The following is a 1138188-nucleotide window of genomic DNA, read 5'->3' as shown; positions in this document are numbered from 1 at the left end:
TCAAAAAAGCAAAATATTATCAAGCATTTTCATTTAAAGCCATGGCCTCCAAACTCCGCCTCAAACCCATTCGACCGCACTGGCTCCAGCCGGGTCTTGCTTTCGTGTTCTAGCCGATCCCGCTGCATTTGGTTCTTGGGGTTAATGGGTTTGGGGCAGTGATTTGGTACAAGATGCTCGTCAGATTAGAGCAGGAACGGCGGGTCGTCGAGGGACCTTGGAGCCCGTCACCGCTCTGCCTGGGGCCCCGCTACCGCGCCGATGACCAATGCGTGATGTGGGAGATCTGGACGAGCCGCCCCTGCGGTTGGTGGGAGCCCCGGGGAGCACTCACCTCTCCGGCTCCGCTGGGTGAAGTGAGCCAGGCCGTTTCTGTCGCTCCTGTCTGGCACCCTAACGCCACTCTCTGAAGCTCTGGCCGTGGCAGAGCCCGAGGGGTAAACCCTCTATGTGGCGTCCGCAGTGACGGGTGAGGAGAGGTGCTCTGCCGGCCTCCCGGGCCCCGACAGGCCCTCCCTGTGAGTATTTGTGGCTGTGCCGGCAAAGAGCCGAGAACCTGTGACCGAAAAGGTACTTTTCTTACCTTTTCCTCTGGAGGCACCTGGCTGTTTGAGAAGAAACCTGGTTCTCTGCCTTCCTCTCTCATCTCCCGTGGCTCCTGGTGTCCCCTCGAGCTCTGAAAGCGGCGAAGCTGCGGGAGAGCACGGGCCCTCAGAGCCCAGAGACGACGGGACGCCCTGGGAAGCTGGCAGGTGCTGGGGGCTGTGGCCAGAGTGGTTTCCTCTCTCCCACAAGCCTTCGGAGCCAGGCAGGAGCCCGTGCGCCCTTCCTCCTGACACGCTCGCCGTGGTTACAACTGCACAGCCGCCCGTCTTGTGTGGCTTGCGTGCGGCAGGGCCGGCGGTGACCAGTGTGGGCGTGTATTTTTAGGGGGGTCTTCCCCAGGTGACGGCGAGGGGCAAGCACCGGCTCTCAAAGCTGGGCGACGTGCTCAGGTCCGTGTCCTGTGTTCCCTGGAGGGGACCCACGTCGCTGCTGCTAGAGGCGACCTCGGAGCCCCGAGGTTGGCCGAGGCCGCTCCTTCCCCGTCCGTTGGCGAAGGCAAGACCCGGGGCCCCCGCTGTTTGCCGAGGAAGCCAGACCGGATGTAGCTGGGGCCCCTGGGGACAGAACACACGTGCACCCCTGTGCCTCCTCGCTCTCCAGGTGCTCTTCCAGCAGGAAGGCCAGATGGAGTGGTGCCACCCGGCCCCACTGGGTTCGAGGCCGGATTGGAGGCCGTGAAACCCGAAGCCGGGGTGGCGGAGTGTGCCGGGCCGGGTGTGACCGTCCCCAAACGTGAGTAACGCTGTCCTGGTTGTGCAGGAACTGGCAACGAGCTGGAGGAGGGGGTCTGAAGCCCTGTGGGTTCCGCCTAGGCACCCACCACCGGCCACGTGTACTTTGGACCAAGAGTTTGCTGTGTGGCTAACAGACGGACACATTCTGGCGAGGTGATGCTCATTCAGCTAGGCCATTCTGGCTTCCGGGGCAAAGCCTTGTGGTTTTTGGCTATAATTCCTGTGAAAATTCTGAAGGTGGCGAGTAATCAACTTGTTTTTAATTAAATCTGTATTCTCTTTGGTTGGCCCTGACTGATCTGAATTCCCAGATGAGGGTCCCCCAAAGCTGAAGGGCAGTGGGAACTGTGGCCGTCCCGTCCAGACTGCGGGGGTCTCAGAGGTAACTCGGTTCTGAGTCAGCTGCTCTTTCAATTCCTTGACAAAGGCTGCTTCCCCAGGCACCTTTCCCAGGAGGGTCACTTTGACAACTACTCCAGGTCCCACTCCCCGAGGGCCCTGGCGGGACCTGACCTTGGCTCCCCGGTGAGCCCCTCCACGTTCACTGAAATCGATAATCTGTCAGTGACAGTGTGACAGAGTTGGGGCGGAGGAGGAACGGATCTCCTTTGACAGCTGATCCCACGTTTATTTCGCAGACTGGATGCACGTGGGGGGAGCGCCGTGCTCGACGGGCCCATTAAAAGGGACGTGTCCGGCTGTCCATCCATCCTCCCTGTCAGGATTCGTGTGGCCACACGGGCACATACTGACTTTTGAAGACAGTGAAGGGACTGGTTAATGGTATTTGGTAATTTTGTATTGTATCAGCTACAGTAATTGGTCATGGGTATTCTTGTTTTATGCGTAATCTGCTCCCTCCCCCTACTATTCTGAAGCCAGATGGTTTTGAATAAGAGACATCATTACATCTGTGCTATTTTGGCCACATCTCTGTAGGATAAGGGTCCTGAAAACACACGACCACGGTACCGATATCCTACATAAATGCGATCTCTTGGTCCGAAGTATCTGGTTGGTGCTCACATGTCCCCCATTGGCTCACAAGCGTTTCCGTTGGTTTGTTCACGCTTGCATGGATCCAAACCAGATTTACACATCTCCTCCAGTTAATGTCTCCTCCTCCGCTAGGTTCCCTCTTGTTTTCCGGCAATCTGTTGGAAGAAGCTGGGTCATCTGACCCAGGTCAGGTCAGCTCAGGTCGTGTGTTGTGCAGAAGCTCCATCTTCCGGATTTTGCTGACTGCATCGTCTGTGCTGACTTTTCAGCCCGTCTTCAAGCACAGTTTGCCGAGCGACTCCGCACACGCCCCGTGTTACGGAGCCGAGCGCCCAACACCGTTAGCTGCGCCTGCAGGTCAGGGGACGTGAAGTAACTTGTGTAAATCACCACACGTCCAGTGATCGGATTTAGAGTCAGGTCTGAAGATTCCAGGACCCGTGATTTTAACCGCTACGCTATAAATTTATGCACTCTGAAGATGCGCAAACTTACTGTGGGGGCCCTCCTCTATGAAACTTCCCGCGTCTGTTTTATGGACCACTTTACTTATGCGGAGAGAAGTCTCTTGGTAGACTTTTGAGACTGTCATTTTCTTCTCTGAGCTGCGCAGTCAGCCAGAACCAGCGGGCCCTTCCAATCTTCGCCGACCTTTGCCAAGTTTGAATGGTTTTGAGTCCAAGGTAAGCGGCTACCTACGGGCCAAGGGAGTTTGTTCTTGGCGGTGCTTAAGCGCGTGCGCTCGGAGGCACCCAGCTCAGAGGCCCTGTGCCTGCAGACCGGTTCGTGTGAGCCCAGTTGTCTCGTCTGTAAACCAGGCACTGGAGTCTGTGCCCCGTGAAGCCACCGGAGAACGGAAGAAAAGCACGGGAAGCAGCTGGACGGCGGCCTGAGTGCCCACCACGTGGGGACCTCCCTCCTCGGCCAGACAGATGCGTGGTGCCGCGGCTGGTCGCTGTCCATCCCCTCCCCGCTCGGGCTCCTGCTTCCTGGCCTCACTGCCAAGGTCACAAGCGCGGGCTCTGCACCAGCATGGAGCGCCAGCTGAACAAATGTGTTCCCAAATGGGACTCGTAGTCTGGAAGCTGAACGGCTTACATGGTCCCGGGTTTAGAAGAGCAGACTGGAATCACAGGGGGATTTGAACCCCAGGCCCGCCACCCCTTGGTCACGTTCGCCTCCTGAGGCCGGGCTACATAACCGGCACAAAGGGATTCTCTTGCTCATAGGGACGACATGACACGCACACTGAACACGCCTGGCACCTGACAGACGTCCCGAGGCCCCGCACGTGTGCCAGGAGGGAGAGCAGGGACAGAAGTGAAAGCAGGCATACTTGCTCGGGGAGGGGGGCGGTCTCTGTGGATAAGGAGACTGAGGCTTGCTGGAACGTTCTTTGCATGCAAGCCCACGAATGGGGACAGAGCTCACCGAAACACACCTGCCTGCCTGAGAAAGGCTCGGGCACCTTCACTTAAAGCCTGTTTTCCTTTGCAAACTGTAGCTTTAAGAGCCAGAAGACAGGGTGCCTGGGGGGGCTCGGTCGGGACTCTTAGGCTCAGGTCATGATCTCACGGTTTGTGGGTTCGAACCCCGTGTCAGGCTCTGTGGTGACGGTGCGGAGTCTGCTTGGGGTTCTTTCTCTCCCCCTCTCTCGCTGCCGCTCCTCCACTCATGCGTGCTCTCTTTCAAAATAAATACACTTAAAAAAAAAAAATACAACTTCCACACTTAGATTCGTGAAGGCTGGAAAATTCTCCATGCCGGATATCGAGCTCTGACACAAGAGCTGACGTGTAAATGAACAGTTGGGAGTTTCCAAATCCGCGAAGGAGCACCTTACTTAAAGAAAACACGTAGATCCCCCTAGCCCGGCTCTGGCGGCCGCCAGCCCCCCATTAGCTGCCTGCCTGGTGCTGGCCTGTCACAGGTGAACGTCCTTCTGTGCAGGATGCTGCCGCTGGCCGGAAGCACCTTACAGCTCTTTCCCTTTCTCTGTAAGCACGGCTGTGCGGTGGGTTTGCACACACTGAATGCTTTCTACATGGAAATGTTTAAATTCTCCAAATTATTCGTGAGGAAATACATTTTTCAATTTTTAAAAAATGTTTATTTTTGAAAAAAGAGACACAGCATGAGCGGGGGAGGGTGAGAGAGAGAGGGAGACACAGAGGCCGAAGCAGCTCCAGGCTCCGAGCTGTCGGCACAGAGCCCGACGTGAGGCTCGAACCCACGAACCACGAGATCGTGGCCTGAGCCGAAGTCAGACTGTTAACCGACTGAGCCACCCAGGTGCCCCAGGAAATAAATTTTAATCTCAAACTGGAAGCATATTTTCTCCACTAATCAACATATCCAACTCCTAATGACGAATTTCAGATGCAGTGACATTTTTGAACAAAATGGAGCAGGCATGTGATTCCTTTAAAATGCAAGTATCCCTTAAATTTTTTTCTAAACTAATCCCTCCACGATTACACAATTGCGCTTTACAAAAGACGTCCCAGGGACGCCTGGGTGGCTCAGTCGGTCGAGTGTCCAACTTCAGCAACTTCGGTCCAGGTCACCGTCTCGTCCGTGGTTCGTGAGTTCGAGCCCCACCTCAGCGCAGAGCTTGCTTTGGATTCGGTTTCCCCGCTCCCTGCCCCTCCCCCGCTTGCGCTCTCTCAAAAGTAAACATTAAAAACAACCTCCAGGGAAACAGAGGAAAGTCAAATTCAGCAAATCCATTGTTTTAGGTTAAAAGTCCTACTATGTAAGCATTCAGATGAGTGGATATTAGGAGATTTAACACAGCAACAATTTCTTATTCATTCTGTTTATTGGATTGAAAGGGAATACAAACAATTGGGTAAGTGCTACGCACTGACATGGAAAAGGTGTATTAAAAAAAAAAAAAATCCCAGTAAAGCAAATCAAAGTTAATGTAGTTTCAATTGAACAAAATTTTAAAGACGCTTAATATACTACACATTTATAAAATAAAAGTTAACAAAGAATGTTTTGTAAATAATTAGTAGAACAAGTGAAAATAAATACCGGAGACCTGAAGTTTTTTATGCTTTAATGAAATAATAAAGCCAAGAAATTTAAACTACTAAATATAATCTGAGAGGCAGTTAAAAAAAAAAAAAAAAACCAGAAACAAAAAACCAGAACTCCCCCAAATTTGAGAACACAATCCTTTGAAACACTGAATCAGTCCATAGCAATAGTTATTACATACCGAAAGCTCTAAGCGTTAACTAGTTCCACCACAATGCCATGTAAATCTTGACAATTTAGGTATCTTGAGATCAACACTGAAGTTCTTTCCCTGATCTCTACAGCTTGGTTTGTTACAGTACATACATGCTTTTGTGGATCTCTTCCCCTCGCCACACACACACGTTTTTCAAGGAGCCAATGACATTTTTTCCATCCGTGCCTAAAAATGTTACGATTCCGTTTTAGCACATTGACCCCGATAACGCAAATGTTTGAGTCACGCGTGGGGACGCATCTGAGTCTTACAAAAATATACCAGTATTAACCAGACCTTGAGTTCAGAGAGGGCGCTTCACATGTGCACGAGACTTCCTAAAATTGACACGAAGAGCCCAGGAAGCTGTTTCTAGGGCTTTTTATGAGTTCGGTACGCTCTCTTGCACACACACAACACGCACACGTTTTTATACTAGTAGTTTCATTCAATCCAGCCTACCTGGACTAAGTAGACGGGGATGGGCTTTTACAGATTTGTTTCTGCAACTAGAGGGCAGCTACTGTGACAACAGCTCAACAGCACTGAGGATTTCAATGAAGTTCACCCTGTTTTTAAAAAGTGTCTAAGTGTAAATAAACTCAAATTCACCTCTTCTCTTAAAGTGAGCAGTTTCGATGGAATCAGGGATGGTTTTGAAAACCCAAGTACTCTTTTGGAGAGGAACGCCGAAAGAGTTGAAGTCTAAATGAGAAATTAAACATTAAAGCGAGGTACGTGTACGTTTTAGAGATGGGACCAAAAGGATATTAAGAAAAATGTCTTCTTTCCTCCCCCTTCAAAAGCTGCCATTCTTCTGCTGTGAAAGAACCTGACAGATATTTCCCTTTCAAGAGATGTACGATATATTTACCACCGTGAGCAGAGTGCTAGGTCAGTTCTTGTGTGCAGGAAACAACATCCTAAAAAAGAAAATTCCAAGGTGGGGAGGGGTGGGGAAGAAGGGTTTTCTATTAATGTCACGGAACGCCACTCTAGAGGGAGAACACGCCTAAGAACGAAAAAATCGTATTTCTGCGAGCGGGATTTCAGACTAAAATACTGACAAGGAGTTAGGAATTTTTTTTTTTTTTTTCCCTTACAACTAGGCAGGTGACTTGAATCACTTAGTTTGTATTTAAAGTTAGGTAATCCCTTTTGCTCTCCCACCCACGAACACCGAACACCGGCCAATCCGTGGGGACGCTCGCCAGCACAATCTCCTGTTTAAGCGACTTACCTGGTTTAAACACAACATGTCTGCCTGACCTAGAGGAGCAGCGGGAACGTGGAGGGTAGGGACGCGAGCTGTCACCCCTCCCCGCCCCCCCCCCCAACTTCTCCGTCGCCACCCCCCACCCGCCTCACATCCAACACTGTACTGTCGATAACCGATTGTTTGGAGGCAAAAGGCATTCCATTTTAGACTTGCCCTAGCCCTTAATCAACCAACAACAAGAACAAAAACATTTTTAAGCACATGGAAATGAGCCTACTAACCTGATTTTTGGAGCCCAAATTCTCCACTCTAGTTTTGATCTACGTGCAAAAAGTATTGGTACTTTTCAGTTTCTACGTTAGTACGTTGTACCGGCTTGGCCGTCCCCTTGCTCTCGAGCCTACGCAGAGACTAGAGCCCTGGCGGAGCTGGTCACTTCATAGCTACGGGCCACCCCCGGCCTGCCCTACGGGACCCCGCGCGGCAGGTGCAGGAGCGGGCACGGCGAGGCACCCGCGTGTGCGGGACGCCGCGGGGTCACGGCCCCGGGAACGCCCCGGAGGCCTCGGCATCATCGTTACTCCGCCTTAGTGGAGTTCTGTTCCCTGGCCGGCGTGTCTCCCTTTCATTCCGCTTTTTTAGAGGTCCTCAACTACCCACGGAGCACTGGGCTCCTGCGTGGGGGCGGCCGGGTGAAGCGGGAGGAGCGGAGGCCGAAGCCCACGGACGGGCGCGGACCTCAGGGAGCGCGCTGGACCTAATCTGTCAGCAGCCGTGGCGTTTCTGGGCCCACAGTTCGTCAGAGATGCTACTGTGGAGACGGGGTGCATTGCCTAACGGCTTCGGGGCGGAAAACGTGCCTGGACTTAACTGTACTGCGGGAAAGAGAAGTTGCCACTGAATTATATACAGTTACCAATGAAGACTTTTATTCAAGCTTAAAGTAAGAAGTAATTTTAGTTAAGAAAAATGAAGTACCAGATAAACTGTAACAGATCGTTATCGTAACTTAGAAGTATCAAAACAGGAATTCTTGATTCTCTAAGTGGGGGTCTCTGCAAAATGGAGCTTAAAGAAATCTTTTACATACCAATTTGATAAAATCATCTGCTGACACGGTCTGTCGCTTCCTCTTACTATGAGCTTTTGGGAGAATCCGTGCTATTTTAAGGCCAATTGTGTTTTTCTTTCGTCTCCCCTCCCTGACGTCCCCGCCCCCACAGGAGAGTCCCTGACACCCAAGCCCTTCTCGCTCTGCTCTGAGGGTCCCGGGCCCCAGAGGGGACTTGGCACGGGCCCTTTTCCTCGCCAGAACCTCATCTCGGGGGCACCTCCACTCCTCTCCCCACCGTAACAGCCGCGGTCCCCTCGGACCCTGTGCCGGAACGGGGAGGTGGTTCCAAAGGAGACGAAGTACGCCGCGTCCAGCTGTTACGGGGTTTAAAAGCACAATGCGAACGGGAGGCTTTTGGCTTCTTTCAGATGTGAACTTGTCAGGATTAAAAGTGCTTTCCCACGGAGGAAACCTTTCCTTGAACTACCAGGGGAGGGGGAGGCAAAGACTACCCACAGCACCAGTTTGGAATGAGGTTCAGTATGGCAAGATCTGAAAAACTGAGAAGGAGCGTTCTGTACGTGTACGTCCCTCGACAGGTCAAAACGTTACGGGCAGTTCAGACACAGGACTATGAGGTGTGAAACCCAGTTTCGGTCTGTGGCCTGTGGAGTCTTCTAACACGCTGGGTCATGCTATGAACTTCCCCGGTGGTCACACCTGCTTTCCACTCGTGCCGGACCCCACCAGAGCAGACCTCCAAGCCGGGAACAGCTCGGAACGTGCTTCGCGGAAAGCCTACACTGACTCACTACCGAGCTCTCCTGTTGGTACAGGCTTAAAATTCTCTTTTGGAATCTTGAATTTCTTCGACATCAGGTACTGATGTTCCTTCGGGGAAAAAAAAAACAAAAGGGGGGAAACCTCCAAGGGGTTACTCTGGATTTCCTGTGTAATGTCCTTCCAAGCTCTGTTTCTGACCAAGTCTCATGTGGGATTCCGGAAGAGCGTCAGTTTTACTGCGTATCTTAAGTCATAGAGGAAACTTTGTTTTTAAGCTGGTTTAGATTCCAAATGTATACAAATGAAGTCACTTTAATCCTATAAATACTTCTTAATTTATTTTTAAAAAATTGTGCTGTTAACCCTTTTACGGGGCAACAAGCTATGTGAAAAGTACAAAACTTTTTGTCAAATGTAATATCGAGAGTGCTTTTGACATAGTTCACTGGTTTGTCATCTGGACCGGTATCTACTGCGCAACGGGCAAAGGCTAGGATCCATGAACCAAGCTGCAAAGATCTCAAGCTAAATAAGGCGGAAAGATTTGGAGAAACAAAAGAAGGAAATTCTTTCCTATCCAATGTGTACTCTTCAGACTAATGCACTCCTTCTATCAAGCCTTCTAAACTGTTAAATAAAGTTTTCCAAACAAGCATTTAAACTTCATTACACAGAAGAGCAACAAGAGTGGTGTCCCACCAGACAAAAGGCAGGAGGGAAAACAATATATATACGGAGTTCGGTGGGTAAGCCTGAATGTAGCACAGTCCTTCACAACCGATGGGGGCGATTCAACATGGCGTCCAACAACGTTCTAACGACGTGCTTCATCTCAACTGGTTACTATGAAGCAAGGTGTAAATGTTTGGCCCCAATCGGGCTTCAGAAATGGTTCTTTTTTTCATGACGAGCATGTCTGTCCAGCTATCAATCATGTTTGTTTGCACCAAATCCCAAGCCATTAAAATACGACTAATTTTAAGTTAAACAGAAGCCGTCTGCTCCACACTCGCCATCAACTATCCATGCTACTGCATTCCTCTGAATGAAGACAAGACGAAATGTGTTTGGAGGGCGGGGAGGAGGTGGGGGGGGGGGGGAGGGGGGAGAGGGAGGGGAGAGGGGAGGGGAAGAAAAAAGTTACCAGTTAGTAAGTTTTAATATCAGCATCATGACATGACAACCCGTACTCCCACTGAAAAATAATCACGCCAAGGCACGCACTTGACATTTCCACCATAATCATTAAAACCAAGTGTTTGTATCACGTCTTAACTTAGGACAGTCTACATCCGTTACTCTGTTCCCCAAGTGAACGATCACACTAGACTCTCACGGCCCTGCGACCGTGGCCTTGCTTTGCCCGTCTCAAGGTCTGCAGTCATCAGCCTCCCCTCTCTGGCTGTGGGTCAGCCACACACAACACACACAACACACCCACTTAGAGCGCACAACTCAACAGTTACTACCGGTACGTCCACAGGACTGTACAACCATCACCTCCACCAACCGCGGAATGTTTTCGTCGCCTGCTGGCACTCATCCGCAAACACTGGCCCCCAGCCCGTCTACTTTCAGTGTCTGGGGGTATGCCTGCTCAGGACGTTTCATACAAACGGAATCACACTCAGCGGTCTTTCGTGCCATCCAGGCTGTAGCAGCGTCACCGCCTGTGAACTCTACAGTTATCATAAAAGGATCTTACTTAGGGTGTCATGGTTTTTGGAGGTTGTTTTCTTCAGCCTCACCTATACTTTTCAAAATTTCTATTCCAAACAGGTGTTCATTTAAAAAAAAAAAAAAAAAAAAGTTTCTTCGAGTGGGGGATAAAGAACCAGAAGAGTGCTACATAGAAGGCCTAACAGCCACATACCCAGTTACACAGAAGCATTTTTCCTGTTTTAGGGCTATCTGTCTCTGGCTCTATCGATGTTGCCAAAACCCAAGGCAGAGTTGTTGACCCGGACCAGAGCTCAGAGCCACACCACATCTGGTGCATCCGCATCAACTAAGCACCGCCCCCCCCCCCCCCCCCCCCCCCCCCCGCCCCCGGCAGCACAGTGGCTCTTCACTGTCATGGAGAGAGAAGCTCAAGGGTGTGTCTAAAATAAATCCACTTAGAAGGTCAATCTGTTACTACAGACCAAAGATTCTTCTTCGCCTTCAAATCTTACTTGAAGAGACAAATTCCAAATGACTGATAAGGTTAGAAACGCACGTACGACCAGTGACGGACGTATGCAACGTCTCTATCAGAGCCCCGGCCCAGAAACTGAAACACGACAACGAATGGAGCGGAGGCTGAGTCCTCATGGCTTTCCCTGAGGAAGCGGGTCTGCCGTGCGGTGACGCACAGGCCAACGGCCCTTCGGGCCCTGAACCACTCAGCAGTGGTTCACAAACTTCACCCCTGTCGTCCTTCAGGCTCCCGCTCTCATCTGACAGCAGCTGGTTGCCTTTCTGGCTCATTTATGTGGGACAAAATGAACGCAAATCTCCTCTCGGTTTTCTAGGTCAGGGACTTCCTTCTAAGCAAACAAAACACTTCACCTGCTCTGTGTGAAAGCGGAGTTAAGTCCTTTCCATAAACCTTCTCATCACGTCTTCCCTCCAGCCACAATGTCTTGCTCAACGGAGCCTTGTCCTTCACTGTTCACTTCCTCGCTCTGGGCCTGCTTCGTTACCAAGCGTTCCAAGGTCGTGAGAAAACCCTCTTGGATTCGGGACTCGAAGGCCGGCAGCGCTCGAGTGAGGCCTGGCCCAACTCCGTCTGGAACCCTCCAGAACTGAGGGTAAACACGTCTCTCGGAGGGCCAGGAGGATTTGTGCAAGACCGCACACGAACGACCAGGCCGGCATGCTGCCTGGCCCCAAGGTACGGGGGAAGTTCAGTTTCCTTCCCTCTCCTCTGCACAGGGGCTGGGGTGCCACGTGGTGCCATACGGGTTTATTTTTAAGAGTAAAATCCATAATCAAGATCGTTCTAAAGTGGTTCACATTTTGGATAATGGCTAGTTCTTGTAGGTATAAAAATATAAAATGCTTCCTGCATCATGAAGCAAGATGATTTTCCATATGCTGTTGAACTGACCACAGCCAGAGGATATGAAGGAGGTGGCACATTCCAGTTTATTCTCCCCAGTCACCGCGCACACACATGCACACACGTGCACACCCCCCACCCCCCCCCCACCCCCCCCCCACCCCCCCCCCACCCCCCCCACCCCCCGCCTCTCACATTGCTTACACTCCTGTGAAGGGAGAGCGTATACAGCCTCTAAATGAGGGAGAACATAAATTCTGTCCCACGCTTAAAAGTCCTGCAACTTTCCAACGAGTGGGGCCCTGTTCCACCGGGAGGGAGCCTGGCTGCCGTGCAGTGGGGTTACCTTCAATATTCTGGTGGTCTATAAAAGGTGCTGGTCCCCATATTCTAACAGTGCCGTCGTCGGAGGCGCTGGCCATCAGGGATGGGATCTGTGGGTTCCAGCTCACGCAGTTGACTGTGCGCGTGTGCCCTGTCAGCTCCGCGATGGGCAGTTCACTACGTTTGTGCCAGATGTAAACCTTGTGATCTGAACAAACGGCAATTCAAAGAAAAGTTAGGGAGTTGTCCTACTGACCTTCAATTTATTATTCGTTACACACAGAACATGTGATGTGATTATCAAGATGTGCCACGAGCAGCTCAATAAATTACCTTCCGACAAAAGCCATTTTAATAAAATACACATTTTCCCTGTTAAAGGTGATTGATTAGCCCTCAAGTCATCACAGAATCTGCAACGTTCTGTAAGACCTGAGCAACAGTCTAGATCTTCCGACGTGAACAAACCTAGGACAGAGACAATAAATGCTAGGGAAACCGGACGTGACAGAAAAACTGTGTGTCCAAATTCAGCAACAGCAATGACGCAGGTGACAGCGGACCCCTCGCAGGGTGTTCGGCGCACACTAGGTCCCGGACACCGTGTCCTGGGCCTACACGGTGCTGCCCACGCCCTTTCCGGGCTCGGGGACAGCGGAGGCTCCGGAGCCGCGGCTACTCAATGCCTGGCCACCCCCCCACCACCGACCAGCCCCGTTGCTGTGGACACATAACCCGCTCCTGGCGACACTGCAGCCGTAAAGGAGGGACTGGACTTACCTCATCACGCACGAGGGTAAAATTAGTTTGTGTATGGAACAGAGTTTTGAAAAGAGCCTGGCACAGAGGAGACACCACGTGTTAGCATGAAGTGATGGTCCTTAAACAGAGGGCAGAATCCTGGCTGAGTTAGAAAAGCATTCGACCTCAAGACGGGCCACTAGTGGCCAGCGTGGGAGCTCCTGGTGGGGGGCGGTCAGTCCTTTATGGAAAAGGACGACGTCCTGGCTTCAGAACGTCTAACGGGACGACGTGAGGCTGGGGCTGCCTCTGAGCATCCTGCGTGCGTGTGTGAAGCGAAAGCGGAGACCCCCGCAGGAGAACTAGCGGAGCTCGCCTAGAAGGCGTATGCTGCTCCATCGTTTCTCCTGGCGTAAGAAGAAAAAACACGGACAAAGACCGGCAGATTAGCCACGCTTCCCCCCCGAACTGGAGGAGCTCCCAAGAAGGACACCACAGGTCCGAGGAGCGTGAAGGTGCCTGCCTCCTGTGGGGAGCGCTCTGTGAGCACACACCCACGGAGTGTGCGGCTGAGGCAGGGCTCAGGGTCAGAGCCACCGGCTTGCTGACCGAGCCCTGCCGGCTGCCACCGTCCAGGGCACCCACAGCTCATGCAAGGGCAAAAAAATAAAGCAAGTTTTTTTTATATCACCAGCACAATGAACACGCTTGAGCGACAGCAGAACTCTTCTGGGAAAAGGTTTCCTCATCGCTCTATTTTATACTGCTGTTCACGTGTTTGGGGATTTGGAAGGTTCTTGAAATATTTTCCTTGCACACGAACGACAGGTGGATTAATGTGACCGTCTCGGGACAGGAGACATTCACTACATCCGCTTGGTGCTCAGGACGTTTTCAGAACCGCTCTACCACCCGGACTCGAGAACGCGCGTCTCGCTGTTTCAGGTGTGTGTCACTTGTAGCCCCGAATAGAACATACTGTGCTGTGCTCACAGTGTTCATCGTTAGTTCAAAGTCTGTTCGGGGCCTAGAATGAAGGACCGTGTCACTGGCGACAGAGGCGGCCAGACGGCTCTCCGGGCATTTCTAGGGCACGTGTGCCATTCGGAAGGGCTGTGAGGCTGAAGAGGGGGAGCAGGGCTGCGAGAGACCCGGGGGGAAGTGGACAGGCAGGCAGAAGGCTTCCCAAGGGTGGACCGTGTCAAAGTAGGAGCCGAGGCGGAATCCGGGCGAAAACAAATGATTAAACTACCAGGAAAAAAAAAGGATTTCTAACTGCAAAGACATAAACTTTTCAAAAAGTGTCACCTACAAACCACTCTTCTCAATCTGATCGGATTTTTTTTTTTTTTTTTAGTGGAAGAAACAACAGATAAATTCGTACGCTTCATATGAATCCCTAAAGGTCTTTGTCCTGATTCTTTTTTTTTTTTAAAGTTTACTTTTGAGAGAGTGAGTGAAAGTGGGGGAAGGGTAGAGAGAGAGGGAGAGAGAATCCCAAGCAGGCTCCATGCTGTCAGTGCAGAGCCCAATGCGCGGCTCGAACTCATGAACCGTGAGAACATGACCTGAGCGGAAATCAAGAGTCCGACACTTGACCGACAGAGCCACCTGGGGCGGCCCTGTTCTGGTTCGTAAGTACATCTCATGCTCAGAGGAAAAACTCCTGTGTTACTCTGTGATCCTCTGTGTACTGACAAGACAGGGGTAGCAAACATGGAACATTAGCAACATAATCCAGTACCTTGGTCTAGGTTGTAAAACTAGATTCAGTATTTTTAAAAGTGACTTAAATAACTTGCTGCCCTAGTACTTAAAACAGCAGAGTGGGTACTCAATGTGGCCAATGAAAATTTTCAGTAATTTCCCACGACTTGTATTTCTATTACGTTAAAAGGTACACTAACTTTCAGTACTTACTCACCTATCTATGTTGCATATTTTAAACAATTTCTCTCTTAAACCGGACTACTTTGGGAACAAGCCTGCCTGAAACACTGATGTTAGCCAACTGGAGAGCACATTTACTCTGAAAGGCAGTAGAGACTCTTCTAGAACTTCAGCTTTTCTGAGACTGTAAGACTTATCAAACTCTATTGTTCTCTTTGGCCATTACAAAACCACTAAAGATTTAGCGATCATCAATTTTGTCTAAGTTCAGCTAAATCATCATAATCAACCAGACTTTTCAGATCCTACTAACCTCTGAATGCCACCAGCCTCATGAAAAGAGCAGGCCGGCATTTGAAAGAGTTTGGGTTTAAGTAAACCTTGATGTGACGCACGCGCCAAGCGTGACCAGCGCTCTCTTACGATTTTTACCCGTGTTAACACCCTGAATCTGCCCGGCAACACGGCCACCTTCACACACGGAGACGGTCACCGAGCTCCCACCCCATCCGTACACACGCTCCAACAGCGCACACAACTTACCTTCGCTGCCACTAGCGATGAAGTCTTCGTTATGGCCTCCAAAACATGAATGAATTGTATAAAACCCTTGCGTGACACCTTGATACTTTCTTACTAAAACTCTGTCTTGCAAGTCCCATAAATGAACTCCCTGCAGGCAAAAGAAAATGGACATATTTATTCTCCCTCAATTCAAAAGAATTTTAAAAAGTCATCTGTGAATTTCCCTTTGCTCGATGGAACAGTTTTAGTTTCTCGTTACGCAAAATGCCAACATTCTGATAAATTTATGGTTGACTCTACACCTTTAAAGGTCAAACATATGAGGTAAAATTTAAGAATCTGTAAAAACAGCAGTCTTGAAGAAAAAGTATTTGTAGAAATATTCGTTTACACACACACACCCCAAAAATCGCAATTAAAATCTGAACTACACTAACTCTTTGAGAGAAGGATAAGCTTACCTGAGTTGCTACATTTAACAAAGCTAACCGGCCATTCTTGGAAATAGTAAAAGACATAATGGGGTGATCTTCTTGTACTCTGTAACCAGAAAATAATCTGTCAGAAGCAACATACTGAAAATCAAGACATTCAAATTATCAAAATGCAACCTGTTCTACTAGCTTAAAGACCACAGTTCTGTCTGTAGTCCCCGCTACGCACTATTTTAATCAAGGAAGAAAATCTGAGTTTCTGGTTACTCGGCACCACCAGACCCGCCAATCCAAACAGTCAAACCAAATCCACAACATAAAAACTCTTCTTCTACAATAGCAAGTTCCACCACATGTTTTAACATAAATCAATGAATATTTAACGGATACAAAAAATAGTTACATGTTCCTATCTGTAAGGTCCTCGAAGTTGTACCCCCGGATTCGCTGGTGTGTATCTGATGCCAGAACCGTCTTGCCGTCGCTCAAGCACCAGAGGCATTGCACTCTGACCCCTTCCCAGGAGTCAAGGAGGTTACCATCTAAATCCTGAGGAGAAAAGCACCATTTAGCCCCAAAGCTGACCAGCACGTGGAAAGCAAACAGAAAGAATCTCTTGGCAATGTCTTTCTGCAGCAACGTTTGTTTTTTCCTGATCTCAACTTAATTGTTCCACGACTGGTTTTAGTCACAAAAATTTGAATACAGGGCAAATTTCATTACAACAATAAAACTGTTGGGAGGGGGAGAGAACCTCTGTAAAATCCATCTTTCCTTCAATAACCAGCCAGGCACAGGCAAATACAATAAATAGAAAGAAAGAATCCCTAAATTCCAAGTAAGGGCCTCGCTACTATTGGAAAAGAATTCAAATGCTCCTTTAAAATGCATTATACTGAGGTTTATCCTAATCACTCAGATGCTGTGATCTGGAAAAGGTTGCTGACACGGTAATTGCGGCTTTACGGAAGCCAGAACGTGCTACAACACTTTAAAAACTTGTAACGTGCTCCAATGGGTAATGTGTTCTACAGATCAGAGCTCCCAGGATTATCACCTTGTTGAATGTTCCAAGGTCAGAGAGGCACCCTGTTCCCGTTCCCCAGGGGGCCGGGCTGCCAAGTCCTTGTCCCGAAGGGGTCAATACCGTAGGGGACGGCGGGGTCGGCAGAGACGTCGTGGTCATCTTGCAGCCAGGGACTTAAGAACAAACGGCTTAAATGCTGCCACGTACAGCGTGGTGACTAACTTGCAGATTGAGAGTTGCTAAGAGGGTATATCTTAACAGTCCTCACGACAACTTTGGATGCTAGTGGACAATTACCGTGGTCGTAATTTTCAACGCACACGAACATCAAGTCATTACGCTGTAACCCTGAAACTAATATAATGTTACGTGTCAGTTATCCCTCCGTTAAAACAAAGCAAAACGGAGGGAGTAAGAAATAAAAGTAGGACAGTGCATTAACCCACGAATAGAAACTCCACTTAAAAAATGGGAAGATCACACGTAGATCAATACACTGTGCTGAGACGACTGGGAACAAAAAAAGCACTGGGGGCTTGTAAGCAAGCACGTGTCCCACGGCCAGCATAACGGAAGGCCCCCCAGTCTGTAACGACCACGTAAGTCTTCACGATACGCATCTCTGGCGACATTTAGCGATTTACGGGATTCAGGATCTTGTTTAATTCTGGTCTTAAAAACATGTCTCGAAGTGCCCCTGGCACTGAGCCTCGAGAAGACAGGGCCTGATGACATCACACCCCTGGCAGAGCTGGCCTCGTGACAGGACTCGTCACAGGATTGTCACCTAGTACTTCTGCTCGTCAGACAGCCAATCCAAGATCAGCAGGGCAGATGCTAATCAAAAGACATTTCAAATAACGACTGGAAGGCTCTCTGGTAGCTCTCCTCACCACTTTTAGTCCTCAAATACTTAAGACCACCTGCTCATGAAACTCAGCATATTTTTGATACAAAAAACCTAAAACCTCAAAAGAATAGTAAAATATTTTTCAATCCTATACATTAGAAACTTGTTTATGAGAACAAAATGCTCAGTAGAATAATTTTTTACGTCTTACTAAACTCAAAGTCCATAGTTTGTATAAAAAGGAGAACAGACAGTTCTGCACACTCTGCTCATTCAGAACGAGCGCAAGGCAGGTCTTCGTGGAACGTATCTTATACGAGATACCAAGGCAAGCGACTATTTTAAACTTTTTTTTTTTTTTAACGTTTATTCATTTTTGAGAGAGAGAGAGAGAGAGACACAGACAGAGCATGAGTGTAGGAGGGGCAGAGAGAGAGGGAGACAAAGAATCGGAAGCAGGCTCCAGGCTCCGAGCTGTCAGCACAGAGCCTGACGTGGGGCTCAAACCCGTGAACTGTGAGATCACGACCTGAGCCGAAGTCGGACGCTTACCCAACTGGGCCCCCCAGGCGCCCCGGCAAACGAACTATGTAAACACAACGAAGAGCAGAGGCGTGGAGAGGCGCACGACATACTCACACACTGATAGAACTGGCCGCGCTGGCCTCCGGTCACAAAGCGTTTCCCGTCTGGATTCCAAGCCACACTTGTTAAACTGTCCTCGTGAGACTGGCTCATTTTTGTCCTTAGCTCTCCCGTCTACAGAGGAATAAAACTGTGGATAAGACCTTCAGATATTCTTCTAAAGGGAATGTATAAAGAAAAGCCAACAGTGACTGGGCTATCTGGTTAGTTTAGTCCTCCTAACTGGAAAAATGAACTATTTTCACCAGCCTCATAAAAAGCAAACGAACAAACAAAAACACCGCAGCCTCAAAGAGAAATTAATTAAGAATATGGTGAAAAGCTCAGCGCTGCAGGCCTGTTCCTTCTGAGTTCCCACTTCTCCTCACTCCATAGTCCTTTACAGATTTATTCTAAAATTGCAGTTAATGCCATTAGCAATTCCTCACGAACACGATTAATAGATTGAAAAACTGTGCCCTTGAACTAGGGCAGGGGTGTTCTAAATTATGTCAAATTTTATACTCAAGATGCTCAAAATGTAGTAGGGAAGATGGGAAGAGAGAAAGGAAAATTATTTCTCTGATATCTAATTTGTTTAAGTTTATTTATTTAGAGAGACAGCATGTGTGCGTGAATCCCAAGCAGGCTCTACGCTGTCAGCGCAGAGCCCGACACGGGGCTCAAACCCACAAACCGTGAGATCATGACCTGAGCCAAAATCAAGAGTCAAACGCTTAACTGACTGAGCCACGCAGGCACTCCGATATCTCATTTTATCTCAACTAAAAGTCCCAGAAAAGAAGAACTTTTGTACTGTTTGGCGTAGCCACTTTAAAGTATTCCCAACTACGAAAGACTGTTTAGTGGTTACAAAACTGAAACATCCTCCTCTTATTTTTTCTAGGTTATTCAACTTAGAAGGTAGACACATACCATTTAATCTAGTCTCGATTCCATTTTGTTCATGGATTAGAAAGGCTCTGAGAGAGATTAGCTGCCCTTGATGTAATAAAAAGTACATGGGCATAATTTTCCTGTGAGAAATGGGTAATCAAAAGTAAAAAGAAAACAGTGAAAACAAAGTGTAGGATCAGGAAACGGGGCCAAGTAATAAAAGCAAAGGGGACACTAAACTAGAAAACCAGAAGTCTCCCTGATTTTCCCTGGTCCAGCAATGTTAAAACCTTCCCCCGTATCGTTAATTGCTCTCACCTACTTATCTTTTTGGGTTGCTAGAGAGAAACAGTTTAGAACCACAAGTACACACGCAACAGCTAAATCCTCCACACTTCCTGTCACAAACACGTTAGTACACATTTCTGTAGGCAGAAATGGTCTTTTCTTCTGTTACGCTCAGGACAGCACGTATGTGAGTATGTAATTACGAAACAACCTAAAAATATAAAGGAATAAGGTGAAAATGGACTACGTAACAGGTCCGCTGAGTAACACACAAGCAAACAGGCGAGCTAGAACATCGTGTAACCGTCTAGAAACTCAAAACTGACCCACAGGAAGACTGTGGCCACCATAAATCCTGAGTCTACCACTGTAGAGTTATGACGACATGTCTTCCTTTGAATGGGGAAAAACAGCTTTGACGGAAAAAACCCCTTTGGTCTTTGAGGGGAGATTCACTTCAGGCCCGTTTTGCTGAGAAAGCCACGGACTCTCCTGTGCCTTGCCGCTCCCCGAACCGGATCCCGAACACACGCTGCGCGCACACTGCTTTGATAAAAATGGCACTAGCAGGGCGCTGGGCGTGTCTGATCATGAAACGAATGTTAGATATTAGAGGATTAATTATAGCTAATGTCAGGTTAAGACGGGAGCGCGTGTTATACGGGAGAACGTTATTTTGTAGCAGGTACGTGCTTAAATATTTGGGATAAAACATCCTATGTGTTATTTCCTTCCAAACGTTTTGGATGTGGGGGTCTATGTGAGTGTGTATGCACGTCCTCATGCGTGAGCACACACGTGTCCACACAGAATGTACGGAATGTTAACTGCCGAATCCAGGGTGCTGGGCCCAGGTCACCGCTGTATTCCTCCACTTTTGAACGTTTTCCTTAAGAAAGCGGGGTCTCACACATGAACAGCAAGTGAGCAGTGACAGAACCGCCCGGGGCAGCAGCAGAGCGAGAGTGTGGCCGGTCACCTTCAGGGGTACCCCCTGTGCACACTTCTGCAGAGTTTGAGCTCCACTCTCTCAGTAAAAACCAACTCACTTCCAGGCCCCCGGACTCCCAGGCCTAGCTCATCAACTCGCATTTTTACATTCAAACCACAGCCCGGACCACGCTCTGGCCTCGCGTCAGAAAAGCGAAAAGAACGGCATCGAACCAGCCATCTTGCAGAAGGAAGTTAAAAAAACCAAAACAACCCTCAAATTGTAACTATAAGGTTTCCCAAACATAGTACAAAATTAATGGCGGGAACTTAATGCTAATTTTTAAAAAATGGGACCCTAGATAAAGGCCAAGTTTTCATTTAGAGACAGCAACAGAGCGCTTACTACTGAGAGCTGAAACTTCCTTTGTTTCCCAGATTAGATGAGACCACCAAACACAGGCCAGGGGACAATGGTGTGGCCGCCAGGTGAGAAGTCTGACCCCGCAGGGAGGCTGTCACATGGCAGTTCCGCGTACATCAAACGACGAAACCACAGGGCGTCCTCTGGGGAGGGCGGGCGTGGGGTGGGTGGGGAGAGTCCCACAGTCAACAGCGTCAAGTCCACCATTCCTGAAAATACTCATTCCTCTTTCTTTTCAAAACTCTATCATGCTCAGCATGATGTTTAGCTTTACACATTCGGACACCTGGGCTCCATCCGACGGATTCTCTTTGCTAAGGGGGCCGAATGGCTCTGCTCTACGGGAGAGTCGAGTTTCGAGTGTGTGGATGTGCGGAACGGCTTTCCTCAAGGGCCGAAGCAGGGACGGAACGCGCTCACCTGTACGTTCCAGAGCCAGAGTTCGGAGCAGTCGTCTGGGCCACACGCAACAAGATAGTTGTCATCCGGACTCCACGCGATGTAAGAAACGCCGTACGCGTGTCCTTCTAAAGTCTTAAGCAGTTTTAGCAGGTGTGTGTCCTGAGGGGGAAAGAGGCCACTTGGTTAGAGTCCATGTCCTACTTCAATGAGCTGCGAGGTATACTCTGAGAACGTCATTCACTCTGAGGGAGTTTTCACAGATTCCACCAATCTCCCAGCCGAAGCCCAAACAGCTCGCTTCACAAAGACACGTCCGCACGGCAACATCCAGTCAGCATCCACCACGCACCAGGCCCCGTGTGCCAGAGGCCAACACAAGGACACAGGCCGTTACCTGGTGATGCTCTCAGGGACACTGAAAGCAGGTGTAGTCACAGCTACGTTTTCATTTTTGAAAACTGCTTTCTTGAGACACAACTCAGGTACCACCCTCTCAAAGTATATGACCTAGTGAATCTAGAACATTCCGTGGCCTCACAAAGAAGGCCCGTACTCACTGGCAGTTACTGCCCCCACCTGCCTCCCCTGGCAGCCACTCCTGTCTCTCTGGATCTGCCTATTCTGGACGTTTCGTACAAGTGGAGCCATCCAATATGGCGTCCTCCGCGATCGGCCTCTTTCACTCTGTGCGTCTGCGTGGTGTTTCCAGAGCCCATCTGTGTCGCAGCCGGGGTCAGCATTCCGTTCCTTCTCCCTGATAAATCCTCCATTTGTGGACACGTCAGACCCCGTGTACCCACTTGTCAGCTGACCAACACGGGACCGTTTCCACGTTTCTGGCTACTGTATCTAATGCCGTCATGACCGTGGACAAGTCTCCTCTGAGTCCACGCGCGTGAGTGGAGCCGCCACCTCTCTGTGTGACACTGAGGAGCGGCCACAGTCTTCTGAGCTTCTGGCTGTGGCTGGGCAGGACGAGCACGGTTTGGCAACAGCGCCTCGTGTAACCCTCATCAGTCTCCAAGGTTACCACCCCCCCCTCGCCCCCACGGTACAGGGAAGGGCGCAAAGTCTGTGAACGTGGAAGGCCTGCCCCTGCCCGGGCCCTAGCGTGAGCCGTGTGGAAGGGACCGCGCCGTGAGAGGGGAGGTGGCGAGTGACAGGGCTGAAGAGTGGGCACCTTCACTTCGGGCTAAGGGTGAGAGGAGAGCCGCCGACAAGTTTTAAACCGGGGGCTATGGGACGTGACATCTGGCTTAGGACGGGGACTACGGGATGTAACATCCGGCTCTAGGAGGACGTGGAAGGTGAATGTGAACGAACGGACACAGGAAACGTACACTCATAAAGAGCTGACACCACAGCCATTAACAGTTAAGACAGGCCATCCAAACAAAAGTCTGGACTGAAAGAGGTCACACACAACAGAATGGGACGACCTGTACATTTTGGTTGTGGGAACAGGAAACGGGGGCAGGAAGCAAGGAGTTCAGTTTTAGGTTTGGTCAAAGATAGAGACCAGTATCAAGCCTGCAGGATTCCAACGGCGAGGACCCAAAAGTAGTTAGGGATGGGTCTGATAAACTACTCCGATAAAAATAGGTTGGGAGATTTTTCCAGAAATGTAACTGACCAATGGATGTGTTTAATGTACTTTGTTTCTTCACTGGACCCTAAGTCTAGCATTTATTCAATCGCCTTGTCCGAACCGCCGTTGTTTGACAAAACTAACTAGGTAACGCTACGACTGCCTGTGATTCCTCTCTGGGAGAAGGCTAACAGGCGTGGGGATCCGTACAAAAACAGAGAGTCTCCGGCATAATTTAACAGGGAAGTCTAGGCTTTTGGACCGGCTCAGGATCTTCCAGCAAGAAACTCTCATTCGTGGCGGTCCTTCGTATCTACCCAAAGATTCACTTCTAAACTGATGACAAACTACTTTAGAAGTATGTAACTAAAAAACGAATTGTTTCATGCACATTAATTAATCCTGAAAAAAAAAGCGCAAAACATCAATGGGGATGTTAATACTAGGTCATTACGAGCACAGCGTCTCTATACTAACCTGTTCCAAGTGGAAATATCATGTTCATGGAATCCACTGAACTCTGCTTTAGATTTTGGGTGGGGAAATGAGTAAAATGTTTTTTTGGGGGGGGGGCAAAGGTAAGAAAACCTGTCAAAAGAAATCAGGCACTGGAATCACACCAACTCAAACCTCAAAGGTCCCTACGTATTCTTTTTTCTATCTATTAAAACACACACACACACACACACACACACACACACACACACTCAAGAAGATCACCAACTTTCTTACAAGTTTTTCAGACAGTACTTGACATAAAATACCATCGTGCTAAACTCTAAAATCCACTGCATTTCAAATTGGAACAAAAGCATGAATTCTGCATGTCCCAAGCTACTCTGGCTACAAAAGCCCTTCACGTGGAACTCCTGTCCCGGCAACAGCACCCTGGGTGATACCAGCATGAAGGCCCAAAGTCCCCAGCAAAGTGTACAAGATCCTCCTCGACTGGCTGCTCCGTACATCATGAGCCTCGTCTCCTAGTCCGCAGCGTAGCCTCTTCCCGGAACTGCCCGGATGCCAGCCATGTCCTCCTGTACCTGGGGCCAGTAGTAACTAGCTTGTCTAAGTAACCGTTTACTCCGTCTTCTCCGAAGACTTACTCGTCTTACTCTGCCCTTGCTCTCCAGCTCCGGTGGCGTTTCTTCTTTGAGGCCCTGTAGCACCCAGTATAGAACAATCACACTGTATGACCATGAGCTGGCAAGAAGGCCTCGCATAGAGCACGTGCTCAGAAAATACGTGCCAAACGGTGGGAACTGCTACACGTCGTTGCCAAAAGAAAACGTAATAAAGCACAGTCTGATGTGCTTTCTTTCCAGACACGTTGCAGATAACTGCTGAAATGCGACTCCTTGGAATGGCACTCAAAGGCCGAGACTAGACCCCACGCTATTTTCCTAATCTGGTTTCCCACTCTTTGCCTGACTCACCCTATTCTCTTATTTGAAGGTGGGGGAGGGCAAGGTAAGGTCCCTCTCGCCCCCAAATGCCCCTTCCTGTCTCCCTTGATGTCGTGCACATCAAGGTCAGACTAGGTGCGCTCACCTGAGCGGCAGGCCTGCGCTTTTGTGACCCTTTGTACATACTGCATGAAACTTCCTTCGCCTGTGGTCTGCAAGGAGTCATTCAGGAACAGAAACGGGGGTCTCTGAACTTGAATGGGACAAGTGCACATCTTTATCTTCACTAACCGCAGGCCGAAATTCAGTATTTCCTTCAATCTTGAATGAAGGCAATTAACAAGGCGGCATCAGGTGATACACGAGGGACATTCACATACTGAGTATTAGGAAGGATAAGGTGGCGGTTGACAGAAATCTCAAATATTTTCACAGCACGTTACTTGTTGCAGGTATCTTGAAACACTGACGCCCATCACTACTTCAAATCTGATACTTGTTAGCTCTCTTGCTAGAACTTGTTATTTAATGCGTTAATAAAAAAGCACCACGTTATTATACTGTATCTGTTTCTATACTATCTTGACAACTCTATTTCAGCATACTTGGGCTTCCTATATGTTCTGGCTTATGCATTTAAAAATGTTATGGGGGGGGTCCCTCCAGAGTAGTACATGGTACAAAACGAGAACGCCTGCTTTATCGCAAAGGGTAGGCCTTGTTTACCTTTCATCATTCACAGCACATAGTAGGTACACAAATCTCGAGGTGTGTTCTCCAATTTGATTTTGTTTTAAAGTAATAAACTCCAAGCCCAACGCAGGGCTTGAACTCACAACCCTGAGATCAAGAGTTGCACATGCTACAGACTGAGCCAGTCAGGCACGCCTGATTCTTTTTTTTAAAGATATTTCCTTCTAGAGGCACCCGGGTGGCCCCGTCAGTTAAGCATCCAACTCTGGATTTCGGCTCAGGTGCTGATCTCACGGTTTATGAGTTTGAGTCCCGTGTCAGACTGCACTGACAGCGCAGAGCCTGCCTGGGATTCTCTCTCCCTCTCTCTCTGCCCCTCCCTCACTTGTGGTCTTTCTCTCTCAAAAATAATTAAATTAAAAAAAGAGATTCGGAAGGCAAAAGGGTAACAAGTCTTCTCCTAACTTGTGACACAGTGGATGCCGTACCAATCCGGAAATCAAATATTAGCACACAAACCGGCAGGGGGCATTGAGAGCAGTGGGTCTGGAGTGAAACTCTTCCTGGATCTGAGCCTAACTCCGCCACTTACGAGCTCTGAGAGCCTGGGCACTTAACTTCCGCCTCAGTTTCCTCACACGGAAGCAAGAGGTGTGGGCAGAGGATGAAGCCAGATCTCGCGTGCACGGACTCCGTGCCGGCACGTAACGCGCACGAACTGTTGGTATACGCGCATCATCTAGACAGCACAGCAAGAGGGAAGACACGACAAGAACGGGAGGAGAATGCTCAGAACTCATTTACGTGTGTACACTTCATTCACTAACAAGCGGTCGATTCCATCACTGATTACCTTTTTGTCATCTAAACCCCCCCGCAGTAAAGTACATACCAGATCAACGTGCCATATGATAACGGTCGTATCTTTTGATCCTGTTGCTAGTTTAGTGCCATCGTTCGAGAATTTACAGAACCACACTTCATTACAATGCTCCGTAAGGATCTGCTGAGTGTAACACGGGAACTGTCTCCTAAAACAGAGAGGTCCACAAGTAATTCTTCGTTCAAAGCAGAGTAGAATAAGAACAACGAAAAAGTGATAGAACCGCGTGGAGATCAGAAACTTTACAAACGAGATATCAATGTCCTTATAAATCTGGAGAATCAAGTTTCCATAGTACGTAGAAAAAGATTATAATGACATCAGCCAAGGCCATCTCAGGGGAAATCAGTAATCCAGAGTCTCCTTCGATGCCCAAGTTTTTCTTTTTACCCCCGTTCTCAAGATTGAAAAAAGAGTAAAAGTATGCATCCATCAGAGAATTTTTTGGTCTGATTAAGTCAACTCCTATGAATAAAAATTAACAATCAGGTGTTCAAGTTTGTGTGAGCGGGCCGGCATCGGGAAGGATGTATGCTGACAAACAGAAGGACGACAGGCATCAGAGAGTCTGGGTCACAAGCTGTCGTGTCTGGCAGGTCACTGACCTCCTCTAGGCCTCCATTCCCTCATCTATAAAATGGGATTCATCTATACTTAACAGGGTTCTGCCGAAGATGAGAAAAACATCTCAAGATCCTGGAACACAACAGATACTCACGAGTGATCGCTAATTCTAATACCCCGCTGGGGGGAGCAGGAAGTGCGGTGTCCAGGAAGGGCTGCGGCGGCTGGCCACGTATCAGGTAGCTTCCCAGAAAGTGGGCAACCCCTTTAATGCGAGTCTCAATTTTTCCAACCATAAGCTTAGAGGGAAGGGGACATGCCTCCTGAAACTCCGTACGCAAGGGTGGAGTCCAAGAACGAGGCCGTGAAGGTAGGGTGGGGAGATGGCGCCTGACGCTCTGGCGGGCACCTCAGGGGCGGCAGTGATTGTTCTAGACTAAGGGCAGAGACTTCTACAATCACCTACCTAAAGAGGAGGCAGTTACCACAAGGATGACTGTTCTAAGCACCTTTTGAACCATTTTTAAACTCTCTTGACGTTTTCCAACCTCCGCAGCAGCACCTCGGACAGCTTCCTGAGCTAACCTGGCAAGGCTCTGGACCCAGCCCACCAGTCGCGGAGCCTGGCCACTTGGGGCTCCCGGCCACGTGACATGCGGCTGGCATAGCTGAGGAACTTGAGTTTTAATTTTAGTTTCTTTACGTTTAAGTGGCCACGTATAAATTAGTGACTACTTTGGGGACACTACGGCCCTGTAACGGTCTCTGTAAGATTATAAAAAAGGTACACATTAGTGGAGAAACTTTTCTTAACTCAAGTACACCTGACATTATGATAGAAACTGTCTTTCAGGCGTGTGGCGGTGCCTCAACCATTATGTTATCACCGCAACAGGTGTGTTCTACACGGACTGTGTTACCTGTGCTGTACTGTTCATCCCTGTGACTTGACGACCTTCTAAGTCTGTCTGGAAAAATGGTTTTCCCTATTTTTTTTACCCAACGAATCTAGAATCTAAAAATATATTTTTATCAATTCACCAGCCTGATAAGTAATCTAGATTTAAAACCAAGTTAACATTCTTTATCTGCACACAATGACCATCTACCCTAGCACTTGACTATCGGCATGCTGCTTTAAACTTTCGGGTTGTCTATAAGTTGCTTTAATATTAAACGGTTATTCTATATCTAAAACACAATCGATACCAGCTGCCATTTAGTAGGCACTTTCTAGATGCCCTGCACTGCTGCGTACTTTACATATAGTACTGCTAATTCTCAAGACCAGCTTGCAAGGCAAGTAAACATCTCCGTCTTCGTAAGGCTCAGAGGACAAATACTGAATCTCACAGACCGATAACTGAATCGGGATTTAAACCTATGGCTCACTCTCCAAGACCAGTTTTCTTTCAATTATCATTTTTTAAGTTGCATTTTTCAAGACACTGTTGGATACAATTCCAGTCAAGTGGGTACTTTCAATATCAACAGTGCTTCTTCCCCCCACTTTATGGGTAGTAATTGAGAGTGATGTCTTTTACTCAGTGAGAAACACCTTATATTTAGGCATAAGATACACAATAATTCAAATGGGTTAGATTGATCCCATGATCAGTGAAATGACAGATCTAAAACCAGAGCAATAAAATGTTCTTGAAAAGGACCAATTCATAGTAAGAATTTAGGGCACAGATCATCCAGTCTACTACCGACAGTCATTACAGTAGTATTTAAATTGTCATTATTTTTATCGTTAAATAATTTCTGAAAAACAGCCCTCAGTTTATTAACAGCCTAATTTTAGATGTACACAAGTGAAAGCTGAGGACTTAGTTTTCAAGTAAATTTAAAATTTAAGATGGTGTTGGGGCACCTGGGTGGCTCAGTGGGTTGAGCGTACAACTTCAGCTCAGGTCATAATCTCACAGTTCGTGGGTTCGACCCCCAGATAGGGCTCTGTGCTGACAGCTCGGAGCCTGGAGCCTGCTTGGGATTCGGTGTCGCTCTCTCTCTGCCCCCACCCTGCTCACTCTGTCTCTCAAAAAAAAAATAAATGTTAAAAAAACTTAAAAAAGAAATGTAAGACGGTGTTAAAAATTGCACCTTCCCAACTAAAAGAGAATAGTATAGCATTTTAATCAAACTGAATCTTCACATTTTAAGTTTCTATAAATATTTCATAATAATCTTTTACTAAAAACTCAACACTTACAAAGTTATCTATGGAAACATCCTTCCACTGGATGCTGGTGAAAAACCCCACCAATTTAACCAAAAATATGCATTCACTGTCACAGATACAAATACACGATCTAAAGAAAACTCTTCAGTGCTGATTAAGACTTCTACAAGTTCCCGTTCACTTATTCATAATCAATTCTCTGTCCTCCAGAGAGGAGAAAGAAAAGCTGGTATTTAGATTTCAATGCTAAGATTTAATTTATGAGAATACAGTTTTCTAGTTCCAATGCTAATCTTATTTCCCCAAGGGAGTAGAGTAGGTAAAAAAGACAGCAAAATTTCATTTGAAGACCTCTAGATGAAAGGAGAATAGTAGGAATTAAATCAAATCCAGGTTTTCCTCTCCTAGTTCAGCAACAGAGGAACAGCTCACCATAAAGACGTGTATCCCAACGTTATGCCTGACGCATCCCTCCCCGGTGCCGTTCAGACGCACCCCTAAATGTCCCTCTAGGCTGACTCCCAGTGTTCTGGCTGGGAGAATCTGGGCAGACGGGAGGCCTTCACTGGGACAGGGAAGTTAAGAGGAAGAGGAGACTCTTCAGGGACAGGAAGAGGAGAGGGAAGTCCACTTTGGACATGCTGCATTGAAGATACTCGAGCAACACGCACAATTGTATTAAGGTCCAAGGCTTAGGAGATGAATTCTGCAGCCCTTGCCTGGACCCGGGCACCGTTAGAACCCAGAAGAGGAAGGCGGGATGACAAAAGAAACTGTCTGGAACACAGTTAATAAAGCACAGGTAACGAGCGGCAGCCAGCAGTGAAACCAAAGAGTCTGCAAAGCAGTCACTGGGTTTAAAAAAGAAACTGTTCGTCACCAACATCTGCAACAGTTACGGGGCTGTGCTGGCTGCAGAAATCTGAAGAGCGAAGGACACAGACAGTGTGACTGCACAGCAGGGAATTATCTTAAGCAGCAGACTCTGAGGCAGGTGTGTGTGCGTGTGGCGTGCACACTGGTAAGTAGCAGAAGCACAGAGTCAAAGTTTTATTTTGATTTTAAAAGACTACAGGGGAGACCTTCCAATCGACGGTGAGTTCTGAAAAGCATGAACTTTCACTCCCACGTAAAACTTCAGGAGTGCTTTCTACGCAGGTTCTAAGAGCCTGATCCCTGATCTGAGGGCAAGACAAAGTCAGACTAAACATTTTCCATCATTTACTTTCACAGGTCCTACTACAGACATTAAGAAAAACGCAGGTCCCGTGCTCATAGATTTGAGTTTCCGCACAGGAAGGCAAGCCCTTCACCCACCGACACCTCTTAAACCATAAAGGCCACTGCAAATAGCATTCTGCCAGCAACAAATTCATGCAATATTCAGCAATAAATTAAATCTTAGAAAGGCCTGGCTTCACAACTGCCTTAGTTTTAACACTGGTCTCACATTCCCCACAGGAGCTGCGAAGGATGAAACCATGTCGCTTTTTAACTATAATCTCCTCTTTTCAATTGAAAGATTTAGAAATTCGAAGTTAAAGAACAACATTAAACAGGAAAACAGGAAAAAAGAAAAGGACTCTAATCCATCACTTTCAGCAAGTTTAAGACACACACCAAGTCATTATCCGCTAGGTGAAGGCCAACCGTCAGCCTCCTGTTTCCACTGCATCTGGGGAGGGGAGGCAACACCGAGCCACACACAGAGCGTTCTGTGCATGCCTGGACCACGCGCGCCAACGTTCGGGTTCCTGGACCCAAAGCCCGTCGCCATCCGCACCCTGGCCCCACCTGCCCGCACCGGGGCTTCTGCAGGGGCCTTTGGCAAAACAAACTGGGCACGCACAGCACAGCTGTTCGTGTTTGGTTCACCAGACCCAGACCGTCTCCCTCCTGAAGCCTGAAATATTTCCAGATTCGTTCTTTAGCACCTTATTTACTGAGAGAGAGAAAGAGAGAGAGAATACACGTGTGCGAGTGGGGGAGGGGCAGAGAGGGAGAGAGAGTCCCAAGCAGGATCTGCATGGTCAGCAACAGAGCCCAATGAGGGGCTTAAACCCACGAACCGGGAGATCATGACCTGAGCCGAGATCAGGAGGTGGATGCCTTACACAACTGAGCCCCCAGACGCCCCTGTTCTTCAGTGTCTTAAAAATTAGAGCTCAGCTTTAAAAAAAAAAAAAAAAAAAAAAAAAAAAAAGTTTTTTTTTTTTTAACATTTATTTATTATTGAGAGACAGAGAGAGACAGAGCATGAGCATGGGAAGGGCAGAGAGAGGGGGAGACACAGAATCTGAAGCAGGCTCCAGGCTCTGAGCTGTCAGCACAGAGCCCGATGCAGGGCTCAAACTCACAAACCGCGAGATCATGACCTGAGCCGAAGTCGGACGCTTAACCGACCTAGCCACCCACGCGCCCCGAGCTCTGCTTTAACTTGGAGATCATCATTAAAATAGTAGGGACAGTTTCAGTCAAAATACTCCTAATATCAAAAGTGGAGGCTCAATCCCTACAGGTTAAATTACGTATTTGGACAGGTACAGCAACAAACCCAAACCAGAAAGTTAACACCTGTTACTCCAACCATGTTTAGTTCAGGGGCCAGGTTCTACTAAAAAGCAGACCTACCGTTAGGAACAAAGTATTTCCATGATCTTTATGGGCAGGAAATAATTGGGGCCACTGTTAAAACAGCGACAGCGTCCAGAAAGAGAGTCCTGGCCTCCAAGGATGGCCAACACTTGGGTCAGTGGCCTCCCCACCCGACAACACTCACAAGCCCTCACCGGGAGGGCCGGACACCGAAGATCAGCGACCCGCCCACAGACAAGAGGAGGAAAGCACGCTCTCCAGCTGAGAGTCACTACATAAACACCTGCACGTCTCTCCGGAAACGTCAGCTTCGGTAATCCCAGCTCCACTCGTGAACGTGAACGCGGTACCAGAGACAAACGGTTTCACCGCGACAGGACAAAACTCCAAAAGAGAAAACATTTTCACAAAGTCCGTACTGAGTCTGTAAGACGTTCGCCTACTTCAGAACGTAAGAGCATAAGAAGTTGTTCTCTTACCTACTACAAACGTGGTCTATGAGCAGAGACACAGAATCTAGGTTATTATCGAGTTTGGTGTTGTGATACAGGCACCGATCCCTTTGCAGCTCCACCGCCTGCCGCAGGAGAGTCTGTAAACGCCGAGGGGGAAGCATCACCGATGGCGGCAAGTAGGCTTCGGGAGAAGATAGTTTTAAAACAAGAAACGAAAGTAAATGTTAAAACACCAAGACAGTATAACCTTTTACTGAAGACACTTGCTCGCTCTCTGCTGCACTGGCCCTGACCCGATAATTCAGGCCCCCTGAACGGAGCAGTGGCGGGCGGTGCGACAGAACGTGGGCTTCATCAGGATTTGTCAGCGGCTACGGGGGCGCCGCCGCAAAACGGGACAGACGGGAAGGCTTTAACTTGTATTTTTTTTAAACAATTTTTAAAAACTTTATTCATTTATTAAGTTAGGCTCCACGCCCAAAGGAGGGCTCAAACCCGTGATCCCGAGGTCGAGGTCACATGCTCCCTGACTGAGCCAGGTGCCGCAGGAGGGCTTTCACTTGCATGTGAATTTCCAAAACTAAACAAAAGCAAAAGCAAAACAACAACAAAAAACAAACCCACCACCAACAACCCCCCTCCCCCTAAAAGGCAGTGATGGAAAGAAAATGTACAGACGACCACGCGCCCGAGGGAACTAAGCGTCACCGCACGTGCAGGGAAATCTAGAAATCTAGAGACGGAGGGGGACTGGTGTTTTGATGCAGACACCAATCTATTCCAATCCTTCCGTGCCTCACCCCTCCCGGACCACACGGTTTCCCGATTCCTAGGATGTTTACTCCTGCACCTCAACGTGCAACACACAGAGTAAAGTGATTTAAAATCCAAGAGGGCAAAAAGATCGTTTATGTATAAAACTGTGGCAAAAATAAAACCCTTCTGCTAATTTGGAAGTTACCTATAACATTGAGGAAAACAATTAAATATGGCCCTTCCTATTGAAATCAACAAAATATTTAAAACACTTGTAGTTTGGTGGCTCCTGGCTGGCTTAGTCGGTGGAGCACGTGACCCCTGATCTTGGGGTCGTGAGTTCAAGCCCTACGTTGGGTGTAGAACTTACTTAAAAAAAAAAAAAAAAAAAAAGTACAATAAAGTCTTTAAAAAGGAAAAACAGTTATTTAAAGGTCTGGTTTATGTCCTTTTTCTCGAACCACAGCACTTCCCCCACAAAGAAAATCTCAACGGGAACATGACTGCGCAACACAGGTGCGAGGAGAGCTGCTCTGGGACCCGCACCCCACACCCCCCACGGCTCCTGAGGATGTGAGCTACCTCCCAGACTCCAGGGCCCCGTCTGGAAACCTCTGGTTTAAAGGGCTTCGTGATGGATTTTCCCTTCTTGCCTACATTACCGCTCACTGCTCACTAAGAGTATGTCTAGACACAAGGCTACCTAATCAATTCTCAGTATCTATTTCTAACATAAGCGAAAACACAGAAACCAAAAATGAAGACTCTTCTTACTCTGAAGTTTGTCCAACAGTTTGGATCGGGAAGCCGTTCCTTTGCCCTCCCATTCTGCTTTTGCCCGGAGGTCTTCCGCATGGCTGCACATCAGATAGCTAAAAATGCGACAGAGGGAAAGCAGTGAGTACCAAACCCTTTGCTTCGGATTAAACATAATTGGAAAATATTGATTATATTTTCACTAAGAAAAACTCATCAAGAAGAAATCTCTACAGTGGACCCAATTCACTAATACAACTCGGCACCTGGACAGAATTACTACAACGTAATACAGTGTGACAGCGGCATGCCCGGTAACTGTTACGATGGTGTCATCCACTAGCAGATTATTACAATCCACCAGGGCACACGTGCAGCTCTCCCTGTGCGCCCGGCTCTGCTCCAGGCGCTCCACGCACTACTTGACTTAACGCCCGCCGCGATCCCGCCGCAGTCCGCACGAAGCAAGCGCTAGCGTTCTCTTTGTACAGACGAAGCACGGAAGGCACAGAAAAGCTTCAGGAACTGGCTTAGGTAAGAGGCAAAAACGAAGGGGCTATGAACCCAGGCATTTTTAGCCGCAAATGCTGCTCTTAAATACTACGCTAACTCAGCTGCTCCTCAGTTGTAAAACAAAACTCCAAAAAACCCCTTCAATTTACACGATGTTAATTAAACAACACCACACTTTCAAGAGCTGATCACAGACGTCACTCAAGAAACGGAACGACTGGATAATCACCCCTGTGTCATCCCGTGAAAGGTATCGTGAGCCCCCAAAGCAGGAAACCTGGGAACCGTTTCCCGGCTCACTATGTGTGCCAAAGGAGGTGTGAACGCTCAAGTCACGGATTCTGGAGAACACAGGAGGGCCCCGCGGAAGTGGGGACCCTGACCTGCCTCTGGCTCCTCTCACGAGAACGGGCTTTGAAAGTCAGGGAAGCGAAGGCACGGTTCGGACACGGTGACCAGACCTAGCAAGGGACCCTCCTCCTGCTTTTACTCTGGGACGATGCTCTCAGACCTGTTCCTCTCACTTGGAAAAAGGGCACTAAATAAGGAAGTCAGGATTAAATAAGAGGGAGTACTTGAAGTACTCAGTCCACTACTTGGTATGGAGGTAGAGCTTCCTAAATGATGAGAGAAACACCCGACACCTCCCAGTTAACAGGAGTGCCACCCCCTCTCCTTCTGAACTGTACTTAGCAGCCAGTAATGTAGGCCCTTCCTCCTCAGGAGCAGACCTACTCGCTCTCTTGCCATTTAGCATACAGTGTCTTAGCTACTTTAATAGCATGAGTAGTTTGACTCAAAATACCCTATAAAAAAAAGCCAGATATCATAAAAATTTTGGTTTCTAAAATAAATTTTTGGGAGTAAAATTTATCATCGATAATTTATGGAAAAATTGTTTACTTTGCTGGGAGCCTCAGTCGGTTAAGTGTCCGACTTGATTTCGACTCAGGTCATGATCTGACAGTTCCTGAGTTCGAGCCTTGCATCGGGCTCTGTGCTGACAGTGTGGAGCCCCCTCGGGAGTCTCTCTTTGCCCCTCCCCGACTTGCTCTCTAAAATAAAAAAATTAAAAGAAAATACACATTATACTTTAAGATTTCAAATGAACCTGTCTATGGGAAACCACAGAGTGTAACTGAAAGGAAGGAGAGGGTGAGAGGAAGAAACCATGGGTCTGAACGCCAAGTCCACACCTGGCCATCTCTGGGCCATTTCCTTATGTGGAACACTCAAGGGACACACTGGGTTAAGATCATTCTGGAATAAAGGCTATGTGATAAAGTTACGTGTTCTGTGACCAGACAAGACAAACCTCGTCATGGGAATGTTCTTTAGCTGACACAGAAACCAGACCCCCTATCGGAGAGGTAAACAGAAGGAAGGAAGCGGTCAGCTACTGTAGGACATCCAGCAGCAGCACCATTTCAAGAGGCAGCGGGTGTGGACCGGTGACTCTAGAATCAGTCAAGCCGGAGTCTGGGGCTCGGCTCTTGGTGGTGTGTTAGCTGTATCCTGGACCGGCTACGTCGCTTCTCTGACGTTGTTTCCTTTCCCTCAAAAACCCTAAAATGAACCCTATACCTCTCTGGGTCCATCGTTTTACCCACCATTTTGTATCTGGAACCTCATCATGTGTCAATGCTGTCCTGGATGCTGGGGCCCTGTCCTATAATAAAAACTGCTATGAAGAAAAACATGAAGCACAGTGATGTGACAGAGAACACCTGGTGGGTGGTTTTAGGAGAGGATATTTGGGCTGGGACCCTAGCAACTAGTAGCTCCTCCGAAAAGATCAGGGGAAGAGCATCTAAGATAAAGGGAACAGGGAGTGTAAGTGGCCTGGCAAGTTAAGGAACAGAAAAAACATTCGTGTCACTGGAGCGAATGGATCGAGGAAAAGACGGCAGGGAAGGATCAGCAAGCGTGTGGGCTTAAGCAGAGATTCTGCATTTTAAGAAAGGGAGAGAAATGACTTAATGTACGGTTTTACTTCTGTATCTAGCCAGCTGCTGTGTGAACCGTGTGCCATTAGAGGAGCAAGAACACATACGGTGGGACTCATGAGGAGGGTACGGGAACATTCTAGGAGAGCTGGTGTGGACTAACTAGGGTAGAAATGGTGGAGACGGAGAGAACTGGACAGATCTGGTATGTTCTAGAGTTAGGCCGACACACAGCGGAGTGAAAGGGTTAAACAGCTGCAAGGATGAACCTTGGGCTTTGTTTGGACGAGTGGGTAGAAGGTCTTACCGTTTACAGAGGCAAGAAAGTGAGAGCGGGGGTGGGGGGAGGGGGCAAGCGGATTGGAGAACTCTGCTGTGAGCATTCGCCCGACACACCCTGGAGACACCCCGAAGACGTCAGGCAGGCCAGAGACACGCGCGGGGAAGCGGGAGCCTCGTGCCCAGAAGGCACCTGAAGGTGCGGCCCGGAGCGTGAGCGCGAACAGAAGGGGGGCCAGATCCAAGCCCCACGGCCCCCCGACACGTACACGACTGACGCGAGGCTCAAGTGGGGCGCTTGGCGAGGGCCTGGGACGCGACGGGTACACGGTAACAGAAACGTCTGATGCCTCGCGCCGGAAGCCTCGCTGCCTACTGTCTTCACAGACAGTCGCGCCACGGGGCTTTCCTGCGAGACCACGAAATGGCGACACGCGCTGCTTCTTTCACCCCCTTGCGTGGCTGATCCCAGAGCCTCCCGTGAGGACGACAAGAGCCTGGACACGTGAGTGAGTTTATCCAAGAGTTCGGCCATCTCCAGAGGCGGGCACGCCGTTAAGAAGGGGGACTCGGGAGCGGCCCCCCGCTAGCCCTAGCGGCCCCTTCACCGGCCTGGCTCAGGCCGGGCCTCCTTACCCGCTGAGAACGTGGATGCGCTCCGTGTTGTATTTCAGTGGCGTCAACTCGCAGCGCAGAACTTGAAGTGCCTCCAGGACCTTGCCGTCCTCCAGGTACTCCAGGTACTTCTGCTGCAGCAGCAAAAACTTCATCCTCTGACATGACAGAAAGCAGCAGTCAGGGGAAAAAAGTTGACGGAAGTTTCAGAAAACGTTTGTGCCTAAACAGAACAGTAGAAACCATTCTACTATGCCCTCTGAGAATAACTTTTCATAAAGCTTTACGATGACTCAAACATTTCGGGTTAACAGAGTCACAGCAGGTGAAATGTGACTGCGCGATTCCACGTCTTAACAAAACTCTGCTTTCAACGCACGATCGCAGATTAGGTGAGGCCATTAGTGACCATCGCATCAACACAGGGAAACACGAACTCTGCCCTTAAAACATTCACCTAGAGTTTTATTCTTTTGTGAAAACTCAGAACTATTCCAAGTATTCTAAATTTGTTTTGAACACCTGACTTTTATAATTGCGTTAGGGGGTTTTATGCAACAAGCTTGGAAAAGACAGAAAAACTGGTTCTCAGAGGAAATCATTTAAAAACTACAATGCAGGGGCGCCCGGGTGGCTCAGTCGGTTAAGCACACGACTCTCGCTTTCAGCTCAGGTCATGAGCTCGGAGTTCGTGAGTTCGAACCCCGAGCTGGGCTCTGCACTGACACTGCGGAGCCTGCTTAGGATTCCTTCTCCCTCTCTTTCTGCCCCTCACGTGTTCTCTTTCTCTCAAAGTAAATAAACTTAAAAAAAAAAAAAAAAAAAAAAAAAAAAAAGCTAACCTGAAAAGTCTACAGAAGGATTCCAGTTTTGTATTTGGGGACTGGTAACAACCAGAGCTCTTGAAGCCCTGAACTGGGAGGCAGACAATTATCAGCTCTTTGCCCCCAAAATGACAAACCGCTTCCAGCTTACTATGAAGCACTTTCACATTTAGTTTTTTCTGGAATGAGTTTGGTTCTAATTCTTTTTAATGTCCCTTTACTCTATTATTAGCTGGAAAAGAGATACTTATGAGCAGCCAGGTGAGAATCTTCTACAATCGAAGACCCCTGCTTACAGGGGCTCTCTTGTCACCTCTACCCGTGGCGCCTGAGCATGCCACAGGTGCAGAAAACGTCAGTCATATTCGAGACCCCAAGGGACTCGGTGGCAAAGATTTTAAATCTACTTAAAAGAAAAAACCAAACGATAGTTTCTTCTTCTTCAGTAAGAGGCTTACTGTGAAAACATTATTTATATACTGCTATCCAAAAATGGTGTAGTGAAATTATTTCTTCACAGAGTTAAGGGTACCATGAGCCTCCCTACATTAAAAAAAAATTTTTTTTTAACGTTTATTTATTTTTTTGAGACACAAAGCAGGGGAGGGGCAGAAAGACAGGGAGACGCAGAATCCAAGCAGGCTCCAGGCTCCAAGCTGTCAGCACAGAGCCTGACACAGGGCTCCAACCCACGAACCGTGAGATCGTGACCTGAGCCCAAGTCGGACGCTTAACCGACTGACCCATAGGCGCCCCTACACGGTTTTCTATTAGGCAGTATTCAGAAAAAAGGCATACGTACACACTTAGAAAAATGGTTTCTAGCGAAAGTAAACGAAACAAACCCTGTCATTTAGTCAGGCCTACATTTAGACACATCGTTTATAAGACATACTGCATATATTTGGTGATCATCTAAAACTTCAACCTGTAACTGAAGAACGATGAAAAAAATTTCAAACTGTAACATGAGCTCCTACGACTCTAGAATTTACCCTTACCCAATTTTACACTTAAAAGTCAGACTGGCTAGTGAATGCTTCAGAGACAGACCAGTACCAAGATGCCCTGCAAAGCGTGTTGTTCATGGAGCCAAAAGCTAACCTCTGTGTGTCAAATAAAAAAATACTTTGAAGTCCATCAGGTGACAAAAACCAAAAGAACAACTTAAAAGACTTTTATATTTGAAGTTATCCTGGATATTCTCACCATTTTATCTTCTGGAAAGAAAAAAAAAAAAAAAACCTCTATGAAATGTAGATTTCCATTTATCGATCTGCTGTTACAAGTTTCATTTCACGTAGTGTTTCTAATTAAACTTGAGAATCCTGTTTAGCTGCAAAATTTTTCATTTAAATGCCACATGGAACTGGCCAATAGTATGTGTACTTGATTTCTTCAATAAATTTTCTCAGCAATTGGAAATCTGGAGAAAATTACTTTTTAGCACTCAGAGCGAATCTTTATTTTTTGGGTATCCATCATTAGGTTCCAGGCACACCCCCGCTCGGTGTAGGTAGGGACAGTGCCCCAAGTGGGGTTTCCCCTTTATCTTGCCACCAAGAGCCTGTGATACGATGTTACTCTCTTCCTAAGGGGCAGAGGCAGCACAGGACACAGGCAGAGGACGTGGTCGGAGAAGCCGGTGTGAACACGCATTCCCTGTACATACGGGGCACGCCAGACAGGCAGTGCACAGACTACCCGAGGAGGCCTTCTATCCGGATTGAGACAAAGAATACCCTCGCAGGGGCACCAAACCCTGGTGGCGGGCGTGGTGAGTGACACACCGCTGGCCAAGCACAGCGAGCGATTTGGTGGGAAGAGAAAATATTTATTCTCCTAAAAATCAGTTCGATTTGTATTTGACATGTATGAGAAGGATGAAGAGTACAACTGCAATTTACTTCCCAAAACTGTAAACACAAGTTCAAGAAAATTAACATCGTTCACCAATGATGTTAATTATTTACCAGAAAAGTTTAAAAAAATTCGGCAAAACTAAAGTTTGCTGAGCTGGAGACAGCGTTATTAACTTTTTTTTGCTTTAAGAGCACAAGCTTCTCAAATGAAGAAAGAAAGAGACTGAGAAAACAGGCTCCCCTTTCTGTCTTCTCCCAGCTCCTAGGGGGACCTCTGTGAGAGATTATTTCTGTCCTCTGATCATCTCTCAGAGCCCTTCCGCCCAGGGAGTCTCTGTCCCTTCTACCATCTAACGAAAGAAATGGATAAGGGACAGCTCCACGTGGTAAACCCTGTCTCCCCCCCGCCCCCCTCGGCCCACCCAGTATCGGGGCTGCTTCACTCTTTCCTCCCACCATTCAACGGGAAGGAAAACCCCGAAGTTGCACAGGAAGTCTGGTTATCCCGGGCAGCCTCCTAGCTAACTCAGGAGTGCCTCTCAGTAACTCTGGAATAAGGTTATAACCAAGTCGTAGCAATTAAACCATGACTCAGAGGAAAGGGGAAATGAATTCTATTTAAACCATGGCTTTCAAAACCCCTCCCTATTTAACTTTAAAATACACTAGTTAATCTCTGTCCCTCCAATTAGCATTTGAACACTTTTCTTAAGCACATTTCTATACAATAAAAAATACATAAAACTTTTAGACCGAGTTTCCTATTCTACTGGCCTCTACTACCAACCCAAACTCCCCAAACGTATCAAACCATATTTGAACCCAAAATGAAAAATGTTGATTCATGAGCTCACTTTCCAGAAAGTCCAGAGCAAATTCTGCTATTTCTGGTATCATCTGACTGGAAAGCATTCAGAAATATGGTATTGGGGGGGGCAGGCGGGCAGGGAGTAGATTGGGTGAATAAAAGTATTTGAGCTTAAAAAATAAAATACAGGGGCGCCTGGGTGGCTCAGCTGGGTTAAGCGCCGGACTCTTGATTTCGGCTCAGGTCACGATTCTCATGGTTTTGTGGGTTTGAGCCCCAAGTCGGGCTCTGCACGGAGCCTGCTTGGGATTCTCTCTCCCCCTCTCTTTCTGCCCCTCCCACATGCTCTTACTCTCTCTCTCGCAAAATAAATAAATTTGAAAGAAAAGTTTCAAAAGTAAAATACAATTTTAGCCTAGACTAAGTCATCAAACGTGTCTGGGCATACAGTAAGAATAATGACGCTAAAAGAAAGCTCCATGTCGTGTTCCATGGCATTATTACAACTACGCTTGGATTAGACGATCTTTCTGGAGATCGAGTGGGGAGAGGAGCAAATCTGAACACAGACTCGAAGGGTGATAAAATGCTGAACTGGATCTTAAACCTGGAACCTTTCTCTTCGTATAAATACCTAAAAAGTTTGATGGCGTGAGGCTCAGCCAGAGATCTAAGCTTCATGTTTTATTAGATCCCAGAACGTTCTACAGACTGAACAGGCTGTAAAAAGAAAGGATTCCTCCTCATTATCTACAACTACCTTTCCTGAGTTTGCATGTTGCTTCTAATGAAGATTTCAAATGAGACAGTCATACCCTAAATCCAAGACACAAGCCCCACATTTCTATAAGAAAAAAATAGGAAGTGAGCCTATAAAAATTTCACTACTAAATTACAAATGGAATTTGAAGCAAAGCTTACAAAAGGCAAACAATCTCCCCAAAACTCACACACTTATATTTCTTGTCTTTATTTCAGGGTTATCTTCCATTCTGCCAGAGCTAATCACTTATGAGAAACTGCTCCATTAAAATATACTTGGTTGTTTTTTTTGTTTTTTGATAAAACCCAAACATAATGACTGGGGAAAACTTATAACTGCTGGAAAATTTATAACCCTCTTAAATATAGATGCTTAACTTCTGTTTTCATTTTTAATATTTGACAGGGAACTGATTATTCCATGAGTTATTTTATTATCATCTGATTCAAAAGTAAAAATTTTAATATTTAAGTATTTACTGAAAGCAAAAACACGTATACTAGATCATCAATTTAAACTAATCCACATTTGTTCATACTTTGTACCTTTAATTCGCCTTAAGTCTATTCCCTAGGATTATATATTATTGTATAAAATCATATCATGAACTTGAAAACTCTTTTGTAATTAAGATTCACACACACACGCCAAAAACAAAAATAAGAGACCCTGTTAGGTTTACAGACAAAAGCAGAAAGATTAATGTTTGGTCTAATTAAAAAAAAACAACAACCAAAAAACAACAACCAAAAGGTAACAGTAGTCACTTACTAATATTTAACAAACAGCTGGTTTCCCTACTTCACTTCCTATTGGTGCTCCTTCCCTCCCCCACCAGACAGGAAACTGCTTTTGACAACAAATGAATCAGCTAGAAGTTAAAAGGCCAGGAGCCTGCAGCTGATTCTCCATGGTTTCCAATCACAGCCACTCAGAACATCTTATCCCCTCCTCTCCCTCACCGACATCTACAGAAGAATTAAGGTCCTCTCAGCATAAAAGATTCCTGAAGACTGAGCAGAGAGGCTAACCAGTTTAAACTACTAAGGTGACCTCGTCAGGGAAAGAAGGCCTGTGAGCCGAGCTCCGTGGTCAGATCTGCTCACAAACCCCCTACCAGACCGATATACATACACTGACCAACTCAGACACTGTCAGTTCACACGACTGCAAGAATGGAAAATGGTGAGCACACCGAAGGAGCTGGCTTGAATGGACTGTTATTCCCAAAGATTAAAGAAAAAAAAGGACAATGTACCAGCTACTTAGGATAGATCTCCTTTGCATCCTTAGGATACGTCTCCTTTGCTGGTACGTTCGGTACAGATAATAGAAAAGTAGAACTTATGTTTGATTCCACATAAAACTGTTCTTAATGGCACCGAGAGCACAAACACCTCTCGATCGATTCTGTAGAAGCTTAATTTATAAACTAAGTTCAAACGACACATTTATTAAACATGACTTTAAAGACATTAAACACGATTTTCAAGACATAAAACTCAAAACTTTAAATCATTAACACTCATCGCAGTTTACAAACTTAACTATGCAAAATTTAACAATTTTTAGGCTTTATCTTTTATAGGTAGCAGAAGCCTACAATTATCAATAACCTACTAAAATAAGCATGAATGTGAAACTAAGAACAAAAGTGTATTTACCACAATTATTCCCAACAACGTTTGAGAGATTTCAAGTGCGCCTCTTACCACAATAGCATGAGGAGAATGCACTAAGGGCTTTAGTTCATTCAGGTCATTTTCTGCCTGCAAAAATTGGTATAAAAGAAAAACAGAGATGTCACCGGATGAACATTCAAATATATAATTTTAGCAGCAGTCACACAGCTCTATATGCCCTACTTTACCTTATCCCAGTCTCCTTCCATGACATGATTTCGGAATTTGGTGGCAGAAGGATGTTCTAAACGACATCCTGACTCTTGCATGAGGAGATCAACAGTCTGGCTGCAGGAGAGATACAGTGTAAACAGACCTGGCCAACTTTAGGGTTTACCCTTCTAAATACACTAACGTCCATAACAACAGTTGCGGAAGTTTTCAAGCTAAGTTCATGATGAAGAGAAAGAAAGAAAGAAAGAGCTTTTCAATGTGCTTGGCTCACCAAACTTGCATTTTTAAACTGCCACCTTCCTGTGCTTATGTCAAGTTAAAGGCCTTCTTGAAACCAGAATTAGAGTTAAGTTCTTCCGATTTTTACCACGTAATTCCTCAGCAGTTTAGCAAAGTATGAAATCTCCAAAGACGTGCCGTAACAGACGGGTCAAATAAACGAAGACCCAGGAGGGACAGACTAACCACCTTACAACGTTTCAGGAGACAGAAACTGTCAGCTCCAGATAAGGTGATCGGGACGACCTGGCTTAGAGAAGGAAGGGCCTTACATCCAGATATTATGTTCGCACGGAAATTCTACTAGGTCGCTCTTTAAAATTAAAATAAATCCAGCATCAAAAATCACTCTCTTTCTCGCTCTACTAAAAATAGCAAATTTACTATGGTGTAGGTTCCAAACAGTCACGAGTTATTTCCTCCTGCTGCTGTCAGCTTGCTTCTGGTCTCAGTAATATGCTCTGTTCACATTTACAAAATCTGTTTTCATACTAATCCTTTTCCTCAGGGAACAAAGTGAAATCTTTCGAAGACGTGTTTGTCTTTGTGAGCTGAAAAGACTGATCAAATGTAGTTTCTTTCATCAGATAGTTCGATACCTGAGACTCTCTCCTTTACATGTTTGTGTTTATGATTCGATGCTTTCTTGCTCAGCTCCGTGCGTTTTGCCAGAGAATCAGAACACTGAAGTCACTTCTAGAAAGTGTCCCCCCACCCCCCAACAAATCTATGAATCCAGAACCACAGCTGGGCTGGCCCAGAGCTCACTGGGGCCCCTGCTTCCAAGCGGAACTGGCCTGCCGTCCGGGGCACCCCCACCCACCCCACCTTCCACCCGGGCAGGGTTTCTTTGTGCACACGGCCCGGTGGGTTGTGGCCCAGGTCGCTGTCCACCTTCACCCAGCTTTAGGCACTGCAAGGCCACCCGCATCGAATCTGCACATCAGCTGTCCCTTTTTCACAGGCAATGGCTTTCTGGGCCCGAAACCGGGGCCTGGGGCAGTTGGTGGCAGGCCTCCTGCTCGTACACAAGGGCCTTCAAATGACAACAGGGTTCCACTCGTCCACTCCCACCAGGCTTCCTGCGCGGCCTCCCTCCCAAGCGTCCCGGCCCCTCCGCTCCCACGAACATTTGTAGGGGACTGTCCTCCCGGGCTGGTGCTCTGCCCGGGGGTGTCCGTCAGGGCGGGGGGGGGGGCCGGGGGGCTGTCCCACAAAGACGCCTCTCACATACACTCGAAAAACAAACCCTCCGAGGTCCATTATTTCCGTCCGCCCTTCCCCCCGCACCCGGACACACTCCGCATCTGTCTGGACCGACAGACGAGTCCCCGGCCCCCCTCCCGTTCGCGCAGCCCCCCTGCCCTTCCCTCTCCCCACCCCCCCCCCACCCCCCACTGGCCCGTCCGCACCGGCCGCCCGGAGAGGACACTTACTTGAGCCCCAGGCCGTTCAGGTGCTGTCCTATTAGCCGAATGACATCCTCGTCCGACTGCGAGAGCCGCTTCTTCTTCTTGAGGCTGCTGCCCAGCTCCGGGGTGGCCGAGGACGCGGCGGCGGCCGAGGCGGCGGCGGTGGCGGCGGCCGCCCCGCCGGGGACCCCGTTATTGACGTTGAGGCTGTTGCTATTGTTGCTGGCGGCGGAGGGGGCGGAAGGCAGCAGCCCGTTGGCGTGGGCCAGGTCCCCCGCGGACGACGACGACGACGGGGACGACTCCCCGTTCTGGGCCGACAGGCAGGCCAGCTCCTGGGTCTGTCCCTGGCCCCCGCCGCCCCCTCCGCCGCCGCCGCCGCCGCCGCCTCCTCCTCCTCCTGCCCCGTTGGCCTGCATGATGCCGCCGCTGACCAGGCTGTGGCCGCTACTTCGGTGGGGGGCGGCGGCGGGGGCCGCGGCCGGGGGCAGGCCCACCACCACCACCACGGAGGAGGAGGAGGAGGACGACGACGACGAGGACGAGGACGAGGACGACGAGGACGGAGGGGAGAGGCCTGCTCTGCCTGCCGAAGCCCCGGGCTCTCCTGCTCCCTCCGCCGCCGAGGCTCGGGGTTTCTTCCGCGGGGGCGGGGAGGCTCCGCCGGCGTCCGAGTCGGAGGAGGAGGAAGCGGAGGCCAGAGTTTCCTCGCCGAGAGAGGCCGTGGTGGGAAGCCGGCGGGGCGAGGCGGGGGCCGGGGGAGGGTCGGGGCGAGGGGGCCGGGGGCGGGGAGGGGGGGGGGGTCGGGGCCGGGGCGGGAGGAGGGGCGGGAGGAGGGAGAGGAGGAGGAGGAGGGGGAGCAGGAGGGTCCGGGCCTTCCCCCCTCCCCCCCGGCGGCTCGGAGCGCGGCGGGGGCGCGCCGGGGGTCGGCGGGCGGCGGCGGGGGGCGCGGGGCCCGCCGCGGGGCTGAGCCCCGGCGCTGGCGGGCGGCGGCGGCGGGCGGCGGCGGAGGCAGCGGCCGCCTCGGCGCTCGGTGGCTGCGCTCCGCTCCCTGGTGTGTTGATTCTTCCCCCAGCTGCTGCCTAATGGAGTCCAGGCGCTCGCGTCACAGGAAATGCCTATACTGCCCTCCTCACTCACTTCCGGTGGCAGGTATGGAGCCTATGGGGGGCCTGTCAGGCGGCACGTGCGCGGGGTGGCGGGGCGGGCGGACCGCGGACGCGACCCCGACCCCGGCCCCGCCGCCCCCGACCCGGCCCCGGGCCCCGCGCGGACGCGACCCCGACACCGGTCTCGCCGTCCCCGACCCCGGCCCCGCGCGGACGCGGCCCCGACCCCGGCCCCGACCCCGCGCGGACGCGGCCTCGACCCGGACCTCGGCCCCGCTGCCCCCAACCCCGGCCCCGCGCGGACGCGGCCTCGATCCCGGCCCCGACACCCCCGACCCCGGCCCTGCCCGGACGTGACCCCGACCCCGGCTCCGGCCCCGGTCCGCGCCGACCCCGACCCCAGCCCTGCCGGGACGCGACACCAGCCCCGACCCCGGCCCCGCGCGGACGCGGGCCCGACCCCGACGGCCGCCTTAGCAGCAGTAAGTGCGGCAGCCCCAGGTCTGGCGCGGGCCGGGGTCAGGAGGGTCGAGGTCGGCGCGGGTAGGCATCGGGGCTGGGGTTAGGGGGTGAAACAGGGCCGGCGCGGGCCGGGGTCTGGTGGGGGTTGGTGCCGGCGCACGCCGGGTCGAGTTCGGGGTCAAGGGGGGTCGGGGTCTCGGCGGGCTTCGGACGGGGCGGCGGGATCTGGACGAGGAGGCGCAGGGTGGGAGGCCCCGGCGGCTCAGCCAGCGGTAACCCCGGGCGGACAACCTCCTGGTCCTAGTGTGGAGCAGCTGGAATTATCGCGTGCCGCCCGAGGGTCTGGGGCGGCGGGCGGACGAGAGCCCTGCACCCCCTGGGGAGGTGGGCTGCTGCGGGGAAACCGGCGGTGCTCGGGCACCTGCCTAGGGGCGGCCCCTCTGCCTTCCATCCGCCTCCTCCAAAAGTGCATCTCTTCCCAGCGGGATTTGAACTCCGCTTGGGATCCAGGCATGACATTTTTTGGTGAAACGTAAGGCTTCCGTGTCACCGTGATGTACGTGTTTGTGTTGCTGCAGAAATGCAGCAGCAAAGACTGGGCTGAACCTTGACCACTGGTGAGTGGTCTGCCCTACCCCAAACGAGTTTTATTTACGTGTGGGGTGATCGCTCACATACCTAGTGTGTGCATTTTCTCAGAAATTAAAAAAAAAAAAAAATCTTTCTCCTAAGTCGTTTCCTCTGGAAAAAACATGGATTCAACTAAGCATTTTCTGTCTCTGAAATTTACCGTAATAACAAGGCATGGTAGCTTTAACCAGGCCTTGGGAGACTGTCCTTTTCCACTTTGGAAAAATGGTAAAGAATGATGCCGAGGAGAAATTGGTAAAGGAATCCTGAGCTCTGTTGATCCTCAGACTGGAAGAAGGGAGAGGAAGTCTCATGCAGGGTCCCACAGAGACCTAGCTTTGTAGTTGTCATCACTTAAGTATGCTTCCAGGTGGCGGTGTAATCGCAAGGTGACTCACATTGGATGTTTTTATTCTCCTGAGACAGACCCGAGTGCCAGCTAAGGATCGTAGGGCACCGTCCCTGTAGCCAGCAGAGCCTGAATTACTGGATGGTTAACACCTTCAGAGAGCCCTGTCTGTATGTTCACTTTAGACAACCTTATTATTATTAAGAGTCGTTCATGATAATTTGTCAGGCTCCTAACAGTATTGAGGATAGGTTCTCGGTGAAGTGTATAGCTTTCCTAAGGAAATGGTTACTTAGTGCAGATAAGGCTCACGCTTCATTAACAAAAGTAGAGAATGAAAAGACAGAAACTGGGCTCAGTTGCTGTCTAAACTTAATACGTATATCCTAGCTTTTCTATTTTTTTTATGTGATCCCGACTGCTCTCACTAGAATTCTGAATTTATGAAGTCTACGTGCACACGCATTTTTCTCTGTGCTACATTATAGCTGGAGAAGCTGGTGTCTGAACTCTGAGTGGCTTTAGAGCTGCGTTTGCAGTCCGTGTGCGGAAGAACAATGCTGGAATAGCTCTGTGTACGCTCACCTTCAGTAATGCCATTATCACCTCCAGGATGAAACCCACCGTCCGTCTTGCTCTCTGCAGACTGACCGCAGGCTTTCTCTTAGACCTTATCCCTTACCACTCCCTTTATGAACCCTTCGTGACTGTCCCCTAGACGTGCTGGGCTCATTTCATCTTTTGAAGTTCTACCCTTCTGATTCCAGCTCGTCTTTCGAGATTCAGTTCATTTTGGGCCCGGTCAGGGAGGCTTTCCTGACTTCCAGCATCCTAGAGTAGCACCTATGTGGGCCTTCGGTTTTGAAGGCTGTTTGTAATGTTTTCTAATTTACTAAGACCCCTTCTTCGAGTCCACAGAGAGGAGCCTTTCTAGACCTCTGTGCCCAAGAGAATGAAAACAGATAATATCCAAGGAAAACACTCATAGAAAGGGCAATTAGGATTTTGTGAAAGTTTTGTTTCAATGACAGATATGTATCTAGGCCTTACAAAGTAAAATATGTTTTTTCCGTAGGACATTCTCAAAAAAAGACTTAGAAAAAAAGACAACTCAAGAAATAGACATTGGATATTGAAATGACAACTTATTAGTACCATCCAAGGCAGTGTCTAACCGTAAAAATTAAGAGCTCCTGGATTTTTTAAAAAGCTGAGATAGTATGTGTGTTTATAATAAGATATAAAAGCACATTTCCACAATTTTTTACTTTGTAATATTTAATAATTAATATTAATTATTAATAATTATTTTATTTTTTAAATGTTTATTTTTGAGAGAGCCTAAGTGGGGGAGGGACAGAAGAAAAGAGGGAGGAAGACACAGATACTGAAGCAGGCTCCAGGCTCTGAGCTGTCAGCACAGAGCCCGACGCGGGGCTTGAATCCACGAACGGTGAGATCATGACCTGAACTGAAGTTGAATGCTTAACCGACTGAGCCACCCAGGTGCCCCTAAGTTTTTATTATTTTTAAGTAATCTCTGCACCCATTGGGGCTCAGACTTAATAACCCAGACATCAGGAGTCCCACGCTCCACCGACCGAGCCAGCCCTATCATAGAAGTCTTTGTAAAATGAGTCAAGACTATTATTCTGTCACGATGTGGCTTTGGTATCTCAACCTGGTACTTAGCAACATCAATATTATTCAATTCATTAAATTTTTGTTAGGAAGAGGTAGTTTTCATGATCTCAGGTATCCCTGGGGAGGGTGTGTTTCTATCCCTGGCTCCTTTCCTAGCTCTTCTTCAGCGTTCTGACAGTCGCAAGCTGGCCTGGGACTTGGGTGGGTGAGGGAGACATCAGGAAAGAGCACTGTGCTTGGAGTCAGAACACTTAGCTGATCAACCTCGGGTGAGTTGTGTAACTTTGCCGCCCTGTAGTCATTCCGTCTTGTAAGTACATACAGAAAATGACCTCAGCCTACCTGTTGAGTTGATGTGGTAGTCAAACAAGGTAACAAATATACCAAACGTTTGGGAAAATGCTGTCAAAAGATTTCAAAATGGATTTTAAAAAATTTTATTTATCTTTATTTTTTTTTTTTTAATTTTTTTTTTTTAACGTTTATTTATTTTTGAGACAGAGAGAGACAGAGCATGAACGGGGGAGGGTCAGAGAGAGGGAGACACAGAATCTGAAACAGGTTCCAGGCTCTGAGCTGTCAGCACAGAGCCCTACACGGGGCTCAAACTCACGGACTGTGAGATCATGACCTGAGCCGAAGTCGGACGCTCAACCGACCAAGCCACCCAGGCGCCCCTATCTTTATTTATTTTTGAGAGAGACAAAGCATGAGTGGGGGAGGGGTAAAGAGAGAGGGAGACACAGAATCCGAAGCAGGCTCCGGGCTCTGAGCTGTCAGCACAGAGCCGACCGGGGACTCAAACCCGCAAACCACGAGATCGTGACCTGAGCCGAAGTCAGATGCTTAACTGATGAGCCACCCATGCACCCCTCAAAATAGATCTTAAGCCCGCCATCATTTCAAAAAGGATTTGAGGCAACTAAGTGCCAAGATGTAAGATGGCTTTCCTGTTCTTACCAGTCCTGAGCCGTAGACCCTGTGGTCGCTCTCCCATGTGACTGTGTTCCCGTGCCCCCGGCCCCCAGGCAGGCAGCTCCTTATCGTCGGTCCTCAGTGAGGGGGAGTTTCTGACACCTGCTCGCTAGCGAAGGCAAGCTAACTTGGCAGTCCTACCCGCTGTTCGCTCCCGGTTCCGGGCTCCCCTGTTTCCTCCTCCCGCAAACATCTCCCCCTGCCATGAGCCTGCAGGGCGCACCTGTAAGCGGCAGGGGGTGGGCGCGTTGAGCGGACCTGAGCGCAAAGGACCTAAGAGCAAAGACAGGCTCCTGCATTGCCACGGGAACCCTCACGCTCAAAAGCGAACAGGCGGAAGCATTCATGTCCCTCAGCCGGAAACAGGCCTTTCCCGTGCTGTTCCCGAGACCCATGGGGTGTAAATCAGGGCGTCCCAGGAAAGTTTCCGAAGCACCCAAATCCACCCAGGAAACTAGACGTGTTCTTTTCCAGCCACACAAGTGGGATAGACCGCTTGGAGCCGCCTGCATGGACTTTGGCAGCAGGTCGCATTGAAAAGCCACTTACAACACCAAGCCTTGTGTGCAAAGCTATTCCCTGAAGCGCCGTGTGCAAAAGCAAAAAGAATGTGGTAATAGCTGTGCTGATCTGAAAGTATCAGGATACATACGCTATTCAGGAAAAAATGCATGTAGCAAACTGCGTAATCTGCTTCCTTTTAGGGCGCCTGGGGGCTCCATCGGTTGAGCATCCGACTCAGGTCTTGAGATTGAGCCCTGCGACGGGCCCCGCGCCGAGCGTGAGTCTGCTTGAGCTTCTCTCTCCCTCTCTCTCTGCCCCTCCCCCACGCACACTTGCAATCTCTCTCTCTCTCTCACAAAAAAAGAAAAAAAATATGATTCTTTTAGTAAACAAGTCAACATATGTGCCTACATCATTTTTCCAGTAGGATAGAAAAGCCTAACCTTTTGTTCTGTTTTTTTAAAATTTATTTGTTAGCAATATGCATTTATTATATTAATAATATATTTATTTACCAATAAACTAATAACACTTAATAAATATAATAATACTCATTAATAAATATTGCCAGCGCGGAGCCCAATGTGGGGCTCGAACTCACAAATGGCGAGATCATAACCAAGAGTCGGACGCTTTACTGACTGAGCCACACAGGCTCCCCCAGAAAAGCCTAAACCTTTGGGTGGAAGGACTCCAGTGGTGGGAAGGCACTATTTTTTAAGTGTCATTTGGATTTTGCTTTCTTTTTTGTGTGTGTGTTAATGTATGTTTTTAAGGTACTCATGTGTTTTAAAATACCCTCAAAAACCATCAAAATATTCACAACAATTTAGTCATAATGAAAACATGCCGGATAAAGCAGTGTTGTGCATATTTAATTGACATGAAATCTATACATTCTTTACGTCTCCTTTTCATCACCTGTGTCTTCTGTGTGCCCAGACTGCTAACTGAATGTACACACCCCTTTCTCTCATTTGGTTAAATTCATCTGGGGAATAAAGGGCAAAAAGACACTCCTATTTATTAACTTTGAAAAGTAGCTAAATAATTCACGGCCCCTGGAGTCTGCACGGTAGACAGCAAGCCCTTTGGGCAGCATTCCTCATTCTCAGTGTCATATATGCTGTTTGTTCGCTTCTCTGGCATTATCATCATTAAAGAACAGTCCATGGTAAAACACAATTAATGATTGTTAACAAGAGACAAGTTCTAATTAAGAGACAGTATGTTTTCAGAATGTACACACAGGGTCTAATGGCTAGACTTTTGTTAACATTTTTTAACGTTTATGTATTGTTGAGAGAGACAGAGACAGCAGGAGCAGGGCAGGGGCAGAGAGAGAGGGAGAGAGGGAATCCTAAGCAGGCTCCATATGGCCAGCCAGCACAGAGCCCAATGCAAGACTTGAACTCACAAAGCCGTGAGATCATGACCCGGCTGGAAACCAAGAGTCAGACCTTAATCGACTGAGCCCCCCAGGTGCCCCTAATGGCTACACTTTTAAAAATTAAAAATTTTAATGTTTTAATTCCCAGGACCTCTTCGGTTAATTATTCTTATTTTGAAATTATTCTCTTTACTAATACTAAGCGTGTAGACAGATGTGAAACGTTAAAATAGCGTCAATAATTTTAGAAAGTTGTTTAAAGGAGCCCAGGGATGCCAGTCATTAACGATGAGAGAGTGCAAGCAGCTCTCAGCTCCGATTTGGGGCGAGTGGAGTGGCAGTGTCCGAGTCCAGACTGGCAGTGCACGGACTTGCAGCCTCCTTATTTAGCGCGAGTAGGGTTTGCATTGTCGCCCTAGGAGCAGCCTTTCTGTATACGTTTCTGAAACCTAAGGCTGTCCACTTTCCTGCTAGACCTCTGACCTCTTACCTCGGAATATCTTTCTCTCTCCCCAAATTATTGGCAAATATTGTTTGGTGACAGATGGAAATAGCTAGAAATAGATGGGTTCGTAAAGTTTAGCCACAGAGTTTCAGCAACACTGTTTTATTTATTTATTTATTTATTTATTTATTGTTTATTTTTTTTAAATTTTTTTTTTCAACGTTTTTTATTTATTTTTGGGACAGAGAGAGACAGAGCATGAACGGGGGAGGGGCAGAGAGAGAGGGAGACACAGAATCAGAAACAGGCTCCAGGCTCCGAGCCATCAGCCCAGAGCCTGACGCGGGGCTCGAACTCACAGACGGCGAGATCGTGACCTGGCTGAAGTCGGACGCTTAACCGACTGCGCCACCCAGGCGCCCCTTATTGTTTATTTTTGAGAGACACGGAGAGACAGAGCATGAGCAGGGGAGGGACAGAGAGAGAGACACACAGAATCGGAAGCAGGCTCCAGGCTCTGAGCTGGCAGCACAGATTCCGATACGGGACTCGAACCCATGAACCGTAAATAATAACCTGAGCCAAAGTTGGACGGTCAACCGACAGAGCCACCCAGGCGCCCCTTAACAACACTGTTCTTTTCCTTCGGTTTCCGAGGAGCCTCCCTTCTCGTTCTCTCTGTCCATGGCTTCTGTAGCGATAGGATAACACGAGGAGCCAACACCAAGCATTGTTTTGAGCGCTCTACACAAACTGTACTATTTTAATCTCATCGGCCTTGGGAGGCGTGTACATTACCTGCATGTACAGGTGATAGACCAAAGCACTTGGCAATTTGGGGCCATGTAGCTGGTGTTGGGGAGAGCTGGGCGCACAGGCTTCAGAGCTGTGTGCTCCCCCCCTACGCTCTTCAGAGATGCCTGGTATTAGAAAAGCATCCACTGTTGAGGTCTCTGGGGGTCAAGAGAAAAATGGAACAGTCCCATACATTCATTTTTTAACCTTGCCCTTTTTGTGTATATGAAACCTTGGCCTCTTCCCTTTGAAGCCGTCACTGTTTCATTAGCCTGATTAATAGATGAGTGAGCCTCTTGGGGCGGGCGGTAGAAGGTGGTCCTTCCTCCGGGAGCCACCACAGGGAGAGCTCATTTCTCCGAGAAGGCCTTGTCGACATGGCCTGTTGCCCAGAAGGGGAGCAAACTAAGCTAGGTGCAACCTGGAGATTTGCTTATCAAGTCAGTGGCCTTCACTGCCAAGTGGTGAGTGAGGGCCGGAAGGAAGGACTAGACCCGGAGGGCTTCCTGGGAGACACGCTGGGTCAGGAGGCCTCAGTCATCTTATTTTTGTAACCACTTGAGTCTTTTCTCGTGAAGCGTTTGTTTCCCGACTGTGAAAGCCCACACCACTCCAGGATCCCAGACTTGTTTTATACAAGAATTCCCAGTTGATGACTTCACAGCGAGAGAGGCCGGACAGCACAGGCTTACTGTCTGGGCATAAGAGAGAAAGAGTTAGCTCAGGGAGGCTGTGGGAGCCTCCGTTAAGAGTCTTCTGTTCCAGGGAGGGCACCCGGGCTGCTAAGAGACCTTCCGACGACGGCATATCCCTCAGAGCGTACAGATCAATGACTACTCTTCTGTAAATATTTTCTATTTAACTGCTTCTCTGAGAGTAGACGTTTCCTGTGCTGCTCAGTGTGCAGATGTGGCGTGGGCCCCTCTGTTTCAGATACCCCGCTCGATAAGGAGGGAATGGCCAAGTTGACTTCCTGCGGTCCCTGTAGCCTGAGGGTTCAGTGTTCATGGTTTCCATTGTCACTGCACGATATGATTTGATTATGTCCGGGCCGGGTGGAAGAGAGGAGTCATGGATAGCCCCAAAGCATAACACCTTGGCTGTGCAATAGCTTTAAAAAGCTATTTTTACAAATACAGTAAGCTATTGTATTAAAAAAAAATACAATCTTGTTATTATACAAGATTGTAAACGTACACAAAAGTGCAACAGTACAGGTGACCCTTGAACGACACAGCTTTCAACTGCGCAAGTCCGCGGAGATACGGATTTTCTTCGATACGCTGAGCCCAGTCCTGTGAACGTATTTTCTTTCTTACGATTTTCTTAACACTTTCTTTTCTCCGGCTTACTTTTTTGTGAGAATACAGTATATAATGCATATAAAAATGCGTTAATTGCCTATTGACATTATTGGCAAGGCTTCCAGTCAATGGTAGGCTATTAACAGCTAAGTTTTCAGGGAGTCAGAAGTTACGCGTGGATTTTTGGCTGCGGAGGGGAGTCAGTGCTTCTGCCCTCCACGTTCAAGGGCCACCTGTGCAGCAATCCCCAGGTGCTTACTGTCCAGCAATACTGGCCAGTAACTCATCTATTCTTGTTTTACTGTCCTCCCTCGTCGGTTATTACTGAAGCATATCTAAGGTATTATTTTATTTATAATGTACATATTTATACTTCAGTAGGTACCTCTAAATGATAAGAACTCTCCTTTTTCTTTAAATGTTTATTGATTTTGAGAGAGCGAGTTCATACTTATGTGTACACGAGCGGGAGTGGGGGGCCCAAGGGAGAGGGAGGGAGAGAGAGAGAGAATCCCGAGCAGGCTCCACACTGTCAGCACAGAGCCCAACGCAGGGCTCAGTCCCACGAACCACGAGATCATGACCTGAGCCGAAATCAAGAGCTGGACGCTGAACCGACTGCACCCCCCCCCCCCCCCGCCCAGGCGCCCCAAGACCTCGCTGCAACACCATCACGTCACCCAAACACCTGAACAACGTCTTCATTATCATCAAATATGCAGTTGATGGCCGAATTCTCACAAACACTGTCTTAACAGTTGCCTTGTGTGAAACAAGATCCAGTCAGGTCTCCACATTAAATTTGCTTGATAGATTTCTCAAGTCTCTTGCTTTTTTAGGAAACATGTTTATGAAAGCGTCCTAAATAGAGAAGAGCACATAAATCCTTAAGTGTGCAGCTCACTGGATTCTTTCCTGGGAGGCCCCTACCCCTGCCACGAAAGCAAACATTGCCCGACCTGAGCAGCGTCTTACCGTCGTTTTAATTTGCATTTTTCTGATGACTAATCATGTTGAGCCCTTTTAAGATAGTTGTTCTGTTTTTGAGGGGGGGGGGGTGCCATGGGATATTCTCTTTTATGAAGTGCCTTTTCAAGTCTTTTGCGTCTCCCTCCCTTTAACATTGTGTTTCCTCTTTCTCATTGATCTGTGGAATTCTTTATGGATTATGAGTGTGAGTGTTTTGTTGGACCCACGTCCTGCAAATTCCTTCTCCCGCTGTGTGGTTTGCTTTCAGTCTCTTAATGGTGTCTCGACGAGCAGAAGTTCTTAATGAAATCCAATTCATCAATTGTTCCCCTTATGGTTCGTGCTTGTTGTGTCCTACTTCAGAAGTCATTCCCCGTCCTCAAGGGCACGGAGATACTCTTCTCAGATAGACTCTGCAAGCTTCAGAGGTATCCTTTACCTGCCCTGGATACGTCCACACTCCTAGACTTTTTGTTTTAAAGTTCATTTACTTATGTAACCTCTCCGCCCAACGTGGGGCTCGAACTCGTGGCCCTGAGACCAACAGTCAGACGCTCTTACATCTGAGCCAGCCAGACGCCCCTAGAGTTTAGCTTTGTGACTGGTGTAAGGTAGGATCAAGGCTCATTTGTTTTTCCGTGTTTTCATCCGGAGGGTCCAAAGACCATGCCTTCCTCTCTGCCCCGCAGTGTGGTGCCGTCACCATGAATTAGAGACTGGCACACGTGTGCGTCTGTTTCTAAACCCTCTTGGTTCTCTTGGTCGGTTCACGTATCTTTGCGCTTTTGCTGGCCAAAGTTTGTGCTAATACTGTACTGACTTAACTGCTGTAATCGTATGATAAGTCTTGCCATCTGACAGAGTAAATCTTTCAACTGTGTTTTTCTTCTTCAAGATTTCCTTGGTTCTCTTGGTCCTGTATTTCATAGAAAAAAAAAAAAAATGGAGTCATCCTGTCAGTTTCCACCAAAAATCGCCAAGATTTTTTTTTTTTTTTTAAACATTTATTTATTTTTGAGACAGAGAGAGACAGAGCATGAACGGGGGAGGGACAGAGAGAGAGGGAGACACAGAATCCGAAACAGGCTCCAGGCTCTGAGCTGTCAGCACAGAGCCCGACGTGGGGCTCGAACTCACGGACTGTGCGATCATGACCTGAGCCGAAGTCGGACGCTGAACCGACTGAGCCACCCAGGCGCCCCTAAAATCGCCAAGATTTTGACTGGAATCGAATACGATCCGTAGATCAATTTGGGAAAAGCGAATATGTTCACGGCATTGAACCTTTGTGCCCAGGAACACGGCATGCTGTCCCACTTATATAGGTCTTCTTTCGTTTTTCTTGGGAATGTCTCTGGATTCCCTGGGCAGGTTTTGCACCTCTTTTATCAGTAAGATTGATTCCTATGCGCCGGACGGGTGTTTTTGATGTTAATGTGAATGGGTATCATGTTTAAAATTTCATTTTCCTCTCCCTGTCCTAATGTTAAGATTGCGGACAGGTAGTTCATCGTCCAAGATAAGTTAAAAGTCCATATCAGAACTATTGTTTTAGTCTTGAATTTAGCATGTTTTTACAGCTTATACTCATTTTCCACTTACACATAATTTAACAATGCAACTGGGCTTTCGTTCTTCCAAAGGACCCGACTCAACCCTCCCTTTGGAAGACTCCAGAAATCTATTTAGGTGAGGAGCGAGGGATTCTCCTGGGAAGAGCCCATCTTAAGGGAGTAGGAGCCAGGCTGGCCCCACTTGACCCTGTAACAAAGCCCCTCCCCGAGGGAGGGAGACCGTGTGTGTCTGTCACTCACTTGTCTCCTGGCCCAGATGACTCTGACTGCGGTGAGTCCTGGGAGGACGGCGTGAGAAGGGAGGGCTGTGGGGATAGACCGTCAAGAACATTCTAATGATAATTTCAGAAAACACTGGATGCCATCTCTCCTGCTCTGTCGGCCCCGTTGGTAGCATGTTGCAGAAGGAGGGCACTGCCCCTGAGCTGGCAGCAGGATGCCCGCAGCTTGGGCTCCCTGTCTTAGGACTTAGCGAGGCTTCCCCAGGGCTGGGAGGGGCGGCCGTGGGAACAACAGCGAACATTTGCTGGGCCCTCACCGTGCGCTTCGTTCATTTAATCACTGCATTATTTTACCACATTATTTTCGAGACGGAGGCACAGAGAGGCTAGGCAACTTGCCCGGGTCACACAGCTCCCACATGGCAAAGCCAGGATTCAACCAAGCAGCCAGGTACCAGAGCCCACACTTTCCAAATTGTGCATTTGTTCTTGTGGTGGCAGCTCGTGGTGGGGGGGATGGGGGGGGAGAGGGTGGGGCAGGGGGAGCAGGACAGAAGGAATAAAGTGGGGTCCTTGCAGAGCACTGGGCCAGCCAGCCGGCTGTACCCGCTCTTCAGCCCCTGTGAGGTATCCCTTGAGGCCTGTGAGAACTGTCTTGGGGAGGGGGCCGCTCTCGAGGGTTCTGGGGTCCGAGTTAGCCAGGAGGACAGGAGAAGGGCAGCAGGTGAGGCAGTCGTGGTTTGCTGCTTAGATTCACAGCCTGAGAGACAGGGCAAGGTTTGTTCTTTAATTTTCTCCCCTTAAAACTTCCTCGGAGTGAGTGGAACCATGGGTTCTGGTCTGTTCTTTCTCGGAGGTGACAGGCGCGTCTATATTTAGACCAATAGTCATGCTTCTGTGGCGGTGGCCCAGCGTGTGCCTCCAAGAACGGCCGCGCTGAAATCCTAACACGCGAATCTTCACGAGCAGATAAATCACCCATGTTGTGGGCTGGATGTGCACCCATCAGAGGGACCTGTCACCGATGGCGGCTCGAGGGCCGAAGATAACTGGCTGGGCAGGCGGCCCTGAGCTCACAGGAGCCGGCCACTGTGGCCTGGCCGCCTCTCGACCCCCACGCGCGAGGCCACACAGACCACAGCCCCGTCCTGTCCGTCACCTCCCGCACGTTGAGTGTCACTGAGTCCCACTGATTCCACCCTTTTAACAGCTTCCAGTCTGTGACCACTCTTCCTTCTCTGTTGCTGCTGGGGGCTGACATCTGGGCGTTTTCAGGCCCAGAGGGGACAGTGACCCACGTGCTCTGCTCTGTTCTCTTCTCGTGGCCTTCACTGCCACCCAAACTATCTTTGTAAGTCAAAACCCGTCATGTCACCTCCCTACGTAAAAATACCTCAATGGCTCCCGCCTCTCAGAGGATTGAAATCCAGCGCACGGGGACTGGTGTGCGAGGCTCTCTTAAGACCTGGCACGTGCCCCCCCTTCCAGGCTGCACTGGCCTGCGCCCCCACCCCATCCAGGCCTCACACCCCTCACTGCTTCACGTGGGTCTCCTCTGGAACCTGCGGTCTGTTCCCAGATGGGCTGCTTTGCCGTGATGCTCCCCGACAAGGTGCCTTCCCCGTCACCCCTCTGTCTCCTTTGCCCATTTGGCCACCTCTGACCTTTCCTGAGACTGTCCTCACATTCCCATCGAGCAGACAGCTGCACACGCTTCCATGAGCTTCTCTTGCACCACACTGGCTTGGGTAAATGTCCGTCTTCCCTGGCGGACTCTGGAGTCCCCCTTGCCTTATTCCCAGCGCACCATCGGCCCTTCGCAGGGATGGCCTCCTCTGCCCTCCTCCCTCATCCAACTGTCCGTCCGCTCGTTCAGCTGGCGCTCGTCCAGCACTGGCCGTGTGCAAGGCCCTGTTGTAGCGGCTAGTCCGTGAACAAGACACAGAATGCCCACGTCCACAGAGCTTGCATGCTAGTGAGGGGAGACAGGCAAGAAAGAAACACACAGGAAATAAATGAGGGGGTGTGAAGCGCCAGGCAGGGAATCAGGGTAGGGTCACGGGACAGAATGCAGGGTGGGGGATGCTTGGAGTTGGAGGGCTGGGGAGGGCCCCTCTGAGGGGCTCCCCGGAGGCCGAGACCTCTGTGAGCCACCTTCGTGAAGATCAGGGTTGGGAGCATTCCAGGCCGAGGCAACAGATAACACAAAGCCTCGGGGTGACAACAAGGTGACTTAGAATGAGCCCTGGTTACCTGAAGCCAGGCCGGTCATAGGGTGCGGTGAAGAAAATGCCTCTGAGAGATAGAAGTGGAGAGAGAGAGAGAGAGAGAGAGAGCGGGGTTGGGGGTTGGGGGGTGGGAGAGCAGAGGTGGGGAGAGAGAGAGTCGGGGGGAGAGAGAGAGCAGGGGTGGGTGGAGAGAGTGGAGGGGAGAGAGAGAGAGAGATCGCAGGGGGGCGGGGAGCGGGTAAAGCTGGTTTTGGAGTCAAAGGTGGCTCATTTGAGCAGGAGCAAGCTGGACACTGACCAGCAGTGGCCGAACGGCGTTCACACCCGACGCAGGAGCACTAAGGTGCCGAGTCTCCCCTGCCCAACCCCACGTCCCCCGCGTCATGAGGGCCTGTGGGTAGGAGCTGCTCACTGAGAACTCGCTTGGCTTTCTACTCTTCTTGGAGCCTTTGTTTCGCCCGAGGCACACGGTTCATACAACCACAGGAATGTGAAATGCCGCTGTTGTTAACCTGTGCGGCAGGAGGCCCTGAGCTCACCCCTGTCACTGTCCTGCAGCCTCGTGTGTTCTAACCCCCTTCCCGTGCACGCAGCGTGCGAGATCCCATGTGTGCCCGCTCATGCATGTGCGGGGCCGTGGCCGAGGGTTATGTAACGAGAGCCTCTCTGAGCACACTTGGCCCCTGTGGACGGCCCCGGTGTGGCAACCACGGGCCTCACCACAGGTAGGCTGAGCGTGAACTTGAAAAGCAGGAGTCGCGGCTCCAAACAGCCTGTCGGCCCGCTTTGTTTTCTGACTCAAAATGTTCCCTTGAGACACTGGGTTTAGGTTCAAAAAAGACCCACGCTCGTTCCGTCCCCCAGAGAGGTGCTCCCCACCGCAGTCGCGATTTGGAGATCGCAGTCCGTCCTCCCCTGCGGGTGGGTGGCTCTCTTACCCGAAAAAGTGTTCACATCCCTGTGTCTGATTAACCAAGCAGCCTGGCCACACCAAGGCCACGTCTACACAGTGTGATAGACCCTGCTACAGCACAGTGATCTATTTTGGGGGGTTTTCTCCTATTAATTATGTTCCCCGTTGTTCTTGTGGGAAGTGACCATCTAGAAAATGTATTGAACTCTGCAGTGTGGTCATTTAGAATTGAAAGGAATCTGGGCCTCTAAACTTTTCAGGCAAGGTGACCGTGACTGACATGCGTGATGGCCAGGTGTCTTGCCCAGGTGTCCTGGCGAGGCCTGATAGTCATACGTTCCTGACTTTGAGGGCAGTTCTGTTCCCAGTGACTTCCTTTAGTCATCGAAGGTGGGGCTGGCAAAGTAGTGACCTGAGATTGTCCTTTTTTTTTTTTTTTAAGTTTATGTATTTATTTTGAGAGAGAGAGAGAGGGGAAGAGCCAGCACAAGTGGGGGAGGGGCAGAGAGAGAGAGAGCGAGAGAGAGGAAGAGAATCCCAAGCAGGCTCTGTGCTGTCAGCAGAGCCCAACATGGGGCTCGAACTCATGAACCATGAGGTCATGACCTGAGCCAAAACCAAGAGTTGGACGCTCAACCGACTGAGCCACCCAGGCACCCCCTGTTTTTTTTTTAAAGCTAACAGTCCTTATTTATTTATTTATTTATTTAAACACACTTTTTTAATGTTTATTTATTTTTGAGAGAGAGAGAGACAGAGCTCGAGCAGGGGAGGGACGGAGAGAGACAGAACGTGAACACTACATTATTCGGAGAAATAAATTCCAAGTAAGCACCTCCCAAAACACGCCACCCTCACGGCTTCCTGAACAAAAGGCGCCATGCTTTACGTATCCAGGACGCAAACAGCCCCTTGGACGGGCTCATTTCTACTTGTGAACTTTTCTCTGGTCTCTACTTCTAGCTTTCTTCAACCCCACCAACTAAGATTTCTTCTGTGAAGCCAGGAGGCTCCACACAGGTTATAAATAATTTGGCTATATTGTGCTGAGCATAATTGAAATGTCATGAGCCATCTAGAGAGCAGGGGAACCAGTTCTCGCTTGCTTCTATTGGCTTAGTCAGTTTACTCCTCTGGTGCCTGTCACGGAAGTTTGGGCTGGGAGACCTGGTGAGGAATGTTTCCTCCTCCGGGGTTTCGACGGGCCCAGCTCTTTGTCATGGCCTCAGAAGCTGCGTGGCTATGGGTAAGGAAGGCTGCCCTTCTGGAGGGATAATTATGGTCCGTGACCTCTGAGCTTTTAGCTTGACCTTACCCTGCACCCAAACTCTGCGCCCAAACTCAGGTGTGACTCAGGAAGTCATCTGTTTTTGTGCGTTCACATTGATGATTTCCTTCCCCCTTTTATGGAAGGGGATCAGCCTCGGGTACCGGTGAGGAGACGAGATTCTGAATCAGGCCTTTTGCCTGGCCGGTTGCAGGGCTTGGAGGAGTGTCTGTGCAGGGAGGTTTAAGTGGAGGGAGGAGTCATGGTCATTAGGGTACCGTATGCCTGGAAAACCAAGCATGGCCGCCCACCTCCTCTCTGACTCACCCTCGCAAAACGTGATTAAACTGGAGGGGCGTGTGGCAAGCAGGTATTTGATTCAGCGAAGTGGGCAGGGCCTGAATTCCATCCTTTACCACCCTCAACACCCCATGGTTTGTTTGTTTTTTTTTTCAGAGACCTAGAAGCTTGGGGATCTCGTGAGACACTGACCTGTGGCATCTGTCTGGGCCTTAGTGTAACCCTGTCACATGAGTGGCCTCATGAAGGAGACTAGACTATTCATGGGCTTGGGAGGCTCGTTCACTTACCAGGAATCCAGTGGGTCCAGGATGATCCAGGAGGGGAGGCTTCCTTGAGGTAGGCAAACCCAGAGCAAATTAGGGTGGTGCTCGACGGCCCCTTCCCTTGAGTCTGTCTGTCCCTCCTCAGGGACATTGTTCCCTCTGAAATGATCACGGGAGTAGTCTGGTTAGCATTATGAGAGATTTTTTCAATTCCGTACCTCTGATATCATGTGTAATAGGAGAATGGAGAACAAAACACCTCCACGGCCAGACCAGTGTTGGCCACATCAAAGCAACGATTATTGTACCAGTCGTGGTACATTAACGTGGATCCCACTCTAAACGTTGCTCTGTCCTTTCTTGTTTTTAAATGAATCATTTGGCTTGAATATGACGCTTGAGACATCGAGCATAAAATGCATGGTCGCATTTGAATATGAATACTACCTATGTGTTAACGATAATTGCCGCTTTTATTACGTGTATGGCAACAGGTGTATTATTTTAAATTACACACGTGACATGTAAGGTGTAGGGTGACTTAGATAGTTACTGTTGCTTCACGTGGCCTGTGTGGGACGGACCAGTTTAGACGATGAGGCCATTCCAATCACAGAAAAAGGTCACCTTCATCCGCCTGTCAGAATGAGTGGAGATCACGAATCTGGAGTCCTATTTAGACGTCAGTGATGTGGTACAGGGAGTGTCGAGCTCTCCCCTTACCCCCACCCCCTCCCACAAGCTTGGCATCCTTATAGGTGGTAAAGTTTCACCCGTGAGAAGCCCCAGTGTGCAGTGGGTCTGGACCCGAGGCCAGAAGCGGGGTGTGGTCCAGGGACCTCTTCCTTTTGGACACTCTACAGATGTGCTGTTTGCCTGGAGCCACGGTCGTCGTGCCCCCCACCCCCACCCCGACCTCCTTGTTGTAATGGGCTGGCTCTGGTCACCCCGGAATCGCCCTGGGCGCTGCCCGCGAGCTGAGCCCCCCAAGCCTGCTGGACAGGGCCAGGCCCGGCTGGACGCGACTCTGCGTGCAGAACTTTACCCGTGCAGGAGGGGTGGCCGAGCCCGCCTCTGTGTGCCCCGCGGTGCTCACCTCTCCACTGGCCTCTGGCTGGGGAAGGGAGACGGCCCAGGCCATCCTCACGCTTCCCCAGAAAACCCAGCCGCGCTCGCATGGCTTCTCCAAGGATCAGAGGCTACCCAGTGAAGGGGAATCTGTGGCCTGAGAATTTAAGGGGTTTGCAGCTCCCCTTACTCCTCCCACCCAACGCCGTAGTAGACAAAATTCTCACCAAAGGGCCGAACACTGCCAGGGGGGTCTTGCCACTCTTCCTGGCACTCCCCTGCCCCGGGCTCTGGGAGCATTGTTGGTGGCTCTGACACCTGGTGGCCATCCCAGGAACTGCTCCCGGGGAAGGGCCCACCCCCCTCCCCCACCCGCCTAACCCCAGCCCTTCCTAGTAATTTTAATGTAGGATGTACTTTATAAGTGAGTTATTGTTAATCAAATTGTTTATAAGTTACATTCTTGCAAATACATTCAACAGAAGGTATCTGGACAGAATATGTACGTACTGAGGCACCAACCAGCCCCGTATAGGGCCTGCCGGCAGGTGCGGGGGTGGGAAGGGGAAAGAGAGGCTTTTTTAATCTTATAGCTTTAGTTCCCTCTGAGATCTGTTGTGCACAGAAGGGGTGAATTACTTCACATTGTAGCTGAAGTACCAGCTAAGGCAGGATGCCCAGAAGCGCAGGATGTTCCCTCCGGGGCTCCTGCCCCCCTTGCTCTGCATTCAGGCACCTTTAGTCCCTTCATGCGTTTTGAGGGAGCACCGTGCGCCTGGCACTCACTCACCGGCCCGCTGCTGAGGGGAGGCTGGTCCTGCAGCTTGTGGCAGCTCCTTGGGGCACAGGAGGGAAGGCAGCAGCCCCTGCCAGGCTGCCCCTCTCCGAGGGGCTCCAGGTGGAGAGCCAAGCCCGCGCTCAGGTCCCTGCCGCCTCGCAGGTGTGAGGCCCCAGGAGCACCTTTCACCGGGCGAGCGAGGCAGATTCTCCCAGGTTCCAACTCGGAGCAGGGCTCGGGTGGGGGTGGCCTGCGTCCGGCAGGAGAGCCGGGTCTGATGAAAGCGGCCACCTTCTCTGTGCTTCTCGCTGTCCGATACCCGTGTTTCCTGCCCCTGCTTGACCGTGCCCTTCACTCAGCTCACCATGAACCCGTCACCTGTCTCTCCGCCTTGCATTTTCATGCCCCTCTTCCCTCTTACCATCCCCCGCCCCCCCGCCGGCCTCGGTAAACAGAAGATATTTCTGGGGCGCCTGGGTGGTTTAGTCGGCTGAACGTCCGACTTTGGCTCCGGTCGTGATCTCGCGGTTCGTGAGTTCAAGAACCCTGGGCAGCTAAGCAGCCTTGGGGAACGTGCAAGATGTTCAGAGTCCCCTTTGCCGAGTTCGGTCCTCGTGGGGAGAGGTCCCTGGAGGGTGGGACCTGAACACAGCAGTGAACTCCTTTGCAGCCGTTGGTCTTTAAGAAAGGTTGTTGGTCTTTAAACCCAGGCGTTTCAGCTCCGGACATCAGCCCTTTTGTGCCCTCGAGGGTCAGGACAGCACACGTGTTATCCCGGGATCGGTTCCTGCATCCAGCGTCTTTCCGGCTCCAGGCAGCCGGGCGCCTGACCTGCCGGCCATCGCCCTCTCCCTGCTCGGGGCAGCTCCGTCCTTACCTCCCGGAACAGTCAGAGCACCTCCCTTTGCCCTTTCCCCTTCCCGCGGCTGCTGACCACATTCCAGGTCTGTAGCAGCCACCATGTCAGCCGAGGACGGGAGCCACACGCCGAGGACCACGGCAGAAGGCTGACCCTGGATGACCTCACGGACCTGCCAACACAGCCCGCGACTACGAACTTCTAGTCTCCAGGAAGCGAAGGTCAAGCTCGTGTGTCCGTGTTACCCGAAGCCAGACTCACAGATGGGGACCCTCAGTGGCACCCACCCGTTTTCCTGTTCTCACCCAGACCGCGGCACAGGGCCACTGCTCTCATAAAAAACAGAAATCACACAACTCGGATCTCTGGTAGGACTCTGTGCGCACAGGAAAATGGATCTGTTGGTGCCGTCGTTCTTGGAATCACTGAATTTTGAGTGTTGTTGCCGTGGAGGTGGGGTGGGTGGGGTGGAGCTGGGCTTCCATAAATGCACAGAAGGATCTTTGTTTAAATGTTCAATTTATTTTTGAGAGGGCGTGCACGGGGGAAGGGCAGAGAGAGAGGGAGACACAGAATCCGAAGCAGGCTCCAGGCTCTGGGCTGTCTGCACAGAGCCCGATGTGGGGCTTGAACTCACCAACAACAAGATCATGACCTGAGCTGAAGTCGGATGTTTCACCGACTGAGCCACCCAGGGGCCCCCATCACTGTACGTTTTAAACAAAAGATGTGTAATACAGACTTACCTCTGAGTCATTATATGTTTTGGAGAGTAGATGTTTTCATAGCCAGTACGACTCTTACCCCTTTCCTTCCGTGGGGAGATCATCATGCCAGTGTTCCCCAGAACAATATCCGCACAGAAGGGGCTCCTGCTGTCCTGGTCCCATGTCCAACTCGAGACCACAAGTAAAAGAGATGTCACGAATTCACGTATATGTCTGGTTTTGACCGTATACTTTTCCTCGCACGTATGTGCCTTCCAGAGTAACCATATAAATCATTTCTTCTTTCGGTTTTCATAGTTTTTAATTTTTAAAACATTTCTCAAGATTTTAGTGAACATACCATAAAATTCACCCACTTACGTGTACAGTTCAGTGGTTTTTGGTACATTCACGGAGCTGTGCACCAGCACTGCTCTCTTAAATTTAGAACATTCAACCCAGAAGAAACTGTGTTTTGCCAGTTAATAGTCATTCCCTGTTTTCCTCCTCCCCTGGTGGCTCTTACCCACTAATAATCCACGTTTGGTCTCTCTTATTTACTTACTCTGGACATCCCATGTCAATGAAATCATATCGTATGTGGTCCTTTGGGACTGGCTTCTTTTACTCCGTGTGGTGTTTTCAAGGTTCATCGTGTTGTAGTGTGGATCCATACTTCACCCCCTTTGTCTTTTCGAATAGTCTTTATTTTGTAGAGCAGTTTTAGGTTCACAGCAAAATTGAGTGGTAAGTACAGAGAGTTCTGGTGAAGCCCTTACCCCACACAGGCACAGCACCCCACACCGGATGGTGCATTCGTTCCGATCTGTCCACCCGTGTTGACACGTTATCACCCATCGACAGCATCCCTAAGATTTGCTCCTGATGCTCTACATTCTATGTTGTTTTTTTTCTTTTTCTTTTTTTTACTTGAGTGTAGTTGACACACAATGTTCATTCTCTGGGTCTTAACAGATTATATTGACATGTATCCACCGTTACAGTATCATTCAGAATAGTTCCATGTCACAGACTTTGAGTCTGGAGTTCTCTCTTGTCCAGCAAGGGAGAAGATGCAGAATTGAATATGAGAGAGGCTAATGACCGGGAGGAGACAAGAGCTCCGAGTAAGGGTCCTTGCTCTGTATTTAGTAGGATCAGAAGGCTTACAAACAATGGTGATGGACATGCAGAAAGAGACAATAAAACTGTGCACATTAACTCGCGTGTGAGAGAAAGGGGGTTACGAAGATATGTGGTGTTAGGGGTTTGGCTCAATACAAAACAAAATCCCGACGCAGGGCAGATGGCTGTTTATGGCAGGCACGAGGCATGTCTGTTTATCTTAACTTGTCTAGGGGATAAGACGGACTGAGCATGCTACCTCAGGGTCTACAAGGCACCTTTATTTTACTAACTAGCTCAGATCTGGGCAATTTCACCCTGCTGTGCAGTCTGTAGCCCTGTTTACCTGTTTACCTATTGTGGACCTTGCATTCTGTGGAAGCAGCTTTCTGATCTTGTACTATGCTGGGGGCACTTTTGCTCTGTTTACCTAATCCTAGGTGCTTTAGTCCTAAACCCTGTTAACCCATTGGTGCAAACTCAGGGAATTGCTAAACTTATTCCCCACAGTTCCACGGCCCTAAAAATCCCCTGTGCTCTGCTTATCTTTGTAAAGAGCTGCCCAACTGTTTTACAAGGTGGTCGGACCATCTTATGTTTCCACCAACGTGTGGGACTTTCAGTTTCTCTCTCTGTCACCTTCCCAGCACTTGGGATGGTCAGTCTTTTCAGTTTTAGCCATTTCAATAGGTGCGAGGTGGGCTCTTGCCGTGGCTTTGGTGTGCATTCCCCTGATGAGTCCTTCTGTTTGCTTGTTTTCCATCTGTGTGTTTTCTTTGAGGAAGTACCTGTTCCAATGCTTTGCCCATTTAAAAGATTGTGTTGTTGGGGCGCCTGGGTGGCCAGTCGGTTAAGCGTCTGACTCTTGGTTTCGGTTCAAGTCATGATCTCACTGTGAGTTTGAGCCCTGAGTCGGGCTCAGAGCTTGCTTGGGATTCTCTCTCTCCCTCTCTCTCTCTGCCCTTCCTCTCGCTCTCATTCTCTCTCTGTCTCTCAAACTAAATAAACTTTAAAAATGTGTTGTTTTCTTGTTATTAGTATTTCAGAGTTTTTTTATGTAGTGCGAATACAAATCCTTTATCAGATACACGTTTTAAAGGTTTTCTCTCGGTTTACAAGTCATCTTCATTCTCTTAGGAGCTAAATTTAAGATTTTGGCTAAGTGCACTTTATCAATTTTTCTTTTGTGGGGTCACGTTTTTGGTGTTCTAAGTAATCTTTGCCTGCCTCCAAATCACAAGATTTTTCGCCAACATTTTTTTCTAGAAGTTGTACCATTTTTGGTTGTGCATTTAGACCTATCACTCCATGTTGCATATGGCGCCAGGTATGAACTGGAGGTCATTGTGTTTGTGTGTGGGTACCAGTCATTCCAGCCCTGCCCTTTCTCCACTGACTACTTTGGCAGCTTTGTCAAAAAGTAGTTGTCCATATATATGTAGGTCTATTTTCGGGTTCCCTGTTGTGTCCCCTTCATCTGTTTGCTTATTTACGCCAAATCCCACTTTTCAATTCTTGTAGCCTTTATACAAATCTTGAAGTCAGGTAGTTTGAGTTCTCCAACTTTATTTTGTGTCGTAGCGATTTTGGCTATTCTAAGCTCTTCACGTTTTCATTTAAATGTTAAAATCACTTTGCTAATTTCTGCAAGATCCACCTGGGATCTTCGCTGGCATTGCACTGAATCTATAGAACAATTTGGGGAGAGTCAACGTCTTAGCAATATTGAGTTCTCAGATTCGAGGAAAATGTATATTTCTTCACCCTTTAAAAAGCTCTTCTTTAATTTTCTTTAGCAATGTTTTGTAGTTTTCAGCATAGCTGTTTGTATACCTTTTGCCATATTTATCCTAATTTTTTTTGTTTTGATGCTGTTATAAATAGTATTGTTTTGAAAAATTTCAGTTTCTGATTTTGTGTTGTGAGTATACAGAAATACAATTGACCTGTTACATTGATCTTATGTTCTTATTAAACTTACTAAACTCACTAGTTCTGGTAGCTTTTTTGTAGATTCCATCACATTTTCTACTTGGATGATGATATTGTTTGGGGCTAAGGGCAACTTTATGTTTTCCTTTCCAACCTCGATGACTTTTATTTCTTTTTCTTGCTTGATTGCACTGGCTAGAGCCTCTAGTACACTGTTGAACAGAAGTAATGAGAATGGATGTCCTCATGTTGTTCCTGATCTTGGGGGGAAGTATTTAGTTCTTCACCACTAACTATGATGTTAGCTATAGACTTTTCAAAAAAATTTGTTTCAATGTTTATTAATTTTTGAGAGACAGAGACAGAGTGTGAGTAGGAAAGGGGCAGAGGGAGGGAGACACAGAATCTGAAGCAGGCTCTAGGCTCTGAGCTGTCAGCGTGGGGCTTGAACTCACGAACTATGAGATCATGACCTGAGCCAAAGTAGGGTGCTTAACTCACTGAGCCACCCAGGTGCCCCAGCTACAGGCTTTTCATAATGCTCTTTATCAGGTTGAAGAAGTTTCCTTCTATTCCTAGTTTGTTGAGTCTTTTTGTCATGAAAAAATGTCGCATTTTATCAAATGCTTTTTCTGCATTAGAGATGATCACATGGTATTTCTTATGAATCTGTTAATAGAATGACTGACATTCTTTTTCAAATGTTAAACTGAGGCTGCATTCTTGGGATAAACCATGCTTAGTCATAATGTATTACTCTTTTAAAATTTTTATTTTTTATTTTTTATTTTTTAGAGACAGAGTGAGTACAAGTAGGGGAGGGGCAGAGGGAGAGGAAGAGAGAGAGAATCCCAAGCAGGCTCCATGCCCAGCACAGAGCCCAATGTGGGGCTTGATCTCATGACTGTGAGATCATGACCTGAGCCAATATCAAGAGTTGGGCACTTAACTGACTGTATTACCCCTGTATTACCCTTTTAATAATTGTTGGATTCCATTTACTGAAATTTATTTAAGAATTTTGTATCCATGTTCATGAGCATATTGGTCTGTGGTTTTTTCTCTTATAATGTTTTTTGGCCTTGGTATCAGAGCAGTGCTAGCTCATAGAGTGAAGTGGGAATTATTTACTCTTCTTCAATTTTCTGGAAGACTCTGTGTAGAGTTGGTGTTACTTTTTCCTTAAATACTTGGTAGAATTCACTATCTGGGCTAGGAGCTTTCTTTGTGGAAGGATTTAAACCTTGATTAATTTTATTTAATGCCTTTAACAGAAATAGTTCTATTCAAGGGGCACCTGGGTGGCTCAGTCGGTTAGGCGTCCAACTTCGGCTCAGGTCATGATCTTGTGGTTCGTGGGTTTGAGCCCCGCATCGGGCTCTGTGCTGACAGCTCAGAGCCTGGAGCCAGCTTCACATTCCATGTCTCCCTCTCTCTCTGCCCCTCCTCTGCTTGTGTGCATTCTCTTTCTCTCTTGAAAATAAATAAAAAACATTAAAAAATTTGGTTATGTGAAATATTAAAAAAATAAATTTATCATTTATATTTGTTTTCTATTAGTTTCATCTGTTCTTTATTCCCTTTTTCCTCTCTTGCTGCCTTCTTTTGGATTTGAATATTTTTTATGTTTCCATCTTATCTTTTTTATTTGTTTGTTTATCTATTTTTGAGAGAGAGAGAGCATGAGCAGGGGAGGGGCAGAGAGAGGGAGACAAAGAATCCAAAGCAGGCTCCAGGCTCTAGGCTCTGAACTGTCAGCACAGAAACCCAATGTGGGGCTTGAACCCACAAGCCATGAGATCGTGACCTGAGCTGAAGCTGGATGCTTAACCGACTGAGTCACCCAGGCGCCCCTCCATTTTATCTTCTTTGTTGGCTTGTTAGTTGTATCTCTTCACCTTGATGTTTTAGTGGTTACGTTGGGGTTTCAGGGTCGCGGTATTGTCTTTAACTCGTCAGTCTGCCATCAGGTTACATTCTGCCACTGGAGGTATAGTGTGAGAGCCCGTGGAGTCTACCTTTGTTTCTCTCCTCCTGGTTTCTATGCCATTGCTGTCATATCTTTTACTTACATATTTGCTATAGGATGTAAGAAACCCTAGGCTATCTTGTTGTTTTTATGTAAATAGTAAGTTTCTTATTCTCTTTAACTTTTTCTTTTGAAATGATTATAGATCCACAGGAAGTGGCAGAGAAATGTATAGGAAGGTCCGGTGTCCCCTTCAGCCGCCTCCTTCAATGTTGATCTCTTGTGTAACCATAGGACTGCATTAAAACTAGGAAATTGGCATTGATCCAACCCAGAGTTTATGCAGATTTCCTCAGCTCTACATGCACTCATTTGCGTGTGCGTGGATGTGTGTATGTATGTATCCGTGCAGTTTTACTTTACGCGTGGCTTCCTGTAATTGCCACCACAAGTGAGATACAGTGTCTCTCATCACCACAAGGCTCCCCTGTACCTTCATAGCCACTCTGCCCCCCTTCCTCCAATCCATGACCTCCGGCAACCACTAATCTGTTGTCCATTTCGTATTCCAGTTATCTCAGGAATGTTATGTAAATGGAATCGTTTACATGGTATCGTGCAATATATAGCCTTTTGCTTTCCCTGGAGGCCAGCCCAAGGTCTCATTGTACCAAGAATTTGTGCCTTTGATCTCTCAGTAGTATTCCTTGGTGTGGATGTCCCGCAATGTATTTAATTATTTATACACTGAAGGACATTTGTGTTGAGTCTAGTTTTTGGCTATTACAAATAAAGTTGCTATGGACATTCACGTATAGGTTTTTGAGTGTATGCGGGTTTTGATTTGCCTGGGATAAATACCCAACAGTGCTAAGGCTGGGTTGCATGGTAAGTGCGTTTTTAGTTTGAGAAGAAAATGCCAAATTATTTTCCAGAGTGGCTGTAGCCTTTTATATTCCTACCACCAATCTCTGGGTGATCCAGTTTTTCCACATTCTTGCCAGCACTGAGATTTTTTGTTTTGTGGCTTTAACGTGCATCTCCCTGGTTGCTGATTTTTGACATTGGGTCATTTGGTTATTTTCCATCTGTATATTCACTTCATTGACATGTCCTTAACCAACTTTCTAACCGTATTGTGTGCCTTTCTGCTATTGAGTTTTGAGAGTTCTTTATATATTCTAGACACCGAGTCCTTTGGTAGATGGGTGGTTTGCAAAGATTTTGTTCCAGTCTGTAATCTGTCTTTTTGTTTTCTCAACAGGTTCTCTCACAGAGCAAACATTTCTAATTTTTAAGAGGTCTGATTTGTCAAGTTTTCCTTTTTACGGATCATATTATTAACGTCAAATCTGAGCACTCTTCCTAGTTGAACATCTTCAAGATTTTCTCCTGTGTTGTTTTTTCCTCATAATTTCATAGTTTTACATTTTACATTTGAATCGATGCATTTTGAGTTAATTTTTGTAAACGGTGGAAGGCTGCGGTTGGGGTTCATTTTTTTTTTTTTTTTTTTTTTTTTGCCAATTGACTTTTTATCAGCAGTTTTCAGCATAGATATGATATGCCTTGAAATGGCTTTCTTCATGTTGCAAGTGCCGGGGTTTATGGGGCTTCTCATATCTGTGGCTTTACAGTTTCCATGCAATTTGGTAAAATTTCAACCACTGTTTCTTCAAATATTGTTTTATGTCCCTATGCCTCGTACCCTTGGGGGATTCCCATTACATGTATATGAGGCTGCTTGACATTGGCCCACAGCTCACCGAGGATTTTATTTCTTTAAATTCTTTTTTTTTTCTCTTTCTGTTTACTTTTGAGTAGCTTCTATTGCTATGTCTCAAATTCACTAACCTTTTCTTTTGCAATATCTACTTTGCCACTGATTCTTACTGACCTAATTTTTGTTTCAGATAATGTAGTTTTTGTCTCTAGAAGTTTGTTTTTTTTTAAGGAGTTGTTTAGGTGTTGGCTGGTATTTTATTTTATTTTACTTTATTTTTTCAGCTTTATTAAAGTATGATTGACAAAAAAAATGGTAAGATATTTATTTGTAAAAAATTTTTCTTTGTTTAATTTTGGAGAGAGCGGGAGCAAGGTAGAGGGGAAGAGGGAGAAACAAAGAGAATTCCAAGCAGTCTCCACACTGTCAGCGCAGAGCCCCATTCGGAACTCGAACCCACAACCTTGGGATCATGAGCTGAGCCGAAACCAAGAGTCAGCACTCAACTAACTGAGCCATCCAGGCGCCCTAAAATGGTAAGACGTTTAAAGGATACGCTGTGATGATTTGATATATGTGTACATTGTGAAAGAGTTTCTCCCATCCAGTTAGTTAACGCACCCATCACCTCCAATATTTATCTTGTGTGTGTTTGTGCGTATGTGTGTGAGAACTTTTGAGTTCTCTCTCTCTTAGCAAATTTCAGTTATGTGACACAGTATTATCAGCTGTAGTCCCCATGTTGTGCATTAGATCCCGAGTCCTTATTCATCTTCTAGCTGAACGTTTTAACAACCTTTTAACAACCTCTCTATTGTCCCCTCCCCCGCTGTGGCAACCACTTGTCTCTTTTCTGTTTCTTTTTTTAAATTTTTTAAATGTTTATTTATTTTTGAGAGAGAGAGAGAGAGACCGAGAGACAGAGTGTAAGCAGGGGAGGGGCAGAGAGAGAGGAAGACAGAATCCGAAGCAGGCTCCAGGCTCCGAGCTGTCGGCGCAGAGCCCGGCGCGGGGCTCGAACTCAGGAGCTGGGAGATCGTGACCTGAGCCGAAGTCGACCGCTTCACCGCCTGGGCCCCCCCAGGTGCCCGTCCGTTCTCTGTTTCTGTGAGCTTGACTTGTATTGCTTGGTTGCACACGGAAGTGACACCGTGTAGTTTTTCCCCTTGGCTTAGTTCAGTTCGTGTGATGCCATCAGGGTCCATCCACGATGTCACGAGTGTCAGGGTTTCCTTTCTCGTGGCGGAATGATATCCCAGTGTACGTATGCGTATGTGCGTGTGCACGTTGTTGTCCATTCCTTCGCTGATGGACACTTAGGTTGTTTCCATATCTCGACCCTTGTGAAGAATGCTGTAAGAGGGGCGCCTGGGTGGCTCAGTCGGTTGAGCGTTCGACTTCGGCTCAGGTCACGATCTCATGGTCCGTGAGTTCGAGCCCCGTGTCGGGCTCTGTGCTGACAGCTCGGAGCCTGGAGCCTGTTTCGGATTCTGTGTCTCCCTCTCTCTCTGCCCCTCCCCTGCTCACACTGTCTCTCTCTGTCTCAAAAATAAATAAACGTTAAAAAAAAAAAAAAAGAATGCTGTAAGATCACAGGGCTGCAGACGCCTCTTTGATGGCCTGCCTTCCTTCCCCTGGATGTATACCCAGAAGTGAAATTACTGGCCCATAAGGGAGCTCTATTTTTAATGTTTTGAGGAACCTCTGTACTGTTTCCCACAGTGGTGGCACCACATTAGGTCCCGCCAACAGCACAGGAGCTTCTTCGTTTGATGTGGTCCCACTTGTTTATTTTTGCCTTTGTTGCTTTTGCTTTTTGGTGTCAAATCCAAAAACTCATCGCGAGAGAGGTGTCAGGGAGCTCACCACCTACGTTTTCTTCTAGGATTTTTATGCTTTCAGGTCTGAAATTTAAGTCTTCAGTCGATTTTGAGTTGATTTTTGTATATAGTGTGAGACTGGGGTTTGATTTTATTCCTGTGCACGTGACTGTTCAGTTTTCCCAGTGCTATTATTTACTGAAGAGACTGTATTTTCTCCGTTGTACGTCCTTGCGTCCTTTGTCATAAATCAGTAGACCAAAAATGCATGGGTTTAGTTTTGTGCTCTTTGTTCTGTTCCATTGCTATATTGTCTAGAAGTTTGATAAGAGTCTTTAAGAAATAGCTTTCAGGTGTCCGCTGAAATTTTGAACAAGTATAATACAACTGTGATGGCTGTTTTTATGTCCTTGTCTGTTAATGCTCACACCTGGGGCTATCAGTTGTGGGTCGGTTTATCCTCATTGATCATTCTCCTTGTTAAGGGTAAGGTTTTACTATTCCTTTGTGTGGCTGGTAGTCTTTCATTGGATGTTTAACCTTATTGAATGCTGGATATTTTTGTGCTCCTATTAATATGAAAAACAATTTTGGGGGGGGCGCCTGGGTGGCTCAGTCGGTTAAACATTCGACTTTGGCTCAGGTCACGATCTTGCCTTTTGTGGGTTCGAGCCCCGCGTCGGGGTCTGTGCTGACAGCTCAGAGCCTGGAGCCTGCTTCGGATTCTGTGTCTCCCTCTCTCTCTGCCCCTCTCCTGCTTGCACTCTGTCTCTCTCAAAAATAAATAAACATTGGAAAAAGAGAAAAACAATTTTTAAAAATGTTTATTTATTTATTTTGAGAGAAAGAGAAAGAGAGCACCTGGGGGAGGGACAGAGAGAGAGAGAAGGAGAGAGAGAGTCCTAAGCAGACTCTGTGCTATCAGTACAGAGCCCCATACACAGCTCGATCCCATGAACCACGAGATCATGACCAAAATCAAGACTCAGATGTTTAACTCACTGAGCCACCCAGGCATCCCATGAAAAACAATTCTTTAAGGATCTTCTTTTTAAAAAATATTTATTTATTTATTTTGAGAGAGAAAGAGCTGCGCACGAGAGTGGGGGAATAGAGAGAGAGGGAGAGAGAGAATCCCAAGTAGGCTCTGTGGTGTCAGCACAGAGACCAGTGTGGGGCTCAATCTCACAAACCGTGAAATCATGACCTGAGCCAAAATCAAGAGTCAGACGCTTAACTGACTGACCCACCCAGGCACCCCTAAAGATTTTAGTTTTAAGTAATCTCTACTTGGGGCCCGAACTCACCACCCCAAGATCAAGGATTGCAGCTCCACTGGCTGAGCCAGCCACGGACCCCGAAAGACAGTTTTTTGAAGAGAATTACTAGGACTTTTAGTTTTGTTTAGTTTCATCAAAAAAAAAAAAAAAAAACACAAATATGTCATAAAGCTTTTTTTCCTTTAGGGAGAAAAAAAAAGGAACAATTTTCATAAAATCAAGTAAGCCATGGTAACTTGAAAAACGTCGGGAATCACCGGTTTACAAGTTATGCGTGAACAGAAGAATAACCGTCACAGCCCCAGCTGGCCGCTTCGTGCCAATGGCAGCAAACAAGGTCAACTTGAGAAAAGTCAATTAAGTGTTTGGAAGTCCTGGTGAGTGCTTAAGCAGACCGATTCACGGGGACATCAGTGTAGATCTGTCTTTGGTATGCGTATGTCAATATCCTAGGCATGTTTTTGAGTTCTGCTCTGGGATGCTGTTACGTTCATTGTCAGCAGTCGTCTGGTGTCGCCTGCCCTTGTTCACGAGGTCCCTGTGCAGGTGCGCGGGCTCCGCCATATCAGACCCCTCTGGCGTCTCTTCCAAGATGCTGGCTTTTCTTGGTCATTTGGAGTCCCTCACGTCTCGTGAGAACACACTCGGGCTTTCACAGGAGGACCTTTCTCTCTCCTCCCTGCGTTTTCTCCTCTTGAAGTCCTAGAACTGTTGTCCAGCCGGGGGAAAGAGGCCCCTTCACGAGTCACTTACTGTATCAGGATTTCTTCTTTGTTTTCAGGCCTTGCTTGTTTTCCATCCCAGGCGGACTGCCGTTTTTCTTTTGCTTTCTCTTTCCCCCTTTCTCGCTTTTAAAACTTGGGTTATGGGAAATCTTAGGCCTGCCCAAATACAGAGACGGTACAGTGGGCTCCCGTGTGCTCATCAACGACCATTTTTCCAGTGCTGTGGATTTGCAAACATTAGAGACTCGTCTTCAAGTACAGACGTCATGTGGGGGGACGCACAGCCCTGGTCTCGTGTGGTGTGGGTGTAAGACTCTTGGTTTGTTTTCCAGGTCCAGATGGATACAACGCGAAAACTAAGAGTCTTCAGTGATTTTCAGGGGATGGACCAGGCATCTAAATACTCTCTGACTTTTTGTTTTGTGCGTGGTCCTCGCAGCTTGTAGCTCTTTCTGTGCTTTGTTTAGTCTCTGGTTGATTTAGGCCGTATCTCATCTTTGATCTGGATTTACACTCCATGCATGTAGATCCTAAGCTTCCTTCGTCTTCCTCCTCTTCCCCCTCTCCTCCTCCTCTTCCTCCTTCTTTTGCTTCCTTCTCCTTCTCCTCTTCCTTCTCCTCCCCCTTCTCCTCCTATATATATACATATATATACATACATATATGTATATACATATATATATATGTACACATAGAGTGTTTTTATATATCAAGTAATGGATAAAACCACACTAAGATAAAATCGCAAGAGGTGTCTGGTAGAATCCTGTCACTACTACGTACTAGTTAGCGTGACTTTTCCAAATCTGAACCTCTCTGAGATTCAGCATCATCATCTGTAAATTGAATAGTGCCCACCTTTAGGAGGGTTGGTAGGATCAGAAATAACACAAGTAGGGGCGCCCGGGTGGCTCAGCCGGTCGAGCGTCCGACTTCGGCTTAGGTCACGATCTCGCGGTTTGTGGGTTCGAGCCCCACGTCGGGCTCCGTGCTGACAGCTCGGAGCCTGGAGCCTGGAGCCTGCTTCGGATTCTGCGTCTCTCCATCTCTCGGCCCCTCCCCTGCTCATGCTCTGTGTCTCTCTGTCTCTCAATAATAAATAAGTGTTTAAAAAATTAAAAAAAAAAAAAAGAAAGAATGCAAGTAGAGTGCATCACAGTGCCAGGAGCACAGGAGTAACTCAGGATGACAACCGCCACGATATGACACATGTGGCATGGCTGAGAAACGGGTGACAGAGAATATCACCCCCGACTGGCAGCTACGTAGGCACCAGTGACTACAACACTGGCTGAAGTCACTTATGGAGCCAGCGACAGATCCAGAACCAAACACATAAATGCCACTTCCTGGACGCAGAGGCTGCTGCAAACATACCCAAATCTAACTTCTGCTCATATCTTTGTGGGTGAATTCTTTTTTGCAACAGAAATAAGATATTCCCAGCGGTTCTTTTCAGGGGGTTTACTAAATTCATGGTTCCAGGCGTCTCGTTTTGGGCATTGTGCCCCAAACCGTGCCCTTGTATCCACGGTGAGACTTTGAAGGAGCCTCTCAGACCGGCACCCGTCTGCCGGGGCGTGTTGTTGAGTTTACTTGTGGACAGGCTGCCTCTCAGAAGCACGGGCTGCAAGTGGACAGCGTGCAAGCAGCCCGAGGAAACGGCCGCGACGCGACGTTTCACGGAGAGGAGGGAATGCTAAGAGTCCCGCTCACCCTGCGTCTGCCTCTGCGACTCTCTCTGCCTTGCTGTCTCTCTGACATACACACAAACGGAGTCCTGTCGAGCTTCTAGGCTTTACGCCCTGGAGGGGCGTTCACACCTCTGCAACTGTGTACGCTTTCCAGGTGGAGAGATGGTCCCGTTCAGCCGTTTCTCCTTACATGTGACACAAGCGTCGCCGTGTGTCGCGGTTAACCACCTGGAGATGTCCCTAGGATATAAATTCTGCCTAAAAGCGAAAGGCGCCTTCAAGCAGAATTAGTGAAAATTGTGTGGACGAGGCTCCCGCTTTTGTCCTAAACGGACAAAGTTTGGGGAGAAAAGGACTGTTTGAAGGGGATCTGGAGAGAGGCCCCTGGAACTGTCGCCTGCTGATGGGAGACCCCTTCTCACTCGGGACTCACAGGGTTACGTTCTCCCTTCGGTAGGGACGACCGTAAGCAAACCGAGCAAATCAGGATGCAAGGCCTGGGAGAGAATGAAACCCTCTCCTTCCTCAACAAGAAGCATCTGGGTTCCTCCCTCTTGTCTTTTTCAAAGCCCTATTTCCCACACTGAGCACAGCGGCTGTCCCTGAGGCATCTTTGTGCCCCTTGCGCCTTTCATCATGCTTTACATACAGTAAGCACTCAAAAAGGATTAGGTTGGGTGCTGAACGCATAAATGTGTATAAGGGGCAAATCTGCCGTGTTGCCAGGCGCTGAGTCGACCGCTAAGGATGTGTATCCTGGAGTTCCTGAGTTTCACTGAGCTTGCTGTCTAGATGGGGTAGCAATTTGGGGAAAAGCATGGCCATTATGTCTTCAAGCGTCTTGTCTGTTTCTCTTCTCCTCTGTGACTCTAATTGCACGTATGTTTACCCTTCTCATAATGTCCTGCAGCTTCCTGAAGCTGTTATTTTTTCATCGTTTTTTTTTTCCCTTTGGCTCTTCAGAGTAGAAAACAAATCTACTGGGGCGCCTGGGGGGCTCAGTCGGTTAAGCGTCTGACTTCAGCTCTGGTCATGATCTCATGGCTGTGGGTTCAAGCCTTGCATCGGGCTCTGTGCTGATGGCTCAGAGCCTGGAGCCTGTTTCAGATTATGTGTCTCCCTCTCTCTCTCTGCCCCTCCCCTGCTCAAGCTCTGTCTCTCACTCTCTCTCTCAAAATAAATAAATAAACTTAAAAAAAAAGAGAGAGAAGAAATCTATTCATCTGTCTTTAAGTTCGTCTTCATTCTGCTGTTAAGCCCATCCAGTGGTTTTTAACATTTCAGATAGATACTTTTCAGTTCCAGAATTTCTATTTAGTTCTTTTTGTAGTTTCTAGTTACCTGCTGGTATTTTTCATTTATTATAAACATACTTTCCTTTATGTCCTTGAGCTTAGTTACGATAATTGTTTTATAGCCCTTATCTGCTAACAGTATGTGAATCATACTATTCATACAACACATACTATTCATCAGGGTTGATCTTCATTGATTTTATTTCTTTCTGGAGTGTAGATAATGTCTTCCTGTTTCTTTGTAATTATTCTAAGTACTTTTTTAAGTTTATTTTTTTATTTTTTAAGTTTATTATTTTTCAGAGAGAGAGAGAGTGTGCGTGCATGGGGGTTGGGGGGAAAGGCAGAGAGAGAAGGAGGGAGAGAATCCCAAGCAGGCTTCTCGCTGTCAGAACAGAACAGAGCCTGACATGGGGCTCAGACTTATGAACCGTGAGATCTTGACCTGAGCCAAGGTCAAGAGTCAGACGCTTAACCAACTGAGCCACCCAGGCGCCCCAATTGTTAAGTAGGTTAGAACCGTGTCCTGGACATTGTGAATGATGTGTTGTTGAGATTCTCAATTGTGGTATGTTCTCGTGAAGAGTTGTGTTCTGTGTCTGTAAGAGTTGTGTTCTGTGTGTGTTTGTTTGTTTGTTTGTTTGTTTCTGGTGGTAGGCAGTTAACTTGGTTACATTCAGACTGCTAGCTTTGTCTTCTGTGCTGTGAACCGTAGGTCAAATTTCTGCTCACTTCATGTAGTCTTGGCTGGATGGCTTGAGGGCTGCTTCCTCCAGTGTGGTTCTGGCACGAGCCAGGGACTCCCGCAAAATTTATGCACGCAGTCTGGGGCTCTTCCTTTCTGGCTCTCCACTTTCCAGGGTTTCCCCTTTGCTTTACAGGAGCTGTGTCTCTCTCAACTCTATGTTCTGGTGCTTCACGGGAGTAAGACTTTGGGTTTTCTTTCTGACTTTTAGCTGCCTCGTATACTGTAATCCAAGCACGTCCCCCTGGATAAAAGCCATAAAAACCAGGAAATGCACCCACTTCTTTTCCCTGCATCCAATTGCTCACTTCCTTCCGGTATCTGCCTGTTCTGGTTACTCCCCAGTGTCTTTGGTTGGTTGTTTTTATGTTTTGCCCAGAGTTTACAGTTGTTATTTGTGAGAAGGTTGGTTTGACAGGAGCCACACGGCCATGACTAGAAGCAGGTATGGAGAGAGGTATGTAGGACCACAAGATGGGGACAGATAAGCAAGTCACTGTCACAGAAGGACTCAGAGATGAAAATACCTTAAGAAAACAACTTGGCTTATAAAGAAGTTTGTAAGGGAGTCCAGGCTTGAGAAAGACAGGCTGACCGAGGAAAAAAGGCAACAGGTGTTTAAAGGGAAGAAATTACTGAATCACTGAGTTTATAGTCAGTCTGTTTAGCATAGAAAAATTAGTTTTCTTGCATGATTTTAGTATTTACAGAGGCTGAGACGGATCTTCAGACATCAACTTTGTAAAAGTTAGGGAGAGACATGTTTTTTTGTAGGAGGTCAGTAACCTGCAGGAAAGCTTCGAGGTTTCATATTTCGCGGGCTGGGAGCACACAGAGCGATCCTGGTTTTTGTGATTTGGTTCTGTTTGTTTGTTTGTTTGTTTTGTTTCCGGGTGCAAAGTGGACAGGTGTGCAAAGTGGACGGGTGCAAAGGTGAGGGTGGGCCAGCCAGTTCTCCTTACAGTCCAGCCCCAACCTGACACTCAGATTTGACCTCTTAGGTTGTTTTGAAGTTTTCTGGTTCGGTGTAACTCGACTGATATCTTGTTATGTTCACTGGTTCACCGCTTATGTTCACTGGTTGTTAATACACAACTTTCTCGACTTACAACGGAGTCAAGTCCGATAAACCCCTCGTCAGCTGAAAATACCGTTAACCCGGAAATACAGTTAATACACCTGCCGACCTCGAAACTTCTCAGAAACCCCCATTAGCCTGCAGTTGGGCAAAATCATCTAACACAAAGCCCATTTTGTAGTGAAGCGTTGAGTATCTCGTGTAATTTATTGACGACTGTACTGAAGAGTGTAACGGTCTTGTGGGCAGAGAATGGCTGTGGGCGTGCGGTGCTAACCCCTTGACCGCCGGCTGGCAGGGAGCGGGGACCTCTGCCCAGCCTCGCCGGAGAATGTCACAGATCGCTAGCCTAGGAAGAGGTCAAAATTCACCACTGAAAGTGTGGTTTCTACCGGGCGTGTAGTGCCTTGCTTCCGTCTCAAGAGTCGGAAACTAGGAGGTGGAGCCGTTCCAGTCGGGGGCTGTCTGTACAGAGGCATCCTTGTTGCACGCTCATAAAACCAGGGCGGATCTGCTCTCAGAGTTAACTTGTAAATCCTCTGTCGCTGTCATTTGCTTTTTTTTTTTTTTTAAGAAAGAATTTTTCCTTTTGTTTTTGATGTTTATTTTTGAGAGAGAGATAGAGTAGGGGAGAGGCGGAGAGAGAGAGAGAGAGAGAGAGAGAGGGAGACACAGAATCGGAAGCTGGCTCCAGGCTCTGAGCTGACAGCACAGAGCCCGACGTGGGGCTCAAACTCACGAACTGCAAGATCATGACCTGAGCCAAAGTCGGACGCTTAACCAACTGAGCCACCCAGGCACCCCTCGCTGTCGTTTACTTTTATGTGTCAGAATTATTTCATCACCTTGATCAGCTCGTCTCCTGAGCTAAGGAACAAGGACCCTTCTGTGTGGTCCCCTGCGGTTTGACTGTAGAGGCGTCCTCTGTCTGAGACGCTGCAGGTTGTCAAGTTCCTGACCTGCAGGGAAATTCTCTATTACCTGTAAAGCGGATGTTCTATAAGCGTGGGTTCCAGGAGACTTTCCCCAGAGCTGACTGACGTTGGCTCACAAGCGAGGATCGTTAAATCTGCAGGGATTTTGTAAGCTGCTTGTTAAACAAGGCCATTACTGGAAATTAAACTTTGTAACTTTCATTAAACTTTGTCATTTTCATCACAAGTTTTCTTCCTGCTGAATTCTAAGTTGGGATGTCGGCCTAGTGTATCGCTTACGGAACGTTCCATTGCCATTTATGAAAGCAGGTTAAGCTGATGGTTAGAGACGAGGGTGGAAGGAGGGTTTTTACTCACATACCTGCTTAAGACAGAACCTTCACCGCAGTTCAGTCTGCTCCCTCAGTCCCAGGAAGTCGATGTCTGTTTTGCCAATCTCAGTTCGATCATCGACCTTCACCGAGTCACCCGTTTCCATGCTGGAAGGTCCTGGAAGTCCTGACCAAGCCTGGTGGCCCGGACTGGACGGATGTCCGTGGCCGCACTGGCGGGGAGCACTCGTGAGTGGGCTCACTGCGGTGTCGCTGGTCGGGAGCCCCTGCTCCGGGGTTATTGCATCTCGTTTTGAGGTTATTTCCAGAAGTTTCAGTTTCATGCCTGAGTTTATAGCAGAGGCTGTTAGGCGCGTGGAAGATAAAAGCAGACGCCGTCCGTTGATGGCAAGACTGAGTGACTTTGGCTCCTTTGTTGTAACGTCCAGCAGGGCCAGAATGGAACCAAGGAGCAGGCTTGTCACTTTACAAGGGTGTGGTCAGCGACGTCCCCGGGTAGTGAGAGCTTTTGTCCCAGGGCGCGTTGATTTCTCACCAGTGGACAAGGGCATTTCAGGATGAGAAGGAAGAGATTTTTTCCTTTCTATTTATTTATTTATTTTTAAAAGTTTATTTATTTTGAGAGAGAGCATGTGATCACGTGGATGGGGCAGGGGACAGAGGGAGGGAGAGAGAGAGACTCCCCAGCGGGCTCTGTATTGCCGCCACAGAGCCCGACGTGGGGCTTGAACTCACGAACTGTGAGATCATGACCTGAGCCGAAGTCAAGAGTCAGTTGCTTCACCGACGAAGACACCCAGACGCCCCTATATGTGGCAATTTTGTATTTGCAGAGCATGATGATGCTTACCGTTTTGTTTTGTTTTGTTTTGGCCTTTAGAGTTGTGCTTAGCAAACCAAAAGGCCAGGGAAACCTCCCTGAGGCTCTGAAGGGCTTGACACCGAGTGTGTGTGAGTGTGGCTGTGAACACGTATGTGAGAGTGTGTGTGTGTGGTGTGTGTGTGTGCGTGTGTGGGTGGGGGCGTGTGTGAGTGTGTAGATCCGGGCTGCGTCTCTGAGGTAGTTTCCGCCCGCCCCAGGGGCTGAAGGAAGGGGTGTGTGTGCTGTTGGCCAAAATACCAACGCTTCCCCATTTGGACAGAGGCGCAGGGGAGGTTGCACAGGTCCCGGGACAGAACCGGCACAGAGGTGGGTCAGAGCCCGTCCTGCGCACGTGAACTGCCTGGGGAGTTGCTTACAGAGAAATCTTCTGTTTTTCTCCTTCACCTGTTAATTTTGATTGACTTCAGGGTTATTTGTTCTATTTGTTACATTTAAATATTATTGTAATGAGAAATATTGTTTTTAAACCCTTTGAAATACAGATTTGCCTCAACTTAAATGAAGTTCATTGTGGAAAGATTCAGAATAACAGCACAGTGGAATAAATGTTCAACTTTTAACATAAGATTTATTGCAGAATTCTCTTTCTTTCTCTCTTTCTGTTTATTTATTCAAGTAATCTCTATACCCAACGCGGGGTTCAAACTCATGACCCCGAGATCAAGAATCGCATGTTCTAACAACTGAGCCAGCCACGCACTCAGAATTCTTTTAATTCATATTTTTAGTTTTAAAAACATCAATCCAGAAAGTTTGGAAAGTAGAATGAGAAGTAGATTACCCAGGGCGCCTGGGTGACTCAGTCAGTTGAGCGTCCGACTTGAGCTCAGGTCACGATCTCCTGGTTCGTGAGTTCGAGCCCCACGTCAGGCTCTGTGATGACAGCGCGGAGCCAGGAACCTGCTTCGGATTCTGTCTCTCCTTCTCTCTCTGTCCTTCCCCCACTCACACTTGGTCTCTTTCTCAAAAATAAAATAAACATTTAAAAAAAAATTACCCATATTCCATCATCCTAATGTATTATCAATTTTGGTAAATTCTATTCCAGAATTTTATCAGATGTACATCTATGTTATTTGAAACCTTTATCCATAGTGCACACACAGGTTTGATTGTGACTCTTTCCTCCTAACACCGACTCTAAGCATTTTGCCATCTGTGTAGCCGTCGTTTCGCTATTTGAAGCTCCCTCAGTGCCTTTCAAACGTGGGACTGTTTACAAAGACCTAACTGCGCACGGGTTTTCGGCAACACGGCCGTGGTGTTGGAAGCACAGACAGGCTGCACCGAAGCCAGATCGGGGTTGGTGACGGGAGGCACACGCTGGGAAACCAGTGCACCTTCTCGTCCAGGAAAGTGATCCAGTAATTTCTGCGTTTCTCAACCAGGTGTCCAGGCGACCTAGAAGGTGTGTCCCACATGACTTGTTTCGCTCATGGTAAAAACGGTGTCATTTGCGGATGACGGGTTCGTCTCGAGTATCGGAGATACAACTCGGGTCCTTCTCTTTGCCTGGTGGCCCAGCAGTGGCGCAGGGGAGGCACTCTCTGTCCCCAGCCCCGAGACCCCATGCCCTCCCCTGAGTCTGCTCACGGGCCCAGGCGCCTCTGTCTACACCACTCTGTCCCGGAGCCATCGCTGCGTAAGTCGTCTGTGACCGACTGCAGAGTTTTCACAGACGGTGCACTTGAACACGTCGATCTGATCTGAGGTGGCTCTTCAAAGTAACAGCAAGGTCCGGAATCAAGTCTCCAGACTCTCCGTCTCAGAAGCCACCGGGGCCCGTGTCTGAACCGGTCTCATCCCCTGGGCTGGGCCAAAAACCGTGATAATGTAATTTCCGAGTATTGTACCTGCAGTGTTGGTATTTCACGCCCTCTGGATAGAATGGACCGCAAGGACTTGGAAAAATTAAATCTCATATCATTTTCATACAGAATCTCAAAAATCACCAAGTCCTTTTGTTAGAAAAAAATTTTTTAACGTTTATTTATTTTTGAGAGAGAGAGAGACACAAAGTGTGACCAGGGGAGGGGCAGAGAGAGCGGGAGACACAGAATCCGAAGCGGGCTCCAGGCTCTGAGCTGTCAGCCCAGAGCCTGATGCGGAGCTCAAGCTCACGCACTGGGAGATTGTGACCCAGCTGAAGTCAGACGCTTAACCGACTGAGCCACCCGGATGCCCCAAAAATCACCACGCCCTTGAAATGCCGCGTAGTCCCAGGGATGAGAAGGAACGGAATGTGCACATCTCCCCGGCACCCAGCTGTCCCTGTGTGTCCCCGTGTCCTCCCCTCGCCTGGCAGCATGGGGCCTCCTCCAGCCTGCCTTCTGGAAGCAGGAAGGCGGGCAGGGAGAGTAGACCAAAGGTAGGAACCGGTTTATCAAGTCCTCTGCCTGCCGGGCCTGTGCCTGAAGCCACATTTCTCGCAAACCTTGTTCCTCGGTCACAGTAAGGCGGAAGCGGGCCCAGGGATGAACGAAGGACCCACAGGCTCCTGCTGCCGCAGTTTTCAGGTTCTTCTCGCCGCCGCTCCGTCCCCGCGAGCTCTTGGGGCTTTTTCCTCATTATCATGGGAAGAAGTGTTTTCAGTGACTGCACGGCGGTGGTTGTTAGCCAGACTTTCTTGTGCTGATCGTTTCACAATATACACAAATATTGAGTCACCGTGTCTGCAGGTTAGACCTCAATAAATAAGTGCGTCGGTGAAAACAAAGAGACAAAACCAAGCTCCTTGGCTGGTCAGGTCGGTGCCAGGTTGTGCCGCCGCTGAGGGTCCCGGGAGACACGGGGGGGTCTGCGGACACTGTTGAGGGGGTCACCCTGCGCGTGCATGGCCACGACAGCAGCAAGTGTGCCCCAGAAGCTGGGTCCACGCGGCCAGGAGGGCACAGTGGGGAGGCGGTGTGGCCGGCGGCTGAGGGGTCCTCCCTGGGGCGGGGGCTCTGAGCCCCCAGGAGCGGTGGGGCTCCCAGTGCGGGAGGAGAGGGCTTGGGAAGTCGCTGAGCGCAGGGAGGGCAGGATGCGGCACGTGCCAAGTCCCTGGGGCGAGAGGAGCAGAGATAAAGGAGGTGAAGAGGGGCCAGTGAGTTTGGAGGACGGAGGGGATGGGGGAGAAGGGGGACTGTAGTTCGAAATTACAAGTTTAAGATGTCTGTGAGATGCCCGAGGTGGGAGGCCTACCCACAGGGCTGAGCTCCTGTCTCCTGGAGCGTAGCCCGGGGAGTGGGAGAGTCCCCGAGGCCTCTGGGACAGGGGTCGGGGGCTCTCTGAGCTCCTGCGACACAGCCGGCCCCCAGGCAGCTGCCTTCCCTTCTCGGTACGTTGGAGTTTGTGCTTTCGCCTCCTCTGGGGTCAGGCCCGTCGCGGAGGCTGCGAGAAGGCCGTCTGTGTGCCGCCCGGACACGGAATCGGGGACCCCTGGTGGCTGGGCGACACAGTGAACCCGCTGCCACCTGCTGACCGTGGATTTTTGTGTTACGTGATGATGTCTGGAGTTTTGCTAAGTCTAGGAATTAATCAATTTGCCGTGGCGTATCCTGGTACTTTGGGTCAGAGACCTGGGTCGGATGTACGCGTGGGGTCCCGTCCCCCTGGTCTCTTAGTTTGGGTCAGAAGACCTGGGTCAGAGGTACGTGTGGGGTCCCTTCCCCCTCGTCTCTGGCATCAGGAGGGGCTGCATTTCCCGGGATGCGGTGCAGGTGACCATGCAGGTGCCAGGCCCACGCGTGAACTTTCGTGTCCGGGTCTGGGCGTGGCTTGGAGCCCCTGCGTTTTGTCCCTGCAGAAGCCACGGGGCTTGCTGTGTGCAGAGGCCCCTCGGGAGGCTCTTGGAATCAGGAGGAACCCCGAACTGCCTCACAGCAGACGGTGAGGGACTTCCCCAGGGTGGGCCCTGCAGCCAGGCCCGGTCCTGGGCCGGACTGAGAAGTGCTGGACGCCGTGCCTGTCCCCTGCCCGCCTCTCCCCGCCTGGTCGTGTTTGGCCGCGTGCCTTCCATCCGCCGCCCCCGTGAGGAGTGTTTTCCACAGTGAGCTCATCACGTTACACACTGGGGTGTGAGCGGCCCGTTTAAGCTGCATTCGTGCCTTAAAGGAAGACCGAGAAAACTCGGAGGGAGGACTCTTCAGCCGTGTGGAGGGCGGGGGGTGGGGGGGGCTGTTTGGAAGCAGGGGTGCCTTCCTGGGCATCCCTGGAACAGTCCTGATTCAGGCCCCATCTGGTCCCCGGATCTCAAGGCCAGCCTGTTCTTGCTGCTGCCAGGCCTGTGCCTCCCGGGACAGAGACTCAGGAACGCGGCCCGCCCGCCCTGCTCCCGGGAGCCCGCTAAGCTGGGGCCGCGGCAGCCCCAGCGGGGGCAGCGCCCACAGTGGCCGGTGCTGGTGGCAGGGGCGTCGTTAGCCACACTCGTGAATCACTGCCGGGCTGGGCTCTCTGCTGTGACTCAGCCTGAAACTTTGTTCTGCTAACAGGAAGCCAGCGGGCAGTGCAGTCAAAGCTTGTGGGAAACTCTGGATTGGAAACCCCTGGGTGTTTTCAAGCTTCTGTTTCTACAACAAAAAGGGAAATGATCAGATAGCGGCTCCCCGTCTCCTTCGATGCAGAGGGACTACACTGGCAGGGGGCTGTCGTGAGCCGGGCTCCTGGGTCTCGTGACGTGCAAAAGCTGTATAGGAGTTTCCACAAACAGGAAGCCGGCAAGGAGCGCGATGGGAATCGTGTAGATTAAACAGCGGGTCTGGAACGCGGGTGGCAGTCTGCCCGTGGGAAGCTCTGGGGACTGAGGATGGGCGCGGCCAGGTCGGGGAGCACTGCGCGGCCAGGAAGAGGCTGCGAGGCAGGGGGGCGGGGTGTGGAGCCCCGGGCCGTGCCGGAGCAGTGGGCCAGCCAGGGCTGTCTGTGGACGCAGGGACAGGAGATGTAGGTGTTCATATTCCTCGTGGACGTGGGGACAGAGCCACGTGAGCCCTGGAGGCCTCTGGCCATCCCCAGGGGCCGGGAGGCTGGAGCTCACTGGCAGCTGCCGTGGCAGGTGCTCCCGGTGGACATCTGGGAGCACCATGACTTAGATCAGTGGCTCGCAAACTTTTGGGAGTGGGGACACCTTGTTATAGCCTGTTTTGGGGTGTATTCTTGTCCCCACTGTTTCTTTTTAATCTTTAAAAAAAATGTGTATTTATTTTGAGAGAGGGAAAGCAAGCAGGGGGAGGGGCAGAGAGAGAGGGACAGAGAGAGAGAATCCGAAGCAGGCTCCAGGCTCCGTGCTATCAGTGCAGAGCCCGACGCAGGGCTCGAACTCACCATCCGTGAGATCATGACCTGAGCCAAAATCAAGAGTAGGATGCTTAACCGACTGAGCCCCCCAGGTGTCCCTCCTTTCCACTCTTTAAAGTATTGTTAGTTGGGAGCGCCTGGGGGGCCCAGTCGATTAAGTGTCCGACTTGGGTTCAGGTCATGATCTCGCGGTTCGTGAGTTCGAGCCCCACGTCAGACTCTGTGCTGACAGCTCGGAGCCTGGAGCCTGCTTCGGATTCCGTGTCTCCCTCTCTCTTTATGTCCCTCCCCCACTTGTACACTCACTCTCTCTCTCCCTCTCTAAAATAAATATTAAAAAAAGTTTTTTGAAGTATTGTTAGTTAAAAAAAATAGATTAAAATTAACTTTGTTTTAGATTTCCAAATAAAAAGCTTCTGTCTTTTTGAAACTCCTAAGACAGCTGGATAGCCTTCGGAGTTATTGAGATATTAGGATTTGGAGCCTCTCAGCTGTGGGCTGTTTGCTCTTAGGGGGTGAAGGAAAGGCCTTCAGCGCTGATAACAGGAGACGCTGTGCAGAAGTGACTGCCTGCTCGCCAACGCCCCCTCTCCCCACGACGTCGACATCTGGGGATATTTGATAAAATGTCCTTTCCCATACCCGTTACTAATCACATTTTTTATTTATTTATTTTTTTTCTTCTAATCTCCCTTCCCTCCAGTCTGCCACTCATCCTGCCATGAGAGCTAATTTCCGAAAAACAGATTCCATTACGCCACCTCCTTCCTCAACAATTTTCAGCGAGTCTCCCCGCTGCCTATATGAAGTCTGGCACCCTAGCATGGAACAAGGAAAGCCTCTCGTGGCTTAATCCTCAAACCTTTCTAGTTTCAATGTCTTTTACATCCCTCTCTGCACCCGCAGTCCTGCTATACATGAGCATCAAGCAACTGGAAAGCTGAGCTCAAACTGCTTATCTGAGACAGGGATTTATTTGCTCCTGGGGCTTAAAAAAAAAAAAGTCCATTATAGCATGAGCTTCAGGCAAGGCTTGATCTAGCAGCTGAGCAATTTCCCCAAGGACTCCATTTCTCTCTGTCTGATTTTCATGGTCCCAAGATGGTTGCCAGCAACCTTTGGCCTTTGTGTTTCTTTGTTCTCATCTCTAAAGAACAGGAGAATGCGTTGGCACCGCATTCCTAACCCACCTTCATTCTGACTAGGTTTATTTACGTCCATGTTTACCCTGCAGCCATCCCTGTGGCCAGTGGGACGTGCTGACTGGTTCCCTGCTGCAGGGGTTTCCGAGGCCAGCCGCAATCCCAGGCTGTCACTGTACTTCTGACTGACTGGCTACACGTCGGGGTTCCCACGACTCCCTCCTGGGTTGGATAATTTGCTAAAATGTTTCACAGAATTCAGGGAAGCGCTTACACCTACCAGCTTATTGCAAAAGATACAGATAAAGGATACAGATGAAGGGGCGCCTAGGGCGAGGTCCAGAAGGGTCCATGGAGCTGGAGTGCAGCAGCCTCCTGGCACGCGGACGTGTTCACCAGCCTGGAGGCTCTCAGAACCCTGAACTTTAGGGATTTTCTTTCTTTTTCTTTTCTTTTTTTCTTAACGTTTATTTATTTTTGAGAGAGAGCGCGCGCACAAAAGTGGGGGAGGGGTGAAAGTTCCAAGCTTCTAAACATGGTCTAGACTCTTTGGTGCCCCCAGGACCCACCCCTCCACCGCACTGAGAGTCACCTCATTAGAACCAAAGACACTACCACCCGGGAAATTCTGAGGAATTTAGGAGTTCTGTGTCAGGAACTGTGGTCAAAGACAAAATATTAGTAGGAATGGGGGGCAGAGACCAATAAACATATACATATATATATTCTTACAATTTTGTAGCATTATATCCATTATTTCTCTGAGTCCTTAATTCAACAGAAAGAACCTTGAGTTAGAGAGTTGTTTTATTAAAACATTTATTTATTTTTGAGAGATAAAGCGTGAGCAGGGGAGGGGCAGAGAGAGAGGGAGGGAGACCCAGAATACGAAGCAGTTCCAGGCCTCCAGGCTCTGAGCGGTCAGTACAGAGCCCCATGTGGGGCTCGAACTCACAAACCACGAGATTGTGACCTGAGCTGAAACCAGGAGTCAGACGCTCAACCGACTGAGCCCCCAGGTGCCCTGAGCTACGAGGGATTCTGACTGTGCTCAGTGTAGAGGCTTGAGTGTTGAATGAATGGTTGCCAGTAATAGTAATATCTTTACCGAGAGCTTTCTGCGTGCATGGCTCTTTGTTAAGGTCTCTTCCCACAAAATCTGACTTAACCCCCTTCCTCTGGCCTTGTAGCCAGCAGGCAGTGTGGACTGGAACCCGGGCGCTCCTGCCCCTCGGCTCATGTTCTTCTGCACACTCGAGTTTCATACAGAGATTTATGTGCCCAGAGTCACTTCCCTGGATGCCGAGTCCGGCAGAGGTGACAGGGAGGGTGGGGGGGGCAGAGGAGCCTGACGCTCCCCCCAAAACCTCACGGACGGTGTCGAGGAAGGTGGGGTGGGCAGGTGAGCGGAGGACCCTCAGGGCCCCGTGCAGGGTGGTTTGCGGGGCAAGGGTCTCCCTCCAGGACGCCGCTTGTGGGCAGGGTCCAGGCGTGGCGGAGTATGGCGGGCAGAGAGCGAGCCCCTTGTCTCTCGGGGTCCTCAGAAACTGGGGGGTTCAAGCCATTCTCTGGACCCACAAAAGAGAGACACCTGCCAGGATGAGGTGGCTAGAGATTACGTGTGAGGAGGTGGTGGGTCACTCCTTGTAGCGGGTCCACATGGCCCACGGGGAGCAAGGGGAGAGGGGCCTCCTTTGGTCCCTGCAAACAGCCACCCCTCTGGAGGCTCTCAGCCCCACCCCACATCCCTGCTTCCCGGGACTCCCGGCTTCGGGAGAGCAGAGGGCGGATCCTCTCTCCTGGTCAAGGCACCCCTGGGGAGGGGGATGCTGTTCTAGCAGGAAGAGGAGGGGAGTGGAGGGGGTCAGGTGACTGGAGACCCCATCGCTGGGCATCCCCCCGCCCCCGCACTCCCTTCTGAGCTCTACTCTTGAGCAGTCGGTTGGGAGAGACCGTTCCCCTCTGATAGTCTTTTCTGGATGTTTTCCGAAGGCATTTAAACCCTGGCAAACAGAAAGGAAAGCTTTTCTCCGTTCTCTAACCACAGAAAGGAAGCCGGGGATTTAAGACCATGAGAATAGGGAGGAACAGAGACAGGCCGGCAGGAGAAGGGGCAGGGGGCACGGTGGGCTGGGTGCTCTGGGGGAGAGCTGTGCGCAGGCACCCGGCCACTCGCGATCGTGGAGCCAGCACCCTGGGGGGAGGATGTGAAAGAGAACGGCCTTTATTTTGTATGAGACGCCAGAGCACCGTTTAGCCCACACGCACCGAATTCTGTCTACGACGTGACTCTGAAGAAAGTTGACATGTGTTGAGCGCGGTCTGAGACAGGGGCCCCATACTTGCTCGAAAGCTCATCTTGCTTCTTTCCCGTGCTGGTCCTCCGGCCCCCAGTCCCTCTCTGTCTTTTGCTCCCCTGCTTCTTTCTTCCTGCCCCGGATCTCTGTGTCCCCCGCCCTCATCCTGGACGTCTCCGGGACTGAACTTCACAGGCCGAGGCACGGGGACCAGCCCCCCCGCCTAATCTCATCCTCACACACCCTGCCGGCTGCACACGGAGCCTGAGATTCATAAGGCAGCTGGTGACTCTCCCTGTTCACAACACAGCTGGGGCAGAGGAGATAGGGCCGCGGGCCCAGCCCTCTGGCAGAGGCCACAGCGGGGACTCTGGCTACAGTGGAGATGCAGGCCTGGCCCAGTGGGGACACACACAGGCCCAGCGGGGTCACACACATGGGCCCAGCGGGGACACACACGGGCCCAGCGGGGACACACACACGTCCCCAGCGGGACACACACACGGGCCCAGCGGGACACACACACGGGCCCAGCGGGGACACACACACGTCCCCAGCGGGACACACACACGGGCCCAGCGGGGATACACACACGGGCCCAGCGGGGACACACACACGGGCCCAGCGGGGACACACACACGGCCCCAGCGGGGACACACACACGGCCCCAGCGGGGACACACACACATCCCCAGCGGGGACACACAGACGGGCCCAGCGGGGACACACACAAGCCCAGCGGGGACACACACGGGCCCAGCGGGGACACACACACGGGCCCAGTGGGGACACACACACATCCCCAGCGGGGACACACACACGGCCCCAGCGGGGACACACACGGGCCCAGCGGGGACACACACACGGGCTCAGTGGGGACACACACACAGCCCCAGCGGGGACACATATAGGCCCAGCGGGGACACATATAGGCCCAGCGGGGACACACACGGGCCCAGTGGGGACACACACACGGGCTCAGCGGGGACACACACACGGCCCCAGTGGAGACACACACACAGTGGCCCTCGTTGGGGGCGGGTGGGCATGAGGAGTGGGTGTCACAAAGCCCAGCTGGTTGTGAGTGGACCAAACTTACACTCAAATTACTTGCTGTCCCTCGGACTCTGTCTTCATCTCAAGAATGCAAATAATACTGGTCCTGCTGAATAAATAGGTAGTTTTGAGGACCGTGCAGTTGAGCGGTGCCCTCCACACTTAGGTCTGGGGTCCAAGCCCTCCGTGGCCGCAGGTCAGCCAACCCTGGCACCTGCCGGTCCAGGTCGCGTTTCTCCTTCGGGGCTCGGCTCCCCCGAGAAGGCTGGGCCACGGCCCCGACTAGCCCTCAGTCTCTGCCCGACTTCCCGAGACATGACCATCACCGGCCGGCACACGCCCGTGTTCACAGATCCGGATCGTGGGAGTCCAAACCCAAGCCTGGAAGCAGGTGCTTCAGCGGGTCGCTGAGGGCATCGAACGAGACCCACCCCCGAAGCAGTCAGCGTACTTGGCTCGCCGTCCGTGCTCGGTCGAGGTTTGGGAAGACTTCTGTGCTGCTCAGCGTCTAACAGGATCGTTTGCTCCCCGTCTCGGGCGTGAGCTCTTTAAAAGCCAGCCGTGTCTTCTGTTCTCTCCCTAGATCACCAGTTGTGGCTTTCGTGTGTGGGGTGATCCATAAACACCTTGACGCCCACCCCCCACCCCCATTTTGGCTAACTTGTGTCTCACAGCTGCAAGAACATCAGATTCCCGCAGCAGGTGTAAGTATCCCTGTTTCACCGACAAGAAAACGAGGGCCCGGAGGGACTTCGTGGCGGGACCGAGGTTTCGCGGCTCTCAGACTGACGCTATGGCCTTGTTTGTGCCGTGCGGCACAGTCTCGATAGAACAGATTCTAAGCCTTAATCATATTTCCTGGTTATATCGATACCGTACAGACTCTCGGTGTTCAACAAAACCAGCAAACTGTTGATTGATTATAAAAAGTCTGGAGGTGCAGGGGTGCCTGGGGGGCTCAGTCGGTTGGATGTCCGACTTTGGCCCAGATCACGATCTCACGGTCCGTGAGTTCGAGCCCTGCGTCGGGCTCTGGGCTGGCAGCTCGGAGCCTGGAGCCCGCTTCAGGTTCTGTGTCTCCCTCTCTCTCTGCCCCTCCCCTGCTCTCTCTCTCTCTCAAAAATGAATAAAAGATTCATCAGCAACCCAGAGGTGCAGGGTGTGTGAATGGTGCCAGAGCTTTAACTGAAAGCAGTAATGTGCTCCCTGTTGTGCTATAGGTTTGGTTTTCTCCCTATATAATCGATGGGCTGGCAGGCTTAGTCGCATTTGCCACTTTGAAAGCACGCGCTTTCTCCTGTGTGCCCCAGCCACCCCGAGTCACAAAGATTTTGGTGCCCAAGGTCCTCGGGCAGTTTTCTGACTTTCAGGAATGTTGGATCATGGAATTGTGACCACTGGCGATCTTTTGGGAACGAATCTTTGGGGACTAGCGCATGTCTTGGGAACGAAATTCCTTCGTGACGGGGGGGCGTCACACAAAACCCAGCAGGGCAGTGGCGCTGTGGTGACTCAGCAGGACGCGGCGTCTGCCCCTCGTCCGAGAATGGTGGCGCGTGCGGCCCTACGGGCAGAGCTCCGGCGCTGGCACGTCCCATCTTCACCGTCTCTGCTCCTTCCCCTTCGGGCTCGGCTCTCCCTGCGACACTCCCCTCCCGGCCCCCGCAGCAAAGGTCCTGTGGCAGCCAGGACTGTGCTGTTTGCTCATGGGCCCAGCCGTGGGGGAGCTAGTGGCCTCGGGCTGTGGGGGCGGGTCCGTGACGACAGCCCGCCTCACCCCTACTTCCAAGGCCTTCCCTGTTCGGGGAAGCGGGGGAGCCCCAGGGCAACCCACAAGCCCCCAGGTCTCTAGCAGCCGCCTGTGGGACGAGGAAATGGTCGTTTTTACATTAGACCCTTTCTCTGCTGGAATGTTACGCGCGTTCGGCAATCGGGCCGTGGCGGTGCGGGACTCTCAGCACCTGCATGAGAAGTCCTCGTGTTCGCAAAACAGTGAATGCGCCGGTTCTCAAAACATGAGAGGCTAAATCAGGAGAATCGTAGCCACCCAGAAAAGAGGCCAGGCGTTAGCGTCGTCACAGGAGGGGGTCCAGGCAGGTTGGGTTCAAGTATGGACTCTGTCACTTAATAGCACTGTGACTCTGGCCAGATAAGTACCCTTTCTGTGCCTCCCTTTTCTCGTCTCTCAATGAGGAGAACAAGAGTAACTGCCTTCTGGGTTTATAAGAGCATTAAATTAAATGAATATCGTTATCTTATTTTATTTTTTTAAATGTTTTATTTATTTTTGAGAGAGAGAGGCAGAGTATGAGCGGGGGAGGGGCAGAGAGAGAGAGGGAGACACAGAATCTGAAGCAGGCTCCAGGCTCTGAGCTGTCAGCCCAGAGCCCGACATGGGACTCAAACCTGTGAACCACAAGATCATGACCTGTGCTGAAGTCAGATGCCTAACCAACTGGGCCACCCAGGCGCCCCAAACTAAATGAGTATCTTAAAAGTGATTAAAATAGTGCCTAACGTGTAATAAATTCTGTACCAGGGTTTGCTGAATATGCATGCGTATTTAGAAGCTTTCTCTGATGTGTACATCCCCATGATGTTGGATACAACAGCCAGATTTGTCAACTAGGGCCCATCATTAAGCCAAAAGGCTTTGAGTATACCACAGCATACTGCAGTATGGAAAGCTCACCTCCACCCCTGCTCTTTCCTCGAGGTTGTCTGCAAGAAATGGGTGCCTGGCATCGCGTCTCCCCGTTGGATTCTTGCCGAGGTGCAGACGCCCCCAGGCTTCCCAGATTGAGGGGAGCCATTGGTGTTTCCACCTTGAACTGAGGCAGGTCTTTAAACGGGCTGTGTGCGCTCGTCTTTGGAGAATGCTTGCCCTGTGCGGGCCCTGTGATGAGAGGAAGAAGGCCCACACCCGGCCCCTGCTGGGAGCACTCTCTCTGGGCCACACACACGTTGGATGCCCATGGGCCTGGGGTCAGGCGTTTCTGGACAACCGGCGTCGAGTCCTAGGCTTTTCTCTCTGGAAGGAAAGTCCGTCTCCCTGCGTGCGAGGAGGGCCGTCTGCCCCCCAGAGCGGCGGATGAGAGGCGTTTCCATCGTCGGTCCTCACGTCCCGTCACGCGTGAGCACTGTGAGAGCCCGGCCTGACACGCGTCGGCAGTGGCGGGTTTTACAAAACGGAAGCTAGACGGTTTGAGACAAAGCACACCGTCCTCCCTTTGCCCGAAACACACGCTTCTCCTTCCTTCCCGGGTCTCCAGATACGTTTCTTCTAGACGGTGGTCATTAAAGCCAGACGCGGGCCTCTGCAGACTCATGGGAGGGCGCAGCTCGGACGTGGGGGTGCGGATGCTTCGGGCCCTGGAAGGAGCGGGCTTTCCCGGCAGAGATGGAGGTGCTCGCACAGGTGGATCTCGTGCTGTGTGTGTCTGTCCTGATTTGCGAGATGTGAGCTTCGGTGTCAGGGTCAGGAGGTGGCCGGCGTTCTGTGGTGCGGCCTGAGGGCCCCTCGGGATGCTCCGCCCGTGCAGGGACTGTGCGGGAGGGAGGGACTGAGAGCTCCGAGCGCCCTCACTTCGGGGGACACAGGGGACCAGGTTTCTTTCCTGAACACAGCTGGGATCAGATCTCCTTGCGAGCCGTCCGCCAGTCCGCATCGCTAATGGTACGAAATATGCCAATGCCCCTTACTTCGGCATCCCTCAAAGCGTGGCTCAGTCCAGCCTCCGTTTCTCCTGCGGAGGCAGGCTTCCCTCGCTGTCCGAAGGCAGAGCGTTCTTCCGGAAACTTCCGTAAGCTGAAGTGGCGTAAATGGAAGAAGCAGGTACCTCTCATTTATATGGAAGGCATCGGAGCATTCCCACCCCCAAGAAATAGCACGCCAGGCTTTTCTGGTACCGTCGGGCACATCTGGCCGACGACGGCTGCACAAAACTGATGCTCAGAGACGCCCGCCGTGGGGAGGCCTCCTGGGGATGTCGCGTGGGGCCCGGGGAAGGAGCTGGGCGGGCGCCGTCGCTGCCCCCCTAACGGCCGCTGTTTCACTTTCTCTCATAAAAGTGAAAATCTGCTTCGGGTTTCTCCTGCTTAGCGAGACCGGGTGCTAAGGAAGGTCTTTCGAAGAGGCAGAGCGCACCACACAGACTTCTGGGAAGCAGGGTACGCGCCCCTGGCATATTCAGTCTCCCGTAGAGTCAGTGGCGGTGGAGCCACAGAACGGGCGGCACAGGGTCAGACACCGGAGCTGAGGCCCGGGGCACCCGCGTGCGTGGGGAGCCAGTCTCTGCTGGTCCCTGCTGGCCACTGGGGGTCCCTGCCGGTGTCGGCTGTGACGCCGTGACCCTGTCCCGGACAGCGGCCAGAGCAGCAGTCACGCCACCGCCCACGGAGGTCCTTCACGGCTCCCCCTCGGCTGCAGGACAACCCGGAAGCCCTGGGCTCTGGGGGGAGGAGGCTCTGGGCCCCGCAGTCTCGACGCCGGGGTCACCGTGGTGCTTTTGCGCGGCCCCCGAGAGCGGCGCCCCCAGGGCTTCGATGGACCGTGCAGGTGTCTCCCACATCCTCCCCGGGGAAGGGGCCCCTGAGAAGGGGCGGCCGTCCAGAAGGCTCTCTGCCTCGGTGGGTCTGTGGGAGACGTGGAGGGGCTTGCGGCCTCGTGGCTCCAGTCCTGTTCCCGCGGCCCCCGCAGCTTGGAGCCCCTGCTCTGCTACCCGTGCCTCTCCCCCCAGCCTGTCCCAGCTTTATGGGATTCCCTCTCCGGACTGGCCTCGGGGGGGGGGGGTCTGCGGTGCTCCCCGAGGACCCGCCCCAGGGGCTGCCCTACTTCTGGGAAAGGGGGACAGGCTGCCGCCTGCAGGGGTGTAGACCCGCCTCCGGCAGGTGGGGGGACCTAGGGTTTTCCCCGGCGTCAGATCAGGGCTCTCGGATTGTTGCAGGTGGCCGTCTGGAGCCCTGGAGGCCCGTCAGGGGGCCAGGACTTGAGGCGAGGAGCCAGGGGGAGCAGACACCCCGCTAGTGTCTCGGGGACCGCCAGCCCTCGTGCCTCGGAGTCGAGTGGGCAGGTTAGTGTTGCCGCGAAGAGGTGGGTTTGCTGGGGCTCTGAAGGGGCTTCTGGAGCGGCTGTTCACCCCTGTCCCTGCTCCTCCCGGGCCCTGTCTGCCGAGAGGGGACAGAGGACGGATGACCAGTGCTTGAAAAAGCCTGGCTGAACATGTAAAATAAAAGGCAGAGAGGATGTGGTTTGGGTTGTCCCCGAAAAAGGTCTCTATTTATATGTGGAAGGATATTTTCAGATGGGGCTTCTTGTGGAGGCGGTGGCTGTCCTCTGCCCGAGCTGCCCCCACAGGGCCCGTGGTGGATGCGTCACCCCTGCGGTCGGGTGGGCCGTTTGTCGGGTTTCTAGACCCGCGGCCCCCCCCTCCCCCCCCCCCGCTGCCCCCACCACGGCTGCAGGGTTAGACCAGATGCTTCACCTTGCCCAGGACCCTATTTAACGAGTGCCTCTCTGCCTTTTAGGAGGTGACAGGAGGTGCCATTAACTCCTGTCTGTGACATGCTCAGAGGTCCCCAGATGAAAGTGCTGTATTTTCTCCATGAGGAGAAACCTGTTTTCACAGCTACCTGTGATCATCGAGCCGGTAGACCAGCCTTCAGGACTTCGTGTTCAGATCCTCGGAGGATGCTTTCTTCCTTCAGCGTCTTTTCCTTCTTCTTCAAAAATACTGTTTAGCAGGGGCGCCTGGGGACCTCAGTCATTGGTTGAGCGTCCAACTTTGGCTCAGGTCATGATCTCACGGCTCCCAAGTTCGGGCCCCACATCGGGCTCTGTGCTGACAGCTCAGAGCCTGGAGCCCGCTTTGGATTCTGTGTCTCCCTCTCTCTACCCCCCCCACCTTGCTCACGCTGTCTCTCTTTCTCTCTCTCAAAAATAAATAAACATTTAAAAATAATAAAATAAAAATACTTAGGAAATTTTTTTTTAAGTTTTTAAAAAATTTTAAGTGTTTATTCATTTTTGAGAGAGAGAGAGACAGAACCTGAAGCAGGCTCCAGGCTCTGAGCTGTCAGCACAGTCTCACGCAGGGCTTGAACCCACGAGCCGTGAGATCATAACCTGAGCTGAAGTCAGATGTTTAACTGACTGAGACCCCCAGGCACCCCAAAACTTTGTTTTCAAAATACAGGAAGTTGGGGCGCCTGGGTGGCTCAGTCGGTTGAGCGTCCGACTTCGGCTCAGGTCACGATCTCACGGTCTGTGAGTTCGAGCCCCGCGTCGGGCTCTGTGCCGACAGCTCGGAGCCTGGAGCCTGCTTCCGATTCTGTGTCTCCCTCTCTCCCTGCCCCTCCCCTGCTCATGCTCTCTCCCTGTCTCAAAAATAAATAAAACATTAAAAAAAAATTAAAAAAAAAAATACAGGAAGTAAAACATTTGTGCGCCCCCATCGCAGCCCTTCCCTTCTCTAGCCCCCGAGGTGACACCGTCATGGCTGTGTGCTCCGTGCCGTCGCGTCCCCCCTGCGCACAACAGAACCAAGCCCCGGAAGGATGTGGGCACGTGAAGCATGGAATTTGGGGTCCTCCGGACCAGGGCTCGAGACCTGCCTCTGCCACCTGTGGCCTGTGTCCTTTGGCCTCTGAGACTCACACAGGGACACAGGGGCTGGGACAGGGAACGTGGGTCATAGTGGGCACAGGGGACACAGGACACGGGTCAGGGGGAGCGTAGGACACAGGGAGCGTAGGACACAGGACACGGCACGGGCGGGAAGGGACAGCAGGGGGCAGCAAACCCGCACGTTCCTGCCGGGAGATGGCACCTGGCTGAGTGCCGGTTTTCTCAGCCTGCTCTTCAGGAGATTTGGTCATTTCTCCTGGTCACAGTTAGACTCCCAGCTTTGTCACACAAACCACCCCCCTTTCTGGAGGACGGAACAGAAAGCGGCCCGAGGTTGTAAGGATCCACAGGAGGCTGGCAGTCCGCGCCCTGCTTCTAGGCGGTGGCACCTTGGCGGCAAAGAGCCCCTCGTTCGTCATCCTTTTTTTTTTTATCATCAATATCAGATTATTTATTTATTTATTTATTTATTGTTTCAAATTTTTATTTAAATTTTAGTTAGTTACCATACGGTGCAGTCTTGACTTTAGGAGTGGAACCCAGTGATTTTCATCTCTTACCTGCAACCCCCAGCGCTCGTCCCAACAAGCGCCCTCCTCAGTGCCCATCCCCCATCCAGCCCCCCCCCCCAACCTTCCTCCACTTACCGCCTTCCTCTCCAACATTTGCACACAAATCTGCACTCTAGCTACATTATTTGCTCGGTATTTTAACCGCCACTCATATGAAACGGACACAGACAGATTTGAAAAGAAACCCACTATCATCTATGGGAATTACTATACTTCCAGTACAGACTGGGTGTTGTCGCTCAGAGCGGTGGCTTCCAGAACCTTCTGATGGCCCGCTCTTGTGTGAGTGGGCGCCCAGCAGGTGTATACCCATTTATTTGTAATTTTATACATGCATTACGGTACCAATGTATTATGCTCCTTATAAATATGCATAAAAATCCAGAAAAGACAGGTGAAGACAATGTAAACAGTATTCTTAAATGTCTTGTCAGATGCAATGTTTCGGTTACTGCCGTCAGCTAATACCTGAGGCACCGTTTATGCCTGGGATTAGGTTTCTCGTTATCAACACCGAATGTAAAGGTATCTTGCCGATGGTCTTGATAATTTGGGAAACGTTTTGGCTGCCTCGTTTCCCCCGTGATGTGGCTGACCGAGCACAGGCTTTTACTTGTTCACTCTGTGTTGCGTTGTTATTTAACCCACGTTTCCTTCTTAGAAAAAGATGGAGGCCTCTTGCCCATTTTTCAGATGATTAATTTAGTTAAAAACTAGGTCGGCTCTGTATATCCACTTCCCTAGGCCGTCGTAGGTCACGTTGTGAGATGGCCCCGGGATGGAGTCCCCACTGTCACCCGGTGTCCCGTCCCTGGAGAGCTCGATGACGGATCGCTGATGAGTGAACCAGGTGAAGGTGTGAAAGCCATTGCTTATATGAATATTAAAAGAGCCTAATTTATTTTGTATTTAATTATATAAAAATAGCTGCCGGTTCCCCGCAGCATCTGAAAGTATCTGAAAGCGTGAAACCTTCCGTAAACCGAAGTGGCAGAGAGGAGAAACAGTTGCCATTGGTTTTTATGGGAAATATTTTTAGCGTTTCCAGACCAAAAAAAAATAACCTGTCTTGGGCTTTTCTGACACCGTAGGGCACATCTTACTGACGGATGCTCAAAACTGATGCTTAGAGGCACCTGCTGTGGGAATGCTGCGTGGGGGTCCGCGTGGTGGGGGGGAGGGAGCTGGGCGGGGGCCCGGGTGCTGTCCCTGTAACAGCCACTGAAGGCTATTTTCTCTTTTCACTTTCTCTCGTAAAAGTGGAAGTCCGCTTTGGATGCCTTTCGGTTAGCAAGAACAGGTGCTAATGTGGGTCTTTGATAAAGGCAAAGCGGTTTGAACTGAACTTTAAAAACCGGGGGGCACCTGCTCTTCTTCAACTACAAACACACTACCGTTTGGCCGCATCCGTGATTTTTTTCCACGAGAATGTGAACTTTAAAAAAAAATTTATTTCGAGAGAGAGAGACAGAGAGAGAGCATGAGCAGGGGGGAGGGGCAGAGAAAGAGGGAGAGAGAGAATCCCAAGGGGCCTCTGAGCTGTCAGCGTAGAGCCCGATGGGGGGCTCGAACCCACGAACTGCGAGATAGTGACCTGAACCAAGATCAAGAGTCTGATGCTTGACGGGCTGAGCCCCCCAGCACCCCGAGGCCATGACCTTTGAGCGCAGCCGTGGCACCCTATTCATCGCTGCATTTTCAGAGCCCCGCTCAGAGCTACAAGTGGCAAATTCTTGCATCTCAAAGCAAAAGTGCTTCCGTAAAGCGTCCTGGGTCTTCCGTTGTTGGGGTCGGGTCGGGGCGCACCCTCTCCCCAGCCCCGACAGTGGGGCCTGGCACACCCTGTCTCTACAGCCGTCTCGGGGCACGTGGTCAGTGGCGTGGTCCTGCACAAAGGAGGCTGATGGGACGTGCCCGTGAGCGAGAGCACCGGCCTCTGTCACGACGCCGTAGAAAAGGCCACATCTGCGCGAGACTTTGGAGGCTCGGGCAGAGGCGCCGTGTGTGGTGACGACGTGCGATCGTGGAGGCCGTAAGGGACCCCGTTGCAGTAGAAGACGTGGGCACGGTCACGCTGGTCTGACCGCTGGCTTTTTCCAGGTTTGCTTTTTCGGAGTCAGTTACGGCTCCTCTCGAAGACTTCAACGCAGAAGGAACCTCTGTTCTGAGCCTGCGCGGACTTGCTGCTTGGGTGTTCCAACGGTGGTATTTTTAACGATCGTTCGTTTGTAGAATCAAGGTGACATCTCTAGACAGACCGAAGATATAAAATTCTTAAATCCCGGGCGCCTGTGGGGGCTCAGTTGGTGAAGCATCCAACTCTTGGTTTCAGCTCAGGTCACGGTTTGTGGGTTCGAGCCCCACATCGGGCTCTGCGCTGACAGTAAGGAGCCTGCGGGGGGTTCTCTCTCCCTCTCTCTACCCCTCCCCTGCTTGCACTGTCTGTCTCTCTCTCAAAATAAAAAAGATAAACTAAAAAAAATAAAAGTTAATTCAAAAGTAAAATTCGTAAATCTCAAACTATAAACCATTCCTCTCTGCCTCCTGACCCTGCAAAATCAACGCAGCGTTTCCATTAATGGGCTTTACCACCGTAGGCAAAGCACAGTCCGAACTCCACGCAGCACTGAAGGTCCTGTCGCCTCGCTTAACCACGCACACCCCTTACATCCCATCACACGTCATGCATTTCGTTTATTCACTCCACAAGTAGTAATTAACCACCTACTTCTTGCTTAGCAGGCGTCAACAGGGTGAACTGTGTCCCCAGCCGTACAAGTACCTGTAAGAAACCGTACTCAAGTACCCGTGAATGTGCCCTTGTTAGGAAATGGGATCTCCGCAGGTGTAATAAAGTTGAGGTCGTACTGAATTAGGGTGGCCCGTCAGCCCAGTACCTAGTGCTCCGTCAGCCCAGGACCTGGCGCTCCGTCGGTCCATTTGCATTTAGTCATTTCACGGGATGTTAACCAAAGCAAGAGAAGTCATCCTTACTGCGGGCTCTGGCTTGGGAGTTCCGTCTCTTAGCAACCGCCCGAGGGCTCTACCCTCCCCCTCAGCTTGGCGGCCTCCACCCCATCCCTCCCCCCACAGCAGTGAAATTCAAGCCAGCGGCAGGGATGGGACATTGTTGGCTCCTTCCCGTGTAACACCCCACTGCCCTGTACTGATTCCAGGCAGGAAGCTTTCACAACGTAAACTAGCTTGTGTGTAAGAGATCCGATCAGAGCAGGGAGCACAGGTTTACCGGGTCCTGAAACCGAATAGTCAGGCAGAAACCTGTCACGGCTGCACACGGGGGCTCAGGCGGTTTCATTCGGACCACATTTGTCCCCACCTTCAATCCTCCTTTCCTCTGGGTTAGCTTTGCTCATTCGTGTAGGCAGCCACCCCGGGCTAGCATGCTCCCCGCACACACCCCGGGTGAGGCAAACACATCTCCTCCCAACATTCAGACAAGTCCTGAAACCGAGCCATCTCCCCCCAGCCTGGCTCAGATCGTGTTCCCACCCTGGGGACGGTGGAGACAGAGTCCTCCCCCAGCACCCTCCACACCCAAAGGAAAACCGGGGAGCGTCACTAGAGGGGGCACGGCAGTGGAAGGACGGGTGAGAACAAAAGTCATCTCCTAACTCGAAGGGTGTCGATCACTCGGGGCAAACAGTACGAGTCACCCACCCGGTGTCCATTCCCAGTGCTTCCTGTTCCCGGCTGATGGAATCTCAGTTTTGCTTGCTTGGCAATATGTTCGCTTTAGGGCATGAATCAAACCAAGTCAAAATTAGTAAACACGTTTCCTGTTTCCAGATTATTTAATGGATGGATTCAAAACAAGCTCTGGTCAACGAGTTAGAGGGGAAATCTGGGAAATCTGCTGTGGACGTATGGCTCGGGGAAAAATCCTCTTCCCCGAAAGGAAAGGAGGTTCATGAAGACAGTCCACACACGTGCTGTCCTGGGCTTACCTCTGGGCCAAGTATACGGGGATATGATGGGGATGTGATGGCTGGAGCTGCTGCAGCCACCTTGCGACTGTGAGGGGAGGGCCAAGAGAATAGCATAAATGCCAGCCCACTGCCCTAATGTCCCGGAGCTCCCGACCCAGCTCCAGGCCTGCCATCTCCAGGCTGCTTATCGGGAAAACCACATGCACGAAGCCAGGCTGCCTGTTTCTCACAGCTGCACACGTCCAAACTATTCCACTACAATCCACGGACACGCGGGGCCTCTCCTCACACAGCCGTGGCAAACAAGGAACCAGCAGGCCTTCAGTCAACCATGCTTTGCTGAGTTAAAACTATCCGGATGATCACCATCCGGTAGCGTGCCCACACAGGACTAAATGAGGAACACAAGCCACAGATGCTCCTTCTGCCCCAGAGTGTCACTCTTTTCCCTCAGTTTCCTGGGGGTAAAATGAGGCTAGTTCTCCCGCCCGGCCTGGGTCACGGAGTGATCACAGCAACTGCATGAAAGAGACAGGCTCCGGGGGCAGACACCAGGTCTATCTTGCATACCCGGTGCCCTGCCCTCGATAAATGTTTATTGCGGTAATGATGCATCCAGAGCGCTGAGCAAGCTGCTGCATCGCACACAAAGAGAGGTGTGGAGGCTGCAGTCAGTGGCCACCCCTGGGAGGGCCCGCTCTGCTGCTGCGGCCTCCCCGGCGGCCGTGCGTGCGGCATTTCTCCTCGGCCAGCGTTCGCTCCAGAACAGAAAGCCAAGAACGCATCTCCCATCACACAGCAATGCCCTGGTAGCGAGGCACCAAGGCCAATCCAGGGCGATGAGCAAACCCCGGCAGGGCTGAGACCAGCCCCGCCCCAGCCTAGCGCAAGCTTGACGTGGGGTCCAAGCTCCTGCATCCGGGTTTTTGGGCCAGCTCGGCCACCTAAGCTCCCCCGCCTGCCGCCCCTGCACACCCCACGGGCTAAGGCCCTGAGGGCCAGGCATCCCTCCAAGATCTGCTCAGCTCGGCCCCTTCCCTCCTCAGCGACCCGGGTCCGTGGGGTTCATGGGGACCACTCTCCCCCCACCTCCATCAGCTCAGGTGAGCTGAGAGGGGGGAGGGAAACAGCTGAGACACACACACACACACACACACACATACATGTATGTCCCACATCTGCCAATGAATATGCAGGTGCCACATCTCCAGGCCCCGCGAACCCTGCCCCTGAAACGAGCCAGCCCTGAGGAGTGGATCGAGCCATCAGGTGCACACCCAGGCCTCCTGAAAAACCCGGAGGGGGCCCAGGAAGGCCCCGCGGGGAGAACCATGTCACTGTAGCGATGTGGAGGGACAGAGGGTAGGGAAGCGCCTGCTCCGTCCGTTCGGCCATGTCCTACCCGTGACAGGCAGGGTCACGTGACAGGCGGGGGGCACGTTTCCGATCGTCTGCTTCTTCTACCCTCGGATGCCTGTTGGCCTCTCCTGACCAGAAGCTGGAGGCCAGGGAGGCCGCGGCTGCCATCTGCGAGGCTGGCCTCCCTGGATGCAGAGTGAGGTCCCGGGACACGGGGCGTGGGCAGTGTGTGCGGCTGGGGCCTGTGCAGCGGAGGCCAGCAGTTGGCAGCCTGCCCCAGCCACCTCTGGTCTGCCTGTCCCGGGTGTGCCCGGTTGGGACGGCCCCCTTTCAAGCCTGTTTGCATTTTGGTGGCACTTTTTTTTAGGTGGGAAGTGGATGTTTCTTAATGCCAAGTTGTCATGTAGGTTCTCTGATGGCTCAAGGGTGAGGGGGCAGAGACGGAGGGAGGGCCACCTAACATTAGGACAAGTCACGGGGGGAAGGGCTGCCAGGGGAGAATACCGACTCGGGTAGAGGCGAGGATCACCGGCCACATGTGAGCTGGGTGCCACGCGGCGGAGAGGGCAAGCTGCAGAAGGTTCCGGAACGATGACGCAGACTCAGCCCCGAGACAGAGGGGCCAGGGGTTTCCGCGCGTGTGAATCAGGGGGAGCAAAATAGCGTCCTCCTTGTGGGCCGGTGGGGCGGCGTAAGTGCGTCCACCCGCGGAGAAGCACTCGTTGGCCAAAGCGCTGTGTCGATACGCGGCAGCTGCCGGGCCTTCAGGGAGACACCTGGCCAGCGTCAGTGGACCCAGTGGGCTGTGAGCCACCGCCTGCTCATGGTCAGCGTCGCCCCAACACACGACTCCATTCCCTCCACCGGCAGCACGGGACCCGGGGCAGGAAGGGCAGATTGAAGAATAGGAATCGGACGCACCGATCGAGGGGGAAAGGGTGCAACCTGGGCTTTGCCAAACTGCCGACTTTGTTCAGTGCTGGAACTGTCCCCTGAGGGTCTCACGGACCTGGTAGTTTTCTGCCGAGAGGAGGCGTGTGTCCCGAATATTCATGAGCAGGTGTGTGGGGGAGGGCCAGGGCCTTGAACCACCCCCAAGGCCAGGTCTGCTTTGATCGTTCCGCTCTGGTTTTAGCCAAGACAGGTAGCAAACTCAAAGAGCTTTGGTTTGGGGGGATTGTCTTTCCTTTTTTTTTTAAATTAAAAAAAAATTTTTTTTAAGTCTCTTTATTTATTTTGAGAGACAGAGCACGCAGGAGGGACAGAGAGAGAGAATCCCAAGCAGGCTCCGCGCTGTCAGCACAGAGCCCGATGCGGGGTTTGAAGTCAGGAACCGTGAGATTGTGACCTGCGCAGAAATCAAGAGGTGGATGTTCAATCGACTGAGCCCCCCAGGCGCCTCTGGTTTGGGGGTGTTTTCAAACCCCATGACCCCGTTCCCCTTCGTGAGCGCCGGGAACATTCCTCTGGCTCTCGCTGTATCTTGGGCCGTGTCTTCTCTGTGATTGTTCCTGGTCCCCTCTCTGCTTACGGCTTAACTTCACAACTTAAACGCAGCTTTCCTCCAAGTTCTATCTTCCCATCTTTTATCTTCTTTTCCAGGCTCCCTTCCCGCAGGGTCTGAGCTAGGACCGCTTCTCTGACGCTCTCCTGGATGTCCTCATGCGCATCTCTCGTCAGTGACGGACACTGGCTGCACTGAAACAACACCCACTTTCCACCTCACTGCTCCGTTTGCCGTGTTCACCTACGTGGCTACTGGGGGCCCCTACCCTGGCCGGATGCCCCGCCAGCTTCCAGCCCTTGCCCTCCATTCTCTCTGGACTCCGCTGCCTCTCGACGTCCGAATGACCGATTGCCAACCCTTGTGCTTTCTTCCTGTGAACCTCCCATCCCAGGGCCGTGGCTCTGCTCTAGCTTCCACCCTGATTAACTCTACTCTGGGTATTTCAGGAGCTTCTGGGTGGGTCAGGTTTCCAGCCCATTTTCCCCGTTGTCATGCGGGTGTTCTTCTATGACACGGGTCAGATAGTGTCTGGTTCAAGCCCTGGTCGTGGCCTCAGGCCCTGGAGGATGTGGCCCCGACCTGCCTTTCCGACCCCCTCGCCCACCGCGTCCGTCTCCTCCGGCTCCCCGCGCCGCCCCACCTGCCGTTCCTGCCTCCATGTCCTTGCTCTGCCGTCTGAGGGACCCTCCTCGCTTCCACTCAGAGCCTCCTCTCCTGGAAGCTTTCCCTCCGCCACCTGGTTGGAACGCGTCGGTCCCCGCTTTGCCCTTCCGCATGGTTTTGCCTCCTCTTCTCCTAGGGAACCTCTTTCCTGTCTGCTTTGTATTATAGCCACTCACTTTGTCTCCAGATCGGGAGCTGCGGGAGGAGGGCCACGGAATCTTACTCACTTCTGTGGTCCCGTGGCTCCATCCACGGGACCGTGCGTGAAGCCCGGTGGGTTCTCCTCACCTGTCAGCTGGTGCACGACGACTGTCGAAGTCACACGCTGTGGGTAACCGTGGCCTTCAAGGCTGGCCTTGAAGATCGCAGCTTCAGAACCCCTGCCCTCTCGTCGCCGGGGACAGAGGCGCAGAAGAAGAAAATCCGGTTCCTGGAGGCGCAGTGCAAATGCAGCTGTGTTTCCGTTCCACTTGGCTCCCGTGGCTTTTGTCTCATGGCCTCGACTTGAAATTTCCGTTGGAAACTTGAAATGCAACCCACACCGTTCCTTCCGTGTCGCTTGGTAATACGGCTCTCTGAGCCCTTAGCTCCCTCTCAGGCATTTGCCCCGAAAAAAAGGAACAGTGCTGCCAAATGGGGCTAATTCCACTCTACCGGCCCTGCGGGTGTCTTCGTGAGGAGGGCTTTAACCGGGCCACTTGTAGACTCTCCGATATGTCTACAAGCTAAGCGTTGCGTTCATTTAAAACATGTAAATAAATGCAGCTGCATCTGGCCGTACGAACAATCAAAGGGAGACCGCGGTGCTAAACCAGGTGAGAAGAGGCTCTAAATCGAGAGAGACACCCAGCTTCGAGGATAATTTAAGGAGTATTAATAAATATACGTAGAAAACTCAGGCAGCAGAATTCATACCTCCAGCTTGCCTTTTTGTCGCCCTGCGAGCCAGCAAAACTCGTAATGACAGCTTTAGAACAACAAAGAGACAACTGGCAGGTTACCAGAACCAATTAAGTGGCGAGAAAGGAAGTCACATGCGTTCGACACGCCTGTTGGAATTCTCTGCTGCTATACTTAAAATAATTATATAACTTCGTATGTCTCATTAGAATTTTTTTTTATTAAGAGTTAAGCTGTGTTCAGCTTCCAAAACCTGCATTTCCAGCAGTCACCTTGAAAGTGTTTGTTTGAAGGCCTAATGCACTTTCTCCTAAAAATACATGGGGCGCCTGGTGGCTCAGTCGGTTAAGCGTCCGACTTCAGCTCAGGTCACGATCTCGCAGTCGTGAGTTCGAGCCCCGCGTCGGGCTCTGGGCTGATGGCTCAGAGCCTGGAGCCTACTTGGGATTCTGTGTCTCCCTCTCTCTCTGCCCCTCCCCTGTTCATGCTCTGTCTCTCTCTGTTTCAAAAGTAAATAAACGGTAAAAATAAATAAATAAAATAAAATAAAATAAAATAAAAATACAACTGGGTGCCCAGGCTGGCCCACTAACACCATTTAAACTTATAATATTGGAGCGCCTGGGTGGCTCAGTCGGTTGAGCATCTGACTTAGGCTCAGGTCACGATCTCACAGCTTGTGAGTTCGAGCCCCGCGTCGGGCTCTGTGCTGACAGCTCGGAACCTGGAACCTGCTTCAGATTCTGTGTTTCCCTCTCTCTCTGCCCCCCCCCCCACACTCTGTCTCTTTCAAAAATAAATAAACATTGAAAAATTTAAAAAAATAAATTAAAAACTGATAATATCAGTCGGTGCCAGGTTGTATGTCTGCAAGAAAAATTTGTAGCAAAATCCATCTCCGTTGCAACATTAGCATGTAGGTAAGTGATTTAATCCGTCATCCGTGAAACTGATTATGGAAGGTTTTCATTTTTACTAAACAGTGACACCTATGGGGACATAGGGCTAGTTAAGGAAGGATGATGGTATAGATCGGCACTGGCGGTCCGCAGGGAAATGTGGGTCCTTAGACGTTCCGGGAGGTGATGGGATCTTCAGGACATGAGACCTGGCTTCCTAGTGTCAGGCCTGCCTTCCTCCTCGAGAGGGTGTGTCACTGGCACTATTGTGCACTAACCACGCTGGGCTCGCTTTTCCTTGGCTTGCACGTGGAAGAAACTGGAGGACTGGGGCGCCTGGGTGGCTCAGTCGGTTAAGCGGCCGGCTTTGGCTCAGGTCATGATCTCACGGTCTGTGAGTTCAAGCCCCGTGTCAGGCTCTGTGCTGACAGCTCAGAGCCTGGAGCCTGTTTCAGATTCTGTGTCTCTCTCTCTCTGACTCTCCCCTGTTCATGCTCTGTCTCTCCCTGTCTCAAAAATAAGTAAATGTTAAAAAAAAAAAGAAAAAAAAAAAGAAGAAACTGGAGGACAGAGGGAGTTTCCCTGAGGGAATTGAGGACAAGTTGCATGAGAGGAAAGCGGGAGATGAGGCTCTTGAATAGGGTGTGTGTGCGTACGAGAAATAAATTTGCCTGACTGGGAAAATGGGGCTGAGTCAGCAAAACCGCCCCATTTCCCCTTCAAGGAGAAGCAGCCGTTCATCAGATTTGAGCGTCTGGGCCGTTAGCAGGTGGGGCCGTGGCCTCTTGACCTCGGGAAGAAGCAGAAAGGACGCGGCGAGGAACTGACTGTTCTTTATGGGACGTTCTTCATAAATCGGTGTCTACTGTTCTCTCTCATACACAACTTTGGCTTTCATGATGATGATTTCTTTCTCTTCCATCCTCCATGCAGAGGGAACATCCGTATCCTATTTCCACACTGTTGGTCTCTCTCCATCTCCACCACCGTCACCTCTGATCCAGCCTGGTGCCACCATGCAGACGAAACTTCCGTCACACCTGTCTCCAGCCAAAGGTTTGGCGGTTTCCCATCTCGTTGTAAGCGGGAGCTTTGTGCCGAGCGTTCGAGGCCCCCGCCGCATTCTAGGCTCCTATTTCTAGGCCATAGGAGCCTAGAAAGATGTGCCACGCTTAGGGCTCTTGGTGGAAAAGTACAGAAACCATTCCCGGTGAACCTGGGCAGAAACACTTCATTACGAGGGCATTTTGCAGCTCCCAGAATGACCAGGAAGGCTACGGAACCAGGCTTGGACATGGACAGGACCAAGGGCACTAGGTGTCTGCCCAGGGGCCATCTTGTTGGAACGCCACCACAGATGCCTGCTATCCACCCCTCCACGTAGCAGCTGCAATCGATGATCTTTGTAAAACTTAACTCTGACTGTGAAACTCTCCTGCTGTTACGTCGTAAGGAATTTCTTTGGTCTCTGTCCCAGGTTCCCAGCGTGGAGCTTCTAAAACCCACCGGATTTCCCAAGGGATGGGAGTGCCACTGTTTCGTGGTGGTTCTTGATGGTTTATGCTGACGAGATAGCCCACCCCAGAAACACCAAGCCTGTGGTCAGTCGGGCTGTGAGCACGTGGTGCCAGCCTGCCCTCGGGGGAGGAGAGGCTGTTGAAGGGGCAGTCCAGGGGCGCCTGGGTGGCTCAGTCCGTTGACCGTCCGACTTCGGCTCAGGTCATGATCTCGTGCTCCGTGAGTTCAAGCCCCGCGTCGGGCTCTGTGCTGACAGCTCAGAGCCTGGAGCCTGTTTCGGATTCTGTGTCTTCCTCTCTCTCTGACCCTCCCCCGTTCATGCTCTGTCTCTCTCTGTCTCAAAAATAAATAAACGTTAAAAAAATTAAAAAAAAAAAAGGTGCAGTCCAACCACGTGGCCCACGATTCAGCCCGCCAGTCTCTCCGTGGTGACCAAACCCCACAGATACTCTGGGCACTGAGGCCGGAGGGAGCTGCCCCGGTTGGTGACACATCCCGGGCCCCTGGAGGTCCCCGGGGGATGCTATGGAGGCTCTGCCTTTGGGCCTCCCCCAGACCTGGCTTTATGTGTCTCTCCATCTGGCCGGTCCTGATTCGAATCCAGCTCTAACCACAGGCACCGCGCTTCCCTGGGGGCTGTGAGTCACCCTAGTGAGGAGGCCATAGCAACCCCTGCATTTTTAGCCACTTGGTCAGAAGTGTGGGCAGCCTCAGGACCCTGAGCTCATAGCTGGCACTGAAGCAGTGACTGCCTTCTTGGGGGCTGTGCCCTTGAACCAGGGGGCTCTGCGCTGACTCTGCGTGGTCAGTGTCAGAACCCCAGGAAACCGCCTGCTTTTCGCCTTCAACTGGATTTTATTAAGCCAGAAGAAAATGAGTTCTCATCCTGGCTGCGCCAGACGTGACCCCGCTGTCTCTCCGGCAACATGTCCCTCTGAGCTCCTCCTCGTTTGCCGTGCTCCAGACACGCCGGCCTTTCCCCGTCCCTCACGCTCGCCATGCTGGCTCCCTTTCTGGGCCTCGCGCCTGCCGTTCCCTCTGCCTGGAATGCCTTTCCTCAGATCTGTGCCTGGACCTTCCTGGGGCTGGAAGGGCCGTTGGTCCTGTGTGCCACGTGTGTCCTGTGCACCTCCAGACCCACAACCTAGAGACGCAGCTGGGCTGCTTGCTTGGTTATAGATCACAGGACAGGACTCAAAAGAGACGCGGTGGGCCTGTTACTGATAATTCTGCAGTCTGCCCGATCAGGTGTGAGGTCTGACCTCTAGTAGGTGCCTCTGGGGCTGTGAGAGGCAAGAGGTTCTCTTTCACGGTCGTCGAAGCTTTATGGGTCTCGAGCCTTGCAGCCGCTAGCGTCCCTTCCGGTGACCCATCCAGACGCCCACGTTTGAGTCCGTTTGTGGGGCTGTGTCAGGAGCTGAGCGTTAGTGCTGTCGGGGAGCAAAAGTTCCTCTAGGGTTTTAAACAGAGGGAATTTAACGCAGGAATTTGGTAATGGAGGTCTCGCAAGAGCGGCCGAGCAGATAGGGGAAGGCGAACGACTCAAAGACCGGCTGCTTTAGGAAGCCCGGCCGCCTCCGGGGGCTGGATGCACAGAAGAGAGCATGGTGTTGCCCTGAGCCCACGGCCGCCACAGCAGCAGCGACCGCATCTCCCTGCCTCCCAATTCCCACCTCCCCGTGCAGAACCCGTTGGCTAGGGAGTCTGGGAAACGCAGTGTTCAATCTTCCAGCCCTAGGGTGGGGAGGGGGCGGAACTGTGGGCACAGACTCTGCCCTCTCCCCCCCTCCCTCCCAGGCAAGCCTTCCCTGCCCTCCCAGACCAGAGCAGATCACACTGTGCTCCCTCTTAGAGCTTTCTGGACCTAGACCCTCGCAGATCTTCCCGCAGCTTGTTCCAGGGTATTATGTTTATATGCACACACAACGTGCATGTATATGTATACACTACACATGTATTTATATCAGTATCTGTTTTCCTTGCTAGAAGTTTCTAGAAGGCAGGGCCTGGGTGGGTTTTGCTCTTCGGTGTCAGCGGCACCTGCACAGAGCGGACACTCCCAAACGTTTGTGGAACGAACGTGGAGCTGCGAGCATCCCCCTTACTTCACCAGGCCTCGCCTCTGGTCTGGACTCAGGGGTGCCCTTCCCCCAACTCTCAGGAAACCTTGAGGTCAGCAGAAGCCTTAGCTCTGACAAATAAATGTGTTTGAGTCTGTGACACTGTCTCATTGTCTGCCGGTGATCCTCACGGGGCATCTTTCCTAAAGAGACGGTGATGGGGCACGTTTGACGCAGGGCTCTGGACAGAGACATGTTTTTTAGCAACAAAGACTGTGACAATCATAAGCCAGAACTAAGACATTCAGCCCCTTAACTGGACCGTTGAAGGATGGTCGATGACCACAGGATGGGTGAGTACCCAGGGGCTACCTGTGTTCACACTTTCAAGGTTGTGTCCATACTGGAGGCCGAATGAACAAAAGGATGTCAAAATTCAAAACAGCGATATTTCCTAACAATTGGAGATATTTCAGCTTCTCTGGCAATTCGATAAATGACCAGGGAGGAACAGAGAGGGCCCCCGACTCTGAATTGGTCTGGAAACAGTGCCAGAGTTTTCAATGTGAAGAAATTCTCTTTTTGCCCTTCTCTTTCCTGGGCTTTGCCTGGTAACTACACCATAAATATCCCAAAGGAGGCAGTGCTGAGAGTGACATAGACACCTGTCACCCACCGGGCTCCAGGGCCTGGAGGGCAGAGCGTCTCGTCTCCTCTGGCCCCTCTGACTGATGTTGATTCTGACCGAAGTGTATTAGAACTTACATTAGTGTTTCATGGTCATAATATATTTGGTTAATGATTGTTCATTTTAGTTGCCACTTTACAGATTTATTATTGATTGCTGAGGAGTCAGAAGTCCCCAAAGAATTGCTTTTTCTTTCCCTGTTATTTGTATAGTGTTCTTATTAAAGGAAAACTTTTGGTTAGGAAATGCCAATGTTTCTCAGCTATTTCTCAGGCTAACCAGGTGGGGTTCCGGAGAACTCCTCCCTTCCCAGCAGCCGTCTACCTACGCACCGTCCATTCACCAAACCTGTATTGGACACCTGTATTGATCACCCTCCACCCAACTGGCAGCGAGATGCCCGTCCCTGATGCGGGGAGCATGGGTTGCCCCTGGCGTGCTCTACTGATGCAGTCATCCCAACTTTTGCTGGGGCCAACTGGAATGCAACACCAGTGGGAATGAATGCACTGGCCACGGTGGTACGTCAGGCATTTGCCAATTAAGGAGGAAGCAGTAATTTAGAAGCTAGAACTGGAAGGTCATAGACATGGGCAATCGGTGCATTGAAGAAAGATAGTCAAGGCTAATGGTAATCAATCACCAAATAAGGCCAAATGGGAAGGCTGTGCCAAATGGCCCAAAACAATTGGAAGAGTACAAGTGTCCCTGAGAGGGCTGAATTGTCATTCTGTCAAGCCTGCTATGCCGAGGTCATGGCCCTGAGTTGGGCAGAGTAGAATCCTGAGACCACAGTGGGGACATCTAGGTCAGTAAAATCTTGAATCTCTAGATCCCTCTGAACCTTCTGGGCCCACAGAAGTGATCTGTTTCTCACTGTTAAAGGCTAGCACTCACTCTTTCTTCAAGATGATGCCACCAGGCCAATAAGTAGGGTTGAGCCCTTCCATAGCCTGGCTGGAGAAGTGATGGGCCTGTGAAGGGAGGAAAGGGACCATAGTCTGAGGGAGATACAAGACCTCGACACCATTCTCTGGCACGAGCTGGGAGATTATATGTGGGGAAGGATTCTGAGGGTTCTAGATCAGTGCACATGGGAAAGGATTCTGAGGGTTCTAGATCAGTTCACGTGGGGGAGGATCCTGAGGGTTCTAGATCAGTGTATGTGGGGGAAGATTCTGAGAGAGGGTGCTGGATCAGTAGATCAGTGTCCATGGTGGGGGGAGATTCTGAGAGTTCTGGGATTCTAAATCAGTGTACAGGGGGGTCCTGAGCATTCTAGACCAGTGTACATGGGGGAGGGTTATAGATCCATGTATGTGGGGGGGGATTCTGAGAGAGGGTTCTAGATCAGTGGATGAGTGTCCTGAGGTTTCTAGATCAGTGTACATGGGGGGAAGATCCTGAGGGTTCTAGATCAGTGTACATGGGGGGAGAATTCTGAGGGTTCTGGGATTGTAGATCAGTGTATGTGGGAAAGGGTTCTGATGATTCTAGATCTGTGTATGCGGGAAAGGATTCTGAGGGTTCTAGATCAGGAGAGGACATAAAGTTGGATGATGGAAGCATATCAATATGGGACTACGCTTTCATGATACAGGATTTAATATCCTTGTAAAGATCCTGGGAGATGGTGCCAATATACTGCAAAGATGGCTCTTAGAAGCCTGGAAAAAACAGTGGTTCATGCTAACGAAGGTAGAAATGTCAAATGCTGTGGCAGTGAAAGAAGGAATCATAAGTCTCAGAGAAGTGGGTATGCTAGAGTGGAAATCTTATCTAAAGGTTTTCCGGAAAGCTCACCGATGACTGTGTTTGGTGGGCAGGTCTGACAACACTCTGTTTTCCAAAGTAATAAGGTACATGCTGAAGAAAGGAGCCCCAGCATCCTTGGGAAGCTCAGCGGTGACTCCTCTACAGGTCAGGGCTGCTCTCGGGAGATGCTGTGACAGAACCAGGTTCTCTTACAGAGGTGGAAATTATAGATTCCCCAAAGAATTAAGGCCAGGTGGTGGCACATATGTGTCAGAAGCAAAATGGAGCATGATTATTATTATAGCGAGAGGCAAGGTCAGAGTGATAGCCATAGGACCAGACTCTTGGGGACCTATGGGGATGGTCAGAACACGGTCAGAACACGGTATCCCTAGGGGCCACGAGGGATAAGTGCCATGGGTATTGCTCAGATATGCAATCAAAACAATCAAGGATGGAGGCCCAGGAGGCTGAGGGCAACTGTCACAATTTAAAAAGTAATAATTTTTTGACTAGTGTCCAGACATGAGACAGTTTTTGGACCCAAAACCGACTACAGAAGAGGCCAAGTCTCCATGGTCTCTGCCATAGAAGGACCCCACAGCTCCATGGCCAGGGGGTATGATAACCATTCCCCCCATCCCTATTGTCATTTACTTGGGTAGCTGGGTTTACTGACCAAAAGGGAATGTTCCGACATATCAGTGAACGCTCTATATAGGGTCAGAGTTGAAATCGATTCCCAAAGTGTTATCAGGGCTTTCTGTAAGATTAGGGAGGCAAATGGAAGCCAGGTCTTGGATTCGGTATGGTTTACAGCATCTACGACGGAAATGCACCAATCAACCAATTAGGCAGAATGGCTTGACCAGTGATGTAGGCTAGCCTCTCTCACTGGTCACTCTGGTGCTAGTGAGACAGCTGCATGGATGGAGTAGTCTTGTTGGCGGGGAGGCTACGTGGACACAGCAGTGGGGACTCTGACTCGACAAGGCTGCTACGTATACTGCTGCTGCTGAACGCCCATCTTCTGGTAATAGGGATCAGTACTAAGCTCTTGATACGTCATCATCTCTTGAGAAGACGGACCAACCACTTGGTGTCAAGTCGATCGCACTAAACCTGTTCCCCTTTGAAGGCAGAGTGATTCATCTTACCTACGGTAGACATGTATTATAGGTATGAGTTTGTCTTTCCTGACTTTAGGGTCTCAGCCAGCACTGCCAACTGAGGGACTCAGTGTTTGACCCACCAACATGGGATCCCATGTAACATCTCAGTGCGTCAAGTAACCCATGGAACAGCACACGAGATGGAACAGTGGGGATGTGATTATGGGGTCCACTTGACCCATCACACTCTCCATCACTCAGAAGGTGCCGGACGGAGGGAGAAATGGAGTCCTCTTTTGAAGGCAAAACTGAGGCATCAGATTGGAGACGGTGCCCTGAGAGGGTGGGACGCCTTCTCCAGAAGGCGGCATACACCTTAAAGGAATAGCCATTGTACGTCATGTCTCCAGTAGGTACCATGTATTATATATGGGCCTGGACACCAAGGAGTGAAGGCAGGACTGGCTCCACCTTCCATCACTTTCCAAGATGTACTGTTTAAACCATTTGCAGATAATGTGATTATAAATACAGTTGGCTTCAAATCTATCATCTTGTCTTCTGTTTGCTCCATCTGTGTTTTATCCCTCCTTTCCTCTTTTTTCTGCATTTTTGGAGATCAACTGAGTACTATGTATGATTCCATTCTATTCACTTTGTTGGCTTATTGGCTTTAACGCTTGGTCTTTTATTTTAGTGTTTGCTTTTGGGTTATAGTCTACATCTTCAACTTGTCACAGGTAATATCATGCCCGTCAGATATCACAAACAACTTATAATCGTATATTTCCAACCTGCCCTCATCCTTTGTGTGATCTTGTTGTTACATATTTTATTTGTATATGTGCTATAAACATCAGAATACATTATTACTATTGCTTTAAATTGTCAGCTAGCTCGTAAAAAGATTTCAATAATAATAAGTACAACATTTTATATTTACTGTGGGAAGCAGGATTCACACAAGGTCTCCAGGAGTCATGCCCTAGTGTACATTATGCTTTGTAATATTCTCCTCCCCTTGAGTGTGGGTGAGGTTTGTGAATATGAGATCTCTCTGTGATGAGGTTACTAATGAGTTGGCCTTGAGTTAACCAAGACAGATTATCCTGGTAGGTCTAACCTAATCAGGCGAGCCCTTTGAAAGACGGTTTGGAGGTCAGAGGCTCAAAGTGGGAAGTGCGGGAGATTTTCCTGCTGACCTGGAAAGGGCATACAACCATGTCGTGAACTGTCCGTGGAAGGGCCACAGGGCCAGGACCCACGGGCAGCCGCTTGGAGCTGCAAGTGATCTTCAGCTGACAGCTAGAAAGAAAAAGGGACTTCAGGTTTACAACCTTGATTTTAGTTTAGTGAGGCTATGAGTAGAGGACCCTGCTAACCTGAATCCAGACTCCTGACATATGGGAGCTGTGAGATAATAAATAGGTGTTGTTTTAAGCCACTAAATTTGTGGTAATTTGTTATGTGACAAGAGACAAGCAGTACGTTTACCTGCATGGTTACCATGCTGGTTCTTTTCATTTTGCTGTGTAGATATACACCTCTGCCCGTTATAGTTTTCCTTCTGCCTGAAGGACTTCCTTTAACATTTCTTGAGGGGTTTGCTGATGATGAATTCATTCACATCCCTGAGATAGAATCGAAGGGTCTGACCAGTTTTGTGCTGTTGACTTTGGGGCTTACCTTAGGGGGATGAATTTGTCAACTTTTGTAGGTATGCATAAGTCTTTATTTCATGTTCATTTTTGGAAATATATTTTGGTTGGGTATAGAAGTCAGGGTTAACGTGTTTTCTGGTACTGAAAACATTTTGCTCCGCTGTCTTCTAGCTTCTGTTGTTTCCAGAGAGAAGTCTGCTGCCATTCTCTCTTCTGATGTGTGTTGTGTGTTTTCCTCTGGCTGCTTTTAAGACTTTATCACTGGTTATGAGCTGTTTGATTTTTGATGTATTTGTGTAGTTTTCTTTATGTTTCGTCTGCTTGGTGTTCATTGGGTTTCTTGCATCTGTGGGGTTTATAAAGTTTTAAACAAATTGGGAAAAATTTCTTTAGGGGTGCCTGAGTGGCTCAGTCAGTTGAGATCCAACTTTGGCTCAGGTCATGATCTCACAGTTCATGAGTTCGAGCCTCGCGTCGGGCTCTGTGCTGACAGCTTGGAGCCTGGAGCCTGCTTCAGATTCTGTGTCTCCCTCTCTCTCTGCCCCTCCCCTGCTTGTGCTCTGTCTCTCTCTCAAAAACAAATAAACATTAACAAATAAAATAAAATAAAATAAAATAAAATAAAATACTTTTTCTGTGCCTCACTCTCCTCTCTTTTGGATTCCAATTGTTTGGCTGCTCAAAGTTATAGTACAGGTACTATTGCTATGTATTTATGTTCACAAATCTTTTCCTCTGCAATTTCTACCTACTGTAAGTCCATCCAGGATACTTTTAATCTTAGACATTGTAGTTTTCATTTATAGACCTTCAGTTAGAATCTTTTTAATATCGTCTGTATTTGTACTTAATATATACAATATTTCTGCTAGCTTTTTCATCATATGAAATACAGTTAGAACAACTTTTTATAGCTATGACCACGAATTCTATCATTTTTGTGATTACTGGATCAGTTTCAGTTGATAGATTTTTTTTTCTCCATGTTATAGATTATATTTTCCTCCTTTTTGCATACCCTGTATTTTTTGATTGGATGCCAGACAGTTAATTTTACCTTGTTTGGTCCTGGGTACTCTTGTATTTCCTCTAATATTATTGAACTTTATTTGGGGATGTGCTTAAGTTACTAGTTTGATACGTTTCCATCTTGTTTTTAATATTTATTAGGTGAGAGCAGAGCAGCAGTTAATCTGTGGATAATTTCCCCCAAGTACTGGCACAGACCTTCTGTATACTCTGCTGAGTTTCTGTGAATTATGAGAGTTTTCACTCTGCCTAGTAAGAAGAGGAACTCTTTCTGTCATTGTGAAACCCCCAGGAATTGTTCTTTCTAAGACTTCCTTGTGATTCTTTCCCTAGCCTTAGTTTCCTCACACATACAAGCTGGTCAGCATTTGGCTGACAAATAGAGGAGGAATTTCTGTAGATCTCTTAAGTTCTTTCTGTGAACAGCTCTCTCATCTTTGGTACTTTGTCCTGGGAACACTAGCTGTCTTGGCCCTCCTGTGTTCCCGTAACTGTGTCCTCAATTCAGAGAGACCATGGGGCTCTGCCTGGGTCCCCCTTCCTCCTCTCTGAGCCATAGCCTGGAAACTCTCTCAAGACAGTAAGGGGGCCAATGTCGGACTCACGTTTATTTGTGTTCTGCCTCTCAGAGATCACCATCCTTCATTGCTGCCTTCCATCCTGTGTCTTGAAAACCATAGTTTTATATATAGTTTGTCTGTTTTCTTAGTTGGTGCAAGCAGGAGATAAATCTGGGCTCTGTTTCTCCATCTTACCTAGAAGTCAGCCTATAGCTTCCATTTTTTCTTTAATGTTTATTTTGTTTTATTTTTGAGAGAGAGAGAGAGAGAGAGAGAGAGAGAGAGAGGCAGAGAGAGGGAGACAGAGAATACAAAGCAGGCTCAGACTCTGAGCCATTAGCACAGACCCCGAGCCATTAGCACAGACCCTGTTGTGGGGTTCAAACTCACAGACCAGGAGATCATGACCTGAGCCGAAGTCGCATGCTTAACCCACTGAGCCACCCAGGCACCCCTCATTTTTTCTTTAAATAATATATTAAACTTACATTTCCTAATACATCAATTTTCATAAATAAATCCGTGTCTTGACTCTCCCTGTGAAATGTGGAAAGAAATACAACAGCACCTCCCTTTTCAATCTCCTGGTTTGGGCAAGATGTGAAAATTTCCCCCAATATATTATCATCAAATTATTATTATTATAAAATTGATTTAACTCTTCTTCCATGATTTATAACGTTTTTATCATGTATGGTAACTGTAGTTACCACTTATTAGGATTTATTGCTATGTTCAACTGAATTCAAACTGAATTAGTTTTTTTTTTTTAATACGTTGGCTTCTCTACACATGAATTCATTATTTCAATTCTTCTTTTCATTGTGGAGTCCACTGTTGAAGGCAGAGTGCTTGTGCTGTGCACCTTGGTGACTTTGCATTGATTTGTAATCTCAGCTTTCTTAGGCTCACCCAGAATGGACCAGTCTCTCCAGGGAGGATTCGTTTTGCCCAATTTCACAAGAGATTTGTAAGGAATATAAAATGCTATGTTGTTCCTTTATAATGAAAAATGAAAAGACCAAGATACTTGTGTTCTTTGGTCAGTGTATTGTGTCTCAGTAGGAAACTTATGCAGCAGGTCAAAGTGCAAAGCTTCTGTGCAATCACAGCAAGGTGGTTGTGGGGAGCGAATTGTACCTTTTTTTTTTTTTTTACTATTTTTTAAAACTCAAGTACAATTAACATACAGTGTTATATTACTTTCAGGGGTACAATATAGTGATTCAATAATTATTTTTAAAAAAATGCTTTATTTAGGGGTGCCTGGGTGGGTCAGCCGGTTAAGTGTCCGACTTCGGCTCAGATCACGATCTCGCGGTCCGTGGGTTCGAGCCCCACGTCAGGCTCTGTGCTGACAGCTGGGAGCCCGGGGCCTGCTTCAGATTCTGTGTCTCCCTCTCTCTGCCCCTCCCCTGCTTGTGCTCTCTCTCTGTCTCAAAAATAAAATTTAAAAAAACACTTTAAAAATTAAATTTTTTGGAATATTTTTATTTATTTATTTTGAGTGAGAGAGCGAGAGAGCGAGCATGAGTGGCAGAAGGGCAGAGGGAGAGGGAGAGAGAGAATCCCAAGCAGGCTTCATGCTCAACGTGGAGCCCAAAGTGGGGCTTGATCTCACATGACCACGAGATCATGACCTGAGCCGAAATCAAGAGTCAGACGCTTAGCTTACTGAGCCCCTCAGGCACCCGTGATTCACCGATTCTATACATCACCCGATGCTCATCTGGATTAAGTGTCCTCTTAATCCCTTTCACCTATTTCACCCACCTGTCCTCTTCCCCTCCCCTCTGGTGACCATCAATTGTCTGTATTTAAGACTCTGGGTTTTTTGTCTCTTTTTTTCTTTGTTTTATTTCTTAATTCCACATATGAGTGAAATCATATGGTATCTGTCTTCCTCTGACTGACTTATTTCACTTAGCATTGTACCGTCTAGCTCCATCCACCTTGTCGCAGATGGCAAGATTTAAATCTTTTTCATGGCTGAATAATATTCCATTGTGTATACGTACCACATCTTCTTTATCCATTCATCACTTGATGGACATTTGGTTTGCTTCCGTAATTTGGCTATTGTAAATAATGCCACAGCAAACACAGGGACATACATATCTTTTTGGATTGGCGTTTTCATATTCTTTAGGTAAATACCCAGTAGTGGAATTACTGGATCGTATGGTAATCCTATTTTTAATTTTTTGGGGGAACCTCTATGCCGTTCCCTAAGACGGCTGCACCCGTTTGCATTCTCACCAATCGTGCACGAGGGTTTCTTTTTCTCCACTCCTCGCTGACACTCGTTATTATACTTTAAAAATATTTGAAGGCCTCAGGGTCAGAACACCCACCCACAAGGTGGTGCGCACTCAGGAGCTGTGGACAGAGTCGTCTCTGTTTGCAGGTATCTTGAGTGGGTGTTTGGCAGCAGCCGCCCCCAACTGCCGTTGATTCTGTCTATGTGCTCACGGGATCCCTACTGCACTGTATCATCTTATCTGCCTCATCTTTGGGTCTCTAACAATGCAGCAGGAATTTGCTCGATTATCCAGTGTTTGGCCCTGGAAATGTTTTATCTTTAAGGTAATTTTTGTACATGTAGGATCTTTGGGGGGAACTTTGCAGGTGCCTCTCTGATGGTGATCTTTTCCTTCTCTGAATGCCTACCTGTCACTCATTATTCGTTCCTGCCTCATTCTGCTTGTTCCCTTTTCTAACATTGGTCCTATCACATCTGACTGTCAGTATCTTGAGGGGGGTCCTTTGTGTATTTGCATACATTAGTATTTAGCTCAACGTCTTATACAGAGAAGATGTTCAATAGATACTCGTCAGGTGGAATAAAAAGATTCCCTGGCCTCCTTCTTTTCTTTGGCACCTGAATGCCCAGATCTAGACTCATGTCCCATGTGTCTTTTTAAAAAAGGAGATTTAGGGGAGCCTTGGTGGCTCAGTCGGTTGAGTGTCTGGCTTTCGGTTTCAGCTCAGGTCATGATCCCACAGTTTCATGAGTTCGAGCCCCATGTAGGGCTCTGTGTTGGTGGTGTGGAGCCTGCTTGAGGTTTTTTCTCTCTCTCTCTCTGTTCCCCCCCCCCCACCTTGTGCTGTCTCTGTCTCTCTCAAAATAAAGAAAGAAACATTTTTTAAAAAGGAGATTTGGGGACACCTGGGTGGCTTGGTCGGTTAAGCATCTGACTCTTGATCTCGGCTTAGGTCATGATCTCACGGTTCGTGAGATCGAGCCCTGCATACGGCTCTGTGCTGACAGCTCAGATCCTGGAGCCTGCTTGGATCCTCTCTCCCCTTCTCTCTCTGCCCCTCTCCCGCTCATGCATGCTCTCTTTCTCTCTCTCTCAAAATAAATAATAAAAGTAAAAAACTTAAAAAAAGAGAGAGATTTGGGGGGTGACTGGCTGGCTCAGTTGGTGGAGCATGCAACTTTTGATCTTGGGGTTGTGAGTTCGAGCCCCACATTAGGCATGGAGCCTGCTTTTAAAAACTTAGAAATAGGGGCACCTAGGTGGCTCAGTCAGTTAAGCATCCAACTTTGCCTCAGGTCATGATCTTGCACTTCATGAGTTCAAGCCCCACATTAGGCTCTGTGCTGACAGCTTGGAGCTCAGAGCCCAGAGCCTGCTTCAGATTCTGTGTCTCCCTCTTTCTCTGCCCCTCCCCCACTCATGCTCTGTCTCTGTCTCTGTCTCTCTCTCTCTTTCAAGAAATAAACATTTAAAAAATTTTTTAAAACTTAAAAATAGGGGCACCTGGGTGGCTCAGTCGGTTAAGTGTCCAACTTCGGCTCAGATCATGATCTCATTGTTGCTGAGTTCGAGCCCCACGTCAGGCTCTGTGCTGACAGCTCTGAGCCTGGAGCCTGCTTCAGATTCTGTGTCTCCCTCTCTCTCTGCCTCTCCCCTGCTCGCTCTCTGCCTCTCTCTCTCTCTCTCAAAAATAAACATTAAATTTTTTTAAAAATAAAAAACCTTAAATATAAAAAAAGGAGATTTGGAAACTGATTGAATCTGCTCAATATTACGAAGCATGGTTGACCCAAGGGCGGGGACTCATGAGTGGTGGGGGGAAGGGAGCTGTTCAAGAAGGAAAATACGTATTAAAACACCATGGCAAGTGTATTGAGCATAAAGTTGCAGCGTCCCGAGTGGACTAGGTATGATCACTGCTCACAGCGTGCCCAAGCAGCTTTACTGGGTTATTGAGCATTCGAAACGAAGCGTCTCCGACCACAGGACCGGTGTATCTCAGCTCCAGCTTCTTGGGGGGCAGGGGGTAACAGCTTCTATTAGGGATCTAATCATTGTCGCTCACAGTCCTGTATGTGCTTAGAGAAACTCAAACAATTCAGCAGGGGGGAGGCCAGGACCACGTGTGGCACAGAGACCGTGGTCCGGCAGTTGGCAGTGAGGTTTGGCGTCAGGATAGTGTTAGCAGCAGGGGACATTGGGGTGTGGACAGTCATCTCCATCGTCCACATCAGTGCTGGCCCTTCTCCAGGGCTCTGTCCAGGGGCGATCCCCTCCTGACGGCTGCTTCCTGGGCTTGTAGCCCTAAGCCCACTGAACCGTGGCCGCCTGGCCGCTCGTTTGTCTCTCCCGGGGGCCGAACCGTGTCCTCCACAGCTTCGAGTACGGTGCTCGGTGCGCCGTGGTGGTGAGTGAACGTTCGAGGCGCGTCCACAGGAGGGGCGGTGGGGTTAGCAGAGGGGTGGGCGGGGTTGCGATCCTGGCCGACCTGCCACCCAGGTGTCACACACGCACCTGGACTGCCGGGGACCTGGAGTGCAGACCGCCTGAGCGCGTCGTCATCTCACGCGCTCAGTCGGACACACGTGCGAAGGTATGCTTGCTCCACGGGGACTCTCGTGGGCTCGCGTGGCCCATCTGGCCAGCTGGGCGTCTAGCCGGTTGGCGGGTTTCCTGCCTTCGTCGCCTGGTGTTGGCGCTCAGCCTGTAGGAGGCACATCGGGTGTCTTCTCCTCTGGCAAGAATCCCTTTCTGTTCACCTCCACAAGCACATCTGGGTTGTGGCACCTCCAGGGGGGCGTGGACATGTGAGTTCAGCTTGAGGTTCAGGCGATGCAGCTGATTCAGCCACCGAATTTTGCCCTTTTTACACCGGGGGCATCTCCACGGGGTACTGGTGCCCCCCACTCCCCATTGGCCCCCTACCACAGCCCCCACAGAACATCTCCCCTGTCGGAGGTGGGGCTCCGAAAACACCTGTGTACCCCTCAGCCTGTTTCCTACAGATTTACACCCAAACGTGTGCCAAAGTGGAGTCTGGGTTTCTTTCACATAGGAGTTCACACTACAAATTTTTTGGTAGTACGTTTTCTTCCCTTCCTTCTTTCCTTCCTTCTTTTCTCCACCCTTTCTCCCTTCCCTTCCCTTCCCTTCACCTTCCCTCTTCCCTTCCCTTCCCTTCCCTTCCCTTCCCTTCCCTTCCCTTCGCCTTCCCTCCTCCCTTCCCTTCCCTTCCCTTCGCCTTCCCTCATCCCTTCCCTTCCCTTCCCTTCCCTTCCCTTCCCTTCCCTTCCCTTCCCTTCCCTTCCCTTCCCTTCCCTTCCCCTTCCCTCCTCCCTTCCCTTCCTTTCCCTTCCTTTCCCTTCCTTTCCCTTCCCTTCCCTTCCCTTTCCTTCCTTTCCCTTCGCTTCCCTTCCCTTCTTCCCTTCCCCTCTCTTCCCTCCCTCCCTTCCTCCCTCCATCCTTTTCTCTCTCTTCCTCCCTTCCTTTCCCTCCTAACAAACAAAATGGACGCTTATAAAGAATTACCTTGACCTTTTAAGGGCCTATAAAACACCAAGTTGGCATTCAAGTAATTGATTCCTCTGTAGGAAATATCCATTTGCTGCAGATCAACCACTCGGTTGTTGATTAATTAATCATGTAGTTTCGCAAAAATTCTCCTTTTTATCTCTACAGGCATAAATAATCCGCCACGGGGAGGCTGGAAACTATTTGAGAGCCAACAGCGTGAGGGACTCCATTGGGAGAATCATGTCTGTGCCCCAGATTTCTAGCTCTTTGCTCAACTCCCACCTGGGGTCTGCCTGAGTGACGTGCCCTCGCCTTGTCCCGAGAACCCTGGTCGAAGAAGCGTCTCTGTCTGCTCTGGCACTCACTCACTTTGGAAAGATGTGATAATGATTGTGGGTTCGCGTTCCCACAGCGGAGCCACATTTCCACGAACAACACACTCAGTCAACACTTGCTATGTGCCGGGCGCGGTTATGAGCATTTTACATGTATTAGCTCTGTTAATTCTCCCGACCTTTTGAAGTGGGTCCTTATTGGGCTCCCGATGTTACACGTGAGGAAAATGAGACTCAGAGAGGTTGATCCACTTGCCTCAGGACGCACAGTGAGGTCCGGGAGCAATGGTTTGCACTGGGGCAGTCTGACTGTGGGCCCTACACTCACGATCACAGAGGCGTGAACTCCAAATGCAGTTAGGATTTATTTATTTACTTATCTTGAAGAATCCTGAGGTTGGTTTTTATATAAAATCATGCTATCGAAATTTCTTTTTTTTCATAGTTCAAAAGCATCTTTATTCAAGGAACTTACATCATTAAACTATCAGAGAAATCCACAACCAAATATAATAAACTGTTAGCTCTTTGAAAGTAGTCACCCATTTTATTTTTCTTTTGTTATTCAGGATCCCAATAGATGGTCTGGAATGCATTTAATTATGCATTCAACAACCATGAATTTGTGACTATTATATGCTATTCCAGGGCTTGGAGATAGATAAATATCAGAGTTCCCTTTTTATGATGAGCTACGTAGAAAAAGCTGTGGGACAATGTAGGATAGTCCCTTTGTCTAACCTGATGAATGACAAAAGATTTCCCAGAAGAGAGGATTCCTGAGCTGAGCTTTGAAAGGGGGTAGGAGTATGGGATGCACAGGAGAGGGAAAAGTCAAGGGTCAAGGGAAGAAATAGTGCTTAGAGAAGGAAAAGAGATAAGAGAAGAGGAATGCCTTGGAGGTTAGGATGATGTCACACAATAACATGATAAATAAAATATTCTCAAACAACATTGCATTGCCTTTTTCTTTTGGTAGCCCATACCTTTCTTTTTATCTATCATCTATCTATCTATCATCTACCTATCTATTTTAATTCACATCCAAATTAGTTAGCATGTCATGCAACAATGATTTCAGGAGTAGATTCCTTAAGCCCCTTGCCCATTTAGCCCATCCCCTTCCCATAACCCCTCCAGCAACCCTCTGTTTGTTCTCTATATTTAAGAGTCTCTTCTGTTTTGTCCCGCTCCCTGTTTTTATATTGTTTTGTTTCCCTTCCCTTATGTTCATCTGTTTTGTCTCTTAAAGTCCGCATACGAGTGAAGTCATATGATTTTTGTCTTTCTCTGACTGACTAATTTCACTTAGCATAATACCCTCCAGTTCCATCCACATAGTTGCAAATGGCGAGATTTCATTCTTTTTGATTGCCAAGTAATACTCCATTGTATATATACATACCACATCTTCTTTATCCATTCATCCATCGATGGCCATTTGGGCTCTTTCCATACTTTGGCTATTGTCCATAGTGCTGCTATAAACATGGGGGTGCATGTATCCCTTCGAAACAGCACACCTGTATCCCTTGGATAAATACCTTAGTAGTGCAATTGCTAGGTCATAGGGTAGTTCTATTTTTAGTTTTTTGAGGAACCTCCACACTGTTTTCCAGAATGGCTGCACCAGTTTGCATTCCCACCAGCAGTGCAAAAGAGATCTTCTCTTTCCGCATCCTCGCCAACATCTGTTGTTGCCTGAGTTGTTCATGTTAGCCATTCTGACGGGTGTGAGGTGGTATCTCATTGTGGTTTTGATCTGTATTTCCCTGATGGTGAGTAATGTTGAGCATTTTTTCATGTGTCGGTTGGCCATCAGGATGTCTTCTTTGGAGAAGTGTCTATTCATGTCTTTTGCCCATTTCTTCACTGGGTTATTTGTTTTTGGGGTGTTGAGTTTGATAAGTTCTTTATAAATTTTGGATACTAACCCTTTATCTGATATGTCGTTTGCAAATATCTTCTCCCATTCTGTCAGTTGCGTTTTAGTTTTGCTGGTTGTTTCCTTCTCTGTGAAGAAGCTTTTAATTTTGATGAGGTCCCAGTAGTTCATTTTTGCTTTTGTTTCCCTTGCTTCTGGAGACGTGTTGAGTAAGAAGTTGCTGTGGCCAAGATCAAAGAGATTTTTGCCTGCTTTCTCCTCTAGGATTTTGATGGCGTCCTGTCTTGGTTTAGGTCTTTCATCCATTTGGGGTTTATTTTTGCATATGGTGTAAGAAAGTGTCCAGGTTCATTTTTCTGCATGTCGCTGTCCAGTTTTCTCAGCACCATTTGCTGAAGAGACTGTCTTTTTTCCACTGGATATTCTTTACTACTTTGTCAAAGATTAGTTGGCCATATGTCTGTGGGTCCATTTCTGGGTTCTCTATTCTGTTCCATTGATCTGAGTGTTTGTTCTTGTGCCAGTACCATACTGTCTTGATGATTACAGCTTTGGGATACATCTTGAAGTCTGGGATTGGGATGCCTCCTGCTTTGGTTTTCTTTTTCAAGATCGCTTTGGCTATTCGGGGTCTTTTCTGGTTCCATGCAAATTTTAGGATTGTTTGTTCTAGCTCTGTGAAGAATGCTGGTGTTACTTTGATAGGGAGCTATCGAAATTTCAAATAATGGATAGGACTGTTCAGAAGAGTCCTCACTAAGAAAGCTGGACTGTTTGGTATCAGTTAGTTCCCTGGGTTCCCTAGACCCTTGGATAGAAAAGCCTTCAAAAGATCTTTTTTTTAGGTCTACTTTTTTTTAATTTTATTTAAATTTCAGTAAGTTAACAAACAACGGAGTACTGGTTTCAGAAGTAGAACCTGGTGGCTCATCATCTACATATGACACCCAGTGCTTGTCCCAGCAAGTGCCCTCCTTAATACCTATCCCCCATCTAGCCCACCCCCCCCCACCTCCCTCCAGCTGCCCTCAGCTTGTTCTTTGTCATTAGGAGTCTCTTGTGGTTTGTTTCCCTCTCTCTCTCTCTTTCCCCTCCCATATGTTCCTCTGTTTTGTTTCCTAAATTCCACATGTGAGTGAAGTCATACAGTATTTGTCTTTCTCTGACTGACTTATTTGACTTAGCATAATACCCTCTACTTCTATCCACATCATTGCAAATGGCAGAATTCCATCCTTTTTGATTGCCGAGTAATACTCCATTGTATATATATACCACATCTTCTTTATCCATTCATCCATCAATGGACATTTGGCCTCTTTCCATACTTTGGCTATTGTTGATAGTGCTGCTATAAACATGGGGGTGCATGTGCCCCTTTGAATCTGTAGTTTTGCATCCTTTAGGTAAATACCCAATAGTGCAATTGCTGAATTCTAGGGTAGTTCTACCTTTAGCTTCTTTTTTAATGTTTATTTATTTATTTTGAGGTGGGGGAAGGGGCAGAGAGGGAGGGAGAGAATCCCAAGCAGTTTATGTGCTGTCAACTCAGAGCCTGACTTGGGGCTCAATCTCACAAATCATGAGATCACGACCCAAGCTGAAATCAAGATTTGGACACTTAACCAGCTGAGCCACCCAGGCGCCCCTATTTTTTAGTTTCTTGAGGAACCTCCATTTTCTAGAGTGGCTACACCAGTTTGCATTCCCACCAACAGGAGGGAAGATGGTTCTCCTTTCTCCACATCCTCACCAATACCTGTTGTTTGCTGAGTTGTTAATGTTAGTCATTCCAACAGGTGTGAGCTGGTATCTCATTGTGGTTTGGATCTTTATTTCCCTGATGATGGGTGATGTTGAACATCTTTTCATGTGTCGGTCGGCCATCTGGATGTCTTCTTTGGAGAAATGGCTATTCGTGTCTTTTGCCCATTTCTTCACTGGGTTATTTGTTTTTTGGGTGTTGAGTTTGGTAAGTTCTTTATAGATTTTGGATGCTAACCCTTTATCTGATATGTTGTTTGCAAATATCTTCTCCCATTCCGTCGGTTGCCTTTTAGTTTTGCTGATTGTTTCCTTCTCTGTGCAGAAGCTTTTTATTTTGATGAGGTCCCAATAGTTCATTTTTGCTTTTGTTTCCCTTGCCTTTGGCGATATGCCACGGCTATAATTACGATTTAATGGAGACCAACAACATTTCCGTCATGGTGCAAAGAATTGGATTTATTGATGGCTTTGATGGCCCTTCTTTGTGGATTCAGGACGACACTGGCCAGGCCTGTTTAAAGACCTGACAAAGTCTTTCTGAGGCCTCATCCTACAACATTAAGAAAAAATCAAATGCTACATTAAATATACATTTTTGCTATAAATACTTGGAAGATGTCCTAAAAGTAATTTGCCTTTGAAGTAATCTGGCTGTGAACAATTTGCTTAATTCATGATTGGCTGCGATGTCTGATTCGCACTTGGAATTCTTGTGGTTGTTTCCAAATGTAATGACATTGTTATGAATATTAATTTAGCAAATGAGGTTGACATAATATTATTACATCTCGCAGACATATAATGAAACGTTTAGTGATTGTGGTTTGCAATGTTCTTTTCAGAGTTTTGAGCCAATATTTTCCCTTCCTCAGTGTTGAATCTTCCCTTGCCCTTGGATGGACTCTGGGCCCTGCTCCTCGTCTGCTCGTTCCCTGCCGCCGACCCTGAGCCGGGAGGCCTCGAGGCTGACCCCACGGTGGGTTGGCTGCAGGGCCCCTCCTCCAGCTGCCGGGGGTGTCACAGGGACTCTGCCAGGGCTGATGAGCAACGGTGCCCATGGTGGGCACAACGCATGACGTCTTTACCACATACCCCTTCTCTCTCTTGTCATTTTCTGCCTGCAGGCGCGGGGCATCGGCTCTCTGTCCGGGGCCCTGAAGGGAGAGGCGGGCATGCCTGGCGGCCTGGTTTCCTGTCCTGCATCACCTGCCCTTGACTTTGGGATGGTGCCTGCCTGCCTCAGCACGCGCTCTCCCAGGTGGTGGGGAAGAGGCCTGGCTCTGGGACTCGGACCCACAGAGGACGTCATGCCAGCACCGACCCCTCCTGGGCGACCCTGGGCTAGCGCTCACCCTCTCCAGGCATCCGTGTGGATGTGACTGTGCTCACCTGGTCGACACTGTCCACGCTGGCTGGCTCTGCACTGGACCTGGCAGCCGGTTTACCCTGCCGGACCTCCGGGCAGCGGGTCCCCTGCGTGGATTTGCCACTCGCTGCCTCTCCGTTCTTGCTTCCCGGTGTCTGTGCCACACGGCCGCTCTCCAGAGTGACCCTCCTGGGCAGGGTTTAAAATGGCTCCTGGCGGTGGCCCTTCTCCCTCTCGTGGGTCCTGCACCCTTCCCGCTGCTTTCAGAGGGGATGGGCCTTATGTCCCAGGCAGCGCCCCTCACAGGCTTGGAGAGAGAGGATGTACTGTCAGCTTCCCAGCTTTCAAGGACCCTCACCCCTGCTTCCCCCCAAGAGACCTCGTCACAGGACAGTCTGTACTCCAGTGAGGGGCAGTCGAGGGGCAGGAGTCCTCTCCAGCTCCTGACTGTGTGCCTCGGGAGCTGTCCACGGGGCGTGTTCATACCTACTTTGGTGTCCCAGCACTGTGACATCTCTGTCCCCCACCAGCCTAGTGCTTCCCCGACCACCCGTGGAAGGTGTATCACTATCTCTAGTCTGCAGAGAAGGAAGGAGACTTGGAATTCACGGTCACACCGCGAAGGGGTGAGGACGGGCACACCCCGCGGACAGCCCCATGGCTCCCAGGTGTGAGGTCCCCGCGGGCTGGGCCACAGCCGTCTGACGGCTGGGCGCCGGGAGGAGGCCTCACGCACCTGCTGGCTGTCTGGTGCCTGCTGGCCTCTCTCTGCTCGTGAGGACAGTCCCTTCTTCCGGGAGGCCGGGCAGGGCTTCCCGACACAGTGGCCTGGGGTCCCAGGACACAAAGTCTGCAGAGCCCTTGAGGTCCGGGTTCCGAAGCTCCGGTGTCACAATTGCCACATTTATTGGCCAAAACACGTCACAAGGCCCACGCGGATTACGAGCTGGCCTGCTTTTTACTGACCTCGTGCTGGCTGGCAAGGCTGCACAAGGTGCTGCTCCCGCTGGAACAGACCGCTGTCCCAAGCAGCCCCTGGTGGGAGTGGTGACGAAGTCACAGGAGGGGGGTACCTGCCCAGGGCTGGGCGGGATTACAGTGGCCCACGTGGGCCAGCAGCCGGGGGCAGAGGGGGGGGACGAGAGAGATGGAGAAATGAGGCTGTGGGCCAAGGACGGCCTGTCCTGCCTCATGGTCCACGCACACCCTGTGCTGTGACTTCTGCACGACGACTCAGTCATTTCCAGCTGTTCAAGTCACTTAGTTCTATTGCCGTGAGCTAGGAAAATCCTAATAAATGTTAACATTTGCATGTTGTTTTCATTAAGAAATAAATGTCATCGAAGGACAAAGGGGCTCGAAGGTACTCTGTGATTGCCAGAGGACTGACACCTGGGTGCGGCCGGCTGCCAGGCATCCACCAGGAGGAGGTGGCCCCGGGGCCGGGACCAGAGGCGTGTCCCCCAGATTCTGTGCTGCTGGGCGGCCAGCTCTGCTTCCAAGGACGTTTCTACTGATGATATTTCCTATTTCCTCCTTTTGTTTAAGAAAGAGAGGGTTGGCGACGCTTCATCATATCAGGACATTAACTTGCGGTTGGTCCTAACGCCCCACCTTCTGGCAGAATCTTCACCTCCTACCCGTCAGACAACGTGTGCAAGTTCAGAGGCAGGGGCCAGGTGTGTCTGCACGGCAGGCTTGGCGTGGAGGCTGGAGGCCAGGTGCTGGCTGACACAAGGCGGGGGCGGGGTGGGCCCGGGACGTGCACTGACCCTGGTGGCGCGCCGGGATTGCGACTGGCTGGAGGAGGTCCCCGAAAGGACGCGGCCGCTAGTCAAGCCAAGAGCTGGCCTGGACAGTGGGGGGCTCCTGGTCCCTCGCCTGTCCTCAGGTGCCCCTTCCGCTCACCGTTCCCGCAGCGGAGGCACGGGAGACCAAGGTGGTGCTGGAAGCACCTGGAGGGTTTACGTGGCTGAACCCAGTTAAGGCCACTGCACAAACCTTTAAGAAGTGGCAAGCAGGTGTGCGGGGATCCAGGCGATCTCGCTGTACCTCGCGTGACCCTGCCACCGCCCCTACACAGTGTCTGCGTCTTTCCTCCGTCCCTCCCTGTCCTTGTGCTCAGGGGTGACAGATAAATTGTATCAGCATCACAGAAGGGGACGCAGGCACGGCGTGAAGCGGGGAGGCCCACGTCCGTGAGAAGGAGAGAGCATTGTGGCCGGGTTGACGGAAGGACGAGAATACCAGACATTTCACACGGGGGTGCGTGTGCACGAGTGTGTTTCGTGAACTCAGGCAGGGTAGTCAGAAGAGAATTTGGTGGAGGGAAGAGAGGGCGGAAGGCGTGTTGGAATCACAGGGGTCCCAGAGAATTCGATTGGCCGCCACCCTCTAGGATTGGCCGCCACCCTCTTGGCTGGTCGGTCCTGCGGCCGCGAGGCCCCAGATGGTGATGGTGTGGACTCATGTCCGGGAGGGAGCTAGACTCTGAGGTTCCTCTCCAAGCGAGGGTTGGACAGATGGTTCAAGGGAGTTTCTAACTTTATACTGTTGGGTACCAGGTTTCAAACTAAATTTGGCCAACAGCTTTTCTGTTGGCCCTGGACTGAGAATAGCCTCTCATGTCCCAGCCATCTGGTCCCTCCTGGTCTCTCCTGCCGGGTGGCGTCTCCCGATATCTTCCCATGGAGAGGACAGAATTTCAGACGAAATCTATATGGTGAATGACGTTTTTCCAACCGGGGATCCCCCGGTGGGATTCTGGAGAGGCATAGGTCCCCACGCTAAAGGGGTCTGTGGGGTGTGGGTCGTGTTTATGTTTGATCTGATGGAGTGGGCTCCTGGGGAGAGCCACGTTGGGGTGGGCCCTGGATGGGATAGTCCCTGCACAAGTTTCTGGATCTCTGGTTTCTGGAAGCTTCCTTTTCTGAACAAGCAGGCTCCGGTGCTGCCCCTCCATCATCTAGCCTCAGTGGATATGTATAAACACCTGCTACCTGCAGGTGGTCCAAACTGGTGGAAGGAACAGTCACTACTGGTTTGGAACGTGTCTGGTTTTCTAAGACAACACAACTAGTTAGGTCTAACCATTATCATTTAAAAAATGTTTTTTTAACGTTTTATTTTTTGAAGGACAGAGAGAGCGTGAGTGGGGGAGGGGCAGAGAGCGAGAGGGAGATGTCAGCAAGAGCCCGACTCGGGGCTCAAACCCACAAACCGAGATCGTGAAGTCAGACCCTTAACCGACCGAGCCACCCAGGCGCCTCTTAACCATTATTTTAAAGAAAAGAATCCGGTATTATGTCTGCCAGGACTGTCTGTGCACCAAAGACCGTTACCCGGGTTTGTGGAGACCTCAAGACAGACCGCACGCTGAGCTTTCTCCCCCTCGAACCCTCAACCCCTACCTCTGGCAACCGGCATTTTTACCCTGGTGAGGTCAGGGTCAAAAGGAACGTCGAGGGCTGGTTGAAAGAGGGTCAGTCACAAAATGAGCCCACGTGACCCGAGGGGCGGAACAGAAGTGGAGGGAGGTGTCACCACTTGGTCAGCTCTGGGGAGTCTGGGGGCTCTGGCCCCCACCTCCCGCACCTCGCCCTCTCCGTCCCACGTCGCAAATGCCCCCAGCTGCTCTGATTCATCAGTTTCTCAGTGACAACAAGCAGGCTGCTACAGAACAGGTACTTTGGCCAAATAAACTTTGCGAGGCTCAGAGGCCCCCGTTCGTATGTACGGGGGGCGGGGGCAGGGTGCCCCTACAAGTAGGGGACCTAAAGGTGCCTGTGGGGGGGGGGCTCACTGCAAATGTTTTCTTCTTGCAAACACTGCAGGCAAGGCTTGTAACGGTGGTTTAGGTTTCTTTTGTCCGGCGGTGCACCTCGGGTCGCTGTCCTGGCCCAGCCACAGCTCTCGCCCACACGTGCCTGCAGTCAGGCGTGTTCTCGTCTCAAAAGTGCGAAAATCGAGGTAGGGTTTGTGAGCGCTGACGCTCCCTTCTCAGGGGAGAAGACTGCACATTTCCTGGGCTTGTCCGGCAGGCCTTCAGCCCTGGGGAGCTTAGACCTGCACCCCTGTTTGCTCCAGGCCCTTTGGTCTGCGTGGCTGCCTTGTGCCCTGTGCAGGCTCCCTGCCCTTGGCCAGTTGGGGGCTTTCTCTCCTGGCTTCCTGGGCCCGCCCCACCCCCCCTGCGTCGGGCCACCGGCCACTCCTCTGTGGTTTGTTTCTGTGTCCCTCCTGGATGCCGCTTCCCTGAAGTCCGTCCCGGCGAAGGGATAGAACTTTGTATGTGTTAGTTGCTTGGACGTTTTTCAAGTTGCGTCGTGGTCGTGGAAGAAAACTGTGGGGAGAAGATCAATGTCAGAGCCTTTACTTATGAAAATGTCAACACGGCCCGCAACTCCCCTTGGTTTGACAGGTGTTTTCAGACTGACTCAGAGAGTCACAACATTTGGGCTAGAAGGTGATTGAAAAGCGGGCACTGAGCAGGGGGTTCTCTTCGGTCCTTTCCTGTCCGTTACGGAGCCCGAGCTGACTCTGACCGCTGGCCGAGACAGGTGCAGCTGGCAGGCAACCAGGCCGCCACAATTTCATTTCTCCCCCCATCGGACCGCCGCTTCTCTCATCCTGGCCTCACGAAGGAGACCTTTCTAGTCAGAACCGTGGTGGGGGGAGGGGGGCTGAAACACCCGCGGACGGTTATTTGTAGTAACATGGGCACAATGGCCAAGCTGGGGGGTGGTAAGAGCCGGAGACGAGTGGGGAAGCCTTGCTCTCCGTGACTTTGAGCAGACCCTGTGTGTTCCCCCATCGACCAGCCGGTTGGGGTTGTAAGGAAGCCACCGTTTGGTGTGAACTCAAGTTCACTCAAGTACGTACAGCGAGAGAAGAACGGGAGGACGAGGCGCCCAGCACACGCCAGCCCTGCGCTCCTCATCAGACACTTATCACGTCACTTAACCTTTTCATTAAATACTAGTAGCCTCCAAAGGACACTCGTGAGGCGTGTGCAATGTATGACGGATGGAGGGAGTGCGCACCTGTGTGCGGCTTCCTGTTGAAACCCTCCTCCCCCCACCGCTTCTCCGGGAGCCTCCTTCCAGACACAGCCCTTCTCCTGAACGCGTTTATGATTCGCTTTCCTTTTATTGATTGATTGACTTTTTTTTTTTTTTTTTTTGCTTTCTTTTACTTTTACCTTCTCACTTTTCTTTCAATCCCCAATCTCCTTTGTCGTTTTTGCGTGTTTCTGGACTTCGTAGACACGGAATCGTGCTGTATGTATTTTCTGCAACTTTCCTTTTCCACGGAAGTGTTCGATTGTGAGACCCATCCGTGCTGTCGGCTGGACGTCTGGACTGCCTCCCACTGCTTTCGTGCACATGGACAGGAGGTCCAGGGCGTTACCTTGGACACCGGACCACAGGCACTTGCGTCTCCACACGCACGGGTGATTCCAGGTGCTCGTCCCATTTATACTCCTGCCAGCACCGTGCAAGCGTCTGGTGGTTTTTCCCCATCATCGCCGACGCTTGATTTTGTCAGACCTTTTACCTCTTACCAGTCCGTTGGTGTGAAACGGTGTCTTGCTGTGGCTTAATTTTGCTTTCGCCGATTATCCTTGGGGTTGAACGTATTTCATTTGGACATAGCTGTCTGTATTTCCTCTTATGCAGAGAGCTAGTTCAAGTCCTTTGCTAACCATTTTCTATTGGGATGTGTTTTTTTTTTTTTTTTTTCTTCTAGACTTCTCTCAGCACAGCCCCCGAGCCTCATGTCCTCTGCCCAGTTTTGAATTGGGCTGTTTGTTTTGTTGTTGTTGAGTTGGAAGGGTTCTTTACATATTCTATTTTTAATCCCTTATCAGATATGTGATTTGCAAATATGTTCTCCCACTTAGTGGGTTTGTTTCACTCTCCTGTAGTGTCTGTTGATGGGCAATAGTCTTTAATTTCGATGAAGTCCTGTTTATTTTTACTTTTGTTGCCTGTGTCTTGGGTGTGATATCCAAGAAATCGCTGTAGTCATGAAGACTGTCCTCTGCATTTTCTTCCAGCTCTGTAGTTAGAAAACATTTTTTTTCAACATTTATTCATTTTTGAGAAACAGAACGCAAGTGGGGGTGGGGCAGAGAGAGAGGGAGACACAGAATCCGAAGCGGCTCCAGGCTCCGAGCTGTCAGCACAGAGCCCGACACGGGGCTCGAACTCTCGATCCGTGAGACGGTGACCTGAGCCGAAGTCAGATGATCAACCGACTGAGCCACCCAGGTGCCCCTAGTTCTGTAGTTTTAACACTTACATTTAGCTCTTTGATCTTTTTGGATTAATTTTTGTATATGATGTAAGGTAAAGGTCCAAATTCCTTCTTTTGCAGGTGGATATCCACTTTTTCCAGAACCTTCTGTTGACAGATTGTTTTCTCTCCATGGAATGCTCTTGGCACCCTCGTTGAAAATCAATTGACCGTTATTCCAGGGCTTGGCCTCACCACATGTCCCCTTCGTGTTTCTGTGGGTTTTGAGGGAACAGATACTCGTGAGTGTGTTTAGTCTGCGACCTGAATTGGAGCCCTAAGATTTCTGGAAATGAAAGAGGCATCGTCGTGGGGAAAGCCCTGGAAGTCACCACACTGGCTCTTCTGCTCCCTTCTCTCCGTCATTGGGAAGACTTCGCTCTTGGGTCCACTTCCACGCTCTGCTGGTTCATCTGACCGTGTATTTTGACTGACACACGACACGTTGCTCATCGCTCTTGAGACGATAATATGAAGAGCCCAAGGCATGCTGATTATCTCCCAACGTGAGGAGGTAAGAGAGGTGGTCAGTCGCAGTGCTCTGCGGCATGCATCGTGGGGTGAAGGGATTGTCCTCCTGAGCGCCTTCTTTCATTATCGACTGGTTGGCTTTGTCAAGGGGGCAGGCTTCATTTTTCTTTCCTCGGAAGATGATGTGTTAAGGCCATATTTGGCTCATCTGCTTTGCTAAGGGTCTTTAGGGATGACATTTGAGTCACTCATAAATAAGCCTGGAAGTGGAGAGAGACAGACAGACAGACGTTGTCATATCCAAATTAGGGCAGGATAGGGACTCTCAGAAGCTGGAGGGGAGGCAGCCGGGGCTGGGTGTCCTGATGCGTTTCCGCACCTCTGGAATCAGACAGGACGTGGCAGGTGGGAGCATCAGACATCCGTCCGTACAGATGACAGGGCGGGTGTGCTTACGATGACAAAAATCAGCAGAGGAGATGTGGGAGGCTGGGGTTTCCTCTACCCTCTCTTTGTGCTCCCTCCTCCAGCTGTTCCTGCGTTCATTTATTTAACTGCGGTTTGTGGTAGACACACAGCCATCGAAGGCCAGGCCTCAGAGCATTAGCAGGAAGTTTTAGAGGGAAGTATTTTCTTTAGCAGGATCTGGGGTGAAGACAGGAAAGAACAAAGTCTATCACTTTTCTCCCCGAGGTAAGTACTAACTAGTTTTTCGTCCAGAATAGTGATAGATATTGAAATAACCGGGGTGCTGTCCTATGCGTGACGTACCTGGATGGATCCCTGCGGAATTCCCTTCTTACCTATATAAGGAACGGGAGGGAAGGGGTTTTCCTTGCCTGGATTCCTCTTGGAGAGAGGGAGTATGTGTTTTGGGGAAATAGTAGGAGGGGCCTGTTGAGGGCAGGGCCGGGGACCCCACGGGACATGCTCAGAAGCAGAAGGCGTCGGATGCCTCTAGGAAGGGGGAGTCCCGCTAGCCCGCGGGCTGTGCTGTTCTGAAAGCCGAGTCGGCCAGCTCTGTGAGCCGCTCCTGTATGCCTGCTTTACTCTTAACGATACAGGGGAGGAGATTTTGACTATAATTTACTTCTCAGCCCTGTGACTTCAACTGACGTGTCGCTGAGGTCCACAGCATGTGCCCGGAGCCCGCACGCACATTTCCCGGGGCGTTGGTGGTCTCCATAAACAGACCGTGGAGAATTCGGAACTCACTTACACTTTTAGAAACATTAACCTTTAAAGACATTGCTCTGAGTCCTGTGAGTCTGGGGTCCTGAACCGTCCCACTCCATCTGCCCCAGGCACATACCAGGCGCTGTAAGAATTGAGGGGACGGAGGGAGCATTTCTGGCCGGGGACAGTCCCGAGTGACCACGGGGACGAGTCTCCAAAGACCGAGAGTTTTGCTAGGGAGAGATGGGTGGGTTTGTGTTGGGTGGGTGGGGAATGCCAGGGGTGTTGAGTCCCTGCTCGAGGGTGGAAATGCCAACCAGAGAGGGGACCAGCTCGGCGGAGCTGTGGGACAGTGAGGGACGAGATCTGAATTGCGTGTGGGGCCCAGTGAGTGGGAGCCAACCGTCAGCTACCCTCCTCATTGTTGGGAATCTCTGATGGTTTTGGACAGCATCTGAGAGATGCCTCAGGGAGGGCAACGAGGGCGCGGTAGGCAACAGTGAGGGTGTGTAGACCCAGGTGGTTTGGTCAGTGATCCCTCATCACAGATGCTTCAGAATCACCTGGGGAGCATGTTGAAATTCCCAGGACGTCGGGGTCTGGAGTCTCTGAATCAGGAAAAAGCTCTTCGACCATTTTTGTTCATTCCCTGGTTTTAAACTGCCGGCATGGTAGGGACCCTTGGGTGGCTCAGACGGTCAAGCGTCTGACTCTTGATTTCAGCTCAGGTCATGGCCTCGAGGTTCGTGAACTCGAGCCCTGAGTCAGGCTCTGCGCTAAACGCTGAGTGCAGAACTCAGCTTGGGATTCTCTCTCCCTCCCACCCTCTCTCTCTGCTCCTTCCCTGCTACTTTGGATTCAGGGTAGTGGCAACGGAGATAGACGAGAAGGGTCAAAGACCCAGATCGCAACAGAGAAAATTCTGCCATGACGTTGGCTTTATTCAGCAGTTCACGAATGGAACCCATCTCGCCCGTGGATAGGAAGGAGGCCCACTGGACTTCAGCAAAGGAAAAGTTATTACAGGTGGAAATCATGAGAAAGAATGCATCGTTTGGGGCAAGGGCACCTTCCTGAGGGGGATGGAAGAGGTCCGCTGGGCGGGTGGCCCCCTGGTGCGGGCAGGCTGTTCCACCATGACTCGTTCAAGTTGCTGGGGCTGGGCAAGCGGACACTTTACAGAGCAAAGGCATTAGAAAAACATTCTCAAGTTTCTGTTGCAGAGAGGCACATACAGTCCCCATAAATACCGCACATCTAATTTGTCCTTAAATCTCAGAATAACGGGAGATTCACAGACAACGTTATACCTGGTGTTATATCAGACAGCGAGGTTCTGGTTGATCTTGAACAAATTGGATGTAAGTCTGGTCTGTGCTCTAGAAGAAAATTAACCGGTTCTATCACAAACCCTTAATGCCAGAGCAGACAATGGAAAGGCAGAGAAAAAGTGCCGACGTAGACCCTTCCTTTTGTCATGGAGCAAAGGGCGGTAAAAATATCCACCTTGCCGTCATCAGGACGGCAGAACTTGAATGTGATGAACAAGCATCGTTATCATTTGACACAGTATTTTGGCTCCACGATTCAGCATTGTGAGCCTTCGTGTGAGACGAGGACATGGGAGTCTCAGAAATGTCCGTGCGGGTTGGCCAGCGTTAAGTCTGTGACGTTAGGACCGAGGGGTGTGTTTGGGAACGCGGAGGACCCAGCTGCTGCTGGTGTTGAGGGGGAAAATTTTTCCTCTTCCCTTCAAAGCTCCCCCGGCTGGTCTAAGAACGACATTGACACGATGAGACAGACTAACAGGAACAAATTGAATTTAATCTCATACCTCCCGGAACCCCACACATGAGAGGTTCAAAGACAGAAAAGGTAGGGTGAGACATTTGCCATCTGGCGCTAAGGCATGGGTCGGGGGGCCTGGGGCCTCAGAGCGGAGGATAGTGTTGGGTAAGAAGATGTTTGCCCTGCCACACAGGCGGGCCACTCGGATATAATCTCTCTCTGGTCATAACTCTTCATTCTGGGCAGGAGCCCCAATTTTCATTCTAGGACGTTAAGGCAGGGGCACAAGTGTCTCTTGAGTCGGCTACACCTTCATGGCCTTCACCTCAAATAGGCCTCGTGCCAGAGGGGCACATTCTGGGGAGACTTGCTCTGAACCCCTTCACTGGCTTCCTCAGGAATCTGTTACAGGCCAGTAAGACATTCGTGCATGTGAACGACCCTGGAAACACCTTCTGTTCTCAGCCTACACGGCTTCTCTCCGTTTCCTTCCCTTGAAAATCCCAAGCCTGGGGCACACCCCTGGAGCCTGAGTCCTGCGGTGTGGGCCACAGTTTAGCCCTCCAACCCCATCTCACCTCTCGGGGCACCCTGGGATCCTCCGGGCCAGGAGATGCCCTCTCAATCATGCTTCCACGACTTTGGTCTTTTGCCCTTTGCTTATAATGCCTTTCCTGCCCCTTTCCCTCGATCCAAATCCTACTCACTTATTTTTCAAGGCCTGACTCAACGTCCCCTCCATCGTGAAGCCATCCAGCCCCCACAGTCATTCAACACGCATGTAACAAGCATCCTGCCTATGCCCGGCACGGTGCTGATGTGAATAAAGGTGGGGATGGTCCCTCCAGGGAGTCACATATGTGCCTCCTTAGCCTACGAGGGGATGTGCAAGGTACTGGTGCGATTGAATCAAGTGTGGTTCTTTCACTCGCGAAAGTCCCTGCCCCTGGTCGTCCTGAGCTCTGCACGTGATGAATCCGCGTCTCCGCGGAGAGTGAGACGGGAGCATTCAGGTCCCAGTTTCGTGTTTGAAGTAGTTTTTGAATCTGTAGTCGGGCAACAGTCTCGAAAGGTAGACTTTTGTTGAAAGAGAAAAGGGCTTTCTAGAGATACAAGTCGTCCCCTCTCATGGCGAGAACCGACTGGGCCTGTGCAGGTAGGTCATGGGCTCTTCCCTGAGCGTAGGCAGAAGTGCAGATCTGATGTGGGGAAGTTCTCACCGCACGGGAAAAGGACTTGCAGAGGGCTTACAGGCTCAAGCCCCAGAACACACCCACGTGCGCCCCACACTTCTGCGTTCGGGATCTTTCCGGACTCACCCTACACGCTTCTTCGTCCAGCTGTGCCCTCACCGTAAGCTGGTAATCCCGCAAGGACACTGGCTGCCCCGAGTTCTGTGAGCTGCTGGTCCGGCAAATGAATGGAACCCACATGGGAACTGCCCATTTACAGTGTTAGAAGGAAACCACAGGCCCCAAATGGAATCACTCATGCCAGGCCGCGTCACCGAACGGGCTTAACACCTAACCTGACTGCAGTTTCAACCTTCCCCCAGAAATGTCGTCTGAGCGGGCCAGGAATGCTCTGGTCAGCACGGTGAGGCACTCTGTCCAGAGGGCCTGTCCGTCCGAGGAAGGTGAGGTGATTCACCTGATAAGATCCCTGCCTTTTCCCCCAAGGGAAGGCCACCTGGCCTGAAGCAGTCTTGTCTTTGCTTGCCTCACCCTCTAGCCTATAGAACCTTCCTCGTTGTAAACTCCCCAGAGCTCCCCTCTACTTGCTGGACGAGGTGCCGCCTGATTCCTGAGTCGATTAATGAAGCGGATCAGATCTTCACATTTACTCGGTCCAATTTTGATTTGTAACAATGGGTCGGAAGCCCGGTAGAGACCTGCACTTGCGTTTGGCCTCTGAAGCAGGGGATGGTCTCGGGGGTCCGACGCCCTCTCCGGGTGGGCAGGGTCTGAATTGGTGAAATGGTAGGTCACCCAGCTGGTGTCAGGAATCGCGTGATGTGGGGGAGTCCTCCCATCAGGGGACGGAAGCTGACTCGTGAACCATCTGGTTCTCCCAGCGGCATCAGCATCTGGAACCGCTCAGGGGTGACGCGTGGTGACCTGGGGACTCTGGGGACGTGAGGGCAAATTCTCTGCTTCCCTGGGACACCGCCAGCCCCTTAGAGAAAGTCTGGCTTTGATGCGACTGTCGCGGCATGGTGTGTAGAACGGGTCGAATGGGTAGCCCCCAAATCTGGGTTCGCCTGGAGCCTCAGAATGAGACCTGATTTGGAAATCATTTGCAGATGGGATCCGTTAAGGCTCTCTAGAAGAAATCCTCCTCGATTTAGGGCGGGGCCTACGTCCAGCGACTGGACTGGTGCCCTTATAAGGCGGGTGAGGACAGAACCCGGGGAGAGACGGGGAGGACGCAGGCAGAGACGGGGCGATGCGGCCACGGGTCCAGGAGCGCCAAGGGCCACCAGAGGCTGGAAGAGGCGTGCAAGGGTCCTGGAGAGACCATAGGGGGGCGTGGCCCTGCTGACATCTGGGCTTCAGACTTCCGGCCCCCAGCACCGTGAGAAAATCAATTTCTGTACTGTAAGCCCTCCAGGTTGCGGGACTTGGTTCGGGAAGCCACGGGAGAGGGTACCGTGTGCCCCGGTGGGTGGTGCTGGTGCTCTGGGTCATGTTCCTGTTGCCCGTGCCCAGCGTGCTGCCATGGGCCCCGCAGTCTGCTCGGCTGGTGGGGGTGTGGACCTGCCCGAGGAGCCGCTGAGGGAGAGGAGGCCAGACACCCAGGACCTCAGCCTGGGATGCTGGGAGACACCGGTCACAACCCAGGAGAGGTCAGGTCCCAGCAGGTGGACCGCAGGCCTGTGCGGGATGCCGTAAGGTAGGAAGATTCCCCCTGCACCTGGTGCCATCGGAGAAGGAAGCAGGTATGTGGCCAGCGCCCCTTTGGAAACAGGAAGCAGATCTGATAGGGAACTCGCACTTGGAAAGTCAGTGCACATATACGGGAAAGAAATGTTCCCAGTCTACAAGAGCCTGAGCTATTTTTTTATCGGAAAATCTGTGTGTTGTCAGTGGGGACTGAGCACAAGGAAAGACTAGTTATAGAAAATCTATTTATAGTTTTTGCATGTTTGAGTTTTAGTATATAAATTCCCCGGCATCCCTAAATATTTACCATAAGCTGTGTTTTTTCCCTCCTGTGTTTGCTTCCAAAACTAAACTGTGAACTCTCTGTGGGTAGAGATGATGTTGTGCCTCTTTGGATATCTGTCCCCAAGACTTAATGGGACAACCCAGACACATACTATGGTGTCATTGAGTGTCCGTTGAATGAATGACAATATTCAAAATGTGTAAGTAGCATTTTCTTTTATTTTTCCTCAATAGCTTTCTTTCAAGTTTTTTTTTTAATTTAGTATTTACTTTTATTTTTTTACCAGTCTTATTGGGATCTGTCATACAGAGCTATACGAGCCCAAGCTGTACAGCATAAGGTGCGATATGCGTACATATTGTGAAATGCTCCCCAGGAGAAGGTTAGTGAACACCAGTCATATTTACAATGAGCCACACTTTTACAATTTTTCTTCTTGGGATGAGAACTTTCAAGATGTCTTAGCAGCTTCCAAATGTAGGGCACCGTGCTCCCCACCGTGGTCACTATGCTGTGTCCCCAGGACTCACTCGTCTTATACCTGGAGTTTTGTACCTTTCGTCCCCTGTCACTCATTCTTTGATAGATTTTTAAAAAATTTTTTTAATGTTTATTCAGTTTTGAGAGAGAGAGAGCGGGGGGGGGGGGGGGGGGCAGAGAGAGAGGGAGACACAGAACCCCAAGCAGGCTCCAGGCTCCGAGCTGTCAGCCCAGAGCCCGACGTGGGGCTCGAACTCACATGCTGTGAGATTATGATCTGAGCCAAAGTCGGATGCTCATCTGACTGAGCGACCCAGGCGCCCCTCTTTTCAAGTTTTAAAGAGTGTGCAAACTTTCTCAGGGGCTTTGCCTTAGACCTGCACTCTGCAAGAGCCTGAGGACCAGGGTGCAGGCTCAGGGTCCGGGAGGGGCCAGGAGGTGGCGGTGGCTCCAGGTAGGATGTCTGTCCCTGCTTGGGACCTCGGCTAGCACAGGAGTCCTGGCCCTGGGCCCGCGACTCCATCAGAGATGGAGGAGGGGGATTTTTCAGAAACAGCATAGTTTCTGGTGGGACCTTTGCAGCTGCTTTAACGAGAAACGTATTTAAAACTCCCACAGTGTAACCTGGGCTCTGAGATGAAAGGCTGGACTGAAATCGTTGCTGCTCAGAAAACCTGTCTGGGTCTGCAGTCGCCCGGCCTTTGCTGGACGTCAGAGCAAGCGAGCAGTTGAATATTCGTGGGCACGAGCTCCACGCACCTGCTCGCACCGTGGGGGCCCGGCCACCCCGTGCTCCCACCCACCCTCGCTCTTGTGACTCCACATTCGAACCAGAATAACGGCTTGGTCTTCTCTGGTGAGACGGAGCGTCTGGGGTAAGTGACAAGCAACATTACTTCCTGTGCACGGGCAAAACCGGTTCTGTGCTGGGTGAGGGCAGACCGTGGCCCTTTTTCAGAGCAGACTCCTGGAGGGTTCGGTGGGGTCTGCTGTTTGCACAAAGTGTTCATTGACACTTGGACATGTAGCTCTGATGGCTGCTCCGTATAGGGTAAGACTTTGCCCCAAACTCGAGTTTTGGGGAGGAGAAGAATTATTTTTAAGTTAATTTATTTTAAGAGAGAGAGAGAGCAAGTGGGGAAGGAGATGGGAGAGGGAGAGACAGAATCCCAGGCCGGCTCTGAGCTGTCAGCAGAGCCCAACTCAGGGCTCAAACCCATGAACCCTGAGATCTTGACCTGAACCGAAACCAAGAGTCGGACATTTAACCGACTGAGCCCCCCAGGTGACCCAGCATATTTGCTTTAATGGCAGCACCGTACCTGGCACGCGGCAGACCTTGACTTCACTTGAAGTTGTTTTTATTTCCTCCGGGTCGGCATTCGAGGCCGCCAAACTACTTTTCTGGTGATGCTGTGTCTCTCCCTGTTAACTCAGTCGGACGGGCCTGTTAGTAGTCGACGAGGGCACCTGCACCCCTTTACTTCCCTGGATCCTACCTGTGCTCCTGGGTGTGGTTGAACGGTCACGTCCTCCCTACAGGTACCCCTCGAATCCCAAGTCACTTACAATACACAGGACTCTGGGGCCGTTAGCCCAGGCCCTCTGGGAGGCTCGGGGTTTCCGGGTCTGTGTGGGCAGATTGCCTGGGTTTGATTCCTGGCCCCTCCGCCTACTGGCTGTGTGTTCCCGGCAAAGTTCCCTGACTTCTCTGTACCGCTGGGCGTCGCCAGTGGCATGGGGGGAGGGGCTTGGTCTCACTGCGGAGACGGGTTTCCTGGAGGCCCATTTCAAAGGATCAGGAGAGACCACGGACCGATCGGGCCCAACCGTCTTGCCATCTGCCCCTTGCCCCGCACACCGGGACGTACTTGGGCCTCGGTCTGCGGGTCCCGGATAGCGAGCTGTACGACGGCCCATTCTGTGCGCGCACGCTCGTAGCTGCTACGTTTCTTGGCTCTCTGTCCCGGAAGCCAGCATCCCTGGGCCGCGCCGTCTTTGCGGTCAGGCTTCCGCGTCGCGCATGAATCCTGGCTGAGCCTGCAGTTTCCCGTGTGGCCCGACGCAAGCGCTGACCCTCTCTGAATGTCCGTTGTCACACGGGGGCCTCGGAGATGCTGAGACACACGTGGCAGTGCGCGAGGATCGGGGGAGACCGGGCGTGGCACGCGCTGGGAGGTCGGGTGCCCCCCAGTTTACAGAGGGAGACGGAGATTCAGCACGTAGAGGGGTGACGTGTCAGGGCGGCGTTCCGCGGATATGAGGTACCCAGAACGGTCAGGTGCGCAGAGGTCGGACGTGAGACGGTGGGAGCCAGGGGCTGGGGGAGGGGAGAATGGAGAGTTGCGGTTTCGGTGGGAGAAGGGGAACGTTTTCTGGAGACCCTCGAGTGAGGGTGATGGTTGCACAACTCGGGGAATGTCCTTCATGTCGCAGAACGGAATGTGTAAAAACCGGTTAAAAAGCGACGTTTCATGTATGTGTTACCACACCCTGCCCCCCCCCCCCCAAGAGGTGGAAATAAGGACTCGGCCTCCGGAGGACACGTGACCCTGGAGCCCACGCCTAGCCAGGGTGCCCTGGACGTGTCACCTGCCCCAGACCCCAGAGGATTTGTGCCCTGCTTGTCAGGAGGGGACTTGGGGGGCTGCGGGGATCAGAGCAAACGGAGTGAAGGGACCTGCAGGCAGGCCTCATCGGAGCTGCGGGAGAGCTTCCTTTCTGGACGCTCCCCCTTCTGGAAGCCGCGAGCTCTGTGCACGGTGGGTTCCACATCGGGAAGGTCGCTTGGCGAATAAAGGACGTTTGCAGGTCGCGGTCGCCGCACCACCAAGGCTTGAAACGGCAGCTTTTCTTTATCTGCTGGTGACTCAGCTCTGGGCTGGGTTCCGCGTGGTGCTGGCCGCACTTACAAAGGGCCTGGGGCAGGAAGAGCCAGGAAGGCCTCCCCCAGGGCGTCACCTCAGCCTCGCGACCGGAGAGCGAGCGGGGACCCGCGGGGGCCTCTCTGTCCTCGCAGAACGTACCTCATGAGTTGGATGGATTTTCGTTAATTTTTGGTCACCCTCGTTCCATGGAGCTTTGCAAACCTCGTTTGGTGAAGTCACAGCGTTTAACAGACAGGAAAGGAAATTCATTCTGCTTCTTACCTGTGTCATCGCTTTATGTAATTTACTAGATAATCGAATAGCTTTCTTGGGATTCATAATTGGCTTTGGTTCAAGTGGTGCATCGTATTTCGTCTCCCTGTAGTTTCTCTGACTTATCCTTAGCTTAATTACTTTTGCTGAGTGGCGTTGAATGAAGTCGGTTTAACAGAAACACTTACTTCTTGTAAAGCCACACGGAGCAAAAACAACAGAGGGTTGTTTTCTAAGGCTTATTCTTTAAATTATTTTTCCATTTTAATGTTTATTTATTTTTGAGAGAGAGAGAGAGCAGAGACAGAGCGCAAGCAGGGGAGGGGCAGGGAGAGAGGGAGACACAGAATCTGAAACAGGCTCCAGGCTCTGAGCTGTCAGCACAGAGCCCGACGCCGGGCTCGAACCCACAAACCGCGAGATCATGATCTGAGCCGGAGTCGGACGCTTCACCGACTGAGCCACCCAGGCGCCCCTCGAATATTCTTTTAATTCTTGATCTCAATCCCCAGATTATCACATGATTTAATTCTTTCTGTTTATTTGATGTGTGGTTCTTGTTGTGGACCCGACTGTGTCCCCCCCAAATGCATAAGTCGCAGCTCTAGGCCCCAGTATGGCTGCATTTGGAGATGGGGACCATACAGAGCTGATAAAGGTTAAGTGGGGTCAGAGTGGGGGCCTTGATCCCATAGCACTGGTGTCCTCGTAAGAAGGGGAAGAGACCACAGATGCCTCTTCCCCCCGCTCCCCCCCCGACCTCGACGCGTGCGCAGAAGAAAGGCTTGTGAGGACACGGGGAAGACAGCTGCGGCAGGCCAGGAAGAGGGGCTCTCATCAGAAGCGATATTCCCGGCCCCGTGACCTTGGACCTCCAGCCTCCAGAACTGTGAGAAAGTAAACTTCTCTTGTATGAGCCATCCAGTCTGTGACATTCTGTTATGGCGGCCAGAGCAGGCTAATGTGATTGATCGAATTTACATCTTTGATGGCATCATCCAGGGATAATCGGATACAGTGACTTAGTGCCAAATTTAAGGCGTTTAGACATGTTTCTAAAATTTTGTCTGAAATGCCAGAATTTCTCCCCTAACATATAGGTACTAGGCCCCGTATGGACAAGATTTCCACAATAATATTTCCCACTGATCCCATTTTTCTCAAGCACTGACAACAAAGTTTGGGCTTTATTTCAGATGTTGTTCCTTACGACGTCACGAGACCAACAAGATTAGATTTAAATTTCTCATTTTAAGATAAATTGTTGATATGCTTTGATGCAAAACACGGACGTGTCATAGAAAATGAGTATTTTGCTGTCTTGATTTATAACTTTTCAATTAAATTGTTTTCTCATTTCATTGGATGTATGTTTTCTAACAAGTGGGACCACAAATCTAGAATGCAATGTGGGCTCAAATAGATATTATTCTTGTTTAAAAAGCTCCTGAATATTTCCTGTTTGGAAATGCTCGAGCATGTTTAAGCACATGCTGGCTACTGTTAGCATTTTTTAAAAAAAATGTTTAAATGTTTATTTATTTTTGAAACAGGGAGAGACAGAGCATGAACGGGGGAGGGTCAGAGAGAGGGAGACACAGAATCTGAAACAGGCTCCAGGCTCTGAGCTGTCAGCACAGAGCCCGACGCGGGGCTCGAACTCACGGACTGCGAGATCGTGACCTGAGCCAAAGTCGGACGCTCAACTGACTGAGCCACCCAGGCGCCCCTACTGTTAGCATTTTTAAGGGTATTTTCCCGATATTTTAAATCATTTTATCAACATTTTAAACATTTAAATTTAAACCTATGAGCATGAAAACACTGCGTTTACCACTTACACAGAATTCCGACGCGCCCATGTGACCAGAGTGATGACTGTTCAGGTCACCACGTGGTTTCCATCCGGTGAGAATCCAGGGTGCCGATCGCATGGTGAGCCTTGTGCTGGATGAGCAGGTCGGGGCCCGTTCATCAACGGTCCTTGTGACATCCCGTGACAATTAGCTGGAATGAATGGGTTTAATTTAGAATTTAGTCACGTGTTAATTTTCCTGTTCGCTACAACAGCCATTGTGATGTTTACCAGTCAGAACAGAAAACTTTTCGATATTGCCGTAATCACGGCAGTTACGCTAACGAATATTGGCTGGATAAACCGGGAGGTGGAAAGTTAAAGAGCTTTGAAGTCAAAGGTTCCTTCCGGCTCTGGAGAGATTCTGGAAGATTCTGGGAGATGTCCCTCTGGGGGAGAGAGCCAAGGGGAGACTGGCTTTGCCAACAGCTGGTCGGAGGCAGGAAGCGATCCCGTGCAGACCGGAAAGGGGGCTGAAGCTGGGGTTCGGGAGGGGGACCCATACCTACACTGTTTCACGCCCCTGACTCTTGGAGCAGGGGAGACCTCAGAGACGGGGCTGTGGGTGCCCGGGGTGGGCAGAACTAGGCATCGGGGCTCCCGGCACTCCATCTGGGAGGAAGCAGAAGGCCAGAGGTGCGGGCACCCGGGACCGGTCCAGCTGGGACGTCGGCAGGAACCAGCGTGGGCAGATGACCAACCGATGGCAGTGGGAGGAGCTGCCCGGTGTTTGGTGCGTGTGAGGCCCCCAGACCCCCTGGGCAGCCCCAGCCAAGGCTGATACCGAGTTTCCTGCCGGTCAAGCAGGAAGGGGACTCAGAGTTAGATTTCAGTTGTTTTCGGGAGAATGAAGAGCAGGTACGTCGAGCAGGCGCGAGTCAGTAATCCGCGGCTGGCTTCTCCACGCGCGTGTATGTGCCACGCGAGTTATGTGAACACAGTCCTGAGTCAGACAGTGCCAGCTTAGATACACACGCACGCGGGCTCCCACCGGGCACGGTCACTGAGCTCGGCACGCTGCCGTCAGCAGCAGACGTTCAACCCCAAAATAATTATCGTTGGGTAAATTACCCACGAGGAGAAGGTTAAAAAGCCCTGGGGGCGAGAGGTGTGGAGGTGTGAATCTTTAGATTCTGGTTTGAACAAACTGGCTGTAAAATGCAATTTGGGAAAACCAGGAGCGTGCGTGTGCAAGGGAGGGAGGGGCAGAGAGAGAGAGAGAGAGAGAGAGAGAGAGAGGGAGAGAATCCCAAGAAGGGGCTGAGCTGTTAGTGCACAGCCCGACGTGGGGCTCGATCCCACGAACTGTGAGATTGTGACCTGAGCCGAAACCAGGAGTTGGACGTTCACCCGACGGAGCCACCCAGGTGCCCCCCACCCCCCAAAGTCAGAAGTTTTATTGTCTCAGTCTATAAGAAGCCAGGGAATTGGGAGTTCAGGCCTGGTTTGGTGGCTCTATTATGTTGTCAACGGTTCTTGCTCTTTTTAGCTTTCCCATTCTTAATGTGTTGATTGCTTCCTCATTATTGCCAGATGGCTGCTGTACCTCCAGGAATCACATCTGCATTCCAGCGCAAAGGGGTACATATCTCATAAGCTCCAAGACTGTCACATGGCCACTTGTGGCTGCATGGCGGCTCGGAAAAAAAATAAAACAGTTGCCCTTTCAGTGTCTACGGTAGATGAATCCATGTAGGTTGGTCGCTCAAAATCCATTCCCCATTACTTTCTCTCTTGCCTTCCTCAGGCAGTAAGTGTTACAGGCAATTCTTCCTTCTTCCTTCTTGTCTTTCTTCTAACTCCCATGTGAAGGGGTTATTTATAACGTCACCAATTAGGCTGTGAATCCTGTGGGTCCCTGACATGTGCCCACCACCGCTAGAGAACATTTGTTGAATTAATACACTATAACTGCCTGCAGCTCTCACTTTCTGAAATTCTAGTCCTGGAGACAATTCTGCAGCAGGACTGGGGAAAGGTCAAGAAAAATAGAGACTGAGATATGTATGGAGCCTTGGAAGTCAGAGTGGTGGGATGCGGGATTCAATTTTTGTTTGACATTAGATTTTGACGTAGACACTCCTGATTCTGATAATGCTGGGCTGGATAATTCAGACCAATCCTCCCCACCACACACAGTTTAAAGAGCTGAATAAAATCTCTAAACAGCTTCTAAAAAGCATCAAAGACTTGCCCTGAGAGCAAGGACTTCTGGGGACAAGTTCGGAGAGGGGTCAGGATCCGGAGAGGTCAGCCCAGCAGTGGGGGCCAGTTTTGCCCTTTGGGGCATTTGCCGATCTGGAGGAGGGGTGAGGCTGGGTTGGGCTTTTAGTGCTTTGTAGGGCTTGGGGAAAAGCCAGAGTCCAAGGACCACCAGGGCTTAGGACGTGATAAAAACCTGCTTCGGCCCGGGATCCGAAAGGACAGCTCCTTGTGAATGAGGGTGAAGCGGAAAAAACCCGCCTCGGGCAGACCACGGTCATCTGGTTACCCCCGAAAATCTCAAACCGCGAATTTGGAGTAGGGCAATTCTAGAGTGCTCGTGTCCCCCAGACACCCGGCAAAAGATGTAGAAAATCCTCCTTGGAGAAAGATAGCATCATCTCAGTCCTTGAGCTTCTGCAAATAACTGTTTTTTTTTTTAAAAATACAATTTATTGTCGAGTTAGTAACATAACTGTGCACAGTGTGCTCTTGGTAGATGCCCATGATTCAACACTTACAACACCCAGTGCCCATCACCCACTTCCCCCTCTCCCCCACCCCCCATCCACCCTCAGTTAGTTCTCTGTATTTAAAAGTCTTTTATGGTTTGCCTCCCTGTTTGTAACTGTATATTTTTTTCTTTCCCTTCCCCCATGGGCTTCCGTTAAGTTTCTCAACTTCCACATATGAGTGAAATCATATGATATCTGTCTTTCTCTAATGTCACTTAGCCTAATTACCCTCCAGTTCTGTCCACGTTGTTGCACATGGCAAGATTTCATTTTTCATCGCCGAGTCGTATTCCATTGTATATATAAACCACATCTTCTTTATCCATTCATCAGTCGATGGACATTTGGGCTCTTTCCATACTTTGGCTGTTGTTGATAGTGCTGCTATAAACACTGGGGTACATGTGCTCCTATGAATCAGCACTCCTGCATCCCTTGGGTAAATTCCTAGCAGTGCTATTGCTGGGACGTGGGGTTAAATTCAATCTGCAAAGAAATTTTTCTAAAAAGTTTGACATACAGTGAAAACTGGACATATGAGGAGCTAGGACACCATAAGCAAAAACCAGCAGAAATAAAAGACACTAGATCAGACCTGGAAGGAACTCAAAATATTTGAGCGATGGCATTTCCCTTTGATATTTTCTTATTGTTTTGGGGCCACAGAATTTATATAGCATAATTACCACCATTAAAAGAAATGATTGGTGGGGCACTTGGGTGGCTCAGTCAGTTAAGCGTCCGACTTCGGCTCAGGTCATGATCTCACAGCTCGTGGGTTCAAGCCCCGTGTCAGGCTCTGTGCTGACAGCTCAGAGCCTGGAGCCTGCTTCGGATTCTGTGTCTCCCTCTCTCTCTGCCCCTCCCCTGATCACACACTCTCTCTCCCTCTTTCTCTCTCTCTCTCTTGAAAATAAATAAACATTAAAACATTTCTTAAAAAGGAGAAATGATTGGTATAACATCGAAAGCAGAAAACAGAGCTGGGAAGGAGCACACCACTATTCTGTTGCTGGTTTCTGAGATCAGTCAACTCTGGTGTTTGTCTCCTCTTTTCCATTTCCATATTTTCCAAATTTTCTTTAACGAGAATTGATACTGGGAGACACACGAGTGAAAGAGAAAGTGATCAAATGTATAACCCAGAGCACGGCTGGATTCACAGTGCACAACCTCCACAGCTGTCCAGGGTCCTGGGCTCAGAAGGACCTTGTGCTTGGTTTAATGCTCTGCTGCTTCGGTCTTGAAATTCTTCGTTTGTTTTTTTTTTTTTTTTTAAATGTTTATTTATTTTGAGAGAGAGAGAGAGTGTGGAGGAGGGACACAGAGAGAGGGAGACACAGAATCTGAAGCAGGCTCCAGACTCCCAGCACAGAGCCCCACGCTAGGGCTCGAACCCGTGAACCCCTAGATGATGACCCAAGCCAAAGTCGGACGCTCAACCGACCAAGTCACCCAGGCGCCCCTGTCTTGAAATTCTTAATGACTTTTTAACAAGGAGTCCTGTTTTCATTTTGTCCTTGGCCTCCCCAGTCCTGCGTAGCCAGTCCTGACCCAGAGGCAATCAAATGCTGATCCGATGACCCCGTGTCAACACTACGACTCGCCCTAGTAGGTGCACTTCGCCGTTGAAAGGCGTCTAGTTTCCAAGTTGCAGGTGTGGCCAGGCAGCCGCAGGACATGTCGAGGTACGGAGCAAAGACCCCAGGGCCAGGAGCGTGCAGAGCCCGTCCTAGTCTAGGACTAGCTCTCCGTAAGCCATCCCTTCCAGCTCTCCAGCCGTTGGAATCGCAACCGTGAGCGGCACAGTTAGCACGCCAGGGTCCGAGCGGATCAACGCCGATGGGTTTGTTTTCGCGCGCACTCTGCAAGGTACCCGGTGCTCGGAGATCGGCTCCAAACCGTGATGCGCTTCCAGCCCCCCCACCGGGACTTGCCGGTCACGTTCCAGGACGTGTGCGCTTGCTTACTGGACGCGCTGACTTCTCTGGAATTTCTTTCACTGCCCTGTCAGACAGCCCCACACAGGAGGCACGGTGAGTTTCCCAGGCGCCGGGCCAGAGGCGTCAAGTGGGCACGTGACAACCCTGCGGTTTACTGAACGTGTAGCAACTTCCCGGCCCCTGCTAGGCTCTTACTTTAACCCCTTGAAATGGATTGGTAGTACTCTTACCCCCGCAATTATTTCAGATCAGGAAACCGAGGTTTAAGAAGGTTAAGAAAGTCGCCCGAAGAGGTCTGGCTCCAAAAGCACGTGCCCTTGACAACTGCACTGGACCAACGCCAACAACAGAGTCCCGCTCGGGGTCTGGCTGCCCCGACCCCAAAGTCAGATGGTGGTGGGGGGGCGGGGAGGTGGAAGCTGCGAGGGAAAAACGCCACTGGGGGCTTTTGCAGGGGCTGGGGCGTGAAGGGCACGACAGTTTGGGAAAACCCACCCTAGCAGCCCTGGCCCCGCCCCGGCCCCGCCCCGCGGCCGCACGCCCGCCCACCTCCCGCCCCCGCGCCGCCGCGGGCACCTGCGGGCGGCAGCCGCGCGCGCACACACCGCCCCCTCGCGCAGCGCCCACCTCTCCCCGCGCACGTGTTCCGAGGCCCCGCCCCCGCTCCCGCCCCCGCCGCAGGTGTCCGGGGAGAGGCGGGCCGGGAGGGCGCGCTCGCGGGACCGGGGCCCGGGCGTCCCCGCCGCGCCGCGCGGTCCTCGCCGAGGCAGAGGCGGCGGCGGCAGCAGGTGGAGCGGGTTCCCGGTCCGGCCCGGGGCTCCGGGGAGGTCGGGTCGCCGCGCGGGGCACCGGCCCCTCCGCACCCCCCCCACCCCCCCAGACCTGTGCTCCCGGAAGGGAGCCGCCGGCTGCTCCGGGGTCCGCGGGGGGGAGCTCGCCGGGCGGCGCGGGCGGGGCCCCGGTGGCGCGCCCGCCTCCCCCTCCGGCTCGCGCGCGGGAAGCGGCGGCTCTTCCCCGGGACTCCGGGCGCTCCTCGCGCGGCCCTCGCCGGCTTTGCCTCGGGGGCCCTCTAGCCTTGTCCGCCGGAGTTCTCCACCGACCGCTTTCCTCCATTTGGGGACACTTCCCGCCGGCGACGCCCGAGCGCCCCCTGAGGGTCCGGCCGCCGGAGCTGCGGGGTCCCGGCCCTGCTCGCCGCCCCCGACCCTCGAGAGGCTCTCCCGCCGGCCTGCCTCCCCCCAGACTCCGGCCTCGACGCGGGGGTGCGGACCTGGTCCCGTCTGCGCCCTCCAACACCCCCGGAAGGAGTGCGGTCCTCCGAGGCCCCGCCGCCGGCCATGGCCTTCACTTTTGCCGCTTTCTGCTACATGCTGTCCCTGGTGCTGTGCGCCGCGCTCATCTTCTTCGCCATCTGGCACGTGAGTAACCGGCCGCGGCTTCTAACTCCTGCCGTGCGCCCCTTCCCGGCTTCTCTGAAGTGCACCTGAGGCAGGGGACAGGTGGCGGCATCCCGAGCCGGCGGCCCCGCGCTCCCTCGGAGCCCGGCTGCTGGCGGGAGGAGCGCAGGTTCCCGGGCGAGCCCCCCACCAGCCCCGGTGCGGGGCCCGGGGCGCGCGGCTGCAACCCCCCGCCCAGCCGGCTCCTCCCTGCCCGCAGTTGCGGACCCGGCGGTTAGTCGAGTAACTGTAACAACTAACCCGGAACGTGTCAGCGTCTGGCCAAGGCACGTTTGGAGACAAAGTGGGAGAGGGCGCGCGGCGAGTCGGGACCGGAGGGCAGGGGACCGGAGGTGGAGGTCGCCTGTCCCGCGGCGAGTCTCCCCGTCCTCCGCTGCCACCAGCCCCTGCAAGACCCCAGCAGGTGGCAGACTGTCGGCGCCGGCGTCCCGCCGCCCTCCCCGGGCTACGCGGGCTGGGGGCCGTGGAGGTGGGCCGCGGGTCTGCAGGCGCGCTGTGGGTCCCCGGCGTGGAGCGCTTCTGCGTGGGGGCCGGGGGAGGCCGCAGCGCGGAGACCAAGCAGCGCCGGGCAAGCCCACCGCCCTCAAGGCCCCCTGCCCTCGCCCGCGGGGGGCCGGTGGGGAGGGGAATGGTGAGGTCGCCAGTTCCGGATGGAGCCCGCGGCGCGCAGCCTCCCGGCCCAGCGAGCCCGGAGGCGGGGAGGGACCCTGGGATGGATTCCCGGACGCTCCTCTCTGGCGAGCCCTGCGGAGCGCGCCTGCAGGGGCAGGTGCCGGGGAAGCAGACCAGAAGGGTTGCGGGGTGGGTGGGATGCTGGTGTTTCGTAGGAGAGGTTTCTAGAGCGTGAGACTAGGCTCGCGCAGCCCCTGGTACAGGCTCTCTGAGAGCGAGGACAGAGACCGGGCGGCAGGGAAGATGCTTGCTGGGCTTCCTTCCACAGCCCCAAAGTGAGAGTTGACCTGGGTGGTCCCCAGGCTTCCCCTTGCGTCTGGATGGTGCAAGTCTGTGCATCAGTCGGTTTAGGAATCTAGGGGAAATTGGGGGTGAGGTGGGGTGGGGGGAGAAGGAATTCAGACACAGGAATTTCAGGGCGGATCAAAAATCCTGCGGTGGGAAGTGATGGCATTTTGTGGCCTCTCCTCTGCCCCAGGATCCCAGGTCTAATCCTCGCTACAGCATTGAGTCTAGAAGTTGTTGACGGTTATTAGGGGAGAATGAAACTTTACCTAATTTAGAACGAAAAGGGGTGCAGGGCAGATCACGCCCAAACAGGGCAGCACATACGTGCTCATGTCTTCAAGGGAGTTTTCTCTGCTTCCTTGGATTTGGGGAGCTTCCTTGCATTTCAGAAGGCTCATGATTCCCTTGTTTCAGACACTACACTTGCTGTTTCTTCGTGTCTTTGCCTTGGCTAGAGGGTGGCAGGAACCAGGGACTCCATCCAACTGCCAGGATTGGAGTTGTCTGAACAAGCCTCTGAAGCAGAGCGGGTAACCAGCAAGAATAATTTGCTGTCACTCGGGAAGATAATAAATAATTCAAGAGCAGGTTAATTAAATGGATGGTGGGTGCCGCTCGTTGACTAACAGATGTGTGAATCAAAGCCAGGCGTGCCGTGATCCATCGGCCCCGCCAGCCAGGTCCCCAGCGCCCACCCCCTTGGCCAGGGGTAGTCGAATGCTGTCAGGTCCCGACCAGATTCCCAGTGGGAGTGCTGAGATTCCAGTTTCTAATAATGAAAGGAATCTGTGCTGTTTGAATCCACATTAGAGGAAGCGTTCCCGAGTCTCTAGCCTCTTGTTTCTTTCGTCTGTTCCTTCTCCCTTCCTCCGGATCAAACAGCCCAGAGCCTCCCCTCATTGATCGGGCTGCTGAACACTGAAAGGGGAAATCGATGCACATGTTGTATGTGTGGGTGTTGCTTATATGGTGGTAATTACTTCAAGGGAAATTTAGGAGAGCGAGTTCTGGGTTGGGCGGTGGTTTGCTTTCTTTCTGGCTTCTTCCTCAGATATTTTTTGATCTGATAAGGCGTATCGATCGCCTAGCCTATGTGAACATCCCCAGGAATGAATTGGGCACTTAACATACACCGCAGCTGGGGCCATGCCCCGTTGCCGGGTCTAGGCCGTAAGTCACGAAGACGGCACTTTCTTCTTGTCAATGGTCCACACCTGCTTAGGGGTCACGATGGTGGCTACTGGCATTGAGTGTGGACAGCAGGCCGGTTCTAGGCACCGACTGTTTACTTCCCACCGGAGGCCTGGGAGAAAGGGTGGCTGTGGCCATAAGCATATCGTTTTCAAGTCTCATGTTTCACTTTGAAAATTTATTTGCGTTTGTTTTCAAATGAAAATATTTTGAATTACTGGTTAATTTTACATCAGACGCTATTTGCCACATTTGGAATGTACAGAATGTGAGGGTTTGTTTTCCGGTGTGTTTGTGTGTGTGTGGCGCTGCATGCCTGTGGGCACATGGGCTCTTTCTGCCCCGGAAGCCCTTTACTCCTCACAGCGGACATCTTATGGACCAGGGAACTGTGGATCAGAGAGGTTATGAAACTTGCACAGCTGCTGTGTGTCAGAACTGGGACTGCAGCTGAGTCCGAGCCTGGTGTGCCCGTGTCTTTTTTCCAGCTGTGGTTATTACCTTTGGCGTGTTTAACTTTGATAATAGTGGATCACGCTTTTACCCAGAGGATTACGTTTCTCTGCATAAATACGATATCTGGAGCTGGAACTTCTGGCTGGAATCATAATCACAGAGACACCTAACATGTGTCCCTTTTAAGAGGAGGAGATTCTGTTTCGTTTTGTAAAAAAAAAAAAAAGAAAAAAAAATCAGTGTTTCTGCTTATAAAATGATACAGGCTCCTTGTGGAAAATTTCGAAAATACAGGGACATCTATAGAACAAGATCACCGTTAACCTTATTCTCCAGAAAAGATTTGGGTGTTTCTTCTTTCAAACATTGCGTGTTTTAAAAAATTGCCTCTGGATGTTTAGAAGGAAGAAGAAGTGTTGTGAAGGGTTTCGGATGTGGACTGATGTCCGTTTCCAGCCAGGATAAAATGAGCAGCGTTTACTGGCACCAGGCCTCTCAGCACCAGCTTGGTTGGGCCTTTTGCCGACTGTCACGTTTGTATAAATACAGATGAAATCAGTCTTTGAAAAGATCAAAGTTTCATTTTTCAGGGTTTTGGCTTTTAAAGGTTTTTTTTTTAATGTTTATTTATTTTTGAGAGAGAGAGAGAGAGCACGCGTGAGTAAGTGAGTGGGGGAGGGGCAGAGACAGATGGAAACACAGACCCCGAAGCAGGTTCCGGGCTCCAAGCTGTCAGCACAGAGCCCGACGCGGGGCTCGAACCCACAAGCTGTGAGATCACCACCTGAGCCGAAGTTGGACACTTAACCGACTGAGCCCCCCAGGCACTCTTAAAATTTTTTAGTACCTAGAGTCACTTTTAAGAACACCTGAGTTTTGACAGCATAGGAATAAAATTAACGCCCGATAATACTTGCTCTGGTTCTGGGCAGTGTGTGCCTCGGGAGAGGTTTCACACCCTGACAAAGGATCACAACACGTGTTCACCAAGAGGCGGCGTTGCGGGCAGAACGTCCTTGCACCTGGGCCTTTCAGCCAGTTCCAGCCTGTCACAGGTCCAGCCCTGGGGACCGAGTAAGCCTCTCAGGGTTTCCAGGCGTCCATCTGGAAACGTGAAGTGGCTTATGTGAAATGGTAGGGTGCTGGGGGCTACACAGCCTGTTTTTTTGAGACCCTGCTTTGGTCTGCTTGGGTAAGGGTGCCTGTTCCGTCTGGGACAGCTCATCCCCTCTTGCAGCTGAGGTCCCTAGCAAGCAAGAGGTGTGGACGCCTCTCCAGCCCCCGCCTGGAGGAAGGAAGCTCCGTGAGCACCTGTTCTGGGTCACCGGGTTTCTCCAGAGCCGGGATGGTGCTCGGCAAGTACGAGGGCTCAGCGAACACCCGCAGGATAGCTTCTCCTTCTCCTTGGGCTCCACACGCTTCTGGCCGATGGAGCTCGTTTCTCACGTGGCTTCTGCCCCCGGGTGGTTTGGGCACGTGTGTTTTCTGCCGTCCCAGCACCTGGAAACTTGGGAACCTGTTGTGTTCCAGAAGAAGACTGGCCATCGCGGGCGGTGCAGGGCGCGGGGCGGGGCTTGTGTGGGGGGCACGGGGTGGGGACAGGTGCTGGCTGTTATCAGAGAGAGCGCCTTCCATCGGGTGTGACAACTGGGCTGGCTGCCCCTGCAGGGGACAGCCTACAGCATCATCGTGGTGGGTCCCCCACCGTCAGGTGGCAGAGGGGAGGGAGGAGCAGAAGGAGGGGCATGGGCCCCCAGCCTGACTGCTCGATGAGGTTCCCGGCCCGGCTGGGGAGGGATGTTGTGGGCCCACAGTGACGTCTGACTGTGACGTTCGAGTTGCTGAACAAACAGCAAAGGCAGATACGGTTGTGATCGGAGCATCCTCCTGTCCTGGCCCTGCAGCCGTGCTGGGCCCAGTCCCCTCCTGCACTGCGAGGCCCGTTCACCTGGCTTGACTCCCGTCCGGCATCCCCACCCCTGCCCACGGCCTGCGTGGGGTTCTCCGCTGCTGTTCTCCCTCCGGGCAGATCTGCAGACTGGCTCCCTCCCCACCCCACGCCCGCTGCCCTGTGGATGTCCGGTCTCCTGTGTCCTGTCGGCCATGCCCTAAGGGGTCCCTGCAGGACCTGGCATCTGTCACAGTCTCGTGCCCTCTCCACGGCCCCTGCTTTTCTTGGGGGAGGGGGTTGGGCAGGGCTCTCTTGCATGCACTCTGCTGTCCTGGTCGTGGCCCCATGTGACTGGGACCATTTCCTGTGCCCCACCCTGTGCCACCGGCCCTCACCCACCTCCAGCCAGCTCTCACCACTGCTCTCGGCCCCTTGTGCTCATGGTCTCAGAGGGACCCGCCAGGGACTCCCTGTCTGCCGTCTGCCCATGCCCAGGGCCGCTGGAGTGGGGTCGTGTGTGGCTCACCTTCACCTCCTGACCCTCCGGTCAGGTGATCCTGGCTGGTTCTTTCGGCTCCTGCGATGCTGTTCCAGATCCGTGGTGTTTTCCCAGAGCCCCTGAAGGCCCAGCCCTCTCCTTGCAGAAGATCTCCCTTGGGGCTGACGGAGAGGGCACAGTCACTGACAGGGACACCTGGACGCCTGCCTGTCCCTGAACTAATGCCTCTGCTGCCACATTTCTCCTTCCTTCCCAGACTCGGAGCCTCTCCTGCCGGAGGCTCCGTCTTCCCCTGCTGGCGCCCGGGGATGTTGCCCGCCTCCTGTCCCCAGCTTCCGCATCCTCGACCACCGGTCCATCCCCCGGGGTCTCTGAGCCTGCGGATGAGCCATTTGTCCGGGCCCTCCTGACTCGGGGGCCGGAGTCGCCTCACCTCGTCCTGCCTCCCCGCTCCCTCTTTCTGTTCTTGTAGCAAGTGCACAGAAAAGCAGAGTCCGAGAAGCCCCCTGGTCGCGTCATCTGGAATCAGCAGATGTTAGCGCTTTGTTGCTTTGATTTCTTGTCCACACTATTTCAGGCATTTATTTCCTCTGGCCGCTGCCTTGCGCCCACCTCTTCTCCGGTGGCCATGGCCTCGCGCCTACCTCTTCTCCGGTGGCTGTGGCCTATCTGTGGCCTTGACGCCCTGGCCCGCATCCTCCTCGTGGCTGCTCTCATGGCCTCTGTGTTCCTCCTCGTCTCCTCTTCCTCCCCTGCCTCTACTGACCTGTGGCTGCCCAGTGCCCGCGTGCCAGTGCCCCCGACCCTGCAGACTGTGTGTCGGGCAGCCTGCCCCACACCCTCGGCCGTGCCCTCCCCGTCCCCGCGGTGACCGCCCACGGTGGCCCGGTCTCCCCGTCAGCATGTATCCCCGCCCCCCCGCCCCGCAACCTCGGCCCAGGCCCTCGCTCTCAGAGCGTGCCCTTCCAGACCAGCACCCTTGGTTAAATGTCACCGGGATGACCCCCACCCCCCAGCCCCAGCCGCCGGGAGTGACCATCGTTCCCGCTAATAGGACCTCTGCGTGTTACCTTCCTACCACTTTCGTGGCGGCCCAGTTAACAGTTCGACCTCATTCCTGGTCTTCCGTGTTCTGGATGTTCTCACCTTCCTGCAGGTACCTGCTCGGGCTGTCCCCCCGGGGCACTCTGCCCACACCTGTGTTCACCTGCGCTCCGCCCCAGCCTCTGTCCTCGGCCCCCTGGTCTGAGCACTGCCGCCGGATCAGCGGTCCCTTTTGTCTCTGCACGTGGACTGTAAGCTCTTCTGGGGCGGGAACTGCCCCCCTCATTGTAACCTGCGTCCTCTGCAAACGTCCCTGTGGTCGGATCTGGGTAACTTACTGCCCCAACCCAGGCTGACAAACTCCCGCTCAGCGGACGGTCTCCCAGACCCTCCTGGTTACAGCAGCAATCCAGGTGCTTGTGAAAAATGCACGTTCCTGGGCCCCACTGGAGACCCGCCTGGGAGGTGGGAGCCCAGAATCCCCGAGTTGGGGGAGACGCTCGATGCGGCATGTCAGCCTGGGTGCTGGGGAGGAGGGCCACGCTGGTCTGTGGTTCCGAACGGCAGATGTCGGGACGAGTAGCCGTCACACGGTCTGACAGGACGATGTTGGGGCCGCGCCGATTAATGCTTCGCGGTGGCGGGCGCACGGCGTCCCGCGGCACCTGTGTTTGACCATGGGTGATCATGATATACACCATTCTTCTGTCCCTTGAGGGCCGGGTGTGGACAGTCCCCTTGTGGCTCAGATAAGGCAGATACTAAGTGCCAGCCTGATGTCTTTGCCATTTGGATTTCTTCTGACTTGCTTCTTCTTCTGGGAGAGGGAGGACCCTTAGAAAAAGGCTGCGGACTGTGTTAGCTTAGAGAAGAGAGTCACCACGTCCTGGCATGGCACTGTGGCTGGGCACACGAGGTACGCACCCAGATCCGTGGGGCTGGAGGTGGAGGCGGGATCTTTCGTAGCCGGGACCTCTGTGTGTCAACACAGGTGACTGAGACTTGCAGGAACTTCTTTTAATGCCTCTTGGAATGTGATTAATTCCTGTAAAGGTTACCGAAAATCCCAAGCACACAATTAAATCCTGAATTGGTCTCTGAGTACCAACCCAGAACCCAGCGATGAGGCTGGCAGATATTTTTAATTTGACATAGAAAGAGAGGCAGGCATGAGACGTTCTCACACACGCTGAAATAAAGCCCAAACACAAAACACTGAAAAAGGTACAGAAATCAAGAGTAAGCTGCGAGGCTGTCACGGAGCCACCGACATGCCCGCGTGCTCAGCGTCCGGGGTGTGAGGACGGCACAGCCTTGGTTGGGGGGCTCCCTGCCACGGGCATGCTCCCGGCATGGTGGCCGCGTGGCTCGGCCGCTGGAGGCTGTTACAGTGTCGTGTGTCCGCCTCCGCGGGTCCGCGTCCGTCTCACGCCCTGGAGCCACAGCACGCCCAGGTTTGTGTTTACTCCTCCCTCTTGGACCTAAGTGCTGCACGTTCTTCCACGTGTGACCATGTGTCTTGCCGTGGTCAAGCCTGCTTGGGCTCAGCAGCGACCCCTGGGAAAGCTGCAGATTGTTGGCCCCTGTCCACAGGCGACCCAGGGTCAACGTGTAGGTGACCCGGGGTTAGTGCACGCATGTGACCTGGGGTTAGTGCACACGTGTGACCTGGGGTTAGCATGCACACATGACCTCGGGTTAGCGTGCACACGTGACCTCGGGGGGGTAGCACGCACACGTGACCTGGGGTTAGCGCGTGCCTCAGGCTGCACGTCTGCTGTCCGTGAGATAGAATTGATAGAGGGCAGGCTCTGCCGTCCCTGTTACGCATTCGTGGCCACGATGAACAGGTGCGGAGCGTGGCTGTGGTCGGTGGCTCTGACTGGTTGTGAGGGGAATGGCAGTCACCTCTTTGTAGCCTGGTTTGTGTTGTGAATCCAGAAGCCTCCTTGAAGAAGAGGGAGCCAGTGGCTTTGGGGACAGTGATGGCCACCCCCGGGGAGTGCCCGGCTGTCCAGCGAGCGCGTGGGTGCCTTGCACCCGGGCCGAGCCCGTCTCTCCGAGACGAGTGGACGCAGCAGTCCCAAGGGGACTGTCAGAGGACCGGCTCGCCCCCCCAGGACTCGGCACCCCTGTGTGACGGGGCTCTGAGAACGGACCTCCCGTCACCACCTGGCCCCCACGCTGGCCTCTCGCTGAAGGGTTTGTGGGCGCCTCTGTGACGGGCAGGCAGAGGAGCTCGCCTGCTCTTGCCGCCTTCTTAGCCCAGCTGGTGCCGATCAGGGCTGTGGAGCCGGACGGGCACACCTATCCGGTGCCCCTCATTTCACCGTCTGGTCCAGGTCCAGACTTGGGCAGCCTCGTCAGGACCCCGGGTTTGTCCGCTTCTGGCCTTGGCTGGCCTTTCTCTGAGTCTGCCTGGCTACCTGCCTGGGACGGGGACCTCACGCGGCCTGGCGGTTTCTACCTTGGGCTCTGTCTGGCTCCCCTGCTCTCTTAACTTTTATTTATTTTTTTTATGGTAGTGAAATACACGTAACATAAAACTTACTGTTTTCACCCAGTTTTAAGTGCTTGTTTCAGTGGCATCGAGCACATTCCCACTGTCGTGCAGCCCCCCCCCCCGCCCCCCCCAGAACCTTCTCCTCCCGAACTGAAACTCTGTCCCCACCAAATGCCGACCCTCACTGCCCACCCAGCCCTGGTACCACTGCCCTCCTACCTCCTGCTTCCCATCTCTGTGACTGCTACCACTCCATGTGCATGTGTAAGCCTGTGTCTGGGCACAAGTTCCGTGTGCGTGTGCAAGGCTGCATCCGGGTGCGAGTTCCATGTGCATGCGCGAGCCTGTGTCCGGGTGCAAGTTCCATGTGCGTGTGTAAGCCTGCGTCTGGGTACAAGTTCTTTGTGTGTGTGTGTGTGTGTGTAAGCCTATGTTTGAGCATATCTGTATGCGTGTGTAAGCCTGCGTCTGGGTACAAGTTCTTTGTGTGTGTGTGTGTGTGTGTGTAAGCCTATGTTTGAGCATATCTGTATGCGTGTGTAAGCCTGCGTCTGGGTACAAGTTCTTTGTGTGTGTAAGCCTGTGTTTGAGCATATCTGTATGCGTGTGTAAGCCTGTGTCTGAGCACAAGTTCCACGTGTGTGTGTAAGCCTGCGTCTGGGTACAAGTTCTGTGTGTGTGTGTGTGTGTGTGTGTGTGTGTGTAAGCCTGTGTCTGAGCATATCTGTATGCATGCGTAAGCCTGCGCCTGAGCACATAGAACTTGTTCTATGTGTGCGTGCAAGCGTCTGTCCGAGCACATCCGTGTGCGTGTGTAAGCCTCTGTCCATGCACAAGTTCCGTGTGCGTGTGCAAGCCTGTGTCCGAGCAGGATGCCCTGGAGATTCCTCCGTGTTGAGGCACATGTCAGATTACATCTGTTGTGTGTGTTCCATGGTGTGAATATCCGTCCTCTGCTGGGGCCGCCTCGGGAGGGGGGGCGGTTATGTGCCCGTGCTGCTGGGGACACGGGCGTGCACATATCTCTGGTGCCCCAAAGTGGAAACACGGGATGGAGTGGAAATTCTGTGTTCTTTCCAGGCAGAGACTCTGGTCCTGTCTGTGCTGCGCCAGATCCGTCTGGACGTCTGACCCCTGGGGCTGCCCTCTCTCCGCCTTCCTCCTGGACGGGGCTGACCAACAGCACAGCAGCACTCGCCCTGCGTCCGCTCGTGGGCTTGGGTATCTGGTCCGTGTTGCTGCGTTCCTCGGGAGTCCTCAGGTCTTGTGGGAGAACAAAGTAGTTACAGAATATTTTGTCAAGTTTCCGCTTTGGGTCCTGGGTGTACAGGTTTTATGGGATGCAGCTCTTGGCTTTGCCGGGGAAAATGCCCCTTGGCGCAGTCATTTCTTCCTAGGGATTTCCTTTGGCAGAGAACGGCGTTTTCTCCCCGATTTTAGGCCTGAGAACTGAGGAATGCACCTGAGTGAGGAACGGAGAACTCAGGGATCTTGTGAAAATGTTGTTGTTCATTAAAGCCTTATTTGCATTTCCGCTCTCACAGTGTAGGAGGAGGCCCGGAGGCCCAGCTCTGCGGAGGAGGCGTAGGCGGCCGCCAGGGGGAGGACCAGGCAGCTCACCTGGGCAGGGAGGAGCTGGGAGAAGGCGTTTGTCAGCTCATGGGGCCCATTAGGAGGATGGCTTCATTTTCTAGTCCCTTTAAGTTGCCTTGAGTCACAAAAGTGGCTTAAAAAAACCAAGGAGGTTTGTAAAAATGTAATTTCCCTCAGTTTGTCTGTCCCTGTCTCTCACACACAGTTACCAGCACAACAAAATACTCCGTAACAGTGAAAACCCCACCCTTTCCTGGCCGCACGTTTTGGGAGGATGCCTTTGCTTTCCTCTGTCCCCCCACCCCTGGGTGAGGGTTGGCGGGCCGGTGGGGGAGGCAGGGAGTGCCCGCGTGCCCGTGGTTTGGGCTGAATCCCTCCATGGGGGCAGTTGACCAGACAACATTCACCCAGCCCTGGTCTGCCTGGGGGTGGTCAGAACCTGGAACTGCCCGTTTTGGGGGTTGGCTGGACGCCCTCTGGCCAGAATGGAGTTGTAAGTGGTCCTTTGCAGTGTCTGTAAAAACCCTAGATGCGCTCAGGACACGTTTCTGACTGAATAACACCCTGATCTCTTTTCTGTCTACCACGTAAGGAACCGCAGGCCAAGACACCGCGAACCCACGTTATGTCCCCTCTCCGTCCCTTGGCTTCCCATGCCCGGATTTCTCAGGATGTGGCCGCATGGTGCCCCACCGCCCCCTGCGGCTCCTCCCGCCGACCAGCTGCTGGGAGTCTGCGGCGGGTGGGGAGGCCTGGAGTCAGGGGCGCCGGGGCCTCAACCACTCTCTGTCTCCTTCCCCCGTCCTCTCTTGCTTTGACCTCCTTTTGTTTCTTCTTGCTGGCGTAGATCCTGGACCTGCCAGAGGCTGCACAGTATTACTGAGCCCAGCCGGGGGGCCCCAGGGCCAGGTGGGTGGCTGGCGGCGCCCCCTCCCCCAGAGCGAGGAGAGCTCTGGGCTGACATTTCCAGAGCAGCCTTGGGCGTCGTTGCTGGTTTCGCCTTCACACGGTCCATTTTGGCGCTGGGATACGGCTCTCCTGCTGGGGAAAAATGCAGGGGAGGAACGCAGAATCTTGGAGCCGACTTCCTTGTTTTTTTCTTATTGGCAACTGATTCATGAACCCTAAAAAAAGAGTTGATGGCAACACAGCCAGCTAGCCATAGCAGCCCAGATGGTCCTCTATATAATAGAGACATTTGTCTCTTGGATAAAAAAATATTTAAATGTGTTCTGTGAGCTGATTGAGAAAAGGAATCAGCAAGTGCAGGGCTTGTGGGCACGGAAGAAGCCCAGTGACTCCAGCCCCCAGAGTGCGAAGCTTAGGAAGTGGGAATTGGCGGTAGAGAGGGCGGCTGCGAGGGGGGCCCTGTGGGAGAGATGGCTCCAGGGTGCCCCCCCACCCTCCCCCCCGGCCCGCAGGCCGGACGTAACCCACCGTGGGGCGGTCCGTGGGCACGGGGCATGGGGGCCAGACCTGTGTGCACGTGGACGTGGAGGGGCTGCCAGCCGGGGTGGGTTCACAGCAGCTGTGGGGAGACCAGGGCCAAAGAGAACACGTTTGTGCCAACCGTTTCCAGATCCCACACTGAACAGAGAGGCAGACGATCCCGCTCCCCTCCCCTTCTCGCTGGAAATGGCGCAGGCCTGGTTGCCGCGTGTCCTGGGCGGGCCGTTGCACGGGGATCCTCGGGCGATCGGGGGGCGTCGAGCTGTCGCTGGCCGCTTTGTGAGCAGGGAGGGGTGGGTGACCGCCCGGGGCGGAAGAGGGTAGTGGCGGCGGGCAGAGACGCGGGATCGTGATCTGGAGCTGGGGATCGAGCCAGATGCGCAGAGCATCAAGCCCCTTCCTCGTTACTGGAACGTGACTCATCCCAGGGTGGTTTTTCTTGGAGGTTCTGAGGGCGATGAGGGAACTGAGCCGAGGCCAACAGAGCATATGTGCTGAGTGCAGAGAAACGAGTGGAGAGAAATGTGTTTCGTCTCGACACCCTTTTCCCTCATTGGCCGGCATTGGCAGTTTTAGAACCAAAAGTCACGCCCTGGAAAGGGGCTGGCAGCTACCTGGGCAGGTGCTGATGCCGAACGGTGTTCTCCCGCACCCGCTGTGTGGATGTGCAGTCCCTGAACCTCCTGGTGCGTGTGCATGTGCGTGCATGTGAGCGCACATGTGCCCGTGTGCATGTGTGTGAGCATGTGTGCAGGTGCATGTGAGCATGCATGTGAGCATGTGTGAAGGTGAGTGTGCAGGTGTGTGTACGTGTGGGCATGTGTGCAGGTGTAAGTGCACATGTTCCCGTGTGCATGGGTGTGAGCATGTGTGCAGGTGTGTGTATGTGTAAGCATGTGTGCAGATGTGTGCGTGTGCATGTGTGAGCATGTTTGCAGGTGCATGTGAGCGTGCATGTGTGTGGGTGTATGTGTGAGCATGTGTGCAGGTGCGTGTGAGCATGTGTGCAGGTGTGTGTGAGTGTGCAGGTTCATGTGAGCGTGTGTGCAGGTGCGTGTAAGTGCATATGAGCAGGTGTGCAGGTGCATGTGTGTATGAGCATGTGTGCAGGTGAGTGAGCGCAGGTGCATGTGTGTGCCTGTGTGTGAGCATGTGTGCAGGTGCGTGTGTGTGTATGTGAGCATGTGTGCAGGTGCATGTGTGTGCATGTGTGTGAGCATGTGTGCAGGTGAGTGAGCGCAGGTGCATGTGTGTGCATGTGTGTGAGCATGTGTGCAGGTGCGTGTGTGTGTGTGTATGTGAGCATGTGTGCAGGTGACTGCAGGCGCCTGTGAGTGTGTATGAGCACTGTGTGGGTGTGTGAGCATGTGTGCAGGTATGTGCGTGTGTGAGCATGTGTGCAGGTGCGTGTGAATGTGTGCAGGTGCGTGTGTGCGTGCATGTGTGTGCGTGCGTGTGTGTGAAGCGAGGGCTCTGGACAAAGCGGTCTCCGAGGTCCCCGTCCGGCTCTGGAATCCTGTGGTTCTTCCGTGCTCCCTACACGCATCTCGTTCTCTTCCTGTTCTCCGTGTGTGGCTTTCTTTCCCACGGCCTTGCCGGGCACTTGGGGTCAGATTCCCGAGCAGGGCTGTATCAGCTGAGGTTCTTCGGGGTCGGTTCTGGCCACCTTACTCAAAGGGGTTTTTGGGAAGGGGGGTGGAGTGCACATACGATACGTGGCAGCTCTGGGACACAGACCTGACACACGGAATAACGTGGGTTAGGCCACTGGTCTTCCTCCTCCTGTCCTTGAGTCGCTGCTTCTGAGGATGGAGAATCTTCGAGGCTTGTGCCCCTGTTGGCACGTGTGGCACTGAGGGGTGAGTAGAAATGTCGTGGGGTCTCCAGGCACCTGGATTCACCGTCCCACGGGGAACTGCACTCAGAGGGGGGAGGTGGTTCTCCGGACAAAGTCGGACCAGTGTGGAAGGAAGGACCAGCATCCCCGTAGATGCTGGGGACCAAGACACAACAGGTGTTCAGGACCCGAGCTCTGCAGCTTAGCCATCACCTCCCCGGTGTTCAGAGAGAGCTTCCTGGTGCCCAGACCGTGTGCCGGGTTATCCCAGGGAAGCTGCTAGAAGTTCAGGCAGCCTCGCGCAGGGCTGCCGTGCCCTGGCCAGGAGGCTGGATGTGCTGGACTCGCCCGTTCGAGTGATGACCGTCCGCTGCCCCAGAGTAGAGGCTCCACCTTCTCTTCCCTAAAGTGGTCCACGGGGGCCACGTGACGCGCTTCCATGGCACGGCACACGTCTTGCCTTCTGAGCCCCCAGCTTTTACCCAGTCCGCTTGGTGGAGAACTTTGCAGGAATTTAGTGGAGCACTTGCTCACCATGAAGGACTGAGCAGCAGGCGTGCGAATCAGGAATAAGAAAAACGCGTCTTGCGAGCTCGCAGTCTCCCACTCTGCTTGGCCCCAGATTCTGGAGGATAAATGGGAAACTGAACCCCGGCTCTTCCCTCTCCTCTTGGAAGAGCAACCCCCTGGCCCAGATTCCCACCTCTGCCTGGGAAACGCCCCCTCTCCCTGTTGGCGCACGTGTGACAGTGCTGAGCCTCAGTTCCCTGCTTCGCACACAGCCGAGGGCAGGAGGCCCCGTCTGCCCCAAGGAAGGTGCCCCCTCTGTGTTCCCGCCAGGAGCCGGGAAGGCCGGGAAGGCCTTTCTCAAAAATAATAATGTTAAAAAATTAAAAAAAAAAAAAGAAAGGTTCTTTCTTGGGCTCCTGGGGGCTTCAGTTGGCTGTGTCCGACTCTTGATTTTGGCTCAGGTCATGATCTCAGCATTTGTGGGTTCGAGCCCCGCATCGGGTTCTGTGCTGTCTGCGCGGAGCCTGCTTTGGATCTTCTGCCCCTCTTTCTCTCTGCCCCTCCCCCACGTGTTCTCTCTCTTCCTCTCTCTCTCTCTCTCTCTCTCCCTCTCTCCCCGCCCCAATAATAATGAAAAAAAAAAAAGGCCCTGTCTTTGCAAAGGGCGTTGGTGTCCACTTTGGGGAAGCCACCTGTGCCCTCAGTGGTTCAGACTCTCGGGGCCCATCCACTGATGCTCTGAATAATTTATTTACCCCCCCACCATCACTGCTGCCTCTCGAGCTACTCCCTGCTCACTGGTGTCCCTGCTCAGGCGGGCAGTGGCCAGAGGGGCAGGTGAAATGGAAATCCTTTCCGGGCCCACCCTGTTGGGCAGGGCCTCTGCTGGACTCCCGGACCTATTTTGGGCACTGGTGCATTTCTCCCGGGAAGCAGGCTGACTGTCAGAGGTTACGGACCTCTGCCCACAGTGCACCTCTGTTCTTCTCTGCCATGTTCTAGCGTCTCTCACAGGACGGGACACTGGCCTGTCTCCACCCCTGGGGACTCCTGGGATACTGGCCCGTCCCCACGCCCGGGGATTCCCGGGACACTAGCCTGTCCCTATCCCCGGGGACTCCCAGGACACTGGCCTGTCCCCACCCCCCCAGGGACTCCTGGGACACTGGCTGTTCCCCCCACCCTGGGGGATCCCAGGGACACTGTCCCCACTCTCAGGGACTCCATGGACACTGGTCCATCCCCATCCCCGGGGATTCCTGGGGCACTGGCCTGTGCCCATCCCCCCGGGGACTCCTGGGACACTGGCTGTCCTCCCCCCACCCCCAGGGATTCTGGAGACACTGCCTGTCCCCACCCTCAGGGACTCCTGGGACATGCCTGTCCCCACCCCCAAGGATTCCTGGGACGCTGGCCTGTACCCACCCCCAGGGACTCACGGGACATGGGCCCGTCCCCACTTTCCTTTTCCGTCAGTAGTTCATGGGTTGTCAGCTGTGGTACCCCTGGGCAGGGTTGTCTGATTGGTCAGGAAAGCTAAAGCGAGTCCCGTCTACACCACCACCAGTGAGGCCCATGGCCGCCATCTGCCTGCCACGGCTCTGCCCCCTGCTCTGCCCTCTTCCCTGACGGCGCACTTGACGGGAGGTAGGACGCGGGCCTGTTCGTGGAGCCCGTGAGGCTGCAGGCACGGATGCTCCCACACACTTGGCCGCCAGAGGCGTCTGTTCCTTTCAGGGCATCTAGAGCATGGCGGGCCTCACGCTTCGGGGTGCCTGCGAGGCAGCGGGACTGTCGTGAAATTCCGGCAGTTCCTGCTCTTGGGGATGTGCGAGGGCTGGGCGTGTGTTCGGACACACGGGTGTGTTAGCGATATTTACCTGCCCTCCTGTTTTGTGCGGGGGCGTGGGGGGTGGGCATCGTCGCTGGTGCCGTGTGCCCGCTCCTCCGGGCGCTGGCGTGTCCATGGGGACGGCATTCTGTCGCGAAGAGCCTACGAGTGCCCGTCTCAGGTGAGCAGCGGAGGCACAGAGGTGTGGCCGTGGCACAGGTGGCGTGTGGCCGAGCCAGGACCACTCCCTGGCCGCCCGGCCCCCGCGCGGCTCCCGGCCAACACGCCACCACACGTGTCTGCTGTGTGACGCCTTTTGGGAACCGTTTCAAGCTCTCTGTGCTCTGTAGAGATTTGTTTGTTTGTAAAGAGAACGATCGGTCTTCTTGATTCCACGCATCTTAAAATTGCACGGATGTGAGCGGGTCTGATGGCGAGCCCGTCATCCCGGCACGGAAGGCCTGACCCTCCGGGAGAAGCTATGGGTCAGGTGGGGGAAGGGTGGGGCGTTGGGAATGGGTGCTGCTCTGGGCCGTGAACCCCGAGGGCCCCGAAGGGACACGTGTCAGTGCCGCCAAACGTGAAAATCAGGACACGGTCTCTTCCACAGCCTCCCGCACGGTCCTGGGTGTGGGTCCCCAGACATGTCTGCGGGCCGTCTGTGGTCTTGCCGGTAGCTGGAGAGCGCGTTTGCCGAGCGTGCGCTTTGGTTTTGGCTCTTACATTGCTGTCCTCAGATGCATTTCCTCGTAACACAATTATCGCACACAATTATCGCACGCGTTCCAAGGAACAGAGCAGGGCCCGCCCTGGAGCAGGCAGCCGCGTGCGGGAGAAAATGCATGTGGTCGGTGCACGTGCTTGCTGCGTCTGCAGACCGTCTTAGGCGCGCTGCCTTTTGGACCTTGGTTCTAGCCGCATCCGCGTGGAGGCTCGTTTGCAGTGAGCAAACCGGAGAAAATGCAGCAAGATGTTAAGTATACCTGGTCCTGCCTGAGCCCTGTGGGCCGGTCATCTGGACTGGAGTGACCCAGGCAGGACGGTGGGTCGTGGAAGCAAGACGGGGCGGTGGGTGGGGGGGGTGGCAGGTGCAGTGGGGGAGGGGAGGGCAGCCTCCCCACTGGGGCTGGAGGCTCAGGGCCTGTGGTCAAGAGCTGGTCAGAGCATGGACGGAGCGCGGTCAAGCCTGGTGGGCGGTGTAGGTACAGCCATGGGCACCTAGTGCGGTGTGTGAGTTGTGGCAGAGCCCATGACCCCGGGGACCTCTTTGACGGAAAGCCCCAGCGAGGCGGGACCCGGGTGTGCCTTGATTTGCCCGTTGCCCCAGCTCCCAAGCTGCACGCGGCTCCAACCCTGTGGAGGAGACTGAATACGCCTCCCGGATGATCTCGGTCCCACATGGGGGCTGTGGAGCTGGACCCAAGGACCTTGGAGAGGGCGCACGCGGCACATGATGTCCGGGGGCCTCGAGGCCCCGACACCCGCCTGGATGCATTTGTTGAATTGAGGCAAGCTGCAGATCTTGCGGGGGGAAGGCATCCTGACGCCCTGCCCATCTGTCTTTGCTCTGTCCACTCTCCGTGAGTTTGTCTGGCTGCACGAGGGCAGGCCACTGTCCTGTGGACGCCTGACCCTCCTCAGCAGCCTCGTGGTCAGCTTGGGACCTGGTGTTTTCCTGCCAGGCCGCAGTGTCACCTGCCACCACTAGAGGGTGGAGGCTTCGGGGACAGGGGAGACGGGGCCATGGGGAGGGGGCAGGGAGGGGGGCGTGGGGAGGGTGGCCAGCAGGCCTGTGTGGGCATGGGCAGGGAGGGTGGCCGGGAGGAGGGCAGCGGGGAGGGTGGCGGTGGTGCAGCACCTCGTGGGCAGACCTGTGCTCTCCGCTCTCCAGCGCTGGCCTTCCTTGCTTTGGAGGAGCAGACTTGCTCAGAAGGGTGTGGTCTACACCAGGGAAAGCTCGAGGCTCCCTGTGTCCCCTGGCCCCCTGCCCGCCCGCCTCTCCTCTGCCTCTTGCTTCCCTGCTCCTCTTTCTGCTGCATCCCTGGGCTGCCCGGTGCTCGATGCTCCTGTGGGTGCCAGGCCCCCACAGACAGCCGGCCTGGCTCCAGGACGGAAATCCAGGAAGAAGGGACAAGGACACTTGGTGTGGCCTTGTCCCCTTGCCCCTTCCTCAGCTCTGCGCTGGGTTGCACGTCTGTCCCAGAACTTGCCATGGGGGGTGGAGATGTGGAGCACTTCCAGCCTGCTTTCAAGTCTGGGCCATGCGACACAGTCTCTGTGCTCCTGACGCGCCTCTTTGCAAAGTGTGGTGGGCAGTGAGGCCCCGTGGAGGGTCCTGACACCCGGGCCGGCCCAGCCTGGAAGGAGGACTGGACCCCTTGTGGCCTGTCACCGCCCAGACATCTGAGGAGGACAGGCGTACCCAAACCCGCTCACGTTCACCCCTCCCGCCGCCCCCGACCCCAAATGGAGGAATCCACGTTGCAGTGAGCTTTCTTTTCCCGGCCACCTGTCCCTGCAGGAGTTAATAAGGACGGAAATGGCCGAGTGGCCGGAAGCAGAGGGCCATGTTTAATTCATGAATCAGATAATCTCCCGCCCTTGGCAACGCACAGGGTGTTTTCAGCCCTGAGCAGGGAGTCCTTAGGCAAACCCATGTGTTTAAGGTTATTCTTCTTTAGTGAGTCCCTGTTTGTCAGTCGCTGTGTTTGGACTTACAGGGCACAGGGGTCCTGCCTCCAGGTAGTGAGTATAACCTAACGGGTCTGGGACGGAGGCTCACGTCAAGTCCCGTCTGGGGACGTCGCAGAGAGGTGGCATTTATATGGGCCTGAGCGTCGTGACAGGTGCACAGAAGGATGGAGAGGTCGGTCCCGAGGGTCCAGATGCATCTGGAAGAACTCGAGAGGAGTCTGGCTTGGCTTGTCCGTGGAGCGTGATCTCTGAGTTGGGACTGCTGAGGCGAACGGGAGTGCGTGACGCCCCCTTGCCTGGGCCGGGGACTGGGGTGCACAGAAGGTGGCCGTGTGGTGGCTGGTGGGGACCTGGTTCTGTGTGGCCAGGGCTGTGGCAGGAAGTTCCCACCCAGGTTGAGGGTCAGGACAGGACCCAGTGAGCTGGCCCGGAGCCCCCAGGAGAAGGCGGTGCTCAGACACTGGGCAGAACGTGGAACAAACAGGCTACGAAGCCCCCGAAACACACAGCACCTCGGATCGCTGGTTGCTCGGTGGAAGACGCCGGTCTGAAGAGGCTCCGTCCCGTGCGATCCCAACTCCAGGACGTTCTGGAAAGGGCAAAGCTCTGGGGACAGTAAAAGATCAGGAGTGGCCGGGTGCTGGGGGAGGGAGGCGTGAACAGGCAGAGCGCAGAGCATTTCGAGGGCAGAGAGAATACTCTGAGTGCTACTGTCCCGGCGGACCCCTGTCACTGTCCGCGTGTCCAGACCCACAGCACGCACGCCACCAGGAGGCACCCTGATGTCAGCGCTGGGCTTCGGGTGGCCGCGGCGTGTCGGTTGAACAAACGTCCCGCCTGGTGTGGGATGCTGGTGACGGGGAGGCCGTGTGTGTGTGGGCACGGGGACTCTGAAAAACCTGTGTTCTCCACTCAGTTGCCGTGAACTTACAACTGTGCTAAAAAACACGTTCTGTTTAAGAAACAACTTGGGGGAATGTGGTCTGACCTCAATCCTGGAGAATACCGAGGCTGGCGTGGGGCCGAGGCCCCTGGGCTGGTGGCAGAGTGGCGCAAGAGAAAGCAGGTGGGAAGCCAGCCAGCGGCGGGGAGATGGTCGGAGTGCCAGCCGCTGCTCCGGGATCGGCACGACCAGCGGGTGCGGGGTCTGGGCGGCTCGGGCTGGCTCAGGGCATCGGCGGCCGGTGGCTAAGAAAAGAGGTAAAAATCACTGAAGCCTGAGCCCCTCTGGGAGGTGCCCGCGGGCAGGGGGTATGGGGAGCGATGTGGATGAGCTCTCGTGTGGATGTGCTGACCTTGAGGGGTGGAGGAAGATGGGGGGAGCCTTGTGCCTGGAGCAGGGGAGCGGGCGAGGCCGTGCAGCGGGAGTTGGGAGTCTAGAGGTGCTGGTGGAACCGGGGGGAGGGGTGACCTCAGCAAACGAAAGGTGGTAGAGACGGTCTTCCCCTCCGCGACGCGGTCGTCACGTGTCGGTTGGCACCAGGCCCCGTCACCGGCGATCCTCGTCCTCCGGAGCCGTTTTGGGGCGAAGAGCGCTCTTGGGGTCGGGGAGAGGTTTGCTCGTCGTCCGGGGGTTCGAGCTAGCGATGCGTTTCCCGTCCCCTCACCCTGGGATGGTCTGCGGGAGACACAGACGGAAGGGTCCGAGCGGCACGCGGTCAGGACTCACTCCGCTGCGCTGGAGCCCGGGGCTCGCGGTCAGCCCGCACGGGAGTCTCTGCGTCCTCTCAGCTCGGGTGCAGACTTTGGGACGGGCTTGCCCCCACGCTGCAGGGGTGTCACAGAGCCGAGGAAGGTGGCAGCACCCAGCTCGGCAGAGGGGCGGCGTGCAGGGCTTCCTGAATGTCCGGTGCACGGCCCTGCTGCCTGCTGGCAGGACCACGTCCCGGGGTGGGAGGAGCGGGAGGTGCTCAGCTGCTGTGTGAGCGAGGGGCAGGGCAGGGCAGGCCCGGCCCGGTGGCTGTCGTTTGTCCCGCGTGTGAACCGTCCGCCGTCCCTTGTTCCTTGAGTTTCTTCCTTCCTGAGTCCCCGGCCTGCACAGCCAGCCCTTAGTGGTGCGGCCTCCTGGGGTACTGTGCTCCCCAGGTGTAGGAAGCAGGATGAGGGCCCCCAGCGATGCCCACACCCCAGTCCCTGGGACCCGCTGCTGCGATACCTGATGTAGCCAAAGGGGCTTTACGTTTGTGGTTAAATTAAGGACGCCCAGATGGGGAAGGGCTTGTCTGCTGGGCCCGACGTGACCGCAAAGGTCCTTTGGCAAAGGGGGCGGGAGGGCCGGAGTGATGTGGTAAGGAGACAGATTCTCGCCCGAGCCTCCAGAAGGGACACGGCCTCGTCGGTACTTGATTTCAGCCCCTAGGGGACCGGTTTCAGAATTCTGACCTCCGTTGTGAGCTGTTAGGATTGTGGCAATTTGATACGGCAGCTGTAGGAAACGAATACGCCCTCCTCTCCCTGTTTCCGCGTGTACCTGGAATCTTGGTACACAAGAAGACGCCCGGTGTCACCTCATGGCCGAACAACGAGTCCCACGTTTGCCACCACTCGAAGCCGCGTTCTCTCTGGCGCCGTTTGAGATCTGCCTGGCTCCATTTGGACACACAGACGCTCGGGGGGAACTTGGTCCGGGCGAGGAAATCCCCAGGGCCCCTCCGTCAACTCCCGGGTGCAGAGCGCGGGTGCAGGTCTGCTGGGTAGGGTCTGCAGCGGTGCCAGCCGAGTCGTCCTCCTCCCCGCCTTTGTTCTCTCTCATTGCGAATTCACGTAGGGGGGGCTCCTGGCAGGTCTGCGCACGCCGTGCTCGACGGACTCCTAGAGGTCTTTGCCTTGGTGGAAATTTCCAGTAAGCGGTGTGGCCCCTGCGCTGGAGTCGTTCACACAGACTGCAGGCGTGACCGGGCAGCACGAACAGAACGGTCGTCCCGAGAAGAACGGGTCAGAATGGGTCATCACGTGCAGAAACGCTCTGTGGCGGCGCAGGGAGCCGCGTGCAGGGAGACCGCCGAGGCGAGTGTCCGGACCGAGAAGGATCCTCCGCCCCAGGCGGCGGCCACACCGGACGCACCTGCAGCAGCTCCTGAGGCCGGAGGAGCCCTTGCGGGCCATACGGGACCCTCTGTCAGGGACGCCGTGTCTCGGGGGCGGCCGGGGCTCCCCCCGCCCGAGCGGTGCTTTTCCGCAGCCGGAAGTGACCCTGGACCCGGGACTGTGCAGGGGGTGCTGACCGGCCACGTGCTGCTGAGAAGTTCCACAGAACAACCTGTCTGGTTCTAAGCACTCCGAATTCGGCCTCCCGAGGCTCGAATGTGAATTTGTGTAAAACCACCCGCAGGTGAGCCTGGAGCCCGGCGGCCCCGCCCCGCTCCCTCGGACCCCGCTGCCTCTGCACGTGGTGGGCTCTGAGACCCCCGGTTGGGTGGGCGGGCGGGCGGGAGGACCGTCCCAACGGAAGCTTCCACGCGGCAAACGTCGTAGAGCAAGTCGGCGCCGGCTCCTAAACGGTTTTCTATTCCTGTAAGCTATCCAAGGAATCCAAGGAAAACATTGGTCAGAACCCGACTCCCGAGGTCACGATTGAGGAGACTCCTTGGCTCTGTGGGGTGGGGCCACACGGCTGCCGCCGGGACTCAGCGTGGCCTCCCCACCGCGAGCCAGCTCAGGGGCTGGGCTCCTGGGGCAAAGCGAGGCAGTGGGTGCGGAGCCCACGCGTTCAGTATAGATGCCGGCTTGATGGCGTCTTCTGGTCCTCACTTTTCCGTGTGCTTGTGCAGATGGTGGTGGGCTGGAGTGAGAGGGAGAGAGGAGGGGGAGACGTCAGACACGCGCACACAGGCAGGCACACACATGTGCACACACACACGCACGTGCACATGGTTGCACACAACTCAAAACTAATGAACGGTGAGCCCAGTGCAGTTGGCAGCTGCTGACTGTGGTTTATTTGGTTGGAATAGTGCGTTCGAAGTGGCAATAGGGTTGGAAAAGCAGGGGAACGAAAAAGCCTGGTGAGACAGCTTTACCGGGTACTTTCCCAATCGCGTGAATAATTTATGCTTATCGTAAAAATGCAAACGTCACAGAATGGTGAGGGGACCGCCGGGCGATCACCCCGTCAGCGTTCTGGTGACCACACTGTCACGTATCTTTCAGCGGACGCACGTGTGCAGCATCACACGTGAACGAAGTTGTAGGAATTACGTCATGCACTCTGGGGTTTAGTTTTGTTCTTTTCACCACGACTTAAGCCGTGGCTTTTGCTCCTGTTCCCGGCTCACCGTCCCCTCCACCCGCAACGCCCGCCACAGTCCCCTCTCATACCCAGGGCACCAGTGGTAACGGTCTGGTGTCTGTCCTTCATAGATTTCCTCGTGCTCATATACAAACGCGAACACTTTCTAGGGTGTTTCTTGATGCTGGTTTTACGTTTTCCTGCGTTTTGCTTTTCTCACGGAGCAGCACCAGGAGGCCCCTCCGGGTCGGGATCGCCGGTAACTCCGACCCAAGGAACCGCCGAGCCGCTGCCCGTTCTGCCCTCCTCCTACGATGGGCACTTATTTACCGTGTCTCCCGTGTTTTGCCCACTTTTCGCTCAGACGTCTCTTCTTACACACCGGTGCCTTTATTTCAATGAGCCGGATCCCCAGAAGGGGGGTTGCGGGACGCAGGTATGTATTTTCACCAACGATAGGTATCATCTAAAGGCCGTATCGTTTCATGTTTTCACCGGCATTGGCTGGCGTTCCTTTGTCCCTGCCTCCCCAATAGCAGTTTACTTAGCGCAGTTAAGTTTCTCTTTCGATCCGTAGGTATAAAGTAATATCTCTTTGTTACCTAGGTTTGCGCTCTCAGCCTATCAGTGAGGTCGAACAGCGTTCGTGAGATTGCTGATCCCTTGGCCGTTCTTGCGAAGCAGGAGTGTTGTGGCCTGGAGGTCTGACCTGTAATTTCTGGGTTTGGAGAGTAGCAGATACCTGGCCCGTGACCTTCCCCGGACCTTCTTTCCCAGTCTGCTGCCGAAGGCCAGACGCTTGAGCAGACGGGGTCTGTACTGATGCAGACCGGCAAATCTGGGGACAGCTTTGGTACAGACTGGACGTTGGGCGGCGGGAGGTGGTGTGGCTCCAGGCCCCGAGGGCTGCTGGCCGGCTGTGCACAAGCCCCAGCAGGCTTGATGACTTAGCAGGGAGGTTGGCCCTTCTCGGTCAGTGGGGTTCCAGCCCGTTGTCTGGTGCGGGAGAAGGGTGTGGGGCACTGAGCAGTGTTGCCTGACAGCTACTTCTGCTCACAGCGAGCAGGTCTTCTATGGGGCAGGGGAGCTGAGGAGGGATCCTGGTCATACAAACCACGTCGATGCAGAGGGAGCAGGACAGAGGGCTCCCCACGGGGGATCCTCTCAGGACTTCCAGAATCCAAACCCAGGGAAGAAGGATGAGCCTAGCCTGCGCCTGCTGGTGGGGTCAGGACACTAATGTCCTGTCCCTGCTGGGGGCTGCAGGACTCCTGAGCCCCCGTCCTCCCAGGCCCACTGGGCAGGGCCACCCGGGTCTACCCCTGCGGGGCTGACAGGGCAGAGGCGGTGCGCAAGGGGCAGAAGCGGGACTCGCCAGAGATTTCCTCACTCTTGCAGGGGGAAGGCTGGCTCTCGGGAAGGGAAGCCTTCTGTGTCAGCAGCCGGGCCATCAGCCACGCGTTGGCCACTAAAAGAATTACCGATCAGGTTACAATTCACGCCTAAAGCACTGTGTGGTCAGTTGCGTTTCAAACGGGAGAGCCTCACCATTAAACAGATTGTACTTGATTCGACGTTTCCAGGGCATTCTGCGGTTTTCTTCCTTACGTTGGTGGGCCTGCCGTTCTCAGGTCAGTATTTTATGTGGGGAGCAGGTGGAGTGTAGGTATTCCTACATCTTTACAGGCCACGTGTACACACGTCTCATTGGGGGCCCCTGTCGCGATCCCTCTGTATCCTCCCCTTTGGACGGGAGGCCACATGAGCCCCGTGTGAACTCTCGGGTACTGTTGCTTTTTGCTGTGCGTGAGGGTGGCCTCCTGCGGGCCTTGTGTCCAGCTTGAACAGAGTAAGGCAGCTGTGTGCCAGCCCCTCTTCCGTTTTTAACCTAAGCTCAAAGGCTGAGCTCCTTTTGCATAATCTCGATGCCTGCCTCCTTGCTCTGGAGTTTGTTGTTGTTGTTTTTATTTTTATTTTTTCAGTTTTCGTTATCATTTCTTCATTCACTCTTTAAGTAGGCTTTGTGCCCGGCATGGAGCCCAATGCAGGGCTTGAACTCATGACTCTGAGATCAAGACCTGAGCCAAGACCAAGGCTCGGACACTTAACCGACTGAGCCACCCAGGCGCCCTTGTTGTTGTTTTTACGTGTTTTTTTTTTTTAATGTTTGTATATTTTTGAGAGAGAGAGTAGGGGAGGGACAGAGAGAGGGAGACAGAGGATCTGAAGTGGGCTCTGTGCTGTCAGCACAGAGCCGAGTGTGGGGCTCGAACCCGTGAACCGTGAGATCATGACCTGAGTGGAAGTCAGACATTCAACCGACTGAACCACCCAGGCGTCCCTGTTGTTGTTGTTTAATGTTTTTATTTTTGAGAGAGAGAGAGAGAGAGAGAGAGAGAGACAGACAGAGTTTGAAGAGGGAGGGGGCGGAGAGAGAGGGAGACACAGAATCCGAAGCAGGCCCCAGGCTCTGAGCTGTCAGCACAGAGCCCGATGCTCGAATCCATGAACCGCAAGATGGTGAGCTGAAGTCGGATGCATAACCGACTGAGACACCCAGGTGCCCCTCAGAGAGATTATCTAAATGTAAAAGTCTTCCGGTAAGGAGGGTAAGTATCAACCATTTGCCATGTGAGCAGTGAAACTTACCAAACACCCTTTCTCCTCCTCCTCCTCCTCCTCCTCCTCCTCCTCCTCCTCCTCCTCCTCCTCCTCCTCCTCCTTCTTTTTTTTATGTGTGTGTTTATTTTTGAGAGAGAGAGAGAGCATGAACAGGGGAGGGGCAGAAAGCGAGGGAGACACAGAATCTGAAGCAGGCTGTCAGCACAGAGCTGACAGTACAGAGCCCGACGCGGGGCTCGAACCCACGAACCATGAGATCGTGACCTGAGCCACAGTCGGATGCTGAACCGACTGAGCCCCCCAGGCGCCCCTTTTGTGGTTTTAAATAAAGAGCACAGGTTTCTTCTTTTCCTCCTTGGTCATAAGCGAGGAGTGACCTGAATAAACACTGATTTCAACCATTGTCTAGAGCCTCATTCTAAACCCAGACTCAGCCGACGTCCTACAATATTTAATTGTATATATCCAATAATTCCAGCTATTTAGGGACATGCTTTATAAATAATTCAGCCTGGAGAATTCACTGGGCAGCTGACTTGTTCACAGCAGCACGCCTGAGATTTAAACAAACAAACAGAACCGTCTGCTGAGGAACTAGAGCGGCCAGTCACCAGCAGTACTTGCTTTGGAAGCTTTTGGCTAAAATAATCCCATCCTCCACGGAACAGGACGTGGAGGCTGTGATCAGTCGTGTGTTCACGTGCTGGAAGGTATCCAGAGTTACTCGGTTTTTAGGAAAGGCAAGTTGGCCTGCCCTTCAGGGCTCTGGGCTCCTGCCTCAATTAGGGCCCCAGAAAAAGACAGAAAATTACCCTGGAGTGGGGTGACTGAGGAGAGCTCATTTACAGAGCGGGGCAGGGTTCACACAGCAGGTGTGGCCCAGATGTGGGGAACGGCTGCCACCCCAGGTCTGAAGGGGCGAGGGGAGTGGGCCCTCACTCATGAGAGTTGTGGGGTGTCCCCGACAGGAGGAACAGAGACCCCAAGCCACTGTCCTGCAGGAAGGGCACAGGGAGTAGGAACCCCCCCGTCCCCAGGACCCTGCCACCTCCCACGGGCGCCTCCTGCCAGAAGGGAACAGGGAATAGGAACCCCCCCACTCCCGGACCCTGCCATCTCCCACAGGCGCCTCCTACTGGCCTAAGGTGAGAGAAGCCAGCAGGTGAGGAGGGCCGGGAGGCGCACTCTGGAGAGCAGGTGGAGGAGGGCAGAGAGGCATCTGGAGACTCCGCTTTGGGTGGAAGGAGAATGGGTCCGGGCGGGAGAGAGAAGCCTGTTTGACCCCTCCGTTCTCCCAAGTCGCTGTCAGTGTGTGGGGCCACACAGGTCACCTGCAGGCAGATCTCTGCTGGGGACCCCGACCTCTTCCCCTTTGGCCCTGGCTGTGCCAGCGCCCGCCTGGGAGGTGGGGGGGGGGGGGGAGGATTATTTGAGGCACGTGGACACCCGGGCCGCATTGTCTTGCCTCCCCCATAAATGCTCCTGCTGTGCCACACGGCTGTGCTGTTCGCAATTGTCACTGACGCCCGCGGTAAAAAGTCCGGGGCCTGTGGCTGTCGTGCGTGTCCTCTGCTGTCGTTAAAGTACGTGTGGGAAGCTGAGGTACAGGTGTCCAGCGTTGTGGGGTCCCAGGGTCTTCGTGCGTCTGTATGTGTTTCCCCCTCTCAGCTTTTACGTTCTATTCAGGTTTGAAGTCGTTTCTGGACCTGAACTTTATTCTCAATTATTTTTCACTCTCTTTTATAGTTCTGATGAGCCACCTGACATAATTATTTTATAAGGTGGAGTGTCCTTACACAGTTTTGACTGTGGGAGGATCACTGGGTCATCGGTGGGTCTGCACAGAGGCTCTGAATCCCGGGCCCCGTCTCCTGGGGGACGGACAGGGGACGGTCCCCAGCGGACAGCCCTCCCGGACATAGGATTTCCCCTGGGCTCCAGTTTGGGTGCAGAGGAAACTTGTCCTCCAGCATGCACATACCCACCTGGGGAGATGGTGCGGGGTAGCGGGGCATCCCCTCGTTTGTCTGCAAGAACGGGGTGGGTGGGTGCAATGTGCTAATGAAGTGTCTATGAAGGTATTTTGGGAGGTGTAAAAACCCCTCACGTTTGTTCCTGCACCGATTCACCAGTTATTGCAAACACGAGGCCAAGGATACAAAGGTGGGTAAACCCATTCGTTCGTTCTCTCCGTGGGCGCTTACCAAGCACCTGCTGTGCGCCTGCCTGGCCCCGATCTGGGTGTGGGGCATCCGGCCGTATGAGGAAAAGCTTCATTTCTTCCCCCCGTTGGGTGTCCTCCTGCTCATACAGAACACTTCACTCCGGTCACCTGACGGGAGGGGGTTTCCCTGCACTGAGCAGTTCTCTGTGACATGGGCTGCGTGTCCTACAACTTAACTCGGTCCTGATCCTGTTTACCTGGAGACAGCGCGGACCCCGCTGGTTAAGGGCTCAGTCCCACGAGACTGCCCCCCCACGCCAGATGCCAACGGCAGGTAGTAACTCCCCAGGTGACCCACGACCTCTGCCCAAATTGGCTACAAGCCGGAGGTTTGTTGGGCACCTCTTGAATCTGACTGATCTGCTAGAACAGCTCACGGAGCTCAGGGAGATGCTCGGCTACATTTCCCAGTTCATTAAAGGAGGCGATAGGGGCGCCTGGGTGGCTCAGTCGGTTAAGCGGCCGACTTCGGCTCAGGTCGCAATCTCGCGGTCCGTGAGTTCGAGCCCCGCGTCGGGCTCTGTGCTGACGGCTCAGAGCCTGGAGCCTGTTTCAGATTCTGTGTCTCCCTCTCTCTGACCCTCCCCCGTTCATGCTCTGTCTCTCTCTGTCTCAAAAATAAATAAAAAAACGTTAAAAAAAATTAAAAAAAAATAAAGGAGGCGATAAAGGGTACAGGTGAGCACCCAGGTGCAGAGACACACAGGGCGAGGTCTGGGGGCTCCCGGCCACGGGTGCTTCCGTCCCCGTGATGCTGGGGTGCGTCACCCTCTCGGTGTGGATGTGCTCCCCAACCTGGAAGCTTCCGGAACCCTGTGCTGCCGGGGTTTTACGGAGGCTCCCCACAGAGACACGGCCAACTACTCACTCACTCCCACCCTAATCCCTTTCTGGAGGGTGCGGTGGGGTTGACAATGCCAAGCTCCTAATCGTGGCTGGGTCCGTCTGGCAACCGGCCCCCATCCAGAAGACCACCCAGAACAGAAAGATGCACCGTCAGACCCAAGATGCTCACAGCTCTTACCACTAAGGAAACGAGGATTTTAGAAGCCCCGTGCTGCCGACGGGGGCACAGGCCCGTGTCTGCATCTTCTCTTGTCTCACAGCAGCAAGGAACGAAGCCGCGTCCCCTCTCAGCGCACCGGGTCCCGTAGTCCTGAGGCACTCGTACCCCAGCGGGACTCTTCGCATACGTGGCCTGTGCCGGGACTCACTTTTCAGATCAAAGCTATGTTTTCGAATTAGGGTTTATAGATGTAGGCGACTAGGTTAAAGACGTTTGTATTTGCAGAGGTTTTATTTATTCACTTATTTATTATTTTTTTAAGTTCACTTATTTATTTTTAAGAGACAGAGCAAGTAGGGGAGGGGCAGAGAAAGAGGGGAGAGAATCTCAAGCAGGCTCTGCACCATGAGCACAGAGCCCGACGCAGGGCTCGAACCCATAATCCATGAGATCACGACCTGAGCCGAAACCGACCAAGCCACCCGAGCACCCCTGTATTTGCAAAGGTTTAAAATAGTATTTCCATGAAATGGCATCCGTAGGTAGGAGTCAGAGACTGAGCGTAAACCTGTGACTTGGGTCTGTAGTTCCCCAAGAGGCTGGTATGTGGGCTTTTATTGTGTGAGGGTTGCTGCAGACGGCTTGGCGTGATCACATCCTCCGAGATGCCTCTAGAGCTGGATGGAGGGTCGTTCTCACCGGCCCTGGCGATGCTCTCCAGTTTTGATTTAGCAGATCCAGGGCGGGGCCCGTGCCCCCTTGTGGTTTGACAACTTCCCCAAGAAATCTGAAGTGCTTACCGTCCAGAAATGGTGTTCAGCAATGCTGATGTAAGCCAGTGGGCTAATTTTGCACACGAGGAAACTGAGGCACAGGGGGCAACGGCGCACGGTCAAGAGCAAAGCCAGGACCCAGACTCAAGTTCCTGACCGGCACACGATGCCCTTTCCGTGAGTGCAGGCACCGCACCGTTTGTGAGCATACAGGTGGTGAGGAGCGTGAGGCGGGCTGGTGAGGCGCACTTGCCGTGAGATCGTCCGTCCACCTGGGCCCTGCTCCGGGAACCCATGGCCTGGGCATCCTTCTGTGGGGCCCCCACGGCTCAGGGACTCCCCGCTCATAATGAGGGCCTGCCGCCGCTCCTGGGATGTGATGAGCCCCCTGCGTGTGCTGTGGGGGCAGGGTGACCTGCAGGTCCTTTTTTCTTTTCTGGTCGTTAGGGTCCCCATCCCTAAACGGATCACACACGGTTCCCAAGTTACATTAGGGCAGGCTCCTTCCTAAAAGGAGCTCACTGACAGATACCAAATTTCACGAAGGATCTACGGGGGCCGTGACTCTGTCCTGCTGGTCTAGCCGAGCCCGCTGGCCAGGCCCAGCACTGCCCAGAGCCTGCGACAGCCCCAGCTACTGGAGGTTTGGGTGGTTAATTTTACATCAGCTTGATGGGGCCGTGGTGCCCAGATATGTGGTCAGCATTTTTCTGAGTGTTCCTGTGAGGGTGTTTGTGGATGAGATTAACATTTGAACCAGGGACTTTGAGGGGCTTCCATAGGGAAGATGGTCGAGTAGGATGGGCTCATCTCGTCCCATGGATGCAACGAGCCAACTCACATCAGCGTAAATGACCCAAAGACCGGCAGGACAGACTCTCCACAGCTAAAGAGAGATAAGAGGCCACAGTGAAGGGTGTAGGAAGGGCAGAGATGTAGTTGGGAACCAAACCAACCGAGACTGTCCAAGGAGGGAGGGACCTGAGGCGTGGAGAGGGAAGAGGAGCAGACCCCGCCCCAGGCACGGGGACCCTCACGGGGAAGACAAATCCCCGTGGTATTTGGCTTTGAAAACCAGAGGGGCCTAACTTCGAGGCTTAACACCTGGAGCCTTAAAAGTCATCAGTTCGGCTCCGGGAGAGCCAGCAGGGCGGGAGGAAACTGAGTCCCTGTCCTTAAAGAGACCGAGCAGCAAACAGCCCCACAGAGCTTCAGTGTAGAAGCAGCAGTTTGAAAAACTCCTGTGGAACAGGGGAGGGAGGTTGATTTACCAATCTGAGAATGGGTGCTGGAAGGGCAGGGGTCTTCGGGAGGCTTCTCCAAGAACAAAAGAGCTGGCAGGTGCCGTTTCTCTCTCCCGCCTGCAGCCTGGACACAGGACACCTGTGGGAACCAGGCCACCCCCCAACACTCCACCCAGCTTGCTTGCGGCAGAACCTGCCCCTTTTGCTCCAGCCTCGGCAGGAGTTTTCCTGGGTGGCTGCATTGTCCCTCCCACAGCAGATCAGCACAGGCCTTGCTGGCACCTTGTGCCCTGCCCCTGCATTCTCCTGTGGACCTTCCGTGCTCCAATACACCTCTGTGGAGTCCATCCAGAGCAGTGCCCAAAGCCTGGCAGAGTGCAAGCAGCCCAGACAGGGGCCAGCACAATTCCAAAGTGAGTCCTGCCCTGGGGAGAGGGGAGGATAACCATACACACCAGTCTGACTGTGGCCCCAGCAGTGGGCTGGGGACAGACATCAGGTCTGACTGTAGCCTGCCCACCAATAAAAGATTCTGGGAAAATGCCCTGCAATTTGGAGCTACCACATCTCTGGCAAACTCCTGGTCTGATCCAACTCAAGCCCAGGGAGATCCCAGACTGACCCACTAACAACACAGAGACCAGACCCTGCCCACAACAGGCAGAGAGAGCCACTGCAGATGACTGGACAGAAGGCGAACAGAGCTGAGCCACAACAGGGTACATGCATCATACACAGGAGACACCCCTGAAGAGCCACATTCTGGTGAACAGGGGACACTGCACCACGGGCACTACTGGACCTCTTCTTCATAAGGCCATGACTTTCAAGGGCAGGAGATGCTGCTAACACAGAGAAACAGACATGGAGGGTTAGACAAAATGAGACGGAGGAATATGTCCCAAATGAAAGAACAGAACAAGATCACAGCAGGAGACCTGAATGAAATGAAGATAAATAATATGCCTGTTAGAGAATTTAAAGTAATGGTTATAAAGATGACCAGTGGACTTGAGAAAGGAGTGGAGGACTTCAGTGAGACCCTCAACAAAGAGAGAACATAAAAAAGAACCAATCAGTGGTGAAGAACACAATAACCAAAATTAGAAATGCAGGAGGGAATAAATAGTAGACTGGAGGAAGCAGAAGGATGGATCAGTGACCTGGAGGACAGAGCAATGGAAAGCAATCAAGCTGAACAGGAGAGAGAAAAGGAATTATGCAAAATGAGAATACATATAGGGAGCTCAGCAAAACTATCAAGTATAACAATCGTATTATAGGGGTCCGAGAAGGAGAAGAGAGAGAAAAGGGGACAGAACATTTATTTGAAGAAATAATAGCTGAAAACTTCCTGAATCTGAGGAAGGAAACGGAAATCCAGACCCAGGAGACACAGAGAGACCCCAACAAAATCACCCAAGGAGGTCCACACCAAGGCACGTAAGGAATTTAAATGGCAAGAAGCATGGATCAAGAGAGTTTTAAAAACAGCCAGAGGAAAGAAAACAGTTACATACAAGGGAAACCCCATAAGGCTATCGTCTGATTTTTCAGCAGCAACTTTGCAGGCCAGAGGGAGGGGCATGATATATTCAAAGTGCTGAAAGGGAAATTCCTGCAACCAACAATACTCTATCCAGCAAGGCTGTCATTCACAACAGTGGAAGCGATAAAGAGGTTTCCAGACAAACCAAAGATAAAGGAATTCATCACTACTGAAATAACCCTGCAATAAATGTTAAAGGGGACTCTTTGAGTGGAAAGGAAGGACTCTTGGTAGGAGTTAGAGCAGGAGGAAGCATAAAGCAGTATAAATAAGTATATCTATAAAAATCAGTCAAGGGATTCACAAAATAAAAGGATGTGAAGTCCGACACCATATACCTAAAGTATGGGTGGGGGGCAGATGGGGAAAAGGAGTAAAGAGTGAGTTCAAACATAAACTATCGTCAGCGTAATATAGACTGCCAGATGCATAACATGTTATATACAAACCTAAGCCACAAATGACAAACTGGTAATGCATATGCAAAAAATAAGGAGAAAGGAATCCAAAAATATAACTAAAGAAAGCCAGCAAACCATGAGAGAAGAGAGCAAAAGAAGAAAGGAACAGAGCAGAACTAGAAAAACAACCAATAAAGCAAATGGTGATGGGTACACACCTATCAGTAATTACTTTGTAAATGGACAAAACATTCCAATCAAAAGACATAGGTTGATGGAGTGGATGAAAAAAAACCCAGACGCATCTATATGCTGCCTACAGGAGACTCATTTCAGATCTAAAGATACATGCAGATTGAAAGTGAGGGGATGGAGAACCATCTATCATGCAAATGGATGTCAAAAGAAAGCTGGAGTAGCAATATGTGTATTGGACAAAATAGATTTTAAAACAAAGACTGTAATGAGAGACAAAGAAGGACACTATATAATCATAAAGGTAACAAACAAAAAGATTTAACAATTGTAAATATTTATTCACCCAACATGGAAACACCCAAACACATAAAGCAGCTAATGATAATAAAGGAAGTAATTGATAATAACACAACAATACTGGGGGGTTTTAACACCCCACTTACTTAAATAGATTAAAAATCAACAAGGAAACAGTGGCTTTGAATGACTCATTGGACCAGATGGATCTAACAGATATATTCAGAACATTCCATCCTAAAACAGCAGAAAGCACACTTTCAAGTGCACATGGAACATTCTCCAGAATAGATCATGTATTAGGCCACAAAAGAAGTCCCAACAAATTGAAAAAGACCAAAGTCATACCAAGCACCTTTTCTTTTTCTTTTTTTTAATATTTATTTATTTTTGAGAGAGTGCACATGAGTGGGGGAGGAGCAGAGAGAGAGGAAGACAGAGGCCTGGAAGCAGGCACCACAGAGCCCAACATGAGGCTCGAACTCATGAACTGTGCGATCATGACCTGAGCCAAAATCAGATGCTTAACTGACTGAGCCACCCAGGCGCCCCTCCATGCATTTTTTCTGACCACAACTCTATGCAACCACATGAAAAAAAATCTGAAAAGAACACAAATACATGGAGGTTAAATACATGCTATTAAACAATGAATGGGTCAACCAGGAAATTGAAGAGGCAATTAAAAAATACATAGAGACAAATGAAAAATGAAAACACAATGATCCAGAATCTTTGGGATGCAGCAAAAGTGGTTCTAGGAGGGAAGTTTATAGCAATACAGGCTTACCTCAAAGAGCAAGAACAATCTCAAAAATCTAATCTGACATGTAGAGGAGCTAAAGTAAAACAAAACCCAACACCAGTAGAGTGAAGGAAATAATAAAGATCAGATCAGAAATAAACAAAATAGAAATGAAAGAAAGAAAGAAAGAAAGAAAGAACGAACAGATCAATGAAACCAGGAGCTGGTTCTTTGAAAAGATCAACAAAATTGATAAGCCTTTAGCCAGACTCACACACACACACACACACACACAAAAAAAAAAAAAAAAAAAGGAGGGGGGGGACTCAAAATCAGAAATAAACACCACAGAAATACAAAGGATTGTAAGAGAATATTATGAAAAAATTATGTGCCAACAAATTGGACAACCTAGAAGAAATGGATACATTCCTAGAAACATACAACCTCCCAAAACTGAACCAGGAAGAAATAGAAAATTTGAGCAGACTGGATGCCAGCAATGAAATTGAATCAGTAATAAAAAAAAAAAACAAAAAACCTCCCAGCAAACAAAAGTCCAGGACCAGATGCCTTCATAGGGAAATTCTACCAAACACTTAAAGAACAGTTGATACCCATTCTTCTCAAACTATTCAAAAGAATAGAAGAGGAAGAAAAGCTTCCAAATTCATTCTATGAAGCCAGCATTACCCTGATACCAAAAAGATAAAGACAACACAAAATGAAAAGAGAGAGAGAGAAAAGAGAACTACAGGCCAATATCCCTGATGAACACAGGTGCAAAAATTCTCCAGAAAATATTAGCAAATGGAATCCAGCAATATATTTAAAAAATCATTCACCATGATCAAGTGGGATTCACTTCTGGGATGCAAGGAAGTTTCAATGCTTGCAAATCAGTCAACATGATACATCACATCAACAAGAGAAAGGATAAAAACCATAATGATCCTTTCAGTAGATGCAGGAAAAGCATTTGACAAAGTATAACATTCATTCATGATAAAAACCGTCAACAAAGTAGGTTTAGAGGGAGCATACCTCAACATAAGGGCCACATATGAAAAACCCACGGTAAACATCATTTCTAATGGGGAAAACAGAACTTTTCTCCTAAGGTCAGGAACAAGACAAGGATGTCCACGCTCACCACTTTTAGTTTTAATTTTTTCAATTTTTATTTTTGAGAGAGAGAGAGAGCGAGCATGAGTGGGGGGGGGCAGAGAGAGAGAGAGGGAGACACAAAATCTGAAGCAGCCTCCAGGCTCTGAGCTGTCAGCACAGAGCCTGATGTGGGGCTCAAACTCATGAACTGCAAGATCATAACCTTAGCCAAAGTCAGACACCCCTCCACCCTCACCACTTTTATTCAACAAAGTACTCGAAGAACTAGCCACAGCAATCAGATAAGAAAAAGGAATAAAAGGCATCCAAATTGGTAAGTAAGAAGTAAAACTTTCACTACTTGCAGATGACATGATACTATATATATAAAACCCTAAAGACTCCACCAAAAAGTTACTAGAACTGATAATTAAGTCAGTAACGTCACCAAAAATTGCATCAAAAATAACAAAACACCTAGGAATAAACCTAACCAAAAAGATGAAAGACCTGTACTCTGAAAACTGTAAAACACTGAGGAAAGAAAGTGAAGATAACACAAAGAAATAGAGGAACATTCCATGCTTCTGGGTTGGAAGAACAAGTATTGTTAAAATTTCTGTACTGCCCGAAGCAATCCACACTTTAAATGCAATCCCTATCAAAATACCTACAGTATTTTTCACAGAACTAGAAAACACAATCCTAAAATTTGTATGGAACCACAAAAGGCCCTGAGTACCCAAAGCGATCTTGAAAAAGAAGAGCAAAGCTTCTTTGTGAGGCATCACAATAACAGATTTCAAGTTATAGTACAAAGCTGTAGTAATTAAAATACTATGGGACTGGCACGGAAATAGACACATAGGTCAATATAAAAGTATACAGAGCCCAGAAATAAATACACGATGATATGGTCAATTGACCTTCAAGAATGAGGCAAGAATATACAAGGGGGGAAAGACAGTCTCTTCAAGAAATGATGCTAGTAAAACTGGGCAGCTACATGCAAAAGAATGAACCTTGACCACTTTCTCACACCACATACAAAACTAAACTCAAATTGGATTGAAGACAGGGGTGCCTGGGTGGCTCAGTCGGTTAAGCGTCCGACTTCGGCCCAAGTCATGATCTCACAGTTTGTGAGTTTGAGCCCCGCGTCGGGCTCTGTGCTAACAGCTTGGAGCCTGGAGCCTGCTTCAGATTCTGTGTCTCCCTCTCTCTCTGCCCCTCCCCAGCTCATGCTCGCACTCTGTCTCTGTCGAAAATAAATAAACTTAAAAAGAAATTAAAAAAAAATTGGATTGAAGACAAATGTGAGACCTGAAACCATAGAAATCCTAGAACAGAGCACAGTCTCTCTGACATCAGCCATAGCAAGTTTTCTAGATATGTCTCCTAAGGGAAATAAATGCAAAAAAAAAAAAAAAATGTGATTATATCAAAATGCTTCTGCACAGTGAAGGAAACAATTAACAAAACTAAAAGGGAACCTATGGAATGAGAGAAGATATTTGCACATGATGTAAAGGGCTAGTATCCAAAATATATGAAGAACTTACACAACTCAACATCCAAAAAAACCAAATAATCCGATTAAAAAATAGAAGACATAGACCTTTCTCCAAAGAAGACATCCAGATGGTAAACAGACACGTAAAAAGATGTTCAACATCACTGATCATCAGAGAAATACAAATCAAAACCACAACGAGATATCACCTCACACCGGTCAGAATGGCCAGAATCAACAACACAGGAAACAACAGGTGCTGGGGAGGACGTGGAGAAAAGGGACCCCTCGTGCACTGTTGGCGGGAATGCAAACTGGTACAGCCACTGTGGGAAACAGTGTGGGGGGTTCCTCAGGAAATTAAAATTACCATATGATCAGTAATTCCTCTGCTGAGTATTTACCCAAAGAATATGAAAACACCAACTCGAAAGCATACATGCACCCCTGTGTTTACAGCACATTATTTACAATCGCCAAGCTGTGGAAGCAGCCCGAGTGTCCATGGACTGATGATGAAAAAGAACGGAATATTAGCCATAAAAAGGAATGAAGTCTTGCCATTTGCGATAATGTGGATTGCTTGTAGAGGGTACAATGCTAAGTGAAATAAGTCCGAGAAAGACAAAGACCGTACGATCTCACCCATATGAGGAACTTAAGAAACAAAACAAAGAAACAGACTAACCAAGAAACAGACTCTCAACTCTGGAGAACAAGCTGATGGTCCCCAGAGCGGAGGGTGGGGGAGCGATGGGTGAACTAGGTGAAAGGGATTAAGACTACACTTCTCATGATGAGCACTGAGTCGTGCACAGAAGTGTTCGACGTAACACTGTACGTTAACTGTACTGGATTTTAGAAAGATAACTAAAAAATAAAATGGAAATGAATCAGTGACTTTGAGCACAAGCAGATTGTCCTCCCTAATGTGGGTGGGCCTCATCTAATCAGCCAAAGCCCCGAATAGAAGAGAAGACTGGCCTCCCGCGAGCCAGAGGGAATTCTGCAGCAGGTGGCTTTCAGACTGCTCCTGCAGCATCGACTTCGCCTGTGTCTCCGGGCTGCCGGCCCGCCCCGCAGGTCTGGGACTTGCCAGCCTTTGGAACTGCATGAGCCAGTTCTCTCCAGAACGCTGCTGACTGATACGGAGGTGAAATCGGGGTGAGGTTAGGGGGAGACTCAGACGCCCTGTGCCGGTCTGAAATAGTTCTCTTTTCTAAGCTCTTGGCCGGGTAGGGTTAAGCAATTTCCTTGACTGGGAGTCCTTAGAAGACGGGGCTATCGGTGCTCAGCCCGTTGTGTCCTGCCCAGTATGGCACCCTGTACCGGTGGGGGCTTAGTAAACATTTCTCACTCCCCCAGGAAGAGCGGTGAGGCTGTGCGGCCCCGTGCAAACAGCACAAGGAGGAGCGTCGGAGGGAGGGACGGTTTTAGTCCCCCTTCTGCTGGGTGACCTCGGGCATTCCTGATGACCCGTCATTCTCCTCGATTGTTCACTGGGAAAGCGGACGGCACCCCAATTTGGGATGTTATGGAAAACGAACACAAAATAAAACACGTGAAAATACTTAGGGAAGTTTAAAGTACCCGTGACCTGTGGGCCTTGCACGGTTTTAGGAAAGGAGGTGGGCAGTAAATTGGGTGTCAGAGACCCTGGGTCTCTGCATGCGGCGCGGCGACAGGAGCTGAGCCAGGACCCGAAGGAGCGGCTGGTGTCCGTGAGTGCGGAGCTTTCTTCCGAGGGGCTGAGAGGTGGCTTAGCAGACCCTGGCCTGGAGCGGGTTAGGGTCAGGGAACAGAGATGCTAGGACTCATGGCCGCACCAGGGTCAGACATAGAACCGGGACCAAATGTCACGCCACACGTGGGTCCCCAGCACTAAACTTGTTCCCATCAGCCGTCCCTCTCCCGTCCCAGAGCGGGCTTGGGCTGCGTGTTGTGGGAATGGTGTGATAGGGAATAGGGAAAAGACATGGTGAGGTCATAAAAACCCCCTTCTTTCTAAATTACAAGTGCCTTATTATTTTTTTAATATTTATTTATTGTTGGGAGAGCGTGAGTGGGGGAGGGGCAGAGAGAGAGGGACAGCGGATCTGAAGCAGACTCTGCACTGACAGGCCGTCAGCGCAGAGCCTGATGTGGGGCTCGAACTCAAGAACTGTGAGATCATGACCTGAGCCGAAGTCGGACGCTGAACTGAGCCACCCAGGCGCCCCTACAAGTGCATCCTGAGTGTGGCTTTGGAGGACTTACGGGAAGGCTCAGGGTGCAGGTAAAAGCCTGCTTCCCCGGGGGGCGGGGGGTATTTATTTTGGGCCAGAAATGCTCCTGTTTGTCACCAGAGCCATGTCTTCCCGCAGATGTCTCAGGTCCCAGCAGTGGCAATTTCAGACACTCTGTGCATGGAGTGTATTGGTTTTCCCATGACTGCCTTCACGGCCACCACTGACTAGGTGGCCCGAAATCACAGGTGTTTTTCCCTCCCACGTCTGTAGGCCGAAGTCCGCAGTCGAGACTGCTCTCTCGGGAGGCTCTGGGGAGGCTCCTGGCTTGCGGTGGCTGCTGACGATCCGCGGTTCTCCTGGTTTGTAGCCACAGCACTGCAGTCTCCCGTGTCCTTTTCTCTACGGGGACGCTGTCGCTGGATTTCGGGCCCGTCGTGTCATTTTGAGTGATTATATCTGCAGAGACCCTACTTCCAAATAGGGTCACGTTCTGAGGTTCCGGGAGGATGAGAACCCGGGGACGTTATTCGGCCCACGACACGGAGAAACGAGGAGAGGGGTTGGCCCCGCTGGACTCCGTGTGGGAGTCTGAGCACAGACCCGGGTGAGGGAGCCGTCCCTCTCCAGGTGGGCCCGGAGGCAGAAATTCCGGGCTTGGGCCACGAGCCCCCCCCCCCCCCCCCCATTAGAAAACGACGGACTGCTTTTCCCAACGCCCAGCTGCCACCTGGCTTCCCCGGTCCGATGCGCCAGGATGCCCCTCCTTCTGTCCCCCACTCTGGGCACTGATTTTCCGCTGGGTGAACTCGCGGCCTTGCCGAAAGACCTGATCTGCTCGCCAGCACCTCCCCGGCGTGCGCGGTCGGCGCTGGGGTCACCAGCACCGGTGTGTCGCCGATGGCCACTCGGTCACGTCCAGGCGGTTGGTTCCCTTTGTCAGATTGCGAGCAGCAGACGTGCTCAGCTCTGCAAGTCCCCCGGAGGCCACAGCGCCGGGGACCACAGAGGCCTAGCTGGTGGAGCCACGGGGTGGGGTTCTGGCCGGTCCCTGCTCCCGGCCTCGTCTCCCGTGGTGTCTCCATCGGGGGGCTTCGGCCTCTGTGGCCCTTCTGCATCTCCCTCCTTCAGACCTTGCTTCCCCTTCGGGGCCTCTGCAGCCTAACTTCCTTCTGGAACTTTCCATGTCTGGCTCCTGGTCATTCAGGTCTCTCAGGTGAGGGGGCACCTCCCCAGAGACCTCTCGGACCTCCCCCCAATTCTGTTTCTTCGTATCACCCCCACCCAGTCCCTGTGGTAAGCTCTGTGACGACAGGGCCGTGTCTTCCCGCTCACCGTTGTGTCCCGAAGCTACGAACAGGGCGAGGACTCTTCCGGCGTCTTTAGTAACCTCGCACTTCCTTTCTGCCCTTTCGATCCCAGAGAAGCGACGCTGTGTTGCAAGGCACACAGCTGATCCTGGATTCCGGACCTGGGGCACGGTGCTCGCTGTCCGAGCCCGCAGACCCCGTCATCCGAGCACGGTGCCTGGGGCTCGGCTCCCCGAACCGGACGCCAGGCAGGCGCCCTACCCAGTGCGCCCAGTGCGCGAGCAGTAAGATCACGCGATGCAGACTCGAGATCGTGAGGGCTCACCCAGCGAGGCGCTTGCGGAAGCCAGTGGGCACTGCCGGGAGAGAACATTCCAGAGAAAAGAGGCGTCTCCTAAATGCTCAGCCCTCAGTGGGGCAGCCCTGGGGACTCATTACCTATAGCGGGTTGGGATTTCAGCCACTTCTCACTCTTCCAGGAAGGGTTTGCCGCAGTACAGCGCTATTATTTTTAGCAAAATAACTTGTAGACAAGCAAGGTGATTTTTAATCCCCTGATTATAACTGCTGTTGGCCTAAAGAAGGAGAGCTCCTTGAGATACAACTCCCCGCCTCTTGAGATGGGTCCAGGCTGCTCCCCGCCTGAGAGTCTGCTGATGTTGCTGTGGGGAGGGGGCATCGCTAGCCCTGGTGGGGCCCCTCGCGGGGACTCCATTTGGCCAGTGAGTCGTTGCTCTGTGACCCTGTGGCGGTTGTGGCCGGGGAGAGGCTGGAGAGTCTGGGGCAGGACCTCTGTGATGAGTTAGCTTCGGCTTAGTGGTGGCACAGACAGGGCTCAAGCTCACAGCCACAGCTTCACACATGGGGGCTCCCGGGGGGCTCTGTCGGTCAAGCGTCCGAGTCTTGATCTTGGCTCAGGTCATGATCTCGTGGTTCGTGAAATGAAGCCCCGTGTAGGGCTCTGTGCTGACGGTGTGGAGCCTGCTTGAGGTTCTCTCTCTCCCTCTCTCTCTCTGCCCTTCTCCTGCTTGTGCACGCTCTCTCTCTCCTCTCTCTCTCAAAATAAACAGACTTTAAAAAAAAAAGTGTTGCTGGCTCATATAAAAGGGGGGAACCTTGAAAAGTACTTTGATGTGGGGCTTCTGGATGGCTTAGTTGGTTAAGCGTCCGACTTCGGCTCAGGTCATGACCTCGCGGTTCGTGAGATCAAGCCCCACGTCAGGCTCTGTGCTGTCAGCACAGAGACCTCTCTGGATCCTCTGTCCACATCTCTTTGCCCCTCCCCTGCTAGTGTGCTCACTCTCTCTTGTTTCTCTCTCAAAATAAATAACTAAATTTGAAAAAAGAAACAGCTTCCCACTGAGTTCTTCTTCCCTTCCTGACTTCTCTGCAGACCCCCCTGGCCTGGCCCTGCCTCTCCTGACCCGCCAGCTCCGTGCACCTGAGGCCCTGGCCTCTGACCTCCTCTAGGGCCAGTTTGTGAGTGAGTTTAGCTTTGAGAGGACGGTTCTGTCGTCTGTCCTCACCAGGCTGCGTACGAGGTCTGTGGGCCTTATTTGTCTGCCAGCCACAAGGATGAGGCCTAATGCAGCACCTGGCCTGTTCCCTATTTGGGGGACTTTTAAGCGGACACAGAACATGGCAGAGGAGCCCAGTCAGCCCCAGGCGTGTGTCGCCAGCTCCGACAGCCAGCCAGCCTCCTGTCCTTGACCTCCCCGCCCCTGCTATCATTTGCAGCAGACCTACAGGGAGCTCGTGGCCTGGTGCATTGGCTCACGTTTGCACTAACATCTCGACTCTGCGTATTCGTTTCAGATAATTGCCTTCGATGAGTTAAGGACAGATTTTAAGAGCCCCATAGACCAGTGCAACCCTGTTCACGCGGTAAGTGGTGGGAGCTGGTGGTGGGCAGGGTTCAGGAGGGCAGGGTGGCAGGGGGCAGGGTGGTGGAGGGCAGGGGCGTGGTGGAGGGCAGGGGGGTGGTAGGTAGGGTGGCAGAGGGCAGGGGGGCAGTGGGCAGGGTGGCGGAGGGCAGGGTGGTGACGGGCCTGTGGAGGAGGGAGGTTCTGATACGGGTGGGGCGGGTGAAGGACATACCAGCCCTGAGTGCCTGGCTCCGGGCTGTTGAGGACACATCTCGAGCCCGAGGTCGGACGTCTCCACTTAACTCACAAGTATCAGCCCCCCAGTCACCCAGGTGTGGGGGGGGGGGTCTGCCGTGCTGAGGCCTCGTGCTGTCATGTGGTTATTCGTCCTTGAACCAGCATGTTGTGGGGGACGGGAGCCTCCTTAGTGGTCGTTCGTGCTCGGCACTGGCCAGTGTCTCAGTGGGACACGTGCAGAGTGGGTGTTCGGGGCCTCTGACCCCACACCACCGCCCGGGAGACGCCCACCTCGAGAGGCTCCGTGGGCCCAGGCCGACTCACTTCCCGCTGGGGAACCCGACTCAGTCTGGTCGTCGGTGCGGTGACAGCCCCTCTGCCCCAGGTCGCCGCCCCGGGTCTTACCACTCCCTCTCAGTTGTCAGCTGCTCCCATATGGAGGTGGGCGTGGAGAGCGGCCTTGGTGCAGGAGACGGATAGGGGCGCCCGTGGGGAAGGGGTGGGTGGGGTCTCTGCTTCTCTGGTCAGTGCAGCCTACTTCCCGGAGCCGGGGACCGGCCACGCACGTGGACAGGGCCTTGTCCACACTCATTCCAGACCAGCACTGCTGGGCTCAGAGGATGGGGTGCACACGGGTCACTCGGGGGGCATCTCTCCGTCTGAACTCACGGGGCCCAAGCACCGATGAAGGTCCTCCCAGGCCCTTCCAGCATGGAAGCAAGTGTTGGTTTGAGTAGCTCTGTTGATACTTGTTTTAAAAAAATTTTTTAATGTTTATTTTTGAGAGGGGGGGTGGACAGAGAGACAGAGAATGTAAGCAGGAGAGGGGCAGAGAGAGAGGGAGACACAGAACCTGAAGCAGGCTCCAGGCTCCGGGCTGTCAGGACAGAGCCCGACGTGGGGCTCGATCACGCAAACCACGAGATCATGACCTGAGCCGAACTCAGGAGTCAGACGCTCAACTGACTGAGCCACTCAGGCGCCCTGATGATATTTTTATTTAGAGGCTGTAGACTGAACAGCAGGATTTACTAGTGTGACGCTGTCTTAACCTGGAAGGCTCGAGGCATCACTCTCTAGTGACAGGGACACAGGGGTCCGTTCTTGGAGAAAGTTAAGCTCCCTGGAGGAACCACAAGACCAGGGGACTAGGCTTCAGGGTCGCCTCCGTGAAGTGCAGGGTTTTCACTGGGGTCGCCAGGTTTTGGTAGTCTTTTCCGCCTGCGGGAACCTCGTGTGTAGCGTATGATCCTCTCCCACGCCGGCATCGTTTACCGTGAGTACAGACTTGCGCAGGGGCCCGCGGCTCGCAGGCGGTGAGGTCAGGATTCGAGGTGTGCCGTCTGTGTTCTTACCTCCTCCTCTGTGTTGTCTCTTTCGGAGATCTGATTTTCTGAAGCCTGATTTCAGAATCCCTTTGGCACCCATGCTTTGGTTCCATGGCGTAGAGCCAAACCCTTTCAAAGTCGACTGTGGGAAGCAGAATTTTGTTATAAGTTGAAAGACTCCCTCAGAGGCACTTGGAAACTCCTTAGTTTTATGAAACTTGCATTAAAATCCATCTTGTTTCCATCGGCCGGTGTCCCCCCCGCCCCCGGCTGACCTGGCTCCACAGGGCCTGAAAGGCCTCACTTCTTTCTGGATGTTTCGTTTGTTTGGCAGTGGCTCGTCTGCACCCGCCAAGGGCACAGAGCTGCTCAGCTCGAGAGGGCGCGTCCCGGGGGGTCAGCTGCCTGCGCTGCGTCCTCCTAGCTGTCCGGGCTCAAATCAGGACGCAGCTCACTTAGAACACCCAGGGCTTTCTGAAATGACCCCAGGGTCACGCGAGTGCAGAAATGTGTCCTCCACTCAGCTCCGTCCTGCAAATCCGACCCACGGACAAACGTCACGGAGCAGGCAGTTTTCTTAGTTCAGATGGGACGGAGGAAACAGGACCCACACGGGGGCCGAGGCGGCCTCTGCTGAGGGTCGGAGCAAGAACGGAGCCTGCATACAGTAGGAGCTCAACTGTTGTTGATGAAAGTGAATCCTGCAGGGTGAGGTGAGCCTGGGGGCTGGGTCTCAGCTCTTTACTCCTGTCATTAGAGCCACGCTTCCAACAGGTTGTGATGTAATTAAGGAGCCTGGACCCTGCTGGCCAAACTTGTAGACAGACTGAAGGCCCAGGGAAAGGAGTCTTGTCTGGGATTTTGAAAGTTTATTTATTTTGAGAAAGAGGGAGCGAGCATCGGAAGGACATGGGGGAGGAGCAGAGAGAAAGAGAGAGCGAGCGCGTGAATGAGCATGAGTGGGGGAGGGGCAGAGAGCGAGGGAGACACAGAATCGGAAGCAGGCTTCAGGCTCTGAGCTGTCAGCACAGAGCCTGACTCGGGGCTCAAACTCACGAACTATGAGATCATGACCTGAGCCGAACTCGGATGCTCAACCGACTGAGCCCCCCAGGCGTCCCTCTTATCTGGGATTTAAAAAAAAATCTGTTAAAACCCTACATGGAAGAATATTAGGCACATTTTCTTGGTTCTTAGGATTTACTCCCTGGCAGGAAGTTAAGCGCTTTAGATGCCTCATTAACTGTGTTGGAGCGATCTCGGCCCCCGTGGAGGCAGCTCAGCCTCAGGAGGCTCGGAACAGTTGCCTCCCTGGGCCGTGACGCCAGCTCCGGGTGGACTCAGCTTATAAGCAGTTGCTCTAGGAAGATCCCCTAAAGCACAGACTTGCTGGGCCCTCGGGGCAGACCCCCTTCCAGGAGGAGGAGGGGGCCCCCGTGTTACTCTAGCATCTCATTTAGCCCTTCCCTTCCTCTTCCCAATGGGGCCTTCACTGTCGCCACGGAGCGAGGGAGCTGTTGTCCCCTGAGGACCAGCCCGTGTGTCCCACGGCACCCTCTCTGTGCCTGGTTCTGCACACCTTTCCTTATTCTCCACGTAGGCAGCCTCGATGCCCAGCTGCATGGGGGTTTGTGTGGGCGCACACGTGCGTGTGTGGGCGCGCACACGCCTGGTCCGCCTTCCTTGCCACGTGGGCGCTAATCTGTCCTGATGTGGGCTCTTAAAGGGCGCCCAGGAATCACTGTATGAGTCAGTTAGGGAAATAGAAGTGTCCCAGCCACCTGTCTCCTCCAGATCCGCGAGGAATTTCATTACCGTCACATCCACGGCCACCACATTGCCTCGGTAACAGAGCGCCGGCGGATGCCGCAGCCGTGCTCACAGTGGCTCCAGAAAACAAGAAAGTCATTGCGGGAAAGGGGAGGCAACACACGGTGTGTGACGTGACCTTCATCACCTGCCCAGCCATTAGGCACCTGTCCCCAGCAGTGAGCCAGGCTCCAGACAGGGACCTCGACATTTGCAGAAGTCTTAGCCTGGGGGCATAGTGGGATGATGACTTCCCCTAAATATACTCACTTTAGAAAAATAAAACCAATGGTGGGGATCCACCCTACCTTGGACACAAATGAGGACACCCGTGCTCCAGGGACCCAAGTGGGCCCAAGCGGTCTTCCCAGGAGGGCTGATTGTGGGCGCCCGGAAGGATGTCCCTGGTACTTGTCTTATAACCACAAGTTTGTGCCTTTTCACCCCTCCCCCACTCCCTGTCTCTGATGACCACACTTCTGATCTCCTTTTCTAGGAGTTTGCTTTGTTGTTGTTGTACGTTTGTAGATTCCACAAACATAAGTGAGATCGCACGGGATTTGTCTTTCTCTGTCTGGCTTATTTCACTCGGCATAACGCCCTCTCCTCCGTCCACGTTGTTACAAACGGCAGGGGGTTCCTTCTTTTTTATGGCTGAGTAATATTCCAGTGTTTGTGTGTGTTGTGTGCGTGTGTGTGCATGTATCATGCTATGTAATAGTATACTGTATATATGCTGTGTGTGTATATGTGCATGTGTCTCATACTATATAATATACTATACATATGCTGTGTATGTATATGTGTGTATATCATACTATATAATAGTATATATATGCTGTGTATGTATGTATGTGTGTGTGTGTGACATTTTCTTCTTCCATTCATCTATCCAGGGACACTTAGGTAGACTCCGTGTCGTGGCTATTGGAAATACTACTCACGCTGCAGTGAGCACAGAGGTGCAGATATCTTTTCCAGGCAGTGATTTCATTTCTTCCAGGCAGATATTCAGAAGTAGAATTATTGGATTGTAGGGTAGTTCTATTTTTAACTTTTTGAGGACCCCCCCATACTGTTCTCCACAGTGTCTGCACCAGTTTGCATTCCCACCAGCAGTGCACGAGGGTTCTCCTCTCTCCGCATCATCCTCGCTGACACTGTAGTTTCCTGTGTTGTTGATTTGGGCCATCCTGACAGGTGTGAGGCGGTACCCCACCGTGGCTTTGATTTGCATTTCCCTGATGATGGGCGATGAGCACCTTTTCACATACCCATGGGCCGTCTGTATGTCTTCTTTGGGAAAATATCTATTCAGATCCTCTGCCCATTTACAATTGGATGATTTGTTTTTTTGCTAGTGAGTTCTATGAGCAGAAACTCTCGTTAGGAGGCGCTGGGTGGGAGCATGCAGGCCACGTGGCCGGGAGGGGTCTCTGGTGGGTTCCGCCTCCTGTGCTGGGGGCTGAATGTGGGGGCTTCTCAGGTTCTCGCAGCAGAACATCTAACCTCCAACCTCCCCTCTTTTCCTCTCTTTTGCGTCCTGAAGAGGGAACGGCTGAGGAACATTGAACGCATCTGCTTCCTCCTGAGAAAGGTCAGTGCAGGAACGCCACACCGAGGGTGGACGGCCACGGGGTCGTGGCCGGTCACACGGTAAAAGGGGCCAGCGAGGCTCATGCCTGCTCCAGCCCCGTCTCCCCCGAAGGCAAATGGCAGGGGCAGGGGAGGTGGGAGCGTGTGGAAACCTCCAGAGATGAAAGGAGCTGATTAGAGTGGTGGCCATCACCAGAGTGGTGGCGCTGGACCCTTGCAGGTGCCTCTGGTTGGATCGGGAGGTCCTCTATCTTTGCGTGATGATGGGTGGCATTTGTACCTGATGCCGCCCCTGCGGCCTTTGTTCCTGGCTGGCGCTGGGGATGCACCTGCCCGGCTCCAGGAAGCTTTTAACTAGCTGCTGGCTTTCCTTTGAGGTTTCAGCTGCCACTCAGCCTCGCAGATTGATTGACAGCGTCACGGGGAGCGTGTCAGGGCTGGGACAGGACGCGTGATGAAGGGGAGCCTGCGTTCGGAGAGTTGTTCTGAATGGATGGGCAGAGGTCACGGCCGCCGGGCGCCTCCGGAACACACGTGTGCATGCACATTCATGGGTGCGTGTGCTCTCCGAGACATAGCTGGGGAAGCCCGATGGCAGAGGGACGTCACCGTCCAGCAGGAAAGTGTGTGCAGAGAGCAGCGAAGTGTAGAGACCAGCAACTTGCAGGTAGGAGGAAGCGGTACCCGCAGCCGAGAGCCAGAGGACACCCCCATCTCTGTTCCGAGCGGATGGGCTACGGGACACCGTAAAGCCACCCGTCAACCCGAAAGGAGTTTTTGAGCCTCCTGTGAGTAGGAGAGGAACAGATACCTTGCCAGCATCGACAGAAGGAAAATCATCGTGCGAGCTTTTGAAACTTTTCTAGATTTCAATAATGATGCCTTCCATTGGAAGAGCGAGCTTAATCAAAAGTTAATTATTTTTCCTGCCAATTACTTGCCCGTTGACGTTTTCTTAGACACTCAGTGTGTTAGAGTTTCACGTCTTGGATGAGGCAGCAGGGAAGTATGGTCAGATGATGAGAAGCATATGAAAACACGAGTGATCCAAGAGTAAAGAAGGATTTAAGAGAACAGCACGTGTCATTTGGTATTAAGGGCAGTTCATGAATCTGTGAATTACTTTCCCAGGTAATATCTTGGGCACCAGTGATGCCTTCGGCTGTGACTTCCGGTCTTTGGCTGGTGCTTTCCGACTGACAGTGTCTGTCACATCCCTTTCCCCCATCCTGAATGTACCCCAGCCCCCCACCCCAGACTCTCTGGCAAGGCAGTAATCCACATCCTTCACATCAGGCTTGCTCACCCTTCTGACTGCTTGACCACTGACTCTGGTGGGACAGGGACCAGTGGCCTGGCCGTGTCTGCCAGAGTCCTGCCTTGCAGCCTGAAGGTCAAAGCCAAGGGTGTGAAAGAAAAGGGGCTGAGCAAGAATTAGCATTACCATTTGCAAATTTACATAGAGTTTGCATACACTTTCTAGAACTGTATGCAGTAGATGAGGCGTTTTGCTCTAGGAAACATATTCCAAGGGCCTTTTTCTGTTTTTTTCCTTTTCATGGGCTCCGTCCCCTCATCCCCCCCACCTAACCCCACCTTGCTGCAGCCTCCACTGCTCCCGTGAAGGCATGTTTCGTTCAATGTTAGCAGGCGACACCAGGGGGGAAAGTTCCAGTAGACACAGGGGACAGCGAGGAGAGTTCCAGTGGACAGCAGAGGACAGGGAGGAGAGTTCCGGTAGACGGCAGAGGACAGCAAGGAAAGTTCCAGTGGACAGCAGAGGACAGGGAGGAGAGTTCCAGTAGACAGCAGAGGACAGGGCACACTGACTTCAAGTCTGCAGGTGTGAGAGCCGTGCTCGATCACTGATCACTCATCCTGCAGCCTCACGGCCTCGGCCCCGCCACCGGCTGGGTGAGAACCTAGCCGGGAACGTGTCTCTCTTACTACACTTACTACTTACATCAGATGTGTATTTTCATATCACATGTAACTCTGTCGTGCTCGCCGTCTACACAGAAGGCCCCTAGCGGGCAGGGGGTAATGTATACAGGCTTCTGCTGCTTCCCCGTCCTGCCCCCTGCCCCGGTGATCCACGAGGCCCTCAGTGCGACTCTAACCCTGGGCTCAGTGAGCACAACGCCTCCCCTGGGAGGCTGCTGGGGAATTAGCGGGGAGGACACAGGTGTGCGCAGCTCAGAACGGCTGATACCGTCACATGTTACCGCTGTCGTCCTGGCTCTCGGTGGCTGCCAAAACCTCTGTGAACGCCCCCGGGGCATGCCTTCCGTGCTGAGGCGGGTGCAGGTGCGGTGGCCCATGGCCGGCGGCCTCCCCCAGGCTCCAGCTCTGGTCCTCCTGCCAGAGTCTGAGCCCGTGCCGGGCACAGGGGGAGGCTGAGTGGGTCTGGTTAGCACCACCACCTTCTGGGAACTGTACCTTCCAAGAAATTCCTTGGAACTTGTCTCCTAACACCCAGAATGTGATGCATTTCAGCAGCTGATTGTTGTTAAACCACCTCCTCAGCTTTCTCGGGAGGAAGGAAGGGATTTTCAAGTGGATCCATTTCAAGCTCTGTAATTATCAGGAAATGTGTTCTTTGGGTAATTGTCTGAACTGCAGGGTTCTTGTGTTGACGTGTGCGTATGATTCACGTTCTAGGGCAGGACCACTCTGTGAGCCGCTCTCCCACTGGAGCAGGATGTCGGCTCCGTGGGTCACGGAGAAGGGCGGGGTGGGAGCGGGAAGCGTCTGACGAGGGGCCCCTGCTGCCTCTCCAAGTTCAGGAAAGGAAGTTCAGTGAGAGCCCAGGGTCGGCATGAGCTCGGGGAGAAGCGTTCCTTGCGAGCTGTGGTCGTCACACCCTGGATTTGGTTGTCCTGGGACGTGTCAAGTGTCACTTCCCTTGGGCCAAGTTGGTCGTGCGTCACTGATGGTCTCGCGTTCGCCGGAGCCTGCGTGCGTGGCAGGACCCAGCGCGCCGTGTGGCTTGACGGAGCTGCGGTTCCCCTTTTTCCCCAACTTCCGCAAGCTTGTGTCCAGTCTCACTGTCGGTTTTCTGACCTCTGTGGCTGCAGAGAGCCCCGGGGGATGGATGATTTTCCCTCCCTCCAGGGCTGTGGAAGAGGAGGACGGGCGGGGGGTGTTGCGTCCTTTGGGGCCGCGTAACCAGGTGGGAGGCGGCAGGTGCACCAGGTTTTATTCTGGAAAGAACGGGGTGGTGATAAGGCCGCAGGAGTTACCACCCTGACCGCCTGTGCCCCTCCCCCTTCGTGCTTACCCGAGCCACACCTGCTTCGGGGGAGGGGTCGAGGCGGGAAGTACAGCTGAACGGCGTGAAACCGGCACCCGCCGCAGACACTCCACGATGTGGTCCCACAGGCGGAGCTGGCGGAGGTGGGCAGTGGTCGAGCAGGAAGACCACACTGCTGTTCCCGACTCTTCACCCTCTGTATCCGTGGGGTCACGTCCCTGAAGCCATGACCTCCCCGAAGCCAGGGATGGTGGGGACCCTCTCCTCTGCACGCACGCCGGGCTCTGCCAGGTCTTCGGAGTTCTGGGAGTGCCTGCTCTCCTGACCTTCTGACGTCACTGGGGCCAACCCACTGCAAGGAGCCCGGGGGCCTGGGGTGCAGACCCAGCCCAGCTGTAGCTCAGAACCAAGCCCGCTAGATCCAGTGACCCCTCCCCCCCAGTCAACCTTCAGCTGTGCGAGCAAGTATAAATGATTATTGTTGCGAGGCGCTGAATGCTGGAATGATTTGTTATGCGGCATTGTTACGGCGATGACTGACCGATACTGCAAGCTTGTGCTGCTTACATAAGGGGGAGTCTTTTTTTTAAAAACCTGATTGTATCCTGTGCCACACATCAGCCGTTTGCTGACTCTGTACATTTATAAATAGACCGTTTCAAACTCTGTCCCAATTTCTTTGACCTCAGAGGAGGCTGCTAAATGCATTCATGTACCAGAGCCTAGAGAAAGACCCACATCACTTTGGATCACGTTATTTGTCCGGCATTAGCTACCTGGAAGAAGAGCGAAGACGGTGCCTTTTCCATAATTCCCAGCACTCCTGCCACAATGAACTGACTTGATTGCCAGTCTTTTTAGCCGCTGGCACTGTTCTTCCTTTGGGCTCTGGAGAGAACGGTGTGTTTATTTGAGGGACACGATACAGTTGAAAAGGGACACATAAACTCAGAGGCAGTTGCATGGAATGCCTTAGAGAGACCATCCTTGGCTCAGGAATTTTCCAGAATGGAAGTCTGTGTTGGCTGGCAGATTTCTAAAATGTGCTGGGGACAGGAGCTGTTTCTGTTTTTAGAGTGACCACTGCCCGCCTTTAAAAGAATTAGCTCTTTTGGGGCGCCTGGGTGGCTCAGTCGGTTGAGCGTCCGGCTTCGGCTCAGGTCATGATCTCGCGGTTTGTGAGTTCTAGCCCCATGTTGGGCTCTGTGCTGACAGCTTGGAGCCCGGAGCCTGTTTCGGATTTTGCGTCTCCCTCTCTGTCTGCTCCTCCCCCACTCGTGCTCTGTCTCTCTCTCTCTCTCTCAAAAATAAATAAACGTTAAAAATTTTTTTAAAGAATTAGCTCTTTTATATATATATATTTTAATGTTTATTCATTTTTGAGAGACAGAGCACAAGCGGGGGAGGGGCAGAGAGAGAAGGAGACACAGAATCCAAAGCAGGCTCCGGGCTCCAAGCTGTCAGCACAGAGCCCGACGCGGGGCTCAAACCCACGGACCGTGAGATCGTGACCTGAGCCCAAGTTGGACACTTTATCGACCGAGCCACCCAGGCGCCCCTAAAAGAATTAACTCTTAATCCTCATAACGACACTATGAAGCACTAATGATTAATAAACAAGGAAGTCGGGGGTGTAGAGAGATTTACTGTTCTGGGGTCTCGTGTTTCTCAAGTCGGTGGATCTGAAGTCAACATTTTTAATCACAAAATAGGGGAAGTTGTTGCTTCTCTGACACCTGCTGTTTATGGACCACCACGACGGTAATATCGCTCAGCTATTTAAAGGGAAGGCAGGAATCCCCAAAGCCACAGGGACCCTGTAATATGCTTGGCTCACCATGATGGGGCCGAGTGGATTCCTTTAAGGCTCTTTTCTATTTCCGTTTAACTCCTTGGTAGGATAGTTCACCCCTCGAGGGAATGTTTGAAGAAAAGTAAAAATATCCTAGAACAACGCTTGCAACTAGTTCAGAAACTGTGTCTCATGTATAATGTATTTTCCATCGCTTTCTGCGGCAAAGTCCTCGTTACAGGGAAGGACGGAACATTTTGCTCGCCGTGTGAGCAGCGGCGCTGTCCCAGGGTTGCTGAACCGGAAGCCGGATGGTGGGGGCAGCGGGGGCTCTGTCCTCACCTCGCTCGCCCCCAAGGCCGCGGCAGGACAGGCAGCGGACCCTACAACAGCTCTGGCTCCCCGTTGCCTGTGGCTGCTTGGCCGGATCCTCCCTGCTTCTTCGTCACCACCATCATACAGGGTCAGGCCAGTCAACAACAGCTACGGCGTCTATTTCTCGTGGGTCCGTGGGTCACTGGTTGGTCCCCTGATCCTGGCTGGGCTTACAGGGAGAAGGGGTGTCACTTGCTCTTGCCTGAGGCTCACGCATGTCTCTGGACACAGGCCATTAGCTGGCCTAGGATGGCCTCCACGGGGGCAGTTGGACCCGCTCCGCATCTCGTCCTCCAGCGACTCGCCCAGGCTCTGCTCACTGCGTCACAGAGAAGCCGGAGAACAAGTGGAAACGCGCGGGCGCTTTTTCAAGCTTTGGTTTGCATCAGACCTACTAGTGCCCTGTGGGCTGGCGCGAGTGACACGGCCGAGCCCAGGGTGTGGGTTCAGAAGCTCCCCAGGTTTGTGCAGGGGGCAGGCCGTGCCAGGTGGCAGGTGGGTGAGTCAGGGAACCTACGCAGGAGGCTTGTCTCGGGCAGCCACAGGGCGGGTAGATTTCTGCACCCCTCCCCACCCGTTTTAGAAGCTTATAAAGAGGCCTTCATGGGGTTCAGTCACACCTGTCACGTGGTCCCAACACCACGTCACCATCTCAGGGCTGTCCTGGGGGCAGGTCCCGGGAGCGGGGAGGGCAGGTGGAACCCGCATCCCAAAGGTAGGAGAGTGGGTGAGGAGCTCTGGGCACCAGGGTCCACGTCACCGGGCACCCATTGGTCGTGTCTTCTGGGTGACCTCCGCCAACACGGAGTAGGACTGGGAGGGACTACGGAGTCACAGGCAAAGGTGTGGCTGTGGCGAGGCCATTTGTGGGTACCATAAGTGCTGGCCGTCTACCACGTCAGTAGGAAGGGGGTTAAGATTCAGGGATCGGGACAATGAGACACCACCTTACTCCTGTTAGAACAGGCATCAGGAAGACAAGAGATAGCAAAGTTTGGTGAGGATGTGGAGAAAAGCGACCCTCGTGCCCTGTCGGTGAGAATGCAAGTTGGTGCAGCCGCTACTGAAAACAGTATGGCGGAGCCTCGAAAGTTAAAAGTAGAACTACTCTGTGACCCAGCAGTTCTACCTCTGGTTATCGATCCAGAGGAAATGAAAACACCAAGCCGAAGAGACGTGCCACCCCCGTGTACCCAGTGGCCTTAGTTATAGTAACCGAGACGGGGAGACAACCCAAGCGTCCGTCGGTGGATGAGTGGACAAAGATGTGGTGTGGACACCGGTGTCTTGGTCTTCCTTGAGTCCCCAGACTTTAGCACGATGTGGGACCCAATCCTGGCGGTCAGCACGTGACCAGGAGATGAAATGCTAAATCTGGACCTTCCGGGTCATCTGATCGGACCCCTCATTTTCAGATGGGGAAACTGAGACCTGAGGGCTCAGCGGTGGGATGACATCACAGCCAGTGTGTCTGGGCCGCTCGGCTGCGTGGAGTGTCTGAGGTCACTGAAGCTGGACAGAACCGGACTGATCTGTGAGCTCTCTGGGGCAGGGACCACACCTGGCCTGCTCACAGGGGCATCCCCAGAGCCGAGCTCAGAGCACAGGAATCAGTAAGTGATGAAATTTCTGGCATCCCTACGCCGTGTCAGTGGCCATTTCACCGTGTGTAGCGTTTACTACATATGAATTGGGGGGGTCAACCACTCACCAACATGGCACGGATAGACCTAAGAAGGAGGCGTCATGCTGTTATATCCTTGGCAAAAGGCGTGGAAAAGACCCTTGGTTATTTCAAAATAAGCTCTTCTCCGGTGAAAAGTGGTCTTTCCGTGTAGATCCAGGGACCCACAGGTGCGAGGACAGCGGCACAGAAGCGTCTACGTATTCTTCCCGTCGTGACGACTGTGTGGAGATCTCAGCCCGCTTCCATCAAAGGGGTGGCCTCGTTAGGACCACGGGGGTTCAAGGACTTCTCCTTCCCAGTTCTGTTTGGGAGCAGCTCTGAAGGTCAGCCACGTGCAGAATCGGCAATAGATGGTGGGGCAATAGATCCGAAGCACAAATCTGAGTCCTACACCTTCTAGGCCAGGGGCGCAAACGTGTCACTTAGCTAGTGAGTGAGCCCAGCCAGTGCCCAGCACCGTCACAACGCTGCATCACAGCTTTGCTCTTCTCCGCTCGGTATCCAACAGCCGGGAATTTCAGAATTGCCTGCAGGAGGCACTTAGCACTCGCCGTGAAACCTCGCTGCCCGTGTTGTGCAAAATCGGGTGCGAGTGCCGTATGGGGAAGTGATAAATGGTAGCGTCCACTGTTTTGTTGTGTTTGTCATTAGTGGAGCTGGTGGGTCCTGACCGTTTTGCGGATCAGAATCCCCCCTGGAGATCTAACGTGCATCTTGGGAGGGGCCGGCTTTTGTTGTTGTTGTTGCTTTTCCTGCTGCAAAAAGCTTTCCTGTTTCCATTTGGTCTGTGGCTCGGGAGCAGGCTCCAGGGTGTTGCAAAGCTGCCTGGTGGCCACAGAGAGAGGCTCGGGCACCAGCCCTGGCACCCGGGGGCTGCCGGAGGGGCCCCTCACGGGCTGCTGGGCTCCAGAGACCCCGAGTCATGCTGGGGGGTGAGCCTTTCCAAGAGATGCCGGCCTCGCCCAGCCTGGGGAGGGGGGCAGCCGGCCTGCGGAGGTGAGTCAGGGGGTCGCCCATCTTCCTGATGAGTTTCACCTCGGTCTAGGAAGTGCTTCTCCTGGAAGTCATGGCGCTGGGGGTCTGCGCGGGCCAGACCCAGGGCGTGTAGATCCAAACGGGCCTGGTCCAGACCAGGGCGGCTTCCGTGGCATCCAGGCTCTCACCCCCTCATCCTGGCACCTCTTCTGCACGTCTCGGAAGAGGGCGCGGCTGCTGTGCTGGTTTTGCACATTCAAGAGACGCTCAGCACCCTCCCGCTTCTCCTTAGCCAACTCGTGGGAGAAGCGGTCCACACCCTCCAGAGCCACATCCTCCCGGTGGAAATAGGAGCCCAGAGAGAGGGAGGGGTAGGAGGCCCGCGGGTGCGTGTCGACCAGGAGATTGACGGCGGCCTCCACCTCGGTGGGATAATTCTGACGAACCTGGGAGCTCATGGTTGATCGGTAACGAGGAGCTGAGTTCAGAATAGGGTGTCGTCCGGTCCCGGAGGCAGAGGGTGGCCGAGAAGATGGCTCCAAAGGTCATGGCTGGAAAAACAGTTAAAAGTGGTCGGAGGCTGGTGGAAGGGTGTCCCTGGGTCCGTTCTGTCCCAACACTGTTGAAGCAGGAGACAGGTCTGCGGGGCCGCCGGGCGCACTGCTCGGGAAGGTCCGGTTACCCGTATTTGAAGACGCCCTGTGTGCGTCTCACGGGCGGCCACGACGGAGGAACCCAGTGAGAGGTATTCGGTGATTTGGCGGGTGTCCTGGTGATTCGCAGGCAGCTCCCCGGTGGCTGCCCGGGGTCTAGAGAGTTGTATCGGCTGCGGGAGGTGGGGGACGGGCAGGAGGCGGGCAGCACAGGCTTGAGGAGCGTCCGTCGTCTGCTGTGTCCCTGCTGCGTGCCGAGGGAACGCCTTCCTGCTCCATATCATGAGGAAGACCGGTTCCCCCTCACAAAGGAAGTCCAGGAACCCTCGTGGAGATGGAGGGAGAAACCCTGGAGCCACCAGTGACCTTGGGGTGGATGCCCGAGAGTGGTCCCCAAAGCTGGCTGTGCCTCACATCACACTTGGAGAGGTTATTGAAGATACGGATTCCTGAATGGCCACCCCTGTGGTGGTTAATTTTATAGGTCGACATGGCTGGGCCGCGGTGCCCAGACATGTGGTCAGACATTACTCTCGATGTCTCTGGGAGGGTATTTTGGGGTGAGATTAATATTGAGATTGGTGGACTTTGAATAAAGCAGATTGCCCTCCCTGATGTGGGTGGGCCTCATCCAATCAGTTGAAGGTCTCAGAGAACAAAAACTGACCTCCCCAAGTAAGAGGCGGTTCTGCAGCAGACGCCTTCAGACTTCAGCTGCAGCATCGGGCCTTCCCGGATCTCCAGTCTGGTGGCCCACGCTGCAGAATTGGGACTTCCCAAACCACTGCAAGTACATGAGCCAGCCCCTCAAAATCTTTCTCTCTTTCTCTCTGTATGTACCATATACTTGCGTGCGACCAAGCCATGTTGCGATGAGGGAGTGGGCAGCTGATTAGGCTCACACACATGCTCGCACACCATGCACACTCACACGTGCACACATGTGCTCTTACATACACATGTGTGCACATACACCACACCTCACACACGCCACGCACACTCACGTACATGCACACACCCTGTCGGCTCTGCTTCTCTGGAGAACTCTCACCGACACCCCCATCCTGGGAAGTTCAGGCTCCGGGGGGTTTGTGGAGGGCCCTGGGGCGGGGGTGTGGCTGAGCGTCCAGTGAGGTGGCGAAGTGATGGCCTCCGGCAGACGGTAGACCCCTTGCTCGAGGTCACCTGCTCCCGGGTCTGGGGCCCCGGAGCCCACGCTCACTCTCTTACTGTTTCCATGTGCTTCCGTCCGTGCGAGATGCTGACTTTCCATGCCGTTCACCAGGGGCCTGTGTCTGCAGGCCCCCAACCGAGAGTGACGACACTTGGTTTCCCCTGTGGTCTCCACAGAGCGCGTGGACCAGAAAAGGAGGCCAGTTGACTCACTGCGTTCGTCAGCAAAGCGCGTTCTCACAGCTGACCTTCTAGGTGGGTTTGTGGACTCGGTGGGAAGTCCCCAGACCACTGGCCATTGTCATAGAAATGATCTTTTCTGTAACCCTTTCTTCTCTCGTGAGTGTGAAAAGAGACTCCGGGTGCTGTGGGTTTGGGAGGCAGGAAAGGGTGATGAGCGTGGGTTCCGCTGCCGGGGACGGACGCAGGGAGCCCATCCGCAATGGGGTGTGGTCAGGAGGACGGTGCCCCCAGGGGCCACCTGGGGACCCACACACACTCCTGCCCGGTCCACAGTCTACAGGTGTCATACCACGATGTCCCTTCAAGCCCAGGGGGGAGGGGGAAGAGGGAGAGGGTGGTTTCTGCGGGGACGTGTCCCCGAAGGTGCACAGACCTCTTCCCCTTAACTCATTGGCCGGATCTTAGGCAGATGGGCACAGCTGGTCTTATTTTGGGGGCTGTATGCTCAGCCAAAGATGAGGGATTTTATTCCGGAGAGAAGGGGGCAGTGAACACTGGGGGATGGGGCAGATCGCGGCCTCAGGGAGGAATCGGTCTGCAGAGCCACCCCACGGGGCACACGGCCACGACTGTGCACCTGGGACTCCACGGGCCGCGTGGTGGGGGGCAGACCAGGCGTCAGAGGTCGCGGTGGGGCTCGGCGGTACCCGGAGAAGCCTGGGCATCGTGGGGCTGGGCAGGGGAGCCAGGACATCTTGGACACTGGCCTCGGTGGGTTCGGGTGGGCACCGGCCTGACTTGATTCGGTCATTTGAGTGGAATTCATTTCGCTGTGCACGTGGTGCTGTGTTGGGTGCTGACGGGGTTGTGTGTGTGTGTGTGTGTCGGTGTGTGTGTGTGTGTGTGTGTGCGCGCTGTGAAGACGGGCTCAGTCCAGCTAAAAGGGATCTCGTTTTTTTTCCCCCTGAATTCCTGCCTCACAGTCTCTCAGAGCCCCCCCTACACGACACCTTATGTTATAGTCGCTCGTACACATACCTTACACGTTGGTATTTTTGAAGGGATCTTGCCCTCCTGATTTTGGTACCCACCGCACTGCCCGACGAGGTGTCTGCTTCGCATTAATTAGCTAAATGGACTAGGGAACGTGAGCCTGGCAGCCACCGTTATTTCCATGCTGTGCGTGGCAGAGTTCTCCTGCCGAGTGATTACGGCAAGTGAGGTGACCAAGGGGAGGCCAGTGGCAGGTGTGACGTGCTTTGTCTCATCAGAGCGTCCCTCCCTGCCCGGCGGGTGAGCGAGGTCACGAACGGGCTCAGAGCGCTGGTTCTCAACCTCACGGCACGTTGGCGTTGCCTGGGGGGGCCTAAAGCATGCTGCTCCGGGGGTCCCGCCCCAGAGTCCCCGCGGGATGTGGCCTGGACGTCGGGGTTTGGGGAGCGCCCCTCCCCCCGGGTGGGGTGCAGATCCCGGAGCTGCAGGACGAGCCAGCCTGTGGCAGAGCAGGCGGGAGGTGGCTCAGTCTCAGCCCCGGGGGATGATTTAGAGAGCCATCATTTCCTAGATGGCACCAGGGTAAAAGCAGTAATTTGCCAGTGGGCGCCCAAGCGGACCGAAGGAGTGAGTGCCCGACTTCCCATTTCTTTTTTTTTTTTTTTTTTCAACGTTTTTTATTTATTTTTGGGACAGAGAGAGACAGAGCATGAACGGGGGAGGGGCAGAGAGAGAGGGAGACACAGAATCGGAAACAGGCTCCAGGCTCCGAGCCATCAGCCCAGAGCCCGACGCGGGGCTCGAACTCACGGACCGCGAGATCGTGACCTGGCTGAAGTCGGCCGCTTAACCGACTGAGCCACCCAGGCGCCCCCCGACTTCCCATTTCTGAGGACAGGGTGGACTTGGGGGGAGGACTCTGCCCGTAATCTGCAGAAACCTTGTTTTTCCTGGTCCAGCTTTGCTTCCAGAAGCTCCCTTTTCCACAACGTGATGAAGAGTAAAGACTTGTGTTTTTCAATCCCCACCCCCCCACCCCTCCCCCCCACTTCCAGGGCCCACCCTTCCAGGTATCCATTCCTGTCCTTTTCCTCATTGCTCGAAGAGTAAGAAACATTTCTGGGTCGTGTTTCTAGGCCACAAGATGTGCCAAATTCTAACGGCCTCTCGTTTGGGCTGTAGGGCCCCCTAGTCTCTGCCTCCTTGAAGTCCACCTCCGGCACCGGCCTGTACCGACCCCCGTGGCTCGGCTGGGCCTCCCCGGGGTTCCCTGCTGGACCCGCGCACACGCTCCGGATGCATCTTCTCCCCGCGGTCAGCTGCCACGTTGTCATGCCGGATCCATTTGCTGCTTATGTGGGATTTGTTACTCTTGAGGCGGTTTGGGGCGCCGGTCCTCGTCCAGCACAGTCTCGCTGGCTCTGATGCCTGAGCGGTCTCCATGGCACGGTTAGAAACACATGGAGTTTTGTGTCATCGGGGTAAGACGAGGCAGTCGACAAGGAAACGCAGCGAATGCATCAAGTGCCCTATACAAATGCAAAGTGCCTTTGTTGTAAAGGGACAGAGAGACGTCCTGTTCCCTTTTTGTCTCTGCCAAAGGTTCGCGGCTATGATGAAATCCTGGAGGACAACGACCACGGATTACAGCCCAGGAGGTGGGCAGGGACTCACGGTGGCAACGGCTCTGGCACCGTGGCCTTTGAGCGTTGAGATCACCGCCCCTCGTGGCTCAAGGCGCCGGCCGGGTCCAGGTGTCCTGGTAGGAAGCAGATAAAGGAGCCGCTTAGCAAGGTTCCTGCCCTCGGGGGATGTGCTCAGATTACCTCAGTGGGACCCACGATGACAGAGGGGCCATGTCACCCTCCCTGGGTGAGCTAGACTGTCACACACGCCACACCGCGCCATCATGGTTTGTGATAGCGGTGATGCCCGCTGCCACGGGGACATTGGTTTGTCTGACGTTATCGATCAAGTATTTCAAGCACAGACAGTCGGGACTTTAAGAGGAAGACTGCGTGGGGGGGACAGGGACAGTCAGAGGTGAGGTGCTTCCCGAAGCGTGGGCTTTCTTCCCTGAGCTGCTGGGGGGGTGCGGGCGGGTCTGGGTGCCCAGTTCTCCCTGGAGTGGTGCGCGACCCGGAGCGCTTTGCTGGCGGCCTCGGGGCCCCTCCTCTGTCCCTGTCCCTGGGGCGGCCGGTGTGGGGTCACACCCATCTCTGACTCCCAGCCTCCTGCCCTCCAGAAGTCCTCGTGTTTCCGCATCCACGTTTCCCAGGACAGCCCCATGCCTTTGTGGTTAGCAGAGATGCCCGGAGGCCAGCCGTGACATTCACCCCTGCTCTCGGGGGCCCTTTGCGTGGCATTCACCCCTGCGCTCAGGGTGGGGGGGGGGCAGCCATGACATCCACCCCTGCGCTCGGGGCTCCTCTGGTCTGATGGCCCTTCTCAGCTCATTCTCGGCCTCCACCTCAAGTGCAGTCTGGGCGCTTTGGACCAAAGGCATCTTCTCAGTGTCAAGATGCTGTTGGGGACGGGTTGGCCTGCAGGAGAGCCGCTCCTGGGCGGGCAGCGGGGACTGTGCTGGCAGCTCCAGGTGTTTTCCCTCAGCCGGCAGCCTCAGCTCCCTGGCCAGGTTCTGCAGAAGCACTTGGCTGGTCAGACCCCACGTCAGCCTTTGCACAAGGCCCCTGGCTGGCTTTCAGAGCCTTGAGGCCCCTGCAGGACCCCACTGCCCTTGAGAGAACCTTCTCTCCCAGCCCGTTTGCAGCACGCTTTCCAGGGGAGAAGAGGGTGTGCACGCAGGTCCTATTTCACGACCAGGAACGCGTGGAAGTTCCAGCGGGTTCCTGCTGCTGCACGGGCGATGCCGCTTAGATCTTCCGGTTGGTGTCCCCCAGCCGCACCCCGCCCCCTCCGTGCAGCGTGCGCTCGTGTGATGCACACAGCTCCCTCGAATGGCAGCCCTCTCAACTGTACGGGGAGTCCAGGGCACCAGAGGGTCAAGTCCTGGTCTCCTTCGTGACACCGTGGGTGCCCTGCGGTTCATTGCCATCCAGCCACACCCGTCAGAGCGGCAGGAAGCCTACGGACCAGCGGCAATGCTGGTGTTGTTCTTTGCAGCAGGTGTGTGTGAGTGTGTGCGCCTGTGAGTGTGCCTGCGTGTGCACGTGTGTGCATGTGTTGGGGTGGAGGAGGTATGCAGGTGCTCCCTCATTCCGCCTGGATATTGCCGTGTGCCGCGCTGCCCCAGCTGGTGGCTGGGGGGAGACCTCGCAGAGTCCTGCAGAATCAGGAGGTGTTGAAGGTGCAGAAAAATACAGGAACGTTTATGCTTCGTGGGAGTAGATGAGCTCCTGTCTTTCAAGAAACAAATTGCATCAGAACCTCTATTGTCGGGCCGCCTCGGGGACTCAGTCGGTTAAGCGTCCGACTTCCGCTCAGGTCATGATCTCACGGTGTGTGGGTTCGAGCCCCATGTCGGGCTCTGCGCTGACAGCTCGGAACCTGGAGCCTGCTTCGGATTCCGTGTCTCCCTCTGTCTCTGCCCCCCGCCCCCCTACTCATGCTCTGTCTGTTTCTCAAAAATAAACATGAAAAAAAAAAGAACCTTTATTTTTAGCTCAAGAACTGGCTTAGGGATACTTGAAAGAGGTATCTGGGCAGGTGAAGACCCCAACGACAGCAGAAATCAGTAGCTGGCCATGGTCCTCGCCCGGCCCACATAGTTACTGACTGTGATAACTAACATGTGCAGAGTGCTCCTCGGGGCACTGTTTTTCACACTCAGCTGCACGTCGGAATCCCTTGGGAGGTTTTAGGAAATATCGTTCGATCCCCAGAGGTTCTGACTTAATTGGTTTGGAATAAATCCTGGGCATCAGGACTTTTAAAACTTCCCCGGGGTAACTCTGACGTGCAGCCTGGTTGGAGACCCTTTGCTAAGCAGGTTCCGTCATTCAGGTTCTCTGACGCATTTCAGCCGCCTTGGTGGCCCGGCTGCTGGGGCTCGGCTGGTCTGGTGGCCGGTCCACCATGGCCCTGCCCTTCCTGCCCAGGGCAGGACTGCGTGGGGCGCGAGGGACCCCATCGTTAGCTCTCTGAATCTCCTGGCACCTCCAGCAGGCAGAAGAAGCTTTTGCCGGTCCCCCAGGACAGGTAGCGTTTCAGAGCCAGAGGTCGAGGAACAGGAAGTGGTCTTCTCTCCTACCTGCACGGTGGGGCCCCGGCGGCGGGTTCCTGAAACGCTGCGGCTCTGGCCCCACCCTCTGAGTTTCTTGGCAGGGAAGGACGTCAGAGGTCAGCGTGCTGAATGACTCCTCGTGGCCGCACGGGCCTCGTCTGCCCCTCCCTCCCTGGCGCCGGGAGCACACGCTTGTTTTGTGGGACCATTTGGTCGCACACGTTACGGTTCTTCACCCCAAATGCATTCGCCGGCATGACCGCAACGCGTGGCCGCACCAAGGACGCTGTCATGACAACGACATCTTCACGGTCATCTCCCTTCTCCCTGTTAAAGTGCTTTATGGGTTGGTTTTGTTTTGTTCTTTGGGAAAAGAATTCGGGATCCAGCCAAGTTTGACACATTCTATTCAGTCGTCATGTTTCGCACAATCTCTTTCAGTCTAGAACAGTCTTCGTTAGCGCTTTGCTCAGGACACTGGCCTTTCTGCGGAATCCCTGATTTGGGTGGTTTTTCAGTGTCCCCACGGCGTGTGAAGAGCAGGCCTGAGGACCTCACGTCCTGTTTCGCGTGTGAATGTTTCTGTGCAGAGGGGAAGCGGCCTGGGCTGCCCTGTCCTGCGTCCGTCTAGCACTGGCCTCTGACGGCCCTGCAGCCCCCGCGGCCCCATCGCTCGCCGCCCCTACTTCCTGCGCAGTTTGCCGGCAGTGACCCCGTGAGCTCGTGAGTAAGTGGGGCGCTGGGCTCCCTGTCTTTGTCCTGCTCTGCCCGGCGCCCTCCTGTCTCTGTCCTGTCTCAGGCCCCTCCCAGCCCGAGACCTCCTCTCGCCCCACTCGGCTCACCTCCCCTAGTACAGGGGCTGCTGTCTTCACTGCCCTCACAGCGGCTCCCGAACCGTCCCTGGTCTCCTGCTCGCTCTCTCGAATTCCAGGCAAGCGGTTGCACCTTCACCTGTCCTTGTTGTACCTCAAGCTCAGAATTGGGGTCAGACGTGCCGAACACCCCCACTCGGCCCCTTCTCTGGGTCTCAGCCCGTGGAGAACAGACGCAAGAGTCTAGATGAGGATTAAAATACAGCGTCTGGTCCGGCCAGCTGCGTGGACAGTTGTGGTGGGACTCCGGGACCTCCAAGTCTGAGAGAGAGAGACAAACAGACACAGACACACAGAGACAGAGAGAGACAGAGACAGAGAATTGGAGACAGAGACATATAGACGCACACAGAGACAGACACACACGCAGAGATAGAGACAGACACACAGAGTCAGTGAGACAGACACACACAGAGATAGATACACACAGAGACAGAGAGAGAGACAGACACAGAGACAGGGACACTCAGAGAGACACAGAAATGGAGAGACAGACACACACACACACAGATGGACAGACACAGGCACAAAGAGAGAGAGAGAGACAGAGACATACAGAGACAGAGACACAGGGACAGACAGACACACAGCAGGTGCCAGAGAGGGGAGGGCTGCGGGCTTGTGCTGCCGCGGAGGCAGGCTTTAGACCCTGACCTGGGCACCTGCCGCGAGCTTGCAGGAGTGGGGAGAGACTGCATGCAGTTCAGGGACAGGCAGGTCCCAGAGCACGAGAAGCCAGGCCGCAGGCCTGCTCCCTAACGCTTCCCCACGGTGTGGAAGTGGCTGGTGGGGATTCCCATTTTATCGGCTGAAGCGGGAGCACAGAGCGCGACCTTGGGCTCGGAGGTCTCCCTTCGGCCCACCGCAGACACGTCGCTTACTCACACCTGCTCTTTCAGGTGCTCTTTCCTCTTTCTGTCTCGGTTACTTGGGTCACCGTCTTCCGCGTCACTCAGGTTTTATTTAATTTTTTTTCATGTTTATTTATTTTGGAGAGAGAAACAGCACGAGCGGGGGAGGGGCAGAGAGAGAGGGAGACACAGAATCCGAAGCAGGCTCCAGGCTCTGAGCGGTCAGCCCAGAGCCCGACGCGGGGCTCGAACTCGGGAACAGTGAGATCACGACCTGAGTCGAAGTCGGACGCCCAACCGACTGAGCCACCCAGGCACCCCCCACCTCACTCAGGTTTAACACCACGTCCGTCCTTGGTCTGTGGGTTCCGTTTCCCACGTGCCTCGTGAATTGCAGCCCTCCTCCCCCACGTCACTTCTGTCAGAGCTCAGACTCTCTTCTTTTGCATGGACTATTGCAGTAGCTTACTAGCCGGGCTCCTCCTGGCCTTTGGTCTGTTTTCCAGTCCTCCCAGGTTCACCCTGCGCGACACTGTTGGAGTGACTGAAGCAGACCTTGATCTTATAAAACTGCCTTACCCCAGAGCGAATCTGGGTCCCAGATTTGCAGCACAAATGACTAAATATTCCATGCTGCTTCTAAGGCTCTCTCTGATTTCTCACCACCCTATTAGAATCTGCTTCCTTCCAAACACTTATTTGCTCTCCCAGCACTTATTGAGTGCCTACTGTGTGCCAGGACTGTGCCAAATACTGTTAACAGAGGTGTGTGAGGCTGCTCTGTGATTTCCTTTCTTTGTGCCTTTTCGTACGCTATTTTATTTGCCCGGAATGTTCTCTCTTGGCTAAACTATTATCCTGTAGTTCCAGCTCAGATGTTGTGCCTTCCGCGAAGATTTCTCTCTCTTGTCCACAAGACGAGAAATACCCTGTGCCTTCCCTGTCCTGCTGGGTTCTCAGGTGGCCCGATGGTGAAGCCTGGTGCACGCACTTGACTTCCGGACCCGGCTGGTCTTGGGACCCGCGTGTCCCGTTGCACCGTCCTCGTACACGGGGCACTCTGCTGATGAGTGGTTAGAAAATGGCTTTTTCTCCAAAGTAGGAAATGGAACAAAGCCAGAGGAAGGTGTTTAAAACCACGAATGAGTTACACATGATCCTAGGTATTGCTAAATATAGCCGTGCAGAGACAAACATGTCACGATTAATTAACACATTTGTGAGCCGCCCACAATCCATTCTGAAATAAAGCCGCGTATAAAAATGTTAAATAGCGTCTCTTCATCTCTTGCTTTTCCTTCCCGCTGTGACTTAGGGTTTTATGTCTTTCCTCTTGAGGACCAGAGGCGTGCTTAGCGATCGCTCTGAAAGCGGATGCCGACAGGTGCTGACCCAGCATCGTGACCCCGCTGAGCCATTTCTGCCGACGCCGCTGTGCGTCCCGGGACCCGTGTCCTGTCACCTGGGGCGCCAGGTCTCGCGTCCTCTGCCCGCCTTCCCGGCCACCCCCCCCCCCAGGGGCCTGTCCCAGGTGTGTGAGTCCTGCTTCTCCCAGGACAGCCAGGTAGCGCTCCCACATTTTGGAGCCACGATTCCCCCAAACTCCACGGGCTTCATGCAGCCGCCTCTGACACTTGTACCTGTCCCGTCACCCGGGCCAGCTCTTCCTCACCCGGTTCCTCATCAGAATCATGAGCACAGCATTTGAACTAGAGATCATGGGCCCCCGCCGTCTGGAAATTCTGACGTGGTGCTTGGAAATTTACATTTTATTTATTTACTTATTTTAAAGTTTATTTATTTTGAGAGTGATGGGGGGAGCAGAGAGAGAAGGAGAGAGAGAGAATCCCAAGCAGGCTCTGTACTGTCAGCACAGAGTCCGGCGTTGGGCTCGATCTCATGAACCATGAGATCATGACCTGAGCCAAAACCAAGAGTCGGAGGTTAACCGACTGAGCCACCCAGGCGCCCCAAAATCTGCATGTTACTAAAGATCTACCGAAGGATTCTGATGCACAGCAGTTTTGGGAACAAGCGACTTTTGGGACCCTCGGGTCAGGATGGGATCTCCCACTGCCTTGGGTTGCGAGTGTGTATCTGTCTTCCTTCTGGATCATTCTCCTCCCGAAGGCAGAACAGCGTCCTCAAGTCGTCTAGCCTTCGGAGCACCGGACAGGACACGGCTCACGTTTATGTGACAGTCACTGCACAAGAGCGTGTTGCATGCACGCGGGTGGTGGTGGGGGGGTTCTTCAAGGAGGTGAGGGGCGGGGGGGAACGTGTGACGTACCCAGGACTTGAGAGAAGACCCGGGTGAGAGAGATATCACTATTCTGTGCAAAACGCAGGCGGTGATCAGGCCTCTGGGGAGTCACTTTGAAATCTGTTTTCTTCCAGGGTCAAAATTTTCCTCCTAGAGTGAATTATTTCCAGGCGTGAGAAAAGCTCCCCTTTATCAGGCTTTCCAACGTGTACCTTATTATTTGGTTGTTTCCCTTCTGGCGTTCTGATGATCAACTGGGTATTTTTAAAATAGAACGTTTCAGCTCTTCCAGAATGTGGTTGCTCTGGCAACAACCTTGAAAACTCCGGAAAACTTCGTCCCATCTCCAGACCCCTTGCGATTTCCAGCTGCCGCCCCGCTTCGTGGCCGGACCTTGGAGGAGAGGCGACCGCCGACGGGTCCTCAGTGAGCGCCGAGCTCTCCTGCTTGCCTGCAGGGACCATCCAGCACCTTCCTTCACCATCCCTGGCGCCACGCTCCAGCCCGAGCCGCGTCTCCAGCAGCCTGTGGGCCAGCGAGACACACGCCTTCCTCTGCAGCCGGGAGCTTACGAGGAACCTAGTCACTGCGCGCTGGCTTCCAGAACGTGTCTCTGCTTTTACCGAAAAGCCAAACACAGGACGGACCGCGTCGCTGCGGGAGGCACGTGTGCTGCTGCTGATCGCAGGCCAGTCTTGGGCCGGGTCCGCGGTGCCACTGACGTCCCGGCTCCCGCCTCGTCCTGCTGGCGCCGGGCGCGGTTCTGGGGGGGGGCAGGGTCGCAGCTGCTGGGGTCAGAGGGCAGGACCGCAGCCCCCTGACTCTCCGAGGGGCTGTTTGGAGCGGGGGGCCGGTCACTGGTGCCTCTCTGACCTTCACCTCCTCCTCGGCAGAAATTCCCGTCATCCCACGTGGACGTGTGCGGCCGGGCCTTCCGGAAGGAAGGGGTGAGGTTTGCTCCCACGATGAAATCTGCTGTGTGGGGTCTGACCCGAGCTTTCGCCTCCCCTTCCAGCGCGACTTTTCGTTGGTCTGCAGCACACAGCGTTCACGTCGTGTAGCTTCCGAGCAGCGTCTGCGAGGCTGGGCCCCTCGAAGTCACGGCCGTGTCCGGAAACCAGCTTGGGGGGGGCAGGCGGGACGGCGCCGGGAGCCTTGCCGTCCTGTCGCGCTCTTCCGGGATGTTCCATCACAAGCGCTCCACGAGAGTGTGTACCTCTGACCCCCACTCCCGAGTCGCCTTGTGTGGCAGACTCCCATGGGCCCCCGGGGATAACAGGAAGGTTCTGGGGCAGGAGGCTTGTGCTGCTGGCGTCCCGTTCTCCAACCACCCTCGCCTCGCGGGAGGGTGACGGTGGCGTGATGGAGCGAGGGGGCCGCACCCCCGGGCCACTTGGGCCCCCACAGTCCCGGGGGAGTAGCCGCACTGTGCTACTGGGGGAGGGCCGCGAACCGTGTCCCCTGGACATGTGGATAGAGAGGGGCGCTGGCCATGGGGAGGTGATGACCTGACCTCAGGGCATCTCGCCCACACTGGGGGGACTAGTTACCATCCGTGCCGACTCAGGGTCACCTGACACACCGCCCCCCGAGAGCACGGGTCGGTCTGCATTCTGAAGATCAAGCCAGAAGGCCACGGCTGGCGCCCAGTGTCCCGCCAGTCCAGAGTCACGTCACCTGGTGTGGGGGGTGGCAGGGTCACCGTGGCCGCAGAACCAGTCTGTCACCGCGTCGGCCTGTGCCTCACAAAACCCGGAGAAGAGCCCCTTGTCCCTGCGCCTTCCAAGGTCTGCCCATCACAGACACACTGTCTCAGCAGCCGGGACGTGGCGGGACGTGGTGGGACGTGGCAGGGATGTCAGTGCCCCAGGCCAGTGGCGGTTCCTCCCCACGTCGCCTCCCTCCTCTGCGTGCCGCTGCCGTCTCTCCCGTCTTTAACGTGCCTGTCCCAACACCAGCCTCCACCGCCTCCTGCCTCGCGTGCCCTTTCTCAGCGTCCTGGGCCCTTCCTTCTCTCCTCGTCCCGGCGTGTTGGGGACCCAGGACCCGGTACTCGACTTTGTACATCTTGTCTGCTCGCACCTTCCCGCCAGGCGGTCTGTCTGAATTTCGTTCACCATTCGTGTTTCCTCGCCCCCCCCCCCCCCCCGCCCCGGTCCCTCTTGTGAGGACTGACCCTGCCCCCAGCCATCCTACAGACACTGCTGTCTCCCCAGAAGGCCCTGTCTTCCAGCACTCTCCTCTCCCTGGGCCCTCGCCAGCCGTGCAGGTGCTGAGTGACCTTGGCAGCCAGGCAGAGAGGCCATTGTCCCGTGTCCTTCTGAGGGCGCTCATCCCATCATGGGGCTCCAGCCTCGTGACCCGACCACCCAGGGGCCGCACCTCCAAACACCACCGGGCTGGCGACCTCGCTTCAGTGTGTGACTCTGGGGGACACAGACGTCCCGTCCATAGCACCGCACGTGTTAGCGAGGGGCAGTGATGGCTAAGCGGCCTCCTTCCTCCTTCCTGCCCACTGGCCTCGCGCTCCTGTTCTCCCCGTGTGGGATTAATGGTCCCCAATGTGCCCCGCTCACCTCTCCTGGTCTCTCGCTGTGCCTCCTTGCTGACCCACCGCCCTGGACGCTCCGAGCTCAGGTCGTTGAGCCTTCTTCACTCAAGCCCTTGGGGAGCAGTGGCGGACGTCGTGAGGGACCGGCCGGGGCTGGGGCTCCCATCCGTGGGTGGGGGTCAGACCAGCCACCCCGGGCTCACCAGCTTATTGCTGAGCCCGCACCCTGCTTTAGCCCGCGACGGCTGTTTGCGTTTCCCATACCGAGGAATTCGCTCTGGGATGGTGACTGTGACATTTACAGGCACACACGACACGACGTGGCACCGCGTTCCGGCCACTGTTCCGGGCCCCGCGGGTGCAGCTGTGAGCATTCATTGTGGGTGTGGGACACAGGCTATAAATGAGCAAACAGATGTGTGATGTTTTCAGGTCATGATGATAAGTGTCCACTTCGAGCAAATAGAATGGAACATGAGGGAGTCTGGGGAGGGGCTCCCTGGTCAGGGGTGACGGCACGTGCCAAGGCCCCAAGGTGGCAACAGACAGGCTGGGGTTGAGGAACAGCAGTGGCTGAGTGGGAGCGACCTGGGGTGCAGGGTTGGGAGGGCCTGGAGGTCATTGTAAGGAGTCGGGTCTTGTTCTAGAAGCCACAGGGAGGCGGTGCAGGATAGAGCAGAGACGTGGCATGTTCTCTGTGGCTGCTGGTGAAGGCAGGCCAGGAGCAGGGCTGGGGCGGGAGAGGGCCTGTGGTCAGGAGGCTGCCATCATTCCCGTGACGGGTGACGGAGGCCAGCGCCGGTCACGGTGTTTCCCGTGGCTGCCTGCTTGGGGGCGCGCCTGCCTCGGTTTCCCCACTGCCTGTTCAGCCAGGGTCCCTCCCGCCAGCCTGGGGGGCAGCAGCGGCACGGTGCCCACGGATCGGCACCTCCAGGGCCCGTCACGGCATCTGGCGCCTCACGGGAGGCTCTGCGCGTGAATAAACGGCGGGTTTGCTCACACTTGTAGGCGCTGTATGGAGACAGACCCACAAAGACACACGGACAAACGGACGGTGCAGACGCGTGCATGGCTCAGGAGGAACGTGGGAGCTCCCATGGTTAGTGTTGACACAAAGTGCTCGGACACCCCAGAGCACATGGCATTTCTGGGGACAGAAGTGAACGGTGGGAGGGGACTTTGAAAATTTGCAAGTGCTAGAAATAGACTGGAGAAGGGAAAGGGAAGATACATCGGTTTAACTCTCAAGAGAGCTTAAATGCTGCTTTTCCCACAGTACGTGAGCCGACAAGGGCAGGGACCATCGGAGCACGCGGCTCAGATGTCATCTGTGCGGTCTCACTATGAACCAGACATGATTTTAAGAGCTTCTCACGTATTAACTCAACACTCATTACAGTCCCGTGAAGTGGATGTCATTATATCCCCATCTTAGAGATGAAGAAACTGAGCCCATTGGGATTACGCAGCGCATCTGGCGCTCGACAGGCAGGTCTGGAGCCCGGGTCTCTTGCTCCCTAATCTAAAACTGTTTTCACCGGGACACCGCCCCTCCAGCCCTTCCTGAAAGCAAATGTTGCAATATTATATTGCTTTTCCCCCAGAATGTTAGCTTGTACAAATTCCTGGTAAAGTGTGGCACAGTCCCTCTAATAGTCGCCTTTGCCCGACTCTGGAAAGCACACTCGTGCGCATAGTCGACCCTTGAACAACGCAGGGGGTTGGGGCGCCAACCCTCCCCGCGGTTGAAATCCGTCAGATCATATCCTGTGTTCTTGCGGTAAAGTGAGTGGAGAAAACCTCCAGCCTGTGCCGTCGAATGTGTGCGTGTAAGGGTGCCTGTGCAGTTCCGTCCCCGGTTTGCAGGGGTCGCATGCGCCGGGGTGCTCTAGAGGGGGTCCGCTGCTCTTGGCTTTGCTGTAGGCTCGGGGCCGGGGCGGTTAGCCCACCGTCTGCCCGCCGTCCGGCCGTCTGTCCGTGTACCTGCCCGTGGGCTCTGAACAAATGCTAACTGAAGGTGGTGCTGACGATTTGCTCTCCTCCCCCAGGTGCTGAGACTCCTCTCTCCTTCCATTCACTCTCTTAAGCTCGTTTGGAGCAAAACGTCTCCCACGAGCTGCAGGTAACGGGTAATTAACACCACTTAATGGCTGTGAAGTAGGGTGATCCTGTTTTTAACCTGGGAAAGGCTCTCCTTTGGGAGCTCATGCTCAAGACCCAGGCTGCTCCGAGCCTCGCTCTATTAACAGACTGCCTGTGGGGCTATGTGAGATGGTGTGTGTGCGTGGGGGGTCCCTGCTCCATAAAAGGTGTAGCAACAGAGCCTCGTGGAGAGGACGGGACCCCAGAAGGTGCGCCCTCGATGGTCCCAACGGGAGCTGGGCCTCCCAGCCTTCACGCCGGACCTGGAGGGCGGCGGGGAGGACCGAGCGCAGAGGCCCCGAGACTCACCGTCCCCGCCGTGCGCACGGATTTCCACCCCGGCCGTGGGCAGAGTGAAGGCGGAAGCTTCCTTGCTGTCCTGTGGCTTCTGTGGTCCGGAGAAGTCTCCACGGATGCTCCCTGGAGTCTCGACGCCTTAAGAAGCCGGTACCAAGGATTTGGGGGCTCCGGGTCACTTCTGTGGGGGTTCTGTTAAGTCGTGTCACTCCGGGCCAGGGAGGAAAACGTGACTGTGTCAAACCACGCCCGATGCCCCTCGGGGATGCCCTGCGCCTGGACACTCCGTCCGCTGGACCTCAGCCGGGTTCCCTCTGAGGAACGTGCCGTCATTCCCTCATTCAGACGAGCGCTTCTGTCTTCGCTCTTCCCGCAGTGAGGGTCTTGCGCGCTGCCCTCCGTACTTCGGCGCCCGTTTCCTGGCGAGACAGACTTCACGCATTGCGTGTGCACTTACACCGCGGCCTCCGCTCGCCAGACTGCTGGGCGCTCCCGGCACCCACCTGCCGAGTGCGAACGTGGGCTCTTCGGCCCCAGCAGGCAGGCTTGTGAACCCCGCACCCCTCTGCCCTTCTCCTTCTAGAACGTTCCCTCCTGTTCATGCCTCTCCCCCTAGACCGTCTGAGCAGTTGGCCAATCACTCCCTGCATCCTGACCGCGGTTCCTACCCCCGGCACCCCGACCTTAAAGGGAAGGAGGAAGAGAGTGGGTAGCTACAAGTGTAACTTAAGATCTCTCTGGGTTCCCACGAGTCGTAAGAGAATTCTGTTCCTTTGAAAATATGGCATTATTGTCACCTCCTCCCCAACGGGTCCCCTAGGTTGTTGGTGATAGTGTGAGGAATTCAAGCTGCGGGAGAACAGGGACAAAGGCAGGTTGGGAGGTGTGGGCCGGGCAGAGCCGGAACCCAAAAGTTTGGTCCTAAAAGGAACCGCCCACCACCCAGATCTAGAAAGCCCCCTGGGACAGGAGGAGGGAGCCGGTGAGGGGGGGGAGAGTTAGCCTGCCGAGAGCAGGCAGAGTGGGTGGGACGGGAGGCTCGGGGCTCAGGGGGTGAAGGATGCTGGGGGACATGGCTCCGCCCCAGAAGAGTTCATGGCCAAGCCTCTGGGTTCTTCTGCAGGGGTTCTCCCACGTGGTGGTGGCTGGGGAGCAGGCCACGCTGCTCTTAACCCGTGGAGGCTACCTGCGCGCAGGACGGTCATGGCCCCGCTGGGGGTTGGGGTTGAGGACTGAGACCCAGGGTCTTCAGAAAGGAAGCCTCTGCTCTGTGTTCTCTTCAAGCCCTTGGCCTACGAATCTTAGCTAAGATGCTTCATAAAATCATTTGGGATGCTTCTGAAAGATAACAGATTCCCAGCCCGTGGAGTCTATCTTGGTAGACAGGTGTAGAACACAGATATCTGCAAAAAAAATTTTTTTTGTGTTTATTTTTGAGAGAGAGAGAGAGAGCAATCGCAGGGGAGAGGCAGAGAGGGAGACACAGAATCCGAAGCAGGCTCTAGGCTCTGAGCTGTCAGCGAAGAGCCCGACGGGGGGCTCAAACTCACAGACCGTGAGATCTTGATCTGAGCCGAAGTCAGAAGCTCAACCGCCTGAGCCCCCCGGCGCCTCCAGAAATCTGCACTTTAGCATACGTGCCCCAGGCGACCCTGTTGCAGCTGGCTGGTGGACCCTATTTTGGGAATCAGTGCTGAGCAGTCATTTCACAGACTTGCTTGTAAGTCCCCCAGGGATCTTGTTAACCTGCAGGTTCTGACTCAGCAGGTCTGGAGTGGAGCCAAGGTTCCCATTTCTCTCAAGCTCCCAGGTGATGCTGGTGACGCCGGTCCCGGGACCACGGTTTGAGGAGTGCGATTCTCGGTGGGTTCCTGGTAACTGGTTGGGAAAGGCCCACGCACACCTACACAGTCTGGGGGTGGGCCCGGCCGTCTGTGTGTTAGCAGCACCCCCATCGGATTCGGGAGCGCCATGAGGCTCGAGACGCACCGCTAGATTACCGTGAGGCTGAAGGAAGCCGGCTGGGGGAGGAGGCGGGTAGGAGTGTCGGGGAAGTAGAGCTCATGGCAAAGCCCATTCTGTTCCCTCTGTCCCCAGTTTCCCCTCCCCCAGAGACAGAGCTGAGGATCCTCGGACTTCGGATGGAAGAAACCTTCCTCCCCGTGGGTGTTGGGCATGAAGGCATTTCCTCCTGGATCAAGGCGGGGGGGGGGTCCCCAGTCGGCTGGTGTCCCCAGCACACGGTGCAGCCAGTGGTAAGGGTCCCTGGGCAGTGGCGGTGGGGCCGGAGGGCGTCAGGCTGGGAGCTGGTCCCGAGGAGCGGTCAGGTCAGGGAGGAGCAGGCGGCTCTGGGGGCTCGGGGCAGGGCATGGGGGAGCCAGAGTGCCAGTGTCCGGGGCACGTGTGACAGGTGGCACGGATTTGTCAGTGCACCAGGTCCCGGCTGGGGCCTCTGGGCTGAGCTGCGACTGGGCCGTTCACATGCTGGGTGCCCAGGAGCAGTGGGTAGAGGGGTGTGGGTTCGCTCCCCACCTTCTCCCTGGGCCTCTGCTGCAGAGAAGTGAGTCCACACGGCTGGAAAGCAGCAGAAAGTCCCCAGGTTTGGATTAAACGTGCTCAGGGAGGGAGGGTGAAGGAGAGGGTGGGTGGAAACCAGAGGGCCCCACGGGGCTGGGAAGTGGGGGCTGGAGACCACACTCCTCAGCTCCAGGCCCCACCTCTGTGCTCTGCCCCCCCCGACCCCCCAGGTGTCCTCACATGCTGCTGGGACCCAAGCAGGGAACTCCTCTCACTGTCTCCCTCCGATGCCCCCCCGGGCTCCTGGTGTATGATGGGAACCGGCCCACAGGGAAAGCGATAGGGGACTGGCTTTTCTCGAGGCCTGGCCTGGTCCCTGGGATCAGCTGTGTGGGTGTGACCCTGACCCTGACCCAAGGTGGCCGCACTTGGCCCAAGTGCCCCTCACAGCTGCTGGCCGCACAGGCTTCGGAGCCAGGCCCACGGTTCCAGGGACACGAATCCACACACGTCAGACCGATTTGTGGTGGATTTTCACGTTACGGTTCCACACCCAGTGATTACGACCCAGTACGACCCAGTACGACCCAGAGTCTCCCGCTCACCCCTGGGAGTATCTGGCGAACATCCGTGCGAATTCCGCTAGGGCGGAACGTTAACTGGCCGGCACTCAGCTCAGCCTGGCCCCAAGCCTAGCTGTCGGGGTCTCCCTGCTGATCACGGCACCTGAGGCTGGGGCGCCCGTCTCCAGCACGAGGGGATCACAGGCCTGGGAGCCTAGGCCCTGCCCCCGCCCCAGCTGCTGTGGGCTCCTGCCAGGCTGCCCTCCGGGATTGCTCTGTTCAGAGCGACCCCAGAGAAAATGGCCTCTTTTGGGCAGAGGGACTCCGAAGGTTTCCCGCCCGCGCTGGGTTTTCCCCGCAGCCTTCCAGCCCAGCGGTCCCAGGTTCCCCGCCTCCGAACCTGCCTGCCTCCTTCCTGCTGCCCCTCGTGCACCTGTTCACCCGGAGACAGGCAGAGACGGTGGTACCTCCACTCTGGATGCTTATGAGGAAATTGCCTCCACCCCGCCCAGCCCGCGAGGGCCCCTGTTTTAGGACCTGTTTAGCTCTGGCTGGGGAATCAGATGCAAGGACATCATCCTTTTCTTTCACACCCAGGGGCCCGCGGGCATATAGACGAGGGGGGCTGGATGTCCGTCTGCGCCAAGAACAGTCAAGGCCTGGGTTTTCACGGTTGGAGAGGCAGGCTTGTCTCACGCCCTTGTCTTACATCCTTGGGTTTCTCTCCCCACTTGGGGGAGCTGGGGGCTCGGTGTAGACAGGGCGGGTGCAGGTCAGAGGAGACTCAGGAAACCCCAGTTGGCTCTGGGCCATTTGGCAGAGGTTCTGGGCAAGAGTGACGAGTTCCCTACTTGGGGACTGGCTGGTACGCGATTGTTAGCGATAATAATAGGGACAGCGCCTCTTCCTTTACGATGCTCCCTCACCCGAGAGCGGCCTCATCCGCGGGACAGGCTGTGTCCTCACAGCGGCCCCATCGGTAGGTCGTAAATGCTGGCGTTTACAGGTGAGGGAAATAGACACTGCCTGGTTAGCCGCGTTCTCGGTGCCACACGGGATCATTATGTAAGTGTCGGGACTTACGTAACACTGTGAGACAGCGGGCTAATATTTTTAGCCCGATGCGGTCACGGCTGAAAACCTGATGTGAGTCCACGGAGACTGGGTCTCACCCACGCGCCCTGCAAGCTGCACCCGGCCCTGGGACCTTCCTGGTGGCGTGGTGTGGCTCTCAGTATGTTGGGTCCCGGGACATGTGGTGGGAGACGGGGCGGGTCTGCAGGTGGGGGCGCCTTCTCTCCACCTTCCCCTCCCCCGGGCCCAGGGGATCCCATCCTTCCGCTCCTTCACACCCCCTCCGTGGGGGCTGGGAGAGCGTCCGCGCCCTGCAGCCCCCCCATCCCTCGGCGGTGACCTAGGTGCTGCCTCACTACCCGCTCCTGTAACAAGTCAGGTTACCAGTCGGCAGACCACGGGTGGGCTACGGCCGGGGGTGTGTGGATACACCAAGGAGAGGGGCGGTGCAGAAATGCAGTCAAACCACCCTAGTGGCGGGGTGGGTGGGGGGTGGGGTGGGGTGGTGGCACGTGTGGAAGGAAGGAAAGTTCTTGCCTGGCCTGGGGGCAGGTGCGGGGGCCGGACCCTTAGAGGCAGGAGAAAGAAGGGAAGAGTGGCCACAAGCGGCCGTGGAGGAGAAATGGCAGGATTTGGAAGCTGGCTGAGCCTGGGCGGGTGAGGGCCCTGGGGGGGCGGGGGGGGTGAGGGGTCCAGGCGGTGAGGGGCCCGGGGGGGTGATGGTGAGGGACCCGGGCAGGTGAGGTTCACCCACCGAGTCCCCTACTCTGGAAAGTGGCCCTTTGAGCTCAACTCCAGGGCTCCCGGGTGTGGGCCGGTGGACGCGTGAGTCGGGGACACGCCACGTGGGTACAAAGTGCGTTTCTTACACGCGTGCCTGGCACGTGTCTCCTCTGCATTGTCACGTGGGGCGGTTAACACCGTGGCCCGAGGGGAGGGGCCCACAGGCGAGTCCCGTACCCGGATGGGGCGGCCGGAGGCGGTTTGTTTCCTGCCCGGAGGAAGCCTGGTGGGTGACCGCGGGCTGCGTCCCCAGCGCCAGGCGGCCATGCTGCAGACACGTGTGCTTGTTCGGTCCCTACTGAGTCCCAATAGCACCTGCGAACAGATGAGCAAAGACAGCGCTGGTGGGGGGGGGGGCAGGTGCATGTGTGTTGGGGGCCGGAGGGGGTGCCGATGCTGTGGGCCTGGGGCTGCAGGGTGGCGCGGGGTGAGGAGGGGTGGGCTGGGGGAGGCTTCTGTTAGGAAGCGGCATTTGTGGTGAGCCTTCCGGCCGGGGTGGTGGGGAGGAGTGTCCCAGGGCCCCGAGGCGCTCGTGCCCCACTGAGGCACCGAGGCACAGCACGCGCTCCTACGTGACGGGGATGGTGGTGCGTTTCCAGCTCCGTCTCCGGCCTGGAGACCCACTTTCTCCCGTGCCGTCACTTTGGTTACCGTCCCAACTTTGACTTCCGCTAAGATGTACGCACGCTGGGGAGTTGATAAACCTTGTGGCATTTACACCCGCGTGGGCACGCTGGGGCCGGGGAGCTTGGCCTTCTGCTGGTCCCAGCATCTGACCCTTCTTGGTCCGGGCTGGCCTCCATCTTGCGGAGGCTGGCCTCCCTGCCTTCATCGTCACTACACGTTCTTTCTCTCGGGCTCCCCCTGGTCCAGCCGCCACCAGGAAAAATGCTGTTTCTCAGGGCTTTCCCAGCCCTCCCAGGTTGGACATAAATACGCGTGTTGACGTGGCATACGGGTTCGCACGGGAGGGCGCACAGGGCTCGGAGAGCAGGAGCCAGGCGGTTGCAGATTCACTGGAACCTGTATCGGCGCATCTCTTCCCGGGCCCTCCTCCCGCCTTCCGTGACCCCCGGCAGCAAGCGCTCTCGCCTGGTACGTAGGGCGCTGAGAGCCCGGGTCCACCGGACTTGGGTGGGAAGCGTGGCTCTGGGACCGCTAAGAGGAAAGCGTAGCAGAAACGGAGCGTAGTCTTGGGGCGGTGACTGGGTCGTGAACACGCTGGCGGCCCGTCGGGCAGCAGTGACTTCCCTCCGTCTAACGCGGGCCTCTGCCTCTGCTCCCCCTTCAGCTGGTGCTGCCGGAATACTCCATCCACAGCCTCTTCTGTATCATGTTCCTGTGTGCGCAGGAGTGGCTCACCCTGGGGCTGAACGTCCCCCTGCTTTTCTATCACTTCTGGAGGTAAGTCTGCCGGGGACGGGTGTGTGCTTCCTCTTCTCTGCCTGGACGGCCTGCCCTCCAGAGACCGTGGCCCCTGAGGCCCCAGCCACCTCATGCCTTCCTCTCTTCCGTTTGGGGACCCGTTCTCCGCAGCCTTCTTTTGGAGCTCCTCCCGCACGGCAGCCTCGTAAGGGAAGGCCCTTCTTCTTCCCTGGTCGGCTCGCCGCGGCCTCGAACCTCACACATCCCCGTTACAAGCAGCTGTAGCGTTTCCACAGAAGTCCCAAAGTGGAGAGATCCGCTTTGCGTGGATTAACGGACACACAAAACTCGGCACGTCCTTGCAATGGCGTGTTCCTTGGTGGTAAAAGGCAGCGATGCGTTGATACGCGCTGTAACATGGCCGGACCTCGAAAATGCAAGTCAAAGAAGTGAGTCATAAAAGGCCATTTCTGTGACACGTCCAGAACGGGCAGCTCTGAAGAGAAGGGAGGAAGGTTGGGGGCTGGGACAGAGGGCGGGGGACCATCGATAGGTACAGGGCTTTCTTCTTCGGGCGTGAGAGTGTCCTGAAATTTGATCCTGGTGACAGCCGGGCCACTCGCTGAACATGCTAAACATCCCTGAACCGTAGATTTTAAAAAGGTGAAGTTTTTGGGGCTCCTGGGTGGCTCAGTCGGTTGAGCGCCGACTTCGGCTCAGGTCACGATCTCGCGGTCCGTGAGTTCGAGCCCTGCATCGGGCCCCTGTGCTGACAGCTCAGAGCCCGGAGCCTGTTTCAGATTCTGTGTCTCCCTCTCTCTGACCCTCCCCCATTCATGCTCTGTCTCTTTCTGTCTCAAAAATAAATAAACGTTAAAAAGGTGAAGTTTTTGGTATGTGAATTATGTCTTTTTTTTTTTTTCAAATTTGTAAAAAATATGTATCCTCATTTTTGAGAGCAAGAGACAGAGCATTAGTAAGGCGGGGGCAGAGAGAGAGGGAGACACAGATACTGATGCAGGCTCCGGGCTCCGAGCTGTCAGCACGGAGCCGGACGCAGAGCTCGAACCCACGAGCCATGAGATCATGACCTGAGTCAAAGTTGGCCGCTTAACTGACAGACCCCCGGGCGCCCCTGGGAATCATGCTAATAAAAGACAAGCATCTGTCAGATGGGCTGGATTTTCTGGGACCCCGCCCAGAGTTGCCCAGGGCCTGTTCAGCCCCGCCTCTGTGCGGGTCACAGTCTATGTCCTTGTCACCTGTCCTGCTCCTTGTGAAGTCCTCTGCCTGTGAGAGGAATCACCCTGGGACCCTTGCAGTAATGAGGTGTCTCTCCAGGCGCCAAAGTCATTATTGTGGACTCCCAAAGTCGTATCCTCAGGGCTATCACTCCTCCCAAAGTGGGAGGTCGAGCCAGAGAAGGGGTCCTCGACGGCCCCCAGGCCCGGGGCCAGGACGTTCTCCTGAGCTCAGCCCCTCCTGTGCTCGCTCTCAGAGCGCTTTACAGAAAGCGGCCTCAGCACCTGCATCTGCCACCTGCTTGCAGGCTGTTGTGTCCAGCGTCCCCCACGGTGGTCCCAGGAGCCCGTGGAGTGGGCACTTTCACCCCCATTTTACACATGACAAAGCTGAGGCTCGGAGAGGTCAGTGGCCGACTGGAGGAAGGTCGGTCTGGTGGCCTGTGAGCCCCAGAGCCTGGCTCTCCCCACTGAGCCGTCCTGCGTCCACTGGGCGAGGTCGCCTAGAACATTCTCCACCAAGGTCCGTAGGTTTTGGATCTGCCCCCAGGGAGGCAAGGAGCGTAGCCTGTGGCGTCCTCCCGGCACACGGTGGTGACTGACACCGTCACTGTCCTCTGACGGGGGTGAGGGGGGGCTGGAACCCCAGCCCCCACAGTGCTGGTTAGAAGGTGTTCTTCTGAGCCCCTCTCCCCGCCTGGACACACAGCATCCTCCTGAGAGGCCAGAGGTCGGCCCCCCCGGTGGCCCCCACCCCCCACCCAGCCTCCCGCACCGGAGTCCCCACCTCCCGTGAACGAGGCCTGTGGTGTTTCCAGGTAGACAAAGTTAGCTTTAACACTCCCCCCCACCCCCGCCCCATCTATTCCCTGTGCTTTCCCTTCCCTGGTTCCCGGCTCCCTCACTGCTCTCTCCCCACCATGGCCAGTGTTCTCTGGCTGCTCTGGGTCCTTCCAGCAAGAAGACAAGTGATGTGAACCATTCCCACTCCAGTGAGGACATGACATCCCTCCTGTAGCGTTCAGGATTCTATTTTATTGTTTTCTTAAAGTTTTTATTTATTTATTTCGAGGCGGGGTGGAGAGCGAGAATCCCAGGCAGGCCCTGTGCTGTCAGCACAGGGCCCGACGCGGGGCTCGAACCCACGAACCGTGAGCTCGTGACCTGAGCCAGAGTCGGGTGCTTAACCGACGGACCCACCCAGGCGCCCCCGGAATTCAGGATTTTGAAAGAGGGTCTGGGGGGAGGACGGTGTGAAAACAGCCAGTGGTAGTTAAGCGAGTGTGGTCGGTGGCATTGCGGCTCTCTCTGTGCGTAGCACCCCGTACCTGTGTGGATGCCCATGTGGGTGTGCACTGTGGACCCCCCCACACCCCTGTGCTGTGGACCGCCCCCCCCACACGTGTGCTGTGGACCCCCCCCTCACCTGGAGGAAGGAGACTCTTCTCGCTGTCTCCAGGCACCAGGTGACCTGTCCTCCTTCTGTTGTGTACGTGGGTGGAATCCCTGTGATGCCGGGGGACCTCGGCGTCCGGGAGCAGCCACGGGCCGGGCCGGGCGGTGACTCCAGTCGGCGAAGGCAGACGCCCGCTCGGCGGAGGCCCCCGGACACAGTCCTGCGTCAGGGGGGCTTCCCCGGGCACCCTCACGTCCCTGCCCAGCCTCGGGGCCAAGGGTGCCGTGTCCTCTTCTCCGCAGGTACTTTCACTGTCCGGCAGACAGTTCCGAGCTGGCCTACGACCCGCCCGCGGTCATGAACGCAGACACCCTGAGTTACTGTCAGAAGGAGGCCTGGTGCAAGCTGGCGTTCTACCTGCTGTCCTTTTTCTATTACCTCTACTGGTGAGTTTCTGCCCCTCCTGATGCTTTCACTCCTGCAGCAAAGGAGGCAGGTTTTTTTTTGGGGGGGGGGGGCGTGAGCGTGGGGGTCACAGCCTGGCGGGTATGACGCCAGCCACCTCACTCTGGGTCGGGGGCGAGGGCTCGTGCCCAAAGGCAGAGGTCCTCGCCTGCAGGCGGGCGCGTCCTTAGGGCCACACGGTGCACCTCTGAGGAGGCGGTTGGGGACGTGTGGCTGCTGCTCCATCCCCACAGGGCTCCCTCCACAGCTCGGCCATTCGGGCCTAGCCTTGTGGCCCCCAGTCCACATGTAAGCATCCGGGGAACCAGAACGGAGACTCTGCGTGGCAGTCACGCTCCCGGGAGGGGCACGCTGGGTCATTACATGCGCGTGCTCACAATTCTCCTGATGGTCTGTAACCTCGTGCTAATCAGGTAAAACTGACTTTGCTGACTTTGCGATTGTTCAGGAGCCTCCCCCCACCTTGGGTAGAGTGTCCTACCCAACAGATGGCGTAAACAGGATGCCTTTGGTGGGGGGGGGGGGTGCCTTTTCTTAAAGCGTCCCTCTCTGGTTCCTCTTTGGGCTCGTCTCTGGGGACCTCACCTGTCACCTTGCCACCTTGCCACCTTGTGGTTACCTGCAGCCACGAAACCTGCCAGCATCCCAGTGCTGCCTCCAAACTGGTCTGTGGACGGTAGCTGGGTGAGGAAGAGGAGGGAGGGGGTGTTAACAAGGCCGCCTCAGGCAGGGGGCAGGCTGGGCCGGCCGCGGGGCGGCCACACTTATCCACATTTACACACGAGCCCTGCTTCGAGCCAAGAGCTTGGTTTACGTCGCTCAGTCTGGGGGCCACATGCCGTCACTGCCCACACGTTAGCAGTGAGACCACGTCCCTAGACGTCACATGTTTTCCCGTGGTCACAGCTGCAGGTACATCTCAAGTTCGGTCCCAAACACGAAGCTCCCAACTGCTGGCTGTCATGGGAAAGCTCTAGAAAAGTCTTAACAAAGTCTGGTCTTTCTTTCGCATCAGAATCAGGGTGAGGAAGGTGAGTTTCTTAAAGATGCAGATTCCTGGGTTTGGATCTGCTGACTCAGGATTTCGGGGCTGGGCGTCCCCCCAGGGGTAAGACCTGCCTGTCTCCCCAGAACCTCCCAGAGTCCAGAAGACCCAGAGGTCCTTGGGGTATAACTTCCTCTGGGGTAAATCAGCCCCGGAGGGGCGGGGGATTCAGAGTTATTCTACCACATTCTTCTTGGGGTGGAGGGTCAGTCCAGGCTCAGGGTGACCCCTCTCCCCTCCTTCCGTACGGAGGGTCCTGGGTCATTGCCTGCTTCAACGTACAAGGAGCCTGAGGGTCTCTGAAGTGTCCCTGGAGAGTCCCAGGGTGCTCGGCAGATTTGCCTGGGTCTGACTCCAAATCAGAACTTTCTAGCAACTAAAGTTTGTTCAGACTAGTTCCTGCCTTGGGAAGCTTCACAGGCTTAACGGCTCGACAGCGGGGGGCTAGCATGAGTGAGGCTGCTCACTGGCGTGTGCCCAGCCTCTCCTGTTGTGGGGCTCCGGGTGCCCCTGCCACAGAGTCGGGGGTCCCGTGAGAAGCGGATCGCTCAGGGCCCCGGAGCCACGGAGGTCAAGGCGAGGAGGCACATCCCTCTGCCAAAGCCCGCGCCCTCTCCGTGATGACAGCAAGTGACGTCACAGACACCCTTCACCTGCCCTCCTCGCTCTCAGTCACTCACTCACGCAGTATTTGAGCACCTCCTACATGCCAGGCGCCCTTCTTGGGAGACCGTGCTGAGTGTGCGGCTTGACGCCTGCCCTCGGGGGTCACAGGGTCAGAGCAAGGAACGCGTGAGTCCTGTGTGCACTGTAGACACGCAGGCCAGCGAGTCAGACAGGGTGTCTGCCGTCGGGTCAGCCGTGGGGGGAGGGGTGTCTGCCGTCAGGTAAGCTGTGGGGGGGAGGGGTGTCTACCATCGGGCCAGCCGTTGGGGGGAGGGGGGTGTCTGCCATCGGGCCAGCAGTAAAGGGAGGGGTGAGCACGAGGGAGGCCGCATGACCCAGGGTAACCGGGCAGGACGCTGTACCGCCTCAGCTCTCTTGGCTTGAGAAGACGGCCATGTGGCATCCACTCGGACGCGTCCCAGGAACCTGCAAATGTCTCCTGGCCCCAAGGCCACCCGAGCAGGGGTGCTGGGGTGGTCAGCACACACTGCTGAGAGGATCCCAGGCTCCGGGCCAGACACTCGGCTGCCAGCTAGGGCCTCGGACACATTTCTTAATGTCTGTGAGGTCCTCGGGAACGAGGTGCCAGCCCCGGCTTTACTGGGGTCCCAGCGGCTGTCACTTCAGTCTGTCACCGCGCTCAGCTTGGACGCAGCTCTCCGCGTGCACGTGGACCCCCTTCCCCCCTGAGGGCGGCCGGGGCTGACGGTCCTGTGCGCCCCTCAAGGCCTGCATCGAAGGGGCTGGGGGTTCTGGGGCCGGAGAGACGGGGTCTCTGAGGAGCTCCGCAGAGCAGTGAGGCACCAGGTTCGACGGGGAAGGGACGCCCAGGGTGCCGGCCAGGCAGAGCGGTGGCTCCAATTTTGTTCTGGAAACAAAGAAATTAGCGAATGCAGCGTGGAGGCAGAGACAAACTGAAGGACAGACAGGCAGTGTCTGAAACACCACCATTTGCAGGCACTGAGGGGAGGCGTGCTCTCGCCCTGCTGGCTTCCAGGAGGGGCAGGGCGGCCTCTGGGCACAGGCCCGCGACTGCGGCCGGGGCGCCCGGAGCCCCATGAACAGAAGAGGCTGAGCACCCGCCAGAGGGCGGCTTCACCCCTGAAGCCCCCGTTGTCGAGCCGTTAAGCCTGTGAGGTTTCCCAAGGCAGGGGTGCGGTGGGCCCTCCAGCTGGGGCCCGGCCAGGGATGCTCTGTGCCCACGAGGTGTACCAGCCGTCCCGAGGCGTTCCTGAGCTTCGATCCCGGATAGGGATTGAAGTAAAACCCTGCGGTTTCTTTCATGTGGTTTTCTTCCTTAGATTATCCATTTTTCTCTCTATAATGTGAAAAAATGGTCGCTTTTCTTGGTGCCGTCTATTTTGGTATACATGTAGATACGTGTATGTGGTGTATTTTGGTGTGGAACGTTCCTCGGTCTTGCAGAATTAGCCTGCAGCCCTTTCTAAAAGCACAGGGTTCCTTACCCCTCGCTGGCAGGGTTGGGCACCACCTTGGCACACGTGCTCTTAATGCACATTTAATGTCTGGATTCTGTTAGAAACAGGAGGGCCAGGGAGATGCCCCGTAAGAGATCACGTAGTTTGTGTGCCCCTCGGACCTCGGAAGAGCGGTGATGGTCATTGTGGTGGCGATGGTGAGATGTGGTGCGGCGTAATCTGGGAGCCCCGGACGCAGCCATCACGTCAGCACGAGGCAGCTGCTGGGAAAGAATCCGCTGCACCCCTACCCCGGGGACCACCTTACAGTCTCAGGAAAGGGGACGGCCGCCATCATAGCCGTGCGGGTGAGAATAACAGGCACGCAGCGATCCCGTCTCTCACCAGGGGACACAATGCGCGCTCACAGCAGGTGTTTGGTCCGACGTGGTGGGAAATGATGTGGACCGCGGGGGGACCTGGCTCCGGTGCCGGGACGGGAAGGGAGCCAAGGGCTCCGGCTTCAGGAAGGACCCTGTTGTGAGGGTCTGAGTCCTTCCTGGGCTCCCGCTCACTCCTTCTCTTCCTCTTCTTTCTGCATTCAGCATGATCTACACTCTAGTGAGCTCTTAACCCGGGCCGCACAGGTCATCAGAGACTGGGACGGGAGAGGCTCGAGGCGGAGTCCTCGCGACCGGCTGGCGGTTGGAGAAGGGCCCGGACTGGGGTGCGTGAGAGACACCTGCGGACGGCGGATTCCTGCGGCAGCGGGGACCGAGGTCACGGAGCGTGGGGGTCGCTGCCCAGCCCGCACCCAGGTGGCGATCCCGTCTGGGCCACGGGACCTCTCCTGAGCAAGGACTGTTGCTGCCTGAGTGACCCCCGCCCCTCTGAGCACCCCGTGCGGTCCGCAGTGAGCCCGGGACCGCGGGCGGGGGGTGCGCGGCTGGCAGGCCACAAACTGCCTGCCCAGGAACAGAATGACCCAGGACCTGCCGAGGCCTCCAGGGTGTCGCGGGCTACGGGAGCCCTCTGTGTGTCCTCGGAGCCCCGCCGCACCCTGCGCTTCCGCGGGAGGGTCGGCGGGGGCGCGGATTCGCCATTGGCTCCCACCGGCCCCGAGCCCGCGGGCGGCCTGTTTTCGCGCTCTGCTTTGTGGGAGTCGGCCCGGCGACACTGGGAGCTGGGGCTCGGGCTGCTGGCCATGAATTATGTCCAAAGTCACAGGGGAGGCGGGAATCGGAGGGAAGAATGATTTTTTAAAGCATTTTCACGTTCAAAGTGTTCTTTGCCACCACAAACTGTGTTCTCCCGCTGTCGGTCCAAAACCATCGCAGAATCAACGAAGGCAAATCGACCGGTCGACGTCGTCAACGCCCGTCTTCTCTTAAGGACCCCAAACAGCGGCGCCCGGGAAACGCCCTGCACCTGCTCTGTGCTGTGTGCATCGGGCGGCCAGGAGGCGAGACGGCGCAATTACAGCCTCCTTTTGTGATGCTACGTCATTCGTTCTGTTAGTGCCACTCGAGGACTTTGGCTTATTTAGAATTTTCCCTCTGACGTCCTCTCCTGTTTGGGTAGGAGGTGTCCTTGGGGTTGTAAATAATGACAAGGCTGAGGTTTTTATGTTTAAATTGGGCACGATGATTTCTACCTTATTCCCCACACTTCCCTCTCTTCTGTGTGACACACACACAGGCTATTTATACACGTGCGCGGCTCCCGTTGGAACCGGTGACTCAGGTTTGTGAATGGTGTCTGTGCCGCGCGTCGTGAGCTATGTTTAAAACGCAGCGACAGCTTGTGCGCCACACCTACCCGGCCGCCTCATTTAAACCCCTCACAGGCTGGCTGCCTCTCCGTACGGGCGGTGAACTGGTAGGTAGGGAGGAAAAGTTTCAAAAAGCTGTTCTGTTTCTAAAAATTCTGTAGGGAACAAAACTCAGGCTTCCGCTCTGAGGCTGAAGGTATAAAACCGGGGGATTCCAGGGGGCATTTTGGGGAGCAGACTCCCCTCTGTCCAGGGCGCACCGTGCCGGCTGCGTAACGGAGGCCGGGGGAGAGCGGCCTTCGGGGCTGCTGGGCCTCGCCTCTGAGCCCGAGCCTGAGAAGGCCACCTGCACGTGACCCTCGCCCCCACATGTCTCTCCCTGGAGCGGTCTCCTTCGTTTTTGTACTTTGCCTCCTTCCCAAAAGGTGACAAGTGGCTCGTGATGGCAGACACAGGGACACAGAGACCGCTAGAATGGAGGGAGGGGATTCACACACACGCCTTCCCCGAGGTTCTGCGTCCTGCAGTTGAGCATTTCTTCGCAGCAAATCGTGGCGGCTCACGTTTGCCTGGGGCTTCATCGTCCACAGATGGGTTTCGTTCCTTTGATCTCCTCGCCATCCTGTGGGGTTGACACGATTCTTTTCCCCGTTTTCTTTCTTTTTTTATTTTTAAAATGTTTTTATTTTTTGAGAAACAGAACACAAGTGGGGGAGGGGCACAGAAAGAGGGAAACACAGACTCGGAAGCCGGCTCCAGGCTCTGAGCTGTCAGCACAGAGCCCGACGTGGGGCTCGAACCCACGAACTGAGATCACGACCTGAGCCGAAGTCGGGCACTTAACTGACTGAGACACCCAGGTGTCCCCCATTTTCCCCATTTCCCAAGTGAGGAAGGAAAGGCTCAGAGAGGGTAAGTGACTGACCTGTAGTCACGCAGCAGCCACAGACCTGTCTTTAAACCCAGATTGTCTGACTTTGAAAACCCCATGTCTTTTCCATCACCTGAAAGCCAGCAAAGTAGCTTGGGCTCCTGATAAGGTTCAGTTAGCGTAAACTTTCTGAGAAAAGGAGATTTAAAGACAGAGCGGGAGAAAAAGTGGCTGGTTTTCTTTTCCTTGGGCCCCAGCCTCAGGCTTGCTTTACTGTGTCAGGTTCTTCCCGAAGGGGGTCCCTTGAAAGCTTTAAAAGCTGCCAGCACGCCCTGGGAGGGTCTTACGCTTCTGAAAGAGGGACATCCGAGTACTTCCCTCCCCTGAGCTGTGGCTGGGACCCAAGTCCACCGGTCTGTCCGGAGCTCGAGCCGATTTTCAGTTCCTGGGAGAAGCGGACGGTGACCACAGGGCTGAGAGCAGTGGGCACCCTGCTGGAGCCGTGCTGGGTGCCGGGCTCTGGGCTACGACCCCTGACACACGGCGACCCCACGTTACCCACCAGGAAGCCAGGGAGGCTCTGGCCAGTGCGGCTGCCCCAGTGAAGGAGCCAGCAGACAGGTCTCGGTGCTGTGCCCGGTGGCCAGCTAAGAACCACACTTGTTGGGCGGGCACAGCTGCCCACTGGGTACCTTCGCCATCACTGTTCATCCCACAGAAGTGACCTAAGGAGGGAGGAGAGTGGGGCAGGGGCAGTGCTCTGGGTGAATCCCAAAGTGGCTGATGGACGGCTCTCCCTCCCCGGCCTGGGCCTGGGCACCCAAGAGAGAGCTTCTTGGGGACACAGACATTGGGAGGGCGCTGTTGTGACTGGCTCCTGCCTCCTCAGAGAGGCAGTGCTGCAGGCCTGATGGCCGCGCCCGAAGGGGGAGCGCAGGCCCCAAGGGGGGGGGGTCACTTCAGCTTCATTTTCACGGTGGTGAGGGAAGTTTGTGACGGCACCTGCCTCACTCACTTGTTATAAAGATCCGACGTGGTCAGGGCCCTGCGTGCGGTAAGTTCGGTAAGAGGCCCCCACTCCACAGGAGGCGGTGTCCTCACTGTGCCCTGTGCCCTGTGCCCTGCGCCCAGGCAGGGCAGGGGCCCCGGAGGGAGGGAGGTCACCTGGACCAGCTGTCCTCCCGGTGCCTCGTTCCGGAGGCACCACCTCGGGGAGGGCCACGGCTGGAGGAGGGAGAACGGGAGTGGCTGTCCCAGGAGGGTGGCTCCTGGCATACCTCCTGTCTGCTCAGCGTAAATGACTTCGTGATCGGTCTTGGGCAAGCTTCCCGGCCTCCCTGCGGCTCAGCCTTCTCATCTGTAAAGTGGGGCAGTAATACCTCCCTGGCTGGTGTGCTTGTGACAACCAGGGGCCCGTTCTTGTAACGAGCACTCCACAAACCGTGGTCCTCCGCGCTCAGCTCCCCTTCGCGCCCCCGCAGACTTGAAAGGAGCCTTTACTAGAACAACAGAGCACTTCCCCTCGTGGGTCACGCCCACGGCACGGCTAGTGAACCTTAGCTGCCTTCTTCCCGCCCATCCTGGGCCTGCTGTCCCAGGCACGCGACCCGGGTAACCGCTCAACCCTCTCAACAGGATCTTCCCCTTGCTTCCTGTTTTCAGGTGTGAGAATCGCAATAAAGTTGTCGCTGTTAAGACAGTTTTGTTCTCCCGCGTAAGAGATGAGTACAGCCAGCACATGCTTCGAGGACGATCACTCGTGCTCACGCTGTGTCCCTGCACACACCCTCGTCTCCACCTTTCCCTTCCTGGGACGTGGGCTTGCTCCTTTCCAAACTGGGCGCTGGGGAGAGCAGTCCGGATGTCAGGGCGGGCTGTGCAAACTGGACGTGCCGGGCCACCCCTGCCCCCAGGCTTGGGCGGAGGGCTGCGGTCACCCTGGGTGCTGGACGAGGCCCCCGTGGCGTTCCCTGGGTTGCGTTCCCGCTGTCCCTGTGCCCGGGAGCCGCGCAGGGTGACAGGCCACGAAGCAGAGCCTCCCAGGTCTCCCCCACGTGGCCAAGTCATATCTGCTCCCGTTAAGCTCCTGGGTGCCCAGGAGTGTCTTCGTGTGCTGAACTTGACCCCTTGGACGCCACGTGATGCCCGCACGTTCCTCCTTCCCAGCTGGCCGAGTGCTAGGCTTGTGCGAGCCGGTCGATACATTTTGTCGGGAGTTTGCTAATCTGCCGTCTGTGCACGGCCCTTACTAAAACTGCTTATGTAAGCTTACGATTAAATAAATTATATTCAAAACAAAGGTGACGCGTAGTCACAACTCCCCACCTCCTGATTATTTCAGTACGTTTTCCTGTTATCGGTGCTCCTGAGGGCGCGACTGTGGTGCCCACGCGGAAATGTTACTCGGCAGGGACAGGACGCCTCACCCTATTCGGGGCCGCTGGTGCCTCGCGATGGGCCGTGGCAGGAGTGTTTGCGACACAGACATGGGCAAAGCTGCGGATCACGTCCCCTGCTCCCCCCTACACCCCTCGCGCTCGCCGTCAGACGTTTACTAGCACGGGGCCCACGTTTACCCACAGACGGTAAGCCCGGCTCCAGGACACCGACGGGGACGCGGGGGCCCTGAGCACCGGAACCCAGTGTCCAAGACCCTCAGGGCCGGACCTGCACCCTCCCCAGCATTGGCACCAGTGGCTGTCACTCCATGTGCTTTGTGTCCCCGAGAGATGACAGGAAAGGAGACTTTTCACTGGCGTGTCATGAGGGCCTGGGCTTGGACGTGACATAAGTGAAATCCTCCGCTGAGCGCGAACATGGTTTTGTGCTTGGACCCTGACCCCACGCCCTTGAGTTCCCTTGGGGACCGCTGTCCTGTGAGGGGGGCGTCCCTTCCCAGGGGCTCCCACGTCCTCCCACAGCTGGACCCACGCATCTTAGGTGGATGCTGGGGTGAGGACCGACCGTACTCGGCCACATTATCCACCCCGCGGGCGGTCTCACGAGGGGCCCCAGGTGTCTCGGGGGCTTGGCTGAGCTTTGCACACAGAATCGGCTCGGTGAGCACAGCTCCTTCCTTGCCGGGCATTGCAGCCTGTTGAGTGCGGGCGTCCTGCCGTTCCAGCATGCACCTGTCCCCCAGGAAAGCCAGGCTCCTCCGTGGACCAGGCACCCCAGGGGCAGACACACAGCTTTTGGTTTAGAGATGCACCAGCACCAGGAGGCTGTTTGGCTCCTAGAGGGTGACTTACATACCACCACGGCGTTTCCGTCCCAAATGCCATGATGGGGCTCTGAGCGGCCAACCCTGTCTCTTTCAGAGACACCTGGTACCTCAGAGAAACAGCACCACCTTCCCCGTAGGAATATATTCCTCATTCGAGGGCAGGGGAGGTAGGGAAAATAAGAGCTGGATAAACACCAGTCCCCGTGTGAAGTTATGATGAGACACCTCCATCAGGCCCCAGGGCTGGGCACAGTCTGTTCTCCGAAGCAATGGGGACAGCAGGGGCAGAGCTGGAAGCTTCCAGGGAAGGGTGGCCGGTTAATGGCATCAGAGCACAGGTCCTGTGATGCTGTTCTGATTTTCCCGCACTTCCATGGAGAGTAAGTTTGCTTTGGGGTGGACTTCTGGGCTCCGCGGGCTGCTGAGAGCCCTCTCCACAGAGGGGACCAGGGGCCCCGCATCATGCCCAGACCCCAGGGACGGCCTGCACCCTGCACCCTGGGCAACTGGTCTCCAAAACCAGCAACTCTTTGTGCCGAAGGAACATTTCACGATTGGATGAAGACAACTTAGCGCTTGCCTCCCAGGGAAGCAGTAAGGACACAGCCGCATGTCCAGCAGCGGCCACGTCTGAAACGAGAAAATGAGACACGTGTCACTTAGGGCTGCATTACTGGGAGACGCCCGTCCTAGGTCTGGGGAAGCTCGCAGTTGGGGAGCCAACCCATGCCAGACCCAGGTGGTCAGGGCAGTGGGATGATGGGACTTCCTAGGGAGACACAGGGGCCCCATGAGCGCTGGTTCCTCGGGCAGCGGCATCCTGGACACTGGAAGGTCGTCCGGATGGGGCGCGAGGGCCTGGCACTGAGCCCTGTCCCGTTCAATGGTTAGTAGCATCCGTGACTCTCACGTGAAGGCCACCGATCCATCCCAGGAGGACACAAAGCTGAACAGGATTCCATCAGGACAGGCTCAGAATAGGAGATGAGGCTCCGAAAAAGCAGGAAAATCCAGGCGGGGCGAGGAGCCCAGGGCGTCTGGCGGGCAGTGGGTCCTGGCGCTGAGCTGAGGCAGGGTCAGCTTGTGAGGCCCCTTTGTGGAAAGCGAGGGTGGGTCCCCAGCGTCCTCGGCCGCCGCCAGCAATCCCGAGGGGCACTGTTCAGCTTGCGGCCGCGTGTTTTACGAGGGATACTGGGAAATCGCATGTGCCCGGAGCAGGGCATCCAGAGTCCCTTTTGTAGGCTGGGCAGAGAAGCTTCAAGAAGACTGTCTACAAAGAATCCAAGGTGCCACGAGGGCGGAGGGCAGGGCCGGGGTGGAAACACCCTGCCCCTCCTTCCAGGGTGGTTCTGGAGATGCCGCAGGTGGAATTGGAGCTCTGTGCTCGCACACCTGTAGGAAGGGCAGGGCCACGCGCCCTGCAGACTGTCCCCAACCTACCTGTGCAGGGAACTCTGGTCACGGCGTCACAGGGGGAAGGCTTGCAGGGCACTGGCTGTGAACTGCAGCCGTGGGGAGGAGTGGGGCAGAGCCGTGGGGTCAAGGGTGGCCTGACAGACGAGCACGTCGGAGGGGGTGGGATGGGTCCACGAGGGGGGAACTAAGGATCGGAATTAGTGTGAGAAAGTGGGCTTGCCCCAAATTGGACAACAGCATAATAATTAATCCACAGAATTCAAATGCAGATAAAGGCAGGAAGGGCTCGATTCAGGATCCCATGGATTATAAACTCTCTCTCTTTTTTTAAGTTTATCTATTTATTTTGAGAAAGAGTGCGGGAGCAGCAGAGAGAGAGAGAGGGAGAGAGAATCCCAGGCAGACTCCGCACTGGCAGCACGGAGCCCGACGCGGGCTCAGTCCCACGAACCGTGAGATCGTGACCTGAGCGGAAACCAAGAGTCAGATGCTTACCCGACGGAGCCCCCGGGCGCCCCGTAAGCTCTTGGAGGACAGGTTTGCATTAGGAAGCTCCAGACCTGGGGTTAGTTCGTATTAGGACGCAGCAAGTAGATGTCGAATGGAACGCAGATCACTTGTGGAATCAGAGGGAAGCAGAGAGAGCTGCTCGGGGTGTTAGGAGCCGGTGTCCTGGGAGGAAGGTGGGGGGAATGACTTTAACCCCGACTACTTCCGCAACATCACCCACGGTGCGGGCCCAGCTTTGGGGCCGGTGGGCCTGGTCCCAGGGAGACCGGGGCAGTGGGCAGGGTGCAGCCGGGCCCTGGGGGTCTTGTGGCTCCGGGCGTGGGGTCACCATGAGCCTGACTCCATCTTCCATGCATTTGCCCACATCTGGGCCCGCAGATGAGACAGCCTGTGTGCTCCCCCGCTCGATGCCAGTGGGGAGATCCAGCCACACACAAGCCGGCCTGTGCCACGGACCCCTTGCCGAGCCCCACCCCTGATCACAATAGAAGCCAGGGCCGCCCCCTCGTCACTCTCACACCCTCCTGTTGGGGGCCTGCTCCGCTCCCCCGAGAGACCCATCCTGTCAGTGATTAGACTCCGCCTTCCTCTTGGAGCGCATGCACCATCAGGCCCAACATCCGAGTCGCGTTTTGAGTGGGGGTTGGTGCAGTCCCCATTCCAGGGCGAGCAAGACCCGTGGTGACAGGTAGACCCTGGATGCAACGGAGGCTGGTCAGCGGCCCGCGTCACGGTCCCCGGGAGACGCTGCTGGCAGGGGGCCTTCCTGAGCCCCTTAGAGGCTGGGCCCTTCCATCCCCAGGCCCCACCCGTTCAAGGCCCCTGGGCTTGACGGTGCTGTGCACAGACCGGCGGGGGCAGGGACAGTCGCACCACAGGCCTGTGAGGGGGCAGGTGCGAGCCGTGCACACTGTCCTCACTGTCCGTGGCCCGGGGCTCACCGGCCGCACGGAAGGCGCCGTGCAGCCCGTGGTTCGGTGAGCGACACCATCAGTGGGTCATGGAGGGAGGGGTTAGAGGAGAGAAAGCTCCGGGCTAGTGCCGCACGTTTGTAATTGACCTTCTGGACAAAGAGGGGGAAGGCGGTACTTTTCTCTGTAATATCCTTTCTGGCTGATTTTCATCCTTGAGGACTGCCTTCCAGAGCCTCGCTGGTGGCAGCGGGGTGTTGTCGGGGGGCAGGAAGATATGGGGTCCCGTCCCCTTTGAATTGGACCCCGCAGTTTGTCCACTCACCCACACCCACGCACACTCACGTGTGCTCACTCACACACACACACTCTCCACACACTCACATGTGCTCACACACTCGTACATGTACACACATGTGCTCACACTCACACATGCTCTCACACATTCACCCCCACACACTCACATGTGCTCACACACATACACGCGCATACATGTGCTTACTCACATACACATGCACACACTCACACACTCACCCACATACCTACATGTGCTCACACACACTCATATACACACTCACATGTGCTCACACATACTCGTGCACGCTCTCACACATTAACCCCCACACCCACATGTGCTCACACACATACATGTGCATACATGTGCTTACAGTCACTCATACACGTGCACACGTGCTCACACTCTCACACACTCACCCACGTACCCACATGTGCTCACACACACTCATGCGTGTGCCCGCATGTGCTTGCGCTCACTCATACACGTGCACACGTGCTCACACTCACTCATGCACACTCTCACACATTCACCCCACACACCCACATGTGCTCGCACTCACGTGCACACACCCACACACTCGTGTGTGCACGCTCACACACACATGTGCATGCCCACACGCACACTCATGCACACTCTCACACATTCACCCCACACACCTACACGCACTCACATCCATACACTCTCACATCAGGTACCACACTTACACACAGGCATACACTCACATCACACACCGCCTACCCACACACACTCACATGCACACACACCCTCATACACCCCCTCACAGTCTTCTACATTCACCCGCACTTACACATACCACACACATATGCAGTCACATTCACACATATGCTCACACACATATACATGCACACACATGCAAATGCTCTTACATCACACACCACACTCACACACACCCCCACTCACACACACACACACACATTCACACGCTCTCACGTCGCACACCCACACACATCCACACAAACTCTCATAGCATATACCACACTCACACAGCCCTACACACTCACGCATGTGTACACACGCTCACACACACGGACACCCACACCACACACACACGTTTACACTCTCACGCATGTACACACAGACGTGCTCTTATGTCACATACACATTCTGACGTATTCACCCACACCTTTACACACTCACACATATGCTCACAGACTCTCACAGCACATACCACACTCTTACACACACCACACACACACCTCATATACACACCTTCACTCACACTCACACACCATACACATATACACACACACACCCATACTCTCACATGTGCACTCACACATACACACTCACATATGTGCACGCACACACTCACACACGCTTTTTCTCAAGATCAGTCCCTCGGGTCCCCTGTCCTTCTAAGCCTCTGGTGAGAAGGAAAAGGAAGAGGCAGGAGACCAGGAGGGGAGGGAGGGCTGAGGGCAGAGGGGAGAGGACGTCAGTCGGCTGTTTTAAGGACATGAAAGTCCTCTCCTAAGTCGTTACGGTCTTGCCAGTTCATTTCTTTCAAATGGAGTTAAAAGGTAATCTGATAGGTTTCATTATCTTCACAAATAATTCATAAATTCAGATGAACTCGGAACCACGACATAGCGTGTGGGAAGATTTCAAGGTCTGACAAGGTGATAATTATGGGGCCACGCTGGAGCTGACAGTCGGCATTGCAGTGATCTCCTTTCATTGAAATTCTCTGTGTGATTAGAAAAAAGGCAACGAACGGAGTTCAGTGGGCACTCGTGCCCCAGCGCAGCACCCAAGAGGTGTGTGGTGTGTGTGCGCGGGTGGCTTCGTGGGCAGAGGACTCTCATGAATAGCCAATGACAAGAGCAGCACAGATGTCTGCAGAAGAAGGGCGTGTTCAGCTGCAGAAGCCTGAGAGAGTCAGAACTCTGTTATCAGCACAAGCCAGCTCATGGGCGAGAGCTACTGCTCTGCTCAGTCTGGACACGCATCTCTGAGGCGAAGACAGAGCACACGTGTTTGTCTGGTGGACCAGAAGGAAAGGCAATGACTTCTGGAAGGAATAAGGCATTGCTTTGTGCTAAGTGTGCTTAAGGTGGCAGAGTATCTTCTACAACCTTGACATACACGTAAGCTCATGAAATAAACCATGAGTTTCAGGATAACCACACAGTGAGTGCCATCCATCCATCATACATCCTCCATCACCCCCATCCTCCATCACTCCATCCCTCCACGCACCTATCCATCCACCCATCCCTCCACCCACCTATCCATCCACCCATTCACCCACTCACCCATCCATCCCTCCACCCCTCCATCCCCCTACCTATCCATCGATCCCCTCATCCATCCATCCACCTATCCATCATCCACTCATCCATCTATCCATCCACCTATCCATCCACCCATCCATCCCTCCATCCATCCACCCACCCACCCACCCATCCACCCATCCACTCACCCACCTATCCACCCATCCATCTATCCATCCACTCATCCATCCAGCCACCTATCCATCCACCCATCCACCCATTCATCCATCCATCCATCCATCCATCCATCTACCCACTTATCCATCAACCCATCCATCCACTCATCCACCCATCCATCTACCCATCCATCAATCCGTCATCTACCCACCCTTCCATCCACCCCCCATCCATCCATCCATCCACCCACCTATCCACCCATCCATCTATCCATCCACTCATCCATCCACCCACCTATCCATCCACCCACCCATCCACTCATCCACCCATCCATCCACCCATCCATCAATCCATCTATCTACCCACCCTTCCATCCACCCCCCATCCACTCATCCATCCACCCACCTATCCACCCATCCATCTATCCACCCACTCATCCATCCACCCACCTATCCATCCACCCATCCATCCACTCATCCACCCATCCATCCACCCATCCATCAATCCATCTATCTACCCACCCTTCCATCCACCCCCCATCCACTCATCCATCCACCCACCTATCCACCCATCCATCTATCCATCCACTCATCCATCCACCCACCTATCCATCCACCCATCCATCCATTCACCCACCTATCCACCCATCCATCTATCCATTCACTCATCCATCCACCCACCTATCCATCCATACACCCATCCACCCATCCACCCACCCACCTATCCATCCATGCACCCATCCATCTATCCACTCTTCCATCCATCCATCCATCCATCCATCCATCCAAAGTGCTCATTGGGTTCTCATCCTCAGCAGATGTTGGAGATTCCACTGTGTTTCAGCCGCCCAACATTATAGCTCTGTGAAACTCTGAAAGCCCTCCCGTAGTTCCTCTGTGTTCCTGTCTGCTGCCATGCTTGAACCGTCCATACTCCAATGCATTGGTGTGAACACAGAGATTTGCCCCATCATGGCTTTTGCCTCTCCAACTAATGTGGCTCAATTATTTTGTGAGTTTAGTAATCTTACATAAGGTGAAGGGGAGCGAGGGGAAGAGCCACTGTAGAGGCTTCCCCCTTCACTCCTTCCTCTTGCTCTTCCTATGTTTCCTCTAAAGGTACACAAGTGAACCCGACTTGCAACCCTCCCCACCCCACGGCGCACACACACACACACACACACACACACCTTCTAGTCTCGTATTGAATAAATCATGCCCTGAAGACTCAACTTTTACCCTAAGTGAGTTAGTCAAAAACTGTTTTCTGAAGAAACCTTTCCGAAAGGAAATCTAGAAAGAAAAAAAATTCTTTCCCCCTCTACTATGTATTATTTATCTACGTAGATTCTATCTTAAAACCCCAGCGGAATGTCACTGGTCACCGAGGTCAGGTTTCCGCATGTGGCCGTGAAGACGGATGTCCCAGCACAGGGGCCGTGGGAACAGCATCCTAACCTAGAGGGGAAATGATGCACAGCCAGGCAAACTGATGGGCACGTCTGCTCGAGCAATCACTCTGTCAAGCTGAAGACCTCGCCTCAGTCGCCTCCCTTAGCAAACAGAAGTCCGTGTGTGCCGACAGCAGCTGACAGCGTCGAAGGTCCCACGAAAGATTTTCTCTGGGACACTGGTGTTTAAATGTAACCATTCCTCCTGTTGAATTTTCCCGTCTTGTGGTTTGCCTTTCAGCGACAGAGGAAGCAGGGGGTTTTTGAAAGGTGACAGGGCACAGATCCAGTGGGTGCCTTCCAAACACACCCCCAGCTGCTTTTGCCAATGCAGGAGAGGCTAGGAGCCAGAACCCCCCTGTAGAATGTACAGAAATCACTTACCTACCAAGAACTTCATCCCACACTACTATATTTTTTGTCTCATTCCATTTTTTTACGTTGTTTTTCTGTTTCTGGTGAATTCTTCTTCACCAAGCCAGCCAACAGGGAGAGTGGAGAGACGGGATCCATTTCTGAGCCAAGGGGGTGTTCACTCCTTCATTCAGCCGTCACCCGGTGAGCATGTGAGGTTCCTACAGGGCGGTGGCCTATTCCGAACTCATTCACCATCCTCTGACTGTATTTACCAAGTGCTTTTCAGCTCCCTGGCACCCTGGTAGATGCTGTGAAGTTGGTTTTGTTTTTTAAAGAAAAAAAACGCAGAAAGCAAGTAAGAGAAGCAAGCTTCTCGTTCCTAAAAGATCTTGAAATGCCCCCGGAAAACTAAAATTAACATGAAACGATCAAGAAACGTAACAAGACGGTCGTTTCCCCCCCCCAAACAATGGGACTTTATGTTTATGGATCCTTCTGTGTTCTACACATTCATAGAAACTTCTCTCGTGACAAAATGTAGAAATGATCCCTGAAGGGTCGTCTGAAGACAGTGACGAAGTGCAAATTTCTGTGGGAGCACCAAACGTGCAAACGGGGGCCGGCCAACAGGAGCCGGTGAAAGTCAGGGAGGCTTCTCAGGGGAGGTGTTGGGGGCAGATCTCTGCCAGCAGCAGTGGGCTTGCAGGGGGCTGCTTCCAAGAGCCCGGGACAGCAGAGTAAGAAGGGGGTGCTCTGGACCAAGTCCCACCTCTGTGACCTGGTTTCATCCCGAGCCACACATTGTTCCACGTTGCACCTCACCCCTCCCCCGCACCACTGAGAAAGTCCAGAGGTGAGGCGGATTCTGTGATGAGTACTCAGGTTCAGACTGGATCCTGACTCCTCAGCCCACACCCCCGAACCCCCCGCCAGTGCCCCCGACCCCCCCCATCCACAACCCAGACCCCCCAGCCCGCACCTCCAACCCCCAGCCCACGCCCCCTTCAAGGACCCGACTCCTGGGGTCCAAACCCCGGGTCGAGGCCATCGTGGGGATGACCTGGGGCCAGGGCATGAGCCCCCAGCCTGGGGGACTGGTATTAATCACCCCATCTGGAGAAAACTGAAGGAAGAAATAAACACTATCCTTAAGTACTTCGAAGCTGGTGACTGATGCGGATTCCTCTGGAGGCATCCAAAGAGAACTAAAGGGCAGTGACCACACAGTTGGGAGGTTTGGGGTCAGTGCCCTAGGCTGCTGCCTGCCCTGACGTGGCCAACATCTCTGCATAGGAACCGCCCGTGAGGGGCCCTAGGGTTCTCCGAGGGTGGCCCCGGGCAAACCAGGAACAAGAGTCCCTTCTCTGGGTCACCCTGGTCCAGCCCTGCCCATGGGGGCCATGACCCCCAAGATGACCCAGTGGCCCTCAGTCCCAGGGGTGAGTTGGGCAGAGAGAGAATCTGGCCGAGACCCCCGGCCCGGGTCAGAGAGGCCGGTCGTGGCTGGGACCACCCAGCGACGCCCCAGCTTGCGGGCACATCGGGAGCACATTGGGCGAGGCCTGGACACAGGACGAGGATGCGTGACCCTGATGCCTGGTCATTCGGGGAGCAGCCCCGCCCCAAGCGGGGAGCCACCACCTCCCCCTCCTCCCTTGGGCTCCACACGAGGAAACTCATTCACCATCTCGTGGTTCCTGCGGGACGCGTCAGGCACAGTTCCTGACAGTTAACAAGACTGACTTTCTGAGCTTTTTAAAGGGCCTATTGTCTCTGGAGTAATTTTAATTTGATCTCAAACAGGAATTCTTTTAAAAATGGAATGGTTTGGGGATGCCTGCGTGGCTCAGTCAGTTAAGCTACCGGTTTCAAATTTTTTATTCATTTTTTGAGAGAGAGAGAGAGACAGAGCACAAGTGGGGGAGGGGCAGAGAGGGAGACACAGGATCCAAAGCAGGTTCCAGGCTCCGAGCTGTCAGCACAGAGCCCCACACAGGGCTCGAACCCACGAACTGCGAGATCATGACCTGAGCTGAAGTCAGACACTTAACCGACTGAGCTGCCCACACGCGGTGCCGGTGACAGGCCGGCTCCAGGCTCCGCTTCAGCCCCCCGCCTCCCGACTCCGCACGGCGGCCCCTCCCGGGAAAGCCCAGCAGTCTAGCTTTGTGCCACTACGGGCCTTTGCACGTACGCAAGGACATAAAACAAGTAAGACACGGTCCCGGCTCTCAAGACCCGCACAAATCCTCCCTCGGTGGAGAAAAGCAGATGCATGGAAAGGGAAAGAATGTGCCTGTGAGCAGGAAGTGGCCTGGGAATGGGGGTGGAGTCAGGGAGGGCTCTCTGGAGGAAGGGGCACTTGCTAGAGCTACACGGAGTGAAGCAGGGGTAGGTGCTTGGGCTCTGCGGTTGCCTGGAGCCGGGGTGAGTCTTCTACCGCTTGGACGGGTGTCCGTCCTGTCCACGCCTAACCTGTGGTGGCGTTAGGACCACTGTCCTGCACGGCTGTGCTGGGGCCCGTGGGCTGCCTGTACTGTGTAGACTGGGCGTGGGGGCAACGAGGCCAGAGAGGGTCAGCCTCGTGCTCATAGGAGGGTCAGGTTGCCAGAGCCTGTCCCCTTCCCTCTGAGGTGGGGACACCCTCCCCCCACTCGGGGTGAAGCCGTCCCTTGTGCAGCTGGTGAGCCTGACCGGTAAGCCATCCGGAAGGAGGGGGTTTCAGAGAAGAAAATTCGCTTCGGCTTTGTTCCTCAGAGCAGTTCCTCTGGCGGGAGGTGGGGAGGCCGCCAGGGAGAGAGGCCACTTGGGGGACAGAGAACCCTCTCGTGCCTCCCGGATTTGTGCGGGTGTCCCTGTGCTGTGAGCATGCCTGAGAGGAAGACCGGCTGGGACCGCTCACTGCCTGGCTTGTCTCTCAAGATGCCCGTCGGGTCTGGTCCTCAGTCCCGCAGACTCACCAGAGAGCCAGCTCGGGGACCCTGGGGTCCAGGCTCCTCAGGGGGCCCCCCGCTTGTCCCATCCCTCCCCTCACCTGGGCCAACCCCCCAGTGTTTCCAGAGCTGGAGTCCAGGGCCTGGGGGACCCCGGGGTCAGCCGGCCGGCTGAAGCCTGGCCGCGGTGTGGGACTTTCCCGATGGAGCCTTGAACAGGACACTGGCTTGTCCACTCCCTTTGACACATGTGTCTGGCCTTTCCTCCCCCCGGGGCGAAGCGTTTCCCTGAGTGACCGACCCTGGGTTCCCGCAGCCAACTCTGGGGTGGGGGCTCAAAACCCACACCCGCCAAGGAGACTTCATTTCTGGGATGGGGCTGTCCCACCAGAGGCTCCCATCCCCGGCGATCCCAGCGCCCCCTCTGGGCTCCCGACTGCACACGTCCTCTCTCTTGGCGCTGACCGCCTCGTGTCCCCGGGGGGCAAACGGCCTGACGTAACTCACCCTTTGCAGGAGAGCATCACTCTCCCGGAAGGGCTGGCCTGCGGCAAGACAGCGGCGTCTACGAGGCAGAAGCGCTGGGTAAAGATAAGCCACGCTCATTAGGCGGTTCCCTGCCCTGCACGGCTGCCCCAGACGTCCCTCCTGTTCTGCCCAGGTGGAAACAGTGTCCCTGTTTAGAGACGGCACGGTGGGAGGTAAATGAATCGGCCAGGAGGGGCTGATCACAGCTCATCGCACCGAGAAGCTTAAGAACCCTTTATGTGAAAACGCTAACGCCCGTCAGGTGGGGCCCGTGCCGGAGGCCTGACGTCCTTTATCTCCCGTAACCCCGGCCCTGCGAGCCTCCCCTTCTTCCAGCTGACGAACGTCGGCCCGGCAAAGCGAAGCAGCTGGTTGGGGCTCACGCGGGTAGCGCCGGGGAGACCGTGCGTCACACGGTCGTGTGATTTTCACCAGACCCCGCTGCTGGCGACGCACCAGAGCGCCGAGGCGATCGGGACCGCGTTAAACCCGCTTCCCTCGCGAGCGTCGGGCGATTCTTGGCCTGATGTTGGCCGAAGGACGGTCTGCGGTGAGGCTGCTCCGGGCGGATGAAGCCCGAGGTTCACCTCCCGCTGCTGTGGCTGAGACCCCGCCCCCCCGCCCCCACAGGCTGCCCGGGCCCCAGGCTCTCGGCCGGGCTCCCATCTGTGATGCCCTCGGTGCCCTGCCTGCCGGTGTGCGCCGGCCTTTCCCGGGCGGGCTAACGACAACGGCCCTTGGGATCGTGAAGGAGTCCCCCAAACCCCGTCCCGATTCCGAATCGGAGACAAGGGGAAGGGTCAGGTAGAGGACGCCCCGCAACCCCCCAGCCGCGGACAAGGCTACGTCTGAGGACACCGCGAACCCTGAGATCGGGGGGCTTCTGCCGCACGAAGCAAGTCTGAGGTGGGCAAGAGTTTGCGGGCGGCAGTCTGGGAGCCGCGGTGTCGGGGACGGTGGGACGGAAGCGGGGCGGGTGGTGGGAGAGGGGTGCCGTCCCCCCTAAGGCTCGGCCGTACCCTGGGTGCTGGCGGGTCTTTCTGCTTCCCCGAGTCCCAGCCATTGGGTTCAGGCTGCCGTGGAGACCTTGGGGGTGACTTTGGGGCTGGCAGCAGAGGGGACGAGTCCTTCAGCCCCCAGAGTGGGTCCTGGCGCCACAGGGGAGCGCCAGCAGGGGATGACCCGCCCGCTGGATTCGTGGCGCCCGTTGTCCTCCTGCGGGTCGGGGGCCGTTCCCCCGACGGACGGTGACTCCACTTCCTGCCAGGTCTCCCGGCACAGGTCTCCCGGCACGGCCGGTAACTCAGGCCCGGTGGTCCTTCCACTGTGTCCCGGTGGGAATGGTCCCCATGCTCACCCTGGACCTCCAACCCTACACGGCCCATATCCCAGGCGTGCGTAGCTCAAAATCCCCAGCGTGTCACCGGCAGTGGCGGTACAAAGGCCACATCGCCACAGCTTCCTCCCGCTGAACCCCAAATTTGGGATTAGCGGTCCGGTGGGTCAGGGCTCTCCCTCCACCCCACTCGTACGCAACAGCCCAGCCCATCCCCCAAGGAAGGCACTGGGTCGAGGTGGCCATCGTGCTCTTCCCAGACTGAGGGACAGGGGTCACCCAGGGTGAGGGGGCAGGCACACCGGTGTTTTATGGTTGGGCCCTCCCCCGATGTGGAGGGACTCAGAGGGGTGTGAAGAGCGCGCCTTCAGAAGCTACTGTTCGTGGAGAGCTCATAGCACCGGCCCTGCCGAGCTTCTCCTCGCTCTTCCTCACAGGCAACCATGCTGGAGCCCTTCTCCTCAGTTTCCCCCGAAACCGGTCCCGCTGAGCCCTTCTCAGGTTCCCCCGTAGCCACCGTGCTGAGCCCTCCCCCTCAGTCTCCCTCAGAGCCGGATCGCCGAGCCCTTCTGTTTCCTCACAGCCCTCCATGCTGAGCCCTTCTCCTCAATTTCCCCCATGCCTGGCCATGCTGAGCCCTTCTCCACAATTTCCCTCAGTTTCCCTCACAGCCCCCAAGCCGAACCCTTCTCCTCAGTTTCCCTCAGCTCCCCGCAGCAGCCGGCCCTGCTGAGCCTTTATCCCCTTTATCTCCCTCACAGCAGGCCCCTGATGTGGGGACTGTCTGCCTCCAGTTTGTTAGTGATGAAGTGAAGCCAAGAGGGGGCACCAGGGTTGCTTAGTGGGTAGAGCTGCAGACTTGTTTTTGTCTCAGTTTGTGATCCCAGGATCCTGTGGTTGAGAGCTGAGTGGGGCTCCGTGCTGCAAGGGGAGCTTGCTTGGGATCCTCTCTCTCCTTTCTCTCTGTCCCTCCCCTGCTCGAGCTCCAGCTCCCTCAAATACATGAAGAATTAAAAAAGAAAGAAGCCAGGAATCAAGCTGAGTCGACCCTGAGGGTGTTTGTGAAGCAAATTCCTTGCTTTGTCTACATCATGGGGCTGCGGTCCACAGCCCACTGGACCTGATGTGCCAGGCCTGGGGCAGGCCCGGTGTGCTGGCACCCAGATGGGGCCCACAGCCCGGGTTGGGATGTGGTCGGGATGGTTCCGTGCATTCTCTGAGCTGGTGGTTTTCCACCTCTGGGTTTGCCCGAGGAGTTTTGAAAAGAGAGACGGGGGCGCCCGGGTGTCTCAGTCGGTTAAGCATCCGACCTCGGCTCAGGTCATGATCTCCTGGTCCGTGGGTTCGAGCCCCGCATGGGGCTCTGTGCTCACGGCTCAGAGCCCGGAGCCTGCTTCGGATTCTGTGTCTCCCTCTCTCTGCCCCTCCTCTGCTCGTGCTCGTGCACTCCCTCTCTCTCTCTCTCTCTCTCTCAAAAGTAAATAAACATTAAAAAAAAAGAGCCAGATGGCCCGTCCACATCCCTTGAATAGTTTGCCTCGCTGACCTTTGACCTAGGGAGGGCTGCCCAGGTTCTCTACAGGTAGGGCTGAAGTGGAGAAAGGCTGGCTCACCGCTTGCCTCCCTGCAGAGGCTGGGGGCCTCCTTTAGTTTCTTATCAGCAGGTCTGGGGGTTCCTGAGGATTTGCACCTCTACATGTTCCTGGTGCTGCTGGCCCTCAGGCCCCCACTTGCAGAACCGCTGTCCTACCATCCCGTTCGTGGTCTCTGACCCGTCAGCATCCTGGTGGCAACACGGCAGTGACCAGAGGTGGACGGTGGCTGTCCCGGCTCGCTGTGCACAGCCTCCCAGGGTCCTCCTTGATTTGCTGCAAACCGCCTTCCACTCTTGAGCGAGCTCTGCCCGGGCCCCTGGGCCACAGCGTCTGCAGGGGGACCCGCCTTTGCCCCCGGTTCCCCAGCCCAGACCCTTGGTTCCTCCTCAGTCTTGCCCTGAGCCTTCCTGCACCCGACCGCTGACCGCGGACGCCCCCCAGGGACCACATCCAGCGCTGGCTCGTGGGCAGGCGTCCCGAGGGGCTCCAGGAGGAAGGCCGCCGGTGCCGGTGTCAGGGGTGAGGATATGAACGCGCTTCTCAGCGTGGCTCCCGTGCTGGGACGATAGCCTGGCATCATCAGGAGCCACCGTGGTAGTGCCGTGGCTCGCGCGTCTCGAGTATGTCGTGCGGGGCAGCTGGTGCGCCCAGCGTTCGCGTGGCTCCCCTGTTGGTTTCTCGTTTCTCCGACTCGACCGCGCATGCCCAGGGCCTGGGTCACGTCCCGCACCGGCGCTCACCACCGCACCAACTGCAGGTTGCAAGCCGTGGAGCTAATGGTCTTGCGTGGCTTGTGGTTCACTCCCCCGCCCCCGGTCCCGCTTTCTAGTAGGCAGCGCGCCTGTGAGAAGTTAAAAGAGAGGGGAGATAGTGAGGCCCGTAGCCGGGCTGTCTGACGTCACTGGTGAGTGCAGTGACCTGGGAAGCTGCATGGCGCCCTCAGCGGCGGGGAGCACCGTGGGGCACCCTCCGTCCCGCTGCGGTGCCGAGGGCATTCTCCCCCTCCCCCTCCCCCTCTGCAGCAGGTGCTGGGGGGACGCCCGGACAACACGTATAACTAATCCTGTCTTAATCCTGGGTCATCGGAAGCACAAGGAAAGCCCAGGACCGACGGCGGGGATGCCAGGGATGGCAGGATGCGGCTGATCTGCAAAGATCCGCAGATCATTTGATAGCCAAGGGTTCCAGAATTGCTCCCGTCCACGCTTCAGGGCGGCAGAGGCTCCCGCTAAGACGTGCGGTGAAATTCTAATCTCTGTTCTAGGATCACGTTTACATGCCTGACTTAAGACTGTCTTGCGGTGGATTCAGGCTCTTTCCGAAGGCAGACTTCCAAGGGCCGCCTTACAGAGACCGTTTGTAAATATTGGCTGAGGTGATGTTAAGGAGAATAACATCCACGGATTGGAGAGCTCTCATCAGAACCCAGCCCTGCTGGCTCCTGGGTCTTGGATTCCCCACCTCCAGACATGTGAGGAATAAATGCTCAAGCCCCCGGCCGGCGGTATCTTGTTATAGAGCCTAAGACACCGTCCCAATGTGTGGGGGACCATGGCCGAGTCTACCTCCCCTCCATTCTGGCCCGTCAGAGGCCGTGCGTGAGGGCGCTGGGCTGGGAAGGACTGGCCGCCTGTCTCCTGCCTAATCCAGAGCCTGGAAAGTGACCCAGGCCTTCAGTTAGCGCGAGGTGTGCCCGGGGTGCAGGGCCCCGTGAGCGGATCAGCATCCGGTGGACAGTGTGGGACGGTGGGAGCCCCTCCCCTTCTCAAGCCGTGTCCACAGGATTTGCTGATAAAATGCATTTTACAGGATTTGAGAGGATGAGAAAGCGAGCGATTCTCAGTTGAGAGAAGGACTCCGAATTTTCGGGGAGGCATGGATAATTTGGTCGGGTCCCCTGGAGACTGGCCTCTCCCCTGGCCCCTCTCCGAGCACATCCAGACATCACAGCCACAGAGCAAGGGACCTGGTCTAAAACATGGCAATTGGGCTTGGGGGACTGTGTTCTAGACCTACACCCTAGTCTTGGCCCTTCAGATGTCGCCGCATTGATGAGAAGAGTCCCAAGGACAAAATTAAATTCTGGAGTGACAGTGTCTCCTCGACCCCCGGGTGTGGAGGAGAGAGAACCCGGGAGTCTCCTTCCAAGGGAGCGTTTGAATGTGTCGGCTCAGCGCTTGGGCTGGAACATCCCCATCAGAGAGGAAGACGCTATCCAGTAAGAGAGAGAAACAGATTCCGGGACGAGGGGCGGGGGCCCCAGGAGTCAAGAGTCACTTGGGTGGGTTCCAGGGAGGATGTTCTTTGGGAACACCAGTGAACATTGGAATTGCTGTCACGAGCACAGATGAGACCATCCTGTGCCCTGTAATCCTATGCCCTCCTCCTTCCGACCATGTACTTTTTGAGTCTCCCCCCACCCCCCAACCATGGTCTCGTTCCGGGACCTAAAATTTGGAAGAGCCTTGTTGAGCCTTGAACCTGTGCACCTTTCCAACAGCCTCAGGCACGTAAGAAGCTCTCCATTTTCTTGAATCGATTCTGCGCCCTGGAACAACCCTTCCAGGCAGGAAAGGAGGCTTGTGAGGAGGTGCCGCTGCTGGTGTGACAGAGGAATCGGTTGCCCTGGGGATGGGAGCATGTTTACTTTGGAAGGCAGCTGCGTTCACGACGGGGGGATGTTTACTGTGATGGCTGTGCTTCCCGAAGGTGTGAAGGTTTGGGCGTCTTCTCCCACAAACCGGAAGATGATCGCGGACCCGTGAATGGGTACAAGAAGGAATAAAACCGAAGACTTGGCTGGGTGTATTTTGAACTAATGTCCGGGCAGCTGGGTCCCCTTCTTCACTAGCAAACACTTTGGTTTGTCAAACTGTGTTTCCTGGAGGTTTATGTTGGGCAGGGCTGGCCCAGGGGTCCACTGATGGACTCCCAGCAACAAGAGCCCTCAGGCAGCCCTAAAAGACAGCCGATCTGACCCGTCCTCTGCGGCCCCTTCGGGAGGTAAAGAAATCATCCCAGTGGTATATTCTCACTACCCTCAAGCCTCAGCCTCACTCGAAAGGCACACAGGAGAGGAGAGCTTTTGGGGCGCCCCAAAAGCCATCTGAAGAGGGCCGGGTTGTCAGGACACAGCCCCATCGAGTCCTGTTTACAAGCTCTCCTGGGTTCTTCCTCTGGCGAGTGGCCCCTCTCCTTGGAACCCTCTTTGTTCCGGACCCATTTCAGGAAGAGTAAAATCGGGGGAGCCGAAGCCTGTGACGCCCCCAGAGGTTAGAGAGTGTAGTTAACTCCTCGTCGTAGCTGCTTTATTCTTCTGCTAACCACCTGGCCTAGTGTTGTCCCCATTGAGGACGTCAGTGAAATACCAGCAAGGTTTTCGCGGCGTCTCCACGAAGGTAGTCCTCTGACCTCCTCGTGGCCACCATCCCTCTCGTTCTCATTGTAGGTGTGCTGTGTGTGTTAACCACGCCTTTTCCTTTTCTGTATTTTCTTATGTTTTCACATTCCGGGGCCCCGCTGATCCTGGAGAGACCACTCCTCCCAGCATTAACTAGTTCCTGGAGTCGTAAAGGTCGTGAAGGTCATGCCAATCAACTAATCCGGAGCCCACACGCCCGACCGTCTGGGCTGTCACAGGGTGCTTACACTGTGAGTCTCTATCCACCTGCCCTAGTCCCCCGGGACAGCCCCTACCCGCCTGACACCAGAGCAACCGCATCAAAGCTCTGTGCCCACCGTCCCCCCTCCCAGCCTGCCGACCGGCCCCGTGTGGTCCTGCGTGGCCCGCACGCTCCCCGCTCCTGGGGACCACAGGGAGCAGACTTTCTCAGTGATCGTCACCCCCTAATCCACTGTCTTCACGGTGAAACCTACACTTTAAAACACTCTAGCACAGTGTGGGGGGCACGTTCATGACACTTGGTATATACTGTTGAAGGGACACCAATGGACTGCTTTGCCCGTCAGAAGGTGCCTCCACGGAGCAGGAAGTTCCTGCACGTGAGGCCCACTCCCGGTCGACTGAATGCCAGGCCAAAGGTCACGGCCAAGGTTAAGTTCATGTTTCTATCATATCTGCCACATCCTTCAACCAAACTTCCCAGAGCCCAGACCACAGGAAGGTCCCGGAACAATGCCACGTGGCAGGAGGAGGGCGGGCCCCAAATCCGCTGTGTCCCCGTGACACTGGAGCGTTCAATGTCCCCTCCATAGCCAGAGCGATTCGCTGTCCCCCGGAGAAACGAATGCTCCCTGAAATTGCAAACGTTATAGCGGTCCTCGCTCGGAGGTCTGCTGGGGGCCAGGGTCTCTCCTGCAGGAGCTTGGGGCGTCTTGCCCCTGAATCCACGGGCTGTCTCCGCGCTTCCAAGCTGGGCTGACTCAGGGCCACTGACTCAGGGCCCTTTCCAAAGCTGCCACACTACTTAATCCTGCAGCGTCTCCGGAAGAAACCCCCAGATGTGACCATCACAGCAGCTAATCATCTAAGGAAACGGTGATCTTACACGAGCAGCCATCAGCGGGAAGCATCCTACGAGATCGCAGAAGTAATGAAATTCAACACCTGTTCCTAATAAGTGCTCTTTTAAAAATTAGGAATAGATGGAAACTTTCCTCACCCGATTATAAAAGTATCCCATGAAACAGTGAAACAGGCGGCCCGGCTGGCTCAGTCAGCACAGCATGTGACTCTTGATCTCGGGGCCGGGAGTTCGAGCCCTGTGTCGGGCATGGAGCCTCCTTAAAAATTTTTTTTTAAAGTTTCACACAGTGAAATTATGACAAACCAGGCACAAAGCGAGGAGGCCCATAATCACCATTATTATTTATTTTTCTGGATGTTCTAGCAAATTTGATAAAAAGAATAGAGGGGAACCTGGGTGGCTCAGTCGATTGAGTGTCCTACTCTTGATTTCAGCCGAGGTCATGATCTCAGGGTCATGGGATCAAGCTCCATGCTGAGCATGGAGCCTGCTTGAAACTCTCTCTCTCCCCTCCCCACCCCTCCCCCACTCACCCATGTGTGCGAACACACGCTTTCTCTTTAAAAAAAAAAAAAAAAAGGAAAACAAAGTCCTAAATATTGTGAAGAGAGAACAAGACTATTGTTGGCAGATGGGAATGCATCTATAAAAATTGAAACAAGTAAAACTGGGGGAAAAAATGAGAAGCAATGAGTAGCTGAGATGCATAATAGAGTGCATTCAGAGTAGCTGAATGCATAATAAATACATAAAAATTAATAGCTTGATTTTATAACCTAAAAGCCAGATAGAAAATATAATAAAAACTGGAATCCTGATTATAGTAGCAGTGAAAATACAAAATGCTTACAAACAAGCTGAACAAGGAAATTGAACAATGTACTTGGAAAAAAACTATAAAACTACAGCACGTTCTTGAGAATTAGAAAAGCAAACGGGAAGGGAACGGTCTTGGGATATAATGATGTCAATTCTTTATAATGTACTCATTCTATTTAATGTTACTTAATTTGATCGTACGATGTGATAGTCTCATTAGTGGGGACAAAAATCATTCCTCCTCTCATCTGGCAGAATAAGCAGACCAAAGTATGAGTTAGGGAGGGAAAGTTAAATTACTAGGTATTAAAATTCAGAAAACTTCAGTAGCTCGAAGGTTGGTATTTGTACGGGAACAAGCCGGGGGCTCTTGCCATGAGCCGTCATGGCACACGCTCTCTGTTCTCCTTGGCTGCCGGACGCACCAGAACACATGATGGTTGGTTTGATCATCTGAGCTGTCTTCTACCCCCGGGCCCCCGAGGCCTGGCCATGTCTGGCACACGGCGGGCACTGAACAGATACTTGCTGAGCGAGTGCATGGAAACAGAAGAACGAGGGAAGAAACACATTCTATGGCAGATCAGGAACCCGCTATCTCTCATAGGAAAGAGACTGTCTTCAACGAATGGAACTAGGTTAAGTGGCTGGGAGTTGGAGAGAGAAGTCAGTTGAGCCTCATCCTACATACTAAATTCCACACCTGATCCCACATACTGAGCTAAATGCTTGAAGGAATGAGGTAAATGTAAAAGCATTAAACCATGGAAGAAACAGAAAAGAGAAAGTGGTAGGTATTTCCCAACCTTCCATGCTTAGAAGCGGGAAAGACTAGCATTTGGCAATATAGACTTAAAACAATTTTTTTTAATGTTTTATTTATTTTTGAGAGAGAGAGACAGAGCACAAGTGGGGAAGGGACAGAGAGAGAGAGAGAGAGGGAGACACAGAATCTGTAGCAGGCTCCAGGCTCTGAGCTGTCAGCACAGAGCCCGACTTGGGGCTCGAACCCACGAACCGTGAGATTCGAGCCAAATCTGAGCTGAAGTTGGACACTTAACTGATTGATCCATAGATTTTAAAGGCTGCTGTAGGTCCCGTAATCAATCATGAACTCAGATGTAAACAGATCGCTAAAATTAAAATTTCCCATACTGAGGGAGAAATGACAGAATAAACAGGACACCTGTGTCCTCTGAGAGAATGACGTACCGTTATGTGTGCAGGAAAGGAAGGGCTCAGACGTCAGTAGGGGTCTCGGTGCAGCCCTGGCTGGGCTTTGTATCGAGGCCAATGAATGTCTGAGGCTCAGTTCCTCCATTTACGATTTGGTGACGTTAGCGTCGACCTCGAGAAGTCATTGATAGGAGTAACGCAGGTAAAGTCCCCGGCGAGTGTCAGCGCTCAGTAAGGGATCCTGATTATTGGCCGTTATGACTATTTCATATCTAAAAAATCTATTTCATATCACAGCTAACTATGAAGTTAACTTTATGCACAAAGGTGTTGACCTGGGTTCCGTCCAGTCAGAAATGCCCTAACTGACCTCCCAAGGGAGCAGCTACATAAACGAAGCTTCCTCTGCTGGCTGGGGTACCTTGTGGCCATTAACATGTTTACGAAGTTTACAGAATACGTGGAAAAGCGCTCACAGCAAGAGGCTGGGTGAGAAACTGCTTTTGTGGCGTGTTGACAGCCTTGTAAGGGAACGATGGGACCACGGTTCAACGAGAGACCACGAGAGACACTGAAATCGAGACACTTGTTATAGGTCCTGGAGGGAGTGCTGGGCATGTGTCCAGGGGCTGCGTGGGCAGGTTGAAGCAGGAGCAGGCAGGGAGAGGTAGGACCCAGGGCCCATGGGCGGAGGGACTTGGGGTTCCCGGGCTAGGGCCAGATGAGTCTACTCAAACCCAAATAGTGGGGTTTGGGGGCGCCCCACGGGGGTCCCATCCAAGGGGTGCACACGGCACAGGGGTCTGGGAGGCGGGGTAGACGCTGATCACAGGCTGGTGGGGAAGTGCTACCAGGAGCTTGAACCTGCTCTTGACTCTGTGGGCTGCTGTCCGGGCCGGCGCTGGTGTGGGCTGCCGTGGCGGCTGGCTTCATGTCCCCGCAGGCTGTTAGGCGGAACAAAACGGATGCTGAGGCACCAACCACGGAGTCACTGAGCTAACCTGTTGACAGTGTGTCCTGTTGAGACGAACTTCGTCCAGCACGAGACCTTGGGGAAATCGCTTCTCGTGTCTGAGGCTCAGTTTCCAAACCCAGGAAGTGACTTGCTTACAGGGTCGCTATAAAGCAGAAATACACAGTGGCCGGCACACAGCAGCGTTGCCCCCGACGAAAGTTAATTTTCCTTCCAGAGAGAGAAGCCTCCAAATCACATATTGCTGTTTATGTAATTAGCCGCTATAGACTGCTCTTTGCAAACTTTTAATCTACAACTTCCACTTAGAATAAAAGCTCTTTTTTTTTAAGCAAAAACAAGTTCTTTAAAAATTCTTATTAAAAGCAATTGTAGATGTTTTCATGGCAATATTAAAATACTTTCATGCAACAATTGCAAATATGTAAAATTGTACAGAAATATACAAACTAGCTGAAGGTACAGAGAGGAAACTTATTTTTCCCAACTCCCCAGAGGGAACAGGAAAGGGGACATTTATTAAACAATAGTCTGCAGCCACGTGACGTGCATTGTCTTACTTATTTAAAGCTTTTGGCCATTTTCTTCTTCGTTTTTTAGCAAATGAGAAAACTTCGGCTCAGAGATAGCAAGCAACTTGCCTAAGATCACACAGCAGTGAAACCTGATTGAACCCTGAGGCTATTTGACTTCAAAGCATGGACTCTTTCCTCTGCCAGTTTTGGGAACCAGCCCGTAAAAGGCGTGTCGTTAGGGCCTCGCCCCGATTTCCTGCCCCTTCTTCTCCTTCTCCTGGGCCTCTAGCTGTGTGCGCCCTCAGAATGGCAGGGTTTCCAAGGCAAAGCTGAAGCTGGAACTTAACATCCTCTGGTGCGTGGGGTTGCGTGCGCTCCCTAGGACTGAACTGTGTGATTTAATGCACTTGGGAGTTTATGTGTTTGCTTGCTCGTTTTTGGCCAGCGGAGGAGGGAGGATCCAGGGACCGAGATGGGTGGGAGAGCTGGGGAGGAGGACTACGCGGCTCCCTGGTGGGCCCTTGTCATCTGTATTTGTTCGTTTTTGGATCCCAACGTTGGAGCCCTCTTGGCGTATTCGGGACTTCCATGGCGTGAGTTGAGAATGCGGGCAATTGTTGTCCTCGCCTTCTTGCGGCCCCGGGTGCAGCGTGTGACCGGGGCCCGGCCTTCAGAACAACCCAGCAAGGACTCGGAGTTGGGGGCTGGTGGGCAGGGGGAGGCTTGTTCCAGAAGCTGAAAGGTCAGTGTCCCTGATGGACCTTGTCAATATCCGGGAACTGTTGGCATCTCTTTGGGGCCAAGAAGCAGCGCGACCCAGTTGGAGAGGGGGCCGTCCTTCCTCTCGGTTCCCAGGACCCGGGGAGCAAGGCCCGGCTGGTACCCTGAGAAGTCCGGCTTCGGAGAGAAAGTCTTGGTCTCAGCATCGTCCTGGAGGGCGCTGGCCTTGGAAGGGCCAGGAGCAGACGGCACCTGTGAGATGCCCCCCCAGGGCGTCCACAGAGACCGGGGCCGGGGGGGGGGGTTCCTCACAAGGCCGGCCTCTGAATACACGGTGGGAAAAGGGCCGTGGTGATTTGGGACAGACGGGGCTGTGATACGCGGGTGACCCACGCGGTCCCGAGGTCTCGACGCCTCCACCAAAGAGTGTGGGCTCGAAGCAGTAAAGACCCAGTTCACATCCACCTCCAGCACAAGCCAGGTGCGTCAGTGACACGGCACAGGAGTGGGGCCACGGTGTCTGCACCTGTGAAATCAAACCTTATCTGCTGTTTGCAGAGGTAGCATGAATAAGTGAGTCTCTAAGAGCAGCACAGTCTCGGCGGGGGAGCTGGGGATTCAGTACTGGTTATATCTGTACCGCGGAAAACACTGCCTTAGCCAGTGCCAGGAAGGTGAGAGGCATCCACGGCAGAGTTTTGATTTCCTTATGATTGCCTCTTACACGTTAAAAACATTTTTTTAACGTTTATTTATTTTTGAGAGAGAGAGAGAGAGAGAGAGAGAGAGACCAAGTGTGGATAGGGGAGGGGCAGAGAGAGAGGGAGACACAGAATCCGAAGCAGGCTCCGGGCTCCGAGCCCGAGGCGGGGCTCGAACCCACAAACTCTGAGATCGTGACCTGAGCCGAAGTCGGACGCTTAACCGACTGAGCCATCCAGGCGCCCCTAAAAGCGACCCTTTTCAGGTGTACAGTTCAAGAGTTTTTAGTTTATTTACAAAGTTGTACAACCATCTCATGTTTTTTAATAGATTACCCGGGGCGTCACTCTCTCTGGGGTCCAGTGTGGGACAGACGCATGGGGTCACAGGCCTCTGGTGCCGCACGCGAAGGCAGACCGGCCGTGCTGGCCCATCGTGTCTGCCTTTGGAAACCACCTTTCCAGCTTGTTCTTTGCAGGCCCAGCGGGTCCCCCTCCTGGACGTTGCAGAGTTCGCTTCTGTTGCTCTGCGTAAAGCATATCTCAACAGAGAGAGAGCTTTGTAATTTACGTAATGGAGACAAACTGTCACTGGAAGCAGCTTTTGATTTTAAAGGGGAGGGTGGTCCCGAGATGATGGCGGTAGGTTCTGAGAGGTTCCCTCCTGTGGCAGGGGCTGGGGGCGGGGGGATGCGAGGAAGAGCCGGGTGGTGCATCTCTCAGCAGAGCCATGGCGCGTGGGGCGTGGACACGGGCTGAGGGGAGGGCTGAACCGCTCCGCTAGCAAAGTGGGGTAAGTTTCCAGAAGATAAGTAAGCCGAACAAGACGGTAGGAGGCTCCCATTGAAGAGAAAGCGGCCAAAGGAATTCTGAGAATAAGGGTGACGTATCTGTTGCTAAGTAGTTTGTTACTTCAGTGTAAACCCAACGTCCATTTCCCCTGGGGTGAACACGGGTGCGCACGGATGCCTGTATGAGTGGATGTGCACGTACGTGTGTGCATGTGCACGTGCCTCCGTACGACTGAGCGTGAACGAACGTGTGTGCGTGTGAGTCAAGGCAAGACGCGAGGATCCGCGTCTGGCAGGACGTGGTGTGGAAGGGGGTGGGAGACCCAGGAAAGCAAGAAGATTCCTAAACTAAACCCTTTCAGCCAAACGGGGTGGGCTCACCGGCCCCGGAGAGCCTGGACGGTACACGGCCCTCCCCTGCGTTCGTCTTCCCGTTAATCTCGGCGGGCACAGTGCTTCAGCTGACATTGGGTCGTGGGATGTGGACTCACGTGTGCGTTTTGATGGCCCAGAGAAGAGCGTGGGAGACGAGCAGGAAGGAGCCTGTTCCTCCTGCCAAACCACAGGCGCACCTGTCCACACAGCCTGATGCCTGGGGCCGCTTGCACCCGATTCGGGCACAGCTGACCCGCCCCACAGGCTGTGTGGACGGCAAAGCCTGGCAAAGTTCCTCGGCAGCCCTTCGAGGGAGAGTTGGCCTGTTTCTGCCTCAGAGGCCAAACAGCCTCGTGGGAATACGTCAGCCTCTGGGTCAAGGTTTAAAGAAAAACGTCTTACTATGTGGCCCCATAACCCCGAGGTGAGGTTACACTGTTCATCTCCAGAGAAAACAGCAAATCCAAAGTAAGTACAAGAATGCCTTAAAAAAAAGCTTTGGTCAGAGACTTTCTTTTCTTTTTTTTTTTTTTTCTTTTTTTTTATTTTGAGAGAGATAGAGAGTGAGCAGGGGAGGAGCAAAGAAAGAGAGAGAGAGAGAGAGAGAGAGACCCAACCAGGTTCCGCACTGGCAGCGCAGAGCCTGATGTGAGGCTTGAGCTCACGAACCGTGATTATCACGACCTGAGCCGAAAACAGAGTCCGACGCTTAACCAGCTGAGGCCCCCCCAGTGCCCCTTGTGTCAGAGAAATTTCTTAATCTTGTTCTTTCTACTGCCAGAAGCAGCCTGGTAGAGGCAAAGGGCACGGGTGTGGGGCCGGTCGAGGGTCGCAGGCCTGCACCCTGGCTCTTTAACACACTGGTTTCGTGACCTCGAGCAATGTGCTCGACAGAGACACGTGCCTCCTGGTTTGTCAGCCGGCGACTGAGGCCCACGTCACGGGGCAGGTGTAAAGGCTGGAGGGTGTGACGATGCTCCTGGAAAGTGGTCGGTGCCCCCCCCCGCCCCGCCCCAGCGTATTGCTGTATTTGGGGCATTTGCACCGGCAAGCATCCTGAGGTCTCTCTTCACTGCTCAACAGTAGTAACTGCGTGGACGGGCCCAGCCAGGAGACGAGGGCCGGCCGAGGGAACACGCTTGGGTCCACTCAGAGTCTCCACGTTAGTCTAGTGGGGAGGGGATTGGACCCGCCTGTCTCCCTAGGATCCCCCACCTTCTGAGCCCCAAGTCCCGTGTCAGGGCCTCAGTGTGTGTGTGCGGAGAGGAGGCCGAGGCGGTCAGGGGCTTTAGGCCAGACCTGGCGGGGGGGTGGGGGGTGGGGTCGGGGCAGCGGCCCCACGGAGGAAAGGTCCAGGCTGAGCTCTGGAGATGCTTTAGGACAAACACCTTCCCCCCCTTGGGAAGTGGTTTGCTGGATATGTGACGCGACTACGGGATTCCCGCTTGAGCCCGGCAGTGCCCCCCACCTGGTCCCACAGAGGAACCACCCGCCTACCGCATGGAGAGCACGTCACAGACGGAAATGAGCCCACAGCTCAGCCACCAATGTGGCCTCGAGGTCTGGCCTCTTGGACCGGACTACGTGGCGGGACTCGGGCGCCCACCGCGCTGTCTCCCGCTTGGCCGCCAACCGGCAGCTCCCGGGAGCGCAGGATCAGGGGAATCGCAGCCTCCTGGGTCAAGTTCAAAGTCCCCTTCGGCCTGGAGAAAATCGTTGTCACCGTAACGCCGCTGGTCCCACCAAGGGCAGAGCTCTTGGTGAGCACCAGGGGTCTTGCGCAGACCTCATCCTCCAAAGGCTGGATCTCAAAACGGAGGCGCTAGGGTGTTAAATCACTTGCCCAAGACACAGCGGTCAGGTGTTCCCCTGAGCCCCCTGTGCTGGCTGTGCTCGCCTCCAGGCCCCTCCCCTGGAGGCTCTGACCGGGCGGGTCCGGGCCGGTTGGTGGGATTTGGGATTTGATAGGTGATTCCTGTCACCAGAGAGGTTGGGAAATGCAGGAAGTCCTCAACCCCCTCCCCCACGGCCTCAAACTGTGACATGTGGAGGCTGAAGGCAGACTTGCACAGGACGAGGCCAACAGGCCTCTGAGGACACCGTCCCTTGTGAGCTCCAACGTGAGGAGGTGGGAAAACCCAGTGAGAACAGCTCCCTTTCCCCTGGGCCCGACTTGACTCCTCGGGGACAGAAGACACGGCTGGTAACCAGGACCGGGGGACGGCACTGAATTAGCATAACCAGCTGCTGTAGCCGAGATGGGAAAACCAGCCAGAATGAGCTGATGACCGACAGAGGGGGACTTCTCCGGCTGCAAGGCCATCGTGCCTCAGTGCCCCAGACACCTGCAGATGCGAGGTCACCAAGCCGCAGGCCACAAATGTCAGCCAGCCGTGTGGCCTGAGTGGCTCGCGGGGTGTCCATCCTACAGAGTGAGTGTCCCTCCTCCCAGCTGCTGGAGATGTGCTACAGAAGGCCCGCATGTCCATGGCAAAGACAGGGACAAAGAATTTAGAAAAGCCCTTAATTTACAGCAAAACTGACAAGAAGTCTTTTGCGTTGAGACATTTCAAGGATTAAAACAAAATCATAAAGCATTTATCTCCAGGCAGAAAGCCTTTCAGAAACAGAATCGAAAAGAAAAAGGCAGGGACCCAAGGGAGACTTTGTCTAATGTTCTGAACGGGCAGGCAAAAGAAGAGGGGGAAAAAAAAAACACAGAAAGACCAGAAAAGAAAAAGAGAAAAGAATAAACAAAAACAATAGCAAAATAATTTAAAAACAGAACAAACTTTTCTGATTGTCTAGGATGAGAATCCTTTGGTCCTGTTACCACCCAGAGAGTCTTTTCTGCTGGTGCGTGACGGCCAGAAGAATCCTTTCTCAGAAGTATCTGTTCGGATCAGGTCCAAATGTGCACAACGGAAATCAACAGAGAAGCAAAAGTGGCTTCCACAAGATAGTTCTCTCCATCATAAGAGAAGTCAGAGGGAGGTTGTCCGGAGCTAAAGTGGCCATTCAGAGTCTTGAAGACCTAGGCTCCAGGCTCCCTCTTCCCACCTGCCCTTCCTTCGGCATTTGTTTTCTGCCCCAAGAAGGTTGCTCAGCCTCCGGCCATCACGCCCACAGTCTAGTCTGCAAGAGTGAGAGAGAAGGTGGCAAAGCGTGAAGTCGTGTGTCTCACTTCGGATCGCGTCTCACCGACCAGCGCTTACCCCGTGGCCGCCGTTAACTGCAAAGGGACAGAGGAAACTGGTCTTTGGCACAAGTGCCCGACTAAAAACAAGGGATTCTACATCTGAGGCAGGAGGGGCCCACGGGGAGTCGAGTGGCACACCGTGGTTCTCACCACGAGACGTGACGCCCTAGCCACAAGGAAGCGGCCTCTCGCTCTGGGTTAGGCAACCAACGGGATGCGGAATAAGCCTTTCCTTTCGTGCTGTGCCCCCTCCCCTAAAGCGGGGAGCCCTCTCTTGACCCCCTCAACCGTTCCACCCCAACAAAGCTCCAGGCAGGCGCCCCAGGAAAGCTCTTGCCGCTCTGGGAGGTTGCCCATGCCGCCAAGTCTCACCCGCATCTCGCGACTGACCGTGACCGCCATGGGGGCGGCGGGCTTCACTTTGCCGTGTCACTCAGAAGCGGGCCGGGGAGAGCTTCCGTGCAGAGCCCATGTGGGCCCAGATCCCCAAATAAGACTCTGCCCACGTAAGCCTGCAAGCGGCCCCTTTCTCCCCCCGCTTCACCCCTCCTGCCCAGCTCTGCCGCGTCTGTGCAGCTGTCAGTCTGCTAGCAAGCGGGCAGGGCATGCACGGAAAGGGATAATTTATTCCCCTTCCCTAGCAGCTGCGGGGGTCACCTCCCCGGGGACAGACGCTCGCTTCCTGTACAGACAGAAAGAGGCAAAATCTGGCATCCTAACGAGCGGCCAGCTGGGGCTTCACGCCTGACGCTCTCGGGGAGGAGGAAGGGGGAGGCTCTCGTCCCGATGCGTGCGCGCGCCGCGGGGGGATGCTGGCTGGCTGCTGGGACCCGTGAGAGCCGGTGCCGCAGGCCCCGGATGCTTCCGGAGACCATCAGAGAGGGACTAGGCTTCGAAGATGAGAAGATTAGAAGGTTCGCTTTGGGGGGCGTCTGGGGGACTCGGTTAAGCGTCCGACTTCAGCTCAGGTCATGATCTCACGGTCTCTGGATTCAAGCCCCACGTCGGGCTCTGTGCTGACAGCTCAGAGCCCGGAGCCTGCTTCGGATTCTGTGTCCTCCCTCTCTCTCTGCCCCTCCCCTGCTGGCACTGTCTCTCTCTCTCTCAAAAATAAATAAAACAGTAAAAAAGAAGAAGAAGAAAAAGGGGGAGGAGGAGGAGGAGGAGGAGGAGGAGGAGGAGGAGGAGGAGGAGAGGGAGAAAGTTTGCTTTCGTTGTTGTTTAGTCTCAATTTTTATTTTTCTAATAAAGTTCGCCTATTTGGTTCCTGTAGCCATTTTCCCCATTGCCCTTGGCCACCCAATACTACAACCCTGTGGTGGTTCTATCAGATTCAGACCCGTGGGCAGACGTCACGAGAACAACTTCCTCGTGGCAAGTCTCCATCCAGACCAATTCTTCTACAAGGCTCATAGTGGCCAGAAGGAAAAAATGAATTAATTGCTCACAAGATCATCTAACTCCTTCTGGAACTGAGACCTTAAAGGAGTTTCTGCTAGGGTTCTTCATAAGGCGGCCTTTGTGCCACAGTGAACAAGGTAATAGGATATTCTCCTGATTAGGATTGCCATTTCTAGCCAATACAAATACAGAAGACCAGTGAAATTTAAACTTCACATAAGCAGTAAATAATTTTTTTAATGTTTATTTTTGAGAGGGAGAGAGAGAGAGAGTGCAAGCAGGGGAGGGGCAGAGAGAGAGGGAGACACAGAATTCGAAGCCGGCTCCAGGCTCTGAGCTGTCAGCACAGAGCCTGATGGGGATCAAACCCATGAAACATGGGATCATGATCTGGGCCAAAGAAGGACGCTTAACTGACTGAGAGCCTCCCCAGGTGTCCCCCCAAAATTAAAATTTTAGAACGTTGATGTTCATCTGAGATTCAGATTGAACTGGGGTTTGCATATTTTATCTGGCAGCCTGACTTAGGACAAATTCAGCATCGAGGCTCGTAACGCTGCTTTCATTCTGTTCCTGTGCCATCTGATTTCCAGCCAGGCTACGTGCACAGTCAGGAAATCAGGCTGTTCCACCCGGCTTGCGACACTGTTCCCTGTAGTCACTTCTCACAGCTCAGGAACAACCCTCTTCAGCTCCTCTGAACTCTCTGGCGAGGAGATCTGGCTCCGTCTCTCAGGTGCTAGGCTTGGATTGCTGTGTACAAGATGAGAACATGAGGCTTCACCGCCCTGCTCAGGCAAGCTTCCCTTCTCCGCAGCCTCCCGAGAGAGTTTCAGGGTCAATTCTGACCCCATCCACAGTCAGGGTTTACGTCACTGTGACCAGGCCAATCCTGTTCGCCAGCCGAGCCAGTCACATTTCCTTTGTGGCAGAACTTTTTGGGAGTTTTCTGGGGGGGATGTTAGTAATGGTCTTTTTCACTTAGTTTTTAAGGTGTTTATCACTAACTCGTCCCAATTGTGTAAATCCTTCGATACACTCGGCCACGCCGGGCCTTCCATCAACGTCATCTTCTGGATGACACCCTTCCCCCCTCCCACCTGCTCCCATGTGAAGTGGTTCATCTACTGTCCAGCCTCACCTGGGGTGGCCCTCGCCGGCCGCTGGGGACCGTCCCTCCCCTCTCGTGCTGCATCACCTGCTCCCTGGAGGCAGCGACTCCTAGTTCTCGGGTTCGCTCCCTCGTGTTGATGGAGCAGACCCCTCCCAGCCCTCCATACCTGCTGGTCGGATGGGCCACGAGAACCACGTGTGGGATGAAGACCAGAGCCTCGGAGGGTGGCCGTGCTCTGGACTTGGCTTCGCGTGCGTTGTGGTTCCTGAGACAAGGTCTGGACCCCGTCTCCCTGCCCCCACCTGCAGCCCCTCACCCTCCACGTGAGCTGTCGGGGTGAACAGCACCGGTGAGCTACCTGACGAGCGGCCCCGGTTTGCGGGTCCCCTGCGTCCCGTGGGCTGGGTGCGGCCCAGGGACACCCAGGTGCTGTGCTGTAGGACCCACCAGCGAGAGTGACGGGTGGGGGAGCGCGTGGCATGCTTGCTTTGTGCTTTCTTCTTCACTAGCGATTAATTAAATACAGTGCCATCTACCAACTGGAAAGGGATGGTTCTCAAAGGGGGCAGATTCATTTTCTGTCTCCAGAGTGTTCTGTTTTCTGATTCACACGGTCATTCTTCTCCGTCATTCACTGCTCCACCCGACAGAATAAACATCGTGCAGGATGAACTCTCATGGACGCCCCTCTCGTGCACGCTGGAGACAAGCGCCAGGCGCCCCTGGTCTGACCAGAGGTCATGGCAGGACCACAACCGTGATGCTTTGTGGCCCAAGCTATCCATGTGGATCAAAGTCCATTTGTTCGAGGGCAGAAGGGGCTTCCCTCCCCGCGATGACACATGGGTCGTGAAAGACCAAGGAATCCAAACGCCTCTCTTATCCTGGACTCTCGTGGTAAGAGCGAGGAGTGCCCACCTCCGATCCCACTGTTCGGCAATTACTTGGTCACGACTTTGCTCCCTGCTAGAAAGCGTGCACCTCTGAGACCATCTTATTAATTTCCACAGCCTGAGAAAGTGCCAGGATGCTGGAAAGACAGTCCGTATCTAGAAAGTTGTTTCTAAACAACAAAATCTGTTGTTGGCCGATTTCACAGGTAACTGTTTGTTATTTAATGACAGTGATAGCTTGCTTTTGAATTGTACTTTATAATTTTCAAAGTAGGTTCACATACATGATCTGATTTGCTTCTCGGAGCTGACTGTGCAGGAGGCAGGGCAAGTGTTAAATAGAGCTTATCCAGAAAATTCCATCACTTCCTCCTCCACTTTGGAGAGATGATAAAGCCTGAGTAATACTAATACTGGTTATTGTGTGATGAGAAACCACGGGGACCAGTGTGTGCTTCATCAGAATCCTTTTGTGGGATTCTAGAAAAACAAATTCTAGGTGGCCTCGGAATTCCTCCTAATCATCTGTAGCTGTGAACAGATGGCCTTGTTCCCCGAGTCAGGATGGCAAAACTCAGGCACACATGTGCAAAATTACTCTTGAGGCTATAAACTCAGCAGCAAGGACAGAAGGTTGGAGAACAAATCTATGTTATCTTTCAGGGTGTGAGCCACGACAGCTCGGGCTTCTGCTGCATCACTGGTCCCTCTGCTTTGGGGTCCACCATCTGGACCCTAGGAAGGACCGCACTGGAGTGGAGAGAACCCCAGGGTAGCCGCTGAGCTTGGAGGAAGCTGTCTTTATCCCCGTGTGTGGAGAGAAGCTATAAAACTATGATTCTGGGGGCGTCTGGGGGCTCAGTCAGTTAAGCATCTGACTTCGACTCGGGTCATGATCTCACCGCTGGTGAGTTTGAGCCCCATGTCCGCTCTGTGCTGACAGCTCAGAGCCTGGAGCTTCTGTGTCTCCCTCTCCGCCCCTCCCCTGCTCGGGCGCGCGCTCTCTCTCTCCCAAATCAAAATAAATAAACGTTAAAAAATTAAAACTATGGTTCTGGGAACGGGGGAGCAAACAGCAAAGGTAGTCTGAGAACAGGCCTTTGTGCGTCTTTTCCTGCACGCTGCGCCCCCATTCTTCTGACACCTCTGACTCCTTTGAAGAAACCCTTTTGCTCGGGGAGGTTCTGGCCAGGAAAACCCGCTGGCAGCTGGGGGACCACGTCCAGGGCAAGCAGGGGACCTGGCGTGGCCGGCGAGGGTCTCCCACCTCCCTCTCGGCAGAGACTGGCTCGTGGGAGCACAGACGATTCGAGTCTCTGCGGACTCAGCGGAGGCCCTCGGGAGAGGCGATTAGAAGGAGACTAGGAGCGCGGGGCTGGGGGGGCTCACCGCGGCCTGTCCGGGGTGAGGCCCAGCAGGAGGAAAGCAGAAGAGAGAGGAGACACGGGCTCAGTGTGCTTGACCTCCTTCCGTCCCCGGGCACGGCTGCACCTGCTCTCAATGCTACTGACTTTGGCCTTTGCAGTGACGTCGGCTGATCCGTACGTAGTGAGCGGAGAGCTCGTCCTTGGGTTCACGCGTCTGCGCGGGCGTGGGGAGGACAACGTGGGCATGTACGTGCACGGGGAGGACGTCGTGCGTGGGGACGACGACGTGCGTGGGGACGACGACGTGAGGGCGCAAGGGCCTGGGAAGGATGGCGTGGGCGTGCACGAGCGTGGGGAAGGCCGCCGGGGAGTGTTACTCGTTGGGGAGGCAGGTGCGGGCCAGACCGAAGGAGAAAGATCGACGCGGGTGGGTTGTCAGGAGGTGTGGCCGGGAAAGCAGAGGTAAAACCTGGCCGCAGTCGCCGTGTTTGGGTCCAGGGAGCACTCTGTGATCAGGCCCTGAGAAGCACCTCGGGACCGTGTACGTCGACTTGGTACAAGTTATATGGTTGACGCACTTCCTTCGGGGTAGAAGAGGTGAAGAGGAGGGGAGTTGACTCCCTGCCTGGGTGTCCGGCTCACCGATAGGCCTCAGAGGATCCGTGAGCCTCCAGGGCTATGTGCAAACACTGCGTGTACGTTCGTTTTTCTGAGCAGAGGGTCCTATGCTCCAGCAGGAAGATGCGCAGAGGGGAGGTGGTTGGACCTGAGCGGACACCCGTCCCACCCCTCCCGCCCTCCGCGCCCCTGGAAGCGGGGGTGAGCCAGGGCCTGCCTGTCTGAGAGACGGGCGCCGTGGTGGGGCTGCCCTAACTCGGGGAGGCAGACGGCCTCCGAGAAGCAGGGACGGGAAGGTGGGCCCACAGCCCGGAGAATGAGGCGTGAAGCGGGTGGCCCCGCAGACGGGCCGCGATCTGTGCTCTGGGTCGCAGGGGCTCGCTGGTTCCCGGGTCAGGTACCCCTAGCGCCCGAAGCCTGGTTCCGCCTCTGCCTCGCCACCTGTGACCCGCTCCGAGCTCTCTGCATTTCCCTCCTCTCTCTTTTCTTAAAAAGGGACCAAGTGAGGGCTCCCGTGGTTATTTCCTTTCTTCTGCTAACGTTGGACATAGCCGGTGTTTTTTTCTGGCTCCTTGAGATGCAAAGTTAGGTTGTTACTTGAGGTCTCCGTTCCTGTTTCATGTGGGCGTTTGTCCCAGTAAACCTCCCTCTTCGGGTTGCCAGTTGCCGCATCAGTGGTTTTCTTTTCTTTTGTGTCCAGGTATCTTCTGTTTCCCCTTTTGGTTTCTTCTTTGATCCCACCATCGCTCAAGAGCCTGCGGTTTAATTTCCACCTATTTGTAATTCCCATCCTTCCCTACGCTGTTGACTTCTAGTTTAGTCCCTTGTGGTCAGGAGATTGGTGGGGTCTCAATCTTCCTCCGTGTCAGAGATTTTTTTTTTTTTAATGTTTATGTATTTTTGAGAGAGACAGAGTGTGGGCAGGGCAGGGGCAGAGAGAGAGAGAATGAGATGCAGAATCCAAAGCAGGCTCCAGGCTCCGAAGTGTCAGCACAGAGCCCAACACGGGGCTCGAACCCACAAACTGTGAGATCATGACCTGAGCTGAAGTCGGATATTTAACCGACTAAGCCACCCTGGCGACCCTCTCGTGACAATTTTTGACGTAAAGTCGATTTTCTCTGACGTAAGTATTACCACCCTGTTTTCTTGATTTCCATTTGTGTGAAGTATCTCTTCCGTCCCTTTGCTTCTGGCCTTTACACGCCCTTGAATCAACATAAAGTGAACTTCGAGCCCATGGTTGGGTTGTGTGATCTTAACTCATCTTGGTAACCCTGTAAGTAACGCAAATCCTTCTCATTTCCGTTGGAGAGGGAGGCCCCGGTGCTCACAGACTACATGACCTGCTCAGCCCCAGTCTCCCCGTTGGCAAAGCAGGGCTGTTTCCGCAGACCCCCCACCTCTCTCCCTCCCGCCCTTTTCCTCCAGGCACAAGAGGACCTGCCTAGAGGTGGGGCACAGACGCCAGGCGAGGAGTCTGGTCTCAGGCGGAAGGGCCCCAGAAAACCTTGGAAACTGTAGTCTTGGTGGTCACAGGCTGACATGCTTGAGGGTCCTGTGGTTGGTACGTTATCGTGGTTCTGGCACTCAACGGTATTAGGTGGTATTATCTGTCCCTTTCTCCGTATCATTTTATCATTAAGTGATATCACAAGTTAGGTGATCTCCATCCACTATTGGCGGTTGTCGTGGGGGCTCACCATGTATCTCTGCGGGCTGCTATGGCCGCGGGAGACAGCAATTCCGCGTGGGGGAGCTGCCCACAGACGTTAACGTGGCTCAGAGCTCCTCCGCCAGCATTGGGGGGGGGGGGGACAGGGAGTGTGGGGGCGCGTCCACACGGCTTCAGCCTGGCCGCACCTTCCCACGTGCACTCCGGGCCGGGGAGGCTCCAGAACGTTTCCAGGAGGCTTGGAATACTTTTGGAAGGTTTCTTTCTCTGCGGAGGCAACATAGAAAGTTAGAAGGAATGGTTGGGATTTGGACGAGCCAGTGGCTTTCACACAGTTTTGGAACACGATCCACAGTACGAAACGTGTGTGTGTGTGTGTTCACACAAATGCATGTGTGTAACAAGTATTAAACACATAACACTTAACGCACGCTGTGGCCTCCTCAGTACTCCGATGATTCCCTCTAGTCAGATAATTCGTTCCGGTTAGTTCTGACCCACTAAATACAGTTACCACCAGTGAATCCACCCCAGGTCGCGAGTGTGGGTCTCTGCTCCCCTCCACTTCCCCGTCAGGACGGGGCAGGTGGGTGTGACGGGGACGTGCCGTCCGTGCTCACCGGGCGTGCGGGAACTTTCCCAACACAAGCGCAGGGCCTGGCCCAGAGTTGCTGGTTGTTCTTACTCTTCTGCACCCCATCCTGCCCGGTGCTGCGGGAGGCGAGTGAGGTGTGGCCCTGTCGCGCAGGCCTTCACAGGGAGAACGATCTCGGGGCCTCCGTATCCACCGTCAGCCAAACCCGCGTCTGTAAATAATTAAGGGTAAAGACCCAGGAACGGCATTGGACTGGACCCGAAAGAAACTTCCTAGGAGTTCACCCGATGGAAGCAATAACTCAAAAACAGTGGCGAGGAAGGCGAGGGACGGAGCGTAAGCCTGCACTGCACATGCACAGCGGGTCAGAACGGCTGCAGGGCCCGCCTCTGTCGTGGATGCATTTCGGTGCGTCCGGGGGAGGCTCAGGACAAGCTGTGAGGACTTCATCATGACCTGGAAGTGACGGCATGCCGTCGGTCTCCATGGCACGTGTGCGTGTTTTGTACTCGGTCCACACGGTGGATCTGAGGCTCCTGACGGCGCCGGGGGGACCTGGAACCCTTAGTACTGAGAAAAAGGCCTTTGCGGTAAAACGGGGTTCGTCCGAGCCTTGCCACCTTCCAGCCCCCGTGGCCTTCGGCCAGTGGCTTAATCTTGCAAAATGGGGCCGGTGACCGCACCCACGTCACAGCATCTTTGGGAAGTGGATTCAAATACTCAGAACCCTGCACGGCTTCTAGCGACGACTGGATGCTCCAGAGCTGCGTAGACTCTCCCGTGTTCACTGCCCTGTGCGCTCGGGCCCGAACCTTGGAGAGCCAGAGAGAGGAGGGGTCACCGCCACGGATGAGGCTTCCCCTCACACGTTGTTCAGGCTTCCTGGAGGGGGTCGTTTCCATGGTGGGGGAGGCTGGCGGTTTCCCCAGCCTCAGAGAAGGTGGAAACAGCCCAACCCCCCGAAGGAGAACACGCCTGGGTCTCAGCCACACCCGCTCTGCGAGCTCTGCCATCCCCGGCACAGGCGGGGTCACCGTGTCTCATCCCGCTTCTCTGAGGTTGACAGAAACAGACATGAGGCAGGTTCAGGAGCAACTATTTTTGGTGACACAAAGTGGCTGCAATCAGCCTGTCCTTTTTCCTGGAATAATGCTCTGCACGGAACACAGCCCATGGGTCCTGCTCTGGACTTGGCGGTGTCCTCCCACCTGGCGTTGCCCTGCCCCCACCCCTCCTCCTAACACACCTGCCCCGCCCTTGGGGGAAGGGCTCTTCCTGCCCCAGGGGCGGCAGGTTCTGTCCCTAGCCAGACATTTGGCGTCACCGGGGCCCTGCTGACATCCCGCCAGCACCACACATATTGGAGCCCAAATACTTAAAGCTCCTTCCACGTCCGAAACTGCCACCCTGTCCTCCAGTCTGACCCTGCTCCTCCTGTGGGGGGACAGACGTGATGATGAGGGGCCCTCGGGACAGCCACACGCAGCCAGCCTGTTGGGTGTGGAGGGGCCTGGCTCCCAGGCCGCACCTAGAGGTCGGGGTCTTCAGATCCGGCCGCTGTGTCCCAGGTGGACGGTTCTCGATCAGCGACCTGTCCTGGGGAGGTGACTGTCGCCCCGTGACCAGCAGGTGCCGCGTGCTCCCTGGAGATGCGCGAATCAGACCTGTGACCCCGCTGCTTACACCCCACCAGGTGGGTGTGGTGCTGTGGCAGGTGAAATACGGCGCCCCCGCACCTGGGCCGGCCGTGTGACTCGTCTTCACGTGCAGAGCGCGTCAGGCACGCCGCGTGACCGCCACGCCTGGGCCTCAGCACGCTTGCTGTCCCTGCTCCTGTTCTCCAGGAACGTTGCTCAGGAAGATGGCATTCAAGATGCCACGGCCACCCCAGTGACCGAGCGCGGGGGCCCGAGTCGGCCCCGGCAGGACCTGTAGAAGCACCTGCTCAAGCGGGACCCGGAGGAACGGTGAGCGGTCTGAGCCCCCAAGTCTGGAGCTGGTCTGTTCCCCGGCACCTGCAGGCTAGCAGAGAGAAAGTTGAGATTTGGGGCCGCCTGGGAACGGGCCCCAGGGGGTGGGGGGGTTGACGGGCAGGACCGGTTCCAAAATGTCCTTAGTGGTAGGGGCTTCCAGGAAAGCACAGGGAGGGAGAAGGCACCGGCCAGGGCTACGGCATCTCAGGCCAAGCTTCTTCAGGTCCTTCCCGGGGACAAGGAAGCCAGACTTCATTCTCTGTGCCTCTTGGTCACTGGTGCAGGACTGCCGGTGTGAGGGGCACAGAGAAAGGAGAGCCAGTTTCCAGACGTTTCTCGCCTCTTTCCCTGGGGACAGAACTTTGGAAAGGAGCTGCAGGCCCTGTTTGTTGGGAATACACCAGAAGCAGGCAAAGCCGGGAGTGTGGGGAGCCCCTCTGCGCTGGGGCCTGGTGCCCGGGCACAAGTCCCCGCAGGGCACCTGGTGCCCTGTGTGCCTCCGCAAGGGAGTGGGGAGCCAGTGGCAGGCCCTGAAGGGGCCTGGGAGGACGTCCAGAGGCAGGGCTCATGGTCCTGATGAGACTGGAGGCTTTCTGTCTCGTCCCACCCGGGACTCCGTCACTAGGAGACAATGTGGCCGCAGCATGGCCCTGACTTGCATTCTGTGTCCCTTTATGGGGTCATCGGTCAGGTGAGACTGTGAGAGGAGGCCGAGGGAAGGCTCAGGAGCACAGTCCGTTACGCTCCCAGGTGCTGGCGGCGGAGGCTGCGGGCTCACAGGGCCATGTGAGACACCAGGCGGTCAGGAGACAAGACAGGAGCGAAGGAAGCGTCAGGCCGGAGGAAAAGGCAGGCAGGGCTGGTGAACAGCTGAGGACGGGCCGGCCAGTTTGAGGCCCGTGGGCCGGGGGCTACGGGATGTCCCCAGTAGTACGTGGCCCCGGGATGGTCGAGGCAGAGGAGGTCCCCCCCAGCCACGCATGGTCACTCTGCAGATCAAAGGCACGAGGGGGCCTCTGCTGCTCCAAGAACTGGTTCTCTAGAGGGGGCAGTCCCTCCCCAGCCCCAACAGGCTTTAAGATGTCAGAATATCCCACCATACGTCCAGAATATGAGAAATGTTTGTGATACAGCTTCTCAGCAAAAGGCGTCCCACCTATGATTCTTTGCTTCTCTCTTATTCAGTTTATTTCTTTATTTTGAGAGCGAGAGCGAGCAGGGGTAGGGACAGAGAGAGGGAGACAGAGAATCCCAAGCAGGCTTTGAGTGGTCGGCGCACAGCCGGATGCAGGGCTCCAACTCACGAACCGTGACGTCGTGGCCTGAGCCGAAAGCAAGACGCAGACGCTCAGCCGACTGAGCCACCAGGCGCCCCTATGATTCTTTGCTTCTTGAGAGAAACGTCCCGTGATTTATCATTATCGAACTTAAAAACAAAGCGATGGCAAGTGTCCCAGAAAAACTACCTTCACGTGTCAGTTTTAAAACCGTGTTATGTGCTGTTTGTCAGATTAGAAGCTACGTTATAATCAATTTGAATTGAGATGTTTCAAAAGGGTGACTTTGGTTGACACGAGCAGCCAGTGCTCGTCCTACATTTAACTATTTTGAAATCATTTCAGACCTGGAAAAGTCATAGTACAAAGCAGAGCCTCCGAGCTGTCAGCACACAGCCCGACATGGGGCTTGAACCTACGAACCGTGAGATCGTGACCTGAGCCCTGAAGTTGGACACTTAATGGACTGAGCCACCCAGGCGCCCCTCTCACACGCTGAGTTTATGCCTGTTTTTATTACAAGTGAGGTTCGCTCTGATCCTGTGTTCACAGTATCATGTGCCAGATTTACCCATTGTCAAGTTAATGTGGTTGTCTTTTCTGATAAGTATTTGTGGGCAAACACTTTGAAACTGTAAATATCCTGTTTCTCGTGCTTTCTCTCACGGCATTCATCTCTTGTGAGTGGTTCTGGCCTGAAGCGATTCCGCTGTGCTGCTTTCCAAGTGGGGCTTTCCTATTGTCCGTGATACTTTTATGAGTTGGGAAAGCTTCTCCTTCCCCCCATCTATTTATTTGTGTCAGTGTGGATTCATGGGTTCTTTTGTTTTACTGGCTATAATCCATGGTGGTTTTGTGGTTCAGATTGTCCCGTATTTGGCCAGCAGAGCGGCTCCAAGCTGCCTCCTCTGTCCTTAGCCCTCCCTCATCTTTGTGAAGCATCTGCTTGGTTTCTGGCTCACGAGATGCTCTCGGCTTCTCCTGTGTACTCAGTGCCCCAGCCCTGGAGCAAACCATTTCTCCAAGGAGACGTGCCTTGTGATTGGAAAATGAATTCGGAAATCAAGGTCTAGGCACGGGGTATGCTCACTGGGTTTCCCTTCTCTGGGGTCAACGTGAGCCTCCTCGGTGAGCAGACCTAGGACGTGTGTCTTATGGAAGTTTCTACAACGTGAATATGCTCCTCCACACCCATACCCACATCTGCGTGTGCGTGCACGTGGCCATGAGCTCAAGTCCACGCTGACACCTCCAGGTCCCCTGCAGCACCACACAGGGTTCATTCTACCACCCCCCCTTTTCTTATTTATGAGTTTCTTCTCCAACAGTGAGAAACCCCTCTCACCGTCTGCAATGAACAGTCAAACCTTGGTTTGCAAGCATCATTCGTTCCAGAAACATGCTTGTAATCCAAAGCACTCGTATATCAAGGCGGATTTTAAGAACCATCGGCTCAGTTGTGATCATGTGACGTTCAGCGTCACGTACAACTCGTGTCGCAAGACATCGCTCGTTTATCAAGTTAAAGTTTATTAGAAACGTTTGCTCGTCTTGCGGAACACTCACGGAACAGCAATCCAAGGTTTTACGGAATTAACTCATTTACTCGGTGCTAGAGTAGAGCTAAAGTTGCACTGGAGTTGGTGACCCCATGAGCCCCAGTGAAAACAAATCCGCTAACTAGAGCACAACATCCATTTACCTACAGTAAGTCATTCCAGTAACGTAACTTCTGTTCCCTGCGCCCCTTACCCCCTCCAAGTGGTAATTTTGCTCATTGAAATACAGTTCGGGTCACTGTACAGACACTAACATGATTTTTTTTTTTTTTAACATTTATTCTTTTTGAGAGAGAGAGCATGGGCAGGGCAGGTGTAGAGAGAGAGGGAGACACAAAACCGGAAGCAGGCTCCAGGTCCTGAGCTGGCTGCACGGAGCCCGACGTGGGGCTCGAACCCGTGGACTGTGAGATCGTGACCTGAGCCAAAGTCGGAGCTTAACCGACTGAGCCACCCAGGAGCCCCTAATTTTTAATACGTTTTAACGGAGGAGGGGGTTCACAAATGCAAAAGCACGTAGGGCCCACGCAAGCCACACCGTGGCCCGTGGTGATGCAGCTGGGGCTGCAAGGTTTTCCACTCCGCACGCTGTGTGCTTTTGGCCCAGGCCACGTGGGGGTCTGGACTGCGTGCAGTTCCACTCGAGTTCCACTCGAAAAGCTGGAACGTGAGGGTTGTCTGTAGGAGCCACGCAGGAAGCTGCGTCTTGGGGACCAGGAGAGCCAACGAGACGGGACCCCCTTGTGGCTCTTCCCCGTCCCCCGGAGTCCAAGGCTCTGGTCAGGAGCGCCCTTGGGAAATGAGGATTGGTGCCCAGGAAGCAGTGTGTCAGGGAGCGTTTTTAAATCCACATTACTGTCTGTGCAGCACACGGACGATTTTGATGGGGCGGTAACGTCCCCCTCAGCAATTGCTCACATCGGCAGTTCGTACGCGGCCAGTGTAACTTTGCCCTTTTCTCCACTCCTGGGTGCTGGCCGCAGTGGCCCCGGGGTCTGCATCTCTCCGTCTCTGCTGACACGCTACACCCTTAACAGGTGGAATTTAACAACATTCCACCGGATTCATTTGAGATTATAAATAGAATTACCGATTTTTTTCCAAGTCACTCGTGTTTATGCCAGTTTATGAAACGTGCGGTTCTACACACCACGGACGCGACAGTGTGGGGTGCAGCCCGAAGAATAAGCAATTATTTGCCGCGAAGAACCCAAAATAACCCCGTCAGGTGGTGCCCAGGGGCTTCCATCAGGGGTGGGGAACGAGCCGTTGTCAGTGTCACCGCACCGTGGCTCGATGTCACTGCTGTCCGTGTCCTTTGTTCAAGCATGGGCTCCTCGACTTCAGTGCCTGTATGACACGGTGAGCCTGCAGGGAGACGCGGAAGGGGGGCCATGTGCCTGCCCCCCAGCAGGCAGGACTCGGTGACAGGTGCTCAGGCCCTCCCCCTTCTGTCCCCCCCCCCAGGTGAGCTCAAAGGTCACAGCGGCCTTGTTTCTGTGACTTCATATGCGAGTGGCTGTTGTGACATGTGCCCTTACAGGAGGGGGACACTGTCCTGTTGAGAGACACAGACCCCAGCGTGCCACACGCAGCTCCTCTCCTACCCCCATTACCCCCAAAGGAGAGCAAGGAGCAGACAGGGGAGCCCGAGCTGGGGCCGGGGCCTCGGGGAAGGTGATGGGCGCCTTCCTCTCTGGGTGCTGCGTCCCAAGAGGGGGCCGGGGACACCTCTGGGATCGGTGAGCTTCGTTCTCAGTCCCAACTTAGCTTTGAAATGACAGGAAGAGCTTTCCACCTGTGAAGTGAGAGTTTTGTCAGATTAACCCAGAAAGAAAAAGTAAACCCCAGGTCAGGGGCCCATCTCTGCCACCCCCCACCCCCACCCCCACCCAGGCTGCTCTTGGAACCGTCCTCTTACCAGAAATGCAGCTGGGCTCCTTTAATGGTGCAAAAAAGCCCCTCCGTCAAGCACTGGCTTGGCTCATTCAGTCCGCTGACGACTCGAGGGCCCAGCGAGAGAGTCACAGGGCACAGCCTGGTCCACCTGCTGGGTCTGCCTCCCGCCCCCTCCCCGCTGCTGCACCTCAGAGGAGACACAGCTGCTCCTTGGGCTCCGGGCTCCGACCCCACGGCTGCCGCTCTCTGGGGACCTCGGCTCCGGCTCCGAGCCCACTCCCCTGGGGGCGCCAGCCACGTGTCAGGACGTCTAGTTGGGGTTTTCTTGTAAAGGGGGCGGAGAGCTGGGCATCATCCGTTTCAGTGTTGCTGGTTTCCCCCGGTTTACGGTTTGCAGTAGCCAACTAGGGGCAAGGGCAGCATTTAAGGAACGAAATGGAACAGGGGTGCCCGGGGTCTCGGTCAGTTGAGCGCCCACTCTGGATCTCCGCTCAGGTCGTGATCTCATGGTTTGTGAGTTCAAGCCCCGCGTCGGGCTCTGTGCTGACAGCTCGGAGCCTCCTTGGGATTCTTTCTCTCTCCCTCTCTCTGTCCCTCCTCGCCTCGCTCTCTCACTCAAAATAATTAAAAAAGAAAAGAAATGGAATAAAAACAGCACAAAATAGATGAGGGCCCGGCACAGGATGAGCCCCAGGAAGCTTCTGTTGTGTTTGTACGAGTGTGAAGTTCTTGTATGTGGGACCATAACGCTGGTTTCTTACGAGATCGTCCTCACGGAAGTTTGAAAACTGCGGGTTCTATTTTACCACGTCTCCAACTCCGTCTGCTGGGTCACTTGCCTCAGAATTACCTGGAGGACGGCCTGGTAGTTAACACGCAGGGTCCAGATGCCCACAGGGCACGTCTGAGGGCAGGGGTGGGGAACCTGCACTTTGGTCCCCTGGTCTGGTCTTGTGTCCCTGTGCCCCACATGCTTGGAGCTGCTTGCCCTGCGGACCAGTTCTCTGTGCTCCTCTACATCAGGACCTGGTCCATGCAGGGGCGCGGGGGAGTGGGTTGTGTGGGGCTCAGTGTCCCCACCTCCCTGCCTGGTGACTCAAGCACTCAAGTTGGTGGTCCTGTCATTTTAACAAGGTTTCACAGAGCAGAGACCCAGAGAATCTCATGTAGCAACTGCTCAGATCATATGTTTTTTTTTATTTTATTTTATTTTTTTTTTTGAGAGAGAGAAAGACAGTGTGAGCAGGGGAGGGGCAGAGAGAGGGAGACACAGCAGCCGAAGCAGGCTCCAGGCTCCGAGCTGTCAGCACAGAGCCCGACGCGGGGCTCGAACCCACAAACTGCGAGATCATGACCTGAGCCCAAGTCAGATGCTCAACCAACTGAGCCCCCCAGGCGCCCCATGCAACGTGTTCAAAACTCTAAACTGCATTGTCCTCCCTCAGCACGTGCGATGTCTGCGTCTTTGAACCCGTGTGAAGATCGGATGCAATGGCATGTCTCCCTGTGTCACCTGCGAACTCTCCCGTTGGAGCCCCTGGAACCGCCGCCTCCATCTGGTCCCCTCCCCTGCTGGCTTGTGCTGCCTACAGGGGCCACCGGTAAGTCTCGGTCAACCGAACATCACAGAACATCACGTCGAGGGGCGATGGGGGGGCTGGTCCTCCGGAGAAGGGGCTGAGGGCCTTCCCGCACTCAGCCCCCTCCCACACTGGGGGAGCCCAGACAGCCCTGTGTTTCCTTTCCTGCTCCTGTCTCGTCAGGGGGACATCGTGTGGCTCCTGGCTGTTCCCTGACACCCCTGCCTTTCCCTGGGATGACATTTCCTGACCTGTGTCACCAGCCGCACAAGGAGAGACCCCAGCCTTAGTTAAGACCCCCCCCCCCCAGCTGTTCCTGGAGTTTCTGGGGAGGCTCTCATGAGAACCCACAGAAGCCATCTCATGTCTTCCCAATTGCCCGTGAAGCTTGTCTGGGCTCTGATGCAGGCACGACCCCACCTGTGTGGGGGGAGGCCCACCCAGCTGCCTGCCCTCATGAGATGCGTGTAGACTTCACTGAGTTAGGGCCACCTGGCCCCAAGCAGGAAGGAGGACAGGGCCCCTGCTCTGGTCAGTGTGTGTGCTCCTGGGTCACACAGAAGCCCCTAGAACCTCCACCCTCCCTGCAGCACCTCTCAGGGTGTGGATCCCCGAGCCCCAGTCTCCCAGCAGCCCCCGTCCCCTCCTGGCAGCCCCCATAATCCCAGCCTGTGGGCTCTCCCCCGCCCCATCCAGGTCCCCTGGGCGAAGAGGTGCCCCCAGGTGCCCTATTGCACAGCCCGTAGATAAGACGGCTCTGAATCCAGGTATGGACCCGGCGGGCGCGAGCTGGGACCTTGTGGTCCGGGTGTTTCCCTCGTGTCTGTGCCGGCCCTGGGAGGAGCCGACACACACAGTGAGGGCCTTGCCCCTCTGGGCACCCAGCTCAGAGCAGCAGAGTACTGACCATCAGATGTCGGCACCACTGGCTGTGACCGGTGAGCCAGAAAGCCTTTCTCCCGGGAAATGAGCCATGACAGGTGTCCCTGCTGGGTGTCCCTGTGGAGCTCAGCATGTGGACCCAAGTGCCCTTCTGGCCTGCTGGGCTCTCCTGCCCTTGGGACCTTCTGGAAGGCGTGGGACGCAGTGAGAAGTGGACCTTCCAGCATGTTCCCTGAATTCCCATCCACCCTCCGCAAAGCCCTGCTCCCCACCGGGACCAGAGAGACCTCTTCAAGGGCACAGTTCTGGCTACGTCCCTCCGGGGCCTGAAGCCTTCAGATTAAGGCCCAAATCCTTCCTGTGACCCTGAACTGTTGATGGGGTTTTGGGGTGATGGGGGTTCGCAGCTGATGGTCAAGAAAGAATTCTCGAGACATAGTTGGTGCAAAAGAAGGTGATTTTATTGAAGCACGGGGACATACCTGTGGGCGGGAAGAGCTGCGCTCTGGGTCGTGAGGAGTGACTCCTTCTCTACTGTGGAGGTGGGGAGGTAAAGGCAAAACGGAGGTTTCTAGAAGGACTTGATACGCTAAAGAGGACCCAGCAGACACCAGGGGCCTCGCTGCTGTCAAAGTTGTTCCCCTCTACTAAGGCCTTACCACCAGGAGGGGCGGGGCTCCTGGACAAATGCTCTGCTCTGTATTTGCCTCGAGCATTTGTCCGTAGGCTTCAGGTCACGAGGATGTTCGGTTTCAGCCCCCGTTTCCTTCTGGCCTGTGTTCCCCCATCCCTGTGGAGGGGAGGGTGATGTGGGGGCTCCGGGAAACTGAGTCTACAGGTTTGTAGGGATGAAGCCGTTGATAAGACCGCCTTTGCCTTGTAATTTACTAACAAGATATGTGTAAACTGATCTCAACCATTTGTTTTTCCCTTTTGTCCTTGGGCAGCCTGGAGTGCCTGAGGAAAGAATGTCACCCATATCCCACCTGGGGTCCGGGGATGCTAGCTTGTGCTGGGCCTCGGCCTGCCTTGTGGTCCCTCATCACTGTCACAGCGTCAGTTAGTGTGTGAGGTAATGGCGGGCTCTTGGTCCACGTGCAGGCACGGGGCTGGGACCACGGGGCTCCTCGGTGGGTCCCTCCCTGGTCCTTGACGGTAGCTGGACCTTCTCACCTGCCCCTGGGCTGCAGGCTCCCAGGAAGGACCAGCAGGTTCTGCAGGGGCCGTTTCTGAGCAAGTGTCGGGGTGACCGTGCCACGGCCGCCCTCTGTCCGGGCGATCGCTAGCTCCACCCAGACTCGGGGAGGCCAGGACCCGCCTCTCGATGTGCTGTCCATGAACTCACAAACCTGCATCCTCCCAAGTTGTGGCGGGACGCGGAACAGCCAGATAATGGGGTGGGTCCACCTGCCCTGATGCCCCATTTATGTTTCTGGGCTCGACACCAAAGCACAGAGTTGGGATTTTAATAGTCTCGTGCACCGGCCCTGGGGTGACTCCTAGCGGGAAGTACTCAGCGTCTTCATGAGATTCAGGGTGAGAGGTGGGGCATCCACTGCTCCCCTGGGGGCAGCGGGTGCATGTCCTGAGTCAGGAAGGAGACCCTCACCTCCCCTCTGAGCACTGAGCAGCAGCGTCACGTTAAGTGGCTTATTTTCGCGGCTTTTCTCCTCGAGTGAGGGGACCCCAGAGCGGTCGTGACTCCTACGCGAGCGGGCGCCTGCAGACCAAGGCTGGAGGGAGCCTTGGAGCAGGTGTGGCTGTGCCGAGGGAAGACCACAGAGGATGGGTTGGCATCGGACGCAGAGGCCGGCGGGCGGTGGAGGCCGTGAAGGCGCAAGGCCAGGAGACGTTGGCACAGTTCTCCCTGGCGGATGGGCAGCGGGTACCTGTGCCGGCGGGGGTCCGTGTTGAGGTGGAGGTGGGAAGGGCCCGCAGCCGGGCTCTGATGGACACGATTGAGCCCTGGGGTGCCCATTACGTGGGAGAGCCTGTCACTCTGTCACACACAGGCGAGCTGCGTGCTGTGAGCAGAGCCTGACCCATTGAGATTCCCCCAAGGTGACCGTCGGGGTCACAGGTTTGTTAAAACACTGCGCAGGGGGGCGCAGGGGGGCGGTGGGAACAGCAGGAGCGCGGCCCTGCCCTCCCGGAACTTCGACTTACCTTGGGGAGACAGATCATAAAATGCTAAATGTACCCATAAGCACACTACTTCAGTAGTCACGCCATGCTGTCACGAGAGTGACCGGGTGGTGGGGGGGTGGGGCACAGGGGTGTTGGGAAGTACTTTCCGGAAAGGCATCTTGGGGGCCGAGTCCTCCGAGGTGAGACTTGCAGAATTCAAGGGGCAGAAGGACCTTCTGGCCGGAGGAGAGAACAAACACGGAGGCCCCGAGTCAGGAGGGAGGCAGGGAGGCCTGTGGGGTGGGAGGGGAGCCAGGGGCTCGCCATCCAGCTGGATTTTGTGAGGAGTCTGGATTTTACTCTAAGGGGAAAGGGAGGGGTCAGACCTGTGGGGCTCACGGGGGTGTCCAGTGCTCAGAGGAGGCCACGGGGGAACTGGGTGCCCGTTCTCAGGAAGGTGCTCTGGGTCACGCTGGCCTTCCCTGTGGTCCCGTCTCTCCAGGTGGGCAGCCGTTAGAGCTCTCAGCTGAGTGCCCTCTGCCTTTGTGCTCCCATTCACGTCAGGATATTAAAGCACAGGAAGCGTTCGGTAAATTCCGCGTTCCTCAAGAGGACAGCGTGGCAGTAAGAGGCTGTGATGGGCGCCACGCAGGAGGGAGGCCATCGCGAAGCTGTCCCGGAAGGGTGCCGGCTGCTTTGGGAGAAGAGCCCCGGGGCCTGCAGCGCGGACGCTGGGTCTGGGGCCCCCTTCATGTCACCCCTGTAGGGCGGTGTGAAAGCCATCACGGTCCCCCTTCAATTCCGGATGCCTCTTCTGGGCTTCCCCGTCGAGCACGGGGCCCTAGCCTGGCAGACTGGGGTTACCTGTGGGCTTTGGTGGCAGTCACGGTGGCGTTCTGCTGCCGCTGTCTCTTCGCCTGACCTCGAGGGACCCGGCTCCGCCTGCCTCTGGGTCACGTCGCTCATCTGGCCCCTTGGCACCCGAGTCGGTACAAGAGTCAGGGGTGTTGCACGAACATGCCGAAAGGCGGGCAGTTTACTCCCTTCTGGAGATCGCGATGGACACTGTCTCCTCCTCCACCAGGTCACAGAGCCTGGTTCACCCACGTCCACCCTTCGCCATGTGACTGGGATGCTGGAACGCGGCGAGCGGCGTCAGATCCCGTGCGCGGGGGCTGAGAGGCCCTGGGGCGGAGCATGGGCGGGAAATCTGTTGAGAGGATCAAGTTCGAGGCAAGGGCACAGGCCCAAAAAAGACGCCCATTTGAAGCCCAGAGAGCTTCTCTGACACAGACGAGTGGGGAGTGTGGTCAGACGTGGCCACGTGGGTGAGGGGGCTTCTCTGACGCCGACCTCATACGCAGCTGCTCACCCTGCAGCCCTTGCTGCGTTTCCAGGGATAAAACCCTAGATTGCAGCTTACCGCTTGAGTGACGGTGGTGACCTCTTTATTCCTCCTCCAGGGCCCCAGGGCTTGCTTTTAGGGGCCACATGATGTGGTCAGAACGCTTTCCCTGTCCCCCTTCATCAGCGCTTCCCGCTCCAGGCCACCGACGCGCCTCCTGGAATGGTCAGTGGCATTGATGGCACAATTTTCTTGCCTTTTTTTCTTTATTTTTTTCTTTTTTAATGTTTATTTATTCTTGAGAGAGAGAGAGACAGAGTGTGAGCAGGGGAGGGGCGGAGAGAGGGAGGGAGACACAGAATCAGAAGCAGGCTCCAGGTTCCGAGCCGTCAGCACAGAGCCCGATGCGGGGCTCGAATTCATTAATTGCAAGATCTTGACCTGAGCCGAAGTCAGTCGCTCAGCGGACTGAGTCACCCAGGCAGCCCCGTGTTTTTCTAAAGGAATATTTCCTGTCTCCGCTGAGGCTATGATGATTTGCAGCACTGAAAAGAAACTGGTAACTAAACATTCTGCTTTCAGTTTTCTTCTAGAAGTCTCTCCAGGTGAGCCGCATAAGTATAGGAGGAGGTGGGGCGGGCAGGGGTCCAAAGTGCTCTTCTGTGTTCTGAGGTCAGTAGCGAGTTGAAATAGACCCATTAGATCTTGGGGAAGAGGTCAATATTCCGAGGACACCTACTGAAAGCGGTCTCGGGAGCGCTCAGAGGGAAGGGCTGATTAAATTCATTTAAACAAATGCCATCTGTTATTGAGCCTGCGTGTGCCCGCCAGGTCCTGCGGGAGCCACACAGGACTAAATGGCCCTGCCTACCGGGCACATATAGATTTCCCAGGGAGCCTGCCCCTCCATGTTGGAGTGGCTCCGCGCTGGGCGGTCACCGGGCAGGGGCGCTCACCAGGGGAGCCCTTTGATCCTCTGTCCTAGGAAAAGTTTTACAGCGTTTTGTTCTGAGTTAACCTTAGGCCAGGAAATTAACACTGACGCGGTACAGTTAATCAGCCACAGATCTTACTCAGAGTTTGCAAATTAGCCCACAGATGTCCTTTTTCTGGTCCAGGATCCTGCATTTAACTCTCATGCCCCCTTAGTTTCCTCCAGTCTGCATCTCGAGGAAGTTTTAGCTCGTAGGTTTGGGGGATTCCCTTTCTCAACAGCTTTACAAATGCAGGTCCCCCTTCGGGGACCTCTGCTCCGGAATATAATACCGATACTGATAATAATACTGTTTCTAGTAATTCCTAGTAATGGTGAATGTCTCTTAGGTGCTTCGTGTACCAGACGCCGTTCATCATGTTACATTTCGCATCATGTGAACCTCACAACGAGCCTGTGAGTTGGGTTCCGTTACCGTCCAAATCTTTCAGCAGAGGAAGCGGGCACAGAGAACTTAGGCGACAGAGCAGCTAAGCAGCGGAGCCGGGATTCAAACCCGCGCAGGCGGGCTCCAGAAGCCCCGCGGGTCTGGAACCGCCGTGGTCGTACTTCCTCCGGGGGCCGATGGTGGTTCTGTGATTGCAGACCGCGGGGCGCTGCGACACGGCGGACGAGATCCGGGACACAGGTGGTCAGAGCAGGGCTGTTCCAGAGTTCTGTCCACAGAGGAGGAAGTCCTGTCCCCGGCCAGAGAAACTTCCCGGAGCAGGTGGCAAGTCAGCTCATCCAATACTCACAACCCCAGCTGATGTCTGCCGGGAAGTAGGGACCTCCCAGGAGAGAGCTTCCTTGTTCCCCACAGGCTGAGTGCAGACGAGGCTGTGAGGCCAGAAGGGCAGGCCTGAGCAGGGCATGTGAGGGGCCTCCAGTGCCGAGCCAAGGATCGCGGTCTGCTCCCTGCGGGGAGGGGGAGATCTGAGGCAGGGGATTTCGCAAAGATGTAAGTCGGCAGAGTGGAGGATAGATCTGGGCGGCGGGTCCCAGATTACATGCCCAAATGTGAGCTGGAGATCACGGTCAGAGCAGTCCAGGGAAGGAAAAGCACCTGCAGAGAGGAGGGGGGTGGGTCGTCTTTGTTACACAGAAAGCCTGACCGGGAAATACGATAGCTTCTCATGGGCAGGTCTTTGTCAACACGTGGTGTCCTAGTTTGGGCCCCTCAGAAGGGGACCAGAGATGAGGGCTCTGAGGCGCAAAGCCGACCTGAGGAGCAGGGGGCCAGGGTTTAGTGAGGAGATGGGGGAGCAAAGCAGCCTCCTTTGTGAGCGTCCCGAGCTAATCCCTGGGAAGCTCAGATGATAATGTAAAACAGGCTCCTTAGAAAAGACCCCCGACGGGGGAGGGGTCTGAAGTACTTGTACAGGGACTCCTGTCTGTGACCGTTGAGGGCAGCTCCAGGGGGGTGTTAATTCCAACCCCTGCCCGGCCCTTGAAGCAGAGAGAGACATGCCCCCCCAGGGGTCAGGGCCCCAGAGCAATGGGTGGGGCCACGGGGCGTCTGCTAACAGGGCTTGGCGGATCCAGGAGAGCGAGCGAAGCAAGACAGATCTTTCAAAATGGCATAAAGTGACATGTTTTCATCAAAGCCACAGAAGTTTCACCTGTCAGCTTTCGATGGTGGAGGACACGTACACAACGCTGACACCAGAAGTGTCACGAGGGTGGGAGGGCCTCGGGGAGGACCTGGGTGGGGTTTAGCCCAGGGCGAAGGACCGGCGCGTTCCAAGAGGCACAGTGGCATCCCCGCGGAAGGGTCTGTTTGGTGGGAGCAGTGCTGTGCGCGTGGAAAGGGATGGCGTCGTGCCTGGAACAGAGGTGTCGGGAGGAGGGAGTAGGATGCTCTGATGACGTCCGCAGGGAGTCCCGCAGGGTCCTCTGTCCACAGGGAGCTCCGGGCTGAAGAGTGAAATGACGTGTTCCTGAGCGGTGGGCACACGAGGTAGAGAGGGTAAGTGTGAGGGCCCAGAGTCAGGACCCCCTCCAGCCATGGGGATCAGGGCAGGCTGCCCGGGAGCACTTCCGTTAGATCCCGAGAAGCAGGTGGGGTTGGGACAGGTGAAGAAAAGAGACTCGGAGCCAGATACAGGGACAGATTTTCTCCCCCGTGCTTGAAGAAGTGTAGACTTTAATTGATAGCCGTGGAAGCCTGTTGAACTGGGACCGGCAGTGTCAGAGGACAGGTCGGCCAGGGGACTGCGGGGGCAGGAGCTGGAAACAGTGAAATTGAGAACAGGACGTATGATCCGGGGAGATGAACCAGCCGGATGGTGCGTGACGCCAGGCGAGCGGCTCACGTCCAAGCTCGTGCCCTTTTGTGGCTCAGAGCGAGGTCCAGGCTTTACCGTTGAGGCAAACTCGGTGGGGCTGGCCAACCTTGAACATGTCTCACGGGTTAATTAGTTTAGGTTTTCCTGCTCTTCCAAGATTTCACTCTCGCAGCCGTAGCTGCCTCGCTGCCAGCGGGAAGCCGTGGGCAGATCCAAGACGGCCGGCGGGTGAAGTGCATCGAAATGCATCCGTCCAAAAATTCTACAAGTCTGTTACCAAGTGACAGTGTTTACTGCCGTGCAACAAAAGTTTGTTTCAAATGACCTTGAAGGAAGTTGGACCGCCTCCCGTGTCAGCCACGAACAGATGGAAATGTGCGCGCAGACGGCAAGAGAAGAATTTATTTTGAAAGCTCTTGAAAAATCATGTCTCCTACCAGCGTCAGAACACGTATCAATGTAAGAATACACTCTTCTGGCATAAACAATGAGAATCTTATTTTACTCCCGACAAACAGTGTTTGTTATGAAACCATATGAATGTGTGCTCTGTTTTCTCCATAAAATGATGGAGAATTTTTGTTTTAATTTTAAACGTAGCAGTCAAAGAACAAGAAGCCGGAGGTTTGCAATTTGAGGTAGCCCTAACTACTCCCATCATGATTAGAAATGGGAAGAAAAGGAGTCTCCTGACGGGGAGAGCCCACAACATCACCGTCGCGAGATCTCTGTGGCCGAATGCATTTTCCCCCAAAGGCACGGGGATATCTCTGCTTCTACGCGTGCTCCCAGAGCATCACCACCGCCCCCCCCCCCCCAACCCAGAGGTGGAGTCTGTTTTCCCTCCGCTTGAAATTGGGCTGGGGGTCAGGGCTGGGTGGACTTTGCACCTGCCTCAATTTTAGACTATGGTGGGAGAGGGACTCCAAGGTCATGGAAGGTGGGATGACTCCTGTCCGGCTCACTCTGTCTCTCAAGACCCTTGCCTTTGGGGCTCAGCCACATGCGGAGGCCACGTGTCGCTGCTGTCGTGTTAGACTCGCTGACAGCGAGCATTAACCACCAAACACGTACCTGCACCCTCAGAGGATTCCAGTCGCCAGCTCCAGACCATCCTCACTGAAGCCGAGTAGAGCAGAGACCAGCTTCCTCCACCCGGCCTTGCCAGACTGCAGAGTAAAATAAATGTTGTTTTAGGACCCTGAGTTTTGGGGGAGCTTCTTAGGCAGCGATAACTGGAAAAGTCCCCTAAAGCTGAAGCCTGGGGCAGAAGAGCGTGCAAACAGGATGGCCGTGACTTCCAGGTGCCCGTTTGGAACTCTTGACCACGAAGAGGCCGGGCAGCACGTAAGAAACTCAGAAGAATTGCAAGGATTTGTAGCAGTCCGGCCCACGAGGAACCTACGTGTGTCAGCAAGGTCGGGTTCAGTGCTGCAGGGGGATCGCTTTCGCAGAAGCACAGGCGTGAGCCCAAATGAGCACGCGCACAAGCAAGGCTCACAGTGTTACTGACGGGATCGAAGAGCCTGCTGACAAATAGCGATTCGTGAGGAAGCCCGAGCCACGGCTCCTGGACCACGGGGGCAAAACCACCACCGAGCGTCCACCTCCCCTTCCCAGTGAGGACCACTCAGCCCAGCTCTTTCGCCAGTTTGCCCATCGGTACAGAACTTCAGACACGTATCACCAAAATAGGTACATATCTTTATTGATAGATTATGTCCGTATACAGCTGTGCCGGTACAATGCATACATCTAAAAATTATGCAAAATACAAAACATTAGTGGAGTTTTCATATTTAAACCCTGTCCTCTCGAACACTGGGTTCTCTTGGGCTCCACTTTGCAGACCAGCGGTTTGGAGTTTGGATCTTGGAAAAAGCCATGACCAAATCACTGCATTGCCGTGCCGTCTTGAGTGTGTTACTTAACCACTTTAAGGTGCATCTCATTGTGAGAGTTTGGATAGGCAACAGCCGACAGAGAGACCCAGTGGTATAATGGCTGTAACACAATAGCCTTTCTCTTTTTACCTTTTGATCCCCCCCACCCCCCCCAACCCCCGCCCCAGCCTTGTCTGCCTCTGGCGACCTCCAGTCTGTTCTCTGTATCTCTGAGCTGGTCTTTTTCTTTCCTTTTTTTTTTTTTTTAGATTCCACTTATAAGAGAGATCATACAGTATGTGTCTCTAGCTGAGCTCTTTCGCTTAGTGTAATGCCCTCAACGTCCATCTATGATGTTGCAGGTGGTAAGTTTTATTCTGTTTATGGCTGAATAATATTCCGTTGCATACGGAGAATGCAAAGCAGGCTCCAGTCTCTGAGCTGTCAGCACAGAGCCCGACACAGGGCTCAAACTCATGGACCATGAGATCATGACCTGAGCCGAATCAGGACGCTTAACCAACTGAGCCATCCAAGCGCCCCTGGGTTTTTAAGGAACCCCCATACCGTTTTCTACAGTGGCTGCAACAATTTACGTTCCCACCAACAGTGCGTAAGGGTTCCTTTTTTCTCCGCATCCTCACCAACATCTGGTGTTTCCCGTGTTGTTAATTTTAGCCATCCTGACAGATGTGAGGTGACATCTTGCTGTGGTTTGATTTGCATTTGCTTGATGATGAGTGATGTTGAGCATCTTGTCACAGATGTATCTGTTGGCCACCTGGATGTCTTCTTTGGAAAAATGCCTATTCCAATCTTCTGATCATTTTTAAAAAGTGGATTGTTTTCTTGTTATTGAGTTGTGTGAGTTCTTTATATATTTTGGATACTAACCCCTCATCATAGATGATTTGCAAATATTTTCTCCCATTCCATAGGTTGTCTTTTCATTTTATTGATGGTTTCCTTTGCTGTGTAGAAGATTTTTAGTATGATGTCGTCTCAATAGTTTATTTTTACTTTTGTTGCTTTTGGTGTTGGATTAAAAAAATCATCACCAAGGAGTTTATCCCCTATGATTTTTTTTCTTACAAGAATTTATGGTTTCAGGTCTTATGGTCAGATCTTTAATCCATTTTTTTTAAGTTTATCCATTTTTTCAATATGAAATTTATTGTCAAATTGGTTTCCATGCAACACTCAGTGCTCATCCCAACAGGTGCCCTCCTCAATGCCCATCACCCACCCTCCTCTCCCTCCCACCCCCCCATCAACCCTCAGTTTATTCTCAGTTTTTAACAGTCTCTTATGGTTTGGCTCTCTCCCTCTCTTTTTTTTTCCATTTTGAGAGAGAGAGAGAGAGAGAAAGAGTGTGCAAGCAAGGGAGGGGCAGAGAGAGAGAGAGAGAAAGAGAGAGAGAGAGAGAGAGAGAGATAGAGAATCCCAAGCAGGCTCCACACTGTCAGCACAGAGCCCAATGCGGGGCTCAAACCCATGAACGGTGAGATCATGAATTGAGCCAAAATCAAGAGTCGGATGCCTAACTGACTGAGCCACCAGGTGCCCCTACTCTTTAATCCATTTTGAGTTAATTTTTATATATAATGTAAGATAATGACCTGGTTTCATTCTTTTGCACATGGCTGTCCAGTTTTCTTAACATCACTTATTGAAGAGACTGTCCTTTCCTCATTCGATATTCTTGGCTCCTTTGCTATAAATTAATTGACTACAAATTTTTAGGTTTATTTCTGGGCTCTCTATTCTGTCCCATTCATCTACATATCTGCTTCTATGCCAATACCGTATTTTTTCATTACTACAACTTGATAATATGGTTGGAAATCAGGGAACATGATGCTTCCAGGTTTATTCTTTTTTCTCAAGATCTCTTTGGCTGTTTGGATTTTTTGTGGTTCCATACAAATTTTAGGATTATTTTTTCTGTTTCTTTGAAAAATACCATTGGGAGGGGCACCTGGGTGGCTCAGTCGGTTAAGCGGCCAACTTTGGCTCAGGTCATGATCTCGCGGTCTGTGACTTCGAGCCCCGCATCGGACTCTGTGCTGACAGCTCAGAGCCTGGAGCCTGTTTCATATTCTGTGTCTCCCTCTCTCTGACCCTCCCCCGTTTATGCTCTGTCTCTCTCTGTCTCAAAAATAAATAAACGTTAAAAAAAAAGAAAAGAAAAGAAAAAGAAAGAAAAATGCCATTGGGGTTTGATAAAGATTGCACTGAGTCTGTAGATTGCTTTGGGTTGTGTGGACATTTCAACAAGACTGATTCTTCCAACCCATGAGCACAGAATATCTTTTCATTTATTGGTGTCTTTTTCAATTTATTTCATTAATGTCTTGTAGTTTTCAATATAAAGGTCTTTTGTCTCCTTGGTTAAATTGGCTTCTAGGTATTTTATTCTTTTTGATGCAGTTGAAATTGGATTGTTTTCTTAGTTTCTCTTTCTGACGGTTTATTAGCATATACAAATGCAATCGATTTTTGTATGTTGGTTTTGTGTCCTGACACTTTACTGAATTTTTTTATTAGCTCTGACAGGTTTTTGGTGGAGTCTTTAGAGTTTTATAAATAGAGTATAATGTCATCTGTACATAATGACAGTTTTACTTCTTCCTTTCTGGTTTGGATGCCCTTTATTTCTTTTTCTTGCCTAATTGCTGTGGCTAAGACTCCTAATGCTATGTTGAATGAAAGTAGGAAGTGTGGTCATCCTTATCTTGTTCCTGCTATTACAGAAAAAGTTTTCAGTTTTTCTCTATTGAGTATGATACTAGCTGTGAGCTTGGCATAGGTGGTCTTTACTATGTTGAAGTACATTCCCTTCATATCCATGTTGTTGAGTGTTTTTATCATAAATGGATGATGAATTTTGTCAGATGATTCTTCTGCATCTATTGAGAGGATCATATGATTTTTATCCTTTATTTTGTTAATGTGGTATGTCACAAGATTTGTGGATGTTGAACCATCTTTGCATCCCTGGAATAAATCCCATTTGATCATGGCGTGTGATCCTTTTAATGTGTTGTTAGACTCAGTTTGCTAATATTTTGTTGAGGATTTGTACATCTATGTTTATCAGGGATACTGACCTGTAATTTTCTTTTCTTGTGGCATCCTTGTCTGGCTCTGGTATCAGGGTAATGCTGACCTCATAAAATGAGTTTGGAAGAGTTCCCTCCTCTTTTACTTCTTTGAAGAGTTTGAGAAGGATTGGTATTAACTGTTCTTTTAATATTTGGTAGAATTCATCAGTGAAGCCAACTGGTTCCTGGACTTTTGTTTATTGGGAAGTATCTTTTTAAAAATTTTTTTAAATGTTTGTTTTTTAGAGAGAGAGAGACAGAGTGTGAGCAGGGGAGGGGCAGAGAGAGAGGGACACACAGAATCCAAAGCAGGCTCCAGGCTCTGAGCTGTCAGCACAGAGCCTGACGCAGGGCTCGAACTCATGAACCATGAGATCATGACCTGAGCTGCAGTTGGATGCTTACCCAAGTCACCGAGGTGCCCCTGTTGGGAAGTTTTTAATTACTGATTCAATCTCCTTACCAGTAATCAGTTTGTTGAGATTTTCTATTTCATCATGATTCAGTCGGATTGGTAGGTCATACATTCCTAGGAATTTATCCATTTCTTCTAGGCTGTCCAATTTGCTGGCATGTAACTATCCATAGTGTCTCTTATGATCCTTTGTATTTCTGTGGTATGAGTTGTAGCATCTCTTTCATATCTGATTTTTTAAAGTTTATTTATTTATTCTTGGCGGGGGGGGGGTGGGACAGAGGGAGAGGGAGAGAGAGAGAATCCCAAGCAGGCTCCATGCTGTCAGTGAAGAGCCCGATGTGGCTGTCTCTCATGAACCATGAGATCATGACCTGAGCTAAAATCAAGAGTTGGGTACTTATCTGACTGAGCCCCTCTGATTTGATTTATTTGAGTCTTCTCTCTTTATTTCTTGGTGCGTCTAGCCAAGGGCTCATCCATTTTGTTTATCCTTTCAAGGAACCAGCTCTTAGTTTCATTGATCTTTTCTATTTTCTCTTTACTCTCTATTTCATGTATTTCTGCTCTGCTGTTTGTTATTTCCTTCTTTCTACTAACTTTGGGCTTTGTTCTTTTCCTCGTTCCTTGAGGTATAATTTAGGTTGTTTATTTGAGACTTTTCCTCTGTTATTGAGTTAGGCGTTTATTGCCATGAATGTCTCTTTTAGGACTGCTTTTGCTGTGTGCCGCGAATTTCGGTATGCTATATTTCCATCTTGGTTTGTCTCAAGGCATTTTTTGTTTTCTTTTTCGATGTCTTCTTTGGGCCCTTGGTTATTCAGTCGCATGTTGTTTAACCTCCACATATTTATGAATTTTTCCGTTTTCTTCAGGTCATTAATTTCTCGTTTCATACCATGTGGTCATAGGAGATACCCATGTGCACACTTAGCACAGGGCTGGCACATTAAAGGTGCCAAATAACCAGCAGCCTTTCTGGGGAGAGAGAGGCAGGAAGGGAAGGGGGGAGGTGAGGGGGTGGGAGGCTTGGATCCTTGGTGTGACCCTGCCACCAGCTGAATGACCTTGGACAGGTCACTGACTCACCCTCTGGGCCTGTTTTCCCACATAGAAAATGAGCAAAGCAGACTCATCATTTGCGGGGTTGCATATGTTTGCACACTTTAACTCACGTTACTTTTGGCTTATGTTTTCGGTCCTCATTAGACTGACCTCCTTGAGGACAGAGTCTGTAGCTCTTACCCCTGGCTTTCTATGGAGCCCTTCTGTCCCCTCAGTTCATTCCACTCCTCTCCCAGCTCTCAGGCCCCCAATGTTGTCCAAGGTCATCCAGCCCCTGGCACTAGAAAAGCGACTAGATACCTACATGCTCATCCGTCTAAATGTTAGAAAAGCTCATCCCATCTTGGTTCCGTTTGAGTGAAAAGGTCTGATGGGGGGGGGGGGGGGACTTTGGTTCTTAGAGATTGCAGGGTCTCTTAGAGCTGAGAGGCCTTCCCAGAGCCCTTACCCCATTGCAGAGTGTCCCCGCAGGCTCATCAGCCTTCCAAGGGAGAAGAGGCTATTTTTTTTTCTGTCTTCCAATTTATCTTTCCATAAAAAAAAATGTTTATGGATATTCTGGAGGCCCAGGGGCCCTGCTTCGTCCTCCTGTGTTCCACACCGCCCACCGAACTCATACCCTCTCACTGTAGAGCAATCAAGCCACGATCGTTGTGGGGACAGATCTGTGTTTCCGGACGGCTCACCTATATGGGCATGTGGACCTTCCACATGGCCCAGAAGCCACAAGCAGAAAAGAGAAATTAACAGAAGGACAGAGCACAAACATTTATATTATTAGCTGGCACGTTATTTCTGGAAGACTTGCTTTCCCCAGGGAAATAGCTTGTCACAAGCTTAATTCGTTGGCAGAGAGCAGGACTGAACCGTTTAGAGAGCACACTTTCATATTGATCGTCTTATTTATTTGGGACTCATCGGTGAAGACACAGAGGCCCAGAGAGGCTGTGACTTGCTCAGGGTCAAACAGCTAAGAGGTGGCAGAGACTAGACTGGCACGCAGGTCTTTGGGCTCCCGATCGAGTGCTCTTTCCTGGGCTGAAAGCTACTTTAAAATGCAGAGCTTTTCGGGGCGCCTGGGTGGTTTGGTCGGTTAAGCATCCAGCTTCAGCTGAGAGTCATGATCTTGTGGTCTGTGAATTCGAGCCCCGCATCAGGCTCTGTGCTGACAGCTCAGAGCCTGGAGCCTGATTCCGATTCTGTGTCTCCCTCTCTCTCTCTCTGCCCCTCCCCTGCTTATGCTCGCTCTCTCTGTCTCTCTCTCAAAAATAAACATTAAATGTTTTTTTAAATGCAAAGCTTTTCAAATCAAACATTAACCTCTTCAAAGAACCGATCAATGATGTAGAAGGATTCTTTGGACTTGTTGGCAGAACTTTTCTCCTAAATTCTCATCATCACTACAGTGTTCAGAGAGACTCAATGGCGGGGCTGACGGCGTTTACTGCACATTGGGTCCCCACCTGCCTCCTAATTGCAGTGATGCCGTTGTCACGTTCCAGTCCCTGACTGATGTCCTGCCCTAGCTGTTCCCCACCCCCGCCATACTCCCCGCCTTTATTTCAAGCAGGAAACAGGAAGCACAGCCACGGGTACAGCCACAAGACAGGAATGCAACATTTGCTACTACATCCTTCATTAGACTCCAAAGTTAAAATAATTCATGCAGATGGCAAGGTCATCAGCGCTCTGCCGGTTTATCTTCGAAGTGTTATTTTCCACAATTCAGATGCGGGCTGGATGCCAACTCTAATAAGGTAGAAAATTCTTACAGTGGAAAACCGAGTGTGTGTGTGGCTGACAAACTCTGAGGACCCACAGTGCGTTGCCTCATATAGAGATTGTTTTTGTTTCCTGGATCATGAATAGGCTCGATGCCAATCTCAAAGGCAAATGTATGTGGAGATGTAAAGAAATGGGCGAGTGGGGAGGGGGGCAATTTAAAACACGACAGGGTCTCTCTCAGCAAAATGAATAATTAAATTCTGGATTTGTTGTCCAACAAAAGCGGTAATACGGGCAGACGCCGATGGAAGTGTGACCGTGGTGTTAATGACCATGGATTGAATGAAACATTGCGCTGTTCTCTTGTTGTGTGAAGCTGGGGTGAGGGAAGGAAACGCATTTACGGACAGAGCGTCCCACGGAAATGAAGGCAATTCTGCCGTTTTGTGATCTTGCCACGGAATTCGTTTGTCCTGACGCAGAGTTTTATTCTCTTTCATTCTATTTTCTCTCTCACTCTTCCTTTCTCTCCCTTTCTGTTCTTTCTCTCCATCTGTCCAGCCCTGGTTAAACACCTTGATCTATTCCTTGATGCTGAAAAATTAATAGGTTAGGAAGAAGGCATTTCGTACTACCGTCCACGTTCGCAGCTGATACACGGGCCACAGCAGCAGTGTTCACGGTAATCGTAGACAGGAAGCTACCAGCCAGGAGCATGGATCAGATGTAGCGTCCCCACCCAGCAGAACGGAGATGACCTATAACTTCCTGCTACAATGTGGGTGAACACCACCTACACAACGTTCAGCCAGAGGAGCTGGACAAGAGAGAATACGCCATAGGAATCAATTTACAGACATAGAGCGTAAAACCAGGCAAAACCCAACCTGTCCTGTTAAAAGCAAAGGCTGGGCTCATCTTTACAGCTTTTAGTGACAAGGCAGGGAGGGGACCCCTTGGGTTCCTGTAATCTTGCTTCTGGATTTGGGTGTTGGATCCACAGGTAGAATCTGTTCGGTTTGTGAAAAACCTTTGAGCTTAGCGATCCTTTTTTGCACGTAGCTTTTATTTTATTGTTTATTTTAAAGAGAGCATGGGCAGGGGAGAGGGGCAGAGAGAGAGGGAGACACAGAATCCGAAGCAGGCTCCAGCTTCCGAGCCATCGGCACAGAGCCCGATGCGGGGCTCCAACTCACCAACCGTGAGGTCATGACCTGAGCCAAAGTTGCATGCTCACCTGACTCAGCCACTCAGGTGCCCCAGGAATAGTTTTTACAAAGGGACTTAACAAATTATCATGTGTACGCATCCGGGACCCCAGCCGGATGGGTGTTGGTGCAGACGGAGGAAGGAGGTTGACAAGCAGAAGTCCTCACACAGCCGTGTCCTTCCTTCCCTGTGCTCTGCTCCCTCCCGGCTCAGCCTGGGGTTCTGGGTTGTCCCCCTACTCTCTCCAGCTTTTCCAGTCTTGCCCATTTCACTTCATTCTGGGGAGTGACACCTGCTGGAGGCCACCCTGGGGTTAAGAGCCACACAGGCTGAACAAATCACGCTGGTGGTGAGGAAACAGTTTGCACCTTGTTTGATACAAAGAGAACAGTGAGTGTGCCTGCGACCCCTGGGTGAAGAAGACAGCCCCCAGGGCCCCAAGCATTTGCAGGGTCAGGGAGGTGGGGCGGAAAGGAAGAACAAAGCACAGCACTGGGAGCACAACCCCAGAGGGAGCACCCTGGACCGGCACTCGCCCAGGCCGGAGAATCGCGCTGGAGTTGCGTCCCCTGTGTCTGATCTGTCACACACTCATCGTCCACGATGGGACGACGCAATCCAGGCACAAATCTGACTCTCCCTCCAGCTGTCCAAGATGCCAAAAGATAAAACATCCAGCTCCAAAGGGACTCCCCCGCTTTGTCATCCGGCCCTGCTACGGCCAGCAGCTGCAATCGAGTCTAGAAGCGTCTCCCGCGATTAAGGACCGGGCCTTGGGCCGCCAAACCACTACTCACCTGCGGCAGGTGGCCCCCACACACAGACCAGAGACAAAGCAGGAGAAGACGCAGAGGCAGTGGGCCCGGATGCCCCCCTGAGAAGCCCCCTGACCCTCGAGCAGGGGTGGAGCCCGTCGCCACCCTCGGGGAGGGAAAAAGCTTCCCCCGGCACTGGCAGCACATGATGGGGGCCCCCTTGAGCACGCTGTCTTCCTGTGGCTCGTGTCTGCAGAGCCCTGCATGGTCCAGGGGAAGGCAGGCCGGGCGGCCCGTCCACAGGCAGGCCCGCACCCCTGCCGCGGTCTCACAGGTCAGCCCGGAGACAGCGGCGCTCGGGCTGGGCTGCTGGAGGCGATCAGGACCAGCTGTGGCGGGAGACGGGATGGGATCCGCCACTACTGGGTGTCCACGTCCCGCGTCCCGAGCCGCCGGCTCACGGGCTGAGCTGGAAAAGGCAAAGGATAAAACACTGGCCACTGAACCGGGCTGAGTGGACGCTGTTGAGCTTTCTGTACACAAAAGTAATAAAAATTCAGCCAGTGTCAAAAACACAACCCCACCCCCCACCCCGAAATCTGACCAGGCCTCTCCCACCCAGGTGGCCTGTGCCCTGGGCCCGTGTCACGCGCTGGGAACAGCCCAAGTCTGCCTGCCACATGATCGTCTGCCCGCCTTCCCGGCTCATCTTGTGTTCTCCTCCTCCTCCACCTCGAAGCCCATTCCTCTTCTGACTCGTGGGTCCTTCCTTCTGGAACACCCCCTACACGTCCACACCATTACCTTGCGAGTGGCAGTGTCCGTGTGACCTCTGGCCACCGTCCCGTCAGTTCTGGGACTGGCTTGTCACTGAACAGAGACCATTTCGGTTCCTTACCCGAAGCGTGCGTTCCCTGCCACAGCCGGTCGGTCCAGAAGTGAACACCTGGCCAAAGCGAGTGACGTAATGACTTACGGTTTTTCTGTGGGACATTTTGGAACTAGAACAGAGAAGGAGAAATCAGTCTTTTGCAGGAGTTGGCTGTCGTATTTAAGAGCCATATCAGCCGTGTTCCCTGAAACTGGGACACAGAGAAGCCCTTGGGAGAAGGAGGGGAATAAAAATGAGGGAGGGACAGAGAGATGTCATAAGAAGGCAGAGCTGAATGCCGGAAAGTTCTGACAGTGTTCAGGTTCTTGGTTACATCTTTTCCCGAAGGCCTGCGGCTTCCTCGGGGCCACAAGGTAGCCCACTGTCCGTAGTATAGACTTCTGTTCCCTTCTCTTTCTCTAAGTTTATTTATTTTGAGAGAGAGAGAGCAGGGGAAGGACAGAGAGGGTGAGAGAATTCCAAGCAGGCTCTGTGCTATCCGTGCAGAGCCCGACATGAGGCTTGATCTCACGAGCCATGAGATCATGACCTGAGCCAAAATTAAGAGTCGGACACTCAACGGACTGAGCCACCCAGGAGCCCCAGCTTCTGTTCCCGTTAAACAAGACCCTCGGTGGTTCTAAAATTGACCAGTATCTTTGGGTCCTCACATTCACAGTCTGACGGCGTGCTGGTCAACTTGCTCCCCATAAGCAAAACACAAAGTCCTTATTTGTAGCATTTGCAATTTCCATGACATAAATACTCCCACCAAGGCCAGTTTCGAGGAACCAGAGTTTTAACAGGCGGAAACGGATGAGCGTCCACACTGGGAGAAGCCGGCCCCGTGTGCCCCTACCGCGGTTTCTCAGGTCCCCGTGCGCTCCTGGTGTTGTCTTGTGGCACCTCCCAGCAGCTCTCCCATGGCCTGGTTACTTCCTCGGGGCCCATCTCCTACACCACCTCCTCCCCAGAACCTTCTGGAACCCCCTCGCCACTCCCTCGGTTCCCTTTGTTTGCTCCTGTGGTGCTCGCGACCCAGAGCTGAGGTTCACATGTAGACTGTGTCCCCCCCACCCCGTCTACAACAGCCATGTCTCAGCCATGTCTGTGGCCCCGTGCCCATGTGCCTGCTGCATATGGCTGAGCAGGAAGGGGCTGGGATGCCCTGTGAGCCATCTGGCGGGTGGTCCCTGGCTAGGACCCTGCAGCGGGGACCCTGTGGGGACGGGCGGCTGCGTGCTGGCTCCTCGGCCTTGGCCCTGAGACGCTTCAGGTCAGGGCGGCCCACCGCTGATGGGGACAGCAGAATCAGGGAAGAAATAATCACCGGCCGGAGCTTGACTCTCGTCCTGGGAAAATGGCTGTGGCTGAAACAGAAGCAGCACCAGACTTTCCGGGGAGAATCCAATGCCAGGAGTTAAGAAATACCAGTCTTTGTGGCTAAATGCATCAGATGAGAGAAAAGTGCTCAGCTCCCAAACGTTTCCACCTTCGAGGCTGTCTGCCGCCCCCTCCCCACTCCCCTGTGCCAGGTGTCTGACTCACAGCAGCTCTGTTTTCTAAAGTCTTAGCACTCTTTTTCTTTTTTTCTTTTTTTAATGTTTATTTCTTTTTGAGAGAGAGACAGACCATGAGCAGGGGAGAGGGAGAGAGAGGGAGACACAGAATCAGAAGCAGGCTCCAGGCTCTGAGCTGTCAGCACCCCACGTGGGGCTCGAACCCACAAACTGTGAGATCATGACCTGAGCTGACATCAAGAGTCACTTAACCAACTGAGCCACCCGGGTGCCCCCCACAGAAGTCTTAGGACTCTGATCTACAGCATTCAGTTGCCAATTAATCATTAATTGATTATTAATATTTAGATAACTTACATTTTTATGAAATTCAATTTTGCGGCACCTATGCACATCAGTGCCAAGTTTGAAAGCCAGGAGCCGTGATTGCGCCTTTCTGTAGGAGGTGTTCCCTGGTGTCTTTGATCGTGCCTGGGAATCGGGTTTCTCCTTGGATGCTCACCTAGAACAAAGCCAGAGAGCCTCCTCCCTGTGTGGGGGACGGCTCAGGGCCTGGCAGCCAGCAGCTGGGGACGGTGCCCAGCACTCAGGTTCACGATGCTTCTCTGTGAAACGTGAGCTGCGTCTTCCTCCCCGTCTGAGGGTCACGGCTCGGACAGAAAGGCTGGTGCTGCAAGAAGGTGGGACCCCTTGGGGCGCCTGGGTAGCTCAGTCGGTTAAGTGTCCGACTTCTGCTCAGGTCATGATCTCATGGTTCATGGGTTCGAGTCCCGCGTCGGGCTCTGTGCTGACAGCTCGGAGCCTGGGGCCTGCTTCAGCTTCTGTGTCTCCTTCTCTCTCTGCCCCTCCCCGACTTGTGCTCTGTCTCTATCAAAAATAAATGTAAAAATAAAAAAAATTTTTAAAAAGAAGGTGGGACCCTGCAGGGGCCCCCTGATCACAATGTCACTCTGGGATCTCGCAGCCCAAACTTGCCCTTGTGGTTCATGAAGCGAGCCGCTCCCGATCCTGCTAATTACGGGACATTATCTGAACCAGACGCTTTCACGTGAGGTGAGGCCTTTTCTCAAAACCTACCTGTCCCACCAATGGAGTCTCTAATGTCTGTTTATTTTTGAGAGAGAGAGAGAGAGACAGGGCACGAGTGGGGAAGGGGCAGAGAGCGAGGGAGACACAGAACCTGAAGCAGGCTCCGGGCTCTGAGCTGTGAGCACAGAGGTGCCCCACGCACCCGACCCCCTCACCCCATCCCGCCTCAGCCCACTTCTGCCGAGCGTACTGAACTGAACGTCCCGAAGCCCGGGGCTTAATAGCGGGCGTGATCACAAGGCTCCGGCTTCAGGAGTGTTCTTATGGCACGTGGAGCCTGAGGAACGCCAGCTCCGGCCAGGGCGCGGGGCCCTCTGCTGGGGGCGGACACCTGCCCCGCTTGCCACGGGGGAAGGGCAGGTCACTGGCTGGGAACAAAAGCGGGGGAGTGGCAGAGGCTGGTGAGGGTGGTTTCCGCTCCGCTCCTCAGCCTGCTCCATCCCACCCCGTTCCCGTGACAAACACGGAGTCTGGAAAGTTCGGAGGCTCCTCGCGCTGTCCTGTGTGTCTGTGTCAGGGAAGGTCCGGCCTAGGTGCCGAGCTGAAGACCCCAGTTCAGGGGCGATGCGCTGACCAGAGCCCCGCCCCGCTCGACGGGGAAGCACCCGGGACCCTGACCGGACGCCCTCCCGCTCCACGGGGAACCCGGGGCCCCTGCGGGACCCCCACCCCCTGCCAGGGGTCTGAGTGCCCGCTCCCAGGGCACGGATGGCGGGCCGGGAGCGGCAGAACGCGGCCCGGGACCCCACGTGCCAGCTCACACTGCAGGCCTTAGGAGAGGCAGGCCGGCCCCCTGCACTTACGTGTTTCACTTACTCACCTCTGCACGCGCACGCTTAGGACCGCCTCACCACTGCCTGTCGGGCTTCCGCCGCTCTGTTTCTTGGTTCTTCTTGGGAAACTGAGTCAGCATTTCGTCTCAGCATCGCAAGGCCCCCATCTAGCGGCCGTGAGAGCCAACTGCAGCTGTGACCGTCCCCTCTGCCCCCTGGGAAGTCCCCGTCCTTAGGAAAACCAGGAAAAGCCAGGGTGATGTTTGATGTGTGAGTCAGAACTGGTGTCTAATGCGGATTGCCGACGCAGTATGGGGTGACCGTTTTAGGGGGGGCGTGTGGCACTCACGGAAGGGAGTTTGCCGGGATGGCACTTGTGCGGGGTTGGTGGGGGTGGGAGGGTCCCCGGAGCTGGCTGGTGGCCTCGCTGCAGGACCCGGGACGGTGGGTGGAGGAGCTTGGCCCTGGCGGGAAACTGTCCCGAGATGCCACGGGATCAGCCTCGAAAGCCACCCCCGGCCAAGGCGTGGCTCCCAGGGAGGGGTCGGCTGCGGGGGACGGGGGTCAAGTGCGTGGGTTTGGATCAGACGTGCCAGCCATGCTCCCGCTGAAGGCATTGACCTCGGCGCCCCCTCTGGAAGTTTCCGGAGGATGCACCTGCGGCGGGGTCACACCTGGGCCCCAAGGGGGTGCTGTGAGGGTTACGAAGGGTGGATGGAGCGCGTGCGGGGCATAAGCTAGGTGCCCCCCACCCCCACCCCGCCCACGGCGTCGCTGTTAATGCCTCCCTTTCCCTCGTGGATCACTTTACTCCCCCACCCCCACCTCCGCAGCTTTGACTTGCTTTATTCTTACCCAGGTGTCTTGTGTGTCCTACTTGGGTAAGAGGACAGCAGACACACCCGTTGCTATGGTAACGGGAGCAACACAGCCAGGGCAGTGGCCCCTCCACGCCCACACCTGCAGGTGCAGAGAAGAAGAGGCGGAGAGGCCACAGGACGCCTGGAGGGGCCGGGGGGAGCTGTCAGGGTGCAGGGGCTGAGGACCCGAGGCCTTTCCCTTCGCCAAGAGCCAGAGAGGAAGGCGCCACCCCACGGGGTGCCGTGGGCTCTCCAGGCTTGAGGAGTGGCCGTGAGTAACCTGCACGGACCTCTGCTTGGGAGTGCTCTGCGTGTGGGAGGCACCTGCCCCGGGAGGGGCTGCGGCCGTTTTGCTGGAGGCAGAACCTGAGTTGGGGTGGGCAGGGAGCTTGTGAGCGGCCGGGGGACCGACCGCACCAGGGCGGTGGTCCCCGGAGCAGGGTTCGAGAGGAACCGTGAAGCGTGTCGCTCGGGTCCTGTCCAACCCCCAGCCCACGTGGAGAGGCCCCAACTCCAGCTCCCGAATGGGGCGGAGGAGACGGAGAGAGAGAGGGCCCGCTGTCGAGGGGCCCCACCTCCGTGAGTGCCCTGTAACCCCGTGGAACCGTCTGTAGCCCCGTGGAAAAGTACATAACCCCATGGAACCGTCTGTAACCCCTGGCGCAGGGCCTGTCTCTTACAGTCCCTAAGTGTGACTACTGCCCTGGACAGGTCACCAGCTGCGACCCTGCATGTGGCACAATAACGCACGGTCTCTGTGCTCGAGGAGCTTCTGTCCCGGGAAGGGGGGAGCCGCGGTGCGTGGGTAACCCGGGCAGTGAGTTTTTGGTGAGGGCTGCACGTTTTTACCGACTTCTTTATGGAGGAGACAGATGCTTTGGGTCGGACGTCAGTATTCTTAGGTGAGTTTGTAGCTGAACAGAAGACCAAATCCAGAGTCCTTAATTAATAGGTGCCGTGCGGGTGGCAGCATGGGGCAGAAATGACCCAGGGGACTCCCTCCAGGTTGTCTGCACAAGCAGCCAGCTCGGCTTCGGGGCATCTGTTCCCCTGTGGCACGTGGGAAGTGCCCGTGGCGTCCTCCCGTGAGCTCTGCGGCATCCCATGGCCCTGGGTCCCTGCTGGTCCCCCTGCTGGAAAGCAGCTTGCTTTCCCAAGAAGGCCCGGGAGCAGCCGTCCCCCAGACCTGGGTGTCCGGGGAGGTGGTTCTCCAGCCCCTCCCCTGGCCCCCAAGGTCACACGGAGAGGGCGGCTGTAAGGCCCTGGCCCGCCCCCTCCCCTGAAGACCTTGTGAGAAAGGACGACCCCACTCTTCCCTGCTCCTGCGGACCGTCATTTTTTTTTTCTTTTTTTTTTTTAATGTTTTATTTATTTTTGAGACAGAGAGAGACAGAGCATGAACGGGGGAGGGGCAGAGAGAGAGGGAGACACAGAATCGGAAGCAGGCTCCAGGCTCCGGGCCATCAGCCCAGAGCCCGACGCGGGACTCGAACTCACGGACTGCGAGATCGTGACCCGAGCTGAAGTCGGACGCTTAACCGACTGAGCCACCCAGGCGCCCCTCGGACCGTCATTTTGTAAGCTTTCCCCTTTTCCTGGTGGGGCTGTTCCCTGCCCAACCTGCCTTACGCCGTGAAATGCACCCAAGTCCTGGCACGTGACTTTGTACCCCACGTGACAAAGATCTTCCAGATGGTTCGGATTCTGTGTCTCCCTCTCTCTGCCCCTCCCCAGTTCGCACGTGCTCACTCTCTCTCTGCCTCTCTCTGTCTCTCTCAAAAATAAACATTAAACAACATTAAAAAAAAAAAAAGGAAATACTTGGATGGTGGCATCAAAATTCCGAAAGGTCTTATTAACACGTTGAAGTTTGGGGCCCACACGCTGGAGAGGAGCCACAAGGTCAAAAGAAATTTGCCACAAAATGGGAGCACTTGTCTGCATAGGGGGTCATGTGAAAAATACCTGGGGCTTTTGCAGAACGCAGCTCCTTCCACGCCCCCAGTACCGTGCGGTTGACAAAGAAGCCAGTTCAGCCTCAGGTGATGGCAGGATCAGATCCGGAACGTTCCGCACAGCCCGGGAGCCTGTGACAAGCTGGAGGGCAAGAACAGTGTCGGGAACGGAAGAGACGGAGCTCGAAGAACACAGCCTTCCATTTACCACAGAGTGGCTTTCTTTAAGAATGTGACCCTTGTCCCACCAGCGACACGTGTCCCACCGCTCCATAAAGCACTCACTGTCACACTGAAGGGAAGCGTGGATGTGTCCGGTGTGGTCTCATGAAGCGGAGCAAGTACAACTTGGCAAAAGTCACAGGGAAAGGATTGTCCCAGCCCAAAGCAAAGGAAAGAAAAAACAGAGACCCTCAGACATTTATTGTTCCAAAACCGTGGCAGGCCGCGTCACAGAGAGGTGCCCTGCCGCGTGCTGAGGTCGTGGAGGCAGAGCCCTGGGGCCGGGCCTTGCGAGGAGTTTGGTGGGGGGGGATCCTGGAAGGAGGCTCCCGTGGCAGACCCTGCCAGGTGCCTCTCCAGTGCACACTCCCCCCTCCTTTTAAAATATAAAGCCCTGATTTTAATTTAAAAAAAATTTTTTTTAAATCAGACCTGATTTTTAAAAAATGTTTTACATGTTTATTTTTGAGAGAGAGGGAATGGGAGTGGGGGAGGGGCAGAGACTTCCCTCTGCATTTTCTTCCAAGCTCTGTAGTTAAAATTTCCTTCTAATTTTTTTTTTAATGTTTACTTATTTTTGAGAGAGAGAGAGAGACAGAGTGTGAGCAGGGGAGGGGCAGAGAGAGAGGGAGACAGAGAATCCGAAGCAGGCTCCAGGCTCCGAGCTGTCCGCACAGAGCCCGACGCGGGGCTTGAACCCACTAGCCGCGAGATCATGGCCTGAGCCGAAGTCGGACGCCTAACCGACTGGGCCACCCAGGCGCCCCAACAGCCGTGTTTCTTCTGCAAAAACAACGCCCAGGAACGTACCCAGGAGAACAGAGAGGAGGAGAAGCAAGAAAAGGCAGCGTTTTAGAAGCGGGGTGGGGAATGAACGCGGACGAGAGGATTTGGAGAGTGGCCGTCCTTGACCTTCAAGAGGACAAAACTGGTAATGAGCTCCCAGCTCCCTTAAATTCTCTAAACCTGAGTCTCTTTCCTCTCTGGAGCAGGTTTACAGAATCTTTCCTTTTTGTGCCTATTATTGAGATGTATGTTAAAAATAGATTTCAGCAACTGTTGGGGAGCATAATTATTCCTGACACCAGAAGTACATCCAGTACCGATTTCTTTTGTTGTCAGTCTCCCGAGTGCCACCCGGGATCGCACACCGTGCGGTGGCGGCAGCTGGTTTGCAGCCGTTGACGCGTCGAACTGAGAGGCTTTTCACGAGCGGCTTCACGACGGCTCGTCTGCGGGCCTGAAGGGTGTCTGTGTGCCGTATGCCTGTCTCTCTCAGAGTAATAAATCACACCGCCGACATCACGACCAGGAAGCACACGTCCTCCTTCTATCTTGAGGGGCGTGCAGGTTATGTTTCTAAAAACGCTCCTTCTGTGAAAGTGCCCTTTTTAAAAAATTTTTCATGTTTATTTATTTTTGAGAGAGAGAGAGAGAGAGAGAGAGACAGAGCGTGAGTGACGGAGGGGTCGAGAGAGAGGGAGACGCAGAATCCGAAGCAGGCCCCGGGCTCCGAGCTGTCAGCACAGAGCCCGACACGGGGCTCGAACCCACGAACCGTGAGATCATGACCTGAGCTGAAGTCGGATGCTTAACCGACTGAGCCGCCCAGGCTCCCCCTGCCACCGTGAAAGTGCCCTCTTGATTGTCAGGGGGGCCGTGGGCGGTTGTAAACATCCCCAGGCGTTTCCGAAAATGGTCTGTGTTTGAGCGGGAGGCGGAGGGACAGGCAGGCAGGTGGTGGAGTGGCCTGTGTGCAGCGCTCCCAAGCCCCGCCACCTTCTCCCTCTGTCGCTCCATCGTCCTGGCCTCTGCATGCTCACCCCCTCCAATGTTACTGTCTTTTAGTGTTGTTTTATTTATTTATTTTGAGAGAGAGGGTGCGCAAGACGGGGAGGGGCAGAGAGAGAGAGGGAGAGAGAGAATCCCAAGCAGACTCTGTGCTGACAGTGCAGAGCCCGATTGCAGGGGTCGAACCCGTGACCTGTGAGATCGTGACCTGAGCCGCAATCAAGAATCAGACGCTCAACCGACTGAGCCCCCCAGGCCCCCACCCCGCCCAGCATCCAATGATAACAGCACGTTTCTCTCCGTGCTTCACATGGAGAATGCAGGGCCTTCACCGCTGTAACAGGTGCTGCGAAGTTATTTCCTGGAGGACGAACACGGCCACGATTCGGGGGTGGCCGGATGGGGAGCAGGGCAGAGGAAGGGGCCCCCGTCCGGCTGTCAGGGGACTTCTCGGCAGAGCCTTGCGGGCCAGGAGGGAGGGCGCGTGCTGTACTCCAAGTGCTACAAGGAAAAAATTGCCCAGCTATCTCTCCGGTTCTGTTTTGTTTGTTCAGACTTGTGCAGAGACAGTCGGTTGGCCTTCGGGTCCGGCTTCCGTCACTGACTTTACGCATCTCAGGTCTGCCCGTGCTGATGCGTGTGCAACGATAGTTCAGCCTTCCTTATTTGGGGCGTTATTTTGTGTAAATGTCCCCCGGTTGAGCCACTCGTCTAAGAGCACGTGGGTCCCTTCCCGTTTTCGGCGGTTGCAAATAAAGCCACTATAAACATGTGCACGCTGGTTTTTGAGTGAAGTGACATTTTCCTTTCCCTTGGGCAAATATCTAGGAGTAAGGTCGCCGGGTCATGTGGTCAGTGTATGGCTGACTTTGTAGGGCGCCGTCGGGCTGTTTCCAAGGTGCTCGTGTGTTTTCTGTTCCCGCCAGCAGCATGAGAGCTCTGGCGGTCCACGTTCCCGCCAGCCTGCCCCCCGCCCCCCGTAGGTGGGCCAGCGGATGAACGAATAGTGGCATCTCCCTGGTGGCCACTTATGTGGAACATCCCGCGTGTGCTTCTTGTCAACCAGACGGTTTCTTTGGTGAAGTGTCTGTTCACATCTTCTGCCCATTTGAGAAACTGTGTCGTTTGTTTCTTTAATTACTGAGTTTTGGGAGTTCTTTGTATATGCTGGATACAAGTCCAATGGTGCAAATGTATAGATGTATTCTCCCAGCTGATGGCTTATCTTTTCATTCTGTTAGCAATGTTTCTTAAGTTTTTTTTTTGAGAGAGAGAGAGAGAGAGAGAGAGAGTGGAGGAGAGGAGCAGAGGGAGGGAGAGGGAGAATCCTGAGCAGGCTCCGCACTGGGCACAGCCCTGCGATCGTGACCTGAGCTGAAATCAAGAGTCAGATGCTCAGCCACCTAAGCCACCCAGGTGCCCCATTGTTTCTTGCTTTTAATAAAGTCACACTGGTCTGTTTGAAAGCACGGTTTAAGGAGAAGAACACGGAATTCAGACATCCCGAGATTTGCAAGATGGAAAGATGCAGGTGCTGTGGACACAAGCTGGTGACATGTATGTGTGTACGTGTGTGGGCTGGGGCCTGTGTGGTATGCACGCGTGCCCGTGTGCATGCAGGCACACGCGTGTGCCTTACGGGTGTGCGGTGGTGTGGCTGCGCGTTGTACGTCTGTGAGCATGCGCACAGTGCCCGGGTGTGTGTTTGGGGCGGAATTAAGAAGCAGCTCGTCGTAAACTTTCCCGGATACGTTTATGCCCCAGTTAGGGAGACTCAGGACAGAAGCAGCTGGAAAGAAGCACAGACGTAATAGGCCACCTCTCATTGGATGTTCTCTACAAAGTGTGTCATGTTTATGAAGTTCTCACATACCTCAAGCATCATCCACGTAAGTGGCGGTAAAATACGGTCTGCGTTTTCTTCATCCGTAAAAGTGAAGGGGAAGTAAATACGCCATGGCCTCCTTTCTGTCCAAAGTACTGTGTTTCAAACACACATTTTCGGGAGGTACAACCATCATTTTTTAATTTTAATTTTATTTTTTATTAAAAACTTTCTTTTAATGTTTATTTTTGAGAGAGAGAGAGCGAGCGAGAGCAAGCGAGCATGAGCATGGGAGGTGCAGAGAGAGAGACACACAGAATCCGAATTAGGCTCTAGGCGCTGAGCAGTCAGCACAGAGCCCGACGCGGGGCTCGAACCCACGAACCACGAGATTATGACCTGAGCTGAAGTCGGACGCTTAACCGACTGACCCGCGCAGGCGCCCCGAACCATAATTTTTTTAAAAGTCCTCAAGGAAAACAGCAACCACGAGAAAGCCACCATGTGGAACAGTCTGGCTGTCCCCTGTCCCCTGTGCCTGCAGCCGTCAGCAGGGCCCCAGGACGAGGCAGGGCGGCCCCGCGCCCCATCTCCAGAGAAGCCGCCAGAAGACCACAAAGGCAGGAGGCAGGAGGAGGGAGGGACTCGGCCAGCTGTGGCCCCTGCCCTGGTGCACAGTCAGCAGGCTCGCTGGTCGCCTGTGCTCACTGACCTGCTCGTCCCTTTCTGTCCCTTCCCCTCGCTCGGAAGTGATGCTCGGGGGGCCCCACCTTTTCGGTAGGGCGCTCGATCCTCCTCTGGTCTCTTCCCACCTCCAGATTACCCCATCCTCCCTGGTCTCTTGCCACATAAAGACGCCTCTTTCCCCAGTGAGGAAGCCAGGCCGGAAAGGGGCTCGGTGGCTCCCCCAGCCTCGCACAGCCGCTTGCGGCGCACTCACCAGCCCCGAGCAGAGCTTAAGATCACCGCATTCTAGGCTAAGTGACACCTTAAGTCTCCCCACGGTCGCTCGCCAGCGAACACTGACGCGGACTTCCCCGTTTCTGCTTGTCACCACGGAGAGAGCCGGTGAGCACGGTCCAGACCCGGCCCGGTTTCTGAGCCGCGACCAGGGATGGGAGCCCGGGAACGAGGCTGGCTCCAGGCCCAATGCCGTGAACTGATCCCGACCACGGAAACCCGCCTGTCATCCACCTGCAGGACTTCTGGGTCTCTTCGCCTCGCTCTCGAAAAGGCTGGTGTCATCTTTAAAGACTACACTCGCGTTTGGAGGACGTCAGGTGCTGATCTCGTAACGTAAAGACTGATTCTTAAATGCGTGGGAACAACAGCTCTCGGCGTGCGGTGGACTAGATCCTAGAGGTTGCACTTGGCGGGGCTCAGACGGTTAAACATCCGCCTCCTAGCTCAGCTCAGGTCTTCATCTCAGGGTCGTGAGTTCAAGCCCCACGCTGGGCTCGGCGCTGGGTGTGGAGCCTGCTTAAAAAAAAAAAAAAAAAGAATTACTAGAATAATTAGAATAATGACCAAAGGAACCCTATGTTGCTCTATGCGTATACATTTACATACGTGTATAAACAGGAATATTAAACAGAGCTATTAAATAGAAATATCGAATCAGGTTGACAGCTCGTAACTTTTTGTGGTTATTTTTCTTTTGGCGTAAACGCCCAAATGTTTCCTGCCCAAGCTGAACAAATCGTGAGGCCTCTCTTGTTGCCGCCACGCTGGACAGTTGAACCCCACACCAAAGTGACATCTATGAAAAGATGATGAGCCTGTGCCTGGAGAAGGCTGTGTTAGTCTTAAGGCACCTGTTCACGCTTGGGAAAGGAACAGCCTTTTACTAAAAATGCTTGATCTCTTCCGGAAAGAAGCCAGCTTTCGGCGTAAGTCGGTCTGGCTCCTAGGGTGACTTAGGAGAATGGTCCTGACTGGCCCATAACGAGCACAGAGATTCAGGCAGGTCAGAAAAGAGCAGAAACCTAGCACCGCAGCCATTTAGAAAGGAATGGGCTGTGAGCATTTGTTCTAAGGCTATAAAAAGGGTAATTACCTTGGCAAGTAGTTCATTTTCTGCCCCATAAAGGCAGCTGTAGATGGGTTATAAATAAATGATGGCTCATAATTCATTAAAAACAAGAAGACGGGCAAAGTTTTAAGGAAGCGTGAGTTTTAAGGAGAACCTTGAAAATTCAGGAAAGGGCACAGAGTTCTGGAACAGCCTGAGGCCCACTGCACACTTGGCATCGAGATAACCCAAAGGGGCTTCTTCCCTCACGGGGGCTGCACCTGCCCAGCGCCACCTGCCGCAGGCGCGTCCCTGGGGCCACCCTCCCTCCGCAGGAGCAGGCAGGACACAGGACTCGGAGTCAGAAGGATTAGATCCAGTTGACTCCCTGTCTTCTCGGCAAATCACTTATGTCCTGGAGCCTCAGTTTCCTCAACTGCAGAATGGGTAAGAGAGCACCTGCCTCACAGAGCGGTTGTGGGTGTGGCTTATTCACTCGACAGACACCCGATCAGGGACTGAGGTCCTGCCTTGTGCCGGGTTGTGGGGGGGGGGGGGGGGGACAGCGCCGAGGATGTAACGCCAGGCCCGGCGCCCCGAGAATCCGAGCACCGCTGTGCAGGGCTTCCCCGAGGCCAGCTGTGTCCCAACGTCTGGGAGGGGCCCCGAAGGCCAGTGCCTTTACAAGATCCCCAGGCGAGCTCAGGGCTAACTTTATCTCCACGGCCAATGCTGCTGCTGGAGGTAAAACGCTAGGTAAATAGCAGGCAAGGGTTTCACAAGTGGTCTGTACAAAGGCACGGCAGGTTCGGCCTTGACCTTTGGACTCTAGGAAGCCCAGGACGCATTGGCTCATGCCCGGGAGCTGAGTTCGAGGTGCAAGGGAAGGTGTGCCCACGGAGGGACAGGTGCTGTACTATCGTGAAGGCAGTGGGGAAGACTGGTGCTTTCCATGTGCACATGGACGGGGCCCAGGACGCGCTACCCCCCAAATGTGGGGGATTAAATATTCCTGAGCTGAAGAAATAGCAGAGGCAGGACGGTCACCCTGACCTCCCCAGCCCTGGCCCCTCCTCCCTGGAACAGGCCATGACACCCCATGTGGAAGTGCCCTCCCTGTACCAGGAGGACAGGAGACAGTCTCATCACCAGAGACCCAGAAACGGGGAACTGGGGGCCAGGAAACCTGTGCAGACAAACCTTGTTAAAGCAACCTCACCTTCCTAGTTACTTCTCCACCACTCACCGCCCCCCCCCCTTCATCTTGAGGGTGCTTCACCATCTATCCCTTTCTTGCCTAGAAGCTATAAAAGCCTCTTGTTCTGTTTCAGACCCAATCAGGCACCCCGAGAGGGTCAAGGGAAAATTTTTGACAAAAAAGGAGAGCATTTGACAAAAATCACCACCCATTCATGATAAAGCACTGGAGGGAATGTACGTCAGCATCGCAAAGGCCACAGCTGACATCGTAAACAGTGAAAGTGAGAGCTTTTCCTGTAAGATTGGAAACAAGACAGGATGCCCATTCTTGCCACTTAGTCAACAAAGAGCTCAAGTCCTGGCCACAGCAATTAGGCACAAAATAGAAAGAGAGAGAGAGATAGAGGGAGGGAGGAAGGAGGGAGGGAGGGAGGGAGGGAGGGAAGGAAGGATGGATGGATGGATGGAAGGAAGGAAGGAAGGTAGGGAAGGAGGGAGGGAAGGAAGGAAGGATGGAAGGAAGGAAGGAGGGAGGGAGGGAGGGACGGAAGGAAGGAAGGATGGGTAGAAAAAAGGAGCGGGAGGGAGGGAAGGAGGGAGGAGATCCAGAACAGAAGACCCAAAACTGTCTCTATTTGCAGACGATATGATACTATATATAGAAAACCCTAATGACTCCCCAAGAAACGCTTAGAATGAATAAATGAATTCAGTAATAATTCATGATTCAGGGCATTCTGCTAAGTGAAATAGTCCAGACAGAGAAAGGCAAACACAGGAGAACATCACTTACGTGTGGAATCCAACCCTCCCCCCGCCCCCGAACTCATAGCTGCAGAAAACAGACGGGTAGTTGCCAGAGGTGGGGGTGGGGAGTGGGCCAGATGGGTGAAAGGGGTCTGGGGGTGCCCACTGCCGATACCAGAAGAGTAAGCCCTGGGGAGGCGAGGCACAGCACGGTGACTGCATGGTGACTAATACCGCATTGCGTATCTGGAAGTTGCTAAGAGTAAATCCTGGGGGTTCTCATCACAAGAAACACAAACTGTGCTCTGTGTGGCGACGGATGATTTCACGATGTGTACGTTAAGTCATACATTGTACACCTGAAATTAATACGGCAGAAACGCTTTGTTCAGGCCCGGCCAGGGGACCTCAGCAGAGCAGGAAAACATCTTCCTCCCCTGCAGTGTGTTAGGAAGACGAGTCAGACGCCGGGAAGGGGATACTCCCGCTCTTAGAGAGGACGCATGGGGGGTAAGGACACACATTTGGGTACCAGACCGCATGGGCTCTGTTCCTGAGGGGGTCACTTACTCGCTGTGCTGATGTTGGGCAAGTGAGTGCCTTAACCTCTCTGTGCCTCACTTTTCCCAACCACAAGTGTGATTAAAACCAATTTCCAGGGGTGCCTGGTGGCTCAGTCGGTTGAGCGTCCGACTCTTGCTTTCAGCTCAGGTCGTGATCTCGTGGTTCATGGGATCAGGCCCTGAGTTGGGCTGTGAGCTGCTGGTGCAGAGCCTGCTTGACATTCTCTCTCTCTCTCTCTCTCTCTCCCTCTCTCTCTGCCCCTCCCTGCTTGCACTTTCTGTTTCTCTCTCCGAATAAGTAAATAAACATTAAAAAAAAAATTTCCATCTCCTGGCTCTGTGGTTCGGATAAAGTGACCTCCTTGTCGTGAAGCAGTCAGAGCAAAGCCAACACTCGGCAACACTGCTTGTTACCGTCAATTTTCTTTTCTTTTTTTAAAATTTTCTTTAATGTTTATTCATTTTTGAGAGAGAGACAGAGACAGACACAGAGTGTGAGCGGGGGAGGGGCAGAGAGAGAGGGAGACACAGAATCTGAAACATGCTCCAGGCTCCTAGCTGTCAGCACAGAGCCCGACACGGGGCTCGAACTCACGAACCACAAGATCATGACCTGAGCCAAAGTCGGACGCTCAACCGACTGAGCCACCCAGGAGCCCTTTCTTTTCTTTTCTTTTTTCTTTAATTTTTAAAATTTTATTTATGTATTTATTTATGTATTTATTTTAACTACTGTCATTTTTCAAGTGCCTGCTCCAAAGCCCCTTCCTCTGTGAGCCCCATCACGCCTGGTAAACGCCTCTGTTTTCTCCCTGCCATTTGTATGGTGGTTATGTATCTATATGCTTCTCTCCGGAGGCTGTGAGCCACCCAGGGGCAGGACTGGTCTTACTCATTAACCTGGCGTAGGTCTGGGGCAGGGACTCTCTGCTTATTTATGGTATATGACGAAGTTTTGATTAACTTAAGAAAATAAAAACTACTAAAGCAAAGGTGTTTGAACCACCAAACAACAACCTTTTATTGTGTTTTAAAAGACCGAAATCAGATTTTTTTCATGTGTTGAGAAAGGGCATGCAGAGGCAAAGACATTTCAGTACCTTTGTTTTTTTGCTGTTAAGACTTTGGCCTTCTTGTGGCATTTTGGATTGCTGCGAACCCAATAAAATATTTAGTTTCCTAAGCACACTGGACTTTAATCCTTGTAAGGAACCCTCCGTCTGGAAACATCTGGCATAATTTATTAACTCCTTTTTCTCGCACACTGATGGTTATAATTCTGCATTTCTAATTGGGAGCTGAGTTGCAAATACAGTGGAAATACACAATGGGATGAATCACTCTCAAGGCACAGCTAAGGAAGCGTTTCAGGATGATTTTGCAACTCTAGTGAATGCCTTGTGCGGCCTGATTCATGGGATGGTTTCAGCTCACGGGGGCTCTGGCTGGTCCCTCTGCCCAAATGCCTCCCCCCACAGGTATCCCAGAAGCTGATGCCCTCACCCCTTTCAAGCTGAAGGGGAGTAGAATACGTGACCCCAAATGCGCCTCTTTGGCATAAGGGTTATCTTGAGTTGGTTATTTTTATTATTTATTTCTTTAGTTTTGCATGTTTGTTTATTTTGAGGGGGAGGGGAGAGCAGAGAGAGAGGGAGGGAGAGAATCCCAAGCAGGCTTCATGCTGTCAGCACAGACCCCGAAGCGGGACTCAGTCTCATGAACCGTGAGATCATGACCTGAGCCGAAATCGAGAGTCGGACACTTCACTGACAGAGCCCCCTGGGCATCCCAAGCTGGTTATTTTTAAGAAACAGCAGCCATAAGAGAAGCTCTGGGAGGGGTGCCTGGGTGGTTCAGTCGGTTAAGTGTCCAACTTCGGCTCAGGTCATGATCTCACGGTTTGTGAGTTCCGGCCCCACGTCAGGCTCTGTGCTGACAGCTCAGAGCCTGGAGCCTGCTTCAGATTCTGTCTTTTTCTCTGCCCCTCCCCCACTCATGCACTGTCTTTCTCTCTTTTTCTAATACAAATAAACATTAAAAAATTTTTTTAAAAAGAAGTTCTGAGAACTGACTAGAAGTGACCCTTTCATAAGACACCTTGGGGCGCTTGGGTGGCTCAGTCGGTTGAGCGTCCGACTTCAGCTCAGGTCACGATCTCGCGGTCCGCGAGTTCGAGCCCCGCGTCAGGCTCTGGGCTGATGGCTCAGAGCCTGGAGCCTGCTTCCGATTCTGTGTCTCCCTCTCTCTCTGCCCCTCCCCCGTTCATGCTGTGTCTCTCTCTGGCTCAAAAATAAATAAAAACGTTAAAAAAAAAAAAAAAGACACCTTTACGTTTATAAGGGAAATCTCCATCTGTACAGTGTCTCCCTCTCTGCACCAGGAAGGGGTAGGATGACCAAAACTCCAGAAACTCTTATCGGCGAAGAAGGCAATGTCCTAAAAGTGCCCAACAGCCCTATCCCTTACTACTATGTTTTGTCTGAACTCACATGACCGGTTCCCCAGCTGCCCACCCCTACTTCCCCAACCCCAGCCCTACTCCCGCAGTCTCCTTTTGTCTTTAGCCGGAGACAGTATTTAAGGTGACGATCTGGGCCATTTCAGAGAGTTACTCTGGGGTCTCTCCCGTGGATGTAGGAGGTACATGTATCATTAGACTTCCCGGGGTTTCTCCCGTTACCATCTGTTATGATGAGAGATCTCAGGCGAGAACCTAGAAAGGTGGATGGAAAATTGCTTTTCCTCCCCTGCAAGGTGCCTCCTCAAATTTACACTTTCTCCTCCTGCAACCCACCTCCCCCTCCTTAGGCATCCCTGGCCCCCCTTTACCGTACCACTCTGTCTCCTTCACCTTCCTGGGCTGGCTGCACCCTCACCCCAGCGGAACATGAGTTCTGAGGGCTGGGCACTCTGTTTTGTGCCCCGATGGAGCCCAAGTGCCCAGGTCAGTCCCCTGCATACAGTTGGTACTCAACAAACATTGGTTGTATCAAGAACCAGCTCCCCAAGATCACCAACATCAACCATTGATAAGACATAGCTGGAGGGGAGAACACCACCTTGACCTCAGGGTCTCCCAGAGGGAAGGGCTGGTTGGAGTTTACTGACGGTTTGAAGTTGGGTTTAAGGCAAATCTCACAAAGGGAGGGGGCATCCTAGTAAGTTTTTAACGCCTTTAGAAATACCTTTAGGGGGCGCCTGGGTGGCTCAGTCGGTTAAGCATCTGACTTCGGCTCAGGTCACGATCTCGCGGCCCGTGAGTTTGAGCCCCACGTCGGGCTCTGTGCTGACTGCTCGGAGCCCGGAGCCTGTTTCAGATTCTGTGTCTCCCTCTCTCTCTGACCCTCCCCTGTTCATGCTCTGTCTCTCTCTGTCTCAAAAATAAATAAATGTTAAAAAAAATTAAAAAAAAAAAAGAAATACCTTTAGTATCTTCAAAGCTTTAATATTACATTTTATATATTTTTATTTGTTTATATTATCCTGAAACCAGGAGGTCTCTGGATCCAGGCAGATGATTATTTACTTAACAGCAATAGCTTTAGAGTTCCCCCACAGGCCAATTCTTGCCTCTTTTGGGGCGATGTGAGAGCCAGATGTGTGTACGGGGGGCTCCCTGCACCACAAGACAGGAACCCCGAAATTGTCAATCTGTTTACATAGGGCTTCATGTGACGTACCCCGGGATCCCCATAAACACGGTCTCCTTGGGAAGAGGCAGATCCCCCTGGAATGTAACTAAATGTCTCTGGGGGATACATAAGACAAGCCTCTCAGGACTTCTTCACAACCCTGGAGTGTCTCTATGTGCATCGCCAGAGAGGTGATCCTTTCTGGCGTTCTGTTGTATCTACACGCCCTTCGACGTCTGAGGCTTGTCCTTTGACCAGATCCCAGTAAAGCTTGCTCAGAGAGCCCTATGAAAATGTTTACTTCCCAACATAGCGTTAATTGGGACTGGGGGTGGATCGCGACACAGCGGTCGCCGGACCAAAGGAAGACCATCCACATGAGAAGAGGCAAAGACTGTTTATCAGAGCAAAGACGTCAGCCACCATCGCCTGCAGTCAGCACAGAGACAGAGGAAGGCAGGGGAGTGGGAAAAAGGGAAGTCACGCGTGTCCTGATTGGGGCCATCGGCACCGGGAAGGTACGGGCAGGCTGGCCAGACACACAGCATCCGATGCAACTGGTCAGGGGCACATGTCTGGCTTTCTCCTTCCGTCGGTCCGAGTGGGAAGTAGGAAACCAGGCAAGTATTGATCGAGTCCTGGCTGCTTGAGGCGAGTTACAGGCGTCACTGCTTGGCCTCCTGGACCGTTTGCGAGAGACGGTGGGCTTTCTCAGAAGTCCAATCTGCAGGTGGTGGGTTGGCTTCCTGGGCTGGTTTCTGTTGACGGTGAGTCTGTTCCTGGGCTGGCCGCCGCAGACTGTAGGTCAGAGCTCCATATGTGCGGTCTGGGCACTGCTCGTTTGAGGATTGTGTCTCCTGCGGTTTAGAATGGGTGGGAAACGGGCGCCCGGGATGCTCAGTCGGTTAAGCCTCCGACTTCAACTCAGGTCATGATCCTGTACCTCATGGGTTCGAGCCCCACATTGGGCTCTGTGCTGACAGCTCAGAGCCTGGAGCCTGCTTCGGATTCTGTGTCTCCCTCCCTCTCTCTGCCCCTCCCCTGCTGGCACTCTGTCTCCCAAAAATAAATCAACATTAAAAAAATTTTTTTTGAATGGGTGGGAAACAGCAAGGCAAAGATTTTGAAGCAGAGAATTCTTAGGCTGCAGTCCCTCTGTTGACGGTTCCTAGGCAGAGCTGGTGAATCTTTGGGACGTTCTTCTAATGAACAAGCAGGTTATTTGCTTGGAATAGTAAGGTTGCATTAATGCAGACGGCTCTGCGAGAAGGGCGGACGGGTAGTTAGGGTTTCCCGGTGAATGGACTGAAAAGAAGGGAAGAGAAGAATTGAGATTTGTCTAAGTGTCACAGACGTCCTCCATTTTAGCCCCCTCCGCACCCCCTCAGCTACGTGTGGCGCTGGGATAAAAACGAGATGGTTCTATTTCACAGGAAACCGAGATTCAGAGTTTCAATAGGCCGTCCGGGGTCACGCTTAAATTCACACCCAAAGCCAGCTGTGCAGGACCTGTCATCCGTAAATACAACAGAGCCACGATTTCACTGGCAACATGAATCTATCTGGGACGAGCGGAGGAATTGCAGTTCGGGACGAGCAGACATAGCAAAGCAGGGGCAGGTCTGAGGGGACAGAGGGCAGGTCAGATTCCGTTAGATTTCGGGAGGAAGTGGGGAGGGGTGTTCTGAGCAAGCGTTCGTGGACGAAGAACAGGACGTTGTGCGGGTGTCTCCACGGCCTGCTGCAGGGAGGGATTTTCCTTTTCCCTAGGAGTCAGAGATCCCGCGTGGAAGGTGTCCTCCCTCCCCCTGCTGGGGGTCCTCGCGCCTTAGGGACTCTGGTTTGGGTGAGGTTTCCCTTCTCGTGCGCCCCCTCCGAAGCCCCGTGCTCTCTCTAGAACCGGGTGCTGCCATCCCGAAGTGTTAGTATCGCCCAGATCACCTGACTGCCGTTGCCGTGAGTTCGCGCAACAGGTATAAACGCATGGATGTTTTGGGGGAGACCGAAGGTGGGGTAGACCTCGGACGGAAGGAGGACGTTTCGAGTGTACATGTTTTTCCTGGCTGTTTTTAGGGCTGAAGCCAGAAGTGAAGTTCATGTCTGCCCTTCATTTCAAATATTCTCTGGACTGAGAGAAGGCCCTCTGAGCTGCTGAATTACAGTAACACGTTTCTCCTTAATTCCTCGTACTCCCCCCCCACCCCCACCCTTACCAGTCACTGGCAAAGCAGCTGGCGTTGGCGTCGAGTCGTTCAATGTACGTGATTCCCGGGAACCGGTTCAGATTTTGCCCGCGCTGTGCCGCTTCCAAGAAACACGGGGACGAAACTTCGGGCTGTTCCCAGATCCACAGCCTTCGCGGTGTGCCTTCTGTGCCGCTGGCACTTGTACCACGCCGGCAGGCTCTCTGGAGAGCATCGTTTTATCTGTTAGAAACCATTACAACAATAATTAGTATTGTTATTACCTTCCTCGCCGCCGCAGGGGCGTGCGGAGATCGGCCTCCGGCTCACGAACGCGAAATGCTGGCAGCGACGTCGGGGGACCGGGGAGGGCTCCGTGCGGCCTTCGTCCGAGCCGAGGCCCTGAGCCGTAGGTAGGAAAGCGGCGGGGAGGGCTGGGAGGTTGCCACGAGCCCCTGTGCGCGGCTGTGTTCCTCTCTTCTGCCCCGGGGCGGGGGGCAGGGGGAGGTCAGCGACTATCCCACTTGCTGCGTGTTGGAATCAGCAGGGAAGCTTTGCCCGCAACCCACCCCCGGGCCGGACCGCAGACCCGTCAGTCAAAGCAGAAGTGGCCGGACGTTAGTTTCTCCCAAGCTGTGCAGAGGACTCCCAGTTCGAGGTCAAGTTGGGGAATGAGTGGACGAGAGCCCAGTGCAGGTGGGTTTCCCAAACGCCCTGGGAATCTCCGAGGGCGGTTCCCGAGAGTGTGGAGGAAGGGGGCGGACGCTGGAAGTGACGACGGTGGCCCGGGGCCATGGGTTGTCAGGCGCTGGTGGCAGCTGGGACTCTGCCCGCGGGATGGCTGCCTGGGGCCGGAGGTGGGGGTGCGTGTGCGTGCCGGACAGGCTGATGGCTGGAGTCCTAGACAGACACTCTGGACGCCTGTCCGGGGGGCCCAGGGGCAGGTGGGGATCAGCTTCCCCGGAGGGACTGCTTCTTAGTAGCTGGCGGAGCGTAGACCCGCCTGGGCATTGCTGTGCGGGAGCGGGCACTACGGTCTTGTCCACGACACCCACTGCCCAACCAGCCCTGAGCACCGTCACCCGCCCCCGGCGCTTCTGAGCGGCCCCGGCAGGCTCCACGGTGACAGCCTTCGAGGCTGTGTTCAGGGACGGAAAGGAGCCAGCTCAGGGCTGAGGTTCACGTCTGTCTACTCGGAGGCTGGAACGACAACCACGCGGCTCAGAAAGCTGCCTTTCTGCGGGGGATGGGCGTCTCCTCGGCAGGCGCACGTCCGGGTGAGACCGAGTCCTGCTGGCCTTCGCTGGTGACTCGGGGGCACGAGGCAACCCGGGCACGTAAGTGGGGGTGGCTGTCGGCATAGCCTGGACTTCTAGATTTCCTCTGTTACCGCGGTTGATGAGGAAGGTCAAGTATCCAGAATTTCCGCAGAGGCCAAGAAACCAAACAAGGGGTACAAAGACCCCATATCCCGAGAGCTCGTCTACCTGCACAATTTCTGGAGAAGGACGGTCCGATCCGTGACGGAAGAATGCCTTTGTGAAATGCAGTCACCCTCTGGCGTGTTGTGGCAATGTCAGATCGCCAAAACATTTCCACGCGCTCCGCCCCCGTGTTTACGCCTTCGCGGCCTAGAGCAGATGCGCGTCGCCCCCCTCTGATCCACGGGCCATGGGACTCAGGCCGGGGGGAAGAGAAATCCCCTCCAGAGCTCAGCCACGTCCCCGGAGTAAGCAGGGACTTCAATGTGATTCACACTAGAAAGGAACAAAACGAGAGGCTACAGAGAAAAGGGGGGAGCTGTGCGTGGGAGGTGTCCCGTCCCCGGGGAGGGGCAGGGACGGAGGTTCTCGGGGACCAGGACGCGGGTTGCTCGCCCTCCGTTAAGAGCCTGGCCCAGGCAGCCTCCTGCCGTGTGGGGACACCTTGATGGAACGAGGCTAGAGCCACACCAAAGGGAACGGAGACTGGAGGGAGGGGACAGCGCTGAGTGGCCGTGGGAGGCGTGCGCTGAAGCGGGGGCAGGGACGAGGAAACCTCACAGGGCAGGGGGCCTGGGGGGGGGCGTGCCTGCCTCATGGAAGGCCTGGCCCCAGGTTACAGCACCAGCCAGAAAGCACTGCACCTGTCCCCCACCTGGTCCCCTCCAGGCCCGCTGTGGCCTCTGTAGCCTGAGGCCAGGCCAAGCTGGGGAAGGGAGACTGGATGGGGTCCGGGCTCTTGACACTGTACTGACCTTGATGTATTATTGTTTTGTTTTGTTCTTTTAATTTTTTTTAAAATTTATTTATTTATTTTTGAGAGAGGGAACCAGTTGGGGGCAGGGCGGGGGCGGGGGCGGGGGTGGACATAGGATCCGAAGTGGGACCCGTGCTCACGGCAGCAAACCTGACATGGGGCTCGAACCCATGAACCGTGAGATCATGACCTGAGCCAAAATCAAGAGCCGGACGCTCCACCTACGGTGCACCCCCCCCCCCCAGGCGCCCCTGGCCTCGATGTTTCAATACCTGGAAGAATAATAGACTGTTTGTTACCTGAGAGTAACCCGGTAACCACTCCGCGGGCCCCTCATGTGAGAGGTGCCCTCCCCGTACCTCTGCAAGGAACATTTGTCTCCAAATTGAGGGACGATGGGAAGACGCCAGACGAACAGACGTTGCTAAGTTTCCCGTTTGCTACGGTTAGCTCGTACTCTGCTTGTTTTATGTCCCCGTGACCTCCCCCTCTCCAGCAAACCCAGCATCGAGGCGCTCGGCTTTCACAGTTTCCCTGAGTCTTCATTTGCTTACGGAGCCTCTCGTGTTATATAAATTTTTTTTTCCTGTTATGTTTTTCTCCTGTTCATCTGTTTGGGTCAGCTTAATTTCCAGATCCAGCCGGGGACCCTAAGACAGTTGAGGAAAACGGTCTCTTCCTCTCCTATACTAGCGTTGTTTTCCTGGACCCGAGGGTCCGTGCCTCGGTTTCTCATCTGTGAAATGGGGAAAATAGAGTTGCTGTGAGGATGAATGCATGAATGAATATAAAGCATTCGAAACAATGTAGGAACATTGATTATTAATCGTGTAGGAGTCCCCTGGCAGCTTGTTAGAAGTACCAGGGGTACCTATGCATTAAGTCTGGGGTGGGGGACCAGAAAACTGCATCTTAAACAGATACTCCCAGATTTTTGATGAGGGCGGATTGGAGACTATTCTGTGAAATACTTGGTTTAGGGGAACACAGTGTCCCGTGTGTAAGACATTTGTTCTGGTTAAATGGGAATGAGGTTAGAGGGTTGGGAGAGGCAAATATTAGAAACTAGTTAAAATATTCTGCGGTCAAGATGGGGCGCCTGGGTGGCTCGGCCGGTGAAGCATCCAGCTCTTGGTTTTGGCTCAGGTCATGATCTCACAGTTTCATGGGTTCGAGCCCCGCGTCGGGCTCTGTGCTGGCAGCTCGGAGCCCGGAGCCTGCTTCGGATTCTGTGCCTCCCTCTCTCTCTGCCCTTCCCCAGCTCATGCTCTGTCTCTCTCTGCCTCAAAAATAAATAAACATGAAAAAAAATAATAAAAGTGTTAGCTATTATTTAAAAAATAAAAATAAACATAAATAAGAATACCTACATCCCATAAAGAACTATCACAGCAGGTGCTGCATTCAGTGGGCGTATGTATGTGAAACACGTAGATAAAAATAATGATGAGTGGGTTGTCCTCATTTTTAAATAAATTAAAAATAATGAAAAGTTGTTTCACTGGGGGAAAAAAGTCCTCTCTGAAAGAAACTTCATCTGCAACCAAGAGATCACCGATTATCTGGAAAAACTCATCTCCTCTATTTTTTAAAAAAATGTTTAAACATTTTTTTTTTTTTCCGAGAGACAGAGAGAGACAGAGCGCGAGCAGGGGAGGGGAGGAGAGAGAGGGAGACACAGAATCCGAAGCAGGCTCCGGGCTCCGAGCTATCAGCACAGAGCCCGACGTGGGGCCCAATGTGGGGCTTGAACCCACGAGCTGTGAGATCACGTTCTGAGCCAAAGTCAGATGCTCAGCTGACTGGGCCACCCGGGCTCCCGTCACTGCATCATTTCATAGCCATTTGCACAAAGGACTTCAGCACTAGCAGATTTTGTGAAAGCAAATTATATGAAGGAGATTTACATGAAATAAGAATTGATTGAACTAGGTGTCTGTTTCCTGTAAGTTTCTAGTGGATATGTCTTCTTTTTATTCACTAAGTCAGAATGTTTGGGCCATGTATTTTCTATCAAACACCATTATATTTTATTTTATTTTTTTAATTTTTTTTCAATATATGAAATTTATTGTCAAATTGGTTTCCATACAACACCCAGTGCTCATCCCAAAAGGTGCCCTCCTCAATACCCATCCCCCACCCTCCCCTCCCTCCCACTCCCCATCAACCCTCAGTTTGTTCTCAGTTTTTAACAGTCTCTTATGCTTTGGCTCTCTCCCACTCTAACCTCTTTTTTTTTTTTTCCTTCCCCTCCCCCATGGGTTTCTGTTAAGTTTCTCAGGATCCACATAAGAGTGAAACCATATGGTATCTGTCTTTCTCTGTATGGCTTATTTCACTTAGCATCACACTCTCCAGTTCCATCCACGTTGCTACAAAGGGCCATATTTCGTTCTTTCTCATTGCCACGTAGTACTCCATTGTGTATATAAACCACAATTTTTTTATCCATTCATCAGTTGATGGACATTTAGGCTCTTTCCATACTTTGGCTATTGGTGAGAGTGCTGCTATAAACATTGGGGTACAAATGCCCCCAGGCATCAGTACTCCTGTATCCCTTGGGTGAATTCCTAGCAGTGCTATTGCTGGGTCATAGGGTAGGTCTATTTTTAATTTTCTGAGGAACCTCCACACTGTTTTCCAGAGTGGCTGCACCAATTTGCATTCCCACCAACAGTGCACACACCGTTTCTCCACATCCTCGCCAGCATCTATAGTCTCCTGATTTGTTCATTTTGGCCACTCTGACTGGCGTGAGGTGATATCTGAGTGTGGTTTTGACTTGTATTTCCCTGATGAGGAGCGACGTTGAGCATCTTTTCATGTGCCTGTTGGCCATCCGGATGTCCTCTTTAGAGAAGTGTCTATTCATGTTTTCTGCCCATTTCTTCACTGGATTATTCGTTTTTCGGGTGTGGAGTTTGGTGAGCTCTTTATAGATTTTGGATACTAGCCCTTTGTCCGATAGGTCATTTGCAAATATCTTTTCCCATTCCGTTGGTTGCCTTTTAGTTTTGTTGATTGTGTCCTTTGCTGTGCAGAAGCTTTTTATCTTGATGAGGTCCTAGTAGTTCATTTTTGCTTTTAATTCCCTTGCCTTTGGGGATGTGTCAAGTAAGAGATTGCTACGGCTGAGGTCAGAGAGGTCTTTTCCTGCTTTCTCCTCTAGGGTTTTGATGGTTTCCTGTCTCACATTCAGGTCCTTTATCCATTTTGAGTTTATTTTTGTGAATGGTGTGAGAAAGTGGTCTAGTTTCAACCTTCTGCATGTTGCTGTCCAGTTCTCCCAGCACCATTTGTTAAAGAGACTGTCTTTTTTCCATTGGATGTTCTTTCCTGCTTTGTCAAAGATGAGTTGGCCATACGTTTGTGGGTCTAGTTCTGGGGTTTCTATTCTATTCCATTGGTCTATGTGTCTGTTTTTGTGCCAATACCATGCTGTCTTGATGATGACAGCTTTGTAGTAGAGGCTAAAGTCTGGGATTGTGATGCCTCCTGCTTTGGTCTTCTTCAAAATTACTTTGGCTATTCGGGGCCTTTTGTGGTTCCATATGAATTTTAGGATTGCTTGTTCTAGCTTCGAGAAGAATGCTGGTGCAATTTTGACTGGGATTGCATCGAATGTGTAGATAGCTTCGGGTAGTATTGACATTTTGACAATATTTATTCTTCCAACCCATGAGCATGGAATGTTTTTCCATTTCTTTGTATCTTCTTCATTTTCCTTCATAAGCTTTCTATAGTTTTCAGCATACAGATCTTTTACATCTTTGGTTAGATTTATCCCTAGGTATTTTATGCTTCTTGGTGCAATTGTGAATGGGATCAGTTTCTTTATTTGTCTTTCTGTTGCTTCGTTATTAGTGTATAAGAATGCAACTGATTTCTGTACATTGATTTTGTATCGTGCGACTTTGCTGAATTCATGTATCCATTCTAGCAGACTTTTGGTGGAGTCTGTCGGATTTTCCATGTATAATATCATGTCCTCTGCAAAAAGCGAAAGCTTGACTTCATCTTTGCCAATTTTGATGCCTTTGATTTCCTTTTGTTGTCTGATTGCTGATGCTAGCACTTCCAACACTATGTGAAACAACAGCGGTGAGAGGGGACATCCCTGTTGTGTTCCTGATCTCAGGGAAAAAGCTCTCAGTTTTTCCCCATTGAGGATGATGTTAGCTGTGGGCTTTTCATAAATGGCTTTTAGGATGTATCAAACACCATTTTAGGTGCTGAGGAATAAACTGATAAGTGAATATATATCCAGCCTCTAGGAATAAAGATAAATATAATACCTACCTCTGTAAATATCCACACATGTAAATGTGAAGTCCTAGAGAGCATAGTCAGTGCCTTGGGGCGTCTCAAAGCTGCCAGTTCAAGAAGCAAAAACATACGCGACCCCACTGGTTAACTAATAGGATTGTTTGGGGGCAAGTTACAGAAATCGGCTTGAGACACTTGAAGCAGAGGGTTTTCCTAAGGGCAGGGATGCAGCTGGGCCTCATGGAGGAATGGGATGGAAACCAGGAAATTCTGGCTCTTGTTTTGGTTCCTCTCTGCCGGCCTCTTCTCTTCCTCTGTTGTCTTCTGTGAATTGATCACTAGCACAAATGTGGGGCTGGGTTTAGAGACCCAGCTATGCAGACAGTTAGTCTGTTTTCTTTTTAGCTTCCTTCTCCACCCCCGTTCCATTTCGATTCCCCGCATAACCGAAAGCACCCCAAGCTGCAGGGAGCAGAACACCCAGCCCAGGGTAGCTTGGACCCTCATACTGCAGGTGTGGTTTACGGACCAGCATCGTCACTGTCACCTAGGGAAACACAATCTTGGGCGCCACCCAGGCCTGGTAACTCATGGCCGTACTTCCCGAGACCTCAGGAGGGTAGACGCATGTTAGTTTAAGAAGTGGCTGAAACAATAAGGCCGATTCATCCCCTCCTGTAACAACAGGGCCCAGGACACGGTCCCAGGGCTGGGGGCTGGGGGGCTCAGCAGTCACCAGCGTCCCCCTCCTGCTTTGCTCTCCTCCTCTCGGCCTCAGCATGTGCCGTCTTCCCAGGATCCCCACCCTCGTGCAGTAACACCCTACGGCTGGGAGACAGGACGCTCATCTTTCTAAGAGAGGAAAGACATTTCCAGTCTCCCCTGTGCAGACTTCCCTGCCTGCTGCTGGCCGATCGTGCGGCGTACCTATTCCTAGATCTGTCGCAGGCACGGGGATGGCCTTGCCCTCAGTGCCAGACTAGCCAGTCCACCCGGATCTGGGGCGGCCCTACCTTGACCAGAAGCAGAGGGACTCCCACTCTCTAGACCAGAGTTTGGCTCTGAGATCAACGACCCTGGGACGAGTGGGGCACCCGCCCTGCCTGCACGGCAGCAAACAGCCAGGCGGCCACAGCACATGCACGTGTGAGTCTCATTCCTTAGTGCCACCTGTTAGTGGGGGAGGAGCTGGTGCTCAGACAGGGACACACGAGTTCTCTGGTCATTTCACATCAGTTCCCCGGCAACCCCCATGTTCACAGACCTGCACCAGCGACCTTCACCTCTTTGTCAGAAAGCACTTTCTCCAGAGAGACCACCAGGACGAAATGAATGCTCTTGCATTTGGAGAGCCGGGAGAGCAGTGGTGAGATGGCCGTGACGCTTTCTGGCGTGACGTAAGTCACCGCGAGAGGCAGAAAGTTTTCCTTTTCGTTTTAGTTATTCCATATGATCTGAGTCAACAACCCAAACTCTGGACTGATATATCAACTAGTAACTGCAGTCTATTGTCAGGCACTGTTCTAACGTGCTCTCCACGAATTAGGCAATACGATCACCGCTTCAACCCTGTAAAGTATATACTATTATTACCTCCAATTGACAGAAGAAAAACCAAAGCGGAGAAAGGGAAGATAACTTGCCGAGGGAACACTGTAAGGGACAGACGCGGGTCTAATGCCAGGGCTCGTGTTCAGAAGCTTTGCAGCAAAGGAGCGTCCCCTGGCTTTTATGCACGTCACTGTCTGCCACTGGAAAAATCACTCGTTAAAATGATCTCAGGCAACATCCTGAGAATCCGGGATTAACAGAGGAAGGAAATACATAAATGATGTCCTTCTTTTGGGCCAATATTAACCCACACAGAAATTCATTTCTGAGTTATAAACCCCTAGGAGCGCTCTGCCCTTGGATTTTTCTTCATCCGTCTAGTGGTTTTATCATTTATAAATAAACTCAAGGGAAAGAAATGAGCTCATTACGTAATAATGCTACTCGCTGGTTTAAACACTTGGTGATCGCCTCTATATCCTCGCGTGTATATGTCCCAATTACTGGCTAATAGTGTGGGGGAGAAAGTATTATAACTAAGATAGTCACAGGTTAGTATCTCCAGCTTTCTATCAGCTACTGGTTTTTAGTATCTACCTTAGGATGTGATTTAGTGGTATATGAAGCTAATTTAGTCTACACTCCAAAAGGTAGTTACGGTTTCATTATTCTTGGGTTGTTTTTGAAAGAAAAAATTTAGTTATCTTTTTATGGTTATTCAGGAAGGACTCTAGCAGCCTTACTATATTGTCTCAATAAATTCTTTTGTTTTAAGTGCTTGGAGTTAAGTAATAGTATGTAATTCCTGGATCTCATTTTTTTCTAAATCAGTTCGTTCTGTTGTCACCATGAGTCCTTACCTCCGCGGCGAGTTCAAATGGGCAGATAGGAGGTGAGTTGTAAAATTTATGGATTTTTAAAATACTAGAGGATTTATAGGCTCACACAAGAGAATTGTTAAGGTATTAATTCATCAGTGACCACGGAACTAGTCAGAAGAAAATGTTATCATCCTCAGGTTTTAACAAACAAACAAACAAACAAAAAAAACCCTAAAACACACATGGAGTATTCTACACTTGAGTTTTCCATTAAGTAATGTTAACACTGGTCTACCAATAGAAGAACATTTGTTGGAATTGCATATGAAAATTATCTCATTTAAAAAAATTTTTTTTAACATTTATTTATTTTTGAGACAGAGAGAGAGCATGAACGGGGGAGGGTCAGAGAGAGGGAGACACAGAATCTGAAGCAGGCTCCAGGCTCTGAGCTGTCAGCACAGAGCCCAACGCGGGGCTCGAACTCACGGACCGTGAGATCATGACCTGAGCCGAAGTCGGCCGCTCAACTGACTGAGCCACCCAGGCGCCCCGAAAATTATCTCATTTAAACTGAGGGCTGGAAGATGGTGGCAGAGGAGGAGGACCCTAGGCTCACCTTGTCCCATGAACACAACTAGATAACTATCAAATCATCCTAAATATTCTGGAAATCGACCTGAAGTCTGGCAGAACAAACTCCGCAACTGAAGGTAGAGAAGAGGCCACGTCGAAGAAGGTAGGAAGTGTGGAGACATGGTTTGGGAGAGAAGTGGATCATGGCTACTGTCATGGGGAGGGAACCATGGTTGCAAGAAGGGTGAGAGACAGACTGGCACAGGGGAGCTCACGAGGAAGATGAACCCCCAGAGCAATTGACTTGGAAAACAAGAGGGACTAAATCTCCTGAGTTCTTGTAACTAGTGGGGCTTTAAGCCTGGAGTTCTAAAGGTCAGCAGGCTTGGCTGGCATAGAGCCTGGAGGGCTTTGCACTGCTCTTGGGTAGCAGGCAGGTAAACAACGCACAGACATGCAGCATGGAAACAGTGCTCTGGAGAGCACCTGGGGCACACAGTGGGGAGGTCATTCGCTCTTCTCCAAGCACGACCCTGAGAGACAGCATTCACAGAGAAACCTCTCTGGGAAGCACAGGGCCACCTTTGGGAACTAGCACAGAGCCTACGCTGCTACCTAACTTGCTTACACCAAGCCCCACCCCTCCTTCCAGGGGATCGTCTCTTCTCGGTCAGCTTGCCTCAGTCCCAGCACGGTGGGCCCTCTCCCCTAGAAGACTGGCCCAAACCTCTGCTCTCAGTGTGTCTCTGGACACAAGAGTTTTGTAGAGCCTCAGTTCCAGTGGTGGTGGTGACAGGCCTAATTCTGCACCACATTTAGGCCAGGTACCAAACACTGCCCATAGCAGAGAAAGAGAGACTCTATAGATGACTGGCCTTAAGGATATAGCAGCCAGGACAAAACAGCAGAGCACAAAGAGCACACATTAGAGACATTCCTGGATGCACCAGGCCCTGGAAACAGGGGACACTACACAACAGGGCACTACAGGACCTCTTCCTCATAAGGCCATTACCCTCAAGACCAGGAGATGTTGCCAACTTTAACACATAGAAATAGGCACAGAGAGTTAGACAAAGTGAGAAGACACAGGATTTGTCCAAAATGAAAGAATAGAACAAGGCTACATCCAAAGATCTAAGTGAAATGGATATAAGTAACATGCCTGATAGAGAATTGAAAACAACAATCATGAGGGCACTCACTGGACTTGAGAAGAGTGGAAGACATGAGTGAGATCCTCTACAGACAGATCAGAAATGACGTAGCAGAGATAAAGTGCTCAATAAATGAAATGAGAAACACACTTGATGGAATAAACAGCAGACTAGAAGAAGCAGAAGAGTGAATTAATGACGTAGAAAACAGACTAATGGAAAGTAATTAAGCTGAACAAAAGAGAGAGAGAGAAGAATTATGTAAAATGAGAATAGACTTAGGGAACTCAGTGACTCCATCAAACACAATAACATTAGTATTATAGGAGTCCCAGAAAGAGAAGAGAGAGAAAAGGCGGCAGAAAATTTATTTGAAGAAATAATAGCTGAAAACTTCCCTAATCTGGGGAAGGAAACAGATATCCAGATAGAGAACCCCCAACAAAATCAACAAAAGCAGATCCACACCAAGACACAATGTAAGTAAATTGGCAAAATAGTGTGACAAAAAAAATTTTAAAGCAGCAATACAAAAGAAGTCAGTAATTTACGAGAGAAAACCCATAAGGCTAGCAGGAAATTTTTCAACAGAAACTTGGCAAGCCAGAAGGAAGTGGCATGATGTATTTAACATGCTGAATGGGAAAAATCTGCAGCCAAGGATACCCTATCCAGCAAGGCTATCATTCAGAATGCAAGGAGAGATAGAGAACATCCCAGAAAAACAAAAATTAAAGGAGCTCATGACCACTAAACCAGCCCTGCAAGAACTATTAAAGGGTACAATTTGAGTGGAAAGGAAATACCAAAAGTGACAGATTGAGGTGGAAACAAAAGCAGTAAAAAGGAATATTTCTGTAAAAAAGCAGTCAAGGAACTCACAAAAAAGCACATAAAATATAATAACATATGTCTAAAATGTGAGAAGAGGAGAAAAGAATGGGTTCAAACTTAAATGACCATAAACTTAAGATAGACTGCTATTTGCAGAAGAGGCTATATACAAATCTAATGGTAACCATATATCAAAACTACTAATAAATATGCAAAGAATAAAGAGAAACAAATCCAAATACATGTCTAAGGAAAATCAACAAACCACAAAAGAAAGAAAGACAAGAAAGGATCAGGTAGGATCTTCAGAAATAACCACAAAACAAATAACAAAATAACGATAATTACATACTTATCAGCAATTACTTTCAGTATAAATGGACTAAATGCTCAAACAAAAAAAAATACAGGGTGACAAAATGCGTAAAAAAACAAGGCCCATCTATATGCTGCTTACAAGAGACTCATTTTAGGCTAAAGACACCTGCAGATTGAAAGTGAGGGGATGGAGGGGCGCCTGGGTGGCTCAGTTGGTTAAGCGGCCAACTTTGGCTCATGTCATGATCTCGCGGTCTGTGAGTTCGAGCCCCGCGTCGGGCTCTGTGCTGACAGCTCAGAGCCTGGAGCCTGTTTCAGATTCTGTGTCTCCCTCTCTCTGACCCTCCCCCGTTCATGCTCTGTCTCTCTCTGTCTCAAAAATAAATAAACGTTAAAAAAAATTTAGAGAGTGAGGGGATGGAGAACCATCTATCATGCAAATGGACATCAAAAGAAAGCTGGACAAAGTAGACATTATTGGACAAAGTAGACATTAAAACAAAGACAAAGAAGGGCACTAAATAATAATAAAGAAGACGATCCAACAAGAAGATATAACAATTGTAAATAATTATGCACCCAACGTGAAACACCCAAATATATAAAACAGTTAAGAACAAACATGAAGGAACTAACTGATGATAATACAATAATACTAGGGGGCTTTAACATCCCACTTACATCAATGGACAGATCATCTAAGCAGGAAATCAACAAGGAAACGATGGCTTTGAATAACACACTGGACCAGATGGATTTAACAAAACAATCCATCCTAAAACAGTAGAGTACACATTCTTTTCAAGTGTACATGGAACATTCTCTAGAATAAGTCACGTATTAGCCCACAAAGCAAGCCTTAATGAATTCAAGAAGATCAAAATCATACCATACATCTTTTCTGATTACAACAGGATAAAACTAGAAGTCAACCATAAGAAAATCTGGAAACACCGCAAATACATTGAGGTTAAGTAATATGCTACTAAACAATGAATGGGTCAACCAGGAAATATAAGAAGAAATTTAAAAAGTACATGGAGGAGCACCTGGGTGTCTCAGTCAGTTAAGCATTTGACTTTGGTGCAGGTCATGATCTCACGGTTCGTGAGTTCGAGCCCTGTGTGGGGCTCTGTGCTGATGGCTCAGGGCCTGGAGCCCGCTTCAGGTTCTGTGTCTCCCTCTCCTCTCTGCTCCTCCCCTGCTTGTTCTGTCTCTCTCTTTCTCTCTCTAAAAAATAAATATACATTTTTAAAAAGTACATGGAAACAAATGAAAATGAAAATACAACAGTCCAAAACCTTGGGATGTAGCAATAGCAGTTCTAAGAGGGAAATTTCTAGCAATATAGGCCTACATCAAGAAGCAACAAAAATATCAAATAAACAACCTAACCTTACACCCAAAGGAGCTAGAAAAAGAACAACAGACGAAACCTGAAGCCAGCAGAAGGAAGGAAATACTAAAGATTAAAGCAGAAATAGGGGCTCCTGGGTGGCTCAGTCGATTAAATGTCCGACTTCAGCTCAGGTCATGATCTCGCGGTCCGTGGGTTCGAGCCCCGCGTCGGGCTCTGTACTGACAGCTCAGAGCCTGGAGCCTGTTTTGGATTCTGTGTCTCCCTCTCTCTCTGACCCTCCCCCATTCATGCTCTGTCTCTCTCTGTCTCAAAAATAAATAAACATTAAAAAAAATAAAAAATAAATAAAGCAGAAATAAATTATATAGAAATTAGAAAAACAATAAACAGATTGATGAAACCGGGAGCCGGTTCTTTGAAAAACTCAATAAAATTGACAAACCTCTAGCCAGACTTATCAAAAAAAAAACTGAAATCACAAATGAGAGAAGGGAAATAACAACCAACACTACAGAAATACAAACAATTATAAAAGAATATTATGAAAAACTATATGCTAACAAATGGACAACCTAGAAGAAATGGATAAATTCCTAGAAACATAAACTACCAAAACTGAAATAGAAAGAAATACAAAATTTTAACAGATGACCAGCAAAGAAATTTAATCAGCAATCAAAAACCTCCCAAAAAACAAAAGTCCAGGGCCAGATGGTTTCACAGGCCAGTTCTACCAAACATTTAAAGAAGAGTTAATACCTATTTTCAAACTATTCCAAAAAATAGAAAAGGAAGGAAAACTTCCAAATTCATTCTATGAGGCCAGCATTGCCCTGATATCAATACTGGATAAAGACAGCACTAAAAAAGAAAATAACAGGCCAATATTCCTGATGAACATAGATGCAAAAATCCTCAACGAAATATTAGCAAAACAAATCCAACAATATGTTAAAAAAAATCATTCACCACAATCAAGTGAAATTTATTCCCAGGATGCAAGGGTGGTTCAATATTCACAAATGGATCAATGTGATACATCACATCAATAAGTGAAAGGATAAGAACCATATTATCGTTTCAATAGATGCAGAAAAAGCATCTGACAAAGTACAACATCGATTCCTGATAAAAACCCTCAACAAAATAAGTTTAAAGGGAACACACCGCAATATAATAAAGGCCACATATGAAAAACCCACAGCCAACATCATCCTTAATGGGGAAAAACAGAGAGCTTTCCTTCTACGGTCAGGAGCAAGACACCAATTTGATTCACCATAGTACTGGAAGTCCTAGCCACAGCAATCGGACAACAGAAAGAAATAAAAGCATCTAAATCTGTAAGGAAGAGTTAAACTCGCACTATTTGCAGATGACATGATAGTATATATAGAAAACCCTAAAGTCTCCACCAAAAAAACAAGTAGAGATGACAAATGAATTCAGTAAAGTCACAGGATACAAAATCAGTGTTCAGAAATCTGTTGCATTTCTATACACCAATAATGTAGCAGCAGAAAGAAAAATTAAGAAACAGTCCCGTTTACAATTTCACCAAAGATAATAAGATACCTAGGAATAAACCTAACCAAAGAGGTAAAAGACCTGTACTCTGAAGACTATAAAACATGGATGAAAGAAATTAAAGAAGACACACAGAAACAGAAAGACTTTCCATGCTCATGAATTGGAAGAACAAATATTGTGAAAATGTCTATACTCCCCAAAGCAATCTACACATTTAATGCAATCCCTATCAAAATACCAACAGCATTTTTCGCACAGCTAGAGCAAACAATCCTAAAATTTGTGTGGAAGAGCAAAAGACCCTGAATAGCCAAAGCAATCTTGAGAAAGAAAAGCAAAGCTGAAAATATCACAATTCCAGATTCAAGTTATATTACAAAGTCATAGTAATCAAGACAGTATGGTACGGGCACAAAAACAGGCACATGGATCAATGGAACAGAATAGAGGACCCAGAAATAAACCCACATTGATTTGGTCCATTAATCTTTGACAAAGGAGGAAAGACTATCCAATGCGGAAGAGACAGTCTCGTCAACAAATGGTGTTGGGAAGACTGGACGGCAACATACAGAAGAATGGAACCGGACCACTTTCTTAACACCACGCACAAAAATAAACTCAAAATGCATTAAAGACATAAATGTGAGTCCTGGAACCATAAAAATTCTAGAAGAGAACACAGGCAATAATGTCTCTGACATGGACTGTAGCGACATTTTTCTAGATGTCTCCTGAGGCGAGGGAAACAAAGGCAAAAGTAAACTACCAGGACTTCATCAAAATAAAAATTTTCTGCCCAGTGAAGGAAATATTCAACAAAACTAAAAGGCAACCTACAGAAGGGGAGAAGATATTTGCCAATGACATATCTGATGAAGGACTAGTATGCAAAATCTATAAAGAACTGATACAACTCAATACCCAAAGGACAAATAATCCAATTAAAAATGGGCAGAAGACATGAGTAGACACTTTTCCAAAGAAGACGTCCAGATGACCAACAGACACATGAAAAGATGCTCAATATCACTCATTATCAGGGAAATACAAAGCAAAACCACAATGAGATGCCACCTCACACCTGTCGGAATGGCTAAAACCAACACAAGAAACAACAGGTGTTGGCCAGATGCTTCATCAAACTTTATCAATGAGCTCTCTCTCCTCCCCCCAATTTACTCAGTGCACTAGCTTTATTCTTGCTGAGTGTGGACGCGGATGTCAGCCTGGAGTTCGTGGGCGGTCTCCACGTGGCTTGTGCTTCCCCGGGTCCTGCCAGCCGCGCTTCAGACCGGGTCTGAGAATCCTTGTCCAGGTGTGACGGGGAAACCGCTTCCAGCCTGTCGTGCAGGCACAGAGCCGGAAACGGCCAGCCTTTCCCGCCCCTCGCGGGCTTGCCCGGGGGCTGAGCCAGGCCTGTGTGAGCCATGGTGGCAGAAGATGCCTCTTTGGCAGCAGGGTTATTATGAGCGGATTATTTTGGGAAACAGCAAACACAGGAAGGAGAAGCTTTGGAAATAGAATGGACATTAGCCTTTTCTAAGGGACTGGACAATGGCAAAGGGGATCTATCCCCCCTCCTGTGGCAGGGAGAGAAGGATGGCTACGTCTCAGGACACGCTCACCAACGGAGAAGACACGACTCAGATCTGCATGACGAACCTCAGTCCCGTTTACTTTTCCTGGTCACCTGCCCAGAACTGGCCTCAGCCACAGCTTTGCTCTCTTCGATTTAGCTGAAGCTGTACTGAAGCCTGAGTTCCAAGCCACCTCTTTGAGATGTACTTGCTTCTCCCCAGGCGTGTCCCATGTACACATGAGGTCTGTGTATTAATAAACTACTGTTGGGAGCGCCTGGGTGGCTCAGCTGGTTGAGTGTCCGACTTCGGCTCAGATCGCGATTCTGTGGTTCACAAGTTCAGGCCCCACGTCGGGCTCTGTGCTGACAGCTCGGAGCCTGGAGCCTGCTTCCGATTCTGTGTCTCCCTCTCTCTCTGCCCCTCCCCCACTTGCAATCTGTCTCTCTCATAAGTAAACATTAAAAAAATTAAAAAGAAAAAAATTTTCTTTCTTTCTTGTTAATCTGTCTTTCGTGGCAGGACCTACAGCAGAGAATTTAGAAGGGCGAAAGGAAAATGGTGTTCCGTCTCCCACACCAGAATCTCCATCTGTGTCCACCTTGCCCTTTCTCTCACTGGGCTGCCGGCGCTCAGACTGCCCACTTTCCAGTGTATTCGCGCATCCCGTTTACAAATTTTCTGGCTTCTGGTTCATTTCCTAGCATTCTCTCGTTGCTGATCCACAACATTGTCCCATATTCCGTGACAACGGCCATGAGTCCTTTCCGCTGCCCTGTGTAAAAACAAGTTCCTCCCACCTGTATAATATTCTGTTCCGTGTGGCATTTGTGCTCTTCCTGTCTCCGTAGTGAAGACCTTGAAAACAGGCAGCTGGTCTCACTCACCGTCGTTTGGTTCAAGGCCCCCAGGAACTGTAGAGAATTCTCAGCACATGGTGACTCCCCAAACTCCCCGTGCTAAGAGACATGAGCAAACGCGAACACGGTTTCTGTCAGGCTGAGGCCAGCGTCCCTGGGACAACCCAGCCCTGCTTTGACCCGTCTGGAAAAGCTCAGAGCTGTGGGAAGAATTTACCGTTTGTTCTAGCCAACACCTGCCAATCGGCCTCTGACCTCTGTCTCTCAGAGCATTCGCTATAAAGGGCATACAGTCGTGAACGTCTCTGTCCCTCCGAGGTGTATATGAATCTCCTGTAACTCCGGGTGTCTCTCTCCGGGACATGACAGCCATCAGGAAAGACAGGGCCTCTGCCTCCCGATCCGGTGGGATGATGGTCTTGACTCTGACACTTGCCAGCTAGCGGACATAGCTGCCTAATGACGTTTACACTGGCCTGTGCTTTGTCCTTTTTCACTTCTGTGATGACTTGTGTCCCCCCACCCAACTTCTCCCTGTAAAGTCCCCAGCCACGTCTGCACAAATCGGAACGGAGCTCCGCTCTTCCCTTGCCATCGGCAGGTGGCGAATGCCGTTTCCATCACCTTGACCGACGCCCGGCCTTGCTGCTGTCCGCACCCTAGCACGGGCCGTGTGCGACAATGTTTGGCAACGCCGGGAAAAGCCTGCAAGGCCAGTTTCGACTATGGGAGTGTGGGGGGCTGTGCAGCGCGATGAACGCATGCATTCGTTCACTTCTGCATTTGTGAATCGCGCCCCGGGCGCTGCGGCATGCCACGTGACCCACAGAGGCCGCACAAAGGGAGGACCTCGGGCTCCCAGAAACCAGCCCCCGCCACCATAGCACTTTGTGCAGACCCCGCGGCGTGTGGAGGGCGGATGGAAATTGGGCAGGCTGACAGATTTAATCACAAGGGTGTTGTGGCATTAGAAAACGTAGTGTATTCTTTGCATTTCGACGGAGGGTTGTAAAAGCTCAGCGCTCACGATTTTGTGAAGTAGATATAGCAAGTGAGAAGAGATCGTTTGCACCTGCCTTCCGGATTTGCGGTTTCGCAAGGTTTTTTCGGTTGGTTTAGTGTCTGCTGCTTGATGTCGTGTTGGAAATAGACCTCCGAGAACCCTACCTGAACGGTGCAGAATGAGTTCCAGGTGTTTTTCCTTGTTTCTTCACCCAGATATCAAGTCACGGGCTTCTCAGCCTTGTGATCATATGCCAGTACTCCGCGAGGTGCTCAAGCCCTGCGTTCGATTCCCCAATTATATTGTCTCTCCCCCCTTCCTCACCTAAAGGTTACATTTACATAAAAGATATTCAAGGATGACACTTTACCATCGAAGAGGCTTGTGTCCTTACGTTACAGGCTGTGGCGGTGACAGGCCGGTCTGAGAGACTTCTCGGCGATCCGGGCGCAGGCTTCGACGTCGTCACTAAATCGTCCTCATTAGGGAGCTGTAACATTCTAGTGTCTCAATTACCGCCTGTTACAAGCCTCCGTCCCACGCGTTGTCTTACCAGCCTGACTTTCGTCATGCTCTCCCATTAAAGGTAAGAAATGGAGAGATTATGCTCAGCTCTTGTGCAGTTCCCAGACTGAACCACGCATCAGAATCAGCTGGGGTTTATACACACACACACACACACACACACACACACACACACACACCCTCACTCACAGAGAGACAAATTCTGTAAATCAAAGGTTGGAGCGCAGGAATTTGTATTTTTTTTTTAAGTTTGTTTATTTATTTTGAGAGAGAGAGTGGGGAGGGGAGAGAACGAGTGGGGGAGGGGCAGAGAGAGACGGAAAGAGAGCATCCCCAGCAGGGTCTGCGCGGTCAGCACAGGGCCCGACTCGGGCCTTGAACCCGTGAGCTGTGAGATCGTGACCTGAGCTGAAATCCAGAGTCAGACGCTTAAGCGACTGAGCCCCCCACGTGCCCTGGGATCTGTATTTTTAAAGCCTGCCGGGTGCCATGGACACATACCAGAACTGGAAAACAAGTACCTACAGAACAGAAATGTGTTATGCAGCCATGCCAAAGGAGGGGTGTAGTAACCACAGGCAAATAACGGCCCGGAATCCAAGCGCTTCCCAAAAGACAGAGTAGCGTTCTTTGCCGAACCCTGTCCTCTCCCCCCCCGCCCCCCACCCCCCGTCACAGGGCATGTCGGAGTATAAATACCTCTCTATGCACCCCAGCATCACCAACGACGCCCCAGGAGGTGTGAGCTCATGTGAAAAGCAGACACCACGTCCACGGTGGGAGGGCCAGCCAACGTTTTAGCAAGACTTCGTTTACCTTACATGTTTCTTAGTTTGCTTGTCCCTGAAATAAACTCTAAGACAAGGGCTTAGACGCAAGTGAGGGAGCGGGAAACGTGAGCCAGGGGAGGGAGAAAAGCCAATAAGGACGTGCCATCGTGCGGGCTCCCCCTGTAGTGACCAGGGCTCGGTCCTGCAGTGTGGATGTCCTGCAGCTCAGGATGTTCCAGCAGGGGCCCGGGAAGCAGGAGGACTTCCCCACCGGCAACCGTCCCAGGCCGACTGAGGGTTGCCACTGGGGCGTTAAGTCCCGGACGTTGGGGGTGACCTTTCCCGAACAGGCAAGCTTGTGGGGTGCCTGGGGAAGCCTCCGCAGAGAAGCACAGGTGTGGGTCCCAGAGTCTAGAAGTGGCCCGTGTGCACAGATGCTGTCCGCTGTCACTGCAGGCGAACTGAGAGCAGGCAGAGGGCATCCAACATCCGTGACAATATCTGAAGCCTGAATTTTGAGCCATCTCCAACTGGACGTTACCTGGGTGTAGTCTCAAAGGCCCTGATACAAAGGAGTGACCATGCCAGACTGACCTGGGACGTGGTCAGTGGGAAATAAAAGACCGGAGAGGACCAGGCCACAGACGTTTCCCTTCCCATGGCCACGAAAGGTTTCATTTCCTGCGAGGTAGCAACTACTGGAAGGCATTTCTAGCACTGAACTACCTGCTCTCAGATCCTGCCTTCCTCTGTGCTGTGTGGCAGGGAACATCTTTTCCAGACTCGCTGGCTTCCTGGATAGGTGGACTTTGCCAAAGACAGAAGGTGGGGGCAGGGGATAATTCCAGAGCATTCCATCCCACCCCCCGCTTTGAGGTTGTTCCTTCAATCGCTGCGCTCCTCTGTGACTCGACCTCCCATTGGACAGCCCGTCCCCAGTCCTGGAGATCAGAATTCCAAAATGAGTCTCACCGGAACAAAACCAAGGGGTGGGTCCCTTTCCTGCTTTTAAGCACTCTCTGGTCCACCCAGATAATCCAGGATAATCTCCACATTTTGAGGTCAGCTGATTAGCAACCCTAATCCCATTTGCTACCTTAACTCCCTGTTACCAGGTAATGTAACATATTCCTAGATTCTGGGAATTAAGATGTGGACATTGTGGGGAGGCCACTGTTCGGCCAGCTACACCATATTTCTAAACTATCAGCAACTCTGTTTCTTCTTTTAAAAAAAATTTTTTTTTAATGTTTATTCATTTTTGAGAGAGAGAGAGACAGAGTGTGAGTTGGGGGAGGGGCAGAAAGGGAGGGAGAAAAGAATCTGAAGCAGGATGCGAGCTTTGAGCTGTCAGCACGGAGCCCGACGCGGGGCTTGAACCCATGAACCGTGAGATCATGGCCTGAGCCGAAGACGGACACTTAACTGACTGAACCACCCAGGTGCGCCAGCAACTCTATTTCTTCTGCAAAACAATGCCTTTAGGTCGTGGAAGCATGCATGGTTACATCTAAGGAAAAAGGAGAGGCATGGCGATATGTAGCAAATACGGGATGAATGTCCATCTAGTAGGGTCATGGTGAGTCATGTATTTTGCTTTCTCCTAAAAGGTAGCTGGGTTCTTCTGTCTCTTTGTCCAATATTTAGTCCACATAAACACTTACTAGGTACAAAACACCCTCCCACAAAGGAGATAAAGGTAAATCTGGCATGGCTTTTACACTCAGGTAACTTGCAATCTACCAGGAACTTACACGTGTCCACAAATAATACAGGAAACAATGAAGGGAGTGAGCAGAGCTGAGTGAAGTTCTGCACACACAGAATCGCTACATCAGCCTCGAACTTCCAAGTTCAAGCCCTAGTGGTTATCTTCCAACCTTGGGAATGTCTTAAACGTCACCCTGGGGTAGACAAGGGAGGCTCAGGCTGCAGGGAGATATGGTCACAGGACACTGAACATGTTACTCTGTCTGAATCACAACTTACATGTGGGATTTATTCTTGAATCCTTTGGGACAAACTGGACGTGCCCTTCTGTTCTTTCTACATCTCATGAGGTCATCGAGCAGACATTTACTGCCGTGAACCAGGGGCTTGAACATCTCCACGGCCTTTCATTTTTTCTCCCGCTTCCAGTGACGGTCCCTGTTCCGAGCTGCTTCAGTGTTTAATCCCTTTAAGTATCCTGCATTTCAAAGGTGTCTTAACCTTAAAAACTTGCGTCTCTAGAGTGATTATTTTATACAATCACAATTGATCTGTATCGAAAAAGTTACAGGAGATCCTTGCCATGGTGGAGGTCATGTTCAGATAGAGATGACCGTGGGTGGGGCAGGACTGGGGGGCTGGGCCCAAGGATTAGACTAGACTGAAGGGAAACAATCGGGGATCAGATAGGACATTTTGTCATAAGTCACGAGAACCAATTCAAGTTTTCAGGGGAAAGCTCGGGGAGGCAACTGGAAACTAAGGGCCGTGGAGATGCAAGAAAGCTTTGTTGCTCATCTCTGCCTCTCTCTTTGGGGCTCTTCTCTTGTCCTTTACCTACACACTCGCTTCCCCATCAAGTCAGCCAACGTTGCACCATGTGGCCCCACACAGCGATTGCCTGTCTCTCAGTCCCAGTCTACACCGGTAGGAGGAGAATCTGACTCACCAGTTTTGGTCAAGGGTTGACCCCATGTCTAGCCAACTATGGGTAGGAGGGCAAGACCATGTAGTGTGAATGAGGCCATTCTCAGAGAAAGAATAATCTCCAAGAGCTTCAAAATGACGACACAATGGCGGACCATGTCCAATTTCAAGTCCAGGAGAGGCAAAAGGCATCTGTCTGGAATTAGCCAAACTCAAGCTTAGGGGCACAGTTCTCTAGACCGTCACGTCCGTCCAAGACTTCTGACAGCAACTGCAAGTTTACAGGTTTCCCAGAACTACCCTCAGGTTCCAGATCTCACAGAACTCACTGAGAATCGTTATACTCACGGACACATTTACTACAGGGAAAGGGCACATGTTAGAATCAGCCACAGGAATAGACGGAGGACAGTCCAGGAAGCTAAAGATGTGGGTTCCATTGTATCAGGTAACTCAGGTAACTTGCGCCTCCCTGGGCCCTGATGTGTGGCTATGCTCAGTTGTCAGTCCTAGAAGCTCAGCCCAGCTTTGACGTCCAGAGATCACACTGAGGCTTCGTTACCTAGGCATGATTGATTGATCAATTGCCCACGTGTTTGAACTCGGTTTCCAGCTCCCCTCCCTGGAGGTCAGGCTGGAGGCCCCGGTGCTTAATCACATGGGTGGTCTTCCTGACCTGGCTTGCCCCCACCCTAGAGTACTGGGTGTGTCCCTTGAATAGTCATCTTAGTAGGATAACTCTCAGGTGTGGTCCAAGGGGCCCACCATGAATGAGAAAGACACCCCAATCGGGAAATTCCAAGGAGCTTACCACGTGGAAGCAAAGATAGTAGCTGTTCTGTTTAAATGGCCTTAATAAGCAAAACACGATAAAGTGCGCTCTAATTTTAAAGAAAGCTTCACGTTTTCTGCTCTGTGGTGACCACGACAAGCAGGGTCAGAGGCCTCGTGGTGGACTCCGTCCCTAGCGGATACACCGGCCCACAGTGGAGTTTACCGCGGCCACTAGTCCTAGGTGGCCGGAGAGGATGACGGTTCCTGCAGCGCCGAAGGGCATTCGGGGCCACGCTCGGTTCCAGTGAGCAGGACGGGTTCCACGTCCCGTGGATTCGGTGAAGTCGGGCTTCCAGATTCCACCCCCTTCCTTTTCTGTGTCCCTGCCCAGTGTCCGGGGCCCTCACAGCCGCCTTCCTGCAGCAGGGACCCAAACCCCAGGATCACAGCTTCTTCTTTCCCGCAGCCGGCTCCATTCACACACCCCTGCCCACAGTCCAAATCACTCAGCTGCCCGGGAGGCTCGGAGTCAGGTAAACTCATGCAGACTTTCAAGTTTAGTCATGTATGTCCTTCACGAATCCTCTTCTGTTTACAGGGAAGGAGACTGGAAGTAAGAATTCAGAGTGAAATACAGTCGGACTAGGTTGTGAAAGTTGCCGAAAGCAAATCTGTTATTTTAAGCAATTTGATGCGAACTTGGTCAGAAACATGGGTTCAAAGAACAGGAAATCAGGCAGCACAAATGAGTCAGGTGGAGAGCAAATTATCTCTAATTGTTGGAAACAGACTATTGCAAGGCTTTCCACAAACTCAGGTGCACAGACTCCTGCCTACTTCTTCCTAGAGGATCTAGGAAGGATCGTCTGCCTACTGATGATTTTAGCTGAGAGCACAGGTAGAGAACAGAAGCCGTCTACACCAGCAATTCTCTGAGGCAAGTTCAAGGTGACGAGTCCCGGACAAGGGACTTTCAAGCTCCACCCTGTTCTTCTGAATTGGAATACAAGACGTATTTGTGAACGCTCCCAATGGGACCAAATTGTGCAAGTGAATTGTGTGGAAGCAGAGAGAAAAACGAGCTCATCTAGATGGATCTGAGCCTCACGCAAGCCTTCACCACGAAACCCAGTGTGAAAACAATGCAGAAGTTGCGATGCCGGAGAACCAGCTCAGCCTCATTGGGTACAACGAAATGCAAACTCGGGGTGGCTCCCAGGGCTGAGGTCACCAGGCGTTCTCCAGACTCAGTCTCCATGTCTGTAAGATTCATGCTTGAGCGTGTCGATGTGGGAACTGCCCATCAACTCAACTCAGAACAGAAAACGGAATCTGTCTGGTGACCCGAGAGACAGAATACCTCCACAGAGGTGATACTAATTCACGCTCGGGGGACATTCTGGACTTGGGTGAATTCCCTGGGAGTGGCCTCCGTTACCGACATCAGCAGCATGTTACCAGACAAGAGTCTGAGAAAAGTCTTTGGATAACATTGGTTAGGAAATATTTTTTTAAGTTTATTTACTTTTGAGAGAGAAAGAGAGAGAGAGCATAAGCAGGGAGGGGCAGAGAGAGACACACACACAGAATCCGAAGCAGGCTCCAGGCTCTGAGCTGTCAGCACAGAGCCCGATGCGGGGCTCCAACCCACGAACCGGGAGATCACGACCCAGGCGCCCAGATGACATTGGTTATTTCCATAGCAGGCCTAGGGAAGTCCTCAGGTTTGTCTCTAGATGGGTACCGATTTTTACAACTTGATTTACAATTGGGAATTTAAGGTTCTTGATTTAAGTTGACAGATTTGTGAGTCTAAATTATTGCAAATTTCTGACTATGCCAGTGATCTTATGTGCTTAGACAGCACTGCTTTGGACGGTTATGTTAATTGCTATAATTTTCTTCTGCCATTTTGAATCAATTTCTTTTGTGTGTGTGTGTGAAAACAAACTGTTACAAATCGCCATTCTGCACCACGGCTTAGCAATCAATTACAGTATATTGAACTAAAGTGTTTCTGTTGTAACATAGAATGGAAGAAATTATCAAAATTTACTATCCATACTGAAAAGCTTGGTGTTCATTGTCTTTTGTAAACATTAAGATTAAAACAATTAGCAGGAAGAAATGAATTTTGTTTCTGACAACAAACACAATCAATTCTATTCATCTTTTCTGGTCTTTATGGAACCCATTGTTCCTTCTGTGACAGTTGGACAGATTTAGATGTTATTCTCCCAGGCTTCGTTGTGAATTAAACACACTCAGTAAGTACTTACAGGGCGCTTACAGTTGTAGGGTGCTGCTGGGGATACAAGGGGACAGACCTGATTTCTGTCCTTGAATATTTAGGCTCACATTGAGATATAAAGGTCCCCGTTCAGGGGTCATTTTCTAGGTATTTTTATATTTTTTAAGGTAGAGAAAGTACTTTTGGTAAATGTAAGCTATATTCTAAGGTAGATATAGCACTGCGACTGGGGGCTGAGGTGTGAGAACGTTCCAGATGACAAGTGAAAGGACCCTCAGTGCGTTTCCAGACAGAGTCAGGTGCCCGCCTGTAAAGAAAGTTCCAGAAGGGTTTGGAGGAGGTTGTATAACAACAATTGCAGAAATCTCCCCGGGGAGTGATTTATGAATCTCCATTTCTTCTTGGAACCTCTGCTGGGTATGTTTGACCCCCTCGTTCTAGTTATTTCTTGGAGCAGATCTAAATTTTGTAGGTTTGCCTTTGTAATGGAACCAATGTGAGTTCACTCCTTGGTGAGTCGGAAACCCCACGAGGTGCATTGTCGCACGAACTTTATTTGCGGCAAATGGTTTCCAAAGTGGTGACTCCCGAGGGAGGATGAATGTGTTCCTCTCACTTAGGACGAGTATTTAGGAAGGAAAGCCTTGGGACTGCATGTAGAGGCAGGCACGAGGTCACACGTGTGCCTTTAGGGAAACATGCCTGCACATACGATGTACGTTATGTAAATGAGGCCTTTGCTCCTCCTTGGGCAGAGCTTTTCTATTACAATGAGGTAAAGTTAGCCGTCAGTCATTCTAGAGGTCATTCCATGGTCCCTCTGTGCAGGTGCTTGTCGGGTTTCACGCAAACGGGCCTGGGTGATCGGGGTCGGCTAGAGGACCCGTCAGGACCATTGCTGTTGCTGCACAGGTGGTTTGCTTTCCACGTGCCTGAGTTAAGCTGGAGAGAAGAGTCCAGGGAAAAATGTGGGATGGAGGTCAGTGAGGAGAAGCAGGTGGGCGGCCAAGGTCAGGTCTTGGGGTCCAGCTGGTGACACCTTGACTTCTCTGGCCTGCATTTTTCTTTCTTTCTTTTTTTTTAATGTTTATTTTTGAGAGAGAGAGAGAGAGAGAGACAGAGCTCAAGCAGGGAAGGGCCAGAGAGAGAGAGAGGGAGACACAGAATCCGAAGCAGGCTCCAGGCTCTGAGCTGTCAGCACAGAGCCTGATGCAGGGCCTGAACCCCCGAACCGTGAGATCATGACCTGAGCTGAAGCTGGATGCTTAACCAACTGAGCCACCCAGGCGCCCCACACTTTCAAGGATCTTTAACAATAAAGGCTCAATTGTTGTGTGAGTTACCTAATCTCCCCTAACTTCTTCATCTGAAAATAAGGTTGAAAGTAGAACTCACTTCATAGGGTTAGGATGGGAGGTGAACGAGTCAATATACTTAAAGGACCCGCGGTTTGGTCCCGTCTGGAGACAGAAACCACACAGTAGGCTCAACTCGGGAAGTTTCATGTGAGAATGTATTAATCATGATGAAAGACTAAGTATACGGTAGAGGGAAACTCCGTGTGGTCCCACAGGCTGAGGGAGGCGGGCAGGACAGACCTGGAAAGAGCTCAGACCTCCGTTGGAGAAGATGTGGGTCAGCCCACGAGTAGCAAAAGTGACCTTGTTTGGCCAGGCTGGAGCTTCTGGGAGAGGAACAGACCGCCCTCTGGAAAGCAAGCTGGCGATGAGCAGGCATGGTTGGGGCTTGCAGTGGGCGTCCGCAGGGATGGGAGCCCTTCAGGGCCCACGGCTTCCATGTTGAAAGGGCTTTGGAAAGGGTATCGCCAGGGTCACAGAGGCACCAGTTCGGGCCCGTGGCTGGCGTGGGCTCTGCTGAACGAACTCACGCCTCTACCACCGACCCCCGCTTCTGCCGGAAAGGGCAGGAGGGCCCCCTCCTCTGGCAGTGTGTTTCCAGAACTCTCTACTGAGAAAGCTGGACGCTGTGTTCACTCGAAGGGGGAAATATTCAAAGGAATTCCACTGTAGATCAGAGTTTACACTGAAGGGTGGTCGGAACTGAGGGAGGTTATGGGGGTCACTGGTATGGAATTCAAAACGGTGCCTGGTTCTGGCTCCATGCTGTTACTCTTGTGTTCCTTTCTCTGTTTAATAACCTTGAGTGAGGGAGACACCCATGTAGCCTGGTGGGGACCAACAGTTGTACGGGATGTCGTCAGCTCTTCTCAGTTTTAATTTGAGAGCCAGCAGATTCTTTCTCTCGTATGAAGGGTTAAGGTTGATACAAAAAAAAACAGCCCTTAGCCCGAGTGTCTTTAGAGGTGTTTCTCCAGTGGGGTCTTCCCCTCCCTGCAGGCTGATTGCCCTGATTATTGGGCACTGATGCAATATGGAGGGGTCTTCGTACAAAATCAAAGACCTCACTTCTTTTTTTTTTTTCACCTTTGTTTATTTTTGAGAGAGAGAGACAATGTGAGCAGGGGAGGGGCAGAGAGAGGGAGAGACAGAATCCGAAGCAGGCTCCAGGCTCTGAGCCATCAGCACAGAGCCCGATGCAGGGCTCGAAATCACAAACCAGGAGATCATGACCCGAGTTGAAGTCGGACGCTCAACCGACTGAACCACCCAGGCGCCCCTTATTTATTTATTTTGAGGGGCCAGGGGCGGAGAGAGGGAAAGAGAGATGATTCCAAGCAAGCTCCACACTGTCATCACGGAGCCCTGTGTGGGGCTTGAACGCACAAATGGTGAGATCATGATCTGAGCCAAACCCAAACTGAGCCATCACGCACCCTCACCATTACTATTCTTGAACACATCTACTCTCTTATGTTTTGGTAAAATCAGCTTTTTAGATGCAAATGTATTCTATATACACCCCTGTGAAATTGGGTCATGGTGGATTTGGTCTACTGCTCCAGTTAATTGGGGTTCTCCTGGGTCATGGCTCAGTCACCTTACGTACCCCATTCCTGTTTTACGTTGTACACACCTAAAATAGCATGCCATACACGCCCACGTCTCAGTCTCTGAAAACAACTCGTAATGAGATTTGGGCCAAGGGCAGGCTAGAAACATGATGTTAGAAATCTTTCCCAGGGCACGGATGGCTCAGTTGGCTAAACGTCTGACTTCAGCTCAGGTCATGATCTCATTGTTCAAGAGTTCGAGCCCCGCGTCAGGCTCTGTGCTGACAGCTCAGAGCCTGGAACCTGCTTGGGATTCTGTGTCTCCCTCTCTCTCTGCCCCTCCCCTGCTCATGCTCTGTCTCTGTCTCTCTCTCTCTCTCTCTCTCTCTCTCCAAAATATACATTAAAAGTAATAGAAAACATAACTAAAATGGGCACGCATACAAATAGAACCTGGTGGCGGAATTGCTGTGGATTTAACCAAAAAGGTGGGTTTTGAGGTGTGTGTTCAGATTGTGGGGGAGTGCGAATTCACAGAAGGTAGGAAGAGCTTTTCAAAAATAGATGAATTTCAGTCTCTAAAATTAGAGCTAAAAAGTGGAAGAAAGATATGACTCACGTGGGAGCTGATGTTTTTGCAAAGAAAACAATGCTAATTTATCAATCTTACTTCATTTGTGTGATGTTTGTGTGATATTTGTTGAGAATCTGCTGTGTGTTCACCACCGCGAGAATGGTGTTGAACGAAGCAGAGAACAGGCCCTCACGGAGCAAAGTCTAGTCGGGGTGACACACGTTAAACCAGTAATTATACCGATAAACATATAATTATAAAAGGTGATGTGATTGCCAAGGGACACAATTTAGATTGGGGCACCAGGGTAGGCTTCTTTAAGGAAGTGATGTTTCAGTTGCTGCCTGGAGGGTGAGATGAAGTTGAAGAGGTGAGGGCTTCGGGGCAGACAGCGGAGGCAGAGGCATCAAGGTCACGGTGAGTGGCCCGTGGTCCAGAGCGGAGGAGAATGACAGACGGGCTGGGCTCTGGCCATCCTGGGATAGAGACCTTTACAAACAATTATTAGACAGAATTGTTTTGGAAATCACCTTTTGTGAGATGAATGAGGTACTTTTTCCCCCACGTACTTCACATCTCCATGGGAAACATGATTTATTTCAGCTATTGATGGGATTAAACAGGGTTCAGCAATTCTGGTCCTATTTTTCATTTTTATAGCTGAAAGAGGCAGCACCCACGTTCATATAACTACAACAGGTAAGAATGAAGGAGTTTTGTTGTAACTGCTTGAACCCCCGAGTTACATGCGAAAATCCAAAAAAAATTCATCGTAAAAATTATTTTCTATAATCTATCAGTTAACAATTTTATTAGATCTTCCTTCAGTTTTTTTTTTTTTAGAAAGCAAAAATTTGGAAAAGATTGATTTATAACCCTGTATGCCCTAACATTCACAGGGCTGAATGTAAAGGAAGCCCCAAAACATATATTTAACTCTGTAAAAATATACAGTTGATTCTTGATATTTCCAGAAGCTAGGTGGTAAAAAGTTGCTGCAAGCACTGATTTAGCAAATATTGAATCATTGCTTCGAGGGAAATACAGGGTTAGGTTCCTGAGAGCATTTACTCACAGCATTTTTATCAACTGATCAATCCATAGCCTTGTTTTATGTGTGTTTCTGTTTAAAGGTGTTTAATATGTATTCTGATTCATTGACATTGAACTCAGAGCCAAGAGCACTGGAACAAAGCCTTGAGCTAACTGTATCTAACACATCTATTTTCTCTCTAGGACACATCATAGCCTTCTTGCACTTAGGAACACTAGATAGCACTACATTTGGGGGCCATTTAATACAGCCAAAATACCAGCAAAAGTCATAAAAACATGTGAAACATGGCACTGGCTAGGTCTGGAAAGATCGCCTGTTCACAGTATGAGGGCTGAAACGAGAGGTCAGGGCATCGCCTCCTTCAGCCTCAGCCAGGAACCTGCCTGTTGGGCCACTCAAAATTGTCACCACTCTGTGCATGTCCACACATAACCACAAAGCCCCACAAGTACTGATTTGGGGGATACACACACATCTGAGTGAGCAGGCAAATGTACAGATCTAGAACCCATGAATGAAGACGGGCTGTTGAGATCAAATTCATACATTGCCAAGTGAAATAGATTCTCTGGATCTCTATCATCATCGATCTGTCTCTTTATCTACATATAATGACATGGAAGGCTAGATTTAAATTTAGAAGTATCAGATCCCTTGGGGTTCTACGCAGGAGTAGAGCAGGAAGAGTCTACTCAGCTTGGCCGGACTGGAAGAGAAGGGCAGAGGCTTTGTGCGGACTCCCTGCTCCCCCGGGAGCCGCCCAGCAGTGGAGGAAGTTCTCAGGGTGGTACTGATTACCTACCCATTCATTCTCTCAATTTTAGACAAGTATTATCTCCAAAATATTACCAAGATTTTTATCAAAGAATTTAATTATACTGTTGTATCTTTTTACCCTAACAGGTGCCTCACTTAAACCAATGTTTTCAGAAAGGGCTAGGAAAATAGAAGTATTTTAAAACATTTTTAATACACTTTTGATAATACAATTTTAAAGACTCTTATTATTTTCATGTCTTTCAATAATATCTTTTTGCCAAAACCGTGAGACCATCAGTCTGTGGATTTAGTTAACTGAGTTTATGGAAAATGTCTGCTGTTTATATGAGCATTGCCAAATCAATTAGGTAAATCGGATGGACTTTCGATCATAAAATTTGACTTCAGTTTTTAATTCAAACAAATTGATTAATAAACATTTCCAAAGCTATTACAGAAAGTACTGTGAAAGAAATTATGGATGCATTTTTAGAAATGGATTAATAAAGCCAATCAAATCAAGGTTAAGTAATGTAGATGTACTCATATTAATAAGCTATATAAATAAGAATAAATCTATATACCATTTCTAATTACTTAAATTATAATACTGCCATGTAATATGTAGTTAAAAGATACATGATTCATGAATGAAGGGTTGTGATTAAAAGCATGCTACTTCTTTGGTGTTGAAAACTGATTATCAGCTTTTGTGGTAAAGCATCGTAGAGATTGCTTTGGAAATAACTCTTTATGTCATATATGTCATGAGCAAAATATCTCTACGTATTTAAATGAAGGATGTGAGACTAAAAACATGAATTTTTTTGATAGTAGAAAACATTACACATATTATGAAATAAAATGAGAAGAAAATTCAATGTAATTTAACTTCATAGTTTATAAAATTAAATGATACTTCATGGAATAAATTATATCTATAGTTCATGAGATAATTAGATAAAATGCTTTAACTTAGTGTATCACAGGATGAATTTAAAATAAATCTCATAACATTTTAGTCCTCAGGTTTTGTCCAGTGTGTTTTTGAAGAATCTGGTGGTCTAGAAAGTATTCTAGTTACATTTAGAAGAATTAGTGTCACTAACCTGTTTGAAGGTTTTTTATTGCTAGCTAGTGTATTCTGGGGAATGAGTGTTATGAGCAGCTGAAAAATATTGCTTACATTTTAATACTTGAAATAAAAGCCCTATTTAGTAAGCAATATTTATTAGTGATTCTGTTTTGCATTTATTGGATTCTCCATTAAGAGCAAAGAATTATTTGACGCTGGTCAGGGTATGGAAGAGATGAGTCCCTTAAAAGAAAATCCTCATGAATCCATTGGCCACATTATGTACAGTAATCTGCCATCAGGACAGCCTAATGGCTGTGATGTCTAACATCCCTCTTTGCTCTTGACAGAAATAAAGACAGAAAAATGGGAAGGCTTACAACGTGCTTACAGATGCCTTAATTAATCATTAAGAGATGTGCCTCATCCTGATTTCTTCGTTTTTTCGGTTTTTTTGCACTGGCTTTTTGGTGTCCTTGCAAGTTTTTGTAGTGGGATTTCAGATAGGAGAGCACTTGTCTTTCTCTTGTAAAGTGGATGAAGGGATTTTGAAAGAGGGGTTAGAAAAGGCGAATCTTCAGGCTTTTAGCAAAGGGTATATATGAAGGTCTGGATCTATAAACGGATTCCTTTAAAATCATCACTATCCGCACAGCCCTGAAAGTCTGTGATTCCTCCAGAGGCACCGTTCCCTAATTTGAAGACCATTGCTCTGCCTACGGCTGAAACAGTAAGGATGGGAACAGAGTGACAGACCAAACATAGTTTGTGGGTAAAACCTGCAGAACTTGGTAATAAATTCAACTGGGGTGGGGAATAGGAGAGGAAAATGTCAAAGAAGATTCCACTCCAGAGACAGGGAAGACTGAAGAACATGGTTTCACAATCTGTCTTTTTCACCTTGTTTTGTTTTAGACGTTGTGTTGACGGATATTTTATTGAGTTGACTCTCAACGTTTTGGCTAATTTTATCAAATATAAATGATTATTGGCATATAGTATTTCCAAAATGATTTTTCCTTTTAACGCGGTAGCTTTCCTCACCCTCAACACTCAAACCCTCTCAACAGCTTCTCAAAGGCTCAAAGGCATCAGATTTTGTCCTGACATGCGGAATGATTATATATTCGAGCTTATTAACATTAAATGTGGGAAGTGTATTCTTTTTTTAAGTTAAACACACTTTTAGATACAGTAGACCCTATATTGTTTTTCTGTGGCCTCTACCACGAAATGTAAAGAAAGGGGCCTATGTGCCTTGTGCACCTGGCATATAGTAAGTGCTCAATAAATAGTTGGGCGAGTGAGACACAGGACATTCCGTGTTGGGTTTTTTTTTTTTTTTTAATAAGACACACAAAAAGGAGGTATTTTCACACCCACGCTTCTTAGAATGTTTCTCCTAGACCCATTCTATTACATCTCCATATACAATCTTTTGCTATTAACAGGTGCCTATTCATGCCCCCAGGTTGTGAAAATCTTAACCACTCCTGTCGTAGGTCCCAGAGCAGCCTGATCTGCAGTCACCGGTTTCTCCAGCATTCAGGCCACCGTCAAGCAGGTGAGAGAGAAGTTACCCCCGGGTCCTTGGCCTGCTTCTTGTACCGATCTGATCCGCCCATGACGTGCATTTCTGGGTCCCGGAAAGGCATGGCCGGTGTCACGACGCCCCCCCCGCCCCCCCTCGGGTCCATCGCCTGGATGGGAGCCTCCGCGGAGCCACCGCCCGCCTCCTCCCGCACCTGCGGACTCCATCCCCAGCCTCGGACCCCAGCATGCGTTGCGCGAACCACTAGCCCCAGCCCCCAGCATGTGTTGCGCAGGCCTTGAGGCCCTTTCCCCGGCATGCATTGCGCAGGCCCCGAGGCCCGGCACGCAGGACACGCTGCGCAAGCAGCCCTAGCATGCACTGCGCAAGCCTCGAGGCCCAGCACGCAGGGTGCACTGCGAGAGCCGCCCCGCCCCCCCCTCGCCCCAGCCCCCAGCATACACTGCGAGGGCCTCAGGACCCCAGCAGCCTCGAGGCCCCAGGCTGGCCGGCGGTTACGAGCAGGAAGGGTAGCGGCGCCGACCCTCGGGGCTGTCCTCGCCCGGCTCTCTCCGGCGTGTGCCGGCCGGACCTTCGCCTCTTGGCCCGAAAAGCGGCCGAAGCGGCCGTGCGGCCACGGCGCTGTAGGTGAGGGCGGGCGGCTGGGACCCTCGACGGCCCCCCTAACTTTGAGGGGGGGGGTCTGTCCAGCCGGGCTTGGGGGGAGGGGCCACGCGGGGTGGGCAGGGCTGGGGCGGGGCCGGGGAGCGGGGCTGAGGTGTGGCGGGGGGAGGGGCCAGGAGCGGGGCGGGGTCAGGGGTGCAAGGCCGGAGCCATCGGGAGCCGGGAAGAGGCTTTATTTCTGAGAGTTTGTGCCATTACGAGGATTCTCAGTTCTTTGCGTGTTAGAGAAAGTTCGTTGGCCAAACTCCCGTGGCCTCGTGTCTTTGCGTAAAGGAGAGCCCTGTGGGCACTCTTCCTCTCCTTTCCTCATCAGCGTTTAGTTTTATTGATCTTGATTCTTGCTCGTTTTCTGTTATATTAATTGCTTTTACTTTTAGCTTGTTCATAGCCTGGCTTCTTTATTGAACACATCAGCCTTCAAAATATTAAATGCGTTAAGGGCGCCTAGGTGGCTCGGTTGGTTGAGCCTCCGACTGGGGTTCAGGTCAGGATCTCACAGTTTGTGGGTTTGACCCCCCCCCCCCCCCCCCCCCCCCCCCCCCCCCCCCCCCCCCCGCCTCGGGCTCTCTGCAGGGAGCCCACTTGCAGGCTTTTGTCCCTCTCTCCCTGCCCCTCCCCTGCTTGAGCTCTCGCTCTCAAAAATAAGTAAACGTTAAAAAAATAAAATATTAAAGGCATTCAGTACTCACAAATTTTAATTTCTAAGTCTTAAGAACTACTGTAGCTGGGTCCACCAAATTTGAGTATGTGATATTTTAATTGTGGAATGGTTCTAGAGGGTAATTTCCTTATTTTTAATCCATGGTTTACTTAGGAGTGCTATTTCAGGTTTCTAAATAGGGAGCACTTCTAAAAGTGCATTTTTGTTGACTTACAATTTATTTGGAAAACGGGGCCTGCATAATATTGAGTCTGAGATTTGTGAAGTCTTGTTACGAAGGATATGGTCAGTTTTCATAAATAATTTATATGAAGGGATTGAGCCCTTAACCTGTGGGGTCTGACATGGTCTCCGGGTAGGCAGGGTCAGAACTGAGTTAAATTGTAGGACACACGGCTGTCGTCACAGAATTGTTTGGCGTGGGAAAAACCCCACTCGTTTGGTGACCGGAAGTACCTGGGTGTGGCAAATAATGTGAAAGGAAAAGAGATATATCGGAGGAAGACTCAGTTTTTCCAATTCTGCTCCACATCACCCTGATACTCTGTAATTTTTTAAATCCTCTTGTCAAAAACTTAAAAAAAAAAAAACTTAAGATTTTGAATGGGGTTTTATTGAATGTAAAGATCAGTCAAGAGACAAGTGACATTTTAATGTCTTTCTATTAATGCTTAGCTCTTTTGATCTTCTCTAGTACGTGTTTGTTTTCTCGTAAGTTTCTGCTCTAGTTTTTTTCTGAAAATTTTGTTTCCAGTTTTATTGAAGTATATTTGACAAAAATACTGTATATATTTAAGGTGTAGAATGTAATGATTTAGCATACATATGCATCGTGTAATGATTACTGTGAGTAAATTCACACATCTGTCACCTCGCAGTTACACGTGTGTGTGTGTGTGTGTGTGTGTGTGTGTACACGGTGAGAAGCTTATACTCTCGGCAAACTTCAGGTATACAACATGGTATTATTAACTACAGTCCCAGTGCTGGTGTTCACCTTAAAGGTAAAAACTACCAGTTATCTTACCAACAAAAGATGGGTTTACTTGGGAATAAAAGAGAATTGCAATCCAGGACAAGCAAGCTGTGGCAAAACCCCAGGCAAGTCTGGGGAACAAAGAAGAGGTACACTTTTTTAAGGAGAAAAACGGTAAGTTGGGAAGCTGTTATGAGCTAAAAGTCCACTGGAGTAAACTGGGAGTTCAGAGTGTGGTGGCTTCTCATTGGCTGAGCTGTTGTGAGGGGCTGGGGGTGGGGTTCGGGGGGAATGAGGAAATTGTCTCTTCCTTCTGCCAGAGTAGCAGAGTAGTATCCACGGGCAAAAGTAAGGTCAAGTTGGTCTCTTCCTGTTGGGTCTGCAGTTGCTAGGAGTGGTAGGGCTGAGATCTCCCCCTGCCGAAACCCCCGACCACATTTTTACGCCGTACGTTAGCTTTCCAGAACGTAACCGTCTTGTAACCGGATGTTTGTATCCTTTGACCAGCATCTCTCTGTCCCCTCCATCACTCGTCCATCATTTGACTCTCTAGGAGTTGAGCCTTTTTTTCTTCTTCTTCAGATTCCACACATAAATGATACCGTACAGTATTTATCCTTCTCTGTCTGGCTTATTTCACTTAGCAGCACATCTGCAGGTTCATCCGTGTTGTTGCAATGGCCTGAATAATATACCGTCGTATACATAGACCACATTTTCTTCATCCATTCATCTGTTGACAGATACTTACGCTGTCTCCCTGTGGAGGCTGTTGTGAATAATGCTGCAGTGACCATGGGGGTGCAGATACCTCTTTGAGGTGCTGATTTCATTTCCTTTGGAGGTATGTCCAGAAGTGGGATTGCTGGTCATGTGGTAGTTCTATTTTTAATTTTTTGAGGAATTCCAGAGTGATTTCTATAGTGGCCGCATCAATTTACATCTCTCCTAACAGTGCACGAGGATTCTGTTTTCTCTTCGTCTTCGCCAGTATTTGTTATTTCTTGCCTTTTCGAGTCTAGCCTAACAGGTATGAGATGATATCTCTTTGTGGTTTTGATTGGCATTACCCTGATGATGAGTGGTGTTGAGCATCTTTTCATGTCTGTTGGCCACCTGTGTGTCTTCTTTGGGAAAATGTCTGTTTAGGTCCCCTGTCCATTTTTTCATCCAATTATTTGTGGGATTTTTGCTACCGAGTTGTAGGAGTGTGTTACATATTTTAGATATTAACTTCTTGTCACATCTGTGGTTTATGCACTTTTTATACCACTCTGTAGATTGCCTTTTCATTTTGTTGATTATTTCCTTTGCTCTTCGGAAGGCTTTAGTTTGATGTTGGCCCCACTTGTCTATTTTTGCTTTTATTACAAGTGCTTTTTTTGTCATGTCCAAACAATCATTGCCAAGACCAATGTCAAGGAGCTTTCCCCCTCTGTTTTCTTCTGCGAGTTTCACCATTTCAGGTTTTCAATTTAAGTCTTTCATCCATTTTCAGTTAATTTTTGTGTATGGTATAAGGTAAAGGTCTAATTTCATTCTTTTGCATTGGAATATTCAGTTTTCTTAACATCATTTGGTAGAAAAACCTATCCTTTTCCCATTGTATGTTCTTGGTGCCCTTGTCAAAAATTAGTTGATGTGTATATGTGTAAGTTTATTTCTGGGCTCTCTGTTCTGTTCCGTTGGCTTATGTGTCTATTTTTATGCCAGTACCATACTGTTTTGATTACTATAGCTTTGTAATATACCTTTTAAGTCAGAACATGTGATACCTCTAGCTTTATTTTTCTTTCTTAAGATTGCTTTGGCTATTTAGGGTCTTTTGTGGTTTCATACAAATTTTAGGACTTTTTTTTCAATTTCTGTGAAAATGGCATTGGAATTTAGATAGAGATAGCACTGAATCTGTAGACCATTTGGTGTAGTGTGGACATTTCCATTATATCAATTCTTCCATTCCATGCTCATGGTAGATATTTCCATTTATTTGTGTCTTCTTCAGTTTCTTTCATCAGTATCTTAGAGTTTTCAGTGTACAGGTTTTTCACTTCCATGGTTAAATTTATTGCTATGCATTTCATTCTTATTGATATTGTTTGTAAATAGGATTGCTTTCTTAATTTCTTTTTCAGATAGTTTGTAGTTAGTGTCAAGAAATGCAATGAAATGTATATGTTGATTTTATATCCTGCAACTCTACTAATTTATTTGTTCTAACAGCGTTTTGATGGAGTCTTTAGCATTATATATATATATATACACACACACACACACACACACACACACACACACACACACACATATATATAGCATCATGTCATCTGCAGTTAATTTTACCTCTTGTAATTTAGATGCATTTTATTTTTCTTGCCTAATTGCTCTGGCTAGGACTTCAAGTACGGTGTTGAATAGAAGTGGTGAAAATGGGCATCCTTTTCTTATCTTTGAGGAACGGTGTTTACTTTTTCACCATCGACTATATATAAAATTATCTGTGGTCTTGTCATATATAACCTTTATTATGTTGAGGTATATTCCTTCTGTGTCTAACATGTGGACAGTTTTTTCATCATAAGAGGATGTTGAATGTTGTCAAATGCTTTTTCTGTATCTGTTGAGATGATCATATGGATTTTTATCCTTCATTCTGTTAAGGTGGTGTGTCACATTTATTGATTTGCATATTTGAACCATCCTCACAACCCAGGGGTAAATCCCACTTTATCATGTTGTATCATCCTTTTATTGTGCTATTAATTTGGTGTGTTTTTTTGGTTGAGGGGTTTTGCTTCTGTATGCCTCAGGGATATGGCCTGTAATTTTATTTTCTTGTTTCCTAATCTGACTTTGGGATCAGGGTAATACTGGCCTCATAAAATGATCCTGGGTGTGTTCTCTCTTCTTGTCTTTTTCTGGAAGAATTTAAGAAGGATTGGCATTAGTTCTTTAAAGGTTTGATAGGATAATGTTGGCATTAATTGCTATGAACTTTCCTCTTAGAACTACTTTTGCAGCATAGCATAGTTTTTGGTATGTTGTATTTCCATTTTCATTTATTTCAAGATATCTTTGATTTTCCTTTTGATTTCTTCATGGACCCAGTGGTTGTTTAGGAATGTGTTGTTTAATTTCTACTCACTTGTGAATATTTCAGGTTTCCTCCTGTTTTTGATTTCTAGTTTCATAACGTTGTGTCTGGAAAAGATATGTGATATGATTTAAAGGCTTCTTTAATTTCTTTTTTTTTTTAATTTTTTTTTTTAACGTTTTATTTATTTTTGAGACAGGGAGAGACAGAGCATGAACAGGGGAGGGTCAGAGAGAGGGAGACACAGAATCTGAAACAGGCTCCAGGCTCTGAGCTGTCAGCACAGAGCCCGATGCGGGGCTCGAACTCACGGACTGCGAGATCGTGACCTCAGCTGAAGTCGGCCGCTTAACCGACTGAGCCACCCAGGTGCCCCTAATTTCTTAAGACTTCTTTTGTGGCCTCATATGTGATCTATCCTAGGGAATGTTCTGCATTCACCTGAGAAGTATGTATATTCTGCTGCTGTTTGATGGCGTGTTTTCCATGTATCTGTTATGTCCATTTGGTCGAAAGTGTAGTTCAGATAAAAAGTGTAGTTCAGATAAAAAGTTTCTTTGTTGATTTTCTGTCTGGATGAAGATTTATCCGTTCTGAAAGTGGAGTACTAAAGGCCGCTATCTATTATTACTGCATTGCTATATATTTCTACCTTCAGATCTGTTAATATTTGCCTTATATATTTATGTTCCCTAACGTTGGGTGCCTATATGTTTACAGTTGCTATATCCTCTTGATGAATAGATTCCTGTGTCATTATATAATGGCGTTCTTTGTCTCTGGTTGTAGTTTTTGACTTAAAGTTTATTTCATCTGATATAAGCCGCCCCCCACCCCCAGTCTTTTTTGGTTACTGTTTGCATGGAATATCTTTCTCCATCTCTTTTCTTTGAGCCTGTATGTGTTCTCACAGTTGAAGTGAGTCTTTCGTAGGCAGCATACAGTTGAGCCTTTTTAATCCAATCAGCCATTCCATCTTTTTATTGGAAAATTTAGTGCATTTACATGTAAAATAATTATTTGCAGTTAAGAGCTTGTTAAATGTTTTCTGGCTATTTTATAGTTCCTTTGTTACTTTCTCCCTTCTTTGCTATCTTCCTTTGTGGTTTGATGATGTGGTTTGATTGTGGTTTGGTGTGCTTTGATTCCTTTCTTTTACCTTTTATGCATTTACTATAGGGTTTTCCCTGGTGGTTACCAAGAGGCTTACATACAACCCCTTATTGTGATGATAGTCTGTTGTAAGCTGAAAACAATTTGACTTTGCATACAAAATCTCTGTCCTTTTACTTCCCTCTCCCACATTTTATGGTTTTGATGTTACAATTTACATCTTTTTATATTATGTATACATTAAAAATTATTTTAGCTATAGTATTTTTTTTTTTTTTTTTTTGGGACAGAGAGAGACAGAGCATGAACAGGGGAGGGGCAGAGAGAGAGGGAGACACAGAATCGGAAACAGGCTCCAGGCTCTGAGCCATCAGCCCAGAGCCTGACGCGGGGCTTGAACTCACGGACTGCGAGATCGTGACCTGGCTGAAGTCGGACGCTCAACCGACTGCGCCACCCAGGCGCCCCTTAGCTATAGTATTTTTAATACTTTTGTTTTTTAATCATTATACTAGAATTAAGTGATTTATATACCCCCATTATGGTGATATTCTAAATTTGTCTATATTATCTTTACCAGTAAGTTGTAAGTTTTATACTTGCATATGTTTTCATATTACAAATTAGCACCCTTTTATTTCAGCTTGAAGCGTTCCCTTTAACATTTCTTATAAGGCAGGTCTAATGGAGATGAGCTCCTTCAGCTTTTGTCTGTCTGGGAAGGCCTTTATCTGTCCTTCACATGTAAAGGACGGCTTTTCTGGGTACAGTATTTTTTGTTGGCAGATTTCTCCTTTCAGTACTTTGAATATATCATTCCACTCTCTCCTGGTCTGCAAGGTTTCTGGTGAGAAATCCCCTGATTGCCTTACGGGAGTTCCCTTTTATGAGATGAGATTGTTTTGTACCACTATTTTCAAAATTCTCTCTTTTGATTTTTGATAGTTTGAATACAGTGTATTTTAGTTAAGTCCCCTCTGTGTTGAATCTGTATGGGGATTTTTTTTTTTAAGTTTTTATTTAAATTCCAGTTAGTTAACATACTAGTTTCAGGTGTAGAATTTGTTGATTCAACACTTACATAAAACACCCTGTGTTCATCACAAGTGTACTCCTTAGTCCCCATCGCCTATTTGCACCCGTCCCCCACCCATCACCCCTCTAGTGACCAGCAGAATGTTCTCTATAGTTAAGAATCTGTTTCTTGGTTTTCCTCTCTTTGTGCCCCACCATGATCGTTTGTTTTTTCACTTAGCGTAATATACTCTACATCCATGTCATTGCAGGTGGCAAGATTTCATTCTTTTTTGTGGCCGAGTATCAATATCCCATTGTGTATTTACACCACCTTTTCTTTTTCCAATCATCAGTCACTGGATGCCTGAGTGGGCTCCTATTAGCTTTATGCACCTGGACGTCCCAGCTTTCTCCCCAGATATGGGCAATTTTTAGCCATTGTTTGAAAAAAACGTTCTCCTCCTTTCTCACTTCTTCTGGGACTGTCATATCCTAATATTATTTTACTTGATAGTACCCCACATATGCATAAGCTTTCTTTAGTCTTTTTCATTCCTCGTCCTTTTTCTCTGATCGCATGATTTCAAATGATCAAGTCTGCTGTTGATGCTGCTGCATGTTTTTTTCATTAATTGTTTTCTTCAGCTCCAGAATTTGTTTGGTTCCTTTTTATGGTTTCTCTCTCTCTGTTGGCCTTGTCAGTGTGTTCACATTGTGTTTCCCTGATTCTGTTTAGTTGTCTGTGTTCTCTCGTAGCTCACTGAGCTTCCTGAAAACAGTCGTTTTGAATTCTCTGTCCAGAAATTCATACGTCTACGTTTCTTTGAGATCTGTTAGGGGAAAATTACTGTGTTCCTTGGGTGGTGTCACGTTTCCTAATTTTGTGGAAGCCCCGTGTTGATGTCTGCTTTTGGTGGGGCGGTCTCTCTCCCAGCTTTAGGGACCGGCTTTGATGGTTAAAGACCACGTGCAGGTGGGTGCAAGGGCACTGGCTGGGGGCAGGGGGCACTTCTGGCTCTGGGAACGACCCTGCAGCATAATGTCCGCATAGCGTGTTCAGAGAAGTCGGTGCGGGCATCGATTTGTCCCCCTGTGAGGGCTGTTACGGTTGAGGGGATCCCTCTCAACTCGGGGTCGGGCTCCCGACTGCCCTGGTAGTGGTGGCAGCACTGGTGTCTGACGTGTGGGCGCTTTGGGAGTGACAGGAGCTTTGGGGTCTGAGTAGCTGGTTACCCCACAGTGGCTGCCGGGCCTGCGACGTGGATGCCTGCACAGTGGCCACGAGTCGGCCTCTGCCTCTGCGTCGTGCACACAGCTGGAGCACTCGGGGCGCCGGGACCCACGGTACGTGTGGGGTGGCAGCCCCTTCTGGGGGGAGGGCTGCAGCAGTGTCTCCACGCGGAACGGTCCGTGGTAGTGGGGGCTGTTGGTTCCCTCGGTGGCTAAGGCCGCTGCTGTCCTCTGTGGAGCAGCACGCTGGGGTCCGCGCGACTCACACTGTGGGATCCTCCCTATGAGCGCCGTGGGGGGTCTGCGGCTGTTGTGGGGGCCGCTGAGATCCTCGGTGACGAAGGCTCCCAGGGTCCTCTCTGCAGAATGTGCTACTGGGGACTGTGATGGCAGCCCCCGTGTGGCTGATGCTGACAGCCCGGCTCCTTTGTCCTCAGCAGGCGTCTCAGCGCAGCCAGTCTCCGCAGGGGTCCTTCTGTGCAGTTACTCTCTTCTCTCCTCCCTGTGTGGCTGCCGGTTCTTAATTGGACTCTCGAGCCCCCCGGGCCTTTTTTGCACATAGCTAGCTGTCTGTTCTTTTTGTGGGGGGACAAAGAGTGGGTTCTCCTCCTCCATATCTTGCTGATGTCCAGAGGCCTGATCTCTTCTCTGTTTTTTTCTATTTTCTTTGCATTTATAAAGTTTTGCTTTTTCTAACTTCTTAATTTAGATAGTCTTTTTTTTATATGAGATCTTAAAGCTTTTATTTACCTATAAGTACTTCTTTAGATGTATCTCACAAGTTTTAATATTTAATATCTTAGCATCTAATTGTTAATGTTTTGGATTTTCATCGTGATCCCTGAGTTACGTAGATTTTTCTTAATTTCTGGATTTATGAGATTTCATTTTTTATTCCTTTATTTCTAATCTGGTTGAATTGTGTGTGTGGAATTTGGATTGTATGAAGATAAATTATTTGAAATCTGTTGAGAACTGCATTACGACCAAGTAGTGGTTAATTTTGAAACTGTGCCCTGTGCACTTTAAAATACATGCATTCTCGGGGCGCCTGGGTAGCTCAGTCGGTTAAGCGTCTGACTTCGGCTCAGGTCATGATCTCACGGTTCGTGGTCTGTGCTGGCAGCTCAGGACCCTGGAGCCTGCTTCGGAGCCTGTCTCCCTCTCTGTCTGCCCCTCCCCTGCTCATGCTCTGTCTCTCTCTCTCTCAAAAGTAAACATTAAAAATTTTACTAAAAAAATACATGCATTCTCCATTTCTTGAGTTGTACACAGTGTATTTGTTAGGTCATAGTTTTGAATTAGATTAGTAAAATCTGTATCCTTACTAGTTTTGTTTTTGTTTTGTTTGGTGCCAGAGGGGGTTGGCCTGAGTAACTGAATTTGTCACAATGTTTCATTATCATGCTATGTTCATTTGTTTCTCCCTATGATTCTGTCAGTTTTGAATTGTGTATTTTGTATTACATATTTTGAAGTCATGTTGTAGGTGGAAGTTCAGAACTGTTTCATTTTTCTGGTGAAATGAACCTTAATCATTATATAGTGAACTTCTCTAGATCTAGTGACTCTTTCTGCCTTACTGCCTATGTTTCTGATATAAATATAGCTATAATATCTTCATTTTGCTTAATAGTTGCCTGGTATATCTTTTTCCTAGCTTTTACTGCATCCTTTTGGTATCCTTTTGTTTTAGATACTTGTCTTTTAAGATCTACCTGGATTTCTCTCCACCCCCCGGTTTTTCTATCTTTGTCTTTGTAGAGAATTTAGTCTACTTGTAGTGACTATAATTATTCATATGTTTTGGCTTATTTCTGCCACCTTATGTTGTGGTTACCATAGAAATTTTAAGACGTATGCTTAACTTACCAAAATGTCAATTTAACTAATTTTAATCTTCCTGCAGAAAATACAAGGATCTTAATTTAATTTTGATCATCCCCCTCCTGACCTGTGCGCTGTTGTTATAGAGTCTGGTTCCACCTCACTTTTAATCCCCCAAGAAATGATTACTGCTTTATGTGGTTAGTGTTCATTTAGATTTACACATATTCATTACTTCTGCTAGTAATTATTTCTTGTATCTTAGACCTGTCATCTTGGGATAGTATTCCTTCTTTTTTAAGTCCTTGTGGAGTACATTTTATTTGTCTATTGATTTTATTTGCCTGAAATGTCTTTATCTTGCCTTCATTTTTTGAAACACATTTTCGCTAGGTATAGAATTCTAAGTTGACAGCACATAGAACATTGGAGATGTTATACTGTTGTTTTAGGGGTGTGTGTGCGCGTGTGTGCACACGCATGTGTGCTATAAAGAAGTTCATACTTAGTCTCATTTTAAGTAATCTGTCTCTGGCTACTGTTAGGATCTCCTTTTTGTCTTTGGTGTTCTACAGTTTCACTGTGTTGAAGGGGTGTGTGTACACGTGCGTGTGTACACTTATATATGTATATGTTCATATATATGAACATATGCGTTAGGATTTGTGGAACTCTGTGAAACTGAGGATCAGTGTCTGCAAAACTCTCGGTCATTATATTCCCCAGTATCTCTCTTCTTCCAGACTCCTGATGAGTGTTATGTCAGATTTACCATTCTGCCGTCTCTACTGTTTAACCTGTCCTCATTTTTTCCATCTCTATCCCTTGATAATTTGTTCAGATCTACCTAAATAAAAGGTGGGTACTATTTGGGAAAGGGAAGGAGGGATTGAATATTATATGGGCAGCCTACTAAAGTCAACCACAGTTATCCTTTGTTTATTTTTTTGGTGTTTTAAATCCCTGTTTTGTGTAAACACAGAGTTGTGTTTTGCTTCTGATATTTTGAAAGGTTCATGCATTATTCCAGTTCTTCTAGACTTATGACATAGAATATATTTTAACCTTTATTTTGTTATCTATGCACTTTAGGTATCATCCGTTGACTCCATGTTGTGAAATGAAGAAATTAGAACATAATTCATGCATTTACATTCTTAACTGGCACCTCATACTCCCAGATTTTTATTGCATGTATTATAATTTTAGCTCTTCTTGTGGGTATCTTTATACTTTTAAGTAATATAGTTAGACTTCTCTTATTTATCAGGTTTAAGTAGTGGCTGTTGACCTGTGTATTTGAAAGATGAAGAACACTCATGCTTCTAATATTCCATTTACTTTCTCTTCTCCCCCTCTTGATTTTTTTCAGTACTTATACTATTTTTCCTGTACAAAAGTGTTCGGTTCTGTAATCATACGTCCAATAGTTGTTTTGACCTAATTCTATACTTGAATGAGTTTAATGCTCTTACCTTTGTTTTCTTTATTGCCATATTTTTGCCTTCATCTCTATGCAGAAATTATTGCATACCTTTTACAAGAAAGGTCCGTGGACGATATCTTCACTGAATTCTGCACGTGTGAAAATGTTAGCTTCATACTTACACGAAAACTTGGCTCTGATAAAATTCTTAAGCCACTCTTTTCTCCTGAGGAAATGTTCTGGCATTTGAATGTTGCTGTGGAGAAGTGTGAGGTTGACTTGATTTTTTCACTTGTCTTCTAGGAAAAAAGAATAACTCATTTGATTTTTTTTACCAACTCATTTTGATTTTGTTTAAGAGTGAGATTGAACAACTTTCCTCTTTTTTTTTTAATGTCTGGTGGTGATGGTGATGGCATGAAAGTATAAGCCACTCCACAGTTAAAGTAGCTGCTGGGACTGATGTCTCCTCTCTAGTGGTGGCTGGCAAACGATGGCCTATTGGTTGAATCTGGCCTGCCACCTGTTTTTCTGTGTCTACAAGCTGAGAATGGTTTTTATGAAGGAATAATGACAAACAGTCTGATGATAGGTAACACTGACTTTGAATCCCAATCACATAAAATGTTGTCCTTCTCAAAAGAATTCTATTTTCTTCACTAAAAGGTTTGTATTGGGGTGCCTGGGTGGCTCAGTTGGTTGAGCATCTGACTTGTGATTTTGGCTTGGGTCACGGTTCCAGGGTCGTGGAATGAGTTTAACGCTCTTACCTTTGTTTTCTTTATTGCCATATTTTGTACGGCAATATCCCCTCCCTTCGAGTCCTGCATTGGGCTCAGCGCTGAGCAAGGAGTCTGCTTGGGATTCTCTCTCTCTCCCTCTGCCCCTCTCCTCCGCTCGTGCTCACTTGCTCTCTCTCAAAAAAAAAAAAAAAAAGGCTTGTATTAAAAACACTTATACTCAACTATTTTTGTACATTGAATTTCATCAATAAAACATTTGTGGAAATTTGTTTTATCTTTTGTTGTATGACTAATACGTAAGTAACATATTTGATTTTTGCCTTCTGGTCCACAAGCCTAAAATGCCCTTTGGCCTTTTAGAAAAATTTTGCCGACCTCTATTCTGTTGCAAATCCAGAATGGGTTTGATTCAGGGATGCTTTTGAATCTAGTGGGAGTCTCCCTTGGATTCGTCTCCTTGTCTCAAGTGTGGGCCCCAAATTTGTAGCCTTCAGTTCTTGGTTGCAGTAAATGATCTTTCTGTGGCCGTTCCTGGTACTCTTTGGGTCTGATTTCTACACTCTGAGTCTCATCACCAGATAGACCTGTCCCGTGTTGATACTGCTGTTGTTGGCTTCATAGCTAGTGTAGAACTCTCTGTCCTTTCTATTCCAGTAAGAACTACTCTTGCCTCTGGCCTATTGCAGTCATAGTTGATTTGTCTGATGCTGAGTCACATGACAATTAAAGCTTTTTCCACCCTACATGGATTCTAGGCTAACATCTTGCCTTAACTTTAGTTACAGTATACTTCCACGCCTGGGCAGAACATCATCCTTTTTTGGAAGATTTCTGGATCTTGTTAGATTTCCCTCAGGAATCAGAAAACAAGCCTTTCTTTTTCTTATTTCAAAACCCGCTCCCTTTTGTTCTGTCTGAAGAATGCTGGTGGAGTATGGATATGGCCTTTTCGCACTTAGTGAATGGTGAGCGAGTTTAATAGCTTCGCCACTGGTTATGTTGACTACCCTACGTTCTTTCTGATGATTCTTCCTGAGGGAGGCTCTTAAACCTTATAATTACCTTTAGTATGGAGTTGAAGGGAAATTGGAATTATATGCACACAAACCCGTCTTTGTAAGGAGGAAAAAGCTGCCTTAGAGGATGTTAGAGAATACAGAGACTGCCCTGAGAGGAATAGCTAGCCTCGTGAAGGGTCAGGAAATTCTGCGATTCGGAGAAAATACTTGAAGGTCATGGAGATGCTAAATTAAGCCTAGTGGGAGGATGGGAACCACATATGCAGGTTTGAAAGTGCTAGTCATAGCTGTGAAAGCATCCTTTATGTTTAAAAGATAACATGAATGTATATTTTGCAGCCTGTTATTTCAGAGTCCTGTTTAGAAAAAAAAATATCGAAAATATACCCATTGACATGATGACAGATGAAGACATGAACCAGGAGAAAAGCAACACAAAAGCAAGGTAAAAGAAGATATAACCAAGTTAACATTTCAATACTGTATGCTAGCGGTAAGCCCTTCTGACGGTGAAAAATGCCAAGTGTCCTGGGAGGAGTCCTGGGAGGATCGGATGATGGTGCCGGCCTTTATGACGGAGTGGTCCTTAGGCGTGGTGCCGGCAGGACGGGCGGGTTCACGCCGGCTCCTCGCTCCTTCCCCAGCCCAATCCTGGATGTGCCAAAAAGTGAGAGAGGAGTTGATGGAAATGAGAAAGTGACCAAAAACTGAAAAGCCCTGGGAAGGCAACAGGTGGTTAGTCGTTGGTGTCGATGGTGGATGGAAAACGACAGCTCAGAGTGGAAGAGGCAGCGCAGAGTGGAGAGGAGGTTGGAGGGACCCTGTGTTTTCCTTTTTCACGTTCCTCTCGGATCAGCATCCACTCGGGAAGAAAATAAGGAAACGCTGATGGGCTCAGGGTCTCCTTCCTGAAATCCCACTGAGCTGGTAGGAGGAGACTACAAAGGAACGAACCCACAAAGGACGGAGGGGGGAGACAAGAGCATGTGGGAGACACCGGAGGAGTTCTGGGAGACCAGAGACACGGTTAAGTGACTACGGACTCCGCAGAGAGGACACAGCACACCCCAGGCGGCGGCAGGCGAAGCCCGGAAGCAGCTGCTTCACCCCTGCGTCTCTCCCCGCCCCTCCTCTTCTCTCCCCTCCCCTCCCCTCGGTGAGCATGCTGGGGCTGAGGGGGCAGTGGCAGTGAGAGCAGGAGCTTGGGAGTTTGTAGAAGCAGCAGGTAGAAGGCAGGTGCCCTTCGTTCACCCCACTCAGCCAGGAGAGTGTTTCTTCCTTCATTCCGATAGGAGAGTTTCGGGATGTGGGGACAGCAGACCCAGCTGAGGGTAGATTACTGTCCCCGGGTCAGAGGCGACTTTGGTATTCTTCCTCCGCTTGCCTCTGAGAACACTCACAGCCAAAGGTAAGAAAAGCGTCCTCTGGGAAAGTGACCAGCCAACAGGAAAGATCGACACCTAATGCCAGCGGGGAAAACCTCCGATTATCCCACAGTGAAATCTGTCATTTGACAGCATCCACCAGAGCATGAAGAGTGGCCCCACAGCTTGATCTCGGTGAGGATTCTTAAACACGAATGGGTGACCCGTGACCATGGGAGGGAAGTTTATAGCTTGATAGAAACTCAAATCACAGAAGCCTATCGTGGATCGTCAGGTGACCGAGGAAACAGCAAGGGGAGAATTAAAAATGAGGAGCGTTTGGAGGCAAAATATATTTTGGAAATTAAATATATAATAGCAGAAGTAAAGCTGAGGAAATTCTCCAGAAAGAAGAATGAAAAGGTAGAGATAGAAAATTGGGGAGTAGGAGGGGGAGGAAGATGGCGGTGTAGGAGGACGCTGAGCTCACCACGTCCTGCAGATCACTTAGATTCCACCCACACCTGCCTAAATAACCCAGAAAACCACCAGAAGACTATCAGAACAGATTCTCCGGAGCCAAGCATAGACGAGAGGCCCACAGAAGAGGGTAGGAAGGGCGGAGAGGCGGTGCACGCTACATGGACTGGTGGGAGGGAGCCGGGGCGGAGGGGCAGCCCGCTGGCAAAGCAAAGCAGAGGCCCCGAGTCTGGCTTGCAAAAGCAGAGGGCCCAGACAGAGTGTGTTCTGACAGCAAGCGGGACTTAACATCTGGAAGGTTATAAGTTAACAGCTCTGCTCAGAGAGCGGGAGGGCTGGAGGACAACGGGAGGGAGAGTTGTTGAGCCCCGGATGACAGACCTCAGCTTGGTGAAGAACAAAGGCGCTCACCAGCGCCATCTCCCTCGCCCATCCCCCAGCCAGAATCCCAAAGGGAACCAGTTCCCATCAGGGAACTTGCTTGCACTGCGCAAACACACAACGCTGTGCTTCTGCAGATCCATCCCTCCGGCGGCGGGTCTGACTCCCTCCCGGTGCCGCAGGGCCCCTCCCGAAGCAGATCACGGAAGGAAAAGCGAGCTGAGCCTGCCCTCCCACCCTCATGCACCTTGCCGATCCACCCCAGCTAATACGCCAGATCCCCAGCACCACAAGCCTGGCAGTGTGCAAGTAGCACAGACGGGCCACGCCACCCCACAGTGAATCCCGCCCCTAGGAGAGGGGAAGAGAAGGCACACACCAGTCTGACTGTGGCCCCAGCAGTGGGCTGGGGGCAGACATCGGGTCTGACTGAAGCCCCGCCCACCAACGCAAGTTATTCAAGACAGCACAGGGGAAGTGCCCTGCAGTCCCACACCACTCCAGGGACTATCCAAAATGACAAAACGGAAGAATTCCCCTCAAAAGAAACTCCAGGAAGTAGCGACAGCTAACGAACTGATCAAATACGATTTAAACAATATAACAGAAAGTGAATTTAAAATAATAGTCATAAAATTAATCGCTGGGCTTGAAAACAGTATAGAGGACAGCAGAAACTCTATTACTACAGAGATCAAGGGACTAAGGAACAGCCAGGAGGAGCTAAAAATGCTGTAAATGAGCTGCAAAATAAAATGGAGGTGACCACAGCTTGGATTGAAGAGGCAGAGGAGAGAATAGGTGAACTAGAAGATAAAATTATGGAAAAAGAGGAAGCTGAGAAAAAGATAAAAAAATCCAGGAGTATGTGGGGAAAATTAGAGAACTAAGTGATGCACTAAAGAGAAATAATCTACACATAATTGGTATTCCAGAGGAGGAAGAGAGAGGGAAAGGTGCTGAAGGTGTACTTGAAGAAATCATAGCTGAGAACTTCCCTGATCTGGGGAAGGAAAAAGGCATTGAAATCCAAGAGGCACAGAGAACTCCCTTCAGATGTAACTTGAATCGATCTTCTGCATGACATGTAGTGAAACTGGCAAAATACAAGGATGAAGAGAAAATGAAAGCAGCTAGGGATAAACGTGCTCTAACATATAAAGGGAGACTGATAAGACTCATGACAGATCTCTCTACTGAAACTTGGCAGGCCAGAAAGGAATGGCAGGAAATCTTCAATGTGATGAACAAAAAAAAAAAAAAAAAATATGCAGCCAAGAATCCTTTATCCAGCAAATCTGTCATTTAGAATAGAAGGAGAGATAAAGGTCTTCCCAAACAAAAACTGAAGGAATTCATCACCACTAAACCAGCCCTACAAGAGATCCTAAGGGGGATCCTGTGAGACCAGAGACATCGCTACAAACATGACACCTACAAACATCACAATGACTCTAAACCCATATCTTTCTATAATAACACTGAATGTAAATGGACTAAATGCGCCAACCAAAAGACATAGGGTATCAGCATGGCGAAAAAAAAACAAGACCCATCTATTTGCTGTCTACAAGAGACTCATTTTAGACATGAGGATACCTTCAGATTGAAAGTGAGGGGATGGAGAACTATTTATCATGCTACTGGAAGTCAAAAGAAAGCTGGAGTAGCCATACTTATACCAGACAAACTAGACTTTAAATTAAAGGCTGTAACAAGAGATGAAGAAGGGCATTATATAATAATTACAGGGTCTATCCATCAGGAAGAACTAACAATTATAAATGTCTATGCGCCGAATACGGGAGCCCCAAATATATAAACGATTACTCACAAACATAAGCAACCTTATTGACAAGAATGTGGTAATTGCAGGGGACTTTAATACTCCACTTACAACAATGGATAGATCATTTAGACACACGGTCAATAAAGAAACAAGGGCCCTGAATGATACATTGGATCCGATGGACTTGACAGATATATTTAGAACTCTGCATCCCAAAGCAACAGAATATACTTTCTTCTTGAGTGCACATGGAACATTCTCCAAGATAGATCACATACTGGGTCACAAAACAGCCCTTCATAAGTATACAAGAGTTGAGATCATACCATGCATACTTTCAGACCACAATGCTATGAAGCTTGAAATCAACCACAGGAAAAAGTCTGGAAAACCTCCAAAAGCATGGAGGTTAAAGAACACACTACTAAAGAATGAATGGGTCAACCAGGCAATTAGAGAAGAAATTTAAAAATATATGGAAACAAACAAAAATGAAAATACAACAATCCAAACGCTTTGGGATGCAGTGAAGGCAGTCCTGGGAGGAAAATACATTGCAATCCAGGCCTATCTCAAGAAACAAGAAAAATCCCCAATACAAAATCTAACAGCACACCTAAAGGAAATAGAAGCAGAGCAGCAAAGACACCCCAAACCCAGCAGAAGAAGAGAAATAATAAAGATCAGAGCAGAAATAAACAATATAGAATCTAAAAAAACTGTAGAGCAAATCAATGAAACCAAGAGTTCGTTTTTTGAAAAAATAAACAAAATTGATAAACCTCTAGCCAGGCTTCTCAAAAAGAAAAGGGAGATGACCCAAATAGATAAAATCATGAATGAAAATGGAATTATTACAACCAATCTCTCAGAAATACAAGCAATTATCAGGGAATACTATGAAAAACTATATGCCAACAAACTGGACAACCTGGAAGAAATGGACAAATTCCTAAACACCCACACACTTCCAAAACTCAAACAGGAGGAAATAGAAAGCTTGAACAGACCCATAACCAGCGAAGAAATTGAATCAGTTATCAAAAATCTCCCAATAAATAAGAGTCCAGGACCAGATGGCTTCCCTGGGGAATTCTACCAGACATTTAAAGCAGAGATAATACCTATCCTTCTCAAGCTATTCCAAAAAATAGAAAGGGAAGGAAAACTTCCAGACCCATTCTATGAAGCCAGTATTACTTTGATTCCTAAACCAGACAGAGACCCAGTAAAAAAAGAGAACTACAGGCCAATATCCCTGATGAATATGGATGCAAAGATTCTCAATGAGATACTAGCAAATCAAATTCAACAGCATATAAAAAGAATTATATGAATTCAATCAAGTGGGATTCATTCCTGGGATGCAGGGCTGGTTCAACATTTGCAAATCAATCAAGATACATCACATTAATAAAAGAAAAGATAAGAACTGTATGATCCTGTCAATCGAAGCAGAAAAAGCATTTGACAAAATTCAGCATCCTTTCTTAATAAAAACCCTCGAGAAAGTCGGGATAGAAGGAACATCATAAAAGCCATTTATGAAAAGCCCACAGCTAACATCATCCTCAATGGGGAAAAACTGAGAGCTTTTTCCCTGAGATCAGGAACACGACAGGGATGTCTACTCTCACCGCTGTTGTTTCACATAGTGTTGGAAGTGCTAGCATCAGCAATCAGACAACAAAAGGACATTAAAGGCATCAAAATTGGCAAAGATGAAGTCAAGCTTTCACTTTTTGCAGATGACATGATATTATACATGGAAAATCCGATAGACTCCACCAAAAGTCTGCTAGAACTGATAACATGAATTCAGCAAAGCTGCAGGATACAAAATCAATGTACAGAAATCAGTTGCATTCTTATACACTAATAATGAAGCAACAGAAAGACAAATAAAGAAACTGATCCCATTCACAATTGCACCAAGAAACATAAAATACCTAGGGATAAATCTAACCAAAGATGTAAAAGATCTGTATGCTGAAAACTATAGAAAGCTGATGAAGGAAATTGAAGAAGATACAAAGAAATGGAAAATCATTCCGTGCTCATGGGTTGGAAGAATAAATATTGTTAAAATGTCAATACTACCCGAAGCTATCTAGACATTCAATGCAATCCCAGTCAAAATTGCACAGCATTCTTCTCGAAGCTAGAACAAGCAATCCTAAAATTCATATGGAACCACAAAAGGCCCTGAATAGCCAAAGAAATTTTGAAGAAGACCAAAGCAGGAGGCATCACAATCCCAGACTTTAGCCTCTACTACAAAGCTGTCATCATCAAGACAGCATGGTATTGGCACAAAAACAGACACATAGACCAATGGAATAGAATAGAAACCCCAGAACTAGACCCACAAATGTATGGCCAACTAATCTTTGACAAAGCAGGAAAGAACATCCAATGGAAAAAAGACAGTCTCTTTAACAAATGGTGCTGGGAGAACTGGACAGCAACATGCAGGAGAATGAAACTAGACCACTTTCTTACACCATTCACAAAAATAAACTCAAAATGGATAAAGGACCTGAATGTGAGACAGGAAACCATCAAAACCCTAGAGGAGAAAGCAGGAAAAGACCTCTCTGACCTCAGCCGCAGCAATTTCTTACTTGACACATTCCCAAAGGCAAGGGAATTAAAAGCAAAAATGAACTGTTGGGACCTCATGAAGATAAAAAGCTTCTGCACAGCAAAGGACACAATCAACAAAACTAAAAGGCAACCAACGGAATGGGAAAAGATATTTGCAAATGACCTATGGGACAAAGGGCTAGTATCCAAAATCTATAAAGAGCTCACCAAACTCCACACCCGAAAAACAAATACCCCAGTGAAGAAATGGTCAGAAAACATGAATAGACACTTCTCTAAAGAAGACATCCAGATGGCCAACAGGCACATCTGGGGGTGGGGGTGGAGGGGTGGCCTAGGTGGGTACAGGAAGATCTGCAGAGAAGATGAGTAAATTAACTGTTCAATGGCAGTTAGTCTGAAACACGATATCAAATTTTTAGGAAAGGTATGAACAAAATAGGCTCAATAGGTAATAGGGAAGATGAACTTTTTATCCACTAAAATTGTCGCATTGGTAGTTATGAATCATGACTGACTCCCCCCCCCCTCCACACATACCAGGCTCAGGCACACTCCCAGAGTTTCTGAGTTTCTAACAGGTTTACAGGTTCTAACATAAATTCAAGAAAAAATAAGTCCAGTCTTTCACAACTTCTTCCCACAGAACAGAAAAAGAGAAGATAGTCCCTAAATTGAGTTAGGACATAATCTTCCTAGTCAGTTTCATTCACAACCTGAGAAGTAAAAAACCCTAGATGCGTTATAGGTTACAGGTTACTTAACCTGTAACCTACAGGTTATAGCAGCTTGTAAAAGTAGATGATACACCAAGATCAAATTGAGTATCTCATCTAGTGCTCGCTTCGGCAGCACATATACAAATTGAGTATCTCATCTCAGAAGTGCAAGGTTAGTTGAACATTAGAAAATGCATCGATACCAATTACCATTAGTAGATCAAAGGAAGAAAAGCATTTGATAAAATGCATGCATTGTCTGTTAATGATAAAAACTGTTAGCAAACTACATGATTAAGGGCATTTACCAAAAATCTGAAGCAAATATTTTTAATGGTCAAGAGCTAAAAGTGTTCCTTGTAAGTTGAGAAAAGTGACAAGGATATTTGCTATTGCCACTTCTATGTGACAGCCTATAAAAGGTCCTAGGGCAGTAAGACAAGAAAAAAAAAAGAGGACAAAAGGAGATGAAAGCTGAAAGGTTTAAAAAGGGAGAAACCGTAATCATTTATAAATGATGTCTAGAAAAAAGTAGAAAGGAATTTACAAAGTTTCATAATTAATAAGTGAATTTAAATTAGCAAGACTGCTAGATTAAAATCAATTTATGTAAGTGAATTTCATTCCAGCGATAGATTGAAAATGTAAATAAATCATAACTACCATTTGTAATTGTAATGAAAAATCCAGTACCTGGAAAAAATCATTTTTGAAATTATATGTTTGACCTTAATGGAGAAAATTACAAAATATAATTAAGAATGCAACACAATTTGTATAGAAAAGCAAAGGGCCATGAGTGTGTCAGCACTCTTCAAGAAAAAGAAAGTTGGGAGTCTTACCCTACAGCTGTCACAACTCTAGCAATTAAAGCACTGGGATACAGAAACAAGGAGAAACCAATACAAATAAAGAAACAGGTGGATAATGGTATATACATTTTGAGTAACACGGACTTGTTGTTACAGGTCAGGGAAGGGAAGGACGGGGGTGTTCGATAATGGTGCTGTGGCATCACAGATCCTTATGGGAGTGTGGGGGGGAGGGCCTGCCCCACACATCATACCCAAAGCTCAGGGATTTAAGAACCAACATATGATGTATAAGACTTGTAAAAGGCAAAACTTTAAAACTGTTAGGAAATAGTACAAGAATTTTGTCAAGATTGGAGTAAGGGCAGATTTCTTAAGAATAAACACAAATCATACAGACAAAGATAGATAAATTAGCTTATATTAAAGTGAAGAACTTACATTTGTGAAGACTTCAAACCAGAAGACATCTTCAGCACATATAAAATGGCAGAAGGTTACTTTCCAAAGTGCATAAAGAACTAAGCGTTGTTAAGAAAGTGGTATGCGATTCAGTATAAAAAACGAACAGAGGGTATGGACTGACATTTCAATGAAGAGGAAACTGTTCAAGGAGTTTTTAAACTAAGGGGACTCAAAACACTCAAGGAAGATTTAACACCTAAGGAAAGTATCCATGAGCAAGTATAGAGAGGTCGTGCTCCGTCTTTGCGAGAAACTTCCCTTCTTGTTCAGGTGATTAAGTGTTTTCATTTACTCTACTGGTAGTTACTGTTTCCCACCGAGCAGTATGTGAGGATCTACAGAACCCTGAATTTCCCCCGCCTCGTAAAAACACTGTCTGTGGTGTAAGTCATTTGTAGGCAGTGATTGTGAATTCGGTTCTTATGAAAAGGTTTTCCAGCATTTACAAACAGGCAGTTGGCTAATGTATTGTGAAAAGATTTTGGTTTGAATCTCAATAAGTGTGGTTGTGGGTGATTGTTTTATAAAGAAGGGTACTGAATTCCAGGAAACTGTATTCTGACCTCACTCTGCCGCTAATCGGGTAACAGTTCTTCATCTTTTAGGTTAGGTGAGGATTCTTAAGTCCTTTCCAGCATTAGAATTTCAACAATAATATCAGATCTCTTTTGCATTTAACTAGATAGACTCTCCTTGTTCAGATCTACTTTTTAGAGGGTCTATCAAAAATTGTTTGAAAGGATAGATGTTATATTGTATAGTATAAAGATTGAAGCGTCAAGTCCTAGAGAACGTCGACCACGCCATCTGACTTTCTTTGTCACATCAGGCTTCGGAAATACGAGGAACAGGAGTATGGAGACGACACATCATCAGAGACTCAACCAGCTAAAGCAGCAGCAAAGGAAACCTTAAAATATAAAACACTTGAAACGTTTTCTGTAGCCTTGAAGTCAGGACAGACAGAAGAAATCTATCAAGATTACTATCCAGGCATGTCAATTTATGTTTTCTTTTACGGAGATGGGAAGAAATTTCAATAGTGTAAACTGAGAAAACAAGTAATGTACGTGAAATACTAGTTCACTTTCAAAATACGAGGTTTGGTACTTGATGGGTTTCATTAGTCTTGGCAGCTGGTAATATCTTCAGATAGAGAGCTTGCCTCTTAAAGGGGACATAATCTAAATGCTGTCGTCGTAATCAAAATGACAACGGTGATCTCGCTGCCACCACCGAGAAAATCTGACGTTTCTGTAACTTTGGGGGTTTTTGTGAGGCAAGGACTCTAAAGTTGGCTCAGCATTCCCTGAAGGCCCCCGTACCTCTGGTTGTGCCGTGACCTCCTTTGTCGCTCTTGTCTGTGGGGGCCCTGATTACTCCTCCACACGCCTCCGTTGGTTCGGTCTTCTTTCTGCTGGTCTCAAATTCTGCCATTAACCATATGTAAAATAAATTAAAATTTTTTTTAATTTTTCAACTTTTATTTTGAGAGAGAGACAGAGACCGAGGGCGAGAGGGGGAGGAGCAGAGCCAGAGGGAGACCAGAATCTGAAGCAGGTTCCCGACTCCACGCTGTCAGCACAGAGCCTGACGCGGGGCTTGAGTGCACGAACGATCACGACCTGAGCCGAAGTCAGGAGTCGGACGCTTCACCGACTGACCCCCTGGGCGCCCTGTCCACAGCTCTTTTATGTCCTCACCTTATGAAGGTTCCTCTTTGGTCTCCACCCATGGCCCCCTTCTCCCTCCAGCAGCCTCTGTGATACCAGTATCCTCCGCCCTTCCCACTTCTCTGCTCCCGGGTTGTCAAAACTTCAGCGCCACTCAGTTTAATTGCCAGTTTTCCCTGCTTTCCCTCTCGGACTGGTAAGCCTTTTTGCAGAACGCTCTCGCACCCTTGTCTGTGTGGGTTCTGTTCCCTGAGTCGTGGTCCCCAGCATCCGTGGGGCACTCCGCGCCACCTGGTGCCAGCTGGCCTGCTTTTAGCTTTGCCTCTCGTTGCCCACGGCGTCTGTTTACCCTGTTGCGGTTCAACCTTAAGCCTCTCTTACTTGTTTATGCTTCCTGCTTTATGAAAACTAAAAATTAAAATCGAGGTAATCACATGGAGACATCTAACTTGTAGCTCCCCGGCCCCACGTCGGTACTTGTCTCGCTCCTAGAGTGCTGGGCCTTACAGCTAAGTGTCCGCAGGGCTGGCAAAGCTTCCGCTCCAGCAGAGTGAAAAGTGGAAGAGCTGTGACCCTTCCGTCACTTTCCTCAGTAAACGGGGGGCAGAAATACAAGGCTGGATAGGAATACAGGGGCCAGGCAAAGTAACAGCTTGTTGGCGGTGTCAAGGATTCAGGTCCTTATCTTGCGAAGACAAAAGCCATGGCGAGGGTCTAAACAAAGAGCTGACATCAGATTTCTACTTTGAAAAGATCACTCTGGCTGCAGATTGAAGAATAGACTGGAGGGGAAGAAGAATTGATACAGGGAGCCTTTGGATATTCTTTTTTTTTTTCTCCATTTTTTTTTAATTTTTAGAGAGAGAGAGCCACAAGCAGGGGGAGGGGCAGAGGGAGAGAGAATGAGAGAGAGAGAATATCTTAAGCAGGCTCCATGCTCAGGACAGGACCTGACACGGGGCTCGATCCCACAACCCTGGCATCATGACCTGAGCTGAAGTCAAGAGTTGCATGCTCGGGGCGCCTGGGTGGCGCAGTCGGTTAAGCGTCCGACTTCAGCCAGGTCACGATCTTGCGGTCCGTGAGTTCGAGCCCCGCGTCAGGCTCTTGGCTGTTGGCTCGGAGCCTGGAGCCTGTTTCCGATTCTGTGTCTCCCTCTCTCTCTGCCCCTCCCCCGTTCATGCTCTGTCTCTCTCTGTCCCAAAAATAAATACAAAACGTTGAAAAAAAAAAAATTAAAAAAAAAAAAAAAAAAAGTTGCATGCTCAAGCGACTGAACCACCCGGGCGCCCCGAGGCTTTGGCTGTTCTGAAGGTAGGATTATCAGTCAGGGTGGTGGGTTGGTGAGAGAGAGGTGGTGTCAAAGGTGAGAGCTAGGTTTCTGGCTTGTCTGATAGAACGAATAGTGGTGCTGTTCTCTGAGACCGGGAGCCCTGAAGAAGGGTCGGCCTGTGGGGGCTGGGAGCAGATTGTGATTTCAATTTGGGCCACACGGAATTTGAACTGCCTTTGGTACACTCCGGGAGATGTCAAGCAAGCCACCGAATATATATGTCTGGGGCTCAGAGAAGCCAGGGCAGAGACGACGTACTTGGAGTAGTTATGTGGGTGGCGGCTTAAACCGTGGACGCGGCGAGATTCCCGAAGGAGAGAGTACGAAGTGAGACGGAAGCGGGACCGAAGAACTGGAGCAGCGATGACCCGGGTAAAGGAGCGTGGCTGTAGTGGACACGGGGGGATGGTCAGAGCCAGGCTAGATGGAATGATGAGCGAGAGGATGAGTACGTGGTGTCACAGAAGCCAGAGGAAAAAACTACCAGGAACGAAGGAGTGGGTCCCGGTTCAAGATGGCTGACGTAGAAGGATCCTGAACTCCCCTCTTCCTGCACGCACACCAAGTATACAGCTACGTGTGTGACCGTTTCCACCGGAAAACACCCCAAAACTAGCTCATCATCGGCACATTGGGGAATGAAGGGAAAAGCCCCATCAAAATGGGTAGGAGAGACTGAGGCACAGTCTCACCGTAATCCCCGCCCACGGCCCCGTAGCCCACGTCCAGGAGGGGACTCACAGTCCCGAGCCTCTCCCTGAGCCACACTGGGCACCCCAACTTTGAAGGCCTATCCCTGAGAGATGAGCCCCGCAGACAGCTAGCTTTGAAGTCCAGGGCGTTGATCCAGGACACCTACAAGGCTACAGGGAACTGAGAAACAATTCTTAAAGGACTTAGCGGTCACCCTCCCCAGGGCCTAGCGCACAGGCAGGCGAGCGAATGACTAAAACGTTCCCGGCCTTTCAGTGAACGAGGCCTATCAGATTATCCTAAAGCTCAGCTCTGAGAGTCAGGCTTCTGACATCCAGGGCCCTATTGAAATGCTCTCCAAAAACGGAGACTGGCAGGTGCCGTCCTGACCCTCTCCCTGTGCCTTGCTCCAGGGCCCCAGCATCTCCAAGAAAGGAGCACGTACGCTCCCCTGGCGCCCCGGGTTTCGTGGCTGCTGCCCTGGGGAACCTCTAGACGGCCTGACCGGTGGCCAGAGGGGCTTACACTGTGGGTCCCATAGAACTGTTATAAGGGTGGAGTCCTTACCTGGCTCCACCCAGGGCCCAGCACAGACTCAGCAGACTGGAAGAGACCCCCAGTCCTTCTGAGAAAGGGGTCTGTTGTCTTGTCCTGAAGCTTCGGCCTACAGGGCAGGCTTCTTTGGTGAACATATGAGGGCCCACTGAGATACCCTCGGGGCACAGAGCCCAGCGGGCACATCTGGTGGGGGGTGCTCTCCTCTATCTCACTCTGGGTCACTGGACTCTCCTGGGGCGGGGAGCTGGCGCACTAGTCTGGCACCCTGAGTTTTGTGTCTGCCACCCAGGAGACCCCTTTTGACCTCCTGGGCCCGGTGACCATGGGGCTCGCACATGTGAGTCCTGCTGAACTGTTACAAATGGAGAAATAGCTCTTACGGGCCATCTGTCCCACAGATCAGAGAGCGTAGTCAGGTGCATCCACAGTCTGTCAGAATAATCTGTGTCAAGGGGGTGGGTTAATCACTTATATGCAGAATACTTACGAAGGTTAAGAGATTAAAGTAGCAAAAAGAACTATGACCACGAATTGTTGTTAATCAATACACAGGATAAAAAAGTAAATTGTGAACATCAAAGACATAAAAATGTGGGATGGAGGAGAAAAGTGTAGAATTTTAGAATGCATTCAAACCTAAGTTGCCATCAACTGAAATAGATTGTTATAAGTTGTTTTATGTAAGCCTCATGGTAAGCACGAGGCAAAAACCTATGGTAGATACACAAAAGATAGACAGGAATGTAAGAATACACTATAGAAAACCATGAGACCACAAAGGAAGAGGGCAAGAGAAGAAGGAACAAAGGAATTGCAAAACAACCAGAAAACAGTTAACAAAATGGCATTAAGTCCATTCCTATCGTTAATTACTTCAACTACAAATGCACTAATTCTCCAAACAACAAATACACAGTGGCCAAATGGATAAGAAACAAGACCCGTCTATATGCTGCCTACAGGAGACTCACTTCAGTTGCATAAACACACACAGACTGAAATGAAAGGATAGAAAAAGATACTCCAGGTGAATGGAAACCAGAAAAAAGCAAGCTGGGGTAGTAATGGACCGTAATAAGAGACAGAGACGTCAATATATAATGACAAGGGATTCAATACAGCAAGAGAATATAACGTTTGTAAATATGGACCCAACATAGGGGCACCTGAATAGAAATAGATAGCGAAACAGTAATAGCAGGGGACTTTAACATCCTACTTACATCAGTGGTTAGATCATCCAGACAAAACAAACAAAAACAAAACCCACACTCCAAAACAATAAGGAAACCTTGGTCTTAACGTGTGAGACCAGATGGATTTAACAGATGTAGTAGTACATTTCATCTAAAAGCAACAGACTACACGTGTGTACATGGGTCATGTGTGTACATGGGACAGACATTCTTCAGGATAGATCATACAGCAGGCCACAAAACAAGTCTCAATAACTATAAGAAGATTGAAATCATATCAAGCATCTTACCTGTCACAATGGTAAAAAACAAAAAACTAGAAATATTTACAAAAAGAAAACTGGAAAATACAGAAACATGTGGAGATTAAGCAGTGTGCTACTGAACAACTAAGGACCAAAGAAAAAATTAAATACCTTGAGACAAATGAAAATCTAAATACAGCATACCAAAGTTACAGGATACAGCAAAGTAGTTAGAAGAGGGAAGTTCATAGCAGTACAGGCCTACTTTGATTAAGTGAGAAAAATCTCAATCTAACTTTACACTTGAAGTAGAAAAGAAAAAAGTCAGTAGAAGGAAGGAAATAATGAAAATCAGAGCAGAAATAAATGAAATGGAGACTAAAAAGACAATAGTAAAGATTAATGACACCAAGAGATGTTTCTTTGAAAGAATAAACAGTTGAAAGACCTTTAGGAAGAATCGCGCGCACACACACACACACACACACACACACACACACACACACACGAAGACTCAAGTGAAATGGGTGAAGGTGGTCAGACGTACAGACTCCAGTTATAAACAAGTTGTGGGGATGTGATGTTCAGCATGGTGACTGTTAATGATACTGTCTTGCAACTTTGAAAGTTGCTAAGAGAGTAAATCTTCGAGGTTCTCATCACAAGAAAAGAAATTGTAACTGCGTGGTGATGAATGTTAGCTAGACTCTTTGTGGTGATCATCTTGCAATATATACAAGTATCAAATCATCGTGTTGGGCACCCGAAGCCAACCTGATGTTATTTGTCAATTATAGCTTAAAAAGGAAGGAGAGGTTGAAAGTAATGATACTGGTGAGTAAAATGAGGGCTGAAAGTGTGCATTGAAGTAGTAACCCCGAAGGTCAGTCGCAGGAGTGCTGTGTGAGTGGAGGTCCAGAACCTGCCCAGAAGAGAAAAAGAAGTGGCAGAAGATGAAGAAACAATACTGATGACGTGCAACTCTTTCTAGAAGTCTGTGACGGAAGGCAAGATAGAGATGGTCAACTGGAGGGGAGTGTGGTCTAGGACGAGGTGATTCATGCTGGGAGCTGGACACACAGAGGAAGAGAAGAATCGTTAATAGTGTAGGCATGAGGGGGTGGTGTGGGCAAAAGGCGGAAAGGATTGGTTTGGATGGGAAGAGAAACACACCCCCCTTATTTAAGTCAGAAGGGACGGGAGGGAAAGACGGGCGCAGGTGTGGGTTCGTTGGCTTGTGTAGTCGTGGCACGTTGAGAGAATTCCTGCCGGATGCCTTTGTGTTCCCCGGGAAGTAGGCATGAAGAGCAGGTGAGTAGAGAGCGGAAGGTGGAGGTTCAGAGGTTTGAGGCACATGGAGGAATTCTAGCCACCGATGAGCCAGAAGGGCAAGTCAGCCAGGCAGACCGGGATTTCAGGTTGTGATTAATAAAGGTGACCTTCGGGAGTTACCGATCCACTCGTTGTGGGCCTTTGTGTGACGGCACTGGGCTGCGGGACGTGGGCACGTCGAGCACGCAGAGTTGGTTCGTCGAGGGCCACTGCTCTGCCACGGAGATGAGATCAAAAGACGGTGAGGGTGCAGCGTGTTGGCGACATAATTTCAGCTGGATAGAGAGAGAGAGGAAAATAAACAGAGGGATGATGGATCGTCAGTGATGGGGCCACGAACTGGAGGTGCTGGTGAAGTTAAAAACGTGATGCTAGGAGTGTTAAGTGTGCAGGAAGGAGACGGGCAGGTGACGGCAGGTGCTGGGCTGTGATCGGGCTAGAGGTGAGGATGTTCAGGGAGCGGGCCAGGGTGTTGTATCAGATGCCAGAAAGATGGCAGGTCTGATTTGGGGGAACAGGCCCTCGCTGGAGCCTGGGCCCCAGATTCATCGGTGGATGTCCGTGAGCTGTGCAAGAGTAGGACGTAGTGAGAAGGCACGAGTTTCGGGCGTAGGGTCTTGTTTAAGGGGGTGAGACGTAATGGTTCGGGAGTGGAAGTGGGAGCGGGGACGAAAACGAGCCCACTTTCCAGGCTTGAGGCACGCGGGGTGCAGGACTGTCACCGACCACTGCTTGAGAGGGCTGCGTGTGCGTGACGTCTGGGTGATCACCGGGTTTCAGTTAAGGCACAGGAGTGTGAGAAACTCCTGGGCTCGATGTTGGGGAGAAGGGAAGGTTTTACGGCTCTTTCCCACAGACCTCCTCGTGGCCCCCTGGACGGTACTTGTGTTTTCTTACCTCTCTCCTCCCCAGCCCTGTCCCCGCCACAGTGAAAGTCCTTACCCTCCTCGACATGTGATTCCTCCGGCCGGATGGGTGTGTGGTCTCTGACTCTACACATGGGATGTTCTCTCTGTCTGTCTGTCTCCTCTGACTTGGGACTTGGGTGGAAACGGAACTTACCGGCTGTGTCGCTTGTACTCATTTTGTGTTGTGTGTAATTATCGTACCTCATTCCCTATTAACTGGAGGCTCTCCACACTACATACATTTTCATCATATCAAGGAGAAAATGTATAATTTGTTTGCTTTTGAAAAGTGCATTTTCAGTAATTTCTGCCTTCTTCATGCTGAGATCCCACCGGTCAGGTGAGTCATAGAAGGAATCTGGGAAATTGGCCAAATGTGACTTTTCTGCATTTGTATCTGTTTCTGGCCTTGTTACTAAACCGCAGTTAATAAAAAAAAAGCTTTTGTTGTAGATTTCACAGGAGCATTCTGCATTTTAAAGGTTTATTGTAACAATAAAGTTAATACTGGTCTTTGTAAGCACTTACCATGCGCTTTAAACGTAGGAACCGGCTTCAGCCTCTAACGCCCTCTGAGGTTCTCCCTGAACAGTCCTCGTTTCCCGGGTGAGGAAAGGGAGGGGGACGGTTCCTCACAGAGTAAATCACAGGACTGGGCAGGGAAGCGGCAGGGAAGCTCGGAAGGGCGCGTGGAGCTCGGGCCGTCTGACCCGGAGCCTGTGCTCTTAGAGACGGAAATTGCACTGTGATCTCCTGCGTGGCCTGGCACGTAGCGGGCCCTGCCATCGTGTATGGCGCGTGCTGGTTACTCAGTTAATGATGCTTTTGTTTTCAGAGTACCTTCAAGAAAGTAGAACTCTGCAGGAGCTTTCAAAGCCAGTTCCTCATAAGAAGAAAGAGGTGTCAAAGGAGAAAAAGGGCCCAACTAACGCTTGTCCAAAAGTTAAGAAGAAAAGGCTTGCGTCGTATGACAGGACAGGTACGTAGCATCGCTGACCCGCCTCGTTTAGAAGACATTACGTTCTTTCAGATTATTTTGTGGTTTTATGTGCTTAAGTAGGACACTGATTTTAGAAGAAACAGTCTTACTGAATTCGGGTTGCTTAGAATTGTTGGGTTTCTTTAAATCCTTGAAAACCTAAAATATCAATAGATCAAAAAATTGACAGATGGTTCACTATGTTCTTAATTAGGAGCAATCCCTGAAGGTTATGGTTAGAGAAGTGTGAAGAAAATGAAGTCGTGTGGTTTTGTCTTATCCTTTCAGTAAAATTTTATAGTATCATTAGATTTAATAATTTTGTGTCTTTGTCTGACACGGAGGTTAAGTCCCCAAATAAGTAATTCATTGAAACTGAATTTCTTACTGACATTCTCCAGTTTGTACTTTCTCTATGCCTCCAATTCTGATTTGTTTTAATATTTTCAGTTTGACAGGAAAAGGAAACTTTTCTATGTTTTACTGACATACCGCGGTCCAGGGCAGATTAATCGTAAAGCTATTGAAGCTTAAATTTCCGGGCCTGACATAAACAGGCTTCATTCTTTTATTTTTTTTTTTATTATTTATTTTTTAATGTTTATTTTTGAGAGACAGAGACACAGAGCATGAGCAGGGGAGGAGCAGAGAGAGGGGGAGACACAGAATCCGAAGCAGGCTCCAGGCTCTGAGCTGTCAGCGCAGAGCCCGACAAGGGGCTCGAACCCATGAACTGCAAGATCGATCGTGACCTGAGCTGAAGTCAGACGCTTAACCGACTGAGCCACCCAGGCGCCCACTGTGTGGGTGTGGGGGTTTGTGCTTCCGCAGTCCCTCCCTGCGAGTGCAGGCAGGACCCCAGCGGGATGGAGCCTTGCTCCCAGAAGTAGGTCATTCCGTGTGGCATTTCTGAGATGTAGTTAAGGCCCTTTTTCCTGGGCAAGCCCTCCCTACTGATGGGCCTGTAAAAGAGACCAGAGGCAGTAGTAGATGCCACACTGCCGTCACCGAAGGGGCAGACTGCCATGTTGTGGGCGGGGCCCCATCGCAAGTAGCTCACGAGAGTACCCCGCCAACAGTCAGCAGGAAAATGGGGACCTCGGTCCTGCAGCCACAAGGAAACGGGTTCTGCCAACACCCGAGGGGAGCTTAGAGGCGGATGGCTTCCTAGCGTGTCTCGAGATGCGGGCCTGGTCAGCCGACATCTCTGTTTCAGCCCCGCGGACGCTGAGCCGAGATCCCTGACCCGGGAAACTGTGGGGCTCTGAAGGTGTGTTGTGTTAGACCCGGTTTGTGGTAACTTGTTACGCAGCAGTAGAAAGCAGGTACAGGGCTGACATCGTGCAGGTGTAGCGAAAGGCAGTCCCCTTTTCTGCTGCCCGTTCTCTGGCCCCAGTTACAGTTCACGCCAGCGAACGGTTATTCTGAAATCGGTGACTCGTTTCCATTTACGGTTTTATGCATTTTCTCTGTTTATATTCATCCATCATGGTGGTTTAAAAATTTGTCCACATCTGTTCTGACACCCCTTCCTTCAAAAGGTGGAGCCTTGCTCTTCTCCCTCTAAGTGAAGGCCAGACTCACAGCCTCCGTTCTAACCAAGTAGTATGGTGGAAGCGACAAAGTACGGTGTGGTGGAAGGGACAGTGTGTGACCAGGCATAGCGGTGCCTTCTGCTTTGTCGCTCTGCTCACTCTCTGGGGGACGCCAGTGTCACGTGGGACACTGCAGCCCTGCGGGGAGGTCCACGCAGTGAAAGAGCTGAGGCACCCGAGTGCGCTGTCCTGGAAAGTGATCCTCCCGCCCTAGAGCCTTCAGGTGACTGTCACCCTGGCCGACATTTTGATTGTGCCCTCGTGGGAATCTGGGCTGGAACCACCTAGCTAAGCTCCTTCTGAATTCCTGACCCATAGAAATTGAGAGATGATCAACATTTCTTGTCTTAAACCTCTAAGTTTTAGGACAGTTACTTACACGTTGGTGGATAATTAATACATCCATTAAACACATGCATTATTTTGTGCGTGGGAAGGTCACACAGAGAAGGATACATGCAGTACGATTCGGTTATATGAATAAACCCTAGGAAAAACTGATCTCTAATCTTAGAAATCAGCGAGCGGTACTTCTGTGGGAATGGGTCGAAGCAGGAATGGTAATAGGGCAGGGCTTCAGGGGGGACGTTAGGATGGCTGATGTCACTTTCTTCCTGACTGCTGTGCACGAAGCCCTCTACCTACGCGTGCCGTGTGTGCTTCTCCGTGGATGTCACGCTTCAGTGGAAGTGTTAAAGTCTATGCCTACGTGACATTTTATTGTAACCTTTTGTAACCTGTCTTTTTGAGATGATTCTTGCTGACGTGTGCCTTTGGAATTTACTCTTTCGCTCTTTTTTTGTGTGTAGAATGCCCTCTTTTCTTTTTTGCCCGTCTCGAGCCTTATGTTAACATGCATTCTGTGAGTCTCTTAGAGCTCTCAGCGAGGCCCCTAGAGTGCAGCGGCGTCCCGCCTCGGAGCTCACATGGCACTCAGTGGCAGTATGGCTGCTTGACGGCTTTTCATTATGACGACACATTCACATGGCGGGATAGTGTCATCACTTACATCTTTGACTCTAAGGCAGCAGTTCCGTTTTAAACTTTTCAAAAGAAAAGTTTTATTTTCATTCTGAAGATAATGTAATTTTCCCCTTAAGATGCCAGAACTTTTCTTCGCCACTGTCTTCGCTGTCGCTGCTGTCGAGGATTCTGTCCTGTGGTAGTGCCTCTTCAAGGCTGTGAGCTGAGAAGGCGAGGGAACTAGAAGCTCAGCCTCCATGCTCGCTGGTGAGGTTTTATTGTGTCTAGAACAGAAGATGCTGTGCTGTGTCTACGTAGCACAGTTAATGTAGTCTTTATGCTGCTCTTTCCCTCTCTCTTTTTCTTGTTTCATGGTTTTTCTCTGGAAGGCTTTCTCTTGAAAGTTACAATTTCCTGACCTGACTTCTGGTACCCGTATTCTTTTTGTTTTGTTTTGTTTTTTTGAGTTCCGTGATTATTTGTTTTGAGAGAAACGGAGAGAGGGCGCGCACGCACGTGAGCGGGGAAGGGGCAGAAAGAGAGGGGGAGAGACAGAATCCCAAGCAGGCTCCGTGCTGTCAGGGCAGAGCCCAACGTGAGGCTCAGTCTCACGAACTGTGAGATCATGACCTGAGCTGAAGTCAAGAGTCAGTCGCTCAACCGACTGAGCCGCCCAGGCGCCCCTGGTCCCCGGATTCGTGACTCACTGCGAAAGTGGGATGCAGGCTTATCTTCTATTTCTGATGTAAAGAATTGCTGTCTGGGATCGTACCGTGCACCCAGCATGCTAGGGCAGGGCCTCACACCCCAGTGTTAAGGTGTGTAACCACTGTCTGGTTTTAGTAAATATCTGTGATTTTCTGAATTAATCTGGCTTTTGACAAAAATTTCCCCCCGGCTTTTTGGAGGTTGTATGTTTTCCTTAAATTTACTATTTATTGTGAAAAATCATTTTTAAAAATTTGCCCTAAATCGCTTCCATTCCCCAACGGCCTCCATCAGTTCATTAAATCTGCTCGGTAGCCACCAAGAACGGACGTGTTCCTCGATGCTTTTACAATATTGCGTAAGAGGAATACTCTGGTCGGCAGTTGATATTTTCTAATTTAATATTTTGCAAGTCTGATGGGTGAGAATGAATTTTCATTATGATTTTAAATTGTGATTTCCTGAATACTAACTGGGTTAAACATTTTTTAGTATGTTTACTGGCTGTTTGTCTTTTCCTATAAATTGTTCACCTTTGTATCAGAATGTTTATTTCTTACTGATTGGGAAGAATTTTTAAAATATTTTATACGTTAATCCTTAGCTTCTTACATAGGTTATAAGCATTTTCTTCTCACCTGTTAATTATGCTTTAACTTTATTGATGGTGGCTTTTTTGCACATAAGTTGCTAAATTTGAAGAAGTCCAATTTATTATTTTTTTTTAACATGCTTTGATTCTTTTTCAGGAACATATTCTATATTTTCTTCTAATATTTCTATCATTTTCTTTTCCACATTTACTTCTGTAATCCATGTGTAATTTACACTTGCATATAACTGCATAGTTTCCAAGCGGCTAACCACTTTGCCGTTGTGATTTGTGAACAGGTAGTGATTCCTCTATTGATTTGAAATATCTTTTTCACTTACTAGATTGTCTTTTGTAAATGGTCCTATCTCTGGACTCTAATAGGTTCTCTGATCTATTTTCCTAGGTCATAACCATATCCTTTGATTTTGGTAGGTAGGTGTTTTTGTACCCTCGTCTGTATTCCTTACGTCTTGGTCCCTTGTGCCGGTCTCTGTTTGTACTAACATTCACTAGCTGTCTTGTCAGTTAAGAATTTTAAGTTTCTTTCTGTGTTTCAGCAACGGATAGGGCCCAGACGAGGCTGAGGCCAAGGGCACAAGGTTTAAAGAGGAACCGACTCTTGGGGTTTTGCAGGACCTTACCCTCATTCTGTCCTGATGCTGTTTTACATAACAGTTCAAGTCTCCCTTAATCCTTAGCAGAGACCCTGTTTCGATCAGCTGGTGTTTGTTGTTTCTACATGACCAGAAGTATTTTTTTAAATATTTTTTTAAATGTTTAAATGTTTTGAGAGAGAGAGAGCACAAGCTGGGGAAGGACAGAGAGAGAGGGGGAGACACAGAATCCAAAGCAGGCTCCAGGCTCTGAGCTGTCAGCACAGAGCCTGATGTGGGGCTCGAACCCACGAAGTGTGAGATCATGACCCGAGTCGAAGTTGGCTGCTTAACCAACTGAGCCACCCAGGCATCCCTAGAGGACCAGAAATCTTTAGAAAAAAAAATTTTTTTAATGTTTATTTCTTTACTTTTGAGAGAGAGAGACAGAGCAAGAGTAGGTGAAGGACATAGAGAGGGAGACACAGAATCTGAAGCAGCTCCAGGCTCTGAGCTGTCAGCACAGAGGCCGACGTGGGGCTTGAACTCACAAACCACGAGATCATGACCTGAGCTGAAGTCGGACGCTTACCCATCTGAGCCACCCAGGGGCCGCAAGAGGACCAGAAATCTCGAACAACTTCATAACATTGCCGGTTTTGCCAGCATGGTGTTGGGATTGCTTCCCTTCCCGTGATGTATCAAGAAAAGCTTAAGGGCTAAGAGGGACAACCTGTAGGCATGGCAGATACAAACCAAGCAACAGGAACGTTTCCAGAAGGAGAGAATCTTTAGCCGCTAAGAGATCAAGAAAACAAAGGTCTCAAAGGTGTCTGTGGGATGAGTATCTTTAGGAAGCATATTCCCACCGTGGGTGCTCATCACTTCTTTCCCAGCCCAGCGTAGGCTTCTGTTAAGAAAACCTTCTAACTGGCGCCTGTTCCAGTGTCTTCTCGTGCCACCAACCGTGTGATTGTGGAATTAGGGCTTCTGCGATACCTTTCTTAGACGGAAAAATATTATTCCTTCTTTCCAGCTTATGTTAAAAGTAAATTTTAAGCTATTTTTTCTCTTCTAATTATAGAGCCTTTGTGTAAACTTTTAAGTTCCCATTAAAATGTTTTCTCCGTGTAGAAATATTTGGAGTAGTATACATTATCCTTAAGTGATGCCCATATTCACACTTCCATTGGATCTTTTTTTTTAATGTTGTAAACCAGAACCAGAGGATGATGATGTGACAAGACATATTATAAGGCTACGAGAAAAGTTTGGCTGGCAAACAATGTTACCGCAGCGCTGTTTGGAGTACAAAAGTTCCAAACTTGCAGTTCAGAAGATTATTCTAAAGGTATTACTCTGTTTTATTCAGTTTTGTGCTATAAAAGTTGTTATTGGAAAGTGTATCTTAATCTTTATTTCATTCACTGCACATATTACATCAAAATTAAATATCCCATTAACATCAAATTAACAATCATGATTTCATAGTACATGCTTATAAAAGTGTTGGATGTCAAAAAAAAAAAACCCAAAACAATCAAAAACTGGAAGTGTGGGGCATCATTTCATTTCACTTATTCCAAGAACGGAGAAACAGATACAACATATGTCCAAAATTTGAATCTATTCTTATGTTCCTGTTTATCAGTTATTTTGCGATTTAAGAAGAAATCCTAACGTGTGTTTGTAGCATGTATCTGCACCCTTACTGCTTGTGCCCCATTTTCTGTCTCATTATCTGTGTATGTCCTTATCCCTTCCTGTTCGGGGAAGTTCTAGCATGTCCGGGGTCACGTGACCGGGGAGTACAGGCAGCGACAAGCACTGGTAACTCTGCCTCCTGTGACCTCCTTCATTACAGAAGATGAAAGACTGGGCAGGACCCTCTCGTCCTACTCCGTAGACCCAGGGCGCTCAAATGGCAGGCCCCAGGCCAGCAGCATCAGTGTCCCCTGGAGCTTTTGAGCAATCCGAAGTCCCCTCTCTGCCCCCGACTTGGGAGTCAGAGACTCTGGGGGTGGAGCCCAGCGATGCGTGTTTTATGAAGCTGCCCCAGGCGATTCTGGCGCACAATTGAGAACGGTGTTTCTAGACCAGGGGCCGACTTCCCTTTTTCCGAAAAGCGCCACATGGTAAATATTTTAGGCTGTGCGGGCCCCCTGACCTCTGTCGTAACCACTCAGGTCTGTCATCGTGGTGCGGGAGCAACAAGTGGGTGTGGCTGTGTTCCAGGGGGACTTCATTTACTGAAACAGGCGCGTGGGCCCGGCCGTGGTTTGCTGGCCCTGCTCTAGGCTGTCACCAGGAGGATAAGTGCTCTTTTGATCGTCGTCGGAGGCAGCGTTAACGTAAAGGCAAGCACCACGCATGATGGAATCGGAGTCTCCCAGGTGTGAGGCTCTATTTGTACGCTCCCGGCGTTATTTTGGGCAAGTTCCTGGCCTCTCTGAGCGTCAGCTTCTTTGATGTTGAAGCGGAAATAATAGTACTTAACGTTAGGGAGCTGTGGCCAGGAAATGAGGCAATGCGCGTGGCGTGTGCCTGGCAGATGGTGGGCGCCGTGGTTTCACAAAGCTGTCCCTGAGCTGGATGCCCCTGGACTCACTGACAAGGTGTGTTTCGCGTGTATGTGAAGAGAGGATTGAGAATGTGAAACAAATACTTGTTTTTAATCGAAAGACAATATTTAATTGGAACATTCTGTGCTTCTTGTACGTGGATGACTTAATTACATACACGACCCATTGGGAGAGTCGTGTCTGCGTTAAGGTTCTAACATCCTTAACTTTTTGAACGATAATTAGAACAGAAATGCCTCGAGTGGCCCAGTAACTGGAACACAGCCGCCACCGTGCACGTCGCCATCCAGAGCTGAGTTATTAACGTTGACTCGCGGTTTGTAGACTTGTTTCTTAAGGTTTCCAGGGATGCATTGTGTCCGGTCAGAACAAGAAAAGGGAACGGTTGAGACATTGAGAAGGAACACGAAGGGTCTTAAGGGAAGATGGTTTTTTGAGAAGTAAAACTGGATCCAGAATTTTAAATTCCAGTAATTAGAAACTGTTTACTCAGTTCAATAGCTTCTGAAGGCATCACTGAATTATAATTTTTTTAATAATAAATTTTAATTATCCAGGAATGACTAACTTGAACTTTCTTGTAGAGGGTTCATAGTGACAGTTAAAAATTTTCAAAGCTAGAAGAAAGAAATTTCACTTAGATTTTTTTCTTAATGTGGAATGGCTGATTTCTCAATAATGCCAGGTAAAAAAGAAGCAGGTATTAGGGTAAATTGCAGTGTGTCGGAGTGTGGGTTTGGTCAGACACATGCTCACATCTTAGCCTGCCCCTGCCTGTCTTTGTGACTCTTCTCAAATGACCTAATCTCTCAAACTAGTAATTTCTGCATCTGTTTAACGATCATCATCCGTGGTTAATTTAAAAAATTAAAGCAATTAAATTCTCGTGGTTATAAATATAACATGAAACAGTTATTACTTATTAAATATTTATTATTTACCTAACAAATTATTTACCTAACAAATATTAGCTATTGTTACTCTAATACTAAGCCACCGTCATTAACAAAATAAATGATTAATGTGCTCAAAAGGCTTCCGGTGTTGGAAGATTTACTGAAGGTGGAGCGTGTTGTAAAACGTATGTTGCCAAGTTCTTTGTGTGAATAAGCACGCATGAGTGAACACATAGATCAGTTTTCGTGAATGTTTTTTCACCACGCTGTAAGAATGAAAATTATATATTTTAAATCTTTCATAAGATTGATCTTGTTGAACTTTGGACGGACACAATTTGATGTTAACTTTCCTCAGGGATATTATTCTTAATTTTCATCTAAAATTGTTTCAGTTTATTGAGTAACCTGTTCAGCCATTTTACTACTTAAGTTGATCAAGTTAATTAAAATTTTTTTAACCTCAGGAACCTTTAAAAGATGATGGAGAATTTGTATATTGCCTTTGTCGGAAAAATCGTAAAGGTGTCTATAATCCGTATGACCTCCAGGTGGTCTCTGCTCACAGAGCTAGACATGGCAAAGAATTCTGGATTATTACAGCATCATCTGTCTCCAAGGTAACAGAGGGCGAGCGAGCTCAGCTTGGAGAGTCATAATGGAAAAATATTATTCGATTTAGAATATCTTTGTGTGTTTCAGACAAACCTGGCCATTTGAGAAGTAGCTTATGTTTCAGATCCTCTTGGGGAGAAAGCTTTTTACTGGCGAGGTTCCTTTTCTTTTTTATAGAGATTTAGGTTTGGGGATTCAGTTTTATCTCAAATACCTTAAGTGTGTGTGTGTGTGTGTGTGTGTGTGTGTGTGTGTGTGTGTGTGTGTTAAAGAAAACTAGACTACAGGGATTTGCTGACATCATAGGAATTATAATAATAAAAGAAAAAACTGTTTTCTCAGGTTGGTCAGAAACTTCATTGCCAGAGGTAGAAACCCCACTCCCCCAATACACTCAAATAGTGCTTTGATACTGATTACAAGTTGTGATCGTACAACTTGTTACTTGTTTGGGCCGTTTGTTTAGTGTCTGTGGTGCCAGCCTCCCGGCTACACTGTAAGCACGTGTGGGCGGGGCCACATCCAAATGAAGCAGATCCGTAGGTGCACGTGTGGGGACGCCCCGTGTGTGTTATCAACTGAAGATGGAAAGAACGACTTCTATATAAACAAAAGTATGCACGTAAATATGTATATGGTGATATAGACATACTTTTATTTCTAGAAGACATTTAAGAAAAGGCTACCATTCGCATGGGGGAGAGGGGTTCTTGGGAAGAGAATTCCTTGAGGGAAGAAAGTCCTGTGGTTCTTGAATGTCAAAATGGGGTATCTTGGCAATGGGATTATTAGCCCCTCTGGAACCACTCTATCCCTGTAGTTAAAATTGAGCTCATAAATACTACCTGCATAGAAAATGTGAGAATTATGAGACTGAAAAGAACAGGTATCTGTGGAAAGTATGTCAAGGTGAGGAAGTTTCCCGTATTCTTTATCGGAGCACAAGAAATAGCATTAGAAAAATGGCAAGAATAGAAGTCGTGTGGGACGGGAAACCAAGTTTGGGTAGAGACGAAGTTGTGGAGGTCGTATACAGAACAGGCCTCATTATCAAGGCAAGCAGTTATGAGGCAAACCCAGGGTTGCCTAAGTCCTTGAAAATTGTGCATATTTGTTTTAAGGCAATAAAGTCGTGCTTTTGTGCTCTGTGTTTACAGGTTACTAACGTAGGTGGCGTAGAAGAAGTAGAATCTGTACCGACTGTGGAATGGCTTTTAGAAAGAACGTGTTACCATTTATTGCAGCAGTTCAGGATATTTTCCAAGTTTCGGTGAGATGAAAGAAAACGCAGCCAGTTATTTGCAGTACGGTCCTGTTGAAACAGGAACCGCTCGGCTGACACGTGGGTTCTGCCGCCCGGTGCCGCCTTTGTGGGGAGTTACAGAGGAAACGGGGTACTCCATAGGGGTGTTTTAGGCTAGATGCAGGTGCAGGAAGATCCTGAACTTACTACCTCCCACAGACACAACACACCTACATGTGGAATCATTTCCTCTGGAAAAGTCCTGGAAACGGAGGACAGAGGCCGCATGGAGACGGGTAGAAGAGACAGAGACACGCTCTCACCAAACAGCCTATCCCCAGTGCGGCAGCCACAATCAGGAGAGATCTCAAAAATGTGGGGACTCTCCCTGAGGAGTAGGGGATGTTTCACACATCAGGCACCTCAATCGTTGGGTTCTGCACCGGAGAGATGAGCTGCCAAAATGTAAAACAATGGGGATTGTGTCCAGGAAAACCATAAAACTGGGGAACAGAGAACCTGCCCGTAAAGGGTTTGCACGCACACTCAACTCACCCTGGGACCCAGAACAAAAGCTGCACTTTGAGAAGCATCTAGGCCATACCGAAAGGAGACTGACCCCCTTATTCCTGAAGTGAATGCCAGAGAAGCAGGATCTTTCTGGGACAGGTGTCATTTTGCAATCCCGTTGTACTTTGCTAATGCCAGTGTTGGCATTAGCCATTTTGGCAATCTTCCTGTAACCTGGGCATGCCCCATCACTCCATGCCACAGCCGCACCACAGCCAGCTGGGCAAGCATCCTGTCTTCCCCTGGCCGTAACTGCAGCCACCTTGCCAGATGAGTGCCATGCCTCTCAGTGCCACAGCCCCGGCCTCCCCACAGCCAGCAGATGCGAGTAGCCCACACTCGGGACTGCCCTGGAGGACCTGGCACTGGTGGCCAGATGGGATTGTGCTTCTCGGCCTCAGGGGTCATCTACACAAGGCCACTTCTTCAAGACTGGGAGAGGTAGCTGTTTTGCCTCATGTATAGAAAAAAAAAAAAAACACATAAAATCAGGCAAGATGAGACAGAGGACTTATCTTCCAAATGAAAGAACAAGACAAAACCTCAGAAAAAGACCTTAATGAAATGGCAACATCAGTAAATTACCTGATGGAGAGTTCAAAGCAGTGGTCATAAAGGTGCCTCCCGAGCTTGGGAGAAGAATGGATGAGCGCAGTGAGAACTGCCACAGAGAGATGGAAAACACAAGAGACTACCAAATGGAAGTCGGAGAGCTGAAGCAGAACAAATAACTGAAGTATACACTAAAGGGGTTCACCAGCAGACTGGGCGAATCAGAAGAGGTCGGAGAGTGAACCAGAGGACAAAGCAATGGGACTCGCCCAGACAGAGCAGCAAAAACGAGAGAGATTTTTTAAAAAATGAAGACAACTTAGGTGACCCATGGGACAGTTTCAGGCAAAGTAACATTCACATTATAGGAGCCGCAGAAGGAGAGAAAAGGGGGCAGAAAAACTTATCTGAAGAAATAATGGCTGAAGATTTCCTTAATCTGGCAAAGGAAACAGACCTCCACATCCAGGAATCCCAGAGAGTGCCAAATAAGAATCCAAAGGGTTTCACCCCAAGATATAATTAAAATGTCAAAAGTTAAAGGTAGAGAATCTTAAAAGCAGCAAGAGAGAAACAACTTGTTTACACACAAAGTAAACCCAGGAGGCTATCAGCAGGTTTCTTAGCAGAAACTTTGCAAGGCAGAAGGGAGCGGCAGGACATATTCAAAGTACAAAAAAATTGCAACCGATAATACTGTACCCGGCCACTCAGAATTGAAGGAGAGAGAGAATTTTCATATAACAAAAGCTAAAGGACATCATTACCACTCAGCCAGCCTCACAAGAAGTTCTAAAGGGACTTCTTAAAGCTAAGAAGAAATGGCACTAATTAATGACAAGAAAACATATGAAAGTGAAAATCTCAGTGGAAAAAGGTAAGTATATAGTGAAGGTAGTAAATCATTTATAAAACTAATATGAAATTCAAAAGACCAACATAGTAAAATTAACTAAAACTACAATAATTAGCTAAGTAATACATAAAAAGTTGTAAAATGTGACAAAAAACCTAAAACATTAACAGAGGGGGATGACAATGTAGAATTTTGGAATGTATTCACATTTAAGTTGCCATGAACTTAAAACACATCATTATATACGTACGATGTTGTATCTGAACCTCATGATAACCACAAAAACTTTCAATGAATACACAAAATGAGAAAGGAATCTCAACACTAAAAGTTATCAGACATCAGGGGAAGAGAGAAGGGAAGAATAAAAGAACAAAAACTGTAAAAACAGCTTGAAAACAATAACAAAGGGCAGTAAGTACATACCTTTTAAAATTAAATGTAAATGAACTAAATTCTCCAATCAAAGGATGTAGAGTGACTGAATGGGCTTCTAAAAAAAAAAAGTCTCCTCCGTATGCTGCTGACAAGAGACTCAGTTCAAAAGTAACGGCACACAGACTGAAGGTGAAGGTATGAAAAAATATATTTTATGCAAATGGAAATGAAAAGAAGGCTATGGTAGCTTATATTCACACAAAATAGACTTAAAGACTTATAGAAAATAAAGTAGGGCATTAAATAGATAATGATAAAGGGGTCACTCCAGCAAGAGGATATAATATTTATAAATGTATATGAACTCAACATAATGTTTAATGAACCCACAAAATGTTTAAAGGAAATATCAACAGACATAAAGGGAGAAAGAGACAGCGATCCAATAATAGGAGGGGACTTTAACATCCCACTTTTGTTAATAATTAGATCATTCATACAGAAAGTCTGTAAGGAAACATTGGCCTCAAATGACACATTAGACCAGATGGACTTAATAGATCTATATAGAACATTACATTCAAAAGCAGCATAATATGTTTCATCTTGAGTGCACACGGCACACTCTTCAGGGTAAATAACATGCTAGGCCACAAAAACATCTCAGTAAATTTAGCAAGATTGAAATCATCAAACATGTTTTCAACCATGATGGTGTAAAACTGGAAATCAGCTACGAGAAGAAAATTGGAAAAACCACAAAAATGTGGAGATTAAACAACATGCTACTGAAATGAAGGGACCTTTGAAGGAAAAAAAGGAGAAATTAAAAAAAAATACCTAGAGACAAATGAAAAACATATCAAAAATCTACAGGATGCAGCGAAAGCAGTTACGAGAGAGAAGTTCATAACAATACAGGCCTACATTAAGAAGAAAAATCCCAAACAGCCTAACTTTAAACCTAAAGAATTGGAAAAGAAGAGCAAATGAAACCCAAAGTTAGTACAAGGAAGGAAATAATGAAGATCAGAGTGGAAATAAGTAAAATAGAGACTAAAAAGACAACAGAAAAGATCAATGAAACCAAGAGCTCGTTCCACAAAAAGATGAAATTGGTGACTAATGAAGAAAAAGAGAACTCAAAATCAGAATAAAAGAAGTTATAACTGACACCATAGAAATATGAAGAATCCTAACAGAGACAACAGTCACACACAGGCAAACCGGACAACCTACAAGAAATGGATAAATTCCTAGAAACATATAACCTAGCAAGGCCAAATCATGAAAAGGTAGAAAATTTAAATAGACCAATTACTAGTAAGGAGATTAAATAATAATCCAAAACTTCCCAACAAAGTCCAGGATCAGAATTCACTGGTGAATTGCACTAAACATTCAAAGAATATTTAATACCTAGTATTCTTAAACTCCTCAAAAAAAAAAAATGGAAGAGGAATGACAGCTTTCAAAGTCATTTTATGAGGCCATCAGTTACCCTGATACCAAAACCAGAGCATACCACAAAAATAAAATTACGGGCCAATATCCCTTATGAACATACATGCAAAAATCCTCAACAAAATATTGACAAATCAAGTTAGGAAATACATTAGAAGGATCATACATCATGGTCAAGTGGCATTGATTTCAGGAATGGAAAGGTTCAACATCTGCAAAACAATGTGACATACTGTGATACACCACGTTAAAAAAAATGAAAGATAAAAGTCGTATCATCTCAATAGATGCAGAAAAAGCATTTGACATAAGTCAACATTCATTTATGATAAGAACTCTCAACAAAGTGCATATGGAGGGAATGTACCTCAACACAATACAAGCCATATGTGACAAACCCACAGCTAAAATAATATTCCAACTTTGAAAAGCAAAAAGCTTTTACTCTAAGGTCAGGATCAAGACAAGGGTGACTACATTTCTTAGCAGAGAATTGGAAGTCTTAGCCACGGCAGTTAGGCAAGAAAAAAATAAAAGGCATCCAAATTGGAAAGGAAGAATTAAACTGTTATTATTTACACATGACATTATACTATGTATGGAAGAATAAAGCTGTAGATATTGCAATCTCAGATTTCAAGATCCACTACAAAGCTGTAGTGATCAAACAGTATGGTACTGGCACAAAAATAAACATGTAGATCAAAGGAACAGAATAGCAAGCCTAGGAGTAAACCCACGATTATATGGCCAATTAATCTTCCACAAAGGAGGCAAGACTATGCCATGGGAAAAAGTCTGTTTAACAAATGGTGTTGGGAAAACTGGACCACTTGCTTACACCACACACAAAAGTAAACTCAAAATGGGCTAAAGACTTGAAAGTAAGAACTGAATGCATAAAACACCCAACAGAAAGTAGGTGGTAAACTCCTTGACGTCATTGTTGGAGATGTTTTCTTAGATCTGACTTAAAGGCAAAGGCAGCAGAAGGGAAAGTAAACAAATGGGATGGCATCTAACGGAAAAGCTTGTGAGCAATGAAGGAAGCCATCAATAGAATGGAAAGGCCAACTACTGACTGGGATAAGATGTTTGTAAATCATATATAATGAGGAGTGAATATCCAAAAAAAAAAAAAGGAATTCATACAACTCGGTAACAAAAATAATCCAATTCATAAATGGGCAGAGGATATGAAGAGGCATTTTTCCAGGACCTGCATACAGGTGGCCAACAGACACATGAAAAGATGCTTAACATCATTAATCAGGGAAATGCACGTCAAAACCACAATAGGATATTACCTGCTGCATGTCAGGATGACTATTATTAAAAAAAGAAATCACAAGAATTGATGGGGATATGGAGAAAAGGGGCCCTCGCTCACTGTTTGTGGGAATGTAAACTGGTGAGGCCACTATGGAAAACAGGATGGAGATTCCTGAAAAAATTAAAATTAGGACTACCAAACAATTGAGCAATTCCACTTCTGGGTATCCTAAAAAAATGAAAAGACTACTTTGAAAAGATAATGCACTCCTTTGTTTCTGGTGGCTCTATTTGCAATAGCTAAGACATAGAAACAACCAAAGGGCTCACTGATAGAGATGAATGGATAAAGAAAAGGTGGTACCTATATACAACAGAACAGTACTCAGCCAGAAAAAAAAAAAAAAGAAATCTTGCCATTTGCATCAACACGGATGGGACCCTAAAGTATTCTGCTAAGGGAAGTAAGACAGAGAAAGAACTATACCACATCATTTCAAGTATATGTGGAAACTGAAACAAAACCAAGACTCATAGATACAGAGCGCAGAGTTGTGTCTTGCCAGAGGGGAGAGGTGCTGGGTGGGGGATGAAACGAGTGAAGAGAAGGTACAGACTTCCCGTTATGAAATAAGTCACAATGATGGAATGTACAGCCTATGGAATACAGTCGCGAGTGCTGTATTAACCATACGGTCACAGATGATAACTACATTTATTGTAGGCATCAGTTCACAGGGTATACAATGTCAAATTACTGTGTTGTACACCTGAAACTAATATAATACTGTATGTCAGTTATACTTTAATACAGTTTTCTTTAGATAAAGGAAGCTTACCCATTTAGGTATGAAAACGCCCATCTTTTTGGATAAATATTGTAAGAAAAAGATTTTTTTATGGTCAGATTTAAGTTGACTATAATGACCTTAATTTACCGTGTATTTTTCATGCATTGATTCATTAAATGAGTATTTATTGAGAGTTTGCAAGAACCACACATTGTTCTGGATGCTGGAGAGACTCTGTTGAACAAAACAGTTGTCTTGCTCTCAAATGTCTTGTGGGTAAGAGGTAAAAACATAAATACGTGGAATACCAGGGGCAGAAGGAATGTTATAGAGGAAAATAGATCAGAATTAGGGGGCTGGGGCGGCTTGGTTCGAGATCATCACTTAATAACTCATCTAGTTCTGAGTGACACGGCGGGACAAGGACACCAGGGTTTCTGCGAGTCTGATCCTTCACACAGCGGTCCCAGATTTGTTCTCCTAGTGTTTGTACCTGGCTTTTTAATTTCCTTTTGTTTCGTGTGTAGTCGACACCTGATGTAACATTAGTTTCAGGCGTCCGTACATTGTGCTGTGCACCACGCCGCACCCGTCCCCGAACAGAACGGTGCCGTTACCATAATTTTTTTGTTTCTAATGTATGTGTTTCCTTGTGGTCTGCTGCTACCTGGTGGAGACTAGGAGAAGAGATGTCATATCTTAAATGGTTACATTTGATATCAAATAGTTGGAATAACTAAGAACCTGAGGAAGTTTACTTGTATAAGAGAAGTGAGTGGATTTTGTAGCAGAGAAGTTACTCACTTACAAAACAAGTATTTATTGTGTACTTTTGCTCCACCGTTCTGGGCACTGGAGGTATCATGGTGTAAAAAACGTACAATGTCTGTGTTCCTGTAGAACTTCATTCTAATGGAGGGAGATAGATAACAAGTAAATAAATAAGATTATTTCAGCTGGTGACAGGGGCCAGAAAGATAATAAAGCAGAGATGTGTGGTTGCTACTTTAAGTAGGACGGCCAGAGAGGTGCTCTTTAAGCGGAGGCCTCACCGATGAGAAGGACACGTCCACAGGGGGTCTTGAGGGAATAGTTTAGACAGAGCGCATAGCAAGGCCGGAAGTTGGGAGGCAGGATCAAGGTCGCCGTGTATGCAGAGGTAGAGATGGTGCCGCTGACGCCGAAGTGTCGGAGAGGTTGGTCGGCAAGGACGCGGGCTCTGGCTGTCCGAACCTGAGTCACATGCCGCGTGGGTGACTGAGAGACAGTTCTGAGAAGTTCGTCTTCAAGAAAATAGATGATCATCGCACCCCTGTAAATTAGGTGCCAGTGCAAACTGTCATCGTTGGGCTTTCCACCGTTATCCTTGCCTTGTAACACATGCTTGGGGGTCGCTCCATTCTAAGTAGTTTCAGTTGATTAAGCTTTTGAAGCATAGTTGGAACTGGGATGAGTCATCTTCTAGGACATTTAGCATCAGTAAGTGCATGGTCAAAATGGTTCATTTTTTTAAAATTCATGTTAATCAAAGTATAAGTTAAAGTTTACGCAGATTAAAACCTATAAATTCATTTGATTTAAAAATTTTATTTTTAACATTTTGTAAAGTTTTTTTTTTTTTTTATGACTAATAATTGTAACAACATGTCAAGCAGAAAAAAGGTGAATCTGAAGGGTTAGTGGCTCACAGAGGCGACGTGCTGTGTCCGGTGCAGGGGGGGTTAGCAGCTTATGGAGGCGACGTGGTGTGTCCAGTGTAGGGGGTTAGCACCTTACAGAGGTGATGTGTGTCTCGTGCAGGGGTGACTTGAGCTGCAGTGCCCGCCTTTTACCTCGTGGGCCGTCCCGGAGGACTTGTGCCATGGCCTGGTGTGGACACTCATCACACTGTCGTTGGGGTGATTCGTCTGGTTTCCAGGGTTCTGGAGTCCTGAGGTTCTGTGACCGGATGGAAGTGAGACGGGAACTTGAATGCCTGTTGGGAGCCTGATTTAGGTCACGTTACCAGATCTGAGGTGTTTCTAAGGCCTTGGGTGGTGTGCCTGTTTGTGTGACATCATGGGACGCTTTCTGAACTGCTTGCTTGTCCCTGGGGCTCCTTCAGTCTTCTGTGGTTCAGAATCAGCCAGGAAGATGGGCTGGTTCCGATTGGCCCCTCAGGCGGTCCTCTCCCAGTTGGCTCTTGCCTGCCGCGTAAGGAATCTCGCTTTGGCAAACAAGTGTCACCTTGAAAGTGTCATCAAGTGTCACCGTTACCATCCTTCTCAGACGGGTACCTTGAGGTTTTAAAACTACAAATGCATCCTTTCAAAAACATAAATTAAATATCAATATGATATACACTATCTTAATTTTTTATTTACCAGCATACAGTGATTTCTTACCAACGTTAACTTTTCTTATCACTGAAAATTGAATCTTGACTCTTCTCGAAATAGAATCTCTTTTAAAACCAGTAAGCTAATAAAGGTATAAGGGAAAAGAATATGTTTTTATAGATTTATATTAATTGGGATGTGATAACTGTTAGGGTCAGGCGTAGGCTAGGGTAAAGGTAAGAGTCAAGAACTATAAGTTTTAGCAGTCAAAGGCTTTATTGGGAACTAAGGTCCCGGGCGAGGTTCCGTGACTCAGGGAGAGAGAGAGAGGAGTTAGGGAGGTCGCGCCCGGGTGTGGTGGGGTAGGGCTTTTAAGCTGCAGCGTTCCGGTTCCGGGTGGGCCTTTTTCGCGCCAGGTCGTGCTGTCGCTCGTTGATTGGTTGACCTCCAATTCGTTCTGGCAGCTACTAGGGGCTTTTCATTGGGTTGCACTGGCAAGATGGCCGTCCCCTCCACTGTGGTTCCAGGGACATCCTAACAGTAACTAAACTAATTATGTGTCTATGAGAATTATAATGAGTTTTGATGACGTTTACTTTTCTCTGTTCTGTTGATAGTTTGGGAGAGAAGTGATGTGGTCTGGTATTTGCTTTAAGTAAAGTTTATGATGAATGCAACCTGTTCTAGGAAATCTAGGATTTCTAAGACGTTACTAAATGTATTCCAAACCATGAGAGACTCTTACAAACTGAGAATAGACTGAGGGTTGATGGGGGTGGGGGGGGTGGGGGGGATGGGTATCGAGGAGGGCACCTGTTGGGAGGAGCGCTGGGTGTTGTGCGGAAACCAATTTGACACTAAATCTCATATTAAAAATAAAATAAATGTATTCCATATAAATACATGACTTACAAATATAGAATGTAAGAAATATCTTTCCTTTCAGAATTAATAAAGCATTTGTTACTTGGAAATTGAATGTTAGAAGAATTAAGACAGAGAAGAGCAGGTAAGCTTAAAGAGGCAAATGCATTTTTAACTATGTTAAGGGGAAACCTTATTTTAAATATGTAGTATGGAAGCAGGTATAAATCACTTTTCACTCAGTGATTGGAAAGTCACATCACGGTTATGAGTAGGTTTAGTCAATCTTACTTTCAAACACCATTTTTGTATATCACACGTGATGATAAACACTGACGACATTTCCCAGTATGTCAGTCTGCGGCATGAGGAGATGATAGTTCTGTGAACAGCTTACGATGACTTCCCCTGGTCGCTTGATTGACCTTTCTGCTTCCAGAAAGGGGAGTGACTACGTCATAGGAGTCAAATGGCTGTTAATCCTGTTTTACGGGGTCTCTGGCAGCCCCGTGTTGTTGTTGTTGTTGAACTTTGTACTTTGAGGTAACTGTGATGGAATGCAGTTGTAAGAGATGATGCCGAGAGACCTCCTGTTTCCCCCAGAGGTAGAACCCCCCAACTTACTGTACAACACGGCAGCCAGGACAGTGGCACTGACGTCATCAGGATACAGAAGATTGGTCACCGCAGGGTCCCTCGTGTTGCCCCTGTACAGCCATACTCGCTTCCCTCCCAGTCCCACCCTCTTCTTAGCCTGTGGCAGGCACGACGCGGGTCTCCATTTCTGTGAGTTTGTCTTTTCGAGAATGTTGTATAAATGCAGTCATGCAGTATACGACCTTTGGGTTGGGGTTGGCTCTTCCCTGAGCGCAACTCTGGACTTCCGTCCAGGCTGCCGCATTTATCCGGCGTTCCTCGATTGCCGGGGAGCGGCGCGTGCTGGGAGTGGGAGGTACACCTGCTGTTCTCCAGCTTTTGTTTATTAGAGATAAAGCCCTCTAAACCTTCATATGTAGGTTTTTATGGGAACACAAGTTTTCATTTCTCTGGGGTAAATGCCCAGGAGTGCAATCCTGGGTCATACGGCGATTGCACGTTTAGTTTTGTTTTGTTTTTTCCATCCCCGACAGCAATGTAGGAGTGATTCAGCTTCTCTACCTCTGTGCCGCCATTTGGAATTGTCACTGTTCTTTTGTTTTAGATATTCCGGTAGTTTTCTGGCAGTGTCATGTTGTGGTTTCAGTTTGCGTTTCCCTAATGATGTTGAGCATCTTTCCATGTGCTTATGGGCCATCTGTGAATCTTCTTTGGTGCGATGTCTCCCCATGTCTCTCTGGTGAGATGTCTCTCCATGTCCCTTACACATTTTCTGGTGGGATTGTTTATCTTTATACTGTTGAGTTTTTAAGGGTTCTTTTTATAGTCTAGACACGAGTCCCTTGTGCATGGTTTATAAACATTTTCTCCCAGATTTGGCTTGTCTTTTTTTTTTTTAATTCAAAAATATTTAGCATCTCTACATGCCAGGCATTAGGCTAGAGTTAGCCTGCTTTGTGAATGGGTTAACGTAACTTTCTAGCCTCACTGCTTCATTGGCCTGGGTGGCTTTGATGCGGAGAGCTGAACTCCTCCTCTGTTCAAGGGACACCCTTTGCTACAGGGGTGGTTGGAGGGAGGGGTGTGGGTGAGGGGTTGGGAGGAAGGGGGGTTGTTGATGGCCATTCATTTCTAGGAGGCAGCATATGGTTTGATCATGTTTTCGGATCCGTCTGCCAACCTCGGTCTTTAATTGCTGTGTTTAGACCCTTTACGTTCAGTCTAATTATTTATTCGTTAGGGCTTAAGTTTGCCATTTTATTTTTTGGTTTCTGTTTCTTCCCTCTGCTTTTTGTCTGTTTCTTCTTTCTGTGGATGATTTGAATATTCAACTATAGCAGTATTTCTTAGAATTCTATTTGGATTTTTCTATACTATTGTTTAAAGTATGTCTGTGTAGCTGTTTGGTGGTTGCTGTTGGCGTAACATCATACATACGTAGCGTGCAATTTACTAGCGTTGCATTTTATTAGTTTGAGTGAACTGTAGAAACCTTACCTCTGTGTGTCTCTGCCCTCCCCCATTTACAGTATGACGGTCTTAAATGTTTCCTCCACTTGCTTTCGGCACTGTTACCGTTTTTGCTTCCACCATCAAATATACGTTGTAAAACTCGAGAACGAGAACGACAGTCTATGTGTTTTTAAAATGTATTCAGTTTGGTTTGTTTATCATGCTCTTGCTTGTCAATGTCGCAGGGCTCCTTGGGCTGTTTTGTTGTGTATTTCTGTTGCGAGAACTTCCGTTAGCCATTCCGTTAGGGCAGGTCTGCGGGCAGCAAAGTCTCCTGCTTCTCCCGTGTCCAAAAACATCTTCTTTGTTTCTCCATCATCGAAGAAGATTCTGCTGAATATGGGATTCTGAGTGGACAGTTCTTTCCTCTGAGCCCTTCTCCTGGCCTCCATGGTCATTCGAATTGCTTTTCTTCTGTAGTTGGTTTTTTCTCTTGCTGCTTTTGACACTTTTTCTTTTGGCTGTAGTTTTCAGAAGTTTGACTTTGATGTGTGGTGGTTGGACTTCTGTCTTTATCCTGTTGTAGTCACCCTGGCTTCTAAACCTCTGGCTCGTGCATCCGTTGACAAACTTGTTGCATTTTCGTCCATATTTCTTCAAGTGTTTTTAGCCCTGCCCTCTCCTTCCTCTGCTTCTAGGACTGGGGATGCAAATGCTAGATCTTTTTTATGGTCCTGCTGGTCCCTGAGGGTCCGTTTATTTTTTTCAGTCAGTCTTTACTCTGTTGTTCAGATTGAATGCTTTCTGTTGTTGTTCTTTCAGTTCACTGATTTCTCTGTCCACTCCGTTCTGCTGTGGAGCCAACATACTGAGTTTTTCATTTCAGTCATTGTATTTTTTAACTTATAAAATTATATGTCTTCTGTTTCTCTGCTCACCACCACCCAGGGAGGATGACCTTCCCTATTCCCTGCTCAGCTTTCCCTGAAAACCCCCAGAGGACCGCTAGGGAAGCTCACTACCAGTTGCCCGGGGCACGATGCCAGGCTCTCCACGTGGCCTTTCCCCCCTGTGGTATCTCGCTGGGATAGAATGGTGGTTGTTGAAAAGTTTTCTGTCTTGCTCGGCTGCCCCTTTCTGGCCCTCGAGCCAGACAGCAGGCGTTTCTGTCCGCACCTGTTGGCATTTCCAAGCCTGGGCTGTAGAAGGCAGAAGACGACGCGCCTGATCACCCTGTCACTCCTGGCCGGTCTGTCTTCTCTACCTCTCAGTGTCTTCTCACGTTCACTTCATATGTAACGTTCACAGTTTTTAGTTGTACCTAGAGGGAAGAGTAGTGGAAAGTACACTTACCCCATTTTTAGAGGAGCCAGGACCTGAGTTTTAAGAGATTTCTGTGATATATGTTCTAATGCCAAGCAGTTCAATCTTGTGAGTCAAGTTTGCGAGAATGTATTTAGCTCTCTAGTACGATACAATGGAAATTTGTTGGCGAGTTCCTGGTAACACCTTTGCCTGAATAGTCATCAGATGATGCATTATTTTTCTCTTGTCAGATCTCACCATCACAGTTCTAAATGTTTTCATGCTTTCCCCACCTATAATTGTTTTCACAGTGAACCCTCCCTAGTTTCCTCATATCTGTGTTAAAATACACACATAAAGTCAATTATATTTTTTTAAAGGAAAGAGGAAAGCTTTAAACAATGCTGATTAATGTGGATTCGTTACTATGTGAATCTTCATCATCATTCTCTTGTGAATAGATCCCAAGATGGGGTTTGATTTTTTTTGTGGCGGTTCACTTTCTGGAATGTGCCATTTGTCTTTAGTATGATTTCTTTTCTTCCCTGTACTAGATACCCAGGGGAGTGTCCGTGAACAAATTCCACCTCTGTGAGTAGCTCCAGGTTATGCAAGGCCTGTGTCATTTGAGGAGGCCTTTATGACAAAGACCACAAGGCCTTGGGGAGGGGGAGGGCAGTGAGAATAAAGGGCCCAGGGAGCTTCTTCATGGTGGATAAAGCTTTCGCCAATAAAACGGAAAGACAGGAAAAGGCTAATTTCTGACGATTATATTTTTATATAAAATATACCAAAATCAGCTATAAAAGTTAGCCACCCCACAAGGGATGGGTGAAGGGCAGAAGCCCCCCCCCCTTCTTTGATACACTGTTGCACAGGGAGGTTCGCTTTTCTTGATCCAGTTTTTAAGGAGCCTGATCTCTTTCACTTTGCTCTTTTCTCCTTCAGTTCTGTCTTGTGTTGTTAGAAGTGATAATACTCACCTTTGTGACCACGATCGGACCGGCAGAAAGGGGCAGAGGAAAGAGCAAGGCTCATCTTTTCTATTCTAGGATATAGGTGGTTGGAGAACTTAAGAAACATTCTCCAAATGGTTCCCAAGTCTAGCTAATTTTTCTTCCTGTAATTGGGGAAAACATAAATTGAGGAAAAGTATTTAAATTTAATAGGGGAAATATAACTTATGTTGTACATCGCTGCCTACTGTTTCAAAGTTGTTAGAACTCAGTGGCATAAAATTATATCATCACTTGTTTGCCCTCGTATTTTTTTACTCAACACACCCGATACCAGAACCTTGCTTTCAACATTATCAGCCAAACAAACCCCATTATGCTTACTAACGTTTATTAATGTCATTTAAAATACAGTAGATATAATACATATGGATACAAAACCAATTACACAGTTCTGTCTAAGTGAATTGTATTCATTTTGAACAGGAGCCAGATAAGTCTGGAAAGTGTTTACCTTTCAGGTCATTTTTGTGCCGCCATCTTTTTGGGGCTGATGAGTTATTTCAAGGCTGTCTGCTCTGTGTGAAGGGACTTTGTGAAGATGCAATTGATCGCAAACGTGGAAAAGAATATGAAGAAACCCCGTCTGCCATTTGCCTCATCAAGGTGAGGAGCAGCACACTGCCGTTAGTCTCTGTTTGCAGGTAGAAACCAGGAGGAACAAAAGGAGTTTTGAACCAAAGGAATACCTGTCTCTAGATCCGGAAGAAACCATCACTACGGATGACTAACATTCCACAATAGTTGCAAAGAACATCGTTTCCATGGATAGTCATTTTTAATAATTAATAACATTCCTTATTTAAAAAAATTCTTTTAAGTGTATTTACTTGAGAGAGAGTGAGCAAGCAGGGTAGGGGCAGAGAGAGAGAGAGAGAGAGAGACAGAGAGAGAGAATCCCAGGCAGGCTCCGCACTGTCAGTACAGAGCCCGGTGAGGGGCTTGAACTCACAAAACGTGAGATCATGAACTGAGCTGAAATCATGAGTTGGACGCTTAGCTGACTGTGCCGCCCAGACGCCCCTAACAACATTCTTTATACATAGTTTCATCCCTCAATTCAACCTAAGTCTGTTATGAGGCCCTTTCTTTATTTTCAAAACTCTGAATGTGCAATATCATTTATAAATAGTGATTTCTAATATATAATTGTTAGCTACCTGCGATGTTCTTCTCTCTCAAGATTACATGGCAAGAAATTGTCATAAGTTGCCACTTGGAGGTTTTGCTTCAATTTATGGGTTTTTCTGTTCCACAGTTCTAAGAAAGGGTGACCTTCTTTTTAAAAAAATTTTTTTAATGTTTTTATTTATTTTTGAGATAGAGACAGAGCACGAGCAGGGGAGGGGCAGAGAGAGAGGGAGACACAGAACCTGAAGCAGGCTCCAGGCTCTGAACTGTCAGCACAGAGCCCGACGCAGGGCTCGAACTCACAGACTGTGAGATCATGACCTGAGCTGAAGTCGGATGCTTAACTGAGCCACCCAGGCGCCCCAGAAAGGGGGAGCTTCTTACTGAATGTTTTAGTTTATATAGTTCTTTCTTTTTTTTTTTTTAATGTTTTATTTATTTTTGAGAGAGTGACAGAGTGAGGGTAGGGAGCAGAGAGAAAGAAGGGAACAGAGGATCGGAGCGGGCTCTGTGCTGAGAGCAGGGACCCTGATGCGGGACTTGAACTTATGAGCAAAACCATGAGATTGTGACCTGAGCCAAAGCCAGACACTTAACTGACTGAGCCATCCAGGCGTCCCTAGCATAGTTCTTTCAGAGAGGTTAAAGTATATAGAACTATATGTTTTAAGTGTTTAGTATACAATTGAACAAGATTCTAGCAGCTTTTGCTTCATTTACCCACTGTGTGAAAGAGGTACTAAAAAGTAAAATTGATAGTCATCTAGACTTAAAAATAGTGAAAGGATTTGATAAATCAACTCAAATTTGATAATCAACTAAAAAATTAATTGTGTTGACTGTATATGCGTAATATGGTTAATACCTATAAATCAGCGTATTTTTAGAATTGATTATATATAGTGGCTGATACGTAGATGCTTAATAAGTAGTCTTCGAGTGAATAAAAGAATTAATGAAAAAATGAATTATTACAGATGAAGTGTATTTTTTATAACTGTATTGAGATTAATGTTTCAAAAGGATTAAATTCAAGTTAAGTATGAGACATTTCATTGAAGAGTACTTTTATATGGTTTTATTCTAGAAGGAAATTGGTTGGACAGCTATATTAGATTGTTTCATGAGTGACTGAGTCACAGAATTTACCAGTTAATGGTGGGCGTTAAGGCAAAGGAAACTTTAGTATATCTGTGAAGGCTGTGCCTCATGGATGGTAATGCTCACAGAGTGACAGAGAAGGGATGATAGGACTCTTCCCTGGAGACCTGAGACCCTGTAAATATTTGTCAATTACCTATTTTATGCAGAGGAGATGGGTAAAACTAAAAATGAGGTATTGTTAATTTTCCTTTGCTCACAGTTTATTGGAAGAGATGATTCTTTACATAGAAAAATGATTGCTAATTCTAGAGGTAGTCCCTCAATTTTGCTAATCACTCTAGCCAACCAGGTAGCAAAATAGAAGGCAAGGAGGATTTATCGGCAAACAACGCTTGTGAAATACTCACGCCCCAGAGATTCAGGGGAAGCAGAGGTCAGCCTTTGCAGTGGAAGTCTAGGCGTGTTGCGGGAAAGGAGGACGTGATGAGCTGGGCCGTGCTAGATCTGAGGAGCTGGGGAGCTGGGTCGGGTGGGGGGGGTGTATGTGAATGTGAGGAAAGCGCTCAGTTTATGTTCGATTCGAAAGTTAGGTTGGGTCTGAATGTTGGGCCAAGAATAGCAGACTAAGGGAGAGCTAGGAGCTGAACCTGCTGTGAGCGGGGGCGCTCCTGGTGGGGGTCGTGAAGAAAGGTCGCAGGGACAGGAGTTCCTGAGACCCACTGGAGAAACCAGGCCCAGAAGGAGGGACAGCAGGGATTCGTAGCCTGGAGAACCGAGTCGGGGGTCAGGAGTCAGAAGGTGGACTGCTGGGGGCGCAGGTACCAAGGAGGGGTCCCCGAGGCAGGTGTGCACGTGCTGTGTGGACGAGTGTGTGCCACAGGGCCCCAGAGCGTCCACAACAAATGGGAAAGGGCCTGCGTTCTCATTTCGTCCAGACCTAGGGAGACCGGTTTATCCAAGGCCATAGAACCAGCTGGAGAGTTGGGATTTGCGTTCAAGAATAATTGTGTCTTGGGGGCTCAGTACTTTGCCTTGTGCACATGTGACTGTTTGTGTCCCACCCCTGTCGGGGGAGAGTGCAGTGGGCGGTGCTAGTCACCTACACGTTTCACAGGCTCCCCGCGCGGTTCTTCTGCAGAGTAAACTCTGAGAATTATTCTTAACAGTGATTGAAAGTTTCTGAACATGTCATTTTAGGAAAATTAATGTGATGTCACTTTGTGGGGGCAATGGAAGGCAGGGAGAGGCAAAGAGATGGTTAGAGCACTAGAATAATGCAGGTGTGAGCAAGAGTGACTTCAGTTAGTGGTTGGCAGTGAGCTCAGAAAGGAAGCGACATTTTGAGACACCTTTACTGGAAAGATCAGGGCCTGGTAACCAGAAAAAGGACGAGGAGAGGGAGCACACAGAGTTAATCCAGAGTTTTAAGGTTAGGGGAGCACTTTTCAATTTTTTTTTTTTTTTTTTTGCAAGCCTACACTTACCAAGTATTAGAGTACCACTAGGGATAAAGGTGCGTGTTCGTTGATGAAAATGCGTTTTGGTGAGAGAATTAACACATGGTGGGAAAAACAGGAAAACACCGCAAGGAGGAAAGACACTGGGCTACCGTGAGTGGGCGAAATGTCTGTGTGCTGTGGGGCCCAGTAGCACAGCCGCTGGGATTTCCCCCGTGCTGCATGCCGAGTGAGCTCATGCACACTTCACGTCATTTGGATTATTTAATTTTAGCCTCTTTATCTGACGTTTAGTGCTCACATCTGTAATTTTACACGCAATCGAGATTTCAAGGGTAAAAGCAATTCCTGGGTTTGGTGGCTCCCCGGGGCTCAGATATTTCAAAACACCTCAACTCCTGAGTTCTTCTGCTTAGGCTTAATCTTCGTTACAGTTAAAATAATAACGTATTTTTCTGTGTTTTATTAAGATGTAGTTTAACTGAGTGTGTGGATTTGAAGAACACGGAAAGCATTTGGTGTGTAAAGCATAATGTGTATGAGAGAGAGTTTAAAATATGCTCTTTATGACATGAAAGGATGACCAGAATATTTCGTGTCTTTTTTTTTTTTTTTTTTTGTAACAAACTTTGACTTTCCAACATTCAACATCTATCGGGTGAGTAGCTGGATAGGTCCCGAACGTATTCTCTGGATGGATTTTGTGAAGAACAGGCACGGCAGGCTACCCAGGCAGTGAAACAGCTTGAGGATATCAGAGAGAAGGCTATTTGCGAAATGAAACGTACATTTTTAAAGGTAATTCTTTCATTCTCTCCTCTCTCTCTCTCTCTCTGTCAGCCTGTAACATACTGACCGAAGCAGCGTCTCCGGGTTGCATGCCTGGAGGCGGAGTTAGAAATGGGCAGGCGGAGGGACAGAGGTGGTTCCTTAGGCCAAGCAGCTAATGCCGCATGGTCGCCGGGCATGGGACACTTTGCAGGGGCCGTGTGGGGTGCAGGTGTACGCGCGTGCAGGTATATCCCCACCCCCCGCCTTGTGAAAGTTCGTTTACGCCACTTTGCTTTACAGCAGATGTATATGCATAGCTGGTTTGTTAGCTGAAATCCAGAGAGGATGTTGCTTTTACAAAAAAAAGGCCAGAAGCACAGAGAACCCGCCGCGTCTATTACAGCGGCGGTTACGGGGCAGCGAGGGCGCCGGCCCAGCGGCCCAGCTCCTTCCCCAGGCCCCACGTGGCCGGGGCTGCCAGCGGAGGCGTCTCTGAGCATCAGTTTTGTGCAGCTGTCAGCAAAGCCTTTTGGGGTGTGGGAAGGCTCGAAAAATTTCCATATAAATTAATGGTAATGGCTTCTTGGCTTTATGCTGCTGCAGCTTTTGGAAGGTTTCGTAGCAACTCTACCTTTGGAGAGTGGGGGAAGCCTGCATAAGAGTGTGTGTGTGTGTGTGTGTGCGCGTGTGCATGTGTGCGCGTGTGCGTAAATGCACGCGTATGGATGTTTACGTATATACCTTCAAGATACTTAAAATCTAACCCGACCTGGCATATATAGGGAAATACGATTTGTTACGAAGTTCGGTGTTTATAAGACAAAAACTCATTGCTCAAGAGAAACATAACCAGATGAGACAAAACTTGCCTGAGGATTTTATGAAAAGGACTCAATAATTCAATGAGCAGTGTCCTCAGAACATTGTTCTCTGAGATGCCGTGACTCACTTGACAGGATTATTTTACGGAGCTTCCCCGGTCGGGGAATGACAGTGCATGGAAGCGTCATTCACAGACGCCCTTGGATGAGGGACTGATGCCGTGTCGTCTGGTTACAGGCTGGTGGCCTCTCTCCGCTGCTTTGGCCGAGTCCAGGAGCACAGCGGAGGCTCTCCGGGGGAGAGGTGGACCGGGTCCCCCTCGGTTTTCAGACCGAGTTTCTCTGAATTAATTTCTGGTGGAGACTGGGTAGCAGTGAGTTCAAGGCTTCGCCTGTTGACAAGAAGATGCAGTGCGGCTGTTTTTCATCAATGGAACAAGGACTCTCCTTCCTCATCTGGTTCCTCAGTCACCCTAACTTCCTGAAGCCCAGTCGTGTCCCAGGCAGACTCCGGGACACTGGCCAAGGGATTAACGGCATCTGTCTTGGGACCCTGGTTACGGATTACTCGCAGTCTGGTTTCTCCCATTCAGCTTCATCAGGGTCTCGTCATAAATATTTGTTAAGAGGTTTCCATTTAAGTCGTGATAGGCAACAAGTCCTCCCTCCTACAGAAACTAGTTTGATTTGGTTTATATGACTTATAACTGAAATGTTTAGACTTTTTTTACTTTAAGTTTTTATTTAATTCTCATTCATTAACATATATGGTAAAAATTGGTTTCAGGTGTAGAAGTTGGTTATTTGTCTCTTACATACAACACCCAGTGCTCATCACAGCAAGTGCCCTCCTTAATGCCCATCGCCCCCACCTCCCTCCATCAACCCTCAGATTGTTCTCTATAGTTAAGGCTCTTATGGTTTCTCTCTCTCTCTCTCTCTCTCTCTCTCCCTCCCTCCCTCCCTCCCTCCCTTTATTTTTCCTTCCCCTATGTCCACCTGTTTACTTTTTTTAAAATTTTTTAATGTTTATTATTTATTTTTGAGAGACAGAATGTGAGTGGGGGAGGGGCAGAGAGCGAGGGAGACACAGAATCCAAAGGAGGCTTCAGGCTCCGAGCTGTCAGCACAGAGCCCAATGTGGGGCTCGAACCCACGAACCACAAGATCATGACCTGAACCAAAGTCGGATGCTTAACTGAGCCACCCAGGTGCCCCCCTATCTGTTTTGTTTCTTAAATTCCACAAATGAGTGAAATCATATGGTATTTGTCTTTCTCTGACTCACTTACTTTGCTTAGCATGATACACTCTAACTTTATGCACATCATTGCAAATGGCAAGATTTCATTCTCTCTTCCCCCTTCCCCCTCCCTCCTTCCCTCCCTTTCCCCTCCCTCTTTCTCTCCCTCCCCCCTTCCCCTCCCTCTGCCCACTCCTGCATGCTCACTCTGTCTCTCTCTCTCAAAAAAAAAAAAGTTGCTACAGCTGAGGTCAGAAAGGTTGCTGCCTGTGTTCTCTAGGATTTTGATGGTTTCCTGCCTTACATTTCGGTTTTTCATCCATTTTGAATTCATTTTTGTGTATGGTGTAAGAAAGTGCTCCAGTTTCATTCTTATGTGGTCACTATCCAGTTTTCCCAACACCATTTGTTGAAGAGACTGTCCTTTTTCCACTGCATATACTTTCCTGCTTCGTCAAAGATTAGTTGGCCATACGTTTGTGGTCTATTTCTGGGTTCTGTCTTCTGTTCCATTGATCTGTGTCTGTGTTTGTGTTAGTACCATATTGTCTTATTGGTTACAGCTTTGTAACACAGCTTGAAGTCCAGGATCGTGATGCCTCCTGCTTTGGTTTTCTTTTTCAGTATTACTTTGGCTATTTGGAGTCTTTTCTGGTTCCATAAAAATTTTCAGATTGGTCTAGCTCTGTGAACAATGCTAGTGGCATTGTGACGGTGATTGCATTAAAGATATAGATTGGTTTGGGTAGTACAGACATTTTAACGATGTCCGTTCTTCCAGTCTGTGAACATGGAATGTTTCTCCTTTTTTTGCGACGTCTTCAGTTTCTTTCATAAGTGTTCTATAGTTTTCAGGGTGCAAATCTTTTATCTCTTCAGTTAAGTTTATTCCTAGGTATTTTGTGGGTTTTGGTGCCATTGTAAATGGGACTGTTTTCTGAATTTCTCTGTCTGCTGTTTCATTATTGTATAGAAGTGAAACAGATTTCTGAACATTGAGTTTGTATCCTGCGACTTTGCTGAATTCGTGTGTTCTAGCAATTTTTTGGTCGAGTCTTTCAAGTTTTCTACAGAGTATCATGTTGTCTGCAAATAGTCAACGTTTGACTTCTTCCTTGATGATTTGGTAGTCTTTTATTTCTTTTTGTTGTCTGATTTCTGAGGCTAAGATTTCTAGTACTATGTTAGATAGTATTGGTGAGAGTGGACATCTGTGTCTTATTCCTGACTGTAGAGGAAAAGCTCTCTGTTTTCCCCCATTGAGGATGATATTAGCTGTGGGTCTTCCATATATGACCTTTATGATGTTGAGGTATGTTCCATCTATACTTTGTTGAGAGTTTGTATCATGAAAGGATGCTGTATTTTGTCAAATGCTTTTTCTGCATCTATTGAGAGGATCATATGGTTCTTATCCTTTCTTTTATTAACATGGTATATCAGGTTAATTGATACACAATTAGTGAATCAACCCTGTAGCCCAGGAATGAATCCCGCTTGATCATGAGGAATACTTCTTTTAATGTACTGTTGGATTCGATTTGCTAGTATCTTGTAGAGAATTTCTGCATCTGTGTTCATCACCTGTTCATTCTCCTTTTTCGTGGGGTCTTTGCTTTTGGAATCAAGGCAATGCTGGCCTTGTAGAACGAGTTTGGAAGTTTTCCTTCCATTTATATTTTTTTGGAACAGCTTGAGAAGAATAGGTATTAACTCCTTTAAATATCTGGTAGAATTCCCCTGAGAAGCCATCTGGCCTCGCACTCTTGTTTGTTGGGAGAGTTTTGATTACCGATTCGATTTCTTTGCTGGTTATGGGTCTGTTTAAATTTTCTATTTCTTCCTGTTTCAGTTTTGGTAGTTTGTATGTTTCTAGGAATTTGTCCATTTCTTCCAGATTGCCCAATTTGTTGGCATGTATATATTTTTTTTAATTTTTTAAAGTTTATTTATTTTGAGAGAGAGAAAGCTCACAAGCGGGGTAGGGACAGAGAGAGACAGAAAGAGAGTTCCAAGCAGACCCTGTGCTGTCAGCACAAAGCCCTGTCTGGGGCTTGAACTCACAAACCATGAGATCATGACCTGAGCTGAGCTTAAAGTCTAATGCTTAACCAGCTGAGCCCAGGCACCCCTTGGCATGTAATTTTTAATAATAGTCTCTTATAATTGTTTATATTTCTGTAGTGTTGGTTGTGATCTATCCTCCTTCATTTGTGATATTATTTGGGTCCTTTCTCTTTACTTTTTGCTAAGTATGGCTAGAGGTTTATCAATTTTATTAATTCTTTTGAAGAACCAGCTCTTAGTTTTGTTGATCTGTTCTGTTTTTTTGTTTGTGTCTACATCATTTGTTTGTGCTCTAGTCTTTATTATTTCCCTTCTTCTGCTGGCCTTAGGCTTTATTTGCTATTCTTTTCTAGCTCCTTTGAGGTGTAAGGTTAGGTTATGTATTTGGGACCTTTCTTCCTTCTTTTGTTAAAATTTTTTTTAACGTTTACTTTTTGAGAGCAAGAGAGAGAAAGTGAGCGCAAGCAAGCGGGGGAGGGGCAGAGAGAGAGAGAGAGCGAGACAGAAGATCCAAAGCATGCTCTGTGCTATTAGCACAGAGCCTGACGAGGGGCCCGAACCCACGAACCGTGAGATCATGACCTGAGTTGACGTCAGACGCCTAACTGACTGAGCCACGCAGGTGTCCCCTTTCTTCCTTCTTGAGGTAGGCCTGTATTGCAGTGTACTTCCCTCTTAGGACTGCCTTTGCTGCATCCCAAAGGTTTTAGACTGTTGTGTTTTCATATCCATTTGCTTCCATGTACTTTAGTTCTTTAATTTCTTGGTTAACCAGTTCATTCTTTAGTAGGATGTTCTTTAATCTCCATGTGTTTGTGGTTATCCGAATTTTTTCTTGGGGTTGACTTCAAGTTTCATAGTGTGTGGTGTGAAAATATGCATGGTATGATCTCAGTCTTTTTGTACTGTTGAGGCCTAATATTTGATCTGTTCTGAAGAATGTTCCATGTGCATTCAAAAAGAATGTGTATTCTGCTGTTTTAAGATGAAATATTCTGAATACATCCATTAAGTCCATCTGGTCCAGTGTGTCATTCAAAACCACTGTTGCCTTGTTGATTTTCTGCTTAGATGTCGTGTCCATTGCTGTTAGTCGGCTGTTAAAGTCCCCTACTATTATTGTATTATTTTCAGTGAATTCCTTTATGTTTGTGCTGAATTGATTTCTATATTTCAGTGTCTCCAAGTTTGGGAATAAAAGTTTGTAATTGTTAGATCTTGATGTATAGACCTCTTAATTATGATATAACGGCCTTCTTTATCTCTTCTTACAGTCTTTGGTTTAAAAATCTAGTTTGTCTGATACAAGTATGGCTACTCCAGCTTTCTTTTGACTTCCATTAGCACGATAGATGGTTCTCCATTTCCTCATTTTCAATCTACAGGTGTCTTTAGATCTAAAATGAGTCTCCTGTGGGCAGCATATAGATGGGTCTTGTTTTTTTTTTTATCCATTCTGATGCCCTGTATCATTTGATTGGAACATTTAGGCCATTTACATTCAGAGTGATTATTGATAGATATGAATTTGGTGCTATTGTGTTATCTGTAAAGTTGGTGTTTCTGGTGATATTCTCTGTTCCTTTCTAGTCTTTGTCACTTTTGGTCTTTTTTCCCCCACTCCTAAGAGTCCCCCTTTAATATTTCTTGCAGGGCTGGTTTAGTGGTCACAGACTCCTTTAGTTTTTGTTTGTCTGGGAGACTCTTTCTGTCTCCTTCTGTTCTCAGTGACAACCTTGCTGGATGTAGTATTCTTGGCTGCATATTTTCCCCCTTGAGTACGTTGAATGTATCCTGCCACTCCCTTCTGGCCTGCCAAGTTTCTGTGGACAGATCTGCTGCGAACCTGATCTGTCCTCCCTTGTAGGTTAAGGACTTTTTTCCCTCGCTGCTTTCAGAATTCTTGCCTTGTCTGTGTGTTCTGTGAATCTGACTATGATATCTTGGCAGTGGCTGGCTTTCGTTGAATTTGGTGGGAGTTTTCTGTGCTTCTTGGACTTCAGTGGCTGTTTCGTTCCCCGGATTGAGGAAGTTCTCAGCTATAGTTTGCTCAAATAAACCCTCCGCCTCTTTTTCTCTCTCTTCTTTTGGGACTCCTATGATACAAGTGTTACTGTGCTTTTTCCCTAAGTCTGTATTTGTGATCCAGTGCCTTTCTTTCCCTCTTCTTTTCTGAGTCATTATTTTCCATAGTTTTCCCTTCCATGTCACCAGTTCGTCCCTGTGCTGTGTCCGTCCTCACTGGCATTGCATTCAGTTGGGCTTGCAACTCAGTTACAGCATTTTTAATTTTGGCCTGACTGGGTTTTAGTTCTTTTATCTCTGCAGTAAGGGATTCTCTGGCGTCTTCTGTGCATTTTTCAAGCCCAGCTAGTATCCTTAGAATTGTTTAATTCTAGTTCAGACATCTTAATTATGTCTGTGTTAATTAAAACCCTATCTGTTACTTCTTCCTGTTCTTCCTTTTGGGGTAAATTCCTCCATCTGGTCATTTTGTCTACATCACTGTTTTTTGGTGTGTGATTGTTAGGAAAGCCTGAGAGTGCTGGCTCTATTAGGAAGAGGTCCAGAAAAGAAGGGGTGAGGCAGCCCCTCTGCACTCTGCTGTCGTGTTCTGGCTGCTCCTGCCCTCAGGCCAGTCCTTTGCAGGGTTTCTCCTTGCCTGCATGGGGGGTGTTTGGACCTTGTCCTTTCACCGTATGGCAAGTTTCAACTAGATGTGTTTTGGTCTGCTCGTTAACAGAAGCTAGATCAAAAGAACAAGAAAAAAGAAGCTAGATCCTGTTTGCCCTAGAGATGAAATTTGCAGCCGCTTTGATGAGTAGACTTGACGCGCGGGGGAGGTCTGTGCTGGTCTTCTCTCAGGCGGACTTGCCCGAGCGAAGATGCACCTGCAGGGCACAGGGGCGCGGGCGGTGTAGGTGGCTCCTGTCTCCACTGGGGGGTGCTGTGTTCACTGAAGTTCATCAGTGCTGGTGGGCTGGAGCTGTGGCAGTGGCAAAACGGTGTCCCCCCACTCTTGTCCCCGGAGTGGCGAGTTCGCACCTGTTGCTTTTCAGGAAAAGCAACCACCCCTCTCGCGTCCCCAGCTTCCGTCAGATCCCTGCCTTCGCCCTGTCTGCGTCCGAGCTGTGTGCCGGGCGGCACAGTACTCCTGTGTGTTATCTGAGGCACGTGGCTGGGTGTCAGAACTCCACATTTTAAGGTCCCACGTGGCGCAGACCCCCGCTGATCCTCTGGAGGAGGGTCTCACTGTGCTTTTGCCATTTGCCGTTTGCCACGGAACCTTTTATTTAGATTTGACTCTCCCCCGTTGGCAGCTCTTAGTGTACCTGAGGAGGGTCCCTCTATGCAGGAACGCTTAGGTAATCATCAGTATGTACTTCCCGTTGGACTTCCATAAACTCGTCTGCTTGTAAGGGACACCCTGAACTTCATAGGCCTCTTTTGGTCTGCTCTTCAAATACAGTGCAAACCTGAAGTTTTTGAAAGTTGTCCTAATAACGTTGAGTTGCAATGTTATTTAGACTAATGGAAATACTATATGTTAGAAATCGTGCTGTATGCACATAGAAAGTTGTCACTTGTTTCTCCATTGTTTATTGAATTGTAGGTGGCAGAAAAGAAAGAAATTAAAGAATATTTTGAGTCAAACCTCTCTGAAGACTACACAACACATTTCAAGCTGCCTGAATATCGACGTTTATTAGAAACAATTTTGAGGTTTCTGATGCTGGTTGACTACATATTTCAGGAACTCGTCCGTCAACTGATGAACACTGCCGTCACACTGCTTTTGGAATTCTTTAATAATTCTGCTAGAGTGCCATTTTCAAGGGAAAGAAAGAATGAAAATCTCATCAAGTAAATCGCACTTTTTTGGCTTGTAAAAAGAATTTATGATCATAATGTAATATGTCGCCACTTACGGAGGAGATATCCAATAACTTAAGCTAGAATTTGAAAATTCTCCTTGTAAATTATATGTACTCAGTTTTTGCAACTTTCTGAACTTCTTACCTGGTAATACCTTCCTTAATACTGTCCACGAAATTTAAGAAAATTTCCCTTTTCCCCTTTCCACCCCCAAATTCTGCATAGGTTAGCTTGCCCTTTGAAGTACATGATGTCCAGTGAAATTTGAAATTCAGATTAACAATGAATAATATTTTAGTACAGTATGTCCCAATATTACCTAAATTATTGTTTATCTTGGAGTTCAAATTTAATTTGGTGTTCTTTATTTTTAATTTGTTAAAGCTGGCAATCCTATGGGTAGGTATACTGTATCTTCAAAGTTCAGAACTAGCCCTTAAAGATGTGTGAGGATGATTCTGGAAGTAGCCACAAGGTTCATTTGGAATTTGGGTCAATTCCAACTATCTACTGAAAACAAAATGTTTTCACCTTCTATTTAAATACCGCCTTTAAAACATTTTTCTTATTTGCCGCATCTGGATCTATCACTGTGCCTTGTGAGCCATGGAATATGAACTGAGACCGTAGGATACTTTATGTTCAAACTGTCAAAATTTAGCAATATTATTTTAAGTCAAATCAGAGTTTTAGTATCATAACTGGAGAGTGAAAAATATATCAATTCGTAAAATTTTGAAGAATTTTAAATATGTTATTTCTCTAATTTATTATTGGATCCAGCAGAGCTTAAGTCATTGATCTAAGGCCTCATAAGTGATTTGAGTCAGTGCCAGGACTTTAACCTATATAAGAGCACTATTTAGTAATAGCACATTATAACTTTATTTCTCCTAAAACTACAAGTATGTGTGTGTTTGTGTGTTTAGGAGAAGTTTTTAATTTGGAACTAACTACCTTCCTTCGTTCCTTCCTTCCTTCCTTCCTTCCTTCCTTCCTTCCTTCCTTATTTATTTATATTTTAGTGTTTATTTTTGAGAGAGAGAGAGAGAGCACAGGCAGGGGAGAGGGGGACAGAGGACCCAAAGAGAGCTCTGCGCTGACAGCAGACAGCCCAACGTGGGGCTCGAACTCATGAGTCACGAGATCATGACCTGAGCCAAAGTCAGACACTTAACCGACTGAGCCACCCAGGCGCCCGAACATAATTTTTTAAAATATATATTTATTATTATATTAAATTGGTCATATAATAGAAAATATTGAAAACAAAAATTACCCTAATTCCATCACTTAAAGACAATGTCTTATTGTTTTGGTACAGTTTCTTCTAAATTTTTCCTATGTATTTTTCCATGGTACTATTTCATAGCTTATTTTAAAAATACAACATGCCTTGTATACTTTTTTTTAATGTTACAGGAGAAATACTTGTGTATTTCAAGTATACGTATTTTTGGAATCATACCACCTGGGTTAATCCCTGTTTCATCTCTGACATGTGTGACTTAGGTTAGCTAGTAAACTAACAGAGGTTATATAAATTCTTTAAACCTCAGTTTCCTCATCTATAAACTAGAGATAACAATAATACCTATATCATTAGGTTCTTTGAGAATAAACAGATTAAATGCCTGCTAAGTAGGTGCTGCCGTTACTGAATCTGTTCCCACTGACCTCCTTAACAGTATTGGTTTGTATTTCCATAATGACTAATGATATTGTGCATCCTTTGATATTATTAGCTATCTGTATATCTTCTCAGACAAAATGTCTGTTCAAGTCCTTTGTCCATTTTTCTTTTTATTTATTTTTTAATGTTTATTTTTGAGAGAGTGCAAGCAGAGGCAGGGCAGAGAGAGAAGGGAACAGAGGATCCAAAGTGGGCTCTGTGCTCTCAGTGGAGAGCTTGATGTGGGGCTTGAACTCGTAAACTGCGAGATCATGACCTGAGCTGAAATCAAGAGTCAGACACTTAACTGACTGAGCCACCCAGGTGCCCCCGTCCATTTTTAAATTGTGTTGTCTTGGGGGACCCTGAATAGCTCAGTCGGTTAAGCATCCGACTTTGGCTCAGGCCATGATCTCACAGTTTACAGATTCGAGCCCTGCATCGGGCTCTGCTGACAGCTCGGAGCCTGGAGCCTGCTTCAGATTCTGTGTCTCCCTCTCTCTCTGCTTCTCCCCCATTCATGCTCTATGTCTCTCTATCTCAAAAATAAACAAACATTAAAAAAAACTATATTGTCTTTATTGTTAAGTTATAAAGAATTTTAAAAATATATTTTGGGTACAAGAGCATTATTATCAAATAATTACTTGCAAAAATTTTCTTTAATTCTATACATCATCTTTTCACTTTCTTGATAGTATCCTTTCGAACACAAACGTATTTAATTTTGAAAAAGGCCAATTTATTTTTTCTTTGTACTATTTTTAAAAATTTTTTTTAACATTTATTTATTTTTGAGAGAGTGACAGAGCACGAGTCGGGGAGGGACAGAGAGAGGAGAGGGAGACACAGAATCCAAAGCAGGCTCCAGGCTCTCAGCTGTCAGCACAGAGCCCAACGCAAGGCCCAAACCCACGAACTGTGAGATCATGACCCGAGCCGAAGTTGGACACTTAACCGACTGAGCCACCCAGGCGCCCCTCCTTGATTGTACTTTAACTGTCATATAAAAGAAATCATTTCCCAATCCAAGTCATGAAGATTTATACCTTTATATTCTCCTAAGATTTTTAATTTTAGCCGCTGCATTTAGATCTTTGATCCATTTTGTTTTAATTTTTGTATACGGTCTGAGATAAGGGTATAAATTCATTCTTTCCCGCATGGATATCCAACTGTCCCAGCACCGTTTCTCAGAAAGACTATTCTTTCTCCATTGAATTGTGTTGGCATCCTGTTGACAATCAGTTGACGATAGATGTATGGATTTATATATGGACTGTAAATTTTGTTCAGCTGATCTCTGTCTGTCAGTACCACAGTCTTGATTACTGTAGCTTTGTAGTAAGTTTTGAAATTGGAAAGTGTGAATTTTATAACACTGTTCCTTTTCAACATTGTTTGGACTATTCTGGGTCCCTTGCATTTACTATGAACTGTAGAATAAGATTGCCAATTTCTATCTAAAACAAAAACAACAACTGGAATTTATGTAAGGATTGCACTGAATCTTTAGATAAATATGGGGAGCATTTTTATTTTAACAGTATAAAGTTTTCCAGTCCATGGATGCGAGATTGTCTTTGCATTTATATGGGTAGTCTAATTTCTTTCAGTAGTCTTTTACGGTTTTCAGTGTATGTGTCACACTTCTTTTGTTATGTTTATTTTGAAGTATTTCATTCTTTTTGATGCTATTGTAAACACAATTATTTTTTAAGTTTTATTTTGGATTAATTGCTAACGTATTGAAATATAGCTGATTTTTGTATATTGATCTTGTATCCAGCAACCTTGCTCAACTTGTTTATTAGTACTAATGGTGTGTGTGTGTGTTAACTCCTTAAGATTTTCTATACAGGATTATGACACCTGTAAATAGAAATCGTTTTACTTCTTTTTTCCCCAGTCTGATATCTTTTATTACTTTTTGTTGCCTGATTGCCCTGGCTAGAATCTTCAATACAACGTTATTAGAAGTGGCAAGAGTGAACATTCCTGTTTTATTCCTTGTCTCAAGAGGGAAACTTTAAGTCTTTTATCATTAAGTATGATGTTAACTGTGGGGTTTTTGCAAGTGTTTCTTATCAGGTCGAGGAAGTTCCCCTCTACTGTTAGTTTGTTTAATGTTTTTGCATGAAATGTTGGATTTTGTTAAATGCTATTTTTCTGTGTCAGTTGATCATGTGTTTTTTACTTTATGCTGCTAATATGGTATACTACATTATGTTACATATATACATTTTTGTATGTTGAACCAACCTTGCATTTTTGGGATAGTTTCCACTCAATTATGATATATAATCCCTTGTATAGGTAGCTAGATTGAGTTTGCTAATATTTTGTTAAGGATTTGTGTGTCTCTATTCATAAAGGTATTAGTATTTCCTGTAGTTTTCTTATGATGTCTGTGTCTAGTTTTGGTTTCAGGAAAATTCTGGGCTCATAGAATGAACTGGTATAATTTCTTTCTTAAATATTTGACAGACTTCATAAGGAAGCCTGTCTGGGCCCAGGGCGTTCTATTTTGAAAGCTTACAAATTATTTGTCCAGTTTCTTTAATAGATGTCCTATTCAGATTATCTGTTTCTCTGATTTTTATGACGGGATGTGGAAAGATTTTTTAAAATGTTCTGTGCCATTCTCTTGCTGCCAGAAGCTCCTAATAGTTTTATTTTCTGCCCTTTTCACCTTAAATTGAGATGCCTATCTTATTATGGTTAGATATTGCTTTTTAACTTAATCCAATAGTTTCTGTCTTTTAATTAGGAAATTAAACCTATTTAGATTTAGTAACTGGTATGCTTTGCTTTTGCGCCTCCCATTTCATTTATGCTTATTATTTATTTTACTTTGGTTTTTTTCCTCTTTCCTTTTCTGTTTTCTTATTTTTCTTGATTCACTCAAATGGCTCTTAATTCCCTATGCCTCCTTCTTACCTCCTTGTTTTAGTGTTTCTTATGCTTTGCAGTGTGTTTACGTATTCTCCATCTTCCTAATAATTATTATTTAAATTCTATTTCCCTGTTAGCTTATATTTGTAAATCTTTACTTTTCCATAAAAATGCTTCACTTATTAAAAGCTTATTTTTAGACAGAGGGAGACAGACGAGCAGGGGAAGGGCAGAGAGGGAGGGACAGAATCCCAAGCAGTTTCCATGCTTTTGGCGCAGAGAGACTTTCTGTCTATGGATTTACCTATTCTAGGTACCTCATTTGGTGGAGTTACACGATATTTGTTCATTGTTTCTGGCTTATTTCTCTTAGCATAATGTTTTCAAGGTTCATCCATGTTGTGACACGTATGAGAATTTCCTTTTTAAGGCTAGATAATCATTGTATGTGTATACTAGATTTTATTTATCTGTTCATCTGTTGATAGACATTTGGGTCATTTTCACTTTTTGGCTATCGTGAATGATGTTGCTATAAACATTGACGTGTAAATATCTGTTTGAATCACTGTTTGCAGTTCTTTCGTTTATATGCCCTGAGGTGGCGTTGCTGGATCACCTGGTAATTCAACAGGTAACTTTCTGAGGAATTTCCCCGGTATTTTCCACAGTAACCGCCCTATTTTAATTCCCACCAGGAAGCACCAGGATTCTAATCCTCACCAACACTATTTTCCTCTTTTAGAGAATAGTAGCCATCCTGTTTGGTGTAAAGTTACATCTCATTGTGGTCTTGATTTGTATTTCCCTAATGATGAGTGATGCTAAACATGTTTTCGTGTACTAATTGACCATCTGTATATCTTCTTTGGAGGAATGTCTAATTATTTATGTGTTCTGGATATTAGTAAGATATCAAAGTTTAGAAAGACTTTTTTTTCTTATTTCTTAATCTAGAATATACAAGAATATCTTTACTTTCCCTGGAAAGATAACAAATGATGGTGAAGAATTTGTTGGTAATTCAAATTTATGTGCCACTCCTGTTTTAAAGTCAGAAGTGAAAATGGAAGCAGATATTAATGAGGTAAGTGGTCTTTGAAAAATATAAGCACAGATTTTTAATGTAAAATGAATAAGTTTTGTAATTAAAAATGTGACTTATGATTATTCACAATTGTTGGCGCACCACACACACATACACGTCCCTCCCACTGTAGAAAGCTGTAATGACACTCATCTCAGCTGGTTCATTTGTTCACGCATTATCGAGTACTTAATATACACCGGTCACTGGGCTCGGCTCTGAAATTCACCAGCGGGTGGAACGAATTCCCTGACCTCTTGGAGCTTATATTCTGCGCCAGGAGAGACAGGGACTGAAGTGATGAGTGCAGTGAGGAAGCACAAAGGTAGATAAGGGAATGCGGAGTGCTGCCGTATGCTGCTTTCACACGGGACTGGTGCGGGAGGGCCACCCTGTCTAAAATAGCAGTTACCCCCTCCGCCCCCACTATTGTCTACCTTTGACTCTTTACCATTCTACAGAAAACAAATAACAAAAAAATGTTTTGTTATTAACTCAAAAATGAGACAAGCCAAATATGAAAACTCTTAACAGAATCCTAGAAAAACTTACACTAGGAAATCTTTTTTTTTTTAATGTTTATTTATTTTGAGAGGGAGAGAGAGTGCATGTGAGTGGGGGAGGGGCAGAGAGAGAAGGAGAGCAAGAATCCTAAGCAGGATCCATGCTGTTGGCACAGAGCCTGATGCAGGGCTCGGTCTTACGAACCATGAAATCATGACCTGAGCCCAGATCAAGAGTTAGATGCCTGCCTGACTGAACCACCCAGGTGCCCCGGGAAATCTTTTCTTGACATGAGGAATTGTATCCTGCCCCCGACAATATTTTCTCGGGATTAAACTTTATACAGTAGATACTTTTCCTACTTTGCAAAAGCAGCATTTTCATGAGATAGCACTGTATAATATGTATGTTTTACATATTTTTTAATATTTTAGGTAGATTTGGTAACAAGGGAAAATGTTCACATTTTAAATTTCAGTTTGTATTTCTCTTATTAGTAGCTTAATTCTGTATTTTTAAAAATACGTTATTGGAGGGGCAGCTGAGTGGCTCTGTCGGTTGGGCGTTCGACTTCGGCCCAGGTCATGATCTCACGGTTCGTGAGCTCAAGCCCCGCGTCAGTGTCTGGGCTGACGGCTCGGAGCCTGGAGCCTGCTTCGGATTCTGTGTCTCCCTCTGTCTGTCCCTCCGCTGCTTGTACTCTGTCTGTCACATTGTCTCAAAAAGAAATAAACGTTAAAAAAAATTTTTTTTTAAATATGTTATTGTAGACTCATATTTTGTCTTCTATGTTTTTTGTCCATTTATCTGCTGAATAGATTTTTCTATTATTTTGTAGGAATTCTTCATATTTATATTGCAATGATCTTTTCTGCTAGATGGCTTGCTACTTTTATTCCCTCATGGTAATTTTTATCCATAATTCTTCAGTGTAGTGGAATTTATCAATCCTTTTATTTGTGTTAGTGTTTGAGATTAAATTTGCCATCCTGAGTCATAAATATATTTTCCTTTATTTTCTCATAGAAGCTTTAGAGTCTGGCCTTCACATGTATCTTTAATGTGTCTGTGTGTAGTGTAGGCTGGGGTCCATTTTCAGGTATTTCTGTGTGAGTAGCCATTGCCCAGACGTAGTTTCTTTACATCCTTTCCCTGCTGATCTGCACTGGCAGCTCTTTCTTTATCATTTACCATCCGATTCCCATATGTGGGTCTTCTGTTCCCCAGCTGTTACTCTGTCCTGTTGATCTGTTTGCCTCTCACTGTGCCAATCCCACACTGGATTAATGGTATATAGCTTTGAGATAAGTCTTCTTTTATTCTCAGCCATTTGCTCTTCTGTATACAGTTTAGATTCAAACCCTATTTGGATTTTGGTTGAAATTGCCTAGAAGATGGGGAGAGTTAATATTTTATGATATTGAATCTTCCCGACATGATTGTGCTATTTAAGTCTTCTTGAATTTTTTCAATGTCTTTTATAATTTCTCCATAAAAATCTTATATATTTTTTTGTTAGATTTAACCTGTGAGCCTTGTAGCCCCAGCCTGTACTGGGAGTTGTTATTTTATTTTATTTTATTTTATTTTATTTTATTTTATTTTTTTAATTTTTAATGTTTATTTATTTTTGAGAGAGAAACAGAGCATGAGCAGGGGACAGGCAGAGAGAGGTAGACACAGAAGCTGAAGCAGGTTCCAGGCTCTGAGCTGTCAACACAGAGCCCGACGCGGGGCTCAAACTCACAAACCGCGAGATCATGACCTGAGCCGAAGTCGGACGCTCAACCGACGGAGCCACCCAGGCGCGCTGGGAGTTGTTATTTTAGATGCTTCTACTAGTTCTTTATGAACACTTTGGAATAGAAATATTTTTAGATAAAAACACATGCACTGTTTTTTTTAATTTTTTTAATGTTTTTAAATTTATTTTTGAGAGAGAGAGAGACAGAGTGTGAGTGGGGAGGGGCAGAGAGAGAGGGAAACACAGAATCTGAAGCAGGCTCCAGGCTCCGAGCTGTCGGCACAGAGCCCAATGTGGGGCTCGAACCCATGAGGTACGGGATCATGACCTGAGTTGAAGTCGGAGGCTTAACTGACGGAGCCACCCAGGCGCCCTGGGAGTTGTTATTTTAGATGCTTCTACTAGTTGTTTATGAACACTTTAGAATAGAAATATTTTTAGATAAAAACACATGCACTGTTTTTTTTTTAATTTTTTTAATGTTTTTAAATTTATTTTTGAGAGAGAGAGACAGAGTGTGAGTGGGGAGGGGCAGAGAGAGAGGGAAACACAGAATCTGAAGCAGGCTCCAGGCTCTGAGCTGTCAGCACAGAGCCCAGTGTGGGGCTCGAACCCATGAGGTACGGGATCATGACCTGAGTTGAAGTCGGAGGCTTAACCGACTGAGCCACCCAGGTGCCCCTGCACTGTTTTAATTTTTTCCTTAGGATTAATACTCAATCAGCACAATAGGCCTTTTTGCAGTCTTCCATTTGCAGAGTATCTCTTTAGACAAGGTTATACTGATTTCTATTAAAGAGTGCCTTTTACATGTATCCTGTTTTATACTGACCGTTGCTTATTGATAACTGAAATCTCAGATTAACTGATCTTTTTACTTATTACTTGTAGTGGGTGTTTTTCTTATACTTATTAGCTATTTGTATTTCTCATTTTTATGACCTTTTGATGTTCTTTCCCATTTTTCTTACGGCGTTTTCTCTTCCTTTTTCTTACTGAATTACAAAACTATTTATAAAGTACAGACCATAACCATTTGTTATATCAGGAAAATGTAAATCTTAATGCATTGTTTTTCATTTTGTTACTAGTGTTTCTAGTATGAGGAAGATTTTTTTTGAGTGATTAAAAACCTGTCCCACCTGGGTTCACTGGTAAATTCTACCAAACATTTAAGACAGAAATTATACCAATTTTCTACAGTCTTTTTCAGAGGAATGCAGAAGATAGAATACTTTCTAACTTATTCTATGAGACCAATGTTACTTTAATACCAAAACCAGACAGACAGTACAAGAAGGCTACAGACAGATATCTCTCATGAACACAGATGTAAAAATCTTCAAATCATAATCCAACATAGAATTGTACACCAAGTGGGATTTATCCTAGGTATGTAAGCTAGTTCAACTCTTGAAAGTTAATGCAATCCATCACATCAGTAGGCTAAAAAAAAATCACATGCTCATATAATAGATGCAGGAAAAGTATATGAGAAAATATAATACCCATTCATGATAAAAGTTCTCAGTAAACTAGAAAGAGAAGGTAACTTCTTCAACTGGATAGAGAATCTTTACCAAAAAACCTGTAGCTCACCTTATATTTAGTGGTGACAAGCTTGGAGCTTTTCTATTAAGATCAGGAACAAAGCAAAAATGTTCCCTCTGATTAATGCTTTTCAACATTGTACTGGAAATACTAGCTTATGCAACAAGACAAGAAAAGGAAACAAAAAGTATACGGTTTGGGAAGGAAGAACTAAAACTTCCTTTGCAGATGACATGCTCATCTATGTAGAAAATCCAAAAGAATCAACGAAAAATCTGGAACTAATAAGTGATTATAGTGAGGTTGCAGGCTACAGGGTTAATTTTAAAAGGTCAGGCACTTTCCTATATGCCTGCAGTGAACAAGTGAAATTTGAAGTTGAAAACAATACTATTTACGTTAGCACCTTCCCAAATGAAATACTTGGGTATAAATCTTACAAAATACATACAGGGTATATAGGAGGAAAACTACAAAACTCTAAAGAAAGAGATCAAAAGAGAACTAAAAGAATGAAGTGATAGTCCATGTTCATGGATGGGAAGACTCCGTATTATCAACATGTCTGCTTTTCCCAACTTGATCTATAGTTTCAATGCGATGCCAATCAAAATCCCAGGGCCTATTTTGTGGATCATGACAAACTAATTCCAAAGTTTATATGGAGAGACAAAAGACCCAGAATAGCCAATACCATACTGAAGGAGAACAAAGTTGGAGGACTGACACTGTCTGACGTTATGATTTACTTTAAGGGTATGATAATCAAGACAGTTTGGTATTAATGAAAGAACAGTCAAATAGACCACTGGAACAGAATAGAGAGGCCAGAAATGGATTCCCATAAATACAGTAAAACCTTGGTTTGTGAGCATAATTCATTCCAGAAACATGCTTGTAATCCACAGCACTTGTATATCAAAGCAGATTTCAAGAACCATTGGTTTAGTGGTGATCATGTGATGTTTGGTGTCACATACTACTCGTACTGTAAGACATCGCTTGTTTATCAAGTTAAAATTTATTAGAAACATTTGCTCGTCTTGTGGAACATTTGCAGAACAAGTTACTCACAATCCAAGATCTTACTGTATAGTCAACTGATCTTTGACAAAGGAACAAGAGCAATACAGTGGAGCAATGATGGTACTCAATAAATGTTCTGGAACAACTGGACGTCCATGTGCCAAAAAAAATGAATATAGACTCAGACTTCACATCTTTCACAGAATTAACTCAAAATGGATCATAGACCTATTTGTCAAATGCAAAATTAAAGAAACTCTTAAAGGTAATATAAGAAAAAACCTAGATGACCTTAAGTGTGGCAGTGACTTTTTAGACACAACACCAAAGGCACGATCCATGAAAGAACTGATAAGCTGGACTTCATTGAAATAGAAGACTTTTTGGGTCTCCTGGGTGGCTTATTCGGTCAAGCATCTACCTCTTGGTTTAGCCTCAGATCACGATCTCCTGGTTCGTGAGTTCGAGCCCCACATCGGGCTCTGTGCTGACAGCACGGGTCCTGCTTGGGACTCTCACTCCTTGTCTGGTTCTAAATTGTCCTTGTTCTAAATTGCATTTCTCTGATGACAAATAATGTGGACCACCTTTTCATATGCTTGTTTGTCACCTGTATACTTTCTTTTTTTTTTTTTTTTTTATTTATTTGTGGGACAGAGAGAGACAGAGCATGAACGGGGGAGGGACAGAGAGAGAGGGAGACACAGAATCGGAAACAGGCTCCAGGCTCTGAGCCATCAGCCCAGAGCCTGACGCGGGGCTCGAACTCACGGACCGTGAGATCGTGACCTGGCTGAAGTCGGACGCTTAACCGACTGCGCCACCCAGGCGCCCCACCTGTATACTTTCTTTGTTGATGTGTCAGTTAAGGTCTTTGACTCATTTTTAATTGGGTTATGTGTTTTCTAACTGTTGAGTTGGAAGGGTTCTTTGCATATTTTAGAGAACAGACCTTTAGCAGCTATGTCTTTTGCAAATATTTTCTCCCATCCTGACTTGACTTCAAGTCTTGTGGCTTGACTTCACTCTCATAACTTTGGCTTGACTTCACTCTCATACCTTTGTATTTTGCCAAGAAGCTTTCTATTTTCTATTTATTTATTTTGCAAGAGAGAGAGAACGGGCAAGGGAGGGGCAGACCCATGACTTCTGCCTTACCACATGCTGGCAATATAGCCTTTAACAAATTAATACCAGATTTTTTTTATATAATAGTAATAATTTCTGTCCAGGTTGCTGTGAAGATGAGGTGAGGGCAACTTGTTTACTCTAGCGCCTAGGACATGATAAGCACTCACCCAAGAGTAACTGTGTCCAATAATAGAGTGTGCTAGGAGTATACTGTATCAGGTATACTCAAGCAGTGGACACAGATACAAGTATGCCGTATCGAATAGTAGTTGTACTACGTGCATTTCAGGAATGATTCTCCGCCAACTATTTGTAATACTGTAACATTAGAAAGTGTGTAGGGCTCAAGGTCCAGTCGTTACCAGGATTAGAGGTTATTTTCCAGAAGAAGCTATACAACGCATCATGTTTGTTTGAAATTGTCTTTGAACTTCTTGATTGTGATAAAACATACATAACATCCACTTGCCCGTTTCGAGCATATTTTACACGTGAAATTCAGTGGCGTTACCACACGCGCGGTGCTGTGTGCAGTCACCATTACCCACTCTGCAGCAGTGTGTCACCCCCCGAAACTCCCGCGTTTATTTGTGTACAACCTCTAAAGATTGCGTGTCCCCTTCAGCATCTGCTCAGGCTCTTCCTTAGCGGCTTCACAGGGTGCTAACGATGTTTGTTTACAGTGTCAACTGCCTTTATTCGTTATGGAGTAGTTGAGGTTCTGGCAGGTGAGTGAGACAACCACTCTGAGAAACCCCGGATGCCTCCAGAACAGCGGGCTGTGTGTGGGTAAGAGAGATGGATACGTTAGTTGAGAACACCTGCCTAGACAGAGCCTACGAGCAAATACATTGTCTAAGAAAGGTATTTATCCGAGAAATAGTCTGGCTGTTTCTCAGTAGGGACGGGTGCCCGTACCAGAATGGGTGTATTCCAGCAGGGACGCGTACCTGTACCAGGATGTGCATATTCTCAGTACGTATTCTCTGTACCAGGATGTGTATACTCCAGTAGGGACGGGTACCCGTACTAGGATGTGTATACTCCAGTAGGGACGGGTACCTGTACCTGGATGTGTATATTCTAGTGAAGAAGTCAGACCTGCAGCAGTGGTTTTGAAGGAGATTCCCAATTTCTAATTCTCAACCGTGAGTACACAGTAGACTTACTTGCACAGCTTTTCAATGATTCATATTCTTGGTATAAAATTGTTCAATCAATGTATTGTACACCTGAAACTAATATAACATTGTATGTTAATTATACTTTAATTACAGAAAGATTCTTGGGCCCTGCCACAGACCTTTTAACTCAATCTCTGGGGATGGGGCCCAAGAATTTGTTTGTTTTTTTTTTTTTTACATTTATTTATTTTTTGAGAGACATAGAGAGACAGAGCACAAGTTGGGGAGGGTCAGAGAGAGAGGGAGACACAGATCTGAAGCAGGCTCCAGGCTTGGAGCTATCAGCACAGAGCCTAACACGGGGCTCAAACTCACAAACTGTGAGATCATGACCTGAGCCGAAGTCAGATGCTTAACCGACTGAGCCACCCAGGCGCCCCCAAGAATTCATATTTTTAAAAAAATTTTTTTTAATGTTTATTTATTTTTGAGACAGGGAGAGACAGAGCATGAACGGGGGAGGGTCAGAGAGAGAGGGAGACACAGAATCCGAAGCAGGCTCCAGGCTCCGAGCCGTCAGCACAGAGCCCGACGCGGGGCTCGAACTCGGGAACAGTGAGATCGCGACCTGAGTCGAAGTCGGACGCTTAACCGACTGAGCCACCCAGGTGCCCCCAAGAATTTGTATTTTTAACAAGCTCCCAAATGATCAATATGTAACCACCCTGGTGTTAATTTACACAGTCTTTTGGGGGAACTCCTGCATTACAATGCATCGTGTATTTTACATTACCTTATTTTAACATGCAAGTATTCATTACCCCAAAGTTATTGTTTATCATTTAAAGTTTAGATCTGTATTATCCTGAATTGAAAGGAATATTCTTTCGGTTATATATTGTCACTGTCACTCTAATATCTATTAATTAGATTTTGAATCATATCAAAGTGGAGAGCAATTTGAGAAAAGTATATGCACCAGTATTTGAAGTGACTCTACGCTTGAGGTCTCCTGAAGAGAGTGACTCTTCAGAAACTTCCACAGAGAACTTTCATGAGTCTGACAATGGCTCTGAGGAACCTGGGGTGTGTGAACAAGAGGAGGCACCAAAACATGAAGTCAGTCGTGTCATAAAACAGTCGAGTGAAGAAATGCCAATAATGAAGAAACCAAAAAAAGTTTGTTACAACCGTGAAGAAATACCTTCAGGTAAGATGAGTGAGACTATTAAGAAGGAAAGGAGATAGCTAACAGCCGGAAAAGAGCAAATGACAGAAAATTTTAGTAGTTTATCTATTATCGCTGACCGGCGATAATAAATATTAAGAAATAATATCACTTCTCAGCAGTATAAATGTTAAGAAAGCTCTAAGCACAAGCTCAGATCATCTGTGGTGCATGTAAGCGATAACTACCGTTACTCATTCTGGTCTCCTACGCACACCATTCTCAGTCCTGGGGCCTGATGACCCCCTTCCTGGCAGTGAACACCCCTGCGTGCTTGTCAGAAACCCAGGCCCTCAGTCCGCAGCTCGGCCCTCATTATCACAGTCCGGGGTGCGGTGGAGTGCTAGAGTGCTACCTCTTAGGTGACCTTCCTGCGTATTCTCGGATGTCTGGAAAGCACTGCCACGTAGCAAGTGGTCACCTAGCTGGTTTAAATACCAATCAGTGTTTCATTCTCTCTTTTTTTCAATGGACTCTTGTAGACATAGAAATCATGACCGAGTTCGAGAATAAATACATGTATGATGAGTAAGTAGCAGACCTTTTTGATATTACAAGTAATTGTAGTCTCTGGTGGTTACTGCATTTTTCTGAAATATGCTTTTATTTTTTTTTTTCAGGTTTTCAGAATTTGCTACAAATCTCTTCATAGTTCCCAACAGATTAGATTTTTCAAGAAAAATTCAAAATATGGTGACTGACATTGAAAAACGTATAAGTGAGTGTTTTTAAAGCGTAGCTAGATACACTGTCTCCTTTGGGAATATTCTCTCAGGCTCAGGCATCTGATGTTCACACCCAGTGGTGGAGCGCACACCACCGTCCATTGGGATCGGGAATGTGCAGTCTTTGGGATCAGTCGATGTGAATTTGGGATTATCTGAGGATGTGTGACTTCTACACGTGACTGTAGAGTGCATAAAAGACGGGAATTAGGAAAACAGTGTAAGGTTTGGGTTTTTTATATACCACAGAATTTTATAAGACTTAACTAAGTTATATCTTACTAGCATAACAGATACTGTTTCCATCTGAAACGGATTTCGATCAGTCCTTTTCTAGTTCTGTGTATCCAGTCTGACGCTACACAGCTATTACTAGCCTGGCCCCCGAACGTGTCCCTTCCTCTCGGTCTGAGTCTTAAAACATCTTAAAACAGCAGGACCCGTGGCAACTCTTGGAAGGTGTATGTTTCCTCTTGTTATTAGTCAGTTTGGGGAGGGGTATTTTGAGGTTGTCAAATATCTTTTTGTTTCCTCTGAAAATTTTACCCCCTAATTTTAGCCTTTATTAGCGGATCTTATCACCTTCGCAGATCCATTTCTTTATTCAGTTATTTTTTTTTTTTTTAATTTTTTTTTTTTTTCAACGTTTTTTATTTATTTTTGGGACAGAGAGAGACAGAGCATGAACGGGGGAGGGGCAGAGAGAGAGGGAGACACAGAATCGGAAACAGGCTCCAGGCTCCGAGCCATCAGCCCAGAGCCTGACGCGGGGCTCGAACTCACGGACGGCGAGATCGTGACCTGGCTGAAGTCAGACGCTTAACCGACTGCGCCACCCAGGCGCCCCTCAGTTATTTATGTAAATGTGGACTCACTGATCTACATTCACATTTGTATATGTTTGCATACATACGTGCATTTGTGTGCATGTAAACTTACTGGAGAAAAAAATAAAAAATTTAAACCACCCCATCATTTCAGCTGCCTGCATATAATATGTGTTTTCACATAGTTTTTGCATTTTTACCTTCATAAGCATACAAGAGTGAAACTTACATTTAAAATGGTTTGTTATCAGGGTGCTTGGGTGGCTCAGTCAGCTAAGCATCTGACTCTTGATCTCAGCTCAGGTCATGATCTTGCAGTTTTGTGAGTTCGAGCCCCGCACGGGGCCATGCACTGACGGCTCAGAGCCTGCTTGGGATTCTCTCTCTCTCTCTCTGCCCCTCCCCTGCTCGCACTCTGTCTCTCTTTCTCAAAAATCAGTATTAAAAAAAAACTTTAACAAAACATTTTATTATCACTTAGCGTTATATTGGAGGCATTTTCCTCATTGCTGCAGTCGCTCTCATAATTGTCACTTAGATGGCTAGATAATACTCCCTTACGCTAACGTGCCATAATATGTTTAACCATGCATGCAAAATTAAACGTTCTCATTCCTATACCCAGTCATGAAGTTAACGTCTGGCACACGGCTTGTGGCTTCCATGGGGTCCTTCTCAGACTGAGTCCACAGGAGCGGCACTGATGGGGCAGAAGTCTTTCTCGTACTGCTTGGTAGTTCTTCTGGGTTAAGAAAATTAACCCTTAATCTTTAATATGAGTTTTAAGAAAAATAGGTCATTTGCCTTGATTTTATGGTGATATTTTTTCCTAAGCAGAACATTATTTTTAAAGTATAACATTTGTAGAGCCTTTGGAAAAAGGCTTCAGGGCACTGTATCATAGAGACGCTTGCCCATATTATGATCACATATTATAAACAGCATTCTCCTACTTGTCTTCTAATTATGATTTCATTTTTATGTTTAAGCTTTCGATTGCTCTAAAATGTATTTGCATACACTGACTTATAACTTTTTCCCAAAGCACTAATGATGTGTCTGTCCAAGTATCATTCATTGAATAATCCATTCCTCACCCTCGCTGACTTGAAACGCCACTGTGATCATTTATTGTATTTTAGTATTTTATTTTATTTCATTTTTGGACTGTGTAACTCGTGTGCCAGTACTGTGCTGTTTTAATTATGTCACATTTTGCCCCCAGGGATTTCCTAGGTTCAGGGATATTTGTGTTAGTCTGGGGAGTATAAAGAGAGTATTACCGTTACTTAATTTGTTGCTCAGGTTGGCCTTATTTTCAGAGAACCGCTCTTTCCGAATGGGCCCTGTGCCCTTTTGTGGAGAGCACTGTAGCTTCTTCGGGCACAGGAGGCTCACACCCGTCTCGTGTTTCCTCGGGGACAGCCGCGGGACGGGCTCATTGTGGGAGTGGGGCCGCTTAGAGGCCCATCAGTGAAAAGACCTAGAAAGTAACATGGAAAGTAACAGTGTAGTTACTGACTTGTTATGCAGGTAAAATAATGTCAGAATGGCTGCTCCGCACCTGTTTGAGACGCAAATGTATCAACCAGAGTGTTGGCGGGCGGTTTTTTTTCCCCTCTGTCCTTAGAGTTTTCAGTCAAAACACTGCTCTCCAGAGTCTCCTTTGTTACCCCTCCTCTTGAGTCACTAGTAACACAGCAGGCTACATTGTCACCATCCGTATTCGTGTTGGGTTCTCCCAGCATCCTGCTTGGCGTTTTAAGACCTACTTCGTCACTCTGTGCGCCATGCAGTTTGTGGGTTTTGACAATTACATATCCGCCATCCAGGTTCCATACAAAACCACTCCATCACGCCCAGGTTCCCTGGTGCTGCCCCTTCGTGGTTGGACCCTCCACACCTCTTACCCCCAGCAACCTCGGATCTGTTTCCTGTCTTTATAGTTCTGCCTTTTCCAGAAGGTCATACAAGTGGATGCGTAGGTAGCCTTTTGGGTCCGGCTTTTTTCGCTTAGAAAGGTGCATTTCAGATTCATCCATCTTGCTGTGGGGGACAGCAGCCTTACTCCTCTTCATTGCTGAGTCATAGTCTACTGTCTGGATATACCAAAGTTTCTTTCTGCAGTCACATCTGGGTCATTTCCAGTTTGGGGCAACTATGAATAAAATTGCCGTAAACATTCACATACAGGTTTTTGGACAACGTAAGATTCCTTTTTTCTTGAGCTGATAACCAGGGGTGGGCTTGCTGGGTCATATGGTAGGTGTATGTTTAATTGTATGAGAATTATAACGTGGTTCTATCATTTTGCATTCCTGCCAACAGTGTATAAAGCTCCAGTCACTCTGTATCCTTGTCACCTCTTGGTATTGTCAGATTAAAAAAAAAAAAAAAAAAGCCATTCTGGTAGGTTGTAGTGGGTCTCATTGTGGTTGTATTTTGTTTCCCTGTTCATCTCTTCATGAGCTTATATGCATATGCTTGGATACATTTTTTGTGGTCAGATCTTTACATCTTTTGCTTATTTTCATTAGGATGTTTGTCTCTTCATTGTTGAGTTGTGAGAAGTCTTTATATGTATCGTTGATACAAGTCGTTTATGAGATACAAGATTTGCACACATTTTCTCCCAGTCTGTGCCTCATCTTTTCATTCTTTGTCACAGAGTGAACCTTCTGAACTCTGATAAAGTACGGCTCACCACTTTTTTTCTATTATGGGTTATGTTTTGTTACCTACAAACTCTTTGTCTAACTCACAGCCATACAGATTTTTCCTGTATTTCCTCTTGGAATATTAATAAAGTTGTGCTTTATATTTAGGTATACGGCTTATCTTGAGTTAATTTTTGCATAGTGTGTGAAGTGTAGGTTAAAGTTTTGTGTTTGTTGGTTGGTTGGTTTTTGCCCATGGACGCCCGGTTTTTCAGCTTGTCTGTGAAAGCACTGGCGGTGAAGCTTTGTCTCCCGTTCATCCCCTCACTGTGCTGGTCTAATGCTCTCCACGTGGCATCACATAGCATGGGCATTCCAACTATTTCTTAATGACTTTCCTTAGCTTCTGTTTAATTATGCCTCGCCCCAACACCACCCAGTACCTGCGAGTGGTTCTGTTGTTTCCATAATATTAAATCCAGACTTTTACACTGTCTTAAATTCCGTTTATCGGTATAGAATACTGCTTAGCCCTCATAATAAATTAGCTTCAGTCCAGTGGTTTCAGATGTCATGGATAATTTTAAGGTGTTGTTTTCAGTGGGACATGAGAAAATATTAACTTTCGAATTATGTATTTCAGCCAAGGTTGTTCCTCTTTGCCAAGATCCCCGCCTGTCTGTCTTTACTGAATCGGTTTTAATTGTGAATTTACCTAACAAGACTGAAAGTGGCATTGCCTGTAAGAAGACAACCAGATGGCCAGATTGTCAGGTTCTTTTTGAAATGGATCCTACCTACCAAAACAAAGTGAGTTTAAGAACGATTTGTCTTAGGAAATACTGGGCTGATTCTTAGATTAAAGGGATTTATTGAAAAATTTGAGTATCCTAACTTAGGACAATTGAAATGCCATTTCCATCTTCTCTCCCGTCTGTCCCACTCATGTGCTTTCAGCTCGGTTCTTCTCCTTTGTTCTTTTCCAACTTCCCCTCCGAAAATGAGCTTTCTGTTTTATGGTTCCAGCATGATATTGACTTCCAGTCGTTGACCTGCATTGGCCCCTACATTCCCATTGCCACCTGGCTGGGTATTTTTGTTCAGATTTACAGGAGAATCTAATTGTCTTCACTTGGGTCAGATGACTCCTCGTCCAATAGCTGTGTCTTGGGGGAGTTCACACGGTACATAGAGGTGCCCTGGTGCAGGGCTGTGCACAGTGTCTATTCTGAAGTGGGATGTCAAGCGAGGGAATGAGGGATTGGTGTTTCTAGGCCACGGCTCAAGACAACATGCTGACGATAAAGACAAATGGCTTGGTAGGCCTTTTCAGAAACACCACATATTTAAAAGGCTATCTTAATTTCTTAAAGTCTTATGTTTCCAACATAGTTCTTTAGTGTAGGTTCCCAACAAAATGAACTCCACAAAAAACTATGGTTTTAAATAGTTTAATAGAACTATTAGCCCCTTAGAGCATAAGTTTTTTACTCTTAAAATTCTGACTTTTTGACATTTTTATTTACAGATTGCCAGTCTCCTGACCGTTATTGGTAACTCAATGGGCCTGGTTAGTGCTTACAGCTGCCAGTTTAGAAAATACTGTACCATCGTACAGAGTGCCAAAGTCATGAGTATGAAAATGTCCTCTATGGAAGAATTAACTCCAACACAGTTTAAAACTATACTAGCTAAATTCAGAAAGTATCTGAAACACATTGTCAACATGGTCATTGAGAAACACATTGGTATTTTCAAAGTTACAAGTCTCGATTATCAGTCAGAATGCTTACCATATGTTGAGAATATCATACGTCTGAGTCACGACCTCCTGCGATCTGTAATTGAAAACAAGAGCACAAATCTATTAGAAGTAAGTGTTTTTGGAAATGCCTCTTGCGTGAGAGTCTTTACGATTATCAGGTTATAATTTTAAAAGACGTACTTCGGAAACATACTTGATGAGTGTTATCCTCAGAAATGTGATACGTATTACATTTGTTTGGGTCTTTGATCAGATGTCATTTCCTCAAAGAAACCTCCTCCACCATCTCCAAAATTGCACCCCACGTTTTCCCTTTTTTCCCTGCTGGGAATCGTTGCAAGATTATAAATGTGAAAACGACATGATACCACTTTCATTTCTGCAGGGACCACTCTGGCTGCAGCGTAAAGAATGGATTCAGGTGGGATGAGACGGGAGGAGAGTGGTTTCTGGACCCTAGGGGAGAGGTGATGAGCGCTCGGACAAGGGCAGTAGCAGTGTGGAGTCTGGGGAGCAGAGGGAGTTGAGATCTGTTTCAGAGAGAGAATCGACAGGTTCAGCGATTGGCAGAATGTGGGAATAGGAGAAAGTCAGGAATTAATGACACTTGCAGCGTGTTGGTTAGGCAGCGGGGTGGGCCGTGGGGCGCAGGAGAGGGAGCACCGTGCTTGCTTCACGGTGCCGTCCTCAGGGAGAGATGTGCACGTGTGCACGTCCGGCCAGCAGGAGGGAGTCGGTACGGGAGCGCACATTTAGCGACCGGCATCCAAGTGGTCCTAGAGGTCGTCAGAGTGAATGGGAATGCCCCGGTTATGTGTGTGGTGACGATGAAAAAGAGCCCCCAGAACGTCAATATTTAGGAGGTTGTTAGAGGAAGGGGAGCCTGCAGGGTGACCGGAGACCTGGGGAAGCGAGGGAGTGTCCGCAGAAGGAGGGAGCGTTTAGTAGTTGTTAAATCCGTGAAGGGTGAAGAGGATCGCAAGTGTCCGTTAGACCAGAGGCACTGTGTGCTGTGTACGTTGGGGTTCCCGTCATCTTTACAACCACAGCAACCCTGAGACACATGGGAAGTCACTTCTGGCTCACTCGGGACCGAATTCCCCCAACAAGGATCCGAAAGCCCAAAAAAGGCTATTAAACGACGGGTTTCTCTGTCTCGTGCGAAAACAAGTCTGGGTGCCGGTCGCCCAGGCTGGTCCGATGGCCGCACGTGGCCAGGAGCCCGGCGTCTTGGCTCTTTCCGCTCGGCTCCCGTGGTGGGGACTGCTCCACTCGCGCCGCGCCCTCACTTAGGCAGAAATTCGGGGAAGCGGCAGCGTGGTGCATGTGACTGCACGTCCCCGTGCCGCCTCCGCCCCCGGCTGCAGAGGGACCTGGCCCAGTGGGCGCGTCTCAGGCTCCTCTTCTGTGGCGGCGGAGGGAGGCAGGCCAGAGAGGGGTGGCTTGAGCGTCAGGTCTGCCAGTTCACGGCGTCTGCGCACTCGACGCCTTGGCTGTCCGCACCCTTCTTCCCGTGTATCGAGATTTAGGGGGCACAATAAATGTGCCGGCTGGGTACTGAGCCAACTGAGAAGTAAGACAAGGTAAGGCAAAGGGAGATGAAAATAGTTCCTTTGTTGTTAACTGATAAGGTGGACCTTGGGGAAGATGACTTCTATTTATTTAAAATTAGCCCTCCCCAAACTGAAGGTCAGAATGAGGGAGAGACTCAGCCCTCTCGGCACCGGCTGCCCTAGAAACTTTGGCCAGCCCCTGGCCTTGTCCAGCAGTGAGCAGAGGGGAGCACACGGCCTTTGTGGGGCAGGCTGGCTGGCTGAGAAGAGGTACCTGTGCTGAGCCTGGCGCTCCCTGCCCCCACACTCCGCGTCGCGGGAGTAGTCACTCGGCTTCCCCGGGACGTGGGTGCGAAGCGGTGGGACACCAGGGGGCTAGGCGAGCGGGGCTCCCTCCTCGTGGACACCTGAGAGGTAGGGGTGAGTGTGGGCCCCGCGCCACGTCCGGCCCTCCTTATCGAGTGCAACCTGGCCGCTTAGTGTTCTGGTGATCCGTAAATAAAGACCAGGCTGCAGCCCCCCTGGCCCGGTGTAAGATGGTGAAGGGACAGGGTAACTGTAATTAAAACTTCCCTGCTATAAAAAAAGAAAATGGAGAAGTAGCTATCTTAAGTGGTCTGCAGCTAATACCGAATCTTGGTGGACAGAAGGGACAAGAATTTGCTTCTCGGTAGACTAATTTCTGTGCTGAGTCAGTCTGGCAGCCTTCCTCTCAGATCTCGGGGGAAATCTCCGTCTCTTGTCCCCTGCGGCCCCGCTTGTGCCCGTAGGATGACTCTCCGGGTGTATCATTCTGCGTGACCAGCCCCATCCGAGCCGGGCATTGGTGAGGTTGTGCTTGCTGGGCACTGAACAAGTACGGCAAGGGCATGAGTTTGAACACCTGGGTGGGCCTTAGTAAGCATCACTGATGACTATTAGGCTTGGACTTTCTTCCTTAAATACTTTTTCCCTATCTGCTTCTGGTTAATTGCATACAAGTCCAGGTGTGATTTTTAAGCCTGAGACCTTTTTATATTTAGCTGCTGTCTGTGCTGCACACTTCCCCATCCCCCCTAAAGGTACGGTTCTGTGTGTGGCGCTGTTTGGAACGTGGACTTGGGGGGAAAGTTACACCCTTACTAGTCCGCCGGCGAGCTTTCTGCCCGTCCTGTCGTCCCACCTTCGGTGAGGGTGCTCGGTTGAGGCAGGGCTCTAGTCACCTCTCCTGCTAAGGCCACCACTGAAGCCGCCTCTCATTGAGAGCTCAGAAGTGGTTAGCTGTCTCAACTTCTACGGCCTTTGACTTCAAGAATCCTCAAGTCGACTCTGTGCAGGAGGCAGAGGAAGATTTTCTTACCAGAGCTGCGGTTCCCTCAGTCTCTGCCCAGCTTCGTGTGGCGTGAGGTCACCTCCCGGGGTTTCACTGAAAGTAACAGAAGAGACAGCACGCGATACCAAGTTTTCCTACTATTCGCCCGAAGCTGTGGCTTTGGTCAGCACACGGGATCAGCCCCAAGCAAGAGCAGGCACCATCGTGACCACCATTTTGCCACCGCCTGTAACAAACGCGGCTTCCCAAAAGAAGACGGTCGTCAGATTCAAGTGTTCCCAGCGTCGCCGTCCTCAGGGAAGTCACATCCACAGGGAGGTCCCACCGCACTCCCGTTTCAACGGCTACAATCGAAAAGGCCGACAATAGCACGTTCTGAGGAGGACGTGGAGGGACCAGAGCTTCCAGCCGTTGTTGGTGAGAACGAAGCAGGTGCAGCCCCTCGGAAAACTGGCCCTTTCTTATAAGGGGACGTGTTTACCGAACAGGAATAAAAACAGGTCCACACAAAGAGTTTGACTCAAATACTCGCAGAAGCCTCGCCCACAAGTACCACACCACAGCCTGTAGTGAATCCAGATTCCCCGCAAGACGTGAGCAGAGAAAAGGCGGCACGTCCGTGCGTGGGCGTAGCATTCACTGGGGAAAAGGAGCTTAACTCCCCCTATGTGCGATTTGGATGAATCTCAAAAATACGTTGACCGAAAGAAGCCAGACACAAAGGAGTGCCTGCTGGACGACTCCGTGTGTATGTCACGTGACAAGTCCGAGATTACCCGTGGTGACGGCAACCAGAGGTGGCTGTGTGAGGCCAGGGGCAGGAGAAGATTGGGATGGGGCCCGAGGGGTCTCAGGGCAGTGAAAGCTTTCTATGTTTTGATTATGGAGGTAACTACACAGGTGCATAACTGTGTTAAAACTCACCCTAACGTTCAGTTAGCATCTTTTATATGTAAATTTTGCTTCACCTGATTTTTGTAAAAAAAATCTTGGCCTTTCCATTTCCTATGTGGAAGACCTTAGTTAATATCCTTATTCTCACCCTACCTCAGTTTCTTTATCTGTAAGTTGGGGATAATATTAGCCACTCACCTGGAGAGGTTGTAGGAGTGAAATCAGGTACCGATCGTAAAGCTCTCAAACGCTTCCGGAACACAACCCTAAGACACACGTGAGTCTCCGCAAACCGCATCTCTGCGGCTGGAAGAATCAGGGTTTTTTGTTCCAGAAAACTCTCTGAGTTGTAATTGGTTTAGGAACCTGTTCTGAAAGTTCTCTGTGTTCATCCTCTCTCTGGCTCCTGCATGCTCCCTGGTGTGTTTTTATTATTTATTTCCTGAGGCTTCGGGTAGCTTCCCTTGATGTGGTTAAAGCAGTTCCCCTATCTGGATGAGAGTTGCTAATCTGACACGAGTAATTTTTATCAGAAATGAATTTTATTAAATGCTTATTCTGCGTCTATTGACATAATCATGCAGGGTTTTTTCTTTAAGCCTTTAACGTGGTTGTTACATTAATTGACTTTCTTAGGTCGCTCTTGCCTCCAGACTGCCTTAGCGGCCAGCATGCACGTGCACATACATGAACTTTATATTTTTTTAAAATTTTTTAATGTTTATTTACTTTTGAAGGAGAGGGAGACCGAGCATGAGTGGGGCAGGGGCAGAGAGAGAGGGAGACAGAGAATCTGAAGCAGGCTCCAGGCTGCAGCCCAACGTGGGGCTTGAACTCACAAACTGTGAGATCATGACCTGAGCTGAAGTTGGACACTCAACTGACTGAGCCACCCAGGCTCCCCTATAGGCATTGTTTTTAAGACTTTTGCATCTATTCCCATAAGTGAAATTTTTCTGTGACTTTCTTTTACCATCCTTATCAAGGTCTTTGATATCGGTGTCCTACTAGTGACATAAAGGAAGCTTAGGTATATTCCACCTTTTCCTGCCCCCTCTTGCGCAAAATTGGAATTATCTGTTTTCTTTGTGATACAAATCTGCATTTTAAAATGTTTCTTTTCTCTGGCATTTAAATGGGATTTGTGGGTAAAGTCAAGATAGCTGTGTTTACTTGGTCTTTTGAACATTGTCAGTCAAATGTGGAAGTTTTATCCTCAGAACTATAGGTGAAGACTCCAAGTTTATCAAGGTAAAGCTACTTGCTCAGGGTCACACAGGAAGTGCTGGAGCTGGGATTCAGACGCAAGCCTCTCTGTAAAGCCTGCTCATGTGAACTGCTGGTGGGTTAACAGTGGTGATCTCTGAGTGATGGCGTAACAGGGACTTTCTCTTTTAAAAGCTTTTTTGTATCGCGTGTTTTGTACGAACATCTATTTGACGATCAAAGAGAATATAGTGCTTGAAAAATTAGACACGTACAGTCAATTAATTCAAGCCTGTGAAGTTGAAAATGGAAATGACATTGCTTCCAAAATCACGCATGAGTATTCATTAAGAGCCTGGAAATCGGAGACAAAAATAAAAATCGTAATGTGAGTATAGAAATGCAATTATTTTGAAGATTTCATGGAATGATATAAATACACTTAGGAGAAGTATTGATGTTATGCATATAATTATAATGAATACTTACAATGGATAAAAATAGGATTTGGAATCATGTCTGGGTGAATCATAGCCCTGTAACTCACTACATCTTTGCCTGTAGTGAGGTCAAAATTGAATCCCTCTGAGACTCATTTCCTCCTGCATAAACTGGAGAAGATAACACCGAATGAACCAACACGCGATCAGAGCAAAGCGGGATCACGTATATATAGAGCTGGAATGTACACGCTCCAAACATGGCGGCAATTCCGCATCATCCACATGGTAGCCACACCCTTCCCATCGTTGTTGCGTTCATTTCTTAGGGACAAAATTATTCACGATATTACTTCCTTTGTATCTTCGCGTTCATTTTATATGCAGGTACCTACACGTTCCCTCTATTAACAATAGAGAGGATTTGAGCGTGTTGATGCTCCAGTGTTTAAACACTGTCTAGAATAATGTCTGGACGATGTCTTCATTTTCTTGTGAAATTATAATTCTGTAAGGTAGTGACAGATGCTAAGAGTAATCAGTCTTCTAAAACAGTGAACATTCCTCCTGTAATGACAATTGATGTGTTAATGATCCAGGTTGTGGAGACCTCACTGAGGAAGATGGAGTGCGATCCCACTGAAATTGAAGAATTTGTGGAACATTTTGCTTTTTTGGAGGGGATTTCCTCAAAGTTGTCTGTGTTAGAGAAAGAACACTCCATCGTTGCTCAGCTGCATTCTGTTGTAAGGTATTACCAGGTCCAGATTTCAGGAGAGCAAATTGCCATCTATAAAATTCTTCTTGTCAAGTTTGGGCAACTAAAAACCTCCATGAAGTTAAGGGAGATGAATAAAGACGCCGCTGTTGCTAAATTCAGAGACAATCTGGAAGCTCACATCACGGGTCTGCGAGTTGACGTCAGCAACTTGAAGACCAAGGTCAGTGTGTGTTTTTCATCAAAAATCAGCTGGTTCTTAGTTTCCCGTAGGCCTAATAAGCATAGCGGCACTTGCTGCCTACAGAATCTTAGGTAAATAGTTTAATCCAAGTGTTCCTCACCTAGACTCCGCAGACAGCACGTTGGTGACTTGTGAACCTCAATGGGAGGAAAAATTGCATGTCTGTTTTCACGAACCTGTAACTGACATTTAGCATCGTCTTCGGTGATGAACGCATGCAGACCACGAACAACAGCACAGTGGTGACTTTTTCCGTAGGATTCATCGTTCTGCCACAGGAGGCCCCTGGCCCAAAGAGCTAGACCCGTGAAGTCTCTCTGGGCCTTATTCCAGGCCGGCGGTAACGAGTGCTACAACTTGAGTCACTTCAGAGGAGCAAAGTGTACGATAAACACCCTCCCCGAGTGTCAGAGATGCTGTGTGCCGAGTGCTTTACGCCTGTACCTGCCTGCAAATAACAGTGAGATTTAAGGAGGTCTAGTAGCTTGCTGAAGGTCACACAGCAAGTCAGAGCCAGGCTCCAGAGACCGTGCTTGTGTGCACCTCTCTGCCCTCAGCACCACCCCAAGTTGTGAGTCCCATACGGACTGTGCCTCGGGCACAGTGTCATTCAGTGAGATTATGCCTGTTCAGTTTCTCCACCGACACGGGCGATCTGTACTGTTTCACACAGACACAGGAAGGTGAAACACGTTCCTCATGAAGGTGCTTGGTGCACACATCCCACCTGCGGTCTTTCAGATATGACTGAGGGGCTCTTGGGGGCTCAGGTGGGCGACCGACTTTAACTTCGGCTCAGGTCCTGATCTCCGGGCTCGTGAGTTGGAGCCCCGCATCGGGCTCTGGGCTGACAGTGTGGAGCCTGCTTGCGATTCTCTCTCTCCTTCTCTGTCCCTTCCCCTGTGCACTTATTTTAAATAAACAGTACTCGAAAGTTACAGGCCCTTACACAAGTGTCCGGTTTACACAATTCACATTTGTTAAAGTGTGCAAGGTGGGACACCCGACTGAGACCGGGGCCTGTGTTGCAGGTCGTCTGCACCAGTGAGCAGAGCTGAGCTGAGCAGGTACCGACCTGTCTCCACCAGACACCCGGGGTGGGGCCTCCTTACCGCCTTCTGACTTGACCTGTAACGTTTCACATGATTTATGTGCCCGAGGGCTGAGGTCCTTCTGTGAAGATCTCAGTTGGAAAAGGTAGCAGATGGGGCTGCAGAAACCGACCGCCTGTGGGCCAGGAAGACCCTTTCTCCAGCTGCCTCTCCCGGAGGTTCCTCATTGACAAACACAGACGAATGTTCACAAATGGAAAAGTATGGGAGACGCCTAAGGAAAACTTTACTATATACACATGACACGGGCATCCCTCTTACAGAGTACATACTAAGCTCTATCCATTATCACCAATACCGTTTAGTAGTTTTATACAGCGTATCACGTTATGATTGTTCTCAACGTTTACTGGGTGACCACACTGCATATGACACAACGTCACACACAATTCCATTCTACATTTTCTGTACAAGATTCCATGAGGTGTTCAGAAATAAGTGGATGAAACTGTCCATCTTGAGAAGCTGATAATTTAAGAAGTAATAAATCAGGGAAGACCTTTACTTCTATCTTTGTTTGGAGGTCAGTGTTGCAAATGCCCACAATTTCATGTGCGGTAGTCAAACCCAAATACAAGGCAGCGTGTGACAAGCGCCCTGAAAATAGTACAAAGTTACAGAGTTATGGGGTGCCTGGCCATCTCAGTTGGGTCGTGAGTTCAGGCCCCGCATTGGGTGTAGAGATTACTTAAAAAAAATAAAATCTTTTTAAATTTTGTGTAATGTGTATTTTTGAGAGAGAGCAGAGAGGGACAGAGAGAGAGGGGGACACAGAATGCGAAGCAGGCTCTAAGCTCTGAGCTGTCAGCGCAGAGCCCAATGAGGGGCTCAAACTCACGAACTGTGAGATCATGACCTGAGCCGAAGTTGGATCCCCAACTGACTGAGCCACCCGGGTGCCCCTAAAAAAATAACATCTTAAAACAAAAAATTGTACAAATTTAAATAGAATCAGAAAAAGGAAATGACTTCAGGAGCCAGCCATACCCTGAAACTGCCACTTACCATTTGATGATGGGACAATTATTGATAACTAGAACTTCCCTGAAAAATTACGAAAAATGTTAACTCCTCTCAGGATTGTTGTCCGGATTTAGTAAGTAAGGTAATGTGTTACTTAAAGTTCCACAGTGCCCGAGAGAGGGAAGGAACACGACAAATTATTGCTACGATGGTAATAATAATTAAAAGTCCTCCTGATAGACACAAACAATTATAAATTAAGGACAGTCCTTGCAGATGATGACTGTTTATTAAAACTTAGGTCACATGCTAACCTGCTGTCAGTAAAACACGTTGGGGTCCTGAACGTTATGATCTCTTAGAATGTCTTCCTGCCGTGTTTCAGATCAGAACTCCTGTTCTGCTGTGTGCCGAGACTGGTGTGGCCAGCGCCATGGAGATGATGCGGACGCTCACGGAGGAAGCCGCGGGTCTGGCTCACAAAGCTAGAACCTACTCCAGCTTCCAGCACTGCTTTGACGACGCCGAGTCCCACATGCACTCCCTGAACATGGAGGACGTCGCGCAGATCGTCCGTGCGGAGATCGCGGACATCGAGTATGACCTGACCTTGAGGAAGACACTGTGGGCTGCACAGGAGGAATGGAGAACGCTCCTTAGGGAGTGGAGGAACAGACCTCTCCACAGTGTCGACACAGAATCCATGCAGAGAAACGTTTCAAGATGGATGCATGTGATCTCCGTGCTAGAGAAAGGTAACAGCATCTATTTCAAGCTTTCCCACCTAGAATTACGCACACCGCATGGCCTCTGGGTCAGGAAGATCACTGTTCTTGACCTTAACCTCTTTGCCTATTCCCAAGGCCTGGCCATTAGTGGCTGGAGAGGCAGCACAGGAGCGTAGGGGCCGGAATCGTTTCCTGAAGAAGAGAAAGATTGAAATTTGGTGGGAAAAAAATTTTTTTGAGTAATAACAATTTTGTGTATTCTTTAGAAGCCATTTCCCTAGGCCAGACCGCAGCCGCTTCACCACGATCGCGGCTTTGATGACAGAGGCCCACCCGTACGCGGAGGGTTCACCCAGATGCTCACTGTTTTCGCCCACAGCTTCCCTTGGCCAGTGGGAGAAATAGCTAAAAAGTCCCTTTGAGAGGTTTCCCTTCTGCGAATCCTCAAATTTGAAATCTTGCCGACACTGATGTTCCTGTTCCAGCGATTCTGTGAGACCTGTCCTCTCCGCAAGGCGAGTGTCTCACCCGCCTGGCAAGGGAGCATCTTTGCTCTTGATGCTCCTCCCTTACCCTCAGGACGCTGCAGACTGCAACCTCCTCGCCAGAAAAATACTTGACCTTGCTCGGGTTTGAATTCTACGAGAAATAATAACAATATCACGAAACATTTAGAAAAGAGGAAAGCCGGGGACAGATCATCCGTAGTGTCACTGCTGGGACGTGACGCTCATTCTGCGAATCCTCTCCCGGCGCCTTGTCCCTTCTCTGCCCCAGCGAACGGTGTGTGAAGTAGCAGATAGACACTGCTTCTCTTATCCACAGTTTCCCAGAAAAATCTTGCTCTTTTCCAAAATGTAGCCTTAGAGAAGCCAAAGCTATTCTCTTTTCCTTTAGGTCTCTAGAAACATTTTATCATTCAGCATGGCTTTATAAAAGAAGCCCCATCTGGACAGATTGGATATTCAAGCATATAGGTGTAGTTTTTGGGTTTTCTGAGTCCCCGTCTTTGGCTAGGCCTCTGTCTCCTGTCTTTTTCTTTTAGGAGGTTTGAACCTTCAGCGGCAGAGGTTTTGAGTCCCGTCTGGCAAGGTTTGCCAGGGCTAGAGGACAGACTGGCCCTGGTCTGTGGCAGAACTTTGACCTACATGCCTATGTTGCAGTGTTAAATATGTTCTTTATGAAACGCTAGTGAGGGACCCCCGCCTTTTGATGGTCCTCCTTACTGAGCAGAATGTAAAAGCCCCAAACCTGTAACAGTCTTTTGAATGTGTATATGTGTACTAGTCCGTATATCTAGTCAGTAAAAATCTGGGAAACTTTGTGGTAGCTGGCTAGCCCTGGCGTCAGATTTGCCAAGAAAACTTGGCTTTGCTGGTCTCGGGTTTTAATCATCAGTTCTGATAACTGTTCCTCTTTGTTTTTTCTTTTAATTTTTTTTTAACGTTTATTCATTCTTGAGAGAGACAGAGCATGACTGGGGGAGGGGCAGAGAGAGAGGGAGACACGGAATCCGAAGCGGGCTCCAGGCTCCGAGCTGTCAGCACAGAGCCCGATGCGGGGCTTGAACTCGCGAACCGTGAGATCGTGACCAGAGCAGAAGTTGATGCTTAACCGACTGAGCCACCCAGGCCGCCCCCTGTTGCTCTTTGTCTTAATCCACAGTTGATTCCTCTGGGAGGGTGATGTTAATAAAACTATTTTAGTACAGCCTAATAACTGCAAAACTAGAATTATGTTAAATAGCAAACTTGTTTTCTGGTTTAAAAAGTATGATTCGTTGTTATTTGCAGGTTTACCTAAAAACGACCTGGTGACCCATCTTAAGCAATCAGTGACAGAATTTAAACAAGGGCTGCCTACTATCATAGCTCTGGGAAACCCCTGTCTGAAGCCAAGGCACTGGGATGCTCTCCAGATTATTGGAAAGTCAGTTTCTCTTGATAAGAACTGCACAGTAGAGAATCTTCTAGCTCTCAAGGTAAACAAAAATTATTTGAAAACAAAAATAGGTTGAAATACCAGAGGGGCCAATTTTTTAAGCAAGTGAGTAAATCTGCAAGGAATAGGAATTAGAAAAGGGAGACGTTGGTCGACCGGCCGTGCAAATGGGAGTGAGGCTGGCAGGGGACAGGTGGTCAGAAACTACGTGTAGCTGCAGGTACGGGGTGCGCCGTGCCGTTGCACCGTGATCCCGGTGATTCGAGAGCAGCGGCAGTGGTTTGCCTGTGTGACAAATGAGATTAGCGTCTTATTTTTTAGCGGGGCTACTTCTCGCAGAGAGCACACCTTCTAGGAACAGAAACATCAAGCTGCTGTATTCCGTTTCACGTAAAATGAAGAGCATGTTGGGATGGCTCTGCCGGTAACTTGATATGATACTTCAAATACACAATTAGGAGCTATTTGCTTTGCCATCTAGGGTTTGTTCTAAAAATAGAATCCATGATTTATATGGTTACAATTTTTTCTATTTTCATAACTAGTTTGCAGTAAGCTTCATTTTTCTTCCAGGCTTCGTGATTAACAGCGTCTGTTGTCATTTAAAATAGTATTTTATAATTTTCTACTAAATGATCTGTTGAAATGAGGAAATGGGGGGGATAGTTTAAGGAATTTAAAAGGAAGAATTTTAAAAGACACCTTTAGGTGATCTTTAAAATTAGATTACCGCATCTGTCTTGCCCTGACCTTGGTTTTCCCCCTGAACTCACATATCCGCTTCCCTATTTAGTAGGTGCACTTACGGGTCTCAGAGACCTCCCAGGTAGCGTTCTCCGTCTCCCAGACCCCACTCTTCCTTCCCTTCCCCATCTCAGCACATGGCGCCTCCATTGTTTTCCAGTTGCTTAGGCTGAAAGTGATGAACTAACCTTTCAGTCTTCTTTTGCTCTCTCCATCCTCATCCCGTCTAAATCTCTTACCCTGTCCTGGGTCATCATCAGGCCTCCTAACTGATCTGTGTGCCAGCGGTGAATTCAGCAAAATGTCTAGATAATTTGAGAACATATATGTCAACGTCATCGGCTAGGTGTATCCAAAACAGCATTCCAGAAACATAGCACGACTGCAATGACATTTTCCTTTACAAAGTCTTGGGCTATGGGAGTCATCATCCCTGGGCAAGTCACGTAAAGGGTGACATTTGGCAGTCTAGCAGCAAGCACTAAAAGTGAGGGCAGACGGGCCTCGAGGGGATCAGCTGGTGGGCTGGTGGCTCCAGAACCGGAAAGGGTTCCAGCGTGCTATCCCTGTATTTCTAATGTGAATAGATAGTTTAAAAAGGGATTCTCATGCAGTTTTCGAAGGATCCAAATTAAGACAGTTAATGCAACATCTGAACAAAAGTGAACAAGGTCTTCAGCCTCTGCAACACTGTCGGCGGGAGTCAGAGGAATCCTCTCTTCCCGAGGTTGATCATTGCAGTGGTCAGAGGGGAGAGCAGGCCATCAGCTGCTCATCTTAACTGAACTCCAAGAGTTCCTGGAAGATTTGGATCATCCTGTTTCTGTTCACCAACTTACGTAGTAGAGCGTGGGTACCTAGATGGACAGGATTGGGCCTAGGGACCCAGCCTTCATTTCCTACAGGATGCGTATCACGTGGTTGACCCAGAGATGGACGGTGGTCATGCTGCAAGACTGCTCAGGACAGCCCGTGACAGGAGCCCACTTGTGGTCCTACCAGGTGGATAAATGATGACGTTATATGACAACAGTTTCTGTCCAACGTGTTATGTAGTCTCTGAAAAACCTGTGACGTGTCACAATGTAAATTCAGAGGAAGAGCTCGATAGTTTCCATAAAACGAACACAGTCACTTCGTGGTTGATCTTTTTCATTTTAGAAACCGTGTGCTTTATCACAGAGGCAGATAATCAACGATAGGCCTAAGACTCATCTGAAGCCTCCTAGATATTACCAAGTTACTTGGGAGATCCGACCATTCGTCAGTCAGGTCCCAGGCTCAGACCATAAGGCGTTGAAAGGGCTATACGTACACTTCGTTGAGATTTTGCCCTACACGTTCTCAGTGTTTGGAGTTGATTATTAGCAATTTCAGAACGTCAGTGTGACGCACAAGGTTCTTTGTTCAGCACAGAAGCTTGATGGTCCTATGGTTGCCTATCTGCCTTTGGCTGAATAATCTGCATCCAGAGGCAAGCGTCCTTCTCAAACTGTCTGTTTAGGCCATAAGCATTCAGCTGATTTCATCACCGTGATGCCCGTCTCTGGTAGGTGATGAACACTGGTCGTGTTTTACCAAAACACAGGTTTGGGCATCACTCTTCAACCCCATGGAGATGACATGTGGGACCAGCGGGAGATCCTTTAAATGATAAGAGCAGTTAGCCCGTGAGTTAATTCTCCGATGTGGAAGTGCAAAGCTCTCCCAGTATCTCTGTGGCAGTGATTGTGAGATCTTGTATCAGGATCTTGTCTGTGGGGACTGGAAAGAAGGCCTACGCGTATGCTCCATCCACCAATGTATGTTCGAGCCACTTATCCTCATGGAGATAAGGAAGGGAAGGGAAACCAGGGAAAGCTGGGTCTTTCGGATTACGTTCTCTCAGATCGTCGTATCACGAGAGTTACTGTCAGAAGTAAGAGTGTGTCGCGGAGGGGTCAGGCCGTCGGCGTTAGTGCAGAGAAGGGAGAGCTGAAGGGGGTAGGGCCATCTGCACGGGTACCGAAGGTGGTGTCCACTGACCTTCTCGCGGGCTGCAATTAGAGGAAGTACACGATGACTAGAAACTTCACTGAGAGCTCAGAGTGGGAAATGGGAGATGGTTAGGAAGGGCCTTGTCCTGAGGGTCAGGCCGGGAGGGGCACGCTCACGGAAGTCCCGCATCGTAAGCGCATCAGGAATCCTTCATCCGCTGAATATTAAAGAATAATGTTTCATTTCAGATGTTTCAGCACCAAAACGAAATAAACGAAATCTCAATCTCCGCCACTAAGGAGGCTATTCTTGAGAAAACGCTGTTTAAGATTATTGATCTGTGGAACACGACCCCGTTACACCTGGTTGTGCATCACTCCGAGACGTACTCCGTCCTGATCATTTCGTCCATAGACGACATACTCACTCAGCTGGAAGAGTCTCAGATCACACTGGCAACAGTTAAAGGGTCTTCCTCTCTTGGGCCCTTTAAGGTAAATATTACGGCAAAGGGAAAATACTGTCATTGTTTATAGTTTTATTTGTCACTTTAGTTTTGCGCATTTCACAACCTTTTGAGTTGTGTAAATCATGTATATACCCATATAGAAATGAGATTATTTAGTATTTTGAATACTAGAAATAACTTCTTTGGGAAACATTAACTGTTCATGAAGAGTTGTCATAAACTTCAGTTTGGGCAAATAAAATGAGTTTAAATTATACAAAAATAGGACCCCGTAAGCCAGGACTTACCAGCAGTGCCACTGCTACTGGAAACATCCGTGGTTCTGGCGGGGCCCCCGCCAGTTCCACTGCCTCCAGACTCTGCTTGCTGATGCAGTCGCTTCATTTCTGTTTCCTGTGCGGTTGCTCTTAAGATGAGTCCTGTGTGTCCACACCTGTGTGTGTCCCTGCAGCTTGCTAGAACGCATCATGGTTAGGAATTGAAACATCGGGTCAGCTCAGGTTCAGTGGTCCTGATAGTCCCTCTCCGCACAGCCCCACATCCGCTAACGTGGCCAAGAATCACTTAAAGAATTAAGGAAACTCAACAAGGCATGTAATAATATGAACGTCCTTAATAGTAAAGCTACCATAATTGATTATAGGTAGTGTGACAGAGAGAAATGTGTACCCATCAAATGGAGTTCATATTATTTGCAAACACACTAGCATTTAGGGAAGATGTCAGTTAATTGAACCTTAGAGGGGGAAAAAAAACTCAATAAATTGCAAAAAAGGGATAAACCATATAAACCATATTCTCCAACCACAGACATTAAAATAAAAAACGAACAACAGAGAAACAACAAAAAATAGACAACAACAGCAGCAAAACTATCACAAAAAACGAATTTAAAAGCATCCATAAGAATATATAGGAAATGTACTAAAATATTTTAAAATTAGAAAAAGCAGAAAGAATTCTAAATCAAACCTTGTCACAATTGGCTTAGAGCCCCGTGAAAAGGAGTATTTAGAGCACCCGGTGCTTTCATTAAAAAGTAAAATGAAGGGGTGCCTGGGTGGCTCAGTTGGTTAGGCATCCAGCTTCAGCTCAGGTCGTGATCTCACGGTTTGTGAGTTCGAGCCCCGTGTTGGGCTCTTTGCTGACAGCTCAGAGCCTGGACCCTGCTTCGGATTCTATTCTGTGTCTCCCTCTCTCTCTGCCCTTCCCCTACTCACATTCTGCCTCTCTCTCTCTCTCAAAAATAAATGAACATAATAATTAAAAATAAATAAATAAAAAGTAAAATGAACGTAGTGAATGATACATGGGGCGTACTCAAGCTGAACAACAGCACGCCTGTGTGCACACACACCCACGCGCACACACACCTGCACATGCACATACATGTACACCAGCGTGCACGCACATGCGTGCACACTGACTTCCGCTTCCAGGTGAGGGACCAGATTCACCTTCCGCCTGAAGTACCCACAGCAGAACAGAAGAAAAGAGACGGACCGTGCTTCCAGGGTGCGACATCAGGCATCGAGCGACAGGACCCCGCAGAGAGGGGAGACAAACGAGAAGGGCCGAGGCGGCCCCCACCTGAGTTTGCGGGCCTTGCGTGGGGGGGAGCAGGGTGACCCGGCCAGAGCCTGGAAAGAGGAGGTGCTGCTGAAAGCTGGCCGGAGCCTGCAGGCTGCGGGACCAGGGGGGCCCAGCTCCAGGGGCCCGTGGAAGTACTGATGCTGGCACGTGAACTCCAGGAAACTCCTGGGCGCCCGGGAAATGACCACGTGTCAGGGTGAGGGGACCACTCACACCGGGCTGGGAGCAGTGCCCGTGTCCACCGGCCGCATTCCGTGAGCGGGCGATGGAGCGCTTGAAGGGCACAGCAGTTAGCCTCATGTTAAACGCTGCTCTGACACGCCTTGACAGCAAAACCCGTGAGGGTGAAACCGGTTCTAAGCAATTTAACAGCGCTCGGAACAAAGCTCAGGAATATTCATAGGAAAATACTTATAGGAGTATTTACAGGAAAAGTACCCAGTACCCACATGATAAAATCACTGTGTCTCGAATCCAACCAGAAATTATCAGACATTTTAAAAAGTAAGAAAATAGGATTCATAATGAAAAACATTTACTGATGGAAATGGATCCTGAACCGATGCAGCAGTCTGAATTGGAGACGAGGACGGTGAAACAAGTAGATTGTGGAAGACCACGTACACCAGATACAAACGTGGAGACCAAAGTCACACTTGTGCAGATAAAAACTGTAATACCTTAGGTGACATACACACCCTGGGTGGGGGAGGGAGGGAATTGACTGCAGGTCAGAAGGTGAAATGCACACTGGGGGGAATTGACCGCAGATCAGACTTTACAGGAAAGAAGATGAGTGACTTTAAAGTTTTAAAAAGAAGAACAAAGTAGACGATCAACACTACCTGATATTAAGACTTCTTGTAAAGCTAATCAGAACAGTTCTTTGTATTGGCATAAAGATAGACAAATGGAACAGAATAGGGATTACAGGAGCACCGGGGTGGTGGGGCTGGGGCTCAGTCGGTTAAGAACCCAACACTTGATTTCAGCCCAGGTCATGATCTCACGGTTTGCGGGTTCAAGACCCACTCAGGCTCTGCACTGCCAGTGCGGAGCCCGCTTGGGATTCTCTTCCTCCCTCTCTCTCTGCCTGTCTCAGTCTCTCTCCCTCTCTCTCTGTCCATCCTCTGCTTGCACTCTGTGTCACTATCAAATAAACCGAAAAAAAAAGAATAGAGATTACAAAAAAATTATGCGTGCATACACACACACAGGCACCTGATGTTCAACAAAAGTGTAAAGACATTTCCAGAAAGAAGTCTTTTTAGCAATGGTGCTGACAAAGCCAACGGTTATATGCAAAACAAATTTTTAACATCCCCTCAAGCCGTATCTTGTAGCACATGTAAACTTTAACTCAGAAGCAGATCATAAACCTAAAAGATCAGAAGAAATTTTTGAAACCTTGAGAAGAAAACAAAATTTTTGTGACCTCAGGCTAGGCACTTTTCTTCAGCGTGACACCCAAAGACTGATCAATAGATCAGTCAATAGAAGGAAAAGTCTATCAATAGACGGAAAAATCTATCAACTGGATTTCATCAAAAGACACTGTTAGGGCAAAAATATATATAAGCCAGGACTGGAATGAAATATTTGCAAGGCCTATGTTTGGTAAAGGACTTCTTTCAAGAATATATAAAGAACTCTCAAAAAAAAAAAAAACCAGAAATGGGCAAAAGATTTAAGTGGATTCTTCACCAAAGAAAATATTTGGAGGGAAAATGAACATGTGAAAAGATGTTAACTTCACTACTCATTGGGGAAAAGTTGGATTCCCAGTGAGGCACCACTGCACGTCTTATGGAATGACTCAAACAAAAAAGACCGATCACCCCAAGTGTTGGTGGGAACTCTCGTACACTGCCACGTAACAGGTAAAATGTTATAATCACTTGAAAGGTTTCTTTAAAACTTAAAAAGTAGACCCACCACGTGATGCAGCCATTCCACTCCTAGGTGTTTACCCAAAAGGAAGGAAGTTTTGTGTCCATACAAAGACTTACACCTGAATATTCATGGCAGCTTTATTTGTATTAGTGAAAAACAGACGCAACCTGGGTGGACGCTTGGTGGATGATACAAACGTTGTCGTATATCTATACCGTGGAATACTACTCAGCAGTGAAAAAGAAATGCAGTACTGATCTATGCAACAACATGAGCAAATCTCAAAATAATTACGCTGAGTGAAAGAAGTCAGACCAGAAAGAATACCTATCATATGGTTTCATTTATATAAAATTCTAGAAAACATAAACTAGGGTGTCGTTTCAGAAAGTCAATCTGAGCTTGTTTAGGGATGGGAATAGGCAGGTGTAGGGGAAGGAATCACAGCAGGGCACAGGAAACCTTTCCAAGGTCAGGGTATGTTCCTTATCGTGAGGTGACTGCTTCACAGTTAGAAACACGTGTCACCGCTGCAACTTCTTACTCAACATGTCTCCGGAGGCAAGGGAGACAAAAGCAAAAGTGAACTCCTGGGACCTCGTCAAAATAAAATCTTCTGCACGGCGAAAGAAACAACCAGCAAAACTAAAAGGCAACTGACAGAATGGGAGAAGATATTTGCAAATGACATATCAGATAAAGGGTTAGTGCCCAAAATCTATAAAGTACTTACCAAACTCAACCCCCCAAAACCAAATAATCCAGTGAAGAAATGGGCAAAAGACATGAATAGACACTTCTCCAAAGAAGACATCCAGATGGCCAACCGACACATGAAAAAATGCACAACAGCACTCATCATCAGAGAAATACAAATCAAAACCACAATGAGGTACCACCTCACACCTGTCAGAATGGCTAACATGAACAACTCAGGCCACAACAGATGTTGGTGAGGATGCGGAGAAAGAGGATCTCTTTTGCATTGGTGGGAACGCAAGCTGGTGCAGCCACTCTGGAAAACAGTATGGAGGTTCCTCACGAAACTAAAAAGAGAACTACCCTACGACCCAGCAATTGCACTACTAGGCATTTATCCAAGGGATACAGGTGTGCTGTTTCGAAGGGACACATGCACCCCCATGTTTATAGCAGCACTGTCAACGATAGCCAAAGTGTGGAAAGAGCCCAAATGGCCATCGATGGATGAATGGATAAAGATGTGGTATATATATACACAATGGAGTATTACTCGGCAGTCCAAAAGAATGAAATCTTGCCATTTGCAGCTACGTGGATGGAACTGGAGGGTATTATGCTAAGCGAAATTAAAGAAAGACAAAAATCATATGGCTTCCTTTATATGAGGATTTTAAGAGACAAAACAGGTGAATGTAAGGGAAGGGAAACAAAAATAATATAAAAACAGGGAGGGGGACAAAGCAGAAGAGACTCATAAATATGGAGAACAAACTGAGGGTTATGGGAGGGGTTGGGGGAGGGGCGATGGGCTAAATGGCGGAGTGGCACTAAGGAATCTACTCCTGAAATCGTTGCACGATATGCTAACTAACTTGGATATAAATTTAAAAAAATAAAAAAGAAAATTAAAAAAAAAGAATGATTTAGATATACGCACAGGTACATATATTAACATATTTAAATGTAACTATAATATCAAAAATGCAATTGTAGAATAATGCATATAGTACAATTCAATATTTGTTTTAAAAAAATCTAAAGTTATCTACCTTTTGTCTATATTTGTTTGAGTGTAGAGGAAAGCACCAAATGATTCATAGCAAACTACTAATAATGGTTACCTCAGCAATGTGTGAAAGAGAAGATTATAAGCTTTTTCTTAATATACCTTAGTACTGTTTCCATCATATGAAGACGATGTGCTACTTTTACAATTTTTAAAAATATAATAAACTAAAGAAAAATGGGAGGAAATACCAGGAGCTGTCTCTGGGTGTTAGGATTTTGAAATTTTTTAAATTCTGTTTCCTTTCTTTTTGTGTCTCAGTTTTGCAATGACCATAAATGAATTAAATGAATTTAGTTTTAAATAAATTTTAAAAATCAGAAGTCAACTATAAAAGAACTTTGAAATGTAAACAAGAAGCCATTGTACTCAGTGGAGCTTCACTCGCCAACCTGACTGTAATGTTTGCTCACAGTAACATTTAAAATGTGAAACTCATCAGATGCTTTCCATCAGAAGAATGCAGAGTGTTTCTAGTCTATGAAAGTTTTGATATTTAAAAAAAACACACGTCAAAACATTAAATTGTGTGATTTAAAAATGCACCATTTACTGAAGTCAGTTAGACCTTAATAAAGGTATTGAGATATAAAATGGATTTAGAAGGAAACACGGAGATACACAGCAAAAGTAAATGACTTATGCGTGGGTCCGTCTTACGAGTCCACATTAGGGGGTGGGCTGGTCTCCTGGTTTGTAAGCATTTTAGTACTAATTGGTTTTTAACCATTTTTCTCTTACTTTAATAAATATACTAGCTGGAGAAAGATGTGATATCCACAAAATGCTTACTATATTTTTTTTAAATTTTTTTTTAACGTTTATTTATTTCTGAGACAGAGAGACAGAGCATGAGCAGGGGAGGGGCAGAGAGAGAGGGAGACACAGAATCTGAAACAGGCTCCAGGCTCTGAGCTGTCTGCACAGAGCCCGACGCGGGGCTCGAACTCACGGACCGCGAGATCATGACCTGAGCCGAAGTTGGACGCTTAACCAACTGAGCCACCCAGGTACCCCATAATGCTTACTATATTTAATTAAAAGAATGCAGGGCGCCAGGTGGCTCCGTCGGTTAAGCCTCCGACTCTTGATTTCGGCTCGGGTCATGATCTCACGGTTTGTGAGTTTGAGCCCCGTGTCGGGCTCTGCACTGACAGCTCAGAGCCTGCTTGGGATTCTCACTTTCTCCCTCTCTCTCTGCCCCTCCTCTGCTCACGCGCTCCCTCTGTTTCTCTCGAAGTAAATAAATAAACGTTAAAAAAAAATTTTTTTAATAAAAAAAGAACTGTGAGTACTGATGTAAAGCCTCTCTAAAAGACACTGTTAGGTAAAAAAGCCAAAAAAACAAAACACAAAAAAGTTAGAAAGCAATGTGTATAATATGAGTGCATTTATGTAACATGAATGTAATATGTGCTATTTATGGTTACATAAATGCAGCCATATTATACACCTTGTTTTGTGACCATGCATGTGTTTATCTTACAGGATCTTGTGGAAAAGTGGGATCAGAACTTGTCTCTCTTCTCTTCTACTCTTGAGGAATCGATGAATTGTCAAAGAAATTGGCTTTATCTGGAACCAATCTTTCATTCTGTGGAAATACAAAGGTAAAAAAAAAAAAAGCTATATAGAGGTTAAAAAAACATATGGTGGGTATTTATTGCCTGTAATCCCTGAGAAGTCATTTGTTCAATGAACATTCTAAAATAATCTGCCACGGGCACAGGAGTAAATTGTGCTGAATTATTATTTTTTCTTTCATGAAATTTTGCAAGCATCAGCTCTTTAAAAAAGTCCTGTTTCTCAATTTTAGATATAAAACTGTTAAGGACTGGGTAAGAAATGCCAGGTCATTGTAATCGCTAAACCACAATACCATGTGTCTACTTAGTTCTATTCTAAGAACTAAGGGGGGCGCACTATTAGTGTGGTGTTGATATTAGCAATACACATGTTTTTAATAGTCTACATACATGAATGGTAGTTTGTTTCTTTGGACCACGTGAAAGAATGGAGGTCCTAGACAGTTGGGGGAAATTCTCCCTTTTCTTTTTATTCACGGCATTCAGATTGCTTGGTCTCTCTTTAAAGTCACTGGTCTTAAGTGTGCGTAACTTGTGACATCTGTGACATTTACATCTGAAATAAGTAGGCATCACAGAGCGCGTGTTTGTAAGGTGTTAGAGCAGATGAAGGGAGACCTTGGATATCAGGTTAAGTATTGCAAAGTTTGTTTTAGGGGCAGAGGGAGCTTCAAGCGGCTCACGAAAGAAAACTGTGTAGGTTTGAGTACTGCGTTGCAGAGAACAATATCCATTTTTGTAATACGTGTATATTTCTTGTCGGAGGACGGCTTTCTAAAGGGCTTGGGTCAAGCTCTAGTTATTGGGTAGTTCTCACGGGAAACCACATACCTGGGGAATGTGTCCTTTGTGGTTACAACTTAGCGCCTTAAATTCAAACTTCAGTAGTCCTCTTTACTAAAGACTCCTTAACCGATGGAGAGATACGACTTCTGGTTCAGAGTGTCACCATGTCGTTCTTCCCAGGCTTTGCTATTTGCTCCCTTTACATGAAAAGGGAGCATGTAATTAAGGGGTGCTGAAGACTCCTGCACCCCAGTGCTAAAGGAAAGGAAACACACGTCTGCCATGGCCCTGCCTTTGAGAAGTGGAGAAGGATGGTGGGCCCTGATTCCGGGGGGAGTGTGAAAGAGAGGAAGGGGAAGGGAGGTTCATTAGCAGGGAGAATTCCTTACAGAGACCGTGTGAGGGACAAGGATGCAGTCCATTCCCCTCTCTCCAAACTCCCCGTGAGGTCCCCCCAGAGCCTCCTGTTGCAGTCGGGAGGGTGCCCGACAGAGGGGAGGGTGAAGGCCCCTCCTTGATAGGATTTTTGCTGAGCTGAAGAAGTTTCTAGGCCCATCGCCCCAAATGGGGAATGGGATAGTGGTGGGGGGCTCGTGGAAGAGCTTGACAGGTATTGCCCTGGGGTTGGAGGCATCGGAAATGAGGACCTGAGTCTTCTCTGGACAGAAGCACGAGAGCACCTAGCTGCTGTGGGCCACCGGTTCTCAACCGCAGGCGATGTTGCCCTCTCGGGGACATTTGGAGAAGCTAGTGCCAAAAATAGCTGCTTGGAGAAGCAGCTCTCTAAGATCCCATTTCCTCTAGAATTGCAGTAGCCTTTGTTTTCCTACATCCTAGGACACAAATCACTTTTACTCACGTTACGTAGAACTGTGTTTATCTGTCTCGGAACTCGCACCAAGTATAATCCCGTTAAATGACGGATGGATGTCTGGTTTGTCACAGATTTCCTACGTGTGCGTCGCTGTATATAATAAAATATCTGTAGTTAATGATCGGCAAAAATAAAACATGTCACGACATTTTTAAACAGATGACGTTCTCTCTCGTTCCCTTCCTAAAGGCAACTCCCTGTGGAAGCAAGACTCTTCTCTCAAGTGATCTCCATGTGGAGAGAAATCATGTCAAAAATACAGAACAAGCTGGATGCTTTGCGGATCACCATTTCTGCAGGGGTCCTTGAAACTCTGCAGAATTGCAATCTGCATCTTGAACATATAATGAAAAGTCTTGAGGTAACACCGGCAATCCGAAAGTGGGGAATGATTGTATCTTCGAAATGTAACGTAGGGCATGACGGAAACGAATCCCAACGTGGATTTTCTGTACTGTAGCTGCCCACGATATTTCCAGCTCTCGCCAACTACAGGGTTAATGAAAATACTATCAAGTCAAACAAAGAAGTGGATAGACCGATCTAAATGGCCTGAGACAAAACCAATTTTTCAGTGCCTAGGTTTCCTTCTCTTCACATTGGGAATAATGGCGGTGCCTACCTTGAGGGGCTTTGTGTTAAATAAGATAATGCGTTTACAGCACGAGAGCTGGCACAGAGAAAGTATTTCATGAGTGCCAGTTCTTTATGGTGGCACTACTGTTGCTATCAAATTGACAAAATCAGCCAAAGTTGAAATTGAAAATAGTTCGATGGTTTTATTTTTTTTAATTTTTAAAATATTTTTTAAAGTTTATTTTCAGGAGAGAGATAGAGCGCTCGAGCAGCGGAGGGCCAGAGAGGGAGGAAGAGAGAGAATCCCAAGCAGACTCTGAGCCATCGGCACAGAGGCCGACTTGGGACTCAAACTCACAAACCACGAGATCATGACCTGAGCTGAGATCAAGAGTCAGATGCTCAATCTACTGAACCGCCCAGGCGCCCCTTTAATTTGATCTTAAATCCAGTATAGTCAACATGGGGCATACTACTAGTTTCAGGTGTACGATATGGTGATTCAGGACTCCTGTATCCTACGGTGCTCATCGTGACAGGTGTACTTTAATCCCCTTCACCGATTTCACCCCCCCCCCCCCACCTACCCTCTGGTAACTACCTGTTTGTTCTCTAGAGTTAAGTGTCTGTTTCTTTTTTTTTCCCTTTGTTTATTGGTTGTTTCTTAAATTACACATGTGAGTAAAATCATATGGTATTTGTGTTTCTCTGACTGACTTCACTTAGCCTTTTACCCTCTACAAGTAATCCATGTCATTGCATATGGCAAGATTTCATTCCTTTTTATGGCTAATATTCCATTGTGTATATACACCACATCTTCTTTATCCATTCATCATTCAGTGGACACTTGGGTTGCTTCCGTAATTTGGCTATTGGCGATAGTGCTGTTATAAACATTGGGGTGTGTGTATCCTTTTGAATTGGTGTTTTCATATTCTTTGGCTAAATACCCAGTAGCGGAATTACAGGATCACATGATAGTTCTATTTTTAATTTTTTGAGGAACCGCCATATTGTTTTCCATGATGGCTGTGCCTGTTTACATGCCCACCAACAGTGCCCGAGGATCCCTTTTTCTCCACATCCTTGCCACATTTGTTGTTCCTTGTGTTTTGGATTTTAGCCACTCTGACAGGCATGAGGTGATATCTCATGGTGGTTTCGATTTGCATTTCCCTGATGGTGAGTGGTGTTGAGCACCTTTTCATGTGTCTGGTAGCCATCTGTATATCTTCTTTGGAGAAATGTCTGTTCATGTCTTCTGCCCATTTTTTATTTGGATTATTTGGGGGGTTTTTTGGTATCAGGATATATAAATTCTTTATATATTCCAGATACTAGCCCTTTATCAAATATGTCATTTGGAAATACCTTCTCCAATTCTGTAGGTTGCCTTTTAGTTTTGTTGATTGTTTCCTTTACTGTGCAGAAGCTTTGTATTTTGATGTGGTCTCACTTGTTTATTTTTGCTTTTGTTTCCCTTGCCTCAAAAGACATATACAGAAGGAAGTTACTATGGCCAGTGGCAAAGAGGTCTGTGTTCTTCTCTAGGATTTTAATGTTTTCATGTCTCACATTTAGGTCTTTAATCCATTTTGAATTTATTTTTGTGTATGGTGTGAGAAAGTGGTCCAGTTTCATTCTTTTGCATGTAGCTATCCAGTTTTCCCAGCACCATTTGTTCAAGAGACCATTTTTTTCCCCACTGGATATCCTTTCTTGCTTTATCAAAGATTAATTGACCATATAATTATGGGTTTATTTCTGGGTTTTCTGTTGTATTTCATGGATCGATGTGTCTATTTTTACGTCAGTACCATGAAATCTGGGATTGTGATGCCTCCAGCTTTGTTCTTTTTCAAGATCACTTTGTCTACTCAGGGTCTTTGGTGGTTCCATACAAATTTTAGGAATGTTTGTTCTCATTCTGTGTAATGAGAACATCCTGGGAATAAATTCCACTTGATCATGATGAATGAATTTTAATGTATTGTTGGGTTCGGTTTGCTAGTATTTTGTTGAGGATTTGTACATCTATGTTCATCAGAGGTTTGGCCAGTATTTCTCTTTTTTTTTTTTCTAGTGTCTTTCTGTGGTTTTGGTGTCAGGGTAATGCTGGCCTCATAGAATGAATTTGGAAGCTTTCTTTCCTTGTCTATTTTTTGGAATAGTTTGAGAAGAATACGTATTAACTTTTTAAAAAACGTTTGGTAGAATTTACCTGTGAAGCTTCTGGTCCTGGACTTTTGGTTTTTTGGGAGGCTTTTAATTACTGATTCAATTTCATTGCTGATAATCAGTCTGTTCAAAGTTTATGTTTCTTTCTGATTCAGTTTTGGGAGGTTTTATGTTTCTAGGAATGTATCCATTTCTTCTAGGTTGTCCAGTTTGTTGGTATATAATTTTTCATAATATTCCCTTATAATCTTATAATCCTCTGTATTTCTGTCTTGTCATTTGTTATTTCTTTTTCATTTCTGATTTTATTTGAGTCTTCTTTTTTTTGGGGGGGGGGATGAATCTGGCTAAAGATCTATCAATTTTGTTGATCTTTTCAAAGAACCAGGTCTTCTTTTCATTGATCTATTCTATTGTGGTTTTTTAGTTTCTGTTTTGTTTATTTCTGCTCAATCCTTATTATTTCCTTCCTTCTACTGATTTTGAGTTCTGTTCTTCTTTTTGTAGCTCCGTTAGGTGTAAGGTTAGGTATTTGAGATTTTTTTTCTTCATTGAGGTAGGCCTGTATTGCTATAAACTTCCCTCTTAGAACCACTTTTGCTGCATCCCAAAGGTTTTGGACCATTGTGTTTTCCTTTCATTTATCTCAATGTATTTTTTAATTGCCTCTTTGATTTCTTGATTGACCCACTCATTGTTTAGTAGCATGTGTTTAACCTCCACGTATTTGTGCTCTTTTCAAATCTTTTCTTGTGGTTGATTTCTAGTTTTGTAGCATTGCAGTCAGAAAAGCATGGCATGACCTTGATTTTGTTAATTTGTTGAGACTTGTTTTGTGGTCTAACATGTGATCTGTTCTGGAGAATGTTCCCTGTGCAGTTGACAAGAATGTGTATTCTGCTGTTCAGGGAGGGAATGTTCTTAATATATGTTAGATTCATGTGGTCTAATGTGTCATTCAAAGCCACTGTTTCCTTATTGATTTTCTATTTGGATGATCTATCCATTGATGTAAGTGGATTGGTAAAGTCCCCTACTACCATTGTATTACTGTTGATTATTTCCTTAATGTTTGTTATTAGCTGATTTATGTATTTGAGTGCTCTCATATTGGGCACATAAATATTTACAATCATTCTATCTTCTTGTTGAAATATTCCCCTTATGATTACATAGTGTCTTTCTTTGTCTCTTGTTACAGTTTTCAATCTAATGTCTACTTTGTCCAATATAAGTATTGCTACCCTGACTTTCTTTTCACTTACTTTCTTGATATATGCTTTTCTATCCCTTCACTTTCAATCTGTAGGTGTCTTTAGGTCTGAAATGAGTCTTTTGCAGGCAAGATGGGTCTTGCTTTTTTATCCATTCTGTCACCCTGTGTCTTTTAATTGGGGCGTTTAGTCTGTTTCCATTCAGAGTAATTATTGACAGGTATGTACTTATTGCCATTCTGTTACTCATTTTGTGGTTGTTTTTGTGGTTCTTCTCTGTTCCTTTCTTCTCTTGCTATTTTCTCTCATGGTTTGCTGACTTTGTTTAGTGATATACTTAGATTCTTCTCTATTTTTTGCGTATCTATTACTGGTTTGGGATTTGTGGTTCCCATTGGGTGTGTATATAACATCTTATGCATATAGAAATCTATACTAAGTTGATGGTCGCTTAAGTCTGAGCCCATTGTAAAAGTACTAAATTTTTACTCCTCTCCACATTTTATGTATATGGTGTCATACTTTACATACTTTACTTTTATTTTGTGAATCCCTTGACAGATTTTTACATATATACTTATTTTCACTGCTTTTGTGATTCCTGCTTTTCTTACTCCTGTTTATGGTCTTTCCTTTCCACTCAGAGTCCCCTTTATCATTTCTTGTAGGGCTGGTTTAGTGGTCATGAACTCCTTTAACTTTTTTTGTGTGTAGGAAGCTCTTCATCTCTCCTTCTGTTCTGAATGATAACCTTGCTGGATAGAGTATTCTTGGCTACAGGTGTTTTCCTTTAAGCACTTTGATTATATCATGCCCCTCCCTTCTGGCCTGCAAAGTTTCTGCTGAAAAATCAGCTAATAGCCTTTTGGGGTTTCCCTTGTATGTTACTGTTTTCTTTTCTCTTGCTGCTTTTATAAATGTTTACTTATTTCTGAGAGAGTGAGAGAGAGAATATAGGCGAGGGGCAGAGAGAGAAGGAGATAGAGGATCTGAAGCGAGTTCTGTGCTGACAGCCCAAAGCCCATTGTAGGGCTTGAACTCACAAATGGCAAGATCATGACCTGAGCTGAAGTTGGACACTTAATTGACTGAGCCACCCATGTGCTCTCTCTTGCTGCTTTTAAAATTCTCTCTTGATCACTACTTTTTGCCTTTTTAATTACTATGTGTCTTGGTGTTGACCTCTTTGGGTTGGTTTGTTAAGGGTTTTCTGTGCCTCCTGGATCTGAATTTCTGTTTCCTTCCCCAAATTTCGGAAATTTTCAGCTATTATTTCTTCAAATAAATTTTCTGCCCCCCTTCTCTCCCTTCCCTTTCTGGGATCCCTATAATGTGAATGTTACCGTGCTTCCTGGTGTTTCTGAGTTCCCTTAACCTGTTCTCAGTTTTTATTATTCTTTTTTCTCTTTTCTGTTCAGCTTGATTGCTCTCCATTACTCTGTTCTCTAGGTAGCTGATCCATTCTTCTGCTTCCTCTAGTCTACTATGTATTCCCTCTCGTGTATTTTTAACTTCAGTTGTCTTTTTCGTCTCTGATTTCCATCTTTGTTGAGTGTCTCACTGAGATGCCCCACTGTCTTCTCAAGTCCAGTCATTTATGATAGTTACTTTAAATTCTGTCAGGCACATTACTTATCTTTCTTTCATGTAGCTCTCTTGATGTGATTTTGTTCTGTTCTTTCATTTGGAACCTATTCCTCCGTCTCCTCATTTTGTCTACTGCTGTGTCTGTGTCTCTGTTAGCAAAGTCAGTTGTGTCTCCGGCACTTAAAGCAGTGGCCTTAGGAAGACGAGGTCCTGTAGTGCCCATGGTGCAGTGTCCCCTGTTCACCGGAAAATGGTGCTTCAAGGGTGTCCCCTCTGTGCGTTGCTACAGGGGTGTCCTACTGTGGCCGAACTGTGTTCACCTTCCATCCGGTCGTCTGCAGTGGCTCTGCCTGTTGTGGGCAGGGTCCGGTCCCTGTGCGGTTAGTCGGCCGGTCTGGGGCACGGCGGATCAGACCAGGAGTTTACTAGAGATGCAGTAGCTCCAAACTGCAGGGCACTTCCCCTGTGTGGTCCGGAGAAACTTGCATTGGTGGGCGAGGCCGCAGTCAGACCCGATGTCTGCCCCCAGCCCACCGCTAGGGCTACGGTCAGACTGGTGTGTATGTTATCCTCCCCTTTCCCAAGGGCAGGACTCACTGTGGAGTGGTGTGGCCCCTGTCTGGGCTGCCAGGGCACACTGCCAGGTTTGTGGTGCTGCTTCGATGGGGTCTGGTCACGAGCGTATTAGACAGGGTGGATCCGCAGCATGCACATGGATGGGAGCACTGTGCTACCATGGTCTGTGCAGGTGTACTGTGGGAGGGGACCTAGAGCTGAGGTCTGGATGGAGGGGGTCTGTACACACCCGAATAAGGGGAGTTGCTGTTAGCAAGTTAGTTCCAGGAGGTGTCAGGATATCCAGGCTGTGGGGAAGGGCAGGAAATGGTACCTGCCAGCAACTTTGTTCCTGGAGAACTCCCGCACCGATCTCAGCTACTGATCGCTCAGCACAGCTACTGATTTTTAAAATTCTAGATTTTTTAGTCCTGTTGGTTGTAAGAACTTGTAAAATTTGACCCGTCTCATTTTCCAAGCCAGATGTTATGGGGATTTGTTTTTCTCATGCTGGCTCCACATGAGAGGCTCTGTTTCTCTCCCTTCTCTGTACCCATTCTCTCCTGCAGACAGACTCCTAGGTCCATTTGGGTCCTCAACACCTCTCTGCCCTTCCTCTCTTCCCCACTGTGACCTCTTCTCTACATTTAGTTGTGGGGGGGGGGATTGTTCTGCCAGTCTTTGTGTCATTTTCTGAGTTATATATGCTGACGTGGGTGTTATCTAGGTGTACCTGGGTAGTGGGGCAAGCCCGGGTCCTCCTACTCTGCCATCATCCCTAGAAGTCCTAGTTTGATAATTTTATAAAGTAAGTTATTGATTACATACATTTAAATTTCCAGGGCACCTAGGTTAAGTGGCTTAGTCGATTAAGCATCTGAATCTTGGTTTTGGCTCAGGTCATGATCTCACAATTTGTGAGATCGAGCCCCACGTCAGGTTCTATGCTCAGTGCGGAATATGCTGAAGATTCTTTCTCTCTCCCTCTGCCCCCTCCCTGGCATGTGTTCTCTCTACATCTCTCTCTCTCTCTATCTCAAATAACAAAACAAAAAACACCTTTGCCAGAACATTAAATTGTCATCTAGACATACATATTTTTTAAAGATCAGGTTTTAATATTTGAGATTCGGGGTGAATATATTCACTTCATAAACCAAGATCTCTTTCCAGTTTTTTATCTCTTTTTCCTTGTTGAACACAATTCACAGTGGTTGGAATGACCTCTCCAGAATACCTACATATGGCAGTTTCAGCCTATTGAAAGTTCTGTGCCCAGGAAGACCTTCTGCTATATGAATCCAGGATCTGAGGCCCCTCCCGGAGGGATCTGGTTAATAATAGCAAGTTTACTGAGTAGGGACTGAAATAAGTCTTCTCATTATTTCTAGCGCATCTTTGGACTATTACTAAGCATCATTACCACCCAGGGATTTTCCATTTATTCATGTATTGAGCACCTGCTTCATACCAGGCACTGCAGCTGCATACTGGGACTCCCCACATCCTCCCCTCCTATTACAGAACTCGAGATCTATTACAGGAACCAGAGTAGAGAGATGCTAGCATGTGATGTATGCTGTGATGGGTTGGATGGTATGGTCACATGAAAGGAGACAGATTCACCCCTTGCCCCGGGGGAAGTGAGAACTCACCTGGGTTTGGGAAGAAGTGTGTGAGTTAGCCAGGTGAAAGAGTCCGGGAGGGGGTGGCTGGGAGGAGCACCCTAGGCCAGGGGGAAGGACACGAGCAAGTGTGGCACGTTCGGGAGTTGTAAATGGGTTGGTACAGAGGATGCCTTGGTCGCAAAGGGGCAAGAGGGGAAAGGGGAGATTCTCCGGGAAGCAGGACCAGATGATGAAGGTCCTTGAATGTCATTGGATTTTGACTGGGGGAGTAAAATGACTTGATTGAGAAATGTGTCCGTAGACGGGAGCACAGAGTATGTCTAGATCGGGGGCAGTGGGAATACGTATACAGAAACCAGTTAAAAGGCTAGAAGTCCTGGGGGGACTGAGGGAGGACGATGGTCAGGATGAAAGAAGGTGGACCGGGAGCTTCAGGTGGGTGTGTGGAGGAGAGAGGACAGAGGCCCAGGGTCATGGCCACGGGAGGGGAAAGTGACTACACTGCAGGGATAGGAAGTAGGGGGAGGAGGCTTGCGTGGAAACAAGTGAATTCTGTGCATGTTGGAAATCTAATTCTTACGGGGCAGTCAAATGAACATCTTTGATCAGCATTTGGACGCGTAGGTGTGGGACACAGGGAAGTGACAGGAGCCACGGGCCAGGTGCCCAGCCGGGCAGGAAGTACAGTGGCAAGTGGGAGGAGAGAGGGGCTGGGGAGCGTGGGCTCCACAGCAATCCTGGAAGCAAATGGTCATGAGTGGCGGAGGGATGAAGAAAACAGGAGAGTGGCATCCCTGTCAGTCCATTAGCAGGGGGGCCACCGGCAGAGGGACCTTGTCCTCAATGGGACCACAGGGTCAGGCAACAGCAGAAAGGTGGGGCCTGGGGGCCCACAGCGCTTCATGAGTGGTATCTGTGCACATGTGTTCACCTGCGGGACTTTTGCTTTTATTTTCATTTGTTTTAGTTTTGTTTATTAAGAATTGTTTTTAGCAATTTAAGCATAGATCGAGCACGGGTCACCCTTTTACTGGTAGTCTGCACACTGCAATTTAAATACTGTGGGTTTTGCGTGTAAACAGAGGCCCAAATGGGGAAGTGAGTCATAGCATAATTAATCATAGATTATGAACTCTCATTTCTTTTGGTTCTGGACAGGACTACCTTGAAACTAAAAGAATGATTTTCCCCAGATTTTACTTTCTCAGCAACACTGAACTTCTCGACATCATAGCGAATAGCAGAAATCCAGAGTCTATACAGGTAATGTCATCATTCCACGCTCAGCGATGCTATTTCCCAACCAGGTCAGAATTTCTCAGCGGTGCTGACATTCGTTTCTGGTCCATAGCCTCATCTTGCGAAATGTTTTGAAAATATAAAACAGTTACTGCTGTGGAAGCAAGAAATTGGGCCCCCTGCCGTCATAATGCTCATATCCACTGAAGGAGAGTGCCTTCTGCTGCCCAAGTACGGTTTGTAGGTTACACACTCAGCATTCCCAGCCTGTAAAACTTCTTTATTGAATAATCTGCTTGGACATTTCTGATATTTCACGGAAGTTTGCTGAGCCAATGATTTCTCCAAAACTAATGTACTTATGCAGAATTTTACCTTTCCATTTCTGTATTTGTTGCTTTCGTCCTGAATGCCACCACGAGGTTTTATTCTAGGAACTTAGGAAGGAGATTGGCAATTTGCTTGGGGTTGTTCATGCTGCTTCCCCTGCCTCCTCCCCGACCCCGGGCCCCGTTGTGAATGTCCCCAAGTTAGCCAGGTCCTGCTGCCACACTGGTCCAGTTTGCCAGCCAGCCTTTGGCGTGTGCTTCCTGATGTGAGCTGATTAAAAAGGCTACGCCCATGTGCTCCCATCACCAGCCTCCCTAACCCAGCCCTGCCCCAGGCCGGCTGTTGAAAAGAACCAGGGAGGAATACAAAAACGCTTTGTAATGTAATTTATCTACTTTGTCAGTTCACATCTTACTGGAAACTCTTAATTTTGTAAACCCCTGGTTTCGACGTCAGGATTTCCTCAAGTTAGGTGGTATGTCTTCCGTGTAGATTTCCAAATTAAGATCTAGAATAAACAAAATTACAGATTTATGATCTTTTGGCCTGTGAATGTTATAAGTGTAGAAGACTTAGTCTACAGCCTTATCAAAGGAACGAGACATGAATAAAAAGAATTCTTTGCAAATTATTTTTGAAAAAAATATAGGAAAATTCGAGTAAGAAGTGCCGTGGAACAGTGGCTGGTAAATGTGGAGAAAAGCATGTTTGATGTGCTGAAAAAGTGAGTACGATTTTTAAATCCTAAGATTACATTATATATATTTTAAACTCAGTTAATTATTTATTAATCTAAGTGGAAAGTATCTGCAGAAATGTATGGAGTAAAGTCTTTGAAATGGGCTTTGATAGAACACGATGGCGTATGGCTGAATGGAAAATAATCATTTTTACAATGTGAATGTCTGTTTGAGAGCATCATCACGGACCGCACTCAGGCGGTTTTTGTGTGCTTTGAGACTCGCACGTATCTTCAAACTGGCCCGGACCTGAACCTGGGGTGGGCATCGCCACCTGCTTCCAAAAGACCCAGCTCGCCCGGCTTCTGCTTCCTCACACTGTTCGGTTCAGTCTTCATAATGTTCTCCTCCTTACATTTCAGTCTGTCGTTGGCTGCTGTTCTTGAAGGAAGAGCTTCAGAGTGGGAACTTGTAAAACTAATTTGACTAGAGCAGTCTTGTACATTTCTAATTATTTATGGTCGATTCTAGAAAGGCTACTTACTGGTTGGGGGGCGCCTGGGTGGCTCGGTTGATTAAGCATCCAACTCTTGATTTCAGCCCGGATCATGATCTCATGGTTTGTGAGTTCGAGCCCCACATCGGGCTCTGTGCTGACAGTGTGGAGCCTGCTTGGGATTCTCTCGCTCCTCCTCTCTCTCTGCCCCTCCCTGGCTTGCTCTCTCTCTCTCAAATTAAATAAAAATAAACTTAAAAAAAAAAAAGGCTACTTATTGGTCTTGAGGTTTTAATATCTGTATTTATTAATATGATCCTGAATGCCCATGCAAGGCTTCTAGAGTAGAGTAGATTATTATTTACTTACATAAATAACCACAGTGGCTTTCCCTGGCTCTGGTTTTTCCCTGGGGTGATGTGATAAGGGCCAGATGTCATCTTATGTGTGAGGGCAGGAACTCCTGTGGGCAAGGACGCCCACCCCCCCCCCCCCCCCCCCGCCCCGCAAAAGGCATCTGGGCATTTGAGAGACCAACAGATTTCCACTTGTTGCTCTGGGAGTTTTCTGGTTAGAGAGTCTTGTCATTTGCTAATAATGATAATACTGCTACTAATGTCTCTTTACAGTCCTTTTAAAAGTGTCACTCCTTTTCATGTTGTTTAGGATGACAGATGTACAGTGTTGAAAAGCAGAGGTGACAGTGAGCATCCTTCTCTTGTTCCTGACTTTACTGGGAACATCTCTAGTATTTCCCCAGTTGTAACGATGCTTAGATTTCTGGAATATACCCCTCATCAAAGTAAAGAGTTTTGTTCTATTCCTTGTTTGCGGAGTTTTTAATAATTAAAGGATGTTTATTAAGATCAGAGGGTTTTTTTAATGAAACTATCAAGAATCCCAAATAGTCTTTCAACTTTGATTTGTGGTTGTCATGAATTACAATAACAGATTTCCGTATGTTGAATTTTCCTTGTTTTCTTGTTCATTCTTTGGTCCACTTACTTTATTTTTTAGAAAACTGTGTTAAACATTTCTTCCTTTTCTGTGGATTTTTATCCTTTTCGTATTTCTAGCATTTCTTTCTTTCTTTTAAAAAATTTTTAAAAAATATTTGTTTATTCTTTGAGAGAGAGAGAGAGAGAGAGAGAGGGAGCATGAGCGAGAGAGGGGCAGAGAGAGGGGGAGACAGAATCCAAAGCAGGCTCCAGGCTCTGAGCTGTCAGCACAGAGCCCCACTTGGGGCTCGAACTCACGGACTGTGAGATCATGACCTGAGCCGAAGTCGGTCACTCAACCGACTGAGCCACCCAGGCCCCTCTTTCTTTTTTTTTTTTTTTAAGTTTATTTATTTATTTTGAGAGCGCACGCATGCGTGTGCGAGCTGGGGAGGAGCAGAGAGAGGAGAGAGAGGATCCTAAGCGGGATCCACGATGTCAGTGCAGAGCCAATTCAGGACTCGAACTCACAAACCGTGAGATCGTGACATGAGCCCGAGTCAAGAGTTGGATGCTTGCCTGAGCCACCTGGATGCCCAGCACTATTTTTAATAAATAAATGCTTCACCACCCCTGTTGCCTCCCTTAACCTTGCTGCACGTCTGCAGAGTCCCTTCCGTAAACTCCCCGAGTACCCTCGTGTGTGCTCCTTCCCGCGGTTTCCTGTTGTATGTCTTCTCGTGACTGGGCTCTTGGTTTCGGGGGGGTGGGGGGGAGTTCACTTACCGTTGTTATATTGAGTTTCCTCATCTCTTTTGGGGTTGACATGCCAAAGTCAGAGACACTTTTTCCTGGTGAATACTCTTAAAATGTTAATGCAGTCAAAGCCTGTGGTAAAATCCGATTTGTCCCCAGTGTGCATGGTCACTCCAGAATGCCCTCCCGTCACCTCCGGAATCATGTGGGATTTTATTCCAAATTGAACTCCCTGTGTATGCATCTGTAATTCTCTAGTGTTAGTAATTTTTTGGTCTGTTTGGTTTGGTTTTTGTTCATGATGGATTCATACGTCTCACGCTGTAGACTTTAGTTTCATTCTGCTATATATTTCCAAGTAATTTTTTCAGAAAGCATCTGTGAGTGGCAAATATTTTTATTTTGCTCTCCTACTTGCATGCTAATCTGAATGGAATTAATTTCTAAGTTCAAATCCAACGTGTTGAATGCTAGCTCCCCCAAAATATCACCAAAGCGATGCGTTGGTGAGGAAGAGCTGAGCGGATCGGGTCAAGGAGAAACACCGCCAGACCCTCGGAGCACCAGGCGGGCAGGACAGAGCTGGAATGTCTTCTGGGATGCTGCAGTGTGGCCTCAGGCGGGCCTCTCAGTGGGGGGCTTGATGACACCTGGGTCAAGAGCAGGAGACAACAGCGCAGGGGTGGTGGACATGCAGGGTCTGCCCTCTTCTGCCGAGTTTTGGGAGAAGCATCGATTTTGTTCTGATACGTGACCATTCTGCAGGTCAGCCCAAACTGAGGTCTTCTCTCACCTTTGGAGAAGTTACTTTTATTTTATCGAGTGTTGTAGGACTTGGCAGTGTTCTGTCTCTCCAGGTGAGGTTCGTATTCAGAAGTGACACTCCCCTCTGGCTGAGCGATCGTCAGCCACCGCCCACCCGTGACATGCATCGGGTCCCGGAGCCTCGGATGTGTGCTCGCTTTGGGAACGGAGCTGCTCGAGGCTGCGTGGGCTCCGTTCACACCGCGCCCCTGGGCAGACTGGGTTATTCACGCTCACACCGGCGAGTCCCTGTCCCCCTGCGAGCAAACACCAGTGCGTAATCGCAGCGGGCCGCCCGCCACGGCTGCAGTTGGCAGGACGGACGCGGGGCCCAGTCCGTGGTGGCTCATCTCTCAGCGTCTGCAGATTCCTTCTGTCTCTCCCGGAGCCTGCACACCCCCTCTGTCACCTTGCAGGTCACCTCGCTGGTCCCGGAGTTCCAGCCCCGCTTCAGATCCTCCTCCTCTTAGGGGAAAATGCCAGGGTCCCCTTCCCTTGTTTGCTCTCCCTCCTTCTCTCCCCACCCCCAACCTCCCTTCCTCTTTATCTTCCCCATCCGTGGTTCAGGGTGTGTGCTGTGATTTCGGGCACTGCTCTGCTGCTCCCTCCAGCATTCACCCTAGGACGCTCCCAACGCCCCACCCCCGCCCGGAAGTCAGCACAGGGCAGGTGGTGGAGACACAGGCAGAGGTCACGGCTCTCGTGACCATCCGAAGATCCTCCCCGGGTGCTGTTGTGTTTGTCGCACCCGACAGTGGTGTTCTTTGGTTTCTCTGCTCTTCTTTCTGTAATTCAATCCCAGTTTGCTGTCTGTCTGCGAGAGACTTTCCTCGTCGTCAGTGTCCCAGAGCACACTTTGTTGTCGTCCAGTGTGGTGTGCATGTTTGTGCATGTGTATGTATAAAATATGTAATATGTGTATTATATATAATATTCGCGTCTCATCTGTCATTTGAAAGAATATGGTTCAGGATGAAGACAGGATTATTAAGTCAAAAATCTTGATCCACTCACACTATAGACTATAAAAAATCAGAATAAATATTTCCCAAACCCTGGGGGAAACAAAATAAAGAAAATACAGTGTGCAGTGGGTGCGGGGAGAGGGTCAAAATAGGAATAAGATCCTAATTAAAAGATCTTGTCAAAAGATAAATGGAACTGTATCCTGTTTGAGAGATACAGCCATACTACAAAAAGTTATGAATAAAAGCAATAAAGACAGTTCATGGAATAGCAAACCAAAAGAAAACAAACACTAAATGAAATAAAAGACCAATTTAATTGATTAAACATACATTCGCCACTGATGTTGTCTTGAAATATATAAAAAGTCACCGTAAACCTATTTGCCCTCAGTGGCAATGATAAAGAAGAAAATAATAAAAACAGACACCATTTGCAATTACAGCAAAAATTAGAATCAATATTCATTTTAAAAATCAAATAAATTCTAGGGGCACCTAGGAGGCTCAGAAGGTTAAATGTCTGACTCTTGGTTTCAGCTCAGGTCATGATCTCACGGTTGGTTCTCTCTCTCTCTCTCTCAAAATAAATACACATTTTTTTAATTAAAAAAATAAAAATCAAAGTCTAACTAAAGATTGATAAATGAAGTATTAGAAGAAAACAGATTTAGTGTTGAGAATTTCTAATTTCAGTGAAAAAATGTGTGAGAATTTCAGTGAGAAGATGTGAAGAGTCATCAATTTGACTATATAGAAACTTAAAACTTGTGAGTGAAAAAAACTCACCGTAACAATATGAAGACATATACTGATGGCACACATGAACTTAGTCTTAAAGAAAAATTTCTACATATTTTTCATAAATCCTATTTTCTTCATTATGACTCATTTTTAAAGTTAAATGCAAGGCTTTACTGCTAAAGTTCATTTGGTGGTTTCAGCCCAGTACTCCATCTTGTACAAATTAGTATTATTTTTTAAACATTTTATTCATTTTTGAGACAGACAGAGCATGAGCATGGGAGGGGCAGAGAGAGGGGGAGGGAGACACAGAACCCAAAGCAGGCTCCAGGCTCTGAGCTGTCAGCACAGAGCCCGACGCGGGGCCTAAACTCACGAACTGTGAATCGTGACCTGGGCCGAAGTCCGACGCTTAACCGACTGAGCCACCCAGGCACTCTTGTACAAATTATTTTAAACGCTGACTTTGTCACTGATAGTATGAAATTCAAACCTAAATATGTGTCATCTCCCCCTTCCAGCTTTACCATCCCCAAAACTTGGTGGCCCCTCACTGGACAAGTACAGGTGGTATTAAAGAGAAGTTTAAGGAATATTCATTATGCATGAATTAAGGCTCTGTTATCTCTAGCATTTGATCCCGTACATATACCTAGAGTTAAAAAATCAGAGATCCTAAGGGAAAATCTTGTCATGCTTGATCATTAAGGGGCCACAATGATTACATGTAATAATGGAAATAAAACGTTTTGTTTATAGATTTGTAAGTCAAGGGGTCGAAGACTGGAGCTACCAGACTTTTTCCGTGTGGGTGGTGTCTCATCCGGGACAAGTGGTCCTCACAGTGGTAAGTTCATTTGAACTAGACTGCCAAGAGAGCAAAGTGTAGAAATAAACCATCATGAACGGTACTTATATGTGCCACTTACTTTGAAATGCATCAAAACATAAGATGGACGAACGGATGGATACATGGACAGAAGTGCGAGAAAGCAAATGTAGCAAAAAATTAGCACATAGGTGGCGGGTATATGGGTATTCGTTTTATAATTCCACCTTTTCGTGTTTTTAAATGTTTTCATAAGAAAACGTTGAATGGAAATAAATCGCACACTATTTTCTTAGGGATGTCCCTCTGTTGCATTGTGTTTGTTTTCTACCATCGCCATTAGAGAGTTACCGCAAACTTAGCACACATTCATTACATCGCAGCTCTGCCAGTTCCAGGCCTCCCTGGGCTCACTGGCTAAAATCAAGGTGTCAGCTGGGCCACATTCCTTCCTGGAGGCTCTGGGGGAGCCTCCCTTTCCTCATCTTTTCCAGCTTCGAGAGACCACTGACACCCCTTGGCTTGTGGCCCCTCCTTCATTTTCAAAGCCAGCGGTGTTTGTGTCTCTCTGGCCGGTCTCCTTCGTCTGACCTCCCTCTGTTTGCAGGCAGAAAAAGTTCTCCCATGTGATCATATTGGGACCGCTTAGATAATCCAGAGTAATCGCTCCACCTCAAGGTCTTGATTTAATTAAGTGAGGTGCCAGAAGCACCTGGGGATTAGCACCTGGATATCTTTGCAGGGAGCCATTATTCTGGGCCTCAAAGGAGAAGAAGAAATAAACGCAAGGCACGTGTGGTACCAAGAAAGCCAAGGCAGGCAGCTCCTGTGAGCAGAGCCAGTGAAGTAATGGCTGAAGCTGAGAGAGTGTATAGAACCTGCAGAAAAAGACAAGGAAGAGGAAGGACCCCAGTGGACACCCACCTGTAACAAACAGATGAAGGAGGGGGCTGTGCAAGGATGGAATCGAGCGCCCAGGAGGGGGGTCCTGGAAGCTAAGGGAGGAGAGAGGGAATTTGATGGACTTTTCTCTAGAAAAAGTGCATGGTCATCATTTTAAAATGCTCTAGAGAGGCCTGAAGAGTCCTCTGTGTCCGTTGGCGATGAGGGTCTGCAGGAACCACGGAGACCGTAGTTTTCCCGCAGTGGTGAAGGCGGAAGTCTCGTCATCAGGTGTTACTGTCGTCGAGTGGCTTTATTAAATCCTCTATTAAATGTAAAACCAACATCACCTCGTTTTACTCTGCCTTGTGCCACCACAGCTGCCGAGTCTCTGTTAAGAGAACCTGGGATTATGGACCCGAATTCCGATGTCAAATCCCCTTGGTCCCGTTTGTCGTCCCCTTGACTGAATATCGATCAGATCCTCTAAGATCCTGGGCTGAGGACTTGCTGAAGCTGTTGTCTGCAAAGGCGGCGAAATTGTAATGAATCCATCTGGATGTTTCTGTGGTTTACCACGCATTCGAATGATCGAATCTGCTCTACGAAGAAAAGATCTTCCCCAGATCCCTGGTCCTCCAAAAATGTTACCAGTAAGAAGCAGGCTGGATCATTTCCAGAAATGCTTTATTATAGGCTTGAGCTTAAATCACCGAACAGACTTTGCCCCGTTTTCTCCCAAGCTGTCTACTGTTCATCTCTCCTCCCTGTACAGTTGAAAGCCTCCCTTTCTCCTGTGCACGTGACGTGACTGGGAACCTTCTCCCGGCAGACACCTGTGGGCGGGCGGGGGTGAGATGTTTGCACGCGCTGGCCACCGACAGAATTCCAGAATCCCAGCGTGGGTTTATCCAAGCCGTAGCGAGTGAGGACTCCCTTCCATCCATCTACATAAATAAATGAAGATCTGGTTCCCAGTCCACCTCACTGGGACCAAATCCTCCTCCGTCCCCACTGCTGCAGCCCAGGGAGGGCACTCGGCCATTGGATGCTCTCCCCCGAGGCTGGGAATCTTGAATAGATGCCTCAAACCCAGCAGTGGGGTGGCTTAGGCTCTGGTAAGTGCTGTGGCCTCGATGACGGTCCCTGCCGCCTGGCCCAGACTTGCTCCCGCCTACTTCCTGAGCCTCCGTGTCCAGCCTCCTGTGGATCCACTGCTGTGGGTTACCACGTCCTTGAAGAAAGTCAGCCAGCAGCGCCGACGGGTGCATCAGGTGTCCCATCCTCTACCCTCTGACCTTGCTCTGGGCAAAAGCTCCCCCCCACCCCCCACGCTATGCAGATTACCTCCATGTTAATTATTCCGGTATTTATTTCTTCACAGACTTACTTATATGTTTCTTAGGCACTTCAGATTCATAAAATCCCAAAACGAATTCACTGTCCCCTCTCACCCGCAGCACACTTCTCCCTCAGCAGGGCTATCCTAGTGACCGAAATCACGATTTATCTCATTATGGGGCAGAAGCCTATAAGCCTCCTGACGTGTCCCCTCCACCGACTTCCAGGTCAATGTGACGTTAATCCAGTAGCCTTCTTAAAACAGCTCTGGCGTTTATGGGAAGAGTGAGCGTCCGAAGATGGATCAAGTAACAAGTTATTTGGAGTTCCTGAAAATTATGATTGCAGACACCATATTCTAAGACTAGTATTTCTGGGTTCAACTGAGGAAACGGTGCTGACTTCCTGTTGGGGTTTTCTACCATTATTACTGTCCCTGGATTATTACTCAGGCTAGTGATGGTGGTTAAGAATACAAGATTTCAGGGCACCTGGGTGGCTCGGTCGATTAAGCGTCCGACTTCAGCTCAGGTCATGATCTCACGGTTCATGAGTTCAAGCTCCACATCGGGCTCTGTGCTGACAGTGTAGAGCCTGCTTGGGATTCTGTGTCTCCCTCACTTTCTGCACCTTCTCCACTCAATGCTTTCTCTCTCTCTCAAATAAATAAACTTAAAAAAAAAAAAAGAATACAAGATTTCAAAAGTATAAACATTGGTGGTAAATACATTTCGGCTTCTTAAAAAACAAGGGCCCCACAGGCGTTAACCGGAGTTCAGTGTCTTACTCTCAGATACGTACAAGCGGGTAAGCTGCGCACACTCACGTGGTATGAAAACGTCTGGTTTAATTCATCAAGTTTATTCTTCACTCGTCATCCTGACCTCTTTTTCAGAGCCAGATCATGTTTTCTAACGATTGCATCAGAAGTTTTGCGAGTTCTCGTTCAAGAGAGGAGCTGGAGAAAGTCCGTGCTGGTCTGATGGGTCAGCTGGAGGAGATTTCGGAGCTTGTGGCGCTGGATTGCGGTAATGCGCGCACAAAAGCCGTCCTGGGGGCGCTGCTCACGCTGTACGTTCACTGCAGAGACATAGTGGGGGACCTGCTGCTGAAAGGGGTCTTCAGTGCAGATGATTTTGAGTGGACAAGGTAAGTAGGTGAGACGACACCACCACCTAAAAAAATAACTCGTCCCTCGTCCAGCGCTCCCTCTCGGTAAATTAATTCTCTGGCTCAGATTTTGTCGAACCCAAGTTTTACTTTTCCAGGACGTGTAGAAATTCTGAGCAAACCGTGTCGGTTTGGATACCGCGTGCCTCTGCTGCTTCCTCCTTTCCACTGTCCTTCCGCTTGGTTCGAACCTCTTTCTGCTCCATCTTCCTGGACTGGCTTCCTTCTTCCTGTGGTTGCGTTTTCCCTCGCCTTTCAGCCAGAGGGCAGCTCTCAGTGGGCAGTGACAGCAGCTCTCCCTCGGGCCTCCCAATTCACCCCGTGCGCTCGATTCTGGGACACAAGTCAGGTGTCAGAACCCCTTTCTCCCAGCAGGAGCCTGGGAGCGCGTACTCACACTTACGTGGTGTTTCGTGTGCAAACACGACACTGTAGAAAACAGAACCACCGGCTTTGGGGAGAAAAGATCAAGCAGAAGAGTCCTGTAATGTGCAGTTTCAAACTTCTGAGCTAATTTTTCTCTACGGTTTCCTCTGTTCATAGAAAAACAACTGTCCTGCCTGCGTAAGGTCTTTGGTTCTTAAGAAAAGCTCACTGTTAAGAAATTCTGCGTTACTATAAATCTCCTTATTTTTGATGTAACAATTTCCTTAAACTCTAGGGAAAATGGAGCAGAGAGGCCGATATATTTGACTAACACCACTTGCGTATATCTTACCCGAGTACTTTCTATTTGACACGTATTCACACGTTCGTCTTCTGGCAGAAGTATAACGGTCTACATTTTTAATTGCCAAGGAAATAGGCCATCTTTTTGAACCATCACCCCAGAGTTTAGTGTGTCATTGCGACTTTGCTAGTGACTCTCGGAGAGTGAAAACCAAGGGTGGAAGAGCATATGTAGAAAAGCAAAGTGGAAAAGACGTGATTCCAATAAACCCTGAGAGCACCTGTGATTCTAGGGCTACGGTTCCCAAATTACAGGCCAGCATGACCTAAGGCACCACAGGGAACTCACAGGACACCAGTGAGCAAAAAATGTTAAACTTCTGAAGGACTCGGAGGGATACAGAACACCTGTCAGACACCAGGCAAACTAGTAGCTCCGAGTAACTGACAGGTTTAACGTGAGACCACGCGATAAACGGTCAGTGATTTCTTATCCTTGCAAAGCTAGGTTTTGGACAGTTTCCCTGATTAATGAAAAAGGCAAGCACTAAATGAAAATTAACAAGATTGTGAATAAACAATATTGTGAAACAAGATTGGCAGTATACTATCTGATTCTAAGGTTTGAGGAATTATGTAGTGCACAACACATACACACATCCCATTAGTAAATAACTGTGATTATTTAACAATGACAAAAAAAGGATTTTCTTTTGGGGCACCTGGGTGGCTCAGTCAGTTAAGCATCTGACTCTTAATTTTGGCTGAGGTCATGATCCCGGGGTCATGGGATCAAGTGGAAAGATAACCCATGATCAAGGATTGAAAAAAATTAATACTGTTAAAATGTCCATACGACCCAAAGTGATCTGTGGATTCCATGCAAACCTTCTCAAAATTCCAATGGCAATTTTCACAGAAATAGAAAAAAAAATCCTAAAATTTCTGTGGAACCACAAAAGACCTCTCAAATATACAAAACAGTCTTTTGAGAAAGAAGAACAAAGAAGGAGGTATCACACTTCCTGATTTCAAGCTATATTACAGAGCTATAATAATCAAAACACTATGGTATTAGCATAAAAATTGACACATAGACCAATGCAACAGAATAGAAAGCCAGGAGATATATATATATGTATAGACATGCATATAGACGTATATACGTGTATATGTATGTTGACGTATATGTAGTCAATCTGTGACCGAAGAGCCAAGAATAGGCAATGGGGAAAGGATAGTCTCTTCAATAAATAGTGTTTGGAAAACTGGACAGCTGCATGCAAAGAATGAAATTGGACCCCTACCTGATGCCACTCACAGAAACCAACTGAAATGGATTAAAGACTTGAACATAAGACTTAAAACCATAAAACTTCTACACAAAAACATGGACAGTAAATTCCTTGTTATTGGTCTTGGCAATAATTTTCGGATTTGACACCAAAAGTAAAGGAAACAAAAGCAAAAATAAACAAATGGGTCTACATCAAACCAAAAGCTTCTGCACAAGAAAGGAAACCATTAATAAATTTAAAAGGCAGCCTATGGGGGCACCTGGGTGGCTCAGTCAGTTGAGCGTCCGACTTCGGCTCAGGTCAGGATCTCTCAGTTCGTGAGTTCAAGCCCCACGTCGGGCTCTGTGCTGCCAGCTCAGAGCCCGGAGCCTGCTTCAGATTCTGTGTCTCCCTCTCTCTGCCCCTTCCCACTCACACTCTGCCTCTCTCTGTCTCTCAAAAATGAATAAATGTTAAAAAAAAATTTTTTTAAGTAAAATAAAAGCAGCCTATGCAATGAGAGAAATTATTTGCAAACCATTAATCTAATAAGGGGTTAAGATCTAAAATATATAAAGAACTACAACTCAGCAAAATAAATTTTTTTTATTAAAAAAATGTGCAGAGGAACTGAATAGACATGCAGTCGAAGGAAGAAATGCAGATGGCCAACAGGTATGTGAAAAGCTGTTCGGCACGACTCATCACCAGGGAAATGCAAATTAAAACCACAATGAGATATCACCTCATGTGTCACAATGCCTATTACCAGAAAGACCAGAAGTAACGAATTTTGGTGTGGCTGTGGAGAAAACACATTTATACATCGTTGGTGGAGATGTAAATTGGTGTACGTACTCTGGAAATGGATGGTGGTCTCTCATAAAATTAAAAATATAACTACCATGTGACCCAGCCATTCCACGTCTGGGTTTTTTCCCTAATGAAATGAAATCACTATCTCAAAAATATATCTGTACCCCCATGTTCATTGTACCATTATGTATAATAGCCAAGACATTCATTAACTGATGAAGGGATAAAGAAAATGTAGGGGCGCCAGGGTGGCTTAATCAGTGGAGCGTCCGACTTCAGCTCAGGTCACGATCTCATTGTCTGTGAGTTTGAGCCCCGTGTTGGGCTCTGCTGACAGCTCAGAGCCTGGAGGCTGCTTCGGATTCTATGTGTCTCTCTCTCTCTCACTCTGCCCCTCCTCCCCTCCTTCCCTCTCTCCCTCTCTCCCTCTCTCCCTCTCTCTTTCTCTTTCTCTCTCTCTCTCTCAAGAATAGATAAACATTAAAAAATATTAAAAAAGAAAATGTAGTACATGGATAGAATGGGATATCACACAGCCATAAAAAATGAAGGAAATCCTACAACATGGATGGACCTTGATGGCATTATGCTAAATGAAATAAGTCAGATAATCTATGACCCCACTTATATGGGAAACCCCAAAACACTGAATTCATAGAAACAGAGAAGAGATTGGGGGTTGCCAGAGGCCGGGGATGGAGCTGGGGTGGATGATGGATGAAGGAGGTCATAGTACCAACTTCCAGTTATAAATAAGTTCTGGGGATGGAATGTATAGCACGGCACCTGTAGTTAACAATTCTTTATTGGAACGATGCCAAGACAGTAGATCTTAAATGATGTCATCACAAGAAAATGAAGTTCATAACTGTGTGAATGAGGGATGTTACCTAAATTTATTGTGATTCTTTCGCAATATGTACGTGTATCAAATCGTTATGTTCACCTTTAACACAAAGGTATATGTCGATATCTCGATAGAAATGGGGGGGGGGGGAAGAACACATACTGTAAAGCTACAGATTGGTCACAACTTTTACCCAGAGCCTCTTATAGAAGAGAAGATTTACAGTTACCACACAGTTGACGGGGTCATAAGATAAATACAATGGTTTTGTTCGATACTAAGAACAAAGAGCATTTCCCTCAGTTACCCTTATAGGAAGGGGCCTGGTTATAATGAGCAATGTCATAAGCCACGTTTTTATTGAAAACCGTAATAAACTTCATAGGGATGATTCTTGTATTGCCCACACCACACCAAAGCAGCGGCAAGATTCAGCAAGGCCATTGTCCTCACCGGGAAAAGTGCTCGTAAGTTTGTAGAGTTCTGAGTCCTAATATTTCGTGTCTGATGTAGTCGTTGAATGATCTGTAACTCCTGTCATTTTTATTTTAATGTTTGTACTTGTTTTTTAGTCATCATCCCGTTTTTTAGTTTTTATTGTGTTTCTACATGTGCAAAAAAAACTAAAAATAATTTTGTCCAAATAACATGAACATTGAAAATACCGTTCTCAGACATTTGCAGTATCAGTGGAACGAAAAACAACAGCTGTGCTACGTGTCCCAAGGCGATGCCAGCTTTACTTATGGCTACGAGTACCTGGGCTGTACCCCCAGACTGGTCCTTACGCCCCTCACCAACAGGTGCCAGCTCACGCTCACGGGGGCTCTGCTCTTGAATCTCGGAGGCTGCCCCTCTGGGCCCACCGGGACGGGCAAAACAGAGAGTGTCAAAGATCTAGCAAAGGTAAGCGGTTTCTGTATCCAGAATAAATACACAGACCTTAACAGTACCTTAAATTTACACTGTTCCTGCTATTGAGATGTTCCTAACATTTAACAGACATCTCACCACGCTTATTAATTCATATAATTCGTCCTTTAATTTTTAAATGTCCACAGTGCACGGGGACTTGGCCTCTCTGCACGCCGAGCGTGCGTCGTGTTTGGGATTCCACCGGACAAGCTGACGCATGAACGGTGGTCTTGTCCCCCTTCATTTAAGGGTGACCCGTTTTGTTTGAGCCCCCCACACAGACTTTTACCTAGTCTTTGTGATTAATAGCAGTGTGTGTGTGTGTGTGTGTGTGTGTGTGTGTGTGTGAGAGAGAGAGACAGAGACAGAGACAGAGAAGTAACTGATGAACGCAAGACGTATTTGACGTCCCTGGAACGATGTCACTGGAATGCTTTTTTCTCAGTTACTTGTTGGTGCGTTTTAAAAACAGGACCTTAGCGTTCCACGTACTGATCAACTTAACAAACAGCGTATGCGCATTCAGACTCCACTCGGTTTTGAGTGTTTCTAAATTTGGTGGGTAATCCATGCTTATGTTGCAACGTTTTCTCAAAAGAGTAAAGACATTTTATTACTCTAGAAGTTTTAACATTAGTATTTCGCGTCAGAAGCTGAGCAATGTACTAAAATAATGTTGTTGTTTTTCAGTCGTTAGGCAAACATTGTGTGGTGTTCAACTGTTTTGAGGATTTGGATTATAAGGTAAAGTCTATTCATATCTATGCAGGAAAAAAATAGCATACATAGAAATAGTCATGGAGGATTGAAAGAACAAGGAAAATATTTCCCTTGGAGAGACACTGAATGTTAACAACGGCCAATGCTGTTAATTCTTTTAAATTAACGTAACTGAGACTTACAACATTATGCAGTTGAACTACCTAAGACAGTGGTTTTCAAACTTTCTAATGGGGGACTTTTCCAAACAAAATCTGATATGGGACGTGACTATATTAAGAAGTTAAGAGTACTGCTTTATTAATATAAATTTATAAGTTCTAACCTTATACCTTTATTTCCTGAAAAGGTAATCATTAAGAACAATGAGGCTATTAACACAAAAATGTGAGGCAGGGTTGATACGGAGGATTGAGTTTATGTCAGCCTTGTTATGATAGCACGTGACCTAAGGCGTAGCTCATAACATTCTGAAATATTTATTAAAATTTAATGTACCTCTGTGCCTGTCCCAAATTAACCTGAAGTTTCAAAACACTCTATTTTGTCTTGCATGTTAAGTTCCGGCCAGTTACCTTTTATGGCAGTCAGTTTATTTGCAGTTCAAAGTCCATTATCGGGAGATCTTGCGTTTTCAGTTTGTGCTCACTTAGCACATCAAGAATATCAGTGAAACCTAAACAAGCTGATTGCATCCTATCATTAAGACCCTTAGGAAGTAGTCTCTTGTCTCTTCCTGCGGTGGGGGCAGCAGGGCTGGGGGAGAGACAGGACTGAGGCACCTGCCTGCCCATGCAAAACCTGAGGGGGAGCCGGGAAGCCTGCTAATCAAATAATATTTTAATGCAATACTTTTTTAGAATCAAAATTAGTGCCAAAAAACCCCACAATAAACCGAATATCAAAATTTTAAATAAAGACACGATGTGATTCCTGCAGCCAGTGGGGAGAACCAGGCCCTGTGTCCCACCCGGAGGGGCTCCCACGTGCGCTCCCATCTCCCATGCCCCAGCTCACACGGTCCCTAGCCTGTCTTCGTCCACACAGGTTGCTGGGCCTACAGAGTTTTCACTTGTTTCTGCGGCCAGCATTTACCCATTGGTAGGTTCCAGACCGTGAGTCTCCCGGGAGCGCCGAGAGCCCCGGGCACTCCGACCTGCACCTGCCGGGGCTCTGGGGGGCCGCCCCAGCGTGGCCCAGCTCCCGCAGGTCCTCGGGTGCATCACCCAGCAGCAGCACGCCCTCCACTCAGCCCGAAGGCTGTGGCTGCAGGAGAGCGGATGTGAGGACCCCTGTGCTGAGCCTTGAGCTCCCCAGAGCGCCAGCCTGCCCTGCGGGGTCCGAGCACCTGCCGCGCGCACGGAGCCATGGCCCCGGGAGAGTGTTCAGCTGTGTAATAATTGTTTTCAAGATAATAGGGAGACTCTTCCTCGGACTGGTTCAGTCGGGAGCGTGGTGCTGTTTGGACGAGTTCAATCGGATCGATGTGCAGGTCCTCTCTGTGATTGCGTCGCAGATCCTAACAATTAAGGCCACAAAAGACAGCTATTTGGTCAGGTATCGGTTGAATGTGTTTGGTTACTTACTATCAAATATTTGTTGTACGGTAAGTGTTTGGGTTTGGGTTCTTCCCCCCTCCCCAAACATAGACCGAAAAGAATGACATTTGTCTTGAATGTCCCCTTTGCTCGTCAAGTAACGTGTGAATATATGTAACTAACTTTCATGCCAACCTGGGGGTATCCAGGCTCTTGCCCAGCCTTGGAACGGTCTTGGGAGCCACCAGGACAAGGTCGCAAATATGTTCCAACTAATTTTACTTTAGGGCTTAAATTCAATTAGTACCTATTTCACGTGAAGAAACCAAAGACTTTTTCTTTAATTCTACATCTTTTTAAAAAATAAAATTATACTGGCCACACACCTGAAGCCCTCCCTTATCCCATTACTCTGAATTAATAGATTTGTATTGAAAAAATCCTGTAAAAATACTATTTGTATGTTCAGATTACTAATGTTTACTAATCCAGGCAAAAATGTCTTTCTCGTCAGATAAATTCAGGAGTTTACATGATTTATGGGTGTAATTGGACTTGTGGGTTTAAAATGTCTATTACAATCTTTTAAAAAATGTGGGGGGGGGTGTCCCCAGGCTTTGTTGCCCGTGTTTTTCCTTTCCTGCTTCGACCACCCTCACCGGTGGTCGAAAAATCACTGGAGGATTTCTCTCCGTGGTCCCTCTGTCTGGTGCTGACAGCAGGGCGCTAATGTCCATGCCAAGGGTTCTCCTTCCCAGCGTTCCCAAAATTACTTAGTCGGGGAGCTGAGGGTGGGCTGTGTCCCGTGCTAATGCAGGAACTCTGCGCCATGATCACTCTTTGCCCCACGGTGTCACCAAGGGAGAATCCTGTGTCCGAAGGTCTCCTAGGGCTCTTTTCCCGTTCAGTCAGTTCATTCAGGTGGCTGCCTTCCCGCCTCAGGCCCCACAAAACTCCGCAGACACAATCAAATAAATCTGAACCCCAGCAGGGCTCGCAACATGGGCTCGAGATCAGCCTCTTCTTTCCCTCTTACAGTCATTTTTCCCCAGTCCATGCGGTTTAAATTTAAATGTAAAACAGCCTTAGGAAAGTTCCCAAGCTCACTTATAGTTTGAACATCCTTTGGCTTGGAGAAAACAGTCCTCTTCGTAATGAATCATATTGTACAGGGGAGGAAAATTTTTCCTTTACCCTTTTAGGCTCTTTTGGCCGACGTAAGATAAATTAACAGGAGAAAACTTTAATTCCATACATAGGGGAGCCTCACACACACGTGAGACGTTCAAAGACAGGCAGACAGTTAAGGTTTGTGTGCCATCCTGAGCTAAGGAGAAGGGGGAAGGAGTCTGGGGCTTCGAGGGAAGGAAGAGAACTCACAGGAGATGGGAAGAGCACATGTTTGGTGAACAGACAGTTGTCGTGTCCTGCAAAGACCATGGGACACAGGAATTGGGATGAGCAGGCTGTGCTGAGCTCCCCACAGCTCGCCACACGCGGCCCAAACCTGCCGTAGTCGTCTCTGGTGACCGCTCTCTTTCTGGACCGGGCCCTCCGTCTGAATTCTTAGAAGCAGTTAAGGGGGAGGTAGAAGGTTCTTTCTGGGTTTTTCGGGCCTTCGTTTTCAGGGGAAAATAATCCACCTACCAGAGTGGCACGTGGGGGTGGGGGCTCATTCTGAACCCCTTTCCAATGTCTTCTAGGTTTGTACTGGAAGGAAAAGACATTCGTATCAATATGTCTTGTGCGGTATTTGTCACCATGAATCCTGAGTAAGTATCGGTTAACCTGTGCTGGCGGTTGGAGACAGGTCAGAATCTTTCCTTAAGTCTTAGCCATGACGCAGTTGTCTCACACTGTAATCTGCCATCCCCTCGCCAACGGCCGAATCTCTCTGCCCCCACGTGCCTTAAACAGCCGTGGCTCCGGAATTATCCACGTGGACGTTTCTGACTGAGGGATTTTTCATTTCATGAATAGCCAGGGAGAAAGGCAAAGGTCAGCAGTTTGTCACAAAGAAGACAGAAAACACAAACAGAGAGTAGCAGAGGGAGTAGAATATGGTGGTTACAAGGAGCGGAGGCTGGGAGGGCTCGAGGGAATAGAGGGAATACGGATGGTACCATCTGACGAGGGGATGGGGGGCCCTGTGGGAGGAGGCACAGGAAGAAAGGACAGTAAAAGAGGAAGCTCTTGAGATGAAAACTACAATAGAAACTGTCTTGCAAACTTGTTTTCAGGTAAAGGTCACACAGGGCGCCTGGGTGGCTCAGTTGGTTAAGTGTCCCCCTTCAGCTCAGGTCATGATCTCACGGTTCTTGAGTTCGAGCCCTGTGTCGGGCTCTGTGCTGACAGCTCAGAGCCTGGAGCCTGCTTTGGATCCTGTGTTTCCCTCTCTGCTCCTGTTTCCCTGCCTCCCCCTCACCTCCCTCTCTCAAAAATAAACTTAATGTGACAAACTAGTAGAAAGCTAACTGGATTATTTGGGGGGAAACTATATTGTGTGGTTCCTCATTAGAAAAACTGAAAAGTGGTCTGGTTTTTTTGTTTCTTTGTTTTTCTTACCCGCTTAAGGTACAAAGGCCGAGTAGAACTCCCAGATAACTTAAAATCTCTGTTTCGCCCAGTGGCGATGATGGCTCCCCATTATCAAATGATTACTGAAATAATGCTGTTTTCATCCGGTTTCAAATCTGCAAAATCCCTCTCTGGAAAGCTGGTTAGCATTTACGAATTAGCTAACAAACAACTCTCACAACAGGTAACAAACTGCTTTTCTCAAAATAGAAGTGATTCTATGAAACTTAAAATGAGACTCTTGGGGCATCGGACCAGGGATGACCTGGGGAAATAATGGAGCTGGAATCCTGTTAGCACATCGGGTTCATGAGCCAGTGCGGATGTGAGGTGATGTGTAAAGTCAGGCAGGGCTCTAAGCCTTTCCTCTGGGCCCTGGAGACAGTCATGAAGCATCTGCTCTCTTACATGATAGGCTGCTCTCTCCATACCATGAAGCTGACAGATATAGCGGTGACTGTCACACCTCATTGTGCTTCGAAACACTTGGGAGGACTCGTTAAAACACCAGTCACTGGACTTCTCCCACCAGCTTTCCGCTTGTCTGGGGTGGCGCTTGAGACTTTGTGTTTCTGACAAGTTCCTAAGAGTGCCTGACGCTGCTCATCTGAGCGCCATGTTTTGAAAATGATTGTCCTGGGATACGCCAGCGTGAAGAGTACCTGTCTGTAACCCAACATGGTTGGGACAGGGACAGCTAACTTTCTTTTTAGAAGGAGGCTTCGAGGGTCCTCCTGGGGGGCTCAGTCGGTCGAAGCGTCCAGCTCTCGAATTCAGCTCAGGTCACGATCTCACAATTCGTGAGGTCGAGCCCGACATCAGGCTCTGCACCCAGCCTGAGTGGGACTCTCTGTCTCCCTCTTTCTCTGCCCCTCCCCCTGCTCGTGCGCGCATGCGCGCTCTCTCTCTCAAATAAATAAACTTTAAAAAAAAAAAAGGAGGCTTGGGGCACCAGTTTGGGAGGGAAGCGAGGAGATTGGAAGCAAAATGGAGGCTTTCTCGGGTTGCATCGTGGTCTGTCTCCACGGTGTACGTGAAGAGGGGGTTGACTGTGTCGGAGACCCATTTATTTCTAAGTTCCGTTTTTCCCTGAGACACTTTAATAACTCAAATATTTTAATGCTTTATAGGATCATTATGATTTTGGCTTGAGGTCTCTAAAGACAGTTTTAATAGCGGCTGGAAAGAAGAAATGGGAGTTTAAACGGTGAGTTGAATTTTGATTGAGTGTTAGGTCAAAGAGAGTTACATGACATGGGGAAAATAATTTGTAAAAATCTAAGTCATGATGTCAAGATAAAACAGGGAGCTCTCAGGATGTTTAAGTAGAGATAAAAATATGGTAGAGGTGAAGAATGTTTAAGAATCTGAAAGAAGAAGAAGAAAAAAATGCACAAAATCCCTGGGTATTTTTCCACAAAAGGACCTGTTCTTTTTTAAAAAAAAAAACAACTGTGTCTTAGCTTTATGTAATAAAAGATACACTGGGGCGCCTGGGTGGCTCAGTTAAGTGCCCGACTTCAGCTCAGGTTATGATCTTGTGGTTCGTGGGTTCAAGCCCCACATCAGGCTCTGTGCTAATGGTTCAGAGCCTGCTTGGGATCTTCTGTTCTCCTCTCTCTCTGCCCCTCCCCACTTGTGCACATGCTCACACACGCTCTCTGTCTCAAAATAAATAAACCTAAAAGATACACTGGAATAAAAGGCCTCATTTAAAATGAGAAATGTAAAAAACCTATATGAATATGCCTATATGAAAAATGTGTACAATCCACACGAAGAAAACATTCGTAAAGGACACAAATGAAATGTGAATAAATGAAATAATATACCATGTATGTAATATTATAACATCTTAAAGGGCTTAGCATCATAAAGATTTAAAGACTCTAAATGTTCATTTATAGATAGAAACACAGCCCAGTGAATATACCTAAAGGTATTATTTGTTTTTAGGTGGGCTGATTCTAAAGTTCACCTAGACAAACAATAAAGACTAGCTAGAAAAATGTTTAAAAGTGAGGGCAGTGAAGGAGAAATATCCCTGTAAGTATTGAGACGTATTATGGAGTTTCACTGGTCCCGGCACCGTGGTGCTGGCTTACGGACGGAGAGGCGAGCCATCGGGTCAGGAGAGCAAGCCTAGAGGTGGGACCTCACGACTGGGCATGTATTCTGTCATCAGTTGTGAGGCAAGAACAGACTTCCGGTGAGTGCTGATGGGGAACTAGACTGCCACGTACATAAGACTGAGTTGGAGCCACAGTCAACGTCATTTTCCCGGATAAAAGGACCCAAAAAGCACTAAAAACATACAAGTATTTGAAGAAACAAAATGCCCTTTATATCCTGCAACTAGAGAAGACCTTTAAAACTAAGACTCAAAATCCAGAAGCCGTAAAGGTAAAGACGGATTGATAATGGTCGAAAAACACGGTAAGGTCAGAAGACAGATGATAAACTGGAAGAAAGGTGTTTGCGTTTCCTGTCACGGTGGGATAGGTCATCCCCATGACGCGCGAGGACTGCCTAGAAAATGCAGGGAAGACATTGTAGGCCCAAGGACAGTTCTCAGAAAAAGAAACATAAAAATCTTGAAGGGGCGCCTGGGTGGCTCAGTCGGTTAAGTGTCGGACTTTGGCTCAGCTTATGATCTCGAGGTCCGTGAGTATGATCTTGAGGTACAGAGCCCCGTATCAGGCTGTGTGCTGACAGCTCGGAGCCTGGAGCCTGCTTCAGATTCTGTGTCTCCCTCTCTGTCTGCCCCTGCCCCACTTGCAGTCTCTCAAAACTAAAGTTTAAAAAAAAAAGTGCCCAGTAAAAAGTACCTAATAAATGTTAGCTATTACCTCTCTTTACTAAGGATCGAAGACTTAAAAATTACCACCATCCTGATGAAGAATTTCTGGACCATCCGTCGACAGGAGAGGAGAAGGACACTTTTGCACAGAAAACTTTTCTTCCTTTTCCTCTCTACAATTGTATCACACCACATGCAGTTACTTCTTTCGGTTGCCTGTTTAATATATAAGAACATGTGGTGAAGGGATGAATGTGTAAAATGTTGTTATGGGACAACATATTATGTGACAGCTTTTACATCTGGAGCCCTTTGTGGCAAATGACAGAAAACTGAAGCTGGCTTAAACAGTAGAAGGAATTTACTGTTTCAATCAGAAAATGCAGAGGAGGGCGGGGTCTGATGACTTGGATGCCGGTTTCGGCTTTATTTCTCTTCGATGTTGTCAGCACTGCAGCCCTGCGCGTCCTGGCTTGGTCGGCTTCCTTTCTGGTGGTTTGGAAGGATCCCCGGAGCCACCCGCCCCACTGAACCGAGTCCCGAACCACTCTGAACACACAGGGCATTGGAATCACTGTGTCCTCGTGACTGCCACTGACCAGAGCTGGGATCACATTCCTTTAAGGAACATTTGTTAGGCCCCATTCTTGTCTTTCTTTTTTTTTTCTTAAATTTTTTTTTAACGTTTATTTATTTTTGAGACAGAGAGCATGAACAGGGGAGGGGCAGAGAGAGAGGGAGACACAGAATCTGAAACAGGCTCCAGGCTCCGAGCCGCCAGCACAGAGCCCGATGCGGGGTTTGAACTCAGACCGTGAGATCATGACCTGAGCCGAAGTCGGACACTTAACCGACTGAGCCACCCAGGCGCCCCCATTCTTGCCTTTCAAAACTCCCTTATAATCATGACTTAAACATACAGCCTGGGCAAACCAGAGACAGTTAAACTACAGTCTGAACCTGAAGCTAGTGGGGAAAGAAATTGGATCTGCACAGAGGGCATTCAGGCAAGGGTGACAGCCAGCAGTCCTGGTCACAGCATGAGTGGCGTTCACACACAAGGCCCCTGGACCTGTCACGTTAGCTGTCAGGTGTTCACAGGACCGGTTCTGTAGCATAGTCTTGGCCACTGTTCCCAGCTATATAGCCTGCGAGCCGACTTCTCTGGCCCACCTAGAGATTTTTAATAAATCATCATGTTACTTTCCATTTCATATCAGCCCACATGAATTTCTGTTGTTGGCAGCTGAAACACCTTACTGATACAATGCCCATCCCTGAATCAGTGACTGGGGAGTGACATTATCCTGATTGTTCGAGACCAGCCACGGTCCATCTCTGGATCTGGGGACCAGATTAGCCTCACCCACACCACGTGGCTGCTCTGCAGTGAAGGAGAGGGGGAAAGGATGTGGGATGGCCACCTCTAAAAAAGACTAAGGATGGCCTTTAATGTCAGCAGAGCGTACTTGCTAACTTGTTCTTTATATGTCTTTTCTTCCCCCCCAAAGTAACACCAATAGCGAGCTTTCTGAAACGGACGAAAGTCTGATCCTTACCGAGGCTGTAAGAGAAGTTAGTTTACCAAAATGTCTCCCTGAAGATGTCCCACTTTTTGAAAAGATCATGGCAGACATTTTTCCTGGAGCAGCAGTTCCGACAGAAAATCAAGTTGCCTTGGAGGTAATAAGACTTTTGGAAATCGTCACAAATGGTTTAGATGTGGAATATTAATTAGGATAAAAAGTGTAATGTAAGTTAAAAATATTATAGTTCTTCCTGAAATAGTCTATTCCTGTTATAATTGGGGGGATAAAAATACTTGCACGTATATTTTCCCTTTGGGAGAGACACGGCCTTGACGAAGCTTCAAGTGAAGAAGGTGCTCTCTATTTGGTTTCCCGTTTTCCCATCTTTCCAATGGGGGTGATAATGTTTTCTCTTCCTCCTGTAAAGGGGTGCTTTCAGAATCAAATTAGGTCAGAATTATGAAAAAAGACTTTAACATGCAAATAGTTTGTGATCGTGAAAGATTAGGTGTTAATGATTGTAGAGCCCTCTGTTTTCCCTCTTACACCTGCGGCCTTACGGTCATTGCCTCCGTGTGGGTGGGACCCCGACAGCTCTCGTACTGGGAGCCAGCCTCCCGCTACCCCCTGGCCTCATCTGGGACCGGTGGCCGCCAGCAGTGCTTTCCAGAAACATATGTTTGATCACATCAACAAAGCCACTGTTGGACGAAACCCAAAATCAGTTACCCTGACATATATTCTTACGATGCCTCCACGGTCTGGCCAAACCGGGCCACCGTTCCAGGATCTCCCATCCTTTGTCCTTCTGCCGTTCTTTCTGTCCTGGATTTCTCCCAGTTCTCTGGCTCTTATCAGGTGTCAGGCCATCAAACCCACAGATTCCTTTCCCTGGGACCCTGCCCAGTTTTTAAAAAGACTGTGTAAGTTTATTTTAAAATACATGGGCACCTGTTGGGATGAGCACTGGGTGTTGTATGGAAACCACTTTGACAATAAATTTCATATTAAAGAAAATACATGGTTTCAGTAGTTTATAGTTGAAACACCTTCATAATGATCTGTTCTTTAAATACAGGCATAAGCTATATATGTAACTTCATTCCCAACAGGCGCAGAATACGTATTATTTGTAGGCCACAGGAAGCACTTCGCAAAAAAAGCTCATTCATTAGGTTATGTATTTGGGAGCATGTTCCTTGAAAACCACGTGGACCAGGAGTTTTATGACAGGGTAGTTCTTTCATGGTTCTGGTCTAGTTAGATTTCATGTCCCTCCTGGGTCAGTTTCGTTAAACTAGATAACATTCTCATTTCATTCAAGTGTTAGAACGCCCCACGTGGACTTGAGCAAACCCCTACCTTGATATCCTTTCAGTTTCCAATTTCTGACGTCATTTGCCTGGTCATTTCTTGTTTTCTTAACTTGGGTTTTCTCCATTGCATAGATTGCCTAGAAGTTTATCTAATTGCTTTCTTCAAAAAACCCAGCTTTTTATTTATTTAATACCTCTTTTTGATTTCCAGTCTTTCAATACCCGTATTAATATTTTTTAAGTATCTTCCTTTATTCCTCTGGGTTTTGTGTTGTTTTTCTCTGTCCAGCTGTTTGAGGAAAATGTCTAATCCATGTAGTTTATTTTTTTACTAATGTAAGTTCATAAAACTATATAACTTTATCCAAGCACTGCTTTAATTACATATGCTTAAGTTCAGGTAGGTAGGGTTTTCCCAAGCATTTTTTCTCTAGAAATTCGATAGCTAACTCTTCCTTTTTTTCCCTAAGTATTCCTTTTTTTATATATAATTTTTTTAATGTTTATTTATTTTTGAAAGAGAGAGAGAGAGAGAGAGACAGATGTGAGCAGGGGGAGGGGCAGAGAGAGAAAGAGACACAGAATCAGTAGCAGGCTCCAGGCTCTGACCCATCAGCACAGAGCCCAATATGGGGCTCGAATTCACGAACCGTGAGATCATGACCTGAGCCGAAGCCGGATGCTCAACCGACTGAGCCACCCAGTGCCCCCTCCTAAGTGTTCTTTTAAAACAGGGTTTTTTCATGCTTTTAATTTCCAGGTAAAGAATCTTTTCATTTTCTGATTCTGTTGCCAGCTACTTACTGAATTATGTTCAGAGAATATTGTCTTTGTTATTTTTCCTTAAGAATTTAATTTAGACTTTTTAATGGTCTAATATATAGGTAATTTTTATGAATATTCCCTATGCACATGGAAAAAAGATATATTCTCTTATCGGCTGCAAATATAGACAGAGTTCAGTTTATCTCCATTTGTTACGACTCTTAAATTAGCGTTCGTTAAGTGGAGCGCAGGATGTGGGAGGGTGAGCCACGGTCAGCAAGAGACCACGAGAGACACTGAAATCAAGATGCTTATTACAGGAAGTACTCTGTACAGGCCTCCAGGGCCCCTCAGGGCAGGGTGCAGGCAGAGAGCAGCCAGGCCCCCGGCACATGCCTTCATCAGGGTCCGTGGGTGGCGTGCTTTGGGGGCTCCAGGCTAAGCCGGGGTTGGTCAGTTCACACCACGCACAGCAGGGTCTTGGAAAGTTCCACGTGGGTCCTACCTAAGCTGTGCATGGGGAGAAGGCCCTGGGTGGTGGGAAAGACCTACCGGGAGCTCGCACCTGCTCCCGACTCCGACTCCACGGGCTCCTGTCCCTGGGGGCGCTGGCGTGGTGGCTTCTTGTCCCCGCAGGCTGTCGGGCGGAACAAAAGTACCTCTGAACCCTCAACCCCATTTTCTCTGTCTTCTTGGTTACGTTCTGTGTCCTTATAGCCAGACGTGTACCTGTGTACTTGTTTTCCTTGGGCCCAGAGAAGTGAGGGGATGTCTCCTAATAGCGCATGAATGTTTACTCTTAGGATCTCTGCCCTCTCCTAGTTGTTAGTATGTTGTTTGATATACAAACATCAATACCGAGTCATTGTATGAGTTGTGCCCTTTAATAATATACAGTGCTTTTGCATTTCTTGGCTACTGCTTTTTGGCTTGAATTCCACTTTGGTAGGACTGTTACTCCATTTTTTGTTTGCCTGGTATACTTTTGGACTATTTTTCTTTCAAACTATAATTTCCACCGAGTGAAGTGGTTTTTTAACTTTTGTTTTATTCTGCTGATGTTCCTGCAGGTTAATATTTTACTCTAAGGGTAACTTTGTACATTTTTATAGTAATACCCATAATTTCCTACTTACTTGGGTATTGTCTGTTAGTTCCCTGATATGAACAATGAGGAAAATTAGTTCGTGTCTCTTCTCCCCTTTCTGTTGTCTCTTTGCCCAAATTTACACAACAGTATTACCTGCCTTTTTTTTTTTTTTTTTTGAATCTTTGTAAATTAGAAATGATGTCTGTGACTCTGCGGGAAAGGCACCCGTGAACTTCCCGTGCTCCCCAGGCCCCTGGCCTCATCCCTCCCACTCTTCTCAGCTGTGTCACTGTGGCACGGCCTAGTGACACAGTCAGCTGCTTCCCGATGTCGTAGAGTTTTTGGTGAAAGTGGTGTCATATTTTTATGATACTCCTAGAGGTTTATTACAGGTGTATTGAAATGCCTTTGATTCGAAGCTCCTCTTGAATATGACAACGTTGCTGAATTCTCTTATTCGTCCAAAATTAGCTCTGATTTTGTGTGTCCTCTTGGGGGTTCCCATCATACAGACAGTGAGACCTCCTCCCTCCAGTCCTTGGGTCTCCTGTTCTTCTTACGATACTTTTCCGGTGTGAAATCACTCCCACATTCCTGGGATACTCCATGCTTTATCGCCATGTGATTTTTAACACACCAAGAGGAAGTTAGTTAATGTCTTATTTAGGATTTTCACATGTACACTTACACGTGAACTATCCTTATCTGTTTTTAGAACCAAGATTATTACTAGCTCCTCAAAATAGGCTGAACGACAGATGTTCTTTTGTTTTCTGAAAAAAACTTGCATGAGATTGAGATGAACTATTGCATAGATTTGTGGTCAAACTCACTATGGAAGTATTTGGATCTGGGTTTCGTAGGGGTGGGAAGGAGAAGCTTTGACTACTATTTTAACTTTTTGTTACTTAGCGATCACATTCCCTATTTTGTATATAACATTTCTGTGTTTCTAAATTTATTAACTTATATCTCCCACTCTCATCAGTTTTCAGTCTCTGCCACAGTTATTTCTTTTTCTCATTACTGATCATTCTTTCTTGAGGTCTGCCAATAGTTAGTTTTCCAAAGAGCTAACTTTTGGTTTTGATTATTCCCCCCCCCTTTTTTTTTTTTGTCTATTTGGTTGATTTCTTTCCTTCACTATTTACATATTCCTTTATTTCATTGGACTTGTTCTCCTTTTTCCTAGTTTCTTGAGTTTAATGCTTAGTTTATTTACCTGTGTTTCTTCCTCAAGTATTTAAAGATCTGAGTTTTCCTCTATATACTCTTTTGGCTGTCTCCCACAAGTTTTCACATGTAGTGTTTTAATTAGCATTTCTCTAGAAAGGTTTCTTAATTGCCTTTATGACTTTTTGTCACCCAGGAGTTTGTTTTTTTTTTTTTTTTCCCCAAATTCGGAGAATCTAAACTACCCTTTTATTATTAATCTCCATTCATGGTTAGTTTTGACTGGGGACAATATGCTGTCCCGTATGTATTTATCCCTTTGAGATAACCTTCTTTGAGCTTTTCGACCTCCCCTAATGGTATTGTTTTATAAGTGATTCATGTGTGCTTAAAACAATATGTATTCTGTGCCCATTGGATGTCATGTTATATATGTACACTATTCTGTCCCTTTGATATCTGTTTCATTTTTATCGATCCATCAGTTTCTGGAAGGGGTCTATTAAGGTCTTAACTACAATTGTTGATACATATTTTTTCCCGGCCTTTCCATCAATTGCTGGCCTTACATAGTTTGAAGATATAAGTGGTATATATATTGATGTCTTCTTCTTAAATTCCACAGAAGGGTGAAATCATATGGTATTTGTCTTTCCTTGACTGACTTATTTTGCTTAGCATAATACCCTCTAGTCCCATCCCTATTGTTGCAAATGGCAAGGTTTCATTCTTTTTATGGCTGAATAATACTCCATTGTGTATTATACCACATCCTCTTTATCCGTTTATTTACCAGTGACACTTGGGCTGCTTCCGTATCTTGGCTATTGTAAATAATGCTGCAGTAAACATGGGGGTACATATATCTTTTCAAATTACTGTTTTCGTACTGTTTAGGTAAATACTGTGGAATTATTGGATCATATGGTAATTTTATTTATTTACTTATTTATTTTGAGGACCCTCCATACCGTTTCCCACAGTGGCTGCACCAATTTGCATTCCCACCAACAGTGCACAAAGATTCCTTTTTCTCCACATCCTCGCCCACACTTATTGTTTCTTGTAGGGTTTTTTTGTTTTTTGTTTTCTTTCTTTATTTTAAAATTTTTAATTCGGATGTAGTTAACATACAGTGTTGTATTAATTTTAGGGGTAAGTATAGGAACTCAATAATTCCATATATTGAATGCATTCTTTTTTTTAATTTTTTTTAATGTTTGTTTATTTTTGAGAGACAGAGACAGCATGAGCGAGGAAGGGGCCGAGAGAGAGAGGGAGACCCAGAATCCAAAGCAAGCTCCAGGCTCTAAGCTGTCAGCACAGAGCCCAACGCGGGGCTCGAACTCACGAGCCGTGAGATCGTGACCTGAGCCAAAGTCAGACGCTCAATTGACTGAGTGACCCACGTGCCCCTTGAATGCATTCTTAAATCCCCCTCTCCCCCCCACATTTTAGGTATATGGTGTCATACTGTATATCCTTTTATTTTGTGAATCCCTTGACTGATTTTTATGGATACATGTAGTTTTACCTCTTTTATGCTTCCTGCTATTCTTACTTCTGCTTATGATCTTTCCTTTTCACTCAAAGAATCTCCTGTATCATTTCTTATAGGGCTGGTTGGTGGTCATGAATTCCTTGAAATTTGTCTGGGAAACTCTGTCTCTCCTTCTGTTCTGAAGGACAGCCTTGCTGAATAGAGTGTTCTTGGCTGTAGGTGTTTTCCTTTAAGCAACTTGAATATACCATTCTGCTCCCTCTGGCCTGCCAAGTTTCTGCTGAACAATCAGCTGATACCATATGGGGTTTCTCTTGTATGTAACTGTTTTCTTTTCTCTTGCTGCTTTTAAAATTCTCTCTTTATCACCACTTTTTGCCATTTTAATTACTATGTGTCTTTTTGTGGACCTCCTTGGGTTGATTTTTTGGGGGTTCTCTGTGCCTCCTAGATCTGGATTTCTGTTTCTTTCCCCAGATTTGGGAAGTTTTTGGCATTATTTCTTCAAATAAATGTTCTGCCCCCTTTTTTTCTCTCTTCTCCTTTTCGGATCCCTATAATGCGAATGTTACTACACTTGAAGGTGTTGCTGAATTCTCTTAACCTGTTCTCAGTCTTTATTATTCCCTTTTTTCTCTCCGTTCAGCTCGATTGCTTTCCATTACTCTGTCCTCCAAGTTGCTGATCCATTCTTCTGCTTCCTCTAGTCTGCTGTTGATTCCCTCTTGTGTATTTTAAATGTCAGTTATTGAGTTCTTCATCTCTGATGGGTTCTTTTTTTGTTTTCTCTCTGTGATGGTCTTGCTGAGGTCCTCCACCCTTTTCTCAAGTCCAGTGAGTATCTAATGACTGTTACTTTACATCCTCCATCAGGCATATGACTTATCTTTGTTTTGTTTAGATCTCTTGATGTGAATTTTTTCCTGTCCCTTCAGTTAGAACATATGCCCCTGTCTCATTTTGTCTCTCTGTGTCCGTTTTTATGTGTTGGGAAAGTCATCTACATCTCTTGCTCTTAAAAGTAGTTGTCTTACAAAGAAGTCCTATGGTGCCCTCTGTTCTGTTCACTAGAACTTGGCACTTCAGGGACGTCTCCTTTGTGTGACGCGTGTGTCCTACTGTTGTGGCTCAGCCGCCTTTGCCTTCAGTCCAGTCGTCTGCAGTGTCTCCCTTTGCCTCTCGTGGGCAAGGTCCTTGTGTTGTTAGCGGGCCAGTCTGGGGCTCCCTGGGCTCAAGTCGGGCCAGGCCTGGCATTTGCCGGAGCTTTGGTGGCGTCAGACTACAGGACATATTCCCTGTGTTGGGTGGGGCCAGAGTCAAACTCATACGTGTGGTTATCCCACCCTTTCCCTGGGGCGGGAGTCACTTCAGAGTGGTGCTGGTCGCTGTTGGAACTGTCTGTACCCTGCCGTGCTTGCGGTCCCACATCGGATAGGCTTCTGCCGAGGGTGTGTTGGAGGGGGCAGGTCTGCAGGAGAAGGTGCAGGGGCGGGGTGGGAGGCGTTAGCAAGGTTTGCGTGGGTGCGTGTGGGACCCGGAGCTGAGGCCTGGCCGGAGGTGGCGTGTCCGCAGGAGAACACGGGGTGGAGCACACTGTTAGCAGGCCGGCTGGAGAGTGTCCCCCTGCACTGGTTCCTGCAGGTGTCTGTGTACCTAGGCCAGGGGACGAGGGAGGGAAATGGTGCCCACCAGCTCCTTTGTTGTTGGACGAGTCTCCGAAGATCCCCGCTCCTCTAGCACGCATTCCGAGATGAGCAAGTACGCCTCTTCCCGTGTATCCCACGTGTTTTTCAAACTGCTGCTTTTTTTTTGCTGTGTCTCAGAGGGGCCGCTTGTTGTGCTGTGTCTTTAAGGGCAAGGACTCGACTTCCTCTCCGAGCTGCTGATCTCTGGTTTTCAAAGCCCAATGTTACGGGGATTTGTCTTCCCCATGCAGCACCCCTATGTCTGGGGTGCCCGGGGCGGGGTCTGCTCCTCTTCTCTCTCCATGCCCACAGGTCCCTCCCTCCCATGGACAGGGTCACAGGTCAGTTCGGTTCCCAACGCCATCTCTGCCCTTCCTACGCTCTTCAATGTGGCCTCTGGTCTACGTTTAGCTGTGGGGAGTCTGTCCTGCCGGTCTTCGGGTCATTTTCTGGGTCATTTACGCGGATGTTAGCGCTGTCTCCTTGTAGCCATTGTATCCACGGGATGAGGTGAGCCCAGGGTCCTCCTACTCTGCCAACTTCCCTGGAAGTCTCTCTGGGAGTTTTTAAAACTTTCATTTTGTCTTTGATATTCTAAACCTCACTTTAAATTCTCTAGTTAGGAAGTTTCATATTCTGTTAGCCCTTTTAATATGTAATCATTTATTTTTAGTTCTCTAAGTTGATAGCAAGGAGACTTACCCTGTCAGATTCTCTCTTCCACATGATTAAACGAGTTGGACTTTTCCAGACCACCAAACTGTAGGTTCAAACTCTAAGCTAAGTAAGCTGGATAAGCTTACCTATTCTCACAGCACTTACATGAGTTTTAGCTTTTGTACGTATTTTTTTGTGTTCTTATTTTAATAAAAATGCAGTTTGATATCAATTCTATGTATATCTCTCTGTGGTGCTCTGTGTGGTTTCCAGGGGAAGCACAGTGGATATTTGCCCCTAAGCTGTTGCCTGTATTTTGAATTGAATGCCTGTACATTTACATTTTGAGAATTTTCACTTTGCTAGCACAAAGGAAGGAAGATGTTAGTTGACAAGTCTTGCTTTCTCTGTCTTATATAAGCATTTTTCATCCCAACCCGACAGGACCCACAAATTCCTTCCTCTCCTTCCTCCAGTTATGTGTTACCCTTAACATTTCTCAAGTCACAGCTAAAACAAATAGCGTGGCCATCATAGTAGCATTTCTACATGCACATCGATGATGTGACTTTTTAACTTCATTATATATTCACATTTTCATCAGTTTTACAGTTTTTTGCAGGCTGAGCTTATAGAAAAGTTTTCTGTAAAACCTATCCGTGTATTCTGCTACTTTCCCCTTCATACAATTTTTATATTGCTAAATATGCAGGCTCTCAACTGTTAAATAAACAAACTGTTAATAACATGTCACCAAATAGCAATATATGGCTCAAGAAATAGCACAAAGATCGCGATTTAAAGTTATCATTTTAATATTAAATTTCGAATAATCCAGTCTTTTATTTAATGGTGTATTTTTGATGGTTTACACACTGATCGGTCATATAGCATATCCACACAGGAATATATGTTACTAAATAAATATTCTGTAGGCATGCTGTTTATACTTCTTGTTCATTTGAGATACAAGAATCCGAATTGCATGCGATGGGCGATTGGAATATATCCAACTTGTTCACGTTTCTGTCGCTGACAGTATCTAACAGTGTGGGTGGGGGAGGGTCATTAACTCAGAGCAACCAAGGGATTAACAGAGAATTACTGAAACCATATCCTGCAATAAACTATATATAGTTTGTCATCCGGTTGACTCTACGGGACATCGTTTACAGCCATAAATACTTGACAGTACGATTATGATTTTATGTTAAAACCTTCTGTGAAAACCTTTAGCCAACTCGGATTACCTGTCCAAATATCTCTTCTTTGACTGTCCCATTTCTGCTGATCTTCTGTGCTAGCCATGCTATCCCTAGTCCACTCCTGCGGGCCTGTTTGCTTACATCCAGGGAGATGTCTAGGTTTGTATTATCCGTGGCAGAGGACTCCTAGCCCCTGCATCTAAAACCGCTCCAAGTACACGCCTTAAGTGGGTGTCTCATCAACTCCATTTAAAAGAGATTGCTCTCAGCTGATTTCCTACCCCCAGGGGCCTTGCCGTAGGAACTACTTTTTCTCTATTTGTACAGCCCCTGCTGAGTGTTCTGGGTCTCCTTCAGCTGCTCCCTTGTCCCACTGTGGGAATGCAAGGAATGGGAAATGGACTGGGAGAGGTCGGTGAGAAAAAGGATAAATCCCGCTTTTTTCTGCCGACAATTACCAATAGTATTGACCCCACTGTGGGAGGAAACCTGGCTGCCCTCATAATTCCTGTGTTATAATATTAAGCATCTTTCCAAGCTGCAGCCACTTCTGGATGTTTTAATATATAACCACATCAAGTCTTCAATCTTAACAAATTGTACTTACTATCCTAGAATATTCTGAACATGGAAACATTAAAATACTTGTTGCAGAGTTTGAAAATCTACCTTAATGGTGATTGGAATTACACAAAGATAGAGACTCTTAAATTTTCTTTTAGTGTAGGATAATTAGACAATCGCACTATGGTAACAGATAGTTCTTAAATACATCCTAAAGAATAAATTCCTAAATTGAGGGAAGGTCTATGAATCTGCTACCAGGGATCTGTCAACATAAAATTTTGTGTGTATCGTAGTTTGGGGGGAAAGTAATAATCAGGTTGAGGAACTAAGAAATTAAGAACTACTATCTTAAAGTGCAGTATTCAGTACCTGGTTAAGAGAGATTTTATAGGATTATGTATTAAGGGTTCAATTTGCAATGCATTTTAAACGTATTTATTTTCTTTTAGAAAGTAGTATCTATTGCAACACAACAGTTGGGTTTCCATCAGTGGCCAGCTCAGAACAAGAAAACCATACAGTTTTATAATCAACTTCAGGTAAGTGTAGAATGGCATGTTGGCACTTCTTTGCTCCTGAATTATAATATGTCTGATCAAGGAGAAAACCAGGATAACGATAAAAGAGAACTAGTCTAATGTTCTTCAGAGTAAAGTGGCTTACTCATTTATTTACCCACATGTGGTTATTCAGCCCTCACTTTAACTTTGAACAGATTCATTTTCTTCACCTTCATCCCTTAATACATAATTGTAAAAAACCCCACAAATGTGCTATAAATGTGGCCTTCCATAACTACACCTTCTCTGAATTTCCTATCCCTGTGAATGAACCATTTGGAAACGGTGATGCATTTCATTGATGACTGGTAAAACTGTATGCCTTTGTCTATATTTACTTGCCATTTGAGTGTCCTGTGAATTGCCAGATTATGTAATATACTCATTTCTCAGTTGAGTTTTTTGTCTTTTTCTTACCAAACGTGTAGGCTTTTCATTATGCATTTTACATCCTATTTCTTAATTGTTTATATGGGTTGCAAATAAATTCTCAAAGTCTTGGGTTTTCAGAAATGTTCCTTGAGTTCAGGTGCGCAGGAGACGTTGTTAATGCAGTAAAGTCTATTGATTTGTTGTTATGGTTTGTGTTTTTCTGAATTTTTAGAAATCTTTTCTATCCTATTTCATAAAGATATTTTCTATAATTTTTTCTAAAAGTTTCTGATATTTGCACTTTCCATTTTTTTTTTTTTTCAACGTTTTTTATTTATTTTTGGGACAGAGAGAGACAGAGCATGAACGGGGGAGGGGCAGAGAGAGAGGGAGACACAGAATCGGAAACAGGCTCCAGGCTCCGAGCCATCAGCCCAGAGCCTGACGCGGGGCTCGAACTCACGGACCGCGAGATCGTGACCTGGCTGAAGTCGGACGCTTAACCGACTGCGCCACCCAGGCGCCCCTGCACTTTCCATTTTTAAGTTGTCTGGTATTTATTTTCCTCCAGGAGGATAAAGAGATTGGAATGGAAGGGAAAAAATGTTTTAGCTTCATCCATATTTGAATTTTAATGTATGTGTGTGATGCGTTATTAAAAATAATCCTTCCTTTACTACTATTACAGTAGTCTAGAAGAGGGCGAGCTTCACCATCTGACCCTTTCCCCCTTGGCTTAGTCCATCTGGGAGGATATGACAAAATACCATAGACCAGGCGGTTTAAGCCACATTTATTTCTCACAGTTCTAGAAGCTGGAAAGTTTAAGATAGAAGCGTTAGCAGGTTTGGTTCCTGGTGAGAGCCTTCTTCTGGCTTGCAGGTGGCCACCTTCTCACTGCGTCCTCACATAGTGGAGAGATACGAACTGGTCTCTCTGCTTCTCTTTCTAAGGACACTAATCCCATCACAGACCCACCCTCGTGACCTCATCTAAACCTAATTACCTGCCAGAGGCCCCACTTCCAACATTATCACATTGGGTGTGGGCTTCAACATGTGAATTTCAGGGAGACACAGACATTCACAGACTTTCCACTCCATAACAGCGATTGTGATTGGGTTGGAGAAGAAGATGGAATCAAGCAGATTTTATAAGAGCTGAGGGACTTTGGACAATGTATAGCTAGTGATTTTATTTACTAGATCAGGAATTAAGAGAAGTGACAAGTGTGAAAAGAAGGTGTAGAGTAGATTATGTTGACTCTGAAAATCTTGTGAGATGTCCAGATGGAAATATACAGTAAACTACCAAAATTTCACTCAGGCACACAGAACCAGAGACTGGAAGAAATGCGTACGTTAGGAAGTCATTAGAACTCAGGTTGTAGTTAGAGATATTCAAGTTGATGAGACAGGATAAGGCCAATGTAGGAGAGAGAGAGAGAGAGAGAAGGATGAATTAGGGAAGACTAACACGGAAATGGCATTCAAAACTCAAAAGAGAAAAAATTCAGAAGAGGAAAGCTGAGAGAAAACATATTACAGAAGCCAATCTTCGAGAAAGGTACAGAAATAAAGGAGAATAGGAAAGTGAGACAAAGTGTCAAAAACAAGAATTGACAGGTATGCTTTGAATTTGAAAATTAGGAGATCTCTGTACATTTTGACATTAACCTAGTCAATGAAAACAGAACACAGATTACAAGAGATTGAACAATAATTTGAAGGAAGGTTTTGTGGATATCAAGATGTATTTGTAAATTAGAACCTTCAGATTTCAATTTAGCTGAACCATCAGTAAACCAAAATTAAATCATAAATTTGCGATTTTGTTTTAGACCTGTGTTGGTGTGATGTTAGTAGGCCCAACAGGTGGAGGAAAGACAACAGTCAGAAGAATTTTAGAAAGAGCATTAACACTATTACCAATTGAAGACTTCCTATCAACTAAAGAAAGCGAATCTATTTCACAGGTAAATTGTGTACTAACCAGATGTTTCTCTATTTATTCAGATCTTTATACTTCAGTAACATTTTATATCCTATTTATATAAGTATATTCTTGTTAAATTTATTGCTGGGAATCTTGTAATTAGGAATCATTGTAGTAAATGGGACTTATTTTTTTCATTTGAATCTCAAACTAGTAATTACTAGTGTAAAATAAATGTAGCGAATTATATATTTATTTTGTATTTAGTCACCTTAATGGACTGGTAATGGTAAGTTGTAATTGTTTTTATAGATGATCAATTGAATCATCTTCAGTGAATATAATTTTGTCTCTTTTGTATTATTTATATAATCTATACTCTTATTGCATTGATTAACCCTCCGAAACAACGTTAACCATAATAATATCTTATTCCTTACTTTATCTGAAATGCAGTTAATGTTTCTACATTTAATATGGTATTTGCTCTTGGTGTATGATAGATACTCTTTCATACTTTGGAAATTTTCTTCCATTCTCATTATACTTTGGTTTTTGACTTTTGGGGGTTTATGAAGTAATTTTTTAGAATCTATTTTTTTATGTTTTAATTGGTTAATGTAATAAGTTACGTTGACAGATTTGCTAATGTTAAATTGTCCTTGGATTCCTAGAATAACTCCCACTTTTTCATGGTACGTGTATTTTTTTTAAGTGAAATTGTAGTTAAGGTACAGTGCAACATTGGTTTCAGGAGTAGAGTTCGGTGATTCATCACTTACATACGATACCCCCGTGCTCATCACAACACGTGTCCTCCTTAATACCCATCCCCCATCAGGGCGCCTGGGTGGCTCAGTCGGTTGGGCATCCGACTTTGGCTCAGGTGAAGACCCCACGGTTTGTGGGTCTGAGCCCCAAGTCGGGCTCTGTGCTGTGGGAGCCTGGAGCCTGCAGCCTGCTTCGGACTCTCTGTCTCTCTCTCTGCCCCTCCCCCACTCACACTCTGTCTCTCTCTGTCTCTCAAAAAGTGAATAAACGTTAAAAAAAAATTTTAAAAGAAATACCCATCTCCCATCTAGCCCACCCCCACCCACCTCCCTCCATCAACTCTCAGTTTGTTTTCTTTCATTAAGAGTCTCTTGTCGTTTGTTTCCCTCTCTTCTCTTCCCCCGCCCCCCATATGTTCATCTGTTTTGTTTCTTAAATTCCACGTATGACTGAAATCCCGTGGTGTTTGTCTTTCTCTGATTGACTCATTTCGCTTAGCAGAATACATTCTGGCTCCATCCACGTCATTGCAAATGGCAAGGTTTCGTTCTTTTTGATGGCCGAGTGATATTTTATTTAATATAAAGTTAGATTCCAATAAATAACGTGTACTTCAGTTCTCTTATTTAGAGACCCGTTGGCAGTATATTCCAAAAGTTTTAGAAAGTCAAGTTCTCAGTTTTGTGGATTTTTTTTTTCAGTTAGTGTGCAATTCCCTGCTTCAAAATCGTGCCTGTGGCGGTTCATAGCCTTTGTTCTGTTCTCTTTCTACCTCCCTGTCAACAAGTCTGAATTAGTTCTTAACCAATTATTGTCATTAATTAGAGGTGAGCTATGACGGTAGTAATAATATTTATGGAATACTAAATATGAGTCAGATACTGGCTAAAGCACTTTTAGTTGAATTGTCTCATTCGTCCTCACAATAGCCCTGTGGGCAGGAATTTGTTCTATTAAACACATTTTTGAAATTACATAAGAAGTATGTACAACTGTGAGAAACTTGGGGAAAATGCAAAAACATAAAGAATTAATAACCACCTAGAGAGAATGACTACAAACATTGCTGTATTCCCTCTGATTATTTTTCCTACACAAAATATATTTTGAAATAATTGAGATAGTACTGTGCATAAATTGCCTCAATTTTATTAATGTTGGCATTTTCACCTAATACTGTACACTGAGAATTAACCCCGTGTCATTCAAATTTTCTTACAGTGTGATTTCAGTGACTGTATTCTGTATACATGACTATACTATCATTTATTTATAATTCTCTCATGCGTAACATTTTTAAATTTGGTGTTTTTAAAAATGTAATGACAATAAAATATTTAGGTTGGTGGCAGGGCCTTAGGTAATGGAATTGTTTTTGATCTTCCTCCCTCCTTAGTTCATGGCTTTTTGCGCTCTTCAAGACCTTCTCTTTAGTTTCTTTTAGTGCAATTTCGTTTCCTTTATTTCCTAACCTTACCCTCTCTTCCCTCTTCATCAGAGGATCTCTGTAATGTGTTTGCTGTGGGTCCTTGTATATGTGTATCCCTTGAAAATGTCTCTCTAGGAATGGGATTGGTTTGCAGTAAGGTATAATTTCGCTACCTACTGTGAGGTGAGATTGAAGGTGAAACTCACATATCATGTAATTAGCCCCTTCAAGGTGTACGGTTCAGTGACATTTCGTGCACTCACAGTGTTGTGCAATCACCACCTCTGTCTGCTTTCAAAACTTTTTCATCACGGCAGGAGAATACCCCGTATCCATTAAGAAATCTCTCCCCATTACCTTCTCTCTCTATTCTCTGGAAACCGCTGGGCGGCTTCCTGTCTCTAAGGATTTTTGTTCAGAATGTTTTGTGTAAAAGGAATCACAGCATGTGACCTCTTGTCTCTGGCTGCTTTCAGTTAGCATATGTTTTTCAGGTTCATTCAAGGTATAGCATGAGTCGCTGCTTAATTCCATTTCATGGCCAAATAATGGTCCATTTTGTGGAATCTTTGTCGATCCGTTCATCACAATGTATCTGTTCCTCCTTTGATGCATATTTGAGTTGTTTCCACCTTTTAGCTGTGATGAATAATGTCACTACAAACATTTGTGTACAAGCTTTTATGTGGATATATGTTTTCATTTTACATGGACATCTGTGCCTAGGAGTGGACTTGCTGGGTCATACGCCAGTTCCGTTTACATTTCTGGGGAAGCACCAGACTTCTCCACAGCAGCCGAACCATTTTAAATTACCACCAGCACTGTAATGAAGCTTCCCGCTTTCTCCAGATCCTCACCTACACTTGTCTTTGTTTTTTTCCATTTTACTGGATGTGAAGTGGTATCTTGTAGCAGTTTTATCTGCATTTTCTTAATTACTGATAGATGTTGAACACCCTTTCACGTGCTTACAGGCCATTTGTGGATCTTCTTCGGAGAAACACCTATTCACGTCTTTTGCCCATTTTATAATTGGATTGTCTTTTTTGCTGTTGAGTTGGAAGAATTCTTTATATGTTGTGCTTATGAAGCCCTTATCAAATACGCGATTTGCAAATATTTTTTCCTGTTCTTTGAGTTGCCTTTTTGCTTTCTCGATAATGTCCTCTGATGCACTAAGGCTGTTGATTTTTATCGGGTCCAATTTATTTTTTCTTTTATTGCTTGTGCTTTTGGCATCCAATCTAAGAATCCGTGTACAAATTCAAAGCCGTGAAGATTTACCCCTGTGTTTTCTTGTACTAATTGTGTACTTTTAGTTCTTAAACTGAAGGAACCCATCTATTTTGAGTTAATTTTTTGTATATGGAGTGAAGTAGGGGTCCAACTTCATTCTTTTGCATGTGGATATCCAGTTTCCGTTCGTTAACGAAATTATTATTCTTTTCCATATAGAATGGTGTTGGCATTCTTGTCAGAAATCAGTTGGCCATAGGGATGCCTGGATAGCTCAGCTGAGCATCTGACTCTTGATCTCAGCTCAGGTCCTGATTTCAGGGTTGTGGGATAGAGCCCTGCATTGGGCTCTGTGCTGAGTGTGGAGCCTGCTTAAGATTATCTCTCTCTGCCCCTCTCCCCTGCTCCTGGTCTCTCTCTCTCTCTTTAAAATAATTTATAAAAAATCAGTTGGCCATAGATGTTTGCGTTTGTTTCTGGACTCCCAGTTTTATTCCATTGTCCTGTGTGTGTCCTTGTCCCAGGATATACATAATTTGATTATTGTAGTTTTCTAGTAAGTTTTGAAATTGGGAAGTATGAGTCCTCTTTGATTTTTTTTTGGTTTGTTTTTGTTTTTTAATATTATTTTGGATATTTGAGGCCCCCTTGGATTCCATATGAATTGCCTATCCCATTCTTTTTTCTGCAAAACAGGCCATAGGAACATTCATAGGGATTACAAAGTATCTGTAGATTACATTAGAGAATATTACCATGTTAACAATATTAGGTTTTCTAGTTTACAAACATAAGATGTCTTTCCATTTTTAGGTCCATTGTTAGTAAGTAAGAAAATTTTTTTCTTTTTTGTAGTTTTCAATAGATAAGTCTTTCTCCTCCTTGATTAAATTTATTTCAAAGCATTTTTTTCTTTGGATGCTACTATAAATGGAATTGCTTTCTTAATTATTTTTTTGTTGTGTTGAAGTGGGTTCACTGGTGCTATATATAAATGCAGCTGGTTTTTGTATGTTGATCCTGTACCCTACAAATATGCTGGTTCATTTATTAGCTCTAGTAGTTGTTTTGTAGATTCATTGGGATTTTCTGTATATGGAATCATGTCATATTTAAATAGAGATACCTTTACTTCTTTCTTTCCAATTTGGATGCTTATTACTTTTTTTTCTCACCTAATTACCAGGCTAGGACTTACAGTACAGTGTTTCATAGCTGTGGTGAAAATGGGAAGTCTTGCCTTGTGCCTGACTTGAGGGAGAAAGTTTTCAGTCTTTCACCACGGAGTATGATGTCAGCTGTGGGTTCTTCACAAATACCCCTTATCACAGTAAGGAAGTTCCTTCCTATTTCTAGTTTGAGTGTTTTTCTCATGAAAGGGTCTGGAATTTTATAAAATGCTTTTTTGCCTCTCTTCATATGATTATGTGGTTTGTTTCTTTTGTTATATTAACATGATATATTACATTGATTGTCTCATGTTGAACCTGGCCCTCCATTCTTGAAATAAATCTCATTTGGTCTGAGTGAATAATCCCTTAATGTGTTGTTGTGTTCTGTTTGCTAGCACTTTCTGGAGAATTTTGCATCTGTATTCATAAGGGATGTCTGTCTGTAGTTTTCTTATGGTGTCTTTGTGGGGGGTTAATATCAGGGTAATTCTGGCCTCATAGAATGTGTTAAGAAGCATTCCCTCCTTTTCTATTTTTTGCAAGAGTTTGAGTAGCATTGGTGTTAATCATTTTTCAAGTGTTTCGTAGAATTCATCTGCCATCTGATTTTGGAATTTCTTAGAGATTTGGGTTACTAATTCAATCTCTGTTTGTTACATATCTGTTGAGATTTTCTACTTGTTCTTGAGTCACTTTTGGTAATTTTTGTTATTTCTAGGAATTTGTAGCCCATGGATTATGTAATTTGCTCCTGGTGTTCTCTTATAATCCTTTTAATTTCCTTAAGGCACTAGTAATGTCCATACTTTTATTTCTGATATTCTTTATTTGCTTTTTTGTTTAATAATTATTTCCTTTTAATTGAGGTATTATTGACATACAATATCATATTGCTTCAGGTGTACAACCTAGTGATTTGACTTTTATGTACACTGTGAAATGATCACCACTAGTCTAGTTACCATCTGTCACACACAATTAATGCAGGATTGCTGACAATACTCCCATGCTGTGCATTGCAGCCCCATCACTTACTTATTTTATAGCTGGAATTTTTACTTCTTAATTCCTTTCACCTATTTTGGCCCCTCTACCAATACTCTTCCCCTCTGGCAACCACCAGTATAGTCTCTGTATCTGTGAGTCTCAGGTTTGTTTTGTCTTTTAGGTTCCACATATAAGTGAAATCATGTGGTGTTTATCTTTCCCTCTCTGACTTATTTCCTGAGCATAACCCCACGATCTATCCATGCTGTTACAAATGGAGAGATTTCTTTCTTTTTTAATGACTGAGTGGGATTCCATCATGTGCGTGCGTCCGTGCATGTGTGTGTACACATCACATCTTTATCCATTCGTCCATCAGTGGACGTTTAGCTAGCTTCTGTATCTTGGTCATTGTAAACAATGTTGAAATTAACATGGAGGTGCATATAGCAAATTAGTGTTTTTGTTTTCTTTCAAATAGATACCAAGGAGTGGAATTGCTAGATCGTATGGTAGTTCTATTTTTAGGTTTGTTTTTTTTTTTTTTAGGAAACTCCATACTGTTTTCCATAGTGGCTGCACCAATTTACTCGCCCACCAAGAGTGCAAAAGGGTTCCCTTTCTACTCATTCTTGCCAACACTCGTTTGTGGGGTTTGGGTTTTGTGTGTGTGTGTGTGTGTATGTGTGTCTTTTTGATAATAGTTGACAGATGGTATCTCACTGTGGTTTTAATTTGTATTTTCTTGATGATGAGTGATATTGGGCATCTTTTCCTGTGTCTGTTGGCCATCTGTAGGTCTTTTTTTGAAAATTGTCCATTCAGGTCTTCTGCCCATTTTTTAATCAGATTGTTTGGGTTGTTTTGGTGTTGAGATGTATAAGTCCTTTATATATTTTGAATAGTAACCTTTTATTGGGTATATCATTTGCAAATATCTTCTCCCACTGAGGAAACATTATAATTAAAACATAAAGTTGCCCTTTTGTTTTGTTGTTGATTTCCTTCACTGTGCACAAAGCTTTTCATTTGGATGTAATCCCAATAGTTTATTTTTGCCTTTGTTTCCTTTGCCTTAGGAGACACATCTATAAAAATGTTGATATGGCCATTGTCACAGAGATTACTGTCTGTGGTTCTCTTCTGGTTTTTTTATGGTTCCAGGTCTCACATTTAGGTCTTTAATCCATTTGGAGTTTATTTTTGTTCATGGTGATGGAAAGTGGTCCAGTTTTCATTCTTTTACATGTAGCTGTCCAATTTTTCCAGCACATTGAATGAAGAGACTGTCTTTTCCCCATTATATATTCTTGTCTCCTTTGTCATAGATTAATTGACCACATAAGTGTGGATTAATTTCTGGGCTCCCTGTTCTGTTTTATTTATGTGTCTATTTTTGTGCCAGTACCATACTGTTTCGATTACTGCAGCTTTAGAATACAGCTTGTAGTGTGGAATTGTGATACCTCTAGCTTTGTTGTTCTTTCTCAAGATTACTTTGGCTATTCAGGGTCATTGTGGTTCCATATAAATTTTAGGATTGTTTGTTCTAGGTTTGTGAAAAAATTGTATTGGTATTTTGATAAGGATCACATCGAATCTTTAGATTGCTTTGGGTAGTATCAACATTTTAACAATATTTGTTCTTCCAATTCGTGACTATGGAATTTCTTTACATTTATGTGTCATCTTCAATTTCTTTCATCATTGTTTTATAGTTTTCAGAGTATGGGTCTTTTACCTCCTCGGTTAAGTTTAATCCCTAGGCATTTTATTCTTTTTGGTGCAGTTACAAATGGTAGTTGTTTTTTTTTTTATTCCTCTTTCGCTACTTCATTATTAGTGTATAGAAAGACTATTTCTTGGTATTAATGTTGTATCCTGCAACTTGACTGAATTCATGTATTATTTCTGATAAGTTCTGGTGGAATCTAGGATTTTTTATGTATAATGTCATGTCTTTTACAGATAGTGCCTTCCTTTCTACCAGTATGGATGCCTCTTACTTCTTTTTCTTGTCTGATTTCTGTGGCTGGGACTTCCAGTACTAGGCTGAATAAAAGTGGTGAGAGTGGCTGGCCATCCTTGTCTTGTTCTTGATTTTAGGGAGAAAGCTCAACTGAGAGTTATTTTATGGCTTCTTTTCAGACTAACCTTCATCCAGGATGGTTTCTGTCAATTTATTGTCTTTTTTAATGGACCAAGTTTTTATGTTTCTTTACATGCCTTGTGATAGTTGTTGAAAATGAGGCATTTATAAAAACAGCCACCTTTCCCAGTCTTTACAAAGCTGCTCTGTCACGGGGTTGTTCCTCACTGATTAGCGGGGTCTCCTCTCTGAGATGAAAGTTTAACATCTTCTCAGGTTTTTTCTGGGCAATGCATCTTGACTGGGCTTTCACAGTTTGACTTTCACCATTCCACTGGCTACACAGCTTAACTTGAGTGTCTTAGTTTCCTAAAAATTCCTCCTACCCTAGTGTCTCCCTCAGGCTATATATGGTCTGTTGCTTGAATTCATCCATAAGGTCTGGTTTTAGGCTTTTGTGGGTCTGTAGTCTCCCTGAAGCCTTCACAAGAAGTGCCTGACTCTTTTCCCACCTGAGATCTGAGTTTGGTGGAACGGACACCAGTCCTGCAGGCAGCCCCCAGGCAGGCTAGAAGGTAGCAGACAAGGTCTTCTTGGGTGCCAGCTCTGACCTGAAGCTAAAAACTGTCTTCTGCTCTCCCGCATCCATATGTCTAGCCCTGACTCCAGACACACCACATCCCAGTTCATATGTTGTGTTCCTGGATGAGGACCAGTGGGATTTTTCCCCCCATTTCTTCCAGAGATATCATTATAGTATTTAGAATTTTTAAAGTAGTGATTTGAATATTATGGCTCATTTTAAAAAGTCAATTGTTACTGTCCTTTTTAAATTGCTGTCCTTTTTAAAATTTAAGTTACTGTCTTTATCGGGTATCTCTCTTTGGAGTGAAAAACCTCTCCTAAAACCCTTTGGTGTTAATAGCGCAAAAATGTAAATAATTATACTCTGGCTGATGCTTTTAAAAACCACACTGGATTTTGTTCAGGTTCCAGGAAGAAGAGGAAAGGTAGATATTTGTGTTTTAAATCCAAAGTGTATCACTCTTAGTGAACTATATGGACAACTGGACCCTAACACTATGGAATGGACTGATGGATTATTATCGAGCACAGTTCGAAATTATGTATATTCTAATACTGCAAGGCACTCAAAAAAAGACAGCGATCTTGGACTGAAATCAAGAATCTCGGATGCATCTAATGTAAGTTAATATGGAAGGATTATTATTATTTGACTCTGTGGATTACTTCATTGTTTAAAAATTGGTATTTAAGCATTATTAGATACTTACCAGTATAAAAGTAAATTTAAAAGTTATTATAATCAGTTTTTAAAAAGAAAAATTATAAGCTCTGAAAAACAACAGAAAACATGTCATTGCGTTTTAAAATGGTTGGGAAACAATAAAATGAAAGATACTTGCTTTTCAAGGAACACAGGGGATTAGGTGTTAGTGGGGGTTGCTCTAGTGAATCTAGCACCACCAGGACACCTTACAAATTAATGAGCTACGAAAACACTTCAGTGGAAAAGCGAATGAAGCTTTTGATACGAAGTTCATCGTAGAATAAACATAAATAGCAAAAAACTTTTGAAGACTTGTATTCTCATTAGTTATAGAGCTTACTAGTAAATTTCATTAGCCAAACTATATTAACAGAAGAATGACATTTAGAACCAAACAGATAAGCAGAGTTGTTTTTTTTTTAAGTTTTTACTTAAATTGTAGTTAACATAGTATAATATTAGCTTCAGGTTACAATATTGTGATTCAGAACTTCCATATGTCACCTGATGCTCACGCTCACAGGTGCACTCCTTAATCCCCGTCACCTGTCTCACCCACTGCCCTACCCACCTCCCCTCTGGTGACCAGCAGTGTGTTTTCTGTAGTCAAGAGTCTGTTTCTTGGTTTGTCTCTCTCTCCCTCTCTTTTTTCCCCCTTTGCTCATTTGTTTTGTTTCTTAAATACTACATATGAGTAACGTATAGATTGTTGAATCACTATGTTATAGACTGAAACTAATGTAACACTGTATGTTAACGACACTGGAATTAAAATAAAAAAAGAACAATATTGAGTCTTCTAATCCATAAAAGTATTTATATCATGGACACACACACACACACACACACACACACCTGTATATTCTGGATACAAGTCCCTTATCAGGGACTATGATTTGCAAACACTTTCTTTCATTTTGTGGGTTGTCTTTACTTTCTTGAAGGTATCTTGTGAAACACCAAAGTTTTCAACCCTGATGAAGTTCAATCTACTTTTTACCTTGTCACTTGTTTTTTGTTTTTTGGTTTTTTTTTTGATATCATAGTTTTAAAAAGCTTTGTATAATTCAAGGTCACAAAGACTTTCTTTTAAGTTTTATTCTAAGAGTTTTATAGTTTTAAGTTTTACATTTAGGTCTTTAGTCTATTTTGAGTTGATTTTTTGTGGACAGTACAAGGCAGGGATCCCAGTTCAGTTGTTCCGGAATTATTTGTTGAAAAGACTATTCTTAAAAAAAAAAAAAAAAAAAAAAAAAAAAAGACTATTCTTTCCCCCATTGCTTGTATTGTCTTGTCACCCATGTCAAAATCAGCTGATCATAAATGTAGGGGTTTATTTCTGGACTCATAGTTCTGTTCCATTCATCTTCATATCTGTCCTTATGCTAACGCCACACTTGAAAACTAGAGCTTTGCCCTGAGTTTTGAAATAGAAAATTAAAGTCGATTTTAAGACCTTGGCAAACTGATTCTAGTAATGTATATAGAAGAACCAAGGGCCATGACATTCCCGAATTTAAAAAAAGGGAAGAATTTGGGTGATGAGATCTGCCAGATGTCAAGAATTATTATAAAATTAGGGGAAAACAGTGTGCTCTTGGTGCAGAAATAATGGCAGTTCTGGGCTATTATGTGCCTGTGACATAATGTAAACATATATGTCAATTTCATAGGGAAATTGACAAATGCAAAGCTAGTGTGAGATTTTATTACATCTTCCTCAGTAATTGACAGAGAAGGAACATGATACAATTCACTAATTATACCAGTTGGAAATAGGAAAAATTCTAACAGTGATGCCACTATGAAAACTATATTGGAAAAATGTACAAGAAAGGAACTTGTCATAGCAGGATGGCAGGGACGGGGGCAGGGGAGGGGGGCAGGGATGCCTGTGCAGTTGGCAAAAATGGAATAAATGGAAGATATACTCTATTCCTGTATAAAAAGACTTCCATCCTAAAAATGCCAATCTATACCAAATTAATATATGTATATAGTGTCTTTCCAAGCAAAATCCCAATTTAAAAAATTGAATTAAATGATTGTAAAGTTCATTTGGAAGCATAAATGTTCCAAGAGTTTTAAGAAATCTGGAAGAAAACCATAGTACTTTATATTTCTAAAATGTTATTACATTTTAGAAACATTTAACATTTTAGTGCGTTACCCCCAAATTTTAAAACTACTGTGAAGGAGGGTCTAGGAAAAATATATACTGAAATATCAACAGTTTCTTTATAGATGGTGGGAATTCAGAGAACATTTGCTTTCTTGCTTTATGGTATTATTTTAATGCTGTACAAGAAACATGTACTAACTGGAAAAAAAAAAACTGAAAGAATTTTCTAGAAGAAAATGGCCTGTACTCACAACTCAGCTAAGCCACCCTGTGCTGGTTACAGGGAGGTCTTTCAGCCACAGAATGTGTGCCTTTTCTATTTTAGTACTCAGCATATTGACGTGTTTGAGTTGGAAAGTGTGATGAAATAAACATTATTGATTACCTGTTTTAGGTTTTCAAACTTGATTCCTCTGATATAGCAGATATTGACGATAGTATTTCTAAGAAGGAGATGGAGAAAGATGTTAAAATCCCAGAAAGTCAGAGTAAGTGTTACTATTAAATTCAGTAAAGATGATTCATTAACAGGGAAGAAACTGAACAAATGAGCTGAATCTATATCTTTCAAAACGTTGATTTTTGTTCCTATACTATTTACTTTTCCCTCACTTAAAATTTATATACGTGCGTATTTACCGCATGTTATGGCATCCTACCTACATACATAATCATGGCGCTGAAGTGGTAGGTCGTGCACGGCCCTTTCAGCTTATAAACAGACATTAAAATCTCACAAGAAGCAAGCAGACGTTCAAGTAGAGAGAAGTCTTGGGTGGAAGCCTGCGGACGCTCCCAGCCCAAATAACACAGCCTACACACGCGTCTGAACAGAACTAGGCATCCATCGCGTGCTGCTTTGTGTCGTGGGTGTGCGGTGCGGGGTGCGAGGAGGCGGGGCACGGAGAGCGTGTGGTAAGGCGCCTGCTCTGGAGGAGGTGAGCGTCCCGGCCAGAGCCCCATCAGCTCACTGCTCCGGGCTGAGCCTCGAGCACCGCAGGCACCAGCCGGACGCTTATGTTCCAGGCCCGGAAAGAGACTTCTGCTCTTGCTTGTCCTGATTCAGAATTCCTGAATGTCTGTGTGTCCCTCTCCTGTATTCAGGTTGGGGAGGGTGGTCTGCGGGCAGAGCAGGTGCCTTCCGGGGACCTGGAGGCAAGTATGGCAGCTGCTGACTTGGCATCCCGGCCTCTTGGCCCCGGCTCTGGGATCCTTTAAAGTCCTTCAGGCGGCTAACTATTTTCCGTCTGCACGGTGACCCACACGCTCCTCCCCTGTCTTGACCGACAGATTTCCTAGAACTGAGGAGCAGGTTGGCGCGTGTAGAACATGGAAAGAGGAGCCAGTGGGGCCACAGCGCAAACAACTCTATTTGTCTGCTTCCCTTCTCTGTCCCCCAGAGGTAGCATGTCCAGAAAGTATCCTGGGTGGAAGGGGAGCTCATCAAGCACATGATTATGGGAAACACAGATCCAGGGTCTTGCTCTTCTCCGAATGTAAGGGCCGACTACACAAGCAGCAATCCGAGAACGTGGGCCGGGTTTGAAGAGTGGTTAAGCCTGTGGTCCGAGTAGTTATTTCTACCTAACATGTTAGAGACTACACATGAACACATTCACTCTGCTGCTCTCTAGGGTGTCATTTTTCACCTTGTTAGAAAATATTTTCCAAACAAAATAGGGAATTTGTAAAATTGTAACACAAGAAGACTGAGATACTCCGTTACATTAAAAATATTTCTCTCTCCAGACCACGATTGGCAGTGGATTATTTTGGATGGTCCAGTGGATACGTTTTGGGTAGAAAATCTAAACTCCATGCTGGATGATACTAGAACGCTGTGTCTGGCAAACAGTGAGCGAATAGCCTTAACTAGTAACATACGAGTGATTTTTGAGACGGACAGTCTCTCTCAGGCCAGTCCTGCAACCGTCAGCCGGTGTGCAATGGTCTACATGGTAAGTTCCCAAAAACAAACGTGTTAAGGAAAACGTGTTGTTTAGGGTAATAAGGGTAATAACTAGTCATTACCTACAGCGTTCCTGATGATGGTTTTATGATTACCTCTGGACCTGGCACGGTTTTGTGTCCCCTCAAGTCTCCTAACCCAGGAGTGAAAGGAGCGTAGTCTCTCCTGTTTAAATGAGGACGACCTGGTAATTGGGGTGGCAGGTGTCCCACAACTGTGAGTGGTGCTTTCGATGGACAGCACAGGCTGCTGGTGACTTGTCTTTCCCACGGAGGAGAGACACCTTTCCTCACCTGCCTGTGACCCTGAGGGCCCGTGAAGTATATTTTGCCAAGACAGTGGTGGGGGATGGAAGGCACACAAAGATTAAGTGTCTTCTCTCCATGAAATTAATCATTAGCCATGGTTGGCCCTGTGTTCTGATCCGCTGAACGGATCTTAGCTGTAATGAAGCTAAGAACAGTGCTGCTTTTCTGGCTAAGCCACTCCCCTTGCCGGGTACACGTAACCTCCCCCCCAACCCCTCCCTACACACAGTTCCCCACCACGTGTTGTCTTGTAAGACCAGGGTTAAAACCATAAGTCGTCTCAGAGACAGGTCCTTCTTCAAGGTCTTGATCAGCTGCCCTTTGACGACTGATGATGCTGTGTTTTGCTGGGGGCGGAGGTGAAGTAAAGATAGTAAGGAGGAGGATGGACGCCTCATTTTTCTTTACTTACGTAAAATTACCTTGTGCTTTATATCGTTAGGATCCTGTTGATCTGGGATGGGAGCCCTATGTCAAGTCGTGGCTGTTGAAAACTTCTAAAATTATAAGTCAAACAGGAGTGAGTTGTCTTGAATTGTTGATTAAAAATAGCGTCACAGACGGACTACAGTTTATAAAGAAGCATCAGAAACGTCAGCCGTTTCCTGTACAGGACCTAGCAGTGGTCACAACTCTCTGCAGGATTCTTGATGCCTTCTTTGAGTTCATGAGTGAAAATGGAGGCTTTGGAAAATGTGAGCTTTTTCCCCTTCTGAGTCATATCAATGGTCTTGTGTGTCACTTAATCAATGCTAACTATTTATCACCTTCTATTAAATTTTACAAGAGAAAACAGAGAAAGGAAGACCAGGAATTTTCAGTCTATTTGAACCAGACACACACATGGAAGAAACTAAAAATCACTAACAAAGGGGCATATCAGTGACATAAACTAATGTCGTACATATGTTGGTGGGTCACATGGAAAACGAGGATAAGGAATTCCGAGAGGGTCTTTCTGAGGGAAGAATGCTTTGCTTGTTTGTTGGTTTTAAGGATTCTTAGAGATGGAAATAATGGAGGGAAGTGTGTCCAGGATCCTCGGCAAAAGCTGTAATCATGCACAGGTGTAAACCTGGAGAGTAGTAAAACGTGTTGGGTGAGAGCAAAAGATTCCGGAAATAGTGCGGCATTATTGCTAACAGCACGGCCCCTGGAGTCAGAAGCCTGCCTCCCAAGACCAGTTCCATTGCTTCCCGAGGAGATGGCTAATTAGGCCAGGCTCCCAACGCTGTCTCCAAAACCCAATTCTGGATCCCCCAAACTAACAGAAATGGTAAGAAGCCCCTGGGGTGACAAGAGGGTAAGGTCCCACGCGGGGAGCACGGTAGGTCCGAGAGGAAGAGAGCCGGATACCACGAATGGGCGAACATTTAGGTTGGCCTCTCCCCTTCTCGTGGTTTCCTTGTAGCTTCCCTCAGCGGCTGACCTTTCGTAGTCCCATTTTCACCGGGAAGTTCTTTCAGGGCCTCAGGGCCCCAGGTCCATTCAAGAGTCTAATCCTGCTGCCTTCCTTCTCTTGCACAAAGTCCACCCTCCTGGATCACTCATAAAAGCCCGGTTCTGCCGCAGCCTGTACTGGGTGGCACACCCCAGGGCGCAGTGGGTGGTGCGTGTGCATTTACTCCTCTGACTTTCTTCTTTGTGTCTGATTCTGAGGGAGCGCCCCACCCCCTTTTTATAGTTCAGCTGTGGTTAGCTCTTGTTAGGATAGTTTTTCTCCACACTTATGTGTTTGTGGTGGTAGGTAGCCATCTATTTCTGGCTGATTTGCCACATTAATGAGATTCAGTAAATTGGAAAACCTATTTGAGATGGATAATTTTGAAGTGAAATATAAATTTTCCCAAGTGATCTTTAAAAAAGGAAAAATCTGATAGAAAGTTGAATTTTTTTAACATTTATTTTTGAGAGAGAGAGAGAGAGAGGGAGGGAGACACAGAATCTGAAGCAGGCTCCAGCCTCCAAGCTGTCAGCACAGAACCCGATGCGGGGCTTGAACTCACGAACGGTGAGATCATGACCTGAGCCGAAGTCGGACGCTTAACTGACTGAGCCATTCAGGTGCCCCGAAAGTTGAATTTTTAAAAGGCTTCTCCCACCCTCCCAAAAATACTGAGCCAAGCTCATTAAATTTTGTTGGTAAATTTCACCAAGCTTTTGCAGAACAAATTGTCTTTATAGAATCTGTTCAAAAGAATAGAAAAAGAAGGAAAGCTACACAACTTGTTTTATGAAGTTCGTATGCAGTTGATGCCCAAACCAGACAAGGTGATACGGAATGGACAATTATAGACCAAGTCTGTTCATAAATGTAGATGCTGAGATTATAAAAAAAAAATACTAGAAAACTAGGGGGACTAAAGATACACCACGACAAGTAGCTTTGCCTTCAGCATGTAAGAATGATTTAACGTGACAATTATCTGTCAGAATAACTTGCCAAATAAGCCTATCAAAAGAAAGAAACTATGTCATTATTTCAATAAATGGGAAATGCATTTAAATAACATTGTACAACTTACATGTTAAAAGACACTTGGTGGGGTACCTGGGTGGCTCAGTTAATGGACTTCAGCTCAGGTCATGATCTCACAGTTTGTGGGTTCAAGCCCCGCGTTGGGCTCTGTGCTGACAGCTCAGGGCCTGCAGCCTGCTTTCAGATTCCCTCTCTCTGGAGCCTGCTTCCCTCTCTCTGACCCTCCACCCCCCCCCCCAAAATAAATAAACATTAAAAAAATAATAAAAGATACTTGGCAATCCAAAAAAAGATAACTTACTTTTTTTTTTTTTTTAATGTTTATGTATTTTTGAGAGAGACAGAGACAGAGTGTGAACGGGGCAGGGGCAGAGAGAAAGGGAGACAGAATCCGGAGCAGGCTCCAGGCTCTGAGCAAGCTGTCAGCACGGAGCCTGATGCGGGGCTCGAACCCACAAACCGCGAGATCATAACCTGAGCCGAAGTCGGACGCTCAACCGACTGAGCCACCCAGGCGCCCCAGAAAGATAACTTTCTTAACCCTTGGCTTTTTCTATTAAAAACCTACAGTAAACATTTTCAGCAGTAATCATTAGATGCATTCCTATCGATTCAGAACCTTGGGAGTTTCTTGGGTGAATCTGAAACTGGCACCCACACCTGGAGGGTGAGGAGAGACCAAAGAAAGAGGCAGACTAATCCAGATTGGGAGCTGGCAGGGTTTTCTTTTTTGTAACTGAAGCAGAGTTAACAGACAGCATTGTTAGTTTCGGGTGCAGTACAGTGATTCAACCTTTCTGCACCTCACCCTGTGCTCAGCATGATGGGTGTTCTCTTAGTTCCCTTCACCTGTTCCACCCATCCCCCACCCAGCTCCCCTCTGGCAACCACCAGTTTGTTCTCTGTTTTTAAGGGTCTGGGGTGGTTTTTTTTTTTGTTTGTTTGTTTGTCTCTGTTTGTTCATTTGTTTCTTAAATTCCATGTATGCTCGAAATCATATGGTATTTGTCTTTCCGACTGATTTCACTTAGGATGATGCCTTCTAGGTCCCTCCATGTCATTCCAAATGGCAAGATTTCATTCTTTTTCATGGCTCAGTAACATCCCACTACACACACACACACACACACACACACACACACACACACACCACTTCTTTATCCATTCATCTGTTTTTTGTAAGTTTTTACTTAGATTTCAGATAGTGAACATACAGTGTTATATTAGTTTCGGGTGCACAGCACAGTGATCCAACACTTCCCTGCATCACCCGGTGCTCATCACAAGTGCCCTCCTTAATCCCCATGTCCTATCTCCCCCGTCCCCCACCACCTCCCCTCTGGTGACCATAAGTGTGTTCTCTAGAGTTAAGAGTCTGTTTGTTGGTTTTCCTCTCTCTCTCTTTTTTTCCTTTTGCTCGTTTGTTTTGTTTCTTAAATTCCACATATGAGTGAAATCATATGGTATTTGTCTTTCTCTGACTTATTTTGCTTAGCATCATACTCCCTAGCTCTGTCCACATGATTGCAAATGGCAAGATTTCATTCTTTTTATGGCTGAATAATATCCCATTGTATATATATACACCACATCCTCTTTATCCATTCATCAGTCACTGGGCACTTGGGCTATTTCCATAACTTGGTTATTGTAGATAGCGCTGCTATAAACATAGGATTGTATGTCTCCCTTTGAATTAATATTTTTGTATCCTTTGGGTAAATACCTAGTAGTGCAATTGTTGGGTCATAGGGTAGTTCTATTTTTAACTTTTCAAGGAACCTCCACACTGTTTTCCAGAGTGGCTGCTGCACCAGTTTGCATTCCTACCAAAAGTGCAAAAGTGTTCCCCTTTCTCCGCATCCTCACCAACATCTGTCCTTGCCTGAGTTGTTAATTTTAGCCATTCTGACAGGTGTGAGGTGGTATCTCCTCATGGTTTTGATCTGCATTTTCCTGATGATGAGTGATGTTGAGCATCTTTCCATGTGTGTGTTGGCCATCTGGATGTCGTCCTTGGGAAAAATGCCTGTTTATGTCTTCCGCCCATTTTTAATTGGATTGTTTGTTTTTTGGGTATTGAGTTAGATCAGTTTCTTATATATTTTGGATACTAACCCTTTATTTGCAAATATCTTCTCCCATTCTGTAGGTCACCTTTTAGTTTTATTGATTGTTTCCTTCTCTGTGGAGAAGCTTTTTATCTTGATGAAGTCCCAGTGGATTATTTTTGCTTTTGTTTCCCTTGCCTTAGGAGACTTATCTAGAAATAAGTTGCTACAGCTGAGATCAAAGAGGTTACCAACTATGTTTTCCTCTAGGATTTCTATGGTTTCATGTCTCACACTTATGTCTTTCATCTATTTTGAATTTATTTTTATTTTGGTGTAGTTCCATTCTTTTGCATGCAGCTGTCCAGTTTTCCCAACACCATTTGTTAAAGAGAGTGTCTTTTTTCCATTGGATATTCTTTCCTGCTGTGTCAAAGATTAACTGACCATAGCGTGTGGATTCATTTCTGGGTTTTCTGTTTCATTCCACTGATTTATGGATGGACACTTGGGTTGTTTCCGTATCTTGGCTATTATAAATAATGCTGCAAGAAACATACGGATGCTGTATCTTTTTGAATTAGGGTTTTCAGTTCTGTTTAGGTAAATACCCAGTAGTGGACTTCTGTTTTCAATTTTTTGAGGAACCTCCCTACTGTTTTCTACAGTGGCTGCGCCAGTTTGCACCCACAGCGGTCCAGCACAGACCTCATCTGTCAGTTTCCTTGCCTATAAAAACCGCCTGCTTCTGCTGCTACAGTTTAGTAAGCTAGGGAACTAAGAGATGACGTTTGTCTTGGGCAGCTATGAGTAGGTCTCCACACCTGCTTTCCAGAGTTTTAAAAGTTTATGTAGAGGCCTTCATGAGGTTTGGTAACATACATAGTCCAGATGGCGTCAACACGTTGCTGTCTCAAGGCCGCGTCCTTGAAATGGCTCCGAGTGGAGGAAGCGGGCAGAACATCCATCCCCAGGACAAGGGAGGGGAAGGAACCTCCGATTACCTCCATCCAGCTTAGAGGTCACCAGCAGTCATGTCTTCTCGATGACTTCCTTCACCATTTTATCTCCTGCGATGGGTTTTTTACAATCTTAATTGCCCTCTCTTCCACAATGTGCCCTGAGTGGTCGGCATGGGGTCTCAGCAGCATGGAGATGGCTCGTTTGGTGGTTATCTGGCTGCACTGGGGCAGGTACCACAGCAACAATACAGGCACATTCAGGAGAAGACACAGATGAAGATAATGATTCCCAAAATAAGCAACAATGTTTGTTTCCATTCAGAGCCCCGTGACCCAAACCACTGATTTATCAAGTGCCCGAGGTTGGGGCTGGGATCATTAACACCTTCACTTGTGGGTTCATGTGACTTTATGATACATTAACAGACTCATCAGGTATGAACACATAATATTTTGCCTGTATAATAGTACGGGGGCCTCCTTGTTAGACAGTAATCATGTCCAAGGCCGTCTTATTTTGGAAGACAGCTTTTCTCATTAGAGATATTTTCGGATTCAGTAAAGATGGGCTCTGTTGGCTCTCATTTGAGGCTTGCTGAACGGATTTGGTGGCTTCTGTGTGTGCTGTGGTGCCCTCCAGGCCGGTGGAGGAAAAAAGATGACAGCCACGCGAAAACAGGACGTGCCCACCTTGCCTTGGAGAGAGACAGGTCGACAGCTTTAGAAACCTGACTCGGTTGTGCACACCATACCTGTTGGCCAGGGGCGGGAGCTCCTCTGTTCCAGTGGGATGACTCATTGCAAGTCCTAGGAGATAATGTCTTCCCAGGCACGATGGGGCTGGGATGTTTCCTGTGATTTTACGTCTTTATGCTACTGGGTGTTTGGGCTGGGGTCCGCAGTCTGGCCCGTGGGGCAGTGGACTCTGACTCTTCACACGTCTTAAAGCCTGGGCGGTACTTCAGTCTACCTGGCCAAGGAGATTTTACTCGTTAGTAATTCAGTCTGCCGCTTTATATTTTTTTCACTTAACCTTTCTGCTTGCAGAAGATACTGGAAGGTGCATCCTGCATTTAGTGTGGTGTTCTTTCGCCTAGTCTTGCATATCATGACCTTTAAAATGTGGCCCTCAGTCATTGTTCTGTTCAACAAGGGCATCGGTATAAGGGGCTCAGCTTCTTTAGTCCCCTCACGACAATAGCCGGGCTTGCATGGCAGTAGGGGAAAGCTTGGGTGAGACCCGATGTGGCGTCCAGACCAAAAAGGACATGTTTAGAACCCTCGCTCAGAGGGAGGAGTTCAACATAACCAATGTGCTAATTCTTGATACCAAAGCTTATTTTTCCTTAGGCCGATTAAATAGAGATCTTTTATAAATTAATTTTGACAATATAATCTGGAGGTACAAAAATGTTGTTTATAGAGAGCATATACCCAGACACATACATACACACCCAGACAGCTACGGAGACCCTATAGCTTTAATAATAAAATGCACGCAGGAATCTGGTAAAACCCACTAGTTTATAAATAACAGTTGAGCTCAGACCGTGTCTGTGGCAGATGGGGCAAGTTAAGGTTTCCCGACCGAATGGCCAGAGTGTTTTACTGGTATTCGCGGGGAAGACTTAAGGTTTGTGTTTGCCCTTGATGAGTTTCCTCCTGGAGGCTGAGGCCTGGATGTGGGGGAGAAGCTTGTACTGCCCCCTGTATCCACCCTTCTGTTCCTGTCTCAGGTGCGCAGGGGCGGCGTCTCAGTTCTCTCGTGGGGTAATCACATTTTAAAGACATGATCAGATTTCCATTTTCAAGGGACAGAGAGAAAATGTAAGTTTTCCTCCTAGGACTTTTGGGGTGTACTTCTGTATTAGCAGACGTCCGGGGTAGTCGCTGTTTAAAATCTGTCTTCGTATTAGGGTCAGATGACATGGGGCACTGCTCCGTTGTCCAGCCGAACGTCCTCCCCTCTGCTGCCCTCATTTTGTCCGTGATTCCCCCTCTTAGATTCCCCATCAGGATATGTCCGAGGGCTCGGGCCGTGACGGGTGGCACTTGGGCCCTCCTCGTTGCGTAAAACCAGCAGACGGAAGGGGGGCAGAAAGGTGCACATCTCGTTCTCACCTCGGTTCTTCTCACTTCCTAACCCGAACTCCAGACCCCGCTCGGGCGTCAGTGGCCAGCCCCTCACGGCAGCCACCGGCGCCCTTCTCTGCTGCGCCGTGCTACCGTGTGTCCTCAGCTCACATCCGACTCGGGGGCCATCCCTCCCTGTGCAGAGGTTCGTGGCTAGCCTGGGACTTCCCCTCGTGGATGCCTTGTTCCCAAGTCGAGTTTCTTTTGTCCCCTGACAGTTGTAGGTTTGCTTCCCGGGTGGAGTTCAAATTGGCCCCTATACGCGGAGGCAGGGAGACACCCAAGAGGCCACTCCAGGTTGTAGGTGGCTGTGGCGGTCAGCAAGAGAGCCTACATACAAGGCTCGTCTTGAAGGACTGCAGGATGAGCGGATCCCCGCACCCACGCGCAAGAATCTTAAAAGCTTATACAGAGGCCTTAGTGGGATTCAGTCGTCCTATTCATTCAGGGTGTTCTCGACAACACGTTGCTCTCTCGAGACCACATTCTTGGAATGGCTCCTGGCGTTGGAACAGTGGGCAGCACGTGCACTCCAGCGACGGGAGAGGGGTAACAAATGTCCAGTTGCCTGGGTCCAGCTTGTGGCCCAGCCGCGGTCGCGTCCTCTCGATGGCCTCCTCCAACAATTCTGTTAATGCTGCTTTTACTCCTGTTACTATTCAACATGGTCTTGGGGGTGCTAATCAATGTAGCAATAGTTAGAGGGGAAAAAGGAGGTTTCTGAGCAGTAAAAAGGAAGAGGGGCATCTGGCTGGCTCAGTCCGTTAAGTGTCTGACTCTTGATTTTGGCCAAGGTCACACATGAACTCAAGGCTTATGAGTTTGACCCCACGTCGGGCTCCGAGCTGGCAGTACAGACCCTGCTTGGGATTCTCTCTCTCTCTCTCTCTCTCTCTCTCTCTCTCTCTCTCTCTCTCTTTCTCTCTCTCTCTCTCTCTCTCTCACTCTCTCACTGCCCCTCCCTCGCTCATGCTCCCTCTCAAAAATAAACATTAAAAAAAACAGAAAGAGACAAAACTATTACTGTATGCAGAGGCTATAGTCCTATTCATTATTAAAAAAAAAAAAAACAGAAAAATCAGCCGTTGATTAGAATTGGAGATTACAGCGAAGTCACCAGATGTTAAATCAGTGGGCAAACATCAGTAGTGTACTTACCACCAAGTTCCATAAAAATATCCTTCTATATTTTATAACCTGGTTATGAAATATATTTTGTTATAACCTATATTTTTTAACCTTGTTAGAGTTTTATTTTTAGCTTAAATTATCAACAGTGTAAAAAGAAAACCTCAGACTGGGAGAAATTATTTTCAAATCACATTATCTGCTAAGGAGTTAATATCCAGAATATATAAGGAATTCCTGCAACTTAACAAAAACCCAAACAACCTAATTAAGTTTATTTATTTATTTTGAGAGAAAGAAAACAGGGGGTAGGGGCAGACAGAGAGGGGTGCAGAGGACCTGAAGCAGGCTCCGAACTGTCAGCACTGAGCCCGACGTGGGGCTCGAACTCACGAACCGTGAGATCGTGACCCGAGCCGAAGTCAGACACTTAAGCCACTGAGCCCCCCGAGCACCCCAAACAACCTAATTTAAAAGGAGGTGAAAGACCTGAATAGACCTTTCTCCAAAGAAAATATGCAAATGGCCAACAAGCAAATGAAAAATGCCCGACATCACTAATTATTAAAGAAATGCATGAAGGCAAACCCACAGTGAGATACCACTTCATAGCCGCTAGGGTGGCGATTATAAAATTTTTTGAAAATCAGAAGATAACAGATTGGGGCATGGATGTGGAGAAATTGGAACTCTTGTGCACTGTTGATGACCATGTAGAATGAGGCAGCCGCTATGGAGAACGGTATGGCTGTTCCTAAACAGATTGGACATAAAATTGTCACTTGACCCAACAATTCCACTTCAGAGTATATATGCAAAAGACCTGAAGCAAGGACTTGAACAGATATTTGCACACCCGTGTTCACAACAGTGTGATTCATAAGAGCCAAAAGGTGGAAACCACCCAGTGGTCTCTTGACAGAAGAATGGATATTCTTCAGCCACAAAAAGGAATTCTGACACATGCTACAACATGGATGACTCTGGGGGACAGTATACTAAGTGAAATAAGTCACAAAAGGACACAATTGTATGAATCCATTTATATGAGGTACCTGGAAAAGGCAAATGCACGGGGACAGAAAGTAGACTAGCGATTACCAGGGTCTGGGAGAAAAGGGAATGGGGAGTTGTTGTGTAAAGGGTGTAGAGTTTTAGTACGAGATGATGGAAAGTTCTAGATATGGATGGTGGAGATGGTTGTGCAAAGCCGTAAACGTACGTAATGCCATTGAACTGTACAGTTAGTGGTCAAAATGGTCAATTTTATGGCATATATTTTACCTAATAAAAAGAGTTTTTTAAATTATTCCCCCAAATTTTTCAGGACTTGATATAAACCCTCAAATATGCAGTGGCATTCCTGCCCTCATAGACCATTCCACACCCTACAATGTATGCGTATACAGAGGATTCTTCCTCCACATTTTCAGCTAACCTAGCGACCGAGACAGGATAGAGGGGAGAGCAGATGTAGAAGTTACCCGAGTCCGGGGATCTTTTCACAACTACTAAAATTTCCAATACACAAAATTCTTAAGAAAATGTTTAACCTTACAGATCATGAAAGGAACATTTCTTTGAAAATAGCATACAATTTTCATCGGATAAGAGATTTTTGAATGAAGAAAACACACCGATAGCTAAATGTATTCACCTATAAACTCTCACAGAAGTTATTTGAGGTATAAATTGATTCAGCCTTTCTTAGTGAACCATCTGGCAATCTATGTTAAAAATATGGGGTGCTTGGGTGGCTCAGTCGGTTGAGCGTCCGACTTCAGCTCAGTTCACGATCTCACGGTTTGAGAGTTGGAGCCCCATGTCGGGCTCTGTGCTGACAGCTCAGAGCCCAGGGCCTGCTTCGGATTCTGTGTCTCCCCCTCTCTCTGCCCCTGCCCCTGCTCACACTCTGTCTCTCTCTCTCTCGACAATAAATAAACATTAAAAAAAATTTTTTTTGAATAGCAAAATACTCTGCCCTAGAATCTCTTATTCTAAGAATTCATTATAAAGAAGTAATAACTGAAGTATATAGATTTATGCACAAGGAGCTTTATTTATAGCAGAATTATTTATAATCCTAAAACAGCAAGAATCTGAATTCCATCAGCAGGAGAAGGACTTCCTGGACTGTGGTGTGGCAATGTCACATTTCACTGGAAAGACATGAAGACGAACTTAAAAAGCAGGATGAGAAGCCAACCCTCTTTCTAAGTTTTGATTTGAGCTTAGATATTAAAGTATTGTATTTAAAAATACTAGAATGACATTGTATTAAATGCCATCATGACATGCATGAGCATTTAATCATCGTTACCCACGTGTGGTGGAATCGTAGAGTGACAGGTTCTACAAGAAGCCTGTATTATGTCAGTATAAAGAAAACAAACATCATAACAACAAAAGTAAGCTAAAGGGAGGAAGAAATAATCGCTCACTCTTTGTGCTCCTGCATGGTGTGCGTGACGGGGACGAGACAGGTGGGTGACGGGAGATGGAAGGAAACCAAAACCTCGACCCCCTGCCGAAGATGCACCTGTTTGCTGTTTGTTTCAGCGAATTTAAATCTGTTGTCTGAAAGCGTCCTTCTCTTCATCAGGACCCACGTATTAGTTAGTTTGTCACATGCACCACATTACCTGAATGTCCTAGGGTTTCATGTTAGAACAGTCAAACTTACAGAAAAGTTGCTAGAATAGAATGACGAAGTGTGTAGATGTACGCTTCAAATAAGTAAGAAGCATTTCAGACAATGGCAGGTCCGTTCCCTGGTCCTCTTTCCTTCGAAAGGTAGCTCGCACTCTGGTCTGATGAGGTAGCTGTATGTGCAAGAAAAACCTCTGTGACAGTTCAGAAATGAAACAGTGTTGAATGTTAACCTCGCTAATTAACCAGGTAAATTCTGGGTCTATTGTTCACTGTGGAAAAATACTCTTCCCTTTTTAAGGTGACGATTGGAAGGACGTTTCAACTGGGGAGAAAGATTCTCCACGTGCAAAAGTTTCTGCCAAATTCAAGAATACAGAAGAGAGGTCAGTTATTCATTCAGCAGACATGGTTAAGTACCTTCTGGGTGCCGGACACTCCAATAAGCACAGAATTACTAGGCAATAAACCTGTACCAGTTCTGGAAAGAAGGGGTCGTGTTTGTTTTGTCTGGAGTAGCTGATACACAGTAGGAATTCAGTAAACATTCTCTAAATGAACTGTTTCACAGGACTGGAAATTTCAAATACCGTTGTGTGTGTGTACTGTAGAAGAATGTTTGCCAGTACGCTTCGGTTCAGTGATCTGTTTTTAGGATTTTCATAATTTGTAAATAATTTTATGATAATGCTGAATCCTGAACTATTTTACATGCCTTGAAATCAGGCCCAAGCCCCTGAGTCAGCTCCATCACCTTCGGCCCGGTTTCTGTAGAATTTCAGGGTCCACAGACCAGGGTGACCCTGTCAGCCCAGACTGGACGAGACTCTCCCCACACTTACAGCACCTGCCACTAGCCAGGTTGAAGTAAATCAGGCCCTCGGACTTGGTTGAGAGGAGACAGTATGAGTAACTATTCACTTGCTTGTGTATTTCTACATAAAATGGAAAAAGACCAGATCCTCTCCCAAAAGATAGGTAAATCTCAGCTAATAACTTGACCTAAAATAGAAGTGAATCACGTGTACTAAATCAGTGAAATAAAGGTTGACTACAAATCTCTTACACTAATGGTACTTTAAAAATAGTGACAATATTGGGGCGCCTGGGTGGCTCAGTCGGTTAAGTGTCCAACTTTGGCTCAGGTCATGATCTTACGGTTCGTGAGTTCGAGCCTAGCATTGGGCTCTGTGCTGACACCTCAGAGCCTGGAGCCTGCTTCAGATTCTCTGTGTGTGTCTCTCTCTGCCCCTCCCTCATTCACGCTCTATCTCTCTCTCTGTCTCAAAAATAAACATTAAGAAAAATTGAAAAAAAAATATTAACGGTATATAATCTACATGACTTAGCAAAGAAGATTCTACATTAACCTTAAAACATTTATGTCAATACCTAACTGTATCCTAACATTTAATAATGAGACTTGGACATGAAATTGAAATACATCACTGAACTTTCTTCTAAAAGTGTTAACCTTCGTCCTTCTACATGCATCTACCCCAGAGCTGAAAGTACATGGTATCTGGAAAAGAATCCTGATAAATTGAAAGTAGTGATTCAGAAGCTCTTCATGTTTGCCTTTACGTGGGCGTTTGGAGGCGTTTTACAACATGAAAGTGACCCTGAAGGTGAGACGGTGCTGTATCGGAGCTGTGATCCCAGTTCAGCCGCCAGAGTCACTTACGGCTTTGACAATCTCGTCCGCAAACTGTTTGAAAATAATCCACAAGTAGGTAAGTTCTGGGCGGTGTTCGGGGGAAACAGTCGTAATTATGCTCACTTTAGGATGTTAGTTTGAAACTCCGTATGGTTGGGCTCATATTAAAATGCCCGTCTTTGCAAATGTGAGGTGAAAGGCAAAACGTTAATATGCACACTCCAGCCCCGTCCTCCCAGGAAATGAGGCGGAAGGAAATTAGATTCCGGGCTGCTTCTGGTTTCCCAGGAAGCTGTAATGCAAGTAAAGCAGAAGAACAGAGGTAGTGCCTCAAAACTGTGACCTCAGCCCCGCTGAGCCCTTCGGCTGAACAGCTGGGTCTGTATTCTCCACAGCATCTCCCAGCGGGAACTTCTGCAGAAGGAAATACCAGTTTCATATGGTTTTATTTTATTTTTTAACGTATGTTTAATGTTTATTTATTTATTTAGAGAGAATGAGCAGGGGAAGGGCAGAGAGGGGGGAGAGAGAGAGAATCCCAAGCAGGCTCCACACCATCAGTGCAGAGCCCGACGCAGGGCTCGAACCCATGAACCGTGAGATCATGACCTGAGCCGAAATCAAGAGTCACACTCTTAACTGACTGAGCCACCTAGGCACCCCATATTTAAAGACTAACATTTTAAAAATTATCTTAGGAGGACTTAGGTTTCTTTATTGTGTATGTTTTTTGCATCAGTTCTAACAAATGGAATCTATCCTAATGTTCTGAAACAGTCACCCTTACCAACTAGCTGTTGTTGATTAAAGGGACCTGGAAAAGACAAAGGCTTCATTGGTTCAGGTGCCCGAAAGGCCCAAATACTGAACGTGAATATATTTAGAAGAACTTTGTTAGATAAAGATGAGAGAGAAAAAAAAAAATGACCAGAAGTACAAATTCTACTACTTTGTGTGATGTAACTCTTAAAGCATCCTTTTGAAGTTATTTCTAAAAGTTCTGTTCAAGACGTCTGGATCGCAAAGTTTTATGTTATTTCCTATGGAAATTAACTTTTAATGTCAAAGCATGGCATGTTAATTTGTTGTCAAACTCTGTGATTCGACTTGATGTCGCTAACTCTTATGGTGTATAAACTGCCCTCAGTTCCATTGTTTCCTCTCCCTGTGAGCCTGAAGACAAGACCATAAATTACACATTATCTTAGATTGTTGATCTCAAAATGGTGAATATGAAATTCTGTTCTGTGATCTGAAGCACCAGTGGAAAAGCTAGTTTGGGACGAGCGTGTATGAAGGCAAGGAAGGAGAGGCAGGTGGTAGCAGTTGTACAAGGTACAAGACCATCAGAGTGGAAATGAGAAGAGAAGACAGCCCACAGACCTCCCACTCGTAATCATCCCGTGAACAAAATTGTAAAACACAAAACAATACCAACAAAGTCACCCATCATTATATTAACTCATTCCAGATGAAAGTATCGGATCCTAACAGAGACTTTACTTTAATGTGAATGTGTTTAGGGTTCTCTAAAAGATAAACAAGGAAATGGCATCTGTTTCTACATAAATAAGCAATTATGAAGCAAAAACAAACAAACAAAAACGAGTAGAAATGAACAAACATGTGGCTATGAAAAAGGACCAAATAGAAATTCTACTCTTGGCATCACCAGAGAAAGAATTAGAAAATAGAAACCTAGAGACAAGTCTTCGAGTTTTCTTCATATTGACTTTGTGTATTTCTTACTAAGCTTAGTTGTAAGTATTCCATCTTTTTTTCCTTTGGTTTTAGGTTTGCCATTCTAAATGGTGGCACTTAAAAGTGCTTCCCCAGTAAGTGTGGTCCTGGTTTTGTTGTTGTGTCCGCACTCTTCTCATTTTTAGGAGCTGTATTTGGTTCCTTTGTTTCAAATAGGCTTTGTCACTTTTTCATAGTTTCTCATCCTTTTTAGGTATTTTCAAGCTTACTTTTATTTCTTTCAACGTAACAAGCATGGCCGTCTTAGTTTATGCACCTGATCGTTCCAGTCATTCAAGTCTTGTTAATTTATGGCCGTTCCTTTGTTTCTGCTCATTACCTTTAACTGATGATTAAATTTGAAAAAACTATCTGTAGGAATAATTTACAGTTGAGGCTAACAGTTCCATTCTGTAGAAAGTGTACCCACTGCAGCCGTCACAGCTAAAGATCATCAGTGCATGTTACCCTTAGGGCAGAATTAGGTGAGGGGCAGGCTCGTTCCCTGACCGGAAACCGTTTCCTCACAAACTAGCTCTTAGTTGCAGGAGATAAAAACAACAGAGAAAGAAGGCAAAGGACGGATGTTACAATGAGCCTCCTTGCAGAATAGTGGCTTCCCGGAGAGTCCCACATCTCACCCCTTGGACCCTGTGAATATGCTGTCTCATAACAAAAGGGAGTTTGTGGATGTGATGAAGTGAAGGATCCTGAGATGGGAAGTTATCCTGGGTTACTTTACGGGGGGCCAGTCTCGTCACAGGAGTCCTTTCCGATGCAAGAGGGAGGCGGAAGGGTCCGAGAGCGGGTAAGTGCTCTCTTACATGGCTCTCTTCAGCCATGTAAGTGCATGGCTGAAGAGATGGGCAGTTGCCGGCTTTGAGGATGGAGGCGGGGGCCACGAGCCACGGACAGCAGGTGGCCTCCCAAAACTGAAAAGGGAAAGAGCGGGATTCTCCTCGAGAGCCTCCAGAGGAACAGGGTCCTGCCAACACTCTGATTTTAGCCCAGTGAAAACGGGTTGGACTCCTGACCTCTAGGACTGAAAGAGAATAAATCTGTGTTGTTTTAAGACCCATAAGCTTGTGGTGATTTGTTACAGCAGCAATAGGAAACTTACACAAAGGCATTTTTAGCCTGAACTCCTGCTTTCTTTGCTTGATAGATACCCCGATCATGCAGAAGTGAAATCAGCATGTGTACATTTGTTGGTACAATTGACACATTTCTCAGCTCTTTACTTGTGTCACCCTTCCCTTGGCGGCACAGCCCAGTGCCGGGAGGGGAAAGTGACGGCGTGTGTGTGAGCAGCCAGCTTCTCAGTTGTGCGGGACCCTACCAGGGAGGCCCATTTCTCGTTAGCCCCCCACAAAGGACTGAATTGTGAACTATTGAGTGTGGGGCAGTGAGTGGCTGGGAGAACAGCAGTCAGGATTCAGAATGGAGCATGTGAAAGGGACACGAATCCTGCTGAACAACTTTAGGACTCCAAGGAGCTCTACCCATGAGCTGCTGGGGACACCTTGCCTGAGGATCCCCTGAACTGGCCCATGGGCACCCGAACACTCCATGAGCCTCACCCATAAACACCCTCATCCGGTGGCCAGCACCCTGTGTGCACCACAGAAGGCAACTTTTTCACATGGCTGGTACAAAACTAGCCCAGCTGCAGGATTGGGAGAAATCACACGCAAATACAGCATCCAACCACCACCTTAGGGAAAGCAACAGGGAGGCTGTCGGTGCCCCGCCTGGCTGGGCAGGATGGAGAGAAGGCATACATGCCCAAAAATTACCCAACTGGAGAGAACCAGAAGAGTTCAGCAAGCGTTTCCATAGAAAATACTGAGAAAGCCTCAGAATCCTCAATGGGTTGAAGGGAGTTTTTTCTCTCCTACAGCCAGTTAGTAAAGACTTGAGGAAACTGCATCATCAAATGTGGAGACTGCAGTGAAGGACTTCAATGAGCATGAAAAGTCAAGGACACATGGCAGCCAAAGAAGTGCAGTATTTTTATAGTAACTGGCCCCAAAGAAACAGAGGTCTGTGGTTTTCCCAGTAAAGAATTTAAAATACTTGTTTTGAGGAAGCCCAGTGAGCTAAAAAGAAAATACTGGAAGATGATTCAATGAAATCAGGAAAACAAAATAAGAAATTTAACATGAACAAAATAAGAAATTTAACGGAGATAGGAATCATAAATAAGAACCAAACACAAGTGGTGGAGCTGGAGAGCACAACGAGTGAAACAGAACATCAACCAGACTGGATCAAGCAGAAGAAAGAACCTCTAAGACAGAAAGCAGGTCATTTGAAATTATCCACTCACAGGAGAACAAAGAGAAAAGAATGAAGAAAGCCTGTGAAATATGGGATATCATTAATTTTTAAAACTCTACACATTACTGGGGTCCCAGAAGGAGAAGTGAGGGAGAGAGGGGCAAAGGCTTAAAGAAATTATGGTAGAGAACTGACTGAATCCAGGGAGAGATTTAGATACCCGTTACATGAATTTCAGAGGTCCTCCAATAATTTCAACCCAAGAATCTTCTCAGACACCTTATAAACTATCTAAAGAAAGATAATTTGAAAATAGGCAAGGGAAAAAATTGCCCACCTACAGGGAATACCATAAGCCTCAGAAAATTTCTTGGCACAAACCTTGCACACCAGGAGAGAGTAGGATGATATATTCAACGTGCTGAAAGAAAAAAAAAAAAAAAACTGCCAACCAAGAATACTTCACCCCACAGAGTTGTCCTTCAGAAATGAAGGGGGGATGAAGACTCTCCCACACAAAAGCTGGGGAGTTCATCACCACTAGACCTGCCTTACAAAAAATGCTAAAAGGAGCTTTTCAAATTGAAATGAGGAAGGATGTTAATTAGTAACAGGAGAACACGTGAAATTATAAAAAACATTGGTAAAGGTTAGTATATAGTCAAATGTTCTAATATTGTAACATGTCGGTCTGTGAATCACTTAACTCTAGTATAAAAATTAAAAGATAAAAACATTAAAAATTACTGTAGCTCCAGTAATAAAGAGAAGTAAACCGTGACATGAATAGCATAAAATAGGAGGAGGGGTAAAAGAGTTTTTGCAAGTGACTGAAATGAGCTTGTTATCAGCTTAAAAGACTATTATAGCTATAAGACACTGTATGCAAATGTCATGGTAACCACAGACCAAAAACCAAAAACCAACTGTAGATACACGAGAGATAAAGAAAAGGAAATTCAAGCACACCACTAGGGAAAATCATCAGTTCACAAAGGAAGGCAGGAAGAGAGGAAGAGGGAACAAGGGAACTATAAAAGACTGAGTAGACAAAACAGTCCTGTTTTGGCAGAAGAACAAAGCTGAAGGCATCGCACCCCCTTATATCAGACTGTATTACAAAGCTATAAAAGTCAAAACAGCATGATGCTGGCACTGAACACAGACACATGGACCAATGGAACAGAACAGAGAGTCCAGAAACAAGCCCATGCTTATATAGCCAACCAATTTTTGACAAAGGCACCAAGGAGATAGTCCCTTCAACAAAGAGAATTGGGAAAACTGGATAATCACATGCAAACTGAATAATGAAGTTGGACCCCTATTTACACCACTGACAAAAATTAACTCAAAATGGGTTAAGGACATAAATGAATCCATAGAACAGGAGAAAACACTTGAACGCCATATACATGTGTGATAAGGGGTTCATAGCCAAAATATATAAGGGACTCCTACAACTCAATAGCAAAACATAAATTCATAAATAACCCCAAATGCTCTGATTAAAAATGGCAGAGGACCTGAACAGAAGACACTTTCCCAAAGACACACAAATGACAAATAGGGCCATGAAAAGTCCAGTGTAATCATCACGTAAATGCACATGAAAACCGCAATGAGGTATTATTACCTTACATCTGTTAGAATGACTATTACTAAAATGGCAAACGATGGCAAATGTTAGGATGTAGAGAAAAGGGAACCTTGTACACTCTTGGTGAGAATTTAAATTCACATGGCCACTGTGGGAAACAGTATGGGGTTGGTGCAGCCACTGTGGGAGACAATATGGAGGTGACTCAAAAAATTAGAAATAGAGCTACTGTGTGATCCAGCAATCTTATTTTGGGTGTATATCCAAAGGCAATGAATTCACTGTCTCCAAGAAATAATATTATCCCCATGTTCATTGCAGGATTATTCATAATAGCCAGGACACGGAAACAACCTAAGGGTTCATCGACAGATAAATGGATAAAGAAAATGTGATATATATGTAGCAAAATAAGTCAAACTGAGAAAGACAGATACCGTATGATTTCACTTATACGTGGGGCCTAAAAAAGCCACACTCGTGGAGAATAAGACGGTGGCTGCCAGGTGCCCGGCGGGTGGGGGACATGAGGAGATGTTGGTCAACGAACACAAACCTCCAATTATCAAATAATCAAAACTGGGAATGTAATGTGCAGACTGTATATCGGAACGTCGCTAAGAGGGTAGATCGTAAATGTTCTCACATGTTCACAGACAGATAATTATGTGAGGCGATGAAGTTATTAACTAACCTTGTTGTAATTTTTTCTCAATATATGTATGTATCAAATCATCCCATTGTGCACTTGAATCTTACATGATATCATTTGCCATTTATGTCTCAATAAAGATGGAAAACTAAAAATTTTTTAAATCAATACCAAGTGTTAGCATGGCTATATAGCAACAGGTGGTTTCATCTACTGCTAATTGTAGGATAAAAACACAGCCACTCTGGAAAGCGGTATGAGTTTCTTAAAATGTTCAATATGCATGTACCATAGGACCCACCATCATGCCTCTAGGTACTTATCCCAGATCAATGAAATCTTATATTCAGTCAAACCTACACACAAATATTCATGGCAGCATTATTCGTAGTTGACAAAAATTGGGAAGAACTCAAGTGTTCTTTAATGGGTCAGTGGTTAAACAGACTGTGGTCCACCCACACAGTGGAATACTATTCAGCAGTGAAAGGGAATGAGCCATTGATGAAGAGTGATGAACGACAGGAATGAATCTTAAATGCATTATGTAGTGACAGAACTCAGTTTCAAAAAGGTGCATACTGTAATTTTCCATTTCCATGACAGTTTGGATAAAGCAAATATAGAGAACAGGGCCATCTGGGTGGCTCAGTTGGTTGAGTGTCCAACTCTCCATTTTGGCTCAGGTCATGATCCTGGGGTCACGGGATCGAGCCCCACATTGGGTTCTGCACTGATAGTGCAGAGCCTGCTTGGGATGTGTTCGTTCTCTCTCTCTCTCTCTCTCTCTCTCTCTCTCTCTCTCTCTCAAAAAATAAATAAATAAATAGATAAAAGTAAAAAAATAATAGATCAGTGGTTACCAGGGGTTAGGACTGAATACAAAAGGGGTAGGCACAAGGGAATTTTGGGGGGTTTTACAATTGTTCTCTTATCTCGTCTACTGTAGTGATTACAAGAATACATGCATGTGGTAAAAAAAACTCATAGAACTGTATACTCCCGAAAAATGAATTTTCCTGTGTATGGAAATTTTAGAAATGATTCAAAGAACTATATGAAATATTAGCACTGTTATCTTCATATGGTGAAACCATGGCTAAATGATTCTGCTTTTATTATCCTGTATTTTCCCGAATCTATTAAGAAAATTTACTAATTTTATAGTGGAAAAGTGAATGTGATTTGCAAAGAAGTGGCAGACTTACCTGATATATTGTTTTGAGTCTACCAGTGACTGTCACTTAATAATATCCAGCACAGGGTGATAAGCGGGACGTCCAGGTAAGACCTCAAAGAGTATCACATCATGATTCACCTTGCTTTGGGGATATAAAAAAGATGTTTTTATATAATTAAAGATAAGAAGAAGAAAAAGATAGGCTTGTTTTATATATTTGGATATACCCTTGGTGAATAGTTACTGTTTCTAGTTCAACAATCAGATTTTTCACAGAGAGATCATATCATTAATGAAAATTCCATAAACAAACCTTTCTTACTTGGACCTGTTTATTTGTCATTTTCAAACACAGGCATCAGCCTACCAACTGGTAAGCATTCGATCTTTGGGTATTTTGTGGATTTACAGCAATGCGAATTCATACCATGGTCAGAGTTACTTCCTAGTATTCAGACACTCATTCAGAAAGGTAAGACTAATTCTAAGAACCATTCTCTAACTTTTCTAAAATATTGGAATTACTCTACATATAAAAGTATGTATGTCAGCAACTTTGGAGATATATTCCAAGTTCGTGTGGGATCTAGTTTTTTTTCCCCCTTTTTTAAATATGATTTGTTGTCAAATTGGCTTACATACAACACCCAGTGCTCATCCCAACAAGCGCCCTCCTCAGTGCCCATCACCCACTTTCCCCTCTCCCCCACCCCCCATCCACCCTCAGTTTGTTCTCTGTATTTAAGAGTCTCTTGCGGTTTGCCTCCTTCCCTCTCTGTAACTATTTTTTTCCCCTTCCCTCCCCCATGGTCTTCTGTTAACGTTTCTCAATATCCACATATGAGTGAAAACATATGGTATGTGTCTTTCTCTGCCTGACTTATTTCACTCAGCATGATACCCTCCAGTTCCATCCACGTTGCTACAAATGGCAGGATTTCATTCTTCCTCGTTGCCAAGGAGTATTCCATTGTATATATAAACCACATCTTCTTTATCCATTTGTCAGTTGATGGACATTTAGTCTCTTTCCATAATTTGGCTATTGTTGAAAGTGCCGCTATAAACATTGGGGTACAAGTGCCCCTATGCATCAGTACTCCTGTATCCCTTGGGTAGATTCCTAGCAGTTCTGTTGCTGGGTCATAGGGTAGATCTATTTTTAATTTTTTGAGGAACCTCCACACTGTTTTCCAGAGCGGCTGCACCAGTTTGCATTCCCGCCAGCAGCTCAAGGGGGTTCCCGTTTCTCCACATCCTCGCCAGCATCTGTAGTGGAACCAGTTTAGATCTATGTTTACAAAACATGCCTTCAAACAAGGTACCACTGCATGTTGCTTTCTGAGAAACTGGAATATATTTGATTGTGTCAGGTGTGCATGGTGAAGCTGTAGTTGATTGAAGGGCTTCCTGATGGAAAATACGTATCATTTTAATTAGCTGTGATGACTGAGAGCAGAGAAGGGGGAGGACTTCTTTTGAAAGAGGAAAAGCAGGGGAGCCTGGGAGGCTCACGTCAGTTATACGTCCCGACTTCAGCTCAGGTCATGATCTTATGGTACATGAGTTCGAGCCCCACGTCAGGCTGTCTGCTGTCAGCCCAAGCCCACTTTGGATCCTCTGTCCCCTTCTCTCTCTACCCTTCCCTGTTCACATCCTATCTCTCTCTTTCTCTCTCAAAAATAAACATTTAAAAAAAAAAAGGACAACTGTATATGTAAGAACTACACTTGATTATAAAAGAAACTGCTCATGAGAAAACCAACCGTAACCTAACACCCACAACATGCTGCATGGTTTTCATTCTCAATCTTCTGCTTATACACATAGAAAACAAAGATGTAGAAAATTGTTGTGCCGTGAGAGCTCGGTTGAAGTTGAGGCAAAGCTGCACGTACAAGAAATTCAATAAATGCAAATGGAGTTGAATTTCTTTGAGGTTAGGCTTCTCTCATCAGTGAATTTCAAAGTTTGGTTATAAGACTTTTTGATAGAAAACAGCCAGAGATACCATAATTATAGGCATCCAGAAAGCTCTATTTGCATAAATACCAGATCATTTGCATAAATAGAAGCATCTTACATACCTGCTCAGTAGGTCAGGAACAGGGAAGAGTCCACCAGTATAACAAAACAACTTTAACTTGTTGGTACTATTGAAGATGCGTACCTTCAATCTGAAAATTATGTGTTCTTTATTTTTTATTTTTTTAACAAAATAAATTATACAATATTGATCTTAAAAAGTACGTAAGTATTAGTGGGTGATTCTGTTTCTTTGAAACCTCTGAATTGTGTCTCATATGTCAAAGCAGCTAATGTTGGTTATTTTTATCCTTAACTTTTACTACTACATACAAAAATATAACAACGTCAGTGTACGTAACTCAGTATCTTAGTGTGCCGTTCCTATGGGAAAACAGAGGAATTTATTTCCTCCAAACCTATGAAGATCCCACTTCCCCCGGTTCCGTCTTATCCTAATTGTAGGCAACAGGCTTAGAAGAAACTGAAACCCTCTCAAGCTTTCAAACCCAAACCTGTAACAGGAATCTAAATGTCACAGCATCACAAAGTCCTCTTCGATCCAGCACCATGCAAAGTAAGTTAGGGGTCCTGGTCCAGGCCAGTCTCTGGCATTCCCACAGAAAAAAAAAAAAAAAAAAAAAAAAAAAAAAAACAGAAAAAAACCCCCACGTTTTGTTCATACAGTAATCCAGAAAGCATCTCAGAAATACCACTGGCTGTGTGAGGTGCTTTGGAAGGAAAGCACTGGAAGGCAGTTTGTCAATACATATCAAAATTATAAACCGTGTCCCACTTTGTAGTGACCCGACAACTGTGCACATGAGAAGCTTTGTGCAAAATGGTAGGCGTATTTTACATAAACTCAGCCCAAGACCAAAACCACAGTAATTATCCATTGCTGGAGCGCTGGTAAGAAAAGTACGATACATTCGTCAAATAGAAGAATATTAGCTAGAAAAAAGTCTCTGTGGGATAGAGGATCTCTAAAATGTACTAAATTTTTAAAAATTGCTGTGCAGGGTACACAGTGTGGGGTGGGGACTAGTCCCTGGGATGAAGGAGTGAGGAAGAGACCGCTGAGTGCATCCCCCGATGTACGTTTGAATTGTGCACCATGTGAATGTCCTGGCTGGTCCGTTTCTAGTGCTTCAGAGATGAAGTGAGGTCTGTGTTGTATTGAACCCTTTCGAGAGTTTTGGCTGTGTAATGTGGGGGGAAGAATTGGGATGGTATTCACAGGAAGCTGTTGTATCAAGAGAGACTTGGTTTAGTTTTTGTTTGTGGGTGTGTGTGTGTGTTTGTGTTTTACTTCCTATAAAATTGCCTATATTCAACGGGTTTTTACTAAATGTCAGTTCCCATAGTTCAACCAATAAAAAGATTGGAGATACTAGTGCATACGTGTTTACACAGTGGAAAATTTCAGCAGAAAGAAAGAGACAGATCACGGGGCGGGGCGGGGGGGGGGGGAGGGGAGAAGGCTCACCAAAGGAGCGAAGTTCTTTAAAAGGACGCAGGAGAGGGGCTGTCTTCACTTGCACTCCAGGGAACGAGGAGGAGAAGCGGGCAGAGCAGAGGTGGGTGGGAAGGTGGGAGGGTGTGTACATGGTAGACTTAGGGATGGCGGGGGGTGGGGGGCGGAGTGGTTTCCAGCTGCGAGTGTGGACGAGATCCACAGGGGCCCACCCCCCGCCCCCCGCACTTGCATCGGGTTTCGCTTATCCGCACATGTTGATATCGCTTTATACCAAACAGACTTTTCCAGGAAGTATTTAGAACCTAAGAAAATAGCTTAACATTTATGTATAGGCTATTTGAAACTTTTTTTTAAAACTTTACCTTAGGAACTTCAATGCTAGCTGACCCGCAAGCATCCAGCGAGAACCTCTTGAAGATCACAGAGTACGGCGAGAACATCAACCATATCGCCACCAGCGACACGGTGTCCTTTTCTTTCCTCATCAGCCTTCTTTTAAAGAATTTCTGCCCTGTACTTCTCACAGGTATTAAAAAGATTTAAAGAAGGAGAATTTCAGAGGCACCTGGGGGACTCAGTCAGTTAAGTGTCCAACTCTTGATTTCAGCTCAGGTGATGATCTCACAGTTCGTGGGTTCGAGCCCCACGTCAGGCCCTGTGCTGACAGCTCAGAGCCTGGAACCTGCTTTGGATTCTGTGTCTCCCTCTCTCTCTGCCCCTCCCCCACTCACTCTCTGCCTGTCTCTCTCTCTCTCAAAACTAAATAGGTAAACTTTAAAAAAAAACAGGAGAATTTCAGGGTTAGGAAGAGGCTTAGTAATTACTTAGTCTAAACATTTTATGTTAAAACTTGGGGAAAAGATACGCCCTGAAAGCTTTATACACTATATATCAATGTATATTCTTACTAAAAGTATATGAATGCCCATTTCCCCACATGTTTGCCCACAGAGGACATTATTGGTCTCTTCATTTTTTCATTCCTTCCCAGACAAATTCCAGAAGTAGACTACAGGATTCATACATGCATGGCCTTCACAGCCTGTGGGCTGATGGCCCCAGAGGGTGCCTGATGGTAGGAACGTTGATTGGTTTAGCTAAATTTACTCACATAATTACATACAAGGAAAAAATTAAAAGAAACTGCCTGATTTTTTAAAAATTTACACATATAGTTCCTCAGCCCAATGTTAAGAATTTTCAGTCTTTTAACATTACCAAATGAGTAATTCAATACGGTCCCACTTCTTTGTTAGCATTTATTTTACCCTTTTCTTGCCATTTCTGGCTCCTACGCTGTGCTGCCGGTCACCAGAGGCAACAGGACGACACTCCGAGTCCCGTACTCGGCAAAACAAAATCGGAACTCTCAGATAATCCACACCTTGCCTCCAATTTGGTCTAAGAAAATTCTTATTCTTACTTAATATTTGGTGGATTGTAAAGTCATGACTCCCCATTCTGTTGCTATAGTTCATCCTCTCCTCTCTCCCCAAGACTGTTTTGGCAAAAATTTTCAGGGAAATTCATTTCATGGAGTAGCTCTGCTCTGCTAGAAGCAAAAGGATTTGTGATAGGTGTGAATGAACATTTGATTAAATACAATGGCTAACTCCTGGGGCATCTGAGTGGCTCAGTTGGTTAAGCGTCCAACTTCGGCCCAGGTCATGATCTTGTGGTTCATGAGTTCAAGCGTCAGGCTCCGTGCTGACAGCTCAGAGCCTGGAGTCTGTTTTGGATTCTGTGTCTCCCTCTCTCTCTGCCCCTCCCCGGCTCATGCTGTGTCTCTGTCTCTCTATCTGTCAAAAATAAACTAACTAACTAACTAAATAAATAAATAAATAAATAATTTTTTTTAAATAACGGCTAACTCCTAATCTATCCTTTTATAAGAGATGTAAATACTTAGAGCAGATTTCATATTTACTCGCCGGTTTACCCAATCTTAACCACATTTTTTAAAAAGGGAAGAAAAGAATCCATTTTTTCACGCAATTTTCAAGTAAAATGTTACTGGTTCATCTTAATATGTTAACGTCTATTCATTTTCTTGGCTATAAATCTAACCTGATGTCTTTTTTTTTCCCCCTTAGGAGACGCTGGTGTTGGGAAAACCACTACCATTAATCAAATGCTTGAAAGGTTGGAGGGCCCTGGAGCATTTGATGTGAAATATGGGTCAATTTTAGGAGAAGTCCTGTTGTATAACGAAATTAAAAAATCAAGGTTGTATATTTAAACTCCAAATTTGATTTGTCTGGTAAAAAAAAAAAAAAGTTTGCTCTAATATATAAATGTGCCTTGTTTTAAAAAGCAAACCTGTTATGTAAAAATGCAAAATTACTCAAAAGAGGAGTTAAGAAGAAAATCTTTACTTTTCCAAAGTATTAACTCCCGGATTAATTGCTTTAAATGAGAAATTTTTACATTTACTTTAAATATAACTAAATTTAAAATCTCAATTTTTTTTACATAACAAAGTTATTTAAAATCTCAATTTTTTTTACATAACAAAGTGCAGGTATGAGCTATTTTCCTTCCTGAAGAAGTGCACCTGAAACATACAGATGAAGTGTTGCACGTAATGGGTTCTCTTGCACTACAAATACATTTTCTTCTCATGAAATACAAAAGTATTCTTTACAAAGGACTTTGTCATTCTCTATGTCTCCTCCTGAATTACAAAAGAAGGAATGGAAAAGAATCCTAGACAAATGCAAAATTTTGAAGTTAATTAAAATGGTAGGTGTGCTGTTGTTTGGACGGAATAAGCAGGTGGACCGTGGGGACACCCGTGTCGGGCCCTCTTGTAAACGTCAGACACGCGGGTCCGGGGCCCCCTCGAGGCCCAGCACGAACCCGGCCCCGTGGCTCAGGCGCAGGTGCGGAAGAGACACCTGCCCTCCCTGCAGGTGGTCTCCTGATGGGGAGCCCGGCTGATTCCCCCCAAGCCGCGTTCGCATTTCGCATCCGCGCTAGTCACGGCTGCCCTGTCTTCCCAAGACATCATGAATTCCTGCCCCTGTCTTTACCCAGTACCACTCTTGGTCTGGGCCATTGTCACCTATGTGTTACGCGAATGATTTTGGAATAGAATCCCACTGACCTTAAATGAGGCTGTGAAAAATCAGAAAAACATTTAATACCATAGGAATTCTTCCTTATCTGAATTGTTATAGTGGACCTTAAAAAATAAATCTCACTCTGTGCTCACTATTTAAACTGAAGATTTTAATAAAGAAAGATAATATTAAAAACAAACACCTGAAGCCAAAACCAAACTAGACGTGAGCAGGGCTTTATAAAGGGACAAGTGAGTTAATGGTTCACTACCCATCGTAAATACCAATAGCCTGGAATCCTAAGAATTTGTTTGTTTTTAAAAAAAATTTTTTAATGTTTATTCAGTGTTGAGAGACAGAGCGTACGTGGGGTTGGGGCAGAGAGAGGGAGACACAGAATCCGAAGCAGACTCCAGGCTCTGAGCTGTCAGCGCAGAGCCCGACACGGGGCTCGAACCCAAGAGCTGTGAGACCTGAGCCGAAGTCGGATGCTTACCTGACTGAGCCACCCAGGCGCTCCTGTCCGGTTTGTTTTTTAGAGTCAGCCTGTGTTGTTAAGTCTGGGTATCGGTTGTGATGGTGACAGTGGTGACACGGTGTTACCTGTCAAAAAGTGGAAACAGGAAAAAATATTTGTTTCCCTGTAGGAGAGAGAGATAAACTCAGCACCCTGACACTTTGATTACATTTTGTTCCTCCAGCTGCAGTGGTAAACGGGCAAATTTTGAATCTTTAAAACCTTTTGTTCCAACAGCCTGAAGCAGAACATCAGCATCTTGCTTTCTGAAAGTCACAAGACAGGATCCGCAAGTCTAGGTGTGTGTTAATTACCTCATGTGAAAACTGCTTCCTGTCTCTGCTTGTGCAAATCACGGTGTGCTTGTCAGGAATCTCGGAACCAACATTTCCACTGATAGTTTCAGATGGAAAATCCTGAAAAACATCCACTCTCCTGTCAAACGCCATGCCCCACCCAAATGCTGGAATAGTTATGGGAGAACTTGCCAGAAAGTGGGACTCTGGCTTCCCCGGGGATTCTGGACTAGGTCTGCGTGTCCCCGAAGGCAGCGTCACCCTGTTCTATTCTCGTGCTTGTGGAGAAGTTAAAATTCTGGATGAGCTTCCGGAACCTCGTCCTGGAGAGCCCTGACTGAAGGGTTTGGGAGCAGCCCCCCATTTCTGAAGAGGAAGAGCCAGCCGCCCACGGGGAGCTGCGGGGAAGGGAAAGGGCCTGGCCGCAGGGTTCCTGCCACAAGAGTTTTGGGGTCTGGTTTTCCCTTGACATTTGCTGTCGTTCCATCCCAAGTGGCCGTGGTAGACAAGCCTCACTCGGGGAATGAATGGGTCCTGCTTCCGATGCCTTCGGTGGACACACCTGTGTGCGGCCTTCACACCTCTCACGTGCACTTCCAGTAGATGCGTAATGTCTTGCAAACCTAGATATTTTTAAGTCGTAGAAAGTTACCCGTGTCGATTGTGCAGAAATGTACGGTTTGTGGCTGTCATACCATTGCATGTGGCCGTGGTGGCACAGAGACTCTGCACACCACATATGAGTAAGGAAGTCACTGGAAACATTCCTTCTCTCACTGAACTGTCCTCAGGGTAATTGCTTGAAAATGACTACAATATACTAAAATTATGTAATTTTCCTATTTCCTAACACCTTAAAATAAATCACGGATATTCTTAAAGTACCCTAAATTTGTGTTTCTTTCCATATTTGGCATAACAGATGGGAAGACTATTAAAAAGCCAGAAGTCAAAACTGAAGAAAGTTCACTGAAAGATAATAATAAAGGAATTATCGTCTCAACGATAAATTTTAGCATCAGTATGACCGCTGCCAAAGCCAAGGAGATGATCCTTAAGAAGTTAGTAAGAAGAACGAAAGACAGTCTTGGAGCGCCAAAGAGCAACCAGGTGAAGCCCTCCCATGCCTTCTGACCAATTTCACCCACTCACCTCATAATGTGACTTATTTTCATTAATAATAATAAACAGAAAAGGATAAGTGTGACATAGAGTCCTGCGCATTACTAGAAAATGCACTTTGAAATGGAGGCTTTGGTTTTTGGTTTTAATGTTTTTTTAAGTTTGTTTATTTTTGAGAGAGCGCGAGTGGGGGAGGGGCGGAGAGCGAGGGAGACACAGAATCCGAAGCAGGCTCCAGGCTCTGAGCTGTCAGCACAGAGCCCGACGCGGGGCTTGAACCCACAAGCCGTGAGATCGTGACCTGAGCTGAAGTCGGACGCTGAACCGACTGAGCCACCCAGGTGCTCCATGGAGACTTTGGTTTTAAAAATCAATATAATATGGTTTCCAACACGATGAATTATACTCATTCAGAATTACTAAAGCCAAAAGAAGCTCCTGGAATCTACATTAAACGTGAACAGAGAAGGCAGGAAAATGTGTTAGATGCCATTGGTTTGGGAACAGTGTATTTGACCACGTTTTCTTCCCGTGAGCATGGCTCGGGACCGTTAAAAACCAAAATTTAGCTGAGTAAACTTTTAACATTTCTTGGCTTTATTCAGTTATTTGTGAATCTGCGAGGTATCCACCTAGAGACAGAGGGAGCTCCACGAAGCTGTACAAAATGAACGACTTTGCCAGGCACAGGGCGCGGGAGCAAGGAGGTTACTCCGGGCCAATAGCGGTTGGTCGTGGTGGTGTCACTGTCCTCCAGGCTGGCACGGTCCGCCAGGCAAATGACCTCATGGTGCTGAGGGTCTGCTTTAAGATTCCATTCTGGGAGAGCAGACAGCTGTCGCCCTGGGTTTGGTGACATGGGGCTTACTGTTAAGTGACGGCTCAGGGTCTGTTGTGTTATTTTGAACTTGACAGAAAGAGGGAAACTACCCACAGCCTCAGGGAACGGTACCAAGAGGATGACCTTGTGGAGTAGTTTCTGCTCTTCTGAAAACGTGCTGCTTTCTAGAATCCTGTCTTCAAAACGGAATTGGGGCTGCTGCTTTTCATAGAAAAACGGGGCTGTCGTGACACATGACTTTGTTCGCACGCCGCAGCATAATTACTGTTCCTAATTTGTAATTTAAAGGAAGGCAGTACTAACTCATGTGTTCTAAAACCTTTTGTCTTCCTCAAGATTGTAATATTCATTGATGACCTGAATGTGCCCGAATCGGACACGTATGGGGCACAGCCGCCCCTGGAGTTAATCAGACAGCTACTGGATTTGGGAGGACTTTACGATACCAAAAAACTCACGTGGAAGGTACAGTGTACCTAAGATCTTGTTCGCGTTAACTGTTGTTACTCAGCAATGAAATATTTATAACAGCTTTGAGTGAATTGAGAAATGTAGAATATCCAGTCAGATGAACATATAGAACAAATCCAAAATCCTAATTTCACCCTAATTTAACCAATGGCACCTTTTGCAATTTGACATAGGTCCGTGGGTTCATGGAGATTCTTGTAGTAGGATTAAATATTGGTAAAAATTACAAGTGTCCTGTAGGTTTCATTTCTGGGTATATATAAATGCTCACTATTATCACATCAAGAGTTATCCAAACTTTTCAGTATGTTGGCAGTTAACGCATATGAGAAAAGCTAGTGAAAATGTGCCCTAACAAATACATGCTTACTCTCTATGGAAGACTACTCTTCGTCTTTCTTTTCTTTTTTTTTTTATAAATTTTTTCGAATGTTTATTTGTTTTTGAGAGACAGAGACAGAACATGAGCAGGGGAGGGGCAGAGAGAGAGGGAGACACAGAATCGGAAGCAGGCTCCAGGCTCTGCGCCATCAGCCCAGAGTCCGACGCGGGGCTTGAACTCATGAACTGGGAGATCATGAACTGAGCCGAAGTCGGACGCTCAACCGACTGAGCCCCCCAGGCTCCCCTCTTCATCTTTATTTTCAAGAACACAGATCAAGGATCTTTAGTAGTATTGCAAAGTTCAACAAATTCCCAGGGAGCTGTTCCTGTGCGATTATTTTTGTTAATGGAACCAAATCAGAATGGCTTAAGGTTTTTAAAAAGTAAATGGACATGCCTCATTTGATTCCTTCTCGGTAAATCACGAGCCCTGTGCTCCAAAACGGACTTTATCTGTAGAATTAGATGGTTGCATTACAAATGGTTTCGTGTCTCAGAGAAACTTGGGCCCAGGATCCTGGACGACACACTGGCTGATGAGTGGTGTCAGCTCAGACACCAGACCATCCTGAACCATCCATTGAGCCACAGTGGAGGGAGAAGCCCAGGGAGAACCTAGGAGACTAGGGCAAGAGAGGGAGCAAGAAATGGGTCTGGAGGACAGCCTGGAGAAGTTCTGGAACTGAGAAGAAAGTAGTGAAACCGACCTTTTGTGGAGTTTCTGTGGCTGGGCCAGGGCCCCAGGCAGAAGCACACCTGTTAAAAAACATTTCCTGTGCGTAGATGAGACACCTGCAGGGCCCCACCCAGCTTGCAGGGCTGGGATGCTGTAATGTGACAGTGCATCCATGGGCTATGGCTGGATAGACAGTCCCCAAGCCAGCCCTGGCTTTTCTGGAGACTCAGTCACGTTCCTCTGGTTCCTTGCTCATCACCAGGCTCTCTTCGCTAGCCTCAGTTACATGTTGCTTATTTTCCAGTAATTGCTTTTTAAAAGATAGGCTATTTCTGGGGCACCTGGGTGGCTCAGTCGGTTGAGCGTCCGACTTCGGCTCGGGTCACGATCTCGTGGTTTGTGGGTTCGCGCCCCATGTCAGGCTCCGTGCTGATAGCTCGGAGCCTGAAATCTGCTTTGGATTCTGTGTCTCCCTCTCTCTGCCACTCCTCTGCTTGTGCTCTGTCTGTCTCTGTCTCTCAAAAATGAATAAATGTAAAAAAAAAAATTTTTTTTTTAAAGATAGGCTATTTCTTGATGGCCTTTAGAAAGCCTCCTAGAAGTAATATGCCTTGGAATTGCATTTTAGGATTTTGGTTACTTCTAAGAACATAGATTTCTGTTATCATCATAACTTTTGTTTTTGCAGTAAGGGATTTTTTTGTCTAAACAAACGTAAAGCTTGGTTCGTTGGGGGCTGGGAAATGGGTGATACCTCTCTTCTGCATTGTCCTTTTCACTCTTCCCACAGAATATTCAAGATCTTTCTCTGGTTGCCGCTTGTGTCCCTTCAGTAGCCGGGAGGCACATGAGCCCGCGTCTCCTCAAACACTTTTCCGTTCTGGTGCTGCCGCATCCTTCACAGAGCGCCTTACGTACGATTTTCCAGGTAACACGTCCACTACATTTTCTACTGAAAAAGAATTTTAGTTCCACAGTGTGAGAGAAAACGTGAGAGTTTAAAACCACTGATGTTGAACGAAAATTCCCTTAAGGGGATGGGTTTTACTCCCCCGCTTTCCAATTCTTTCTGGCCTGTGGTTGTAATTTGTCTCTAAATAGCAAAAATGTTGTGTTAGTGTGCATAAAAAATACATGTGGTGCACACTTTTTAAAGATTTTTTTTAGAGTTTATGTATTTATTTTGAGAGAAAGAACGAGCACGTGCAGAGTGGGGGAGGGGCAGAGAGAGAATCCCACACAGGCTCCCCGCTGTCAGCACCGAGCCTGACGCAGGGCTCTATCCCACGAACATTGAGATCATGACAGGAACCGTAATCAAGCCCCCCAGGTGCCCCGAGAAACACCTGTGATGCACATTTAACGCATGTTTGCAGTGTAGACCCTCAGACCCCATCTTCACAGGATTCTGATCCAGTGTCTCTGGGTTGGAGCTCAGGGAGCTGAGTCATTAATCAGCACACCTGAATTTTTGCTAAATGATTTGTTCTTTTTGTTTCATTGTAGAATACAAAACGAGAGAAAAAAATCTGAAATGCCTTATTAGAAAAATAGCTCAACTTGAAATTAGTTTGATTAGAAAAATAAATCTGCGGGGCACCTGGGGGACTCAGTTGGTTAAGCGTCCGACTTCAGCTCAGGTCATGATCTCACTGTTTGTGGGTTTGAGCCCCGTGTCAGGCTCTGTGCTGACAGCTCAGAGCCTGGAGCCTGCTTCAGATTCTGTGTCTCCCTCTCTGTCTGCCCTTCCTCCACTCACTCTGTCTTTCCCTCTGTCTCAAAAATAAATAAAAACATTAAAAAATTTTTTTAAAGGAAAAATCTGCAAGATTACCAATTTCTTCAAAACTAATTATGTTTTCTTCTTCATAATATAAAATTTAAATATTAATTTTTAAATCTATTTTTCAAAAAGCACTTGGTAATTCTACACAATAACCCACACCTAAAAGAAAAAGTCTTGATGTAGAAGAATGTGTGTGTGTACATGTGTGTGCGTGTGTGTGCATGTGAGTGTGTGTGCGTGTGCGTACATCAACCCAAACCAAGGTAATGGTTTTATCACTTTGTGTTTCATCTCATGATCTCTACTGAGGAGCAAAGAGGTACAAGAATTGCCAGGGCATCCGGTGGGATACACACAAGTAGGGCATGAATCTTCCCCAGAGAACGCACAACACAGCCCTCTGGATCATTCGCCAGACTTGGACCGGCCGGAATTGTCCCCAGTTTTTGAGAACTGAGTGTTTGCCGTCTGCTCAAAATGGATTCGAGATGCTAACGGTTTAAATGCCGTTAATCCTCCGTGAGAGCACACGCCTCTCCTTTCTATCGGGGATTCCCTAGGAAGGATCGTGCTTAAGATTTGGGGCTAACTATAACATTTCTTTCTAAAGGCTCATTTGGGAATGTATTTCTCCATCAATAACTTCACCGTCGACGTCCAGAGAAGTAAGGATCAAACGACATCTTGCTCTCTGGCTGTGTACCACCAAGTCTGCCAGAACATGCTGCCGACCCCCGCCAAGTGCCACTACATATTTAACCTTCGAGACATGTTTAAGGTGTGTTTTCAGTTCATTCGCCAGCCTCGTGGTAAATGTTAAGTTGAGCAGATGTATTTTACTAACTTGATCAACGTGCGATTATTAGAAGGGGGAGAAGGAGAAATCCAAGTCGATTCGTTTTGCTATTTCTCAGCCACTTATCCCGGGAGCCACTTAGAAAAGAATCATTAAGATAATTCCACGCAGAGAATTCGGTGATGGAGCTGCTAAGACCGTTAGCGTATTAAGATTCTCAGTGGGGAAAGCACAGACTTGGGGTCCGCTCTCTTTCCGAGATGTCACTGCAGCTCTCGGGAAGTGAAAGCGTACTTGCATTTCATAAAGATGCTTGAATTTCCACAAGCCCTGCTCTTCACGACAGGAAATGTTGCCCGCGGTGCCGATTCGGTCATTAGCCTCGGTCAAATAATTTTCCGAGTGAAAATAGGAAGACCGACTATTTTGAATTTGGTCTTTCTCTCCTTGCCATGGACTCCATAGTCCAAGATAGTGCATATCATGTTTGAGTCCCAATTCACAATCTTAGGACATGTCAACCTTAAGAAGCACGTCTCTGTCACCACCGGCACCCTGCCTCCAGGTCGGCACCAAAGTCCAGACTCGGCTTCCCATGCTGGCGAGGCCTCCAAGGCGCCTGGCCGAGGGGTCCTCAGACCCTCTCCCTCCAGGGGCGATGCCATGCCGTCTTTCCCTGACTGGTGACCGGCCCATCTCCTCAGAACTTCAGTTTGTCACTCGTAGAGATGGACAGTTCTTACCTTGGATAATTGCTTCCATTTTTACAGAATCCTAAACGTGCAAAAATTGAGCCTTTACTTCACACACTGCCTTCTAATGTTAAAAAGGAACTCTCATGCTGCGATCTCTAATAGCTTCTCCTAGGCTTGCTACAAGCTGAGAAGGCCGTTATCAACTCCAAAGAGACGGTGGCCCTGTTCTTTGTTCATGAAGCCACTCGAGTGTTCCATGATCGCTTGATTGACTCTGCTGAGAAAGGGCTTTTCTATCAGTTTCTTTCAAAAGAACTTGAGAACTATTTTCAGGTAAACTTCTATTTTAAAAAGTATTTCAAATGGTATCTTGGGCAAAAGTATTATTTTCTAAAAATCCTCAGACATTTCTGTTTCTTTATTTTAATTTTTTTCATTTTTTAATTATTTTAGAGAGCGCTAACGCAAGTGGCGGGGGGGGAAAGGGGCAGAGGGAAGACAGAGAATCCCAAAGGGGCTCTGCGCTGAGCCCGGAGCCCAACGCGGGGCTCGATCCCACGAACTGTGAGATCATGACCTGAGCCAAAATCAAGAGTTGGACAGATGGTCAACCAACTGAGACCCCCAGATGCCTCCTTAGACATTTCTATGGTATTAATGAAAGGAGCTTTATTAACAATCGCCTTTTTCACTTGATAATGTCTAAATAAGTCTAGATTTGATATGATGGAAATGATGGGGTCTGGATGCCTCTGCTCGTGCATTTGGCCTCCGCGAGCCCTGAAGCTGCTCATTTCTCTCCAGGCCGGGCAGGCGTGTGCACTCGCGGTACCTGCGCCCCCTTCAACTTTGTTCTCCCAGGTGCCCTGTGGTCCAGGTCCCGAAGGAAGGAAGGAAGTTCTGTGGACCGGCCCACGAGGGTTGTAAGGAAGCGGAGGGACGAGCTCAGGGCCTTTGAGGGGCCTCCTTGCTGGCTCCTCTCAGGAGAATTAGGGAGACGCTTTGGAATTCCTTCCCAGAGGTGACGCCTCTGTTCTTTTCTGTCTTCTTGGTGGTGCCTCTTTCTCTCGGCCCATTTGCAGGAGCCCAGGAAAGATGACAAATTCAAAGGTACTACTATATTTACAACAGTAAAAACAGAATGTTGGAACACAGACCTTATCCATAGAGATACACACATGAACATAAACTCGGAATACGACACGTGCACGGGTATGTCAATCTGTGTTCATGAACATATGTACTTTTCACACAAGACACAAATTCAGAAAACTTTCAAAAATATTTTCTAGGGGTGCCTGGGTGGCTCAGTCGGTTGAGCATCCGACTTCGGCTCAGGTCGTGATCTCACGGTCTGTGAGTTCGAGCCCCGCGTCAGGCTCTGTGCTGACAGCTCAGAGCCTGGAGTCTGCTTCGGATCCTCTGTCCTCCTCTCTCTGCCCCTTCTCTTCTTCACTGTGTCTCTCAAAACACACACAAACACACACACACACACACACACACACACACACACACACACATTAAAAAAAACCAACTATTTTCTAGACACTCTCATCCTTATTTTCTTCCAGTCCAAGTTCTCTGCTCCTCCGTCCAGATACCTCTTGCTGTCTTCGTGTTAATGCACATCACTCCGCCCTCCAATCTTTTTTTTTTTAACATCTAGTAAAATAATCCTTCCTGTGCCCATGTTCAGCTCCACCTCCACTCTCTTGTGGAGTCTCTCAGGGCTCGGCCAGCGGCCGGTTCTCCTTCCTTGGACCTGGGGGTAGCCCGCATACCCACCTCGTAGTCTGAGGTGGGAATTAACGGCACTAATTTACGTCAGATGTTTAGAACAGCTTCTGAGAGAAGAACTAGACCTTATATCGACGCTTCGAATATAGACAAGTGGTTGGCAGAAAGAACCTGAACTCCAAAGCCAGACCTTGGTTTGCCGTCCAGATCTGTCTCGTGCTCCCCGGGGTACTTCACGCTGAACGCACAAAACCACCTGCAAGACCGTTCGGTGTTTGTCCACTGTGCCCTCTGCACCGCCCGGCCGCCCTGGCCCGGTGTTTCCCACCTCGGGTCGGGGGTGTGGCACACCCACCCAGGCCCGCAGCCGCACCAGAAACCTCGGCATCTCAGCCCACGGGGTGGCCGGAAGGTAGCAGTGTCCCCTGTCTCTGCCTCCACTCGGTGGGTCCCTCCCCAGGTGCGCCTCTGGCCACCCCTCAAGATCCAGCTCGCACTTCCTCTTTCGGCGGATTTTTCTGGCCAACACCATACCCTTTCCAGTTTGAGTGTCCCCTCTCTGTATCCTTCTAGGACTCTGGACTCTTCCTACCTTACAACTTATGATCATGTGATTACTTACCTCTCCCTCCAGCCTCTGAGTCCATGAGAATGAAGTCATTGATTTTTCTCTCTTCCTAAGTCTCCAGAATTTAGCACCCTCCTTACTCTCAGTTGGTGCTTGATAAAGATATCTGGGGGGAAGGGAGGGAGGAAGGAGGGGAAGGGTAGGAAGGAAAGGATGCAGAAACTTTGCTAAAACAACTACCTAAAGAGAGCCCATTCCTGCCCCCGGTGAAGTTCTTAAACTCTCTCCTGTAGATGCCGACTGCAGTTCGGATTTAGGGCTTTGCTAGACCGGGGGCGCCTGGGTGGCTCAGTGGGTTAAGCGTCTGACTCTTGATTTCGGCTCAGGTCACGATCTCACGGTTCCTGAGTTCAAACCCCATGTGGGGCTCAATGCTGACAGTGCAGAGCCTGCTTGGGATTCTCTCTCTCTGTGTCGTATTTTATTTATGATTTATGATTTATTTATTTCACAAGCTTAAAAAAAAAAAAAAAAGACTTTGCTAGACCAAGCAATAGCTGTAGAGGGGGTAGGACACGAGTTTGCCCTAGACTCCTGCCCTGTGGCGGGCCGCAACAGCTGCGGTGCCCCAAGTTAAAGACAGAGTAACAAACCTTCCCGAAGGACAGAAGGTCACCAGTTACCCCCGTGCGAATGAGGGTGTATGCAGTATCAGTCCGTCAGCTGGCCGGCTGGCTGGCTTTTTAAACAACAGCATGTGGTGACGCTGACAGCAGGTGACGCTGACAGCAGCTAACGCTGGGAGCGCGCCTGTTTTCAGAGAGGGTCTCCAAGGCATCCCTGCGAGGTACGTTCCGTTGTTACCCTCACTTTACAGATGAAGACACTGAGGCGGAGAGGGGCTGGGAGCTTGTCCGAGGTGACAGAGCTCGTTAGGTGGTGGGGTCCTCCAAACCCAGGGTGGCTGCCTCCAGGTGCCCCCGGAACCGGAGCCTCGACCTTGTCTCCCGAGTGCCTGTCAGGAAGTCGCGTCCCGGACACCACGTGACGGCAGTCCCAGGACCCCACGCGGGGGGCGTGTCTCTGGAAGTGCCGAGACAGGTCCACGCACATGCCGCGAGGACGGGACCAAGAAGGAATGCTCCCTCCCCCTAGTTTTAGGGGAGCAGGACATGGTCCGACTTCAAAGGGGAGGTAGCCCGTGACCTTGGTACGAAAGATGGGAGCTGGCCCCGGGGGAATGGGGTGGTGTCGTTGTTGACTAAACTACAGACTTTATTTAGAATCGCCAGCGTTTAATTACGCATTCGTGGAGGCGGGGAGATTGCAGTCTGTCTGGGAACCATCATCACGTGGATTGGTTTGCGAAACCACCACCGCGGTCGTGACCTAGAACTGTTCCCCGCCCCCACCCCTGCTACCAGCTGCCCGGTGGTATTTAACACACGAATAAGGGAAGAGTCTTTATTTTTCATTGTTGGTGAGACTTCAAGTTGCTATTTCCACAACAGGGGCTCTTAGGGCCCGCAGGCCTTCAGGGAGACCGTAGACGGAAGTCCACATCAGTGCATGTGGTTTCCTTTGCAGCCCCTGTGTGTTACTCTCCGCACTTAAAATACCGTCCGGAGAAAGGCTGCATAGGCCTCGCTGCCTAAAAAGGTCCATGGCACAAAAAGGTGAAGAACCCCCGTCCGGATCGACTGTGCCCAGAGCTTCTCCGGAGTAGATATATTACATTCGTTTTCATAACAAGTAGAATTTTGCTCTTAACAGATATTCAATTATGATCTTACAATAGATTAATTGGACCAAAGAAAAACTGATGGACGACTCAATTGTCTTTGTGGATTTCTTGGATATAAACAAGCCTCACAGAAAAAAGTTCTATCAGAGCACCAGCGACTATGAGAAACTGGCCAGTGTACTGAATGAATTCCAAATGAAGCTGAGTTTATCATCCTCGGAGGTACAGACACGCACCATGTGAAATCGGAGGAGTGCTGTTCTTGTGTGCGCGTGCGCGTGTGTAAGAAGGAGCAGGGGAAGGGTGTGCCCCCATCAGGCGGACCACTGGAACTGCAGGTTTCCACGGCTCCGTCCTGGCTGGCTTCCGCTAGCAGGGCGTCGTAAGCCAGGTGCACGACTCAGGCTGTGGGGGCTGCGGGATCAGGGCGAGAGGAGCTGAGAAATGCAGGAGAGGCCGAGGCCGCTTCGGGAACAGCCCCCCTTACGTCGCGGTCGTGGGCAGAATGGTGTCGGCACAGAGGCGCCCTCCAAGTCATAGACGCCGTGACCCCATTTCCTGGGAACCCCCCTCCCCGCCCCCATGTCCCGCCCCTAACAGAGCAGTAGAGGCACAACCTGGATGCTGTTGTTCCCCCGCTCCTCCTCCCTCCAGCCCGTACCCCCCTGCTCCCCCTCCTCCTCCCTCCAGCCAGAACCTCCCTCCCCCCTTCCTCCTCCCTCCAGCCAGAACCTCCCTCCTGCCCCTCCTCCTCCCTCCAGCCCCAACCCCCCTCCTCCCTCTCCTTTCTCCAGCCTGTACCTCCTCCTCCTTCCTCTCTTCCTCCCCCTCCTCCTCCCTCCAGCCCATACCATCCCCCGGCATGCCCACAGGAACACTGACGTAGGGACAGGCCTCCTCGCACACGTTTCCCTTCCACACGTGTGACCAGTTGATGGGATTGGAGAATATTGAGTCTCACTCCTGGGTCCCTGTATGTACAGCTGCAGTGAACACGTGATTTGCCTGTGCCTCCAAGCAGTTTTCTTGTCCCCTTTCCTCTCCCAGACTTCTCATTCCATGGTGTTCTTCAAGGAAGCCATAGAACACATCGCAAGAGCGGCCAGGGTCCTCCGGCAGCCGGGGAGTCACATGTTACTGGTAGGGATTAAATTGCTCAGATATTTTTAAGCTCGCAGAGTAAACATTGAGGAGGTCTGATAAAAATCCACCTCGCTTACAGAAGTCCTATTTACGCCAACCTTGTACCTGTGGAAGCTTGCAGCCATCGAGCCCCGCGGCAAGACCATTTTCCTCTCTAGGGTTTGCATAAGACATGTATCTGCACAGAAAAACGCTTGGTTTGGGAAGGCAGGTGATGGCACTGTCACCGTCTGTCACATGTCCCCAGCACTCGTGCAGCCTCTGTGCAGGTGGAACTTGAGAACAGTGCACTTACTGGAAGATTGACTTAGAAACATGAGTCTTCGCACAAAGTTCTACCTCTCACGAAAGCAAGTGGGAGTTAGATTTTTGGACAATCCCCAAGTAACTGGACTAGAGGAGAGCTTTCAGGAGGCTCAGTGAAGTCCAACATATTCGGCCAATTACACGAATCATGTTATTCGTGAACATTTAAGCCACCATTCATGCCTATTACTTATCTATTTCATACCCTTGTAACTATTTGCTTAACACTGTTTTTTTCCCAGAAGTGCTAGAGCTTTCTTTAAACAGACGTGTGCGAGACTAATTAAAAGGAGTTAAAATTTGGAAAATTGAAGTAAAAACGCGAAAGCCACTACTTTCTCCACCCAAACGCTCCCTCTACTAGCCTTTCTCACCTCATAAATGGCACCCGCGTAGATCTGCTCTGGCCAGAAAGCCAGGAACCCCTCATTCTTGAGGCGTCTCCGTCACACCCCCCCCTCGGTCATCAGTATGTCCTGGCGATGCGACTTCTGAGATATATTCCAAGTCTGCTCCCTTGTACGCATCTCCGCTGTCGCCACCCTGCCCGGGCCGCTCCCACCTCCCCTGGGCTCCTGCAGCCGCTTGCCTCCCGCAGTCCCTGTCACTCGTCCCTTGATTGCACTTCCTAGTCCTTAGCGCTATCCGATCTGATCTGTTTAATTTGCCACTTACTTATTATGTCTCCACATTTGGAACAGAAGCTCTAACAGCGATGATTTCCTGTCTTATTTCCATTATCAGCACGTTACTTTTTTACTCCCAAATGGTACATAGTCTCCGTTTGCTTCTTTTACCACAAAGTGACTCTTTCCTAATAACAAGTAAGTTTACCAAAAGTTCTCAATTCTAAAATTCCTGAGATTGCATTCAGAACAATTTTTTAAAACATAACACTCAGCGGGAAGCTTGCCTCCTTAACGATGCTTTCTCACGGCCCTATCATCGTATCAGAGGGAGGCCCTGTTAAAATACAAGGTAAAGCCTGGCAAGTCCCTGTTTCCTCTCTGATCCTGTGTCTACTTTTCCCAGTTTAACACCATCAATAGATCTTTGCCCTGGGTCAAGCTAGCACTAGGGTTCACTTGTGTAAAACAGTAATATGGGGGTGCCTGGATGGCCCAGTCAGTTGAGTGTGCAACTCTTGATTTCAGCTCAGGTCATGATCTCACGGTTGTGGGATTGAGCCCTGCATTGGGCTCTGTGCTGACAGCATGGAACCTGCTTGGGATTCTCTCCCCACCCCACCCCCACTGTCCCTCTCCCCGACTCACACTGTCTCTCTCTCTCTCTCTCTCAATAAATAAATAAACATTTTTTTTTAATTTTTTAAATTTATTTTTAAAGCAGAGAGAGAGCATGAGTGGGGATGGGGCAGAGAGAGAGGGAGAGACAGAATCCAAAGCAGGCTCCAGACTCTAAGCTGTCAGCACAGAGCCCGACGCGGGGCTCGAACTCACGAACTGTGAGATCATGACCTGAGCCAAAGTCGGATGCTCAACTGACTGAGCCACCCAGGAGCCCCTAAACATTTTTATTTTTAAAAAATAAAAATAAAAACAAAAAGTCACAGCTGGCATTAAAAAAAAAACAAAAACAAAAAACAGCAACATGACTGAAAGCTGACCCAGCCTGAGGCTTCAGCAAGAAGAGGCAGCTGGAAGGAGTGTAATGACTTGACGAAGAACATCTAAAACAGATTTAAAAATACACAAGATCTAGATTCGTTAATTCAAATGAGCTTAGTTGAATAGGTAAAGTAAAAAACAAATCCTACATGACTTGTTAAAAGTAAGCGTTACTTAGTTCAGCTGGATTGTGTCGCTGAACTACCAGAGCCAGAAAATAAGCTTCTAGAGGCTGCCCTCCCACCTTGGCTCATGGCTCCTGTCTCCAAAACCGGCAACATGGCATCTTTCTGACCCTTCGGCTGTCACACCTCTCCCTCTGTCTCTCCATCTGACCACAGCTAGGAAAGGTTCCCTGTTTTTAAGGACTCATATATTTAGACTGGGTCCAACCAGATTATCCAAAATCAATCTCCCCGTTTCAAGGTCCTTAATTTTAATCACATTGGCAATGTCTTTTTTGCCATATAAGGTAATCCATTCACAGGTTCTAGGGACATATTTGGGGGTGAGGGTGAGGGTTGCAAGGGTATTATCCTGCCTAACACAGACAGTACAAATATACATTTCTTTTAACTGCTTTCAAAGACGGGTACATAAAACAATAATTATAAAATTGTTAGGCTTATGACATAAATATTTAGTATCTATAATAATAAATAGCACAAAAGAGGAAGAAGCAAATGGAGTTATACTGAAGCAAACTTTCTGTGTTTTACTGGAATTAAGTCAGTATTAATCTGGAGTAGATAAAATATCCAGCATAATTCCTAGACAAACCATGAAAAAAACTCAAAAAATACATTATAAAAAACAACAAATGAATTAAACTAGAACTCTAGAAAATATTGAGTTAACGCTAAAAGAAGGTAGTAAAGGAGAAACAAAAGGGAAAAAGACACAAGACATGTAAAAAACAGCAAAATGGCAGACGTAAATCAAATCATATCAATCATAACATTAAATATAAATCCACGAAATGTTCCAATAAAAAGACAGAGATAGTAGGAAGCATTTGTAAAAGGACAAACTCCAAGCATACGCCATCAACAAGAGTTGCGCTTTAGATTCAAAGACACAGAATGGTTGAACGTGGAAAGATGGAGAAAGATAAGTCATGCCAACAATTCCCACAAGAGAGTTGGAGTGGTGACACTAATATCAGACAAAATACACTTTTCAGGGAAAAAAAGTGCTCTGAGGGAAAAGAAAGATGCTGTAATGATAAAAGGATCAATCACCAGAAAGATATAACAGTTATAAACACACACACACACACACACACCTAACAACTAAGCCCAAAATATGCGACGCCAAACAGACAGCAGTGAAGAGAGAGAAATAAGCATTTCAACAGCAATGATTGGAGACTTCGATGTCCCCACTCTCAGTAACTGGTTGAGCTGCTAGAGAAAAATCAGCGAGGACGTAAACACATCGATGATATTGTAAAACAACTTGACCTAGTTGACATGTATAGAAGACTCCATCTAGCAGCAGCAAAGTACATGTCCTTCTGAGGCTCGCTGGAACATTCTCCAGCATAGACCACCCGCCAGGCTCTAACACAGGCCTCAAAGTTAAAAGGATTGAAGTCATTCGAAGTAGGTCCTCTAACCACAATAGAATTAAAGCAGAAATCAGTAACAGAAAGAAACTTGACATATTCACAAGCATGTGGAATTTTAACAACATACCCCTATGAGCCAAAGCAGAAATCACAAGAGATATTAGAAAATACTTTGAGATGGATAAAAACACAAGATACATAGAGCGGTGCTTGGAGGGAGATTTACAGCTATCGATGCCGATATTTTTAAAAAGAAGAAAAATCTCGACCTTCCACATTAGGAAACTACAAGAAGGAAAGAAAACCCAGCGCAAGCAGAAAGGAAGAACCAATAAAGATGAGAGAAGAAAGTAGAGAACAGAAACACGATAGAGAATATCAATGAAACCAAAGGTTTGCTCTTTGAAAAGATCAACAAAATTGACAAACCAAGAAAAAAAGAGAAAGAAAAGTCCATTATTAAAATTATTGAAACCAGGAATTAAGGAGAGGACGAAACTACCAACATTACAGAAATAAAGGCTCTACGAGAATATTGTGAACACCTGTCTGCCTGCACATCGGATGGCCCAGAGGAAACGGACACTTGCTGGGAAGACACAGATGATTGAACTAAGGAAACCGGAAGTCTGAATAGACCTCCACAACGAGATTTAACTGGGAATTTGAAAACTTCCCATGAAGAAAAGCCCAGGGCCGAACGGCTTCCCTGGAAAAATCTGTCCAACCTTTAAGAAACAATTAAATGAATCCTTACAAACTCTTCCAGAGAATAGAGGAGGGAACAGATCACAACCCACCCACGAGGCCAGTATCGCCCGATACCAAAACCAGACAGACACATCAAGGCAAGAGAACACTACAGACCAAGATCTCTTGTGAATAGAGTTGTAAATTTCCTGAACAAGGTATCCGTGAACCAGATGCAGCAACATGCTAGGTATCCTCCGCGGTGGCCAAGTGAGACTTCTGCCAGGAATGCGTGTCTGCATTAATATCCAGAAAGCGGTGCTGCAGTGAATCGTATTAATACGACACAGGGCAAAAAACCACAGGAGTGTCTGTGCAGAAAATGTGTTTGATAGAATCCAACACCATTTATGATCGTTTTAAAGTCTCAGCAAAAAGAAACAGAAGGGAGCTTCACCAACCTATAAAAGGCATCTGTGAAAAACTTGTAGTTAGCCTCATGCTTACTGGTGAAAGACAATGTTTTCCCCTCAGACCGGGAACAAAGCAAGGATGTTGTCTCTCACAATTTCTAGTCAGCCATACACTGGTGCTTCAGCCAATGCAGTTAGACAAGAAAAAGGGGGAAAAAGGCATCCAGATACTTATAAGAAGTAAAACGGTCTTTATTCACAATCCACATGATCCTGTTTCTAGAAAATCCTAAGGATGAACTACCTGATTAAAAATAGTCCAAGGGGCACCTGGATGGTTCAGTCGGTTAAGAGCCTGACTTCATCTCAGGTCATGATCTCACAGTTGGTGAGTTCAAGCCCCACATCGGGCTCTGTGCTGACAGCTCAGAGCCTGGAGCCCGCTTCCAATTATGTGTCTCCCTCTTTCTCTGCCCCACCCTTCTGCGCACGCTGTCTCTCTAATAAAACATTAAAAATTAAAAAAAAAACATAGTAGGAATTGCTAGCAAGGATACTCTGTTTTTCGCTGGTGGGAAGGCAAAATGGCACAGTCACTTTGAAAGATAAGTTGGTGGGTGTTTATAAAACTAAACGTAGCCTCACCCCATAGTCTAGCAGTCATGCTCCCAACATATTTGAAAACTTCTATCCTCACAAAAACCTTCCCATGCATGATGATAGTGACTTCATTCTAAAACTGGACACAACCAAAACGTCCTTCAATAAGAGATGAAGTGGAGTACAATGGAATATTATCCAAAGTCCCGAAGAAATGAAATAATCAAGCCACAGAAAGACATGGGCAAATCGTAAAGGCTTGTTGCTGAGTGAAAAAAGTCAGTCTGGAAATCCTACACACCGTGTGATTCCAGCCCTGTGACATTCTGGAAGCAGCAAAACCATAGAGATGACACATGACTGGGGGTCGGCACGGGCTTGCAGAGAGAAGGGAAGGTGAGACCCCTGCTGTCGGAGAGGAGCGGCTATTCTGTACGATGCCGTAAGGAGGAACATGGCACCATGCGTGTGTCCAGGCCAAAGAGAGAACCTTGATGTATAAAACTTTCAAAAAGTCATTTAGGCGGTCGGGGGTCCCAGGATGGAGTGCAGAATGTGACAGGACGATCAGACTGTTGCCAAAGGTGCAGCGAGCTCCCCGAAGAGGGTGGGGGGGAAGGAAGTGACCTGAGGAACTCTGGAAATGAGTGGCGTCTGTAAGACCAAAGGTGGAGGAAACCGCTCGCGAGCACTGATCTGGAGCTCATGGAGTGGTGTCCATGGGCGGACGGTTAACTTCTGATGCCACCATATGTATGTACGTACGTGTCACAGCTGAACAGTTAGGTAAAGGATGGCACGCGGGGCAGCCAGTGTCCTCACCACGGGAGTAGGCAGTTACAGACGAGCCAGCGGAAGAGGCGACAGTGATCCGTGGAGTGACGGATGAGAGGTGAAGACCTCAGTCGGACTCAGGTTGGATTTAACATGGATGGTTACATACAGACGTACTTACGGGAAAGCGTGTGTGCACAAGGTTGGCATACAACCACAAGTGTCCTCGTTGTATCAGCCGAGAGAAGCTGGAAACGTGCAGCAGGAACACAGGCACACTCAGCACCCAGGTCTTGGTTTCTGATGCCATCCTTCAATAAAAGGGCCAGGGCTCCTGGGGAAAATGGCTTCCTGAGGGCTGGCATGAGAGTCACCGTATGAGCATGGAATGTCTTGTCTGGTAGGGCCAGAAGGGAAGTGCTTCAAAAGACTCTCAGTGACAGGAGTATGTCAGAGGGACAAAAGGAGCCAACTTCGAGATCTCCCGGTGGCCGTACCCCAAAACAACAAAACAAAGTAGTAGTGGTTATAACTCAAATGATAAATCTCCGTGAGTCCATGCATGTAAAAACACGATTGGATAAACAAGTGGGGGAAAGAGACACCTCTCCCGTACAGAATTCTAAATAATGTATGCAGATATCTGCCCGCAAGGAGTTGGAGCATAACTACCCCCTCCTTGACTGTGAGCTGCTATCAGTGACTTTCTCCCAAAGGGCGCAGAGTGGAAAGGGGGAAAAGCAGTAACTTCACGGTGGAGAAGCCTGACACACACAACATTATCTAGGTGGCCAAGGTCAGCATCGACGGTGATAAATCGTGTTGGTAAATGGCACTTTATCCCTGTGGTCTTCCCACCCCAAAGCACGTACCCCTAGTGTGGTCACAAGGAAAACACCAAGAAGGTCCCAACCACGACGCCTGACCAGCACTCTTCAAAACTGCCCAGGTCATCAAAACCAAACAAACAAAAACGAAAAGTCTGAAACCGTCATAGGCCAGAGGAACCTACGGAGATTTAACTATTAAACGTGATGTGGTGTCCTTGATAGGACCCTGACCCAGTAGGGGACGTTAAGGGAAAACGAAGGAACGCCAAATAATGTATGGATTCTAGTTAATAATTATGTATCAATATTGTTTCATTAGTGGTAACAAATGCATCCTACTAGTTAGATGTTCGTAGGGGAAACTGGATGTCGGGTATATGACAATTATCTTTTGTATCTCGGCAATTTTATTGTAAATCAAAACCCTCCTAAAATTTTTTTAAAAACTTATTTTTTTTAACAGACAAGAGATTTAACTAGATAATTCACTAGAGAAGATGCATGAATGCTAGTAAGCATGCAAAAAAAATAGTCAACATCATTAATCATCAGGGAAACGCAAATTGAAACCACACTGAGATGTCACCACACATCTACTTGAATGACTGTCGTCAAAAAGATGGTCAGTAGCCAGTGTTGACCAGGATGTGGATAGACTGGACCTTGGATACATTGCTGATGGGAAAAGAGTTTGAGCATTTCTTCTGAAGTGAACCCAGATTCACCCTTTGACTGAGTGGTTCCATTCCTCTGTATCTACACAAAAGAAAGTAAAACAAATGTTGTCTTAACAACTTGCACAGAAAGGATCACGGGAGCATTATTATAGCGGCCACAAAACGGAAACTCTCGGAACATCCATCAGTAGATGATGCATAAACAAAACGTGGTCTAGCCCATCCAACAGGATACTACGTAGCAGTAAAAAGGAGCAAGCTACTAACACACAGGAACCACACACCATCCTGGTGAGTGATGTACAAAAGGCTTCATGTTTATGATTCAGTTTGTAGGAAACATCCAAACACTGCGAATCTGTAGAGACAGGAGCATGTTAATGGTTGCCTGGGACTGATGCCAGGATGAACACTATAGACAGGCCTTGGGGTATCTTTCTAAACATGGACTGTGGTAGGGGCGCCTGGAGGGCTCAGTCGGTTAAGCATACGACTCTTGGTTTCAGCTTAGGTCATGATCTCATGGTTCATGGGTTCGGGTCCCCGCGTCGGGCTTTGCGCTGACAGCATGGAACCTGGAGCCTGCTTGGGATTCTCTCTCTTCCTCTCTCCCTGCCTCTCCCCTGCTCATGCTGTGGCTCTCACCTTCTCTCAAAATAAATAAATAAATTTTTTTTAAAAAATGGACTGTGGTAACCGTTGCATAACTCTGTGATTTTACTAAAAATTATCATATGGTACGTATGAAAGCCGGTGGTCTGTAAATTATACCCCAGTAGAGCTAATACTTTGGTAATAAAGGTAATACTTTGTCATGATTACCAAAGAGCACTTAAGTTTTTACTACTCAGAATAAAAGACCTACTTCAATTCTTATAAATGAGAAATCAAATATTGACAATAACATGACGATGATTTTGTAAACCCGTCGATGCCATTTTTCCAGATGGTGTTATCTTTACAGTGAAGGCGTCTCATACATTTCAAGAGATCATAAAGAGCAAAGAAGAAAATACTGAATGTGTATGAACACCTTACAGAACTCTGGTCAATGCTTTAGCTCTGTTTAATGTGTTTCCCAAAAAGGTTATAAAAATAGGTACTTTCACTGTGTGAATTTCTGGTGCACAGACTTGGGAAACGGTGAAAGATTGAAAGATTCCCGGGGCGTCCACAGGAGTCTCACGTTGGATTGTTCTTCTTCCAAAGATTGGAGTAGACGGCTGTGGGAAGGAAGCGTGTGCGACCCTGGCGTGTCACCTGATGGAGTGCAAGCTGTCCCCCGTGCCCTCAGCTCACAGTCAGGCCCATGCGGAGTTCAAAGAAGCCCTCAAGAGGGGGGTTATCCAAGCAGGATTAGAAGGGAGCCCCACCGCTTTGATAGTTGCTAACATAAACCTAAAGCAGGTAAGTACCTTTGATCTTGGTTATCTGCTGACGTTTGCTGTGTAAGTGGCTCCCCCGCCCATTCAATATCCGGAAAGAAAATCTGGCCGGCGCCTGCTGTGTTGTTCATGATTCTGCCCTTCCCCACGCACAGCCCACAGACGCCCTGGTTGGGAACCCACACTGCACGTAGTTTTGCATGAGCCCTATGACAGAAGCATTTTCCATCTTTATAATTCTCGTTGCGAGTAATTTGTCTGTGTAGCTGAACTTGTTTTCTCGTCTGGGTTTTGGAAAAAAAAAACCACAAAGACACAAAACAAAAAACGCTATCCTCTGAATCTGCTGTCTACTCTTGTGCACAGCGTCCTGTGCTAATTTCACCGTCGAATTTAGCACTTGCCTTGCAGGAGATGCTTTGTTTACAGATAAGCAAAACAAACAAACAAACAAATGCTAATCACCCAGCTACTTTTTTAATCTGTTGCTTGGTGTAAACCATGCCTTTCCACGGCCTCCACGGAACTGGGGAATCCGGCTGAGATTGTAGTTACTTCTTTGTGGCGACATTTAAAGGCAACATTATTTATGATCCATGATCCAGACTCGTACGCTTATGAGCGTTGTTTCACTTTCCTCTTGTTTCTTCTCTAATCCTGAGCCTCTGTCCCTAGAGTTTTGTTTTTCCTTCATGTGGTATTTTGAGGGTAAATCCGAGTGAGGGCTATGTTGTATCTGCTGTTCTCCATAGTGTCCAATTTTCTGCCTTAATTATATGTCTTCCCTCTCCCAAACGTATTTATTTTTTTAAGTTTCGTTTTTGTTTTTGTTTTTTGAGACAGAGACAGGGTGAGTGGGGGAGGGGCAGAGAGAGAAAGAGAATCCCAAGCAGGCTCCACGTGGTCAGCACAGAGCGCAAAGTGGGGCTCGAACACGTGATCCGTGAGATCATGACCTGAGCCAAAACCAAGAGTCGGTGATCAACCAGCTGAGCCACCCAGGCACCCCTTCCTCTAGATACCCCGCCCTCTTCCTCTGCTTGAGGTTTCTTCCAGGCACTTCTGGATTTCAGAGGATGTCCTGTCTCGTGCCAGGGGCCTGCTGTTTAATTTAAGAAATCATTTTTCAGAAGACCACTGTCAGGTCAAAGCTGAGATGGACCCATCTTATCCAGGACTTCAAAGTCATTGGATCTCGTCTCCACACTCTCCAGGTTTCTCCTGGCCACATCAGTGCTTTCCATGTGAATCCCCAAAATGGTGTCATGACCCTGTTAAATTAACATTCGTTAAGTGGAGCACAGGGGGATGGTGAGCCACAGTTCCGGAGAAGACGAGAAGAGACGCTGAAATAGAGAAGTTTCTTACTCACAGGTCCTGGAAGAAGCACACGGCCTGCCTCGAGGGACCGTGCGGGGAGGTCAAGGCGGGGTGCGGGCAGAGAGGCAGGACCCGGGGCGTGTGCCTTCATCGGGGTCTGTGAGTGGAGTGACTCGGGGTTCCCGGGTCGGGGCCAGATCTGTCCGCTCAAATCTAAAGAGCAGTGTTTCAGTGCGCCCCCACGGGGGTCCTATCTAAGGGGTGCACTCGGTACGGGGACCCCGGGTGGCGGGGAAGACCTACCAGGAGCTCGTACCTGCTTGTCACTCTGCCGGCTACCGCGTGAGCGGCTGGCGTACCATCAGGGTCCCCGCAGGCTGCTCGGTGGGACAGAATAGATGCTGAGGCCGGGACACCACAGAGTGGCTAAAACTACCAGTGGGAAAGCGGTGTGTTTCATAAGCTGAGTCCCGGGAGCGACAGGAAATCTGGTAGCCCCGCAATCCTGGTAGTCAGCAATCCTGGCCCCTGCCCGCCAGCTGGCTGCCCTCTCCCACCCCCGCCGGGGCTGAAACACCAGGAGCCTGAGGAGCCTGAGGATGGTAGAAATGCATGTTTTTTAAATACAGCTTGGATTTATTCTTAAAATGAAAATGCTCGTACTTTTCAGTAAGAACTCCTCTCGTAGAGTTTCTCTCACTGCCCTTTGTCCCCCGGCCCCTCTCTCGCTGGATCTGGAACCCTGCCGCCGTGTTGCTTGTAGCCCGTGCGTGTGTGGTGGTCTCCATAAGCCGTCTGGAGCCAGGTCCCCGCGCCGCTCGTACCGCCCCCCACCCCCCACCCCCCACCCCTGCCATGAGTCGGGTCCCAGTGGCACGGGCGTTTGCATGCCCTCAGTACCGCACACGTCTCTCTCCTGTTCCAATGAATGAACGGAGGGACGATGCTTATTTTTACTCAGACAAAAAAGACATTGGATGGGTTTAAGAGAAGTTTAGCTTTCAAAAAAAAAAAAATTAACCTGAATTGTCCTTAAATACTTTGGCCGTCTCAGTTTGGTGTGTTAGGAATGGAATCACTCCTGATTGAATGAATATCCGTTTCACCTAAGGAGTCATTTTTGGAAGATTTGGACAGCGTTCTCAACTCGCAGAAAACCCTTGGCTTGTTTGAAGATGACGAGCTGGGCTCCATCGCGCTACAGATCCGATCCTTTGCTGAGCCGTCTGGTTCTGTTGACGACAGGCAGTCTTTACTTGCACTCTTCCAGAAGGTGAGCTCTTGTGGGTTCGCTTCAGCAAATTACCACTTACATTAAAGTAGACACATGTATAATTCTGTACGTGGTTTCCAAGTTGGATCATTTTTTTTTTAGGTCTTTAAATGAGCCTTGCTTTTTTCTTTTTTTTAATCCTCTCAGGAGGGGATAAATGAGTTTTCAAAGCTATAACTAATGGGTCCACTCAAACCATCCCCACACATAGACACACACACATCACACTCTTAGGGAAAGCCAAGATTAGCAAGGATCTGGGCCTGCCCGGTGATCGGGGGCTAAAGAAAATGGTAACAGTGAGAGGCAATGATGAGAGAATGAGGGGATGCCTGGGGGGCTCGGTCGGTTCAGCGTCTGACTCTGGATCTCAGCGCAGGTCATGATCTCACGGTTCGTGGGTTCGAGCCCTGCATCAGGCTCTGCGCTGACAGCGCGGAGCCTGCTTGGGATCCTCTCTCTCTGCCCTTCCCCTGCTCGTGCTCTCTCTCTTTCTCAAAATAAATAAATAAACATAAAATTTTTTTCTAAGTGAAAAATAAGATAAAAAAGAGTAATAAGATCCTGGGAAGGGCAGGATACAAGAATCCCTTCGTCCTTTCGTCCCTTTGACAGCCCTGGAAGTGGCACAGGAGGAATAATCCAGAGAGGGCAGGTGATAGTCAGAAGGAGCTCAGCAGTGGGGTCGGCAAAGGACTGGGTGGGAGGGAGACAGAGTCCAGACCAACGAGCTAAGCTTTCTGTGTCTTAAAGGCGCGATGACTGACCAGCGGCTCAGTGGAGACAGATGTGACCACCCAGACTAGGTGTTCACAGGGGAAGGACCACAGGCCGACTTGTTTCTGGGATCCTTTTCTGTCTATAATGGAGTCATCTGAAAATTGAACTGGGCCGTCTTCCATTCTCAGTGGACAGTTAGTGATCCGGCACAAGGAGAAGATGTAGAAAATTCCAGGAATGGGATCCACAATTAAGAGACAATGTCGTATGAATGGATGTTTACATTGAGTTATATTTTTATTTATTTTTTTTTTTTTTGAGAGAGAGCAAGTGTGAGCAGAGGAGGGGCAGTGAGACAGAGAATTCCAAGCATTCTCTGTGCTGTCAGCAAAGAGCCCAATGTGGGGCTCAAGCTCACAAACCGTGAGATCATGACCCGAGCCAAAGTCAAGAGTCAGACACTTAACCGACTGAGCCACCCAGGTGCCCCGAGTTATATTTTTTAAATGCTATGGCAGAAAGAAAGAGCAATTTTTCTGATCACTGGTGGCACTCCAGTGCCTTGTTACTAAATTGGTGTATATAGATTATGATCAGTAAGAACAGCAAAGAAATTCTCATTTGGAGTGTAGAGAATAGTGCGTGCCAGAAGTAAAAAAAACAGACCAAGAATCCCAGTTAGAAATCAGTTGCAATTGTTTATTTAATTACTTACGTGTGTATTTCATGCCACAATTCCACTTCCAAAAATGATTTGAAGTGTCTTCCAATAATCATAACAGCAAAGGCATACTTTAAACTGTGAACACTGACTATCCTGAAGTAGGAATTTGGGGATGAGTGAAGCAAAGAGAGGTCATTTCGTTTTTGATTTAAACATTTCTGTGTTGTATGCATTTTGCGCCGAGTGGTTTAATTTGCTTTTCTACGTTTCTGAAAGACGAAAAGACAGAGAAAGAATCTTACGCACATCACTCTTCCAGCCTTAGCACACTTCTGGGGCACATAGGTTCCTTCACACGCAAGCACACCATCGCTTTGTACACACGGGACTGTGCGTTGAACGCTGATCGACCGCAGCTGCTTTCGGTAACGTGGGTTCCTTTAAAGTGACACCTGGAAATGAGGGAGACTCTGTGCCCACGCCGGCCTGGCAAGAAGCCAGGAAAAGCAGCCGCACCGCAAGGCTTTCTGGAGGGAAGAGGCAGGGAGATTTCACGGAAACTAGCGCTTTGCCAAAGACCTACAGGAGCGTGGGGGCTCCGATCCTTCTGCTGTGGGAGTTGAGGGACGCCCCCCTGTCTGTTCTCTCTGTGCCTTTCAGCATTCCATCACCTGCCCACTTGTCCCCTTGACTTTCTGAGCATCCCGAATGCCCGCACCCCAGAGAAAGAGGGCAGCAGACGCCCCCCCCCCCCCCCCCCCCCCCCGCGCCGCATCTGACCTAAGGTCCCTGTGGAGCAGAACTTGAGCGCCACACCCCCCAGGGTCCGACTTGTACAAGGGGCGCTCCGGGCCCCCCCCACCTCCAGCACCACCCGGCTGCTTCCCCCACAAGAGCTCCCCGCTCTGGGAGGCCCTCGGTCTCCTCTCCGCCCATTGGGTAAAGAACGGAAACGACTTCCAAATGGAACTTCCGTCACGGTGTTTTTTCCAAAGCAGTGGCTTCCACGTTAACGGCTTGTGTTTTTATTAATTTGCAGAGAATACATAAAAATCTTCACGTCTTTGTGACCGTGAGTCCCACAGGACCCAGCTTCCGCCAGCAGTGCCGACTGCGCCCTTCCGTGGTCACCGCCTGCACGGTGGACTGGTACAGGGAGTGGCCGGCGGATGCCCTCCTCGCTGTGGCCGATTCTTTCCTAAGAGAGAAGGTGGATTTAGGGAGCAGGGAGGTAAGCACGGCCTCCTTTAAAGACCTGACACGAGGGAAGTTCCAGGCTGTTGACGGCGTCTGGCAGAATTATGTCCGGAATAGCCGTGAATCCTAGGTGGACAAAAATTTGAAATACGTCAAGCGGTCGTCTCGACTCTATCAGCTCCCGTGTCTTTTGCCCCCTGGTCCATCCGATTTCAAAGACGCCCAGACTCCTGCCTGCCTGGGTCTCCCCGCTACTGTGCCCCGAGGAGACCAGCAGGTGTCCTTGACGGGGAGAAGATGTGCCAGATGCCGTGGTGAGGTGGCCGCAGCCTTCTGTGTGTTCCCCGGAAACGCCTCTGGCTTGTGTGCAGCCAACCACATTCGCTCAGGGTTCGTGAGCCGCAGTAAGGAAGGCTCTTTACCCAACCTTTGATAACAAAGGAAGCTGTAAAAGCATACACCCCGAAACTCGGAGTGGCACCCAGAAAAGGGCTTGCGGCCTTACTAGCCAAGCGTCCAAGGAGTGAAAGGCTGGGGGGAGAGTCTGTGCAGAGTCGGCTGGGGGGAAGCTGACCAGGGAACGGCTAGACCCCCGTGGGCTGGGGTGGGCGCCGGCTTGTGTCTCAGACAGAATTCTCCCTGAAACTTACCCCCGGGCGTTCTTTCTCCTCTGGTTTTCCCACCCAGCGTATCAGTATATCCTTTGAGGCCTTACGTTGTCACAGCTTTACTTCACTCAAGGAAGTGAAATTGAGTCTTGTGCATTTGATAACCCACTTTAGGAGAGGATGATAGGAGATGTTAATCAGTCAGTCAGTCACCGTGAACCTTGGCCATGATAACGGCTCCGTAAAACCCTTGGATGGCTGTGGCAGAAATGCGGGTCAGGCCCGGAGGAACGAGTCATTAGTCACTGGCCATATTGTTGCCTTGTCCACTCCTGACACCATCCAAACCCCTAAAACTTCTATTTTCTTGGTCCCCTTCACCCAGGCTCTTTATCAACTGCCCCACACCTCAGAATGATACTCTTTCAAGTTACTCAGCATGTTCAATTTCCCCTTTCTTGATGCATAAATTCTTGAAAATTATTATTTTGCAGCACTTAAAGGAAAAACTCGCCTCGACGTGTGTCCAAATCCACAAAAGCATAAAAGACTTGAACACAAAATACTTTCAGAAAACCGGACGGCGTAATTACGTCACTCCCAACAGCTACTTGCGATTCATGGATACATTTGCTCACATTTTGAGGTCACGCCAGAAGGAAATGCAAGCAAAGAGGTAAGACTTTGAGGCCAAATCAGAAACGCATATCTTTTTTAAATTGGTGCTTTTAGGGGCACCTGGTGGGGGGGGGGGGGGGTCAGTCGGTTAAGTGTCTGACTTCGGCTCAGGTCATGATCTCACCATTTGTGAGTTCAAGCCCTGCGTCGGGCTCTGTGCTGACAGCTCAGAGCCTGGAGCCTGCTTCGGATTCTGTGTCTCCCTCTCTCTCTGCCCCTCCCCTGTTCGTGCTCTGTTTCCCTCTCTCTCTCTCTCTCTCTCTCAAAAATAAACGTTTAAAACAAAATTTTTTAATAAATAAATAAATCGGTGCTTTTATTTGTAAAAGAAAAAAGAGACACAAATACGAAAGAATGAGCCGGAATCTACCTTCCCAAGGGGGAAAGACAAAACCCCAAGAGGTAAGGCGTTCGGAGGCTGCCACAGGGAGTCGGCACCTTCACGATGACCGCACGTGGGCACAGAAGGTCCTGCTTCGCTAATGTCTCATCGTGTCTCACACCTTCTGAACCCTCTCTTCCCCGCAGGAGTCGTTTGCACATGGGCCTGTCCAAGATCCTGGAAGCCAGCGCTCTGGTTACAGAAACACAGGAGGAGCTCTTGATTCTTGGCCCTCAGATAGAACAAAAAACAAAGGTGCGTCTGGTGTGAAACCTCTTTTGAATACTTTATAGTTGGGTATGACAGGCTGGGAAGCCGGGCCCTCGCACTTGGCAGAGACGGATCAGAGCCCCGCTGTGTTAGCATGTGGCTGCGTGGCCTCTTGGGCTCAACTTTCTTATCATAAAATGAGCAAAACAATAACAGTGATAGCAAAATAGTAACGTCGTTGTATTTTCTAATTAAGTGTGATAGCAGGCATATAACTAATTATAAAAGCTCACACAGGAAAATTCTGTCATTCTTAGTTAAATCAACCTAAACCATGCTGTAGTAACTTGCAACCTGCAGGGTGTTCTAAAAATCATGCTTCTCACACTGCCTGGATGGCTCAGTTGGTTAAGTATCTGACTCTTTTTTTTTTTTTTTTTTTTTTGTGAGAAAGAGAGAGACAGAGTGGAGGAGGGGCAGAAAGAATGGGAGACACAGAATCCAAAGCAGGTTCCAGGCTCCGAGCCGTCAGCACAGAGCCCGACGCGGGGCTCGAACTCACGAAGCGCAAGATCGTGCCCTGAGTCGACGTCGGACCCTTAACCGACAGGGCCCCCCAGGTGTCCCTAAGCATCGGACTCGTGATCTCAACTCAGGTCTCGATCTCAGGGTCATGAGTTCAAGGCCCATCACTGGGCTCCATGCTGGGTGTGAAGTCTACTTTAAAAAATAGAAAATAAATAGTAATAATAATAATAATAAATTAAAATACGAATCATACTTACCACTCTTGACGTGCATTGCAAGAGAATGATCTTGGCTATGTCATCCTCTCTGGTTTCGTCTGTTAACCAAATATATTTAGGCTGATTTTGATACATTTTATAGTAATTAAATGAGCTGTGGATTTTTCTTTAAACGAATTTCTCTTCAAAAAAGAGATGCCGTGTCTCTGAAAATTCATCTTCCAAAGAACTGTGTGTTTCATTAGGAAAAGGAAGCCCTGATGGAAAGACTGTGGAAAGATTCACAAGTAGTTGAGAAAGTTCAGATGCTGGTTCAACAAGATGAAGAAATTGTGGCAGAAGAAGTCAGAATTGTGGAAGAATGTGCTCAGGTAAGACTAAAATATAATCCATGACAATCACTTGGAGGTTTGCAAAATTATCCCCCAACCCCAAAATTTGAAGGTTGGGTTGACTGCTGTTAAATCTATCGTGCTCAAGTATGGATGCTTTTAATTCTTAGCCCCGCAAGGATTTATTGTAGACGGAACCGGGAGCACAGAGATGCAGGATCCCTGTCCCCCAGAAAGCTGCCTCCCCAGGCAGAGACAGAGACAGCCCGGCTCTCGGGGTCACCACAGCGGGAAGTCCCCTGAGCCACATCACAGACACACGTGGCCTGCGAGAGGGGCGCCTGCGGGGACCGAGCCGCCCGGGGCACCCGTTGTCACCAGTTACACGCGTAACCAGTCTTAACCCTGTTTCACTGGCCGAGCCCTCCTCACCCTCTGGTGGGAGCCCGGCAGGAATCCGCTCGGTGCAGCTGTCGGCCAGCTGCCCCCCTGGGCTGCTCGGGCGCACCCGCTCAGAGGGCATGAAGGGTGAGCCTCTCGCATCTTCCACGGGCGGCGGTTTCTCCTCCATCAACTCCATCCGTCCAAAAGCTACATGTAAGCCGGTCCCCGCGATCTGTGTGCAGTGACTTATTTGCAAATGACACGCACGAGCTCCTATCGCTAGCAGACGTCACAGCACAGTCAGCCCCCACGGGCGGGTTCGCGCGAGCAGAGTGGATGCGGACACACACCTCAGACGGTCCCCGAGGGGACTTACAGACGCGACGGCTGGCTCCGCGTCGGGCCCAATTCGATCAGCGTCGTGTTCACGTTAGGCCATGGCTGAGGAGAGGGGGGGCAGCTCATGCCCGGGACAAGCTTGGAGCGGCCACCCCCCTCTCTGCCCCCTCCTCCCTCCGGGTTCACGTCCCCAAGCCCCAGCTCCTCTCGGGAACCTTCTAGGACCCTGTTCCTTTTGAGGGCTGGCTTACTTCACACTCGATGGCGTAAGAGCAAATGCCCTTCCTTACGTGCAGACAAGCACACGTCCTAAATGGTGGGCCACCCCCTGCCAGCCCTCCCAGCGGTGGGCCTCTCCCCTCCCTCGGGTCGCCAGAGTCCCCCGTGGGCGACCCGCGGGCCCTGCTGGGCCTGATTTCAGTCTTTAGCTTCCGGCCGAAAGAAAATGGATACAGAAGAGTTCATGTTTTGTTCTGCGGTTCCTGTCTGTGCCCCCATCACAGGATGTGGCTTCAGGGACAAGTCCAGGTTGTGCGGGGCCTGAAGCTCACACGGCTTTGGGGGCATATTTTTTAGAATCTAAAATTACTAGTTCACAATTAAACATAAAAGTATTTATTTAGATAAGTAAAACATCAAATGAAATACAAATTTTTAAAAGCTGACAGTTACTACAAACGTCACAAAATCTAGAAAAATAACATGATAATGTTTGTTGATTATCTGCCTTAGATGCCTGGTAACGCCTCCCCCCTGCATTTTCCCACTGCGGGCTGAGCATGTCCTCGTGTGAAAATCGGGGCTATCGTTCCCATGGGGTGGCCAGCGCAGTTCACAAAGGTGCAGTTTTCGTTTTTGCTGGTTTAAGGCGTTTTTCTTCAATTTCATAATGTCACTGATAACATCATGAATATTTTTAACGTCACTCTCGATGGCTGTAGGCAAACTGGCATTTCAAGGTTTCTTGGGCGGTGAATAATTTTAGATGTCGAGTGAATTGAAAGCATTCATTACCAATTTTCCACCAGTGTCTTCAGTTGTTTTCTGATATTCGTGTTTTCATTCATGTCAGTATTTCTTGCACACTCAGCCGGAACCTTGAATTTTTCCAGTGTGATCACATGACACATTCTTCTTTATGAACTGGATTATTAAGCAGACAAGAGGCAGATCATTACCTCTATCCTAAATGTATTTTTTCCTCTTAATAAATTATAGCTTTTGGTATGACCTGAAAATTGTCATCGCATTTCCTCCTCTCTCCACATAATCTGTATGGATTTTAACACTTAATCCCTTTCGTGTTATGGTCCACGAATTTTTGCCTTCAATATTTATTCGTAAATAAAAATTTTACGTTATAAAATAAGGCACTTTTCACATATATCTGTGTGAGGAACCTGTAATTTTTCACGGTTCATTGAGATATCCCAAAACAATTTCTTAAATGCAGTCACTATTCCCCAAAACTTAGAAATTCTGATGAATTCTTTGCGTAGCCTCCCTTCCAGAAAAGCGGAACGCGAATGGCAGGTTTGGAATTGTGTGCCCTGCATTATCTGGAGTCGTCGCGAAGGCGTGAACTTCCGCTTTGAGTAGGTGTCTGTGAGAACCTGACCCCCCACTTCCTGATCAACAGAAGGACTTGCCCAGGACCCAGAAAACCCGGGTTCTGGATGCAGATGTCGCCAACCTCGTTTCTCGGCCGCTACCCACTGAGCTCTGTCGTACGAATTTATCTTACAACAGGACCCCTGGCCCCAGCACCGCAGTGTCGCACGACCAGGAGAGCTGGGGCGGGGGACGGCAGAAGTATCTGGAAGTCGTTCTGACTTGAGACGGCTTTTGCGATAACGGAATCATACAGAGAGGTGACCGTGCACGGTGTATAAACCCTGTGCGTTCACACGGCCTCGGGGGCTTCTGACTATTGCAGAGAACCGCCAGAGAGATAAGGAGTGTGCTGCCAGCTCTGGACAAGGCCACCGTGGCCCTGAGCACCCTGGATAAAGCCGACATCACCGAGCTAAGGTAATGCACCTCGTTCGTTCTGAGTTGGAAAAGCTCAAACTAAAGCATAAACACGTGGTAAAGTTATGAGTCTGTATTCAGACATTTTCAGATTGAGTCCCTTTTGCCCGTCTTGGCTACTTTAAATTCTTCGCTCTGTGCGTCACCTGCTGCACCTTCCCCGTGTCTGGTGCCATCAGAGGCAGGCACGTCGGCATTTTTTGGGGCCTCAAGAAAGAAAACTGACTGCCAGGTAAACTGCGTGTTGGGCTTCTGGCTGTGAACCAAACGCCAGCCTCAGAGACGTGAGATGTGCCCCCGGGACCGGCGCAGCACCGTGTGCCCAGGTGTGCAGGCGGAAGCCGTGGCGGTTCCGGAAACCCCTGACGCGGGGTGACGTGGGGTCCCACAGGTGGGGGTGACAGCGGTCGTGGGGCCGCTGCCTGTGCCCATGGGCTGCAGGGACGCAGGGACACGCGCCTGGTGCTGCAGCCCCCCGGGACCCACCGCCCTGTGCCCGAGCCCAGGCGCCTACTGTGTGGGAAGCCAGGAAGGACCAACGTGTAGGAACATACCAGGAGAAACGAGATGCTCCGAGGTCCAGAACCTGACCTGTGTGTCTAGTTCGGATCTTCAGGTGAGACACTCCAGACTGGAGCTCCGCAGCCCAGCAGGCGAGACTTTGCCATCACCTCTCGGATGTGTTCCGTTTTCTATTATTTATAGAAAAGTAGGACATGTATTGCAAAACTTGTTTTAATGTTTATTTATTTTTGAGAGAGAGAGAGAGAGCGCACATGTGAGCAGGGGAGGGTCAGAGAGAGAGAGGGAGACACAGAATCTGAAGCAGGCTCCGGGCTCTGAGCCATCAGCACAGAGCCCACACGGGGCTTGAACCCACGAACTGCAAGATCATGACCTGAGCCAAAGTTGGACACTCAACCGCCTGAGCCCCCCAGGCGCCCCAGGAAAAGTAGTATTTCAATTAAAGATGCAGGAGTGGGGGCGCCTGGGTGGCTCAGTTGGTTAAGCATCCGACTTTGGCTCAGGTCATGATCTCACGGCTCGTGATTTCGAGCCCCACGTCGGGCTCTGTGCTGACAGCTCAGAGCCTGGAGCCTGTTTCAGATTCTGTGTCTCCCTCTCTCTCTCTGACCCTCCCCCGTTCATCCTCTGCCTCTCTCTGTCTCAAAAGTAAATAAACGTTAAAAAAAAAATTAAAAAAAAAAAAAGATGCAGAAGTGAGCAAATCCACCATGATATTTACAACATTAGTAACTCTGGGGACAAGAAGAGAAGACAACAAAGAAGCAGTCTTTAACCAGCGTGACTCTACGGGGAGGAGAGTGTGCGCCATGGGCTGGGAGGCTGGTCCCATAGCGACAGTCGGACGCAGAGACAGACGACAGGAACAGAAGACGTTTTTGATCGTTGTCCTTTCTGGCCTCACTCTCGGGAATGCGTCCTCACGCGGTCATCCCGCAGACGTTCTCAGTGTCCGACGAGGCGGCCGGGAAGCGGAGGACCACGTGAGGTTCATACGTGAACCGGACGGGTGTCTGCAGGAGGAATGTTCTAAGCAGGAGAGATGGAAAGCGCCAAAGTCCAAAAGCAGAAATGTGCTTCCTGGGTTTCAGGAGCTGCTGACGCCACGATGGCTGCGGCCTGTGAGCGCGAGGGGGGTGGCTGGAATCGGCATGGGACGGGAGCCGCGCCCGGGCCTCCCCAGCGTCACCCTCCCTGTACCTCCCGACTTTGTCCCAGAAGTCCTGTTCTCTTGGCTTTTCTCCGGCAGATTCCCAGGAGAGCCCAGCTCGATTTCCAGTTGGCTCCTGAGCGCAGGGTGTGAAGGGGGCTGAGCCCACGGCTCCAGTGCCAGGCCTCCTGGGTTGGGACCCTGGCTTTGCCGCTTTCTACCTGTAGGGCTTCTCTGGGCCTCGGTTTCCCTCTTGTGCAGCGGGGATCACAGGTTGGATGAGTGGAAACATGTGAAGTGCTCAGAATGGAGTCTGGCTTGAGGCAGGTGCTAAGCCACTTCAATGCTGACAGGTGTCCTTGGACCCAGCGGCACCCCCCCCCCCCATAGTAGCTCAAACAAACTCCCTTCCCCGGGATTCCTTCCTTGTGTCTTGCGGGGGACGGGGGGAGGGGGGGTGTCTGTCTGTCTAGGATTCTCCCTTGTGATGTTGCTAAGGCGCATGTCTTCGACCCCAGTGCCAGATAACGGGGGAGACTTGTGGCACGATCGTTGTTGCTGCTCTTAGGAAGTGCAGCAGAGGCGCCCCGCGGAGACCAGTCCAGTCCGTTCTCCTTCCTCACGGCCGTTCCCAGCATCTGAGTGCAAACAACGGCCCGGTGACAGCACGGTCCTTTGCCAGCTAGCAACGTTACCGCTAGGAGGGAGATAGGAGAAGGTGCAGATTGCAGCAGTAATGAACCTCTAAAGCAGATTGTCAGTGTCAGTAGGTCTCACTTGGAATCGGGCATTTGTTTCCGGAAGGTGACATGTAGGCGGAACTGTAGTCAAGTCAATCTGTTTTCCCTTTAATTTACATTAAAATTTTAGAGATAATACATTTCATCTCAATTTGGCTACATTCCTGTGATGTTTGCTTTAAAAAGAGGCAGGGACTCCTGGACTGAGTGACCGACTCTTGATTTCAGCTCAGGTCGTGATCTCGCGGTTCGTGAGTTCAATCCCTGCATCAGTCAACACAGAGCCTCCTCAGGATTCTCTCTCCCTCTCTCTTGGCCCCTTTCTGCTCGTGCTCACTCGCTGTCTCTCTCTCTCAAAGTAAATAAATAAACTTAAAAAAAAAAAAGAGAGCCAAACACAGGCAAAACTGAGGAAAAGCTTGTTTTAGGAGCTCTCATTTCTCCTCTGTGGACCTTGCCTCTCTCTCTCGCTAGTTCCTCTGTTATGATCATTCTCCTTATTTCAAAAAAGCCATACTGAGAATCCCAGAAAAGCAATCTGATAAATTAGTTCTAAACACAGTGTTAATGACTTAATTAGTCAGTTCTGAAAAATATCTGCATTTTAAAAGGAGACTGTAAAAGAACAAAGGTGAATCTAAATGAATGAATCTCTAATGATGAAATTTAAGGCAGGGCGGCCTTCCCGGTGACCCCTGTAGACAGTGTTGCACTCGTAAAGCTGGCTTCGTTGCCTGCCTTCTTTTGGGAAGTGTGTATGGCTTCGTGCGGGGGAGACCCATTACCACGGGGGGACCTGCCCTTTTGTTCCCGAGTCCCAAAGGCTGTCGCATAGCAACCACACCTGGTGGCTTTTCGGCGAAACTCGCTTCTTGTGACTGTCATCCTGACCCCTGGCTCTCCAGAGTGTCGCCTTCCCGCTACTCGGACTAGGACACAGCGAGAGGCGGCCTCCGGTGTTCCGGTAATCACATCATTAACCACCCGAGAGACGCCCCCTCCCGCACGGTGTTGTTTCCGTGACTTTACGATAGGAGCCCGAGATCAGGATGAAGAGAAGTCAGACGACGCATTTGAGGGGAGGGGTGTGCTGGTCTCGTCATGTCGTCACTAGCACATCGACGCTGGGACGGAACGGGAGGCCTCCGACTCCAAGGAACTGTGCCCTGAGTGCGTTCATAGTGACAAGAACTGCCCTCTCTCCCTCACTGTTCTGCATGTTCAGGTTTTATCATTTCGTCTTCCTAAAGCAAAGATACCCACATTCAACAGACCCCCCCTGTTTAAAGATCCCCAAGGGTGAAATCGCACGACCGTGCCTGTTCAGTATCTGTGCGTAGTGACCTCGTGGTTTCCCGCCCGCTGCAGGGTGTACACGCGACCTCCCTCCCTCGTGCTGATGGTCATGAACGCTGTGTGCATTCTTCTGCAGAAGAAACCCAACTGGGCCTCGGCGAAGCTGCTGCTTTCTCAAACCGGTTTCCTAAAAAAACTGATTAACCTGGACAGGGACAGCATCCCCGACGAGGTAAGAGAGTCGGTGCCTAATTAGCGCGTAATTAACGCACTCCACCCCTTGGTCCCCAGTGTGGAACTTGGACCCGTGCGCTCCAACTGGAAGGCGGTGCTGCAGCAGGCCCCACGCCCACACGCGGCGGGGTCGCCGGGAGCGTCGGGGACAGCAGCCCGCCGCGCCGCCCACGTTGGAAAACGCCTCCACCGAGAATCTCTGTAAGGAGCGGGGAGGCCACCGGTGGGAGAAGGTCTCTCTCGGGGGATCGCACCACACCAGGTAACGGCAAGGAGCGATTCAAGCGTCTGAGATTTTTTTTGTTTGAGATACAGTCGGCATGTAACGTTGTATGGGTTTCAGGTGTGCAGCATTCGGTGTCTGTTCCCGGAATGATCACCACAGCACATGTGCTTATCATCTGTCCCCCTCATAGCTACAAATGTTTTTTCTTAGGATGATAGATGATAACTTGTAAGATCTACTCGGTAACAACCCTCAAATGTACAACACGGTATTGTTAACTATAGTCATCGTGCCATGCATTACATCCCCAGGACTTATTTATCTCTCCTAACTGGCAGTAGGCACCTTTTGACCCCTTTCACCACCCCTCACCCCCACCTCTGGCGGCCACCGGTCCACTCTCTGTGTCTGTGAGTTCAGTGTTTTGTTTCAGATTCCACATCTAAGTGAGGTCGTCTTTCTCTGTCTTATTTCACTTAGTGTAATGCCCTCAAGGCCCATCCGTGTTGCCACACTGGGAGGATTTCCTTCTTTATTACGGCTGAATAATACTGCATTGTGTGTGTGTGTGTGTGTGTGTGTGTGTGTGTGTGTGTATCGCATTATATATGTGTGTGTGTGGATATATATCACATTATATATTTGTGTGTATGTATATATATCACATTATATGTGTGTATATATATATCACACTACGTGTATGTGTGTGTATACATATATCACATATGTGTGTGTATATATATCACATTATATGTGTGTGATATATATATACCACATATACGTGTCTGTGTGTATGTATATCACATTATATACGTACGTGTATATATATATATATCATTATATATGTGTGTTATGTATATATATGTCACATAATATATGTGTGTGTATATATGTATATTGCATTATATGTATGTATATATTGTATTATGTGTGTGTGTATATATATATATCTCACATTATATATGTGCATGTGTTATATGTATATCACATTATTAGTGTGTGTATATATATCACATTATATGTGTGTTTTATATATATATCACGTTATATATGTGTGTGTGTATATATATGTGTCACATTATGTATGTGTGTGTAGATATATCTCACAATATATATTTGTGTGTATGTATATATATCACATTATATGTGTGTATGTTATATATATCACATATGTGTGTATATATATCACATTATATATGTGTGCATATATATTATATCACATTAATTACATGTATGTGTGTATAGATATGTATTATGTTATATATGTGTGCATATGTATATCTGTATCATGTTAGATACATTGTGTTATATATATATACATTATATGTGTGTGTATATATATATATCACATTATATGTATATGTATATATATCACATTATATATATGTGTGTGTATATATATCACATTAATTATGTGTATGTGTGTGTATATATATTACATTATATATGTGTGTGTATGTATATATATGTATATCACATTATATGTTGTGTTATATATATATCACATTATATGTGTGTGTGTATATATATATATCACATTATATGTGGGTGTATATATATAACATTATAAGTGTGTGTGTATGTATATCACATTATATATGAGTGTGTGTATACATATCACATTATATATGTGTGTATATATATATCACATCATATATGTGTGTGTATGTATATATATCACATTATGTGTGTGTGTATATGTATAACATTATAAGTGTGTATGTATATCATATTATATATGAGTGTGTGTATACATATCACATTGTATATGTGTGTGTATATATATATATATATCACATCATATATGTGTGTGTATATATGTATCACATTATATAGGTGTGTGTATATACATATCACATTGTATATGTGTGTGCGTATTTTTTCTTTATGTGTTCATCCTTCAGTGGACACTTAGTTGGCTCCCATGTCTTAGTTGTTGTAAATAGCGCTTCAGTGAACATAGGAATACATGTACCTTTGCAAGTTCGTGTTTTTGTTTCTTTTAGGTAAATGCCCAGAAGCAGCACTGCTGGATCATATGGTAGTTCTGTTTTCAGTGTCATTGAGGAGCCTCCGTACTTTCTTCCATGATGGCTGCCCCAATTTACATTCCCACCACCGGTGCACAAACGTTCTCTTTTCTCTACATCCTGCCAACACCTGTTGTGTCTTGTCTTTTTGCTACTGGCCATTCTGAAAGGTGTGGAGTGGTATCTCATTGTGGTTCTGATTTGCATTCCCCTGATGAGGAGTGATGTTGAGCATGTTTTCATGTGTCTGTTGGCCATCTATGTGTCTTCTTTTAGAAAAATGTCTATTCAGATCCTCTGCCCATTTTTTAATCAGGTTGGGTTTGGGTTTTATTTATTTCTGTTTTTTGTTTTTGTTTGTTTTTGGTGCATTTTGTTTTTGTTTTTGTTTTTGTTTTTTGCTATTGAGTTGTATGAGTTTTTTATGTATGTTGGATATTAACCCTTTATCACCATATGTGGTTTGCAAATATTTTCTCCCTCTGCGTAGGTTGCTTTATCATTTTGCTGATGGTTCTCTTTATTGTGCAGAAGCTTTTTAGTTTGATGTAGTCATATTTATTTATTTTTGCTTTTGTTGCCTCTGTTTTTGGTGTCAAATCCAAAGTCATTGCCAAAATCGATGTCAAGGAGCTCACCACCTGTGTTTTCTTCCAGGAGTGTTATGGCTTCAGGTCTACCTCCAAGTCTTTAATCCATTTTGAGTTATTTCTGGGTGTGATGTGAGATAGGGGTCCAGCTTCCTTCTTTCACATGTGGCTGTGCAGTTTTCCCAACATCATTTATTGTACAGATTGTCCTTTCCCCGTCATATATTCTTGGCTCCTTTGACATAAATGAATCAACTGTATATATGCACGGGCTCATTTCTAGGCTCTCTGCTCTGTTCCATCGACCTGTGTGTCTGTTTTATGCGAGTACCACACTGTTCTGATCACTGTAGCTCTGCAACACAGTTCGAAATCAGGAAGTGTGACGCCTCTAGCCTTGTTCTCCTTTTTCAAGACTTTTGGGCTATTTGGGGTTTTTTGTGGGTCCATATACATTTTAGGATTATTTGTCCTATTTTTGTGAAAAATGCTATTGGAATTTTGATAGAGATTGCATTCGATCTGTAGATTGCTTTGGGTATTACAGACATTTTAACAATATTCTTTCAAATGGTGAGTATAAAGTATCTTTTGACTTACTGTGTCTTCCTCAGTTTCCTTCATCCGTGCCTTATAGTTTTCAGGGTACTGGAAGGTCTGTCACCTCCTTGGTTAAATTTATTTCTAAGTATTTTATTCTTTTTTTTTAATGTTTATTTTTGAGAAAGAAAGCGTGTGAGCAAGCATGAGTGGGGGAGGAGCAGAGAGAGAGGAAGACAGAGAATCTGAAGCAGGCTCCAGGCTCTGAGTTGTCAGCACAAAGCCTGATGTGGGGCCTGACCCCCAAACCATGAGATCATGACCTGAGCCAAAGTTGGATACTCAACCGACTGAGCCACCCAGGTGCCCCAAGATATTTTCTTTTTGATGCAACCACAAATGGGATTGTTATCATAATCTCTCTTTCTGATGGTCCATTGTTGACATAGAGAAATGCAGCTGAATCTTATATATTGATTTTGTATCTTGCAACTGCAATGAATTTATTTCTTCTAACAGTTTTTGGATGGAGTCTTTAGAGCCTTCCACATGTAATATCACATCCTCTGTAATGGTGACAGTTTTATTTATTCTTTTCCGATTTGGATGACTTTCATCTCTTTCTTGCCCAGTTGCTCTGGCTAGGACTCCCAATACTGTGGGAGGACGCATCCTTCTCCTGTTTCTGATCTTAGAAGAAAAGCTTTCAGCTTCTCACTACTAAGTACGATGTTAACTGGGGGCTTGTAATGTACAGTCTTTATTATGTTGAGGTGTATTCTGGCTATACCCAGTTTGTTGAGAGTTTTTTCATGAATGGATATTGAAGTTAGTCAAATGCTTCTTCTGCATCTATTGAGATGATAGTATGATTTTTATGCTTCGTTTTCTTAATGCGGTGTATCGCATTGATTGATGTTGGACCATCCTTGCCCTTGGGAGTAAATCCCACTTGATCATGGTTTATGGTACTTTTAGTGTAATAGTGAATTCAGTTTCCTAATATTTTGTTGAGGATTTTTCCATCATTGTTCATCAGGGATATTGGTCTTTAATTTTCCTTTTTTGCAGCATCCTTGTCTGGTTTTGGTATCAGGGTAATACTGGCCTCATAGAGTGAGTTTGGATGTGTTTCTTCCCTTTCTGCTTTTTGGAAGCCTTTGAGAAGGATTGATATTAATTCTCTTTAACATTTGGTAGAATCCACCACTGAAGCCAACTGGTCTTGGACTTGTTTGTTGGGAGGTTTTTCACCTCTCATGCAGTCTCCTTACCAATAATTATTCTGTCCAGATTTTCTATTTCTTCATGATTCAGTTTTGGTAAGCTGTATGATTTTAGGAATCTGCCCATTTCTTTTAAATCGTCCTATTTGTTGGTGTGTAATTGTTCATAGCAGTCTCTTGTGACCCACTTGTACTTCTGTGGTATCAGTTGTGATGTCTCTTTTGTTTCTCCCTTTATTCTCTGGGCACTCTCTCTTTTTCTCTTGGGGAGTTAGCTATAGGTTTTTCAATTTTGTTTGTTTTTCCGAAAAAACCAACCCTTAGATTCATTGATCTTCGCCATTGCTTTCTCAGTCTCTATGTCGTTTATTTCTGCTCTCGTTCCTGTTGTTTCTTCCTTCTACTAACTTTGGACTCCACTCGTTCTTCTTCTGCTAGTTTTTGGGGGTGTGTTGAATTACAAGACTGACCCTCAGGTCGAAGCAAATAGGCCTCTTTCACTGAAAGGCTGGAAACTTTTCAGTCGCCCTCCTGGGTGCTGGGCCCTGGGGTGGGTGAGTCTGCACCAGCCCTCTCAGGACTGTTTCTCAGCTCACTGTGGCCTTGTGGGTCTCATGAATAGAAGCCCTATGGATTTGCAAAACTAGGTGTTTCCAGTATCTTCTCTCAGGTGCAGGTCTAAAAAGTTGAGGTGCAGGGGTGCCCAGGTAGCTCAGTCGGGTTCGGTGTTGCAGCTCAGTTCAGGTCATTGTCCCCCAATTCATGGGTTCGAGCCCTGCCTTGGGCTGCATGCTGACAGCTCAGAACCTGGAACCTGCTTCAGATTCTGTGTGTGTCTCTCTCTGCCCCTCCCCGACTTGTGTGTTCTCTCTCTGTGTCTCTCAAAAATAAATAAACATTAAAACAGTTTTTTTAATTTAAAAAGTTGAGGTGCCAGATGTGGGGTTCAAGCCCTCTACTCTTCAGAGAGAAGCTTGGGCTGCTGAGTTCCCTCCCGATTGTGGGTTACTGTGCCAAGAGTGGAGGTTACGGCGAGATTGCGTCTTAGCTCCTCCTGCCCATTTCGAGGGTGTCTCAGAACATCCACCCGATGTCTATGGGTCATTCAGGTCGTGTCTGGGTTCCTTTTGGAGATAACTGTTCTGTGTGTAGTTCCCGGTGTGTCTGTGGGAGGGGACGAGTGTGGGATCCTCCTACATCGCCATCTTGAACTAGATCCCTGAGATTTATTTTTATTTGCTCAACAAATATTCATAGAACAGCATGTGCCAGAAACTCTTATGAACACTTAAAAAATATTAGTTCATGCTTGAGGAGATGGGGGACAGACTGGGGCATAGAACAAATTGAAGAAAATAAGGTAGTCTGGATGCCTAGTGAAGGGCTTTCCTGGAGTAGATTGAATTCAGAAGAATATAGATTTCCTGTAGGATTCCAGGAGCATTGAGAACAGGGCCAAGGCCTGCAAGCATCGGGCTCAGGGCCCCGGGCAGGTGGGAGGCCGTGCTGGGCAGGTGAGTCTTGGAGGAGCAGCTTGGTGGAGTAGCTTCCTTACAGGGGACATAAGAGACATTATGCTAGGTCACAGGAGCAACCCGTTCCTTTATACGTAATAGGGAAGCCAGACATCCAAGAGCTCATTTCACAGTTAATTAATTACTTAGAATGATGATCTGGCTATTGGGATGTAGGGCCCTGTATGAACAAGGTGAATTGTTTAGCAGAGTGTTAATGTTGATGTCCATATTATTCATGAATTAACGTAACAGCTGCTCACTCTCTGAAGCGTTCTTGCCAAAAGGATTCCCTGTGGTTTAAACAGATCTTTCAAGCTAAAATAATAGCTCACCTAAAGAAGTTGTTAAAAGCATGACAGTGTCCGAAGCAATAATGAGAACGCCAATAGTAATCCGATAATGGGCCACCGGCCATCTAAATTATTTAGCAAAATGGTTCTGTCCTACAAGAGGGGAAATGCCTGGCTGAAAAGGAAGACAAAAGGACTGTCAGTCTAAGAAAGATTTTATTCCGGTTCTGGCTCCCCAAAGTAGATGAGAAATAGTATGTGCCCACCTCGGAACAAGGAGTACCATGGAGCTGAGGTGGCTCTCTTGGCACGTGACACGGATGAGCGAGAGAGTGTCCTCACTGAGCCTCCGTGTCCCCCCGGCCGCACCGCCACCCCTGACTAGACAGACCTTTAAATAGGCACCGTGCCCGGCGGATGTGCCTCTCGGGCAGCAGAAGCTGCGGGCAGGGTCCTGCTCCCTGACGCCTCAGGTGCACAAGGAGGCTTCAGACCTTGCAAGCTGGAGGAAGTTAACCTGGTGTACTTTTGTTTTAAAACGGAGTTCCCGGGACAGCCGGGGGGCTCAGTTAAGTGTCCGACTCTCGATTTCGGCTCAGGTCATGATCTCATGGTTCCTGGGATCGAGCCCTGTGTTGGGCTCTGCACTGACAGCTCAGAGCCTGCTTGAGACTCTCTCTCTCCCTCTCCCTGCCCCTCCCCCCTCCCTCTCTCCTTCTCTTTGTCTCTCTCTTAAAATAAGTAAATAAACTTAAAAAAATAAAACAAAGTTCCTTTTTAAACAGTACAGCAAAGCCACTGTGACAACAGTAGCAATAATCAGATGTTTACAGCAGCGACTTCCCCCTCCTCTGCTGCAGGGCCATTGCACCCGCGGCTACGTGTCGTTAATTCCGCCACCGAAGAGTAGTTGAGTATTTCTCATACGAAATAAAATTTCACTTTCATGTGAACTGGGGGAAGAAAGCCTCAGCTCAGCACGTCTTTTTCTTGTGATACATGAATTGTGTTTTCTCTAGGTTTTCATGAAGCTGAAAAAAATTTTGCTCTTCCCTGATTTCAACCCAAACAAGATCGCCCTCGTTTCTATAGCCTGTTGCTCTATGTGCCAGTGGGTCATAGCTTTGAATAACTATCATCAAGTGCAGAAGGTACGCTCTTTCCCCGGAAATATCTAGAACAGCCCGGAAGGGACGCTTCCTCGTCCCAGAAGTAGCTCGTGCTTAACAGTGCTCACAGAATACCTCACGAGAACCACTTTCCTCAAAGACCCTATGCCGACGCCTGCAGATAGCAAGTACATCTGTCGGGTTGTTTTATTTACGGCAGCTGTGCTGTTTTAGTTGTTTTAGTGTGTGTTAGTTACCATAGTGAGTTACTTCACACCCCTTTTGTGCACATCATTCCAGGAGAGGTTGTTATAAGAATTGACACAAATGCCTGCCAATCAAAAGCGACATTTTTAACGGCAAACTTGACCTTTTTGAACACTTAGGTGTGGTGACCTTCTTTTTCAGCTCGTGGGCCCCAAGCAGATCCAAGTGGCAGAAGCTCAACGTGTCCTAAAAATTGCACGACAGAGGCTGGCCGAAAAACAAAGAGGTTTGCAGCTGGTAAGGCATTATTTGCTTGTTAAACTTACAGCCGCTTTGTGAGACGACTCACCAAGAAGAGTCATTGTCCCAGGAGAGTTTACCAGTTCAGGAGAAAACGAGGATAACAAGGGTGGTGAAGAGATTAATTGTGGTTAAGTAAATAACACAGACACTATATGTAAGGTGCCATCACATAATAAGACGCTCAGTAATGCTAATTATTACTGTGTCCGTAGTATATTGACCCGTTTCACCGAACTTCTCCCAGGAGAGCTTTGTGACTTCAGTTTACCGAAGACTCGCCCAGTATCAACCTGTGTTCTTAAAAACTGTCCTTAACCACCTGTTTATATCAATTACTCTGTTGCTTTGTAAAGACATGGTTGTTTCTTTTTCTTTTTTTTTTTTTTGATGTTTATTGTTGAGAGAGACAGAGTGTGAGCAAGGGAAGGGGCAGAGAGAGAGGGAGACACAGAATCTGAAGCAGGCTCCAGATTCTCAGCAGGCTCTGAGCTGTCAGCCCGGAGCCCCACGTGGGGCTCAAACTCACGAACCGTGAGATCATGACTTGAGCCGAAGTCGGACGCTTCACCGACTGAGCCACCCAGGGGCCCCAAGACATGGTTATTTCTTAAATGTCTTGGTTTTAAGCTAAAGTTGGGGTGTCATTATGAGAGCCAGGACTGAGGTCACCAGCCCTCGGACACACATCCTGAGAGTGGGTGAGGTGGCACCCTGCAGATGGCCACATAGCAGGGAATGTCTCCCAAACCCCTACATTTCAATGTGGTTATCTACACTTTAAAATCTGGGAATTTATTTAATGGGGCACCCGGGTGGTTCAGTCAGTTGAGCGTCCAACTTCAGCTCAGGTCATGATCTCACGTTTCGTGAGTTCGAGCCCCGCGTCAGGCTCTGTGCTGACAGCTCTGAGCCTGGAGCCTGCTTCAGATTCTGTGTCTCCCTCTCTCTGCCCCTCCCCTGCTGGCACTCTGTGTCTCTGTCTCTCTCTCTTTCTCTCTCTCAAAAATAAACATAAAAAATTTTTTTTAATTTAAATCTGGGTATTTATTTAAAATTTGAATTTCTGTCTTCTCCTGATTAATTCAGAAGATCCGGCAGCCCTGGGCCGGCATGCTCACCAGGTGATAATGAGCCCCCAAGTCACGTCAGGCATTTCTGTCACCTGCTTGGCCCCCTGGGCATTTCTTGTAAACCCAAATATATATATAAAGTGTTGGACATTTTTGAAGGAAATTATTAATTTTTTTTCTTTATGTGGATAAGTCATTTTATTGCTAATATTTTTTTGCAGGTTATGACCTACCTATATAGTAATATTTAGATATGTGTGGATAATAGCTGACATCTATGGTGTGTGTGCAATATGTTGCAAATACCATGCTGATGCTTTATACAGACTTGTCATTTAATCCTCAGGTCAGCTTTCAGAAGGTTTATAAGGGCGGTGTTTATAAGGGAGAAAACTAAATGGAAAGATTCAACATTTGTCCAGCATCTTTTTTTTAATGTTTTTATTTTTGAGAGAGAGAGAAGCATGAACAGGGGAGAGGCAGAGACAGAGGGGGACAGAGGATCTGAAGCAGGCTCCACACTGACAGCAGAGATCCCGACGTGGGGCTCGAACTCATGAGCCATGAGATCATGACCTGAGCTGAAGTCAGACACTCAGCTGACTCATGCCCCCAGGCGCCCTATTTGTCCAACATCTTGAGCCTCTAAGTGGTGACCACGCTCTAACCCAGGCCGTCTCACTCAAGCCCACACACTGACCTCTGACCCTACAAAACTCTCCTATGCAGGAGTGATATGGGAGGCATCCGGCAGCCACTGTGGCTCAGGCACCAACCAGGGAGCGCCAACTCTTGTCACAGAGCAGCTTCAGGTCCAGAGGCCACCAGAGAGGACTGACGGGGGGTAGAGGGCCAGGGTGGGCAGGGGTAGGGCCGACAGTGGGCTCTCCAGGGCATGAGGCAGTCCCGTTCAGTAACCACCACAGATATAGCTCGACATTTTAACAACCGGTGTGCCTACATCAGCCTAGTTCTGTCCCACACACAAGTTAATGATCCAGGAAAGGAAAAAGTCTGCTTCGGAACTTAAAGGAAAACAATTAGACGTTATACAACCCGGTAAGCAGGCAGCTCGAGAACAGATGCAGTCGAGTCTCGGACAGCACCAGTCCATCTACACGGATTTTTCCCCATAAATACCAGGACAGGCCTGTAAATGTATTTTTCTCTTCCTTATGGTTTTCCTAACGGCATTTTCTTTTCTCTACCTTGCCGTATTGTAAGAATATAGTCTGTAATACATGTGACATGCCGCGTGTGTGTTAATTGACTGTTACCAGTGAGGCTTCTGTTCAACAGCAAACTATTAGAAGAGAAGTTTTAGGGAGTCAAAAGTTTTACGTGGATTTTCAGTTGCATGGGGGGTCGGCACCCTAACCCCTGTGTTCAAGGCTCAGCTATAATTTTTAATTTAGCGTAAATGTCCATTTGGGCTTTTTTTCCAATAATTATTAGAAACACTATGTAAATAAATCTTAAAATGATGATGTGCCTGGTTTTCCAGGAAATTCTTAGTCCCTAAAAGTCAATTAAAGAAAACTTGAGGGATGCCTGGGTAGCTCAGTTGGTTGAGCGTCCAACCCTTGATCTCGGTTCAGGTCATGACCTTATGGGTCATGAGTTTGGGCCCTGCATTGGGTTCCGTGCTGACAGCGCGGACGGCCTGCTTGGGATTCTCTCTCCCCCACTCTCTCTTTGCCTGTGTCCTGCTTGTGCTCTCTCACTCTCTCAAAATAAATAAATAAACATTAAAAAAAAAAAAACAACTTGAAAGACTGAACAAGCAAAAATCAGAGATTTAAAGGGTCTGAGACAGAAGATGAGGAAAGAGAGGGATGAACAGAACAGTAAACTGATGAGACCCACAGACAGTGCAGGACACTCCACGCAGCAGCAGAACCCACGTTCTTCTCAAGTGCACATGGACGTTCTCCAGGGCAGACCCGATGTGAGGCCACAAAATGAGTCTTCATGGGTTTTAAAAGATCGATATTGTATCAAGTATCTTCTCGGACCACATGGAACGAAGTTGAAGCCAACAACAGAGGAAAACTGGGAAATTCACAAATATGTGAAGATTTGTAATCTGTAAACAATAAACTCTTAAGCAATCCCTGGGCCAAAGAAGAAATCATAAGGCAAATTAGAAAATACTTAAAGACGGGGCACCTGGGGGGCTCAGTCAGTTGGGCGTCCGACTTCGGCTCAAGTCATGATCTTGCTGTTCCCGAGTTTGAGCCCCACGTCGGGCTCTGTGCTGACGGCTCGGAGCCTGGAGCCTGCTTGGGATTCTGTGTTTCCCTCACTTTCTGCCCCTCCCCCGTTCATGTTCTGTCTCTATCTCAAAAATAAACATTAAAAAAAATTTTAATAAATAAAATAAGGTTGCAAAATGCTAAATCAATATACAAAAATCAGTTGCATTTCTATAAACCAACAACAAACTATCCAAAAAAGAAATTAAGAAAACAATCATATTTACAATTGTGTCAAAAGAATAAAATGCCGAGGAATACATTTAACCAAGGAGGTGACAGACCTATTTTCTGAAAACGTTAAGACACTGAAGAAAGAAAAGGAAGAAGACACAAATAAATGGAAAGATACTCCATGCTCATGGCTGGGAAGAATTAATATGGTAAAGCGCCCACACTACCCAAACCAAGCCTCAGATTGAATGCCACCCCTTGTCAAAATTCCAAGGCACTTTTCACAGAAATAGAACAAACAGTCCTAAAATATGTATGGAACTACGAAATTTATTACCTTTTGTCTTTTTGATGATGGGCATTCTAACAGGTGCAAGGTGGTGTCTCATTGTGGTTTTGTTTGATCAGCATTTCCCTGACGATGAATGATGTTGAACATCTTATCCTGCTGGCCTTTGTGTGTCTTCATTGGGAAAATGTCTGTTGAGTTCCTCAGCCCATTTTCCAATCAGATACTGTGGTTTTCTGTTATTGAATTGCAGGAGTTCTCTGGAGATTAGCCTCTTCTCCAACATATGGGTAGCAAAACTGTTCTCCCATTTTGTTAATTGTTCTTTCGTTTTGTTGATTGTTTATCTTGTTCTGCAGAAACCTTTGAGTTTGAGGTAGTCCCATGAATCAATTTTTGCTTTTGTTGTTTGTGGTGTTGGTGTTACGGCCAAAAAAAAATCATTACCAAGTCCAATGTCGAGCAGTTTCTTGCCTACATTTTCTACTAGGAGTTTTATGGTATCAGTTCTATGGTATTTAGATTTATTTGGAGTTAATTTTTGTGAGTGGTGTAAGATACGAGTCTGCTTTCATTGTTCTGCGTGTTTTCCCAGCAGCATTTGTTGAAGAGACTGGCCTTTCCCCGTTGGGTGTTCTTGGCTTCCTTGTTGAGTTGCCAGATTTGCCAGATTTGATCCTGGGCTCTCTACTCTGTTCCACTGGTCTGTGTACCTATTTTATGCCAGTACCACACTGTTTTATTACTGTATAGAAATGCTACTGGTTTCTGTGTGTTGGTCTTACATCCTGCAACCTCACTAAAATCGTTGATTAGCTCTAACAGTTGTTTGGTTGAGTCTCTGGGATTTTATCACATCATTTGCAAATAGTGACATTTTTACTTATTCCTTTTTTTAAATTTTTTTAATCTTTACTTATTTTTGAGAGAGAGAGAGAGACAGCGTGTGAGCAGGGGAGGAACAGAGAGAAAGGGAGACACAGAATCGGAAGCAGGCTCCAGGCTCTGAGCTGTCAGCACAGAGCCTGACGCGGGGCTTGAACTCACGAACTGTGAGATATGATGTGAGCTGAAGTCGGACACTCAACCAACTGAGCCACCCAGGTGCCCCAACTTATTCCTTTCTGATTTAGGTGCTTTCTATTTGTTTGTCTTGCCTGGTTGCTCTAATCAGGACTTCCAGGACTACATTGAATAAGAATGGAGGGGGGCGGGTATCCGTGTCTTGTTCCTGAGCTTAGAGGAAAAGCTCTCAGTTTCTCACCGTTGAGTATAACATTAGCTGTGGGTTTGTCATAACTGCTTTTTATTTTTTTTTTAATTTTTTAAATGTTTAGTTTTGAGAGAGAGAGAGAGTGAGTAGGGGAGGGTCAGAGAGAGAGGGAGACACAGAATCTGAAGCAGGCTCCAGGCTGAGCTGTCAGTACAGAGCCCAACATGGAGCTCAAACTCACAAACACCGAGATCATGACCTGAGCAAAATCAGATGCTTAACTGACTGAGCCACCCAGGCTCCCCTGTAACTGCCCTTTATCATCTTGAGGTTTGTTCCTTCTGTATCCAGTCTGTTGACAATTTTTATCATGAAAGTGTATTATGTTCTGTCAGATGCTTTTTCTGCATTTATTGTGATGATCATGTGATTTTGATCATTCTATTGATGTGATGTAAAACATGTACTGATTTGCACATGTTCAACTACCCTTGCATCCAGGGGTTAAATCCTTCTTGGTCATGGTGTAACAAATCTTTTAATGTGTTTTTAAATCCAGTTTGCTAGTATTTTGTTGAGAATTTTTGTATCTATATCCATCGAGGATATTAGTCTGTAGTTTTATTTTTCAGGTCAGTTGCTTTATTATTCTGTAGTTTGGGATAAATAATTATGTTTCTGTATCTTTCTTGACTCTCTGTGTTGGTCTCTGTGCATTTGATAAAATAGCCACCCCTCCCTGTCCTGACAGAGTGGTCCAGAGGAGGGGATGAACCTCATCAGCCCAGCCTGAGCTCCTGGTTGTCTCTCACACCACTGTGACTGCCCAGGCAGCCTTGTGCGCTCTCAGCGGCTCCCCGTGTTCAGCGTGTGCCAAGATCTATCAATGTCCCAAAGAGGAGCATCTCAGTCAGCACTGAGGCTCATTGGAAGCCTGTGTAAATAGTTCTCTTCAGGGACAGCTTGGGAGATGGGTGTTTCTGTCTGCATCCTCGGCACTGAGCCAATTAAGATCTGTTTCTTTGTTTATTATAGTTCTGTGGGACCCACAAATGCAAGAGCTGCTGGACACCAAAACCAGGTGCTCAAGTGGTATATCCTCTGGGCCACAGCCACCAAGGCCGGGATGCCATATATGTGCACAAGTTCCTTCCAGGGAGAGGGCAGAGACCTTGAGTGCGCCAAAGGGAGAGTGTGGAGATGGTACCTACTGGTCCCCCCTAAATGTGCACTAAGCTAGAAGCCTGGCTTAGTGTGGCCTCAGGCCACAGCCTCATTCAGAGAGGCCTCTTTAAAGCAAAGCCTGGGAGGGAGGCATTTCTATCTCCACCCTTGTGCTGCGTCCTGGGGGAACAGCCAGTCAGAAAGTATTTGTTTGCTATAGTCTAGCGGTCTCATGGATGCAGGCCCTCTTGGCTTTCAGAGCTAACTGTTCGGACTCCCATCCCTCAGGCAGAAGTCTTAAAAGTTGAGACACTAGGTGTTGGGCTCAAAACCTTTGCCTTCAGAGAGAAGTTGGGAGTTGGGAGTTCTCTCTTGTGTATCTCTTGCATATCGCTGTGCCAGGGGCGGGGTTGTGGTGAGAGTGTGTCTCAGCCTTCCATGTTTGGATGTGAGTACTTCTCGTTCGCCCAACGTATAGGAGTCGCTCCGCTGGTTTCCGAATTTCTTTCACGGGGAACAGCCCCATGTATGGCCGTAGGCTTGGTGTGGCCACAGGAGCAGGTGAGTTCAGATTCCTCATCTCACCATTTGGGACTGGAACTCCCTTTCACTTATTCTTGACTCGTGGTGTCTTCCATTTTGGTATGTACTCAATTCCCATGATCCTCACGATTTTTTGTGTATTTTTTATATTTTCACTCATTTACCCAACAAATACTTATTTATAATACTGTCTATTTGTTTTTATTATTATCAAGTAGTAGGCGAGAAAAAAATAAAGTCTAAATTTCAGTCAGAACCTTACTCACTGATACTCTCCATTCCCCTCCAGCTCACAACCATGGCCTTCATGAGAAGTTGCTAATATGTTAACTCATTGAACCCACACAAGTGTATTTGAAATGTATATATGTATATAAAATACTGACAGATACACTTAATACTTTAAAAGTGAGTGTAGTAGTTAACTCCACTGATTTTAAGCCCTTCACTGAGGTTTTCTCCTCACTGAGTTATATTCTGTCTCCCATTTTAAAAATAGGTCTCTTGTTCATCTGTGCCCTAGTATAAAAAAAAAGTTCATAAAACTCTAGGGAACTTAGGGGAAATCAATAGCGCAAGAACATATTATATTACATGAACATTCATTTTAAAATGTTACCTTGGGGAGTACCTGGGTGGCTGAGTTGATTAAGGGTCCAACTCTTGATTTTGTCTCAGGTCGAATCTCATGGTCCATGTTTGAGCCCCACGTCCGGCTCTGCACTGACTGCACGCAGCCTGCTTGGGATTCTCTCTCTCCCTCGCTCTCTGCCCCTCCCCCATCCATGTGCGCATGCTTTCTCTCTCGACCTCTCTCAGAAATAAGTAAGCTTTTTAAAACACGTTACCTTGGGAACACAGTGTTGTCATATAATAGAAATTCCGTGTGTTCAAAGATGCTCAACATCACTGACTGTCAAGGAAAATACAACAAGATGCCATCATACACCTGTCAGGGTGGCTAAAATCAACAACACAAGAAACCACAGTGCTGGCAAGGATGGGGAGGAAGGGGAACCCTTGTGCACTGTTGGTGGGAATGCAACCACTGTGGAGAACAGTATGGAGGTTCCTCAAAGCATTAAAAAGAGAATTTCCACATTATGACCCAGTAATTCCACGACTGGGTATTTACCCAAAGAATACAGAAACACTAATTCGAAAAGAGGTATGCAACCCTGTGTTTATTGCAATGTTATTTACCAAAGCCAAGACATGGAAGCAACCTAAGTGTCCATCAGTAGACAAGTGGATAAAGAAGATGCGGATATATACACAGTGGAATATTACTCAGCCATAAACAAGAATGAAACTTGCCATTTGCGATAACGTGGATGGAGCTAGAGAGTATAATGCTAAGCAAAATAAGTCAGAGAAAGAAAAACACGTATGATTTCGCTCATACTTGGAATTTAAAAAAAAACAAACAAAGGGGAAAATAGAAAGAGAAACCAAGACAGACTCTTAACTGCAGAGAACACAGTGCTGGTCACCAGAGGGCAGTGAGTGGGGGGGGGGGGGGGGGGGGGTGGGGGAAATAGGAGATGGGGGATAAGGAGGGCACTTGTGATGAGCACCGGGTGATGTAGGGAAGTGTTGAATCACTGTATTATACACCTGAAACTAATATAACCCTGTACATTAAACTGGAACTAACGAAAATAAAAAATTTAAGTAAGTAAGTAAGTGATGGTACAAAGCAAACAAAAAAAAAAAAGAAAGATTTCATGTGTTTAATTGAATCTGTAAGTCGTTCGCTTGAATCTTTATATGACTCGCTCGGCCATGAGTAGCAAGAGTGTTTTCTCAGAAAAATCAAATCGGAGGGAAGGAGCAAGCAAACACAACATTTTTTTTAAAAAAAATTTTTTTTATAACGTTTATTTATTTTTGAGACAGAGAGAGACAGAGTACGAACGGGGGAGGGGCAGAGAGATAGGGAGACACAGAATCAGAAGCAGGCTCCAGGCTCTGAGGCATCCGCCCAGAGCCCGATGCGGGGCTCGAACCCACGGACCGCGAGATCGTGACCTGAGCCGAAGTCGGACGCTTAACCGACTGAGCCACCCAGGCGCCCCTACAACATTTTATATCAGAGTAGAAGCAACGGAGTAATGATTGTGGGTGAACCAGGAGTGAGTCGTAAATCATTAGTCACTCCAAAATTAGCTCGTGTGTGTATGTGTTTAAAGATTAGGCATTTTCACCAGGATAACATGTTTAGAATAGGAGGAGAAATCACAAATTATGAACTGCATTCAGTAAGCACAGTTTTGTGTACACAGTTTGTGAACCTGCCGTGTTCAAGTCCCCATGCTAAGTACAGTCTTCAAAGATTTTGAGAAGACGAAAATATCTTTCAAAACTACAAATAACAACATAAAGATAATATAAGGATACTAAGGGGGCGCCTGAGTGGCTCAGTCGGTTAAGCATCCGACTTCGGCTCAGGTCATGATCTCGCGGTCCGTGAGTTCCAGCCCTGCGTCGGGCTCTGTGCTGACAGCTCAGAGCCTGGAGCCTGTTTCAGATTCTGTGTCTCCCTCTCTCTCTGACCCTCCCCCGTTCATGCTCTGTCTCTCTCTGTCTCAAAAATAAATAAACGTAAAAAAAAAATTAAAAAAAAAAAAAGAAAAAGGATACTAAGGCCACAACCCCAGAGATAATAACAGGCAACGTATAATTACTTCTCAAATGGCAGTTATAAACTGTGGATTTGACAAGACTGAGGCTCTGTGACAGCTGCAAAGTGGTGAGAATTTTAAAGAATGCTTTGGATTTACATCCCTTTAAGGAACGGTTTCAGGCATTAGGAAAGGACGGGAGCCACATCCCAGAAGGACGCACGTTTAAGGAGTGTTTCAGAAATGCGGACAAAAGCAGTCTGGCTACAGTGTACTATTACGGGAAAGGACATGGCATTGGGGAGGAGGGGGTTGGGGTCAGACCGTGGAGGCTTTTATTGACAAGACCAGAAATTTGAGCCGTATCTGTAGGCAGTCACTTCTATAGAGTCTCAGATGCTCAAATGCTTTTGAGCAAGGGCGCTAGCAAGATAAGTGGTAATTTAAGGAAATCGTCTTATCGGCTGTTCATGAAAATGTGTTTCCGGCTGACTGCCTGCGGATAGTCTAATGGCCACTTCGTCCGACCAGCCTTACTTCGAAAACTCATCGGTTCCTCCAGGCTGGTCATCGTATCTAGAATGACGAAGTTCGGTCATTTCATTAGAGAAGGAAACTGGATGTGACACAACATTTTCAGTGCAAAAAATAAATCAGAAAAGGATGAATCTTCAAGGGCCAAGCTCGTAAGAAAGCCTAGTGAGGAAGGTGGCATTTTACACAGTAACTTTAGTATCAAGAAATCCTGTACTTAGTTACTACATTTTTCTTGTCAACACAATCCTCTGTCCAGGATGTGTAAATGGAGTGGTTACGCACCATACGCGTACAAATGACAGTTAAACTCTTGAGGCAACATGAGAGTGACACTTGGTCTCAACAGTGAACGAACTGTCTTTCAGGTGGAAGAACACGTGCTGGCCTTGCAGGCGGCCTACAAAGACCTCGTGGCCAAAAAGCAGCTGCTAGCAAACAGAAGGAAACTGGCCACCAGGCGCCTGCAGTGTGCATCTGTCTTACTAACCAGCCTGGAAGGCGAGAAGGTGTGGCTCTCTCTGGCTTTATGTCCCGTCCTTAATGGCTACTGGGCTTGGCGAACCCAAGATGTCACTTTCCCTGAAGGTCGTATCACGTACCTCCTCAAACTCTCTTCTCATCCAGTCTTTTTTACTGAGATCAGCAGACACTCCTACTCCTGATAAAAATAAAGGAGTCCTGGGGCGCCTGGGTGGCTCAGTCGGTTGAGCGTCCGACTTCTGCTCAGGTGATGATCTCACGGTTCGTGAGTTCGAACCCTGCAGTGGGCTCTGTGCTGATGGCTCAGAGCCTGGAGCCTGGTTCAGATTCTGTGTCTCCCTCTCTCTCTGCCCCTCCCCCACTTGTGCTCTGTCTCTCTGTCTCTCAAAAATGAATACGTGTAAAAAAAAAATTTTTCTTTTAAATAAACAAAGGAGTCCTGGTCAAGTAGCCTTAAGACAGAGGGAACAGACTATGCAGATCAGACCTTACTTTCTCTTGCTCCCAAGACGTCAGTTCCCTTGTCTGATGAGGGGCACAGAGTCCATGAGTATGTCATGAGCTCCCCGGTCCAACGCAGGGACCACCCCCGCCGAACGCATAAAACAAGGGTGGCTGAAAGGGAGGGGATGTCATCAGGAAGGGAGAGGAACACCTCTAGAGCTCTTTTATCTTCTGTTTTCCATTCCCTCTGATCCTCCCTAAGCTTCAACCTCCTCCTCCGAAAGTGAAGTCAGTGGCTTTTACTTAACAGGGTATTAGAAGTGCCAAGTGAGATGTTCAAGGTAAAATGCCGGTTAGACACGTTAGGATTCGATAAATGCCGATCACTATTATTATTGAATATCATTAATAATACAATGAATTACTCTACTTATGTTAAAAATTATCTTCATCACACAAAGGATTTGACATGGCTATCAGCCCTAACACACATGACACTGTTGACAAATCCAAGGGTAGGACTCGTGTTATCCTCAGAAAACAGTTTGTGTTATAATGTCCTCCATTACTCCCTTTGATGCAAACACCGATGAAAAGGGTCATAGTGGTAGCAATGCTGGGTCCCAGTAGAGGACCATGAATACCTAAATGTCTCATGATAGCATATTTGATGTCAAGTTTCAAGAGCTCACTTTTATGTTAACATTTAGACTCAATGGCCAGAAACAATCGATCAAATAGACAAGAAGTTGGAAAGAATCTGGGGTGACGTGCTTCTTTCAGCAGCGTGCATCGTCTACAGCGGGGCGTTGACAGCAGAATTTCGCCAGTTGATTGTGAACAAATGGGAGACTCTCTGCACCGAAAACAGCATCCCTTTGTCGCCCAACTTTTCTTTAATTGAAGTCATGGCCCCAAACCACGAGGTACTAACGTATTTCTGTTATCAGTTAAGGGGCTGCTGTTCTTGATTTGAATTTGGGGCGTAAGTGCATTTTGTTTTGACTTAGATCTTTTCCCCAACTTGTTTTAACAAAGGAAAATACTGAAATTTGTTCCGGGTCTTTAAAAAAAATTTTTTTTTTTTTTAAATTATAGTTCTTTTTTTTTTAATTTTTTTTTTAACGTTTATTTATTTTTGAGACAGAGACAGATCATGAGTGGGGGAGGGTCAGAGAGAGAGGGAGACACAGAATCTGAAACAAGCTCCAGGCTCTGAGCGGTCAGCACAGAGCCCGACGCGGGGCTGGAACTCACGGGCCGCGAGATCATGACCTGAGCCGAAGTCAGACGCTTAACCGACTGAGCCACCCAGGCGCCCCTTTTAAATTATAGTTCTAATGCCTCAGTTAGTTCCATCTCTTTCCCATCCTCTGGGCAAAAGCCACAGAATATCCTCTTACTCGTTGTAATCCTCCCGACCTACCCTAAGAAGTATAGCCAGTTTCTCTCCCAGAAACCCCTTTCATTAATAAAATCAGTGAACTTACTGAACCACAGGTAGCATTCTTAGAAAGAGCCAACAATATAGACCTCACATTTATCCACGTATCAATAAATATTTGTTGTCGATCTATGTTGAAAGGTTAAAAAAAAGAAATACCTCTTTTTAAATTCATCCCCAAAGAGTAATTTTAGATTGATTCCCCCAGTGATAACTCAACTTAAACTGACTATCCAATCTATAAAAAGTCTCAGAAGCAGATACTGGCTTCTCATTTTCATAATAGTAGTAACCAACTTAAGCCCAAACATATCCATAATTATATTAGATGTAAACAGTCTTAAAGGTCCATATGTGTGCCAGGACAAACAGTGACACCAAAGGAGAACAGAGAGCCCAAAACAGGCCCATACACACACGGACAAAGCTGATATTACAGTGCAGGGAGGAATGGGTAGTCTTTTCAGTAAATAGGGCTGAGTAATTGAATATCTGTAAGGAAAGAAAAAGAAAGAAAGAAAGAAAGAAAGAAAGAAAGAAAGAAAGAAAGAAAGAAAGAAAGAAGAAAGAGAGGGAGAGAGAGAGAAAGAAAGAAAGAAAGAAAGAAAGAAAGAAAGAAAGAAAGAAAGAAGAAAGAGAGGGAGAGAGAGAGAGAGAGAAAGAAAGAAAGAAAGAAAGAAAGAAAGAAAGAAAGAAAAAAAGAAATTTGACCATGACCTCACACCAAACATAAAAAGTCAACTGCAGTTGAACTGTGGACCCAACTGTGGAAGACACAGGAATAAAGCATAATTTAGGAGAGTATGTTCATGACCCAGGTTAAGAAAAGATTTTTCAAGCAGAACTAACCATAAAGGAAAACATTAATCGAATTACATTAAAATTTACACCTTCTGTTCATCCAAAGACACCACTGAGAGGGTGTAAAGAGAAGTCAAAGAACAGGAGAGGATATTTGTAACACCTGAGTTCAACAAAGGGCCGAAGCGTCCTAGCCGTGGTACAGTAACCACCAATCAATGAGCAAGAGACGTTCAACCCAGTAAATAAATGGGCGAGAGCCTTGAACAGGTCGCTCACAAGAGACTATGCAAATAGCCAATAAATATTTGAAAGGGACTTACCATCACTATTCATTGGGGGAATGAGAGTTAACTCTAGAGATATCACAACACATCAGCCAAAGGACTAAAATCTGAAAGACTAACAATATTAAGAGTCAGCACGGATCTGGAGTAACAAATTCTCATATACTGCTGGTGAGAATACAAAATGCTAAAATCATCTTAGAAAGCTGACTTTAGCTACAAGTATTAAAAATCCACATACCCTAAGACCTAACATTCCTAGGTGTCTCCCCAAAGGAATGCATATATACGTTGATCAAAAGAATATAAAAGAACGTTCACTGTGGCGTTGTTTTAGCCAAAAACTTGAGACACAATCCAAGTGCCCTCCCCAATAGGACAGATAAATAAAGAAGCCTGGGTATGTTCATACAGTGGGTACAGTTGGACCACTACACCCACGAAGCCAGACAGAAAAGAGGATATACTTTAACTTTCCTTGATCGAAAGTTCCAAAATTAGCAAAATGAAACTATAGGAATACATACTTCAGTAAAACAATAAGGAAAAGCATGAAAGTCGGGGGCATGATTAATTTTTTAAAATACAAACTCTGGGGGCGCCTGGGTGGCCCCGTCGGTTAAGCATCCGACCTCGGCTCATGTCACGATCTCACGGTTTGGGAGTTCGAGCCCCACGTCAGGCTGTCTGCTGACAGCACGGAGCCTGCTTCGGATCCTCTATCCCTGCCCCTCTGCACCTTCCCCACTCACGCCCTCTCTCTCAAAAATGAATACACATTTTAAAAAAAAAATCCAGAAGCAATTACTGAATATGAAATTTTCTTAAAAAAAAATAATAGCATAAAGTAGAAACTCGAGTCTGCAGCTTATATCTCTGTCCACGCTGACCTCTGCTCCACGCCTCGATTTGGGTGCAGTCTGTGCCCCAATCAGCGGGACTCCCTGTGGTTTTCAGGATTCTTCGCCCCCTCATGTTTCCTTCTATGTAGACGTCAAGAGCACACAGTTCTTCACGGGCTTAAACAAAATCTTTTTCTTTCTTTCAAAACTGAAAAGTATCCTTGGCTCCTCACGGGGATGCCCTGGCGCCTCTCCCTGGAATGTCTCTGCTGTCCTTTCCTTCCCCGACCTCCATGGGCCTTCTGGGCTTTTTTCTCCCAACCTGCTGAGACTGCCAGGAAATCCGGATGAAGTTTATCCATTGGAGTCAGCTTCGGAGTCAAACCCTCGGTCTGCCTCTTACTCTGACGGCACGACCGCGGGCGAAGCCCAGTTCCTCCTCCTGAGAAGTGAGGGCTGCAGCAGTTAACTAGACGATGACGTGTGTCCTTGGCGGCGGCGGGTGTGCGGTGGCCGCCGCGCCGCCATCTGTACGATTCTGTGGCGTTGCGCGTGTCACAGACGCATCAGAGCCCAGCGTCCTTGGGAACAGGCGCCCGTCATATTTCGTATCGATCTCCCGTCGCATCTTTGTTGTGAGGGCCGCTCCTCCGTCCTGATGAACAGAAAGGGGTAATTTAGCGAAGAGTTACCCAGAATTTCGTATCCCAGTGTTTTAAATGATTCATGTCCTCACTCCTTTTAAATGTCATTTGCTTTTTCTAAAGCAGTGGCCCTGTAGGGTGCCTCAGTGTCCCGTAGGGACAGCGCGAGCAGGCGTGCGGAGCAGTGAAAGCACTAACGCTCTCATTCCAGATCCGCCGGTGGCATTCTCAGGGGCTCCCGCTCGGTCAGTATTCAGCAGAGAACGCCATCTTGACCAGGAACAGCCTGCAGTGGCCGCTGCTGATTGACCCACATAAGCAGGCTCACAACTGGATCCGGCAGACGGAAGGGTCCAGGCTGCAGGAGCTCTCCATGGAGGACGGCAGCCACATCCAAACTATTGAAAATGCTGTGAAGACAGGAGGGAGTGTCCTCTTGCAGGTATTTGGACGGAATGGCCTGACTCCCTAATTCTGTGCAGCTGCAGTGTAGACCGTGCACTGAGCATGGACCCCCTAATTCCCTGCAGCTGCAGTATAGACTGTATGCACTGAGCATAGACTCCCCTAATTCGTGCAGCTGCAGTATAGACCGTATGCACCAAGCATGGACCCCCTAATTCCCTGCAGCTGCAGTATAGACCGTATGCACCAAGCATAGACTCCCCTAATTCGTGCAGCTGCAGTATAGACCATGCACCGAGCATAGACCCCCTAATTCTGTGCAGCTGCAGTATAGACCATATGCACTGAGCATGGACCCCCTAATTTCCTGCAGCTGCAGTATAGACCATATGCACCGAGAATAGACTCCCCTAATTCGTACAGCTGCAGTATAGACCATGCACCGAGTATAGACCCCCTAATTCTGTGCAGCTGCAGTATAGACCGTATGCACCGAGCATGGACCCCCTAATTCCCTGCAGCTGCAGTATAGACCATGCACCGAGCATGGACCCCCTAATTCCCTGCAGCTGCAGTATAGACCATGCACCGAGCATAGACCCCCTAATTCTGTGCAGCTGCAGTATAGACCATATGCACTGAGCATGGACCCCCTAATTCCCTGTAGCTGCAGTATAGACCACGCACCGAGCGTAGACCCCCTAATTCTGTGCAGCTGCAGTATAGACTACACACCGAGCATAGAGACTAAAAGCTTTTAATTACAGGTAACTTTGTCAAGGGAAAAGTAATAAGTACATACGTACAGTGACTTATCAATGTTCCGTTCTCTCAGATCAGGCTTTCTTTGGTGCCCAAGTACTAACAAGATTTACATTTTTAAATGCTGTGACTTTCCAACTGACTTATTTATTATAAGATGAACTTTTTATTTATGTCTGTTGGGTCTTTCAGAATCTCCCTGAAACATTAGCTCCAAGTTTAAAGGCAATTTTGAAGAAGGAGATCTATCAGAAAAGAGGACAATATTTCATAAGGGTTGAGGATTCTGAGATTGAATACAACTCCCAATTTAGGTAATGTCTCTCACAGTTAAATTGAGTCAAATATTTGTATTCTCTAAGATCGATATCATGGAAGGCCCTGTGCCTCAGTCCTGGTGAGCTTTTCCTGGAGGAAATGGTGAGATTGCGTTTGGAATGTTTTGTTTGTGTTTCCGGGGCACATTCATCAGTACACAGAAGAGAGAACGGAGTTTTGTTCATCAAGCCGTTCCCAACCAGTATTTTCCGTGCCGTGCCTGATAAAACCTGGGCAAGAGGGGTCCCCAGAAAGGTGTGGAGCGGCAGCCAGCCGGAAGCCGGACCCCACTCGACCCCACTTGATCTGTTTGCATCACATCTGATTTTGGCAGGAAAAGCTTCTGCTCCTTTATCAAACAAAATCCGTACTGGATATCTGGAGGGAGCAGGGAGAGATTTTGCCTGGTCCGATGAAAACGTTTCCATGTTCCCGGCAGTTAGGGACCTTCAGGAACTCTGCCCCCTCCCCTCCCCGACCAGCCAGCTTCGCCAAGGACTTTTATACAGTCACACTGAACACTATAAAAATGCAGTTCCCAAGGGAATGAGACATTTGAGTTGCCAGAGACAAGCACTCTCCCCGTGAACTCCTAACCAGCAGGTCGTTATGTAGGGAGTGATCAGCACAGGGGAGTTAGAAGCTGGGTTTACTGGTACCCAGCCCGGTGCGCTTAACTGCGCTACGGGGGCTCTGACACGCTGGGTCCTCACCTGGTCCTGGTGGTCAGTGGGTCGATCTGTCGGTCAGCGGGTCCTTGCCCCCGGGCACGGTCCCAAAGTCTGGCTCTTCACCACCCCCTTGCAGCCGGGAATCCCCTCTCCCAGTCTCCCTCCTTCGGTTAAGAAAACATTTTGCAAAGTACAGTTATGTTCCTCCAAACAACATTCTAGGGATCTGATAGGTGTCACTCAAAAAAGGGGTCCGATAGTTTTGAAAAGCGCGAGGTTAAAGAAGGTTAGACGGGAGGCTTTTTCCCCCGAGGACTTAAAACCCCTGATTTAACAAACACTCTCCGGGACACAGCCGACAAACTACGGATTGAGCAACAGCCCCAGGAATGAATGAAGCAACGTCCTGCTGAGTGGACAGCCCGGTGCCCGTGTCTGAATTGTGTGTGTGAGGAGGGGGTGGAGGGCACGGTCGCGGAGGGCAGACTGGCGACAGGTCCCCGCTCTGTCGCTTTCTGGCCGTGGACTGTGAGCAGCTTACGTGGACCCTCGCAGCCCCCGTTCCACCCTCTATAAAATGGGACGAAGAATCGCCCCTGCTGTATTGGGGTATCGGGTCACGTGGAGACCGCACAAGACCCAGAATCACTCCTGACCCTCCCCCCGGGCACCACCCTGCTCCAGGCCACCATCACCTCTCCCATGTTAACCAGTCTCCCGCTTCCTTCTCCCCCATCCCCACCCCCACCCTGGATACTGTCCAGGCGGCAGCTGGAGGGGCCCGTTGGAGAAGGCCGGCCACCCTCTGCCCCCAGCTTCCGTGGGGCTCTCACTCGGTGCAGACACCACGGTGCTGACGGTCCCCAGGGGGCAGGTCAGGGCTCCTACTAGTTAGTTAACGCTTTTCTCTCCTCTGTCCCGATGCGGGGACCACATATGGTCGGAACGTAATCTGCGGCTGTATTTTAAGTTATAAATAGCAAATTCATTCACAGAGTATAGATTGAGAGCCTATTTTGCATACAGGGCTGAACAACACTAAAAATTAACCGTGTCTGCTTCCGGGAGAAATATTTCTTTCCATTATTTCGTAAATTAGTTTCCTTTGTTTTCCTGCCGCCGCGGGGCCTTTGAATAACTGGCGTCTTTCTCATGCTTTAGGTTGTTCATCTCCACAGAGGTAGACAACCCCCATCTTCCTCCGTCGGTTTATAACTTTGTTACCGTGATCAACTTCACCTTAACGTTCCGAGATTTGCAGGATCAACTCCTTTCTACGGTACTAACTCACGAAGTTCCTCACTTAGAAAGTCAACGTTTCCAGTTGTCGGAGAGTATATCCCTTGACGCTGGGAGTCTTGAAGAGCTAGAAGAACAAACGTTAAATGTACTGGAGACCGTGCAAGGTTAGTAAAGGTATTTCGTGGCATTGGGAGACCTCTGCTAACTCCGCGAAGGACAGAAGAAAAGCCAGAAGGGCCCTATTCTGAATCGGTACCAAAAATACCAGATCTGCCGTTTCCACCGGAGAACTGATTGATGGGGGTGAAACACCCTGTCTCTAAAATGAAATGCGGTCCCACCTCTGTGTCAGCTCATCATGCCGTAGGACATTCGCCACGAGGCAGTCAGTAGAAGTTGTAAGAAAAATCCTACAGAGGCTGGTTGGTGCCTCCTTGTTCTCTGCCATTTACGTCAGTTGTCTGACATCTGTTCTGTGTATCAGGTTAGACCGGAGACCTAAAGAGTAGGTTTCCCCACGAATTCATAACTAACATATACAAGGCCATAATGCGGTGACTTGTGTGTGTCCCATTAAAAGATGGTGTTTATTACAATAGCAGTAGAAATTCCTGTGTTCCTCTTCAACACAGGAGGTAGCTAAGAAACCATAGTCTTTACATTTCAACAACATAATTTCTAAACAGCTAAAGATGAAGCATTACAACTTCCTGGGGCGCGCTGGCTGCTCTGCTCCTGAAGGGGTCCTGGATCCCCAGTTTCAACACGCAGGATGGGGGTGCGCTCACGCGAGCAAGCACGAGACGCTAGACGGGTGTCCTACGGGCGCCGCCATCCGACACTGTCTCCCCGGAGCCGGCATCAGATTCCCTTCCCCTTACGGTTTCAGTCCCATGAGACCGCCCCCTCCCCACAGACTTCAGATCGCAAGTTCCAGCAACCCCTCCTGAGGTCTGATTCATTTGCTGCAGCGCTCACAGAGCCCAGGAAACCCGTTTGCTCTCTGGATCCCTGGTCTCTTGTGAAAGGATGGAACTCGGACCAGCCTGGTGGGCATAGACGAAGCCCCGGGAGGGTGCGGCTGCCACGTTAACCCTCTGTCCACCGCCCTCCCTCCCGGCGAGATGATCCGCGTCCTTAGGTGGAGTCCAGAGTCGCCTCGCTAACCTAACAAAACACACCTTTCTTACCCTCTTCCGTCCTTTAGAAATCCCCAGGGTTTTTAGAGCTCTCAGCCGGGAGGAAGACCTCCTGTATATTTCTTATTATAGGTCACAGGGTCGCAGCTCATCTGAGGTCACATACTTGTTATCTAACGGTGGGTTCCTGTTCGTTCTCTCTCTTTACTGGCGACTCTGGGGCTCGACCGACTCTCAGATGCTTTCGTTCCTATTAAGGATCGACTACATTCCCTCCTGTTGTAATCACAGCCATTACGCTATTTCTGTGTAACGTACGGCTAAGCCATGCTTCTGTTAATGACAAGACCAGTCACATGGACCAGGTTGTCACGTCTGTTTCCCTCGGGAGGTGGAATGAGTCAGCAGCAAAAGCAGGACGCGTAGGACTTAGGTGACACACAGAAGGCGACACGGTTGGTCCGACTCACAAGTCCCGTTTCATGAACCGCTATATGCAACTGTCACGTTTGGGCTATAACTTTTGTCTGCATTGAACCAAAGACAGACTTGATGAGACAAAAGGAAAGTTGTTTCTGATAACACACATCGGCACACGCCCACACACGCCTGCACACGTCCACGCACGTCCACACACATCCGCACAGCGTGTCATTATGCCTTTGGTGCTTATTCCTACCGCTTGTTCCTCGTGGTAGAGTCTGAGGGTTTTTTTTTTTTAAGTTTATTTATTTATTTTGAAAGAGAAAGAGCACAAGTGGGGGAAGAGCAGAGAAAGAGAGAGAGAGACAGAATCCCAAGCAGGCTCCACGCTGCCAGTAGAGAGCCCAGCACAGGGCTCAGTCCCACAAACTGTGAGAACTTGACCTGAGCCGAGGTCAAGAGTCGGGTGCTTAACTGACTGAACCCCCCTGGTGCCCCTCTGAGATTTTTGTAAAGACTAACCTTTTCCTAATAGTGGTTATAATTTTACCAGTAGTGGTTATAATAAAAATTGTTCTGGAAAAAAAACTAAAGAGACTCCTTGACTCAGTACACATTTTTTCTTCCCTTTTTCCAAGTTTTAGTAAAGTAGATCATCCTTACTATCTCTTTGTAAGTATTCTGTCTTTACTGTGGCTCCCCAACCGCTGTGGGAAACCCAGGTAGAGTGGGGACTATGAGAGGTAGCCCACAGCTGAGGTCCAGACATCACTTAGGAAGCATCACCGAAATCAAGAAGCATGCGGTATCCCGGTCGTGAAATATAATAATCCCATCATTCCTTAAAATGATCATGTGAAGCTAGGTTTAGTCTTAGGTACCACGTTTTAAGAGGGCTCTTTTCAAACCAAGGTGTCCCAAGGTAAGCATCAAAGACAGTGAGGAATCTATCAATCCTACCATTTACAAAAGGACCTGAGGAAAATGGGAATGTTTTGTCCATAAAATAATAGAATTTATGATGGAAATATGAGAATCGTCCTAAATAATTCAAAAAGGATAGAATTATTCTGTATTTCTAGAGCAATGCCTTTTCAAAAGATAAGTTGTAGCCTGATAGTGGAATGAGAAATCACTTTCCTTGGTCATTATCAACTTGATTTGCTTAACAAAATAGAATACAATAGAAAATATCAGAGTACATCACAGGAAATAATGAGGCACTTGTTCTTTTCTGGAAATTTGGTTTTCATTTCCTTCCGTCCTTCGGATGGAATGGCTACTTATTATGTGCTTACAGTAAAAATAGAACTCACATGGGGTGCCTGGGGGGCTCAGTCAGTTAAGCATCCGACTTCAGCTCAGATCATGATCTCATGGTTCATGGGTTCAAGCCCCACATCAGGCTCTGTGCTGACAGCTTGGAGCCTGGAACCTGCTTGTGTGTCTCCCTCTCTGTCTGCCCCTCCCCCACTCATTCATTTTTCTCTCTCTCTCTCTCTCTCTCTCTCTCTCTCTCTCTGTCAAAAATCTATAAAAATTAAAAATAGAACCCACACACACTGAAATAATATAAAGAAGAGATAAGGGGGGAGTACATGTATGCTATTAACCAGATTATTCAGAAATATGACTCAGTTAAGAGCCCATCTCCAAAATAAAACCACCAAAAAGTCAACTGTAAAAACTCTTACAGAGGGGCACCTGGGTGGCTCAGTCGGTTAAGCATCCAACACTTGATTTCAAGCTCAGGTCATGATCCTGGGTCCGTGGGATCGAGCCCCACATTGGGCTCTGTGCTGACAGTGTGGAGCCTGCTTGGGATTCTCTCTCTCTCTCCATCTCCTCTCTCTCTCTCTCTCTCTCTTTCTGTCTGTCTTTCAAAATAAACTTGAAAAAAGAAACTCTTTAGAGAAAGATTTGAGGATGAGGGAATGTACTGTGTTTAACATTCCCATGGTTTTTATTCATTCAAATTCATTTTTTGTCTGTAGCATGTGTGTTAGATGATGAGGAAACTGTAGACATCTTAAGAAAATCCAAAACGACTTCAGATGAGATTTCCAAGCGCATCAAAGCGACAGAAAAAGCAGAAAGTGAAACCCAAGCGCTGCGGGAACAGTACCGGTCTGTCGCGACTCGAGGCGCCCTGCTCTACTTCCTCGTGGCCGGGCTCGCCCGCCTCAACTCCATGTACCAGTTCTCCCTGGACTGGTTTCGCCAGGTGTTCGTTCGATCAGTAGCTCCCCGAAGCAAAGAACAGGAACACGGCCTGAAGAGGGAGAAAACGTCTCAGAAAAAAGTTGGTGATATCACAGACCTCGCCAAGGAACCAAAGTTAGAGAGCGACAGGCACCTCTTAGAGAAACATCTTCAACAGTCGGTAGATGTGCTGACAAGAAATGTTTTTAAGGTGAGACCTTCTCGTCTGTGACTTTTACAGACTTCTGTACAGGAGGAGGGCTAGTCTGACGTGACGTTTCCCCCTAGGTGGTGTCCTCAGCTCTGTTTCACCAACACAAGCTGTGTTTCTCCTTCCGGCTTTGCACCACGATCATGCAGAATAATGCCGGGGGCAGTCCAGTGCCGGATGACATCGGGTCCCTACCGGACGAAGAATGGGACATCTTCTTACATTCCGACACGTTGACGAACGTTAAAGGTGTGATGCCCCAGCCTAGACTTAACAGTAAGTAAAAGGTCCTTGCTCTGGGTTCAGCAAAAACCTGTTAAAAACGTGTTTCCCTGAAAAACCCTGAGAGATGTTTAAGGTGCTCCAAGCCGGTGCTTCTATATGGACTAAACTAAAAGCAGCTTCAGGTCAAGTGTGACGTGTAATTCATCCTTGTATCTTCGTCCATTGAACATATAATTGGTGCTTAGTAATTGTTGAAGAAGTGAATGAATGAATGAATGAATGAATGGCGTTTGCTGTGGTTACTGTAATCCTGATGTATCACACCGAATGCCCAGTGCTGGTCATTAAGGACACATGCACACACACGTACACACACACACACACACACACACACACTGATTAAATACCACCTAGAGCGAAACTTTACCCCTCCTAACCACAGTCCCCCTCAGTTTCTTATGAAAATTCCTTGAAGATTTGAATCACAAAAAATCACGCTTATGCAAAATGGTCAGCAAAACCACGTAAGTGCGGGATCTTTTCAAATCCTCCTGTGTTGCACATTTTTAAATATATTTATTTCTTAAATTGTGGTAAAATACACACAGCATAGAATTCACCTTCACAGCTATTTTTAAGCATGCAGTTCAATGGCACATCGTAGTGCTGTGTTGGGACCTTAAGTCACAGGAAGTGTCCAGTTAAAGGTCGTCTGATGCTGTCCCCGAGGGAGAAGAGGGGCTGGTTTGGAATGTCCTCTGTCAAGTTTTTGAGACTATTAGCAGAGCATAGAAGTCAGAAAGGAAATACAAAAGAATTGCTCTTGAGGACACCAGACGCTTGGATAGTTTTGTTTTGCTTTTCGTTTGTTTTTATGTTACTGAAGCCTGGTATGTGGATGTTTGGTAAGTGACTGTTGAGTCAGTAAATGTTCTTATGAGTTTATTAAGATTGCTTTCCTTGCAGAAAAAGAGACAATAACTCAGTATCTTGGGGCGCCTGGGTAGCTCAGTCAGTTGAGTGTCTGACTTCGGCTCAGGTCATGATCTCGGGGTTCGCGAGTTCGAGCCCCACGTCGGGCTCTGTGCTGACGGCTCGGAGCCTGGAGCCCGCTTCGGATTCTGTGTCCCCGTGTCTCTCTGCCCCTCCCCTGCTCACGCTTCTCTCTCTATCAAAAATAAAAACATTAAAATTTTTTTAATAACTCAATATCTTAAACCAAAAAATAAAATAAAAATGTTGAGAAGGAGTCTGGGATATCTCAGGAAACAGCAAGGAAAGTACGCAGAGCCACGCAGCAGCACGAGAAGAGCGGCGACTGCTGTCACCACAACTCAGCGCCCAACAGTCCTCGGTCTGACTCCACGGGTCCGAGAGGGCGGGTCTGCGCGCCACAGCCCCAGTCAGGGACCCACTCCCGAACCCCTCACCTGTGACCAGGAGACAAGGCCGGCAGCCAAAGAGCCAGCCCACTGGCATCCCCTTCACTCGGAACCCTGAAAATATCTCCAGTGTATTTACAGAAACAACAAACTTTAATAGCTTCCTTTATTATTATTATTATTATACAAGCAGCATGTGTTTATTAAGCAAACCATTACAACCTACAGAGAAGCAAAAAGAAGCAAATGAATCTTGTGTAATTCCACAATCCTGAGATAATCACTGTTAATATTTTTGTGGTTTTTCCTTCCACTAGTTTTCTTCCCTATATGTCTTCTTTACATACGTTCATATTCATATAGGAATACTCCTGTATTCTTTAAGGTGACTTTGCTGAACAGACTTACACCTAACTTTTTTCAAATTAATGACATGTCACAAGTAGCTTCCTCTGTCAGGAAATAGACTTTTAATGTCTACACGACATTCCAGTTTTTGAATGGACCAAAACTCAAGTAACCACTCTCTTAAGTTAGAGACTTGGGTCTCGAAGCACTATGATTGACATATAAAGTATCCTTTTCTGTCCACATGGACCGAAACTAGAAATCGATATCATATGAAAAATCCAAAATGTGGATATTGATGTGGATATTAAATAACATACTCTTAACCAATGGGTCAAAGAAGTCACAAGGGAAATTAGAAAATATCTTGAGACAAATAAAAATGAAAACAATACATCACTTATGGGATACAGCAAAAGCAATAATAAGAGAGAAGTTTATAACTATAAATGCATACAATAAAAAAAAAAGGTCTCAGGGCATCTGGGTGGCTCAGTCAGTTAAGTGTCCGACTTCGGCTCAGGTCATGATGTCGTGGTCCGTGAGTTCAAGCCCCACATCAGGCTCTGTGCTGACAGCTCAGAGTCCAGAGCCTGCTTCCGATTCTGTGTCTCCCTCTCTCTCACTCCTGCTCATGCTCTGTCTCTCTTTCTCTCTCTGTCTCTCAAAAATAAATAAAACATTAAAAAATATTTTAAGGGGCGCCTGGGTGGCTCAGTCGGTTAAGCGTCCGACTTCAGCTCAGGTCATGATCTCACGGATCGTGGGTTCGAGCCCCGCGTCGGGCTCTGTGCCGACAGGTCAGAGCCTGGAGCCTGCTTTGGCTTCTGTGTCTCCCTCTCTCTGGCCCTCCCCCACTCATGCTCTGTCTCTGTCTCAAAAACTAAATAAACATTACAAAAATTTTTTTTAAATATTAAAAAAAAACAGGTCTCAACCTCAAAGAACTAGTAAAAACAAAGAACTAACTAAACACAAAGCTAGCAGAAGGAAAGAAACAGGAAAGAATGAAGCACAAATAAAATAGAGAATTAAAAAATAGAAAACAAAACCCATAGCTGGCTTCTTGAAAATATCAACAAAATTAACAAAGTCTAAGCTACATTAAGAAAATAAGACTTGAATAATTAAAATCAGAAATGAAAGCAGGAGCATTAAAACTGGTGCTCAAAAATAAAAAGGATCATAGGGGACTACAATGAACAACTATATGCCAACCAGTTGGACAGCCTAGAAGAAATGGAAACACATAATCTACCAAGACTGAATCATGAAGAAATGGAAAATTTGAACAGACTTATAACAAGTAAGGAGATTGACTCATTAAGCAAAAATCTCCCAACAAAGAAAAGGCCTGGGCCAAATGGCTGCACGGGAAAATTCTACTGAACATTTAAAAAAGAATAAACACAAATTTTCCTGAAACTCTTCAAAAAAAAAAATGAGGAGGAGGGAACACTTCCAAGCTTGTTCTGGAAGACCAGCGTTAACCTGATACCAAAGCCAGGGATTCCTTCAGAAAAGAAAACTACGGACCAATATTTCTGATGACTATAAGATGTAAAATTTCTCAACAAAATACAGCAAACCAGATTCAATAGCCTATTAAAAGGATTACACACCATGACCAAGTACAATTTATTCCTGGAATTGCAAGGACGTTTTTACATGAGAAAAATCAATCAGTGTAATAATCACATTAACAGAATGAAGGACAAAAACCACATGACCATTTTAATTGAGGCAGAAAAAGCATTTGATAAGATTCAGCTCTTTCAGGATTAAAAACAGTCAACAAACTGGGAATAGAAGCAAAGTACGTCCACACAGGAAAAGTCATTTGGGAAAAACCCCCAGCTAACATTCTACTCGGTGGTGAAACACTGAGTTTTTCTCTAAGATCAGAAACAAGGCAAGGATGCCCCCTGCTCTCACCACTTGTTTTTAATGACGGAAGTTAAAGCCAAGCATTAGACAAGAAAAAGAAAGAAGAGACATCCAAATTGGGAAGGAAGAAGTAAAATTATCTGTGTTCACAGATGACATGATCTTCTATGTAGAAAACTCTTAAGTGTCCACAAAACCCCTGTTACAGGTAGTAAACCAAAACAGCAAAGTTGCAAGATACAAAACCAATGTACATCATCAGGTGCTTTTTTATACATTAACAACAAGTAATATGAAAAGGAAATTAAGAAAACAACCCCATTTATAATAACATCAAAAGGAATAGAACACTTCGGAATAAACCTAACTGAGGAGGTGAAAGACGTGTACACTGAAAACTATAAAACGTTACTGAAAAACATCAAAGACAACACAAATAAATGGAAAGACATCCCATGTTCATGGATTGGCATACTTAATATTGTTAAGATGTCCATACGAACCCAGAGCAATCTACAGATTCAGTGCAATTCCTAACACAATCCCAAAGGCACTTTTTGCAAGTATAGAAAAATTCTTCCTAAAATTCATGTAGAATCCCCAGGGACTCTAAATAGACAAAACAATTTTGAAAAAGAAAAACGAAGTTGGAGGCATCATACTTCTTGGTGTCAAGCTATAGTATAAGGCTACAGGAATGAAAACAGTCTGGCCCTGGCATAAGGACAGGTAAACAGACCAATGGAGCAGAACAGAAATTCACCGTCACCTATATGGTCCAGTGATCTTCAACAAGGATGGAAAGACCACTCAATGGAGGAGAGGACAGTCTCTTTAACAAATGGAGCTGGGAAAACTGGGTATCCACATGAAAAGAATGAAATCGGATCCTTATGCCAAATCAAAAACAAACTCGAAATGGATTCAAGATCTAAACGTAAGACCTAAAACTACAAAACTCTTAGAAGAAAGCCTAAGGGAAAAGTTTTCTGATACTGGAGTCGGCAGTGATCTCTTGGATATGACACCAGTGCACAGGCAACAAAAGCAAATACAGACAAATAGGACTACATCGAACTTAGAAACCTCAAAGGACACAATCAACAGTCAGAAGGCAACCTGTGGAATAGGAAAAGCTATTTCAAATTATATATCAATAAGGATATAATATTAATAAGGATATTGATAAGGAGTTAATGTACAGAGTACCTAAGGAACTCAATAGCTCAACAACAAAAAAAATCAAATGACCCAATTTAAAAATGGGCAAAGGACTTGAATAGACGTTTCTCTAAAGATGATACACAAACGGCCAACAAGCATATGAAAAGATGTTCAACATCCTTCATCATCAGGAAATGCAGATCAAAAGATCATAATGAGGTATCATCTCACACTCATTAGGATGGCTGCTGCAAAACAAACAAAACAAAACAAAAACAGAAAATAACAAGTGCTGACAAGGATGTGTGGATATCAGAACCCTTGTGCGTTACTGGTGGGATTGTAAAATGGTGCAACTCTTAATGGAAGACAGTATGGAGGCTCCTCAAAAAATTAAAAATAAAACTACCATATGATCCAGCAATACCGTATCTACGTACATAGCCACAAGGATTGAAAGCAGGGTCTCAGACTGATATTTGCACACCTATGTTCACGGCAGTACTGTTCACAACAGCCGATAGGTGTAAGCAACCCAGATATCCACCAACGGGTGAATGGATAAACAAAATGGTGTATACGTACAAGGGAATATTTTTCAGCCTTGAAAAGGAGGACAGCCTGTCGCCTGCTACGGCATGGATGAACCTTGAGGACATCGTGCTGAGTGAAATAAGCCAGTCACAAGGAGACAAAGACTGTAACTGCACTTACACGAGGTATCTGGAGTGGCTGGGATCCTAGAAACAGGAAGTATGACGGGAGTGCCCAGGGGCTGGGGGAGGGCTGTTTCATGGGGACAGAGTTTCAGTCTCTCAGGGGAAGTTCCGGAGATCTGTTTTGCGACAATATGAACGTACGTAACACTGATGAACTCTACACTTACAGTTGGCTAAGGTGAGAAATTTTATGTGTTTTTGCCACAATAAAAAGCGGCCATTTGTGTAACTGATTTTTACATAACATGGCTTTTCCTCAACAACAGATATTTATTAATCATCTGCTTTTGGTGAGCAACTCAAAGGTCAAGAACATCGTCTCTTCTAACATGCTCCTTTCCCATTCTCTATTAGACAGGTATGAAACTTGCAGAAATCGGCACCTTCGGTGGTTGTCGGATTCCACGTGGAAGCAGTGTCTGTACGTCAGCCACGAACTTGAACCGTTCGCTCTGCTGTGCGAGTCCCTTCTATCAAATGTGTCACAGTGGGACGCTTTCAAAACCAGTAAGGCTGTCTATTGCCTGATGAGCCTGCCTTTCTCTCCAGAAAAGGCTCCAGCGGAGGAAAGGAAGAAACCACCGGAGGGAAGTAAGAGAGCATTCAACGTTCTGTTTACTCTGACCTAGTCGCGCGTGTGCGTGCGTGTGGATTGTCAGCTTACACATGTGGCTCGATATCTTATGAGAAAATCGCAGGGAGGAACGTAGCTCAGCTGTGAGCCCGGCTCGTGTCGCTTAATGCAGGCTTCACGCGGGTCTTGCGACTGAGCATGAACTCGGGCGGCTCCTGCGCCACCCACCGCCACACGTGCACCCCACCCGTGTCCTATGGGTCGTTTTATGTAGCAGGTGCACTCTGGAAGTCGCTCACTAGATGGCGCTGTTTTCGGCACACCTGTCCTGTCGCGTCTGCCCCTCTGGCGCCCTGCCCTGCCCCCTGACCTCCACCCACATCCTAGCAAGTCTCCCTCCACACTCCTTTCCACTCTTCTTCCAGATTCCTGCCACAAGATACCACTCTGTTTCGCGGGAACCGACACATCCTTACAGGCATTTCCTTTGCTCTTTTTCCTTGGGACAGGCGGCCAGAAAGGGAACTCGTGGATCAAAAGCATATTATTTTTATGGTAATAGATTGCCGCTAGGTTGCTTGTCTGAAAAGTCCAGCATAACTTCTGTTTCCACGAGCGATAACATGACTTCCTCTCTTCCAAGAGGGCTATTGATTTTTTGGTAACTTTTGCCAATCTGAAAACGTTAAGGTCCTCTAATTTGGATTTCCTGGCCAGCACTACATTTAAGTACCTTCTCGGGTGTTTGTTGACCATTTGGATTTACCTGTTAATGTACTCGGCCCATTTTTCTACTGAATTGCTTGTTCTTTTTTGGCCATCTGTAAGAACTCTACTGGTGTAATCGATGGTCAGCTTTGTTTTGTTGAGGATACTAACTTGTTCGTTCAAGTATTTTTACGAATCGGTCACTGTCGGTTGGATTTATCGATGGTGTCTGTGCCAGCCATGGTGAAGTGTCTGTGTGGCCAGTAGTTACGTCTATTTTTCTTTCTTTTACAGCTTCCTGACTTCCAGTTCTGATTTAGAAGCTCTCCTCCCCGCCCCCCCCCCCCGGGTCATTATTTTGTAAAGTGAAGATCTTTTTATTTTAGGGGGAACAAAACGATGTATCCATTTGTAACTAGACTTTCATGTATCGTAGGCTTTTTTTTCTAAGACCAGCAAACCTATTTTCACTCTATTCAAAAAAGCTATTTCTATAATCCAAGTTGTATTTAAAGGTAGACGCTGGGGAAGGAAAATACCTAGGGATAGGAGGTAGGTAGAAACCATGACTGCGTCGGGGATGGCTGGAAGCGAAACCAGAAGGCTCCCCGCCTCGTGGGGGCGGGTGAGCCCAGAGGACCCTGTGGCAACATGAAACAACCAGATATGGATAATAGTCAGTTTTTCCAAAATTTAGGAATCGTGTTGCGTTTCCATTTAATTCTCATGTCCCATATCTGTTACAGGTAGATTATGAATAGAAATCTCTTTTTTGTATATATTTAAAAAAATTTTTTTTAATGTTTATTTATTTTTGAGAGAGACAGAGACAGAGTGTAAGCACAGGAGGGGCAGAGAGAGAGGGAGACACAGAATCCGAAGCAGGCTCCAGGCTCCGAGCTGTCAGCACAGAGCCCGACACGGGGCTCGAACCCACGAACCACGAGATCATGACCTGAGCTGAAGTCGGATGCCTAACCGACTGAGCCGCCCAGGCGCCCCATGAATAGAAATGTCTAACCCCTAGAGTTATCAGTTTGTACTCACCAGGAAAGCATGTATTCACATGCGGAGCAGGTTAGGAAGTGTTGGCCAAGCCCTGCTCCCTGGCCCAAGGTCCACCTCACCTATGACCTCGAGGACCCCTCAGGTCTTATAGGAATAAAGTTAATTTTAAAAGAAGTCAGCCATGTCTAAAAAAAAAAATTGACAGTTTTATGCCAAAATTTTCATCGCGGTGTCTCTCTAGTGACCCAGGGCATTTGACTGTCCATCTCTGTGTCTCTCTCTAAATTTTATCTAGCTGAACTTCTGAATGAAGTTGAAGAAATATATAGTCCTGTGAATTTCCACTGGGAGAAACTCACTCCATTTCAAAGACTCATTTTGGTAAGATGTCCTACAAGAAAGTAGTGATGTTCTCAGTGTTTTGAGCACTTTACCAGTAGCTGAAACCATTCAAATTTAAATTGTTATTAGCAAAATACGTGGATTTTACAAGTTATGTTGATGTTGGAGGGAAGCAGTCAGCTCCTTACTGTTTCTTTTGTGCGGAGGGTCCAGTCTGGTGGTGCTCTGCCCCCCCCGACCCCCACCCTCCCCCCAGGGGATGAGGACTTAGAAAGTGAGTACGTTTGAGAGATGAACAGTCCTTCTCCCCAGCCCCTTTCAGGACCCGCCTACCTCTTCCAAGTACATCATCCTGGATTCAGCCTTATCACCCAAAAAACTCTTTTCATTTCCTCATCCGGCATCTAGTTTAGTGATGGAGAAATCCCTCCTCTCTCTCCCACTTCAGCCCCGACTTCTGCAAACAGCAGCCTCAACAGCCGGTAACCCTTCGATTTCTGCCTTAAATTTTATCCTTGTAACACTTTAAAATTTACTCCAGAGGGTGATTGCCCCAAACACTGCATGTGGCTTATAGACGTGTTCGCTTTGTCTTGCTTGTCTCAACATTTCGAGTGTAATTTGTCCCAGACCAGTGAATCTGAACCTATGGAGATCTTTCTTACGAGACTTCAAAGTCTCGAGGAAAGAGAACCAGACTAACACAAAGTTACGTTTAAGCCGTGTTAACATGAATGCTGGGCACCAGTCTGCGGGTAGGACGCCCCTTGTGGAAGAAGCGATGTGCGCACGCGCACAGAGAATGGAAGGAGCCGCAAGAAACGACAGTGGTCTTCTAGAAAATAGGGCCTTCATTTTTCACCTTCTGCCTTTTCGTATCACTCGAGTTTTATGTAGCCAGTATGTATTGCCTTCACGGCGAAATTAACTGGTCGTTAAGGCCTCTGCTACATTTCCTTGGCCCGGTAAGCGCCAGATGATCTCCGCTTGTGAACTGCAAACTTTGTGAGTATACTGATCCCGTTTCCCAAACCCACGGTCGGAAGACCTGGTCTGATAAAGTGTTGCATGTACGTACAAGGAAACTGGTTAGGATATTTGAAACGGGGTCTGACCTGTAAGACTCAGAAACTGAGACACCCCCTGCGAGATGAAATGAGACTAGATTAGAAAGAAGGCGGGGCGCCCGGGGAAGGACAATTCCGCAGAGCCCCATCAGGACAAGGCCCGGTCCAGTCAGCGCACCGCTCGCCATCGCGACGGCCTGCCAGACAGGAGAGCGGCCGGGAAGGATGGCGACGGGGGGGACATGGACGCGAGGAAACTTTCCAGAACTGCTCGTGGCTGCTTAGAAAAGAGTTCAGCACACACCCGACCTACAGTGCTGCTCTGTTGGCCAGTAAAGTAAGGGGGCGGGGGGTACACTCACATCTGGGAGCACAGACCCTCGGCGGTGACACCCTCAGTGGTGACGTGTCGGGACCACACCTCGCTGTCTGCTGGCCTCAGCTGATTCTAATGCTTCCACTCACTGGACACACTGGCCGAGCTTGGCCCTTAGACCCCAGATGCTGTGTGTGCGGCCGATACTCATTTAAAAATATACACACACAGGGGCGCCCGGGGAGGGGCTCAGTGGGTTCAACGTCCGACTCTTGATTTTGGCTCAGGTCATGACCTCTCAGTTTGTGAGATCGAACCCCGTATTGGGCTCTGTGCTGACAGTGCAGAGCCTGCTTGGGATTCCCTCTCTCCCTCTCGCTCTGCCCCTCCGCCCCCTCAAAATAAATAGTAAATTTTGTAAAGACTTGAAAGAAAAATATATATATATATAGACACACACATACATGCTCCACTTAAGTCAAATAAAAATTCAGATTAATTTTTCCAAGAAGTAACAGAAAAGATTCGAATTTGACGTATTGATCACATGTATTATGTTAAACAGTGACTTTGCCGATATTTGACGGATTTGACATGTAAAAACGGCAACTTCCCACGGTGCAGCCCAGGGCACCCTCACAGACCCACACGGTTTCAGCTTTGCCTTAACTGACGGACTCTCTGATTCTGAAAATGCTCAGGACAGAATCCATGGTCAGTTCCCAGACAGCACAGAAGTGGCTCGTTTGAAACGATTTTCATGCCGAAGGTGTTTCCTCTGAGAGGTGCAGTGAGTTCTTCCGACGGGCCCTGAGCCCCTCTACTCACCACGTGGACACGGTTTCCAAAACCTTCCGGTCCCGCTAGAGTTCTTTCCGGACCCGCACCCAGCTTGCTGGGCCGTTTATCTCCGTGTTGTTCCTAGAGGAGCCAGGGTGCTCCTGACTTGCACCCACACGCGGTGGGGTCTTCCTGCTCCAGACGCGGAGCGGGGAGGACGCGCCCACGAGAAATCGGGGACCATAACCTGGATCTCACGTCCGAGGCAAGATCTCTGTCAGGGTGTGAGAGACAGAGGCCCCGAGGAAGGGCCACGTGAGGGCCCCCGAGCGGTGGCCGCGGTCTCCCCGCCGCACAGACCCGCCCGCTGCAGTTGCCCAGAACGAGGGACACCGCGGAGCTCCGGGGACGCGCATGATGAACGCCTCCTTGTTCGGTTCCGTTTTGCCACAGGGAACGTGCCTTTGGTGCTTTTCTCTTCCAGATCAAAATTCTTCAGCCGGAGCAGCTAAAGAATTCAGTGAGAAGGTTTGTAACTGAAAAAATGGGAGACGAATATGCTCTCGGGACTGGAATTCGTTTGCAAGAGTCCTATGAGGGATCCAGGGCCACAACTGCACTGATACTTCTGCACTCCCACGGTAAGAGGCCCGTGCGGCGCTCACCAAACCGGGCGCCGGGGGCTCCGTCGGCGAGGCGTCCGACTCTGGGTTTCGGCTCGGGTCACGATTTCATGGTTCGTGCGTTCAAGCCCCACGTCGGGCCCTGTGGTGACAGCGTGGAGCCTGCTTGGGATTCTCTCTCTCTCTCTCTCTCTCTCTCCCTCTCTCTCTCCTTCTCTCTCTCCTTCTCCCTCTCCCTCTCCCTCTCCCTCTCCCTCTCCCTCTCCCTCTCAAAATAAATACACTTTAAAAAAAAGGCGTAGAGAAGTAGGTTCTGTGTTGGGTATTTTTATGTTTAAAGTCTTTTCCTATTCTCACTTACATATTTGGGGAAAGGGACAGATTAAAACGTTAAGTTATATGAAGACTGAATGTTTCCAAAAATGTAAAAGAACAAAGAAGAATACAATTTCCGGATTCATAACATAACCGTGGAAAAACTTACCGGTACCAATTTTCTGTGCAGAAAATATCTCCTAAACACATATTATTGATCTGGAAGTTGGGATTGCCCTTGTATTTATCAACTGTTTTAATATGTTGGCTCATGAATATGTATATAAAACAAACCATCAGAAAGTGGTCCCGTCCACCCAGCCCTTGTATTCCTCAAAGCTCCAAATGCTTTTTCCCTTGTCTTTGCCCAACAGACCCTAAGCAAAGTATTTTAACTCACCTTTCATTCTTCATCATCTCCAGATCAAATATGTCTTTAGAATTCACCATTTTCAAACTTTGATTCTATTAGGCAAAAAAGACTTAGGAAAGTGTGTCTTTGTGGAGGCTTTGTCTCTCTAACCTTTCATGTAAAGCAGCCACTCTGTGCCTGACACACTCATAGTAGGTGCTGTGCATTTCCTGAGGACGTAGCCCAGGGTGGCTGCCAGGGCTCCAGCCCTCACGCCCACGCTCCAAACAATATATAGAATGGAAGAAAGGAAGTATTACACAACAATTCAACAAACTGCTACCAACTTAGATGCCCGTACTTAGCTGCTAAAAATGAAATATTTCAGCTGGGGACACAGTCATCTTGGGTAACATTGGGGTCGACTGCTAAGGAGAGGGGGACAACTAGATGCTGGAATAGATAACCAGCAGTCACTGCTGTAGGTAGGTACTATCACCCCCATATGTTAGAAAACCCAGACCACCCAGTTAGTAGCAGAACCAAGATCTGAACTCCGTGTTTGATCCAAACCCTGTAGTTTCCTCTGTGACTGCGCCTCCTGCCACAACCCGTCATCACTAGGTTGCATTTTTTTAAGAGGGAACGAAATGTATTTACAACAGGGTGCACGTTTCCACGTTGTTACAGGGACTGACCTCACCAACATGCTCCTGAAGTTTGCACAAGAGTTGAAAGGAAGAACGCAGCATGTGACGGTGCTTTCCCTGGGCCGTGGCCAGGCCGCTAAGGCAGAAGAGGTCATTGTGAAGGCCCTGAGCAGCCCCACACAGTGGGTCTTCCTCCAGAACTGCCATCTCGCCACGTCGTTCATGCCACGGCTCTGCTCCATCATAGAATCGTAAGAGGCTTACGTGTATTTGTAAGGGATGCGCTAATTGCCAAAACAGTGGGATGAGGGGCGCCTGGGGGGCTCCCTCGGTTGAGCCTCCGACTCTTGATTTCGGCTCAGGTCATGATCTCGTGGTTCGCCAGTTCGAGCCCCGCATCGGGCTCCGTGCTGACAGTGTGGAGCCTGCTTGGGATTCTCTCTGCCTCCCCCTCTCTCTGCCCCTCCCTCCTCCCTCTCTCAAAATAAATAAATAATCTTTAAAAAAAAAAAAAAGAAAAAAGAAAAACAATGAGCTGAAAGTGGAAATGAACGCATTTAAGCAATAATAAAATAACGTGCCGGGCCACTCGGGGGAAAATTAAGCTTTCTTACCTGGGTTCTTTTTGCCCCAAGAACTTTAAAACTCCACTAAGAATACGTCGGTTTTACAGGGAACAAAAGCCTCCCTGACTGTTGCTCTCCATTCCGTTGACCACTTTCTCCTCCTCAGCCCTCCCTCTCAGCAAAAAACATGCCCCACGCACACACGTGTGCATCCAAACCATAGATTTTAACATTCTACCCGATTCCAAACAGCTCCTGTCCCTCCTTTCTGGCCTATCCTTAGCGCTTCCTCTGACTTTCTCTGGCTTGGTCCCGTTGTCCAGACTGGACCTCCCAAAGAGACGCTCACTCAGGCAGAAGCTGCCCGGGGCTCGGGCTTCTTGTTGGCGGTGGAAGTAGCTGGAAGGTAGTTATGCTAACACGGAGCGGCGGTGGGCGGGGTTTAAACTGGTCGAGTTTTAACCGGTTGCCATCGATAGTTTTCTCTCCAACGGTTCACTTGTGTCGGCCTCACCTGGGTGGTCGGCGCTGTCCTGTGAGTGTGTGCGCATGCGTGTGTGTAAGGCCCTCCCCTTCACACTGTGTTCTAAGGCTGGGCACACCCACAGGGAACCAGAAGCCAAATGCACCTGCCTCGATTAAATTTCTAAAAGCTTCGCTAGGATCGTCCATTCTGTTCTGACTCCTGTGCCTTCAGCAGTTTACAAAGTTCTTAATAATTTCCTTCTCGTATGTACTTTGTCATTTAAGAGCCAGAAGACAAGACTGCTCAGTGGTGTAATTTCAGTGCTTGTAAACCTTGGAAGGTGACATGATAATTCCCGCCACGCCCCTCATTCATTAGTCATTCGAACGCTACCAACAGGGCACCTGCCAAGAATCAGTCTAGGGACTGTGCGCGGGAGGGACCAGACGACGTCGGTCAGCCTTCCAAAGTGCATTAAGATCGAGAACAACAGAATGGCAGATAGCAATGTATCATTTTAAAAAAAAGACTAGTTGGGGCGCCTGCGTGGCTCAGTCGGTTGAGCGTCTCGGTTTCATCTCAGGTCATGATCGCACAGTTTGTGAGTTCGAGTCCAGCATCGGACTCAGCACCGGTGCAGAACCTGCTTGGGATCCTCTCTCTCTGCCCTTCCCCTGCTCTCTCTCTCCCTCTCTCAAAAATAAATGAATAAATAACCTTAAAAAAAAACTTTTAAAAAAAGAAAAAGAGAAATTAGAGGAATGTTCTTCAGAACAGAATTTCAGAAGCTTAATAAAAGTAGTTAACAGCGCATAAAAAAAAAAAGCAGTCTATGTAGTCAGAGTATAATTAAGAGGAATTCACACTTCTTTATCAAATCAAGCCTTTAAGGGTTTAAGACTACAACCTACTATGGGAGAGAAAACTGTGAAGCAAATTTCTTAGATTTAAGAGTTAAGGAAATGTGTTCACAACATATTACTAAGGAAAACTATCAGGCTACAAACCGTATTACGGTGTAGTGTTTTTATTTAAAAAAAGAGAAAGAGAAAAGGAAAGGTGTACTTATACCTAGTTAGTGGGATTTTACTGGGTGGGTATTTATTCTGAGAGAGAGAGAGAGAAAACACAAGTAGGGGAGGGGCAGAGAGAACCCCAGGTCAGCTCCGCGCTCGGTACGGAGCCCGACGTGCGGCTCGAACTCAACAAACGGTGAGATCGTGACCTGAGCTGAAACCGAGTGAGAGGTTCGACCAACTGAGCCAGCCAGAGCCCCAGGGTTTTAGTTTATTTTTGTTTTTCTGTTTAATTCTGTGTTTGATTTTTGTTGTTGTTGTCTTTTGGGTTCTGTGGGGTTGTTTCACTGTTCGTTCGTTTGTTTTGCTTTTGTTGTTTGGATTTGTTTGCACATTTGACAAAAATAATCAGACATGCAGAAAAGCTACACGAACGGGATAACCGCTCCCCTCCCCTGCCCTCTGGTTCCCAGTTGTTAACATTGGCCATTTCTTGTCTTTCGCTCGTTCATACATTTGTATGTAATTCTTTTCTGAATCGTTGGAAGTCAGCTGAGAACATGATGCCGCTTGGTGCCTCAGACACGCCAGTGTGTTCACCGATGATCTGATCACCTCAGTCCTGCCTAGCCCGCTGGCCCCCAAATAACATCTTTTACTGCAAAAAAAAAAAAAAAAAAAGAAAGAAAAAAGAAAAAAAAATTCTGGTCCGGGTTCTCATTCAGGATTTCTCATTGCATTCAGCTCTCTTGGCTCTTAAATCCTCCTTATTCTAGATCGTTCCTCAGTCTTTGTCTTTCATAACTTGGACGGTTCTGAAAAGTACCAGCCGGTTCCACCCGTTTGGTTTGCCTGCTGTTTTCTCACGGTCAGACTGTGGTTACGCAGTATTGCAGAAAAGCCACACAGTACATTTGTGTCCCTGGTGCATCGTATCGAGAGCACACAGTTGGGATTTTTTTTTTTAATTTTTAACGTCTATTTTTGAGAAAGAGAGCATGCGAGCTGGGAAGGGGCATAGAGAGAGGGAGACACAGAATCCGAAGCAGGCTCCAGGCTCTGATCTGTCAGCACAGAGCCCGATGCGGGGCTCGAACTCACGAACCGCGAGATCATGACCTGAGCCGAAGTCGGACGCTCAACCGACTGAGCCACCCGGGCACCACCATTGGGAATTTTTGACTGAATTATGGCTTTATTATTTGCCAAACAGTGACTTTCTAATTCCACAATTCCTTCTAAATTTATTAAGTGATGTTCTTTCCTAAGGAGGAGGCTTACCTTCTCCTGCATTTATTCACTGGCTTCTTTGTATCAATCATATTCCTGTTTTATTCGATGGATAATCTGTGGCCACCGTCACTTATTTCGACGTTGTTGTTCCAGATTTGACCGGGGAAACACTTCATTCACTTTGTTCTTAATTTGTACCTTTTCCAAGGATTTTTGCAGTGAGCACTCTTGAGCTTTACAGGTGGAAAAACTACTTTTCAAAGCTGGGCCTTACTGGGTCTTATGCAAATCCCTGCGTCGCAGGAGAGGGAGAGCTGGGGGGCTCATACACGATTATTTAAATGAGCTCTAGGTCACTTCCAACATAGAGATTCTGGGATTCCTAAAAACATGTTGGTTTGGCTTGACTGTTTTTCATCAAACTAGGTTATCACCCTTCTGTTTTGCAGATTTAATAGCCCAGATGTGACAGTGGACCCTGAGTTCAGGCTGTGGTTAAGCTCAAGGTCGGGCAGTTCTTTCCTGATTCCTATTCTTCAAAGGAGCATAAAGGTAGGGACAAAGCAGGACGGGGCTTGGTATTGACTGAGGAACACTGAATGTAAATTGTCTTGTGTTCATAACTCGGATTTCGAAGAGGGTGCTGAGTGTAGCACTCTGAGTCTCTCCTCTGCGCTCGGCCCTGCACGGTGGTCCAGGAGGGACACTAACACAGCAGGCCAGATCCCTGCCTCCAAGAGACTCACAGTTCGCTGGACATTTTCTCAAACAGGGATGCTTAGACTTCCGGCAGCTGTGAACCGGAGCACGGGATGTGTGTCCTCTGCCTGGCCGTTTGGCCCGGGCTTTTCCTGCCTCTGCTGCCGTCACCCGACAGCTTATTCTCTGGAAAGGCTCTGGCAGAGAGCGGCCAGAGAGCAGGTGTTGGGGACAGGGGCCCGAAGGGCGGCCTCGCGGAACATTCCACCTCAAGCAGGTCCATCGCTGCGATTAGCAAGCCACGGCTTCACTTCAGATATTAGCAACTTTCTTCCCCAGGGTCGCACTTTCTCCCTCCCTCTCTCTCTCTCCCTCTCTCCCCACCTGCCCCCGCTCTCCCTCCCGCCTTCCCCCTCACATACGCTTCCTTATGCGGGTGCGAGACACGAGCAGGAGTCTCCAAAGATCAGCGATGACAGGGAACACAACGAAAATTCCTCATTTCCGCATCCTCAGGGCTTTCTCGGCCAAACTTGCTGGCCATCTGCAGTGAAGGGTATTCGAAAGGTCAGCATGCTGGGAGGTACGGAACACCCACTCCACTGGGCGCTCTCCAGGCCCCGGGCCGCAGTGTGAGAGTCTTAGGCTCCGGGGCGGGGACCGGTCCCTCCTCCTCTCTCCCCGGAGAGGATCTGATTGTGCTCCCCGGCAAACCCGCGTTTCTCTGTCCCTGGAAGGAGGGGCTGCTGTGCCAGACACTGGCCGTTCCAGATAAGCAGCGAGGTCCTCTTGCGGGACACAGACCCCGCTGCACACTCAGGATACATCCGACTCCCGCTGGGTCGCCCTGGGGGGCATCAGAGCCTGGCACCAGGAGCGGCTCTGCGAATGGTCGGTCTGAGCCTTGACCCAGAAACCTGCCGTTCACGTACACACGTGTCCGTGTATCACCTACGCGTTCCCACCCACGGATCCTCACACGTGCACACGCACGCAGCTGGTATGTGTGAGTGCGCGTGCACGCGTCTGTTTGTGTACAACATGCACACAAGGGAGCTTTGCAGACACCTCACGGTTTCAACAGTTAACAGCCACACTCTTTTTTTTAAATTGAGTCCTATCTTCTTTTTTTGAAGTTTATTTATTTATTTATTTGGAGAGAGAGGGAGAGAGAAAGAGAAACATCCCAAGCAGGTCCCGCGCTGTCAGCACAGAGCCCCACAGGGAGCCCGAACCCACGACCCCGGGATCACGACCTGAGCCGAAATCGAGAGTCGGACGCTCAGCCGACTGAGCCACCCAGGCGCCCGACGGTGTTACACTTTTCGTTTTAAAATCTGAATTGGAACAATAGGAAATCTGGTACAGTCCTCTTATGGAAACTTTCAAGTGAAAAAAGAATTAACCCGGGATTTTTGTTTTGCCCTCTTAGCCAGTTCCCTGCCCCGCTCTGTCCCCTCTAGACCTGGTGCCTGTGTCTCACGTGCTGTCCTTCTCACACCTGTTCTCAAGATTGCAGTGGAAAATCCGCAAGGATTGAAAAGTAACTTACTGCAGACGTTTGGATACAGTGGCAGTGGAGTGGTGACAGAAGAGAGATTTGAAAAACTGGACTGTGGACCGTGGTGGAAAAAGCTTTTATTCGGCTTATGTTTTTTCAATGCTCTAATCAATGAGAGAAAAAATTATGGAACACTGGGCTGGAATATTGCTTACAAATTTAGTTCTTCAGACTTGGAGGTAAGTGCCATACCTTCAAAATAAACAGTAACAACAAATGAATAACAATATATACAAAGTACATGGACAGTGAACTCCGTAACTAGGTAACAAAGGCTAATGTTTCAAAGCTTGGGTCTCCGCGCTGGCTTTTCTGGAAACAGATCACAGCTCTCCCGCTTATAGATGTACGAGTGTTTACTCTGTTGGGTGAGCTCATTAACTCTCAGGGTCTTGGTCCTGGACCAAGAAAGGAAAAAGCAGGATGAGGGAAGGCAAGCCAGATGTTACACCCACTCGAAAGGGCACTGAAGGAGGCAGGCTCGTTAACATAGGTCACGTAGCACAGTGCGTGACTCACAGAAACCGCTCGAAATGTTTGCGGTTTCTGCTGGATTTGTGTAAAGTAGGAGAGAGCGCACTGACCCACTGGGGGGGGGGGGGCACAGCTTAGGAGTCTTTCTTTACTATTCTCTGTCTAGAACCTTCTCTCTGCTTCCTAATGCATGGTGGTTTTTATTGCTAAGGTAAACATGTGGCGACGCCTGCTTAAACTTTCGCCAGGTTAGATTATAGGCCAAAAACCTGAGCAAAATCTTGATGCCGCCTCTGGGTGTCCACCACCTAGACCCGCCCGGACGGGCGCCCTCCCGCCTCTTCTGCGTCCTCATTGGGCTTCTCGGCGCTCACGCCCTCTGCAAGTCAGAGTATGTGCCTCTGCCCCTCACCAGACAGGACACCGAACGGCTGCGCTCTGGGCTTTTGTCAAGGGATATGGGCTCAAGCACTTTGTCCAAACCCCACTCAGTCAGCAGGCTGACTGACAACACATTGGGGGAAATACCTGTAGCATCTACTATGTCAATGGCTAATATGCCAATATGCTAACTGTATGAGGATTTCTTGTAAATTAAGAAGAGAAAGAAAACACCGCAATGGGTAAAGGACCCGGAGAGGCAGTTCACAGTATAAATACAAAAAGGCAATCAGATGATGAAACTTTGTTCAATTTCATTAGTAGTTGTGCTGTTCATTTTACATATCAACTTGACTGGACCCCAAGACCCCCAGGTATTTGGCCAAACGTTGTTTTGAGTTTGTTTGTGAGGATGTTTCTGGGTGAGATTCATATTCAAACCGGTAGGTCATAAAGCAGATCCCTCTCCCCGATGTGGGTGGGCCTCGTCCAATCGGTCGAAGGACTGACTAGAACAGAAAGGAAATCCTCCTGCCTGTCTGCCTTTGAGCTGGAACACTGGCTTTTTCCAGCCTCTGGACTTGAACTGAAACATCGGCTCTTTCGGGGCCTCCAGACAGGAAGTACACCGTCGTCTCTCCTGCGTCCGCTGCCACAGGTCTGGAGATTTGTCAGTCTCCATAATTACGTGAGCCAGGTCCTAACAGCAAGTCTCTCTGCATGTGTGCTCCTCACCTGGCTCTCTGGAGAACGCGGGCTCCTACAGCCACCAGGGAAATGCTCGTTAAAGCCGCAGGGAGATTCCACCTTTCGCAACCACAGTGGCTAAAACAACGGCACAGAGAGGCAGGAACTGTCACTAAGTTTCTGGAAGGCGACTTGGTAATCTGTATCAAAATTCTTCAAAGAGTTCCTATTATCGTTGATTTAGAAAGAAAGAGTCACACTGATAGGACTGATCAGGAAAATTGGTTATAACCGAGCCCGTCAGCAGGATTTCGTTCTGCGTGTATATATATCTCATCTCCCTTACAGATGATTTTCTAGAAAACGTATCCTAAACCACCTGCAGGGGAACGGACGTAGGAAGTGGGTGGCCCAGTGTCAGCAGGTCTTCTGTCGCCCCAGAGCGCGTGTGGACTTGGCTCAGGCTGGCATGCCCGGGGTGCTGATGCTCTCTTGGCATTTTGCAGAGAGGCTTGCTCAAGCCGGACGCAGCTGGCTACATCATGGCGCTGTTGTCCAGAAGAGGACAACCTTCCCTCCCCTCCCTCCTTCCCCTTCCCTGTGCGGCGCGTGCGACAGCAGCCTTGCCAGTGGGAGGGAAAGGCCCTGCGGGTGCCGAGCCGACGGTCTGGAAGTTCTGGGAGCTTTGCGGGAAACTGGATTTACGCACAGCCCCCCTCGTTAAGGAAGTGGGAACTTCTAGTTCCCTGGGAAGTTGAGTTTGGACACAGCTCCCCCCACTAGGGGGAGCGCCCGGCCAGCCAGCTGGTGGTCAGGCAGCTTGGGGTGTGCTGGGGGACCCTCAAGGTGACCGTGTCTACTGGCCCACGGGGCCAAGCACCAGTGCATTCTCCACCACACACAGGCTACGGCCCCCGAAAGCCCCCCAAAACCTGGGCCTGAGCCCCAAGGGCAAGACCGAGAAAATCACATACCTAATGCGATCCAGTGGCCAGAGAGAGAAAGAACAGGAAACGGAACAAGCCACGGAACAGAAAATTGTAAGAGCCCGAAAGGATATACACGCTTCACACACATGCACATATTTCACACACATGATGTTTGTAAGTGAGCCCGTGTCAGTTTCTTTTTACCTTCTTGATGGAAGAGGCAGCAAGATGGTAAAACTGACTTCTAAAAATATAGGAAAGAAGTTTCTGGAAATACTGAGAGAGAGAGAGTCATGAAATACGATTGCCAAGTCGCATCCCAAACTGATAAATGCCCTACAGGCAATAACACTGTGCCTTTGGTCTGTAATTTTCTCCATGAGCCGGACACCGTTCGTGTGTCCGAGGGACAGAATTCCTCCGCGTTCTAGGCCGTCGGCTTTCTGTAAACTGGACTCGGACAGAACTCTGGGTGCTCTGGCCAATAGCACGTCAGAACACAAGTGGGTGCTCCTGGAGCACTTGCGCGTCCGCGAAAGAGCGCCGGATGCTGCCCCCGCGTGGCGTGGAACAGATGTGTGCTCGCCCTTCGGCCTCCTCCCCCGTTTTGGACTTCTTACTTTCGTCTTAACAGCTCTGCTTATGATTTGCATAACCTCCAAATGTTATTCGTTATCACAAAATAACAGGGCGGGGGTCGGGGCACTTGGCCCCGGTTTGCAGGGGCAGGCCAGAGGCGCCTCGGTGCCCAGGCCCCGCACACCGTCCTCAGCAGACGCCGCGCACCGAGACTTAGGAGCTAAACGCGAAATGAGACGGGGGGGGGGGGGGGGGACAGTGGTGGTGGTGCAAAGTCGAGTCAACGGCTGGAAAGATCAGATAGAAGAAACACCCCAAGCACGAGAAGGAAATGACAGAACAATGGAGATCACGAGGGACAATTAAGATGTCTGAAGAGTAACCTCACCTTCAAACGACAGGGATTCCGGCTGAGAAGATGGAGAAAAAGTAGGAAGAAAGCGGTTTTACTTCCCCACCCCACCCCCCCCAACTGACGACATCAGATCGACTACAGATCGGAGTCTGCGGACTGAGAACGCTCACAGAGCCGGCACGAGCTGTGAGGACCCCTGGTGGCGCTAGGCTGGCCAGGGGTCCCGCCAGAAGGCAGTGGGGGAGCAGGCACGGCCGGGCCTGGAGAAGGCTGTGTGGGGGTCCCGCAGTGGGGGGTGATTCCTGCATGGGGTCCTGCACAAAGGGAAGTCCTGTGGGGGGGGGGGGGGTCCTGCAGAGGGGGTTCCTGCATGGGGGGGGGGGGGCGGGGAGGGGTTCCTGCACAGCCCAGCCTGGCTCTGGCTCTCGTCCTTGCAAACACGGTAGCAGCTGTGTGCGACCGCATCAGGGCCGAGGCGGAGACACAATGAAGGGAAGTGGCCGAGCGGGGAGTGTGGAGAGCAGGAAATCTGTGGCCCGGCCGCATTGTTAAATCTAAATAGACAATAATGAACTGCTGAGCGCCAGTGGTCTAAGTGCTAACACAGATGATTTAAAAGGAAGGCTCGTGCTGCAAGAAAAGTCCCATAATCGTCTTAGGCTGAAAACACTAACCTCTCTCAGCGGAACCCAGAGGTCGGGGAGAAGGGGCACGTGTGCACCGGGGTCCCGCGAGGACGGGAAGGGGAGGCCGGGCGGGCAGAGGAAGAAGCGGGAAGTGTTCCCACTAGGGGCGGGGAAGTAGCTGTCGTCTTCTTGTCACTTGAAAAAAGAAATGTTACGTTAAGAAGACTTGAAGGAACGGAAAGGTCGCGTGTGTCTAAATCAGCAAAGAAGAGAGAGGAAAATAGCCGTTGGACCAACCTGTCAGAAATAAGGAGGGAGAGAAACGACAAAGTAAAATAAATGGTAGCAAAGTTCCACGGAAGGAATCTTCTCAGGCTGCGTCTGAAACGTGAGCCGGCCACACTCCCTCTCGAGGAGGCACGTGCAACTTATAAGAAGAACACTTATGTTGTGGAAGACAGTTTAAAACTGCCAAGAAAATAAAAGCAGCGAGAAAGCAGGAATGGCAATGTTACTATCAGACAAGACGGGATTGAATCTGAAAAAGCACCAAAGAGCAGGAAGAGGACATGTGTGAAGAAACAACGGTGTGAAAACGGTAACTTCTGCGGAGAGTGTTCTGGGAACTGATGAACTTGGGCCTCACGTCGGCCCTGGGAAGAGGGTCGTCCTCCCACATTTGAGGCTGAGGGAGCCGCGGGAACGGACAGGATTCGAACACAGGCGGCCTGGCTTCGGCGTCTGTGCGCTCAGACATTACACGGTCCCGACACGTGGCAGACCGTAGCCCACGGTAGCACGTGTGCACAAACGTGCGTGTGGGTGCGTGGGGACGCGTACATGCCTGTGCGTGCTACGGGTGTGTGCTCCTGTGTAACCACTAGGGGGGATTTCAAATCCCCTTTTGGAATTAGGGCGCTCCCACAAGCAAGAGTAAGACAGATAATAGAATAATGTAATCAACAAATTCGATTAACAAGAGTTTTGTAGAACCCAACATCCCTCCAGTAGGCAGCACACGTTTTTCTTCATACATCCAAGGAACTCATAGAAAGTTCACAGGAGCATGGCCACGGAATAAAATCTTTAATTATTGTGTGGGCCACATTCTCGGATCGTAATCTAATAAGTAATAAAAATTCGACCCCAAAGATCTCAAGGTGGAAATTAAGAAACATGCCTGGAGAGAAGTCTTTTATCGAAGAGGATGTTCAAAGGAAAATCACAAAATATCTCAAACACAAATGAAATGAGATACTTCACACTGAAACTATGACAGTATAAAATATGCTCAGAAAGGAATAAACTATGGCCTTAAATATCTTCATTATTAAAGAGGAAGTGCAGGAAATTCATAGTCATCTTAAGAAATTAGAAAAAACAACAAAAGGGACAAATGAATCTAATTTTAATAGTGATAAAATAATACACAAAAAATAGTAGAACGGAAAAATAAATCCAAAAATTGGTTTTTGATAAGACAAAGTTTGAAAGTCTGTATGGATCCAATGATTTCTGGGAAAATACGAATTATCAAAATTGACTCCAAAAATATGAAAGTTCTGAGTGGACCAACTGCTATAAGACACTGCAGATAAACACCGGAATGAAATGGTTTCACAGCCGAGTTCACTCTGGACCTTAAGACACAGACATTGATATTATTTAAGCTATTCCAAGCCTTAGAAAAAGATGGCAATTTCCCCAATCCATTCTATGAAACCATAATAGTAATGTGAATACCTGATAAAAATAATATATGTAAGAATACAGGCTAGTTGTACTTAGGACTTGATGTAAAAAATTCTGTATAAATTATTGATAAGCTTCAGCAATGAATCAAAAGCATAACGCACTATGACCCCCTAGGGCTGAGTCCAAGAACGCGAGAATGGCTCGATAGCTGGAAATCTATAACTCGCTTTCCATGATCACATCAGTAGATGCAGAAAAGCCTCTCATTCAGGAAGCCATCAAAACCCTAGAGGAGAAAGCAGGAAAAAACCTCTCTGACCTCAGCCGCAGCAATTTCTTACTCAACACATCTCCAAAGGCAAGGGAATTAAAAGCAAAAATGAACTATTGGGACCTCATCAAGATAGAAAGCTTCTGCACTGCAGAGGAAACAATCAACAAAACTAAGAGGCAACCGAAGGAATGGGGAAAGAGATTTGCAACTGACATATCGGATAAAGGGCTAGTATCCAAAATCTATAAAGAACTCACCAAACTCCACACCTGAAAAACAAATAATCCAGTGAAGAAATGGGCAGAAGACATGAATAGACACTTTTCCAAAGAAGACATCCAGATGGCCAACAGACACATGAAACAATGTTCAGTGTCACTCATCATCAGGGAAATACAAATCAGAACCACACCGAGATACCACCTCACGCCAGAGAGGAGACTACAGATGCTGGCGAGGATGTGGAGAAAGGGGAACCCTCTTGCACCGTTGGTGGGAATGCAAACTGGTGCAGCCACTCTGGAAAACAGTGTGGAGGTTCCTCAAAAAATTAAAAATAGAACTACCCTACGACCCAGCAATAGCACTGCTAGGAGTCTACCCAAGGGATCCAGGAGTGCTGATGCATAGGGGCACTTGTACCCCAATGTTTATAGCGGCACTTTCAACAACAGCCAAATTATGGAAAGAGCCTAAATGTCCATCAACCGATGAACGGGTAAAGAAGTTGTGGTTTATATATACAATGGAATCCTACTTGGCAACGAGGAAGAATGAAATCCTGCCATTTGCAGCAACGTGGATGGAACTGGAGGGTATTATGCTGAGTGAAATAAGTCAGGCAGAGAAAGATACCGTATGTTTTCACTCATATGTGGATCCTCAGAAACTTAAGACCATGGGGGAGGGGAAGGGTAAAAAAAAAAAGTTACAGAGAGGGAGGGAGGGAGGGAGGCGAACCACAAGAGACTCTTAAACACTGAGAACAGACTGAGGGTTGATGGGGGGTGGGGGAGAGGGGAAAGTGGGTGATGGGCACTGAGGAGGGCACCTGTTGGGATGAGCGCTGGGTGTTGCGTGGAAGCCAATTGGACAATACATTATATTTAATACAAAAAAAAACAATTAGAAAAAAAATCTGGGTTCGAAAGGCAGGACAGTGTCGAGTTGCTTAATTTTTCACATGGCATCAATTTTTGCCTACCCACAAAAGGCAGGCAGAAGAAACTTCAAAAGCAGTATGTTCGAGTTGCGCATCAGCGGGCTGAAACTTGCATGATGAAAGGTACGTTATGGGCAAGCTTCTGTCAGTAGTTCATCCATCGGTGGCTGCGTTGTGTACCATCCGAAGACACCTGCACAGTTTGACAAAGACGTTGGTGCCCTGTATAGAGCACCATGTGAAACCCTACTCATTCCCTCAGTGAGAGGTTGGTGGGTGTGTTATTGTTCTCCACAGCTTTCCGAGACTTCAGTGGTCCCTCACAATACGGTCTGTTGGCTTCTAGCAACCCGGGAACTTCCGTGGCTGTCATTTGGCTGCTGTTGGCCATTTGATATATAGCTACCTGCGCCCTGACTGGTGGTACGACATGCCTTTTCATCACGTAGCGTTTGTGACCCATTCTTGGTATACAATTACAACTCAAAGAATTACTTGTTTATCTCTCTGTCTTAAGACCAATCGTTGGTTCATTTGAGTTTGGTACATTAATATTAATGTATATATCTACAAAATATCAATATAAATATAATACTAATAAATATCATAAATAAAAAAAGAAGTCTCTCATTATGAATTCAGACACCATTCCTGATAAGAACTCAAAAATATATAGGGATTATAAGGGACTACTTAAATATGGGAAAGACTACCAAAAAACTATAGCAAATATGATTTTAAATAGCCAACACTGAAGTTGTTTTTATTAACATCAAGAATCAAAAAAAACAAACAAACAAAACAAAAAGAATCAAACAGGGATGCTGATTACACCATTAACATTCAGCATCGCCTCAAAAGCTCTGGTCAACACAATAAGAAAATGACATAATTCACATTGGTGATGTCAAATCATATTAATCCGTATTAAGGATGAGGGAATAAAAAGAAAAGTGCACGTACAAGCTATATCGTCCAGTTGCAGGACAGCTGAGCTGTCAGCACAGAGCCTGACGTGGGGCTCGAACTCACGAGCTGCAAGATCATGACCTGAGCCCAAGTCGGTCGCTCGACGGACTGAGCCACCCAGGCGACTCTGGACTAGCATTTTTGGAAGGAAAACAGGAAACAAAGATGAAAGGGAGGGAAGGAGGGGAAGAAAGCTGGAAGTTGAAGTAGAGAGGTGGGGAGGGGTGTCAGAGAAGCAGGAATGAGATCCACTCGGTGCAGGGAGTTCAGAGAACATCTGTGTAAAGGGGCCCAAGAAACCTCCCAAAGCCACCGGGGCCTCCGGGAGGGGATCTGACTGGAAGAGCAGGGGTCTCCAAAGACTCACGTCCCCTTGCTTACCCCGTTGTGCCTTCCGAGTCTGGTGCCACCAGCTTGTGGGGTCTGTTCCAAATAATAGTAATAATTTTAATTTAGTAATTCGATCAACAACAAAAAAGAATGGATGAAGATGTATATCCTGATATTTTTATCCCTCTTGCTATTTCCATGTACAACTGACCCTTGAACAAGGCAGGGGTTAGGGGCACCGACCCCTGTGTGGTTAAAAATCCACGTATCACTTCTGATGCCCCAAAGCTTTATTAATAGCCTACTGTTGACTGAAAGCCTTACCCATAACACCAACAGTCAATTAATACGTATTTTGTGTGTTATATGTATCATATACTGTATTCTTACAATAAAGGCAGCTCGAGGAAAGAAAGCATTACTAAGAAAATCACAAGGAACGGAAAATCCATTTACGGGAACGGTGAAAAATTCACATATATGGGGACCCACACACGTCAAACCCACAGTTGTGCAAGGGTCAACGGTATTTTTAAAGAGAAAATACAGGTAGCTGTTGCGAGTTGCTGATTTTACGTGCAAACATCAAAGTGGGCTGCAAACACATTCTGAGATAGTAAAGACTGGTGGATTTTCTACAGGTTGCCATAAAGGTTCTGGAGAACTCCCTGAATGCACAGACCGGTGTTTCGTGGCAGAAACTGCACTACCTCCTTGGGGAAGTGACTTACGGCGGCCGGGTGACGGACACCTGGGACAGGCGGTGTCTAAACACCCTTCTGCACAAATTCTGTGACCCGGAAGTGCTGAAAGATGACTTCAGTTTCTTCAGTGATGAGGTGGGAACAGGCATTGACTTACAGCACTTGATCACTGAAATGTAGTTGCGTTCTCTAAAACCTGCATTTAGATGGATTTTCATGTTCACTTTTGATGGCTCTTATTAACTGCCAGCAGCATAAAAACAAGTCACCATTTACCATGTCAGCTGACATTTCATCTACCCATGCATCCTCTCAAGGCCAGAAAGACCAGGGTCTGACCTCTGTCCCCTCGCTTATCCAAGAAGCAGACCATTCGGTTAGCCTCCGTGCAGGGAGAGAATTGGGCTCCATGTTTCAAAGCGATCGCGTCCAAGAAGCCGTGGGCGTCTCTTTATCCAGCATAGTCCTGTTCGTCATTATCACCTCATAGGTTCTAGAAGGCCCATTTTCTCCCCAGGGGATGTGACACGAGAGTCAGCCTTACAGAGGGGAACTTAGCCACACAGCTAATCGCAGGAAGAAGGAGCCGGTGACCAGCATGAAGAGCTCTCCCACACCATCAAGTAGCTTTTCAATTAAAACAAATTTATTATGCGTTTCATACCTGGGATTTCGTAACTTTTGACCACCTTCACCCATTTTGCTCCCCCCCGCCAAGTGTTCAGACGGAGTCTTAACATCGTTGTCACATTCCTTCTGTAGCTTCACCGAAGAAAGGCGGTTTGTTGAGGCTGGATTGTGTCCGTTATCTGTGGGTATGGGTCACTGAGGCAACAGGTAGTCAGAACCGAAGTGGTTTCCCTTCTTCTGTCTCTTTTCCCAACAAGAAAGTTACTGTGCGTATCCCAGAGCCACACTTTACAAACGCAGTCATCCCAGAGGTAGCTTTTGACAGGAGTGTCTGGAATATGCCACCCAGAAGTAAGGGGAGCCCTCTGTGAAAATGTTATGGGAATTTTATATAATTTATCTATGGTATTTATATACTTATATATAGTATACATTTTACGGCAAGAAGTATCTACACGCATTATGGAAAGTAGGTATCGCCCTGGACAAAAACTAACAAGTGGTTAAATGTTCAGATACGTCAGCCAGTGCCGAAATCCGCGAGCTTGAGGGATTACATACACATCATCCAGTCCTTACCTGACGACGACACGCCTGAGCTCTTGGGACTGCACCCGGAGGCCATAAGGGGTGGCAGAGAGATCCAGGGCCGGCACCTTGTGGACAGTCTCATTACCATGCAACCCGGGACCGGCGCCGATCTCGTGGTCCGGTAAGAACTCACTAGCAACAGTCGTTAGTCGGAAATTATTAAATATTCATCTTAAATAATTAAGTGTTAAGTGAATATTTAGGAATTTGAAGAGCTACAGTGCGGAACTTGTAGACAAATAAGTCTAAGATATAGTGGGGGTGCCCAGGCGGCTCAGTTCTTGGTTTTGGCTCAAGTCATGATCTCGCGTTTCGTGAGATCGAGCCCCGCGTGGGGCTCTGTGGTGACAGCGTGGAGCCTGCCTGGGATTCTCTCTCTCTCTCTCTCTCTCTCTCTCTGTCTCTCTCTCTGCCCCTCCCCCACTCATGCATGCGCAGGCTCTCTCTCTCTCCCTCTCTCAAAGTAAACTTTAAAATAAGTGCAAAATACAAAACAATCTGAACAGAAACTAAAGTGTAAGAGGACAGTATGATGAAGAGGGCCAACGATACGACAGTCACAGGGCCTCAACACCCTTACTCTGCTTATCCATAAACATAGAATGCCTGTCTCCCTGTCAAAGCCACTGTGAGCTTTAAAAGCTGTAACAGATGGGGGCGCCTGGGTGGCTCAGTCGGTTAAGTGCCCCACTTCGGCTCAAGTCATGATCTCACGGCTCATGAGTTCAAGCCCCGCGTCAGGCTCTGCACTTCGGATTCTGTGTCTCCCTCTCTTTCTGCCCCTCCCCTGCTCATGCTCTGTGTCTCTCTCTCTCTCAAAAATAAACAAACATTAAAAAGCTATAACAGATGTAACCCAAATTCTCAAGCCTCCGCAGCCTGTAACTAGAAGACAAGGTCACGTTTGTCAAGGCCACGGCTACGTGGTGTGAGCTCAGTGGCCTCACTGCCTCCCCAGCAGTGTGTTCCTGCGGTTCCCAGACGTCCTCTCGGGTGCTCGTTCACACCCGCTGAGGACGCAGGTGGCCCACGCAGGCCTCGCCTCCCTCTTCCCTCGCTGAGTTCAAATCCCAGTTCCACCACCTGACTTTGCAGACTTGGGGACGTCACTTAAGTCTTCAAGTTCATCACGTTCGCATCTGAGATAATAACCATGCCTACCTGTGGGGCTGTTCTCAGAATACGAGTTCCTCAGGTTGAGGGCAGCTTAAAAATCTAATTTTTCAATGTGTAAGTCTAACAGATTTTAACAATAATTTTTAAAAGGTCTTTGAATAGCGTTTGGTTATCTACTGACATAAACGCTTTCAAGTATAATAATATTCATTACAGAGTTAATGTACTTCAGCTACCTCACCGCCAAACCTTCTTCAAATCTTGCAACAATTCTTATAAATCTAATAATTAAACAAATACATGGGATCTTAAATTCTCTTATGTCTTCAAATATATCAACTTAGCTGAATTTCAACTCAAAATCATAAATTGAAACCAATTTCCCCACTTCCTGTTGTAAGTCAGAGTCCCAAAGCTGACCTTCAGGTGTTAAGAGCCCCAAATCTCTTAAATATCATAAATATTGAAAATACCAACAGGTACAGATTCCTCACCACGAAAGTACTGTCACTGTGGTTTTGATTCTGTTAATCCTGTCTACACCAACTTCTCGGTCTTCCCCGGGACCAGTGGCGCCACTGTGCGTGACATGGGAGTTTGCCTTCTTGGTGTGCTTCGGGTTGGGGGGAAAACAAGTAAGTAAACTGAAACCGAAATTTAAACCACTTGTTGGGAACACGCATCGGATGCCTTGAACCCCGATTATACTTGTCGTAAGGTCATCGCAACTCCAACCCCCGGTGATGGTGACGTTGCCCACGTCCCCGGGATCCGAGTCCACGTTCCCCTGGGCTGTTAGTCTGTGGGCTCACAGATCGGGTTTAGGGCCCTTGTGCTCTGCAGGAGCACCGGCGGACCTGACCACCTGAGTCCTCAGTTTTGTCCTTGCCGCTGGTGCACGGGTGGCCCCGCTCTAGGTAATCCCCCTGTGACGTCACCACAAGGCGTCTCGGGCTTTGTGGGGGATGGGCGTGTGCGGCCAGGGCCTTCTGCGCACAGGCGCCCCCGATGGGAAGTTCCCCCGAGTAAAACCGTAAGTGGTCCCCTTAGTCTGGAGGACACGTCTCCCTCCTCCACCTCCTAACAGGCTCCTAAGATACACGTGTCTTTTTTATATTCTTTTTCCACTTAGTTCTAAAACCTCTGAACCTATCGGAACTCTGTACGCTTTGGTCTTCTCGTCTCTTTGTTGTTGTTAGTTGTTGTTTTTCTTGAGAGAGACTGAAACCGAATGAGAAGGGGAGGAGCAGAGAGAGAGAGAGAGAGAGAGAGAGAGAGAGACTCCCAAGCAGGCTCCGTGCTGTCAGCACAGAGCCCAACGCAGGGCTCAAACCCATAAAACTGTGAGATCATGACCCGAGCTGAAACCGAGAGCCGGACACTCAGGCGACCGTGCCACCCAGGCGCCCCTTCCTGTCTCTGGACCACGAAACTCATATTAAAATGGTATCTGATTGGATCCTCACTGTGGCTTTGGCTGACCATCTGGTGCTCTCTTCCAAGGTCATTGCACTGACACAAAACAGGTGTAACCGAGCCCTCCCCCCACCGACGGAGTGAACGCGTCCTACCTTCTACGTGCAGGAAAGCTGCACACACAGCGAAAGAGGAGTGGCTACTTGGAAGCCTTCCCGTGTGCCCCCAGAATATCAGGTTCAATTCCCTGCACGTCCTGCGCTCGTAAATACTGATGGCTGTGCCTCCCGCCTTCAAAAAATTCGCCAGTAAGAGATGGGTTATGGGGCTGCTGTTCGCAAGCACGTTGAGTGTGTTTATCCGTGCCCCTCGGGCATTCTGGGAAGCTGGGATGGCTGCCATTATGCTGCCTGTGCTCAAAACATACTAGAAACTTCTCTGCATGATTAGAGCTAAAAGATGGGTCCCATTTGACTTAACGCCCTCAGGTGTAGCAAAGAGTTGCCCTTTGAAGGTGTGTGTTTTTTGAAGTCTTCTGAATCATCAGAAGCCACCTTGGACGAATGCCACTGAGTAACCTTGCTTTAAAGTCACCGCCTAAGTGTGAAAACAAAATGGGAAAACCTCCTACTTGGCGTGAGGGGTGAGCGGACACAGAAGCAGTGCTTCCAGGCTGTCGCTCACCGTGCAGGACGACACCCTGGCTGTGTGAGACCTGGGTGACGGCTGAAACCAGCCCCTGCCAGCAGTTAGAGTAACAGCACGATCTCAGGGGAGCTTTAGTGTTTAGAGCTCGTCCAGCTTTCGCGCTCTGCCCCGCCTGGCCCAGGCCTGTGCCCCCACGGGCTGCCCAGCGTCCCCGAGGAATCTGACACGCGGTTGGTGATGAGCACAGCTGTCGGGGTGCCACCTGAGTCTTCATTTCGGTATTGACACTTGACGCAGATGCGTTCCGACGATGAATTGTCGACAAAGAAATCTTAAGAACCCTTTAAAAATACATATTTTCTTGTAAACGTCCAAAGTGCAGGGGGCGCCTGGGTGGCTCAGTCGGTTGAGCGTCCGACTTCGGCTCAGGTCACGATCTCTCGGTCCGTGAGTTCGAGCCCCGCGTCGGGCTCTGGGCTGACGGCTCAGAGCCTGGAGCCTGTTTCAGATTCTGTGTCTCCCTCTCTCTCTGACCCTCCCCCATTCATGCTCTGTCTCTCTCTGTCTCAAAAATAAATAAAGGTTAAAAAAAATTTTTTTAAAAATACATATTTTCTTGTAAACGTCTAAAGTGCAGGGGGCACCTGGGTGGCTCAGTCAGTTAAGTGTCTTTTTTTTTTAATGTTTATTTTTGAGAGAGAGAGCGTGAGCAGGGGAGGGGCAGAGAGAGAGGGAGACACAGAATCCGAAGCGGGCTCCAGGCTCTGAGCCGTCAGTACAGAGCCTGACACGGGGCTCAAACCCACAGACTATGAGATCATGACCTGAGCTGAAGCTGGACGCTTAACCAACTGAGCCACCCTGGCGCCCCTTAAGTGTCTGACTCTTGATCTCAGGGTCGTGGGTTCAAGTCCCGCATTGGGCTCCACACTCCTTGTGGAGCCTACTAGAATAAAAAAAAAAAAAAAGGTTAAATTATAAATAAAATAAGAATTTCTCGGGAAGCAGGGCAAGGGGCCAGTTTTATCCCGACCGTTGATTTCAGCTCGGGCCGTGATCTCACGGTTGATGAGGTCGAGCCCCGCGCCGGCTCCACGGCCGGCCGCTTCCTCATCTGTAAAATGCACGGACTCCGTCGTGTGCCTAGTCGCGTGCGGCTGTGAAGTGGCTTGGCCCCGGGCCTGAACAGCGGGCTGTCCTGGGTCACACAGATCCGCATCTCTCCGTGTCCTTTGTAGTCCCGAGCAGAGTAACGACGAACTGCTGATGGAAATCCTGTCTGACCTGCTACAGCGGCTGCCGAGGTCTGTGGAGAAGGAAGAATGTGCTGGAACACCCAGCACCTTGAAGTGCATCATGTCCAGCCCCCTCTGGGAGTCTCTCTGTAAGAGCATCCAAGGTAGGCACAGGACGTGCGTCCTCGGGGAAGGACTCTGGCCCCAAGGGGAAGGGGTGGGGGTCCCCCAAGACCCCACAGAAGCAGCCAGGCCGAGTGAGGTAGGCAGTGCGGTCTCTACGCCCCCCCTTCCCACTCTCCAAGCTGAGAGACCACCCCCCCCCCCAAGCTTGGGGCAGAGAAGGAAAGGGTGCTGTAGCTTTGTCTTCCTTTCTGGTTTTGTTGGGGCAGGGGGGTGGGTGGCTGGGAGACTAAAAGTGAAGAAATATGCTTGTAGCGGGGCGCCTGGGTGGCTCGGTCGGTTAAGTGTCCGACTTCAGCTCAGGTCATGATCTCACGGTCCGTGGGTTCAAGCCCCGCGTCGGGCTCTGTGCTGACAGCTCAGAGCCTGGAGCCTGTTTCAGATTCTATGTCTCCCTCTCTCTCTGACCCTCCCCTGTTCATGCTCTGTCTCTCTGTCTCAAAAAGTAAAATAAACGTTAAAAAAAAAAAAAGAAATATGCTTGTAGCAAAGCAGGAAGGAGCTGCCCTGCCTGAGGCTATAGAGCAGCTTAGGGGTCCCTGCCCCGCCCGGCCTGCCTGCGGAGCACAAGGAACATGGACCCTCTGACCGGCGGCCCCCACTCTGAGGGCTCCGGAAAGGGGGCAGGCCCAGGGGCGACAGGGCACCCAGCCCAGGGGGCCAGCGTCCGTGCGTGGCAAATGACCCAGTTAACTTCTCAACATCCATATCTTAACTGTTTATTTTTGAAATTTTTTTAAATATTTATTTATTTGGGGGAGAGCACAAGTTGGGGAGGGACAGAGACGGGGACAGAGGATCTGAAGCGGGCTCTGAGCTGACGGCACAGAGCCCGATGCCAGGCTTGACCCCCCCAAACCGCGAGATCATGACCTGAGCCAGTCAGACGCTCAACCAGCTGGGCCACCCAGGCGCCCCTATACCTTACGCCTTTAAAGAAAGTTCGTCGGGAACCCAATGCTGAGCGGTGGTCTGTGACATGGGTGCTGTTGTGGAGTCGGAACCACGGTCAGCACCCTAGGGCTGTGGCCAGGTCCAGCCACCGTTCATTCCTGTGCAGCCTGAAAGCTAAAAGGGGTCTCACATTCTTTACTGGTTGGAAAAAAACAAAAGAATATTTTAGGACCCATAAATATCATATGAAATACGAACGCGAGGGCTGCTGCACAAATAAAACTTTATTGGCAAACGGCCAAGCTTATCAGTTTTGTGCGTCCGCGCCTGCGTTCGCACCATGGAAGCAGAGCCCAGCAGTCGTGACGCAGACGGGGTGGCCACGGAGCCTGAAGTAATTCCTGATTTTCTGCAGAAAATGTGTTGCGATCCCTGGTCTTGACACATGAAGTTCCTTCCATTTCCAAAGCCTGTGTTTCTCCTTTTATCTGAAAAATAAGCTAATGTTCCGTCTTTCTCGATCCAGGCTATGATCCCCTCATCCACTGTGTCCTGCTAACCTTTCTGAGCCAAGAAATCGAACGATTTGATAAGTTCTTAATTGTTGTGCATGAATCTCTGAAAGGCCTTCAACTTGCGATAAAAGGAAAAACCATCCTCACCCAAGAACTGGAGGAAACGTATGAGTCTTTTCTCAATAGAAGAGTGCCTACGCTGTGGCAGGTGAGAGCCGTCACGCTACCCCGTTGGCTGCTGAGCCGTAAGCGTGGGGTGCGGGCAGGGGGTGGGGGGCGTTCACCGTGGCACCTGATGAAGTATTAAGTATTATTGAAAGATGCTGACGTACTGTGGGTGCGAGCGTGTATTAAGAAAACCTCTTAAGAGGGCAATCTGGCAATTCCACTCAGATAAATTTAACATGTGTTGTTCATTTTAAGTTTCAGAAAATGATGTCATTTTTGGAGATTATAAAAACCTATATACTAATGTGTGCGTACATGTGCTTATAAAAACGCACCTATGCTTTACATTCAAGAACCCCCAACCGAAAGTCTTGGAAGAAGATGCACAAACAACTCTTCCCACTGGTGGCCTTAAATGAGCGAGACTGGAGGGTCTTGTGGGTGGGAAAGAGGCTTTAACTTTACATTTTACGTATCCTTGTATCTTACTGTACTGTTTTGATTTTTTTTTTTATCACATTCATGTCTTTTTAAGTTTTTATTCCGGTATAACTGACCTACAGGGTTAGATTAGCTTCAGGTGTACAGGACAGTGACTGAACACGCGTATTCACTACTCTGTGCTCATCATGACAAGGGTGCCCCTTAACTTATCCCCGTCACCTATTTCACCCATCCCCCCCGCCCCCTGCCACCCGCCACCTCCCCTCTGGTGACCAGCAGTGTGTTCTCTGTAAGTTAAGAGTCTGTTTTTTGATGTGTCTCTCTTTTTGCTTTGTTTCTTAAATTCCACATTTGAGTGAAACCATATGGTATTTGCCTCTCTCCGCCTGTTCTTTCGCTTAGCACGATACCCTCTAGACCCATCCATGTTGTAGCAAATGGCAGGATTTCATTCTCTGCCGTGGAGGACTGCTATGCCGTCGCGTACGTATGCCTCTTTGTCCGTCCACTCGTCTGTCGATGGACTTGGGTTGTCTCCACCCTTGGCTACTGTAAATAGTGCTGCAGTAAACATCAGGGTGCACGTATCTTTTCGAATTAGTGTTTTTGGTTTCTTTGGGTAAATACCCAGTAGTGGAATTACTGATCATACGGTGATTCTACTTTTAATGCTTTGAGGAGACTTCATACTGTTTTCCAAGTGGCTGCACCAGTGTGCATTCCCACCAACAATGCAAGAGTGTTCCCCTTTCTCCACATCTTGGTCAATATTTGTTGTTTCTTGTGTTGTTGATTTGAGCCATTCTGACAGGTGTGAGGTGGTATCTCATCGTGGTTTTGATTTGCGTTTTCCTGATGATGGTGACGTTGAGCATCTTTTCACGTGTCTGTTGGCCATCTGGATGTCTTCTTTGGGAAAATGTCCGCTCGTGTTTTCTGCCCGTTTTTAAATTGGGTTATGTATAAGTTCTTTATATATTTTGGGTACCAACCTTTTATCAGATCTGTCATTTGCAAGTATCTTCTCACATTCAATAGTTGTCTTTTAGTCTCGTTGATTGTTTCCTTTGCTGTACAGAAGCTTTTTCTTTTGATTCAGTCCCAATAGTTTATTTTTCTTTTGTTTCCCTTTTCCCAGGAGACGTGTCTAGAAAAACATTGCTACAGCCAGTGTCAGAGGCATTACTGTCTGTGCCGTCTTCGAGGATTTTATGGTTTCAGGTCTCACATTTGGGTCTTTAATCTATTTTGACTGTCATTTTTGTGCAGGGTGTAAGAAAGTGGTTCAGTTTTATTCTCTTGCTTGTAACTGTCCAATTTTCCCAGCACCATTTGTTGAAGAGACTGTCTTTGTCTCTTCAAAGACAGTTTAGTGGTGCATATTCTTTGTCTTCTGTTGAAGATTAATTGACCATATAATTGTGGTTTCACTTCTGGGCTCTCTGTTCTGTTCAGTTGATCTGTGTGTCTGTCTGTCTGTAATACCATCCTGTTTTGATTACTACAACTTTGTTGTAGGTCTTGAAAGCTGGGATTGTGACACCTACACTTTTAGTCTTCTTTTTCAAGATTTCTTTGGCTATTTGGAGTCTTTTGTGGTTCCATACAAATTTTAGGATCGTTTGTTCTAGTTGTGTGAAAAACGCTATTGGTATTTTCATAGGGATTGCATTAAATATGTAGATTGCTTTGGGTAGTGTTGTTAAATATTTTAACAATATTTATTCTCCCAATCCATGAGCATAGAATATCTTTCCATTTGTTTGTGTCATCTTTAATTTCTTTCATCAGTGTTTTATAGTTCCCAGAATATAGGTCTTTCTGTCCTAAACTCTTTAGTCAAGTTTATTCCTAGGTATTTTATTATTTTTGGTGCAATTGCAAATGAGACTGTTTTCTTAATTTCTCTTTCTGTTGCTTTATTATTGGTGTATAAAAATGCACTGGATTTCTGTATGTTGATTTTGTATCCTACAACTTTACTGAATTCATGTATTAGTTGTAGAATTTTTTTGGTGGAATCTTTCGGGTTTTCTATCTACAGTGTCATGTCACCTATAAGTAGTAAATTTTTACTTCTTCTTCACCAATTTAGATGCCTTTCATTCTTGTCTGATTGCTGTGGACTTTCAATACTATGTTGAATACAAGTGCTGAGAGTGGACATCCTTGTCTTGTTCTTGATCTCAGGAGAAAAGTTCTGTTTTCCCCATTAAAGAAGCGATGTTTGCTGTGGGTTTTTCATATATGCCCTTTGTTATGTTGAGATACCTTCCCTCTAAACCTACTTTGTTGAGTGTTTTTATCATGAATGGATGTTGTACTTTGTCAAATGCTGTTTCTGCATCTATTGAAAGGATCATATGGTTTTTATCCTTTCTCTTATTGATGTGATGTATCATGTAGATTGATTTGTAAATATTAAATCACCCTTCCACCCCAGAGATAAACCCCACTTGATCATGGTGGATAATTTTTTTACTGTATTGTTGAATTCGGTTTGCTAGTGCTTTGGTCAGGATTTTACATCTGTGTTCATCATGGATATTGGCCCGAATTCTTTTTTTTTGTAGTGTCTTTTTCTGGTTTTCTGTATCAGGGTAATGCTGGCCCCATAGAATGAATTTGGAAGCTTTCCTTCCTCTTCTATTTTTGGAATAGTTTGAGAAGAACAGGTATTAACTCTTCTTTAAATGTTTGGTAGAATTAGGGGCGCCTAGGTGGCTCAGTAGGTTAAGCGTCCGACTTCAGCTTAGGTCACGATCTTGTAGTTCGTGACTTTGAGCCCCACATCAGGCTCTGTGGTGACAGCTCAGAGCCTGGGGCCTGCTTTGGATTCTGTGTCTCCCTTTCTCTCTATCCCTCCCCCACTCATGCTTTGTCTCTCAAAAATAAGTAAACATTTTTAAAAAATTAAATGGCGCGCCTGGGTGGCTAAGTTAAGTGACTGACTTCGGCTCAGGTCAGGATCGCATGGTTGTGAGTTCGAGCCCCATGTCGGGCTCTGTGCTGACAGCTCGGAGCCTAGAGTCTGCCCCAGGTTCTGTGTCTCCCTCTCTCTCTGCCCCTCCCCTGCTCATGCTCACTTGCTCACACGCTCTCTCTCTCTCTCTCTCTCTCTCTCTCTCTCAAAAATGAATAAACATTAAAAAAAATAAAAATAAATTTAAATGTTTGGTAGAATTTACCTATGAAGCTGTCTGGTCCTGGACTTTTGTTTGTTGGAAGTTTTTTGATTACTGATTCAATTTAATTGCTAGTAATTGATCTGTTCAAATTTTCTATTTCTTTCTGATTCGGTTTTTGGAGTGTATATGTTTCTAGGAATGTATTCAGTTCTTCTAAGTTGCCCAACTTGTTGGCACACCATTTTACATACTGTTCTCCTATAATCTTTTTGTTATTCTGTGGTGTCAGTTATTTTTTTCCTCTTTCATTTCTGATTTGATTAGTTATTTGAGTCTCTGTTTCTTTTTTTCTTTTTTTCTTTTTTTTCTTTTTGAGGAGCCTGGGCTACGCTCTTACCAATATTGTTGGTCTTTTCAAAACTCCAGCTCCTGGTTTCATTGACCTGTTCTATGTTTTAAATTTCTGTTTCATTTATTTCTACTCGAATTTCCTTCCTTTCCTTTCCTTTTTGGTTTTATTTGTTCTTTTTCTAGCTCCATTAGGTGTAAGGTTACGTTGTTTGAGATTTTTCTTGCTTCTTGGGGTAGCCCTGTGTTGCTATAAACTTCCGTCTTAAAACAGCTTCTGCTGCATCCCAAAGATTTGGGGCCATATTTTCATTTTCATTTTCTCCATGTGTTTTTTATTTTATTTCCTCTTTGATTTCTTGATCAAATTGATCCATTTATTGTTTAGTAGCGTGTATTTAACCTCCATGTATTTGTGTTCTTTCCAGATTTTTTTCTTGTTGATTTTTAGTTTCATAGAGTTGTGGTCAGAAAAGATGCATGCTATGACTTCAGTCTTTGGAATCTGTTGAGACTTGTTTTGTGGCTGGATATGTGATCTGTTCTGGAGAATGTTCCATGTGTACTTGAAAACAATGTGCATTCTGCTGATTTTGGATGGAATGTCTGAATATACCTGTTAGATCAGCTGCTCCAGTGTGTCATTCAAAGCCACTGTTTCCTTGTTGATTTTCTGTTTACATGATCTGTCCACTGATGTAAGCAGGGTGCTAAAGTCCCCACTATTTTTGTATCCTTATCAATTGCATCCTTCATGTTATTAGCTGCTTTATGTATTGGGGTGTTCTATGTTGGGTGCATAAACATTTACAATTGTTATATCTTCTTGTAGGATTGTCCCCTTTATTATTATATAGTGTCCTTCTTTGTCTCTTATTACAGACTTTGTTTTAAAGTCTATTTCATTCAATAAGAATTGTTACCCTGGCTTCCTTTTCACTTCCATTTACATGATAAATGCTTTTCCATCCCTTCACTTTCAATCTGCAGGTGTCTTTGGGAATGAAAGGAGTCTCTTGTAGGCAGCATATAGACGGGTCTTGCTTTTTTATCCATTACGTCACCCTGTGTCTTTTGATTGGAGCAAAATGGATTGCGTCCATTTACATTCAAAGTATTTATTGATATGTATCTACTTACTGCCATTTTGTCACTCCTTTTATGGTCGTAGTTCTTCTCTGTTCCTTTCTTTTGAGAAGTCCGCTGCTTTCTTTAGTGATATATTTGGATTCCTTTCTCTTTATTTTTTGCATATCTGTTACCAGTTTTTGATTTGTGGTTAACATTCGGTTTGCATATAATGTCTTATGTGTATAGGAGTCTATATTAAGTTGATGGTTGCTTAAATTTGAACCCATTGTAAAGGCACTAAATTTTTACTCTTCCCCATGGTGTAGGTATCTGGTATCATACTTTACATACGTTAATTTTGTGAATCCCTTGACAGATTTTTACATATATACTTATTGCTTTTGTGATTCCTGCTTTTCTTATTCCTGCTTATGGTCTTTCCTCGCCTCTCAGAGTCCCCTTTATCGTTTCTTGTGGGTCTGGTTTAGTGGTCATGGACTCCTTTAAACTTTGGGAAGCTCTTATCCATCCTTCTATTCTGAATGATAACCTTGCTGGATAGAGTATTCTTGGCTGCAGGCTTTTCCTTTCAGCACTTTGATTATATCATGCCCCTCCCTTCTGGCCTGCAAAGTTTCTGCTGAGAATGCAGCTGATTGCCTTATGGGATTTCCCTTGTATGCAACTGCTTTCTTTTCTCTTGCTGCTTTTAAAACTCTCTCTTGATCCATGCTTCTTGCCATTTAAATTCCTCTGTGCCTTGGTGTGGACCTCCTTTGGTTTTGTTAGGGGATCTCTGTGCCTCCTGAATCTGGACTTCTGTTTCCTTCCCCAGATTCAGGAAGGTTTCAGCTGTCATTTGTTCAAATAAATTTTCTGTCCTCTTTTCTCTCTTCTCCTTCTAGGACCCCAATAATGCAAATGTTATTAGGCTTGATGGTGTCACTGAGTTCCCCTAACTTGTTCTCATTTTTTCTTTTTCTCAACTACTCAGCTTGATTTCTCTCCATTACTCTGTCCTCCAGGTCACTGATCTGTTCTTCTGCTTCCTCTACTCCACTATTTATTCCATCTCGTGTATTTTTAATATCAGTTATTGTGTTCTTTGTCACTGATTGGTTCTTTTTTATGTTTTCTGTCTCTGTGTTGAGGGTCTCACTGAGGTCCCCCACTCTTTCTCAAGTCCAGTGAGTCTATTTATGACCATTACTTTAAATTCTCTACCAGGCATATTACTGCATTACTCATTTCATTTCATTACTCCATCTCCATTTCATTTAGTTCTCTTGCTGCGATTTTTGTCCTGTTCATTCACTTGGGACATATTCCTTTGTCTCTTCATGTTGTCTAACCCTCTGTGTCTGTTTGTGTCAGCAAAGTCAGCTGCGTCTCCCGCACTTAAAGCAGTGGCCTTAGGAAGACGAGGTCCTGTAGTGCCCCGCAGTGCAGTGTCCCCTGTTCACGGGAAAATGGCGCTTCAGGGGTGTCCCCGTGTGAGTTGCTACAGGGGTGTCCTACTGCGGCGGCTGAACCGTGTTCGCCTTCCGTGCAGTGGCTCTGCCTGTTGTGGGCAGGGTCCGGTCCCTGTGCGGTTAGTGGGTCGGTCTGGGGCGCGGCGGATCAGAGCAGGAGTTTGCTAGAGATGCGGTAGCTCCACACTGTAGGGCACTTCCCCTGTGTGGTCCGGAGAAACTTTTATTGGTGGGCGAGGCCGCAGTCAGACCCGATGTCCGCCCCCAGCCCACCGCTGGGGCCACACAGACTGGCGTGTACTTTATCTTCCCCTCTCCCCGGGGCAGGACTCACTGTGGGTGGTGTGGCCCCCGTCGGGGCTGCTCGCACACTGCCAGGCTCGTGGCGCCGCTCTGGATGGAGTCCTGCCACGGGCACGTCGGAGGCTGATCTGCAGGAGAACAGGGGATGTGGGGTGCACAGTCTGCCGTGGGAGGGGCCTGCACGGAGGACTGGCTGGAGGGGCGAGTGAAGAAGAGTGCAGGGGCAGGGCACACTGTTAGCATCCTAGGTGGGAGTGTTGGAGCTGCGCCCGGTTCCCACAGGTGTATCTAGGCTGGGGGAGGGAGATGGTGCTTGCCACCTCCTCTGTTGTGTAGAAGTGTCCAGAGGACCTCTGTCACCCCAGGACAGGCTCTGTGAATAGCCTACAAATCCCTCTCTCTTGGCCTAGGGCTGGGGGGGGGGGGGGGGAGGTCAAACAGCCCCTTCTGCGCTGAATCTCCACAGGCTATTTGTTGTTCTGTCTCTTTAAGGGCGGGGACTCAGTTTCCTCTCGCCTTCCTGCCTCTCCCAGGGCTGAGCTGCTGATTTTTAAAGCTCCAGGGGTTAAGCCCCACTGGTTGTAAGAACTCACAAAGCCACAGTTCTGGGGATTTGTCTTCCCTGGGCTGGGGGGGGGGGGGGGGGAGCTGAGATCGTGCCTGGTGCCTGGTGTGTCCACTCCTCTCCCCCTCTGCACCCACCTCCTCCCTGCCTCCCACCAAAGGTCTGTTCGGACTGTGTCTCCTTTCTGGCCCTTCTTGATGTGGCCTCTTCTCTACTGAGCCATGGCAAGTACGTCCTGCCAGTCTTCGCGTGATTTTCTGAGTTATTTACACTGATGTGGGGGTTAACCTGGTTGTATCTGTGGGACGAGGGGAGTGTAGGGTCCTCCTATTCCTCCATCTTCCGCCCCGGAAGTCTCACGTCTTTTAATTAGTATAAAATCTCAAATATTTCCAAAGAAACTATAAGCTACTTTTTCCAGTAAAGCAAGCTTGGTTATTTGTACCAGTTTCTAAATGAAAGCAACCAAAAACCCTGGGTTAAAAATAAGTAGGGAGCAGGCAGTAAAATAAGAAAGCCTGTCGCTGAGCCGTGGTAAACTCCAAGTCCTCCCCTGAAAGAGTCTGCAGCCCAAGTCCAGTGTGAAGGGCACGTGGAAACGCAACCAGAATGCCTCTCGGGGAGAAGAAGAAACGCAACCAGAATGCCTTCCATCTAAGGCCCAGGGCGTCGCACATGTGTTTTGCAAGGAACAATCAGTCAAAAATAGCTAAACACACATAAACACAAGGACCGTGAGTGAGAACCATAGCGAAAATACAGCACAGGTGACCTGGGCGGCTTGGTCAGGTAGGCGTCCAGCTTCAGCTCAGGTCATGATCTCACGGTTCGTGGGTTCGAGCCCCACGTCGGTCTCTGTGCTGACAGCTGGGAGCCTGGAGCCTGCTTCGGATTCCGTGTCTCCCTCTGTCTCTGTCTCTGTCTGTCTCTCCCTAAGTAAACATTTAAAAAATAATAAATAAAACAGACTGACCCTAACACTTCAGACATTTCAATTACCAGATATAGATTACAACAAAATACTTCCCGTGTTTAAAGGAACAGAGATTTAAACAAGCTACATATTTTAAGAGAACAAGAAACTACTGAAAATGGCAGAGCAGATTGGAAGAAGAATCCAGAAATGAAAATCATTCGTTAAGTAGAATGTAATAGTGTTCGCAGGCTTGGCAGGAGATTGAACGGAACCAGAAAAGAGAATCAGTAAGCCAGAGAATGGAACAGAAGAGAATGTAGCCCAAAGAGACTGAGGATGGAAATAGGAAAGAGCCGTTAGGATTCGTAGGGCAAAGTGAGAAGTCGGACACAAGTTTAACTGAAGTTCAGGGAGAGGAGAGCAGACAGAGCAGAGGCAGTAACTGATAGGATAAAGGCTGAGAATTTTCCAGAATTAAGATAGGACAAATTCAATCCCAAGCAAGATAAAGTCTTAAAAAAAAATACAAAAAAAACTTGCGCATATATACATGTTCATGGAACTGCAGAAAATCAAAGGAAACTTTTTTAACATCTTTATTTTTGAGAGAGAGCGTGAGCAGGGGAGGGGCGGAGAGAGAGGGAGACCCGGAATCTGAAACAGGCTCCAGGCTCCAAGTTGTCAGCACAGAGCCTGACGTGGGGCTCGAACTCACGAGCTGCGAGATCATGACCTGAGCCGAAGCCAGATGCTTAACCGACTGAGCCCGTCAGGTCCCCCAGAAAATCAAAGGAAAATCTTAAAGAAGCTAGAGGAAAAGTAACATTCAAAGGCGTGAGCATGGCATCTTCAATATGTTGGAAGAAGTGAAATGTTACACTAAAGCTGTGTAGACGAAACTCTTGTTTCTAAATTGAGGATGAAATAAAACAGGCCAAAAAGAGGGAAAAACAGAATTCGTCACTAGCAAACGCTAATAATGTGAGCTAACTGACATACTTCAGGCAGAGGGGAAAGGGAAACAATTGAAAGGTCTGAGACGGGAGAGGAGGAAAGCAAGTGGTAAATCGATCCCGACAAAAATCAGGCAGTGTACAGCATCCGGCTTTTGGAGCAGGACGGGACGTTGACCAGATGAAGCGGAGGGACGAAGAATAACGTATAAGCCAGGCCTGGGGAGCGTATGGAGGTTTTAGGTCTCGTGTTATCAAGGAGGCTAGTTAACAATGACCTGGAGACTCGGGCAGGTCAAGTATGCACGCTGCGGTTTTTAGAGCAGCCACTAAAACAGTCGAAAAAAATTGTACAACTTCCCCAATCTTAGAGGAGGGAGAGAAACTTGTTCTGCTGTTTCGTGCACGAGGAGTTTTTAAGTTCCAAGGTGGCACACAGTCTGATCTCGACTTCGTAGGTACGTAAACCCTTGCACCTGGGCATCAGGGGACATGTACAATGATATTCAGAACATCGTTGTTAGTCACAGACAGTTCCGACGTGTCACCCACAACAGAATGGATAAATATGTGGTGTATTCACACAACAGACAATACAGTCATGCAGGGGAATGAACCACAGCTACAGCTCTGTCGACAGAAGGAAGCTCAAAGACGATGACAAAACTACACACACACCCCCTCATACGGGTCACTCGTCACCACTCAGGCATTGCGTCTTTGCACACTTGCCTGCTTGCTGAAACTAATTTCTAACTCTAAAACTGTACTCTCAGTGCTTAGGGGTCATTTACACGTGTGCCGAGTGCGGAAACGTTTCAGTCCCCACCCCCCCCGCCGTGTGCACAGCCCCTCTCTGTGCATACTCCCCCCCCCCATGCACACTCCCCCTCCGTGCACACTCTCCCTCGGTGCACACCCCCCCCCGGGCACACTCCCCCTCTGTGCACAGCTCCCCTCCGTGTACACTCCCCGTGCACAGTCCCCACCCCATGCACGGTCCCCGTTCATGCACTGTTCCCCCCCCCGTGTGTACACTCTCCCCCCATGCACAGTCCCCGCCCCATGCACACTCCCCCTCCGTGCACAGCTCCCCTCCGTGTACACTGCCCCCCCGTGTACAGTTCCCCCCACCCCCCCGTGCACACTCCCCCCCCCCCCCCATGCACAGTCTCCCCGCCCCGTGCACACTCCCCGCTGAGATCAAACGGGTGACATCCGGCTTCTTGTTGTGGCTCTCCTAGTGTCACACAAGTGCTCTCTTCGCGCTCTGTCTAGTGCCACAGCTTTCATGCTTGTGCTTTTGGTTGGTGGTTTTGCTGCTTGCAACGGCAATGCTGAAATGCCGTGTGGAGTCCCTGCCCAGAAGGCTGTGATGTGCTTTATGGAGAAAATACCTGTGTCGGAACCGCTTTGATCACTCGTGAGTTCTAGTGCTTTTGGCCGTGAGTCCGGTCTTAACGCATCAATACCATCAAGATGTCTTTAAACACTTTACTGAGTATGTGACAAAAATGTAAACAGGAACAATAGTTCAGCGCCCACTAATGCAGTGTTCGTGGTGACTTCACTACACAGAGAACCAACTGTGTACAGAGCTATATATGGAGAGAGAGCTGAAGACAACATACAAATTTGCTCTGGGTGACACAATTCTGCGTGATTTCTATTTTTGCCTTGTCCTTTCTAGATCTCCATATTTAGATGATGAGACTGTATAGGAAAAAACTGAATGGCACTTTTAAATTAAAAAAAAAAAAAGGGCAAAACAGAAAGATGAATGACTCCCGGGCCATAGGCTTAATCAGAAAACCAAATCACAGAAACACGAAGTTTATTAGAACAAGAATAAAATCAGCCGTGAAGTTCTGGCAGCGTGGGGTAGGAGGCGAGCAGGACTGTCGAAAAGGTAACACGATGTTGAACACAAAACCGTTGCTCCTGAAGTTTAATTCTCCCTTTATAGTTAGTACCAGCCTCCCTCAAACCCTGGATCCTACACCAGATTTAAAATCTGTATAGAGGGGCACCTGGGGGGCTCAGTCACTTGAGCGTCTTGATTTCGGCTCAGGTCACGATCTCATGGTCCGTGGGTTCAAAGCCCTGCACTGGGCTCTGTGCTGACGGTGCGGAGCCTGCTTGGGATTCTCTCTCCCCCCACCCTGGCCCCAACTCGTTCTCTCTCTCTCTCTCTCTCTCTCTCTCAATTAAAAAAAAACCTACATAGGCACATCAAAAAGACGCTTAACATCATTTGTCATCAGGAAACTGTGAATCGGAACCATAGCGAGATACAATTTCACACCCACCGGGGAGAGTAGAATCCAAAGGGCAGGTGATAACGAACTCTGCAGTCACGTGAGGCTGGAGGCTTTGGGTGCTTGATGGGAATGCAAAATGGTGTGGCCGCCCTGGAAAACAGTCTGTGAACGCCTCAGAAAGGTAAACAGTCCCCATCTGACCCAGCACTCCTGCTCCCAGGTACATACCCAAGGGCAATTCACACCTTGTCACACCAAAACTTGCCACGAATGTTCACGGCGGCATTGTTCGTAAGACAGAAACCACGCCAGCGTTCCTGACGAATGGACAGACAGAACACGGTAGGTACACAGACGTGATACACACGAGCACGTCTATACCGAGGAACATTATTCACCCGTCAACAGGACTGAAGTACAGACACGCTACAGCCTGAATGACCCCCCAAAACATTATGGGAACTGAAAGCAGGCGGTCCGAAAGGCCACATGTCATCTCACTTCCACGAAACGTCCGGAATAGGAAACTCGGCCGAGCTGGGCGGTAGATGAGCCGTCGCCCGGGGCTGAGGATGGCGGGGACTGGCGGCTGACTCGTCAAGGGCGTGTGGGTTTTGTCTTCGAGTGATGAAAATGTTCTAAAAATGATTGTGGTGATGGTTCCACAAGGTGATGAATATACTAAAAAGCACTGAAGTGAGTGAATTTTATGCTATCTAAATTGTATTTCAAAGTAAAAAAACAAAAACAAAAACAAAACCTGCCCACAAAACCCAGAGTCCCAGAAAGCGACAACTGTGCGCACGCCGGCACGGAAGGTTGAGGTGCTGAGTCCGCGGACACGGGAACTGAGGGGCAGAGCGGCTAACTTGTGACAGGTGCGGGATGTACATGAGTTCAAGGTCAGGCTGAGAGAACGTGGCCTCCCATGGGTCGCTAGCAGTACAGCCACCCACGGCTGAGTCGGCACCCCTGCCAGAGTGACCCGGGCTGAAGCTGGCCGGGTGGAAATGTCCGGCTTGGACGTCCGGGTGGCCAGGAGTGCCACTGGCTGTGTGGAGTGCCACACGGACGGCGGGCGGAGAGCTGTCTGAGGCAGATGACCACAGCCTCCTGTGGACACAGAACATCTGAGGACCTAAAAGGGCCTCCGGGCACAGCTTCCACTTTTATTCTTGTAAGATCTGTGCCCCTTGACAACATCACCCCCGTTTCCCCCGCCCCTGCCCCAGCCACCACTGTCCTAGTCTCAGTCTCTACGAAACGGGCTTTTCTGTCTTAGATTCCACACGTGAGGGATCCAGTTTTTAGGTTTCTCCGTCTGGCTTATTTCACTCGGCAGAATGCCCTGCGGGCTCATCCGTGTTGTTGCAAGCGGCAGGACTTCCTTCCTTTTTTATGGCCGAGTGACACCCGATTGTGTGCACACGCCACATTTTCCTCTTCCGGTCACGCGCGGAGAGACGCCTGGGTTGCTTCCACATCTGCGCTGTTGTGAATAAAGCAGCAGGGAACGTGGCAATGCAGACCTCTCTTCAAAGCACTGATCCCTTTTCCTGCGTATAGGTGACCCGGGGTGGCCTTGCCAGGTCGTGTGTGCGTTCAGTGTTTAAGTTTCAAGGAGCTACAGTACTGTCTTCCATAACGACCGAACCATCTGAAATTCCCGGCAACAGTGTATCAGGGTTTCCTTTTCTCCACATTCTCCCCAACGTTTGTCATCATCTGTCCCCTCGGTAGTAACCGTCCTCCAACCTTCATGAACCAACCTTCATCCGCAGGTGCGAGGTGATCTCTCCTTGGGGTTGGGTTTGCATTTCCCTGATGACTACTGATGTTGAGCACCCTCCAGGTACCCGTCGGCCATTGTGTATCTTCCTTGGGAAAATGTCTCTTCAGGTCCTTCGCCCATTTTTTAATCGGATTGATTTTTTGGCTGTTGAGTTGGATGAGTGAGTGCTTTATATACTTTGGATTGAACTCCTTGTCAGATAGATGGCTTGTGAATAGCTTCTCCCATTCTGTAAGTTGCTTTTCCAGTTTATCAATTGTTTCCTTTGCTTTGCAGAAGGAATCTAGTCCCGCTTGTTTGTTTTAGCTTTTGTGGAATGTGCTCTGGTGTCTTATCCAAGAAATCACTGCCAAGACCAATGTCAAGGATCTTTTTCCATGTTTTCTTCTAGAAGTTTTATTGTTCCAGATTTTATTTAAATCTTTGAATCATTTCTACTTGACTTTTTAAAATTAAATTTAAATTAGTTAACATACAGTATAGTATTGGATTCAAGAATATAATTTAGTGATTTGTCACTTACATATAAAACCCAGTGCTCGTCCCAGCAAGTGCCCTCCTTAATGTCCATCAACCCATTTAGCCCATACCCCCACCCATCTCCCCTCCAGCAACCCTCAGTTTGTTCTCTGTATTTAAGAGTCTCTTATGGTCTGCCTCCCTGTTTTTTACCTTATTTTTCCTTCCCCGATGTGCATCCATTGTGTTTCTTAAATTCCCATGAGTGAAATCATATATTTGTCTTTCTCTGAGTTATTTTGCTTAACATAATACACTCTAGCTCCATCCACGTTGTTGCAAATGGCAAGATTTCATTCTTTTTGATCGCTGACTAATATTCCATTACACACACACACACACACACACACACACCCCACGTCTTCTTTATCCATTCATCAGTCGATGGACATTTGGGCTCTTCCCATAATTTGGCTATTGTCGATAGTGCAGCTATAAACATTGGGGTGCATCTCCTTTCAATCAGCATTTTTGTAACCTCTGGATAAATATCTAGTAGTGCAATTTCTGGGTCATAGGGTAGTTCTACTTTTAGTTTTTTGAGGAACCTCCATACCGTTTTCCAGAGTGGCTGCACCAGCTTGCATTCCCACCAGCAGTGCAAAAGAGATCCCTTTCTCCACACCCTCGCCAACGTCTGCTGTTGCCCGAGTTGTTGGTTTTAGTCATTCTGACAGGTGTGAGGTGGTATCTCAGTGTGGTTTTGATTTGTATTTCCCTGATGATGAGTGACATTGAGCATTTTCTCCTGTGTCTGTTAGCCATCTGGATGTCTTCTTTGGGAAAATGTCTATTCATGTCTTCTGCCCATTTCCTCACTGGATTATTTGTTTTTTTGGGTGTTGAGTTTGATAAGTTCTTTATAGATTTTAGATACTAACCCTTTATCTGATTTGTCGTTTGCCAATATCTTCTCCCATTCCGTCAGTTACCTTTTAGTTTTGTTGATTGTTTCCTTCCTTGTGCAGAAGCTTTTTATCTTGATGAGGTCCCAATAGTTATTTTTGCTTTTATTTCCCTTGCCTTCAGAGGAATGCGTAGTAAGAAGCTGCCGTGGCCAAGGTCAAAAAGGTTGTTGCCTGTTTTCTCCTCTAGGATTTTGATGGCTTCCTACCTCACATTTAGGTCTTTCATCCATTTTGAGTGTCTTTTTGTGTATGGTGTGAGAAAGTGGTCCGGGCTCATTCTTCTTCTTGTCACTGTCCAGTTTTCCCAGCACCACTTGCTGAGGAGACTGTCTTTTTTCCATCGGATATTCTTTCCTGCTTTGTCAAAGATTAGTTGGCCACACGTTTGTAGGTCCATTTCTACTTAACTTTTGTGAGTGGTGTAAGATAGGGATCCAATTTCATTATTTTGCATGTGGATACCCAGTTTTCCCAGCTTCATTTGTTGAGGAGACTGTTCTTTCCCCCAATCTGTGTTCCTGGCACCCTTGTCAAAAATGAGTTGACAAAAAAAAAAAAAAATTAGTTGACCACATACGTCTGGGTTTGTGCCTGGGCTCTGTTCTGTTCCACTGGTCTATGTGCCTGTTTTTATGCCAGAACCCGATTGTTTTTACTACTACAACTTTGTAAGATACCTTCAAATCAGGGAGTATGATGCCTCCAGCTTTGATCTCCTTTTTCAGAATTGCTCTGGCTATTCGGGGTCTTTTGTATTTCCATACAAATTTTAGAATATTTTTTCTATTTCTGTGAAAAATGCCATGGGGATTTTGCTTAGGATTGTATTGTATTATAGATTTTTCTGTAGAAAGAATTTTTCACAATATTCTTCTAATCCAAGAAGACAGGAAGTCTTTCCAGTTACTTCTGTCTTCCTCACGGTCTTCCACCAACTTTGTATATTTTTTAGTGTACAGGTCTTTTATCTCCTTGTTGAAATTTAGTCCTAAGTATTATGTTATCTTTGATGCTATCGTAGATAGGACTGATTTCATGATTTCTCTTTCAGACAGTTTGTTGGTAATGGGTAGTAATGCAACTAATTTCTCTGTTGGTTTTATATCCTGCGATTTTACTGAATTCATTTATTAGTTCTAACAGTTTTTTGGAATCTTTAGGGCTTTCCGTATATAAGATGGTATCACCTACAAACGGAGGCAATTTCACTTCTTCCTTCCCAATTTTTATGCTTCTAATTCTTTTTCTTGCCTAATTGCTATGGCTAGGACTCTCTGTACTATGTTGAATAGAGATGATGAGAGTTCTTGTTCTTGATCTTAGAGGGAGAAGGTTTTAACCTTTCACTACTCAGTATGATGTTAGCTATGGCTTGTCATATGTGGCCCTTATGCTGAGCAAGATTCCTTCTATACTAATTTGTTGGGAGTTTTTATCATGAGAGGATGTTGAATTTTGTCAAATGCTTTTTCTCCATTTACTGAAATGATCATATGATTTATCCTTCATTCAGTTTATGTGGTGCATCACATTTATTGATTTGCCTGTGTTGAACCATCCTTGCATCCTGGGGTGAATCCCACTTGATCATGGTTTATGATCCTTTTAATGTGTTCCTGGAATCCATTTGCTAGTATTTTGTTGAGGATCAAATAAGTAGGATTGAGTGCTGGGTGGTTGTGTTTTTAGGATACAAGCACATTAATAAACGGTGGAAAATACAAAGCTGACACTACAGAAGACAGAATTCTCCAGAAAGGCTGTGCAGAGCATGGGGCAGGGGTCAGCTGGACTCTGCACTGGAAGGAGAAGAGGCAGCTCATCAGTGGTTGGTGGGTGGGTTATAGGATTTGGCCTCCCCCCCCCCCCCGAGGGGGGCCAAGAGTTGGAATCGCTCACATTTAATGGTATGTAGAGTTAGCTGCCCAGAGAAGGGGGGAGGGGCAGACCAAAGGACTTAGGAAGAGTGAGAAAGGCGTTCAGCCAGGATGGAAACATCAGGCATTCTGTCTGAAGCACGGTCACCATGACGGTCGGTCTTTGGGTTCCCCATTATGTGCTCTCCACTGGAAAATGGCGTCCTCCTGCCATCGTTCTCCCTGGAAGTCGAGTCTGTTACCAAAGTTTGCAGAGATGTTCCCAATGACCCCAAAGACAAATCCTAAAAAAAAAATTTAAAAGTGATGTGCTTGTCTCTAAATTCCAACAGAAACATGCCTACAAGTCCTGTAAGCCCCTGAGTTCCTGGGTTAACGATCTCATCCAGCGAGTGAATTTCTTCAACACTTGGGCCAAAATGGCTTACACTGCAATACATCATCGGTACGGATGAAAGCGGCTTTATTCTCTTCCTTAATTTTGCGTAGAACTTAACGGTTTGCCACGTAGTTTCATGTGGTTGGACTTTTGGGTTCTCAGAGCAACATGTGAATCAAGCAGGGTGGGGGGGGGGGACTGTTGTCTTCAGTCTAGGATGGAGACCTGGAGACACAGGATACCCTGGGTCCTGTCCGTGGTCCCTCCGCTCAAGGACACACAGGACCAGACCTGGTACATTTCCCTTCCTGTTTTTCTACACTCTGTCCTGTGACACCAGCAGAGGGAAGTGCAAAAGGAAGTAAGGGTTAGTTACGTGTAATTTTTAAACGAGTTTAATACATAGATCAAAATCATTTGAAGGGCACGAGAGCAGCTATCGCTCAAGGAGTGCCTGTGTCCCACGTCCTCGTGTGACTCTGACAGTAACCCTGCGAGATGCAGTCAGCCTGGTCATTTGTCACCCTTGTCTTAGATATGAATGAGGCACAAGGATGTGAAGTAGCTTGCCCAGCGTTTCACAACTAGGGTAGAAGCCTTGAGATCTGAAGCCAGAAAATCTGGTTCCAAAGTCTGTACCAAACCGCCTTTTGTGCCACTTACCTCTAAGCAAATGCTCGGACCTATCCTCTCAGAGTCACCAGCTCCGGAACGATCCATAGACTCCTCGGCGCCCAGTCAGGATGCCCAGTACGTCCCCCGTTGCCTAAATCCATTGCCTTCCAGCAAGTTAGGGCCTCACCCTCCAAAGCCACAGCTGGTCTCCCCTGAAGGACAAGACGAGGGTCCCGAGTGGGGAAAGGCTGAGATGAGAAGGGGAGGAGGGGCCGTGGAGGGCCCGGCCGCGTGGACAGGCGATGACGGTGCCCTTGACCCCTCGGTCTACGGTCTGCCTCCTACAGGTACATGAGATTTGTCGCCACCGGGAAGCATTCCATTCCTTCATCCACCCAAAACCCCAGATCCTCTGACGATAAAACCAGTGATTTCTGTGAAGGATTTCCTGCAAGATACTGGCTCCCAGCTTTCTTCTTTCCGCAAGGTGAGCGTGAGAACAGGGCCGGGGCCCCCTCCCAGCCCCCCACATTCGTGCTCCCTGCCAGCCTCCCTCCTCCTCCCCTTCAGCGTGAAAGACCCAAAGCCACAGCCCTGCATCCCCAGGCACTACGCCCCGGGGGTGGGGAGTCTCTCCTCCCTCCCTCCGCTTCCCTTCCCTTCCTCATCCCCCCTCCCCCCTCCCCAGTAGGACCACCCTCGCCTGACTGCACCTGCCCCTGGCAGGAGCGTCACCACCTCCACCGACTCTGATGTCAAAGGCCGACGTGACCTCCCTCAAAGGCCACCACACTTTATCGGGGCCGCGGGAGGTGGGTGCCCCCCAAGGACAGAATCTGTGTCTCAGCCATTTCTGTTCATTCATTCATTCAACAAAAGCGAACGCCTGGAACTGTGCCGGGTCTCAGGAGCCACTGCTCAGGTCACGCGGGAGGGGAAGACGTCCCCACGGAGGGCGTTACGATGCATGGTTGGGTGACGGGGCGTACAAGACACCACGGAGCCCCACGCGGGCAGCCCCCCATCTTTCTACTCCAGGTCGCGCAGCCCCCAGCGCCTTAAACTCCCGATACGTAATCCCAGAACCATTACACGAGTTTCTGAACGAATGTGTGAATGAGTGAACCAGTGAGGGCTTTGGGAGCATAAAGCAGGGGGACCTGAGCGGGGACCGGGAAAGGCTGCCGAGACAGAGAGCCGGCTGCCGGAAGCGGCAGGTGCCGAGCGCACAAGGGGACGGCAGTTAATCCCCGGACCCGTGCTCACCGGGGGCCGGGCGCTGTCGCGAGCTCTCCGTGGAGAGCGGTCCTCACGACAGTCCGGTGGTGGTGTTCACACGGCCCTCCCTGTTCTCAGGAAAACCCTGGCACAGAGAAGGTAAGTAATTTTCCCAAAGTCACACAACTGAGCCGGGATCGGAACTCGGCTCGTGTGACGCAGAAACCCACGTGTTGAAGCACAGCATTGACTGGGAATCGCGTTTCTGTTCGGGTCCAAGGCCAGATACGAGGGGGGAGAAGCCCACGTGAAACGTTCAGTGTGGGCAGAGCGAAAGCCCACGGAGGGCGAACGGTGTGGGATGAAGCTGAAGAGGTGGGAAGGGCTGGCTCCTGGTGGGGGCGAGGGGGGAAGGGGGTGTCTGGGCCGCTGCCCTGTCTCAGGCTGGGGGGCCTTGACCTGACTCCACAACACGGGGGAGGAGCCGGAGTGGAGCCTGGGTCCCAGGCACTTAGGCGTCTGCTTTTCCCCAGGCGAGAACTGGCGGTGGCCTGGAAGGACAGCAGAGGAGGGTGGAAGAGAACAGTCGTAGGACGCTGAGGGAGCAGAGGGGGAGGCTCCCCGGTCTTGGGCTCAGAGAGCTGGGTGGCGGCTGACGACCGCTACTGACACAGGGACACGGGGACACAGGGAGAGGAGCAACGCGATGGGCAGAGAGGTGGCCGTCACCTGTCAAGTCTGAGACGTTCGGAGGAGACCGCATGGTGGGCGGTGGGCAGGTGGCTCTAGGGGGCCGGAGCTCAGGAGACACGGGGGCTCGACGGCGCGGCAGCGTCACTGAGCGCCTGGGGGACAGGGCCAGGGCGTGCCGGCTGCCACCAGAAGCACAAAGAGGTTGGTGGCCCCAGTCTTGTCCCCTGGAGGCCGCGGACCCCCGAGAGGCGCACAGAGGAGGGCCGGGGCAGAGACGGCTTCTCGGGCCTTGGAAAGTTCTGAGGAGATTGGAGAAAGAGTGTCCCAGGAGGAGGGCAGGAGCAAAGTCACCAGCCGGGTGCCCGCTCAGACATTTCCCGCAACGGCACAGCACAGGAAACACGCCAGTGTGGCGGGGTCCTCAGTGCCCAGGTGACTCGGTGAGCACTGGTATGGAGACCCCGGCAGGGGCATTACACGATTCAGAAGCAGTGAAGTTCCTAACCTGGCAGTTCACGCAGGATGGATTAAGCAGGAAGGGGAACTGGCTGGCAGAACAGAACAGTTGGGAGCTGTGTTAGGAATCCTGGTGTTAAGACACAGGACGCAATCCAAACCTGCTTGAGCAAAACAGGCCAGGTCATAGGCTCGTGCGAGTGGGAAGGCAGGCCAGAGGTCTGGCTTCAGGAACGGCTGGATCCAGGTGATCGACTGTCCTCTGCCTCCTCATATCTGGGCTGTTTCCACTCTGTCTTGGTCTCCTTTTTGTGTGCACGTAGCCTTTGTCCACACAGCCAAGGGGACACCCAACAGCTTGGCCACCCCAGAGGAAAACGTGCCCTCCTCTTCCCACTCGTCTGTGTGCCGTTTCTTGACCCAGACTCTGACGTGCTCGGGTCTTCTCCTTGCTCCCGGGAGCCAGCTTGTTGCCAGGAGGGAACGCAGAGCCCTTGGTGCCCCCTGACTCGCAGGGAACTCGTCGCTCTGTGCTTTTCCCCAAAGCCTTTCTCGTTGCCGTGCTTCACGACTACGGACGGTCCCAAGGAATCTCTCTCGGCGCCCTCAGCGTTTACCCACCGTGTGATCTCGGACACCACTGACAGCAGAGACGAGGGGTTCTCCGCAGCCATCCGTGGGAACCTCAACACAGTCAGGACAGCCTTTGAGGTACCAGAATGCTTAGGGCACTGGCAAGAGCAGTCGTGCAGTCGGCCCTCCCCTCGCCAGCCTCCACTCAGCCGCCCCCGTGCCGCGCACCACACAAGTCCCCTCCCTTTTCCCTTTTCCTTCAAGCAGCTTTCACTTTTTCCTACTTTTGTACTATGGCAGAATATACATAAGGTAACACTGGACTTGCCATTTTAACTATTTCCTTTTCTAAAGTTTACTTACTTAGAGAGAGTGCGTGCAAGTGGGGAGGGGCAGAACCCCGGGCGGGGCTCGAGCTCACGAACTGTGAGACGGCGACCCGAGCCGAAGTCCAGAGGTGGACGCTCACCCGACTGAGCCCCCCCGGGCGCCCTCATGCTCACCGTTTCTGAGTGCACAGCTGGGTGGCCCTGAGCACGTCCACGCTGCGGGGCGGCCCTCACGCCCTCCACCTCCGGAACCGAGGCACTGTCCCCGTGGACGTCCACGTCCGGCCCGCCTGTCCTGATCGCATCTATTTTTTGTCCCTATAAATCTGGCGACACGAGCCTCCTGTAGCGTCTGTCCCTGCGACTGGCCCCTTTCACTCGGCACAGTGTCTCCAGGACTCATCTGTGTGGTGGCCGGTGTCGGGACACAGGAGCGCCCCTCCACGGTTTCCGTGGCTTCAGTGGCCCGCGGTCACCGGTCGGGATCATACAATCCCCCTCCTGAGTGTCAGAAGGCCAACAAGAAGGGGGGACGCGGCCGACAAGACCTCTTGGGAGGGAGGGAGACCACATTCACGTGGCTTTTATTACGTCGTGTTGCGAGAACTGCTCTACTTTGTTCTTAGTTATTGCCGTCACCCTCTCCCCGTGCCCCGTTTATACACGAGACCACGCCGTGGGAGGGCAGGGAGACCCCAGTCCACACAGGGCTCGGTGCGAGCTGCAGCTTCGGGCGTCCGGGGGGCGGGTCTCGGAGGGCAGCTCTCCGTCTCCCCCAGGACCCTCCCCCAGACGGAGCTTCGGTCGAAGGAAGCGCCCTGCCCGGGGACCCACCGACACCGCCTCTCTTTCATCTCAGGGCACAGACCGCACTCACGTCGGAGTTCACGTTTTCGGTTTATTCATCGAGGGGGCAAGGTGGAATCGGGAACAAAACATACTAGAGGACTCGCTGCCTCGAGAGCTCTGTTATGATTTCCCTGAAATCTACTTCCTGCCAACAAAGGTAATTGCACGTGTTTACCGTGCAGTCGGCCTTGTGGGCCTTCCCGCGGGGACCCGAGCCGTTCCTTCCTGTCCCGTTCCCCGTGGTTTCACGAGGGACATTTGCTGATACGCTTTAGACAACGTTAAAAAAATTTTGTTTTAATGTTTACTGTTGAGAGAGAGTGCGAGCGGGGGAGGGGCGGGGGGGGGGGGGGGGACGGGACACAGACTCCGGGCTCTGAACTGTCAGCACGGAGCTGGACGCAGGGCTCGAACCCACGAACCGGAGATCATGACCTGAGCCAAAGTTGGATGCTTATTGGACTGAGTCACCCAGGCGCCCCGGTATGTATTTTTAATATGTACTTTTCAGTACTCACTGAATCACACATTTAAAGTTAATAAACACAATACTTATAAATTCTGCCTCAAGAAACTTCATTTTTTTAAACATCGTTGTTTTAACGTTTATATTTTTTTGAGAGGGAGAGAGGGAGGGAGAGCGAGCACACGCAGGGCAGGGGCAGAGAGAGAGGAAGACACAGAATCTGAAGCAGGCTCCAGGCTCCGAACTGCCAGTGAAGCCCAGTACGGGGCTCGAACTCACAAACTGAGATCGTGACCTGAGCTGAAGTCGGACACTTAACCACTGAGCCACCCAGATGCCCCTAGATGGCAAACATGTAAAATAGCCTGAGTGGCTCAGTCGGTTGAGCGACCGACTTCGGCTCGGGTCACGATCTCACAGTCTGTGGGTTCGAGCCCCGCGTCGGGCTCTGTGCTGACAGCTCGGAGCCTGGAGCCTGCTTCGGATTCTGTGCCTCCCTCTCTCCCTGCCCCTCCTCCACTCACATCCTGACGTCTCTCGAAACTAAACATTAAAAATTCTTTAAACATAAAAATAAATACAATAGCCTAGAACATTGCTAAAACCTGGAATAGATGCTCTACCAGCTGCTTCTCCAGACTGTTCCGGAGGCCACGATGGTCACACAGGTCCTCCGGCCACAGAACCCCTAACCAGCCGTGTGTTCGGCGAACGGCCGACCCCCAAATCTGGCGCGTGGAAACGTGAGCTCCTGCTCTGCCATCTAACTGTTGGATTTGTTTTTCAGCTTTCCACTGAGCGAGCAGGCGCTTCTGACCAGACAGATACGCAGCTCTACGCGTTTGAGTGCCCGGTGTATCAGACGCCTGAGAGGTCAAGAGCCGTGACAACCACTGGCTTGCCTGCAGGCTTCCTGACCTCCGTGCACTTACCCACGAGGAGACCCCCCAGTCACTGGGTCACGACGCGGGTTGCCTTGCTGTGTGAGAAAAAGGAGAAATAAACGTGTGCACCGCCCCATCTACTTTTTGTCTCTGAGCGGATTTGTGATCCAGCACCCGCCACGAAAACACCCGCGTGTTCAGCCAGACCGGACAGGTGCGGTCTTCTTCCCTCTGTACCTGCAGTGGGGTCTTCCGGCTGCCCCATCCCAGGTGAGTGAGTGCCCGGGGGCGTCCCAGGGACAGCAGGTGGGACTTGGCCGGGCGCCGTGGTTTCCACTCGGAAGACGGCAGGGCGTGTCGTCTGCGGTCACGTACGACGCAACACACGCGAGGGGGTCCTCGGGAGCACTTTTCCCCGGCCGCACGGGGGCCACAGGACTGGCCCCACGCAGGCTGCTTCCCTTGATGAGACGTGGTCTTGTGGCTCCACCAGACCTCCTCCCACGAGAAGGTACCCGGGCTCACCTCACCGACACAGGCCTCCCACGTACTAGGCGCTTCCGGGGCCCCGACAAACTCCCGTGAGAGTGTGACGGGGTCTGAATGGCGCGGCCGTTTCTCTCTTCGCAAACAACCGGGACTAAACGCACGGACCCCTCCCCTCTCCAACCTTCTGAGAGCCACGATGCAGGCAGGGTGGGCGGTGGTCACCTACGGGCTCCCGTGTGGGCCCCAACGATCCCAGAGTCACAGGCACAAGGAAGAGGCTCTGAGGCGCAAAGGCCAACATCTTTTTTATTTTCAACTTTATTTCCAACTTCAAACTTCATTATAAAACTTGTCAAACATGTCAAAAACAACTAAAAACAAATCATAGCTGATATCCAGAAACTGCAGCACTATGTTGGTAAAGGCTCTTTTCACATTACCAGAGAAAGAACTAGACCTCCTCCTTCCTCCCCCGAAGCTCCGCTGGTGACTCGAGGACACGATGGGACGCGATGGGACGCGATGGGACGCGATGGGACGCTCTTTCCGACGCAGGAGAAAAGCGTAAGAAAAGCTGCTTGCTTCCATCAGCGCGGAAGACACGAAGACCACGGGGTGCGGGCGAGGGTGCCAGAGGCCGCCAACGTCACCATCACGTTCACGGAGCAAAGTCACACGCGGCGCCCACGGCAACGCAGGACAACGCCGCGGACCTGCGTCTCGTCTACAAGATGCATCGACGCCCCAGACGCTCCGTTCGATCCCCCACAGTTAAGATCCCGAGAACAATTTAAATACAATGTTTTAGTGAATCTGCTACTGGTCCGTTGCAGGACAATTAATTAGGAGACTACATCGGCTAGAACTTCACAGCTACGGCTGCCCCGCGCACCTCCATTAAACAAAAATAAAACTAAAACGGACCAATGACTAAACAAAATAGACTCTTCCCTTCAGTTATCTGTAGATCAACAGGCTTCTAAAGAGGAGCGCCGCCTCCCGTTACGGGGAGGAGCGTTGGTGAAGACAACGGATGTACGAGCTACAGTATAAACGGCGTGGCCTCACCCGTAGCAAAATCACGGTTTTATCTTAAAAAAGTCAAAAACGTACAAAAATATTAGCCTGAAATGGCAAGTTTTCAAAAACCAATCTGTGTAAAAATGTTTAAATAGTGCTGTGACTCCAAAAATATATATTCTATTTTTTTTTTCTATCTGCAACAGTTTATAAAGGCAAAACGGACACCTGCGCGTGAGGTAGCAAAGCCAAATCCGCCAGCTTTGGGTTAAGGAAGACACCCCCCTGGGTCTTACCAGCATCTTTTAGACAACGTTAAGTGAATTCTAATGGTTTCACAATTTTTAATCGACAGGTATTACTTTATAAAATTTAATTTAAAATACTGCAAACGTTTTCGTTAAAAAGATCCTTAGTCCTAACGCTTATTTCACATTCAAAATACTGTACAGAGAGATCTGCAGTCCCCATATATTACATAAAATCTGTGTACTTACACTTTCCGGCGCAGTTCCAGAAGCGGAGGGTAAGCGAACTGCTGAGGGTCTCCCTTCATCTGCCCCTGAGAACGGCCCCGTCCCCGCTCACAGAGAGCACCGGGTCCCCGCTCACGGCAGCGGACACGGGACCCGAGTCCTCTTTCGAATCCCGTCGCCCACAAATGATTTGCTTCAAAAGCAAGCGGACGCGAGTTCTCTTCACGAGACGTGGACGAGGCTCCACGGGGCGGCTGGTGTCACTTAGGAAACACGAGGACAGAACGAAACAGTCACAGCTGGAAAGTCCTGGAGACCCACAGACGTCACCGGGATTGTCTCAGTGCATCTTCAAGGACGGCCCGTCTCCCGGCACAAAGCAAATCCCAACGATCCCCCTTGTCCTCCGTCCGGCGTCAGGACCGAGTGGCCGCAGGCGTGGCTGCGTTAAAAGACCACCGGGCCCCCCGGTCCGGACTCAGAAAGAAAAGACCCCGTCGGTGCGACAGATGAAGATTCGCTCCGGAGCCTTCTCTCGGTCTCCCGGGGAAGCCGCGGGGCAGGCGCGTGGGCGGCTAGTACACACGGGGCAGGATACGGTAGGGCACCCGCCGGCAGTACTGCTCCCACGCCAGGCCGTACCGCCTGCGGCAGTGGCGCTCGTCGCGGGCCTCCCGGTGCACCAGCAGCACGGTGAAGTAGGCGACGTAGAAGTACGGCAGAGCGTGACCGAAACCTGGGTCACGGCACAAGCGTCAGTGACGTTTCCGATCCCTACGCGACACTCCCCCAGCCCCCCCCCCGCCCAGGTGAACCGCGAGATTCCCCAGGGCGCCCCCCCCCCCCCCGACTCTGCCCACCGCGCTCACCACAGGGGAGGGACCACGCCAGGGCCATGAGGAGGTCACCCAAGTAATTGGGGTGGCGAACAAAGCCCCACCATCCAGAAACCAGAAGGTCTTTTCCCGTCGAAGTGTGAATGGTTTTCAAATCTAGGTGAAAGTAAAAAGACATTTATAATCACCTCTAGACAGACGGACGTAAAATCTTTATGTAACGTAAACATCATAAATATAAACCCGTACTTACGTGCAAGCTTTGGATCAGCGGGATTTTTCCGGAATGCGTTTTTCTGAGAATTTGCACCTCGGAAGATCACATATCCACAAACTGTAATGTTTTTAAAATCTCACGTTAACAATTTAGACACAATCTAATACTTAAAAGCATCAGTGATTCCACTTAGGAATTCTGTGCTTTGAGGAAACTTCCAAAGTAGAGAATACTCTGCTCTCTTCAGAACAATTAAAGGGGCGCCCGGGGGGCTCAGTCGATTAAGTGTCTGACTCCTGATCTTGGCTCAGGTCGCGATGTCACGGTTTGCGGGATCGAGCCCCGTGTCAGGCTCTGCGCAGACACTGTGGAGCCTGCTTGGGATCCTCTCTCTCCCCCTTTCTCTCTGCCCCTCCCCTGCTCGCATGCTCTCTCTCAAAACAAGTAAACATTTTTTAAAAACTCAAACCCGTCACCTCAGGACATCAAGAGAGGAGTGTCCTGAAATGTCACTACTGTACCGCTTTCCTCATCCACCGGGGGACACAAAACCAACCGATACGGTGCCACCCACAGACGAACGCTACTCCGGCCCCGGTGAGAAGCACAGCAGTACTGGGGCTCACTGCCGCTGTCACACCCACGAGCCAGAACACGGACGCCGCCTGGACCCGAAGCAGGACGAGAACCTGCACGTACACGCACACACGGGATCCCCCTGCAGGCCGACTGCTCTCGTCCAGATTTCAGAGCGTCAGATTGAGAGGCCCTGACCAACAACCGCTGGCCATGAGCCCTCGAGTCTGTCTGTCAGTCCCCCACAGCGTGGGAAGGGACGACTCCCCGTCTGTCGCTGACCTGTAAACTACGCGGACCGCCTCGAGTGATACGCAGGCGTGGTCAGCAGGAGCCGAACCCACGTTGAAACCGAACCTTAATTTTAACCCTCGCCTTAAATCCCCTCTTCTCCCCGGGATGCCAATCAGAGCAGCAAAAGTCCCTATATTTGGAGTTCGCGCTAATTTTCCTGCCCCGCCCCCGCTGGAGGCATTTACCAAACACGTCACAGAAGAGCCGCTGCTGTGACACTCAGCCACGACCACCCGCGATGCTCCTCGGCTCCGGCCAGGCTGCCCTCCCCCGCTTCCGCATGTCCCCCCCCCCCATCCCACTTTAATCCCACTTTACCCGCTACAGTTCACACTTCAGATCGAGCACCCTCCCCCACCGAGGCCACTCGGACCGCTACTCCCCCGAGACCAGTCCCGACCGCCTTCGACATGGCCGCAGTGGGCGGCGGGCCCGCCACTTGTGCTCGTACGCCTCGCCCCGCGCCTGAGGGCAGGCCGGGCTGGCACAGCAGGGCCAGACTTCCTACTTTTCAAGACGCCCACCAGAAGGAGCAGCCGCTGCAAAGAAAAACCACCCCAGGAACGAAGCACCCGTTCTCTCTGCAAGGCAGGCGTCTTTTCAAATGACTCATCAAACCGCTTACTGCACACCCGAGCTAATCACGTCCCTCTCCGAGGGCGCGCTGTGAATAGGCCCGAACGAGAGCCCGAGAGACTCCGTGCGCGACGGAGGTCGGCACTCACGTTTCAGGGCGATGATGAGAGAGGCCATCGGCCAAGACACTTCATTTGGGTGGCCAACCAGATAAAAGGCTTGGAAGCTGTAGATGAAGGGAACCCACGCTAGGTCTCCGAACGCCAGCATGAACCCAAACCCGTCGTGGGTGATGTCCATGGTTGTCAACAGTGCTTCCTGTTAGGAAAGAGAGGGAAAGGCAAATTTTAAGAACGTTTGGGGAGGGGGGCGGGGGCCGCCTGGGTGGCTCAGTCGGTTGACTCTTGATGTCGGCTCAGGTCATGATCCCAGGGTCGTGGGATCAAGCCCTGCATCAGGCTCTGTGCTGACAGCGAGGAGCCTGCTTGGGATTCCCCCCCTCCCTCTCCCCCCCCCCCACCCCGGCCCCTCCACTACTCGCACATTTTCTCAACAACAACAAAACACTTGGGGAATGAAAATTCTGTGTTCCAAGTGTTCAAACAAAGCACCGGTTCACAAACGGACGCAGGGCTCTGGGAGGGCACAGCAGCTGCAAGTTATAAGAGAGGGGAGGGGCGCCAGGGGCTCAGGTGGTCAAGCATCTGACTTTCCGCTCAGGTCACGGTCTCACGGTTTGTGGGTTCGAGCCCCGTGTCAGGCTCTGCACTGACAGCTTGCTCAGAGCCTGGAGCCCGCTTCGGATTCTGTCTCCCCCTCTCTCTGCCCCTCCCCTGCTGGCACTCTCTCTCTAAAACAAACATAAAAAAAAAAAAAGGCGGGGGGAAGAGGGGTTCTGGTTCCTGGGCCCGTGTCCCTCACCAGGTCACTTTGCCGCCTTCATCTCCACTCACGGTACCCTCTCATCCCACGATCTGGAAATGACACGTGTCCAAAACGCCTCTCACGCTTCCCACCTTCACCCGGGCCGTTCTCCGACCTCGGCCTCCAGCTCCCCAGTCACCCCCCAGCGGCCTCCCCTGGATCCCTCAGACGAGGCGCTTGTCGGATGCCGCACCTGCTCACAGTGGGGGTGCCAAGTCCTCACTCTGACAGGGACCCCAGGTCTCCAGCTCGTCACCGTCACCCCAGCACGCGACACACGGCTGGCGCGCTACACAGCATTTTCGGCGTTTGCTGGAGGAATGACGACACCGCCGGCTGCCCCGTATCAACCCCGCATGCACCCGTCTCCCTTCTGATCACAACACGGGATGCCCCTGTTTCCCCCTCCGCTGACGATGCAGGAACAGGGTTTGACCCGCACGCGCAAGCCGCCAGATCACCGCTGGGCCCAGACACCTGCAGGCCGGACTCCAGATCGGAGACGCCACCGAGGTCAAACTCAGAAGGCCCGGCCCGAGGGAATGTCCAACCACCTCCAACCTCGGGCCACGCGGCTGACGCAGAAAAGCAGGGAGCAAGCTCCACTGAGGGGTCCGAGGCCCGATGAAAGGAAAAGGTGGGAACTCCAAAGACCCCTTTCTTCCAGAAAGCAGGCAAATGGACCATGGAACGGAAAACCGAAGTCACAACCTCCGGGCCCTCAGGCCACACTCAAGAGCACCGATCCCCGTGCACGATCCCCGTGCACACAGGCTCTCAGGACCTGCCCTCCGATCTCCCGGGAGCCAGCAGCCTGGTGCACAGGACAGGAGAAGGGACGAGCTGTCGGGCAGTCACTGCCCGGTCAGGCGCTCCCAGGACAGCCTTGCAGGCAGAGGGAAGTCACTTCTATCTAATTACCGTCCTCCGTTCCCTCAGGTCAACCAACTAACAAGAAGGGGAGTCAGCCTCACTGCCCAGCCACAGCCAGATGCCCGCGAAAATCATCAAGTCAAGCCCCTTTGTCCGCAGAGCTGGGGCACTGATGACACACAGGGAAAACCACCCCCAACTCCGGTGCTCGACCCCCAGGACCAGCGACAAACCGCCTTCACAGAAATCAACGGAAGTCACCGTTCAGCGAAATCTCTGGAACACGTGAATTTCTAGCGAGGGCCACGGTGACTCCCACCGCGTGACAGCAAGCCAGAAGAATTGCTCATCGCTGAAACGCCACCAGAAAGGAGTGTAAAGAGACATCTCTGTGACACTCAAGCAACAGTGAAGCATCACCGGGCTCCTGAGACGGAAGGTGCCGGCCCCCTGGGAGCCGCCGACTGCGCCACAGAGGAGGACGCCCACCCGCAAGTCCTCTGGGGTGGACCTGGAACCTTCTGAGGCCCCAGCGGCGGGTGCCCCACGGGCCTGCAGTTCTCAGAGCGCAGAGCCAGGAGCTTGACAAGATCCGTACCCCGGCTACTCGTAGCTGAGGTTTATTTACCTCGAAAGGCCCTGAGTGACCGAACAAGAGGCAGATTACGGAAATAGCAACATGACGCTTTCCGAGTCACCCTGAGCGACCCCGTGACCCGGTGCAGCAGCCAAGCCTCCGACTCGAGAGGTCAACACGCTGTCGTGAAGACTGACTCGGACGTGGTGATGTAGGGAGGCCAGTTTTGTTTTTACTTTTTTAAGTTTACTTAGAAGGCGGGGCAGAGAAAGAGCGGGAGAGAGAATCTCAAGCAGGCTCCACGCTGTCTGCACATATCCTGACGTGGGGCTTGAACTCACCAACTGTGAGATCATGACCTGAGCCGAAATCAAGAGGTGGATGCTTAACCGACTGAGCCACCAGGCGACCCTGATTTTGTTTTTAAAACCGGAAGAAAACTCAACTTGAAACCTGGAGGCACAGGTTACAAAGGTAACAGGAAATTGATAAAGTGACTGTAAAACAGGCCTGAGGAATACATGATTTTTAAAGGGAATATATTGAAACAAAGATTAGGAAAATATAAGCCAGTCTTCAAGAACTAGAAAACACTGATCAGACTTTTTGTTTTTAACGTTTTACATTTGAAAGAGTGAAAGAGAGAAAGAGACAGAGCATGAGCAGGGGAGGGGCAGAGAGATGGAAACAGAATCTGAAGCAGGCTCCAGGCTCTGAGCTGTCAGCACAGAGCGCGACGCAGGGCTCGAACTCACGAACCACGAGATCATGACCTGAGCGAAGCCGGACGCTCAACCGGCTGAGCCACCCAGGTGCCCCAAAAAACACCAATGACGTCTCCATGTGCCAGTAAGGGCACGTGTTAGGAGCTCAGCTTTACTTACACCCACTTCCCTGGTCATCACGACTCCTCATTTAAGATGCATCCGACGGGAGCTATTCTGTACATTCCGAAGCACCACCACCAAAACACCTTCGCTATTTAAGAACCGGCTGCCGCCTGACGATCCAAAGAGCAGGACCCTAACTCCGTGCTGATCTATCTGTCCACGTTCGTTTGACACGGTAATTAGGAAATTAGGATTTATTTATAGGAACCGGACACACGCACAGATCTTAAATACTTCGCGTCAAGGAGCAGATGACGCACACGCTCCCCACGCCGCGTGGACGGGTGCCCCGCCTCCTCCCAGCAGCCCTCCTCACCCCGTGTCGGAGGCCGCTCGCCCACACTCAACGCCGCCAGACCCGAGGGCCTCTGCCCCTAAGACGACTTACCTCGTTCCAGAGCGCGTCCACCACATACAAGAGCTGGAAACTGTTAACCAGAGTCATCGCTAAGGACGGGGCAGCTCGGTTCTGCAGCCTCATCTCAGCCAGAAGCATCGCCAGGTTCACCACCACCTACAAGAAAAGGGGCAGGTGTGACCTCAGGGCGCCGCCCAGACCCGTAGCAACAACGGCGACCTGCAGGGGTGATGCCAACACCACGAACCCGGGAGCGGCACTCCGGGAAGGACCCCCGGTCGCCTCCCCGGTACTCCGGTCAGAACTGCGTCACTCACTCCAGTCACGAGGACGCGACGGCCCCTGACAAAGCACGTGACCGGCGCTCTGCAAATGTCACGGTCACGAGAGGCAGGGAAAGACTCAGGAGACAAAGCTGAACAGCAACCACATGCTCAAAGGGCTGTCGAGAGAGGGGCCCAGGACAGAAAAGGGCCAACAGTGGAGGAAGTGGGGGCGGGGGGGGGGGGGGGAAGGGCAAAAAGAAGGCCTGGGGTTCAGCTACTATCACGGTGACAGTGGGAATCTGCCGCGCGGATACGGACACAGGGAGAGAGTGAGGTGCCAGAGGGAATCCTGACTGTGTTTGCAACCCTCCCACAGGTCTATGATTGGGTCAGAATTCATTTTCTTTTCTTTTTAAAAACAGGGAAAATATATTTTTTCTCACGTGAATTCACCTACATGATCACGTTCCTACCTAAATATACCGATATAAGCAAAATGAAACAAACTCTCCATCTTTAATCACCTGGAACAGGGCACCTTAACCCTGTGCACTCTACTCATGGGAACAACAATACTTGAAATACAGACTCATGGAAAGCTGTAATCATTCCTAAAAAATACCACCCCCCACTTTAAGTCGTCTAAAAATCTTTTCTGAACACAAGACTAATTTGTACTCCTGAACTGAACTTAAAAACAAAGAAGACATACCCATCCAATCAATCCAGGGCGCAATTCACAAAAGTATTTGAGGTCAAAAGTACCGATCCGAGGATTCAATTCACGGCCGATGAAGAAATCATAAATGGCATTTCCTGGAAAGGGAAAAGTTCTTATCCAAAAGTACGGCAACTGTGAGGCTTTAAAATAAGCCTTGCTGTCTACCATCCAGGGTCCCAATTCAGCCTCTCAGGGAGCCCGGCAGGCGCCGGCGTGGGCAGGCGGGCACAGAGGCGAGGACCGAGGAGGCCAGAGGGTGCCCACCCTGGCTGGAAGCAGCTAGGCCCCTAGGGCCAGGTGCCCTGATTTTAAGGGAACTGGAGCTTTTTTTAAAACGAAGACTCACCATTTTTTAAAAGAAGCAACCTGAGTTTTTAAAATATTTCAATACTTGAAGGTCAGAATCAACCAATGTATAACCTCTGTTATTTTGGGTCGTTTTAAGGATGTTTATGAGACCAAAAAAGAAAATTGTCGTAAACTGTGATGCTAAGTTACTAAAATGTCAGTTACTATAATAAAAAAGTTACTAAAATAAACTGTCATCAAGTGACTGAAAAAGGAACAGAGATGAATAGGAAAGTCGGAAAAAAATAGCGAATAGATGCTTTCCCTTTAAGCGTATCTTCCTTCCCCTTTTTTTTCCATCCTGTTATCTCTTCCTCCTCATCATGGCTGTGACCTGGAGCTGGCGGGGGGGCGGGGGGGGGGGGGTGCTTACCGGAGCTGGAGGGGGCCAGGGCACCGGGAGGTGCCCCCGCCGCCCGCACCGCCAGGTAGACACTCAGGCCCAGGGAGAAGGCGGCAGCGGCCAGCGCGAACTGAAGGAAGTGGCCGTACACGTAGTGCAGGTCCGCGCCCCAGAAGACGGCTGCTCCTATGACCGCGGACGTCAGGAGGAGAGCACAGAACCCTTTAAAGAGAAAGAGAAAACGTGCACGTGAAACCCGGGCTTCGCAAGATCCATACCCTGAGAAAACACCGCAACGTTATTGCTTCCGAGCTTACTCGCACGAATCGGGCTCAGAACACACGAGCGGGTAAGCAGGCAACGCCCCGGTCTTCGATACAGACGCTGGATCCCTCATACGGGTCAAGCATTTTAATTTGTTTTTGAAGTTTATTTATTTTGAGACAGAGCGCGAATGGGGAAGGGCCAGAGAGGGGGAGAAAGGGTCCCAAGCAGGCGCTGCGCCCACCTCGGAGCCCGATGTGGGGCTCGAACCCACAAAACCGTGAGATCATGACCTGAGTCAAGACAAGAGTCGGACACTTAACCAACTGCACCACCCAGGTGCCCCGGGTTTTCCAATATTTTAATAGTTCATATGCTATTCGTTTTCACTGTGAATCATCAATATGTGCTTTTCATGAAAACAAAGCTAAAAGTGCACAGAAATTCACTATTAAACAGCAGAGAAGAATCTCAAAATTCACATAATCCTAACCTTCGGGCCCAAATCAGTAACAGAGCTGTGCCGCCCCCCACACACAATCCGTGGGGCGATCTAGGCAGTTACACCAGTGTGTGTACTTTTACCTGAAACGCCTTACCCGCGATGGTTCCAGAAGATCCTAGCTACATCCCACCTCCCGGGGAACAGATCCCAGGACCCTGGCCTCAGAGAGCCCAGTGCGCACAGGCCATCGGGTCACAGGCAACTCCCGACTCCACGGCGCCCGGGAGGCCCGGGAGGCCCACGCCAGCTGGCCCCGCTCGGGCTCGCGTGTGCCCGGCCTGCCTCTTCCGCGAGCCAAAGCAGGAGTCACGCGTCCGGAGGGAGCGCCCCGAGAGCCACCTCGCTCGGATCAACAAGGAAACAGAAGAAAGGCGGCCGCGGCTCCCGCACGAACGCTAACACGGCGTCTCCCGTGCAGCACTGCGCGGTCTCTGGGCCACTGCATGCCAGGTTTTGGCCCTAGGGTAACTCCGAACGGTTGTAACTTTCCCTTCAGCTTTTTCAACCATTCGTTTACTCTCGTAAAATGTATGAATGTTAAAGGAAAACGGCAGCAGACAGAACAGCTTCCTGCGCCGTGGCCCACGTGCATTAAAATGAACCCTTCACGATGTCCTGGGCGCTTCCTGTGTGAGGGGTAAAATCTCACGAACAGAGATCGAGGACGACGGAGGCAGAGGAACCAGACGGGGAATCTGGAGTCTGAAAGAGAAGGACCGGGCAGCTGGTCCAGCGGGCTGCCATCCAGCTCGCGCCCTGTCGGAGGGGCCACAGTCCCTCACAGGGGACTGAAAACAGAAAACAGGACCTTTTACAAAAGAAGGCAATCAGCGCCCAGGAAGAACCCACAAAGATCAAGAGACCAGAGGGCAAGAACCTCGCCACCCGTCCCGACTCAGCCTCACTGGCGTTGCAGGCAGCCTGGTTCTAACAGCAGCAAATCTGGTAAAAGTTTGTAAACGCCCGACAGCGGCAAGTGAGTGTTAAGCACCCACCACGGGTCAGGCACTGAGTTAGGCTCGATGTTTTCCACACGGCACGAAAGGCATCTACGGGATCTTCAGCTGTCCTTTGAGAATCCAGCAGAAGGACTTCACAAAGCAGGCGCTAAATAAGCCACAGGATAAAGTATCCACGGTTAGGTAAAAAGTGACAGGACTGGGGCGCCTGGTGGGGTTGAGCATCTGACCTCGGCCCAGGTCATGATCTCATGGTTCGTGGGTTCGAGCCCCGCACCGTGATCTGTACTGATGGCTCAGAGCCTGGAGCCTGCTTCCGATTCTGTGTCTCCCTCTCTCTGCCCCTCCCCCACTCATGCTCTGTCTCTCTCTAAAAAATAAACATAAAAAAGAAAAAAGAAGTGATAGGAATAGGATTGAAAAGGCCAAGAATGAGAATGTACAATGTAATTCCCAAGGAAAGGAGGACAGTCTACGCGGTCCTGTTAAAGTGGAAAACCCTTTAGGGAGAGCTCTCCTAAGAGTAGGGCAGCCGTACCCGACGGAGGTACAGACCTGCCCGGTGCTCACAGCTGACAAGCCTCCCGCAGGCCAGCCCCCTGCCCGGCACCAGGGGTCCCCAGGGACCCACAACCAAGGACCCCGGCCCGGGACTTTCGGGGAGGCCCATAAACAGGACGATGGGGACAGAAAGAGAGCACTGGGTCACACGGGGGAACGTGGAGTCACCAGAGCACACCCGAGACCGGTGGAACACCGAACGCTATCTACTCTGCAATTAAAATAAAATTAAAAACTAAAACTGAAAAAATACATAAAAAGAGAAAGTGACCCGAGGGCTCCTCTGAGCAGAGACGTGACAGGAATGATGCAGCTGCCACAGGACACTTTGGGGACAGTTTTCCAGAAAAAGCACCGTGGACCCAGCCAAGTGACGCCAGAGGCCAGGAGTCGGGAGGTGAGGGGTGGGGGTGGGGGAGGAGTGGCCAAGAAGCCGGAACGGGCCTCCCCAGACCGTGGCGGTGACCCAGGGCGATAAAATATAAACACGGCAACCAGTGACTGTACTAGGAAAATGAAACCGCGTGCCAGGGAGAAGCGACGGGCGCCGTCCCCCGCACCCGCACACCCCCCCGCCCGGCTGGACCCGGCTCCCACGGGTGGCGGAGCGCGACGCTCGCAGGCTTCCTGCGCTCACTGGTTGGCGTGAAAACAACAACTCACCGTTGAGTCTGTACTTGAGCCTTCTTCCATCAGCAAGGGGCATTCCTTCCACCACCTCAAAAAGAAGAGAAAGGGATTTTCTTCACCCAAGACTTTAAACAGCCTCGCGTCACACGTCGTCGATTCCCACAGGCGGGAGGAGAACCAGGACCCCCGGAGGGAAGGCGGCGGCCAGCGGCAGGCGTCTCACGGGCACCGCTCGCCGGCGGAGCCGTTCCGCCAGGATGTCTCCGGCACGCGCCCCAGTGGTAGCGGCGACAGCGGGAACGGCCACCCGCCCCCGCGTGCGCCACCACCGGCTCCGCGTACTTAAAACCCTCTACGATCTCGTCCACCGCTCGCTCCCCACCACTGAGAAAGCAGAGCAGGGGCCTGCGGCCTCCGGTCGGCGAGGCCCCCGTGCGCCCGCGCCCCACCCAGCCGCGGACGCCGCCTCGTGTACTTCTCGCTCCTCTACCTACACAGGTGCGCCCGCTCGGTCCCTCCACCGTTCCACGTGATCCTTTATCTCCAAGAGACGGGAGCACTTCGCGCGCGAGGAGCACTCCGTCTCTGTCGGCAATCGCGCACGGCACACCCGCACCAAAGGTGCTCGACAGACACGCGCCTCCCACGAGAGGAGTCAGAATAAACCCCCACTTGCCCGACAGCGGCCACAGCTTGCTCCCCAAAATAACTACTCAGAAATGTCGCAATTCATCTTAAACACGAAACACCAGGGGCACGTGGGTGGCCGGGGTTAAGCGTCCGACTCTCGATTTCGGCTCAGGTCACGATCTCACGGTCCGTGAGTTCGAGCCCCGCGTCGGGCTCCGTGCTGACAGCTCGGAGCCTGGAGCCTGCTTCCGATTCTGGGTCTCCCTCTCTCTCTGCCCCTCCCCTGCTCACGCTCGCTCTCCCTCTCTCTCAAAAATAAACAAACATTAAAAAATTTTCTTAAAGAAAAGTAAAGATACAGACTGAGGTCCCTGGAACTCGGGAGCTTATCGGTTGAGGAGGGAGGAGGTCCCGGGACAACGAGCCCCACCAGCAGAAACTCACCTTCCCGACTGGCAGCAGGTAGAACAGAGCCTGCATCAAAAACCAGAGGACGTAGACCCCAAACACTCTGGTTTCCCACAAATCCTGCCAGGCCGGCAACGGAGGCGGGAAGTTCAGAAGACTGGGCTCCTTCTGTTCACACATCAACAGCAACAGGCAGAGGCAGGCGGGCAGTCCCAGCATGATGAGAAGCACGCCTGCAGACAAGGCTTGAATTTCAGGCCAGTTTATCTCACTCTGTCAAGACCCCTCTGGACTTCTGAAGTCACAACTGGAGCCTGGCTACCCGCTGAAAGCGATTTCTAACGGGCCATCACAGACTCCTGGCTGCACCCGCCGCGCCCGGTGGCCGAGTGCCGTGGCCGCTGAGGACATCGGCCGCTAGCCAGCACCGGACAGCTGACCTCCGCCCCAGAAACCAGGCTCCAAAACGTGTCAACTCCATCCACTAGGGAGCAGACAAGCCGAGATTCCGGCAAGCTGAAGATCAGAACATCTGAAACCATCAGCCTCCTCTTTTCTAAAAAAGTAAAGCACTCTCTACACCTAAGTTTCTAACAGAACAGATTCCCACGTAGCAGGTGCACAGATTCTAGGCACCTCGGGACGCCGTCTCTCACAGACCCGCTAGCCCGCAGGGTTTGCTTACAAAACACGAAGCAACTGAGCCGCGCAGGACTTGGAACCGGCCGAAAGTATTTTCCTTTACTAGCTCATAGATCGTCACTACTTTCAATCACCGCCCACTTACTAACAGCGAGCCCGGGCCCCCACCCGGCTTGTGGCCTGGCCGCCTCACATACCTCCTGAGAAAGGCCTTTCCTTTGGCGCCACTGCCGCGATGGCTCGTGCCCCCCCCACCCCCCCCACCCCAAGCAGGGGGCGCTGCCTACCAGGGACTCCCCCAAACTCCAGGTCCTTGGTCTGCGTGGCCGGAGCTTCCGAGGTTCTCGGCGATGCAGACCTTGTTGTTGTAACAATGTTTTCCTCCTTTGAATCCGTTTCTTTTATCTCTTCTCTTCTAGGACGCAGGCTGTACTGTGCAGATACGTAACTACGTTCCTCTGACACATGGAATTTTTCCTAGTTGAAAAATAAAAAACGCTAAATGTTTATAGTCGATAATTATCAGGGCGCCTTGGGTGGCTCCGTGGGTTAAGCAGCGGGACTCCGGCTCAGGTCATGATCTCACCGTTCATGAGTTCAAGCCCTGTGCCGGGCTCTGTGCTGACAGCTCAGAGTCTGGAGTCTGCTTCCCATTCTGTGTCTCCCTCTCTCTCTGCCCCTCCCCCGCTCATTCATTTTTTTTTTCTCTCTCTCTGAAAAATAAACTTAAAAAATTAAAAAAAAATAAAAAATAAACTTATGGTCAGTAATGATCATTAATGCCATCACATTAACTAAACTCAGGATCTTAATATAGCCATCTACTAACAAGAATACATTTGGTAAATCATGTTGAGCCTTAATTTAAGGACAGAATTTTAGAAAAGATGGTAAGAAAACACTGGTTTTCAATGTGATTTTTTTTTAACTTACTTATTTTCAGAGAGAGAGAGAGAAAGAGAGCAAGTGAGAGAGACAGCAGGGTTGGGGCACAGAGAGGGAGACAGAGAATCCCAAGCAGGCTCCGCACTGTCAGCACAGAGCCCGACGCGGGGCTCGAACTCATGAACCGTGAGATCGTGACCTGAGCTAAAACCGAGAGTCGGACGCTCAACCGACAGAGCCCCCCCAGGCGCCCCTCCAATGTGATTCTTGAGGGAAAGTCACTTTAACAAAGAGAAAAAGCGGGGGGAGGAACGGGACACCTCGCACCTCAGCGTGTCTGTGAGGCATGCCACCCCTCTCGGTGCGCTCAGTCTCCCCGTTGTACCTGCTGATGCTATTTCCAAATGGCTTCTAAAATGAAGAAGACGGAATATCATGAACTTAAGAAAGAATCAGACCTCGTTAAACAGAACATGATGTCCGAATGTTGTTATGAAATCAAGCAATAAAACAAAGATTTTCACAGCTTCAACTCTGAAGGATTTCAGCATACTTTTGTTAAAAAGGAAGAAGATTAAAATCGATTAGAATTTCCCAATCTTTAAGTGAATGGATTTGACAATATAAATTTCTACACAAGATCTTTCATTTTTTAAACACAATCAGACTGAATGTTATAATGCCATTGTTCAATGGCAAACACTAACAATATTTGCTAGGAGTTAGATAAGGTAAAACTCAGTTAGTTCATTCACTGGTTAGGAAAAAGGGGGAAAGACATTCACTGGCCCAAAACAGCCACCAAGGGGAAATTAACAAGCAGCAGGCACTGGGGAAGCCCTGCCCATGACCCACAAACTGCCTCCTTGCTGGGTTCCGGCTGCCTGGTTTCTACTGAGCCCCACGTTCTCTGCCTGTGGGTCTCCGGACGCGAACCTGCACCCTCACCAGGCAGCGGAGTGAATTTATTGCACTGAACAGGGGAAGTGCATCAGCTTGCAAAAGACCTTCCGGGCAACACGTGGCTGAAATCTGTCACTGAGCTCCCGTCCACATCCCTGATACGTTATCACGCTAATAAACCAACAGGAGAAAAGCAAGTTAAAAATGCAAGTATGTCCTCGGGAGGCCCACTGGCGAAGGACGGCAGTGATGCGGTGTCAGATTCTAGCTCCAATCAAAGCCAGACTGAGCGGTGAGAAAGCTCAACGTGTACCTCAGTTTACCAAAGTGCCAACAAGCCGCTCGGCAAATACCTCGCTCTCCGCGGCACGGAGCGACAGCCGTGACCCCGTACTGCGGGAACTCTGCTGGGTGCAAGCTGACGGGACGCTCACGCAGTGAGGCAAGTTACTGCGAAAGGTCACGATGAGGCACCCACGGCAACAAGGTGCAGTGACTGTCACAGCCACACGCAGCACAGCGATGGTCTTTCCCGGGCAACACACCGTCCTCACTCCCGCGGCGGCTCCGCGGTGGCCCCGGGCTCCGCCGGGGAGCACAGCCAGCCTGCAGCCCTCGGGTCACCAGGACTGGAAGAAGGTCACACTGCAAGAATGTAACGGGCACTAAATGCTACAAATGAAAATGTGACAGAAAGCGGCACGCGTCACCGGCCTGGTAAGGAGAGCCGCTGTCGGACGGAACGTTCGAGCTCACAAGCAATTCTCAGGATGCGAGGTAGAGCGGTGGGCAGATACTCTTTGGCAATCGCGTTGGCCAAAAAAGAGGCCAATTATGGTAATTCTCAGAATGAGAAAATGGGCATCACACGCTAGACAGTGGTATAAACCTTGCGCAAGCGATCTGGCAGCGTGTATTAAAGGCCTCAAACCCGCACTACCGCCGGCCTGGCGGTTCCGCTTTTAAAAATTTATCTGAAGGAAACATCAGATGTTGTATAAGCATATCTGCTCACCACGGTGAAAATTTAGAGAAAAGGCTAAAAGCCTACCCACGAGGCATTTTAACAATGACGTCACATCTGTAGAATCTGTGGTCTAGCCAAACAATACCATACGACAAAAATGACGTACAAAAATGTAACGTAGGTTATTCCCAATATACTTTAAAATTTACAAATCTAGCTTCAAAACGGTGTGTATTTCATCCAGTTGCTTAGGGTTATTAAAAGTCTGTGTGCATTTTACCCAGTAAAGAGGTAATATTAAGTGAATAGAATAAAAGATCATCTTTATTCAATTACTTTTCTTAAAAATCACTACTAGGGGTGCCTGAGTGGCTCAGTCAGTTAAGCGTCCAGTTCTGGATTTCGGCTCAGGTCACCATCTCACGGCTCATGGGATCAAGCCCCACCGATAGTGCAGAGCCTGCTTGGGATTCTCTCTCTCTCTCTCTCTCTCTCTCAAAATTGATAAATAAACTTACAAAAAGAAAATCATTTCTATTTAGCCTGCCATCCGAGACAGCCACCGCACAGGGGCCTACAGGCTTGCACCACAACCTTTCCAAGCTTCAACTCGGAAAGCAACTCCTTTGAAGTTACCGTCTTGGGAGAGAAGTGGTCGAGGGTCAAGGGCAATGACACTGAGAGACCAAGAATACGTTTTTAGAACCCAGTGACGTCCCACTGTCATTTTATACGTGAACATCTATAAACCGTAAAACTTTTTCAGTTCAAGCTACAGTCCTCCTCCGTTTCCAACGTGAACACCGCTCTTTTTTAAAACCACAATATTAAAAAACACAGTATTTTTTAGAACCACAGCACTCTCGTAACTGAACCTTCTTTTTCACCGGTTATCAGAGCCTCGTGCTTCCTACTCTTCCCGACCCCCGCGTGAGGGTGTGGCCTTCCCGAGCCGTCGCGTTGGACGGGAGGTCCCCTCGCTGCAGGCAGTCTGGCGGCACAGCACGGAGGGAAGCCTGTTGGGGACCCGACCCCGGACGAGGGCCGAGGCCCCGCGCGAGCCGTGTGCACCCACCAGCACGAGCGGGGTCAACTTCACTTCCAACACTTCCTTCCTCATCTCCTTAATGTCGGCCTGGTGCGACGCAGAGGCGGATCGGCGGGAGCTTCGGGGAGGTCGGCCCGGGGAGCGGGAGCGGGACCTGGACCTACTCCCTCGGCGTCTGGAGGGAGAGCTGGAGGCTGAGCCGCTCTTCCTTTGCCTGAAGGAAGTCAAGGGCTAGAGAGGGACAAGAAGGCACAGTTTCACCACGAGGCAGACCCGGTACCGTCGGCTCTGAAACCACCCCGGGCCTCAGGCCATCTGAGTGCCCGCTGGGCCCGGCCAGTGACACGCGGGACGCACGCGGCTGCTCCACGCCTGACCCTTCCCGGAAGGCAGAGCCACGCGGAGTGACCGCGCCTAAACCAGCGAGCCGTGTGCTTTTTCCAACCGCACCGACTAGAAGGGCTCCCGCCAGCCCGCTGGGTTAACGGGTGATGGGGCCGGGACGGACGGCAAGAAACTCGGTCCTACGGTTTCACTCTGGGCGACACCCACAGGCAGGTCTGGAAAATGGGTGCGAGGTGCATTACGCTCAGCGACGCCGCACCCCGCCCTTTCCTCTCCCACCTGAGTCCGTGTGGCCCAGGACCGAAGCGTGGCTTGACATTTTTTAAATGATTGCAGACGAGCAGAAGGAAAATGCAACTTTGGGACACCTGAGAACCCCTGAAATTCAAATGTCAGTGTGCACAAATGAACTTTTGTTGGAACACAGCCACGTGCACCCACTCCCGGCCTGCCCTGCCGGGGGCCGCTCTCACGCTGCGGAAAGATGGCCCAGGAAGCCTAGAACAGTTACTATCTGCCCCTGTCTTCAAGAACTTTGCCCCCCCCCGGGCCACAGGCCACCGGTTCAAGAACCGTTTCTTACTGATCTGTGACAAAAAATGAAATCGAGAACAGATGTGTAGGAATTTTTATAGCATTTTGACGAAGTAATTTTAGGCTTGTTGACTCTAACAATAAAAAGTTGGGGCTTTTACTTTGTATGTCTTTTTCTCCATCCGAAAATAGAGCCATCTTTCTGGTACTTTACATATGATTTCCACACCTGGGATCAGATCATTTTGAGCCCAGGCGCTCACAGACACGCCGAGAAGCCCCCGGCCAGACTTAAGTCTAATCAGCGTCACTCTCCTGATTAAATCCTTGGTGGTCAGGGCGAAGCCCAGACCCCTCCGGTTCTGCTCCCGTTTAACCCACTCCTCGCCCACCACGTTCTTGGCCCTCTGGGTAACCACCCCCGTGGCCCCCCCCCACCCCCACCCCCAAGCCGTTGGCATGCCACCCTCCATCCCGAGCTCCCTGTGTGGCCTCGGCACCCGCCCAGGTGTCCCCTGCAAGCCTGAGACTGGGACCACCCCCCACCCCCATGCACAACAGCACCGCCCGCCAAACGTCCCCCCACCCCCGGGGAGAGGACCCATGGAAGGTCTTCTCCAAGAGGCTGGGAGCCTCCCGGGGACAGGCCGCCGTGCGCAGCCGTGCGTCCCCAGAGCGCACCCGGCGTCCGACCCAAAGCCGAAGCGCGGCCCTGCTGGGGGCCAGGTCTGACCGCCCTGAGCTCAGCCACATCACAGCCCTTCCCGCACCGCGTGACCGCCTCTGGGGGAGCCGAGGGGCACACACCTTGATGTCACTCTCCTTCAGCTCGAGTTCCGTCCCGTCCTTGTACTTCACGGTGTAGAGCTGGGAGCCGCTGTCATGGCTCAGAATTTCAACTTCGTAGTAAAGCGAGCTCCCGGGCCAGCGACCCCGTACCACCTCCCCGTCGGCGAACTTCCGACTCGGCATCTTCAAACACCAGTCTGAAAAGTCGGAAAGGAAACACCGGCGTCACCGCGGACACGCTTATGTGGCTCTTTCTTTCGCAGGCTGAACACTCAGACACGACCTCCCCAAACGCTTAACTGGTCAAGATCTTAGGACCAGGAAGGGCTCTGGAGGGGAGGAGTCCGACCCTGAAGTGTGCAGGTGTTAACCGGTTTTCCCAAGGACGGAAACGCGGGCAGAGCTGGGACCCCCAGAGGCTGTTCTTTCCGCTGCGCGTGTATCAGCTGGAGTCACTTTACCCAGGATGACCGCGCCACCGAGCCACTGTGGTGCCCGCCAGGGACCCACAGCAGCAGGATGCAGCAGGACACGAAGGCACCACGCGGCCTGCGCTTTGCACAACACTTTTGCGCCCAAGTGACCGGATCACTTGTTATACAACAAGGCACGGCCACAAAGGATGACTTTTCTGATTTATAAATTCCCATATAGGGCGTGTGGCTCAGTGGGTAGAGCATGCGCCTCTTAACCTCGGATTGTAACTTCAAGCCCCACATTGGGCATGGAGCTTACTTTAAATAAACAGAGAAATTCGCATGGTGTTACAAAGGCTTTAAAGTGTATTTAATTTCTAACACATTATCTACATGAAAAACAATAAACCCTAAGAAACCAACCCTCTGGGAAAATCACGGATGTACAATTAACATTCCTACAACCCACCAACAAGGAGAGAACTATTTCCAAATCCGTGACGAATAGCAAATTTGGGGTTCTTTCATTCAGCCTTCGTCTTACAGCTAAAGTCCCAAATGCATCCCGAGCATCTGTGTCACCCCACGGCCAGCCGGGCGGACCCCCACCACTGTCCTGACTCCCCACCCCACCCGCCCCCGCCCAGGAAGCCCCGTTCCTCGTTGGAAACCACACACAGTCCGGGAGCTGTCGGCCCCCCTCCCTCAGAGCTCACCCGGCTGCAGGGTGCCTCCAGCTCTCAGGACCGGCAGGTTCCCCCGGTCACCCCGGTACCCCCCCACCCCCAGCCTTGTGTCACCGGCCAAACCAGCTGGGCCTGGTCTGAGCAGAGTCACCTTCCTCCCGCCCAACTCGACAACCCCGCCCGGCCGTCTGGGCCCAAGAACACACACCCCTGGCCCAGCTCCTCCAGGGGCGCTGTCCGACCGTGGGGTTCAGGAAGGAGAGGGTTACGTTACCCCGCCCGCCCCCGGGGAGAATCTTTCATAAGTGCTGAATTTCTTCACTGTTAATCGCCTGAGAAGGTACTTTACAGGCCTCGGTTGTTTAGAAAGACAGCGGCCAGGCAGGCAGATGAAAGAACCCAGCAGCATACGCTAGTGATTAGGGGGCGTCAGGGCTACGTGTGAGCTGGGACAGCGCCCTCTGCCCAGCACCGGCCGAGATGGCATCACCTGGCACTGGATGGGGCGGGGAGAGGGGCTAGGGGGTGAGGTCACAGGGGTCACACCTGGCTGAGGACTCACGGGGAGTGGGGGGGGCACTAGGGAAGCAGGGGGCAGGGTACATCTCGGGGCACGGAGGAGGGGCACAGAAAGGAAGGTGACAACAGCCAAGTCGGCCTGTTTCAACACTTAGGTCAAGAAAGAGGAAGGAAGCGTGCCGTGCCGTCTCCTCTGTTCTCTCGCGCCCCTCCCCCTCCCGGGAGCCCCCCCCCCCACCACCAGACCCCGGCCTTGGCTCTGATTCCCTGATGTGGGCCACCGGGGCTGAGAGCCGGCACTTTCCACACAAAGATGCCATTCGTGTCTCCGACAACGCTTCATGGACCTGAAACACACAGTCCCCCCGACTTTTAACAGAGGGTTTGTAAACAGGCCCGTGAGCAGACACAGCACCTTTCTGAACACTTATTTACCGGGACCTTCTGTTACCTGGTTAAATACTCCGGGTTAAACTAATTAAGCTATGCAGTGGATAGGTTAGGTCCCTAAGGTTAATTTAAAAAAAAAAAAAAAAAAGACAACTAAGATTTGGGACTTCCAGCAACATTGGGTCTGGTGGCTGAGACAAAAGGCTGGCCAGCACCCCCTCGGGACACCACCACCTTGTCAGCAAGTGCTCCCAAAGATGAAACCAGCAAGGTCTGTGCACCTGCGCTGCGCACACATCCTCCCACCCCTGGGACCCCGCAGGCCCGTCCCAGTAGCACCTCCTGGAGGAGAGCGGCCAGGACGGGACACACGGGCCTCTCTGCCATCACACACGGAAAGGCCTCCCTCCAGTGTGAAAAGAAAAAAGCTGTTGACTGAACACAAAGTCCCCAAGCCACGTGCTTGCTAACTTCACTGCCAAGGCGGCCCCAAAATGCTACCGTTCTCGCACACGACAGCGGGCTGACCGCAGAGCAGGTGCTTGCAAGGGTCTCCCGCCCTCCTCCGCACCCTGCCACGTCCCACCCGACCCGGCAGCTGACCGCCTCCCTCGCACAGCTGGGCCCAAGGCAAACACCTGACCGCTCCCAGAGTGACAGAAATGTCCAGAGGGAAGGCCCGGCCGCTGCTGCTCACCCTTCTCCCTCCTCCGGAGACAGCGCTCGGCAACTAAGCGGGGCGGCGAGGCCGGGTCTACACACCGGGCCCTACTCACAGCTGTTGCCCGTGTAACCACCCTCGCTCCGGTGCGGGCGGCAGGTGCGCGCGCCCCGTGCAGGCCTCCCCGGCCAGCTCCCGTCCCCACCCCCCCAACCGCCGGGCCTTGTCAGGGGGCTCTTTCTGAGGCCTTGAAACGGTGAGAACACAGGATCCAGCTGTACTGAGCAGGGGCGCGCAGCCCGCATCACCTTCCTCTCAGAGCCGGGGCCGGGGGCAGCCAAGCCGGAGGGCATCCCGGTACCTGCTGTTCCCCGTCCCGCCCGCCAGGCTCCCCCATCGCCCCCGGCGCATCTCCCGTCGCCCCCGTGTCCCCCGTCCCCGTCCCGCCAGGCTCCCCCATCCCGGTCGGCGCACCTCCCGTCCCCCCGTGTCTCGTGTCCCCGTACCCCCCCCCGCCAGGCTCCCCCATCCCGGTCGGCGCACCTCCCGTCCCCCGTCCCCCACCCCGTGTCCCCGTCCTGTCCGCCAGGCTCCCCCATCCCCGTCGGCGCATCTCCCGTCGCCCCCGTCCTTGTGTCCCCCGTGTTCCGCGTCCCGCCCGCCAGCGCACCTCCCGTCTCCCACCCCGTGTCCCCGTCCCGCCCGCCAGCCTCCCGCGTCCCCGCCGCCGCACGCAGGGACCCGAGGCCCCACCGCCGCCCTCCCGGCCGACACCGCCGCCGCGCGCCCAAAATGGAGGGACGCGTCCTCGATTCGGATCCACCGCGGCTGCACTTCCGCCGCGGCCCGGCCGACCGCCCGCAGCGGAAGCCGAGGCCGCGCCCCCGCCCCGAGTTGCCGAGAGGCGGGCGCGAAGCGCTCACCTGTGCCGGGCTCCTGCGGGAGACGAACGGCTCCGGGACAGTCGCCGAGCGGCACCGGCGGCGGCTCCCGCGCGCACGACACCGCCCCGCCGCGCCCGCTCCCCCCGCGCCCGAGCGCGCGCCGCGCCCCGCCCCGGCCCCGCCCCCCAGCCGGGTCGCCGGGGGCTCCCATTGGCCCCTCGGCCTTTTGAATCGTCGCCGGCGCCGCCGATTGGTCGTGCGTGTGGCGCGTCCGCCCCGCCCGGCGGGGCCCGCGGGGAGGCGGGGAGGCGGGGCGGCGGGGAGCGGGGCCCGCCCAGCGCGCGCTTATCGCCGCTGCCCAGGCGCCGCGCCCCCGCCCCGCCTCCCCGCGCCCCGGGGTCTCGAGTCCCCGCCGCCGCCGCGGGCTTCGGGGCGCAGGGCGGCCTGGAGGCCGAGATAATAAACAGCCGCCAGGACAACAGTACGTTCGCGTGCGGACGACGCGGCTCAACCGTCCGCGGCCGCAGGTGCTTCGGGCCGAGACGCCGGCAGAGCGCTCCCAACCGCTTGGGGCTGCGGCCGCCCCGAGGGCGCCCGACTTCTTTGTCCTGGCGGCGGCGGGCCGGGCCTGGGCCGCGGGCGGGGGGCGCAGGGACCGGGGGGAAGGGCAGGGGTGGCTCGGAGTCGGGGGCGGGGGCGCAGGGACCGGGACGCGCAAGGACTAGAGCGTGCGGGGACTGGGGCGGGGACGGGGGGGCACGGGGTCCCGGGCTCCTGTCCCGCGACGGCCGCGGGGGCGGAAGCGGGGGCTGGAGGTGCCAGGGACCAAAAACTCTTAGACGCTGAGCCTCCGCCCGCATCCCACGAGTCTGGTGTTAATTGGGCCACATCGCCAATCATTACGTTAACTCCGGATACGGTGTGGATCCTAAACCCTTTTTTCCTCCAAGTTATCATCATGGGTTAGTTGGTTTCCTTCCTTTGAGGTCGAGAATTTAAAGAAGTCCATTGAAGTTCCCCATTTTGCAGTGTGGCCTTAAAGTATTTCTTAACCCGACTACTAGGTTAACCTGCCAGGTAAGTTTTAGTGAATTTCAGTTGTGAAAGCACTATCCGTTCAATTATAAGAAACAGGCATTTTCATGTATAGCGCAGATTCAGTCTCAAGAGTTTTCTTACCTCGAAGTTATAACAAAACATCCAGGTTTACTACTTAAAAAAAAATAAATAAATAAATCTAGTAAGCTGGGCTTTCTCAGACATTCACGACCAGTGTGAAAGTTTTCATTAGAGCCTTTCCTGAAAACAAGCCCTGACCTCAAGTCGTCCACTGTCCTGGGATTTGCCCTGTGGAGGTCTCTGAGCTACAGAAATGCACACTGGCTGCACTTCAAAGTCAGAAAACCTAATTTGGGGGCAGAGCCCTAGGCCTGGGTCGCCTTAACCTTTAAGGTAGGTAATATTTGCAGCAAGCGACACAGAAGTGAAAACACTATCTCAGGTATAAGGGCCCCTAAGATAGCTTGTGTTCTTCATAGCCAAGCGGTGCTGTGCTGTTCTCTTGTGCTACGTCCTACCCAGAACCAGGGTTTCACTGGGTTTCCCTTGAGGTACACATTTCCTGGATCATTACCGTTCATGAGATAAAGGATTCTCTTACACACACACACACACACACACACACACACACACACACACACACTTCACTTTAAACGTCAGGTTCCTAAAGCTTCATAACAAAATGAAGCTAAAAGATCATAAGCCACCAGATTCAGCTTATAAGTTATAAATCACCAAAAACATTTTTCGAAACAACTGATTTTGACCTCAGAGAAACTAGGCAACAGTTACTATTTGTTTCTCGTTAGTAGACTGGAGTATGTCGTGAAAAATCAGGCTTAGGACCTCGGCCGCTTTCTCGGTGAAGAAACGGTTAGTGTTCTCTTGTTTTGCTTTCACAGAGACGACGGACAGTGTGTGTACTTGGGAGTGGAGAATTTCCAGGGTTTGCTCTCCGAGAGATGCTTGTCAGCCACAATCGGCCAGATGTGGCTTCGTGGAACAGGCAACGAAGACCTGACTTACAGAGCCACGTCTTGGTGCTGCCGTCGTGAATGTAGCCGCGAACGGCACAGTCCCCCTCCCCCGTTTGCAAGGAAGGTGAGGAGTGGAGGGGCCGGGAACCCCACACCGGAAATACAGGATCCTCCCTGCGGATCCCTCACCGCCCTTCTTCGGTCCTGCTTCCCAGAGGATCTGGGCTGTTAGGACTAACGATTCTCGTAGGAAGTAGGTCTAGGCTCCGTACCACGTGGCGTGAGCACGTCCAGTTGGACCCATCTGGTGCTGTTTTCGGGAACACGCTGCCACACCCTGGTTGCTGCAGAAACCTTTTCATCAGGTGGAAATCCCCCGGGGCCACCTGATGGCACATTTCTACGGATGTCTGATCTGAATCGTTTCTGTTCACGCCGAAGCGGAGTTCATGGTGACCGTGAGGGAACAGCTATGTCTGTCTCGATACTGACTGTCTTCATTTTTATCTGAAACACATTCGTGTATATCTGTAGCACTTCCCTGGTTTTGCTCAACGTCTCACTAGCACGAGGGGAAGCTTTGAATGAATCGATCCAAATACGATGCTCTCCTCAGCCTTAACGGAATCTCTTAATCCATGTAGTATGAATGTGTGATTTTTTTTTCTGCCCAGATACTCATGCTACATGCTCCCGAGAGCTGCTGGGTCAGTACTCGAGCCGACTCTGCGACCTCCAGGTAACCCGTGTTGGCATCACACGCCATCCGTCCGAGAGGATCACACGGATGTTTAGTCATTTATGTCGGCGTGTGTTCTGAGTAAAATGCAACATACTACTGCGCTCCAAACAGGTTTTAGGTTGTACAATCATTTAGGATGTTCTTGCTTCAAATAAAGTGAAGAAACTTAAAATAATTATGCAAATTTTATTTTAAACATTCATCTCGAGGGGCACCCGGGGGGGCTCGGTCGAGCGTCCGACTTCGGCTCAGGTCACGATCTCACGGTCCGTGAGTTCGAGCCCCGCGTCGGGCTCTGTGCCGACAGCTCGGAGCCCGGAACCTGCTTCGGATTCTGTGTCTCCCTCTCTCTCTCTGCCCCTCCCCCACTCGTGCTCTGTCTCTCAATAATAAACGTTAAAAAAATTTTAAACATTCATCTCGAATATTTTACATCATCGCCCTCAAGCATGTTTTACTCAGATCTAATTGCACTGGATCCTGTACTCATAAGGATTACGGTGATCTTGCCCTGGTTACCTGAGTCTTTGTTCCAAGACAGGCCTTGGGAAGGACAGCCAGTCCTCCTGAGTCCAGAATCAGGGCATCAGAATGAAGAGTCCCGGAGGGAAGAATCAAAGGGTAGAGGCAAGGCCAAGTTCCTGGGCTCAGGGAGAGCAGTCTCGGGTGTTCTTTGGCCCCGAAATGTAGACAGAAAGCCCACGTACGAGCCGCTTTCTGAGCGGCCGGAGAAGCCTCCAGCTCATGGAACGGTGGGGTCAGGTGGAGTGAAAGCTCCGTGTGTCTTGACGTTATCAGCCTCGAAGCTCAGAAGTCCCCAGGAGGGACAGAACGTCCTCTAGTCTGGCTTCTAGAGGCACGCGTACAACGGACTTCGAGTCATCCGTTTGTGCGATGGGGGAGACGCCCGTGACGGGGTGAGGGTGGTGACAGGTGTACGTGGGACGTGTCCTGGGAACACGACAGAGGAAGGTTTAAGTTGGACCGGCCGGAATGATCTCACTTGTAAAGCACGAAAGTACAAGGTGCGAACTTCCCACGGCGTCAACCCACAGAGCAGCATCGTGACGGCACCCCCCAAAATATCACATCTACAGCCACGTAGCATTCCCTTTTTAAAAACGCTCAGTACTTTTTCCTTTTTAACTTCTGACCTTCTCCGTGATCATTCCCCGGAGACCGCTGCCGTTGATCCGTAGGTTAAGCCAAGACTTAACCCCCGTGGTGACCGGAAGGAAGGACGCCCAGGGCGTCTGTCTCTGGGGCTCCTTCTGGGGCCAGGATAGGCTACCCGGGAACCCTGGTGCTCAGCTTTTAAAGAAATGCCCTAGGCCTTGACCCCAGTCTTCCTTCCCATGAGCCTATGGGGCAGTATATTCGCTTCTGGGCAGTCCTAGCGAGCTGACCACGGTTTCAACGGGATGCAGCTCCCTTTTCAACATTCCCAACCATAGGGTCAAATTAGGGGCTCCCGTTAATAACGAGTTTTCTGTATCACATCCAAAAGGGCAGCATAACTTCCTGCCGGTTACTTTGGAGACCCTTGGCTCACTCACTACCCTACTCAGTAACACCTGGAAACACTAACAATTTTTTTGCTTTCTTTGTAACTAGCGTAAAATACACATAACATAAAATTTATCATCATAACCATTCCTTTTAAATTTTTTATGCTTATTTATTTTTGAGAGAGAGAGAGAGAGAGACCGAGTGTGGCCAGGGGAGGGGCACAGAGAGGGAGACACAGAATCCAAAGCAGGCTCCGGGCTCCGAGCCATCAGCACAGAGCCCTACGCGGGGCTCGAACTCACGGACCGTGAGATCATGACCTGAGCCGAAGTCGGATGCTTAACCGACTGAGCCACCCAGGCGCCCCTATACTAAATTTTTCTAGGAACGGCCAATACTGTTTTCCACAGTGGCTGCTCCGTGACCTTCCCGCCAGCAGGGCACAAAGCTTCCGGTTTCTCCACATCCTCACCAACACCCGTTATTTTCTGGTTCTTTGGCTTTTTTGTTTTTAGCAGCCATCCTAATGGGTGAAAGGTGGTCCTCCCAGTGTTCTTTTTGTTTTTTCTTTTTCTTTACTTATTTATTTTTAATTTTTTTTAAATTTACATCCCAACTAGTTCGCATATCGTGCAACAATGATCTCAGGAGTAGATTCCTTAGTGCCCCTCCCCCATTTAGCCCACCTCCCCTCCCACAAAACCCCTCCCATAACCCTCGGTTTGTTCTCCATATTTAAGAATCGCTTCTGTTTTGTCCCCCTCCCTGTTTTTATATGATTTTTGTTTCCCTTCCCTTATGTTCATCTGTTTTGCCTCTTAAAGTCCTCCTATGAGTGAAGTCATAGAATTTTTGTCTTTCTCTGACTAATTTCACGTAGCATAATACCCTCCAGTTCCATCCACGTAGTTGCAAATGGGGAGATTTCATTCTTTTTGATCGCTGAGCGATACTCCATTGTATCTATATCCCACCTCTTCTTTTTTTTTATAAAATTTTTTTTTCAACGTTTTTTATTTATTTTTGGGACAGAGACAGAGCATGAACGGGGGAGGGGCAGAGAGAGAGGGAGACACAGAACCGGAAGCAGGCTCCAGGCTCTGAGCCATCAGCCCAGAGCCCGACGCGGGGCTCGAACTCACGGACCGCGAGATCGTGACCTGAGCTGAAGTCGGACGCTTAACCGACTGCGCCACCCAGGCGCCCCCCACCTCTTCTTTCTCCATTCATCCATCGATGGACATTCGGGCTCTTTCCATACTTTGGCTCTTGTCGATAGCGCTGCTGTAAACATTGGGGTGCACGCGGCCCTTCGAACAGCACACCCGTACCCCGTGGAGAAATGCCGAGTAGTGCCATTGCTGGGTCGTAGGGTAGTTGTTCTCTTTTCAGCTTTTTGAGGAACCTCCATCCTGTTTTCCAGAGTGGCCACACCAGCTCGCATTCCCAGGTCCTCCCAGTGTTCTAATAAGATATTTGTGAACTAAAGATATCTTTATCACGTAGGCTGAGTCGACCACACAGGACACCGTTAGACAACGATTGCTCTAAGCCACTAACTGGTGTTTGTGTCGTGCGTTTTGTTTTTGTTTTCGTTTGCACACCACAAGATGGCTGCCGAGAGAGCATAGCTCAAAATTCTGCTAACTCCTCGAGGCCAACGCCAAGAGTGAGAAAAATGCTGGAGAACCCTTCCAGTTCCCACAGGAAAACGGGACTGGAGAGGAGCTGGCGTATAAAACATTAACAAAAGTAAATCACCACAGAAGCGCACCGTCGCCTCAGATCGCTTCATGTCAGTCGAGGTCAAGGTGAAGGAGGACGCGCCTCACGGGACTGTCCTCCGCAAAGCAAGAGAACGTTCCTCCGAGGGGGCCGTGTTCACAGATGCCGGTGAAGCCAGTAACCCACCTGGGGCTCCAAGGAGGACAGAGACGTGTCAGACGCTGTGGACGGCACCCAGCCTTGCAGGGCAGGTGCTGAGGTCACAAGGTCCGATGCTACGTCTTCCCTTAAAACATAAACAGTTGGGGGCGCCTGGGGGGCTCCGTCGGTGAAGCGCCCGACTTCGGCTCGGGTCACGATCTCGCGGTCCGTGGGTTCGAGCCCCGCGTCGGTCCCTGTGCCAACGGCTCGGAGCCCGGAGCCTGCTTCTTATTCTGTGTCTCCCTCTCTCCCTGCCCCTAACCCACTTGCGCTCTGTCTCTCTCTCAAAAATAAATAAACATTAAAAAATAATAACAAAAGCACGGACACAGGATCCAGGGGCAGGCAGCACTGCCCTGGGCTGTGCCGACTGACTGATTAGGGACCCTCAGGTTGGGAGGGGGTTAGAGACAGCGGAAGTCCCTAAGGAATTTGGAAACCAGGGGCTAGCTGCCGCTAGGATAAGATCACTTATTACTGTTCAGTCAAACCTCGGTCATGAGACCCTTCAGGTGCACATCCGGGGACCATAAGCTTGGAAAGGATTGCTAGCATGTATCTGGGCGGCAGAGATAAAGGAAGTTTCCAGAGGAATGTGTGGGTGGTAAAGCAGACATACAGGACCCCGGACGTGGGGCTAATGTGAAGCTACGGCTGCCTCTTGCCCTGAGCAAAGCGTCATCATCGAGGGAGCTGGGGCCCTGGAGGAGGGTCACTCTGTCTGTCTCAAGGACTGTCAGTGGGGTGTAGACAGTGAGGAAATTCACATTTTTCTTCTGCCTTTGCTTCCCACGTCACTTGTGCTTGGGGGTACCTCGGAATCCCAAACTGTCCCCCTGAAGGGACTTGTCCCCACCAAGGGACTTGGTGAACTTATGGTCGCCAGGGGATGGCAGGATGCCAGGGACAGGCTGGCAGAAAGCCCTCCCGTCGGCCGAGCCAGCCGTCCGCCCAGCACACGCAGCCGGGCCTCTGAGACCTCACCCACGGGCTGTCCTCAGAGGGTCCGCCGGAGGCCTCGGGCAGAGAGGGGAGGGCGCGGGGCGCGAGCCGGCTCGTCGTACTCAGACCTGGGGTCCCCAAGGTCACACGGCCACCCTCGCCCACGTGGGAATGACCTTGCATGGTCCGGCCACGGGCTCGGGAGGGCCTCGTGGTGAGTTTGGCTTTCTGTCGGTGAGACCGGAGTGGTTTTCAAATGTTGTCGCTCCGGCGGTCCACGCGCCAAGTGTGATGAATCCCGGGCGACATCCCCGAGCGCCTCTACTGGCTCTGCTCCCGCGGCGAGGACGCTTCTGCTTCCATTTCTCTCCCACAGAGAGCGGTTTCCCGTCCACGCGGGGCGGGGGGGACACAGGAGCAGGAGGCGCCAGTGGACGCATCGGGGGCGGCCTGCACTGCCATCTGCTCCGCTCGGGAACCTTCCAGAACCTTGTTGTAGGGAGCACACGAAACCGAAAGCGAAGGGGCTGGAAAGTCTTCCGCTGTTTGTTAGGCACCTGAAGAACTTCAGAGAGAACAACATGTGACCCCTTTGTTTTCTGTTTCAAGTTTTTAAACAGGAAGAACAAAACAAGGGCTTGATGCGCAAGAGAATCGCGGGGCTCTCCGGGGCCTGCAGGCACCCCCTTCCCCCCCGGGGCTCCCTCCACGAGGGGGCCCGGAGTCTGGGAGCCCGGCCTGCACCTGCCCGCGGGCCCGGCCTCCGACGGCTGCGAGGGTCCGAGAGCCCAGCCCGGCGCCGACCCGGTGGCTTTTGGGGACGCTCTGTGTGCTCTTTGTAAGAACCACAGAAGGTCAACTGGTGCAGAAGACAGGGAGCCGGGCCAGGGGGCGGCCCCGAGGTTGTCCGGGCGTCGGCCTGACCTCACTTCCTGGACGGCAAGGTCGTTGCCGCCCGTGCACGTGAGCAGGAAGCGGGCAGGCCCCCCGTTGTGCCCGGAGGTTCGTGAAAGAAGAAACAGACATGTCAGAACCTCTGTGGTTTGGTTAATGTCGCAACATGGAAACCGGGAAGCTGATCTTGGGAGCGCCGGGGGGCCACCTCGGCGGCTGGAGGCTCTGCCCTCCACGGGTCCTGGCGGCCAGCCAGGCGGGAACGCTTGGAAACGTGCCCAACATGTCATCGTGTCGTCAGAAAGGGTCAGAAGAGAGTCTACCAGGATGATATTTTTTAAAAAATTAGCTTGATCGTCCCGAAAAACTAACAGCCCCTCCCTAAGTTTGCCAGAGTCAGTGGGTGACAGGAGGTGGGGACACGTTGACGCCCTTGGGTGGGGTCACAGGGCGTCCCAGCGGGTAGAGGCAACCTGCCTTTTTACATTTTTATTTTTAACGTTTATTCATTTTTGAGAAACAGAGAGAGACAGAGCGTGAGCAGGGGAGGGGCAGAGAGAGAGGGAGACACAGAATCGGAAGCAGGTTCCAGGCTCTGAGCTGTCAGCACAGAGCCCAACGCGGGGCTCAAACCCACGAACCGTGAGATCGTGACCTGAGCGGAAGTCAGATGCCCAACCGAGTGACCCCCCGGGTGCCCCCAAACCTGCCTTTTTAAGGCTGTGAATGGGCTTGGCCTTGAAAGCCTGTCCGGCGTCAGTCGGTCAGCAATCGCCACCGGGGGCTGCGAGCCCTAAGGTGCCGGCAGAAAGGGCCGCCCGCAGGCGGCCGGGAAACCCTCTTTGCTGGAAAACCTCGCGACGCGAGGCCAGTGCAGGGGGAGGCGCCAGGTAAGGGCAGAAGGGCAGAGGCTCCGTGTGACGGAGCATCAGACGAACCACCCTGTGACGGTCACACCCGAGGGGGCCCCGACGCACAGGCGGGGTGCACCTCACTGGCTCCGGGGTTCGGGGAGAACACGAGCCCCCTGCAGTCCTCTGGCAGCTGGCGCAGCAGGTAACGGAGACCCGAGGAGCCCAGGAGCGGCTGCGCCACACTCCGCACGTCACCTGCCACACGCTCCCCCCCCCCCCCCGAGTTCTCGTTGTCCCAAAGGACTGGACGCCACCAGTGAAACTTCCGCGGGCACCCCCAGCTGACTGCGGTGCTCCTGTGTCCCTGGTGCCCCTGGCGGGCTGCAAACCCCTGTCCAGAGGGTGGCGCCCCGGGAGGGGGACCTCAGAGGTACTTGGATTTTAATTAGCACCGGGGACTTAAATACCCAGGCCCGGGGCAGGAAGGTGGCCCAGGAAAGTCCCAGGCTGTCAGGGGCTGCGGGGCGCGGGTACCCAGCTGCCTGGGTGTGGCCGGAAGCCCCTCCCAGTTCGGCCCGCCTGGCTCTGCCCCGGGTCCCAGAACAAGGACACCTGCGTGCAGCCACGCGGGAAGCCACCGCTGCAAACGCGCACAGGCCCAGAGCGGCAGGAAAGCACCGGCGCTTTGCTCGGGGTGAAGGGAGCATCCGGGGGCAGGGGAACACGTCTGCAGGGACCCCGAGTCCCCAGACTTTGGGTCTCGGCGGAAGGGACCTCCTCGGGGGTCTCTGGGGAGAGCCGGACAGCGCCCCACGGCCCTTGCTGTCCCCCAGGGGCCCCCCGCCCGGCTGATCGCAGCCACAGGCTCTCGGGGCGCTCTTGCCTTGGGAGGGCATCCTGCCAAGAAGCTCCTGGAGCCCCGGGAAAGGCCCCTTCCCAGGGGAGGGACTCATCCTGTAAATTAAAGGGCTCATTTCAAAGACACTTTTAATAATCCCAAGGGTTGTTGCCAGAAAGAAAATGATAGAGTTGGCACCCTGAGGACGGCTCGCTGGGCCCGGTGCAGGAGCCCGCGCTGGGGGCTGTAGCCCTCAGGACGCTAGGGGAAGGGCACGCGGGGCTCGCGGATGGACCGCGGACAAACGTCCGCTCGTGCAGGACAGGGTCTACTGGGCACCCGTGGTGTGCAGGCCCGGGGCTGCCGCCTGGCCGTGGCCTAGCGGGACAGACAGACGGGGCTGCGACCCGGACAGCGTGGGGACATTCCGGTCGGACCCTGCAGGGGAGAGGCCGGTTCTCCATGAGCAGCACCCCCTTGGAGATTTCCCTGCTGCGGCTTCGGAAGGACCTGGGGGGTGGGCTCCCTCCCTTCGTTTCTTTTTTCAATTGTTTTTAATGTTTATTTTTGAGAGACGGGGGGGTGGGGGGGGGGGTGGGGGGGTGGGGGGGGAGAGAACGAGCGGGGGAGGGGCAGAGAGAGGGAGCCACAGAATCGGAGGCAGGCTCCAGGCGCCGAGCCGTCCGCACAGAGCCCGACACGGGGCTCGAACCCACAAACGGTGAGATCATGACCTGAGCCGAGGTCCAGGTCCGTTGAGGCCCCCAGGCGCCCCCCTCCCGACTGATTTCAGCCCTCTCTCTAGCAGCTCAGAGGTTCTGAGCCCCAGGGACGCCTGGCCCCGCCCCCGTCAACCCAGGTTACAAAGATCTCTCCTGGGAATGTTTTCTCCTGGGGACTGAGGCCAAAGAAAACACTCCCCCCAAAGAAGAGGATGTCCTTACTCCTCCCTCCTCCCCCCCACCCCTCCCCCCACCCCTCCCCTCCCCCCTCCCCACCCTTCCCCTCCCTCCCCTACCTCTCCCCACCCTCCCCTTCCCCCCACCCCTCCCCACCTACCCCTCTCTCCCTCACCCTCCCCCCCACCCCCTCCCCATCCTACCCCACCCCATCTACCCCTCCCTGCCTACACACCTCCCTCTCGCCTGTGTCCTGAGATCGCTGAATCCCAGGCTGCCTACCTGTCTCCACCTACCCCTCCCTCTCTACCCCATCCCCCACCCCTCCCCCACCTACTCCTCCCCACCTTACCCTCCCTCTCGCCTGAGTTGCTGAATCCCAGGCTGCCTATGGCTCCGGTGCAGACTAGAGAAAATGACAAATAAAACAGGCCCCGGATCGGACACCAGCCCCACCCACGGCCCAGGCCTGAAGCTTGGTCGTCCACGGTGCCCCTGGCAGGATTCGGGGCCTCGGGGACCCGGGGTGGACACCCAGCGCAGCAGCCCCGAGACCGGGCTGACCCCCTGGGACCCCTCCCCAGGGAGACGCCCGCTGACGGTGCCCTCGCGGATGGAAAACAGTTACCACTGAACCCGATCATCGGCTGCTTTATCTGTAGAACCTCAGAGGCGGGTGAGGGGAAAATCCCCGTTTTCGTGGCGCTCTGCAGCGTTTCAGTGCGTCCACGCGGTGTGTCCCGTGAGCCTCACCGACAACCACGGGGGAAAGGGCCAACTACCCACCCCCTTTCACCGGTTTTCCTCTCCTCTGGAAGCCTGAGGTCCTGTCCTGTGTCCGCGTCCCATCTTTCACAGTGTGCACAAGGCCCTTCCGAGTCTGCCCGGTCCCCAGCCCTTCACTGGCCTCATCCTCCCCCCAGCCCCCTCTTCCCCTCTGCTTACTCAGCCCCAGCCACCCCGGCCTCCTTGCCGTTGCCTTCCACCCCAGGGCCTTTGCACATCCGGCCTTCTCTGCTAGAACACTTCTGGACGCTCTGTGGCTCTCTCCCTCTCTTCTTCAGGTCTTGCCCCCACGTCACCATCTCGGCAAGGCCCTTCCTGACCACTCTGTTGAAAGATACAGCCCGCGACCAAGCCCACGCTTCCTTTCCTTTTCTCCATGGCACTTTCCATCAAACACATATACCTCGCTCCTTTTACCTCCTTGAGTGTTTTAGGACTAGAAGGTCCTGCAGGGCGGGCGGGTGACGGCTTCCCCAGCCCTAGGACGACGACCCCCAGGGCCACGGCAGGTGCTCCCTCAATACCGGGGGAAGGAATGGCTGCTCAGCCTCCCTTCTGCAGCCTACGCCTCTGGGCGGCTGGCTGTCCTTTCTCCACAGCACACGGCGGCTGTGGTGTAACCAGATGCCCTTGAACAGCAGTGTGGAGAAGGGACAGTCTCCTATCGGGCAGCGGTGGCCATCGGCAGCCAAGCCCCTGCAGTCTGGTTACCTCCTTCTGCAGCAGCTCAGTAATTTACCCCCCAGGCACCTCTTCATCACCGAGACCCCCCTTTGTTCTGGGAGCAGCATCTCCTGGAGCCTTTATTCAGATTACTTTTTGTCTGAGAACCATGTCTGTGAGACACCCTCAGGCTTCACTTTGTCCTCACCTGTGGCCTTGGTGGGGGGGGGGGGGGGGGGCGGGGACCAGAGACCAGGTAGGAGGCCAGGAGAGGACACCGGGGACCGGAGGAGTCCCAGGCTTGCGCCCACCGTGCAGAGCCCCCTCCAGGGTCCAGGGACGCAGCGCAGGCACCGGGGGTCCAGGAGCAGCGGCTCCCAGCACACGATGCCGGTGCCTGTTACAGGGGTGTGTGCACCGCCTGGCCCCCCCGGGGACGTGGTCTGGCCCGGCCCCAGCTGGCGGGTCCCTGCAGCGATGCTAGGGGCAGGGGGTGGGGGTGGGGGGGGCGCAAGGCCAACGAGGTGATGCGTTTGCTCCACTGAGGCCCTGATTTCCTTAATCACCACGACAGAAATGAGCTTCTCACCTGCTTGGTGGCCGGGGTGTCATTCACAGCCCCCAAAGGCGGGAGCAAGCGGGGCACCCATGGACAGGTGAACGGATGAACGACACGGGGTTGGATGGAATAGTAGTAAGTCTCTTTTTTTTTAATGTTTATATTTATTTTTGAGAGAGACAGAGAGTGAGCAGGGGAGGGGCAGAGAGCGAGGAGACACAGAATCTGAAGGAGGCTCCAGGCTCTGAGCTGTCAGCACAGAGCCCGACGCGGGGCTCGAACCCACGGACCGTGAGATCATGACCTGAGCCGAAGTCGGACGCTCAACCGACTGAGCACCCCCAGGCGCCCCGAGTTGTATTCAGTGTTAAAAAATAAGGAAATCCTGCCACCCTGCCACCACATGGGCAAACAGAAGGACCGTTACATCAAGTGCAACGCGCCAGTCACGAGAAGGCGAACTCTGCGTGATTCCACGTGCACCTAGAATGGCCAAATTCAGAGAAACAGAGAGCAGAGTGGCAGGGGCCTGAGGCCGGGGGGCACGGCTGGGGGGTTGCAGTTTAATGAAGGCATGGTCTAAGTTTGAGAACACGGAATGTTCTGGAGACCGACGGCGGTGATGGCCGCACGGCACTGAGCGTGCGTAATGCCACCGAAGCGAACGCCCAGACGCGGTTAAAATGGTAAATTCCAGGCACGTTGTACCACCACAGCAAGTTTTTCGCATCTACGCTCAGCGCTTAGATGCGTGTGTGTTTGGGTGGATTTCATCCGCAGAACCCATCGGCTGGGGCACCTTTCGGTATTTACTTGGGGGGAAGGGGCAAGAGCGTCAGGTCCCAAGACCTAGTTCCTGCGTTGAGACTCCCGCGGCTCATCTGGCAGCCACGTGGCTTCTGGAAAGTCAGCGGCTCTAGGCAACACGTTCTCCTCGTTGGTAAAGTGGGGACAATGATCAGGCCTACCCCGTGTGGCTCGCTATTAAGGTCAGAAGGGGTAAGGCAGTAGGCACTCGGCGCAGCTCCCGACGCGCAGCAAATCCTCCAGCGCTGCCCTCGGGGACGTGGACGACCCGGTCCCTGCCCCTGCCCACTAGCGGTAACGATACAACAAGGTTAGACCGTGAACATATCCACAGGCGGGAGACAGGAGACCACGACAAGAACCCAACTAAATAAAAATGGTCATTCTTGAGGGGGCGCCTGGGGGCTCCGCCGGTTAAGCGTCCGACTCTTGATCTCGGCTCAGGTCTTGATCTCAGGGTCGTGAGTTCAAGCCCCGCGTTGGGCTCCATGGCGGGGCGTGAAGTGTCCGTGACAAAAATTCTTTTTTTTAATGTTTAATTCTGGAAAAAGATCGTGGTCATCCTCGAAAAAGGACGTGGCTCACATCAACCGAGGACACCCTTAGGTGCGGACCGTGCCTGAGGTTGGCCAGGGAGGGGTCCCCCGTGGTCACCCCCAAGGACCACTTCCTGGTCATCCCAGAGGAACTTCTCGTGGGAGACTCTGGTCACTCAGATCTTAGCTGAAACGTTGTCTCCTAAGAGACTTTTCCCCTCACCTGACCTACAGTAGCCCTTCCAGTACTCTTGAGGCCGTTACCATTACTTTCTTCGGGAGTACCTAAGGGTATTCGATATTATCTTGTTCACCACCTGCCTTCCCCCTCCCCGGAGTGGAGACTCCCCAAGGGCAAGGGCTCCTCTGTCTGGCCAGCACGTGGCAGGTGCTCAAGGTGCCTGCGTGAGTGACAAGGCCCAGGCATCTGCATTTTGAGTTCCCACAGTGATCCAGAAGTGCACCTGGGTTAGGGGCCCGAGGCCCAGCAAATCCAGCCTGTCACCTACCTGACATTCCCCAGCTTGTGATTCAAGTACTGGTGACTCAGCCGGAGCGATGGAGACGTCAGCGGGAACAGCGGGACCGCCTGCTCCTGCTGGCCCTCCCACACAACCCACCCATACAGCGAATCCCAGGAGACCAGAGCCTGTGCACCAACAGCCCCGAAGTCCACAGGAAATTACAAGAGGTCTTTAAGCAAAAGAGTGACCCAGATTATTCTTTTTTTATTCAAGGGACCTAGAATAGCCAAAAAAAAAAAAAAAAAAAAAAAAAAAAAAAAGAAAGAAAGAAAGAAAGAAAGAAAGAAAGAAAGGAAGGAAAAAGTCCTGGAAAAGAACAAAGATGGAGGGCTCACACTTTTTTATTTCAAAACTTACCCTCTTGTAGTAATCAAGACTGTGGTACCAGCACAAGGGTAGACATATAGGTCGATGGGATGGGATTAAGTCCGGAAATACACCCTCACATTTACAGCCATCTGATCTTTGACAAGGGAGCCAATACAAATCAATAGGGCCAGAAGAGTCCTTACAACAAATGGTTTTGGGACAATTGAATATCCACATGCAGAAGAAAGAAATTAGATCCCTACCTCACACCATATACAAAAATTAGCTCGGAATGGATCAAAGACCTAACTGTAGAGATAAAATGACAAATCTTAGAGGAAAAATATAGACATAAGTTTTGAGATTGATTAGGCAATGGTTTCTTAGATATGATACCAAAAGCATAAACAATCAAAGTAAAATATAGCTACTTTGGACTTCATCAGAATTGAAAACTTTTGTACCTTCTAAAGGACTTTAAAGAACACTATCAAGAAAGACAGAATACAACCCATAGAATTGAGAAAAAAATTTGCAAATCAAATATCTGCTAACAGACATGTTTTAAAAATACATGAAGAACTCTTACAATTCAATGATAAGAAGATAAATAATCCAATTTTAAAATGGGCAGTGGTGCATGAGTGGCTCAGTCGGTTGAGCGTCCAACTTCAGCTCAGGTCATGATCTCGCAGTTTGTGAGTTCGAGCCCCACACTGGGCTGCGTGTTGACAGCTTGAAGCCTGGAGCCTGCTTCGGATTCTGTGTCTCCCTCTCTCTGTCCCTTCCCCGCTCATGCTCTGTCTCTCTCTGTCTCTCAAAAATGAATAAATGTTAAAAAAGATTTTTTTTTTTTTTTAAATGGGCAAAAGATCTGAATAGACATTTCTCCAAAGAAGATACACAAATGGTCAATAAGCCTACGGAAAAATACACACATCATTAGCATCAGGGAGATGCAAATCAAAATCATACCACTTCATACCCACTAAGTATATAGTAAAAAAGACAGACAGACAGACAGACAGACAAAGAGAGAGACAGAGACAGAGAAATAATAAGTGTTGACAAGGATGTGGAGAAAACGGAACCCTCATACTCCACTGGGAGGATTATAAAATGGTGCAGTCACCTCGGGAAATAGTTCCTCAAAAAGTTAGACACCGAGGTACCATATGACTGCTAGGTATATAGAGAAATGAAAACATACGCCCTTACAAACACTTGTACGTGAACTTCATAGGCAGCATTATTCATAGTTGCCAAAAGGTAGAAATAACTCATTTGGTGTTCAGCCCATCATCTGGGGAACGGATAAACGAGATGTGGTATAACCATCCATCCTGCAGAATATCCTTGGCCCTAAAGAGGAATGCTAACATGGTACAATATGGATAAGCCTTGCAAACATCACGCTAAGTGAAAGAAGCCAGTCACAAAAGAGCACCCAGTGTATGATTCCATGAATATAAAATGTCCAGCATAAGCGAATCCATACAGACAGAAAGTCGATTTGTGGTTGCCTAGGGCTGGGGACGGAGGCAGAAATGGAAAGTGACTGTCGGTGGCCCGGGGCTTCTTTTGGGGAGGATAGAAATGTTCTGAAGTTGGTTGTGGTGGTGGTTGACACTGCGAATACACTACAAACCACTGATTATCCATTTTCAACAAATGAATCACACGGTATGTGGATTATTTCTCAATAAAGCTGTTGCATTTTTAAAAGTTTTTAAAATGTTTTTTATAAAGCTTTTTTTAAAGTTTATTTATTTTGAGAGAGAGAGAGAATGAGCAGGGGAGGGGCAGAGAGAGGGGGACAGAGGATCCGAAGGGGGCAGTGAGCCTGACATGGGGCTCGAACCCACGAACCGTGAGATCATGACCTGAGCTGAAGTCGGAAACTCAACCGACTGAGCCACGCCGGCGTCCCAAGCTGTGGCATTTTTGCAAGGTGTTCTGCAGCTGGACTGGAGCAGGAGAGCACGAGGGTGACAGGACAAGAAGGGGGCTGCTGGGGGAGTTCAGGGTGGAGCCCAAGGATCCTGTCACTGACGGAGCTTGGGCGTGGAGGTGGGTGTGGCTCCTTCTTAGTGTCACCTGTGTGGCCACGTCCCGTGGAGGTGGATACTCCCGTGGAGTATCTCCTTTATTTATTCTTTCCCCAGAGATCCGTTAAGGCGGGCACAGTTCATGTGCTGTGAAACTGAGGCTCAGAGGGGTCCAGGGGCCTGCGGGGTCACACAGGATTGGCGGAACTGGGGTCCGAGCCAGGTGGCCCCACCCCAAAGCCTGCGTTCCTCCTTGTTCCTTCTGGGCCAGGCGACGGGGAACAGGGGACACCACTTTCCGAGAAGGAGGGACGAGGGCTGGGGGTCAAGGAGCGAGTTGGGCTTGGAGCAGGAGGAACTTGAGAGGCCTCCGGGATGGCCAGTAGGTATTCCATGTGGCCACGGGTTACGTGAAACAGGAGGCCTAAAGGACAGACGTCCGTGTCATCGAACACACCTGTTCTCCCTGGGAGTGACCATCACACAGAAGTGCATGGGAAGTGCTCCCCATGCTTGGGGAGGGAAGAGGAAGAGGAACCAAGGAAGGAGGTGGAGAAAAATCCACAAGTCAAAGGAAAGGCGCGAAGGGTGAAAGGAGAGAAGGTGCCAGATCTCAGCCCTCCTGGAGGGTGGAGACTGACAGAGGCCACTGCCACCAGGGTCCGCGTGGAGGGACACGGCCAGACGGCAGGTGGGTGGGAGAGGGGCACGGAGACATCTGTGTAAAAACCACCGAAGGAGATCCCTTTAAAGGCGCCTGGTCGTGAACGGAGGAGAGGATCCTAAGAAGAATCACGGACTCTGCCTCCAGGGGTCAAGCCTCCGCTGGGGTCCGGGGTCTACGGGCTCCCGGGTCACCCTTCCCTGCAGGGGGCGTGCAGACACTCCCTCTCCGCCCCCGCCTCTCAGCCCAGAGCAGGGGCAGTGCTGGCAGGTCTGGCTTGCCTGCTTTGGGAGCACAGGACAGATTTCAGTGATAAAGGACAGTTCGCAGACGTTCGGGAACCGCAGAGAATCTCTATCGTGATACAATAATTTAAATCATTCCGAAGTTTGGATTGTGCTCCGAATGCCCCCTGCCCACAACCCCTCCTCGTCGAGCTTGAGGAAACTCTGGCTTAATGCCAAAGTGGCAACGGCCGCCCCAGCAGCCACCTGCGGCCCCGGCCCCAACCGGCCGCACCTGCCCTTGACCTCTCCCAGCTCCAAGCCTCAGCCGCCACCCGCCTATGTCCCAAACGCCGCTCTCTCGAGTCACACCCTCTAGGCAAGAGCAGGCTGAGTGAACAGCACCCCACCCCGTGCTTCTGGGTCAAGGTCCCCAAGGCCCCCTCACGTCACTGTTACCCCAACAAGGGCCCGCCCAGGCTTCTAGTTCCAAGGCAAACCTGGGAGCCCTGCACTGCCGATCAAGCATCTGCTGGGTGTGACAGACAGCGTGGTTCCTGCACCTGCCAGCAGGCCAGCACCTTGGCCCCGCCCCAGGGTCACTTCACCTGTCCCTCTAGTCACCCCTCTCTGCTCTGGGCTGGCTTGGGTGCCCCCCGCCCACACCAGCCAGCAGGGGTGGGATTGCCTGGTGCCCCCATCCCATGGGCCACTGTTCCTCCCAGCCCCCTCCTGGGTCCCCTGGTGTCTGCAGGGGGGAGAGGGGACTGTCTGGAGGGCAGGTGGGGCAGGGGGCGCGGCCCAAGCCCACAGGGACCGGAGGGCGTTGCATTCAAGCACAGGAAAACCCAACTGGCCAAAAATACACGAGAAACAATCCCCTAAAAACAAACTCCCTTAGGCAAGCCTCCTTTGTGGCTCGGTAGCCCCGCCCCTGCCCAAAGCGGTGCAGGTGCCCTGGGGTCTCTCCCGGAGCGCAGTCCCCCCACCAGCATCCTGCTCCCGGGGGGACCGACCCTGCGACCCCCCCTCCACCCCCGCCAGTTCAGAAATAGCCTGGTGGGCCCCTGGGGGGAGGGGACCCGGGCACCAAACAGGACAGGCCGGCGGGGCAGGTGTGCGGGGGTCTGGCCTGGCCGGAGCGGGGCTGACTCAGTGGGAGCCCAGCGCCCACCCCAGCTAAGGTGGTCAGGCTGGGGGCCCAGCCCCACAGGAAGGGCAGATAAGATCCCGTGACCAGCACTGGCTGCCTGAGGCGCTGATCTGAGGATGTAATTCTGCCCGGCAAGAAGGATCTCCAGGTGCCCAGGGGCGGGAGGAGGTGGAGACTCGAGGACCACAGATTTTCCCTCTAAATTAAAACGTCTGTTTCCATTGAGCTGACGGTAAATAAAGCTTGACCACTGGGGTTTCTCCTTTGCTGAAACTTGTTAAAAAACAAAAAAAACAAAAACAAAGACTTCATCTTGGGATTTGCCCACATGAGGAAATTCTGAGCAACTCTCGGTTCCCCTTCTTAAGGACCGGACCCTGGAGGCCTGTCTGGGCATTTATCCAGAGGCCCCCACCCGCAAGCCCACTGTGCGTCCTGCAGGAGGACGGACCCGAGGTGTGGCCGCACAGGTGCTGCGGTCCTGAGGCCGCCTGGGCCGCAGGTGCAGAGAAGAGGGCGGAGTGGGGGGCAGAGGCGCTGGGAATGGGGGGCCAGGGGACGCACAGCCTGGAGGGAGCTGGCGGGAGGCCTGGGCTGGGGCAGCAAGAGGGGTTCTGTGTCCCTGTCGCCTCCACCGTGCTCCCAAGAGAGCGGGAGTGAGGCTCCCTGGGGTGGCCTAGGTATCTAATGGCCTGGGAGCTGAAGACGGAAGGTGACGCACGAGTGGGGTGGCTCAGGGCACAGGGGGGCCGGGGTGGGACGGGAAGTAAAATCGGAAAGAGGGACCTGACCCCACCCCCTCAGCCCAGGCTTCGGAGAAGGAAATAGAAGCCTCATCTTTTTCTGGGTGAGCAAAGCGGGTGTGGCCGGATCTCCTGCCCCGTGTCAAGACCGGGGGCGGGGGCGGGGCCCCTGGGGTCGTGGTCTGGCCCCCCCAAGCCTGGCGCATCCTCCCCCTGGAAACAGGTGTTCTCCAGAGTCTCTGGCTGCAGGTGTGCGGTGCCCGATGGCCCTGGAACCGCGCGGGGGACGAGTGAAGTCAGGGGAAGGGCCCCCTCACCGCCACCCCCCCCAACCCCCTGCCGCCATGCTGGCAATGTCACAGGGTGGTTACACAGGTCAGTGACAGAGACCCGAACTTTTACCCACAAAAAGGCGATTCATCGGAAAGAGGACGAGGTGGCAGGAGCACGGTGTCCGGGCTTTGGGACGCCAGCAGAGCAACCCCCCCCCCCCCCCCCCCCCCCCCCCCCCCGCTCACCCGCGCTTCATCCCCGTCCCCCTCCCCCTCCCCGCCTCCGCAGTCGTAATCAGAGCCCTTAACGTCATCGGCACCCTGTTGAGCACTTGCCAAGCACAGAACTAACAATGTTACCTGGTTTCATCGTCATGACAACCCCGTGCGGTATAAGCACGACTGTCACCACCTCCGTTCTGCAGATGTGGGACCGAGGCACAGAGAGGTTGAGTAACTCACCGAAGGCCACAGAGCCAGGACACGGAGGGCCAGATTCTCGCACACCGCTCTCCCATGCCGCCTCCGTCAGGAGCTGGACGGGACGCCCCCCAAATGTGCCTCCTGCCCTTGCCGAGTCCCCTCCCCGTGACCTCAGAAGTCAGCAGGGAGGACAGGCAGGAAGAAGGGGGAAGGGCCGCTGTGAGGCACCTGGGCGGGTTACCGTCTCTACGGCAACGTCGCACGTTTCCTGGGCTCAGCTGCACCACAGCCCCCAGAGGAAACAGAGACCCAGCGAGAGAGGACAGGCCTGGGGCCTCGCTCACCTCGGCCGGGGCGTCGCCGGCACAGGGGCTGCGGGCCTGTCGGGGCACAGAAGTCACAGAAGCTCCAACTTCTCGCCAGGCCTTTCTGCGCAAGTCCCGTGTCCACGTTCTCCAAGTCCTGACCCTCGAAGCCACCAGAAGAGGCCGTGGGGCAAGGTCCTCGTGGCTCCCACGTAAACCGCCTGCACGGGTGCCACCCTCCCTGCGGCCGCCACCCACTTCCTGTCTCAGTTCTCTGGGTGCAGCCATCGCAGGGCAGGGGCAGGGCGGGCCGGGAAGTTCTCCTTCCCCCGGGGAACCAGTGCCGGGGAACCAGTGCCGGGGAACCAGTGCCGGGGTGGGGGTGGGGGCAGCACCTTCTCCAAAACCATGCACCTGTTCCCAGGCTCCTTCCAGAAACACACAGAACTAAACACCTGGCCCCTCGCCGTGGCCCCGTGCTCCTCGATGAGGCCCTGAGAAGCCCCCGGAGTGTTTCCTCGTCAGTGGCAGGAGGGGTGTGGCAAGGGGACCCCCGGGGGGCTTGCTGGCTCTGGCCCCCAAGACCGTGAGTGGAACCCCCTGCAATGCATGCAGAAAACTCTAGGAGGAGTGACGAAGGCAGACTCAGAGAGGGCTTCTTTAAGACCGTGAGTCCCCCTAAGTTAGGGGCGGGGCCCAGAAACTGCTTTCTCATGAGCTCGCGCCAAGACCCAAGACCATACGACCGCAGGCCCTTTGCACTTGGTCCACTAGAGCCCTTGTGCCCCGCTTTCCCCCAGACCGGCACCGCGCTCCCTCCGTCTCACCTGCCTCTGCTGAACATTCCTTGGAGGTCTTTCTCGACCACCTGGTCTAACAAACTAGTCGTTTTGCAGAATCGGCACGTCCTGAGCAACGTTCGGGAAACACACTAAGAAAGATTTTGTTGTTAGCCTGAAACTCGGATGTAACTGGGTGCCCTGTATTTTCATTTGCTAAATCTGCGGTTCCTGGGGCGGGGGGGTCTGCACCCCCAGCCCCTGAGACAGGAGGCCGTTTGCAAGCTGGAGTTTTCAGGGGCGGCAGATGGGGGCGCCTGTCACCTGCCCCCACCCACCAGAGAGAAGGCAAGTGGTCTCCGGCGGGCCTGGGCACCTGCAGAGGGGGGCATAGGGATTTGGGGGCCAGGACCGGACCTAGGCTCTTTCTTCTCCCGTCTGCCCACCCCAGGTGGTCACACACGTCAGCGTGGGTCACGGCAGGTCGGTCACCTGCTCCACGCGGGACCCGGGGACCCCTGCCCGAGGAAGCCGGCTCCATGGGGCCGACTCAGAAATGGCTGACTCCTGCCCTGGACGCCAGGAACTATGGCAACTTGGGGTTGGGGTGAGTCGAGGGTTGGTTTGTGCTGACGTCCTAGCCCCAGGGCCCCGGAATGTGACCTTAATTTGGAGACAGGATCTGTGAGCTGATAGAAAACATGTTGGTCTCCACCCCTGGCTCCTGAAACCCTTGCCATTTCCTGGTTTATTTAGAGAGATTGCACGCGAGTGAGGGAGAAGGAGAGAGTCCCAAGCAGGCCCCTCCCTGTTGGCACGGAGCCCGACACGGGGCTCGAACCCACAGACCACAAGCTTGTGACCTGAGCCGAGGTCAAGAGTCAGGGGCTTAACCGACTGAGCCACCCAGGTGCCCCGACTGTCTCCTGTTCTAATGAGGCCACTCCCGATGGGCTCCTGGGTGGAGACGGTCACAGGAAAGACTAAGTGGTGATTCTCAGGAAGTGTGGGACTTCCAGAGGCCCCCTCCCCGCCCCATTCTCTTGAGAAGGGAGAGGGACAGAAAATGGAGTTAATACTTGGTTACACCACTAGTCGCGGGTTCCGAGAGCTTCTGGGGGCGCAGGGAGAGTGACACAGGCACCCGGGCCTGGAGCTCACACGGACCTCGCTCCCCGACTTCTGTGAGGCGCTCTCGCAGATCAGTCCACCCTGGGGGAGGGATCATGGGAACTCCGGTTTGTAGCCAAATTGGCAGAGTCATGGGTCACCCGGGGGGCTTACTACTTGCCGCTGGCGTCGGACGGGGGGGGCGGTCTCAGGGCACAGAGCCCTTCACCTGGGGGCTCGACGCGATACCCGGGTGCCCAGGGTCAGAACTGAGTTAAAGCACAGGACCCGGTTCGTGTCGCAGAATTGCTCGCTGGCGGGGAAAACGCCACACGTCTGGTGCGCCCAAGTGTCAGAAGCGACAGGTTCTGTGCGAGTAGGAAGGGAGACAGACGGGGAGGAAAAGATCTGGAGTTTCCCCTACAAAGGAGGCAGGCTGAACCAGAGTCTGACCTTAACACCGTCTTCAAGACGTCGTCAGGAGGCGGTGAGGTCAGGAGGGTGGGCCTGGTCCCGTATGACCTCACCCGAAGGGGGGACTTGGGCACAGACACATGTGGAGGGAAGACGGTGAGGACGCGGGCAGGAGACGGCGTCGCAGCTCACGGAGAGAGGCCTGGACACATTCCCCCCCGGCGCCCAGAAGAGCCAACCCGCCCACAGCTTGATCTGGACTTCTAGCGTCCACACGGTGAGGTCACGACACCGGGCTGGGGCGCCTGGGTGGCTCAGTCGGTTACGCGTCCGACTCCGGCTCGGGTCATGATCTCACAGTGCGTGGGTTCGAGCCCCGCGTGGGGCTCTGTGCTGACAGCTGGGCGGCCTGGAGCTCTGGGTTTCCACGGCTCCGTGACCTGGGGGAGCCCCGCCGGGGCGGCCTCCAGCCCCAGGAGCCTTCCTGGTTCTGGCCTGGGTGGCGGTGTGGACCCAGCCCTGCTCGGCCAGCGTCCGGATCTCAGGCCCCAGCCTCCAGAGCCGCGAGGAATCCGTGTTCGTCATTGAACCCCCACCCCCCGGCCCCCGCCCCTCCGGGCCAACGTGCTACAGCCACGCGTGTGGATCAACGCAGAACCGACTGGGCTTACTGTGTTTTACGGAGACGGATGCCAGTTTTTAGTGACTGCCCGCTTGTGCGTGGGGACCCCGGGTCAGAGGAAAGTGGGGAGAGCGGAGGGGTGGTGGTCCTGGGGCCCCGTGCCCCCCAGACGGGCCGTCAGCGCCAGGAAGGGTCTCCTCACACCCACCCAAATCCCTCCACGCCAGCCACACGTGTCCCTGCAGCCCCCAGCTGCCCCCGATGCTCCCCCACCGCTCTGGCCACGCGGGCTGGACGTGCTGCCGTTTGCTGGGGACTTCCCCCGAGTGGGGTGCCCAGGGACGGGTCGGGTGGGCTGGGGCCAGGACGGCTCCACAGACACCTTCCTGTTTGATGCACCCCGAGGTCGCATTAGCCCTCCTGGACCCGGTGCGGACTGTGCGACCTTCCCGGCTGCACATTCCACCTCAGGCGCATCCACTGCAGACACCTTCGCCTCGGTTTCCCTAACTGTAAAATGGGACGAGCACAGAGAGCACCTGCCCAGCCGGCTTGTGGAGGGAGGGGAGGCGAGGACGGCGGGCCGCCGCCAGGGGGCGCCCGAGCGCCACCGCCCCACGCTGTGACGGGTCCCTGCTGCACCTGTGACCCACAGCCCCGCAGCCCTGGGCCAGGAAAGCTGCTCCCAGCGACCCCTGAACCAGCTGCGCCTTCCCTGCACCCCACCTCCCTCCTGGAAGGCTGAGTGTGCCAGAGACCCGCCCCCAGATGCGCATCAAACCTCAGGCGCTGTGGCCGATGAGCAGGTGTGAAGGGTGCCTGGTGGGAATCGCAGGGACAGTGCGACCGGGCGCGATGCAGATTTGCTGAAAGAACGCATGCGACCCGCAGCCCGGTCACGGCCAAGAATACGGCAGAGCTGAGTCTGGCGCTTTCCCCAACAATCCCTTCGCTCACCCGGCCTTGGTGACCCTCACGGACCCTGTCACCCCTCATGCCCGTTACCCTGCAGGAGAGCTCCCAGAACAGGGTCCCTTCAGTGGAGAACGCTCCAGGGCCACCAAGACAGGCGGCCCAGGTGGTGAAGTAAAAGGGTCTGGGGAATGACGCCTGGGACACAGAAGCAGATATCTGAATTCCACTTCCTCCTCTTGGCAAGGAAATGGGGCCAAACCCCTTTCCGGTCAGGGCCCCTTCCTCTTAGTGGAGGATGAAGCCAAGGGTCCATCTAGCTTAGAACAGAGAAAAAGTCCTGTTTCCAAAGAATCTGCCCAGGTCTTGGCAACCAAGGGAGTATCAGGAGGACACGATCTATGATAGCTGATTTTACATATCAAGTTGACTAGGCCATGGGGTACCCAGACGTTTGGTCGAATGTTAGTCTGGATGTGTCTGTGACGCCGTTTCTGGACGAGAGTAACATTTAAACCAGTAGCCCGAGCAAAGCAGATTGCCTTCCCTACGTGGGTGGGCCTCGCCCAATCAGTTGAAGCCTGACTAGCACAAAAAGGCTGAGGCCCCCAGAGTTAAGAGGAAAACCCTCTATCTTCATTGTTTTTAAGCTGGGGCATTAGCTTCTTCCTGTCTATAGACTTGAACTGAAACATCCACTCTTCTCGGGTCCCCAGCCTGCTGGCTTTCGGACTAGAGCTGTATCATCACCCCTCCTGGGTCTCCAGCTTGCTGACTGCACACTTGGGACTTGTCGGCCTCTGTGATCACGTTATTTATATATATATGTATGTATACATCATACATATACAATATTCCTTATATGTGTATACGACGTATATTCCTGCTATGTATGTGCATATACACGCATCTAGTTGTTCTATTTGTCTGGAGAGCCCTAATACGGTGTTCTAATCAAAAGAGCAACACGACACCGTCTTACTCTCTTCTGCCACAGTGGCAAAGACCAGTCCTTTGGGCACAGGGAGGAAATTGGCACGTGTGCAAATCTGTCGAGTCAACATATCCTCTTTGGAGCCCGTCCTTGGAAACAGCTGCACGTGGTGGGGGCGTCTTGCGCACGTTAACGACGTTCACGAGGACGTTGTGGTTCCCCCACCCGCCAGCACCGACGGCCTCCCTCGTAAAGGGGCTCCAACGCCTGGCCAATCAAACCAGCCTCCCGGCCACAAAGACTGGCTCAGGGTTGGGCCCCTGGCCACGCCAGGCCAATTAGAGTAAATGAGTAAATGCAGGAACTGATTTTATTTTCATTTCTTTAAAGAGAGCTTGCTTCCTCTTCTGAGAAGATAGTTGTCAGGCTCCCGGGAGCCATCTTCCACCGCGAGGGAGACGGCCAGCCTGCCGATCCCAAGCCCCGGGAAAGACTTAGAGCCACATCAGCCCCACGCCAGAGACTTCTCCCGGGACAATCGTTTCTCTTGATTGATTCGGTAAGTTTAATTTGTGTTCCCATAATCCTGGCTGGTTCCACAGGGCTGCACCGACCGCTACAACAGCGGGAAAGAAGACCATCCAGCGGCCATCAACAGGAAGTTAAGTAACTGGCCAGGATCCTGATAACGAAATCTTTCGTAACGATTAAACGCGAGGATGTAGGTCTATAGTTGTACATGTAGAGACGAGTCCACATTATAGTATCGAGTTCTTTTGAAGGTAATAAGACAGCCACAGAATATGCTCTGGACGAGTATGCAGCAGGAGTCTTACCTCCAGGGGGTAGAACCATAATTAAATATATGTAACAACTTTAGTGTTGTCTTGTTATCCTTCAGTGTCAACCTCTTACTCTTCTTTAATGTTTGTTTGTTTGTTTGTTTGGGGGGGAGGGGCAGAGAGAGAGGGAGAGAGCATCCCAAGACTCCACGCTGTCAGCGCAGAGCCCGATGCAGGGCTCGATCCCACAAACTGTGAGATCATGACCTGAGCAGAAATCAAGAGTCGGAGGTTTAATGGGCTGAGCCATCCAGACGCTAACTTGATACCTTTCTAATCAGAAAAAAAAAAAAATTACTTTCACTCTGGAAAAACGAGAGAATATTTGACATGTTGTGTTTTCGAGAGTTTGGAATATTCCCGTGTCAAAATGGCCACTTAACAGGGCCCCTGGGGCTCAGTCAGTTAAGAATCCAACTTCGGCTCAGGTCATGATCTCACGGTTCATGGGTTTGAGCCCCATGTTGGGCTCTGTGCTGGCAGCTCAGAGCCTGGAGCCTGCTTCGGATTCTGTCTCCCTCTCTCTCTGTCCCTCCCTTGCTCATGCTCTCTCTCTCAAAAATGAATAAACGTTAAAAATATTTTTTTTAATGGCCACTTAACTACACATGCCTAGTGGAAGGGTGGAGGTCCAGTGACAACAGCCAATGAGGTGGGGATCTGCAGCAGCGGAAACCCTCCTTCCCTGCCCGGTGGGGACGCAAAGTCGTGCAGCCACTTTGGAGGACATTTTGGTGCCTTCTTAACAAAACCTAAAAAACACACCCTTCCCGTACGATCCAGCAATCACGCTCCTGGGTGTCTCCCCGAAGCAGGTGAAATTTCTATCCACACTAAAATCTCCACGTGGGTGTTTTAGCAGCTGTATTCAGCATTATCAAAACTTGGGAGGCTTCTGGAACTTCTACACCCTTGCCCCTCAGTGCTCAGCCTGGAACGCCCTTCACACATTCACCCTCCAAAGTTGATCTCAGATGCTCCCTCGGCCAGGAAGTCTTCCTCCGCACTCCCCCAGTACCTTTTTCATGCTGGTCAGGAATCCCTTCGGCTGCAAGTAACAGAAATTCTGACCAGCAGTGGCTTCAACACATGGGGGTGGGTGGGTATTTTTCCCTCAAGTAGGAAGGTAGAGGGTTGCTGACATTGGTTCAGTGATGCAGTAATGTCAGATCTGGTGTCTCTGAGATTCTCTCCACCTTCCCCTCATGACTACAATATGGCTGCCACTGCTCAGAGCATCAGACACCCACATCACATTCAAGGAAGAGAAGTGAGGGGCAGAGCAGAGTAGAACATTTCTCCTCATTTGCCTTTCTCGAATCCAGGAAGGAAAAAAGCTTTCCCAGGAGTTTGTAACAGGCATCCCTTATACCACACTCTAGAACAAGGGCCCCTTCAGCCCCAGCCTGGACCTACACTTCCGAGATGAAAGGACATGAACAAAATGGGGTCACGTCAACAGGAAAGGCCTTTTTTTTTTTGATCCTCTTTACCCATTTCACCCTCACCCCCACCCCTGGCAGCCCCCAATCTATTCTCTGTATCTATGAGCTCAGGGTTCAGGTTTTCAGGTTTCACTATAAACACGGTCCTATGGTACTTTTCTCTGACCCATGTCGCTTAGTGAAATGTCCTCAGGTCCGTCTGTGTTGTTCCAAGGGGCAAGTTTCATTTTTCCTTATGGCTGGGTCATATCCCAGTATCATATGTATAATCACATACGTATCATCACCTACCCTTCCAAGGACACTCGTGGCTTCCTCGCCTCGGCTGCTGTAAACAATGCTGCCGTGAGCGTGAGGGTATCCTAATTAGGGTCCCGATCAGGGTCTCCCTCAGACAAACAGCCAGCGGAGGACTTCCTGGGTCACAGGGTCATTCTACGTTCAATTTTTCAAAGGACCTCCGCGCTGTTCTCCAGAGCGGCCGCACCGGGTCGCATTCCCACCTGCACCGGACGAGGGGTCCCCCTTCTCCGCATCCCTGCCGACACCGGCTGTTCTGTGTTTCTGAAGACGGCCGTCCTGACAGGTGTGCGGTGCTCTCTCGCTGTGGTGTTGACCTGTATTTCCCTCGGGATCGGTGACGCTGAGCATCTGTTCCGGTGCCTGGTGGCCATCTGGACGTGTTCTTTGGAGAAATGTCTGTTCCGAGCCTCCCACTATTTTTTAATCGGATTTTTTTTTTTTTTTTTTTTGCTATTGAGTTGTGTTGAGTTCCGCCTGTTTTGGACATTAGCCCCCCCCACCAGACAGACGATCTGCAGATCTCTTTCTCCCATTCTGCAGGTTCCCTTTTCCTTCTGTTGTTGGCCTCCTTTGCTGTGCCGAAGGTTTTTAATTTGCTGTGGCCCCACTTGCTCATCTTTACTTTCCTGCCTTTGCTTCCAGCCTTTAAGACAAGTTGCTGCCGCTTCTTGTATTCCTGAAATGGAGCCCGGCCCGTAACTCAGAAAGTCTGTGAGACAACATTCATGAGGCTCTGTGTACACATAAAATACCACCACCGCCTTGTGGCTGTTTACATCAACCTAAAAAATTTTTTTCTGAAGTGTATGCATTTATTTTTGAGAGCGAGAGCAAGCAGGGCAGGGGCAGAGAGAGGGGGAGTGAGCGAGAATCGCAAGCAGGCTCCACACCATCAGCGCGGAGCCTGATGTGGGGCTCAAACGCATGAACCAGGAGATCATGACCTGAGCCGAAACCTAGAGTCGAACGCTCAACCGACTGAGCCACCCGGGCGCCCCACAGATCAACCTTAACTTCTAAAGCGTGCAGTCCACGCCGCTGTCAGTGGCTCACTCCCAGGTTATAGAGGCCTGCTTTCGAGGGCTGTGTGTTTTCAGCAAAGAAAACCACCCCGCATAACCTTCTAAGGACACAAATGCGCATTTCTAGTGGTAAAATCTGTCGCAGAGCAAGATCACGAGAGACCAAGCCGTTTGGACCGTTAGAAGTTCGCCTTGAAACTTTATCTGTTGTGCTACTCTCCCATATGCTTCTGGCCCACCCCCTGGGCAGGTCTGCAGACGACAATGTATTTAACAACCCAAATATAACGGAAACAGCGGATGTCGTCGCGCCCCCTCCCCCCACCCGAAGACCAAATACAAAGCGCCAAACCAGCTTTCCTATCACTCAGATGCCCGCTCTCACCCCCCAAAGGGTCAGCAGAAAGCACATCGGAGGAGGAGTTTTTGTTTAGGTCACGTAAAGGAAGTTTCTGAAAGTTCCTCCCAAACGCAAGGCAGCAGGGAGCTTTACCCTGGAACCCCGAACGTCCACCTCTGCTGACGACACAGTCACGGCTGGTCCTCGCACACCTGCTCCGTCCCCCAGCTACCGACTAGAGATCTTCTGTGCGTTTCTATAATTACCGACCGCGGGAGGCTTCCTCATTCAGTCTTCGCAAGCAAACCAAAAATAGAACTTCTATGAAAATATGTAAATACTGTAATTGAGTTTGGAATATTTCGCATCAACTACAGATGTCTCAAGATAGAATTTTCTTCCTAGCTCATTCACTTTCGTTAGAAACGCTTCATTTTCCCAAAAAAGGAACACTCGCGTAACGAAAAGCCTATCTTCTTGCTGACAGAAAAAGAATTCCAGAGCACATGCACACCCACCTAGAACTGAAGGAACGGGACATCCGCGAGACAGGGCTCAACTTTTAGTCTCCACACTTTCCGGCTGGACCTCTGACTTCGTGCCGATTACCTTCCTGTTGTCGACACCAAGCAAGTACCCAGGACGACACTCAAACAGGCTGGCGAGAATGGAGTGACAACACGTGCGCGTCTACACAAGGGCAGAGGGCCGGGGGGCCAGGGCATAGCAGGGTCAGGGGACACCCAACCGTGGAGGAGCCCCTCCCCCCGCTCCAATACACAAGGGCATGCGGCTCCACATCTGTGCACCGAAGCAGCTCCGGGACCAGAGTCGCAGGATGTCGTCGTTGACGCAGGGGAACAGGAGCCCGGGGTGCACACAGACAATGCCACTGCACTGTGCCTCCGGGCTGAGGGCTGCGACCAGACGCAGGAACGCTGCTGCCAGGCAGACACCAGTGTTCCGAGGGCACCACCAGGATCTGGAGTGACGGCACCGACCTCAGTGGTCGCCTCCCAGATTCTTCCTTGTTCCGAGGATGCGTGTTTCTGAGCGATTGGGGCCTAAGGATTTGGGCCACTTACAAGCTGTGCTTAAGGTAGAAGAGGGAAGTTTCCCTTCTCTCGGATCAAGAAAGAGTAAGGCAGCCGGCCAGTGGCCGCAGAGGAGACGCCACCTGTGAGGCCTAGAGGGAGGGGACCGGGCCCTGCACGCCCTTCCCCTCCGGCGAAGGCAGTGGGCCCCGCGCAGCCAGGGTGAAAGCAGTGACTTGGGCATCAGGCCCGAGGAGGGGCGCAGGGTGGATTAACGCAGATCCTGGAACACCACCTGCTCTCAGAGACCACTAACCCCAAATCTGCTCTCAGCCAAGGACAGGGGCAGTGACGAGGAGCGGTCCCCGTGGGGGGCCAGCTCCCGGCTCAGGCCCGAACACCCCCACCCCTCACCCTGGATACCTAGTAAGTAGAAGAAAAACGATGCCGGGTGTTAGCACGACTCTTCTGAGTATCTCAACCCTCCCAGTAGTTTTCTCAGGGAAAAGGGTGCTTCCGGAGATTCCGTGCCCACCACAGGGACTCTGCGGGCCGTTCCCAGCTCTACATTAGCTCCTCGCCCGTGTCGCCTGGCCAGCCACCAGCGTGATGGCCAGAGGGCTGTGAACACAGGCACCACCAGACTCGAGGGGGCACAGGGCCGGGGGAAGTCCCAGACACTGGGCCCCTAGTGTGCGGCGGGCAGAACTGAACACGGGCTCCCCTGGGACGGGACAAGGAACTCCTAAGTGGAGACTTCCCACCTAAAATTCAATGAAGCAAACGCAGAGAGGTTTAAAAATGACTTTGCTGTTTAGAAAAGGGACTTACAGGCTCCATGGATGTGACTAAGGGCACGGAACGTTGGGAGTTTTGAGAACCGATTTTGCAAAGCTGCCCGTTGGTGCACAGTCTCGGGGGGAACACGATGCAGGGGCCGAGTGGGAGCCCAGAACCTACCTTCCTGGTCTCTAGATCTGAATGAGGACTCATGTACCTGATCCTTAGTGTAAATTTCTTTCCCTCTCAGTGTCGTTTCTCATGAAGGCCAAAGGGCCAGCTACACGCTTTTCTATACACACGAAGCCTTCTCGCAAAACCGCCACTTATGAAGAACACAGACTCCTTGAACATCATTCGCTACGTTAATGATTTCTTCTTTACGTATGGAAGCGATTCTGTTACCTGCTGCGGAAGAAATCGCTCTTGGAAGGGAGGGGGAAAGAGTTAAAGTTAGACACAATGAACTCGGAGGTTGTCACCCACATACGGATTTTTTCATTCGGGGCATAAATACAGACTTAGTTTTCTAATGAAACACGCGAGCGTTCCTAATGGTTTTGATTCGAACAGAAAGTCGTACTCAGAACACCATGGAGGCAAGGTCACATCTAGCGGCAGGTGCGCTGGCGTATTTGAGGCTCCAGGTTAGGGAGTTTCTGGGCAACAGACAGCTGTAATCGTTGGAAGGAAAAGTCCTTTACAAAGACAAACTACTTAGAAAGACAGCTACACGTACCCAGTCTGTACGTGAGCAGTGTTCACACGTGTGCCCTCACCGGGAGACCCCAGCCGCCCACGGGGTCTGCACCGCGGATGCTGGTTTGTGTCAGTGCTCGATATCCTGACCACCCGAAACTCACTGTTTTAGCACTTTCTTTTCTAATCAATCTTGGGCTTTTTTTTATTTTATTTTGAATGTTTTGTTCTTCCAGTATCTTTAAGATATAAAAATCTCTTGATCTTCAACCATTATCTAGAAATGACATAAGGGGACCCACACAGCCCACAGACCTCCAGCAGGGCTCGGCTCACGCAAATGCCCTTTCCTGAAGGGCCATCCGCTCTAGCGTCTTCGTTTACTGTATTCAGACCCAGGAGAAAGCTACTCTGAACAGTGAATGTTCTGGGACGCCTGGGGGGCTCAGTTGGCTAAGCGTCCAACTTTGACCCAGGTCAGGTCATGATCTCACAGCTCGTGGGTTCGAGCCCCGTGTCGGGCTCTGTGCCGACAGCTCGGAGCCCGGAGCCTCCTTTGGTTCTGTGTCTCCCCTCTCTCTGCCCCTCCCCTGCTCACACTCTCTCTAAAAGATAAATAAACATTAAAAAAAAATTGTTTTAAGTAAATGTCCCCCACCACATCTTTATGTACCTGCAACGGTTCTGTTCACTCAGATCCACGGGTCCTTGGACACACACTTCAAGTTCTAACTCGAAAGTATCTAAGTATAAATACTGAGTGACTGTTCAGTGGCAAGTCAGGAGTACCGAGCATCAGTACTTTCGGTGTTACTCTCGCGATCCCTTTCTCATCCCTTAAGTGCTGAGGAGACGTACAGGGACAAATTCATGTAGTAAAAACAAAAATGGCACCACAGGAACAGGTCTGCTTTCAGGAAACAAGACTACAGAGCGTCGACATAAAGGAGCCTCTAGAGAGTTCTTTCACACGGCTCACTTCATGCAATGCCATTTTCATGCTGCCAGTGACAGAGGTGACAGGATTACCAGGTGGCCACCGACAGAATGACAGCGACTCTGCGGCATTTGTCAACGGTGCTCCGTAGAGCACTTCACGATGGCACTGGAAGGAGACACAGGTCCTCGGACACACGCGTGTGGCTGTGCAAATTTAATTGGTTGTCACGTTACTTGATGTACTTTTGAGCGGGATTTGTGACTGATACATGAAGGGAAGCAAAAGTCTGAGACAGGACAGGGAGAGGGGCACCAGTGGACCGTTTGGGGACGGTGGACGCTGACAGAGGGAAAACCTGGGTCTGGCAAAACAAGAAAGCCAAGGATAGCCCGTACTTCTGATGAACACACTCAAACTGTAAAATGGCACTCAAAAATCAGTATTCATGAAGTCAGGTAAAAAGTGTCGCTGCCTAATGAAGGTTTCGAGAAGCCGGCACACTGAGTAAATGGACACTGCAGACCAGACTTCACGGTGTCTAGAATTCAGGGCTTGCTCAGGCCCTGCTCCCTGCAAACCGCACGGGGAGACCGGACTGCGAGCGTGAGCGTCTAGGCCGCAGAACAAAACGGAGTGAAATCAAACCTTCGTCACTCTTGACTGGGAGACGCTGTGCCGACAGGGCTGAGAGGAGAGGAGAGGGGACACACAACAGTCATTCTGAACAAAAAGTACGCACGACCACATCTGTGTCTACGTTACTCAGGGTGTTCGACTTAGGGACTCTGGAGGGAACGGTGACGTGCCGTGTAAACTTTACGTGGTGAAGTCCTGGGCGTTTCGCACGCGCTTTCCACATGCAGCAGAACTTACTTCAGAGCCGACAGCCTATTTCACAGTATTATCTGAGCGTCACACACAAGCAACACGTATATACTGCAAGTTTATTTCAATCACACAAACGAAGTTAGCGTGTAGGAAATTTAAATGAAACAGTACGGTAAAAATGGCAGAGAACCGAAAAGGCTAAAGAGGAAGCACACCTAAAGCACGAGAATCCAACGTTCGTTAGTGTTTCGTCCTCGGTTCCGACAGACACTTGACGCTGGCAAAGTGTGGACGAACCGCGACCGGGACAGCCGTTCCGGAGAGACCTCGGCACCGGCGGGAGGTGTGTACATTCAGTTGGTTTGCGATGGACCGTCGGCCGTTGACACAGCGCACAGGACGGATTGGTCACGGGTCAGATCACAGTGTTGAGGAAAGAAGTGCCTTCCTGTAACTAGAAAGGACCCCTGAACTGCACTCAGCTTCAGACAGCCCGTGGACTAGAGCACAAAAACCATCGTCTGACGGGGTTCCGAGGAACATCGCTCTGAGAACTTCCCGCGTGAGTTACTGAAATCTCTAACGATGACAAAACTGTCACGTAGGACAGCGGATGTGTACAGTGATTTCATCAAACGTCTTGTAAAGAACACATTTAGCAACCCGGGATAATGCAAAATGATGGAAAATGGCGTGATTCAACACTGGTTTTCTGTCATTTTACACAGATATCCTGCTAATGTTAGACCAAAAGGCACGAGACAGTTAGTGCGTAAACCGGTTCCTTTTTGAGATCTAGCGTTTTACTGCAGTCTTTTATCTCACTTTGGACCACGTGTACCCAGCATCCTATCCTACTAGAGACCAACAACCAACAAAATCAAGTGATTTCTCACCAGATTTATAGGGGACATAAGCCTTTATACCATCGAAGTGTCTGCATAACCGAAAGTACAATGCTAAAGATGAAAATGCCTCCTAGTTCTTCTAGAAAACAGTACTTCAGAAGCCTGCCGCATCTTGAATGCCTTTACTACTGCCTGACCATGAAGAGGGACAGAAGACACAACCACAGACCTGAGTGAGGACAGCTCACCCATCACAGATTAATGTAAAACCGCAGTTTCTACACAAACGGGAACTACCGTAAGCAGGAAAAGCCTCCCTCGTTCACACCGTCTGGAAGGGTAATGGCAAATCTGCAGCCTTTAGAAAACTACGCTATCGGCAAGCTCCGTCTTCCCGAATGAGATTACGAAATCTAGAAAGCAGATGAAAATGGATTATTTCTTCAAAACTTTAGTGAAACTTCAAATAATCAAAGATTTCAAAGCAAGTATGGCACGTAACTGAAGCATACATCGAGACAGAGAGCCTGGAGAGTTTCTGATTTCCTAAATTTTCAAAAAAAAAAAAAAATCTATCATCGCAACATACAGAATGTCTCCCCTATTTTAATCTTCATGAGTTTCCAGGAGAAGGGTGTGGATTACGAACACACGCACACACACCCGAGTCGGGGTCAGCAGGGGATCTAATCCCGTCCCCCTACCCCAAGCCTCACTCCGTCACCAGAGAACTACTCAGAGCCCCTCGCCGGTCCCCGCTGCCGCGTGACCGACGCCTGTGACCTCAGTCGCTGCTGACATCGCCACTTCTTACGTTTCCACACAACACAATTCAAGAGCAGCTTTCCTGGTCAGAGCATGCACCTGAACACCTGTCCGACTGCAGGGCACCTAGGTCAGAGTAACTGCCAGATTCAGGGATCGAGTTTTCGAGTCCCACAGTATGATGTGATTCACGGGAAGCTCAGAATCATGTTTCAGACCATTGAAATTGCTGAAGCTAAAATACGAACAGCTGAAGACATGATGTAAAAGATTAAGTACTTGGTTCTGCTAACATATTTACCAATTAAAGTCACAAAATATTCCTCATTATTATTCATGCAGGTAATTGAGAAAAAGAGACGATGCAGAAATCAAGTTTAAATGAAAACTTATTCCTTCCCTTCCTCCCCCCCCTACACTCTACAAAATGTTTTCCCTGGGACCCGGCCTTGAAAAGGCCGCTACATATCAGTGCGACATGCATCGCTGTTTGCAATTAAAAAAGCTAATTTTGTGGTGGTTGTAATTACATTAGAAAAATGTCCACATGCATAAATCTAAAAAAGGTTGAAAACCTACAGTAAATCTACAATACATTGTTCTACATTTGACCACCGGTGTGTGTTACGTAGGAGTCATAGATTTGGTAAAGCATTTTAACAATTTAGGAAGGCATCTAAATCTTTAAATTCTGGATGAATTGTATGTTGTAATCTACAAGATTGCATGAAGGCTAACTCGAGAGACTTCCTATCATTCTAAAATTCCTCAAGCCAGACAAATCATTTTTAGGACACTTTCTTATAAATATCGCCCTTTGAAAGCACATACGATTCCATTCGTTCCACGTTTTAGGATCTTAACCTCCACAGGGCTGACCTCAATTACGGAATATCACACGTGATAGGAAGACAAACCTGAGAGAAACACGTACAATACAATAGCGTAACTTGCTAAATTCTTCGTCAGCACTCTCTGAAAACAAACTTCTTAAGCCTTTCTCCTCTTTATTTTAGCAATGGGTTGTGGAAAACGTGCGATTTTGTCTTGCCATGAAAATATTTCAATGCACGGCGATTCTGCCTGACGGGCTTAGGATTTTCTGCATAACCGTTAAATGGGAACTCTTATCCGACCCTTCCATCCTGTCGAGAGGTCAGAAGAAAGCAGCAGACTGGAGGGAAATCGCCGATCGCCAGAGCAACAGCATCTGAAGGCTCACAAGTGCGCCGGCTCTCCTCCTTCCGACCATCTGTATCCACTTTCTTCCCGCGGCTCACAAAACGTAGGGGCTTGTTGTTAACGGCTGTTGTTTGCAGGGCTCTTTCTTCTTCCTCCAGCTACGGTCCTGCTTCTCCTGGGCTTGCTTCTCTACGCAGAATTGGACTTGCTCAGTTCTTGCCTGATCGCTGGGTACGAGAAGGAAACGCACTGCGAGTCAATTTGACGTGGAGGGAAAGAGTCATTCCTAAGAACCCTTAGCGACTGTGTTCAAGCCCCCAGCAAAAAAAGATGGACTGACCTTGCACAGACCTTTGTTCTCTTAATACAAAGATGGTACTAATTCTTACGTGTGTACACGCACGCACGCACGCACACTCATTCACTCGCTCTCTCCCTCTCGCGTACAACACAGAAGAGTGGACGCCGCGGGCTCAGAACAAGAGGGCAGCGGGTGGGGCTAGAGGACAGGCAGGGACGGGCCAGCTCCCCTGGACTCCACACCTGAGATGTCAGGACTTCTTTACCTCGGTTTTTACAGCTTCCACTGTAAGGAGTGGGCTCTTCCCGCACCCCACCCCGAGCCACGCGAAGGGCAGGATACTATGCGAAAGTAATTGGTTTGTGCCCCCAAGCAATAAACTGGCTATTTCTTTATGTGCAGATCTTTAAAGATAGGTATTCTCAAACGGTACAGGGGCAGCAAATCTGCTGACATACTCACCATCAATGAGCTCTTCTTTTAGCTTTGTTAATTCTTTTCTCATTTCATCTAAAATGTCCTAAAATATTAGAGAAAAACAGGAATGCAGACAAAAATTACTCCTCCAGATACTCTTGTTTGCATAAAATTCTGAGAATATATGAAGTTTGATGTACGGTTTTGCTGCCAGACCACTTATGTCTTAGAGTAGCCTCGGCAAATCATGTTTTAACGGTCTTCTCTGATTCCAGCCTAGCGAAACATGAGACACCAGAACGCTTTCTAAAACTAAAAATAATTCTGCTGTCCAGAGAAGGGCAGGATTCAGATGATTTCTAGAAAAGACAACAGCTCTGCTTTGAACCTCGTCTTCTGGGAGCAGTCTGAGAGTTGGTGCAGAACGCAATTTCACGGAACAGGGAAACTACACCAGACGAGCAGATCCTGGCCAAGCGGCGATCCGGTCTGAAGTACAGGAGTCCCCGGGGACCCCGCCACAGCTGCCAACTGTGTTCCGAGGACTCCGGGACTCCCCTGGCGGGCCCTCAGGGCTGCCCTACCGGGCGGACACGAGGCTGGAGGGGGCCCCGCTGGACCCGCACGGTCCGAAATGGCAGGTACCAGCCGCACGCAGCCACCGAGCACCGGAGACGTGGCCAGGCTGGGCTGAGACGCATCGCCCGTGTAAAACGCGCCAGAGTTCAAAGATTCGGCGTGAAGAAATAATGTGTGATGACGTGTAATAGCTCTTCAGTAATTTTTAAACATTGATTACATATGGAAATATAATTTAGTTCCATTAGGTTAAATAAGACATATTAAAATGAATTTCGCCACTTCACTGACTTCACGCGGCTGCCAGAGGTTCTCCGGCATTCACGTGACCGCTGTCACACTACGATGTAACAGTGTCGACCTGGATGCTCCTTCCTCCAGGAAAACCATTCCATCCTCAAAGATTTTGCAAAATCTCGATTTCCAGGTTGATTTTGGAATAATAGACACCCCCACCCCCTTAAAAAATGACCAAGAACGGGGTCATGTGACAACTAAAAGGGTTTTTGACAAGGCGATGCAATCTGAAAAGTAACAGCCACCCTCGGGGTGGACTAGTTCCCAGCGTGCGACCTTCTTTAACGCTGCACACTTCAGGTTCAGATTCAGCTGCTCTGTTTAAGGTTCATTTTCTCAAAAGGTTTTTCAGGTTTAAAATAAGGTCGAAACTATCAGTAACTCCCCCACTTTACAATAAGGAACAAGCACAGCAGTTATCGGAACAGCCTCACAGTGTCCTTATTCCAATTAATAGGAAAACCAGCGCTAAAATCAAACCTTTCCTCTCTTCTCCTCCCCTACAGACAGCCAAGAGTGTACCACGTTCTCAGGCGTGTGCAAGTACTCTAAAGTGTTTTCAAGAAAAGAAAGTCACGTTAGATATACGGGAAAATAGGGGCTTGATCATCAATGACCTCAAGCTTCCTTTTCAAACTACCTAACTCAATTTAACTTTTCAAACAGCTTTGCAGTTTATAAAAATTAGGTTTATCCGAAACATTGTTAGTATTTCTCTCCTTAATTCGTATTTGACTTTAATTCCGAACTCCTATCACTGCAACATTATCCGTCCCTTTTTGAGCCACGAACACCTGCTAGCATTTAAAAAAAGGAGTGACGCCATGGGGAGAACAGGCTTTGAGGAAAGGTCTGGGTTCTGATCCCGACTCGAACTACGGACGGGGCCGCGGGGGCTGAGCGGCGGAACTTCTCAGAACCTCCGAAGCACACGGTTGGAGTATACACGCTGTTGGACGGGCCTCCGTGAGGACCCCTAGACGGTGCCGCACCGTGAGCCCGGCCAGTGCCCGGCCTGCGCGTCCGCCAGGGGGTCGGTACGAGGCCACCACGGGGCCTGGTGTGGTCACCGCTGTCAGAGGCCACCGGGTGTGCGGGGTGGGAAGGCCAAGGGGACGCTCTCGCTGCGGCTCCTCTGGGCTCAGGTGCTCCGGCTGGCCTTCCCCTTCGAATCTTTTTAACACTACCGATTTTTTAAAAACGTATTCCACCTCCTCTAGGAATAAAATCTCGGAAAGTCCACCATCTCCTCACCCGTCACTCCTTCTCCTTTCCTGCTTCTGAGCACGTCCTCGTACAATGTGTGTCCATGTACGACATGCATCCACGTACGATGCACGTCCGCGTACGACGTATGTCCGTGTACGACGCACATTCGGGTACAACGTACGTCTGTGTACGACGTCTCCAAAATATGGACATCTTTTTCTTTTTCATAAAGGTGGGATAACTGTTGGCACGGGTTGGTCACTGTTTTGCCAGCACGGGTGAGGGCTCACGATCCAGTATTAAATGCTCTCAACTGTGACTCCTTCATGGCCGCTGGGTGCTCCCCCACACTGTCCATCTGTATACTTCTACGATATTTTCTTAGCATAAATTCCTGGGAGTGGAATTTCTGGGTTCAAAGGTAAGATATTTATCTTGTTTTCCCAAACTGCTTTCTAGAAAACAGAGGTACCGGAGAGTGCCCGTTTCCCTCACATTCTGGACAAGGCCAGGTCTGTTGGGTCCATTTTTGCCAGTGTCCAGTGACAAGTGCAAGCCTATTCCCCTTCGCAATTATACGCCACACACTCACGTTTAAAGTTTATATTGTGCCACTGCTGGAACTTTACATTAATGCCCTGAACCAAAAAAGTTAAGGTTTGAAAACAATACACTACTAATGCTATTTCATTTGTATAAAAATATCTAAACTCTACATTCTTTTTTTTAACTTTTCTTTACTTGAGAAAGGGAGAGAGAGAGGGAGGGAGGGAGAGAGAGAGAGAGAGAGACACGGAGGGAGGGGAGGGTGGAAGGGAGGGAGAGAGAGGCAGAGAGGGAGAGAGACAGAGAGAGAGAGAGACAGAGAGACAGAGGGAGGGAGGGAGAGGGAGGGAGAGAGAGGGACAGAGAGAGAGAGAGAGAGAGAGAGAGAGAGAGAGAGACGGAGGGAGAGGGAGGGAGGGAGGGAGGGAGAGAGACACGGAGGGAGGGAGGGAGAGAGAGGGAGAGAGAGGGAGGGGGAGGGAGGGAGAGGGAGGGAGAGGGAGGGAGAGGAGGGAGGGAGAGAGAGAGGGAGAGATAGAGGGAGAGGGAGAGATAGAGGGAGGGAGGAAGAGGGAGGGAGAGGGAGGGAGAGGGAGGGAGGGAGGGGGAGAGAGAGAGAGAGGGAGAGGAGGGAGAGAGGGACAGAGAGAGAGAGAGAGACTGAGGGAGGGAGACAGAGACAGAGGGAGGGAGGGGGAGGGAGGGAGAGGGAGGGAGAGAGAGACACGGAGGGAGGGAGGGTGGGAGGGAGAGAGAGGGAGGGAGAGGGAGGGAGAGAGAGGGACAGAGAGACGGAGGGAGGGAGGGAGAGGGAGGGAGAGGGAGGGAGAAGGAGGGAGAGGGAGGGAGACACAGAGGGAGGGAGGGAGGGAGGGAGAGAGAGGGAGAGAGAGAGAGAGACAGAGGGAGGGAGGGAGAGAGAGAGAGAGGGAGAGAGAGGGAGAGGGAGAGAAAGACAGAGGGAGGGAGAGAAAGGGAGAGGGAGGGAGAGGGAGGGAGAGGGAGGGAGAGGGAGGGAGAGGGAGGGAGGGAGAGAGAGGGAGGGAGGGAGAGAGAGGGAGGGAGGGAGAGAGAGGGAGGGAGGGAGAGGGAGGGAGAGAGAGGGAGGGAGGGAGAGAGAGGGAGGGAGGGAGAGAGAGAGAGAGAGATGGAGGGAGGGAGGGAGAGGGAGGGAGAGGGAAGGAAAGGGAGGGAGAGAGAGGGAGAGAGAGAGAGAGTGACGGAGGGAGGGAGAGAGAGAGAGGGAGAGAGGGAGAGGGAGAGAGAGAGAGAGGGAGAGAGAGATGGAGGGAGGGAGGGAGAGAGAGGGAGAGAGAGGGAGAGAGAGGGAGAGGGAGAGAATGAATCCCAAACAGGCTCAGTGTGGTCAGCGTGGAGCCAGACACAGGACTTGAACTCACGAACTGTGAGATCACGGCCTGAACCGAGATCAAGAGTCAGACTCTCAACCGACTGAGCCACCCAGGCGCCCCTTAACTCTACATTCTTTTCAAGTGCGTTCACACTTTGTCGAACACATGCACACAAGACGGTTCTAGAAAGAAACCGGTGCACCAGAGGCAGCTGCCGATGAGCGTGCCTACCTGCTTCAGCCTGTCGTAGTCTAGCCCCTCTGTCTGGACGCCGTTGGCACTGGGCTGCGACGAAGGTGCAGATTTTGGTCTGTACAAACAGAATTTCCAGGACAGGTAAACGACACTTAGGATGTTTAAGAAGTTCACAAAAAACTGCAAATTTACCAACCCAACACCAGATTTAAGTCCTTTTCTTAAAACACACTGTGTTAACAAGTTAATTGTCAAAGTTGCAGGACCGACTGGAACATAAAGCAGAAAGTATTTCTCACGGGGCTCAGCGTTTCCAGCTGTAAATGGTCTCAGTAAAGAGACCAGGCAACGCGATGGGACCGCGGCGCTTCTTCCGGCAGGAGCGGAGGAGCGCGTGCTCCGGGCAGGGGCTGGAGCGAGGCCGCGTGCCACACAGTCTCGTTCTTCTGAAACCGTGCGGTGCCCACTAAACGTCTGGTGAACTGACCCCTAATGTGAATCGGTTTGCAAATCCTGTGCCTTGGTTTTGGGCCAAAGAACACTTTCCTGATGGAGTTTTTACGGAGATGTCATCTGAACAGCGTGTTTCCAGCTAACTACCTCCACAAACTTTGTTCGTTCGTTCGTTTTAAAAGGAAATGCCACACAGAAGCAGACTGCCGACTAGGACTACACTTTTGGAACGCGAGGCTCTACTAAAACCTCTACGTGAAGAAGTCAGTCTTAGAAATCGGGTATTTTAAACAACAGTTTCAGTATCAAATAAACCAGTCCTGTCTCCTCTCCAACTCTGGCAACCAGAGAGAAGCCCAGGGGAAAACCTGGAGTTTTACCGGGCGTTCACCCAGGTGCTGGTTAGCCTGGTAAAGTGGCCACGCTCGGAGGGCCACACATCGATGCAGATGCAGACCAGTAGTCAAGTCACATATCATCAAGTTCGCGGAGGACCGACGTCACAAATCTGCACCAGGACTCGGTACCCATCACTTTGCGAAGCCTCTTACGAGGCTTATCATCCTCTAAACCCACAGACGCTGGTCGTGAAGATGAACCATTGAGTTACTTTGCTTTCATATCAAACACACGACCGCTTAAAAGGCTGGGAGGGAGCAAGTCGACCGATTTGGTATCATTAGGCAGCCGCCGCTCTGCCCTTACGAACAAGGGAAGTAATACCTTTCAGAGAACTCCCCTCAGTAAGCACTGAGCTGGGCCGGGGAGAAGATTTACAGGACACAGCTCCTTTCCCCTGGGAGGGGACGGACCCCTTTACACTTCGCCGAGGGGATTGTTGAATCCCCTAGTCACCGAGGACGTGCAGATCCGCGGCAGGGAAGGCAGGGGTTCCCTGCAGAGCCCGAACTAGTGAAAACCCTTAATGGTCGACAGACACACTGTGTGCATTTCCCTTCCCCACGCTGTCTGCTCCTGCCCGCCGAGTTACACTGTTAATTCCTCTGCTTTTCTTTTACTCTTTACAGTGAAGTGGTACAACCGGCAAATTCTTTCCTCCTAAGTTCTATAATGAATATCCCCTGACATTCATATGAGTGCCTACAGCCTGCTAATTAACTGGGCGGTATGTTATGACTTTATCCGTATTTATTAAATAATACAAAACATTATACAATAAACGATTGAGGAAACATGCAATTAAGAAATTTTCATTCATGCTAACATGCAACCCACCACCACCACCACCATCACCATCACCACCCCCAGCCCCATCACCATGATAATTAACTAAAGGGGGGAACTTTTCATACTGAAGGAAAGAAGTAATCACCACTTTTTTAAAAAAAAGGTTTATCAACCTTCTATGGGGGGTGGGGGGGGGGCTCTACGTGGGAAAGCGGCAAGATAATGGAGAAGAATAACAACAGAAAATCTCATTAAATGCTATTTTTTTTCTCTCTTACGTACTAGCAAATTTTCTAAGTCTTTTGGTTACAACGATTAAACCACCTCAAAAAAAAAAAAAAGCAGGAAAAATGATTTCACACTTGTGATACAAACATTTTATGCAGGTTTAACTGGCTGACAAACTTTAAATCTTTTCAGCATCAACAGCATGAAAATAATTTTAGCTAGTATCAATTTGGCCAAATACAATCTGATTGCAGAACTTCTAAATCACTGCCAGGGACACCCCTCTGTATACTATTTAAGTCACGTTCCCAGTAGACTTGATGTGAATTTTTAAAAACAGGTGCATATAATAACATGGGCAGATCTCGGTTATTTCTAACCCATGGATCTTCACTGAAAATTGATAACAAAACGAGGTTTCCCAGAGGTTTTTGTGTTACCTCTGGATACCTGCCTATAAAATAAGTACTATAATATTTAAGTCCCTATTCTGCCAAATTAATTCTAAATATTGTGTAAGCACTTGAGGATTTTTAAAAATTGTCAACTTTTTAATTAAAAAATACGAAATGCGTGGTTCTCTTAACTTTAGTGATGAAAAAAAATGGTATAACAGGACTTATCCTAGAGAACAATCTGCTCGGGATGTTAGATGTCAGATTGTTAAAGACACTCAAGTACGTAGGAGACAGAGATTTTCCTCAAAGAGTAAATTTTTCGCAATTGCGGCTGTAATAAAGTCCCGTGCTCCACCGACAAACAGTAAGAAATCTTCTGCTCCACCTTTTAAAGGCTTTGTCTCCTACTTCTATGGAGAACAGCCTTTCGAAGAAAATGCACAAGCTACCAAGAGTCTGGAGAAAACACAGGGACCGAGACCCCTATCTTGGCCCTGCGGACGTGTGCACCGCTGCTGTTTACCCCCAGCCAACTCCAAAGTGATGGTAGGGGGGTGAATACTATTAACTTTTCTAATTTTAATCTCTTAGAGTTTTTAAAAAACTCGAAACAAAGCTAAATGTGAAAGGTCTGACCTTCCCACGTATCCCCCTCGTGGTGATTACCAGTCCAGGTAGAAAAAGCTCAGCCCTGCCCTGAACGTGTCAGTTAAAAGTCTCAAATCACAAAGTCACATCAGGGTGATACCTGTGTAATGAATCATAGGACCTGTTGTCAAAAACAATCTGATTTTTCCTTGGAGAATCCCGTCTATGAAGGGGAAAAACCATTTAAAGGGAAATACAATAGAAAACTTTTAAAAAGTAATTCTCACGAGGTTACCGTTTTATAGGTTTGCAGTCACAGCAAAAACAATTAAAGGAGTCCATTACCCTTCAAACAATCATTTTTTTCCAGTCCAGAAGACGGTATCTGGACACAAACTCTATCTACGGTCACGTGAGGTCAGTCCCTCTACTTGACGATGACTGAGGACAGAAAGGGGACAGACGCGCGCTGACCCTCTGCACAGACAGCACACACGCAGACACAGTAAAAGCTGCCCGCGCCGAGTATCGCAAGTACCAAGACCCAATAAAAACCACCGCCGCTGTAAGTATACACAGATCAACTCTTCTCAAAGAGCACGTAAACAACTTTTCTTCTACCTTGAATGTAAGATCTGTGAGCTCTTATTGAAAACCACAGGAAGAACCCACAAAGGTTCCAACGGTACATTCCAGCCACAGTCTGAAGTATTCGAACACTCTTGCTTTCCCTCTACTATCCGATGTCTTCACTCAGCGACTACAGCACAGCGCAGCACCTGGCGTGTGTCGTCAGGTATTAACCCACCTCACCACTGACGTAACTTCGACAGGGACATTCACGACAGAAAGGGGTACTTTCGCTGCCCTGCAAGGGTGAGGTGCACTTAAATAAAAACGTGAAGTGGCCAATACACTGGCTCTCAGAAGGAACAGGGGAGGAAACGGGCAGAAAAGCAATACAGTCCTGAGTGTCTCAGACATACTTCTAAAAACCTCTTAGGGCTTAAAACTGCTTGTGGTGACATTTTAAGGCAGGAATCACTGGCTGGATCAAATCCATCAAAAGGTGCATGAATGGTCAGGAAACAACCGACAGTTTCACAATCTCCATTTCGGGAAAGGAGAAGCAAGCCATCCACCAGAGCAGAACACGATTACGACACACTCCTGAGGAACAGGATCCAGTGTTTGGTGACTCAACAGAAAACTCCTTTTCTTAACGTGATTTTCAGAACACTTCCTTAACTTCCTTTAGAGATCTGAAAACTTTCAAGGAATTCTTTTTAAACTTGTTTTAATGTTTATTTATTTTTGAGAGAGAGAGAAAACGAGCTGGGGAAGGACAGAGAGTCTGACTGGGGGCTCGAACTTACAAACTGTGAGATCATGACCTAAGCTGAAGTCGGACGCTTAACCGACTGAGTCCCCCAGGCGCCCCTCAAAGAGTATTTTTTCAATGAACCCAAACACATCGAGGAACCTCCTGTGTTTGGAGAACTCTCCCAGGTCCCTCCCGAGATACCCCTTCCGGTGTGGACTTGGGATTAGCTTCAGGCAAGCGCAGCAGGGAACCCTTGTCACTAAGGTGGGGACGAGGACTAGACGCGGAGAGAAGGAATTCTAGCCCGCCCCACTTCAACCTTCAACAGACACACAGGACACCACCGTTCTGGTCTCTGGGACGCACCGGATAAACTGAGCTTCAAGACGTGCTCGTGAAGAAAAGCCATGCAAACTACCAGGGACGCGCTGGAAGGCGAAGGCCCTATCAGTCAGGTTATCTGATAAACACCAATCTTTCTACTCTACTGAAAACATGGCCACAAAAGCAATTCCTGCATTTTTTCCAAAAGTCAGATACACTCATCTTTCAGTCACAGAGAAACCAGAAGATTCTATACATTGAAAAAGGCTCCGTTTCTTGGCGGAACTCACGTAATTCTGCCACCGCCCCGTCTCTGCCGGCACAGAGAGCCCAGAGAAACACACCCAATTTTACGATCAGGCTGATATGGGACAGATCAGGGGCGGGGGCGGGGGCGGGGGGTGGGGGGGGGGTGGGTGTCTATCCTCGTATTTTTCCCTTTTTAGGTTTCTATCATTAGAGTCAAGTCTGCTTTTTAAGAGGCAAAAATAAGGCAAATAAGGCCAGAAAGAAAAGCCAAAAAGCTGTTTGGTCCCGAGACACATACTTTTTTCTGGAAAAAAAAAAAAACCAAAAAACAAACACCAAAAACAGAAGTCCTTTAAACTGTCTCAGAAATCAAGGGAAAGTCTCATCTATGTTCAAGACCTGTGATACAAATCAGTTATGACAACAAAACACGCCCAGCTAAGAAATGCTGTTTGCGAAGACCACGCCTCGTGGCCCGGGATAAACAAGGTTAACCAATCTTGTTTCTGGGCACTTTTTCTAAGTTGACTATAATTAAAGTTTCAACCGAGAGAGAAACCAATCTTTTTACTTCACAAATTCAGAACTTCAGGTTTTATTTTGCTCTTTCTTAAACACTAAATGAAATTTCTCTCCGGCTGCTTTTCAGCTTGAAACATAGAAGTTTCTTTCAAAACTTACATTTACAAAATGAAGGATGTCACTGAGACTCATGGGGAAAGGTGACTATGTCACATCACATCATGGTTCAACGTTAACTTTCTTGCAAGCGAGAACGGTACTAGGGTTCCGCAGGAGGACAGCCTGCTCCTCAGGGAAAATGCAGAAGGATGAAGGACTCAGGATGAGGCAAATTTGCAAACTGCTTTCCAGAACTCCAGAGAAGCAAGCGTGGGTGTGTAAATAGGAGCTCAAAGCCAATGTGGCAAAACTAGGAACTGGGGAGTCTGGACGATGGGCATACGGGTGTCTGCCCTTCTCTCGACTTTTCTGTAGTTTTGAATTCTTCAAAATAAAACCATTCGGAAGGACCAAAGCGATCTCAAAATTTCAGACAACTGGCTAACAATAAGCATACGGTGGGGTCCAGACAATCACTCGGAAGAACAGACGGTGCTCAGTGGTTTCCAAGAGCAGAGGCATTACAGGTTTTATTTGCCCCTTTGCACACTCATATCTGCCATTTGATTTTTCCTACAACGGAAATGTAGCCGCTAACCACGTGTAAATGTGAACCTTAGAGAACACAGGTACCTGGAGATGACAGGTGACTTGCTGCCATTCACTGTATTCGCTCTTTCCCAAGGTTTTCTTGCTGGTTCTTAAAAATACGGAACATAAGTCATTAAATACCTTATGTGCTCCCAGAGTTACCGTGAAACAAATAACAAAATCCTAGACGCCACTATACGTGTTTAGGCAGTAATACAGATAAATAAAAAATTTTTCATTTCAATTCTGAACTTTAATTAAAATCTGTAAGGATCCTGGGCGCCTGGGGGGCTCAGTCTGCTGAGCGTCTGACTTCAGCTCAGGTCATGATCTCATGGTCCGTGAGTTCAAGCCTCACGTGGGCTCTGGGCTGACAGCTCCGAGCCTGGAGCCTGGCTTCGGATCCTGTGTCTCCCTCTCTGTCTGCCCACCCCCTTGCTTGTGCTCTGTCTCTCTCTCGCTCTCAAAAGCAAACATTAAAAATTTTTTTTAAAACAGTAAAATCTATAAGGATTCTAATTTGTATAACCTCAGACCTTAAAACAGGAAGAAATGAATAAGCAAGTGTGACCAGCCCCCCTAGGAAAACTGCAGACTGTGAAATGTAAAACACTGTATGTCTGCAAGCCAGGGGCTAAAAGTCTAACGAGCAGGACTCCCGATCGGATGAGGAGTTCTTGGCTTCTCGGTCTATGGATACGCCTCAGGGAACATGCAAATGAACTATGAACACGTTTGTATAAAAATACAGTCGGCCACCCCTTCTCATTGGGGGTGGGAGGATTCATAGCTCTTTTCACCTTGTGAACAGCTCTGGAACCCTAACTTACAGTGGAGCTCTGAAGAATCTGTGCTCTTGGTAACAACATACATACAAATTTTGGCTTATGGAAGAAAGATAAAGTTCTTACAGTAAGTGGTTCACAAAACAGAGGATTTTTAAGGAAGGCAATGTCAAAGTGATCTGAGTCTTATTTAGAGGAAAAACAATTCACAAAGTCACAGTCTTAACTACAAGATAGCTATCAAAGTACCAAATAGTCACCATTCAATAATGAGAATATGAGACTATGTTGGGTTTTTTGGAGAATGGGTTACAATCACAAAAATGGAAATTTTTTAGGATTTCTAAATAGTGCAATTCTAGAGGTCGCTGGTAGTCTCCAAATCAAAACGAGTAGGAATTAATGTGGACATTTCTCTACAGTGATTACTTATGGGTCATTCAAGATAGTAATTCATTGAAATCATCAAATTTATTCATGTTGCTTTATTCCAAATTAGATAAAAAAGCTGAAGAGACAGTCCAGCTCTTTGTCTTTTGGTCAAACACAAGGAAATGACACGTAAAACACGAGAGCCTCACATCCTAGGCACGGACACCGCGCTCGTGCAGTGCCCGCAGTGACAGGTGGTTTATTTGTATTCTGCATGAAATACTCTCCACCCAAGATTTCTCCACGTCAGAAACTGCACTGAATTCAACAACACTTTTCGAAGACTTTAACGAGATTTTCCTTTACCTTACAAATTAGAAGCTTTACTTCCTTATCAGTACCACCCAAATGCATGATTAAAATGACAATGCTCTCTAGATGAGAACGTTTTGAGATGGATGCTAGTACTAATAACTACAGGCTCACTTAATCTTTTTTTTTCAATAATGGTTTTTAAGGTTTATTTATTTTTGAGAGAGAAAGAGACAGAAAGAGAGAAACGGAGCATGAGCAGAGGAGGGGTAGAGAGAGAGGGAGACACAGAACCGGAAGCAGGTTCCAGGCTCTGAGCTGTCAGCACAGAGTCCGACGCGGGGCTTGAACCCACGAACAGTGAGATCGTGACCTGAGCCGAGGTCGACTGCTTAACCAACTGAGCCATCCAGGCGCCCCTCACTTAATCTTTACCTTTAAGAATCAATGATTAAAGATACTTCCCTTTCATCTATGTATATTTCCTTGCTTTAGCAAATAACTTCAAATCATTAACAGTAGTACACGCGGAATGTGTTAAAAATTATGATTTTCAAAGAAAGAATCACCAGAAAAAATCTTCAGGTTTTAACGGATCTCCCAATATCACAGAGGCAGAGGAAAAACAAGTCATTGCTTCTGAGCGTGAACGAAACACTTTTAACATTTTCGTGGCCAAGCAGGTACTTGGTCCAAAATGGGTAAAGGGGAATTTTTAATTGAGGGGCGTTAGTATTTTGAGAAGGTTCTCAAAGGTTGAAATAGATCTCCTAAACTTACCGGGTGTACTTGTCGACGAGGCCTTAGAAGTGACGGGCTCGGAATCTTCCTAAACATACAGAAACTCGTATTAATCACACCACATCTGCTAGAATAACCCGGGGCACAGACTCAGTGCCGCACTCTCCTCCGCCTCCAGTCCTACTGGTGCGCTGCCCGCCATGTCTTTTGTCAGCCTCCTGCCCCTTCCGTTCCAGCACAGACTGTCCTCCTCTGCCCCAACTCCCCTCCCCGGGTCCTGTCCTTGAGCACCCTCCCTGAGCGGCACCAGCCGCCGAGACAGAGCCAGATGTCACAGACGGGTCGGGGTAATGGCACGGAACACCAAACTCGGGGGGGCGGCGGGGGAGAACACCTGTACTGCTCAGACACCGGTGCACCGGGCAGATAAAGCCCGGATGACATGGGGAGGGAGGAGGGGGCGCAGCCCAGAACCATGGGGGAAACAGTTCAAAACCAGGACTCAGTCTAATTCCTTCGTTTTCAACAGCAGGTAACTGAGACCCTAAGAGATTTTAAAGCTCGAGTGAAAGGTCATTCTCTCATCTAAGGTACAGCACTTACTCTACAGGTTAGAATTCAGTCCTTTCCCCACAAACTCAACCCATCTTATGAAGAATGCTAGTAAACATTTATACGTGAGGCTCCAAACAAGCCATCTGTTGTACGTGAAGGGCCGAAAGAAGCAGTGACAGATTCCAACTAATCTCCGACACCGTCTCCCGAAGGAGCTCCCCTGGCTCTCGTGCCCCAGCCAGGCAGACTCTTCATGAACTCACGTGTTTGTCTTCTTTCTGTTCGGTGTCTATCGTTGATCCCTTTTCAGCAATTCTTCTCCTAGAAAGAGGGTAAGTCAGATTGTTAAAAAATTCATCTAACTTTTAGCAGAACAACTACTTCTCCAGAGGGGAAGAACTGTGCCCGGCTCAATTACAGCTGAATGAAACGAACACGACCCTCTCAATCGTGACCACGTTCACGTAACTCCTCGCTTACCTCCTGGCCAGCAGGGCGCTCATCTCCTCCATCAGCCCGCTGCCCCCTAACGGGAGGGGTCCGTTCCCGCGACCCGTGTCTGATTTGGACAAGGCTGGGTTCGCGCCGATGGTGCTCCCTCCACTCGGGAAAGAGGCGTCCTCCACCTTAATGAGAATAGACACACAGTGAGCCCCTACGTTAGACGACCTGAGCGTTACATTCAAAACAGAAGGAAGACTTAATTTCAATACAAACATCTAAGTATTATTTGTAAAATCTTTTTAAGAACCTATGGAGTGAATGGCGTGGATTTACATAAATCGGTGGAAGTTTCATCAAAGTTAACGTCAACAGTAACGGGATAGAAAATAACCGGATAAGACATGTCTCCCTGTTCGATACACTGACAAGGACATACACTTTGGGAGGGGGGAAAAAAAGTGTAACCTGCCCCAGAATGCATAATACAATGAGGAAACCTACCAGGGAAACCAAACTGAAGGAGGAGCCACAAAATCAGTGCTCTGCAGACGTCAGCAACGGCAACGTCGTGTAAGAAACACTGAGGGGCTGACACAGATTACAGCATACTCGGGACATTACAACCAGATGGACTCCAGGATCTTGGGCTAGAAAAGTGGTGTAAAAGACATCACTGACCCCAGATGCGATCTGAGTAGGTCTGTAGATTGTTAACAGCCCATCGATCCAGCTTCCTGACTCTGATCATTGTACAGTGGACACACAGGTGCATGTCCCTGTCCCTACAAAGCAGGATTTACGGACACCGTGGAGTGGCGTGTCTGACAAAAGGGGAGAGTACTGTGTTCGCCCAGAAGGAAACACAAACACACGGAAACATCAAAGCAGATACTGCAAGCGGTGAGTCTGGGCGATGGGTTCACAGAAACTGCACTCTCTCAACTGTTCTGAAGTATAAATTATCTCAAATTTTTCAGTCAATGAAGTTCACGAAAGTAGAATACGGTAAACTCGGTACTTGAGTCGCTGAGAAAGGACAGGACACACACACACAGAAAAGGGGACACGGAAACGCATTTACCCGGGACACTTTCCTCAGTTTCGCTCCGGCAATCGCAGCGGCAAGTCCAGTCAACGGGCGATTGTCTTCAGACGCTGATCCCGCAAAAAATCCAGATGCGGGGAGTGGGGGCGCGGGAGGGGGCGGAGGAGGGGGGGGGGACCTGGTTGGGAAGGGGGGGGCGGGGGCGGTGGGGGCGGCGGCCCCGCTGCGGGGAGCGGAGGCGGGGGGCGGCGGCCCCGGGTGGGGGGGGCGGTGCTGCGGCGGCCGGGACGGGGCCGGGTGGGAGCGGCGGTGGGGGCGGAGGTGCGGGTGGTCCCAAGACACCGCCTGCAGGAGAGAGACGTTAGACAGCCGGTCAACGGGGCGCCGCGCGGTACCCTCTTTGGGAAGCGGTGCAGGACGCCACCGCCTCCAACACTCACTATTGTTCGTGAGCTCCGCTTAGCACAATGTTAAAGTCTGGATCAGGGTGAAAAAGATACTAAAATGTAAAGCCAAAATAGAGGACTTCTTACTTTCGATTTTTGGGTGTTCCCGGGATTTGGTAAATAAAATAAGTGCTCGCAAAATCTGCGCCGGGGGCAGCGTCCCCGAAAACAAGCTAGTGTATGTGAGGGCGGTTAGTAAGGCCTGAAGAAACAGACCCAAAGTCGTCTGCGTGCACCCCCAAAGGCTGAGACGGTAAGTCTGCAGTGGTGGAGACCCCGCCTGTGCCGACTGAGACCATGAGAGGGCGTGGGTCCCCATTCCAGTATCTTACACACGTTCCACACTTAAATCCGGTGTGCACAGAATCACCAAAATGAAGGAATCTACTAGAACACAGCGCAACCTCAAAACAACCAGAAGTAATTAAAGGATCCGGAATTGGAAGTAGAGAGGTTTTTTTAGTCTAGAAGACAGGGGAAGAGAGAGATGTCTCCACATCTAGTAAAACCACAGAGAGAGTGAACACGAACTTCTTTCGTATCGGAAGAACGACCTAGTAGGCACTCCCCTCTTGGAGGGTTTCAGGACAAATAAAATGCTATTTGCACAACGGGTGGGGATTTCCTGCAGCTGCTAACTGAGCACTGACTGAGCGGTTCACACAAGCTGAGAACACCAATGGCTCCTAGAAGAGCACAGAGCAGGGGACGCCTCTCTTCCCGGGCAGTGGGCCCCGAGGGCAGGGCGGGGTGGCTGTCAGGTCAGGCTCACTGTGCCTCTCTGTCCAGCACTGTGGTCACATGTTACACATCTGCACATACTAGAATTCTGGCTCAGTGTTTAAGCCAACTTGATAAGTCAACGAGAAAAAATATGTACACAGCAGTAACAAGTCTTATTACTTAAGAACCAAGATTTTTTGAAGGAGGTGTTTAATTTAAATCCAGACTGTAACACTGTTTCTTTACAAATACAAATCTGTCCTATTCCTTCCTTTACTTCCTGCTAATCCTCTTTTTGAAAAAAAGAGTTGCTGAGCATCGTCTTTACTTCCAGACCCAGGTCCTCCCCTACTTGCAAATAACCCACCCTCAGAAGGTCACACCCGCCCTCCCCCGTGACCGTGACGGCACGGCTGGGCAAGGGGAGGGGCGGGAGGGATAACGGGGGAGGATGCGTATTCCCTTCCCACCACCCCTTCGGCCCACCACCGCCCGTCACTCGGGAGCGCGGAATCCGCTGGGGCATACGGCAAGCCTGCCGTTCCTCCCACCCCTTGTGCCAAGTCAGGCTGCCCCGCAGGATTCAGGGCGCACCTACCCCCTCGAGTCCAACGTGGGAAGCCCAAATGAGACAGGGCCCACGCCCGGAACTGTGCCGAGGCAGACTCTAGGATGATACGCTTAATGCCTACAGCTGGGCACCAAGTCTGTCCTCCAAATTTCCCACAGATTAAAGGGAGACAAGGGAGATCATATAGTCACTGTGCAGACAAACGTGTAAGTAACGTCTTCCTAGTGAAATTGAAAAGAGCTGTGTCGTGGGGGCCACCAGATACCGGACCCCCCCCCCCCCCCCGCCCCGTGATCCTGTGGGAGACACCCAAGTCCCAATTGCTGTGGGAATTCCTCATATGGATCCTCCGAATGCAACCGATCCAGCAGAAGACCACCTCCCTCGTCGGCCACTTGTTCAAACTACAGACCACGTGGCACGGTGACGGGAGGCCATCCGCCTGGAGACACCACCCTCCCCGTCCTTCCAGGCAGTGACGGCCGCTGGCGCGCCACCTTTCGAGGGACGAGCCGTCAGCGGCAACGACGGAAGCCTTACCCTGTTGGGCTGGAGTCTCGGCCGGCTGAGAGGCTGCCTGCGAGCCTGGCTCAGAAGCAGAGGAGTCCCCCAGCACAGAGTTTAGAGGAGTCTCCGCAGGGGCAGGCGCAGGGGCAGCTGCAGAGGGAGAAGGGAGAACACTAGGCTTGGAGGAGGGAGCTGAGGCAATGGGGGTGCTTGGAGGAGGAGAGGCTTGAGGTCCACAGTGTGAGCGCGGTGCGAGGGAAGGCGGCGGCGGTGGCGGCGCTGCTGGCCCTGAGGTAGGCGGCGGAGACACCGGACACGTGACAGAGTCAAGCGGCCCGTTGGGTGCTGTCGGTGACGGAGGCAGTGGGGGCACAGGAGAAGAAACACAGACAGGGAGGACAGGCCTCGGACCGGTCGCTTTGCCGGGGGGGCTGCTAATCATGACCGGAGGAGATGGAGGGAGGGGCGACACAGTGCAAGTAGACCAGGCACAGGGCTTCGCGGCCGGAGGCTGAGAAGAGGGTGTGTTCACGGGAGAAGAAGGCCGAGAGTTTTTGTTCAGAGGACGAGGAACCGTAGCGTAATGGGGAAGAACGGGGTGGAAGGCTGAGCCTACAGATGCTGCAAAACGTGTCGCCGAGTGCCGAAGAGGCGGTGTGGGGGGCGTGCAAGTAGGTGGCAAAGCGGTCACCACAGCATAGTCAGGACTGGCGTCTGACCCTGGAGCTGCGATGACTTTAGCATAGGATGGAGGAGGTGCCGCAGGAGGCTGGCAGCCGGCATACTCGGGCAGCGGCGCGCTATACGGGGAGCTGTCGGAGGGCGGAGCTGCGGGAAGGTGGGGAGCGGCAGCAGAGACGGGATAAAAAAGGAGAGAGAAAAAGGGAGCTAGTGAAGCCACAAAACCAGCACTCGGGACACAGTGCACGCACGCAGACCGCGGTTAGTCCCCGAGAACGCGCTCACTCGTCCATGCATCCCGAGACCCAGGGGAGGAGGACACGGGCTCGCTTTCCGTCTGGCGAGCGTACTGACACACGACATTGCTCACTTAGCTCGTCTTTGGCAAGAAGAAGATTCTATCTCAAGTCTCATTATTCGGTCCACTAAAAGGACATTCAAGTTACGTGAGTAGGACCACAAACAGAAGAGTAAGTCTGCTTGTTGTTTTACGAACAAATAGCGAAACTGGCAAAAAGTTTCACAGAGGGCTAGGGGCCCCTCGTTCCTGCTTATTTGTGGATAAGTTTTGTTTCTTTGGTTGGCTACAACCCCAGAAAATAACGAGGCAGTTAAGAACAAGTAAATTAGCTCAAACGACAACCCATCAACCACACTGAGACCTTGGATACAGGCCATATGGAATAGGAAAATAATTCTGAGATCCTAGGACAGTAAATGTCAATTTTAATGAACGTCTCAAACTGTGCTTTTTAACGCTTACATCTTTCGATAAATTCCATCCGATTTAGAAATTTTCACTAATTTTTTGCAGTACTAGAATACATGCAAGCCAGTCAGTTTTAGAGAGGGTACTTTTCGCCTACTATTCTGAATTCCTCCTTCAAGCACTTTCGAGCACAATCAAACAAAGTTCTTGAACGGGACAGGAGTCAGGACAATTTAAGCAACCTCAAAGGGCGGGGGGGGGGGGGGGGCTGTGTTCTAAGTTCATCCAAAGTAAACACTTCCCACAAAAACACGCACTTTACAGCCAATTTACAGGGAGTGAGAAGACTTGGAAAGCCTGGCGGCACGTTTCCGACTTTCTCAAGCCCCCGGCGCTAAGTGCACTAACACCGCGAGGGGGAAGGAGGCGGCAGAGCAACAAGTGCGGCCCGCTTCTCGGTGTCCCACTTGCTGCCCGCCCCCCACGCCCCCCGCCCGCCCCCGCCCGCACATGCACCCGCACGGAGCACGGCGCGCGCTTCTTACCGGCGGCCGACAGCCGGCGCTCCCGCTCGCGCTCCCACTCCAGCTGCTCCTGCCGCTCCAGCTGCTCCTGCCGCTCGCGCTGCTCCCGCTCCCGCTCGCGCTCGCGCTCCCGCTGCTCCTGCCGCTCGCGCTGCTCCCGCTCGCGCTGCTCCCGCTGCTCCCGCTGCTCCCTCTCGCGGTCGAGCCGCTCCAGCCGCTCGCGCTCCAGCCGGTCCTGCCGCTCGCGCTCCCGCTCCAGCCGCTCGCGCTCCAGCTGCTCCTGCTCCAGCCGCTCCCGCTCCGCGCGCTCCACGCGCTCGCGCTCCACGCGCTCCCGCTCCAGCTCCTTCTGCCGCTGCTGTTCTTGCAGCTGCCTGGAATTCCGAGACCAAAGCCATCAGAGCCGCGCGGCGACGGCCGCCGTCCTTAGACGCCTACTCGCGACGAGCCCGCGTGCGCCTCCCTTCCGAGGCACAGGCGAAGCGAGCGGAGCCTGCCGTCCACGGCGGCCCGCACCACTTCCCAGCCTCACGGAGAGGAACTTAGCAGGGTCACTAGTAGCACACGACACTAACGGCTCACTTTAGTGTGCACTGTTCATGAGGGAAGTGCCACAAAGAAATGAATTTTCCAAGTAACTGAGCGTACCACCGTAGTGACCAAGTCACTATTTCGAATGTTCACAAGTTAATACGTCATCATTTTAGAAATACAACGGCCGGCGAGCCACGACAACAGCTCGCCCAAGTTTGCCCCATTTATTTTTAAGCCGTTTCCCTACTGCTTCCGAAGGATCGCTACCGGCAGATTTGCTAGGAGAAAAGGTACACACATCTTAAGATTCTGGATACATGGCTCCAAACTGTTCAGGATTAGTGGCTGGGCTTCCCAGCAGCCCAAGGATAGAGAGAACCTCCTTTCACCACTGGGGTCTTTAACTGCTGCTAATGCACTTGCTGTCAGTCACGCGACAGCTGGCCTCCTGGCCCCTGCAGCCTACTGGGACACAGCTGCGTGCGTCCTTTGATGGGTTTTCTCCCCCGACAGTTAACATTCCATCCTCATTTGTAGAGCTCTTTTCTCTATTAAAGCTAACAACCTATCGTCACAGATGTTGGTCGTATGTATTTTGAACTTTTATTACGGCTTTTTAACTGCCTTTGATTTTTAAAGTGTCATTTAAAACTGTAATATGTTAGATTTGTTAAAGTTGTAATACGGCTTTTAACTTTTACATAGAGAGTCTAGTGGCGGGATTCCTTCATGTGCTCTGCCTCTGACATCCCTCTTAGCCCCTTCCCACAAGATTATGGAATTACACGTTTCTACAACAAAATCCTTAGCTCATATGAAATTCATCTCGGGTTTGGGCACGCAGTAGTGAGCCACATCACTGTACCTTTACTGGCAGAAGATGCCACCTTTCTGTGTGTTGACTGTTTCTGAAATTCCACAACATTTGGTTCGTGGATGTTTGTCTAGAGTGGCACCAGTATGCCTGGACGTCTGAAAGAAATTATCTAGTAGGGTGCATCCATCCTTATTCCTCTTCCTTTTGAGTTTTTCTAGAGGATTCTCAGATACTTCGCTTTCTCTGGCTAAGTTTTAGAATCACTTTGTTAAATCTACCCCTTCTGCCGAGACCTACCCTTCTCAGTCCTATTAACACTTTCTGAACTTTGAAGATCGATGGAAAACATTCATGTCTTTTAACCTCCTTGTCTAAGAGTGTATGGAATGTCTCAGTATTTATGCAATTAAATTACTATTTACGCAATTAAATTAAAAATCCCCTTCTTTCATGCTAGGACTTCAAATACTGGCTGTGGAATCGCTGTGATTATATTAAAACCTACAGAGGCCCAATGTATGTGGCTGTGAAACATATAGCTTGCTTTTAACTTCCATACATACATATAACAGAGCAAGCAAAGGTCTCCAAGTACCCACCTGGACCTAAACAACAGTCTTGCCATAAAAGTTAACTTTCCCCAAATAAAAATACTCGGCCCCATCTTCTACATAATAATCTCATAGCACCGTGGGTAAGATTAAATGAAGTAATGCCTCGAAAGCTCTTTAAAAAGTGCCTGAAAGCATATGAACACTCAATAAATGTGAGCTATAATAATAATTGTTTGGAAATTTCAAATTAGGACTTTCCTTGGACTGGCTGGGTTGCAATTAGAGGCAGAACTAAATGACAGAGGGTGTATGCTAATCTTTGTTCCTCCCAGCACTAGTAATAAACCACTAAGATTCTTCCAGAAATCTCTCCCCGTTTCCTAAACTGACTATAAAAAAGGAAAGAGCCCACTTGACAAGTGAACCAATCCCACTTCTGTCGGAAGAACCCGAAGCCTCCCTTGGGACAGGTCACCGGACTTGACAGTATTGCAGGAGACGGGGTGCCTGGGGGGCTCGGTCGGCTGACAGCTCAGAACCTGGAGCTGCTTCAGACTCTGTGTCCCCCTCTTTCTCTGTCCCTCCCCCACTCACGCTCTGTCTCTCAAAAATAAATGCTAAAAAAATATTTTTTTAAAAAGAATATTGCAAGAGAGAAGCAGAAGAAACCTACGGCAGTGCTCGGGACAGGCAGTGGTGGAGATACTGGCTGGAACATAATAAATCAGATTTTTAGGGCACAGTACTGACTTTGTTATGCTGCTGCTGGACAACCGCTAGCTGCCAAAGTTACGGAGGATAGCAATATCGCTGCAGGGGTGAAGGCAAGAAATTCGGTGTACTCACAAGGATGTTTTCAATAATAAACTGGGTAGACAGAGTCGGTTCTTTTTGTAATACCTTCTAATAAATAAACTTGGCTGGGATGTACCATTAAACTTAAAACACGGTCTGTGTCAAAAAATAAGGGCATACGCTATAATAGAATCGTCTAAACAACCTATTGGTCCAAAAGGCGAAGAGACGCCCACGTTATTCTAACCAGAGCGCATCTGCATCCGGAAGCTGAGGGGAGGTATCTCAGGGCACGGAAGCTCACGGAGAAATCTGTGACGAAAGACCCAAGTCACTGGGCCCCCTGTACGCTTCCGTGCCACCTCTTTCATTTTACTCCCGTCAAATAATGTGGGTGCAAGAAGCTTGCTAACAAAACCAACAGACCACTGCTCCAACCTTTCCAGCCCTGGCGCCAACACCAGAGACCATTACTGCCAACTCTTTTTGGACGTTCCTTCTGTTTTCACTTTAGAGACTGCCTACCGATGCCTCCTGTGGGGCCCTCACCACACCCGGGGTCCCTAAGCACAGTCCCAGCAGAATAATGAGATTGGAGTTTATGTCACTGACACAATAATGTAAATACTGTTCACAGCTAGACCATAGAGTATCCTAAAACTACACTGCATTTCTTTTTATTTATTTATTTAAAGTAATCTCTGCACCCACGGTGGGGCTGGAACTCATGACCCTGAGATCAAGAGTCGCATGCTCCACAGACTGAGCCAGCCGGGCGCCCCTCACTGCAGTTCTCATTCAAGTTCTCTGGGTTTTGATTGTTTGTTTGCTTGTTTTTACCTCCAAGTTAATGGCCACTTCTCCAGGCGACACAATGCTTTTATCACTAAAAGTAAGCTGAAGTCACAGGCAGAGGCCAGGTCTGAAGGATTACTGCATAATGGCATTTACAGCCAGGGAATCCTGACTTAAGAAGATTACTCCACAGGTTATGATATTTATTCCAGGGTTCTCAGCCTATCAAAGATCAAGAGTATCTACTGATGTGGGAGAGGAGCACATTGCCAGATGGCTTCCCCACGATCACAGACACACGGCTGGAGGAGGCAGTTCACAAGCTGCAGAAGATTCCGCTGACCGCATAGTGTCTTGATTTGAAGGAAGGACGGAAAGCGTTAAAAGCCCCTGGCTCATTTCTAGCCCGCTCACTGAAAAGATGCGCGTCTAAATATATTTCCCAAAGTAGTGTGTCAACAAGAAACTCTCAGGCTTACAAATCTTTAGTAGTGTGAATAATTCTCACCTAAACGGGATGGTGTACAAACGTGACATTCACACGTTTTGATCTCTAGAGCAGGACGTTTGTATTATCTTTTTGGGGGGCAGTTTCCAAATTTATAATCTCTGCTTTTCCCAGAAACACCACTCCCGACTCTCATACAGGAAATGCAGGGGACGCCTCCTCCTAGAGCTGTGCTGCACGGTTTCTTCACTCTTTGCTAGAACCATCCGAGGACCTCTCCAAAGTACATGGGCTCTAACCCTGAAGTACGCACAAATTCTGCCAGACTGATTTTTCTCTTAAGTTAGGATATGCATTTTACCATAATTTGAAAGTTTCTGAGAAAATGTACCTTTTTCCAGAAACAATTACAGTGCAAAGGACCAATATCATAGCCACCGAGAGCATTTAAAAAACATCACAAATAGTTCCTCCTACCACCCAAATACCCCTTTCCTCGAAAGAAGTCTCCCCAAATGTCAAGAGATGCCCAAAGCACTGGCCAACAGTGAGAGTAATAGGTTTTTAAAAATATATTCAGACACGTATTTAGTTTATGTTGACCCAAAGACTATTTTTCTTAAAGTGAGCAAAATATAATGAAATTTAAAACCACATTTCGTACAGCCTTACCTATGATGAAGAGTGTTATTAGGTAGATAGAGAATGATTTAAAGTCTGAGTTGACAACATCTAGTAACACTACGATGCTACCGACACTTGTCAGAAAATAAAACTACATACATCTTCTGACCACATCACGTGGGTCATTCCACTTCTTCATCAGTAAGCAAATACAAAACGGACAAGATGAAAGCAGAGGATGCAGGTCTCAGCTACAGAGCCCCCGACACAGGCCCGTACTCACAGCAGCAGGCGGTCGACTCTGGGTCCACCCGGCCCCGGCCGGCTGACTGGGGGGCTGTACAACCGCATGGTTCCCGGCCTGCTCTGTGCTGGGACTACCAGGCCCTTTTATATCTTTCAGGTAGTGGTGCCCATTCGCTATTTATAGACATTAACTAAATTACATCCTATGTTGAGACTGAACACAGGACTGACTCATGTTTCTTAAATACGGTTTTCATCACAGTCAAAGAAGCCAGATATTACTAACACAAGTAGAAACCAAAGACTGACGTCAACAAACGACACGTACAGGGGTAGAGAACTAACCAGTAACTACCATCACGTTACCAGAGTCAAGGTACTGGACTCACTAAGACAACACCTGGAGTAAACATCTGTTTCATCAACTCGAATTCACGCTCGTTAAGACAGAAAGATTAAACCTGTAAAATGCACACACACCTTAACAGTCAAGTCGTGTCACAGAGCGTGTAACAAAACACAGCTTCCGATCTCGCTCTCCAGAAGCAGAGCCTTTCGATCTGGCGCTGATGCCAGGTTCCCACATCCGGTGGTTTCCTGAGCTCCCCCAGTTCTCAGCTGTTCAGTCGCACGGTACCCGCTTTCTCCTTCACAGGTGAGCCACCTCCTGCCCCCCTCCGCCACAGAACCTCACCTTCCTCACTCTTCCGATAAAATCACGACACCACTTTGGATCCCAATATTCACGGCCAATCACATCTGCTCTTCCCAGCAATTTCTTCCTTGTTCTGGTGTCAAAAGTCACCGTCTCCTCCCCATCTGGTTCTTTTCTTTACGCTATCCCTACTTCACCCCCAACTCTCCAACCGGAACCGTAAACCCTCTCGACATGACCCGGCGCATCAGGTGATCCGCTCTATTTCGTGTTCCCTCATTCTTGCTTTTCCCAGGAAGCACCTCAGATCCCTGGCCCATCGGACGGGCCCCGAGGTCTGGCTTTCACCTTCAGTGACGCTGGGAACTCCCTAATCTCATCCCAAGATGGGTGCCTTGTTTCCTGGTGGGGCCATGACCTCATTCCTGAATGGTTTATTCTCTCACTTTATTTTTAAATGTTTATTTTTGAGAGAGAGCATGCGTGAGAAGGGGTGGGGCAGAGAGAGAGGGAGACAGAGGATCTGAAGCGGACTCCGCACTCGAACTCACGAACCATGAAATCGAGACCTGAGCCCAAGTTGGATGCTTAACCAACTGAGCCAGGCAGGCGCCCCAATTCTCTCATTTTAACAGAACACCCCTTCCAGTAGCTTCCTGGGAAGTCGTACAGAGAAGAAGTTTGGAAACAACCTCTCAGGATTTGAAGCCCTCCCGCCCACCCCAAGCTCTACTCTCGCAGTCTACAACTCCAGTGACAGGCCCTGTCGGTGGGTCTGTTTTTCTCACTTACTGGGCAGGACACTGGCGAGTCGTGTCCATCCAGACCTGGGGCCCCGCAAGTGAGAACCCAGGGCCCAAAGCCGGCCACTCCCGCTTGCCCCTGCTGTCCCCAGCAAACTGCAAAGAGGCGAACCACTGCCACAGAAGCCTCGTGGCCACTCTCTGGCTAAAACATTTACCACCTGGCCCTACTCGGAAAAGGTCTGCAGCGCTCTGACCCACACGACCACATCACTGAGGTCCAGGAAACTTTCTCCTGTCATTTATTTGCAGATTCTGTTTCCTCACGCTTTTCGTTCTTTGCTCCCTTAAAGCTCCCATTATTTGGATATCGGGCCTCCTAATCTGATCTTATTTTGTTTTCTTTCTCGTTTACTGTCCCTTATCTTTTATTATAACTATTCCTAGGGTAATTAATTTTTCAAAACTCCTATTTTTTTAATGTCTAAGTACATTTCCTTACTCTCTGAATGATTATTTTTTAAATAACTAGGGTTTCTGCTTTAGGAGTGAAATATATTCTCCTAGTTTTCCAAAGCTGTTACAGTGTATTTTCAGGTTTTCTTCTGCTCCCTGTATTACACCTATTTCCTCCAGCTTCAGTTTGTTCTGTCTGTTGTCATCTGTCTTCAGGCCACAGAACACAGGAGCCCGGCTGGCTGAGGCAAGGACCAAATACTAAGGGTCCGCTACAAAGTATCTTCTTCCCAGTAGATCTAACCCCCCAGCAAAGATAGATTAAGGGATGCAGGCCAAAGGAAAATGGTGTATACCTTTCTCGTTATGGGAAAATACTTAAGTGTTAAAAAGCAAGGTGCCTTTTTATTATACGACAAATTCAAGACAAGCCTACTAAAAAGCAATTTCTGGGGCACCTAGGTGGCTCAGTCAGTTGAGCGTCTGACTCTTGATCTGGTCATGATCTCATAGCTCGTGGGATTGAGCTCCACGTCGGGTTCTGTGCTGATTCTCTCTCTCCCTCTCTCTGCTCCCCCCAGCCCCCCAAAGCATGCGAGCACACACTCTCGCTCTCTCTCTCTCAAAAATAAATAAATAAGTAAAAAGCAGTTTCTTAGCATGGCATACAAAGCACTTGGCAAGCTGGACTCGACCTACTGGTCTAAGGCGGGAGGGGAGTAGGGCCCCCTGCCCGCCCCTGCCCTTACCCTCTGCTCTTCCTGCCTCGAATGCTCCACCAGGCCCCATTCAAGGCCTGGCTCAAAGCCATCTCCCAAGCGGCACAGACAGAAGCCTAAGGAGCATGAAAACAGCGTGTCTTATCTTATTTAACTCTACTCCGAACCATATACACTCACATTTTCTGTCTCTTACACCTAACACCTACACATACGTGAATTCACTACCAGAAACTTCCTGGCTTTTTCTTAGAAACTTTATTCAGGTCTCTACTCTCAAGCAGCCTACGATGTTCGCTGTGAAGGAGACCCTTCTGTAAACCAGACCCTCGACGGTAAAAGGTAAAAGAGCGTGTAAGTCGTAAGGGTTCGGAAAAGCAAGCCACCGACAGACCCGGAGGAGAGTCTACGGACAACGAGCGGCCGCCGAGCGAGGCACGGAGGAGACGCCGGGGCACAGAGACACCGCCGGGGCCCCGGACCCCGACGCCCGCAGACGTCGGGCCAAAGAACTAAGCCGGACGTGAGGACGGCTCGCGGGAGCGCTGAGGGGAAGCGACACACGGGACCGTCTGGACTCATTCCGGTCCGCAGACGTCAACAAACTCTCCCCTCCCGGAATTCCAGAAAAACCCTGACCGTGCGCACACAACCTCACGACAAAGTGGAACACGGAGGGGTCGGCGGCAGACCAACTCCATCGTCAGGTCTACGGAGGCGGGAACAGCAAGCCGGGAAGCCTCGACCTCCCGCCCGCGTCTCTGTAGACAGTGCAGCCGAGCACCTGCCCGGCGCCCTTCCGCGCACGTCCGGCGAAGGTCCCAACCGCGCGCCGTCAGAGCTCCCCCAGCCCGGTGTCTCCCAACAAAACCCCCTCCGCTCGCACAGTCCCCCGCGGCTCCGGTCGGGGACAACTCGCCCTCCCCTCCCCACCCGCTCGGGTTAAAAGCCGTGACCCTTCCCCGCCGGCACCCCGCCCCCAAGGAGCCCAAGACTCCGCCTTCTCGCCACGCCCACCCCTCCCTCGGCGGAAGCCACCCCCGGGGCCCGCCTAGTTGACCGCGACGGCCGCCGAGTCCTCCCGCCGGACGGTCCCGACCGCGCGCCCGCCTGCGTGCGCGCTCCCCTCTAGGCTAGTCTCCGCGGCGCAGCCAGACGGACGGCCGGCCGAGACGGCAAGCCGACCCACGTCCATCAAGACCACTCAGCGGTTCCTCCTTCGCTCAGAACGAAAGCTCAATTCTCCGCGATCGCCCGCCGCGTCCCGCGTGACAGGACTCTCCGCGGGCTTCAAAGCCACCGACCGCTCTCCCTGTGCACTTGTTCTCTCTGCCCCGGCCTCAGGGGCCTCTTCGTCCACGTGCACACGCGTGCACGAGCACCGCGAGGCCTCCGCCCGGGGCGCTCCCTCCGCACGCAGCGCGCTTCACCCAGACACCCACCTGGCCGGCGCCCTCCCTCGCGTCGGTGAGAGCCGCCCCGGCCGGCGTCCCCTTGCCCCTCTGGCCCACACGCCCCCCTCTACTCGGTCTCTTCCGGGGGCACTACTCGCCTAGGAGGTCGACGGTCCGTCCGACTGGGGTAAGGCTGTGTACGTCCCCGCCCCGCTCCCTGCCCCGCTCCGTCGTAAGCAGGGGAACAGACGGCGCCTGGAACCTCGCCGCGCCGCGGAGCGGAGGCGACCACAGCCGGCATCCGTGCCGAACGAGGCTGAAGCAGACGGGAGAAGAGGAGGCAGGAGAGGCCTCCCGCGAGGCCAGGGGACAGGATGGGAGCGGGCAACGCGGCCACGATCGGGCCGATGAATAACCGCACGCCCTGTCTGCAGAGCAGCCGCACCGCCACCCTCTCCTCCCCCAGCTCAGCTCAACAGACGCGGTGGCGTTTACCACAGCCTGCCCTCTGAGCAGACACGCGGCCTCGGGTGAGCCACGGCTTTGGGGGAGCCAGGGCTAGCTCGGTCGGCATCTGTGGGGTCCCGAGGCCGGTCGGCCCCCCACCCTTGTTCCCTGCCGAACGGACAGCCTGCCAGTCTGTGTGCTCCGCCCGCCTCCACAGACCCCCGTCCCCGGCAGCCCTCGCTCTCAGGGAGGCCGTGTCCGGCAGAGACGTCGCCTCCATGATGCAACGGGAAACCCGAGCCGAGGACGGATGCCATTCGATCGAATCCGTTTACAAAGAAGCGGACCACTCAAGATTACCAGATGTTGGAGGAATATTGAGTACACAAGACAAACAACCCAGCTCTACAGGAGGGAGAGGACTCAGAGAAAGGACGAGAACATGAGACACTTAAGATACAATCGTGAGTCTGGAACAGGCTGTTAAGAAGGGAATGATTACAAAACAAAAAGCTCTCTTGGAGATTAAGACTGGTCTTTCTTTTTTTTTTTTTTTTTTTTTTTTTTTAATTTTTTTTTTAACGTTTATTTATTTTTGAGACAGAGAGAGACAGAGCATGAACAGGGGAGGGGCAGAGAGAGAGGGAGACACAGAATTGGAAACAGGCTCCAGGCTCTGAGCTGTCAGCACAGAGCCCGACGCGGGGCTCGAACTCACGGACCGTGAGATCATGACCTGAGCCGAAGTCGGACGCTTAACTGACCGAGCCACCCAGGCGCCCCAAGACTGGTCTTTCAATAGAGATCCACCACCGTCCCACCCGATTAGGTGGCCGTGAGCCAGGGGTGTGGCCTGTGGGCGCGTACAATGTGGCCTGTCTGGACAGTAATACGTGGTAAGTGTAAAATACATTCCGAATTTTAAAGACTCAGTATGAAAAAGAGAATGTAAAACACCATAACAATTTCTACACTTACTTTATGCTGGAATGATATTAAAAAAATTTTTTTTAATGTTTATTTAGTTTTGAGAGAGAGAGAGAGAGAGACAGAGCACAAGTGGGGGAGGGGCAGAGAGAGGGGGAGACAGAATCCCAAGCAGGCTCCATCCAGGCTCTGAGCTGTCAGCACAGAGCCCGACGTGGGGCTCGAACTCACAGACCGCAAGATCATGACCTGAGCTGAAGTCGGATGCTCAACCGACTGAGCCACCCAGGCACCCCTGGAGGGATAAGATTTTAGATAAACTGGGTTAAACACGATATATCATTAAAATTAAGGTCACAGGTTTCTTTTTTACTTTTGCTAATATGGCCACTAAAAATTACATACATGGGCCATGCTGTATTTCTACTAAATAGTGCTGGTCTAGGATATGTGGCTAAAAATATTACCAATGATACAGAACAAAAAGAAAAAAGCAGAAAATGAAAAAATAGAAGTATACTGAAGCAACAACCTTGGAAGCCAGCATCTGACATGTAGGAGTTCCCAAAAAAGTCAACAGAGAAAACAGAGAAGACATGTTAAAAAAATAAATTTAAAAAAAAAATTAAGAGATGTGCTTATTAAGTCTTCAAATGGAAAAGGTCTATTAAATATTGAGGTTAAAGAAAGAAATGAGGGAGAAAGAAACCACAAAACTCAAAAACTTTAGCTAGTCACATATTCGTAAGGACTCCAACTACCCTGGTGAATGAGGTTTAAAGGGACCCCAGAGTGGGGTAGGGGGTGGGGGGCTCCCCTGCAAACACACGGACAAGACAGCACACCCAGGGGGCGGAGCGGGACGGCAGGACCACTGAGCCCCCCTCGCAGAGGGAGCAGTGAAGAGACACAGGTTCAATTTGAAAGAGAAACCGACAGCAGGACTACAAATAGTGGCCACTGGTAACGGGCAGGGACATGAAGAATTCGGGTTTCCTAGTAGAGTCAGCCGCCACTAGCCATCACTCGACTAATCAGGAGACAGAAATAGAAACATATAATCTCGCGCTATGGAAGAAGCCATCCAAAATACTAAAAGCAGAAACGGTTAGGAGGGATTGAGTCTGGAGATTAACACGAAGGGAAGGCCACACGCTCCCCCATCTCCGACCCTCCGGCACTACCTGGGATTCTACCATGAACACACGACTTAAAAAAGAATTAATCTGACAGTAAGCAAGTGGGAAAAACTGAAAGGGAGCTAGGTTAAAGGCAGGAAAACCAACTAGAAAACGATGGGAGTGCGTAAGGGAACACACGCCAGAAAAGCTCTCGGTGACGAGAATGTCCGAAGAGACAATCTGTCAGGCTTTCCGAGACAGAAGTGACAGGGTATGCCGGAACAGAGCCTGTGAATGAAGATAATTACAGACTTCCTAAAGCAGAAAGTCCGGGTGAAATACGAAGAGAAGGAAGTGTGCGCGCCCTGAGGTATTAGCGGGATACCCAAACGCATGCGTTCCGCAGCAGCTCACTGAGGACCACTCGTTGGAACCGAAGGGTCTGTGACCCTCCGAAATGCCATGCGGGTGTTGCACAGAAGAGCACGTGTACGCGCATTTAAGAAGGATGTAGGGCTGGGTGGAAGAGGGCAGGAGTCCACTGCTGGCACCAAATTCTCAAAAGGACGCGTGGATTCCATTTCACTGGAAATATGGATCTCAGGTGCAGATCACGGCTGTAAACGTGGGAGCCGTCAGCAGAAGACAGTTAAGAGAAAACTACAATATCCCACGGAATCCTCAGTTTTTTGAAGGTATACCACGTGCGGAAAAAACCCAGAGACAGCTAAGCGCACGCCCTTGCGGAAGAAACGGAAGGGAGAGCAGTCCGCGATGAACAGAGACTACAGTACCAAAAGGAAGAAAGCAGAGGCAGGCTGTGCACCAGGAGAAGAAATCTAAACCAGAAACAAGCCAATGATGATGGAAGCAGCATTTCCAGGAGATCGGAGCAGACACCAACAGATTTCACCAGATAAAAATGGAAGCGGGTAGAGGAGAGCAAAGGGAAGGAACAGAGATAAAAATGAACACCAGGAGAAAGAAAGTGGTGTCCAATGGAAGGTTTATCCAAGAGAAAGAAGAGGGGCGCCGGGCTGGCTCAGTTGGGTGGGAAGTGCGACTCTTGATCTCGGGGTTATGAGCTCAAGCCCTACATTGTGTGCGGACATAAACATTGTTTTTTTTTTTTTTTAATTAAAAAAGAAAAAAAAAGAAGAAAGTCTGTGTGTGACTATGGACAGAAAATAATTTAAAAACTTACATCAATTTTTTGGACGATTTCAAGTCTTCAACTAAACAAGTAATATAAACAACGTCCAATTTCAAATCCTGACGTATCTTCCCACATACAAGCAGAAAAGCCTCAAGTCCGGCTGAGCGCTGCAGGGCTAACACCCAGATGGGACAGATACACACAGCGTTTTCACAGCAATCAGTAAAAAATTCGCTCAATACTCATTTCCAGTACAGCCTCGAGCTGCAAGTCGTGGACAGCCCTCCATGTAGCGGACGGCCCTTCAGAGACCCTTAACCAGCCGGCAGCATCCTCCGCGGCTCCGGTCTCTATTCTGTGCTGTCCTCGCCCAGCACCTGTCCCCAGGGCCACATGCTTGTCTGCTCCACAACGTGAAAAATTATCTGTTACATTTGGGTTCTCTCCTGGTTCTTCCTGGCTTTCTACAAATGGGTTACTCCTGATAATACTACAATCATTTTTTTATTAATTATTTTTCCGTGTGTATGGGGGGGGGATGGGCAACAGTATCATTACAATTTCTAACTCTTGAAATTATTTTGGAATGTTTAAAACACTCAATACAGAACTTTTAAACCTTCCTTATTTCTATAAAAACTTAAGTTTTACTTCTGTTACAGCATCACTCAAAAGAGACAGATTTTCAACCAAATAGAGAGGGATTCAACCAGAGAGGCTGTGATGAAAACAAAATTCATTTCGGAAGGGCCTTCCCCAAGGGCCACGCATTTACACACAGAACGTGGTGAAAGATCCCCGTCTGTCTGTCTTTCAGAGGAACATGACACACATATCAAGACAACATGAAGAATATGAAGAGTGTTTCAAATGTGGATCCAAATCAAAGGTCACAGGAAGAAACTCTAGCTTGCCATGGAGCAAATGTTTGTCAACTGGAAGAATCCATCTGTAGGACGATTATCAGCTCTCTGTAATAAACAAGTGACCTACTAGTGATTAAAAATAACAGGGGTGCCTGAGTGGCTCAGTTGGGTGGGTGTCTGACTTCGGCTCAGGTCATGATCTCATCATGGTTTGTGGGTTTGAGCCCTGCGTCAGGCTCTGTGCTGACAGACAGCTCGAGCCTGGGACCTGTCTAGGATTTTGTGTCTCCCTCTCTCTCTGCTCCTCCCCTGCTCATGCTCTGTCTCTCAAAAGTAAATAGACATTAAACAAACAAACAAAAAAAGGCAATGTCAACATCTCCAAAAAGTTTTCATTTGTTTAAAGTGGAAGGCCTGGGGCGCCTGGGTGGCTCAGTCGGTTAAGCGTCCGACTTCGGCTCAGGTCACGATCTCGCGGTCCGCGGGTTCGAGCCCCGCATCGGGCTCTGGGCCGACGGCTCAGAGCCTGGAGCCTGCTTCCGATTCTGTGTTTCCCTCTCTCTGCCCCTCCCCCGTTCATGCTGTGTCTCTCTCTGTCTGAAAAATAAATAAACGTTAAAAAAAAAAAAACTTAAAGTGGAAGGCCTGGGAGAACCTGGATGGCTCAGTTAGTTAAGCATCCAACTCTTGATTTCGACTCAGGTCATGATCTCAAGGTTTGTGAGATGGAGACCCGAGTCAGGCTCTGCACTGACAGCGTGGAGCCTGCTTGGGATTCATATTCATTCTCTCTCTCTCTCTCCCCCCCACCCTTTGATCACACTCTCTCCTACTCTCTCTCTCAAAATAAATAAAAGATAAAATAAAATAAAATGGAACACCTGGTTTAACTAATTCAGTTTTAGTTGCTGAATGTATAGAAAACTCTTTTGTTACAAGTTTGGTAGCTTACAGTTCAGAAACTCTGCTAATTCAGAAAAAAAAAACTATACCTAATTGAGGCTGTGTTACAATTTCAAATCTATTTCTTTATAAAGGGCATTGAAGCAACGAGATGATTACTATTGATCTCACTGAACCAGCGATTCAATCATGAACAGAGTGAGTCTGTATCCATTACTAAGCTCTATGGTAGTATCTCAAGATCAGAGACTTATCCAAACAGCCAACACGACGCCAACTTTCTAGTTAAATTAGTTATGTGAAAGCCAGAATGACCATAGATCAATCTGTAAGCACTATAAAAATAAGACTCCGTGAAGTGAAAGTCATTTTGTATGCTGCTAAGTGACTTTTAAATGGCTGACAAGACACAATCTACTTCCTATATACCAGGATGCTCGTGGGCCTTCCGCAGTAGAAAGAAAAACTGCAAATAACAACTTTTAAATTTACCTTCTTTGAATTTCCAATTCTTCTTGTGATGGGCCATTTTGAACTTGGGCAGGTAGCTGTGAATTTTGTCTAGGCAATGTTGGCCCTAAAAAGGGAGGAAAACATTATAGATGAACATTATCTTTATAGCTAGCTGGACAGAGGAGATAAAATCATGAGAAGAATAACATAAAACCATCACATATTTACAAATGTATCTTCTTTTTTGTTTAGCAAAATAAAATATAAGCTTTACATAACACACAGCAAATGAAAGACTGCGACATAATACTGCCATCATCCCCAGAAGGCTTACTTGAAACAAATGGAAAACACCAACAATAAAGGAAAATAAACATTTACATATGAAGAGCTTGAGGAAAACAAGTGTTCAATGAGCATCTGAATAGGCGCCTGAGCTTGGCATTTTCTAGGACAATGAGACATTCTCTTCAGGGTACTTATTCATGAAGTGGGGAGGGAGAACTTAAATGAAAAAAATCAGAATTCAAAAACTCACCTAAATAGAACACTGGAAATGAAAAACAGGAGAGAGAGAGCATGAGAACCTTATTACTAGGATGAAGTATGCTAATGCATTTATCAAATTTGCCCAATTTAAGCTGCCATTCTTATTTACTGGCTTGGCATTTCCAGCACTGGTGAAAACAAACATTTGCTAAACTTCTAAACAGAATTAGCCTACTTCTCTGAATTTTTAATGTAACAGAGGTAATCTTAACAACTTTTCATTTGGGGTAAAAAACAACCCCCCCCCCAAAAAAAAAACCAAAAACCAAAAACCCTGCATTCAAACCAACACGGCTCTGTCACGAGAAACTAATGACCCTTCATTCCCACGTACCATGTACAATGCAGACCCATTTTTAGCATCTTATAAAGAATGCCATTAAATATGGGACATTTTAATGTCACTGGATATAAAAATTAAATGTATCATGAGAGAAATGAACACTGGACCTAATATGCAACGCCCACGGTTAAAACAGAACAATCTTGAACTCTAACCCAGTAAACAAAAGAATCCAGTAAACAAGTAAATCTAGTGTGTCAGCAAATGCCCCTAACAGATATTGTGAAAGTGTTCTGTAGACCACTACTCCAAGAAAGAGTTGATAGACAAACACTTCTGTGTACTAATGCCAATGCTCGTATCTCTAAGTTAACAGCACAAGAGCACCAAGTGTGTGCCATAGAGTGAAGTGACCCTCACAACTAGAAGGACATGGCAATATAATAATACAGTACTGGTAGATCCCAAATGTAGAAAAGCAGATGATTTGATCTAAACTTACCTACTAAATTTTTTCCTCATCTCTTTCCCCATTTCTAGATTAATCATGTAATTTGTCTTTTGGAGGACAAATTACATGACAACTGCAGTGATGTATCTCATTAGATTTCCTAACAGTCTGCTATTTTGATAACCACATAAAGGAAGTATTAAAATATATTAACCCCGTGTCATCAGCAACAACAAAAAATCAAAAAGCTTTTTAAATTAAACACGCACTTAAATCTGCATAAACAAAAAATAAAACTTGTCTAGCAACCAGGCTGGAATTCTTTCCTTCTCTTGGGAATGAACATACTGATGTTAAAAACAGACTATCACATTAAGCCATACACTAATGTCTAATACTTTTATGAGGAGAAGATGTCTCATCTCTTTGGCAGAAGGAGGGAGGAAACGGAAGATCAGGGTGGGGGGAAACCTGAGAAAATAGAAACTATTTGGGGGAAGCATTTTTTTATAATCCAAAGTTACATCTTTCCAAAAATATTAAGTGTTGAGCATGTAGCTTGGGCAACTCACGAGACCGTTATGGTTTAACTCTTTTTTAAAATACTGTTTATTTAAGTGAAAACCTGATGCTGCTCGAATAACTAAACAGCTGGATGCCAGCAGGCCAGAGAGACGAGTCCGGCACCCACTTCCACCTCCACGGGTGCGCCAGACTGCTCACACCCAGAGCAAGCATGTGTTACCTCCACCGTCGTGCCAACAGAGGAAATCCACCAACAGAAATCTATTGATACGAGTTTTCACTCAAATATGTAAATTTAAGAAAAAGCTGTCAAAATTTCAACTCAATCCTGATTTTATTAGATTTGAAAAAAGACAAAAACAAAAGTTCGATAGAACTCGAAAAAGCTTGAATGAGAAAAAAGTATTTTTTAAAAGGAATGTACAGAAACCGTTTTGGTTTTTTTCTAAGTTAAAAACTTAGTGAATTTGTTTTAAAAGCAGGTTTTAAGAATGTGGGAAATATTTTCTGGCTGATATCATTAATTATAAAAATAACGTACTACAGTTTATTCGTGCAGCTAAAACAGGAAAACTTCAAGGAAAATCCTTTTAAAATGAGGGGAATTTTGATCCAAGAAAAACTCTAAAGATGATTTTCTACACGGTTCTTTGTGATAACGGGCAGCTGGTCTCTCCACAGACCTCTGCACGGTGGCCGCAGAGGAGAAGCCGTCTCCCTGGCGTCTTCGCGTACTTCTATTTACTTTAGTTGTTTTGTTGGCTTTCTTCCCCATCAGTACTGTCAAGTCATGACAATGACACACTGAAATTCACGTGCATTTAAAAATAATGTAAATATACTGAAAGCGATGGACAGGAGAGTTCTGGGTCAATTATGAACTCCGATATACGAGGTCATGCTTCCTGTCAGCCCTCTGGGTTCTACAACTGGTCAATTACAGCAACATGAGACGGCAACTATGACCAATCACGGCTGCCAGCTGCCATTGTATTTTCTGTAATGTAACAATTATCTTACTTTTCACATGGGTCATAGTCCTAAATGGGTACCTGTGTTCTCAGAGAATGCAAAAAAGGCACTTTCCTACGCAGCGGGTGAATCATGAGCTCTGAGCTCGTGTGCTGGCTGACTGTTCTCCTCCAGGGGAAAGTAAGAGGAGAAACCAGGGAGCCCGCTTCACTCCCCCTGGAGCGTCATAAAGAACAGCGGCGATCTTCGAGGATTAGTTCCTCTGTTTTATTACCACAGCCAAAGACAAGCGCTGATATTAATTTGTCCTGGCTACAATTCACGTAGCAGAGATGTGACTTAGTTTCTGATAAAGAAAATGTGTCCATGTCGCTGCTATGTTCTCTATAAATGATGGAAATCAGAGTGAAGGGTCCTGGAAATGAGGACTTCATACTGAGTTTTGGCTGAAGCACATCCACCTGCCACCACGTTTTAATTTTCACAAATGTAGTTTTCACACTTAGCCACAGACTATTTAAAAACACAGGACTAAAAGACCAATAGGTGTTATGATACACAATACAATCAAGTGTAAACTTAGCAATGTGGTCATTATATTGTTGTACACAGATCGATTAAAGGTAATAATGGGGAAAATCTGCTTTTTAACACATTACTTTTACGACTTAAAAATTCATCTTTATTAAGGGCAAATCAATCTTCTCTCTGCAATTGGGTTAATTGTATCTATTATTCTGCATGTGGAACTCAACACGGTAAGTAGCAAAGTACAGAACACCAAGTAGGTTCTCAGAATGAAGTAAAAAAAAAAAAGTCCTCTAATAACAGCAATACGAATAATAACTCATGGCTAGTTCAAAAGGTGGCCTAGAAGAACCCCCAGGAGGAGGCAGAGAATCACAGGTGAGATAAACCCCGGGGAAGACGGGGGCTCGCGAGGGGCCACACCCCCCAGGCTCACTGCTGTCTCTGTGTCTCCCTGAGCAATCCCAGAATGTTAACTTCAGGTGATTAAGAAATACATCCGAGTTTTCATTTTTGGAAATTTCTAACACATGCTTCTTTGCCTCAACCAGCAAGTACATAAATGTGAAAATAATTCTCTTTATAGCTAAAGAAACAATATCAGAAATACTGAAGAATCACATCAAAAACTGAGTCACATGGATAAGTACATACACACAGCTGAACTGTTCATCTAAAATTTGAGCAGTAGGTCACTTTATGATTTTCTCTCTCGTAAGATAATTGGGCCAGTCAGGTATACAGGAGTAAAAAAAGATATATATACAGGAGCCAATAAAAAAGAAGTTCTAAGAATTACAAGTCACTTTTTGAACTTGGGTTTTCAAACCGGAAAGTGTGAGAATCAAATGATACAAACGACTCGGACGAAGGTTTGTGTGTGCGTGTGTGTGCGTCTGGGGGTGTGTGCGCACGCAGCCCTCTGCTCGAGTAAGGGTATGAAGATGCACCTGTCTGACTACCTGTAACCTGGGGCAGCTAAGCGGCACAGCCGGCTGCTGCGTGCGCACGGCACACACGTGCGCACGCGTGTGCACAGGAGCGGAAGAGCACTCGCCAGGCCCAAACCCACTCCTCGGCAACAGGTGCCTAACCTAGTGCGGGAAGAAGGCCGTCCCTCCCAAGCCAGCCCAGGGAAGCAGCAATGGCTTACGTCTGCCTCACGACATGGGTCACCTCAAACTTCGTTCCTGAGCAAAAGCTCCCTTCAGATAAGGCCCATTCCTCAAAACACACTACGGTGGGTGTAATGCTGTCCCTGAAATCGTAAATTAAAAGACTGCTTCAAACAAAAGCGTTAAAAACAGAAACAAACAAAAACCCCTCTCGTTCATGTTGGGAGAACTGAAGAGGAATTCGTTTTAAGACTCTCATTCTAACCAAATCCCCACTAAGAAGCCAACTCAAAAGCTGCCCGAATCACCTACGTGAGCCCCAACAGTATCACAACATGAAACAGTAGCTGCTGTGGATCCCAAACACCACAAACCAGACTATGGCCTACGGAAACAAAAGTTATGGAAATGTGCAAGTAGTATGTACCACAGCTTGAAAAAGTAATGTAAACATAATGTTGCTTACCACAGAAAATACATCGCAAATTAGTGCTGTCCTGGGTAGCAGCAACCTTGCTCTGGGCTGCAACAGACACCTTGGTGTTAGAAGCTTCAAAGGACAACGGGGCCATCTGAAGAACTTCACACAAACTAAAAGGTGCTTTGAAAGGTTCAAAATGTTTTTATACACACTTCCTATCTAGATCCTCATTCTGGAAGCTCTGTAATTTAATAAAAACGTATCTTCTTTAATATAAATTTGAAAAAGAATTTTTATGTGTCATCTTATTTGTGGAAAAACCCTGTAATAAGCCACAGACCAAACGATGCCCTTAGAGCTTGTTTTCCGGGTGACACAAGCAGAGAGTGCGATCCATTTACATTTTACGATTATGTTTTAGAAAGTAAATGGAACGGTTTATGAGGTCAAGACCCAAGGCTGAGTTCGTTCCATGGAATTACTGCTCATTTAGAAGACTTGACGGCTGAGAAACATTCTGGAGAAATGCTCACGATGAACTCAGCGTAAGATGGACTCAGTTCCACTAGTTGAAAAAGACAAAAGACGTTGTAAACAGCCTGGAGAAATCAAAGTGTCTTATTAAAGTCACTGATGTAAATCAGAACATCTTCGTTTGCTCTGCACTTTGAAACGCATCAAAAAACTATTGTTTTCAGAAGCCACATTTTGTTGTTTTTTTTTCCTCAATGTGTATATATACTTGACAAAATATCATATTAAAAACGTGTGGCCATATCAAACAGTCATTTAATATTTAGGTTATCTACATTAAAATTTACCTTAAGTAATAATGAAATAAATTCTCTTTAAGAGAAAAAACTCAACAAGAAGGTGGTAATTTATGAAAAGGGGAAGAAAGGGTTACATAAAATCAAGGTGATGCTCAAAAGTGGGGTAGAAAAAACAAAATTAGTATTTTTCTTAGGATTACATTAGTGACATCGAAAACTTTACATCAATAATTTTCTATAAAATCCCCAAGAAATTCTTTTCAGCATGGGAAATATTTTCCTTTTCCATTGGTATTAACCCAAATCAACGAACAGATTAAAACATACTGGCTTAAGGAAGACTGCATAAAGGCTAACAAGACGGTATTTTAGATTTCCCTGAACTGTGCTCTTTAGGTAACACGATTAATACTAAAAAAGTCTCCATAGAATCAGAACAAACCAACTTATATTTAAAGATTGTACATCTGAACATGGTAATAAATCTTATATAATCAGGAGAATTTACCATTTTTAGAAATTAGATTTAATATAATCCAATTAAGTTTAAATCTTGCTTTAAAAACAATACATACAGCAGATATTTGCAAACAGAAACAGAATAAGTAAGATTGATAAAAGGCACCTTTGCCAAGTACCTCCAACAACCCACTCGAGGCCTGTGAGAGCCGCAGGCACAACATTACTGTAATGACAGAAGAGACCACAGGCATGCACATAACACGTCTACCAAGTCAAGCACACCACTGCAGAGGAGAGAAACGATTTAGGAAACTGTCAATAATTCTATTTCAAGTTTAAACTTTAAAAGAACCTGTCTTACCGATGTCTGTAAATGACACTTCTAATAAAGCCTTTATTAAATAAACATGCCTGGTCTTCAGCTTTTATTCTTCAGTTCCTTTAATTCATATTTAAAGGGAAAGAGAGTCAGGAAAATATAAAAACTCACAAGGAAAACCTGAGAAATGATGTCGCCTCTGACAGCAAAGAAACTGCCACATTCCAGTACCGATCATTTCGGCAGAGTCATCTGACAAATTGTCAGAATGCAGGTGAACCGTTAGGACTGCGTGAGACAGAACATTTTCAACCAGAAACGTCTGTGCTTGTCACGGTTTACGCTATCACGCCTCACGCTTGCACTTGGGATCCTCAGGCACCTGCTTTCAGGACCCGTGCTCCCCGCCAGCTCCCGGCTACCTCTCCATCCTACTGCAGTTCCCCTTCCCCTTCCCCGGAGACACTGAATTATTCATTCAGTCACATGCATAGGCCTGCAGGCACTTCCTGCTGAACTCTGATGCTCACTGGGGGGGGGGGGGGGGGGGGGGGGGAAGGAGGAGGAGGGGGGAGGAGGAGGAGGAGGAGGAGGAGGAGGAGGAGGAGGGAGGAGCGTGGGAAGGAGCACTCACTGTCCGGTGCCGGGAGGCCCGCAGCGGAAGCAGGGTCACGGCTGCCATCAGTACCCCGGGCACCGCGCATGTGCCTCCGCAACAGCGCCTCTCCCCGAGTCGGCCTCGCTGTGAACGGGCTCCGAGCTGGGAGAAGAAAGGACGGGCCCTCCACGAAAGCATCAACTGAGGAGTAGGTTAAGGGGAATCAAGCAAGCAAAACTGAGCATCTCTATTTGACTTCCGGAGAAGAAAACTGACGACATGTATCAGCTACTCTGACCACAGAACAGTCTCGTCGCGGCTGTTTGCTCATTTCTAACGTGGTCTGGAAGGCAGCGATCCCTCAGGCTCGGCCTTTCGCCACTCTCTCCCCGTAGGTGTTTGTACGAGTGGCGCAACGGTGAAGGCCGGGTCAGACAGCAGTAGCGAAAATGAGAGGCGGGTCAAATCGACGGGCATGACTACATTTTCCCGCTAGATGTGATCACTACAGCAGACCCGTAGCATCCCATCCCACGGCCACTTGTAAAGGGGATATTACCCATGTCATCATTTCTTCTGAGGATTAAATGAGATCGTTTGCTTAAAGCCAGTTTTAATTTGATTTACTCTCTGGAAAGCTGATCTGTCGAGTGAGCACACATCACCAGCTTCCAAATGAGCAGTGTTCATGCTTCTGACCATCAATAAGGGCCCCCCGGTATTTCCCTCGTGATTGCAAAGTCCTACTACATACACTGAAAGGGAATGAAGGCAAACGCGTGTGTGTCTGTTCTATGGTGTCCAGAACCGAACGCAGGGAGACACTGTGCTGCCTGCGTCAGAAACAACACGAAACAAAAACACATACCACGGGAATGCCGACTGCTGCAGCCACTACAGAAACAGTATGGAGGGTCCTCAAAAATTAAAAACAGAATTACCCTAACTTCCGGCAATCCCGCTTCCGGGTACATACCCAAAGTAATGGAAAACATGGTATCCAGGGAATACCCACACTCCTCAGTTTGCTGCAGCATCACTCACAACGGTCGAGACACGGAAACTACCTGAGATGAAAGAACAAAGAAGATGCAGAGTGTGTGTGTGTGTGTGTGTGTGTGTAATACTCCATTCCACAACACGATGTGGAACACTACTCAGCCATAAGAGGAAAATCCTGTCATTGGCAACAACATGGATGGACCCTGCGGGCATTATGCTACGTGAAATGAGCCAGGTGGAGAAAGAGACCACGTGGCATCACTTGTACGGTGACTTAAAACAAACAAACACACTTGGGGCGCTTGGGTGGCTCAGGTGGTTGGGCATCTGACTTCAGCTCAGGTCATGATCTCACAGTTGATGAGTTCGAGCCCCGCGTTGGGCTCTGTGCTGACAGCTCGGAGCCTGGAGTCTGCTTTGGATTCTGGGTCTCCCTCTTTCTCTGCCCCTTCCCCGCTCACACTCTGTCTCTGTCTCAAAAATAAACAAATGTTTAAAAAAAAAAAAAAAACAAAAACCACCAGACTCATAGAAACAGTAGAAAAGTGGTTGCCAGGGCCCGTGGGGGTAAATAGAGAGAGGTTGGTAAAAAGGTACAAACTTTCAGCTGCAAGATGAGTAAAGACCGAGGATCTAACGTAAAACATGGTGACTACGGTTTCATAGCACTGTACTGTATAAACGAAATTTGCCAACTCACCAAAATCATTAAAAAAACAAAAAAAAAAGAGGTAAGATGATGGATGTGTTAACTAACTAGATGGGAGAAATCCTTGCACAATATATACTGTATCAGATCACCATGACGTACACTTTAAATATCTTACAATTTTATTTTTCAGTAATACCTCAATCAAACTGGATGTATACACGTGTGTGTGTGTGTGTGTGTGTGTGTGTGTGTGTGTGTGTGTCAGACTGCAGGGCTCCGTGCCAGAAGACGTGAGAAAAGAGTAAACTGTGTTCAGAGGGATGGCATTTTTAAAGTGGCACTTTAATACATTTTCAAAAAAATTTTCCTCTTAAAATATGTGGTTTTTAACAAAAGAAAATCTTTACCTATGTCAGGAATTGGAGCACCACGCATCTAAAGCCACACCTGGAACAGCGCCCACAGCCGCACCGCTCTCCCGTCCGTGTGCCGGGTCTCAGGCAACACTGCACATGTGATGGGCTTCCCCTGCCTCTCTTCATCTCTTCGATCTTTCCCCCACTTACGGCCTCAAAGGCATTTTATTTCCTTCTAAGCAAAAACGTGAGTGAGAACAGCTGCTAACAGCTCACAGACTGCCGATCATTTACTAGAGGCTGCAACGGCGACAGTCTCCATGTGCTCCCAGCCCAGCACCCGATCCGCCGTGGAGGCTCTGCCTCCGGCCAAAGAAGCCTCAAGAGTCAACCGGAAGTAGTGGCCCGGTCCTGCCACGTGCTAACACTTGTGTAAAGGCAGGAGTGACCCACGTCCCACATCCTCTTCCCTGCAGAGCTGAGCCGTCCAGCAGACCAGCTGACAACCTCCCCCCTGCCTCGGTCACTAAAGGCATTATTATTAAGTATGTGCATAGCCAAGCAGAAGACTGTTGTCAAAAACCCGACCAGCGTTTGCTGGAGTACTGGCTAACTCTTCAGCCCGCACGGTGATCTCAGGTGCGCAAACTAGAAACCTCGGGCCCTCCGCACCCATTCCTTTCTACTACTACCAGTTAACCTACTTGCAACCCCGTAATCTCTCGAACGGTCTCCACTGCCACGGGTCATGTTCCATGACCTCTTGTCCACACTGGTGGTTTTCAAAGTGGGACACATTTCTCCAGAATGCTAAACATACACTGGGGTGGGCAAGAGAACGGCATTTCTATTTCTGCTCATTTTTCTCTCATCCTTTTTCTTGCTTTCTTAATGTTTTATCGTGTACTCCGTATGTCCACACCAAAGTACATATACTCAACCACACACACACCCAGAGCAGGGGAGAAGCTCAAAAACGAAGATACCAGCAGCCTGGGCGATGACGACAGCATCACTGGATGAAGCTGCCCATTCTGATCTCGGTACCTCCCCTTCCCCACGGCAGCCAGTGAGACCCTAACAACCGAACCAGACGGAATTGCCTGCCTTAGTAAAATTTCTTCCACTGCTTCTCACTGCTCTAGCAAACTCCAGTGCCTTCTCTCCGTGACGCGACCACTGCCCATCTCACCCAGTCCATACTCTGTCTCCCGATGGTCCGTCCGGGCACACTGGTCTTTCCATCTTTCAGATGTGCTCCCCCTACGTCCCTCCCTCCACAGGGCCACCTCACACACAGAAGGCCCACACCATTCTTCTCGTGGTGTGGTCGGCGGGAGTATTTCCTTTTGAGCCAACTAGAACTTGTGAGTGGCCAACACTCAACTGGAGTCCCTATCACCCCCAGACAAATAAGAGAACCACCCCCTTCACCAGGAGCGCTTTCCCCTACTTCAAGTTTTATCATGTATGTTTTTTTCTGTTAGCCACTTAAAAAATCTGAAAGGAGATAATAAGCATAAATATAAACTTAGATAATTATCAGAATTTCTAAGAAAGATGAAGAATCTATCTAAAGACTTAGGAGAAAGGTTTTAGTAGAATATTGCAATTAGGCAAAGTGGTCCAAACTTACACTCGGATGAGAGAGAGACAGAGAGAATGGACTTGCGACAGCCCACAAAACTGAAGTCGGGTGGGGGTGATGGTAAAGACGTGCAGTTCCGTGGGCAAGGTTCATGGGGGGGGGGGGGGGGCGCACTCAGTGACATGAGGATGTCTCAGATCATTTGTATGGAAAGTCACAACTTTGCTCGCTTATCCACACGTAGAGCTGAAAGTCTTGTCACCACGAGAAGTGTTTTCATTTTAAATGTACAATATGGAGACTTTCAAAGACCAAGTCTCTTCCCTACTTTTACAGGAGAAAAAGAACGAAGAGAACCAATAAAAGTACACAGTTTCTAAGCTAATGCTCTTGGATGTGGGGAAAAAATGAAGGCAGGGCAATTCTGGGCAGGAAAACTGAGCTTAGAGACAAAAGAGGATAAATGTCAGAGACTTCACCAATCGGTCACGCATTCACCTCTATGCACAGCTTGGCACGGAAAATTACTGCACAATTCTGCTATAACTCACCAAGTTTTTAAATGCTGGGGTTATAAAAAAAAATCATTCATTCATTCATTCATTCAGAGAATGCGCTCGCACAGGAATGCTAGGGCGGGGATGGGGGGGTTGGGCGGGGAGAATCTCAAGTAGGCACGCCCAGCACGGAGCCTGATGTGGGGCTCAATCCCACGACCCTGGGGTTGTAACATGAGCCAAAATCAAGCAGCAGACTCTTAACCAGCTGAGCCACCCAGGCACCCCAGAGATTAAGTAATCTCTGCACTCAAAGTGGGGCTCGAACTCACAACCCCGAGACCAAGAGTCGCACATTCCACTCACAGAGCCAGCCAGGTGCCTCTAAAATGTTCAGTTTTTTTAAACTAAAGAATCCGTGGAAGGCTTTTTGCTTTGCTCTGAAACTCTTTATTTTAAAAAACTGCTAAGATCCATGGGGCACCTGGGTGGCTCCATCGGTGAAGCGTCCGACTTCAGCTCAGGTCACTATCTCACAGTTCCTGGGTTCGAGCCCCGGGTCGGGCTCTGTGCGGACGGCTCAGAGCCCGGAGCCTGCTTCCGATTCTGCGTCTCCCTCTCTCTCTGCCCCTCCCCTTCCTGTGCTCTCTCTCTCTCTCTCTCAAAAATAAACATTAAAAAATTTTTTAACTGCTAAGATTCAGTCATCACTCTTACTGTACAGCAGTCACACAACTTTAAAATGAGGAAGCCAACTGCCGAAGCGTGCCAATCCACGGGCACGGTGAAAAAAGCACACCTGGACACAGGAGACACACTGTTTACTAGGATTTACTTATCACACTGCCAGGCAGGACACATGCTCTTAGAAGACGGCTGAACCTTGAAAACATCACACTAACTTCGGTCCTATCAACACAAGGTCCGCCCCGAGTGCCATCTGCGGAAGAGACCAGAGACCCGCTCCCGGTCACCTTCAGACTGGCAAGTGTGACTCAAGGCTTAAGTGGAGAAGACCGGTGAGCCTGAGGGAGTAAGGAAAAGGAATTCTTCTACGGCAGCACCACGGTAAAGAGCAGAACAGGGTTTGTAAAGGAACCCCCTCCCTGTAAACGTCTCTCTTCCTACACGAATGACACCGTCATAACCAAATACCCCTGAGAATTTCCAGAAAACAGAGGTCATCTGTTTCCCGCGAGAATTTTCTCAGACGTTGCAGAAGCCCACGGAAACAGCAGGCCTACTCACAAGAACTATTCCCGGTTCCTCCGCACGAGAGTACGCTGTTGGCTCACGCCACCTGACCCCGCCGCTCTGTCCCACGCATGGGACTCGGGCTGCCTCGCAGACACTTCTGACCACATCTGTCTTCTCTGCCCAGGTCACAGCCCCTTCGGGTCGACTATTTTAAATTACTCGTTTTTGTTTCTCTCATAGCACGCAACCTAGTACCTTATTAGGAAAACAAATGCTTTTCTTCTTTGACATTATGAGACCACCTGCCTCTTAGGAGTTTTTTATGGATTACCCAAACAATATTCTTTATGGATAAAATACCGATTTCAAAGATACCACTGTTTAATACCATCTTCAAAAAATGGATCAGAATTTTCCTATCTTGCCTACAACATAAAACAGGAATGCCCGAGGTTCACCCACACGCACGGCACCAACGTGCTGGATACAAACACAGACGGACAAGCCCACAGCCCACAGGCCACTGCCACACTTCCAGGCGGATGAGAGCACGGCCGACTCCCAACCATTACATCTGCACAGCAGGCCTGGGGGCCACTGTGGGTTGTGACGGTCTCCCCAGAGAAGTGGATCCTACGGTTCATTTCCTACCATTAATGAACAGAATAGACTCTATTCGATTAAAGCTTCTCTCGGGGCTCCTGGGCGGCTCAGTCAGTTAAGCGTCCGACTTCGGCTCAGGTCATGATCTCACGGTTCACGGTTTTGAGTCCCGTGTCGGGCTCTGCACTGACAGCTCAGAGCCTGGAGCGTGCTTCGGATTCTGTGTCTCCCTCTCTCTGCCCATTCCCCACTCGGTTTCTCTCTCTCAAAAATAAACAAACATAAAAAAAAAAAAAACCTTTATAGCTTCTCTCTACCCCCTACATCCGTGTTTACAGATGGAAAAGTCCTATAAAACAGGTATCTGAATTTCTGACATCTAGCAAATGCTTCTCCAATCTATGGGCAACAAGTAGGACTAAAATCAGGACTTCAAGTGAAGTAATTGTACATAAATTACTATTCTCAGGCACTGAAACCAGCAAATCATCAAGGATGACATCCTTGGGTCACTGCAGCACAATTAATTAAACTTAGGCTAAATGCAAAATACGCTGAGAAATGCGGTCGCCCGCTAGACCTGCATCAGGTAATGCATTATGAGATGCCTAACCGTCTGACTGCCAGAGAAGCAAAGAAACAAGAACGAGACGTAGACACACTGTCATGTCTGCCTGACAGCCAACTTCAGGCTAAAGTAACCTTCGGTAAGACCAGGACATGTAAACTAATCAGAAAAGTCCTATCTGTCCCTTTTAGTCATTCGGTCACATCCATCTTGGAGCGGGACAAGGTATCCTGGGCCTACAATGTATGACGAAGGCCATGCTCGTGAACAGCGCAATATCAGAGTTGAGTTGTGGCCAAGCTGTTTGCTTTCCCAAACAGCAAGTGATCAGGAGCTTGTAAGTCTTGAAGTAACCATTTTCAGTTCATTTATTATAAATAATAATCCCCACATTATATGACCATGAAACCATTCATCTATCGTAACATAACCAAGAAGTCACAAACGTACCAGTCAGAAACCAGAAGAACCTGAATTTCTAAGAGGCAGAGCTAGAACAGCAACCACGGATACTCGTGTTGGACAGAAGGTGGTTTCAATCTAATCGCCGGGCAATTTCCATACGTCAGGCACAAAACAGGGCCACCAGACCTGCATTCTCCCTGTCGGGGTGAAGTCCCGCCCTCACACGCCCAGCCCCCAGTAAGTCACCCTGATGGCAGGAGAAAAGATACAAAACAGAAAAAGAGGGAATAATAACAATAGGAAGAGAGGTTTCTCTGATATAGGCAAAGCAAGGCTTGTATTGAAGACAGAATCCTGCACTAAAGAAATAAAAAATATGCAATAATCAATTCTCATCCACTAGCCAGTCTTATCCCACAGGCAAGACGTTTTCACTAGGCTGCCGGGAAAAGCTAAAGAGACGCTGGAAATTCTTTTCTCAGTCAACAGTCTCCCTGATGACGGGTTAGGACAGTCATTCTCAAAAGTTTTGGTCACGGGGCCCCCAAACTCTCTTAAAAATTACTGAAGCCCCTGAAGAGCATTTGCGTGAGTTACAGTTGCTGTCATTTGCTGTATTAAATAGACAATATTTTTCCACTTTTAACTTCTAGTAATTCACTTTAAAAATAGCAATTAAAAATTATCATTATTATTTTCCAAATAAAAAAATATTAGCTATTAGGACAGCATGCTTTTCTATTTTTACAAATCTCTTTAATGTCTGGTTTAGTAGAACACAGCTGCATTATTTCACTCTCGTTCACATTCGGTGTGTTGTGTGTGGCACACTGTTCCGGCTGAAGTGTAAGGAAAAAGGAGTGCCTTACGGACCCCCTGAAAGGGTCTAGGAGAGGGTCCTCAAGGGTCCTTGGAGCACACTTTTTAGATCCCTGAGTAAGGGCTTTCAATTCAAGATTTCTGATGCTGCAGGTAGTTTAGCCCAAAGAAAAGGAGAATATGGAGAACACTCAGGCAGACCTCAATCCAGGCATCAATCCCTCTCATGACACGACACGACACGACACGACACGACACGACACGACACGAAAGGAGTGGTAGCTACAAAGTGAACATTCAAACTTTCCCCCTGGTGACTAAAAAACTAGATACAGAATAATTCCAAGGATTAGTTAGTGTAAATGCTAGAGGGCAGGGTTATCCCAAACAGATGAGAAGGACGTGTGATACAGGAGTCATTATCATTTGCATGAATCCAACAGTCACTTTCTTGTCCCAGAACTTCAAGGCAGTCCTTGTGGGTGAACGTGAGATCAGAGAGCAGAGGTGCAAAGGGAGGCCCAGGGTACAGAACGTACCAGAGGCAGCCTTCCGAGAAAATCTGGCTCGGTGTACCCACTGAAAGCGAGGGTACCTACGTACCATGCTGGGGAGAGCCGAGACCCACCACCCAAATCACCTTCCAGAAACCCTCAGTTTCCCCATGGAACCCCAGTTGGGAAGGGCAGAGACGCGGGCTGGACACTGAGGCTGCGCGACGGGTGGGGCGCAGAAACTAGGAGCCTAGCTCTGCAGCCCCTAGCCTGGTCAACAGCTGGAAACCCTTTGTTACTTTAACCAACACCCTCGACCAGACAGATGTTCAGAGTGAGCCTGTCCAAAGAACTATCTTTCACGAGTAATCAAAGATACATAACGGGTCATGTTTTCGATTCAGGTACTGGGATTGTTTCAACTTTTCTTATCAGTATCTTGGCACAATCACAAAAGCACAAAAAGATCCGAAAATTCCTAAATGTCAACAACAGTCCATTAGAACTTCTGATAGGTTTTAGATTAATTATCTCTACGAAGAGCTGGTAAATTTCAGTCACAAACAAAGCAGCTCAGGATCTGAGTAAGTAGGTGTAACAATGTATGGCACACATTGTTCCCACAACTTTCCAAAACACACAGCTTCAGCTGTGTCCCAGTGGTCTTCTGGTGACAGCCTGAAAATCACCGCTCTCATCTGACCAGAATTCTCTTCCATGGAAAAGGACATTCGTATGTAACGCACACGCTAACTCTCTTAATGAATCACTGAACTGTGGGCTTAACATTAACGTATTTGTGCTCTAATTTCATTTTAACATCTAATAAAGAAGTTAGTAAGTTTCTTTTCCCTACCGTGAGCTACTTGAAAACAAAACTGTGCCTGTGTGCTTTTCTTTCTAGAACCCAGACTCAGGTTCATAGAGAAATCAGCTTTATGCTGAACTACATTTTCATTTCCATGTCTTTCTCTCAAACCGGGGACTTTCTTCATCTGACAGTGGGGCCATTTGGTCTGCAAACACGCCGCCCCCCCAGGCTACAGCGGGCGTGGGGCGCGGGAAATGACCGGTTGGGATTTTCTCATGCACACACTCACCTAAGGGGACACGGTGCTGGAACAAGGGATTCCTGCTCAAACTCGCCTGGCCCTCACTGAAATCTCCGGTTTCGGTTTTCCTCTCTTGTCAGGACCTCGGGCTCCCGCAGCCCCCTTTCCAAACCACCGCCGGTTGCTGGGGTCTGGCTTCATCCACAGGATCCACGTGCTCCCAGCCTCCCGCTGAGCGGCATCACGAGGTTCTCAAGGCGATCACACCTACCTTCTGCCCCGGGATAACCCGATCGTTGGCTCCTTCCCTGCCGGGCGGCCTCCCCAACCCGGCACTTACACCGTTACACTGCACGCACTTTTCACACTCAGCTCACAACGCCACCTCAGCAGGAACGCACGCCCAGCTGCTCCGGCGAAAAGCAGCCTCACTCCCCTTCGCGTGGAACGTCTTTCGGATTATAGCTGTGTCTTACCCTACGAGACCGGAAGAAGCCTGGAGGAGATCTGAGTCTAATTACTACCCCTGGCGTTTAGATGCACTCATATGATGGATGAATTCGCTAATTTCCTGTGAGAAATAGAAGCAACGAGGCAGGTCTTCACCAGGGGGTAAAGCCAAGGAAGAAGCTGGAGAAAATTTCAAAGTCTCTCTACCACTTTTTAGTCCTCGAAGGTAATCCACACGGCAGAATTTTCTAGGAATTTATAAATATCAGCGTTCAGAAGTAACATTTTATAGCTCACGACTGCTAGCGCCTTCATCTCCTGTAATTCCCATAACGATATCCTAACACATTCCCACAAGGGAAACCACTTTGGAGAAGGTGCCCGCCAGAGGAGGAGACAGCTTGGGCTCCAATTGTAAGTGCTTTCCACCGAATCACAATAAAAGACCGAATCACAATAAAAGACGGTGACATTTTACTGAAAGACATAAAACAAAAAAACAAATGAAAGTTCCTTTCTTTCCTATTTTCTCACCCTAAAGTGACTTCCCTCAAAAGCCTCTTAAATGCACTCTGAAGATGCCATTTGAGAAGCAGAGCAGTGGCCTGAGGGCCAGAGGACCCAACCCCAGGCCGGCCTCCCTGTGGGCCCTCGGCCTTGGGCCTCCTCCGGGTGTGTCTGTCAGGTTATGCGGGGCCTGAGGGAACCCATGTCTCCCCTGCCAATATTTGTGACTAGAAGCCGGGGTCCCAGTTCCTGCAGATCAACCTCACCTTACTGTGAAGACTGACTTCATAAGCAGAAGAGGGAAGGGCAAAAGTGAAGCAGCAGGTGACGGTGACGCCACCTCCAAAAAGACAGTCCCACCGACCCGACCCCAAACCTGAGGAGCAGCTAATGCTTCCTGTTTCTAAAGGTTATCGGTGCGAAAAGAAAAGATAGGACGAAACAGGCAGAGAGGGAGAGATTAGGGCCTGAGGTCCCGGGGGGGAGGTGGGGGGCAGAACACGTATTCTGGAACGATGCTGGGAGCGCTGACCTGGCTGACCTGGCCTAAGGTCCCTCTAAAGAATGTAACAGACCCCACCTGCGCCCCCTCAGGTCCCCCTAGGAATCTGACTGAAGACCTGGCTGAAAATAAGGAGTGGCATAAAACCTGCGCCACACCAGGGACCACGTGGCCACAGACGGTTGCTGAGCAGGACTGGACGACCCAGCCCCTGTGGCTGGCCAGCAGTGAGGGATGAGGGGAGAGGGATGGGAGCCACCAGAACCTTACAGAACAAGGACCCCTGCCTACTGTCGCGGGCATTCGCTCTCGCGTGTCCCCTCTCTGTAACAAGAGCTTCCGTACTCCTCCTTCCTCATCTTCTGCTCGAATCAACTTCTGCCTGCTGCTCATTTTACTGTGCCCACACCTTCCTCGTTCGACGCGGCGAGACAACGAACCTCAGTATGAGGCATTAGTTCTGCGACAATAGTGACAAGCTTAAGTGACCGAACAAACTAAGTGGAAACTACCGCGCCCAAGGTCACGTGTCGGATCCTCCCAGGGTCCGATCCTGTACGGCTTTCTGGGGGCACTGAAGTGCTCCCAACGCAGGTGTCCAAACCGAATCTGTGCCTCCCCACCCCCGTCCCCGTCCGCTTAAGGCCACGTTCACCACGGCCCCTGCCGGACACATGTGGCACCACCTGACCACGGCATAGCCTCGTCCCGGCCCGCCCGGCACACCACTGGACAACTGTAAGAGAGTCAGGGCACAGGGCCACGTCGTGGCTGTGGCCCGGGGCCAGTCCCCGGACTTGTGCAGGCTGTGCCCCCACCTCTCACAGGAGGTCACGGCCGACTGTGGGCCATTATTACAAAGACCACGAGTGACGCATGCACCGATCAGGAGCTGGCGGGCAGCAGGCACCTGATGAACACGTCGTTCCCGCCTCAGCCCTGCTTTAAGGACAAAATGCCGACGGATGGGCATGGAAGGTCATAGTGTCACCTGTGCTCCACTCTGCTCGCTTTTTGCTGGGGCTGTTTCACTTCCGGGGCGGCATCACAGTGGCACCAACCTCCTGCCGGACAGCCCTTCCCGTCCTAAAGCACCCACCTGGTCACAGGAGCACTCACTGAGTGTCCCCCAGCCCGGCACCGAGTCGCAGGCCCTCCCAGCCTCCCGACTTCTCCCTCGGGGTCCCCTCCTCCATAACCCCTTGCGTCCAGGCCACCACACGTCTCTCTGTTGTTTCCCAATCTCCCCAAGTTCCAATGCCCCCAACCCCATCTAGAATGTTCTACCACTCATGAGGACTACTCATTCTTCAAAACATAACTCAAGTGTCATCTTCCTTTAAATCCCCCCTTTGACCCTGGAACCTTCTCAGGCATGCCAAAGGCCTTTCTGCATACTTCACTCACAGCACCTCCACACCGTGTGCCAACGAGCCGCTCTTGTTTCCAGCAGCTCCAGCCAGACTGGAAGCCCAGGGGCCGGGGACAGGCTTCTCTGGCGAGAACATTCCCAGTGCCTGGCACAGACCCTGTGCTCAAAACGTACAGACAGCTTCTGCAACATGACCTCAGTATTGTCCTGTGGATACTGCCATCTTCAGGACTGAAAACTTCAGGACTGAAAGTGTCGCTAGTAACTTAAGATATTTCTAGAAACTTTTTGAGATTTTTAAAATCCAATTAATTCTAAAGCATATCTCAAAAATATTAAAAAATGCTGAGATAAAATTCATATAAATGCTCCCATTGAAAGATATATCAGACCAAGTTTCGAGCAAAAAAAAAAAAAAAAATTAATGGAATCTCTCTATATTAAATGTTTTAAAAAATAAAAAAAAAAATTTTTAAACATGAGGATCTCTTTGTGGTCCCATCTTCAATAGCTATAAAATAATATCTATCAAAAACAGTCTTAGTTAATGGTAAGGTATTTGAAGGTGTTCCTTCTACAAAGGTATGCTTAATCTTGGTTGAAAAGAACAAAAGCAGAACATACTTGCTGGTTTCAGTCTGATTTTCCTTTTAAACAAGTGAGTTTAAAAGATTATTTCCTATTTTCAAATGACCTGAACCTTTCTCAAAAAGAGATTGTGCAAATTTACCTCCACTAATCATCACAAGGACTAACTGTGTATTTTATGTAATCCACAACTATTGTCTGCAAAACTGTTATAAATGTACTTGACAAATAACACAGAAATGAAAAATAATCAGTCTGGATAACACATTTTGAATGTAACTCTTTAAAATCAAGTCTACGTCCGTTAGAGAAAGGAGACCGAGAAACTGTAGCATTTGGTATAAAAGAATGAAGCCTAATTCAATTCTTTTTCAAGAATGTTAGAACATGTGATTTGTGTTTTTTAAATTCCAAATATAACTGGCTGTATTTAGCACCTCCTGTACTTTCCAGTATATTAGATAATTGCACAGCAAGTTAAAAACAAAATAAAGGAAAACATTCCTGCCACCCTCCCTTTTCATAAAAGAGATGGAAATATCACACACACACACCCCACACAGAGTACCTTATAAAGGTCAGTATGAATAGCCCCAAAGAAAGCTGTTTTTTAATTAAAAAAAATTTTTTTTGAGGGTTTAGAGGACTCGGGGGCAAGGGAGAGAGAAAGGAAAACCGGGCTATTGCGGGTTTTGGCAGAATGGACGGGTTAGTGACCGCTGCCCCCGCTTGGCGCCTCGGCGGCCAGGGGCCCCGACCCCCACGTAGGTCAGAGCGGCTTCACGGTCTCGTGTGTGTGTGCACTGGGTTTCTGAAGAAGACGTTGTCTGAACAAAGGTGTATATGACTTTAACAAGCCTAAAATTTACTCAGAAGGATAAACCGGTATTCAGTGGCTAATACTGACACTAACAGCTAAACAGCAAACAAAGAAACAGAAGTATTCAACATAGAAAAGTGGTTTTAAAAAGTGCTAACCATGAAGAAGCAGGAAGACGGGGATCTGCAGTTGCTTTACCTTTAGGAATGTTTATTTCTGTTGCTTCTGATCAGAGATTTCTTGGGTATATTGTTTGTGTAGGGAGGGGACACACAAGTTAAGCTTTTTCGACTTGGTTTTGGCAGGAAGACAATGGATGGTTTCAGCAAGGAACTGGCTGTGGACCCAGAGCAAACAGCTGTGGAAGGCAAGGCATGCTCCAGATGAGAGGGGACATTACTGGGGGTGTTTGCTTAGGTGGCTGGGAGGGGCCCCCTGAATAATACTGGGGTGATACGTCCGGATCCCAGTTTGGAGATCCACGGAAAAAATTTTACCCTTCTGCTTCCTAGCATCTGAATCCTCCTGTGCCTCCATTTCCAAGCCAATTGATTAATGCCATCAAAGATCAGAAATTACCGTTTGTCTATAGTAATTTATGAAAAAAGCCATTTTCTAAAAAGATCAGACTATAAAGAACATGATCCATCTCACATGCTTTGTTTTCTCTAATGAAACTGCCATCAAACCAAGGGCCTCTGTGCCTTGACAGGGGCCACGGTGCAGGGAGACAGTTAAGACGGGCCAGCCTGTCCTAGCAACCTCTCCGTCGCCTCAGCCCACGGCAGTACAGGCTCAGGCTGCGACACAGAAGAGAACAAAACTTCAAGACCAACTGAGAAGACTCTGCTAAATGTTTCGGCCTTACCAAGATGTCTGTAGCTAGTGAGATGATGGGCGATCTTCGGAAATTACAAGAAAATGTAATCGAGTCTCTCTACATTAAGACTCATTAATTTCAAAAGATCCAGATCAGAAGAAAAAACATTAATTAGCATTTGCCTTTCGAAAGCCAACTATCGGACTACATGCTGATAAAAACAATCCTTTCCATTTAATTAAAAAAACCTGGATGACAAGATAAAAAACAATCATTTTAACCACTCTGATAGCATTCAGTTCCTAATGTAAGTCCACCGACACTCTTCTGAAGGTTGAGAAATAAAAATACTGCTCGTCTGTTTTAAACGCAGCGAAGCCGAATGTCACTGTCTACATACCCCCTCCACACTCTGGTCCTTGGATTATGTGTTATGCGGCTGGCCTCTTCATGGGATGTGAAGGGTCACAACTCTGGTTTCTTCTCTAGGGTGAGACCATGACGAGAGAGGAGCAGCACTGTGCCCGCGACAGCGCCCACAAGGGACCCCCACCGGCGGCACTTCGACCATCCACACCCATGACTGTACACACCGGCAAGCGATCCCATGTCACTTAGTGACAAATCAGAAGCTCCAGAGGCCTATTTTCTCAGATCGACAGGATGTAAGAGCTATGTACAGATTATCTGCAGAAATCTTAATTTCCTCAAAAGATCTAACATAAACCATCTACAGGCATAAGAACGTAGTTTCGGCAAGATTCCAAACTGTCTTCTTGCTCTGAAATTCGTATCTGAAATAGACTAACACATGGGCTAGATGAGGCATGGTATAAATAAGGTATCTAACATATCTATGATAGGTTTTCAAACTCTGTACCTTCAACAGAATATCCAAAATTAATCTCTCTCTCCTCTTAAAATACACAAATTTTGTTGATAGCACATTCATATCATCAAGATCACTACTAACAACACAACAAAGTCAAGAATAATTGTACTTCTCTTGTTTTACATAAGACACTTACTTTCAGAATATAAAACCTATCTCCCCAAAGACATAACCACACATTGGTGTATTTCGTTTTCAATTCTGTGGACCAAAATTAAAACACAGCTTATCTCTGATACCTATACAGTTTTAAATCCCGGGTTTTTACAGTGAATTATCTCTGCAGATCTTTAACCATCATCAAGTGTCAGAGGAAATGCAATTCATGGCTTGCACCACCTGAGGGCGCTCCTAAAAACCTTTAAACAGCTTTCAGAATCCAGTTCTTGCCTACTAGAATGAGGGAAACCCAGTCCTACTTGAGGCTCATGGGCTCAGTAGTGGCTTCAAAAACGTGTTTCAGAAAACACTAGCGTCTTCATACGAGGTGAGATGATAAACACATGTAATTTCTATCCACTGCACATTCTCTGAGCCTCACATCCGTGCAACAAAAGCTGAGGTTCTAGAGAAGAATGAGCATAACTAACTTACAAATGACAGGGTTACAAATTTACTAACTAACCAATCTCATAAGACTATCTTCAGGCTCTACGTTTAGCATCAACAAACAAAAGTTCACTTTTCTGTGGAAAACAACAAAAATTCAAGAATTATTTCAAATCTATTTAACACATACACACACATGGCACCTCGGTTCAAGGAAATGAGTAAGCCTGGACACCGTACCTGTTTCCTGTGAATTCAACACCTCTAAGGCATGCATCATGGCACTTGCGAAGACATTGGCATCCTCCTTGCTGCCAAAGTTGAGGCCATACACCTGTCTGGCGTCTCGCCACTGGTGGAAGGTCTGTGTAGCTTGATTGTACTTCAACCCTTTAGGAATGGCACAATTTATCACGACCTAAAAGACAGTAATTCCTTATAGAGTCAACCCAGTAAGTGGCAATATCAACAAATCCTGATTGGATAGACTCATTCAAAACTGGTCCTGATGGACCTTGGCCAAAACAAAACAAAACAAAACAAACTGGTTACAACAACTATCAATGGTAAAATCAGCCTGTAAAAATAACAGTCTGACAGAAGTTAGTTGTCTGATGGTTACAAAGGTCTGGCCTTTAAACAGTAAATCAGCAGGACAAAAGAAAATCCATATCTTCGTTAAATATATTTTTAACATGTTTATTAAAGCACTATAAGGGCGTCTGGGTGGCTCAGTCGTTTGAGCATCCGACTTTGGCTCAGGTCATGATCTCACGGTCTGTAAGTTCTAGCCCCACATCGGGCTCTGTGCTGACAGCTCGGAACCTGGAGCCTGTTTCAGATTCTGTGTCTCCCTCTCTCTCTGCCCCTCCCCCGCTCATGCTCTGTCTCTCTCTGTCAAAAATAAATAAACATTAAAAAAAATAAAAAATAAATAAAGCATTATCAATTCAGAAAGCATACAAAACGTAAGCACGTATCTCAGTGAACGTTCCCACGTAGCCAAAATCCTGATGGAGAAATGGGATGTTAACACCAGAAACTTCCTTCCTAAATGCTCCACCTCCCAAAGGCTCTAGCGCAGTTCCACCTCCCAGATCAGGCACGAAGCTTTCTGAACTTCACGGCACATGACTCAAGTACAACTGGGTGTAGGCGTCATCGGTCCGCTGCGAGCGGCTGTGCTTTGTCCTCTCCCGCTGCTGCTGCTCGGTGGCACTCCATCGTACAGACCATGCCTCTACTGACCCATCCTCCCAATACTGGACATTTGGATTACTTGCGGTTCAGCGCTATTAAAAGCAGTGATGTCACGAACATCCCGCACGTCTTCTGTCTTCCGGTACATGAGCACCCACTCTGTCGGGCACATACCCAGGAGTGGGGTGGTCACAGGCCAAAGATACGTTCGGCTTCAGCAAAAAACTCCACGTGGCATTCCAAACTGGGTCTGCCAATTTTCACTCCCCTGGCAGCATGCGACAGCTTGCACGAGTGCACAAACAACACCACGTTATTGGAACTGTATTTCTCTGATCACTAATGAGATTTAGTGCTTTTTCATGTTGTAACGGCTATCTGGATACCTTCTTTTATAAACACTGCTTTAATTAAATCTCTTGCCCGTTTTTGTACTGAGCCATCCATCTTTTTCTTTATTGATTTGAAAGAGTCCTTTATATATTCTGAACAAGACCCCTGTTACCTGTGTTAGTGACCTGTGCTGCAAATATCTTCTCCCCTAACGGTGTCTTCCGATGAAGGGAAGTTCTTAACTTTTATTCGGTCCAAATTAGCCTTCCTTTCCTTTCACAGTTAATGCTTTTATAACCTGCTTAAGAAGTGTTTCTCAGTCCCAAGACCATGAAAATACTATCCCGTGTTATTTTAGGAGCTTTATCATTTTAACTTCCAGAGTTACATCTCCAATCCACCCGCAGACGGTTCAGGCCTCTGGTGTGAGAGAAGGCTCGAGTTTCCTTCCCAGGACGGCCGTCCAATCGATCCGGCACTGTCTATTAACTGTGCTTCAGGTTTCTACTTTCCACAAATCAGGTGGCTACACAGCTCCATTTTGTTCTACTGGTCAGATGCCCACCTGTGAGCCAAAAGGAGAGCGTCTCCCTCATCGTGGGCTTCTCCGAAGCCTTGACTGCCGCTGGAGCGCTGTCCTCCTTACTCTGCCCTTCATTCTTCCGGGGCTATCTTCAATCCTGTGTGCGGCCACGGCTCTGTATTCACACGATTCATTCTGTGTTGGTTATGCCATCTGCCAGTCTCCGCTTTTCACTGGAGTGTTCAGTCCACTGATGATGTTTCATATAATTTTGGATTTATTATTACCCTTCTACCAGCTCCAGTCACACCGCTGTCGTGCCAGCGGCTGCCCTAGAGATCACAACAGGCACCAAAACATGACTGTCACATTTATGCAACAGCTGATCGCTTAGGATTTGCCCACATTTACACTTTCTGCTGCGTTTTATTCCTCCTGCCCTCTCCAGGCTTCTGAGGGGACCCTTTCTGATCCCGAAAAACACGCTTTAGAACTTCAATTTCTTTCGATGCAAATCTAAGAAAGATTTGCATCGAATCTCTCCATTTTTGTCAGAAATTCTCTCCATTTTTGTCAGAAAGTGTCTTTAATTCACCTTCATTTTTGGAGAGGATTTTTATCAGGTACAGAATTTGAAGGGGTCACTTGTTTTCTTCCAAGCCCAGTACCTTCCTAGCTCTTGCTGGTTCTGCTACTGGTCAGCTGGTCAGTCAGCTGACCACTCTCGCTCGCTTCAGTCTTGTTTCCACTGGCAGCCCGCAGGCCTCACGCTGCGAGGCGTGAGCGTCCGGTGCTCGCGACGGGACAGGTTTAGATGGTTTTCTTTCCATTTACCTACTTTAGGTCTACAGCATCTCTAAGTTGACGTTCGATTACAAACTTGAAAATTCTTGTTCATGATCTCCTCAGTTTTTCTTCTGCCCTCCATCGTCTCCTCTCCTTCGGGCCCCCAATTACACACACAATTTCCACTATATTCACTAGGTCTTTTTTCTCTTAATCCCCTTCACCTCTTTCGCCCAACCCCCCCCCACCCCCGCCCACCCCCATTTATTCTCAAGGTTTATGAGCCTTTGTTTTTTAGATTCCACATGTAAGTGAAATCCTATGGTATTCATTCATCTTGTCCCTACCCTCCAGATCCATCCCGGTCGTTGCAAATGGCACGGTGTCTTTCTGTGTACCTGGCGGAGTAATCCTGCGTTGGTCATGCGTCCCAAATCCACTGTATCCTCGGACCTAGGATTTGGGCCTGGGTAGGGCCAGAGCCATGGCTGGGTTAGGGTTCGGACCCAGGAGAAGACAGGGGCCTATCCACCCACAGTGCAGAGACCTCTCCAGAGGGCAGAGTTGAAGGCAAGGGTCACAGTTTCTGTTTTAGGACCACACTGAGGTTTGGGTTAAGATTAGATTTTCGCTCAGGGGCACCTGGGTGGCTCAGTCGGTTAGGCGTCCGACTTCGGCTCAGGCCGTGATCTCGCGGTTCATGAGTCCAAGCCCCGCTTCGGGCTCTGCGCTGACAGCTCGGAGCCTGGGGCCTGCTTCGGATTCTGTGCCTCCCTCTCCCTCTGCCCCTCCCCTGCTCACGCTCCGTCTCTCGCTCAAAAATAAACATAAAAAAAAGAAGATTAGATTTTTGCTCAGAATCATACTCTCCAGTTCCATCCATGTCATTGCAAACAGCAACGTCCTTCTGTGCTCCTGGCTGCGTAACATTCCACCGTGTACACATACGTCTTCTCTGTCCATTCGTGGGTCAGCGGACACCTGGGTTACTTCCACATTTTGGCTACTGTAAGTATTGCTGCAATAAACGTAGGGGTACATATATCTTTTGGAATTAGTTTTTGTTTCCCTAGGTCTCTTAAGCTTTTCATATGCCCATGTTTTTCTCTCTCCGAGTATCTTAGTTTCAGTCTGAACATTTTCTTATGATCTGTCTTCCAGTTTACGAATTCTTTTTAGCTGTCACTAATTTGTCGTCACAGTCATCACTGACCCGTCAGTATCAGTTATTCAATTCTGAAATGTCCCTTGGTTCTTTTTTCAAGCTTCCAGTTCTCGGCTGAAATTCTCACCTTTGTGCTATTTCCCTGAATATATTTAGTATTAGTTATTTTAAAGTCAATTTCTGATAATTCAGCCAACCGGATGGACTCCCAGTGGATCTGTTCTATTACTGCTCCTCTTGTCTCCTCATATGCCTGGTTACTTCGACCTAATGCCAGACATTGTATGTGGACAACTGTATGGAAAGTCTGAGACCCACAATGATGCTCTAGTTTTCCAGGGAAGATTTATGTTTGCTTCTGGCAAGCAGCTAGGAAACTAACAATCTGAAGTCAACTTCATCCAACAGTGAACGAAGTGATTACAGGCTGGGTTTCAGTTCCCATAAAGGCCAGCCTCACTCTGAGTCAAACCTCTTCCCACAGGACAGGGCTTCTGGGTCCCACATCACAGCCTGGGGATTACCAAGAAAGCTCTCCCCTCATTAGCAGGCCCTAACTTTGGATTTTTGTTCTGCTGGTCCCAGGGGTCTGCCAAAAGCTCTGCTCAGTCCTCTTTCAAAACCAAGACATGACTCAGAGGTCTGAAGCTGGGCTCACTCCTCTGGTTCTCACTTCTTTCTGATCTTGGACCCAGAATTCTTCTTTGTCATGCAGGCTCTCCAAACAGTTTCTTCTTAACATTCTGTCCAATTGTTTTAGTTCTCACAGAGAAGCTCTATGTTACCTCATCTACCAATACCCAAACTTGAAATTATTTTTAAAATATGGCCTTATATTATAAAATGTATAAAATATGAAGACCTTATACTAAGTGAAATAGGCCAGACATAAATCGACAAATACTGTCTCATTCCACTTATCTGAAATACCTGTAATAATCAAACTCATTAAAAAAAAAAAGAGGAAAAAAAAAAAAGATAGAATGAAGGTTGCCAGGGACTAAGGAAGAGGAACACAGGGACTTCCTATTTAACGGGTTTGGAGTTTCAGTGTGGGAGGATGAAACGGTTCTGGAGATGAACAGGGGTGATGCTCAATACTGTGAAGGCACTTAATGCCACTGAATCGTACACTTAAAACTGGGTAACATGGGAAATTTTACGTTGTGTGCACTTTACCATAATTTAAAAGAGGATGGCCTTTTGTCATGTGATGTTTATAAGCATCGAGGTGGGGGGCCACACACAAGCCATCCATAAAGGTGTAAGTCTCGCCGCAAGGTGGGTCTGTATCCCTACTTGGCAATCAGTCTGAAAAGGTCAGGCAAAAAAAAAAAAGACAGCCACATTCACTTTTTCAATTGTTCAGTAACAGAACGTTAAGAGAAGGGGGGGAGATTGTTACTTAAATCACATTATGTCATCACTGGTTCACTTTCTCCACTGTGAGAAATTTAACACGTTCGTTCAATTGCTTCATTCATTTTTAACTTTCAAGGGTAGGCAGTGCCATACATCACCTCGAGAAACTTTATTTTTTATTCATTTATTTTATTTTATCAAGTAGGCTCCACACCCAACATGGGGCTTGAACTCATGGGCCCTGCAATCGAGAGCAGCGCCCTCCACTGACTAAGCCAGCCGGGCACTTCTCTACAAACTTCACAAGTAAGGGAAAGCCCGCGTGTTCATTTAACACTCAGTGTTTGCGGGGTGTCCACTAGGGGCGCCCTCACGTCCGGACCTGACAATAATCCGCGGGTCATTCTCTAGATTAACGGTGACGTTCCATCCTACACGTGCTCACCCACTCCCCGCCGGACCCTAACGAGCACACTGTGCACTGAACGCCTAACTCTTCCTGGTCTCCTTGGCTCAACACCTGATCTCATCTGCGAAGTTGTCCACGACCCTCTTCCCTGTCTTCTCAGCAAACATCCTTCTTGTATACCTCTCTGTGCTGCGAATGGCACGTACCAGGCTGAAACCACTCACCGCGTGTCTTCCCCCCATTCCCTACTGCCGCCCTCCTGCAAACCCAAGCACGGTGCCCAGAACACAGGAAGCACCAAGTGGGAAGCAAAAAAAAAAAGGGGGGAGGGGGGGAAGAGTAGGTGATTTTTTAAACGGCTCTTACTACAGAAAGTTTAGACACTGTTTAATAAATTATAGTCTGTTTCAGCTTCACTGATAACCATTAAAAAATATAACAAGGTACTCTGGAAAACCAATTATTTATTAGATTTATTCTTAGGTAATCATTTTTGTTACTCCAAGCAATATCTTTATAAAATCATACAGCTGACCCTCGAACGACAAAGGTTTAAAACACATGGGTCTACTTACCCACAAACATTTTTCCAAAATAGTCTTGTTTACAGTCCTGTAAGTGTATGTTCTCTTCCTCATGATTTTAACAACATTTTCTTTGCTCCAGCTTACTTTAAGAACAAAATGAATAATATATATAAACTACAAAATATATGTTCATTGACTATGTTATTGGTAAGACTTCCAATCTAGGGGTGCCCGGGCGGTTCAGTCGGTGAAGCGTCCAACTTTGGCTCAGGTCATGATCTCACAGTTTGTGAGTTCGAGCCCCACGTCAGGCCCTGTGCTGACAGCTCAGAGCCCGGAGCCTGCTTCCGATTCTGTGTCTCCCTCTCTCTCGGCCCCTCCCCTGCTCATGCTCTCTCTCAAAAATAAACATTAAAAAAAAAAAAAAAAAAAAAAAAAAGACTTCCAGTAGACAGTAGGCTATTAACAGTTAAGCTCTGGGGGAGTCAAAAGTTATACATGGATTTCCAACTGCACGGGAGGCGATGCCCCTAACCCCCAGCTCGTTCAAGGGTCAGCTGTCATTTTCAAGTTGTTTGTTGCTAGTTAAACTGGTCTTACATCCAGCAACCATGATGAGCAATCTTACTAGTTCTCATATTTTATCTGCAGCTGCTCTTGGCATTTTTTATGTACTTCAGTGAATAAGGTCAACTCTGTTTCCAATCTGTATAGCTTGTGTTCCATCATATTCATGTCACTAGGTTACCTCCGCCTCTGCAATGCTAAATGAAAATGACGAAAGCTGAAATCCTCAACTAATTCCCGAGTTTAATGGAAATTCCCCCCCAATATTATACTATCCTGTAAGATGTGTGGTGTAGGTTTATACAATGCATCCTTATCAGCTTAAGAAAATTCATTTTTATGCCAAATATGCTGAGATGCTTATGTACGGATTTTATCAAATGCTTTTTCTGAATCTCTCATTTCTTGCGTGTTTCTCCTGGTAAAGGACATTAAAAAATTAGCTAATGTTAAACTAGCCTTACATTACTGAGATGGAGACAAACCTTATTTGGTTAAGAGGTGGTATTTTTTTCATATACATTGCTGCCTTTGGTCCATTGATATCTTATTGAGGACTTTTGTATCTATGCCAGTGTTCATAACTGAGGCTGGCATATAATTTTCCTCTCTCAAATTGTTCTGTGTCAGATACCAAAATTGTACTAACCTCATAAAATACTACTCTTTAGAAGAGTTTGTATAAAACAGGTAACAACTTAAAGGTTTTTAAATTTTGTTTATAAATACTTTAGATTCCCTCCCTCCTTGGTTTTTAGATTTTGGGGGGAGACTATTAACTACTGACTGTGGGTCTGTCTTTCCATTATTCTGCCAGTCTTGGTCAATTGTATTTTTCTACAAAATGACCCATTCCTTGGCATAAAGCTGTTTATGATAGTTTATCTCTTTACTGTAACTATAATGACATCTCTTTTCCAATCCTACTATTTTTTGTAACTTTTCATTTTTTATTTGATTCTGCCAATTTTTCCATTCAATGAAACAGCTTTTGGGTTAATGATTTCTATTTACGTTTTTTATTTAGTTAATTTCTCCTTATATTTTTACTATTTCCTTCTGTTTTCTTTGGGTCAAGCTCGCCATTAAGATTTGTCCATCTGAGGGCAGCTTAGATGTGCCAGAGGTTTCTACATATCACATCCTGTCACTCAAGTCTAAGTCTTTTATTTTCCAAACATTTTTTACTCTTCATAATGATGTGATTTTCACGTCATGAATTTAGAAGTGTTTTTAAGTTTCCAAACATTCTGGGACACCTGGGTGGCTCAGTCACTTGAGCACTGACTCTTGATTTCGGCTCAGGTCACGATCTCGAGCCCTGTGCTGACAGTGCAGAGCCTGCTTGGGATTCTCTCTCTCCCTCTCCCTCTCCCCTCCCCTGCTCGCTCTCTATCTCTATCTCTCAAAATAAACAAACTTTAAAAAAGAAAGAAGAAAGAAAAATCCACACTCCTTTGCGTCCTATGCTGATGGTGTGGAGCCCCACCCCGTGTAGACGGAGGTCTCAAAGCCCAACCTCCTGCAGGCCCACAGCGGCTGCACACCGACGACAGACCTGAGTCCGTAGCTATTCACAGTTCTTAACTGCCATCCTGAAACACAAGGCTGCCGCAGCACCTGTCGGCACACTACACCAGGGTTCCTGGCAGAAACCCGGGGACCGGCCTTTCCTTAGTTAAGGACTCAGCCGGAAATTTCCTATTTTCCTGCATGGGTTTGACACTGGTCGAGTCCACCGTCTTACCAGAACCAAAAGTATTTCATAAATCTGTCCGTTATACAAGTTCTTGCTGCAGTTCGCATATACTTGGCGCTGGTGAGGCCCCACCCACGTTCCCTCTGTCTACCACTGCTCGCAGTCCGCTGAGACCCAAGACATCACGTCATCAGGTAATGCAGTCACCTTTCTGAGAAATCCGGAGCAGGGAAATAGGAAAGGCTTAGCTTTCATCCCAGGTACGAATTACAAACGCCCAACTATTCCAGCAATCTTAAAACCTACAATGTTTCCATCATACGTGAATTTACAGTATTTGCTGAAATTACTAACATTTTCAACTCCCTCCTCTAGCCCCAACCTTTGGCAGGAAATGAATTCCTTAAACACACAACCTGCTATTTAAGTGGTATTTCACATTTTTTTGGTCCTAAATTTACCTTAGATTCCCAAACTTAGCTAGCTGGAAAGCCAGAAGATCTAACGAATGTTCATAATTTAAAGTCATATTTGTATTTTTGTACAGTTAGCTCTAAATCCTCACCCATCCAAGGTGGACAGGGCGGGAAGGCAACCCCATCCCAGTTTTCCCACACGGAAGAGGCTGACTGTAGTTGCCAAGAGCTCCTTCAGGGTGCCGACTACTTTACAGTCCTTCTGTAATTCTACACAACTTTCACTAGAAGGTAAGAGACCCTTACCTGATGGTCCTGAATCTTCCTGCCCACCACTCTGAACGTGTTGTTGCCTGTATGGTGATATATGTGAACTCTGCTGAACCCCGTTGAGCCACCAGCTGGCACCCACTTCTTGTTGGCATCATCATAAACCATCACAGCAGCTCTTGCCTGACAAATACTCTGTTCACTGTAAAAAATAAAACATGCAAACTTAAGACATTTAAAATATGCTAAGTTTCCCATTCAGCTCTACAAACCAGAGTGAGCCCACAATTAGTGCCTCACTGGCTGCTAGAACAACGGGGAACATGACAGAGGCTTCCTGCCTCAATGGGTAGAGTCTAAGGGGGCAAAAGAGACCAAAAACTGAAGTGTAGTGTGGGACCAGCGGGAAGTCAGGATCCACGAAGAGCACATAGATAAGAAACACAAGAAATGTTTTCTAATCTAATACACTGAGTATCTAATACATTCGTCAAACTGAACACAACCACAGATATAAATTAACCGTCATCGTTCAACTGCACGTATGTTTATAATACTGGTGACCTGTGATTACCCACTCTTTACTGGAAAGGTGATTCTTACCATCGGGCTTGCTGCAAGGCCAACGTAACAAACTCTGACCACTTCCCTCCGGTCCGTGAGATATGGAGTGGCCACTAACAATCAACTGATGGCAATGTGACTTAAGTCCTTGACTCCACGTGGGCAAGACAACATCCCATGTTCATTTAAACATGCGAAGGTAAAATGAGATCCTTTCTAAAGATCCCTCGAGATTTTAGATTCTAACCCTCATAGGTAAACATTAAAGAAGAAAAGACTAATTTCCAGGAAGGATCTTTACATCTCAGTTTCATTCCCATTATTTGTTACCAAATAAGACTGAGATACACAAAATGTAGAGATGATCTTAATTTCATATTATGTACTAGGTTCATCTTTTAAATATTCTATAATACTACTGGGGAAAAAAGGGCTGCTTTGAATTTTATTACTTCATACCATATCTTATTTTTTAAAAATCCAGTACCAAGAGTGGGTAACAGAAGAAAACAGGTATGTTATGTTAGGCCACACCAATTAAAACGACTCAATCTCCACGTCCAAGACTTAGCTGATGCTTAAAGCGGAGACCAGTGGAGGTGCTCCCAGTGGCTCAGCCAACCTTACCCTTAACAAAAGTACTGCCCGTTCTACCAATTTTAGCCTCAAAGATTTTAAACAGTTATCAGTGTGGGTTCTTGGCCAATATCCTCAAAAACAAGTCACTCTCAGACCCTCCCCTCTTACTCACACCTCTGCCCCGTCCCTCAATAGCCTGTGTTTTACTCTTATCAAGTGACATGATGACAGAAGATCAGGGGAGACCCACTGGGGTGACAGCACTGAGCGATACGGTTGCTTCAGAACAGCGAGGTCATCACTATTTCTACCTTTCCATCAGAGAAACTTTACAAAAACGAACTCATAACAATACGTGTGCAGCACAAACACTGAAATTAAAGCGGTACTGTCTAAACTTTCATGCTGCACTGAAATTTCTTGGTAAACTAGTTCTGGGAATAAAAACCAGTTAATTACAAACAGTGTGAGTTATTTCTAAATGCCTAATTAAAGAGCACCTGTCAGCTCAAAAGTTGAAATCTCTTCATGGCTCACAGCAGAAATACTTGCCAAGTGACAGCATTTACAGGGCCCTGCACAAAGATTATGTGAAACAAGCTTAGGCAAAGTGCCCCTTACAGCATACAATCCAAGACACAAATCTACCATTAATCGTAAATAACAAATCTGTAAATTAATACACAACACTATTTTCCCGTTCTCAAAAATTAGTATTTCGGGACATATGTTTCCTAAGGTTCAAAATACACTATCTCCTCCAGAAGTCCCAGCGGGATCATATAAGCCAAAGCAATAAACCCCCATTTGTTGTATATTAAATCATTCCATGCCTAAAAAAAGTGTTCGTTTGTTTTTGAGTTTATTTATTTATTTTGAGATACACAGTGAGCAGGGGAGGGGCAGAGAAGGAGAGAGAGAATCCCAAGCCAGGCTCTGCGCTGACAGCAAGGATCAAACTCACAAACCGTGGATCATGACCTGAGCCAGAATTAAGAGTTGGACCCTCATTCGACTAAATCACCCAGACACTCCCCCCATCCCAATTTTTTTAATATACGTAGGAAATCTAAAAGCAAGAGATGCCCCCACTTTTACCTCCATTTTCCTTCCCCACTGCTCTAGAATGGGTTTCTGGAGACATTCCAAATACTGAAGCACACAGTTGACCAAATAGCTTTGACTAATCCTTGATTAATCAAGACACATACAAACTACTTAGCAATCAAATGTCTGATCACCTCCATTTCCCTGGGAAAGCTACAACCACAGAAACAAAGCCAGATGGACACAGCCAGGTAGCCAAGGACAAAAATGCAAAAATTAGTTGACTAGTTTCCTAATGAAGATGAAAGGAAATCTTCAAAATGAGATGTCAAAAATATAAATCCAGCTCTAAACGAAGCCAAGAAGCACCAAGAGAAGCCAAGATTAAAGAGAAGAAAAAGAAGCAGGTAACAGGAACACGGCCATGTGGCAAAGCTGTAAGGGACAGGTTATGCCCAAATAACCCTGTCGTTCTGGAAGCCACCGGGCACTCAGGGAAGCCACGGCAAGGCCCGGACAAGAAGGGATGGCGCTGGCCGCTGGAATTCTTAGTGACAAACGCAAACCAAATCTTTCCAGTTCCATTCCACAGCATTGGAGGGTCTGTCCTCACTGGACAGACGTCTCTGCCATTATAAACATCCCTTGGTCTGTGCCCCAGTTCCAGGTAAGGGGCTCCTAAAAGCCCTGGGATCTCCTGGGCGAAAGACATGTCTCTGGCCTGCTAATAGTGGCTCCATGCTTCAAGATGGAGGTTGGCTGCCAGAAATACCCAGCCTGCTTAGAGGGTTGAAATTTTCAGTTCCACCCCAGCCCCCACTTCCGGGGAAGGTAGAAGGGCCAGAGACTGACTTCACTCACCAGTGGGCAATCATGTCATCACTCACGCCTACATAACGAAGCCTCTACAAACACACCCAGACAAGCTTTACCCCGCGGTGCTGGGAGGGTGGCAAGCCGGCAGAGGGCACGGGAGCCCTGTGCCTGCCCCAGAGTGTGCACTATGCAGTTTTTCCACCTGACCGCTCCTAAATTAGATCCTTTATTTAAAACAAAACAAAGAACAGTAATAGTAAGCCGAGCAGTTTTCTGACTTCTAAGAATTATTCTAGAAATTACTGAACTTGAAGGGACGTGGTGGGAACAGCAGAATCTGTGGTCAGCTAGGCGTTAAATGTGCAGGCAGCCCAAGGAGCCCACTGGCTGCCGGTCCCTGAAGTGGGGCCAGTCCCGGGGGACCGAGCCCTTAACGACGGCACCTGCGCTAACTCCAGAGGGTGTCAGAAGTGAACTGAACAGGGACACCCAGTTGGTGCTGGAAAATGGAACTGGCGGTTGGTTGATGCAAGAAGAAAACCACACAGACACCAGCTCCGATTAAAGGTGAGCATAAAACAGGCCAGTGGTACCCAGTTTTGGATTTCACGAACCCACAGACTTCAAAAATAGACCGGATGGATCTACAATCGGCTGGCAAAATTTTGGTCTACTTTCCAGGGAGGAGATGGGGGGTGGGGGCAGGGAGGAAACATCACAGCAACTTATTAAAATGAGAATATTCTGGAACTTAAACATCTCAAAATAAAAATCATGCAATGTAATAATGTAAATGTAAAATAACTAGCTTTCTATACAATTCTCTAGAACACAGTCTGTTTTTTCCCCATTTCTCCCCGGTCCAGTGAAATACTTAAAAGGGCCTACTTTCAAGTAGGACTGGCCTCAGTCACGAAAGAACTGCCTATACGTGGGTGTATATATGAGCAACAGAGAATTGACAGAAACAGAAAAATCAGATTTTTCTGATAGATGTCTAGCTTTCTCTAGGATTTTAGCTGAGAAAACGAGTAAACTTCCAAATTGCTGAAATTATATACATATGTGTGGTTTTTCAGGGAAAAGTGAAAGATTTAAGTACCAAAGCTACCGAAGAGTCAAAAAAAAAAAAAAAAAAATTAAGAAGATGAAGATCTAAACAAAAGCAAGGCAAAAGAGACAAAAATTTTATGGCCCTTCTAATACCATTCTATCCGTGTTATACTAAGCCTCTAAAATAAACACCTAGTCGAAGTCAACATTCTGAGTCAGTAAAGGAACTGCACATAAGATTAATATTAATTAATATTTTACTAAGCTACAGTTTTGTGAAGATCAAGCACTAAATTAGTTATAAATAAAAATTTCAGGGGCGCCTGGGTGGCTCAGTCGGTTAAGCGGCCGACTTCGGCTCAGGTCACGATCTCGCGGTCCGTGAGTTCGAGCCCCGCGTCGGGCTCTGTGCTGACAGCTCAGAGCCTGGAGCCTGTTTCAGATTCTGTGTCTCCCTCTCTCTGCCCCTCCCCTGTTCATGCTCGGTCTCTCTCTGTCTCAAAAATAAAAAATAAACGTTAAAAAAAATTTTTAAAAAAATAAAAATAAAAATAAAAAATAAAAAATAAAAACCATGGTATAAAAACCATGACACTACATTACAATTTTGTGGCTTCACCACGTAATTCATTTCTGAATACAGCCGAATTTCTGGGACGAAACTACATGATGGTAGAGAAGGCATGCCAAATTCTATTCTCATAGGTCCCAGGGTTTAAACAGCAGACTAAGGACTGCTGGGTTACTCTCCTACACACCACTTACTGAGGTTGCAATAAAGCCCAATTTTTGAAAACAGCAACTTCTCAAAGACACCACTCGTTAGTCATTAACTTGTCAATAAAGCATGACTATGACAGTGCCTCGCACACAGTAGGCGCTCTTTGAGTGCCTAATCAGTGCAGTTTCACCCAACAAAATCCTACTCCTCAAGGCCTGAATCAAGTATCATCCCTTCTGAGAAGTGTTTCTGGGGTCCCAATGAGCTGCCGTAGCATTCGGTGATCTTTCAACGAGGACGACTCTCTGAGATGTTTGAGCCACAAGAGGGGGCCGGGATTTTACTTGAGGCCTTTAAGCAGAACATGACTTCCGTTTTTAAAAGCGGACCAGAGCTACTGTGTCAAGAAAGAGTTCAGGAAGGTGACAGGAACTCAAGACACTCAGGCTGGCATGAAGACCAGTGCGGGCCATGCGCGTGGGGAGGCGCGGGGAGGGCAGCACGCGAACCCAGGCCGGAAGCGCACCAGACGAGTCTGCTGCTAGGAGATGGCAGGAGGTGGGGGACAAGCAGAGGCAGGAAGAGATAATGGACAATACCCAGCATTTTACAGATAAGGAGTATGGGGCGCAACGCCATGTGCATATCACTATTGAAAGTCATGGTCTCAATTCACTTATTTATTTTTACACACATATAAACGTGCCTTCCGCACCCCTGAAATCCCCAATATGCGACACAGAGCCTAACCCGTGGTTAGGCTATACTATACAACCTCTACTATACAACCAACCTCTTAGAGAAAGAGAATTAGCACCTGGTCTGTTGTGATACTGAGTCATTCCATGAACTAAGATGACAGTAATTCAGAAGATAAAATATTAAAACAGAAATTACACCAAAAGTTGCAAATTTTTAAGACAGGATTTCCCATCTTGTGCTCTGATGTCAATCTTTTTGCTCAAGCCTGCAATTCTATAACATGTCAAGCATTAAAGAGGCTGAAAGCAAAACAATGTTAGATTTCAATTCAATTCCACAAACACCGTTCACGCCTATATTGCACAGCTCCTCGGGCACAGAGTAAAACGGAACTAGGCCATCTCAGTTATAAAAGATGATGCACTCCGGCTGGAAGAACACCTGTGTGATGTTAAGCACCAGCAGAATCACGAGAGTGCTTTTTCTCTTGGCTCCCCACTCCAGGATCCAGCAGCCCTGCAAACGCATGGGTCATTCCAGAACCCTCCCTACCCTCATCCGCCCAGGCACTCAACTCGGCACCAAGGCCTGCCAATTCTACTTCCTAATGAACTTCTAAATTCTTTAGCTCCCTTTGCTCACAGTGCTCAGAAGCTCTGGGCCCTCCCCAGTTTCTCAGCAGTCTCCTAACTGGTATTTCTGACTGCATCTTACTCCCTCCTCCAACGCTTCTGCAGGGGCATTTTGCTAAGTGAAGCCTGATCGTGTCACTCTTCAGGTTAAGACATTCCAAAGACTCATTTCAGGACAGACTCTGGCTTCCTAACGTGGCAGACAAGGCCCACGGTGATTTGACCTCTGTGTTCCTCAACATCCTTTCTTTGTTTCAAATATGTATTGATGGCACCTGGGTGGCTCAGTCGGTTAAGCATCCGACTCTTGATTTCAGCTCAGGTCATGATCTCAAGGTTTGTGAGTTTGAGCCCCACATCTGGCTCTGCTGACAGTGCAGAGCCTGCTTCAGATCCTGTCTCCCTCTTTCTCTGCCCCTCTCCCGCTCACATACACACACACACACACACACACACACACACACACACACATACACACACACACACACACTCTCTCTCTTAAAAATAAACATTTTAAAAAATAAAAATTAAAAAATATGTAAAGTAAAATTAAAAATGTTTAAACACACATAGGTATTAGGCATGTAAAATGTGCCAGGCACCACTCCACCACCCTACTGCTGGGGACACACCTATGTTCACAACAGTCCACCCCCAACAGCACAGTGACCATGATGCCATCCTTGTCCATATATCCACACCCTGCACCTGCCTGTCCCGTTACCTACCTGCACGTTGACTCTTCCCAAATGCCTTCTGCCTAGTACTCAGCTGGCCCCCCAATTTTAGACACAACTGTCACATCCTCTTGAAAGTTTTTCCTGCCCCCCCACCCCCACAAAAGGAGTTCACCCATTCTTTTCTCACAACCCACTATGTGCACCACCTCTCCACCAACATCGTACTAAACCCCTGAAGGGCAAGCATTGTATCTTTTCACCTCTCCTAGTTAAGATCTGTTAAAAACAGTGACTTGAAAAGTAGTGACAGACAGTAATTGAAAAACGTAAAAAAAAAAAAATGTAAGTTTGGGTAAGAGCCCCGAAGTATGCGAGGGAAAGCCCCCTTTTTTTACTTTCAATACCCATATGGACAACCTACCAAGCCCTCTGCTTTCTGGCTGTAAAACCTATCATCAGCACTCAAAAGCCAGAGCCGGGAGGCTCCCCACACCCCACTCTCTTCTCCCAGCAGTTGCCTTGTGTCCTGATCAGGAGTCAGCTGTGTTTGTGCCCAAATGTAGCCGTTCCGACTGTATTTGTCTCGCGATTGTGCAACTGATTAAGCTGCCACCGTGCGAGTACATAGAAATCCTACCAAATTAGGTTGAGCGTTGCGGAAAGTCTCTGTCAAGGTCTGAATCACTCCAACAGCTGTGAGGCACGTTATCAAGGGCGGAGGGCTCACCCGGGTCTGGCAGGGTTCACATTCAGAACACTTCACGTGCACCCCAGTTCTCTCCCACCTTCCAGAAACCAAAGCTGAAACGCACGATAGAACACGGGCGTGCCTTAGGAAAAAAAAAATAATGTAGAATTCTCACCACCAGACCAACATGAAAAGCTTAAGAGAAAAAGGGTACAGAATTAACACGTACGTTATAAGGTAGACTAAGACGTTTAAAGGCACGTATTATTTTTAAGGACGCCACACTTCAACTAGTTCGGTTACCCAACCATTACCATTACCACCAGGGCAGGTCACCCTGGGCTCGAGAGCTTAGGGCACAGTTAGGAAATGCTAAATAAGCTTTTCTCCTTCACGAAAAACTTGCTAAGATTCAGGGGGAGAGCTGCCTGCTAGTAACAGTCAGGTGCCACTGTCACAGCTGTGACACTGAGGGACACGTGAGAGATGTCAATGCCACTGACAGAGACAAAATAAAGGCAGCAATCCGTTTTCTGCAAGGCAAGAAAACCGTCTGGGAGGCAGCGGATCTAAGTACGTAGAAAAGCAAACCCTCTCGAGAAGACCACACAGTTGTACATCTTTCTAAGAAATGCCAAGGTTAAAAAAGCAAGTAAAAACACCAGTGTGTCACTACTAAACTCTTTGTCCCACAGCACGCGAGAAGCACACGTGCAATCTGGTGTAATAACTGACCCAGTCACCAAGGAAAACGACCAGTACATCTAAGGCAAGATAGCATGTGTTAGAAAATGTTTGAGCAAATCTGTTGGGTATTCCTGTAGGCTGAAAAAAAATCTCTTAAAATAGGGAGAAATCATTAGGTTGGGTAAAATGCAGAAGTACCTGAAAGGGGGCACTTACTTACACATGCGGTCATGCGTTTTCAGGAATAACGAGGATGGTCTTTATAGCCACCTTTATGTACTACCTGGCTTCCACCATGACCGCCTCCTACTTGAATTAAGTACAAAAAAGAGCTCGACTCCATCCATAGCGTCCCTGGAGAGGGAGGAGTGACAGAGCAAACGAAAAGGCACAATCGTGGTGTTCTCGAGAACACGAGAACGGGAGTTTGTGGGGAGAGAAGAAAAGGGGGTCATGCCGGGCAGGAAGCAGCAGGAGCAGTGAGGTGATGGGGACCTCTCAAGGGCCACCCAGACTGGGCACGGATGGAAGCAGATCTGGCCTCACCACCAAAGAGCACAGGGAAACTCAAGCCCGCCCCTCCTCCCCCACCCCCGCCTCTTCTGGGGCACCCAAGAAGACTAGGTAACAAAAGTAAAGCAAATGTTTTGTTTTCTTTTTTTATCGTGGGGCGGGGAGAAGTAGAGAGAGAGAGAGAGAGAGAGAGAGAGAGAGAGAGAGAGAGAGAATCCCAAGCAGGCTCTCAAGCCCAACATGAGGCTCGATCCCACGACCCTGAGATTATGACTTGAGCAAAATCAAGAATCAGACACTTAACTGACCGAGCCACCCAGGTGTCCCAAGCAAATGTTACTTTTATAAAAATATTAAAACCAACTGCATCAGAAGACTGCACTCTACAACTATCCATGGACAAACTTATTTTCAGAGCCTATGTTTTAACATATGACTTAACTGCATGCACAAAAATCCTAACAGAATGAAGGAAAATATATTAACAGGTTACTCCCCATAGTACCTTGTACAGACAGACACACCCCCTCTAAAAGTCATAGTATGGGACGCCTGGGTGGCTCAGCCAGTTGAGTGTCCAACTTCAGCTCAGGCCCACTTGGGATCCTCTGTCCCCCTGGCTCTCTGCCCCTCCCCTGCTTGCACTCTGTCAAAAATAAATAAAACTTCTAAAAAAATAAAAATAAAAAATAATAAAAGTCATAGTCATAAGAATCCAAATCTCTTTACATTATCGAAGACCTAAAACCCAGAAACACTTCAGTGACACAGGTATTTAATTACTGAGCCAGTGTTGTGAAGAAAACGATGCTAACAAAAATACGAATATATGAATACAGCACTAGGTGCCACACGCTACTCTACGTACTTTGCCTTTATTAATCCATTTATTTGCCAACCTTCTTTGGTAGGTATTTGTCAATATCCCCATTGTACAGACAGGAAACTGAGACAGAAAGGGCGTTCAGAGCTGCCAGTCTGCTTCAGAGTACGGGCTCATGGCCACTCTACCTGAGTAATAGAGTCTTTCAATTCTATTAGTCGCACAAAACTACCTCTTCAAAGTTTTCTGCTGTTTCCACATTACATTTTATGTAATGTTTTATTTGAAGCTAGGGGAAGGGAATCCACATACAACTGACCCTTGAACACAGGGGCTTCAATCGTGTGGGGATTTTCTGATACATGACGATCCGTCCTATAAACATATTTTCCTTATGATTTCCCTAACATTTCCTTCTCTCTAGCCTACTTAGTGGTAAGAATAAAGCATATAACACATATATAACATATAAAATATGTACTAATCAACTGTTCATGTTATTTGTCAGGTTTCCCAGTAAACAGGAGGCTATAATAGTTGAGGGTTTTGGAGTCAGAAGTTGTACGCGGATTTTTGACTACACGAGGAGGGTCCGGTGCCCCTAACCCCTGTGCTGTTCAAGGTCAACTGTATATACAAGGGAATATTACTTAGTCTTAAAAAGGAATGAAATCTTGACACGCACTACAACATGGATGAACCTTGAAGACGTCATGCTGAGTGAAATAAGTGAGACCCAAAAGTACAAATACTGTGTGACTGACTCCATTTACGCAAGGCACCCGAAGTGGTCAAATTCACAGAAAGGAGAACAGTGGCTGCCAGGGGCTGAAGGGAGGGACGGATGAGGACTGATTATTCAATGCGCCAAAGTTCAGTTTGGGATGATAACCAAGTTCTGGAAACAGGTGGCAGTGACGGGTACATAATAATATGAATATACTTAAGGCCACTGAATACACACCTAAAAATTACAAAAATAGTAAATTTAGTTATATATATTTTACCACAATGAAAACTATATACATAACAGTTTTAAATATTTTTAAAATGTAAGAAAGTATTTCTGTCCAGCAAAGAATGAAACTATGTTCACCTCATTTGCATTTGGTTAAAGGTTGTATTAACACAAGTTTAAAAAACTTAATTTTACTAAAGAAAACGGATGACATCTTACAGAACTAATCTAACTTGTTATAATAAAAACTTTAAGGTTTGTTATGGTCCTTTGTTTGAGATACTCCACTGCTCTGACTTGTTTCTAAGACATCTCTTTGGGTTGTTACTGACAAGCCACTTCTTCCTTCTTCTAAACTTTGGCTGTAAAATCTCACTCCCATGTATTTCTGGCCCCCGCAAGGACTAGAAAGAGGGTTCCCAATGATCCCTGCCCTCCTGGTACTCACACCATCGTGTAATCTTCTCCCACCGCACGTGGGCAGGACCCAGAGACCTGCTTCCATTCTACGGCAGAAGTTATGGAATATCATTCCCAAGATCAATTTACAAAGACAGTGGCTTCCGCCTGAGGAAAAGGCCCACATGACAAGGCCACCTGGCAGGAAGGAACTGACCCCCGCCTCAGTCCGACAGCCCACCAGCAACTGAATCCAACCAATAACTCTGTGAAGGGGCCTCGAAGCAGGTCCTCCAGCGGTGACTTTGGCTGGGACTGTAGCCTTGGCCAGCATCTCAACAGCACTTGCTGAGAAAGCCGTACTCAGATTCCCGATCCACAGAAACTGTGTGATAACAAATGTGTATTGTTTTAAGTCATTATGTTTTGCTGTAGTTTTACCGTACGGCCATGAATTACTTCACCACCTGGACCGATACCCTCTCGTCTGTCCCTAAGACCTTAAACTTTTTCCCCCATTATATTAGTTCCAGGTGTACAGACAATGATTCAATATGTGTGTATATTGTGAAAATGATGACAATAAATCTAGTCAACATTCATCATCCTACACGGTTAAAAATATTTTTTCTTGTGATGAGAACTCTTAAGAACTTAACAAATACACAATACAGCACTGTAATGAGACTCCTTGGGGATCTCACACTCCATACACCCCATGGCACTTCGCACGTGACACACACACAGGGTGCATATTCTGTAGGCAGGCACCCACCTTTATGAATTGAACTTGCGGTTTCAAAGATCAATTTCCAAGATACCAGCGAACCTAAAACCTCATTAATAGCATGAGAGCTGACAAAAAGTATATACATTTAGAAACAGTCACAGAAGGGGGAAATATGTGGAAACACTTCCCTGGGCAACATATACCTCCGCTATCCTGGCAAATCCTCCCGTTAACAAGAAATTTTTCTCGGAACCACTGATCAGAGATGATTTCACCTGTTTCCCGAGGGGTTTAGCCTCACATTATTTTCACCAGGTTATAGGGCAAAAAACAGCCACCCTACTTCCAAGCACTGCCTGAGTTAAAAATATCAAAGGGGCGCCCGGCCGCCTCAGTTAGTAGAATGTGTGACTCTTGATTTCAGGGTTGTGAGTTCGAGCCCCATTTTGGGTGTAGAGATTACCTAAAAAAATAAAATCTTCTAAAAAATGTTTATAAAGACCATATACAGATGATTTTAGCTATAAAGACATCAGAGAGGACCAAGTTAGGACTGACTTAGAAGTAAAAACAGGTGGGGGGCAGGGGAGGCTGGGGTTTCACTTATATCCTTCATATTCTCACTTTGGTAGGTTATTAACCTCCTGAGGTAATAATTCAGTGAACACGTGTGACAACAAACCAAAAGACAAGTGCCACATGCGATCAAGAGAGAAAAACTGAAGAATGCTGTAGGATCTCAACCTTTCCCCCCCAAAAAAGTCTGTGCCAGGAGGGTCTGCTTCTGGCCCAAGTAGTGGCCTCATGGACTTTTTTCCAAATGAGCCTCCTATAGATAAAACTCTAAACTCTGGGTAAAAGGTACAGAACGACTATCTGAAAGTGCTGAAGAATGACTGGAAGGCAATCAGCTCTGGTAAAAACAAACAATACAGGAAGAGATCCCTGATTTTACAGCTTCAGCCCAAGGACAGGCCCAGAGTCTGTGCTACAGGCAGAACAGCCCTAACAGAAAACCCTGTGTTTCTAGCTTCAAGAACCAACAGATAATGCTGAGGGCAATCCAAGGTGCTGGAAAATTGAGAGGGTAACTGTAGGGGAACAAAGAGGGGGTGCACGGTCTAACTCTCTTGGCGACCCCTAAAATGATGCATGTGCGGGAACTTTCTGAGCAACCTCTCCAAGGCTAAAAGACCAACTAAAACACGAGTGGCTGCCCGCCTGCTCTAACGAGGTCACCACCAGTCCGCAGATCACTGTAAGGGAAGTCACGGGCTCCAGAGTACATCGCCGACCAGGCCCCTAACTCAATGAAGTACTGAGCAGCCTCAGAGGAGAGACAGAGACCAGGGCCTCGCCACAAGATGAAGGTGAGCAGCGCTGGACTGAAGGCGGCTACTATCTCCATGTTCAAGGATAGAACTGAAATGAGAAGACAGGAAAGAACAGGTGAGAAATTTTTAAACACCAAATGAAATCTCTATTATTGAAAATATGTAGTTTTCCTTACTATTGAAGATTAAAATTCTCTGGATGGGCTTAACAGAATGGAGATGGCAGATGAAAGAATTGGTGAACTTTACCAAGTATCAATAGAAATTACCCAATCTAAAGATGAGAAAAAAAAAAAGACTGGGGAAAAGATGAACCTTTAGGGTGGTACCAGCAGGTCTAACTTACGTGCAAGAAGAGTCTGGAACCAAAACAAAAACAAGTGTAAAAGATGTGGGAATAACCACAGGCAGGCATATGGTAGCCCAAGATAAAGAGAAACGCTTGAAACACCAGAAAAAAAATGAAACATTACATATAATTCAGATGACCATGGACTTTTCTTCAGAAACAACTGGGACCAGAGGACAGAAAAACATGAATGTCAATCCATACCTCGTGCCACCAAAAAAATTAATTCAAGATGTATCATCGACTCAAACAAACAAGCTCAACATAGAAAGGTTTTAGATGGAAACAGAGTGTCCAGTGAACTGGGGACAGGCGAAGTTTCAGCAAAAACCATGGAAGAAAAAAGTCGGCAAGTTAAAATTTACTCCCATCCAAACACACACCTTTAAGAAAATGCACACGTATGAACACTAACTAGATCTCAGTAAAGCTATCACAGAAAGAAAGGAAGGAGGGAGGAAAGCAAGGCTCAGAGGAGGAAAAATCAGCAAAACATAAGCCTGACATGTATCCAGGTTCTATTTTTAAAACTCCTGCAACTAAATACAGATCCTCCACCCACTTATGACGGGATGAGGTTATTACGTCCTGATAATGATATTTTTTAAGTCAAAATGCACCTAGCACACTCAGCCTACGGAACATCCCGCGTGGCCCCGCCCACCGCGCACGTGCTCAGAACACTGACACTAGCCTACGGGTGGGCCAAATCCTCCAACACAAAGCCCGTTTGACAACAAAGCGTCGAGTATCTCACGTAGTTTACTGAACGCCGTACAAAAAGTGAGGCCCAGCACGGCTGTGTGGATACAGCATGGCTGCGTCCATCGTTTGCCCCCCGACGGTGTAGCTGCAGGGGAGCTCCAGGCCGCTGCCCAGCACCGCCAGAGAGCAGCCCTGCACGCCGCCGGCCTGGGAAAAGATCAAGATTCAAAGCTACAAGTAAGTTTTCGGGCCACTGTAAAGCCAGAAAGTCCTCGGCTGAACCACTGGAAGTCAGAAACCGTATGCAATTAAAGGACAGATAACCCATCAAATATTGGGCAAATAACTGGAACAGATAGAACATGATATATAAACGTGATAAACATGATGTAAACATGATATATAAACGGTCAGGAAATCCACAGAAAAGGGCTAAACATCATTAGTCCTCAGGGAAACACAAATGGAAATCACAATGAGATACCACCGCCCGCCCCCCCGAATAGCTACGATGCGGCCCGACCGTGGCCTTCACACACGAATGCCTCGGGAACTCCGAAAGGCCGTGCGGCACCTGCTCACAGAGCTCAACACGTGTCTACCCTCTGACCCTACAATCCCAATGCTAGGTGACGCCAAGACCTGGAAAGTGCCCGGATATCCCGCAACAGGAAAACGGTAACTGTGGTGCATTCACACAATGCCGTGTCACCGAGCAGGAAAGGCCGATACCTGCAACAACGCAGGTGAATGGCACACGCATCCGCTGTGAAGGAAGACTTACACACGGGGACGCATTTTGTGACTGCTAACAAATGACGCTCTGGAACGGGAAACGCTCATCGATAGCAGAAATAAATCAGAACAGCGGTTACCTGTGCAGGAGAGGGACGAGAGTGGGGATGACATGGGAAGGGACCTCAAGGAACGCTGCCTTCTGCCTCCCAGCATGTTCTGCATCTGTCAAAACTCTCCCAACAGTTTTGCCACAAGAGGAAGAAAAACTATTGCTGGACCCTGGTTAATGAAACACATACTGAAGTCCTTGAGCAGTGCGCTAGCAACTAGTGACATACATCTAAATAAGCAATTTATACACACACGTATAAGTGGATAGATATGTCATAAATACAGGAAAAGATGAATGGACAGACAGGTGGCTGCCGGAGACAGGAGGTTGGGAGGGGTGAGATATGGCGGGGGTCAAAAGGTACAGCCTTGCAGTTATAAAGAAGTCCCAGCATGACAAATATAGTTAATAACGTATTGTGCACCTGAACGTGGGCAAGACAGGAGATCTTAAAGTTCTCACCACAAGAAAAAATATTTATAACTGTGCATAGTGACAGATGTTAACTAGACTTCCTATGGTGATCGTCTCACGGTATAAACATCCATCAAATCATTATATGCTGTTCACATGAAACCAGTATGTCAATTGTATATCAATTAAAGAAGAAAAAAGATATAACCACATGTAATTTTTCTTCACATTTGTGCCAAAATCCAGTAAGCATATACATTTCATACTGCTGAAATTAAAATCCCAAACAATGTTAAAAAAACATTAACGGAATCTGGATTGTGGGTGTACTTATTTTCACTGAACAATTCTTTCAACTGTTTCGTACGTTTGAAATTTCTCACGACAAACTTTTGGGTAAGGGGGTTAACCCAGGGCTCATGCCTGTGCAGCATTCTCTGTAAAGGAGCTAATTATGCACACACTTCACACCCATAATGACAATTATGTGACACGGTACGTTTTAAAATCTTTGTTAACATAAAGAAAAGACAAAAGACTGGCATGCTTTATTTCTCCATATCCATTCAAATAAGAATTCTAAAAGTTTTAAACGGGATCAGTTTAGAAACAATGTGTAGATGAAAATAGTCTGGCAGCAGTATAATGACTGGTCCCCTCCCCTGTTCTCACTACACACACACACACGCACGCACGCACGCACGCACACACACCCGTGGAGACAGTTTCAGCAGTAGCTGTGAGTAAGCACCATACAGGTATTTACAGCCCATACTTCTCTCCTCAGCTCCAAACCCACATGGACGACTGCCTAGTATGTCCCCAACAAACCTCAGAACACCCCCTCTTTGCTTTCCCCACCCTAAGTGCTCCTCCCTCTATTCCATCCCAGCTGACGGACACCGAAGACCCCCTGCAGTCCGGCCCCAGCTAGAAAGAGCAGGGCTGCTCCGACTGCCATCTCTGCATTGGCCAGCGCCACCCAAGTGTCTCTCCCGGCCCCTCCTCCTTCGGCCAGGCAGCCACGGAGTTGGCGCATCCTTGCCTCCTGCTGCTGCGGGGCTCCATGTCTGCCTCCCGGCCCAGCATCAGCACGCCCTGGACAAGGACAGGCCTCCAAACACTACCTGCAAGATGGAACGTGCCACTTTGCTCCCTAGGAGACTTTAGTTAAGAGTATTTTAAGCAGGACTTTTACAAAAGAGATCCACATTTCTGCTGGTTTAACTAATGTCACTTTCAGGTAAACTGTTAAAGACGGTTCATTCACATAACCACACCACTTCTGTAGTTAAGACCAGATGACACTGAGATCTTAGATTTCCTCATTACAGAACTAGCGCTAAGTATACGTTACCAAAACCATCGCTACACAAACCATATCGTTCTTCCTCACAGAGCCCGCAGTTAACAAGGCTTCCGATTTCCTTCCGAAATCGTAACATCAGTGGCAAACTGTAGGGAGCGGGTGTCTTCAGATGCACAGAGCATGGGTGTGAACCTCGCTGCCAGCTCTGAGGACTCCATTCACACAACTGTGGACCCAAACACATTATTTAGCCTCTCAGAGCCTCCGCCTCCACATTTCTAAAGTGAAATCATAGTAGTACCCACCTCGTAGAACGGTTCTGAGAATGAAACCATGTGCGTCAAGCACTTCAAGGGCCTGGCACACGGGGACTACTCCGTAACACCATCCGTTATTAGAACTGCAGCAACGGCACTGTGGCAAAGGAGGATAGCAACTCGACGGGGTTCCAGAATCACAGGTGAGCGCAACACGACCAAACTGCCCCCGTGCACCCTTCACGTGTGACGTGCCGACAACCTGAACACCCACCGCGGGCGTGGAGCCGTCCTCCGACAGGTGCAAAATCGGGACTTCCCACTCTGCCGGTGTGGGCGTGCGTGAACGGAGCCCGGCCAACTTCCTACCATCTGTGATCACCGGGGCCTTCCTTGTCTCTGCTCATCCCGGGGCTGCTGTTTTATGGGCAGCTACCAAGGCTGGGCGGCCACTTATAGGGCCGGGACTTCACGATGGCCCTGAAGCGTCGCACCCTTGTTTCTATTTACGTGATCGGCCACCGTGTGTGACTCAGCCAGGGTTATGGGTGCTCTGGGTCCTAAGAAGGTGCTTTTTGTTAACGTTTAATATTTGAATTAAAAGTCAACTCAAAACTAGACGTATGTCCACATGACACCGTAGTACCTCAGATACTTGGTCAAACTAAATGGATTACGACCTGATGCTGCTCCCGCTGGCAGATGGCCTCCTGAGCCTGCTTCTCTCATCATCCTAAGGAAACCCTCAATTTTCCCAGAGTATTTCTTGAACGTTCATATGCGCCAGCTGCCGACTCCTGCTCAAAACTATTTCCTATGTTGCGAAATTCTGGCCTGAATTCTGGCCTGTCCTCTGCAGCTGGGAAAGCACGTCCTCACCGCTTTCCCGTGTGAGGCTCCTGCATACGCACCAGGAGTCCGGGCCCTAAACGCGACACACCAGACCACTTGGCACGGTTAGCTAGATCAGGCAAGGTCGGCACGCTTCAGTTCTGCGAACCAGACCACGGGACTGCACGCAGCAGGAACAACAGAAACGGCTATCCGAGGATTATGTGAGACGGCACACAGCGGACCTTCAATAACGTACACCAGTCTGCGAGCCCTGGAGAGCCCACGGCAAACACATTTCTTGCAAGTTTCATGTTTCATATTAAACCTTAATGAGTATTCTGCAATTCACTCCATTATCCAACCTGTTTTATTTTAATATGATGCTCCCCCAAAAGCCTTTCGATAAAACTGACCCTCCAGGTAAGTACGCCACATTCATCTTGCATACCATGGCCTGTCCCCGCGAGGGTAGGAGAGCGCCCGCACAAAAGTCATGTGACTGTCACTGACAACAGAGTATCATGACAGAAGCAAAGAGGGATTCAGGAGTCACTAGCACGATGTTTTGTTCACACACTTCAGCGGTGTGTTCAGAGAGGAATTACAGCACCGCAGGATCGAAGAGAATCACTGGCCATAATCTGAACAACAGCGGCCCACTTGTACCACGCGTCCTCAGCCCGATACGAACTGCATGCCGTTCAAGAGATTTGGGCATGTTTTGTCCTGTGCTTCCACAAAATGTTGAAACAAGGTGGAATGGTAACTATTACGTGTTTAAAAAGAAGGTGCTGGACAAAAAGGCCTCAGTGCTGTGCTTTTCTGATACTACTGGCAAAGCGGAGTTATATTACAATCAGTGGTTTCTTTTTTTATAATTTTACAGTGTTTATTTTTGAGAGAGAAACAGAAAGAACACAAGTGAGGGAGGGGCAGAGACAGAGGGAGACACAGAATCCGAAGCAGGCTCCAGGCTGTCAGCACAGAGCCCGACGTGGGGCTCGAATTCACGAACCGTGAGATCACTACCTGAGCTGACGTCGGCCGCTTAACCGACTGAGCCCCCCAGGCACCCCAACAGTCAATGGTTTCTTTGCAGGCAAGACTGTTTACTGGCACCTGCCAAAGTGGTAACCTAGTTACGCACCTTGCCTGGTATCAGCTGTAAAAATTCTCTTTGGTCTACATTAAGAAGCTGAAAGGAGTATGTGCACAATAAAAGTTCAGGTGAGACAGGGGCGCCTGGGCAGCTCAGTCGGTTCAGCCTCCGACTCTTGATTTCAGCTCAGGTCATGATCTCATGGTTCATGAGATTGAGCCCCATGGTGGGCTCTGAGCTGACAGTGAGGAGCCTGCTTGGGATTCTCTCTCTCTCTCTCTCTCTCTCTCTCTCTCTCTCTCTCTCTGTCCCTCCCCTGCCCACTTGCTCACTCTCAAATAAGTAAACATTAAAAAAAAAAAAAAAGTACAAGTAAGGCTAGGAATAGAAAGATAATTCTGTCATCTTGAGAACCAAACACACTGCTTCTCTGGAATCTTGACCTGAGCCAAAATCAAGAGTCAGAACCTCCACTGACTGAGCCCCCCAGGCGCCCCCTCACCGACGACACTTTCAAGCACAGCACAGAATCTGTTTCTGGGATTTCTTCAATGAAATCCCATCATCACAATCTACTAAACCTCGTCATGCCCACGGAGGCACCAGTCTCTCTTTTCTCTGTTCCGTTCAGCATGCTATTTACTGCCGGCCGTGCGGAAGCGGAAAGCCTTCCTCATCTCATCATCTCGTTAGTTGTTACCGCTCAGTCTCCTCTCCCCGTTCACATCCACTGGGCCGCCCCTCCAGCAGGCCTGCAGGGGCCACAGAAGTCAGTCTAGGAATAATCCTACCACCGATGATTCCCACTGTGTTACAATGATTCTTTGACCCGAAGGGGTGGCAGGGCAGTGGGGTGTCCTGGCAGCACCTCTATCCACAATGTTAATACATGAAGCATAGTCAAGTGTTTGCCGAATGTCAAATGAGCAAATGAATTTACCATGCCCACGTGAAACACTGGACAACCACTATTTTAATCTTCTCAGCCTTTACAAAATTGGAGATCAACTTTCACAGAAATAACCTACAACTCCGTATTTGAAATCAAGGGAAAATGCACTATCCAAACATCCAGAATTGATACAATTTAGGAAAAACAGGCATATAGAAAACTCAACATTTACAGTATCAGGTCTATGCCACTGAAGCTTGGGAGCAACTCACTCTTAAAACTACCACACTAATCATGGCACAAAGATTCAAACTAAGTATTTCTACTCATCAGATCACGAGTCACATCTTGACACGAGTAGGTGGCCGATCTTACTTTACTCCCAGCAAAATTAGGGGAAGGTACTCCCGGCTCCCCAACAGTCTCCGAATCACGAAACGTGCTCTGTCATGACAAATGGGTACCTAAAATACCACACACTACCCAGAACATTCTAACGTATGATGTTTCTGCCACGTTCTCGTCTGTTAGCTTAATCTTTTCCATGTGTGGCAGCTGACTACCAACTGGCACAGGTCCCAAACCCTGATCTTATTCCTCTGTCATTCACAGCATCTCCAAGCACAGCTGTGGGATTTTCATAGTACATCTAAAAATATAAAGTTCAAACATTAAATGAATTTCATCTAGCATTTAGGAATATCACTGAACCTAATTCACGTTAAAGTAATTTAGCAGAAGGCAGCATTCAAAATGATGCATAATCCAATTCATAAAAAATAAAAATGTTTTGGGCCGTATTTTAATTTTAGAAGTGTCCTCTTTTTTCTTCAAGATACGTAATGCCTGCATCTAACTGCACTTAGAGTAATCGTTTTATTATTATTTCCCTTCTAAAGAGGATATTCTTTTTGGCTAAAAATTTAGAAACTATAGCTTCCTCAGTATCCTGATATAATTCTCGGCCCTCCCGCAACTGTAACGGAGAAAGACTTTTCTGAAGCCGGCTTACTTCGTCTTTGCTCCAATGACCTCATAAGCCACTTCAACTGCAAAAGGTTCGTGTCACCTTTTAATACTGTTATTCTGCAAGTCCCATCGCTAGTGAGACAGACAGATGGCTCCATCTCACACGAAGTACTCCTTATTGAAAAACCCAATATGCAGATACTTTTCTCCCCTCGGTGACCATCACAACAGGGACTTACACTTAGGTGTAACCCAGCAAACCTGTCCGACTGGTCCCTCGACCAGTCAGCCCCTGGGCTGGATCAGCAGGGGGTCCAGGGGGCTCAGGGGCACTTCAGCTCTCTCTGGGCTATGATTTCCTGATCTCTATAACAGAAGGACTCCTGAAGTCACCCAAGTCGTATCACAAAATAGCAGGACCACACACAGCCCTAGTGATGCTGTCCATACAGCTGCAGACTAAGACGGGGCCGGGAGGGGGCAGATCTGGCTTCAAATGAAGCTTTTCCAAAAAGTTTAACTATTTAAATTTATCAAGTAGCACTTAAATTCTACTACAAGAACAAAGACTACACATAGTCTTGTCCAATTATTAAGCCTGAAATGAGTGATTTAGCCTGTTATGCTACTCTAAATTAGTTACGACAATTTCCAGGAAATTTAACTTACTTGGTCTGGGATTAGAGTTAAAAACTGGATCTACTAGACAGACAGCCATTTCTCTTCAAAAGCCACTAAATAAAAACATAGGCAGGTGATCCAGATGCAACCCGGTGGCAAAGGGCTTCTCTCGCAGGCGGCAGCTGGCAGGCAACTCCTCGCACAGCTGCCACCTAAGACTGGACTCGCTCTACATGTTCTCATGAAAATGAAATACCTGACCAGTGAGAGGAACACGGCACATCAGGTGAACAAGCGCCGTAGCTGGCAGCTGGCGTGGCACCATTTCTGTCCTTTCAATGAGCACCTGGGGCACAAGACTCACGGGAACCTCCCCCCACCTTCCGTATCTCCCCTGCTTTCTCCCTCTTGAAAAAGACCAGAGCAGCTCTCCAGTCACACCCTGGACACCACCCCTACCCACAGCAACCACTCGTGTGTGCTTCTGGTCCGCAAAAGAGCAAAGATTCTCCCAGGGACGCATGACAGTGTGAATCTTTACCCAGAGAGACTCTGTTTTGTAAAGGTAGTGCCCCGGGACCAGCTTAACCCTGAAACCCAGCCTGTCACCCAAGCTGGAGGACGCTATACAGAATAATCTGTCTTCGTCCAACAGGTCAAGGACCTGTTCCATGTTAGAAGACATGTGACAAGGAAACCCCGCATGCCATCTGGGCGGACCCCTTTGCTACCCTAAATCTGAACACATTTTCATAAACGACTCATAAGGCCTACAAGGTATGTTCTAAGATCATAGTCTGTGGCAACCCAGATCTAAAGTTAAGCTGTTTAACTTTTTGTTTAAATCTTTTTAATCGGTGGCATAAAGAGTTTCCCTCTATTTAATGTTTTTTACAAGTACGGTATCAGCATTATCTAGTTCTATGCTTCCAAATGACCTTAACCTTCACAAACCTCTGCAAGGTCAATGTCTTGATGGCTTTTTAAAGACACGGTAGCAGCTGCGAAGGACTGAGGGAACCTACCACAGAGCGTGCAGCTGGACCCAAACCCCTCACACAGAGTTTACTACAGCCACATTCCAGGCAGGGCAGTTAAGAGAGAAGGAAGGTGTTTACCTTACAAGAGCATTCCTGTGCTCTACTCCCCAAGTACCGAAACTTTATTTTTAATGATTAATCATTTAAAAAGAGACTATAAAACATACCATCTCCTGCTGCCGTCTAAGAAAAACCTACACAAAAGCACACAGGGAACAAGAAAGTGAGAAGGGAGGAGGGAAGGAAGAAGAGGACGAAGAAAGGGAGAAAGAAAAAGGGAAAAAAGAAAGACAGTCAGAAGGTGTATCCATAACAAAAGGCACTAAAAGTCCTACATCAGCAGGAGCTTCAACGGGAGAAGGGAGGCCTCACCAAGACCATCAGGTGTAATAAGGTACTTGTCTCATTAGAGAAGATACAGTCTTTGGTAAATTTTTAAAACCAACGAAAGTAAACAAACATACACGTTTTAAGAGCCAATGGCACTCACTCGTGGGCACACAAAGTATAACTTTCAAACCAAAGGGGAAAAGTCCACGTATCCAGTGGAAGGCAGGAAGAGTAGAGAGGGGTGAAAAAGAATAAAAGCAAAGAAAATTAAAGACAAAGGCTGGAAAAGCAGTCTTAATACCCAATAAAATATAAAGCAAAATACAGAGGCATGGCAGTTAACAGAATAAAAAGATAACTGACAGAAAACTACCATCTTAACTGTGATAATAATGTTTGATTCAAGCAAAAATCAGTGGATGCCAAACACTGACATGGAGATGCTGGCCATTCGTTCCGTCTCAAAGCATCACCCCACAGACTTATTAATAATAACAGAGCGTCACGGAGGCCTTTGTAACAAAGAGACGTGATGCACGCGCACCATGTCAACAAAATGATCAAACCTAACATCCCAGAACTGGAGAAAAAGGTCATCACGGGGCTCCACGTGACAGGCTGGAAAGAACACAACGTCGCTATGTAATATTCCTGCCTCAAATGTTTAGCCCACATACACTCAAGCAGAAACAATCGAACATATCCAAAATAATGAGCATTTAACAAAGCTACTGGCCAGGATTCCTCAAAATGGCAATGGCAAGAAAGGGGGAGGAAAGGCTGAAGAATGGTTTTAAGAATCTAGATTAAAGGAAACCAAAGAGACCGGATGAGATGTAACCGGTGAATGGACGGAGGGGAAGAGCAGTAATGAACGTTACTGGTAAACTTAAGAAAATCTGGGTGAAGACAGTACATTAGACATCATGCATCGGCGTTAAACACCTACAGCGGGATGACTTAGCTGTTTGACAGAAGCAAGTGCCTGTGCTGTCACATTGGTGGGGCTGCGTGCAGCTCTCAAAGGCTGTACCCAACACACAAATATACGAGGGGAGTATACTTGGGGAGTAGAGCACAGGAATGCTCTTGTAAGGTAGGCAGATATGAAAAAGTATTAACTGGTGAATCTATGTAACAAGTACATTAATTTTCTTTGTAACATTCTTGTAACTTTGAAGTCTTTCCCAAAAAAGTAAATTCAGAGGAATGTCAAAATAAATAAAGAGGTTACACACTGATAAAAACAGGAGAGTAAGATCTATTTACCATGAACAAATTCACTTTAAACAACATGCCTCAAAATATACCTAACAACTAACAAAACTGTAGTTAGAAAATCAACAATTATTCTTAATTTAACCTACTGCTCAGAACTGACAAATCAAGCAAACAAAATATAAGCAAAAATATCAAAGTCCTGAACAACACAATTAGAAGGCTCAAACTGGAAGTACACAGAATGCCACTCCAAAGAGAAAATACATAGTTTTTCTAGCATATCTGAAACATTTATAAAAATAAACGCTGTATTGGAAAAAAGGACACCTTGTTAAATGCCAAAGAGTCTAGTTTATAGATTATGCCCTGATATAATACAATGAAATCAGAAATGTATAACAAAATAAGTATCAAAAAATTCCCAAATTTGGAAACCAGAAAGTATAATTACATAACCTTGAGGTTAAAGACGAAATCAATAAAAGTTAAGAAACATTTAGTAAACAGCTGTTAGAGCAAAGGCAGAACAGGTGGAACTGAAGAGGAAAATGTGTGGCTTTAAACACATTTATCAGAAAATAGAAAAGGTAAAAAATCTTAAACCAAAAGAGAAAACTCAAAGGAATAAAAAGGAAGGAAATCACAAGAAAGGCAGAAATCAATGCAAATTTAGACCAAAAGAACAAGTGAGGAAATCAACACCACCAAACCTGTTCCTGGTCGATGCTAATAAGCCAGACAACAGGCTGCTGAGAGTGATCAAGAAAAAGAGAAAGACAACCCAAGAGTAGGGAACTAACTGGATTTTCCTAACACAGGAATTTTAACTAAACACTACTGAATGCCTAATCTAAATAACTGCCAAAATTGTCACAAGAAAATATAGAAAATTTGAATAGATTGAAAAGAAAAACAGATCAAAAAACACATCAAAAGATTAAAGAAACTGAAATGGCAATGTTCCTCTCACACTCACACCCACCACATACACACCACACAGACACATATCACACATACCACACATGCACCACTCACACGCACACACGCGCGCGCACACACACACACACACGCACACCAGACAACACCAACACAAACTCCTGAGACTATTTTTATTAGGTAAATTCTATCAAGTTTTACCTAATGAGGAAAGTATTCTTATCTTAAACAAGTGTGTTCAGAAAGTAAAGACCAAAGGCTGCCTAAATCGTTTTATCAGGCTACCGTGATCTCACTTCAAAAACCAGGTAAAGTTACAGGCTAATTCACTTACAAAAGTAGGTATATAAATTACGGACCAAACAGATCCAATAGTGTACTTAAAAAAAAAAAATAGGGGGCGCGTGGGTGGCTCAGTCGGTTGAGCGTCCGACTTCCGCTCAGGTCATGATCTCACGGTCCATGAGTTCGAGCCCCGCGTCGGGCTCTGTGCTGACAGCTCTGAGCCTGGAGCCTGCTTCGGATTCTGTGTCTCCCCCTCTCTCTGACCCTCCCCCGTTCATGCTCTGTCTCTCTCTGTCTCAAAAATAAATAAACATTAAAAAAAAATTAAAAAAAAAATAGATTCTCCATATTAAAAGATAAAAAGAAAAAACATGACTACCTCAATAGAAGCAGAAAATTTGAAGGAGTCTATTTAGTAATTTTAAAATCTTATCAAGCCAAGAACAGAGGAGAATTTCCTCCTTTTGGTAAAGGTTATATATACCACAAAAGCCCACAACAAATACAGAGAAACTTCAGCCGAGCCCCTGCTTCCGGTGAGTCACAGAAGACTGTACCGGCCAACACGGAAAAAGGAAAGAGAGCTCACCTGAAGAGAGCAAGCTGGCACCATGGCCAGTGACACGCCCATCTAGCTAAAAGAACCGATGAAGTCCATTCCCCACCAAATCTGTACATTTCATGCAATCTCAAACCTTAGTCAGCTTCTTCAAGAAGCTCAATAAATTAAGCTATTTATGCAAAAATAATGCAACACCTAAATCAAGCTGAAAAAGAATAAACTTGCACAATCAGGCAGTGAGACATACTATTAAATTCTAGATGCAACAGTGAGAACAGCAAAGTGTGAGCCCAAGCACAAGGGCCACACAGAAAAAATGGGAACTTTCTCTGTGACACAGAACGAAATGATGACTTAATAAAGGCTAAAAGGGAATCTCAAATCAATGGCCAAAAAATGGACTGTTTAATCAATGGTTCTTAACTGTCCAAAATGTGGACTCTACCTGAAAACAATCATTTTCCCTAAGAAAAATTAGGTAAATAATTTAACACTTAAGATTACATGTGGAACTTTTTTTTTTTTTTTAACACTTATTTATTTTTGAGAGGCAGAGACTGAGCATGAGTGGGGAGGGGCAGAGAGAGAGGCAGACAGAATCCAAAGCAGGCTCTAGGCTCCAAGCTCTCAGCACAGAGCCTGACGTGGGGGTCGAACTCATGAACCACGAGATCATGACCTGAGCCGAAGTTGGACATTTAACCGACTGAGCCACCCAGGTGCCCTGATGCGGAACTTCTTGAAACCTCACAGGATTTTTTTTAACAACACATACAGTTCTTTACTAGAGTTCAAAGTACATGTTTATAAGCTAGGAAACTATTAAAGGGAACAACCCCTGAAATGACTTAAGATACCATAGCTTGCAGCTCCCATAAAATTATTTTTAATTATATAATACTCTAAATTAGGGAAAAGTGGACAAAGTACACCTTCAAATAGAACCTTGCTTTTCTCTTTCTCCAAAATGCAGTTCTGTAAATCCTAAAGTTCGTCCCTAGTGCCATGAGTCACTCTCATTTTCAAAGACAACACTCAGGGCATATAAATCAAAAGGACTATGGAAAACTACATTAAGGATGACATTTGTATTTACCAAACGTAAAGTTTTAAAAAATCATAGCATCAGCCAATAAACAAAAACATAAAAATGAAATCACTTTAGGGGCGCCTGGGTGGCTCAGTCGGTTAAGCGTCCGACTTCGGCTCAGGTCATGATCTTACGGTCCGTGAGTTCGAACCCCGCGTCGGGCTCTGTGCTGACAGCTCAGAGCCTGGAGCCTGTTTCAGATTCTGTGTCTCCCTCTCTCTCTGACCCTCCCCCGTTCATGCTCTGTCTCTCTCTGTCTCAAAAATAAATAAACATTTAAAAAAAAATGAAATCACTTTATATAAAATTTCAACAACTTAAGTAGCAAATGGCTATGGGACTGAATGGTCAAATTAAAAATTGTCAGTCACTTAGAATTATAAAGAAACAAGATTATGGTCAAATCAGAAATGTGTCACATAAAACAAATGAAAATAACCACCAAAACGCCTTTCACGTATCAGGTTGTAAGGGGTCAATGTTATTTTTTTCAACTATAATACAATGTAAAACTTTCTGTGAGAAAGTTCTGCTAGAAACTGCTAATAAGCAAAAAGTTGTGCGTATGCCAAAAAACTTTCAGTAACAGTACAACGTTATGAGTAAAATATTAAGTCATCCATCGCACTGAATAAACTCAGAATCTTAAACAAGCAATTTTTAGTGGTGGACAATAAAAACAGGAATGCCTTGTCCCTTCATTGTGAAAACACCCAACTCTTAGGGGGCATTCCAGGCAAATTAAAGTCCAGACTCTTTTTACCATTTTTGGCCAATGAAGTTACTACTGTTCCTTTTTTCCTTCAGACCATGTCAGTGCCTTGAGAGAGAAGGGACAAATGGAGCCAGAGGGGAAATCAGAGCTTCCTACAAGCAGGAGCGCAAACAAGCTGGTGGGAAACCCGCACTGGCTGCTACTGAACAAGGGAGAGCTACACACAGTTTACCCACTGGAAATACCACCAGTGTTTATAAATCCTACGTGTTAACATGCAACACTGGACTATGTTAATAACAACATGTATAAGACCAAACAGTAGAAAGCCTCCTTTTGTATTCAGCTGAGTATCACAAAAAAGCACAATATATTTCTAAATGGGGAAAACACAAGACTTGAAAATAAGCATAATTCAGACTGTTTAGGCAAGCCCTAAGTGAAAAGATCACAAAATGGCTGCAAGCATACTTTTGTCAACATTAATTAGACATTACAGGAGGGGCTGTCCAGGGTTAGACAATTTATACCCAAAGGGGATGATGTCACCCTACCGTGTTGATTTCTCTCAGGGTTTCTGAAAGAAAATCTACACAAGAGAAAAACAATTCCAAAAATATGAACCCAGAGCAATCAAATGCTTGTTCATCTCTGAAATGCAAATAGGAAATACCAAATTATAATCTTAAAAAACGCAAGCACCGTCACAAACAGAGGTTACCGATCTCCACTGAAAACCAATGCAGAGTTACAACAGGAGTCCTCTGTCCTATACTGGTTTTACTTTTCTTTTTTTTTAATTTTCTTTTAATGTTTATTCATTTTTTGAGACACAGAGAGAGCTTGAGTGGGGGAGGGGCAGAGAGAGAGGGAGACACAGAATCTGAAGCAGGCTCCAGACTGTGGGCTGTCAGCACAAAGCCCAACATGGAGCTCGAACTCACAAACCACGAGATCGTGACCTGAGCCAAAGTCGAACGCTTAACCGTATACTGGTTTTAAACTAGCATCACAGAATTAGAAGAGCAAAAGCAACTAAATAGATCGTATTCGAGAAATAATTTTAACACTAACTACAATTAGGTGGAAATACACACTCTGTCTTGAAGTGAAAAATGATAAATACTATTTAAAATTCTTAAATTCTATCAAATGCTAATGAGATTTCTATTGAGAAGGTTAAGGATGCCAGAAACGAAGAACACTGAATCAAGGACTCTACCCCCAGCCATTAACTAATTCGAAGGCTGACAGCCAAGTTCACGGTTAGCTTCACTCACTACCTGGACAGGAGCTTCACAACCATGTCATACTCAATTCTCACAAAATTCACAGAAGTAGGTACTGTTGCTATCCCCATTTTGCAGATGAGGACACTGAGGCTCAGACATGAAACCACTCCCCTAAGGTTATAAATGTACGAAGCCATAGCCCAGGATTCAAACAAGAGCCATCTGAGCCCAGGGTGCTTCCCCAAACTACCACCAAGTGTGTATAAATTGGATCTTTTTCATTCCAACTTCTTCATCCGTGTGATGAAACATTCTAACAAACGTAAAAAGAGCAATAGTGTTTTCAACTATGAAACAAGACAGATCTAGAAGCTGTGGAAAGGAGAGATCAATCAATAAAAACAAATGCCCTGATATAAAAATGGACAATTCATAAAACATTTAGAGAAAATGGACAGAGATGAAAAATATTCAAGTTCTCTATGGCAAAGAAATGCAAAGTAAAACAAGATATCCTTTTAAACCCTGATAGTGTCAATGTGGGAAAGGGGCCTACCTTGTTGATAAAAGTGAAATGGTACAACCATTTCCGAGGGCTATTTGCCCTTATAAATCAAGAGTCTTTGAAATGTAGACAGGCAGTGACTCAGCCAATTACATTGTTTACAAGCACGTTACTTAAGGTAAGTGTGTATATACATATAAGAATGCTAAACCGGGGCGCCTGGGTGGCTCAGTCGGTTAAGCGTCCGACTTCGGCTCAGGTCATGATCTTACGGTCCATGAGTTCGAGCCCCGCGTCGGGCTCTGTGCTGACAGCTCAGAGCCTGGAGCCTGCTTCGGATTCTGTGTCTCCCTCTCTCTGACCCTCCCCTGTATATGCTCTGTCTCTCCCTGTCTCAAAAATAAATAAAAACGTTAAAAAAATTAAAAAAAAAAAAAAAAGAATGCTAAACCAACAGCCCCTCTGGATGATGGAAAATTCCAACATGGGACCAACTAGGTGAACACATTTTCAGACTGATTTTTTGGGGGGGATACAACTGAGCCCCTAACAAGTATTTTCATGATCTCTTGTGCTTTGAAAGCATGAAAGATCTCATGAAACTGCAGATATTCAGTCACTCGTGAACAGACACGCATATAGCAATTTTTTAAATAATATGGATCTATACTATATTTAAAGTTGACTTTTTAAATATTAAATAGGGAAAAATAGGATACAAAACACCTATTTTAGGAAAAAAGAAAGACCAATACAAAGAGAATATCTTACAGTCAACTCTATACTTGGCACCTTTACAGACATCATCCCTTATTTCCTGACAATCACCCTGTAATGTACTGTTGCTCTCACTTCACAGATTTGGGAGCAAATCTCAGGTTAAGTAATTCAGGGAACCGGTCCAAGGCAAGGCTAATCTTCACACCAGACCTTATATATTCTACCTCAAAGCCCATGCTATTTCCAAGATGTCACCCCAATACATTCCTTTCTCCCGTGATATTAGAACTGATATTATGAAATAAAATCAGTAAAAGACATCCAGAACATACTTAAAACATGTATATTAAAAATGAAATAATACTGCTTTCAAAGCACAAGAGATCATGAAAATACTTGTTAGGGGCTGAGTTGTATCCCCCCAAAAAGTCCATCTGTTGGAGTTCTAACCCCCAGCACCTCAGAATGTGACTGTATGTGGAGACGGGTCTCTAGAGAGGTAATTAAGGTAAAAAGAGACCATACTGGTGGCCCTAATCCTTCTGAGAAAAGATGAGGACAAAAAGGGAAGAGAGTGCGAACACGGCAAGAAGGGGGCCGACCGCAGGCAGAGGAGACAAGCATCAGAAAAAAACAAACCTGCCAATACCTTGTCTTAGATTTCCGACCCCCAGAATTGTGAGAAAACACACTTCTGTTTCAGCCACCATCTGTGGCATTTTGTTACAGCGGCGGCAGCAGGCTGATACAGTGCTCTTACTCTACAAATACTGAACGCTGTAAAAACCTACAAATGACGTCCCCCGGTTTTAAAGAAAACATGCTCCTTGTAGATACAGTATTCTAAAGCACCAAAAGAAAATATTTTACAAATACTTTTTTTTAAGTTTATTTATTTATTTCTGAGACAGAGAGAGAGAGACCGCAAGTGGGCAAGGGCAGAGAGAGAGGGGGAGAGAGAGAATCACAAGCAGGCTCCACACTGTCAGGGCAGAGCCTGATGCGGGGCTCGAACTCATAAGCCATGAGATCATGACCTCAGCCGAAGTCAGACGCTTAACTGACTGAGCCACCCTGGTACCCCTACAAATACTTTTAAAGAAATATTACATCATTTTAGAAATATACATAAATTTAACTTCCTAGAATCACCATGTTAGTTAAAAAGCACTGCTGGTCCATTCAGAATAAGCATGAATAACCTTACAATCCTAGAACTAGACCCTCTGACACATACCCAACAGAATTAACTAAGCACCTGTCAAGGCCCGAAGGCCAGAAGCCCCGTCCCCTGAAGGGAAAAGCCACCTGCCCGGCCAGCTGCCGCCTCCTGGAGATCAGGTGCATTCATGCGGCCCCACAGCACAAACACTCCTCCCAGCTCATGGCAAAAGAAAAACACAAAAAAACAAAGCCCCACACTTAACACTGACTGACTGCCAAGCGCCCTTGAACATTTGAGAAATCTTCTAACTTGAAAGGTAAGAAACAAAATAGAGGGAAAGGAGAAATTTTTTATAAAACAAGACAATGCAGGGAAGAGGAAAGATTGCAAATTATACATAATTAATATTTTCAAAGGGAAAATAAAGATATTCATTGGAGAAATAAGAATGTTATTAGAAGAAATATATATAGGGGCACCTGGGTAGCTCAATCGGTTAAGTGTCCAACTTCAGTTCAGGTCACGATCTCATGGTTCATGAGTTTGAGCCCCGCGTCGGGCTCTGTGCTGACAGCTCAGAGCCTGGAGCCTGCTTCGGATTCTTTGCCTCCTTCTCTCTCTGCCCCTCCCCTGCTCACGCTCTGTCCCTCTCTCTCTCAAAAATAAACATTAAAAAAAAATTTTTTTTAAGATAAATGAGGAAGAAAAGAGAAAATAATAAAAACTGGTCCAGGGCACCGGGGTCGCTCAGTTGGTTAAGCATCTGACTTCAGCTCAGGTCATGATCTCACAGTTTGTGAATTCAAGCCTCACATCCGGCTCTGCTCTGCACGGACAGCTCAGAGCCAGGAGCCTGCTTCAGATTCTGTGTCTCCCTCATTCTCTGCCCCTCCCCCACTTGCGCTCTGTGTCTTTCTCAAAAATAAATAAACATTAAAAAATTTAAAAAAAAAAAAACTGGTCCAAGAGGCCCCAAAACCCCATAACAAGACATCTTCCTTTTCAGACAGTCCAGTACCAAAGGAATAATAAATTGCTTTAGCATCGAAGGGCACATGTTTCTAGATTTAGAGCATCCATGAAGGGGTGCCTGGGTGACTCAGTGGGTTGAGGATCTGACTTTAGCTCAGGTCATGATCTCATGTTTCGTGAGTTCAAGCCCCACATCAGGGTGGCTGCTATCAGCATGGAACCTGCTTTGGATCCTCTGTCCCTCCCCCACTTGCACACTTTCTCTCTTAAAAATAATAAAATACTTAAAAAAATAAAAATAAAAATAAATGAAGCATCCATCAAAAGCCAAGCACAATGAACTGTTTTTTTAGATTCACACTAAGACATGTAAAGTTTCAGAGCACCAGGAATAAAGGCAAGTCCTAAAGACTTCCAGAAAGACAAAACTGGTTTCTTCCAAAGGACTGAGAAACAGAAGGACATCAAATTTTTCAGAGCAACACTGGAAACTTGAAGACACTGGAGTGATACCTTCAAAATTTTGAGGAAAAATAATTTCCAACCTTGACTTCTAGCCACAGCCAAATTACCAATCAAGATTTTAAAAAAGATATTATTCTCTCTTTTTTTTAGTTTATTTTTTAAATTTATTTTTGAGAGAGAGAGCAGGGAAGGGGCAGAGAGAGAATCTCAAGCAGGCTCCACACTGTCAGCACAGTCCCCAATGTGGTGCTCAATCTCACAAACCATGAGATCATGACCTAAATGGATACCAAGAATCAGAAGTTTAACTGACTGACCCCCCCCCCCCACCACCACCCAGGGCCCCTCTAGTATTCTTAAATATTGTAGGTCTAAAAGAACTTGCTTCCCATGCCTCATTTCTTAGGAAGCTACAAGTGGTAACCAAGACAAAAAACAGGCAAAGAGAATCCCCGGGTCGGTGAAAATTGTACTACAAGAAGTTGGCCACAAAAACAACTGGTCCAAACTGGAACAGAAGGTTAAAGGTATCCAAGAAGAAAATAAGCCTGGTCTGTGCTAAAAGGCAAGTTAACCATCAGTGGGAGAGTTTGAGGCTGAGTAAGTAGTGAGTGCATGGAAAATCAAGCACACGAACACTAAGGTTCACTAAATCTAGATAAAACAGTCTTTTGCAAGGTAAACGTGATCATGGTATACCACCAAGCCGAGCTGTAAATGGTGTTTATGTAATCATTAGAATGCAAATCCTGGTTAACCAAAATTTGTTACATAACTATCTACAAGATGAAAAGAAAAACACACATACATCATGGGGAGACGGTGCTAAAAAACTAAACCCCTATCTTCCGTAACTGGAAGTCAAGAGACAAATTCTAAAACTGGAGCAGGTTAAATGTTGGAAATACCAAGAAACCATAGAAGCAAGGAAAAAGTGGCGGTGGTTCCTGTGGAGACCTGGATTCTAGAGGAAAAAAGAATAGGGCTAAGAAGCCCTTTTTTTTTTTTTTCAATTCTAGGTCCTGTATTACTATTTGACTTCGCAAACTATATGCTACTTTAATAAAAATTACATTTTAGAATCCAGCTTTAAATTTTAAAAATCACGCTTTAGAACAATATTTAATTACACAGGAAAGTATTCACAGTACATTACCAAGGAGGAATCACAATATAGAACATTATGTTCAATTAAAAAAACCAATCCTACATAAGAAAAAAAATAAAAATACACACCGAAAGTGTTTTTTTCTGGAGTAGTGGCATTATTTTCACTTTCTTACATAAGTTTTCTGTGTTGTTCAAATTTTCTATAATTTACGTGCATTACTTTCTAATTCAATCTACCCAAGAAAGAGTAAAAGGTTAGTAGAGCCCCACGACCGGTGAATTAAATTAATACTGATTCCTGCCCCAATAAGTCACTTAGGCCCCGCCATGCAGTTAAAAATAAACTTGTGATTTTGATAAATACTATAAAAACCCTGGGGGGCACTCTTATAATCTAGCAAGAAAACAAAACAATGCCCGGTCCTCACGTGTTCTCGTTTTTTTCCAAGGGTGCTTCCATTTCATCAGTCTTAAACTTCACACCAAGATTACGAGACTCAGAGAGCTGACTTCCAGCTAGACGACACGGTCGCTTTCTAAGCTTAAAATGTAACCGAAGAGATGGAACGAGGAAACCACTTAAACCTTCCCTTATGTCCAAAACAGAGCTAAAATTCAAAGAGAAAAAAAGGCAACCAACAAAATAGAGGAGATATTTATAAGACGACCGCTACGAACGCTGGCTTTGGCCCACACACGCATGCTCGGGCAAGAACAAATCCTCAAATGTTCCTGACATTATAATATCCCAACCTTAATGCAAACGCTCATCGAAAGTAGAATGGACAAACAAAGCAGCCTTTCACAGAGTAAAACGAACGATATGCATGAGTGACACAAATCTGACGTTAGAGCGAAAGAAACCAGACCCAGAACATTGCGATTCTAGTTACAGACGTGCCCAAACAGGCAAAACCAACCTAGGTGGTTACATGTCAGACACTGGTTACCCTGTGGGGACAGACTGTGACTATGAGAGGGCAGGAGGGGAGCAGGGTTCTCTTTAATCGGTGCGAATTACGCCGGTCTGCTGAGTCAGTGAAAACTGAGCTAACTCTCGGGACGTGTACTTCTCTGTGTATGTTCGTTATACATCAATGCAAACTTCAAATCAAAAAATGATAAGATTCAGATGACCAGCAAGCACATGAAAAGATATTCAACATCATTAATGATTAGGGACAGATGAATCAAAAACCATGAAGTCCCACTTCATGCTCACTAGGATGGCCACAATAAAACCCAAAAACCCATACACAGTACCTAAAATCAAGTGTCGGTACAGGATGTGGAGAAACTGGAACTCTCGCCCATTGCTGATGAGAACGTAAAACAGTAGGGCCCCTGGAGAAACCGGTCTGACACACTGCCAGTAATTTGAACGTGGATTTAGCGCATGACCCAGCAATTCCACTCCCAGGTGTATGTCCAAAGAAACTGAAAGAGGCACTCCAACAAACACTTGTATATATGTGTCCACAGCAGCTCTACTGACAACAGCCGAAGGCAGAAACAACCCAAATTGCTACCTACAATAAACGAACAGTCGAGATGCAGCCTATCCACATACCCAGCAAAGGAGTAAAAGGAATCAAAGTGTGAAAACCACTGAAGTAGACACCTGCTGGAACGCGGGTGACCCCCGAGACCTCAGCTAGACAGGAGAGGCTGGACACAAAAAGCCACATGTTTTATGATTCCATTTATATAAGATGCCCCGAATAGGCAAATCTGCAGAGTCAAAATGCAGACTGGTGGTTGTCAGGGACTGAGGGGACGGCTGGGCAGGGGACGGGGGCAGGAGGAAACAGGAAGTGACTGCTTCATGGGTACAGGGCATCTACTTGCGGTGATGAAATCTGGAACCAAATCGTGCTGACAGTCACACATTATAAATGTACTTAATGTCACCCAAATGTACACTGTAAAATGGTTACCATGGTGTGAATTTTACGTTACATATTTTACCACCATAAAAAAAAATGTTTTCGAAAAAAGGGAACATTTAAATGCAGGCCAGGATACAGTAAGCACTCTCCATACATTGGTAATTGGAACATAAACTGAAAACAATCCATTTTGCAAAGTATTTTGGCGATTAATAAGTAATTCATCTTTGTCCCAGTTCATGTCTCCTCCTGAGAGCCCTAAGAAACGAAAAAGCTTTAGATCCAAAAGGGCCCGATGTAACATTTATAATAGCAAAACAAGCACACACACACATACACACACACCACCAAAAACAACTAAAGGACAAGCCATCAGGGAATAGGTAAGTAAATCAACAATATAGTTAGAAATTACGGCATAACTAAAAATGTTTACTAATGGCATCTATCATAAAATGGAGGAATGTTTATGTTACGAAGCAAATGTGATTAAAAGCAAGGAATACAAATTCTATAAACAAGAACACCTCAAAGAATGTTTACTATGGGTTTGCTGCGGTGACTGTTTTCTTTCTGCCTTCTGTCCCTTGAACAAAGCAAGCTTTCTCACCTCAGGGCCCTCGGAACAGCTCTGTTGACTCTGAGTACCCTTCTTCCTCACCTCACATGACTGTCTCCTCATCTTTCAGGTCACCTCAAACTTCACCCCTTCCCTACCTACTCGGATCACATCAGGCCTCAGCGTATCCCCTGCCCCGCCCCTTTCCCACCCCACGTTTTATCTTCTTTGCACCCATCTGAGAATAACTGACTTACTGGTACATGTTTCTCCTCCATCCCCTACTAGGACGTACGCCCCCTGGGGACAGAGGCTTTTACCTTGTCTAGACACATATCCCCACCAGATAACCGTACCTGCCAGCAAAAATGAGTATTTGTGAAGCTAATCAACGAATACCAGTTGACTGATTAACATGTTGCGTCTACTTTCCCACAGTTTGTCAATTTTCTATAATAAACACATATAATTTTTGTTTTTAATCCTGTTTTTAAATATAAAACTATTTCAATGGGTAAATAATTACTTACCAAACCAAAGAAAATATAGAACTTTGTTGGATTCTCCCTAAGGACAAGCCAAAGATCTGGTTTTCAATCTTAACAACAAAAATAACTAGTTATAAATCCTTCCTAATAGAGGATAATGCTCTAGTACACTTTACAGTCTATCTTTTCTATTTTCAGAAGCTTAGAGACGTGTCCCAAATTTCTAGTTCCACCACCCGTGCCCTTCCCCGAACACACACATCATTTGAGTGGTATTTTCAAAGAGTCGCATGTGAGGCATGAAAATTATTTCAGAACTCACTGGAAACAGTATGCAAAAATATGAAATAATGTTGAGAAATAAATAAATTTCATTTTACTCTTATAAATGAGTTTCCAAAAAAAAAAAAAAAACCCAGCCTAACTACATTTACTCTTCTGATCTGTAACTGAAATGCAGTTTCACAAGAATATAACTATATTTAGTATCTATAATTATATTTATGTTGCGTCCATATATAAAAACTTGAAAAAAATTTCCTTTTCTGAAGAGTTGGTTGAGATATTCGAGAATCAAATATGCTGGGACACCTGGGTGGCCCAGTGTAAGCAACCAACTCTGGATTTCAGCTCAGGTCATGACCTCCCAGTTGTGAGATCTAGCCCCGCTTAAGAATCTCTCTCTTGCGGGGCGCCTGGGTGGCTCAGTTGGTTAAGCGTCCAACTTCGGCTCAGGTCACGATCTCGCGGTCTGTGGGTTCGAGCCCCGCATCGGGCTCTGGGCTGACAGCTCAGAGCCTGGAGCCTGCTTCGGATTCTGTGTCTCCCTCGCTCTCCGCCCCTCCCCCACTCATGCTCTGTCTCTCTCTGTCAAAAATAAACATTAAAAAAAAAAATCTCTCTCTCTCCCTCTGCCCCTCTCCCCCAGTCGTGCGCGCGCACACACACGCTCTAAAATTAAAAAAAAAAAAAAAAAGCGCTACCATTTTGTAGAGGACAATGCCAGATTCCAATAAAATACAAGCATTCAAAATTTACTGTTATTATGTTTCCACTAGTGATTGGAAAACTACCCATCCACTAAATCAAGGTCTGAAGATGTCCAGCTTAAGGGCTGAAAATCTACTGAGCTCGGCCCAAGAACGCAACCCTGAACATCAAGACAAAACATAACAAAACAGCCATTTCCACTTATCGTTCTGTAATTACCAGTCTACTAACAAACGTGCCAGCAATTTTAAATGCAGATTTAAGTTCCAGTCACAATGATACAACCAAACTACATACACAAACGTACCTCCAAAATCTTGTACCTCACCCTTCCAGGCTCAGATACACCAAAGACCTTCTAGGTGACGTCCCTAGGTAGCACACGCAGACTTCCTAGCTTATGACTGACAGCTTGAAGCCCAAGCCTAAATAGACACTGGGGTTATTCAGATCCTGGCTTAGGAGGCAGACGCATTATCTGGTATATAAAAGAAGAGCATACACCCACATGAAAGGTACTCACTGCAGGTTCTCATTTCTGTAGTATTAAAGAAGTGTTCCCTCGTGATCAAAAGAATCTCAAGACAGCGGTACTAAGTCACAGGGTGGCAATCAAGTTAGTCTCTTCTGTAAAGTCTTGACACAACTGGAACCGTCAGAACCGGTAAGATATCTGCCCCCCAGATGCAACCCAAACCCACTAGGCAAGCTCAGGATTCGTGCGGTCAAGTAAATTCTATGCCAATGCTTCTAAAAGCTATTAGAATTGAAAATTCCAACACAAAATATGAATAAATCTCGCTCACACTGCCATCCAAACAAGAGGAAGGCACTTGTGTCTCTGCCGTTGCCAAAATCACACGTAGCTAATTTTTCGTGTTCTCCCACCACCAGCTCATGATGAAACGCTGAGCAACAAAGAAGACAGAAGCAACATTTTTAATTTGCTCAATACTAGCTGTCAACTCCTCTTCCAAGGAAGCTCCCCTAAAGAGAAAGGTTATCAGTTAGAAGCATTACCAGCCAGCAGAACTAAGTGAATGTAACCGAGTGAGCGGGCATACACTCATCCTTGAGGCAAAGGAGCACGACCCGACCCGAGGAACCAGAATGCAGACGGCAGCTACAACCAATGTGCACCTAATCCCCAAACGGACTGTTCAGCAGCTGCTGCCCCTGCAAAGCTGCCTCCAGCCTCCTCCAAACATCCCCCTGGAGGAAAATGACAACGTCCTAACATTCAACTTTCCGCTAACTGGGGAAAAAAGAAAGGGCTAACCAAGGGCCAATATCCCTAAAAACTACCACCAGCAGCAGCTCTTTGTATGAAGGGCTTACTTACCCATCTCCCTTGAAAAGAATGGCCATCCGGATACAACACTGGGCACGGGGATTGCTTTTAATCAACCGGGTGCCGGTCTGGGATTCCCCTCTCCTTCTCTCTCTCCTTCCCAGAGAGTAGCGCACGGAACTAAGTGGCAATAATCGCCTCTGTGCCTACTGTCACTCCTGCTTCATCACTCGCTAGTGAGGAGGTCACGGACCCTACAAAGTGCTCAGGGCTCCCCCCATCCATCCATTCATTCAGTCCACCGCTATTCCCGACAGCCTGCTAGATGCCAAGCACTATGCTGCCTTGTTTTCCTCTGAGTCACTGATGAATCTTCAGGGATTTCAGAAGCAAAACTCAACTGGGGATTTTCATAATCTGCTTACGACGCTGGAACGAACGAGACTGCTGTCTCTGTGCCTTGGGCTTTCTGACTACCTTTATACGGACGACTACCAGGAAGCCCTTCAAGCAAAACAAGACAACCCACAGGATGCTGCCACAGTAGGAAGGCAAAAGGCTAAGAAGCCCCAGCACCCCTACGATGGGTACCCTGAACTGCAGAGACGGCCAACCCACATCGATTCATCTCCCAAAACGGCATTGGCCAACTTTTGAGGCCAGTGACGAACACGCCGAGCAGACTTCAACCCAGCACTGCAGACGCACAGCTGCGTGGAACGGCATCTGCCACTGCCACGTGCCACACATTCCAACACGGTCTACTCTTCCAGTTGTGATAAACACGGTTAAAAACTCGGTTTGAGGACCACCACCCGAAAACACGCCCTAGCCTTATTGCGGGGACAGAGGAAGGGAGAACTACTGGAGAGAAACCCGTCAGGACCCGGAGACGAAGGGGAGACCCCGCTCCCCAGGCAGGTGAGGGAGCAGCACCAAGGGGAAGGGGGCCTCCTGGCCCGGGCATCCCAGTGTGGACTCGGAATGAAACGGGTGGTCCGGAGAAAGATTTCTCAGACATCGGGTCAACGTGTCTAGCAAACAGAATACAGACACCGAAAACGTCTGGGACGATTAAACGCACTGGGTCGAACCACATCAAAGCGCCGCTTTCTGACTGGTCTCTTTAGGAACAGCTTCCATTTCTAACCGCTCCGTAGGTCACCCGGGCCACTTCTGATGAGAACCCTGGGGAGGGCCGGCAGCTGCCGTGGGCAAGGGCCACACAGCGGCCCGCCTGCGGGTGTCACGGCGCCGGGGGGCGTCCGCGCTGCGGGCGGGGCCTCTCCTGGGGTCTCCATGGGGCCCCCCTCGGGGTGTCCGCGGGGGTCCCCACGGGGTCTGGGCGCCCAGCCACCGCAGGGTGTGGGCCACGGGCCGTTTCACGACGGCCCCTGCGGCACCGCTCAGCTCGGTCAGCCCGGTCAGCCCGGGGCGGGTGCTCGGGCGGGGGTCGCTCGCCGGCGGCACGAGGGACTGGACGAGCAGGAACCGACGTGGCGGCTGGGGACTGCTGGCCTCCAGATGTCGGCACCGCCCAGCGGCAGACAGGCCGGCCCTTTTCCAGCCGCGTTCAGGCGACAGGTCTTTGTTCCGGACACGGTCCTCGGTCTTCCGACCGCGCACGCCCTGCAAGGTGCATCCTGACCCCGACTCACCGCGCCGGGGCCGGGCCTCCTCGGCCCTCCAGGGTGGGGTGCGCCTCAGCCCCGAGAAGGAGGCTCCTCGGCCCCGGGAATGGACGTCCTCCTCATTGGCGGCTGGGGGCATGCTCCTCGGCGCCGAGAAAGGAGCCGCTCCTCAGTGCCGGTCGCGGGGTGGGGGGGGGGGGTGGGGATACGCCTCAGCCCTGAGAACGTCGGGCTCGGAGCCGCCCTCCCGGCATGCAGTGCGGCCGGCGGCACCCACACTTCCGGCCGGCGGCCTCCGCCCTCCAGACGCAGCACGTGCCGGGGCGGGGCCTAGCCGTGCCACACACGCGGGAACGCGGCGGGACAGGCGCCGCGCTCCTCGCGCGCCGCTGACGTCGAGGCCACGGTGCACCGCGCCCCCCGACCGCGTCCCCGCCCCGCGCCAGTCCCCCAGCCACCGGAGAAGTCCCAGGCCCCGGTTAGGGGGCACGCTACTTTCCGGCGCCGCGAGGCCCACCCGGTCCGCTCGTGTTTCCGCCCACGGGACCCGGGCTGGGGCCCAACCCGCCCCGCGCAGTCCTCAGAAAGTGGGTGCGGGCCCTGCCGGTGGACAGGGCCCTCGCCAGTCTGGGGAAATGCACTTGTGTGCGGAGTCTCGTGCTGGGAAACAAGACACCCGCCCGGGATTCGGTCTTCGCCAGAAAATCCCTGCCCCGGTTCAACTTGGCCCGAATCTTCCGACGCGTGACAGGGAGGGCGGGCGGCGTCACACCAGATTCCAGAACACCTGTGCCACCCTTCACGGCCCGCGGTGTCGCCTCGCCGCCGCCGAAGCCACTGGCGTAGGGACGCTTCCGCACACGAGCCCCCTCACCCCCGGTCCACCTGTAACCTGCTCGTGTGCCAGCAGCCCTCCCGACCTACTGCCGTCCCACGCACGCAGTGTGGCCTCGAGAACGGCCGGCCACGGGGGAACCCCGCTACTGTGCGTGCTCGCAGGTGGAATGGAAACGAGCCAACCGCCCCGGAACGGAGCCGGGCGCCGCCAACGGGCCGGGGCGGCGGATCCGGGGACGGGTCCCAGACGTCCCGCTGGGAGCCGAACTCCAGGGCGTCTCCCCCACAGCACGGTGACCACAGCTCACCGTATACCGTGCCCTGCAACGCTGGTCAGCCACTGCATCTCAAAAATGTTCTCACCACAAAGAAAAAGGTGATTATGTGAGGACACGGAGGGGTTACCCAACCTTATCGTGGTCATCGCTTCCCGACATACTCGGATCCCAACATCACGGATTCACACTGCACACTTTAAACGTACCTACCTTGTATGTGAACAAAACCTCAAAGCTGGGGAAAGAGGTGGACATGTAAGGTAATAAATAAACCTACCTCTTTTTTTGTTTAAAAAACTTTTTTAATGTTTATCTTGGGGGAGAGGGGGCAGAGAGAGAGAGGGAGACACAGAATCCGAAGCAGGCTCCAGGCTCTGAGCTGTCAGCCCAGAGCCTGACGTGGGTGGGGCTGGAGCCCACGAACTTCAATTCAAGATCATGACCCGAGCTGAAGTCGGACACTTAACGGACTGAGCCACCCAGGTGCCCCCCTTTTTTTTGAGAGAGAGAGAGCACGCGCACCCACCCGTGCAAGCAGAAGGCCAGAGGGAGAGGGAGAGAGAATCCGAAGCAGGCTCGAGTGAGGAGCCCAACTCAGTGCTCAAGCCCACAAACAGTGAGATCATCACTTGAGCCAAAATCAAGAGTTGGGTGCCCAAATGACTGAGCCACCCAGGCACTCATCTTAAACCTACCTCTTTTTGTTTTTTAATGTTTATTTATTTTGAGAGAAGGACAGTGACAGAGAGAATCTCAAGCAGGCTCCGAGCTGGACAGCACAGGGATGCAGGGCTCAAACCTGCGAACAGCAAGATCATGATCTGAGCCAAAATCAAGAGTCCAAAGCTCAACAGACTGAGCCACCCAGGCGCCCCCCCAACCCTACCTCTTAATCAACCACTGAGGTTATTTTACACGTACGTCGCGAGGACCCTGTCATTCACCCACCACACCCCTCAATGGTTTTTATCAAGTTAAATATTTTGAATTCAAACTTCTAGGGGCCACATGAGCCTCTAACAACTGAACACATCCCACCCAGGCACGCTCTTTGGCCCACGGCTTCAGCTTCGCCTAAGCTCTCCACGGCGTGCCTGTTCTCCCTTGCAAAGCTCTACTCCCACAGCTGGGGTGACAGGAGCATTGGCTATGGAAGGGAGGGACCATCAGGACCCACTTACGCTCACACACACTCTCTCCTGGGAGCCTTCTCCTAAATCACGGACTTCAAAAGCAGCTAAAAATCTGTTTCTACCCCCAACATGAAACATTCTGTGTACTCTCACGTTAGATGTGCAGAGAGGGTGTTTTTAACGTGTCAACTCTTTAAGTCTTATTAAGACCATGCAACGATATGGCAAAGTGTTCAGGATGCTGTGTTAAATGAAAGATACCAAAGGTTATGCAACTACAGTGTCAGGGTTTACAGGTAACTTCCTTCGCTTTCCTGTAGTCCACATTTTTGTTGACAGTGCTTTTAATTTTAAATTGGAGGTGACGGATAGGGTCACTAGCTTGACTGCTGTGGTGATGGTTTCATGGGTACGTGCATGTCAAAACTTACCAGACCATACGCTGAATATGTGACGCTGATTGTATACGAAGAGTACATCAATGAAGCTGTTAAAACGTCTCCGTGGTATGCAGTGTTTGAGAAACCACGGCAGAATGACATAAACATGTAACTACAGAACAGGCTGCAAGGTGGGGGATCAGACAGGAATCTCCTCCATAAAGTCACTCAGAGAGTGAATTTCAAAAGGAAGAAATGACAATCAGGAGAAAAAAAGAAACACACTTCTAAAGAGAACCCCTCACACACACCCAGAGTGCAGAAGTCTTCTTTACTTGAAGCAAAAAAGAATTCACAAGTTAAGGGGTTAGGAGAAGAACTTTAGTATTGCAGAAACGATTCTGAATTAGACTAAAACCCAGAAGAAAGGCAGCAAAGAACTTTGAAGACACTAGAGTTCTTCCCGTGGATTTGAGAAGCCTCAGAAAAAATAGGTTCAGAGAAACGGACAAGATAAAACAAAGAGATGGGGGGGTTTTTTGTTTGCTTAGGGATGTATGCTCTTTGTGCCTCGCTTTTATAGGTTACCCTGTTTTTTGTATTTTATCTATAATTTAGTAAATTAGCCCTTTCCATTTGTTTCCTAAAATATTTCCCCAATCTTTTTACTTTGATAAATATTAGTAAAATACTTTCCCAAGGGCTCTCAGATTAGACGGTAACCCTTTTGGGTTGGTTAGCTATTCTAAAAAAACACCCGTATTACCTTAGAGACTGAGAAAAGAAAGTAAGTTGCTAACAAGTCTTTTTATCAGCAAATCCATAATTTCACCTATAAATGAGGTGAAAAAAATCACCTAAAGCTAATCCAAAGTAAAATGACTCTCTCGTTAACAAGTCTCTTGGAAAATATAGAGATTTTAAATGTTAAAAGCTTCGTAAGGTAGTGGAGGTGAAGCGATCTGTCCCAGAAAACGAAAGGGCGTTCTGTTTCCCACATCTGGACTCTAACCACAAGGAGCTGAAGAAGCCCAGATGAAGGTCCCCTGAAGGGGACACAGCCCGGGTCCTGGTACTAGTGACACCTGTCGCAGGGTCGATTCTCCCCAGCTCACACCCTTACACGGTGTGGACATCACCGTTATCCCTGTATCCCCAAAAAGTGGGAAAGCTAAGGAGAAAGTGCGCCTGACCTGGTGGGACGCGAGGTGGCCTCTCCCCTCGTCTGACACTGGACGGTGGCAGGCTGTGGTCAACGATGTGCACGTGGAACACCCAGGACCCCCACTCTCCTACCTGACCCACCCCTGAAAGCAGAGTGGACAAGAGCCTAGCAACAGTCCTAACGGAAAAATGCGTCTTCATTCCAACAGTCAAAAGACATGAAATCCCTAGTTAGGAGATGAATATTGTAGTTTCAAACACTAAGGTACAAGCAACCACTTAAAAGCAATACATGATACTAAATAATTGTACATTTCTAAATAATTCTCACCTCCAATTCTAGTTTTTCTGACTTACCCAACACAACATTTGGTAGACGGAAGTGATTTTCTTTTTAATAGCTCAGAGTCTTATAAGAAATGACCTGCTGTCTTACCAAGTTTCTTTGACATTTTCTAGAATCCAGTTGAGCCTCACCTCCTCTTATTACCATAAAGGAAGGGTTGCTGCAAGCCTCCTTCCTCAACAAGCTCTAAAATCCTGTAAATTCAACAGATTCCTAAAGTATTAATCAACTTTTTCCATCACAGGTCTTCACCTTTGAGACACATTTCCCATCTTTTTTATATGTAACTGAATTTTGCTACCTTCCCCTCAGCTGGGGATCATCTTGGGTGTGTGCTTCCAGTGCTTCTCCTCGGACTCGGGAGAGTGTCCGTGCCCGGTGCCCCACCCACACTGGAGAACAGGGACAGTGACCCAAGTGGGGCCGTCGCCACTGTTAATCCAAGATGTTTCCACCTGAAGGCTACAGAAAACATTCCCTGACTTCCATCTACGAAAGCCGGACGAGCGGGGATGTGCAGAAACCACGTGAAGCCACGCAGAGGGACACGGGGGGGGGGGGGACTCTGGGCCTCCAGACCACAGCTCTGCCCGCCTCCCCGGGCCCCACGGCCGCTCGGGTCCTGGACGCCGCGCACTTCTGGAGCGGACGTGAACTTCCTTCACCTCCTCTCCCACACGGACACAGCCAGCTGAAGTGCAAACGGGGTGCGGCCCCACCGCCTCAGGAACACCGGGTGACTTCCAGACTGGTCTCGGCTGTGTCATCAACCTCTCGTGTCTTCCGCTGGGCCCTCATGCCAATAAGGGCCCCAGTAGGCTCTACGAAGGCCCGGGCAGTGACAAAACTGAACCGCCAAGCGTGCCGACGGTTCAAGTTGCCGCGCGTCTGCTGAAGGACCGGTGCCACGTGCAAGCAAGGAGCAGTGTCTGCCGGCTGGGGCCACGATGCGGGGGGACGCTCACGCGAGGGACAGCCCAGTAGGAACCCCCGCACTCAGCCATGGGGGGCGGGGGGGTACAGGTAACACTGCTCTCACTGGAAGAAAATAACGGCATCGAAAGCTTACAACATGAGGGCAGAAGATATTTGTGTTAATATTACAAGCCTTATATTGACATTTTTTTGGAATTTAGCCCTTTACGTTATTTTCTCAGTTAAAACTTTAAGAAAACACTGTCATTGTGATACCTATTCATCAGCAAGTATAACTTCATAGGAACATACCACACACGTTGATCCGGACACATGAGATTTAAGGTGCTGAGTAGATACTCAGCTGTCAGCTTATCATCTAGAGCTCACAAGAGAGAGCGGGCCAGAAATTGAAGGGTGGGAGTCAGCAGCATGCAGGGGTGAAGCCCAGGGGCTACGAACACTGGGGAGGACCGAAGTCTGAGGGGGACAAGAGAAGGGAGCGCAGGGGAGGACCAAGAGATGAAGCCAACGGTGGGGGGGTGGGGGGGGGGTGGGAGCCAGAGCCGCAAGTCCCCACGTCACAGAGGCTCCAGGCCAGGACAGCCCACCGCACCGGGGGCTGGGACAAGGCCAGGGGTGACCAGAAATCCCTTCCCTCCTCCTCCTCCCTTCGGAGAAGACATTCTACCAGCACGTAACTGCTCGGAATCCTAGAACGACCATTTCGAGAAAAGCCAGCGTGCCTCCAGAGTTAACGATCTGCCAGCTAAAGAAGCATCAGTGACTCGGGCTCCATCAGAGGAGGTGCCCCTGGACAGGTGGCTCCCGAATGGGACTCCGGAGGCCCCAGCTGAGCATGCAGAGCCCACTGGCTGGGGGAAGGACAGGGCCAGCTCCCAAGGGAAGGGCGCTGGAAACACTCACCACTTTGTCCCACACCATCCAACTTACCAAATCAATTCAGGGTGTTGGAAGCAGAACAAGACAGTGGCTTCCTGCATCCACGGCTCGGCATTAATGAAAGCCGACCTGGGCGGCCAATGCATCACCACGGAATTTAAAGGAAGCCGAAGGAGAGGCTGGTGGGCAGGCCCCCCTTCTCCCAAACCCGATCCCCGCATCATTAGCCTCTAGGTGTGATTCAGGATAAAGCCCAGCGCAGCCGTGAGTCAATTCTTCTAGATTGAAAGGTCAACATCAAAACATTGTCCGCTGCTCCAGCTACAGTGAAGTGGACACTCTGTACCTTCCCAGGCTGGCAGGAAGACTGACTGCTACAACGGTTCTGGAAAGCATTTGGCATTACGATTCAGGAGCTTTTAGAACTGTTTCTATTTATTTGGAGATCTAATACTATTTCTGGAAATCTATCTTAAGGAATTAGTCTGCAATAAGGAGGAAAAAACCCTTTGGGTTCCTGAAAGCATCATTCATTATACAAAATCACCTTCGACCATGTAAGTAGCCATTTACAAGGAAATAGGTAAATTACAGTGAAATATGCAACTAATAAAATTGAGTTTTTTTAAAGCATAGAAAATACAAAACATCAAGTGAACAAAAATGCATAAAGTATAATCAAACATGTATGTAAATGTACAAAAATAAAAGGAGGACATTTTGGGGGTCCCTGGGTGGCTCAGTCAGTTAAACGTCTGACTTCGGCACAGGTCATGATCTCACGGTCCGTGAGTTCGAGCCTCGAGTCTGGCTCTTTGCTGACAGCTCGAAGTCTAGAGCCTGCTTGGGATCCTGTGTCTCCCTCTCTCTCTGCCCCTTCCCAGCTCACGGTCTCCTTCTCTCTCAAAAATAAACATTTAAAAAAAAAAAAGAAAAGATTTTTTTTTTTTTTTTTTTTTTTTAAGATGGTGCAACTGTGAAGAGAAATGGAAGCAAACAGTAGGCTAACTCTGGTTGATCCGGATGGGAGCATACCAATTGGGGAGGATAGGGGGCAAGGGGATCTCAGGCAGAAAATTTGCTGGAATATTCGGTGGGCTGAGGGAGGCAGTCAGAGGGAAGAAGAAGTTCTTTAGCTAAAGAATGGGAACAGAGACACCGTGTCCGGCAGAAAAGAAGTGGAACCTCACATCAGCTGCAAGTTGGGGTGACACCTGGCTTCACTCTGGCCCCACTGCCCGTTATTAGACTGCCAGTCCCCAAATCACCTCCAGCTTATCTGCGAAAAAGAAAAGCATGGATTCAGAAGATACTAAGTAGGTACTCCAGTGCCGACTGGCTTAAGACTCCGGACAGCATCACATCAGAATTCTCTAGTAACCACGTACCTCCCGGTTATGTTCATTCTACACTGTTGGAAAATAACCTGCATTCTCTGTACATGCTCCCAGAAGGAACAGCACGGAAGATGGGCCAGAAACAAACTGGGAAAGGGAACTCGATCTTCTTTATGTGATTAGCTGTAACATTTATAATTTCATGTACAATTAACCATAATATGAAATAATACAAACTGCATCCTTTAAAAATACTTAGGAAAAAACACCTAAAACTTATGACATTTATGATTGATGGCCAAACTAAACTCATTAAGTGTCCAAAATACCACTAAGGTACATTAAATTTACTTGAAAAAGCTACAGAGGTAATTTTATGAAGACCACTAACCAGGAAAGAAACTGATGCCAAGAGAGGGCGCCGTCCAGTGGCAGCTGGGCCGCCGGCTGTGGAAGCCGGGGCCCGAACCCCCGCTGCCAGCAGCACTGTGTTTATTCTCTGCACCTCTGTCCCCATTTGGAACACAGCGAGAGGACTCATCCTTTAGGGATGCCATGAAGATTAGACAAGTCGGTTTATCGAAAACACTTGGAAGCCGGCCTGGCCTAGGTCACAGAGTAGACACACGAAGCTGTCCCTCAGTCCTGGAGGAGGACGGAGCCAGTGGCCGGAACAGCGCTGTGAATGCACGTGAGGCCCCCAAACTGCATGCTGAGGACAGTTAGGACAGTACGTTTTACCATGTGTATACTGTGCCTCAATTTTTTAGAAAAAGGCTTTGCTATTAGAATTTTAATTTCTCCTGGAAAAAAAACACACTATCAGATTCTACATGAGACTCTATACAAATCTAGGATTCCTATAAAAATAATCTTTATCAATCAAGGGATTCTGATATCAACTTCTGGGTCATACTTCTAAAATATAAATTTCAAAATAATGTATTGTGCTCCGGCAAAGCTCTAATGTCTGAATTATTTCACTTGCGTTTTCCAGCAAAAATGTATTCATTTTTGAGTAAATGATAACAAAACCAAAATACAAATACAACACAAAACAAAACCAGAAACCCTTTCTTTGAACACAAGCATTTTGGTGTAGCTTCTACACAGGGGCAGAAAGACCTCACAGGCCTTAAAGGGAGCTCATTATAAAAAGCAACAAAAGCCATCTTTAAACGTGTGTTTTAAAATAAAACCTTGCAAAATAGCCCCAAAGCACATCTCTCCGATTACGAAATGAGCACGCGGTGCAAAGGGACGGAGAATACCAATTTACTACACCCTATACTGACTGACAATGCTTGTTGCATAGCAACGAGATCCTGCGGTCTGAAAGCAGACAGAACCCCTTTTCTTGACTCGCCGAGCCACACTTAACCCCATCGAGGCTGAGAAAGGATGCAAAGACCGTTTTACAGACACCACTACCAACACCCGCGGTCTGAGGATGCAAATTCTAGAACTAGAGAATCCCAAACCCAAATCCCAGCCCCTGTGCACCGTGAAAGACACTGACGTCTCCTCGCTCTCAGGGCTTCCCTGCTAGAAACAACTGCTACTCATGGTGGACGCCTTTCTTCTAAAAGCATCACCTGCAAGAGTTGGTTTTTTTAAAACTCCAAGGTAATAACATACCCACGCACCTTTTGTTGCATAATTTAAAAGAAGTAATTTGGGGGCGCCTGGGTGGCGCAGTCGGCTAAGCGTCCGACTTCAGCCAGGTCACGATCTCGCGGTCCGTGGGTTCGAGCCCCGCGTCAGGCTCTGGGCTGATGGCTCGGAGCCTGGAGCCTGTTTCCGATTCTGTGTCTCCCTCTCTCTCTGCCCCTCCCCCGTTCATGCTCTGTCTCTCTCTGTCCCAAAAATAAATAAAAAACGTTGGAAAAAAAAAAAAAAAAAAAAAGAAGTAGTTTGATCCTTTCAGTTTAGTTTCTAAAAATCGTAATTTATAAGCAAGGGCTACAATTTCCTAATAGTTTTCTCCTACCTAAAATTTATTGGAACTATTTTTATGTTATTACCTATATGAGTAACTAGTAACATCTCATAAAACTTTTTTTTTTTTTTTTTTTTAACAGAATTCGGTTTCGTCTAAAGAAAACCAAAAGCTTGCAGCTATTCTGGCCCTGGTCTGAAATCCTTTCATTGTGTTGGGATTTCCCCATTTCTCTTGAGAAATGACTGCCAAGCCCCACTGAAGAAACCCGACTAAATACAGATAAACTCACAACCGTGTTCCCCAACTTTTCGAAGAGAAGGCCCTTTAAACTCATGAAGCGTAGGGGCACCTGGGTGGCTCAGTCGGTTGAGCGACCGACTTCGGCTCAGGTCATGATCTTGCGGTTCGTGCGTTCGAGCCCGTGTCGGGCTCTGTGCTGACAGCTCAGAGCCTGGGGCCTGCTTCGGATTCTGTGTCCCCCCGCCCCCCCCCCCCCCCCCCCCCGCTGTCTCTGCCCCTAACCCACTCACATTCTGTCTCTGTCTCTCTCAAAAATTATAAATAAACATTAAAAAAAATTTAAATTCATGAAGTATATTTTTAATGTATGTTGACAGAGAAAATGTGATTTAAAAGCAGTCTGAATTTCCTATCTTTTAAATTAATCTGTGTAATGTAACAGCACGTACACACACGTGCCATCTACCGCACGTGAACACGGCATCTCAGATGACAAAGCTCGGTGCACACGGACTCCTCAAGACAAGCCTATGGCTGCCCCCGGAGCCCACAGATTGGAAGTCATTCATCTACGAGAAAAGCTGGAATCACTCTGAAGACCTGGGGCAAAGCACATCCAGGTTTGGAACTGAGACAGCGCCGGGTCCAGGAGGATCCAGCGCTCGCCGGCCGGGCACTCCCGGGCCAGGGCCCCGCCGAGGTGAATTCCTCCCCCAAAGGGCAGCTGTGCCCACACAGCACGTCGTTTCACTTTGTCGTTCAAAGACTCACAACGCCCAGCCAAGTGCGCCACGCGGCCCATCGCCTCCTTCCTGCGCAAACTCCTAGCTGAAGGCAGACACCGCCCTGGATGCGATCTTAGGGAGGGGAAATTGAATCTGAGAAGCAGCACCGGAAGGTAACAGAATTACAGGCCACACAGAATGCTAGGGCCAGGGTCTTTGGAATCACGCGGGACTCTGATCTGAACCTCAGCTGTCATCCGCCAACCACACGACTAAGCCTCAGTTTCCTCCACCGTAAGCGAGGACACCAACCCCATGGCTCATCCTAATCCATCACATGAAGTGATTCACGGGAAGCACTTAGCAAGTCTCCTGGCCTGTCCCTGAAGGTGCAACAAAGAGTAGCTATGACAACCACAGATCTACTCATTCTACGTAAGCAGAGAACATTAAAAGTTGTCCTATGTAACTGGCTGGCCCATTTGGTTTGTACCCAGTGTAGGCAAAGGTTAGCCTCGGAAACACTGTGATCTCTGGCCAGGGACTCGTGCCCCGTGCCCGACGTGTATCGGGATCAATGAGGACAATTCAGCAAGTCTTTGGGACACAAAAGTTAATCATGAAAATAACTTTAAAAAACAATGAACTGGGGCACCTGGGTGGCTCAGTCGGTTAAGCACCCAACTCTTGATTTCAGCTCAGGTCATGGTCTCACGGTTTCGTAGGTTCGAGCCCCACGTCGGACTCTGCGCTGACAGTGCAGAGCCTACTTGGGATTCTCTCCCTCTCTCTCTCTCTCTCTGCCCCTCCCCTGTTCATTTTCTCTCTCAAAATAAATAAACTTTAAAAAAAAAAAAAACGCTAAGTTTATTTTAAATACTTACGTGCAACTAACAATGAGGTATAACAATTTCTTTGAATGGGTTTTATTTTGTCACATTAAAATTCGAAAGCTTATTTTTTTCATCTTCATATAGTTTCTAACTTACAAATGGGAATGTATGAAAGGACTTTCAGGATAGATTTTCTTTTTTAAAACACTATTTACAAATTGTGCTTGTGTTACCAAGCTAAAGTCTAAATAACCAAATAGATGACTCTTTTGCAATAAAAGTAGGGAACAGCATGAAAATCGCCTTTTTTTCTCACTTAAACACAAAACATTTAAATGTTTTAAATTTTAAATGTCAAACTTCTGAGGCGCCTGGGTGGCTCAGTTTGGTAAGCGTCCGACTTCAGCTCAGGTCATGATCTCACAGTCTGCGAGTTTGAGCCACGCGTCGGGCTCTGTGCTGACAGCTCGGAGCCTGGAGCCTGCTTCAGACTCTGTATCTCCCTCTCTCTCTGCCCCTCCCCTGCTCGCACTCTGTCTCCAATCTCTCAAAAATAAACATTAAAAAATTTAATAAACGTCCAACTTTTTTTTTTTAACTTTTAAAAATTGTACAGTAGCTCCTGACATTACCGGATTTAGAGCGGTGGTTCACAACTGGGTTGCCTTTTCTCCCGTTCAAAATCTGACACTGGACACATTTTTGCTTGTCACTACGGGGCGGGGGGTGGGGGTAGGGTGGGGTGAACTACTGGCATCTAGTGGCAGCCACCAGGGGCAAGGCTGGGCATCCTACAATGCCCAGGGCAGCCCTCACGACACAGAATCATCTGACCCCAAACATCAATACAGCCGAGGATGAGGAACCCTGATTTAGAGGTTGGGATCCATCCTGAAGGAAAACTTGCTTTCTTACTAAACTTTCTTTCAATACGACTAGAAATACCCAGGATTTCCAAGCATCATTTGTTGAAAAGATGATCCTTTCCCCATCGACTGGTCTTGGTGCCCTGGTCAAAAGTCCCGTGACCACAAATGTGCAAGTTTAACGTCCAGGGTCTCTATTCGGATCCACTGGTCCATGGGGCCAGTCCGTGCCAGGACCACACTGTTTTGATTACCGCAGCTCTGTAGTAAGTTCTGAAATCAGTTAAGTGAGAGTCTTCCAACTTTGTTCTTTTTCGAGATGGCTTCTGACTATGCCGGGTCCCATGGGATACCATCTAAATTTCAGGATGGGTTTTTCTATTTCTGCAAAAATATGCCGGGTTTTGACAGAGATTATATTGAATCTGTAGTAGATCACTGTGGGTAGTACTGTCATCTTAACGTTAAGTCTTTAATCCAGGGACAGAGCTCTGTTCAAGTTAATTAGGTCTTTGATTTCTTTCAGCAATATTTTATAATTTTCAGTAGACGAGTCCCTTCCTTGCTTAAATTTACTCCTAGGTATTTTATTATTTTAGATACTACAGTAAATGGAACTGTTTCTTATTTTCCTTTTTGGATTGTTCACTGCTGGTGTAAGGAAACACAACTTATTTTTGTGTGATCTTACACCCACAACTTTGCTGAACTTGTTCATGAGTTCTAGTGGCCTTACAGGTGTCCTGCCTGTGTTTATATGTAGCGTGTGTGTGCACGTCCGCCTCTGTATCTGTCACTTGGGGCCGTGAGCTGATTAAAGGGAGAGATGGATGAGGCCAACGCTGCGGTCCACACCCAAATGGGAAACTCAGACGAGAGGTGACGTCGACATCCTAACCCCCGGTACCCCAGAACGTGACCTTCCTTGAAAACAGGGTCATTACAGATGAATTAGTTGTGATGAGGTCACACTGGGGTAGGCTGGGCCCTTAATCCAATATGACCGGTCTCCTTAAAAGAGGAAACCACCACATGAAAACAGAGACACACGGGGAAAAGACAGCCATATGACCAGAGAAGCAGAAATTGGGAGTGATGCATTTCTAGAAGCCAAGGATAGCCAAGGATTGCCAAGGATTGCCAGCAAACACCACAAGCTGGACGAGGGAAGGAAGGAAGGAATTCTGCCTCAAGACTGTAACACAAAACCCTGAGTTTCCAGCCTGCCTCACAAAGCTCTGACTTATCAACCCCAATACCATGAGTCAATTCCAAGCATCCATCAATAAAGAAAAAGAGGGGATCTGGAGATCTTAAGAAAAAACTGCCTACTTCATAAATGTGGCCCACGATCTATACCAAAACCTGACTGCATCAGTTTCTGGGGCGCCTGGGTAGATCAGTCGGGTGAGCATCCAACTCTTGATTATGGTTCAGGTCATAATCCCAGGGTCATGGGTTTGAGCCCCGAGTCGGGTTCCACACTGGGCTTGGAGTCTGCCTGGGATTCTCTCTCTCCCTCTGCTCCTCCCCCTGCTCTTATACACATGCGTGCTCTCTCTCTCTCTCTCTCTCTCAAGAAATAAAAATTTTAAATATAAAATAAAATTTTAAAAAACCTTATGAATCAGTTTCTAATTTTAGTGCTTTCCACAGATTCAAAGAGAACCGCATCAATTAATCAGTTAAAGGGAAACAGGCTTGCTGACTGGGTGACAGGAACTTATTCATATAATCAGGTTTCCAGGCAGAAAAAAAATACACTTGATGTGTTGTCCTTACGCTTTCAAGTACATTACATATTAACATTTACATATAATTTTTATCCAAATACCCCATCGTGACACCTTTGCTCTGTCACTTATTCATACCTGTACACATACCGTGATCACAGGGATACAAAAACATACTGTTTAACACAAAATTGTTCGAAGTACTGTCTTAATACCTTTGAAAATCACGATTCAGAGAGAGAATTAAAATGGGAAGGTCTAAAACAATCAGTAATCATGAATTTAGCTTTTACATGTATTTTTTAGAGTTACCGGAAGTCCCTGATCATACCCGGTGTGTTGCAAAGCGCTTACGGAACCGGCTGGAGCGAGAGAAGCCTCCAGTGCGTCTCCGAGCGGAGTTTATGCCCGGAGTGGCAAACGCTCTAGAAGGCGGACAGATGCTCCGAGCTCGCTACAGGAGTGATCGCTGAAGACGCGGACTAGAAGAGGAAACCGCAGCGAGAGACACTGCGTGGGCACAGAGGCAGCTTTCTGGAAGACAGAACAGAAGGAGCAAGACCCAAAGCCCAGCAGTGCCCCTGGGGAACCTCAAGCACACCATTCCAAAATGAACGAGGGGCACCGAGGCGCGGCCGGAGGGTCTGCAGGGCCCCGAGCGCCAGGCGGAGGCGCCCCTTCCGCGGGGCCGCGCAGGGGCAGGCCGAGGTTCTCCAGAAGGACGTGAGGAGGGCACCAAGCATCACACACGGCGGGAAGGTGGAGGGGAGGAGGCCTGAGGGTCCGATGGCGGGGAAGGGAGGCTGGTCCCCCGTGGCGCAGGTGATGGTTCTACCGTTCAGGGCTCTGCTTCTCAATCTGAAGAATCATATTAACATATCTCAGAAATCATTTTAAAATCTAGGTTCTCTAAGAGTTTAACGTTCCTTACTTTTAGAGTGCCTAAAAACAGAAGTCTTTCATGGTAAAAGCTGAAGAAAAAAGGCAGAGAACATTCAGAAGCCCGTGCTTGCTAATACAAAAGCAAAGGCACAACACGAAGAGAGCGATAACTAGAGCACACCAAATCCATAAATCCTCCAAATGCGTTATGTCAGACGGCGAGACAAGGCAGCAGATGCGTAATCTCATCGTGCACACAAAGACCCTGAGGTCTGGGCAGCCAACAGAAGGCCTCACAGCCAGCAAAGGGAAGGGCTCTGAAGCTAAAGGTGATTCTGTTCAACTTGACTTCTCTCTCCCAAAATGAAAACACCGTGGAAAAACTTCCGTACCCAGAGGAACACAAGAGGATGACAGAGACTTTCCTTAAAGTGGACGATCCGAACAAAATAACAGATGAGTATGACAAAACACTACAGCAATACAAAACAACGTTGTCAATCTGCCATAAATAAAAAGCACTCTACGTGAGAAAAATTTTAAGTATGATTTGCAGATATTTCGAAAGAAATCAAACACAAATACACGAAATGGTCTCTAGCCTCACGATACCACCCATATACCATTCCTCAAAGCTTTTGAAAAGTGATTCATCGCTACGCCCCCGCCTAAGCTATAAGCTCAAGGGAATGGGTCACGTCTACGCTCACCTTTACTGTTTTAAAGTGGTTTTTGAGGATTTATCTTTTTGGGCCGTGTCTCTAACTTTGGAATCCCAGAGCAAGAAGGATCACGCAGGAACCATGCCTGCAGGCCATGACCAGGAGCTCAGTCTTGAGTGTCACGGCAGGGGGAAGCCATGGGGCGTGTGATACGGGAGACTGAGCTGACCAACCGTGAACTACGCAGAGCACCTGTGAGCTTCTGTGGCACAGGTAACAGGAGACCAGATGGGACAACCGCCCGATGCAACAGCAATCCAGAAGCATGCATATGTCAAAACGTTAATACGGGACAAAACAGGTTCAGGGGTCTTGATGGGATTCGCTGCCAGATGCCCCTAAGATGCCAAGGTTGCCCAGGGATGCAAAAGTAACCTACCGCCACAACACCCACTACTGAACTAACCATTCATAAAATCAGTCCCCATCAGGCGCCTGGGTGGCGCAGCTGGTTAAGGGTCTGACTCTTGATCTCGGGCGGCTCAGGTCACGATCTCACAGTTTGTGAGTTCGAGCCCCACGTTGGGCTCTGCACTGATGGCGTGAGGCCTGCTTGGGATTCTGTCTCTCCTTCTCTCTGCCCTCACCCACTTGTGCATGCTCTCTCTCTCTCCAAATAAATAAGCTTAAAATTTTTTCAAAAAAAAAAAATCAGCCCCTATCAAACATCCCTCCCAGGTCGCACGAGCCCCTGTCCGTCCAGTTCACCTTCTCCCTGTCGGTGGCTCAGTGACTGACGGACGCTTCAACGACGGAGCAACACCACGCAAACCAAGCACGAAGCGGGAGTGCAAACCTTCCCGGAGACGCGGGCCTTCGTGACGTCACCGAACACGACGGGAACAGTTTCCAACCAGCGGCAGAGCCGCTGACAAAAACGACAATTTTGAGAGGGACGCTGACTGGGCAGAAAAACGAGGAGGGCGGCTGACAGGTGGGAGGTGTGCTCTGTATCCTGACGTGGGTGGTGGCTACACACGCATGTAGACGCGGTAAAACTCCACGCCGTGTGTGCGCTTACAATACACTCCGCCGTATCTACATTAGACCTTAAGGGGGAGAAAAAGGAACGCAAGATGTCCTCTGACCTCCAAGAAGCACTGAGTCTGGGTGTGAGGCCTAGAAACCCTACAGCCAGCCGGCCCCGGAGGGCGGAGAGGTGGCAGAGACCCCTGGGCGCAGGGTGCCAGCGGCCCGCTCTGCCCCGGACCCCCAGTGCAGGGCAGCAACCGTGCCTAACGTCCTCGCACGGGGGCAGGCTGTTACTTGCAGCCGGAAGCATCTTAACAGAGACAACGAGCGAGTGACTGGAGAAAGCCAAGACAGATGAGGCAACAGGAGGTCAAAGAAATACACCGGAAATCGAGGTAAAGCCCCTGGCCTTCCGAGTGGAGCCCCTGAGCATTTTGGCAAAACGACTTTCTTTGGGAAGACGCTAGAAAAGTCTATCACGAGGGGCGCCTGGGGGGCTCCATCAGTTAAGCATCCGACTTCGGCTCAGGTCACGATCTCGCGGTTCGTGAGTTCGAGCCCCGGGTCGGGCTCTGTGCCGATGGCTCAGAGCCTGGAGCCTCCTTCGGATTCTGTGTCTCCCTCTCTCTGCCCTTCCCCCACTCACGCTCTGTCTCTGAAAAATGAATAAACGTTTATTTAAAAAAGTCTATCACGATATGAAGGGTTCAGTTCCATGCTATCTTACAATTTTAGAGAAAAATTATGTAAAAATCAGCAACTAACACTTGATTCACTCTTGTTCCATTCTAAGAATTTAACACAGCTGCAACCACAACACGAATGTTTTCATAATTTTGTTTCGTTCTTTGAGAGGCAACCTAAATAAAACCTTTCCTCCCTACCTGGCTATCACTGAGGTAGCACTCCTCTTGTAGGGTCAATTCATTTGACATGGCCTTGCTCTTGTACCAATTATCTTCAGAAAATAAAGATCCCTTATGTGATGAGATCACGAAGAAAATAAATCACTCACTCACATGTCTGCATTTTAAAAGTTCTAGAAGTCCTAGAAGTTCTAGGACACAGAGGCCCCGGGGCAGACTGGTCAAAAGTGTGAGCCCCAGAATGGCCTGCCTGGGTCGGAACCCCCGTCCGCTGGGGACTAGTGGGTGACCCTGTGGAAGCCGCTCTTCTGGGACGCTGTGTCCTCATCTACAAAGTAACAACGGCTCCTACTGCAGAAGTTGTTGGAGGAGCATTAAATAGGCAATATGTAAAGTATTTCAGTCAACGAGTGCTCAACAACCGTTAGCTATGATATTTCAAAACCTAAGACAACCAAAGTATATAAACGCCAACGTTGGAACTGAATTATTAGCAAAGGAAAAACTTTCTTAAAATCCCAGGCATTATGTTTAAATACAAGCACATACAGTTTAAGTAAAATTAAGACAAGCAAACATGGAAACAGATGTTGTACTTATACTGCAAAGGAGCTATAAGTTTAATTTCTAAAGATAGAAGAACTTTTTATTTTTTTTAACATTTTTTTATTTCTGAGAGACAAGAGGGAGACAGAGCGTGAGCAGGGAAAAGGGCAGAGAGAGAGGGAGACACAGAATCCAAAGCAGGCTGCAGGCTCCAGGCTCTGGGCCGTCAGCCCAGAGCCCGACACAGGGCTCGAACTCACGAGCCGTGAGATCCTGACCTGAGCTGAAGTCGGATGCTCGACCGACTGAGCCACCCAGGCGCCCCGAGAAGAACTTTTTTAAAGGTACCATATCAAATCTATTGTGCTAGAAACTACTGTGTTGCCGTACCTTCTAGAGAGGATGTGAAAAATCTGAGTACAGAAATTGGAGGGGGGGGGGGCAAGCATGGAAAACTTGGTCAATTCTCTCCTCTCCTCAAATTAATCCATTAATTTATCACAAGTCTAATTAAAATCCCAACAGGTTTGGGGGTGTCACTTTTCCTTTTATTTCATTTTTATTTGTTTTAACTGATAAAATAATTCTAAAACCCCTTTAGAAGAATGTATTAAATGGAAAAGCAAAGTTTTGAAAGTTCTAAGAAAACAAACAGTAACTTCCCTTACTAGACATTAAACTACAAACTTACAGTTGTTAAATCATGAGGAAATAGCACCGAGTTAGATCATTACCGCGTCCAGAAACAGAACTCGGTGTTTATGGAAACCCAGTACGTACACATGAACGTGGCGTTTCAAGCCAATGAGAAAGGATGGCTTAGTCAACAGAGGATGGTGACAGGTGACCAGACACGCGATACTCAGATCCTAACCTAAACTCCCACCACCTTACATCAAAATAAATTGTAGGTGGCTTACACTGAAACATAAATGAAGCCATAAAGAGAAAAGAAGAAAACGTAGGTGAGTACACAGACAATTTTAGGTTGGGAAAGGCACGACAGCAAAGGCAGAAACTATCAAGGCGAGGACCGACAGAGGCACCTCTCTACCAAAACAAAGAAAACTAAAAGCCAAGGTGAATCGTGTCCCAGGTCCATCCCCTGCAGTCTGCTCCCACGCAGACTCTGGGCTTGACCACATGACCGGCCAGGGCCCAGGAGACAAGGGGATAGGTGACAGGCAGGGGTCCGACAAGAGCCTGCACACCAAGGCTGCCACTTCTGCGTGAGCTGCCCACAGAAGGCCCGAGAAGGCCCAGGTGAGTCCCAGGGAGGTGCCTCAAGCGCCTCCTACTGGCTGCGAGCTGGGGTGTCAACCACGCGGGAGACGTTATACCTGCACGATGAGGGGCTCCCTGTTGAAGACACAATAAATCACCACAGGAATGACTTAACATCCCACCGGGAAACAGACAAGCACATGAACAGACGATTCGCACAAGTACAGGGATGTCCAATAGTCACACGAGGAAATGTCCGACTCTCCTAGTAATCAAAGAAACACAAATCAAAACACTGACGGGTGCCTGGCTGGCCCAGTCGGTGGAGCCCATGACTCCTGATCCCGGGGGGTTGTGAGCTCCAGCCCCACCACGTTGGGCATAGAAAGAGCTTAAGAAAAATCTAAAAAATGAAACACTGAGATAACGCCTTCTGCCTATCAGATTGGCAAAGATTAAAAATGCTGATCCTGCCCTAAATTGGACGGAATGTTGGAAAGCTGACACTCTCATCTACTGTGGCTAATTTGGTAACGTGTATCAGAAACTAATAAAATTCCCTTTCGTCTGGTAAATTCATTTATTTTTCACTCAAATATTTACTGTGGACTCATAGACACCTAGGTGGGAACTAGGAACACAGCCAGATCAGGCAGGACCTTAATAATCCGGGTTTTATTCTGGGAGTACTAAGATGCCACAGAAGGCAACCGGCCACGTTTACGATCATTCTGACTGCTGCCCAGAGAAGGGGGGATGAGGATGGAAATGAGAAGACGCTACGTGTCCACGTGAGGGGCGCCTGGCTGGCTGTCGGGGGAGCATAGGACTTGATCTTGGCATTGTTAAGTGTGAGCCCCACGTTGGGTGTAGACGTTACTTAAAAATAAAACCTTAAAAATAAATAAATGTTCACGCGAAGGGACCAGTGGCCCATATTTGAGTGGTGTCAGAGAGACGAAGAAGCAAACAGGTTGACCTCAGAGGACCTAACAGAAAAAAGTAAGAGAGAGGAAAAAATACATACTAGGAATTTATCCCAGAACATAAACAGATGTGCAGATAAAAAAGATCAAATATGTAGACAAAGACATATATCCAAAGATGTTCACAGCACTGTTTTTATAATAACAAAAATAGTGAAAAAAATCTAAAACTCCATCCCCTAAGGAGTAAATTAAGCAGATTAAGGTCACCCAAAGCATAGTGAAAATACTACGCATTCTCTTAAAATTACATAGATCGGTACTGAGTGACAAGAATTATGTAAAAAGGCATCAATTACAAAACATATAACGTAGAACAATTTCACTTACAAACAGTACGATCTCACTTTTACTTAAAACACACTCGTACAGGGCGCCTGGGTGGCGCAGTCGGTTAAGCGTCCGACTTCAGCCAGGTCACGATCTCGCGGTCCGTGAGTTCGAGCCCCGCGTCGGGCTCTGGGCTGATGGCTCGGAGCCTGGAGCCTGTTTCCGATTCTGTGTCTCCCTCTCTCTCTGACCCTCCCCCATTCATGCTCTGTCTCTCTCTGTCCCAAAAATAAATAAAAAACGTTGAAAAAAAAAAACCACACTCGTACATACATAAACATACTTATGGCTGCATACGTGCGTTATAAAAAGTCTAGAAAGCTATAAATCAAAACAGCAAAACTCTAGATAGTTTGATTTTGAGTTATTAACATCTTCATACTTTCCATACCTTCTGAAATCTACATCAAAACTGTACCGGGAGTTTATAATGGAAGGGAAAAAGTAACTAAAACAAAACAAAACAAAACACTGACCAGACATTAACTGGGACAATAGTCATTGGTTCATTTTCTCAAAATACTGCAAACGCAAAGATTAAAGAGGTTACAAAGCAATAAAAATAACAATGTTCTAAATTAAAACTTATGATTCATAAATCTTAAAGTGTTAAAAACTCAAGAGTCACAATTTGCTGGCAACCCCAGTCTAGCATGAGAAGGGGAGAGGTAGGGACATCTCAGGACTCTAGAACGAAGCAGACACTCAAACGGAACCAATGTGTGGTCACCCTAAAACCAAAGGAAGGTCCCTTCGCTACAGGGGTGAACGCCCAGCCTGCACCCCCCTGCGATGCGACCCAAAGAGCTATTCCTTTTATTTCACTCATGCTCTGGGTTCTTCAGGAAGCTTCCACCGCACCCAGCTGACACAAGTAACACAGAGGCCGAACAAGACAGAACACGGAGGGCCTCGCACACACAGTGAAAGGCAGTTTTGGACTTCGTGCCATGAGATGCACTGGTTACCAAGACCACATGTTTTAGAAGAACTTTACCCCTGGAAAAGTCCTCAGTCCATCTAAAGATGTCAAGACTACTCTGTTCCCCAAAGACAAAGCTCTCTTTGGTATCTGAGGGCACTGCAGACATACACAAGAAAAATCACCAACAGATTACAAGGTTCTCCTAAGATTCTCCTGATTTGCTTCATGGACCATCGGTGAGCTCACCATCAGGACCCCTGGCAGGGCCACCAGAGGGAGGGCCCCAAAGCTGTTTAGGCCGCCAAGGCGCCTCAGCGAGGCTTCCCTCCCGCACTCCCACCTGCCTGGCTGTCTACAGGGAAAGGCCCAGGGACTCGGTCTCCGACCTCTCTTCTTTAGAAAATACAAATGCGTCCATTTAAAATATTAGCCCAAAGTTGTAAAGATGTCAGAAACTGTGTACAGCGAATGACAGCATCTATTCTAGTGAATAAGAGGAAATAATAACCCGAGGATGAGGTAGCACGGCTGAGATATCATTCACATACCCTAAACGTCACCATTTGAAAAGATCAGATTCAGTGGGTTGTGCAAACGTCAGCACCGTTTCATTCCAGAACATCTTCGTCCCGGGAGAAAGGAGCCGGGCACATACCCACAGGAGCACCCACGGCCCACTCCTCCTTCAGTCTCCTGCTCGGGCCCTGGCCACCGTTTATCTTCCCGCTGTCTCTAAAGACGCCTCTGCTGGACACTGCCTATCACTGCAATCCTGTAACGTGGCCTTTCGTGTCTGACTTCCCTCCCTGAGATGTTTTCACCCCTCTGTGGCATGTGGCACTACTTTGTTCCTTTTCACGGTCAAATACTATCCCATCGTATGGACATACCACACGTTGATTATCCATTTATCATCAATGGACGTTCGGGCTGTTTCCACTTTTTGACTATTGAGGATGATGCTGCCATGGATGTCTGTGTGCTAATTTCTCCGTGGACCCACCTTTTCATTTCTCTGCGGTCTACAGCTAGGAGAGTAACTGCTGGGTCAACAGCAACTCTACGTTTAACCTCTTAAGGAACTGCCAAGCTGTTTTCTAAAGCGGCTGTGCCATTCTTTTTCTTTTGTAATGTTTGTTTATTTTTGAGAGAGAGAAAGTCCGCGTGCACGGGACCGGGGAAGGGGCAGAGAGAGGGGGACAGAGGATCTGAAACAGGATCTGCACTGACAGCACAGAGCCCGACACGGGCCTCGAACCCACGAGCCACGGGATCATGGACGGAGCTGAGGTGGGACAGCGCCGAGCTCCCCGGGCGCCCGCCGAGCTCCCCAGGTGCCCACGGCAGCTGTAACCATTCTTAACGCAAGTTTAAGAGACATCAGGCTTTCAAAGAAGGGATTCACTCTCATCAAGTCCATTTTGTGCGCCAAGTGCTACGCCTGGGTTTTATAGAATTTCTGATTTGGTTTTCCCAGTAGTTCTATAATGCAAAAAGTATCTCCATTTTCAAAACAAATTCAAATCTCAGACTATAACCGACTCAAAAATCAACTACTTAGTAAATGACAAAATAGAAGCCAAACTCAGGCTGACTTCAAAGCCGGTCCCCTTCACCCTCCGCCAAGCAACCGGTATGCTTAGATGCATGCACACTGCTTCACACCAAAATGATTCTTCGGAAAAGCTATTTGTTAATTAAATTCATTAGAAACATTCTAAAACAGAAGCTTCACAATGGAAAGAAATTTCTAGAAAATATGAGCTCTCTTGTTGCACAACTCACTGTTTACTTTCTTTAGCAAATAACATTTGTATGCAGTATTACTGAAAACAAACCTATCCATATATTGCCTAGACATTATACAGATCAGCTTCTTCTGCCAAAGTTCTAGGAATGGCCAAAAAAATCTGGGTATCTTCCACCGTGGACTGAACTGTGCCCCCAACATTCACAAGTTGAAGCCCTAACCCCTAATGCGACTATATTCGGAGATAGGGCTTTTAGGAGGTAATGAAGATTACATGAGGTCATAAGTTTCTGTGGTTTAAGCCACCCAGTCTACAGTATTTGGTTATGGCGGCCTGAGCTGAGTAACACATCGTCCTTCATGAGTATCAGAAACTATCCAATTATTAGCATTTTAAGCAGTGGTAAGAATCAAAACAAAGGAGGCACTAAGTGGAAGTAAGTTAAACCCACACACATGCAAAAGCTTTCTGCTAAAACAGTATTTACAAGTCCCATGATCGAAGAGACTGTAAAACAGAATGATGGCCCTTCTATTAATTCAGGAAGCAACAAGGTAGTCCAGGATCATGGTATCCTCCACAGGGCTCTGGAGTTAAACAAACCCCAGTCTCGCTCTTTTTGGCCATTTCTTAGCTTTCTGTTTGAATAAGAAACAAACTCTACACCTATTCCTGTGCTCCAGATGCTGGCATTTGTTTGAATTAAATTAACATTTATTACATGCCAAATACTATGATACACCCTTTCGTACTCAGAACATCTTAAAGAACATTACAGGTGCTCCCAAAACGGTGGTTGCTATTACCAGTGAACAGATCCTGGAAAGGAATACCCTAGTCAAAGCCAAACATTTACATGAACACCCGCTATTTGCCAAATATTTTACCAATACCATAAACATAAAAATGCAAACCCTGCAGGGGTGCCTGGGTGGCTCGGCTGGTTAAGCATCCGACTTGGGCTCAGGGCACTATCTCCGTCGGTGAGATCAAGCCCCACGTCAGGCTCTGCACTGCACCACCAGTGCGGAGTGGAGCCTGCTCGGGATTCTCTCCCCCCCACACCCTGCCCCTCTCTGCCCCTCTGCCACTCAAGTGTGCTCTCTCTCTCAAAATAAATAAACTTTTTTTAAAAAAATGCAATCCCTGCCTTCAAGGAGCTTACAATGAAAAGAGACAGATAGATTCGGATATTTATAAAACAACACAGTAAACGCAAAAGCAAAAAATATACAGAGCATATGGGAACACAGGGGAATGCCAGAAAACTTCATAAGCCCTTATTTGGAGAAACATCTATTGAGGTACAGCTCAACTCAGACTCCTTTAACTTTTACGTATACTCAGTCTCCTCCATCAATTGGGGGGAGGGAGGGTTAAGTCGACACAGGAAGTGTTTAAGTCCCCTCTTCCTCCCCACAACCGCATAAAAACTGAAATCACATTTTCCCAAATCCTTCTTTCGCCAGCGATAAAGACTGGGTGTTTTGTAAGTTACACAATTACCCTAGATTGAAGCTGTGAGTAGGGTTAAGTAACCAAAACCATCAGTCCGGTATGTGATTCCTTCTACACCAGCCAAATGGGGTCTGCCTAGTTCCTCTGGGGGAAAGTCACACATCCAACAAGTACAGTGTAAATGAAGAGCAATGACAACAGAGACACCAGTCTGTGCATCCTTTCATGGGTATCTCACTTGTCACCTGACACGACAATCCTGTGAAATAAAAGGATACCTCCATTTTTACCAGTCTGCTCGATTAATGAGAAAATCCCGAATCTTCTGAGCCTTGATTGTACATTCTAAAATTCATCTTAAGCGTATCATTACCATAAATGAAGGTAACAAAATCCTAACAAGTATTTCGAAGACTCTAAACATCCACATAGGAAGGAAACATCAAAGATCAAACTCCTCACTTAGGAAGTAAGAAGGCTGGACTAGATCAGACGAGAAGGACCATTCCAGGAAACACCCCCACTGCCACACTCTGGGTGGCCACACGCGGGTCCCAAACAAACACCACTCATGCACGCTTTCCCACCAAGCCCAGAAATGCATTTATGTGTGAGTCAACAAGGCAGCCACCAGCAGTTGGGAGCAGATAAGCAAAATGTAACCTACTTACCATCCTTGAACTAGAAAGGCCCAGAAAGGTAAAGCAAACTGCCTGAAAGTTTAACATAACTAGTCTAAAACAGAGCTGAGCCGGGAAACAAGATCAGGAATAGAACTGTATGCTGCTTTATAAAGCATACAAAACATCTTCTCTGCCCTTATCATTTGACTCTCACTACCCAGGCAATAACTGTCCCTGTTTTTACATATTTTTTAATGCGGATCAGTGAAATAACGTGATTAGCTCAAGGGTATCCAGCTAGTAAGTGGCTTTGATGAACCCTCATAACTCTACCACACCTTTTCTTTTTAATACGAAAGTCGCCCAGGGGGCGCCTGGGTGGCTCAGTGGGTTGAGCGACTGACTCCGGCTCAGGTCATGACCACACGGTTCGTGGGTTTGAGCCCCGCGTTGGGCTCTGTGCTGACAGCTCAGAGCCCGGAGCCTGCTTCGGATTCTGTGTCTCCCTCTCTCTCTGCCCCTCCCCTGCTCATGCTCTGTCTCTCACTCTCAAAAATAAATAAACATTAAAAAAAAAAAAAAGTCGCCCAGTAGAGAGTGTAAGTATGGACGATTTACACGTAATATGGACCTAAGAACGTCTGAGCTCTTAGCCACTAGTCTACACGCAATTATGTTATATCAGACAAGCTCCTCTTTCCATCAGAAAAGAGCTTGAGGAAGTAACCAACTAGGTTAAAAAAAAAAAAATCACTTAAAAGGCCTACACTACGTTAAAATTACATATACACACACCTGCCTCAAACATAAATCCTCTATCTTCCACTTCTAAAACATTACACAAATGAAAAATAATAGAACCAAAAAGTTGCACGTTACCCTAATAAAACTACCAGTTTTCTGGGTCTCCACCTTTTTTCACCGTCTCGAGTAAGAAACACACTTTCTCGTTTTGTAAACGATCCTCTTTAAATGAAGTATTAACACTTAATTCCACATACAGCCTTTGACACACGTAGCATGCCTTTAAGATGGTCTCAAGAATGGACAGCATCACTCGGTTCCCTCCAGCCTGGGAATATTACACGCAGCGAGCCTGCTATTCCTGAAATTGAAGTCATCTGAGAGATCTTATCATAAATACTTAAATGGCAACATATTCATCATATCCTCTCTTCGGAACTCTGACCAACTGAAATGGAAATTCCTGCCCATGCATTCCTATTTCTGGATGGACTTTAAAACATCAGACCTACTCCTTAACATAAAGACTCAATTTAATACTACAACTCGTACGTCCCACAGTACTTAAAAGCATCATTGAGATGAAGTCAAATGTTAATATAACCTGAAAAGCCCTTTCTTAAGCACCAAAATATCCCAAAGCCTTTTGCAACCAGCACAAGGACCTTTTATTCCCATACCAAACCAGCCTACTTTTATAGGGATCTGTGGGAATGTGTCCACCTGAGTTGTACAAACCACCTACCAAATCATCTAATGCCTACCAAGTGAAAAGCTGATCCTTTTTTGTGCTCTTAAATTATTCAAAATGAGCCTACAAAGAATTGCCGTGGACTACCTAGACGAGCCTTTCAGACCGCTGCACCAGCTTCTGTTTTGGGGCTACTGAAAAGTATTCGTGGGATTCCTTCCTCTCCAAATTTAGAAAGGAACAGAGCAGGGAGCTTAGAAATTACAAATCATTCTTCCTTAGAAAAGGAACTTTTAGGGGAAGACATAATTTACCTGTGACAGGCCGACAACTATACGGGATAGTGATCAAACTTCACTGAATACCCAGAACTACTTTTTTTAATTTTTTTTTTTTGGTTCATCACCTCTGAATCAAACCACTTTATAATCGTTTTATTTTAAAACACCCCAGTTTCACTGTTCTACATTTCTCAATGTTGATATAAACGTACCCAAAATTTGGGGGGGGGGGGGGGAAACTTGTCACTTCTGGTCTGCCAAGACTCCTACAGCATTAAATCTTTGAAAAAAATATCAACAATAGTATGAGAAGATATAAGGTTACCCATGTTTTATGACAGTTCCTGCGTTTTCAAGGACATCAGTACGTGGAGGAAAAAAACCATGCTCAAAACCCACGGTTCAAGTTTTTCAAGCCATATTTTACAAAGATGATGTTTTTGGTTTGCATGCCATAATTACATTTCAAACTGATCCTTCCCGTTTGAAAATAAGTTGTGTGAAATGACTAAGGAAAAGGGATCTCTTAGAGGCACAGCACTAAACACATTTTTAAGGCCAGGAAGATCAAGGTTTGAAACTTGGAATCAGAGAAAACAGAACTCAAATTCCCAGTAAGCTACAGTGAAAAAATACAGCTATGTCACACGAGAATGTATTAAAAAAAGGGAGGGGGGGGGGAGTGTTCAACCTTGATGGAATAAAAAGAAGGAAAACTAGCGTTGGAAATGGAAACTACTTAAATTGAGGCAGAATCCCCATGACATGACATTTTCTCGCCCAAGCGAAGGAATCCGCAGATTCGATCGCCGAAATCTCGCATCGCCTTCGGAAGGTCTGGGCAGCGGCGGGCCGTTAATCTTTAACACAAAGGAGCGAGCGCGGCGAAGGCGCCGCGAGACCACCGCCCCCCGAGGCCGGAGCCCGGCGCCCCCGGGACCCCCGGAGGCGGGACCCCCGCGGGCGGGCTTGCGCGGACCCCGGGGCGCCTCGCGGCCGCCCCCACGCGCGGGGAGAGACCGCCGCAGCGCCGGGCCCGCCGAGGCCGCCACGCTTCCCGACGGCACCCCGGGGCCGCGCTCGGCGGCGGGGGAGGCGCCCACGGGCAGAGGCCAGCGCGCCCCCCACACCCACGCGGGCCCGCGCCCCCCGCCCCGCCGCCTCCCGGTCACCTTCGGGCGCCCCGCGGGCCCCCGCGCCCGCACGCTTGGGGCTCCCAAACTTTTCTGCTCCCCCCCCCCCCACCCGCCCACCCCCGTTACAGCCGGGCTCTCGGGACGAAGGCGCACGACTCCTCACCTCCGCCCGGAACAATGCCCGTCTCCCGGCAACGCGCACGCCGGGGCCTGCGGCCCCCTCCCCATCCCCACCCCCGGGCCGGGCCGGGCGCGCGGGCGGGGGAGGGAAGCGGCCGAGCAGGGCCACGGGGACGGCGGGCGGAGCCGGGCGGCGGCGGGTGCGGAGCGAGGCCCGAGGGACAAAGGGACGGAGGCGCCGAGGCCGGGCGGCGCCCGCCGGGGGTTGGGGGTGGGGGGGGGGGGAACTCCGCGGGGTCGCGGCGCCCGCCGCACAATGGCCCGCCGCCCGCGCCCTCACCTCATGGTGCCGGCGGCCGGGGACGCGGGGGGCGCGAGCCGGGCCTCTCCTCCGGGGCCGGGGACGCGGCTGGCGGCCGGCGGCCGGCGCTACACCATGTCCCCGCGCGAAGCGGCGGCGCCGGCCGGACGCGGGAGACGCGGCGGGGGCCGCGAGGCTGCGAGCGCGGGGGCCGAGGCTGCGCGTCGTCCCGCTGCGGGAGCGCCCGGCCGCCCTGGGAGGGGAGCCCGCCGCCGCCGCCGCCGGGCCGAGTGCTGGCGGCGCCGCAGCCGCGGAGGAGAGCCGCGAGCGCCGCGCGGGGCCGGGGAGGCGGGGCGCGCGGCCGAGGAGCACGCAGGCGCCGCCCTCGCTCCCTCCCCGCCCCCTCCCGCCCCTCCCCCTCCCCCCCGGCGCGGGGGCGGGGCGGGGCGGGGGGCGCGCGGCGAGGGGCGGGGCGGGGAGGGAGCGCCCCCGCGCCGGCCGCCCAGGCCCGCCGCCCTGCGGAGCGCGCTCGGCGGGGCCCCTTTGTGGCCTCTCGCCCGCCGCCCGCGCTGCCCCCGGGCCTTCCCCGGCGGCCGGGCTGCGGGGGCCTTGCGGGGGGTGGGGGGGGGTGGCTAGCGGGTCCTCGGTGGGGGCGGTGGCTAGCGGGTCCTGGGCGGGGGGTGGCTAGCGGGAGGCAGGGGGGCTGCCTGGCGTGCGGGGGCGGGAGCAGCGGAGGCCTGCGGGGGACAGCTGGGGGCTGCGGGGCAGTGGGTGCTGCGGCCGACAGCGGGGCCTGCGGGGGCGGCAGCTGGGGGCTTCGAGGCCTGCGGGGAGGAGCGGGCGTTGGTGGGGACAGCGGGGACCTGGGGGGAGGGGCTGCGGGGGTCGGGGGGACAGCGTGGGGGGGCGGATTGCGGGCTCTCCAGCCGGCTCCTGGGCGGGGGTGGGGCGCCTAAATGGGCCGCGAGGGCCGCCGGGGCGCCGCACCAGCCGGGAGACACGGGAGACACGCGCACTGGGGGCGGGCATGACCTCATCGGCTGGCTCACGCAGGGGGGAGGGGGGAGGACGCGGGCCGGGGGGCGAACCCGCGACAGTTGCAAAGGCTTGCGCAGGTCTTCCCTGCGCTCCAGGTCACCCGCTTTGAAAGGTAGCTGTCGAGTGGGGCGCCGCAGGCCCGTGGAAATCCACGGGGGCGGGGGGGTGGGGGCCGTCCTCCAGCGAGGCAGAATTTATGGTGTGGGAGGTTGTCGGCCCCCAAAGCAAATCCGGGAATCCAGTAAGAATTCAGACTGGACAAATGGCAGGCGTCCTGCAGTCGCCAGGAGGAGGAGGAGGAGGAGGAGGAGGGTGGGTCTCCTCTGGGGTAGGTGGCCCGGTGGAAAAGGTCTGCTGCTGCGGGCTCCCCGGCGGCCTGCGCAGGCCCGTCCAAAATGGAGGCCCAGGCAGGGCCCCAGGAAGCCGTTCAAAAGTTTGGATGGTTTATTTTAAGACGGAGGTACAATTCCAACTGTAGTTATGCCATTGGAGACCGTTTACACTTGCAAAGGAAACGTGAGCAGGCGACAGGCATGCTTGGTCAATGCCTGGCTTGTCTGTGATGGAACCGCGCGGCCCAGTTTTCACTATAAAAAGCACCCTGGTTTCAGACTCGACGCTGAGTTATTTTCTTTTCGGAACCCGCAGCCTCCAACCAACAGTGACCTGCAGCTATGGCACAGGACCAGGGTGGCCTCAGGTGGCGGAAAGCACAGTGCCTCTGCTTTAACGTGGTGTTCTTGAAGAACGCTAATTTCCGCCCACACACCTAATTACAGCTTACCGCCACACAGCATCTTATTCAGGGACCTCCGAGCGCTGGGAGAGAACACCCTCGCCAGTCAACTGTCCTTGTTGCCACATTACGGGCAGAGACAGGGAGGTGAGGAGCTCAAGAACTGGACGAGTTAGTTGAACGGGCACCGTTAAGAATGATAGCTACCAACTGTGAAGGTCATTGTCTCGGCCTCAATACCGCGGTGGTTTCCATCATTAAGACAGGGGCCCTTCCAATATTACCCTCCCGATTAGCCAAAGACCATTTGCTGCCGAGGCTTTTTTTCTTGGAAAAGTAATAATGAGACGTGCTGAAGTATCTTGGGGAAGTATTAATAAGACACGTTCGACCACAAAGAATTTGCACCACTTTGCCTGAGTCCATTCATAGCAATACAGTAAATCCAATAGAGCTTGTGTTTCAGGGAAAACTCTCAGGAAGGGCCAAAAGGGGTGGAGATGTTGCTGTAATGACTCAAACCACCTCCTGTCAGAGAGAGGCAAGGATAAAAATGCCTTACAGATGACTCCATAACTTACTTCTCGTTTGTGAAATTTAATCCATGCCGCACTCAGTAAGCGATCTGTCCCATCTCTATCCTGACGGCAAACATTCCAACGGTATGGGCACCGAATTAGGCAATCCGGGTGGAAAAGCCTCCTCTTATTTCCTGTGTTTATTAAAAATGTACCAGCCAAGAATCTTGGCTGCCTACGGCCATTTTCATCTTCTCGCATGGCAGCTCGCCAGTCGGTCATACCATTGCCTTTGGATTTAGATATGGCAACGGGTGGCCTGACCTCCAAAGGTCATTCTGTGGAAAGGCAATTTGTTGTCTCTGGGACAAAAATGTTATTGCTTCTCGTGCATATTTGGTTTACCAGTCAAAGAGGGCCGAGAGGAACTGGAGCTAGGAAATCACAGACTAATTCTGGCCACAGAGGAAACTTTGTGGAACATGTCACCCTATAGAATTAAAGAATTCTAGGGGTGCCTGGGTGGCTCAGTCGGTTGAGCATCCGACTTCAGCTCAGGTCATGATCTCACAGTCTGTGGGTTCAAGCCCCACGTAGGGCTCTGGGCTGACAGCTCGGAGCCAGGAGCCTGCTTCGGATTCTGTATCTCTCTCTCTCTGCCCCCCCCCCAAATAAAAAAAAATTTAGAAAAATATTCTTTCTAAAAAAAGAATTTTAGAGATGGAAAGAATCTTAAGTCCATCCCACTCATTTTTTTTCCAAAAAAAGTGAGACCCAGAGAGGTTAAGTAAATCGCCTGCCGTCACACAGCCCCTCTGTGGTCGGACTTGAACCCCAGATTAACAGTTACCGGTGTACTGCTCCTTCCGCCACATCACGCTACCTTCCTGTGGCAAGAGAAACAGCGGCGTGAGACGGTCAGAGTTAAAGCTGATTCGCTTCTCGTGGTCCCTGCTTAACAATTAGACTCTGTTGGCTCGGCCAGATGGAGAAAGTGGTCTGAACTCTTACAAGTGTTGTCCAGCCGGAAGCCCAATGCCTGGCCCTTCTGTGGGCATCCAGATGTTAGAAAGGCAGGAAGGTCTGCCTGCTCTAATCTAAGATGAAAAGGAGACTAGTCATCAAAAGACACAGGCTTTCTCCTTAATACTAAGTGTATGAACGTCCACCTCCCTCCCTAGAGCAAGACCCCAGCGGCAATCTAGAACGGCCAGCGGAATAGACCTGCCCCGAGCCCCAGGCATCCACAGCCTTAATGCTGGTCTACACCTCTGTTAGCAGGGTGCACCCAGGCGGAAGATGAAACAGAAAATATGCTTCTGTCGAAGATGACTTTGCTTTGGGAGTGTTGTCAGTCTGGCTCCGAGGGTTCTCTCGGAACATGCCGTGTTTAAATTCGTCTGATACATCAGTGTGGGTTTGCCCTCCATTTATGGGCATGACTAATGCGGTTCAGCAGTCAGGCAAACAGCGCGAGAGATTGTAGGCACGGTCTCCCCAGCGCCCCAGAAAAGGGCTCTCCCCTGAAAAATTAGGAGTTACTTAGGGACGGGACGGGTGAGGAAGAGAAGGTAGTCTCCAGTGGGTCGTGATGGTACCCTTTCCACTTCTCTGTATCGGTATTTTTTTCTTTTGTGGCAGTTCACAGCAGAATTTTTGTTTATCTCTCCAAGAATGGAAAAAAGAAATAATGTAGAACATGATATTCCAGTAGGACTCAAGATATTTTTCTTACTCATCTTTCAGCTCTAGCTGCCCATATATAATCTGGGTCCTAAAATATTATCAGGAGACATAGACGCGAGGGGAAAGTATTTGCCTCTGACATTTGCTTTTTTTTTTTTTTTTCTCTCCCATGTGTCATTTTCTCCCTTCCAAATTAGGACTTATTCAGTTAATTTCATTTCCTCTTCCCAGAGTCTCTTTTCACAGCGCTGCACTGTGTGAACTTGACAGAAGATTGTTAAAGCCCGAACGGGAACGTTGCGGTAACATTAATTGGGAGAGACCATGTTCTATAAAACGCAATACTACATCATTTCCACAAAATTCAGCCCCGGCCGCTAATTTAAAGAGTACGGCAGGTGGGCTCAGTTCTAGATAACAATAAAATCATGGTGCTTTACAGATTGGATTTAAAAGAAGCACCACCACAATCGAATTCTGAGCTCTTAGGTCTTGCAGAATCTGCCAGTGGCTTGGGAAGAAAAGCTAGCGGTTTCTTCTTGCCTTGATTTCCTCATCCCGTGTACTGTAACGTCATCAAACTTGAGAATACTGGGCAATCACCTTAGGGACCGTGACGATCAGGTGACAGCTCACCTTGGAATCTCTCCTCAAAGGAGATCAGGAGGAAAGTTAATAAAGAAAAGATTTGTTTCGGGGCGCCTGGGTGGCTCAGTTGGTTAAGCGGCCGACTTCGGCTCAGGTCATGATCTCGCGGTCTGTGAGTTCGAGCCCCGCGTCGGGCTCTGTGCTGACAACTCAGAGCCTAGAGCCTGTTTCAATTCTGTGTCTCCCTCTCTCTGACCCTCCCCGGTTCATGCTCTGTCTCTCTCTGTGTCAAAAATAAATAAACGTTAAAAAATAATAATAATAATAAAAAAAGAAAAGATTCGTTTCTGCCTAATCGCAGTAGAGAAGCAAGGTATTACCACTAGCATGTATCCTGAGGAAGCTGTCGGGAATTAATTCACACCGCATCACCCCACGTGGTTTGGGGCTCCCCTCCCACATCCAGGTTGTTTCAAAGTCCATTAAAAATCCTGATTATCCTTCTCGTTGAAACTGTTGCCAAGCACGGTGATCCGGCCAAATTCTAGTTTGAGAAATTATCTTTGCATCTTGATTTTTCTTAAGTTGAAAGTCCAAATCCAGTCTCTGGTCAAGGCTTGCTACAGCGGGAAGAAAGGTTTAACCTTCACACATTTAGTGCCTTTGGTGTCAAATGATGACATCAAATGGCATTGTCCCATCGGTTCTGCACAAGAAGGGTGGAATTTGTAAAGTCCTTGAGAAGGTAGCCAGGGGTTAAATACTTCTAGTAGGTGAATTGAACTGCAAATCAAAAAGGAAATGAAGGGCAGAACAGAACCTCTCCTTCTCCTCTCTCTGCACTAACAATACCTGCTTTAGATGGAAGCCGATACGGATAGGCTCTACGTTTGAGAAAAGTGATGTTCTGGAGCCACAGGAATGTGGGAGCGGAGCGTGGCTGTGATTGGCCCACGATGTTATCTGCCAACCTGCCAGGCATTTACGTACCTCGGTTCATCCGACATGCCTGGCCTGGGAGGTGGGTCCCCTGAGGGTCATCCTCACAGCTCCCCAACGTGAAGCACAGGGAGGTTAGGAGGCTGGCCCCAAGCCACCCAAGCAGTAGAAGAGAAAGCCGGAAAGGCCGGTTCTGCGGGCCACGCCCTTAAGCTCTGCCCCCAGTGGCCTGTTCGATTTCACTTCCTTGATTAAAGACAGAAAAAGAGAAAAGGGCTCAACGTCCACTTAGGAAACGGGACTAACATTTCAAAACAAAACAAAACACTCACAAGTCACTTACCTCTTCCTTTCTGCCCCAGGTAGTCCACCCGGTAAATCCTGGGGCTCAGGCCACCCGGCTATAAATAACCACCACCTGCCCCCCCCCCCCCCCCCCCGCAGGCAGAGATTTGGAGCCTGAGTCTGAGCCTGAGTACCCAGGCTTGTACCTCGCACAGTGTAGGGACCCAAAAAATGAGCTCAAAGAGTCTCCAATGAGACACCACTAATAATGTCTGTTTGTTTGTTTTCCAGAATAATAACGCGACTGAGAGTTTGTTTGCTTATTTTCCAGAATAATAAGGCTGCTGAGAAGTGACCCCTTCGCCACCCCCTCACCTCAGGTATCCCAGGCTCACGAGGAGCAGAGGAACGGGTTCTTGAACCAACTCAGTGAACCAGGAGCTCGTGTAGAAACGCTTGGAGTGTGTTGGCTGACATTTTTGGTGGGATACAGGGCAATCGACAACGAGGCCAAGCCCAGGTGTGTTTTTAAAGGGATCTCCAGAAGGATCTGCCTTCTCTTTCTTATTAATCTTCCAGTCAGTATCAGGGAGGCGAGATGGGGGAGGCGCCACACCCCCTGGGTGACCCCACGCTGCCTGGAACTTTGGTTGTCTGCAGAGCAATCGGGCATAAAGTCTCAGTCTAATAGGAGACTTAAAATCTCTGAAAAGGACTCGTCTATTTTTCTTCCTTTATCTTTTCGGGAGAGACTTTTTTAGGCCTGAAGGACTCACTAAAAATATATCACCAATGCACGTGGTTATAATATGTCAGGGAAAGGCCTTGAATGGAAGCCTACTTACTATCTTAGCCTCTCGTCCGTGCTTTCTTGTCTAATCCAGGTGGCATTTCAGATCTGTCAAGCATCTCGTCGTTCATGTTCCTTTAAATAGCTCCCGTTTTGTGTGTTTTTTGCAATGTTGCCCTCACTGAGCGTCTCACTGAAGTTGAGTTTACTCAGCGTCTCTCACTTGCAAATAATATTCCCCTTCAAAAGCTCACAGTCTGGGGGAGCCTGGGGGGCTCAGTCGGTTCAGCGATCGACTTCGGCTCAGGTCATGATCTCGAGATTTGTGGGTTTGAGCCCCGCGTCGGGCTCTGGGCTGACAGCGCGGAGCCTGGAGCCTGCTTCGGATTCTGTGTCTCCCTCTCTCTCTGCCCCACCCCCGCTCATGCTCTGTCTCTGTCTCTCTGTCTCGCTGTCTCTCTCAAAAATAAACATAAAAAAAATTCAAAAGCTCACAGTCTGGTCTTTTCCTTCTTATTTTTTACTTTATTTTCTCCCCTATTGCTAATGAGACGATAGCCTCGAGTTGCTTGATTTGACTTATTTATATCTTCCGGCCTCTGTTCAGTATCAGGCCCGGTCTGGTGTTCCTTTCTGACTGAACGATGCCCAAATTAAGTTAAGAGTCAATTCCTAAGACAGCTGGCCTGCGATTCTTCATCTTCCTCTGGTATCCAGAGCACCAGACGGTCTGTTTAACATTGAATGTTGGCGTCTCTAGCTAAGCTCATAGTTTATGTCAGGTTTGACTCCCGGGACTTTCAAAGGAACTCTGTTCTGTGACTGGATGGGGGGTTACAAGCAGGGAGGGAAAGGTTCGCACCGTCTAGGTGGTGAGCAGAGACGCAGAAAACCTCTTGACGTGGGGCAATCTGATCTCTTCGGTGCCTCCTTGACATCAGTCCATCGCGTGGAGGCCCGGAATGGTCTCCTAATGGTGGGGTTTCTGGTGAGACGACACTGAATGGTATACAGCAACATGGGCCCTGATGCTAAATCTAACACAACGACTTAGCCATTATTATCAACTTGTCAAAGAAAAGGAGCTTTTCTGCTTTGTCCTTCCCTCCAGGTCCCTTTATCAGGCTTCTGATTGCCACTGACAAAAACCCAACGCCAAGTAGCTTAAGCAAAAAGAAAGAAAGAAAGAAAGAAAGAAAGAAAGAAAGAAAGAAAGAAAGAAAAAAGAATTTACCATGTATTTCAAGTGCGATCTTCAGGCTAAGCTAGATCAGGGCTCAATGTCACCTTCTCCAGCTTCGTGCATTGACCTAGTCTCTCCTACTGCCCAAGTCCCAATGTCACATTCTTCCAGCGCTGTGATCCCCAAGCTGAACAGCCTGTCCAACCAGCAAAGACTCCAGACCAGCTAATACCCCAGGCCTTTGGGCTGGTCTCCCACATTGATGCTGAGCTCGGTCACGTGACTCACTGTGGCCAATGAGATAATAGCAAATGTGACACAAGCAGAGACTTGTAAAGTCTTGCTCACTGGGGCCCGCCCTTACGGGTTGCTCTTTGGAAACCAAAAATGCCACGGACACGTGAAGAAAGCTGGGCTCGTTTGCCAAAGAATGAAAGGCCACGTGGACAGAAGAGAGTTGCCTGAGTGGAGGTCCTGGACCAACGGCCTGTCAACCCCAGTTTGTGAATGAGGGTTCTAGACCATCCAACCCCACCTGAGCTGATCCAGACCAAAACGACTGCCCAGTCAACCTACGGAACCATGAGAAATAATGGTTATCGCTTGAAGGCCGCTTAAGATAATGGGCAGATTGCTATGTAGCAAGACAACTGATATACCGATTCTCTTCAAGAAGTCCCCACGGTGTTGGAGTAGGCCAATGGCTGCTGTCGTGAGGAGGCGATCTGTGGGAAAGCCCGGCCGAACCGTGTCCAGGTTCCGATGTCAAGGGCCACTCCAAGGACTCCTAAGGGCCCACGTGGGGACAGCACACCTCCTCACTGGTTGATTGGTTGATACACTGGAGAGTTCTTCAGGCAGAAGAGAGCGCAGGAAATGCAGGATGGGCAAGAGTGAGCAAAATGATAAAAATTCAGGGCCTCAAAATAAATAAAAACTTTAAAAAAGAGGGGGCGGCGCCCAGGTGGCCCAGTGGGTTAAGCATCTGACTCTTGGTTTCAGCTCAGGTCATGATCTCACGGTTCGTGGGTTTGAGCCCCGCATCGGGCTCTGTGCTGACAGTGTGGAACCTGCTTGGAAATTCTCTCTTTTTCCTCCAAATAAATAAGTAAATAAATAAATACCTTTAACATAAAACAAACTAAAAAAGTTTCTTTAAATTTTTTTTTATGTTTTTATTTTGTTTTTGAGAGACTGACAGAGTGCGAGTGGGGGAGGGGCAGAGAGAGAGGGAGACAAAATCCGAAGCAGGCTCCAGGCCCTGAGCTGTCAGCACAGAGCCTGACTCGGGGCTCGAACTCACGGACCATGAGATCTTGACCTGAGTCAAAGTTGGACGCTTAACCGACCGAGCCACCCGGGCATCCCTCAAGCCTTGACTAAAATCTCATTTAAATGTTCCAAACTGTTCCCAGTGGGCTCACGAGATATTAATAGTCATTGTGCTCAAGTTTAAGGTTCCAGTGGGAACAGCACCCTTCTTAGGCCATCAGGTTGGTGGTGAGGGTAACTATGAGGACGATACTCCCTCTAATCCACCGGACTCTTCAGAATCACTTGGCAAAGTTCTCAGTGAGGGACCGCTGTCTGGCTAAGGAGCCAGGCGTGAGTTGGGATGAAACCCAGGTTTCTCTCCGATTTGAAAAAGACACTGAGGTCATCCTCCAGAAGAGTTCAAGAAGACCATTTCCTTCCAAGGAGAGAAGAGGAGAGGAAGCAAATATTCCTGGAGGTCTCAGAGCAAAATGTTAGATCTTGGCCTGTCGATGTACCAGGCGGCAATCCAGGGGAGTAACTGCAGAAAAGCTAGAGTTTGTGAAAGATCCAAGGAGGCTGTAAGAAGGAAACTTAGAGCTCAAGACACTGAAGTCTGACAGATGTGGACGTGGGGGTCAGGAGGAGGGAAGAACCAGGGCAGACTGGAGAGGAATGAGAGGCACTTTGCAAATACTTGGGGCGAAGTGTTGGGCAAGGGGGTCCCGGACCCAGTCGATTACGTGTGCCCTCACCGGAGGACCCCTCCGTGTTTTTCTCCTTGGGGTCCCAAGTCACTCTCTGGTGCCCTGGACAGGTCGACTGGATTGTCATGCATGCCAGAGGTGGAGCGGCTTATAACAATCACTTCCTTTTTATTATTATTATTATTATTTTAGAGAGAGAGGAAGAGAGGGGCGAAGGGACAGAAAGAGAGAATCCCAAGCAGACTCCATGCTCAGCAAAGAGCCGGACATGGGGCTCGATCCCACGACCCTGGGATCATGACATGAGCCGAAATCAAGAGTCGGACGCTCAACCGACTGAGCCACCCAGGCGCCCCAATGATCACTCCCTCTTAAACGGTTGTAACAGCCAGCTTGCTCTGAGGGAATGATTTCTCATGTAGTAAAGCGTCAGGAAAGGCGGGGGGTGGCTGGTGTCTCAGTCAAAACTGTCTCTGTCTTTTGTTTTTACCTCCCTGGGTGTTAGTTTCTTCCTCTCCAATTGGCTCTAACCGCGGCCGCCAGCACCTCCTGGCTCCCCTCTTACTTGGCCATCAGAGGGGGGACTCCAACGGACTCCAAAGGACCGTGGGCGAGGAAACAGAGACCGACTTTCATCGATTCGTCTGGGCCGTGTGCCAGCACCCAGTCCAGCCTGGGTCCCACGCCTGGCCGGGGAACCCTTCTAGAACCAGACCCTGCAAGGAGAGAAAAGGAGGCTCCTCAAAAGAAGAGAGGGGTTTTCTCTGAAGATGGAAATAAGACAGCTGCACACTCTTCTGGCTTCCTTACAAAGCCTTGCTGCTTCCCAATGGACCGCTCGTTTAAGAAGTCAGATGGAAAAGAACAGAATAAGGTCTAAATAATGGCAGAGTGCCTACGGACCGAGTTCTGGGCAATGTCTCTCTCTCTCTCTCTCTCCCTTTATTTTCTTTTTTCATTTTATCTCCCTCCATATTTGACTTCCTCTTAATGTTTTATTTCTAAGTAATCCCTGCACTGAACATGGGGTTCAACCTCAGAACCCCGAGATCAAGAGTCGGACGCTCAACTGACAGAGCCAGCCGGGCGCCCCTCCGCGTTTCTTTTCACCTGGATGTGTAATCAAAATTGTGAACATAACGATAAAAACGAAAATACAGAAGAATAAAGAAAGCTTTTAAAACCAGCAGTATTAAAGATAACCCAGTCGTCTGCATAATAGAGATGCATTCAAAACACAGAAAAATATTAAGATAACGTTTCAAACGGGTGGAAGGTGGTTTGTCAATCCTTAAATTATTTCTAATTCTCATGGAGTTTGTGATTACCCCTACTAGCATCTTGTTGAGTTGCTTTTCGCCAATGTGTGGAACAGGGGCTTTGTATTATATTGCCTACTGAATTTTACTGTATAAATATCTCCCTTTGTTGATTGGATGGACCAAGAGGTCCTCTCTGTATTTGTTTCTGTCTGTGCCCGTTTGGATTATTTTCAGACATCAATCCAGGGGCGCCTGGACGGCTCAGTCCGTTTAGTGTCCGACTTCACTCAGGTCATGGTCTCACGGTTTGTGGGTTCGAGCCCCGCATCAAGCTCTGTGCTGGCAGCTCAGAGCCTAGAGCCTGCTTCGGATTCTGTGTCTGCCTCTCTCTCTGCCCCTCTGTCACTCACGTTCTGTCTCTCTCTCTCTCTCTGTCTCTCAAAAATGAATAAACGTTTAAAAAACATTTTTTAAGACATCAATTCGTAACTAAATAGAACCAAGAAGAAAGCCTGTAAAATCGGATCAACCGCCATGTTTTTAATTGATTTCATCCACCGTCTAAGTTCAACTTATTGTTTTTAAATAAAATGTATTGTACTATAATAGCACTCCCTATGTATACATTATTTCAAGGAGCTTTGGCAAATTTATAGGCCATGTGACCACCATTACAATCAAGGAAAAGAAAAAGTCCATCACCCCAAAAAGCTCTTTGGTGACTCCTAGTTTCCTTCCCTCCAGGCTGCTTTGTGTCATTACACATTAGGTTTGTTTTGCCTAGAGTTTCATACAGATGTGATCTCGCAGTGTGTACTCGTACATCACGTCCTTTCGCATAATGTATTTGTGATCCTTCCAGCCTGTGTCCAACAGTAGATCGTTCCTTTTTATTGCTGAGTAGTATTCCACTGTATGGATAGACCGCAATTTGTTTATCCATCTATCTGTCGATAGACAGTTGGGTCCTTTCCAGCTTTTAAGCTATCGTGCATACGGCTGGTACGAACATTCACGTACAAGCCTTTGTGGGAACGTATGTTTTCGTCTCTTTGGGGTAAAGGTTTCGATTTGGAATGGCTGGATCACATGGTTAGTATATATTTGACTTTGACTTTACAGAAAACTGCCACACTGGCTTCCAAACTGTTGTGCCATTTTCTATTCCCCGTATATGAGAGCTCCCTTCGCTCCGCATCCTGTCAACACTTGGTCTGGTCGGCCTTTTCAATTGTGACCATTCTCGTGGATCTGGGTTGTTATCTCACTGTGGTTTTAGTTTGCATTTCCCTGGTGCCCGGCGATGTTGAGTGCCTTCTCGTGTGCTTGTTGGCCATCTGTATACTTCCCTTGGTCCTTGTTATCGCCGCTCTTACATGGTTAGGCTCTCTGGTCTCAAATGTAAACTGCTAATTCAACTCCACTGCAAATCCAGGTCTGATCGTATCCTCACCCTACTGAGAAGGCTTCACGGAGCCCTATTTGCTCAGAATAAAGTTGGCACAAGACTTTTTTAAGACCAATTTCCTGCCACTTTCCTTCCTTATCTTTTCTCCCTATGCTCGCATTAAGGTCCAGCTCGAAAGCCTCCTCTTCTGGGAAGCCTTCCCAACCTCCTCAGGTAGAGCTAACATCTATCTTCATGCTTCTTTGGCGCTCGGCGTGAGCTGCTACCACAGTCCCCACCGCACCTGATGCTGCCCGCCTGCCCGGAGTGTAACTCTTCAAGAGCAGCACATTTTTTTTTAATGTTTATTAAACACTGCACCCTCCTGCACCCCGAGGGCCTCGCAATGACTCCTGCTTGGAACGGGATGCGTGACTGAGCGGATAAACACAACACCTGCCTTGAGACCGACGTCCACCCTCTGTAGACCTCCATTTCCTCATGTACACTGAACGTACGAGAGCCGATTCAGAACATCTTCTGGGTCTAGTGCTTTGAAATTCTATATTTTGTATTGGAAAGCGGGTGAAAGGGTAGGTTTCACCACATTCCAAAACTGGTTGACGGTCCAGGGGCGCTAATTAGATGACTGGATTGTCTTTGGCCATGATGCTTGCAGGAGCAGCGTCTGATGTGAGAGGAAAGTGACAAGGTGAAAATGGCTCCCTTCCCAATCACCTTTGCTGGCAGACTCGGATGATGAACACATTGCACCCTTTGGGGCTAAATCTCAGCGCAGCAGCAATAGCACGTTCTTACGTGTGCCCGCGAGTCCATGCCGTTATGTTTCCATGTGTCATGGGCTTTTGCTTCCACAGTTTGAGGGAAGGCAGAAGGAAGAATGATAGGGGCGCCTGGACGGCTCCGTCCGTTAAGGGTCCGACTTCAGCTCAGGTCATGATCTCACAGTCTGCAGGTTCGAGCCCTGCATCGGGCTCTGTGCTGACAGCTCGGAGCCTGGAGCCTGTTTCAGATTCTGTGTCTCCCTCTCTCTGCCCCTCCCCTGCTCATGCTCTGTCTCTCTCTGTCTCTCAAAAATAATAAACATTAAAAAAACCCTTTTTTTAAAGAAGGAAGAATGATAATAGTTAGGAACACATAGTGTACAATTTAGCTGTATAGTCACAATTCAAGCGACCTAGTAATTCTGACTTAAATTGTAACTTGTAGTATTGATCATCTTAAAAAAAATTTTTTTAAGTTTATTTATTTATTCAGAGAGAGAGAGTGTGTGAGTAGAGCAGGACAAAGAGAGAGGGAAAGAAAGAATCCCAAGCAGGCTCCACGCTGACAGCAAATAGCCCGACACGGGGCTCAAACTCATGAACTGTAAGATCATGACCCGAGCCGAGATCAAGAGTTGGATGCTTAACCAACTGAGCCACCCAGGCGCCCCTCATCTTTTTTTCAAAAAAAGGTTGTTTACCAGGTATATCAAGTTAAAAATATATGATGAGACTTTTTTTTTCTGTATATAACAGGACAAATATTGTTTTAAATAACGCAGGTTATCTATCATATGTTTAGACCCGTAAAATCCAAGAGTTTCTTTCCCCCATGATTACCCTGGAAAAAGTCAGAAATCGAAGCAGTCTATGAGAGCTTCTGAACTTGGTCCCGGTGTTGCAGCATTTATTAGCTGGCAACAGCCAGGGCCAGCTGTATAATTTGGATTTCAAATTTAGTAAGTGGTAAATGATTCGTAAGACCCAAAATACACCAAGCTTACAGCAGCGACAACATTGTTCGCGAGCATTTCAGAAAGACCACAAGCACGCTGCCAACATGTATTAATTGTTCTATAAAAAGACGCACGTGAAGACACGCTCCGCAAAGGCTGAAACCGCATTCGAATAACCATGAACCGTCAGGTAACTCAGAAGTGAAAGCTGCTCGTGGAATTCTGTCACAACAGCCTTCCAAGACCCCTTCATATTTTGTAGGAGTTTTGTCCAAATTAGGGCCATTCTTCCTCCTCTGACAGTTTGAGAGCCACACTGGATTGGCCCATTCTACAGGTGTCTTTCCCATACGTAGTAGGTCGATATTCCCACCATTTTCAAAAAGGTGCCAGGCCAGAACTGCCCCTCTGGCTGGCTGTCTTCCACCATCTAGAAAAGGAGAGAAACGGTCTTGGGAAAGAGTCTACCCGGCGGGACTCCTGTAAAAAACAGGTTTCGTGGGTTTTTTGTTTTGTTTTGTTTTAACTCTACAGTATCCCCAAGAGAGTTCGGAACAGGAAAACCTCCCAAACGCATAATGTGAAGTGATTATTTTTTCAGGATGCTTACCATGCAGCTATCAAAAAGGAAGTTAATTATTTAAAAATATGGGGACATGGGGAAATGCTCTTTAACATACAGTGAAATGAGAAAACCAGGCTCTCAGATTGTAAGAATAGAATAAGGCCAACATTTATTTATTTTTTTTTTAACGTCCATTTATTTTTGAGGGAGAGAAAGAGCACGCGACAGTTGAGGAGAGGCAGAGAGGCGGGGACAGAGGATCCGAAGCAGGGTCTGCGCTGACAGCAACCAGCTCGACGCGGGCTCCAACATATACACACGGGTACAATATATGTACCTATGTACATAAGTACGTATACATATGTGTGGGCTGTGTGTTGGGGGGGTCGTATAGAATGGAGGGCTATGCAGAAAATGTTAATCAAAGTTATCTCTGGACAGTGGCACTATTTTTCTTTTACTTACTTTTCCATAATTTCTAAATTTCCTATCATGAATACTTCTTATTTTGTAATAAAAAGGTATTCTTTAAAAGATCCTTTAAAATAATTGATTATAGGCCTCTTTTAAGGGGCCAGCTCTTCTGTGCATTGAAAATATGATTTGGGGGGCACCTGGGTGGCTCGGTTGGTTGAGTGTCCGATTTCAGCTCAGGTCATGATCTTACAGTTTGTGAGTCCGAGCCCCGCATCGGGCTCTGTGCTGATGGCTCAGAGCCTGGCGCCTGCTTCGGATTCTGTGTCTCCCTCTCTCTCTGCCCCTCCCCTGCTCGCACTCTGTCTCTCTCTTTCTCAAAAATAAATAAAAAATTTTAAAAATTAAAAAAAAAGGTCAAGATGGTAAATTTTATGGTATGTGTATTTTGCCACAAGAGGGAAAAAAAAGTAACATCTCTTAGCAGAAATTTAGGGATCTCTAGCATCACTTTTGGAGTTTGGGGGGTTGTTTTTGTTTTTTTTCCCAGAAATCAGAGACAAGTGCTTATTACTTCTCTGGAATGTCCTATTTTGTTCTAGTCACTCTGGGACTGGCTTAGTCGGTAAGTTATATCTGTATTTCACACTCACATGTCAGTAGTAATGGTAAGTGGACGAGGGCCGGGGACTTGGGCCTCTGGAAAAAGGATCAGAGCAGTGGTAATGTAAACGCTCGCAAGTCCTTCTAGCCATTTCAGAAACTGCTACTTCCTTCCCCCACTCCCAGTAAAATGTCCAAGTTTTTGAAAATCTTAGGTGTCTCTGAACCCTTTTAGAAATATAAGATCGTATGACTGTACTTTACTCCATACCCATCTATAAAGTCACTTGTCTTAAAAGACAGAAAACATTGATGGACCCCCCCCGCAAAATTCAGTTACTTGAAATGACTATACACACGTGGCTGCAAACCAGAAATGTAGACAAATACTTGACTTAATTATAACATTTGGTCCAACGCTCCTAACCTTGCATGAAGGAGAGATTGTCTCGTTCATCGGAATGACTTCCTTAACAATGAACCATTCATTCGCATGTGATTGCCCCAGAAGGAGAGAATTACCGGTTCTTCAAAGTAGCTTTATAAAGCAAAAAGTTAGCCTTTGGAGGGGTCAGAAAGGCTGGGAACAGGTAGAGGCAAGAATTTGGATCTGGATTCATTCAGCCGGTTCCACATGGATGTTTTTGGTCTGAGTTCTAAACCAGTGGCCCTATTCTGATTTTTTTTTAATTTTTTTTTTATTTACGTTTACTTATTTTTGAGAGACAGAGAGAGACAGAGCACAAGTCTGGGAGAGGCAGAGAGAGAGAGAGAGACACGGAATCCTAAGCAGGCTCCAGGCCGTGAGCTGTCAGCACAGAGCCCGATGCGGGGCTCAAACCCACAAACTTGTGAGATCATGACCTGAGCCGAAGTCGGACGCCCAACCGACAGATCCACCCAGGTGCCCCGCTATTCTGATTTTTAATGCAAAGAAATCTTCATCATGCTGAACACAGCTGATCTAAAGGAGACTTTATGTGACCAGCACCGCAGAGGGAGCAAAGGCTGAGCAGGCCAAGTGGCCCCCGTCCTCTGTCTTGAAGCCAAGGTAAGACATGGGTACAGAGGTAAATAATGGAGGACGCATCTACTTATCCCCCTCGGGAGACAGTTTTTCACCCAGAATCGTCTACACAGCACCGTTCACCTGGGTTGAAGTCTCCTTAAAATAAAACAACTCCGTGCAGAGGGCTCTTGTAACGACAAGAAATCTATAATACCACGGGGCTTGACTAACCAAAGTTAGCAATGGGTTTTAAGGCAAGAAGAAAGAGGTTCGGGAAGACGGGGAGAGACAGTTCCTGCAGAAAGGCAGTTGGAACGAAGAGCTGACCCTGGGAGGAAGAACACAGATGGGGGACAGCGAGATGAGCCTGTGCTCATTATGGTCGTTACTGGTACCATGACAGTTTGACTGGCACAAGAGAACAGGAGCCCAAGGAGCGTGAGAGATTTATTCGAGGTCAGACAGCCAATCAAAAGGCAGGATGGAATCTTTATTCCACGTCTCTTGATTACACATGTTGACCGTCAAACTGCGGAGGTCGTAATTACAATGTTCGGCATTTGAATGGGAGATAGAGCATTTTCCTAAATCGTAAAGAACCAAAACGTATTTGTTGGCCGGGACCCGCTTTAACAGAGCACCACGACTGTGTGGCTTAGCACAACAGAAATCATTGCCTTCGTCCTGGAGACAAGAATCCAAAGTCAAACTGTGAGGTGACTCCTCCCGAGGGCCACTCCACGTCTCCCGCCTAACTTCTGGTGGTTTTCTGGCAACTTTTCACATCCCTTGGTTTCTGCCAAGAGACTTCACTCTCCACCTTGATGTTCATACAGCGTGTTCCCCGTGTACGTGTCTGCGTCCAAATTTCCCCCCGTTTTTTATAAGGACACCAGTGATCTTGGATTAAGGGCTCACCCTACTCCTGTATGACCTCATCTTAACAAATCACATCTGCAGTGACTGTATTTCCAAATAAAGTCACGGTCTGAGGTCCCGGGGGGTCGACACATGGATTTTTGAGGGGAGGCAATTCCACCCAGAGCACACCTCCGCAAACCCAATGGCTCATCATCGATGCTTTTATTCCAGGAACTCCGTGGGACTAGAGATGATTTTAAGACCCTCTACTCTGCCACAGTGTAGTGACGCTGAATGCCTTAGGGCAGATATGTCTCCTGGGCGGCTCTGTGGTTAATTTTACTTTATTCTCAGGAATAAGCAATCATGAATACTTGATGGGCTCGTGAGCCAAATGCTTGGAATCCGTTGTTTGCATTCAGATTACAGGACACAAAGACCTTCACTGCATTTGGAGAGAGAGACCGGCAAATGAGGCGTCCACCCAAGAGCCTGGTCCCGAGGGTCACCTTTTCTGCTTTAACATTCAAAGGCTGATCCCAGGAGCAAACACTGTCCCCAAACAAGGGTCTCGCCTCATCCACTTACCAACTATGAAAACAGGTTCAGATCGGTGGTGTAATCGATGCCCTAACACAATCCGCGAGGACAGCCTGAGGGGGTGTTCTTTTTTTCTTCTTCTTCTGTTTGGTCCATTTTTTGTTGGTTTTGATGGAAATCTCTATTTTGAGAGGGAAAGTTATAATTGCTTACTGGAAACAGATGTTTTTTGAGTCAGTGGATTAGATGTTTTTATGACTATATTGATTTCGGTTTCATGGAATGTTGCGCACATTCAAATATTGTATACGTGGATACACACATGAAACCTATCTGTAAATTACCAACTGTAACAATAAAATAAATACACGTGAAACCCACCACCCCGATTAAAGACCAGACATCACCCGTCACTCCCCGCTCCCCCGGGATGTACGTAACGTCCTCGACGTGTTGTTTTGCCTAGCGGTGTGTGGAACTCCCTGAAAGCAGTGGAGTGCAGGACGCCCGGGGGGCTCAGTCGGCTAAGCGTCCGACTCTCCATCTCAGCTCAGATCTTGATCTCAGGGTTGTGAGTTCAAGCCCTGAGTTGGGCTCCACGCTGCATGTGAGGCCTACTTAAAAAATAAATAGGGGCGCCAGGGCGGCTCAGTCGGTTAAGCGTCCGACTTCAGATCAGGTCATGATCTCCTGGTTCATGGGTTTGAGCCCCACATCAGGCTCGCTGCTGTCAGCCCGTCGGCGCAGAGCCTGCTTCGGATTCTGTGTCTCCCTCTCTCTCTCCCTGCCCCTCCCCTACTCGAGCTCTGTCTCTCTCTGTCTCTCAAAACCAAATAAACGTTAAAAAAAAATTTTAATAAATAAATAAAACTGGGGCGTCTGGGTGGCTCAGTGGGTGAAGCGTCCAAATCTTAATTTTGGCTCAGGTCATGATCTCACCGTCGTGAGATCAAGCCCCACGTAGGGCTCCACGCTGGCAGGGCGGAGCCTGCTTGGGATTCTCTCTCTGTCCTTCTGCCCCTCCCCCATGCTCTCTCTCTCAAAAAAGAAAGGTTTAAAAAATAGATAGATAGATAGATAGATAGATAAATGGAGGGTAGTATATGTAATCTTTGCTCAGCTCTTTGCATTCAACACTGTGGCTCTGGGATCTACCCCTATGGCCACACGTAGTTCTCACTCCTTTTCATTGTCACGTAATCGTCCCTTGTGTTAATGCTCCAGTTTACTCGTCCATCTTCCTGGAAAGGAACACTCGAGTCGTCCGCAGTTTGTGTGAATAAACAAACATTCCACGGGTCTCTCGGTACGTATGTCCCGAGTTACTCCGGGGCATTGGTTTTCAAACTTAAAAAAAAAAAAAAAAAAATTCTGGACACGCGTCATAAACGTATTCTGCACATACAGTAAGAATTGTATACATTTTCAGTCCCCACGTGGGAACTCACACTCAGATGAAGCACTTGATGAGACAGAAGTTCTCCTTACTACGGACAACGTCCCTTAAGTTTCTCTATTGTATTCCACGTGGTTTGTTACAAATGCTGGCTGTGTACTAGGACTTGGGGAAGCCGAAAGTTATACTTGGATTTTCGACTGCTCGGGGCCCCCTGCGTCTGGCCTCCCCCTCCCGTGCCAAGGTCGACTGTGTACCCAGGAGTGAAACCGCCAAGCCGTAGTTCTGTGCACGTTCAAGTTCACGACCAAATGCCACAGTGTTCTCCAAAGGGACCCTGCGAGTCTACACGCCCTCCAGGGGTGGGGGCAAAGGCCCCAGTGTCACACCCCCTCCCGACACCTGCTCGCTCGCGCTAACCAGCGGGCTGTGCAAGGACATCTCACCGAGGTCTGCATTTGCAGTTCCCGGAGGAATGATGAGCCCGGACGTGTTTTTGAGTCTTTCCTCACCTTCTCCGCGACGTGACCACTCCTGCCTCTTGCCCACTTTTCTGCCGGGCTTTCTGACACGGCACCTTTTGGACAAATGGCGTCACGGCGTGGGCTCGTCTCACCCAGGGCTTACGTGGGAAGATAACCCCGTTGGGGGCGCGGGGAGCCAAGGAACTTGAGCTGGTTTGGGGGACTGAGGGTTTTTACCACCGAAGCCTTCCCGTCACCCTTGTCAGGAGCAAGCGTGCCTCAGGACTACTGCCCTCTCTCAGCTAGACCCAGGGCTCTTTCTCTTTGTCCCTTTCTTGAATAGTTGTCGACGATGACAATCTGAGCCTGTCAACCTCTTCTCACTGACACGGCCGGAGAGACAGCCACCTCCCCCCCCCCACCCACCGCCCCTGCCCGGTGCCCTGTCATATTTCTTTCCCACCGTTCTTACTCCCCTGCCCCCCTGACACCGGGATCATGGGCTCCTGCACACTCTAGAAACTTCTTTTGATGGCACCCGTGCTGTCATCTGGAGCTGAAATTCTGGACCTTCTCTCTGTGTCCCCAGAAGAGGTGGAGAGTCGCGGGCCACCGTGGGCTGGTGGCATTGTCGTGGCGCTGCTCACGGACCCCTGCCCGCGCGTCTCGCCCAGGGCCCCGTGCTGCCGCATCTGGGCCACCCGGGCCTTGTCCCAGGAAGCCTTTTGCGGCCGCGGGGTCCGTGAAACCACATCACAAACGGATGATGGTTTTCCATGGTGACCATGTTATAATTGGGGTCGGTGTTGTCGACTAAATCAAGCATAAACGTAGCCACCCCAATATCATTAAACACAAAATTCGAACAATACACAGGCCTCCGTAAGGATGAACTTCTGACCCTGAAAACGAGCGAGGTTCTGTTCGCCGCTCACGTGACCTGGAACACAACTTTGTTATGACAAGGGTCACGGGGCTCCTGTGGCTTTGTTTCGACGCCGTTACTCTCGGGAGCGGCTCTGGGCCCTGCTTCCCACATTTCAGGGCTCCCACCCTGGGCTTCTTGGAGCCCACGCACCTGGAGGGAAACTTTGGACTTGACATCCAGCCCCTCGGGCGCCCACCTCTAAGATGCCAAGCCAACAAAAGCAAAGGGACCAACAGGCCCCCTCCTCTGCTTCAGCCAGAGAACACTTGTTTTCTTTTTTATAAACTGAATCCCGTGTAAGAACTCGTTTTTCTAAATGCAACTTCTTATTTCTTTTTTTTTTAAATTTTTTTTTAATGTTTATTTATTTTTGAAGCAGAGAGAGAGAGAGAGCATGAGGAGGGGAGGGGCAGAGAGAGAGGGAGACACAGAATCCAAAGCAGGCTCCAGGCTCCGAGCTGTCGGCACAGAGCCCGACGCGGGGCTCGAACTCACAGACCGCTAGATCACGACCTGAGCTGAAACTAAGAGTCGGACGCTTAACCAACTGAGCCCCCCGGGGCGCCCCCTTCCAGTGACATTTTGATGGCTGCTCAAGGACCCACAATCACCCCTGTCCTGGCTGCTATAACCTTCTGTGTCCTTCCTGTGGCCGACCGGGGCTGCCTCTCCAGATCGATGCCCCAGCAGTGGGGACACCTCACCTCCAGGTTGGTATAAGGGTCTGTCGTCAGTCGCCACGTGAGTGGTCTGCAACCCTATTCTGGAAGAGAATCAGCAAATCCAGTGGTTTTAGAGTCGAGAGAAGTCTTGGGGCCTTGATGCTCGTTCTAATCTGGGAGGGGGGAAGCTGCTTTTGGATTTCCGAGACCCCGGGGAGCTGGGGTGTGGGGTGGGATCATACTCGACACAGACCCCCCCCCCCCGGGGACCAGAGAGCTTCCCTCCTTGCAGAAGTGGGGTGCAGGGGGCGTGGGGTGGGACACAGCCGGGCCACCATCTCAGGTCCCCCAGCGAGTCTGAGATCCCCTTTGACCGTCCTGAATGAGATCTCTGCTCTGGGGCCCCCTATCCTGGTCCAACCTCCTTTGCTTTTATTTAGTTTGTTCGGGTTTATTTATTTATTTTGAAAGAGAGAGAGTTCAAGCAGGGGTGGGGCAGAGAGAGAGGGAGAGAGAATCCCAAGCAGGTTCCGCACTGTCAGCACAGAGCCCGACGCAGGACTCAAACTCACAAACCGTGAGATCATGGCCTGAGCCGAAACCAAGAGTCAGATGCTCAACCGACTGAGCCCCCCGGGCGCCCCAACAGCCTCCTTTGCTTTTAGAGAAGGCAACTGAGCGCAAATGGCTTCTCCAAGGCCACACGGTGATGTAGCAACAAAGCCGGGACCAGAACCCGGATATTCCTGGGGCGTAGGCTATGCCGATGCACCGTGACGAAACTCTTGGTCCCATTTCACACTATAGCATCAGCCCACCGTGCTCGGCGGAAAGAAACGTCTCTCGACCTTGGCCTCTCGTCTGTCCCACCACGGCTGACATTCCTGCTTGCCCTCCAGAGTCTCCTGCCTGGGGCACTGCCCTTACCCGAGGGTCCTCCCCTCTGCCTGCCAGCACTGTCTTCTCTTCCTCCCCTACTCTTCTCTCCGAAGACACCCCCTTCTGTCTCACCCCAGCACCTGGACTTCTCTCTCTCCTCCTGGTCTTGGCACAGCACGTGCCCAGGACCCCTCGGAGGACAGATCGCCTGGAAATCCCGTCTCACGACAACCAGGAATAAACGAGCAGCGAGCCACACAAGGCTGGTTATCTGGAAAAGTCCATCACTACCACCGTAGACACTCGGAGCCACGTTCTCAAAATGAATGAGTGTAGGGAAGGGGCCGGATTCCCCAAAGACGGCGCGTCCTCCGCGGCCCATACGTTCTCCCTGTCGGCACCTTTCCGGCTGAAAAGAAATGGGAAAGCCGTGCGTGAGCTCCTCTCTGCTGTTCTTTAGATCAAGAAGGAATCCCACATGCTTCCACGGCCTCCATATTTCTTTCCCTTCTCTCCTTTCCTCTTTGTTTGAGGATCCAGACCATTGAACAGACAAGGGTCAGAGCTAAAAATAAACCCTCATTTCCTTGCACCGCCGATGATGTCATTCGCCGTGTTCTTAGGTCTCCAGAGTCCACACCAGACGCCCAGGCACTTGCAGAATAAGGCCTCGGATGGCAAATGGCTTCCTGAAGTCCGGGGCATTGGCGTGGCCCCGGGGCTGGGCTCCCCCCGGAGAAATTCATCCTGATCGCCGTTCACGTTCGTCACCTTTCACCCTGAGATCTCACCCAGATTTGTCGCCAAGCACATTGCTTACCAAGAACACTGCTCTCGGCAAAAGGAGGCCTGGGCTCCGCAAAACGAGGCAAGGGCCTGAGTGGCTGGGGGCATCTCCAGCCAAGTCAGGAATAAAATGTACTTTGTGAAAAGTAGAGAGAGATGTGTGAGACAGGTCCAGGCCAGGGTGGAGGGGGCAGGGCCCGCGCCCAGCAATGCCCTTTTCCTGGACCAAACACTTTTTTTTTTTTTTTTTAATTTTATTTTGAAGTCACCTCTATACCCAACGTGGGGCTCGAACTCACAGCCCTGAGATCAAGAGTCGCACGCTCCACCAACTGAGCCAGCGGGGCACCCCTGGACCAACCCTTTCTACAGAGGTCTGGGGAGTCCCGTCAGTGGCCTCCTCCTAAGACCACGTATCGGCAGAGTGCGAAACACGGACTTCACCGACTCCACCCCTTGGTTTTGGAGGGTTAACTTCCTGGTAAACAAGGGTGAGAAAATAATGCACAACGATACTCCCTCCATACTTCTTGTGAACGTGGGCTTCCTAGGTCTGAGTACCTGGTGGCTCCCCTCGGTGATTACCATCTGGGGCGTTGGATGCTTCCGCTCTTTCTACCGACGTCCTCAAGTGTCAGCCAGACCCCCCAGCAGACGCAAAGACGTGATCGTCAAGCGTAAAGAATGATCTCTTGCCTCCACAGGTGACAAAGCCCAGAGTGGCATTTGTCAATCTCAGCTTTCCTCGCTTCGCCTGAGTTTATTTATAGAGGCGAAGCCACGCCTCACCCCCTCCACATTCTCTCCCGAGTCCCTGTGACCCAGCTCAAGCTTGAGCGAGTTTGCTGGTGGACAGTCAGTGAGGTCTGAATATTTACATAGAGTCAAGGAGGAACACACTTCAGTATTTTAAAAGCCTGGCCTTAAAAATAGCGGTACAAATATTTCAGGATGAAAAGAATTAGTCCCAAAGCCCTTCGTTAGCCCGTTCCCCGCCCCCCCCCCCCCCTTTCGTAACCGGAAGACTTTTACGTGACCCACTGCATCTGGGGCCGGTGTCGTGTTTGCGATGTTTATATAGTAACCAAAACCTCCAGATAAATATTTTGTGTCGTTACAAAACGTTGAGCAGGCCCCAAACTTGGAATAATCTGAAAGAGAACGAAACACTCCATGTGGGGCAGTCGGGAACCCCCCCCCCCAAACCGTTGTCGATGTAACTTGGACATGGGAAAAGAAAGAGCCGGCCCGAATGGTTGCCACATGTCTGCCGCGAGTGGACTTTGCAGGGGGGTGGGGAGGCGGGGGAAGGGGGCACGGAGGAGGGGGCTGCGCCCAGTGTCCCGACAGCTGGTCACGTGCGGCCCACCATCTTTGCACCTGTCAACTGTCGCCCGGTGGACGTCTGTGTGATAAATGATTAACGGTCTCCACGGGGCTCTTCTTAACACTAAAAAATTCAGTGCATATGGTTCGGGCCGGCCCTCCGGCCCGTCCTATCTGGCGGTCATCGTGGAGGTACATTTGTTCCCCCGGGGCCGTAAAGAGGAGTCTTGCGGCTTGTAGGAGAATCTTGGAGCCAATGACACAGAGCGTCAGTCTTTAGGGACGTGAGAGGAAGAAACCGTGTTTGGAGCCTTCGCGCAGAGCCTTCTAGAGGAATACGCGGGGTCGGTGCGGCGGGAGCGTGGAGAAAAAGGAACAGGAGCTTTGTAAAGACAAAGCGCACAGCTAAACTGATAACATTCCACAGGAGAGAGAGAGAGAGAAAGAGAGAGGGAGGATGGGGAGAGGACGCTCCCAGGCGCGCACGCATCACGCGTGGTTGTGGGTTCGCGGGAACGAGGGGGCCGGTGGTCTATGACATAGGAACCACAGCTGTGGCCGCGTCCCAAGGTCGTCGTGAGGAACAAAAGCTGCAACGTACAGGCTGCTCGCGACACCGCCGGGCACACGGTGAGCCTGGCCCACAGTCACCGCTACAACCCTGACCCGACCTCTGAGACGCTGCGAGCCACGTTTCACAGCAACGACCAGAAACCTCGAGCGGCAAATCTTCACAAGGGCTTTGATCCGGAGCAGGGATGTTCCCGGGTCTGTTCCCCGAAAGCCCTGGCCTGGGGCGGCGGCAGCCCGTCCCCACCCAGGAGAAACCCTACCCTCACCCCGGCTGAGTTAGCAGAAGGCTGGCCTCCTCCCCACGCGGGGCCTTTTTGCCCTTGAGGAGTTCAAAGCATTTCTGGAAGCTTTGCTAATGGGGCAAGGAAGGCTGGGTGGAACCTGAGATAGCTCCCGCCAGGGCCTCGAGCCAACAGCTGTGGCGACGCATTTGCGGTGTCCCGTGTCACTGCATCTGACCCCGGGCCCGGGGATCCCTGACAAATGGTTTTCATCTGTCTGGAAGCCAACAGGAGGTGAATGGGAGCCAGACTCTGGCCCCAACAATGGTTCCCTGTGCACGCCGCCCCCCCCCCCCTTATCCTCGTCCCTGCCAGGGAGTCTGGGGGGGAAGGCGGGTTCCCACACTTCGGATCAATGAGGGGACTATTTTCTCTCCTGTTTTCAGGACAGAGTTGTTTGTTTGTTTCTTTGTTTGTCTGTTTCGCTAGGACATTCAGGGAACTTTCTTGTCCCAGGGAACCTGACACCTGGGGCCCGCCTAACCGGTTTTGAGCACTGACCTTCATTTGAGGAGGAATGGTCACGCTAACTGGCCTTTCCTGAGCACCTACCGTGTACCTCGCAGTGTCACAGGTGCGTCGTGTACATTGTCCCACTTACGTAACAGTGTGTCCCCAGGACCCCGTTATCGAGCAGGACCCCCTCGATAACGGGGTCCGGTGATGGCCAAGGCGGAAACCGACTCGCTTTCCCCTCCACGGGCGGCCGCCTGGTGTTTTAAGGAGCATCTCAGAGCATTTTGTACTTCTCAAAAATAGCTTATAAAGTTTCCTGGTCATCAAAGTAACGTATGTTGATGTTAGAAAATTTGCAAAATGTGAAATGCATTAAAAAGTACTAATTCTACCACCCCTTTAACTGTTAGAGTTTTTCCTCAGGTATTTTTCTGTGCATATATTTATACTATTGCTTCCCCCCCCCCCCAAAATTGGAAACCTGAACCTTTTCAGACTTTCCATAGAGTTTTAAATCTACTTAAAATACCAGGAAACCTATTTCACCCGGTGAAGAAACCATGGGCTTCTGAAGTTCAAATATAGCTCAGAAAGCCGGCCAAGCAATTTCTAAGAGGGGACTATATTTGGCAAAATGCCTTTTTCCGCCCTGACAGAGGCTTTAAGTGCCTGATCGGTTATTTTTCTGGCAGTGGGACCGCTTTCCAGAGGCAACCGGTGGCTATTAGCATCATTACAAGTTCTTAAACCTCTTTAGGCATTAATCATGCTGCAGATGTCGCAAAAATTTAGGGGCTGAGAAGGAACATACATTAAAGTCTCCAGCTGCCAGCTCAAGGTCACAGGGACTATAGCCTCCTTCTCTTAACGTGGACGTCCAGCCAGACCCCATCGGTGGCATTTTACTGTTGTTAGAAACCAAGGAGGCTTTGCTCTGCATGTAATTTAGCATTTTCTATTTTCACTCGGCCTCCCGGATAGCTGTGTGAGTTCCTTTAAAACATCACTCCTTGGGGCGCCTGGGTGGCTCAGTCGGTTAAGCGCCCGACTCTTGGTTTCAGCTCAGGTCATGATCTCACGGTTCATGGGTTCGAGCCCCACGTCGGGCTCTGTGCAGCTCAGAGTCTGCTTGGGATTCTCTCTCTCTCCCTCTCTCCTCCCCCTCTCTCTCTGCCCCTTCCCCGGTTTACTCTCTCTCCCTCTCTCTCTCTCTCTCTCTCTCTAGATAAATGAATAAAATTAAAAAAAAATTTTTGGGGGGGCGTTGGTTGAGCGGCCGACTTCGGCTCAGCTCATGATCTCGCGGTCCGTGGGTTCAAGCCCCGCGTCAGGCTCTGTGCTGACAGTTCAGAGCCTGGAGCCTGTTTCAGATTCTGTGTCTCTCTCTCTCTGCCCCCCCCCCCCCCCCGTTCATGCTCTGTCTCTCCCTGTCTCAAAAGTAAAATAAAACATTTAAAAACAATTTTTTTTGAAAGTCACTCCTTGGATAGAAAGCCCATCATGGGGTTCTCTCGTGGGCACAGAGTTTATACTCTGTTTTGATTGTACCTTTGCCCCTGAGATACGAAACAGTAGCATTTTGCCTATCGTGTCCGATCACATGGGATTATTTCTAGTAGAGGCGGCTTTGCCTGAAAGACAGCCAATAATCTTAAAAAGCTCTTTACGCTGGAGACACGCACGGGCTTCCTGGCAGGGTGTGCCTAGAATCGCAATGTCTCCTCTGCCCGGAAGTGGCCCTTGGTGTCCACGCCTTCTGCGCCCGTGTGCACAAAGGTACACGGATTGCTTGGGCGCTGAACGTGGTTGCCCTCTTCGACAACTTGAACTTCATCCCCGGACGTCGTACGAACCATTTCTGCAGGAGCATGCCGGCGGGACGGCCCTTCCCATGGCTTTTCCAGGCGGTTTTGCGCGTCCACTTGAGAAATGGCACGGGGCGATCGATTTCACCGGGGCCCTGTGGGTACGTACGGAAAAAATGTGGGAGCTGTGTCACGAACCACAGTGGTTTGCGTTCCGTGTAATTTGAAGACAAGATTCCTTTGCTGCCAGTCACTTACCTCCCATGTGACCTCCGTCGCCAACATTTCGTAACCGCCGAGTTTTTGCCAGCGCCCGCATGCAGAGATGGGTTTGTATTGAAAAGCACATGAGAACAGCACATTCTGATGTGGTTAATGTATCAGCAGTTTCCACCCGAAGCCTTGATGGCTGCCCGGTCCCTTTCAGGAAACAAAAGACCCGGGGAGGCCAGCTCATTCTGTTAGGGCTCCTGGAGGGAAGGGGGACAGGACGTCAGAAATAAAAAGAAAAGCCTTCTTCCTTTGAATTACCCGAACGTCCAAAGATGGGCACAGTCACAGGGGAGAGTACTGGGCTGTGCATTTTGATCTGATTTTTCGGACCATCCCCTTCCGACTGGGCAGCTCAACTACGGCCGAAAACCAGACTCACAGCGGCTCCGACGCATAGAGGTTTCTTTTTCTTCGAGTAACAAGGAGGCGGGAAGCCGGGGGGCCAGGCCGGGTCATCAAAGACTCAGCCTTTCTTCCTGGTCCACAAGCCTCGCCAGGTCAGGCTGTGTCCTTGCGTTTGCCCCGTCACGGAGGCAAGGCCGTGTCGGACGCTTAACCGGCCTGGGTTTTTAAGGCAGGAAGAAGGGGTCAGGGCCATGCTGGCCAGAGGGCCTCCCTTCATCTGGGAAGTGACAGGTCTCCCTGAACCCTGAACCGGGTCACGTGGCCACACTCAACAGGCTCGGGTGCTAGCTGGGAGCGCCGCCCTCGTGAACAGCGTGGCTCCGTTAGTGCCCAAGTGTGGTCAGAGGCTACTTGGGGACCGCGGCGGGGGCAGGGTGCTGAGCAGTTGTTCACATGGGTTCCCGGAGGGGTGGGCATCCCACGCAAGGGCGTCCCTTGCTTATGTGACAGCAGTCCAGAAAGTTCTGTGCGTACGTGAAAAAAAAAAACTGTTTTAGTTGATTTATTTTGTTAGAGAGAGTGAGCGGGACAGGGGCAGAGAGAGAGAGAGAGGGGCATAGAAAGAATCTCAAGCAGGCTTCATACTCTCGGCTCAGAGCCCGACGCGGGGCTCGAACTCACGAACCGCGAGGTCACGACCTGAGCCGAAGTCAGATGCTTAACCAACTGAGCCACCCAGGGGCCCCCAGGTGTGAAAATTTCTGTAACAGAATGCTAATTCCCCCTTATAATTAATTATTATGAAATCGCACTGGGTTAAAATTAAATTGGGTCATTTCTAAAAGGTAAATCCGACCATTGTAACTCCCCCTTCCGCCCCCCAAACCCCTGCACTTAAAACCCTTCAGAAACTTTCTGTAGCTTTGAAGGTAAAATGTAAAATCCTTGGCATGTCCCCTAGAGACCCCTGGGGACACAGCCCCTGTTTATTTCAGCAGCCTCTCACCTGCCTCTCTGCCTCAGGGCCCTTGCACCTACCCCTCCTTCTATTCAGAAGCCTCTCTCCCCCCTCTAGGCCTGGCACTCCCTGCTCATTCTCGAGCTCTAAGACGAGGGTTTCCCTGGAGAAACATTCCTTGACCTCTCCGTCTAGCGTGGGGCAAACTCATACGAACACCAAGTGCCCCAATCTCCTTCGCGTGTATCTGAAATACTAGTCGGCAGTGAAACGTTTCAAGTCGGCTTGCCCTGCTAGAATGTCAGCTGGGCGAAGGCCCTAGCGTTCTTGTTTACTGCACCGGGTTCATTGTCTGCCGTGAAGTCAGCACTTAACAAGCATCACTGAATGAATGAAATGAAATATTAAAAGCACGAGACTGCTTTTGCTGACAATTATGCATTTGTGCCGCTCAAAACACGGTCCCCAAACCGGTGCCAGTCCGCAAGAGGTTGGCCGTTGACCTGCAAGATCAGTATAGACGCTGAAAGTCAGCATTGAGGGGCGCCTGGGTGGCTTGGCCGGTTAAGTGCCCGGCCCTTGATTTCGGCTCAGGTCGTGATCCCTGGGTCGCGGGATCGAGCCCCACGCCGGGTTCCACAGTGAGTATGGAGCCTGCTTGAGACTCTCTCTCTCTCTCTCTCTCTCTCTCTCTCTCTCTCTCTCAGATTTAAAGAAAAGTCAGCGTTTAGAAACTTCATAGCAATTTTAAAAGTGTCACTCCATCGTTGGAAATTTTTAAACAGATAGTTTTAGAAACGTTCAAGCCACCAATAAAAGACAAGCATTTCTAACAATGGAGGGTCAGCTCCTCCCTCCCTGCGAGGGAGGTGGCCACACAGCCCTCCCGAGTGGGGTCCTGTCCCCCAGCTTCACAACAAGTTGTTCCATGTGGACACGCGATGTCATTTGCCTGTGCCTCAGTTTCCCCCTGTGTAAATGGGGCTGATGACGATTCAGCAGGGCGATCCCACGCGGGGCGTTCAGAAACGCTACCTGAGCGTCTGATGTTATTATTCGTGATGCAGGAGAGAGCCATGTTGCACAAAATAAGAAAGGATTTTTAAAAAATAAAACACGGTTTTGATGCAAGTAACGCTTGGGCTATGAAAGCACGCTGAACAGGGATTGAAGTCAAACAGCACCGAGAATAAACAGCCCGCCGGGAGGGCGAGAGGCTGCGCGTGCCCCAGGCAGGCTGGGACCTGGCTCTGATCTCCTATCAAGGAAAATATTTGCACAGCAGGGCTGGCAAATTCGAGCACAGTTCTTCTATGGGAAAACTTGCAGTCAGAGAGGGAGGGATGCGTATATGTTTTTTACTCTAACATTCTTCTCCAGCTCAGAGCGGACGCCAGAAATCTCATCCTTAAGGCTGCGTCTTCTTAGTCGAACAAAGGCTCTCACGTAACATGCGTTAGCTGGTAGGTGGTAGTCTCTTTTGACGTTCTTGTCAGTCATTTACACTTTAGTATGAAGAAGGAAGTTGAGGGAGGCTTTTGCTCATTTCGTGCTCTAACGGGCCCTGGCTCCCTAACCCCACCCCGGCCCCCGCAAGTCCTGCCCATCATGTTCAGCTTGGCTCATACCTTCCACTTGAACATCGCCCTGGGGCCGTCCAGCTTCGCTGTTCACCCGCCTCCCTGCCAGGACATGACTCGGCACGTGTCTGCACCCCGCCACCCCCCCGGCTCCATGCGGCTCCGTGAGCGTTCATCTTATTCCTGTCTTGGCGCTCAGGGACCACACCTGATGCTTCCTGGTCCCCTCTCCTCCCCCGGCACAGACCTGCACACAGGACACTTCTCGTTGGGTGACGGGGAAGGTGAGGTAGAAAACCCAGGGCACCTGTGCCAGTGGAGGGAGTGAGGGGCAGGCAAGGTCATGGTGACCTTAAGAGAGCATTTTCGGTGGGGCATACACTGGGGGTCGAGCAGCAAGGGGGCTGGAAACAGTGCGGGCGGGAATTGCAAAGGGGAGTCTTTTTTCTCTCTCTTTCTTGCTTCCCTTTCCTCGTTGTCTTCTTTCCGTTTTAAACTTTTTTTAAGTGTTTATTTATTTATTTGGAGACAGAGAGAGCAAGTGGAGGAGGGACAGAGAGAGAGAGAGAGGGAGAGAGAATCCCAAGCAGCCTCCGCGCCGTCAGCGCAGAGCCCGACGTGGGGCTTGAACTCACGCACCGTGAGATCGTGACCCGAGCCGAGATCAAGAGTCAGACGCTCGACCTCCTGAGCCCCCAGGTGCCCGTCTTTCCGTGTTACTGAGGTCTAAGGGCCCGGCAGCCACGTGCAAGGTCGAGGCGCGCAGCGCCTGAGGACTTGACTTCCGGGTCGTGAAGCGGTGGCCACAGCCGGCTCAGCGCGGGTCGCCCCATACACCCGCAGAAAAGCGAAGAAAAAACGGTTTTCTTCCTTGTGACGAGAGCTTTGAGAATTTACTCTCTTAGCGACTTGCACAGACGCCCCCACAGCAGCGTCAGCTACAGTCACCGGGCAGGACGTTAGTCCCCAGGGTCACTTGGCTCGACCGGGGGCTCCACCCTTCTGACCCCCGCCCCCACCGCACCTCTGGTAGCCGCCGTCCCTTCCCTTTCTCCGTGAGTTTGGACTTTGTTTCCCTTTGTTTTAGATCCTACGTGTAAGCGAGAGCCTGGGGTATTGGCGTTTCTCTGCCCGACTCGGTCCCTCCGCACGCGCCCCCGAGCTCCGTCCACGTTGTTGGAAATGGCAGGATTTCCTTCCTGGTACGCGCACATGCGTGAGTGTGCGTGTGTATGTGCGTGCACGTGTGTGTGTCTTCCTCGCCCACCGCCCGTCGATGCACGCAGGTTGTTTGCACGTCTGGCTGCAGGAAATAACGCACTAGGAGCACGGGGTGGGCAGCTGTCTCTTGCACACGAGCACGGGGTGGACGTGGCGTTTGGCTTCCCGGGGACAAACACCCCAAGTGGAGCAGCTGGACCGCGTGGGAGCCCCTCATCACCGCGTGAGGTGCTCCCGCGTGCTTCGCCGGTGCTGCCACCAACACCCGGAAGGGCTGCCTTTGGGCCACACCCACGCCAGGCCTGTCGTCTCTTGTCTTTCTGATGCTAGAAAGTCCTTTATAAAAAGAGGGGCGCCCGGGCGGCTCAGTCGGTTGAGCGTCCGACTTCGGCTCAGGTCAGGATCTCGCGGTTGGTGGGTTCGAGCCCCGCGTCGGGCTCTGTGCTGACAGCTCAGGGACTGGAGCCTGCTTCGGATTCTGTGTCTCCCTCTCTCTCTGCCCCTCCCTGGCTCACACTCTGTCTGTCTACCTCTCTCTCAAAAATAAACATTGAAAAAAACCTTTTTTTTTAAGAAAAAAAGTTTGTCGGGGCGCCTGGGGGCTCAGTCGTTTAAGCGTCCGACTCTTGACCTCAGCTCACGTCTCCATCTCAGGGTTGTGAGTTCAGGGCCCGCGTTGAGCTCCATGCCGGGCATGGCGCCTACTTAAAAATAAGTTAAAATGGGGCCACTTTTCAGCCGAGGCCCCCCCGGCTGCCCCAGTCACTCAGTGTCACAGAGCTAGCAAGCTGTGGGGCTGGGGCTGTCCCACGTGAACAGCAGTGAAGGGAAGGACGAGGGACCCAGACGCAGGCAGCTTGGCAGTTTTGGTGACGGGAAACTGCGGTCAATGGTCTTCTGATGTCCTCTCTGTCTGTGAACTCAGGGTGGGGTGACAGCGGAGGGGTCGGCGGGGAGGGCCATGGGACAGCCGAGCACCTGGCAGGGTCCATCCGCCGGAGTGGGGACTGGTTCCCACTGGCCTCTCCCCACTTCTACCCTGCAAGCTGAGGGAGGGACGGAGGGCCTGTCTTGGAGGTGTCCCAGCCAAAATGCCAACGTAGCTCAAGAAAGAAGGAGGACTCCCTGGTCACCTGCTGGCACATGTCGGAACAATGGTCCTGCTGCGTCCTGGAAAACTGCGCGGCCACACCCCTGTCATTACCGTCCCTATAATCCTCCACCGGCTCTTGGATCAACTTTGTAATTTGTACGAGCGTTCATTTTTGACTTGCCAAATCTCCACAGCATGACGGCTTTTAGTTCTGGAATGTTCCGCTCACCCCATCGCTCATTCACTCATTCCACAAATGTTTATTGAGAGTCAGGCAGTGGCACCCGATTCATCCAGCGTGGACGCCCCCCTCCAGGGCCGGGGGACACCTCCGCTCCAGCCGGACTAGGACGGAGACGGTGCCCGGCCTGCAGGCAGCTTAGCCAACGTGTGTTGGCTACACAGGGCGGTGACTGTGACGCCAGAGGAGTTTAGGCTTCAGCTCCCACCTTTAAGTTGGAGACCCCGTCTTGCACTGGCCCCTTCCCAGGCTCTGGGAGCGGCCCTACTGTGTGCTTTCACGGTTATAAGGTTTTTGGGTTTTTTTAAGTTTATTTATTTACTTTGAGAGAAAGAGAGAGCACATGAGCAGGGTAGGGACAGAGAGAGAGGGAGAGAGAGAGTTCCAAGCAGGCCCCACGCTGTCCGTGCAAAGCCGGACTCGGGGCTCGAACCCATGAACCGCGAGATCGCGACCTGAGCCGAAATCGAGCGTCAGACACAACCGACTGAGCCCCCCCAGGGCTCCCCGTCACGGTTCTACATTTTTATAAAAATTTCAAAAGTACGATATTTTCACTGGCGTCACCTCCATCTCTAACCAGCTCCCTCCGTCCCCTGCCCTCAAGTCAAGGGACGCTGGAGTGGCCACGGGCCTTTGGAGATCCGGCTAAGAGGAGCTACCGGGGAGACATTTCGTATGGGCCACGGGGAACATATTCAGGCTGCCTTTTGAGGTGTGCTGAGGTATCTCTTAGCTGGCCGGAGTAGGAGCGACTTCCAGGAACATTCCAGCTGCCCGCCGTGGAGACTCGCCCGTGCCACGAGAGGGAGCAGAGTCAGCTGTGGGGTCACAAAACTGAGTATGTCCTGGGCTCCTGGCACTGCGGGTGTGTGGGTGGCAGAGAGACCAGATCTTTCTCAAAGAGGGCCTCCAGAGTCGTTTAAGCCGCCGGCCACTCGAAACGTGAACGTGCACTGGGCCGGATGAACGCGCGGGCCTCCGTCTTCCCAGCGCTGAGAAACGGTCGCTCCCGCGTTGACCTGGCACTCGCAGACACCCAAGTCCGGTTCAAGGCCTATCCTTGGTCCTAGGACATCCATCCAACCCTTCGAGTCAATGGCCCAACCTCCTGGATGTCGCTCTTGTGAAGACAGCTCGACCACTTTCTCCAACGGGCAGCTAGGTCGCCGTCAGCTATTCGGAACGGACACATCCGTCAGATCCCAACCCCCTTTCCGTAACATCCACGTAAATCCCGTCGCTGCCAGACTCGTTGGACCAAATGCTCTGTAAGCACCATGGTCACACCGGAAGCCACGACCGTGAGCAGCGACGTCCATCCGTTCATTCATTCAACAAATGTATGGAGTCCTTACTATGAGTCAAGCGGTGGGGGTGAAACATTAAATAAGACAAAGTCCCCTTCTTGGGAGAGCTTGCGGTCTCGTGGGGGTGGGGGTGAGCCAGCCGCACACTGAGAAGGGCGGTGATGAGCTCGTGGGTGGGGCGGCCCACTCGGGCCAGGCGAGTCAGGGAACGTTCCTGGGAAAGGCTGAGTCAGGCGCTTGGCAGGGATGCGGTGGCCCGGGCGGGTGGGGGACTGGATCAAAGGTTCCCAGGGCCGGCCGGTCATGAGAACCACCTGGGGGGAGCCTCACGACTCCCAGACGCACCCAGACCTACTGACTCAGAATTTCAGCGGGCTGAGCCTTACGAATCCGCCTTAAAAAAAAAAAAAAAAAAAAAAAAAATCACCCAGGGGTGTTTTTTGATCAACCAGGTTTGGTGAGACGTGGATGCACTTTGTGATTCGGGGGTTGGGGGGGGGGGGAGAAGCCTGCGGGAAGGGGGGCGTCATCTGGCGGGAGGAGAGAGAGGACACAGGTGGGGGGCGGCAGGGAGACTTTCCAGGCTGGAGGACCCAGAGCCCCCAGGTGGGCCGTGGGAACAGAGAGGGACACAGGCACTCAGCTTGGCAGGGGCCCACGTGGCTGCCGGCTAAGCCGGGCTCCCTTCAGCGGGCACAGCGCCAGGGGCACGGGGCACCGGGGCCTGCGCCGTGAGCCGGACGGAGAAGGGCGGGCTGCCCAGCGACCCTGCGGCTTTCCGGCCCCCTGAGCTGTGCGCCCCGTCCAGCCTCCCCTTCTTAAGATCAAGACGCAGCTCGTGCTGCCATTTCTCTTTGAAAAAGGTGGGTTTTTTAATGTCTATTTGAGAGGGGGGGAGGGGCAGCGAGGGGGACAGAGGATCCGAAGCCGGCTCTGTACCGACGGCAAAGAGCCCGACTCGGGACTGGAACTCACAAACCGCGAGATCGTGACCCGGGCTGAAGTCGGACTCTGTGTCTCTCCACTCACGCTCTGTTTCTCTCTCTTTCCCAAAAAGAAATAAAGAATTAAAAAACATTTTTTTTTTAAAAAAGAGGAATGCTGCTCTGAACATTTGCCTATAAGTTTTTGCATAAGCATAGGCTTTCAATTCTCTTGGGTATGCTTGCAGGAGCAGAATTTCTGGAAAGCCCATGTTTAATTTTTTGTTTTTTAATTTTGAGACAGAGAAAGAGAGAGAAGGGGAGAGGGAGAGGGGCGGAGGGAGAGAGAGAATCTTCAGCAGGCTCCACCCCCCAGCACAGAGCCTGACAGGGGGCTCGATCTCATGACCCTGGGATCATGACCTGAGCCGAAATCAAGAGCTGGACGTTCCAGCGACTGAGCCGCCCGGGCGCCCCCCACGTTTAACTTTCTGTTTCGCAAAGCAGTCGCTGCGTTTTACACCCGCACCAGCCGTGTGTGGACTTTCCCACTGCCCACACCCCCACCACTTGCTGTCACTGTGGCTCTCCTGGGGGGCAAAGCGGTTCCTCACTGTGGTCTCCATTCGCACCTCCCCTGTGACGGACGACGTCCAGTGTGTTTTCATGTGCTCATTGGCCATTGTCTCTCTTCTCAGGAGAAATGTCTATTCGAAGCCCATGCCCATTTTTTTTTTTAACGTTTATTTATTTTTGAGACAGAGAGAGACAGAGCATGAGCAGGGGAGGGGCAGAGAGAGAGGGAGACACAGAATCCGAAACAGGCTCCAGGCTCCGAGCTGTCGGCACAGAGCCCGACGCGGGGCTCGAACCCACGAACCGCGAGATCATGACCCGAGCCGAAGTCGGACGTTTAACCGACTGAGCGACCCAGGTGCCCCGCCCATGCCCATTTTTAAACTGGGTTCTGTTTTTATTGTCATGTTGTAAACATCCCTCATATATTCTATATAAGACTCCCTTATCAGGCGTATGATTTGTAAATATTTTCTCGAATTCTGTGGGTTGCCTTTTCACTCTTTTTTTTTTAATTTCTAAAAAATGTTTATCTATTTATTTTTGAGAGAGAGGGGTGAGAGCGTGGGCAGGGGGAGGGGCAGAGAGAGAAATGGAGAGAGAGAGAATCCCAAGCAGACTCCGAACGGTCCTCGGGGAGCCCGCCGTGGGGCTCGATCCTGTGAGATCATGACCTGAGCCCAAACGAAGAGTCGGACGCTTAACCGGCTGAGCCCCTCCGGGCTTTTCACTTTCTTAATGGCGTCCTTGAAGCATAAGAGTTTTTAATCGTGATGAGTCCAATGTATCTATTTTTTCCTCTGTCACTCATGCTTGTGGTGTCATATCTAAGAAACCACTGCCTGATCCAAGCACTTAAAGATTTGTTCCTGTGCTTTCCCTTGACAGTTTCATAGTTCAGCTCCTGCATTTAGGTCCATGACCCACTTTGGGCTCCTTTTTATAGGATATGATAGACACGGCTATTGTCGTTCTCTTGCGACTACTGTATCTTTGTCGTAAGCTTAGAAATCAGGGAGCGTGAGACTCCCAACTGCTCTTTTGCTGTTGTTTTTTCGTTGTTTTGACTATTCTGGGTCCCTTGGATTTCCATATGAATTGTAGGATCCCTTTGTGGACGTCTGCAAAAAAAAAAGGCAGCTGGGATTTTGGTAGGGAGAGTATTGGCGTCATCTGTTCTTGAAGTACGTCTATGAGGTCACTAAAGGAGTATTTATCACCTGTTAGTACTCCAGTATTTATTATCTGTTTGACGGATAGGAAACAGAGACCAGGACGGTGCATTTTTAAGCCCCTCTGTCACGGGGTCTGACAATGCTGTTTTCGACAGCCGAGCAGATGTCTCCTAAAATCCCATGATGCCTGTCTCCGTCTCTGTCCTCAATTTGCAAGCAACTATTTACTGAACAACTGCTCTGTGCCAGGCACAGTTCCAAGCACTCGACAATTTAAAGATCAAGCTTAAGAGAGGACCATTTGAAGCGTGCTGTCAAAGCAATTGTTCTTTCTGATATAGAGAGACGGTGCCCCTTAGGGATGTCCGTTCTCTTGATCGTCCAGAAAATCCCAATTAAATTTTTTTAACGTAACAACTTGCAGGGGCGCCTGGGGGGCTCAGTTGGTTGAGCGTCCCACTCTTGATTTCGGCTCAGGGCATGATTTCACGGTTGGTTCGTGGGATCGAGGCCCACGTCGGGCTCCGTGCTGTCAGCAGGGCATGATTTCACGGTTGGTTCGTGGGATCGAGCCCCACGTCGGGCTCCGTGCTGTCAGCACGGAGCCCGACGCGGGGCTCAAACTCACGAACCGTGAGATCATGCCCTGAGCCGAAGTCCGATGCTTAACTGACTGAGCCCCCCAGGCGCCCCGACCGGCAATTTAAAAACGTCGCGTGAAGCCAGGGGACCCCCTTGGGTGCGGACGAGGCGAAGTTCACCTTCTGAGCCCGAGGACGTGGGAAGTCGAGGGGCAGGTGCAGGACTTAACCACAAGAGTGGCAGAAATGACTCAAGGTGGTTAAACTCACAGCCGGGACGGGCCCTGATTGGGAAGCCTGCACCCCGACGCGGAATGTGAATATCCGAGTCAATGCAAAACCCCAAATCTCGAGCCTCCAGCTCGCTTGAGCCCCCCCGAACCCGCAGAGGTGAACCCCCTCCTTGCTCGGAGACGACTCTGTCTGTCCACTTGGGGACAGCACACCCCTCCCGCGGACTCCGCCCCCATCCACCCTCCTGACCACTAACCAGGATGAAGCCACGGCATGGCCGGACCAGAGACAGGCTGGGTCTGAGAAGGGCAGAGAGGCTGCTCTAGGGGAGCATCTGTCTCCTAGAGCCACTGGGAGACAGCGGGCAGGATTACGTGGGAGGCGTGGTGGCACGGGGGCGGAGGGGGTGGTGAGCAGGGGCGAAAGAGTTTGGAAAAGAGAGATTATCAGTTTGGGAGTCGTCTTTCAGGACACAGGAGTCCAGGGGCACAGACTCAACGTGCTGCCTGAAGGTTCTAGAAGCGTGAAACCAACGACGGCCCTCGCTAAGTGAGGGAGAGATGCCAGGGTCGCCCGGCAGACGATGAGGCAGGGGAGACGAGGTTCAGAGAGGCGGGCATGCTGGAATCGATAACACTCTGTGCAGCAGGGGAGCCTGCAGACTGTACTCCCTGGGGGGGCCCGGAGGTAAGCGCGAGGGGGCACCAGTGTCACCAGGAGCCTGTCAGCTCACCAACAGTAATGGGGACTTTGGGGCGCCTGGGGGGCTCAGTCAGTTGAGCGTCCGGCTTCCGCTCAGGTCACAATCTCATGGTTCGTGAGTTCGAGCCCCCCGTCGGGCTCTGTGCTGACAGCTCGGAGCCTGGAGCCTGTTTCGGATTCTGCGTCTCCCTCTCTTTCTGGCCCTCCCCCACTTTCTCTCTCTCTGTCTCAAAATAAATAAACATTTTTGGGACTCCTGGGTGCCTCCGTCAGTTAAGCGTCCCGCTTTGGCTCACGTCATGATCCTGAGGCTTGTGAATTACAGCCCCGCGTCGGGCTCTGTGCTGATGGCTCAGAGCCTCGAGCCTGCTTTGGATTCTGTGTCTCCCTCTCTCTCTGCTCCTCCCCCGCTCGTGCTCTGTCTCTCTCTCTCTCAAAAATAAATAAACGTTAACACAATAACAAATGGTAACGAGGACGAGAGGACCCCAAAACAGCAAGGACCAGAAGTTAACCCCCAGAAGCCACGTGGCTGCCGTTATCATCGTCCGGGGGCCGGAGCCCCTCAGAGGGCAGTGAATAGAACACAGCGAACATACCTGGGCGAAAAGCTTCTGCCCCGTCCGTAGGACCACAGACTGAGAATGGATGATCGGTAAGACGAGGTCAGCCGCTGCAATACACAGTCGTGCTCCTTTGCTCAGTTTCTGGAAAGGAGCTAGTTTGCAGACCCAGGACCCGTGGAGAGTTCAGGTCCCCGGTAGGAGGGCCCTTTAACACGACGGCGGTGCACGTGGCGGGCGTTCCCCCAGCTTTTCCCTAAAGCGGCCCGTGGTGTTTATGTCGGTAGCCGTGTGTTAGCTGCTCTTTCGAGGATCGAGACCCTGAGACCTGAAATTTCATCACGGCACCCCGGTTAGAGTGTGTGCGGAGGGGGGCCAGTTAGTAAATGGAGGCTAGCCCGGGGCTGCCCCCCTCCACTGGCCCCGTGTGTGCCCACAGGAGTCCACGGGCCCAGCAGGTGGTCATGTCCCCAGCCCCTGAATGTGTCATTAGAATGCACATACCTTGGGTTCTCGGCCTGCGGGATGCAAGCTATCCAGCAGAAAGGCCTTTGAAACGGCTTGGCCCGTACCACGCCTGTTCCCAGGAGCCAAGACAGTAAATGGAAAACAATCGCGCGTCGGCGGGGATGGAGAGGGGACGGGGTTTCGCAGCAACTCCTGCAAAACGATTGCAGAAGGAATTCAGGCTCCCGAGGGGTCTAGGGCTGGCGGTCCCCATCACGGCTCCGTTGATGGCCGGTCTGCGCCAGCACGTGTCGGGCAGACCCCAGGCGACGACAACAGATGACTGTGGTCCACCAGGAGGGAGCCACATCTGCAGCTGCCGTTTGCTGGGACAAATTAACATAATTGCACATAATATGAGGCCACGGAGCCAGGGAGTGTATTCTTTTCCGTCCCTACCAAAAGGGGATCAGAACACTGGATTCATTTGGAACAGACAACATATACGTTTACGGTCTTGCCCCAGGGTGGCGTTAACGCTCCTGCTCTCGGCGTGACGCGGTCCCGAGAGACCCGGACCGGCTGGGTGTCGATGACATCGCGCTCGTCGGACGAGCTGAGCCAGCAGGGACTAGTGCATTAGAGGCCTCCGTACCGCAGGATTCCAGAGATCGGGAGGAAAACACTCAATGTTCAGCAATATTTTTAGGGGCCCGGTGGTCTGGTGGGCCACAGGCCGAGACGTCCCCCCAAAGTAAAGGATATGTTACTGGCTCCTGCACGTCCCGCCACAAACACGGGAAGCCCGCACCTGTAGGGCTCTGAGATTTACAGGCAGCACATCGCACCCCCGGGAATATCACTTCCACCCACGCACCAGGCAGCGGGGAGGCCGGTCACCTTGAAGCGGGGCCAAGGGCAAGAGAGGGCTCTGCGGAGAGCATCCGGGCTGCCGCACTCGCGGCCCCCACTGCGTGCACCCTACGGCCCGGGTGACCCTACGTGACTAGAGGTGTCAGCGGAATTTATGACACGCGCCAGCGGGAGAATCACAATTCAGATCCCCCAGGCTCCTGGAGTGAGTTCATGCCATCTGCAGCAGAGGATTAAATACCTTTCTAGAAACCTTCTGGCATGCCGGTAGGCCCTCCTAGAGACAGATCTTGACCACGGGACAGGTGACCAGGCATCCAGAACTGCTCATCGTGAGCTTGGATGCCCAAGCCTTTGGCACTCTAAGCCAGGCGGTCCTAAAAGGGCGCACCGTGAAATGGCAATGGTACATCCAGGATGGCCTGAGAGCAGGGCTGAAGGGCGGACGGGATCTAAGCCAGTTGGCGGGCCAGACCCCCGTCTCTACTGACCAAGCTCCTCTCAACTCACTCCCATGGCTCCATGTGCATAGCAGGTTATGACCGGTTAGCGGAGAAGGGAAGATCCTAAGCGTGGTTCGTGGAGGGGTTGGCTCGATGTGTGGGTGCAAGCTGAAAAAAGAAGGTGGCCGCTCTGTGGTACCATTCAGGGGTGACCTCGAGAAACAATGGTAGGCGGAGTCCTCTCAGCGGCCAGACCTTCCGGTGATGAATCCGTCATCCGGTTTGTGAGAAAAAAGCAGCTGGGTGTGGAATAAACAAGGGCTCGTGAGTAGTGGTGAGCGGCTTGGCCTTGAAAGAGACACAACTGAAGGCGGGAACTAGGACGTCTGTGATTCAGACACTTCGATGGACCTATGGGAGGGGGCGTGCCATGCCGAGGTCACCGGTTAGCTCGCTAATGTCCCCGAGATAGCACCTGCCGAGGAAGAAGTACTCAATAACCCGGTGGGCTGGAGTCACCCCAGTGCAGGCCACAGTGGGCGGGACACAGGCCACCCGTGGGCCCAATGGCGACAGTGCTCTCAGCGCCGCTGACCTGTGCGCCCAGCCTGCCGGCAGAGAGATCGGTCGGAGCTCTCTCTTTGGTCTCAACCCTCGAGGAGTCTAGCCAGCCGCCTTAGAAAGAGTCGAAATTAGATGTTTTTAACAGCAGACGGGCAGAAAACCGAGTATTCATGAGGTCTGGGTGGGAATGACTACCTTCATGGCTTTACAGCAAGGGAGGCAACCAGTGACGGGAAAAAATGACCAGATCTGAATATTTTAACACTTAAAACTTTTATGCAAATACAGAGGCAACAGACTGGGGAACAGTTTGCATTGGACTCGAGATGCAGAAACGAGGGGCGCCTGGAGGGCTCAGTCGGTTAAACGTCTGACCTTGGCTCAGGTCACGATCTCACGGCTCGTGGGTTCGAGCCCCGCGTCGGGCTCGGGGCGGACAGCTCGGAGCCTGGAGCCCGCTTCAGAGTCTGTGTCTCCCTCTCTCTCTGCCCCTAACCCACTTGCACTCTGTCTCTCTCAAAAAATAAATAAACTTTTTTTTTAATTAAAAAAATTTTTTTAACATTTATTTATTTTTTGAGAGAGACAGAGAGAGACAGAGTGTGAGCATGAGATTCCAAAGCAGGCTCCAGGCTCCAAGCTGCCCGCACAGAGCCCGACGCGGGGCTCGAACCCATGAGCCGCGAGATCGTGACCTGAGCCGAAGTTGGACCCTTAACCGCCTGAGCCACCCAGGCGCCTCACACTTTTAAAAATTTTTTTAAAATAATAGTTTTCAGTGGTTGCAATGTATTTTGCTGGTGAGGAGGTACAGCCTTATTTCACTTGAGGCTTCCTTTTTCTTTTTTCTTTTCTTTCCTTTTTCTTTTTTGTAATTAATTCTGCAAGAGCTAGACAGGTACTCTGGGGACATCTCTGCCTTCCTCCAGGCGGGGCCTCAGCCAGCACCAGTATCCAAGGGCTCTGGGTTCGGTCGGCCGGCTCGGGGTCCCACCAGACCACGGGATCCACGTTACGGCGAAAGAGGGTCCAGAGAGGCCGGGGAAGGTGATGCCTGCCCGACCACCTCATCAGAGGCCGTGCCGGAGCGGCCTGTTGAAGCAACCCCGTGGGGACACTGCAAGGTTGGCGACAAACCCTTTCAATCTGGGAACCGAGAGGTGGGAGCGCATCCAGCTCCCCCCACCACCTCCCTCCGCGCCCCGCTTAGGGGACCTGTGCCTCCAGTCTCCGTGACTCTGGGCTCCGCGGGGACAGAGGTCCTGGTTCCACCGAGGGACACAGAAAAGCCTGCTCTCTGAGCTCCGGCTCCCATGTGGAGAGTCCCGGCTCTTTGTGCCAAACGACCGGCAGGCATCACGTCGGGGGAAAATGCAGCCGATGGGCAAGAGGAGGTAGGATGCTATGACGCATCGGGGGCAGGAGAGTACGTGTCCGCACGCAGGTGACTCCTGCTGTCCCCCGCCCAGTTCTGACGGCTCAGGGGCAAGGGCAGCCACGGTGGCCGAGAAGCACACGGTGACCCGGGACAGGTGCCTCAGAAAGAAGGCTCTGGGCCCCCCACCAGCAGAGGTGCTACCTGTGGGTGAGGGGAACCTCGGGTGGACACTGGGGTCAAGGGGAGAAGAGGAGGGTCAGCTCGAGCCCCCAAACGGTCTGCCCCACCCCCTTAAGTTGCTCCAGGAATAGCCCCCTGGGTCTGGAGGGAAACTTCTAGAGGGAGAGGATCTGGGCACACGAAGGGTGGTTATAAGCGGTGCTGCGATGTGGTCCCCATCGGGACCCGGGGCCTTACGCCCGCAGCGGCCGGTGGGAACGCCAGTGCCCAGCCTCGCTGTCAGCCGTCCTGGACTCACCCCTGTTGTGGAGTCTAGTTCCTTCCCGAGGGCCGTCCTCGTCCCGTGACGGGGGAATCGGGGACAGAACGGCCTGGCCCCGCGCCCTAACCCACGACAGCCCTGAATGCCCTTGGGGCTGGCGGACGGCCTTGAGGGGGCTGCTTCGCAGACCGATCCCGCCGCTTCCTCTCCCTGCTGTGGGAGCTGACCCCAGACGGCTCCTCGGGAACCGTCCCGCGTGCCCCCGGGGGAGCCCACCGGGGACACAGGCATCTGAGCAGAACTGGAGGGAGCAGGAAGGGGAGATGGTTCCAGCAAAGGGACAGCGAGCCCTAAGGCAAGACGGTCCCTGGGGTCAGGACAGCAGCAGCCGAGCCCTGCAGGGGAGGGAGCGGAGGGGCCGAGCGGGACCAGGACGCCATCACCGCTGGGACTGGGCTCTGCGTTCCGAGTGGAGGCAGGGCAGGGCTTGGATGTGAAAAGTGACACAGCCTACCTTCAAATGTAAACAGATCTGGCTGCTGTATCGTTGGGGCGAGGGTGGGCACCGGGGGACCGCTTAGAAGGGTATGTCAGCCCCCCCTCCCCCGGGAGGGGGGGGATAAGGACACAGCGGGAAGGAGTTGTAAACGAACCTGGTTCCAGGCGTGTTCTGCCGGCAGAACAGGGGGATCCATGCAGGTACGACAGAGAGAAACGTACTCAAGCCAACGGAAATTCCTCCCGCTGTGCTCTCAGGTCACTGTCCCTTATTTACGTTTTGCTGCTTTGGGTTTCCAGATATTGTTACTGAAGATTGTATAGAGGGGCGCCTGGGTGGCTCAGTCGGTTGTAAATAATAAAACATTTTTAAGAATGTTTGCATAGTACATTTACACAGTGTATTATTTTCTTTCTTTTTTTTAATGTTTCTTTTTGAGAGAGACAGACAGAGGTCGAGCAGGGGAGGAGCAGAGAGAGAGGGAGACACAGAATCCGAAGCAGGCTCCGGGCTCCGAGCTGTCAGCCCAGAGCCCGACGCGGGGCTCGAACCCACGAACCGCGAGATCACCACCTGAGCCGAAGTCGGACACTTAACCGACGGAGACACCCAGGCGCCCCACGATCTAGTGTTTTCAACCAATCGATCTTTAATGCTTTCTAGTTGTCAGTAAATGTTGTTCTACATGGTCATTTTTTAATGAATTAATTCCCATAAAATTCCATGAAATCGATCATTTTCATGAGTATGTACTTCATCCCTTTCTGGGGGACTTTTAGATTATGTCTCAGCTTTTTACTACAGTAACCCCCATCACTCTAGGGTAAATGCTAAGAAGTGGGGTTACGAGGTCAAAGAACGCGCACATTTCTAGGGTTTTCGAGATGCAGTCCCAGTTGTCCAAGCACCTCCAAACTACACGATCTCCACACAGAGCTCTAATTCATAGATGAACGTTGGCTTTTCGCTCAACGATGAACAAAATACATGCGCCGAACAAGCAAGAAGGAAGACACGAGCTCTCTTTGGAAGAATAATCGGCTTCCCAGGCAAGGACGTTACTTGCGGAAGAGAGAACAGAAGAGATAGATAGAGGGAAGGTAGCTGGACGCCTAGAACGTGACGAGGCAGGTCTGTACTCGCGCGGGACCTGACCTTCCAGAAGCTTCCTTCTGGCTTGGCCTCTGGTTAATGGGGCAGCCATCCCAGGGACTCTTGATCGTACCCTGCCTGCCTTGCACCTGTCCCCACGCAACACCCCTGTTAACACTTGTCCAACGCCACCTCCTCCTGCGGGTGGCTCTTGTAGGCTAGTCGTTGCTTTGGAGAGGCGCTAATACATCCTCGTCCCTTCCAGCACGAACGTTTTCTGCTGGTTCACAGAAGAAATGGCGGCATTGGCAGAAAAACCGGGTCAGAGGTGGAATGCGGCTAGCACAGACTCCCACAGGAATCGGCGTCCTCTAAGATGACAGGCTCATAAGCCAGAGAAGACTCTTCTGCGGGGACATCAACAGCCACCTTGACCTCATGCCCTAGCCTCACGTCCCGGGCCCCAACCCAGGCTCATGGTCTCCCGTGGGCTCTAGCCCCTGGCTGCGATTAACGGCCCCACTTTTCTTAGCAGCCTGTGGAAGACACCTCATTTGTCACTCCTGACTCCCTCCCCTTTCCTTCCCACGTCTGGGCTGCCGGCTGTTTCCATCCGCCCTCTCCCCTGCCCGTCCGCTCCTTCCCTCCATCACCTTGGCCTGCAAAAAGCTGGCAGTCCCGTGAACCGGGCTTCCACGAAGGGCCAGAGGACCTCCCGCAGCTCCACAAGCGTGCAGGGTACCGTTTCTACTCTACTCTGGCCCCCTCCTTGCTTTTCAGCTTCAGCCTGCCTCCTCCCTCATGGTGCTCCTTATGATCGGACCCCCCCCAAAGCGATCACGTCCTGTGCTTCCATTCCAGCGTCCTCCTGGTCCCCTGGCCCCCGCCGCCGTCCTCCCTGTTTCTCGGTCTGCTGAAGCCCTTCTCATCCCGAAAGGCCGAGTGCCTTCTCCAGGCAGAATTCATTACCCCGTCTTCTGTGTTCCCACCACACTCCGTCTCCCGCCGGGGAAGTAGTGATCATGGTATCAGTTGCCTCCTGGTAGACAAGCAGTTCACTGAGGACACGGGGCATGTCTCTTTCATTTGTGGACTCCTAGGACCTCGCTCGATGTCAGGCATACAGCAGGTGCTTCCTAAACACTGCCCGAAACTAGGCTGACTCCGAACCAGATTCACGTCACCTGACCCTTATCCGGTGCCTTCGAAACGCTGCTCCGGAGCAAAGCGTAGGGAGGATGGGCTTCCCGTTAAGGCGGGGCGGACGGACTCCTGCCCCAACTCCCCGCCGGCCATTTCTGTCACCTGTTGAAATTCTAGTGGAAATGCACTCTTCTGGGTGTGGTATTACCTCCAGCTCCGTTGCGATTGTCCCTGGGAGGGATTAATTTTCACTACTGCTGACCCTAGTAAAGTGTTCGTGCTCGAGGGGAACTTGGAAGGTGCCCCAGCGCCTCTCCAAAGCAACGACCAGCCTTCAAGAGCCACCGGCAGGAGGACGTGGCGGTGGAGAAGTGTCTGGAACGCTGGAAGGAGGCAGGGCCAGGGCAGGGGTGAGGGGCTGCTTGAGGGGGCAGCAAGGAGGCGCGGGAGTCAGGGCAGGGGGTGCCCAGTGGGGGAAGGACATGTGTGCTGGGAGGGAGACAGCAAAGTTCCTGCTACTCCCCAGTCTGGGCAAACGCGTTCCCCCTGGACAGTGCTGATCCCCAGTTCTGATTTCCAATCACCTCGCGTAAATCTCCTTTTTGCTAGAGTGCCAGAAGATTCTCAGGTAATTTTCCAATTTCAATTCGCCTTAATCTTAAAAATAAATACATGCCTCGTGGCGTTTTTTCAGAGGGGTGGGTGTTTGATGAAATAAAATGAGTGACAACAGGGTGTCACAACTCAATAGAGGTTTCGCGTGGCTGGTTTAGAGTTTCCCAGGGAGTGGGCGTTTGATGAACTGAAAAATGAAGCGGTTCCCAAGTCACTCTGCCCCTACTATGCCGATTTGCAAGCGTGTAACCTTCCTACACTGCTGGAGAGCTCCCAGCCCTGGGGTGAATGAACCCTGCAAAGCTAGTACGCGGAGCTCACCCGGCAGGCAGCGGGGAGAAGGCGCTGGAAGGAAACGTTAGCAGTCAGCTGATGGCAGCACGGCCCTGGGGGAGGCGGAGCCAGAGGCGGCACCAGCCAAGGCCACTGGACAGGCATCCCGGTTATGAGCCTTCCTGGGAACACTCAGGACAGCGGCAGGTGGGAGACCTGGCCTCACATTTCGCGCTAAAAGAGGCCACCGCCTGGGGTGCCCGGTGGCTCAGTCGCTTAAGCGGTTAAATGTCCGACTTCGGCTCGGGTCATGATCTCGCGGTTCCTGAGTTCAAGCCCCGCGTCGGTCTCTGTGCTGACAGCTCGGAGCCCGGGTCCTGCTTCAGATTCTGCGTCTCCCTCTCTGCCCCTCCCCCAACTTGTGCTCGCTCGCGCTTTCTCTCTCTCTTTCTGTCTCTCTTTCAAAAATAAATACACATTAAAAAAAAATTTTTTTTTTAAAGAGGCCACCACCTAAATGGGTTGAGATGCGCCATTCCGGCTCTTGGAAGTCAGAGGTTCACGGCGCCCGGAGAAGAGGGGAAAGGGAAAATTAGCCTTAAATTAGCGTCTGTTTCTTCTCGGGCTCCGTGGTGCCTTTCGGGACTGGGAGAGACCAGGAACATCTTCCTATGTTCAAGGGCAATCCGTGACTTAACTTCACGTTGTTTAGCCCTGGATGACGTAGGGTCATCCGGCAGATGGAGAATATAGGAGCCTTTGGTGTGTGATGACAACCTCGGATTAATCGTCCGAATTGTGACCTTCCCATCTGCCAGACAGGATCCCTTTCGGCCAGGACCCACCTCCAGGTCCCAGCAGGTGGTGTTGCCGATGTGGAGACACCTTCACAGGCGTCCTGCTGATCCTCAGGTGACTTTCATCCTTCCCCCCCCCGTCCCCCCCCCCATCCCCAAGGGCTCACTCCCTCTCCCTCTGGATTTTCCTGTTTCAAAACTCCGCCTAGCTGCCAGTGGATAGGACATCGATAACGCAAGTCAGGCCCCTGTGGACGTTGTCTGAAAACCAGAACTCTCTTTCAAAGGACATCTGTACCCGCTGTCCATATACGAAGCGAAAAAGAGAAGGTCCTTTGCTGAGCTCAGACAGGGCCCGGAGCACCGACCTGCCCCTTCTAGCCCCTGGAGAGCAAATCCGTCCCGGGCTCCAGAATCCTGCCATCGTCCAAATCACAAGGTCTCCATCTCCCAGGGAAATTTTGTCAGCTGGCATTTCAATGGCTGCTTTAAAATATTACAAAAGATCTGGCAGAGTCCCCACGGGAGGGGCGGGCACCTGCGTCCCGGCTTGGAAGCCAGCAGGCAGCAGGGGGGAGTCTCGGTGACCACTGCCAGCTCGGCCCGGTGGCTCACTCGCTGCCACCCCCGTTGGCTGTCGATGTGTCCCACGGAGCGCCTGGTTGAGGGAAGGCCTTAGGAGGAAGCAGAGAAGGGAGAGAGAGAGGGTCGGGCGGCGCGTCAGCTTGACTGTCCCAAGCCACTTGCCTGCCGAGGCTTGTCCAGAAAACTGCCAGTGGCCGCCTGTGACCAGCCAGCAGGGAACAGACGTGCAGGGGCACACGCTCGGTGTCCCGGGGTTTCTGGATCCCGCACCCCTGTTGAGGGGGGCCACGCGAGCAGCTTCCGCTGGATCGCCTACTTAATCCAACACAGTCGTCGCTTGGATTTTTCTGGAAGGGGGGGGTGCTCTGCTTCAGTGAGCGGAGGAAGCTGCTTGGGTGTTGGAATTAATGAAGTGTAACGTGCGTTCTTGGGAACCGGTGAGCTGTTCCCAGGACAAAGAAGCCGTGACGCGAGGCCCGGGTTCGGGGGCTGATCTCAGGGGCCTGCTGGCCATAGCAACCCACCCCCTCCTCCCAATTCCCGTCCCCGGCCCGACTCACAGGCTCACTGTGTGCCCCAGCCAGGTCCCCAAACATCCTGTCTTCTGAAAACGGACCCGTCCCGCAGGGCACACGCCAAGAGGGTCTCCCCCTGTGGCATCAGGGACAGATTGTGACACTACTGTGGCCAGAGCCAGGGGGCTCCTGGGTGAGGGGCGCTGGCCCCCCCAGAGCCTCGGCCCCATGGGCTCACCCTTGGGACTGTCCTGACAGGCAGCTTGAGGCAGTGAAGTCCGGGAATTGGGAACAGCACAGTCTGGGCTTAGGGACAATGATCATACATGCCTTACAGAGTCACTGCAAAGAAATGAGCTAAGAGATGTGAAGTCTGAGACCAGGGCTCTGCCCACAGCAGGTGCAGCGGCTTAAGTGTGAGCCACCTTTATTTTGACCCTGGACATGCCTCTGTTCTATGCCTCAACCCCCCCCCCCCCAACGGGGCCACACTCCAGCCATGATGTCTTTCAGATGGGAAAACAGGGGATTCGAGGGGCCATTGTACTGCCACCCGCCCCACACCCGTGTCCGGGGCCCCGCGGTGTGATGCGACGTGTGCCCCGGATGGGCTCCCACTTCTGTGCTCCAGAACCTGCTGGCAGGCAGACCACCCTTCTCCTCCTGCCCCAAGCTGGGAAGAAACACAGTCCCGTAGCCTAGATACGCGCATCTGCCTTTCCCCGGGGACGTGAGCCGCGCGGCTGTGACTGTGACCGCGGAGGTCCTGCCGGGCACCGGTGGGGCGGGACGTTCGGGAGCCGTGAGCTCTTCACGCCCCCCCCCCCCGTTTGGCCGCCCCTCTTTGGCCAGGCCCCGCCGTGCTCTGCCTCGAGGCACTGGAAGTCAGTGATCTCCGAGGTGGTTGGTTGTTTTAAGGGGATTCAAACGATCGCCAGTGTCTCGCGAAACAGAAAGTCCGGAAGGAAGGCCGAAATGCTTCCTTTCTTTCCTGCCTCCGACGACCCGAACCACAGAATCAATAACGCTGTTCCAAGCGTGTCCCCAGGATGAGACGAGAACCTGTTGGGGGGCCTGGCCGGGCGTCCGGAGCCTGCTGTCTCTGGCCGGGGCCCCGCTCTGCCCCGTGAGTGCCCGTCCCTGCCTGGGATGGCAGCCAACGAGGCCTCGCAAAGTTCTCGAATTTCACAGGGGGGCTTTGTACAGGGCTTGGGCCTTCACAACAGCGGGGGCGCGGTCTGCTTGCCCCGAGGAAGGCTCGCCATGTCCTCCTGGAATCCCACTGCCTGCCCTCACCGACTCTATCCTGTGGGCGCCTCCGAGCAGCCCGTGACATGGTGTCATGACCATTCCTGTCTTCCCTGAGGTCATGGACACTCGGGAGGGGGGAGCCCCACATGTTACCAAGGCAGCAGGGACAGGGGCAGGGTCCCAGCCCAGGCGCAGGACTCCTGTCCGTGCTTCCCTTACCACGGCCGTCCCACATTTGGACATTTCTGGTGTCACAGACCATCCAGCCGCGGTTTGAGGACGTGCTGATTAGAGATCTCGGGGTAGCTGGGGTTCCGGACGTGTCGTGGGGAAGACGCTGTGGGGACCCTGTGCCTGGGGGGACGAGGGTCTAGAGGCAGAGCTCAGGGGTCACCCCTGCACGCTTGCCCCTGTGCTCACTGTTCCCGGTGGCGAGCAAAGTATTGATTGCGAGCCCCTCTGTCTACGGATCTGTGGGTTTTCTAACTTGTAAACAAAAGAGGCCCCGGGTGCTGGGGGCCCAGTCCGTTAAGCCTGGACTGCAGCTCAGGTCATGGTGTCACCAATCGTGGGTTCGAGCCCCGTGTGGGGCTCTGTGCCGACAGCGTGGAGCCTGGATCCTGCTTCCGATTCTGGGTCTCCCTCTCTCTCTGCCCCTCTCCCACTTGGTCTCTCTCTGTCTCAAAATACATAAACATTTTGGGGGCACCTGGGTGGCTCTGTCGGTTAAGCGTCCGACTTCAGCTCAGGTCATGATCTCGCGGTTTGTGAGTTCGCGCCCCACGTCGGGCTCTGTGCTGACAGCTCGGAGCCTGGAGCCTGCTTCAGATTCTGTGTCTCCCCCTCTCTCTGCCTCTCTCCTGCTCATGCTCTCTCTCTCTGTGTCTCAGAAATAAATAAGCATTAAAAAAAAAAAAAGTTCCATCGGGCATCTGAGTGGCTTAGTTGGTTAAGCATCAGACTTAACTGAGGTCATGATCTCGCGGTTTGTGAGTTTGAGCCCCGCATCGGGCTCTGTGCTGACAGCTCGGAGCCCGGAGCCCACTTTGGATTCTGTGTCTCCCTCTCTCTCTGCCCCTAACCCACTCACATTCTGTCTCTGTCTCTCTCAAAAATAAAAACATTACAAAAAATTTTTAAAAAGAAAGAAAGAAAGAAAGAAAGAAAGAAAGAAAGAAAGAAAGAAAGAAAGAAGCTTTCTGTAGCTGACGCGCAGTCCCTTTTAACGGACGGCACGACCAGGCCATGACAGCAGCTGACAATCTTGTAGGTTTGCCCTGATCGCGCCGCGATCGACACTGGTTTCCGCTCTACCGCTGTCCCCACGGTGCAGAAGGGAGTTCACCTTTTTCCTCCTTTTGCTTTTGCCACGCGGACTCCCTCCCAGGGCTCAGAGCAAGGGGCAGGTGCGTGTGGGTCAGAAAGCCTGATGTTACGCGAAGAGTAGATTTAGGGGAGGGTCACACTCCGTATTCAGATCAGTTTGCGTTCTTGGGCCTTGGCCTGGGAGGAGAGGAGGGTGCGGGGCAGGGAGCGTCCCCGGTGATCTCTGGAGTCCCCGTTTGACTGTCCCTCCCGGACCTGATAACATCGAGGTCCGCCGCTCCTGCCCTTCGCAGGAAGTTATTGTCCACGTTGAAGGTGAGAACGAATTGGTTCCAAGTAGCAGAAACCAAGTCAAGGCAGCTCACGCACAAAAGGACAAGTCACTGAGCGGGGTAAAGGGTTTCTCTCCGGCCCACCGGCGGGCAGGTGGGCGGTGGCCACAGGAGCGAGACAAAATTGGGGACGAAAGTGTCTCCACGTGACATCTCTGAGCCCACGTCCACTCCTCTTGCTCTATAATGGACTTTCTGTTTTATTTAGTTATTTTGAGAGAGAGAGGGCGTGGGGGAGGGGCAGAGAGAACGAGAGAGGATCCGAAGCAGGCTCCGAGCTGTCAGCGCAGAGCCCCATGCGGGGCCAGAACCCACGAACAGTGAGATCGTGACCTGAGTTCACCCTGTGCCGCGCACACCCTGCTGCCCCGTCCCGGTCAGGGGCCCTGGCTGCCGCGGAGTGAGCCCTGGGCCGTGTGGCTTCTGCCTCCCGCCACCTGGCTTCTGGGCCAGCACACGTGGGCCTTTTAAGTTTTTGTTTATTTTTTTTTAGTAATCTCTACACCCAACGTGGGGCTCGAACTCACAACCCGAGACCAGGAGTCTCACGCTCCTGTGACTGAGGCAGCGGGCCATCTCCTCGGCTCTGGTTTGGGGGCCCTGCCTGCCTCCTCCCTCCCCCCAAGGCTCCCCTCCCCCAGCTCCCATCCCATAGGGACCGGAGAGAAATGTCTCCCAGGGCCCGTCCCCTACTGACCCTCCCTCCCTCCTCCCACCGCCCCCAGTTTGGCCTCAGAGCTGACCCTCCGTGCTGACACCATCGTTCTCATCCTCCGGGCGGCTCATTACCCACCTTCACAGATAGGGACACAGTGACAATCTAAACCAAACGGAGAAAGCAGGAGACATTTTTTAAAAGAGAGGAAAAAAGAACAGATAATTTCGAGAGGACATTAAGCTCCATTCAGGGACACAATCCCCAATCAACAAAATGCAAAGCAGGTGGTGGCTCCAGGGGGGCGGCTGAAAGGCAGCCCCGTCCCACGTGGCCTCTCTTGCTGGCCGCCCCACCCCCAGCACCAGCCCCACGACGTTGGGCGGGGGGGGGGGAGGGGGGTGCATGTCTGAAGGGTTCTGGGCCTCCCCTGCCTCCCTGAGCGCTTACGAGGCCTCCCTCACTGGGGAAGCTGAGTCTCCCTGAGAAGTAATTAACCCTCGTGATGTCTCCCGGAGCACTGATCAGGGTCGGGGGTTGAAGAGTTTGGCTTCTGGAAGGAGGGGAGGGCAGTCAAGCCTGGGCCCCCCCGCACCCCGGCCCGAGGCAGTGGGGCGCTCCCAGCCAGCTCGGGCCTCAGGATTGTTCTGGGGGGGCCCCTACTCCCTAGCAGACTCTACCCGGGGGTCTGGTTCCTTTCAGCATCTTTTCTTAACTCAGGAGTCAGACAGTAGCAGATGGGAAGAACCACCTGTGCTCAGAGAAGATACCAGGGGACTAGAGATCCAGACCGGGCCTCAGGGAGCTCACCGCCCCGGGGCGAGAGGCCAGACACAGAAAAACAGTCCGTCGGTGCCGGTCACGCATTCGTGCGTCCAGCATCACGAGACAAGGTATTTCCCCTAGCCGAAGGCCAGGAGCGCCAGCATTCGCCGTCTGTGAACCGTATCGGTTCTTCCTTCTAAGAAGCCTCAGGCTCCCTGCCAGCATCTCGGGAAACCTTGGTCAGATTCCCCCTCTTTCATTCTTCTCCATTCCAAGGCCACGACGTCTCACTCATCCTTATTCCACAGCCAGGAGAGCGAGAAACGCGGGCCACAGGCCGGCCCGCCAGGCAACTGGCCCAAGGTCGACACAGACCCGAAGGTGCGGCCAAAGGTTTTAGAATCCCCACGGGCACCTCCGTCTTAACGCCCAGAATGAGTTCGCCGAGTGTCTAATTGTTAAGTGCCCTCTTGGAAGAGGCAGCGTCCAAGGAGAATCCGAGAATCGGGGAATGAGAGCCAGCACGCGGGGCTCGCTGTCGATACAGTGATAACGGAACGCGACGTTGACCGGGGGGCAAAGGGAGGCTGGGGTGTGAGTGATCTTCCCGTAAAGGACCGGATCTGAAAGAGGAAAGGTTTTGGGCTTTGTGGGCCAAATATCACACCTGGGTGGCTCCGTCGGTTAAACGTCTGACTTGGGCTCAGGTCATGATCTTGTGGCTTGTGGGTTCAAGCCCCGTGTCGGACTCTGTGCTGACAGCTCAGAGCCTGGAACCTGCTTCGGATTCTGTGTCTCCCTCTCTCTCTGCCCCTCCCCTGCTCATGTTCTGTCTCTCTCTGTCTCAAAAATAAATAAAAACCTTTAAAAAAATTTTTTTAATTGTGTTAAATTACAGACAACATAAAATTTACCTTCTTCCCCGTAGGGAAAGGACAGTCTCCCCCCAAAAAATGATGCCAGGAGAACTGGATATCGACAGGCAAAAGGATCTAATTGGACCCCTACCTTACACCATATACAAAAATTAACTCGGGGAGGCTGCGTGGCTCAGTCAGTTAAGCGTCTGACTCTTGATTTCAGGGTCTTGATCTCAGGGTCGTGAGTTCAAGCCCCATGCTGGGCTCCACGCTGGGTGTGAAGTCTACTTAAAACATTTTTTTTGACTCTGGGTACCTAGGGGGCTCAGTCGGTTAAGCATCGAACTTTGGCTCAGGTCTTGATCTCGTGGTTCTTGAGTTCGAGCCCCGTGTCAGGCTCTGTGCTGACAACTCGGAGCCTGGAGACTGCTTTGGATTCTGTGTCTCCCTCTCTCTGCCCCTCTCCTGCTTGTGCTCTGTCTCTCTCTATCTCAAAAATAAATATTAAAAAAAAATTGTTTTTTAAATTGACTCGGGGCACCTAGGTGGCTCAGTAGGTTGAGCATCTGACTCTTGATCTCAGCTCAGGTCACGATCTCATGGTTCATGAGTTCAAGCCCCGCATCGGGCTCTGTACTGACAGCGTGGAGCCTGCTTGGGATTCTCTCTCTCCCTCTCTGTCCCTCCCCCTCTCAGACGTTGTCTCTTTCTCTCCCTCTCTCTCTGCCCCTTCCCTGCTGATGTGTGCGCACACACAAGTTCTTTCTTTCTCTCAAAATAAATAAACACTAAAAAAAAAAAAAAAAAAAAAGGACACCATCAGCAGATTCCAAAGGCAACTTTGAAAAGAGAGAGAATATTTACAAAAGCCACTTTTCTGATCAGGGGTTAATATGCAGACAATACAAAGAACTCCTACAAGTCAACAACAGAAAAATCAAATAACCCAATTATAAAATAGGCCAAGGGCTTGCGTAGACACCTCTCCCAAGACGATGGCCAACAAGCATACACTCAACCTGACTAATTACTTGAGAAACAGAAATCAAAAACCACAGTGAGGTGTCACCTCACGCCCATGAGGATGGTCCCGATCAGAAGGAAAAACAAACCAACCAACCAGTGAATAAAGTGTGCTGGCCAGGATGTGGAGAGTGGGAAGCCTCGAGCACTGTAGGTGGGACCATAAAATGGGTGCAACCGCCTTGGAAAGCCGTGTGGCGTTTCCTCAAAAAGCTAAAAACAGACCCCGCGACCCCACTGACGGGTGTGCCGCTCACATCCGAAAGGACTGAAGCGCGATCTCAAAGAGATATTTGCACACCCATATGCACAGTAGCCGAGAGGTGGGGCCAACCCAACGGCCCTCAGTGGATAAATAAATGAGACACACCCATATGCACACCATGGAATATTATTCAGCCCTGCGAAGGAAGAAGATCCTGTCCGGTCACACGTTACACGTGATGGAATAGGGACGAGACATGAGGACGTCGTGCTGAGAGTAATCAGCCCGTCACAGAAAGGCAAATACAGTGGACTCCACTTCTGAGAGGCGCCTAAAGGACATTCGTAGAAACAGAAGGGGGAACGTAGCCAGGGACGGGGAGAAATTGACAAGTGCTGGGGGACGGGTACAGAGTTTCGGTCGCGAGACAAATTCTGGAGACCCATCTTACGACAACGTGAAAACACAACACTACTGAGCCTTACGCTTAAAAACGTTGACGAGGATACATTTGATGGTATGTTTTTTTAAAGAAATATTTAAAGGCCCAGCCAGAAAAAAAATCTGTTACCATCCAAACTATTTTAAGTGTCCAATTCAGTGTGTGGGGATTAACAACCCTCTAAAAATTAAAAAAAAAAAAAAGGGGGGGGCACCTGGGGGCGCCTGGGTGGCTCATTGGTTAAGCATCTGACTCCTGATTTCGGCTCAGGTCATGATCTCACGGTTCATGAGATCGAGCCCCACGTTGGGCCCTGTGCTGACAGAGTGGAGCCTGCTTGGGATTCTCTCTCTGCTCCCCCTACTTGTGCTCTCTCTCTCTCTCTCTCTCTCTGAAAATGAATAAATGAACATTTAAAAAGCAAATAAAATAACAAATCAAAATGTAAAAAACCAGCCCTTACAAAAACAGGCTATCGCTAGATTTGGCCCACACACCATAGCTTGCTGACCCCTGGGCCAGACCGATTACACGAGACCCAGATTCGGCAAAATGCACAGGGTCTAATCCGGGACAAAGGGGAGTCATCCTACACGAGGGATGGTAAGGTGGTTAAGACTCATCCCTAGACGTTCAGCTCTGCCTTGTACTGGCTGTACGATCTCAGACAAGTTACGCCCCCTCTCTGTTCTCAGCTCATCAGTAAAACTGGGGCGAGCACCGACCCTTCCTTGTGGTGTCATAGGGAGGCCCCCACGACAGGACAGGCAGAGAGCGCTGGGCGCACGGGAAGATCACGGGGGTGTCGGCCTCTAGGCCGGTCAGGAGGAAGAATCTGGGGCATTCCGTTCACGGCTGAGGCCGCTGGAATCCTGCGATGAGGTAGCGGTGGGATCCGTTTACTCCAGCGGACTGAGGGCTGTATGGTCCCCTCGCCCTGGGTCTCCCGCGAGGGAAGCCAGGGCCCCCAGGCTAATTGATGGGACATTGGACCTGCCCCTTGGCCGCAAGCTTCAATGCAGGGCAGGGCATAGACTGTCCCCACCAGATACAAGTGGGGGTGACCAGAGCAGGAGGGGCAGGGGATGAGGGAGTCACAAGGAGAGCCCAGCGCAAGCCTCACACCAAGGGGCCCACACACTCTCTGTGTCACACCAGTGGGTGTGCCCAGCGGTGACAGGGCTAGGGACAGGAGGATGGCTGTGCTCACACTGGCTGCTTAGCAGGCAGCAGAGAAATCCGGGATCAGGATCAGAATTCTGACACTCGCCCTTTAATGCCGGATTTAAAACAGCCTCCAGCTCCCACCCCCCAACCCCCCAGGCCAGCATCAGCATTCAGCCCCCTGTGGGCACAGCCCCGTGGGAGTCAGTGTGGGAAGCTAACTGGGAAACTTCAGCCGTGGCCATGGCCGTGGCGAGCTCACGTGGTTCCAAAACACGAGCCAGCGCGGGAGGCGGTCACGAGGACGGCGCTGGCTCCAGCCTGGTCCCTGAGTGCTTCCGAAGTGGGAGATGGGGCCTGGGGTTCGCACCCGCCCCCCCTCCCAGCGAGTCCCCAGGGGTCACTACCGGACTTGAAGGGCACCCAGGCCAGGTGGCGGGTGGGGATCTGTTTGGTTTTAGAGGAAAAACAACCACAGATCGGATTTCAAGGCTTTGAGTCTCTCCACGCCCTCCTTCCAGTCTTTTCTAAATAGCCTGGAGCCAGGACCACCCCCCCCCTCGCGCCCCCCCCCCCACCCCCGCTCCAGAGGGGAGGTGGCCGGGCAGCCAGCCGGGCTCCAAGCCCCCAGACCACCTCCAGCAGTCTGTCAGGCTTTCCTGGAATGGGGGGGGGGGGGGGAGAGACAGGAATCTGTAGGAGTGTCCAGCCCAGTGATGACCAAGCCCGGGTGGTTCTGACACCAAGGGCAGGACACCTGCAAGGTCCATACTGGGAACTCAACCAAGAACAAAAGAGCAAACGAGATCAATTTTCCTCCCACTGGAGCCAGGATTTTCTGAAGCCAAAGCTACCGATGTTCAGAAACGCCTTCACCCTGTGCGGGGACCCCACCCCCATCAGGACCCCCTCCGTCCCCCCTCCTCCTGAAAACCAGTCAGGTCCCTGCCCACTCACACCGGGACCCCTCCGAAGTGGGAGCAGCCAAAGGTTCACGAGTTACTTCCCCGGGGGTGGGTTAGCCCCCAAACTAGGGTCAGGAGTGAGGGCGTTTAGAGCCTAGAAGTCGCAAACCTCCCAGACGGTGCCCTCCCCAGCCCTGGGCACCGCATCCAAAGTCAGGGAGGGGGTCGTGTTGGGACAGAGGACCGCGTCACTCGTCACGTGTACCTTCAAACACAGCCTTTCCGCCACCCTTGGGGGGTTGTTCGGAGAACGGTGGCATCACACGTCGTCATTCCCTCCGCGGCATGCTGACCCCGCGGGTGTCAGACCCCAGGTCCAGGCGTCAAACCTCCGTGGCCGGAGCAGAAGGCTGTCGAAGATAATACAGGAAGGTATGTTTAGACATCACGGCCCAAAGCTGGTTCCCTCTAACCGCATATTCCGGCTCCCACCGAGACAAAAATTTACATTAATTTGCATTTTAAACAATTGATTAGTCTTCCGAAGAGTACTGATAGACAGCAGCAATTACCAACCAAGTAATCAGTTGCAAATTGCCAATAATTGCTGTCATTTCGAGTGTGCTTTTTTTTTCTCTTCGTTTTCTTCTCTCGGCTCTGTCTCTGATTTTTTTTTTTTTAAGGAAGGTCTACACTTGGGGGGGGCGCCTGGGGGGCTCGGTCCGTTGAGGACTGGCCCACGTCATGATCTCACAGTTCGTGGGTTCGAGCCCCACGTCGGGCTCTGGGCTGACAGCTCGGAGCCTGGAGCCTGCTTGGGATTCTGTGTCCCCCTCTCTCTCCGCCCCTCCCCCACTCACACTCTGTCTCGCTCTCTCTCTCAGAAATAAATAAACATTAAAAAAAAAAGTAAGTAGTACCCCCAAAGTGGGGCTTGAACTCATGACCCTGAGATCAAGAGTCACGTGCTCCACTGACTGAGCCAGCCAGGCGCCCCTACCTCTGCCTTTGATTTTAAACCAACAGATTTTTATCGACCTTTAGACAAGGCGTAGGCTAGGAACTGTGGTGCCTAAAACGGACACCATCCGAGTATTTGCAAATGAGATATTCGTGGTCTGGTGAGGGTAGGAACACGGAGAAGAAACCCAAATGTCAAAAGAATGGTAAGTGACGTGCGCCGGGCTCTGAAAAGGTGAAAATGACACTGGACGTTCGGGGAGTTTGGTCTTAAGTTGCTTAAGTCGTCAACGACTCCCATTTCCAGGGGAGTGTTGTCCTTTACCTCCGTGGTTTCCAAGCTTGGAGGTCTACGAGTGGTTGACACAAGCTCAACGAACGAAGCGTTCTATGGCCAAAACCACCTGGGGGACGTGCCAGTCGGGTTTTTTAACACAGAGTTGAGATGTGATTGACACACAGCCCGAGTCATCTCAGCGCCCACCCCACGCAGAGCGTCACATAGGTTTCGAGAGTCAGGGTGCCTTGCAAACGAGTTCGAGACGGTGCAGGCCCCACACTCGACCTTGGAAGAGTCCCTCCTCCGCGCCCCGTTCCCCACACCCAGTACAAATTAGCATCTTCGTAGACACGGTGATTCTGGAGAGCCTAAACGTTCAACTCGGTTTACACGGCAGAGCTCAAACCTCATGGTCTCCCTGGAGTTTCCCTGAAAAGCCCAGCCCATACTCACCCCTCTTTCCTCAGATCTCCGAAAGCACTTTGATATCACCAATTCAGAGCTCCACCTTTGCCTGTCTTCTGTTTATACGGTTCCGAATCTCATACCGCCCAGCTCGGCCCAGAACGCACACTCTGTGTTCACTAACGACAAATCGGCCAGTTGTTAATTACACTCGAGGGTCGCGGAAAAGAGCGGACGCGGGACTCAGGAAACCAGAGTGGAGATACTGGCTCTGGCTTATTGACTGTGTGACCTTAGGAAAGTTACTTAACCTCTCTGGACTTGAGTTTCTTCAACTGTCCCTCATAAGGTCGCCGTGAGCATGAAGGTGAAGTGCCGGGCACACAGTCAGCATTCAATACACGTCGGCTGTTTTCATTACCAATCTGCAGTGCCTGCTGTCCTCGGTCACCAAGGGAGGGACAGAACATGGCCCGTGCGTGGAGAGCCAGACCTCGAGGGCACCCCGAAACACTGGCCCGAGACATTGATTGCTTATCTCTCCTGAGATCTCAAAGCACTTCAAAATCCCAACTTTGCAATTTTCCCGGGAGTCCCTTGACATAGGCTGGAATCCAATATAATTACCCTGGGTTGGGGTGGGCGGTTAGCGGCCTGCTCAAGGTTACTTCCCAGGGTCAACCGCAGGCCAGAAATAGAAGTTGGCTCCACGGTCACCTCTTTGTCTCAGCAGCTTCCTCTCAGCGTGGTTCTGGCAAAGATAAAGCACCAGGAGCGAGGCAGCACCTGGGGTGAAGGTCGAAGAACGGCGTCTGTGTTTAGCGCGGCCTTGATTGACGATCCTTTTGTCCCGTCGGCCTCTGCAGGCTGGCTGATCGCCCCAGCAGCCTCCCGTCCCTGCCCGAGCCTCAAAATAGTATTCCCTGACCTCCATTCAGCAGGCTCTGGAGGGAGAGGGAGAGCGGGGGCGCACCGGGCACGCCACGGGGAGGACTCACCAGCACACAGCGGCTCCCTGACCTCAGACCTTCCTGCTCCCCACCCCCCGGGGCTGCCTTGGCCGTCGCCACACTCACTAGCTCCTTGGAAGGAGCCCACGGCTCCCTTGCCGCTTCCGTAAGCAGGAAAAGTTCTCCGCCGCCAGCCTCTCGCCCTAGCACGCATCCAGGGACCAACCTGGCCACCGGCCTATTTATGACCGTAAATGCGGTCCAGTGCAGGAAAGGGCACAACACAAAACCACATAAGGACAGCTCGCTGAGAAAACTCGTCCTGTGTGTGTGTCTGTGTGTTTTCAAACCCCTCTCTTTCCTCCCCCTCTGGTTCCTGAGTTCTTGCGTTTACAGTGACCACAGTTCACGGTTTATGGAGTCCCATGCTGCATCCGGGGCCTCCCTCGACCGCCCAGATTGTCACGGGGCATTTACTGCCTAAGTCACCCAGACAGGATGGGCAGGCGAGGTAGAAGGTGACTAGGAAGGGACAGTGATCTTCGTTGGGACCCCCTCATCGCCAGAAAGTGGTGTGAGGGGGTGACAGATGGACGATGGGGGAGCCCGGTGGGCCTGACTCCTTGCCAGTGGAGATGTGCAAGCAGGTGGGGGCCGAATCGGGAAAGCATAGACGTACAAACAGTGAATTCCGGGCCACGCTCTGTCATCACGACAGTCATGTGCAGCGACGGTCTGATGACCCAGACGCTCTCCTCACGGCGAGAGGCACGGGTGGGGAGATCCGAGGGTAGCAGGGCAGCCAGGACCGGGGGCCGGGAGGCTGGGGCTCAATTCCCGATCATCTGCGCGTTGTCTCTGCACCGTTGGTCAGCCGCTTCCTCCAGAGAGCCCTCCGGTTCACAGCCGCTGCTCGCAGGGCTTCACATCCGCTCTTTATCACGCAGAGCATGCCAAGCTCTTTGTTCCTCTGAGTCTCTCTGCCCTCCAGTAGTTGACAAAATGCAGAACACAGTGCTGCCTCTGCGAGAGAATGTGCTAGAATGTTCTGGAACCGTCCTCTCAAAGTGTGCCTGTCATGGGACACCTGGCTGGTTCAGTCAGTGGAGCGTGCGACTCTTGATCTTGAGGTCGTGAGTTTGAGCCCCGCATTGGACATAGAAAGAAAGAAGGAAGGAAAGAAAGAAAGAAAGAAAGAATCAGTGTGCCTGCCTAGAGCAGTGTTCCAAAATCTCACTTTTCACACTGAGAGCTAACATGCAAATCAAATAAAAAGATCCACTTATTTGCATTTTATATGTATTTTAAATGACCTTCCCCTGTACCTGATCTCATCCAATTATAGACACCATCAACAGAAGAAGCACCCCTTTTATTTTTGTAGACCACCAAGGGGAAAAAAAAAACTTGTATTGATTGCAACACGCGTCCTGATTTCAGAGATATTAAAATCGGGGGGGGGGGGTGGGCAGTGCATCTTAGAATTGATACAATATCACACGCAGAGTGATAATCTCCTTTTCATTAGCTTCTGGCAGTGAGTCAGGCCACCGCACCCCACCCTCTCTGCGAGTCTGATGTGAGGCCAGCCTGCTCCGGAGTTGATGCGGCTCGAGAAAGCCCGGGGGAAAGGAAGGTGGGGGTGAACGGATTCAGCGTTTCCAAGGACGAGGTACCACATGGGTGAGCAAGTCCAGTCCCCCCGCCTCTGCTTCCTGGGTCTGCCAAATAACGGAGCTCGGGATTCACGGACAGGGACCCGGGGAGGGGGAGGGACGAGCCTGTAAGGGGTCGCCCGTGTCCGAGGCAGTGTAGACCCTGCTGCAGGAACGGTCCCGGCCACGGAGCTGATCAACGAAGCCTCCGTGGAGAAGGCGTCCGACCTGAGCCAGGAGGCAAAGCATCTCAGGACCACAAAATGCAGGGAGGCGGAGAGACAGGCACCAGGACCAGGTGACCGTGCTGTCCTTTAGTGACAGCTGACCATGGGCAGCAAAGCCGGAGGAAGAGGTAGGCAGCTGACTTCAGGGTCGTACACAAATGCTTCAGGGTTTTGGACCTTCTCGGGCTGGCCGTGGCCACCATCCGGTTTTTGAGCTTGGGGGATCATTGATGTGAAACAACATTTCAGGGGAGAGGGGGGAGGCACCTAAGGAAAAAAATACAAGGAAAATACACCCCAAGATTTATTGGAGGGACTATTACCAGAAAGAGGACAGGACAAGACAGAGCGGTTTGGGGACACGGGTGGCAGAGGTCACCGACCTGGATGACCAACATGAGATCAGAGAAGAATCAGCCTTCAGGTGGCTGGAGGCAGTCGTGACGTTGGGGAGGGAACGGGAGGACGCCGGGTCAGGAATCGCTCGCACAGAGGTTCTGACGTCATGGGAAAAGATGAGAAGCAGAAAGGAAGGTTCAGGACCTCTCTGGAGAAACTGGTTTTTGTTACAAAGTATTTGAAACACGCGGAGTAATATAGACAACAATAGAGAGGCACCTAGGATACGGGGGGGGGGGGGGGGGGGGGGGGGGGGCCTCCCAGACCCGGAGGGAGTGCTCCCAATTGGGGAGGGGATGCTCCCAGACCCAGCAGGGGTGCTTCCAGACCTGGAGGGGGGTGCTCCCAGACCAGGAGGGGGGATGCTCCCAGGCCGGGAGGGGGATGCTCCCAGACCAGGGGGCTGCTCTCAGACTGGGAGGGGGTACTCCCTGACCCAAAAGGGGGGGTGCTCCCAGACCAGCAGACCATGCTACAAAGCCAGTCCAGAGAAATTATCAATTTCCTCTTCCTCCTGCACATAAAGGCTATGTTTGCAGGATACCGTAGTCTGGTAAGTGCGTAATAGCAGATGTCTAAAAAACAGTGTCCAAGGGGGCGCCTGGGTGGCGCAGTCGGTTAAGCGTCCGACTTCAGCCAGGTCACGATCTCGCGGTCCGTGAGTTCGAGCCCCGCGTCAGGCTCTGGGCTGATGGCTCGGAGCCTGGAGCCTGTTTCCGATTCTGTGTCTCCCTCTCTCTCTGCCCCTCCCCCGTTCATGCTCTGTCTCTCTCTGTCCCAAAAATAAATAAAAAAACGTTGAAAAAAAAAATTAAAAAAAAAAAAAAAAAAAAAAACAGTGTCCAAGAAAATTACAAACGAGGAGCATACCTCAATCAAAAAATACTTTATTGCAGTATTGCAATATTGAGTATTGAGTATTGAGTATTGCAGTATTGCAGTATTGAGCGCCTGGGGGGGCTCAGTCTGTTGAGCATCTGACTTTTGATTTCAGCTCAGGTCATGATCCCAGAGTCATGGGATCGAGCCCCGTGTTGGGCTCTGCGCTGACGGGGTGGAGGCTGCTTAGGATTCTCTCCCTCCCTCCCTCTGTCTCTGCCCCTCCCCAGTTCATGCGCGCGTGCTCTCTCTCTCTGTCTCTCTCTCAAAATAAATAAGTAAACTCAAAAAAAATACTGTATTACTAAAACACCCTAACCATCATCTGAGCTTCCAGTGAGTCGTGATTTGCCTGCTGCTGGAGGGTCCTGCCTCCCTGTTGGCGGCTGCTGACTGGTCAGGGTGGTGGGGCTGAAGGTTGGGGTTGGGGCAGTTTCTGAAAATAAGACAAGGTCGCCTCATCGATCGACTCTTGCCTTCATGAGCGAATTCTCTGGAACACGCGACGCGGCCTGATCGCATCTGACCCCTGGCGGAACTTCTTTCGGGACTGGAGTCCTGCCTCAGACCCTGCCGCTGCCTTATCGGCTCAGCTGATGTCCTGTTCCAAATCCTCCGTTGTCATTTCAACGGTCTGCCCAGCGTCTTCACCGGGAGGACCTTCCACCTCCATAAACCATGTGCGCATCCGATCAGGTTTGACGAGGAGATCGCAGCCCTTCGGTCCCGTCTGCAGCCCCCACTTCTGACCCCGGTTCCCTTGCTGTTTCCACCACAGCTGCAGGGGCTCCCTCCCCTGACGTCCTGAACCTTCAATTTGTAAAAAATGCGATATCTGTGAGGCATAATAAAACGAGGTAGGCCTGATAAAAAAACACTCAGATATTCAAGTGTCCCTCTTCCCATGTATCTGCTTCAGATTCTTTTAAAAACATTTTTCCCCAAAGAAAAAACAAACATCGCAGATAAAACTGAGGTCACTCCCATTTCCCTCCTCCCCTTCCCTGGAGAGAAACTCTATTCTCCTCTTGCTCTGTGGTCCTTCCAATTATTTTTGTTTCTCTTACGACCGAGAGAGAGGGACCCGAAAATATTAGGCAGGGATTTTAAATTGTTTATATACACAGTACAATAACATGCATATCTTTTTGAAATTTTCTTTTATTTCATTCAATACCTGTGCTATGTTTCGGAAATTCATGCATGATTATATACATGTATATTAATATGTATTATATTTATTTTAACTTTAATATAATATGTCCTTATACGCACATGCCAGGATTTACTTCTCCATAAACAACAAATCAACGGGCATTGAAGGTGTGATCCAAACATATGTCGTGCACGTGCCCAAGAGTTGTTTTTTTTTTCATGTTTATTCATTTTTGAAAGACAGAGAGAGACAGAGCACAAGCAGGGGTGGGGCGGAGACAGAGGGGGACACAGAATCCGGAGCAGGCCCCAGGCTCCGAGCCGTCAGCACAGAACCCGACGCAGGGCTCGAACTCACAAACCGCGAGATCATGACCTGAGCTGAAGTCGGACGCTCAACCGACTGAGCCACCCAGGCGGCCCTGAAATTGCTTTTGTAATCTATGCCTTTTTCCTATGGGGTTGGTAGTTTTGGGATTTTGTTTTGTTTTGCTTTGCTTTTTTAAAGTTTATTTATTTATTTTGAGAAAGAGAGGGAGATTGGCAGACAGAGAGAGAGAATCCCAAGCAGTCTCCATGCTGTCAGCACAGAGCACAGCTTGGGGCTCAAACTCACAAACCATGAGATCATGACCTGAGTGGATATCAAGAGTCAGACAATTAACTGACTGAGCCATCCCGGTGCCCCTGTTTTTGTTTTTGTCTTTTAACTAATTTGTGGGAGTGCTTTATATATTTTGGGCAGAAATCCCCTGTCAGGTGTCTATGGTCGTAAATATCTTCTCCCCGTCTGTGGCTTGTCTTTTAACACTAGTCGGTGTCTTTAGTTTTCCTTTTCATTATGAAAATATTCAATCAACCACAAAAGTTGAGAAAAGAGTAAAATGAAGTCATATTATCCGTTACTCAGACTCAATTGCTAAAAGGCTTTGTCTCATGCACTTTACCTCTTTTTTCTGTCTTCTATCTCTGCTAACATATGTTCTTTTACTATTTTTTTTTAATGTTTATTTATTTTTGAGACAGAGAGAGACAGAGCATGAATGGGGGAGGGGCAGAGAGAGAGGGAGACACAGAATCGGAAGCAGGCTCCAGGCTCTGAGCCGTCAGCCCAGAGCCCGACACGGGGCTCGAACCCACGGACCATGAGATCGTGACCTGAGCTGAAGTCGGACGCTCAACCGACTGAGCCACCCAGGCGCCCCTTTTACTATTTTTTAAAGATTTTATTTTGGGGGCCCCTGGGTGACTCAGTCAGCTGAACGTCCGACTCTTGCTTTCGGCTCAGGTCACGATCTCGAGGTTCCTGAGTTCGAGCCCCAAGTCGGGCTCAGTGCCCGTCGGGGCGGAGCCTGCTTGGGATTCTCTCCCCCCCTCCCCACTCCGATTGCCTGCACTCTCTCTCTCAAAATAAATAAACAGTTAAAAAAGATTTTATTTTTAAGTAATCTCTACACCCAACGTGGGGCTTGAACCCACGACCCCGAGATCAATAGTCACGCGCTCCACTGACTGAGCCAGCCGGCGCCCCCCCGACTCACACATTTTAAAGCAAATCCCAGACTGTCCGTCACGTCCTCCCCACATACATCAGCAGCCGTCAAACCACGGTGGACACTCGGTAATCCTGCCACCGTGACACCTGCCAAAATGAACACTTTCTCCGCCACGTCACCTCGGACGTAGTGACTGTGGATACCTGGGAGTTTTTCACTGGGCTTTGATTTTTCTGCTGCCAATCACAGACGTCCCACTGCCTGGCCCCGGGGTTACTACGGCCATCCTTCTACGTGAGGACGACCCCGGAGGTTCCATCAGGTGGCAGCCAGAGAAGCCGGTGACAGCCTGCCCGCCCCCTGCGGTGTGCTCGGATCAAAGGGCGCAGATGTTTCCGGGGGGAAAGGGGGGCTTGGGGACAAATACTAGATTCCCTTCGCTAGAAAGTCTAGGGATTCCTCCCCTGCACTGCTGAGCCCGGCAAAAGAGCCCAAGTCACTGGAGTTAACGGGAAGATTGGAGCAGCTTTGGATAAGACACCAGTGAGGTAATGTCTGGTTTTTGTTGAATATCCCGGATAGATTACTCACCCTTGCTAGATACAAGGTGAAGATACCGTCGCGTACAAACGCAAATCCTGCGGGAAATGGGGCCCCCGCTGGCCCCGGACTGGGGAGCCCCTGTGCTGTCCCAAAGACCCCAGGCAAACGGCCCAGTCGGCTCTGTGATCTTTGCAAACTCCTTTCCCTGGGACCCCAGGCCACCGCCGAGAAGCGAGGCGAGGTGCTCGCTTCCGGCAAGATCTCCTCTCTGGCTGCAGAAGAGCCTCGAGTAGCCAGAACAGTCCCCCAGGGCGGCGCTTAGCAACTCTTACCTTCTGGGCCCTCAATCCTGTGCCTGGACCAGTTCCTTCCATTTAAAAAGCACTTTCAGGGGCGCCCGGCGGCTCCATTGGTTGAGTGCCCAACTCCTGATTTGCGCTCAGGTCATGAGGTCACGGTTGGTCGTGGATACGAGCCCCACATTGGGCTCTGCGCTGAGCCCGGAGCCTGCTTGGGATTCTCTCTCTCTCTCTCTCTCTCTCTCTGCCCCTCCCCGCCTCGTGCTTGTGCACACGCTCTCTCTCTAAAACAAACAAAAAAAATTTTTTTAAGTTTATTCACTTTTCAAGAGACGGAGAGAGAGAGAGCGTGAGCAGGGGAGGGGCCGAGAGAGGGGGAGACAGAATCCAAAGCAGGCTCCGGGCTCCGAGCTGTCTGCACAGAGCCCGACGCGGGGCCCGGACCGCGAGATCGTGACCTGAGCCGAAGTCGGACGCTCAACCGACTGAGCCACCCCGGCGCCCCCAAGACAAATTGAAATGAACAAATAAAAAGCATTTCACGAAGAATTTCCACATGCATTGCTTCGATTCACAAGAACTTTGCAAGATGAGCAGAGAATAGTGAGGCCCGGCTTGGTTAAATGACCAGGCAGGGCTCCAAATGGGGAGCGAGGCCACATGACCCAAGGCCACGTTTCCCTGCATCCACTGAGGGGGTTGGACAAAGCTCCCCGAGGTAGTCCCCTTCCCGGCCCAGGCCCGCCTTCACCCCGCCACACCCCCCTTGCCGTCTGCCAGGGCCCCCCCCTCCCGCCCACAGCTGCCCAGGGCAGCCCGTTCTGCAAGGACACTGACTCGCCAAGCGTCAGGGAAATGGGCCGACTTCCCCAAGGGCTCCCGCTTCACCCCACACACTCTCTGACCCTCAGCGGCGGGGTCCTTAAAAATGTCATTTCACAACGACCGTCCAGGCAGACAGCAGGGTCACGGGTGGTAATATCGTTAGCGTTGGCCGGCCTGGCATCTCGGTGGCACACTCAACACCGGGCCAGGAAGGGTCTCCGGGGCGCGAGAGAGCAGCAAGCTGACGCTGTCCGCCACCCCACCCCGCGAGAGTCCTCCCCACCCGCCCGCCACCCGGCTCGGCTCTCTGTGCTGCACGGTGCTCCCGGCTCCTCCTCTGCAGAAGCCACCAGCCCCCAAGGGGGCAAAAGGCTTTAGTAATCTGGACCTAAACAGCTCGATGTGGCGAATCACGTGTCGCAGCAGCACCTGCTGTCATGAAGGTCAACACCAGAGTGACTGCCTCTCACCGTCCCCGCCCGGCGAGCCGCGGCCAGAAGCCTGGGCCGAGCAGAAAGTCACGGTCAGCCCCGGTGTTGTATTTCACCGGTGGCTCTGCAAATTTTTTTTTAATGTTTATTTACTTTTGGGGGGGGGAGGGTGGATCGAGAGAGGGGGGGACAGAGGATCCAAAACAGGCTCTGAGCCGCCATCACCGAGCCTGGCACGGGGCTCGAACTCACAAACCGTGAGATCACGACCTGAGCCAAAGTCAGACACTCAACCGACTGAGCCCCACCAGGCGCCCCGACAACGTGATTTTTTAAAAATAGAAACACAGTCAAAGGGGCCCCCCGGGGGGCTCAGTCAGTTGAGCATTCGACTCTCGGTTTTGGCTCAGGTCGTGACCTCGCGGTTCGTGAGTTCGACCCCTGTGTCAGGCTCTGTGCTGACAGCGTGGAGACTGCTTGGGATTCTCTGTCTCCCTCTCTTTCTACGCCTCTCTCTCTCTCTCAAAGGAAATAACATTAAGAAAGAAAGAAATGAAAGAAAGAAAGAAAGAAAGAAAGAAAGAAAGAAAGAAAGAAAGAAATTTTATTTTATTTTAATTTTTTTTTAATGTTTATTTATTTTTGAGACAGAGACAGACAGAGCATGAATGGGGGAGGGTCAGAGAGAGAAGGAGACACAGAATCCGAAACAGGCTCCACACTCTGAGCTGTCTTCACAGAGCCCGACTCGGGGCTTGAACTCACGAACCGTGAGATGATGACCTGAGCTGAAGTCGGAGGCTCAACCGACCGAACCACCCAGGCGCCCCAAGAAACACATTTTAAATATGTTCTTTCTCTCAATCCTCAGAATACAGCTGTGCTTGGTGACTGTGGATTCAAATGTCGGCCTCTCTTCCTTTCTTCTGATAAGGCTGGAAGGGAAAATATGACCCCGCACCCAAAGGGAACAAACCGAGGCCACAATTGTTCAAGAGTAAATATGCACAGCAGGGGACCCTGGACTCCGACACAGCTCTCCTGGCCGCACCTGTCCAGACCCCGGGGTCCTGACTCCTCTCAAGTCCTTCCTCCGGTCGGTCCCCCTAAATCTCTCAGCTGTGCCCATCGTCACCCCTCCGGGCACGGTGCTGGGCTCTTGGAATCTGCTAGCTAAGCGAATTCTCTCAAAGCGCCTATGATGCTCCTTCTACACAGCAGGAAGCGGATGCCCGTGGTGGCTGTGGTGTCCCCAAACAGCGCCGGGGCCGTCTGGCTTAGTCCTAAGGGCTCGCCCCGCCTCAGACTCACTCAGGGAGTCCCTCGAAGGCACCAACCGTCCGTATCCTTAGTCCCCAGCCCGAAGCACCGTGTTTGGGACAACGGATGTGCTCGGCAGCTACCTGCTGGGTAAGCACTCACGTAGCCCAGGACAGAGGCGGGGAAGGAGGCTTAGGAAGGCCATTCTGTCTGAGCCTGGACCCCCAGGCTTTCCCCGGGCACGAACTCCTTCCCCGGCTTTACCCAAGACCCCCAAACACCCCACCCTCCGACTGACTCTGAGCCACCGTCTCCTGCAAAGGCGGGACCTACTGCACGGCTCCGGGGGCCCCCAGCCTGCCGCCCGACGCCAGTCCCCGGGACCGCACTTCTGTGTCTGCGCTTAGAGGCCACGGGCTCCCCGCGAAAGCTGGGACTCCGACTCGCAGCTTCCAAGGTCACGTGCGGAGGGCGGAATCAGATGGGGAGCCCTTCCCAGAACGTCCGGGCGAATCAGCTGCTCAGGTTGGGACAAATCCAGAACATGTGCCCACACGGGGCAGCGGATTGCACGCCCTAATGTGAGCCAGCTGGTCTGCAGAAATGGCCCACGGGAGGGACGGGGGCCTGGAAACCGCCCAGAGAGCAGACTCCTCGGGGGGGAAGTGATGAGTCGACTCTGCCCACGAACAAGGGCTTTACTGAAGTCCTTGCAACAGGCCTAGCAGCCGCTCGCCTTTAGACAGAGCAGGGTGACCCCTGACCCTTGGCGGGTGGGGGCGCCTGGGGGTTCAGTCGGTTTGAACGTCCGACTTGGTCACGATCTCACAGCTCGTGAGTTCGAGTCCCGCGTCGGGCTCTGTGCGGACAGCTCGGAGCCCGGGAGCCTGCTTTCGGATTCTGTGTCTCCCTCTCTCTCTGCCCCTCCCCTGGCCACACTCTGTCTCTCTCAAAATAAATGAACGTTAAAAAAATGTTAAGATGACTCTTAGATTCAAAGTTCTAAGGCATCTGGCCCCAGGCTTGGCGACGGACATGGGTGAGCGTGGCCCTGGGGGCGGGGGAACCGACGTGGCCACGCTGGGGGCAGCGTGGGTGCAGAGAATCGAGCCTGACACACAGATGTGCTAGGCAAGACGGGACAGGACGGGCCGGATGGGACGGCTCAGCCTTGGGTCCGGAGAACAACTTTCTTCCGCGTCTTCCTCTCTCAGCCACGGTCACTGCCGCCCATCAGCAAGCCAATTACCAGGTCCAATTATCTCCCTTCAGCTCCTCCTGGCCCCAGCTGCCACGGCTCTTGCCAGAACTCTGCTCACCAACACCCTGGCCCCAAAAGCCCCAAGTCAGCGAGAGAAGGCTCTGCCCGCCAGGACCAGCTGCCGAGCTTCCCAACACCAAGATAGGCCACGGGAGTTCAAGGCCGGCTTCAGAGCGGTGCTGGGGGCCCGTGGGCCGCTGCATCTGGACCGAGATGAGGTGGGGGCGCCCGGCCCCCTGGAACCGCAGCAGCCGATGGCCGCACCCCTACCCTAGGAGGTCGGGAGGCTTTCGAGGCCTGTCGCTCCACGGTCAGGGCTTGCCCAGAGCCGAGCCTGGGCCTCCGGGCCGAGCACGGCTGGGAGACGGGCCAGGGCTCACTCGGGGACGCTGGGAGAGTCCCAGCACCGTGCCACGGCCCCGGCCACGTTCCCTTACGCTGCCAAAGCAGGTGTCCCACCTCTGCCCACGGGTGAGGCCGAGCCCCGCCCGTGTCTTCCTGCCCCGAGCGGGGGCGCTCACTCCTGAAGACGCCCACGCCGAGGAGCCCTCCGAGCGGTACCACGGTGACTCAGCCCCCCGCCTTGCGGCCCAGGGGACCAGGGACCGGGCGCGCGTCGCCGGGCAGTTGCGCATCCTGAGAAGCAGCAGAAGTGACTTGGGGCCGCTGCTTGGAGAACAGGGCATATTGTGCGGTTGGGTGCAGACGGCCATAGGACATCTGTCGGCCCTGTGCAGACGCCATCCTGGCCCCACGCCGGGGGTGGACGGGCCGGCCGGGAAGCTGGGTGGTTTCCAACCGGAGTGGCAGGGAGGGCGGCTGTGCCCGTGGGATGCTGGCGACCCACGTCCAGTAGAAAGTCTAGAAGCCACGAGGGACGTGTTTCCCCGCCCTCACCCCATTGCGTTGTGACAGTCCGGATCTCAGCACGCGCACCTGACATGTCTCAGGGGATCCAGAAACCCCACTAGTGGGTGATTAAAGAATGTTTTCCTAAAATCACTGGTCGGGGGGCGGGGCAGTTTCTCCCTGTGTCATCAGCAACACTGACTGAGCGGGACAGTCTGAAGTGTCTGGTTACAAAGGTCAGCGCCTGCCCCCTCCCCCGTCGCCCCCCCAGCCCCTGGATCCTGAAGACAGACCACAAAGGGCAGAAATGCTTCCCAGGAGCCTGAGCCACCAGACACACCCAGCTTGCAGCTGGTCGCTCACCGGGGGGGACACGGAACACCCCACCTTTGTACCGAAGACAAAGGCTTTGCACACTTTGTTCCGTTCCTCTTTGGCAGTGGCTGGAGGGCTGGGTGAGGTGGGCAGAGACCAGAGCAAGGGACAGACACTCGGTGTGTGCCCAGCGTCTGAGGAGGAGAGCACGGCCAGAGGGGGGGACGGGACGTGGGACGGGGCAGTCAAGCCTCCGACTGGCTCAGGTCATGATCTCACGGTTGGTGGGTTCGAGCCCCGCGTCGGGCTCTGACAGCTCGGAGCCGGGAGCCTGCTTCGGGTTCTGTGTCTCCCTCTCTCTCTGCCCCTCCCCTGCTCTCACTCTGTCTTTCTCTCTCTCTCTCAAAAATACCTAAACATTAAAACATTTTTTAAAAAGACATAGTCGAGTCGGGGTGCTGGGGGGCGGGTGGGAGCACCCGGCCCTCCGTGTCTCCAGGGGCCTCTACTCCCTTCAACGCTCTCTCTCCCAAGCCCACCAAACCCCAGGTACCCCAACCTCTCGCTGGGGAAGGTCCGCACCTGCCCCCTGAAAGCTGGTCTCTGCTCCCACCCTCTGCATTCGAAGGCCTGGCCATTCCGTCTGTCATAATCTGGCCTTTATCCTCAAATCCCAGCTCCCCTGTGCAGCCTGTCCTGATTCCCACCCACCCACCCCCCCCCCCCCCCCCCCCCCAGAGCAGAATCGTGAGACTTGATCGTGAACGCTGCTCATTACTGCTAGCCCTGTGCAGGACCCTGTCTTTCTTGTGCTGGGCCCACCCCGCCCTCACGAAACCCCAGCGAGTACCAGCTCAGAACGTGTCAATTGACTGCTGGACTGAATGACTGAAGACACAGGCAGCCGGGATCAGTCAGGAGCCTGCAGTCACCACTTGCCGGGCCACCCAGAGGGTTTCCAAGGCAGACCTCGCCGCCGAGTGGAGACGTCATCTGAGTTATTAATTAATGCAAACACAGTTCATCCAAATGCTCCAGGGCATGGTTAGAAAAAAAATCCAGAACACTGAAAAAAAAAAAAAAAAAGATAAAAATAACATTTACCAGCCTAGAAATAACTCCCAGGCTTTTCTCCCCTCCCTCCCCCCCCCCGCCCTGGGCCCCCGTCACCCTCCAGCTGGTTGTCCCCTTCCCGCACCTTCCCACTGAGCTTCTGTGGTGATTAACAGAACTCCCACCAGTGACTGCTAATTGGGTTAATGGAGGGACTGCGGACTTGTACTTGTCCCCGGGCTGCCGGGCCCACCGCCCTGGCTGCTTCCCGACTACCTGCCTCTCCTCTGTCCCCGGCTCACTAATTTGCAACAAACACCTCCATTGTCACCCACACGTGGGACTTTGGGGGTTCAAGTGAATCTCCCTAAGGCGGAGAACAAAGGACGCTGCTATTTCGGTTTGTCTCGCGGACAATGGGGCCATTCTCTGGGGCCCTTTGGCAGCGCGGGGACTGAGTGGTGGCGGGGGGGGGGGGGGGGGGGGGGGGGGGGGGCGGGGAGAGGCAGCCAGGCAGCAGCGTGCTGGGGCCCAGTGGGGGGAGCACATGGGGGCGAACCTGGGACTTCTCTCCCCAGCTTCTTGGGACTTGCATTTCATTCCAATCTATTTCAGATGCAACTGACAGCCAGGAGCCTGGGGATCTTGGTGTCCCCGCCTCCACGGGCGGGCCTCAGGGCTCCAGAACACCCTATTGTTTTCGAGATGTTTTCATTCTGCCCGAGTCTGTTTCACCTTAAACAGATCATTACCTGCCCAACTAGGGCAACGTCAGCCTTGTGGAGCGGGGTGCCCCTGGGACAGCCTCACACCTGGGGGCGCCTGGACCCGCAGAGGCTGGGGGTTGAGGGGGGCATCCGTGTTCTAACGCTTCTCTGATCTCTGAGCCCCTGGCTCCTGGAAGGAGCTTTGTCTCTTAGAGGAACTTTCTCTCCCTTTGCCCCTCCCGGCCTCGGGGTAATCCTACCGTCACCACCAGCTCCGGAGTGCTGGGTGGGGTCCCAGGGGCAGCTCTGGGCTACTCCCACAGACCCGCCAGGGAGAACTGTTTGGGGCACTGTATACAGTCACACCTTCTACTGTCTGGTCCTCACCGCTGAGCCCCTGGGAGGGGGGGGGATGCTTATGTCCACCTGACTCCCCAGTGTGCCCCTGTGCCCAGGTCCTGGGGGCTCCATGTGTGGTCAGTGTTGCCTTGGGCTTTGACTGTCAGCTTGCCTTAGCCCTGTCCCCATGTGCTCTCACTAGCGTGTGAGCTCCCTGCACACAGCTTTGTTTTCACTGTAGCCCGGGAGAGGTGCTCCATGAGTAATTAATGAATTAAACTGGGCTGGAAGTTCCTGGCGATCAAAATAGGAGCCCAGTGCGGGGGCTGGGGGGGGGGGGTGGGAGGCGGTGTCTCCAGAAAGGAAGGGTTGATGGAGCAAAACGTCACCGTCACCGAAGGCACCAGCAGCTTCCCCGGCTGAGCTGGGAGTGTGGCTCCCCGGGGACATCTTCCTCGGGGGACAGGGACAGCTCCCTGGGACTTTCTGCTCACCACTGCCCTCCGCTGGACACAGGGACGCGTCCGCTTTCCTTCCTTCCCCACTCTGGACACAGCTACTGGGCTAACCGGTTTCTCGGTCGGCAACTCTTACCCGATTTGTTTCACCCTGACCGTGTGACCCAGGAAGGCACCGGAGGAACAGCGGCTGCTCTGACTCCCAGCGACTCGTGGGTTCATCAGACTTCTCACTTATAAGTCGCGTCGGGTGGGGGCGCCTGGATGGCTCAGTCGGTTAAGCGTGGCCTCCTGATTTTGGCCCAGACCATGATCTCATCATTGTGGGAGTCCTGCGTTGGGCTCTGTGCTGGGTGGGAAGCCTGCTCGGGATTCTCACTCTTCCTCTCTCTGCCCCTCCCTGTCTCTCTCTCTCTTTCTCTCTCTCAAAATAAATAAATAAACATGAAAAATGAAAAGTAAGTCCCCTCAGTTTGCCAAGAAGCTGTTTTCATCTCCCCAAACGGAACTCGGCTGGGCCCCAGGGCTGGCAGGGATTTGGACACACGAATCTGAGGCTCGGGGAGGAAGGCAGGACTGAGCAAGAATTTGGGGGGAAGAACCGCAAAGGGGGACGCCCGAAGTCTGCTAACTTGGGACGGCTTCCGAAGGAGTTGGGGGCCCCAGGACGCAGAGCAGGTAAAGCCAGGTGGGGAGAAGGAGGGACAGGGCCTGGCAAGTCTGGGAAGTTTTAAAGACAACGGGGTGGGGAGTGGCCTCAAATGGGGCCGAAGAGTCTAGTCAAGAAAGGACGGAGAGGTGTCTGTGGGGATCAGCGGACACCTGTGAGAGCCGCTCAGGCTGCAGGGTGGCCGCAGGGTGGCCGGAGGGGACACATGCCACCCACGCGCTTGGGCTGACGGGGGGCAAGGATGGGAGAGCACAAGGGCTTTAGGTTTCGGCCTTGCTTGCTGGGCAACGGAGAGCGAAGTCCTGCACCGATCTGTGCAGTATAATCTACTCTCAGACTTGGTTTCCACTTTTTCTTTTAATGTTTATTTATTTATGGGGGGGAGGGGAGGGAGAGGAGAGAGAGAATCCCAAGGAGGCTCCAGGGGCGGTCGGCACAGAGCCCGACGCGGGGCTTGAACTCAAGAACCGTGAGATCAGGACCTGAGCTGAAATCAAGAGTCAGAGGCTTACCTGACTGAGCCGCCCAGGTGCCTCCCAAGATTTTGTTTATTTTTTAAATTTTATTTCTTAATTTAATTTATTTTTTTTTTTCAAAAAAATTTTTAATGTTTATTCATTTTTTGAGAGAGAGAGAGACAGAGCATGAGTGGGGGAGGGGCAGAGAGCGAGGGAGACCCAGAATCTGAAGCAGGCTCCAGGCCCTGAGCTGTCGGCACAGAGCCCGACGCGGGCCTGAACTCAAGAACCGCGAGATTGTGACCTGAGGCGAAGTCGGATGCTTCACCGACTGAGCCCCCCAGGCGCCCCTCAGACTCGGTTTCTTCATCACCTAGAAAGGAGAGTTGCACAGACCCATAATCCCCTATCCAAACTCCTTGCGGCCACATGCTTTTGGGAATTCACAGCTTACTGGATTCCACAAGGCAACACGGTGCACCCGCCGTGAACCACCTAACACCACCGGCACAGACCGGGCTCCACCCTGTGCTCAAACACGCCAAGTGGGACAAATAAAGACTCCAAACAACCTTCCAGGAGGTCAGGTCAAGTTTTCTACCAACAGAGTTACTAAGATACTTTTGTTTTTCTGGGCTTTGCAGATTTCCAGGGTTGTGATAAGGGCCGGAGGGCCCCCCTCACGGGATTGTTTTAACGCCCAAATGGGATACGTGTGTGTGACAATGAAGCCAAGTGCACTTTACAGAGGGCACTCCTCTGGTAGCCTTCCGGAAGCCGCTTGTCTACAGCTGGGAAAATCACCTGGTTCAGAGAATGCATCGAGTGTAGCCGTGGGCACTGGAATGATCCACGGAAGTCTAACCTCTTCTTCATCCGCATTTCTCTCTCTTCAGGGGCCGGGCCCAGGCCGAGTGACGGGCACCCTCACCTTGGAAATCCCTGCTGTACTGTCACCCTTTCCGCCAAGGTGTGGTCTCCGTGAATCTGGGATGAGGTCAGCCTTGCAACTGACAGACGTTTCGTTCCTCGCTGCGACAGAGGGCAAAGCTGGCATTGTCTCAACTTCTATGGTCTTTTTTTCCTCTGGGTTTTTGTTTTTTTTTTTAATGTTTATTCATTTTTGAGAGACAGAGCGGGCAGAGAGAGACTGAGACACAGAATCCGAAGCAGGCTCCAGACCCTGAGCTGTCAGCCCAGAGCCCGACACAGGGCTCGAACCCGCGGTCCGCGAGTCGGACGCTTAACAGGCTGAGCCCCCCAGGCCTCCCGCTTCTGTTCTTGGTGGCTCTTCCACTCAATTCTCATTAACTGGGCCCCTGGCCCTCAGTCCTCCTCTTCATCATACCCTCTTTCCTACCCACAAGTGATGTTAGTAAAGTGTGGACAACGCAGCTCGCCATGTCCTCCCTCCCCATCCCCTGCAAGGCAGGGGGGAACCTTCCCCCGGTCACACATCTGTACCTTTGGCCCTCCCCTTCACGCTCTCTTTGAGATCCCGCTTTGCAATTTCTCTTGTACTTTTCATCTCTCTGTCTCGTACGATTCCATCTCTGGAAGTTACAAACAGGCGCAAGCTCTTTCCATCTTAAAAATTAACACTCTCGGGGGTGCCTGGGAGGCTCAGGCGGTTGAGCATCCGACTCTCGATTTCAGCCGGGGTCACGATCCCAGGGTTGTGGGATCGAGCCCCGTGTTGGGCTCTGCACTGGGGCTGCTCTCTCTCTCTCCCTCTGCCCCTCTCCCCTGCTCTCTCAAATAAAAAATTAAAAAAAAAAACAAAAAAACAAACCACTCTTTCTTCACCAATGTCTTCAAGCCACATTGTGAGCCTTCCGTGTATGGTTAGGCTCTGATAGAGTATAAAGCGGCCGCCTCCACTTTTCCATCTCTTTGCTTCTTTCCATCAATTGCACCCAGACCCCGCAGGCTGACCGCGGCCCCTCCGGCCTAGGTCACCAACGACCACCATCAATCGACTTGTTTCGGGTCTTTGCACCTGTGCCCTGTCTGCCGCCTGAGATCACTGACTGGTCCCTCCTCAGAACCTGCTCCTCCCCTCACGTCAAAAACCCTCCTGGCCTCCTCCTTTTCTCTCTCTGACAATTTCCCCTCTGCCTCTTTTGTGGGCTCTGCTCCATCTTTCTAACCCTTCGAGCTTGTGGCTGTTCCCCAGGTTTGCCCTTAGTCTCCTTTTCTCAAGCTGTCCTCCCACGCTGTCCTCCCATGAGGAAGGCTCCCTGATGCCCTATCTGCTGATGACGGCTGCTTCACACCCCTCCTGCAGTTTCTGACGGAGACACCAGCTCAGCTACCCGAGGGCTCCACCTGGATGTCCCGAAGCTCAAGCCCGGAACTGAACGCCCTGTCTTCCCCAATCTCCTCCTAGCTTACTCTTTTTTCCTTGGTCCGTACGGGGTGACAGCTGGAGCCCTATGAAAGGCATTGAAAAACTCATCTATGGTGGCAGAAAGCAGATCAGTGATCGTCTGGTGGCAGGGGTGGGTGTTGGCAGGGGATTAAATATAAAGTAGCACAAGGGAACTTTCTGGAGATGAAGAAAGGTCTCCGATCCTGATTGTGGTATTGGGCATATTGACCAATGGGTATACACACATATACGTTGGTCAAAATGCAGCGGACTGTACGTTTAACACCAGTGTGTTTTACTGTACGTAAAATATAACCAAACAAACTTGGTGAAAGCAAGCGTCACCCCACTGCCTGGAGAGCCAAGGCACATCTCGTACCCCGGCGCAGGGCACCCTGGCTTCTTCTCTTCCCCCCGCCCCTACACACCCGCACACTCCCTGCTCCCAGATCTGAAGTGGGCCTGGCTGTCCCAGGCCCCCCCGGACTCCGCTAGAGCGCCGGCGACCCCCAGGCCACCGCGCTTCTTCCGGGGCCCAGCGAGCCTCATAAAGGCCCGTCGCCCAAACTTTTCGGTTGCACTCCTGCGTTTCTGTCTCCTCCTCCCTCGCTAGGCTGCGGGCGCGACAGCCGGACCCGGTGGTCTCCGGGCTCCTGTCTCCTGCGCTTCCCGCCCAGCGGCTCCACCGCGGTAGCGGGACCCTGGGCCTGACCACGCAGTTCCGCTCCTCCAGTCCTGCAGGGGGCGCTGTGGCACGCTGCCACCTGTCTCCCGGCTCTCGACTCCTCCCGGCGAGCTCCCAGAGGCGCAAGCTCGCGGCTCCGCCCCTTCTGGCAGCATCCCTCCTTCCCATTGGGCGAGGGCGGGCCGGGCCGTCCAATGGGACGGGGCGTTGGTGCGAGGAGGCGCCGCCATCTTGGGCCGCTGGGTCTTCGCACCGGTCGCTGGCTGCCCGAGGTGGGTGGAAGGTGGGCTGGGTCGCGCCGCCTGCGGTCGCGGGCCTCGCCTCCTCTCGCGCTCCGCTGCGGCCCCACGATGCCGCAGTACCAGACCTGGGAGGAGTTCAGCCGCGCGGCCGAGAAACTCTATCTCGCCGACCCTATGAAGGTAAGTCGCCGGCGGGGCCGCGGGTCAGGATGTCTTCCCTGCCGCCCGCGCGGCCTCCGGAGCTTCTCCAGCCCCCTGGCCGGTGCTGGTGGTGAGCGGAGACGGACTCTCTCCTCCCCGGGGAGCGGCCGGACGGGGTCCTCGCGCGGCCCTGCGCATGCCCTCCTCTCCCCCAGGCCCTCAACCTCCCCGCCGCCTTCGCTGGGTTTACGTGTCTCTCAGGGCAGGGCTCCTCCCCCTGCAGCCGCGGCCCGGGTGCCCTCTTCCGACCTTCTGCAAATAAAACCGGGACGTTTGTCTGTCCCCGCCGAGACACTTGAAAGAGGCCCCCCAGTTGGGAGGCATCCGCACCCCTTAGAATCGTGGTTCTTAACCTTTCGGAGGTCGGTGCCCTCTTGAGTGAGAGTGCTTGCACCCTTTCCCCAGAACATCAGCGTTTGCAGATGGGTTTAGGGGGTTCGTTCACTACCGCCACAGAAGTCGTAAGTAGATGCCAGAGGTCAGGTCACCGTTAAAGGGCACGGAAGTCCCAGCGGCGGGAAGTTAAGCCTTCGGGTCTTGATTTTTCTTCCGCTGGAGATTTTATTTATTTCGTTGTCATACCCAAAGAGTGTTTAAATAATGGGGCGCCTGGGTGGCTCAGTCGGTTGAGCATCTGACTCTTGATCTCGGCTCAGGTCATGACCTCAGGGTTCGTGAGTTCCAGCCCCGCATCCGGCTCTGTGCTGACAGCTCCGATCCTGGAGCCTGCTTCGGATTCTGTGTCTCCCTCTCTCTCTGCCCCTCCTCTGCTCATGCTCTGTCTCTGTCTCTCTCTCAAATATAAAGTAAGACATAAAAATAATAATAAATAGCTCTTTGCTAATTAAAAAGCTTGCCAGGTTTCTAGACCTAGAAAAGTAGCAAGAAGCTGTAAGACAATAAAAAGTCCACTCTTTACAGTAAAAGGTTGCAATGATAAGAGGTGGTGGAACGGGTTAGATGTTTTGGGGGTTGAGTATGTTGTTTATGACCGGATCCCTGGCTCCTCCATTGGTCGACTTCCCTGTGTGCAGGGACGTTGCTTCTGGAGCTCCAGCTGCAGGGACAGTGCGGCCCAGGACTCGCGCCCAGCAGTACCCACAGCTACCAGAGTGTTTGAAAACAGGGCAAAGAACATACACGTTCCCATCAGGAGCCATCATGTTTCAAGAGCAGGGTCGGGAAAATGAAAATAAAATGGTAGTTACAGAGGATTGCTGTGAACACAGCCAGTCTAGAAGAGGCCAGAAGGGGAACCTTTCAGCTCCTCACCCCATAGAAAATCCCAGTGCCCTGGAAGCCTCTGCCTCCTCATGACAGCCTTCTGCGGGTGTTTGTTGTTTTATAGGGATGAGGGGAGGAGTGCGGAGGGGGAGCTGGACCAAGTTTTCTTGGGCGCCTTCCAGGTGACAGCCATTCAGGTTCTTCTGCGTGTGATTTATGTGAGCGGTTAAGACCCTCCCTGGAGGGAAACGAACAGTCTTTGATACGTTAGCTGGTTTGCCCGGGGTCTAAGAGGTGAAGCCAAAGTTCGAACCCACTTCTCTAAACCCCGAGTCTGAGCTCTTCCTGCCGGTCTGTGAAGACGAAGAGACGTTTTCTCGGGACCCTGGAGCCGGTCGTGCGGAACCCTCTGTCCTCTTCCACCCGTTGAGCCCGTCAGCACACCCGCCACCTTTAACGTCGCTGGAGACGGTGTTCCCGCTGGACCACGTAACAACCTCCTAGTCGGTCCTTCTGTGTCTCCGGTCCCTCCTTCATTCACTCAGGCCACACCGTCTGAGACAAAAACCGACTTCTCTGTTTCCTGCTTAAATGGTGTGTTTACACCGATTGCCGGAGAAAGTCCAGGCTCCCGGTCCACAGTCTGACCCTCTCCAGTCTTTCTGGCTTTTCCTCCACTCTGGTGCCCTGACTTTCCAGAATTGTCTTCGTTCGTGCAGCTGCTTCAGCTTCTCTCCTGCCTTCTTCCCTAGAAGCAGAACGGCATGCATTTCCACAGCTGCCTTCAGGAAGCCTTCTCACCCCTCCCCTTCCCCCAACTTAAATCACTTGTTTTCTCTTCTAGCATTTCCCCCCGAGTATGCCTTCGTGGGATTTGATCCGTGCTGTCCTCTGTCTGGTGTTTTGGTTGAACTCATAAGAAAACAAGAACCTGATGGCTTTTCCTTTCTTTGTGGCGTCTGACCTGGTTGTCTTAGGTGCCCCCTAACTTACAAAATGGACCCTCTTACAGTGGCTCTCATTTCTCCTCATGAAGCCAGCAAGCATTCTTTTAACAGAGAGATGACTTTACATAGTTGTCCTGCTTTGTACGGTGTAAGGTTTCATTGTGTTTCTGGAAAGCTGATTATTTAAAACAGAATTAAATAGCAGAACGGAATTAAATAGCCCAATAAATAGAATCGGGTGTCCAAAGATAATCTAGTTGTAATTTACATAAGTGCTTGGTGAGTTCCCTTTTGCCCTTCACCAAAACAAATCTCATGGTGGCGGCCTTTTTGTCCCCCAATCCTGGGAGAGCAGAGAGCATGATGGGAAAGGCTGTAGGTTACAGCTCTTAATACCCCTTTTTATATTGTTTCCAGAATTGTCTTCAGATTTCAGGTTCTACGTTGTAACCATTTTAAAAACGTTCCTACTGGGGCGCCTGGGTGGCTCAGTTTGTTAAGCGTCTGGCTTCAGCTCAGGTCATGATCTCACGGTTCAGGGGTTCAAGGCCCGAGTCGGGCTCTGCGCTGACAGTGTGGACTCTGCTTGGGATCCTCTCTGCCCCTTCCTCTCTCGTGCGCTCTCCCTCTCTCTCGTTACTCTTAAAAAAGAATAATGTTAGCAAAGTTGTGAACTCTGTCGGGAGATGCTTTCTTTTAGGTGAGTCATTTTCTTGGCTGTCTAACCGTAGCATGCCGAGCAGTGAAAGGAATTGTGTAGCATGGCGCTCAACGTAGGAATTATTTTGGAAAAGTTGAGGATGGAGACTTCTTTCCAAGACAGAGTTCTGCTTTTCTGTCGTAACGCATCGTGTCGTGCCATCATGATAAAGACGTGTTTGTGTCCGAATCCGCCTCCTGAGAGCCTGGAGGAGGGATGGCAGGGACCACCGCGGCGGGGCTTCCTGAGATGGATTTGGACCCGGTCTGCTGTTTTTCCCACTGCTTTTCCCATCATTCCTCTGTGGCAGGGTGGTGGGTATTGCAGGGTAGGGAGAACTTTCTCCTCTAACCCCCTTAGGCTTAGTATTTAAAACTGGGGACCCGCAAATCACCCTGACAAAGGACAGAGTAACAAGAGGAAAAAACCCCGACACGTGTGCACATGAACGTGCACGAGTTCACAAAGCAGTGTGACTGAGGAGACAGAATCGGGGCCTCTAACCTGTCTTACCAAGGTCCTAAAGTGTGGGAAGGAGGGTACCCAAAGGAAAGCGGGTTTGGAACTTCCGGGAAGAAGGGTATGCTGTGGGAATGTGTGGTAAATGAGAGTCGTAAGGTTTGCGATGCCCTCTTTTCCCAGTAAGGAAGAAAGGGACACCTTTACTCTTAGAAATTTATGTCGGGGCGCCTGGGGGGCTCAGTCAGTTAAGCATCCGCCTTTTTATTTCAGCTCAGGTCATGATCTCAACGTTGGTGGGTTTGAGCCCCACGTTGGGCTCCATGCTGACAGCACAGCCTGCTTGGGATTCTCTCTCTCCCTTGCTGTCTCTGGCCCTCCCCCTCGCACGTGCGTGAGCGGCTCTCTCAAAATAAGTGAACAAACTGGAAAAAAAAAAAATTCATGTCACTTTTACAAAGGTTCATTTATGTCCTGCTTGTAGCCAGAAGGGGCAGAGAGAGCTAATTGCTCTGAGCTCGGGTCAGTCCTTATGCCAGAGTGATAGGTTTGAGGTGGCATGGTGGGGTCCCCTTCAGTAAATAGACCGTCCCCAACTTAACGTTGGTTGGACTTTCGGTGCTGCGAAAGCAATATAAGTTCAGTAGAAAGCATGCTACGAATTTGAACTTCGATCTTCACTTGGGCCGGTAATCAGCAGACAACGCTCCCACGAAGCCGGGACCGCCGGTAGCGGGCCATAGCTCTCCATCGGCCACGCCATCAAGAGGATAAACAGCCGGTACGCTCCGAACCCCTCTGTACCCACGCAGGCATCGTTTGCAGTGTGGTGTTCGACAAATTACATAAGACGTTCAGCATTTTGTTATCAAATAGGCTTGGTGTTAGATAATTTGGCCCAACTGGAGGCTAATGTAAGCGTTCGGAACGTCTTTCAGGTCCGCTAGGCTGTGACGTTTGGTAAGTTAGGTATGTGAAATGCATTTTCGACTTAACGATACGTATTTTTTTAAGATTTTATTTTTAAGTAATCTCTACACCCAACGTGGGGCTTGAACTCAACCACCTCAAGATCAAGAGTCTACTGAGCCAGCCAAGCGCCCCCTTTCTTAAAAGTAATTTCTACACCCAGCATGGGGTTCGAATTCACAACCCTGAGATCAAGAGTCGGATGCTCTACCGACTAAGCCAGCCAGGCGCCCATGATATTTTCAGTTTATGATATTTTCATCTGACGGTGGGTTTATTGGGACATGACCCCATCATAAGTCAAGAAAAGTCTGTGTATCCTAAACCGACTGAACCAACCAGGCGCCCTTAAGAAAGGTCTGTGTATTCTTAATGCCAAACCACCTGAAGAGTCTCCTGGACGTTCCCTGCATGTGGGTGTGTTTTGGGAATTTTCAGTACATCTCTTCAAACTGGCTGCAAGTAAAATACCCGGCTTTTAAAAAAGTTTTTGAAAAACGAATTGTAGCGATAGGAATGGACAAAAATACCTTTTCCTACCTCATTTCGATAATAGCAAAGATGCTTCTGGGTATTTTGGCTATTAATTCTAAAAGAGTGCTTTCAGCGTACCTGAAGACTAAGTTAATTTTGAAAAATGTGTTCTGACTTCACTGTTTCTAAATGTGTATTTTTATTTCAGGCACGTGTGGTTCTCAAATATAGGCATTCTGATGGGAGTTTGTGTATTAAAGTAACAGATGATTTAGTTGTAAGTATACATTTTTATTTGTTGCATACTTCCAGATTTGTTGGAATTAATCCTTTTGAAATTACTTATGTAGCATTTATACAGATTGCCTGTTAGGATGCTTACTTTGCATTTTGTTCCAAAGTCAACCTCATTCTAGAAGCTGCCTTTATAGACTTTTGGGGAATAACTTCCTTCATCAATACAGTATGTCAGGTGTAATTTAATTACTTTCAGACTTGAAGCGAGAGGAGTGTGGAGACCCAAAGTGGACGCTCCTTATGAGCGTGTGAGAAGGTGATGGTATTTGGACACAGGTTCTAGGCTTTATAGTCCACCCTCTCTCCTTCCCCGTCTGCTCTGTCTTGTCACTTGCACACATCCCAGTAATCCCTCGGCCCCCTGCCACCTGCTCCCCACCGGCCACTGCTCCCCACCGCCAGTGGCCGTCTGCTGAGCTACTCTCCCCTGAGCTACTCTCGTCTGCTGAGCTACTCTGGGTGAGATCCTGTCAGCAGCCCCTCATTTTCAGACCTCATGTTCTCATCAGCTCGCATGTTACCAGACCTCCCTGCTGCTCTGATACAGGAAACCACTCTCTGGTGGGAATTATTTTGGCATCTGTGGTTCCATTTTATTTTTTTTCTCTCTTCTCTGTTTCATTCCTCTTTGCTAATAAATATTGGTTTCTCCAGGATTCTGTCCTTGGCCATCTTTCCATACTGCTTCTGGAGCGGTCCGTTCAGCCACGGAGCCCAGGACTGCCTGGGTCTAGGCCTGTCTCCAGATTTGTACATTTAGCTCATGCTTTTCTCCTGACTTGCCGCCCAGCTCTCTGTTGAGCATCCTCGCGTCGGTGCTTCTCGGAATTAGCCCGTCTAGAGTGGAACCAGACTGCCACCTCCCGTTTCCTGGCCTTGGTTGGTTACACTCTCACCCACCTGCTCGGAAACCCTGGGATAATGTCAGGCTCCCTCCTTTCCCGTCCTCACCTGCACTGTTCTGCACTCGAAGAGCGTGTATTTTGATCCTCTCACGTGCCCACGTGCTCGCCCGGGCCTTCGGGAATGACCGGCCCGAGCGCCCTCGTCTCATGTCCTGCCACGAGGGCCCCGTCTTTGCTCTTCTCCCCTCAGTTCAGGGCATCATCCTCACCTGGCGAGCCTGCCAGACTGGTCTCCTGACTGTGTGCCTGCCGCCAGTTCATCTTCAGTGGTCCCGAGGGACTTCCACAAACACACATTTGCTCATTAGGACCCTGCCGAGAAACCTTAGTGCCTTCCCCATCGCTGCTCGCGTGGCCGCAGCCTCGTGTCCCCTCCACCCTTCGCCTTTTCTGTTACCTGGGGGCTCCTGGGACCTGTGGGCTGTCGTGAGCTTTCCCACTTCTCCGTGCTTCGGAGGGATCTGTGTCCGTGTCTGCAGCTCTGAATCCCACCCCCGCCCCAGTGTGGCAAGACTGATGCTTCTCTTCCCAGACCCGGCTCAGAGGGTTGCTTCCCTCCAGCTTTTCTTTTTCACTCTCTTTGTCCTGTATCGTCATTGTTTCATCATATTTGTCTTTGTAGTAGATTGTGGGCTTCTGAGAGAACAGGGAGCAGAGAATTCTTACCTGTGTTGCTAGTGGTTAGCGTGATGTCTTGACCCGGAGGGTACTTAGCGAGCAGGCGTTTATTTTCCATTACTGTTTTCGTAAGGTTTAGTTTTTTAAGTTCTCTCTATGCCCAACGTGGGGCTCGAATTCACAACGCCAAGATCAAGAGTCACTCGCTCCATTGACTGAGCCAGCCGGGCGCCCCGGTAAACATGTTTTTCGTAGGTTAGTTCTTTTAAACATCTTATAGTGACTGGAGATCACTTTTTGTCTCCGGTTACGTATTATACTTTTGCATCCTGTATTTGTGTTGAAGGTCCCATTGTCAGGTTGCACAAATTCAGACTTTGCGTGACCACCACGTGTTCCGGGAACCACTGAAGTTGGGTGAGGTCACTGGAAACGTGAGACAGGACAAGTAAGCGGAGGTGCAGTCGGTCAGACCTGGAATCAAGGCGTTCGAATCCTAGCTCGGCCCTTTCCCGGCCCTTCAGCCTTGGAGAGGTTTGGGCCAAAAGTTTGGCTTCCCGGGCCTCAGTTTCCTGACCTGGAAGCGCCCCGGCGGCGGTCACTTACCCGACGTCGTGGCCGTAAACCACCTGTGGGGAAGGACACGGCTCTGTCCCGCCTCTTCTCGGTCCGCACGCATGTCCCTGAGCCTCGAGCGTTCACGCTGAGGATCGTTTCCCTGTGACGGGCACAGAGTGGAAACTGCCGCGTTCTGTGTTTAAAACAGCAAACAACACAGAACCGATGTTCACACAAATTGAGGACCTTCCGCCTCTGGTCGTGATTCTGCCTGGTTCAGGACTCCCGGGTGGCAGTCTTGGGGAGGACTTGATGCATCACTCCTGTGATTCCTGTGACCAGATCGAAATACGATCTTTTGTTTCTTTGTTAAAACTGCTGAGAGTTAGTCCGTGTTTGGAAGGAAGCAGACACAGTTGAACCCATTCTCCTGAACAGTAGATCTGGGAATCCGCTCCAGCGGTAAAAATCTGGTCTCTACTAACCCTTGAAACAAGTTTGCGCACCTCCCTTGCTAATGCGATTTAATAGTTAACGGTCCCTTCGCAAACTCAGCCTTGGGCTACATTTATTGTTGTCACCATGAGGCTTTGACTTTTCTATAATCCCATTTGTGCATCGGTTTTTCCTCCTCCCATGACTGATTTAAACATTTTCTATGAATCTGAAATCTCTTTTGTGAGACCGGAGTGACAAGGCAGATCCATTCGCCCTCACGGCCTCATCACGAGATTGTCACACCTCCCACGATGTGTGGGCAGACATTTTCAGTAAGTGATTTTGGAGGGCAGAGTGGATTCAGACCATTTGGGGATGATAAGATCGAACTGTAGATTACTTAAGTTGATGAACATTATTGCAGGATCGTCCATTCCCTTTGTTTAAGGCTCACGTGAACCCTTAAGATGGGCCGGAGAAAAATGGACCTATTATTACAAAATGAGGGAAAGAGCTGCCAGCTGAAATTTGATATTTTTGAAGACTGTAGAAAAATGGTATCTGAGAGACCTCCAGCAGGTCTTAAGTACCTGCCTAGTGAACAGTGTAACTTACAGCAAAGAAGAATTTGATTAAAGAATTGGATTAAACATCGTACATCCCTTCAGCATATCAGGTTGGACAGATTTATGCGGTTTAGTTGAGGCAGTGACCAGCTGTGAGCAAGTGATGCTGGATTTTCTCTTAAATTCTCATTACTGCCTCCTCCCCATCTCCCATTTGCGGTAGGAAAAGGGATCCTGATCCTGCTGTGCTTTCCCCAGTATAACTCCATTATTTATGACCAGATCCCAGGGGAAAATAAGTTGATTCCAATCCTTGAGTCCTCATCAGACCCCACAGCAGGATTTAGCTTATTACTTAATCGGTCATTTTTGAGACACCTCTGATAGAGTTCATTTCATTTTTTTAATTTACAGCAGTGGAGTTGGGAATACTGTAAGATACTAAAGGAATGTAATTGCTGGGGTCTTAAAAACCTGAGCGTATTGGGGCACCTGGGTGGCTCAGTCCGTTAAAGCTTCCGACTTGGGTTCAGGTCATGATCTGGTCTGTGAGTTCGAGCCCCGCGGTCGGCTCTGTGCTGACGGCTCAGAGCCTGGAGCCTGCTTCAGATTCTGTCTGTCTGTCTGTCTGTCTCTCTCAAAAATAAATAAACATTAGAAAAAGAAAGAAATGATTGTATTTGCCTTAGTATGACCTCTGGAGGGAATGGGATAAAATGTGGTAGGAAAGACTCAGGTTTGTACCCAATGCTACATTTGCTACATTGTTAATCTAGTTTTATGAGTTAATGTGCGCTTTTGAAATTTCTGACAGTGTTTGGTGTATAGAACAGACCAAGCCCAAGATGTCAAGAAGATTGAGAAATTCCACAGTCAACTAATGCGACTCATGGTAGCCAAGGAATCCCGCAGCGTTGCCATGGAAACGGACTGAATGGTTTGGAAGGAAGATGACCCTTCTTTGGAAGTAAATATCTTTTGAATTTGAAAACAGCGTCGGGAGAGAAAATACCTTATGTAACTAAGTGGGCTCTTCAGAAGCGGGAGATCGTTTTTTGTACTTTTTTTGTAATGTTTGCGTTAGAGAGCTAGGACTGTAAATGCTTTCAGGTAGAAAGCCTTTATTTATTTTTGGAAACTGAACAAGAAATGCATCTAGGTTGGAAACTTTTTGCAGATCGATGTTGGGCGAAATACATAATTATTCCATGGTTAAGTTTGTATCCGTGATTTGAAAATGAGCTGTCAATAAAAGCCCATTCTTCCTTAAATTTAGTGAATCTGTCTTTAAAAGAAAATGAACCGTACACATTTTGCTGCATTGATAGGTTTCTTTTGGAGCATAACAATTGTGTCGTTGAGGACCCACCACCGTCGGGTACGGTGAGTGGAATTCTGTGCACAGCAGCACACCGGTCTGTCTGTGGGCGAGGCGTCTCAGCTGTGTCTCCAAGTGATCATGGAACCAAGTGTGCTTGACCTGAAACGTTGCGGCTTTAGCCTGCATTTTTTACCATAAGGGATTTGTAGTATCATTCACTTGTTGAGCAGGTATTTGCTTTGAATCCAGCTTTCAGTGCCCGAGAACAACCGCAGTTACTTCAAGCGCATGGTCACCGCTGCACTGAGACCACCGTATTCCAGAAGGCCTTGCCACGCGTTTCCCGTCTGTGTTTTCTCACAAGGGCTAACGATGTGACCCGTGAAGTCTGCGGGTGTCTGCGCCACCGCTGCCCGTCTCTCCCTTCACCAGGATGTTGTGTGACTGTCACGATGTTATGTTGTCCGCTGAACCAGAAGTATGATGTTATTTGATACTCATCGTATAATTGTAACCTGAGTTTCACCACCTAAATGTTCGCGTGTTGCTTCCTATGTTAAAATATTTTTTGTTAGGAATTTGTCGTGTTGAACAACATTTTAACCTGGGAAATTCCGTCAGCCATATGACTTTTTTCATGTTTCCGAGAAGTCTATAAAATATTATATGGATGTATGTTGTCTCCTGAAGTTTTTAACTTCTCAAGAATTTATTGATTTCTTGACTGGCATATACTATATTCATTTAGTCTAAAATAAGCCTAGTGATACTGTAAGTAATTTTTTTTTTGTCTGTCAGTGCCTTTTATTACATGACTTTCTGTGAAGATCTATGTTGATGGCAAGGTGGTTTTCTTGGTTAAGAAAAGTAACATCAAATAATAAAGGGTATTTTGGGTTTGTGGTCCCCCCCGCCGCCTAGAATGAATGGGGTCACTGGAGGATTTTTTGGATCTTTTTTCTCTCATTTACACCTTCCACTTCTTAACGGTACTTCGTAAAAATAACCTGGAAGGGACAGACTGGGATTCGGGGTCCTGGGGTCCTCGTAGCTCAGAGCAGAGGGCACACGCACGCAGACTCCCCGGCCTCCAGTCTTGGCCCCACTGCTCGCCGACCCTGGTCTCAGGATGCTTCGGACACCGGGCTCGCAGGTGCTCCTGGGACTTGACGAGGGCTGAATGGCGTCACCTCTTTCAAGCCCTCAGCGCAGTCCCCGCAGCGGAAAGCTCCATCACAAGAGCTGTCGGCAGGAGGACAGTTCTCAGGGAAAGGGTATGGCCAGCCTTTAGTTTTATTTCATAATTTTAATTGAAGGATTATTTAGAGACAGCATCTGCCTTTTCTGCCGAGAGCTGTGTCTATTATTAAACGCTGCTTCTGGCAGTTGGGAAGTGAGACGAGACTGCCCGCAACAGAGCGTGTTCTGTGGGGAGAAGCCGAAATCCTCGAACCTAAAACTTGTGTTTATTTGTCCCTACACAAAATAAAGTTATTAGGAGAATCGGTAAACGTTTTGCATTTCTTAAACACCACATAAACAACAAAACAGCAAACATCGTACGTTCTGAAAACTGCAGTGCTGTATCCTTTGTTGTTTGTTTTTTGTTGTTTTTTTAATCATGAAGTGTTTCTAGACGCTGTAATCAGGCTTCCGGGGACGAATTTTCAGCACCTTGTCGGTGGCGTGTTTGATCCAACACTGCTGACGCTAAGACAAGCCAGGAGAAGTCACCGTGGTGATTGAGATGCCAGATGTAGTTAGCAGGTCAGATCGTCGCGTTTCGTGTTTCTCTGACAAAGGCCCACTCTCTGCACCTTGTGAAGTGTTGCTGGTCGGCCACACGTGTTCTCTGCCGTCAAGGGTTGGCTTCTCCCCCTTGGGCCTCCTGGCCGGCCAACCTTTTGTCTTAAAAATAATCTTTCTCAGCCACAGCTTTTAAGTCACCGATGAGACGCGGGATTGGCAGAATTTTACAGTCGATACCGCCCGCTGCCCTTAGAAATACCTAACGTTAACAACCGCCTGGTGGGCATGGCCTTCACAGTATTCTAAAACCAGTTCAAAATGAGACATGTGAGATTAGTTGCCCAGGAGCAGGAAGAGGTCCCGTCCTTCCCGCGTACTGAAAATGAACCTAAAAACCAGATCCCTGTATTTACTGCGCCCCTACCGTGCAACCTAGTAAAACCCGCCTTGTGGTAATGGCAGTATCGTAGTAGTTCGTAGTATTTCTCTTCGAGACGCACGGAAAATGTTCCCCTAGTACTGCGGTTAAAATTTAGGAGAGCGGAAGAAAGTCCCAAGCATGGCATCCCTCTTGTGCCAGTTGGGGGGCGCCTGGCTGGCAGAGGAGAGTGCAGATCTTGCTCTCGGGGCCGTGAGTTTGAGCCCCGCGTTGGGGGTAGAGGTTACTAAAAAACAAAGTAACAGCGCTGGTTGGGCTGGTTCCCGATGAGGCGGAGCTGAGTGCGTGGAACAGCTGTTTGAGGACCGTGAAAGGAAACCGTTGGATTAGGGGAGATGAGAGTTGGAAGTACCACTGAGCCAGCGGTGAGTCCTTTCTCCCCTTCTGGTATCCCCCCGCCTGAACTCGGCGCACTGAGAACCTAGAAGTGAGTCCCGGGGCGCAGACAGGGGACCTCAAGCCCTCTGGGTCTGGCTCAAGGAGTAGAAGGGTAACTCCTACTACGCCCAAGAGAGTGTAGAAATCCTTTGTTTTGGTTTTTTCCCTTGTTTTGTGTTCCCTTACAACCCTCCCCCAGGCAATCCCAGGATGGTCAGGGCATCAACTATAGCTGTATTTCCAAGAGGGTAAGAGCCAGTCTCCACTGCATTTTTCTCCGCCCTCCATCTACTTGGCCTGGGTGTAAACACCGTGGCAAAAGAAGTCTAGTGGCCGGAGAACGAGAGATAGAAGGAACCAGAAAGCACCAGAAGTCACAGAGAGGAAGAATTCAGAAAGTGACCTGGTAAATTGTGAACTCCTGGGTCCATTGCCAGCCTGCACATATGTATGATCTGATCCTTTTCAGCAGACCAGAGACTCCGCCTGAACTAATAAAGAGCCCACCACCCAAATCCCAGACGGGCCACTGGGAGGCATTCACATGCAGTAGGTCCAAAAAGCACTGCAAAGATTTTGAAAGTTGAACTGATATTCCCAACTGCCTTCTGAAGGCTAGGATTCCAGTGTCCGATCAGCTGTCAAAACATTTGCCTGATGTTATACACATGAAACTAACGTTTTATGTCAGTTACGCCGGAATTAAACAAATAAATAAACCTTTGCCTGCAACCTAACCAGGTTGACTGCCTGCTGAAAGAAAAACCTGGTATTTGCCGTAGGATTTAAATAAGACCCAGTTTGATGATGTTCGGAATATCAAGGAAACCATCCAGAATTACCTGGCATACCAGGAAATGGGGAGAAATCTCAACTCTCAGAAAAAGACCATCCGGAGATGCTAGCACTGAGATATCACAGATGTTGGGATTATTTGACAAAGACATTAAAGCAACTATTACAAAAGTGTTCCAGCAAGTAATCAGGAATAGTCTTGTAGGCAATGAAAAAACCCAAATCACAGCAAAGAAATAGAAGATATGTGTGTGTGTGTGTGTGTGTGTGTGTGTGTGTGTGTGTGTGTGTATGTATGTATTGTATATATATGTATATATATGTATGTATGTATGGAAGAACGAAGTGGAAATTTCAGAACTGAAACAGTAACCAAAATTAACTCCCAGAATGGTCTTTAGTGTAATGGAGGAAAGAACAAACTTGGAGATAAACCAAGAGAATTTAATCTGAAGAACAGAAAAAGATTGGGAGACAGCAAAGACACGAGCAGAGCTTCAGAGATCTGCAGGACGATAATACAGGGTCTGACATTTGTGCCTTCAGAATCCCAGGAAGAGAGAAGAAAGCATGAAATATTTGAAGAACTACTGGCTAGAAACTACTCAAATTTGGTGAAAAACTTAAGCCTATAGATTCAGGAAACTCAGAGACCCATGCCCCAACAAGTACATTTTTAATATCAAAAGATAGGTCCTAAGAGCTTTAAAACATTGCCAAGAGAAATTAAGATTTAAATGAGTGAGCTATTGCATTCACGTGTCAGAGGAATCCGTATTATCAAAGTGTCATTTTTCCCTAAATTGATCTATACCTCCATTGTATCTCTAGTTAAAATCCCAGTAGGTTTTTTTGTAGAGATTGATACTCTTATCTGAAATCCACATGGAAAAGCAGAGGACCTGGTCGAGAATAGGGAACAGACCCACACACACGTGGATAACTGATATGTTATAGAAATGCAGAAACGAGTCATGGAGAAAGGACAGTCTGTTCAACAAATGGTGCTGAGATTATTAGATATTTGTTTTGGATTTTATTATGTAATCCACACCCAACATGGGGCTCAAACTCAACAACCCCAACTCAAGAATTGCACGTTCCACCAACTGAGCCAGCCAAGTGCCCTGCAAATAATGTAAACTTTGGCCTCTGCCTTGTACCATATACAAATATTAATTTAAGATGAACCACAGGGGAACCTGGGTGGCTTAGTCAGTTGGGCATCTAACCCTTGATCTCAACTCAGGTCTTGATCTCAAGGTCGTGGGTTCGGGCCCCACATTGGGCTCTGCTCTGGGCATGGAGACAACTGAAAGGAAAGTATTTTAAAAATTTAAAATGAACTATGGATCTAAATATAAAGCCATAAAACTTCTAGAAGAAAACGAGGATTTTTGTGACCTTGGTTAGGCAAACATTTCTTAATCTGTATGCAGCCTATAAAAAAAAAATTAAAATCTTCTGTTCTTCCAGAGTCACTGTTAAGACAATGACAAGCCACGTATCAGAAAAAATTATCTGTGAGGCTCCTAGGTGGCTCAGTTGGTTAAGCATCTGGTTCTTGGTTTCAGCCCAGGTCATGATCTCATGGTGCGTGGGATCGAGTCCCGTATCAGGCTCTGCACTGTCAGCAGAGTCTGCTTGGGATTCTGTCTCTCCCTCTCTGTGCCTCCTCCACTCATGCGCTCACTCGCTCTCTCAAAATAAATAAACTAGAAAAAAAATTATTTGCAAAGCATATATATATAATATATATAAGAACTCTCATATAAAAAACTCTGAAAACTCAATAACCGCCCCCCCCCCCAAAAAAAAGTACACAAAAGATTTGCACAAACACTTCACTGGAGAAAATGTACAGATGCCCAAAAGCTCATGAAAAGATGTTCAACATCATTAGTTGCCATTTAAAATCAAGTTTAAAAATAAGAAGAAGCAACCAGAATTCTCACGCAGCTGATCGGAACGTAACCTGATACAGCCATTTGGAAAACAGGCGGTTTCTTTTAAAATTATGCATACATTTACCACACACACAAAGGCCTGTATGTGATATTATGTGATATTATTTTAAAGTAGTCTCTACACCTAACATGGGGCTCAAACTCACAACCCCGAGATCAAAACTCGCATGTTCTATGGACTGAACCAGCCGGGCGCCCCAACTTCTACATGAATGTTGACAGTGGCTTTATTCACTAATAGCCCCAAACTGGGAACAACGGAAAAGTCCATCAACAAGTCCGGTTACTGGATAAACAAGTTGTGGCACGTCCACACGTGGCCATACCACTCAGCAATGAAAAGGAATAAACTGTCAACACACACAACAACATGGGTGAATCTCAAAATAATTATGCTGAGTCAAAGGAACCAGATGTGCAAGAGTTCCATACCGAATGATTTAACTTAGGTAGATTTCTGGAAACTGCAAAATAATCTACAGTGACTGCAGATCAGTGGTTCCCTTGGGGGAAAGGGGCACGTGAACAGAAGGAATTGCAGTGAGACGCGAGGAAACTCGGGGGGAGGGGGGGCGGGTAACGGGGGTCTTCACCAACTCGCTCTTCCTGGGCTGCTCCCAGCCAGCATCTGACCACGGCAGGGGTGCCAGCAGCGAGCCAGTCCTGCCCCATGCGGCCTGGCCACCATTTTGGGTGGCACTGCCTTCTGAGGCTCTCCCCAGCCTCTCCCTTCATGGGTGTTTCTGCCAGTAAATCTGCACGCTTCCTATTCCAGCTTGGTGTGTTTTCTGGAGGACTTGACTTTACACAGTGCCTTCACGTGTGTGTCGTCTGAATTTGAAGATGTTTGCTAATTTTCTGTTGAGTTGTTGTCATTTCTTTAAGGGTTCTGGGGAGCTCGGACGAGTTCCTTAACTTCAGTGCCTCAGTTTCCTCCTATGTGAATGGCAATGATAATAATATTTACTTCATAGGGTTGTAATAAAGATGAAGGAAATTAATCACATGGAAAGCACTTAAGAGCGTGCCTGGCACATAGCAGTCTCTACGTGTTCGGTAAACATAAAAAAAAACAGCGGTCCTGTGTGTGTTCAGAATGTCCTTTGCTATGTACGTTGCAAACGTTTTTGCCCAACCCGTCCCTCATGCTGCACTTTTGCATGGGGATGATTTGGTTCCTTGCAAACCAGTTTCTTTCCTGTGGCTGCCACATCAAATCACCACAAGTTTAGTGGCTTAAAACAACACGAATTTATTCCCTCAAAGGATCAGAAGTCCAAAGGGACTCTTAAAGAGCTGAGAAGTTGCCAGTAGGGCTCGCTCCTCCTGGGGCCTCTAGGGGAGAATCCATTTCTCTGCCTTTCCCGGCCCCTGGCTCACGGCTCCACATTACATCGCCCCATTTCTTTTTTTTTTAATTTTTAAAAAATGTTTATTTTAGTTTCGAGAGAGAGCAGGAGCAGGAGAGGGGCAGAGAGAGAGGGAGACACAGAATCCGAAGCAGACTCCAAGCTCCGAGCTGTCAGCACAGAGCCCGACGCGGGGCTCGAACTCACGAACCGTGAGATCATGACCTGAGCCAAAGTCGGATGCTTAACCGACTGAGCCACTTGCACTCCATTTGCACCCCATTTCTGTCTTCACATCACCTCTGCCTCGTTTGTCCTTCTCGCTTCCCTCTTACAAAGACTCTTATGATTACGTGTAGTGCCCATCCATGTACTCCAGGATAATGTCTCCATCCCAATCACATGTGCAGAGTCGCTTTTGCCACCTAAGGCCGTATAGTCACAGGTTCTGGATATCTTTGGGGGAGCCATTATTTCTCAGCCTACTAGAGATGGGCCTTTTGTCAGACACAAGTTCCAGATTTGGACACCGGCCACTGTCTCTCCTAGTCAACGGCTTTACGGTTTGGGCTGGATGTCAGTGTGGTTGGCATTCACACACACAACTCAGAAGCACAGGAGAGTCAAAGCCTGTGAGCTCACCCTTGGCCAACTTGACCAATGGGGGCTGGGAGCTATTCATCCCGCTGGGTGGATGGCTCCGGGACTCAGTTTATAAAGCTCCTCAGAAGGTTCCGTAGAAGCAAGCACCAGTGGCCCAGAGCAGTGGCCAAGTTGAAAACACATCCTTGTATTGTCTTTTCCTCCTTTGAACCTCCCAGCTGTCACCCCTGTCCCTGGGATGATGTCCCAAATGAGCTATTTGTATGGAAGCCCACGTCTTACCCTCTGCTTACAGAAATATCTCAGAAATCAGAGCCAGAAAGAAAAAAGGAGGCAGGAAAAAGAGAGGAGAGGAAAAGCAGTTCAAGACTTGGATAACAGGAATCACAGAAGAAGGAAAATGAAGAAATCCTCAATAAGATGACTTAGGAAATGCTTGCAGAAGTAAAGGACATGACTCTGCAGACTGGAGGGCCCTCCTAGCGCCTCACGTTAACACGTAAAAGTAAACCGAGTATCAAAGCCAGTGACGGAATTTCAGAACAGTGTGGGTAAAGAAAAGATCCTAGAAGCTTCCAGAGGGAAAACGAGGTTCTTTAAAAGGATCGCGCATCAAAGTGGCTTTGGACTTGGGGCGCCTGACTGGCTCTTGATCTCAGAATCGTTGAGTTCGAGCCCCACGTTGGGTGTAGAGATGACTTAAACAAATAAACAAAAAAAAAAAAAAAAAAAGAAGAAGAAGAAGAAGAAGGAGGATGACTTTGGATTTGCCAGTGGCTACTACCAGAAACTAGGAGAGCAAGGCCATCAGACTTCTGAGGGGAAAATCTTTCCATTCTGGAGTTTTGCATCAATCACTGGGAAACATCGAATAAAGACGTTTTCCAGCCACACTTCAATTATGTTTTGCTGAGGTAACAACCCCCACCAATCTCAGTACCGTGAACAAAGTTTAGTTTTGTGCTTACGTTAGAGGTAGCTGTGGTTCCACAATCCTGCTCCTGCTCCAGTGTCTTGACTCCAGGGTCGAGGAGGAAAGAGCAAAATCTCACAACAGCTCTCAAAGCCGGTGCTCAGATGTTCTGTCATATTCTCTTGGTCAAAGCAAGAGACACGTGCAAGCCTGCCATCGGTGACCTGGGGAATTACACTCATCTGCAGGGAGGCACCGGAGGTCACGAAGCAAAAGGCAGGATTGCCTGGGAACAGAATCCACACGATGTCTCAAAACTTTACCTCCCACCTCTAGGATGCATTCCTCCAAAATAAAGGAGTGAGCCAAGGAAGAGGGGGGTGTGGGATACAGGAAGCAGACTCGTAACAGGAGGGCCCCAAAAGGGTCCCCAGGGTGGAGGTGAAGGGGAGCCTGGCCGCAGTGGTGCACCAGGCGTGGGGCAAACACACTAGACCAGGCAGGTGGGAAGTCTCCACAGGCACTTAAGAACCATGAATTTGAAGCAAATCCAACCTGAATGAATTTACTCGGAAGAGCTGTGCATGACCGATTGGGGGGTTGGTGTTGAAGTTGGGGCTCCCAATCATGCAAAATTAAGACATGTTAATGTTAGGGAAAATGAGTTAAACAGGAAAAGAAAATTGATCATAGTTCTATAGATCAGCCCTGAATTGGCTTCATAACAATGAAAACAGTGAACAATTATATAACTAAAATTAGTTGGGGGATTTGGGCAAGGATGGGAGTCCACAGAGGGACGTCAGTTGAAGTAAGAGCTCACTTCCACATCTGTTGAGGCCTTCCACACGTAGTGGCGGAGATGTGAGTGGGGAAAAAAGGGAACCAACATAAATACACAAATATAAAAAGAATCCACTAGAAGGGTTAAACCTGGCTTTTCACTCTTCCAGGAGAACGGGGGTTGGGGGTGAAACTACTATTGTCTTAAACACTTTGAGCCATTTGACGCTTCAAATTAAAACTGACTAATGCTCAACATCATCATCATCAGGGAAATACAGATCAAAACCACAATGAGACACCACTCACACATGTCAGAATGGCTAACATTAACCACTCAGGCAACAGCAGATGTTGGCGAGGATGCGGAGAAAGAGGATCTCTTCTGCACTGCTGGTGGGAATGCAAGTTGGTGCAGCCACTCTGGACAACAGTATGGAGGTTCCTCAAAAAATTAAAAATAGACCTACCCTATGACCCAGCAATAGCACTGCTAGGAATTTACCCAAGGGATACAGATGTGTGATTTGTAGGGGCACATGCACCCCAATGTTTATAGCAGCACTATTGACAAGAGCCAAAGTATGGAAAGAGCCCAAATGTCCATTGATGGATGAATGGATAAAGAAGAAGTGTGTGTGTGTGTGTATGTAAACACACACACACACACACACACACACACACACACACACACACACACAATGGAGTATTACTCGGCGATCAAAAAGAATGAAATCTTGCCATTTGCAACAACGTGGATGGAACTAGAGGGTATTATGCTAAGCGAAATTAGTCAGAGAAAGACAAATATCATATGACTTCACTCATATGAGGACTTTAAGAAACAAAACAGATGAACATAAGGGAAGGGAAGCAAAAATAATATAAAAACAGGGAGGGGGGGCAAAACATAAGAGACTCTTAAATCCAGAGAACAAACTGAGGGTTGCTGGTGGGGTGCTGGGTGGGGCGATGGGCTAAAATGGGTGAGGGGCATTCGGGAGGGCACTTGTTGGGATGAGCACTGGGTGTTAAACATAGAGGATGAATCATTGGAATCTACTCCTGAAATCATTATTGCACCAGATGCTAACTAACTTGGATGTAAATTCAACAATAAAAAAAAAAAACCTGATTAAAACACAGGGTGGGGGGAGTTTAAAGAACAGCCCTCCCCCCCCCCCCATCAGTGCCAAACTGGAACAAAATTATTTTCATAGTCAAATGAGGTGTAGAAACAATGCAGTGTCCGGGGCAGACCCACAGAGAGCTGAAGAGGGCCCTTCCTGACCTTGAACTTTGTGTTTACTTGTGAGCTTCTTGACTTCCTCCTGTTGACTTGCTTCTCACACAATTATGGCGTTGATCATTGCCCTTGAAACCCTGAGAACAGGGTACCGTCCAAGGTCTCGGGACACCTGGAGGAAGTGGTCTGGGGAGTCAGTGCAAAGTCACGTGGAAGAACTTTGGGGATCAGTGAGTAATAACCTACCTTTTTGGGGATGTGGGGAAATGTTTTCAAATCCAACAAAATATATCTTTCATTGGTGCCTGTTTTATAAATGTCAAATCCATAGAAAATCGAAGACTACTTCCTAGTAGTAACTCAGTACGTAGGATATATTCTGGATTAGTCATTCCTGATCTCCCCAACAGACACCTTTGCAAACTATCTTGCATCATGTCCACAGTCAAGTTTCTAGAAACTAGGGATTCTGCTCATGTTTTATTTATTGGGTGGTTCCCATGTGGGTGGTTATCATATGTATCGGTAGCCCCATATACTGACAGAAGACTGGCAAATATACTTGACTATGAAAATGATGAGTCGACACAGATATGAAATTACTCTTTTTATTTTTTTTTTATTTTCTGATTTTTAGTAATCTCTACACCCAACATGGGGCTTGAACGCATGACCCCGAGATCAAGAGCCACATGCTCTACCAACTGAGCCAGCCAGGTGCCCGATACGAAACCATTCTATATAATTAAATATTCTTACAAAATTCTCTCTCACCAGGACATTTTGTAAAATGCCTATCTGGTATCCCCACCCTCGCTTCTTTAATGTCCTGGTGGATTTGCAATCTGTTCATCTTGAAGTAATGAATCGTGGGCACTCTGCCCTCTTGAGAACCTAAACTGTAATAAAATGCAGGCAGGTTCTGATGCGATCAGCAAGCTCTCGGTTGGTGTCTGGTAAAGGAATTTATTGGTGAATATGGGGGGTGTCCAGATAGCAGATCACGCAGGGCAGGAGTCCCGGGGGTGAGCCAGGGTGAAGGAAACGCTTGAGGTGAGGAGAGAAAGGGGCAGCGGTTTTCAGGAACCGATCCGAGCCTGGGGTTTGAACTCTGGCACGACGCATGCTCTAGAATATGAAGGAAAAGGGGCACCTGGGTGGCTCAGTCGGTTGGGTGTCCGACTTCGGCTCAGGTCATGATCTCGCAGTCCGTGGGTTCGGGCCCCGCGTCAGGCTCTGTGCTGACAACTCAGAGCCTGGAGCCTGTTTCAGATTCTGTGTCTCCCTCTCTCTCTGACCCTCCCCCATTCATGCTCTGTCTCTCTCTGTCTCAAAAATAAATAAATGTAAAAAAAATAAAAAAATTTTAAAAAAAAATTTAGAATATGAAGGAAAAAGCAATGAACCGGGAGGGTCCGGTGACCTCAGAAAACAACAATTATAAGTTAATTCTTATTTGTATCCATGTGCGTGGTTTTTAAAAAATAAAATAATCAAGGCTTAGAATAAAATAGAAGAATCCCCATCCCTCATGTTTCTTATTCTACCTTCCAAGTCTTTTAGCATTTCCTTCGGTAAACGGAAATCACATAATGCGAATTTCCATGTTTGTCGATTTGGGACATTGTCTATTGATTTTATGGTGGGTAAAGACTTAAGTCGTGTACCCCCACCTCCACTGCTTGGAATGCATCCTTCCCAACATAGTAACGGTGGCTTTTTGTTAGATCAGCAGTTTCCACAATCGTGACCACATAAATACTACTCACAGCAGAGCCAAGCAGGGTACCGTGATTACGTTTTCTTTGTTTTTCAACTCTTTCTTTTGCTTATTTTTCTGTGTTCCTTTCCCTAGTTTTTTCCCCCCAAATCGACAAATGTCTATTCATTTTATTTTCCAGAAGCTTCTCTCTATCAATGTATGTATTTCATCCCCTCTCTGGGGACCTGCCTCCCGGTGCCCTGTGCCTGCTACACAGTTATCAGCCTGCTGTGCTCCTCTGTATTAGATCCCCTGTTCCCAGTGACCGTGTCCCCTTTCATAATTTACTCCCTTGTTTTGCCGGAGCACATCCGCTGGTTATGTCTCAAGAAAGGGTACACAAGAAATAAAAATGTTTTTAGTCCTTGCATGGGTGAACATGTCTCTAATTTGTCCCCATACTTCATTATAGGATTCTTTGTTGAAGATAATTTTCCTCCTTTTGAAGGCCTTGCTTCACCATCTTATGGCATCAGTGTTACTGCTAAGAAGACTGGTGACATTCTGGGGCACCTGGGTGGCTCAGTCGGTCAAGCGGCTGACTCTTTTTTTTTTTTTTTTTAATATATGAAATTTACTGTCAAATTGGTTTCCATACAACACCCAGTGCTCATCCCAAAAGGTGCCCTCCTCAATACCCATCACCCACCCTGCCCTCCCTCCCACACTGCCCTCCCTCCCACCCCCCATCAACCCTCAGTTTGTTCTCAGTTTTTAACAGTCTCTTATGCTTTGGCTCTCTCCCACTCTAACCTCTTTTTTTTTTTTTTTTTTTTTCCTTCCCCTCCCCCATGGGTTTCTGTTATGTTTCTCAGGATCCACATAAGAGTGAAACCATATGGTATCTGTCTTTCTCTGTATGGCTTATTTCACTTAGCATCACACTCTCCAGTTCCATCCACGTTGCTACAAAAGGCCATATTTCATTTTTTCTCATTGCCACGTAGTATTCCATTGTGTATATAAACCACAATTTCTTTATCCATTCATCAGTTGATGGACATTTAGGCTCTTTCCATAATTTGGCTATTGTTGAGAGTTCAAGCGGCTGACTCTTGATCTCAGCTCAGATCTTCATCTCGGGGTTGTAAGTTCAAGCCCCGCCTTGGGCTCCACACTGGGCATGGAGCCTACTTAAAAAAAGGAGAGCATCTGGGTGGCTCAGTTGGTTGAACATCCACCTCCTGATTTCAGTTCAGTTCATGAACCCAGGGCTGTGGGGTCGAGCCCCACTTCAGGCTCTGCACTGAGTGGAGCCTGCTTAAGATTCTGTCTCTCTCTCTCTCTCTCTCTCTCCCTCCCTCCCTCCCTCCTTCCCTCCCTCACTCCCTCTGCCCGCCCTGCTTGTGCTCCCTTCTCTCTCTCTCTCTCTCTCTCTCTCTCTCTCTCTCTCTCTCAAAATATAGAAAAGAAGACTGATGACATTCTGACCAATGAGTGTTTGCATTGACCTCTTTATGTTTTTGTTTTTCTCTCTAGGAGTTTTTAGGAGCTTATCTTTTCTTCAGTATTTTGAAAGTTCACGACCACTTGCATTGGTGTGGTTCTGGCTTTTTATTGTGTCTTTTCAATCTGGAGACTTCTGTCCTTTCGTTTGGGAAATATTCTTGGATCATTTCTTTAGTTATTTACTTCTGTCTATATTATCTTTTCTCTCTTGTGGAACTCAGATTAGTCTGCAGATTTCTGGATTGATCTTCTGATTTTCTTTCTTTCTCTCTTTGCTGTCCTCCCTCCCTCCTTCCTCCTTCCTCCCTCCATTCCTTCCTTCCTTCCTTCCTTCCTTCCTTCCTTCCTTCCTTCCTTCCTTCTCCCACTGTCTATCTCTTTGGTTTGTGTTCTGTTTTTCTGGGAGAATTCCTTAACTCCATGTTCTGACTTCTCTGTTGAAATTTTTATTTCAAAAAGTGTTATCTAATTGTATGAACGCTTCTTTGGTTTATCGCCTCCTGTTCCTGCTTCATAGATACAATTCATTTCTTATCTCTGTGGATATTCTAGCTTCTTCTTTTGCCTGTGAACACTTTCCTTCTGTGCTTTGCCTTTTATGTTAGAGGCTTTCCCCAAGTGTCTGATCATTTAATATTTAGGAGTGAGGCCCAAAAACACCAGTTGGAAGGTCTGTGTGCGTGGTGGGCAGGAAGACCCCAGGTTGGCCTCAGTGGAGGGAAGATGGGGAGCCACAGTTTTGTTATGAGGCCCCCAAGTGTCATTACCATTTGGCCAGTGGCCTTGAGGGGTTTTTTTTTCCTTTCCTTAGGGAGGGGACCCTCCCACATTCCCCCCATTGATGCTCGGACCCCTCTATTTTGGGTCAAAGAGCATCATCTTGGTTTAGAGGTTTATATTTTTATAACATCACTACATGAGTGGCCATCTTTTTTAAAATCATGTCCTCAGTGAGACTGAGACAACCAGGGGAACTAAGCAGCGTAGGATTAAGCACCCTTCCAGAATTAGGAGGATAATTTTTATGAGAGTTTCAAATCCCTCGAAAGTTGAAAACCATCCTCTAAATAACTCCCCAGGGTTTTAACTGTTTCAGGTCTGGCTGGGGGCAGGAGAAGTCCTTTTCATTTCCTCTGTGATCTCTTCTATGACCTTTTTTTAAAAAATTATCTATCTGTAGGCAGCAGGTGCCCAGCTTAAACTTTTTATGAACTCCTCCCTCAGAAGCAAGCAGGTAATCTAAGGCCCGGCGATTTTGATAGATGGCATTGTGCATTTCGGTTTGCTGCTTGGCCGGTAAGTCAAGAGCTCTGGCTGTTTCATTGGTGATAATTTCTACAACTGCTTGCAGCCTGATTATGCGGGTTAGCACACAGTAGGTGGGAGTGCGGTGGCCCCAGCACCGTCCTCTGCCCAGGTGGCAGGGCCACGATATTGGATTATACACTCGGGAGGCCATTCGTTGTCTTTTAACTGCTGATTTGTGGGACACGCCGTTTCCTCTGAGTCTCCCTGTCCCCACACACTTGGACTCCCAAACGTCTCCCTCTGGCAAGCGGGAGCAGGAAGAGAGATGGACAAAGAGTTCCCAGCACACGTGACCCTGACCAGCCTGGGAGGAGGGCTGTGTAGGCTGTCCTGCCACGTATCTAGGACAGTCCACCTGGACCCGCCATTTGATGGCTGCGCTGACACTGTCCCAGGCCTCTCAGAGAAGAGAGAAGTTAGACAAGGGGTGGGGATCTGGTTCAAGGTGACCTGGGGTCCCCCACCATTGGGTTTTCCGGGCAGTTAAGTTATAAAGTCTTTGGCCTAGGCAGGTTAAGTTTTTAACAGAGACGACGATGAACTTTGCCCCACCAGGCAAGAAGGTTTTTCCCAATAATTGAGCTCTTGAGAAGCCAAACCCCAGTAAGACTGGGGTATTTTGTTTTACTGTAAGGTTTGTGGGGATCAGATTTTCTAGTCTCTCATGGCCATTGTTTTCCCGTGTTGGCACCAACGAAGCATCCTGTCCACAAGAGGAAGGTGAGTGAGTGTTCACAGAAACCTCTCCCCACATTTGCAGCCGGCCCCGGGCGGCCTCGGCCAATCCCGTGGCAAAGAGCAGATCAAGAATCACAACGAGAGCAAGAAACAGGGCGTGGCAGTGCGTCACAGCATGGAAACATCTAGAAAATAAGGACAGTCTTTTGTCCCACCAGACCTTCGATTCCCCAAGCTCCTGGCGTGCGTAGCTCAGTCAGCTTCCGGAGTGACTAAAGCGGGGCTGCGGTCTCCCGGAGCCTCTGGAGTGGAAGAATCTTCCGTGTGGTCAGCTTGCGCGGCGTGGATGGATCAGGAAAGCACTCCCGGCTTCGAGATGCCGGCTCCGCTCTGCCGTAGTGAATCCAGGGCCCCACTTCGGCCACCTTTCCTGCGGTAGGGGTGGACAAAATGACAGTGAACGGGCCCCTCCAGAGGGGTCTTAGGGGTTGGGCACTCCACCCCTTCACCCACACACAGCGTCTCCTGGTTAAAGGGGCGAGCGTCTGTGGTCAGACTCGCAGGGAATCGCTCCCTGACCCCGTGGTGCAAGGTGGTTAGGGTAGAGCCGAGGGCCCGCATCTGTGTTCGCGGGGTTAGCTTGCCTATCTCATTTAGATCCCCCCTCATGCCCTTGGTATTGGGGGGAGGGCGCCCATACAGGGTTTCGTAAGGGGAGAACCCCGTGGGCTTCTTCAGCTTCCCACCTGCGGCTGCAGTCTGCCTCCCGGAAGGTCCCTGATCTCTCCCTGCCTGATGTTAACCCTTCCCTATTCATCCCTCCCCTGGAACAGGGCCTGTGACTGGGTGGAGAACAGGGACGATGACCGCTCTGGCTTCTTCAAGCTGGTAAGGGGCGGTGCGGGGGTACAGCAGTTAGAGTCAACCCAAGGGTCAGCCCAGTGGCCACGGTACGGTTGACAGGGAGGCTGGCAGGCATGAGGCAGCATAAACATGAGCAGACGTGAAGAGAAAAACCCAAAGTAAAGATTCTGCCGACCAGCGAGACGGCATCTTAAGACGGCGTCTACGGTTTCCAAACCCGTCGGACAACCTCGGAGAGACCCTGACTTTGTAAACAACACACGTCAGGGAATCTCTCATAACCCAGGTGATGGAGAAGCAGGAGCATTAAGTAATCAGTGGTGGCTCTGTTTCCAGGAGTTTGGCCCTAACTTAGTGAAAAAAAAAACTTTTTTAAAGCCCCTGATGCTGGCGAGGTGTTATTTGGAGTTTTGCTGAGTATAAGCAGACAGTGTGCCTTACTTTGAGGTGTAAGACTTTTCCGAGAGCCAGGAGTCCGGCTAGAGAAAGAGTCAAAGCAGTCGTTCACCCTTATTCATTTGCAGGTGCTTGGGGAAGCCATACCTGGGTATTACTTTATAAGGCAGAACTTTTATTACTTCCCGTGCCTTTTCTGTCTTGTAGGAGAAGGCCTTTACTCAGTTCGTACAAGTATTGGTCCATACCAGCAGGTGTTGGGATCCCTTTGACCTTGGCATCTGAGTGAACCTAACTGTCAGTCTTCCCTGGACAGCCTCCGGTCCCTCGATTATCTGGGAGAGCAAGTTTGTGGTTGAAAGGAGCGTTTCTAAGACGCCGATATTCCTGGCACAACTGTCCTTGACGATTTTTTTTTTTTTTTCTTCAGTAAACATCCTTTGGGCCCTTTGAGAAGTTTCGTCCCTCCCTCAATGAAAGGCCTAACGCTGTGTTTTATTAATCTTTTTAGCTCTGTGAGCTCGGTAATCATAATTGCCCAGCTCTGTTTGTAACCATTCCAAGGGCTGGAAACAGACCCCAGAGCCTAGGGGTCAGACCCCAGTTTAGTTTCTTGGGAGGGTAGGTGGAATTGGGTCTTTCTTAATAATTGATATAGCAGCAAACTATTTTCCTGAACCCTGGTATCTACAGCCTACGACATCCAGGAATTCCCCAAAATTCACACAATTGTTTATTCGGAGTTGGTTAGCACCACAGTCTCTAATTCAGTTATGACGTCCCTTCCCAGCAAGGGAGTAAGGCTCTCTGGCATTATCAGGAAAGAAAGAGAAAAAATTAGGTTTCCCAGAGACATCCCAGGGGCTGAGCGAAACATTTAGTTACAAGTTATCCAGAGACGCCTCTAATCGTCGTCGCTCTGTGTTTGGATGGTTGGAAAGGAGGACAGAAAAGTTCACTCTGGTCAACTTTTTTTAGACTTACCCGAGGCTCTGGGTTTCTGGTGGACAGTTGGTTTAGGGGAGCCACCGTGAAGAGCCCCAAGCCCCGGTCAGTCCCTTCCAGGGACACTGGTTGTCTGAGTCCTCACAGATACAGGGCCCCGAGGGCATTCAGATGTCCAGTGATCGTCTCCGCAGAAGGGGCATAGCTTGTGGGGTTTTCATTTCGGTTGTCCCCTCTGAGGACATTCTCATTTTAGTGCTCTGAATTCACGGCCATATAAATGGCCATATAAATGGACCTCGGGAAGTCTGGTCTGACATAGTACGGAAGGCCACCACTAAGGCCTCAGATTTTTCTTTTTTTTTTTTTTTTTAATTCTCCTCTTGATCCTGGTTGTAATATACCCAACTGGGAGCTTGTAAGATCTCCTCCTTTTGGACCAACAGCAAGTTTTTGCCGTTTTCTCCGAATATCTGGGGCCCATCGAGTGACAAATTTGTCTTTTAGAATCGTCTCAGCCTCAGGGGTGTCAGGGGGGATAGCCGTATATTTCATGAGAGCCCCCTTAACCTTTCCAGGCAGGCCACCAGGGTTTTATTATGTGTCTGTAAGACAGTGGCTACTTTAGCATAATTGAAAGGCTTAACTTCAGACCTCCTGACCATATATAAAAGTCCTTTTTAAAGATTTTCCTTTATAAACCTTTTACAACTTTACTTTGCTTTTAGATTTGACCTAAGCCTTTTTTTTTTTTTTTTTTTTCCCCTAAACAGCCAGTCTCATTTAGGACAAAGTTACCTTTTTTTTTTTTTTTCACCTTTAACAAAAAATGTATTTTCATTCCTTATATATTTTTTATATGTCCACTTTTCCACACGCAGATTGCTTTTCTTATTTCCATCAGTCTTAACTACATTTAGCAGAATTTTAACTCATAGAAACTTTAGTCTCCAGTGAAAACTAAGTATAACCAATTGTGACCTGTTACATCAGAATTTCTTAGATGGCAAATTTTTGAATCAATTAAGCACAAAACATGTTTTCCCACAGATCCAAATATCCTTAGTTTTTTGCAACAAGTCAGAAGCACAAACCTACATATCTAGTAATTAGTGCTTTAGCCTCTTATCTCGTTAGACATCCAATGAATTCAATCCCAATTTATCATGCAAGCAAAAACTAATGTTTTAGGTTACCAAAGACTTTGAAAGCTATCTTTTTTTTTTAATTTTTTAAATTAGTTTTCTTTATTTTTGAGAGGCAGAAAGAGAGGGAGACACAGAATCCGAAGCAGGCTCCAGGTTCTGAGCTGTCAGCACAGAGCCCAATGCAGGGCTCAAACTCACGGACCGTGAGATCATGACCTGAGCCGAAGTCAACCGACTGAGCCACCCAGGAGCCCCTTTGAAAGCTATCTTAACAATTACTCATGAAAACTATGAGACAGACGAAATTAACCATCACTTTAAGCCATCCTTTTGTTAACAAACTGGGACAGAGATAACATGAGCTCATTTGACCTTCAGCAAATCTAGGTAGAGTAAAAGTTCTTTCTTATTTAATGTTGATAAGCATTCTTTATCTCAAACCAACAAACTTAAATTGGCTCAAACACTGAATACGTTTGACTTGGGTCCACATAAGACAGTTTGTTCCCCGTGGTTGATTTTTCCCTGGGACGTTGGTGGGGAAATCTGACTTCAGGGGTCTTTGCTCCTCGACCTCTGGGGAGGTCAAACTCCAGGTTTGTTTGTTTTTTTTGTTTTTTTTTGTTTTGTTTTGTTTTGTTTTGTTTTCCACCGGTGGAATTAGGCAGTCAGTGTCAGTCCAGAGAAGCCAGGGAATTTCCCTGAAACAAAGGGAGTTTCAGCAGCTGCTTGGGAATATTCCTTGAAGTCCCCGTTCTGAGGTAGAGTAACCAGAGACAGTTGGCTCTAATCATCACAGTCATTGGCCCAGCAAATGAGGGAGAGACAAGTCCCCGCACAGTCACACAGCGACTCCAACCCACCGCCGAGTGCCCAGCGCCTTGGAGTTGTGGCTTTGTTCCTCGTCCCTTTTGGAACAGCTAGGGCAGCTCCGGGAGGTGATCAGGCTCCCCTTCTGCCTCTCAGGGGCAGGTCTGCCAAGAGGAACCTGGGTTCTTACCAGTCTGATGGGCGGCGCTACCCTGCGCTGGTTCCTGGGCCTCACGGGTTCCGCTGGCACACATGGGGTCCTCGCCCCGGCCAGAGGGCTAGTCTCGCAAAGATCAAGTGATCCCCTGGTGCCAGGTGAGCCTCCTCTCCCTGCGCCCCGGGGTTCTCATCCCTGGTGACAAAGGAGGTGGAAACGCACCGTCTCTGAATCCCGGACGAGCCCCCAAGTCATGCAGCAGGATTTTCACACAGAGTCGTGACGTCAAGGCTTTTCTTTCCTGGAAGCAACTTTATTCCTGCCAACACCACTCAGTTGGGTTCCCACCCAAAGAACTGAGTCCCTAACACCACGTGGCATAGTTTTTTTAAATATATTTTCTACTTCCTTGTCTCCCGTATATGGTAACATGCAAACATGCAGTCTGATTCAGTGGTCTCCTGTTACAAGGTCGTGAGGGATGCTGTCACAGAGGCGTTTGGCCAGGTTGCCTTGAGGTTTTTTTGTTTTGTGTTTTTCTTTCCTTAGGGAGGGGACTCTACCACAAAACAGGGTTCCTGTTTTTTAAAAAAAGTGGTGGGTCAGATTTGGCCCGTGGGCTGTAGTTTGCTGATGCCCCACAGGTCTAGAGCAAGAATCTGCTCGCTTCTGGTTGAAGAAAGGTTTTCAGCTTTGTCTTGCTAACTCAGTCACCCTGCTTTTCACCTTACAAAAACTCGTTGACATTTCTCCTCTGCTGCTATCTTTTCTCCCACTCACTTTATCCCTGTGGCATTTACAGCTGTTTTCCCCCTCTGTAGTTATTTTCACGTTGTTTTCAGTAGCAGAGACAAATGCATGTTCGTTAGGTCCACAAGTTTTTAAGCTTTTTCTTTCAAAATAATTCCAAACTTAAAAGTTGTTGCAAGAATGGGACAAAGAGCTACCATACACCCTTTACCCAGTTACAAATTGTTAATACTTTACAGCATTTCCTTTATAATTCCCCCCTCTAGATACAACCATTTCAGACCTGGTGTTCTATTCACTACTCCTTAAATACTTAAGTGTAGTTAAAAAAATTTTTTTTAATGTTTATTTATTTTTGAGAGAGAGAGAGAGAGACAAAGTGTGAGCAGGGGAGGGGCAGAGAGAAAGAGGGAGACACAGAATCCGAAGCAGGCTCCAGGCTCTGAGCTATCAGCACAGAACCCGACGCAGGGCTCGAACCCACAGACCTTGAGATCGTGACCTGAGCTAAAGTCAGATGTTCAACCAACTGAGCCACCCAGGTGCCCCTTCAGTGTATATTTTCTAAGAGCGCAGATATTCACTCAGAAAAGAACTCAATTTTCCAAGATTTATGATGCTGTTGTTGAATCTACAGACCTTTCTCAGACGTCCCCCGTAAGTCCTTTCTAGAACTGTTCTCAGCCCAGGGCCGGGTCCAGGTACAACACTGTGGTTGGTTTTCAGGACTCTATAGCCTCCTTTAATGAGGAAAAGCCTGTCAGCCTTGTTTTGTGTTTCGTGACACTGACGTTGTTTTGACATTGCCATTTTTGGAGATACAGGCCGTTAGTTTGTGGAACGTTACTTAATTTGGGTTTTGGGTGATTTTTCTCATGTGTTCATTTTTGACATAAAGAATGCTGTTTCCTTTGTGGTGAACCCAGAACTGATCTACAATTTTTATTTAAGATTGCCCCCCACCCCCACCCCCACCCCCCGGAAATCATTTTTCATTCTACTTGAGGTTCCTGGAAACTTTCCAGATGTTACAAGCACAGAACGGTCTTTGTTCTGATTTTTTTTTTTAATCTAATGTATTCTAGAGGTCCCATTATATCCATTCTTTTGCTTCATAAACCTTTTCAGTGGCTTTTGACACATGACAGTGAATACATGACTGTCTAAACTTTGCCCTGTTGACTGGGACTCTGCCTTATTTATTTATGGACTGCATATACACAGACTGCGATTGGAAATGCCTTGCACTATCGTAGATTTCATATTCTAGTGCTGGGTGGATGATGGAAACAAGGAGGAGGGTGTTAGGACCCAGCAGTGAGCCCTGAGGTGACAGTCTCACCGCAGTTACTTGGTTTTATTTTTTTAATCTTTTATTTTTAGTTTATTTATTTATTTAGAGAGAGAGAGAGCACAAGCAGGGGAAGGGCAGAGACAGGGAGAGAGAGAAGCCCAAGTGGGCTCCAGCACCATCAGCCCAGAGCCTGATGTGGGGGTTGGAACTCAAGAACCTTGAGATCCTGACCTGAGCTGAGATCAAGAGTCAGATGCTTAACCCACTGAGCCCCCCAGGCGCCCCCACTGTAGTTCCTATAAAAACAGTTACTGAAATGTAATTCACACACTATGAAATCCACCCTCCTAAAGTGTACCGTTCAGTGGGGTGTGCAGCCATCACCAGGACCTAATTTTAGGGTTAGAAGGCGATTGCCATCGTTACGCCAGTTGTACCATGATTTGTTACAGCAAATTTGAGTCCCTTGGTGAACCGGCCAGAACTTCTACGTGAAAGATTTGGGGGAAGGTTGGCGTGTGTGTGTGTGTGTGTGTGTGTGTGTGTGTGTGTGTGTGTGTAACAGACGGCAAGTTTTGGAAGAGTACAGAGATGCCAGGGCCCGCAGGGTGACAGAAGGCTCCTGCAGGAGGGCACCATTTCCGGGTGCGGCGCGAGCAAAGGCCTGGAGGCAGCGATGGTCCCGTGTGCCCGCTGGCCCGAAGCAGCCTCTCTGGGTGCAGGGGAGAGTCCGGGGCGGAGGTGAGCGGCCAGGCAGGAGGCCGAGGGTAAGTCAGTCCGCGGCACCCCGCCCCCGCGACAGGCCATCCGCCGGCTGAGGCTTGAGGGTGCCCGGCGTGGGGACAGTCGCCTGCGGAGCGCGGGAGCGAGGCGCCGGGGGGCGCGAGCAGGTTACCGACCCTGGGCCGTCCCAGGGCTAAGGTCCGGGGATCGGTGCCCGCGGGAGCACTCAGCCCGGCACCCGCCGCTCCCGAGTCGGCGCCGCAGACCCGGGTCTTCACCGGGAGGATCGCGAACGGGCCCCGCTTTCGTGCACACCGCGTGCAAGTGTGCCAGCGCGTGGCCGCGCGCGTGGGCGAGGTGCAGGGGCGGCGAGGTCTGCGCGGAAGAAGCGGGAAGGACACGCGGCGTGCGAGCCACCGCCCCCCCCCCCTCCCCCCCGAGACAGCCGGCCGAGGGGCCGCACTCGGACGCGCCTCTGCGCGTTCAGGTGCGCGGCGGCGCGCAGGTGACGCGCCCTTCCCGGGTCGCCCGGGTAACCCGGCCGGGTCGTCCCCAGGCCGTGGGCCCCGCCCCCGGCCGCCCCTCGGGGCCGAGCCTGGGCGGGATCAGCGCGGGGGCGCCCGGTGCGGCGGAGCCACAGTCCCAGCGAGCGCGCGCCGGAGCCCGGGGCCTGGAGCCGACGACCGTAAGGGGCGCGGGCTGGGGGGCGGACGCGTCGGGGGGCGACTGGGGGCGCGCGCTGGGAGGACGGGTGTCGGGGCGCGGTCCCGGGGGGAAGAGTGGGTGTGGGGGCGCGGTTCCGCGGGGGGCGGGCTCGGGGTGGGGGGGGCAGTGTGACTTACTCTCGCTTCGGGGACCCGCGTCTGCACCCGACGGAGGGCCTGGCGCGCCCATGCCTGCCCCCTCCGTGCCCCCGGGGCTGAAGGGGCGCGGCGCCCCCCCCCCCCCCCCCCCGCCCCGCACTCTCTCCCGAGAGTTCTGCTAACAGGGTGCGTCGCGCCCCGCGGTGAAAAGCACGTGTTTGTCTCTGGACCCCTAAACCCTGCTCGGATCTTGAGTTTGGAAGGCGCTTTCTTGCCTTCGCTGTCCGCCGCCCCCGCCCCCGGGGGGAAAGGGGTGCCTACAGCCACCTGAGGGGACCCGGGCCTGGGACCCAGTTCGCCGTGTGGCCCTGAGTTGCACCCGCCCCTTTCTGAAGCCTAGGCGAGGCGACGGGATCGTGGGGGCAGCGGCTCTAGCAGTGGTCAGTCTTGAAAGCAGTTTGACTTTTTTCTCCACCTGCTCCCTCCCACCCCCCACCCCCCACCCCCACCCCCACCCCCACCCCCACCCCATAAGCCTCGGGGTCCGCAAAGCCTGAATGTGCCCTGTGCCCGCGTGGACAGACACCCCTCCCCCTTTTTAGACTTCCCTCTGCCTGCCCGGGCAGCACCCCGGCTGGGGGGCGAGGAGGCCTGTGCATTCGGGGTCCCTGCTGTCCGTTCAGCGCCTTTGCTCGGATTTGTGAGCTCTGGTGGGAAATTGCTGAGGACACTGGCAAACGCTGTTTCTGTGCCCCTCCGCGGCATCGCCGAGAGCAACCGTTCTCAGGAGGCCTCGGGGGCTCCAGAAAGTAACACTGGCCTCTGCCCCGATGGCTGGAGGTTGTTGCCTGAGCGAGTAGGGGCTGGAGGGCAGAGCCCCACTGGGCCTGGCTTAGTAAGAAGTTCTGGGATTGTTTGGCATGTATCCCAAACGTCCGCACTTGGAGGGCCATGTGAGGACACTCTTGTTTCCCTGAGCAAGCGTGGACTGTGCTCAGGGGTGCCTTCTGCCCTGGGCGGGGGGCTCAGCAGGGAACGTGGACTCACTGGGCTCCCAGGTTTGCTGGGGAGAGGTGGACGATAAAATAAACTTGTAAAATGTAGAGTACGTGTGCCGTCGGGTGTAGAGCCCTGGAAGAGGGAAGGGGGGTGTCCGATGAAAGGGATGCCTCGTCTGAGAGATGGTGGTTGAATGACCCCGAGGAGTTGGGAGTGGCCGGTTGCCGTCGGGGATGACAGTGCACCGGGCTGAGGGAAGAGCAGGAGCAAAGGCCCTGTGGCAGGAGCAGTCCTGGCATGGATGAGCTTTAGGTCTGTTTGCTGCGTGCGGGCCTGGCTGCCAGCAGTGTCCTTTGGTGTGAATGACCTCTTGCATAAACTGAACCAGCTTGAGAGCGAGAGGACTCAGAACTTCTGAACCTATGCTGCCTCTCCCCGACCCCCCAGTTCCAGGAACGGGAGGAGCTCCACGGCCAGTAACTGCTCAGCAGGGCGGCCGAGGTGCTCCGACCCACGTGCTCCCCTGTGCCTTAGGCACTCTGGCCAGACCGGCCTCGGGGAGCGGGGTGCCTGCCGGAAGTGACCGAATGCCCTTGGGCAGGGGGGGCCTTTCGAGAAGGAGCACTGGCCATTGCAGGAAGCAGAGCACCTCCCCCAGGAGCCTCCCGCTCACGTCCGGGCACCAGCTGGAGCTCGCAGGGAGCCCCCGCCGTTGATCTGAGAGCCCAGCTTGCACAGGCTTGGTAATCGCTCACCCGACAGCTTTGACTTCCCTCCCGGGCTCCCGGCCCAGGCCCAGGCCCCACTTCTCCACCCTTGAGCGGATGACACAGAGCTGGGCTTAGGGGAGAAGCGAGGGCCGGGGGCGCCCGGCCGGCTCAGTCCGTAGAGCGTGTGAGTGTTGATCTCGGTCGGGGCCGTGAGTTGGAGCCCCAAGTTGGGTGTGGAGGTTACTTACAAATAAAATCTTAAAAATAAATGAACGAGGGAGATCTAAGCGTGAGCGGGTTGCCACCGCCGAGGGAGGAGCCCAGAACATACCCACCCGGGGCTGGGTGTGCAGAAAGAGCAGGTGCGTGTTGGTTCGGGGGGGCCCCCCTGGATCGCATGCCCAAAACCCAGCTCTGCAAGGGCCCTAGAGCCCATCACTAGTGATTGGAGGGAACGCAGCGATGTGGACAGAGAACTGGTGTGGAGAGAAGAGCGGGGTCATGCACTGGCCGGGCCGAGACGTCCCCTGCCCGGGCCTGGTCCGGGGATGCAGGAGGACGGGCCGAGACGTCCCCTGCCCGGGCCTGGTCCGGGGATGCAGGAGGACGGGCCGAGACGTTCCCTGCCCGGGTCTGGTCCGGGGACGCAGGAGGCCGGGCCAATCTATCTGCAAGGCTCCTCGTGGCTCCAGTGGGTGGTGACTGTGTGGTTAAGTCCAAACTGATCATCAGGGAAGGAAATTTGTAGGCGGGGTGCGGTCGGTTCAGATGGGGCCAGGGTGGGCTTGAAGCCCGTGCCAGGCCCGCTGAGGGCAGCTTCAAGGACAGTGAGGGCTCCGGCCCCAGGGTGCGGGGCAAACCCTGGGACAGAGGGCAGGGACTTCAGATCGACACAGAAGTGTCACTGCCCAGCCCGGCGGGCCTCCTGGGGACAGCGGGGGACTGCCGGTGGGTGTTCTTGGCCTGGGCCTGGCCCTTTAGGAGCAGACACTCCCGGGTGCCATGGGGACAAGGTGGGGTGCAGCAGGGAGAAGGCCTCCCCCCGCACAGATCCCCCAGAGCACCCAGCCACCCGCTGCCCTGAGGAGGGAGAAGTGGTTGGTGCTCCAGGAAATCCTCCCTGGCGCCCGTGAGAGGACCTTGCAATCCCATCCCTGCTTACATAACGTAACACAGCTGAGCCAGCCAAGTTCAAACTGGTGTTTTTGCTTCTGCTGAGGTGTGTTTACCTTGCCAAGGGAGGTCCTAGTTCATCGTTTCTTGACTCCTGAAGGCCTGGCCGACGCCCCTCCCCCCAGCGGGGCTCACAGACCTGAAGTGGCCCCCCCCATCGTCCGTGTCCAGCGGCTGGGGACACTGTCCCGCTGCAGCTAAGCCTCCCCCTCTGAGGCCTCGCTGGAGGTGCTTGCATTTCGGGAACAAAAGGGCTCTTCTGTCTGAGGAGCTCAGAGATGTTCCAGAAGATTCCATAGGAGGAACAAGAGGTCAGGTCAGGAACAGGGGTTTCTGCTGCCTTTGGGGAGGCCGGGTAAACTGTGTTCAGGGGTCTTCTTGGGGCTTCTGAGCCGGTGGGCTCAAGAGAACGGCTTTGCCCGAGCTTCGTTTTTGTGTCTCTTTAAAACAGAAGGAACCAGCCCTCACTTGTCGGGGTTAGTGGGTGTTCGAAGAGCCTTCCCTCCCAGGGCTTCTCCCCGCTTCCTCGCAGAAGGCCGTGGTGCCCAGACGGACCGTCCCCGCCAGGGGCCCACGGGCGGCCTTCAGCTGGCTGTGTCCTGCCCCCGGAGCTCGGGAGGGCGCAGGAAACCGGTGACCAGGAACAGGAGGCCCGGGTGGGCCTGTGCCTTCCCTGAGGGCCACCACCCCGGGCAGCGGGGACTTGGCTTTTCCCTAGGGGACGGGGGCCCTTGGCCTCACTGAGTGGTGATCCTCCCACGTGTTCCCCTTCTTGTCGGGACTGGACAGACGGGGCCTTCTGGAAAGTAAGAGAAGTGCTTTGGTTCCGGGGCCAGGATCAGTCCGGTCAGTGACCAGCACAGCTCAGGGAAGTCTGAGTCTCTTACCAGGTTTTTGGGGGGTTGGGGGAGGGGGGCAAACAGATGTACTTTCCGGCTTTCCAGGTTTTTTTTTTTGCCTGTGGGAGGACCTGCTTGCTAGGCCACATTGTCTCCGCAGGAGCTGACGGGCCCTGCCACCAGGTGCGGGAGGTTGACCTCGTCCCCCTCACCCGGCTCCGGTCCCCGCCCTCCCACAGAGGCAGGGCTGTTTTGTCCACCAGGACCTTCGATGGAGTTCCAGAAGTCGTTTTTGGCTTCTGCGACTTTTATTCCTTTTTGCTGCCCAGACTTTGCCGCAAGCAAACTAACCCCAGGCCCAGAACATTCCCAGACACCGGACCCCGGGCCCGAGGGGCCGCCCTACGGGAAGCACAGAGGCCCTTTCGCTGCCGTCCAGGAACGGGAAGGCAGCTTAGGTTCCTCAGCCAGGGCCCAGCCAGCAGTGCTCTCTGGTTACACAGCCCTGAGGAGGCGTCCTGGGCCCGGAGCACATTGGTCAAGGGCTGGCTGAGCTGGGGGGCGAGGGCGGCAGAGTGAGGTCAGCGCTGGGAAGGAGATCCGGGGTGCTCGGCCGGGCGCCACCTGGCCCGCTACCTTTATCCTCGGGAATCGGAGTCTTTTCTCTGCTCAGAGATGCCAAGTGCCGAAACCCCACGGAGCACAGCGCTCTTTCCTCGAGGCGGCGAGCTGTGGTCCGCTCGGGCTCCTTCTCTTGTCATTTAAAACCGATGGAAAACTGAGCCAGGAGACAGAACAGGGTCTCAAGTGACTCCCTGGGCGCGAGCCCCCAAGCCCCTCCTCGCATCATTCAGCTTCAGGCCTGCGTGGAAGGCTGCGTAGACGAGCCTGGGGAGGGCTCGACTCGGGCCGGCCGAGTCCCCCAAGAGGTGCCGGGGGCCTCTAGCCCAGCCGGGTGGCCTCCCTCCTCCCACCGAGGCCCCTGCAGCAGGTGCTGGGCGTCCCTCGCTTTCTGCCTTCCGCCACCCTGGGCTTTGGGGCTCATGTTCCCCGGGTCCCGCCTGCTCTTTCCTCTACAGAGACCACCAAGCTTCCTGTCGTGGTCCCAGCAGCACATGTCTTCAGGGAAGGTTCCCTCGGCCTCCGCCCCCTCTCACCCACCTGTCGCGTTCTCGGGATTTAAGTGCAAAAGTGAATGCCCAGGGCGCCCGGGGGGCTCAGTCGGTTGGGCGTCCGACTTCCGCTCAGGTCATGATCTCATGGGTCGTGGGTTCGAGCCCCGCGTCAGGCTCCGTGCTGACAGCTGGGAGCCCGGAGCCTGCTTCGGATGCTGTGTCTCCTTCTCCCTCTGCCTCTCCCCTGCTGGCACTCTCTCTCTCAAAACTAAATATTAAAAAAAAAAAAAAAAAACCTTTTTTAGCGAGTGCCCGTGTGGGGGCACCACCCCTTGACCGAGGTAAGTCCTTGACTCCCCAGCTCAGCAAGGCTGGACAAGTGGGGCCACCAGCCTGAAGTCATGTGGCTGCCGAGTGGCAGGAGCACAATTGGAGGCCAGAGGTTGGTGCCTAAACACCGGCCGGCTGACCCCTGGCTCCCTGGACGCCCCTGTAACACCAGCAACACAAGTCCTGTCTGTCTGTCTGTCCACTCAGGCGCAATTGGAGAGTCGGGTTGGGGGGCGAGGGGTCTGCCGGAGCGTCCCCTCCAAGGCAGCTGTATGTCCCTTCACTGCGGCCCAGAGCAGGCCCCCCCCCCCCCACCAGGAAGCCTGCACCACCCCCACCCCCACCCCCACCCTGTTTTTACTTCTCTATTATTCTGCTTTGTGGTTGCCTGCAAACTGCATTTTCCCTTCCCTAGGGGCTTGGCTCTGGGCTGTTCTTTCTCCCAGGGCTTGGCTCCCGGCCTGGAGGAGGTAAACAAGGCCCTTGTCGTGGGCAGGGGTGCAGGGCCCATCCCGCCTCGCCCATCTTGAGTCCCCGTCCTCGTCTGGCCACTGGGGTTCCAGGGAATAGGCTGTGGGGGCAGAGGGGGCGCGGTCCGGACGTCCTCTCCCCCTCCTCTCTCCCCTCTTCCCCCCATCCCTCCCCCTCCCCCCCTCCCCAGGCTTTCCCGCTCTGTCTGGGCCAGCTGCCACCAGACCCAACAGCGAGCAGGGATGGCGTCGGGGAGCCCCTGGGAGCCGTGCGTTGGCGGCAGGAGGGCGGGAGGCTCCCTGCTCCGCCGCCTTGGCAGGCCCGCCCTGGCTCCGACGGGAAACCATCTGCTTTTCCCTTTCCGCTGGATGTTCCTTTGCCTTCCTCCAGAGAGGTGTGGGGAAGGCGGCGCGGGGCCCGGGGAGGCACACACACCCCTGCGCCCCACTTTCTGTCTGGCTCGCCTCCCCCGTTCTCGCCCTGCCCCGCAGTGTGCTGTCCAGACAGACCTCCCCCAGAAGGAGCCGAGGCCCTCGCTCCCATGTGAGTCTGAGTCACTGGCAGGAGGGCAGAGGCCTCCTGTGCCCAGAGCTGGGCCCTCCCGGCCTCTTTTGTCGAAGAAGAGCCCTGGATGCCCGCCCCCCACCCCGGCCAGTACAGGTGCGCTCAGAGCTGGGCTTAGCTGGTCTGAGGGTTCTCGCACCTGCCTGGGTGTGAGGCCGGGGGAGGGGCGGGGGTCTTTGAGGACAGGCTGGCAGGACTCCCCACTAGTGTTCAGCAAGGTCCAGATTCTGAGCCTCATCTTCTGGATCCCAAATCCTGGTATCTGCCCGCCACCGGGCACCCTGGCTCTCCAGTCTTCCTTCAGGGGGAATTTGCCAGAACACCACCTCCCACCTACTCAGCCTTCTCCCTGCATCCCACGGCCCGTGTCTCAGAATAGTCTAAGAAGTAGATGATATATATAACTCCTCAAGGAGAATTCAGCCATCTTTCTGGGCACGAGCTCTGGAAATTTTCAACATTGTCAGTGAAAAATTTTTTATTTTGATTTATTTTTTGACGTTTATTTATTTTGAGAGAGAGCGCGGGCAGGTGCGGATGTGTGGCCAGGGGAGAGGCAGAGAGAGAGGGAGACAGAGAATCCCAAGCAGCCCCCGCGCCGTCAGCACAGAGGACGCGGGGATCGAACTCACGAACCGCAACATCGTGACCTGAGCTGAGATGAAGAGTTGAGACGCTCAAGCCACTGAGCCACCCAGGCACCCCTCGAAGAATTTTTAAATTCATTCTTTCAGCAGAGATTTTCTGAGCATCCAATACGTGCCAGGTGCCGGGGACCAGCGGGGAGCCAGAGAAGACATGGCCTCTACCCTCGGGGAGCTTACTTCCGGGGTGCGGTGGGAGGGTGGGGGCGATATTGCCGCAGGACCTTGAACAGATGTGACCGTGACTCGAGCTAGGGGTGGGAGGCGCACAGAGCTGAACTAGGTCACGGGAGGCTGCCCGGAGGAGGGACGCTGCATTTGAAATCTGAAGGATGAGCAGGGGTTCAGGAGCTGAGGGGAGAGGGTGCTCCCCCACCGCAGGAGGGCGAGGAGGGGAGGGGTGGGCGGGTCAGAGAGCACAGGCCCTGAAGGGTTAACCAAGCATCTGGCTGTTTCAAGGACAGCAGGAAGCTGTCCCGGGGTTTACACCAGGGATGTGCACGATCAGGTTTGTATCTGCAGAAAGTCACTCTGGCCACAGGGCACGCTGGGGGCGGGACAGGGAGGCAGAGCACGTGTGAGGGGACAGGACAGGGCCTTTGCTCTGCTCCAGGGGAGGCGGCCGTGCAGGTGGATTGAGATCGACTTTGGAACTTGCCGATTGATTGGCTCCACGGGGGGTGGAACGAAGGAGGGGGTTTCAAAGACGTCGCCTGGGCTCTTGGCTTGCCATTCGGGGGGTGGGTAGTGCCCGCGACAGCGAGGGAACCCCGAAGGAGACAAATTCAGGGGCCCAAGGTCACGGTGCGATCGCAGATGCGCGAGGAGGGGATGTTGAGATGCTCACGAGCAGGGGAGGCGGCAGGGGGCTGCTGGGGTCTTGGTGGGAAACACACACCTGTCTGTCTGTGCAGGGGTGACGGCGGGAGCCACGTTCGCGGAAAGGGTGGCCCCATTCGCACACAGGTTCTCTGGCGCCCCAGCCAGCTTCGTTGTTGACCCACTGGTTTCCGGAGGCCTGTGGGTTTCCAGATCGTCCTTTTTACCCCCCGATGGGTCGCTAGAAAGTCACCCAGCAGGATCCCAGCCACAGCGGCTCAATTGGTCTTGTGTGGAGAGGGCGTCTGACGCACTGTGGAAGTGGGGCCGCAGGAAGGCCGTCGCCCTTCTGGTCTTTCCCCTTTAAAAAATAAAATTAAAAAAAAAAAACCATAAAATAATCCCTCTGCCGAAGGGGCACAGGTTCGTTCTGTGACTCAGTCACAGCGCATTTCATCCCCAACCGGTGGCCAGTCTTACCCTTCTACCGAGAGAACAGGGAGACACCAGCTGCGGAGGCCACATTGTATGCAAACAGAGGTCAAGGTTCCGCAGAGAGAGGCCCCCTCCCTGCCCCCAGGGCTGGGGCGGGCGGGGCAGGGGCCACTGGTGTTTTGCATTCTGACACCTGTCAGGAAGTTGATTCTCACTTAGAGAAGCAGCCTGGGGGGCTCAGTGGGTGGAGCCTGCAACTCTGGATCCCAGGGTTGTGAGGTCGAGCCCCACGTTGGTTACTTAAAAATAAAATCTGTAAGAACCGAAAGGACAATTTTGAAGGCTGAGCATTTGTTGTTGAGAGTTTGTCCACGGGGAACTGGATATATTATTTCCCCGCCCTGACTTTTTTCAGTTAGTGAGGATGATGTTAAGGTTTATATAATAGAAAACTCAAAGCAGCGGTGGCTCAAACAATGTAGAAATGTGTTTCCCTGTCACCCAAAGGAAGTTTAGGAGTAAGTCGTCCCGCGGTTAGCAGGAACCCATTTTCCATCATTGTCCTGGTGAAAAACCTCATGGCCCCAAATGGCTACCAGAGTCCAGGCATCACACCTGTGCCCCAGGAAGCGTGAAGGGGGAAGGGCAAAAGGTACGTGCTTCCCAGCCGAGTCCAGGCTCTTTCCAGTCTTCCACACACGGGCAGGATCCATGCACCGTTGTGCACGTTGTGCACTGCACAATCTTAGAGGATGCCACGCACGTCATCCTCTAGACGTATGTAGATCTACGTACAAGTGCTTTCTGGCAGATGGCAATGAGGCATCCTATGACAAAAGCAGCAGATTAGGTTAATTTTCTGGCAGCGTTTTGAAGAATGGGGTCTTTTCCTAATTCACACGGAGGTACTGTCTGGGCCACGAGCGGGGAGGAGGGGGGGCTCCGCCCCAAATACACTTACAGCTCTTTGTCAGCACCTAATCGCCCCTTCAAATCCTCAGCTCGATGCTAAGCTGCAGGGAGCACCAGGAAATGCAGTGTTTAGCTGAGCTTTGCCAACAACAACAACGATTCCCTCCATTCGATTCCATCGCGAGGAAGGAAGGGGCGAATTTAGCCGCCAGGCTCAGCCACCCCGTGTCTCAACCCGAGGGCGCGTTTGGGGAGCCGGGGTTAGGGTGCCGAGTTTTGAGGAACTTGCCCAGGCCCCCTTTTTCTCACACAGCCATGCCGTGCTCCCCTCCCCAAGTGCCCGTCCTCGCCTCGCTCCGGAGTCTTGGCTTGTAATTTACAGGAGGGCCATCCGAATGGCAAACCCGATTTCTGAGTTAAAACTCCCGGCTTCATCATGCAAAAGGAACCGCGTACAAAGGAGGTGAGGTAGAGACCCGTCTCGGCCGGTGCAGGTAGAAATGGAAAGAGTGCGCCCCGGAGGTCCCAAGTGTCCACACCTGCGCGGAACCCGGATGTAGATCCCAGAGGCTCCTTGCTTACACGGCGCACTGTCTCTCGGCCTCGTAAATCCCTGTTTATCCTTAAAACTCCGCTCCCCGCTCATCCGTGCAGCCTTTGTGGCCGACTTAACCACTGCTGCGTTTGCACGCTTCTCCTCGTCTGTGTAGACGGCTGTCATCACTTGTTCATCTGTCTGCCTGTCCTACCAGAGCATGAGCTCCTGCGGCACAGGGCTGTGACCCACCTCCTGTGCCTGCAAAGGGCCGGGCTCACGGTCACAGCCACGCGGTGACCGCCGAACCCGCCCGTGGTCCCACGAGCCAGTTTGCGTTTCCCCTCCCGGGGCCCCGATCCGAATCTCTTACCTGAAAAGAACGAGTGACTTCTGGTGCCTTCCAGACCGCATTCAACTTACAAGAGTTGACTTCGGCTTTTAGGACCAAGCCTCAAATGAGGTGTACATACGGTTTTGAAGCTTGTATTTTTGCCCCGAGCCTAACAGAAACACCGCCTTCGGTGAAACTCCGAGGCCGACGTTCCGTTTACCGGCGACGGGAAGCACCTGCCTGGCTTGACCTCCTGCGTTTAGAGCCGTTACCTTGCGGGAGTCAGGCTCCGAACCCTCAGATCTCGCGGAGTAAAGAGTCAGAACCCGGGCGGGGCGGGGGGCTGCAGTCAAGGGCCGGCGTGCAGGCTCGGGAGGCCCGTGACCACGGCCACCCCAGGCTCCCCACGGGGTGTCCCCGCGGCGGTGACCCCGTGCACCCCTGAGTTGTGTCCCGCACCTGCCCGAGCCTGGCTCCTCGGGTGTCTCTGGCCCAGGCGACACACGGGCCTGTGCCCCCTGCACACTGTCATCGCGGTGAGTGCCGGGCCGGGCCCCACCACCAGAGGAAACTCCACGCTGCCGTCTCGTGGCCCTGACAGTGGCCTTCCTTTAGGAACGGTCTGCGGGACGTGCCGTTTTGTGTCTGGCCCGTTCGGTGCGGACCGTTGGGGGCCCCCCTGCGTGGACGGATGGCGTCGGGGACGTTTCTAGGTGTGGGGCTCCCCACCTACAGCTGCTCGGTGTGGCGCACCCTCGGGCACCTTCGGGCTGGGTCTGCGCCTCGGGGCGAATCGCGGAGTCCTCGCGTTTGTGAATGTCGAGTTCTAGTAGATTCCGCCAGTGCTCCGGAGAGGTGGTGGGGAAGTCTGCTGCTAGATGTTGACTTCTCCTAGCTTCTCTCTAGGAGTGACCGCCACTACGGTTCCGACGGTGCCCTCCACGTGCCCTCGCCTCCTTAAAGGGAAAGGTCTCACTTGAGTCTCCTGGTGGCAGGGCTGAGGCCTCCCCAGCCTCCCCGCCTCCCCGCGTCAAGCTGGGGTGATGGCCGCACTGCCTGTCATACACAAAAAATCACCAGATCGAACACTCTAAGTGGGCGAATTATATGGCCCGTGAATTATGCCTCGATAGAGCTGTTTTAAAAAAAAAGCTGAGGGCTCCTGGGGGGCTCAGTGGGTTAAGGGTCCGCTCAGGGCATGATCTCAAGGGCGTGGAGCCTCCTTTAAAAAAATACAACTGGGGGGCGCCTGGGTGGCTCAGTCGGTTAGGCGTCCGACTTCAGCTCAGGTCACGATCTCGCGGTCTGTGAGTTCGAGCCCCGCGTCAGGCTCTGGGCTGATGGCTCAGAGCCTGGAGCCTGCTTCCGATTCTGTGTCTCCCTCTCTCTCTGCCCCTCCCCCGTTCATGCTCTGTGTCTCTCTGTCTCAAAAATAAATAAAAACATTAAATAAATAAATAAATAAATAAATAAATAAAAATAAAAAAAATAAAAAAATACAGCTGAGCCGCGTGGCCGTGTTCGGGCCCCCAACGCTCCCTGGGCCCAAACCGGGTGCGCCCGGCCCCTGATGGGCACCCTGGGGACAGGCCCCTCCCAGAGACAGCCAGGGGCGGAGCCTCAGGAGCCCAGCATTCCTGGGGGGTGGGGGCGCGCGCGCGCGCGCCGCGCGCGACACACACACACACACACACACACACACACACACACACACGAGGGTGGAGAGAAGCTTCCAGAAGCGTGGAGCAGAAGGCCCCTTAGAAAAGCAAGAGGCCTCAGAAGTGCAGCCCCAGCATCCAGGGCCGCGAGAGGCCACCCTGTGTTGGTATTTTCCCAATTCGGTGGATGAATGTCACAGCTCTTGTCTTTTTCCTGCTGGTTTCTGTTTCTTCCACGTGCTCAGACTCTTCTTTCACAAGTTCCCGCAGTCGGGGGCTGGGTGGGAGGGAGGGTGGGGGTCAGGGTCTCGGCCGGGGGGTGGGGGTGGGGGGGGGGTCTCTGCACTGACGGGCCCTCCTCGCTCCTGCAGGAATCATGTGGCTGGAGATTCTCCTCGCCTCAGTGCTGGCCTTTGTCGTCTACTGGTTTGTTTCCCGGGACAAGGAGGAAACGCTGCCACTAGAAGATGGGTGGTGGGGCCCCGGGGCGAGGCCCACGGCCCCAGAGGACGAGAGCATCCGCCCTTTCAAGGTGGAGACGTCAGACGAGGAGATCAAGGTGAGGCCCCTTCCCCAGGCGGGGCTGAGCCGAGGGGAGGGCGGGGACGCCTGGCTGTGTTCCCCGGGGGGGCTGGGAGTGGGGTGCCCTCCGCTGTTCTCACACCGGCCAGGGGCAGATCCTACAGAGACGTGCCCAGCCCGCCCCGTGCCCACCCCGTCCCCCTCTGCCCACCCGCCCCTCTGCTTCTCCCTCCCCTGCCCAGAGCCCAGCAGCACCAGGTGGGCAGGGGGTGCCAGCTGGCCCTGGGCGCGAGCATCACGGGTCACAGACAGCAGCTGCTCTCCCTCCTCCGCTCCCTCCTGCCACCCTGGGGGTGAGTTTAGGCAGAGAAAGCGAGCAGGTTGTCATCAGGGCCTGGGCGGGGGTCCTGAGTGAGACGCAGGGCCGTGGTGACATCAGATGCTGGGCCGGCATTGGTAACGCGCCTGCTCTGTGACAGCTGTTCGAGGCCCCATTCAGTCCCCGTAGGAGGCAGGACCGTCGTTCCCTCTGCAGGTGCAGGAATTGAAGCTTTTTACCCAAGGTGACCGAGGGATGAGCAGGATTTGAACCCAGGTCCCTCAGCTCCAGAGCCCAGCCCCCACCCTGCACGCTGGAGTCAGCTGGGACGTGACCAGGGGGGTGTGCTGCCGTGGGAGCTGGGCCAGGAGGGTGACCCGGACGTCCCGTCCCGTTCTGAGCTCGTCGGAGCACGTGTGCGTGCAGGCACGGGCTGGGTGCTCGGAGAAGAGAGGGGCCCTCTCTCCAATAGCTCCTAGTCCCGTGGCTGAGAAAGGAAGGTGCACAGAGAAAAGGTAGCTGAGAGATGAGCAGGGGGTACGTGCTTTCACAAGTGCCCAAGTCGTGAGATTTCCGAGGAGGAAAAGAGTACAGAGCAGAAACTGGGCTGCACCCAAGAGAAACCAGGCTGAGGATAACGCCTTTTGTGGGTTCCTAGACTTGGAGTCTAAAACGTCCGGAATCTGGGAGCCCGGGGTGCTATGGAGGACACCGAGGGGGCCCGGGCTGGTCCCCTGGCCTCGCCCGCTAGGCTCGCGCCTTCCTTCTCTCCCGGTCTGTCATTTTATCCCAGCCGAGTTACGGCGTATCGTTCAGTGCTGTGTACCCGCGTCCGCAAACCACAGCCCTGGGACAGATCTGTCTGCCCCCCCCGGGTTATACAGCCCCCGTGTTAAGAATAGCCTTTACATCTTTAAAATGGCTGAGGACATAACAAGAATAATGTCTCGTGACCCGTGAGAACCACCTGGCCTTCAGACGTCAGTGTCTGCGAATAAAGTTTTACGGGAACACAGCCGTGTGCATTGGTCCGCGCGGTGTCTGTGGCTGCGTCCACGCTGCAAGGACAGAGTGGGCCAGCTGCAGCTGGAAAGGGCCTAGAACGTTCATAGTGCCTGGCCTCTTACAAAAAAGTGTGGCGGTCCCCGCCAGAGGTCAGCCTAGGTCCGTTAAAGATGCATGTAGCGGTGATGCACTTAAAAACAAAGAGGAGATATACGGGTGACGTCGAGGGTGAAGGACACAGCTTCGGGAACAGCTGCGGTCATGGGAAACGAGGTGCCTTCTGGGGAAAGCGGACGACCCCGAGGGCACCTGTGGCGGACCCGGGGGACCTCACCCTCCCCGAGGGACTTGGCTTCGCCTCCCCTGTCATAGTATCTGGCCGCTGCGGGTCTGCTCGCCTTCTGGAAACAAACCTTCTGTGCTCTGCCCCACCCACCCCTCTCTCCCTGGGTCCTGCATTTCGCTCCAGGACTTACACCGCAGGATCGACGGGACCCGTTTAACCCCACCTTTGGAGGACAGCCGCTTCCATTATGGCTTCAACTCCAACTACCTGAAGAAGATCCTCTCCTACTGGCGGAATGAATTTGACTGGGGGAAGCAGGTGGAGATGCTCAACAGGTACCCTCACTTCAAGACCAGGATCGAAGGTATGTTCCCCAGACGCCAGCGGGAGAGGGGTGTGCGTCTCAGGAGCGGCCTTGTAGCTGCCGGAGGGGCCCCGGACCCAACTTAGGATCCAATTACTGGTCCTTGGGGTGTATTTACGGGCTGACCTCACTGGGGCAAAAAGGATGCAGAGTCCCCACGAATCCAGTGGGCTTTAGAGCGAGGCAGGAAGACACGTCAGTAATTTGAAAGCCAGAGATACGCAGAATCTGGTCCGCCGCTCCTTGAGGGTTTGGAGTCCGTGACGCCGTGACTGCTCAAGGGCGCTCGGTCCGGCGGTCAAGGTCCTGAGAACGATTGCCCTCCCTGTCTGCGGCTCGAGACCTGGCGTCCTGCCGCTGTGGGACGCCGCTGTCCCTCGGCATCACCTGGGAGGTCCCTTCCCGCCCAAAACTGTCTTGGCAAGGTGACCTCAAGATCATTTGGGGTGAGGGAATAGTTTCCTGGGCGGAAAAGCATTTTCTCCCAGTTCTGCTGAGAAGTAACTGACGCCCGTCACCGGGTAAGTGTGAGGTGTGGGGCATGATGGTTTGATTGACATCTGCTGTGAAGTGATCTCCTGGGTGGGGGGAGAGGGGGTGTGGGGGGGGTTCAGCTCACATCCAGCTTCTCCTGCAGAGACGATACAAGGAGAGAACAAATTCCTCTCCCCGTGTTGAGCTCTCAGGACTTACTCTGAACCTCCCTACATACCCACAGCAGCGCCAGCTCCCGTCACCAGGCTGGATGGACGCCCCCAGGGCTCACCTCGACCTGGGGTGTGCACCTTCTGACCCCTCCCTCCGGCTCCCCCGCCCCCAACCCTCCTCTTGTCTCTTTTTTCTACGATTTCGGCTTTCGTTTCGTTTTAGATCCCACATATAAATGAGATCACGCGGTATTTGTCTTTTTTCTGTCTCTGTCGTATTTCACTTAGCTCAGTGCCTTCAAGGTCCACCCATGTTGTCATAAATGGTAAGGCTTCCTTGGGGCGCCTGGGTGGCTCAGTCGGTTGGGCGTCCGACTTCAGCTCAGGTCACGATCTCACAGTCCGTGGGTTTGAGCCCCGCGTCGGGCTCTGTGCTGACAGCTCGGAGCCTGGAGCCTGTTTCGGATTCTGTGTCTCCCTCTTTCTCTGACCCTCCCCTGTTCATGCTCTGTCTCTGTCTCAAAAATAAATAAATGTTAAAAAAAAATTAAAAAAAAATAAAAATAAAAATAAATAAATGGTAAGGCTTCCTCATTTTTTTTTTTAACTTTATTTATTTATTTTATTTGCTTGAGAGGGAGAGAGAAAATCCCAAGTAGGCTCCATGCTGTCAGCACAGAGCCTGACTCAGGGCTCGAACTCATGAAACTCAAGGTCAGGACCTGAACCTGAAATCAAGAGTCAGACACTAACTCGCTGAGCCACCCAGGCGCCCCCAAGGCTTCTTCGTTTTTAAAGGCTGAATAGTATTCCATTTATATTTAGAGAGAGAGACCACAACTTCGTTATCTATTCATCTACTGATGGATACTTAGGTGGCTTCCTTGTCTCGACTACCGTAAATAACGCTGCAGTGAACGAGGGTGCATCATCATCATCATCATCATCATCATCATTTTTAGAGAGAGAGGGAACCTGCGAGTGAGGGAGAGGGGCAAAGGAGGAGAGAGAGAATCTCATGCAGACGCCATGCTCAGTGCAGAGCCCAACCCGGGGCTTGATCCCACGACCCTGGGATCGTGACCTGAGCCAAAATCGAGAGTCGAAATCTCAACTGACTGAGCGCCACCCAGGTGCCCCCGTTATCTTTTTATATATATTCCCAGAAACGGAATTAGTGGACCATATTTCACTTTTCAGTTTTTGAGGGATCTCCATCCTGTTTTCTAGAATGGCTACACCAGTTTGCATTCCCACCAGCCAGCAGTGCACGAGGGTTCCCCTTTCTCCACATCCTCACCAACACTTGGTATCTCTTTTTGTCTTTAAAAAAAAAGCTTATTTATTTATTTTGAGAGAGAGCAGGGGTGCCCCTTTTTTGATCATGGCCATTCGACAGGTGTGAAGTGGTATCTCAATGTGGTTTTAATTTGCATTTCCCTGCTGATGAGTGATGGTGAGCATCTTTCCATGTGTCTGTTGGTTGTTGTCTGTCTTCTTTGGAGAAATGTCTATTCAGGTTCTTTGCCCATTGTTTTAATTGAGTTATTTGTTTTTCTACTATTGAGTTGTTAGGAGTTCTTTATGTACATTGGATACTAATCCCTTATCAAATGCATGGTCTGCAGTTAGTTTCTCCCGTTCCCCAGATGGCCTTTTCGCTTTGTTGATGGTTTTCTTTGCTGTGCAGAAGCCTTTTAGTTGGATGTAGCCTCCAAGAAACTATCATCAAGACCCACGTCAGAGAGCTCTGTGTCTGTTTCCTTCTGGAAGTTTCATGGTTTCAGGTCTTACATTTAAGTCTTTGATCCATTTTCAAGTTCATCTTTGTGAGTGGTGTGAGGTAGGGGTCCAGTCTCATTATTTTCCATCTGACCATCCAATTATCTCAGCGCCATTTACTGAAGAGACTGTCTCCTCTCCATCGAGTGTTCTTGGCTCCCTTGTCAAAGCTTAGTTGACTGCATATGCCCAGGTTTATTGTGATTCTGTTCCGTTCATCTGTTGGAAACACTTATTTTAACCCCAGAACGATTGATTGATTAATTGATTGATTGATTTAGAATGCTTATTTACTTATGTTGAGAGAAGGAGAGAGCAAGCAGGGGAGGGACAGAGAGAGAGGAAGAGAGAGAATCCCAAGCAGGCTCCACACTCAGTGGGAAGCCTGACATGGAGCTCTAACCCATGAACCGTGAGATCACGACCTGAGCCAAAATCAAGAGTCAGACACTCAGTTGACTGAGCCCCCCAGGCGCTTCTTGGAACAATTTCAAATTTACAGAAAAATAGTGAGGACGGTACGGAAAGTTCCCCTGTACCCACTCCCAGTTTCCCCTTACTGTTAACCTTAGTCTGGTACATTTGTTACAAGGAATGAACCAGTACTGATATGTTAATACCTTCACTAAAGTCCATACTTTATTCAGATTCCCTTAGTGTTAAAAACATCTTTACTTTTTAAAAAAATTTTTATGTTAATTTATTTTTGGTGGGGAGGGGCAGAGAGAGAGGGAGACACAGAATCCGAAGCAGGCTCCAGGCTCCGGGCTGTCCGCACAGAGCCCGGCGCGGGGCTCGAACTCATGGACCGCGAGATCATAACCTGAGCCGAAGTCAGATGCTCAACCGACTGAGCCACCCAGGTGCCTCAAAACCATCTTTATTTTTAAAATTCTATGGTTGTGGGGCACCTGGGTGGCTCAGTCGGTTGGGCGTCCAGCTTCGGCTCAGGTCATGATCTCACGGTCTGTGGGTTCGAGCCCCGCGTCGGGCTCTGTGCTGACATCTCAGAGCCTGGAGCCTGCTTCGGATTCTGCGTCTCCCTCTCTCTCTGCCCCTCCCCGCTCATGCTCTGTCCCTCTGTCTCTCAAAAATAAATAAACATTAAAAAATAATAATAGGGGCGCCTGGGTGGCTCAGTCGGTTAAGCGTCCGACTTCAGCTCAGGTCACGATCTCGCGGTCTGTGAGTTCGAGCCCCGCGTCGGGCTCTGGGCTGATGGCTCGGAGCCTGGAGCCTGCTTCCGGTTCTGTGTCTCCCTCTCTCCCTGCCCCTCCCCCGTTCATGCTCTGTCTCTCTCTGTCTTAAAAATAAATAAACGTTAAAAAAAAAATTTTTTTTTTAAATAATAATAATAATAAAATAAAGACTGAACAACACAGTGTCCACAGACAATGGGATATGGCTCAGATTTCCTCAGTCTTCACCTAATGTTGTATTTCTTTCCCGGGACCCCATCCCGGACACCCCATTACGCTTTGTTTCCATGTCTCCCTAGGCTCCTCTGGACTGTGACAGTGCAGACTTTTTACAAAAGGCTCACAGATCCTAACTTGCCTTGAGCCAAAATAGAACCCTACGTACATTCTATTTTGGAACGTGGTTTTCCACTTGACAACACATCCCGGGGTCCTTCCGCGTTGCTGAATGCACTCCTATTCGGGGGCGCCTGGGTGGCTCAGTCGGTTAAGCGGCCCACTTCGGCTCAGGTCACGATCTCGCGGTCCGTGAGTTCGAGCCCCGCGTCGGGCTCTGTGCTGACAGCTCAGAGCCTGGAGCCTGTTTCGGATTCTATGTCTCCCTCTCTCTGACCCTCCCCCGTTCATGCTCTGTCTCTCTCTGTCTCAAAAATAAATAAACGTTTAAAAAAAAAATTTTTTTTTTAAATAAAAAAAAATGAATGCACTCCTATTCATAGGAGACCTTACCTCCTTTGGAACATACTGCACGGCGTGCGGTTATTTCGAATTCAGATTGTCACCTTTTCATCTGAGTGTAAAGTTAGGGAACACCCACTCATTCGCGCCCGTGCTGGCGTGCGCACGGCGGTCCTTGGAAGCCGTCCCCCGGGAGGGGACTGGTGGCTGGGGGAAGGGCCGAGGCCAAGGCTGACTGTTCACTGTTCCCTTGTATCCTTTTTGAATTTTAAATATTTGAATTTTATTTTCTTGCTTTTTATGTTTATTTTAGTTTTGAGAGAGACAGAGCACGAGCAGGGGAGGGACAAAGAGAGAGGGAGACCCAGAATCCAAAGCAGGCTCCAGGCTCCGATCTGTCAGCACAGAGCCGGACGTGGGGCTCGAGCCCACAGACGGCAAGATCATGACCTGAGCCGAAGTCGGACGCTTAACTGACTGAGCCGCCCCAGCGCCCCTAAATGTTTGAATTTTAAAAGCGAAGGGGTGCCTGGGCGGCTCAGTGGGTTGAGTGTTCAACTCTAGGTCACGATCTCACGGTTTGTGGGTTCGAGGCCCGATTCGGGCTCTGTGCTGACGACGCAGAGCCTGTCTCTCCCCTGCTCACACGTGCTATCTCTCAAAAATAAATAAATGAACTTTAAAAAAAAAAAAAATGAAGACAGACGTTAAAAATCAAAGAGGAAGCCCTCCTTGTTTCCCGGCAGGTCTGTGGAGCCCCAGGCACCCCAGACCCAGGCTGCGGGCTCAGAACCCGGGAGCAGAGCTGGGCCCGGGCCTGGTGGGTGGCGAGGGGCCTGGAGGGGGGTGTCCTGGCCCAGCGCCCGCCGGGACAGAGGCTGGAGGTGAAGGGACAAGGGCCCTGAACCTCGGCCTCCCTGTGATCAGCAATGCCGTTGTCTCTGGAGGCCCTGCCTCACCCCCCGAGGGAGGCCCAGGCCTCCTTGCAGAACAGGGAAGCCGGCACAGAGGCTGGAGCCCGGGGGTAGGGGCAGAGAGGACCCCAGAAAGTTCGGGGCGTGAGGGTCGAGGACGGCAGGCAATGGAGAGGAGGGAGGCCCTCTGGGACCACCCGGGCCGGGGAGCCAGGGGAAGACTCTCGAAGGCTCGCTGGGCCCGGGCCAGGCCACCAGCGCGGGGACGAAGCTGGCGGCACCCGGGTGCAGCCACAGCAGGCCGCTGTCCGGACGACTCAGTGTTTCGTGCTGTGACGTCCTGGGGAACCCCGAGGTGGTCCCGGGGTCAGGCGGTTTCCGGGAAGGGAACAGCCCTTTAATAGCTCTCGCCTCTGGGTTTTTAAACATCCAGGCACCCCTTAACTTTTTTTTTTAAGTTCATTTATTCATTTTGAGAAAGAAAGAGTGTGAGCAGGAGAGGGGCAGAGAGAGGGAGACACATAGAGATGACTTACAAAAATAAAATCTTGGGGCGCCTGGGTGGCTCAGTCGGTTGAGCGTCCGACTTCAGCTCAGGTCATGATCTCGCGGTCCGTGAGTTCGAGCCCCGTGTCGGGCTCTGTGCTGACGGCTCAGAGCCTGGAGCCTGTTTCGGATTCTGTGTCTCCCTCCCTCCCTGCCCCTCCCAGGCTCGCACGCTGTCTCTGCCTCTCAAAAATAAATAAACATTAAAAAAATAAAGAAAGACAATATCTCCGATGCCTGCCGGCCTGACTGTGCTCGTCTCCCCAGGGCTGGACATCCACTTCGTCCATGTGAAGCCGCCCCAGCTGCCGCCCGGCCGCACCCCCAAGCCCCTGCTGATGGTACACGGCTGGCCCGGCTCCTTCTACGAGTTTTATAAGATCATCCCCCTCCTGACTGACCCCGCGAACCACGGCCTGAGCGAGGAGCACGTGTTCGAAGTCATCTGCCCTTCCATTCCTGGCTACGCCTTCTCGGAGGCAGCCTCCAAAAAGGGTATGGGGGCTGCGGGGGGCGGTGTGGACCAGGCCTGCCCGCCAGGCGGGCAGCCAGCACACCCTCTCAGGCTCTGAGGCGGGCGAGGAGCGGTGGTGACCGACGCTGGCCCCGGGGCCCCGACTCCCGTGCCCTCGGGAGCTCCCCGCATCTGGGCCCCGGGCTGTCCCGGGCCAGCGAGGCTGACCGAGCCCCACAGGAGCACACTGGTGGCTGGCCTGAGCCCATCGCGCCCTCGCTGCTTGGCTGTCCCCTCGCTGTCCCTCCCTGCCACGCGGACGCCAGGCTCGCTCCCTGCGGGGCACTGGCCGCGGCCTCGCCACCACCGTTGGGCCCCGGGACGCCTCCTCCCCTCCTGTGAGCTGCTGTCACCCTAGCGGGGGGCGAGAGGGGTGTGAGGAATTTCACAGGAGCCCAAGAGGACCCCACAAGTGACTTCCTGTGACTCTGTTCTCCTTCCCTCCCAACCAGGCTTGAATTCAGTGGCCACCGCCAGGATCTTTTACAAACTGATGCTGCGGCTGGGCTTCCGGGAGTTCTACATTCAGGGCGGGGACTGGGGGGCCCTGATCTGCACCCACATGGCCCAGATGGTGCCCAGGTGAGTGTGCGTGTGCACAGCCCCCGCGAGGTCACTGTGTGCACGGGGGCGGCGGGATCTGCCTGCGGGGGGCCACCGGGCGGGGTGTCTGTGGGCCCAGGGGGAGAGGACGGAGGGGCCCCTGTCACCCAGCCGCGCCCAGAGCTCTTTGGTGTGGATCCTCTCCGTTCGGTATCACACGGGGTTGGTGACGCTGGGCCAGGTGCCCAGACAGAGAGGGACAGATAGAGGAGGGGAACGTCAGAGTGGACCCTTCTGGTGGCCTGAGCCCTGGGAGAAGCCAGAACTTTCTGGAAACTCTGTATTTCCCCCTCCCCAACGCCTCCCTCCTCCTGCCGGCCTCCCCCCACCCTTGCCCTGGCCCTGGCCCTGACGCCAGCCTCACCGGGGCCCGCTCTCTGCCCTCACAGCCATGTGAAAGGCCTGCACTTGAACATGGCTTTCATTTTAAATGGCTGCATCCTGACCCTCTTCCTGGTTCGGCATTGCGCGAGGCTCCTCGGTTTCACCCAGAGGGATATGGAGCTGATGTTGCCCTTCAAGATTTTCTACAGACCGCTGCGGGAGAGCGGCTACATGCACATCCAGAGCACCAAGCCCGACACCGTGGGTGAGCCGGCGCTCGGGACACGGCGGCCAGGGCGGGGGTCACGCCCCTTCCATCCAGCCGGGCGCTGTGGGGGGGGGGGGGGTGGGGGGGGAGCTCACCCGCCCCAGAAGCCGCGCTCCAGGGGTGCACACCTCCTGGGAGGGACCTGAGCTCTTTCTTAGGCTGCGTGTCTCCGCTGAGGTCATTTGAGGTCAATTGTCCCAGACGACAGCTTGAGCTGAATGCCGTGTGCACTGGCTTTGACCCCTGACCCCTGGACTCTACGAGCCTGAACGGAGCAGGAAGCCTGGGGGCCCGGCAGCCCCAGGACCGTGGGGGGTGGAGGGGGTCGTGTCCATTTGTAACAGATCCCCTATTTTGGACGTTTAGGCTGCTTCTTACTTTTCACTGATCAGAGCGTATAAACCAAAAGCCCCACCTTTTCTTTTTAAATGTTTATTTATCGTGAGAAAGAGTGAGCAGGGGAAGGGCAGAGAGAGGGGGAGACAGATTCCTAAGCAGGCTCTGCACCATCAAGCACACAGCCTGATGTGGGGCTTGAACCCGCAAACCACGAGATCATGACCTGAGAAGTCAAGTCGGACGCTTAACTGACTGAGCCACCCAGGCGCCCCAACCCCACCTTTTTTTTTTTTTTTTTTTTTTTTAGTTAGTTTATTCATTTATTTTAATGTTTATTTTTGAGAGGGGAGGGGGAGAGAGCGAATCCCAAGCCGGCTCTGTGGTGTTCGCACAGAGCCTGAGGCGGGGCTCAAACTCACAAACCCTGAGATCATGACCCGGGCTAAGATCAAGAGTCTGACGCTTGACCAGCTGAGCCACCCAGGCGCCCCCGGGTCTATTTATGTATGCAGGTAATCTCTACACCCAAAAGGGGCTCCAGCTCGCGACCCCGAAATCCAGAGTCGCACCCTCCACCAAATGAGCCGACTGGGTGCCTCTGAGACCCCACCTTTTAAAAAACAGCATTCATACAGATCTCGCTTGTGGACCTCCCCGAACACAGGACGCTGCCCGCGTAGTGGGTGGGCTCCCAAGAAGCCGTGAGGGTGTCCCCCTTTTACTCAGATCAGGATTCCAAGGCCAAGGGTTAAGTAGACGGGGTGCAGAGCACCCCAAGAGTTGGGGCAGAGCCGTGCTCCGACCTGGGCGCCGCCCGGTGGGGCCCGCAGCACCCCGTGTCCTGACGGCCAGCTCGCGGGTCCCGGGCCTGTGTCACTCCCCGCCTCTCCCCTCGCCAGGCTGCGCTCTGAACGACTCTCCCGCGGGCCTGGCTGCCTACATCCTGGAGAAGTTTTCGACCTGGACCGATTCCGAGTTCCAACAGCTGGAGGACGGGGGCCTGGAGAGGTGAGCCCCCCACCCCCGCCCCGCCAGCCGTGGGCCCGCGTCCCGGCAGCCAGCGTCCCTCCGGCCGACGGCCAGCACCTTCCACTCACTGCCGGATGCTCCTCAGACCCTCACCTCGGTGAACGCGGCGCCAGGTCCTCCGGATGAGGAAGCGGACAGAGGTCCGGCGACTGGCTCCGGGCCTCGCCGCGGAGGGGTCAAGACCAGGGTCTAGCCCTTGAGAACGTCCATGCTCCATTTGCTAAATAGCACCCCCGCCCCCCGGGATCAGGGGGTCCAGAGGGCAGCGATCACCCGGGGTCCCCCCGCTCTGAACCCAGGAGAGCCCGGCATCGTGGCCACCTGACCGTGTGCCCCGGGGAAGGCAACCCTGGACGCTGCCTCAGAAAGACTGGGGAAGCTTCAGAGGCTGCAGCCTCTGCTACCCGGCCAGCCCTGACCCGGCTTCTGCAGCATCCATCCCTGTCTTCGTTACTTAGGGGGCACGCAGAGCGCCGGACTCCGTGCCGGTGTGGGAGCAGAGGGAGAGGGGGCTGGCTCCCTCCTCGGGCGCGGGGACCGTGTCTAGGCCATGCCGGGCACGCAATCGACTAGTCTGTAGTGGACAGATGAGCTCTGAGAGACCGTCCAGAGAAAGGAGGCTTTGCCTTGTCTGAGGGGCGGGGCGGAAATGACTGGGAGAATCTACTGGATTTGGGCTTTGAGGGATGAGTAGGAGTTTGCCGGCGGACAGGGTGGAAGAAGGGAATTTAGGCGCAGAGAAAACACCAGGTGCTCCTGGAAAGGCTGGCTCGGCAGAGGCCAGGGCAGAGGGCAGGGACGCAGGGGCCGGGCCATGAACCCGTGCACAGCCCTCACCTTGGGATCTGTTCCCCACCCCACATTGGAGAGGACCCCGGGGGGATGGGCCTCCACCAGGAGCTCCTAGGCAGGGCTGGCCCTGTTCCTTGCCCAACAGTACCTGCAGCCAGGTGAGGGTCCCCACCAGACCGCCCCCCCCCCCCCGGGCTGACCACCCACTGTAGCTGCTGCCTGGCCCCCGGGGGCACCAGAGCCTGGAGCAGGGGCAGGCACCATCAGCTCTGTGTTCTAGAGAGATCACTGACTACGGTAGGCCGGAGACGGGTGTGGTGGTAGTTTCCAAGCCGGGACCGGAGCCGAGGGAATACGGGAGCCCTTAGCCACCTCGCTGAAAGCCCAGGTCACAGGGTTTGAGAGCCGATTTTAACCATTCTGTTCCCATCGACCGCTCTCCATTTGGAGGTTCCCTCGTCTCTGTTCCCGCTCCGGGCCGCTGTTGCTGGAGACTAAGAATGTGGAAACGAAGATGCCTGATGAACGTGTTCATCATTCTGGAGAAGCCTCTTTTCTCCCAAATCCTTCGTATTTTCACATTGTTAATGCTCTCCCTTCCCCCGTCACTATCTCAAGCTGCACCGGTGGGGAGCAGGGCAGGGGTGAATCGTGGTGCGGAGGACAAAAGCATATTTGGCCGACGGCCTCCCAAGAGCCGACACAAACAAGTAAATTCGGCAAATTGGCTTCGGTTCGTCAAAGTCACTGCCCTGGAGGCGGAGAGCTGGGCAGGCGCAGTGACGCTGCGGGGCCTCCCCCCGCGAGGGGGGCAGGCAGGGCGTCGTGGGGTCGGTGTGAGGGAGGTGGCAGGGGGGGCGGAGGAGGGGTGCCTCGAAGTACGCATGTGCGCGTGCACTTGCGTCCGTGAGCGTGTGTCCGAGAGGGGCTGGGCACAGAGCACACTTCTGTCCCGGACGTGCTGGGTGCCAGGTGCCCACTGGGGAACGGGACTGACATCTGAGCCTGGGGAGGGGTCCAATGGGAGGAAATGACCCTCTCTGTGCTCCGGGAAATTAGCAGTTGGCATCAGTGCAGGTGGGGCAGCATCGGGGGGTGCTGGGGGGACCCCTGGCTTACTGGCTGCTTACTGGGAGGGGGACGGAGGGAGGTCTGGGAAGACAGAACATAGTGAGAAGGGCGAGTGTGGATGGAGAGTTGCAGCGTCGGGGGGGGGGGGGGGTGCCGAGGCATGGGGGAGGGGTGGGGCAGGGGAGGGGAGGCAGAAGGCAGGCCCGGGTGGCATCGGACGGCAGACCGTGGGCAGGGGAGGGAGACTTGGAGGCGGATGGAGGGATCGGGCCCCCCGACAAGGAAGCTTAGATCTCCTAAGCCCCCAGGACTGGAATGGAGCAGGGAAGGCCCGAGGGGAGCTCTGTGCAGACTTGGGTTCCCTCAGGGAGGCTGGCGGGGTGGGGGCTGTGGGTGGCACGTGGCCATCGGGACGCACCGAGGGTTGGGACCCGTCCCCAGAGCTGGAGTCCCCTGGGGTCTGCGGACCAGCAGGTGGGTCTGGGTGGCCGAGGGCACTGGCAGGGCATTGTGGGAATGAGAGGGGACAGGGTGGGAAGCTGGCGGGTCTGTGCGCAGTGGATGTGGGGTTTCTAGGGTCAAGAGGACCAAATGACTCTTTCCTCCCCAAGGGTGGAGCCCCGCAGCCTGGGTGGGGTCCCCCTGCTCAGCAGTCCCAGCCTGAGTGTGTGTGTGTTGAGGGGGGTGGGGGTCTGCACAGGGCCCCATGACTCCTAGGGTGACTCACTTGGCGGGAAGCTTGTGGGTAATGCCAGGCGCGTCCAGGGGCTCCAAACGCTGCCTGGAAACCCCATCCTGCCCAGGCCCTGGCAGGGGCGAGCCCACCTGGGGATGGTCCACGAGGGCCAGAGGTGGGCAGCCACCTCCGGGCACCCGGTGGTGACCAGCCCAAAGCCCCTGGGTTTGGTTGTCCTCACCTGCTGTTTCCTGCCCAGGTGGGACCGCTCTGGGGGTGGTCAGGGGTGCGGGCGGCCGTGAGGGCCAGCGGAACCTGCCTCATGCACGGTCCGCATGCCGCGTCACCTGCCATCACAGTGGCTGGTGACCCTGGGCGGAACCTGCCTGTGCCCCGGTCGCAGTGATGTCTGAGGGGGGAAAGCAGGCGGGCCCGGAGGCTGCCCTCTGGTGCACCCGGGGCTCAGCGGCCGTCTGGTTCTGCTTCCGCAGAAAGTTCTCCCTGGATGACCTGCTGACCAACGTCATGCTCTACTGGACAACTGGCGCCATCACCTCCTCCCAGCGCTTCTACAAGGAGAACAGGGGGCAGCTCTTCAAGCAGGATCGGTAAGCCTGGCCCAGCCCAGAGGCCTCCAGGGCAGGGAGCCGCAAGACAAGCCGGCCTTGAACCCGAGGGCAGACGCCCAGCGTGAGAACGAATTTGTGGGCAGGCCGGAGGTGCTGGGAGAAATCTTGCGCGTCTAGAGTTAGCTCAGGAAGGGAACGCGGGGCCGGCCCGCTGTGCCACCCCTGCTTCCGGGGCCCCTTGGACCTTCACACGGAGACCCTCAGGTGGCAGCGGAGGGACAGGGGACACCCGTCCCACCTGGCCCTGTTCCCCAGCCTGGCCAGCCCTTCCAGAAAGGCCCTGGGTGGGTTGGAGTTGAGGGCGCGGTCACAACCCTGGCTCTGACCTCCTGTCCCCTCCGCCCCGTCCCTGAGCCCCCGCTGTGGGGACAGAAGGGGACCAGGATGCGACGTCGCCTCTCAGGGGATCTCTGTCCCTTCCAGGGTCAAGGTGTCGGTGCCCACCGGCCTGGCCGCCTTCCCGTGTGAGCTGATGCACGTACCGGAGAGGTGGGTGAAGGGCAAGTACCCGAGGCTCGTGTCCTACTCCTACATGCCCCGCGGGGGCCACTTTGCCGCCCTCGAGGAGCCGGAGCTGCTGGCCCAGGACATCCGCAAGTTCGTGGGGCTGGTTGAGCTGCCCTGATGCCATGGGGGTGGCCCCCGGGGCCGAGTCTCCCTCCCCGTCAGCCAGCCCCTCCCAGTGCGGCCCCCCATCCCCCGCCCCGGCTTCTCTTGGCGAAGGTGTATCCCCACCCCTGCCCCCTCCCCTGCCCGTCCTGGGCCCCAAGCGCGCTGCACGCACCCTCCCACACGCAGGTGGATGCCGATAAATGATTTTAGTCCTCAGAGCAGCTGGAACCAGGTGACCTCTGCTTGTCCCGGCCCCACATGGGGTCCCCTCCCAGGAGAGCTGGCAGGCATACGGTCTGGGCTGGGGAAGGAGGCCCCACTCGACCCCTCCCCCCCCCCACAGGGTGTCCTGGGCACCTAGAACACCCAGCAGGACCTGAGGCTGGGCGGTGCAGGGGTGGGGTCTCAGGAGGCCTGGGCCACGCCCTGCCCCTGCAGGATGGAGCCCCACCCCTACCCCCTTCCCTGAAGGATGGAGCCCACCCCCCCAGCCCCACCCCACCCCTGCCGGATGGAGCCCCAGCCCCAGCCTCACCCCTGCAGGATGGAGCCACCCCCCGCCCCCACCCACCTACCCCGTGCACAAGGGCCCCCCTGGGCCTCTGGCGCCCCCTGATAGCAGTGGGAGGCTGCTTCTCTGGCAGGTGCCCAGAACGGAGTCCCTGTCCCATGGGGAGAAAAATTTAGGCAAGGGGCCACCTGTCCTCACAGTTTAAGGGTGGTGCCTGGCCCAGCTAGGGGCAGACACCCTCTCCTCCTCCCCCCTGCCCCGCTCAGGTTTCCCCCTGGCTCCAGGGCACTGGGAGCACTAGCCCCAGCCTGGGAGGGAGCAGGTAGATGGGGCCCTGACCTCACCAGTCTGGCCGAATGAGCGCTTTATTCATGGTCCTCCTGCCCTTGCCTGCTGCAGGGTGACCTGACCCAGCCACTGTCACTGGCAGTGTGACACAGAAACAAGGAGCCTGGTCCCTTCCTGCTCCCGCGGCGCAGCCCCGATGGGTGGGAGACGGCTGGATGCGGCGATGGGGGGGTCTGGGGGGGGCCGGAAGAAACCTCGCCCAGCATCGCGGCCCCCGCCCGGAGCTGCGCGCAGGCTCTTTGGTTATCGCTGGGTGTGTGCCCAGAGGTGGTGGGCAGTCCGTCCTCACAGAAGAGCAGTCCTTTGCTGTGTCCTCCCGGGTACCTGGGACAGCCGCAGGGGCTGCTGAGGCACCGTTCCCACATGTGGTCCTGCGGAATCACCAGGGATGTGTCCCAGCTACAGAGCTGGGACATTTATGCAGAAGGGGGACCCGGAGACGCACAGAGTCCCCGGCACGCACCGGCCCCCCTCCCCGCTGCTGTGACCAGAAAGGCCGCCGTTCCCTGCGTGGCGGCCCCGCCCTGTCTTCCTCGGCCAAGGGCCCAGGGAACCTTTCTGGGTCCGTCTTCCCAGAGCAGGTGTGCTTCACACAGGTCAAAGTAGTCCTGGGCCTGGTTGGGGCCCAAGTCAAGCCGCTTTTCCACCTGGGTCTCCTCCTCTCCGTCCTCGGAGCCTGGCCCGGCCACCCTCAGGCCTCCTGGTAGGCAGCCGGCCTGCTGTCGCTGTCCGCAGGGCCCTGGGCGGGACACTGCCCCAGGACGGTCCCACTGATGTCACAGACGGCCCCATAAGTCTGCTGATGCTGTGGGGACAGGGCCGTTCTCTCCGAGGACAAGCCGCTCAGAATCCGGGGCACGTAGGGCTGCCAACATACGGGGGCATGAGCACCTGGGGCGGGGGCTGGGCACGAGATTCCTCCCCACTCCCCCCGCCGGCCCCTCCCCCAGAGCCTGGCTAAGAAAGGCATTTCCGCCACCCGCCTGCCCGTCTCCTCGTCCGCGGAGGCAGGTGCACCCCTGGGTAGTGAATCTGAGAACCGTCTCCCTGGGGCTGGTCCAAGGACTGACACCCATCAGAGTGCCTGAAGCGGCTGGAGAGAAGGCTGCTGCTGACAGGGTCTCTGTCGCAGCCCTGGCTCTTGTCAGGGACCCGGAGCAGGACGCCGGGGGCTTCACGCAGCAGGCCGCAGCGGGCATTAGCCACGCCGGGAAGGGAGGAGGGCGCCCGGTGAAACATCCAGCCCGCGGGACCGGGATGCCCTCTCCCGTGACCTCAACGTAGGAACGTGGGTGCCACGCGGTCGGGGCCCTCCTGTCTGGACAGGAGATGCTCGGCACGTTGCCCGGGGACACTCACCGTGAACGGCGGTGGCCTGTGGGCCTCGGCCTCGCTCCCTTTGTCGCTGGCCGATTCTTCCGTCTGCAGACACAGCAGAAACTCGCGATGAGAGACCAAAGGCCCTTCCCGGATGAACACCCTCCCGGCACACAGACCGGCACCGCTCGGGATAAGAGCACCAGCTGGTGCCAGGCTCCCGGCAGCAGGGGCCGGGGCGGGTGGCGCAGGGCAGGGCAAGGGGCGGGGAGCACAGGGCGCACCCCAGCCCCAGGCTTGCCCACGGAGAATCTGCACGCGCTGGGACGAGGTGCCCCTTACCCTGTAGTTCAGAGGGCTGAGGTGCTTGAAGCATCCGAAGCAGGTATAGACCAGGCAGACCAGGATGGTGAGCAGGACGGCCAGGAAGGTGAACAGGGTGAGGGGGGCCTTCAGACCTGGGGACACAGGGATGCCAGCCTCAGTGGGGGGAGAGGGGCCACGTCTGGGGCAGGAGCCGTGCGTGACCTCTGCCTCGGGCAGAAAGGGAAGAAAAGAGCGTCCGCCCCCCGCCCTCCAGCAGCTGGGGTGGTATCTTCATCGCTGGGACAGACAGAGGGACCCACTGGCCTCGCCCCCGGTTGGATTGCAGGAACTGGGACACCGAGTCGATGGCCTGTGCCAACGGTCAGCCCCCTCCAGGCTCCAGCGTCCTGGGCCAGGCGGGACGGAAGCTCCCCCACCTGGCTGGGGCACGGTCACGTCCCGTCTGCCTTTTTCTTTTCCCCGAGAGTGTCCGTTTTCCCTTCTCCACCCCCACCCCCCAAAGAGCAATCCGGCCCGCTTGCCCGTCCCCTCTGGTTCAGCCCCTGCGGAGCTCACAGAGGGACTGCCTTCTAAGGCTTCTCGAGCGACGCGGCCTCCTCCAGGGTTCCCCGGGCTCAGGCCAGCTCGGGAACCGGGGCGTCGGCGCTGTCCCCAGCCAGCCCTCAGCCCGGGTACCGCGTTCCGACTGGACACCAGGTTGGATGCTGTCGGGCTGGCGTGGATGCGGAAAGAGGAGGCCGAGGGCCGCCACCCGCCCCCACCCCCGCCCTGGTCAGAGGGCCCCTCACCCAGGCGCAGGAAGGAGAAGAAATAGAGCCAGAAGAGGCACAAGATGGGGGCGGCCAAGGCCTGGTTGACGGCCGCTAAGTGGATCCTTTTCTCCAGCTTGGCCGGGAGGTAGGCAAAGTACAGGTTGTGACGGTCCACCAGGTGCTTGAGCAGGATGTAGGTGAGGCCTGCGGACACGGGGCCGTGAGCAGCAAGCCTGGTGGGGACCCAAGGGCCCCCGTGCCCCCTCCCTCCAGGGGCATCGATCTGTCCACGGCGCCCGGCTGGTCCGCCATCTGACTACACGAAGGCAAAGTGGGGCTCAAAGCAGATCCCGGCAGCTCGGGAGCACGCTCGCGCTCGCTCGCTCTCTCCCCCGCCCTCTCCCAGTTTCCCCCTGACCCCAAGGAGTAAAAGGCAGCTGTCATTCTGTCCCTAGGGAAGACAGAAATTCTAGGATCATTTTGCAGAAAGAAGTTACTTTGTACCGAATGCCTGGCCCGACCTCTGCCCGGGCCCTCCCCCGCGAGCCCCCCACCGTCCTTCCGGGCTCCCTCTCTCTGTCCCTTCCCGGCTCCAGCTGACCCTCCGCACTCATCAGGCGGCAGGTGCCGGAGGGTCCTGCCCCAGGGGCGGCACACAGGGTGGATGTGCTTCTGTTATGTCAGGATCTTTAAAATTTTGTTTTTTTATTTTTTTTTTAAAGGTTTTATTGTTAAGTAATCGCTACACCCAACACGGGGCTTGAACTCACAACCTGAGATCCAAGAGTCACACATTCCACCGACAGAGCCAGCCGGGTGTCCCTGTTTTGTTTTCAAAGAGTAATACTTTTGGGGCACCTGGGGGTTCAGTCAGTTGAGCGTCCGACTTCAGCTCAGGTCATGATCTCACGGTACATGAGTTCGAGCCCTGCGTCGGGCTCTGTGCTGACAGCTCAGAGCCTGGAGCTGCTTCAGATTCTGTGTCTCCCTCTCTCTCTCCCCCCCTCCCCCACCTGCGCTCTGTCTCTCTAAAAAACAGACACTGAAAAAAAAAAAGTAAACCTGTTGATTTTTTAAATAGTTCAAGAGTAAACGGAAAACTAAAACCTCCTCCCGCCCCTAAACCTCAGCTGCAGTGCCAGCAGTGTGCTGGGTGTTCTACTTCCTTCTAGAATCTTCCACCCGTCTGCAGTTCCTCACGTTTATTTTAGCTGCAAGACCTGGGTCTTTAAAGTCAAACAGTCCTCAGCTCAGATCCCGGGTCTACTCCTCACTCGTGTCACACTGAGTGTGAAAGGGGCCACAAACGAGATGCGTCGAGCGGTACGAGTGACAACCCACGGAGCGCACACATTCAGAGCGCGTCTGCCGCGCGGCGCGGTCACCCGCGAGCCAGGCGGCAGCTGCCGGACGCTGGGATCGGGGCGCCGCCAGGGATGGCCAGCAGGACCAGGGATGTCCCTGTGGCTCCCGGGCGCTGCAGAAGTCCTCCGTGTGCGGGGGGCACCCCCAGGGTGCCCCGAGGGGTCAGCCACCGCCCCCGGGGCCACACTCACCGAAGGGCGCGATGATGGGGCAGGTGATGCTGTAGGCCATGATGACGGTGAAGACGCACAGCATCCACGCGTACATGGCTCCGAACTCGTACTGGAAGGCCTGGTTCTGTGCCGAGAGGGCACGCCACCCCGCCCACGCCACGGGGGCCGTGAGGGGAGGACTTTGGAGACGGGAGGCTCACGGCTGCCCCCTGCCCCACGGACCTCTCCGGCCCGCCCCGGGTGCCGTCTGCACGGACCTCTCCGGCCCTGCTCGCTTCACACCCAGGCCGCCGGGGGGAAAGGAGTCCCGTTCTCTCAGTGTTTCCCTTGCTCCAATCGGGTCTACGCAGCAGGCCCGAGAGTCCCGGGTCTACGCAGAGGACAGGTGCAGAGTGCGTCCCCCCACCCAAGACGCGCCTCCCGGGTGATCACCGGCCCCGTGGAGGGGGGCGGGGTGTACCTGCTTGATGTTCCTGCGGTCAGCGGCCGTCTTGGCCACGACCATGCGGCAGGTGTAGAGGACCAGGCCCGGCAGCCGCAGCAGCTCCATGCCGTTGCCAATGAAGGCCGAGGCGATGACGTAGTTCACGAAGAAGGCGCCCTGGTCGGGCAGGAAGACGCACCTGGGGGGCGGCCGGGCTGTGAGCCTCTTTCCCGCCCCGGGAGGGGCGCTCGGCGGGGCGGGAGTGGAGCCCCTGCATTTGGTGCGGATGCTCGCTCCGGACCAGGTGCGGCGGGGGAGGGCACGGAGGGGACAGGCGCCCCAGGGCCCCTCGGCTGGGGCAGCCAGACACTCGTGGGCAGCCCTGGGCGCAGGGCCGCGGGTGCACGGGGCCCGCAGGCTCCAACTCGGGAGCACGGGGGCACGAAGGCTGGGGTCCAGCTGAGGTCACTGAGAGCAGGGCCACTGGCGTCGGGGAGACGCAGGAGAACCCGCGAGGGGGAGAGAACCGGGACAGGGCCATCCTGGAGCCTTCGCGGACGAAGGCGTGACAATGTGTCAGACGCGGCTGATGCTTCATGAAGGTGAGGGCCCAGCCCCGAGCGCCGGATCTGGCCATCTGGAAGCCACAGTCCACCCAGACGGGAGCTGGCCGGGTGTGTGGGTGCCCGCCTGTGGCCGCCAGCCCCCGAGCCCTCAGCCTGACCAGCAAGAACCCACGTGGAATAATTCGGTCTAATCTTCCCAGGAAACTCGGCCAGCCTTCCTACCAACCCTGGGTTGGATGAGTCAATGCCAAGGCTGGGGGCCGGTATTAGGGCCCAAAGGGTAGGGCAGTCGGGGCTCAGGCCGAGTTAACGGGCTGGGTAGCCCAGGGCAAGCTATTCCAACATCTCTGAGCCTCAGTCTCCCCATCCATAAAATGGAGAAACAATGGCGCCTACCCCCACAGCTTGTCGTAAAGGTTCAACGAGAAAAAGAATAAAGCATTTAGCCCGCAACGCCCTGTCAGGGGGACACACCCCAGAGACAGGTTTAATTCTGTTCTCCGGGGGTAAACGGGGCCCGGGCCCAACCGCACAGCCGCGTGGACGTCCCCACCCCGGCCTCCCCGGCACCACTGGGACCCACGGGTTCCTTCTCCCCGAGCGGCTCCGTTCTCAGTAAGTAAGTGAGTTTCCAAGAATGAACAAGACTGCCCCTGATGGAGTTTCAGCCTAAAAGATTAACCACACTTCTGCACACGTGGCACAAAGTGGGTCAGCTCCCATAGGGCGGCCTCAGCCCTGCCAGGGGCCGTGGGCTTCCCCGGCCCCGATGGCCTCAGGAGGAGACGTCTGTGCCGGGCACAGGCCACCGCGCCCCCAGCCCCAGCGCAGCCACGGCCGAGCCCCCGTGGGACCTCTCCCCGGGACCGTGGCTCCAAAACGCAACGTGGCCGATACTTACTCCAACCTGATAGAGGCTTCGGAGGAAGTTTTGTCAAAGAGCCACCGAAAGAAAAAATCCAGACTGGAAGAAAAATGAATCCCGTAAGAATTTATGTCCAGCCCTCCAGGTGATCGCGACCCGTTTTCATTCTTCCCTGCTCTCACCAGCAGGCGGGACATCGGGACCCCCATCTGTCATCTAAGGTGCCCCCACTCCAGAGCAGCCTATGAAGGGCTGCTCCAACGGCGGCCCCCTCCCTTAAAATCAACACAGCCGTGACTCGACCCTCCCCCTGGGCGGAAATGTTGTCTTCAAGCTTCTTTTTAAGGAAGAGAGACCGGATCTCCGGAACAATCCGTGAGCCTGCCGCCCAACGGCACCCCAAGTGGGAGGGACCAGCTTAAGTGTCGTCAGGGATCTGCATCCTCTAAAACCACTTGGGGACGGAGCCGTCCAGACCCTGACTGTGAACTCAGGGCAGGAGGTGACGACGCGTACCTGGTGAGGCCGAGGGACGGCAGGATCAGCACCATGAAGATCAAGAATATATAGACCTTGGACATCATGATCTCGTTTTCTCCTGACCTGCAGGAAGTCAGAGGTGAGCCCTGCCCGGTGCCCCCCCAAGACCCCTGCTGGGCGCCCACGGACGCCGTCGGGCGAGCGTCCTCACTCACTTGGTCCAGTGAGACTCCAGCAGCGTGGAGTAGTAGACGATGGTGGGGAGCAGGGCCGAGAAGGACCACAGGAGGAGGGTCGGGAAAAACTGACTGATGACCGGGTCCTGCAAAACACGGCCCACAGAAGACACAGGTGGAGGGGCTGTGGCCACGGGGGCTTGGAGGCCACGACCTGCTGTCACGGCGACTCCAGGAACTCCCGGTCGCCCTTGCCTTGCCCCCCAGGGCCGACGCTGTGCCCCATACAGAGCAGGTGTCCCGTGCCGTTGGCCGAACAGACCAGAACGGCGCTTGGTGTTAGTAGGGCTGGATGAGCAGAGAAAGTACCTTCACATACAACCGATCTCCACCTGCCTGACTGCCCAGAGCGACCGCGCCCCCCCTACCCCCACCGCCGGCTCCCCTCTGCGCAACCAAGGGCAAGTGGGAACACGGAAGCCAGGGCCTCCCCAGGAGGCCTGCCCGCTCAGCTCCCTCCCGCCCAGCAGTGACCTAACTCCGCCTGTGCCTGATATGCTCACTATTGCAATCACATGAGCTGCCTACTTTCCCTGATAAAACAGGCATTTTTAAAAAGCTGCGTAATGGGGCGCCTGGGTGGCGCAGTCGGTTAAGCGTCCGACTTCAGCCAGGTCACGATCTCGCGGTCCGTGAGTTCGAGCCCCGCGTCGGGCTCTGGGCTGATGGCTCAGAGCCTGGAGCCTGTTTCCGATTCTGTGTCTCCCTCTCTCTGCCCCTCCCCCGTTCATGCTCTGTCTGTCTCTCTCTGTCCCAAAAATAAATAAAAAACGTTGAAAAAAAATTAAAAAAAAAAAAAAAAAAAAGCTGCGTACTGGGGCGCCTGGGTGGCTCAGTTGGTTGGGCGTCCGACTTCGGCTCAGGTCATGATCCCAGGGCCGTGGGATCGAGCCCCACGTCAGGCTCTGCACTAAGCCTGGAGTCTCGAGATTCTCTCTCTCTCTCTCTCTCTCTCTCTCTCTCGCCCTCTGCCCCTCCCCCACCCGTGCACACTCTCAAACAAAAAATTTAAAAAATGCTATTGAGGGGCGCCTGGGTTGTTCAGTTGGTTAAACATCCGACTTTGTCACGATCTTGCGGTTTGTGGGTTTGAAACCCGCGTCGGGCTCTGTGCGGACAGCTCAGGGCCTGGAGCCTGCTTCGGACTCTGTGTCTCCCTCTCTCTCTGCCCCTCCCCTGCTCGCACTCTGTCTCTCTCTCTCTCTCAAAAATAAAATAAATATAAAAAAAATTTTTTTTTAATGCTATTGAATGAGACGAGAGTAAATGAACTGTAGAAAACGGACGGAATGAGAGCCAGGAGGGTCCTGTTCTTAGAACAGTGTTGCAAATATCTGTAGATTCTTGCTTTACCATAAGAAACCGAAACTGGTTTAGGGAGAATCGACAAAGAGGGTTCCACTCGGCCGATTCCACCCTCAAAAGAACAGACTTGGCCATACATCCAAAGATGCGCAAAGGCGTGAACACTGACACGCTTCTAAAGATAAACAAAATTCTTAATGTGCGCAAGGGGTTATTATTGTTATACACTGAGTCGGGTAAGAAGGCCTGGGCCACACAGCAGCTTATGTGGTCACCATCACCAGAACCCCGCAACGATCATCCGGCAGGTGCCTTCGCCCCAGCTTTGGGATGAAAACCCAGCGTTCGGAATTCGTCAGCTGGGGGACGGCACAGCGAGGCCCTCACGCCTTCTAGCCCCGCGTGCTTGCCCTGAGCGTGACTGACTGAATGCCAAGTGGAACTGGAGGAAAAAAAAAAAAGATTTAGGGGGATATTTCAACAGAGCGAATTATGGGAAATCAGTATCTTTTTAATTTTTTTACGTTTATTTATTTATTTTGAAAGAGCGAGCAGGGGGAGGGAACGGAGAGAGAGCAGGAGAGAGAGAATCCCAAGCAGGCTGCACGCTATCAGCTCAGAGCCCGACACAGGGGCTCGATCTCACGAACTGTGAGATCACGACCTGAGCCAAAACCAAGAGGTGGACGCCTGAGCCCCCAGGTGCCCTGGGGAAACCAATATTGTTTTCAAGCAGAGGCCACTTCAGGAAGCGTTTCGTTGTCTCGATTCGTCTAAGATTTTAAATAATCATTTGTTGCCTGTCCAGAATCAACGAGTCGACGATTATGTAACAGATACTTAACTTTCCATCAGTATGTGCCCTTCAGCTCACACGACCCTACCGTTGAACGTTCAGATTGATTTCGAAAACACGCACGGGCACGCGGCGTGTCGTAAACCAGTGTCATAAATGTGGCCACACCTGCTCAAGGCCTAAAGGCACGGACGTGAGCTGAGAGGCATGGCTCCTGGTTCAGCCCCCATGTCCCTGGGCTCCAGCCACCACCCCCCCCCCCCACGCCTTCTCGTCCCCAGCCCTGCAGGACAGGCTTGTAGCGTGGTCACTCACGTTGAGCTCACGGATGGGTTTGGTGACATTGAACTTGTCTATGGTGGACAGGATGATGGCGGGGGTGGTCAGGAAGAAGAGCCCCACGAACAGAGTGAAGTTGATGCCCAGCCACTGGAGCCACCAGCGGAAGCCCTGGACGGAGAGGTTCTTCCTGCAGGAGGGGACACAGGCTTGGAGGCTGAGACCCCCCAGGCCGGGCTGCCGACCACGCCCCCGGTGCCCCCAGGTGGGTCAGCGGGTCACATCGAGGCCCGGCGAGAGACCAGACTGAGGCACTTGGACCCCAGGAGTACAGGTGAGCCCTCTGTACCGACCTTCAGCTCCAGCAAGGTCAAATGCGGGGTCCCCTTGAGTTCAGAGGGAAAACAGGTTATCCACCGCTCACACGGCTCCCCGGCCATAGCCCGGGGGCCAGAACCCACCAAAGGGACTCCACGGTCACCCAGACAGACAGAACGAGGCTACGACACAGCCACGTCCGCAAGGCCTGGTGACCAGCGATACGGGCCCCGGGGGCTGGGTACACGCAGAGGGAGGGAGGGAGGGGGACAGCAGTGCCCAGGCCCCACGGCGACCATGCTGGCCTCTCACCCCACCGAGAACACAGCAGCACGCTGCCCCCACGTTTGGGAAGCCCTGTGAACCATCAGAGGCCAGCTCGGAGCCCCGGAGACGCTCCCAAAGCTCGCTCTGGGCGGGGAGCTGAGGCCAGCCACGCTGGGGGCTCTGCTGGGGCTGCCCTCACCCCCGGCACTGTGCTCAAGGCTCACCAACGGCCCCCGTGGACGCGGCCGAGCTCAGCAGCGTGTCCCCAGGCTAGACCTAACGCCACACGATACAGCAGCCAGGGGCTACCGAGCCCTGAACCGGGGCTGGTCCGACTCAAGACAACATACACGCCGGATTTCAAAGCTACTGAGTATGAAAAAGAGACGCATCTCCACCAGAGGGTAACTGATCACATCAGAGCGATAATATTTCGGATATATAAGGAGAGAGAGATTATGAAATTAAGTTGAACAGTTTCCTTCCACTTTTTCAACGCGGCCGAAAGGAAACTGGAAATTATAGACGTGGCTCCCGGACACCCCGGATGCCGGGGGGCATCACTGGAGCGCAGTGCCGGGTGTGGATGCCCCCCCCACCTGACGCATCCCCCTACGCCCGCCCCAGGCCCAGAGCGGAGCCAGGAGCTATGGTGGGGGGACCCTGAAGGCCAGCTCGCACCTGTGATGCCCGGCCTGGGGCCCCTCCCCCCTCCCCGGTCCAGGGCCGGGGCCTCACCAGCAGATGTCCTCGGGGTACGTGGCAAAGGAGACCGTCCACTTGGAGATACGGAGCTCCGCGCTGCAGGAGGACGGCTGGGGCTCGCCTTTGCACCGGAGGCTCTGACACTTGCAGGCGTTGAAGTCTTTGAGGATGCTGCCAGGAAGGAAGAGCAGACGTGGCGGTGGCCCAGACACCCGGGGCACCGCGCACACGCGCAGAGTGAGGGCAGACGCTGCGGGGCCCCGGGGCCGTTGCTCTATCAGCGGGTTGCTAGGTTAGCCGTTACTACGGCTCACGGGGAGGACTTGGCCTCATCCTCAGGACCACGCGGCGAGCCAGGGGTCACTCCTGCCTCCGCGTCAGGATCCCGAGGCTCTCCGGCTCAGGTGCGCACCCCGTCTGGCCGCTGCACCCCTGGACCACGGCTGCTCCCTGCGCCATCATCACCCCCGGCCGCCCAGGAAGCCGGGGCCGTGGACGCACCGCGCGGCCGGGCCAGGGCCTCGCTGTCCTCACTTCTTCCCACCCTGACGCCCAGGGCCCCCCCGGACTGCCACCTGGACCCCCACCGTCTCCACGCCCCCCTTTCCACGAGCCCCTCCTGGCTCTGGCCTGGCTGCAGGGGACTTTTCCCGGGTGTGCGGTGCCCGCAGAGAGGGCAGGGAAGGGGCACTTGTGTGGCCACCTGCGTCCCCCACCCCAGGCGTGACGCCACTCCAGGAGCCAGAGCCCCGTGCTGGGGCCCACGTGTGCTCCGCAGCCTGGCCCCGGGGCCCCCAGCTCTGCAGCAGGGAGACCCCCAGTGCCTGGGGTCTGTGCATCTGTGCGACGGAAAACCCAGCACAGAAGATCATCTGCGGTCCAGAGTGGACATCTGAAGGGGGGGCGGCAGAATGCTGGACGCCTTCCCTGGCACGGCTGGGTGGGAGCTCGGCCCGGGGGGTGAGGCCACGTCAACCCACGAGGGACTCACCTCGCGCGAGGATCACCCCGCGCGTGTCACACGCACCCTGGGCTGGGATGATGGGGGGGAGTGTGGCCTGCCCCAGCCCCAGCCCGTCCCAGGGGCGGGTCATAAGTCACCTGGAGGAGACAAAGGGCCCCGGACGCGCCCCACTCACTAGGTGGCCATGGACTTCTCCTGGAAGGTGACGAAGGCCATGCCCAGGGGCTGCTCCTGCACCCGGCGCTCCTCGTCCGCGATCCTCTCCAGCAGCCTGTCCCTCATGCGCGCGTAGTAGGAGACGGCATCCTCCTGAGGGACACGCACCCCCTCGTGACCACGGGCCCTGCGCGGGCGGCGGGGACCCCGTGGCACTCCCGCGGGGGGCCGGGCCCTCACCCACTCGCACCCCGGCACTTTGCAACAGCAGAACTGGCCGCAGGGCCTGGGGTTGATGAGGGTCCACTGGCCTGTCTTCGCCCGCAGGTTCGTGTAATAGGTCAGGCTCTTTTCTGTCTTCTTCCTGCAGGGGTGGGGGTAGGGGGGCACACGTCAGAGTCACCATAACCCTGCGGCACAGACCCCACGCCCACTGTCCAACCGCCAGGCCCAGGAGCTCAGCTTTCTTTTTTAAAGTTTATTTTGAGAGAGTCAGAGAGAGAGCGAGCGCAAGCCGGGGAGGGGCGGAGAGCAGGGGAGAGAGAATCCCAAGCAGGATCTGCACTGCCCAAGCGGAGCCCGACGCGGGTCTCGAGCTCACGAACCGATCCGAAACCAAGGGTCGGAGGCTCAACCGACTGAGCCCCCCTGGCGCCCCAGGGGGTCAGCTTTCCAAACAAGGAAAGGGGCAGAGCCCCCCCTCCTGCCTTCCCCCCTGGGGGCTCCGCCCAGGCCCCCCACCAGCAGCGAGGCGGCAGGGTGGGCGGCCCAGGAGGGAGGGACAGGCTTCCGGCCACCGACCAGCCCCGCTCACCTCTCCCTGCACAGGTGAATCAGCCTGGCCACGTCGTAGCACAACTGTACGTCCACCACTTCGCACGTGGGATACGCGTCCCTGTGCGCAAGGCAGGCCGTCAGAAAAGAGAACCCCCCCCCGGCAGGAGAGATCCCCCCCAAGTCCCCGAGGGTACTCGGGGTACCACAGAAACCTCTTTCCTTTCGTCTTTTTACAAAGGGTGAAATTTTGAAATTCAACACAAAGAGGCCTTTTTTTTTTTAACAGCACGAAAGCAATCGCCTGAAACTGAAAGGCTCGTGCCCGCTCGGCTGTACGTCAGCGGGCGCGTGTGGGGCCAGATGAATCCGGTTCATGACCTCCTTCACCCACCCGGAGGAAGAGCACTATCGTCTGCTCTGGCTCACGCCTACCTTGGACCGTGCGGAAATCCTACCCAGCGTGTGGCCCCTTTTTGAAGATCACAGACCTTTCAGGTTCAATGAACGCAGGGGGCTCGCAGCCCAGCAAACGTCTACACCCGCGTTAACAACCGTAGTACGACCCTCACAAGTGTGTGTGTGTGGACTCACACCGGCCGGGTGCTCCCATGGTATTCACTATGCCGTCCTCACCATAGCCTGGGAGGTTCTGTCCCCATTTTACAGATGAGGAAAATAAGGGCCGGAGAAGTTAAGCGACTTGTGCCCAAGGTCACACCGCGAGTGGCTGTCGGAGCCCAGATGTGAATCGAGGCAGCCGGGCACCAGTGGCCGCTAAACGATGCTCCCTGCCCACCAGACACGCAAAATCAGGCTCTCGCTCTCTGTTTCTACGAATCGCCGTCGTCCGCAAATAGTGCTGAGTTACATCGTGGTCACCCCGAGTCCCCGCGGCAAGTTAGTGGCTGCGGGACTGGGAGGGGCACGTTCGGACTGAAGCCTCGGCTCGCCGCCCGGGGCAAGCCCTCCAGCCGGGGTCCAGGGGCCTCTGCACCTGCCCTCCCCTCTCCTGCTCCACACCCCCCTCCCCTGCATCCCTGGCACCACACACACACACACACACACACACACACACACACACGGCCTCCCCCAGAGGAGCCCTGCCTCCGCCTCCACCTCAGGACTCCTTGGTGCAGATGCTCCCTCCAGAGACACCCGTGGGCGGACGCCTGTGCCAGTGCAGGCCCCCCCACCCCCCGGAGACCTGCTCGTGCCCTCGAGCTGTTTCTCTGCACCTACAGCCTGGCCTGTGCTCCAGCTGCTGTAGTCCCCCAGGGCGGCCTGCAGCGGACAGGCCTTCTAGACCCCAGCCTTCTAGACCCCAGCCTTCTAGAAGCCTTCCACAGCAGGCTGGCACACGGCGGCCATGGGATGCTCGCACGGCAGGGCCGGGCCCTTCGCCAAGTCTCTGGGCGCCCAAAGAGAAGACAGAGCGCCCGCCTGAGGCACCTGCCCCGCCTGGAGGGGCCACAGCCCTGCTCACCGGAAGTGGGTCTCCACCGTCTCCTTCTTGCTGTCTCGGGGGAGTCCCGTGATGAACAAGGTCCGCCTCACCTGCCAGAGACACACATGGGGGCGGGGGATGTCACCCCAGGGCACGCCAGTCCCCAGGCGGGCCCAGGGTTTCCGCCCTGTTCAAGCCCACCCAGCCCCGCCCCTCCCCACGGAACACAGTGAGAGCTCAGAGGGGCCGGTGCTCCCCTGGCAGAGCCCGGAGGGGGTCCTTCACATGCTTAACCGACTGACCCCCGCCCCCCCAGATGCCCCTAATCAGAAAAATTTTAGAAGCTAACATCAGGCACCTGGGTGGCTCAGTCAGTTAAGTGTCCGACCACTGATTTCGGCTCAGGTCACGATCTCCCGGTTCGTGGGATCGAGCCCCGTATCGGGCTCTGTGCTGACAGGGCAAGGCCTGCTTGGGGTCCTCTCTCCCTCTCTCTTTGCTCCTCCCCTGCTCGTGCTATCTCTCCCTCTCTCTCTCTCAAAAAATAAACACATAAAAACCTTAAAAATAACAAGTGAATTGGGGCGCCTGGGTGGCTCAGCCGGTTGAGCGTCCGACTTCAGCTTCACAATCTCACCGTTCGTGGGTTCGAGCCCCACGTCGGGCTCTGTGCCGACGGCTCGGAGCCTGGAGCCTGCCTCGGATTCTGTGCCTCCCCCTCTCTCTGCCCCTAACCCACTCGCATTCTGTCTCTGTCTCTCTCAAAAACAAACATGAAACAAAAAGAAATGTATGAAATTAAAAAAAAATTAACAAACGAATGAACGAAAAGCTGAAGGCAACCGTGAGCACAAACATGCCAGCCAGGTCCCACAGAGGCCTCTTTAAGCGCACGGCTCCCGTGTCCTGGCAACAGGCCGGGTCAAGGCTCCGCTCTGGCCCCACCCGTGACCCTCCCTGCCTCGCTCACCGAGTTCTCCTCCTGGTACTGGATGGACCGGGTGTGGTGTCTCATGAAGCCCACGGTGAGGAGGAGATAGATGACGGCAAAGACGGTGTGCAGCCAAAGGAGGTCATCGCTGAGCGGGGACACCTGCCATCAGGGCCCGGCTCCCACACAGGGTGGGGTTGGGGGGGGGGGGGCGGGCCCTCCACGTCTCCTAACCACCCCCCACCCCCACCCCGCACAGCAGCACTGCCCGGGGCGGGCGGTGCCCGCGAAGCCCTGGCCCCCGCCCCGTACTCACTCCGTCTGCAGGTTTGCGATGGTCGTCCTCCCAAAGCTGTAAGGGTCTTTGTCTGCAGACAAGCAAGACACTTAGTCCTAGGGTCACACTAGGGAAGGGGGACGGGGGCGGCCCGCCTCGGTCCGTGGGTCTCTGAGGAAGCACGAGACGGCCAGGCCCGTCAGAGGACAGGGACCGGCCGTCCGGTCTTTTCAGAGCTGCACCAACCCAAGGCCCCGCTTTACCCCACAACCTCTTCCCGACCCACCGCGTGGGTAAGTCACAATCGGAATTTCTCTTGCTTTGAGATTCTTGTGACATTCCTTGAGAATCTGAAACCCTCCTGAACGGGTCCCAAAACCGAGCTGGGAATCCCTGGGCATGAGAAGTGGATTCGTGGGGCCCCTGGCTGGCTCAGTCAGCAGAGAGTGTGACTCTGGATCTCGGGGTCGTGAGCTCCAGCCCCGTGTTGGGTGGAGAGAAAGAGAGAAAGAGAAAAAGAGAGAAAGGAGAAAGGAGAAAGGGGAAGGAAGGAAGGAAGGAAGGAAGGAAGGAAGGAAGGAAGAAGGGAGGAGAGGTAGGCAGGAAGGAAGGGAGGGAGGGAGGAGGGAGGAAAGAAGGGAGGGAGGAAGGAAGAGAGGAGAGGGAGGAAGAGAAGGGAGGGAGGGAGGGAGGAAGGTGGGGAGGGAGGGAGGAGGGAAGGGAGGAGGGAGAGAAGAAGGAAGGGAGGGAGGGAGGAGGGAGGAAAGAAGGGAGGAGAGGGAGGAAGAGAAGGGAGGGAGGGAGGAGGAAGAGAAGGAAGGGAGGGAGGGAGGAAGGCGGAGAGGGAGGGAGGAGGGAAGGGAGGAGGGAGAGAAGAAGGAAGGGAGGGAGGGAGGAGGAAGCGGATTCTTTGGCATTTTGGAAGCCGGCCTCCCGCACTGGCAGGACACACGGTTCCAGGCTGTGACTTTGAGTGTCACGAACATCTCCCACACCCACTCACTGTGGCCTCCCGATTGTGATCACGTGGGGGCAGGAAAGTATGAAATGCTCTCCGAAGGCCCCCGATCCTACGAGTCTTGGGGTTTTATTCCCCTTACTTAGAACCGAAGCTCACACCGGGGGCCAAGCTCCTGGCCCAGGCTCAGGTCCGGGGGTGGGGGGTGCCTCTTGAGAGGCACGGCCAGGCAGAGGGGAACGTTCCGGAGTCACCCCGAGGCCTCCTGACACCTGGGCCCGCCCCAGCCCCACGAGCCCCCCCCAACCCCACCCCGGGCCGTGAGTCACACAAGACGAGGGGACATTACCCAGCAAATCACCCGAGAGGTTGACGGGCAGGATGACGCACAGGGACAAGCAGCTGACGACCACTAGTAGGAAGATGACATGTCTCTGGAAGGACAGGTAGTGGATGGCGTCCTCCCCACACCGCTCCAGAATCTGGTCATCGCTGCCCAAGACACACACAGGGGACCCGGGTGAGCGGCAGGGCCGGGCCGGGCCGTCCCGTCTCCTCACATCCCAGGACACCGAGCTTTCAGTCGCACAGCTCGGGAGGGCGGAGGCAGGGCAAGCCCGGAGGAGCCTCCTTCCCAGCGCCCTGCACCACACCCCCCACACCACACCCCCAGGCACCTGCTGCCCGCATCCCTGCAGACACGTGTGCAGGGGGAGGTCCCGCAGCCCCTCCTGCTTCTGTCAACATGTCAATTGTTCCGGGCTCCCCACCCTGCCGTCCGGCCCCCTCCCTGTGTCCTGCTGGCCTCATGGGGGCTCCGCCCTTTCCTCCTTGCCCTATTTGGACGCTCCGGCCCCCTTGGGGACCTGGAAAATTCCAGGCGCAGACAGCCAGAATGCCACAGAGGGAAAAGGGGGGGGGTCTCCCTGAGGGTCCGGCTTCCAGAAAAGCAGGAAAATCCTGCGCGGGCAGTGGTAAGAGAAGGGGGTGTCACAGCACCAAAGCAGATCTGAGAGGTGGGAGACCGGCGGGAGCCACGGGCCACACGGGAGGCGGTGAGGTGGGCACGCCAGGCCGGCCGGGCACCGGGCGGATGCTCAGAAGCCAGCCTGGGGACGGACGCTACCCTGCGTGCTGTTTACCTGGAGGACAGAGCTTTGCACCTGACCACACCGGCTGCACTTCCCAATCACCTGCCAGAAAGTACCTGCCCTGCCCCCAACCGTGCGCACTAAACAAACAGGATGGGGGCCCAAACCTAACCCGGCGGCAACTTCCGACTTTCTTTCCTCAACAGGTTTTCTGGAGACACACCTCTGACCGACTCCCTATCTTGCCAGGAAGGCAAAGCCAAGGAAACTGAGGGGATGCTTTGAATGTCACCTGCGACACTGGCCGCGAGCAGCTGTTAGAATGCAACTGTGGCCTTAAAACAGTCAAAGTAGCCCTTCTGCAACAGGAAGGAGTGGACGCTGAAAACATATCTAATACAGTGTTACAGGGACACAGGGAGTCCCAGTGTCTGATACAGGGTTACAGGGACAAAGCCGGGGGACACGCGGAGTCCCAGTGTCTGATACAGTGTTACAGGGACAGAGTGGGGACACTCAGAGTACCAGTGACAGCCCCCCTCCAGAGAAATGCCTGTGCCAGCAGAGGGAACTGGGGGGGGGGCACGGAACAGGGTGGGGTATGGAGGGGAGAAAGGGGGTATGGGGAGAAGCGGGGGGTATGGGGAAGGGAAGGGGGATATGGGGAGGGGAAGGGGGGTATGAGGGAAGAGAGGGGGTATGGGGGAGGAGAGGGGGGTATGGGGAGGGCAAGGGGGGCATGGGGGGGAGAAGGGGGTTGGGGGGAGGGAAAGGGGGTATGGGGAGGAGAGGGGGGTATGGGGAGGGGAAGAGGTATGGGGGGAGAAGGGGGGTATGGGGAGAGGAAGGGGGTATGGGGGGAGAAGGGGTGTATGGGGAGAGGGAGGGGGTATGGGGGAGAAGGGGTGTATGGGGAGAGGGAGGGGGAATGGGGGAGAAGGGGGGTATGGGGAGAGGGAAGGGGTATGCGGGAGAAGGGGGGGTTGGGAGGAGGGGAAGGGGGTATGGGGAGGGGAGGGGTGTATGGGGAGGGGAAGGGGGGTATGGGAGGAGAAGGGGGGTTGGGGGAGGGGAAGAGGGGTATGGGGAGGAGGGTCTATGGGGAGGAGGGGGGTGTGGGGAGGAGCAGGTGTGGGTGGAGGGGGGGTATGGGGAGGAGGGGTGGAGGGAGGAGGGGTACAGAGCAGATCTGCCAACAGCCTTTGCGGGTTACCATGAAATGACGACGCAGCGTGTCTCACGCCGCCCCACCCAACCCAGGCTGAGTGGGGTCCCCACCGCCGGGACAGGGGAGCGGCCTGAGCCCCACCCAGCAGTGGCCACAGGCCGCAGCGTCCCAAGGGGCACCCGCCGTGGGCACGTGTCAGGGGAAGGTGTAGGACACCTAAAATCCTCTCTGTGTGCGACGGACCCGCGCTCGGAGTGACCTGCCGCGTCAGGAGGAAACGCGTCCCAGTGACGTGATTTCGCGGTGGTGGGCAGGCAGGGGCCGGCCGACCCACCTCTCCCGCTGTGTCGCCTGGGCCCCTCTTACAGTCGTGGAAACTGAGGCCCAAGGAGAGGAACGTACCCGACATCCCGCAACCACCACATTTCATCAATTCCAAGAGGCCCTCCTCTTTCACCACCTCCGAAACCGCGCCTCCTCCTCCGCTCCCAGCCGCTCCCAGCTTCACAGGATTTCTCCCCACGGGCCCCAAACGTTAGAAACAAGGAAACTTGGAAGCAGAGGAGTTGAAGGTGCAAAGCGTTCCTGCCCAAAGCGAGGGGGGAAAGTGGCTTGTGCGGGCCGTGTGGGCCACCTGCGTGCCCGGCCCCCACACGAGGCTCCGCCTCGAACCCAGAAGCATCTAGGGACCCATCTCGGCGTCAGGCATCCCGGCTCCTTTCCTCCTCGCCGGCCAAGCGCAGAGGCAAAGCCACCCGAGGAAAGACAGGCAGACACGCGCGCCCACCCGCTAACACACCCACCCACACTCACGCACACACCCGCTGTACTCACTGCAGGCGGAAGATGGCGGTCAGCCAGGGACAGCATCCCTGGGAACGGAGAGATCAGGGATTAGCTTTGAGCATCTCTGTCCCCGGGAGGCGGATGGAATCACCGCCTCTGACGGTCACTAACCATCTAACCCCCCGTTATATAGAAGCAGCGCTTTTGTCCCAAATCCAGCAAAGGCCACGGCTTGTCCCCAAGGCGACAGAGTCCACCGGCCCCCAGTCCTCTGGGACACGCACCCTGTGCCTGGAATTCTCGTAAAAACCCCTCAAGTTTTGACAGTTTGCTCCAGGGCCGAGGCCTGAACTTGAACCGAGAGCCGGTGAGAGCTCAGAGCGGTTCTGGAACTGTTCTGCTGGATGGCCCGCAGGGCTGACCGAGACGCAGGACGGACACAAGGAAACAAGCCTCACGGATGGGACAGCCCCCCCCCCCCAGGTGGGACTCTGGAGGGAAGAGGGTCCGTCGGCTGACTGTCCATCGCGTCTCTTGATCGTAACCCCTCCGCCCCCAAAGCTGGGCTGGACCCCGGCCCGCTGGGCACCTCCTCAGGGTCAGGTGCCAGGGAACCCGGCTGGGCCGCCCACCTCTGACTCGCCGCTAGCAGGCATGTCAGCAATGAACCGTCACACAGATCCCTGCGTGTGATCAGAGCCAAGCGCTGGGACCACAGGGGACTCGGGAGCCCCTGCCTCAGAGTTAACCCCGTGTCACCCCCTGGGCCTCCCCGCTGCACCCTCCCCGCGGTCCGTCCCAAGTCCAGGGGGCTCACCACCAGCACCTGCCACTCAGGACGCGGGGGGCCAAGTCGGCCCCTGAACCGGTACCCGGCTGCCCTGCCCCGCCCCCACCACGGCCACAGCCACGCCCGTCCCGTCGATACCAACCAGCTCGCTTTCAAAATCTTGTTGCCCAAAAGATGACGACGATGACAGTCTCTGGAACCTGGAATCGCTGGGAACACAAAAGGAAAAAAATGCCAGGAAATCCTTTTTCGAAGTCTGAAAACCTCCGTCCGGTATTCCGCCATCCCTTAGAGCCCGGGACCAAAGCTGTGGCCTTCCTCCAAGTCTGGGACAAGATCTAACTCAGCCTGTGAAACACACCCACCAGGGCGGCGACCGCACCTGGGCGTGCAAGACGCGAAACCCCCGCGTTACGTGGGCCGGGTGACAAGGGGTCAGGGCACTGGCAGGCCGTCCCCGCGCCCCGCACCCTGGGGCCTCGGCTCCAGGCCCACCCAAGGGGACTTCAGACTGTTGACGTTTGCGATACGTCTCCCGGCACGTCACATTAACCTCGTTTTATCAAATCGACACCACCACTGGCTGCAAGGGACATAATAATCTTATGAACCGATGAGAAAGACTGAAGTGTGACCGCCGTTGATGACAAGCGGCACCCCACTTTCAGGGACAAGAAAATGGGAGCGTGGGCGTCTGGATGCTGGGGGGGGGGCTCCCCTCCCCTGCCCTGTGTGTGGGGGGTTGGTTGAGGTGTGTGAATTATGTTCATTATCACTTCCAGTTTTCTAGAACCGATTCCAAAACCTCACTCGCAGGGGCAGAAGACAGGAAGAACCTTGACTTTCAAAGCCTTCACAGGCAGCTCTCTCATTTGACCTTCTGGGTGCCCTGCGGGGGACAGGGGACAGGAGGAGAGAAACCCCAGAAGGTGGGGACTTGACCACGGCCTTGCAGCCAAGGAGGAAGCAGAGCTTCCTGGGGTTCACAGGCTCAGTACCTTTCCAGTGCACGGCCCCTCCTGGGACTCGGGGTGCCACAAACACATCACGTCCCCAGAGTCCCCCCAAAACTGTCTAAGGCTCCCAAGAAGCCCTCGGGGCAAGGTGAACACCCTCGGGCTTTCGCAAATGCCAGGACCCAGGAGGCAGGAGGCGGCAGGGAGCTTTCGCAGCGACGCGGCCCGTGCCTCGCACAGAGACCACAGTCCAACGCCTGTGCAGCAAGGGTGGAGGTCGGCCTGGGGAAGCCGAGCGGCCCGGTGGGGGGAGCCTGGCCACAGGGGTGTCTCCCCCCACTGCTTCCTGTCCTGCATCTGACACCAGGTCCCAGGCCGTGTGACAGCCAGCCGGGGCTGGAGACGCCAGGGTGCGGACCTAGAGGACGGTCCCCCCTTGAGGAGTCGTGAGCAGCCAGCAGAGCCCAGGTGACGTCCAGCCAAGGGGGTCCCTGCTGCACCAGACTCACCCGACGCTGGCTGAGTGAGGGCCACCGGCCCACGCTGACCCTGAGCGGGGACAGGAGCAGCTCCCCGGGGGCTCGCCTCGCCCCCAGCCCCCAGCTAACTCATGTCAGAGAAGGGACACTCTTTCAACATTCAGGGTGAGGAAGAAGAGTGGCATCCATCTCAGCTGATAACGAAAGCCCCGAGTGTGTAAAGGAACTAGACTTCCTCCAACAAGGTTCACGGCCAGGCCACGGCCGTGGGAGAGGCACCTGTGGTGAGGAGAGACGGCTTCTGACCCAGGCCTGGAGGACGGATGTGCTCAGTGAACACAACGTAGTGTCAGCAACACGCGTGGGCCCCCAGCCCCGTCCCAGTGACACACACACACACACACACACACACACACACTCACGCTCTCGAGGTGACATGTCCTGCTTACCTGTCTGCTTCTGACACCAGGGCGATACGGCCATAATCCCAGAATCTCCTTCTTATGATGGAAAACACCAAGATCAAACACTGACAGGAGAGAAGAAACCAAGTAAAGTGACTTCTCATTAGAGACACCTGCCTTAGGGGCAAAGCCCACCAGCCTGAACCCAGCGGGGCTACAAGGGCCCAGAGAGGACACCGAGCCGCCCGAGGCCACACAGCTCAACCATCCGACGCTTTGCCCACCGTCTTCACGAGCGCCTGTCGCCGATGCCAGGGCACAGAGGCCACGAGCCCGTCCCTGAGCTGGCCCCGGCGCCCTCCTCACCACGAGCATCGGCCCTGCTCTTTGCTCTCAGGGCAGCAACAGCCAGGACCCCCACCCCACCAACCCTGCGCTGATCAGCCCTCAGTGCTCCTGAGCAGGAAGGCGAGACCAGGCCTCACAGCCGCCCAGGACCCGCTTCCTTCCTCTTACACAGAACTGCACTTAATTACAGAGCGAGGAAGCAGAGCTCCCCCAGGCCGAGCCGGGTGCTCCCCCAGGCAAGCCCCGAGGACGCCAGCATGGGGCCTGGAGGGGGGACAGTGCCCACCGAGGAGCCTGGGCTCTGGCAGCTCGGTCTCCACAGCCTGGGGCCCTCAGCCGATCGCTCTAAACCCCGTCCAGCTGTAAAATCTGTAAGCTCCACACCACCTCCCCCGCGTTCACCTTGGCCGTCCTCAGACCCGGTCTTGCCTGGACAGACCACCGCCCTTCAAGGTTCAGGGAGGGTGACACAGAGCGGTTTTCAATTCGCCTACCCCTGCCGGCCTTGGTCACAAACTAGGCTTTCATTTCATTTTCTTTTCATTTCATTTCATTTCATTTATTTCATTTCATTTATTTCATTTCATTTCATTCTATTTCATTTCATTCTATTTTATTTCATTTTATTTTTTATTTTCATTTTATTTTCATTTTATTTTCATTTTATTTTCATTTTATTTTATTTACTTATTTTTTTTAGGAACTAAGCTTTTTTTTTTTTAAGGTTTATTTATTTATTTTGAGAGAGAGACAGAGAGAGCAACCAGGGGAAGGGCAGAGAGAGAGAGAGAGAGAGAGAGAGAGAGAGAGAATCCCAAACAGGCTCCCCCAATGTGGGGCCCAAACCCACGAACTCGGAGATCATGACCTGAGCCGAAATCAGGAGTCAGATGCTTAACCGACTGGGCCACTCAGGCGCCCAGAACTGACCTTTTAAATGTGGGTTTGTCTCCCTAAAGGGAATCCAGAGGCCAGAACCCCATAGGGGCTGCGTCCCTTTCGGGACCGTCTCCAGGTGGGCGGGGAAGCTGGTGACTATTCCCGGAGGCAGGTGAGTCACGTCTCAGGACAAAGCTGAAGGCCGTCCGGCAAGTGCCCCCCGCAACCCCGCCGCCCCCTCTGCTGCCTTCTTGGGGTATGTGTCTCATGCGCCCATGTTCTCCCAGCCGCTCTGGCTCACGTGTGCACCCATCACGTCCCCTGATAAACACCCAGCTCCCCTCGCCGGCACCCCTGCAGCCGTGTCCACCCTCGCTCTCCAGCGCCCCTTCTCGTTACTCCCACCAGCCCTCAGCGTCACCGGCGCACCCCCGGGACCCCCACCCCTGTCACCCGAGGCTGGTGTTCTCAACCTACACGTGGACTCCAAGAAACAGGTTGTCTGGCACCTAAAAGCCCTTCTCATAAATGTTTTTAAAGTTTATTTATTTGAGAGAGAGAGAGAGAGAAAGAGCGCGCGCGCGCGCACGAGCCAGGGAGGAACAGAGAGAAAGGGAGACAGAATCCCAGGCAGGCTCCTCCCCATCGGCACAGAGCCCACTGTGGGGCTCGAACCCACGAACCGTGAGATCAGGACCTGAGCCGAGATCAGGCGTCGGACGGTTGACCGACTGAGCCCCCTGGGCGCCCCACAGAGCCCTTTCTCGTGAAAGCGACGTGAGTGGCAGGTGGGATCCCATGCCAGCCTCTAAGGTGCCTCTGTGAGGCAAATCCTGGGGCAACAGGGCGGATCTGAGTCCTGGGGACACCCCCTCCCCAGCACGAGCTACTCATTTATACCCTCAGCGGGAGGTATGGCCACCCCACAGGCAGGAACACAAGAAGGGGCCCCGTGGCCCCCGGGAATCCCACCCAACCACCCGCGGGGGAGAAGAACAGCGTACTGCAATCCGGGGGACCCCCTGGGAACAGGCAGGTCTGGGCCACTGAAGGCCGTGAAGGTGGGCCTTTCCCCAGCTGTGTCCTCTGCTCCGTGACTGATCCCCTAAAAGGCCCAGGACCCAGCCGGGGACAGGAGGTGACATTTCTAAGCTGGGAGGTGCGGCCACTCTATTCCAGCCCATGCCTCTGGTCCCTGTGGACTGACCCCTTCCACGGGCCTCACCACGCGACAGGCTGACTCTGTGACCAGAGGGACAGCTGCGTCACCCACAGAGCGCGGCTCCCCGGGGTACAGCAGGTGAGGGGCAGAGGTGACGTGTGAACTCGGGCACGCCTGATCCCATACCTGAGTTTTCCAGAAGGCCCGGGAGGAGAGCGGGGGACACAATTCAGGAGGGGACTCACCAGGAAGCAACTGACATCTATGAGCAGGACGGTGGGGACGCCCCCGAAGGTGACCCCCTGGAGCACGGTGCTGTTTTTGGCCGTGTTGTAGCAGTACGAGTCGTTGGGCTGGTCCCCGATGCCCAGCCGCTCACGCACGGACACCGCCTTGGACCGCCACAGCTCCAGGATCAGGGAGTTGTTCATCGTGCCCCTCCTCCCTGGAGAGCAAACCGGGCAGACAGTCAGGGCCAGGGGTCCCCGGAGGGTCCCCCACCCGCACTGGCAGGGCCCGAGGTGGGCACAGGGGCCGCTAGGCGCAGCCAGCAGCAAGCAATCAGGGAGAGGCGGGCACCGGGCCCCGCGTGCCTGGCAGAGCTCAGGAGAATAGCCCCATTGTGGGAACAGTCCCAAGGGTCAGATGGCCCGGTGGACAGCTCATCAGGACACAGCAGGGAGGGAGGTGGGGGGGACAGGGGCCTGCCTCCTAAGAGGTGCCTGAGCTCCTGCCAGCAAAGTCCTCCCTGGGGAGCCCCTGGGGGCTCGGGGGGAACAGTCAGGGGACAGAAACGAGGGAGATAAAGGTGGGAAAGACGAAAACGCAGGAAGAAACAAATCAGGGACGTCCATCCAAGTACGCACACACATGTCAGCTCCAGGAAGGCCCTGAAGGGGCAGCCAGAAAGGGCAAGGGGGGGTGGTGGAAGCGGGTGGGAAGGAGGGGCACACCCCTGCCCTCCCGGGGAACCCCCCCCCCCCAGCACCTCCCCAGTCTAACAGGAAGGCCCGGCCTTTTCAAAGCAAATACGACTCCAGGTTACTCCAGGCTGCTCGTAGACTTTTCCTTTCTGAGGCTTCTGGGAGCCCCGGGAAGCTAGGAAACCACCAGGGTTTGTCCCTGTCATCGAAGGCCCCCGAAGGCCCCCGAATTAGCACCCCCTCACACCGTCTGTGGCTGGAGAGCCAGGAACGATAACTCAGCAACCCTTCCTCAAGCTCCGACTCGTCTGTCAGGGAACTTCTGCGAGGTCTGCTATCTCTAACCTGCCACGGGGACAAAAATCTTGGGGACCAGAAGAAAAGGGACGGAGATATTTGGACTACCTGGCGATGCGGCTGGGGTGGTGACTGCCACTTCGACCCCCAGGACGGGCTGGCTGGGGACAATGTCTCTCACACACACACACACACACATACACACACACACACACACACAGGATGGACTGCAGGAAGCGGGTAGAGGCAGCTCCAAGGGCAAGGATGACCCAGGAGGCTGAGTCACTCTCTCACCCCTTATGAGAGGCTTGCCAATGGCCAGACAATGTGACGCCAGAGCCACGGAGCTGGTGGCCCTCAACAGAGTCACAAAGACTACCTCTGGGAGGCAGATCTTGGTTTCCCTGCTTTAAGGGTCGCCCAGCAGCACCACCCCGGACAGAGCGCCCGGCCTGACGCTGTGAGGCCAGCGCCTGCCCCCCCGCAAAACCCCTGTCCTGCCTCACACATACCAGACGCCCAGGGAAGGAAGGACTGCGGGCGAGTCCCTGGGCGAGGTCCTCAGCCAGTGCCGGCAGAGACAGGAACAGTCCCGGCCGCCTCCCAAGCTGCCTCAGGCCTGCCACTCACTTCCTGCTGGGCTCTCCCGACCCCAGGACCGGGCCGCACGGCCTTTCCAGGCCTCCCTGAAGGAACGCAGAGTCACCAGGAGCTGCCTTTTCCGCTTTGGCTCACGCCCGCCCCAAGCCTCTGAACTCAGGGCCTCACATGCAGCCTTTGGTGTTTCCACCCTGCTTCCCCCGCCCAGCTCCCCCCCCCCAATCCCCCACCACCACCCAAACTGGTTCTGGGCGCTCCTCTGTGCTGCCCGCCCCTCTCCTCCTCCTCCAGCATCAGCAGCCTGACCTCTGGCTCGAGGCCTCGCTGGGCCCAGGGAGGGTCCACTCCACAGAAGCATGGGTGGCTGTGGGCCCCCGGTAAGGGCCTCCCCAAGGACAGCTGCTACCCGAGGGCCAGAATCAGGAAAAGGGACACAGCAGAACAGGGAAGGCTTGAAAGGTAAAGAGGAAAGGAAAAATCACACCCATAAAATGCTCACAGAGGGAGCACTGTCCCTGGAAAGGAGTGGCTGCTGGGGGCAGGCAGCCCTGGCCGATGGTGCTTGAGGCTGAGCAGAGCAGAGGTCCCCTGGGAGGAAGCCCCCCGAGGCTCCTCGTCTTCCTTGTACCCCCTTCCACCCCGGGCACACCTCTGGGTCCCTTCCCTCCTGCCAAACTGGCTCCCTGGCTGGTTTTACACAGTCCGATAAGAACTGGCCAGGTCGGCCAGCAAGGACTGCCAGCCTGGTGGGGGGGGGGGGGGGGCCTCCGGGCTCCCCAGAGCCAGCCCCCTTCCGGGGGAGGGCACAGCTTTGGGGGGTGGTGGTCTCTCTCAGACCTTTCAGCTCGATCGTGGACTGTCCCTGCGCTGGACACACATGGCGTCCAAACTCTGCTGAAAGGTCGCGCTCCCTCCAGGGCCAGCTCCCCTGCACTTTCCCCAACAGGACGCTGGGGACACAGCCAGCACAGGGCAGCCTCGCGGGCTGGGAAGGAGGCCCTCCTTCATGGATGTGCAGTCCTCCCTGTGTGCGTAGACAGACCTATGTGAGTGCCTAGCACGTATCTATGCCTTCCAGAGGGTTCTCCACTACCAACGTGAGGGCAGGAAAGCCACAGTCACCCTGGAGGCCCCGCAGCCCCTGGAACAGCAGGTGACTCGGGTCCCCAGCTCGAAGTTCAGCCCAGGTGCACCCCAGAGCCTGGCCGTGGCCGTTGGGAGGGAGGGCTGGGTCCAGCAGCCGGTCTCCCACTTGCCACAGTGCTAACCCACGGCCCACGTGTGTCCAGCAAGGACCGGCCCACGCAGCACACCTGACCACCTCCCCCTTCCTTCCGGAAATGCCAGAACGTAACACCAGGTGCGTGAGCATCATCAGTTCTTACAAAAAGGCCCCACACAAATTCAGGGTATTTTTATCATCGCAGATCTTCCGGTTTTGTTACAATAACAAGACCACAAGCAGCCCGGGTCCCTCCACCACGGGAGGAGCAGACTCGGAGCTCCCAGACGCAGAAGAAGGTTGTGAAGGAAACACAACGGGGGTGGGGGGGGGGGACCCAGGAACCTGGACAGCTGTCCACCTCCAGAGATGTCAGCCCTGGAGCGTCAAGAAAACGGCCCAGCCTTTGGCTACAGTGGGAGGCAGCGCGCCCAGCAGATACCCGAGCAGCCCTGGAGTTTGGGCTCAGACAGCGGCTTACACGCTCAGTGCCTTGACTTCCTCCCCTGTGAAGCGGGGCGGTGGTATTTCTCTCAACCCGGGCTGCTGGGAGGCACACGCCTGAGACCGTGTGCATGAAGCACTCAGCCCAGCGCCTGGTCCGTGAGCACCCAAAAGGCTCCTGGCTTTTATTTTAAGTCACTTCTCCAGCCAATGGGAAACACAAGGTCAGCAGCCGGTCCAGGTTTTTCCCCTGTTAGAGCCCAGGGAACAGCCAGGGAGACCTTTGCCCCAACACTGAACAAAGAAGTGGTGTGAAGAGAGGTTTCTGCTTCTGCTCATGTCCACGTGGAGGCAGAAGCGACTCAGGGCTGTGACAGGTGTCCCGCCGGGAGGGGAGGAGGGAGGAAGACAGTGATGCGGGCGGAGGGGAAAGGAGAAACAATACGGGTTGTTTCTCGGGTCGGGTTCGGGATGATCTGGAGTCTGTCCCCATCCCCCACGGCCTCAGCCCTGTCTGAGCAGGAGCCAGGGCCTCAGAAAGGCGGGTCTCCCTCCCCTGCCCCCTTGTGCCTGGGGCTGCACTGGTGGGCACAGCCCCCTGGCTTAACCGCGAAGCCTGGACACCGCGGGGGTGGCGCGCAGGCACTCCTGGGCCTGGAAGGAAGCTCGAGGTCTTCTGGTCAATCACCCCGGGCAAGTCCTGCGCCAGCGGCCGCCCCACCCGGGGCTGGGACGTGCAGGCCGCCCCGGAGTCTCAGGTAGCCCGTCGTCTTATCAGGTCCCCGAACCCGACGGTTTGGGTTTCCAGGTGGAGATCTCCTCCTCCTCCCCTCCCTGCAAGGCCCCCTCCCCCCACACCCCGGCCTCCCTGGACTCCAGCAGGGCCGCGGGCAGGGGTCACCGAGGAAAGGGCCCAGTGGCTCCCACCTGCACCCCCCGGGGGGGGGGGGCGTCCGAGAAGGAAGAGCCCCCCCCCCCGGCTGCGCTCCTGCTCCCCGGCCGGCCGGGTCAGCCCCCCAGCGAAGGCGGGGGGCAGGGGTGGGGGAGGGGGGGCGGTCCAAGACGGCTGCGGGGAAGCTAGAGAAGCACGTCCCCGCCCTGCCCGGAGAGGGGGTCCGCGCGGGCCAGGACCCTGGACTCGGCCCCGGGAGGGCTGCGGGCGACCCCGACCCGGCGCCCCTGCCCACCGTACCTGCGGCGCCCGCGCGGCGGCTGCACCTGACCGGCGGGTCCCGCCCCCGAAAAGTTTCAAAGTGAAACTCCGGGCGCCTCCCGCACATGCGCACCGCGGGCCCAGTTTTCGGATCCCGCCCCCGCCCCCGCCCGACCGCGCGCCGCCCCGGGACTTACGCCCGGAACCTGACCCCGCCCCTGCGCACCCGGGGCCGCCCCGCGGGGGGAGGGGGCGCAGGTCCAGGGGTCCCGGGGCGAGGGGGCGGCTGTTCCTGGGGCCCTTCTAGGGGTCCCGCTGGGGAGGGAGACCTGGATGGCGTGTGCCCTTGCAGCCCCGGCCTCCTGTGGTTGCAGCGATAAAGGCGCTCTCTTGTCTCCCTACTCATCACCGTGACCCTGACCTGAGCCCCGGCCTGTGGCTCCCTGCGCTGGGCTGGGGTCCGGGTGTCTCCTGTTGCTTCCCTGAGGGGTTTTTTCCGTCCCATCTGGCCTCCTCCTTCTCCCCACCCCGCTCCCGCCCCCACTAGTTATTTCCTGGAGTTTGCAGAGGGCCCCTGAGCTCGGCCCGGTCCGCTCGGCCCCGGTCGACTTAGTCCCTGCGCTCTGCCCCTGCTCTTGGCCCTGGCCCGCTCGGCCCGGTCCACTCACCCCTGCGCTTGGCCCCGGTCCGCTGGGCCCTGGTCCCCTCCGCCCGGTCCACTCACTCCTGCGCTCAGCCCTGGCCCGCTCAGCCCTGGTTCGCTCGGTCCGGTCGACTTAGCCCCTGCGCTCGGCCCGTATGCTTGGCCCTGGCCTGCTCAGCCCAGCCCGCTCAGCCTCTGCGCTCAGCCCTGGTCCACTCAACCCTGATCCACTTAGCCCGGTCCGCTCAGCCCCTACGCTCCACCCTGCAAGTGTGTGGACATCTATCCTTTCTTGCTCTTACCTCCGCTGCCCAGAGCCTCACACTTGATCCCCCCCAAGGTGATGGGGGTGGGGGGTGTTGGCTGGATGTCTGCCCCCCCCACCTCCCCAGACTTATCAGACCTCCTCTCACACCCCTCTCCTGCATGTCCCCACTGCCTCCCTGCCTCAATTAATGCCACCAGCACCTGCCTGGTCTGTGCTGAAGCGTCCAGGGAAATGCCTGGTTCTAAGTTTATCTATTTTGAGAGAGAGAGAGAGAGAGAGAGAGGGCACACGTGCACAAGACAGGGAGGGGCAGAGAAAGACCAAGAGAGAATCCCAAGCAGGCCCTGCACTGTCAGCGCAGAGCCCCAGGCCCTGCTCAAACTCAAGAACTGTGAGGTCATGACCTGAGCTGAGATCAAGAGCCAGATGCATAACCCACTGAGCCCCCCAGGCGCCCCAGCAAGTGCCTGGTTCTAACTAATCTCTGTAATTAGAATGGTGAAGCCACCCACTGACCAAAAAAAGAAAAGAAGAAACGTCAGGGTCTTTGACTTCACAGCGAAGGGATTTCTAAATTTTATTTTCAGTAGGTTAAGTTTATTTCAAAATCAAGAGAAGGCCAAATGGGTGAGACGGTGTGTTGAGGTAACTAACCACAGCCCCTGTTATGGATCAGACAGTATGAGGGGTGCTTGGGAAAACACGGTTTCCTTAAATCTCCAGTAAGTATATGGGAGTCAGGAATCGTTCTGTTTGATGGGGAAGGAAATAGGGGTTTTCAGAGTGTGGAATTCAGAGCTAATTAATGCTGTGCAGACCGGCTAGGAATTAAGGTGTCCTGGCTGGGATCCTGTGACAAAGTCACAACTTAACAGCCCCTATAATCTGGGCATTCTAAATTGTCTGGGGCCCCCAGTGGCTCAGTCGGTGAAGCATCCGACTTTGGCTCAGGTCATGATCTCACAGTCCTTGAGTCCCAGCCCTGCTTGGGGCTCTGTGCGGACAGCTCAGAGCCCGGAGCCTGCTTCGGATTCTGGGTCTCCCTCTCTCTCTGCCCCTCCCCTGCTCACGCTCTGTCTCTGTCTTTCTGAAAAATAAACATTAAAAAATAATAAAAATAAATTGTCATAGCCAGCGTTTTCCACAGTTGCTCCCCTCATGTGCCCCTAAATCTAAAGGAGTGAACTACAGGCTTGTGCGACTGATGATTTTCATCACAGACTTTTTTATTTTGTAGGAAGTAGAATTGAAACAAAGCCGGCTTGCTGTGCCCCGAACCGTAAGGCGTCCACCACGACAAAAAGATGTCTGTTTCGATTGTAAGAGGACAGACACACAGGGCTCAATGTGTTTCAATCCTAGCTTCCTGTGTTGCTCGGCTCCTTCCTTGATTTTCTAAGCAGGTTGACCTAATCTCTATAGAACTTTCTGTTCCCTTGGGGTTCCGGGGAAAATAGAGAAATACAGAATAAAACGTGTTTCATTTGTTTATTAGATAATGCCCTTACAATCCGGGTTGGAAATGCATAACCCGTACTTGACCGGACCACGTAAGCCCTTTCCACAGAGCTTAGCCCAGACCCAGTGAGGGGACGAGGAGACAGTGACAGTTTGGGAACTGACAGAGGTAAGTGCTTGGGATGTGCAGTGAATGACCAGAGCAAAGCACGGGAGTCGTGACCCTGGGCAGAAAAATTAGGAGGTGAGCTGAATGGACACAGGAAGCGAATTCTGAGCTCAGTAGATTTGCCCAGCGTTAGCCATCAGCAGTCCTTAGTCCCCAGCTGTCCCGATGCCTGGATCCACACAGAGGCAAGTCCATCGGAGGCCACGGCCAGCCCTAAGGCCCCAGCCTCCTGGGCACAGGCGCCCCGTCCCACGCGCAGCTGCACTTCTCCACCCTCATGTTGGGCAGGCTGACCACCTGGGGCCTGGGCCTGCCGCCCTCCTTGACGCCCACGATCAGGGGCAGCGAGGTCGTCTCTGAGGCGACGCACTGTCGCGGCCCCGGGAACGGCCGCCTGAAGGTCGGGGGCTCCGGGGGCTGCTGGCACGCGCCCACACACTCGTAAGCCAGGAAGCCCGGGGGCTCCAGGACCCAGTTCTCGGCCCACCGCATGCCCCGCAGGTCAACGTAGGTCTCCTGGCGGCAGCAGCGGGCGCCCTCCGTCGCCTCGGGGTCGCAGTCGCCCTGAGCTCTGCGGGGACAGGAGGGGCGCAGGTCAGCTGAGGTCACGGGCGTGGGAGGGCACCCGGGAGGGAGATTTACCGCCAGCTCTCGTCACGTTGCACAGGCTGGGGTTTGCGCCGGGGACGGGGAACCACCAATAACCAGACCCTGCGCAGTACGTGACCTTAGTCCCGGGACGGGGGGGAAACCCCGCGTCCGTTGATTCCCACGGCGCCCCTGGGAGACCCCACGCCAACCCGCCCGTTCGGGGGGGGCCCCGAGGGCCCAGGCGCCTACCCGTAGGCCCCGAGGTCCAGGGTGTGCAGCTCCAGCTGGGGCTCGCCCTGCCCCGTGCCCTCCTGGCCCTGGGACGCGAAGCGGAGCAGCGTGTGGGCGCCCGAGGCCCGCGGGCCCAGGTGCGCCCTCTGCACGGACACCTGCAGCAGCAGCGGCTGCCCAGACCGGCCCAGCTGGCGCCAGAAGTTCACGGCCTCGGTCACGTCGAAGGCCTTCCAGCCACTCCCCTGGAGGGACACCAGCCTGCGACACCCGTGGAGACGGGGCCTGAGCTGGGGCTGGGGACACCCCCTGGGGGGAGCCTGCCCCCCCCTCCCTTCTCTCCCCCCCTCCCCCACACTAGGCCCACATGCCACCCTCTCCTTCTCCCCCTCCAGCCCCCTCCCCCTCCCTCTTCCCCCCCTCGGGGCCCACCCGCCCCCTCCCCCCTCCAACAGCCCTACCCCCCAATCCCCCACCAACCCCTACCCACCCTGCCTTGCTGGGCCCACCTGCGCGCCCATCCCCTCCCCTCCCCACTGGCAGCCCGGCCACGGCCTCCCCACCTGGAGTCCACCAGGTAGGTGCGGTTCGAGCTGTCCTCGTGGATGCGCAGCCACTCGACGGTGACGCGGGCGCGGGCGCCGTGCGGGGACAGCCGCTCGAGCCTGCGCAGCGCCGCTTTGGGGACCGGCTCCTGGAAGAGGCGCAGCACGGCCTGCACCAGCTCGCTGTTGGGCGGCAGGCGCCCCTCCATGCCGAACACCAGCACGTGCGTGGAGGCCTCGGCCGCCAGCAACCTGCCCGCCACCTCTGGGGACGGGAGCAGGGTCAGGAGGCAGGTCAGGCCCGCTGGGAGGGCGCGGGGCCCAGAGCCAGTGAGCAGAATCCCCCAGGAAGGCAGGGAGAGGTGGGGGCGGGGCCTCACCTGCACAGCCGCCTTTTTTTTTTTTTTTTAAGGTTTATTTATTTATTTTCATAGAGAGACAGAGAGAGCGAGTCCAAGAGGGAGAGGGCCAGAGAGCGAGGGAGAGAGGGAATCCCAAGCAGGCTCCGTGCTGACAGCGCAGAGCCTGACGTGGGACTCGATCCCACGAACCCCGAGATCACGACCTGAGCCAAAACCGAGAGTCAGACGCTTCACCGACTGAGCCCCCCAGGCGCCCCGACACGCAGCCTTCTTCAGGCGAAGGCGCTCAGCTAAAGTGGGAGGGCCAGCGGAGAGAGGGAGGCAGAGAGCCACCGTGGAAATCTGTGGTCACCAGCTGAGAGTGGCCTTTCCAGGAGGGAGGGCAAGAGCCCCGACTTCCTCTCCACTCCCTGCCTGAGGGGCTCCTGCCCAGTGAAATGTCCCCAACCGGAGGAAGAGGCGCCTGGGGCCTGTCGCCAGCTCCTGTTCCCCAGAGGCACCAGGCCCCGTGTCCCCAACGCCTGAGGCTCCGGGCTGACGGTGGGACCACCTGACCACGGGCCACGTGGCCGCCAGCGGTCAGCTCTGCAGAGCATTCAGGACCAGCCTCCTCGTCCCCAGGCCTCCAGGCGCCTGACCGGCCAAGGCCATCCTCCCTGTCACTAGCCCCAAGTCCCCTTTCTCTGTCTCCCCTCCTCCCACGGGGCTTCTGCACCCACGAGGGTGTCATTCCTGCCTCGCCTCTGCCAGTGGGGCCCCTGGTGCAGACAGAGACCAGGGCCCCGGACGCAGCCACGCTCACAGTCCCGTGGAGCTCCCCCCCCCCGCCCCCCGCCCCACGACGGCTGCCCCGGGACAGGCCCGCCGGCCTCGGCCTCCCCGCTCCCAACGAGCACCGGGCTGCGGCGGGAGGGGGACCTCACCTCGGACCCTCTGGCTGAACCTCTTCCCGCGGGAGTGGGCGCCGTGACTGCGCCGCAACAGGGCCACGTACTGGGCCCTCACGTGGGCCGGGGTGACCAGCCCCTCCACGTCGCGCTGGTCCAGGACGGGCGCCTCGCGGAGGCCCAGCTGCCGCAGCAGGCTGGCCCGCACCTGCTCGCCGGTCAGGGCGGCCCCGGGGCCCGTCAGGGGCAGCGCCCAGAACGCCCAGCACAGCCACAGGGGCCTCATGGTGCCGCCCGGGGATGGGGGGCGGGTGTCAGAGCGCACGCGTCCCCCGAGGAGGCTCGGCGAGGGTCTCAGCCCGGTGTGCGGAGGGCCGGGCCCGGGCCAGCTTTATAGGCAGCCCTGAGCTGGGCCCGGGCGGAGGGGGGAGGTCACACCCCTCGGACCTCCTGGGAGCTCAGCAGCCAGACGGTCCTTGGGCCTCGAGGAGGGGGCCGTCTGGAAAGGGCACAGAGGCCCGTCTGGACTGTGGACAGCTGGCTGTTGCTATCTGCACGGTGGCCGGGAGGCCCTGCCTTGCTTCACGCCGCCTGCCCTGTTAACCTCACAGATGTGTCTCCTGGAGAAGAAGCAGGCGTCTCCTCTGTGCCACGTTCCCAGTCTCCCCAGTCACAGAACCGACCGGAGTGTGGCCCTGGCATCCAGTTGGGGGCCGCAGGTAGAGTGCCTGCCCGCCACCAGGGCTCTTGGATCAAAGACCAGTACTGGTGCAGGGATGAGCCTCCGGCCTGGTGCTCGCAGGGCGGTGGGGGCTGCTGAGATCCTGGGCTGTCCCCGGTTGGAAATTCCTGCTCCGGGGACCCTTCCCAGGCCAGGGAACCTATGATCATTTAGCACCGATGGGTGGGTGTCCAATAAGGACGCTCCCTCCCCCTCTTCTTGGCTGTTCATGGATTCAGACATTAGAGGGGGGAAACCAATCCATGGCCCCTTCCGACTTCTGAGCCAGAAACCGAGGGGGGACATACTCAGACTCACTAATTAGTTGCCGTTTATCTGAAGTCCGGATTTCAGTGGGAGTCCTATAGTTTGATTTGCTAAATCTGGCAGCCAGAAAGCCAGTGTGGATTGGGACATTTGTTACAATGGGCCGCGGCAGCCCCATCCGTGGTGATGCGGAGGCGGGAGTCTGGCTTCCACCTGCACAGGGTCCCTTGGGCCAGAGATGCTCAACGGCCCTGGGGCCAGATCCTGTGTCCTGAGGGAGGAGAGGGGGGTGAGGGAATGAGGGATCAGTGCCAATGCCTGAGGGCCTGTTTGGACCCAGCCAAGGGCACCGTGGGGGACACCGGACCGGCCTGAGATGTGGGCAGCGAATCTGGCACCCAGCTCGTCCCGGAGAGGTGGGTGGTGGGGGCCGGGCTGGGCAGGCGGGGGGAGCCACCACCTCCCTCTGCCCCTTCGGGCCAGGATTTGACCCCAGCCAGAGTCCAGGCTGCCACGTGAGGGCCACGGGAAAACGTGGGCTCGGAGGTCACCCTCGGCCTCCATGCTGGGGGACGAGCCCAACCGGACCTGGGCTCAGAAGCAGAGGGGACTCAGGGCAGTGAAGGCTGGAGCCCAGGAGTGGCTTCACGTCGGCATCACCCTGTCCCCTCCTGTTCAGGGCCGACTCTGCTGTGGGTGTCCCAGAGATGGCCCGAGGCCCGGCCCCAGGTGCCCTGGGCTGTCCCAACCCTGCCGCCCTCAGCCTCCCAGACCCCAGGTCTGGGGCCCGCGTGGCCCCGTGGGGCCCTCCCAGGACGGCCGGGGTCCATGGGGCCACCCTTGCCCAGGGCTCCCTCCACAGGAATGGGGACCCACGTTTCAGTTCGTCTAGCCCCTTCCCGGCAGGAGTGAGTCCTGGGCTCTCCTCGCTGTGCCACCCACGAGCTGTGTGGCCTCTTGAGTCACTGAACCTCCCTCCTGACAGCTATCTGCTAGTCAGCTGGGTGAGGCCAGTAGAGCCTTTCTGGAAGGACGCCTTTGCATTCCGACAAGGAGAGCTGATGTGGATCCGGGCTCCTAAGCCCCTCCCCATGAGCTCACAGGATACACATTGTTAATGCCCCCATCTGACAGATAAGGAGAGCACACACAGGCAGGTGATGAACTTGTCCAAGGTCAGGGGCCAGGCCGGGCACCCCTCAGTGCTCTCATTAACAGTCTACGACCTTGGGCAAGGGCCTCAACCGCTCTGAGCCTCTGTGAAATGTCCACATTGTTTTCCACCCAGGGTGTGGGGAGGGCGAAGGAGAACCGTGAGGTCCCCAAAGGGAAGGGAGGCACCAGGCTGTGCCGGGGTGAGAGTGCCCACTGTGCATCCCCCAAAATGGGCAGTGGGGCACCCTTTGGCTCCTAAACACAGCTTTGCAGGGAGTGCCTCCCGTCCCCTGGGCCCCCACGCTGCACTTGGGCTTCCTTTCCTGTCAGCTGCCTCTTTGTCCCCACAGGTGTCCCCAGGACACAGAGAAGGAGCCAAGTCATCAATAAATATTTGCTTAATTAATTGAAGAGAAAGGGAGGGAGGAAGAGAGGGTTATGGAGATGCATGGCTTCCAGAAGATCCTTCTTCAGGGCAAGATTTGGGGAAAGAGACTGGCTTCTGTGGGCATTTTTGTTTTTGAACGTTTTTTACTGGGTAGTCAAAAAAGAGAGTATTACTGCTGACAACTCTCCCCAAGAGAGAAAGAAAGAGAAAAAGGAGGAAGGAAGGAAGGAAGGAAGGAAGGAAGGAAGGAAGGAAGGAAGGAAAGGAAGGAAGGAAGGAAGGGAAGGAAGGAAGGAAGGAAGGAAGGAAGGAAGGAAGGAAGGAAGGAAAGGAAGGAAGGAAGGAAACAAGGGAAGGAAGGAAGGAAACAAGGGTAGGAAGGAAGGAAACAAGGGAAGGAAGGGAAGGAAGGAAGGAAAGAAGGAAGGAAACAAGGGAAGGAAGGAAGGAAACAAGGGAAGGAAGGAAGGAAGGAAGGAAGGAAGGAAGGAAGGAAGGAAACAAGGGAAGGAAGGAAGGAAGGAAGGTAGGTGGGAGGGAGGGAAGGAAGGAAGGAAGGAAGGAAGGAAGGAAGGAAACAAGGGAAGGAAGGAAGGAAGGAAACAAGGGAAGGAAGGAAGGAAACAAGGGTAGGAAGGAAGGAAACAAGGGAAGGAAGGGAAGGAAGGAAGGAAAGAAGGAAGGAAACAAGGGAAGGAAGGAAGGAAACAAGGGAAGGAAGGAAGGAAGGAAGGAAGGAAGGAAGGAAGGAAGGAAGGAAGGAAAGAAACAAGGGAAGGAAGGAAGGAAGGAAGGTAGGTGGGAGGGAAGGAAGGAAGGAAGGAAGGAAGGAAGGAAGGAAGGAAGGAAGGAAGCCGTCTGCGCTGGCCTACCGCCTAACAGTGATCGTTCTGTTTGGAGTTTCTGAGCCCTGGGCCTCTGGGTCATTAGAAGGGAGAGGGAGGGCAGCGTCTGGACTGAGGAGGGGTGGATGGGGAGGAGGGCGGGCCAGAGCGCTGTGGACAGAGACCAGCAGGCGGCAGGCGACAGCCGCCATCGGGGAGCACAGCCTGGAGATGGGCCGGAACGATGCTCGTCCTCCAGACGACCACCTGGGTGTTTTCTCGACCCCGGGGCCGTGGTTCACCGACGGGGAGGGAGCCCATCCACCCGCCGGGATCGCTGCCTGTCCCGGGGCTCCTTCGCTGGTGACCTACCTGTCCTACCTGTGTCACCGATCCCAGGTCCTACCAGAGCTTCCGTGCTTTTGTTCTGGGCGGAGTGAGGCCCGCGACACAGAGAGCAAAAGACAGGCTCGTCAGATACGGCGTGGAAGTTGCGGGAAGGGGGCCCTGTGGGAGCTGGCGGGGATCCAGCTCCAAGCCCTCTGGGGCCCAGCCACCCTGCCCCCTCCAGCGGCTCCCCCTGCCCCAGCGCCAGAGGAAGATGCAGGGGTGGGGAGGGAGGTCCCCGTGCAACCACGCATGCGCCCACCGTGCACCGCTGCGCGGAGGCTGGTGCGGGTCCCCATGCGGCCCTCCGGGGGGCACAGAGGACAAGCACTGGGGGGGGGGGGGGGGGGTCCTCCCCACACACCAGCAGTCCCAGTCCAGGGCGCCGGGAGCCCTGCAGGCCCCTTGTCACCCGCCAGAGGTCAGCCGCTGGCCGCATTGGTGGCGTGGGAGCCCCGAGCCTGCCTGGGTCACACGGGCAGGAGGACGGTGTGGGTGGGACAGCTCAGGGACAGGAAAGCCAGCCTCCCTGGGACTCTGGTGGGCTCTGAATATGGGGACATGGGGGCCCCCACATTGACCTGATGGCCCCCACCTCCTGTCCGGTCCCTCCTCCCCCCCATCCCCTCAGGTACTTCCAGCCTCAGACAACTAAGTGACACTGTCCCAAACTGTCCCCAGGGAGAGAAAAGGGCCAAAGGGGGCTCCGCAGCTGCGGGAGGCCTCCTTCCTCCAGCCACTGCTCTTGGGCACGACCCGGGCCACCCCACCCCTGTCCCCAGACGTGCCCCCCAGATCGCGGTGCCCCCTCCGAGACAGCTTCTGGCCCAAGGAAGCCTCCAGACTCGGGGGGCCACCCCACCCCGTAGTTGTGGGGCTCTGCCTCTCTCATCTCATCTGGCTGAGCCACCCAGGCGCCCCAAACTTAACTTTCTTAAAGTAAAACATTGTGAACATTAGCACTGTGAAAGACTCCTCCTGTTTATTAAGCGCCTACTGTATGTATATGATGGGCACTCTGTTGACATCTCGATTAACCCCAAGACGTTCCTTGCCAAAAAAAAAGGACATAATTCCTAGTTTACAGGTGGAGACATATTGAAGAGGGTAGAAAACTCGCCGGATGACACACAGCTCGTGGACGGCACAACGAGGAGGGCCCAGGACTCACTCCTGCCGGGAAGGGGCTGGACAAACTGAAACGTGGGTCTCCATTCCTGCAGAGGGAGCCCCGGGCAAGGGCGGCCCTGTGGACCCCGGCCATCCTGGAAGGACCCCAAGGGGCCACGTGGGCCCCAGGCCCGGGGTCTGGAAGGCTGAGGGGGGCAGGGTTGGGACAGCCCAGGGCACCTGGGGCCGGGCCTCGGGCCATCTCTGGGGCACCCACAGCGGTGCCGGCCCTGAAAAGGAGGGGACAGGGTGATGCCCACGTGAAGCCGCTCCTGGGCTCCAGCCTTCACCGCCCCGAGTCCCCAAATGTCCTCAACTGCAGGCCCTCGGTCAGAGGTGTCGAGGGTCTCCTCGTTCTCCCCACCCCAATGCCCCCTCCTCCCTTCGGGGACAGCAGGTCTGGCTTTGAGATGACTTCCCCGCCCAGCAGACCCCACAGAAGGCCTGGCTCTGCCCAGACCCACAGCCTGGGGGGCAGGGCCCCTCTCCGTGCATGACAAACGTGGGGGCCGACCCACCCCCCCCCGTGACCAATGTCCCTGTCCACAGTGGCTTTCTTCTGTTTCATTGCCCCGTTGTTTTATGTCCCCAGCAAAACTCTTGAACCCAAGTGGAATCCACATCCGGGAGAGGGGCTGTGTTTGCAGAGGGCTAACAGGTCTGGGAGAGTGGCCCTCTGTCTGTCTCCACTGGTCCCCGTGCTGGGTCCACACTCAGCCTGCTGTATTGAAGGCAACTCACCGTGTCTCTGACCCCGGGGCCAGAAGGGCCCCCTTGAGCCGCACACGGCAGGAGGCCAGGGAATGAACCGGCTTCTCTTTCCTCCCGGCTGCGGGGGCGTCTGGCCCGACCCCCCACACTGGGGGGTGACCATCTGGGACCAACCATCCATCCCTCGTCCTGGAGGCTGTGAGTGCCGCCTCCCTCTGCCTTCCCCGCCCCCACAGTCCACAGGAATCCCAGACAAACTTTAATCAGAGGTACTCTATTAATTAAAACCCTCCCGAATTAACTCAAAACGGATCACAGACCTAAGTCCAAAATGCAAAGCCACAGAGGTGTCTGGCTGGTTCCATCAGTGGAGCAAATGATTCTTGGTCGTGAGTAAGAGCCCCACGTCAGAGGTAGAGTTTACTTTTAAAAATATATGCGGGCGCCTGGGAGGTCCAAGCATCCGACTCTTGATTTCGGCTTGGGTCATGATCTCACAGTTCATGAGTTCGAGCCCCACGTCGGGCTCAGTGCTGACGGCTCGGAGCCTGGAGCCTGCTTCTGTTTCTGTGTCTCCCTCTCTCTCTGCCCCTAACCCACTCCCATTCTGTCTCTCTCAAAGATAAAGTTAAAAAAAAAAAAATCAAGTCAATTAAAACACAACAACCACCAAGCAAAAACCCTCCAATGACTTCCTGCTGTACTTTTGGATGGAACTCAAATATCTTAAAGCCCAGGCTGACCTGGGCCAGGCTCACCCCCCTGCTTCTGAGCCCACGGTTCCCCACTTGCTCCCCGACAGCCGGTCACGTGGGCCTTCTTACCGTCCGCACACCTGCCATGCCGGTCCTACCCCAGGGCCTTCGCACTAGCCGTCCCCTCTGCCTGCAAGGTGCTGAGCCCTGACCTTGGCAGGGTTAGCTAATTCCTATCAACCAGAACTCAGATCAGACGTCACGTCCTCAGAAAGCCCTCTCTTGCCCATGCATAAAATCTGTGCGTCCCTTCCTGCCCCCACCCATCAAGGTCTCTCTTATCATCCAGCTTTATTTTCTTCCTGCTGCTTGGTGCTATCTGAAATCACCTTCTTTATCTGTTTGTTTAACTGCTTGTGGACCGACTCCCCATTAGAATGTAGACACCACGGCTCGGTGACTTTGTCCGGCCCATTCACGGCTGTGTCCCTGCGGGAGAACGGCTGCCAGCCCCCTGTGCTGGATAGTCGATCAATATTTGTTGATTGCATAAATGAAGTAACGAATGGCAAGATGGAGTCTTAGCTCTGTGCGAACTTGGTGAACGTCTCAGGATCTCCGTCTCTTCGTAAACTCGATTTTTCATCCAGCTCCAAAGCACTAGGAGAGAGCGAAGGGTGGGGGGCTTCTCCTTGGACAAACCCTCGTCCGCCTGAGAGGCTGCAGGTTCCTGCCAAGGATGGCCTCCTGGGGACCGGGAAGGGTCGTCAGCTCCCCAGCTGTGGCCCACCTGCCCCGGAGCCCCGGGAGCACCAGGCTCATGCGGGCAGGGCTGTTCCTCGTGCAGCGAGCCCTGCTGTGGACCGGGAAGTCTCTGCACCTGCCTGGGACCCCGGTCCCAGCAAGGAGCGGGGCCCCAGGTCCGCACAGGGGCCCCAGTTGGTTCTGTGCTGCGGGGCTGACCCTGAGCCTTACTGAGGAGGTGAGCCCGACTTCATTTCCTTCTCCGGAAAATAGCTCTGAGGTGTGCGGTCTCCCCAGGCCCAGGAGAGGCTCTGGCCCCACCACCCGGGAGACCACAGGGGCCCTCCCCCCCCCCCCCCCCCCGTCCCAGGGCATCTCCTAAGAGGAGGGCACCTTGTGCATCGAGTGAGGGCCACACTGGCGGGGATGGGGTGGGGAGAGGGAAGCCCCACAGGACAGGGCAGAATCAGAACAGCAGGAAACACCCAGACCCCAGCCCGGCACAGTGCAGAGCGCCACAGGTGGGGCTGTGGTCACGGTCACGGGCAGGCAGGTATGGAAAGGCTCAGAGCCGCCAGAAAGGCTCTGAGGGCAAGCTTCCTTGTTCTACAGACGGGGAAACTGAGGCCTGCTGAGGTCCTTGCTAATGGAGCGGCAAGGCTGGAGTCAAATGTCTCGGTCATGGGACGCCCCCCCCCCCCACGTCTCCAACCCCAGGCCCCCGGAGCCCCACGCGCCCCCCATGCTCTGTGCAGTGGGCCCACGGGGCTTTCCTGCAGGAGAACAAAACTCCAGTTAGAAAGCCTCACCCCTGCAGTTAAAACTGGAGAGACACGGCAAGTGAGGGAGGGCCGGTCCCCAGGGCTCTGTGTTCCCCGTGCGGGGCTCCAGTGTCCTGCCCTGAGCCCTGGAAGGGAAGGAGGCTGCGGGGGAGGTGGGAGGCAGGGGGAGCAGTCTTGGGCACCTGCGGGCCGGTGTGACAACAGCCCCCGGGGTGGCTGAGGGAGCCTCGCGGGGGCACAGGCGGGACCAGTGAGCTGTGTGACCTTGGGCAGCCCAGGGCCCTCTCGGGACAAGAGGGATTAGACCTGCGTGTGCTCACGTCCCTCCAGCGACGCTGGCTCGAGACCATGGCCGTCTGCCCTGGTCGGGAATCATCCAAGACGTGTCTCTGTTTCATTCTGAGTCCCCTTTTACAGCTGGAGGTTTCCGCAAGAGGCGTCCGCTCTGTGTGAGCAGCAGTTGAGTGAAACAGAAGCATCCGCTGGGGTGCGTGCATGTGCGTGTGTGTGCGTGTGTGCGTGATGGTGCAATCCCTTCCCTGCAGCACTGGGGACCGAGGGGACATGAGCAGGCTAGCGGCGGTCCCAGGAGATGTTCTGGTGTCTCCGGAGCGGGGACAGCTGTAGGGAGACTCCAGACATGGGGAGCCTGGGGACAGCAAAGGAACAGAACGGGAGACACCACAGCCCCGACCGGCGGCGGCCAGAGGTGACCCCCATGACCGCACTGGTGGGACGGATGACTGACTCTGCAAGGTGGAGGCAGCCGCTCCAGGCACGACCTTCGCCTGCCGCGAGCCTCCCCACTCCCCCGGGTTCTGGTTCCGGAGCCCAGCTCCCTCCACCCGGATCACTTGTGGCCTCTGTCGCTGGCCAGGCCTCTCCTCCGCCTCGTCCTGCGAGCTCCCCGCACCCCCGCGCCCCTGCCCAGACTGCCTGCCCTTTGCTCTCTGGTCCTTCTCTTCCCCTTCTCCCTGTGACGTCCCTGTTCCCCAGACTCTGCGTGTTATGGGCTGAATGGTGTCCCCCAGAATTCATGGGCGGAAGCTCTAAGCCTCAGATCTCAGAACGTGACTGTACTCAGAGGTACGGCCTCTAAGGAGGTGACTGAGGCAAAACGAGGTCGCGTAGGTGCCCACAGGGGATTTTCGTTGCTGAAACCCTCCGGGGGCTGGGGGACTTCTCTATACAGTCCGAGGAAACGGATATTCTGATGTCCTCACTCGGATGTGCACAGAGTCCTAACTACCCGGCTCTAAGTTACGCTGAGGCTAGTGCGTCCACACCCGGGGCCTCAGCCTCTGCCCCCACGTGTTGTTCGGAGGTGGGGTCCCCCGGCAGAGTGGGTGCTCTCGGGCTCTAAGTTACTGCGGCTCACCACAGCCCTGGGCGACCCGGAGCCTCGTTCTCCTGGCTTGTAAAAGTGGGGATCGAGACGCCCACTTGACGGGGCGACCAATTCAGACGGGCGACCAAGACGAGGCCTGGGCTTGTGAGGCTCGGGGTGGCCGGCGTGAAGGGCCCGGGCCGGGCCGCGACCTGTACTCGGCGCTCAAGGACGGCGGCCGCTGTTCGGTCGTTTCTCACAAGCCTGACCTCCTTGCAGGATCTGGCAGGTCAGTGAAGGGAGTCACCGAGCGGGAGGCCTCGGCCCCTGCTTTCCCTCACCTGCCCACGGTCCCCACCGAGCCCCTTCTCAGCGAGTGAGGGTGTTTACTGAGCACACAGGGTGAAGCCTGTTGGGGGTGGGGGGTGGGGGCAGCTTATGTGCACAGTGATCACACAAACTCTTTTTTTAAAGTAGGTTTCACGTCCAGTGCGGAGCCCGACACGGGGCTTGAACTCATGACCCTGAGATCAAGACCCAAGCTGCAATCAAGAGTCAGATGCATAACCGACTGAGCCACCCAGGCGCCTCTTAAATTCAGTTTTTACAGTTTTTTATGCTTATTTATTTTTTGAGAGGGAGAGAGAGCGAGCGAGCACGGGGGAGGGGCAGAGAGAGAGGGAGACCCAGGATCCGAAGCAGGCTCCGGGCTCCGAGCTGTCAGCACAGAGCCCGACGCGGGGCTCGAACCCACGAACCGTGAGGTGGTGACCTGAGCCGAAGTCGGACATCCAACCGACGGAGTCCCCCAGGCGCCCCTGCAGTCTCCTTTCTTAAGTGGAAATAGGCCCGCCCTCCACCCCCTGCTTAAAACCCCCGTGGGTGCTCCCACCTTCGATCGTGGGGTCCCACAGCCGTGCCACGCCGGCTCTGGACGCCTGCCACGCGGAAGACGCTACCGACGCCGAGTGCCGGTGGGCAGTCCCCGCCTGGCACAGGCACCTCTTCCCTCTGGAAGGTCCCCTTATCTTTCAGGCCCAATCCGCAGTGTCACCGCCTCTGCGGGCTCCTCGCGAGCACCTGCCGTCCGCTCCCGGCGCTCTTACCGCCTGTTGAGCGTTGACCGCCCGGAGGGACGGACTTACGGCCGTCCTTCCACGTCTCCTTCCCCCACCAGATCGGAAGGCCCTTCGGGGAGGAAGAGACTGGGTCACATCCGCCGCTCTGGTGTCCCACACACCGTGGGGCTCCGGGCGTGCAGATCGAGTAAATCACTGACCGGTGACCTCACGCGAGTCTCCCACCGAACTAGGTGCTGCCTCTGCCTCCGCCTCCACCCGCGTCACCCCCCGCGGCCGGGGAAGGACAAGGTGGCTTCAAGGCCACCTTCCGTCTCTGCCTTGCCTGTCCCCTGACCCCGCGGTCCCCGGGGTGTCCGACCCCCAGGGCTGCCCTGGACATCTCAGGATACTGACAGCAGCTCAGCGAAGGTCTCGGTAAGCGAATACTTTGTAGCTCATTTCAGATAAGCCGTAAATAAACGCCTCCCGACAGTAACGGCCACGTCTTTTCTCCGTCTTCGGCTCCTTTCTGGCGTGTCTCCTCGGACGCCCAGGCGTGTTGGCTGTGGCCACAGCTCGACTCCGTCCAACAGCATCTCTCAGACTCACAGAACGTGCCGGGGGGCGGCCCCCCCGACCACCCGACGACTTTGAGGTTGGGGGTGGGAGACAAGGACCCGCCAATTCAGACAGGCGACCAAGACGAGGCCGGGCGCGTGCGGGCGAGGCTGGGTCTGGGGTCTGGGCTCAGGGAGCATCTTGGAGAGCAGAGGGCAGTAAGAGTGGAAACGGGACTCAAGGCTGCTTTCCTCTCCACTGGCCTCCATTAAAAAAGGCAGGCGAGGGGCGCCTGGGTGGCTTGGTCGGTTGAGCGTCCGACTTTGGCTCAGGTCATGATCTCATGGTCCGTGAGTTCGAGCCCCGTGTCAGGCTCTGTGCTGACCGCTCAGAGCCTGGAGCCTGTTTCAGATTCTGTGTCTCCCTCTCTCTCTGCTCCTCTCCTGTTCACGCTCTGTCTCTCTCCATCTCAAAAATAAATAAACGTTAAAAAAATTTAAAAAAAAAAAAAAGGGCAGGCGATTGGGGCGCCCGGGGGGCTCAGCCGGTTCAGCGTCCGACTCTCGGTGTCGGCTCAGGTCACGATCTCACGGTTCATGGGTTCGAGCCCCCGCATCGGGCTTTGTGCTGACAGCACGGAGCCTGCTTGGGATTCTCTCTCCCTCTCTCTGCCCCTCCCCTGCTCGCTTGCTCTCTCTCCTTCTCTCAAAACAAGTAAACAAACTTAAGAAAAAAGAAAGGCAGGCGACCGGGGGCACTGGCTGGCTTGCTCGATGCAGCGTGACTCTTGATCTCCGGGTCGTGAGGGTGAGCCCCACGTTGAGCGTAGAGATGACTTTAAAAATAAGGGCAGGCGATCACTTGGTTTGAGAACCAGTCTGGAGCCAGTGGTGCCGGGAACAGGGGCCGTGGCCGCCCCCTCCCCCCCGCCCCCCACCAGAGCTCGGGATCTGGGACCTGCCTTCCTAGCTGTTATGTCCCCTGAGCCCCAGATTCCTTTCCGATCCCCATGAGAACAAGAGCAACTTCTGGTTATTGGAGCAGCGTCCTGTCGGACCGAGCCCAGCAGGTGAGTTCCCGGAGGACAAAGCAACTTGCCTCAGGTCACATGGCTACCAAGGGATGTGACTCTCCAGACCTCTTGGTGAGACCAAGGAGAAGCCTGGACACGGGGGGCCGCTCCACAAGGCCCTCCCTCAGCCGGGCCACCCAGGAGGCAGCGAGGGGTGAGGGCGGCCGAGAGGTCACCTGCCTGCACACCGGGGACGGTGATGCTGGGGGCAGGGGCAGAGGCTCGGAGGAGGAGGAAGATTCAAGAGCTTCCTTCTAAGGGATACTAAGCTGCTTTGTCACTGTGTCGCGGGGAATACGTGAAATCACCTGTCACAGCTGGCAGAGGCAATGAGATGGCTCCGGTGTCCCTGCAGGGTCTCCTCACGTGTCCGGCGACCTGGGGCCTCAGCGGTTAGCGCCTGGTGCCCTCTAGTGGCGCAGCTGGGCAGTGGGGCACAGGCAGCCAGAGCACGTCTTCCCGGGCTGTCCCTTTGTCAGGGGCACGTATGGGAGCCACCTGCTGTCCCTGAGCGCTCTCTGGGGGACAATGGGGGACACTGGAAAGAGGAAGTGGGGTCTGAAGACTGGGATTCCGGCCCCAGATGCCTTAAATAAGTGCCTTGGGTTATTCACGTGAGCGAAGGGATGCCCACGCCCCCCTCCCCCCACCCCACCCCCGCCTGCCTCAGGGACCCTGGAGAGACAGGTGACAGCTCCTCGCCAGGTCAAAAGCATTGCTGAAGAGCAAACTATTGCGCTCATGAGAAAACAAGTGACAGCGCAGGTCCCGGATGCCAAGGACGGATGGAGGGCTGGTGTGGGGGAAGGGGCTGGGGCAGGGGAGCCAAGGAGGAGAAGGCGTCCCCCGCAGAGGCGACGGTGTAAGTGCGGCCGGGGAGGGCGGCGGGGAAGGGCGTCAGCAGAGACAGACACGTCCGTGCAGGGCAAAGTGAGCCTCCGGGGAGAGCCAGGCCATGGGGTTGGAAATGCTCACTTCCTGTCCCTTTCTCTTAATCCAAAAGGCAGGTAGGTCCGTACTGCCCAACCCGATCTACAGACTCGATGCTCTGCCTATCAAAATTCCCGGGGCATTTTTCACCGAACTAGAACAAACCATCCTGAAATTCGTGTGGACGCACAAAAGATCCTGCACGGCCAAAGCAAAGCTGGAGGCGCCAAACTATGTTACAAAGTTACAGTAACACAAACAGTATGGTGTCAGCGGGAAGACAGACACGTTGATCGAGGGAACAGAACAGACAGGCCCCAAATAAACCCACACGCATACGGGCAGGTAATTACAACAAAGGAGGCAAGAGTATACAACCGGGGACAGTCTCTTCAATAAATGGCAGGAAAACTGGACAGCTGCATGCAACAGAATAAAACTGGACCGTTTTCTCACACCACACACAGGAACTAACTCAAAATGGATTAAAGATCTGAAGGTTAAGGCCTGAAACCATAAAACTCCCAGAAGAAAACATACGTGGTAAACTACTAGACATTGGTCTTGGTGATGATTTTTAATTTTTTAAATGTTTATTTCTTTTTGAGAGACAGAGAGCGTAGTGGAGGGGCAGAGAGAGAGGGAGACACAGAATCCGAAGCAGGCTCCAGGCTCTGAGCTGTCACCACAGAGCCCAACGCGGGGCTCGAACTCACAGACCTTGAGATCGTGACCTGAGCCGAAGTCGGACGCTTAAATGACTGAGCTACCCAGACGCCCCCTGATGATTTTTTTAATTTGACACCAAAAGGAGAAGGAACAGAAGTGAAAATCGGCAAGTAGGACCACATCGTACGAAAAAGCTTCTGCACAGCTCAGGAAGCAATCAACAAAATGAGAAGGTGGCCTACTGACTAGGGGAAGACAGCATATCCGATTAGGGGGTTATAGCAGAAATAGATAAAGAACCCACACAGCTCAACAACAGTAACAATCATTTCATCAGAAAATGGGCAGAAGATCGGAAGAGGCGTTTCTCCAAAGAAGACAGACAACAGCCAACAGACACGTGAAAAGATGCTGAACATCACTCACCATCAGGAAAATGCAAATCGAGACAATGAGATACCACCTTACGCCTGTCAGAATGGCTAAAATCGTAAAGACAAGAAAACAACCGGCGTGGGCGAGGATGCGGAGAAAGGGGAACCCTCGGGCACCGTTGGTGGGAATGCAGACTGGTGCAGCCACCGCGGAAAACGGCGCGGGGGTTCCTCAAAAAATTAAAAACAGAAATACTACTCCACTTCTGGGTTTTCATCTGAAGGAAATGAAAACGCTGACTCAGAAGGGTGTCTGTCCTCCCACGTTCGCTGCAGCATTATTTACAATCGCCAAGACACGGGAACAGCCATCCATCGACAGGTGAACGGACGAAGAAAATGCAGCGTAAATATGAGGGAATATTCCTAGGCCATAAAAAAGAGTGAGACTTTGCCATTTGCGACAAGGACGCATCTCAAGGGCATTATCCTAAGTGAAATTCGTCAGATAGAGAAAGACAAAGACTATATGATACGATCTCTCTTACGTGTGGAATCTTAAAAAACCAAAAACCAAAAACCAAAGCCAGGATCATAGATACAGAGGATATTGGTAGTTGCCAGAGGCAGTGGCTGTGGGGTAGATGAGATGGGTGAAGTGTTTTTCTTGTTTAGTTTAAATGAATTGAATAACTTGTTTTTTTTTTTTTTAATTTTTTTTTTTTCAACGTTTTTTATTTATTTTTGGGACAGAGAGAGACAGAGCATGAACGGGGGAGGGGCAGAGAGAGAGGGAGACACAGAATCGGAAACAGGCTCCAGGCTCCGAGCCATCAGCCCAGAGCCTGACGCGGGGCTCGAACTCACGGACCGCGAGATCGTGACCTGGCTGAAGTCGGACGCTTAACCGACTGCGCCACCCAGGCGCCCCTGTATTTTTTTTTTAAGTATAATTTAGGGCGCTGGGGTGGCTCAGTCGGTTGCGTATCTGACTTCAGCTCATGATCTCGCGGTTCGTGGGTTCGAGCCCCGCGTCGGGCTCTGTGCCGACAGCTCGGAGCCTGGAGCCCGCTTCGGATTCTGTGTCTCCCTCCCTCTCTGCCCCTCCCCTGCTTCTGCTGTCTCTTTCTCTCTCTCAAAAATCAATAAAACACTTTACTGACTCAGAATGTCAGCAACTAGGAATTTGAAGTTTTTCCCATTAAAAAAAAAAAGGGAAGTAGGAATATTTGCTTCTATGAAACAGAAAAAACTAAAACGTCTACTTCTTGAAGCACGTTTGCCAGAGGCTTAATACCGTCAGAACAAAGTTCCCACCCTCCAGAGTAGGCTGTGAGGAGGCCAGTCCCGACCCCGTCGGCTTTCTGGGTCTCCTTCCCAGGCCCCTGCCAGGGACCCCTGCCTCCACCCCAGCTCCTCACCAGCCGGGCCTTCCCGCCCTTCCTCCCGCGGAGGGCCCGTCGGAGGGGCGAGGACAGCTCGGGGCTTCGGAAAACGGGTCTTAGGTTTAGGCCACGGGCTTTCCTCCTCACTGGCTGCGTTCCTAACTTCTCCCAGCTCCAGTGTTCCCATCAGTAAAATGGGGAAATACTAATTCCACCATAATTCTCAAATTAGGGGCGCCTGGGGGCTCAGTCGGGTAAGTGTCCGACTCTGGGTTTCGGCTCAGGTCATGATCTCACGGTCTGTGGACTCGAGTCCCACGACGGGCTCTGCGCTGACAGTGGGGAGCCTGCTTGGGGATTCGGTCTGTCTCCCTCTCTCTCTGCCCCTCCCCCACTCATTCTCTCCCTCTCTCTCTCTCTCAAAATAATAATAATAATAATTCTCAAAGATGAAATGAGGCCGTGCATCTCGCACATGTGACATCGCGCCTGGCGCTCGGTCGGTTCAGGCACTTCGCGTGTTTTAGGTCACACAGGAGGAGCTGTTGACCAGGAACAGCGACAGGGTGTGCCGCCTGGTAAGGGCTACCCGGGCACAGGGACGTGTCCCCAGGCGGCCGGCGGAGAGCGGCGCAGACACTCCCCCCCTCTTCTAACTGGGGAGGCCGGGTCTGCATGCTGGCCGCCACGACCTCAAGGGAAAGAGAAAGAAAATCAGGTGAGAAGACCACCTCGATGCCACTTTCCGGAAGTAACTACTGCTAACAGTGGGGCCGAGATTTGTACCGTTTCCCAGGAGAGCAAAACTGGGGCAGCAGAGAAGGAAGTTTGGGGGGTCCGGAGAGAAGCCAGCTGTGGAATGGGGATTGAGGCCTGCTCTGGTCCTGATGGGGGCGGGGGCAGGGGACGGGGGTGGGGAAGAGCAGGGGGCAGGGGCTGGGGTGGGGGGTGGGGGTGCTGGAGGCAGGGGGCAGAGGGCAGAGAGCAGGGGGCAGTGGGGAGGGGGGAGGGGGGCAGGGCAGGCAGTTACACACACGCCTTCCTTACACCCCCAGCCCTCTCCGCACCGCCATTTCCTCTGCCTGCCACGTTCTCCACGTCCCGTGTCCACACGTGTCCCTGGCCCCCGGGCCACCCGGAACAAGGACGGTCTTACTGACCGGGGACCGGGGCGCCGCCAGGCCGCACGGGTGCCGGGCAGGGGAGTCCTCGGCACGCGCTTCCCGGCGAGGCTGCACGGGCCTCCAGCACCAGCTCTTACTCCTAAAAGCCTTGCAGGGGGCACTCGGGCCCGAGCTCGAAACCTGCGCAGGCCTCTCGGGGGGGCCCCGTGACCCCCCCGGGAGCTCCCAGCCTCTGGCTCTGTCTGCCTGCAGCTCCGGCCCGCCCCCAGCCCAGGGCCACTCAGCTCTGTGGGAAGCTGGACGCACGTGCCCTCCGGGGGGTGACGCCCTCCTCCCTCTCCCTGGAGGTCGAATCCAGCCCTGCCCTGACCGGGCCGAAGGGCCGAAGCGAAGGGCAGGCGCCCTTAGCAGGCGAGGTCCCCCTGTGCCGGGTGGGCCCCGCGCACCCGGGACGAGCCAGGGCCCGGCAGCTGCAGGTCCTGGGTAAGTGCGTGTTGGTGGATTTAGGCCCGGGAGGGGGTGGCCTTGGGGGGGGTGACGAAAGATGAGGGTCACCCGTCACCTAGGCCAGTTCGCCAGCGGGCACAGCGCCCAGAGGACGGGATCGAGTGTCCGACGTGGGTGTGAGTCCTGGGCCTACTCTCCAGCCAATTGCACTTGGGCGACTCACTTCACATTTTTTTAATTTAAAAAGAATTTTTCTAACATTTATTTCTGAGAGAGAGAGAGAGAGAGAGAGAGAGAGAGACAGAGTGTGAGTGGGGGAAGGGGCAAAGAGAGAGGGAGACACAGGATGTGAAACGGGCTCCGGGCTCTGAGCGGTCGGCACAGAGCCCGACGCGGGGCTCGAACCTACGAACTGTGAGATCGTGACCTGAGCCCAAGTCGGACACTTTATCGACCGAGCCCCCCAGGCGCCCCAGGTTTTTAGCAGGGTGGAGCCTGTCACTCTGGCCCCACAGGGACGAACCTGGCCCACAGGCTCTCGGGTCTGGAGTCGAAGCCCGGCGGTCTGACTCACGCGAGGGGCCCACCACATTCTAGACCGCGTGCCGGACCGCTCCGCACGGTCTCACTGCACACCCGCCGGAACCTTTCGGTGAAGCGTGATCCCCTATTTACAGGATGACACCTGCACACCGGACTCGCCAACATCTCCCCGGTTGCCCAGCTGAAAGTGGGAGGACTAGTGCACTCGTCGCGACGGGCATCCGGCGACGGATGGACGTGCCAAATCCCTACATCGTACACTTGAAACGAATACGACTGTAGATCAACTAGATGGAATTAAAGTAAAAACAAACTACCAGCAAATTGGCGGCGGGGGGGGCGGGGGGGGATTGGCAAAAACCAAGACTTGAACCCAGCGACGCTGATGCCAATGCCACAGGCGGCCAGCCCCTGGGGACACGCGCGAGGGACACTGGCCTGCATGGGGAAACCGCAGTTCAGTCCAGCTGTGTGGGCGGCACACCCAGCCTCGGCCCCACCAGCGACCAGCGGCTCCATGAGAGCTGCCCCTGGGCCTCAGCATCTTGTGTAAAGTGAAAGAAAAATCATTCCAACAGAGAGCGCTCATCTGGACCCAGCGTTCAGCAGGTAAGAGGCCCGACAGAGCTGGCAGCTTCCACCTTTGTGTCCGGGCTGCTGCCCTCCCTTCCTGCACCCCAGCCACCAGGCTCTTCTCTGCCATGAGCTCTGGTCCATTCTAGAACAATCTCCTGACCTGCTCCCGGGGGCCGGGACGGAGCAGAGTATCTTTCCAGCTCTCAGGGTCTAGCCCACAATTTCTTGTCTTTAGACAGTGCTCCCCACAGAAGGGGGGGCCACCCGGTAAGGTCCTGGAGTTCTCTAGAAGAAATTAAGATTAAGCATAAAAAAGCAAGGGAATAGGGGCGCCTGGCTGGCCCGGCTGCTAGGACGTGCACAACTACTGACTTTGGGGTCGAGAGTTCAAGCCCCACGTGGAGGGTAGAGCTCGTGTTAAAAAAAAAAAAAAAAAAAAAAAAAAAAAAGGAGGGAAATACAAAATAAAACTTTATTGAAGCAACTAAACAGCAAACCAGAGAACACTTTGTTCCATGGGACACCTAGGGCAAGCGAGTTAAATATCTGTGCACTTTTCTAATTGGAACAATTTTAAGTTGCTCGTACCTTTCCCGTCTGTAACTCAAAGCGAACAGCCCCGCTCACCTTTGTACCTCTGTGTCCTCAACCCGGCAGCAGGCCGACCCTGCCTTGGGCTCCGGCTGGAGGACGTGACCGAAGGAGCCATCGGCTGAAGGTCTGCAGACCTTCTTGCTGAGCGGGACTCGGGACGCCCCCACCCACCGCCGGCATCAACCCCCGGAGCAGCATCCCACAGACGGGATGGGAAACCAGCGTGGCCCGGCCTGAACACATCTGAGGAGGATTCGTCACAAGGCCCTGCACACTAGGGAGCCGAACCTGGCCCTGCACAGCCCCTCGGGGATCGGAGGCCTGGTGGCCTCACTCCTTCTTGCCTCCGGGGGCCGGGTTTCTCGTCAGGAGCTTCCCGGAGTTGGAATGGGTCAGCGTGGACACCGTGGGGGACTCCAGCTTCACTCTGTCCAGGAGGGTCTTCTTGAGTGCGGCCGGGGAGATCTTCTCCTGGTCGGCCATGGACTGCAGCTCCCTGCGGACAGAGCCCCGCGGGGGTTACGGGAGCCCGAGCTTCACAGGGCTGCCCGGTGCGCACGACCCCGGGCCCCTGAGAACCCGAGCCCGCCCCAAACCACAAGCCCCCGGATCAAACGCGCCCGGAAGCTTCTCAGAAGTGCTCTTTAGCTACGTGTGAGTCACTACCGGGTGTGCAGCTCCCCACGGTGCCTGCGGTCACAGGAGGAGTCGGCATGGAAAAGCCCCGGGTTTGGAGTCAACGCTTCCCCGGCCCTGCCTCCACCACGTACTGGCCGCCTGAGCTTGGGGACGTCGTCTCTGAGCCCCACCTTCCTCACCCCGATAGATCACAGCCACCCCGCCACCACGGCCACGGTGGGCATTAGCAAAGTAAGGCCTGCAAACTCGCAGCTGAATAAGGTCTAATGAACCATGGCTCTGAGCGGAGCACAGACTCTGACGCCGCTAATGGACCAGGGACGGCAGGATCTGCCCGACGGGGCTGGCCCACGGGCCACGGGGAGATTAACCCACCGTGTTCGGATACAGGAGGCCTCCACGGCGTTGATGAGCAGGGAGCGGAAGCCCCCGCTCTCTAGGAAGTGCAGGGCGTGGATGGTGGCACCCCCGGGCGAGCACACGTTGTCCTTGAGCTGGCCAGGGTGCTGCTCTGACGCCAGCAGCATCTTGGCAGCGCCCTGGGACGGGAGGGAAGGAGGGGAGGCGGGAGAGGCCGGTGGGCCTTCAGAACTTCCACCCTTCCCCACACCAGCCCCGCCCTTCCCCAGCCTTACTCGGCTTCCCCACCGTGCCCCACCCCCAGTTCAGGGACCCACGGAACCCCCATCCCACACCCCAGTCCAGAACGTGCAGCATGTAGATACCAACCAGCAGGGCCTGGGCCCCCAGTCGGACGGCCAGGCGCCGGGGCAGGCCCATCTTCACCCCGCCATCAGCCAGCGCGTCCAGGGCCATGAATGCCTGCGGGGACACTCGCTGAGCCCCAGGGCAGCAGGCACTCGGGGCATTCCCTAGGGCCCACTCTCCCGGTGACCGGAACTGGCCGCAGAGGCTGACCTCCTCCGCTAGCTGGCCACACCCCCAGCCCCAGTCTGCCTACAGCCCGCCTGCCGCCCTGGGTCCCCAGAGGGCCTCACGTAGGCAGGCCCGCTGCCACTGAGCCCGGTGACGGCGTCGATCAGGTCCTCCTCCACCTCGGTGCAGAAGCCCACGCTGCTCATGAGCTGTTCCAGAAGCTGCCCGTCCTCCACCAGGGCGTGGGTGCCCGTGGCGTACACCGTGGCGCCCTCCCGCACCACCACGGGCGTGTTGGTCATGCAGCGAATCACCTTGGGGGCTGGCTGGAACGCCATCAGCTTCTGGGACGCGGAAGACGCCCAAGTGAGTCCCTGCGGCGCAGCTTCCACCGGCACCCCTCCCCCTCCCACAGGAGCACCCGGGGAAGAGAGGGGGCACCTTCTCCACAGAGCTGATGGTGACACCGGCAGCACAGGAGACCACGATGTGCCTGGCCTGCACGTCCGCCCCGATCTCGTCCAGGATGAAGGGGATGATGTGCGGCTTCACAGCCAGGAACAGGACGTCACTGTGCCTCACCGTCTCCTTGTTGCTCCGGGTCAGGTTCACGCCCATCTTCTGCAGGAGGAGATGGTCCAGGCTCAGGGCGCGGGGCGGCCTCGCTGGGCCCATGTCCTCTTGGGGAGCAAGCGAGCTCCTGCCAAACCCACTCTGCCCCTGCAGCCTGGAATTCCTGTCCCTCAGGGAGTCTGCCCCTCCCCCCAGGGGCCCGAAGTCCCCTGTCCCACTACTAGGTGGGTGAGCTAAATGCTGGATACGAACAAGCTTCTCCGAGGCAGCCAGGAAACAGCTGTCTCCCATCCAGGGGTTCGCATGGAAAAAGGCACAGGCAAAGGGAACGGTGAACCGGGAGCGCCCAGTGGGAGGCAGAGGAGTTGGGTCCAGCCTTGGACCATGACTGGACACCTGTTCGCCAGGCCGCGCGGTCTCCGCGTGGTCCAGGGGCGACCCGGAGGTCACCCCTCCGCTTTGGACTCCAAACTGAAAAGCGGGGCCCTCCAGTTCTGGGAGCTGCCCAGATTTAGGGTGAAGAACTAACTCAGCCAGCTTTCCCAGCGATCACTCGTGCCTCAGAATAACTCCGAAAAGGGGCTACCGTGGGCTCTGCTTTGCAAAAGAGGAAACTGAGGCTCAGCGTGGTTGAGCACCTTAGCGTCGCACTGCCAGCAGGTGAATTAGGCAGTTTGTTCGCCGCGCATCAGTGTGCCGGGCGCTTAGCACACCTCGGCCTCCATCAGTGTCGGGCCCACCCCGCGCCGTCCGCCCCCTCGCCCGCCCCTCGGCCCCGGCCTCCCCGGCCCCGCCTACCCGGAGCGAGGACACGGTGGGCAGGTCCATTTCCGGGGAGCTGGCTATGATCCTGTGGGCCGACAGGATGCCTGCGGAGGACGGGACCCGTCAGCCGGCGCCCCCGGGAGTCCCGGACGCGGCTGCGGCCCGTCCGCCCCCGCGCGCTCACCTGCGGCCGTGAAGCCCCGCGCCAGCGCACAGGCCAGCTGGCCCGCGCCGATGAAGCCCACGCTCATGACCGCGGGAAGGGGCTCGGCGCCGCCGGGGAGCTGCACGAGGCCGGGCCGACAGAGCCCCCAGAGGCCCGCGCGCGCCCCGGAAGCCAGACCCGCGGGGCTTCCGGCGGCTTCGGGACCCCTCCCCACTGCCTCCGCGGCAGACGGCGCCGCGCGCCACGCGAGGGCGGCCAATCCGCGGCCAGAAGCTCGACGGACCAATCCGCGGCCAGAACCTCGGACGGACCAGTCCGCGGCCGGGAGCTCGGGCCGTGTGCCCGCCCCTTGCGTCCGGGATTGGGCGGTCGGAACCTCCGGAGCGGAGGCCGGAAGTCGTGTCCCCAGCTGGCGTGTTCGTCTGGGGGCTCCTCCAGACGTCCGGGGGTTCCGGGCGCGGGTCAGGCGGAAGTGTGGCCAGAGTTGTGCCTGGGGCGGACCGGCCGCCGCCGACTGTGGGCGGGAGGCGTCACCGGGTTGCAGGGGTGAATGGGGCGGGGATCGGGCCGGCTAGCGGCGGCGCGCACCCGGCTGAGCGGGGCTGCCGCTGGAAGCCCCAGCTGCCCGCTCGCTCCCGGCCCGCGGGCGTGGTGGCCGAGCAGCGGGTCCTCGGCTGGAACCTGCAGGGCTCCCAGGAACTGGTCCCGAGGCGTGGTGGATAGGCTCCTTTCCGGTGCTTGGGAGGATGGACTCCTGAAGTAGGGAGGCGGCCAGCCCCCTGCCGGTCGACCGCCGCTTCCTAATTCGCCCTTCCCGGTTGATCTCCACCCAGGCACCCACCGGCGGGCAGAGCGTCCCCCGTGGGAACCGAGACTTCCCCCTGGAGCGCAGGGACCGCCCTGAGCCTGGTGCCCGACCCCAAGACCGTGGTGACCTGACCTTCACTGCCCACCTGCTCGGACCCACGACCTGTGTCCCACACTTTCTTTATATGAACCTGGACGTGCTTTGAGCACTTCGGAGACGGTCTTTAAGACCCTAGTCTGCAGTCTCCGGGTGGTGGTCTCACCGAAATAAATTCCTTTCCTGTTTCCCCACCATCCGTCTCTCTGCCTTTGATTTTGTGCGTGGCCAGCAGCCGAATCTGGTCTGTCTGGGACCCCCAGGGCCGGGTGCTCTCGCCCCCTGCGCCCCGGGTACAGGTAGGGCCCCGCCAAGTACAGGGAGGTCTATGCCTTCGCCACCCCACCACTCGGTGTATACGCCCCACACACGGGCGGTTTCCACTTCCATCCGCAGTAAAGGTGTAAGTAAGGGGCCTCGGGGACCGGGTGACAAAAAATACGGAGGAAGAACGCAGCATCCCTGAAGGATTCGCAGGAGCGGGAGAGACCGTGGCCTCCCCAGCCCCTGTCTGCCTGCGGTTCTGCAGCCCCGCCCCTGCCCCCTCCCTGCACCCCTCCCTGGGCTGCGAGCTTCCTCTACCTGCTCCCCCTGAGCAGGCCCCACCCTCTCAGTTCTTGCACCCTTAAAGGTGCAGGCCAAATGGTCACTATTTTTATATTAAAAGTTTTTATTTGTTTTTATTTTTTTTAATGTTTACTTATTTTTGAGGTTGAGAGGGACAGAGCCTGGGCAGGGGAGGGGCAGAGGGAGAGGGAGACACAGAATCTGAAGCAGGCTTCAGGCTCTGAGCTGTCAGCACAGAGCCCAACTTGGGGCTTGAACCCAGAACGGTGAGATCATGACCTGAGTGATGTCGGATGCTGAACCAGACTGAGTGCCCCCAGGTGCCCCATAACTTTTTCTGATTAGAAAAGGAATACAGGCAGGGGCGCCTGGGGGGTTCAGGTCAATCAGACTCTTGATTTCCGCTCTGGTCATGATCTCACCACCTCTTGAGATGGAGCTCCTCCCTGGGCCTGAAACCTCAAGATTTTCTCTCTCTCCTTCTGTGCCTCCCCTGCTCCGGCTCGCGCGCTCTCTCTCTCTCTCTCTCAATCTCTCTCTCTCTCTCTTTCTCTCAAAAAAGAAAGAAAGGAATACATGCATATTGAGGAAAATACGGGAAATACAAAAACAGTAAAAGTTAAAAAGGGTCAAAATCACCTACAATCACACTTCCTAGGGATAGTTTTTTGGAAACATTGTTGGTGTATTTCCTTAACGTTTTATTTTACAGGCGTATAGACTTTTTCATCCTTGGAAATAAATGATAAACGTAACAGTCTTGAAATTTCTATGCTAGATACGTAGTAAGCATTTCCCAATGCCACTGAAAAGTTATTTGAAACAAGATCTTAGTGACTACTTGGCATTCCATTATGTGGACGCGCCACACAGATGTAACCGCTGTCCCAAAGGTCAGAGTGAGGTCCATTCATCGCACAGATGCCTACCAAGCCAGGTTCTGGGGAACAGCCATTGGCAAAGCAAAGTCCCTGTCCTCACAAACTTACATCAGTTTTTAAAATTATTCACACTACTGTGAGGAAACCTTTGCCTAACTCTTTGGTTATTTCCTTAGTTACATGTGGTTAGTGGCTTTTGTTTTTTAATATTTTTAAAATTTTTTTTTATTTTAATGTTTATTTATTTTTGAGACAGAGAGAGACAGAGCATGAGCAGGGGAGGGGCAGAGAGAGAGGGAGATACAGAATCTGAAACAGGCTCCAGGCTCTGAGCTGCCAGCACAGAGCCCGACGCGGGGCTCGAACTCACAAGCTGCAAGATCATGACCTGAGCCAAAGCCGGACACTCAACCGACTGAGCCACCCAGGAGCCCCATGTTTTTTAATATTTATTTTTGAGAGAGAGGCAGACAGACAGAGCATGGGCAGGGGAGGGGCAGAGAGAGGGAGACACAGAATCCCAAGCAGGCTCCAGGCTCCAGCCTCCGAGCTGTCAGCACAGAACCTGACGCGGGGCTCGAACCCACGAACCGTAAGATCATGACCTGAGCCCAAGTCGGACGCTTCACCGACTGAGCCACCCAGGCGCCATAACATGGTAGTGGCTTTAAAGGCTCCCCATGACGGCCACCCTCCCCTCCTCCCTCCCTCACCCCTACCTCCTCCTCCATTCAGGGGGGTTCAGCTGCTGAGGCCCCTCCCCCCTCCTCCCTCCCCACAGCGCCCGCCCCCCCTTCCCCGACAAAGTGCCCCCGCTTGTCCAGGTGCTTATCCCAGGGGGCCTCCTTCCTGGCCTCATGAGCAGGCTCCCATGTTCTAGGAATGGACGTGACCCACACATGACCCAGGGAGGATTCTGAACTGCTTCCCGCTAACCCTGTGGCAGAGCCCTTGCCCCCAACCCTTCCTGACCGAGGAGGTTCTCCAGGAAAGCACACTGTGCGTGCAGTTCTTCCAGCAACCCAGCAATTCGTGTTGGCTGTAGAAAGAAAAATGTAGTGTGATCAAAGGGAAAAACGATCATTGCTTTTAATCCCACCACCTAAAGAGATCCCACGTGACTCTTCGGAGTATAGCTCGACGCCTCTTTGGCTTACAAATCGGGCACGTATTACATCTGCATCTGATTTCTTTATTTTTTTAGTGTTTATTTATGTTGAGAGAGAGTGGGGGTGTGAGCGGGAGAGGGGCACAGAGAGAGAGAGAGTCCCAGGCAGGCTCCATGCTGTCTGCGCAGACCCCGATGCAGGGCTTGACGTGGGATCGTGACCCGAGCCGAAGTTAGGAATCGGATGCCACCCAGGCTCCCCGCTTCAAGTCTCTGGGACTTCCTCTTCGGCCTCTGTTGGTTCCCACCCTGCTGGCAGCTCCCGGCTGTGATCTGAGTCCGGCCCCCCGACACGGAGGACAGGGAGGGACGGAGGAAAGAGGCCGCTCCAGGAGGGCAGGGGGCAGGTGCAGTGAATGCAGGGAACTGACCTACGAGGCCTGTCTTGGGGCTGCAGGACGCTGGACCCCCGCACCTGCCCGCCACGTCCTAACAGGTCACAGAGCGGCCGCAACGGGGTTCGGCCACCCATACCCTCCAGATGGTCCCGGCGCCACATCTCTGTCTCAAGGCCGTCCTTGGGGCAGCTTCCCGGAGAGGGGTCCCGGGGCCACATTGCAAGGACAGGAGAGGAGGTGAGGCGCCTCCATTGCCCAGGTCCAGCTCACAGGTCAACTGGCAGTCACGTCCTCTCATTGACCTTCCCAAGTAGCCTCATCTCTGTGCCTCCAGCCAGAGAAAGTTCTCTGCTTTGAAGGACTCATGTGATAAGATCGGATATACTTGGGTCATCCAAGATCACCTCCTCATTGTGAGGTCTGTAACCTTAATCCCATCTTCAAAATCCCATTTGACATGTAACCTAACGGGCTCCAAGGACTGGGGGGGTTGGATGTACTCGGGGAGAATATTCTGTCTCCCGCACTGTCTCCCTGCGCTGATGAACACATCCTTACATTTTGAAACGGAGTCAATCTCCTGGATTTGTTTTTTAGCCCACATCGGATGATGCGAACAGACTCGTCCCTGCCCCTGATGGAGTGTGACTGGCTGGGGGTCCACAGGCCGTTTAGAGCCACGGAGAGGTCACGGAGTAGCTGGTAGGATTCTTTAGAAGGGTATGATATCCTTCCTGTAGAGAAAACAGCTGTTCCTGGTGCCCACAGCATCCCACGCAGAAGGCTGTCTTCTGGAGGTGACCTAGCCATCTCTGGGTCAGAGCCACGGCCTCCCTCCCCACCTCCAACGGTATGCCTGCCACGTCCTCAGACCCTGGCTGTCCAGAGACTAACGCCACCGTCCCCTCCACTGTCCAGTTGTTCTTCGTTAGCTCTGCGGGTAAACTGAGTCCCAGATCTTCAACAGCCATGCAGAAGGGACTCCAGCTGACTGGGAAAGGTGAATGCAGGGGGACTGCCCGATGTGGCGGCTTCCAAATGACCCGGTGACTAATGCCCGTGTCATCAGCCCGGCATGCTTCCTGGGGCTTGCAGCGGGAAGGAGCTTTATAACGCATTCTCCACAGATCTGCATCGCCTCGGTCTTGATTTCTTCACCTGAAAAATGGGACTAATAATACCTACCTCAAGGAATCCGTTGCAGGAATTAAGTGCTGTCACGTATACAAGGTGGCCTGGTTTATGGGAGCGCTCAGGACATGTTAGCTTGCCTGCCCCACCACTGTCACCCCGTGCCCTGTCCCCATAAGAGTTAAATTCTTTCTTTTTTTTATGTTTATTTATTTTTGAGAGAGAGAGAGAGCACAAGTGGGGAGGGGCAGAGACCGAGGGGAACGGAGGATCCCAAGCGGGCTCTGCTCTGACAGCAGCGAGCCCGACGCGGGGCTCGAACCCACGAACCACGAGATCGTGACCTGAGCTGAAGTCGGACGCTTAACCGACTGAGCCCCCCAGACGTGCTTTCTAAAGCGGAGGCACATGTGAGCGATCTAGTTTACTAGTTTTGGAATGAGACTCCGGGGAGGACACACAAAGGAAATGTAGTCCAAACTTGGCGATTTCTGTCTTTGGCACCCCAGAGGTTGGGGGTCTGTCACCCCCTCTCTTCATGTCATCACGTGACCTGGTTCCCCGTTACCGCCCCCGTTCGTCTTGTAAAGAGTGCGAGAAACAACGAACTGCAGAGACCCAGTGAAACATCACTTTATTTTCTTTGGGCCGACACTCCATTGTTTTTGCTACATTTGTTTTAAAAAAGGAAACACGTGTGGGTTCTGGTGGTAAATTCTCTAAAACGGGGGGGGGGGGGGGGGGGGGGGGGGGGGGGGGGAAGAAGCTAACTTTGCACACGCAAAGCCAGGTCTGGGGAGGTGCAGGTGAGGGCAGGGCTCCCTGCCCCAGAGGGTAATGACTCTTACAGCTCATTCCCACCTCCTCCTTTTTCAGAGGAACCCGGTGGCCCAAAGGCTGCCCCATCTGCCTGAGGTCACAGGTGTGGCCCTGCTGGCTCCAGAAACCAGGTGTCCTGGGTCCCTGCCCACTGCCCCCAGCCGGACGCCCCTCGTCCTCCCTCCCAGCCATCTCCCAGGGAGCGGGGGACCCAAGGACGTTTACAAAAGTCCAGAATGGGTCAACGTGTTGGGGGAAACGGTTGTAGGGGAAACGGGAAGTTTTTGGTTGTGTTTTAATCCCTCCTGCCATAGAGTACATCAGTCTGTTTCTCCCATTCTCATCATTGGGGTGTTTGTCCCCCAAGCTTCGTTGGCGAATTTGCCAGAGAAGGTCCCGGGCTGACCGTCTGTTTGTGCTTGGCTACATCCTCTACAGAGCAGTCTGGGATTCCTTCTGGAACTCGGCAATCCCGCTGCATTAGTTACTCCTGTAAGTGCTTGGGGTGAGGGAGGGACAGGAGGGCAGGGGGAGGGGCACGTAGGCAGGAAAGTTACCGCAGGGGCCAGGGCTATGGTGCTAAATTGGAAGGTCCGCACCAAGGCCCCGGGCGGTGCACGGGTCCATCGGAGACCTCGGTGGCCACGGCCAGCCCTAAGGCCCCAGCCTCCTGGGCACGGGCGCCCGTCCCACGCGCAGCTGCACTTCTCCACCCTCATGTTGGGCAGGCTGACCACCTGGGGCCTGGGCCTGCCGCCCTCCTTGACGCCCACGATCAGGGGCAGCGAGGTCGTCTCCGAGGCGACGCACTGTCGCGGCCCCGGGAACGGCCGCCTGAAGGTCGGCGGCTCCGGGGGCTGCTGGCACGCGCCCACACACTCGTAGGCCAGGAAGCCCGGGGGCTCCAGGACCCAGTTCTCGGCCCACCGCATGCCCCGCAGGTCAACGTAGGTCTCCTGGCGGCAGCAGCGGGCGCCCTCCGTCGCCTCGGGGTCGCAGTCGCCCTGAGCTCTGCGGGGACAGGAGGGGCGCAGGTCAGCTGAGGTCACGGGCGTGGGAGGGCACCCGGGAGGGAGATTTACCGCCAGCTCTCGTCACGTTGCACAGGCTGGGGTTTGCGCCGGGGACGGGGAACCACCAATAACCAGACCCTGCGCAGTACGTGACCTTAGTCCCGGGACGGGGGGGGAAACCCCGCGTCCGATGATTCCCACGGCGCCCCTGGGAGACCCCACGCCAACCCGCCCGTTCGGGGGGGCCCCCGAGGGCACAGGCGCCTACCCGTAGGCCCGAGGTCCAGGGTGTGCAGCTCCAGCGGGGCTCGCCCTGCCCCGTGCCCTCCTGGCCCTGGGACGCGAAGCGGAGCAGCGTGTGGGCGCCCGAGGCCCGCGGGCCCAGGTGCGCCCTCTGCACGGACACCTGCAGCAGCAGCGGCTGCCCAGACCGGCCCAGCTGGCGCCAGAAGTTCACGGCCTCGGTCACGTCGAAGGCCTTCCAGCCACTCCCCTGGAGGGACACCAGCCTGCGACACCCGTGGAGACGGGGGCCTGAGCTGGGGCTGGGGACACCCCCTGGGGGAGCCTGCCCCCCCCCCCCACTGGGCCCACCTGCCCCCATCCCCTCCCTCTCTTCTCTTCCCCCTCCCCCACACTAGGCCCACATGCCACCCCTCCCCTTCTCCCCCTCCAGCCCCCTCCACCTCCCCCCCTCTGGGCCCCGCCCCGCCCCCTCCCCCCGCTCCAACACCCCTCCCTCCCCCCCCCTTCCCCCCCCCCCCCCCCCCCCCCCCCCCCCGCTGTCCTGGGCCCACCTGGGCTCCGCTCCCCTCCCCTCCCCATATTCTCCCACCCCCCCAACTAGCCCACTTGCCACCCTCCCCTTCTGTCCCTCCAGCCCCCTCCACCTCCCCCTTCCCCCCCTCGGGGCCCACCCACCCCATTCCCCCTCCAACAGCCCCCCTCCCCCCCCCACTCCCCGCCAACCCCCACCCACTCTGCCTTGCTGGGCCCCACCTGTGCCCCCATCCCCTCCCCTCCCCACTGGCAGCCCGGCCACGGCCTCCCCACCTGGAGTCCACCAGGTAGGTGCGGTTCGAGCTGTCCTCGTGGATGCGCAGCCACTCGACGGTGACGCGGGCGCGGGCGCCGTGCGGGGACAGCCGCTCGAGCCTGCGCAGCGCCGCTTTGGGGACCGGCTCCTGGAAGAGGCGCAGCACGGCCTGCACCAGCTCGCTGTTGGGCGGCAGGCGCCCCTCCATGCCGAACACCAGCACGTGCGTGGAGGCCTCGGCCGCCAGCAACCTGCCCGCCACCTCTGGGGACGGGAGCAGGGTCAGGAGGCAGGTCAGGCCCGCTGGGAGGGCGCGGGGCCCAGAGCCAGTGAGCAGAATCCCCCAGGAAGGCAGGGAGAGGTGGGGGCGGGGCCTCACCTGCACAGCCGCCTTTTTTTTTTTTTTTTAAGGTTTATTTATTTATTTTCATAGAGAGACAGAGAGAGCGAGTCCAAGAGGGAGAGGGCCAGAGAGCGAGGGAGAGAGGGAATCCCAAGCAGGCTCCGTGCTGACAGCGCAGAGCCTGACGTGGGACTCGATCCCACGAACCCCGAGATCACGACCTGAGCCAAAACCGAGAGTCAGACGCTTCACCGGCTGAGCCCCCCAGGCGCCCCGACACGCAGCCTTCTTCAGGCGAAGGCGCTCAGCTAAAGTGGGAGGGCCAGCGGAGAGAGGGAGGCAGAGAGCCACCGTGGAAATCTGTGGTCACCAGCTGAGAGTGGCCTTTCCAGGAGGGAGGACAAGAGCCCCGACTTCCTCTCCACTCCCTGCCTGAGGGGCTCCTGCCCAGTGAAATGTCCCCAACCGGAGGAAGAGGCGCCTGGGGCCTGTCGCCAGCTCCTGTTCCCCAGAGGCACCAGGCCCCGTGTCCCCAACGCCTGAGGCTCCGGGCTGACGGTGGGACCACCTGACCATGGGCCACGTGGCCGCCAGCGGTCAGCTCTGCAGAGCGTTCAGGACCAGCCTCCTCGTCCCCAGGCCTCCAGGCGCCTGACCGGCCAAGGCCATCCTCCCTGTCACTAGCCCCAAGTCCCCTTTCTCTGTCTCCCCTCCTCCCACGGGGCTTCTGCACCCACGAGGGTGTCATTCCTGCCTCGCCTCTGCCAGTGGGGCCCCTGGTGCAGACGGAGCCCAGGGCCCCGGATGCAGCCACGCTCACAGTCCCGTGGAGCTCCCCGCCCCCACGACGGCCGCCCCGGGACAGGCCCGCCGGCCTCGGCCTCACCGTTCCCAGCGAGCACCGGGCTACGGCAGGAGGGGGACCTCACCTCGGACTCTCTGGCTGAACCTCTTCCCGCGGGAGTGGGCGCCGTGACTTCGCTGCAACAGGGCCACGTACTGGGCCCTCACGTGGGCCGGGGTGACCAGCCCCTCCACGTCGCGCTGGTCCAGGACGGGCGCCTCGCGGAGGCCCAGGTGCCGCAGCAGGCTGGCCCGCACCTGCTCGCCGGTCAGGGCGGCCCCGGGGCCCGTCAGGGGCAGCACCCAGAACGCCCAGCACAGCCACAGGGGCCTCATGGTGCCGCCCAGGGATGGGGGGCGGGTGTCAGAGCGCACGCGTCCCCCGAGGAGGCTCGGCGAGGGTCTCAGCCCGGTGTGCGGAGGGCCGGGCCCGGGCCAGCTTTATAGGCAGCCCTGAGCTGGGCCCGGGCGGAGGGGGGAGGTCACACCCCTCGGACCTCCTGGGAGCTCAGCAGCCAGACGGTCCTTGGGCCTCGAGGAGGGGGCCGTCTGGAAAGGGCACAGAGGCCCGTCTGGATGCCGCACCAGCCCAGGGCCTCTGGCTATTGCTGTCTGGGCAGCTCAGTGATAACTTTAGTGTCTGTTGAACTTCCCTGGCCGTGCCCCAGTCCTAGTCTGTGAAAAAGGGGGCCCATTCTGGGAGAACGAGAGTCCTATCAGGAAACCGTTTAAGTCTCTCCTGGAGACTAGTGTGGGTCTCCTTTTGGTCATCAGGCAGGAAGGACTCTGGGTTCCTGCAGCGAGCTTCCCCAGAAGCCCCTGGACTCATGTTGCCTCTTTCTCTGTCCCTGCCAGCCCCCCATCCCCCCACCCCGGCTCCTCTCCACAGGCCCTGGGAAGACCGTGTCCCGTCCATGACAGAGGAGGCCCCTGCGGTCAGGACCGGCTCTCCAGGGGTCCCAGGAAGAGCAGTTTTGCAAGTGTTTGCTGTCACATGACAGACTCGAAGCTCTTTAGGCAGGAACTTCATTCTGGGGGCCCTCCATGCCCTAAAACAGAGGCCACAGCTGCCCAGAGTCTCATCCTGCCCACAGCCTCAGGTATGGCGCCCACGGGGGTGGGAGCCCCCAGTGCCACAAAACGCACAGTTGAGACTGGCTGGGTTCAAATATGGGGCAGGTCTAATAGCCAGCAAGTTCCTTATGCCTCAGTTTCCTCATCTGAAGGATGGGTAACAATCCGGTCTACTTCACAGGGCTGGTCCGGAGATCAAACGGATTAACACGCAGAGGATGTTCAGCCCGGCCCCTGGCAAGTAGTGGGTGCACGATAAGGGTTTGCCACCCTGATCACCTGTCCACCCAGTGCACCTCCAGGGCACGGCTTTCCTAAAAATGCCAGTAACGAGAACAATCGTTTCTCGAGTGCCCCCTGTGTGCCAGGAAGCCTTCTAAGCCCTGAACACGATTCACAGCAGCCCGAGGCGGCAGGCGTACCCTCCCGACGCGCAGCCAGAGCTCTGCCCAGGGAAGGAAGGTGTCCCGGCTCACTCAGCCATTGGAGGCCAGGAGGCCAGTGCCCAAATCTGTCCCCAGAAGCCCCCGCGTGGCGCAGGGGATTTGGGGAGGTGCAGGAAACATGTGGGCCTCATAGCCCGGTGTTCTGACACGGTCTGTGACTGAGCGCCAAGGGGCCCCGCAGCCAGGAAGCCCCCCGCCTCCTCTGAGGTTCGCTGCGTCACTGACAGGTCTCCCACGCCACCCCCCTGCCTCTGTGCTCCCACACATCCCAGGCAGAGGAAGAGAGAAACTTCTCGTGCTCAAGGGCGGAATTGCCACCATGGGCGTATGCATATGAAATATGTAATAACCTGTAATAACGGTGGGGGGGGGCGGTTCTTAGAACTGGAGGAATAATAACACTGATCGTGAACCTCATGGTAACAGTGCCTGCGGGTTACACACGTTCTGAGTGCTTTGCACACATTAACTCTTTTGTTTACACTCCGGCGTAATCCACATGTAACATTGTTAGTTTCACGTATACAAAGTAATGACTTGATTTGTTTACTGGGCCACCTGCTCCCCACAGTAAGTCTGGTTCACATGGGTCACCACACGTAGTTACAGAATTGTTCTCCTTATGCCGAGAGCTTTAAGATAGTACCGAAAAAAAAATTTAATGGTTATTATTCACTTTTGAGAGAGAGAGAGAGCGTGAACGGAGGGGACAGAGAGAGAGGGAGACCCAGAATCCGAAGCAGGCTCCGGGCTCCGAGCTGTCAGCACAGAGCCCGACAGAGGGCTTGAACTCATGAACTGTGAGATTGTGACCTGAGCTGAAGTCGGACCCTTAAGAGACTGAGCCACCCAGATGCCCTATTGTCCCCGTTTTGGAAAGAAACTGAGCCACGATACTGCTCCCTGGCTTGCCCGAGGTCGTCCAAAGGGAAGGAAACGGGTTTTGGCACATATGTCCCTGGTACGTGGAAGGGTAAGACAGAAACCCGGCAGCAGCCGGACCAGAGGAGAATCGGGGCCTCAGCTCCTTCTCCACCGCCCCCGCCCGTCCCCACCCGCCTCGCATCTGCAGAATTAGTGTAATTCACAGGCAGGAGCCCATGTCAGAGCTCACGTCTCCCATAGTCTGAACGCCCCTGCACGGCGAGGCGCCACCTCTCCCTCCCTGCCCCCCCCCCTCCAGCGGCCCCACAGGCCTCCCGCTCGCTCTGGGCCAAGTGCATTCTCCCGCAGAAGGGAAGCTGTCGCTTTTCTTGGCGAGTGATTAGCAGGGACTTACTTGATGCAAACATTTGGGCCAAAAGGTGCAGAAGTGTCACATTCCCAGGCAAGCGGGACCGTGTCCCTTAGTCCTGGCAGCTATTCTGAGCTGGTGTCCCATAAATATGCAACGGTCCATCACCCTTGCCGCAGGGTGAGCGGAAGCCCGGTGGCTTATCACTGGCCAGTAGGTGCCAAGGAAGTAACACCTGGGCTGCCTCTTGCACGCCAGGGACCCCTCCCCAGGCCCCCAACATCCCGGCCCCAGGAGCTCCCTGGGGCTGGAGTCTCGCCGTGAGGCCGATGGGCCCCTGTGCTGGTTCCAGCAAGGACGAGGTGTCACAGGCTGCTGTGAGCGGACAGGATGCTCCCCCCCGCCGACACCTCTGGGAGCCCCCCGTGCCCCAAGTCCCTTTTGCACCAGGGGTAACCGACCGGTTACCCTGAAACGTCACTTTCCCAAGAAGAAAGTCAAGCAGAAAGACCCGCAGACCTTCCTCTGCTGGAATCTCTGCCTCCCCCAGGCCTGTCACCTTGCTCCTGGCCTGGCCTCCCAGCACGGAGAAGACTCTAGAGCCGAGTCCTGAGTGCGAACTGGACCGCAAGTCAACACCCAGCACCTCTGACTGAGGAACGGGCTTCTGGACCCGGGTGCTCAGGGGGCCGTGGGCACCTGGGCAGGTGGCTCTCCAGGATTGTGGGGACCTCCCTCAGGGGAGAGCCTGGGGGCCCTCAGCTCCCACCCCAGAGGGACTGCCCCACAAGGTGCCCCTAATTCTCCCCCGCACCCCCTACTCTGTAGCCTCAGGGATCTGAGAGCTGAAATGCACCGTCCAGGCCATTCTGCCCGCCCCCCGGTTTTACTTTATTTACTTTTTATGTTTACTTGTTTATTATTTTGAAAGAGAGAGAAGGAGAGGCAGAGAGAGGGGGAGAGAGAGAATCCCAAGCAGCACAGAGCCCAACGCGGGGTTCGATCTCATGAACCGGAGATCCTAGCCTGAGCCCAGATCAAGCTTACCCGACGCAGCCCCTCCAGGCGCCCCTCTCCCCCACCCCCACCTCCCGTTTTCAAAGCCAAGAAAACCGAGGCTCAGAGAGGCGACCACTTGGCCAAACTCGCACAGTCACGGATGGCTGACAGTTGAAGCCAGGCCGTCCAGTTCCCAGGCTGAGAGCTCCTGCCTCACGCTGAGGCCGGCAGGGCGCACCCGGCGGCCCCAGTGAGCTGGGGACTCGGTCAGTCCGGGTCGGGCTTGGACTGGACGGGGGCCACAGAAAGGCAGACAGACAGGCAGCCCCCCTGACTCCTGAGGTTTCCTGGGCACAGGCTTTTGGTCCCGAATGTGGATTCCAGGCCGACTGAAGTTCTGCTGGGGAAATAAAGTAATTGGGCAATTAGCCAGTGGCCAAAAAGAAAAAACACGAATGTGGATTGGGACGCTTTTTCCGCTTTTTCCGAGGGACTCATCAGCCAGCAGGAGGGAGGGTGGTGGCCTTTGTCATGCGGGGCGGGGAAGCAGGCCCACCCTGCAAACACTGTGACCTGTGGACAGTCTGGTCTGGCAGCCTGTGGGGTCAGAGTGGGCTCGAGAAGGGGGAGAACTCCGAAATCACCTCTTCTGACCTCGTGGGAGGAAGACTTACAAAGCTGTCGAAATCAGCCCTCGCTCCCCCGGGGCTTTGTAAGGCAGAAGGCCAAGCCACTTACCACCCTGTACTGTAGGTTTCCAGTTCTGTAAAGACCTTTTTTTTCAGGTTTGTGTGTTTGTTTACGAAAGAGTGAGAGTGAGAGAGAGAGAGCGCGCTCGAGCTTGAGCGGGGGAGGGGCAGAGAGAGAGGGAGGCACAGAATCGGAAGCAGGCTCCAGGCTCTGAGCTATGAGCACAGAGCCCGACGCGGGGCTCGAACCCACGAACCATGAGATCATGACCTGAGCTGACGTCAGATGCTTAACCAACTGAGGACCCCGGTGCCCTTTTCTCGTGACTTTCTGGGTGACGTTTTCCTTTCTCCGCCTTACTTCCTTGTAAGAATACGGTATATAACACACAGAACATGCAACCTACACGTTCACCAGCTATGCTGTCCGTAAGCTCTGGTCCACGGCAGGCTGTTTATTGGTGGTTAAACTGGGGGGGAGTTGAAAGTTCCACGCAGATTTTGACTGCACAGGGGTTGGCGCCCCGACCCCCCTACATCGTTCCAGGGTAGGCAGTACTCCGCACCCCTACGCATGCACACTCGGGCTCAGCACACGACCCAAGTCCCCTCCCTCCTCCTCAGGTGGCCGGTGCACAGCCCAGCCTTCCGGCTGGCTCCGACCTCTGCGTCGGGGACTCCTTGGTTCCTGCGGTGGCTGTCCCTGACCCGGTGCTGCCCGGCCCAGTCTTTCTGCACAGCTTGGCCGTGGTAGAGCCACAGCGCGGGCCACCCTGAGCTTTGCAGGAGGGCTCCCCGCCCCGCACCTGCCCCGTTCTGGCACCTTCCCTCCCAGGTCAGGTTTATTCCATGGGCGAGCCCCGGGGTGTGGTGATTTCTGCCCGGAATCACCCAGGAAGCTGCAAAATCATGGACGGCTGGACCCCAGGCCTCCTGAGTGTGCCTCGCTGGGCTACACAGTCCAGGAATCCGACAGATGCAGGGGGGAGGCTGGCTGGGACTGCGAGAGCAGGCCTGTGAGGGAGACGACATCTGTTCTGCCATTAAGGGCATGGTAACCTGGCCCGTTCCAGACAATTCCTTGGCTTCCTGATTGCCTGAGAGAGGAAAGAAAGGGCTCAGAAAAAAAAAAAAAAAGGAAAAGAATTTTTGTCGTGAGGTCTTTTCTGGGCTTTACCTGAGCGTTCGAGAGTAAGAAGAGAGGGACAGAAAGGGGTTTCTCTCTCTAAACGCTCCAAACACAATCACGATCTATGCAAACGGAGGTTCCTATTCAACACTCTGGAGTTCACACCCTGTGGGTCAACATTTCCCTCTAAATCTCTGATAATTCTCGGGGTGCCGGGGGGGGCGGGGGCTCAGTCAGTTAAGTGACTGACTTCAGCTCAGGTCATGATCTCGCGGTTCGTGAGTTCTAGCCCCGCGTCGGGCTCTGGGCTGACAGCTCGGAGCCTGGAGCCTGCTTCGGATTCTGTGTCTCCCTCTCTCTGTCCCCCCCTGCCCCCGCCCCTGTCTCAAAAATGAATACACATTTAGAACATAAATAAATAAGTATTCTCCACCACCACCCTCTCCTGCGAAAAAACTCTTTTCTGTCTTTCTGGCTATCTTCACTTTCCAGAGCCCTGGCTCAGGAGCAGGAGGCCAGTGCTAAGTCTGAACCATGGCCCCTCTGCCTGGGGGACCCCCAGCCTGTCACTTCTGTGACACAGACCCAGGTTCCTCCTCCCGAGCACCCCTGGAGGCTCTCCCGAGGTCCAGCCCAGCTCCCCGCACCCCCCCCCCCCACCCCTGCCACCAGCAGCACCCTGGCCTCTCACAGAACAGCCCGGGGAAGGTCAGCTACTGGCTGGCCCTCCGTTTCTTCTTTGCCTTGGAGACAGTCTCCACTGGCAGGTGTAACATAAAGTTCACTTCCTTCATGAAAACCCCTCGCTGGTGCTCTGACCACCGCCTCTCTCCCTGCCCGGTCCTCCCTCTGTTCCCTGGATGCCCTTGACCCCTCATGGGAACACCGGGTGACACTCCCTCTTGGCAATCTGGTGCCGGACAGAGTTATCAGCTTGGCCGGGGACGGACAGCCTCTGGTTGGAACCAGTAATCCTGCCCAGCCCGGTGCCTGGCAAACAGCTGGCAGTCAGGGCTGGCGGGGTGGGGATGGGAGGCAGGGGGAGGGAGGAAGGGACGAGAGAATACATGGGTGGGCGAGTTCTTTTCTTTAATCTTTATTTGTTTATTTTGGGAGAGAGAGGGAGAGCATGAGCAGGGGAGGGGCAGAGAGAGGGAGAGAGAATCCCAGGAAGTTTCTGTGCTGTCAGCGCAGAGCCCGATGGGGGCCTCGAACCCACAGACCGCGAGATCGTGACCTGAGCCGAAGTCGGACGCTTAATGGACTGAGCCCCCCAGGCGCCCCTAGACGGGCAGTCACATTTTCCAGGCGGCAGGTACCGAGTCGGTCACGTGGAGCCAGAGCCCGGGAGCAGCAGCAGGGAGGCTCTCTCTGCAGGGCGGCTGATAGCGGGGAGGAAGGATGTGTGGGCTCTCCGGTGTGGGGGGGACGGGGCAGGTGGGCTAAGGGCACAGGGGGCCCCCGGGAGGCCGCAGCCTTTTGTCAGGAGCTGTCTGGGGAAGGAAACGAGCTTTGGCCCTTTTGTCCCCTCCGGCCTGCTTCCCCCACTCCCCGCTCTTCATTAGGGAGTGTGACACCGGGGCCACCGCGCAGCCCCCGCACCTCCTGGGAACACCTGTTGCTTCCTGCGCGGCTCGCTCTGCCCCTTGAGCATTTGGCTCCAAGAGGTTCCTGGTGGGAGCTGGTGGGGTTTCTAAAGAGACGAGTGGGGGGGGGGGGGTGTGCGTGCGCATGATGTGTGTGTGTGTGTGTGTGTGTGTTAACTTACACGACCCAGTGGACGCCCCGCTCAAAAACCCCAGGTGCAGCCCCTCCCCCGCTCTGCAGTCCGTCCTCCCCTCAGAGTTTCAACAATCCCGTGGGTGACTTGGTCCCTCTGTCGCTTTGCAAACGTGTAAACAGCACACGCAAGCCTGGCGCCTCGGCCCCGGGGCCGCAGACGGTCTGTTGTGTCGCCAGATAAATGCAGGGGTCCTGCGTCTGCTCTGGGGTCACCCGTGCCGAGCCGGTGCTCACAGCCCCGGGGACAGCTGCCACCTGGGAAGACACGCGGGAAGACAAGGGGTCTGCCCAAGTCTCTCCAGGGACAGGTGCCTGGTGTCGAGGCTCGTGGCCGAAACACCAAACACGTACGTACCATCTCACGGAGGCCGGGCCACGGGGCCAGGAGCGGCTTTGCTAGATGGTTCTGGCCCAGGGTCCCTGGGGGTTGCGGTCAGGATGACAGTCAGGGCCGCGGGGCGGCCTCCAGCTGGGCTCGCTCACCCCTCGTGGACCCAAGGCAGCGACCCCAGGTGGAACTCTCCAGAAGCTCCAGGACGCAGCTGGAGGGAGGAGGTCAGGGCTGGAAGTAGAAACCTGGGAATTGTCTAGATAGAAGTCGAACGGGATGTCGCAGAAGCCAAAGTCTGAGACCCATTCTGGTTTTAGTTTCAAATGTGACACTTTGGCATTCATTTTGATTTTTTGAAATTCTCAACTAAGACAGTATTTATCTTGACTCCTGAGTTTCCGGAGCCTCCTGAATGTCGTGTGCAAGCTGAGTGCGTCACTGACCCCCCTCTGGTCCCAGCCCTCGTGGGAGAGGGGATGAGGAGGGGGCAGGAGGGGAGGAGGCTCGGTAGAGACAGGCCCTCGCCCCTCCGGCTCCCTGTGCCCCCCTCCGCTGTGGCCACATCACCAGGCTTGCTCCCGAATGTGGGAAAGGTGGGAGGAAAGCTTAGAACTTTCTAGAGCCCAGCCTCAGCCTCTGTGGGACGTCTCCGGGCAGACCCCCCAGTGGCCTTTGCCCTCACGTCAGTTTCTTCCCTGGGGGGTGGCTGAAGCCCGTCTAAGGGCAGAGCCCCTTGTGAGGAGAGGAGGTAAGTCCAGGCAGGGACCCCAAATGGTGTCCCGTGTCCCCTTTCCTCAGCAGAACCAAGAACAGGGGCAGGCTGGGGCCCCGTGGCTGCCTGCCCCTACCCCCACGGCGTGGCGCCCACGGTGTGTGTCTGTCCGGGGCTCCAGGCCCTCACGTGTCTCTACCCTCAAAACAGTGGAGGCTGGGAAGGGAAACTGAGGCCAAAGTGCCCAAACTAATTCCATGTCAAGGCCACGCAGCCTGTCAGGGGCCCCACCGGGATTTGAACCCAGGGCCCCTGAGCAGCCAGGCTGCCCCACTGCTCCTTAATCTCGTGGGGAACAAGCCCCTGATCCCAGTGGATGGGCCACTTCTGGGTGGGGGGCTCAGTCGGTTGAGTGTCCGACTTCGGCTCAGGTCGTGATTTCGCGGTTCACGAGTTCGAGCCCCGCGTCGGGCTCTGTGCTGACAGCTCGGAGCCTGGAGCCTGCTTGGGTTCTGTGTCTCCCTCTCTCTCTGTCTCTCTCTCTGTCAAAACTAAACATTAAAGAAAAGGAAAAATAAAAGGAAAGGAAAGAAGGAAAGGAAAGGAAAGGAAAGGAAAGGAAAGGAAAGGAAAGGAAAGGAAAGGAAAAGAAATAGAGTGATGAATCAGGAAATGTGTGCCTGAGACCCAGGCCAGACCGACTGGCCTCTTCCCCCAGCAGAGACCCCCCCCCTCCCTGCTTCTGAGTGGCCCCAGTGCCTCCTGCCAGGCAGTGTCACCCTCTGGTCAGGCCCAACTGGCCCCTGAGCCATCGTCCCCATCCTCAGAACAAGGAGAAGGCCCAGCCTTTGCAGGGTTGTTAAATCAGTACTTATGAAGCACTTAAAACAGTTGCCAGAACACGGAAAGCCCCAGGTAAGTGCTTTATAAAATAAAAAAAGGAAAAGAAAGGATCCCAGAGGCTGTTTAACTGACCCCGGGGCCCTCAGACAGGACCCATCCATGGAGCAGGGACGGAACAGCACAGCCTGGGCGGCAGGAAGGGAACATCACGCAGGCAGGTGGTCAGTGAGGACCCCTTGTGAAGAGCCGGCAGTCAGCAGGTGTGTTTACAGGAGCCGCCTTTTTTTTTCCCCAAGTTTATTTATTTTGAGAGAGAAAGTGTAAGTGGGGGAGGGGCAGAGAGAGAATCCCAAGCAGGCTCCACACTGTCAGCGCAGAGCCCGACGCGGGGCTCGAACCCACAAACCTCGAGACCATGACCTGAGCCGAAGTCGGGCGCTTCACCGACAGAGCCACCCAGGCGCCCCTTAATGTCATCTTTATACTCTCTGTGTTTTCCAGAATTCTTGCAAGCTTTTGTTCCAGAATCAGAAAAATGAGGGGTTTTTTAGGGTGGTTTTTTTTTTTTTTTTTTTGGCTGTTTTGAATGCACCGATGCTGGTGTTACAACAGATAACTCGTCACAACAGACGGTGTTACAATAACCTGCCCGCTTAGAACCTTGGGTGAGTGACGTAACCACGGACACTGGGTCTGGTTAGGCACAACGAGGGGCGAAAAGAATGCCAGATGCAGCGGCCTGGCAGAAAGCGCCCATTCCCTGACTCGTCCCTTCGCCACGCTTTGTGCCAGAGGGGATGCCGCGGGGGAAGAGTCGTGCCCACCCCAGGGACGTCGGACTCAACCAGGCTGTTTATGGATCGGCTGTTTGCTGCCCTTACACTTTGGGAAAACGTTCAAGTGCTTCTTGGCCGCACAGGCTGAGCTACACTCCTTAACCCACAAAGTCAAAGGAACTTCCTTCCAAGCCCTCAGATGTAGAGCGTTTGCGAAATGGTCTTGCAGACTAGAGAGGGGACGTCCACGTGGCCGACAAACCCCAGCCTCGCTGGTCATCGGGCCACAATCCGCTGTCAGGAAGGACAGAAAGGGTTGACATTTCTCTGTGTCTCCCAAAGCCGAGCGCATCCGTTCCTATGACCGGCGTAGGCGTGTACCCGACAGAAAAGGGTCACGCGTTCGTCAAAAGCATGTGCTAGGCCGTTCATAGCCGGCCGTCGGTGATGCTCCCACACCGGAAACCATGCAAAAGTCCGTCGGTCGTAGAACGGACGCGGCAGGGCAACAAATGTGAATGGACAACTAGCCCGAGCGGTATGCGGAATCCCACACGGACGCGCGCACAACAGAACTGACTTCGCGTTCGGTTTCCGGAAGCCAGGATGGCATGTGCCCTCGGGAGGCGCGGCCCCGGAGCAGGCCTCAAGGGGCTTTGCCGGTGCTGGTGACGATCAGATTCTCGCTGCGCGTACTGGTCACACAGTTCCGTTGTAAACAAGCCACCCTGTGCACTGCGGCTTAGTCACGGGTTCTCTGTAAGTGACATTCAGCGGTACGTTTATTGAAAGGCCCCATTGGGGCGCCTGGGTGGCTCAGTCGGTTTGTTCATTTCCATTTGTTTTGGGGGCGCCAGGGTGGCTCAGTCAGTTGAGCATCCGACTTTGGCTCCGGTCACGATCTCGAGGTCCATGGGTTCGAGCCCCGCGTTGGACTCTCTGTTGACAGCTCGGAGCCTGGAGCCTGCTTTGGATTCTGTCTCCCTCTCTCTCTCCACCCCTCCCCCGTTCATCCTCTCTCAAAACTAAATAAACGTTAAGAAAGAAACGAAAAGAAAAAAGAAAAGAAAAGGCCCCTTAATGAAAGGACGAGTTGAGAGCAGGAAGAAATACTTCCCTAGAACATCACCGAGGCTTGCCCGCCCTCGAAACCAGGGCCTGGTCGTCTTTCTCTCACCACGTAAGTTTACGTGTTTCTGCAGACACGCGTGATTGGAAACTAAGTTCCTTTTTGCGTATATTGGATCAATTTCCCGCCACTACGAACTTCTGAATGCAGATGAGTGGAACTTGCGCTCTTTCTCTAGGGAAAATTTTCAAAGAAGTTTCTTATGTTGCCCTGGGTTTCTTTCTTCCCTGTGGTTAAACGATTCGACAGGCTCTTTTCTCAAGCTCTTTATTTTTCCCCCAATGTTGTCAGAGTCTCTGTCTCCTACATCCTGTGAAAGGAAGGAGAAGAGCCTGGGGTGGGGTCCCCTCCCTCGGCGTGAGGTGGGGGGACCTGACCCTGTCCCACTGAGTGATCCGGGGGTACGGGCGCGGGGACGGGTGGGAGCCGGGACCCCGATCGGTCTAGGTCGGCCCCTTCCCAGGCCGACCGCCGCCTCCAGTACTGCTGTTGTAGATGAGCTTGTAGGACAGTCACAAGCCACGGGTTCAGCCGGGCGCCCATGAGCACATCCTCCCCGAGCCTGGCAGCTGTGACCCAGACGCGGCCTGGGCCTGGACGGCCCCCCTTCCAGGAGGGGAGACAGACAATAAAGAAGACGCCAGAGAAACCAGATAAGGGAGAGGAAGTAAACAGGGTCATGAAAGAGAGAGTGACAGGGGTGGCCTCCCCAAGAGGGGCGGGGGGTCGTCTGGGATGGAAAGGGCCAGCATGAAGGGGGGGCGGAGAGGGCCGATCCAGGGAGGCAGCAGGGGTGTGGGGCCCAGAAAAGGTGAGGTGTGTGTTCCAGGAAGTGGCCCATGCGGCTGCAGACAGAGGCAAGGGGCAGGGGCTGGAGGAGGAGGGGGTCCCCGGCCATGGGAGGCCCTGGGAAGCCGCTAGGAGTTCTAGGCCAAGAAAAGTGACACGATCTGATTTGCATTTTATGTTTTAAACTTTTATCTATTACGTAATCTCTACCCCCACCGTGGGGTCAAACTTTTGACCCTGAGATCAAGAGTCACACGCGGGCCGCCTGGGTGGCTCAGTCGGTTAAGCGTCCGACTTCGGCTCAGGTCATGATCTCGCGGTCCGTGAGTTCGAGCCCCGCGTCGGGCTCTGTGCTGACAGCTCAGAGCCTGGAGCCTGTTTCAGATTCTGTGTCTCCCTCTCTCTCTGACCCTCCCCCGTTCATGCTCTGTCTCTGTCTCAAAAATAAATAAACATTAAAAAAAATTTTTTTTAAATAAAAAATTAAAAAAAAATAAACATTAAAAAAAATTTTTTTTAAATCAACCAATAAAAGCCCACATGTCGGGCCACTGCAAGTCTCCAAGCCCGGCACGTGTCAGGGCACAGGACGCTGGCCTGGAACTCGCATCCACAAGGGCTCTCATTCCAGCAGGGTCTGGTCCAAGAGCCCCACTCACTCCCGACTCCTGGGCTTTGTCTGACCGCACAGGGTCGTAACTCCAGCCCCCCAGCACTAGAAGGCACTGGGCCCAAGAGGGGTGCTTTAGGGAAGTGCCTCGTTGAATCCTGAGGCCACCTAGGAGGCAGGGACGCTGGCCCCTATTTCACAAGTGAGGACGTAAGGCTCACGGAGGTCGAATGGTCAGCCGGCCGGGCCGGGGTGGGGACGAGGTGGATTCTCCTCGGGAGACACTCAGACCCTCACCCAGAAACCCTAGGGGCCCCACAGGGGCAGAGGGCGACGCAGAGGTCCTCAGAGGCCTTTCTGGCACCTTCCCCTCTGGGCCGCGGGCTGGGCCCCGCGGGCTGGAGGCTGAGCCCGGCCTCCCCGAGGGGTGCTCTGGGGCCATTCTGCGGAGGGAGAGGCCGGCCGACCAGGCCGGGCTCGGGGAGGCTGGGCGGGCGAGGAGGCCGGAAGGTGATGGAAACAGCAGGGCCTCAGAGTCCCAAGTCCTCGGCCTCTCTGCGTCGTGTGCCTGGGTCAGTACTGGTCAGCCTCAGTGTTTTGTCTGTAAAACGGGGTGGAAACAGGGTCTGCTTTGAAGGGCGGTTGTGAGAAGCAAGATAGAAGGTGTTTGCACAGCGCTGGCGCTCAGATGCTGTGTTTATCTGGGGAGGCCCGGCGGGGGGAGGTCTGCTGGGGGCTTCAGGGTCAAGGGCGGCCGCCAAGCCTCCCCGCTCAGCCCCGGGCACTAGCTGCGTACAGGAGACCTCGGGGTGGCACGCGGACCCCCCCCCCAGCTTGATAGCCTCGTTGTGTCAGGAGCGGGAGAGTAGCTTTCGACCCCCAAGTCACAGATTAGGTAGGGGACGTGGGAGATCGGGGCGGGGAGGGGAGATAATCCGTTTCACACCCCCAGTGATAATTCCGGCGAACCTTCCCCTGTATGTCCTGGGACGTCTTCCCGAGGTATAACCTTTGTTTTCGCATAATGATCTTGCGTTCTCTACACACGATTTTTATATCTGGCCGCTCTTACCTGTACCCCAGGTGCGATATTCCGTTCGTACGTCTTGCCATCATTTTCACCCGTTCTTTCCCCTTTACCCAGTTTGGGACTCTCCGTTTTTCCAAAACCCATGTTTCCATAAAGAATGAATGCCCAAATGCTTTAAAATTGTTTTTATCAACAAACCCTATTTCTTTATATTTTACTTTTGTTTTTGAGAGCAAGCCTGCGCATGCGGGAGCACCAGTGGGGAGGGGCAGAGAGAGAGGGAGACACGGAATCCGAGGCAGGCCCCAGGCTCTGAGCTGTCGGCACAGCGCCCTACGCGGGGCTCGAACGCACGAACCACCGGGAGATCATGACCTGAGCCGCAGTCGGAAGCTTCACCCACTGAGCAGCCCCCCCAGGCGCCCCGCCCCCCAATATGTTTTATAACACAAAAAGGAAGCGGTTGTCGAATATGCAAATTCCTCCAGCAGAAAACAAGAGTAAGTGAGTAGGAAGGAAGCATTTATGGAGAAGCAGAGGTTTGGGGGGGACTGTAAATGATGGGTTCACGGCTGCGGCGCGGAGGCAGAGGGGAACTGGGAGAATCCAAGAGCCAGGAAGGACTGAGTCTGGTCCAGTCCAGGCCGGCCGCCTCTAACCGTAAGCTGTCCCTTATTCTGTGTGGGGGACGGTGGGTCTGAGGGTCTGAGGGACCCTCCCCGCCGCCAGCCCCTCCTCGCTTGCCGATCCCGTTTGTAGGCGCCCAGCTCCCCCTGCTGGCAACAAGGGCCTGCCTTCCTCGCAGAGCTGGGCGGCGAATGGAGACCCCTTGCTGCGTGTAGGACAGCCTCTCACACGGGCGCTTGGGCTGCTCTCGGATTTGCTTTCGGTAAACCATGCAGTTCCGGTCATTTTCCTCAACAGCCGTCCAAGGCATCCCATGTCGGCAGGCGCAGGTTTCAAACACACCCCGTGGATGGGCCGGGTGATCCACTGATGAACGGGGAGAATATTTGGAATTCTATTGTCGCCTTATAGGATACATCACATTAGTCCAACAGTACGTTCCCTCGTTCAATAAATATTACCCGGCATGAACGAAGCAGGCAAAAATCTCTGCCATGAATGGAGCTTATTCTCCGTGGGGGGAGAGGGATATTTGATAAGTAAGATAACTAGTAGGGAGCATTGGCAGATGGGAAAGGGCAGCGGCTAGTCCGGACTGAGTGAAACACACCAGATTTCAAAGACTTAGTACCAAAACAAAACAAACAAAAAAAGCGAACTATCTTATTATTGTCTTATATTGATTACATGTTGAAATGATATTTTGAATATATTGGGTTCAATAAAATGTTCGTTTTCTTTTTTTATTTAATTTTTTTAATGTTTGTTTATTTTTGAGAGAGAGAGAGAGAGAGCATGAGCAGGGGAGGGGCAGACAGAGAGGGAGACCCAGAATCCCAAGCAGGCTCCAGGCTCCGAGCCGTCAGCCCAGAGCCCGACGCGGGGCTCGAACCCACAGACCACGAGATCACGACCTGAGCCGCAGTCGGATGCTTAATTAACCAGCGCCCCTGTACTCTTTAACGTGACTGTGGGAAAATTTCAGATTACGTGTGCGGCTCACGCAGCTTTTCCATCGGACGACGGTGGTCCCCAGAATACTCCGGCACCTTCTGTTTATTGAGCACCCACAAGCTGTCAAGCATTTACCTACAATCTTATTTAAGCCTCGGGAGCCGAGAACGGATAGGACCCCCATCTCGTGGCAGGTTTAGGGACCGGATGCTCGGAAAGTTTACGTAGCTCGTTTGAGAAAACGCTACTACAAGGTGGGAAAGGCAGGATTTGGTCCACCAGGGCCACACTTTGGGCCGACGCTTTCCGGCCAGTCAGCACGGCGGCAGCACTGAGGCAGCCCCAGCAAGCAAGATGCCCCTTCCGACAGGTCACTTTGGCCGGAGGCTCCTTCGTCGGCCTGGCCGAACCTTCCTGGGAAATGCGTTGCAGTCTGGGACTCCTCCTACACTGGCCTCCCTTCTTCCCTCGCCTTCCATGGGAGTCCTGCGTCTGGACCCTTCCTGCCCACTTCTGCACAGGCCCCCAGAGGATCTCCTGGACGTCTATCTCCTCCCAAAAGACCTCCATTCGTGGACAGGTGGACATGTTAAACAAAAAAAAAGGGTATTTGCAAAGAGATCAACTTGAGGGATGAGAGGAAACGTGTCCCCATGAAAGAAACAAGATCTGGTTAAGCGTCCGACCAACTTCGGCTCAGGGCATGATCTCGCCGTTCGTGGGTGCTTGCCCCGCGTCGGGCTCTGTGCTGACAGCCCGGAGCCTGGAGCCTGCTTCGGATTCTGGGTCTCCCTCTCTCTGCCCCTTCCCGACTCACATTCTGTCTCTCTCTCTCTCAAAAATAAATAAAAACATTTAAAATTTTAAATAAACATTTAAAAATTGAAAGAAAGAAAGAAAGAAAGAAAGAAAGAAAGAAAGAAAGAAAAAAGAAATAAAGAAAGAGATTCGCCAAGCCCAGCGTGTACATGCACATTTATAAGACCAAAGCCAGCGTGACCAGGTCCGATCTGAAGGGAGAAAGATTTTCTATGGGAAAAAATCTGTTGAATCGGCAAGGACATGAAGAGTGGTAAACGGCAGACTGGATGCGACAGAAAACTCAGGTTCCGTGGGAACAGAGCAGAGAAAAAAGCAACAATTGAGTAGTAGGAAAAAAATGGTCTAAAATAAGGCCAGTCTTGAAACCTCAAAAGGGTCACCCGATACTAAGAACTATTAAGGAAGAGACCACGCCTAGAAATAACCTGGCGACTTTTTAATGTTTTTTTCATTTTTGAGAGACAGAGCGCAAGTGGGGGAGGGGCAGAGAGAGAGGGAGACACAGAATCCGAAGCAGGCTCCAGGCTCCGAGCTGTCGGCACAGAGCCTGACGCGGGGCTCGAACCCACGAACCGCGAAATGGTGACCTGAGCCGAAGTTAGCCTGACGCTTAACCGACCGAGCCACCCAGGTGCCCCACCTGGTGACCTTTTTTGATTGAAAGAGAAAGAAAATATAGAAGTGTCTAAGGAGAAAAACTCACACCGTATGTAATGAAACAGAAATGACACTCAGAAACAGGCATAAAGCTTCTTCCTCTTCCCTGACACCGAAAAACAATAGCAAACATCTGGGCGTTTGAAAGCCAAGGTTTGGATGCCCCAGTCAAGGCCTTGCCTGTGCGAACCAACAGAACGCCGGCCATGTGAGGGTTCAGAAAGTGCACCACTCACATACTCCTGATATTAAAAAAGAAAAATAAATTAGGAATACCAGAGGACCAAAGACAAAAATAAAGAATTAAAGGCCTGGCCAGACTTCAGGCAGCCAAACGATGAACACTCATTTGGGCCCAAATAAAAACCTGAGCCATTACAAAAAAGGGAAGGGAGGGGAGTTCAGATATAGTAAAAATAATAATTAATTAATTAATTAATTAAAAGCAATTAACGGAAACCAGGAAAAACATAGTAAAACCTCTGGTTGTTTCTATCAACAAAGGTTGATTTTCTATCACCATGAAACAAATACTCAAGACATGCTTGGAAATACCAAAAAACGCACTTCCTTTTGAAACTTCGGTCGATTCCCTCTGTAGACACCTGAGCTCAATCCCAAGATTTGTTTCGGCCTCGGAAACGTCGGGCCAGATGCTGGACGTACGTCCGCACCTCGCTCCCCCTTGCAGACTCTCACCTGCCCCAGGGGGAATCTACAGATCACAGGGGATCGCAGAAAAGGGTTTTTCTTTCTCTGAAACTTGAAGCCCCGTGATCCCTCCGAAGTCATCTGATTCGGGGCCGTCCGCTGTCCCGTTTTGCCCAACCATGTCGCGGAATGCCAACCAAGAATTCCTGCCCCCTCTGTGCAGGGCATCGCGGCAGTGACTTTCATTCAGGAAAATCGTCTGCAAAATCAGATCACGTAGGGCGCCTGGGCGGCTCGGGTCATGATCCCGGTTCGTGATTTCGAGCCCGGGGTCGGGTTCCGAGCCCGCTAGGGATCCTCTGTCCCCCTCCCACTGCCCCTCCCCCACTCCGTCCCCTACTCTCTGTCTCTCTCTCAAAATAAATTTAAAAAAAGAAAGAAAGTTGGGGCGCCTGGGTGGCTCGGTCGGTTAAGCGTCCGACTTCAGCTCAGGTCACGATCTCACGGTCCGCGAGTTCGAGCCCTGCGTCGGGCTCTGGGCTGATGGCTCGGAGCCTAGAGCCTGCTTCTGATTCTGTGTCTCCCTCTCTCTCTGCCCCTCCCCCGTTCATGCTCTGTCTCTCTCTGTCTCAAAAATAAATAAACGTTTAAAAAAAATTAAAAAAAAAAAAAGAAAGAAAAAAATCAGATAACACCAACAGCTTAGAGAGTGTCTTCTAAGTGCTGTGCAGGGTTTAGCGCTGGACGTTTATACCTTGTGTACCCTCTACCACAACCCTACCCCTACTCCTTTTACAGGGGGCTGGCCTGATTCCAAGAGAGGCCAGTTCACGTGTCCAAAGCCACACGGCGAGTGAAGCCGCGCGAGAGCCAGGACCACAGGGTCTCCAGAATCTACGCTCTCAACCGCGACACTAAGAGGCGTCGCTCTCCCCGGGACGAGAGCGCGTCCGCGCGAAACCAGGCACACCGTCTCATCCCACCGAGTTAAGACTCAGAACGGGTGTGTCCGAACGGTTCCGCCAAGTTCAAATGACCCCTTCGGATCTCAAAATCTACGCGTCTCTTGGCAGTTTGCAGACCGATGCAGGCGCACACGCATCCGTAGTGCGATAACAGAGGGTTATAACACCGGCCCTCCCGTGACTATGAACTATAGACCCCAGACGGGATATAAAAACCCAGCTGAATACACTGCCGAAAACCAGGAGCAGGCAGAGACCGGAGGGGCGCTGACACTTAGAAGAGGCGAGGGCTCTAGGGAAGTCTCCTACTCTTACAGCTTTGGCCCCACCCCTGGGCACCGTCCCCGGGGACTCGCACACCGAGGACATCTGGGAGGCACAGGACAGAACCGATTCTCCGCATCGTTTACCGCGTCCAAGACTGAATCTGAAGCCGTCTCATGGGTGAGGAATTGCCACCAAGACTGACGCCGAGATAATCCAGAGTCAGGCTGAGCAAACAAGGGAGTCCGCGATCGTTAGGCGAGGACTCAGCTGTCCTAACCGTGCTCAGGGATGTGCCGGAAATCATGCGGGTAATGTGAAGGCAGGAAGTGCCGGCAGAGAGACAGAAACTTAAAAAAAAAAAAAAAAAATCCATAAAATGGAAATTGTAGAACTGAAAGATATAAAATCACAAAATCCAGTCAGTTCCTTATACGGGCTTAGCAGAACGGAAAGGAGATCATCAGAGAACCTTCTACACAGCAGAAGTTGATAGGCACGTGTGCGTGGGAACGGGGTACAGAACACTCAGGCACGGAAGGGACCACACAGAGGCCTGCTGGCGCCCTTGTAGGCAAGGTCTCTGAAGGAGGGGAGAGAAAACATAGGACAGAAAAACAATCTGAAAAAACAACGGCCACAATTTTCCCAAATCTGATTAATGGCATTAAGTTTACAGATCCAAAGGGGCGCCTGGGTGGCTCAGTCGGTTAAGCGTCCGACTTCGGCTCAGGTCATGATCTCACGGTCTGTGAGTCGAGCCCCGTGTCGGGCTCTGTGCTGACAGCTCAGAGCCCGGAGCCTGCTTTGGATTCAGGGTCTCCCTCTCTCTCTGCCCCTGCCCCTCTCATTCTGTCTCTCTCAAAAATAAACAAACATTAGAAAAATTAAAAAAAAAAAATTTCTTCAGGCCAAAGGGAAATGATACCAGGTCTCTAAGTAGGAATGAAAAGCATCAGAAATGGTAAATATGTGCATAAATATAAAAGACTTTTCCTCTTAATTTAAAATACATAACAAGACCATAAAAGACAGGGATGGTAAACAGACCTATACAGTTGCAAGATTTCCACATTAAAAAAAATTTTTTTAATACTTGTATTTGAGAGACAGAGACAGAGCGTGAGCAGGGGAAGGGCAGAGAGAGAGGGAGACACAGATTCCAAAGGAGGCTCCAGGCTCCGAGCTGTCGGCACAGAGCCTGACGTGGGGCTCGAACCCACGAACTGTGAGATCATGACCTGAGCCGAAGTCGGACACCCAAACTGACTGAGCCCCCCAGGCACTTCTCAAGATTTCCACATTTTATGGGAAGTGATACATTAACTCTAGGTAGACTGAAAACCTGAGAATGTATATTGTAACTTCTAGAGCCTCCGCTAAAAAAATTATGCGAAGACAGTACAGCTAAAAAGCCAATAAGTTAAAATGCAATTCTAAAATAAAAAACTAAGCCAAACAGAAAACAAGAAAATGATAAACCGAGGGACACCCAGGGGGCTCAGTCAGTTGAACATCAGACTTCGGCTCAGGTCATGATCTGGCAGTGCATGGGTTCGAGCTCCACCATCAGGATCCTCTGTCCCCCCCTCTGTCCCTCCCGGCTTGTGCTCACTCAAAGGTAAATAAACATTTTTAAAAAATAGAATAAAATGATACACCCAAATCGAACTATACCAATAATCACATCTAATGTTAATAAACACACAAAAAAGGCTCAGCCTAGGGCACCGGGCTGGTTCAGTCAGTGGAGCATGCAACTCTTGATCTTGGGGTCGTGAGTTTGAACCTCATGTGGGGTATAGATATTATTTTTTAAAAATCTGTCTGGGAATGCAGGCTGGTGCAGCCACTCTGGAAGACAGGATGGAGGTTCCTTAAAAAACTAAAAAGAGAACTACCCTACGACCCAGCAATTGCACCACTAGGCATTTATCCAAGGGATACAGGTGTGCTGTTTTCGAAGGGACGCACGCACCCCCATGTTTATAGCAGCACTATCGACAAGAGCCAAAGTATGGAAAGAGCCCAAATGTCCACTGATGGATGAACGGATAAAGATGTGGTGTGCAAACACACACACACACACACACACACACACACACACACACACACACACAATGGAGTATTACTCGGCAATCAAAAAGAATGAAATCTTGCCATTTGCAACTACGTGGATGGAACTGGAAGGTATTATGCTAAGCGAAACTAGTCAGAGAAAGACAAAAATCGTATGACTTCACTCACATGAGGACTTTTGAGACAAAACAGATGAACATAAGGGAAGGGAAACAAAAATAATATAAAAACAGGGAGGGGGACAAAACAGAAGAGACTCATAAATATGGAGAACAAACCGAGGGTTACGGGAGGGGGGGGGGGGGGGAGAGATGGGCTAAATGGGGGAGGGGCACTAAGGAATCTACTCCTGAAATCATTGTTGCACGATATGCGAACGAATTTGGGCGTAAATGAAAAAACAAATAAATGAAATTAAAAACTAAAAAAAAATCTGTAAGTGATAAGGACATAAATAAATAAGTGGCAGGGCCAGAACAGATAAAAGTGTGAGATCCAAGTATACGGGGTCTACAGGAATTTCCCTTCTTTTAAATAGAAAGACACAGAGAGGTAAGAAGTGAATGAACAGAAAAAGGTATGCAAACGGCATCAGAAGGCCGGAGAAGCTCTAATTCACATCAGATACAGCGGAGTTGGAAACAAAGGACGTCACCAGAGGTAGAGAGGGAAGTTTCGTAACAACAAAATGCTCAATTCATTCATAGGATGTAACATAACCTAGTAACAGACCTTCCAGATATGGAGTAAAATCGATACAATTAGAGGAACGGGACCATGGCACAAACACAATAGATTAGAACACCTCTCAACACATGACACACAAAAAAATCTGTGAAGACACAGAAATGTGAACGCTAGTATTAATTACCTAATTGGTATTACAGAACAAATTCACCCACCGTTTCGGAAAACGTATTTTTTTTTCAAGTGTATGTGGAACGCTCAGCAAGACAGGCCATATATGGAGTCATATCATGAGTAAGACTACAAAGATTGAAACCATAAACATATTCTCCAACCTTGATGGAATGAAAGCACAAATCAGTAAGATATTTAGGGGAAAGAAAACAAACCCCTGTTAAGTAGGCAATATACTTCCAAATAATCAACCCAAAATAAATCTAACACCAATCTAAAGCCGTGCTTAAAGAGAAGCGTGTAACTTTAAATACTTGTATCAGAGAAAGGCCTAGGGGCGCCTGGGTGGCTCAGTCAGTTGAGCATCCAACTCTTGATTTCGGCTCAGGTCGTGATCTCACGGTTCGTGGGTTCAAGCCCCGTGTCAGGCTCTGCCCTGGCAACGCGGAGCCTGCTTGGGATCCTCTCTTTCCCTCTCTCTGCCCGTCCCCTGTGCACACTCTCTCTCCCTTCCTTCCTCTCAAAATTAAAGAAAACTTAAATTAAAAAGTAAATAAATAAACAGGGAGGGACCACCATGAGTAATTATGTCCAAAAAACTAACAACTTGGGTCAAATGAATAAACTCCTCGAAAACACAGCTGACCCTTGAACAATGCAGGGGTTAGAGGCATCGACCCCCGGGCAGCCGAAAAGCCGTGTATAGCTTTTGACGGCCCCCAAATACCCCGGCTACCCCTACCCTCCTGTGGACGGGAGGCCTGACTGAGAACATAAACGGCGGCTGAACACCTACTTTGCAGGTGGCATTCTCACAATAAAGTGAACTCGAGAGAAGAAAACGTTACTGGGAAAAATCCTAAAATACGTTTACAGTGCTGTGCTGTACTTACTGAAAAAAACCCACATACCTGTGGACCCATGCTTCCCAAACCTGTGATGTTCAAGGGTCAACTGTATGACTTGCCTAAACGACACAAGAGGAAACCAAAAGGCCGACCAGCCCTATAGGTATTAAAGAAAACGAAATCTGTTATAAAAACCCATCCCGCAAAGAAAACTTCCGGCCCAGACGGTCTCACACATTAATTCTATAAAGAGCGAACAAAAGGAGAGTTGGAACTGGGTTATTAAAAAGTCAGCTTTAATATCAACAGGAAGAATGGCCAAGAGCCACCACTATGCAGGTCAGAAACGCCAGACGATACAGGAGGAGTTTATCGGCCAGGGCCATTCATTTCTTCTTCCCCCTCGGCGGCCTGGCGAACAGAGCGGGGTCCATCTGTTCCCTGGCCAGGCCGCGGACAGAAAAGAGCCTGGCGGCCCGCTCCCGCAGGGTGCCCCCACATTTCAGCCCCCGGGCCGTCAGTTCACTCTTGAGCCTGTCCAAGCCCAGCGCCTCCATTTCCGCCGCAGAGGTGAATGCCAGCAAATCTAGAGTTGCCAGACCAGTATCCTGAGAGGAAAGAAAAGAAAGTATTTAAAACCAGCTCCTCCCCCTGAGGACTCTCCTTAACTGTCCACGGTGCTCTGCTGATCAAGGAATTCTCATTTAATTAGCCGCATCTCGCTACTGAATTTTAATAATCGTCTACATATCATTCCACACAGATTCTCATTACGAACACTGACGACCATGAATTTCTCATCTGTACATTTAGAAACAAGCATTCAGAACAGTCACAGAAGTTACAAGATGCCCAGATCCCTTTTTTAAGTGTATTCATTTCAAGAGAGACTGAGCGGGAGGGGAAGGGGCAGAGAGAGAGGGAGAGAGAGAGAATCCCAAGCAGGCTCCACGCTGTCGGCCCAAATCGGGGCTCGAACTCTCAAACTGCAAGATAATGACCGGAGCCGAAACCAAGAGTCGGACGCTTCACCGACTGAGCCACCCAGGCACCACCCCCCCCCCCAAGATTCTTAATATGACTTTTCTTCTTTTTTGGATTTTCCAGTAGGTCAAACACCAAGACACATCCAGCCCAGCCCCACACTGTTACAACCAAGAGTGGCACCCTCGGAAAGTTTAACATTCATGAGACTCCAGGCCCGCACATCTTCTGATTCCATCACCCTGACGCTCTCTAACTTAATGATCAAGACTGTCTGAGTTCCCACGTTTATAACTCAACAAATCCAAACACGGTTCAACAGCCTTGTAATCGTTCGAGCCGTCCGGCAGCCTTTCCAGACTCCCAGACGCAAGGAAATACTTCTAGCCAGGGACGCTCTGCAAAGGCAAAAATGTTCACATACGGGAGTTTTTAAAAAGTATATTCAATGGGGCGCCTGGGTGGCTCAGTCGGTGAAGCGTCCGACTTCGGCTCAGGTCATGATCTCGCAGTCCGTGGGTTCGAGCCCCGTGTCGGGCTGTGTGCTGACGGCTCAGAGCCTGGAGCCTGCTTCCGATTCTGTGTCTCCCTCTCTCTCGGCCCCTCCCCTGCTCACACTGTGTGTCTCTCTCTCAAAAATAAATCAACACTAAAAAAAATTATAAAAAATATATATTCAAGAAGAGTAATTTTCCGTCACAGTAAGTTATTTTTCAATCGTTCAAGAGTTCTAGGGACAGAATCTTAATTCTTCTTGTTGAACTTTATTTTTTAGAAAGAACCACTTTGGTAGATTTCAGGAGTAAATCTTGGTTTCATTATTTCTGGCCAAATCCTAAATCACCACCTACGGCTGCACATGGTGGTGAGAAACACATCGGTACCTCCCCACCAAGAACAGTTTCCATGACTGAAGGCTCAAAGAAGTCAACCGGGTCTTACTCCTTATCTTATGCCTAAAATATCCCTTTACTCACGTTTCTATGACTTCAGACAGGAAAAAGCTTCCAATATATAAGAATACTATAGGGGCGCCCGGGTGGCTCAGTCAGGCGAGCGGCCGACTTCGGCTCAGGTCACCATCTCAAAGTTCATGAGTTCAAGCCCCGTGTTGGGCTCCGAGCTGTCGGAGCCTGGAGGCTGCTTGGGATTCTGTGTCTCCCTCTCTTTCTCTGCCCCTTCCCGCTCACACTCCGTCTCTCTGTCTCAAAAGTAAACATAAAAAAAGAGTAACACAAAAGCTACAGGCTGACCCCTGCAGAGATGGCGTGAGAGCCAAATTAAAGCCCTTTGCATAGGGGCGCCTGGGTGGCGCAGTCGGTTAAGCGTCCGACTTCAGCCAGGTCACGATCTCGCGGTCCGTGAGTTCGAGCCCCGCGTCAGGCTCTGGGCTGATGGCTCGGAGCCTGGAGCCTGTTTCCGATTCTGTGTCTCCCTCTCTCTCTGCCCCTCCCCCGTTCATGCTCTGTCTCTCTCTGTCCCAAAAATAAATAAAAAAAAAAAAAAAAAAAAAAAAAAACGTTGAAAAAAAAAAAAAAAAGCCCTTTGCATAAACAATTCCACTGTCCTCCCTAGAGAATGCAATCGATGCCTTCCTGCTTTGTAATTGAGGGCAGGGAAGGTGCTGGTTAAACAAATAACGAAAGGCTTCGTGTTTACCGAAGGACAGCAGGTAGTTCCGGGTGCGTCTAGTCTAAAAAGCAAATCGTTATTAGATCAAACGGTAAACGCTGAAGAGTCTTCCTGGAAGCTGGTCCACTGAAGGCCGTGAGTCCTGAACAACCGGAGGGACACTGTGCGCAGCGAAAACCATCCTTTGATGGCGGGATGCAGAGCTTAAGATGCGAAGACAAATTAGAAGGCAGCTGCCCCTCTCCCTGCGGAGAGAGCGTCACATCCCGCTGACGCCAACTGTCCCAACAGTCTCGCACGCGAGAAAGAAACAAAGCAACCGGGGATTCGGTGCTAGAAAATGAGCACGTTTCAGCCCCTCTAAAATGCCATCTGCCGCATCACGCCTCGTTATCGTCTACGTTATCGACAAAGAGTAAACAGGGGCGCCTGGGGGGCTGCGTCCGTTGGGCGTCAGCGGTTGGCTCCGTTCGTGATTTCGCGGCTCGTGAGTTCAAGCCCCGCGTCGGGCTCGCTGCTGTCAGTGTGGAACCCGCTTCGGACCCTCTGTGTCCCCCTCCCAGCCCCTGCCCCACTCGGGCGTGGGCGCCTGCACTCTCTCAAAAATAAACATAAAAAAAAAAGGATAACCGATACCAACTAAACTGTGATACGTGACATGTGTCCAAATTCACAGATTACTAAAATGGTAAATGCGCAGCTTAGGACCGATAAACTAGGGAACCAGGGACACCGCCCCGTGGCAAAATGACACACACCCCAGACTTGAAAAGAAACCAATCTAGGATTTTCGGAGGGGTTAGGCAAGCTTCACTCCTCGCACCGCTGGTCATTTAACAGACCTTCCCCCAAGCAGCCCAGGGGGGAAGCACGTTTTCATTTCAAGGACTTACTGAGGCCGTAAGGCTGACGTGGCCGGAGACGGGACCCCAATCACTTACCGTGTTTCCTGACCGGCCGTCCTCCGGTTTGGTCACGGGCGCGCTTCCCCCGCACTCTCCGGGCGCTACCTCGGCAGCCGGGTCAGTCGCCTCCTGTGTCTGTGCCTGTGTCTCTTCGGTCGGTCCTGCCCCGGCCGCCCCCTCTTCTGCGGGCTCCTCGCCCCCGGCCCCTCCCTGCTCCAGGCTCTTCTCTGTTTCCACGGCCACGGTCCCCTGCTCGCGCCCCCCAGCGGAGGTCCGGCCCGGCCCGGCGTCTGCGGAGACTGCACACCCAGAGCCTGGCCCGGGCGCCTGCGGCGGCCTAGAGTCCGCAGCCTGCACGCCCGCCCTTGGACAGCTGCCGGCAGATTCGGCTGCCGCCTCAGCGCCATCGCCGTTTCTGGGAGTGTGGAAGCTCACTCCTGAAGTGCCGGGAGCTTCTTCCCCGTCGCCATCCGAGGTCTCTGAGCTGGACTCCTCCGCGGTCTCTAGTCCTTCCGTGCCCAACCTGCAGGGGACAGAAAGGCGTGACACCACCCCCAGCTTCTATGTGGGACAGAGCCCCCGCCTGTCCAGGGAGCGGGCCCTGTCGGATCCAAGTATCTGCTCGCTGGAGATGGAGGGCAGGTAAGTTCCAGAAGATACTCCCGGGGATAAACAGATGGCGAGATTCAGTTACGACCGGAACCCGCCTGGAACCCCCTGTCCTAAAGATCCGAGAAGGACTCCTCTTTATTTAAAAAAAAATTTTTTTTTTAATATTTATTTATTTTTGAGACAGAGACAGACAGAGCATGAACAGGGGAGGGTCAGAGAGAGAAGGAGGCACAGAATCTGAAACAGGCTCCAGGCTCCGAGCTGTCAGCCCAGAGCCCGACGTGGGGTTCGAACTCACGGACTGTGAGATCATGACCTGAGCCAAAGTCGGCCGCTTAACCAACTGAGCCACCCAGGCGCCCCAGGACTCCTCTTTAATAAAGGCGTGAATCTCTTAGAGCAAAAGTGATTTTGTCTAAAGCTATTTTTCCTATCTCCTATGAAATCTCAAGTGTTAGAAACTAGATAAGACAACAAGCAGTTAAAAGGAAAGTCTGTAATTGCCCCAAACTGGAAACTTCCCAAGCTATCGACAGGAGAACGGAGAGATAGAAAAGATAATACTTGGCACTAAGGAGGAACGAATGACGCATACAATCCCAGCCACGGGCTGCAAAGCATCGCGCTAAGTGAGAAAAGCCAGACACGCAGGGCTGTGGGACACCCCCAGAAAGACAAAACCATCAGAACAAACACACCACAGATCAGCGGGGTTCGGGGTTGGGGGCACGGGAACTAACCGTGAAGGGGCACACCGGCAATTTTTAGGGAAATGCGATATTCTGTATCTTGATTTTGGTAGCGGTTACACGATTTTTCAACACTCACACAACTATTCAATCAGTACGTATGAACTTTGGCATATATAAATTGTATCTCGGGGCGCCTGGGTGGCTCAGTCGGTTAAGCATCCGATTCTTGATTTTGGCTCAGGTCATGATCTCGCGGTTCGTGAGTTCAAGCCCCACATCGAAGAGCCTGCTTGGGATCCTCTCTCTTTCTCCCTCTCCTTCTGCCCCTTCCCTGCTCACACTGTCTCTGTCTCGCTAGCCGTTGCCCCAACACACGACACCGCTACCTTTTCTCTCAAGAACGCTTGGTTCCTATTTCACAAAGAACACCCCAGATTCTATGCTGGACTCGCAGAGTCACGTGGTCTTCGGTTAATAATTTTCTTTCTATCCCCAAGGCGGAAGCCAACAAGGAAGCAAGATCCATCTGGACGGATTTTCTAGAACTCGGCCCAAGGGATTTTCTAGAACTAGTAACCGGAGGACCAAGTGGGAAGGGCGGGAGAGCTCCCGGGGACGGACAAGAAAAGGCACCACTGTGCTTTCCAGCGGCAAGTGCACAAGCGGCCAGGAGAGGTCGGGCAGCGGCCAAACACGTCAGTAACGACCGTGAAAAACCACAGAGAAGACAGAACAATCCAGAAAGTACAGCTTCCACCAAGAATGTCTGAAAGTTAACTCTTTCAACGCCAAACAGTAATTCAAGTATAAACTTACTTTCGGGTGATCTTTCACTGTAAAAAAAACCCTGCTCCTTTAGACGGCATGCCTGGTACTCGAGGCAGAAGCCACGAGTGGTGTGTCCAGCGTGACAACCGTGCAGACTTGAAGACCGAAGCATTCTGGAAATTTCTGAGCTCCCTTCAAACATTACCTTAAAAAGTGTTTATGCCAGGGGCGCCTGGGTGGCTCAGTCGGATAAGTGTCCGACCCTTGATTTCGGCTCAGGTCGAGATCTCACAGTTCACGGGTTCAAGCCCCACGTCGGGCTCTGCACTGCCAGTGCTTGGGATTCTCTCTCTCTCCTTCTCTCTCCCTCCCCTCCCCCTCCCCTCCCCCCCCTCAAAATAAATAAGTGAACTTAAAAAATAAATAAATAAAAATGAAAAACTACAAGTGTTTACGCCAGACAGACAAGAAGGAAATGCGTCAGTCTGCACAGATCTCTTCGCGATGAAAACGAAGCATATGCTTACCAAAAGCATTTCCTCTTCCCTGAACTGGCTCCTCTGTCCGTTTTTGATTTGTTGGGTCGTTTCCGACTCTCCCCAATTTCCGCCGACACCACCTTGCTGGAAGCAGCCTGCATACCTAACCACAAGTGTTAACAACTCAGTTACGCTGTCAGGAGTAAGGACAATTAAAGAAGTCATACCCAGTACGGACTACAAGACAACTGCGTTGTCATCCAAAGCTCCGGATCTAGTCTCTTATCGGACCAAGGTTTGCTACGGTTACTGTGAGAGTCACCTCAAATTTACACGGAGCTAAGCACTGAGCATCCCGGCTCTGGAAGCAGGTTGGAAAACACCGGCATCCAGTCTGCAGCCCTGACACGGACAGGTTCGTGTCCGGCCTCCCCACGCCTGCTGGTCTGCCCCCTTGTACACATTACTTGGGTATCACTTTGTCATAACCTCCTGACTGAAAAGATTCCTTCTTATTCAGCCGAACCCCCAACGGCCCCAGCATTAACGCTCTGGATACAAAAAACACACACGGAAGCCGAGGACCATCGTTCTCCTTAAAATACCATTAAAAACACTGACCTAAAACTAGAAACAAACGTGCTGAGGTCTCAACTCCTCCTGAAGACACAGGACAGCCCCACCGAGCACAAGGAGGTTCTTACCTGGGGCCCGCGGGAGTCAAGTACAAATACCGTGTGAGTGTGCCGTCTGTTCTGGGGTGTAAGGAGCGTGGGTTGTCACTGAGTGGAGACCCCCACCCCCCGGCCTCCATCCGGTCCTCGGGGGACGGCGTGACTCCTTCTCACCTTTGAGGACCGAGTCCTCCAGGCGCTCGGCCATCTCGTGGCACTGCCGCTGGTAGGCGGGGTTGGCCGAGCAGGGCCTGGGCTCCGCCAGCTTCCGCTGCAGCCGCTCCAGACGCTTCTGCTCCTTTTCAGCCTCTCGCTCGGCCTGCTGTTTCACCCACTCGGCCATCCTGGGATGCGAGAGACGCTCACGCACCCGCCCGTTTACGCAGAAAGAGCCCCTCCCCCGCGACAAATTCGCCCCGTCCCGTGCGTGCTGTGACTTTCCGTCGGACAGGGAGAGATGAAAGTCGAGAGCGATGGATGAGAGCGCTAACATTTCAAGTCTACGTTTCCGTACGCACGGCACGCGCACGACCACCACCGACAGAAAACACCGCTCTCTTGGAAACAACCAAAACAGGGGGCGTCTTACGCTTTCTCGTGGTTGACATCTCGCAGCCTCCGCCCGCTGAGGTCCCGGCAAGCCTCTCGGTTGGTCGTCTTCTCAATCTGAGCACCAAGCGCGCGGAGCATAGATCCGAACCCTGAGCAGATACACACATTTGGAGAGAACAGGTGAGGGGGTTCGAGGGGGTGGGTAAAGGCCAATTCGCGAAAACGGTGTTCGGCCACAAGAGTAAAAACGATCTCTTTCATTCTTTCTTTCTTTTTTTTTTTTTTTTAAAGAAAGGGATGTCAGGACCCCACCCAGGTACAAGTACTGATAAACTCGATTCAGCCTCACACCTTCGCCCTTCCTTTGGATCTCCGCAACACTGCATCCACGCCACTGGGGCTCTTCGGAGGGCTTTGCCCAGTGCCACAGATCCCAAGATTCCCGGATGAAGAACTTAAACAAAACTTCATGGTGAGGGGCCCGTGGGGTGGCTCAGTCAGCTAAGCGTCTGGTTTCAGCTCAGGTCAAGATCTCACAGTTCATGAATTCAGAGCCCACACTGGGCTCTGTGCAGACAACGTGGAGCCTGCTTGGGGTTCTCCCTCTCCCTTCCCTCTGCCCCTGCCCCCTCCCCCGTTTGCATTCACGTGTCCACTGTCTCTTTTTTAATTTTTCAAAAAAATTTTTTTTTGTTTTTGAGAGAGAGGGAGCACGCACGCGAGTGGCGGGGGGGGTGGGGGGCGGCAGAGAGAGAAAGGGAGACACAGAATCCAAAGCAGGCTCCAGGCTCTGAGCTGTCAGCACAGACCCTGACACGGGGCTCGAACCCAGCAACGGCGAGATCATGACCTGAGTCAAAGTCGAATGCTTAGCCGACTGAGCCACCCAGGTGCTCCAACTCTCTCTCGGTCTTAAATATACTTAGAAAAAATTTTAATAAAAAAATTAAGAAGTAATTTATGGTGAGATTTTGCAGTGAGTTTCAAAGGAAAAGCAATTTTAAGTTGTCACTGGCTCATATGATAAGCTTCATTCTCACGGACACAGTTTCAAACAGCAGCAGGATGATTGTAATTCGGTGCCAGCTCTCTGAAAACCGCACCAAATCACGGTAGGTGTTGAGAAAGCTTCGGGATTACAGGCCAGTACATCAGGAGAAATACCCAGAACCACGGTAATTCTCAGCGTTTGCTCTTTTAGTTTCTTTTCCCTCTTAATCTACCCCGACCTGGAAATGACTATTATTTCACAAGCCGATTTAGTTGTTTTAACGTTCCTCCTTCAGCAAACTGGACAGAGTAATGATCGTCTCTCATCAAATCTTCCCCGAAGTTTTAGAACCTAGGTTGCCCGAGTGTTACCCTGCTGACGAAGGTAGAAACTAATCAGACAATATAGTCCTCAAAAAGAATAAAAGAAAGGGGTGCCTGGGTGGCTCGGTCAATTAAGCGTCCAACCCTTGATCCTGACTGAGGTGATGACCTCGGGGTTCGTGAGATCAAGCCCCGCATCAGGCTCTGTGCTGACAGTGCAGAGCCTGTGTGGGATTCTCTCCCCCCCTCCCCCCGCCCCTCCTCTGCTTGAGATCTCTCTCAAATAAACTTAAAAAAAAAAAAAAAAGGAATAAAAGAGAAAATATTCAAAACTAGGTAAGTAACTAAAGGATTTCAGAAGGCAAACAAAACCGGAAACTACAGAGGCCAAGGAGCTGGTGAATCTAACGCACGGGGCTCAAGGTGGGGGCTCCACGGTGAGCAGCCGCCGCTCCTGTCCTACCTCCTTTGCCACCGCGGAGCCTGGGTTCCAGACTATAGACGGCGCCATGCCGCACTCTGTCGCTGGTGTCCGTGAGCGATCCGTCGCACTTCACAAAGAAGCATTCCACTGGAACGTCCTAGAGACAAGTTTGGGGTTTTTAAATGCTGTTTACGAGACGATACGAGTTTCCTGCAGGAAGGGGCCTGGCCCGTTATCTTTTCATTTACTCCAGTTACACGCAGACAGCGAGTGGTCAACGAGCATTTGCTGAACGGAAAGTCGAAACTACTGAAAGAAAAAAGTCATTTCGCACCATTTTTTCCTGACACCCCACCATGATACGTACGAGAACTTTTTGTCTTTCGGGTGAAAATAAAAACCGCTGCCTTCTTCTCTGGCGGGAAACCAGAGCCAAGGTAGGGAGCTGTATGGGGCTCAGACCCAGTAACTCTGCAAGTCCCATTCTGTCCTGACTTTTGTAAACGGGGAATGTCAGGCCGAACAGGTTTGGAAGTGACCGTAAGTATTCTGGGCCAGCTGGCGGCGGTGATCTCTGCTCGTGTCCCCGACTGACAGCAGAAGCCGGCATAGCCCTAAGCCCGCTCCGTGTATCTCAAAAATTCTCAGAACAAGTGATAGATAAAAAATATATAAACTGTTAAGTCTTTCTAACCAAGTCTGTGATGCCATAAAGTGAGACAACAGAGGAGTACCCTCCGAAGTACACAATTAAATCTGGGGGCGCCTGGGTGGCGCAGTCAGTTAAGCGTCCGACTTCAGCCAGGTCACGATCTCGCGGTCCGTGAGTTCGAGCCCCGCGTCAGGCTCTGGGCTGATGGCTCGGAGCCTGGAGCCTGTTTCCGATTCTGTGTCTCCCTCTCTCTCTGCCCCTCCCCAGTTCATGCTCTGTCTCTCTCTGTCCCAAAAATAAAATAAAAAACGTTGAAAAAAAAAAAAATCTGTAATATCAAGTGCTAAGAGACCAAACGCCAACAAAAGGAAAAATGCATGACTAGCGGGGTGCCTGGGTGACTCTGTCCATTGAGCGTCGGACTCTTGATTTCGGCTCAGGTCAGGATCTCACGGTCGTGAGATCAAGTCCCGTGTCGGGCTCCTCGCTGAGTGTGGGGCCTGCTTGGGATTCTCTCTCCCCCTCCCTCTGCCCCTTCCCAGCTTGCGCACACAAGCTCTAAGAATTTTTTTTAAAGTGCATGATTGGTATCTTCCTAAAATAGACACAACGAACACTCGCTCTGAACCACACCACACAGCTATTTCAACAGGAACTATCTGTTCATTCAACAAATATTAAGTCCCTACTGTTTGCCAGGTACTTTCTAAGCGCTGGGATACTGTAGTGAATAACACAGTGAACACAGACCCTCCCTCACGGAGCTTACACTCCAGCGGGGAAACCCACATGACGAACACACGAAGTACATACTATGTCAAATGGCGATGAGCAGAGTGAAGGGGCAGCATACGCAGACGGGCATGGTGGTAATACATTTTACATACAGGTGGTCAAGAGGAGCCTCTCGGGCCAAGTGACATTTGAGCAGAGAATTAAGCAAAGGGAGAGAACAGGCCACGTGGGGGACAGCACTCCAGAGAGCCCAAATGCAAAGGCGGGCAGGAGGGATAAGCCTAGATACGCATGGAACAGCAACCCCACCGATGTGGCTGGAAGAAATCTCCAAAAGGGGAAGGAGAAGGCCTTAGAAGCCACTGTAAGGACTTTGGTTTTACTCTGAATGAAGCCACTGCAGGGTTTTGAACAAACTGAGAGCTGAGTTATAGTCTTTAAGGATCACTCTATGGGGCGCCTGGGTGGCTCAGTCAGTTAAGCATCCGACTTCGGCTCAGGTCATGATCTTGCAATTCACGGGTTCGAGTCCCGTGTTGGGCTCTGTGCTGACAGCTCGGAGCCTGGAGCCTGCTTCGGATTCTGCGTCTCCCTCTCTCTCTCTGCCCCTCCCCTGCTCACGCTCTGTCTCTCTCTGTCTCAAAAATAAATAAAACATTAAAATTAAAAAAAAAAAAAAAGGATCACTCAAGCTGGTGAACTGGAAATGAGACTACAGAAGCAGAGACGTCAGCGAGAAGCTATCATGACAATCCAGGTGAGACGCGAGGGCCATCTGCACCAGGGGTGGTAGACGGAAGGTGATGAGGACCGTGAGGGGCCCTAGTGCCCTGAGTGAGGGCAGTGAGATCAACAGAGGAATACAGAGGAGCCCAAAAATCTGGTCTAAGGGGAAGAGTGAGACGGCACGTATTTGGGGAGAGTACTGGTCTCATGCTGGGTGTGCTTCTTTGAGAGGCCTAATAGCCATGCGAGATGCGGGGTAACCCGGTGGGGACACAAGTCTGGAGTCTGGGGCAGAGGGCTGGGCTGGAGCCTTACATCTGGGAGACGTCTTAACATCTGGGAGACGTCAACACACCGATGGTACTTACCGCCCTGAGAATGGAAGAAGTTGCCCACGTGGGGGAGGAGGAAGAGTCCGAACAAGGATCAGAAAACTCGGCCCGGCCACTCTAAGGTTTAGAGACCAGGGAGATAAGGAGGAAGCAGCAAGAGACACTGGAAGGGAGGCTAGTGAGGTGGAAGAGAACGAGGGTGACGTCTGGACCGGTAAGCAAAGCATGCCAAGGAGGGAACGGTCGCCTGTGCCCACGGAAGCTGAGAGGCCACGAGAGAGGAAGACTGGAAACTGATCACCAGATACGGCAACACACAAGACCTTGACCCGGGAGGCGCGAGTCGGTCTGCTGGAGTGATGGGCACAGAAGCCCGACTGGAGGACGTACCGAAGGAGAGAGGTTTACGTTCAAGAGTATTTTCTATAAAGAAAACCAGGGAAGATGAGGGGACAGCTGGAAGGGATGTGGGCTCAAGTGTGCGCACTGGGAGGACTGATCCAGGAAAAAGGGAAAACACTGGGAAATGCAGGGGAGAGAGAACTAACGCTAAGTAAGCCATTCAGTAGGGAAGACGGGACAGGACACTGGGCAAAGCGAGGGTAATTACAATTTTTTTTAAAATTTTTAACATTTACTCATTTATTTTCGAGAAAGAGAGAACACAAGCGGGGCACGGGCAGAGAGAGAGAGGGAGACACAGAATCCAAAACAGGCTCCAGGCTCCGAGCTATCAGCACAGAGACTACGTGGGGTTTGAACCCACAAACCGTGAGATCATGACCTGAGCCGAAGCTGGATGCTTCGCCGACTGGGCCGCTTAGGTGCCCCCAAAATTCTGAATAACTTTAAAAGACATTCATGCGAAAGCAGAAAAATTATTTACACCACACTCCATTTCCAAACAAGAACTGCTTGTTAAGACAACTGATCAACAAAATTGCATTTTCTACTTGTCACATGCTTTCAACAATCACTAGTAGAAACCAAGAGCAAAGGAAATTTAGAATCAATTCAAGGGCCTTTAACCTTTGCACATTATCAAGTTTTTCAAACACAAAGCCTGAGGCTACCAGAGACAGACCAGTAGTTCAACAAAGCCAAGTTTATTGACTCACTGTGGGGGGGGGGGGGTGGATTGCACTCGCAGGGGTGTCTCACCACCACCACCAAAAATAATTGTTGCAGGATTTGGGGCAAGGGTGGAATTTGGGTGAAATTTAAATGAAAGCGTTTTGAGAGACTCAAAATGAGCTGAGCTGTGTCTAAAAGGGGCAACATCAGGTCCAGACTACGAAGTAGATTAGATCCAGGCTCCTGTCTCCTTGGAAACCACAAAGTTAAGATAAACGTGGAATGTCGTGTTCAGAACTCCGAATCTGAAGTCCTGCGCCCCGGCTGGAAATCCAGATAGAGTGCTTCTCTGGATCAAAGGGACTTAGATTCTCCGGGCAAGAGTGGGATGCTTCATTCTTACCGATAACGTTTCAAACAGGAAAGTGTCTCGTAGTCTGTAATTTTCTAGATCGAGGCTTCTCGGTGAATCAGAAAGCAGGAGACGGCCGAGGGAGTCACGATGACATTTCACAACCGCACCAGGTCCCCGGGAGAAATAAATTTCCTATTAACTCTGCAGCCGGCTTCATCTGTGCTATCCTAGCCTGCAGACCAGCCAACAGATTTTTACTCTCTCGGTGGGAACTAACACTGACTTCATCCTGCGTCCCAATAATTTGGCTTTAAAAAGGACAGACGTGGGGCGCCTGGGGGGCTCAGGTCACGATCTCGCAGTTCCTGAGTTTGAGCCCCCGCGTCAGGCTGTGTGCTGTCAACTGGGAGCCTGCAGCTGCTTCGGATTCTGTGTCTCCCTGTGTCTCTGCCCCTCCCCTGCTCATGCTCTGTCTCGCTCCGTCTCTCAAAGATAAATAAATGTTAAAAAAAATTTTTTTTAATAAATAAATAAATAAAAATAAAAAGCACAGACGTGAACTTGAGCTACTTTTATTTGTTCCAGTATCTCATCAAATGCCCTTTTATAAGTTTCTTGTTTCTGTTCACACATGCCACGGTCATATTTCTTGAGCACCCGACTGAATCCTTCATTTATATTTCTCCCCTCTTACTTAGAATTATTCTTTCCAATACTTCTCATGATTAAGATCCTATTCTTTCTGGTCATTTTGGATCAACTGCCATGAGATAAGAAATATTTTCAGAGATATTAAAAATCCCATGTATTTCGTACTACATTCATGAACTAAGATTTTCAGAGATATTAAAATCACTAAACTAATGTTGCACTTATTCATGAAATAAGATTTTCAGAGATACTAAAACCTATTTTGTAAAACAGTTCCCCACCTGGATGGCCGAACACACCTCTGACAGCTTTCACACTGGACTGCAGTGTAGAAAAACAAATGGGGAAGCTGAAAAACCACATTATTTGCAAAGACGTGTTGCTTCCTCATGCAACCGGTCCAAATACAAATTCGGTTTAGACTGCAGTGTTAACATGTGTTAAGCCCGTAAGTAACAAAGCAGAAGAAACAGCCTGGGAAAAGAGGGACTTCGTGAGGTTATAAAGAAAAACAGACGACTCCATCAAGTGCCAAAATTAAAATTAGATTCAGGGAGACCACCGAAGAACCAAACAGGTTCAAGGTTTACCAGTTTACGGCTGGTAAAAGCTGCTTGCTTGACTACTAAGTAAACCGCACACAGAACTTGACAAGTCCGTGACAGGTGTTCAAAAATATGCACGGACAAATGTGACCGCCAAATGAAGAGATCTAAACGACAGACCGCACGAACCCACGCCCTCACCAGGACACGAGTGGGAGGGCTGGGCCTCGACCAGAGACCCTACCAACCCATTTCCCGTCTCCCTCCGCCACCATCCTGTGGCCCGGGTTTGGACAGGGCACTCTGTCCCGGGTTGGAGCTAACCGGGCTGGGTGATCAGGGGACAAAACGCATAGGGTGCATGCAGGGGAAATGTAAGGAAATGAGCCTCAGAAGCCAGCGGGTCCAACGGCCTCCTGAACGCACGGAGGAACAATGCCCCGGGGCGCTGAGAGTCCAGACCGAGGGCAGGACTGAGCGCCTGAGAGCGGAGGGGCTGCTCCCCGCTCTGGAGGGAGATAGAACCACCACCACCCCACCACCCCAACACAAAAGCAAAACAAGGCCTCAGCATCAGCTCGAAGCACCTTCGCACTGGGGGGCCTTCAGCCCCAGAAACACAACCCCAGGGAAGAGACGCGCCCCCGCCAGACCCTGGTCACCCAGCCCTGCCCGGCCCGCCCCGCCCCGCTCCGCCCGCCGCTGTCTCCCTCCTCCCGGGGAGCTCGAACCCCACCTGATCCCGGCAGTGCCGGCGGATCACATCGCGTACGGAGCACGAGGCCGAGGCACAGCGCACCGCCTGGCACCCGAGGCCGGGGCCGCGAACCCACACCAGCGCCGCAGCCTCCGCCATCTCAGCGAGCGACTGCCGGGAGAGAAGGAGCCACGACGCGCCCGGCGCGCCTCTATGGCGTCACGGGGCCTTCAGCGCCCCGCCCCCACAGCGGCCGCTCGCCCCGCCCCTCCCCTGGGGCCAGTCACGTGGGCCGGGCCCTCGCGCCGCGCCGCGCCGGCGGGGGAGGGGAACGGGAAAGGCCTGGAGGAGGCCGATAAGGCGCCGGAGCGCGCGGGCGAGGCGTTGCTAGGAGACGTTGCTGGGGCGGGGCTCGGGGGACCCCGTATAAAAGGCCGCGCGGGGCCGGGTTTCCAGCGCTCTGGCCGCGAGCGATAAGGCGGGTGCGGGGCGCCGCCCGCGGGCCTCGGCCCCTTCGGTGACGCCGCGCGGTTATTTTTGGGTCTCGGCGAGCCGGGGCCGGAGGAGGCGCGCTCCCCGGGGGCGGGAGGCGCGGCCCTGCAGTCCCGGAAGCGGTTGGGGCGGCCTCCTCCGGCCTCGGAGCCGCCCCGCCCAAGGGCCAGGGAGCGGCCGCGGGGGCTCCCCGGTGGCCCAGCGCCCACCTCCTCGGCAGCAGCTGCCGGCCGCGCGCAGGGCCTTCTTGCTTCCTGCCGTCGGCGCCGTTTGCTCACCGCCTCCCCTCTCCCCCTGCATCGGGCCGCGCGAGGGCCGGGCTGGGGCGGGGTGGAGAGCCCAGCGGCCCACGGTGCGGGGACCCGGGGGCGATGGGGACCGCGGCTGGCCGCCCGCACGGCCAAGTGCCCCGCGGTGCAGGGGGCGAGGCAGGCTGACCGCCCGGCGCGGGGACTCCACAGGGCTGACCCGAGGTGGCCACCCTATGCGGTTGAAGACACTGGGCAGAGGACACCTCGCAGAGACTCGGAAGTCACTGAAGGGTGGCTGTAGGAGCGAACTCGGAAGGTCAAGGCCCCTGAAGTTACAGGCTCCAACTGGTGTGTTTATTTCCCTGACACCAGAGGGAAATGGACGCGAAGAAAGGGCCCAGGGACAGAAGAGTTACACTAAATGGTGAGGATGTCGTGCCTCGAGAGCAGTGCTTCCGAGAGTGGCTCTCGTGGTGACCCTGGTTGGAGTCCATGGGGGCCCCACCAAGTATGAAAACACAGTGGGGGGGGGGGGGGCGCTTGAGCGGCTCAGTCAGTTAAGCCTCTGACTCTGCGTTTCTACTCAGGTCATGGTCTCCTGCTTCGTGGGATCGAGCCCCACGTGGGGCTCTGCACTGACAGCACGGAGCCTGCTTGGGAGTCTCTCTCAAAATAAACGGACATTAAAAAAGAAATTAAAAAAAAGGGGGGGGCACCTGGGTGGCTAAGGTGGTTGAGCGGCAGACCAGCTCAGGTCATGCTCTTGCCATTTGTGAGTTCGAGCTCGGCGCCGAGCTCGCTTTGGATTCAGTCTCCCTCTCTCTGCCCCTCCTCTGCTTGCACGCGTTCTTTCTCTCAAAAATAAATAAACATTAAAAAACAAAGAACACAGTCCAAACTTTGGAAAACTTGAGCCTCCCCACTGTCCATCCTCAGTGCCCCCTGAACATGCAACCTCGAGGCAGCCAAGCCAAGCCCCAAGCCTCTTTGTTCATTCATTTCTTCTTCTTCCTTGGGATTAAAAAAAAAAAAAAAAAATGGCTATCTCAAAGGTCCTCCTCTCTGACAAGCAAGCAGACAAAAGACCAGCTTCGCTTTATATAACATTTTTGTTTCAGGGCAATGATTCAAATATGTAAAGATCAATTAGTCCTTTTTAGTAAGGAAAGTCCACATCATTTATTTACTGGCATTAAATCTCATCCTTCTAAAACCAAGTCTGAATGAAACTGTTCACTCTTTATCTCATTCTTACACTTAAATTCCTATTATTAAAAAAAACAACTCGAGGGGCGCCTGGGTGGCGCAGTCGGTTAAGCGTCCGACTTCAGCCAGGTCACGATCTCGCGGTCCGTGAGTTCGAGCCCCGCATCAGGCTCTGGGCTGATGGCTCGGAGCCTGGAGCCTGTTTCCGATTCTGTGTCTCCCTCTCTCTCTGCCCCTCCCCCGTTCATGCTCTGTCTCTCTCTGTCCCAAAAATAAAATAAAAAACGTTGAAAAAAAAAAAAAAAAAAAAAACAACTCGAGGGGCACCTGGGGGGCTCAGTGTCTGACTCTTGATTTCGGCTCAGGTCATGATCCCAGACTTTGGTGGATGGAGCCTGCAGTCACACCAAGCCTGGAACCTTCTCTCTCCCTCCGCCCCTCCCCCACACAATGGTCTAGCTCTCTAAAATAAACAAATGAATAACAATAATGAGGAAACTTACCTAAAGCTAGAGCTCTGGCCAAGGACATAGGAGTAGAAAAAATTCTAGGAAGATAGATCATTAGCTGGGCAGCTGAGAGTATACAGTGGTGTCTAATGGGCACTGTTGTGTGGCCAGGCTGGTCGGCGGTTATGGAAACATAGAATTGCTGTCACCTTCCCCACCTCATGGTGTCAGGGGAGGCACAGGAAGATGCATGTAGGGTTGGGACCAGTAGGTGGTGAGTGGGTGGAGGTCAGTTCCTCTATTAGCAAAATAGTGTAGCCCTGCTCCGGGGACATATTCGGTGTTCTTTCCAATAAGCCACACTTTGTTCCTGCCCGCGTTCTCCAGAAGGTTGACTCTGGCTCCACCTTTGCTCTTTGAGGACTGGCTGGGGCCGGGAGGACACTGTGAGAGCGTCCCGGGGCGATGTGGGATTATTGTCCCCTGCCAGGAAATGACAGCTCCCGACAATGTTTGTGTGGCAACCCATGGACGGGCTCAACTGAGCCAAGATGTCACGCTGGTCCGCAAGAACAGGAAGCGAGTCTGGACATTCTGGCAATTTTTACCAATGACAGCAGGGCTCCAAAACTAGCGAATCTGCAGACTACGTCCCTGTGTGACATTCAGGGCACACTTATGTGTTTTCAGCCATGTTCATGCTCAGGGGCAAGAAAAGGAAGTGTTAATGCCATCGTTATGACAAAAGACAATGGTACGGCTTGGTTCCTCCTGTGCCACGAACACAAAAGTGCATAAACTCCTAAACTGGCAAGTGTTGCCTTCTAGATGGTTCCAGCCCCAGGAACAATGAGGTCAGCTCCTAGGATGGAAAAACAGCTTCTGGGTAGGAGCTGTGGAGTCCACACTGGGGGGTGGATGGCGTGGGAGGCGGAGCCTGACACAGGGACCCAAGATGTGTGGCAGCCAGAGAAGGCACAGCCCCACCCTGCCGCCTTTATTGGACAGAAGAAAACAGGACACGTCAAGGGCGAGGTGGAGTTGAGGGTAGAAAAGGTGTGCATTTAGCACTGGTGCTGGGCAGGAGCCGGAGAAGACAGAGGTTCCGGAGGAGTAGGGTGGCGGTGCCCGGCCGGGAGAAAAATCTGGACCCACAGCCAGTGCTGGGTACAGAAGCCCACCTCTCTGCAGTGTCCACAAGAAGGAAGGATCTTCCTTCGGGGTGGACTTTCATCAATAAATTCGGTCACTCCCGATCGCCCTGGATATTACCTTGTTTGATTTATCACAACACTCGCTTCCAAAGGCCTCTTGGTTATCCTCGTTCGTAAGTCGCCATCAAATAATGCTGTTACGATAAAAAAAAAAAAAAAAATTTAATTTCGGTCACTGTCTTAGAATTATAAAGCAAACTGGCGTAGCACACATCTTCCATAAATGGGAGTATCTGAGCACTGGAATTCTTTCAACATTGAAATTCAATTTCTCTCTTGGCAATAAAGACCCATAGTTCTTTATGAATTCTGCATGGCCAAGCCATTGAAAAGGGGATTTTTCTCCTGGAAAACCCATAGGTCTGTAGGAATATTTTTTAATGATCTGACGTTAGAATGTGTTGACTGTATTAGGGTTTTCTAGAGAAACAGAGCCAATAGGGTGGATAGAGAGAGAGAGAGAGAGAGAGAGAGGGAGGGAGGGGGGTACAGGCATACCTCAGAGACATTGTGGGCTCCGTTCCAGACCGCCACAAGAAAGCCAATATCGCAATAAAGCAAGTCAAAGGAATTTCTTGGTTTCCCAGTGAATATAAAGGTTATGTTTACACTATACTATAGTCTATTAAGTGTGCATTAGCATCACGTCTAAAACAACGCACACACCTTAATGAAAAAATATCTCATTGCTAAAACACCCCAACCACCACCCGAGCTTTCAGTGAGTTGTAATCCTTTTGTGTCTGGGAGGGTCTCCATATTGGGGGCTGCTAGTTGGTCAGGGTGGTTGGTGCTGAAGACTGGGGGGCTGTGGCAATTTCTTAAAATAAGACAGTGAAGTCTGCCTCATCGATGGACTCTTCCTTTTTTTTACTATCTTTAAAATTTTTGTTTAATGCTCATTTATTTTGCAGAGAGAGACAGACGGAATCCAAAGCAGGCTCCGTGCTCTGAGCTGTCAGCCCAGAGGCCGACGCGGGGCTCGATCTCACAGCCCAAGAGACCATGATCTGAGCCTAACCCATGCTTTGGACGCTTAACCAAGTGAGCCCCCGGGCACCCTCTGATACACATTTTAGAAGCCCACCAAACAGGGTAGAATTTTGAACATTCATGAACACGTGGGTTAAACGCTAACGAAGAAAACTCAGCTGTCCAATACGGTGGCATGTGTCCCCAAAGCACGGGATACCGAGAGTCGTGGCCGCTCCGGTCCCCTCTCCTGAACACCTATTGTACTTTAAGGCAGTTCAAATAGAGGGTCAGACAAACTGTTTTGTGTACAAATAACCAATTTTCTCCAGTTACTATAAGATGACGGTGATTTCAACACATAATTTCTCTTTTAATTACCCAGAGCTTTGTGCCCCTCTGGATGAGAAGATAAAGGGATTCTCCGATTTTCTGTAAATTCGTAGAGGGCTCTCCTTTGAATATTTACTAAAAATCTGCAATGCATGTATCTGGGCTCTCTGAAGGAGTCATAAAGGAAACAGAATGCATGATGTCCTGTAATCACCGTGGAAAGCCTCTGGACGCTGGCAGAAGGTTCGAAACAACACACATTAGCTGCTGCAATGTGAAGATGCAGGAAATTCATACACAGCCTCCAGCTGATATTAATATTAAATTAAAGGAGGGGGCCCCTGGCTGGCTCAGTGGGTGGAGCGTGTTGACTCTTGATCTCAGGATTGTGAGTTCGAGCCCCACGTTGGTGCAGAGATTACTTGAAAGTAAAATCTTGGGGCGCCTGGGGAGCTGGGTTGAGCATCCGACTTCGGCTCAGGTCACGATCTCGCGGTTTGTGGGTTCGAGCCCCGCATCGGACTCTGTGCTGACGGCTCGGAGCCTGGAGCCTGCTTGGGATTCTGTGTCTGCCTCTCTCTCTCTGCCTCTCCCCTGCTCAAGCTGTCTCTCTCTCTCTCTCTCAAAAATAAACATTAAAAAAAGAAAAGAAAAAAAATTTTTTAAATTTTTTAATGTTTACTTATTTTTGAAAGAGAAAGAGACAGAGTGAGAGCAGGGAAGGGGCAGAGAGAGGGAGACACAGAATCCCGAGCAGGCTCCAGGCTCCGAGCCGTAAGTGGGGCTTGAACCCACGAACCTGAACTACGAACTGGGAGATCATGACCTGAGCCGAGGTCAGATGCTTAACCAACTGAGCCACCCAGGCCATTCCGACAGGCGTGAAGTGATACCTCACTGTGGTTTGGATTTGCATTTCCCTGATGACTAATGAGGCTGAACACCTTGTCATGTATTTTGGAAAATGTTCTTTGGAAAAAGTGTCTGTTCCGGTCCTCTGCCGTTTTTAATTGGATCATTTGCATTTTTGGTATTGAGTTGTGGGAGTCCTTTATCTACGTGTTGAATATTAACCAATGGGGTGTTTAAAAAAAAAAAAAAGAGAGAGAGAGAGAGAGAGAAACCGGGCAATTCCTCAGGGCATTTACGGAGCTCGGTTCATTGTAATACATAAAAGCACACTTTGTTCTCCATATACCCGCAAAACCTACGTTACCATATGTGTTTTTTTCTGGCTTTTAGCATCGGTGCTGGTGAGCTATCTCGTTCTTTCTGCCTCTGGAGGGACAAGGTAATAACAGAACACAATGGCATTACTTGCCCTCCTCCTGCTCGGGAGCAGAGGCCAGCGCGCAGAGGAACTTACGGTGTCGAGAGAGCTTCTGTATCGTCCCAGCTCCCACCGAAGATTTAGTGGCCCGCCGTGTGAGTTGGTCGCTCAATTCAATTCCACCGCCATTCATTTCTCACCTCCTAAGTGCTGGAGAGGAGAGGTGGGCGGCAAGGGACCGGACGCAGAGACAGCGACATAAACAGGCGAGGGTCTGTGCGCCAGATGCTCCAAATCCCTAACAAATACAAGCATCTTAAAGCATCTCAGACCAACACCGGCTGTGGCGGCGCACACACGCACACGCGCACGCACACGCGCACACGCACGGCATCCCGTAGGCACGTAGGAGAGACCGGAGCAGAGACGCCGGGTTTGGGAGGGGTGTGCGTGGATAAGCTGATTGGGGACACACGTTCGCGCACACGCGCTACTTTCTAGAAAGGCCCCGAGGAGCAGAGCTCGGGGTTCAGGAAACAGCGCGAAGTCCATCCGACGTTACTGTTAAACGCGTGTGCAGCCAGGGGGCGCCTGGGTGGCTCAGTCGGTTAATCGCCCAACTTCGGCTCAGGGCATGATCTCGCGGTTTGTGGGTTCGAGCCCCGCGTGGGGGCTGTGCCGACAGCTCGGAGCCTGGAGCCTGCTTCGGACCCTGTGTCTCTCTTTCCCTCCCCCGTTTGCACTCTCTGTCTCTAAATAAATAAATAAACGTTAAACACACACACACACACACACACACACCCAGCCGGGGGTGGGGGGAAGGGGTGGAAGCCGCAGAAGATAACGGCTGGGGAGTCGTTGGGCTTTTTAATGCCAGGCTGAGGCATCCAGACCTCAATCTGCACAGAAGGAGAGACCACAGAAGGCTTTCTGTTTCTGTTTGCGTTTCTGTTGAAATACAGCCGCCGCACAACGTTGCACTCGTTTCAGGCGTACAACATAGGGACCGGACAAGTCTACACTGTGTCCCTGTCATGCTGTGACAGGCGGCCACCTGTCACCCTGCAGCGATTACAATACCCCCGAGTCTTTTCCCTGCCTGTGCCTTCTGTTCCCGTGAGCAGAGCAGGTTTCAAACAGAGAAGAGATGATCAGACGTGTACTTTACAGCAATGACCCTGGAGACTCCTGGACCCTAGACTCCTCTTTGACTAGTATGGAAACAGGCTCAGAGAGGTTGAGTGGCTTCACCCAAGTCACACAGCAAGGCGGGGTGGGGGGTGGTCAGAGCCAGGATTTCAGCTCCGGGTCTGATTCTGCAGCATGGAGACCTACAGTGAGTCTGCTGTTCCCAGGGAATGGGGCACTGGCGGGGGCCAGAGAACAGGTTTGGGGCGCCAAGGAAGCAGAATGGACAGGCGGCCGCCCAGAGAAATCACCGCCTGGAAGAGAGTAGGTCACGGAGCGAGAAAGGAGACGTTTGGCCAATCTCCAGCCGGGCGACTTCTTCCCGCCAGAAACCCCCAAGGTCACTGCCAAGTACTGAGAAGGGCGTGTCCGGGGCTCCCTTCGGTCGTGTCTTTATCATCAGGGACCTTCTTGCCAGATGCCTTTTCGCCGCCTTTCCGCGGGTCTGTCTGCCCCCCCCCCCCCACAGGCCGCACCGTGAGTTCGTGTCTGTGATATTCTGCTGTTATCTGCACGAATCTGGAAGACGCTTGTGTGTTTGCGTCACAGACCTGTGCAAAGAGAAAAACCCCAGGGAAAGGCCAGCTGCTGCCATGGACTTTACGGAATGCAGGTGCAGGCGAACACGTGAGGTCCGCGCCCGGCCCAGACTCCCATGACGGGTCTTCGTACCTTGTTTGCACGTTGAAATGGTCATTTGCTGTCCCCGAAGCAGGGGCCCTGTGTGGTCATTTGCACGCCATCTGGGACTTTCTTCAGGACTTTCTTCAGTGGCTTCCTGGAAACACCATTACCTTTTTTATGAAAGCTCAACACTCACAAGACGGCAAGACCTGTAAGAAGTCCAAGCTGCCTGCCCTCAGGGTGTCCCAGTTGCTCCCAGGCCCCACCCCCCTCCCCCCAAAGCTTGCTTAACCTGCTGGATTCCCTAACCCAGTGACCGCCTCACCTCTATCTACCCGTGGCCTCAATTTGTAAAGCCGAGGGTCATCACAGATCCCCGTACTTTGTCATGCCCCAAATCTGATGGCTGTCCAAGGCCTTTACACCTCTCTCCCAGCCCTTCTGCCCCCAGGGCTAACGCCTGGTGTCAGCCCTCCCCACCTGGCCCCCTCTGCAACCCCCACCTGTACTCCACAGCTGCCAGGGACCTCCCTGAAACCGACTTAGTGACGTCAGATAGGGGACAGTCAGGTCCCCAGACTGGCCCTGCCGACCTCCGCCCCTCCCCCACCGGACTCAGCCCTGCTGGCTTCTTCTGCTCCTGTGTCCACCTCCTTATCCACCCCTGCCTGCCTTGCCCCAGCATCCCTCGCCCTCCGCCAGCCCTCCGTGCTTCTAGCCTCCAGATAGTCGATGCTCGATACGGATTCGGCCAGGGAACGTTTACTCATTGTCACTAGCTGCGTTGGAAGCTTTATTTTTCCTAACTTCAAGTTCTTGTTTTTGGGTGGGGATCGCGTCCTATTTGCTTCAAAACAGCAGAGTTTAAGCTTTTTCTCCCATCGCCGTTCCCAGACTAGAAAGGCTCTGACATTTGGGGGCGCCTGGCTGGCTGAGTCAGAAGAGCGTGGGACTCTTGATCTTGGGGTCGTGAGTTCGAGCCCCACGCTGGGTGTGGAGATTCCCTAAAAATAAAACAAGCCTCTGACCTTCGTTATTCCAAGTGGGATTGAGAGAGGGGTGTTCTCTAGGACTATGGAGGCAGCTGAAACTCTGTTTATACCCAAATCTAGTCTCAAATTACGAAAGGCTTAACGTGGGGGTAGAGCTAAAAGCAGCAGGACAGGGGCGCCTGGGTGGCTCAGTCTGTTGAGCATCTGACTTCGGTTCGGGTCATGATCTCGCGGCTCGTGGGTTCGAGCCCCGGCCCGGGCTCTGTGCTGACAGCTCGGAGCCTGGAGCCCGCTTGGGATTCTGTGTCTCCCTCTCTCTCTGCCCTTCCCCGGCTCGTGCTCTCTCTCAAAAATAAGTAAACTTAAAAAAAAAATGTTTGAAAAAAGTTACTCAAAAGCAGCACAATAATCTTGAGTCCTGGAGAGTGCGGAAAACCTAGAGGCACACAAATGTTCTTAGTTTTAATAGAGTCAAATGTATCCGTGTTTCCTTTTGAGCTGAGCGGGTTTTCCTGTCTTAAGAAATGTTTCCATGGGGCACCTGGGTGGCGCAGTCGGTTGAGCGTCCGACTTCAGCCAGGTCACGATCTCGCGGTCCGTGAGTTCGAGCCCCGCGTTGGGCTCTGGGCTGATGTCTCGGAGCCTGGAGCCTGTTTCCGATTCTGTGTCTCCCTCTCTCTCTGCCCCTCCCCCGTTCATGCTCTGTCTCTCTCTGTCCCAAAAATAAATAAAAAACGTTGAAAAAAAAAAAAAAAAAAAAAAGAAATGTTTCCAACTCCGAGGTCAGAAAGATTCACGTGTGTTTCCCAGTCGGAGTTTCTCATGTTTTGTTTTGATATGAAAGTTCTTCATTTGGTGTTGAGTTTTATTATAGACCGAGGGAGGGATTCTGCTTCATCCTTTTTCATGCGGATAATAATTTCATCCAACTCCATTTATTGAACAGTCTCTCCTTTCCTCACTGTCTTAAATGTCACCTCTGACGTCCGGCAGCTTCGTACCGGCCCGCTCTATTCCGCCGGTCGGTTGGTGCCCCGGCCACGACTGCAGAGCTCTGATTACTATCATTCAAAATAGGCCTCGGTGTCTACAGGGACAGATGCGTCTGACAGATATTTTACAAGCATCTCGTCTCCTGTTCTCAGGAGTAAAAACCCAAAACAACCCAAATGCCCCTCAGGACAAGAGTAGCTAGACAAGCTGTGGGTTTCTGTTTTCAGTTTATTTATTTTGAGGCCGAGGGAGCGTGAGCAGGGGACGGGCAGAGAGAGAGGGAGAGGGAATCCCAAGCAGGCTCCGTGCTGTCGGCTCCGAGTCCGACGCGGGGCTCGATCTCCCCCACCACGAGATCGCGCCCTGAGCCGAAATCAGGCGTCGACCGCTCGACCGATTGAGCCCCCCCGGGGCACCCCTTGGAGCAGCTGTGTTTTATCCCCACGGTGCAAAATGATTCGGCAGTTACGAGAATGAACTACAGCCACCCATGACGATACGGCTGAACCTCAGCAATCCGTTAAGTGAAAAATTAAATTCCGCAAGATTGCATTCAACACAACATACCCTTTGCGTCAAGTTAAAGATGACCGAAATAGAAACGTACTTTTCCGGAATACACCGGGATGGACTAAAATGGTGTAAAAAGAAAAAAAGCAAGGGACTGAGAGCAGAGGATTCAGGACGAAAGGTTCCTTCAGGTGGAGTCCCCGGTGTCTGCGGGGGCTGGGTTTGGGGGTGCCTGTCACGTGGTTACAAAGAACTCAATAAACACATGCATGAATGAGGAGGATGTGTTTAGCCCAATGCTGAGGGCAGAAAGATTAAATAAAATAAAAGCTGTAGAAATGGGCTTTGCGAATGTATGTTGAGTTCTCAATGTGCCGGGACCAGGGGCACCCAGCGGGCCTGGTCGGTACAGCGTGTGGCTCTCGATCGCGGGGTTGTGAGTTCAAGCTCCACGTCGGACGTAGGGCTTCTTTTAAAATAAATAACTGATGGGGGGGCGCCTGGGGGGCTCGGTCGGTTAAGCATCCGACTCTCCGTTTCGGCTCAGGTCATGATCTCACGGTTCCTGGGATCGAGCCCGAGTCAGGCTCTGCACCGAGGGCGTAGAGCCTGCTTGGGATTCTCTCTCTCTCTCTCTCTCTCTCTCTGCCCCTCCCCCGCGCGTTCTCTCTGTCTCACTGTCTCTCTCTTAAAATGAATACACTTTAAAAATAAATAAATAAACAAACAGATAAACAAGTACCTAAATACCTGCTCGGAAACGGCCTGACAAAGACGTCATAAAAACTGGCAGACCCGTGCGATTTAAAAACAATACAAGAAAAATCACGCTGTCCTGCGTGCGTAGACAGCACGCTCCTGGTGGGTAATACAGGGTTCTCTGCCCGGCGTCCCTGTCTATCGCTTCCTCTCCCTACGGCCCCAGTTAGCAGGGGAAAGAATTCCTAGTTTCCCCGTGAAGACACGGAGTTGGGAGGGTTGTTCGTGCGAGCGTGGGGTCCACTCGAGGTAGACCATAGCACATCCTTCCCCACCTGCCTCCCTCTATCCATGCGTGTTCTTCCTACGGACCAGCGGTTCTCGAACCTCCGCGCCATCCAGAGGAGGTGTTCGAACGGAGTGCTGGGCCCCATCCCCAGGGCTTCCGATTCTGCAGGCCTGAGAATTTGCATTCCTAACAAGCTCCCGGGGCTGCCCGAGACCACGTTCCAGAGTCCCAGATCGAGGCACTTGGGTCGTGACAGACCCTGGGATCCCTGGACCTCGGGCCATCTACGAGAAGCCATTAGAAAGTGTGGAGTCCGGGGCGCCCCGGGGGGCTCGGTCGGTTGAGCGTCCGACCGCTGACGTCGGCTCAGGTCGTGAGTTCGAGCCCCGCGTCGGCCTCTGCGCGGACAGTGTGTCACCTTCTCAGGACTCTCTCCCTCCCTTTCTCTCTCTGCCCCTCCCCTGCTTGCACACCGTCTCTGGGCCTGCGATTGGGACGCACAGTCAGCTATCCACGGAGGGATTGGGGTCCAGAGGTGATAGGCCAGCCGTGATAGCTCAGGAAGCATTTTCCCATCAGAGTAACGCAGGGAGGAGGCACGCCTGAGTTATCAGCCGCTCGCGTTTGCCCAGAAGAGACGTCCTCTCAGGGAAGCATGGCCTGAATTGGGCTCAAAGGGCGTCCAGAGACTGAGCGTCGAGTCCGGGCCTCCTCCGCGGCCTGTCTGTTTTCCTAAAGTCTGAGTCAGGAGCCAAGGGCCACGCGCACCGACGCGCTGAGACGAACCCAACAGTGAGCCCTTGAGGCCGGAGCACGAGCCTGGTTCACCGACGCCAGACTCGGGGTCAGGGCCGGCACCTTCTCCCCGAGGGTCTGGAGCGACATTTTCACCGTGGGCCTCGTCACTGCCGCCGCTGCAACCGAACGGCAGGCTTTCCGGCCCACGGGCCCTGGCAGAAGCCGAGGACTTCTGGTCTCACGCGCTAGGCTAACCGAAGTCGCCCCTTGCCAACCGGGAGGTGGCTGGGGCCAGCCTCGCTGCCGAGAAGCCAGGTGGCCCGAGGTGAGGACACTCGACGTTTTCCAACACCTGCGAGGCAAGCTCGAACAGCATCTTGTGGTGATTTACTGCTTAATTATAACCGTACCCACGTCTGCCCGGGCCCGTACCAGCTGGGGACGTCTTTCCCTGTCATCCCGCACGAGGCAGTCACAGCGGCAGCTTCTGAGATGACCGTCGTTTACGGTTCACGAGTTATTTCTAAAGAGGTACCCAGCCAAGTCAACCAAAACAAGGATGCGGGAATAAAGCAAAGAGAGGAGAGAGAGGCAGGTTGTTGCCAAAGGAAACGGAGGCTGGCGGGGCGCCTGGGGGGCTCAGTGGGTTAAGCGTCTGACTTCGGCTCAGGTCACGATCTCACGGTTCGTGGGTTCGAGCCCCTCGTCGGGCTCTGTGTGGACAGCTCGGAGCCCGGAGCCTGCTTCGGATTCTGGGTCTCCCTCTCTCTCTGCCCCTCCCCTGCTCACGCTCTGTCTGTCTCTCTCTCTCAAAAATAAATAAACATAAAAAAAAACCTCAAATTAAAAAACAAACAAGAAAACGGAGGCTGGAGAGGCCCCGAGCTTCGACGTGATGCAACATTCTCCAACCTGGGCCACGGACGGGTTTTCGATCGGGATCAAGAGACCCCTGGAGCTGTCCCACGATGGGGTGCAGGAGTGGGGAGGGGGGACAGAGACAGAGAGACAGAGACAAATACATACTTCCTGGAGAGCAGAAGTCAGGCCAAAATCTCTACTTCCAAAGTGCCTCTGGGCTTCGATACCCTGAGCACAGAGGATCTGATGCGGGAGAGCCAGGGCGTAAGACTGACCAGGGTGACCCCAGCAGCGAGGGGACAGCTGGCCCCGAGTCCACTGTCTCCCGGCCGGAGCATGAAAAGGGGCATCCGGGTTTCAGTCTTGCTCCAGAAGCCAAGCGTTCGTCACCGGGATTTGGAGTTCCCTCCAGCCTTAAATTCGATTTTCCTGCACGTCCCCAGTGGCGTCGAGAGGTGCCCCCTCGGTGGCTCTGGACCCTCCTCCCGGTCTGGGGAAACCTGAGGCACGCCAGGAAATGTGGTCCGAGGCTTTGAAGGAGTCACGGGAGCCGTTGCCGTCATTCTGGAATCTTCTAAAGTCCCTTTCATCTGAAGATCTCAAAGACCCACGTAAACATTAATTATTCTCACAGGACAGGTTGGAGGTAAACAGATATTACGATCCCATGAGCCTCTCACCGATGCTTCGTCTACACCTGCAGACGTCCGTTCCCATCCTATTATTCGCTTTACGAAAAAAGTAACTCTTTTCCCGCAATTTGTAGGGAAAACGAACTTGCCTATTCAGTACATAGCCGTGGGCCAAAGTCTCTGGGCTGTACAAAGAATTCCCCCGCCCTCAGGGAGCTCACAGCCTATTAAAGAGATAAGACAAGTACACACAACGAATAATAACATAAAAATTATTTTAAGACAGGACACGGTTAGTGCGAAACGAGAGGTTTTCCGTGGGAAAGAGCATCATGGCTGCTGGTAGTCCAGGAGAGCTTCACGGAGGAGGAGTTGGACTGGACCTTGGATACTCCGTGTGTGTGTGTGTGTGTGTGTGTGTGTGTGTGTGTAAGTGAACACGTGCATTCCAGCAGGGGATGAGAGCAGGGACAGAGGGACTGAGGTAGGAACGTGCCTGACTCCTTTAGATGCCAGACGGCTTGATATTGTCACAGCTAGAAGAACAGTGACCAGTAAGATGGCAGAGACCTAGGGGGCCCGGGACCAAATGGTGAAGAGCCTCGACAACAAATTCTCAAGATCTGGGGGCACCTGGGTGCGTCAGTCAGTTGAGCCTCTGACTCTTAATCTCAGGGTCGTGAGTTCGAGCCCCACGTTGGGTGCAGAGACTACTTAAAAAAATTCTCGAGATCTTGACTCTTATATGGGGGCGCCTGGGTGGCTCCGTTGGTTAAGCAACTGACTTCGGTTCAGGTCACGACCTCGCAGTTCATGGGATTGAGCTCCACATCAGGCTCTGTGCTGGGCTCGGAGCCTGCTTGGGGTTCTCTCTCCCTCTCTCTCTCTGCCCACCCCCTGCTCTTTTGTGCGTGCCTCTCTCTTTCCCTCTCAAAATAAATAAACTCAAAAACGAAAATAAAAAATAAAAATACGGTCAAATATTCTACTACCTTCTAAATAGTCAAATATCCTTAGCTCAGTAAATTTCTAGAGTCAGAAGTGATAATAATGATCGTACACAGTTGTATGGTCCTTTTAAGCACTTTACCTATATTGACCCATTTAATTTTTTTAAAAAGCTATTCACAAAGGGCCAAACATGATGCCAAAGCCGCAGGATAGAGAGATATAACCATAGGAAGCTGGTTGACTAAAGGTTCAGGTAATGGGATATGGGATTTTTTTTTTAAGTTGGATTTTCTCAACAAGTCATTTTTTCAAAAAAAAAATTATATACATATATATATTTTTTTCCTGTTGTATATGACCTGTCATTTATAAAATGACAGAACCCTTGGGGCACCTGGGTGGCTTAGTTGGTGGAGCGTCTGACTTCAGCTCAGGTCACGATCTCACGGTCCGTGAGTTCGAGCCCCGCGTCAGGCTCTGGGCTGATGGCTCAGAGCCTGGAGCCTGCTTCGGATTCTGTGTCTCCCTCTCTCTCTGCTCCTCCCTCGCTCGCGCTCTGTCCGTCACCCTCTCTCTCTTTCAAAAATAAATGATAAAAAAAAAAAACCTTAAAAGAAACCCCAACAGAAACCTTGATACTTACAAATCAATGAATCTCATTAGCATACATTTGAGACACGGACATACCGTGTGCATACGGACTTTGTATTCTTGCAACTGTAGTTTGAGCCAGATGATGTCACAAAATACAGAGGATAAATCTGGGTCCCAACTGAAGCGAACCACCCCCAGGAAATTCAATACAGACGGCAGAGTTTAATTGTTTCACTGTCTTTCCTCAACCTTTTTGGGGGAGGACCCCTCCAGCCCTCTGCCCTGTTCCCCCCACCTCCTCACCTGCCTTCTTCCCCCCTGTGTCTCCCTCGGCCATTTCACAAACGTGTCGCTTCGCGGCGTCTCATCTGGATTGCTTTTGTACGTTTGGGTACGAGGTAAGCAAGTGGATAAAACGTCAAGGAGAGTAGACCGTATCGAAGATAAGAGCCATTCCAAAAATAGTTGTCTGCCTCTCAGGGTTTTTTTTTTTTTTTTCATGCCAGTAATGAAGCTCGCTGCCTTTAATTATAGTTTGAGACACTGTGTTGAAATATTTAATCTCAGAGTAATGACTGGATTTTAGTTTCCTAATTGGCATCCGTGCGTTCAGCATCTGTGCCAAAGCCCGAATCTGAGAAGCAGCACAAAACCCAAGACACGGACTATATACCTAAAACTTTCTGATACCTGGCGCCTTAGCTCCAGGGCAATCATGTCATAACCAAGGAAGGAAGGATACATATCACATATTTTATGATTCCGCTTATCTTTTAATCACTAACCAACAACCTGTTCGAGTGTAGGAGTCAAACAGAAAGCCTGTGCGTGATCAGCGTACAATGAAGAGTAATTATAGCCCCGAAGGACCCTTGGCCTCGGAAACAGATCTTGGGCTCATTCTCGAATGGTATCTCAGCTACCTGGGAGTAGTTCCCAGAAGGTACTGCCCCACCCACAACGGGGTGACTTATTTAAGACCTTGTGAAACCAGCTTGAAAGGGCTAGAAGGAGAGGCTGGGTGGAGAAGTCATCGGCTTGAACTCTGCCCCCCCGAAACTCTTTCCTGCCGCCCTGGGAGGAGAGCCCCCAGATGCGTCGCTTGTGCCTCTTGCTCCCATCGCTGCTAGCTTCGGAGCATCTGGGCCAAGACACAAGTCTCCATGCACAACAGCCTCTTTGGAGCGGGCCCGATACTTGCTGTGGGCGTGGGACCTACACGCTCACATTCCCTGAATAATGTATGCTTCCTTTGGCGGTGTTTATCCAGCCTAAAGTTACACACCGTGGGGGTGGAGGTGGAGGTGGAGCTAGAGGTGGAGTCAGCTCGTAGCGCTCCGCTGCTAGTCTTGCAAACGTGGGAAAACAAACCCCGACGGCAGCAGCCCTCTCCACTCAGGACAGGGTCTAACCAGCCACACTGGGAGCTTTGGAGCTCCCGGAGGCCACGGCCCGCACGTTTCTCTGAAAGTGCAGACCGCGAGGTCTCCTGCCACGCGTGAGTAACAGTGCGTGGGACGGACACGAGGCCGGCATGGGGACACGGTGAGTAACCACGGGAGCCACTCCCAAACACCGAACCACCCTGCTGGTTACTGAATAGGGTCACCGTGGCAGGCCTCCGGGGGCCACCAGATGCGGGCGGACGCCGGGCGCCCACGCTGACCCCTGCGGCCGCCTGCGTGTCCCCTGCATGTCATACGCCGCATCCTAAGTCCCCCGGGGCAGAGCCCCCCGTCTCAGCTTTTACTCTTTCCACCTTCAGATGAAGGGGCCCGATCACGTTCCGGAGGCCGCGCTCCATGCTGCTTCGTGAAACGGGATCTTTCTCCTCGCGTTACAGAGAAGAAACTGACGCTCAGGGGACAGCCCGCCGGGAAGAGACGGCGCCAGGAAAGAACCCACGCCCATCTGACTCCAAAGGTGACACTCTTACCACTTCCTCATTTCCATCCCCCCCCCCCCCCCCGCCAACTCTGGCGGGAGTAGACCAGCAGTGGGGACGCCAGCCCCCAAGAATCACGCGCTCTGCTCTGGTATCTGAAGGAACACAGCAGCAGCAGGTGGGAAGAGGAGCTGGTTCCTCTCGTTCCGCTTTCTCCACAGCGACACGGGCTGAAAACCCCCCGTGCTTCCCCCCTGCACCCACCGCAAGAACCAGCATGGCCTCGGCCCGAACGAAATCGAAGCGGTTGCCAGAAAAACGCGTGCGGTTCGGTTTGGGCCGCTGGGGATGGAGGGCCCAACTTTCAGCAGGATTTTTAATCCCAACCCATGAAGCGTGGATCACGGCCTGAGCCCAAGTCAGACCCCTGGCCCACCGAGCCGCTTAGGTGCCTGGAGAGTGTGTTAAGGCACTGTGGCAGGTTTACAGACTTGACAGTGAGAAAACCCACTCTGTTCTCATGGGGTTTACGAGCGAGTGGGAGAGAGGAACGTTCAGCAAATAGTAATACAAGTAGGTGTGAGATTCTACGTTGATGATAGAGTGTCATTCACATAATCTAAAAACCCAACAGGAACATCACCGCTCATTTTTATAAACACACATTGGGGGCGCCTGGGTGGCTCGGTCGGCTGAGTGTTCAACTCTTGATTTTGGCTCAGGATCCCCGGGTCGTGGGATCGAGCCCCATGTCGAACTCCACGCTGAGTGTGGAGGCTGCTTAAGATTCTCTCTCTCCCTCTGTCCCTCTTCCCCATGCACACTCTCTCTCTCTCAAATAATAATTAAAAAAAAAAAACCACACACATTGTATAATAAAAGCATAAAAATATGAATGGCAGAGAAACACAATGAGATTCTTGATCACGGTTTCTCTGACAAGGGAAAAGAACAGGACGGGGGAGGGGAACGGTGTTCAAAGTGGATTATAACCATATCCGTTTTGAGTCTGGTTCATCTGCGAAGAGAAGGGAAACATTTGAAAGAAACACTTGTTAACACTGTACATTCTGGCTCGTGACTGTATAGGTTCCTGATATGGTCTCTGAATTCCTCTCAATTTCTCTTGTCAAAATAAAACACGTTTACAAATGTTGTACGTCACAGCCACGATTGACTGCTGAAAGGGCACTGCGGGAGGCTATGGGGGTCTTGGGGTGGGTTGGAGGCATGGCCAGGAACTCTTCCCAAGGAAGGAGCAGAGCCTGTGGGAGTCGGGAGGGCCTCCCCCCAACCCCAGGAGTTCTAGAGTGACACGGGAGACGATTCTGGAAATCCAGATGGCAGGGACGTGGACGGGGCGGTCAGTGATGGATATGCAGGGGAACGGACGGACTCAACAGAAACCGAGGAGGTCAAATGGCCGGACCTGGGCGGGGACTGCAGGGGAAGGGAGAAGAGGGAGCCAGACAGGGGCCTTCGTGTTCAGCTCTCGCCCTCCTGCGGGTGCCGGCGCCCCTTGACCTGTGGAACGCCGAAACGAGGCCAAGTTCAGCGAGGAGCGCCGTGGATTGGGTTTGGGACTTACCGATTTTGAGGTGCCCGTAAGACACGCACGGAAAATCGGGGTACGAGTGAGAAGGAAGTGGAGATAGATAGGGGCCACCCCAAAGCCAGTGACGCAGCTTGACTGATTGTCAGACACGCCCAGGCCCGGCCTTTCCTCTGTGACGCGTCCACACGGCCACTCTCGGGTCGGCGGCTGAGCGTGCAAAAACCCGCTTCATTACACCGTGAGGATTCCTGGGCTATTAACCCGTCTACACCCGGGCAGCGTAACCCTTCCCAGCTTAGTTCCGCTTGACTAAGGTGTTGAGGATTCTGTCTGGATTTCCATTTTGCTCCTGTCCACCACCAGGCCCGCTAGGCTCTCTCTCGAATCTTTGCGGGTCCCTTTCAGGTCCCTTTCGGCTGGACTCCGCTGCGGTCTGAATGTCTGTGTCCCCCTCCCAAATTCTTCTGTTGCAAACCTAACGCCCAAGGAGGTGGGGCTCTGGGGGGCGATTAGGTCCCAAGGGCGGAGCCCTCATGAATGGGATTAGTGCCCCCCCCCCATAAAAGAGGCCCCGGAGAGCCCCCCACCCCTTCCACCTGGTGGAAGCAGGTCTCCATCAGACACAAAAACCACCTCGGTGGGAACTGCCTGGCCCCTCTGGCCAAAGTCATCCATGACCACTTCGGCATCGTGGAGGGACTCATGACCACAGTCCATGCCATCACCGCCACCCAGAAGACCGTGGATGGCCTCTCTGGGAAGATGTGGCGTGATGGCCGAGGGGCTGCCCAGAACATCATCCCTGCTTCTACTGGCGCTGCCAAGGCTGTGGGCAAGGTCATCCCTGAGCTGAATGGGAAGCTCACTGGCATGGCCTTCCGTGTCCCCACCCCCAATGTGTCCGTCGTGGATCTGACCTGCCGCCTGGAGAAAGCTGCCAAATACGATGACATCAAGAAGGTGGTGAAGCAGGCATCAGAGGGCCCCCTCAAGGGCATCCTGGGCTACACTGAGGACCAGGTTGTCTCCTGCGACTTTAACAGTGACACCCACTCTTCCACCTTCGACGCTGGGGCTGGCATTGCGCTCAATGACCACTTTGTCAAGCTCATTTCCTGGTATGACAATGAATTTGGCTATAGCAACCGGGTGGTGGACCTTATGGTCCACATGGCCTCCAAGGAGTAAGAGCCCCCTGGACCACCAGCCCCAGCAAGAGGAAGAAGAGAGAGGCCCTCAGCTGCTGGGGAGTCCTTGCCCCCGTTCATCACCCAACACACTTGAGAATCTCCTGACCTCCAGTTTCCATCCCAGACCCCCTGAAGAAGGGGAGGGGCTTGGGGAGCCCTACCTTATCATGTACCATCAATAAAGTATACTGTATCCAACCAAAAAAAAAAAAAAAAACCACCTCGGTGGGAACTGCGGCTGGGGCCCGGCCCTGCGGGGGACCCTGGGAGACAGCCGCGGACACACCTCCGAATTTTCCTGCCCGAGGGGTGAGGAAGTGAGGGACCCCCCCCCCCCCCCCCCCGCCACGTCCCATCAAGTCCACGGGAGTCAAGTCCAGGCATGTCTGTCCGTCACGTGGAGGGAGAGAATTACACGTGGGTGGAGAATTACATACAGGTGCCCGGGGTAGGGCAGCCTTGAGAACGTCCTGGAATGCCGTATGGGGAGGAGATGCGCCTCCCACGAGGACTCTCACACCCCGGGGTGACAAACAGACTCTGAGGTGGCCCCCGTAACCCCCACGTCCCAGGACCCACCCCCTGATGTAATCCACTTTCCACGAGGGGGGGCGGGACGCGCCGTGACCCGCGATCACCGGCAGAATGTGGCAAAGGGGACGAGGTTGCGTTATAAAGCTTCCCGTCCTCGATGGCCTTGCAGAACAAGCCTCCAGAAAAGCGCGGCCCGCGGACACTGGGACCACGGCGTCTTGCGGGACCCGGGCCTAACCGCACCTGCCGGGCCTCCAGACCCCCGGGGCGTGAGATAGCGAGCAAGCATCGCTTTGAGGCTCGGGGTTTCTGGTCATTCGCTGCACATCACGGGAGCCAAACGCGCTTCCTCGTCCCCTGCGCCTCCCGCCTTCTCCTGGGGCCTTTCCTCCGCCTCCACCGCCAGGACCTGTTTTCCTTGAAACCAACGTCTCGCTTTTTTTTTCTTGTTACAGAAATAATACATGTGTATCCTACAACGTTTATAAAATCTCTATAAGCAGGGCGCCTGGTGGGGGGCTCGGTCGGTTGAGCGTCCGGCTTCGGCTCGGGTCATGATCTCCCGGTTCGTGAGTTCGAGCCCCGCGTCGGGTTCTGTGCCGGCAGCTCGGAGCCCGGAGCCTGCTTTGGATTCTGGGTCTCCCTCTCTCTCTGCCCCTCCCTCGCTCATGCTCTCTCTCTCTCTCTGTCAAAAATAAATAAAACATTAAATTTTTTTTTTAAAAATTACTAAAGGGGCGTCTGGGCGGCTCAGTCCATTAAGCACCTGGCTCTTAATTTCGGCTCAGGTCATTCTCACAGTCTGTGAGTTCAAGCCCCGTGTCGTGCTCTGTGCCGACAGTGTGGAGCCTGATTCACATTCTCCCTCCCTCCCTCCCTCCCTCCCTCTCTCTCTCTCTGCCCTTCCTCTGCTAGCACTCTCTCTCTCTCTCTCAAAATAAATAAGCTCTAAAAAAAATAAGTAAAAATTAAAATTAAAAGGTTATTTTTTTTTAAAAAATCGGTGTAAGCCAAAAGAAATTGGCGAAATTCACTCAGCCTTTTCGGAGGTAAGTTCAGACGCTCGCACGGGGCTTTCCCTGTGAGTCCCACGGGCATTTATTCCTTTTCACCCCTGCTCTGGACGAACCTTTGCCCAAATATAAGTTTCTAGTTAGAAACGATTGCAGGCACATGGATTGTTCCTGGGCTTTCCCGAAGAGGAGCTCACTCCAAACGCCCACCTACTTGGAAAGAGAGGGTATTCCCGGAGAGAAGAGCTCCCGAGGGACAGCAGAGCCATCGGTCACCATTTGCTCCGAGGGGGTCTCAGAATGCACGCAAGAGGACACACGAACCAAGTTTCTAAGGCCATGGATCCTGGACGCGTTTTCGGTAAATAAAGGGCTCCCGAGCTGGGAATTCAGGGGCGGAATGTAGCAAAGAAGGGACAGCAGGGACAGCGTTTTTTTGTACCCTCCCTTCCCTTTTGTCTTCGGTCTTCACCCCCGGCAGGGGACGGCACACTCTCCCGCGGGCTCCGGGCTCCGAGTCTCCAGGTGGCAGCTCTAAGGCATTTCCTCTTTTCTCTCTTCCTCCCCAGCTGTCCCTCTTTCTGCCGCTCACAAAGCGGTTTCAATTCTACCGGGATGTGGCCTCCGTGAGGCCACCGGCCCATCAGTGAAGCTCCGAGAGCTTAGACCTAGAGGCGAAGCCCCGTGCGCTCACCGTGACGTACTTGTCGTTGTCGCTCTGGGCGCTCTCTGTGTCCCCAGCGCCGCGGGCGCAGCCGAGGAGACGATGTGAGGCTGGAGAGGGGCCAAGGGGGAAGCCAGGAGCTCAGCCGCCACGGCACGGCACGCCTGCTAGGGTGGTCGTAATAATAAAGACAGCGACAAACGTCGGGGAGGGTGTGGAGAAATCCCTGTACCCCTGGCGGGAACACAAAACAGTGCAGCCCTTCGGAGAGCAGCCTGGGGGTTCGTCCGGAGAACCTCCCAGAGCTACCGCACGACTCAGCAATGCCACTGCTAAGTAGACACCGGAGCGTCTGTTGACAAAAGTCACACGGACACGAATGCGCCCAGCAGCCTCGTGCATAACAGCCCAGAAATGGAAACAACCCAAATGTCCGTCAACTGCTGAAAATGGAGAAGCACATCCCATTCAGTGAAACTGATTTGACCATTAAAAAAACAAAAAACAAAAAACAAATCACAGTCCCGGGGCTCCTGGGGGGCTCAGCCGGTTGAGCGTCCGACTTCGGCTCAGGTCACGATCTCGCGGTCCGTGGGTTCGAGCCCCGCGTCGGGCTCTGTGCGGACGGCTCGGAGCCTGGAGCCTGTTTCGGATTCTGTGTCTCCCTCTCTCTCTGCCCCTCCCCCGTTCATGCTCTGTCTCTCTCTGTCTCAAAAATAAATAAACGTTAAAAAAAATAAATAAATAAACATTAAAAAAATTAAAAAAAAAAAAGAAAGAAAAGAAATGCAGTCCTGATACGTGCTACGATGTGGATGAACCTTGAAAACCGTTATGCCGAGTGAAAGAAGCCAGACATCAGAGGCCACTCATTTTATGATTCCATTTCTACGAAATCTCTAGGCCAGACAAATGCTTGGAGACTGAAAGCAGATTGGTGGGTCTGGGGCCACGGATGGGAGGTTGGGGGTGGATACTGATGAGGTCAGGGTTTCTTTCTGGGGTGATGAAAACGTTCTCGAAGCATGTGGTTGCGTGCACGGCCCTGTGAGTATACTAAGACCCCTGAGCTGCACGCTTTAAAAGGGTGAACCTTTTGGGATGCGAATCAGAGCTCAATCAAACACTTTTTGGAAACAACTGAATATCAATATATCAGAATATCCTGCGGTTGTGTTTTTTTGTTTGTTTGTTTTGGGGGGTTTTTTAAAAATTGTTTTAGTTTATTGATTTTGAGAGATTGAGCGTGAGCACGACTGGGGGAGGGGCAGAGAGAGGGAATCCCAAGCAGGCTCCGCACCTCCAGCAAAGAGTCCCACGCGGGGCTTGAACCCACTAACCGCGAGATCATGACCCGAGCAGGAGTCAAGAGCCGACCGAGCCACCCAGGTGCCCCTGTCTTGTCGTTTTTTTAAGGGTTACACGGAAAATTTTTACTTTTCATTTACCACTCGC

At 50.4% G+C, this 1138188-nt stretch overlaps 15 protein-coding genes and 7 long non-coding RNA genes across 44 annotated transcripts; 9 read left to right on the top strand and 13 right to left on the bottom strand.

Moving 5' to 3' along the window:
- Positions 1-7701: 7701 nt before the first annotated feature.
- On the bottom strand, positions 7702-44852 carry WDR26 (WD repeat domain 26). 2 transcript variants are annotated; one of them, XM_019436111.2, is made up of 14 exons: positions 44095-44852; positions 42394-42493; positions 42188-42292; positions 36288-36424; positions 32932-33029; positions 31426-31582; positions 25612-25750; positions 21054-21194; positions 18110-18229; positions 15997-16142; positions 15621-15699; positions 15178-15307; positions 12026-12211; positions 7702-9677 (listed from the first exon to the last, which is right to left on the bottom strand). In XM_019436111.2, the coding sequence occupies exons 1-14, from the start codon at positions 44487-44489 to the stop codon at positions 9652-9654; spliced, it is 1959 nt and encodes a 652-aa protein (XP_019291656.2). In that variant the 5' UTR covers positions 44490-44852; the 3' UTR covers positions 7702-9651. The 2 variants fall into 2 exon arrangements, with proteins under 2 accessions (XP_019291656.2, XP_019291658.2); XM_019436113.2 differs by having other exon boundaries at positions 42236-42292.
- A 196-nt stretch (positions 44853-45048) lies between these two features.
- Positions 45049-84414, top strand: LOC109258917 (uncharacterized). Of its 6 annotated transcripts, none has more exons than XR_008424725.1 (3): positions 45049-45661; positions 61306-61488; positions 84403-84414. XR_008424725.1 is itself a non-coding variant. In XM_053909459.1 (2 exons), exons 1-2 carry the CDS (start codon positions 45185-45187, stop codon positions 64089-64091), a joined length of 597 nt encoding a protein of 198 aa, XP_053765434.1. In that variant the 5' UTR covers positions 45049-45184; the 3' UTR covers positions 64092-65136. The 6 variants fall into 6 exon arrangements, 2 of the variants coding, with proteins under 2 accessions (XP_053765434.1, XP_053765435.1); XR_008424724.1 differs by lacking the exon at positions 84403-84414 and adding an exon at positions 63972-65136 and having other exon boundaries at positions 45049-45222; XR_008424723.1 differs by lacking the exon at positions 84403-84414 and adding an exon at positions 63972-65136.
- On the top strand, positions 48959-50928 carry LOC128778877 (uncharacterized). Its single transcript, XR_008424727.1, has 2 exons — positions 48959-50020; positions 50315-50928. It is a non-coding gene; the product is annotated as an uncharacterized LOC128778877 (long non-coding RNA).
- Positions 84415-153747: 69333 nt separating the features above from the next.
- CNIH3 (cornichon family AMPA receptor auxiliary protein 3) lies at positions 153748-288754 on the top strand. 9 transcript variants are annotated; one of them, XR_008424722.1, is made up of 7 exons: positions 153762-154566; positions 196321-196389; positions 201294-201341; positions 231812-231924; positions 234825-234968; positions 238239-238484; positions 238722-239750. XR_008424722.1 is itself a non-coding variant. In XM_019436114.2 (6 exons), the coding sequence occupies exons 1-6, from the start codon at positions 154486-154488 to the stop codon at positions 235402-235404; spliced, it is 639 nt and encodes a 212-aa protein (XP_019291659.2). In that variant the 5' UTR covers positions 153748-154485; the 3' UTR covers positions 235405-235419. The 9 variants fall into 9 exon arrangements, 8 of the variants coding, with proteins under 8 accessions (XP_019291659.2, XP_053765432.1, XP_053765431.1 ...); XM_019436114.2 differs by lacking the exons at positions 238239-238484; positions 238722-239750 and adding an exon at positions 235221-235419 and having other exon boundaries at positions 153748-154566; XM_053909454.1 differs by lacking the exons at positions 238239-238484; positions 238722-239750 and adding an exon at positions 242421-243057 and having other exon boundaries at positions 153756-154566.
- LOC109258903 (uncharacterized) lies at positions 270814-272016 on the bottom strand. Its single transcript, XR_002076479.2, has 2 exons — positions 271858-272016; positions 270814-271518 (listed from the first exon to the last, which is right to left on the bottom strand). It is a non-coding gene; the product is annotated as an uncharacterized LOC109258903 (long non-coding RNA).
- Positions 288755-359730: 70976 nt separating the features above from the next.
- DNAH14 (dynein axonemal heavy chain 14) lies at positions 359731-679471 on the top strand. Its single transcript, XM_053909500.1, is given in 87 exon segments — positions 359731-360061; positions 373540-373645; positions 382647-382810; positions 390591-390734; positions 396409-396539; positions 399134-399286; positions 400439-400551; positions 409672-409734; positions 414421-414565; positions 418318-418449; positions 426167-426417; positions 431954-432083; positions 440094-440373; positions 440874-440919; positions 441012-441109; positions 445244-445410; positions 446129-446473; positions 452370-452711; positions 455193-455562; positions 457329-457516; positions 460446-460691; positions 467409-467530; positions 469356-469527; positions 478066-478170; positions 478259-478377; positions 479126-479200; positions 484619-484706; positions 487807-488060; positions 492365-492596; positions 493296-493349; positions 494737-494882; positions 496567-496635; positions 497438-497624; positions 498571-498647; positions 501752-501923; positions 512178-512267; positions 514501-514635; positions 523272-523487; positions 526090-526183; positions 527445-527653; positions 528415-528667; positions 539676-539760; positions 540878-541107; positions 548839-548955; positions 552356-552514; positions 554082-554214; positions 555805-555866; positions 556786-556973; positions 558163-558291; positions 560148-560285; positions 561754-561921; positions 562797-562967; positions 566738-566905; positions 567731-567823; positions 576524-576721; positions 579131-579292; positions 581716-581907; positions 582976-583157; positions 583688-583796; positions 584743-584868; positions 587489-587583; positions 591367-591526; positions 598967-599098; positions 599465-599560; positions 609801-609941; positions 611070-611285; positions 614589-614819; positions 615737-615858; positions 617695-617939; positions 621332-621750; positions 621828-622026; positions 627830-628066; positions 630061-630146; positions 632755-632911; positions 634251-634461; positions 637941-638043; positions 639703-639930; positions 648854-649051; positions 650062-650258; positions 654556-654716; positions 656156-656352; positions 673202-673314; positions 674211-674350; positions 676777-676841; positions 676843-676941; positions 677992-678138; positions 679235-679471. Coding segments are annotated over 87 exon segments (14235 nt in total). The 3' UTR covers positions 679451-679471.
- Positions 679472-681160: 1689 nt separating this feature from the next.
- Positions 681161-702903, bottom strand: LBR (lamin B receptor). The gene is made up of 14 exons (XM_053909451.1): positions 702781-702903; positions 699204-699382; positions 697545-697748; positions 694927-695010; positions 694002-694191; positions 693109-693305; positions 692068-692122; positions 689146-689337; positions 688416-688519; positions 687468-687593; positions 683965-684133; positions 682406-682486; positions 682186-682308; positions 681161-682052 (listed from the first exon to the last, which is right to left on the bottom strand). The coding sequence occupies exons 2-14, from the start codon at positions 699366-699368 to the stop codon at positions 681892-681894; spliced, it is 1851 nt and encodes a 616-aa protein (XP_053765426.1). The 5' UTR covers positions 699369-699382; positions 702781-702903; the 3' UTR covers positions 681161-681891.
- A 166-nt stretch (positions 702904-703069) lies between these two features.
- Positions 703070-705694, top strand: LOC109250753 (uncharacterized). Of its 2 annotated transcripts, none has more exons than XR_008424719.1 (2): positions 703070-703222; positions 704703-705694. It is a non-coding gene; the product is annotated as an uncharacterized LOC109250753 (long non-coding RNA). The 2 variants fall into 2 exon arrangements; XR_008424720.1 differs by having other exon boundaries at positions 703070-703268.
- A 3110-nt stretch (positions 705695-708804) lies between these two features.
- LOC109250758 (uncharacterized) lies at positions 708805-723740 on the bottom strand. 2 transcript variants are annotated; one of them, XR_002073171.2, is made up of 2 exons: positions 723437-723740; positions 708805-710461 (listed from the first exon to the last, which is right to left on the bottom strand). It is a non-coding gene; the product is annotated as an uncharacterized LOC109250758 (long non-coding RNA). The 2 variants fall into 2 exon arrangements; XR_008424721.1 differs by lacking the exon at positions 723437-723740 and adding an exon at positions 723132-723430.
- Positions 723741-736502: 12762 nt separating this feature from the next.
- On the bottom strand, positions 736503-873568 carry ENAH (ENAH actin regulator). Its single transcript, XM_053909450.1, is given in 18 exon segments — positions 736503-739423; positions 739960-740017; positions 744129-744207; positions 747108-747170; positions 750099-750165; positions 752306-752354; positions 753085-753142; positions 753302-753447; positions 754347-754505; positions 754508-754555; positions 754558-754655; positions 756591-756707; positions 758493-758845; positions 773164-773248; positions 778014-778070; positions 796094-796271; positions 805147-805312; positions 873464-873568. Coding segments are annotated over 18 exon segments (1884 nt in total). The 5' UTR covers positions 873529-873568; the 3' UTR covers positions 736503-739385.
- A 79339-nt stretch (positions 873569-952907) lies between these two features.
- Positions 952908-963273, top strand: SRP9 (signal recognition particle 9). Of its 2 annotated transcripts, XM_019421881.2 has the most exons (4): positions 952908-953104; positions 958107-958175; positions 962095-962247; positions 962609-963273. In XM_019421881.2, exons 1-3 carry the CDS (start codon positions 953033-953035, stop codon positions 962212-962214), a joined length of 261 nt encoding a protein of 86 aa, XP_019277426.1. In that variant the 5' UTR covers positions 952908-953032; the 3' UTR covers positions 962215-962247; positions 962609-963273. The 2 variants fall into 2 exon arrangements, with proteins under 2 accessions (XP_019277426.1, XP_019277417.1); XM_019421872.2 differs by lacking the exon at positions 962609-963273 and having other exon boundaries at positions 962095-962551.
- Positions 963274-977879: 14606 nt separating this feature from the next.
- Positions 977880-983822, bottom strand: LOC109250774 (uncharacterized). Its single transcript, XR_002073182.2, has 2 exons — positions 983730-983822; positions 977880-978450 (listed from the first exon to the last, which is right to left on the bottom strand). It is a non-coding gene; the product is annotated as an uncharacterized LOC109250774 (long non-coding RNA).
- Positions 983823-985659: 1837 nt separating this feature from the next.
- On the top strand, positions 985660-1012648 carry EPHX1 (epoxide hydrolase 1). Of its 2 annotated transcripts, none has more exons than XM_053909452.1 (9): positions 985660-985792; positions 997820-998007; positions 999764-999944; positions 1005978-1006205; positions 1006677-1006806; positions 1007217-1007416; positions 1008658-1008766; positions 1011818-1011934; positions 1012379-1012648. In XM_053909452.1, exons 2-9 carry the CDS (start codon positions 997825-997827, stop codon positions 1012578-1012580), a joined length of 1350 nt encoding a protein of 449 aa, XP_053765427.1. In that variant the 5' UTR covers positions 985660-985792; positions 997820-997824; the 3' UTR covers positions 1012581-1012648. The 2 variants fall into 2 exon arrangements, with proteins under 2 accessions (XP_053765427.1, XP_053765428.1); XM_053909453.1 differs by lacking the exon at positions 985660-985792 and adding an exon at positions 987443-987652.
- A 777-nt stretch (positions 1012649-1013425) lies between these two features.
- Positions 1013426-1041955, bottom strand: TMEM63A (transmembrane protein 63A). 4 transcript variants are annotated; one of them, XM_053909448.1, is made up of 24 exons: positions 1041850-1041931; positions 1038904-1039077; positions 1037417-1037616; positions 1034828-1034907; positions 1033086-1033152; positions 1032202-1032239; positions 1029458-1029600; positions 1028190-1028241; positions 1027913-1028021; positions 1026982-1027052; positions 1025536-1025616; positions 1024962-1025085; positions 1024741-1024874; positions 1023635-1023772; positions 1022348-1022501; positions 1019911-1020017; positions 1019732-1019818; positions 1019252-1019314; positions 1017821-1017983; positions 1017379-1017484; positions 1015859-1016026; positions 1015086-1015201; positions 1014786-1014848; positions 1013426-1014291 (listed from the first exon to the last, which is right to left on the bottom strand). In XM_053909448.1, exons 3-24 carry the CDS (start codon positions 1037600-1037602, stop codon positions 1014118-1014120), a joined length of 2424 nt encoding a protein of 807 aa, XP_053765423.1. In that variant the 5' UTR covers positions 1037603-1037616; positions 1038904-1039077; positions 1041850-1041931; the 3' UTR covers positions 1013426-1014117. The 4 variants fall into 4 exon arrangements, with proteins under 4 accessions (XP_053765423.1, XP_053765419.1, XP_053765420.1 ...); XM_053909444.1 differs by lacking the exon at positions 1038904-1039077 and having other exon boundaries at positions 1041850-1041955; XM_053909445.1 differs by lacking the exon at positions 1038904-1039077 and having other exon boundaries at positions 1029470-1029600; positions 1041850-1041955.
- A 2240-nt stretch (positions 1041956-1044195) lies between these two features.
- Positions 1044196-1047388, bottom strand: LEFTY1 (left-right determination factor 1). The gene is made up of 4 exons (XM_053909449.1): positions 1047001-1047388; positions 1045734-1045980; positions 1045189-1045431; positions 1044196-1044919 (listed from the first exon to the last, which is right to left on the bottom strand). Exons 1-4 carry the CDS (start codon positions 1047248-1047250, stop codon positions 1044562-1044564), a joined length of 1098 nt encoding a protein of 365 aa, XP_053765424.1. The 5' UTR covers positions 1047251-1047388; the 3' UTR covers positions 1044196-1044561.
- Positions 1047389-1065332: 17944 nt separating this feature from the next.
- Positions 1065333-1068614, bottom strand: PYCR2 (pyrroline-5-carboxylate reductase 2). Its single transcript, XM_019421948.2, has 7 exons — positions 1068506-1068614; positions 1068355-1068425; positions 1067425-1067604; positions 1067106-1067327; positions 1066837-1066929; positions 1066483-1066646; positions 1065333-1065964 (listed from the first exon to the last, which is right to left on the bottom strand). Exons 1-7 carry the CDS (start codon positions 1068570-1068572, stop codon positions 1065799-1065801), a joined length of 963 nt encoding a protein of 320 aa, XP_019277493.1. The 5' UTR covers positions 1068573-1068614; the 3' UTR covers positions 1065333-1065798.
- Positions 1068556-1069586, top strand: LOC109250850 (translation initiation factor IF-2-like). 2 transcript variants are annotated; one of them, XM_053909443.1, is made up of 2 exons: positions 1068556-1068903; positions 1069321-1069586. In XM_053909443.1, the coding sequence occupies exons 1-2, from the start codon at positions 1068556-1068558 to the stop codon at positions 1069498-1069500; spliced, it is 528 nt and encodes a 175-aa protein (XP_053765418.1). In that variant the 3' UTR covers positions 1069501-1069586. The 2 variants fall into 2 exon arrangements, 1 of the variants encoding a protein (XP_053765418.1); XR_002073220.2 differs by lacking the exon at positions 1068556-1068903 and adding an exon at positions 1068910-1069221.
- A 5242-nt stretch (positions 1069587-1074828) lies between these two features.
- On the bottom strand, positions 1074829-1077866 carry LOC128778876 (left-right determination factor 1-like). Its single transcript, XM_053909442.1, is given in 6 exon segments — positions 1074829-1074975; positions 1074978-1075306; positions 1075567-1075612; positions 1075615-1075817; positions 1076362-1076608; positions 1077617-1077866. Coding segments are annotated over 6 exon segments (1101 nt in total). The 3' UTR covers positions 1074829-1074949.
- Positions 1077867-1100106: 22240 nt separating this feature from the next.
- SDE2 (SDE2 telomere maintenance homolog) lies at positions 1100107-1114848 on the bottom strand. The gene is made up of 7 exons (XM_053909441.1): positions 1114674-1114848; positions 1108907-1109024; positions 1107167-1107278; positions 1106752-1106921; positions 1105952-1106066; positions 1103389-1103875; positions 1100107-1100439 (listed from the first exon to the last, which is right to left on the bottom strand). Exons 1-7 carry the CDS (start codon positions 1114791-1114793, stop codon positions 1100218-1100220), a joined length of 1344 nt encoding a protein of 447 aa, XP_053765416.1. The 5' UTR covers positions 1114794-1114848; the 3' UTR covers positions 1100107-1100217.
- Positions 1114849-1116467: 1619 nt separating this feature from the next.
- LOC109250855 (uncharacterized) lies at positions 1116468-1121558 on the bottom strand. The gene is made up of 3 exons (XR_008424718.1): positions 1120918-1121558; positions 1116911-1118380; positions 1116468-1116673 (listed from the first exon to the last, which is right to left on the bottom strand). It is a non-coding gene; the product is annotated as an uncharacterized LOC109250855 (long non-coding RNA).
- An 11095-nt stretch (positions 1121559-1132653) lies between these two features.
- Positions 1132654-1135226, bottom strand: LOC128778875 (uncharacterized). Its single transcript, XR_008424717.1, has 2 exons — positions 1134744-1135226; positions 1132654-1133965 (listed from the first exon to the last, which is right to left on the bottom strand). It is a non-coding gene; the product is annotated as an uncharacterized LOC128778875 (long non-coding RNA).
- Positions 1133980-1134720, top strand: LOC128778874 (glyceraldehyde-3-phosphate dehydrogenase-like). Its single transcript, XM_053909440.1, has one exon. The coding sequence runs from the start codon at positions 1134035-1134037 to the stop codon at positions 1134518-1134520; it is 486 nt and encodes a 161-aa protein (XP_053765415.1). The 5' UTR covers positions 1133980-1134034; the 3' UTR covers positions 1134521-1134720.
- Positions 1135227-1138188: the final 2962 nt, after the last annotated feature.

Source organism: Panthera pardus, unplaced genomic scaffold (genome assembly GCF_024362965.1).
Source record: "Panthera pardus isolate Hobbes unplaced genomic scaffold, ASM2436296v1 HiC_scaffold_21, whole genome shotgun sequence".
Lineage (NCBI taxonomy): Eukaryota > Metazoa > Chordata > Mammalia > Carnivora > Felidae > Panthera > Panthera pardus.
This window is presented reverse-complemented; position numbering and strand designations above follow the sequence as displayed.

Bases quoted from the DNA above. Each gene is read 5' to 3' on its own strand.
- LOC109258917 (XM_053909459.1), top strand. From the start codon at position 45,185: ATGCCTATACTGCCCTCCTCACTCACTTCCGGTGGCAGGTATGGAGCC. The intron at 45,662-63,971 runs GTAAGTGCGGCA...CTTTAAACCCAG, and splicing joins CGACGGCCGCCTTAGCAGCA to GCGTTTCAGCTCCGGACATC.
- LEFTY1 (XM_053909449.1), bottom strand. From the start codon at position 1,047,250: ATGAGGCCCCTGTGGCTGTGCTGGGCGTTCTGGGCGCTGCCCCTGACG. The intron at 1,045,981-1,047,000 runs GTGAGGTCCCCC...TCCCGTCCCCAG, and splicing joins GTTCAGCCAGAGGGTCCGAG to AGGTGGCGGGCAGGTTGCTG. The intron at 1,045,432-1,045,733 runs GTGGGGAGGCCG...CGGGTGTCGCAG, and splicing joins ACCTACCTGGTGGACTCCAG to GCTGGTGTCCCTCCAGGGGA.
- EPHX1 (XM_053909452.1), top strand. From the start codon at position 997,825: ATGTGGCTGGAGATTCTCCTCGCCTCAGTGCTGGCCTTTGTCGTCTAC. The intron at 998,008-999,763 runs GTGAGGCCCCTT...ATTTCGCTCCAG, and splicing joins CGTCAGACGAGGAGATCAAG to GACTTACACCGCAGGATCGA. The intron at 1,007,417-1,008,657 runs GTGAGCCGGCGC...TCCCCTCGCCAG, and splicing joins CACCAAGCCCGACACCGTGG to GCTGCGCTCTGAACGACTCT.
- WDR26 (XM_019436111.2), bottom strand. From the start codon at position 44,489: ATGCAGGCCAACGGGGCAGGAGGAGGAGGAGGCGGCGGCGGCGGCGGC. The intron at 31,583-32,931 runs GTAAGAAGAGTC...CTTCTCCCGAAG, and splicing joins ACTGTTGGACAAACTTCAGA to CCTACTTGCCGCCATCGGTG. The intron at 12,212-15,177 runs GTAAGTTGTGTG...CCGTTTGTTCAG, and splicing joins CATCGCTAGTGGCAGCGAAG to ATCACAAGGTTTACATCTGG.
- LOC109250850 (XM_053909443.1), top strand. From the start codon at position 1,068,556: ATGAAGCCCACGCTCATGACCGCGGGAAGGGGCTCGGCGCCGCCGGGG. The intron at 1,068,904-1,069,320 runs GTTCGTCTGGGG...ATCTCCACCCAG, and splicing joins GTCGTGTCCCCAGCTGGCGT to GCACCCACCGGCGGGCAGAG.
- SRP9 (XM_019421881.2), top strand. From the start codon at position 953,033: ATGCCGCAGTACCAGACCTGGGAGGAGTTCAGCCGCGCGGCCGAGAAA. The intron at 953,105-958,106 runs GTAAGTCGCCGG...TTTTTATTTCAG, and splicing joins ATCTCGCCGACCCTATGAAG to GCACGTGTGGTTCTCAAATA. The intron at 958,176-962,094 runs GTAAGTATACAT...AATTTCTGACAG, and splicing joins AAGTAACAGATGATTTAGTT to TGTTTGGTGTATAGAACAGA.
- LBR (XM_053909451.1), bottom strand. From the start codon at position 699,368: ATGCCGAGTCGGAAGTTCGCCGACGGGGAGGTGGTACGGGGTCGCTGG. The intron at 692,123-693,108 runs GTGAGTTTCTGC...CTTCTTTTTGAG, and splicing joins ACCTGCTGCCAGTCGGGAAG to GTGGTGGAAGGAATGCCCCT. The intron at 682,309-682,405 runs GTAAGTACGGGT...ACTTTCACCTAG, and splicing joins CGCTGATCCAAAGCTTGCAC to ATTTGAAAACCATTCACACT.
- PYCR2 (XM_019421948.2), bottom strand. From the start codon at position 1,068,572: ATGAGCGTGGGCTTCATCGGCGCGGGCCAGCTGGCCTGTGCGCTGGCG. The intron at 1,067,328-1,067,424 runs GTGCCCCCTCTC...TCCGCGTCCCAG, and splicing joins CCATCAGCTCTGTGGAGAAG to AAGCTGATGGCGTTCCAGCC. The intron at 1,066,647-1,066,836 runs GTTGGTATCTAC...CTCCCGTCCCAG, and splicing joins TGGGGGCCCAGGCCCTGCTG to GGCGCTGCCAAGATGCTGCT.
- TMEM63A (XM_053909444.1), bottom strand. From the start codon at position 1,041,937: ATGTGCGGGAGGCGCCCGGAGTTTCACTTTGAAACTTTTCGGGGGCGG. The intron at 1,033,153-1,034,827 runs GTAAGCAGGACA...TTGTGTTCCCAG, and splicing joins CTGGTGTCAGAAGCAGACAG to CGATTCCAGGTTCCAGAGAC. The intron at 1,028,022-1,028,189 runs GTGAGTACGGGG...GTCCCCGCTCAG, and splicing joins ATCGCAAACCTGCAGACGGA to CGATGACCTCCTTTGGCTGC.
- LOC128778874 (XM_053909440.1), top strand. From the start codon at position 1,134,035: ATGACCACAGTCCATGCCATCACCGCCACCCAGAAGACCGTGGATGGC.
- SDE2 (XM_053909441.1), bottom strand. From the start codon at position 1,114,793: ATGGCGGAGGCTGCGGCGCTGGTGTGGGTTCGCGGCCCCGGCCTCGGG. The intron at 1,106,922-1,107,166 runs GTAAGACGCCCC...CTCGCATCCCAG, and splicing joins GATGTCAACCACGAGAAAGC to GATGGCCGAGTGGGTGAAAC. The intron at 1,100,440-1,103,388 runs GTAAGTGATTGG...CTTTCCTCTCAG, and splicing joins ACGGCCGGTCAGGAAACACG to GATACTGGTCTGGCAACTCT.
- CNIH3 (XM_053909454.1), top strand. From the start codon at position 154,486: ATGGCCTTCACTTTTGCCGCTTTCTGCTACATGCTGTCCCTGGTGCTG. The intron at 201,342-231,811 runs GTCAGTGCAGGA...CTCCCCCTTCAG, and splicing joins TCTGCTTCCTCCTGAGAAAG to CTGGTGCTGCCGGAATACTC. The intron at 231,925-234,824 runs GTAAGTCTGCCG...TCTTCTCCGCAG, and splicing joins CTTTTCTATCACTTCTGGAG to GTACTTTCACTGTCCGGCAG.